This window comes from Acartia tonsa, chromosome 1 (assembly GCF_053477335.1).
Source record: "Acartia tonsa isolate MP-2025a chromosome 1, ASM5347733v1, whole genome shotgun sequence".
Classification (NCBI taxonomy): Eukaryota; Metazoa; Arthropoda; class Copepoda; order Calanoida; family Acartiidae; genus Acartia; species Acartia tonsa.
In genome coordinates, this window is record NC_137260.1 from 39,812,877 (window position 1) to 40,786,574 (window position 973,698).

The window sequence follows — 973,698 nt, forward strand, 5'->3', positions numbered from 1 at the left end:
ACCTTCCTTCTGATGAGCCCATAGCAGGGAGGGAGAGGACTATGACATAAAATCTTACAACCATTTCTTTATTCCCAAACCAATCATTATGTATCAAAGGCATATTCTCACACTTGAAATGATGGACGTCTGGTAACTGAATTCTTTTATATAGAAGGTTAAATTAATTTTCAACCCACCTTCAATATCCAACGACCTTAGACAGAACTTTCAAATAGAATTAAAGAGGTCCTTGTCCTGTCCCTGTATCCCTGGCTTCTAGTAATTGAATTCTTTCATAATGGATTTATAAGTACAATAAAAACATTATAAATGTGGCTGAAAGTTTTTAATTAATTAGGTTTTGTTGAAAAAGTGGTAACTTTGAGTTTTAGAACCAGTCGAATAAAATTGAGAGCAGAGTAAATAGAAGTGCCCAAACTTTTCAACCAATAATCTTAATTAATTTTGTTTATCATTATTAAAAATTTATTGTTTATTGTCTTGTCCCCCTAAAATCCCTTAGTTTTTCAGTATACTTACTCCTATGCAAACTCTCACCGGATCTCAACTCGACCTAAAACTATGCAATGAAAATTCTATATTTGTGGTGAAACATAATTACCCGTAACTTAAAAATAATGAGGGCGCCTTGTGTAGTTTAAATGTAGGGTGGCATGTTTTCTTTTATAAGACGATTTTTGACATTTTTTCTAATCCTAAAGGCATTTTATTGATCAAAGGTTCATAACATTAAAGAAAAGCTCTTTTTGAAAGCTCTTTTGTGTGTTATTAAATATATACTTGTCTAATATTTAGAATTATTTCAAGCTAAATATTCCTTTAAAAGAAAAAGACAATTAATTCATTGCAGCTGTTTAATAGTAGAAATGACCTATAAAACAAAGATGATTGAATGGATGTAAAATAAACGTGGATATTATAACAGGCGATAAATTTAGGTTGCAATTTCCTCTCGATTTTACTGGTTGGACCGTTTATGCAGTATGAGGGGAGGGGATGGGGATAAAGGAGGAAGATAAGGGAGATTGTTATTTCAGCCCGCTACAGAGTTCACTTCATCATTGAACTTAAAAATCTGGTGTAAGATCCAAGTAATAATATATATACATTGGTGATTGTGTCCATAACAGCGTAGCATCGAGAAGGTAACGAATATTCTGATGTATTCTATAGAAGAACCTATTTATTGATCCTTCTTTACGCCCATTGTTTAAACTCCTTCTAGTTGTATTGTATTTAAAATTGGTATTTTCCCCACACAAAAGTATTTAAGCCAATTTCCCCCACCATTATAGGTAGGACAAAGTAATTGTATAAAAGTTTCAAATTTCAGTACGCTAAACTTAAATACAAAAGAGTCATATTTAATTATTTCTGTACTTATCTGTCATCAAAGATCTAAAAATTAATATTATACTAGAATAACCATAAGAATGAAAACAATAAAGGTTGTTCTTTAAAAAGTACATTTATTGGATAAAATTAAATACTTTGGATATATACATTGATAACCAAAGGGAAAACAAGAAACGTAACTTATTTTGAAAAGTACAAATGTAGAATTAACTTTATTACTTTAGAAATATACATTGATAAAATTAGTCTTATAATAGCCAAGGAATAACCAAAAAAATAAGATGTTCTTACAAAGACTGAAGTTAAAATATTCTCTTACACATTTTTAGTAAAAAGTTGGGCGGCTGAAAAAAAGCTTAAAACATCATAAGACTTAACTTTTAAAATAGCCTAAACAAACCTGGGACACATGAAAATCACACCTGCAATATCGATAACCCAACTGATTCAGTAATTAACAAGATCCTAACAGACAATAGAATACATACTTTTTATGATAGGGTGGACAAGTTTTTCTCTTTTAGATTTCTATATAAAGACTTCCTACAAATTTGCTACACCATAAAAGCACTAAAAATCTCGCATTTAAAATCCAAACGAAGATTACAACTTCCTCTTTAAAGCAGAGCAAGGATAATTGTGTAAAAGTGAAAAGTAAAGATACCAGCGAAACATAAAATGGGTTTACGGACAATGTAATTTAAAGGGTAAAATCACGAAAACTATAACATTTATTTTTTAGTATCAATAGTATAGGATATCTTACAACAAAAAATCAGTCATCTTTCTTAAATAGCAGACAAGAAAAATTCAATTATCCTTAACCCTTACAGATCGAGGGGGGGGGGGGCTCCAAGAGCCCCCCCCTCTAGTTTTTTCAATCTCATTTTTTGTAGGTAAGATGGAGTGCTGTGACTTCATGACTTTTTAAGTTTGGTAATTATACGTCGGCAAGAGTTGATTTTATTAGGATATCTGGTCTGTGTCGGTCGTGGTGTCCGGTCAAAGTCGGTTGGGTAGCACCAAAATTAGAAAAAAATTCAAAAAAATCTTAATTTCTACATTATGACTTTTGTGTATAAGGAGAAACCTAAAATTTTTTTGGTGAATACTTAGATATCAATGACCTTCTGAGAAAAAATGTGTTATGACCGTTTGACCGCTCCCTGACCGACTTTATGACCGATTTTTGTCCGGCTTTTACTACAGACATATATCATGAATATCGTGGCTTCTATTACAGCTAGAGTCCTATAAATTTTTATGGTAAATCCTTGAGCAACATCAAACAGATAAAAATATTAATCGGCGCCGCCAACCGCCGTTTTACCGCCGTAACCGCCGAAGATGGCGGTTTCCGTTATTTGCCGTTTTTTGGCGATGATCAGAAAAAGTAATTTTTTTGTTATGAAAAATAAAAGTTCGTCCTAAAATTTGGTCATCCTAGCTGCAAAATTGGCCGCTCTACAGCTGTTTTAAAATTTAGCGGCTGGCCGCTAAAAAGCGGCTAAGGAGCGGCCTGGCTGCTATGACTAGAAAAAGTAATTTTCTCTAAAAATACACATGAACCACCAGAAAAAAATTTTACGTCTTTATCTGTAACAGGAGCCGAGATAGAGGGGGGGGCTCTTGGAGCCCCCCCCCCCCCCCCCCCCCCGATCTATTAAGGTGGGAATTGGGGCCCGAGCTGTAAGGGTTAATAGCGTTACCGACTGACATACTGATGGACAGACAGACAAAGTGAATTAAAGATTAGCTTTGCCACTACAAACTATAAATTTATCTATCTAAGGTTTTTAGTTAAATTACAGGAATGTGTCTAAATTTCTGAACTATTCATTACATCAATGTTTTAATATTCTTTACGAAATAATTTCATTTCCATTATGAATATCAAATTAAGCATAGACGTCCAAGTTTTTTTTTTTGGGGGGGGGGGTAAAATGGCGCGCCGCAAATTGTTTTTACCCCCCAAAATTTTTACCCCGTGCACGTGGGTAAAATTTGTTTGGGGGGGTAATTACCCCCCCTGAAATCGGTTGGCAGGGGTAAATTTAGTTTACCCCCCCCCAAATTTTTACCCCCGGGGTAAAATTTTTTTTTGGGGGGGGTTAATTTAAATTGTATTAAACATTTAGTATTAAAAATGCGCGCGGAGCGCGCAAAAATTTTTTTTATCAGAGATTTTTTTTTTGGGGGGGTATTTACCCCCCCAAAATTGTTTGGGGGGGGGTAAATACCCCCTCCTAAATGGTTGGGGGTCCCTACGGCACCCCCAGGGTAGGGGTAAATTTTAAATGGTGGGGGGGGGGGGCAAAATAAAATTTTTTTTTGGGGTGCCTACGGCAAAATCGTTTGGGGGGGGGTAATCGCCCCATTACCACCCCCCCCCCTTGGACGTCTATGAAATTAAGGTATGTAAGAATAGTCCTTTTAATTTTAAACCTTGCATTAGAATTCTTGTAATCATAATATTATATCTTTAAGCTTTAATACAGATTTACAACCAAATATTGACAAGATTGTATGTCAATCTATGTTTTTGTCTTGAGTTTAAGATATCAACCACTGTGGAATAATATGTTTTAAAATTCTGTAATACAAATCCTTGCTTAAAGTTCACACAAGTTCAAAGTATGTTAAATTAATTATTTGACAGTTAAAGATATAATTTTCTCTGGTAATAATACCCTAACAATGACAAACTAGAAACCTACAAATTTTCCATCAGAGTACTTTAGAATATTTTTGGTGTTATTTTTCTAGAGGCGATTCTCTTGGAGGAATTGGTGGTCCTCCTCCAAAAAAGTTTTAACCTTCCCTGGAACTATAGGAACCTTTCTTATAAAGTAGAACAATATCATTTCAGCAGTTATCGAGATCCTTCGCTACAGTAAGACAAATATGCATCCTGTTATAAACAAGTAATCTAGGAATCTAGGAGCAACAAAAACATGTAAATCATTCTAAATTCTAACCAAAAGAATTTCTAATCAATTTACTAAGTACATTATGACATTATGGCTAGATGTCTTAAGGACAAAGCCCAAAGTAAATCAAAAATTGCAGCCATATGACGTCATAAAAATGAGGGAGATAAGAGGAAAAGTGAGAAAGAAAACCCCTAAAAAAGAGATGGATAATCCCTCATTCTTTTGACGTCATATGGCTGATTTTGAATTACCTATAGCTTCGTCAATTTAAGGCATTTATAAGGCTGTAGTTTAAATTTTAAAATTCTTCAACAAAAAAGATACATATTTTTGATGGTTTCGCCAATCAAACGAATTTATACTAACTATAAAAAAGCACAGCTTTAAAATATTGCAACAGTAACTTTGATATTATCAGATATATTTATTCATATAGATTTTGATTATATACAAAATTGAAACTTTCTTCGTCTAAGACGACATTCGTTATAGTCTTAATTATTGAATTTATACTAGAGTTAAAATGCAAATTATACATAAACAAGATGAAATACATTAGGTATATTAATTATAAATTTTCATATGCGAATAACTTGTATGAAAGGTTGCGTGATTATTAACCAGAATTAGTTGCCTCTGTTGTTGACATCTGTGGGGCTTTCCCTACGGACATTGCCTCAAAAACATTCCTAAATAATTAGAATATTCAAATCCGAGTCCAAAGTTATTTTTATCTATTTTTTATCATCGATAAAAATTCGTGAATGATTTAAAAAAAAGGAAATTTTGTTCATTAAAATACAAGTCAAATATAAAGGAACATGAAATTTAGATTTTGCAGACCTCCATTGCAAGATAATTATATAAAACTAACAGGATCTGAATCTGATCGTCCCTGTCTGTTTTTACCAAAATATCTCGCTAACTGCTGAACTGATATGGAACTCTTTTACAATGTAAGCTACACATAGGTCCTGTTAAGATTCATTACTGTTTTGTGGGAGGTACCCAATATTTTTGAAGTGCCTTGTCGATGATCCCCCTCCCCCCTACCCCTCCCAAGCCTCAAGGGCTCCTGGAGGCATCTAAATGAATTGATACGTAAATAAAAGATCCAGCAAAATAAAATAGAGAGACAATATCAAGTTGTTCTTAAGAAATGTGTGTGATATAGACAAACAAACAGACACAGGTAAGTGAAGCTTCGCTTCATAATTGTCTGGAACTTACTTGAGCATAGCATTGCACATAGCAGCATAAGGATTCATTTCTACCAACATTGATTTTGCAAACCCAGAACCTGAAATACAGGAAATTATTAAAATTCTTTACTATTACATTTAATTGTTAGTGTAACCGTAAAATATATTTGATTATCTACGAAGTAAAAGTGAACTATCAGTTATTTGTGAATTTCTCTATTTTCTTCAAATGTTGTAGTTATTTTTGTACATTGGATATAGTATTTACGTGGATATATTGACAGTAAATATTTGTCGTCGATTTAGCTTGTTAATAATGACCTCATTTATTTGTCAGTTCCATCATCAAGTAGGAGGAAACGGGATGGAGTAGAGGGGTTTAAGGAGTTATCATTATTTTAAACAGATACTTGCATCACTTTATCAGATTACATTCAAATCCAAGTAATAGTATATCAATTGAGTTTACCTAAAGCCGCAGCTTCTTTAAAATCTTCAATGGCCGAATCGTCATGTCCCAACTAAAAAAAGTGTTTATTTATTAATTTTTAAAAATCTAAATGAATTATCTAAACAAACGCTAAATAAACGATATCCTGATTTAAGTCAAAATTCATGGGCATAATGTAAAATGTTTTTTATATATTATGATGACATTAATGACTAAAGGATTGAAAAAATCTTCAAAAATGTATGATCACCTTTCTTTGAATAATTCCTCTTTGACAAAGAGCACTGGAACCAACTTTACCCTTCTTCTTACTCAACTCTAGAGCTTTCTCTAGGTCATCTGCAAAATAATTTTATTATCAAAGCTATTCTGTCTGTCTTTCGGTAATGTTAGATTGTTGGCGTTTTTTAGAAGTGCGGATAATTTTTTTTCTTCATTTTCCCATCATTTCACTTCCCTTAACCTTCCCTTCTCTTCCAATCTTATAATGTACCACTAAATTTTGACTGGATAGCGTTACATTACTGCTTGTTATTTTTCATGGCGATTCCTGGGACAAGATAACACCACAATTAAACGCAGCAAATCTGTATGTGTATATATCAATATTCCATATAAATTATCGTGTAATGTTTTTTGTTTGAATTTTGTAAGCTTTTTTACACTGAATAAATTTGTTTTAATGAATGTTTTTTCATTCTTGTTATGAAAATGGTATAAAACACAAAATTATGAGAAAAGAAAATGAGATAAATTTTATAAAAGACAGGAAAAAATTGAAGAGTCTCATTTGTGAAACTACTTAGGTTAATTGTTCAAATTAATTTTTTCAAATTTTGTCTTCATTTTATTTATTAATAGCAGCTACGCCCCTAGAGCCCAGGGGATCTTTAGAAAAGGAGGAGGGGGGAATATAAATCGACCCACCACCCTTTCTTAGGAGGGATATTATTTCATAGGGCGATTCATGTTGGGAGTGTTGAGATTCCCTTACCAAAAATGGTTATAAACCTTTCTTAGAATTAAAGAAAGCTACACTGTAAAGAAGGACCTTTTCAGTCCACCGTTTAGCGAGATCTTAGACAGACACACACACACACACACACACACACACACTGGCAGAAATCCTGTTACTTTTAAATGATAAATTCTAAAAAGATATCTTCTATTTATTTTCCCCTTTATCCTTTAAAATATGAGACTATACTATATCAATTTTATGTAATACATACCCATGGCTCTCGCTGTATCTCCCTTTAACCTAAAAAATCATCAGATATAATGAGATTTCTGTCATAAAATAATTGAAAAACAAATAAATTATTCAAAACATAATCCTATATTATACTTTTTATTATAACTAGCGGCTACGCCTCCAAAGAGGATTTGAGGGGGCGGAGAGTGATGTTTTGGTCTCTAAAACGGATTGCCTAAGTACATAATTGTAAGAGAACTTGGTATTATACATATATCGTTGGTAGGTTTTCAGTATTTTGAAATGTAAACCTTTTCAAGACATTATATATGATCCCTAAATCATGAAGACAAAGCAATAATAAGTCCTTTATAGACAGACCAACTAACTAACAAGTTATTATAGAAGCTTCGCTACTTAAATATGTTTATATATGATTTCCCCTAGAGTGCCTGTCGAGCACCGACCCCCCAATATTTTAAAATTTTTAAAAAGCGAGAGTTAATTATTTTTCTTATGTCTAACCCTAAGGAGCCAACTAGTATCCATTATAACCTAACCTTATAGTAATAAACAAACATTTTGTTAATTTGGTTAATTTTTATTTAGGGGTTTACGTGCTTAACAATGCACATTGAGGGAAAATGCCTGATTTGTAATGTAACTACTCTATAGATATATCCCACCTGTACGCCTGTGCTCTGTTGTTATAGGCTGACGCGTAATCTGGATATCTACTAATAACCTAAAATTAGTATTTAAGTCAATGAATTAACCTTTTGTAGATTAAATTTTGGTTGAAAAGTTTGGACACTGCTAAATAGTATGAAACATGCTAATCATGATTTAATAAAAGTACCAGAAATTTTAAGGCTAACCTATGAGAGAGCGAGCTTATAAAACTTTGGTCACCAGTATAATTTAAAGTGCTATGTCCCATCCTTTCATGAATGATATGGCTCTGCCGACTATTTCAACATCTATTGTGCTTCATGGTTCATGTGGAAAAGTGGTATATAGTGCATATCACGGCAAAATATACCTGGTAAAGATTATCTCCAAAAATCTATGAATTTTAAAGACTGCTAGCTGCCAAACGGATGAACGCACATGTGATAGCCGTATTGAAGAAAAAACGCATAAAATAAGTCTTTTCGCACATATATGTGTACTGCTAGATTACTATGCATTAATGAGTAAAGACTATTTTAGATTATTTGTAGGCCTTCTTTTGAGGGTTAAAATTATGTGCGATCATAACCTATACGTTCCACAGTTTGGCCGTTAATAGCCTTTAAAGTTCATAGATTTTATGATATAATCGTTACCAGGAACATTTTACTGTAAACTGCACTAGATCCGAAAAGTAATTTGCCTTTTATAAAATTTGCAATGACTAACATGACTATACAGATATCGAGATGATTTGTCCAATGTATACGTTGATATTATAATAAGGATTATTGTCATTGCTAGAAAGAAGAATAATAGCGGATTTACCTTAAAAAACTTCTAGGGACTCATGGGACGTGGGTAGGGGGAGGATAGGGGTTTCGACCCTTTATTTTCAATTTTAGTTTTAAAAAACGGTATTTTTTCTAAGCCGATTTACTTGTTGTAAATCTTTCTTGGGCAAATGAGAAGCGTCGCCGTAAACATAGTAAAAGTGAACCATATAGGTTTAGATGTTAGCTATTATCAGATCCTATGTTAAAGACGGATAGACACACATCTTGATGCTAATTTATAAGGATTATATAACCTAACCTGTGTGAAGATTTCAATTGATTTATCAACATTTCCATTTTCTGCGATTATCATTCCATCTCGTTCCATAGCTTTAGCCTCTAAATTATTTTCACATAAAAAATAAGCAACCCATTGATTGCACAACCTTTGTCTGAAGTCCCTACTGAACAAAGTAATACGTTGCGCCTGTTTTTAATCAAAATCACGTACAATTTTGTTTATAATTATATTCTGCTTATTAAGTTATGACACTCTTCAAGTGTTGATGTTGTTTTGCCATACTAACTGTTTCTATAGCTTCGCTTTTATGGATGTTGTCATCCTTGTTTGATGAAACATTTTTAAGTATTTATAAATTGAGTTTTAAAGTATGATACTTACAAGCCGGGCTTGTCAGCCGAATATTTTTATGTCAATATGCAGCCTGGGCTAACCGCCGAAGTTTGTGGATTCAATGAAAAAAAACAAGACTAAAGAAAGCAAAACACTTTTAGTCTCTTTATTTTCATTTATTGCAACAGTTTAAAGCAGCAGCAGTTTAAAACTTTTGGGTGTCTATTTTTTCTCATTTATTATTTTCCATTAGGGTTATCAAGTACCAAAATTAGACTAACCCAATCTAAAGTAAAAAACAAACAACTGAATATCTATCAAACCCCCTCCCCCTCTATTGTTTATTTATTTCAAAAATGTTAGGGGGGGGGGGGGTTAGTAGTGATTTGCCCGATTAATCATTTTGAGGGAAACCGCCAAAAACAAAATGAACGGCTGACGAACCATCACTTATGTACAAGGACAAAGTTTGAAAGCTTGAGATTAAAAAGAATTAATGAATGATTAAAACTTTGACAAAATTTATATTGCCTATTAATAAAGAAAAACTTAAAATAACGTTTTTTTTCATTACATTGCATAACATGATAATTAAAAAAAACTAACCGTTTAGGTGATTTCAATTGACATACAGACAAACAATAACCTTTTTAATAGCACTGCAACTCAATAAGTAATGTTAAAACGCTGAAATAACCAAATCACACATAAATTATAGGAATAAACACATACAGGAATAGTTATTTATCACATTGTATTATAGACAGCTTTGCGGTCATACGACATACCGTAGTTATAAAGTAGCAGCTCTTCAAAAAAATAAGTTGTTACCTTGTGGAACAGCGGCGGCTGCATCATCTTTAATCTCAGCTGTTTCATCTGCAGGATCATAAACACCTTCTCCCAGGGGTAGGTTGGGATTCAGAATGCTGTTCAAGACTTGCCTAAAAAAACAAAAACAAAAATTTAATATTATATCAAATTAAATACTAACAGTTACGTTCATAGAGGCCTCCAGGGGCACTTTATTTTCTAGGGGCGATATTTTTATACGGGTGTTGTATATAGTATATACCCTCACCCAAAATAGTTTTAAAAAACTATACCATCCCCCATCACTTTATAAAAAAAAGTTAAAGTATTAAACTGTATTCTAGTATATTTCTCTTTAAGCCGATGGCAAAAGCTATCTTCAAGTTTTTCTAATCCTTTAGGAAAAACAATTTAAGAAAGGTTTGAGAGTTTGAAGAAACAAACAAGTACAATTAGTATACAGAGTAACCTAGCAGAGAAAATTCAAAGAAAATTATAAAAAAAACTTCGATAGATTATTTCATACAGGTTTGTTTCTCTGAACAATAAAAAAAAACATTTGTATTAGAAAATTTTTACTTGTATAATAAAGTAACAGGATGTCTGTGTTTGTACTAAAGGATCTTGCTAACCTCTAAATTGACTCTTCTTTTTGGTGAAGCGTCTTATAGGGAAGATTTATTTCAAACAGCATAGTAAAACTTTAATTCAAATATTACAATTACCTCGTAAGGGCGGGATTCTTCGATTTAAGTGATCATCTAGAGAATCCAGAGCATCATCCACGTGTAATTGGATGCGATACTCTAACACCCAAGGATATTAGATTAAGTAACATCCATCAGACAACCAACTTTTTGATTGCACGACCTTTGTCCTAACTGTGTATGGTAGTCGGTTGCACCTGTTTATGGGCCAAGGCATTCCCCCTACTCTTACTATTTATGTCGCGCAACTGATATAGCAGCAGTAGAAACTATTTTTAGCGTCGTTGGTTATGACGCGGTGACGGCGACGAGTGGATGTGCTACGTGTTGAGCCACGATCTCGAGTTAATTCATATAAGTTGTTTCTGACGATAAAAAAACTGCAAAGTCAATTAATGAACAGCTGTCCAGTTAGCTAAAGTTAAAATAGACATTACACATTTAGTTTTATATAATTACTTTTAAAATTACTTGAAACGAAATTAGAAAAACGAGTATTAAATATGAAAGTTTGACACCTAAAAAGTGAAGAACAGAGTTATGGCAACTAAAGTAAAACAACCAGTCAAAATTAAGAGATTCTTTACATTATTATCCTATTTATAAAGTAGTAAGATTTTTTGTCTGTAGCTTAGAATCTCGCTAACCGCTGCACTTTTCGAGGAGTTTATCTCTACCCTAAGAAGAGAAGTAGATCGCTAAAATGCCACCCTTACCTTTTCATTTTAAAGCTAAATGTAAAGTGAAGGGGCGACTACCCCCATTTTCTCAAGTGTCCCTAGAGGCCTTAGCTGCTAGTGTTTATACAAATTATATCATGCCATTGATAAATATACAATAAATAAATATCTTGTTCGAGGCAAATAGATATTTTTCAGGTGCCATATCATATCTATAAAAATACATTTTTTAGCTTCAGTTTTGTGGGCTTGGCTTCAATTAAATTGAGCTATATAAACTACTATTATTAACACACTCTTATGTTTAATGTTAAAAAATGTGATAAAATATTAAAAATCTTTAAAAATTTACCTATCATTAGCTGTAGACATTTTAAACACTTTTAATATATATTAAATCTTGCTTTTAAAGTTATGCGTTAACCACTGGTGGCTTGTTTACTAAGAGTAAAACTTGAATCTCAAGTTTAAAGATTTACATCTATCAAGTTTTACTTCTGTGTATTTATTACAACAAGGATGACAACATACATAAAAGCAAGCTTTAGAAATCAGAAAGCCAAGCAAACGAAAATTTAAACTAAAATGGACTGGCTTTCTGGTAATGTTTCATAGTTGCTACGCTCTCTAGATAGAAAGTAAATGTTCTAAATACAATGCAGTTTGAAATGGATAGGACAATTCTAACGTCCATTAATTAACGATATGAGTTATACGTTATAGACGAATGGCCCAATCCTAAATATAGAAAAGCTTCGAATGTAACAAGGATAATCATATTCATTAGTAGCGAATCAATAAAATAATAAAGAATTATTATCCTATAATATTCTTAGTAATAGTAAGATTTTTTCTGTTGCAAAGGATTTCATTAACCGCTGAACCGATATGGCTCTCTTCACAGTGAAGCTTCTTATAGGTTCTATATTAGTTTTACGCTATTATATTCTAATATAAAAGTCTGGGTATAGTTTTAGGCCATTTTTATGCCCTTTCATAGCCCTAGGAATATTGAGCCCCTAGATGCTAGGGATGCAGCCACTAGTAAAGTTATATAGAACATCTAACTTTAATATAATAAAAAAGGATAAGAATAATTAAGCTCTAGTCAGCATTTTTCTATCCTAAAGTTATAAAGTAACTTCTATGTATATTTTTAGAAAAGTAGAATAGTTTATATTTTAAAAAGTTACGATACAAGATACAAACTATCAAAAAAGTGAGTCAAAGAGTGGTCTTTTTAAAAGTATGTATGAATAAAAGTGTTGCGACTCAAATTTTTCCAGAGTAAATTTTCTCGATTCCTCGTCATAATTGATGCGTAGCTACTATATCAATCAGCTATGTTCGACGATATCTAAGTTCTTTCTGACCTCACTTAAATCTTTAACGTTGCATTTTTGTTAAATGGCAAATCTAAAAATACCTTCTGAGATAGCAAATCCAAGAAAGTTTATTAGACATTGGTATTTGGATAAAAGATGAACTCTTCAGAAAAAAACACATCGGTTTTAAAGAATTTATTCGCCCCTAAACTTTACATGTTATGCTTTTGGTATGCATGAGGTATAAGTGATGGGAAACCTGCCCAAATAAATAGGTTTGGCCTTCCCGTAACTGTTTTAAGGCTTAGTGTTCAAATAGGCCTGAAATGATATTTTGTTACGTTTCCTATCCCTTATCCCTTATAAGGACTAAAGCAATTAAAAACAATCCTAAGAGTCCCATAAAACTTCTCAAAAAAAGATTAGGCGAAATCAGACAAAACCCATTTTCAGGAACAACAAAATGTAACTAAACTTTTTTTAACAGAAAACATTATTTCTGTACACTATAATCTTTCTCAATCATAACATTTTTTGTTTACGTAATATACAAATATGTAATATTAATTTATTTATGATTCATAATATTTATTATAGGAATAAATTATTTTCATTCATCTATAATTAAGAAAAAATCCAAGAAATGTTGTAATTTTTGTTTTGTTATTTTGACAAGCAAAGCTTTTCTATATTTGATTTTGATCTGTTTGTTCTTATATCGTTCTTATAGGCATGTTAGAATTGACCTATCGAATTCAAACTTGGCATAAACAATTCATTGCAATGTTCATTTGAAACATGAGTTTTTGATGAATTTTATCATTTAATTTTCCAATTATCTTGATTTTTCAAACTATTCATTCCTTGGACGATAAGACATAAAGTTTTTTAAGTGTTATGTGTTCAGTGTTATGTCAGGAGTATGTGCGAAGCGCAACAAAAAAATTTGGACACCCTATTGAACCGAAATCGAGGGGTTTGTAGGGGGTCATAATGTGGAGTGTTATTTTATTGGATACTCCTTAAGTTGAAGCCTATCCCTAAGCTGCTTTAAGTAAAACAAAACAGAGACAATTTAAAACAAACAATATGCTAAAGGCAATATTACAACAGATTTTACACCGCTAAACTTTTTAATTCTTCTTCATTTGTTTTAGAAGTGGGGCCACTCTACAATGTATTAGATGTATTGGCTACTATAAAAAAATGTCTGAATTTGAGCGAGGGGATATTAAAATGCAAATGAAAGTACAAAAAAGTTTTATAACCATATTTTCTGATTTATTGGCTCTGAAACTTTGGGACTTTTGTTTAATTGGTTTGCTCCAAAATAGTAGTTTTCAAACTTTTCAACCAATGATTTTTAGTTTACAGAAGTAGTAATCTTGTTAATCATAATTGAGGATGTATATAAATTTATTGTCCATTGTGTCTTATCACTAAAGTTCATGGTATTTTAGCAAATCGTTTTTGCTACTTATCGATGTTGTCATCCTTTTTTATGATTTCTATTGTGGCCTGGTTTTAAATAAATATTAAACGCGGTTCCCATACAGTGTGTCATAAAAAAAGTTTCCATTTATTCAGTTTTTCTTTAAATTAACAAATGCAGCTATTCTAAGACAATTTAGATTTTAGATAATGCGCATCTTAGGAAAGAAAATGACAAAAGCCTGTCCAGAACATATACAAAGCTTCACGGAAGTGTAAATTTCTATTGGTTTAGTTTCAATGGACAGATAAAAAACTTTTGTCTATTAAGAAGTTGATTGATATCTATAAAAAAAACCCAGAAATTATTATGTATTAGAACTAGTAATTTCGCCCCTAGCTTCCAGGTGCTTCATAGAAGGTCAGGATAATTGCCTAAAACAACCTTATAAAACTTTTTATAAAGCTTCCCTGAAAAAATTCAAATACAATAATATTATGGGATATAGGTTGATATTAATATTATCCCATCCAATGATTTAAGCAGACTTTTCATCATATTTAAATCAGTATCAATACTTTTATTAATCACACTGTATATTTCAATTTTCTTTAATGCTAATGGAAGTAAAGGTAATAACTCTTGCAAACAATCTATGTATGTATATTTATTTCTGTTACTAAAATAACTAACAACTACTAAAGGCATTCAAAAAGATTATCTCCTCGTCCGTTGTCTTATCCCTGTAGCCCTGAGCGTGCGGAGAACGGAAATACGCGCAGCAGCGCTCTGTATTAGATTCAACCACAAAAGGGGTTATATTAGAGGGGAAGTGGGTAAGGTAGTTACTGTTGTGGTATTTCAGAGACTTCAGAGGGAGGGTGAGGAGGGGGGGGGGGGGGATGAGGAAACTACCTGTATAGCACAGCGCTGTGGCGTGCTTAATACCCCCTCTAACTCTTCCTACTTCGCTAAGTATAGTCATTTGAACCAACTAAAATTTTGTTTGACATTCATAAAATATCAAATATGATGAACCAAATTACATTTTGTTTAAGGATTAGAACCATTTGTCAACTTGTTATATTACATACACCAAACTTATATTAACATTTTTAATCACTAAAAGTTTTTTGTTTCAGTTTAAATTGTCGTTGCTACATTAAACAAAAAATAGGATATACACAGACAATCTTGTACTATTATTTATTACTAAAATGTATTATAACATATTAACATTTACCAAAAATGAATTTGCCGACTCGTGAAAACATATTTTATTCTCAACAACTTTCACGTCTGTAGATTTTCTCTGTCTGTATATAATCAACAACCGCACTGAAAATAAATCATATGTTATATGTGAAAATTTTCAGTAGTATTTCTATAGTGAATTTTGTTATAAAGTGATTAATATAGCTGATAAACGATTTAACAATGATGGCACAAACATTCATAAATAGCAAAGCTCATGAAATAGGAGAATTAACTTAAATAACAAAAAAATAGTTAAACACTAATCTGATTGTTTGTTACATAACTGCATAAGTCATAATATTATATTATTAAAATTACCATTTGTAAAACTATCTTGTTAACTTAACCCAAAATCTATAACCTTACTATTAATTTTTTCTTGTATATTGTTTCAAAATGAAATAAATATTTTAAATGTAATGTTACAAACTATTACTAATAATGTTTAACTACATAATGGGTAAAATTGTTTATTATGATTAAGAATGTTAACTCTGAAGTAACTGACAAAAATATTTTAGCCTACTTATAGCAATACATAAACCAACGCGACGTTGTAAATAATACCATGTAAATAAATACTTGGTAAATGGATAAAGTAGGAAATTTACTTTATTTTCCTTATGGCTATAATGTAATCATTGATTATCCTTAATTATGAATCCCTTTGGAATTGTTATTTCATACTGTTATTGTTTTACAGCATACTATAACTAGAGGCTTCTAGTTAAAGGGAAGAAGGGGGGGGGGGGATGACCTTCCATTCTAACCTTCTTTTTAAATAAAATTTTTTTTTGGTAAGTTATTTTTCTAAGGATATTATTCTTGGGATGGTGGAGTTACCCTTCCTCTAAATAGTTACAAAACTATTCTGGACATATGAGAAGCAACAAGGTAAGTGAGAACCATATAGTTCAGAGGCTAGCAAGATCTTAAGCTACAGATAAACACACAGGCTGACAAACATCATTAAAAGTTTCTTTAAAAGATGATTGCTTGAAAAGTGGACACTCTATTATTGCAAGCATGATTCTTATATTGTAAAAAATCAGCCAACTTATAGAATAACTAGCGGCTGCGCCCCTAGCATCTAGGGGCTTTGTATTCGAAAACATATGGAAGGGCAGATAAATAGCGTAAACCATATCCTTAGTCTCATTTTTAAAAACAAAAAAGCCAAAACCATCTCAGGACTCAAGAAGCTTCACTTTAAAGAAGAACCATATCGGTTCATCGGTGAACGAGATCCTTTGCTACAGACAAAAAAGCTTTCTACTTTATATAATAGGATTGCACCACTATTTTTTCATATTAAAGTCCTTGAGTTTTGTTAATAATGAATCCCATATAGTTTTATAATCATAGTTTAATTGCAGGGCATGGCAGCCGCGCCTTAGCCGCGCATAAACCCCAATCTTAATCCAGCTTGTGTGCAAAAAAAAATTACGTAAAGACGGATTGTCTGTTTAGGATCAGGTTTAGACATCATGATGAATTTAAAGTTTAAAAAAGATAATTTCACTGTGCAGTGGCTTAAATGCAACTTATACGCGGCTGCCGTGCCCTGTTTTATTGCTTTACAATACAATACAGTAATTACTAACTCAAAGCTATTATATATTTAGGGTCCGTACGTCATTGTAGAATGGATTACAGTAAATTAAAATGTATGAAATAACTTGTCAACTCTTTATGAAAATTTATGCAAATAATTTTTATTATTATCGTCCCTTGTCTTATCCCTGTAGACTCATGATACTAAACCCTTTTACAACTTTTTTTTATTCTTTAACAGTTAGGGAGTTGAATCCATTTTTATAGAAGCAGAAATTTAATCTATGATTATGGTTTGGACCCTCTAAAACTGTAATCTACCCTTCCACTTTCCCCTCTCTTGGTGAAGATATCTTCAACGCCGATACGATTTTTGAAATATAAGATTCCAATTTTGTCTCTCTTGTTAAAGATATCTTCACCAAGAGAGGCAAAAGTGGAATCTTAAATTTCAAAAATCATATCGGCGTTGAAGATATCTTCACAAAGAGAGGGGAAAGTGGAATCTTACATTTCAAAAATCGTATCGGCGTTGAAGATATCTTCACCAAGAGAGGGGAAAGTAGAATCTTACATTTCAAAAATCGTATCGGCGTTGAAGATATCTTCACCAAGAGAGCGGAAAGTGGAAAGGTAGATTACAGTTTTAGAGGGTCCAAACCATAATCGTAGATTATATTTCTGCTTCTATAAAAATGGATTCAACTCCCTAACTGTTTAAAGCCTATGATTTAAGTCCACAATAAAGCAGATCAATGTTTTCTAAATTTGTGGTCTTTGCTTTTATGGATGTTTTTATGCTTGTTAGATTGTAATTAATCCCAAAAGAATGACAATTATAACTATAATTGTGGTTTAAAATGGTATTGAGAAATCATACTATACCTTAAAACAAGGATGATAACATTCATAAGAAACGGACTTGGTTATTTATAGAGAAAATGTTCAGTGGTCATAAAAAGAAATGAATAAAAAAGGAACATATTAAAGGACATAATTATAGAAAATCCCAAAACCTTCATAAAAATATTTAAATGTCCCACATGACAAAGAAAAAGTAAGTTGAGTACTTTTAAAAAAATCAGCAATCTATATTAAATAGCAACCAAGAAAATCACTTTTCCTTCATAGCACCACAAACTGACGGACGGACAGACAAAATGAATCATAGAGTAGCTTCGCTATCTGGAATATAGTTTTTCCTAATCTGTATTCAATTCTATTCGAAAGTCCTAGCTTTTTTCTTCAAATTTTTAAAGAACTGTTTATTTTTACCAGCCAAGGTATACAAAATATTTAACATTATTGTTTTCATTCAGTTTTGTTAGTTAATGTCGCTTTATTTCATATACTGTATAATTAGACGACATTATCATCCTGAATATGTTTTACTTTCAGAAAATTTTTTAAAAATAAATGATAAGCAATGTGTCCTGCTCCTTGGACTGATTCTCCTCCTCCTATGGTACTAGAAGATGATTTTACAGGTGAGGTTTCTTATAGAGTAGCAATGTGTCCTGCTCCTTGGACTGATTCTCCTCCTCCTATGGTACTAGAAGATGATTTTACAGGTGAGGTTTCTTATAGAGTAGCAATGTGTCCTGCTCCTTGGACTGATTCTCCTCCTCCTATGGTACTAGAAGATGATTTGACAGGTGAGGTTTCTTATAGAGTAGCAATGTGTCCTCACACTTGGACTGATTCTCCTCCTCCTATGGTACTAGAAGATGATTTTACAGGTGAGGTTTCTTATAGAGTAGCAATGTGTCCTGCTCCTTGGACTGATTCACCTCCTCCTATGGTACTAGAAGATGATTTTACAGGTGAGGTTTCTTATAGAGTAGCAATGTGTCCTCATACTTGGACTGATTCTCCTCCTCCTATGGTACTAGAAGATGATTTTACAGGTGAGGTTTCTTATAGAGTAGCAATGTGTCCTCCTACTTGGACTGATTCTCCTCCTCCTATGGTACTAGAAGATGATTTTACAGGTGAGGTTTCTTATAGAGTAGCAATGTGTCCTCATACTTGGACTGATTCACCTCCTCCTATGGTACTAGAAGATGATTTTACAGGTGAGGTTTCTTATAGAGTAGCAATGTGTCCTCATACTTGGACTGATTCTCCTCCTCCTATGGTACTAGAAGATGATTTTACAGGTGAGGTTTCTTATAGAGTAGCAATGTGTCCTGCTCCTTGGACTGATTCTCCTCCTCCTATGGTACTAGAAGATGATTTGACAGGTGAGGTTTCTTATAGAGTAGCAATGTGTCCTGCACCTTGGACTGATTCTCCTCCTCCTATGGTACTAGAAGATGATTTTACAGGTGAGGTTTCTTATAGAGTAGCAATGTGTCCTGCTCCTTGGACTGATTCACCTCCTCCTATGGTACTAGAAGATGATTTTACAGGTGAGGTTTCTTATAGAGTAGCAATGTGTCCTCATACTTGGACTGATTCTCCTCCTCCTATGGTACTAGAAGATGATTTTACAGGTGAGGTTTCTTATAGAGTAGCAATGTGTCCTGCACCTTGGACTGATTCTCCTCCTCCTATGGTACTAGAAGATGATTTTACAGGTGAGGTTTCTTATAGAGTAGCAATGTGTCCTGCACCTTGGACTGATTCTCCTCCTCCTATGGTACTTGAAGATGATTTTACAGGTGAGGTTTCTTATAGAGTAGCAATGTGTCCTCATACTTGGACTGATTCACCTCCTCCTATGGTACTAGAAGATGATTTTACAGGTGAGGTTTCTTATAGAGTAGCAATGTGTCCTCATACTTGGACTGATTCTCCTCCTCCTATAGTACTAGAAGATGATTTTACAGGTGAGGTTTCTTATAGAGTAGCAATGTGTCCTCATACTTGGACTGATTCTCCTCCTCCTATGGTACTAGAAGATGATTTTACAGGTGAGGTTTCTTATAGAGTAGCAATGTGTCCTCATACTTGGACTGATTCTCCTCCTCCTATAGTACTAGAAGATGATTTTACAGGTGAGGTTTCTTATAGAGTAGCAATGTGTCCTCATACTTGGACTGATTCTCCTCCTCCTATGGTACTAGAAGATGATTTTACAGGTGAGGTTTCTTATAGAGTAGCAATGTGTCCTCATACTTGGACTGATTCACCTCCTCCTATGGTACTAGAAGATGATTTTACAGGTGAGGTTTCTTATAGAGTAATAATGTGTCTTCATACCTGGACTGATTCTCCTCCTCCTATGGTACTAGAAGATGATTTTACATGTGAGGTTTCTTATAGAGTAGCAATGTGTCCTCATACTATATACTGTCATGATATCCACGTATATTCTACATCTATTTGATCCATAAGCTTTAGTAGAGACTCTAACTTATTTGTTTCAGTGGCCGCCCGACCGCATCCACTGTCGCACGCGCCCGCAGACGCGCCAATATGCGGCACTTGCAGCACCCTAGACCTACCATTCTTTGATCCTACCTGCTATACATGCTCAGATATTCTCAAGTCAAGAGAAACAAGGTAATAGTTATTTATCACAGCTTTCCGCGGATATTAATCGGTGTCGAAGCCATACTGCTGGAAAATGATTTTATTCCCGTGTGAGGGAGGGGACATTGGACTGTAAATTATACTGGTTCCATAAATTTTCTTAACACCCTCTCTAATTCATTGTAATTTTGCGTATTTGTATTAAAACTATACAACCAAAAGTTTTAATCTACAGAAATAACAAATTTGTTAATCATTATTGGGGATATAAAATATACATTAATTTATTCTCCTTTGTCTTGTTCCTAAAGATTTTTGTGCTATACCAGCCATACATATTGCGATTGTCAAGCCAAGATGTCTGTGTTTCGCTACATATGGATGATGTCATCCTTATTATTAATCTAAATAATATTAAATAACTTTTCTATTACCTATACTTTTTTTCATACAGAAACGCATCTGTTATCTGTATATTAATACACAAGACCTATTTTATAAATAATTAGCGCAGCAATAACATCTCCTTAACCCTTACAGATCGGGGGAGGGGGAATAAATCAGCCCCCCCCTCTAGTTTTTTCAATGTCATTTTTTTGTAGGTAAAATAGAGAGCTGTGACTTCATGACTTTTTAAGTTTAGTAATTATACGTCGGCAAGAGTTGATTTTATAAGAATATCTGGTCTGTGTCGGTTGTGGTTTCCGGTCAAAGTTGGTTAGGTGGCATCAAAACTAGATACAATTCTAAATAAATCTTAATTTCTACATTATGACTTTTGTGTATAAGGTAGAGACCTTTTTTTGCGAATACTTATATATCAATGAACATCTGAGAAAAGTGGTGTTATGGCCGTTTGACTGCTCCATGACCGATTATTTGTCCAGCTTTTACTATAGACAAATATCATGAATATCGTGGCTTCTATTACAGCTAGAGACCTAAATATTTTTGTGGTAAATCCTTGAGCAATAATAAACTACCGTAAATTGACCGCTACTAGTTAAGAGTAGCTACGACACTCAGAATCCTCAGAATTTATTTGTGTACGTATTAAGGTGTATAATATTTATATGAATATGTAATAGGAGAAGTATAAATAGGTTTATGTTTGCGCAATATTTTATTTAGTGTCCCTTCAGATCAGCGCAGATATTTATCGTATCGTATTTTAGACAGCTTTCAGATAATATTAAAATAAAAAAATATAAGATTAAAACTAGTTTTGTTAACCCGGAGGGGCCGAAGGCCCGGACTAACAAAGCTCTTATAAATCTTAAGATTATTATTCAAATATTTGTGAAAAATTGTCTGTAATACGATGCTAAACATAATTTTTCAGTATAACTGAGAACAAGTTCTTATCCAGAGGATATTAATCGGTTTCAATGCCATACTTTTTTATACCTCCCCTAATAATGGACATAGTTACCCTTGTTTTAATAGAACATTTGCTGCACTGTTAAGATATTTATATTTTATATGTAATATTCTGTTTCCTCCCAGCAGAGAATTCCATTGGGTATTATATTTCCTGGATGTATTTTTACATTTTACCATAGTGTAGATCTAAGTATCAATAAGTATGAAAATATGATAAGATTTCAAGATCATTAGTCAAATTTTGAAAATTTCAGAAGCAGAACTTTTATTAATAAATACATGAGCTAAAGACTTTAAATTAATTTTTTTCTTCTATTTTCTTAATAATTGTTTTTATTTCAGCATAAGCCAGATTCTTGCCATCATGCGTCAATGGGTTCCTCAAACACAGCTGGCAATTGACAATCTTATCAAGGAGGTACTGAAGAGAGGTGCACATCCTGATGACAGGTCAGAATACCTCTATTAGGAGAGGTTAAACTAGGTTATATAGATATATATACCTATAAATAGATAGATATACAGCTAGCTATTGATAATCTAATCATGGAGGTACTGAAGAGATGTGCACATCCTGATGACAGGTCAGAATACCTCTATTAGGAGAGATTAAACTAGGTTATATAGATGGATATACCAATAAATAGATAGATATACAGCTAGCTAATGATAACATAATCATGAAGGTACTGAAGAGAGATGCACATCCTGATGACAGGTCAGTTTTAGGTATATCTGTATACTCGGTTAGGTTAACATAGGTTATAAAATATACATATAGATAGATAGATATACAGCTGGCTATTGATAATATAGTCATGAGCAATAGGTCAATATTCCCTTAATAATTAATTATGAAATCGTGCATTTGGTAGTATTATCATTATTAGAAAAAGGTGATAAGATTAATTAAACTACCATTTTACTGTAACCCCCCCCGGCCCCCCTCTGTTAAACCAGGATGTAATATGTAAACATAATATTTCATTGAAATATGTCAACAATATGACATTTAATCAGGGAAGTAGGGGATATTGGGTTGTTTATTACACTAGACCCCAAAGTTTTATAATAACGTTTTCTATTCGTTGGCTCAACAACTTTGAGGACTATTATTGTATTTTAATGGTTGGTTTATTAAGTTGAGTGTTCGAATGTTTTAACCTTTAATTGTAAACTACAAAAAAAAGGATAGTTTTGTGTATCATCATTTGGGATGTACATCACTTTATCGGTCATTGTCTTATCCCTTCAGATCACTGCATTTAATAGATGAAATGCTTAGATCAAAATAATCATTAATGGAATGGATTCGATGTAAATAGAAAAAAGCTCAATATTTATGGACATATAAATATACAGACATAGAGATAAAACATATAAAATGACTAATTGGTTTTTAGCTAATAGTAATGATGTCTTTCCATTATCCTATATCATAAAAAACAGCAGGGATATATGGATAAGACAATAGATAATAAATTATTCTTACCCCCAAATATAATATTTAATAAGAAATTTATTTTATTCATAGTGATGGTTTACTTAAAACTGTCTAAATTATTGTACTAGGAATCTTCTTTACTAAATCATCAAGTAAAAATCTATGCTAAAAATTCAACATTTTTATAAAGAACTTACGGACTTTCTGGGTGAGTTGCTGCGCTTTTTTTATTGTACGTAACTATTACAGTAATAATCATGCATTGTTTAGAATCGATAGAACGATTCTGTGATATTTGTAAGTTAACGATAAAAGCTATCCGTATAAATTGACAAAAACAGTAAAAGTGTCGAACTATGACGTCAGAAAAAATTTACAATTAACAAATGAGAGGCCGCTATATATTTTACCACAGTGAATACTGGCTTCTTATTGGTTAATTGTTATTTTTTTCTGACGTCATAGTTCGACACTTTTACTGTTTTCTAAAGAAGGTGTATCAACTTTTTTTTTATAGCTAGCCGGTTCTTTTAGTAAGTAGTAGATGTAAAATTTTTCATAGAATTCAGATATGCAATCGGTTTTTTTTGTAGACCTCTTATTCTTTAAGTAATTTAAGTTTAAAAAAAAAATTAAGTCGATTTTAAGGTACTAAAATGCAACAAAAAAAGAAAGAAAATGGCCATTATGAACAAAAATAGTAAGATCTTTAATTTGACACCTTACTTTTTCAATTCTGTCAGGTAATTATTGAAAAAATCGATTTTTTTAAACCCACGAGAATAAAAACTTTGAACTTAATTTTATCATTTCACAGGTAAAAAAATATGGGTTCATATATACCTTTAGAATCAGAAAAATATTACGAATCCATTGTAAGCAAAATTGAAAAAAAAAGTTTACAATATAGTATATAAACTACAATAAAAGGAATTATATGAAAATATCATATTATATTATACAGGCAACGTCTTAATTCTTGAATTGAGTATAAAAATGGGAAGGGGGTAAAGAGGGGGTAAAAAAGGGAAGATGAAAGTGTTGCCTGAACAAAAAATATAATTGGCCATTTGTTTATTTTTTATTTTTTTACTTTTTTTCAATTTTGCTTACAATATTTTTCTGATTCTAAAGGTATATATGAACCCATATTTTTTACCTGTGAAATGATAAAATTAAGTTCAAAGTTTTTATTCTCGTGGGTTTAAAAAATCAATTTTTTCAATAATTACCTGACAAAATTCAAAAAGTAAGGTGTCAAATTAAAGATCTTACTATTTTTGTACATAATGGACATTTTCTTCCTATTTTTTGTTGCGTTTTAGTACCTTAAAATCGACTTAATCTTTTTTTAAAAAACTTAAATTACTTAAAAAATAAGAGGTCTACAAAAAAACCGATTGCATATCTGAATTCTATGAAAATTTTTACATCTACTACTTACTAAAAGAACCGGCTAGCTATAAAAAAAAGTTGATACACCTTCTTTACCAACGAACATATCTTAAAAATAGAAAATGTCGCTTCTAAACTATATTTATAGTATATTTCCAATGAAAAGTTTATGTGTATGTATTGCAATGCCAAAAGATTATATGCATTACATACATTACTTATTTATTGGCTTTTTGTATCCTCGATATCAAGGCTCGGTAGCCGCGCCTCAGTCAGCCATTAATTTAAAGCCATCTAGATGTTTTGAAATGTTGCTAAAAGGGGGATTGTCATATTATACTTATTTAGGTTTATACTTCCAGATGAAAATTGTAAAAAAAAATATTTCCGAGGCGGTTGACGCGCGGCTGTGAGAGGATGAATGTAACCTTTAAAATAGTCATAAACCTTTACTGGACTTATTGAAGCTTCATTGTAAAGGAGAACCATACTGGTTCAGCAATTAGGGAGATCCTTCGCCTTATACAAATAGATAGATATCCCATTACTTGGATAATATGAATAAATAATTAGGATAATAAAAATCAATCGAGCTATTCAAGATATGTTGAATTATAATGATTTTCTAATAATGTTCTTGCTTTAGCATTTCATGGTATTAATTAAAAATCGAATTAGTTGTAAATTCTGGTTTTCTAACCTTCCTATAATACCAAATTCGCAGATTAGAATCAGGTATTTAGGGATAAGTAAAATTTAAAAGATATCCCTCGTTTGCTTCAATTTATTGTTAAAAAGTTTTGAAACTAGTAAAAGTGTCTGACTCTGATTGTAACGTAAAAGAAATTTGCAAATGAGAGGCCAGTATACACTGTAATTGACCAATGGTAAAATTTATAATGGTTAATTTTTTGACGTCATAATCTGAGACAGCAACTTTTACTAGGTTCAAAATTTTGAACACTGGTAGATTAGAACTTAATCAGCATTTGATAATAAGTCCCCAACGTTTTTAAGTTAACAAATGAGAGAACGTGTTTATTAGACTTCGGGTATTTAGTACAACCACATTTCAATGTCCTCTGATCAAAGTTATTAAGGTCTAAACAATAAGCCAATCCTTCTATCACTGCATACAAATTCAATAGATTTAATACCATAGATGGTTAATTAGACACAAAATCAATTAAACTATTCGGACAATGAAACTTCTTCTAAAGATTGAGTCTTGTCAGCTAACTTTTACATAAACCTAAAATTGCCTTTCCTACCAAAATATGTACACTTTCTAGCCAATAATAGTGTGCGATTGTTCTTTAACTGGGCCACTATTAGTCCAACTACAGAATTGATTATCCAGACTCAGTATAACCATTGTAAATGCAAAATTTCTCATTATCCAGAAACAATTTAAAAAGAATCGAAACCAATTTTCCAACATAAAGTAACCAAAACACTGTGTGTAACACAGGGAGGAAGGAGACATTGGACTGTAAATTCACAAGTACCCAAAGTTTTATAACAACAATATCTTATTTGTTGTCCAGAATTTTTTTGACACTCTTGTTGAATTTTGATGCATTGATTCAAAAACACCGATTGTCAAAACTTTTCAACAAAAAATCAAAATCAAGGGGCAATTTTGTTCATCATGATTAGGTTGTATAGTAATTTATCGTCCAATGTCTTATCCCTTTATATCTCTGGTGTGTAACAGAACTTTGAAAAGTTTTGGAAAGTTTCACTTCTTTTATCTCACTAAAGGTTTTACTAGTGATGCAAATAATTGACTTTTAAACAATTTATTCAAGATAAAATAGCGATGCTACTCCATTTTAAATGTCCGTTGATTATCTCGGCGGCTATATGAAGTTCTGCCTATCTTGGCCATTTAATCATATTTTCGATTTCTTTAATCATCACAATAGTTATTTATTGTATTGTTTTATTGTATAATAGACAGCTTTCTATGGATACTAAAATGGAAAAGTATAAGATTTGTTATACCCTAAGGGCCGAATGCTAACCAAACTGGTATTAATTTTATTATTTTATTTTAATATTTATGTGAAATTGTCTCTAATACATTCTTTACATTATTTTTTTATAATGGATGAGAACTAGTTGTAATCCAGCGGATATTAATCGGTATCGAATCCATAGTAGAAAATAATTTATAGTTATTCTTTGGGGTTTTGTATGATTGTACAAGAAATGGATATTTTTTTAAATTTCAAAAGGCTTTAGGTAGTTTTAATTGATCTACAATATTATTATCAAACTAGCGGCTACGCCTCTAGAGGCCTCTAGTGGCACTTTAAATGTTTTTTTATTCAAGTCTCTACGATACCAAGCTATGTTGCTTTCTAGTCTCTTTTCAAGTCACTACGATGTCCTGCAATGTTGCGTAGGAGTCTCTATGCTTAAAATAAAAATTTCGAATTATTGTAATTTATCTTGGGAGGGTGGTGGTACCCTCCCTCAAAATAGTTATAAACCTTCCCGGGGCCTATGAGAAGCTACCCTGTTAATGAGAACCCGATCGGTTCAGCGGTTAGCGAGATCCTTCGGTAAAAACACACAGACACACAAACACACACAAACAGATAGACATCCTATTACTTTAGTATAAGGATATATTGTAAATGTATTTTGTAATCTACAAGTGCAAGTATTTTAAGTATTGTACTATATAATTGTATAGCACTTATTGTAAGGAAAAAGGAAAACACATGTATTAAAGGAAGAGTGTTAAAACTGGCCAAATATTTAGCATACTTTAGTATAAGGATATAAATTTTAAAAGCATCTTAATTATCACAAACCTATGATTGAATAAATTTTGTCTAGAAGACGAAGTCCTAAATTTGAAATTTTAGGATCATGATTTAAGCCTGTTGTTCAGTGTTCACTGGCAAAGGAATATCCCCTGGTATTCAGGAAGGGAGTGGGGATTTGACAGGAAATTATACTGGTATCCTTTTCTTTATAACAACACCTTCTTATTTGTTTGCTAAAACTTTGGGTACTTTCATAAGATCTTGATTTGTTAGCAGTGTTTAAACTTTTCAACCATTATCTTAAATCAACAAAACGGTTAAATTTGCTTTTCATCATTGGGGATGTATATTAATTCATTGTACATTGTCTTATTTCTTAAAATGCATTCCTAGTATTGCAGATTCAGCCATCTTACATCTAGCAGCAAAAAAACAATTACTTTCATTTTTTATCTTTACATTCCTGAATTTTGTCTAGCACATATTGTTGTTGTGATAATGGATGTAGAATATACGTGGATATTATGACTGGGGGAAATTTTCTTCAATTTATGTTGCTAACATGGAACTCGTTTATTGGTCAGTTCTTTCATCCAGAGGATGGGGTAAAGTTTTGGATGGAGGATTTTCATCAAGTTTCACTTTATCAGAGTATATGAAAATCTGGTGAAACATCCAAGAAATAATATATCCATTAGCACATATTGTTGTGATGAATACAAAACGTTGCAATGAAAAAAAACTAAGATTGGAAATCAATATTACTTTTCTTTGCCTCTATACTCTATTTATTACAGGGTGTCCAAAATAAAATATGTAAATATTTTATTTTGGACATTTTTATTTACATTGGAGCTTCTCATAGGTCCTGGGAAGGTTTATAAGTATTTGGGGAGAGGTTTACAGAGAAATCGCCCCTAGAAAAAAATAGAAGACGATGAAAGTCCATGAAAAAAATCAGCATGTGACGTCATAAAAATGAGGAATTATGCATATATTTTTTAGGTGTTTTCTTTCCCACTCCTCCTCTCCTCATCCCTCATTTTTATGACGTCAGAATTATTTTTTTGAGCGACTTTCTTTGTCTTCAAAAAATAACCCCTTACCCAAAAAAAACATTAAAAATAATTTTTTTTGTTTTAAAAGCAGCTTATAGTGCGTAATAAAAATGATGTCATACAATACAATTGACCAATGATAGGCCAGTATACATATACCATTGGTAAATATAAATGTATACTGGTCGATCATTGGTCATTTTTTTCGTATAACGTCATTTTTTATTAGGCTCTATAAGCTGCCTAAATTTTATAATCTATTTTTAGGGATTCTTTGACCGATATGAGCCTGATAATGTATGCTGTGAAGGCTGGAGCTAGCGGGGTTGGTTCTGTCGACATTGCCTGTAAAATTACTGAGTACCTCATTCAACAGGGGGCTGACTTGTCTGCTAAGTAAGTATATCTTTTTCATCTCAATCAATAGAGCTATTTACATATAACCAGGGAGGGAGAAGACATTAGCTGTAAATTTCACTGGTACCTAAATTCTTATTAGTACGCTATAAAACCCTAGGAAATTTTGATTAATTGGTTCCAAACTAGTATTGTCCAAACTTTTAAACAAATGATTTTAATCAACAGATTTGGTTATTTTGTTTATCATAATATAGGGTATTTATATTAATTTGCCATCCATTGTCTTTTCCCTTAAGATCCCAGCATATAACTGTATCTTAAGGATATAAACAACCAAATTTCTGATTAGATGTCGTTGGACAGATATGACCCCACTCCATTATGCAACCTTCTTTGATGTTTCCCCGGTTGTAACTTCATTACTGCATCATACTAAGGTAGTATGTCCTTAAATATAGGTAGTGCAACTATGCTATAATTTAAATTTTTTGTACATGTTTGTTTATTTATCTTTCTTTAATGCTTCTCCGGTTGTAACTTCATTGCTATATCACAATATAGTAGTTTCTTTTTATATGATAATGCAATTAGAAAACGTCTAAAAGTAAATCGGTGAAAAATAATGTACGTTCAAAACCTTAATTTTATACTTCTGATAATTGCTTTTCTTCGTAAGAGTCAAAATACTTTACACTTTTATTTGTCATGCAGCTAAATACAATTATTTTACTAAGTTGAGCTCATGTTCTTTACACAATATCTTTACTTGTTCTTTACACTATAAGATATATTTTTAGGGTGCTGATGTTGACACCCCCTGTGTAGAGTATGAAAATGGAACCCCTCTTCATATTGCGGCATCAAATCTGGCTTTGGGAGCTGCGAGGTATATTTCCTGCGCCGTGTTTCAATTAGGCTTTAGACACCATATTTTAAATCAAAACTTAAATCTCCATTATACAAAAATTGCAAATTTGTTCCCCGCCCTTTTATTTTTTGTTAGGAGGGGGAGGGGGAGGGGGGGGGAGGTGCAAAGAAAACTTAAACTATTGGTATCCTATAAAGCTATAAAGTATTAATTTTCAAACTTTAGCGTGAGACACTAACAATTTTTACACTCGAAACAATCGTATGATTTTGGCTATGGGAGGGGGAGGGGGTATATTGAGGTGAAATCATAAATTTTAAATACTTCAACCTCAATATTACACCTTGATCACCCCTAAATTATTTATTTTAGAGTTTTATTGAAGTTTGGCGCCGATCCAGAAGCAACAGACGACCTTGGACGCAGACCCGTTGAATGTATACCTGATATTGATAATTTTGATCTTGTGGTAGATGCTCAAGTAAGTGTTACACCTCATATTAGTAAACTTGAAAGAAGGCCATGCAATGTATGTAATGTACTAATATCTGTACAATTTTAATAGATGCGAAAATTACTAAATATGACACCTTTAGTAGTTTCTACAAAAAAAAATGTGAAGTGCTTGTATGCAGGGATGGCAGCCGCGCCTAAGCCTCAAATTCAAACCCGTTTGGATGCTTTAAATTAAAAAAAAATTGCTATATTTTGGTTATGTTTAGACTTCCATATGATTTTTAAAATTATGAAATGTTGATTTCCCCGAGTCTTAATGACATCTGACGCGCGGCTGCCAAGCCCTGCTTTTTATGAAAGAGATTTGTAGAAAGTTAGGATTTTCCCAATCAAGCAACTTTAATCATGCTTTCCTTTGTCCATGCTCCTCATTCATGAGTGCCATTAATTATGGTGGCTTAATATGGAAAACCTACCAAAACTCTAGGCCAGAGTGATGTAATAATTGAGTAGCTTCCATGGGGATTGTGGGTCATCTTGTATTGTATCATAAAATACACTCATCTGAGCGCGAAGCTTACCAATCTACGATAGGCCAAAGGATTCTCTCTTTCAATCTCTGTGTGCATCTAAATCCTAACTTCAGAGAATCATGGCTACATACATCATAGACGTCCAAGCTTTTTATTTGGGGGGGGGGGGTAAAAATGTTTTAAAGTGGGGGTAATTGGTTTTTTGGGGGGTTAAAATGGCGCGCGAAACGCGCCGAAATTTTTTTTAACTCCCCCAAAATTTTTACCCCGGGGGTAAAATTTGCTTGGGGGGGAGGGGGTAATTACCCCCCTGAAATTTGCTGGCAGGGATAAATTTTGTTTTCCCCCCACAAAATTTACCCCCGGGGTAAAATTTTTTGGGTAATATAAATTTATTAAATATTTAGTATTAAAAATGCGCGCGAAGCGCGAAAAATTTTTTTTTGTTAGAGATTTTTTTATTTTGGGGGGGGTATTTACCCCCCAAAATTGTTTAAGGGGGGTAAATACCCCCTCCTAAATGTTTGGGGGTGAATTTTAAATGGAGGGGGGGGGGGGGTAATCACACCATTATCCCCCCTCTTGGACGTCTATGACATACATACATGAACAATATCATATTTGTCTTTTTTTAGCAATAATTTAAATATAGATTTTTATTTAGGAAATAATTGAAAAGATGACAAGATTGTTAAACGAGGGTTTGGACACAAAGCCAAGATTTCAATTTTCCAGTGGACAGTCCATCAGCTCAGTTTCTAAGGCGGGAAACACGTCTATTTCTGGCAGATCTATTTTACAGGTAAATTTATTCTATCTTTTTGTCTAAAATAAGGAAGGGATAGACAATTTTGCTCAAATCAATCTACAATCCAGTTTATCCCCCAAAAGTAACTTTAAAATGTTTTAATAAAAGAACGATTTAATGAAATAATTCTATCCCTGCATCCCTGGTTAAACACTCTTTCTGGTTTTTTGGTCCAAAGAAATTACGTAAATATTTTTTTGGCCACTAATGTTAAGGAGAAGAACGCTTGAAGTTTCAAATAACTTGAAATATTTGAATTTAGGCAATGGGATTGAAGTTAAATGACACAGTCCTTATTGGTAACAAACTTGGTACTTTAAGGTAACTAATATTGAGAATTTTAGGACAAAAGAGTCATAACTAGTAACTAATTGTCATCGTCCACAGTGCCGTTTTTTTAATAAGTTTATAGGATATTTTATTTTTCGTTGTTAATGGGTTCTGTTGTCCTTGTAAAAATATAAAACTAAAATAAGTAGAGCTCAATAGTGTTGGTTGGCAGATATATAAGGTTTATTATTTTGATGCTTTTTAAAGATAGTTTAAGTAAAGGTTAGTAGAGCCCCACAGGGTTAGTGCCAGAAATACGTTTTTCAAAATATTGGAAGGGGGTTTTAGTTGTCAATAAATGACCTTGAGTGGAAGCACCTTATTTTAATTTTTACCTTAGCATATGTATTTGTATTTGATTTTATGATTGTCATATTTTAGATTTTGTGGAACAACAGAATTTGCCACTGGTATGTGGGCAGGTATTGAGCTAGAACATAGGGAGGGCAAGAATGATGGCACTGTTCATGGTATCAGATACTTCAGGTTAGTAACTTTGTATTTTAATTTTAAGTTTTTTCTAAAAATGAATGTAGAATATACGTGGTTATTATGATAGGGGAAAATTGTCTTCAATTTAGCTTTCTAACATGGAACTCATTTCTGGCCAGTTCGTGTATCCAATAGGAGGAGAGGTAATGGGGTAAAGGTAGTGGAAGGGAAGAAACGTTACTTTAGCCCGCTGCGAGTTTCACATTAATAGAGAACATGGAAATCTGGTGTAAGATCCAAGTAATTATATATACCTTGTCTTAAAAGTCACATTGTAGTCACATGATGCCTTCTTTTAATAGACCATAATAATTCAAGCATAAAACAACTATTTTGAAGCTTCTCATTTGTCTATTGTTTAATAAGGATATTAAATATTCCTTAACACCTAAACCCCAATAAAAGTAAATGGTCACTTATAGTTGGGCTAGCCCTGCTCCAAATGATTAGACACAATTATCTTTCAATTTGTGGGTTGCAGTTTGTTGGTGAATTTTTTTTTATGGGGGAAATCACCCATGAATACGTTTTCAGTTTTAACACAATTTCTTCCGAGATTCAAACCCATTACCTCCTGATAAAGAGTTTTTCTATATGCTATATGAATAAACATTATATATATAGATGTGAGAAGGACTATGGAATATTTGTGCCGGCCAACAAAGTTATGAAAGCTGGCAAGGGATACAGACCTAATCCCCCGGAGATTAAAAGACAACCTAAAGTGTCCACTGTGAACTTTGGAAAGGTAAGAGTATCAGTTAGGGAAATAATGCATAGTAGAACAAAATTAGCATGGACTTAAAAAAGCAAAGCACTCCAATTAAAAAAATGTCCTGAAATCTAATTTGTTAAATTAATTAAAGGGACTGTGAACGTAAATTTTTCTCATCTTAATATCAAATTTTAACATTATCTCATTCATAATATCTCACAGATAGAGCAAAACGCGCTTTTGTTTGCTTAAAAAACGGCTTTTTCCGACGATTTTTATAAGGTAAAGGGAAAGGAAGAAATTTTCCGTATTATATAAAATGTGCATTAAATTGCTTTTTTCTCCCATTATAGCTAAAATTAAACTTTTTCACATAGTTCTTGATTTTTCCTAACGGTTAAGCTGACTTTTAACATAATCCTTGCTTTAAACCAATGTATAGTTACTTAGAAATTGATAAAATAAGCAATATTTTTTATTGAAAACCAAATACAATAACAAAGCTGGAAACAGGTTTTTTTATTAGTATCCAATTAACTTTAAATGGCCCATCTCTTGCCCACCTTTAATTACAAATTTGTAAATAATAAAGACGCAATATTTCTTTATAAACAGTCTGATAAAAGTGTAAACTAATTCTCCAAAGTGGGTTATTTATTGTCCAACACAATAAAAAAGGATATTATTTGTAGACAGTGAGGTATTTTTTTGTCAATAATACAAATTTAAAATAGGTCTTTATTACCTAATTTCTACGTTATAAAAAAACTAATTGGCATTTTTTATCATAAAATAAAACCTTAACAGTAAGTAAACTGTTTTAACTATATATGACAAGTTAAATATCCCTACAAACATTATAAGAAACAAAAACGTTAAGATTTTCCCTGTTTTTTCCTTTTTCCCTCCCAAAATACCATAATATCAAGGCATTATTCCTGGATATTTTTGTCAATAGGACGTTTTTGGTTGATCAGTGTAGTGAAATGTGCTTAGAAAATGTCAAGATTTGATAATCAGATGAGAAAGTTTTACGTTCACACTCCCTTTAAGTAGCTAATATCAAAAAACGTTCTGACGTTGTGAAGTACACGATAAAGTTATAAAATAGCTTTCCTCGGATATTATAATAAAAAAATATATGAATAAAACCAATTTTGTTAGCCCCGAGGGGCTAAAGAACCGGGCTAACAAAACTGGTATTAATTTGCTGATTTTTATTTTAATTTTCACTATGGCTTGGTACCTGTTCTAACCCAGCGGATATTAATCGGTTTCGAAGCCTTACTGGAAAACTTTTAAAAAATATTTTATTCTAAAACAAAAGAATCATTACATTAAAGTTAAAATAATAATTTCATTGAAAACAAAGAAACTTTTTTCTCGTATTCATTCGAATTCGGTGGATAGGAACCGGTTCTCATCCATACGAAAAAACTATGTTTAGCATCGTATTATATCCAGTTTTCTACGAATATAGAAAATTAGAAATGTACAATCATAAGATTAAAACCAGTTTTTTTAGCCGGTGCCTTCGGCACCACGGGGCTAAAAAACTAGTTTTAATCTTATAATTGTACATTCTATATCCGCGGAAAGCCGTTTATAATACGATACGAGAAATAACTATTATCATTTTATTTTCATACAAAACAAAACTTTTGTCAAAAGACATTCATTTTATTTATTTTTAGCATAGATACTTCTTAACTTAGACTTTGAATTTTAATTTAAACTTACATGTTTTAAAACTCTTCTTATATCAGTTACAGCAAACATTTATTTTAACACAAAAGCTTAAATCATAGATGAAGGGAACATTAAAACCTACGATATACTGGCCCCTGAAGTTTAAACACGTTCTATCATTTGTTTGCTTGAAAAGTTTGGGGACTTTCTTTCATTAAATCTTGATTATGTTGTGCAAACTTGCAGTACCAATTATTTCCCCATTAAGTTTCCTCTATGAAAGGGGTAATTTTGTCATATTTGGGGTCCGGGGATGTATAAAAATTTTTCGTTTTCTCTTATCCCCTAAGATTATTAGACACTCATAAAGCATTTTCTCTAAAACATGTTTAAATAGGTTGACGTGTCCCATGTACGTGGACGAATCCAGAGTGCAATAGCTGAGATTGTCGAGAGCACAAATATTCGCATTGGAGACAGGGTCATTGTCAGAGAGGTCATACCTGGCAAGTCTGATAGGGGTGTTGTCAGGTAATATTATCATTATTATAGTCATGGTCAGAGAGGTCATACCTGGCAAGTCTGATAGGGGTGTTGTCAGGTAATATTATTATTATTATAGTCATGGTCAGAGAGGTCATACCTGGCAAGTCTGATAGGGTTGTTGTCAGGTAATATTATTATTATTATAGTCATGTTCAGGGAGGTCATACCTGGCAAGTCTGTTGTCAGGTAGTTAAGAATTAATATTATATTTTTAAACACCATAAGGAAAAAGGATAAGAGGATGAATACTCACCCCTTTTTCATTGTAAAATACTACTTCCCCCCTACTAAAATAATTCGTCTGCTATTTATGTAAACCGCCCACGGCTTTTTGCATCGTAATCATAACCTATTCTATATATAGAAAAAAAAATACAAAAATTTTTTTTTTCTTATTATTATCATTATTCTATAACTTATTAGGTTTTTAAAAAAAATTTTAGAAAATATTTAAAATATAATTTGATTTAGGATCTTAAATAACAAACAGCCAGGGACGGCTTTGGTCTGGTAGAAAAGTTTGTTACGCCTAGTTTAAAAATTGGAGGATTTACCTTTTATGATCAAAAATTTATTTTTTTTCAAATTAGCTTAAATGTAATATTTAAATCTAATTAACATGATAAAACTTTTAAATGTTTACTAATAAAAAAATTAATAGTTCAGCTGTAAGCCACCACGATCGCTAGTTGTCTACTTCAAATTCTTACTTGAAAACTAAGGATAAATATTAAATAAAATATTTCAAAACTGTGTAATAAAAATTAGTGAATAATCTGTAATGCTATCTACGTTTTTTCTAGGATAATACTCGTTTTTACAATATTTTTAACATTTTCAAGTGATGTTATTTAGCCCTCAGGGTTTGGCCCTTTAGTGACGAAAATCCAAAACAAGAAAAATACAGACAAAATAAAATTAGATGAACTCTTTGATATTCTAGTTTTACATTCAAAGCTAGATGGCACTGAAAAACTGATTATTATGATTTACAATCAAGTTCTTATATAAATTTGTAAAAACGTTTATTTATTAAGTAATAAAAGTTAGATAGACTGCAATATGAATCTTATAAACTAATAATGTGTGTAATAATTAAAGTCAGTAGCAAAGTTAAGAGAAATTAATAATGATAATTTTATATTCTTTTATCAGGTTTTATCAGAATTGGTAATATTTCTAAATATTTCTATATCATCCTATAAAAATCAGATGTATGCTTCAAACGGCAACTATAATTGTCTGGAAATTACATTTAATTTTAAAATATTCCCATTTTGAAAAGTGGTGGAATAACACTAAAAATTTAGCGCGGCAATTGCTCAATATAGGCCTCTAGGCCCACTGCCTATTTTATTCCTCCAAATACCTTGATTTCTCTCTTTTATTATTTTCTCTATGTTAAACACACAACAAGCCTTACGAAATTATAACTGTATTACAGTCTAATGTTATGTAAGCTTGGCTTCTTACGGACATAATTTATCTTATTGCTTTAGATTTATTGGCTCTGTGGACTTTGTTGATGATGATAGCGACTGGTATGGCGTTGAACTGGATACACCTATTGGCAGGCATGATGGTACTGTTCAGGGTATCAGGTACATATATAGATAGATAGTTTCATAGAAAGATAGATGGATAGGCTGGTATAGAGTTGAACTGGATACACCTATTGGAAGGCATGATGGTACTGTTCAGGGTATCAGGTACATAGATAGATAGATGCATAGACAGATAGATAGTTCAATAGAAAGATAGATGGATAGGCTGGTAATTGGTATAGAGTTGAACTGGATTCACCTATTGGCAGGCATGAGGGTACTGTTCAGGGAATAAGGTAATTAGATAGATAGTGAGATAGACTGGTATAGAGTATAACTGGATACACCTATTGGCAGGCATGAGGGTACTGTTCAGGGAATAAGGTAATTAGATAGATAGTGAGATAGACTGGTATAGAGTATAACTGGATACACCTATTGGCAGGCATGAGGGTACTGTTCAGGGAATAAGGTACACAGATAGATAGTGAGATAGACTGGTATAGAGTATAACTGGATACTCCCATTGCCAGGCATGGTGGTACTGGTCTAGGAAGGCATATTTTATTACAAATTTAGACAGGTTTGTCTGTCTTAAAAAAGAACAAACCATTTTAAGTACTTGAAATATATAAGAAATTAAACTTAATAGTTTCTTGTTTCTAGATATTTTGCAGCGGGCAAAGACAGAGGAGTTTTTGTGACTGCCAAGAAAATTGAGAAAATTTGTCATACTGACGCCCAAGACAGTCTTGAAGAAAGGTTTCAAGATTCTATGACCATAAGCCAGGTAAGGAAAATTATCAGAACAAGGATAAAAACGTCTTCAAATGTAGCTACACAAGATGTGAAATGCTAACGTAGCTTTAATAAAGGTTAAGCTTTGTATAAGAATATTCAAAAAAAATTATTATTGCTGCAGTTTTTGATACATTAGGAAGTATCCAGATAGATATTTATGAAATAATAGAAAAATGTAGTTCTTTTAGAAATTTAATTTGTACTGTACAAAATAAGGTTATGCAAATTGTCACCTAATTGTTTTATTGACAGTACAAAGTTTTTTTTTCATTCAAATAATTCTGCAAATCTTTAAAAAAGGGATTTTTCGTTTGGTGATTTTTTCGTTTTAAAATTAAATAATGAACAACAATAAAGGATTGCAATAAAAGTTTTACAATAAGTAACTTACAGTAGATTTATGACGAAGTGACGTTTGACAGAACATTTACTAGATGTATAGAAACTGCACAATTAATTGCATTTGATGACAGCAACTGGCTATTCGATTAATTGTAATAAGATTTTTTTATATAAGGAATCCTTGGATGCTCCTTATTCGCGAGTACCCAAATCCATGTCAGTGAGTAGAACCCAGATTCTTCCAGAAAGTTCTAGCAACAGTATGTCGTCTTCTGTACACTATATGCCACCCAGCAGGCCTGTACGGAGGTCGCTTTCTCTAAGGTAAGAATTTAAGGATTGTTTTAGAAAGTTCTCTCAACAGTATGTCGTCTTCTGTACACTATAGGCCACCTAGCAGGCCTATGCGGATGTCACTTTCTCTTAGCTAAGTATAAATAGATTATTCCAGAAAGTTCTATTATCTTCTGTACGCTGCCTATATGCCACCCAGCAAGCCTGTACAGAGGCCACTTTCTCTTAGGTAAGTATGGATAGATTATTCCGGAAAGTTCTTGCATCCTCTGTACAGTTACACCCTATGCCACCCAGCAAGCCTTTACGAAGGTCACTTTCTCTTAGGTAAGTATGGATAGATTATTCCAGAAAGTTCTAGCATCTTCTGCATACTATATGCCACCCAGCAGTCCTGTACGGAGGTCACTTTCTCTTAGGTAAGTATGGATAGATTATTCCAGAAAGTTCTAGCATCTTCTGTACACTATATGCCACCCAGCAGGCCTGTATGGAGGTCACTTTCTCTTAGGTAAGTATGGATAGATTATTCCAGAAAGTTCTAGCATCTTCTGTACACTATATGCCACCCAGCAGGCCTGTATGGAGGTCACTTTCTCTTAGGTAAGTATGGATAGATTATTCCAGAAAGTTCTAGCATCTTCTGTACACTATATGCCACCCAGCAGGCCTGTTTGGAGGTCACTTTCTCTTAGGTAAGTATGGATAGATTATTCCAGAAAGTTCTAGCATCTTCTGTACACTATATGCCACCCAGCAGGCCTGTATGGAGGTCACTTTCTCTTAGGTAGGTATGGATAGATTATTCTAAAAAGTTCTAGCAACAGTGTGTAATCTTCTGTACAATATATGCCACCCAGCAGGCCTGTGCGGAGGTCACTTTCTCTCAGGTTAGTATGGATAGAAGGGGTAGAAGGGGGCGCCGTGGCTCAGTGGTAACACACTGAACTACGGTGGTGAGAGTTCGAGTTCAATTCTCCGTGTGTTGACTCGAATTTTTCATTCGTAATAATATTCACGCAACTCCCCTGGTTGTGTTAGAATTGGATTATTGGGTAAGTTTGGATACTCAATAGTCACGTACATAATATCAGTACTACCCTTATCCCAAGCTCCTCTGAGGAGAGCGTCATTCATTACGGTGACTTAAATTGGGACACCTGCCATACTCGGCGAGGGTGAGGTAATAATGAGTAGCTCTCATGATACAGCGGGTCAAGTCATAATGTGCTTGAACGTGGAGCTTGATAGCCCTAGTGGCTAGACAAAAGTGTTTCAGCCTACTCCATGAATACTTAGGCCCAAACCCTAAGAAACTATGGCTAATCAATCAATCAAAAGTATGGATAGATTATTCCAGAAAGTTCTAGCATCTTATGTACAATATATGCCACCCAGCAGGCCTGTACGGAGGTCACTTTCTTTATAAGTATGAATAGATTATTCCAGAAAGTTTTAGCATCTTCTGTTTCTGTATACTACATGCTACCCAGCAGGCCTGTGCGGAGGTCACTTTCTCTTAGGCTAGTATGGATAGATTATTCTAGAAAGTTCCAGCAACAGTATGTCATCTTCTGTACACTACATGCCACCTAGCAGGCCTTTACGGAGGTCACTTTCTCTATAAGTATGGATACGTTATTCCAGAAAGTTCTAGCATCTTCTGTATACTATATGCCACCCAGCAGGCCTGTGCGGAGGTCACTTTCTCTTAGGTAAGAATGTATAGATTATTCTAGAAAGTTTTAGTAACAGTAGTCATTTTCTATTATATGTCACTTATACATAAATTAATTTATCTATTGTCTTATCATGGAAAAATAAATTATTATCTTGGAGGAAATAATCTATATTTATATTATTGTGTTAATATTATTAGTTTACAATGTCCAATAATTGATTGCAATCATTTTAGGTACCATGAGACGAGAAAACCCTCTCGAGGCCAGGATGATGACCGGCCAGCCTCTTCAGCTCAGGGCAGACCTGGCAGTGTCACCAGCCTTTCCAGGTAAATATAGATCCCCGTAGGCTTTTAACAAGGGATCTAAAGGGATAAGACAATGGCCGGTAAATTAATGTACATCCCTAATGATGATACAAAAGTTACCCTTTCAAATGATAGCAATTAGTGGTTGAAACGTTTGGACACTTAACTTAACTAAAGATGTTAAGCCAACGAATGAGTAAACGTTATTATAAAACTTTGGGGACTAGTGCAATAAGCAGCCCAATGTCCCCTCCCTCACTGACTTCTACAATAATTAGTTGTATATGGAATATTATAAATAGGTAGAAATTAAAACTTATGAAATCTCTTTGTAATTAAACTAATCTATCACTCTAAATGTTTGTACGTATGAAGCTACAATTTCTCAACTGTTATTCGAGATAGATCTAAATCTAAAAGTTTTACAATATTAATAATCTGAACCTAACTAGGTATATATTTAGCGATTCCTTATTTTTAAATTTGCTTCTCTTCTTAAATGTAAAGGAAATGTTATTTCTATTTATTACTTTTTTATTTTATTTTTTATTCAATTCCTTTTACAATACAAAAATAAAAAAAATTATGCTAATAATATTGATACTTTTTTTCAATAAGGAAAAATAATATTTTCATATGAAGTTAATATTCTTTTGATGTAGTGTTGCTAGGCAGATAAGTTTTCATAGGATGATACAATTATATGAAGAAAAAAAGTGTAGCAACAAGCTATTACTGACACCAGTAATAAAATTCCAAATGATGACAAACAAAATTAACACTTCTGAAGATTAAAATTATTTGTTGAAAGTTCTAGACTTTACCAATCAAGATATGATAAAATTTCTAAGCCAACGAATGAGAAATCATAATTGTAAAATTCTTAGTACAGTGTTCATTCCCTTACATACCCTAATTACAAAAAAGCGACACCACTCTATAATTACTGCTATTATAGGAGCACGTCTATTCGGCGGATAGTTGACCCAAGCAAGAAAGATTTCAACTGTGGACCTAGCCCGCATATCAGCAAATTCAAGAAAACTATTGACAAGAAATATCTAGAGGTAAAGCATATTTTTATTTTATACAGTGTTTATCAGCAAAGGTATAGAAAGAGTTATAAACCTGCCCAGGACCTTTGAGAGGCTACACTTTAAAGGAGAAACATATTGAATCAGTAATAAGCGAGATCCTTACGCAAAGAAAGACAGAAAGACATAGGATTAAAGTACAATTATTTACTTGGTTATATACTTACTAGCGGCTTCGCCCCTAGCCTCTAGGGGCTTTGCCCCAAGAGGTAATTTAAAAAAAAATTAAGTACTACTGGTGCTGCCGCCAGTAGTTTTATGTGAACTAACTTCTCCATAAGAAAAAAATCTAACTTCTCCATAACAAAAAAATCTAACTTCTCCATAAGAAAAAAAAATCTAACTTCTCCGCAAGAAAAAAAAATAAAAATCAGAGGAGGGATTTTTTTTTTGAGGGGGGGGGGGTGTCCCACCCCCCAAGAAAATAGCTTAAAACCCCCACAGCACCAATATGTACATACCCTGAAGAGTAGAATCCGATCGGTTCAGTGGTTACCGAGATCTTAAGCTTCAGACGGACGGACAGACATCATTTTACTTTGTATTATAGATGGCAGTTTATTGAGACTTTTTACGCGAAAATAAAGACGTTCGGACATGTCATAATTATAGAGTACTTGCGCTACAAAACAATTCCCTCTAGCTTAGTCTACTTTTCATTAATGATGGATTGCCAACCAACAAAACTCAACAGTTTTTCTCAGGGATAAAAGAACTGTAAATTGTAATATCATGCTAATATTGGCATATTCACTAAGTATGAAGAAAATTATAAATACATTTATTGAACATAATCCTTAAAATTTCAACAAGAGAAGTTTATGTAAGTTTATTCTTAAAAGTTTTGGTTGGCATTGTGATTAAATCACGTAATTAAGAATTTTTTCAAAATCCGTTAAAATACAGAAACAGTTAAGTGAAACGTACGTATAAACAGAGCGATGTACTTACTCCAGCCATAGAAAACTGCGCTTTAAAAATTCTGGATTTATAAAAAAAAGGATAAATAGAGTTTTTCAGACTGTGTACAAATCCTTTTCCTTAATTGTTATTTGTTTCTTTTGATTAACTAACACAGAAAACTTTTATTCATAATGCTGGCCGAGATTTATTTGATAACAAGAACATTTATGTCTATAGGTATCACAACTTCTCAAGTTGAAAATCAATAAAAAAAAGAATAAATAGAATAATATACGGCACTAGTGTTAAAAAGACATTTTATCAATTAAAAAAACACGCATCTTAAAACTAGGAATATTTTTCAATTACATCTACTACTTGCCAACCTTCTATAGTTCTTTCTTGTACAAAAGTTTGTTTGAAACTGAAAAAAATAATGTTGGTGTAATTCACAAAATATTGTACTTTTAAATAAACTGTAAATAATAATGACTTATAGAATCATGAAAACTTGCAAGTAAGAGAACTGTATTACTTTAGTACATACCAAGTGACACACAGACGAACGGACAGACAAACGGTCATACCCTTAAACCTTGTCGTGTAATTCTAAGGTCAGAAAGTAGTTACCCACCTGCATAATCAATCTCAAAATTTAAGCGCGAAGCACACACAATTTTTTTCACCCCCCTCCCCCTTAAATTTAAGGATGTTATACAATTTTTTAGCTTGGGGTGTATCATTGGTTGTAGTCCCTTGTCAAGGAGGGGTTGAACACCTCGAGAGTGTATCTACCCCCCTTAGATTTGCCAAAGGGGTGGATACACCCCCCCCCCCTCAACAACCCCCGTTTGCACGATTCTGATTGAGAAAACAGACAAATGTTAATTCTAATTGTTTATGTTGTATACATTTGTTTGACCAACAAAGTGCTTGATAATCAAACATTATGATGAGGCCGAATAAAACACTTTTATTGTATTATTCTCTTAGAAAACAAGAATTATAAAATCCTTATGTAGCGATGTTAGAAATACGGGATTTAAATAGCAGATTATCAATGGTCATAATTTAACAAAATATCAAAAGAGTTAAAAATACTTAACCTTTCACAAATGTTTGTTATGGCTTTATTTAAGCGTGACTGACAGACCGAAGGACCAAGTAAATTACGTAATGTTATAAGGCATCTTCATAAACTAAGCCGTCCATCTTATATTTACAGACTGACGGACGGATAGAAGTATAGAGTAGCTTCGCAACTATAAAAAGACAAAATACATGTTGCTATGCTTTTGTGAATAAATATTTTTATCAATAGTTATTCATAATAATAGATAATAATAAAGGAAATAGAAAAAAACGGAAACTAAAAAAGTAGCGTAATATGCATCTTTTTTTTTAGCTTATATTTTACATTTATTCATGATAAAATTTAATAATATCATAAAAATTTATACAATAATTGAAGGAGTGATGGAATAATTTAAATTAACTAGATTCGTTCTAAATTTTTTAAGATTAATTTTTCTAATTGAATTTTGGACATTTGTTTTTTGATTATTTTTCTTACTTTTCTTTACAATAAAACAGAATATAATAAAAGCTGTTAAAGTTATAAAAATTGTAATAATTGAAAGGATAAAAATAATAATTTCCTCAGTTGAAAATGAATTTATGAAATTTGTTTTGATTAATTTTTGTGTAGTTATATCTGTCTGAAAGTTAGTAGATTTTTCATAAAAATTCGTGGAATTTTCATTATTCGTAGTTTCTAAATGTCCAATATCAATTATTTTATAATCTTCAATGCCATTAGAGGTTATTGCAATAACAGCAATTTGTTGAAACCTGTTTTTGATATCCTCATCCAAATGAAACTGTCGGCTTAGGTTAGGTTCTGATATGATATTCCAGTTCTTGTTGGTCTTTTCTAAGCCAAGAATTATTGAAGCTGCTCTCTCAGTCTTTTCTTCTCCCTGAAATGAATAATATTTCAATAAGGATGAGAAGATGATTAAAGTTCCTCCACAGATTATGACGTCATACGATAGAATAACTAATGAGAGGTCAGCATAAATTTTACCATTGGTCAATTACAGTGTATACTGGCCTCTCATTGTCTATTCTATCGTATGACGTCATAATCTGTGGAGGGACTTTAATTATCTTATAAGGATGACAACGTCCATCAGAAAGAAGAACAAATGAACCTTTTAAATTACAGTAAACTTTAAGTAGTTGTTATTGAAATTTGGTTACATATCAAAAAACTAGTATGACAACATCTTAGAAGGCAAAGCTCAAAATATTTGACTGACAAACTAACATGGATAAAAATAGAATCACTTTACATAAACATGAAAGAAAGATCTAAGCAAAAATTTGATCTACTTACGTTTTAGACTTGATAATAGATATTATTTGCTTATTACACGATGCCTAATTGTCTATAAATCACCATCTCATTCATAATATTACCGATACATCACTTAACAAAAATATAAATTACTATACCTGAATCGTCCAGAATAACTGTCCTTCCTGCATCCATAGTTGATCAATATAGACCTGTAGGTCCTGTTCAGTACTTCTGGAACATCCATGTGTGCAACCTTCGTCTGGACACAACCAACTATACCTGACAAATTTCATATCTTATTAGTTATTTATCGTTCGTATTATAGACATTTTTTACGCATATTAATCTTATGATTTTTAAAAATATTCTTGGAAAATTGTCTACACGTTACGATACATTTATTTTTCTTACGGCTGAGAACCAGTTCTAATCCATATTGGATGATTACAATTTTTAAGCTTGTATGATTAAAATTTGGGTTAATATTAATGGGATAATATTAATATCATAGATCAGTATTGCTACGCTTTCTAAATCGTACTAACTGATTCAGGAATTATCATACTACGTTTGAAATCAATAGTACAAGTCTAACATTCCTAAATTATTAGTCAGAGCATTCTGTTACGCACGGACCTTCGTACAGACCGACCCTAATTATAGTATTTATTGATCACATCGTATTATAGACAGCTTTCCGCGGATATTAAAAGCCATACTAGAAAAGCTTTCATTTTAAAATTACACTTTACCTGCACATTTTAGAATCCATACACATGCTCATACATGATCTTTGCATGTTAAAATTTGCGCTATCATTTATATTCTCATCCTTGTTAAATTTTGAACATTTACTAATGCACTGTGCTACTTGTAGACTGTTGGATATTATAATATTTATTTCATTAAATGAAATAACCGCATTCGTAATATTAATCAAAAATAAGAAAACTATTATTTTTGACATCATTTTACTACTAACGTTTGAATTGAACTGAAATATTTTGATATTATTATTTATGGCATACGCGCGACACGGGTTATGTTTTGTTTCCGGTCATTGGAAGGTGTTAATTCCGGTCAGATGGGTCAAGGATTGTGGGTAATAAGGTTGAAAAACTAGAGCATTAATTACAGAGAGTAATTTAGCAATTAAGGAGGAAATGTATAAATACAGGGTCACATTTAAAAAGAAAATCATAATGTTATATCGAAAGAATGGAGATAAAAACAAAAGAATAGTTTAGCGAACTCAAATAAAATGAGGGATAAAACAGGGACGTCCAAGTTTTTTTTTGAGGATGGTAATCGAATATTTTTTTTAAAATTGTGGTGTTAAAATTAGGGGTTCCAAATGTTTGAGGGGGGTAAACAAACCTTTACCCCCACCCTTGGACTTCTATGAGATTAAAAAGAAGGGGAATACAGTTATTAAATATAAAAATTATAATTTATTTATGCATATCCTAAGTGTAGAATAGCTGTGCTACTAAAGAAGCGTTTAATCCTTATGAGACCACTTCTCAAATAATCAAAATTGAATTGTTAAGTTGTTCTATATGTTAATTCTTGCACCTTAAAGTAATAAATCCTTGAAATCATTAGATCCGTTTTGCATACACGAATGGTCAAAGTGTGAAATCCGGTCAACTTACTTAATCCTTTACATCCTGGCGCGCGCTTCTTGCGCACAAAAAAGGGAAGAGAGAAAGGGGGAAGGGTAAAGGGTAGTAGGGAAATAAGAGAAAAGGGTAGGAAGAGGCGTGTTTATTATAATTGACAAGGATAATAACACTCATACGTAACGAAGAACATATATACTCAAATTTGAATATTTGAAATTATATAGTAGCGATCAAGTAAAAATAATTTCATTGACGAGAAATATGCTTGAAAATGTAATTTAATCCCTACATCTGATTAGTTATCTATCTCTCTGTTTTGTTACCTAATTATTCTATCTATCTATCTAGATTGGACAGACAGTAATGGTTATCCACAGTAAGGAGATGGCCGTGGTCAAGTATATATAATCATCTATATCTATCTATCTAGATTGGACAGACAGTAATGGTTATCCACAGTAAGGAGATGGCCGTGGTCAAGTATATCGGCCACTCAGACTTTGCTCCTGGTATATGGGTCGGACTCGAACTCAGAAACCCAAAAGGTATACTTTTACTAGCTAAGCTACTCTATAATTCACTTTGTATGTCCGCCCGTCAGCCAGACCGTAATTCATGCAATGTTTTTTACGTATGTCTCTTGGCCATGCATCAAAAGACGTGTTACCCCCCCCCCCCCAGTTTTAATTTTATTATTTTAAAGAAGTTCCGCAATTATCGAGATCTTTTGGTACAGACAGACAGACAAACAGAGATTCTCTTACTTTCATATAAGGATAAAGTTTTTTTATCTACAAGGTTTGAAAAATATTTTTCATTAATGAAAAGATAATGGGAATATTTCAGTATCATATTTTGAAAGAGTCAAAAAGTACAGAACATATGAATATGATTATATTTGATTTAAAAGGAAAAAGCTTTGCTTTTTTTAAATCTCAACTAGGTTGAAGGCTATTTTTAAAGTTTAGAGTTTCTAAGTAACACTCTTACAACATGACAATAAAAACTATATTTCTTCTTATTACCCTAATAATAATAATGTAACATGATCTCTGCGTGTCTGATCAAATGATCTTGATAACTGCTGAACCAAAATGGGTCACATTCACAGTGTAGCTTCTTTTAGATCCAGGGAAGGTTTATAACTATTTTGGGGAAGAGTATGTACAGTGTACACCTTCCCAATATAAATCGCCCTTTGAAAAATCTTTTTCTTTTTGAAAATCATCAGCTACTAGAGACCTCTTATTTCTCTTTTTGGTTTGATTCAATTAGGTATATGTTTGGTGAGCCCCGCAGGGAAATGAGTTAGGTTCAGGGATTGTACTTAAAAATAAAAGGTGGACCAATACCAATTTTTTCTTGGGTTTGGATACCCTAGTTTATGTATCCTCCTAGTATGTAAAGTAGAAAGTTTTTTTTTGTCTGTAGCTTAAGATTTCGAAAACTACTGAGTTGAGTTGAGTTCTCCATTTTATGGAAGCTTCTTGTAGGTCCCTGGATGGTTTTTTGGCTCTTTCATTTTTATATTTGAGTTTGGTTTCAAGCAATACAGAGCGGAGCCGCTAGTATGTATTGGAAATAATAAACTATCTAATTAATTGAAATAAATAATTCCAAGTTTTCTATTATTTATACTCTTATATAAAACATTGAAGCATATGTGGGTTTTAATTCATTAAAGTCTTTCTACAAACAAAAAATCCTTTGAACTAGTTTTTTAGGGATTTTGAAACTTTAGGTTTAAAATTTTATAATTTCAAAATTCATGACGTTAGATTTTTCATCACTTAAAAAATTTTTTAACATTTTTCTTATAGAAATTCTATTGGTTGATTCAAAATAAGTAATGTCCAAAGTAGTGTTCAACCAATAATTTTAATCTTCAGAAGTTGAAGTTTTGTTTATCATCATGGGGAATGTATATAAATTTTTCGATATATGTCTTATTCCCTTAGATCCCTGAGTGTAAGTCAAACAAAAGGGTCTGCTGAGTTTTTAAAAGTACAGGATAAGTGGGGAATCTACATTTTCCATTCAAATAGATCTGAAAACCCCCAACCCCCTCTATTTCTAAATGGAATATTGGATTGGTATGTAAATAATTCTGGCACCCAAAGCTTTATAAACACACTCTCTCATTCTTTTACTTAAAAAAATTGGAGATGTTATCAAATCTAAAACGAACAAGCTAATATTGCTTGATTCACTTCTACAAGAGACAAAATAAATGCTAAAATCCAAATATATCTTCATGCCTTAGAATTGTGTATTTTTTTTTAAAAAATAGGTTGAAAAAAATACAAATTTTAAAATATCAAATCTTAGTACAAATAAAAAATGTTAAAACGTATTAACCAATAATTTCAATCTACACAATGGTAATAAGTAATAAGTCTTTCCAATTAATAAGGACCTAAGAGAAGCTACACAGTAAAGGAGAATCATATCTGTACACACAGAAAGACACACAGAGAGACATCCTGTTACCTTTATATAAAGATTAATGTTTTTTTATTCCTTGGTCAAAAAGAAGCTTGATAAATATCTTCAAAGCTTTGAAAATTTTGTTCAAAGAGAATTTTAATAATTAATGTTTTGTCTACAGCAAGATTTAATCTAGAATTGTCAATAGAAAACTTTATAAAGAACACAAGAAAGTAGGGATCTTGAGGGATAAGACAATGCCCAATAAATTGATGTTTATCCTCAAAGAAATTACTCCTTTTGTAGATTACAATTAGAGGTTGAAACGTTTGGACATTCAACTTAATGTTCCAATCAATCATTGAATTCATTGAAATTTCCCAAGATGTTAAAAGAATAAAAAAACGTTGTTATAAAATCTTGGGGACTGAATATTCAATGAGAAGCACAACGTTGTCGAAGAGATCTTAAGCTTCAGACGGACAGACAACATTATACTTTGTATTATAGATAAATAAAAAGTTTTGTCTGAAAAGTAAACATTGCTACTAAATATGTACTCTCTAAGGTAATTATGACCAAAATGTAATTATCTACCCACGTTGACAAAAATGCATATTAATAAATGCTACACTCATCTTAATAAATGTAAAAACCCTAGATACCCAATCCATTGATTGGAACACAGCGTAGAATCAATCCGTTTACATAATTGGTTTGATTGTAATAATAATATGGTTATAATAATATCTTGTGACAACGCTTTGCTTAGTTAAAATTTTGTTGTATTTGTTTTTGAAATGAATCATATGTGACTAAATAAAAACAAAGATCTTCGTCTTTTAGACGGACTCTTGTGTCTAATTGACCATCTGACCATCTTCTATAGTAATAAATCTATTTTCTACATATTGTCATTGTTTAATTATGTACTATTGTATCCTACTAGTAGTGCCTTTTCACCTAGCTTCATGAGGGAATTCTTTCATCATAGTCAATTAGAGGGCTCAAGTTTATGCATATATAATATTGCAGTACAAATATAGATCTACCACTGGAGTTGTACAAATATTTGAATAGTTATTTATCACATCTGATTGAAAACAGCTTTCCGCGGATATAAAAATGTACAATTATAAGATTAAAAACACTTTTTAAAAACTCGAGATGCCATTTTTTTGACCGCGAAAAGCTGTCTTTTTTTGCCCCGAGATGTCGAGGGCACGGGCTTAACAACTGGTTTTCATCTTATGATTGTACATTTTTATATTCATAGAAAATTGGATTGAATTCGATGCTATGCATAAGGTTAGAGTTAAAATTAATCTGTTAAAAATAAAGAATAAGGGGGTTGGGGTGTTCGGTGGTCCATAAATAGGTTTTAGTGAAAGTACTGAATAATGGCATTAATATTTAACCTCTTCCTACTCTCACTTATGTCACTAGCAACCATGTAAATTATGTATAGGGTCAGGTACTAAGCACTGAGGAAAGGGATATCGGTACCACAGGTTTTATAACTATCTAATTTTATTCTTTGGCTCCAAAACTTGTGTGTTTTTATTAAATTCTGATTACTACATATGTATTAAACTTTTAATGTCCAACTTTTCAACAAATGATTTTAATCTAAAGGAGCGGCATTTTGTTTAAAATCTTTGGGGATGTATGTATGTATATCAATTTATCACCCATTGTCTTATCCCTTAGAATCTAGAATAGATAGTTATTTATTATAAAAACATTACCTTTAGTAAAATACGTAAGGTCATACAGCAATAATTAATATGGATGAGAGGAGAAGACAATGGACTGTAAATTAGAACCAGGATCTAAATAATACCAGAAAAAAACCTAGTTTTTACCACTTTTACGGTAAAATTTTACCAGCCTTTACGTTATAAAAAGTGGTAAAAACCTTGGTAAACTTTACCGAAAAGTGGTAAAAACATTTTTTCTGGTACTTTCTCACGGTTTTTACCACAATTTTCGGTCAAATTTTACCAGATTTCCGGTAAAATATTACCAGTTTAGGACGCAAATTTATACCAGATTTCGACCAATTTTACCACTTTTTTGGTAAAATCTTACCGCAAATTTCTGTAAGATTTTACCGAAAAAGTGGTAAAACTGGTCAACACCTGGTAATATTTTCGTCCTAAATTGGTAAAATTTTACCGGAAATCTGGTAAAATTTGACTGAAAATTGCGGTAAAATCGGGTGGTAAAAATCGTGAGAAAGTGGTAAAAAACGACCGACCCTAATTATAGAGAAACTTCGCTTTAAAAATCGAATTTTTTGTTGTATTTTTATATTTATTTAACTTGAACATATAATAATAATTAACAGCAGCCGTTCTCAATGTCGCGCAGCTGAGGACCCTTGGGTGCGCCGCCAAACACACAAGTGTTCTTGATTCTACTGCTCTGGTTGAACTGTTGCGCAACCTCCTGGATTTGCTGGACCAACTCTCTAAAATAGAAGTTATTTTAAAGAAAACTTTAGCAAGGTGATAAACGCATGAACCTCGGGGTTAAAAAACTGGTTTTAATCTTACAATTGTACATTCTATATCCGCGGAAAGCCGTTTATAATACGATGAAAGTAATAACTATTGGACCAATGGTAAAAATACATTATTGGTGCCCAGGTAAACTAACAACTAATTTTAATTTACAAAAGGGGTATTTTGTGTATCATCAATTTATCCACCATTATCTTATCCCTTATATTTCAACTTTCAAAAAGCGAAGTAGTGGGTTTCATTATATTTTCACAGTAGCTTTTCTTTTATTTCTAGCCCCTGCGGTGGTCTCTAAACCTACGTGGCAATCATTAACATTTACCTAACCTATCAAAAGCTACTGTGAAAATACGATGAGCTTGATACCTCCTCATCCAACTCAGATCGTACGAGTTAGATACATACCCAGGGAGGTAGGAGACATTGGACTGTGAATTATACTGATACCCAAGGTTTAATATACACCTTCAAAACTTTGGGAACTTACAATCTAGCAGTGTTCATATTTCTCAGTGTCCAATAATTCTAATCTACTGAAGGGGTATAGTTTTGTTTATCATAATTGTGAATGTACACATACCTGAGTTGGTTGTCTGACCCACTGCCATCCGTTTCTGAATGCTGATATGTCAGGCACCACACACAACATACTCTCTTGGCATCTATAATAAGAATTAAGTTAGGTTAGGTTAAGTAAGATAGCCCCGCAGGGATTAGGTTTTAGGTAAAAAAGGGAAAAATATACATAGTTTTCTTTAAAGTTTATGTCAGAAAATGGTAAAGTTGTCAAGTAAGGTTTTTGTTTGTTCGTTAAGATCTCGCTAACCACTATTTTAGGGAAACTTCATGTAGGTCCTTTTAAAGTGAAGTCTTTAGATAGATTAAGGCTATTTTTATGCCTCCCCCATAAAAAAAAATCAATCACGTACCTATACATTGTACCCAGTCAGCTCGAGCATGGCCACGTCCCCACCCCCATTCAGGTGCAGGGAGTGGACCACGGGCACGGGGGTGACGGGGTCGCGCACCGGCCCCATTCCCTCGTAGAACTGATATTCAACCTGGAATAAAATTGCTCATTAGTTAATTAGATAATTACAGGGATATAAAGGGATAAGACAATGGCTGATAAATTGATGTTCATCTCTAATGATGATACACATCGTTACCCCTTCAATCAATAAAAGTACCCAAGGTTGTTAGGCCAAAGAATAAGAAAATGTTATTTTAAAACTTTGGGGGCTAGTGTAATTTACAGCCCAATGTCCCATCCCTCCCTACTAAATATCTAATCTATAATACAAAGTAGAACGATGTCTGTCTGTCCGTCCGTCTGTCTGTCTGTCCATCCGTCCGTCCCTTAAGATCTCGGTAACCACTGAACCGATCAGATTCTACTCTTCAGGGAATTTACCTACTTTATCACCTCTTGGGGCAAAGCCCCTAGAGGCTAGGGGCGAAGCCGCTAGTTAAAAACAATAGGATCACAGTCGCCTTCAGATATATATTTTGGGTTAACAAAACTGGTTTTAATTTTAGAATTTTTTATTTTAATGGAAAATTGTCTGTAAAAAAACAGATTTTTTAGTATGCCTGATAACCGTTTCTAATCCAGCGGTTATTAACCGGTTTCGAAGCCATACTGGAATAACAAGTATGATTCTATTACCTTGTCGGTGGAGATAATTGTCCAGTTAGCGCCGTCATTCAGCATCTCCTTGTTGGGCTCTTTGGGACATGGGGTAGCCTAAAATAAATAAATCAATTAATTAATTAATCATCAAAATTCAAGTATTTGAATGTGATATAATTCGTTCATCCTGTAGAAGGGGAGGGGATGGGGTAAAGGGGGTATCATTACTTTAGCCAGCTGCAAGTTTCAATTTACATTCAATGGTACCCAAAGTTTTATATTCAAGTTCTCTCATATGTCGACTTAAAACTTTATAAAATCTTCATTGTTAGGTTCAAATAAGCAGTATCAAACTATCAGGGTGATAATGCTTATCATCATTGGATATTAACAACAATTTATCGTCCATTGTCTTATTCCTTAAGATCCTTAGATTTTAATAAAACAAAGAGTAGCTACGCTACTGCAAGGGTATCTTTGCCTTTGATGCTACAGAAAATCAAGTACTCAAAGTTTTATGAATCAAGTTCTTTCATTCATTGGCTAAAAAACCTTTGGGTACTTTTATTTAATCATGATTGTTTGGATCAAATTAGCAATGTACAAACTTTTCAACCAATAATAATACCCTTACCTTTCTAATGTAAAGCCTAGGCAGAGCCATGCCGGTGATGCTACAGACCAGTTAAACAGACGAACCGTAGTGTATGTAGCCGTCCCGGACGGTAAACTCTTCGCTCTCACTCTCGTTGTCATATCCACTAAAATAAAATTTTTTTATCAATGGGCTGTTTATTACAGTAGTACCCAAAATTTTATAATAACGTTTTCTTATACGTTGGCTTGACAACTTTTGGGACTTGGATGAATTTTAATTATTTTTAAAATTACAACTTCTTTAGATTATAATTAGACATATTGCTAGATAAATTTTCAAAAGAAAGAAAAAGAACATAAGAAAAAAAGAATACTTTAATAGTTATTTCTTGCATCGTATTATAAACAACTTTCCGCGGATATAGAATGTACAATTATAAGGTTAAAACAATTTAAACTAGTTTTAATCTTATGTACTTTTTAATCTTTGTACTTTTTTATATTCGTAGAAAGCTGGATATAATTCGATGCTAGACATAGTTTTTTCGTATTGATGAGAACCAGTTCCTATCTACCGGATTACTCTTTATTACATTTAGCAACTTTTACCTTTTGGGCATGCTGTAATAAAATCAATACGTCAATACGATCCGTTGCCCCCAAGGATAATATCCCCACTTAACTAAAACAGAACTGAAGCCACTAACCAACTACAGAAGTACAGGGTTACGAAAGTTTAAATTGATGTTATTTTTTTTTAATGTTAATATTGAATGTAATATAGTTTTGTAATGACATATAAAATATATTCGATAGAATATAAAAAAAATATAGTGCATTCAATATTAAAAAAAATATTTAAATATATATAGTTGTTAACCTTTGCGTATGCATGTATTTCCGGCCGGGTTCTTGAAAGATAATGCCGCGTTTTTTCGACATTTTTTACGCTATGAATAACAAGCGCGACATTCGCGAAATCTAAAAGAGTATACAATGATTTATTTAATTATTTCGCTTTTGAGGTACGGCCTTCATAGAAAAAAAAAGATTATCTTCAATCCATTTTTGCTGCATATTAATTAATGCATCTTTTTAGAGCTGTGTTACACATTAGAAAAATTGCTAAAAAAATAATTTAAAATTCAGTATTTTTAAGTTATATACTCTGTTTGAAATTCTATCGTCAACGTTCAATCAATCAATGTCTAAAAAACGCCGAAAAAATGTGGCATTCATCTTTTAAAAACCCATCTCGGTGGTATTTCCGGTTGGCAGAGACAACATAAATATAGAAATCATGAAACATTGTTTGTTCCACAATTTTGCCACATTTTTAAACATCTTGCTTAAAAAAATCTTCCAAACAAATTGTAAATTCTATAAATTTAAATATTTAGAGAAAATTGAGTAGTAATTTACTTCTTGATTCAAAATATTTGATTAAATTGAATCAAAACTAATAATTATTTTTGGCACTCTATATTCAAATAATCATAAGCTTATCAATAGTGCGCATGCGCGCACAGAGGTGCCATAAATTTCAAAACTTAATAATATAAGTTTTTTAGCGAAATTACTCTATAATTCGAAATCTCTGTCTTTCTTTTAGAAACATTCAGGGGAATATACGAAAGCTTATATTTATATTAAAGATGAAAAATCGATAAATTCAAATGCACACGGCACATCTGCACACACCTGGATTTTTTTTCTTTTAATTTTAATTCGTCATGAAGCTAGCTCTAATAAGTAAATATTAAATTTGATATATTTTTGACGATGCGGGAGGATGTTTTAAAAGAAATGATGAAATAATTTTCAAGGTTTTAAAAAAAAAAGTTAGCTTCTTTTATGCAAAAAAATTCAATAAAAAGTAAAAATTGACCCGATTTTTGGAAAATCTGTACTTAGCCTCAAAAATTACCTTGTCAATTTTAACCAAAAAGTTGGTCAAATTTTACCAAGTTGATTTTTTTTGTCAAAGTCCAAAAATCTGTACTTAGCCTCAAAAATTACCTTGTCAATTTTTACCAAAAAGTTGGTCAAATTTTACCAAGTTGATTTTTTTGTCAAAGTCCGAAAATCTGGACTTAGCCTCAAAAATTACCTTGTAAAATTTGACCAACTTTTTGGTAAAAATTGACCAAATTGCGTTTTTTGTCTAAGTCCGAAAATTCAGACTTAACCTGAAAAATAAAATTGTAAAATTGACCACATTTTTGGTAAAACTTCCAAATGTGGTAAAATTCCAAAAAAAAAAACTTTGAAATTTAGGCTTCATTGTATAGAAATCATTATTTTAAAGTACTACAATTGATTTTGAAATCTTCTCACTCACCTTCTCACCAGTACGCCAGGTAGACTACTGTCCGTCTGGTACCAGCCTCCAAATGAACTTTCTCCATTCAACTCGATCTCTTGCCAGGGTCTTGACCTCTTCAAAATCACTAATCTTCCTGCTGGTAATCTCTCTGATCTGATCAGTCCATCTCTTTCTAGGTCTTCCTGGTAATCTTTTCTCGTCTGGATTCCAATCTAACATTCTTTTAACATCTCGATTTTCCTGCATTCTTATCACATGACCAAACCATCTGAGTTGACTTCTCTCAACAATGGAAAGAACAGAGTTGACCTTCAGAGCTGCTCTGATGGTTTCATTTCTGACTCTGTCTCTCCTTGTGACCCCATAAATCAGGCGCAATATTCTCATTTCAGTGGCTTGTATTTTGCTCTGGAGCCTTTTGGTCAAAGTCCAGGTTTCTGCTCCATAAAGTAATACAGGTCTTAAGATGGTTGTGTATATACAAACTTTTACTTCTTTGGGAATTTGTCTTTCTTTGAAAAGTGGATATAGGCAGTTAAGGTTGCTTGTAAATTTAGCTATTCTATTGTTAATTTCATCTTCAATAAGGTTACTTGCAGAGAGTTTGCTACCTAAGTAAGTGAAACTGTCGGTCTCTTTCAGGACATGACCATTTATAACTACTTCACCATCCTCAGGGCATCTTCCTACTTTCATCACTTCAGTCTTCTTATAATTAAGTTTAAGTCCAGCTGCAGTTAATTCACGGTCCCACATGTTCATGACATTCTGAAGCTTGTCCATGCTATCAGCTGTTTGACCGACATCATCTGCATAACCCAGCCTTTCCAACTTGAAATTTTCTTGCTCTATTTGCAGTATAACCTGGTTCATGTACACAATGAACAACAAGGGAGAGAGAACAGATCCTTGTCGTACACCAGTGTTAACAGCAAAATAAATGGTCCCACCAATAACAGAACTTTTCTGGTTTAGGTATGTGCTTTTGATTGCTTTCAAAAGCTGCCCATCAATTCCTGATGAGAAAAGAACACTCCAGATTTTCTTTCTTGGGACTCTGTCAAAGGCTTTCTCTAGGTCAAGAAAGCATATATATTGGTTGATATTGTGCTCCCAGCTCTTATCCAAAAACAGTCTAAGGGCTGCAATCTGGTCAATGGTCCCTCTACCAGGTCTGAAACCACATTGGCTTTCTGAGAGAAGGTCCTCTACTTGTGTTCTGAGTCTTAGCTCAAGAATTCGCTCATAGAGTTTACCTACATGGCTCATTAGAGAAATACCTCTGTGATTGGCACAATCAAGTGGATCACCCTTGTTCTTGAAAATAGGACAAATAATGGACTGGTTCCATTCGTCAGGTACTGTGCTTGTCCTCCAGGCAAGATTTAAGAGCTCCAGGATTAATTTCTTCAAAGGTTCACCTCCAGCCTTTAAAGTTTCAACAGGGATCAAGTCTGGTCCAGCAGCTTTGTTATTCTTTGTTAACCTAAGTGCTTTCTCTAACTCTTCCATTCTAATTGGATCATCTGCTGAATTAGTTTCAGGGTCAGTGTTATCAAGATCCTCCTCCTGTTCTTCATCTTCATTCTCGACATTAAGGAGGTCTTCAAAGTATTCTACCCATCTTGCTGCAACATTTTCTTGACCAGTGATTGTTTCACCATTTTTGTCCTTGATGGTTGCATTTTTGGGTTTATCATCATTTCGGTTTTTGAAATTTTTTGACATACTGTAGATAAGTTTCCGGGTTCCTTTCAGATCATTGTCAAGATCTTGACCAATTCTTGTCCACATGTCTGTCTTGGCTTTCTTCTTAGTGTAGTAGACTGTCTTTCTTTGATTGACATAAGATTCTCTGCTTTCTGGAGTCCGATCTTTCAACCATTTTCTGAAAAGCAGCTTTTTCTTATCAACTTCAGTTTTGACTTCTTCAGTCCACCAGCCAGTCTTTTTCTTCTTTGTTTTACCAACATTCTTCATGCCTATAATATCTTCTTGGATATTTTGGAGATGGTCACGCAGATTTTTCCAGTACTCTTCAATATCATCTGACTTGATATTATCAGCATTTTCACGAATGGATTGTTGAATTTCTTGCTCTGTATCCTTGATATTTTCAATCTTGACTCTTTTCCTCACACAGGTTTTCTCCTTTTTTGGGAGGTGGATTTTCATCTTTGCCTTGACAAGCCTGTGATCAGAGTCAAAAGATTCAGAGGGTATTACTTTAACGTCTTTAATAGTTGATTTTCTTGTGCTTAAAACAAAGTCAATTTGTGTTCTGAGGTCATAGGTTCCAAGTTGATTATTATATCTGTACCAAGTGTATTGATGAGATTCCTGGTGTTTGAAGAATGTGTTCATGACAGCAAGACTGTTTCTGATGCAGAAATCTATCAATGCTTCGCCTTCATTATTCCTTTCTCCCACTCCAAAATCACCAATAACATTTTCAACTTTTTGTTTGCCAACATGTCCATTTAGGTCACCAATAATATTTATTTCACTATCTGTAGGGAGTGAGTCAAAAGTGTCTTGTAATTGATTGTAGAAAGTTTCTTTCTCTTCTTGAGGTCGTCCTTGTTGTGGTGCATAGGCTTGTATGAAAGAAACTTTGTATGAGTGTAGGTTTAAAGTTAAAGCTATTATTCTGTTATTAACATATTGAACTTTATCTACATATCTACAGAGATCTGGGTGTAGAATAATAGCTACTCCATGTCGATTACTAGCTTGGCCACCAGAATAAAATATTTCATAGTCATCATGTAAAATCTTCTGTCTATGGCCTTCATGTCTTGTTTCAGCTAGCCCAATAAGTTTTAGGTTACGTTCAGTCATAGTTTGTACAATTTCTTCTGCCTTTTCTTTAAAAGTTCCAATGTTGATTGTTCCAAAGTAGATGTAGTCGAAGGTCTTTTTCCGGTCCGAGGTCGTAGTCCAGTGGTTCTGTCCATTGTTTCGAGGCTGATTGCGTAAGTCTTGAGCATGTAGTTATCCACTGCTGGCTTGCTAAACCTATCACAGCTTCACGGCCATCGTCGGTTGGTTATCCAGGGTGCGCCAGGCTTGGAGGTGATGGTCCGATTTTACACCCCTTGATTTTGAAATGCTTACATTAATTTAAAACACAAAAAACGGGTTTTTTTTGTTTCGTCAAATTTTACAAAAAAAATGGTAAGATTTTACTAATTTCTTGGCTAACATTTTTGCTGGTAAAATTTACGACGAAACCGGTAAGATTTTACCATTTGACCAGCATTACCACTTTTCCGGTAAAAAGGGTGAAATTTTCTGGTACTTCGTAGAACCTGGGGACTAATCACAAAAGTTTTATTGATGGGCGCTAATAAAAAAAACTAATCGCTTTCAATTACATTATCAACTGTACAATTTTGGTTCAAAACTTTCTCTCATTCATTGTCTTGAACGTTTGTGAACATACTTAAATCTTAAATTGGTTTGCACAAAATTTCGTTACCCTTTAATCGAAACTGACTAAAGTACAGACAGAAGACCATACCGAATTATTGAACAGCCTCGCTTAGATATGAATATTAAATAAAAAAGATAATTGATATACTTTGTACTGTTATTGTAATCAATAACAATTAATCATGTCAATAATTAGCGAATATTACATAGTATTTTTTATATTTATTTTGTTACAGATCTCATCAATATTATCTACATGTGTGTATATAGTAATGCAGATGATCTTAAAGTAATTGTTTGTCTGTCTGTAATAATCAGTAATCAAATTAACAATGTTTTTGTTTGTTAGAATAAAGGTAGTAAGACAAGAGAGGTAATGTTTGATTGAGCCAATTTGAGAATCCCATCGGAACCTACATTAAATCTCATTGGTTAAAATTGTGTACACATTTCAATACGAAGGCATGTTTTTTTTCATTTCATACATAGATAAAAGTCAGCTGTAAACAATATCATTTCTAAGTACATAGCTTTACTGAATCAAACTTACTTGCTCAAAAATTTCGTCATAAATGAGAAAGCTTCAAACAGAGGTGGATGCTTTAAAAAAATATTAAGGCTCGCTACTGGCTGGTGAGGCAAAATTATTTTTGTAAAAAATCCTCAAAAATTGCATAAAAAATCTACAAAATTAAATAAAATCCTAAAATGGTTATTAACATATGATTTTGTTTAATTTTTGTAGATTTTTAATAAGCTTTTGGATGATTTTTCACAAAATAATTTTGCCTCACCATCAAGTAGCAAGTCTTTTTTTTTTATAAAGAATCCACCTCAGCTTGAGTCGAAAGTAAACAATACTAGCGTCTGCCAATAATGTTCCTTTTAAGATTTGACGAAAAATCGGGTCAGAAGTGAAATCTAGATATAGTATGTCTATTTTTTTTTTAAAATTCACTTATCAATAAAAGTGTAGTTACTCTTGGCTTATTGTCTATCAGTATATAGGTACTTCTATTATGTATGTTTTATCTCTTCAAACTTTGAAACACATTAATTTACCTCTCTTAAGATTTTATAAATTTATTAGATTACTCCTCTAAACCCTATGAAACCCCTCATTTTACCTCCCTCAAAATAAAAAGCTTGGACGGCCTTCAAATTGTCGATAAAAAATTTAATATTCCAAAAATTAAAATCTAATTTACTATACTTAATAATTTTTTAGGGAAGCACAACGGTGAGGTACAAGGGCGACGTTATTTCCAATGTCGCGAAGGTCACGGAGTGATGGTTAAACCAAGAACAGTGTCTGTCCATGGCATCAACGGCCAAGAATTGCTGCGCCCAGAATCGTATTATCCCATCTAGTCCTTTTGATACCAAATATTTGTTTAGGGTTAGGCAGCCGCGAGTCAGCCGCCTGTAAGCCTTAGGGAAATTAACCATAATATGACACTTCCAAACGGGTTTAAAATTGAGGCTGAGTCGAGGCTGTCGAGCTCTTTTTTTTTCGTTGTATACTTTTTAAACAATTGTTTTGTTATTGAAAAAAAATTGTAAATTTACATAAGCAAAGTTAGTTCATATTATTCTTAAATTTTTAACATTATATTTTATTAATTTGTTGTTTCAGCTTTTTGTAACATTTCTCGTCAGTGATTTTTCAAATTTGATAGGAGCTCTAACACTTCAGGGCTCTGCCTGACCTTACTTTCATAAGGTAAATAAATATATTATTAGAGGAAATTGTGATTGTTAGTTTACCTATAACAATGAAACAATACACATCCATCAAATAATGATTAATGATCACTTTCTCTATTATTTACTTTGTCCGTTTGTCCATTTTATACTTTTTGTGCTTTGCTAATTTGTTGATTTTTGTTTTTATAGAATTGTTTTATAGATTTTACTTACAGTTTTTTTTGTACTTATTTAAAAAAATAAATTTGATTATGCTTTGCAGTAAATAATGTGATATTATATACCGATATATTTTTTTACATGGAAAAAATACATTTATAGTAATAATGGATGTAGAATATACGTGGATATTATGAAAGGAGAAAAATTTAGGTTGCAATATCCCCTCACATTTATTGGTCGGGCTGTTTATCCAGTAGGAGGGTAAAGTATGGGGTAAAGGAGGGGAATAGGGGAGATCGTTATTTTAGCCCGCTACAGTATTCACTTTAAAATAGAACATGGAAATCTGGTGTAATATGCAAGTAATATTAAATCCATTATAGTGATACATGTATATAACAAGGATGACAACATCCATAAGTAGCGAAGCACAAAAATTATGTATAAGATTTTAAAGATTAGTTGTCAAAAACATGTATATTAGGGAAAAATCACGAAACCTTTTCAATATTTGTTTTTAATTTTTTAATACTTATATATCAGTACTATGACTAACAGACTGACGGTCAAAGTAAATTGGATGATCAAAACAACGGGAAATTTAATTTTGATATTTTTAACAAAAAAAATTTTGAAATTGGACCATAAAAACCAAAGATATCAGGAAAAATGAGAAAAATATAAAAATAGCCAAAAACCTGCAAAAAGGCAGTCTGACCGCCATTGATGTTTCCTTGAAAAGACAGGAAATTTAATTTTGATATCTATAACTGACAAAATTTTGGAAATCGGACCATAAACACCAAAAGTATGGATAAAAATGTGAAAAATACAAAAATAGCCTACAACCTGCTTAAAGGCAGTCTGACCGTCATTTTTTTTATGAAAAGACAGGAAATTTTATTTTGATATCAAAAACTGAAAAAATTTTGGAAATTGGACCATAAACACCAAAGATATGGAGAAAAATGGGAAAAATACAAAAATAGCCTAAAACCTGCTAAAAAGCGGTCCAAGGTTTTATAGTTAATTGGGCTCCTTAATAATGGGAATGTTGTCAAAAAATTTCAGCCTTTTATCTTTTATAGGAGCCGAGAAAATCACGTTTCCCCCAAACTAAGACAGACGGACAGACGGACATACGGACATACAGACAGACGGACATTTCAAATTATAGAGTAGCTTCGCTACTAAAAATACATTGGCATAGTATAGGAATATGATATGTGCATAATATGTTTACTGTTTCTAAAAATATTTCTCAAGAAAAAAAGATTGATACCCCCACTACCCCTCAAAAGAATTTTTTTTCATTATGTATCATCAGCTTTAAGAACGATTCTATATAGGAGGGTGATTTTCTTCAATAGAATTAAATGTAATCTAATTAGTGGTTATTGAGATCTAACAAACAACAATACCTTACAATTTATAATAGCGTTTTATAATTGTATATTGCATTAAAAAGGCGATGTAATAATCTTATAAAACAAAAACATAAATTTAGACCGATGGTGATGAGAGGGGGGGGGGTTGTGTAGGTTCCAATTAAGAAAAAAAGGAACATAACCCTGTTTATCTGTTCCCTATCCATATCTTCAAGAGTATCCAATCCATGTTTATATTATACCTGTATGTATCAGGGAGTAATAGGATAGGTCAGTGGAGTATAATCTTATCTCCCCCCCCCCCAATATTTTCAATAGTATCCATGTATGTAAACCTATATCTGTATGTATCAGGGAGTAATAAGATATGTCAGTGGAGTATAATCTTATCTTCCCCTCCAATATTTTCAATAGTATCCTTATATGTAAACCTATACCTGTATGTATCAGGGAGTAATAAGATAGGTCAGTGGAGTATAATCTTATCTTCCCCTCCAATATTTTCAATAGTATCCATGTATGTAAACCTATATCTGTATGTATCAGGGAGTAATAGGATAGGTCAGTCGAGTATAATCTTATCTTCCCCCCAAATATTTTCAATAGTATCCATTATGTAAACCTATATCTGTATGTATCAGGGAGTAATAGGATAGGTCAGTCGAGTATAATTTAGTCTTATTTTCTCAGGCATTTAAAAAAAAAAAAAATTCTTATTCCGTGGCGTGCAGAGGGTTTTGCCATATAAACCTTAGATAGGTGAACAAAAGAGAAAGAGAGGCCTTCTCAATATAGCTTTTGAGGCGGGTATTTTTATCTCATTACACAACTTTTCAGCACGTCCATCTAAGTAAACCTTAAATAGGCCAATTTCTATGAAATTTCTTTGGTGAGTTTGATTATGTTTGCTCATAGAAAAGGCATGTCTTTGATATACCACTTTTGGAAGATTGAAGGAGAATGAAATCTATCCTTCTGTGTGCTATACCTGTTTCCATGATATTGTATACATCAAACCTATTTATGTATACCTCCAAAATCAGGATAGCCTGATATCTAGTTGCCGAATGTGTACGCAGTTTCCTGGGTGTTTCCTCATCCTCGCTCAATATTTACTACTAGCTACAAATCTTCAAACTTCCCTTAAAAAAATCAAAATTTGAATGTGTAAACGATTTATACAATATACATTATAAATTTGAATTTTTTAAATTTTGATTTTTTTTTTGAAGTTTGAAGCTTTTTTAGCTAGTAGTAAATATTGAGCTAGGATGAGGAAACACCCAGGAAACTGCGTACACATTCGGCAACTAGATATCAGGCTATCAAAATCAGAACGCATAGACTTGATTTATAATTACTTGGATGTTGCACCCTATTTTCGTCTACTTTAATAAACATGGTCTTACAGCTGGCTAATATAGCAATTCATCCCTTTTACCCCAACCCCTTCCCTCCTACTGAAGAAACGAACTGACCAATAAAAAAGGCCTAAAGTAGCAACCTAAATTGATGATTTCACGTCATTCCCGGTCATTATATCCACGTATATTTTATCCATTATGCATAGACTAGACATACTGGGTGTCCAAAAAAGTATTAGATAATTTAAAACTTTATTTATGGTTTTGGGACTACTCAAATTTTAATTGATTTAGACTTTTAATAGTTTTGTAATTTATAGATTTAAAAAAAGACTCAAATTTTTTTCGGGGAATCCCCTCTATTCATATTTTGTATAACATTACATATTTTGAGAAATTAATAATTTACACAAAAATATTTAGTACATATCACATAGGTTTGTAGATTCTTTATCATTGAATATTGTAATTGTTAAATTTAGAAAAATAAATGATTATAGATTTTGTTTATCATTATTTTTAAATTAAGCTAAGGAAATGTATGATTAATCGCCAGATGAATCCTCACTTTCTGAACTGAGAGAATGGTGGGTGGGCAGGTAAAAGTACACAAATTATGCTGCCCTCCTATAAAGTTTATAAAATAGTTTTGTCATTCGTTAGTATAAACATTTAGGTGGTTCATATTGAATATGGTTTTTAAATTTAAAGTACTTCACCAGTTTGTTAATCCACATAAGGATAATGTTTGTTTATCATAATTGGGGTGTTAATTAATTTTTCTTCTATTGTCTTATCCTTTAGGATCCCTGCTTTCTGGTAAGTCGTTTACGGTTGCTAAATAAGTGTCTCTGCTGCTTTGAGAATGATAGGGCGGTTCTAACATGTCTAAATATACTATCAGAGGTATCCGTTACGGATCTCACTCTAAATACACACAGAAAAGCTTCAATCTAAAAACTCATAGAGTTTTATATAATTTCACCTTGAAATGTTATTATATTTATTTTACTTAACTTTTACAAGAAGTTCAGCTATTCTGAAAACGATTAAAACATAAGGAATCGATAAAAAGATTAGCAGTAAGATTTTGATTACATTTAAAAAATCCAAAAAATATCTCCAATTTTTTTTGTTTTTTTTGCATTTTTAACCTTAACTAACCTATTACATTCTTTTTAAAAAACTATCTTACATAAAATGAACTAACTTTGAACATGCTTATTCTTGTTTAACAAGCATCTGTTTATATTTGTATTTTGTGTATAAATTTTTACAAACATTAACAAAGTTGAGATTACTTGCTGACTGAGTTGTAAAGTTATAAAAAACAGGCTTACAGTGATTTTATAATCAATCTTTAACCAGATTTTTCTGAATTAAGTCCTGCCATAGGAGGCTTGTTATCTTTTTACCCCTTCCTTAAAAAAAATTTGAATCGAAGCGGATTTTTCAGAAAGTAAAGTAAATCTAAAGTAGTTCAAGTTTAGTAGTTGAGAAGCTATGTTGTTGAATTTAACTGATGAACATACATAAGAACAGATGCATGGACGGGCCATGATTATTTATTAGCTGCGCTAACAATCAAGCTATTTATTATCAAAATGTTTTCCTTTGATCTATTTCACCACTTTTTCGCGTTGTTTATCCATTTAAATTTACTTCACACAAAACAACAAAATAAAAATTCTTTTATAGCAAATTCATGATATAAATTCTATTATAAACTATGTAAATTTTATTACAAAAACGATTGTTTATTATTTGTTTACTACATTTTAAAGGGAAAATCTAATGCACTAATTTTTATTCTACTATAATTCTAAAGCTAAAAACCTACCTTCTACTACACTGATTGTATGTTGCGTTGTAGAAATCGTCTACGGCTTAATCTACTGCTTGAAGCTATTTTTAATTTTGATTTCCGTAAAGTGGAAACACCCTATAAAATCACCAAAAAATATCCATCTTACTCCGATAATAAGACTCCGAAAATAGTTCTCTCTTCGGAGACTAAAGGGGGATTCTAAAAATATTTATCAGGGCAAGTAACAACACAAATTGTTACCTATAGTCTCAGACTGTTATGTGATGTGAAAATAAAAGAATATTTAAACTCGGCCAAGGTGCAACAGAGAGGTTTAGAAGTAGACGGGTGTTTAGGAGAGGATGACGGGTGTCTATGGGTGTAAAACAGATGGAAGGGGGGCGGGGGGAGAAGGTGTCTATGGGTGTACTTCTTACTTTTAGTTTCATGTGAAGTCTTGGTAGATCAAACCATCATTGTGCCTCAGTTATAAAAAAATCCGACAAAAATTTTTTTTCGATTATTTTGTTTATGTACTTTTTTTGTTTATTTCATAAAAATAAAGAAAGCTATTTGAGAAGCAAAAATAGTCTATTTAATTGTTTTAAAAAATTCATAATCTGCAAATTTAAAAAAAATATATAAATTTGGTAGTAAAATAAAAATCTATACATTATTGATTTCACAACAGACTTGAATACAAGGATTGGAACAAAAATTAATAAAAAATTGCTAGAAAGTTACAAGTCAAAATGTTTGAAATGTTTACATAAAGATTATAAATTTTTAAACAAGGATGGCAATATAGGGACAGTCGGAAATTTGAAGTTTTTAACTTTCAGATTTGTGATTAAGATCTCGGTCGAAACGTTTGAGGGATCATGTACATATACATTCACTTTCAGTTTTGCAGTATATCTATAATACAAAGTAGAACGATGTCTGTCCGTCTGTCTGTCTGTCTGTCCGTCTGTCCGTCTGTCTGTCCGTCTGAAGCTTAAGATCTCAGTAACCACTGAACCGATTGGGCTCTACTCTTCAGGGAATATACCTACTGGTCCTGTGATGGTTTTAAGCTTTTTTCTTGGGGGGTGGGACACCCCCAACCCCCCAAAAAAATGAAAATACCCCCCCCCAAAAAAAATAAAAAAAATTTTTTTTTTACTTTTTCTTTTAAAATCTAAAATACGAAAAATTAAGTTGATCAAACCTCTTGGGGCAAAGCCCCTAGAGGCTAGGGGCGAAGCCGCTAGTTAGCAGATATACCCGTAGCTTCTAGGGGCTCTGTATTCTAAAGGGCAGAGAGAGGAACTAGAAAAAAAGCTTAAAACTATCCCAAGACTTAATTTTGAAAATAGAAGGACCTTAAACCATTTCAGGATCAATATAAAGTTTACTTAAAGAGAATTCTCAATCAGTTCAGTAGTTTTTGAGATCTTAAGCTTCAGACAAAAAATCTTATTACTTATATAATAGGTTAGGATTTCTTCCTTAGAAACATTTTCCATTTCTGTGGATTTTTATCTTGCAAAAACACAGTCGACAGTTCTAGGTATTTAAAAGAATATGGATTACGCTTAATGTCAAGTCTGTAATGTCACCATCTGTAGCGCAGCAACTCTATAATTTACTTTCTTTTTGTAAATTCCAGCGGATAAACCCCTAGCTTTTAGGGGCTTCATCTTTGAAATGGGTTAGGAGGTGCCAGAAAAGTAACCCAAAACAAAATTTAAAAATTAAAGGACTGAAATCATCCTTGGACATATGTTAAGATTATGCAGTTAGTCGTTTGTGAGATCTTAACAAACAAACAAAAACCAATACTACTTAATGTACTAGTTTATCATTATATGACAATTATAAGTGATACTATTATGACGATATCATTTCCCTTTGGATTTAACACATCGATGGATTTTATAATCCTTGTTAATTTTAACATCAAGAAATTTCAAATTACATAAATGTATTAATTTCAAAAATCAAATTAAAAACATTCCATTAAATATTTTACTTTGTTAATCAAACTTTGCTTTTTCACAGATTTTGTAATTATTTTCTAAAAATATATAAATATTCAGGTAAGGAAGAGACAATAGACTGTTTATTATACTAGTCCCCAAAGTTTCTTATTCGTTTACTCAACAACTTTGGGGACTAATTGAAATTTGATTTGTTGGTTCATTTGTACAAACGTACAAACTTTTTAACCATTAATTGTAATCTTTAAAAGGGGTAATTTTGTGTATCATCATTAGGGATGTACATCAATTTTTCAGCCATTGTCTTATCCCTTTAGATCCCTGCTATATATTAGTAAAATTGTTCTTTTGTTCTAAGAAAATTGTTTATTTATGTTAACTTGATATTAACAAAACATTTGACACAAATTAAGAATTACAAAGAAACGTCTTTGTTATACAACTAATTATACTTTTAAGTAAAGACTTATAGGCAGGTTTTCTGTTGGTTTAAAACTTTGGGTACTTTTATTAACTTTGGATTGGTTAGTTCGAACTTAAGAAAGGCCATTGTTTAAACATTAAATAAAATAATTGGTGCTTTATCAAGAACACTTAAACTTAATAATGCAAATCTGATTTTTCATAAATGCTACAGTATGGATATCTTAATTTTATTTGAAAATTTTTAATTAATTATAAGCTTGCTTTGTTTACAATGTAGCCTTCTAGTTTATTTTATGTAACTTACAAAAACCTTATTGTTTACTTCATACAAAATTTTATGACTTTTTAACACAGGAGTGAAATTTACACTTTCTCTAAAGTAATTAATTTTTATTGTTGATATTTTGGGCTCGGCAAATAAAAATCCGAAAAGATGGATTGTCTGTTTAGACACCCAGTTGAATTTTAAAGTCATAAATTCGCTGAGGTTAACACGCGGCTAATGGGGGGCTAGCCCTGATTTTTTGCTAAATGGAAATTTCTTTAGTTGTATATGTAGCTTTGCAATATCAGTAATACAAAGGAAGCTTTTGAAATTTAAAATCTAAAAACTGTGAAAAAGATAGAGAAAGAAAAAATGAACACAAAAAGTTGAAATAAAGAGAAAAATACCTGTAATCATAAAATTTTTAAAAGTTTTAAAATTGGACATGATTTAATTATTCTCTTAAAAAAACAAATGTTTAAATGTGAAAAGAGGGAGGAGATTTACCAACATACATCATGTAGAGTAGCACCGCTTCTCTCCTAAAAGTCACCACTTAAACATTTCTTTCTCTGCATCTTAAATAAGTCAACACCATTTTTTCCTTTTATCAAACAACATAATATCCTCGTTTTACGGAAACCATCCTGCAATAAATCACTTTAAATATTGCAATTTTGTAAAAAAAAAGTAAATATCATCCTTGAAAGGTTTATGAAACAAAAATTGCATTGCGACCCTTTTCTTTCCAGCTTCTTATAATCATTTATCCAGGGATAAAGGAATTGATAATTTGGTTCAAAGAACCTCCAAATTTGTAGTTAAACATGAAGGCCTAGTGACTGACAAAAAATAAGGAAGGGAGGGGACATTAATAGGGCCCTTAGGGTAAATAAAAATGATCTCTTATTAATTGGCCTTTAAACTTTAAAAACTTTTATTCAATCATGATTGGAATATTCAAACTTTCCGACCGTTAATTTTGGGTTTCTTGGTAGCTTATATATTAATATTTACTGTAGCTATCAAAATGGCATTTTCTTCATAAAATTATGGATATATGTTACATTTAATAATTAAATAGTCCGTCTAGGTTATTTGCAATTAATGTGTTTAATTTTCAAATTTGATACTTAAACACATTTACTTATGGATTAGTCCTTCTCTATTTCATGTTTTTCCCTTTCTATTTGATGTTTTTAGTTTTAACTCAGTATTATACTTCGGGAAAACAGGAAAACAGTTGAATAATATTATTATTTGCAGTATGCCTTCGAAACTGATAAATATCCGCTGGATTAGAACCCTTTCTTAGCCATGCTGAAAAATTTGTATACAATGGAATTATAGATAATTTTCCATTTTTGTAAGCCCGAGCCTTAAACCCCTCGAGGCTAATATATTTGGTTTTAATCAATTTTTTTTATGATGCGGAATGATTAGGGGCTATATCTTTACAAATAAAGTAAAATTTCAATTGCAAATATATTAAAAAAATTATTATTCATATGATTTTACATGGAAAAATAATCAAATGCAAAAGAACCGCACCCCCCCCTCACCTTTCCCATGCCTCTAGATTTTTACAACCAATAGTTTTTAGCTTGAAGAAAATGCCATAAAGAAATCATTATAAAGTTTTAACGGGTACAGGGAAAGATAAAACAGAAAAAATAGTTTAACTTACAAAACAAGGAGTTGTACACATTTAGACATTTAACTTCAAAACAAACTGTTGGTGAAATCTCACGAAGTGTAAATCGAGCAATGCCCCCCGGCCACCCCCTTCTAATATTTTTTTGAAAAAAAAAAATAGAGAGGGTATTTTTTTTCTATTGGCGCAGTTAACTAACCTACCAATTATCAAACGTCTCACCTAACCTGACCTAAAGTGATAAATACCACTAAATAAAATGGTATTAGCTGACATATTAACGAAAAGTAGAAGTATGCCATTCAAATAAAAGTTTATTTTTATATAATAATTTCTTTTTTTTCTGGAAACTTTGTGTAAGTTTTGTTTTTACGAGACAATAATGTTTGCTAAAATAGTTTAATTTTCAGGGTGGAAAGGATAATGGCGATTAATTTAATTTACATCCCTTGTTTCTCTCCTATGTGGAAACCAGAATTTATTTTAAAACAGATAAAGTAAAAGAATAGAGGGGAATGAGCTGTATGTAACTCTACTCACGGGATGGGGACCATGTGCATAATTCGATTGGGTCTTTGAATATTACCCCATAGCTTCGGAAATATACACACAGCTAATTCGGTACCAGAGGCAATGCACGGCAGAAGGCAATTTGCCAGCAGATAAAAAAGGTCCTCACCACTGCACTGGGTTATACATCTATACTTTTACATTGATGTGATAATTCCTAAATATACATTATCAATAACTAGCGGCCTCTAGTGGCACTTGTGGAGGGGGGAGTCGAATTTGATAACCCAATTTCTTATTTTAGATTTTAAAAGAAAAAGTAAAAAAATAAATTTTGGGGGGTGGAAATTTTTTTTTGGGGGGGTATTTTTCATTATTTGGGAAGGTTGGGTGTGTCATACCCCCCCCCCCTCCCCCCAAGAAAATAATTATAAACCTTCCAAGCTACCCTGTTAAGGAGAACCCGATCGGTTCAGCGGTTAGCGAGATCTTTCGGTACAAACAAACACACAAACATCCTGTTACTTTAGTATAAGGATAGTTTGGATGTAGGATGATATTTTTTCTCCAATGTACTATTCCTTTATCCGTGCAGAATTTACAACCCTACCTATAACCTTGTTTTTGATACAAATATTTCTTTATAGTTGTTACTAGCGGCTTCGCCCCTAGCCTCTAGGGGCTTTGCCCCAAGAGGTTTGATTAACCTAATTTTTGGTATTTTAGATTTAAAAAGAAAACGTAAAAAAAAAAATTTTTTTGGGGGGGGGGTTCATTTTTTGGGGGGGTTGGGGGTGTCCCACCCCCCAAGAAAATAGCTTAAATCCATCACAGGACCAGTAGGTATATTCCCTGAAGAGTAGAGCCCAATCGGTTCAGTGGTTACTGAGATCTTAAGCTTCAGACGGACAGACATCGTTCTACTTTGTATTATAGATAAATTTGACTCTGTTTACTTACTGCTGTGCCATTAGAATTTGGGCATATAATAGCTTAAAACCATCCCAAGACAAATGTTACAACGCCTGGTCGACTATTCCCATTAGATCTTTTCATGAAAATACCCTTTTTCGAATTTCAACCTTCTGCTAACCTAAAAAGTTACTTTAGGGGCCTAGAAATATATGTACAAAATTTCAGCTATCTATCTCTACTGGCGACCTAGCGCCAGGCATGTAAAATATCAACAGATAACGGTAGCACGGCGGTTTTAACAATATCTCAGAAATGTGCAGGTTTTCAGCTCTTCTGCATATTTCAATTTAAACACATAAGGCCAAAGATATTATATCCAAAAAATCTTTTGTCAAAGTCTACTCTAGACCTAGCGCCAGTCAGTTTTCTAAAATCATGCATTTTATACCTGTGAAAAATGAAATCGCCAGCGCTAGGTGTAGAGTAGACTTTGACAAAAGATTTTTGGGATATCATATCTTAGGCCTTATGTGTTTAAGTTGAAATATGCAGAACACCTAAATTCACCTTCCAAGCCATTCTCTAAGCATTTTAATTTTTTTTTGAAATAACGGGATTTAAAAAATGCCTTTTGAAAAGGCCTAAAAAATATCTTTTTTTGTCCCTTTTTTCACTGTATATAGTTACAACTTATTAAGATATTATTCTCAGTTAAAAAAAAATTGGCGCTTCCAGCGCCAAAACCGGCAAAAACAGGCAGTTAAACTTCTGAACCCCTACTTAACCCCCTGACAGACCCCCCCTCTATCTCGGCTCCTGATACAGATAGAGACGTAAAACTTTTTTCTGGTTGTTCATGTGTATTTTTAGAGAATTACTTTTTCTAGTCATAGCGGTCAGACCGCTCCTTATCTGCTTTTTAGCGTCAAGCCGCTAAATATTAAAACAGCTGTAGAGCGGCCAATTTTAAAGCTAAGAAAACCAAATTTTATGACAAACTATTATTTTTTATAATAAAAAAATACCTTTTTTGACCATCGCCGAAAAACAACATATAACGGAAACCGCCAATTTTGGCGATAAAACGGCCAATTTTAAAGCTAAGAAAACTAAATTTTATGACAAACTATTATTTTTTAATGGCCAATTTTAAAGCTAAGAAAACCAAATTTTATGACAAACTATTATTTTTTATAATAAAAAAATACCTTTTTTGACCATCGCCGAAAAACGACAAATAACGGAAACCGGCAATTTTGGCAGTAAAGGGCGGTTGGCGGCGCTAAATAATATTTTTATCTGTTTATAGTTACAACTTATTAAGATATTATTCTCAGTTTAAAAAAAATGGGCGCTTCCAGAGACGTAAAACTTTTTTCTGTTGGTTCATGTGTATTTTTAGAGAAAATTACTTTTTCTAGTCATAGCGGTCAGACTGCTCCTTATCCGCTTTTTAGCAGCCAGTCGCTAAATATTAAAAAAGCTGTAGAGCGGCCAATTTTAAAGCTAGGAAAACCAAATTTTATGACGAGCAATTATTTTTCATAACAAAAAAATGCTTTTTTTTGACCATCGCCAAAAAACGACAAATAACGGAAACCGCCAATTTTGGCGGTAAAATGGCGGTTGGCGGCGCCAATTAATATTTAATCTGTTTATGATCACAATAAAAGACTACATACAAAAATTGGCTGATTAAGGTCTGGAAAGGGTCAAGACAGTTAATTGTTTAAACTAATGTAATAGATTTTTATTTTAGTCAGATGCCAGACGCAGACAATTAAAAAAAATAACATTTAGAAATATTATCAATTTGTCTACCAAGGGTTAACAACAAAATCAAAATATACAAATCTAATTATTAAAAACATCAAGATGATCTTCTCTATAAATTTTATTTGTAAAGCATTGATATTTTAATCAAATAATATGACAATGATGACAACATTAATAAGTGATTAAATACAGACAAAAAATAGGATGACAACATCCATAAAGACAAAGCTCTAAGATCAGAAGTAAGGACAACTCTCTTGTAATTACTTTTGTAATATTTATTCAACCTTAGTAAAAAATAAGATGAAAATTAGGTGTTCAGGTATGATCCAGCAGGATATAGTCCTCCTAGTCTTCAAATAACTTTGAATGGCTCCAGTGTATTTATTTTTTTACTCATAGACTTAAAATTGTAAAATTAAGCTTATCTTACATGCCTACATGACATATTAAATTATTTTTAAAATCACCTGTTGTTTCCAGCTGACCGCAGCCAGTGGCGGCAGTCAATGTAAGCTTCAAATCAATTAAATTTTTTGATAAATATATATTAATTCTTGAGTAATAATAAACTTCCGTGAATAGTAAGGCCATGACCGTTTGGCCACTCCTTGACCGATTTTTAACTGATTTTTTATTTCCTACCTGTAGTTTTGCCGTTTTTAAGCTGCCAGTAGCGGAATTCTAAAACAGCTCTAGACCAGCCAATTTTTGTATGTAGTCTTTATTGTGATAATAAACAGATAAAACTAGCGCCGCCAACCGCCGTTTTACCGCCGAAATTGGCGGTTTCAGTTATTTGTCGTTTTTTGGCGATGGTCAGAAAAAGCATTTTTTTTGTTATGAAAAATAATTGCTCGTCATAAAATTTGGTTTTCCTAGCTTTAAAATTGGCCACTCTATAGCTTTTTTAATATTTAGCGGCTGGCTGCTAAAAAGCAGATAAGGAGCAGTCTGACCACTATGACTAGAAAAAGTAATTTTCTCTAAAAATACACATGAACCAACAGAAAAAAAGTTTTACGTCTCTATCTGTAACAGGAGCAGAGATACAGGGGGGTCTGTTATGGGGTTATGTAGGGATACAGAAGTTTAACTGCCTGTTTTTGCCGGTTTGGGTGCTGGAAGCGCCAATTTTTTTTTTAACAGAGAATAATATCTTAATAAGTTGTAACTATAAACAGATAAAAATATTATTTAGCGCCCCCAACCACCGCTTTACCGCCAAAATTGGCGGTTTCCGTTATATGTCGTTTTTCGGCGATGGTCAAAAAAGGTATTTTTTTATTATAAAAAATAATAGTTTGTCATAAAATTTGGTTTTCTTAGCTTTAAAATTGGCCGCTCTACAGCTGTTTTAATATTTAGCGACTGGCCGCTAAAAAGCGGATAAGGAGCGGTCTGACGGCTATGACTAGAAAAAGCAATTCTCTAAAAATACACATGAACAACCAGAAAAAAGTTTTACGTCTCTATCTGTAACAGGAGCCGAGATAGAGGTGGGGTCTGTCAGAGGGTAAAGTAGGGGTTCAGAAGTTTAACTGCCTGTTTTTGCTGGTTTTGGTGCTGGAAGCGCCAATTTTTTTTTAACTGAGAATAATATCTTAATAAGTTGTAACTATATACAGTGAAAAAAGGGACAAAAAAAGATATTTTTTAGGCCTTTTCAAAAGGCAGTTTTGAAATCCCGTTATTTCAAAAAAAAATTAAAATGCTTAGAGAATGGCTTGGAAGGTGAATTTAGGTGTTCTGCATATTTCAACTTAAACACATAAGGCCTAAGATATGATATCCCAAAAATCTTTTGTCAAAGTCTACTCTACACCTAGCGCTGGCGATTTCATTTTTCACAGGTATAAAATGCATGATTTTAGAAAACTGACTGGCGCTAGGTCTAGAGTAAACTTTGACAAAAGATTTTTTGGATATAATATCTTTGGCCTTATGTGTTTAAATTGAAATATGCAGAAGAGCTGAAAACCTGCACATTACTGAGATATTGTTAAAACCGCCGTGCTACCGTTATCTGTTGATATTTTACATGCCTGGCGCTAGGTCGCCAGTAGAGATAGAGAGCTGAAATTTTGTACATATATTTCTAGGACCCTAAAGTAACTTTTTAGGTTAGCAGAAGATTGAAATTCGAAAAAGGGTATTTTCATGAAAAGATCTAATTCCCATTGACGTTAAATTTAATGGACATAGTTCGGCCAAACATTGAAACAATTGTCCACTTTTTGAGGAGACACTAAGCTACTTTTATTAAGCTCCCTAAAAAAATACTCAGTCGCGTCATTAAATAGCCAGATCTTTACAGACAAACAAAATGAACCTTTATATTTAAAAAAAAAAAATATGGGATCAACTGCAGTTCACGGTAAAATATTCCTGGTAACGAATATTTTCAAAAATATATGAAAATTAAAGGCTGCTAGCTGCCAAACGGCTGAACGTACAGATCATGCCCGCACACTGTTTTAAGCGGCATAAGAAGGTCTACAAATAATCCGTAATAGCCATAAGTCAATAATGAATAATTATCTCGCAGTGCAGAGAAATGCGCGAAAAAGACCTATTTTACGCGTTTTTTCTTTAGTGAAGCTTTCCCTGTGCATCATTGGATCTTGGCTATTCCAGATTATTGGAGGCCTTCTTTTGCCGCTTAAAATGGTGTGCAGGTATGATCTCTATGATCAGCTAGCAGCCTTTAAAATTCATAGATTTTTGGAAATATTCGTTGCCAGAAATATTTTACCGTGAACTGCAGTTGATCCAAAATATGTATATTGAAATTCCAAACACGTTTGTGTTATAAATATGTACTGTATATTTTAATTTAATTATACATAGTTGTTTAATTAGACTAAAGTTTTATAAAGTAAATATGAAATTTCACGCGAACCATATTTGTTTAATTCATAGATAATTAGATAAGTAAACCTATACGAAGTCAAAACATCAATTTTATTTAAAATGATTTTTCTTGCATGTAATTATTACTCTATTACTCACTTTGTCCACCTGTCTGTACTTAAGTCAAAGTGGAAAATGCAAAGTTGTTTTTAAAAGCGAAGCTTTTCTATAATAAGGGTCGCAGGGGCGTCCAAGCTTTTTATTTTGGGGGGGGTAAAATTTTTTTAAGGGGGGGGTAATTTGGTTTTGGGGGGGGTAAAATGGCGCGCGAAGCGCGCCGCAAATTTTTTTTACCCCCCCCAAAATTTTTACCCCGGGGGTAAAATTTGCTTGGGGGGGGGTAATTACCCCCCCTGAAATCTGTTGGCAGGGGTAAAATTTGTTTACCCCCCCAAAATTTACCCCCGGGGTAAAATTTTTGGGGGGGGTAATTTAAATTTTATAAAAAATTTAGTATTAAAAATGCGCGCGAAGCGCGCAAAAATTTTTTTTGTTAGAGATTTTCTATTTTGGGGGGAGTATTTACCCCCCCAAAATGGTTTGGGGGGGGGTAAATACCCCCCCCAAAATCGTTGGGGGTGCCTACGGCACCCCCAAGGTAGGGGTAATTTTTTTTTGGGGGGGGTATTGTTCACAAAATTTTGGGGGTGCCTACGGCACCCCCAAAATCGTTTGGGGGTGCCAAATGGCCCATTACCCCCCCCCTTGGACGCCTATGAAGGGTCGGTCTGTCCGTACGTCCGTCCGTCCGTAACGGATAGCTTTTTCGTTAATTTAGGCATGTTAGAATTGTCCTATTGATTTCAAATTTTGCATGGTGATTCCTTTAGTAATTAGATACGATTTAGAAAGCGTAGCAACTCTATAATAATTATCAAAATGTCCGTACGTCCATTTTAAACATGTTGATTTTTTTACTTTTTAACAACAAATTTTTATGTGATCTAATCATCCGATTGATCTGATTTTTGGTATATTAATTCCTGGTACAAAAAAGTATAATGTTATAAGCGAAGCAACTCTTTAATGAAGTCCTAAAAATGTAAGTATGTCCATAAACATTATATAAATGTTAATGTCCTTTTGTTTTACTGTTTCAGTGCTTCGCTTTCATGGATGTTGTCATCCTTGTTTTTGTAAGATCCTGTAAATTCAGTTGGGAATACTCTAATAGGAATAAATTTCCAGAATGGGCTTTCTTAGCTGCCATTGATTGCACGACCCTTGTCTGGTTGTACTAAATGAGCTTGGTAAGGAGTTGCGCCTACCTTAATTATTTAAGTCGCGCACCTGGCATAGCAGCACTAGGAACAGCTAGGTACGCTAACTGTTACGCCACAGTCGCCGGTCCATCAAGAGGATTCCCTTAATTAATGATATTAAAAATTATTTACAAAAAATATATATAGGAATCTGTAATCAATTTATGTATTTTTAACTTTAAACAAAATATAATAAAATTTTACAAAATAGTTAATTAGCCTAATTATAAAATTTTTAAAGTACAACTAACATACAGTTTTTTAAGTACAAGCTTTATAAGATGAGTATCTAAAATTGTTCATAATAAGAAAACAAAAAACAAGAATGACAACATCTATAACAGACGAACTAACAACGTTAGATAATCGCTTCGCTATTAAAAACCTAATATAATTGTTTATTTAAATATGTTTTTTATTTAAATGCATAATATTGTTTTCAAGTTCAGGGATCTTAAGGGAAAAGACAATGTACGATGAATTTATAGAAATCCCAAAATTTTCCTTCCAATGAATTAAAAATAATAGAACTAAAATTGGACACTATCTATAATACAAAATATAACGATGTCTGTCTGTCTGTTTGTTTGTTTGTACTGAAGGATCTTGCTAACCGCTGAACCGATCGGGTTCTCCTTTACAGGGTAGCTTCCCATAGGTCCCGGGAAGGTTTAGAACTATTTTCTTGGTGGGTGGGATGCCCCCAACCCCCCTAAAAAAAAAGTTCCCCCTCCCCAAAAAAAAAATTTAATTTTCTTTTGAATCTTAAAGACAAAAAAAATCCCCTAGAGGCCAGGGACGAAGCCGCTAGTTATAATAAAAAGTAATCAAAGTTTTGAGCCAACGAATACGATAACGTTGTTATAAAACTTTGTGTACCAGGAATAATTTACTGTCTAATGTCCCCTTCCTCCCTGTGTCAAATTACGCTCGGGGAAGGAAATGACAATGTAACTCCTCAAAATATAAGGTACCAAATCCGGAATGATTAATTATTACCCAAAATGTAAGGACCAAATCTGGAATTTTACAAAAAATTTTAGTGCTGTGATAAATTATTACCCAACAACCCATCCCTGAGTTACTATACACTTCTTAAAGTATACTTAACTTTGATGGTTTATAAAATTGAAAAATAATAACTTTTAGAAATGCAATGTTTATTTTAATGCAGTTTTTTTCAAAGCTATTTTTGTTAGCAACAAACTACGAACTTAAAACTTCTCCCTAGCTTCGTTCCTAGGGGTGTTTTCCGCCGGCCAACAATTCAATCTTCAGAATAAGGGAGAAAAGGCACATTAGACTGTAAATTATAACGCTCCCAAAGATTTATAAACACAAACTCTCATTTGTTGGCATATAAACTATTAAAAAACCTTGATTGGGTTGTACGTACAAAACCTTTAGTGTCTAAACTTTTCAACAAACAAAATGGATATTTTTGTTTATCGTAGTTGGGTGTGTACATTGTCCATTGTTAAGTTCTCTGGAATACATAGTTTATATCAGTTTGACTTTAGTTTAGCATTTGATGAGACTGAAAAGTAAAACAAGTAATATGAAAACATATCATAATTTTAAAAAAAGATGATATTATCCAAAAAACGAAGCTAAAAAGATAGACAAACGAACATTAAAAAAGAAATGATATTTTTAGTATGGAAAAAAAGATCAAATAAATGCACGAACAGAGCTATCCGTTACGTACCGACGGAAATTTTAATATAGAAAAGCATTCACATTTTTTTAATGTGGCTTAATCAATCATTTTTAAGTGACGGCTGGATTTTCTAAGAGTTAATCTGAAAGACATACTGACGAACAATAGTTGCAAGGCAGCTGTCCTACTATAAAAAAGTCCATGATATACAAAATTCGCAGGAATTAATCTGTTAATTGACATATGATATGTATACTATATGTATACTAGATATGTGTGGATAATCGATTTATTACTACTTGGATGTTGCACACGTTTTTTATGTACTCTGATAAAGTGATGCTTGCAGCTGGCTAAAATAACGTTATCCCTATCCATTCCCATCACCCCATCCCCACACCTCCTACTGGATGAACGAACTGACCAATAAGTGATGACCATGTTAGCAACCTAAATTGACTACAAATTTTCCCCTGTCAATATATCCATGTATATCTTTTATCCATTACATGACATGTGTAAATGTGACGGGCCAGGAACAAGGGATATGCAACCTAAAGATAAATTATTTTATGCCAGAAAAAAATAGACATGAATCGGTATTTAGCATCATAATAATACCCAATAGTAAGTTGTTAACAAAGAAAATCCCTATACTAAAGTAACAGGATGTCTATGTGTCTGTGTGTCTGTGTATCTTTGTGTCTGTGTGTCTGTACCGAAGGATCTCGCTAACCGCTGAACCGATTGGGTTCTCCTTAACAGGGTAGATTGTCATATGTCCTGGGAAGGTTTTTTAACTATTTTGGGGGAGGGTACCACCACCCTCCTAAGAGAAATCACAATAAAATTGAAAAAAAATGAAATATTTCCGCCGCATAGTGTCGCTAGCGTAGTCTCGCTAGCTTAGTCGCGCTGCGTAGACTCATGAATTTAACAATTGATAACATAGACAAGTTATTTCTCAAATTAGATATTTACAATAAAAAAAAAACATTTAAAGGCCACTAGAGGCCTCTAGGGGCGTAGCCGCTAATAAAATATAATTTTACAAAGAAAAGTTGCTATAATTATTTTTTTTCTGCCAGATGAATATAAAAAATTTCTCTGCTTCCTTTCTTTGTGAAGTAAATCTAAAATACAGCTATTTTTCCAGGTTTTTTAGCCTATATTTGAAAGATTTTTTAGTCGCCAAAGTAGTTGAATGCCGAGCTCTGCTTTTTGTCATAAAAATAGAAGATATTTATGTAGATGAAATTAAATTAGAAAATAGAAAAGTACTCAAAATATAAATGCTATTAATTTGTGAATTAAAATTAATTATTCAACTGTTTTTGGAAATATACATATAAATTTATTATAGGGGCTATTTCTTTTTAAATGTGCCCCCCTCCCCCCGGCTATTTGAAAGAAATGGTTTAAAAACTTCCTGGGACCTATAAACCCTTCACTGTAAAAGAGAGTCATATAGATCCAGCAAGTAGTCATTTTTTTGGTGAAGACAGACAGACATCATTTCATCCTAGTATAATAAGTTTCTTTGTAGCTTTATTGTACAACAATTATCTAGCAAAACCTGTCAATTCTGGTTCTGGCTCTAACTTTTCCTTTTTGGTTAATTTGATTGGATATAACAGTGGCTACAGTCTACACAACTTTGTAACAATGATGATAACATCCATGAAAGTGATGTTCAACAAACAAATGATCAATAACAACCTTTGATAGAGCCCTTGATAACTGATCAAGTCCTCCATTTATGGAAGCTTCTTATTGGTCCCTGGATGTTTTAGGCTATTTATTTTTTATAACTAAGTTTGGTTTTATGTTATTTTGCAACTTTCCGTACTCCTTCATAATAAAGAGCTTCTAGTCCTATTATACATATAAATTAGTTAGCATTTTTTTTGTCTGAAGTTCTCAATAACTACTCAACTGATTGGCTTCACGATTGTAGGCAAGCTTCAGATAAGTCCTGTGATGGTTTTAGGCTGATTTAATTTTAGTCGTGGGATGGTTTTAAGCTTTTTTTTTAACTCACCTTTTAATACATACCATTTGAGTTCCTCATTTTAGGGAACCTGCATTTTAAGAATTAAGTCTTGGTAAGGTTTTACGCTTTTTGTCCAACTCCAATCTTACAGAGCCTTTGCATGCTATCGGCACATCACCAGTTTTCATATCAGACTATAATTATAATGGTTGTTGTTTAAAAAATTATCTGAATATGAAAAAAAGATAAACTTCTTGTAAATGTTTCGCAGGTCAATTAGCAGTAAAATATTCATGGCAAATTTTTGAATCCATGTTATTCTATATAAAATTCTATCGTGCTTTCTTGCAAAAGTGTATTTATAAGAAATTATATAATTTCCAGACATAATGTCATTTTAACTAGAATTGAAATATTTCATGATTACAACACATAAAATAAAAGTAGCTTTTCATTTCTATTGTACATTGTTAGTATTAGTTTGATTTTCAAAAGATTATTAATGGAAATTGAATGAAACATTTTTTAAAGCCGGCAGTTTCCTTAAAGTTACAAGTCAGGCCTTGTACAACCCTCCCCCCTTCCCCAACAATCCCACATATAATAGTTAGAAATAAGGGGGAGGTAGTTTAAATAACTAGTTATTAGTTCAAATTATGTTAGGTTGTATTACTGGGTAGTCCTTCAGGGCAAGAGCCCTGCAGGTATAGGCCCTGCAGGGTTATTCCTTCCATCGCATAAGTAAGGAGTTTGATTTATGAAGCTTTGAATAACAATAAGATTTCCACTCCCTGGTAAATATATTGCTTATCTCTAAAATAACAAATCAAATAATGTTTTGTTTCTTAGCTTTTTATTGGTTATTGTCATCCTTGTAAATATTCCGTATTCATATATTGGAAGCTGAATGTAAGAAGTCAATGTACAGAACATCAGGGAGGGAGGGGATATGGGGCTGTTTATTACACTAGTCCGCAGGGCCAAAAGTTTTATAATAACGTTTTCTTATTCGTTAGCCTAACAACTTTGGAAACTTTTATTAAATTTTGATTGGTTGTTTCATTAAGTTGAATGTCCAAACGGTTCAATCTCTACTTGTAATCTACATAAAGGGTAATCTTGTGTTTGTCATTAGGAATGTAAATCAATTTCTCGGCCATTGTCTTATTCTTTAGATCCCTGACTAAACATTATTATTTCTTCCATTTATTATGATTTGCATAGCAGGAAGCTGACAACAGTTAATTGCATAGTAAAACATTAATATAACCATAAAATATCCAATATTAAATATATGAATATTCATAAAAATATATGGATATTATTTTTTGGATGTTACACCAGAAAATCATAAATAAAGTTAAACTCGCAGCGGGCTAATATAACGATAGCGATACCTTCTATCAACCCTCTTCACCCCATCCTCTTTCCTCATACTGGATAAGTGAACTGACCAATAAATGTTAACAACCTAAATTGACGACAATTTTCGTCTGTCATAATATCCACGTCTATTCTATATCCATTATTAAATACATATTTGTGTAAGGATAATTATATTCATAAAGAGCGCAGCAATCCTAATGCACACTTTTTATGAAAGCTCTGCTTGTATGGATATTTAATCCTTGGTTAAACTATTTTCGTAAATATGAAGCACTGGTCATAAACTTTTTTACCAGGCCAAAGTTGATTACAGCAACTGTAGTAACTCTATAATCATTACAAGAGGGTAAGCAGGTCCATTTTAAACTGATTTTATCTTTTTTCCCCTTTTATTATATAAAATAATATTTCTATTCTATTTTGATTTTTGGAATAAGGTTCTTCAGACGAATAGATTAGAAATGATATTGTACTCGCGAAGCATTACTATGTATAAGTAAGTATATGTTGTCATTCCTGTTTGTACACAGTTTTACTGTCAACCTTTCCACAACATCATTACAAATTGTTTACAAAAATCTGGGAATTTTTCACCTTTATTGAAGTTTAAACTTTATTAAAATTTGTTTTGTCTTCTAGAAGATATAAGGGGGTTGCAAATATGTTTAGGCTATAAAAGTTTTTTAATTTACATTGCTGTAAAAGTACAATATATGCATATTCATATAATTTGCTGCTCTTCATTAAAATGCTAAGAAATATATATTAACTTTTACTTTTATAACCCCCTTTTTTTATTAGTTGAAAATCATAAATGTAATGGGGGTGAGGATCTATTTGTGGTAAGGTTCAAAAGGCTGATAGGGACGTAGCTATTAATAAAACAATGAAAATCCTAATATTGTTTCAATACTTTAACAAAATTCCACGTTTTCCACAATTTTAAAACTCCATTAATAAATAATATTCATATATTTATTGTTTCAACTTGCATTAATGGCAACAGTATTTTTGGAGAAAAACAATGAAATAAATTAAAATTCATAAATTTTATTTTAATTTCTTTTGTTTAATGTTTGCAATTATGACTTCAATGTAATTAATAGAAAGTCCTTAAGCAATGCAGCATTAATAACCATGCAATATTTTTTTTTATAAAAAGAAGGACAGTAAAGTGTTATTCAATGGATATTAAGAGTTTTGAAATTCAAATTAGGTGAGCTTACCTTATCTACCTCTTTGACTTCGTCCAAGGACCTTAGTTTACTAATAAACTAATCGTGTTCATCTTTCATCCAAAGATATTTGGTTAAGTAAAACCAAGTAGACAACAAATATATTGATTGCACTACTTTTGTCTAGAAGTCCTAATAATGTGGTAGTGAGTTGCTTTTGTTTATGAGTTGAGGAATTTCCCTATTCTATTATCTATTATTGTCACATGTGTTGCATAGCAGTAGTAGGTAGATTTTTTAAAGTTTATTGTATGACTCGGTATATATCAGACTTGAACCCGAGGAACGCCTCATAATATTTGGACAGACAGCTGCCAAGCCCTGCTAATTTATGTTCTCGCATGTTTTTCTAAGATTTTTTGCTGCTTCATTAGATTGGCAAAAGAAGAAGATTTATTGTAATTTGAAAAATAAACTCAATAGTAGTCTGCAATATTGGATACTGTTAACATTTACATCTATATATTCTTTTTTAGGAATGGTTTAATCATTCAATTCCCCTTTTGTTAAGTATACCTTAGTATTGTTTTTATAATATATTTGTTAGATCATAAACGCATAAAAAGAATTTGTATTATCAAAGCCAATAGCTGATTTTATATTTTGTTATTTTTTATACCATTTACAGATTTGTTTGTAAGCAGGGACAAGGGACAGAGACAAACAATTAAAGCAAAAATTTCCCCACAACCAACTTCATTCTTTTCTACCCTTCATACCATCTTTCACAAAAAAAACCAAGTTAATGCCAACATTACGGCGATTTCAAATGGAATCAAGGCCCCTAGTTTGTAGGACATTTAACTATTTAAGGTTGAGGTTCTCATCTAAAAAAAAAGTCAAGATACTAAGAGACTAGGGTTGCATCTGCTAGTAATAGTCATAACATCCTTGATTAATAATGTTTTCCTTTTTTTCTTTTCTTGTAACTAATCACTGGAACATATGCCTCTTATTTACATTACTGCTTTTGGCTCAATACCGCTTGAGTATCCACAAATTCCCCAATAGTAGCTGAGTATCCACGCATATTTCCCAAGAGTAGTTGAATATCCACACTTTTCCCCTATGGTAGTTAAATATCCACAATAGTTTCCTATTGGTATTTTCATTATATCCTTTAAAATTGCTGATTCCCATGACAATAAAGCACATTAGCGCAAGCAATTCACACCTATCATTTAACTTTAATACAGATTTAGGAACCAAATATTTAAAATCCATTAAAGCGAAGCTCTGAAATGAAAGAACAAACTAACATTAACAGGATAATAATGCATAAGTCTATATAAAGTTATTGTAATTATAATAAATTTGTTGCAAAACTACTTAAGTATATGCTAATGTATAAGGACATACTGACATTTTTAGGACTTGATTATTGAGATGCTTCGCTTATAACATTGTACCTCATTGTAATAAGAATCAGTATTTCATAAATTAGATATCCTCAAACTTAAAAATAATAAATACGATTTAGATATAAATCAATCCACGTATGTTTTTGTCTTTAATTTAAGTTGTACAAAGAAGCCGAAAAATCTCCACCTGCTTATTGCACCTTGCACTTTAAAACAAGGATGCCAAAATCATTAAAAGCAGAATTGGGCATACAATAATCAATTTGATTTGTTGGTAATTACGTTCTTTATAATGTGCTTTACAGTAATCATAACGCCAAGTTTCAAATCGACGGACTTACAGACACACTGACCCTTATTGTAAAAAAGCTTCGCTTTTTAAAATGATTAATCTACAGAATCAATTTTATGTAGAAAAACGTTGCTTTCATTTATTACATTATATGAAGAAAAAAAAGTTTAAAAGGTTAAAAAGCAACACGTTAAAAATTGACTTACGGACTTCCTATTATAGAGTTGCTACACCTTTTAAATCGTACCTTTTGTATTAAATTGATAGGACAATTCTAACATGTATAAATTAACAAAAAAGCTAACCAAAATAATTGTTTAAAAACATTTTTCCCCCAATGGTATTTGAATATCCACACATTTTCCCAATGGTAGCTGAGTATCCAAAAATGACCCCAATAGTAGCATAATATCCACGTGGATACTCAGCTGGTATTGAGCCCTGCTTTTAAATGTCTAATTTTTTATTATGTTTCGAATTAAATATAGTTGTAGTTAAAAGTGGTAATTCTTTATTTTCAAATTTAAAGATGAGACCAAAACAAATAAGATTATCTTGGAGATCAAACAAATTAAAATATTAATCGCATTTAGGTTTCTGGCAAAATTGAAAAAGAATTTTACACAAACTATATAGAATGCAAGGAAGACAATATCCAACTACTAACAAGGGTGATTAGATCATTAATAAAATAGCTTTTATTTCTAAGAGCACCATTTTCTACTTTCATTCTATTTTGGATTCTTTAAAGGGGGCTAATTTGATTTATACCTTTACATCAAAGAATTTGGGAATAGTCCCTTTTGTGGGTCGATTCGTCGGATTTTTGAAATGACTTTTTATAGGTTATTTTAGGTTATAGTGGGTTAGGTGATTGGCCTACAGGGTTAGGCAATTGACCCCGCAGGGTTAGAGCCCCCCGCAGGGGCTAGAAAAAGGAGAAAAGCTACTGTGAAAAATACGAAGAATCGCCCCTTAAGGTGCGTTGCCACGAAAGGGAATATACCCGAGAAATTTTATTTAGGTGTGTACTTCATTTATATATTTTAATATAATTTAATTAAGTTTTTTTCTTTTCATTAACCTTACTTTTAAAATTTGTACTTCTGTCATGTAATTAGATTTACATTTTAAAAAACAAAAAAATACTTTTTGACTAATTCTTTTTATTGTACTTAAAGCTTAGTTTAGTTGAAAAATATATACAATAGTAAAAATTTTAGAATTTTGCGGTAAAATAATCAACTACATATATAATTTAAGAAAGTCCGTAATTATGTCCCGATATTTATCAATTTTTTGATATGACAAAAATATATGGCTATGGTAGACCATCGTTATTAAAAAGCAGAAATAGATTTTGACCATTTGACTTATTAAAAATCTATTTAATTTCAGATTTTTCCTTCAACAATGAGGTTATATTAAAAACTTATAGAAAGTAGTTTCTATTAAATAGTTTTTGTTGTTGGAGAGAATGAAGGCATCACAGTAACCCAGGAAGGGAGGGGACATTGGGCTGTTTATTACTCTAGTCCCCAGGGTTTTATGATAACATTCTTTTGGCTTATCAATTTTGGGGACTTTTATTGAATTTTGATTTGTTGGTTCGTTTAGTGTCTAAAAGTTTCAACCGCAAATTGTAAAATCATTTGGGATGTACAGCCATTGTCTTATCCCTTTTAGATCCCTGACAATACCTCTGGTAATAATGCCGTTAAGATGGTGAACAATGACACTGAAATTCTGCCTAATAACATAACTGTAGCAGAGACAGTCAATGCGACACAGTCTGCTCTAGAACTTGTTAAGGTATAAAAAAGTTTTAAACAAAAAAATGTGAAGGTTTGAGGCCTGTGTCGTAAGTTGCATAATATCAAAACAAAGAAAAATACATATGCCACAAGTTTTCTAGGAATACAGGCTACAACTTATAAATAAAATATCTAATATCAGGTTTTAATAATATCTTACTAAAAACAATAAACAAAATTTTCTATTAATCAAAAATCCTTAAAGTCCTACAAACAAGAAATTTTCAGCCATCTTACTTTGGAGATAATAATATCAGACGTTGTTATAGAGTAGATTTAATATTAAAAATTACAGTTAGGTCTACTAGAATTTTGTCAGAACTGAATAATCAGAATATAAATGTATAAAAGTCAAAACAAAATTTGTTGAAAAACTGCTTAATTACAGGATATTGTTTAAAGACATTCTTACAATTTTGGGAATTGCTTATAGAGATGTTTCGCTTATAATATTGTACTTTGTTGTCCAAGGAATCAGTTTAAAAAAAATCAGGTCAATCGGATACATGTAACACATAATTTTAAAAAATCAACATGTTTAAAATGGACGTATGGACATTCTAGTAACGATTATAGAGTTGCTACGCTTTCTAAATCGTACCTAACTACTACAGGAATCACCATGCAAAGTTTGGAATCTATAGGACAAGTATAACTTGTTTAAATAAACGAAAAGAGCTAACTGTCCGTGACGTACGGACGGACGGACTGATCCTCTAGTTATAAAAAAGCTTCGCTTTTTAAAAGAACAGTTAGGTCTACTAGGCAAAAGGAATATTATCTATTAACTATTAACTCAATGAAAGCTACATACAGAGATAGTCGGAACTTAATGATTAATAATAAATCTACAGTTTGTTTTAATTTGCAGGATGGAATCAGTACAAATACAACAGAGTTTCCACCTAGCGGTCAAACTGGCGTACCTCAACCAGGTACAAAAAAATCAAAGATACACAAAAACCATTAAAATCAAATGAACTTTAAAGGCTGATAATATATGAAGACATAAAAATATTATAGAATAGCTAAAATCAAATTATAACACAGGGACAGCTTGACTAAAAAAGAGATTATTTTGGCGCATTTATGCACATTACGGGAAGACCTTCCTTTCTGATTTCAGAGCTGACAGTTACAGAATTTATTGTGATATGCTTCATGTTTGGATTCTGTATTATGTATTTCTGATTTCAAGTTTGGACTCTGTAATATATATTTCTGATTTTAGAGCTGACAGTTACAGACTTTATTGTAATATGTTTCATATTTAGACTCTGTAATATATATTTCTGATTTTAGAGCTGACAGTTACAGACTTTATTGTGATATGTTTCATGTTTGGACTCTGGGGATATTCTATACATCTCACATTTAGGTAAATACTTTAATATAAAGTAGTAAGGTTTTTTTGTCTAAAGCTTAAGATCTTAGAAACTGCTGGTTGGAATGGGTCATAATTTTCAGGAAAACTTCATAAATGATATGGGATGGAAATAAGCTTTTCTTTCCTGAACTCTCATGGCCTCCTCTAGAGGCTAGGGGCGAGGCAACAAGTATATTAAAAAGGAAGACAAAAGTCACAAAAGTTAATGGAAAACCGAAAAACATAAGCTTCAAATATAAAAAAAAGATAATATTATTTCAAAATATCCATAAAATAATATGTTGATTATTTAATAGCTCACATAAAAATACATTATATCAACAAACTTTTTTGTACCTAATCGTTATAGGAATGTCTTCAAATCTACCAAATTCTATTTTATAGACAAACAGTACCTTTTTTGAAGAAAACTTTGATTTCAAACATGAAACATTTTTGGGAAAATTTGAAATGGCTCTTTCCCTCACCTTCCTACATATCTATAGTTTTAGGTTTAATTTCTTAGGTCCATATCTTGACCAAATAGCCAAAACTTTCACTGGACCATTACTCAGCTATACAATTATAATTATTCTTTTATATACCTATCCCAATACTGAGTGCAAAATTAAATATAACTCAAAAATATATTTATATAATTGTTTAATTTGCAGAGCCTACAAGAAGATATTAGCAAACTCTGAATACACAACTGACAATAGTGGAAATAATCTCTGGAGGTAATCGATATATTATAACTTAGATGTTGTACCAGATCATGTAAAATATGTTAAAGTGAGTGTCTTAGCTGGCTAAAATAACCATCCCCACCCCCATTCACCCCTTTTACCCCATATCCTCCCCTCCCTTTGGATGAACGAACTGACCAATAAATGAGGTCCATATTATTGACGATTAATTTTTACCTGCCTATATATCCACATATATTCTATATCTATTATGGAGGCAGGCATATTAAATATGTCCAGAAATATAGGGATTTAAAAAAAACAAGAACAATTATGTTCGTTCATCCTTATATAAAAGTAACAGGATTTCTGTGTGCCAAAGGATCTCTCTTGCCACTCAACCGATAAGGCCCTCCTTTACAAAGCAGCTTAACATGTGTCTTGTGAAGGTCCTCAACTATTATGTGTCTTTGAAATATTAAATTTGATCGCAGATTTGTTCTTTTTTTATGTCCTTTGGTGTACAATTACATTTTGTGTTAAATTTGTTCTTAAATATTTGTTTAATGGATATAGCATGTACATGGATATTATGACAGAAGAAAAATTATCGTCAATATAGGTTGCTAATATGGACATAATTTATTTGTCAGTTCCTTCATCAATTAGGAGGTGAGTGGATGGAGAAAAGGGGTCGTTATTTTAGCTAGCTACAAGTTTCACTTTATTAGACTACATGATAATCTGGTGTAAGCTCCAAGTAATAATAAATCCATTATTTGTTTTCTCAAATTTTAATCTGTATTTTGTATTTATAATCTTTAATAATGTCTAAATAATGTCTGTCTTTAATAATGAATCTTACACCAGATTATCATGTACTCTAAATAACGATCACTTCCACTTCCATCTACTCGATAACGGATAAACGAACTGACGAATAAGTGAAGTCCATATTAGCAACCTAAACCGATAATATCCACGTATATCTTATATCAATTTCTATAATTTACTATGACGTTTAAACAGAAATCTTATTTTAAAATTAATTGGTTTTATTTAAGAATTCTTTGCTTTGCTAAATATATAGATCCTGAAGTTTTGTAATATCATTTTTCAATTAAAATTCATTAAAAATAAATTAATTCTAAAAAAGAAAATTAGCTCCACGTCATCCTTTTTAACAATAAACTTTTAAAAATACTGTTTTAAAAAAAAACTTATACAATCCTTAATTTTTAGCTCAGCAGAAATCATGAAATCGTGAACATCCCAACTTCCTAAGCAGTTAAACAAGAAATCTTTAAATCTAACCATTCCCCTATTTTTGACAGAGGGGGGTAGTTACACCTCCTAACTACCCCTTTTGCATGCCTCGGATTCTAATTATCAATTTAACATTATAGATTATATCTTCTATTTATATTTTTTGTGCCTATTTGAAAAAAGGTATAACATTTTCACTTCTTCCAACAATTCATGGAATAATACACAGCAATTGTGTTAAAGAGAGCTTATCCAAGGAAAAACACACAGCTCAATTTGTGGGAATATATTTCGATTAAATCACATCTAATCCTTGTCAACCTTTTTTATGATAGTTCTTTACTGTACAAAGGTTGGTTTGAAACTGATTCAATTCAATTCATCTATATAATAGGCTATTACAATTGTTCTAAAGTTTTATAATCATTTATGTATGTTTTTACACAAAAGGATATAAAGCTTTTTTGCAATTCAAAAGGCATAATTTTTCATGAGAACTAATCTTGTTTAGGTTTATAATGGATGTAGTTCGGGCCAAAAGAAAGCATTCCAGGTCTAGTTTGAATAGTAGCAGGGATGCGGTCAGCCTGGATAATGATAGAAACCAGGTAACATTCTTATTATAGACAGATTTCCACGGATATTAAAATGATTAAGACCAGTTTTATTAGACACTTATGGCCTAAGGCCCGGGCATTTATATTAAGTAATAATTTTATTTTATATTAATATTAGTTCAAAACTGTCTGTAATACGATTCTATACATGATTTTTCAGTATGGCTGAGTACGGGTTTTAATCGAGAGGATATTAATATGATTTGAATCCATACTGGAAATAAAGGGAAATAATAATATAATAATGGACAATAACATTAAGTTCAAATCCAAAATACGACGAACAAAATTATCCTATCTGTAGATTAAAGTAGTGGATGTTGTCATCCTTGTAAAATACACAAAGCGTTTAAAGATTACACAATTCAAACATTTTGATAATATCTAGGGTGTTGGAGAGGAGGGTACTGGCCTATTAAATGGTGATATCAAACATGCTGACTCCGGCGAGGGGGAAGAAACTTTCGAGGATGCAAGATCTTTAGACAGTTGTCAATTACAGGTTACATAGAAAATTTTGTAGTGGTTAATTCCAGGGATCTAAAGCTATAAGACAATTGACGTACATCCTCAATGATGATAAACAAAATTAACCCTTGCAATTAGTGGTTAAAACGTTTGGACACTCAACTTAATGAACCAACTGATCCAAAATTCAATAAAAGTCTACAAAGTTGTTGACCCACCGAATATGAAAGCATTATTGTAAAAATTTGGGGACTAGTGTAATAAACAGCCAATCGTCTTCTTCGTCCTGGAAAAAATTGAAATAGATGAACATATACATAGTTCATAGTTTTACGTATGTATTTTTTTTCAAATCAGAGAGACTAGGTGCGACGCAGCTCGCTAACCTAAAAAATAGCTTATATCAATGGATGTAAATTATAAGTGGATGACAAAGGGAAAAGTTGCTAACATGGAGCTCATTTATTGGTCAGTTCGTCCATCCAGGGCCGAGGAATGGGTGGGATAAAAGGCCTGGATGAGGACTATCGCTAGTTTAGCTCGCTGCGAGTTTCACTTTATCAGAGAATATGAAAACTGGGTTAATAAAATAATTATAAACCTTCCTGGGACCTATGAGAAGCTACCCTGTTAAGGAGAACCCGATCGGTTAGGCGGTTAGCGAGATCCTTCAGTACAAAAAGACAGACATATATCGTTCTACTTTGTATTATAGATATCCATTCTTACTTCCCATTTGATTTTCAAAAAACTGCCAAAAAGGTGTATGATTGTATAATTGTAGTTTTGACTTTAAAGTAACATTTTATATAAAAAAAGTCTTCACAGGGTCCTTGCCCCGAGGGTAGAGTTACATATAGCCTGTGCACCCTCTATTCTTTAACTTTAATATATACATTAATAAAATAAAGTTAAGTTAGATACTAGTATTAAAAAAATATTTCTAATAATTTTAGACTAAAAGTACGATGGATATTTTGAACAGTACATAAAATTCAATAACATAAAGCAACCTGTACGTATATGTATTGTAATAGAAGGGTATGTTATGTATATGTATGGAATGGATATAGAATATACGTGGATATTATGACAGGAGAAAAATTTTCGTCAATTTAGATTGCTAACATATTTATCACTTATTTGTCAGTTCGTTCATTCAGTAGGAGGGGAGAGGATGGAGTAAAGAAGTGGAGAAGGAAGGGGGGCGTTATTTTAGCCCGCTACAAGTTTCACTTTATTAGAGTACATGATAATCTGGTGTAAGATCCAAGTAATAATAAATCCATTATATATGGCATTGAATCTGAAAGGACAGTTTATCAATGAATATATTGCAGCAGTTTCCACAACTTTAATCTTCATAATTTAGTTCTCTTATAAACTTTTATAAATACCGTTTGTAAATACAAAAAAAATATTGTTCAGTTGGGTATGTTTTCATTTAGTTTTAGTGACTGTGCCCCTATCATCTTGGAGCTACTTATCCAAAAAGGGGAGGGAGAGGCAGGAAAATAGCCTAAAACTATACTAAAACTTGAAACTAATAATAGTATAGTCTAAAACCATCCAAGGACCAATTCAGTAGTTATCGATATCTTAAGCTACACACAAAAATTTTTTACTACTCTATTTAATAGTACCGCAATTTATTATGTTTATTATGTTTAAAAAGTTTATTTTTAAAAAATTAAAACTTCAATTGTTTACACATATATGTTACCTTGTTAATTCTGATATGATAATGATAAACTTTTTGTATTAATGTTTCGTACACAGTAATAGTGTCTGACTAATTATGACGTAACAAAAAAAATTAGCCAATGAGAGGCCACTATAAATTTTACCATTGGTCAATAACGGCCTCTCATTGGCTATTTTTTTTTGTTACGTCATAATCAGTCAGACACTATTACTGTGTTCTAATGTTTCATGAAATAAATTATAAATATTGTAATTAAAAAAGGCAAAAATCGTCGAAAATGAAACAAAAAAATGCAAGTACATTAATTTTTATATAACAGAAATTATCCTAATTGAAATGGCTATCATGAATGTAGAACTTCGCGGATAAGTTATAAAATTATTTAAAATATATACATGTACTTACGTATTGAAAATGAATTTTAAAATTTAACTTTTCAAATGTTTTATTCATCAAATTCATTCTTTTTCTATATTCTTTGAAGAGTTTGAATGTTTTCACATTGGGGATCAAGTTCTTATTGGGGTTCTATGTATATATAAAAGTAAATATTATAATTGTCATATCGATTTCAACTTGGCATGCCGATCTCTGTAATAGTTAGGTTCAATTTTGAAAGCGTAGCCTTTGCCTTTATGAATGCTGTCATCCTTATTTGTTTTGCACGCAATTATGTTGCAGAGTCATAATCTTTATCCTTATACTAAAGTAACAGGATGTCTGTGTGTTTGGACCGAAGGATCTCGCTAACCGTTGAACCGATCGGGTTCTCCTTAACAGGGTAGCTTCTCATAGGTCCCGGGAAGGTTTATAACTATTTTGGGGGAGGGTAACACCACCCTCCTAAGAGAAATCGCCCCTAGAAAAAATTACCCCTCCCGAAAAAGAGACTTGAACGAAACATAAACCAATTATTTCTCTAATTAGATATTTTAGATAAAAAAAAATTCGAAGTGCCACTAGAGGCCTCTAGGGGCGTATCCGCTAGTTTTATTATTAAGAGCCATGTCCATCTAGGAATCACTTTCCTGATATAATTAGTTAAATGGAGTTCATGTAAAAATGAACAAAATGTAAAATTTTTTACCTGTAAACTTTTGCTAATTTTATTCTCTCAAAATTTTAAAAAATTCTAATAATGGCTTAGGTTGAAGAATTTAATTTTAGTAGGTAAAGAGATTTTATAAAATATTTTAAATGAATTACAAAATACTTTAATAATCTTTATAAGGATGTATATAAAACAAGGATAATGTTACCCATAAAATAGCCAGACAAACAAAAACTAACAATGAAAGTTCAGCACATAATTTTATCCAAGATTTTGAAAATATTCAATGTAAATCGGTTTCAAAATTACCTACATATTAAGAATTAATCATAGAAATTAGATAGTAAACTGAATTCGTTTATCGTTTATCAAGTTGCAACGCGTTCTATAGATAATTGACTATACCTATGATAGCAATTAAGTTCTGAATGGTTACAGTAGTATATTATAAAATTTGATGAAACTGGTCTCGAGATAACACTTTTGCAGGCAACAATGGATATATAATATAAATGTATATTATGACAGGGGAAAACTTGTCGTCAATTACAGTTGCTAACAAGACAAAAATTTTTGGCTAGTTCGTTCATCAAGTAGGAGGGGAGGAGATGTGGTAAAGGGTATGGTTGGGGGGATGTTTTTTAAGCCAGCTACGAGTCTCACTTTATTATAGTACATTATAATCTGAAGTGGGATCCAGGTAATGATGAATTCATTTAGGCAACAACTATTTACACTACCTATAACTTACTTACACAAACACGGATAAACATTCTTTTTAAAAAGTTGAAAATACAAAAAAGTTAACAAAGCTACTTATAAGTCACTTTTAATATTTAGTTGTTTTGTCTGATAGTCTGTAATGCAATTATGTGTTGTCAAACTTTATGATTTTTTGTTGAACCAAGAACTAATATGTGTGATTGCTTTTGGAGTTTAGCTTGTCTATAGGTTGGTCTTTCGGTAATTCACATATAACGTCATAAAAGTCTGCATAATAATTGTTATACTTCCACTGTAACTTGATTAAGTATTCAAACTAATTACACAACTAATATTCATTACACTAATTATCAGAAATAAATCAATAGGTTTATTGTCTTTTAAATCAAAATTTATCCTAGGTATTCAATACTTTGATTTTAATCTATCCCTTCATATAAAGTAAAAAGTTTTTTAGTCTGTAGCCTAAGATTTTCAAAACAAATGAAACGAATTAGTTCTTCATTTAAGGGAATCTTCAAATAGGTCTTCATAGTTAATTTTTTGATATAAGGATGGTTTTAAGCTATCTTGTCATTCTCTACTCCCTTGAATATATAATCCCTATATGCTAGGGGCGCATAAGCTAGTAAACTAATAAGGATATGATTTAAAATTGGATTTATTCATTAGGGAAAAAATATTTTTCTATAGCATCTAAGAGATAGCTTTCAATCTTGCTTTACTGGCTGATTTATTTATCCTTTACTAATTACTAATTAGAAAGTAAAGTATGGCTGGAATAAATTACCATTTATTATGTCAATATAAACATACTACCAAGGCTGACTTGATAATCATTAAAGCTATATTGTTAGTTTTTAACTTATTTAGTTGTTGATAATCGGATATTTTTTTATGAATTTCTTTACTGAAATCTATTTGTTTGACTTATTATTCTGTACCCAATGAACTTGCAAACTTTTTTTCATTTATGAAATAATGTAAAATACCTGGAAACCGAAGGTAACTTTATTGGCTCCTGCTATGAAATTTATTGCTCCAGATTTAGAACAAGGGCATAATAAGCTTTATACAATATTTTTTTTTGCAAAAAATCTAAGGTTAGATTGAAAAGATTATTTCAAATCAAAGTTTAAGGAAATTTAATATTGAACCTGAAATCTAAGATAATTAAACTCTGAAGATATTTGATTAAGATTCTGATAAAGTATAAAAGTGTTCACATAAACAAGAAGTTTTTTTTAAATCTTGTTTATATTTCCATTTACTAATTTGTTATGAATAAAGCCTTTTAGGGAAGAAAACTATGTGATTAAACAAAATGAATTGAAATATGAAAAAGGACATAATTGTTTGCCTTTAATAACTTTGAAATCTAACATGAACACTTGAGAAAGGATAATTAAACTTGAGTATTTGAAAAAATAGACAAAATATTGCGAGATTTTGTAGGATAAACCAAATATATGCAGACAGGAAAGGAGTGTTTAATGAAAACTTTTATTGATGAATCTTCAAATATTTCTCAAACTAAATTTACAATTTAGATCATCCTTTCAAATTTATCTTGGTGTTTTCTTGAAATAATAAGTATAAATTAGATTGGAGTAATTTTCTGTCTATTTTGGATGGATACAGTAGTAGGAGGTTTATGCTAAATATTATTTATTCTGTCTAGAGTTCAAGAATTAAGGAGATATCCACAATACAATTAATTTATACAGGATATGCTTTAATACATTGAATTTAAAAGTAAAATAATTATAAGATTTTTTTGTAATAGTGTATAATTTTTAAAATTTGAAGTTCCAAAAGTAATTTGATTTATATTTGAAATATAAGATTATAAACTTTTATTTTCAATTACAATAAAAATAAAGATTTTCCTGAAACATAGCTGTTTATCAAATGTTTGTATTTATTTTTTTTCTGTCCAAAGTATAATTTTTAGTAGTTGTACAGTATGTTCAAACTGTGAGTTATGAATATTGGTTTTACTTTGCCTAATTTTGGTATTAGGCATTCAGAATTTAAATGTATGGATTATTTAATGTCACGTCAAGGCTCACTATGTTCAACTAAGGCTCAGTTATCTTAAGTATAAAAACAAGTACGAAACATAACATACATGTATTATGTATAGAAATTGTAATATGCTTTCACAGATACACAGTAGTCCAAAATATTTTATTTTTGGTTTTAAAATCTCGTTGTTTAGCTTATTTTACTAAATAAACTTATCAAAAAATATTTATTAACTCAAGAAACCATTGTTCAAAATATGTACAAATCGGTACCTAAATTTCCCTGTTGTGCAAGTTGGATTCAGAATAAAAAATATATACATATATATATGTATATATATCAGTGGTTACTTTTCTATGTTTAAAATTGCTGTTGACATCCTTTCAGGCTTCAACAAAACACTAAGTTTTATTCTATTTGAACCAAATTAAATCTTTGTAACTCTGTAAATAAACCATGAATAGCGTCTGCATCTTTTGTTGTTAAAATAAGGAAAACTTGATAATATAAAAGATAAAAAGAAAAATCATTATTTTTTTTTAAAAAAGGATAAATGTATACTATTTAATCTCTTGGGAGGGTGGTGGTACGTTTCCCAAAAATAGTTATAAACCTTCCCGGGACCTCTGAGAAGCTACACTGTTAAGGAGAACTTAATCGGTTTAGCGGTTAGCGAGATCCTTTGGTACAAACAAACAGCCATCCTGTTACTTTATTATAAAGATTAATGAAAAGAAAAATAATATATCAATAAAACATGAATACATATGAAAGGGTTTGGCCATCTGCTAAAGTATAGTATAACTGCTGGGAATTGCAGCTCACTTATTTTCAGATTAAAATTATAACTTGTGAGCTTAATAATTATTTATTATTTACACGGACATAAAAATGAAAAAAAAAATGCCATTTTTAATACCAGGTTAATAAAACTGGTATTAATTGTATGATTTTTTTATATATTCGTGGAAACAAGCCTATAATACGATGTTATACATATTTTTTTTGTATTGCTGAGAATCGGTTTTAATCAATGGATATTAATCGGATTAATATTTATCAAAGTCTTTGTTCTATTAATTGGGTATCTGTCATTGGTTGCGGTTGCTGAACCTTTGAATATTACGATGCACCATGTAATATAAATGATGTTTCTGTTAGACAGTTATCGTGCATACACACCGTAGATACTCAGGGAGGGAGGGGACATTGGACTGTTTATTATGATAGTCCTTAAAGTATTATAATAACGTTTTCTTATTCGTTGGCTTAACAGCCATGGAGAATTTTATTGAATTTTAATTGGTTGGTTCATTAAATTAAGTTTCCAAAAATTTCAACCACTAATTATAATCTAATAAAATTTTTATTAATTTTTGTGTTTCATCATGGGGTATGACCATCAATTTAACGGCCATTCATTGTCTTATCCCTTTATATCCCTGGTATATATTACATATTAATTATATTATGTCTCACACTTTCATGGTTCAGGTCCAACAAATTTACATTTATCAACTTTTAATCATATTAACATGATGTTTGTCAGTCTGTAGGGAAGGATCTCACTAATCGCTGGACCGATAAGAATCTTGTTTATAACTTTTTTTTGATAGGGTACTACAAACCTCCAAAGAATCTCCTCTGAAAAAATATCCCTCCCACCATTTTTTTTCTTTTACTACTTACCCCCTCCCCTCATCCTTCAAGTGCCCTGAGAGGCCTTGGGTATAATCCCTTTCGTGACAACGCCTCTTAAGGGGCGCTTCGTCGTAATTTCACAGTAGTTTTTTATAGGTTATTTTAGGTTAGGTTATGTTAAGTTAGGTTATGTGATTGCCTCTTCAGGGGCTAGAAATAGGGGAAAAGCTAATGTGAAAATACGACGAAACGCCCCTTAAGAGGTGTTGCCCCGAGGCCTATAGAGGCGTAGCCGCTAGCTTTTTTATTATAAATAACAAGAACAATTAGCTTCAAGAGTAGTGCAGATATTTCTTTACAAATTAAATAACAGTTTTGTTTGCCCGAGCCTCGATCCCTCGTGGCTAACAAAACTGGTTTAATGTTATAATTTTTCATTTTAATATCCGCGGGATGCTGTCTATAATACTATGCGCTAAAAAATATATATTCTGTTTAGATGGACACTGGGCAGTCGGTTACGTCCGCAGTCGTTCACTCGCAAATAGCCACAACTTCAGACAATCTGCCTATCAATAGTTTCCCAACAAGTACAGTGTCAGCCAACTCAGGGGAAATGTACAGACACCCCACAGACAATCTGCCCGCCAATAATTTCCCAACAAGTACGGTGTCGGCCAACCAAGGGGAAATGTACAGGTTAGTATGAATTAGGCATATTATTTAAGGATAGCAACATCAGTTAGTAGCAACGTTTATAAATCCTTATATAAAAGTAAGAGGATCTCTATCTGCGTGTGTGTCTATATTGAAGGATCTACCTAACCATTAAACTGCTTTTATTCTCCTTTTCAATGAAGATTCTTACAGGTCCTGGGAAGGTTCATAACTATTTTGGGGAGAGGGCACCAACACCATCCCAAGAGAAATAACCAATATTTTGAATTCCCCCAAGAGATCGCCACTGGCGTTCGTACAAGAGTATTGACATTTTTCCATTTAAAAAAGTACAATTGAAAGTGGAGGAGGACGACTTTACCCCCCCCCCACATTAAGAGACCCTAGAGGTAAAAATACCATTATGATGAACAAAATAAGTATCAAATTAGATGCTAATTTGATTGGACAATAAATACAAAATCTTCCGTAATTTATATAGCTTTTCTTTTAGTTACATGTGCTTAAAATTTAAGATATTTAGTAGGGTTTGGCTTGGTATCCGGCCCATTTGTAATGTCCGGCCGGATACTGGATATTAACCTCTTCGGGTACCAGATATCCGGTAATTTGCCGGATATCGGGCCATATCAATATCCGGCCCAACCCTAATATTTAGGTACCCGACAGATACGAGTAACATGAACGGTTATATACTACAAAACATAGATGTTACACCTCAAGATGCACATTATGGTGCACAAAATAGTGTACACAACAATAACGCACAAACAATTATGCATAATAATGTGCAGTCACACGATAATAGTGAACAACTGGATGGTAAATGGACTATCCCGGGAGGTCGTAGTTGTGATAATAATATTATTATGAATTCTGAACCAACTTTCTTTTCTACAGCTATACAACAAGACGTTTATCAAGGTCTTAGGATTATTTATTTAGAATTATATTCTTTTAAAGGGAAGTTTTTCTACATTTAGGGTTTGTCCATTATTTAAAACAGGGAGGGAGGGGACATTGGGCTTTTAATTATACTAGTTCTAAAATTCATATGAAAACGTTTTCTTATTTGTTGGCTTAACAACTTTGGGGCCTTTCATTGAATTTTGATTGGATGGTTCATTAAGTTGAGTGTCAAAACGTTTCAACCACTAATTATACTCTACAGAATGAGTATTTTGTGTATCATAAATAAAAATGCACATTAATTCATCGGCAATTGTCTTATCCTTTTATGTCCCTGGCTTTTATGATTATTGTCAAACATAAACTTATTAATTAAATTAATTGTTACTTAAATAAATAATCCCCTGACCAAGGAGGTGGAGTATTACAGGATGGCGCAGCCAGTTTCAATATGAAATACAACAATATTCATTCTGGAGTCCCACAACAGCAGTGTTCCAGTTCTAAGGTAAAATAATTTTATGATTAAAGGGAAAGAATAGAGGGGACATGAGCTAAATAAAAATCTGTCCACAGGGCGGGGACCAGATTTGTGTTGGATCATTAAAAATCAGCAAATAGTGTCGGAAATATAAATGCATCCAAGTCCCTACAAAAGAACTGAAGTTAATTAGTAACAGACTAAAAGGGTCTCCACCCTTTTGGTCAGGTAGTTGTCTGGATTATACATCTATGCTTTCATATTTATTGTTTTATGTATAGTTACAATTAGTTGCAAGGAATGAAATGAAACTATAGGTTAATAGTCCTATTTAGTTTAATAAAACTAAATTACTATAAAGTTCTTACCATTTAGGGGCTCTAATTTCGAAGGGGGAGTCAGGGGACAGAAAATTAGCCTAAACCCATTTAAGAACTTGTATGAAACTTCCCTGGAATAGAGAATTCTATTCGTTCATTGGTTAGCAATATCTTACTGACAAACAAAAACCTTAATACTTTATAAGATACCGTATATCACAGGTGGTCTTCTTTTAACCATCCAATCTTATTTTGGATAATTTGGATTTATTCCAACTTTTTAATATAACCTCTACTTTTTAAAAATAATGTCTCCTCAACTTTACGTTTTTAATAATTTTTTTTTATAAAGTTAAGTTTAAACTTAATTCTTGTGCTTAATTAAATTTATACAAGCTCAATACAACGCTAAAACTGTCTTTTAAAGGCTCAAACTTTCAACTTAGATTTTTACTGAAAACTTTGTTTCTGTTTTTATTTTTATTATGTTGTTTTCCTCAAAGTGCTCAGTCGAGTATAGAACATCCCCCCTTCCGTTAGTTTTAAATAAATGTATGTAAAATAAAGGGGTACAAAGGTAAGGCTCAAAGAAATAAAATACCTCCAACCCAGCTACTTACTTTAATTTATCTACAAAAAAACGATGCGGGTTTCCGTATTCGATGGGTACTCTGAGGAAAAGAACCGCCTGGAAGTTTCCTACTTTTTTCTTATAAAATATAATCCGGAGACAGATTTCAAACTTTGCAACACGGTATGACGTCCAGCCGCACATTATTTTCCGCTTAATTAAAACCAGCTCTAAGCCAAGAATCGTATCACACTTTAGAGATATTTCCACGAAAAATAAAATAAAAATTATAAAACTGAAATGAATACAGCTGCCACATCATTAATCAATTTTTTTTGCGTTAGATTAATATTTTAGGGCAAGCGGCTATTCGTATTACTTATAAGCCGCAACTATTCGCGGTAAGAGCTGCAGAGTCTGCTTTAAGTAAAGAAAAAAAAACAAGGATGACAACATCCATAAGTAGTAAACCATAAACAAATCTTTTATAGACAAACAGACAAAGTGGGTAAAATAGTAGATGTTAATTGTTAATTTAAAAAAGAATATGTGTCTTTCAAAGGATGGCCGGCGGACAAAGTAAATAGCAGCAGTGAAAATCGAATTTCACCTATATCAGACTTTCTTACGGACAAAAAACTTAATTGTAAGGTAGCTTCGCAGCGTAAAACTTGAGTGAAGACTTACTTTACAATTTTAGTGTCTTTTCAAGTAGAAAACATGCATACTTACAATTTTGGAAAAATATGTTTAAAGTTTTACTTTTGGAAAAAAGGAAAGACTATTAAGATTTCTTACTACCTATGCTTGGAAATGTGATGAACTCAAACTGAATGTTTTAGAATGTTAAATATGTTCTTATATATTGATTATACTGATAAATACACAAAAGTAATATTTTTATGAAAGATTCATAATGTATTTCTGTTTGTTTCAAAAGATCTCTCAAACCGCTAAACTGATAAAACTTTCTGTTCCAATAGAGCTTCTTATAATAAATTTATTTTATTCATTTTGGGGAAGGGTACCTATGATAACCACTGTACGAAAAACTCCCTGGCCCCCTTATCACTCGAAAAAGCCCTTTTTTTTATCTATCATTCAATGCTGAAAGCAAGAATACAGACTAGATATATAAATCCTAACATGAAAAATATTTAACAGGATCTATGTGTTTTTGTTTGTACCAAAGGTTCTCATTCATAATGTGCCTTCTTATAGGTCCTGGGAAGGTTTATATTGATTATTTTGGGGTAGGGTACTCTAACCATCTCAGGAGAAATCGCCTCTAGAAAAGAAGTCACAGAAAAGTATTTTAAATTGCCGTAGAATACATTTAATACCATAAAATATTTTTAAAAACTGATAAAGGCCATTTCTGGCATAGAAAACATTTTAAATAGCCGCTATAGGCCTCTAGGGGAGTAGCCGCTAGTGATAGTATTTAATGGTATAAATGTTGATTTATTTCAGGACGAATCCTGCTTTTGTGGTAACAGTGGAGAGATTAGCTCTTCAAATCCTAACTTCCATACTATACAGGTTAGAACTAAGGATATAGATATAAGATATTACTTGATTCACTTATACAATAGACAAGATGAATTAAAATGATTGCTAAAATCGAAACATATCTTCATGTCTTAGAATAGTGTATTTTTATTAAAAATAGTAATAGGTTGAAAACATTCTAACTTAAAAAAAAACTATGGATTTACCTACCCCCCCCCCCCAAAAAAAAAACAGTATATAATGTATAGTTTCAGGGTTAAAGGTAAAATTCAACAGATACATATGAAAGGTCAAGCATAAATAATAAAAATCATATCTAAAAAGGTAAAAAATGCCTTGAATATAAAATTGATTGAATATTAGGTTAGTTAGAAAGATATTTGTTTTTTCTTTTATTTACCTACCCCTGATTCCCTGTATTAAATTTAATCTTGTTTGTTTATCCTATTTTCTTTTTTCTTTGTATGAGCCAACATTTGTTTGTTTGTCTTTCTGCAATTTAAAGGTTTATTAGGTAGAATCCCACTAATAGTCAGACGATCCAAATATGTCCCCTAAAAAATTTTGCCAGAGAGGTTGACTTTTAGTTTTACTGGTACACGAAGCCCAAAATACATAACTTTTGCACACGTCGTCTTCCTGTGACGTCATAAAATGAGGGAGATGAGAGGAGAAGTGGAAAAGAAAATCCCTAAAAAAGAGATGGAGAATATGACGTCACAGGAAGACGACGTGGTGCAAAAGTTATGTATTTATGTTTTCGTCATATTGGTACCCAAACTTTTATAACGTTGACACAAAATATTTAAGAAATCTTGGTTACAAATTAGTAGTGTCAAAACTTTTAAACCATTATTCTTTATATACAGAAGAAGTAATTTATTTATCATCATTAGGGCTAGATAAAATCTAGTATTCTTACACTTCCAAATAATTCTAGCCCCTTCAGGAACTTTAACCCTGTGGGTCTACAATATACCAAATTGACCCAACTTATTTGAAGCTATTGACTCTATGGGAAAGGGGTTTTTGGGTTCCTCCCACTGTTAAACCAAGGGAAATTGCACTTTATTAGAAAAGTAAAATGAAGTTTGACTTCTGTACAAACTTTAATAATTGTTTTTGAAATGTTAGATATCCTTTCATAAAAGCAAAGCTTTTCTATTATAAAGGCTAGTCTGTATGCCAATTTTAAACCGGTAGCTTTGAGTGATAATTTAGGAATGTTAGAAATGTCCTATCGATATGAAACTTTGCATGATGTTTCCTAAAAAAATAGGTACAATTTGAAATGTTTGGCAACTCTAGCTAAAGTAGATCTATATTAGGACAGACAGACAGACACAGATCTTGTTACTTTTATATAAGGATTAAATACGGTCTTTCTTTTTTTATCAATTTTATATGTCAGTGTCGATTGTTGAGCCTCGCTTTTATGGACGTTGTCATTTTAAGAGATTCTTACATAATCAGCAAATAACAATACTTTTTTAAAACTAATATATAATTTCAAAACAGAACATTCACTTACTTAAGTTCTTAAGTGAAACCAGGCACAAGGGTTAGTTTTATCTGAGGATAAACTAGTTTCCCAGATTTACACAAACTTTTAGTCAGTGAAATTATCTAGAGATCTTATTGGATATGATAATGGACAATAAATTGATTGACGAAAATGACGAATAAAATTACCCATTACATAAGTTTAGACAGTTTTAGTTCGGAATCAACCAATCAAATTTAATCAGAGTATTCAATTTTTTTGAACTTACTAATAAGATAAGAATAACAAATGTATTTTCAATTTTATTTAGACTTACAAATTGATTTTTGTTTTTAAAGTTCTGATACTCTACAAGAGTTATTATCAGCGTTGCAGAGCCGTTTAATTTTGGTGCGGCTCCGGCTTCGGCTCCGCGGAGCCGTCTGTGATGATAGCGGCTCCGGCTCCGACCTAAAATCAAGAAAAACTCGACATATTTTTTTTCCCCCATAAAATTTTTTTTTTATTTTTTACTTTTGAAGGTTTTAAAAGTTCAATTTTTGATAAAAATGGACTTAAAAAGGGCATTTGCACATGACAAAACAGAGTTAACAAATTATAATTTACTAGCGGCTACGCCCCTAGAAGCCTCTAGTGGCACTTTGAATGTTTTTTTTATTTAAAATATCTAATTACAGAAATAATTGGTTTATGTTTCGTTGGAGTCTCTTTTTCGGGAGGGGTAATTTTTTTCCAGGGGCGATTTCTCCTGATAGGGTGGTGGTACCCTCCCCAAAATAGTTATAAACCTTCCCGGGACTTATGAGAAGCTACCCTGTTAAGGAGAACCCGATCGGTTCAGCGGTAAGCGAGATCCTTCGCTACAAACAAACAGACAAACAGACAGACAAACAGACAGACAAACAGACAGACAAACAGACAGACAAACAGACAGACAAACAGACAGACAAACAGACAGACAAACAGACAGACAAACAGACAGACAAACAGACAGACAAACAGACAGACAAACAGACAGACAAACAGACAGACAAACAGACAGACAAACAGACAGACAAACAGACAGACAAACAGACAGACAAACAGACAGACAAACAGACAGACAAACAGACAGACAAACAGACAGACAAACAGACAGACAAACAGACAGACAAACAGACAGACAAACAGACAGACAAACAGACAGACAAACAGACAGACAAACAGACAGACAAACAGACAGACAAACAGACAGACAAACAGACAGACAAACAGACAGACAAACAGACAGACAAACAGACAGACAAACAGACAGACAAACAGACAGACAAACAGACAGACAAACAGACAGACAAACAGACAGACAAACAGACAGACAAACAGACAGACAAACAGACAGACAAACAGACAGACAAACAGACAGACAAACAGACAGACAAACAGACAAACAGACAGACAAACAGACAGACAAACAAACAGACAAACAGACAGACAAACAGACAGACAAACAGACAGACAAACAGACAGACAAACAGACAGACAAACAGACAGACAAACAGACAGACAGACATCGTTCTACTTTGTATTATAGATAAAAAATCTCTTCATTTATCTAGTCCGGAGCCGGAGCGAAAATTTTTTTAATTAGTTTTTTAACGAAAATTACGGTTCCGGCTCCAGCAAAATATGACGGCTCCACGGCTTCCGGCTCCGCAATACTGGTTATTTTAGTTAGTTGGTTATTCCATCGCTTATATGGATGTTGTCATCCTTGTTTATCAAACAATTTGAAGTAATTTCTATCAAGATCTTTTCCTTATAAGAATCAAAATATCAAAGAAAAAATAATTTTACGTGTAGTTACACAATCGTTTAATTTATTATTCACTTTTTAGTAGCGCAGCTTATATAACTATAGATGTCTAACCATCACTATATATAATAGGAAAGTAGGAAGATGTCTGTCTGTCTGATTGTCTGCAGCTTAAGATCTTGGTAACCGCTGAACCAATAGGGCTCTACTCTTCAGCGAATTTAGCTACTAGTCCTTTTATTGGGGGTGGGACACCCTCACCTCCCCAAAAAGAAATAATAACTCTCAAAATATAAAAAAAAATTGTAAATATATAATACAAGGGAACCTCCATCTCTTATTGGGGGAAGGACCCCATAAAAAATTGGAGAATCTTTTGTCCTGGGTTTAATTTTGCCAAAGAGTAAGTTTGATAGAGGCGAAGTCATTCTAAGTATTATATTAAGTAAGTTACATTATGATGACTGATTATACTTCTTAAAAGAATCGTCATTACAATTTTTTTCTACAAAAATGCTATTTAACTGCACTACTTTTGGAAATAGCTATACTCTTCTTTTTTTCTTTTGAGTACTCTTATAACTGACAAAATCAGATCTTTATTACGTTATTGTATGTATTATATCAGAATGGATATTTTATTACTTGGATCTTAAACCAGATTTTCATACTCTAATAAAGTGAAACATGCCGCGGGCTAAAATAACGATACTCTCCATTACCCTAACCTACCCCTCCTACTGGATGAATCAATTGGCCAATGAAAGAGTTCCATGTTAGCCTACTAAATTGACGATAATTTTTCCCCGTTCATAATATCCACGTTTATTCTATATCCATTATATTCATCCTTAAATAGAAATAATAGGATTCCTGACTGTCTAAAGATCTCACGAACCGCTAAATATATATAGGTCTTTAATACATTGGCGCTCTTATAAGCACATGGAAGGCTTATAGGGCTCCAGGGGCGTAACCTGGATATGTTATAGCGAATGGGTACACGTACTTCTTTTAAAGGGAGAGGACATTGTGCTGTTTATTACACTATTTACCTTTATGAGAACGTTTCTTATTCGTTGGCTCAACAACTTTGTAGACTTTTGTTGCATTTTAATCGGTTGGTTAAATGTCTAAACGTTTCAACCAATAATTGTAATCTATAGAAAGGGTATATTAGTTTGTTATCATTGGGGATGTACATCAATTTATCGTTTATTGTCTGGTTCCTTTAGATCCCTGTGTTCTTCTTACATTGGTAACCAAAATAATATATTTATATATTAATGAAAATATGAGAGTATGCATACTACAGACAATCAATAGTAAGCTGATTTTGGGCCAAGGCTTTTCCTGTTATATTTCTAATTAAGTCACTCGTCGCAGGATCTATTGTGTTTTTTTTTCTATTTCAACAAAGTACTGAATAAAAAATATTATGGACCCAAGTGGTTGGGAACGAAGCCGCTGAAAAAAATAGGATAAATGTATATTCCAAAGCGAGACAGAAAAAGCCAAGACAATAAGAAATTGTTTCTTTTGTTTGCCTTTATATCCTAGTTTTTCTATGGCTTTCTTTGTTTTTTCTCCATAGCATTTTTCCGCTGAAAAGTATCTTTTTAGTAACGAAGCTTTTCTATAAGTGTTCGTCTGTGCTTTTTAGGCTAAATTTCTTTTTTTTGAAGATCCCTACACAAAGAAGCATCCAACACTATACATCATTTCATGGTCCGTCCGTCCATCTGTTTTAAAATTCTACACAAAAAAATTAATTTACTTATTTTTTTCTCAAATATATTTATTTTTGATGGTTATTTAAGGTTAGGCTGTGGTAATTGGCGTGATAAACATATCTACAAATATTGGAGGTCGGAGGTTAAATAGGGGGTTTTTGGGGTTTATTTTAAAAGATATTACCCTTCTTATGGACCATTTTGTTTACTTTTAGATGTGCTTTAAAATAAAATAAAAACGTAGGAATGTGAAAACACTTTTAAAAAATGAAATTGATTGAAACTATTTGCTTTTCAGTGCAGCCAAGGTCTGCAATACAAGATACCTCAACCTCAAGACAAACAAATAATGGGACTAGAACATACATCTACACATCACTTATCAAGGAATAAAAAATATGGTTTAATGTGAAACATTTAAGATGAGAAATCTTGTATCTTAAATCCAAGTTAAATACCTTTTGTCAGCTGTGTACTGTATATAGTTGGAAGTAATGCTACTCCATAATTCAATTTGTCTGTCCGTTCATCTGACAGTTAGTCAAAACAGTTGGAAATGCTTCTAAACGTTTCGTGATTTTTATGATTTATCTCCTATTCTATCTCTTTTTTTCTGCTTTTTAAATTTTTTTATCTGCAAAATTGTATGTCTGTTTGTCTATCCATGATTTTTTTGATGCCTCGCTTCTTACCAAACTTATTTTACTGACATCCTTGTTTTATTTTAGAAACACTGCATTGTTTGGAAAGAGATAATAAGAAATTATTTTCCAGTATGGCTTCGAAGCCAATTAAAATCCGCTGGATTAGAACCGGTTCTGAGCCATACTGAAAAATCATGTACAACATCGTATTACAAACATTTTTCAACGAATATTAAATTAAAAATCATGAAAATAACAGTTTTGTTAGCCTGGAGCTTCAGCCGCTCGCGGATAACCAAACTGGCTGTAATCTTCTATTTCTTATTTGATAACCGCGGAAATCTGTCTATAATACAATGTGATAAATAAGTAAGTTACATTTAATAAACTGGAAGCAAAAACAATTTCTTTAAACATATACAAATTGTATACACTTTTCTATCTAGGTGAATTTTCATCTTTTGATTTAGAACAAAACTGAATAATAGAATATAAAACAGAGAGGAGACATTAGACTACAATTAGTGGTAATTTTAAATTTGCTTAAATCGTAGTAGCTTCCTCTAAAATTTTAATTTAAAAGAAATATAGCAGTAAAAAAGTCTAGAGAAAAAGTTTGGGTTCAAATAATAAAAATCTTTATTTTGGCATTATTTCCAAATAAAGATTAACCTGCAATTAAGGTCAAAGACATTATTGAGAGCGCTGCTTATTTACACTTATTTTTTTATTAATCATGTCTATATCAGATCTATCTATAAGTTTCTAAGTCGGTGTCTTTTTAACAAGGATATTTGATTTAGGCATGTTTAAAATTCTTGAATTCCTTACGGAACCTCGTAAAAGTGTCGAACTATGACGTCAGAAAAAATTAACAATTAACCAATGAGAGACCGCTATATATGTTACCATTGATCAATTACAGTGAATACTGGCTTCTCTTTTATTAATTGTTAATTTTTTTCTGACGTCATAGTTCGACACTTTTACGAGGTTCTCCTTACGCCTTTCATAGCTACAAGTATTCCCTTTCCTCACTTTCCTTACAACAAGTTTTATAATAATATTCACTGGATCAGACCTGGTTCTTAGCCATACTGAAAAATCATGTATAGAATAGTATTGCAGATAATTTTCCACTAATATTTAAATACAAAATTTGAAAATTAATACTAGTTTTGTTAGATCGGTCTCACAGCTTAAATTTTATATTTTTTCAATTCGATATCAACGGAAAACTGTCTATAGTACGATGCGATAAATAACTAAAACCATATTTTTATTGTGACCAGATATGAAAATGCACGAGATATAAAGCTGTCAAGAATAATGCAACAAACATCATCTGACTTTAAGAATTCCAGTGATGAATCATTCAAAACTATTTGCAGTGATAATAACATGAAATTAAACCATTTAAATAATATTTCTGTTGATCTGTCTAGTGAAGAAAAACTTACAAATCTACCTAAAAATGATCCAAAAGTTTTGGAGAAAAGTTGTGGAAAGATGAATAGTTTTGAGATTCCGGTAGATTTTCCAAGCAATGGGTTTCTTTATAATGCCATCTATGAGAAAAAATCTACGTATGTCTGATTTTAAACCATTTAAAATACTTTTTTACATCTTTAAATATACTAAACTTGCATTAAGTTTTTATTTAACGAGTACAATTTTTTAAAACCCCAATATCGAATTTTTTAACTGTTCATAAAAAATATTATTGATTTTTTAACTTTAAGAATATTTTTTGATATTTGATTTAAATTTAATTCTATATGTAACCTTTTCATTAATATGAATAGATCAAGTCAAAATGTCACTAAACTAACTTTTAATGCTTCTAATGGCCAAAAAGCACAGCTTTCTTATTTTAATGGCAACACAAATTATTAACATTAGTGAGTGTTACTCGTAAAAATCTTATTTTCTAAACTGATACATAATTTGTAAATACACACTATAGGGTTGGGCCAGATAAAAAAAGTTTATTTTATTGTTTTGCAAAAATGCAATTGTATCAGTAAGTACGTCTAATAACGCCCTTTGCTAATTTTAAAATCCAACTTAATCAAATCTTTGAAAAATTTAAGTTTGAAAATTTTAAGTTCAAATTTCATCCTCTATGAGCTTACACTCATCCATGATAAGAAAATCAAATATTTTAAAATTCTTTACAACTTTGCTTTCATGAAGTCTTTCATAAAACCACTCTATATATGATTTATTTAAGACTGGATTTCCGTGACCTTAGCAAAGCAACTGATAAAAATGGCCATTAATTAACTCATGAAACAACTTACTTCAGGAGTGATTTTATGAAAAACTTTAAAAAAGCAAACTTGTTCAAAATTTTAAATTAATACTCTTTGCTTTTCTTGTTATGACTGTTTGGTAACTCCAAAGGGATGAAAATGTAACTTAAAATTTTCAAATCGAATTTTCTCAAAAATTAGATTTCATTGGATTTATGAAATGAATATGAAATCTACACATCTTGTATGGCTAGATACTTATATCGAAAGTGCCAAACATGTTACCCTAACAAATTCATTTAATAAAATACAAACTGTGTCTAGTTGAGGAATATTTTCGGGTAGCAACTTTAACGTTGGCAGCCTTTAAAGTTATTGATAAAATAGCATATATTAGACTTAATCCAAATAAACTATTAAAATAATTTTCATTTTTCATTGTGATCATAAAGATTCGTATAGATAAGAATAAATATTTCTATTTTATTGTTTCATGATTATTTTGTATAGTTCAGTTGTAATTATCGAAAATGTCACATAAAATATCATATTTTGTATGACATTAGATATATTTTTAAGAAGGGCAGCTTTTTTTAAAAAAAGGGGCTCGGCAGCCGCATATCAGCAGCGTATAAACCTCAAATTTAAACCCATTAGAGTTCTTTAATTTTTTTTAAAAAAGAGGGATTTATATATTTAGTTTAGGTTTAGACATCCAGCTGATTGTTAAAAGAGAAAAAGGTTAATTTCCCTGAAGCTTTCAGTAAATGTTTGTTCTGTATGTTTATTGACTAATTTTTGATATTCAAACCTTTAGATGCAAAGAAGAGAGAATTAAAGAGAGAAAGTGTTCTGTGTATATTAAGTCTCTGTGTTTCTTGGTTGAAGAATCGTCAAAAAAAATTTAAAAGGTTGATTTTTTTCTCTTGACCATTTCTTCAAAGCGGCAAAGCCCATTTTACGATCTTTCAAATAGTCTTGAACCTTTGTTGGGCAAATAGCATATTTTCCTGAAAAGGGTTGAACGATTGATAAAACTGTTAGGGAGATCTTAAACATACATTCACACATTATGATATGCAAACAAACAAAAAATCCTAAAAATATGTATAATATAAAATTCTTTAAAGCAGGACTTTCTCTTTGCTTACACTCCTGTGACAACATGTTTAAATTTCACATTCAAGTTTGAATTAATTTCTAATCTATCAAATGGAAAAAGAAACGGTGGTTTCTCATCATAAAACAGAGCTACATAGATGGCAAACAATAATTGAATATATTTCTCGAACACAGTAATAGTGTCTGACTGATTATGACGTAACAAAAAAAATAGCCAATGAGAGGCCGTTATTGACCACTGGTAAAATTTATAGTGGCCTCTCATTGGCTAATTTTTTTGTTACGTCATAATCAGTCAGACACTATTACTGTGTTCATAATTCTCCAGTCCCCAAAAATGTTGCATAAGAAAAAAAAATTATAAGAAGCGCGTTAGAAATGAATGTAGAAGATACGTGGATATTATGACAGGGGAAAATTGTCCTAATTTTGGTTGCTATTTTACCTGGTATTATTGGTCAGTTCGTTTCTTTAGTAAGAGGGGAGGAAATAGTGTTAAAGGGGTGGAGAGAGGTGATCGTTATTCTAGCCAGCTACAAGTTTCACTTTATTAGAGTTCATGATAATCTGGTGTAAGATCCATGTAATAATAAACCTATTGCGATAGATTAACAAAACATTAGCATACATAGATATTTAAATTTAGGGTTAGTTAACACTCTATTTTTGCCAATCTCAAAATTCAGGACATTTTTATTGGTGTTTATTTTACGGTTAGATCGAAATTAGTCTGTGACAATTCTTACTTGAATAAACATTAATATGGTTGTTTGAATGTGATTAAAATGGAATTTGAAACAGGTTCGTAAGTTTAGTAGCACAGCTAATCTATAATTGATTTAATGATTTGATGACAATGACAGCCAAATAATTAGATAATTATTGTTGCGCTACTTTGACATAATTGTAATAATATTTTTAAAATGCAAATCAAAAGCTACTATCAAAATACGACGAAACTCGCCACTTTGATTTCTTTCCATGGTCAATTTTTTTAGTCGAAAGACCACTACATTCTATCAATAGTTACAATTATTGCCAGTGAACCATTGGGGCTTCTATACTGCGCGGCCCTTTTTCTTTTCCAGTGTACTATCGCTGTGGATATCATAAAAAAAGTTTTCCAATTTAAATGCAAATCTAAATGTATTGGTAAATATTTTCAAAGCAAAATAAAAGCATAAAATGAATTTATATGAATCGATTTCGTCTAAAAAACTCAGGGAGAGAAGGGACAATGAAAGTTTAAATAATTTAAAATTCGTTTTTCCTCCAAAATTTACCAGCAACCAAAGGCCGAATTTTAAGCGTTGTCTTTAGAGGAGACATCTATAATACAAAGTAGAACGATGTCTGTCTGTTTGTTTGTGTGTTTGTTTGCCTGTCTGTTTGTTTGTTTGTAGCGAAGGATCTCGCTAACCGCTGAACTGACCGGGTTCTTCTTTACAGGGTAGCTTCTCATAGTTACCGAGAAGGTTTATAACTATTTTTTTGGGGGGTGGGACATCCCCAATAGAACCCAGTAAAAGTGTCGGACTGATTATGACGTAAAAAAAAGAATTAGCCAATGAGAGGCCACTATAAATTTTACCATTGGTCAATAATGGCCTCTCATTGGCTAATTTTTTTTCTACGTCATAATCAGTCCGACACTATTACTGGGTTCCTTGGGGCAAAGCCCCTTGAGGCTAGGGGCGAATCCGCTAGTTCTTATATATTTGACTGTCACTTAATCACTGAAAAACGTTAGAATGCAAAGTTCAAATAAGGTTCAACTTTTTAAATTATGTAAAAACATTTATATGAAAAGAAAAGATTAATTCTATTTGAAATATCCCTTGAGAGTAAGGGAATCGAAGCAAATTTGAAAAGCCAATAGGTTCATAAAATAGGTAGCACACAAACATACAAATCTTTCAAATAGGCAAGGCTAACAAAATAAGTATCATAGAAATCATTCAAAACCGCCAATAAAAGAATTTTCAAAATAAAAATGATCTTGAATTGTTAGTAACAGTATCAAAATATGATTTTAGCATTCTTTATAAATAACGGTCATCAATATCATTTTATAGTGTCTCAAAAAAAAGCCGACAATCGAGGAATATTTTTCAACTTTTTTATAGACACTATAAGCTGCTTTATTATCTTCTTTTGTTTGCATTTTAAATTTGCCTTTGTTTAATTTTTATACTTTCTAATTAAGAAAACTTAAGCTTTATAGAATACATGAGTTAAAAAGCTGAATAGAAATAAATACACATATATTCAAATTTCACACTTATAAACATCCACACACACACACACACACACACAAACACACACAAACACACCAACACTCTCACACACAAACACACCCACACTCACACACACACACATAATCTTTGCATTTATATGCAAATTTAAATCACCTCAAAGAATACAAGTGAAGCGAAAGGGTAGAGAAAATTCTAAAAGATTAAAATCATCCTATAAACTAGCAAAAAAGAAGGGAAAACAGATACACATAGGAAGATATATATGTATATTACCTGGAACCTAAAGTTATCTTGGACAATCAATCTCAAATATGAAGTGACAACTATTTTATTTTACAGGCAGACAGATAGGCTGCGATGGAGGGCCTTACTTTTCAGGTATAAATAACCTTGGTTCAAATACTTAATATTAATTTAAAAATAGGTGTTTTTTTGTCATCAAAACTGTGAATTTAACAGCCTAATTGAATTTTTGGGTGTGAACTTGACAGTAAAACTGTGTTTATGACAGTAGTAAAAGTGTAATTTTGACAGTGGATAAAAAATATTGCCAAAAATACAGCTAAAAACGAAATTGACAAAACACACCCAATTTTTGCTAGTGGTAAAAGTGGCAGCACCCCATAGTATAAGCCCATAGTTTTTGGTAATTATATTTTGTTGCATTAATTTGATATTAATTTGTGTGTCGATTTTCATACTGGTTTTCGATGGTTGGATATTTTTACCTCCACCCCCAAAATGAAAAAATAACCCTTCCTTAATATTTTTTGGTGAAAAAATATACGTGGAACTTTACCTGCCTTCTCCTTCCATTGGATAAAGCCCGTAGTTTTAAACATAATAAAGCATTTATAATACTAAATAAATAATACTTCAGCTATGGGCTTTATGTCCTTCTTGATGATAACCTTCAACCTGTCGGTCAACCTGATATCCAACAACAACAATAATAACAATGCTAACAACAACAACAATAATAATAACAACAACCAGGAAAGCTGTTGGTACAAGCTTAGCATTGAAAGTTGTGTGAACTTGGATCCTGCGGTTAATCACGTCCCTAAGGAGATGTCGCATACCAGCAGCCCCGATCTTAATCCAATGGATTTTTGGGCCATGGGCTACTTTTAAGCATGTACCAATAGAAGTGCCTATACAACAAAGACCTCCCTCAATGCCACTATCAAGGAGAACTTCACCAGCTTGGACAGGTACATGTTAACCTGGACCTGTGGACGGTTCAGGGGACGGGTAGAGGCGGTGATTGATCCTGGCGGCGATTTCAATGAATGAATTTATAGTCATATACCTAGTTTGCTCCCTAAATTTTAAAATTTGATAAAATCTTTAAAATTGACGATTTTATCATGTTTATTTGTTTACAAATTAGATAAAGTCTGGCGCACCCTGTAGAAATGTTTCGCTTTCAAAAAGTACCAACTGCTTTTTACTTCACCAGAATATGAACATGAATAGTAATATGAACAAAAATGAAAAAAGAAGCTTTCAAAACTTCCCATGGTAAATAGTATTTGATTTATATTTGACTATTATGTTTGTCTATATGTTTGTACCTTAAGATCTCGCTAACCGCTGGAACTATAAGTTTTTTACTAAAAAGCTTAAAAAGCCAAAAAAAATTTTAAGGTTCTAAACTAGTGATTGTTTTTGCTCTGTACCTGTATGACTTAACAAGGGATAAGCTATTTTTCGACTCCACCCCTCGATCTTTCAGGGTAAATTATAATAGATTAAAAATAAAAAAAATCTAATCTTAAATAATGTTTTTGGTACAGCAATAATAATTTAAACAAAGGCGTATATTAACATTTTAGTTCTAATATTTTTATTGTTTTGCATTTTGAATATTGATTTGACTGCCATAATGGTTGCTCTTTTCAACTATTTCAATGATCCATAGTGGTAGGGGATTATTTAATGAACAACAAATTCATGACGAATTATGATTGACAAAACTAACCATCTGTAGATAATAATTACTTATTTGATAATTTTACATTGTCATCTATGATATAAAAACTCACCCCTCTCCAACTCAAATGAAAATTATTGTCTATTGTCCCTCCAACTAGCCTTTCTTCCTATATAATATCTCCAATAAAGCTGACAATGTATGTAGAATATACGTGGATATTATGACCATGGATGATTTAGGTTGCCTATATGAAACTCATTTATTGGTCAGTCAGTAGGAGGGGAGTAGATGAGGTAAAGGGATGGATGAGGAGAATCATTATTTTATAGCCCGCCACGATTTTCACTTTATTATAAAATATTAAAATCTGGTGTAACATCCAACTAATAACATAGCCATTAAGCTGATATTTATTTTATTAAGGGAAGATATTCTGTCTGAGCTAGAAATACCAGATATACAAAATCCATGGAGCTTAGGAAACAAACAAATTCAAAGATTATTTCTATATTTTTAGAAGCATAGCTATTCTACAATTGTTAGTGCTGTTTCTAAATGTTTACACGTGGTGCATCTGCTCGTTTGATCGTGTGGATTGATGCTTTCCCTGATGCCTATTTTTATACCGCCAAACCCCTCCTATCCTATCCCAACGGAATACAATAAATTAGGGCTAATCTAATTTCTACTTAACCTAACCTGAACATAAAAAAATCGTTTGTGGTCCATATACAATATGTGGGAAATACGCGTTGGATTTGAAAATATAGCTAATGCTGCTATAATATTGGTATGGCATTTAGTAAGTAGGTTACCTTGGTCCTAGATTACGCAACTTGTTGCCTACTATGAACAGTAAGGCATTCCATGACCTAAGTCGTGAAAATCAAATTTATTTCAGATAAAAAGTACGACGTACGAGCATTTACTTATTATAGAGTATTTACTCCTGTATAAAAAAATAAGATATGTTATTTTTTTGCAATTAGATTACAAAACTTGATAAAACATAGAAATCTTTTTTCCCATATGACAAAGATTGACATTTGATATCTTAGCTTCTTATTATTAAGATGACAACCTACAAACCAGAAAAAACAAGGATGACAACATCTAATTTTATTTTATTTTCCATCTAAAATTGTAAATGAGTTGGGAACTCTCTGAGAAATCCTTACAAATTGCAAAGTCATCTCATAAATTAAACTAAATATCAAATAGACGAAGAAGATATATATGGCTTGACTTTGTAATTACCAATAAAGGACCATTATTTTCATAAGAGCGCAACAATAACAAGCGTATAAATTCCTGTACAATTAAATTTCACCCGTTCCAGAACGAGTTTGAAGATGAAAAGTAATAGACCATAAACCATATAAAATATATTTATGTTTTCCTCAAAAAAATAAGTTGTAGATACAATTTGTGTAAATGGTTTTATTGCTGGACTTTTGAAAAGAAACACACATGATATATAATTTTTATATTTCCAGTATTTCCCAGTGAAGGAGTGGACAATGACATTGGGCTATCTATTACACCATTCTCAAAGGTTTTATGATAATGTTGTCTTATTCGTTGGGTTAAAATCTTTGGGGATTTTTATTGAATTCTAAATGTTTGGTTTATAAAGTTGATTGTCAAAACGTTTTTGTATAGTGAAAGGGATACTTTGATGTATCATCATTGGGAATGTATATGGATTTATCGGCAAATGTCTTATCCCTTTAGATGCCTATTTATATTTTCAAAGAAAGAATTTGTTTGTCTTTTCTTAGATAATTTAGAGTTTTTGATTGATCATAAAGTATCAGGTAAACTTTTTATTGAAAACAAGGACAATTATGCAAATGAGAAAGGCAGTACTTGAAGTTAACAATAAATTATTATACAGTAATATTGTTAATTATCTCATCGTATTATAGAGAGCTTACCTCGGATATTAAAATAATAATTATGCGATTATTGTTAGCCCCGAGGGGCCGAAACTTTGGGTTTAAAAAAACCGGTTTAGAGAAAAATTGTCTGATATACGATGCAATACATGATTTTTTCAGTAGAGCTCAAAACAGGATATTAATCGGTTTTGAAGCTATGCTGAAAAAATTAGGATTCAAGTTTTCCATTGCCGGTGGATGAAGTAATGTAATACAGTCGATCATGCTTTAGTTATAGAATAGCTTTTTCCTAAAAATGAATTTTTACGCTTTTTTATATAATCATATTCTATACTAGCGGTTACGTCCCTTGAGGAGGAGGTAGTTCTTGTCTCCCAAAATAGTTATACAGGTTTCCAGGACCTATGAGAAGCTACCTTGTAAAGGAGAACCCTATCGGTTCAACAAACAGAAAGACAAGCAGAAAGACAAACAGACAGACATACATTCACTCTGTTACTTTATTAAATGGACTAGTGGCTACGCCCCTAGAGGCCTCTAGTGACACTTTAAATATTTTTTTAAAAGCGAAGCTTTTCTATAATTAGGGTCGGTCCGTCCGTCCGTCCGTCCGAGATAGATAGCTTTTATTTGTTAATTTAGGCATGTTAGAATTGTCCTATCGATTTCAAACTTTGCATGATGATTCCTGTAGTCGTTGGGTACGATTTAGAAAGCGTAGCAACTCTATAATCATTACCAGAATGTCCGTACGTCCATTTTAAACATATTGATTTTTCTACTTTTTTAACAACAAATTTTCAAGTGTTTTAATTATCCGTTTGATCTGATTTTTGGTATATTGATTCCTGGGACAACAAAGAACAATATTATAAGCGAAGCAACTCTATAATCAAGTCCAAACATGTAAGTATGTCCATAAACATTATCCTGTTTTTAAGCAGTTTTTCAACAAATTTACCTACAATTTTTATTCGACATTATACATTTATGTTCCGATTTTTCAGTTCAGATACTATACAAGTGCTAATGTCCGTTTGTCCTACCGTTTCAGTGCTTCGCTTTTATGGATGTTGTCATCCTTGTTTATATATAAATATGTCTATGTTGTGTTTGACGTTTATGTTTCGTTGAACTTTCTTTGTTAAATCGAGAAACGTATTTGTTTTTTGATTTTTTGTGATTTCTCTTGGGAAAATTCGTGGTACCCTCCCCCAAAATAGTTATAAACCTTCCCGGGACCTATGAGAATCTACCTTATTAAGGAGAACCCGATCGGTTCAGCGGTTAGCGTGATCCTTCGGTACAAACACACAGACAAACAAACAGACATCCTGTTACTTTAGTATAAGGATTATAAAGATAAATTGGAGGCCATAAAATTATTATTCAATTCTATTTTTGTTTCTCTTGTTATGATAATTTTATTAGTTTATGAATGTCATCATCATAAATTTTCTGCAATTTTATATTTTCTAGAACTTAATCCTGATTTTCTTTGATTGTCAAGCTTTTCTACAGTTAGAACATGGTGATACATATTTTAGACTACTCAAATTGAACATTTTCAATGCTTTTTATGCTTCATAATTTTACCTTTCAATTTGACATAATTTTTACCATATTAATTTTAAACCTATCTAGTGCAGTTCATGGTAAAATGTTCCTAGTATCGATCATCAAAGGCATGTTTTGATCAGTCAAAGCATATAATTACAGCATAGTCGGGAATAGCATATACGTTCATCCGTTTTGACAGCTTGACAGTAGCCTTGAAAGTTCATAGATTTTTGAAGATACCAGGACTATTTTACCGTGAGCTGCACTTGATCCAAGAATAGTATAGTATAGTTTGCTACCATATATATATTTAACTTCTTTATATGTAACTTTTTTTCAGCAAAACAAGAGAAATTCGGGTACTGTTCAGAAGCGGACAAAACTAGCCATGAATTATTTTCCCTCTGCTCTCTACAAGAAAATACTCTATCTGCTCAGTATAAATTTATTTCTTATGTGATTAATTTAATTAGATCTTTAGGATTTGTTGCTGTTTTAAAGTCATTGTTTTAATAGATAATTACGGTTTCTCTCAAATTGCAGTGGACATCCCCCTTAATTTTAAAGTAATTGACAAAAAAAAATGGTTGGGAATAGTTTTTGTTTATTTGTTTATTGTTTTAGGTCAGTTAGGTTAGGTAAAGTTGTGTAAGGGATAGCTCCGCATGGTTAGAGCATTGTAGTCATAGGCCCAGCACGGGTGAAGTATAGGAAAAAATAAACACTACTTTTTTCAATTTATTAAAATTTAAGAATGGGAAGGTTTTCGTGCTCGATATGTATTTTGAGGGAAATTACAACAAATGTTCACAAATGATATTAATTGGCTAAAATTTTAGTTATATATTGCGATAAATCCCTAAAAATATCTACTATAATATCAATATTGTAATATTTATTAATTTAAGATGTATGTAACAATTATATATATAGAAATAAAGTTACTTAATAAAATTTTAGTAAATGTCCTGATATAAGGAGCAACACATATCAAAGTAGAAAGTCGGTGAAAATAATTGAAACGGTAAACTTATGAAAAGCATCCCTTTCACTTTTTGCACCAACTATTATAACACTAGATATATTAATACTTGGATGTTGCACCAGATTTGCATGTACTCCTAAAAAGTGAAACTTATAGCTAACTAAAATAATGATCTCCCACATTAACCCTCTTTACTCCATCCTCTCCCTCCTAATGGATAAAGTGACCATATTGACAAGCTAAATTGACGACAATTTTCCCCCTGTCATAATATCCACGTATATTCTATATCCAATCTTGTAACATACTAGTGTCTTTTCTTTATTTTCACACACAAGTGCTTTTAGTTTTACAGTTTAGTAATTATATATTTAAAAGTGATATTTGACTGTATGGATATATTAGGTAATTATTATTATAATTTATTAATTTCAAAAGTAATGTTACCCATTAAAATATTATTTTTTTTATATTATAATAAAGTCACAATGTTCTCATTGTTTTCAATAAAAACTGCAATGTTATTTATTTTTTACTTTTTTACGAATTGCGATTGACGGTCAAGCTCCAATTGTAGTGTAGCCGAGATTCATATTGAATGTACTTATATAAAAGTAACAGGAACTGTGTTTGTCTGTTTGTGTGTTCTAAAGGATCTCGCCAACTGCAAGACCGATATGGTTCTTCTTTATAGTGTAGCTAAACATAGGTCCCTGGAAGGTTTAAACCTATTTTAAGGAGGGTACAACCACCCCAAAAGAAATAGGCCCCAAAAATTACCCGTAAAAATAAAATTTTCTTTTCCTATATTAAAATGAAATTTCGTAGCAAAAACTGGTTTTAATCTTATAATTTGTATTTTAATATTAAATTAATGGAAATCTTCGTTTTTTTTAATGAAACATTTTTTGAACACTTTAGCATTCATTTTCGATGAAGAAACTATGTTCTCAGTTGGTAGATCATATGATAAACATAAAGATGACGATTGCCATAGCAATGAACCATATTTTTCAGGTAATTAGTAGTTTTTGATTTTTTTTATGGCGCAGCTACTCCATAACTACATATATGTAGTGCTACGTACTCTAAACCAATGCTTCTTATACATATTCGTAGCCAGTAAACGTAACTTAAATGGTAAATATAAATATGATTGTCAAAATAATAAGCCATACTTGAATGTAATTTCTGTAAGAGTTGTGTACGAATAGCTAGCAACTCTATAATCGTTACAAAAAATTTACAAAAGTAACTAAAAAGGTCCATTTATTTATTATGTTTAGATTTTCTACTTATTAAGTTCTAACACTCTTTAGGTGTCAGTGTACGTTTGTCCTACTGTATTGTTTATTTATAGCTTCGCTTTTGTGGATGATGTCATACATGTGTTATGAAGATTTGCTGGTTGTATAAAATATATATATACAGTAAACCTGAAACTTCATCTTGGAACCTTTTATTTACTAAGTATATTTGCGATAACTTTTATTTAATGAAATCTTCCAATTTTTAACATGTACAAAACGGCCTGCTTAATTGCTTCAAGATCCATGTCAGATCTATATAGGAAATAAATGTCTATAAACGAGCTCAAGTCTTCCAAGGAATATTTGTTTAAAACTCATAGTGCTCCAATAATCCATAATAAACTCTCATTGCCCAGAACGATAAGACCCATTATTTTACTTTATTAAAAAGAAATTCCTTTTTTTTAATTTCATGTTGCTATTTACCTTATATCAATGTATTTAATTTCTAATCATAAAAAAGAAAATTTAAATTTATAAAATAATAAATGTAAGAAAACTCTGTTTTAAAAGAATTCGATTGTGGCGACACTTTGTGTGTTCAAATATTAAACTAAAATTGTAATCATCATCATTAACCCTTTGGTGAGGATAATGTAAAGAAAAAATATAATTTAAAAAATCTTTTTAAAATCATTTAGATTATTAAATATTTACTTTCTTTTAGATAGTAATGCCGGGTGAGGAAAATAGATTTATTGAGAAATAGATATGCATATAGAAAACTAGCCAATAGGGAGATAATTATATCGAGCCAACTCTAGTTCTCTCATAAAAATGAATGGCTAAGCTTGAAAATTATGTTATGATTGAATTTTAAACATTTTCATTTTATGTTACAGTTTATCATTTTTCTATGCTCACTAGCGGCTACGCCCCTAGAGGCCTCTAGTGGCACTTTTGTTTGTTAAAATGTATACGATACCTACCTATGTTGCGTTCAAGCATCTCAAATATTTATTTTTTTCTCTCGATTTTTTGTGATTTCACTTGGGAGGGTGGTGGTACCCTCCCCCAAAATAGTTATAAACCTTCCCGGGTACCTATGAGAAGCTACCCTGTTAGGGAGAGCCTGATCGGTTCAGCGGTTAGCGAGATCCTTCGGTTCACATAGACAAACAGACATCCTGTTACTTTATTATAAGGATATGAAAATATGTAAAAAAAAAAAAGGGAGGAAGGCACATCTTTCTTGAAGTGTAAATGGAAAACATAAAAATAAAACTTTTAATGTTTGGCCGTATATTTTGTTTACTTTTGAAATCCTCTTTGTTTATATTGTAAAGGTATGCCAATAAATTTAGAAGAGTTTTCATATTTCACACTCGCTGATTATTCATATCTTACATTTGAATAAAAAGAACCTCTTTCATTCAAAAAAGGATGCGAAACAAAATAAATTTCAACACATTTGAAAATTATAAAACATAATTTAAAGCTCTTTATAGAATTAAACTCTATTTTTAGAATTGAATAAAAGAAGGGTGGGGGAGGTAGTTTTTCTTGTGCTTTACTATAAGTTAGTTAGGTTAGATTATATTGGGTACAGGGTCACCCAACTAGTTATGACTTATATAGAACATACTTCAAGGGGTTAGGGCCAAATGCAGAAGTTAGGCATAAAAATGGTTAAAACCCTCTTATTTTATTTTTTTTAATAAGGAAATTGTGGGTTCTGTGCTCGCTTGGCCCTTTTAGGATATACCAACTAAAGGCCAGTAACAGTATCTTCCAACGCTACTTCTAAATTAATATCCTTGTCCATCTAGCCATGGGCTTCATGTCCTTCCTGATGATCCTGTTCAACCTGGCGGTCAACTTCATCAGCAACAACAACAACAACAGCAATGCAAACAACAACAACAACAATGATAATGATAACAACAACAACAATAATAATTGGAACAACAACATGAATATGATTGCTAGAAGCTTTCAGAGCCATAGCTGGTAATTGTATAATTTTTAACAAAGACGATTATGCCAGTATGAAGTTAAATTTTAAGTTTTTTATGCATGAAGTATTTGTAATCAAAATGCTATTAAATAAGAAAAACGTAAACACAAAATTCGCATAATCTTTTGAAAAGGTTCACACTTCTTGTGTACACTTCTTTATATGGATTGCCTTACCGACATTTATAGTAATACAGAAGTTGCTCTAAAAGAATGTACTTCAAAAGAGTAATTTATGCTATTTCTAATAGGGATAAAAAGATACCAGAGTGGTCCTTTATTATTTATTTCCTTTTTCTAACATTGCATCTCATAAAATTAAACAAGGATAATTTTAACCATAAATAGATCAGTAAGAACAAGCTAACTAAATTTTTGAATAAACAAGAATGACATCATCTTTAAAGGCGAAGAACAACAAATTGATCAGACAAACGAACATTGACAAAAGAGATAGCATGGACTATATAACATTATTAAAAGCCTTATATACTTTTAAGACTTAATTATAGAGTTGATTCGCTTATAACATTATGTCTAATCATCATAAGAATCTATATTTTAAAAAATCGAGCGAAAAGGGTTTATAAAAAGGAAAAAATATTATGTTCTAATGGACGTATTTACAACCTGTTGATACATATAATGCTCCTACGCTTTTTAAATTGTGCCTTAGTGTTACAGGAATGATTATGCCAAGTTTGCAAGGCTTCTTAACGAATAATGGATACTTTCAGGGGAAAATGATAATAAAATAAAAGATAATAAGTTAAAGAGTTGCTGCTCTGCTTAAAATTGAACTTGCATGCAAAAATTGTTATAGTGCAATAAAACGAGTAAAATGGTTTAAAACTCGGTATGTAGAGCACTCAATTAAATGAATACATTAATCTGAATATGCGTATTAGTCCTGTTACATTTTTTTCAGTTTAGTTGTTGTTTTTAAATAAATCTGGCTTGTTAAGGATAAATTTTGGCTCTAACCCTGCTGGGCCCAATACTTAGAGAGTAAATACCCCTGCGGGCTCTTAAATTTTATCTAAAATAAGCTAAATAGTTTTTAGTAGCAAAGCTGCTCTATATTTCCAAATGTGCATCTGTCAATCCGTAAGACACGAAGTGGAAAAAACGTGAATTTCCCGATCGGCACCTATTCAAGATACACAGCTGAAACTTTTTGTCAACATTCCCATCATTAAGGGGCATATGTGAGATTAAGGAAACTTTTAATGTTTGAAAAAGTGAACAGTGCTAATACACATATAAAATGTATATTTCAATTTCAATTATTTTTACATAATTACAAAAATACATAGCATTGCTGGAATTCTACTTTAAGAAAAGAACATTAATACATATATGAATTAATGTTTTAATTGATAATAAATTCATTAAAGATTTACTTGAGATTTAATCAAATATACTTGGTCGAGCTTAAGACTTGAATGTCACAATTTTATGGAAAGGGAGGTATTAGTATGTTATGACAATTATTTTTACAATTTAACTACATCTAAAACAATATATCTTTTATTTTTTCAAATTATTTTAGGTATAATGTTGAAATGAATATTACAAATAAAGAAAACCTTTGGGCTTTAGGTAATAATTTTAATTTAGTTTTAAATCTTTAATATATAAACAAGGATGACAACATCCATAAAAGCTTCTTTCATTTACATTAATTGAAGAATGAATAAAAAAACTGTTGCAAGTTAGATACACAAGCTAAGTTATTATAGCTATTTATGAAGAAGCATTAATACAAAAAAGCTTAGATAAAAATATTTTTATTAATAGTTTATTGATGATTTTATACTTTAGGACGTATTAGCTCTAATTTTTAATTTTAAAAATGCATGTCACCATCCAAAAATTTAATAAAGGCTTCAAAATGTCAAATGTAAAGTTCCTCCCTGACTTAATTTATCATTTAAATTCTAATATTCTCAAATGTCCCTCTAAAATTGAACATTTTAAACATATTTGAAAGATGGTTTAAGCTTTCTTCTAACATTATATTTATTTAAAAAAAGATGATTACGTTTTCAAGAAGCACAACAATAACAATATTTCAATGGATTGCGTATTAAGCATTATCAGCGAGGATAGGAGGCAATGGAATCTTAATTACACTGGTACCCAATGTTTTATAATCACGATTCCATATTCATTTCATCAAAATCTTTAGTCACTTTTACTAAAATTGGTAGTGTCCAAACTTTCCCACAGCAATTTACAGGAGGAGTAATATTATCTATCAATATTGGGAATGTATACCAATTTATCGTCCTTTGTCATATCCTTTAAAGTTATAGAGTTATAGTTATATATTATAGTAGATGCACTACTTCAATGTTATGTTTAGTTGTTACCAAAAATAATTAGAATGTTCTGTACATCGAAGCCAAGCCAAAAAAGTAGGCTTTTATATGTTATTTTGAGCTCTATTTCAAAATAGTGATTATTTTTCTTTTCAGAAAATTTGGAAGCTATCATTAGCAGCGATTTTGAAAACCAAGGTATTTGTAGAAAGGACATCGATGTATAAGTATATCAATAATAACCAGTTAAACAATCCTTCAGCGTTGCGGAGCCGTTTGATTTTGGTGCGGCTCCGGCTCTGGCTCCGGCTCCGACCTAAAATTAAGAAAAAAAACGACATATTTTTTTCCAACGTCTATTTTTGACTTTTGAAGGTTTTAAAAGTTCAATTTTTGATTAAAATGGACTTGAAAAACTTAATAGGGGCATTTGTACATGACAAAAATCTCTTTATTTATATAGTCCGGAGCCGGAGCCGTTTTTTAACGAAAATTACGGCTCCGGCTCCAGAAAAATAAGGCGGCTCCACGGCTCCCGGCTCCGCAACACTGCAATCCTTGTATAAAAGTAACATGATGTCTATTTGTTTGTGTATGTTTCTGTCTGTCTGTGCGAAGGATCTCACTAGTCGCTTAACATATATGGTTCTCTTAGATCCAGGGTAGGTCTAAAACTATTTTAGGGAGGGTACCAACACCCTACATAGAGAATCGCCCCTAAAAAATACCCCTCCCCCCACCTGTAGCCACTATTATGATTTGGTTATAAATAATTTGTATACAAAACTAAGATTTGTTCAGTAAAGGTTGCGTGATTTTATTTAACTCAAACAAGACTTTATATATTTGTATTTTCTAAAAATATCCAATGTGAATGAATAAATTTTTAGAATTTTGTGAAATATTCAACAGATGTGGAAAGGAAGAAAATAATGTGGAAATTCTGCAAACATCAGCAATTAGAGCTCAATACAAGTATATCAAGTATTTAAGTCATTTATTGTAATAAGTAAATGTTAATAAAGAATGTTTAAAGGAGTTATCAAATAATCGATATATTATTACTTGGGTGTTGTACCAGATTTCCATGTTCTCTAATAAAGTGTTATTCGAAGCTGGCTAAAATAACGTTACCTTTCAGTTCCATCTACCTCCTTTACACAATCCCCTCCCCTCCAGCTGGATGAACGATCTGACCAATGAATTTGTTCCATATTGCAGATCTATACTGACGACAAATTTCCCCCTATCAATGTATTCACATTCCACACGTATACTATATCCATTTGTACATTTTCAATGTAAAAAAAACTGCCATTTCGTATCAAAATGTGATCGGATTATTCCTTTACTGTTTACCTTAAGAAATCTAGATGTTCTAAAATAATTTCATATAATCTATTGCTTCCATGTTTAGATTATAATCAGAGATCTAAAGTGATAAGACAATGGATGATAAATTGATGTACATCTACATTGTTGACACATAAAATTACCCCTTCTTTTGATTACAATTAGTGCTTGAATATGAACGACGTCGACCAACCAACCAAAATTCAATAAAAGTCACCAAATATTTAAAGCCAAAGAATAAGAAAACTTTGGATACTAGTGTAATTATAATCATAATACTGTTTGTAATGCTAATTTGATCTTGGTTAGTCAATTTAAATCAAACAGATTTCATCCTTTCATCTTTGTAACATTTAATTTATGTATAGCAGAGAATATAAATGTTTCTTTAATTTACTTTGTTCGTCCGACAGTCTGTTCTTCAGGGGATTTTCTCGGGTGCTGTTTTTTTTGTTTGAAGATATACCTAACCAAAAAGAATTCGGTATACAGTTTGACACACATATAATACAAATTCTGCGCTAGTTGTCACAATAGTATCCTTTGTTAAAACAAGGATGAAAACATCCATAAAAACGAAGCTCTGAAACGATATGACAGACGAACATTAACTTTTGTTGAGTATCAGAACTGAATATACAAAATATGAAAATATAAGGTTTGACAAAATTAGACGTAAATTTGTTGCAAAACTTCTTAAATACAGGATTCTGTTTAATGACATACTTACATTTTTAATTCTTGATTATAGAGATACTTTGCTTATAATATTGTACCTTATTGTAATAGGAATCAGTAATACAAAAATCAGATCAATCGGATGTTTTTATCACATAAAATATTGTTATTAAAAAAGTAAAAAAAATCAACATGTTTAAAATGTACGTACGGACATTCTGGTAACGATTATAGAGTTGCTACGCTTTCTAAATCGTACCTAACTACTACAGGAATCACCATGCAAAGGTTTAAATCGATAGGACAATTCTAACATGCCTAAATTAACGAATAAAAGCTAACTATCTCGGACGGACGTACGGACGGACCGACCCTAATTATAGAAAAGCTTCGCTTTTAAAAAGAATGACAACATCCATAAAGGCGCAGCTCTGAAATGGAAGGACAAACGAACATTAACAAAAGTAAGTGTCAGAAATGAATAAACAGAATATTATTGCATAAGTCTAAATAACATGTAAGTAAATTTGTTACAAAACTGCTTAATTACATAATACTGTTTAAAGGCATACTAACCATCTTTAGGACTTAATTATAGAGATGCTTCGCTTATATCAATGTACCTTTAAACTGTGTAAAGTAACGAAAAGAGCTAACCGCTACGGACGGATGGACCGACCTTAATTATAGAAAAGATACGCTTTTAAAAATAATAAGAAGTATCATAATGGTAAAAAACTTTTTAAAAATCTTCCTGGAAAATTAAGCACTTCAATGTATGCTTTAACAACTTCTTTGATATGAATTATTTTGCTGAAAGTAATGAAATTAATAAAAACTACTATAATATAAAGCACATAAAGGATTTTAAGAAATTATATTAAATTGTCATATTTGAGAAAGTTTCTGCTTAAATACTCTAAACAATAGGAAAGAAAATATATAAATGGAATTCCTCAACTTAATTTAAGAAATTTATTTCATTAGAAGTAAAGGATTTATAAAAAGCGAAGCTTTTCATAATTGGGGTCGGTCCGTCCGTAAAGTAGATCTGCTTTAATATCTAATTTCATAAACAGCTTTAAAAATCAAAAATATTACAATTCTAATCAATTCCAATTTTCTTCAATCAGCATCAGCAGTTAGTTGCCAACCTTTTGATTAAACAACCTTTATATGAAAGTCTGAACTATTTTTCAGTTGCAGATGTTTATTAGCAATTTTTTTCCCTTACTCTAACTTGAAAAATTCACCTTCCCGACAATTTTCACATTTCCTACAATGAATGAAGGCGTTTAAACTCTAAAATAAATCATATATCAATTTACTTATATGTAGCAGGGAGGAAGGGGACATGGGGCTGTTTTTAATGCACTAGTTTTCAAATTTTTGTCTAAATGTTTTTTTATTTGTTCAAACGTTTAAACATTAATTATAACCTAAAGAAGGGATGTTTTTGAGCATCATCATAAGGTACATCAATTTATCGGCCGCTGTCTTATCCCTCAGGATCCCTGTATTATATGAGTCTTAACTTCAAGAATATTTGTCATTGACTGTGCGTACATATAAAACGGATATTCCTTGAAACTTGGATTGACAAAGTTTTCACAAAAATTTATACTTTCACTGTTATTTGCCTTACAGAGGACACTAGTTTCTTTATAGTTATTTAGCGCATCCTAGTTTTCTGCTGATATTAAAATGAAAAATTAAGATTCTAATCCAGCGGATATTAATCAGTTTCGAATCTATGCTGGAATATAAGCAAACCTTTTCTTTATAAATGTTCGTCGCGTTAGTCAGCAGAAGCCCCTAAAGTTTATTAGGTATGTTTAAATTATCCTATCCATTTGAAATAAGTGAATCTTTTCTTTATATTTGTTCGGCCTGTAAGTCCGTAGCTCCAAAAGTTAATTTTATTCATGTTAAAATTATGCTATCTATTTCAAACTTTGCATGATGAAGGTTTAATTTAGAAAGCGTAGCAACTCTATAACCGTTGCCAGAATTTATTGTCTGTTTAAAACATGCTCCTTTTTGTCTTTTTTACAACATTTTTTGTATGATATTATAATCCAATTCATCTGATTTTTGAAATGATGATTCTTTGGACAACAAGGAAAATTTTTTAACATATTACTAATTTCACTTCTAAAACAAGAAAGATAATTAAGAGACTACCCTTAATACACATATAAGAATATAGTAAAATGTGAAAATGGTGGAAACTTTTCTTAAAATATGCATTGAAAGGTCGTATATATTATACCTATAAATATATAATCTAAGCGGGGAGAAGACACTAGAGCTTAAAAAACATACGCCCAATTCTTCCCTAAGAAAAGCTACTATATATAGTGGCAAAAGATTAATTTAACGTCCATTGTCCTATTACTGTTACCCTACTCAGCATACATTTATGTTATCGACAACAAACAAGGGATATTTATTTTCATACCATTCATAATAAACTATGGATTCAGGTTGAAGATTAGATCGCTTTAGTACAGGAATCCTCTTATGTAGCTTGATATTGATTAGATGTTTTTTACATACCTCAGTTTACTATCAGAGCTATACTGTATATAGATATATATAAATCATAGAAACATGTAGAAGTTCTTAATCGCCTCGTATTATAGACATCATTTCGATAAAAAATTCAAGATTTAAACAAGTTTTGTTGACACCAATGAGCCGAATGCCCTGGCTATCAAAACAAATTTTAAAAATATTTGTGGAGAATTGACTTTCATTCGATGCTATACATGAATTTTCAGTATGACAGTGAATCGTTTCTAATACAGCGGATATTAATCGGTTTCGAAGACATACTAGAAAAGCTATTTTATAACTTATTTTATACTACTGTAATTTTTAAACAATTTATTCGGAAAGACAGCTATAACAAGAATAATACAATTACATAGTGGTAACTCTCTCATAACTAAAATTATGCAAATTAGGTTTTTATTTGTTACATATTTACATAGATGTTTTACAATAAGTAGTATTACTGACTTTTCTGGTGACTAATTTGGAAAATTTAATTTGTTCTTTATATGTTTTTCAACAAGTGGATTCAGTGTTTGACCCCTTTTATTTATGCTTTAAAGAAAATATTCAGTCAAACAAATTTTGTTATTACATTAAACATAAATATTAAAATTATGCTTTAACTAAAGTTTTTACTGTTTAAAACCAAAAATTTAAATTCTTAACAATGATTTTTTTTCTTAAAATTTCTAATTTTAATAATTGTTGATTAAAAAATTTGTAACTTATTATAACGGAGTTTCATGGTCATGGCCACCGATAACCACTCTGTTTCTAGGTAGGGGAAGGGGGAGGCGGGGGGACCTGTATTGGTCACTTGGGTAGTGTTGGGGTTGCTGATGGGGGTGTAGGTGGTTGTTGTGGGGTGAATTAGGGTCACGGTCATTGTCTCCTGGTTATTCAAGAATAAATTGTTAAATGAAAATTTAAGACTTTTTTGTTTCAATTGTAGGGATATAGCAAAAAAAACAGGTAATGTCCAAAAGCCTTAGCATATCCTATTTTTTCTTTTCTTTTAAATGATAGAAAATCATTTAAGAAGAAATCTTGAGCCACAAAAAAAACCTTACTACTTTATTAGGATAAATAAAACCACTAGACATAGTTAACAATTTGTTCACATCATTTACTAATGTATTTATTCTTTCCTGAATCTATGTCCGCCTGATCTCCGCTGGTAGAATCCGGGTACCCGGATCCTGCTCCGGGATGATCCTGGTAAGAGCCAGATTGATCCTGGTAGGATCCAGCTTGCTGGTAACTATAATACGGGTGTTGACCACCCCCTCGCTGAGGGTGGGGGTGGGGCAGGTAGCTGTTCTCCCCCCCGGGGTATGTCTGGGGGTGGTGGTAGGGAGGAAAGTGAGGGGGAGATGAGGAGGTTGTGCAGTCTAGTGAGCGGTCAAACTGAAAAATAACAATGAATTAGCTTGTATAATCTTACAGTTTTAGGTATATTATTACAAAAAGAACATAAACTAACAACATAATTAAAAAAAAAAAAATTTATTTTGATAAACTATCTACCTTATCCAAAAGAGAACTATTTTTGGATGAAAACTATTGAAAATGTGACACAACTGAATTTAAATGAAAAATCAATAACAATTTCCAGTTTTGGAAGAAAGTTATAATAGGATTAAGGGTTAGGTTAATACACAATAAATTTGTTCCTTTAATAAATTTTATAGACAAAATTTATGTAATTAAAAACTTAAACACAGATTATGTTAGCTTATTTTATCAATACAAAAGTTGAAAATACCTATAACAATTTATAAATGATAGATAGATCATTTTTCGGATAGATAACCCTACAATTTGCTAGGTTTAAATTTATTCTTATAGAAGACTTTCAATTAGATATTATTCATTTGGTGTTTAATTTATTTACTTATCCCATTATCCCTAAAGAAAAATGGCAGAAAAGTTGTATAGAGTATTGAAAATCGTTATTTAAGTTTTAGCCGAGAAGTATGTTTAAGTTTGAATAGTTTAATTTTCAAATATTTATTGAAAACAAGGCTTGGTTACTCGGAAAGTATTAACCAGTCACATTTCCTTCATTTTTTATTCAGAAATATTATTTTTTGGGGTAAAGATTCAAATAATGTTTTGCGGATAAACAAAATTCTGTTTAAAGAAACCTTTTCATATTTAGTATATGAATTATATCAATTATGGCTATTTGTAACTACAATTTATTTACCTCTGTACGTAAGAAGATCTGTCTATTCGATAAGGAATTTGATTGGCTTTTATTTCTGAGCTTCGAGTAACCTTTCTATAAATCCTTCTTCCTACATCCTCCCTTTATACAATTACTAGACTTAGAGGAACTTAATTAAGGCCTTCTAATAGCTGTTCGTTAAAATTTGCTATAAGTTCGACTTATGCTCTTCTTTATCAAGAAAATTTCAGTTCATCAAAAACAACCAAAAAGTTCCTTTTATTTTGAAATTATTAAAAGGCCAAAGTTTTAAATTCTATCTTATCATACTACTGAGATTAGACTAGACTTTGGGTACTAGAAAACTACACTAGTACCCAAAGTTTGCTCTCTCATTCGTTGGCTCAAACACTTGTTGTACTTTAAGAAATCCTAATTGGTTCCATTAAAACTCGCAAGTTACAGAAATTTCATTTATAATTTTATTCTATAAAAGAGGTAATTTTAGCAATCATCATTAAGGATTGATCAATTTGTAATAAATGGTTTTATTTCTTATATCCGTGATGAAAAAACACACCTGGAAATGACTGTTATTTAATTCTTGTGAGGTATCCATGATAGAATGGAGAGGAGTAGAGCTAGTCAGTGATAAGTCTGGGTTGTAATTCCTCTGCATATATCTAGAATAATAGAATTATAGAATATAGAGGAGTAGAGCTAGTCAGTGATAAGTCTGGGATGTAATTCCTCTTCATTTATCTAGAATAATAGAATTATAGAATATAGAGGAGTAGAGCTAGTCAGTGATAAGTCTGGGTTGTAATTTCTCTGCATATATCTAGAATAATAGAATTATAGAATATAGAGGAGTAGAGCTAGTCAGTGATAAGTCTGGGTTGTAATTCCTCCGCATGTATCTAAAGTAATAAAATAGGAAAAGTTAGCAAGGGAAAACTCCCCCCACCCCACTTAATTTAAAATAAATTAAAATAAAAGGGGAAGGGGGATTAATATTTTTGTGTTTTAATTTAGGTTAGGTTAGTTTATATTGGGTACAGGGTAACCCTAAAAGGATAGGGCATTGAAGGAATGGACAAAAAACTAACAGCCACCTTATTTTTAATCAACCTCTTTTAAAGTGAGTCAAATATTTTTTACATAGATAAAATGTAATTATGATCCATACCTAGCATCATCAGAGTAATTGGTTGAATGAGGTAAGTTGGCCGCAGCGCTGGAAGCTGGAGGCTGGTTGCTGCCAGCTGATGGCATCACAGGTACAGGTACTGGTGTTGGAGGGTCTGGCTGGGACACTCCTAAATATTTCCGTTGTAAATAAATCTGGATCATACTTTACTGATCTTTCTATAAGCTTTGTAAGGTTATTATTGGTTATAATTGTTCAAGTGTAGATAAACTTTTTTTCCAAAGATGTCAATGCAAGCACAAACACAGGAAAAATCCTTTTATCATAAAATAATCTAATTCAAATATTTATAGACAATTCATACATTCATGCTGTAATTCTTATATAAAAGAAACAGGATGTCTGCCTGTGTTTGTCTGTATCTGTTCGAATATTTTTACAGTGAAGCTGTTCATGGGTCCATCAAATGTTTATATCTATTTATTGGGAGGGTACAACCACCCTCCAAAGAAAAATTACCATTTCCCACAAAAAATTTGTTCTTATTTTTTTAAAAAGATAAAAGCCTACCTATATAGCTGCCACCGACAGCATTACTGGGCCGCCAATCCTGATCTCCCGCAATACTGCTGGCGGCTCCACTGGCCCAGGGTGGCAGGTTCTGGTCCCCTCCACCCCATAAAGGTGGGTGGTGTAGGGGTGGTAGGTGGTGGGCAGGATAGGGTGGAGGATGGTGGGGTACTGAGCCAGCATCCACTAGGTTCAGCATGGGAGCATACTTCTTTACTAAAAAAATAATAATATTAGGGATTTAAATGGATAAGCCGATGAATTGATGTTCACCACCAATTATGATACCAAAATTACCCTTTCTGTAGATAGAAATTAGTGGTTGAAACGTTTGAACACTTAGATCCAACCATTCAAAATTCAACAAAAGTTCTCAAAGTCAACGAATATTGTCAAATGTCCCCTCCCTCCCTAAAAATAACATAAACATAAAAACCAGTTTTTACATTTTTCAACTTTACTTTTATGACTAGAATATCTGACTTTGAACAGTCTCGCTTTTTTGGTAGATGTGTGTTTTTTTTTTGTACAAAACAAAACAATTTATACATTTAAGGATTTAAGATAAATTCTTCTAATTATCCATTAAGCTTTGTTGATTTAAATTGTATGATAATTTCAACGAAAAATACCAAATATCTGAAAATAACAGGATCTATGAAGTAATCGAAAGAGATACATGTCAAATGTTAATATTTTGAGGGAGGGTACCACCATGGTGCACCACCCTCCTAAGAGAAATCGCCCCTAGAAAAGAAATATAAAAAAAATGTAAAATGCCGCCAGAGACCGCAACTTGCATAGAAAACATTCAATAACAAAATATTGAAAGACCTCTAGGGGCGTAGCAAATAATTGTATGTTAATATGATTGAAAAATATTATATCATATTTCTAAAAGTGCAAATATTTAACTTAACAACTTAAAAAATCATCTGTAACTTATTATGAGAAGATTTATCCATGCTCATAATAGCAGCTTTAAACCATCTCTAACTTATTATGAAAATATTTATCCATGCTCATAATAGCAGCTTTAAATCATATCTAACTTATTATGAGAATATTTATCCATGCTCATAATAGCAGCTTTAAAACATCTCTAACTTATTATGAAAATATTTATCCATGCTCATAATAGTAGCTTTAAATCATCTCTAACTTATTATGAAAATATTTATCCATGCTCATAATAGTAGCTTTAAATCATCTCTAACTTATTATGAAAATATTTATCCATGCTCATAATAGTAGCTTTAAATCATCTCTAACTTATTATGAGAATATTTATCCATGCTCATAATAGTAGCTTTAAATCATCTCTAACTTATTATGAGAATATTTATCCATATGGTCATTTTGTACATATAAGATGAGAAAAGGATGCGTGAAAATGATTAATTATGATTTAGTTTGATGAATCTCTTTTCTCTGAAATCAATGGATAAATATCAGCAATAGTTATCTATATAATAGATATATTATAGACAGATTTCCGCGGATACTAGAATTAAAAATATAAGATTATAACCAGCTATGTTAACCGAAGTATTAGTTTTATGATTTTTATTTTATTATTCGTGGAAAATCTGTTATACGATACTAAACATGATCAAAACCGACTGTAATTAAATGGATACCAACCGGTTTCAAAGCCATACTGGAAAACATTTTATTAAAAGACACTTAAAATTAATCTACAATCTATATATTTAACTAGTATTCATCTGTAGCATCTTGGCTATCTCATTCTCCACCTTGCCTACAATTCAATTGTATCAAATATTGTGTCTTTAGAATTAACTATTTAGACCAATCCAAACACACACGCTAATATGAAGTACCCTCCACCAAAATGAACCTTCTCTAGACCTATGAGAAAATAAACTGTAAAGAAGAACCATATCGATCCAGTGGTTAGCGAGATACTTAGTTACAATCACACAGACACTTCCTGTTACTTTTATTTACTAAGTATATTTGCGATTACTTTTATTTAATGAAATCTTCTAATTTTTAACATGTACAAAACGGCCTGCTGTATTGCATCAAGATCCATGTCAGATCTATATAGGAAATAAATGTCTATAAATGAGCTCAAGTCTTCCAAGAAATATATGTTTAAAACTTATAGTGCTCCAATAATCCATAATAAAATCCCATTGGCCAGAACGATAAGACCCATTATTTTACTCTATTAAAAATAAATTCATTTTTTTCATTTCATGTTGTTATTTACATTATATTGAAGTATTTAATTTCTAATCATGAAAAAGAAAATTTAAATTTATAATATAATAAATTTAAGAAAACTCTGTTTTAAAAGAATTCGATTGTGGCGACACTTTGTGTGTTCAAATATTAAACTAAAATTGTAGTAATCATATTAACCCTTTGGTGATGGTATTGTAAAGAAAAAAATATAATTTAAAAAATCTTTTTAAAATCATTTAAATTATTAAATATTTACTTTCTTTAAATAGTAATGCCGGGTGAGGAAAATAGATTTATTGAGAAATAGATATGCATATAGAAAACTAGCCATTAGGGAGATAGTGATATCGAGCAAACTCTAGTATAAGGATATTAACATTTTCCTTTATCTCTGATTTAGAGAAGTATATTTCTAATCTTCTAGTTAATTACCTTTCTTTATACAGCTAGACAGAGTAAATTACTACAAAAATATTTATTTTTAAAGCAAAGCTTTTCTCTAATTAGGGTCTGTACGTCTCACTGTCCTTCCGTCCGTGCGTAATGGTAAGCTCTTTTCGCTAATTAAGGCATTTTAGAATTGTCCTATAGAGATTAAACTTTGAATGAGGATTTCTGTAAAAGCGTAGCAACTTTATAATCGTTACCAAAAAGTACGTATATCCAAATAAAACGTACGGATTACAAAAAACTTTTTGACAACAACTTTTTGTTTGATAAATTTAACCTATTCATTTTTTGAGAATGATGACAAAAAGGTCAAACATAATTAGCGAAGCATTTCTATAATAAAATCCTAAAAAAGCAAGTATTTCCGTATACAGTATCCGTTTGATTATACTTATTAATTAATGTTCTGCTTATAATCTGAGAGCTTCGCTTTTATGGGTGTTGTCATCCTCGAATCTTCTACAGAAATATATTTCTATCGTTTTAACAGCATTAGGTAGTTAATTATGTGTTGCAGTATATTTTTTAAAAGTTTTCTTCTAATTTGATAAAATTGATATTGATATTGATATGCCTGTTTTTTGGTCAAAAAATTCACTCTTTATATTAAAAGTATTTTCAACGCCAGCCGTTGATTATTAAAATATCAGTTTAAGATATTTTCCAGTATGGCTTCGAAACTGATTAATATCCGCTGGATTAAAACCAGTTCTAAGCCATACTTAAAAATCATGTATAGAATCCTATTATAAAAAATTTAAAGAATATTAGAATAAAAAATCATAAAATTAATACTAGTTTTGTTAGCCCAGATCTTTGGCCCCTCATATCTTACAAATTAAAAAAAAAGATTTTTCCATTTTAATATCCACGGAAAGCTGTCTATAATACGATTCGATAAATAAAACTATCCTATCATTGAATAAAGAATATATTATATAGGGGGTATTAAGGAAAATAATATTGTGATATATTCAATTAAAATTAAATGTACTTAAAGAAGTTGTGTATATTGTAAAGAAGTCACCTATCAGCTTGAGAACTTTAGAAGATGCCAAGATCATGTATGTACATTGATTAGTTGTATATAGAGGTGCACAATTTAGCATTATTAATAACGAAGCTACTCTGATATTAATGTTCGTACGTCATTGCATCTCTCTTCTTGCTTCAGTCAAATACAAACACACAACATATATATTATTTATATAGTGAACATATACGCTTCCAGTAACTGTGCTGTAGCGTGGATAACTTTTTGAGCTTTACTAAATACGCCATAAGATTGATCTTAATATTTTTAAGAATCTACAACAAACACACTTGATCGAAATGCTAACTTCAAAGTATTATTGTGGTTGAATTGAAATTAAGTCTAGAAATACGAGGGAAGGATAGGACAATGACTATTAAATTAATCAACAAAACTTCTTTTTCCATAATATCTAATAATATTTACAGAAGGCAGAGAATTAGGGGTGAGGTCGAATTAATTTACTGACAATTGTATCATCCCTGTATACCTAAGAACTACTGGTAATGTGATAAACTCAGGGAGGAAGGGGATAATTGACTGACAATTATTCTGCTCCTCAAAGTTTTTATAAACACGTTATCTCATTTATGTATAATGGCTTGAAAATTTTGATGACTTTTGTATACCCTTGATTAGGTAATACAAACAAGCAGTATCCAAACTTTTCTACTATAATCTACAAAAAGTATGATTATGTTTTTCGTTCTTCAGGATTAACATCAGTTTATTGTCCATTGTCTTATGCCTGATTAACCAAATCACTCTAAAGTTCAAATAATACAAGTCACCCAGATAGTAAGATCAATTAATTCAGATAAGTTTCATCACTGGAATAAGAAGGATAAATAAATCTTTCATATTTTCTTGTGTGTATCTTTTTTCATTTGGTAACTTAATCCAAATCGGGATGGATGGGGGACGGGTGTGTATTTCAATTTAAGCGCTCATATCAAGGAATAGCTCTTATCATATATATTTATGGATTTGGTAGGTGGAACCCCATTCTAACCGTTCGGTCTAACTTTCTTGGGGTAATTGTATAGATTTTATAATAGGTATAGACATTTTGTTAGTCGATATAAACGTAAAATTTATTTATTTTGTGCAGGATGGATATTGGACTGTAAATTATATTGGTACACAAGGTTTTATATCCACGTTCTTTTATTCATAAACCTGAAAGACTTTGGATAATTTAATTTTATAGTTTTAATATTTAGTTTTTTCATATGCCATAGTCTTATCCCTTTAGATCCCTGAAGTTAAACATTGCTACCAATCTGTTTAGATTATTATTTATTGACAATACCTGGCACTGGTCTGTTGGCAGGTACAGGTAAATTTGGCCTCTCACTCCTTCCCTCCGCAATGTCTTGTTCTATCCGTCGCAGCTCCTCCAACTGCTTCTCTTTCTTTTCCTAAAATAGTTTATGAATATAAGAACCGGTTTAAATCCAACAGATATTCATGGTTTCGAAGCCATACTGGAAACAAAGTTACAAATACAGTCTTTAAAAGAACTTTTTAAAATCATACTTTGATTTATATTTAAAAATCACTTTGAGTATAGTAGCTACTATAAAACTTTGGTATGTCCTTACATCATATAACTTTATTCTATGAGTAAGCTTTTCTCATTTTTTTCTGGGGGTAAAACTGTTTTAACGGGGTTTTTGGAGGAATCATAAGCGGGGAGAGAGGAAAAACTACCCACAAAACTTTTGAGGTTGCGTAAGATTGATTATACCCAATCAATCTCTAGTGACCGCACGCGACTGAATTAAAGCTTACCTGTAATTTTTGTCTGATATCATCTACACTAGTTGTCCTGCTGTAGCTCAACCCATCCCCCTCCGTCCTCACCTCCCCAGGCAGGGGCTCCTTCCAGAATGGCACATTCATCATCCCCCCACCACTGCTGCCCCCCTCCACCACACCTCCAGGAGGGGGGACACTGCGCGAGGGCATCTTTTTCTTCTTTCTCAGCGCAGGGTTAAGCGCGCAGTTGAATACAGTCACGGCCGGGTCATGTAGGCTGCCGCTAGACCGCTGGTTATGCGACCGCAATGATTCTTTTGCATTTGATTGTTTAACTTTACTTTGATTAGAATCCGTTGGGCTGTAACTAAGCGTAGCGGATAACTTTCTAACATGAAAAAATCTATAATAAATAATCATAAAGATTATCCCAACAAAAAACGATGCAAAAACTGCAATATAAATTCTATTTCTAATATAGGGCTGCCACATGTCCTCTGTAGTGCCCAACGTCCATAGGGTTATCAGTAGCACATTTTCTACTAGCATTATCAGATAGTAGGTTGTGATTTTTAGTTTTGTGTTCTGTTCCTCCAGGTTCAGGTAACAGAATACGTTGACAAAGGACACACAGATACTCAACAATACTTTGTTCTTCACAGTCAGTCTTTCATTCTAAAAAACAGAAGTAAAATTATATTTCATAAAGTAACAGGATGTGTCCTTGTCTGTCTAATCGCTCATTATCGTAAACGATGCTTTCCAATCTCATGATTTTATCATTTTTCCTACTATCTTATGTCAGAGCATAAATAATTGGAGTATGGGTTGTGTTTTGGCCTATAAACAGGCGCATCTCAATACCTTACACAGTTAGGATCAGGGATAAGGGATAGGAAACCTGGCCATAAATTAGGTCTCGGCCTGGTTTTGAAAGGGATCATGCAACTTTTACCATTTGCCTAATTTAATGACCTTACTGGCGGACGGCTCATATTGGCTACCGCTCTAAACCAATAGTGTTCTGTGATTTGGGCTTGTTTTGTATCAACCAATCACCAATTGGAAAGAAGGTAGCTACGAATTTTCATTTGGTAGTTTATAAATTAGATGTTGTATTTTGAATTTTAAAAATTTAGTACAAAGTTGATACAACACCTTCACCCTAATTTTTGTACAATACAACACAGTACAGATATATCATTACATTATATCCAGTATAGTATCCAAAGAACTTGATAGAATGTTACCCAAGTGCATATTTATTTATTTATTTTGAATTTTAATTAGCAATGAAATTTTCAAATAAAATTTTTACTCATTAATAAAAATGCAAATAATACAAACTAAAATCTGTCTGAGGGAAACCCAACGATAGCTTTCTGACAGTTCAAATTACCAAAGTAAAAGATAAAAATTTTGGGAGAGAAAAAACTTCATTTTAACAAAAGCCATTAATATATAGGTTTATAAAAAGTTATGTTTTTTACTTTAAACTAGCTACCTGAATTTGATTCTATACTTTATCTACACACGCACACACAGCTTTTTCATTAGCATTTTATACGAACCACTGCGCTATCCCAAAACTGGTTTATTAGGCTAGAAATAGGCCTAGGCTTGAAATAGGCCTGAAATAATATTTTCCTACGTTTCCCATCCCTTATCCCTGGTTAGGATGGTCAGAAAAAGATCATGTAATTAAAGAGTTGGTTGTGTGCAGCTAATGGAACATCACGTCTGTATGTATCGCTGTCAGCCAAAATCTTTGTATACCTAATGTTGATCATATTGCGGCTTTTTGCGGCTTTGCCTTAAAAAGTTTAATCCTATACTTGTACTCATATTGACATAAAAACCATAAAAGTATTTGTAGAAAAAATTACATTTTATTGAAAAATGTCATATGGTTAAAACTTTCCATTTCTTTTACAAAGGAGTTATAAATTTAAATAACTAATTCTAGTAACAAAGAAGTAATTCGTATATTGTTCCAATAACTGTGTTCTTCGTGGCTTTCCTTTCATTTACTGAAGAACAATTCAAATTGAGTGAATTTCTGATTTTTTAAACCTCTCTTTGTCCGTCTGCCTGTGTGTTAATAATGTTAATATAATAGGTTCCTACTTTTTTTAAAACTTAATATCTCATAAATGTTGTTAATGTTGTTAGTAATTTAGTTTATCGTTCTCAAAAGACCAATTAGGGACCATGGACAAAGATATAACAACACTAGTGATCTATTGTCAAAGATCTAATATTTATGATCAAACAAATATTGGATATTTCTATTCAATATTTGTTCACAGTTTTACTTTGACAACATCTGAAAAGTTTATAAAGAAAAAGTTTGTGGATTTTAGATTAAATTAAATTAAAATTCTATTTTGACCAAAGACACAAAGAAAAGTACCTAAGACTCTTTTTGGTACTACAAACAGGCAAAACCCCTCATTTTTGTTAGAATGTACATATAAATGTTGTGAAATCAAATTGTTGGTTATTCGGATGGTTATCACTTGACCTTATACATTAAGTGTATCAATAGATTAATTGAATAAAAATCAATAGTCTCCAGAATAGAAGAAAATATGTCAGTAACTCTTTATGTTTCTACACCAATTCAGAAAAAAATTCTATACCTGTATTGTGTGATATCTAGCTATAACCCATTGTTATCCAATTAATGATAACTACATGATAAGAAATACATTGACTCTTTTACTTTTTACTTTTTACACCAATATAAAAGAAAATATTATCTATGAGTCTATACGTTAAACGTTTCTACACCAAAAAAGAAAATAACCTCTACCTGTATTGTATGATATCTGGATAGAACCCATAGTAACATTGTTATCCAATGTAGGATAACCACAAGGAAGACCCAATAGTGGAAGGCCATTGAATATAGAACTAGTACAAGCACCCTGAAAAAAAAGAATAGTAAAGTATTATAAAATAAAAATACAGAGAAAAATTATTTTTATAAACCATTATGGATAACTTGTTAATTGTTCTATTAAATTTAGCTGAATTTTCAAATTTAAAAAGAAACATTAGATGGCTGATAGGCACTTTAAACTTGTCAATTATTTATGATCATAGAATCTTTGAACGCACGGACGTACAGATAGGCCCCTATTATAGGTGGTTAATACCTGGAAGTTACAGTGCCCAGTCTCCACATAAACTGGAAGATGACTCCAATCCATGTTAACACAAGACGATGGACATTATGTGACCTAAAATATAAAAACAAGTTAATATTCAATTCCAATCAATTAAGCAATTGACATCTTCTACCATGTAGTTTTTAAAAGACTAACTAAACATTTTTTTGCGATAGTAACTTTAAGAAATATGTAAAAAGAATCGATATATATATTTACTTGTATTTTGCGACCGATTTTCGTGTATCAGAGTGATACTTTTTCAGCCGTCTCAAATACCTCCTTTATCCCAAACCCTCCCCTCGTACTGGATGAATGAACTGACCAATAAATGAGTTGCAAATGAGTACCTAAACTGACGACAAATTTTCCATTGTCAATATATCCACGTATTCTATATCCATTGTAAAAATGCAATAACAATTTAACATATGTTTTGTTTATTCCAAACTACGTTATTAAAGCTATTATTCATTTTGACAAACAAATATTCTTCTCTTTCATATTATCATTTATAATTAAAGTTTACCTAATATTTTTAGTAAAAGAAGCTAAGGCCCAACAAACGTTAAATAATGATAAGGCCATAGAAATCACATTTACTTCTAGCATCGAGCTCGGAGAGTTGAAGGCTATGTAAGTCTGAAAAAAAGAAGATTTCAATATTAAAAAAGTTAAAGTCTTTAAAATATAAAAAAAGGTATAATAGTAAAGTTAATAATATATAAGATTAGAAAACTGCTTTAAGAACCCTAACCTAATATTTAGTGTCTTGGGCTTGTGACTTTTTAATACGATGATATTCTCAAGCTAGTATTAATATTTGTATCTTACTAATATATACTATAATTCTTAGTTGAAGGAATAATACAAATGTCGTCATTTTAAGAACAGTCGCCAAAAGAAAATCTTTTATTGCAAAATCTTTTGTTAAAGTCAAAGTCACAATAAAATAAAAGTATAAATACCTGGATTAATAATAAAGGCATGGATTCTACAAAACCATGGATCATTCTGAAATAATGAATTCAATATTAGATCAAAGTTTGATTATTATATCCAGTTTTATAGTTCCATTACAATCTAGTCGTGTTTATTATAATCCTATTATGTAAGGTTTTTAAGGAAAGGTTGGATTTTCACTGTTTTTATGTATTTCTTACAGCATTAGGAAGATTTTAGGCTATTTTTCTGCCTTACTTCTTACCTTAGATGCTAGGGACGTAGCTGCTAGTTACTAATAAAGAACACAGTAAAAGTGTCGGACTGATTATGACGTAAAAAAAATTTGCCAATGAGAGGCCACTATGAATTTTACCATTGGTCAATAATGGCCTCTCATTGGCTAATTTTTTGGTTACGTCATAATCAGTCCGACACTTTTACTGTGTTCCTAATAAATCATTGTCCAAATCCAGCCATTTCATTGCACAATTTTTGTATGTAAGTCTAAACTGTTATACTAATATGGTAGGAAAATTACCCCATGTGTAGATTAAAATTTTTGGTTAAAAAGATTAGATATAATTAATCAAAATTCAATTATTATACCTAATAGTTTTTAGCCAACGAATAAGATAACGTGGTTCTAAAACTTTGGGTGCCAGTGTAATTTATAGTCCAATGTCCCCTCCCTCCCTGATATTTATTAATAATACCTGAGTACACATAAATTTCTCATTTCTCGTTTGACCTGATCCAAATGTATTGGTGCAAACAGCTGGGAATACCTCCATATCATTCCACATCCTACAAAGTACATATATTAAGATAAAATGTCAACTTCAAATGAAAAAATCATATGAAGCTTTGAGTGGATATTAAAATGAAAACCAGTTGTGTTAGCCTCGAGGAGCTGAAGGCCCGGTCTAAAAAGGCAGGTATTAATCTTATTCAAATTTTTTATTCGTGGAAAATTGTCTGTAATACCAGTCCTAACCCAGCGGTATCGCTTACTAGAAAAAACAATTTTTGACGTTTAATAATAAAAGCTGCATTGAATTATCATGCCCTGACGTAGTGACATGTATAGTTATACCCTAGTTAAAGAGTAGCTGCGCTTCTGAACAGTCAAAGTGTTGAACAGTCAAAGTGTAATAAAAAAGAGTAGACAAACTAACCTGTAACGTGTAATGTTGCTATGAGTGAGAGTTTCCTCTTTGAAAAAGTATTCGTTGTTTCTTCGGAAAGCAACCATTTTCCCGAGAGTACCTAAGCAGAACGCGTTACAGATTGTTACTCCTTCAGTTCAATAAAATTATTGTTGGATAAGTTTTAAAGATTTTATAAAAGTACCCAAGGTCAGTAAGCCAACTAAAGAGAATGCGTTTGTATACAACTTTGGGTATCAAAATAATTTACAGTTCAATGTAACCTGCCTTCCTTACTTGTAGACCAAACATAGCCGAAACAAATTGATGAAAAAGTGTTTCTAGTTTTTTTTAAATTTACGATTACAATTGGTTTTTAAAATTTTTCACAATTTTACCTGTATTTATTGTTTGGAATTATTAATACCCACAATCCAATTATTTGATTTTAATTTTATTTGTAATTATAGCATATATGTTTAATTGTTATAATCTTAGGATATTACCCAACTAACCTTTGGAACTAATAACAAGATTATAACTCTAATTATCAGATTAATAACTAGCATACACAGATCTTCCTAAGATATCTATAAAATGTACTATCACAGTCCACTGTAGAGCTCAATTATACAAGATTGAATTGTGATTCTACTATATTAAAAACCCTAAAACCTATCTTTAATCAAGGCAGGAAGGGAACGATATATAACTTCCACAATTTAACTTGTCAAGTTTGGGTCATTAAGACTGACTTTCAAAATATATACATTGTGTTTGCATAGTACAATAAGTATATTTGTGGTACATTATTCTTAATATTATTTTATTGGGATATGATCAATTGTCTTTAAAGCTATAGTTTTAGTTGTTTAATTAAAAGATGTAGATAACATAACTAAACGACTATTAACAAGGATGACAACATCCATAAAAACGAAGCTCTGAAACGTTAGGACAAACGAACATTAACACTTGTATTGTGCCAGAACTGAATAATCAGAATATAAATGTATAAAAGTCGAACAAAACGAAATTGTAAGTAAATCTGATGAAAAACTGCGTAAATACAGGATAGTGTTTAAGGACATACTCACATTTTAAGTACTCGATTATAGAAATGATTCCCTTATAACAATGTAATTTGTTGTCCTAGGAATCAGTATTCCAAAAATCAGACCAACCGGATAATTTTATCACATAAAATTTTGATGTTAAAAAAGTTAAAAATCAACATGTTTAAAATGAACGTACGGACTTTCTGGTAACGATTATAGAGTTGTTTTGCTTTCTAACTCGTATAGGAATCATCATTCAAAGTTTGAAATCGATAGGACAATTCTAGCATGCCTAAATTAACAAAAAGGGCTATCCGTTACGAACGGACGTACGGACGGACATACGGACCGACCCTTATTATGGAAAAGCTTCGCTTTTAAAAAGACCTTAATAATACAAATACTAAAATTATAAATGTTAGGCAATACACAATGATGACATTTCAATTTAGGGTCCAATTTCGTACATAACATATTCTGTACATCTTTTTTAAGCGTTTACAATTTTTCTTAAAAGTTGAATTAAATAACTGCATCAAACAATCAGACAGTTGTTAAAAAGAAATTTTATTTCAACTGTTTGAAAGAGTACATTAGTGGGTATTTGACCTTGTACTTTTAAAACTTGCGTACATTCTCAGGCAATTTAGTACTGACGTTTATTAATATAATCGCATCATTGAATATCCTATAGTTTAAATAAAAAATCATAAAAATTATTTATAACAAAAATTATGTTGTACAATTCAAGGCTTTATAGACAAAAAGACACATAAGTTATTTTGAATAAACCATTCATCATAAAAATGAAAAGCTATTAGATAATTCAAATGTCAAATGCACATATGATATTAGACATGGAAAAATTATGGATTGTTTTTTAGATTTTTGTTTCTTTTTAAAGCCTTAGTTATCCTTATTTTATATACTCTTTTATATATACACCCAGTTATTGTAAACAAAAATATCCCTCCTACAAGTTTTTATTATTGGGGAATAAAGTTTCAACACTGATATTTTGTACTATCCAATCAACTGAAGACTCCACAGTTTTTTTAATTAACAAAAGAGAGAACTTTTTTATTAAACAATGTCCCCTCCTTCTATATTAAATCCTCTGAAAATTTATCCCCACTCGTGCAGCATATGATTATGTATTCCTAAACTATATGATATCGATCATTTTGTAATCTATCTTACATATATTCACATATGAAATAGAATATATGTGTGTGTATATTTAAATGTTAAGTTAACATGGAAATAGGTAAAAATAAATTAAATAAAATTAATGTTCTCTTACGATTGAAACTCTTTAAATTATTATATAGATGATGTGATATCTAAGTTAAATTTAAATGTCAAAAATGGTTTCATACTTTGCAATTATATTCGATAAGTACACATTATGTAAAATTATAAATCTATTTTACATACAGTGTATATGCAATCAGGGAGTTCCCAAAGTTTTATTCTTTAGCTTGAAAACTTTGGATAATTTCATTAACTCTTGATTGCTTAGATCAGACTACCAGCGTGAAATATTTCAATCCATAATTTGAATCTACAGAAGGGGTAATTTTGTTTATGATCATTGTTGATGTAAATTAATACATTGTCGATTGTCTTATCCCTAAAGATCCCTGATATGCAATGTAAATTAAATATGCAATCGTTATACGGTAATCAGTAATTTAGTCCTCCTTTTAATTTCACTTACATATGCGCTTCAAAGTTCAAGCGGCTTCGTTTCTAGCCTCTAAGAGCAGCTTTTAACCAAAAATTTAATAAAATCAATCCTGGGATTTTAAAAGGATACTTTGTATTGTATGTAATAGAACTATTCAAAATGATTACAAATTTCAGGGAGGAAGGGGATATTGAACTGAAAATTACGCGAGTTCCCAAAGTTCATTATTTTTAAACTCAAAAATCAAATTTTCAATAGTTGGTTCAAAACCAAACAATTGGTAGTGTCTAAACTTTTTAAAGAATAATAATCTTGATGTACAGAATGGCAAACTTTATTTATCATCATTGGGGATATAAATCAAATTATCGGCCAGTGTCTTATCCCTTAAGTTCCTTGCTAAATTTACACATAAAAGCAGTTATGTGACATAAGGGCGTATTCGTTAGAGTCATATTGTAGATACACTTTTATATTAATTTTACATACCAAATATTATCAAAATTGAATATGCATATGTAGTATTATCAGGGAGGGAAGGGGCATTGAATTGTAAATTATATTGGGTCCCAAAGTTATGTAGCCAGGTTTTCTCATCATGCATTGGTTGAAAAACTTTAGAGACCTTTATTCAAAGTTGATTGGTTGCAGTGTTCAAACTTTCTACCTATTATTTTAATCTTCAAAAGGGGTAGTTTTGTTTATTATAATTAGGGGTGTACTTAGTTTTATCGCACATTGTGTTATACCTATGATTCTTAATTATTATAAGCTTACTACATATTTATTCATTTTGAACATTGGATTTAAATTTTCAAAGTACTTAGATTCATGTTTAAATATGAAAGGTTTTTAGTCCCAAGACATTTCCCATATCCTTTTTACTTACAAGATCAGGCCCCAATGTCTATGGTCTAAAACAATTTATGAAGTTTTCTTTTTTTATACCGGGTTTCTAACTGAAAGACAGCGAAGTACATTTTGATTGTTTTTCACTCATTTATATAGCAACCTTTTTCTGTAAGTACTTTTTCTAATAAAAATACTTTAAACTTGTATATACTTTGGCAAAGCATTGTAATATGTAAGAAAAGAAGATCAAAATGAATTTAAGATGAAAAACGCCCACCAATGTTAATGTATAATATACAAAAGGTTAATGAGAATCAGAACCAGGGAATTAGTTTTTCAAAAAGTTTTGGAATAAAATTGTTTTTATTGTACGAAATTTTGTACACTTCCAGTTCGAACCAACCAATCATGAAGTTTTTAAGCCATAAGATAAGGGATTTCAACAACTTTGACAACCATTACAAATAACAGTCCAATGTCCCCTCCCTAAAGATCAAGTTTTCAGGAAGTAATAATATTGTAAAAGTTGTGAAAGTGCTTTGCTGAAAATTTAATCTACAAGGTGTTTCAAGAGAAACGTCTTTTTTTAAAAAGTGCGCACATTTTTAAAATTCAAATTGCGGTATGCATAACGGTATGCATAACATTTTTCTACCATTAATACAAGCCCCGCAATTTAAATTTTAAAAATGTGCGCACTTTTGGCACAACCTTCAAATCCACAAATCTTCAAAAATAAGGTCAATGGAAAAACCAGTTTTTAAGGCATAATTTGTTGAAATAATCATGTTTTAATATTTGAAACATAAATGTACCAGAACAGGTTATCAAAATATATAAAGCATTTTTTATAATTGTTTGGTTTTCTATGCATAATTAACCCATTAGTGACGAACCGGCTTTTAACGCCCGGTTCCAGAAAATGCCAAAAAAAACTGGTTTTCAGTTTCAGGATTGAATCATGCTCGCATGAGCCTACCCTTTACTGCGCTGTTTTTCAATTCCCCCCAGAGAGAAGCGTTTCTATCTATTAGGTCGGCCACAATCTTTCATCGAAAATGGGTGAACCAAAAAAAACAAGGTGATTTAAAATACCCCTTCTAACTTTTTTGTTTATGAAGTAAAGTTAGTGATTTTTTTCGTGAAATTTAAAGTTTATTGGCAACTACATTCATTTGTGAAATCGTTTTATTCAAATTATTATTTTTTATATGATTTTTTTATCGTTTAATTATGTTCTATATAACTCCGGTTCGGCGTGAGTAAAAATACCCGAAAGTTTTATTGCCCGGCTCGGCGTGAGTAAAAATACCCGGTTTTAACTTTTCAACCATTAGATATATTAGATATTTTTTATCATTTATTATTCTCTTCAAATGTAAAAATTTCTTTATTTCCCAATGATAAATATAATTGATAGATAGATAAATAAAAGGATCAATAGATAGATAGATAGATAGACTGATATATAGGGATAAGACAATGGCCGATAAATTTATGTAGATTCCCAATGATAATCAACAATTGTTAGATAGATAAATAAAAGGATGGATGGACAGATAGATAGATATATCTTGGTTTAGACTTTATTACATAAATATTTTTAAGGGGTGGGGGGGGGGGGATATGTTTTTTTCTCTCAAAAAAAAACAATACTATTTTAAATTTTGATTATCTTGTCATAGCCCTACAGGATGGGGGCATAACACACGAAAATTCAATTATTATTACTTGTAAATATGATGGTTTTAGGCCATTTTCATTATCTTGTCATCGCCTTCAGGATGGGGGCGTAACTAACCAGTATTCTATGCAAATTTGATGGTTTTAGGCCATTTTTGTTATCTTGATATTACTGTATTATTCTATTCTTTTGTTTGTGATATTTTTTAAATACTTTAGGCAAAAGATATGTAATAAGTCTTTTCTAGTCTTTCCTTTATCAATAAAAATTATATTTTATTATATATATGTCAATTACTGATACTACTAGAATAGTTGCTACTCTATAATTCACTTTGGACGTTCAAAAATTACATTATCAATATCCCTCCCATTATTATCAATACAAATATTAGCAAAAGTTTTAAAACTTCCTCGAAATGGGCTTTTTTAACCAAAAACGGCGGCACCTATAGCCAAAATCTTAAATGTGATATAAATTGTTTTGTATGTTAGTTGTAGCTCTATCAATTACATGAGGTTATGTAGCTTTCAATTACGGATCGTATCAAAGTTCTAAAAAGTGTTCATCTCACTTTAGGCGTTCAAAAATTACATTTTTAACTTTTTGGGCCAAAAAACCGGGTATTTAGGTCGCAAACGGGCTTTAATGCCGGGGGAAAGCACCAAAAAACGCCAAAAACGGTTATTAATGCCGAAAGGTTTTTTTACTCGCGCCGAACCGGGTTTTATTGCAACTTTCCTGTGCACGCCACTAGAGCAAAACAAAAAAATTGGAATTCCGTTTTTACCATTATAAAGCTTCCCTGAGATTTTCAGCTCGATCGGTCCATAAAAGTGGCGCTCGGCACTAATGGGTTAAGTTTAAAAAAGACATTTCTCTTGAAACACCCTGTATTTGCTTTAATGTAATCACGACCTGTTTTTCAGAATAAATGTCTTTTCACTCAAATTAGAACAAGATTCGAATCAAAATCTGAATATTGCTTTTTTCTAGTTATGTGTTTTATTTGGCAAGATATACAAAATTGATATTTTTAATTAATTTTAGTATTTCTCTTAATTATTTCCTTTATGGTGTTGTTTAAGATAAAGCAAACTGAATCAACTTCATATATATACCATATATTAATACTAGAAACCTACATCTACCATATTTTAATGCTAAACACGTATATCTACTATATATTAATACTAGGAACTTATTACTGCCTTTTATCTTAATACTAGAAGCGTATATCTAGCATGTAATAATAATGGAAACCTATATCTACCTGACAAGATGTCAAAGAGAAGATGATGGCACACAAGGATATCCAGAACCAGGGAGTATGGCCAGCCTGTATTTCAATATTATACACTTATTTTATACAATTTATTTGCTGAAAAATATTACATTTTGTTACAATAATAATTAGTTCATCTGCATAGCTTATCTTTGTGTTAAGGAATTCAGTATGACTAAGCCATTATCTGTAATTTTTCTGGCATTTGTCCTATACCTGCGGGACTTCCCTGTACCCAATTTAATCTAACCTAACCAGATCAATAGTAATAAATAAATCACACGCCCCTAGAGGCATCTAGAGGCACTTGAGAAAATAAAGTCAACACCCAAATTTTCAATTTAAGTTTTAAAAAAAGAAAATTGTTTGGGGAAGGATAATTTTTGGGTATAGTCCCTGTCGTGGCAACGCTCCTTAAGGGGCGTTTCTTTGTTTTTTTCAAAGTAGCTTTTCTTCTATTTCTAGCCCTTGCGGGGGGCTCTAACCCTGCGGGGCCAATTGCCTAACCCTGTGGGGCAATCACCTAACCTAACCTAAAATAACCTATCAAAAGCCATTTTAAAAATACAACGAATCGCCCCTTGCCACGAAAGGGACTATTTCCTAATTTTTTTAAAGATAATTTCTCTTTGGAAAGTGGTAGTACTCACATGCACCAATAAAAGTTATAAACCTTTCCAGATTCTATGGAAAGCTACAATGTAACAAAGGGAAATATCGTTTCAGTGGTTATCGAGATTATCCTTCGGTGCTTACACACACACACAGATTCTGTTACTTATATATAAGGCTTTATTTTCAAATAAGGGAAGGATGTTTCTGTGCTCGACTAAGCACTTTAAGGGGAAAACCACCTTTAAAACTATTATAATAAGTGTACACTCCTGGTAGAAGCTGTATACAGCAATGACATCAAAAACAATAACACAGAAGTAGGAAGCCAAGGACACAACGTTGAATAACACGTCGCATATTGGCAGGAATTCCAGTCCCATCCTAAATAAAATAATAGTTATTCACCGCATCATATTATAGACAGCTTTCCGCGGATATAAAATGAAAATTATAGATCTAAACCAGTTTTGTTAGCTCCGTGGTTCGTCACTTATACTATTATACCTAATGTTCATAGGAATCTATATTCCAAATATTATTTAAAATATTGCTTTTAAAAAAGCCAAATATTATTTGCGCCACCTTGTCTAGTTTGAAATCGATAGGTCAATTCTAACATGCCTAAATTAAAGACAAGAGCCATCAGTTACGTACTGGAACGTAATAAAGGACCGACTCTAATTGTAGAATAGCTTAAAAGTAAATTGTGTGATATTAACTACCTATTATGTAAGTATAATTACATGTTACCATATTACCATATGCTTTTTGCATATGTGCCATTTCATAAATTCATACAAACAAAACTAGAATGCCAGCATCCAAAGATATCAAAGCAAGAATAGTTATTTATCGCATCGTATTATAGACAGCTTTCCGCGGATATTAGAATAAAAAAATATAAAATCAACACCAGTTTTGTTAGCCCGGGCCTACAAAACTGGTATTGGTTTTATGATTTTTATTTTATTATTAGTGGGAAGTTGTCTAGAATAGATACGATACATGAATTTTCATTATGGCCCGGAACTGGTTCTACTCTATCAAATATTAATCGGTTTCGAAGCCATACTGGAAATAAGACTACATATGCGATACAAATAGGTGCTTTTTCTCAATTAAAATAAATTGAAAATGAGACAGGGTTGTTTTCCCTATATGCCTAACCCCTGCGGGACGTCTTTATATAATAGACATACCAACATTTATGACACTGTTAATTATAGAGAATTGTTGCTGATTAATAATGTGCAATTATATATATTTACAAGGAATAGGATATATGTACTCTACTAAATGCTAAATGAAATTGCATTTTTATTAAAGTTAAAGTAATTGGATCAAGCAAGACTTTTAAATGATTATTTTTATTGGGTGTCATATATTAATGCTTTAAGTTTAAGCTAATTCATAAAATCCGGCAAAATTAAATATACAAATGACAAACTAAAGTGTCATATAAATTTTATTGATATCGTTTAGTTTATTCAATTACTTGTTTTATCAACTTTAACATTTATATACATGGATATAGTTCATAAGATGCCTCATTTTTTTAATGCACTTATGGGAGGGTTGTGGTACACTCCCCTAAAAAAGATATGAACCTTGACGGAATCTATAAGAAGCTACGCTGAAAAGGAAAACCTTATCTGTTTCTGCGGTTAGAAAGATCCATTGGGACAGACAGACAGATTGACACATATCCTGTCACTTTCATATAAGGATATGATATAATAAGAATGTCAAAATGCAATTTTTAATTACCATACATTACTTTTAATATTTTTGTAAACAATTGCATTACCTTGAATTTTTTCATTCTACATGCAACACTTTACATAGTTTTATTATTGTCTTCACTTGAAACATTTACTTTAACACTTTATGAAGCATTTTTTCACATCTTTTTAAAATTAAATTATAACTTTTCTCCAGACAATGTATTTTTTAGATTCTCATGAAATTTTATATTAGAACTGACTTTATTTTGAATTATTGACTTTATTTTTAAGGTATTTCACGTCTTAATAGCAGAAATATGAATTCTTCTTCTACTATCTCACTCTCTCACTACGCGCGTGAACGCACAAACACACACACACCGCGCACGGGTGGTGTGTCTTGTTAGCGCAAAAGGGAGGAAATGGGGTGCTTTGATGATGTTATGAAAATGGGGGTAGCGCCATTTAAGGGCTTATGTCAGGGGAGGAAAGGGGTAACATTTAATAAGACAGGTACATGAAAACACACACACATCCACACGCTGAAGCACACAACCATAATTTTGCCCAATGTAAAAATCAACCAATGACAGAATGTTACCCAAAAAATTAACCAATCAGAGACAAGACTTGACATTGGTATTTGGTACATGGTTAAAAGCGAGATATTTCTAAATTTGTTGTGTATCCGTTCGTCCATACGTCTGTCTGTAACAGATTGTATCTAAAGTATTTTATTAAGTTTTAAACATATAAATGCATACAAAATTAGGAAAAATTAACCCTTAACGGTCGGGGGGGGGGCGTTGAACGCCCCCCCATCCGGTTTTTTCTATCTCATTTTCTGTGTGTGAAAGATAAAGAGCCCAAACTGCTTGACTTTTTAAGTATGGGTATGACACACAACTGAGAGTTGGAACTTTTTGAATATCTCCATCCTGGCGGGCACAGGATGCCAGCAAACCTGGCAGGGTCATCCAGGTAAAGAGCAAAAATATTTTTTTGACTAAAACAAAGCATTTTATCATACCAAAATACTAAAAAATCCTCTAGTAGTACATCCTTATATGAAATACAGGTGTTCAAGTCACTTTCAGGTTCCAGGTATGATCCTGCAGGTCCTGATCCTCCAGGTCTCCAGAAATCTTTAAAAGGCTCCTGTGGCCGCAATTTTTGACTTAGAGACTTCAAATTTTAAACTTAAGCTTTTCTTACATGTCTACATAACGTATTAAAATTTCATGAAGATCCGCGGCCGTTTTCCCGCCGACCGCCGACTGCTGCGGCTGGCAGCTGCCAAGTACAGCTGCGGCCGCTGAAATTTATATTTTGATATTTCTAATGTAAAATTTACATAAAAATAAACATTTTCTGGGAAAAAATTTTTCTTCTAGCTTCAAAAATAAGAAAATTACAGCCGTTTGAAATTTTTAAATAAAAAAAGACCTAAAAACAAAGGTTGTTAAATAAAAGGGTGAAGGAAGCGAAAATTGACTTAGACTTATAAAAGGTCGGAAATTCATTATCAAACATGGGACTTGCACAAAAAAATTTAGCCCTCTAGCTTTAATAGGAACTGAGATAATTAGGGGGGGCGTTGAACGCCCCCCCCCCCGACCGATTAAGGTGCGGCAAGGGGCCCGACTGTAAAGGGTTAAGAAAGCCTGAAAGCACTATAAACCAAACAGTCCTTGTATTCTTTCATCACAAATACTATGACTTTCTTTAACTTATTGCCATTAAACTTATACATAATAACATTATTATATCGATTTTGAATTTAAAATTGTGATTACTTAGACAATATGATACGATTCCACCTGCAAAGCATCTCTACAATTACAAAATAATCTTGCTTGTAGCCGTACTATTCACCCTATATTTTTACAAATTTTAATTCATCCAAAATTAAAATTTTTAGAAAGATTTAGATACTAAAGGAGTCACTTTTCTGTTATGAAAAATGTTCGTTTAATTGATCGCTAATTTGATGAGCTTTGCTTTTAAGGATGTTATCATCCTTGTTTGGTAGGCACTGCACTGCACAGTGAGTGGTGTATAATGGGTTCAAATTCCTGACATTCCTTATTTACCTACCTTACTCTACCTTTTTAAAGTTGCATATCTAACTCAAATGGTTTGAGATACTTGCTAAAACAATTTGGTTTTAAGGGACAAGACAATCAACGATAAATTGATGTACACCCCTAAATGTGAAAAACAATTACCCCTTCTGTATAAAATTATAGGTAGAAACGCTTGGACACAAAACGTACAAACCAAGCTAAGAATAAACAAAAATATCCAAAGTTTTTAAGCCAACAAATTATAGATCTTATTTTAAAACTTTTGCTACAAGTGGAACTTACAGCCCATTAAAAAACGAAATTTAATTTTTTTAATAATTATCATCCAGTGATTTTTTGACAATGCCTGCTAAAAATTTAGTTCATCATTACTTTAGGTCCATGTATACTACAAGGCTAATTTATATGTATGCTTATTGTTTTTAGCACATACTAATCTATGTAATTTAAATAAAAGTAAATAAATCTCATGGATGCCAGTTAGTGTTCACTCCTTAGTTGAGGTCCACAACTTTTAACCATAGTCTCATTCCAATACCATATATTACACATACCTTTACTCACACTATGTGAGCTAGTTTCTATAACTTAGTTCAGGTCCACAACTTTTAACCATAGTCTCATTCCAATACCATATATTACACATACCTTCACACACACTAACAATATTGAAATATAAGGAAAAAGTAAGTTGGCTAATCTTTTTAATGGGGTAACAATTTAAAAGATCTATTTTTTAATAATAATATTAGTTTGAATCAACCAATTACAATTTAATGAAAGTATAAAAATTTTTAAATAAATTTACAGCCAAATATTTTCTTCCTTCCTGAATAGTTTTACAAATGAGAATTTAGGTATAAGGGCCGTGAAATCAAAGAGCTTTTGGTTTTCAAAACTATATGGCAGTGTGACTCTTCTGCTAATTTATGTCTTGTAAGGCAGGGATCTAAAGGGATAATACAATGACCGAAAAATTGATGTAATCCCCAATGATGACACGCAAAATTACCCCCTCTGTAGATTATGATTAGAGGTTGAAACGCTTGGACACTCAACTAAATGAACCAACCAATTTAAATAATAGTCCCCAGGGTTGTTGTAAAACGTTATTGTTAGACTTTGGGGACATCCCAATGTCCCCTTCCTCCCGCCCTGCTTGTAAGATGTGATTCAATCATAATACGACTATTATTTTTTAATTAACATACCTATTCCTTTACCATAAAAAATAGAAGATACAAATAAGATAAAGCCAAAAAAAGCTCGCTCACAAGAATTCTAAAACAACGTGTTTATTGGCTTGTTACAAATAAAAGGATAAAGTACAGATGCAGTTGGAAACAATATCAAACGATTTTATGCAATGAGTTTAAGATCAGATATAAAAAGAATAAATCAACAAGCATCAAAACATCTAAAAGAAAATTTTAAACAAAACATAACAAGGAGATTGGAAATGAGAATCCTTTGGCCAAACATAAATTGGTAAGCTTCGCGCACAGCTGATTTTATTCTATGTTTCATTACAAGCTGACCCGCAATTCTCGGGGGAAGCAACTCAATTATTTCATCACCCTGGCGTAGAGTTTAGACAGATGTTTAATGTTAACCCTTAACGGTCGGGGGGGGGGGGGGGCGTTGAACGCCCCCCCATCCGGTTTTTTTCTATCTCATTTTCTGTGTGTGAAAGATAAAGAGCCCAAACTGCTTGACTTTTTAAGTATGGGTATGACACATAACTGAGAGTTGGAATTTTTTAAATATCTCCATCCTGGCGGGCACAGGATGCCAGCAAACCTGGCAGGGTCATCCAGGTAAAGAGCAAAAATATTTTTTTGACTAAAACAAAGCATTTTATCATATCAAATTACTAAAAAATCCTTTAGTAGTACATCCTTATATGAAATACAGGTGTTCAAGTCACTTTCAGGTTCCAGCTATGATCCTGCAGGTCCTGATCCTCCAGGTCTCCAGAAATCTTTAAAAGGCTCCTGTGGCCGCAATTTTTGATCTAGAGACTTCAAATTTTAAACTTAAGCTTTTCTGACATGTCTACATAACGTATTAAAATTTCATGAAGATCCGCCGCCGTTTTCCCGCCGACCGCCGACTGCGGCGGCTGGCAGCTGCCAAGTACAGCTGCGGCCGCTGAAATTTATATTTTGATATTTCTAATGTAAAATTTACATAAAGATAAACATTTTCTGGAAAAAAAATTTCTTCTAGCTTCAAAAATAAGAAAAATACAGCCGTTTGAAATTTTTAAGTAAAAAAAGACCTAAAAACAAAGGTTGTTAAATAAAAGGGTGAAGGAAGCGAAAATTGACTTAGACCTATAAAAGGTCGGAAATTCATTATCAAACAGGGGACTTGCACAAAAAAATTTAGCCCTCTAGCTCTAATAGGAACTGAGATAATAAGGGGGGGCGTTGAACGCCCCCCCCCCCGACCGATTAAGGTGCGGCTAGGGGCCCGACTGTAAAGGGTTAAGCCACCCTAAATTAGCACTGTCATACGAATGGATGAGGGAAAGCATGATAGGTAGAATCCTAACTTCCTACAAATCTCCCTCCAAACAACTCTCGCTAAGCAAACTAGAGCTGTTGATCGCCTTGATTAAATGATGAAAATTACAAAAGCAATTAGATTTATCTAAACTAATATGGCTATAGCTTTAGCTAACTTGCAAGATTCAAACGTATTGTTCAGACATAAGACTAACTCGCAGTAGCATTAAAAGCTGGGTACATAAAAGTTACGGTTTCGGCTGCCGAGCCTTAAGATCTAAATACTACAATGCACAATAAAGTTGAATTCAAATTTGTAAGCTAGTATGCAGTGCTGTAATACCCTTTCCAAGGTGTAGTCAGACTTTGGTTCTTGGAAGCGAGAAAATATGATTTCAATTGCACAAGCGAATTAAATGTAAAATAATCCATCTATTTATCTATCTATTTATCAAAATAACTAGAGAACTGCAGTATCACTCCGTCGGCTTCTTGTGTGCAAACGAATTAATATAAACAAGTCATTTGTCCAATTGTAACGTCAATCATAAAACTTAGTCTTAAACCGTCGTTAATGTTAACATAGGAGAAAGTTTTTGATATGAAAGGGAGGGAGGAGACGATGCCGGTTAATTAATTTACATCCCATCTATCCTTCAAAATTTAAAAAAAAGGAACAAAATTCACAAGTAAACCTTTGAGCGAGAGAGATTAATTATCTTTCATAGTTCTATCCCTGATTCCTTGAGATTATGTATATTTGAGTACTAATGAAGTAGCTAAATGACAAACACAGATACAACTTTGGAGTTCATAATAGAGGTATATTAAATAGAGTGCAATTTTAAATTTCTTAAGAAAGTTTAAGAGAAGTAAGAATGGAGTTGTTATTACTAGGATTTTACACCAGATTATTATGTACTCTAATAAAGTGGAACATGTAGAGGGCTTAAATAACGATCCCCGTTTAACCCATCCATTAAAATTTGTTACTGTAGGCAATAATATACTTTGTTTTTAAACTTAAAACATGAAGCTCTATTGTATGTGAGCTAATTTACTTTGTAACAACATGCAGCAGCAGAGCATAGCAATCTAGGTAGGTGTTCTTAACTTACGAGGATCACAATGATCATGAGTAGTAGCTAATGACAGATACCTCATCAATAACCTCATACGGGTGAGGCTGCTGTTCTGACACTTTAACATCATGTCCAAAAACCAAGGAAAAGTTAGGAGAGGCTATTTCTCGTTTTCTCGACGCGATCTTTGTATTCAAGTCATAACTTTGCATGGTAATGAGATGCTCTTTTTATGGGCCAAGGCATGATTCGAACGCCTCACCTTCCTTACCATTATCGCTTATTCTAAAGGCTAGTTATTGCTGCGCTGCTTATGAACTAAAAATAAATTTCAATTGTTTTGTATGACCACTTAATGTCATATATGAGTAGTGCAATCAAACTTTATTAGATAAATATATATATGCATATTATGTATCAAATTATGCGATGAAATTTCAAATAAGCATGATGAACTTTAAGTTTATTTGTAGAACTAGATAGATAACTTGAAAAATAATTCTATTGCAATTGAATTCGACGAAGCCCAATCTGTTCCACTTTTGAGCAAGACGATTCCCTTTTCTTTTGAAGAGATTTTCTTCCCCCCCCCCTTCCCTTTTTCTTTTCCCTTTATATGACGTCATATAGGAATCGTCTAGCTCAAAAGTGGGACAGATTGGGCTTCGTCTAGAAATCTAGAAATTTAATAATTTTACAGCTGGCTCTATTACTTTTTAACATTTCTATTATATAATGTTTGATGAAATTATTATTCTGGTACTTATGGACAATAATACTCTTGTTATACATATATTTTGATAAAAAACAATAATAAAGATTATGTTTATTTTCTAAAATATAATATTTAGGAGGAGCAAATATGTTTTTGAACCATTAAAAATCACAAAACCTATAATTAAATAATATATTTATTTCTAAGTTTTTTTTTATATTAAACTATATTTTTCTTTTATATTATTTGTAATTTGTTGTAAAATATCTTGGGGTAGAGAATCTGCCAACATTCTGTAGGATATGTCTAATTCTTCAGGTCGAGATATATCATCTGATAACAATATCTAAAAATAATGTTGATTAGTACATAGATAATGAAATAAAGTTTGGGGGTTCATTCAAAGTGCCTAATAGAGCAGAGAAAACCCCCTTATTTTGAAATACAAGATAAAGGGGATGGGGATGATTTTTAGTTCTTTAAAAATCTCTCCCCCCCAAATGTTATTGATTGATTTAAAATCAGGAGTTGGATGCGGGATTGAGGCAATTCTATGGGACACTATTATACCTCAAAATTTTGAATACACAATATATAAATATATGTTAATTCTGTTTACATGTAGTGTTATACACCTTGTATACTTGAAATAAACAATAGTATAAACACAACACTATACTATTCACTATTTCAAAGAGAATAGAATAAACAAAGAGGCAAGCAATATATAGCTATCCAGTATGCACACAGCAGTATACAATCTCATTATTATCACTGAATCAAAAATAACCTTTCCCCCTACCATTATTTTTTTTATATATTTATATTTTGATAAAGAGAATAAAAGCTTTAAAAGTTAAAACTGACTAGTGGCTGCTCCTTCAGCATATGGAGGGTCTGTTTTAGAAGATATAAAAAGTGGTTAGACTCCTTCACTTAAGCTTCAGACAGAAAATCCTTACTGCTTTATATATACACAATTAAATATAAAGTATATACAATTAACAAGGAAAAGTTTTTTATATCATGAAATTAAGGGATGGGTGACCTGTCTACTAATTGTAAATTGTAAATAGGAGGAAAATATTTCAGATGATGGTGGTGGGGGGTTGGCATAAGCCCATCTGACGTATTAAGGAAAATATCTTTACCTTTGCTTCTATCAAGGTTTCATTCATTTGATTAACCAGTTCCATATTGTTTGACCTCTCTTTCATGCTTAATGAGAATACCTAAAATAATGAAATTTCTTGTATGGCTTCCAAACCGATTAATATCGTGCATAGAATCGTAAGACAGACAATTTTCCACGAAAATTTAAATAAATTCTTATTATTAAAACCTGAAATATCTGTGTAAAGCTGTCTATAATACGATGAGATGAATAACTAGTACTTAAATTAACTTAATTCAATTAGATTAAGATTAGTTAAACACGCATAGCGTGTTCCAGAGAAAAACTTGTTTTCCCTCACTCTTTGTTTTGAAAAATGAGAATATCATTTCTCGTATTCATTCGAATCCGGTGGATAGAAACCGGTTCTCATCCATACGAAAAAACTATGTCTAGCATCGTATTATATCCAGCTTTCTACGAATATAAAAATGTACAATTATAAGATTAAAACCAGTTTTTTCAGCCCGTGCCTTCGGCACCTCGGTGCTATATCCGCGGAAAGCTGTTTATAATACGATGCGAGAAATGACTATTTTTTAATTCACAGAACCTTTTAAAGAATCAATATATAAAAAGTGCTTTGCCTCCAAAGTGCCTAGCAAGCAAAACCTTCCCCCTCCTTTGTTTTCAAAATAAATTAAAGATAAGGTGGAGGGGGTAGTTTTTTTTTATCTTGTGGGGCTACCCTGTACTTAATATAACCTAAACTAAACCTAGCCAAAAGTAACAAAATGACACACGAAAAGTACATTCCTCCTGTTTTCTAACAATTTTATAATAATGGTAGGGGTTTCTTTGCTCACCTAGGTACATTTGGGTAAACTTGAACACCCAAGTTACCTACCTGTTGAAATAATATTTGATGAAGTCTAAAAAGTTCAAATCCTTTAAATCTTGAAATGCTTGGGTCAACAATGCTTAGCAATGATAAGTTTTGCCTAAAAATAAAAAAATTTATAGTACTTGATTAACACTGAAATTTGCTAAATAAAAGTAACGGGAATGTTTGTACATATGTCTGTGTGTAGATTTGGATCTCGCTAACTGCTGGATATATATGGTTGTCCGTTACAATGAAGATAGGCTTTGGAAATGTTTATAAATATTTTAAAAATTTCCCCAATTAAAAAAAAATTAAATGAGAAATGAAGGGTCGACTTACTCTTTCCTATTTCCCTAAAGTGTCCCTAGAGGTCTCTAGGGGTGTAGCCGCTATTTGATGGAATAAAGTTTTACTTTCAATATATCTGATGAACTTTTGTGTTTGATGTGCCAAATTAACTGGTTACAAACACTAGTAAAAACACTCAATAACAAATTCAAACTTTTTTGTTTATGTATTGATTATATGGGACATTTATAACTTTTGCGCTAATCGTAATAACTTTTTTCTTAAAATATTATATTATTTCTTTGTTGACAATAATTATAACAACTTATTGTACGGTTTTGAGCTATTTTCTACATCCCGTCTTAGAAAATTGATTCATTAGAGTCTTAGGCATACAGTATAACAGTAAACATAAAAAACCTTACAATCATAAAAAGTTAATAAACTTTTACTTTATAATCTGTTTTCTAAGCAGCAGGCTTTGTTTTGACGAATTATTCTGCAGAGCCTTAGATAGCAGTCCTCCTAAATATTAATAAAAAAACTAGAATAATATGATAGAAGTCTTGGCTGTTAATTATTCATATATTGAAAGCTGTAAATTTTGCTTTGGATTTATTCGGTTATAGCTATAGGTAGCAATATTACTCAAGATGTTTGAAGTCTGCATTACATTATTTAATTAAAGTATAAAGTTAAGAGTTTATTCCTTGGATAAAGAGATAGGTAAATTGAAAATACATCCAATATTTCAGTTTGTGTCTTTAAGTTAAAAAAGTATAAATTACTTTTTTGAACACTGGGATCTTAAGGGAAAAGACAACGGACGAAAGATTGAAACACAATATAAATTCCCAATCATGATATATGAACATTATTTATATTAGATTCTCTGTTTTCTTATAAAACTCTTGTATTCGTTCATGCCCTACAAAAACTTTGCTTAGATGTGTGATCTTTTGTTTATGTCTTTGTTTATAAACTCACCTGCCCTGTTTATAAGATAATGGTTTCCATGTAGCTGTTTACTTCTATACAGGGATAAACAAATATGTAAGATGAAATAGAAAATAAATATTATAATTTGTGTGTTTAGATGTTCGATGTAATTAATATAATAATAAAATATTTCTTTATCCTTTATCCCTGCCTTTTATCTAAGAATTGTTGTAAAGCAGATACTTTTTCTCTGGAACTACTCTCCGACTCAAGTTTGTCCAATTCTTTACTTAGGTTTGATAACATTGTATGTACCTGAATAAAACAAGGATGACCAGATTTATGAGTAGCAAAGAAAATCAATAAATACCTTCAATTTTGATCATGGTGCTTCATGGTGCTTCACTTATAATATTATACCTAATCGTTCTAGTAATCAATATTCCAAAATCAAAGATTTTTTTCAAAAAAAATCCAAAAAAATTCACAAAAAAGATAGTATATAGGAATTTGTTAACATTCTACCTTTTCAGTATTAGCAACAAATTGGCAGTCTAAACAGGACCAGGTAAAGCTGAAACTTCTTTGTTGATCCTGGACGGTTAGCTGTGGCAGGATCCAACCTACTCTACACTTTGTGCACAGTATTCCACTAAACCAAAAATACATATTGATAGATACATACGTTTTTATGTTAGTTAAAATAAATTCCTTAATAACTTAATTGTTAGATATTATTTAATACTTAAATAGGTCAACCTCAACGGTGAATAGGTGGTATCATTTACTGATTATCAATATCAAGCAATTACAGATTTGACATAATTTTTTTGTAATAAAGTTAAAAGAAAAAAATATTAATAGCTATTGAAATAGATAGATAATAAAGAAAATATTTCTATATTTGTTATATCTTTATTCTTTAAAAAACTTATTCATTAACAAAAATAATGTAAATAATGAATTAACCTGATATAAGATTTGTTTTCTGTAGGATCAAGACACCTGCTACAACTAAAACAATAATTAAATTAGAATACTTAATTTTTACTTTAATCTTAATGAATTTTTTTTTAAAAAGGTATTTTTCTTTTTTTGGAGGGGGGCATTTTTTCTAGAGGCAATTTCTCTTGGGAGGGTGATGGTACCATCCCCCCAAAATACTTATAACCATTTCTTGGACCAATGAGATTATACATTGCGTAAAGAAGAATCGTATCGGTTCAGAGGTTAGCGACATCCTTCAGTACACACATACAGACACCATCCTACTTTTATACATGGATAACAACTTTCTATAAAAATGAAATTAAGTTTTATTTTGAATTTATTTATTTGATTAAAAGACACCTGCTAAATATTCAAGTATAATTAAATCAGAATTTCTATATTTAATGATGACAGTCACAAAAGTTTAATTGTACGATTTTCTGTTATTGTTATATTATACAAAAATATTTTCTCCAGAACTAATACTTAAAGTAGGAACATAATAAGCGGCAATTTCCCGCAATGTACCTTGTAAAACAACGAATTCACCGCAACTTTAAAAAAAAATTGAAAATAGAAGGGAGGGGGGATAGTTTTTGCGTTTGTTTCTTTATTTCTTTAGGTAAGGTTAGGTTGGATTATATTAAATACTGTATAAGCTTTGCTGAGTAAGTCCCCCCCCCCCCACGTATAGCAAAATAAATATCCCGCATTTATCTTCATGTAAAGACACCAAATAATTTCATATGAATACTTCTAAACCAATCTACCTACAAATGAATCCTTTAGAAGACAGAAGCTTGTTGGTTCTTTGCGGAGCTCCCAGCAAAGGTGAACAATAAGTTATAGTAAGTTCTTCTCCAGCTTCTATTTTTCTCTACAAACACACAATCAATACATAATTTGAATTGATTAGAATTACTGATTTTTCAGTATGACTTCGAAACCGATTAATATCCGCTGGGTTGGTACGGTTTTCACCCATAGTGAAAAATCATGTATAGTATCGTCTTATAGACAATTTTCTAAGCATAATAAAATAAAATCATAAAATTAATACCAGTTTTGTTAGACCCTCGGGACTAACAATAGTGTTTTAATCTTATAATTTTTCATTTTAATATCTGCGGAAAACTGTCTATAATGCAATGTTATAAATAACTTTTACTTATTCTGCTAATGAGAGGTATAAATCTTATATCTCCCGACAATTATTAATATAAAAAGTTTGTCATAATGTTTTTCTTGTACTCATATTGTTCTGCTTGAACAAGGATGATAAAAACATCAATAGGGGGGGGGGGGGGGCGTTGTTAAAGTCGACTCGCCATTTTTTTAGCTTTTGAAAGATAAAATCTCATGGTATGGTGGATGTAAACTTCCCCAAAATAGTGAAAAAAACATTTCCTGGGCCTATAAGAAGGTTTTCTGTAAATGAGAAACCCACCAGTTCTTCAGTTAGCGAGATCCTGAGCTACAGTCACACACAAATAGACAGACATCTTGTTACTTTTATATAAGGATAATTCTGAATCCTTTCCAAATAAATATTATTATTATAAATGATACCTTTGCAGTGACCATTAGTTTCTTACAAGAGTTGAACCATACCCTAACACAAAAATAGCAATTTTTTATAGAGGCGTGCAAATGGTTTTCCAAAATCTTGACACCCATTTTAGCCAAAGTCGAGTAGGATGTAAGGGGGAGGGTACACCCTCCCTTGTGATATTCAATAAAAGTGGAACAAGTTATTGAGCCAACGATTAAGATAAATCAGTTATAAAAATTTGGGTAACAATGTAATTTACAGTCCAATGTCCCCTCCCTCCCTGAATATTATTTTATGAATAAAACTATTATTTTGTTCTTTTTTTCCTGGACATCCCTAATCTATTAGTCTTTTGATAATTGTATTATTGAGTTGTACAAAATAATAATAACATTAGTATAGGAATAATATATGGATAAAGAAACATACAATAATTTGTAATAAATACTTTACTTTAGAGAAAATTTTCTCTATAAGCAGGCTTAATACGTCACAATATGAAAGTAAATGATCGATCGTCCATTTAAAAACAAAAAAATCAACTGTTAAAAATTTTATGATACAGTAATTATGATATTTGATGAATTTGATATCATAAATTGTTGTATAGAATGGTGTTGCTGTGCTATTCAAGAATGTAATTTTTCAGGTTTAGTTCTTTTCTGTAGAGAGGAAAAAAAATAGAGTTATAAGCCCTAAATTTAACCCTGAAAACAATTAAGAACCATACATTTATCCCTGCAATGAGTAGCTCCAGCCAAGTAGATATATTGTATTAATTAATATTAATGGTAACATTCATTACATGGTAATAGATATTTTACAGAAAAAAATGATTATAAGGAAGAATATAAACAAAAACAATTATCAATAAAAAGAGAATAATAATTTATACAAGAGAAGTAATAATAAAATCTGGAATTTCTAAAGGATAAAGGGATAGGACAATTAATGATAAATTAATCCACTAGAATTCTTATATGTTAAATTCGACTACCTGGAATTAGGTTGGCAGCTGTGATTAATCATTGCAGCTGCTGGACACAATGATCTGCCTGCCCCACAACGAAAAGTATTTGCTTGTAACTGCCTAAATACCAATTTGATAATTTTATTATTTTGCACAAATAGTGTATTTTTCTATAATAGTTGGAAATCTTTAAAATTATGATCTAGATTTATTAATTTCTTTGGTTTAGTGATAAAAAATGAATATCTCAAAAAAAATTCATTTTTTATTACAAAAAAAACACTGAAAGGAGATTAAAGTCCTGTATTAGATGTAAGGTGTTGTGTGTATGTTGTATTGTTTTGTTACAAAATTTAGATTATATAGCTGATAACTGAATCTTATTTTTTGTATTTTCTTACCTATTTCAGTTTTAAAAATGATGTTGAAAACCAACATCTCATATTTATGTAGCAACTAAACAAATATTAACAAGTATAGAGGTGTCACACATTAATGGATATATGGACAAGGGAAAATTTGTCGTCCTTTATTGGTCAGTTCGTTAATCCAGTAGGAGAAAAAAGGATGGATAAAGGGGACTGGGGGTTATCGTTATCTTAGCCCGCTACAAGGTTCACGTTGTTAGAGAACATGAAAATTTGGTGTATTATCCAAGCAAAAGTAAAACCATTAAGGTGTCACACAAATGTCAAGAGACAAAATACAAATTATAAATATAGAAAGTGTAGATGATCAATTTCTGAATTGGCCCAATAGAAACATTTTAGATATACTCCGAACACATTATTGGTTAAAAAAATGTATATATTTTGGTAAGAAAAGGTAAAACATCAATGAGACACAAATAGTTTTAAATGTAATATTGTATATGGAAGGCTTGCTTTGTATTTATTGTTTTGGGATTATTTTTTTTGTATTCAAGCCTTTCAACAAGTTTAATCTACTAAAGGAAAACAAAATTGTTTATAAAATCTGGGGTTTACTTAGTATAGTCTATCTCTCAGATGCAAAGAGAAGATCTATACTCCCTGATAACCCCCTAATACAGCCAAGGGGGGAGTCAAGGTAAAAGACGCTTGTTTGAGGTCCTATGACACAAAAACACACCCTCTTAGTTGTCTATAAAACTCTAAAGATCACACCGCCCTCAATTTTGCGCTTCATGCTACCCCCAGGAAAATCCTCTGAACGCCAATGTATAATAATCTCATTATAATTTCTAAAAATTGAGGATTATCTTTTTTTGCTAAATGAGGATTTTATGATACAATTAATTTAGTAAAAGTGCATTTATAATGAAAATCTTAAAAATATGCATATTATAATCTCTTACTAAATCCTTAACAGTTATACATTTAAAAGGACCCTTAGAGAGTTTTTAAAAATAGGCAAATAGACTTCAACGAAATTATGACCGCAAATAAACTTTTGGAAGGTTAGGTTATGTAAAGATTATGGGATCAAGGACTAGGCACCCACAAGGGTTAAAAGCATACTAAATTCAAACTATTTCAAATTCGTTGGATAAGTGGATTTATAATATAGGAGGGGATGGGGTAAATGAGGTGGATGGTGGGCATCATTATTTTAGCCAGCTACAAGTTTCACTTTATTAGAGTACATGATAATCTGGTGCAACAATCCAAGTAATAATGAATCCAATGTTGAAAAAACTAAACTCCAAGAGTGTCCCATAATAAAGAAAGTGCTTACTGTTAACTCTATTCATGGGATAAACATTCAGCAACTTTTTATATCAAAGAAAAGTTACATTTAACATACTTTTATAAGTACAGCTATTCTTTAGGTTTGGTTTGTTCTTGCATGTGTTTGTAAAGCTAACCGTCTATTCAGTAAAGCTAATTTTAAAACGAAAAGAGCCTAACGTTTGATTTTAAAAGTTCAGAAATAAAATTATTCAGTTGAATATGAATTGTTCAGAAATAAAATTATTCAGTTGAATATGAATTTGATCGTTTCTTTGTTAATTTTTTTTGTACATAGTTTAAATTATTTAAAAGCGAAGCTTTTCTAAAATTACGGTCTAATTACGGTAATCTAATTATCTGATTGATCTGAGTTTTGGTATATTTATTCCTGGGACAACATAGTACAATATTTTAAGCGAATCAACTCTATAATCAAGTCCTAAAAATGTAAGTATGCCCATAATTATTATCCAGTATCAAGCAATTTTGCCATCCTTGTTTTTTATGTATAATGGATCTTGTGTAAAAGTTACAGCACAAAATACTTAGCACAGCACGAACACAAAAAACGCATATTTTAAAAGTGAAAAACTGAAACTTATTTTCTATTACTAGGGGCACTTGATGTTAAGAGTGGGGTGAAAAAGTCGATCTCCCCCATTTAAATTTTTTTCTTAGGGCGATATATCTCGGGAGGTTGGTGGTACCCTCCCCTCAAATAGTTATAAACCTTCCTAGGATCTTCACTGTTAAAGAGAATCATATCAGTTCAGCAGTTGGAGATATCCTTTGGTACAGACAGAAACACAGAGATCCTGTTACTATCATTGTTACTTACTAAAGTTCAGAGTTTTGTCTAAAAATATTAAAAGTTTTTGTGTACAAATATGTATAAAGACACAAATCAAATCAAAACAACACAATCAAGAAAATCGTCCAAACAGACAACAAACAATACGAATAAGTAATAACCTTTTTACCTGAAAATTGTTTTAATTGATTGTTTAGAAAATCCTTGCTTTGATAAAATGTCTATTGTAAAGTTTTCTTGGCTTGAGTTTTCATCTATCCCTAAAAAGTATGATAGGTTTTTGGTCATGAATCTTGACATAAAAAATTTTCTAGTGTAGCCTATGAATTAGAGCTTCTGTGTTGCTTAGATTTAGACTTATAATATTATACTTAGGGAAAACTAACTCATAGATAGCCCAGGACATTTATACAATTTGGCCTTTTACCCCTAGAATTAAGCCATCGTGTAATTGATTCCATTTTACTTACTATAATGTAATCTAAGTTTAATGATTAATATGTATTAAGATTAAGGACACCTGAATATTCTTGAAGTAGAGGAATACTTTTATCATTGGACAACAGCGTTCTTAATGTCATCAACTAAAGCAGTATATATAATTAAATTTTAAATGTTTAATGTTTATTTAATCTTGCAGAATATTTAGTCGTTGTTGCTTAATATACACACAAAAAACTATTCATAATATGTGATTTCTAATACATTATCTTTAAATTAAGAAACAGTGGAGGGGGGGGGGGGGATATTTTTTATGCATAACCATTGCGGGGCAACCTTGTACCAAATATACCCTAACCTAACATGACTTAAAAGGTAAAACACAACAATCCTTCCTTACTTTTAACTGATTTAAAATTTCTGTGCTCTACAAGGCACTTTAAAGGAGAACCGCTATAATTCTTTGCCCACATACATCAAATTTTTATGAGCTTTTGAAAAGAAATATTATCATTATTCTTTAATGCATAACTTACCCAAATAGCACATGAGGAATTATCTGATATTTTCTTTACAATATCACATTCTTTTCTACTATGCCACCTTAAATGTAAAATAAGTAGTATTTGCAAAATTATCCATAATTATAAGAAAGTAACAGGATGTTTGTTATTCTCTCTGTAGCGTTGGATCTCGCTAACAGCTTATTGAAAATAATTGTCTTCATAGGATAGATACATTACTCTGCTACTTAGGATTAGAGGACAAGGACTTTATAATAGAGGTATTTTAATAGAGCACCATAGTAATTATATTTATTTATATTCATTAAACGTAATTGTCTAATGAAAGATCTTTTAGAATAGAGTACTATACAAATATCCAATTGTATACATTTATAAGACTTAATTGTCCTTGATGGATTCATTACTCCGCTACTTAGGATTAGTGGACAAAGACTTATAAAAGAGGTTTTAGAATAGAGGGTTAATGTAAAGTCTACTTGTAAATATAAATATATATATTGGACATTTTTGTTCTTCTTAGATTCAGTACTCTGCTACTTAGGATTAGTGGACAAAGAATTATAAAAGAGGTTTTAGAATAGAGGGTTAATATAAAGTCTACTTATATATATAAATATATATATTGGACATTATTGACATTGTTCTTCTTAGATATATTACTCTACTACTTAGGATTAGTAGACAAAGAATTATAAAAGAGGTTTTAGAATAGAGGGTTAATGTAAACTCTACTTGTATATATTGGACATTTTTGTTCTTCTTAGATTCATTACTCTGCTACTTAGGATTAGTAGACAAAGACTTACTATAGTAATGAACAATTTATACATTTACAGGAAGTAATTGTGCTTGTGGGATTAAAATAGTTTTAAAGTAATGTCTATTATTGAAATAAACACCCTGGATTCATTATTCTCCTACTTAGAATTAGAGGACAAGGACTTTTTAAAGAGTTACTGTTACTTACCAAAGAATTTTATAATAGAGTATTTAAAAATTTTTCTAATGCCATCTTATCCTTAACATTTTAGGGGCTCATATATTTGTATTAGTTAATATATAAAATCTATCCATCAACTCCTCCCCCCCGCCCCCCCCCCCCACCATATACAAACATTTGTCTATTTTTATCTATCTGTTATCAAAACCACTCAGACAAACAATTGAAAAGCAGGCATACACCATGGTATGGCAGACAGACAGACACCCTGATATGGCAGACAGATACCTTCATAAGACAGACACACAGACAATAGAATGATTAGTAATTGTCTTTTCTTCTCTCTTATCAATTAATACAAGTAAAACCAATTTCCTTACTTTTCCCATAGGCGTCCAAGGGGGGGGGGGGGGTAATGGGCCATTTGGCACCCCCAAAATTTTGTGAACAATACCCCCCCCAAAAAAAAAATTACCCCTACCTTGGGGGTGCCGTAGGCACCCCCAAAATAAATGTTCTTTAAAAAAAAAATTTTTGGGGGGGTATTTACCCCCCCCAAATTGAATGTTCTTAAAAAAAATTTTACTGAAAATTTTTTTTTGGGGGGGGAGGGAGTAATCCCCGCCCCCCCCCCCTAAAAAAAAGTCATAGTGTGACTTGAGCCTTGAGGTGTAATATATTTTATGTTCCTCGTTTGGTCTCCTAATAGTTAATGAAAAGTATATCCTAAATGGCTTTTGATAGTTTATTTTAGGATAGGTTATATTGGTTTAGGTGATTGCCCCACATGGTTAAGCAATTGGCCCCCCGCAGGGGCTAGAAATAGGAGAGAAGCTTGTGTGAAAAAAACGAAGAAACGCCCCTTAAAGAGCGTTGCCACAAAAGGGACTATACCCCAATATAGTCCAACCAGTTAAAACAGTTCTTAACCATGATAACAAAAAATTTAATAGTTTGATCATGTTTTATTTGCTTGGGCCTTTATAAGGGCTAAAACCATCCCGGGGATCTATGATGTAATTGTAAAGCACTGAAGATTCCATAAAATAGATACCTAACTAAATAAATATTTCATTAAATAATGAAAAAGAATTTCTATAGGCGATTTCTTTTGGGAGGATGTCAGGGTGTCTCAAAACTAGTTATAAAACTTACCAGGACCTATAAGACGCTTCACTTTAAAGTATAATCATATTAGTTCATTGGTTAGTGAGTTAATTATTGTATTTTTATGTTCTAAAGAATGAGATACTACTATATATTTGAATAGTAGTGGCGCCCTTAGCATCTGAGAACTCGTGTTTTCTAAAGGGTAAAAAGGGAGGAGAAAAATAGCCTAAAACCACTCAAAGGATTGACCTATAATAGTGTGGAACCATCATGGGATCTATGTGAAGCTTTCCTAAAAAGTAGAACTCAGTATTAAAAGTAATGAAATCTGAAGCTATAGTCAAATAAACCTTACTTACTACTTTATGTTATAGGATAGTACTTATTAACTTAATAGATTAGGTAGGTGCTTTTTTTACATAATTAAATTACCCCCCCCAAAAATTTTACCCCCGGGGTAAATTAGTTTGGGGGGGGTAATTACCCCCCCCAACAGATTTGGGGGGAGTATTTACCCCCCCCAACAGACTTTAGGGGGGGTAATTACCCCCCCCAATCAAATTTTACCCCCGGGGTAAAAATTTTGGGGGGGGTAAAAAAAAATTTCGGCGCGCTTCGCGCGCCATTTTACCCCCCCCAAACACGAATTACCCCCCCCCCTAAAATTTTTTACCCCCCCCCAAAAAAAAAGCTTGGACGCCCCTGACTTTTCCTTTTCTTCTTTTTATACATTCTTTAGTTTTTAGTCTCATTAAGATTATTCTTAATGCTTATTGAAAAAAAAACGAAGATGAAAACATCCATAAAACGAAACTGACAGTCCAAAAGAAACATTGAAAAGTTAATTGAAAATTTATTCATTGAATATCTAAACAATTTAAATCGATGACTTTTTGGCGTAGATATATACTTAGTATACTTTCAAAATTATACCTCATTTATACAGGAAAACTGATAAAAGGCTGGAAATATATATGACAATTCTAACATGCATAAAATGTCCAATTTATTCAATAATATTTCTATCAATATTTAATCATAAATACTCATCTTATAATAGAAAAACAATATCGAATAGTAGAAATTCTTTTATACAGAGAATTTACTGAAATGTACAGTGTTATGAACAATCATTTAAACTTTTAAAATGAAGATTCTTCTTTTAATATAAGGCGTACAGTATATACCTATACTTCTTGTTTTTTAGCTATTTTTGAGATCTAATTTTATATGAATTATTCTTTCGATTTGATTTTGAGCTGTAATTCCTATGTATGATTACCAGGTTTTTGTTCAGACTTTAAAGAATATTATGTGTCTTCAAAATATCATTCACTGCTTTCTTACACAATATAATAGTTATTTCTCGCATCGTACTATAAACAGCTTTCCGCGGATACAGAATTTTTATATTCGTAGAAAGCTGGATATAATACGATGCTAGACATAGTTTTTTTCGTATGGATGAGAACCGGTTCCTATCCACCGGATTCGAATGAATACGAGAAATAATATTCCTTCCATTATATTTTGATAAATAATAGTAAATTGATTTTGGAAGATCTCAAAATTGTATTTGCTTAATCTGCACAACAAACAATACAAACTAATAATAAGCCAGGGAGTGAGATACCAATGGCTGTTAAATTAATCATTAATACTTATTTTCCACATTGTTTACCAACAAAAGATAATTTGAAGAAAATATTTATTTGTAGTTCATTGTCCTATCCCCTTTATCCCTGATAATAATCTCAATATTTCTCATCAATTTTTTGTTTGCGTTTTCTCTTTTCCACAGGGATAGAAGGACAATGATTATCAATGTTACAGGGACCTCTTTATGTTTAATCAGATTTAAAATTGCTGCTTTTTATACCCGTGTACAAATAACAAGAGAACTTCAAGAGTTTACATCAGCCTTGTTTAGAGTCAGATATTAAATCATTAAAAAATGCGACAAAAAAAAACATCTACTCATTTACATGTTTACTTATTATAACACATTTAATAAAAAAATTCAATATTTTTCAATATTCAATATTCTTTTTCTTAATCCTCTTTCCTAATTAAAAAATGATTGGATGAATATTCTATTATCTAAAAAAAATTACTGCATCCAAAACGTTGCAGCATTTTAATAATTATTCTTGTCGACAACGGAATCGATTTCAAACCGAGGTTTAGATTAATTAGAATAATGAAATTAAATCTTTAAATAAGTTTAAACTTCTAACTCTAATTTTTATGTAAATTTCAAAAAATATAAATTACAAACTTAATTACCCATTATTGATTGAAAAGTTTGGACACTTCCATGTAAAAACAAAAAAAAATCTTGAAGACAACAACGGATATATTGGGTTAATAAAACTTTGGGTACTAGAACAATTTAGAGTCAAGTGTTCCCTCTATCCCAAAAAATAAGACATATACCTTGTTTTACAGTCATTGTTACAAAAGTTGAGTCCACAGTCGCTACATTCACCTTTTCTCAATTGAATTTCGTCCTTATTTCCTAAAACATATAAGAGCTCAAGAAAATAATTCTGCATTGGGTAAACCTTGCTAAGGTCCTTAAGGTTTGGTTTACATTTTATCAATCGGCTTAGCGGTTACCGTGACATTAAGCTTTTGAAAGACATATGGACGAACAGACAGACATCATTTTACTTTGTATAATAGACTAGCGGCTTTGCTCCAAGAAGTCTGATCAACTTAATTTTTCGAATTTTAGATTTAAAAAGAAAAAGTAAAAGATTTTTTTAGGGGGGGGGGGGGGTTAGTCGACCCACTTTTTTAATTTTAGTTTTCAAAATAATTTTTTTGGGGGGGGATTTTTTTTTCCATTTTTTGGGGGGTTAGAGGTGTCCCAACCCCCAAGAAAATAGCTTAAAACCATCACAGAACCAGTAGGTATATTCTCTGAAGAGTAGAGCCCAATCGGTTCAGTAGTGACTGAGATCTTAATATTTAGACGGACAGACAGACATCATTTTACTTTGTATAATAGATAAATTTATTTTTACTGTTTACATTCTTATTAAATTTTATAAAATTAGAACAATTAAACAGTATATGAGATGTAATTTTACTCATTAATCATTTCTTACAATAGAGTAAAGTATTAAATTCTCTTAAAATATAAAAATTTCCAAATAAAAATATAATAATGTAAGAATTACAATATTTTAGCATTGTTTTTTACAAGAATAAGTTTGGTGGAAAGGTCTCTAGTCTAAAGTCATATAATATCACCTGTGGGAGGGAGGGAGATGGAAGCAGGGGGGGGGGGGGTTGGTGTAGTTTTTGACCTACTACTTTAAATTCTAATTATTGAAAAGTAACACACAAAATTTTATGGGGGATTTTTTTCTTTGGTCGATTTATCTTAAGAGTGGAAAGAACCAAGTCGGTCGAACATTTAGCGAGATTCCAATCTACAAACAGACAACCATACGGAGATCCTGTTACATTCATTAAAGGCACCTAGAAAAAGTGAAAAAAAAAATTGTAAAGTAGCTACACTGCTTACCTGACAATGAAAGCTTGGAATAGAACCCACAACCACAACATGATGACTGAAGTCCAGGACCTGTAGTCGTAAATTTAAAAAAAGATAACAAGGAAATTAATGACAATAAATTACAATGCAATGGTAGTTTATATAAAGAAATTAAATTTTGTTTCTTTTCAAGAAGATGGATATATTGCAATTTGTTCTTGTGTTATTCCACTTCCTTAGACGTCATATGCCTCCATAGAAAATGCCGAGAAAATGACATTTTTCTCATAGTATTACGTAAGGACTTTTGGACAAACAAGGTGAATTATAGCTTCGCTGCTAAAAATATCTCACCTGAAACTGTAGGATCCTGGTAGAAGATATCTTCTCCAGGAAGAATATCCTGCGTGGCAACTAGGCCCCTACCACTCCCTGGTATGCTGGTCAACTTAAACTGTAAAAAGGAATCTTAGATTTTGGGTTGTTTATCTCTCTATGTCAATAATTATCAAATCAAAGAACATAATTACAAAAAAATCTTTACATATGACATAATATTTAGATTTAAAATGAAATAATTTGATTTTTAGCCACAAAAGTTTTAAAGATATTTAAAAGTTTTGTTAAAATCTATGAACATTCCTTTAGTCCATGATCAGGAAATAATAGTTTTGACTCGTCTTCTATTTCATTTTTATTTGAATCCATTTTAACTTCCTTAAATATAATCGTTTAACAATAATAATTTTTAAACATTTACTATAAACATTGTATCCCTTTCAAGTTGCTTTAATCTATTTTAGTAATACACTTTCTATAAATATAACTATAAAATTAGCCAATGAGAGGCCACTATAAATTTTACCATTGGTCGATAACGGCCTCTCATTGGCTAATTTTTTTTTGTTACGTCATAATCAGTCAGACACTATTACTGTGTTCCAACTCTTTTTTCCCAAAAATATTACTGCACTTCTTAGGATAAAAATTTGTCAAATGTTCTTAAAATATAGTGTATCACTATATAAGCTTTTGGGCAATTTACAGATTAATTTACACATATTTTGTTTGTTTCTTTAGTATCACCAAGATAAACATTTTTAACACCTCGAATGCACAAAAAAATAACTGCTAAATTAGCCGTAATTAATAGTTCACCTCTAAAAGAATGTGAAAAAAGAAAATGTTTAAATTTTAAAGCGAGGTATAGATAAATTAGTGCATCGAGTAGGTCTCGCCCATACTAACTTTAAAAGTCAATTCTTTTTCCTTACTTTTACATAGTGCATATGTTGGGCTTTAAGGATAGTTAAATATACTATTACATATAGAACATTTCAGAAATTATTATTATCTAAAAATAGATTAAATAAATGACAGAATATGAAAACTTTTCTAAGAATTTTAAAACAATAAAATTGTTAAACATTGATCTATTCTATAATTAAAAGTATCGCAGCAATAACATGAGAACAGAAATACAATTTTAGATTGCACAAGCTTGTTATATTGTCATGTGGCAATTGTTATTAAAAGAAACATGATGTCTATCTGATTTTGTAACTGTCTGTACATGCAGCATAGGATCTTAATAACCGATTTGGTTCTCCTTTACAGTTAAGCTCTTAATATGTCCAGGGAGGTTTTATAACTTTTTAGGGAAGGGTACCTTTACCCTCCCAAGAGAATAAGCCCCAAGAAAAAGATGACCCGAATAACTGTTTTTTAAATCTTTAAAAACTAATATTGAAAGTGGAAGTATCGATTTTCAACACTTACAATGTAACTTTGTTTTAGTAATCAATCTATAATACAAAGTAGAACGATGTCTGTCTGTCTGTTTGTTTGTCTGTCTGTCTGTTTGTCTGTCTTTTTGTTTGTAGCGAAGGATCTCGCTGAACCGATCGGGTTCTCCTTTACAGGGTAGCTTCTCATAGGTCCCGGGAAGGTTTATAACTATTTTCTTGGGGGGTGGTACATCCCCAACCCCCCCAAAAAATAAAAAATACCCCTCCCCCCCCAAAATTTTTTTTTTTTAAACTAAAATTAAAATAGTTGGGTCGACTACCCCCCCCCAAAAAAAAAATTCTCCCCCCCAAATTTTTTTTTCATTTTTCTTTTAAATCTAAACTACGAAAAATTGGTTTGATTAAACCTCTTGGGGCAAAGCCCCTAGAGGCTAGGGGCGAAGCCGCTATTAAATAATACAGTACCCAAAATATGCTTTTATTTAATACTACTGCTTTATTCATACGTTTGTCTGTCCCTACATCTCTTACATAGCTCCGCATACCTTAAACTTAAACGATACACAATATCTATAATATATAAGATATATACTCTAAAAAAAACATATAAATATATTTTTTATTAAAAATAAATAAATTGTATCAACACATTAGAGTTTTATTTCTTTTAAGACCTGTAAAAAGTTTAAAAGTAAATATTTTTATAAGTATTTAAAATGGGTTATGTGAAACAAAAAAGAATAAAAAAAGAATGTGCACCCCAATTATGATTAATATGTAATAGACCATTGTAGATTAAAATCTATGTTGTAAAGTTTTAGCAAGTGGTTTGTGCAACCCAATAAAGATTTAATAAAATTACACAATTATATAAAGTTTATCCAGGAATTGTTATATAGTTATGTTTGAATTTTAAAAACTGTTGATAAATAAGAAAGATATGAGTAATTTAATATAATTTCTCGTATTACGAATCTGGTGGATAGGAACCGGTTCTCATCCATACGAAAAAACTATGTCTAACATCGTATTATATACAGCTTTTTACGAAGATAAAAATGTACAATCATAAGAATAAAACCAGTTTTTTTAACTCGTGCCTTCGGCACCTCGGGGCTAAAAAAACTGGTTTTAATCTTATAATTGTACATTCTATATCCGCGGAAAGCTCTTTATAATACGATGCGAGAAATGATTATTATATTAGATATAAAGTTGAAGTTCTTCTATAAACAATTTAATATTGATACACAAAGTTCCTAAATTATAAGAAAAATTGCCTATTTTTTTGCTTACATTTTTAAGAGTGTAAGCGCAAGGATAGAAAGCATATAGTAGAAAGGAGGAAAAGCCAACAAACAATCATGAGCTTATGTGTCCGTGTATAAAAGTACGATTCTAGGAGCATATTATTCAATATTCACAGCTTGATTTCTACCTTATATTGGCTGAGAGTCAGCTGTCACAATCAGAAAATAATTTGTTTGAAAATAGCCATTGTGCGTCTAGTACAAACGTTAAGTACATTTCTATAAGAATAGTTATTTCGCGTATCGTATTATAAACGGCTTTCCGCGGATATAGAATGTACAATTATAAGACTAAAACCATTTTTTTAGCCCCGAGGTGCCGTAGGCACGGGCTAAAAAAAGCTGGTTTTAATCTTATGATTGTACATTTTTATATTCGTAGAAAGCTGGATATAATACGATGCTAGACATATTTTTTTTCTCGTATGGATGAGAACCGGTTCCTATCTACCGGATTCGAATGAATACGAGAAAAGTGTTTAGCTGACCTTTAAGCTTTTAATTACATAAATAACTAAAATAAAAATACTGAGGTTTCAAAACCGATTAATATCCACAGTTAATAACTTAGCCAGACTGAAAAGTCATGCATAACATCGTATTACAGACAATTTTCTACGAAAATAAATTTTAAATTTTAATATCCACGGAAAGATGTCTATAGTACTTTACGATAGATAATTATTATCATAATTAATCTTAATCATAATCATTTGGGAAAACTTATTATTCCGTAATAATTCCATTTCCCCTTTTTTAATGGGGGGAGAATATGTGCCACCCTTCATGAAAATAGCGAAATATAAGGCAGGTCTTTGGTGTATAACTTAAAAAGCCTAAACGCTCATATATTTTGCGAGGTTTTAATTATCAGACAGACAGACATCGTTCTATTTTGTATAATAGATAAATATTGAAAGATGAAAGAAAATAGAAATGTGGCCAAGAGTTAGAACATATTTTTCACAACAAATTCGACGCTTACACAGTTTCACCAAGAAATTTTAAAGAAATATAGCTAAAAAAGTTGACCAATTCTTTAAAAGAGCAGCAACATTATTTGCAACATTTTCTATTACTAGCCTTTGATAGCCTTTGAGGACGGGATACACAAAGAAAACTTTTTTTGGTGTATCTCTGCACCAAACATTGCTTGATGATGTGTAAGTTTATATTGTCAACCACCTTTCAGACAACCAACTCTTTTATTGCACGACCTTGATCTGGGACTAATTATCTTTTTTTTATGGATCTTGCTAACCTCCGCGCCGGACCGATATAATGCTTCTTTTTACCGGGAAGGTTCTCACTAGTCCTTGGAAGATTTATAACTATTCACTAAACAATATAATTCACCAATGAAAAAAAATCTTTATTATTTATTTTTAGCACTAGTTGATTATAAATTGGCAGTTTTGTGGGTTGACCATAAATTTATCTTATCTGGTCAATTCGCTAAAACATGAGTTGGGTGGGAGATAGGTCTTTTATCATTAGCACGGATGCAGGGATATATACTAGGATTAAAAACACATGTATAACTGGTTCCTCGAGTAATTCTTATATCCAAAACCTCGCAACTTCTCACTAAGGGCATTTCCTAGTTGTAATGAATTTATTAAATCTCGGAGCAAATATCTTCCCTCTATTCTTACTATTAATTTCATGCACTAGACATAGTAACATTATTTACAATGTTTAATATTCCTACTGGTTCTCCTTAAGTTTTAAAAATTGTAAAATTCAATTATTAGTGTACGTAAGAGCGAAATCCACCAATTACGATATTTTCTTTTTTTCAGAATAATTTCTTTTCACTTGGTGATTACGACATCTGTAAATGATACATATAGATTTCGACCTATAGTTTCTCTGTCTGTAATTTAATCCTGGAAGGGAGAGGTCATTAGCACTGTAATTAATATACAATTCTTTAATTTGCCCCATACTGATAAGCTACTAAAATTTTCTATTAGGGTTTTAAGCAATATTTTTTTTCATATTTATCAAATTGTCATACAACAAGGATGACAACATCCATAAAAGCGAAGCTCTGAAACGGTAGGACAAACGGACATTAACACTTGTATAATGTCAGAACTGAATAATCAGAATGCGAATGTATAAGAGTCAAAGCAAAATTGTAAGTAAATTTGTTGAAAAACTGCTTGATACAGGATAATGATTATGGACATACTTACTTTTTTAGGACTTGATTATAGAGTTGCTTTGCTTATAATATTGTACTTTGTTGTCCCAGGAATCAGTATACCAAAAATCAGACCAATCGGATAATTAGGTCACATACAAATTTGTTGTTAAAAATGTAAAAAAAAATCAACATGTTTAAAATGGACGTACGGCCATTCTGGTAATGATTATAGAGTTGCTACGCTTTCTAACTCGTACCTAACTATTACAGGAATCACCATGCAAAATTTGAAATCGATAGGACAATTCTAACATGCCTAAATTAACGAAAAAGGCTATTTAAAAAAGTTAAAAAATCAACATGTTTAAAATGGACGTACGGACATTTTGGTAATGCTTATATAGTTGCTACGCTTTTTAAATCGTACCTAACTACTAAAGGAATCACCATGCAAAATTTGAAATCGATAGGACAATTCTTACATGTCTAAATTAACGAAAAAAGCTATCCGTGACGGACGGACGGACGGACCGACCCTAATTATAGAAAAGCTTCGCTTTTAACAAGGAGAGAAAAACAATATCGTAATACAAATAAAAATGAAAGATCAATCAATTATTATTTAAATTTGAAATTCATGAAATGTTAAACCTTAACATTATATTTGAGATATGTGAGTACTAAGCTTGTAGTTTAATCTTTTCACTACAGGTATCTCAATACAAAATTTGAAATCTATAGGTCGATTCTATCCCCCCATGTAATGCTTTGTTTTTCAAACAACTAACTTTTCAATAGAGAAGTGAATGGCTGTAAATCTACGATGCATTATTTGCGACAACTTCTTCAAGTAAATCCAAATGTATTTCTTTGTTGCGGGTGTGAAAAATACCAGGGCTTGGTAGCCGCCAATAAGACACTTTAAAACAGGTTTATAAGCCTTTGGCTGCCTAAATATATTAATAAACGCAGAGATCTAAAGGTATAAGGTAATGGCCGATAAATTGATGGTTCAACTTAATTAACCAACCAATCAAAATTTACTAAAGTCCCTAAAGTTGCTAAGCCAACGAATAAGATGTTATTGTAAAACTTTGGGGGCTTGTGTATTAAACAGCCCTCTCTCTCTCTATAATAAGCGAGTTAGAAAAAAGTATCAAAAAAATTCAATTTCATTGCGGTTTTAGCGGATTTAGGCGGCTGCCGAGCCCCTATAAAATAGCCTGAAAATGTATTTGTGTTGGATAAAAGTGACATAAGTGACATGTTTTTTCCCCTCAACATATCTCTTCTAGTTTCAAAGTATAGATTCTTTTTACATAGATTGCTAATATAATTCTCAGGGGTTGAAATAACAACTTCCTTTCAACAATAGATCTTCTACTCTCAAATCAAAAACTCAAAAACTTTGTGCAATATGACATAACTAAATTAAATTGTGACATTTATAAAAAAAAAATAGAGGTTTCAAGATATTTGGATAACTCTTTTATTGGAAATATCTTTGTCTGAGCAATTGAGTTTGAGAAAAGAGTGAGTTAGTAATACCACAAAAATATTGTCAAGAAAGCTTAACTGTAGCAAATCGGGCAATCACAAATGCATGGGTTGATATTTACGATCAAACTCCATTGGAGCTTTAAAAAGTAAAACTTGATAGAAAACTATCATTTTGATTGCAAGCGTTTGATTTGAAAGAATGTATTGAAAATACGTGGATATTGCGACAGGGAATTTTTGTGGCTAAAATAGTCCTCAGATATTGGTCAATACGTTCCTCCATGGTCAGGGGATGGGATGAGGGGTATCAATATATGAATTAGCTGGGAAAAATATAGAAATGGAAGGCAATATTGAGTTGACTTATCTACGCTATACCTTATAATATAGGACGGATACCATTTACAAATACAGGGTAGAAAAGGAAGGCAATATTGACTCTTAAAATAATTACTCTATGCCTTAAAGTGGGATAAATTTATGTAAATAAATACTATGTGACGGATTCAATTTAAGAATAGATTTTAAATCTAAACTTGGATTTATCTTGTACACAAAGTTTAGTGGTGCGGGAATTTGAAAATTTAAGAGAATATGTACTTTATTTTTTGGTGTACTTTATTAATCCCTTTTTTAGTGTATGATAGAAACTATTCTTTTCAAATTAGAATTTGATTTACGCCGTTAATCGAAAAAAATAAGCCACCTTCACGCAAGCTATGAACCAGAAAACTTTCAATATTACTACCGAATAATTGTTGATGTCCCCATGAAAACACTTCTGATATATTCTCCTTAAGACTACCTGTTCAGGGATACATCAATTACTAAAATCAGTCAATAAATAAGGAAATTATGCTCCAAAAAATGAATATCCCTGTTATAAGGTTTCCCCTCTGGTATACTGAATTTACTTGATTTACCTCACTCAACTTTCTAGCGTGTTGTACAGTGAAAAAACTACCCCCCCCTTATTTTTGATTTTCTTCAAAATTAAGGGGGGGGGGGTTAAGTCTTTGCCTTGCTGTGCTTTTTTCCTCCTTGCCGTTTTCCAGACATTAAAAAACTACCCCCCCCCCTTATTTTTGATTTTTGTCAAAACTAAGCGGGGGGGGGGGGGGTTTCGGTGCTCCGGTCTTCACATGTAAGCAAGCACCTATTTATTTATAGTCTAAAACCAATGAACTATCCGTACCACAAATGACAAAGAGAGTTATGACTAATAATACATCAGCTTCGCTACTTTTAGCCAAGAATTGCAACTATTAACCTTTATGATATATATGTGGTCCAAAACCAATGCACTATGCTCCAACCACATATGACAATGGGAGGGATATAAGATCTATTTTTAAGATTTGTACATACAATATTGCTATGAAAATGATTGCTTCAAAAAAATTGTTAAATTTGCTAGGTAAATACTATAAAAAAGAAAGTTAAAAAAGAAAGTACAAATATTGAAATTAATCTTTGTTATCGGACAGAGAACTAATGAAATATGCATCAAAGCCAAAATGATTTCACCGTACAGAATAGAGAGTGTACAAATATTTAGAATAATCCATATCGGACAGAGAACTAATGAAATATGCATCAAAGCCACTGTGTTCACTCTTCAAGGGTGAAACGGCTAAATTATTTCTGCAATGAAAAATTTAAGAGTAGCGTAGCTGATCCTCGCTATTGCTAATTTATAAACTTAAAAAATTATTTAAAAAGTTTATTACTATAGCATAAAATGTTCATTTTGCTGCCAAATTACCATGGAACAAATAGAAAACTACCATCATGACATGTTGAAAAAAATTATTAATGATATTTAAATTAAATAATTAAAATGTGAATATTTAAAAAATTCTAAAAAATTAACAAACATTACTGCATGTTACGTCCATTACAAACTGGGAAATAGTATAGTATAAAAAAGTCAACAATTTAACAATAGAAATATTAAGCTTCAGACGAAAAAAATTTCAACAGCCTTCAGCACTAGTAAAAATTAAGAGAGTTAAAATAGTGTTATTTATATTGCTAGCATACCTATAAAATGACTTTTTAAAAGTTATAATTATGCTTTAAATCTACAAATACGAAATTTACATAATTTATATTATTATTATTTTAGCTGGCTGGTTTACTTATTTTAGCTTGCTATTGCTGCAGTACTTATGGATATAATTTTAACAATACTTTTGTTAATGATGGTCCTTATCTCTGGCTGTGTGCCCTTTAGTTATTCGTCCGGAAATTAATTTTTTCTGCACACGCAAATTTATTCATTTTTGGGGGTGGCCATTTATGGTATTTTCAATTACCCAGAAATATGATATGGGACTCTTAATCTCATTGTCATTGTATCAGGGGCGTCCAAGCTTTTTATTTTGAGGGGGGGGAAAATTTTTTAGGGGGGGGTAAAATGGCGCGCGAAGCGCGCCGCAAATTTTTTTTACCCCCCCCAAAATTTTTACCCCGGGGGTAAAATTGATGCTGTGAGTATTGGTGCAAAAAATATGACGTAACAAAAAAAATTAACCAATGAGAGGCCACTATTAATTTTACCATTGGTCAATAACGGCCTCTCATTGGCTAATTTTTTTGTTACGTCATATTTTTTGCACCAATACTCACAGCATCGGTAAAATTTGCTTGGGGGGGGGGGGGGGTAATTACCCCCCCTGAAATCTGTTGGCAGGGGTAAATTTAGTTTACCCCCCCCAAAATTTACCCCCGGGGTAAAATTTTTGGGGGGGGTAATTTAGATTTTATTAAATATATAGTATTAAAAATGCGCGCGAAGCGCGCAAAAATTTTTTTTATTAGAGATTTTTTATTTTGGGGGGGTATTTACCCCCCAAAGTTGTTTGGGGGGGGTAAATACCCCCTCCTAAATGGTTGGGGGTGCCTACGGCACCCCCAGGGTAGGGGTAAATTTTGAATGGGGGGGGGTAAAATGAAAAAAATTTTGGGGGTGCCTACGGCACCCCCAAAACCGTTTGTGGGGGGTAATCGCCCCATTACCCCCCCCCTTGGACGCCTATGCATTGTATATAACCAAGATGTTATCGATAACTAATATGAAATTACATTAAAATAAATTATTTATAAATGATATAATTTAACCTTTAGTTGTGACTTATGAACAATTTCTTATATCAAAATATGAAACAGAAAAAATATTGAAATTTCTTTTCTTTGAGACTATTTTGATTAATCCTCAAATAATGAGCTATATTTTCTGAAGAGTAAATCAAATACTGGATGCTCATTTGCATAGGAAATTAAGCAGTTTGTCTTAAATAGCAGCGGCTGTCCTTTTAGAAACAGGCCAACTGACGTTTGGAATAATAGAGGAACTTCGCTACTTAAAAAGGCACATAAAGATGTTTGGGGTGAGGTGAGGTAGGGGTACAACTAAACTAGAAATGAAACTATCGTCCTATACCACACTTTACAATATAATCAGATTATGTAATTTAATATTTTCAGGGCAGCTAGACATAAATATAAATTCGTGTCATAAAGGTAGACCTTGTCCATACAGGAATGTAAAACATAAAATTAACAAGAAAAAGAAAATCTTAAAATTACGCAGCGAAAATTTAGTATTTGTTATAAGTATCAAATGTTAGTTCAGGTATCAACTTTTTATTGTCTAAAGCTAAAAATCTCGGAAATGGTTGGTGTGATAGAGTTATTCTTTTCAGGAAGGCTTTCATTGTGTCTTGGGTTGGTATTAGGCTGTTTGCCATAAACTCTTTTCACCCTACATGCTTGGGGGAAACAGCTAGCACCGCAATAAAAAGTAGATGAACTATTAACAAATCAACATTTAAGATCTATTTTTGGTTACCTTTCAAAGCGTTTGATGTTAATAAATGATAATAGTAAAAAATGCAGCTTATAAATGAGATTTTCATTTTCGTAGCGTAAAAATATTTCGTAATTATATGGCAGTATCGCGTCTAAAACGCTGTCAAATATATTTTTTAATAATGCTGTCAAATGATTTGTAAAAGTTAAACTGTTATTAAATAGTAAAGAATAAGATAATATTGATGTACAAAACTGTAAAACTTTTAAATTCTAAAGGAAAAATTATTTCAAAATAATAAAAAAAATACGTCTGAACCACTGAACTGATAAGGTTTTCCATGAAATGAGAGCTTTGCATTGATTGCATTAAAGTTTTTACATTAAAGTATTGGGAAGATTTTAGCTAATTTTTCTGCTAAAACTCTTTTTCAACTACAAATAACATTAATGTATAGTAAGATATTGAATTAATTCATGTCGTCATTTTATTTGGTACGAGTATCTGCATTTTTCTCACCGAAGTATTATTCATGACGATCGTCATATTATTACTTGGATGTTGCAACAGATTTTCATGTATTCCGATAAAGAAATACTCGCAGTTGGCTAAAATTACGTTACCTCCATTCTACCCCCTTTACCTCATCCCTATCCATCCTACTTGATGAATGAACTGACCAATAAATGAGGACCCTTTTAGCAAGCTAAATTGACGGCAAATTATTCCTGTCAATATATCTACATTTTTCCCACCAAGGTATTATTCATGGCATGATAAAAAGGGGAAAATTCTTATTTATAATAGATATTAGACAAGATACTCATAAACTAATCAGAAATTAATCACACCTTGTGAAATTTAATGGAATATAAAAGTTCTTACATATGGTGGATCATATCTAAACATTTAATTCTGCTTAAAGATTTAAATTAAAAATTTGTCTTTTTATAGGAATAACTATTGGCTATGCTCAAAGCCTTTGAAAGTTTATGAAATGGAGAACTGAATTGGATAAGAAAATACCTATGACTAAGAAAAAAAAAAACCTTGTTCGTGTATATTACACAAAAAATATTATAGACCCTAGGAACATGGCTTAATCGTACTACCACCAAAACCGAGTCAGTCCTGCAGCAATTAGCAGGATCTTGGCTTCATCCAGACAGACATATTTTGTTCTACGTATATAACTCTAATATACTAGTTTCATTTATATGCATTACCTTCAACCATACACCTACACAAAATATCAGGGTAGGGGAGAGATATTCTCAAGAAGAAATACAAAAAATGTTCAATTGGCACACCTTAAAAAAGAAGCGCATCACAAACAAATTAACAAAATTTATAGGTATATCTAATAATCTATTTATAATAAAAGTAACGGTGTCTTACTGTCTTCTGTACATCTGAATCGTAGGATCTCAGTTACCGCAACCGACATGGAATACACCTACTTAACCTGTGGTTGTTAGAGGCTATTCTAAGGGAGGTGGGACACCTCACATTTTCAAAAAATCACCCCCTCCCCCAGCCTTGAACTTTTTTTCTTTTAAAAAAGATTGTTGATTAATGTTCCTTTCTAGGAACAAATACACACATCCATAACCTGACTCATATACTACCCTGACATTTCACTAATTACTCATGAGAATATCATGAAATATTTCACAAATTACAATTTAGTTCATATTTTGTAATATTTATATTATTCATAACTTTTATATTGAAGGGTTTTACATTTAGTGTGGTTTAGTCAGTTCACAGCATAGGTAATACTTTATAACATCAAATTATGATGATTATTAGAACAATTAGGTTGGTATTGTAAGTGTTCCATCTCTATACCTAAAACCTCTTCTTAATTAATAATAAGAAACAGCTTAGTTTGAATAATCTGTTTCCTAAAGAAAAGCATGATTACTTCATAATTGTTAATTTTCTTCTGTCCAAATTGTTGACGAAGCCTAATCTGTACCACTTTTGATTCCCGTGACGTCATAAAATGAGGGAGATGAGAGGAGAAATGAGTGGGAAAGAAAACCCCTAAAAAGAGATGGAGTTGTGCAAAAGTGGTACAAATTGGGCTTCGTCCAAATTGTTAAGCGTTTTTGCTTATTTCAATAGTATGCTTAGTAGCTTACCTAATTTAAAAAAAACACTGATAAAGTTATTCATAAAACTTTAAAACTGTTAAATGAATAAATTCAACAACATATCAAAAATATTTCCTAATATAAATATTTAATTTCTTTAATTGTTTATCCCTATTAATTCTTCGCTCAGCTACGTTTTCATAGACTAGGTAATCTTGGTGTTCGAATTAATGAAAGACAGACTTTATATACCAGAGAGTAGCTTTGTTACTATAAAAAGTTTGTCATTCTACTGACGTAGGCTACTTATAGATATATGGATAGATCATTTGAAAATAATATAATCATTCAAAGTTTCGAAGAATATATAATATTTCGATAATAACATAGTCTACAATTTGTATCGGCAAATCTGCTGTAAAATACTTAGTAAGTCGGGCCTTAATCTAAAAGCTGCAAATAGGAAGCAATTTGAACTATTTATCATTGTAAGAAATTTTCTAATGCTGATGCTTTAAACTTATAATTACTATCCCTGTAAACCTGAAAAATCCCTATTTGCATTTTGATCCTTGCGACAAAAGAATATCTCTATATATATGCGTGCACCATATAACAAAGAAAGGTAGCACATTTTTTGTTCAAGGCATTGATGGCACTTTCTCTCTACGTGCCTATCGATCATAGAACCTCCCCTTACTTTCTTTTGAAATGTATTGAAAATAGGGGAAATAGTTTTTCTCTATATTCCTAACCCTTGTAGGGAACCTTAACCCTGACGGGCCTTTTACCCAACCTATCCTGGCTTAAGATATAAAACACAAACATATAAAAAACTTCCTCCACCTCACCTAATTCAAATAAATTTCAAATAAAGGTTAAAGGGCCTATTGTGATATAGAAGTCTACTTTAGTGAAACTGCAGCTAATCTTTTCTATATATAATAAATGTTCGCACGTGATGAAAAGATGATAAAAGAGTTTTCATGTTTAATGTATTCTATTTTTTTTCAATCTTTCCGCTATAGCCAAGAAAGATAAATGTTTGAAATAAAAATTTGGACATAAATTTCTTTTTCATAAATTGGACCTTTACACTTTTGAAACAATTTAAATGAATAGATTGTATACAAAAAGCTCTCAAAAACAAAATTTTGGCATGCTGGCTTCGGTTCTAGATTATATTGTCGACTATATGGTGGCATGTTGGACGAATGATAGCGTCTGTGTCGATATTAGACTCTTTTAGCTAACTTATTAAAATACCTGAAGATTTTCCATAATTAGTTGTTTTCACCTGTTAATTGCTGCTTTTGTGTGTCATACAAAAAGTAGAACCTTGGCCTTCGAATTACTTAAATGATGGTAGTTATTTGCCGACCTCTGCTTTTATGTCTTAGTATCAGAATTCAATTTGTGTGGGTTTGTTAGTAATAAGAAAATAAGAAAACTCCAAAAGAAATCTTTGACCGCAGTATTTAATCATAAAAATAATAAAAACTCGTAACAATTTTCAATTAAGTGTAAAAAAGCTGAAGGGGGATGAAATAAAATACAGAAGGGTAAGGAGAAACCAGGTGGAATTTCTCTGACATTCTCCGGGATTTTCTCCGATTACATGACTGTTACGAACACACAGAATCTCCGACAAAACTGCTCATTTTACCATGTGTTACTATACGTTATATACAGGGAAAATAAATGAATTCACATAATAGATGTGGAGGGGGAAAAGGGGGGTGTATATCTTCAAGTTTCCATGTGGAAGAGTCAGTAGGTGTTTTTGAATCAATTTGGTAATGACAATTCCAAGAATTATTATGATACTTTAAAAATTGTGATTATGTACAATATAATAGTTATTTATCGCAACGTATTTTAGACAGCTTTTTGCTGTTATTAAAATGATTATTGTGATTTTTATTTTGATATTACTGGAAAATGGTCTACGATGCTATACATGGTTTTCAGTATAGCTGAAAACCGGTTCTAATCTAGCGGGTTCGAAGTCATACTGGAAAGTTTTTTACCTAAATATAGAATGTACTTCAAACCAATTAATATTATATTAATTTTTTTAAAAATGATTATTATGTAAGCTTATTGAATACATTTAAATATTAGATTGATTTTTTCTGCTCGTGTATTTTCATTTTCTTTTAGAGTTTACCAATTACTATTTGGGGCGAAAAGAAGTACAATATATATTTTTTATATTCATATCTACTAATGAAAGTTTTACTTTAGAGAAATCCTTATTTTAACGGATTTAAATATAAATTTAGAAATATAATAGTTATTCATTGCATCATATACAAACAGCTTCACGCAGAAAGTAAAATGAAGAATTTTAAGGTCAATTCCAATTTTTCTGCCCCTCTAGTGGCAAAAGGTATGCGCCAATAATATTATGGTTTTATTTTAATTGTGATAATTGTCTTATTTTGATAGGATATATTGTTATTATTGTTCTAATCCAGCGGATAATAATCAGTTCGTAGGAATACTGAAAAATATATTATCTTGATTATTAATTGATTTTGAGTGTTAATGCTTTCAATTATCGTGCTACGCCATTTCTAAATGATTTATTCTTGTTATTATTGCAAAATTTGGCAAGTCTGTTTGTAGTAATGTGACAATTTGCACACACACAACCTTAAAAATCTGGCACACACATCATAAATAGGCAACTAGCATGGTCCAAAATTTTGATATATCTTTTTTAGTATTTTAGTTGGAAAAAGTCTTGCTCAAACATCATACATGGCGGTGAATGGACCAAATTTCTGATATCTTACTTGTACCAAAAATTATTTTATATTGGCGGCTAAGTTTGTCTAAAATTTAATATTGTTACCTACCATGGTACGTCCCTAGGGGAGCTTCAACTTAAATGTAAAGGAGAAATCTATCTGTTCAGCAAATCATTCGCTACAGACACACATCCTTTTACTTTTTAAAAGGATTAAACAATTATGTTATAAGAACTTTAGTGTCCCAATATTTATAATATAATTCATCATAAAAAGTATTTCTTATTTTACTTAAATATATTCTATTTGGTAAAACGTGACGGTTATAAACTCAAAATGTAAAGTAGCTTAATATTCAAAATCAAAATAAAGCAAATTTATAAAAAAAAATGTTTTGGACCAGTCTAACGGATACTTGAGCTAGATTGCAAATTTCTTAAGATGACTCCTTCTGAGGTTGCATACTTTTTATGGAGCATAGCTCCTCTATCATTGACTCTGTCCACTTGTTAGTCCGTTATTTCTGAAATATATTTACGTGGGTATTACCTTAGATTACGCCATTGACTCCTCCTTCCCTCATTTATTCGGAGCACTTTTACATAGTGGTGATATTGATAATAAACCTGAAATTTTAAGAGAAAAGACGATGAACGATAAATCGATTTACATTCCCAATGATAATAAACAAAATTAAACTTTGTTTTGATTAATATTATTGGTTGAAGTGCTTGGAATTGCCTTTAGATTGGAAGGACTCATCGAGAGAAACATTATTGGTTAAAAAGTTTTCACATTGCTTTTCATTTAGTTTTTAATAAAAGCACCAAATATTTTTGAACCATAGAATAAGATAATGGGGTTATACACTTTTGGGTAACAGTGAAGTCTACAGTCTATTGTCCTCTCCCTCTCTGAAAATAAATAGATTTTGTACAAAAAAAATTTTAATGCTGCGCTAATTATGGACGTCATTATTTTTGTTATCTATTGCATTTATCGGTGCTGTAAGTTTGTAATTTATGTAGAAACTTTTTAACTAACTGAGGGAGCATGCTTAGTTTTTATCACTAAATTGTCAATAAAGGTATTAACTTGATTACTGGTAAAACGAATTTTTCTGAAAGAAACCCTATCGTGATTTGAACTTTATAGGCAAACTTTATTCTACTAGTTTAGAAAAATTCTACATGTAGGTATGAAAGAGATAAATATATATGTCCCGAAATTATAATCTATTTTTAATCTTTATTTTGTTTAATTTGTATTTTCTTCTCATGTCTAAATTCTTTTTAAGCGCATCTTAAAAAGCCATATGCACATTTTCAATGTTCAAAGTAAAATAATACCCCAAAAAAATATATGTATATTTTTTAGATGTTTTTTATTTTATGATTTTATTTCTCCATCTATTCTTCCCTATGATAAAGACTTGCATAAATTGAAAATATAAACTGATGACAGTTAAGCATTTTTTTAAGGGGGGGGGGGGTAATTCGTTTTGCGCCGCAAATTTTTTTACCACCCCAAAAAATTTTTTAACCCGGGGGTAAAATTTGCTTGGGGGGGGGGTAATTACCCCCCCTGAAATCTGTAGGCAGGGTTAATTTTGTTAAATGTATTAAAAATGCGCGTGAAGCGCGCAAAAAATTTTTTGTTCGAGATTTTTGTATTTTTGGGGGGTATTTACCCCCAAAAAATTGTTTGGGGAGGGTAAATACCCCATCCTAGATGGTTGGGGATGACTCCGGCACCCCCAGGGTAGGGGTAAATTTTAAATGGGGGGTAAAATGAAAAAAAAATTAGGGGTGCCTACGGTACCCCCTATTTCGTTTGGGGGGGGGGGGGGTAATCCCCACTTTACCCTTCCCCCCCTTGGACGTCTATGATTGATTGAACTAACTCTTATTTTTTTGTTTAATTCTGGATGAAAACTCAACCCACAGATTTCTTAGAAAAATAATAAAATTCTTAGATGTCCGTCTAAACTTAAGCTAAACCAGGGATGCAGGGATTAGACAATGTAATAAATTCTTTTTAAGCGCATCTTAAAAAGCCATTTTCAATGTTCAAAGTAAAATAATACCCAAAAAAGTACATATATTTTTATAATGTTTGATTTTATTTCTCCATCAATACTTTTTTATGATAAAGACTTACATAAATTGAAATTAGAATTGATGACCGTTAAGCTTTTGCATTAAACTAACTCTTATTTTTTTTTATTTCTGATGAAAACTCAACCCACAGGTTTCTTAGAAAAATAATAAAATTCTTAGATGTCCGTCTAAACTTGAGCTAAACCAGGGACGCAGGGATTAGACAATGTCATAATATTTCCAGTATGGCTTCGACACCGATCAATATCCGCTGGATTTGAACCGGTTCTAAGCCATCATGTATAGCATCGTATAACAGACAACTTTCCACTTATAATAAACTAAAACTCAACTAGTTTAATCTCATAATTCTTCATTTTAATATCCGTGGAAAGCTGTGTACAGTACAATTCCAAAATTTAACACATAGATTTTGTTTTTGGTATCTAAAAATCATTAATATAGGCAAATAAACTGTTGTAGATAAATTTACCCATCAGTGTCCACTCCCTACCTGGGCTAAACCTATTAAAGAATTTGCATTTTATATCCACAGAAATATCTTTTAACAAAATTTTATATTTCATTTTCGCAGGAATATAAGTGATTCAGGAAACATATTTTTCTGCTTGTTGAAAATTGTATGGCCAAGGGCGACGGAAGTATAACCACAGAAAATTTCCCACGAATATTGAATTAAAAATCCCAAAATTGATACCAGTTTTGCTATCTCGGGCATTCGGTCACTATGGGCTAATAATTGTTTAAAAATCTTATAATCTTTTAACTTAATATCCGCGAAAAGTTGTCCATAATTCGATGCGATAAATAACTATTCTCGTCTTTTTATCTTTATGTGTGTATACCTTTGAATGAAACCCATTTCAGATTGAAGAAATGGATTAGAGAAGGTTTTATGATTTGATAAAATGTTGTGATAAAAGGAGAAACAGATTTATTTAAAATGGAGGAGGATGTTTCTACTTTACAAAAGGTTTTATTTAATTTTCCACATACCGAGCTTTCAGGGATCTAAAGGAATAGACAACGGCCGATGAATTTATGTATACCCCAAATGATGATACAGACACCTTATGTAGATTACAATTAGTGGTTGAATCATTTGGACACTCCATTTAAAGAACTAACTAATCAAAATATGATAAAAATCTCTAAAGTTGTTAAGCAAACGAATAAAAAATTAATACCATAAAACTGTGTTGACTAATGTAATAAACAGTCCAATGTCCACTCCCTCCCTGCAAAGCTTTTCTATAATCAGGCATGTACTGTCAATGACGATTAAGTCCATTTTGATCATCTTTAAACTTGGTAAAACTAAATTAGCTTATGGGCGTTATTTTAAAAATTAAAGTTTTTTTATATTTTACCCAAAACAACACTTATAAGTTCAACATTTATAAAGTTAAGTAGCAGTTCAATCCTTAATTTTAGTTTTAAAAATGTATTTAAAGGCGTCAATTTTTCTACGTGCATTTCTCGTTGGAGACAGACAGTTAGACACCCTGTTACTTTTATAAAAAATTGTATCTTTTATAGCAATAAGGAATGCCATCTACTTATGGTTATAATTATACTTGTCTAACCAGGATTTATTGAGGTATATGTATCTTTATAGTAATAAAAAATATGCATTGCATATTCATGGCAAACCTTAAGTACCACTATAAAAAAAGCTATGAAGTAAAGCATACCCAAGCGTGGGGGTAACGTGGTTTTTACCCTCCTCAAACTTTAAATATCTCATTTCACCCCCTAAAATTTTTAAAATTCACATTGCATTACCCGCTTTAAACCTTTGTAACTTCTCAGATTACCCCCTTCAAAACAAAATATAAAAAAAATATTTTGAACACAAAAATAACGTACATTTAAAAAAAGTTTTCTTAGTACAAAAAATTTATAAAAATAAAATTTCTTTCAAAAACAACTATTTTATTTTTTTAGAGTGCACAATTCAAATTTTTGAAAAGTGCATAATTTTATCATTAAGATATAAAACCTTTTCTAGGATTAATATTTGCAAAGTTTTAATGCTGTTCATAACTTTTATTCAAATTATATTTACAGGATGGCCAAATTTTAGTTTTAAAAAAAATGAGTTGAAAGTTCTAAAGTTTAATTCACAGTGTAGTGTGAAAATTTATTTTGTTGTTGTTTAAAGATCTCCACATTGTGGTTGGAAAGCATGTTTTGAAGAATGTTATGTGATTTAAATATTCCTCTTTTTAATTTAAAGACTTTTTATTGTTGAAGAATAGGTATTTAAATCTGTTTTAACTTCAAGATGCATATTAGCACATTACTAGAAATCTATGTCTGCTATAAGAGTTTTTTTCAATACTTTTATTTAAACTCTGTTAAAATATATTTTAAATTGGCACCCTGTATTTTGTTTTATTACACATTTCTTTGCACATTGTGTGAATATGTAAAGAATTTATAATAAAAATCTAAAAATTATTTATTTTTAGGTTAGGTTTCTGACTAGCTTCTCATGTTTAAAGCCCCACCGCAAAAGTTGGGCATAAGAAACCATATATTTTTTTCAATTGATTCAAAAATAAGTTAGGAGGTGGGTAGTGCTTCAAATTCAAGAATTCAAAATTTGAATATCATGGAAAATATTAGGTTTTTTGTTTGTTTGTTTGTTTTCCCTTAAGACCTTTCAAACAAATAAACCAAATGAACCATTTTACGATAGATTTTCACAAGCCCTTGGAAATCTAATTTGCCTTTTTTTTTAAAGAAGTATAAGTTATCCCTTAATAAATCTTCTTTGCATATTTTCATAGCAAAAATTTACTTACGGTAAACTTCTGGCTCACCCTTCTGAGAAGCCTTTAGAGGCTATTGACGTAGCCAAATGTTAAATATAAATAAGTAAGGACTGTAAGATATCTTTTTGTATGCCTTGTTTTATTCAAGATATCTAAAATGATTTAATAAAATAAGGGAAAAATTGTGGCTTCGGTAGATTATTTGAAACTAATTTTCCAGCAACTAAGATTAAATCTACTTTCTTTCTTGCAAAATATTACAAATTTTACAAATATTTAAATTTTTCCAGTATGGCTTCGATATATCAATATCCACTGGAACAGGTCCTCAGCCAACCAAAAAAAAATATGTATAGCATCCTATTACAGAAAATTTTCCACGAATGATAAATTAAAATCATAATATCAGTACCAGTTTTGTTAGATCGGACCTTTTACAAAACTGGTTTTAATATTATGATTTTTCATTTTGATATCTGCGGAAAGTTGTTTATAAAACGATGCAATAAAGAAATATTATAAATCTTTAGCTGAACATTCAATATTTTGGAAAGAAAAATAGAAAAGAAACAAAAAGGCTGGAAATAGTTGAAGATCACAAAAAAAGTAAAGAAAAACATTGAGAAAAAATGAGTAGCATTGTGGGAAAATGCTGGAAGGGAGAAAACATGTGACTTTAAATATTACTGGTGTCTAGCACCCAAAGATTTACAGGAACCTAGTAATAGTGTCTAACTTTTTATCTTCGTAACGTAACAAAAATCCATCTCTTTTTTAGGGGTTTCCTTTCCCACCTCCCCTCAAATCCTTCGATTTTTGTTACGTCACAAAGATAAAAAGTTAGACACTAATACTAGGTTCATTTACAGACAAGTTCTTACATTTGTTTCTTATAAACTTTGGGGTCTTTTCTAACAAATCTTTATAGGGTTGTACGACGAAGTTTAAACTTTTCCAATAATCTACTAAAGGGAGAATTTTGTTCATTGCATTTAAGGTTTACATCATATATATCGTAAATTGTCAAAACCCCTAAGATCTCTATAAAACAAAATATTAAATTTCAAAAAAAAAATTAAACAAGGATGACAACATCCATGTGAAGCGTAGCACAAAAAATCACGGATTGAAATACGGACTAAGGGATACAAATGGCGAATGTTGAGTGGTCGTAAAAAATAAAAATTAAAATAATATAAATCATGAAACATTTTACAATTTTAAAAATTGTGTAGCATTACTGACAGACCGCAAGACATATATACAAAGTTGATTAAAATGTTGCTTCGCTACAATGGTGTGAAAAGGAGAAGATGATAAGAAATATAAACCATGAAGAAATGAAAAATGCTAATTTTAAGATAAATATAAAACATCTCTGAGAAATATAAAACTTGCGCATTGTAAATAAATACAGGAATTATGGGAAAATAAATATCTTTAAAAGATAAATCAACTTTAAATATGAATAATCGATTTGCTTTAGAATTAATTACTTCATCTTATTGTATGTGATATATGTATAAGGCTTGGATTAGTTAAAACTGGTGGATACGGCACTAGAGGCTTCAATAGAACCTTGAGATAGAGGGAGGGGTGCTGGAGGGTGTAAGTCATCCCTCCTCTTTTAATTTTATCATTATAAAGAAATTTATTTTTTGTGGGGGGATTTTTTAAATTCAATTTCTTATTTCTTATTAATTTTATATTGTGGAGTTTTACTTCCCCAAAATAGTTATAAACTTTCCCTTGACCTAAAAGTATAGCTTCACTTTAACGAAAAACCTTATCTATGCAAAGTTTTGCGAGATCCTTCGATAGACAGATAGACACACGTACACACAAAGATAGAAAGACATCTTGTACTTTATATCTAACTAGCGGCCATGCCCCTAGAGGCCTCTAGTGGCACTTTAATTGTTTTTATTTATATTCAAAATATAGCTATTTAACGTTTGACGTTTATTTTTCGTTGAACTCTCTTTCTAAAATCTAAAATTTAAAAAAAATTTAATTTCTCTAGGGAGGGTAGTGTTACCCTCCCCCAAAATAGTTATAAACCTTCCCGGGACATATGGGAATATACCCTGTTAAGGAGAACCCGATCAGTTCAGTGGTTAGCGAGATCCTTCGGTACAAACACATAGACACACAAACACACAGACACACAAACATCCTGTTACTTTATTATAAGGATAATTTATAACATGTTATAAATATAAAATTACCTTCCCAATCCCTTATCCCTGCAATGAGGGAAGGATAGGTATGCAGGAGATGGATTGTTTGCTCTAGGCTGTTTACAACTAAATTTCAGGGACACAGGGATAGAACATTAAAGATAAATTCATCTTTTAATCTATAAAATTGTGTCATTAGTAAAAATTTAAAGAAGAAACCTCTTTGGGGGATTTTTTTCTCGCGTTATTTTCCTTTCATTTCCTGGAAATTTTACACTAGAAAGATAAAAATTAATTTTATAAAATGCATTCTGTTTATAAGAAAATCTTCTCTTTCTGTGTTCTTAAATTTTTTAAAGATTTTATATGTAAGTTTAATCTTATTTGTTCAACTACCTAACTAATACTTTATACTGTATATATAGTTAGCTACCCAACTATTATCAGAATAAGAAGTTAAGAAAGTTTACTAAAATCTATAATTCTAACTAATTCTATATCTGCATTGCTGCAGTATATGTGTAAATAGCATAACTACTCTTTAACTTAAATCCTTATTAAATAAGTATTTCCAAAGATATGACTAATATAATACCTAAAACATGAGGATTCCTGCAACAACAAGAAATAATTTACCATTTTTAGGACAGTAATAAACAATTTTCTGAGGTAGTATTTCTATAATTTTCTAAATTTCATATTCAAATGTAAGAATGGTTTGTTCTTTTATATTATCCTTTATGAATATTGTCATACTTGTTAAATAAATAATAAATGTAATATAATAAAAACTTCTACACCTTTACCTTATGTAAAATTCATGTTAGCGTATACAGCAAACAAAATAAAGCATTTTTACCTAGACATTATTTTACCTTTTTACTTTTTATTACATTAAAATACATTAAATTAAATAGTTTTTTGTTAATATTTCAAATAAGGACACTAAAGTCTAGAAGTAGCGATGTATTCATATTTTAAAAATCATCAAAGGTTCCAAGAAAGTCGAAGTTTAAAAAAATCACACATAAACTAGGATAAGGCTTTTTTATTCTATCGATTTTTTATTTAGTGAAATACCCACTTAAATAATATACAGTTGCTAATATTCCGTTATATAAAGTATTAAGCCTTTTTGTCTACAGCGATGGATCTCAATTACCACTGAACCAATATGGTTCTCCATTACCTTCAAACTCCAAAGAGAAGCCGCCTCTAGAAAAAAATCACCCCCACAATACAAATTTTTTTTTTCCTTTTAAAACTAAAATTGAAAGTTATACCCCCAACGCAGAGGAGCTCCTAGAGGCTTCTAAGGGTGTAGCCGCTAGTTCTGATAAATTGTAGTGAGGTAATTAATTGTAGGTTAAGATATCACTTACCACTGAACTTCTTGAGATTTCTACATAGCATGAAAGTTTAACATAGGTTATAGGATTGTTTTAGTCTAAGAATTGGGATTATTTCCCACCTTCTAAATAGAGCCCCTATAGGCTTTGGGAGAAATTACTTTTATAAATGTTAAAATAACAAGACAATGACAGAATTCTTTATGTTTAGATAAAGCGATGGTTCATCAACTGGTTAATTGGGGAGTGGCGACGATTTGTGCAATGGGTGCGCGAAGTGGAGCTCGGAGTGGCCTGGGGTCTTTCAGGAGTGTCGCTTGTTGCTTTTATATTCACCAGGGATTTGAGGATATGTAAATAGCAAATATACTTATTAAAATTATTTAGCAACAGGTGGAATAGATCTACCAATCGTCTGCATTTTATTATTTACTTTATCTTTATAAGAGTCTTACATCGTTTGTAAGTTTGACTTTTTTCAGTTGCCAAATTGGATACAAATAATTGTGTTTGTTAAAGTACAAAAAAGCATGGATGTTCATAGAGTAAGTATACAGTGTTGGCAGAAAGAGAAAAAGGAAAGAAACAAAGAGAAGGAAAATTAAAAATCACAAAAGCATACTGATATATTTAAATTTCTTTTGTTGGGTGACTGACAGATTGACAGACCAAATAATTTGTATACTAGATGCTTTTTTGTAAAGGATTTCTCCACAAAAAAATTAGCAGTCTATCAATCAACAACCTAGAAAATAGTATTTACCCTATAGCGTCAAGAAAGTACTGACGGACTGACATAGTAAATAATAATATAGCAACTAAAAATATTATTGATTTGTTTAACTTATTCTCCATTTACCTATTTACCTATAATATTTACTAGTATATGGTACATAGATCCTGCTTTGCTCACAATGATAATGCAATTTCAACCAGCCACATGTAATACTCATTTCAGGTTAGATTATTTATATTTATCACTTTATCCATGACTCTAAAGGCATTTGAGGAGGGGAGAGTCGAATTTGATAACCCAATTTCTTATTTTAGATTTTAAAAGAAAAAGTAACAAATTTTTTTTTTTTTGAGGGGGGTGCCTGCCCCACCCCCCTTATTTTTAATTTTAGTTACAAAATTTTTAAAAAAATTGGGGGGTTGGGGGTGTCCCACCCTCAAGAAAATAGTTATAAACCTTCCCGGGACCTATGAGAAGCTATCCTGTTAAGGAGAACCCGATCGGTTCAGCGGTTAGCGAGAACCTTCGGTACAAACAAACACACAGACACACACACAAACATTTTGTTACTTTAGTATAAGGATTATTAATTCCAACCAGCCAGATTCAATCTAGTTCAGGTTAGATTATTTCCATTCACCCATCCCTTTATCCCTGATTATAAATTCCAACTAAGCACAGTAATACTCATTTCAGGATTATTTATATTTATCACTTTATCCATGATAATTAATTCTATCCAGCCAGATTCAATCTAGTTCAGGTTAGATTATTTAAATTCACCCATCCCTCTATCCCTGATTATAAATTCCAACTAAGCACAGTAATATTCATTTCAGGTGAGATTTTTTTAAAGTTACGCTTCCCTTTATCCTAATTATTAATTCCAACTAGCCACATATAAAACTTATTTCAGGTTAAATCATTTATATGTACACGTCCCTTTATTCCTGAATATTAATGAAGCTTGTTATTTTTGTTGACAACCCACTAACAATTTAAGACCTAAGGTGAAAACTTCTGACTAATCCATAGTTTTGAGAAAATAAGGGAAAAATGTTAAGAGGTAAGGTATAAACCAATATCAATATAATTGTCATAAACTTACTTGGTACTTTAATCTATTATTTTTTTTTTATTAATTTAGGGTTCCTTTCACATATAACTTTTTCCTGTTTTTTTTTATCTTTTTAGCAGCGAAGCTACTCTATAATTTGAAATGTCTGTCTGTCCGTCTGTCTTAGTTTGGGGGAAACGTGATTTTCTCGGCTCCTATAATATATAAAAGGCTGAAAATTTTTAACAACATTCCCATTGTTAAGGAGCCCAATTAACTATAAAACATCAATGGCGGTCGGGCCGCTTTTTAGCAGGTTTTAGGCTATTTTTGTATTTTTCACATTTTTCTCCACAGATTTGGTTTTTATGGTCCGATTTCCAAAATTTTTTCAGTTATAGATATCAAAATTAAATTTCCTGTCTTTTCAAGAAAACTTCAATGGCGGTCAGGCTGCCTTTTTGTAGGTTTTTGGCTATTTTTATATTTTTCACATTTTTCCTCATATCTTTGGTGTTTATGGTCCGATATCAAAATTTTTTTAGTTAAAAATATCAAAATTCAATTTCCCGTTGTGTTGAGCATCTAGTATGTAATTTACTTTGACCATCAGTCTGTTAGTCATAGTACTGATATATAAGTATTAACAAATGTTGAAAAGGTTTCGTGATTTTTCCCCAATGTACATGTTTTTGACAACTAATCTTTAATTCTTATACATAATTTTTGTGCTTCGCTACTTATGGATGTTGTCATCCTTGTTTTATTATCATTAATAATCTGCCTCATAACTAAATTTGTTCGTTTGTCCATCCATGTTTTTTCAAGCCTAGCTACATAAACATGTTGTCATCCGTTTTACTTTTCTTTACAAATTTAATAACTTAAATTTTTTTAATTATCTTTCTGAATCTGAAGGGAAAAGCTTTCAGAGGCGAGGGCGCAAGGCACTATTATATGTATATAGTCAATATGTTACCTGAGAACATACATGTCCTTGTTTTATATAGATTGTACTTTGATAAGAGTGAAAGTGATTATATTTTGTTTGCTTATCATTATATAAAATAAACTTGTCATAACTCTTATCAGTCATGCTAAACAGGATAGGCATACACAAAATATTTTTTTTGTAAAGTTAAAATAAAGAGTTTTATATGGTGATTTATCCCAAAAAAACATTGATGAAAGCTAAGCTTTAACATCAGAAGGAAAGGACAAACGAACAATAACTATTGTAGAGTGTAATAAAAACGACTATCGATAATTGCTAACTAGTAGTTTTATAGAAGTTTAAAAAGATTAATGTTAGTTTGAATTCAACAAAGCATTTGATTTCAAGACACAAGGTTTAATTTTGACATTTTTTACTTTTATCGACAATCTTAGAAATTCCGTAACTATATATAATTATCAATTGCATAAACAAATTTACCTAATTTATAAAACTGTGTTTACCGCAGAAATTTAAAGTCCATGTCTCTTCCTCTTTTGGAAGAAAATCATTGAGGCTATTGACGAAGCCATTTGTATTGTATCATGATATAATCCTTATGTTTGAAAGTTAAAAGGCCACATTATAAATAGAAATGGCCCATGACCATCGAAAATTGCATCCAGGGAAGGATAAGTAATCAAATAAGAAATTTTAAAATGATAAAATTTTCTCAATTAATATTTAAATTTTGACCCAATAATTTTGTAGTGTTAAGAAAACAATAATTGATTTTATTAAGCTATACTGAAGTATACAGGATTTTAAAATGTTCCCGTATGCACTCGTAGAGTTCTCACTAATCAGTGTCAGAAATATAATTACTTGCTGCTAGTGCTGCACTACTTATGGTCTTAATTGACCCTGTATAGATTGCATTTGTGAAGTTTAAAGGGTACACACTGCAGCGTGTCAGAAACATGTTGCTGTGCTAATTATGAATATGTTTGTCCCAGCCCCTAAATCCATAGATAAAGTTTGTCGGTTTCACACTGCAGATTGTCAGAAATTCAGTTAGCTTGTTATTGATGCGTTAATTATGGTCATATTGGTCTTTATCCTGAATGCATTTTGTAGGTTCCACACTGCAAAGTATCAAAAATACAGTTTTTGTTGCGCTACTTATTATTATATTTGTCTTTTTTAATGGATTTAGTTTTACTTGGATAATACACCAGATTACTAACTATCTCCCCCTTATTCATCCCCCTCCCTCCTAATGAATTAACGAAATAGTGATGTCCATGCTAGCAACTTAAATTGACGATAATTTTTCCCTTTTCATAATATCTACGAATATTCTACATCTAATCCCACAGTGCATTTATAAAGTTTGTAGGTTTGACACTGCACTATGTCAGAAAGTGACTAAATGATTGACATGGTCCGCTTTCATTCATTTGCCCCTATTACTCCACAGCATTAATGGATATATAATATACTGGGATATTATGACAGGGATAAAATTGTCATTAGATTTGTTTACCAACCATGGATTTCCTTTATCGGTCAGTTGTGGAACCAGTAGGAGGGGATATGTTTGGGTAAATGGGGTGGATGGAGGGTATCGATATTTTAGACCGCTGCTAATTTTACTTTATTAAAGATCATGAAAATTTAGTGTAACATCCAAGTAATGATATATATAATAAAAGTTATTATAACTTGTTATCCAATATCCTAACGTAACGGTATGTCGTCTATATATTTGCTTTTCTACATGTATGTATGTTCGCTAAGATTTTTATAAAACTCCGTTCGATTTACAATTTTCAAGGAAGTATTATATTAGTCAGGTGTAAGTTTTAGTCATATGGAGGAGGAGTACAACATCCTCTCAAGGAAATATGTCCCCAAGAAAATTTACTCCACATTCCACATGATTTTACTTTTATTATTTTTTACATTTAGTTCATACTCCTGCAAAAATCTTCGTATAGTAGCCGTCTATAATTAGACTTAATCTTGTAAGAATATAAAAACTTATTTTTTTGTTTGGATTTTCTGGTTTATTTTTCAAGTAATATCCTGAATTTTTCATCACTATTGATCGAATAGTTTATAATAACAGAGAGGAGTTTTAGAGCCCCAAATGATGTAGTAAAGATATCACTTAAACGATTTGCACTATGCACATTGGTTTTGACAAACTCTACCATACTTTTCTAGACAGCCAATAACTCAAGTCTAATAAGCTTAAACTTTTATTACTTTTCAATTTGAGATAGATTTTAGGTCATATAATCCAAAGCAGTTTTGTCCTTCAAAGTTCTTCATTTTAGGTAAGCTTCAGACAAGTGCAACAATGCAATGGTGAATGACAATGTAATTTTTAGGTTTAAGTCTTGGTTTGGTTTTAGGTTTTTTTTTTAAATGTAAGAATTTGGATGATTTTAGACTATTATACATTTTAGATACAACTACAAATATGTATTTATCTTTTGAATATTCTTTTCGTGAAAAAAAAACATTACCAAGTTTCTTGTCTCCAATATTCTTGTGTTTTTTGGGGGGAAGAAGGATATGTCATTAAAATAATCCAATTTTTTTTTTTACATATGATAACAATATATAAGATTAGTAAATGATCTGGTATAATAAAACATTTTGTCACAATAAGGATTATTTAACAATCTTTTTTCTTATGTTGCATAGTCCTTATTTTCCCTGTGTTTTTTTCTATAATTTACCTTTTGTGTGGGTATTTATAATGTGTATCATCAATAAGAGACACAGGAAATAGTCATTAAACCCTTGTCTCTAGATCTTTCTGTCTTTTTTTTGTGGTGTATCTACTTCACAACTTACTTTGTTTGTTTTAAAAGCTTTCTTTTACTACATTGTACCTAATATCAAATATTTAAGATTTCTTAAGGACAATAGATATATTTTCCCCAATTTGGTTTTTAGATGCACTCATAGACAATCATCCTATTAGTTTATACAAACAGCAATACTGTATAATTTAACGTACATAAAGAATGAGAATTTTAACATTTTCCAAAGATAGATTGTCTCTTAGATTTTATGATGGATAGACACACATCCTATTACTTTGTATGCATATGCAACCACAAGAACAATCATTTTAATTGAATATAAAATAGATAATAGATAACAAAAGCTGTCGCTTTAGTATTAAGGACAGTTTAACAGTTATACACACATCCTATTACTTGGTATGCAAATGCAACCACTAGAACAATTAATGTAATTGAATCTAAAAGATTTTGCAAGTTGCTAATTGACTGCTGAATACATTACAACTTTCACAAAACACACAATACGACTAAAACTAACATTAGCCCAAATAATTATTAGTTTATTAAAAATTAGCGGATTCGACACTAGCCTCTAGAGGCTTTGCCCCAAGAAGTTTAATCAAACCAATTTTTCATATTTTAGATTTAAAAGAAAAAATAAAATAAAATTTTTTGGGGGGGAAGATTTTTTTTTTTTTTTGGGGGGGGGGGCGGGGAATAGTCGACCCCACTATTTTGATTTTAGTTTTTTTTAGGGAAGGTATTTTTTTATTTTTTGGGGGGGGGTCGGGGTGTCCCACCCCCAAGAAAATAGTTATAAACCTTCCCGGGACCTATGAGAAGCAACCCTGTATAGGAGAACCCGATCGGTTCAGCGGTTAGCGAGATCCTTCGCTACAAACAAACAAATAGACACACAGACAAACAGACAGACATCGTTCTACTTTGTATTATAGATATTTTCCCAGTATCACCTAAATATACAATAATTTATTTGAATTTTAGAATAGTCCTTCAGATGGTTGGCCAAAGTGAGTTGAAAAGTCGATGGAGGGAAATCTGGACCATAGTAATCAATTCATTTTCTCAAATAGTATAATTCACATTAAAGACATTTAAAAATCAGATATAAGGTGTATAACCAACAAGTGAAATAAATCTTAAATAATATTTGAGGGGCAAACGGAGAGGTCGTCAATTTTACGATGTATGCCCCCCAACGACAGCTGAAAAACACGTATAGGTTTCGTGATTTTTTTCGAATTAATTTCATTATTGGATATAAGCTATATAAAAAAACTTTCTCTAATAGCGCCGTTGGAAAACTGACAGACAAAAAAAATTAGACTAGGAGTAAAGTGCATTATTTAGCAAATCTTTAGAAATCAGTCTGATTGGTATTTTTTATTTTTGTGTTTTTACACTTTTTTAATACATATAGTTTTTTCATAATTGAAATCATTCTTATCAACCTCCCCATAGGTATTAATCAGGTATTCTTAATTAAATATGCGGCATTTCTGGGTAGATTTTTACAGTTTTCGAAGAACACAGCAAAGTTTTATGCAGAAATTTGGGCAATCTCTGTGTAAACCTAATTCTAACACCAGGGGGATAGTAGAAAATCACACAATATAAGAGGAATATATAATGGATTAAAAAGAGCATTAACAGTTTCTTATTGACATGACTCGCCAGCCGTAAAGTTGGTGCTTTCCCTCAAAGTGCCTGTCGAGCACTGATACCCCCAACTTTTTAAAATAAGTTAATAAGAGAGATTATATTTCTACGCACCTGCGGGTCCTAGAGCTTTGGTGCATAAACATTGCGTGGCTACCTAGAACCCAATATAAAATAAGGTAATATTTGGTACTGGGTAAAATTATCAATCACCTCTTATTTTCGTTTTGTTAAATGTGCTTAACAAGGTACTTTGAGGTAAAAAATCGGCCTAGCCGCTTTACAAATTTTATTGTATGGTACATGGTAATAGCAATCTACTTTTTGTCAAAATTTCTTTTTCTTGTCATTGCTTCATGAATCATAAAGTGCTGTTTTATAGCAGTTGTACTTAAAATACATAATCAACCTACCAAAAACATTTATTTTAATAATTTACATTTTAAACAAAAATAGCAACGTAATAGCAGTGTAGGTAGCAAAGCTTCTTTATAATAAGCATAATAATCTAATAATTTTTCATTTTAATACCAGCGGAAAGTTGTTTATAAAAAGATGAGATAAATAACTATTAAGTCAGCCCTCCTCCCTTAAGAATATGTAATTTTAAGATAAATCATACATAGGGGGAAATTTAAAAATAAGGGGTTTGGGGGTTATTGTGCTCGTTAGGCACTTTTACCCTTAACGGTCGGGGGGGGGGGGGGGCGTTGAACGCCCCCCCCCTCAGGTTTTTTCTATCTCATTTTCTGTGTGTGAAAGATAAAGAGCCCAATCTGCGTGACTTTTTAGGTATGGGTAATACGGGTATGACACATAACTGAGAGTTGAAATTTTTTGAATATCTCCATCCTGGCGGGCACAGGATGCCAGCAAACCTGGCAGGGTCATCCAGGTAAATAGCAAAAATATTTTTTGTCTAAAACAAAGCATTTTATCATACCAAAATACTAAAATATCCTCTAGTAGTACATCCGTATAATAAATATAGGTGTTCAAATCACTTTCAGGTTCCAGGTATGATCCTGCAGGTCCTGATCCTCCAGGTCTCCAGAAATCTTTAAAAGGCTCCTGTGGCCGCAATTTTTGACTTAAAGACTTCAAATTTTAAACTCAAGCTTTTCTTACATGTCTACATAACGTATGAAAATTTCATAAAGATCCGCCGCCGTTTTCCCTCCGACCGCCGACTGCGCGGCTGGCAGCTGCCAAGTACAGCTGCGGCCGCTGAAATTTATATTTTGATATTTCTAATGTAAAATTTACATAAAGATAAACATTTTCTGGAAAAAAATTGTTCTTCTAGCTTCAAAAATAAGAAAATTACAGCCGTTTGAAATTTTTAAGTAAAAAAAGACCTAAAAACAAAGGTTGTTAAATAAAAGGGTGAAGGAAGCGAAAATTTACTCAGACTTATAAAAGGTCGGAAATTCATTATCAAACAGGGGACTTGCACAAAAAAAAATTTAGCCCTCTAGCTCTAATAGGAACTGAGATAATACCCCCCCCCCCCCCCGACTGATTAAGGTGCGGCAAGGGGCCCGACTGTAAAGGGTTAATAAGGGTAACACTAATATCTGTGTAACTGTTATTTTTCCAATTAAACATTGTCAGCCTATAATTGCTGCGCTACTTATGGAAAAATGTCCTTGTTTTTACATGATTTATAATGATAAATTGCACTAATTTGACATTTTATATAAGAAAGTAAAATGTTGTAAGACAAACAGTCAATGCATAATTTATTAGATTCACATGGAAACATTGGTCAGGATATAGGGATATAGCAACAAAAAATAAAAATAGCTCGGTAAACTTTTAAAAACTTAGGATTTACCATTTTATTATAATATTTTATGATGACCATTAACTTTTAATTTTAGTTTTTAAAAGAAAAAGTAAAAATAGGAGGTTATTTTCTCTAGGGTCGATTTATCTTAATTTCCCCCTCAAAATATTAATAAGACTTTCTTGAACCTACAAGAAGTTTTACTTTAAAGGAGAACCCTTTCAGTTCAGGGGTTGTCGAAATCTTTCAACAAACAATTATTATGTTGGAATTCATTGTCAATAAAAGGAGTCATTCATGGTTAACTGTTAAAATAGGGTAACTTAGGGTGATATAATATAAATATGTATCACTTTTCCCTAGAAACATTTCACTAACTTGTTATATGTATATGATTTTCAGGAATAAGGGTATATGTAAAAACTAATTTCAGTAGGGCAGCTATTCTATAACTAGTTTTTAACAATCAAACCAACAATTAATTGCCGTCTTAAATGGAAATTTCAAATAACTAAAGAGAATATAATGTACTTTTTTATATCTCTGGATTTCCTGACATTTTATGTAAAAAAAACAGGATTTGAAATAACATTATGATTCTACATCAAAATGCATTTTTGTCTAGCTTATTGGAATAGGGATAGAATAATTTTTATTTGAAAGAATGAGAAAAAAACATTATTTAAGCTGTATATGTTTGTCACATTCTTCAAAAAAAATAAGTGTATTAAAGAAGTATAACTCAGACAACTATCTGGCTTTCTGCTCTTTTGTATCGACTTAGCTGTGTTAATATTCACGACATCATTGGCTGATATTCAAAAACCCAATTAAAAGTCGGCACAAGGACTACGGGGTAGGAATATACAAATATTTAAACCCTTCCCCATCTATTGTTTTACTCTAATCTTCTAAAAAAAAACAGATAAAATCTTTCATATTTGTTAAAAGTAAACACACCTTTTAGAATTGGGTTCTTTAGGCTGGGTGGGCAGCTATAGCTATGTATTTTAACTGAGTAAAGAAGTTGTATCAACTTTTTTTTTTATAGCTAGCCGGTCCTTTTAGTAAGTAGTAGATGTAAAATTTTTCATAGAATTCAGATATGCAATCGGTTTTTTTGTAGACCTCTTATTTTTTAAGTAATTTAAGTTTAAAAAAAAAAAAATAAGTCGATTTTAAGGTACTAAAATGCAACAAAAAAAAGAAAGAAAATGGCAATTATGAACAAAAATAGTAAGATCTTTAATTTGACACCTTACTTTTTCAATTCTGTCAGGTAATTATTGAAAAAATCGATTTTTTTAAACCCACGAGAATAAAAACTTTGAACTCAATTTTATCATTTCACAAGTAAAAAAATATGGGTTCATATATACCTTTAGAATCAGAAAAATATTACGAATCCATTGTAAGCAAAATTGAAAAAAAAGTTTACAATATAGTATATAAACTACAATAAAAGGAATTATATGAAAATATCATATTATATTGTACAGGCAACGTCTTAACTCTTGAATTGACTATAAAAATGGGAAGGGGGTATAGAGGGGGTAAAAAAGGGAAGACGATAGTGTTGGCAGAACAAAAAATACAATTGGCCATTTTTATATTTTTTTTTTTTTTACTTTTTTTCAATTTTGCTTACAATGGATTCGTAATATTTTTCTGATTCTAAAGGTATATATGAACCCATGTTTTTTATGTCTGTTTGAGAAAATATTTAGGTCTAAAGTTTTTATTAAACAGAGGTTAAAAAAATAGATTTTTTCAATAATTACTCAACAGAATTTTAAAAGTAAGGTGTCAAATTAAAGATCTTACTATTTTTGTTCTTACTGGCCATTTTCTTCTTTTATTTTGTTGCGTTTTAGTACCTTAAAACCGACTTAATTATTTTTTAAAAAAACTTAAATTACTTAAAAAATAAGAGGTCTACAAAAAACCGATTGCATATCTGAATTCTATGAAAAATTTTACATCTACTTCTTACTAAAAGAACCAGCTAGCTATAAAAAAAAAGTTGATACACCTTCTTTGTAATTTTCACCTATGTCTTAAATAAATTAAAGAACATAGATGAATAATTAATCTCTTATTAACTTTCCATGTATCCTTGCATTTATGTATAAGATAAATGTAAAAGCCACGATGACGCATACTTTAACATTTCAAATTGATAAAAAATCTGGAATTATCCAACAATTAGAAATCATTATGAAATGAGATGAGAGGATGGATAAATATTTAACAAGAATTCTTTAAAAGTAGCAAAGAAATAAAATTAACAAAAACAAAAAGAGCCAAAAAGTATAGCTTAATTGGAAGGGGACAAAGCGTCTCAAAAATTAGCCACGTGACGTCATAAAAATGAAAGGTTATCCATTTCTTTTTTAGGGGTTTTCTTTCCCACTTCTCTCACATGGCGTCACATTTTTTTGAGACACTTTGTCCCCTCTTGCTTAGTGGCAGGAATGTTTATAAAGCAATTTTTGAAAAAATAACTTAAATCTTGCACAATTTTTCTTACTATTAAAAAGACAGCCGAATGTTCACATGCCCCATCAATAACTCTTAACATTATGGGGTCTATCTCCAAGATGTCAAGTACTTAAGACCATTTAAATTGTAAGCGATTGTTTTTTTACACCCTTATTATATAAAAGCAAATAAATATTGGTCCAACTGTTTTTGGCGATTTTTTGTAATCTAAAATATTTGTTTCAGTGCTGAGTTGATTGGGTTGAAGAACTGTACTTGGACTAGCTGTAGAATAGGATGCACAGCTGAGCTCTTTCACTGCTGGCATGTCCTTGTTAACTATACTCTGGTTTCAGGTATGCATTTGTTAGGTACTCTATAATTATGATATGTCTATACGTCATGCAATCTGAAAAGGATGTTCAGCTGAGTTAGTAGCGAAGCTACTCTATAATTATGAAATGTCTATACGTCAATATTGAAAAGGATGCACAGCTTAGCTGATCTGTTTCATAGTTGGCATGTCCTTGTTAACTATACGCTAGTTTCAGGTATATATTGATAATAGCGTAGCTACCCTGTAATTATGATATGTCTATACGCTAATCTAAAATAGAATGCACAGCTGAGCTATTTCATTTTTGGCATGTCTTGGTTATTATAAGGTGAGCAAAAAATCTGAAACCAATTTACAGATTTCCTAAATCGGTTCAGTGGTGAGTAAGATTCTTACGAACATACGATTTGATTTTTTAAAAACATTAATGGAAAACAAATATCTTTGTTACTTTTAGGTTCTTCACCAATATCACCCCCATGGGGGAGCCTGTCCACCCTTTCTTCTTCCAGCACCCCCAACACAAATGAGGAGCCAATAGCAAAACTCTTCCCAAATGTCAAAGGAAAGGATTGTATAATAAATTGAGGTCGGGTCAGACTAGGTCGGGTATTCCACATGTTTTAATTTTGGAATATCAAAGACTAAATTCATCATAAGTTTTGTCTAAAGCCCAAATACCATTAGGCTTACGCTCTATAGACAACTAACCCAAAACTTTTTGTAACTTTTGCATGTTCATTTTTAAATGAAAAAACGAGACACCCTTTAACGAAGACGATGAAAGTTCCTTAAAAAAAATTCTGACGTCATAAAAATGAGGGATTAGAAGAGAAGGAGTGGGAAAGAAAACCCCTGCAAAAGAGATGGATAATCCCTCATTTTTATGACGTCACATGCAGATTTTTTGATAGACTTTCTTCGTTTCCTTTTAACGTCTTCAGTTATGGCGAGGTTTGGGCTGATACACAATATCCCGTCTCTAATCTAATTGTAAAGGATTTATGAAAAATAGAAAAAAAGATTGTTGCCCTCAAAATAAAATTATGTATATTCTAATCCTTTGCTGTCATAGGCTGTGGTTATCCCCCAAGATTGAATTGCCATGGTAAGTGTGGCCTCTTTCTTTTTTTCTGAATAAAAAATTATACTTTTCCTTGTTCAATTTAATGACATTTTTACATATCTTTAAAAAACTTTTAAAATGTTTGGTTGTCAAATTATTCTTTTGTTAAATTTTATTTGGCTACGTTTATGAAAAACATTTAAATATTTGATTTAATTTATTATCTTTCCCTACATTTTTTTTTATTTATTAAATAATAGATGATCATTTTATAGAATTTTTCTCAACATATGGATTATCCAACACAAGCTATCCTTGCTGGGTCTCACATTTAGACCCAAAATTTGCGCTCACTGAAATTGATTTCAAAAGGTAAAACTTAGTCTTGTGATGCTTCTCTACAATTTCAAATGTATGTCAGTCTGTCTCTCAGAAAAGTGGAAAGAAAATATTATGCACTTCCATTAAAATGTGAAAATTCTCATGCCTAACGAGCATATCTATAATACAAAGTAGAACGATGTTTGTCTGCCTGTCCGTCCGTTTGTCTGTCCCTTAAGATCTCGGTAACCACTGAACCGATCGGATTCTACTCTTCAGGGTATATACCTATATATATTATACCTATTGGTCCTGTGGTGGTTTTAAGCTATTGTTTGGGGGGTGGGACACCCCCAACTCCGGCCCAAAAAATGAAAATCCCCTGCCCCCCCCAGAAAAAAAAAATTTTGTTGCTGCCCATAAATTATGGGCGTAGCACCAGAAATTTTTTTCAATTTTTCAATTTTATTTTTAAAATTTTTTATATTTTTTATTTAAAATTACCTCATGGGTCAAACCCCCTAGAGGCTAGGGGCGAAGCTGCTAGTATTATATTATTTAATTAATTGTTTGTCTGTTTGACTATTACGTTACACTAATTAAAAGAAAGACGTTTTTTATGGATTGTTAAGATTTAGTCGCTAATAACTTAATTTGAATTTATCTTGTAATATTTTTACTAACATAATTATATAATTTCATAGTTACCTATTTCAGATTAAAAGAAGAGGTGACCTACAGTTTAATCCCTCTGGGCACATTTATTGTTTTTACTCTGTATGCTCTGTGTCGGCTAGGAACGTTCTTGTTAAATAACTTAATCCTTATATAAAAGTAACGCGATGCCTATGTGTACCAAAGTATCTTGCTCAACGCTGGACCGTTATAGTTCTCATTTACAATATAGCATTACATAGATCCTGGAAAGGTTTTTAGCTATTTTGGGGTAGGGTACTATAACTCGCCCTTGAGTAATCACCCCTAGAAAAAATGACCCTGAGTGAAATTAATAATAATTTGTCCAAGGATTTGAAGCTCGGCTGCAGCTTGTTTAATTATTACTTACTAGTTGCCAGCTGATAAATTCCAAAAAAGAAAAAAATTACAAACTTTAAAATTGCATAATGTTAGTAAAACCTTATTACATATATTTCCACACCTGAGCGTTTGGGATCTTAAAGGACTGACATACATACAAAATGAATTATTTAATAAAACGTTGTAGGAGTGTTTTCTTTGTGTAACCCCCTTAGATGTTGCCCCAGCCCACCAACATCTATGGAAAAAATACGCTTAACTCCTTCTCAACTTCATAGGTTAGTATAATCAATAAATGCATAAGTATTAGATGCATAATCCAGATAACTATCTGGATCCATTGTCGGAGACTTTTTTACGTATGCTAGCAAATTCCTTAATGGCTGTGTTAGTATTTTCGACGCTATTGGCTGATAGTCAAGACATAATTGAAAATCGACACCGGGTCCACGGGGTGGTGGGGACACTTTTACTTTAATAAAAAAATATTTTTTAGTTCAATCAGCTCTATTTCTAATGTTAACTTTCATATTCTTACAACATAATTGTGAAATTGCCACGCATATAACATATTGCTTTATTATCCTGGAAGATACCTATTTGTTACAGGAATCTTGAACAAAATTTGAACACGTTTGACGATTCCTACTTGTTCAAATTTGCAAAAGTAACAACGTTTTACTCTAACTAATAATTAGAAAGGTATTATCGATATATCATTGTAATATTTCAGGTATAAGCGAGCCTTACACGCCAAGCGGCGCGAGCTTGAAAAGAAACGTGCTGAACTGTCAGGTGACGACGAACAAGCTGAAATAGAAGAGCACAGTGAAGACAAACCAAATAATAACATTATTGAAGAGATCAATACTTCTGACAGTGATAACATTGAAACTATTGACAAATCTTCCAAAGACAAGAAATTGAGTTGGGATTTTGGGAATATTGAGAATCTGCCTGGATGTAGTACAGCGCTACAACATTTAGAGACGCTACCTGCGAAATCTGTTAAAAAGAAAGATTAATACAACAAAAATGCATTTAAGAAATTTTTTTTAAAAGTAACAAATAAATAATCTCAAATCTGTTTAGAACGAACCTACTCTAAATTCACTATGTCTGTCCGTTTGATTTTGTCTACTGCTATTGAATGATGATTGCTGATTTTTTGTGAAGATATCTCTTTCCAAAAAGCATCTAGATTACATTTACTTTGTTTGTCGATTTTGCAACAAAAGACATATTTTCAATGAGGTTTCCGGATTTTGTATCTTTCTTAATATTATTCTTTGTCCGTTTATCAATCCATTGTTTTTTTTGTGCTTTACTACTTATGGAGGGTGTAATTCAATAATTGGTTATTTATGTAATGATTAAAATGACTTTTCAATATAAGTCACTACAATCATAAGTGGCTGTACGAAAAGCTTTGCAGCATGAAAAGAGATACTTAGTATTTTTTATGTGCATTTTAAATGATTATTTATTTCAATGAATAACTTTTAAAAATCTTCCAAATTTGAACATAAAAATGAATTGTAATACATATTTCAATTTATATAGTTATAATAAATAGATATATTTTATAATAGTTTTATTAATAAACACTTTGCTTATGTCAAGTTGCTTAAAAGAAGATAACCAAAATATTAAATAGTCTTTGGGCTGCGAAGCTTCTTACTAGTTGTGTGCTGTTAGTCTCTATTTAGAATTCCCTCATCTATCTATAACTTTGTATTATAATTTCTGAAAATTTTGCAACCTTATATGTATTTTAAAAAGATATTAATTAAGTAAACAATATTATGATGATTCATAGGACGAAAAAGCAATATTTGATAAGCTAAGTATCTTAATCTAAAAACGTCAGTAGGCCAATAGTTAGGCTACGTTACGTCACATTTTATCCAGATTTATGGATATTATTTAGAGTATTGTCATTATATGATTGACAATGTTTGTTTGACCGTCGTCTGATATGTAGACTTTAGCTTTTAAGAAGTTGTCATCCTTGTCTTATTCTTGTTTACTTTCTCACTTGATTTATTTATCTGAAAATGTAAATAATCTGTTAATAATAGAAGTCTTAATATCGGAATCCTATGAGGAATGTCTATACCCTATATGATATCTGATAAAATAATATATATATTACAATTTTGTCACATTAGGGTTAGTTTTGTCTATAAACAGCGCTGCAATAGTAAACTAGTTTTTGATGCCAGAAAGGACAAATGCTTCTAATTAAGAAACTCATATGTTAAGAATTATCATGTTATATCTTAAAATCAACCAATATCCAAAGAAATACAATGAAATACTTAACAAATATTCAATCAATCAGACTAACTGAAGAAATTGCAAGATAGCTTTACTTCAAATCTTTTGTTGAAAAAATATGTCTATTTACGCTTATATAAATTCTTTATTTATAGATAAGAAAAATAATATATTATTTGATTGAGCATTATTTTTAACATCTTTGTTATTCAATTTTAGCATAATCATAAAACATAAATGCAAAGTTTTTTTTATTACACAAAAAGAAAATTTTGAAATGGAAAAAAAATAAATAAACGCCACGAAGCAGAATATTAAAAAAATATATTTTTTTTCAGTGCTCAAGATTTTTCTTATTGTGAAAACACAAAAATATTTTCTTCTATCATATTTCCTTTTATGTGTGTAGAGTCAAGGTGCAGAGTCCGCAGATTTTCTTGAATTCTTGTTTTCCCGGATTTCTGACACACACACATTTGTTCACACCAGGTCCATCACACTCTTCAGAGGGATGGGATTCAGAGAATTTTACTGGGTTACTTGGACTTGTACATTCTAGGGAATACAAGATTATAAACTTTCCAATTATAAGAATTGTTTTCCTATAATTCATATGGATCACAGCTATATGATTTTGTTAAAAAAAAGTAAAATAAGCCCTGTATTAATAGGACCCTGCAGGGCTTGAGTCCCAAAGGTAGCCCAATACACTTTTAAAAATTAAAATTCAAAGGGGGTGTATTAAAATAGCAATAAAGGTATGTGACATATGGTTGATAGATTAATGATATATTATGCTTGCTTATGTATGTATTTATATCTTTTATTGGAAACTAAGAAGGATTGAAAGTTTTTTTTTAAAATTATTATGTACATTATTCTGAACTTTATTAAGTATATAAAAAGTAAATTGATAAATAACATTACCTTCATTACTATCCAAAGAAGCCCACTCTTTTTCTCCTAGTTTCTCTTTCTCTTGTAGATGCTTCAAAAACTTGATAAACAATCCTTTTTCTGTCAGTTTTTCTGTCTTATTTGACTCTGAATTATTTGATTTCTCTTTGTTGTCTGTTGAATTTGATTTTGAAGGTATTAATGTCGTCTTACATGTTCCACAAGTTTCAGTAAAGTTGGATTGAATGTCGTCGTCCCCAGAGCAATAGCATAACTTTTGGTTTCTAGATTTACACATCATTGATGGCTTTGTCTCATTCATCTTGAATTTGTATACATTTCCTTTAAAGTTAAAGTTTAAAGTTAATAAAAAAAAAAGAATCTAACTGCCTATTCTTCAACTAACTAAAAACTTTATTCAATTCCATGGATTGTTTTTCTTCTGGCATTAAAACTTAACTTATATATAAATGTTTATGGTTGCAAGAAAATTTGTGACTATTTAATTTTGTTATTTTAAGGATAGCTATTTTAAAATAAATAAAATCTTTAATAGTTGTTCTATCCCTTCTTGAGATAAAAATATCATTTTATTACAACTTGAATAATTATCAGTCCTATTCAGTAAAATCGTTTTAATGTGGTATCCGCCGAGGATAAATGGCAGACACCAGAGTTCAATTAGACTACGGCAGTGGGAACAGACGTGGACACCTTACTATAGAGAAGCTACGCTTCTCTAACAATCACTAAATAACAAACAGCATCTATTTCAGTTGTCCCTTTATTGAAGGTCTAAGGATTACTAAAGCTATATACAACAAACAATAGTTACACAGATAGGAATAAATAATCATAAATAAAAGCAATATAATACATATAAAATAGTCAGTTTGGGCAATGATGATCCCCCATCCCTGGAAAGGGTGGGGGGAATTAACAATGCAGCTTAACCATAATAAGGCTGTCAGATTCAATCATTAATTTTAGGCATAGGGAGGGGGTCGGCAGACCCCTTCCCCAGGACTCGGGGGAGGGCCGTTGGCCCTTCCCCGAACCCCGGTCAGGGGTGCCATAGGCATGGCTCACGGTTGCCGAATACCACAACTCTCCCCTTGGAAGGCTGGGAGGGAGCCTCCCTGCCAGACTTCCGACAGTGGTTGAGGCCTTTGGTCCGCTCCTTAGGGCTAAGATATATACAAATGATAATGATTCAATGGAATCCTAGTGGTGATTTTCAGGGCTGATGGGCTCCCAACGTGGGGTAGAAGGTAGAGGCTGGTTTCGGTTGGACACGTAGCTCGGCGCCGGCAGGTGTCAGGTTGGCGTGTGGCACAGCTGCTGCTGGGCCGGTCAGCAGCGGGGCATTCTGGTTGTTGTTGGCAGCGGCTGGGGCACTGGCTGCCAAGTTGACCGTCTGAGCTGCGGCCTGACCTCCCGAGGGGCCGCGGGGTCTTCCAGAGGGCGGTCCAGGCCTGCCTGGGCGGTCATGCCCGCTATCGGCTGATTGCATGGACACCATTTCCTCGGCGGCTTCCCGGCCGATGGGAATGGCATCCCAGTCTACTGAAAAGTCCCGGGACTTAGCATGGGTGAGCCGGGCTCTGGCCAAGGCCTTCCTGTACAAGGTGGGATGGTACAGGAACACTTGTGACATCGCATTCATGGCGGCCCATACACCTCCTTGTGCGGCTGCCAGGGAAATGATGGTCAGGTCCCCCAGCAGTTTGAGGATTAACAACAGCAAACACAGTATGGCTGCGCCATCTCCCCACTCGGGGATAGCTTGTCTGAACCCAGCCCAGACATCCAGGGCGGCCTCTCCTTCCTCCGCCAGTCGGTCGATATTGTAGGACACTATCCCATGGTCCCCGGTGGCCGAACAGCTACCTTGCTGAACGCATGAGCCATAGGACAGGCCGGTCAGCATGGCGCTTTTATACGCTGGGAACGCCAGCAGTTGCTGCCAGTCGTTCAACTCAGCCTGCGAATACAAGCCCCCTGAACTAAAGTCATCCAAGGGTTCTGTCAGCAGCTGCTTGGGCGTATCCAGCGGGGGTGGCCTCTTCTTAGGTGCGGGGGTTAACTCTATCCAGCCTTCCTCCGCGTGCACAGTCAGGGGGTAGGTGGAGGAGCAGGGAATCTTGGTGGCGTGGCCGCTATACACCCGTGTCACGGCGTCTACAAATCCCGTGGGTTCCACTGGTACTTTGTCCCAACATTCCTTGCTTTCACGGACAACGTATTTGTTGCGTTGGCAGGTAAGCTGGAGCAGGACATCTCCCCTCAGCACCGAGAACGTGCTCCCCTGGACACGCACCGGGTGGGCCGGGTCTAGTTGCTGGAGCTTCCAGCAATTGGCCGCTACTTCTTCTGCCGCTGTGCTTTTCATGCGTGTCTCCAGGGTAAATCCAATGTAACCTGCATGTATCTGGGCCTGCAGGGGGACATCAACATCCCTGGCCGATACTCTGGGCAGCGCTGCCGCGGCCGGGTCAGCTGCCACGAACAATGCTGGGTGGTTGGTGGCATGGGCCTCAAAGTCGCAGTTCACTATTGCGGTGGGGGTGGTCATGTTGATGAAGAACTGAGCTTGATGGTCAACCAGGAACGCATCCATCACTAGGCTAGGCTGGAGGCTGCGGATCAGCCTCAAGGGGCAATCTCTCCCCAGGTGGTCCCACACATAGGTTGCTTCCCCAGTGATGCAAGACAGCTCGGAATGGGGACATTCTAGGGTCAGGTGGTCAGATTGAGACTCCACCCGTCCATCCTCTACTACGTAGGTCTCTTCCTTGACCAGCAGCCGTCGTTCCTGGAGCACTAATTCATTGCGGTACAGCTGGCCCTCGAAGTGGACGTCCTCCCCTTCACAACCCACCCCCTCTGGGCTGTTGACCAAGGCGCCCACCATATCGAGGGTGAAGAACAGGGGGTGGTTCAGCTGAAACGTCAGTGGCTGGGTCTTGCCTGGCAGCGTGTAGACTCGGTTCCTGGCCAGGTCTTGGCACGTTTCTGGATCAATCTTGGTTGGCCTCATGAGGGTGGGGACCGAGGTCACCTTGAGGTGACCCCATACCCCACACCTGAATGTCCACTGGGACACGGTGAGCTGGCAACTGTATCCTGTTGTTTCTCTAATCTTGACTTGCTGCAGGACATGTACTTCATGGCCCAGGGGCACCTCCTGGTGTAGCGGTTCCGTGCTACACATCTTTTCCTTATTGTAGGCTGTGATGTGGGTGGGGTTGGCGCAGTCCCACCCTACCAGGACGTAGCTAGTTGTAGGCCACACGGCTGCCAGCAGTAGTCCCCACAGAACCATCCACCAGTGTGAAAAACTACCAGACAGCCATCTACCTCTCGCACGCGGCTGGGGATCTTCGGCTCGGGTCACGGCTGCTTCTTGGGACTGGACACGGCTGGGCTGCTCCTGGCTAGATACAAATTTCCATTGAGCGTTATCTTTGTGTGTCCGGGGCACCCCGATACCCTCCCCAATGACAGACTGGCAGGCAACTGGCGCCTGCCTGGGTGTCGGCTCCCCTAGCCCCAAGTGGTCCCTTCCCTTGTCCATGGCATGCCCAGTGGCATGGGGCTGAAGTGCGGGTGGCACAGGCTCGCCCTGTCTCACATCCCTCCCCTGCCCTAGGAACTCAGGTGCATGTGGCACAGGCAAGTCCTTATATCCCCAAATTTCAATCTCCCCAGCCTCTGGTGCATGAGGCACAGGCAAGGTTGGGGTTTTACAATAATTTGGATACAATACATTTGTTAAATTTAACTTATCCTGGCTCGACTGGAGGTGCTGGGCATCTGGGTTCCCTCGGCTGGCAGGGGGCGCTGGATGGTGTATGGCTGGGCTCTCCCTACAGGCTGGTGGCGCTGGCTGGCTGGGGGTGACGGGTGTCACCCCTTCCTCTGGGACTGCTGGCTTGTTCCAGGATCCAGGTATCTTGGTGGCGGCGACGGTTGTCGCCCCAGGCACCAGGTTGGAGGCCTCTGGGACTGCTGGCTCGTTCCAGGATCCAGGTATCTCGGTGGCGGCGACGGTTGTCGCCCCAGGCACCAGGTTGGAGGCGCTGGATAGCACCCCCCAGTCATCACAGGTGGCGGCGCCGGGTGGCGCCCCAAACATCGACTCTGATGCGCTGGCTAGCGCCTCCTGCCTCTCTCGTTCAACGGCCGCCAGGGCCTCCCCGTACACCGTCTCAGTGACGCTGGGTAGCGCCCCTCCACTCTTGCTGGGTAGGCTTGGTCGGGCAGGCCCCATCATGTTTAAGCTAAAGGGGTGGGGCCTCAGAACTTCTGGCTCGGCAATGTTGTTGGGCTGCACAAACTCCGGCCCCAGGTGGTTGAGACTGAAACCCAGGCCAACCCGGTTGGGTTCAGCCGCGCCTCCCAGTACGTTGATCCTAGCTGGAACGGTCCCAAACTGCGGCATTCCATCGGCTCGGCCCGCTGCGTTGGAGGCGGCTGCTTGCTGCGGTGGTGCTGGGGGCGCGCTCCCTTCCATGTTGGCTACTCTGCTGGGCTTTCCTGGGGGAGCGCCCTTGTCTGCGGTGCGCCTACGGCCGGCTACCTGGTCCCAGTCGGCTCTGCACTCGGCCGCCGTATGGCCAGCATAGTGGCAACGCTCACACTTGGCAGGACGGTCATGACGTGGCTGGGTGCGTCTCTCCTCCTGGCTGACTTCCATAGGCGTCGGACAGTCTCGAGCTCGGTGGCCTTTCCCTTGGCAGCGGAAACAGCGGCCTGGAATCTTGTCATCTGGAGCGACCTTCCCCATCTGGTGGAGACCCGGAGCCAAGGCGCCAATCTCCATTGGCTCCGACTCGTCGTAATTGGGCAACTGGACGCTGGCTTATCCCATAAGCCCGTCGGTGGCGTCCACTAGGCACACACCCTCCTTCAGCTGCTTGGTAATCATTGTGACGGTGAACATGGCTCGCCTCGTGTACTCAGGTACAGAGGCGATCTCATGACTCATCATTTCACGTTTCACATTAGCGTTACGAATGCCACGATTTAATTCATCGATTAATAACTCGAGATCCTCATGGCTGTAGGCCTCCCTATACAAGGCACACTTTGTGGATATGTATGCTTGTATAGGTTCTGTCGAGTGTTGCCTGTAATCCCTGAAGGCTTGCTTCAAAGTCTGGGATTCAAAGGCTGGACGAAATAACATTTCACACTCGGCCTTGACTTGTTCGTAAGTCAAGGCTTGGCCTGCCTCGCCAAACAGATGAGACGCCATTTCCGCCGCTTGCCCTACTAGTGACAGTAAAAGGGCGTTGCGGCGGTTGAGGGTGTCATGGGGTGGCACGCGGTAAGCTGCCCATGACATCTCGAGTCTGCGGATGTGGGAGCTCCAAGATTGCTTGGGCGGCCCTCTATACTCCGGCAGGTTACTCAGCATCAGCTTGCGATACTCGGCTGGGGGTCATCCTGTAGCCATCCTTAGGCTTGGTCGCCTCCTGGCGCTTGCGGCTGCTCCATCGGGTCAACGGTTCAGCGGCGGAACACAAAGTTATAAGGCAATAAGATAAATGTCTATCACTTGTGGCTTTCTAGCCTAGCAGCCAACACTGTTTATCACTAGGTTGGTGGTTTAGTTACAAGGATATAACTTAGATGTACTTGTCACTAGTTTTATTCTGAGTTTTTTTGTAGAGTAGGCTGGTAGGGGTAGATAGCTGTTGAGGGTCTGAACTGCTGTCAGGAACTGATTTGGTTTTCCCTTATCACACTATAGATAGGAGGGAGAAGCTTGTAATTCTTTATTTTCTAAAAATTCCTCTGTTAGATGCTATGGAGTAGCTCCGCTCCTGTGTGTGTGTGTGTGCGTGAAATCTCCTTTCCTTGCAGCGCACTTACGCACCGTCAAATCCGCGCACACAGGTAAAACGCGCACTTATCCCTCAACTCGCTCTCTCATTGGTCCGCTTTGTCCGTTGAATTTTATGATATTTCCCGAACTCTGTTGCGCGACCCGTAAATGGCGCTCTGTGTTCCCGGTCGCTAGCTCCACACTGTGGGCGGACTTAGTCAAGTGTGGGTAGGAGGGGGGAAGCGCATGAGGGGACGGGGTAAATCCGTCCGTTCCCCTTGTGAGGAAGGGGGGGAGTGCTGTGGGTTTGAGGTAACTGTGTGATGAGGTAATGGTGCCCTTTCTCCTTAATCATAGGCTTATTTGTTATGTCACCTTGATGTTTTTCTTCAATGGAGAGTGGGCCCCTCCCTTTCCTCTGGAATAAGGGGTGTATTTTGTTGTGCTGGAGGCTTGGGTGGTTAGATTGTTTATCAAGGCATTGTTATATTACATCTAGATTCTATTTTTGGCCTTATCACAATACATAACAGATTTGTTTACCAAGCCTGTTCTATTTTTAGTTTTATCACAATACACAACAAATTGTTTGCCAATCCTTGCTCATAAATCTATTGTTTAGCCATCACACTAGGGTGGTAATCCCTACAATGTGATATAATATCTGCTTTTCTAGATGGGTGGCTGCGCTGTAGCCTCTCAGGATACTTGGAGTTGACGTAGTTTTCTCTGCTTTGGTACACTACACTCGTATGTTGGCTCGCAGCTCGCAGCTATTTGGCGTGTTTCAGCCTATCGGCGGCAGGGAATGTCCTGTCCTACAGCGCCGTATATCCGAATCCGACTGTTGGCGGCAGGGAATGTCCCGTCCTGCGGCGCCACTGGTTCGAATCCTTGGCTTGTTTCAGTCTATCGGCGGCAGGGAATGTCCCGTCCTGCAGCGCCGTGTATCCGAATCCGGCTGATGGCGGCAGGGAATGTCCCGTCCTGCTAGCGCCGCTGGTTCGGATCCTGCTATCTCTTGCAGTAACTGTTGGCCTATTTTCAGCCGTTTGCACTTATTTGGCCTGTTTCAGCCAGTCCGCAGGCCTGTTTCAGCCCTTTGAGCGCTCAATTCTCCGTTAGATGTCGGCGCTTCTCGCGGTTCTCCGTCAAGTTTCGCTGTTTCACTTCCACAACTGCCGGATGCAGAGTTAGACCTTGCTATCCAGGGTGGGTAATTCAGGTTGCTGGTGTCAGTTTTGCCAGTTTCACTGCTGGGAGTACCTTAGCCTTAGCTGCGCGTCTGCTCTACACTTGTGGTTTGCCGTAATCTCACACAGCTGTCACCAAAAGTTGTGGTATCCGCCGAGGATAAATGGCAGACACCAGAGTTCAATTAGACTACGGCAGTGGGAACAGACGTGGACACCTTACTATAGAGAAGCTACGCTTCTCTAACAATCACTAAATAACAAACAGCATCTATTTCAGTTGTCCCTTTATTGAAGGTCTAAGGATTACTAAAGCTATATACAACAAACAATAGTTACACAGATAGGTATAAATAATCATAAATAAAAGCAATATAATACATATACAATAGTCAGTTTGGGCAATAATGATCCCCCATCCCTGGAAAGGGTGGGGGGAATTAACAATGCAGCTTAACCATAATAAGGCTGTCAGATTCAATCATTAATTTTAGGCATATGGAGGGGGTCGGCAGACCCCTTCCCCAGGACTCGGGGGAGGGCCGTTGGCCCTTCCCCGAACCCCGGTCAGGGGTGCCATAGGCATGGCTCACGGTTGCCGAATACCACATTAAAATTATAAATAAATTTTACCAGTTACACCCTCACAAGAGTCCCTTTTCATGAACCAAACTTTGTTCTTCTTAGTTAAACGTTTCAATTTTTCCACCAGAGCACTTTTCTTCTTTTCTAATTCTTTTGCCTTTTCTGGGCTCACTCTTAGATTATCTTTCTTGTCTCTGGTAAACTTTACTTCTTCATTTTTGCCATTATCTGACTTTATGTTGTCTTTTTCTTTTCTATCTTTTTCTACTTTATCTTTTTCTTTCTCCTCTCTATCTTTGTCATCTTTGGGTTTATCTTGTTCATGTTTATTTTTCTCTTTATCTTCTCTTTCAGTGTTAGTTTTATCTTTATCTTTCTCGTCTTTTTCATTGTTTTCTTTCTCATTTTCTTTTTCTTCTTTGCTCTTGTCTTTAGGAGGTTTTTTAATTTCTTTTTCTGGCTTCATAGAATCTAAGAAAATTAATAAAAATGTGATAACATAAATTCATTATAGATTCCTTTTATGCAATGTATTTGTATATTAAATTAATTTGGAATTCTCATGTATTGCTAAATTATTTATAACAACCCTTTTAATAATTCATATATTTCTGTTTTTACATAGAATTTTAGAAATTCCACACATGTCAATAATTTAAATTATATATAATAATAGAGTTAAGAGAACAATGAGATTAATCATATCTACCTGATTTTTCTGTATTATTGCCATTATCTTGTTTGTTTTCTTTTTCTGGATTATTATCTAAAATGATATTGAATTCATAGTAAATTATGCTAAAGAATTCCCCCAAGAGGCTTTATATGAACTATTTGCTATCACACTAATTATAGATTGGATGTTTTTCCTTAAATAAAAAGAATTAAAAAAAATAAAAATAAATATGAGGGAATTTAATTTAATAGTAAAAATACTAATTGACATGAGTTTTTGTCAACTGAATAAATTTTTCTATAACAAGATGATTATTTAAATAAAAAAATCTTACTATTTGCAATTTGTTTTGCCATTTCTGATAACCAACCAGAACTTGCTTTTGGCTTTTCTTGTTTTTCTATCTCTTCCTGATTTAAACAAAATGTTTAGATTAAATGTCTATATTATAATGATTACTCTTTATTAAATTCAAAAATATTAGGAAAATTGTTTATCTGTATACTTGTCCACTATGATATCATAAATAGGTGGACTGATTACTCACAGTTTAAAAAAAAATGTTAATAGGTTAGTGGATGGTTACAGACTATTAGAGGGGGAGGGGTAAACCATGGAAAATGTCCACCTTTTCTAAAAGTAATCCTTTTTTTGTACATTTAATAAATATTATAGGGTAACCATTCCATCTGTCCCTTAATTTTTATTACTAAAAGTTTCTTGGATGGTACCCTAACAAACCTTTTGGAAGATTATAAAATGTAAAAAATTCAAAGTTACCATGTGATAATATACCTTTGATCTAAAGAATCCATTTTTTAATGCTTCTCCCAGGACACTTCTTAGATCTATGCCAGTATTATTCTTAACTTTTTCATCCTTGTCCATTTCATTTTCTGATTCTGTCTTGTTTTTCTCCTTGTCATTTTCTGTTTCCTCCTTGTCTGTATCATTTCCTGATTCCATCTTTTCTTTATTCATTTCATTGTCTGATTCCTCCTTGTCTGTTTCATTTTCTGATTCCACGTTTTCATTGTCTGTATCTTTATCAGATTCCACATTGTCTTTGTCTGTTTCATTTTCTGATTCCTCCATGTCCTTGTCGGTATAATTATCAGATTTCACTTTGTCTGTTTCATTTTCAGATTCCTCCATGTCCGTGTCCCTATTATTTTCTAATTCTCCCTTGTCTTTGTCTGTATCATTTTCCAAATTCTCCTTGTCCGTGTCTGTATCTTTTTCTGTTTCCATCTTGTCTTTGACGGTATCATTTTCTGTTTCCATCTTGTCTTTGATGGTATCATTCTCTGATTTCTCCTTGTCTTTGTCTGTATCATTTTCTGATTCCTCCTTGTCCTTGTCTGTATCATTTTCTGATTCTTCCTTGCCCTTGTCTGTATCATTTTCTGATTCAATCTTTTCTTTGTCTGTTTCACTTTCTAATACTTCCTTGTCCTTGTCTGTTTTATTTTCTAATTCCTCATTTTCTGATCCCATCTTGTCTTTGTCTGTATCATTTTCTGATTCCTCCTTGTCCTTGACTGAATCATTTTCTGATTCCTCCTTGTCCTTGTCTATATCATTTTCTGAATCTATCATATCCTTGTCTGTTTCATTTTCTGATTCCTTGTTTTCTTGGTGTAATTCATTTTCTAATTCCTCCTTGTCCTTGATTGTTTCATTTTCTGATTCCATCTTGTCTTTGTTTGTTTCATTTTCTGTTTGCATCTTGTTCTTGTCAATTTCATTTTCTGATTCCTCCTTATCCTTGTCTGTTTCATTTTCTGATTCCACCTTGTCTTTGTCTGTATTATTTTCTGATTCCTCCTTGTCCTTGTCTGTTTCATTTTCTGATTCCATCTTTTCTTCATCCATTTCAAGGTCTGATTCCCCCTTGTCCTTGTCTGCACCATTTTCAGATATCTCCTTGTCCATGTCTGTTTCATTTTCTAATTTCTCCTTTTCTGATTTATGTTCCGATTCCAGATTGTCTTTGTCAGTATAATTCTCTGATTCCTCCTTGTCCTTTTCTGTTTCATTTTCAATTTCAACATTGTCCTTGTCTGTTTCACTTTCTAATTCCTCCTTGTCCTTTTCTTTTTCATTTTCTAATTCCTCTTTGTCTGTTTTATTTTCTGATTCCATCTTGTCCTTGTCTGTATCATTTTCTGATTCCATCTTGTCTTTGTCTGTATCATTCTCTGATTCCTCCTTGTCTTTGTCTGTTTCATTTTCTGATTCCTCTCTGTCCTTGTTTGTTTCATTTTTAGATTCCTCCTTGTCCTTGTCTGTATCATTTTCTGATTCAATCTTTTCTTTGTCTGTTTCACTTTCTAATTCTTCCTTGTCCTTGTCCATTTTATTTTCTAATTCCTCATTTTCTGATTCCATCTTGTCTTTGTCAGTATCATTTTCTGATTCCATCTTGTCTTGATCTGCTTTATTGTTTGATTCCATCTTGTCCTTATCCAAGTCATTTTCTGATTCCATCTTGTCTTTCTCCATTTCAGTTTTTAATTCTGTCTTGTTATTATCCATGTCATTTTCTGATTCCATCTTGACTTTGTCTTTATTTTTTACTTCTTCACTTTTTGATTTGTTTCTTTCGTTCTCATTTTTTGCACTAGCTTTTTCATTATCTCCATTTGATTTTATCTTCTCCTTCTCTTTCTCTAAATTTGTCTTGCTTGTGTCATTATTTTCTTTTCCAGTTTTCTTTTCTTTATTTTCTACAAAAGAATGAATATCAATTTATTGCAACATTGATTTTCAAAATCAAATAATTAATATTTCAATTAATTTTCTTTATTTCAAGCCTTACCATTAACAATATTTTTTGCTCCTTTGAACAGCCAACTTAGACCTCCAGAATCTGTTTCTGTCTCTTTCTTCTAAAAGAAAATGCTAACTTTATGCTTAAATACTTCTAAAATGTATAAAAATAAAAACCAAACAAACCTGTGTCTTATTTGATGAAGATTTGAACAGATTTCCTAATAAATTAGTTAAATTTATTCCACCTTTACTTGTGTTATTCTGAGATTTATCATGACTATTATTATTTGAACTATTTTTATGGTCATTTTGTTGACTTTTTGGATTAGTATGATTGCCATTGTGATAATTTCTGTGGCCATTATGATTAGTTCCATTACCATGGTGACCATTCCTTTTGCTATTATAATTAGTTCCATTTCCATGGTGACCCTTTTGTTGGTTATTTTGGTGAGTGCTATTTCTAAGATGACCATTTTGGTGAGTACCATTTCTATGATGACCATTTTGAATTCTATTTCTATAGTGATCATTTTGGTGAGTACCACTTCCATGATGACCATTTTGGTGGGTACCATTTCCATGATAACTGTTTTGGTGGGTACCATTTCCATGATAACTGTTTTGGTGAGTACCATTTCCATAATGACCATTTTGGTAAGTACCATTTCCATGATGATTATTTAAATGTGTTCCATTTCCATGATGACCATTCCTAAGATTATTAGTTGAGTTTCTATGATGTCCATTTAACTGATTTGTACTATTATAATCCTTTCCAAGACCTTTGATTTTTTCAGCATTCCTTGATTTATTCTTAAAGTTCTCTATTTTGCCATCTATTTCATTAAACATTTCTTGAACCTGAGCATTATTTTTGTATTCATTCTTTAATTTTGCAAGAATATCATGTGGTTCAGCATCTTCCTTAACTTTGTTTAAAATTTCATCAACTGTCGCTTCCATTCCAATATCTTCTGTTTTATTTTTCATTATTCTTCTAATAATATCTTTGCCTAAAATATGTTATATTAGTAGATTCTCAATGAAATTATTTTTTTATATGAACGACTTAAACTAAGATTAAATGCCAAAAAAGTATACCTGTCACATTTCTTTTCAACTCTTTCTCAAGTGTTTCTACAACTTTGTCTATGTCATTAGCATCTTCAATTTTCTTTATTTCCTTTTCAATCTCAGCAGTTGAATTATACTTCTGAAAAGTTTTAATTTTCTCCAATGGAGATAGATCATTGTCACCTGTAAGATTCATCAACTTGTGTAAAGCCTTGTCAATTTCTTTGGTATCCATTGTAGGAAGTTTTAAAGTTTCATCTATCTTCTCTATTTGAGTTTTAGGTTTGCCACCAAAAAGCCAGTCAAGTTGTTGTAGCTTTCGTGATTTGAAGTTTACCTAACATTAAAACAATTATATATATATATATATATACATATATCACTAGAAATAACAAATTGACAGACTAGGAAAAAATAGTATTAATTAGTAAAATGCATTCTCACATAAAATTAACCAAAAACTCATATTACTTCAATTCAAAAAACCTATTTATTCAGAAAGGGACAGCAAATTAGGTAAAGTCAAACTGGTAAAATAAGAAAACAGCTTTACTAGCAATTATAAATGAGAATATCATGATTTCTCTGGATTTTTATTATTTTGTTTAACCTGTTCTTCTGCATCTAAGTTGGTTGGAAAGCTGATTAAAATTAAGCATACAACAGTCAGTGTTACAGCCATAGTCATTTTCTGAAACATACAATTATTATAAAGATGTTTTTTTAAGGTACTTTAAAAAAGAACTTACACACATATTTTACCTCCAAAACATGCATTGGCAGGTAATCTGAGGTCTTTTTGCTATATGTTTTTTTTTTCAATTTGATACTTAAGACCTCTAAAATGGCTTAAATGACATGTCAGTATTGTAAACAATCCCTTCCATAGGTTCTGTGCAATCTTTAGGCCATTTGCCAGAATAAAGTATCATTCTCAATGCCATCTGTAATTACATAAAGAAAGAAAATGCATTTTAGATATTTAACATTTTTTTATATAAATATATACACATAATATTCCCTAATATATTGAAAGTGAAAGTGAAAGGATAACAATAGTGAAAGTGAAAGGATAACAATAGAATGACTTTAAAAAACAGAAATTAAAGGATATGTTTAATCAGAAAATACAGGTGTGGTTTCACTCAAAGTGTCATAATGAGCACCTTACTATCCCCCCTTTATTTGAATAAATTGAACATCAGATTATGTATTTTTTGTTCATTTCTTTATTATTTTAGGTACTGGTTAGGCTTGGTTTTATTGTATACTGTTAGGGCGGCCGCTTGCAGGGCTAAGGCATAAGGTAAAAATAATCCTTAGTATTTTAATTTACTTCAAAACTATGTGGTGGTGAAGGGGGGGAGGGGGGGTTAAATTCACTTTTTAAAAAGCACGAAAATCAGTAATTTGTGATTTCATAAATTGTTATAAAAGGGCAGTTTATCTTAGAATTAGTGACCACCTTATGATTTTAGGACACAATATAAGTATGTTGTTGAGGCAAAAAATTCCTGACATTCAAACAAATATATCCCTTTATTCTATAGAATAGACTATACTTACATAAAATAAATTTTGTTTAAAAAAACATATTGTACATAATATTGATGTTACCGTAACAAAGAATGAAGGTTAAATAATTCGGCGGTTTCCCTTAAAGTGTAAAATTGATCACTATTTCCCCATTATTTTGAAATTAATCTAAAAAAAGAAGGAGTGACGTATTTTCGTTGTTTTGATTATTGCTTTCGGTCAGGCTTGGTAAGTTTATCCGCGGGGGTTAGGCATAGGAAAAAAAACAACCATCTTATTTTGAATTTTTGGTTAAAAAATGGTGGGAGGGAGGGATTTCATTGTTCGCTGAGAACTTTGAGGGAAAGCGCTACTCATTCGAAAATGCACTACAATTTTTTTATACTTGAACACAAATTTCAAATTTGATATTGTGCTTGAGTTTAAAAATAGCAGATTAAAATATGTCCAATCTCACCACAATAATACTTAAGTTTTTATTACATACCCCTACTGGGCTATAATGTAACCCCCTGAATCTTACCTAACTAAAGATCAACCACATGATACACAACTTTTTAAAAAAAATTGCAGAGATTTTTCTCTTAGAGATCTAACTGACTTTGTTTTGTATTTTAAAAAATTAGCCAAAGCAGTAATGTAAAGCTATTGTTTTATAAGGGCTGTTTCACAATAGGATTGCTCATATTTAGATTATTTACTTTTGTATATTTTATTTACAAGAAGTATGTGTTCATTTGTACAACTACAAAACGTTTGTAAAAATTATTTTATACAAGCCAAGTTTGTTTTAATTTAGGAAGAATTTAGTCAAGAAATTTACAAATATGCAATTTTTACGGTGAAGTTGGCAAATGAATAACTTGAATAACTTTGCAACTAAACTTCAAATATGAAAATTATTCTACTAGAAACTAGAAGATACAGGATAAAATATCACTAGAAAGGCCCAAGCATAATAATTAATAAATAATAATGAATTAATAATATGAGGAAGTAGGCCCAGGTACTAAACCTTAAACTTTGTTGTGTCATTATAAATATTTAATAAGATTTGTATGCCCGTGCTGACTTTACCTTAGTCAAGGATTATATACCAAGGGATAAAAAAATGGATTGGTGCTTACCTCAAAGTGCTTAGCGGGCAAAGAATCCCCTATCACATAATTTAGGTTCCAGGACAAACGCAGGAGTCCCAAACGTCGGAGTGGACAAACGCAGGAGTGTTAAAATACTAATTTGATTAAGTATTTCTATGCAGGTTAGGTTAGGTTAAGATATGAATATACAAATAAGCCCCCTGCAGGGGTTAGGCATTAAAAAACCTATAAGATAGTTTAAAATAGGCTAGGTTAGGTTAAGTTTTGACTCTGACGTTGTCCACTCCGACGTTTGAGACTCCTGCGCTTGTCCTAGTACCATAATTTAGAAATAATGAAAAGTGTTAGAATTATTTTTTTATACCTAATCCCAGCGGTGGAACGCCTAACCATGTAGGGCCTTTACCTACGGAGCTATAACCCTACAGGGTAAGCTTTTTCCAATAAAGCCTAACCTTACCTAATCTAGATTTAAAAAAAAACACGAAAAACTACCCCAACCCTTTACTTTCATCAGTTTTAAAATGAGTGGACGTGAGGTTTTCTGTGCTTGACTTGGTCATGGTCATAAGTATACCTTTCTAGTTTTATAAAATACAAGCTAATGTTGCTTTTTTCTTGCCATACCAAGACCACTGTCATGGTCATGAAACTTTCTGCAATACAGATTACAAGATTTAAAGATAGGTATAATAAACTAAAGAACCTATTTTTTTATTATAATAAATGTTGTTAATCTCATGGAGCTTTCTGCAACTCATAAAAAAAGATTTGTAGAAAGGTATTACTACATAGTTTATAGGATACAAGCCAATGATGTTTAATCTATCTCTTTTCCAGCTTTATAATAAGCTTGCCAAGACCAGTGTCATGGTCATAAAGCTTTCTGTAACACATACCACAAGATTTGAAGATTTGTATAACTACATAATTTATAAAAAAAAAACAAGCTATTGTTGCTAAATCTAGCTATTTTTTTGTTTTGTAGTAATCTTACCGAGCTTCAAGCTTTCTGCAACAGCAAATTTGAAGATATACCTCTTACCTATCTAGTTTTATATTTAGTTCTAACAAATGTTGCTAAATCTATCTATTTTCTAGACTTACAATAATTTTACCAAGACCAGTGTCATGGTCATAAGGCTTTCATCAACACATACCACAACAATCTAAATTAACACTGTAAAAAAAATAAAACACTGATCTTACAATTTTGGCTTTAGTGGCTTTGTTACAAAGAGAGTGAGTTTAACAGGAATATTTAATATTTTTTTAAAAATACTCCAATGCATATGTAATGGACCATTTAATTTTCATATTTGAAGTTTGTAATTTCTCTGCATGTGTATTTGTCATAAGAACTCGCTAGCCCTATATGGTTCCCCTTTAAAGAAAAGTTTTTTATACGTCCTGGGAAGGTTTATAACTATTTTTTTGGTGTATTCACCCATCAACAACAATTTTTTTTTCATTTCCTTTAAAACTAAAATGGAAAGTGGATAGTTGTTCTACCTCATCCTGATTACCTATTCCCACAAGGGTCTAGAGCTCTCTAGAAAGTATCCGCTAGTAAATATTAAAGTAAGACTAACAGCCAAGTAGATAAATATAAGTTAAATATTAAATATAAGAGTAAATACATTTATTCTTGAAAATCTTAAAATATATTTAATTCATCTTAATCGACTGCAGGTCGGACATGCTACAAAAGGCAAAATACCTATTTCATTTTTTGGCATATTCTCTTTTTGAACATCTGCTCTTTAACCCTTAACAGTTAAGGGGGGGGGGGTGCATTGAACGCTCCCCTCTTCGGTTTTTTCTATCTAATTTTCTGTGTGTGAAAGATAGATGGCCATAACTCAGTGACTTTTTAGGTAAGGGTATGGCTCATAAACATTTCTGAAAAAAAAATTCTAGCTCCAAAAATGAGAAAATGACAGCCTTTTGAAATTTTTAAGTAAAAAAGTACCTAAAAACAAAGGTTGTTATATAAATGGGTGAAGGAGGCGAAAATTGACTTTGACTCACTCATAGTCGGAAATTCATTATCAAACAGGTGACATGCACAAAATTGTTTAGCCCTCTAGCTCTAATAGGAGCTGAGATAAGGTGCGGCAATGGGCCCGACTGTTAAGGGTTAAATCATTTTAACTGTTTTATCATCCATTTTTTATAGTGGCAGACTGATAATTAATAATTTATTTGTTGTGATGGGTGTTAACATACATGAGTTTATTAACATCCAGGGATACAGGAATACAACAATGGAGAATAAATTAATCCTCTCTCTGATCTTTATGTATATAACAATGTCTTTGGTGGATACAAAGAAGAGGGGAGTAGAAAAGGTTGTAGATTTATTTAACTGCCATTGTCCTCTCCTTTCCTGAATAATAATAAACTTATGAATATATTTTAGAATATATATATATTGTATTTATTAGCAAATTAATATTTAATATATGCATGTTATTAATACTTGAAAACATATACCATTATTATAATCATTTCCTATATAGAAATTGAAACAACGAATTTTTAAGTAGTAAAATAAGATGGATTTCTTAAATTGATTTCTCCAAGCAAAGATATATCACTTTCTTACCAGTAATATAGTCAGATTAATCCCACATTGTTACTATTGAGTAAGTTAAAGAATTGATCATCTGTACTTTCTTTTTTTATTGCAATACTTATTCCAGAATGGCTGCGAAACAGATAAATTTCCACTGGATTAGAACCGTTTCTGAAAGAAAATCACGCATCGTATCGTATTATTAACAATTTTCCATGATTGATAAACAAAATCATTAACAATACCTGTTTAGTTGGATTAGACAGGTCTTTAGCCCTTCGGAGCAAAATAGACTAAAATTAATATTTAAATTTTTCATTGTAATATCCGCGGAAAGCTGTTTATTATACGATGGGTTAATTAACTATTCCTTGAAGGTTTTTTTTAAATATTTTAATTATTCACGAAACCTTCCTATACCAACTTAAAGAAAAGTTTATTTATAAACTTTATAACCAACTTTATATAAGATATCAATCTCCAATGGCCTAAACAGTAAACAGCAACCTAAATCTAAATTAAAATCTTACTTTTTCATGGGTAAAAAAGTAGAACAAATGTTAAATTAAATTTTTTTGTGCATTTGATACAATTCTCCATTGATAGCCTACATTTTTTGAGACTCAATACTTTTTTTCAGATTCGAAGCTACTCTAAAATTCTATAGGGTAAGTCAATGTAATTTGTTAACGTTATTGACTGTAGTAGTATTACCGATTTTAAAAAAATGACGTTTCCAAAATAAAATAGGTTATATAATGAAAATAATAATTTTCGGTAATTTACCACTATCAATAACTTACTATTTTATTAAATGTCTTTAATTTATAATTGCTTCACTACTTAAAGACATTTTGTTCTTGTTATCTAACCTGTTATATGTATGAATCAGTTTTATAAAAAAAACTACTATTACTTTATTTAATCAATCTTGCTTTTATTTAATAAAATTCGACCCGTAAAAGCATTGTATTTAGTTTTCTAAGTGTAAAATAAATTTCCCTTTTTGTTCATATTCAGTTAATTAGCCAATTTTGTCTTTGCAGGAATAAAAGATTTTTAAAAAGTGTAAAGTGTTCCTTATATTGGACGCTTTCAAATTTTGCTTCATTCATTCTTTAATATTCCAACTTTGTTTTAGGTCCTTCTTTATTAAAAAATTTGAAAAGCTGAAAATTTCTATTTTGAAGCTAGGAAAGCAATTATTTTTTTATGTAAATTTTTTTTAAAAATGTTCCAAACTTAAATTTGTGTGGCAGCAGGGGTCCATGGCTGCTGCCGACCGCCGTTTTCGGTGAATTTTAATCAAAATGTCATGTAAGATGAGTTTAATTTTAAAATTAGAAGCATCTAAGTAAAAAATTGCGGTCACAAGAGCCATTTAAAGATAGCTGGGACCTGGAGGATCAGAACCTGCAAACAAAATCAAATTTAAACATTTTTGATCAATGTTGCCTGAAAGTTGTATCACTATTTATAACAGATTTCTTGTTTATACTAAATTTACTTTTCTTTTAATTCCATATTTTAACTAATTATAACCTTACCCTGTTTTTAAGTTTGCATGCGAATGATAATAATATTTTTGATCAATACTTTTCTTTTTATTGTTCATATGTAATGGTTGCTTGTTTATGCTAAAAATAGAAAGCCATTTAAAGGATTTAAGGGTGTTTCCCTTCAAAGTGCATGTTGAACACTAACCCCCCCCCCCCTCCTTAAAAGCCTACACCTGCGGTGCCCTAACCCAGCAGGGCAATTAAGTACTCAATATAACCTAACCTATCCTGCCCTAAGGTAATAACTAAACAAATGAAAAACTAAATCCCGAAGATGATTAAAGTCCTTCCACAGATTATGACGTAATACTATAGAATAACCAATGAGAGACCAGCAAAAATTTTACCATTTTGGTCAATTACAGTGTATACTGGCCTCTCATTGGCTATTCTTTCGAATGAGGTCATAATCTGTGGAGGGACTTTAATCATCTTTCTAAATCCCCCTCCCCTCCCAATTTTCAATGTAACTAAAAGCCAAGAAGGGGGGGGGGGGTTATATACTCAATATGGGCTTTGAGTGAATACACCCTTTGAAGATTTTGGTATTGATAACTAGTTTGTCCCTAATTAAAGCGTTTTTTTTAAATTTTCTTAGAAAAATTAAAATTTGTATGACTAATGATTAAAACATAAAAAGTTAAGTACATTTTTATCATATCATAAATTTATTATTAGATTCTATTTATATATACATAAGTATTATACATTTATACGTATATAATGTTCTTTTAGTATATATATGATATGTAGAGAAAATTTTACCGTCGTATATTTTAGTTTTACCGCGCTTTCCCCAAAATTAATCTGTTTCCTAGGCGATATATCAAGGTCTCTCTATCTATCTATCTATCTATATATCTCCCTCTCTTTCTTTTTCCTTATTCTCTTTCTCTCTCTCTCTCTCTCTCTCTCTATCTTTCTCTCTCTCTCTCTCTCTCTCTCTCTCTCTCTCTCTTTCTCTCTCTCTCTCTTTCTCATTCTCTTTCTCTCTCTCCCCCCATTTCTCTATATTTGCCTTTTTTCTCGCTTTACTTAAATATACTTATATGCTTTCATGGGTATGTTACCTTCCCCTTTAAACCTTTTTAGTAAAGCAAATAATTTCCCCACAACCCTTATTCAAACACATTGAATTTTCTTATTTAGTGGTTATTAAAAGTCAATAAAGTAAACACCAAAATATACATGATTTTATGCGAAAATAGAAAATTCCCTAAAAATAAAAAATGTGAAAAATTACATATAATATTACTATGTTAAAGAAACATATAATCGAAAAGTGTTAGTTACAATATATAATAAAATAATATTAAGATGAGAGAAAAAGACTATAGAATTAAAAGTGAACCTTATAATAGCTAAACCTAATGTACCAAATAACTGTATTAATTTATCTATTTCTGTTGATTTCTATTACAAATACTCAATTTTATGCTCCAGGTTTTTATTCATTCAAAACTATTTCGATCTTAAAAAATCAAATGGGTAGTTTTTATGTCTAAAGCTTAAGATCTCGGAAATTGCTTGTCCAAATGGGTTGTACTTTTAAGGAAGGCTGTATTAATGTCTTTGGTTGGGTTTAGGCTGTTGAGGCTAGGAGCTAGCGAAGCAATAAGTCTATAACACAAATTATAACGTCTGTAGCTTAAAATCTCGTTTTCTATGGGTACTTTAAATTAATTTTGATTACTCGGTTCCAAACTTTTCAATCAATAATTTAATTCCACAGAAGTAGTAATTTTGTCTATCATGATTAGAATATAATCAATTTATAATTCACTGTCTTATCCCCTAAATCCCTGGAGTCAACCTGTCCCCTTCTATTTACAAAGTTAATCGGTTAACAAAAATCATGTGAGGGGTGGGTAGTATAACGGATTAAGACTATGGAAGAAATGTTTTGGTAACTGGACAAAGTGTCTAAAAATTCAGACATGTGACGTCATAAAAATGAGGGATTATCCATATCTTTTTTTAGCGGTTTTCTTTCCCACTTCTCATCTCATCTCCCTTATTTTTATGACGTCAGTTGGCTGATTTTTTAGACGTCCAGTTACAATGTTTTGCTATCAAATGATTGATATAACTATTATGGGTCATAAGATATGAATAAAATTTAATCAGGATGTCTTCCACCAGTAGCCAGCTTTGTTCAGTACAGACGTCAAGGAATTATGTCAAAAAAATTACATGAAGATGCATTCCCTTAAAGTGCCTATCGAGCACGAAAACCACCCCCTTCATTTTTAACATATGCGGGATGGAGGATGGGGGGAATTGGAGTGGATGTCACATTGCTAACCCATTACTTGCAGTGCCCATATCCTACAGGACCACCCATTACCAAATATAACCTAACCTGAGGTGAATTCTTTAAAAAAAATTGCCTCACTAAAATCAGCTTGCCTTACTAAAATCAGGGAGGTTCACTAAAAATTTAGAGGGGATAATTTTGCCTCACTAAAATTTTAGTGAGGCAAAAGTTTTTTTAAGAATTCACCTCTGAAGTAAAACAAACAAGCGAAAAATAACCATCCTTTTAATTTAATTCAAAGTTGTCTCTGCTTGACAAAACACTTTGAGGAAAGATAAGTAGACAATATTTAAAAGAATATGAGTTATTAAACCATTTGTTGGCTTTGATTGCTAATGAAAACTCCTCAAAACAACTCCCCCTTACTTTCAATTTATTTTAAAATAAAGGAGGTGGCGGGAGAAGGGAGACTCGGATGTTAGAGCTAGGTTCTTTGAGGGAAACCTTGAAAAAATGAAAAAGAAGCTACCAAAATTCCAAAGTTAGGAGAATTGCAAAGTATTTTAATGTGATAGAATTTCTAAGGCAATTAATAAATAATGATGGCTATGACGTGTTCTATACTTTATCGATTTAGGAAATAGGTTCTTCTAAAAGAGCACAGATATTCTATAACTAGGTTGTGTCCATATGTTTATCTGTCCGTCAAGTTTTGTTGTAACAATTAGTTTAAAATCTTTGAAACGTTTTACGTTTTCTCCTGTGTTAAAAGTGTTTGGCCTGCTTGACTATTTTAGATACTTATGGACTTAATTATCCTTGTTTGATGATAGATAATGTACTGAAAAAGACAAATAAAATCATTAACAAAAAAGAATTTTGGAAACTAGGATTTCATTACCCACACTGGGCTTTCAGACGAAGAAAGTTATTTGTTGTTCTTTAACTAAAAGCAGAGTTCTATTTAAAACAAAGATCTAAATCAGACATCTATCTGAAACAAAAACATTTAGTTGTAGTAAGTTTTTCAATTCAACTTTTCTCAAATTTGTTTTACAAAAAAAGGGAAACCAGAAAGTGTCATGAGTGACGTCATAAAAATCTTTTTTATAGGGGCTTCCTTTCCCACTTTCTCATCTCATCCTTCCTTTATAGACATATTTCTATGACGTCACCCATGAAACTTTCCGCTGTCTCCAAAAAATATTTCAAATATATATTGGTATTTGGGTGATGGTGTGTAAAAATCTGGGCTCGGCAGCATCGCATCATCCGCGACCAAGCCTCAAATTAAAACCCGTTTGGATGCTTTAAATTCTTTTTTAAAAAGGGGATTACCACTTATGGGTCAGGTTTAGACTTCCAGCTGATTTTTAAAACCAAAAAGTTAAATTTCCCTGATGATTAAATAAGGCTTACGCGCGGTTGTCGAGCACTGGCAAATTAATATATTTTCCAGCATGGCCTCGAAACCGGTATCCACTGGATTACAACATGTTCTCAGCCATGCCTAAAAATCATGAATAGCAAGTTGTTATATACAATTTTCCACAAATAAAAAAACTCATATTTTTTAAATTTTTAAATCCGCTGAAAGCTGTCTATAATACAATGAAATAAATAATTTATATCTATTGGTGTATATAGGTTCCATCTACATATTTAATTCATCTTTGACATAATATCCATTAAATAGTTGAAATCTGTAGAAAACCAGGGGAACTCGTGGTAACAATTACTGTGAAAGAAAATGATTATTTTGGACAGACACAGTGTAGTATACCACAAGATGTAGAGGTATGTATAGACTGCGTACTAAGTAGTTACTGTTGAGTATGTCAAGAAAATAATTATTTTGGACAGACACAGTGTAGTATACCACAAGATATAGAGGTACGTATAGACTGCATAGATAATGTAGAGTATGTCAAGAAAATAATTATTTTGGACAGACACAGTGTAGTATACCACAAGATGTAGAGGTACGTATAGACTGCATAGATACTGTAGAGTATGTCAAGAAAATAATTATTTTGGACAGACACAGTGTAGTATACCACAAGATGTAGAGGTATGTATAGACTGCGTACTAAGTAGTTACTGTAGAGTATGTCAAGAAAATAATTATTTTGGACAGACACAGTGTAGTATACCACAAGATGTAGAGGTACGTATAGACTGCATAGATACTGTAGAGTATGTCAAGAAAATAATTATTTTGGACAGACACAGTGCAGTGTAGTATACCACAAGATATAGAGGTACGTATAGACTGCGTAGATACTGTAGAGTATGTCAAGAAAATAATTATTTTGGACAGACACAGTGTAGTATACCACAAGATATAGAGGTACGTATAGACTGCGTAGATACTGTAGAGTATGTCAAGAAAATGATTATTTTGGACAGACACAGTGAAGCATACCACAAGATGTAGAGGTATGTATAGACTGCGTAGATACTGTAGAGTATGTCAAGAAAATAATTATTTTGGACAGACACAGTGTAGTATACCACAAGATATAGAGGTACGTATAGACTGCGTAGGTACTGTAGAGTATCTACTCTGACATAGCTGCATAAAAAGGCCTTTAAATAATCTGGAATAGTCAAGATCCAATGATCACAGGGAAAGCTTCACTGAAGCAAATAAAACGTAAAAGAAGATTTTTTTACGCATTTATGTGCACTGCGAGATAACTGTGCATTTTTAAGTATTGACTATTCCAGATTTTTTATTGGCCTACTTTTGTCATTTAAAATTTTGAGCTTGCATATTCTATAATTTCTTTCCACCGTTTTGCCTTCGTAGTTTTTAAGGTTCATAGATATTTGGAGATAATCGTTACCAGGAAAATTTTACCTTCAACAACTCTAGATCCGATTTAAATGTATAAAGTAGATGTTGAAATCCTGTAAAGTCTAGATTGATCCTGCTGAGATACAATAGATTTAAAATTGAGTTTTAGTTTTAGTTTATGTTGTGTTAAACCTAAATTTCTAAATTGAGACTACTCATGATTGTCTAACTCGGCCCTGGTCTGATGATGTTTAATCTATTTTGGGTAAAGTAGACAGATCTATAGTATTTTATTCATGGTTACCCGGGCGGAACTTTTTAGGATTTAGTTTGTTTATTGTCATAGTAATTTTAAAGGTATCTGTACCTTATTTGATTTTATGACGTTGACTAAATTTTAATGCCCAAATGAATATATGTTATTGTATTTTTTATGTTTTTTATTGTAAAAATGTCCAAAAGTCACATTATCTTTAAACATCGACATTTTAAAAAACCAAAGCCACGCTTTCTCTGAATGTTTTGCTCCATATTAAATCATAAATAAATCAATAAATGATGGGATTTATATGACACCTGTCCCATTTTAAAAAGGGGGTCAACTGCAATATAATTTAATGGTTGTCTAAAATAATTGAAAAATTGCCATCTATTATTTATTTAGGCCAAATTATAAAATTATATGATTTGGTCAAAGGGTTAATGTATACTTCATATTTAATCAAGAGCCATTGGATATTTCCTTGACTAACACATTTTCAGTAGGGTTGCTACTCTATTTATTTTGTCTTTCAGTCTGTTCTAAAGCTCATTGTTTAACACATATGGAACATGTAAATGCAATTTTCTCAGATGCTTTTTAAGATACACAGCTAAATTTTTGCTAAAAATTCCCTGTATATGTGATCATGAAGTATATTATTTACTTTTTCCGTCGGTCTGTCGGTCATTTATTAAAAGACATAAATACTTATTTTCTTAAAGGGTTTGTAATTCCCATTTCTTATTTTCTTTCTTTCTATTTCTTTTTCTATATCATAATTTACTTTTTCCATTTATGAATTCAAGATTCTCCTAGTAGAAATATAACTAAATATTATACTATTATTATTATTTAGGATCCCTATCACACAATCTATAATATATTTCGAGTGAAGATTCTCCTAGTAGAAATATAACTAAATATTATACTATTATTAATATTTAGGATCCCTATCACACAATCTATAATATATTCCGAGTTGAGGATTCTCCTGGTAGAAACAGGACAAAATACTGCACAATCTATTTAACTACAGGAAATTTACTTAAAGACTATACTAGTTTTAGATTATCTTTATTGTATTTTATAAGAATGAAAACATCCATAAGTAGCAAAGGACAAACATCTTTAAATAGCATAAAGTAAATGCTTATAAATCAGAGACAATTTAGCAATAAATTTTGTTCCAATGTTACATGTTTCAATATCTGCAAACAGCCTCTAGGAACCTCTGATTTAAATAAAATAATTAAAAATTTGAGAGGGGGCTATATATCTTAGGAGAGAGGTGGTATTTTCCACAAAAGTAGTTATTAACCTTCTTAGGACCTAAGAGAAGCTTTATTGTAAAGGGGAACCATATCGGTACAGCATTTACCGAGCATTTCACAGGCGGACTCAAAAACATCATGTTACTTTTATATAAGGTTTTATTAAAGAGTTTAATTGGCAGCCAAATATTGAAATCGTAAATAATATAAGCTTTAAGTAAATCAATAAAAATGCAGGAAATGTTGGTAAAGATTCCATAGACCTGACAGTCTTGCTAATAACTTCAGTAACAAATGGCCAGTCAGAAAGTTGTGGGGGCCCCGTGACGTCACAGGCTAAGATTAGAGTTGATTTCAAAGGTAAATTATTGATTCATTTCTTTAATTTGCAAGAGAAATCTATCGTTGCTTTAGACTTGGTGCAATTATGTGACCAATATACTAATGTAGTTTCAAGTTTATCTCTATTTTGAAGTTACTCAAAAACTCTAATACGGTTAAAATCTATGTCTTCATAAAAATTAGACTCGCACCTAGCCTCTAAGGAGGGTATTGGAAGGCTGTACAATAATCTGAAACCACTGCATTTATAAAGCTTTCCTGAAAAGTAAAAGCCGTCGGACCAAACTACATTATATTATAGGATAAACCAGCAGAAAATAAAGCCATTTATTTATTTATTTTTATTGCTACCCTAAAAAACGTTATTATTTATCATATTTACCTATTTATATTTATACTTATTAGGCAGGTTGATTTAGTGTATTAGATTGTGAAACCTGACTTTTATCTGAACCACATTAAATGCATACCGTTAAAATAGATTAATATATTGGTTCTTATTTAGATTGTGGTAATAATCCTTTTGATGACCGGCGTGACCGGATACTAAATGAAGGAGAGGCTACTAAGAGTCCAACCAACCAGGGAGTTGAACTATCCAATACTGGCATAGACGCAGAGGCTCAGCTCAATTATGGTATTCTTATAGGTAATACATATTATGCAATATTTTCAAGTTAACACGAGAAACATTCTGTTGACATTGTCTTTCCGTCATTCCGCTATTGATGTTATTTTCCAATCTGGCATTTAAGACTGTTGATTATTTTATAAATATATCATTTAAAAAATAAATTATACAATTTTTATTGCAATTAACTTAGCATTTGCTATAAAACTCACTTTAAGCGTTTGTCCATCCATAATTTTTGATGCTACTTATGGATGTTGTTTTTGTAATCCTTGTTTTTAATTCATTTTTTCATACTTTTTAGGATTAGTATTTGTAGTAACGCTGATAGCTTTGAGCTTACTTCTTGGATTAATTTACTTCTGGTGTCCTGATATGTGCAGGGATGTAGGGATACGTTATTATGCATGGTTGAGGACGATTATACCCAATAGTAGCCCAGCTGTTTTCATCACTAATCTAAACAAACTTAAGAAATGTAGGATGTATATTCTATCATTTAAAGTGCTATGAGTATTTTTGTCTGTAGTAAAGGATCTCGCTAACTACTTGACTGACTCTTCTATTCATAACTATTTTAGGGGAGGGTACCATCCATCCTTCCTTTAAGAAATCGCCTCTAAAAAAAGGCCAGGGTGAACAACCGCCCCCCGCCGTCACTCTCAAGTGTGCCTGAAAAGCTCTAGGGGCGTATCTGCTAGTTAATATTATAAAAAGAGAAGACACGAAAAGATAGAAAAAGGGACACTAGAACCGACTAGGGACAATGAATACTTTATTTGTATTTTGCTCGTCATAACCTGGTTGACACACGTTCACCGATCAGGACCTTTACATCATGAAATAGATCGATGAAATTTTTTATAATTTATCTATCCCACAATCTCTGATTTGACAGTTTCTGTTTCAAAGCTTCCAAGCCAAAGAATGATGATTTGAATACAACTAAAGTGCTAACTGTCAGAGATAATTTTGGTCAGATTATTCCAGAGGTGATAATTTTGTATAAGGTGTACATCTACTCTATGATTAAAGTCTGTTTGTCTGTCTTAAAAACCAAAAAAATGCTAACCGTTAGTGATAACTTTGGTCAGATTATTCCAGAGGTGATGATTTTATATTAAGGTGCTTAGCAACTCTATAACAAAAGTCTGTATGTTCTTCTTCTAATCGAAAAATAAAGTTTTATCCGGCTGTTTGTCGGTCATGCTTTATAAGCCACAGACCCACAATTTTTTTTTTTCTCTCAAAGATTTCATGTTTTCATTTTGCATATTGTCTTTCTGAACATCTGATCTATAACTCACTTTGACCATTCGATGTTTTTGTTCTTGATACCCTGTTTAAAAATATTAAATAATTTAGGCCAGAACTGTGGAGGTATGGAAAACAAAAGAGAACAAGGTTCGAACCTATGACGTCACAGAAGCTGTTAACACACAAAAACTAAAACGTCCCAGAAGTAGAGGTGGGTTTTGACGAACCCCAAACTGTCCCAGTTTTGAGCAAGACGATTCCTGGGACGTCATATAAAAAGGGAAGGGGGGAAGAAAATCTCTTCCCTTTTCTCCCATCTCTTTTGAAGCGATTTTCTTCCCCCCTTCCCTTTTTCTTTCTCGAAACGTATATAACGTAACTGGAATCGTCTTGCTTAAAACTGGGACAGTTTGGGGTTCGTCTGGGTTTTTATTTGTAGCAAGGCTACAATACAGATCGATCAGATTGAATGATGGTTATCATAGGCGTTCACATTTCTTTGTCCAAGTGGTGGGGTTGTTGCCTTTATTACATTTTACGAAATTTCGCACCATCCCAACGCTGACAGCAAAGTGGTTCTGTGGGGGATACGGGGGGGGGGGGATGACCGACGATCGGCATGTCAACCAACATTTGATTTTTTCCCTCCCCAACCTCCTGAAAATGTCAAGGTATATTAAAGATCTTAGGAAAGAAACATTTGGCATTGTTCTCTACAAAAGGATATTAGGACAGAGGAAGATTTGTCAATTCAAGTTGCTAACAAAGATATCCTTTATTGGTCAGTTCTTAAATCCAGTGGAAATATAATTTCAAATTTACATAATTTCCTTAACTGCACATATAAGAAAAGTAAATTTAGGTTTACTGTTTGAGAAAGGATATATTATTACGTGGATGTTCACCTGATTTTCATATTCTCTAATGAAGTGAAACTTGCAGCGAGCAAAATAAAAAATACTCCCCATCAATCCTCTTAACCCATCCCCTCCTCTTCTTCTGGATGAACAAACTGACCAATAAATGAGTTCCATATTAGCAACCTAAAATGACGACAAATTTCCCCATGTGAATGTATCCACGTGTATTCTTTATCCATTGATGTTTTACTGTGTGAGTTTTATCAAAGTAGAATCTGTAATAGAAAGGTCACACTTGCACGAAATACTTTCAAAATACTTTTTACATTATATTTGCTTTTATGTTTATTTAATGTACTTTTAAACGATTTTATATAACAAATTTGCAGAAGAACAATTAAATTAAAGCTGTTTACTCAGGCCATTTTTAGGTGACAGGTTTAAAAATATTTGAGAATGTACGTTTAAAAGTACAAGGGGCAAATTACAACTAAATTAAATGTCAAATTAATATTTGGTTCTACTTAAATCTCTTTGTTAATTATATTCTATAGTAAAAAAATCATATTTGACAACCCCGAGGAAACCCAATAATAATCTCAGAGTTTCAATGTACAAAATCGGACCTTAAATTTAACTATCATCTAATCATGTCAAAGCAATAGCCAACTTATTAATAATATTAATTCCATAAGCTGCACAGCTTTATAAACGGCAAAGATGTTTAGCTAACAAGAGCATGAAAATAAAATATACCGAAAAGATTTTCAAAACAGAATATTTGTTTCTCTGTTGCATATATGCTACTTTACAAAATATTAGATAAAAACGTTTTCAAAATATCTATGCTTGACATATTTTAATGTTTAGTGGTTATCAAAAAAGGAGAGAGAAAACGAAGGATAAATAAGAATATGATACTTATAGCATGACTGACGGGCTCATAAAGAAAATGAGTTATCAGCTTGATGCTGTTTGAAACGGGGAGTTGAGTTTTTAAATAGCTCCCCCACCTCTCTTTTAAAGGCACACGATAGGGAAATGGAAGAGGGAGGTGTGAGCAAGGAGCAAGGGATATGAAGTGGTAGAAAAGGGGTAAGCATTCAACAGTTGCCAACTAGAAATTACATTTTCTAATAATGTAAAAGGATGTGGTATTAAAAATATTACTCGTAAGATATAATAGTAAAAGAAAGCTAGAAGGATTATAAAAAATATTAGAAATCTTATTATCATTTTTAGTTGGCAACCATTACTAGTATTAATGGCACCTTCCCCTTTTCTCCCTGTGTATATCGCTTGCTCCTTGCGTTCATCTCCCTTCTCTCTTTCCCAATCAACATATGCTGTGTCCCAGCACGCTTGCCTGGCTGTGGCAAGAAACTGGCCCGACACGCCTGCCTGCTTGGCAAGAATATGAGAAGCCCGTTTGACTATCCCTTTTCTCGCTGTTCAAATCCCTTGCTCCTTGTCTCCACCTCCCTTCTCCGTTTCCCTATTCTCTGCCTCTAAAAAGAGATGAGGGGTTCAGGGGAGTAAAAAAGAGTATGGGGGGCCCCCATACTCTTTTTTTGGGGGGGCCGTGTATTCTCATTTTAAGCTATTTAAAAACTCCTCTCGGTATCTATACAGAAAAACAGCAGTCTATTTTAAAAGAAGCCTATAAAAATACAGCCTGACAGATTTACGAATGGACGGACGAATTTGATTAAATTTGATTGAACCAGAAAAATAAAGGTAGTAAGACTAGATTGGGATTCTGGCTCCACCAATAGAAATATTCAGTTAATCTTGAATAAACGATGATTAATCCTTTTAAAATCCCTCTAAAAGTTCCCTTTCCATTCCATAAAAACAAATTTGTTTACTATACATTATGCTTCTTGTCTTATAATTCTATTACCAGAAATATCATCAGACTTTACTTTAGTATAAAGTTCAAGGTTTAAAGTTATCCTGTCGTCAGATAACATTTAAAACTTTTAAAAACTTTTATTATGTAATCGAGTAATAATGGACTATAGTTAGATATATCTATACTAGCGGCTTCTTCCCCTGCCTTTAGGGGCTTTGCCCCAAGAGGTAATTTAAACACAAAAAAAATTAGGGTCCTCTAGTGTTGCGACCACCTATTTCAAATTAACTGCTTAAAAAATGAGGGACTTTTTTTTTGGGGGGGGGGATTGGAATGTCCCAACCCCTAAGAAAATAGCTTAAAACCACCACAGGACCAGTAGATATATTCCCTGAAGAGTAGAATTCAATCGGTTCGGTGGTTACCGAGATCTTAAGAGACGGACGGACAGATGGACAGACGGACGGACAGACATAAAGCTACTTTGTATTATAGATATGTAGTAGATAGACAAACCAAATATTTGTATTTCTACATCCCCATTGATGATACACAAAATTAACCCTTCTGTAAATTGCATTTAGAGGATGATATCTATGGACAATCAACTTAATGAACCAATAAATTAAAATTCAATAAAAGTTCCCAAAGTTGATGAGCCAATGAATGTAAATGATATATAAAACTTAGGGGAATAAAGTAATAAACAGCCCAATGTCCTCACCCTCTATGTTTTTTAAAAGCGAAGCTTTTCTATAATTAGGGTCGGTCCGTCCGTCCGTACGTCAGTCCGAGATAGATAGCTTAGCTTTTATTTAGGCATGTTAGAATTGTCCTATCGATTTCAAACTTTGCATGATGATTCCTGTAGTAGTTAGGTACGATTTAGAAAGCGTAGCAGCTCTATAATCATTACCAGAATGTCCGTATGTCCATTTTAAACATGTTGATTTTTTTACTTTTTTTAACAACAAATTTTTATGTGAACTAATTATCCGTTTGATCTGATTTTTGGTATATTGATTCCTGGGACAACAAAGAACAATAGTATAAGCGAAGCAACTCTATAATCAAGTCCTAAAAATGTAAGTATGTCCAAAACATTATACTGTATCAAGTAGTTTTTCAACAAATTTACTTACAATTTTGATTCGACTTTTTCGATACTTTTATATTCTGATTATTCAGTTCAGACACTAGACAAGTGTTAATGTCCGTTTGTCCTACCGTTTCAGTGCCTTGCTTTTATGGATGTTGTCATCCTTGTTTTTTATTCAAATCGAGCTATAAAATAAGTCTAGTTTTTTACTAATTAAGGTGGTTATAATGAGTTAGTAGAGGAAGGTGGAGAATATTCAAATTTCAACAGCAGAGAAGATACACAGAGGGGAAGCCAGGTATGCATTCTATTTTCCAGTCTAGCTTCGAAACCGATGGATATCCGCTGGATGAGAACCGGTTCTCAGAAATAATATCCGAGTTAAGCTGTCTATAATACGATGCGACAAATAACTAAATACATCATTAATACTATAAGTAGCGAAGTAACTCTGTAATTAACTTTGTATATCCTACCGTCAGTCAGTCTGTAATGCTTTTGGGGAAATCTTATTTGCTCATCCACTCTTATAAAGGCCTGTCATTATTTTTGTGAAGCAACCCGTTCAACAGAGCATCCAGTATACAAATTATTTATTCCGTAGGTTTGTCGGCCATGCTACAAAAATGTTTTGAGACTTTCTAAACCTTGCAATCTATTTCTTCCTCACCCCCCCCCCCCCCCCTCCTATCTTAACATCTGCTCTATAGCTCATTTTGTCAGTTTGTCCATCCATGTGTTTTTGTGCTTCGCTACTTAGGGATGTTGTAATACTTGTTTAGGTGATAAATGGAGAAGAAACGCCCAGGCGAATATTTCTTCTGGAAAAGAACCGGGGCCACCATCGGAGTGGCAGCAGGCTAACTTTGCTCAGAGAAGTCAATGGGAGCCGACTTTCACAATATCCTTCTAGCAGGGAAAACATAATTCTCAAACATTTCACAGAGCAACCGAGTAATAAATATTTTCTACATGGAATTAATTACATTAGAAAACTGACTGACAGGCAGACGGACATTTTAATAAAATTCACCTTTAAAATATGCTATCTGACCTAAAAATCAGACTTAATAATCAGGGATCTAAAGGTATAAGACAATGATAAATTCATTTATATTCCCAATGATGATACACAAAATTACCCCTACAGTAATAATAATCAGTGGTTTAAAAGTTTGGAGACTTAACTTAATTGCCTGACCAATAATTTTTTTTTTAAATCACCAAAGTTGTAAAACCAACGAATAAGACGCGTTAGTATAAAACTTTGGAGACTAGTGTAATAAACAGCCTGCTTAATAATCATGTTTTATCAAACAGGAGATCATCACGGAAGCGTAGCAAACGGTACGCAGTAAAACGAAAGTCAGACTATCCCCTTGATCAAAATGGTCTTAAGATTATTGAACTAGATGGAGGGGAGTATGCCATCCCCGTCGGGGGAGGTGGTGGGGGCGTGCATGTCATCAAAATCCCCCGCGGGGGCCCAGACAAACATAGCGATCAGGAAAATAGTGAAGAATTAAACTTACAAAATGCTATATGAAGATCAATTTCATTTTCGGGAAAGAGAGTAAGATAAAAAAAATGATTTTTTAAAATAAGGATGACAACATCCATAAAGCTAAGCTCTTAAATTAGACGACATGACACACGACTATAAACACTTGTCAGAAATTGATAAGCAAAATATTCATTTGTAAGTCTAAACAAAATTTGATAAAAATGGGATGAAAATTAAAATTAAATTAATTAAAGATTAAGGAAATTACATTTTTAGGATGTACGGACAGACCCTAATGATAGAAAAGCTTTGCTTTTAAAAAGTAGGGTAGAAAACAAATTAAATACAATTACATGAGACATACATATAAAACATATCTTTTAAAAGTAATCAGAGATACATAAATTGTCAATAATTTATCTTTAATTTGATTGAAACTTTAATTGACCTAACTTTAAACATTTAAACCTGAAGTTTACATATTTCTCCATTTTCTTCACTGGACCCCCTCTCCTAGTTGAACTACTCGCGTCACTATGCACTTGATCAGCAGAACAGCCACCGTGGAGACCAACAGTTGGTCATCAACCTCGACCAGCTGCAGCGCGAGGCAGACTATCAGTATGAGAAACAGCTCAGCAATAGGAATTTAGATGCTCATCTTTAGCAGCGAAGCTACTCACTATAATTTACTCTATTGGCTGTATGTCCGTTATGCTATTGAAGAAATCCGATTTATCAGTTGATAGTTAATAGATACTTCTATTTTTTTTCACCTCTTTTAAGACAACTGGACATTTTTGAGCTTAGCTACTATGTTGCAAGCCATCCTTGTTATTTGTCCGAATACCTAATATATTAAACCTAAACATATTAGAATCATGAAATCTCTCCAAATTCTTTACACGAAGATTCTTAGTATGATGAAGTATAATACATTAACCACAGCAACTTCAACAATAATCCATATGGCCATTAATACTGTTCATTTTTAGTTGTTGTTGATTCCATAATTTGTCACGAACAAATATATTTGATAGATGCATATAAATATAAAAATATTAGAGATGGACGGGGAGGTGGCAACCAAATTCAGGGAAGTGTCCAGGTACTCAAGGTACATGATGATGGTGATGACTTCTCCAGGTATGAATTTTGTTTGACTCGCACAAACAGATACACACTCCAGAGATATAGAGATAAGTGGCAACCAATCCAGGGAAGTGTCCAGATACGGAAGGTACAGGATGATGATGATGACTTCTCCAGTTATAACCTTTACAGGGATTTGCAGGGATTAAAAATAACCTAACATAAATTAAAATTTAACACACAAAAAACTATCCCCCCCTCCTTAATATTTATTTCAAAAATAAGGGGTGGGGTTTTCTTTGCTATTTAGGTTCATTGAGGGAAAGTACCGTTTTAATCTTAGATTTAATTTCAGGAAGGGAAGTATCCACAGTGAGCCTCGGCATGTGGGAGGCAACAATCATGGACACAATCAACAGGAGAGGAAAGGTGGCAGTGTTCACAGTGAACCAGTCAGACATGCAGGAATAGATACTTGTTTAGTTGATTTGCTCTTTATAAATGTCTAGTCTATACTCTTTATATAAATGTTATTCCTTATGAATCTACTCGGAAAACTCAAATATAGGCAGCTTACTTAAAAGTGCTAAATCGAGCACAACAACCCCTCCTTCTTTATGTTTTTTTTGTTTGGTTTTCATCTCGGTATGTTCAGTTAGGTTATATTGGGTACAGGGTAGATCTGCAGGATAACGACCCCCATAAATGTAAGAGGGGGTGGGTTTTGATGTTCTGTAAGCACTTTGAGGACGAGCACCCCCCCCCCCCCCAAAAAAAAGTTGTTTCTTGTATTACCAATTAACTTTATCTTACTATACATTTCCTAGTCCGTCTTTGTCAATCTATCTTGTTAGCAATTCTATACATTTCATTATACTGAACAATATTTAAGGATCCAACTTTAAGATATTTTAAGTATCTAACCCTAGGAGGATCAGACTCACTGTTTGTAACTCCGCGAGAAAATGTAAATAATCAAAATGAGCCGCCAAGCATAAGAAGGGCATTGTCTTCGATATCCGCTATTATAGAGGGTAAGTGTCAAGTGCACGCCACTTTTTAACTTTTTAAACTTTAAGTTTTAATAGAAGAAAGAGAGAGAGATAGAGGGAAAAGAATATATCACAGGTAATATGAAGAGTTTTTAGCAATACAGAAGAACAAATAGACATGGATGCTTATAGAGTAGCTTTGCTTCTGAAAAAAACGCATAACATTAAAAAGCAAAATGTCTCATCTTATAATCTACTGATATATGGTTGAGTTTCTAAATTATGTAGAAGATTAATTAATGTTGATTATCCTATCCATGGTTTTCTGCATATAAATATATTTATTAAGGTGATCCAAGCGATTATGAGGAAGAAAATCCAGATGTTGATTCTTATAAATCAAGGTATAGCCATATTTTCACTAAATAATATAAAGATGTAACAGATCTATAGTATAGATGTATATACAGACAGACAACTACATCCTTTTCTTTTTCAAAGACTTCTTTCGTCTGCTTCTATATTATTTTCTGCTACTTGGCTGTGTTAATTTAAGCGACACTATTGGTTGATTTTTAATGACCCAATAGAAGGGTTGCAAGGTGGTTGGTATGGGAAGATACATTTATTTAAACCTTTCTCCCTCTAGTGTTTTACTCGAATAAAGTTTTTTTTTCTATTTAACTCACATCCGTAATTAAACTACTGGTTGTCTAGATACTGTGCAGGCAGGTAGTTGTCTGGTGCAAGGGCCGTGAGTGATTCAGCAAATTAATTCAATTTGATCGATATTCAAAATTGCTGAAAATTTGAATATTTTAGTGGCATAATGTTATCGTAAACCTTGTTATGCTGTAACTAAAGTAAAGTGAGTAAGAAGGAGGGAAAAGTAAGTTGAAAAATTTTCACTAAGAATTGTATGTTAGAATCCTGGTCCCTTGTCCCTGGTCTGCTATAAACATCTACATATACTAATATTTTTTTATGGTGTAGACACAGGGGCGTCCAAGCTTTTTTATTTGCCTACGGCACCCCCAAGCTCATTTGGGGGGGGGGGTAATCTTTATTTCACCCCAATACCCCCCCCCCTTGGACGTCAATGTGTAGACATATAGATTCTGAAGATGATTAAAGTCGCTCCACAGATTATGACGTCATACGATACAATAACCAATAAGAGGCCAGCATAAGTTTTACCTTTGGCCAATTATAGTGTATACTGGCCTCTCATTGGCTATTCCATCGTATGACGTCATAATCTGTGAATGGTAATTTATGAAAGTCATATATTAGTCACCATGTTAAACGCGTAGAATCTAGAAGACGATTTAAGTCCCTCCACAGATTATGACGTCATACGATAGAATAACCAATGAGAGGCAAGCATAATTTTTACCATTGCGTTCAGTTACAGTGTATACTGACCTCTCATTGACTATTCTATCGTATGACGTCATAATCTGTGGATGATAATTTATGAAAGTCATATGTAGTCACCATGTGAAAAGCGTAGAATCTAGAAGTATGTATTAGGAAGTAATATGTCTATGTAAAAAAAAATAACTTTCAAGTTCATTATAACATTCTAATTGATTTATTATTACTTCGATCTTACACCAGATTATCATGTCTCTAATAAAGCGGTAGAAGGCTAATATAACCCCCCCCCCCCCAATCATACTTGAAGAACAAACTGACCAATAAATGACGTTAGCAACCTAAATTGATGACATTTTTTTCTACTGAAATAATATCCATGTATGTCCTAAATCCGTTAAGATATTGTTAATAAATATTTGATGACTTTCTACCATTAAACGGTGATTATAACAAAGTCATATATGTATATATACGTAAATTAGAAAGAATTTATAAATTTTTAAAAACATTCCGCAATTATTAAAAGCAATAGTATATAAAACCAGTTTTTTGAGGTGCTTGTGCGCTATCTACAAAAGATTTTATGTATCTCTTTCTGTGGGGTTTGTATGGCCGTAGACAAAACACAAGTCATCACTATTTTTTTTTCATTTAAACTAGTTGTAAGCTTTCATATAACTTATTCTAGTGTAAACTGTAACATTATTTTGTATAAAAGCTTTGTTTTGTTTCTATTTGTGAATCTTAATGAGAACTCATTATATAGATTGTGTCATCTTATTTGAAACGTTCAAAATGACTTTAAATGAATGTAGATTATACGTAGATATTATGACGGGGAGAAAATTGTCGTCAATTTTGATTGCTAACATAGAACTCGCTTTTTGGTCAATTTTTTCATCGAGTAAGAGGAGAGGGGTTGTCGTTTTTTAGCCCGCTAAAAGTGTTACTTTATTGGAGAACATAAAAATCTGGTGTATTATCCAAGTAATAATAATATATTCATTACTGTTAATAAGTTAGTATATTAACCTAATTTTTAAAGTTTTGTATTAACATATTCAAGTTAGAGAGTTAGACTTGACTACATATCCTTATAATAAAGTAGTAGGATATCTGTCTGTACTAAAGGATCTCGCTAACCGTTAAAACGATGGTTCTCTTTTACAATGTAGCTAATTAAAGATATTAAGAGGTTTATAATTATTTTGGGGGGAGAGTTCAACAACCCTATAACGAGAAAAAAGGCCCCACAGGGCTTGACAATTTATTACAGTCTTATTGTTAAACAAAATAGCTGTAAAAGCTTAAGAAATGTTCTTTACTAATGGAAACATATATTAGGGTGAGTATGCTTAATATGTGCTTTCTTAATGTAATTTTCTAACCAAATTTTTAAAAGCTTTTGACTAAAGTTCTAAAAACAATTGTTTTACCCTATTTTATGTATTTTTACTTTTCTTTTAAAGATTTATTAAGATTAAAAGCAAATACAGCATAAAATGCTTATACTAGGTACTGTATAGGGATTACCGCAAATATAAAGCAATACCTAGTGGAGAAATCTGTAACTATATATAATACATTTTCTCCACAAATTCTCCAAAATATCAAGATATTTCTTTTGTAGAAAAGAAAACAAGATTGTTAACATCTATAAAAGCGAAACTTAAAAAATCAAACAAAGGGATACTCATATATTTAGAAATGTAGTACTTCTAAACCTTATATAAAAGTAATAGGATGTGTATGTGTGCGTGAGTTTGTAGTGAAAACTCTCGCTAACCGCTAAATCTATATGGTTCTTCTCTACATTGAAGAATCGGCTGGGTCCAGGGCAGTCTTTTTTTAAATTGTCTATGGGACCTCAACCTTACCAAGAGTAATACCCTGAAGAAAAAAATGATCCCCCCTTCTTTTCAAAACTAAAATTTAAAGTGGATGGCCGACTTCTGTCTACTTATCTCATGTGCCTCTAGAGGCGTAGCCGTTACTAATATGTAAAGGATTGATTTAATAAAGAAGAAAAGTAATTAGGTCTAGGGATGGTCTTAAACTAATCATGTTTTTAAAGTCCTGGTATGGTTTTTGACTATTTTATTGCCCCTCTTTCCAATACACTAATGTCTCAGATACTATTTTTACAAATTAACGTAATTGGATTTTCTGATATATTAACAGGGGCAAATTTGTCTTCACTTTAGGTTACTAATATTGACCTCATTTATTGGTAAGTTCATTCATCCAGTGGAAGGAAAAGGATGGATGGGTAGTAACGTTATTTTAGCCAGCTACGCGTATCACTTTATTAGAGTACATACAAATTTTCTTGTAACATCCAAGTATCAATATATCCTGTTACAGAGTTAATTATACAAGGTTTGGAATCAACAGGACGATTCTTTTATACCTAACTTACAATAAGAGTTATTTTTAACAGACAAACACAAAATATAGATTAGCTTCCATTGCTATATGTCTTAATCTATTTTAGGACACCAAGCCCCCGGCCCCAACAACTGCCGCCGCCCCAGCCACAGCAAGCCAACGAGGAGCCGCTATCCTCGCAGCTGCGAAAAAGTTTGACGCCTTTCCAGGACAATAACCGGACGCCGTCGCCGGCGGTCAGAGCCGCCGAAAATTTGTTAACCAAAGCACGGAATGCTCGAAAACAACGGAATGATCAATCTTAAGATTTTTCCCTCAAAGTTCCTAGCGAGCAGAGAAACTCCCTTTACCCTTTATTTTGAAATAAAGTAGAGATGGGAATTCTTCAAGTGCTTGCCTTTTCACGTTGGGTAAAGTTAGGTTGTATTGGATACAAGATCCTCGCAGGAATTAGGCAGGAAAAAACCTTCCCCCACCCTTAATTTTTAATTTAGCAAAGCACTTTGAAGGTACTGTTTTAAATTTAAAGAGAAACAGGCTCGAAAAGATCATCTGCAAATAAATTATATCAATAGCTAGCAACTGTCTTGATTTCTATTCAAATAGATTTGTTGTTGTTTTTTTTAATTACATATATTTATTAGCTTCTGTAATGATAATTATCTAAATTTCTTGATTATTTATCTTTTAGATGTATAAAACTTCTTCGAAATAAAACGATTTTTATTTAGTTTAGATGTTTATTTTGATATTTATATTAGCGCATATGTGATAATATTATTTTAATGTACAGTTTGTAGTTTAGAAATAAAATTTTGATAATGATATATTTATTTATTTATCTAATAACAATATATTTACAATGGAAATCATTCATCGTTACCAGTAGTATCGCCAGTGTTATTGTTTTCCTGAAATATCATAAAAAGATTAGCTTTTTCAATGATAAAAACTATCTATTAGTAAGGTTGTGCATAAAATTGTAAAAAATGTTTTCAATCGTCTATTGTTTACAGGTTTTTTTTGTCATTTTTAACTGAAAATCAGTGAATCTTCTTTCGGCCTTAATTAAATCTAATTTTTATGAGTGTTTTTTTAAACTTTCTTATTATATTGGTTTCAATTCAATCATTAAAATTCAATATTAGAACCTGATTTTGATTAGTGTCCTCTGACTGTTGATTAAGTCCTATATAATCATCAATGGTGTATCCGAACATGTTGAAATCAATCTCATATCTGAAATTTAATTATTGAAACAAGGATGACAGCATCCATCAGAGCGAAGCACAACAAACTAGGCGTGCTAGACAAATGAACATTGACATGATTGTAGAAGGTCGAAAGGCATTCTCTCCCTACATACAAATGGTAAAATCGTCTTGTTATTAGAAGCGTACTTACACTATAATACGAAATGTCGTTCGTCTGTCTGTCATTCTGTCTGTAGAAAACAGTATGGAAAAACGAGATGTACCTTGGCTGCTATTTGATTTAAAAATTAAAGCAATGCTCATTTTTCATAGTACTCTAGTCCATCTTTAATTTTTTGTCCTTTTCTGTTTATGGATGTTTTAATGCTTGTTTTTTTTATTCTCAATATTCTCATGGTAAAAAATTACCTTTTGTATAATTTGATTATAGTCTCATTATCTAGCTGGTTGTAGTAGGAACGCACCACTTCAGAATTTGTTGAGGTCTAAATATAATGAATAATAATTCAACTTCTAAAACTTATTCAATATGGCACGGCCGGCCCCCAAAAAACTAAAAGTTTATTTCATTCTTAAATTGAAATTAAATTTGATATATGTACTAATACTATACTAAATTAAAAATCTAGATTCACTGGGGCTAAATAAAATACATTTTCACATTTGGAGCCCTTTTTGACACACAGACAGATATCAGATTACTAACTTAAGGGAATCTACAAGGAAATTTTAAAAACTTAATTTGAAAAAATCAAATTTTTAACACCAAATTTTATCAGTATTAGTAAGATAAATTAGCATACTTGGCGAGTAGATGGTACCTAGTACATTATCAGTCTAGAAATATAGTTGTTAATGTCTACCTGGTGATAATCATGTGGATCCACCCATTTTTGTTTCAACCCAGTTTTATCTGCCAGTAGCACAATATCCCAATACATTGTCTCATAATGGCCTAAACATATATTTTAATATAACTTTAGGATATAGCCATTATCTATCTACCTATAAAATTATGTTTTTGTCTAACAAGTTTTAATCGAAAGTAGCACAATATGCTAATACATTGACTCATGAATCTACCTATAGAATTGAAAAGTATATGACATTGAGAGCATGCCATGAAGTAAGGCATCCAGAGTTCATCATCATATCTATCTATCTGTCTTGCTGCCTGTCTGTATCTATCTATCTATATATCTACCTATAAAATTGAAAGGTATATGACAGGGAGAGCATACCATGAAGTAAGATCTATCTATCTGTCTTGCTGCCTGTCTGTATCTATCTATCTATGTATCTACCTATAAAATTGAAAGGTATATGACAGGGAGAGCATGCCATGAAGTAAGGTATCCAGTGTTCATCATCATATCTGTAGTCCTTGTCCAGGATGAATCGAATAAACTCAGAAAATCTAAAATAATAACATATTTATTTTCAACTTACTTTGTTCATCGGATTACCAGTGCCCTAGCAAAATGGGGATATATGTCACTGCTATGGCCTACCTATTCAGTTGACGTCAGGAAATACTATAAACCCCATACCTTTTCTAGAAAGTTTTTCCCCTTCCCTTTCTCTTTCCCTCTACTATGTTTTCCTAGGGCACTAAAAACCGCTACTAACTAATGTACTTATTATATGCTTCATTACTGAAATAAACCTTTTTTTACATTATTGTCATTCATGTTAACAAATAGAAAGAAAAGTAAATTTTGTGTTGTAAATGTTACACTTTTTCTAGTTATAAAGTTGCATAGATATAAGTAAACAAAAATTGACAGTCGACACAAAAGAAACCATTATTTATCATTATTTATACTGTCTTTATCAGGGATACAAGGATAGGACAATAGGTTCAATAAATGGTCCCTTTTTCTTATGTATGAATTAATGTTCATAACTGTACTTACTAGGGATGGAGAGGCAGTGGACTGTTATTTATATAGTTCCAAAAGTTTTATCATTCGTAGGTTGTTAAACTTTGAAACTTTTTAAAAAAATTTGATTGGTTGGTTTATTAAGTTAAGTGTCCAAACGTTTTAACAACAAATTATCATCTAAAAAAGAGGTAATTTTGTTTGTCAACATTGGTAATGTACATAAATATATCGGCCATTGTCTTATCCCTTGAGATCCCTGGTCCTTACCCAGCCTGTGTGGCACTATTGATTTTTTTAACATTAACTAAATAACATAAAAAGGATGGTTACATTCATAGACGTCCAAGGGTGGGTGTAAATGGCTGTTTAACTTGAAACCCCTAATTTAAAAAAAACATTAGATAACACCCTCATCCCCCCCCCTCAAAATTAAAAGCTTTGACGTCCCTGGTTACATCAATATTAAGCGAAACAAAGATATAAAAATAAGCTACATTAGAGAATTGGACATATGTACAGAAGGAGGGATATTTTGAATTGTAGAGTGGCTTCGCTACTAAAAAGTGTACTATACAAATATTTATAGGTTTATAGCGTAGAATAATTAAAATTAATATTATAATATTTAGCATTTATTTTATATGTTATAGCTCTATAAAATCAAATCTTAATATAGTTTTCCATCAGAAATAATGTGGTTAAAGTTAATTTTCTCTGATTTTATTTAAGATAGTCGTCTATACATTTTTCTATAGAAATGGATGTAAAATATACGTGGAAATTATGACACTTAGATATCATTGATTGGTTAGTCCATTCATGCAGAAGGAGGGGAGGGGATGGATAAAGAAAATGGATGGATAAATCGTTTTTAAAGCCAGATGCAAGCGGTTGTAGTTTAAATGGTAGGTCCGGCTCTCAGGCATATCTCAAATTTGGCGAACTTAAAACTTTGCAACGCCTTAATAGAAATAAATTTTTTCTATTTAGAATATTTACATTCCATATTAAAATGCACTAAAAATTATTAAGATATTTCATTTTGTACAGCAAAAACGTTAATTTGATTTTAAAAATTAGCGATGGTATCGGAGACAACTTCGCAGGAAACTAAATAAAATTCGTGTTACACCACTGATGACTTTAGAGTTTAAGTTTTTAGTAGCGAATTTACTCTATGTTTAACCCTAAACGGTCGGTACCCTTCCGGACGGATGGACAGACGGACGAACGGGCAGTCGGACGGACAGACGGATGGACGGACGCACAGACAGACAGACGGACGGACAGACGGACGGACAGACAGACAGACGGACAGACGGACGGGCAGACAGACGGACATTTTGAATTATAGAGTAGACGGACAGAGGGACGGAAGGACAGACGGACAGACAGACAGACGGACAGACGGACAGACGGACGGGCAGACAGACGGACGGACATTTCGAATTATAGAGTAGACGGACAGAGGGACGGAAGGACAGACGGACAGACAGAAGGACGGACAGACGGACGGACAGGCGGACGGACAGACGGACGGACGGACGGAGAGACGGACGGACAAGCGGACGGAGAGACGGACGGAAATACGGACGGAAGAACAGACGGACGGACAGGTGGGCGGACAGACGGGCGGACAGACGGGCGGAGAGACGGATGGACAGACGGACAGATAGACGGACGGACAGACGAACAGACGATCAGACGGACAAACGGACAGACGGACGGACAAACAGACGGACGGGCAGACGGACGGACGGACATTTCGAATTATAGAGTAGCTTCGCTACTCAAAACCAGAAGGGGGGAGGTGGCATTTAAGTCTCTCCCCCCCCCCCAGATGTTAAGGGGTTATTGAATTATTTTATGAAATAGGGATATGGTTTCATCAAATAAATTTATTAATGATAATAAAACAAGGATGACAACATCCATAAGTAGCGAAGCACAAAAAATCGTAGAGGGGAATGTGTACAAGTAGATTTAAGGTGTTTTTTTAAAATGAAGAATAGATTTTTCGGAGAAAATAAACATGAAACCTTGTTTTATTTTGTACAATGACGACATAAAAGATGCTCATAACATTGGGAAAAATTATTTTGATTCTGATATTTAAAAAAAAGTTTGAAAATTGGACACCAAAGAAATGGGGAAACATATAAAACATATAAAAATAGCCAAAAACCTGCTAAAAGGCAGTCTTACTGCTATGTTTGTTTTCTTAAAACGACAGAATATTTAATTTTGATATCTAGAACTGAAAAAGTTTTGAAAATCGGACAATAAACACCAAAGATATGTGAAAAATATAAAAAGAGCCTAAAACCTACAAAAAGGCAGTTGGACCGTCATGGTTGTTATCTTTAATTGACGGGAAATTTAATTTTGATATCTGTAAATGAAAAAATTTTGAAAATCGGACCATAAACACCAAAGATATGGAGAAAAAATAGAAAAATTTAAAAATAGCCTAAAACCTGCTAAAAAGGAGTCCGACTGGCATCCATGTTTTATACTTGATTATACTTCATATTAAAAAGATTGTTGACAAGAAATTTCATCCTTCTATCTTAAACAGGAGCCGAGAAAATCGTTTCCCCTATTCTTTCTCAGATAGACGGACAGACATTTCAAATTATAGAGTAGCTTCGCTACTTACTAATTAGGGGGGCAGCAGTTCTGACACTTTTGCGTAAACAGGGAGCATAGGCTTTATCTTAGGAGTGAGAGGATGGGTTATTAAAAAAAAAGTTTAGTTTTGGGGTGTATTTTCCTTATATTTAAATTTATTTGATAGGTCTCCAGGTTCAGGTGCTGCAGGCTGGAAGGTCACTTCTGGACAGGTGTAAATGAAAAAAAAAATGTTTGAAGAGTTAGAGATCAACTTATTAAACCAAATATTCATCTTTTGGGATTTTATGAGCATATATGAAGAAAAAATAAAAAAACAGCCTCCAGGTTCAGGTACTGCAGGCCTCCAGGTGGATCCTGGACAGGTAAAAACTAAAAATTTTTAATTTTGAAGTTAGAACAAAACTCATTAAACAATAGTTGCTACTTTATGGATGGTATGAACTAATTTGATGAAAAATTTGAAATCAGGCTCCAGGTTCAGGTAGTGCAGGCCTCCAGATAAATTCTGGACAGGTAAAAACTGAAAAATTTGAGTTTTAAAGTTAGAGCATAAGTTTTTTAACAAAAGTTGCTACTTTATGGATAGTATTAACTCATGTGAAGAAAAATTTGAAATCGAAATTTTTTTTACGTTTCTTAATTTTAGAAAGAGAGTTAAACGCAAATATAAATGTTAAAAGCAACATAGACATATTTTAAATATAAAAAAAAACATTTAAAGTGCCATTAGAGGCCTCTAGGGGCATAGCCGCTAGTACTATCCATATAGTAGCAACTTTTGTTAAATAAGTTATTCTCTAACTTTAAAACTGAAAATTTTTTGTTTTACCTGTCCAGGATCCACCTGGAGGCCTGCAGTACCTAAACCTGGAGCCAGATTTCAAACAAATTTTTTTTTCATTTATACCTGTCCAGAAGTGACCTTCCAGCCTGCAGCACCTGAACCTGGAGATCAAAAAAATAAACCCCGAACCACTTCATTATGCAATCTACATTTTCCTGGATATTTTATCTACGGTAGACCATAAGTGTACAGCTTTACAGTACATTGTTTCTATTTGTTAAAGCAACACATATGATAAAAGAAAAAGATTCTGTTTAAAGTAAAATGCTTATATTTCAATCAAAATCTATATTTTTGTATTTTTTACCGATCCACTTCATTATGCAAATCAAAAGAAAATCAATGAGAAAAGGTTTGTTTTGCCCTTTTCTCCACTTTTAAAAATTAATTCTGATAAAATAACAATTTTTTAAGGGATTTATGCAATAATTATAATGAAAAACAGTTTAAGGTAGATTTTATTGATTTTTCAACTAAGAAATAATTGAAAAAAAGAAATTCTATCCCTATCACTTTAGAGGAAAGCTGCCGACCCCCAGTCTTATGGATGAAGCTAAATACATGTAAAAAATAAAAATTTGCCTGAAAAGTATACAAAAATGTTTTTTGATGTGTTAAAACAATCCATTTTAAAATCTTGATTTTGAGGATGATGGCCTTTAAGATGATCTTACTGGTGGTGATGGTGAGCTAAATGTTATCAAAGTGCATGCCCTTGAAGAAAACTTATATATTGAACTATGGTCCAATTTTTGTAGTCATAGCAGCCTCCAGCCAAGCAATATTAAAACAGAAAAAAATTGCAATTTTAATTACTAAAATTCATAAAGTAAATAATGTAGTTTTTAGATAATGGTTATATTTCATGTCGAAAGGCTCCACTGGAGGCTGCTATGTCTACAAAAAATGGTACATAGGTTAATAGACAAGTTGTTGTAATGGTCATGTACTTAGATAACATTTAGCTCACCTTCACCACCAGTAAGAGCATCTTAAAGGCCATCATCCTCAAAATCGAGATTTTAAAATGGATTTTTTTAACACATCAAAAAACATTTTTGTATACTTTTCAGGGGAATTTTCATCTTTAACATGTATTTAGCTTCATCCATAAGACTGGGGGTCAGCAGCTGTCCTCTAAAGTGATAAGGATAGAATTTCTTTTTTTCAATTATTTCTTATTTGGAAAAATCATTAAAATCTACCTGAAACTGTTTTTTATTATAATTAATGCATAAATCCCTTAAAAAATTGTTATTTTATCAGAATCATTTTTTAAAAGTGGAGAAAAGGGCAAAATCAACGTTTTCTCATTGATTTTCTTTTCATTTGCATAATGACGTGGATCGGTAAAAAATAAAAAAAATATAGATTTTGATTGAAATATAAGCATTTTACTTTAAAAAGAATCTTTTCTTTTATCATACGTGTTGCTTTAACAAATAGAAACAATGTACTGTAAAGCTGTACACTTATGGACTACCGTAGATAAAATATCCAGGAAAATGTAGATTGCATAATGAAGTTGTTCGGGGTTTAGATATAAGGAAAATACACCCCAAAACTAAACTTTTTTTATTGAATAATCTATCCTCTCACTCCAAAGACAAAGCCTATGCTCCCTGTTTACGCAAAAGTGTCAGAACTGCTGCCCCCCTTAACAAAATTCACCTAGAATTGCCCCCTGGCACATATCTTATAACATAACTCCTCATTTTAACAACAACCAAACATGGAAGCCAACATCCATATAAGCAAAGCTCTTAAATGGTAGGACAAACGAACATTAACACTTGTAGAGTGTCAGAACTTAATAAGCAGAATTTTAAACATAAGTCAATATAAAGTTGTTACACTTTCTAAATTATACCTAATTTTTATAGGAATCAACATGTAAAGTTTGAAATTGATAGGACAATTCTAACCTGTTTAAATTAACCGGAATAGCTAACTGTCCCAGAATAAAATAAACTCACATACAGACGGACAGACCATAATTATAGAAAAGCATTGCTTTTAAAAAAAAACTAATATGTATTTACTCACTGACAGTAAAAAACTGATTCGTTTTCCAATATTTTTTACAAAAGCAGAAAAAAAGTTACAATGACAAGCTGACAGACATCTAAATTATAGATAAAATTCGCCAACAATTTCAAGATCCATATTTCAACTCCATTTATCCCTGCAAACATAATTTACATTGATGCGAATACATTCAAACACATACGACGCATGTGAATTAATTGATACTTTATCTAAAGTCGCTTGTAATAAAAGATTTAAATATATCTATGTATATAAAATACATTAATATACAGATTTTTATTTTTGTTTAAATTTTAATTATTGGTGGTGTTTAAACCACTTTTTTGAACAACGCCCCCATAAAACGTTTCCATGTATAAATTGAAGAAAAGTACATTAAGCTATTAAGTACATCGATAAAGTATTTTTTTTCTTCATAGTATTTAAATTAATTTTTGAAACAAACTTAGAAAAAAAGCTTTTGAGATTTTAATAATCATTAATTAATTCTTTTAAAAAAAATTAATTTAAATATCTGAAAATTTGCCGTTAGTTCTTAGTTGGTATAAAACAAAATAATTTAGAGTAGCGGGGCTACTCTATTACTATTAATATTACAGAAATTTTACATGAGAATTAAAGTAAATATCATAAGATTAGCACCAGTTTTGTTAGCTCAGGCATTCGGAACCTTGTTTTTACTAATTATCCACGGAAAGATGTCTATAATACGATGTGGTAAATTACTCAACAAAATTTATTTAGGATCTACAATTTTGATATACAAGATACAAAATATATTTGTTTTATTTAATGAAAAAAAATATATTTCTTTTATTTCATGAAAAAAATATTTTCTACTTTTCATCCCTTTTGTCCTTGTTAACACAGTATAAACTTTGTACAGCAGAGAAAGAGTGGGCAATGACAATAGTCCCCAAAGTTATTAGGTTGAGTGTTCACACTTTTCAACCACAAATTTTAATCTACAGAAGGGGTTATTCTAAGTATCATCATAGGGCCGGGGATGTATATTAATTTATCGGCCATTGTAGTATCCCTTTAGATCCACTACTGTATACCCCTTCTAATATAATTTGCTTTTGTGTATTGATGAAACAATATGCTGATGTGATAATATGCGGAAATGACCGCACACCGTTTAATTGGTACTTTCCCCCCCAACTTACTTGTTTCACTACGCCTCCCACAGTACAAAACTGTATAAAAAGTCGTCAGAAATTAAGAACTAAAAATCATGAGATATTTGATCATGCAGGTAATGCGTGGACCTACCAGATTCCCCACAACCATGCAAGCATCACAGTACAGTAAAATCTGGTGCAACATGCAAGTAATAATATATCGATTGGTATGAAACAACGTAAAGGTTAGATATGAATAATTTATGCCCTGGTATTTCCAACCTTACCATTAGAACTAATCAAGGCCAGCAGCCACTGCAATTAATTACAATCACTCATATGCATATAATGTATGTATATAAGGATCGGCAGCCGAATCATGCCGCGTATTTTTCAGGCATAACCCGCATTTTTAAAATCCATTGCCAAAGCCAAAACCGCATGCAAAATATGACCTTTAACGGCGGTTGAAAATGCAGCTGTAAAAAGTAAAAATTTCATTTTCAATAAATCCAAATTTCCATTTAAAAACAGCGGCTGACATGATCTCTATAAATTAAATGGCAATTCTTTAAAAAAAATTAATTAAAGTGGGAAATATAAATGAGACATGGAAAAGGTTTCAATTGTTTTTTTAGCTGTAAAACAAACATTGAAAGGTTTCCAAAACATCATAATGTGATCATAATAAAAGAGGTAAACTAAATAAGAAGTTTTAAACATACTTGTTAAATTTGTAATATATTGCCAGCAAAAGTATCAGGCAAGGTTCGGCTGCCTCTAAGAAAACCGCATTAACCATTTTTTTCTTCACAGTGTGCGACTAATAGGTGAGCTAAAAGCAAACACAGCCATCGAATTTTTAAAGTGATAAACTTTTTAAATTCTTAATCCCCGCATATGTGGAAGATTTTAAACATAGATTAACAACCTTTGTCTGTAGGTACTAAAAGTAAAAAAAAAACTCTACCTAGGATATTTTTCATCAGGCCCAGTAATTGAATTAGTTTCCTCTCTGTAAATTTTTACAATCCTTCTCCCGTATTTATTGTAGTAATATTCATTATGATCTCGACCAGTTATCTAGAAAATAAAAAGGATAGCAACATTAATAAAAGCGAAGCTCAACAATTCAGACATTCTGACAAACGGACATTTAAAGTCCTTTTTAAAGAATGATATTACTTAAAAGTTGTGTAAATTTTCTACATAAATACAGGACGCTTAATATAAACATATTTCCATTTTAAGATTTGATTATAGAGATATTTAACTTAAACAACGTTGTGGCTAATCATACTAAGAATCGACATTACCTCTGGGTCCTCTAACTTGTCTCTGAAAGCACTCAGTAGCCGTTCAAAGGGATGTCTTACAAACATAAACGTTGTTCCTTCCTGAAAAAAAGGTATTTTAAATACATATATATATAATTACGATTTTCCTCTAGATGAGAAAATTTGAATCTATAGTAAAACTGACAATAAAAGATTAATAACACTTACTCAACCAGAATATTATTTGGAACTCAGAAAATTAGATACATAATGGTCATAGATGCATTTTAAGATCATATAGATACTTTGCATTATTCATTGTGTGAAATTGTCCTAGGAATCTAAATGGAATCCATTTAGTATGTACGGGTTTTGCCTTCGGAATTATATCTTTTTGTTGCAAGAATCATCCTGCAATGTTCGAAATCGACAGGACAATTTTAATTTGCTTTTATTTTTATAATTGTTACGAAAAGGACAAAAATTAAATCTACAAACCTCAGTAAATTGTTGATAGCTTTCCCATTTCTTGAGATATTTGAATTCTTTTCTGGCAAGTTCATTTGCTTGGCCATTCAATTTCACCACGGAATCTTTATCATACCTGTAAGGAAAAATATAAATAACAGAAAAATAAATATCTTTCAAAAGGAAACTTAGTAATAGAATAATTTCATGAACATAACAATTTTAGGTAAATAGGTAATTGTGACATCAACTTTCAATTTCCTTTCAATGTTTGATGGCCAGGAAAATCTTCACAAAAATATTGCACTTAAGAATGTAAACTTTAAACCACATAAATTATAGATTATTTATCGCATCGTATTGTAGACAACTTTCCGCGGATAATAAAACGAGGGGCTTTAATACAATACGATACATGATTTTTCCACAAGGTTTAGAACCAGTTCTAATTTAGCGGATATTAATAATCTGAGGTGGATTCTTAAAAAAAAATTGCCCCACTAATCGCTTAGTGGGGCAAAATTATTTTCGTAAAAAATCCACCAAAATCACATTAAAAATCTACAAAAATTAAACAAAATCATATGTTAATACCTAACCCTTCTATGATTTTGTTTAATTTTTGTAGATTTTTAATGTGATTTTGGTGAATTTTTTACGAAATCAATTTTGCTCCACTAAGCGATTAGTGGGGCAAATTTTTTTAAAGAATCCACCTCTGTTTCGAAGCAATACTGGGCCAAATTTTTTATGTGATGTAAAAATTTTTTTAATAACGTTTAATTACTTACTTGCCACTTGGAGCCAACTGTAAAAGTTTCTTGAAGATAAAGGTTGTAGCTGATTTAAAATTTGGACAATAACTGATTTTCTCTTCCTAAGAGCAAAAGAAAATTTATTAATTTTAATGATTAATTTAAAAAAAAGGTATATTTGATAGGAAGTTATGTACTCAGGGATCTTCAGGGATAAACCACTGGGATATTTATTAATTTACATCCTCGATGATGGTAAACAAAATAACCCTTTATGTAGTTTACAATTATTGGTTTAATGGTTCTGACAATACTAGTTTGCAACCATCTAATTTAAATTTAATTAAAGGACCTACAGTTTTTGGGCCAACTAATAAGATAATTAGCGTTTCTGTTGTGGAGAGGCTATGGTCATAAGGAATATTCAATGAATATAATTTTTTATAGTTTTATAGTCCATAGATAAGTAAATGGAAAAGAACAGGTGAAAATTATATATTATATATAATAAACCTGTGTTTACATTCAAAGGTTATAACTGGTTTTATTCTAATGGTTAAAATTACCTCTACACAATACAACTTTGGCCAGAAAGGTCTTGTTGGAAAGTTATGTTTTATCATATAATTCTTAACATCAGATACATCTTTAGCTCTCTCTGTTTCTAGCCTAAAATAAAATATTATTTTAATGTTTAATGGAAGATAAAATTGCCAGTTTCAAAGATACAAATATTGGTAGTTGTTGAGAAAGATTTATAACTGAATAGTTTTTTTAGTTTAAAATATGCTTGAAGTATTTCAATTTAGCAATATTTTTGTTTTGTAGCATTGTTCTTGTGGCGCAATTATTGTGTTTCTTTTTTAGCTTTTATAGATGTTAATATTTTCTACATATCTAATTTTTTGTTTTTCACATCCTACATTTGTAATGAATAATTATGAAGGTTTAGTGGTTTTATAAAGGAAAAGTTAATTATCACATCATATTTAGCTTTTCGCGAAGAGTAAAATAAGTAAAAAACAAAATAGTTATAAACCTTCCCGGGACCTCTGAGATGATACCCTGTTAAGGAGAACCTGATCGGTTTAGCGGTTAGCGAGATCCATCGGTACAAACATACAAACACACAGACAGACATCTCATTATTATGCCTCAGAACCAGTTATAATCCAGCGGATATTAATCGATTTTAAAGCCATACTATAAAATAAATACCTTTGACACTCTTGTCTCAACAAGTTGACCCTGTATTCCTGAACAGCTTGAAGCTCTGCTATTGGGGGTGGGGGCCGTGGTGTTGTCCCCCGCGTTGTTGAGGTGGACCTGGTTGGTCGGGGAGTCAAGGACTTGGCGGGTTTTATCTGCTTTGAGGATTTAAGGAATGGTAGATTCTGAATTGGTATATTTTTTCTCATTTCTATACAATAATGCATCCCTAGGTTATATGTGTAGTGAAAGGCGTAAAAAAAGCTTAAAAAGTTAAAACTATACCAAAACACAAATTTAAAATTTAAAAAAATAGCCTTAATCCACACTGGAATCTGTGCGAAACTTCCAAAAGTAGTAGGGTAAATTTTAACGGGCAAAAATATAAATGATTTTTACATATTTAAATAATAGGGTAACAACGGCTTCGCCCCTAGAGGCCTTTAAGGGCAATTTCAATTGTTATTTAAAATAGTGGGACTTTTCCCCTTTCTTTCTATGGAGAAGCTATTTCTTATGAGAAAATAGTAACCAAATTATTAAACCTTCCCTATACCTAAGAAGCTTCATTGTTAAGGAGAACCAGATTGATATCGTAAATGATAAAAATTTCCTTGTGTAAAAATGATTTGAAACTGGATGAATGTGACTGTAAACCAGATGGAGAAATGAATATGTTCTTCTCTGGAAAAAGACTGTTTATCACTGCCTGAAAGAAAATACTGCGATAATGGATATAGGATATATGTGGATATATTGACAGGGAAAATTTGCCGTTAATTTAGAATGCTAATATAGGACTTAAATAATATTCGTCAATTCGTTTATCCAATTGGAGGGAAGAGGATGGGACAAAGAAGGTGGATGGTGGGTATTGTTATTTTAGCCAGCTGCAACCATCACTTTATCAGATTACATAAAAGTCTGGTGTAACATCCGAATAATAATATATCTTTTAACATATGATATAATTACCTGATTAATTAAGTGCAGAAACAAAAGAATACACAAAATTCTAAGCAATCTTGGTATTGCTTTTAGAGGCCTTATTAGCAAAGCTCTCCACATTTTCATCAATATAATTTCACTTTTTTATTTCACATTATCTAAAGTACTTTTTTTTCTTAAATTAAAGTCTTTAGATACGACGATCTGACAGATAAGTAGAAACTAAGTCATCTTAGGTCATATATGAAACATATTCTTTTTTATTATTTTGTAGAATTTTCATTTTCAAAGCTATTATCAGTAATAAAAGTATTTTTAAACCCATATTGCAGATAGAATATTTTGTATAATATAATGTAGAAAGTATAGATCTACAAAACTATTTTTGTGTTTTAAAATTCAACACACACAAACTCGCTCGCACAGTTGGACTCACACACACTCACATGCACAACAAGCGCTCAAGCACGCACAGAAGAAAGTTTTCTAAACCAAAAAGGCGCTTTCACTTATCCTTTTGGGCAACTTTAACGCAATAAAAACTGGTTGGGATTTTTTCTTTATATCTTTATACAAGTCAGCTTTTAATAAAGAATGTCATCCAATAATATTAAAGTAAAAAGATTTAAATCTGTCTGCAGATTAGATCCTACTAGTGACTGGACCGATATTGTTCTAATTTACAGTTAAGTTTTTTACATCTATATAACTAATTTGAGGGAGGGTACCTTCTCTCACCCGAGAAAAAAATACCACCCCCCCCCCCAATAAAAAAAATAGACTCAAATTAGTCGACTTAAGCTTTTTTAAAGACATGCTAAAATAAATTTGTACATTTGTTACATGCAAACAATAGTAATAAAGAAAGCTAGCTTTAGAAAATATATAAAAAAAAGAAATCTCATGACCTAGTGTCTAGTGGTTTAAAAATTCTGCCTTAGTAGTAAAAATCTTAACAGCAAGACATAAGAAGCGGAACGCTTTTATACTTAAGTTAAATTTAAGTTATTAAAATGAAAGGAAAGCGAAGAAAGGTCGTCCTCTTTATGATGATTCTTGGAATTTATGTTTCCTTGTTTTTAGTGGATATTTACTATGATTTTCAGGTATTATTGTTTTTACAAATAATAGTTATTTGTCGCATTGTATTTTTGACATCTTTCCGCGGATATTAAATAAAGATTATAAGATCAGAACTAGTTTTGTTAGTTTAGAGCTAAAATCAGTCATTAATTTTATGATTTTATTTTAAAATTGTGGAAAATAGTCTAACATACGATGCTATACATTATTTTTAAGTATTGCTGAGAAACTATTTTAATTAAGCGGAAATTTTTTGGTTTCGAAGCCAAACTGAAAATGTTCTATGTATTTTTCAGCTGTCAAGTCACAGAGAAAGTTTAACTTTAATGGTATGCATGGAATGGACAATAAGCCAGCAAAAAAATTCCTTTGCAATTCTACATTTAACACTGTAGATGGATTTTAATGACTCTATAACTCTAAGATTCTTGTATATGGGTCCTGGGAAGGTTTTATTATTTTTAACTATTTATTTTTTGAATGGGGGAGGGTAATGCATAAATTCCTAAAGAAAGATAACAATGCAATTTACAAAAATAAAGAAAGATGGCAGCATCCATAAGTAGCGACACACACAATAATCAAGGATGAACCAACAGACAAAGTTAGTTGTAGGGAAGACGTTCAGCGATTAACAAAGATATAGCGCGAAAAAATCTCGAAACCTTCATAAAAATTTATTGTGCCTTTTGTAGTATGACTGACAAACGTACCAAACAAAAAATGTATCTCATATGTAGCAGCCATCATATTTTACCCTCAGCCAGACTCGTCCAATTTTTTTTTTTTTTTTTTTTTTGGGGGGGGGGGGAGAATGGCGTGGGCAGCTCGCCGCAAATTTTTTACCCTGGGGGTAAAATTTGCTTGGGGGGATAATTACTCCCCTCTGAAATCTGTTGGCAGGGATAAATTTTGTTTACCTCCCCAAAATTTACCCCAAGGGTAAATTTTTTTGAGGGGGGTAATTTAAATTTTATTAAATATTTAGTACTAAAAAAAATTTTTTGTAATTCTCTTTTTAATACCTACTTTATGAACACAAGAAAGTTTAGTATTAAATTAAATATTAAAAGTATGATAAAAAGTTAAATATTTAAGTATATTAACAAAAACGTAAGATTATCCTTTAAAATCCTTTCGTTTTTCAGATAAAGTATCACACAAAGTATTTAACATATTAAATTTTCAGGAATTCGAAGAAAACATAGAAAATTCAAAACAGATTGAGAACAAATTTCAAGACACAATTTTGGAATTTGAAAATTGGGATAATTCTTCTATGTTGAAGAATATAAAGAAGTTATGCAGAAAGAATCCTGTAATTCTACCCTTACCCGTCCAAATACAAAACGGGGTAAGTTATTTATAGATTTAGTAAGGTATATTTATGGCTGCTTATTACGGGCTGCACCAGAAATGGTTTGACCATTATTAGAACTGGTAAAACTTGTAGAATATAGGTAGCACACACCTTGAGAAAATATGCGCAATATTGAACCTTTTAGTGCACTTATTGTATAATATTAAAGTTTAAACATTTCAGATTACTTTTGGCTGGGTTTGAACTAAAGACCTCTAAAGTTTTTTTGATCATTGTCAGCCGCTAGTAAGCCATAGGGAAATCAACCTTTTACAAGTTTAAAAATCAGCTGGAAGTCTAAATCTGACCCAATATGGCAATCCCTATTCCATCTTTTAATTTTTTTTAAAATCACCCAAGTGGGTTAAAATTTAAGACTTAGTCGCGGCTATTGCGTTCCTGCCGAGCCCTGGTTATAAGTGAAACTGTTCTACATTGCTTTAAAATTTAAAAATTATTATCAACAATTTATAAAACATTAATCTGATGTAAACATCATATTTTGTAATCGATTAACGATAAATACATAAACACTAATGAATTTTACTTATATTTATTTTCGTTTAACTATATATGCTCATGGACTTATTTATTTCATTAAAAAATACTAATTTAAAGATAACTAATTGATTCGTCCCTAGCCTCAAGTGAAGGAGGGGGGGGGGAGGTCAGGAGAAGAACATAAAACCATTCGAAGACATTTACAAAGCTTCACTGAAAAGTACAACCCATTTAGACCAGCAATTTCCGAGATGTTTAGCTTCAGACCAAAAACTTTACTACACTATATTAGAGGATAGATTACCAATTTTGCTGTGTTTTCACCAGAGAAAAAGCAATTTTTGTAACGACGCCCAGGTTCTACGAAATACCATAAAAAAAGAGTCGTTTTACCAGAAAAGTGGTAAAGCTGGTCAACCTGGTAAAATATACCAGTTTCGTGGTAAATTTTACCAGCAAAAATTTTAGCCAAAAAATTAGTCAAATTTTACCATTTTTTTTGTAAAATTTGACGAAACAAAAAAACCCGTTTTTTGTGTTTTAAATAAAAAACAGCTCTTCATAATCAGTTGTAGTACTTTAAAATAATGACTTTTATACAATGAAGCCTAAATTTAAATTTTTTTTTTTTTTTTAATTTTACCACTTTTGGAAGTTTTACCAAAAATGTGGTCAATTTTACAACTCTATTTTTCAGGTTAAGTCCGAATTTTTGGACTTAGACAAAAAAACACAATTTGGTCAATTTTTACCAAAAAGTTGGTAAAATTTGACAAGGTATTTTTTTAGGCTAAGTCCAGATTTTTGGACTTTGCCAAAAAAAATGAACTTGGTAAAATTTGACCAACTTTTTGGTAAAAATTGACAAGGTAAATTTTTAGGCTAAGTCCAAATTTTTGGACTTTGCCAAAAAAAAAAACTTTGTAAAATTTGACCAACTTTTTGGTAAAAATTGACAAGGTAAATTTTTAGGCTAAGTCCAGATTTTTGGACTTAAAAAAAAAAACTTGGTAAAATTTGACCAACTTTTTGGTAAAAATTGACAAGGTAAATTTTTAGGCTAAGTCCAAATTTTTGGACTTTGCCAAAAAAAAAAACTTGGTAAAATTTGACCAACTTTTTGGTAAAAATTGACAAGGTAAATTTTTAGGCTAAGTCCAGATTTTTCCAAACAAACATCCTTCTACTTAATGATAAAAATCGCAAATAAAATATAATGAGGAAATATTCAGACCTAATACTTTCCAAACAAACATCCTTTTACTCAGCACTATTTGCTTTCGTTATATGGAATATGAAATTAATAAAATATGATAATGATTTTATTTAGAATTTATTTCATATTATAACATAACAGGTCATATAGATATTATCCAGGTCAATACTGAAACTACAAAAGATTGACATCCAAGATAACAACAGTCTAGTACTGATGCCTAAATGTCGATTGATAACAGTGCCACCTGGAGAGGGAAATTGTAATGCTGCTTTTATGGAGATTAATGTACTGAAGAACAATCAGGCAAGTCTCCTACCTGGAGGTACTCTGACTATTTGGCTGGAAGTTATAAAACCTGGACCTGAAAGTGCAGTATCCTGTCTCTCTGGTGACCTGGAGAATTGTTTTGAGGATCCAGAGTTTACGGATTGTTTGATAGAAACTAGTACCTCCAAATTAAAAGTGCACAAGTTTATACTTGCCTCAAGATCTCCAGTATTTAAGGTAGGTTTTTCCATTCTTACTTGTTAATTAAATTCTTGTCAATATTTTTAGGTAAATTTTTAGGCTAAGTCCAGATTTTTCCAAACAAACATCCTTCTACTTAATGATAAAAATCGCAAATAAAATATAATGATGATAATGATTTTATTTAGAATTTATTTCATATTATAACATAACAGGTCATATAGATATTATCCAGGTCAATACTGAAACTACAAAACTTACTAGTATCGTTTCTGTAAATAACATACCATACACCTGTCAAATGTGTAATGAAGTCAATATTTTTTAGAATTTTAGCTTGTGGAATGTTTGGAGCTCTCGAGTAGAACTTAATTAATAAACACCGATTGGGCGGATTGTAATCAATACGCTTTATATGTTAAAGTCAATATTTTTTAGAATTTTAGCTTGTGGAATGTTAGGTGTCAACATTGTCGTCATAATAAACACTGATTGTAATCAATACGCTTTATTTAAGTTAATTTTAACTGACTAACAGAATATTCTCTGTTCAACATTGATCGTCATAATAAAACTTATTAGTATCGTTCTGTAAATTATTTGTTAATTTTAACTGACTAACATATTTTCTCGGTTCAACATTGTCGTCATAATAAATAATGAAATTTTTTGTATAATCTGTGACTGTTACATGTTGAGATGGAACTCTAGTTGTTCTCCATGGAACTGCAAAGCTCCACACTTCAAAACTGGTTCAACTCCAAAATCCTGAAAAAGAATATTCATTTTTAAATTAAGCAATTAAAGGATTAACAAATCAAAAAGGCCTTACAAAAAGGAAAGTTAACGGTTTTGGGAAAATTTCATGGAGAAAGTAGATACAGCTTGTGTACGTGCCTGCTTATTAGAGAAAGTTTAATTCAGTTATCAATACATAACCAGACTGAGAGAAACTAAGAATGTCTTATAACGGGAATTTGGAGTTATGGTATGAATTAAATAGTCGTATGTTAGTTTTAAGAGAGAGTCTAGAGATTAGAGCCAGAACTGACAATGTCGAGATCCAGAGGGAGGTTTGTAAGAGGTTATATCAACATGGATGGATTACTACACATCTTAATCGCTGCCGTCCTTCCCCTCTGCTGCCCGCCGCTGCCCAGGCTGCCAAACTGGCAGCTGTTCTTCACGAAGTAAACATGCACGAGGATGAATGTAATGCTGTTTAGATTTTAATAATATCCTGAATGTACTGTTTCAATAATATAAAGTAGTAAAATCTAATTTTAAATAGCTACCTATCTAGTACATTATTTTTATGTATTAACTTTTGTCTAACCAGTTTAATATCTATCTAATAAATTTAATAATAGCTTAATTGTTAATATAATTTAGTATACAGTTTCATAAAGGTAGTTCGATGTGTGTCTGTGTATATTAACTTCATATTTGTTATGCTTGTATACATGGAAACTACCTTTTGGGGCCGAGGTGTTGCCGTAGTTGCGTGTAGGATTATTCCAACTATCTTTTATTACAAATAATTAAACACTTACTTTTAACGGATGAATTTCTGATGGCAACAGCTTCATGTTGGTGCAAGAAATGTTCCACGGTCGAATTGCGGTCAGCTTATAATCAGAGAATAAACCCAGCTGTGTGCGAAGCTAAACCTGAAAAAGAATATTAATTGAAATATAATTTATATATATTTTTAATATTATTTTACATAAAACACATCTTATAATATCTTTCTATTAAGGGTATAAAAATTCGTTACGCTTAAAACAATCATAAACCTTAAAGGGCGAATATAGGTTGGATATAATATGAGCTTATTTCAAAGGTGCTATTATATAGATTATAATAAATAATTTAAAGATAATGACATATCTAATTGTATTAGTCTGTTTACAGCTTATAAAACCTGTCTAACTCAAGATAATATTATGTAATTAGTGTGGTTCCCTAAGAACTCAAACACTCTACCATCACACAAGGCTTCGTAGCAAGGTTGAATTAAAAAGGTTTCGTTAAAGGATAGTCTTAATAACATGGCCTAAAATATCCATGTTCTTATTAAAATTATTTTAACACTTACTTCTATGTAAACCATTCATTAATTGCAGCGCCCATATATTTTCTCACGAATCTGATTCCTGGTTAAGTCTGAAAAACAATATTAATTGAAATATAATTTGTTAATATTTCTATTATTATTTATATATATTAATAGTAGAATACTTTAAATATTAAGAATAGGATAAAAAGTCGTTCTTATATCATATATCAAAAAGGTTTAAAAAATTATAAAACAAATGCAGTTTATCGTAGCAGCTTAAAACCATGCGTAAGGTCCTAAATTATATTGATTTTTTATTACATTATTTAAACACTTACTTCTATCTCGCCAATCTTTAATTGCAGCGCCCAAATAGTTATTTCTGATGAATCAGTGTTGCTGAACCTGAAAAACAATATTCAATTTAAATATAATTTATTAATATTTCTTTTACATTCATATATATTAAACCCGGATTATTTAATATTAAGAATAGGATAAAAAGTGTTTCTTAGATCAAATCAAAAAGGCTTAAAAAAGGCTTAAAACAATTATCCTATTATATAAATATATTAATATTGTTCTCTTTTACAACGAAGCTTTTTATTTATTTTAATCTATAGCTGAAACTCAAATTAAAAATAGGATGAGGCCTCGACTTTTCTCTTCCTACTTTAAGTGCCCCTCGAGGCTTCTAAGGGGCATAGCCGCTAGTAAAACTTAAACCGTTAATCGAAGGCAGCCTAAAACCGTACGCTCAAGGTCCTACATTATTAATGTTTTTATATTAAAATTATTTAAACACTTACTTTTACGCAAACCACTCTTTGATTGCAGGGTCCATATACTAACAGCCAAGACTGAAGGTGGACACGTACTTTTTTAAACTTCTGAATATATAGCTCTCTAGGCGTTCTTAACTGACATTCATATAAATCTTGTGACATGGACCATCTCCTGTCAATCATACTTGGATATAACACGTATTTTCTCTAAGAGACTTGAAATATAACACTCATTGTTTACAATAGTTTTCAATCGGTATAGCGGCATTCATGCACATGCTCTGTACAGGTATACAACTTTATATTGAAAAATATTTCTTTTATATCCATTGCAATATATTTTTTTATATTTTATCGATGATATTTCATTTAAGTCATTGCAAAAATATATTACATTCACATTAAAAAAAATTTACATTAATTTAACTTTCGTAACCCTGTTTTCAGATGATAAAATCAACGTGCTCGACAAAGTTGCCAAACTTTAAAAAACACCTTATGTATATAATATCATTTTAATATTTTACCGGTTAATTAATTAAAACTGCATAACTTATATAATTCATGAAATGTTATTATTCGTTGCAATTTTATGATTAAAAATATAACTGTCTTGCAAAGTGTTTTGCCACCTATTCAATCTGTATGTTGGCAACCGTAACTTTCCATCGGCGCAATAATTCAACTGGACTATATGACTACGGTGCATTTTTGTATTTTAGTAATCATTTTTAGTGAAATTACAGTGAATTTTGAAGTTAATATGTAACATTCTGTTTTATAATTCAAATTTTATCATTAATTATTGAAAATTCTTTGTAAAATATTCTTCGTATTCGTTTTTTCTCCCATTTTTGGGACTCTTTTTAGCTTACGTAATATACAGGACTTTTTTAAATGTAAAATTAATAAATATATGTCTTGCACCGTAGTATAAACGGATTGTCGCAAATATAGGAGTACAATTATAAGAATGAAACTACTTTTTTTGCCCAGAGGTGCCGGAGGCACTGGCTAAAAATAACTGTTTTTAATCTTATGCTTTTAGATTTTTATATTCGTAGAAAACCATGCATATAATACGATATGCTAGTTACCTAGTTTTTTTGCGTATGAATGAGAACACCTGTTCCTATCCACCGGATTCGAATGAATACGAGCTATTTTTATTTTGTAATTTTTTATTTCTTAAATATTCTACCTTTTCAGATAGTTCTGAATAACAGGCTATTCAAGTCAATCACCTGGGTACGCGTACATCATAATAACAGGTATGGGTGTATATTAGCTGTATAAGATTTATTTTTTTTCTCCTGCTACAAAATTTGTTTTAAATAAATAGGGGGGGGGGGGGGAAGTTTTGACACATTTGCGTAAACAGGGAGTATAGGCTTTATCTTTGGACTGAGAGTATAGGTTATTAGGGATAAAATCATTCTTATATGATGAATTTTCCCAAGTTTTAATATTTTTTGGATAGGCCTCCAGGTTCCGGAGCTCCAGGCCTTCCCCCCCCCCCTTGTTTAAGGACAAATAAAATACCGGAAAGTTAAAAAACATTAATCACACCCCTCCCAAAAATAAACAAGACAAACAAAATAATCATTCCTCAAATTAGGATGGATCCATACCAATACCACGAGCTGCATGACAGATGGGACGCCCTCATGGTTAGGATGTTGAGACTCTTCTCCAAGCTAAATATTCGAGTTCAAGAAGAATCATGTGGCATTGATGACGCTGTTGAAATAGTAAAACTGTTATACCATCACGGTTGGGTAGAGACACACTTAAAGAAGAATGAACCTATGCCCGAGAATCTCTACGAGAACGAGAGACCCCGCCTGGATGATACCGAGAGATATGTCATTGACCATGAAGCCGACTGTGCACCTTTCCTCACCAACGTCAGCCCTTTTTTCTAAATAAAACCCAGAGTAACAAGGTAAAAACTACGAAATTATTGCAGGGGTGTATATTCTGCTCCGGGGGGGGGGGAGGGGAGGGGGAAAAAAGAAATAAGTGGATCAATGATGGAAGTTGCTTCAAATCACCTGCTCTTGTTCATGGCTAGTTGTCTTTTGTAGCAGGGGAAAAAATTGTTTTTAACCAAAAAATGTTTCAGAATTCTTTGAGTTTCTTCATTAAAAAACGCTTTAGTTTTCTCATTTTTAATTCAATGTTCTTTCCTTTCAGGGAAGAGAAAGGAGAAGCTAGGAGAAGCCGAGCTCGCCGCCGGCGATTTCATCCAGCCTCCGGATATCCATGCTGAAAGCGAATTTTAATTGTAATTTGTGGCGTTATCCTCTTAGAAAATTTTGTTTGTATTATTTAACTCCCCATCCCCCCCCCCCCCCCAAACTAAATTGCTGGGTTAGGTTAGGCTAGGTTAAGTTATACGGCTAGGTAGAGGCCAGGCGCCGTTTTTCTAGGGGGGGGGGGGGGGGGGGTATTTCCTAAGAGGATAACATCAATTTGTTCTTTCAGAACATTTACGTTAACCTCTCTTTGATTGCAGCGCCCATATATTTTATAATTAAGTACCCATGGTGACAGTGATCGAGCCCCACTGGTCGTGCAGATATATAATTTCCTGCATATAAACATTAATAAACATTATTTACCCCTAAAGCCGACGATTACGTATGCACGTGTACAGTTTTTTAAGCTTCTGGCTATAGCTCTCTAGGAGATCTTAATTGATATGTTTTATTTTTTGTTTTTGTTTTTTGATATTTTTGTTATGTTGTTTTATATTATTTATTATTATTTATTTTATAGCAAATTAACAAATTTTCTGGGTTCAACATTGTTGTTATAATAAAACTCCATGCAACTGCAGAATTCTGCAAAAGTCACGACCAGTGGGGCTCGATTATATATGCGTTCGTCGGCTTTTCAGGGAAGGCAGGAAATTTATATAGGTATTATCCAGGTCAGGACTGGAACAAACAAAATTTTATGTATATATTGTATATAGTTATTTTTTTCAAAGTAAAAAAATGTCAGACCAACGCTGGATGACGTATGTATAATTGGATCACAATTTTGATAGGTAAGTTTAATTAATTTTATAGACAATCAAAGAATAAATAAGGGTATTTTCTTATGTTTGTAACTCTAACTCTTTATTTTGTGAGTTCCTTTGACATTTAATTTTGGTTTCAAAAAGTGTCACTCCCCCCCCCCCCCCTTTTTTACTTTCTCCTTCTTTCGTTATATGTAAACAAGTAATAACCTTATTATTATAACCAGGGGTGTATATTCTGCACAAGATTTATTTTTTTTCCCCTGCTACAAAATTTTTTATTTTTTTTCCCCCCTAGATTTTTCTGAAAAAGTAGGGGGGGAAATAGAAAAATATTTAAAGAACTCTATATTTCATTTATTTTATCCCTCCTACCACACATTTTTTTAGTTTTTTTAACCAAGGAGGGGGGCAAAATGGAAAAAATGTTTTCAGTTTTCTTAATTTTTACATTTTTTTTTCCTCCAACCACTTATTTTTTATTCCCCCCCCCCCCTGAGCAGGGGATCCCATGCAGAATATACATCCCTGATTATAACATATACTTCTTATTTCAGGAGTTACCTATACACCCCTGTTAGACGTTATTGAAATGGGAGACAATTTGATTGGTACACTCTCTAAAGCTCTACTGAAGCGTATAAGAAGTGGAGATAAGAGGAAAAATGTACAGGTGACTTTTTACAACTAATTATTTCTACATATTTAAGATGAGACCTTACTTTTCATTACTGTACTTAAAGTATAATCTATGCTCGACTTTAATTTCTATTTTTCACTTGCAGTCAGCGCACTATAAACATGCTTGCTCTTACACCAGTATAGTCATATGTACTGTAATCAATTGACACGTGTAGCTTGCCCAAATAACGATCCATAACAACTCCCCTATATTATTTTAAATAAGTAATTCACTAATTATGTAATCTTTTTCCAGTTGCAGCATAAACTGAGGTCCATAAGAAAACTCTTCTGTAAGGCAACGAGAACCAGAAAATGGCGCAAGAAACATCAACAAAGTGAAGACAGTCAGCCATTACTAGAAGAAGAACAGCAGGAGGATTTGATGGATGTGGAATATGAGAACGAAACTGCATCGTCAAAAGGTAACCTACAATATCTGTAATATAAAGTAGAACGATGTCGGTCTGTCTGTTTGTTGTTTGTTTGTCCAAATTCCCACAAACATTGTCTCCCAATTTTTGTTTTTTATTTTCCTTTCAATCTAAATTTCAAACAATTGGTTTGATCAAACGTTAGTTAAGTTTGTCTCAAGATATCCTTGTTCCAGGGGTGTATATTCTACATGGGATCCCTTAACCTAACCCACCTTCACCCACTCTCTACATTTATCTACTTTTTCTGGAATTTTTAATTTTTTAACTTTCTAATTTGACTAGTTTTTCTTTACGGCATTATCCTTATACTAAAGTAACAGGATGTCTGTGTGTCTGTTCAAAAGGATCTTGCTAACCGCTGAACCGATTGGGTTCTCCTTTACAGGGTACCTTCACATAGGTCCCGGGAAGGTTTATAACTATAAAACATCATGTTTAACATCGTATTTTTTTAGGTAAAGTTTGTACAGGCTGCAATACCAACTTCACAAAGGAAACCGAAAGTATATGTTATCAATGCTACGCAAACCAAGTTTTGGAGCGATTAAATAACAATCCTGAAGAAACGGACTACATTAATATTGTTGTAGACAATATTAACAACAATAATACCAACGATAATAATGATGCAGACAATGACAGCATTCAAGATGCCGAGGACTGGGACCACGTCGAATTGTTTGATATACCTGAAGATTATTTTGACCCAGATGATGACGATGACCCTGATGACGAACCTGATGGCAAACCTGATGGCGATCATGACGGGGATCGCTTCAAACATCTTACAGAACTTGAGAAAGAAATTGTTAATGATTTCAGAAGCGTTTGTGTTCTAGACAACCCCATCTCTCACAACAAAGTTAGAATCATCCTGGCGATTCTGAAACGCTCGTGTATTTTCAAATTTCCGTCATATAATACATTATTCAAACCCAAATACAAAGTTGAAATCAAAGAAAACAAATATAATCCTACAAATGCTCCTGGTTCACTGATTGAGTGCAGGTATGTTTATATACGATTTAGAAAGCGTAGCATTTCTATAATCATTACCAGAATTTCCGTACGTCCATTTTAAACATGTCGATTTTTCTCCTTTTTTAACAACAAACTTTCAAGTGTTCTAATTATCAGTTTGATCATTCTTTGGTATATTGCTTCCTGCGACAACTTGAGAACAATATTATAAGCGAAGCCACTCTATAATTAATTCCTTAAAATTTAAGTATGTGCATAAACCTTATCCTTCTTGAAGCATTTTTTTTTAACAAATTTACTTACATTCAATTTTGGTTCGACTTTAATATTTTTAAATTCAGTTCAGATACTTCACAATTGTTAATGTCCGTTTGTCGTACCGTTTCAGTGCTTTGGTTTTTATGGATGTTGTCATCCTTGTTCCATTACTTTTCATCGTAATATTATTTGGAGCCCGATGGTGCAAAATTTCTTTGAATTGTGCAAGTTTTAGTTAAAAATATATTTCTTTTTCCAGATTCCCTACCTATGAGATCCTCCAAGACGCCATCACAGACTTTAAACGGTTGAATGGACAACAGGCCGTTGATGATCATATAACTTTTGACATCTCGGGCGACGGAGTGAAAGCAGCTCAGGGATCTCATATCTCCTATTATACTGTCTGGATTAGGTAAGTAATTAATATATTGTTGATTTGAAAGGGTTGGGTTGGGATAAAGTTCTTTTCATATACAGCATGACCCTCGAAAAGGTATTTTTTAGGATTGGCAGCCTATATTTCAAAGGATATCAAAATATTTGTTTTACATCAATTGACAGCCCAGATTTTTAAAGCCAAAGTTTAGGAAACCATTCAATAAACAAATAAGAAAGAAAACTAAGTTTACAATTGATACTTTTTTCTATTGCATACATATATAAAAATCTGTCTTACTGTATACCAGGACTTAATTAATACCATAAGTAAACCTAGTTTTTACCACTTTTACGGTAAAATTTTACCAGCCTTTACGTTTTATAAATCAGTGACTACAATTTTAAGTCTAAGGTATTAAATGCTATTATTATTAATTCTTCTTTATTATTTCAGGTTATTCTTCAACAAGGATTTCAGTGTTATATTGCCAGTCAGCATATTTGAGAAGACGAGGAGGCGTCCCTACAGTTACAACTTTCTGGATAATGTTACCCGATTCATCAACAAACTAATTCAAGAAGGATTACCTGGACATACCTTTCAATGTAGAACCATCATCCACGATGCCGTTGCCAGAGCCGATGTATTCGGCATTCTTGGCCATGGATCAAAAAATGGATGCCCACACTGTGACCTTCCAGGGATGGCTTTTTCACAGACTTATCTCCGTCAAAAGAACTTGGTATTGTTCGAATCAATGAATGTATTTTACCCCAGTGACAGTCAAAATATGGGTACGCCGAGGTCTGACGAGAAATTCCGCAAGTTAGAGGAAAATAATCAGAACATGAAAACCAGTTTTTCTGACCTTGACCCGAGCTTGGATTTAATACAAGATACCCCCAGTGATCCGATGCACGCGTTGCACCTGGGCTATGTAAAGAAAGTGATGACGTACCTGAAGAAAGGACGTAATAGTTATCCAGAATTGGAAGAAGAAGACTTAGTTCAAATGGAGAGAATTACAGGGATGTACTGCATTTGACTAAAGAAATGACGCGTAAAATAGGTGTTTTCTTCGCGCATTTCTCGGCACTGCGATAAAATTCTGCATTTTTTGATTTATGTCTATTACACATTATTTGTACGCCTTGTTATGCCGCTTAAAAGAGTGTTAGTTTGAAAAGTTTAAAGAACTTAAATTTTGAAAATTTTCTCCTTATCACCCATATTTTACCATGAACTGCAGTAACTCCAATTATAGATGAAATCAACAATCAATTGAAGCTTGTTGGCGATTTTGATCGCGTTCCCCGTACGTCCATCATGCGCCTGACAGAGAAGAAGCTAGCCCTCAATTTGAAAAGTTCTGAATTCAAAGTACTGGGCTTCTACCATATGATATTTTATGCAGAGGTAGGTTTTTACCATATTATAATCTTTTTAGAATTTAAAGCTTATTTCAGTTTCATTATATTGTATAGCAATAACATTCTTTTTAAATTTGCGCACGTGTGCTATATTATATATATATTTCTATTGAGGAGGGTGGACTTCCAATAAGTATATAGGGCGAAGCCCCTAGAGGCTAGGGGCGAAAGAGCTAGTTTTACCTTAAATTATTACAATGTTTTTTTTTTCCAGTTGGCAAATCTTAAAGATGAACAACGTCTGATATGCAAGTTTTTATTCCACATATTGCGCAGTCTCGAAGAGCATATAACAACTGAACGTGTGGCTGAGCTCAAGACCATGATAATGGTCCTGAACTCAAAATTGGCGGAGATGTACGGCGAATCGTGCTTGAGTTACAATACTCACATGCTTTACCATATGCCGGAACATGTCCGCCGATTTGGACCATCCATGGCGTTCAGTTGTTATGCTTTCGAAAGTGCCAATCATGTGATATCAACTTACATCCGAGGATATAATTTTGGCCTTAAAGAGGTTTCAAACAGGTAATACTATTTTTTTTTAGTTGAGTTCCTTTGACTTTTAGTTTTGGTTTCAAGAAGTGTCACTTCTCCCCCCCCCCCCCACTCTTTACAAATTTTAATGTAATTTTTAAAAATGTAACATAACTTTCTTTCCGTGTATTGCTGATCAAACACTTAAGCTATAACGATTTCACCAGCAACATACCTTTCCGTTTAACAGCCATTAATGACATAAATGACATATTTAGATTGTTGATATTTCACACAGTGAAACCGTACATAAATGAAAAGCTGGCTGTCAGGGGAACAAGGAATGCCAACAAACGAAAGTTCGAAAGTAATCAATTCTATACAGACTGCCAAGACCTCTACTTTGTCCCAGACTGCCGTCGTGATAAAACAGTATGGTTGGTCCACAAAGTGAGGACAATTTTTCCGGCATACACCTTTCCTGAAGATTCCAGAATAATAGGTAGGGGTGTATATTTTGCACATGATTAATTGTTGTATAGAAATATTTCATGAACTATACATTTCATCTAATTCCTTTTTAACCTACCACAATTTATTTGTAATTCTCTTATCATGCCAGGAGGAGAGTGTGGTAAAGGGGGGGTCTAGGAAATATGAATTAAGTTTTATGGTTTTAAACACTGAAAATATACACCCCTGGTATTAGGAGTAGGCAAGACTGACGATCCCGAAGACTATAGCCATCCTCCAACACAACTAGCCTCCAACCTACTGAAGTACAGAGTAGCACATATCTCCGTACACCTGTTGCATCAAGATGTCTCCATCGTAATTCCTATCGGAATTTAATTTTGTACATTGAAAGCAGAGAAAGGGGGGGGGGGGAAATGACACTTTTTGAAACCAAAACTAAAAGTTCCATATTGTACCCTTATAAAACAACTGCCATGCAAAATGACAGATCTGTAACTGTTTCTTTAGTTCAGTTCCTTTGACTTTTAGTTTTGGTTTCAAAAAGTGTCACTTCCCCCCCCCCCCCCTTTTGTTATAATATGTATGTAAAATGTTGTAAAATTCAACTGAAGGCCCTTCCCTCTTTATTTGGAATTTATGTGAAATGTACTTTAAAATATTTTTTTCATTAAAATTATTTTTTATAGCTAATTTTAAAAAAGGCATGTCAACTTAATTTAGCAAAACCCTACCTTTTTGGCCATCGATGGGTATGAAGTTAAAGTGTTATAAGTCTAGTCTGTAATTTGAAAGAGTACATGTTTGCAATTTAATTTAATTTTACATAAAATTTTAATTTCTGTCTACACATTTCAGATTTAAAACTATGCAAATTGCCCATGCCAACGACCTGGATAGAACAGCGTAATTTCGACTGGCAATTGACCAAGCTAGATCCCAAAATGACGAGGACTGGAAAGAGTGCTAGTTCTGTAAAGGTAAAAATTATATTTAAGGCCTAATTTACTATTGTACAAATTGCTGCTACCCTTCGCTCTTAAAACTTATAAATTCGCATGTTACCGGATCGAAAGGAAAACCTTATCGGTTCATGCTTAACAGACCACAAAAGATTATTGACCAAGTATAATTATTTATTAATTTTCCACAGTGTGTTTAACATTTGATATTAGTAATTAAAATTCTAGGGGCGTAGCCACTGCTATCTAATATCTTATTATGCATTGTAAATACAACAATTATTTCTTGTTTTAGAACAACAAGCCTACTGGAGGTGGCAAACCTAATGGAAGTGCCAGAGGTGGAAGTGCCAAAGCTGCAAGTGCCAAACCTGGAAGCAACAAATCTACTGGAGGTGGCAAAGGTACAACAGCAAAGGTAGGATTTTAAGTTTTATTGTTATCGGTTTTTGGTTTGTTGGTGTTTTGTTGTTAAACTAAACTTACTAACATGATGTCTGTTTGTGGGTTTGTACCAACAAATCTCGTTAACCGTTGAACAAATTGGGTCCCTCTAACCATATAACTTAACCTAGCCTAACCTAACACAGTCATTTTGTCGGGAGAGGGGGGGGGGGGAGGGTAAAGTTTTAAAAAATAGAAGAAAAAAATTAGGATAATGCCGGTGTTGTTTAAAACTATAATCCTCGGTAAGTAATGCTTTACAATAATTATCTATATTATTTTTAGAACACAACTAGAACCACAACATCTCCAATAAGGCCAATAAATATTACCCCACCTCCATCTCCACGGGCACGGCCCCCCTCCGCGAGTCAACGGACCGCGAGAGTTGTAGTTCCTCCTGCAACATCATCACGACCCCAGTCCCAGTCATCACGACCCCAGGGATCATCTGCCCCTTCTGGTGAGATGGAAGAAAGCGAGGTATTATTTTTATTTCATTTTGTCATCCAGAGGATACAAATTACAATTATTTAGGATATATATCGACTTAGCCTGGAAAAAATAACTTGTAAGATTTGACTAAATTTTTGGTAAACATTGACCAATAAAAATTTACCTTGTAAATTTTTACAAACAAGTTGGTCAAATTTTACCAAGTTGATTTTTTGGTCAAAGTCCAAAAATCTGGACTTAGCCTAAAAATTTACCTTGTCAATTTTTACCAAAAAGTTGGTCAAATTTTACCAAGTTTTTTTGTTTGTCAAAGTCCAAAAATGATGGAAGATGCTTAGGATCACTTGCTCTTGTTTGTGGATAGTCTTCTTTTCTACCACGTAGTTTTTAAAATACCAAGACTTGAAAATATGTGGTTTAATATGTTTAATTTTAAGGATTTGTTCACCGGGGCCGTTATGAACCAAATTCAGAACCAATTTCAGCAGCTACGTACTTTCTTCACCTCACACATGAAAAATCAAATAGAGCCCATTAATGCGTCCATCAGAAACTTGGCAAACAAATCGTCCACAAACCATGAATTACTGAAGAATGAAATCAAAGACCTGCAAGACAGTGTATCAAGAGATATGGCTGAAAATACTGTAACCCTGACAACAGAAATGAAGAAAACCGGAAAAATAGTGGAAACCTTGGTGACTGATCTAAGAAGACTGACCAATGTGGATGAGCTTGATGAGGAGTGGGCGAATAAAGGGCCTAGTGAGAATCAGGATGTTGTCGTGGACCGTATTTTCTCACCAGAATTTTACAAAGAAAGAATACAGAACCATGACCCCTTGGAAAAAGATGGTTATATGCGAAGAGAAGAAATTGTCTTTTTCATCCAAAATTTCGATGACTCACTGAAAGTGGATAAAGGCTGGCAAACCTTACTGAAAGTATGCCGAGACACCATAACCTTCCTATATGTCGTGTTCGAGCAGTTCACCTTTGACGCCCGCATCACCGCTGCCTTTTGGACTGCTCCGGAACTTATTGATGACGAAACTGGTAAGTAAATATTATTTTGTAAATTTGACATGATGAGAAAACGTTTAAAACAGGGAGAAGGGAGGTGGGGGCAAGGGAAATAAACCGAATAAAAGGGGCATTCCTATTCTTGCTAGCAGGTGACCATGTACAATAATCTTTTTATATATATATTTTATTTGTGAAAATAAATCTTGTGCAGAATATACACCCCTGGTACAATAATAAACATGTACCTATGCATAGTTAATTGAAAATTTCATTATTATTTCAGTGGAACGTTTCTTGGATCATTGTAAGTTAGTGCTTAACGAGACGTACCTACATGAAGCTATCCCACCAAATTTGTGGAGAACAGGAACCTATGTGTCTTCAAGCGACCTTTTTCTAGTGAGGAACCACGTACAAGCTTGTAGGTAATTCAATTATTTATCGCATCTATTCCGCGTCTATTAAATGTGAAAGTGGTAGTTTCACAAAATGCATTTCAATGTTCTTTAGTTAAAAAAGTAGTTTCACGAAATGTTAACTGCATATTGTATTCTTGTTAAATTGTTAAACTACATTTCTATGGCATATGTTTCAAAGAATTTCAATTTTGTACCATGTATTTTTTTATGTGGCAAGACTTTTAGTTCATCTTTTCTTGATATATGTTATATGTTATATATTGAGACTGTTTTGATATAAACCCTTTTTTTATCTAGGTTCAAGCGCAATTTTGAACACACTTTTAAAAAGGACGCGACTGGTTTTTGTGAAAATATGAAGAGGGCCGAAGATTATATGATTGCTAATGATGATCCTGTCTGCTGGAGGTTATTTCGAGCGCTGGTAACGCGAAAACAAGAACGCGCATTGTCAACCCCCCTCTACAAGTTCGAACAGGTTTTTGAACTCAAGCCAAGCAAGGAGACAAGCAATAAGAAAGGCAAGAAAGACAAGAAAGACAAGAAAGACAAGAAGGAAAAGCCACAGAAACGATCAGCCTTACAGATGTGTGAATTGTATCTGGCCCCTGCAGAGATACAAAGAATTAAGCGGCGTATTAAACCGAAGACAATCACAACTTCAACACCAGGTGTTACAGCCGAAGACAAGAAATTTTACTACATGTTAGGTGCCCACTCAATGGGTTGCTTACCCCACGAAGTTCAAGGAAAGAACCAGATTTACTTGAAAAGAAACAATGACAAGTTGAGTACTGCATTTCAGATCAAAAATTATGCAGACATTGGGAATGCAAAGAAATCCAAGCAATTTTTCAAGACAGTCCATAGTGATAAGAAGGTTATAGCAAGAGCTGTAATGTATTATACGTACGCCACAGTAAATTTGAAACCAGAAATGAGTGAAGAACAGACAAAGATTCACAATGCCAGTGAGAAAGCAACAGTAATTTCCAGAAATAGAAAGATCGGAAGAATGAACACCACTGCTGATGAATCCACTGCTGATGATTCCACTGCTGATGATTCCACTGCTGATGATTCCACTGCTGATGAATCCACTGATGGTGAAGACAATGATGGTGAAGGCAATCATGGTGGAGGCAATGCTGTTGAAGACAATGATGCTGAAGGCAATGCTGTTGAAGAAAATGGTATGGAAAACATTGCTGATGAAGAAAGCAACAATGGTGAGCTTGTAATTGATGACGGAGGCGACGACGTTGAAATGAATTCAAATGATGATCAGATTGGGAATGAGTTACGCATACCACCCGCGGAGAATCCAGCAGTAACTCCAGAACCAGTAAAGCAACCAGTAAAGCCACGTAGGTTATATGAAGATCCAATTGTCAACAGCCAGTCCAATAATAAACCCAAAGTAAATGTATTTGAAAACATCACAAGCTCCAAAAGGAAGAAGCATGGAAAAGGAAAGGGCTCGAAAAAGTCGAAGAAGATAATTATTTGTGAAACAGACGATGAGGGCCAAAATGTGGGAAATCTTGATGATACAGTGCCAATGCAAGATGATGAACCACCACCAAACTTTCCACCACTGCAAAGACAGAAAGAATTTTATGGACGAAATAATTCAATCACAGGTACATATTTGTTGAACATTAATTATTATTTATAAGTTTTATCTTTCCTCGTATTGTGTATATACTGCACAAGATTTTTTTTCCTCTGCTACTAATTTTTTTAAAATTTTTCTTCCCCCCCCCCCCTAGTTTTTTTTCACCAAGTAGGGGGAAAATTGAAAAATATTTAAAGAACTCTATGATTTATTTATTCTATCCCTCCTACAACACATTTCCTTTTAAAATTTTTTTTCCACCAAGTAGGGGGGGTGGGGGGGTGGAAAAAATGTTTTCAGTACTTGCTTTTTGTTTGGAAACGTATAAAATTAATGTATAAATTAATTATTTACAGGCAACAGTAACGAGAGACAGGTGACTGGAAAGGCAACAAGTGTCGTGGAGGAAAGCAGCAGTGATGAGAATGATGAGGATGCCGAAGGTATTGTTATTTATAGTTTGAAAAACGTAGGAACTGTATCGCCTAAATTTAAGTTTATTAATATTTTAGTTGAGAAGTAGTCTTAGATAACAACCCTGTGGATTAATTTTGTTTTAAGGGAAACTTCGTACAGGCCCTGACAGGGTTTTAGGCTAAAATTTGTATGGGCGCAGCCGCTATCTATAATACTAAGTAGCTTAATGTCTGTCCGGCCGTCAGAAGCTTAAGATCTCAGTAACCACTGAATCGATCGAGGTTACGGTAAAATTTTACCACCTTTTAAATCGTATAGGCTGGTAAAATTTTACCATAAAAGTGGTAAAAACTAGGTTTTTTATGGTATTAATTGTGTCCTGGAGATCGGATTCTACTCTTCTGTGTATTGGTCCTGCGGTGATTTTAAGCTATTTCCTTGGAGGGGGGGGGGGGGGTTGGGTAACATTTATACTATTTGAAATAATGACTATAATAATTATTTAGATGATGTGCCGATCATTCCAAAGAAGAACCGGGAGCGAAGGCAAACCGCATTGGAAGCCGAAGCAAAAACCAAGAGAAGTTTACAGCTGGACTCAAATGAACCATCATTCGAGGTGGATAACGAAGATGACAGAAACGAGAGTGACGAAATTTTGGAGGTTGAGGACATTGAGGGCAAGAATGACGGCAATGCAAGTAAGGAAATTCGGATACATCCATGTGGAATAATATTACCCAAACTTGCCATTATAATTGAAAACCACACGGGTCATTATGAGGTTGTTGCAGTAGGCTCAAATGTTTCTATACACAACCAAAGGGAAATTTTAGAACTCATCAACATTGACGGTAAGTTACAGGTCTTAATGTAATAAATGGGGGGGGGGGGGGTGGGCGAAAGTGACACTTTTTGAAACCAAAACTAAAACCAGCCTAATTTTTTTGGGGCTTTTATTGGCGGTTCTCGGCGGTGGCGACGCCGTTTCTTCACAGTTCCATATTGTACCCCTATAAAGCAACTGCCAATGCAAAATTCCCCCTTTTATCTTTGATTGGCATATAAATATAGGGTAAAAAATATTGCTTGTTTTCATTTGAATCTGATTAATAGTAACTAATGTTCATATAGGTATGGAAATAATATTGAAGCTACAATTATGTACATTTGCTTTAACATTTTTTATTTCTTTGTAGGAGAAAAAGCAAAGTGGAAAAAAGATGAAGAAGAAGGTGAATTAATTTCTGACATCAAAGAAGAAGCACCAGAAAGTGATGATACAGATCAAGGTCATCAATCAGACCCAGACACTGGAACTGGCAGTAGTAGTAGTAGTGAAGAAGAAGAAGTTGAACGCAGGCCAAAAGCAAAAGTGGCCCAAAAGCCAAAGCCTACCAAAGAAGTTCCTAAACGTCCCAGAAAACAAACAACATTTCCATCAACGAATCAAATTGAAGCGGTGTTGTACAGAAACCAGAGCAGAGCAAGCACGAGCAGAGCACAAAATTCAAGCCGGGAATATGCTGAAAGTTGCGCAGGCACATCAAATCCTGATGAAGACGTAAACCCAGAACCAGGTTGTAGTTATAGTCAACTCAGTCCAGAGCCAGGTTGTAGTAATAGTCAACTCAGTGAGCAACCTAACCAAATTAGGATGCAGCAAATGTTGAACAGAACAAATACACATTTGCCCGATTTCGGCCAGCGTGGTGAGGCTCGGACAAGAAGAGATGCCAACAAACGAGTAAAGGCCAACATGAAGAAGCAAAGATTGTGGGAACAGGGAATCAGGCCTGAAGATGCTGAGTTAGAGAAGAAGAAAAGATCAAGCTCCAGACCACCACAGAGAGCAAGTTCTCAACAATGTTCTCAGAACATAAGCAATTACAGTATCTTTGGCAGCTACATTACAGCTGATTCGGGAAAGGGGTGTATATTCTGCACAAGAAATATTGTTTGTCCACAGCTAAAAATTTTTAAAATTTACAAATGTTTTTAGTTTTCTTAATTATTACCTTTTTTTCTTACCTCCATCTATTTATATTTAATGAAATATAATATACATCCCTGTGCAGACTTGGAAAAAATATTACACATCCGAACCATGTAGAATATACATCCCTGGCAGAATGGAGACAAGTATTATTCGTCGGAACTTTCGTCTGAAAACGAAGTACAAGACGAAGAACAAGACGAAGAACAAGACGAAGACCTGATAGGTCCCAGTCAATCCCAATAATTCCAGGACTTTACGTATATATATATTTATATGTAATTTTTTTTTATTTCATAAGTTTCATCTTCAACTTTTTTTTATAATATCTAGAAAGGAGTAGTTTCCCAAAATGCATTTGAAGTTAATTTAGTGAACCGTATATTTGAACCTGTTTAAATGTGTTTAAACTCTATTTATATGGCATAAATTTGAAGAAAGTTAAATTTTCTACCACGTACTTTTACCATCTTAACAAAGAAAAATATGCAATTCACAAAATTAAGTTCAAATGCATTTTGTGAAACTACCCCTTTCCACCAATTAAGTTTAATGAGCTTAAAGTTAAGAGCTTAAACTGAAAATTTTTTGTTGTATAATCTGTCGCATTTTTTGTAATTCAGTATATAGCAGTTGTAGTTTACCCCCTAAACTAAGGAAAAAAAGTATTCACAACTAGCTTTTGTTAATTTTATATATTTGTTTAATTTTGTATATAAATATTATATATATGACAGTTATCGTAGGGAATGTTTTAATTAATACGGTGGTAGATTTCCATGGTAAAATCCGTAATGTTTATGTGCTGTAATTAAAAAAGAGAACGTTTCAAATTTGTATTAACTTTTTGTAAATGAAATTTGTCTATATACTTGTTTACAATATAAGATATACCAATATGTGATCTTGCTGGACCCTATTATATTAAAATTCCCTACGTCAGTTTTTTGGACATTTATTCATAAAAATTTAATTACCAGTGATAATTTGTTTCTTTTCAAATTTAATATAGAATGTCCGACATGTCAGCCACAGCAGCAGCCGACTTAGAGAGAGACGAACAGCACGAAGAACAGAAGCCGGAAACCACAAGTGGGTGAGTAATATTTTAATATGTATAAAGCGAAGTAGAATGATGTCTGTCTGTCTGTCTGTCCGTCCGTCCGTCCCTAGCTATATTTTGGTAACCATTCATCGAATCGGATTCGACAATCCATCACAACATAATTACATAAATACATATTACATATTTTTTGGTAATTACTTCTTTGGGCAAAGGTCCGATTACCTGGGATATATAATATATATTTATAAATTTCAGTGATAGCGAAAAAGAGAAGAACGAAATGAGTGTGTCTGAGCCTGAGCTGCCTGCTAAGCTGGCTGACCTGCCTGATACCCCTCCTAAATCGTCTGATACAGAAGATTTGAACCTAACTTTGGATTGCACTACGTAAGTTTATTTATTTTTGTTACCATTCTATTTCTGTTCGGAAGGTAGTAGTAGCCGGATTGAAAAGAGTAGGATAAACATTATTGTTATGGCGAATAATTATAGTTTCATTCAGGGGTGTACATTACGCACAAGATTTATTTTGTTCCCGTGGTACAAAATTTTGTATTTTTTTCCCACCTATTTTTATCTCACCAAGTAGGGACGGAAATGGAGAAATATTGAAAGAACTAAAATTTTTGGTCCTACCACACATATTTTAGTTATTTTCCCCCCACCACCTGAACAGGGGATCCCATATAGGATATACACCCCTGATATTTCAAATTAGCAGCTACGCTAAACCCTCTAATATGAAGTATATCTCTTAAAGTTTCTTTTGCCACTCCCTTCCCTTGCCGGTACCTATGAGAAGAACCCGATCTGTTCAGTGGTTATCGAGATCCTTCGGTACATAAACACGGACATCCTGTTACTTTAGTATTATTTTTTTTTATTTTTCAGGGACGACGATGGATGGGAGACAATGCAGAAAATAAAACAAGACCTTGGGGCAGCAAAGCAAAAAATTGCTTCTTTGGAAGAGGAGATCGCTTGTTTGGAAACACAAACAAAGTAAGAAATTTTTTTCACTTCTTTTTTTGGTATTTAATCCGGGCGACTGTGTTGTAAATGATTTTTCGGTACAGACAAATTCACCTTTATATATTACAAAACTAGCAAGTATGCCTCTAGGGGTAAGGTGGGAGGGGTAAATGTGGACCAAAAAAAAGTTTACTATTTAATTATAATATGATTGCTTAATTCAGGGAGCAATCCAAGAGATGTCCGGCGGCACAAAAGGATGACCAGAAGGTCGGACAAGCCTCTGTTATGGAAGGAGAAGCAAAGTAAGATATCCTATTATATAAAGTAGTAAGCGTTTTTTGTCTGTCCCGAAGGATAACCGCTAAACCGATATTGTTCTCCTTTAAAGTGAAGCTTCTTATAGGTCCTGGAAAGGTTTTAAACTATTTTTGTGCAGGGTGTCTTCACCCCCTCCCCCAAAAAATATTTTTACTCTTCTGAAACTGAAATTTAAAATGGGAAGATGTTGATTTTTCCCCTTCCAACCTTAAGTGCCCCTAGAGGTTTCTAGGGGCGTAGCCACTAGTTTCTTTTAATAATCTTTTTTCATACTTTATCCGGGCGACTGTGTTGTAAATGATTTTTCGGTACAGACAAATTCACCTTTATATATTACAAAACTAGCAAGTATGCCTCTAGGGGTAAGGTGGGAGGGGTAAATGTGGACCAAAAAAAAGTTTACTATTTAATTATAATATGATTGCTTAATTCAGGGAGCAATCCAAGAGATGTCCGGCGGCACAAAAGGATGACCAGAAGGTCGGACAAGCCTCTGTTATGGAAGGAGAAGCAAAGTAAGATATCCTATTATATAAAGTAGTAAGCGTTTTTTGTCTGTCCCGAAGGATAACCGCTAAACCGATATTGTTCTCCTTTAAAGTGAAGCTTCTTATAGGTCCTGGAAAGGTTTTAAACTATTTTTGTGCAGGGTGTCTTCACCCCCTCCCCCAAAAAATATTTTTACTCTTCTGAAACTGAAATTTAAAATGGGAAGATGTTGATTTTTCCCCTTCCAACCTTAAGTGCCCCTAGAGGTTTCTAGGGCCGTAGCCACTAGTTTCTTTTAATAATCTTTTTTCATACTTTATCCGGGCGACTGTGTTGTAAATGATTTTTCGGTACAGACAAATTCACCTTTATATATTACAAAACTAGCAAGTATGCCTCTAGGGGTAAGGTGGGAGTGGTAAATGTGGACCATAAAAAGTTTACTATTTAATAATAATATGATTGCTTAATTCAGGGAGCAATCCGAGAAATGTCCGGCACAAAAGGATGACCAGAAGGTCGGACAAGACTCTGTTATGGAAGGAGAAGCAAAGTAAGATATTTCTTTTAATATTATTTTTTCATACTTTATCCGGGCGACAGTGTTGTAAATGATTTTTCTGTAAAGACAAATTCAACGTGTTCCTTTATTTATTAAAAGCGAGTACTAGCAAGTACGCCTCTAGCTGGGTAAGGTGGAAGGGGTAAATGTGGAACCAAAAAGTTAACTACTTAATTTAAATAGATTATTATATATATATTGTTTAATTCAGGAACAAAACAGCTGCAGCTGGCTCTCCAGAAAATTCGGATGAGAACGAGGTTAAGGAAGTCACTGTTATGGAAACACCAGCAAAGTAAGATTTTTTTAAAATTGTTTTTACTACTTTATCCTGGCGACAGTGTTGTAAATGATTTTTCTGTAAAGACAAATTCAACGTGTTCCTTTATTTATTAAAAGCAAGTACTAGCAAGTACGCCTCTAGCTGGGTAAGGTGGAAGGGGTAAATGTGGAACCAAAAAGTTAACTACTTAATTTAAATAGATTATTATATATATATTGTTTAATTCAGGAACAAAACAGCTGCAGCTGGCTCTCCAGAAAATTCGGATGAGAACGAGGTTAAGGAAGTCACTGTTATGGAAACACCAGCAAAGTAAGATTTTTTTAAAATTGTTTTTACTACTTTATCCTGGCGACAGTGTTGTAAATGATTTTTCTGTAAAGACAAATTCAACGTGTTCCTTTATTTATTAAAAGCAAGTACTAGCAAGTAAGCCTCTAGCTGGGTAAGGTGGAAGGGGTAAATGTGGAACCAAAAAGTTAACTACTTAATTTAAATAGATTATTATATATATATTGTTTAATTCAGGAACAAAACAGCTGCAGCTGGCTCTCCAGAAAATTCGGATGAGAACGAGGTTAAGGAAGTCACTGTTATGGAAACACCAGCAAAGTAAGATTTTTTTAAAATTGTTTTTACTACTTTATCCTGGCGACTGTGTTGTAAATGATTTTTCTGTACGCTAAACCCTCTAATATGAAGTATATCCTTAAAGTTTCTTTTGCCACTCCCTTCCCTTGCCGGTACCTATGAGAAGAACCCGATCGGTTCAGCGGTTAACAAGATCCTTCGCTACATACAAACAAAAATCGTTTTACTTTGTAGTATAGATTGTTTAATTTCAGGATGGAAGACAAACCGGATTTTGATATAATTTATGAGAACATAAAGAATCCAGGACCAAAAAGCCCAGGTATAGTACAATATTTATACTAGCGACTGTGCCCAAAGCATATAGTGAAACATTTCTGTACTAGGCACTAAGAAAATGCCGTAATACATTGTATTATTACACTAGGTTAGGTTAGGTTAGGTTAGGTTAGGTTAGGTTAGGTTAGGTTAGGTTAGGTTAGGTTAGGTTAGGTTAGAATAGGCTAGGCTAGGCTAGGCTAGGCTAAAACTAGAAATATTACTCTTTCTATTAATACACTAGGTTAGGTTAGGCTAGAAAAAAAAACTATTGTAAAATTGAAGTATTTTTTTGTACAAAAAAATAATTTTAAAAAATATTTTAATTTCAGTGTATCGGGTGTCAGATGATGAGCAGGAGATGTTTGAACCACCCCCTCCTACAATCCCGCCAGCATCAAAACTGAGTAGGCGCAAAAGAACTGCAACACCGGAGAAAATCAAGACCTGCGCCCATGGACGCAGTCCCCGAAGCGAGCTGCCAACAAACACAAGACTCATCGAATGCACCTATTTGTGTGCAGACTGCCGCGTCTTCTTTCACAAGAGGCAAAAGGAAAGAAAAGAAGGACAAAAGTAAGCTGATGTATAATAGTCCTTCCAGTCAGATCATATATAAACTATTTGTGATAAAAAAGTGATATATATCAAGATATCTTGAGTCAAAAATATGTTTAACCACCTTTAATTTGTACGTACATTAATCTATATGACAGTTTTGACAGTTTTGTTCTGACGATGAGAATATTCATATAATATTATATTTGAAACCGCTATTCCTATATAGCAAATTTTTGAAAATTTTATAATGGAAAGTAACTTCGTAATATATTTTTCTTGTGTATAAAAATGTTCTAGTATAAAGTACAATTAGAATCCAGATCTCAGCAATTAAAACCTATGTATATTTGTGTTAATTTCTCAGCTTAAACCGATTAAACATGCAGTTATATTATCTGAATAAAACTATGTAATATTTGGTCATTTAAACCACGTCTAGAATTATAGACTAATTAAGAAAATTTCTGTGAATATATACCTATATAGTATCGCGCTATCGTACCTATGTAAATCATTATGTAAAAAAATATGTTTAAGTGTTTCAATCAATAAAGATAATAATGAAAACAATTTTTTTTTTATTTTTGCGATTTGTGTACAAGCGATGTTTTTCTATAATTAAGGTCGTTTTTTACCACTTTCTCGTGATTTTTACCACCCGTTTTTACCACAATTTTTGGTAAATTTTTACCATATTTACCCTATTTCTGGTAAAATTTTACCAATTTAGGGCAAAAATATTACCAGGTGTTGAACAGTTTTACCACTTTTTCGGTAAAATCTTACAGAAATTTGCGGTAAATTTTACCAAAAAAGTGGTAAAAATTGGTCAAAATCTGGTATAAATTTGCGTCCTAAAATGGTAATATTTTACCGGAAATCTGGTAAAATTTTACCGATAATTGTGGTAAAAATCGCTGGTAAAAAGCGTCACAGAGTACCACAAAAAGTGTTTTTACCACGGTTACGGTAAAATTTTACCACCTTTTAAATCGTATAGGCTGGTAAAATTTTACCATAAAAGTGGTAAAAACTAGGTTTTTTTATGGTATTAATTCCGTCCTGGGCGCTAAATTTGACAGTAAATCATAAAAATCACGAAACCTTTATGAAAAAAAAACTATTTCTATTTTTAAACAACATGAACAAGATTGATGAACCAAGTAAATAATTTTGCTATGTTTGTTTTGCATATTATTCTTTTGTTTTATACTATAGTACAAAAGAGATGATACAAAATATCAAATTATTTTTTCGTGTAGAACAAGATATTGACATTATGACAACATTTTATTTATACAAAAAGAAAAAAAACTTTTTCTTGTTCATCTATAATACAAAGTAGAACGATGTCTGTCTGTCTGTTTGTTTGTTTGTCTGTTTGTTTGTTTGTCTCTTTGTTTGTTTGTTTGTCTGTTTGTTTGTTTGTCTGTTTGTTTGTTTGTCTGTTTGTTTGTCTCTTTGTTTGAATGTTTGTTTGCATGTTTGTTTGTTTGTAGCGATGGATCTCGCTTACCGCTGAACCGATCGGGTTTTCCTTTACAGGGTAGCTTCTCATAGGTCCCGGGAAGGTTTATAACTATTTTCTTGGAGGGTAGGACACCCCCACGCCCACCCCCTCTAAAAATGAATAATACCCCCCCTCCTAAAAAAGATTCCCCCCCAAAGAAATTTTTTTAAAAATTTTTCTTTTAAATCTAAAATACGAAAAATTGGTTTGATCACACCTCTTGGGGCACAGCCCCTTAGAGGCAAGAGGCGAAGCCGCTAGCATTGAAGTATAACAATAGAGGAGGAAGGGGTTAAATAACTGTATGTCTCCAACCCGTGGACCATGTACCGACTTTTCAAACATTATCTTGTTTTTAACCACCTTATCAACAAATTTACTTACAATTTTGTTTTGACTTTTATACATTTATATTCAAATTATTCAGTTTTGACACTTTGCAAGTGTTAATATTCGTTTGTTCCGGAGATTCGCTTTTATGGATGTTGTTAATGTTAAATTGTTTTTAGACTCTGTGTATTTCAGGCTCCCCCAAGTATAGAAAAACATTTTATGAAGATTTACCAGAAGAATATTTTAAGAAATTTAGTAAGGTAATATCATTATTTACATAGTAGAGCAGCAACTTTATAACTAGATTAAGTTTGTATATAAGTTAACTAATTTGATATTTAAATCATCCAAAATTTTATATGCTATCTTACGAAAATGTATTTTTTTACAATATCTGTCATCTGGAAGATAGAACATTGTGTTTATCTTAATGTTTTTCATAACGATCATTTCCAAACAAGAGCAATTTTATCCAGAAATATCGCGCAGTAATAAGAAACAAATTAATTTATAACATAATTAAAATATTTGTTGCTCTTATAGATAAAATACGATTCGATGATTTCCCCCCTATTGTTAAAAATAAATTGAAAAACGGAACTGCGGGGACAGATTTTCCCATGAATAACCTGCGAAGCCCTGTATGCAATATAACCTAACCTAACCTGACATATAGTAAACACTAACCCTTTCCCTCTTATTTTAAGTGAATTAAAAAACTATGAGATTTTCTGTGTTCTACTAGGAACATTGAGGGAAATTGCGACAAACCTCAAGCTGTCCAGATTTGAGCAAGACGATTCCAGTTACGTCATATACGTTTCGGGAAAGAAAAAGGGAAGGGGGGAAGAAAATCTCTTCAAAAGAGGTGAGAGAAAAGGAAAGATATTTTCTTCCCCCCTTCCCTTTTTATATGACGTCACAGGAATCGTCTTGCTCAAAACTGGGCAGTTTGGGGTTTGTCGAAATTGCATATAATTCGATGCTGTGAGTATTGGTGCAAAAAATATGACGTAACAAAAAAAAATTAGCCAATGAGAGTCATATTTTTTGCACCAATACTCACAGCATCATATAATTCTTTTTCAGTATGCCAAATCTGAACCTGACATGGTGCCTAGTGCCCAAAGTAGCCTCTACCTCCATCTCAAAACTGATCCTAACAGCGGTTAGGAACAACAAATCATTGGCCAAACGAAAAGTTCACTGGTTCGATGAAAAGGACCCGAAAAACATTCAAAATGAGCTCTGGAGGGTCTTTAGTCGACCTTATTATAATCCTTTTCAAAATGATAAAACAGTAAGGTAAACAATTTTGAATTAAACTCTATTATATCATTACATTTAAATGTAAAAAGGATTAATAAGAATTCAATAGGATCTGATTTTTTAATCAGGCTAACATAAAAATCAATTCATTTTAGCATTATTTTCGTCGTTTTTACATTTGCGTTTTTTATTATTCCTAGTATTCTCTAACAGGACATATTTATTTACTTTAATTCAATTGAAGTAATCATTCATAAATTTTAATGGTCCATAGTTATGGCATTTATTAATCTGATATTATAATTCTGAAGAGTATAACTATTTCGGACCAGCAATTTTCGTGATCTTAAGCTTTGAACAAAACCTTGCTACTTTACTAGATCCACATATCGGAGCCGTAACTTTAATAATAAATCACATTTGATTCGGATTAAAATTTTTAAAGAAATATTAAAGTATTATCTTTTTTTTTAGATTTCTGATAGCACGCCACCCATTTGCAAGAATAGTATCTGCATATAGAAATAAAATAGAAGATAAAGAGAGATCTCATGATGGTTTATATTTCTTTAAAACCTATTCTTCAAAAATTATAAAGTAAGTAATTAAATGTTATACCTTACGACGTCGGGGAGGTGATTAGTTCGATTCTCTGCTTAATTCCGCGTTATCCGCGTTCCTACAACAGCTTTGTCAGATGCGCAACATTAAAAGACAGATTAATGGCAATACCTTTCTAAAAACAGGCGCAGCCCATTACCATACATAGTTAGGACTTCCAGACACACGGCGTGCAATCAAAGAGTTGGTTTTCTGTTGGATGTTACCCCGAGTGTTAATATTCAATGTTTTATCCTATGTGTTGTGGTTAGCAGGAATAAGGCATAGCAAACAAGCAAAACAAATCCAAAATAATATTTGGGGGCAGGTAAAAAGGTCGTAAATTCTAATAATTTTTGCTCCCCCCCCCCACACACAACGTTTCTATTTTTTTGATTAATTTCATTGTTGGTATAAGCTGGGTGGTTATTGCTGACATTTTGTTGGTATGTTACAAAATTGTAGCTTTCCATTTTTTAACAAAAAATTTTAATCTACAGATGGGGTGCTTAACATTTGGGTTGTACAAAAAATTATCATTTATTGCTTTTTATTTTAAATCATCATTTTTTATAGGTTTAATCGAGGAGCTTTTACACCAGATTCTAAAGAGCCAACATTCATAGAATTTATCAAGTACATCCTGGCAACAGATATCAATGATCACGACGAGCATTGGCAACCTGTTGCTCTGCGTTGCCGCATTTGTCAGGTTATCATCAATTTATATTTGTCCCTACAACTAAGGGAAGGTAGTTGCCTTGATTATACAATTTAGGATATAGAAGTTGGAAGGAATTTTAATGTTAGAGGGAGATTTGAAATCTGCATAAAATTTTAAGGATTTTTAAAAAATTTGTTTTTTGTATTTTCTTTATCTAAAAGCAGAAATATAATTTAAGTTCATACATTTTGACCAATAGGATAGGTGGATTGGAAACTACCTGCGCTCTAATTGATTGAATGGTGTGCGACCTTTAAGCTTCTCCAATCAGAGCGCAGATAATTTTCAATCCACAAATCACAGATGTCAAAATTAATTAACTTAAATTGTATTTCCGCTTTTAGATAAAGAATTTTACAAAAAATGAATTTTATAAAAAAAAATCCTTAAAATTTGATGCAGATTTCAAATCTCCTTCTAACATTAAAATTCTTTCTAACTTATATATCTTATTATACATAAATCATCCTTATTTTTTTATTTCATGTGTAAATTTTTTTCAGGTAAATTACACGCATATCCTAAAGTTTGAAAGTCTTGGTTCAGACTGGAGAAATTTTATCAAAAGCAACAATATTCAAATGAGCTCAGACTTGCCCTGGGATAATAAGGCGGGCATGCAGGATTACTATCAACATTATATTAGTCAGTTGACAAAGTAAGACATCTGAATTTAATTATCATGTTTCTTAGGAAGGGAGGGGACATGGAATTTTAATTTATACTGGTACCCAAAGTTGTGTTTAAAAACTTTGTGTACTTGGGTAAAATTGTTATTGGTTCGTTCCAAACTAGTATTTTTCAAATTTCTCAACCAATAATTTTAATTAACATAAGGGGTAATTTGGTTTATTATCATTTATCTTACATTGTCTTATCCATTAGGATCCCTGTGTCATATAGCTTGTTGAAAAGCATAATAAAATCTAATCAGCCATTTCCGAGATATTTTGTTTCATCAATACTACTTTAATATAGAGAATAATGTATTTTTGTTTAGGAGTGATGTTAGACAATTGTACAAGAAATATCAATCTGATTTTGAGGCTTTTGGTTATTCAATCTGAAACATTGCGTAGCAAGCTTATTGTTGTAATTGCTGCGTTGCTTATGTATAGTATAGCCCATTTTAGTAGCGAAGCTACTCTATAACTCACTTTGTCCGTCTGATTTTCTTTCATAGGTCTTGCAACAATTTTTTTTATAAAGGTTTCGTGATTTTTATGGTTACTTTTTCTTCTTATGTCCTTATTTCTTTTTCTTCCTTTTATGACTACTAAACATTTGCTTGATTTACTTTGTCCGTTTTTCAATGTCCATGTTTTTCTGTGCTTTGCTACTTGGATTTTGTCATCCTTGTTGCTTTGTTTTTTTATGTCTTCCATTATAATGTACGAATATAAAAATATAAAATATATATAAAATTTAATTATTACATTATAATCAAATAATTTGTAATAGTATAGGGCAAAATGATTCATACCTTCATACTTGTACTAAACAGATAAAAAAATTACTCATTTTAAAAAGCAAAAATGGGCCTAACTTTTTAAAGTCTGCTGTTATGAAATTTTAATTAAACCTTGAAACAAAATTTTGTAAAGCACAAATATTGGCTGTCTTGAAGTTTTAATCTTTCTATGAAAGTAGATTAGAGCTGAAACTATGCCAACAAAATATACATAAACAATATGTACCATGATTCATTGGATAATATGTCTAGTTTTTTACCTCTCCTCTTGTAATTTTATACATATGAAGAAAAGAAAGTAAGAAATTGTAAAGTTAAGCTATGAATAAAATATGGAAAATATGGGTTTTGACCACAACATATTTGATGAATTATGAAAAAGTTCACAGTCCTATGTGGACTAGTTCTTGCCAGTCATGGGGTCTAAGAAGACGCAAAGTTGCCTCGCCATAAAGAGGTAACACGAGGTACGAGGTAGTTTGACGGTCAGACATACCCATGTTATGAAAAAGTTTCGCTTTAAAACTAAATAATTGTCTGTGTATTGAAAATGCTGATATCTGTATATTTTCAATTAGATGTTATAACAATAAATGCTCTAAAAATTTATTAATTACTTATATATAAATCTCTTGATAGCTTGGTACTGGATTGCAAGATAGCTAGATGTCTATTGAGGACATCAAATATTTGATGTCCAGTTGATGCTGATGTTTGATCTTTGTTAGCTGACTGATGTTGTTGTTTGTCTAGATGTCATATTGGCTGTTGGTTGGGGGTTGAAGATGGGCTGTTCGGGGGTTGATTGGAAGATTTTTACTAAAATAAAATTATTAGGTCAGAATGATACTACCCCAAAACATTTATAAGCTACCTTGAAAAGTAAAACTAATTCAGAACAATATCTTTAGCTTCGGCCAAAAAAATACATCACAACGTTTTCTGATAGGATTTTAAATAATTTAAAAATTTATATTAAATAAAATAAAAATTTTCGAAATTATTAATAAAATAATACATTATCTCATGAAGTTGGTTTCAAGCATGTTACTGGCAGTCAAAAATGATTATACCTGGACTGAACGCTTGCCAGGTCCTCCAGCAAAGCTGGCCTGTTGGAGTCCAAGCATATGTCGGGCAGCCTAAATTAAGGATGATTATCATCTCATTGCGCATTTTTTAAAATGGCACCTGCACCCCTATCATCCAGGGAGCTCGGTATTCTAAGGGGTGGATAGGGACAGAAAAATAGCATATGTGAATCTTCCCTAAAAAAGAGAACTGAATCAGTTTAGGAGTTATTGAAATCATAATCTTTATACATAAAGAAACCTTTGTACTTTATATATAGGATTATAAATTTAAAGCAATCCACTTAATTTTAATTTATAAGTATAATATAAAGAAGCATAAAGCAACAGAAGCAACTGCAGTGTCTCGTTCAGTATTAGATAAACAGAACACACATTTTAAATTTTTCTTTCCATTTTCGAAATATTTAGTAAAAACTTGCTTTTGAGTGTATTTTTCTTTTCTTATTATGATTACAAAAAAAATTCATTTGTTAAGAGGAAAAACAAATAATTATAATATAGTAGTTTTCCCTGATAACAATAGCTGATTGTTAATCAAATAATTATATATTTTCAAAAAGAGAAAAATATAGAAATTTTATCCAATAAGATATATAATTTTCTAATTTATAGAATTTATAAACATGATATTCATAATTTAAAAGATAATTAAAGTGTTAGGTTTTTTCCTCAAACAGAAATCTTTCTTTCCCTTTTTTTAAAAATAAATTGAAAAAAGGGGGTAGCCTTTTTTCTTATGCTTGCGGGGTATCTAACCATTCGGGGCTACCCTATAAATAAACTTCTAATTGACTCACTTTAAAGTTTAGTTTAATTAAGGACGTACAGACATTTTTGACCATAGAATAGCTACACTACTTGAGTGGGATCCAGAGTAACCTCTGCCAATGATGTACAGACATATCTAACTATAGGATAGCTACGCTACTTGCCTGGGATCCAGAGTAACCTCTGACAATGACGTACATACATATCTAACTATAGGATAGCTACGCTACTTGCCTGGGATCCAGAGTAACCTCTGCCAAGGACGTACAGACATATCTAACTATAGGATAGCTACGCTACTTGCCTGGGATCCAGAGTAACCTCTGCCAATGACGTACAGACATATCTAACTATAGGATAGCTACGCTACTTGCCTGGGATCCAGAGTATCCTCTGCCGAGTCCAAAGTCGATTCCCCTCTTCTTGGGTACCTCGCGGCTAGGACTAAAATTTAAAATCTAGTTTGAATAATTATAGGTAAGGTAAATGATTATTGTATGTTTATCCTAATATACAAGGGTTTGTAAGTTAATGTATCTATTATTCTCGCTAACCGTATGACTTAAATAGTTTTTACTTGTCAGGAAATCATCGCTAATGTTGTGTGAGAGTTTTAGCTTTTTTGACTAAAACATATGTAAACTGTATTGTATACTACTATACTTTTAAGGATAAAACAAGTACTTGAAGGAAACAATGGTATAATATTTTAAGACATTATTAGAAAGTCAATAGAGGCAAAACAATCTTTTTAAACTGAATTATAGAGTATCTTAGACAAGATAATTGAAAATAATTGTATCATCGGCAAAAAAAAAACTTAGATAGGATAAATAATACATACGCTATTTACTAAATCTTTCTTAGGTTTGTTATATATTGTACATTATAAGATACTAGCGGCTTTGCCCCTGGCCTCTAGGGGCTTTGCCCCAAGAGGTTTGATCAACCTATTTTTGTGTTATTTGAATTTAAAAACAAGGATGACAACATCCATAAAAGCGAAGCACTAAAACGGTAGGACAAACGGACATTAACAATTGTTTAGTGTCAGAACTGAATAATCATAATGTAAATGTATAAGAGTCAAAGCAAAATTGTGAGTAAATTTGTTGAAAAACTGCTTGATTAAGGATAATTTTTATGGACATACTTACATTTTTAGGACTTGATTATAGAGTTGCTTCGCTTATTACATTATACTTTGTTGTCCCAGGAATCAATATACCAAAAATCAGATCAATCGGATGATTAGATCACATAAAAATTTGTTGTTAAAAAAGTTTAAATTCAACATGTTTAAAATGGACGTACGGACATTTTGGTAATGATTATAGAGTTGCTACGCTTTCTAAATCGTACCTAACTATTAAAGGAATCACCATACAAAATTTGAAATCGATAGGACAATTCTAACATGCCTAAATTAACGAAAAAAGCTATCCGTTACGGACGGACGGACGTACGGACGGACGGACCGACCCTAATTATAGAAAAGCTTCGCTTTTAATAAAAATTTGGAAGGGGGGGTATTTTTCAATTTTTGGGGGGGGTTGGGGGTGTCCCACCCCCCAAGAAAATAGCTTAAAACCATCACAGGACCAATATGTATATTCCCTGAAGAGTAGAGCCCAATCATTTCAGTGGTTCAGAGATCTTAAGCTTCAGACAGACAGACAGACATCGTACCAATTTGTATTATAGATAAGGGTATCATAGACAAGAAATTAACTTAGATAGGATAACCAAATACTTACGCCATAGACAAAATCTTTCTGAGGTCTGGTATATATTGGACAACATAATCTATCTCGTCATTCTCGTCAAACATTGGACTAAAAATAATTATTTTCATGTTATTATATAGGAATCCTCATAGGGCGCCAATAACAAGCTTACATTCCTATAAAATGAATAAAAATTAAAGGGTGTTTCTTTCTTTGCCTAACCCCTGCAAAGGCTACCCTGTACCAAATACAACCCAACCTAACCTAACCTAACCAGACCTAGAGTATTCCGGAATTGTATTATTGACTCTAAAATGTGAAAAAGTCTATTAAAAAGTATTTAGAAATCAGTTTTGGGACATTGGAAAGTTTTTAGAATTTTTTTACCACATTATCCACAGAAAAACAAAAAGAAAACTTACACAAGGATGGGGTATGTGTCCTGTGAGGTTGGTGGAGCCATGGCTGCTGGTAGGCCTGACACTCCAGAATTACCTGGATACATACATACAGGGTGGGGCACATAAATCCGGACTTTTTAAAAATGGCCATAGCGTCCAAACTACTTGACCAATCAGGACGTTTGACCCCACTATAAAAAGCTTAGGTAATGACCTTTCAGCACAAAAAAATATTTGGACGATTGGGGACGTGTACTCCGAGCTGGCCGCGAATATGTTCAACAAGGCAGATTCAAAATGCGCTGGTGGTTTAATCTTGATTCTCGACTAGGTCCCACTAAATCTGACCTCAGCCCATCTGTAGATGAGGTAGAGTTATGCAACTTGCTGGAGATACTGTTAGATACATAAGTGAGACGCTAGAAAAGATTAGAGCTCTCTATCTGAAATGGCTTGGCCGTAGTACTCCATCAAAGTGAAACGTGGCAGATTATGAGATGTCAAAAACGTCAAAAATCGTGAAAAATTGTGAAAATTTCTCGGTTCTCGATTTCAGCGACCCATATGGAACTTTAAAACTCATTTTAGACTATGGAAAGCGCTGACAACCGTAGTTGAATTGTAATGCCATTTCCAAAAAGGTAAAGAACGTCGTTCTAGCTTAACTGTGGTCCAAATAAGAGCCTCCGTGTATAAGGGTAGCTTGAAAGTTGGGTTAATTTGGATCCTGCGGTTACTCACGTTCCTAAGGAAATGTGGCCTCCCAGCAACCTGATCTTAATTCAATGGACTTTTGGGCCTAAAGCTACTTTGAAGCATGCACCAATAGACGTGCCCATATCACAAAGACCTCCCTCATAGCCACTATCAAGGAGAACTTCGACAGCTTGGAAAGGTACATTTTGACCTGGGCCTGCCGGCGGTTGAGGAGGCGAATAGAGGCGGTGAATGAGACTGGCGGCCATTTATTTGAATAATCTAATAGGCATATACCTATTCTGCCTCCCAGTTTTTAAAATTCAATAAAATCTTTCAAATTGACGATTTTATGTTCATTTGTTTAAAAATTTGAAAAAGTCCGGATTTATGTGCCCCACCCTGTATATAGCTAGAAATATAGATAGGTACATAGATAGATAATAATTCGTGTGGTTGGTGGAGCCATGGTTGCAGGTAGGCCTGAGACTCCAGAATTTCCTGGTTAGATAGGTACATACATATATAGATAGAAAAATATTTACATAGATATATAATATATATCTATAAGACATGTAGCAGTAAGAAAAATATTCACAAAAAAATATCTGCAGCTGAGTAACTCATATCCCAAACAGCGTATTGGACTTCGGACAAATTTGGTAATAAGTGTTGTAACTTTGATGATAACGATAATGAAATCAACATAAATATGCACAACAAATATTGAACATACGTAATGTAAAAAAATATTAGGCAATTTGAATTATATTGCCAGATAAAAACTTTAATTACACAATATATCAATTCACTATAGGAAAAGTGCTAAAAGCAATAAGAAAACTTTTATTACTTTTTGAATTTGTAATTTGTTTTGATGTAAGAAATATCAGGAAAAAAGTGATCATTAAATTATAAAAAAGATCCAAAGTTATCTAGTTTCTTGGCTCAAAAATGTTGGGTATCTTTATTGATTTTTTTCAGCTGGTTCTTTAGAACCAATCTTTTAAACCAATAATCTTAATTTACAAATTGTGTAATTTTGGGGATTCACATCAATATTACATCCAATAACTTATCCCTAAAGATCCCTGAAGGAACGTTTATGTAAAATATTCGCAAAGAATGTTGCTGAAAGAGTTTCTACATTTCTAGTTTGGAACCAACCAATCATCATGGAAGATAAAAGTATATCGTTTTTAACCAACAAATTGAGTTACAAGTGTCTCGATCTTCCCCCACAATAGTTATTTAAAATATGTAATTTCCTAATTCTAATAATAAAGAATTATACAATTCATAAACAATGTATATTATTGTTGTGGTATTAAAGTACAATTCCAGGTTTTCATGTATCTTTAAGTGTTGTCTAAAAATAAGATTAATCCATAGTAAGAAAATGTTTATGCTGTGTTATTGATATAACTGTCCATGTTCTTTTCTACTACTTATTATATTTAAGCTGTGCTACTTATTGAATAACTTGTCTTTGTTTTTATTACTAAAGTAAGATAAGATAAACTCCATTCACGGGGTGGGGACCCTGTGCCGACTTTCAATCAAGTCTTTAAATATCAGCCAAGAGCGTCGGAATATTAACACACCCAAGTCGCTACAAAAGATTATAATGCAATTTGCTAGAAGAGAAAATGTTCCCCACCACTTGTGACAAGCAGTTGTCTGGGTTTTAAATCTATAATTATAAAATTGTTTTCTTACCTACTGCAAGGGCTACCACGACAAAGAGGACGGAGCCCCTGAAAACATTCATCAGCCCCTGAAAATAAAATGTTTGTAATAGCTTTGCTAATTATTTATTCCTGGAATGAATATTAAACCTTATATAAAAGTGACAGGATCTGTGTGTCTGTGTGTCTGTACTCAAGAATCTCGCTAATCACCCTCCCAAGAAAGAAATTGGGCCCTGGGGTTAGTCAACAAAATCCCTCCTCCCCCCACCCCCGCAAGAAATATTTCTCCATGAGCTTAGCCGCTGGTAGAAAATAAAGAAGCTTGAGAGCAGTTTAGAATTGCTATCTTTGTTTGTTAACAGACTGCTAAATTCAGATAAAATCACTTGTAGATAATTCTAAAAGCTGTAAATGTATCATGATCGTTAAATTTTATATAATTTTGTTGATTTACTAAACATGAGAAATTTTTGTATTTTAAGTCGAATATAAATTTTGAGAAGCAGCTTATAGTGCCTATGAAAAATGACGCCAAACAAGATAAATGACCAATGAGAAGCCGGTATGCATTTTAATTGTCAAATAGTGAAATACTGTTCTTGCTCATTGGTCATTTGTACTGTAAGATGTAATTTTTTATAAACACTATAAGCTGCTTTCAATTTTGATTTAGTATATACAATATACATATAACACAAAAGACAAAAATACTTACATTGGAAAAATTCAGTCTTAGATGATTTATTGTCATAATAGAAAATATCTTAAATTTGTTTACAGTATAGTATGGTTTGGAAAATGATTAATATTTAATATTCGCTGAATTAAAACCAGTTCCTTTCCATACTAAAAAATCATGTATTGTTCCGTATTGTAAACAATTTTTACTAATAATTAAATAAGAATCCTAAAATTAATACTATTTTTAGTCCAGTCCTTTTGCTCCTCGGATCCAACAAAACTCTAATCTTATATTTTTTTATTCTACTATCAGCGGAAAATTGTCTTTAATACGATTTATTAAATAACTATTAGATTTTAGAAACAATCAAATTTATCTGAGATTACCAATAAAAATATGAATTAGAAGTTTTCTCTAAAAAGTATGCTTTTGAGACAAAACATATTTGTAAATATATATTGAAATAAATATGCTTTAATTTAACATTTCTAGATAAGGTATATTTTTATAAAGTAAACAGTTGTCCTGGAATACGTAAATATTTTTCTATTATGACTAGACCTGCACGAGTAGGAACCCATTAATATAATAGCAATTAATTTACGCATCCATCCCGTTTTATATGCAACAAGATATTGATAGATAGATAGAGGGAGAGAGAAAAATAAGAGAATAGTATATAGAGAGAAAAAGAGAGAGATAAAAATTCATTCAACCTCCAAGAGTCGGACAGAATTTTATACTTGAACGTGGCAAAAAAAGATATTTTTTTAAAACAGCAATTTGTAATTAATTTGTTTGGAACTATTACAGTTTATTGTTTTGCTGTTGATATTATGACTTTTGCACTTTATTTTTTGTTTAAGTAAATTAAGCAGTTTCAATTTAAGTGCCTAGGCGAGCATAAAAATCACCTCCTTCAATTTAGAAACAAAGTTAGAATAAGGTGGGGATAATTTTTCGTCTATTATTACTTTATGTCAGGTTGAATTATATTAGGTACAGCGTATCCCAGCAGTGTTAGGTCACAGTTGGTAAAGACCTCGTAGGGTTTAGGCATAGAGAGAACAATGTAACTTAACCTTAACCCCCCCCCCCTTCTTATCAATTTGTTTTTAAAAGTGAGGAAGAGTGTTTTTGTGCTTGTGTTAATGAACTTTTAGGGAAAGCAACTTAAATTGTTTATATTTCTATTTTGCAGTCTTTTGTGAATACTCCATGAAATTATGAATAGGACACCAATTATGCTGGTTTCGATTGAAATCTGACCCACAACCAATCCCCCCGCGATAACCACACTTCCCTATGGATCTGGAACCTCCCCCGTTTTAACCTGTGAACCTTTTAATCCCTATCCCCCTGTGTCACCTGTTTTCCCAGAAAAAGTTACATATTACCCACGGGTTTCATGAAGGTTGAAAAAGTATTTTTAAAGAAACTTTTGAAGTTATGAAACAAATTGGTTTACCTTAATTAAAAAATTGTCGTTTCTAGCCTGAACTTTGATTAATTAAAGTTAAATTTTAATTAAATTTCTATTTGATATGAAGATGAAGCTTTTATATGTTTAGAGTTTATCCGTTTGTCCTATTAAAGGCTCTACAAATTTATCTAATTATTTATCTAGGAATTTTGGAAAAGTCAATTTGATTTCAAACATTACAATAGGATTTATAAAATGTATTTATGACATATAAAAAAGTTTTGATGTAAAATTGACAAAAAATAGATGTAAAATTGACAATTTTGGATGTATAAATGCCCGTGTTAGATTATTTATGGCGGTTACTTTAAGTATGAATGTATTTTTGGCAAAGTTTTTTTTTACATTTTGACAAAAAAAACTCCAGCTGTATTTTTGCCAGTTGCAGGAACGCAAAGCAATGTACCCACTCCAGTTTACAGCATTATTACAGCCATGATTATATAAATCGTACGTCCAATATTAGCCTTTTGATATTAGTTTTATATATAGAATAGTCCGATCAATTTCAATTTGAAAATCTGATGTTAAAATTTGAATGGCATTTACATAATTTAGGTATTTCAATTAAAAATTTTGAAGTTTTTCAATCTTTGTTTCTCGTGGATGTGGTCACCCTTGTTTAAGTTATCATCTTAAAAACCTTTCGGACTTTCTGTATGAATTATGTCTAAATCGTCCGAATACTTAAAAAAATCTTACAATGAAAAAAACTTACCATAATATGTATGTAAAGAATAATATAAACTGAACATATTATAAATCATTGTCCATCCTTTTATACATTTTTGTTATCATTTCTTACTTTTATGATTTATATGTTTTATAGTCTTTTCTTTCCAACCATTTGACGTTCATTGTAAAAATGTTATATAAAATAATAGTTGTTAATCATTGACATTGCAACTTTACAAGTATTTAATCAAAAACGTTTTTTCAAGGATAAGACAATGGACGATAAAATAAATCGCCTCAATAGAATAAGATTATTGGTTGAGAATCTTTCACTCAATTTTAAACAAAATACCTATATTGTTTTTGCGCCAACGAATAGAATATCATGATTTAAAAACTTTGGGTATAGGTTTAATTAACAGTCCTATGTTCCTTCCTTCCCTGATAAGATGAGTTAGGATACATTGGACTATATACAGGGTGTTTTTTTTAATAAGACAAAAGTATTGCTTAATATAACCCACTTGCCATTGACAGAATTAATAATCTATATCTTAATTTCTTCATTGGGTTGGGGAGTTTTGTATAAGAAAAAAATACTTGGCGATTTTCAACAAATTATGCCTTAAAAACCGGATTTTCCAAAGTATCTATTTTTGGAAGATTTTTGGATCATGACCAATTTAAAGGGTGTGCTAAAATGCGTGCATTTTTAAAAATCAAATTGCGCGGCTTGTGTTAATAGTAGAAAAATGGTATGCATATCGTTAGAATCGTCATAAACTCTAGTTTTTGGGTGTTTAAGAAATATTCCTGTGCTACATATAGTTTTAGAGCTACGTGGTAAAATGTCCCAACTTACTTAACACTTTTTAACCTTTCTCACATTTTCCAACGTAGCTTTTATACTACAAATAGCATGAATATTTCACATATATTTCCAAAAACTAGAGTTTATGACAATTCTAACGGTATGCGTAACCTTTTTCTACTATTAACACAAGCCGCGCAATTTGATTTTTTTCTTATACAAAACTCCCCAACCCAATCAAGAAATTAGGATATAGATTATTAATTTCTGGCAAGTGGGTTATATTAAGCAATACTTTTGTCTTATTAAAAAAACACCCTGTATTATACTGGTACCCAAAGTTTTATAAGCACTTAATCTCAGTCGTTGTTCTAAAAGCTTTGGACGATTTTATTGAATCTTGATTGTTTGGTTTAAAATATCACTGTCTAACTTTTCAACTATGATTTTAATCTTCAGAAGGGATAATTTTATTTGTCCTTTTTGGAGATGTGCATCAAATTATCATTCATTGTCTTATACCTAAGATATTTTGTGTTTTTTTCTTCTAAACAATTGATTAGAAAAGTATGTTGTTTTTATCGTATTATAATATTATATTTCTCAATAAAAAGAATAATAAAAGTAACCCGAATACCTTTTAATTACGTAGTTAGGTAAAGATAGCAATTGTACAATATTTTTATCGAGTAGGAACTCTATAAGCCGTGTTTGTTAATAGATGTTTTACTTTTTAAATTAAACAGAGCTTCGAGGTTTGGCTTTACTTACCTGTTTAATTAACTCTTTATGTTGGAGTTTTTCTTAGATTTAGATAACCCATGAGCATCATTTGCTCATAATGGGATTTAACAACCTTTAACAACATTTAAACAACCTTTTGATTTCTAGACCTTTTTCTGGAAGGTCTAACTGTGGATGATGATGAGTTTCATCTGTTTACGGACCTAGGCTTTCTTACTATGATTACTATTCGTGTCACGTGCCTGACATAGCAGAAGTAGTTAACATAGCACACTGAAGTTTGGTCCAGACTCAAACCCATCACATCCCCGACAGGCTATTTACTAATGATGCAGGTTTAAGCCGTTACAAAGATCTTAATCCAATCCACATATTAATGAATATACATAACTTCAACATAATTCCTGGAATTGAATTACGCCCATTGGAAAGACTAAGCCAATGACATGAATATGTAGGGAGGGAGTGGACATTGGTCTATTAATTACACTAGTTTTCAAAGTTTTACTTGCTTGATTTTTTTAACAGTTTCCAAAAGTACAGAAAGGGTAATTTTGTTATTCATACTTTGTGAAGTACATTGTCTTATCCCTTAAGATACCTGGACATATGTGATAGATTGCCCCAATAAAATGTAAAACAAATACCATATTTTTATTATTATTTGCCTTTTTATCATTCATGTTATTGTTTGTAGCATTGGTACTCTATATCTAGGGACTATTCTTTCCTCATTACATCACTCTGTCCGTATCTATTTTTTTTTTTAAATCATCTTTTCGATTGTCACTAACTTTTTTTTTCGACAATTATTTTAATTAACCAAGAACTGACAAATAATGCTATGGGTGAAACCTAGTTTAGAAAATAAGTTTAAAATTAAAATACAACAAATTAAATGATTTAAAGAATTGATTCTGGATTAGAACTAAAAGCAAACTTTAATTAAGATTTTAATCATCCATTTTATAATTGATGAATTTTAGATATGTTTAAACAAGTATGACAACACTCATAAAAGCGATGGGCTAAAATCAGAAAGAAGGAAAAACGAACAATAACTTTTATTAGAATGTCTAAAATTGAAAAGCAGAACACTAAGTTGTAAGTCTACACTAAATTTTACATTTTTTTCTGTAAAATTGTTTAAATGCAGCTTGCACTAAAAGGACATACTTCAATTTTGGTTTTGATTATAAAAACAGACCAACATTAATTAAAGAAAAGCTTAGTTTTTAACAAAAACTAGTCAATTGTTTGTGTCTGAAGCTTTAAACAATAAATTATTGACTGTAAGTTTATAAAATCAATAAGAAAATATTTTTAAAGATGCTAAAATGTGGGAGGGGGGACTTTAGGGGATTAACCTATCCCTCTCCCACTAAAAAATAAACATAAACCTGACCGTGACTATAACAAAAGTTCTCCGAAAATTTAGACAATCTGTTCAGTTATTTCTGGGATTTTATTAACCACTAGCGGCTGCGCTCCTAGCGTATAGGGGCCATGTATTCGAAAAATGTAAAAGTTTTCTAAAACCATTCCAAGAACTGAAATAACTTTAACCATCCTTGATAAGCTTCCCTGAAATTGAGAACCCTGTCGCTTTTATCTAATTTATCGAAATCTTTACCTGCAGACAATAAAACCTTAATACTTTATATAATAGGATGTACACACGAAGTGAATGAGAATGAGAAAAGCATATTTGCATACTTTGATAATAATAAAAATTTTTTTAAAAAAAACTTCTAGTAACTTTCTTATACATTGTCATATGTATAATTTATTACTTTCTTTTTTGGAATATTTAATCACTAAACCTCTCCACATGTATACCTTAGGATTTAATGCAGTCGCCCATTTGAGAGTAATATTTACCTAACTACAGCTGACTTGCAGCATTTCTGAAAGAATGTGCGGTCAAACTTCAAAGCAGAAAATGATTATAATCTGCATTGATGTTTTGCCGTTAGCCTAAACATCTCATCTTCATACGTGCAGCAAAGGTTAGCTGTTAAAACCATCGAGAACCTTTTAAATATGTTACTCTTTTTTTAGTTTTTACATATTAGCCAAATTCGGATAAAATTTGATAGTTTAGTCTTAGAGTAAATGTTTCCTTGGCCTTACAAAGGTATAAAGGAGCCTGTCTTAGGAAATCCAAACTTCTAGGATACTTTAAGAAATTTTAAAGGGCTTGGCTAATTTTAACTTTCTGTAGATTAAACTTTTAGATAGAAAAGTTTGGACACTGCGAGTTTTTACAATTATCTTATTCCTTCAGATCTAAAACAATTATTTGTTCTCCAATTATTTTTGTATCAACTTCTGCATTTGGTAGCTTTTAATTTGTGTAAATCTAGGTGGAAGACAGGGCTGTAAATTTTTTTTTTTTTGTCCCAGTGTCCTTTCCCCTCTGTGTGTAAGTGTTAATGGAAATATTATCTTCGTTAGCAACTAATTAACACCCTTATTACACCTTTAATAGGTTGAAGGCTAATTTAGAGTCTGGTTTTGTACAGTACTTAATTTGTACAAATATTTTTCCAGAACGGCTTTGAAACCGACAAATGATTTGAGCCGGTTCTTATATACATACATACTGAAAAATCATGAATAGCATCGTATTACAGTAATATTTATATAAAAATCATAAAATCAATACAGGTTTTGCTAAGCCATGCCTTCGTCCCTAGTCAAGGCTAAAAAACTATTTTATTTCTTTGAATTTTTTTTTAATATCCGCGGAAATCTGTCTATAATACGATGCGATAAATATATATATTCTCGTGTTTTTACTAAAATAGACTAAACAAAGATATTTTTAAAAGCTGTTCCTTAGTGGATATATGCCCATGTACTTTCTAAACTTGCGCACATTAGCGGACGGCTTGGTCTCAATAAACCCTTTAATAAGAGCTTTATGACCTAGGAGGCGGGGGAAATCTTTACCCCTTACAACACTTAAAATTCAAATAAAGGATAAAAATTCACTAGGATAAGGGTTTTTATCTATGTAATTAACTTGGGATGGCTATTTATCGTATCGTATTATTATAGACGGCTTTGTTAGACCCGAGGGGCTAAAAAACTGGTTTTAAAAAAATATAGGTATTTCTTTTGAAAATTCGTGAAAAATTCGGACAAAACTAGCATAATTTTTAAGTTTTTATTGTATTTTGATATTCTTTTAAAAAATTCTAGGCTATACAATAGTTTTCAGTATGGATGAGAACCGGTTCTAATCTAGTGGATATTAATCAGCTTCGAAGGCAATCTATGATTTAAAGGCCGTGTTTTTCCAAGAAAACTTTTTAAAGACAATGTTTATATATGTTTTTATAGAATAGGTCATTGACGTCATTGACGATCAGGGGCGTCCAAGTACTTTTTTTTGGGGGGGGGGGGGGTAAAATGAAAAAAAATATCTATTATCCATTGTCTTATCCCTCAAAATCCCTGATAACAAGTAAACTTAATGAGCGCAGCGCAGGTGCAATCTTATCTATTCTATGTATTTTAACAAGAATAATTGACTATTTTAAGATAAAACTTTGCAAAAGTATTAGAAGCCAAAAAAGCATATGCAAAATTTTAATTTGTTTAAAGGTTTAAGGAATAATTAGTAAGAATAAAACTAAAATGAAGCTTAAGATCTTGGTAAACACCGTACCGATGAAGCTCTGCTTTACAGGGAAAAGATAGGCCTATGGAATTTCTTGTGAAGATTTTACTGCCTTAAAATGTTAGATTTTTATGTGTGTGCTTCCTAATCCTATAAAATGAATGTTATTATCCTTGTTTTAATTGTCGAATTTACATAAAACAATTAAAATTAAAATAATCTAGTATCTTCAGGGTAATAGGGGACATTGGGTTGTTTATTCACTAGTCTCCAAAGTTTTATAATAACTTTATTCGTTAGCTTTATAAAAATTGGGACTTAAATTGAATTTAGATTAGTTGGTTAAATTAGTTAAGTGTCCAAAGGTTTTAACCAATAATTGTAATCTACAGAAAACTTAAAATTGAGAATATTAATAGAGGATGTAATTTATTGGCCAATGTCTTATCCCTTTGTAGATCCCTTATTATCTAAAGCCGACATAAAACAGTTAGGGAGTTGAATCCATTTTTATAGAAGCAGAAATATAATCTATGATTATGGTTTGGAACCTCTAAAACTGTAATCTACCTTTCCACTTTCCCCTCTCTTGGTGAAGATATCTTCAACGCCGATACGATTTTTGAAATGTAAGATTCTACTTTCCCTTCTCATGGTGAAGATATCTTCAACGCCGATACGATTTTTGAAATGTAAGATTCCACTTTCCCCTCTCTTGGTGAAGATATCTTCAACGCCGATACGATTTTTGAAATTTAAGATTCAACTTTTGCCTCTCTTGGTAAAGATATCTTCAACAAGAGAGACAAAAGTGGAATCTTATATTTCAAAAATCGTATCGGCGTTGAAGATATCTTCACCAAGAGAGGGGAAAGTCGAAGGGTAGATTACAGTTTTAGAGGGTCCAAACCATAATCATAGATTATATTTCTGCTTCTATAAAAATGGATTCAACTCCCTAACTGTAAAATAAACAGTTTAAACCCGGACGCTTGTTTTTGGCAGTTTAATCTGAAAATATTTTTAAAGATTAATCTGAAGGAGTACGTACTAATTATAAAACCTTCATTAAATTATTGTTTTTAATTAGTTTTCAAGTTTAAAGATAATTTTGAAATATAGTTACTTATATAAATGAATAGTTTTATAAAAAAAAATTTGATTTTAATTGCTATATTTCAAACCAGTTGGTTCGCTCCTAGATTTCAAAGTAAGTCCCACCAAAAGAAATATTTTTTTGTTTCCGAGGGGAGGTGGGGTGGGGGGAGTTTGGTAGTCTCTAAAATCTGCCAAAATAAGTAAAGGAAGATTAAAATTATTTTTAAAAATTGGAAGGCTTTAAGATCTTTCCTGTATCTTCCATATTTACAAATGATAAAGACAATTGGAGAGGTTTCGCATCAAAAGTTAAAATCTTTGTCTATTTCCCCCATTTCTTTAATTGGCTAGTAATGCAATTTGTGTTTTCTTATTAAAGGTGAAAAATAGAAAATTCATGATTTCTTTCTTTAATCTATGACTTTGGGGAAATATGTATGTGGGTATGTGGAACTATCATTGCAAGATTATTAAGTTGAATTAACAATGTTTCTAATGGAATTTCATTTAGCAAACAGGGAGTATATATAAACTGTACCTTAGCCCCGAGCTCCTGGGATGGGAGTTGCCCCAGGATACCCTGACCAAATAACACCCTAACTTAACTAACATTAATGCTAAACTGAATTAATCTTGTTTAGTTTAAGCATCACCTGACTTTTGTATCCCCTCACTAATTTAGATAAAAATCTATTTCATACATTTCTTTAAAGTTCAAACTATCACAGTATAATAAGCTTTCTAAACCTGAAAGTCTATTGTCAATATAGAGAGCTTTACAACGCTGGAAATTTTCTAAAATTTAGCTTGAACGGGTGGCAAGGCTATTTGAAATCTAAATCAGCGTAAAGTCCTACATGAGATACTAAATATTCGCTTATTTACAAGTCCGACCTACCCGACTCTTATCAATAAAGGAATGGGTAAATATGTACATATTTTTAACATAAAAGAAACGGGATGTCTTTCAGTCTAGTTTTAACCGCCTTTACAGTAAAACTTCTAGGAAAAGTTAATACAATTATTATTTTTTTGGGAGGGTTATATTACACTCCTAAAAGAAATCACCCATGGGATAAAATTCACACCCCTCTCCATATAATTTACTTTTACTTTTTCTTTTAAAAAATAAAATTAAAAGTGGAGGATCGACTTCTCTTCGCCTTGTCAAAAAATACAATCTAAAAGGCAGTCTATGACAATAAATTTTGACAATTTTCTTATCCATTTATCCTGTTAAGAAAACTGATATGTTCTAATCTATGAATTTAATTTGCAAAGGTGGTAAAAAATGTTTACTAGTCATTTTGGATTAAAGAATTTAGAGAAGAGGGGTCATATTTAGTATTTGTTGTGTATTCACTTCCGCACATGTCATCAGAACCACATATGATTGCAACAGCAAAAATTGAGCACCTCTGTTGCATAGTAATCATTGACAAATCTTTCATTATTGCTAATATGGAACAATATATGAATGGATACAGAATACACGTGGATATTATGACCAGTAGGAGGGGAAAGTTGTTTTCTCGTATTTATTCGAATCCGTTAGATAGGAACCGGTTCTCATCCATACGAAAAAACTATGTCTAGCATCGAATTATATCCAGCTTTCTACGAATATAAAAATGTACAATCATAAGATTAAAACCAGTTTTTTTAGCCGGTGCCTCCGGCACCTCGGGGCTAAAAAAACTAATTTTAATCTTATATATAATTGTACATTCTATATCCGCGGAAAGCCGTTTATAATACGATGCGAGAAATAATTATTAAAGGTTTTTTTTATTTTAGCCAATTACAAGTTTCACTTTATTAGAATACATGATAAGATCCAAGTAATAGTAAATCCATCAATATGCAGATATGATAATATGCGGCAGTAAATGTACATCTTATATATTTAAGTCAGTCTAGGAATTTATTTTAAATTTGAATGTTGTTTTATTTTATTTAAAACTAGTGGATACACCCGTAGCTTTTTTGCAAAAATAATTCTGGAAAAATCAAGTTTTTCAGTTTTTTTTTTTGGGGGGGGGGGGATGGGAGTTGTTAGTATGTCTTGAGTCTGTCTGTATGTACAGATTGATCTCGCTAACTGCTGGTCCGATATTGTTCTCATTTACAGGGAAGCTTCTCATAGGTCCTGGGAAAAACATGACCCTCCCAAATTTTATTCTACTTTAAAAATAAAATTATAATGTAAAGAGAAGGGTTGACTTCCACCCATTCCCTTAATTGTCATAGTGGCCTCTAGGGGCGTAAATAACATTGTTGAACAAATGAACCAAACCGTTATTGATTTCCCTGTATAAATTGCAAAAAAACAAATAGAATAATTTTAGCCCTTTCATTTTCAGTTAATTTTTTTGACATACCATGAGTAAAAGATAAACATGGGTTTTCAGGAGAAATCCTAATTATAACATAATCCAATCCCCCATATACTTATCAAATTCAACTTATATTCAGGGAAAAAATATAGGAATATTTGGTAATATTTATATAAGAAGACCCCAACCAATTCTGTTGTCATCCAGATCTTAGGCTTTAGAAGGACAGTAAGATGGGTAGACTTTGTTTTACTTTGTAAAAGAGACAATTATAAGATCATTTATAATTTTTAGACATTTAGACATTTTAAGGATGCTGTCATTCTTATTTTGTTTTTAATTTACTTATCTGTTAGTCCATGACTAAAGACACACAAACATACACATATTTATTTTTTGGGCAAGTACTAATTTCAGAGGCAGGATTTGACTTTTATTGCATTGAGTCCATGTTAATCAAGGTTATAAATATAAATAAAAGGCAATTTTATGGAAAATACCCAAATGAGCACTGATATCCTTGTCCTTATTTAAAACTAGAATACGTGGGGTAGGGGGAGTTTTGTGTTTGATGGTTTATTACTTTAATTCAGGTAATGTTATCGTAATGGGTGCAAAAAGTTCGGCTTTGTTAAAAAGTTGTTTACAATTCTATTCAGCTGCTATTTTGGCTGCTTCCGGATGTCAATTGAGGCTCCTGGTGTTATGTAGTAAGCAAGTGATTTCCAGGTAAAATACAGTGGGCCAATGTAAGCAAGTCACGGCAGCCGCGCGTCTGCTACGTGTAAGGTGTTGCTACATAAGGCCTATCTTTACACATAAGATCTATACTCACGAGACCTACACTCATAAGTCCTAATGTGACATAAGACCTACACTCATAAGACCTAATATGACATAAACCTACACTCATAAGACCTTATATGACATAAGACCTAATATGACATAAGACCTAATATGATATAAGACCTAATGAAATAAGATATAATTTTTCGGTATTATCCTCTTACGATTTTTTTTCAGTTTTTGAAAAGTTTGATACTCTCCCTGACAGAACTACGATCTCTGGCAGCAGCGCTCGGCCACCTAGCCTATAGCCTCAACCTATTGTAAAAAAATTGTTGTTCTCTGCCAGAGTCATATTTCGTACTATGTTTTTAGGTCTTTTGAGTGTAGGCCTTATGTCATATTAGGTCTTATGAGTGTAGGTCTTATGTCATATTAGGTCTTATGAGTGTAGGTCTTGTGTCACATTAGGTCTTATAAGTATAGGTCTTGTGTCACATTAGGTCTTATGAGTGTAGGTCTTGTGTCACATTAGGTCTTATGAGTGTAGGTCATACAGTGTGTTTTTTTTTATGAGAACTTTTTTGAAAGCAATTTTACCCCACTTATAGTTATCAGAATTTAATGATTAATGGCTTATTTTCTTCGTTTTTTAATGCAATTATTAGAACACCAAAAAAATATTTCAGTTTTTATTTAAAAAGTACAGTGAAATGTAAAATTCAAAACTTAGGTGTCAAAATCTAAAAATGGTTTTAGTGCATTTTTCTTATGCTCAAATATTCTACCTTTTGCAAGAATGGCTGCTAAACACTTCAAAATTGAGATATAGGACTAAAAATGTCTACAGATACTATTGGGGACATGTAATGAAAAATATCAAAGTTTGAAGGTCATATCTCAACCAGGGAGGGAGTACTGGTCCCCCAAAGTCGACTACAGAAAATCCAATTTTTTTCTTGCAAAGGGTAGAAGATTTAGGCATAAGAAAAATGCGCTAAAACCATTTTTAGATGTTGACACCTAAGTTTTGAATTTTACATTTTACTGTACTTTTAAAAAAAAAATGGAATATTTTTTTGGTGTTCTAATAATTGCATTAAAAAACGAAGAAAATAAGCCATTAATCAATAAATTCTGATAACTATAAGTGGAGTAAAATTGCTTTCAAAAAGTTCTCATGAAAAAACACACACTGTATGAGTGAGTGAAGGTCTTATGAGTGTAGTCCTTGTACGGATACTTTTTTAAATAGGCCTTTCCAACAAGGTTATTACAATTAAATGATTTTGTATCCAATGCAATTTATTTTAAAAATCTTGTACCGAAAGGCATTAAAACTGCGGATTTCTTCTAGCCATTTCTTGGCCCTACCGAAACTAAGCATATAAAATCTTCTTCTGTTCAACGACCAATGCTTATCAAATTTGATACTTAAATTGCTACCTAACTTCATGAGCTTGGTGTATATAAATACATATATAAGCAAATTTCCCCCCATTGTTTGCATTTGCGTGATGAGGGTTGTGGAAAAGGAAAATAGGCACCCTGGATAGACAATCTTTTGTACGCTAAGTGGTGACCCCGTCACCCCACCACTTGATTTTTTTCCGGAGAGGATTGTTTAGCCAGACTCCATCAAACAGAAAGAAACCTTCCCAGGACCCGGGAAGACTCTCTGTAAAGGAGAATAATCATATTTGTTCGAGACATTTTTGGTACAAACAGTCAGAAAAACTCATAACTTTATCAACTACGCCCCTAGAGGCCTCTAGTGTTATTTATTTCAAATATCTAATTTAAAAAAAAATTATCTATGTTGCGTTCAAGTCTCTACGCAAAGGCACGACCATTAAAAAAATCTCTTGGTAGGGTGGTGGTACCCTCCCCCAAAATAGTTATATACCTTCCTGGGACCAATGAGAAGCTATACTGTTAAAGAGAACCCGAGATCCTTCGGTACAAACAAAAAACAACCTGTTACTTTATTATAAGGATATGATTATTTGATACTTTGTCCATATGTCTGACTTTATAAAAGTATAATAATTATTTACGGAAAATTAGATTTGGTCAGTAGATTTATAAAATGAAATAGATCTTTCCTGAGAAGATAGTTCTTTGTTTTTACTTGGTCTGTCTATTACCCATTATGCAATTTTGATTTTGATTTTGAGCTTCTTTTTATTTTACCCTTATTGGTGCAAATGATTGTCCACACATTTTTACCCCTTACTCAAGGCCCAAAACTGAAAGCCCATTTTTTTCTCTTCTTGATAAATTTTGAAAGTTCATGGAAGTCATGTTGGTTGTGCCATCACCAACGCATATTTTTATATCAGCAAAGTGTTTCAAAATTTTGGCAAAAAGATACAATAGCAAAAAATAGAGAGGGAGTTTTATCAGAGAGAGATTGGGAACACTAAATCAAAAGTTTTATAATAACGTTTTCTTATTAGTTGGCTTAAAAACTTTGGGGACTTTTACAGAAATTTGATTGATTTGTTTAATCAGTTAAGTGTTCAAACGTTTCAACCACTAATTCTGATCTACATAAGAGGTGATTTTAAGTATCATCATTGGGAATGTACAGCAATTTATCGGCCATTGTCTTACCCCTTAGATCCCTGTGTTTTATGATAAGAATCATTCAATTGGAGATATGTACATATTACATTTGCTTTAAAGTTTTTGAAGTATGATATTAGGTATTGCGGAACTGATGGAACACCGTCATGTTAGAGGTATAAAAAATGTTGATAAGCGTATAATGAATATGAAATGCAACTACTATACTATGTACTACTGTAACTTTAATACTCAACTTTATTTACTTATGGTTAGCTAAAAATATAAATTATAAGAAAGTACCTAAAATTAAACGACAAAAATTATTTTTAACTAAATCCTGATATTAAATTCGCAATCCACTGAACCGATATTGTTCTCCTTTTCAGTGAAGCTTTTCATAGATCTTTGGAAGATTTTAATATATTTTAAAGAGATACCTTAACCCCTATCTGAATTTGCAGTATTTGAACCTGGAACATCTGAACCTGGAGGATCTGAACCTGGAGGATCTGAACCTGGAGCATCTAAACCTTCTGAATCTGAACCTGCAGGATCTGAACCTGGAGCATCTGAACCTGCAGGATCTGAACCTGGAGCATCTGAACCTGGAGCATCTAAACCTGCGAGATCTGGACCTGAAGTATCTGAACCTGCTGGATCTGAACTTGGAATATCTGAAACTGCAGGATCTGAACCTGGAGCATCTAAACCTTCAAGATCTAAACCTGGAGTATCTGAACCTGCAGATCTAAACCTCCAACATCTTTTCTTAAGAATAAAAATTAAAACATCATCTAATTTTATTATATAATTTCTTTCTACCAGTTTCATGTTCTTTTCAAAATAGATTACATTACAGCTTATTGTTCTTTTTTAAATCAAACTTGTTTATTACTGCTCTTTTTCTTTTAACTGAAATTTTACTAATGTTTTCTTATTAGTACTTTTATTTTTATTGTTTTATTAGCTTCCTATACCAAAATTACCATAACTTCAAATTCATTCTGAAACAATCAATAGTGTAAGTCTATAATGTGGTTAAAGGATTGTAAAAAAAATGTCTATCCTATTAAGTTACAAAGCTACTCTAAAACTTTCTTCTCTCATATTTTGGGGGCCAGCTGGTCTAATTATATTGTGTATGTATATTTACCTTCTAGTAAAATATAGTCTCTAAAAGGGGTCTAAAGGAATAAGACAAAGAAAGACATATTTATGTACAACTTAATCATAAAAAAATTACCTCCTCTGTACACTGCTATCACCCAAACAAGATTTAATAAAGTCTTAAGGTTTTAGGCCAACGACCCTCCCTGGTCTCTGTATAAAAGTTTGTTAATCTTATTAAGTGATTTAAATTTTTACTCCCACAATATGAATATTGTCATCCTTGTTTCTATTCTAACTAATATTAACATAACGGAAAGCAGTAACTAAAGAACAAAGAACCATTTTGGGTAACTCAACTTCACATAGCTTCTCATAGTTCTTAGTCATAGCCAGTTAGCCGCAAGTCTTTATTATTTTCAATTTGTCTTAGAGTATTCCCATTTCCTCCAGTCTAATACTTAAAAATTCAGAAAGAACGAAGAAAAAAAGAGATGGAAAAAAAGATAGATAGAAGATAGGAAGAATAGAAAGATAGATGTAAAAAATAGGTAGAAATAAAAAGAGACTGATAGAAAGAAAGACAGATAGAAGTACAAATAAACTTTAAAAACATAAATAGATAAACATTAAGAAAAACGTTAAACAGGCATAGAAGCAATGGATGTAGAATATACATGATAATCTGGTGTAAGATCCAAGTAATAATAAATCCATTATTGAAGCATACATAGTAAAAGAAGAAAATATTTTAAGGGTTGAACTTTTGGGTAGTTTACCATCTGTCCCCACGCGCAAGACGGAACTCATAACACAAAGCCCAATTAATTTATTATTACAGTTAGGGAGTTGAATCCATTTTTATAGAAGCAGAAACATAATCTATGATTATGGTTTGGACCCTCTAAAACTGTAATCTACCCTTCGACTTTCCCCTCTCTTGGTGAAGATATCTTCAACGCCAATACGATTTTTGAAATGTAAGATTCCACTTTTGCCTCTCTTGGTGAAGATATCTTCAACGCCGATATGATTTTTGAAATGTAAGATTCCACTTTCAATAGAGGCGAAACTGGAATCATGGTTTACATTTTTAATATCTATGTTTCTGTAATCTTCCATTACTTGTTTAACATCGACATAATAGAAATGTACCATACTAGTTTAAAATTATGTCAAATGTGAAAAAAAGCATAGATTTTATATATAATTTAAACATTGTTGTGGTGCATTATTTGCCAAATGTACCACTTTTCTGCACTACCTCTCCGATTTTGTTAATATTCTATATTTTGGTCCGTTGGGTCATTCAAGGATGCTGGATGGCCAAAAAAAAGTTTCAGAGTCCCTGGATGTCTAGATATCTAGCTATCTATGAAGGTAGGTAACAAAAATGTAAAAAACACCCATTTTTTCACAATTTTAAAAATTAATTTTTTCATCAATCTTACATCCAATCTATACATTTTATACACCTAAATGATCGTTTATTCATGTAAAAAGCGCACATAATGCTATTTTGGCCAAAACTCTAATTTTACAGGGTGTCCAACAAAAAGTGTATTTTGGATATCTAGCGTAATACCCAAAATACCTGTCCGAAAAAAATCATTTTTTTTGGCTTAAATCCTGTGTTTTATCTGTGTGCATATGTGGTATATAACGGTTCGGACCACCCGGGACTATAAGGTTGTCAAATTTCACTTTGGGACACCCTGTAAATGTGATTTTTGCGTCTGTAGAGCTAAAACTTGGTCCAAATTGGCTATTTTTTCAAATTACTCTAATATGTGTCTTAGTATGTTTGGCCATAGTGTTTTCTGACCAGATCAATATTTTCATATTTTTTGGACACCCTGTATTTTCAAAAAAAGAGAATTTTTTTTTTTATTTTTTTAAAATTTTTTTTTCTATTTTTAAGTTACTTAAAACTGTCATATAGATACAGATTTTGACTAATAACAATAATATTTGCCTATTTTACAATTTTTTACACTTTTGGGACACCCTGTGCATGTTTTTGAAAAATGGTGGTTTTTGCCCATTTTTGGGGGGAAGGAGTTATTTTAGGGCCGTAGACTATTTCTTCATTTTTGTAGAACTTTTTAAGACACATCATTTGTTATTTATGCAAAAACCGCAAAAACCGAACCGTTTTGCCGTTATTCACCGCCAAAGGCGGAATTTTTTTACGTTTTTGCCGTTCCGGAGGTTGTAATGCGCATTTGTGGTAAGAAAACGTTGATTTATCAAGATCCCTCTTAAATACTTTTATTTAGGTAATTTAATTTACTAAATTTCATATTAAGTAAAATTTTTTGTGCAGCTAACCGTTTTTCGTCGAGATGGATTTCAATTGTTAAAACAAGAAAATTAAGTGAATATAACATAAGTAATGGCTATAACATAAGTGATTAAAGAAACATAAATCATGTGCATTTGAAATTCCTTTTGACAAAAATCGGTTGGATATACAAAAAAATTTACTTCACATGAAATTTAGTAAATTAAAATGCCTAAATAAAAGTATTTCACAGTTATCTTGATAAATCAACGTCTTCTTACCACAAATGCCCATTAGAACCTCGGGAACAGCAAAAAACGTAAAAAATTCTGCCTTTGGCGGTGAATAACGGCAAAACGGTTCGGTTTTTGCGGTTTTTGCATAAATAACAAATGATGTGTCTTAAAAAGTTCTACAAAAATGAAGAAAAAGTCTACGGCCCTAAAACGACTCCTTCCCCCCAAAAATGGGCAAAACCATCATTTTTCAAAAACATGCACAGGGTGTCCCAAAAGTGTAAAAAATTGTAAAATAGGCAAATATTATTGTTATTAGTCAAAATCTGTATCTATATGACAGTTTTAAGTAACTTAAAAATAGAAAAAAAATTTTAAAAAAAACAAAAATTTTTTTTCTCTTTTCTTGAAAATACAGGGTGTCCAAAAAATATGAAAATATTGATCTGGTCAGAAAACACTATGGCCAAACATACTAAGACACAAATTAGAGTAATTTGAAAAAAATAGCCAATTTGGACCAAGTTTTAGCTCTACAGACGCAAAAATCACATTTACAGGGTGTCCCAAAGTGAAATTTGACAACCTTATAGTCCCGGGTGGTCCGAACCGTTATATATCACATATGCACACAGATAAAACACAGGATTTAAGCCAAAAAAAAAGATTTTTTTCGGACAGGTATTTTGGGTATTACGCTAGATATCCAAAATACACTTTTTGTTGGACACCCTGTAAAATGAGAGTTTTGGCCAAAATAGCATTATGTGCGCTTTTTACATGAATAAACGATCATTTAGGTGTATAAAATGTATAGATTGGATGTAAGATTGATGAAAAAATTAATTTTTAAAATTGTGAAAAAATGGGTGTTTTTTACATTTTTGTTACCTACCTTCATAGATAGCTAGATATCTAGACATCCAGGGACTCTGAAACTTTTTTTTTGCCATCCAGCATCCTTGAATGACCCAACGGACCAAAATATAGAGTATTAACAAAATCGGAGAGGTAGTGCAGAAAAGTGGTACATTTGGCAAATAATGCACCATATTCTTAATTGATTAAACAAAACATACAAAGAGCCTTTTATAAAAGTTGTTTTGTTTATTTAAAAAAATACTTTTAAAAGTGTATCAAATGAGTAATCAAAATTATTTTAAGAAAGTCGTTTATTAATTAATTCAATTGTATATATTTGTAATTTTTTTGTTCAATTTATTTCATCTTAATATTTCCCTAGTAATCTCTCACCGTGTAAGTAAGCACTAAAAGGTTAATTACTTATCTAATTGTGCATTTTTGTGGTAAATTACTGATCAATTACTGAACAATTTGGTATGATTTGTGTGTTAAAAGTGGATGGAGTAAATAAATGGACATTTATAGTAAAAGTTGCTTGTATCGGTTGAAGTGAAGAAAAAGAAGGAGGAGTAATAAGGGGGGGGGGGAGTTCTGACACATTTGCGTAAACCTGGTGTATAGGCTTTATCTTTGGACTGAGAGGATAGGTTATTAGGAATAAAATAATTCTTATATGATGAATTTCTCCCAGATTTAAGATTTTTTGGATAGGCCTCCAGGTTCCGGAGCTTAAGGCCTCCAGGTGGTCTCTGTACAGATAAAAATTAAAAATAAGATTTTTTTTGAAGAGTTAAAGGTTAACTTATAAAACAAAAAAAGACCTAAAACAAAGGTTGTAAAATAAAAGGGTGAAGGAAGCAAAAATTGACTTAGACTTATAAAAGGACGGAAATTCACTATCAAACAGGGGGCTTGACTGTAAGGGGTTAAAAGAAATTTAACATAGAAAGGCATGATTTGGTATATAAGCCAAATAAGCAATAATTCTCATTGATTGCTTATAAGTAATTTATCAAAAAATAGTATGATTTTGTATATATAAAAGCCACATAATTTTCATTGATTACTTAGTAGGGGTGTCATGCTTAGTGGTAGCACACTGAGCTACAGTGGTGAGAGTTCAAGTTCAATTCTCTGTAGGTTGACTCTAATTTCTCATTCGCAACATTAATCATGCATCATCCCCTGGTTGTGTAAGAAGGGGATTATTGAGTAAGTTTGGATACCCAATACTCACTTACTTTCAGTACTACCCTTAACCCAAGCTCCTCTTTGGAGAGCTTCATTCATTACCGTGACTTAATTTGGGACATCTGCCATATTCGGCAAGGGTAAGGTAAGAGTAGATTTCATGAGAACAAGTCAAGACAAAATGTGCTTCAACATGGAGCTTGAAAGCCCTACTGCTATGGAAAAGTGTCTCAGCCTACTCCAGGTCAAAACCATACAAAACTATGGCTAATCAATCAATCAATCAAATTGATTACTTATAAGTATTTTATCATAATACAGCATGATTTGGTATATTAATTTTTATTGATTGATTATGAGTATTTTTTCGTAAAATTACCATGATTTGGATAATAGCAAAAATTTTGATTAATTGCTTGAAAGTAATTTATCAACAAAAGGCATGATTTGGTATATAAGCCTAATAAACAAAAACTTTGATCAATTTCTTATAAACAATTAATCAAAAATTTATATTTAATTATTTTTGTACAAAATGAAAGAGTTAAATTTTCTTGCATTAGGGTGAGGGCGGGCTAAACTGGAAATTTTTCAGTTTTTGGAGAAAGAAAATATTTTCTAATGAAACCAAGACCTTTAGAAAGCTTATGGAAAAGACTATCAGGTTATCCTAGGACTTTTAGAAGTTTGATATAATTGGACTCAAAGTCTTTACCGATTAATACCCCACAGGGGGGCTAAACCAATTACGTTTTTTTCAACCTAAAAAAAATCAAAGAAAAACAGCCAATCAGACATAATTAGGTTAGGTTAGAGTTTAACAATGGCCTATGTTTTATGTTATAACACATACTTAAGACTTAAAACTTAATGTAATGAAAAGCTTTCACTTAAAGGGAGTGTGAACATAAAAATTTTCAAATGATTATCAAATCGTAACATTTTCTAAGCACATTTCACTACATTGATCAACCAAAAACGTTCTATTAACAAAAATATCTAGAAATAATGCATTGATTTTATGGTATTTTGGGAGGGAAAAAGGAAAAAACAAGGAAAATCTAAAAATGTTTACAGTTCAACAGATTAAAAGGCCAGATTGACCATCTAGATTTATTATTTCTATTAAAATAAATCTCTAAAACTAGAATTTTTTTGTAAGGTGTGTCCAAATGAAAAAAAAGGAATTACAAAAATATTTAACTATATTCCTAAACTTTTTTTTCTGTTTGATTATAGACAGGTTTAATATGACAGCATGGCGATCAAAGCCCTTTGAAAATTTTAACCTCTAAATATTCTAAAATTGGGTACATATACAGGGTGGGGCAAATAAGACCGGACAAATTCTAACTTCTAAACAAATGAACATAAAATCGTCAATTTTAAAGATTTTATTGAATTTTAAAAACTGGCAAGCAAAATAGGTATATGACTATTATATTATTTAATAAAATCGCTGCCAGCCTTGATTATCGCCTCTACCCGCCTCCTGAACCGCCGGCAGGTCCAGGTCAAAATGTACCAGTCCAAGCTGGCGTAGTTCTCCTTGATAGTGGCAATGGAGGTCTTTGTGGCATGGGCACATCTATTGGTGCATGCTTCAAAGTAGCCCCAGGCCCAAAAGTTCATTGAATTAAGATCGGGCTGCTGGGAGGCCACATTTCCTTAGGAACGTAAGTAACCGCAGGATCCAAATTCGCCCAACTTTTAAGCTTCCCTTATACACGGAGGCTCTTATTTGGACCACAGATGAGCTAGAACGACATTTTTACCTTTTTAGAAATGGCATGAAGTTACAGCTAGGGTTGTCAGCGCAACCCATAGTCTAAAATGAGTTTTTAAGTTCAATATGGGTCCATGAAGTCAAGAACCGAGAAATTTTCACGAATTTTCACGGTTTTTGACGTTTCTTACATCACAAAATCTGCCCCGTTTCACTTTGCTGGAGTACTACGGCCAAGCCATTTCAGATAGAGAGCTCTAGTCTTTTAAAGTGTCTTACTTATGTATCTGACAGTATCCCCAGAAAGTTACATAACTCTACTCCACCTACAGATGGGCTGAGGTCAGATTTAGTTGGCCCTAGTCGAGAATCCAGTTTAAACCACCAGCGCATTTGGAATCTGCCTTGTTGAACATATGCGCGGCCAGCTCGTTGTACACGTCCATCTTCGTCCAAAGATTTTTTGTGCTAAAAGGTCATTACCTAAGCTTTTTATAGTGTGGTCAAACGTCCTCATTGGTCAAGTAGTTTTGGAGCTATGGCCGTTTAAAGTTTGTCCGGTCTTATTTGCCCCACCCTGTATAGCATTTTGAGATGCAAAAAATGGGAAAGAAAACTAAAAGAGTCACCACTAAAGGAGCACAAAAAAAAGTGTAGAATAGCTTAATGGTTAGAGGTCAGAATTTTGATCATGATGATTTCAACATGAAATCTTCTTTAAATTTTTTTTCTGCTTGTGGACAGTCCTTCTTTATTATTCCTACAAACTATTGTCTGCAATCAATATGTTTTTTGTTTACAAATAGAGCTTAATATTAAGAGAATGCCGCAATTACCCTATAATTTCTCGATTGTGAAATACAAATTTTGCCCCCCAACAACAGCTGAAATAGGCAATTTAATAAAGGTTTTGCCCCCCAAATCAATTTTCGAATTAATTTCCTTGTTGGTTATACCTTATTCCTGGTTTATAAAGAAATATTGCACCTTTATTATTTACAAATTTGTAATTAAAGGTGGGCGAGAGATGGGCCATCTAAAGTTACTTGGATACTAATAAAATAACCTGTTTCTAGCTTTGTTATTGTATTTGGTTTTCAATAAAAATATTACTTATTTTATCAATTTTTAAGTAACTATACATTGGTTTACAGCAAAGATATTGTTAAAAGTCAGCTTAACCGTTAGGAAAAATAGAGAACTATGTTAAAAAGTTTAGTTTTAGCTATAGAAGGAAAAAAAGACAATTAACTGCACATTTATATAGTCCGGAAATATTTTCACCAAACTTGGACATAGTAAAAATCGTCGGAAAAAGCCGTTTTAAAAGAACGAGAGACAGTTTTGCCCTATATTTGATATTATATTAATGAGATGATGTTAAGGTTTGATAATCTAATGAGAAATATTCTCGTTCACAGTCCCTTTAAGTAAAGCTAACAAATAAAATTATGAAACATATCAGGGATATAAAGAGATAAGACAATGGCCGATAAATTAATGCACATCCATAATGATGACGCTCTAAATAACCCCTTCTGTAGATTAAAATTAGTGGTTCCAACGTTTAATCAACCAATCAAAATTCAGTAAAAATCCCCAAAGCCAATGAATAAGAAAACATTGTTGTAAAACTTTGTGTACTATTGTAATAAGCAGTCAGTTGTCTCCTCCCTCTCTGGATACGAATACTAACTAAAAAAGAATAAAATGCGATGGTACTCTACAATTCACTTTTCTGCCTGTCCGTCATTCTGTCCATGATTTTTTATGATTTTCCAGTATGGCTACGAAACCAATTAATATCCGCTGGATCAGACCCGTCTAATCCATACTTAAACCATATATTGTATAATGTATTGTATTATAGACATTTTTCTACAAATAGTAAAGTAAAAAGTTGTAATATGATCACCAGTTTTGTTAGACTGGGCCTTCGCCCCTTCAGGACTAACAAAACTGGAAAAACAGATGCAATAAACAACTAATCTTGGCTGTTTAGTTTTGACAATGCCAGTTTTCATCAACCAATGTGTCCCACCCCCCAAGAAAATAGCTTAAAACCACCAGAGGACCAATAGGTATATACCCTGAAGAGTAGAATCCAATTGGTTCAGTGGTTACCGAGATCTTAAGGGACAGACAGACGGACAGACATCAAGCTACTTTGTATTATAGATGATATAAAAAGCTTCGTCAAATGTTTTAAATGGACATTCAGGACTTTCTGATATCGATTACAGGGTGCTACTGTCCTTCTCATTCTGTTTTCTCATGTTATTATAGACAGACTTTATTTAATTTTTCGTCCATTTTTCCCTCCCTGTATACAACTTTTATTGTACCCAGGGAGGTAGGGAACATTGGACTGAAATTACCTTCCTAGCTGGTCCAAAACCTCTAGGTACTTTAATTCAAGTTTATCGCCACCAGGGATCTGATGGGTTTAAGACAATAGCCAATAAAAGATGTACATTCCCAAAAATACCCCTACTGTAATTTGCCATCAGTGGTTGAAACGTTTCGACACTATACTAAATTAACTAACCAATTAAAATTCAGTAAAAGTCCCCAAAGATGTTAAGCAAACAAAAATGAAAACGTTATTGTAAAACTTTGGGAACTAGCATAGAGAGAGGTGAACAATGGACTGTTTATTACACTAGTCCCCAAAGTTTTACAATAACGTTTTCTTATTGGCTGGCTTAACAACTTTGGGGACTTTTATTGGATTTTGAAAGGTTAGGTTATTAAGTACTAGCAGCTTCGCCCCTAGCCTCTAGGAGCTTTGCCCCATGAGGTAATTTAAAAAAAAAATTTTAAAAATAAAAAATAAAAAAATAAAATTCTGGTGCTGCGCCCATAATTTATGAGCATCACCAGAATATTTTTTTTTTGGGGGGGGGAATTTTCATTTTTTGGGGGGTTGGGGTTGTCCCACCCCTCAAGAAAATAGCTTAAAACCACAACAGGACCAATAGGTATATACCCTGAAGAGTAGAATCTGATCGGTTCAGTTGTTACTGAGATCTTAAGGGACAGCCGGATGGACAGACAGATAGACAGAAAGACATCATTCTACTTTGTATTATAGATATTAAATAATTCAGTAAAAGTGCCCAAAGTTGTTAAGCAAACGAATAAGAAAATTTATGTTTTGAGATTTCTAATATAAAATTTACTTTAAGATAAAGATTTTCTGAAAAATTATTCTAGCTTCAAAAATAAGGAAATTACATCCATTTAACATTTTAATTAACCTTAAAAAATAAAGTTGTTAAATGAAAGGGTGAAGTAAGCAAAAAATGACTTTGTCTCACTTAAAGTCGGAAATTTACTATTTAACAGGAAACATGCACAATTTTTTTTGCCATCTAACTGTAATAGGATCTGAGATGATATGTGGGGGGGGGGGGGGGATTAAACTACTAAGGTCCGGAAATGGGCCTGATTGTTAAGTGTTAGCAACCTTTATTTTTAGGTCCTTTTTTTCTTAAAAACTTCAAACTAATAAAAATATAAAAAAAATCTAACTAATATGTACAATTTCTACTATGTCGATTTAAATATATGATATGTTATCTTGAATGTACCATTCCAGTTTTGTCTCTATTGAAAGTAGAATGATACATTACTATCATGTCGATATAAATAAGGAAATCAATGTTTATGAATACGCTGATATGTAAACATGAATATATGATTCCAGTTTCGCCTCTATTGAAAGTGGAATCTTACGTTTCAAAAATCGTATCGGCGTTGAAGATATCTTCACCAAGAGAGGGGAAAGTGGAAGGGTAGATTACAGTTTTATAGGGTCCAAACCATAATCATAGATTATGTTTCTGCTTCTATAAAAATGGATTCAACTCCCTAACTGTATTATTATATAGCTTATTAAAATGTAAAGTACGTGTCTTATATTCTACGTATATAATATATTTAAATTAATCTACAACATGTTTTGTCTCTGGTTTTTATATTGCACAGTTTCTAATTAGGGAGAAGAAAGCCATTGGGCTTGAATTTATAAAGGTTCTCAAGGTTTTATAAACACGTTCTCTCATTAATTCTATGGGGACTTTAATACGTCTTTTAAAAACTTATTATTTTTGTTACTCTATATCTAATCGATAATGCTTGTTTGTCTAAATATCTGGTTTGTTAAGCTTCGTTTTTATGGATATTTTCATCCGTGTTCATAAGTTATTTATTAAGTATTTTAATACAACAATTAAATGAGTAAATTACTTAAAAAGTATTGTCTGAAAAAAAAATATCTTTTGTTTGTCAAACATTTTAGAATTTGTAATAAAAATTTGCAACATTAATTAAATATTTTCTTTATAAATGATAAATTAATTAAAAGTACTTAGCACTCAGGAATCAAAAGAAATTTGATAAAAGATATGTTATCAAAATGTAGTATGTATAAAATGTAGATTTGTTTTTGCTCATAAAGTCTTTTTTCCAAAACGTCAAGAGCAACCATTTACTTGAATTTCTACTATGGCAAAATAGATACATTCCTATTTACTTCAAACACATGACTCACCCCTTAACATTTATATGTTATTGTAGTTTTTACAGTTAGGTCGAAGCATTAATACTGCATATAAAGGGAGTGTTTGTCCGACTAGATCGCCGTTTTGAAAATACAAAATATTCTAAATTGCTTAGAATATCAATTTATTGAGAGAAATGTTTAAAAAGATAGATCATGGAAGAAACGAAGTTTCACGAATTTTCATTGTAGCTTTTCTCCTATTTCTAGCCCTTGTGGGAGGCTCTAAACCAGCGGGGTAACCATTTACTTTTACCTAACATGACCTAAAATAACATATCAAAAGCTAATGTGAAAATACGACGAAACCCACTACTTCGTTATCTTTCCACGTTCCAAAAAGATTAACATGATTGTTTATTTATGTAATGTTTTTTTAGTAGCGAAGCCACTCTATAATTTAAAATGTCCGTATGTCTTAGTTTGGGGGAAACGTGATTTTCTCGGCTCCTATAAAAGATAAAAGGCTGAAATTTTTTGACAATATTCCCATTATTAAGGAGCACAATAAACTATGAAACATCAATGGCAGTAGGGCCGCTTTTTAGCAGGTTTTAGGCTGTTTTTGCATTTTTCACATTTTTCTCTATATCTTTGGTGTTTATGGTCCGATTTCTAAAATTTTTTCAGTTATAGTATTAAAATTAAATTTCCTGTCATTCAAAGAAAACAACTATGACGGTCAGACTGCCTTTAAGCAGGTTTTAGGCTATTTTTGTATTTTTCACATTTTTCTCCATATCTTTGGTGTTTATGGTTCGATTTCCAAATTTTTTTCAGTTATAGTATCAAAATAAATTTTCTGTCGTTTCAAGAAAACAATTATGACTGTCAGACTGCCTTTAAGCAGGTTTTAGGCTATTTTTGAATTTTCACGTTTTTCTCCATACCTTTGGTGTTTATGGTCCGATTTCCACAGTTTTTTAGTTATAGATATCAAATTTAAATTTCCTGTCGTTTCAAGAAAACATCAATGGCGGTCAGACTGCCTTTTTTTCATGTTTTTTTTGGCTATTTTCATATTTTTCACATTTTTCCTCATATCTTTGGTGTTTAGAGTCCGATTTTTAAAATTTTTGTAGTTTTAAATATCAAAATCAAATTTCCCGTTGTTTTGAGCATCCATTTACTTTGACCGTCAGTCTGTTAGTCATAGTACTGAAAAAAATATTAAGAAATTAAAAACAAACGTTGAAAAGGTTTTGTGATTTTTTTCCTAATATATATGCTTTTGACAACTAATCTTTAAATTCTTATTCATATTTTTTTGCTTCGCTACTTATGGATGTTGTCATCCTTGTTTTATGAATGCGCTACTAATACATAATACGATTATGGAAATAATGGGCATAATACCTCTTGTTAAAAAATGTGCAAGCTCTTTTAGTTGCAAAATATCTATATTTCTGAAGACATTGCGATGCGAATAAAACAATTAAAGTATTTAGCAATCCAGGGATGGAGGAGACAACGAGATTTAATTTATTATATCATTTGCTTTCTCTTTACAAAGAACACCTTCAAAATATAGATTTAAATGATGCTCGGAAGATTGATTAATCATCCGTTATTCTATCCCTGTCTCCATGCAAATTCTTGACATTTTAGGTGAGATAATTAAAACAGTTGAAAACAATAGTTTACAATTACAATTATATAAATAGAAAATCATTTTTTACTTATATTAAAGTACCAGGATATTTGTATGTCTATCTATTAGAGTAAAACACTAGAGGGGGAAGGGGTTAAATAACTGTATCTCCCCATCACAATAATCTTATGTCTACTCTCATTTGGGTTATTGACAATCAACCAATGGTGTAGGTAATATTAACACAGCCAAGTAGGGAGAAAACAATTTGCAAGCAGACGAAAAAGGTTATTGAAAAAGGGAGTGAGATAGTTATCTGTTTTTTACATCTATACTATATATTTGTTAAATGTTTCAATCGATGGATATCGCTAACCGCTGAATGATATGATTCACCTTACATTGTAGCTTCTTATAGGTCCTGGAAATGTTTTGTTTACTATTTCCTTGCTCCCAGAGACATTTCGATAAATAAAATGTTAACAAAGACAAATATGTCCATAAGTAGAGTCACAAATAAAAGCCTACTAGTAACATTTTGCTGTTAAACAACATATGTTACTGACATACGATCATATCCTAGTAAAAGAGCAGTTGTGCTATCCTTATATAAAAATAGTAGGATTTTTGTATATGTGTATATATCAAAATATTAACCATTAATGTTATTCTTTACAGTGAAGCTTCTTAGAGCTATACGGAAGGTTTCCAAAAACAGTCATTTCCAATGTCATTGTCTCATGGTAGTTTTTATATTTGTAACGTTTTTTTATATACTTCTGTGAACTTGAGCTTTTTGTTGTTGTTCGTGGAATGTGTGAAATTTTTAGTTTAAAGAATGAAAACCCTGTCAATGAACATAAAAATAAAGTAAACTTGTCTATAATATACATTATGTATAAAAAAAATGCTAACAACCAATAAAGCAAAGCTTATTGTTCACCATAAAAAAATCTGCTATCTATATTGATTAGCAGCCGAGTATTGTTTTTATCGGACGGATACATAGACGAAAAGACAATCTGAATTGTAAAGTAACTACACTATTAAAAGGACAGAGCTATAAATCAAGATACTTATATTTAAATAAAAAAAAAAAATAAGTGAAGAAAAATAAGACAACAACCTAAAAATCAGCTTCAACATTGATAGGATGAAAGGGAGGTGAAATGTATGTAAACCCTGCATGAAAAAAGCTACTAGACATAGTTTTGTTTCTAGTGTAAATGAAAATAGTTGAGTTATAAAACATTTTCTAAATTGGGTATCCAACGATTGTGATGTTATACAGCAAAAACTAACCTTAAAGGAAATCACTAAAATATGAGGTCTCCTAGTTTGTCTCCCATCAAAAAAAGTTTTAAGGTTAATAAACTTTTAGCCTGCTCAATGTAAAGTGTATTTTTGATTTATGATGACAGTCTCAGCAAATATTAAGATACCATTATCTTAGGAGCAATTACTCTCAAAAATCTAAGAGAAGTACACCTGACCTTCTGTCACTTAAAGGAACTAGTATTCGCGCATATCATTATAAATGAAAATGCTCTATCTCTTGCTAACTTTTTTATTACTGTATTATAGTTTTCAGTTCTATTGTATTTCAAAGTATTTTTTTAATTACAATACATTTGTTCAATTATTTTCGGGTATTGAAAATTATTGAGGTGGCCTGAATGTTTATTAATATTGCAAGTGAGGAAATGAAAGGGCCCTTGGGGAAATTTTATGAACATAGATATGGTATTTCTGCAGATATTATTTAGTTACAATAATAAATAATTATAAAGAAAGTATAGGTTGACATTTTAGTGTGATTTAAGTATATTTGATCACTTTAAGATTCGTCTAGGTTGAATTTTATAATTGCTAGGGGGTGGTCTTTATTCAACGTTTATGCGACCAAAAAATATTTGTATGGTTTGTATGACTTGTGTTATGTACTGTAAATCACTTTTGGTTTTGATATTTTATGTTTTATGTTTATTTTATATTGATACCTTGTTTTTGTTACGTATTTTATCTTATATATAAAATAGTAAGATTTTATCTTCTTTGTCAATTAAGAATTCACAAACTGCTACATTGAAGTTCTCGAATTTAGGAAGTTTGACATAGCTTTAACATTAGGCTATTTCATTTCTTTATTAGGAAATTAAAGTCTTGGGATGGTTTTAGGCTATTTTTCTTCTCCCTCCTTACCCTTCATACAAAGCCCCATATCTGCTAGGGACGAACCAACTAGAGCACACAAAATTTACCATCAAATGCTGTACAATTAAAGAAAACAAATTATGGCGGAATTTTGTATTATCTATTTTGTGTTTTTTTTGGTGGTTTTAAGCTACTATATTACTTGCATTGTCTTTAGCTGCATTTTATTATCTATTATTTACGTTTAGAGTGTAGCTATCTATACTTTAGTAAATATTAGTTGCTTCGTTGCTAGCATTTAGGGGAAGGCATTTGAGGTTGGAAAATATCCTAAAACCACCCCAACACACTATAAAAAAGTGTAACTCTTAAATTTTAGAGAAAAGACCTAAAACTTTAGATTATAAGATAGTTTATTATCAGAACAGAAATCTAAAACCCAAGCAAAGTGTAGGATTAGCAGGATTAGACGGGACGTTGGGGCATATTTAACGCTAGTACCCAAAGTTTAATTACGTTTTCTTAATCGTTGGATTAAAAACTTTGGCTACTTTTAATAAATTTGATTGTACTTCTAGTTTCCAAACGTTTATCAGGAGTAATTTTGCTTATTATCATTAGATATGTACATTATACAACAATTTAACTCCATATTAGCTTATCACTTAAGATCCCTCTTTAATACAAACCTATTTTTATAATTGTAAATCTTACAATTAATATACAAATAAACTTTTATAACTTTTTTGTATATTCTTTAAACTGCAATGAATATATTTGTTTTTATTTCAAATAAAACGACCAATAAATTAAGTGTTTAAATCAATCAAAATTTGTCAACAAAACCAATTTGGTTTTACAAATAAGTTACTTTCAATCATGAAATGTATGTAAACGAACAGTTTTAACCTAGTGCATAGTTTTTTTTTAGCATAGTTTGTAATTGCTTGTAGCATCAAAAACTAATCCTACTAAATTATTATCAATAAATGACAGAAAGACTCATAGAGTATCTATTCTATAAAAGTAAACTTTCTTTATCAAGCTTTATCAATTATTATAATTTAATGAAAATGACCAGAGTATAGTATAATGTGTGAATATTTACCAGGAGTGAGGGGACACTGGTAATTAAATAAATATAAATTTAGATATCTAAATTCATAAGACAATGGTCGATATGTTGATGTGCCTCCCCAATGATGATGCACAAAATTAGTCTTTTTTTAGTTAGATTACAATTAGTTGTTGTAAAGTTGAACATTAACCAATAAAATTTAATAAAAGTCCCCAAATTTTCAATTTAACAAACAAGAAAGCGTTATAATAAATATTTGGGGACTTGTGTAACAAACAGCCCAGTGTCCCCTCCCTCCCCGATCTAAACAGATAGTGTTAAGGATCCGCCAAGTACATAAGAAATCAAGATTGTGATTTATTAAACTATCCCTATATCCCTGATAATTACACTTTAATTGTCACCACCGTCCCAGGAAAATATTTGAATAATCACATTAATAAATTTTCAGGGAAAGGGATAAGCCTTTCCAAGAACAACCAAGATGCTAATATTTTCTATTTGGCAGTAAAAAATAACAGATAATTTTAAATTTAGTATTATTTTGATAATGTAAATTATTACAGCTGTCTAATAAGAAAAGATGGTAAAATATATCTTTCTTTAGATTCCATATCCCTTAGCTAAGGAAAATTATTTTATTTGACTATTACTTTTGGTCAATTATTTTGTAATTTCTTTATTCATATCAAATTATCTATACAAATTATATTTTAGTCGTAGACGTCCAAGGGTGGAGGTAAAGGGTAGTTAACCCCCCTTAAACTTAAAAACCCCTCATTTTACTCCCTAAAAATTTTAAGAACACATTAGATTACCCCACTTAGGCTTTTCAAACCCCCTCTAAAAATACAAAGCTTGGACGTTTCTGATTTTAGTCTCGCTTTTTTCAATAATTTACCTGGTAAAAGTTAGGTATATCTATCTAAGTGGATACCTATGGTATACCTATATTGAGAGATTTACATAAATGGATATAGAATATACGTGGATATTATGACAAGTTGAAAATTCTCGTCAATATAGGTTGCTATATCCCTTGTAATTTATCGGTCAGTTTGTTCATCCAGTATGAGATTGGGTAAAGGAGTTGGATTGGGGAATCGTTTTTAGCCAGCTGCGAGTATTAATTTATTATAGTACATGAAAATCTGGTGCAACATCCAAGTCATAATATATCGATTTGTACATACTTTATATTTTTTGCAGTCCCTAGTTGATTTTGTAATCGTATTTTTTGGCAATAATCAGTCAAATCAAAAAACTAATTTTTGCGTGTCTTTTTGTGACCTTACAAAAAATGGTCAGATTTCTGACAGGTTTGACAATCAAATGTGAAACAAAGTTGATTTTTAATTTTGTATTTTTTTACTCTTTGGGCAGAAGAACATAAAATGCACATGAGAAATATTGTTTGAAAGACAAAAGGAGGGTGAAAAACCAATAACGATTACTTTCAGAGTCAGCGTGTATTTATTTCAAACTAGAATTAAATCTATAGAAATTTTATTAAAGATTATACATTAGAATGTTTATTAATATTTTTGTTACGTTATTCAACTAAAATATGAAACTTTTCATGCTATGAAGTTGCAACTGTTTAAAGGCCAAGGCATCCTTCCTTCTCATACTTACAATTATTTCTTTCAAGTTGTAGAGGAAGAAAGTATAGAGTTGATCAAACTTTCAGCGTCTAATCTTGAAACCTTCAGACAGATCAACGTACGAAAATACTGAATGATTAAGTAGCTTCGATGCTAATAATTGAAACAGACAAGGGTAATTATAGAGTAGAGATGCTTCTACCATCAACAAAATATGGAGAGAAACACATCAAAATGTATAATTTGGTCCATGCAGGGAGTAAGTGGCATTGGGCTGTATATTACATCGGTACCCAAAGTTATCTTACTCGTTGACTCAAAAACTTTGGTTACTTTTATTTAATTTTAATAAGTTTGTTCCAAAGTGTTCAGTCTTTACAAATTATGATTTCAATATACAGAGTAATTTTATTTATAATTATTTAGGAGGTAGATCATTTTTTCGTAACATGTCTTATCCCTTTAGATCTCGGGGTGTATGACAACACAATATCATAATGTTGTCACAACCTGTGGCGGTTCCTAAAGTTACATTATCACAACATGTCATCATAATGGTCACAGAAAAACATGGGATTAATATCTACTGTAAAATAATTGATTTAGACAATTTTAGGCATAGATATTAAAGACAACCCTCTACCCCTTTATGAAACTTAGACGGAGATTTTAATAAATTGTACAATTTGTACATTGTATACTAAAAATGTTACTCTCCTTCAAAAAGCATATTGAGCACACAAAATCTCCCACTTCATATTTTGTATAAATTAAACATGAAGGGAGTATTTTCTTCCTTTTATGCCTAACACTTGGTAGGAATCCTAAACTTTAGGGCCTACCCAATGTTAAAAAAATACTATGTAGGTTATAACTGAATTATACTTTTGAAGTACTTTTCAGTAAAGTTTTCTCCTTACATTAACAATACTTGATAAAATTTTTATGTAGGTGCAGTACATGAACGGACATATTTTTACTTGGATGTTGTTGCTAGATTTTCATTTACACTCTAATAAAGATATAATCACAGCCGGCTAAAATAATGAAACCCCGCATCATCCCCTTTACTCAATCACCTCCCCTCCTACTGGATGAACTAGATACCATTAAATGAGTTCCATATTAATAACCTAAATTGACGACAAATTTTCACGTTTCAGTCGTCAGCTATATCCACATATTCTATATCCATGTAGTAAATGAATCACCTAAAAAAGAATGGTAAAACCACAACACATTTTCATGCTTTTTAACCCTTTTGGTAAAAAAGTTTTCTTATAACATGTTTTGTTTAGTCATAATTTATCAAGCAAAAAATGCTTGAATGAAATATATCTGACTAAAACCATTGGCATTTTGCAGGGACTGCTAATTTTCCGCTTATTTTTATATAAAAGTAACAGGATCTATGTCTGTCTATCTATACCAAAGGATGTCACTATTCGCTGCACCAATATGGTTTTCTCATACAGTGTAGCCCCTCATAGGTTTTGGGAAGGTTTATAACTTTTTTTTTTTTTGGGGGGGGGGGGTACAACCACCCTCTCAAGAGAAATCGCCCCTAGTGAGTTAATGAGTTGTTTTAGAGGTAAGTTACCCTTCCCAACAGATATGGCAACGAAAAAAAGTAAACAAACCTAAAAAAATTATATCTTTTTTCAAAAAAAAATCTCCTTTGAGACAACGCCTCTTTAGGTTATGAGATGAGGCCACTAGTATTAATTAAACCTTTAAAAATAAAAAGTTCACATACGCAAAAAAAACATATTTCCTAATAATATGGGCTCTCCATTTATCTGTATGCGTCTCCGGTAAGAGACAGACCAAGTAGCCAGAAGGGGTTATGAACTTTTCAAATGGTGAAATAAACCCATACCCACACACACAGGAGCTAGGAGAGACAAACCAAAAATGGGAAGAAATTTTATGGGTTCTCTCACCGTGTCTTCCCTTTCGCAAGCATTTCCCCTCATTTTACTTTAGAGGATTTTCTTCAAAAAAGGGGGCGTGGGTTGACTTCTTACATATAAGAATGGTTTTCGGAAGACCCCCTAAATTGTGGGGATGTCTACGCTTTCCCGTGGGTAGTGAGGTAAAGGGGGAGGACAGGGTGCGGGGGATAGTGTGGGAAAAGCTGTTTAAAAGTTCCCATCAATATACTCACCTTACACTCAGTTTAATACCAAATCTTCTATAGTTATCTTGTGTGTATTATATAATATTCTTCATATTATATTAAAACCAATAAAAAATATTTTTAAACAGTGATTTTTCATATATATAAAAGAGTGATTTTTTAGAAAATGTGATGTTTAGTAAGATTGGATTTTAGTGAACAATTTAATAATGTGATTTTAATTAATTTTCAAAGGTAGGATTTTAAACAATTGTCTTGGAAAATTTTGTTTTAATATTAATGTTCTTTAAAAAAATGTATTTTCAAGAAAAAAATTTCAATATTTAAAATAACGTATTCTTAATTATGGTATTGTCAATATTAACCTCCAAGGGTTGATTAAAGTCTTCTCATTTTACCTCTCAAAAAGCTCGGACGTCTTTGACAATCAGTACAAAAAGATATACGGATTGATATTGCGTTGACATAATGGTCGAAATTTTTAATAATCTTAACATCGAAACCATAACGTCTAAAGGGAATAGCAGAATGTTAGAATTCACCTTGTTATTAAAATAAAGCTGATCTTATATTGGGGGTCGGTTATTTATAATTTAGGCATGTCAGAATTGTCATATCGATTTTAAACTTAGTATAATGATTAGTTAAACTGTAATATGATTACAATTGATACCAAAAATGTCTGCATGTCCATCGTAAACATATTTATTTACTGATACATAATGCTGTTCTATTACTTTGAATTTATAAATGATGATTACTGGAACGCTTAGGCATCAATTAGCCTAAAGATTTAGTGGATATAAAATATCCCGTATTTAAGATTTTCAACAACAAATTTAATGGTTAAAATTATGATTTCTTATTCTGTTTGTTCAATGTTCGTTTGTCAATTTGCTTGGATGTTGTCATCTTTGTTTAAAATATTAAGGGATTTGTTAGGATGAAATTTTAAAAAAGTTCTCTATTGTTTCAGTTTTAGTTTCAATAAAACGGATCTTTACACACAAAAATAAGCGTTCTCAAAGAATTAAAGTCCTTTCTAAAAATCTCCAATTTTAAACAATTAAATTTTTTTTTATTATTTCAATAAGTTCAATAAAATAGCTTATGTTCGAACATTATTTACTTTTCATTAAAATTGATGATTAATGGCATTATATGTTAGTAAAAGTAATTCTATAAAAACAATCTAATGTTGCTGACGAGAATTAAACTTTTCCTTACTTTTTTGTATTTTATATCTTTTGGTTTGATTACTACATTTAAATACAAAACAGCTGACCAGGTCCTTTTAGATTTTCAAAAATAGTCATTTATATTCATTGGATAGGCCTTTTTTTGCATTGAATACTAACATTAATATTAATAATTTAGAATCTAAAATTACTTTTGAGAAATTTATAATAAAATTTAAAGCAGTATGAGAAAATTACTTTTACAGAAATTAAGGAAATAAAACTCATAAAAGAAAACATCCTATTAGAGTACAATAGATGGATATAATAGAGTGTCATCTTTTGGTTCTTTTAAAAATGACCCTTGAACTATAAAATTTCATCTTACTACTTCAAGTATACGGAGAATTGAAGTATAATCTCATTGGTCATTATATCAATTATAAAAAGATACACAGAGGGCAGGGAACATTGGACTGTAAATTATTCTGGTTCCTAAAATTTTATATAAACGTTGTTTTTTACTGATTAACTCAAGATACGTTGTACAAACTAGCAGGGTCTGAACTTTTCCTTCAATAATTTTTAATCTACATAAGGGTTTATTTTGCTCATCATAATTGGATGCTAAATCAAAGTATCTTTTATTGTCTTATCTCTAAAGATCCCAGCTTAGACTACAGAACTTGGGTTTTCAGTAAGGCTTCGTAACCGATTAATATCCGCAGGATTAGTACCGGTACTCATCCATACTGAAAAATCATGTATAGCATCGTGTTACAATAATAAGATGAAAATGACCGAATTAATACTAGTGTTGTTAGCCTAAAATTTGACCAAACGGGACTAACAAAACTGGATTAATCTTTATTTTTTTCATTTTAATATCCTCGGAAAGCTATATATATAACGATGATGCGATAAATAACTATACTGTAATCATATTACTGAATTGTAATAGCCACAAAAAAGGCACAATAAATCCAAGGCTTTATAAAATGGTTATCTATTTAATATTTTTTTTTATAATTTACACGAACATTTTAAACATGAAAGCCTTACTCTCTTAGTCTTAATAGTATAAAAGGTTAACATTAAAGGACACTGTAATATAAAAATTAGTCATTTTAAATTGAACAAATTTGTAAAATCATATTTTTAAAAGTCATCAAAATGTTACATTTGCTTAATGTTCCTGAAGATCTTAGTTATAAGATTTAAATAGATACTTTACTTTCCTCATAAAGCTGAATTATTGTTTGTCCAAGATACTTATGGATATGATTGTTCTCGATAAAATATAGAAAAATGTTAAGAGGCCTCTTTTTTATATAGTAGCAGTTTAGCTGCCATACCTAATATGCTGATGTAGATCATATGGTTCAAAGTTATGTTGCAAGTATTAATAATATTATTTTTCTTGTGGCTGAGCTACTAATAGAAAGTCCATGGGTCTGTTTAAAGCATGTTGATTTAAAAAGAAAGTCTCAAAAAGTTTTTATATAGTTTGGTTATCCTATACTACTGATTTTTAGAATAATTATTCTTAGGAAAAAATCAAACAATTTTTTAAGCGAAACAACTCTATAATCAAGACCTAAAATGTAAGTATGTCTCTAAATAATATTCTGTATTTTCATTAAAATAAAAAGAATATAGGTATATTCTTCTGAAACTATAAAAGTTTTTAATGTTCGTTTGTCCCACCGTCTGGTTTTAGAGCTTCGCTTATATGAATGTTATCATTCTTGCTTTTAAAACAAACAAGGTTCCTAGCAAGTTTTGGTATATCTCGGGCTAACTACAAATATACTCTGTTGGTATATAGTATGATCTTTTAACATGATGGGAGGTAGAACGGATGGTTGGGATTAATTCCACAGGAAATGGAATGCATGATACTCAACAAAAGAGCTATACCATGCTGATATGTGTTAGATTGTTCATAGGCAGGTTTTTTTTTGATCGATAATTTGACCTTAAAACTATTTAAACACCTTCCAATATGTAAGTAACGTTTGTAATGTCTTAATTCAAATAAGTAATATGAACACTCTTATTAAACTCTATTATCTAACATAAGACACAACCTTACACCCAACCCAAACTCAAAATTAGTTTGACACTCTACAATATGTACATTATTTTCCTATTCCATAGATATGCAAATTATCTATCTATTCTAAATAGCAAAGTTACTATATTACTCAATTTGTCTGTTTATCTGTAAGTCTGCTATTAAGAAAACGGATTTTCTTGAGTTTTTTTTTGAAGATATGATAATTTACTCAGCTGCTAAATAAGATATTAAGTATTTAAAAGTATCGCCGTTTTTGAGCTTTTACTGGACAACCCCACAAGCTGATATCCCACTACAATAATATATTGATAGTTGTTTATCTAATTGGATTTCAACTAAACAAAACATTTATAGCATGACAGTTTATTTTCTAAATGGTATTAAATGATTCTAGTTTTTTTCTAATTCTATGTAATAGTTACTTTAAGAAGAGTATATAAAGTATATAGAATGGAAAATTTTCAAAGAGTTTTATATTTATTTCGGCGATTTTTAATTTTGAGAAAACATGTACTAACATACAGTTTATTTATAGACTTCATTATTGATAAATATTTGGTTGGTAAATTTTTTTCACAAAACTTCTAACTAATCCCTTTGTTTTAATTAAATGAAGAAGATTCATTTAAATTTATTAAAGTTACACATTTTGCTTTATACATCTTTATAAAAACGTTTATGTTGTTCATACTGCTGCTATGTCAAATGCAATAATTCTAGAGCGTAAGTAAAGGGAATGCCCTGGCTCATAAAGTTCATCATGATGTCTTGCAATATAAAGTTCTTGATTGTCTGTAATATCCCCGAGATAACATTTAAGATTAGGGGCGGAGCCCCCAAAAAATTAAGCTTTCTCCCCAGTAAACTGTTATTTAGATAGTACATTTATAATTCATTCAATTTTCTAAAAATATAATTTACCCTCTCTTAATATGTTTCATCATAGAAGAAATTACATATAGGAATGTGTAGCATAATGAAATAAGAAATTCAAAAATAGAGATATATTTTCTAAAGAACAAAGTTTGGAATCGGTAGGACAATTCTAACCTGTTTAAATTCACGAAAAGAGCTAACTCTCTGTGACGGACGGACCGACCCTAATTATAGAAAAGCTTCGCTTTTAAAAAGATAATTTGCTAGTCTGAATATCGAATCTTATTTTTGCATGGTTCTCTATTTAGTGAAGCTTCTCTTAGTTCAAGAGAAGGTTTCTAACTATTTAGAGAGGGCACCTCTACTCTTAGATAATTCGCCTCTAGAAAAGAACACCCCCCACCCTCAACCCATTATCCCTAGAGTCCTCTATGAGTGTACCTATTTGAAAATTATTCAATTCATTTTTTTTATCATATCTTAAAGCTATATACCCGTCCAAGAAGATGTAAAATATACATACATATATATACCGTTGTATTCTTTGAATTTTTTTACAGGAGTCATCTATTTTTTTTAATTCCACGAAAATATCAAAATATTTTGTGGGCTTAAGGAATATACAGTAGTAACAAAATGCTGTAGGCCCGGGCCAAAAAAACTGCTATTAATTTTATGATTTGTTTTCAATCTTCGTGAAAAATTATACATTAAGCGATATAATACATGATTTTTCAGTATGGCCCATAAGAACCAGTTCTTATATCGGATTTAAATCGGTTTCGAAGCCATAATGGAAAATATTTGTATATACTTATGTTCTGCTTAAATACAGGATAATGTTTAAGGACACACTTACATTTTTAGGACTTAATTATAGAGGTGTTTCGCTTATAACATTGTTGCAAAGCTTTGTAAATCGTACCTAACTACTACAGGAAACACCATGCAAAGTTTGAAATAGATAGGACAATTCTAATATGTCTAAATTAACGAAAAAAGCTATTCGTTCCAGACGGACGTACGGACAGACGGACGTACGGGCAGACGGACCGAATAACCCCCTTAAACCTTTAAATACCTCAATTAATCCCCTTCAATATAAAAAGCTTGGACGTCCTTATTAAAAGGTTTAAAAAGGAAGATAAGTGTAAGTTTAATGATAATCTTTATGCCTGTTCCTTTATTTTTATCCCAAAGAAATCTAGATTTTTTATACAAAATACTTTTATGCTGACTTTATAATTTCTAAAGGGAATAGTGTCATATATGAACAGTTGTATCCTTTGCCAGCGCAGCTGAATTGTTAAGAAAACAATTTTTTTTTCATTTTAACTTACTATGATCCCCTATTTTCTATTTATTTTCAATTTAAGTACTATTACATGATTTACTTTTTTACAATTCTAATTTAATATAATTATGATGTTTCTTTTAATAGATATTAATAAGGTTTCAAATGTATTTTTTATTTAAAGATGTATAAAAAGACATATTTTGATATATTATAAATAAGAAGCCGTAATATGATTTCAAAGCATAGAGAAAAAATAATTATATTCATCTTATTACGATGTTTTTTTTATGTGCCCAGCTACTCGAAAATTTAATTTATTTGTCCGATCGTCCGTCATTCTGTCCGTGATGCTTTGGGGGAAAGGTGATTTCTCAGTTACTATTTAAGATATGCTCCTGATTATATTGTGTGAAGATAACCCTTACCAAAGAGCATCCAGGATTTAACTTCTTTTCCTTTTTACTTTCTTTCTCTTTTTCATGAATTTCGATATTACTTCAAAGTACATTTTCCTTGTTCTGAAAAATGTTTTTTTTTTTCTAAAAAATATATTAATAAAAAGATTATTTAAACAGAATAAATTAAACATTAGATAAAAAAAAAGATTTTAACAATAAAAATTTTGAAAATATACATTACAGTTTAAATCTAAAACAATTTACCTATGATATGTTTATATTGTAAAGGGAGAGATAGGACATTGAATTGTAGATTACACTGGTACCCAATGATTTAAAACGACTTCCTTTTATTAGTTAGCTAAAACCTGTGGGTACATTTATAAAAATAGTGATTGTTTGGTTCAAAAATAGTATTAAACCAATAATTGAAACCTTCAAAAGGTTAATTTTGTTGATTCTAATTGAGGATGTACATCAATTAATCGTCCATTATCTTATCCCTTTAGATTTCTGCCTATTGTATAAGTTTTATTTGTAATAAGGTTAAAAATATTTGCCAGTACATTAGATTAATTTTTACAGGTTTCAAGGGATAAGTAAATGATTTTTAGAAATATTTAAAATATATTTTATTTGCATTTTAGTTAGAGGTATAGTTGAGACCTAGACACATAGACACACAGACACACATCTTACATTTTTATATTATGATATTGCCCTTTTCAGTATGGATTCAAAACCAATTATTGTCAGCTGTATTAGAGACGATTCTCAGCAATACTGAAAAATCATGTATACCATCTTATTACACACAATTTCAATGAGTGATAAAATAATTGATCATTTGTTAATATCAGTTTTGTTGTCCTGGTCCTACGGCCCCTCGGGGCTAACAAAACCTGGTTTTAAACTTTTAATTTCTCATTTTAATATCCACAGAAAGCTATATAGAATAAATAATATGAGACAAATAACATTCTTTTATTCGTGATTACATTACATTAGATTTAACACAGTTGTAAAATGATTTTATTTAGCATGCTGGCATTTTTGTTTGCATAGGTTATACACCTTTTTCATTCCCCCGACATACTACAGGGGGGTACTTTTGTCGCTTTTATTCTTTTCATTTATAATATTTTGGGGATAGGGTACATTTTTTTTAGCAAGAAAGAATGAATTTAAGGAAGGTATTTGGAAAGAATGTACGTTTTTATCCTTATATTAAGGCTAGGTAGGGTACTTTTGTCACTTTAAAAGATTTTAGCATATATTTTTTCCCCAGGATTATATACACCTCTCACTACTTACTTATCTAGGTGGGGTACTCTGTAGGTTTAACTTAACAAAACAAACAGGTGGGTACTTTTGACAATTTGAATACACTGTCACATTGCATGGTTTCATGTAAAAACTATAAGATACAGCTTCTTAATAATAAGCTCGACTAAAGTACACCCCCTTGTATTAAAATTCAACGTGTCGAAGTACGTTGGGTGGCTTTCGGCTTATGGCTTTAGAGTGTTTGCATTTTTTATTGGTTTCAGTTTTATTACATTTAGTTCCTATGGTATCCATGGGTTGAAGTGAAATTTTATCTTAATTTATTTTAGTGCTAGCGGCTAGGCCCCTTGGGGCATGAAGGGAAATACTGGAGGGGGTTATGGTACCCTCCCTCAAAATAGTTTTTAATCTTCTTTGGATCTGTAAGAAGCTTCATTTTAAAGGAGATCTATATCGGTTTTTCGGTTAGCATTCCTGTTACTTTTCCAACAAAAACCTGCAAAAAATGAACTGCATTAGCTGTTTTTTGTGAATATCTTTATAGGTGCTATGTATACACAATTTCCGACATTCTACTCTATAGTTTCTGTTTATTTTGTAGCATTGCATAATAGTTTGGTCACTATATAAAAAAAGTTTTTTTATCCGATTACTTTTGTAACTATATCAATATCTATTTATAATTTGTTGTTATTAGTGGCGAAGCTTTTTATAAATAAGTGAATCAATACGTCCGACTCACCATATTAGACTGTTTCTGTTTGCCAAATTGCTGCGCTTCTTTGGAAAATAATTGATCTTTGTGAAAACCTTGTTTTTAACTTTCATTTTTGTTAAAAATTTAATCATTTACTTTGAATGTATGTGAGAAAAAAATATACATATATTAATCTGCCAAATTATTTTTGCTAATTAGTAATTTACCATTTGAAATCAGGGCAAACTGTAAAACAAAATCATAAAAAAAGTTTTAAATTTTGCTTTCATTTGCTTATGTCGACTGATGAAATTTAATAAAAGTAGGCATAGCTGACATAATATTTACAATGACACATTCTGATGTAAAATATAAATTGTAAAGAATATATGTCATACTGAAAATTCTAACCCCAGGGGTTAATTTTCATATTTTTTTTAAGTTGGGGTTGCCATTCTCCTCCTATCCAGATTTTTTAACCCCTACCTAAAACCAACAAGCCTAGACGGCCTTGTATAAACGAATTAAAATTTTGTAGCTTAAGCCTAGGCTGTCGAGCCCTGGTTTTAATAATTGAATAACAAATTACTTGGAAAAAATCTCTATTAAAATATTAATTTTTGTTTCTCAAATATTGACCTCAATTTAACCCACATGTTATGTGTAGATTTTATTGAAAAATAGCGGCTGCGCCCCAAACATCTAGATGCTCTGTATTTAAAGAGGTAGAAAGAAGACAGGAAATAGCTTAATACCATCCATGAGCTTAACAACAAATAAAAATCCAAACTGATTATAACACAATCGTCTACTCTTAGAAAACTTATTTTACAACCAGATTTCAGACACGAATATGAAAAAAGACATTTTAACATTTCTCATAAATTACTATTAACCAACTTAGAACATTAGTTGGTAATATAAGAGAAAGCGAAAGCTTTTATGGGCTATTTCCTGGTTACCTAAAAATTATTAGCAACAGGAATTTGTATTCTAAAGATTAATTAACTTAATGAGTTATTATTAGAATAACGTTATTCATATTATGCACAGTATTTTTTTTAAGGCAATGGCAATATTTGTTTAAGCAATGGAGTTTCCCCAAGAGACCTCTAGGGGCACTTTATAAGAGGTTTTTTTCTATTAATTTTTAAAAGTAAAAAAATCAGGGTTAGGGGATACTTTATTGGAATATTGAGGTATACTCCCTTCCATAGCAACGCCTCTTAAGGGGCGATTCGTTGTATTTTCAAAATGGCCTTTAATAGTTTTTTTTTAGGTTAGGTTATATTTGGATAGGTGATTGCCCTTAAGGGTTAATCAATTGGTCCAGCAGGGTTAGAGCCCCCCGCAGGTACTGTAAAATACGAATAAACGCCTCTTAAGAGGAATTGCCACGAAAAGGACTATACCCGAATATTGTCGTAGGAGTTTGTAGCTATCCTCCCCCAAAATAGATTTCAAAAACCGTCCAAAAACTATAAAAAGCTTCACCATTAATGAAATGTAGATTTGTTCAGAGGTTAGCGAGATCTTAACTGACAGACAAAACAACACTACTTATTTAAATGACAGAATACTTAATAGTAATATTTAATAGTAATAATTCCCTTTTCTTTATGAACAAATATCTTTACTTGAAATTGATGGGTTCATTTTTGCGGCTAAATTGGGATGGGAGAAATTGGTCTTCTTGCAAGGTTACCAAAAATTAGTATTGCCATTTTTTTAAAATGATTCTTTAGACAGTTATTTTTTATATGTAGATTAAATCAATAAATTCTCAAATCTTTCTTTTTTTTAAAAATCTTTTTAGTTTTGATAGAAACATTTAGAAAAAAAAATCTGGAGGTTTTACAATTAAGGATTATTCTTGTGTTTGGTTTGTATTGACATACACACGGAAGAAAAAGAAAGGGAAGAAGTTATGCATCTTCGGAACATTTTTTTATCAGGGACAAAGAAATATAACAGTTTTAGAAGTCTAAAATATGTAATTAAAGACTTTATATAACTTAAAAGGTTATTTTTAATGTCATAACCCTTCCAACTTAACCTAACCTAACTTATACTTATTTGAATACATTTTCTCCCCTTATTTTCATATTTTTAAATAGTTATTGGGGGCTTATGAGTTCTCGGCCGGTTACAATTAATTTGTTGTAATTATGTATTAGAATAGCGTTATATTTGCCTGTATTCCATTATCCGTGAGTTTAATGGTTATATTGAGTGCATCAGAGTTGTTATAATCCAATTATTATGCAATCAGGATTGGTATATGATAATTTTACTAAAATGTAAAACTGTTAGAATTCACTAGTGCCAACAGTTTATGACCGGGTTATCTTATTTGTTGGCTCAAAAACAATAATTTTAATCTACATAATTAGTAATGTTGTTTATCATATTGGGGATGTTTATCAATTTATCCCCATTGTCTCATTCCCCAAGATTCCTGGGTATACACCTCGCAAATACAAATATACTACTAATCCTTCACGCCCTTCTCCTGTGTTTCTGAGCATATATTCTTGAGATTACCTCCTATTCCATATCTACACATTACCCTATCTAAAATAGAAATGAACAAATGTGTAAAGTAAGTTTGTGTTAAACCAATCAGAGTATTCATGATGGAAATTTACAAAACTGCAAAGATTGTTTTTGCGGGTTTTTAAATAAAATGCAAATTTCGTTCTTCCTTGTCATTTAAATGAACATTGTAACCCGGAGTTTTGAAAAATAAAAAAATTATTTTTATTATAAAAACAACATTACTTGTTAGAATCTAAAATAATGTTTATTTTTGCTTTTTGTACGTCTTTGGTTTCTTGGCCTTAATATTTCCGGCTGTTTATACTATAATGGAAATTTAAATGAAAAATAGAACTTGTGCCCATATACTGGTGAATTATTTTGGTTGGTTTGTGTGGTCATCCGATTCATTTGAAACCTCCCAAGAAAGTAAAAGTTTGGATATCATAATTTGGGTTTTGTGCTTCACGAAATATAAATATAACATCTTTGCAATTTTTGCTTTTACTCTTTAAACTATTAATCATTGCAAATCCTCCCTAAAAATCGCAATGGTATTAATTGTACAAATGCCAAAACATTTTGAGATTGTTTATATTTTTTATAATCTATAATATATACAACGTAGATTGGTGTTTTTTAATTGTAAATGTATTACAACAAGTATAACAAAATCCATAAAATCATACTAACTTTAATCGGTTAGTTATAGAGTAGCTACACTTTGAAAAATTGAAAACTATAATTTACGGCTGAAAAAAGGTAATTGAAATATAGGTTTCTTTTGTTTTACTTTGTTCAGGGAGTATTCACATATTCTTTTATGCAAAATCACATCCTTGTGCATAAGTCATTGTTTAAACAAAGTTACACTTTTCCGTTTTAATCTGATTTTCTGGGTAAAAAAGGGCATATAATATTCAGAACAAAAAAGTGAAACTTGCCAAATCTACATTCTTTCAACAGAAACACAATTAAATAAAGTTAACTGCAAGATTTAAAGTTTTTGTTCTGTGAAAAATGATTGAATTTATGTAATGCCTTCTTCCTTTCACATCAGGGCTGTTGATCCTCAACAAAATGAGTATTAGAATAAAAAAAGAAAATTATTTATTATAGTTTAATAACTAACGGCTGCGCCTTTATAATCTAGGGACTCTGTATTAAAAGGAATAAGTAATAAGAATCATAAATATAGCCTAAATCCATCCCAAGGTTTATATTTGAAAATGAAATAGTCCAGTCTGACACCATCCCAGGAACTATGAGAAGCCTACCTAGCATTTATATTATTTCTCCATTCTAATTACATATACGTTTATTCTAGTCTTTGAGTTGCAACATTAAAAAAAATAACTTAACCGTAGGTAAAAATTTATAAAAAAAATAAAGTAAGAGAAATGAAAAAGTTGCAGATCCTAACCTCTGTCTGTCGGGAAGTTAGGCTGTAAAAGGCCATAATTGTGAATACACGAGTAATAAAAAAGGTCATGCCACCATTCTTTCAATTAAATTAAGACCAAACCTTTTTAATTTACATAATGAACAACTTATAAAGAGTAGTAAAAGCTATTCAAAAGTTTTACAATAACTAATAATAATTGCCTATCAGTGATTTACTGTATAGATACAGGAGAATCAAGATTGCATAGTCAGCAGGTTTAATTATATTATGATGAATAAAAGCACTATTTGGGTGATATGAATAATTTATTATCTACTAATTTCCATGAAAAAAAATTCATAAAAATTTTGCTATTAACATCTTTAAAAATACCTTTGTAATAAAATCGTCATTTCTGAGTTAAAATGTATTCCTTTTTAGCATGTAAGTTTTTAGCATTATTCTAAAGTTATTATAATCAAAGAAAAATTTATTTTTCAATGTTCATGGTTCACAAAACAATAGTTTAAAAAAAACTTATAGAAAAGTTAGAAACAGAAAGTTTTAGGATTATTCATTAAAACTGTGAGAATAGAAAAGTTCTAGTAAAAGTTTTATTGATTTTTTACCCTTTAAAAGGGAATGTCAAGACACACTAGATTAGATTCCTAGAACAATAATTTAGGACATATAGAAGCAAAACTTGCTGCGAATTAGGGAAAGTTATTTTTTTGCCAATGCATTATTTTTGACAAAGACCAAATTGTGTCAAAAAAGATCCATGAGACGTCATAAAATTGAAGGATTATCCATCTCTTTTTTAGAGGGTTTTCTTTCCCACTTCTCCTCTCATCTCCCTCTTTTTTATGACGTCAAATGGATCATTTTTGACACAATTTGGTCGTTGTCTTATTTTTTTCGTATTACTGAAGTCGAAATATCAATACTTGGATGATGCACCAAATTTTCATGTTTTCTGATAAAGTAATACTCGCAGCTAGCTAAAATAGTATTAAAAACTTTGAAATTTTAGATAATTAGAAGACATGACTTATCCTTTATATCCCTGGAATGAGATATACTTTTTTTTGACTTCTGGAAACGCTTACACAAAAATTGCAGTTCCGCAAAAAGTGCAGAAAAAAATACAGGGGTAAACACACAAACAACTTTTGAAATTTTAATAATATGATAATATTTTAAAATTTGGACTTTTTTTATTTAAAACTGGAAATAGTCAATAACCTGAAATGCATTGCTCTTTTAGTTTGTGTTGACTGTATGATACTATTAGAATTTGTAACATTTTGTTGTTGTCTAAAGCAAAAAAATCGTCGTATCAGTTAGACTGTTTGTTTTGGTATTTTTAGTACTTTTTCTATGCTATTAAAATCCATTTTCCATTAATGCACAGCAACTTGAGTCTACTAGAGTATCGTTTGAAAAAAGAACACCTTTGCCTAATAGTTATTGTTTTTTTTGTGATTAGAATCATTAAATAAAACTGTTCTAATAATACTATGCTAATAATGACAGTAGGATTAAGTTTGATTTTAATAAAATTGCAAATAACAAAGTTAAATCTTATTGTTTACATATTTCCTTATGCATGAAAGAAATGACTCCTATCTACTACTACACATAACGTATGTAGAATGCATTTCCATATTAAAAATTATGCTCAAAATTGTCAATTTTAATAAGAAAGAAAGTGCTTTTTTGAGTTATGGAACACTTTAACCTAATAAATTTGTATATTTATTTGAACTTTTAAAAAGTACATTAGCAAGGCATAAACAAATCATTAGATAAATTTGCATAAACTTTGAGGAATTTGCAGTCCAAGGAGATTATACTAAAGGGATTTTTGAAATTTAGCGAGAAAAACAAAAATGAAATAAGCCCATGTTCTACTAAAGACGTTAACATTGTATATTCTTGTAAGTATATAGGAATGCATTTGGCCAAAAACAGGTGTAACTCATTACATACAATACACACTTAGGACTTGGAGAAAAAAGGTCATGCGATCAAAGAGTTTGTTATCTTGCTGGTGGTGTAATTTTTAGTATCCAGGGCAGTCTCTGTTTTGTTAAGTAATGCCAGATTAAACCTACATATATTATTATAAATCTAATTAAAATGTAAATTTGAGCCAAAGCCGCTAAAATAATGAACTTCTTAAATATTTATCAAAAAGCCGACTTGGTTTTTAGATTTCAGTTTAGTCAGCCAATCTTTTTTTAACAAAAAAAACAGCCGGTCTCTGCTTTTTGTTGCACTTTTTGTATGTACGTCTTGCCGTACTGCACATTTGCAAGGCTTTTTGCTTCCGACGTTGTAGTTAAAATGTTAAAAGGACAATCTGAAAATATTATTAAACATGGGCAATTGTGTCAAAAAGTAGCGCAGTAGTAACCATTTTTTTTAATATGTTATAAGAGGAATATAGGGGAGTAACCACTAGTAAAAGATATATAAAAGTATTTACAGAGTGAAACTTTGGTTTACATGTCTTAATTTTGGAGTAGCGTCGTAGAGACTGTTAATTTGTTTATATATACATAGTTTTAGTGAATAAATGTAATACCGAATTATAACTTTATAAAATCTCTCACTTTTATTTAATATTATTTTAAGGTTAAAGAGTGTCCTCTTAAGTGGAAAAGAAAGATTGAATAAATATTACTGAGCTGCATATTACTTTTGTAATCAGATATCTAAATATTTCAAAACAGAATTTTAATTTCTTTCATAATAATTGAATTCATGAGTTTTAATGAAAGGAGATTTGTAAATAAAACTACACATATCATGGGGACCTAAAAACTAACTTATAATATTTTACTTTGTTGTCATTGGAATCATTATTCCAAAAATCAGGATAGGATAATAGGATAATAATATAATGATAAATTAAAAATTAGCATGTTTTAAATGAACGTACGGACTTTCTGTTAACTATTATTGAGTTGATACGGATCCTAAAAAGTACCTAACTGTTATAGGAGTCATCATGCAAATTCGAGAGAATAATTTTAACAAGTCTAATAAGCATCTTAAATGAAAACACCAATCGCCAAAAATAGCCTATTTGTTTAAATATCAAGATATTCGTTTTGGTGGTTAAGTCAAGTTTATATGCCATACAAATAAAATTGCAATAACATAGACAAATAGGAAAGTAGTTATCGGTCAAGAAGATAAGTTCAAATACTTTAAATTATTAATATTTATGACATACAAGAATAGAAACTTTCATAGATAGCAAAGTTTCACCTAATTTGAAGATTGATTAATATCATTACTTAAAAGAATAGTCACATTACGATAGTATGCAAGTCTAACATAATTTCTGCCTAACAGTTTTTTAAAAGTTGAAAATAAGGGGGGGGGGGTTTATTTTTTTATGATTAAGCCCTGCGTGGCTAACATGTACCTAATTTTACCTAACCTAACTAAGCCTTAGGTAAAACCAAAACACTCAACAGCTCCTCCCCCCAACCTTAAATCATTTTATTTTAAATAAATTATGGGGATTTTCTTTACTCGACTATGCAATTTGAGGAAAACGCCAAAGTTTTACATACTGACCAAAAATCAGTGTACATTGAGTAGCTTTTAGCTTTGTGTGAATTGTGAGAATATTATATTTACAAAATATCAGGAATAAATGAAAAGCTAATTAGTTTTAATATCTAGCGGCTTTGCTTCTTGAAACTAGGGGGGAGACAGTCAAACAGACCAAATCCACTTAAAGATCTAAATTTAAAATAATATAATAGTTGCATTTGTCAAGTAAGGAACGGAAAAAAATGAATAAAAAAACAAAAAATGGAAAATGTTTATTTTTAAACGATTACCATTCCTTTTCTCTCTGATGGCAAATCCATCAAAAATGTATGTCAAAATTAGACCGATGAGTATTCTTTTCCCCTTTGCTCTGTGAGGGCCAGTTTGTTGGTCAATATGTCAAAGTTGCACTACAACTACTGATAGTCATTCAACGCAAAGAAGTTATTGACAACTTTCCACGGATATTAAAATAAAAAATTAAAGATTAAATCCAGTTTTGTTAGACCCGAGGGCGAAAACGGTTTTAATTCAGCAGATATAAATTGGTTTTTAAGTCATACTGGATAATTGGATATCTGTCATCCATACATACATGTAACATGATGTCCGTCTGTGTGTCATTCATTCATTTCGTGTGCGTGTATAGAAATGGAACTGACAAACCGCTGAACCGATATGGTTCTCCTCTTTAATAAGGCTTCTTAAAGGTCCAGGGAACAAAAAATCCGTTTTAAAAAAATATTTCTTTAAAATAAAAATCAATATTCACTACCAATTCTTGTCACTAGTGAGAGAAATAATCATTCCCACATAAACGACCCCTTAAATAGTGGATGAAAATATTCATTTATTTCCCGGGTATGATCATATATATCCCGGGTATCATTTTTAGAAGATTTTTAATTTTTTTTGGAAGATTTTAGAATTTTTATAAATTACTAAAAGAAAGAAAAATGAAACCAGGGAAATAAATGAAAATTAAAAACCAAAATTAAACCACATTTTAGCTTAAATTTTTGTTTAAATGAGAATATTCATTCCTAAACAAAAAACTGGACAGGAATACCCCATATACACTTATAAAATTAAAGACTAACGAACGCGTTCTTACTTGTTGAAATATATTTTCATGTCCCAATAAGTTACAGATATTTCTGTGGAAAATTCTCAGGGGTATGCAACTCAAATTTTACCATTAAAAATCATTTGTTTGTTTCATTCTTAAAATAATTAATTCTTATTCAGCCAATTGGAGAATACCAAAGGTACAATCAAGACATCTCATTGGTTGAAACATTTTACAGATCTTGTTATATAAGGGCATAATTTTTCACTTCGTTCGCATTATGAGTCAGCTATAAATTGTCGCATTTTTTAGGATAAATATTTCTTGGATAAATTAAATTTCCTCTTTTGTATAAAAAGAAGCATAACTCAAAATATATAAGAAGTTAGTTATGAATAGTTGAGTTTCTTGGAAAAATGGGGTCAGATGGATCATCTAGGTATATTATTATATAGGTTATTAAGATTTATCATTTTAATAGGATATTTATTAAATTTTTTGAAACAGTATTTTAGTAGTTATTAGACCTTGTACTTTATTATATAGCGTACAATATCGTTCTACTAGGTGTATCTCATCATATTTGAGCACGAATTCTTAAGGTGCACATCCTTTTCCCCTGAAATATTCCCTTGCTCTCATCTTTTTTTACCCTTTTTTTTAAAGTCGGAAGGAAAGCAACTTCATATAATTACTTTGTCTGTCTAAAATTCATAGAAAAAAGGCAGGAATTAGACAATGGCCGATAGATTGATGTACATCCCCAATGATGATTGTATCAAACTTCTGTAGATTACAATTAGTGATTGAATCGTTTGATCCCTCAACACTAAACCAACCAATCAATATTAAATCAGAGTCCCCAAAGTTGTTAAGCTAACAAACAAGAAAACGTCATTTAAAAACATTGGGGACTAGTATAATAAACAGCCCAGTATCTCCTCCCTCTCTGAAATAAAGGGTTGTTATTGTAACATCTATTGTATGTCCGCCCATCTGTAAAATCATATCTAAAAGGCAGTATATTGATATAATAGTTATTTATCATATTTTCATAATATTGTGAATGCTAGAAAGGATATTAAAATTATTTCAACAATTTTGGTCATGTGATCAAAATTTGAATTTTCCTTCTACTATTGCCCCCTCTGGGGGCGAAGTAGGTGGAAATTTAAATTTTTGTCACTTGACCTTAATATTGGTGAAATAATTTTGAATGACCTTTCTTGTATAAGCAATATTAATAAAATATGATACTTGGTTTTGTCTCATTCTCTATCTTTTTCTTAAATTCAAAAAAGTCTATCAAAAAATTTACATCATCTAAGGGTGAACAATAAATATCTCTGTCTATTTTTCTCTATATTTCTTCCCCCTCCCCCCTCCCTCACTTTTCTGTCTATTTCCTTCTCTCTCTCCTCCTCTTTTGTACGTTCATTTATACAATAGAGATAACCTAGAGACAGCACAAGGGAATTTTGTTTACATTATGTATCAGCTATAAATTGTTGAATATCTTAGGTTAAAGCTTTCCTTGGGTGAAATATTTGAAGAAAATATTTCTTCCATCATATAATGTGAAGTGTATGACACAACATATAATAAGTTAGTTATAAATAATTTAATTTCTTATAATAAAGTTATCTTTCTAAAAATTATATCATAGCAAAATTTAGTTGCAAATAATGTTGCCTATAGGGCTGTATTTCATATACAACAAAAAGTGAACAAAGGTTTCTTTTTAAGAAAAAAATGGGGTCAGATTGACCATCTATGTCTAATGTTTATACCCACATCAAATATTAAATTATAACAATGTACAGTAGAGTGGATCAATTTTGGACATTGAATTTGTAATCAACATCTACAGTTTAAACGTCATATAAGAAACCTAAATATAAAAAATTGATTTTGTCCTTGAGGGGAAATAGGGGGAAGGTGTTTCCATGCATTAAAAATTTTAGAAGTTTATTCTGGAGGTGCAACTTTTTTTCTTTCAAAGTATTGCTTTATGCATCTTTTTGAATTTGTCTTGTTGATAAATATAAGAATATCAAATTGGTTTTAAAAAATATTCATCCAAGCATGAAAAATCTTAAATTAAATGTAAAATCTCTTGGTTTTTAAATTTATTTATGGATTTTTCTTGCTAGGATCAATAGTTTTAAAAACAGATTTTTTATTCTTATTCTACTCTTCAAGACAAAATTGGGAAGGTGCATAAAGCTATACTTTGAAAGAAAAATAATTGCCCCCCCCCCCCAAAAAAAAAAAAAAAAAAATTCTCCCCACAAGTGTCTTTCTAAAAGTTTACATGCATCAGCAAGCCTCCCCATTATTTAAAATATTTTCTTTTCATTTTTTGGTTTCTTATATGATGTTCAGACAGAAAGTGTATGTAGCACATTTAAAATTAGAAAATCATTGAAAATCAAGCCACTCTAATGTACAGCATTTATTTCTTCAATTCCACAGTACAAAATTATTCCTGTATTTAAATTTAACATATCATATAGGAAAAAATATTCTTGTATTTAAAATTAAAAATCATGTTGGAATTTTTTTTACACTTCTTAAATTTTTTAATAATGTACAGCAAATTATTTCCTTTTTATCTCATGTTTTGAAATTTATAAGATAGTTAGAATAAATTACAGAAATAATGAAAGATTTAAAGAAGAGAGCGTCAGGGGGGGGGTCGAGGGGGGTTTCCCCCCTCAGGAGAGGGGGGGTTGAGGGGGGTCTCCCCCCTCAGAAAAAGCTTGGGCTTAAATCTTCAACAAATAAAGAAAACAAAATTATTTTAAAAATTTCTTTTTTATGTTAAATATTATTATTTTTGTGACACTTGATTTTGAATGACAAAAAATGTTGAAAAAAATATTACCCACTGTATGAAATGTTAAATTAGAAATCAATAATGATGTTGGAAAATTTATTCTCATTTTATACTCTGAAAAAAGGAATTGACAAAAAATAATAATTTTTATTCCAAACTTTTAAAACAGCATGCCTATTTCTTATTGGTTGACACTCGAATCAAAATAAAATAATGAATATTATTTAAAGACCAGAAATAAATTTGAAATAAAAAATTTTCTTTCCCCTATATTTTTTATTCCAAAATGCCAAGAATTAATTTTGAAATAAAATAATTTTCTTTCCAATATTTTTATTCCTTTTTCTTATTGGACGTCATTTTGTGTCCAATGAGAGACTAGTGTTTAAATATTTTAAAGCTTATTACAGCATTTATTTTGAATATGATAAAAACAACATTCTCACATTAAATGTGATAAATGTTTTTTTGAACATTCCTATGGCTAACCCATTAACTTCTTGACTTCTATAAATATGCTTTCATTTCCTTATTTACAATTAGCGTCTACTAAAGGCCTCTAAGGACACTTTGGGTGTTGGTAGTAACCTCCCCCAAAATAGCAATAAACCTTCCCAGGACTTGAGAAGCTACACTGTAAAGAACCGTTCAACGGCCAGTGAGATATTTCGGTACACACACACACATACAAATCCTGTTACTTTCGTTTAATTTACCATTGATAAGTATGTAATCATGTACGTGTGTTTGCTGTTCTACTTGTGGACATTTAAGTCCTTGCTATTTCACTAGCTAGAAAAATACCAAGAACAGCTATTTTAAAGATTAATTTACACAATCATTACATGATTTAAATCTTAATATTAGTTTTTAACAATACATATCAAAATATTTTATAAAAATGCATTTTTTGCTTTCCTGTTTTTTTTAGAATTTAGAATTTAGATTCCTTGTAAATCTATTACATTTCCATTGTAACGTGTTTTTTCCCATCAAAGCCTAATTGTTCAAACTATTATATAAACTTAGGACATGGAAGAACATTCTAAAGAAAAAATTAATATGTTGAAAATATTATCTATAATACAAAGTAGATAAATGTCTGTCCGTCTGTCTGTCTGTCCGTCCGTCTGTCTGTCCGTCCGTCCCTTAAGATCTCGGTAACCACTGAACCGATCGGATTCTACTCTTGAGCGTATATACCTATTGGTCCTGTGGTAGTTTTAAGCTATTTTCTTGGGGGGTGGGACACCCCTAACCCCCCCCAAAACAAAAAAATCCCCCCCTTATTTTTTATTTTGCTCTGATACAGGCTTTCAGAGGCTGCCCTTTATTATTTTTTATTCCAGCATTTATTTTGAATGAAAGAATAGCAACATTATCTCACTAAAAACAATAAATATTAATTTTTTTTTATCACCTCTTGGGGCAAAGCCCCTAGAGGCTAGGGGCGAAGCCGCTAGTGTAGTTAAATAGTGCTTGATATGTAAGTGAAAGCTTTGCTATTTGCATTTAATTACTTGAGACATTTGTTGGCTATAAATTGTAGCGATATACAAATTGTTTTATAATCAATTCTCTAATTATTGTTTGACTTATAAAAATATGGATAACTTTAGTTAAATACTTCTCTGTTAATAATTTCAATTTATAAGAAGTGTAATTTTGTTTATCATGATTGGTATTGTATTTTGATTTATCGTCCATTCCGTAAGATTCCTGGTTAATTGTTTTAATTTTCAGTATACCTATCTCTGTTCTAAATTAAAATGCATAAAGGAACAAATTATCAAATTGAATTTAAAAAAGTAAGAGTCATGAGAAACTGCAGAGCTGCAATGGTTGTTTTTGATACGTCAATATATACAGCTACAGACGGACAGGGACAAGTGTATCGAAGGTATATCGAAGCTTTTCTATATTTAAAGTAAGTCCATCCATACATCCGAATGTCTGTAACGGATAGCTTAGAAAGTTGATTTAGGCATGTAAGAATTTTCCTGTTTCAAATTTAATATGATTTATGTAACAATTTGGTACAATTTACCTGGATATTGCACCTGTCTTTCATGTACTCTAATAGACTGAAAATTCCAGCCGGCTAATAAAGCGATACCCCTCTTTTAATCACTTTACCCCATCTCCTCCCCTCTTACCGGAGAAACGAACTGATCAATAAATGAGTTCTATATAAACAACCTAAATTGACGATAGAGTTTCCCCTGTAAATATATACAAGTAATAATAAATCTATTATTTTGTACAAAAGGAGTATTTCCACCCTCCTACAACCCCCTTCCGAACGTCACTATAGTTCCTTTACATGAAATATAGAATCTTACTATTTATTCCAGTACATTCATGTCAAAAAGTAAAGAATACATCATGAAAATCTCATACAAAAATGACAACAATAAAAATAGCAACGGGGATAACATTTTTGTTGCATGTAACTTTTTGTATGTAGGTATACTAACAGTTTTTAACGTATCATGTAAAAAAAAAACATTTGGGGCTTTTTTCTTCAAATAGTTTATTACAATAATCATGTAAGGGATATTTAATGTTAAGAAAATTATTTTTAAACTGGAGTGACATAATTTTCAGCACATACCATTATCAACAATAATATGGACAAAGCGCTATGAATTTAAGGATCCGTAATTCAGGGATAGGACAATAGATGAATCACTCTCTCCTTCCTTCTAATTCTAATGTATTAAATTTTTTTCAAGTTTTTTTCAAAATAGTTCAAAGAATAATAAAACCGTCAATACCCTCATTTCCTTGTTGTATAAGTAGATTATTAATGAAGAAAGAAAAAAAGCTATCTTTTTCTGTTTTTTTTCTCCTTTGAAAGATATGTGATAATAAAGGATCCAATGTTGTACCTAAGTTATTAAAGTTAAGAAATATTTACTTACTAAGATGAACAAAACAAAGAAATTCTTAATGAGCAAACATCAATCAAACTTTTAATGCAGTATATTAGTTGTTGTATGTCCTCGTACTTTTAAGATTTGAGTACAATCTTGGTCTACTGAGTTGCTGGCATCCAGCGAGTGACAGTGTACTGTTAAACTGCCATAACTCTGTATTTCCCACAGTAAATAAGAATAATGCCCATGGGAAACCAACCAGTAAAAAAAAGCATTTAAAGGTACACTCTTATGATTTGAACTATCATAGTTTTATGATAGAGAACCAAAACGAGATGTAACGCCCACTATAGGATTACATAACATCTAACAGACAATTATTCCTTTGACTGTGGGACCTTTGCTGATGTCATGACATTTTATATTTAGCTTCTTATCCCCCTTTTAAAGTTTTTTTACTTTTTTTCTGTTTAATGCCTTACTTTTCTATATCCATCAAAATATTGTGCACTACTAATGAACCTAAAGTTCGTGTTAGTTTGTAAAATTACAATTTAACCTGAAAATTGTATTAACCGAGTTTCCCTTTAAAAAGCCTTCGTTCGTGATCTACAAATTAATGACCAAAATTACACACAACAACAAACAATTCGGATAAAAAAGCCTTTTTTTCCTTCCCAGATTTTTTTGTTGTAAAAAACAAACAGCGATGAGTGTAATGATTTATATATCATGGTAAAGTGTATGATTAATGTTATCTGATTGATTTATCTTTTTAGAAAATCTAAAATAAATGACAAATGTTGATATAATTAATGAATAAAAATAAAAAAAACAATAGTAAGCCAGAGAGGGAGGGGACTTTGGGCTGTTTATTATACTAGTCCCCAAAGTTCTAAAATAACGATTTATTATTCATTGGTTTAAAACCTTTGGGGAATTTGTATTGAATTGTGATTGGTTGGTTCATTAAGCTGCTTTAACTTCAAAATGTAATTTGCATTGCTTATGTCAGAGATAGAAAACTAAAGCTGCACTCTGAAACTGTCCGTCTGTAAATTTAGGGACTTATAATCTTATTTTTATCATATGGTTCGCTAATTATGGACGTTGTTAATGTCTTCCTTGTTAAAACTAAACTTATTTTTTTATACAATCTCTAAATTATATAAATCTACTTTAAGTTTGAATATATCAAAAAGTTTGAATTGAAAACTCATTTTCCTTTAAATTTGTCATAATGATAATATTTCTTTGATCTCTTATCATTTATGTTTCAATGTTCCCTTATAAATTCAAAGATATTTTCTAAATGTGTATGAATATGATTCATGTCAAATTTTGGATGACAAGATTTATTTTACCTAAAGGTTTGTGCAATAATTGTATAAGTATAGATGTAAGACAACAACATGGCCCAAGTGGTGGAGGGCCTTTATTGTCCGCTTGTAAATTGCTTTCTTTTTTATATATGGACTTGGCGGTTTTTTTTATTTCCAACGCTATTAGCTGATTTCAAATACTCAATGCAGAGTCGACACAAGGTATCCACCCTGTGGGTAGAGTTACATTATTTGGAAACTTATTAACATTATTTTATATTCCTAAACAAACCTGTCTTTGATAAAGTAATTCGAATATGTTTGTATAAATTTTTGAAAAAAAATTTTCCGGTCAAAAATTACCTAAGCACTATTCTAAGTTGTAAAAGTACAAATAAGGTTTGGGCAAAAAAGCTGATTCTTATAGTTAAAATCTAATCAAAACTAATAAACAAACATTTAGACTTTTAAAATTAACATAAATTAGGCTAGAAAAAGCCCTAATTAGATTGATTAAAATACTAGATATACTAACAAGCTAGGGCTTTCAGAGGCTTTTTATTAGCGCAGCTACTTTATAACTAGGGTATGCCCGTTCTTATGCCATTTCGGTTTATTGAGCTACATCTTTTTTACTAAACTAAAATGTCAAATTTAATACATTAATGGTAATAATATTTTAAAAAATTTTATAGTGTATAGATTATGAGGAGTCTTTCAAAGTCCTAACCATGTTAAAATTAATCAGTGTTAATGGGAAATTAGTGGCACCCTTGCCAATATAAATCCACAATGATAATATCTAGTTTAAGTCAATGGATAATGATATATTATTATTTGGATCTTTTCTCTGATTAATTAAGTGAATCTTTCAGTAGGCTAAAATAAGACTCCCTTCTTTTACTGCATCCCCTCCAATTGAATGAATTAGCTGACCAATAAACGAGGTCCATGGTAATTTAGGCTTAATTTAGCTAAATTGATGCTGGCATAATATTCCCGTATATTCTACATCCATTTTTAAGTCTAAGGAATTTACACACATATGTACCTTTCTATATAGCAACTAATTGGGGGAATACAAAATTATAATTATGGCTAATTTATAAATTATTTCCTAATGTTTTGTCAGTTATAATTATGAGCTAACTATTCTTTTATTTACAGATAAGATTTTCCATACCGTCCAAAAAAGGCATATTTTTAATAGTATTATAATATTTTTTATGTTAGTTGTTCGCCTCTAGCCTTCAGGGGGCTTCAACCCAAGAGTTGGCCAAAACCTTTCCTAAAACCCAGCCGTTTTTGAAATCTTAACGCTCATGAATATATAGATAAGTATATCTAATATAGTTATAGTTAAAGAGTAGGTGCACTACTAATTATTGGAAAGTAGTATACTTCTAAAAATATCCTAATCTTACAAAAAATGACCATTGATAGAAAATATAAAATAATTAAGAGGTCCTCTCAAATACAGATTTACATGGATAAAGGTATCAGCAAATAAACAAAAAATATCTAAAATGCTATATTTCCTGATATTTATGTGTATATAATGAACCACACAAGATTTTATATAAATACCATCGTATATTTATTTTTATTAAATACTATGTAGCTATTGTGCTCCAAGAATATAGTGGCTCTACATTCGAGGAGGCAGGAAAACGGCCTAAAACCATCTTCATAAAATAAGGAACTTAATCGGTTGAATATTTAGCGATATCTCAGAGAACAAACAAAAACCTTACTATACTATATATATTTAACTAGAGGCTACACCCCTGTATATTAGGGATTCTGTATTGAAGGGATGGGAAGGGGTTTGAAAAATAGCCTAAAACCTATCCTGAACCTATGCAAAGCTTCCTTAAAATGAAGAACTCAATCGGTTAAGTAGTTATTGAAATCATAAGCTTCAGACAAAAAAACTTACTACTTTATATAATAGGATTTAGGTCACTGTCTTAAAATACTAAAATAGGATTTCAAAAAAATTTAACATTCACACTTTATTCCTGAATTAATGTGTTTGATTTGAGAATCATTAATCTTATAATTTCCTAATGAGCCTTTTCAGGGACAGGACATATTTCAATAACGGTTTTAACATATATTTTATTTCTAACCCCTAAACAAAATATTTTTTTTGTGATTATGTATTTTATGTATTTGCGAAAAATTCATCATTGCTTGGCTAAAATCATAATTTTATGGTACGTTCAACCTGTATAATGTATAAAAACTCAACAGCTTTTTTTAGGTCAATATCATAGTATTCTTTAATTGCCGCAATTCTATTGGCTTGTACACTTTTATGTGTGTTTACATATCAATGAAGAAGTATATAGTATTCAAATGGTCATGATTTACATATATGAATATTATGACAGGAGAATTCTTGTCGTAAATTTTGGTTGTTACTTTAGTCCTTACTTGTTAGTCAGTACTTTCGTCCAGTAAGAGAGGAGAAGATGGAGTAAAAGGGGTGGAATTAGTATAAAGGAAGGAAATTAAGTTATTTTTACAGACAAAAAGAAAGATGCAATTGCGGAGAACCCATCAATTATACGAACACAGTAATAGTGTCTGACTGATTATGACGTAACAAAAAAATTAGCCAATGAAAGGCCGTTATTGAACTATGGTAAACTTTATAAAGGCCTCTCATTGGCTAATTTTTTTTTGTTACGTCATAAATGGTCAGACACTATTACCGTGTTCCAATTATACAGTAGCTTTGTTAATAAAAAACATTAATAATGTTTATCCATATCCAAGCACGCTTCAACCTTATGTCCACTAATTAACACTTTTTCAATTTAGCTTTTTTAAGTAAGTCAGGAACAAAAACCATAGAAAATTTATAGTAGAAAGTTTTAAATTTAAGATATTCTTCTCACTTTAAATATAGTTGCGGCTTAATCCCTAGCATCTAGGAGCTATGCTTACGGCGGATATGGAAAGCATAAAACATTACTGGGAACTTTGTTAAACTTATATGAAATGGAAAACTCATTTGGTTCAGTTCAAGCTACAGACAAAAAAAGCTTACTACTTCCTATAATAAGATAAAACATAAATTTTGAGTTCTAAAATGCAGTAGACCCATTCATTTATGTGTTAATTAACAGCCATTCTTTGTAAATGTTTCTATGTATTTCCTTTTCTTTTATAAATTAAAATTTAAACTAGTTGATAATCACCTCATATGATCTTAGTGAGGAGAGGAATCATTTAAAATGTTTGGTTGGCATTCAACTCCACATATGTGATATACATTATCAAATTATCAGAACTGCAAATTGTTTCTATGCTCTGCTAACGTCATGAAATACCCCCTTTAATTCATTTTATTTTTTTACAGATCTAAAGGGATACAAATTGATAAATGGGTGTACACTGTACATCCTTAATGATGAAATACAAAATTACCCACTATATTGGCTGAAACGTTACAAATCAAAAGCCAACGAATAATACAACGTTATTATAAAGTGTTGGTTAAGTAACAGTCCCTTGCTAATTCATCTCTTTGCAAATATCATTGTGTGTGGATGTAAAATTATGCGGAAGGGAATGCACACAAAAAAATATTTAACTAAGATCAGATACAAGTAGGGATAGATTCAGATTTAGGTCTTTGATTAATGTACTCACTTTTGGTTCAGCTACAAAGGGATAGTTAAATACAGGAATTTTTAGCAGGCTGAAAACTGCAAGGATAATATAACGGTCGATAAATTGATATACATCCTCAATGATGTTAAACAAAATTTACTTTTATTATAGCATTGTTAGTTGAACATTTTTGGTACTCTACTTTTGGAACCAAAATAAATAAAAGTACCCAAAGTTTTATGGGTAACGAATGAAATATTATTGTTATTAAAACATTTGGTACAAGTCTATAAATCAATGTACAATCCCTCCTCTCGCTATCACAGTCCTTACTAAGCTAGAATAACGCCCATTAAAACTTATTTTTTAAACGCTCATTTTCTTAAGTTTGCCTTTCTCTTTGTCCCTACTAGCTTAAACACATTATCACCTAGATCTTAACTTTTTAGAGGATTTTTTGTTTATTAGTACACTGCCTTGATTCATTATAAGTTTCTTTAAATCAAATCCTTCTTTGTTTCAGTTGTTACAAAAAGTATAACATTCTAATTTTTAAATAAGAAGTACTTTAAAATCTAGTGACTATGTTTTATTGGCAGCACTGGCAGTGGCGACGGTTACAGCTACGGCTACAGAATAAAGAAAAGGATTGGCTAAACTGTTTAAGTATACAGTAGTTGATTTATTAGAAAAATCTAAGGAAATAAGTACAGATAAAAGAAATTTTGTAATATTACCAGACCGACTAGATTAATATCCAATTATTGTAAAGTTAGAATAGTGTACTAAGCTATTACTCAGATTATATAACAGCAATTTCAATGGTTTATAACGGTATTTCAATAATGACTATACGTTGATATGTTACAGCGCAAACGATACAGTGCATAATGAATGTACAAATACTGGAAACGAATATTAGCAACCTGAAATCTAAAACTCTGGTAAAATTAACCACAATTAAATTACACAATTAAAGTGTAACCAATACTCAATTAAATTTCAATAAGGACACTTATGGTAGCAAGTAACAAGAATGATAATATTTCACAAGATTCACAGCATAAATAGGTCAAATTAGCTTATATTATATTACTAGCAGCTGTGCTTGTAGCATCTACAGGAGCGAGAGCAGTAGAATAGCCTAAAACTATTCCCAAAACTTCAATTTTCCAAAAATATAGCCTAAAACCATAATGGGACCTATAAAATCCTTTTCTAAAATAGAGATCTCAATAGGTTCTGAGGTTAGCAAGATAATAAGAGGCAAACATGAATAACAGTCTAATGTTAAGCTACATATGAGTTCTTCTTCTTAATTTATCAATTTTTTGTTACTCTATAAACAAACAGACAGACGTAGAGTATTTCTTATAGAGTAGCTGCACTACAATTGATAATATCCTGGGAATTTTTACACCTATGTATATATCCAAGTCGCTGATTTTTATAAAATCTCAGATTATTAAAGTAATAGATGTTTCAAGATTTCAAAAATTTATTTTGGTATTTTTCTTTTTACTTTTTTTATACTAGCGGCTTCGCCCCTAGCCTCTAGGGGCTTTGCCCCAAGAGGTGATAAAAAAAATTAAGGCGAAATTCGTTAAAGGACCAAGGAAATCTTAAGCAAAAAAAAAAAAAAATGGAGGGTTTTTTTTTGTTTTTGGGGGGTTTGGGGTGTCCCACCCCCCAAGAAAATAGCTTAAAACCACCACAGGACCAATAGGTATATACCCTGAAGAGTAGAATCCGATCGGTTCAGTGGTTACCGAGATCTTAAGGGACAGACAGACAGACAGACAGACGGATAGACAGACATCGTTCTACTTTGTATTATAGATAAAACAGTTAAAAATGTCTAAATAATAAAATCAATACTGTTGGCACATTATTTACGAAAAAAACATTTTTCTGCATGAGGTCTCAGATTTTGATAAAAACTTCCAGTCCCCTTCATTTGGTCATAAAACTAAGGGCTGGGTGATTTTTAACCTTTTTAATCCATTTAAAGTCCGATTTTTCGCGCATTTTCTCACTGTGGTGTTTTCACAATGAAAAAAAGGCAATTTTTCATGATTTTAAAGTTTAAAATTTTTACATTAATTTTCAACTTACAGACATGTTTTATATATCAAATTAATCCCCCAGATGGGTACAATATAGAATTTGTCTTTAAAATCACAAAAATCATGAATTACAGGGTGTCCCAAGAAAAATGTCAAAACAGGTTTTTTAAACTTTTGACACTGTCAGGAAACGAAGTTTGCCCATTTCTTGCCTTGAGAGTGAATATCATCCATTTTACAACACATATGAAGTAAATTTGGCGTGGTAACTCCAAATTTGGACACCTGAGAAATTTTTGAAACACCCTGTAAAAGTGATTTTTGCGTCTGTAGAGCTAAAAATTGGTCCAAATTGATTATTTTTTTCAAATTAGCATACAAAGTATCTAAGTGTGTTAGGCCATAGTGTTTTCTGACCAGATTACAATTTTTATATTTTTTGGACACCCTGTATTTTCAAAAAAATGAGAAATTTTTTTTTTGTTTTTTTAAAATTTTTTTTATTTTTTTAAGTTACCTAAAACTGTCATATAGATACAGATTTTGACTAATAACAATAATATTTGCCTATTTTACAAATTTACACACTTTTGGGACACCCTGTGCATGTTTTTAAAAAATGGTGGTTTTTGCCCCTTTTTGGGGGGAATGAGTCGTTTTAGGGCCAGAGACTATTTCTTCATTTTTGTACAACTTTTTAAGGCACATAATTTGTTATTTATACATCAACCGCCTCCGGCGAACCGTTTTGCCGTTATTCACCGCCAAAGGCGGAATTTTGACCTTTTTTACCGTTCTCGAGGTTTTAACGGGCATTTTTGGTAAGAAGGCGTTGATTTATCAAAATCACTCTAAAGTACTTTTATTTAGGCAATTTTATTTACTAAATTTCATGTTAAGTAAAAATTTTTGTGCATCTAACCGTTTTTCGTCAAGATGGATTTTAATTGTTAAAACAAGTGAATGAAGTGAATATAATATTAATAATTGATATAACATTAGTAATAAAAGAAACATAAATCACGTCCATTTAAAATTCCTTTTGACAAAAAATGGGTTGGATATACAAAAAATTTTATTTCACCTGAAATTTAGTAAATAAAATAGCCTAGATAAAAGTACTTCAGAGTGATTTTGATAAATCAACGCCTTCTTACCAAAAATGCCCGTTAAAACCTCGAGAACGGTAAAAAAGGTCAAAATTCCGCCTTTGGCGGTGAATAACGGCAAAACGGTTCGCCGGAGGCGGTTGATGTATAAATAACAAATTATGTGCCTTAAAAAGTTGTACAAAAATGAAGAAATAGTCTCTGGCCCTAAAACGACTCCTTCCCCCCAAAAAGGGGCAAAAACCACCATTTTTTAAAAACATGCACAGGGTGTCCCAAAAGTGTGTAAATTTGTAAAATAGGCAAATATTATTGTTATTAGTCAAAATCTGTATCTATATGACAGTTTTAGGTAACTTAAAAAAACAAAAAAAATTTAAAAAAAACAAAAAAAAATTTTCTCATTTTTTTGAAAATACAGGGTGTCCAAAAATATAAAAATTGTAATCTGGTCAGAAAACACTATGGCCTAACACACTTAGATACTTTGTATGCTAATTTGAAAAAAATAATCAATTTGGACCAATTTTTAGCTCTACAGACGCAAAAATCACTTTTACAGGGTGTTTCAAAAATTTCTCAGGTGTCCAAATTTGGAGTTACCACGCCAAATTTACTTCATATGTGTTGTAAAATGGATGATATTCACTCTCAAGGCAAGAAATGGGCAAACTTCGTTTCCTGACAGTGTCAAAAGTTTAAAAAACCTGTTTTGACATTTTTCTTGGGACACCCTGTAATTCATGATTTTTGTGATTTTAAAGACAAATTCTATATTGTACCCATCTGGGGGATTAATTTGATATATAAAACATGTCTGTAAGTTGAAAATTAATGTAAAAATTTTAAACTTTAAAATCATGAAAAATTGCCTTTTTTTCATTGTGAAAACACCACAGTGAGAAAATGCGCGAAAAATCGGACTTTAAATGGATTAAAAAGGTTAAAAATCACCCAGCCCTTAGTTTTATGACCAAATGAAGGGGACTGGAAGTTTTTATCAAAATCTGAGACCTCATGCAGAAAAATGTTTTTTTCGTAAATAATGTGCCTGTTGTTAAAACATAACCATGCAACTTTTATTATTCTCTTTAGATAATAGGACAATAGAAAGACAAACTTAACAAGATGTCTTATTCTAAAACTCTTTTATAACAGCTGTAAAATGACAGAAGAATATAGTGAGTGTTTTTCATCACACAGTAGGTGACTTATGATTTCACTTTAATTTTAGTAATACAGAATGTCTTTTCCAGTATGGCTTCGAAACCAATTTATATCCTCTTGATTATTACCTGGTTCTGATTGAAAAATCATGTAGCGTATCGCATTTCAGACAATTATCCACTAATATTGAAATTAAAATCTTATAATTAATACCAAACTGTTGGACAATGCCTTGGGCTTCTTGGGGCCAACACAACTGATATTAATCTATAAATTTAGTCCAATTTTACGTCTTAATATCAAAGTTTGAAGTTTTCTTCTACTATTAATTTCGCTACTTGTGGACATGAATGTATTTAGATATATTTCCTGAACTACCACTTTCTTTAATTTTCTTTCATTTATTTTAATTAGTTTTTTAACACAATTACATATAAAGATATGTAATGAGATAATTAATTTCAACATACATACGTATTTTAAGTGCATATTAACATGTAGAATTAATTTTAAAATCCATTCCTAATTTTGCTGGAAAATTTAAGTTTTGCAGGGCTCAATCCTTAAGAAGAAGTTTATACGTTAACTTATTTTAAGTCCAAATAATTTAAATGTTCTAGGAATGTATGGCTAGAAAAATAGCATAAACAATTTCAAGACCTAAATCTGAAAATGAACGGGGCCTATGTGAAGTTTCCGTACCCAATCAGGCGACAATAACTACCAAAACTTAGCTCTTTTAATTTGTGAAATCAAATGTCTAGAAATAAATTACGTTGCCTCTAATTCATTGTATAACACTAAATCATTTAATGTATAAAACTTTTTAAAGAATCCAACCTTAGATGCGAAAATTTGTTATTTTGATGAAGCAAGAGAGAGAGATTCCCTGTAATATATTATTTCATATTCTTAAATTCGCTACAGGGACAGAGATAGAACTTTTGAAAAAGCTACAATTTGGTGAATATTAAGTTTCTAGATGAACACTTTCTAAGTGACATGTTCATGTCATTTATACGTTTATGCAATGCTTCAGATTAATAAATGTTTTTTTTTCAGAATTAACCCATTAGTGCCGAGCGCCACTTTTATGGGCCGATCGAGCTGAAAGTTTCAGGGAAGCTTTATAATGGTCAAAACGGAATTTTTTTGTTTTGCTCTAGTGGCGTGCACAGGAAAGTTGCAAAAAAACCGGTTCGGCTCGGCCATAAATACCAACCAGGCATTATTACCCGTTTTTGGTGCTTTCCCCCGGCGTTAAAACCCGGTTTTCCTGTAAAAACCCGGTTATTTTGACCAAAAATCGAAAAATGTAATTTTTGAACGACAAAAGTGAGATGAACACTTTTTAGAACTTTGATACGATCCGTAATTGAAAACTACACAACCTCATGTAATCTATAGAGCTACAAGTATAATACAAAGCGATTTATTTCAAATTTCGTGTTTAGCCGGCGATTTCGGGTAAAAAAACCCTGTTTTGTTGTTGTTGTCAAAAAAGATCTATTAGTGAAACCGGGTAATAAAAATTTCAGACTCCAAATGGAAATGCCGAACCGGGCCTATATAGGGCGTAAAAAAACGATAAAAAAATCATATAAAAAATAATAATTTAAATAAAACGAATTCACAAATAGATGTACTTGTCAATAAACTTTAGATTTAACGAAAAAAATCAGCGACTTTACTATAAAAACAAAAAAGTTAGATGGGGTATTTTGAATTTTCATGATTTTCAAACTTTGTTGATCTATACCGGCAAACGGAAGTAAGCAAAACTGCCTGCTCCAGGGGGAAATGAAAGCCAGGGTGGTAGAGGGGGGATTCATACTGAGAATGATGCAATTATGAAGCCGGAAACCGTTTTTTTTTACATTTTCTGGAACCGGGTTTTAAAACCCCGTTCGGCACTAATGGGTTAAAACTATTTTAAATTATTTTTTATAACCTCCCTGTAATGTAAAATTTGTCACACAGTGCATTAATATATAGATTTTATTTCCTCAATGATCACTTGTATGATTTATCAAATGCTATCAAGTTATATAGCTTGTATATTTAGAAGGGTTCTTTTTTTCTATAAATCTCTTCCCCAGGACGGAATTAATACCATAAAAAAACCTAGTTTTTACCACTTTTATGGTAAAATTTTACCAGCCTATACGATTTAAAAGGTGGTAAAATTTTACCGTAATCGTGGTAAAAACACTTTTAGTGGTACTTTCTCACGCTTTTTACCATCGATTTTTACCACAATTATCGGTAAAATTTTACCAGATTTCCGGTAAAATATTACCATTTTAGGACGCAAATTTATACCAGATTTTGACCAATTTTTACCACTTTTTTGGTAAAATTTACCGCAAATTTCTGGTAGATTTTACCGAAAAAGTGGTAAAACTGTTCAACACCTGGTAATATTTTTGCCCTAAACTGGTAAAATTTTACCAGAAATAGGGTAAATATGGTAAAAATTTACCAATAATTGTGGTAAAAACGGGTGGTAAAAATCACGAGAAAGTGGTAAAAAACGACCTTAATTATAGAAAAACCTCGCTTGTACACAAAACGCAAAAATAAAAAAAAAATTGTTTTCATTATTATCTTTATTGATTGAAACAACACTTAAACATATTTTTCTTGATTCTACTGCTCTGGCCGCGAAAACTGTTGCGCAACCTCCTGGATTTGCTGGGCACCGGCCCCATTCGACCTCGGTATCACTGATATTCAACCTGGAATAAAATTGCTCATTAGTTAATTAGATAATTACAGGGATATAAAGGGATAAGACAATGGCTGATAAATTGATGTTCATCTCTAATGATGATACACATCGTTACCCCTTCTGTAGATTACAATAAGTGATTGAAATGTTAGGACACTCAACTTAATGAACCAACCAATAAAAAATCAATAAAAGTACCCAAGGTTGTTAGGCCAAAGAATAAGAAAATGTTATTTGAAAACTTTGGGGGCTAGTGTAATTTACAGCCCAATGTCCCATCCCTCCCTACTAAATATCTAATCTATAATACAAAGTAGAACGATGTCTGTCCGTCCGTCTGTCCGTCCGTCCGTCCGTCCCAAAGATAAAGCCTATACTCGCTGTTTACGCAAATGTGTCAGAACTTCCCCCCCCCCCTTACTCTCACACCTAAATTTTTTCTTTTGAAAGCAAAAATAAAAGTGTGTAGGTTCGACTCCCCCTCTCCCCCCTCATTCATTTCCTACAGGCATCTTGACACGTGGCAAAAAAATCAGCAAACTTATCTAACTAAACATCTTTGAAAACGCAGAACGAGAAAAAATAAAGGGAAAGCTTACCTGGAAAACATAAGCAGTAACAACATCCCTGGCTAACAAGAACATGCTGTGTCCATACTACTCGGCATCATAACAGGGAACCCGATCTTGTCTGCCTCCGCCTTCAAGGTGTCCAGGCTCTGGTCCTCTCCGTGGTAACCGTGGATTACAGGTACGTTAGCGGCTTCCATGATCATCTAAAAAACAGGTTAAATATTAGAAAAATTGTAACGACAGACTTCTTTTAAATACACAGTTGCTTTTCCTAGAGCCTACTTGTGTTTCGTCTTAAAAGAGGATGGTTGGAGGGTTTTTACCAATGAAAATATTCGAGGTCATTTTTCCAAGAAGCGGTGTCATACCCCCCCCCCCCCCCCGCCAAAAAAACAGCATAAACATTCCCTGAAAATTATGGAAGACCAGAAGATTGAGATCGTACAGGACAAATGAACAGACATCCTGTTACTCCGGTATAGTATAGAGTGTTATTTTTTTCTACTTGAAATCAACCAAAATAAGTTCCTGAGTAGCTACTCTATCATTTACCTTAGATGTAGACTTGATACCCATATCTCTAATGGCAGTGGACGGTGGACCAACAAATATAACTCCTTTCTCCTGATAAAAAAAAAAATTTAAATTAAAAGGTAGGTATCATTCTTATTAATATAATATTACATTCTTGAAATTAACCAGAAAAAAACGTAAGCAGTACAGTGGCGTGCACAGGGTTTTTACGGGAAGGGATGTAATCTTAGAGGTTTTTAAAAAACGGGGGGGGGGGGGAATCTACATAATTTTAATTTTAAGGGGTGTGTTGTCAACCCCATTCCTCACACTAATGACCGTGGACAAGATAATGAACGAAATATACATATATAAATCCCCAAATATATTGAACAAAACAACACCTTAGATTAGTTCAGACACTGCTAGTTTGAATGAACCAATCAAGATTTAAAGTTGTGAGCTAACGTGTTTATAAAACTTTGGGTACCAGTATAACTTCCAGTCTAATATCCACTCCCTCCCTGCAGTCAAATGGAAAATATTACCTGTCCAGGGATATAAAATACACGTGGATATTATTAATGACATATCATGGAAATTTGTTGTCATGAATTTAGGTTCCTAACATGGACTTCATATATTGGTCAGATCGTTTACCCAGAAGGAGGTAAGGGGGTGTTGTAAGGGAGGAATAAGGGTGTATCTTTATTTTAGCCCGCTGTGAGTACCGCTTTATTAGAGTACATGAAAAACTGGTGTAACATCCAGGTAATAATATATCCATTTACCCAAGAATCTTAAGGGATAAGACAATGGTCGACAAATTGATGTACTGTACATGTACAACCCCATTGATGATACACAAAATTACCCCTTACATAGATTACCTTTTGTGGTTGATACGTTTGGACACTCAACTTAATGTACCAACCAATCAGGGATCACTTAATCCCCAAAGTTGTTAAGCCAACGAATAAGAATACGTTATTATAAAAGTTTGGGGACACGTGTAGTTAACAGCCCATTGTCCCCTCCCTCCCTGCATTTACCTGGCAAAGATTAGCAAACTCGACATTCTCGGAGAGAAATCCATAGCCAGGATGTACAGCATCGGAGCCGGTTTCCGCCGCAACCTAAGATAATACAGTGTATGGTCAATAGTAACTAAGCCCCTAGAGGCCTCTAGGGGCACTTGAGTTAGTGGTGAGTTGAAATAGATCCCAACATTTTTTTATTTTAGTTTCAATAGAAAAAGTAAAAAAAATCCATCTTAAGGCTTAAATATGATCAGAAAATAGAATAAAACCAACTCAGGACCTATGTGATGCCTACCTAAAATAGAGAACCCAATCGGATCAGTAGTTATTTAGAAAAAAAGTCTTACTGCTTTATATAATAGGATGATGCATATAAGAGTTATTTTAAATCTTAATAGGTAGATTCTTCCAAGTTTCAATTTAAATTATCAATCACACCATTAAGCAAAAAACAACACCCATTTTTTTTGCAATGTGAAAGGTGTGGGGAGGGGGGGGGGGGGGGCTGGGAAAGAGCCGACCCACTACCTTGAATTTTAATTTTTCAAAGTTTTTAAAAAATAAAATTTTTGGGGTAATTTTTCTTAGGCCTATAAAAAAATCCATGTATAAATTAAAACCTTTCCGAGACATACAATAAGCTTCAATGTAGAGGAGAGACGTGTACGTACGCTAGATATTTCGCTACAAACGAAGACAAACAAACATCCTGTTACTTTTATTTAAGGATTATTTTAATCAATCAATTCTTGTAATGTAAGTTAGCAAATTTGGAAATTACACTAATATATTTTGTTTATATACTAAATTGTTTAAAGTAAAAAGGTTCTTTGTCTTTAGCTTAAGATTTCGATAACTACTAAACCGATTGAGTTCTCCTTTATAGGTAGGAAAGCTTCTCATATGACACGGAATGGTTTTAGACTATATTTCTGTCCCCTATCTATCCTTTTTAATACAGAGCCCCTAAATGCTAGGGCCGCAGCCGCTAGCAATATCTAAACTAATCTTAAAATTTAAAATTTTACCTTGGTGGAGGGGATCTACCACCCCCTCTGCCACCACGTCCTCTGAAACCACCCCTGTCCCCTCCACGGTCTCTGCCTCTAAAGCCACCCTTATCACCTCCCCTTCCTCTAGAGCCACCTCTGTTATTTTTAAATGTTTTCATTTTGAAAAAAAAAAATTCGATGATTTTTAGTAAGTATTTTGGAAGATTAATTTTAAATTTTTTTATCTTAGGTACTGCTGTTTTATTAGCGCAGCAACTTTATAACAAAACTGTACGTCAGTCCATGGCGAAATTACAAAAAATGCATTGCTTTTAAACGTTACATTTAATAAATAGGCCTACCTAAAGATTTTCTAACTTTTACTTTTTAAAACAAAAACTTTCCTAGAGTAATGTGGGGGGCTGCGTCTTTCATACCTATCCCCGCCCCCACCCCGGCCTCTACCTCTGTAAGAACTGCGCCCCCTATCACCTCCGCCTCCACGTCCCCTGCCTCGTCCCCGGGATATTTCCACTCTCAGCCGTTCACCGGCATATAATGTACCGTTCATTTCCTTAAAAAATAAAGTGAAGTAAAAATAACTTCAAGACCTGAAGTTTGTTTAATAACAATAAGGTAAAAATAAATCAAAACAATTCCCTATAACTTAAAAATACCTCCTACCCTTGTGGAATATTCTAAACCCTTCTTGATCTCCCTAAACCTAACTAAAAGCAGTAGTGAAAGTTTCAAACAAAAAATTCAAGTAATGAAAAGGTGAAGGCAAGCCTTGACTTTTAAGGGGGTGGCAACACCCAGCCATTTTGTTGTAAAGAAACCAAAATATTGTTTGTATTATTATACAGATCTACAAAGATAAATATAAGCTGCGAAACTTTTCTGTAACTTACTTCTTCAACTGCCCCCTATGTTTCAAATGCTGATCTGAGGTCTTGTTTCTTTACAATCTAAATAAAAGAATTTGTTATAATCAAAAACTATAGGTATGAAACTAAAAAAATACGACAAAAGTAGAAACCTTATACTTTTTAGCTAGACCAAAATAATCAGTAGGTAACAAGTTTGAAATAGATAGGACAATTCCTACATGCTTGAATTAATGATAATAGCTATGAGTTTCGTCCATACAGACCGGCCATCCAACACTAATTATAGAAAAGCTTCGCGTTTACAAAAAACATAATTCCCTTCCACAAAATAACAATGATAACGTTTATGAGAGTAAAGCTCTCAAATAAGACAGTGGGACAAACGGAATTTTGTTGGTAAAACTTCAAGGATTTTAAGGGATAAGGCAATCCCCGATAAATTGATCCACATCATTAATGATTATTAACAAAATTACATCTTTATAATTATAATTTTTTTTTCAATTTTTTTCAATTTTTAACCCCTCCCCCCCCCCCCCCCCCGACTACCGACGAACAAGTATTTTAGGTTAGGTTAGGTTTTAGGCTAGGGAGCCGAGCGCTGCGGCTAGGCAGGCAAGGATAATACCACCTACTCTAATGAATGTAGAATATACGTGGATATTACGACAGGGGGAAAAAATTGTCGTTATTTTAGCTTGCTAACATGAAATTCGTTTATTGGTCAGTTTGTTCAACCAGTAGTAGGGTAAGGATTGGGTTTAAAGAAGGGGGGTATCTTTATTTTAGCCAGCTGTGAGCATCTCCTTATCAGAGTAAATGAAAATGTGGTACAACATCCCAGTAATAATATATCGATTATTTTTATAAACTTTAATGGAAAAAACATTAAAAAAATAATATACCTGTCTAGCTAACACTCTGGTAAGGGTTTCCATAGTCTTAAACCACTCCCGGATTAATTCTTCCCATAAAGTTAGTCCACTCAAAACCTAAAACAAACGAACTTATTTTGACAAGTAGAAAAGTTGGTGGAAAAATAATTCATCTAAATTAATGAAGCAAAAATTCGTCCCCAAACTTCATTTTTAATTCTTGATACAGATTTTAAAGGGTGGGGCTTAAAGGGTGTTAACTCCACTCAACCCGTAAAACCCCTTATTTGTTTCCCTTCAAAATTAAAAAAAAATATATTAGATTACCAACCTCAAACCTTTGAAATCCCTCATTTTATCCCTCTTAAAATTAAAAGCTTGACGTACAATCAACCATTGGTTGTCTTTAGGACGATTGGCAAATAGATCTGATTCCTGTACTGTAGAACAAATAAAACATTATGGAATGGATATAGAATATACGTGGATATTGATGACAGTGGAAAAATTGAAGTCAATTTAGGTTGCTAACATGAAACTCATTCAATGGTCAGTTTGTTTATCCAGTAGGACGGGACGGAATGGAGTAAAGGGGGCGAATTAGGGTTATCGTCATTTTAGCCCACTGGGAGTTTTACTTTATTAGAGAAAATAAAAATCTAGTGTAACATCCAAGTAATAAAATATCTATTTCTGCAGGTTATCTTAATTATAGTATAGCTAACATTACCTCTAGAAACTGATCCCAAAGTTCACAGGACACAACAACATAGAGATTAGCCTTGATCCATGTGACAATGAGGGTCTGGAAGATGGCCTGGGTCAACCTTCCTCCAAGGGTGTCCTCCCTGATAAGCATAGATAACTATTAACTAAAGATCTAAGAACAAATTAAATATAAATAGGCTATTTTTATTTAAGTGTGTAGGTAGGTATAAAGTATACTTTTTATCTAAAAATGGTATTTTTGTCTCTGATTTTATTTATCGCGTCGTATTATAGACAGCTTTCCGCGACTGGTAAAATGAGAAATTTTCAGATCAATAGCAATTTTGTTAGCCCCGAGGGGCCAAAGGACTGGCCTAACAAAGCTGGTATTGATAATATAATTTCTAGACTATTGTTCATAGAAAATTGTCTGTAATACGTAATTTTTCAGTATGGCCCAGAACCATTTTTAATCCAGGGGATATTTATCGGTTTCAAAGCCATACTGGAAACTCTTTGTTTTCAAATTTTTCAATATTGAAAAAAAAATTTCTAAGAGGATAATACCAAAAAAACAATTTAATGGACATTTTATATAATACGAAAAATTTCTTCCTTTCCCTGTACCTTATAAAAATCGTCGGAAAAAGCCGTTTTTTAAGCAAACAAAAGCGCGTTTTGCTCTATCTGTGAGATATTATGAATAAGATAATGTTAAGATGAGAAAAATTTACGTTCACAGTCCCTTTAAAGACACAATACCTGTAATAATAATGTACAAACTTTTCAACCACTAATAATACCCTGGCCTTTCTAATTAAAGCCTAGGCAGAGCAATGCTGGTTAGCTCAAACGTGTACCGTGGTTTCTGTAGAACTGTTCTTCTGAAGCCAATACAGGGTTACGAAAGTTTAAATTGATGTTTTTTTTTTTTAATGTTAATATTAAATGTAATATAGTTTTGTAATGACATATAAAATATATATTCGATAGAATATAAAAAAATATAGTGCATTCAATATTAAAAAAAATATTTAAATATATATATAGTTGTTAACCATATATGATCCATATAAGAATCTATTTCCGGCCGGGTTCTTAAAAGATATTGCCGCGTTTTTTCGACATTTTTTAAGCTATGAATAACAAGCGCGACATTCGCGAAATCTAAAAGAGTATACAATGATTTATTTAATTATTTCGCTTTTGATGGTACGGCCTTCATAGAAAAAAAAAGATTATCTTCAATCCATTTTTGCTGCATATTAATTAATGCATCTTTTTAGAGCTGTGTTAGACATTAGAAAAATTGCTAAAAAAATAATTTAAAATTCAGTATTTTTATGTTATATACTCTGTTTGAAATTCTATCGTCAACGTTCAATCAATCAATGTCTAAAAAACGCCGAAAAAATGTGGCATTCATCTTTTAAAAACCCATCTCGGTGGTATTTCCGGTTGGCAAAGACAACATAAATATAGAAATCATGAAACATTGTTGTTCCACAATTTTGCCACATTTTTAAACATCTTGCTTAAAAAAAATCTTCCTTGTAAATTCTACAAATTTAAATATTTAGAGAAAATTGAGTAGTAATTTACTTCTTGATTCAAAATATTTGATTAAATTGAATCAAAACTAATAATTATTTTTGGCACTCTATATTCAAATAATCATAAGCTTATCCATAGTGCGCATGCGCGCACAGAGGTGCCATAAATTTCAAAACTTAAAAAATAAGTTTTGTAGCGAAATTAATTACTCTATAATTCGAAATCTCTGTCTTTCTTTTAGAAACATTCAGGGGAATATACGAAAGCTTATATTTATATTAAAGATGAAAAGTCGATAAATTCAAATGCACACGGCACATCTGCGTAAACACACCCTGGATTTTTTTTCTTTTAATTTTAATTCGTATGAAGCTAGCTCAAATAAGTAAATATTAAATTTGATATATTTTTGATGATGCGGGAGGATGTTTTAAAAGAAATGATGAAATAATTTTCAAGGTTTTAAAAAAAAGTTAGCTTCTTTTATGCGAAAAAATTCAATAAAAAGTAAAAATTTTTACCAAAAAGTTGGTCAAATTTTACCAAGTTTTTTTTTTTGTTAAAGTCCAAAAATTTGGACTTAGCCTAAAAATTTACCTTGTCAATTTTTACCAAAAAGTTGGTCAAATTTTACCAAGTTTTTTTTTTTGGCAAAGTCCAAAAATCTGGACTTAGCCTAAAAATTTACCTTGTCAATTTTTACCAAAAAGTTGGTCAAATTTTACAAAGTTTTTTTTTTTGGCAAAGTCCAAAAATTTGGACTTAGCCTAAAAATTTACCTTGTCAATTTTTACCAAAAAGTTGGTCAAATTTTACCAAGTTCATTTTTTTTGGCAAAGTCCAAAAATCTGGACTTAGCCTAAAAAAATACCTTGTCAAATTTTACCAATTTTTTGGTAAAAATTGACCAAATTGCGTTTTTTTTGTCTAAGTCAAAAAATTCGGACTTAACCTGAAAAATAGAGTTGTAAAATTGACCACATTTTTGGTAAAACTTCCAAAAGTGGTAAAATTAAAAAAAAAAAAAAAAATTTAAATTTAGGCTTCATTGTATAGAAGTCATTATTTTAAAGTACTACAACTGATTATGAAGAGCTGTTTTTTATTTAAAACACCAAAAACGGGTTTTTTTGTTTCGTCAAATTTTACAAAAAAAATGGTAAAATTTGACTAATTTTTTGGCTAAAATTTTTGCTGGTAAAATTTACCACGAAACTGGTATATTTTACCAGGTTGACCAGCTTTACCACTTTTCTGGTAAAACGATTTTTTTTTCTGGTATTTCGTAGAACCTGGGTCTCTCTCCATGATTCTATCTAAACACTTATTTTCCCACATTTATAAATTGCAAAACAGGCAGAGTATTTTTGCATGTCCTATTACATGATACAAAGATAGGACGATGGATGATAAATTATTCTCCTCTCTTCAACATTGTAAACTATAAACCAATGCATTGCCTGTAAGTAAACCAGAGATACGACAATTATAGATAAATAAATATTTCCTTTCACACATTTATAAATTGTAAAACAGACAGAGTATTTTTGCATGTCCTACTAGCATGGATTCTAAGATTTTGTCTGTTCTCGGACTAATAGTAATCATAGAAATAAAACTCAAACTGAAAAATTAATTTACTATCTACATCTAAAACATTTATAGACATTAGTCCGCAGATAGAAAAGAATGCAATTTGCTACGGCTTCCATTAGCTTGATGGCTCCGTGGAGCGAATCAACTAATTTTTCGTTGGCAATTTCTATAAGATAAAATTCATAAGAAATTTAATATGATTTTAAGCAGAAATTAGTTGGGCTGTTAATAATCTTAATTTTGGTTGTATTACATAAATACTTCCTGTATATTCCTGACCTTACTTAAATCTTCACGCTTGGTTTTTTATTAAATGAATAAGTTAGGGTACAATGTTTGGCACTTTCGATATAAGTAAATGATAATAAAAAACCCATAGAATGCGATAATAACTTCAGAAAAATCGAAGAAAATAGTTTTAATACTTAATTAACGTTTTTAAGTTTTTCTTCAAAAAGTTTAGATAAGATGCCTTTAAAAGTCGTCTATGATTTTGTCAGGGATAAAAATATAACTTTAAAATAAGAATTACAACATATTTTTTCAATTAGTACAAAGTAAAATTTTGAACATTTTATTGATCAGTATATTTTTTAAAATGTGAAGTAGAAACCTGAATATTTTATCATGAAAATTGTGTTATGATTTGATTGTCTGCTAGATTACAAGAAAAAAGATACTGACAGTACTTGTTGGTTCTTTAAAAATAATTAGGTAGATTACTTTCAGAACCCCTCTTTTTGCAATGTTATTTCAATAGAACAGAGCCGTAGTCTTAGTGTACTCAATATCTAGACAGCCAACCATTGTTTTAGAATTGTTCAATTTTTTTAACTTCTGATAAAAACAGAATTAATGGTATTTTTGTAAATATTATACCTCCAAGAAATGGCTATACTTCCCAATCATATGTTGTGTGATATTTAAGAGGAATTATTTTGATATAATGTCATTAAAATATTCGTTAAAAAAAGTGCTATTCTAGCTTATACTTTACATTTTAATGTGTATGATAATTCAAATAAAAGATAATGAAGATTTATATTATATTTAATTGTTATAATTATAAAGAAAAACCTGGAAACAGTAAAAAACTGACTTTATTTTATTGACGTAGGGAAAATTTTGTCAAATATTTGAATAAAAAAACAATATGAAACAAAATAAATAATTTTTAATATAGTCACAAAAAGGCTTAATGAGTTTAGGAAATATTTCATTTACTAATCATGTCATTTAAACTCTATTCCACAGAATACAGTGTAAAAAGATGTTCTCGTTTTGATTTTAAGTAATTTGAAATGCATTTTAATACCTTTTAATGATTTATTTCTTGAAACATCTTTTTATAAAATGTTATTGATTTTTGAAGTTATATGTTAAAAGGTTTTTAAATTTTGTTAACATTTTGTTTTAAATGTAGAAAAATGGTAATTCTAAACATTCAAAAATGATTTTATTAAATTTTCATCACTTAAATTGCATGTTTTATGAAATTTTCAACTGATAATTCAAGAAAAATCGTTTAAGTTTTATTATATTTTACTTTGAAATGTTAAAAAAATATAATTATTGTCAAAAATGTGGAAGTTATACTTTCCTCAAAAAAAGACCTAAAACATGCAAATTAACACGTGTAATGAGATTTTTTTTCTTTCAGGTTTAATTTTAAGTAATTATTGATATTTTTTGTAAAAAGGATTTTATATAAAAAGTTTTAAAACTCGAGTTATGTAGTGGTTCTAAAAAAGGTTGCGAATTTATGCAATTTTCTTGCAAAAAAAATTTTCTAGGATTTTAAAAATAGCAAAGGGTGTTATTAGACGTACTTACAGATACAATTGCAAAGTCATTTTGGCCAAACACTAAAATAAAGTTTTGACATCTGAGGGTCCAACCGTGCTTGTGAAAAATATAAATAAACGCTAATAATGTTTTTATATTATATATAATAGTTATTTGTCATATCGCGGATACTAAATAAAATTGAGATTAAAACCAGTTTTGCTAGCACCGAAGGCCGATGCTACACATGATGCTATACTGAAGAAAAAAAATTCTACATGATAGTCACAAAGAACATACAAAGAATGGTTTTGGTAAGTTTATTTGCAAAAAATACCAAACAATTATTTTGGTTAATTAGAATCTTAAAGTTTTACACTATTAAGTTATTTTAATTTGGTCAATAAACAAGAATTATTGGGTATAGTCCTTTCCACGACATCCCTCCATAAGGGGCGATTCTTCGTATTTTTTACAGTAAGTTTTCTCCTATTTCTAGCCCCTGCGGGGGGCTCTAACCCTGCGGGGCCAATTACCTAACCCTGTGGGGCAATCACCTAACCCAATATAACCTAACCTAACCTAAAATAACCTATAAAAAGCCATTTTCAAAATACGACAAATCGCCCCTTATGGAGGGATGTCGTGGAAAGGACTATACCCGAATTATTTATATATTTTAATGATTTTACATGACTGTCGAACCGTCAGATAAATATTAGAGTCTTATTAAAATTTAAAATTGCAAAAAATTTAACATGAACTTATAATAAGATTGATATATTTTAACCCCTTGTTTCATAAAATATAAATTTATAGATATGCTATACAATAGAATGCTGACAAAAATGAATTAGATATGCATCTCCATAGCTTTTTATCTAATTATACTGGGACCTATCCAAAGCTTAAACTCATTGGATACATTTATTAAATTGGTTGGTTTAAATAACGGTGGCCAAACTTTTAATTTAATCACATTAATATATAGAAAGGGTAATTTTGTTTCTCATCATTATTGATAATTTAATTTTAGTCATGCTTTAAGCTATTATAAATTAGTATTTTCCCATTTCATATCCTCAAGTACCGGGGGGAGGGGGGGCTTGAGTGACAGACTATTTATTTATGGGATTGTATAATAGACAGTTTTCCGCAAATAATAAAATGAAAAATAATAAAAAAATCAGTTTTGTTAGCACATAGAGGCTGAAAGCCCGGACCAACAAAATTGGTATAAATTTATGGTTTTTATTTTAATATTCGTAGAAAATTAGTTTGGCTGAAAACTGGTTCTAATCCAGCGGATAATCATTGATTTCGAAGCCGTACTGGTAAAAAGTTACGGGGATGCAAACGATCTAAAATATCTAGTTTGGACAAGTAGCAGATTTCTCATTTCTAAACTTTAAAACTCTCATCATTAATTTTATTTTTACCACTTTTTAGTCAACACTTAAAAATGAAAATCCCATGTGTATGTACTTTATTTTTAAGTAGGCTAAACTTTCAATTTTAGCATTTGCGCTTATTCAAAATCATATCATATTTTTTATAACTTAAAAACAAATAAAGAACCTTGACAAAAGGCCATAGCTAGATAATTGACTCTTAATGACTCTCTTTATGATTCGGTTTCTTCCTTAACATTTCCTTCTGTCAAATTTTACAAATCTACTTAAAAAATTATGTTTATTATAATAACTGAGGAGGTAGAACTTTGTTATCTGTTGTCCTATCCTTGTTTATTAGAACAAGGATGATAACATCCTTAGCACAAAAAATCATGGATGAGACTTATAAACGGTGATTTATAACAGTTAGGGAGTTGAATCCATTTTTATAGAAGCAGAAATATAATCTATGATTATGGTTTGGACCCTCTAAAACTGTAATCTACCCTTCCACTTGCCCCTCTCTTGGTGAAGATATCTTCAACGCCGATACGATTTTTGAAATATAAGATTCCACTTTTGTCTCTCTTGTTGAAGATATCTTCCCCAAGAGAGGTAAAAGTGGAATCTTAAATTTCAAAAATCGTATCGGCGTTGAAGATATCTTCACCAAGAGAGGGGCAAGTGGAATCTTACATTTCAAGAATCGTATCGGCGTTGAAGATATCTTCACCAAGAGAGGGGAAAGTAGAATCTTACATTTCAAAAATCGTATCGGCGTTGAAGATATCTTCACCAAGAGAGGGGAAAGTGGAAAGGTAGATTACAGTTTTAGAGGGTCCAAACCATAATCATAGATTATATTTCTGCTTCTATAAAAATGGATTCAACTCCCTAACTGTATAAAGCAGATGCTAGTGGTCAATTTGAAATATGGAGAAAGTAAAGATAAAGAAGGATATGATAAACAATAAAAACACAAAATTCCTTTGGTGTTAACTGGATGTTTTATAGAAGAGGTATTTATAACAGTCTATCTTAGATAGCAGCCGTTAAAATATCTTATCCCTGATGACACACAAGGTCAATTATAGACTAGCTTCGCTACTTAAAATAACACACATACACACTTTTGAATGTTTGAACTAAAAGTCAATCATCCATTCTTTGTAGTATATAAGAAGGTTAATACAGATTTACACATTTTCCTATAAGTATAGCTTTAAACCTCCACTCTGTGCCAACCCCAACCCCCTCACTAAAAAGATAAAATTGTAATGTAAACATTACTTTTTTATATAGAATAAGGATAAGAAAGGGTAGAATATAGCCTAAAACCATTCCGGGACCAATGTGAAGCTTCCCTTAAATAAAAAACTCGATCGGTTCAGTAGGCATCAAAATCTTACATACAAACAAAACTTACTATTTTAAACAGTAGGCTCGATTACCGTCTTTATAATAAAGTAACAGTTTCTTTGTCTGTTTGTACTGAAGGATCTCACTAACCGCCTAACCGATATGATTCTTCTTTTAAAAGTAGCTTCTTAGAGGTCCTGGGAAGGTTTATAACTATTTTGAAAGAATGAGAAATCACCTCTAGAAATTTCTTTGTTAATTTGTCGAATTCAACCTCCACCTCTCATCAAGTGCCACCAGAGGCCTCTAGTGACGTAGCTACTAATATGATGATATTGAAACTAAGGGGAAAAACTTCGACATAAAATAATCGTAAGAGTTCAAAATATATCTAATGGGAAATCACAAAGATTTATCATAAGACTTAGATATTTGTATTGTATATTGTAAGGGATTTAAAGGCGGGGCTTAAGAACTTTTTCTAAGGTTCATTTTTCCCTGTTAACATTGTACTCGTTAAAATCCAACCTTCAAAAACAAAGACAATTATGTTAATTTACAAAAACTGCACCGCTTTAGTATATTAGATGAAAGAAAGAGATATAGAGATACTTTTAGAGTATCATCATATTAATAAAACCGCATAAATTTAATATAAAAGTAACAGGATTTCTATATGTTGTCTGTAGCGTAAGATATCTCTTACGCTGGTTCTCATTTACAATGAAGATTCTCAGATTCTCATATATCCAGGGATGGTTTATACCAAGTTTTGGAGAGTCTTCCTCCATCTTCCGAAAAGACATTGCTCCCTAGAAATTCAAAAAGATTTGAGTTACATCCCCGCCTCCTACGTCACCCCTCTTCTACTCCTGTTTATTTGAAATTGTGTCTTTATGCAAATATGAAACACTTTACAAATGATATAATTTTGCAAAAGTGGAAGCACACACTTATGGAAGGAAACGACATTGGAATGGAAATTGTACTGGTACCAAAAGTTTGCTCTTCCAGTCACTGCACTGGCTTAAATTATTGGGTACTTTGACTTTATCTTGATTGGTTGGCTTCAACCAGTCTTTTTAATCTACAGATACTGAGTATGGAAAATTGAGTTTATCATTAATTTTTTTGTCTTATCCCTTAAGATCCCTGTATATATCCTGCAAACAAATATATAAATCAAAAGTGAACGCAAAACAAAAGGAATTATATTTTTTGTTGTTAATAAACAAATCTAAATAAAACATAATCAAATGTCTATCTTAAGCAATGTTTTTGCTTTTAGTTTTACTTTCACCGAATTGAGGGATATACAAATACAAAAAATAATTATTTATTGCATCAAAAATTGTCTGTAGTACTATGCCAAATATAAATTTTCCGTATGGCTGTGATCCTGTTTCTAATTTACATATATAAATTGCCTTCAAATCAACACTGGAAAAAAACTGATTTTTTACATCGACTATCCCATGTAATAAAAGTTCTCACTACTGATAAATGATCGACATACTATTTCAATTTCAAACAACAGATCCGTAAAGATATTGTATGTGTTAATATAATAACTTAGGTAGCGCAGGTATTCTACAACTTTTTATTTTCCCTGTACCTATCTATACCTTTATCTGTGGACTTAAGCTGACATAATGAGGAAATTAGGGTGGGTACCCTTTATATATTTTTCTTGGACAAGGAAATGTTTTCTATAAACAATTTATTAATCGAATTTAAGCTAATTCTAAATAAAAAATCTTTAGTTAATAGTAAAATAGTTGAAGATATTTTTAAGTACAATTTAACATATTAAAAAAGTATGGATGTGTAAATGCTAGTCAGATGTATTTATGGCATGAGAAAAAGAAAAAAAACATTTTGCCAAAAATACATAAACTGTAAATTTGCTGAGGTGGATACTTAAAAACATTAAAAACACTTGAAGACACGTTCGACGACTCAGTCTTCCGAGACTCGAGGTTAAATTTTTTTCTCTTCTTAAAAACACTTCAAGACACTTTTGAAGAGACGTCAAGTTTTGTGTAGCTTTGCGTAATTTTGCGTTAAAAAATCCTCTCGCTTTCCCTCCTAATATTATGTCATTAATAAGAGTTAACAACTTTTTTTCTCAAGTTTTATTTACATTTTTTCAAACTGAAAATCACAAGCGATTTCGCACCTAGCATTTAGGAACTACCTATATATTCAAAGGGTAGAAAATAGCATAAAACCATTTATAATAGGATTTTGTACTGTATAATAAACAATTCTCACCGAATAATAAAATAAAGCTTCGGGCCCTCGGAAAATAGAAATTGACAATAAACTTATGATATTTAATTTTACTATCCGTGGAAATATTAAATAAATATTTAAATAAAAAAAATTGTGAAAATACTTGTTTGTCACCCTATAGGAATATATTCCCCCCCACTAAAGGAAAGTGCCTATTTTGCAGACTAACATACACACACTGTTCGATGTAAATTGAGAACACTTCGAAGAAGTCTTCAACTACCTACTTGAAGACTTGTCTTCAAAGAGTAGCTCTTCAAGAAAAAGTTTTTAAGAATTACTTTTTGCCAAAATACTTGAAGACTACAAGACTTCAAGACGTCGACAATGTTTTAAGTATCCACCTCTGGATGTGTAAGTGCTACAGTCCCTAAAAAAAAACATGGCAGTTATCAGGAAAGGAGGGGATATTTGCCTGTATATGTTACTTCTTATGTAAATATATATGTTATTTAATTTAAACTTGTCTATCAATAATTGCTTTTGTTTGTCATAATCGGGGAGGTAAGTACATGATGACGCTGTAAATTTTTGATTTTGATATTTAAAAAAGTTAAAACAGTTATTTATTACAGAATATTATAGAAAGTTTTCTACGGATAGTAAAATGTAAAATTATGAGATTTATTAAAGTTCGTTTGCTCCGAGGGGCGGAAGGCTCGGGCCAACAATTAAATAGTTTGGTTGCCATACTGGAAGTATACTTATTCCTATCCTTTATATATTTAGATCATAATTCTTTGCTATAGATCTGTAATACAATTTGACGTGAAGAAAAAGTTGGTTAGGAATTCGATACGGAATAAGAACAATCGAATATGCATATTTATTACTTTTAGAGGTTAAGCCACTCTATAAATATTGCGTATTGGTTGGTACGTTGGACAGTTAAGCAACATTCCTCACTGTTAGTTTCGTTAGTTACGATTATTGTTTGATGAGGCCATAAGGCAGGCTTGTGCGCGCAGGGATTATTAGGGATAAGCTATGCATTTGATGATACATTTATGTGTTCACCTGAATTCTGTAGATTAAAATTACTATAGGAGAGGTTTGTAATGTACAATCCAATTAAGTTTGAAAAAGTCCCAAACGTTTTTTATCCAACGAATGAGAGTTATTTATAAATTTTGGGGTCCAATATAATTTACTATCTAATATCCCCTCCCTTAAAAAATGGGGTTTTAAACTGACAGACACAAATATGTAATTATGTTTAAAATGTACATGAAAGTACATAAAGAATAGATTTTAGACCAATCAACTCTAGATTAATAAAGACGTTGGAATAATTAAGGAAAGCATTTAAAATATTCATTTTATTGATCTATTATAACAATGGATATGGAATATACGTGGATTTTATGACAGGGAAAAAATTGTCAATTTATTTTGCTAACATGGATAATTTGTTTGATATCGTCATTTCAGTCCACTGAAAGTTTTTATTTAATTCAGAGAATAAAAAATGTAATACAAATATTCTAAAATTAAATTGTTATCTTCACTAAATAATAATAATGATCTGGAATATCTGTATTAAAAAAATAAGTGACTTTTAGTTAATTGTAATACGCTGACAAAAATAGAAAATAAGTATTATACCACTCTAAACTATCTAAGTAAAAAGGTAAATTAAAAACTAAATTGCAAATAAAATATCGCGATAATCTAAAATACCTCTAAACAAACAAACATAAGAAAGGCCTAATTGTAAGGTTCACTAAAATTGCATGTCAAGTCCAGCCTAACAAATTATAAGAAGCAGCACAGCTATTCTATAATTAGGGTGATTCATACATCACTAGGTCACTTCTTCCAATTCAGTAATGATATTAATTCTTTATATACAAATCATCCATAAATATCTGTTTCTACATTTCCTTAATATCTTCCTATTTCAATTGTACCTTATCTCATTGTACTTTATCGTATTTTATTTTTGCTTTTCTAATTATTAACTTAATCATCCTTGTTTTATTTAGAAACATAAGAAAAGTTTGAAGACTTTATTATAATTTTATGACAGTAAAATAACAACTATATAATTAGAAAGCTATAATATTAGTATCTGGTCAGTTAGTCTATATTTTATTAAATACACAATAGATTAAAAATAAAGACATCTAAATTAACTTAGAGTCATTTAGATATATTATTTTACTTATAAAAGAACATGATAACAACTAACAGACAAATTGAATTATTGGGTAGCTATGCTGAAAAACAAGGATGACAACATATAAACATCGACTCTCTAGAGTTGCTATGCTTTCCAAATATTACCTAATTGTTATGGGTATCAACATGCAAAGCTTGAAATCGATGGGACTAACATGTCTAAATTAACGAAAAGAGCTAACCGTTACGGACGTACTGACGGACGGTCGGACCAACCTCAATTAAAGAAAAGCTTTTAATAAGAATTATTACGGTCTAATAACTCTAAATAAATTAATATCCATCCCAAATTATTGATTAAAGATGTTCATTGTTACTTGAACATTGAGATGTTTCTTTATTGCATTTAAAGTTTTTTTTTAATAGGTAGGTTCTTTCAATTATCCCCATCTCTCACTGACTGACTCATTCCCTAAATAACACACAAAATTAGTTATTCCTTTAAAAGTGTTTTAGTTAGATAACATTTTTTGTGGCAATGGATATATGATATACGTGGATATATTGACGGGGCCGGGAAAAATGTTGGTCGTCAAATTAGGTGGCTAACATAAACATAACTTTTTGGTCAGTTTGTTTATTTAGTAGTAGGGGATGGGGTAAAGGGGGAATCGTTATTTTAGGCCATTACGAGTTTCACTCCAAAATAATCTGGTGTAAGATCCTAGTAATAATAAATCTATTTTTGTTGCCATATGAATGTGTTTCTTTTTATACTTCATGCCCTGAATTTTTGTATGAAATAATTCAGGTTAGCCGACAAACAAACCAGATTTTTAACCTTTTTTTTCTTTTTTGTATAAACACCTTTTATGTGGAATTGTTCATTGTTATATGAAGATGATGGGTGTATAATAGAAGAAAGTTTTTAACAAGTAATTAATCTAAAACATTCTACAGAGAGCGGTTACAAAATCTAATTTTTGAGATGTGGGCATCAAATTTTGTGTGTTCATTGTATAAACACTATAGACAACCATACTGTTGGGGACCTTTTTCGTCTGCTAGCAAATTGCTTTCTGCTCCCAACCCCAAAGGACATACAGTTATTATAGCAATGTTCCCTCTATTGTTTTACTTTGATGACAGAATGTGCCTTAAGATACATATTTTACCTATCAAAAAAGTTAAAAAGATTAAAAAATCTATACAAATTTTTCATTTTTTTAAATTAGAGAATATAAAAGACTAAAAATGCACTTTTTTGCCTCTAAATTTCCTAATTATTTTGTATTAAATCAATGGATTTATTATTACCTGGATCTTTTACCAGATTATCATGTACTTTTATAAAATGAAACTTGAAGCTGGCTGAAATATCCCCAACCCCACCTCATCCACCCTCTTTACTCTGCTACTCCCCTTTTACTGGATAAACGAACTGGCCAATAAGTGATTTCCATGTTAGAAACCTAAATCGACGAGAATTTTCACCTGTCATATCATCCATGTATATCTTATATCCGGGACCGTTATTAAATCATTCAAGAACTAAAATTAAAGTTTATTTGAGATAATTTCTTGTGAGGTTAACTTAAAAAATAATTTTAACATTTTCCTAAACATTTTATATATATTATTTTCTATCTAGAGTGATAAGACAATGGCCAATAAATTGATGTACATCGCCAATAACGATACACAAAATTATCCATTCTGTAGATGACAATTACAATTGTAAAAACAACGAATAAAAAAGGTTATTAAACAACTTATGGGACTAGTGTAATAAACAGCCCAATGTCCGTTCCTCCCTCATTATTTTACTGCATAAGACTGTTATAAAATATTTTCTTCAGTTCAAATTGGAAAACAACCACATAATTAATGTATCATAAATAACTGTTAAGAAAAGAGATTAAATAGTTAAAAGAAATCCTTAACTTTTTAACCTTTATTTTTATTTTTAGGTCACAGAAGTGATTACTGTTAGTGAGATAATAATCCAACTATCTACCCATCACACTTCCTATTCATCTATCTATCTATCCATCGCATAACCCAATAAAACCAGGGAGGGATAAGCATTCTGTTAACAATTAGAAAGTTTTAAAATAAATAATTAGAATATATTGAAACTACCTTGCTTAATTGTTATAAGAATCATCATTTCTTGATAAGAATTACTCTTTATTTTCAACATATCTAAAAGATCAAATTGAAGAAAGAAAAGCATATTTAGCTGCGACACTTTCTAGATTATACCTATTTATTACAGGATTCTTTATGCAAAGTTTGTATTAGGCAGTGCCTTTCATTTTTTCGCATTTTTCTTACATATTTCCTTTTTTTAGACAACTGTTAATCAAATTTTAAATGTTCTACTATCAATTGTTAATCAGAAAACCTTTTCCTTTCAGTGAAACACGAAGAAACCAATACCCGGCCCCCCTCTCCCCCCGGATGTGATCTACCTATAATATTACGGAACTCAAATACCATTAAAAAGTTCAAGTAGTTACTTTACAGGGTGCGTCAAATAAATTGTCCTATTTTTTAAGTCTAAATAATGAGCGAAGCAGGGATTATTAAATTCGATTGGGTTTTTATTGATTGACGTGCAAAATATATTAGATGAAACATCTATAGAGAGAGAAAGAGAGAGAGAGAGAGAGAGAGAGAAAGATACCAAATTGCGAGATAAGAAAAAGAAAAAAGAGAACGAGAATTTTTTAAAATACCATCATATGTAGTTAAGATTATGAAGTAAAAAAATATATATTACTGAAAGTCAGAAATTTTTCTAAGACCATCAAAAATATTACAGTTAACCCTTTTTTTAATTTAAAGTTAAATATTTAGTACATTTTTAATTGTTTAAAAATAGAAAATTGGACATTTAAAAGGCGACACTCTGTAGTTCTGAAGTGAAGTAGTATCAAACACATATTAAACAATCAGGGATACACGGATAGCTAATTGTTCAAATAGTTGTAATGAGTTGAAAAATGGATATAATACGATTCTAGACATATTTTTTGTAAGGATGAGAACCAGTTCTAATCCTCCGGATTTAATAAGTTTCGAATGAATACAAGAAAATTTCTTTATTGCACGCTTATGATTGTAAAAGGGATTCAATAATTTTGCCAAATAAATTCCTTTAAAAAATTTAAAAAATAAGTGCACTACATAATTGTCCTTTATTATTTTTTTTCCTAATATATCTGTATTATCCTATGCCTGTATCCCTGTACTAGTGAGTGCGTATGTGAGAGAGAGACTTTATATCTTCCCGGTGAAAGTAAACTTTTCATGATAAAAATAATTATCAATAATACATCACTTTTAGGGGGAGCATTAACCAACCCTACATCCATCTCCATACCCCCTACTGGATCATACATCCCTACTAATGATTTTTGCCCAAAAAGTCATTTAAAGTGATATAAATACAAATAAGGCGAGGGCGGGTAATTAGACCATTTTAAAAGTGTATTAACCCCCCTCTCCTCCCTTATTTACCAAAAATGTCAACAAAAAAGAAGATTAAAAGAAGCCTGAGTCAACGCACGCTGGGATTTACAAAATTTATGTCGCCGTTCAAAAATAACGCCGCGACAGCATTTGGCAGTAGTATTCCAGAAAACGGAACAGCGGCCAACGGCGGCCGCCGTCTGCTGTCCGCAATGTCAGATCCGCAGCTGAATGTTGGGGATTTTTCTAAACAAGTTGTGGACAAAAATGGGCGGATTATTACAAGTTCCCCGGATATTAATGGGAATGATGTTGTATACAGTTTTAAGATGTTGGAACAACGTGTTGTGCCTGATACTTTTCTGCCAGGAAAGGATTATTTACCAAAGATTGAAAAAGAAAAAAAATTTATTCATAGGCCTTACTGTTTCGGTATGTTTTTCTTGTATTCCCTGGCAAGTTCGAACCCATTAATCCCTGTTTCCTTACACCAAATTTCCTAGAGAATGAGTGTGTTACGCGGCATTCCTAACTATCTCCGCGCGGCGCGTGGCTTGTAAACAGACAAAAGAAACGCGCACTTTTTCTTTGATTAGTCCCACGTGAAGAGCTACGTGATTGAAAATAATGTATTGCTTGAATATACATGCGCTCTGATGTGTGGAATATCTCAAATAAGCCTTCTGCTTAGTTTGACATCATAATGTGGTAAGAATTTATCTTAATTCTTAATAATAAGTGTAGTATGGTATATTTTTACGAAGAAATTTAAAACATTAATTTTTCAACAAATAGACCATTTAACTGCTAACTTTTGACATACGAATATTTTCCTTAATTTTATTGATCATTTGAATCTAAAATTATCAATTTCTGATGCTATTTAATATGTTTCGTGCCAATTTAAAGTTTTTTAGAAATTTTATATTTTTAATTAAATTGAAATCACGCAACCTCGATATACAAAAATAATAAACCATTAATACTATGTAATTAATTTTTATATTTTTGTTTTAGATTCACCGTTTTCATGGTAATAAATACACATTTGTAAACATTCACATGTTGGTCATTCGGAGGGCTTGGAGATTAAGAATTCGTGAACGGCAAGGCATGCGTTCCGAAACAATGAAAACGAGACAGAACAGATGCAGCTAAGAACATTCTGTGAAGTTTTGTGAATGTGTTGGTTGTGATACCTTACCACACATTATTATTATAGTCATAATCAGTACAGTTAACTTTAGTGACAATTATGGGTCCTAAAAAGAATAAAGGTGAACAATTGAGTAAGCGGCTGCGTCCAGCCGTTGATGCCCTAACCAGTGAGCTAAATAGAGTGATGAAGTTGGTCAGTGATACTTCAGAACTTAATGTTAGACATCTCACTAAGGAATCAATCCTTGTCCATGACAAGTTCGAGACATTTGACAGCATCATGGTCGGTTTTAGCAAGCTTGGTTTGAGAATCCAAGAGCTTGATGAGTTTAGTGACATTTATTCTGATATAGTTACTGTACAAAAAGACTATAGTGCCTTGAAAGATGCTCTTGATGCTATAGAAGAGCTTAGTGACATTCAAAGTGTTGTTGATGTCGTTGGTGATAATTTGCCTAACCATCAGGCTGAACTTTATGATCGATGTTTGAAGATTGTGAAAGTTATTAAAGGGCCATATTTTCCCTTACCTGATGCAATTATAAACACTTTGTCTGCTTTGATGAAACGTTTGGCTGAGGTTAAGCTTGAACCTGTGAAGCCACCTACAACGTCGGCGGGTGCCTCGACAGCATCGCCATTTGTGTCACCGTTTGGCACACCACAGTTCGCCGCCGGTTCTATATTCACGCCAGGATATATGAATCGTGTCGACGAACGTCTTCTTCCCAGCTTCGACGGCCTGGAAGCATCCTACGTAAGTTTTAAAGACATTTTTAAAAAGCTTACTGTAGGACAAGACCCGTCGTATTTACAGTTATTGTTAAGCAGTGAAAAGGTCTGTAAAAATAAAGAGCTGAGACTCCAGTTAATTCAGATTCAATCGCATGAATCTCAGTGGGCCTACCTTGACGCACGTTTTAAGTCCAAAACACGTCAGATGCTCTGCCTTTTCAACCAATGGGAGAAGAAGTCTAAACCGTCGGACTCCAACCAGATTGTGACTGTGTTAGCAGAGTTTGGCGGAGCAGTTAGCCAGCTGGAGCAGCTGACTAAAGATGATGAAGATGATGAAGTTACCACTAGCCAGTGGTTGACTGTGATACTTCTTGAGATGTTATCCAAGAAGTTGCCACGTGATTTTCAAGATAAGCTCAATTTATCATTGGGCTCGATGGATGTCCCAAACGTCCCAAAGCTGTTAAAGATTATTGAAGAACAGCGTGGCGCCATTTTAATGAGGTGTTCGACTGATATGGACACCCCCTCTAAGAAGAAAGGTAACCCTGCGACAGCCGCTACCGCCGTAGGTAAACCTGGTAAATCTAAGATGAAGCAGTCATGTTTTGTAAATGGCTGTAATGATATGCACTTACTTTACAAGTGCCCAAAATTTCATGACCTGTCAGTGTCAGACAGGAAGAGTATTGTGGAGAGTGCTGGATGCTGTTGGATTTGTTTGCAAAAAGGGCATAAATCTGTGGATTGCCCGAAGGCAGATGTAATAGGCGGCTGCAAAGTGGACAACTGTGGTCAGGCCCATAACAACCTTTTGCATGAAAGTGTTGATATGGCCGCCGCCGTCTATGAAGTACATACTTCCCCTGAGGCGAACCTAATGTTAATGTTACAACAGTTAGACGTCGTTGACATTAATCGCCAGAAGGTCCCAGTGAACGCCATGTGGGACACTGGTTTAACTACCACAATGGTAACCCAGTCACTTGTTAATAAACTTCAGTTACCTTTTACTGGACGTTCAGCAAGAATTTCTCTAGCTGACGGTGAAGTTAAACGTCTCCCGACGGTCAAGTTATGTTTAGTTGATCGACACAAAAATTATCACATATTAGAACCTGTGGTAGTGCCTCTCATTGGTCCAAAAGAGGCGATCTGCTCCATAAATCCTGTGGAGGCAGCTGTTTTGTTTGATATGAAACCTGAAGATTTTACTTTGGTTGATGGGCAGGTTGATTTGCTCGTAGGGCACCTGCACCCATCGATGTTTCCCTACTCTGAACGTTCAGTAGGAGAAACCATGCTTTACTCCAGCCTGTTTGGATCTGGATATTTTGCTGTTAGTGCTAATGGTTTAGCAAAAAGTAGGTATGTTGTCTGCTCAGATGTTCAGCCGCAGCTGACTGTTGGTGCTGCTTGTGATGCTATTATTGAACCTGTTGGTTCTGTTTGTAACGCAGCTGATGAACCTTTTGGTTCTGCTATTGCCGCAGCCGTTGACAACATGGCTACGGCGGGTGTTGCCGTGGCTAATATTGATAATGATGTTAGTTGTGCTGCAGTTATTCCTGATGATATTGGTAACGATACTGTAGTCGTTGATAACTTTGTTACGGCGGGTGTTGAGCCGCTGAATGATTCGGTTCCAGCCGGACAAGAGCCGACGGGAGTTTCGGTTCCGGCTGGACAAGAGCCGATCAGAGTTTTGGTTCCAGCTGGACAAGAGCCGACGGGAGTTTCGGTTCCAGCTGGGCAAGAGCCGATAAGAAATTCGGTCTCGGCCGGACAAGAGCCGATGGGAGTTTCGGTTCCGGCCGGACAAAAGCCAGTAGATGATTCTAAGTTTTATGACAGCCACACTTTTATTACGTGCCCTGGTGGTGTTATGAATCAAGAATCGACTTGGTTGCTGCCAAGCTGGCCGCCCGACTCAGGGTAAGAGGCCTGCAAATGGCGGTTGGAAATATGGCGGGTGTTGCCGCCAGAAAGTCATTGAAATTTTTCAAACCACACATATCTAATCCACAACATAAACTATTTATGTGACAATGATCTTTAAAGAAAAAATATTGCAAGTTTTATGTTGAGCTTGTGAAAGGAACCTAAATCGGTTCTGTAAAGAATAAGTATTCATTATTCAACTAATTTTTATTGTTCATACCTAAGCACAAAAATTCTACAAAACTGTTTAGACTTTTAAAGCAGATTTTAAAAAGATTTTGTTTCTTTAAGTATGATTTTGAAAAGCAAAAGTTCGTGTATATTAACTACCAAATGATTTTTGCAGAATAAAAATACCTCGAAAAATGTATTTTTTATGGTTCACGTCTACTTAAAAAATGTTATTTCTCAGATTCTCATATGAAATAATGCATTAAAGTAAAGAACACAACATGTAATATTATTATGATAATGTTTAAGATATTCCTCGTTATTATTTTAAAAGATTATCGCAAAAAATCAAGATATTTGTTTAAATTTGTAAGCAAATCAAAGATTTTCTTTCATTCCGGAGGCAGAGATTCTTAACAATTCATGTACAAAGTTTTTTTTTGTTCACTCCGGAAGCTGGGATTCCATTAATCCACGCGTAAAGATTTTTTTCATTCCGAGAGCAGAGATTCGTAGAAATATACGTACCTAGCGATTTCGGACAATTTTAAACCTTGAGAAAGTATTTTATAGCAATTATTTTCCTAGGTATATATATTTTTCGTTCATGTTTAGCATTTATAATAATGAACACGATGTGTAATATTATTAAAATATTGATTAATATTTTATTTGAATATCACAGAATTAATTTAAGATAAACTATGCATATTTTAAATTAACTCTACCTTCATTTTTATCGCATATATTAAAATTGAAGCAGTATTTTTAAAAAGAAGTGGATAACATTTCTTAAGATTTATAAGTAACGCAAATTTTGATACAATTTTGTTTAAATTTTCAAATCGATGCAAGATTTTTTTCATTTGAAATGCAAACTTAAGTTTTTTATACGTTTACGTAAGTTTTTTCAATGATTTAAGTCTTTCCGGGACCAGGGATCCTTTTCGCGGAAAATTTCCTAGGTACCTGCCCAGATATAAACATTTTTATCCTTGTTTGATTGAAATTCGATATGATAAAAAAAATTAACACAATGAGATTTTTTACATCATACAAATATTTCTTTATGATTTATTACAATCACATAAATAATTTAATACTATATGTATATTAAAATTATTACTATTTACCTTTTAACCGATGTACCTAAAGAAAAATGCAGATTTTTTCGCCTTGAATTAAGTAGATTCTTTGAGTTCGAAGATTTAAGCTTAATAAGACCGCTCTATAGTGTATCTTAGCTCTGTTACCTCGGCCAGACATACTACAGAACGGCAAAACTAAAGCATAAGATAATTTTATTTTGATTGCTTTGATTGATGATTCTAAAGTTTCTTGAATTATTCATGATTCTTTAATTTTTGATTTGATTTAAACATCACTAATTATGTTTATTTTCAGTTGATGGAGCCCTGCGCCAGAAATCCTGTCGGAAATTATGCAGTATCAAAAAATTGTGATGGAAAGACATAACGTCCGTCAGGATAGCTGGAACATGGCATTATTAATATTTTAAAGATTGGTTAGTTTGTATCTTGAGGGGTTCATTCTAACTGAGGCCCCAAATTGCCTTAATTTTGACTGTATGAATATGTACAAGTTGCTTTCTTCTCAAAACAGAGAGAAATTGCAAACTCAGCATTTAGAGAAGTTCTTTTCTTATATTGAGCTTTTGTTTTATTTTGGTAAATTTAATTTGCATATTTAATTGCAATTTTAATTTTACGCAGTTTTAATTCACGAAGATTTAAAATTATGAAATTTTAATTTTCCGAAGTTTGATGATTTTTTACAGTCATATTTATTTAGATTTAAGTATCTATTTTATTAAAACATGTTAGATTTAAGGATTACCTATCTTATCTAAGAATGTCTAGATGTAAGCCCGAGTATTTTTCCGCTGGAGAAAATGCTTAATTTTGAGAAGTTTTTTATGAAAATTTTACTTTTCTTTTTTAGCAAAAAGATTTAGTAGAAAAAATGTCATTATTTAATCTTTCTTTCTTTTGATTAAAAGTTTGAGTTGATTATTTAATTATTGATGCGATTTTTAATATAAAAAATCATTTGCCTATTATTATGTAGGTACCTAATCAAAGTTTAGGTACTATTGATTATTAATTCATGTATTCGCAATTACATGGTCTGTAATTCTAACCTTAATTGAGATTATGAGGCCATGATTAATGAGATGTGTGAGTGGTAAATGTGCATTTCATGAATGTTGAATGCTTTTCCCATTCCTTATTCCTATCCTTATGTGGTAGTGGACTCGGTTTGAGTTATTGTGGTATTCGCGAGTTACCATAATTAATTTTAGGCCTTATGGCCATAACATTTTAAACTCTTGTGGTTTATGTGTTGTGAGATTGTGATTTAGTGGACACTGTCTGCACGCATATTGCAAAGATGAGGTATTGTGTTCGATTCCCAGTGAATAGACGGGTGTGTTTCGGTATGTTTTTCTTGTATTCCCTGGCAAGTTCGAACCCATTAATCCCTGTTTCCTTACACCAAATTTCCTAGAGAATGAGTGTGTTACGCGGCATTCCTAACTATCTCCGCGCGGCGCGTGGCTTGTAAACAGACAAAAGAAACGCGCACTTTTTCTTTGATTAGTCCCACGTGAAGAGCTACGTGATTGAAAATAATGTATTGCTTGAATATACATGCGCTCTGATGTGTGGAATATCTCAAATAAGCCTTCTGCTTAGTTTGACATCATAATGTGGTAAGAATTTATCTTAATTCTTAATAATAAGTGTAGTATGGTATATTTTTACGAAGAAATTTAAAACATTAATTTTTCAACAAATAGACCATTTAACTGCTAACTTTTGACATACGAATATTTTCCTTAATTTTATTGATCATTTGAATCTAAAATTATCAATTTCTGATGCTATTTAATATGTTTCGTGCCAATTTAAAGTTTTTTAGAAATTTTATATTTTTAATTAAATTGAAATCACGCAACCTCGATATACAAAAATAATAAACCATTAATACTATGTAATTAATTTTTATATTTTTGTTTTAGATTCACCGTTTTCATGGTAATAAATACACATTTGTAAACATTCACATGTTGGTCATTCGGAGGGCTTGGAGATTAAGAATTCGTGAACGGCAAGGCATGCGTTCTGAAACAAGTAAATATTTTATTTTTTATTTAAATCATCTTTATATCCAAAAGTAATTAAGCATGGTTTGAGGCTATTTAAGCTTCTCTGTATGAAACAGTATAAAGTAAAAATTTTACTTAACATGAAGTTCTAAAAAATGTAAATAAAGCAGGAAACTAAGAATGAAATAAATATTTTTGTTTAACCAAATAATGCCTACTATCAAATTTAATTTAAAATTTACAAATGTAATATTTTTTAATATTTAGGCAGTATTTTCAATAAGTATGTTGTTCTCCCAACCTTTACGTAAATAATTATTTATAGCAGGTGACAGTCAGAGAAGCGCAGGCACCAACGCAACAACAAACGACGATACCGCGTTTGTTGACACGGCGCGGTACGGCACGCGGCTGACCGTCACGGCAGCGTCACGCCTCGCTGGCCTCCGTCCGACCGTCAGCTATCAGAATCTGAGCCCGAGCGGGGAAATATTCGCGCGAGAAAGGATTGGGTTAAATACGTCGTATAGCGGTGCAGTCAATACGAATAAGTGTACAACGAACGTTGCATGGCTTGTGGGGGCTAAATCTAGCTCACAAAACAATCCAGCAGCTGTACAGACCAACGAACATCATATTGATATAGTCAACAAGTTTGACCTACAGCCGCCAACCAATTTAGAAGTTGCGCCGCTGAATACTGAAAACTCTACTGGTGTGCAGGTTAAAGAATTGAAAACCGCAACCACTGAATTGTCTAAAGTTATAGAGGAGGATAACAACCTAGCCACGACTCTTAACCAATGGAAAGTTGACCTAAACCATAAAAAGTTGCACTATCCCTACCCCCACCAACAAGCAAGTACAATGGGGTATACACTCGCAAGAAGCAAAACAATAAGTGATATCCCTCAATGGGCCACTGAAAATGATAACAATAAAAGTGAGAAAAGTGATGAAAATAGATATTTTACTAAAGTTAAAAGTGTTGGTACCCATAGCTCAAACAGTACCCAAACTAATGATTCTATCCTAGATCTGAACTCAAGCCTAGATGGTAGTACATATGCCCTACAGATGGGAGGGCATATCAGCACTAATGGATCCCTGAAAAGTAGAATTGTGAAGCAGAGAACGCTGTTGAGAAGCCAGGCGAGGCTGTATAAGTTCAGCCAGTCGCTGAGCTCACTGACCACCGTGGGGACAGAGAGTAGCAGGGCTTCCTCCTGTGATAGGGGAGTCATCACATATAATTTAAGGTAAGGCTTTTAGTTTCACAGTATTTTTTATAATTGTGGCAATTATGCAGGAACGGGGGGCGGGGAGACATTGGGCTGTTTTTTAATTTAGTCCCAAAAGTTTTTTAATAATGTTTTCTTATTCGTTGTCATGACAACTTAGGGGGCTTTTACTGAATTTTTGTTGGTTCGTGACTTTTATTGTCCAGACGTTTCAACCACTGATTGTAATCTACAGAATGGGTACATCAATTTGTCGGCAATTGTCTTATCCTTAGAAAACCTGCAATTATGCGCTTAAGAAGCGCAGCAACAAAGAAATAAGCAAAACCTTTAATGGGAAAAAGTGAAATGAAAAAGGATTAGAATATGTTGTATGTTAATAAAAGCTGTAAACTAGTAAAACAATAAGTTAATTCATATTAAATTTATGTGATTTTTAAATTTGAATATTCATTTTATTCTTATAAATGATTCAATAATATATTTTTACCTAAATCTTTTGAATGAAAACTTTCATTTTATTTTCCCTAACCACACCAAAGAACTTGCCTATACAAATTATTTTATGATTAAGCAGCTATTTCCCCTTTCTTTATAGTTTAACACTAATCCGACCTCCTCACTCTTATTTAATCATGTTAAAATAAGAATGACATCTACCATAAATAAATTATAAAGCAATCTACTAACTAACATACCTTTTATTTATATTTAATACCAATTGAGAAAATCACATATTTTCATTTTCATCTACACCTAAACTGACATAAGAAATTGAACTGTGATTTATATTTGCCGGCAGAGTAATCTTCTCAAAAAATCTTCTGAAGTTATTTATTTAGCCGGTTGCTAAATTGCGAGAAGTATGGACATGGTAATTTTTGTTCCACTTTAAAAATGGTGGAAAATGTTGATTAAAGCTTATTATTAAAGTTATTTTCTCTCATGATCAATCAGTCCAGACATTATTTATCAAAGGGGTTTTATCCAGGGATAAAAGAATAAGATAGTTGGAAAGAAATTATAATTTTCAAACAGCTACAACAATAAAGTGACAAAAGGGAAAAGAAAAAAAAGAATATTAAACAAATAATACAGTTTGATTACAAAAAGAACAATATCTAGTATTATGGCTTGAAAAATACCAACCTATAGTACACCAATAATTTTGGAATATTCAGAAAATAAAAGATTAATTACTAATACTATAGTACACAAATAATTATGGAATATTCAGAAAATATATGATTAATACTAATTAATCTAGCAATAGCAGATGTTCTTAGTAAACAAAGACAGACGACGGATGGACGTAAGGACAGACCTTGCCTATAGAGTAGCTGATATGCATCAAAAGTTAATTTGAGTTAAAACAAAAATAAAGGAAGGGACAATTTAATTAATTGTATTAATTTATAATTAATCTATCCTTGTATCCATGAATTTCATCACAAAGCAGACAAAAAGAAACAAAATTATCCTTAATTTCATTTTTGATTAAAAACATTAATGGTGTGAAATCTTCTACATTCAATGAAAGTGAAAATATATTAATGCTATCTAAGAAATTGGTGCTTTCCTTCAAAGTGTCTGAAGAGTACTGACCCTTACCCCTTAGTTTTTGAAAACAATTGCATATAAGGAGGGTATTTTTTTTCGCTTGGCTGTTAAAAAAAACCACATCGATCCAGCGGTTAGTTATATCTTAAGCTACAGACAGACAGAAAGACACACATACAGATATCCTGTTAATTTTGCATAAAAATAAAAGCTTTTTTGTTATCCGTTTTGTTTATTTTCTTTCTCTTGCTGTGACACTTATCAACAAAAATACTCTAATGCATTATTTGTAAATGAAGTGCGTCAAAAGTGATTGCATATTGCTAAAAAAGCGCAAAGTTATCAAATTTTAAAGGTTAAAAATATGCCTTTCTGTTTCTAGGATACTTTTGTTGGTAGTGCAGCTACTTTGCAATGAGTAAATCCAGTATTAGTTGTTTAAAGCATCGTATTATAGTCTTCCGCGGATATTAAAATGAAAAATTATAAGATTATAATCGTAGCTAACAAAAGTGGTACTAATTTTATGATTTATTTTAATATTCGTGGAAAATTTTCGGTAATACGATGCTAAACATGATTTTTCAGTATGGCCGAAAACCGGTTTTAATTCAGCGGATATTAATCGGTTTCAAAGCCATATGGTAATATGAAATTGTCTGACATCGCCAAAAGAGGCATTTCAAATAGCATGAAAGTCTATAATCCCCCCACAATTAAAATTTTGGTAAAATAAAAATAAAAAGACTATCCTTGTTTTAAACTTGAAAATTAAGTCATAGATTTTAGAGGCCAAGAAACGAGAGACAGATACGAGACATGCTTTTTCAATACTGATAAATGAAATAATAGCATAATGCTTCACTTCCAACAGCTGATTTTGAAAGGTTGTATTAACTGAAATGGTCACTGTCAATATATTTTCGATATTCCGATATTAGAGATAATTTACACTATTTTTTTTCTAGTTTTGATATAAGGATCAGGGATCTAAAGGGATAAGACAATGGCCGATAAATTGATGCAAAACCACAATTATGTAACGGTTAATTAAAGGATAAAACGTTTGAACGCTTAACTAAATGAATCAACCAATCAAAATTAAAGTCCCCAAAGATGATAAGCCAACGAATAAGAAACGTAAATTAAACTTTAGGGTAGTGCAATAAAAAGCCCAATTTCTTTTACCTCCCCGTATTATGATAGCACCCAAAAATAATAGTGTTGTTCAAATAATTTAGATGTTTTTTTCACATTCTCTAATTTTTCTCTAATAAAAGTTAGGTTACTGTGTAGGAGCATTTGTTAAGACAGTAAGCTTCAAAGCTTAAGGCATATATTTACACATATTTTAACACTTCTTAATATTGCTAACGTTTCAGGAAGGCAAGGGAAATGTAAATCAGATAGCTTCGAAACCAAGTAATATCCGCTGGATTAGAACTGGTTTTATGCTTTACTAAAAAATCATGGAGAGCATTGTATTACAGACAATTTTCAACGAATATGAAAAAAAACATAAAATTAGAACCAGTTTTAATAGCACGGTTCTTCTGTCTCTCGGGGCTAACAAAACTTGTTTTAATCTTATCATTTTTCATTGTAATATCTGAGGAAAACTGTCTATGATAAATGAGATAAATAACTATTACAATCCATGATTTTCACAGAAAATTAACTAATTAGAAATTGGGGATATATAAATGAATTTGTTGTCTAGTGTCTTTTCCCCATATTCATGAAACCTTTGTTTAAATATAAAAATTACTTTAAATTAGTAACTAGCGAATGAAACCCTCATCAATGTAAAATTGATAGAATAACTTAAAACCTACACTGAACCAATGTAAAGCTTCTCTAAATTGAAGAACCCCATCAGTTAAATGGTTAGCCAGATTTTAACCTTCAAACAAAAGATCGTACTGTTTTATATAAGGGATTACACAGGCATAATTTTTTTTTTATAAAAGAAAACTATAAAAAATACAAGTATTCTAAAAACTAAACAATAAACTTTTGTTGCAATTTTTGAAAATTCTTTTAGCATTCAAAATATTTGAATAGTCTCTTTAAGAATTTGCGTATATATACTGACAAATTTATAAAAGACTTATTTAGGTGTGCGATCAACTTCGCAAAACGTGTCGTTTTATCAGAACCTTATCTTTTACTACATAATGAAATGCTCCTTACCCTGAAATAAATTTGCTATTTAATTCCAAAGCTACTCAATGATCTACTTTCATTGTCGCTATATGGAAAATGTTATTATCTTAGCTGCTATTTAAGTTAGATTGCTGATTTTTTTCTGTGAAGATACAATTTTCTTGGTACGTCAGTCGTGATTCAAAATATATATTCATAATTTACATATTATGAAGGTTTCGTGAATTTCTGCTTTTCTTTTTCAATTTTTTTCTTTCTTTTATTTTATAACCTCTACTAGCGGCTGCGCCCCTAGCTACTAGGGGTAGGAAAGGACAGTGACATAGCCTAAACCATATCAACATCAAGACTTTAATCTGAAAATATTGCTCAAAACCTTCAAAGGACCCGTGTGAAGCTTCCTTAAAATGGAGAACTAAATTGGTTTAGTAAATAATGAGATCTTGGGCTACAGACAAAAAAAACCTTACTACTTTATATAATAACCTCTATATAAATATTTGCTCTATAATATCCTATGTCCGTTTATCCAAATATGATTCTTTTGTGCTTTGTTACTCATGGATGTTATCATCCCTGTTTTTTTTTAAGTACGAGGTTTGATGTGAAGAAAAACTGCTTAAAACCACCAAATGACTTTTATAAAGCTTCCCTCAATATGTTCAATCATTTCATTCAGTATTCTCTGAGATCTTTATAGATTCAGATAAAAACTTATTACTTTATAGTATAGGTTATGTGTATGTAGAAGTGATGAGACCCCATTTTTAGTAAATGTTTAAAATAATGTTGTCGTCTATACATTTTCTTTGTCTAATTGTCCATAAAAATGCATAAAACAACTTAAACATGAAAAAGAGTTAAATTCCTTCAAAATCATTGACTTTTACTCCTTCTCTTTCTTTCTTCTATCCTTATATAAAAGTAACAGAGTCTGTGTGTGTCTGTTTGTACCGTAGGATCTCTCTATCCGCTGAACCGAATTAGTTCTTCTTTATTGTGTAGCTTAAAAAATGTCCCGTCCAGGGAATGTTTATAACTATTTTGGGGGAGGGTATATTATCACTTTTCCAATAGAATTCGCCCTTCATTTTTTTAAATTCCCCCCCCCTAATCCTCCACTTCAAGTGCCCTTATAGGCCTCTAGTAGTTAGTTTGTTTTTGTCGGAGGCTAAGGATTTCAGTAACTAGTAAACATATCGAGTTCTCCTTTTTAGGGAAGCTTAATATAGTTCCCATAATGATTTAAGGCTGTTTTAATCTTAGATTTAGGTCTTAAAACTATAAGAATATTTGCCTTCTTCTCCTTAGAAAACAAAACCCATAAATGCAAGGGGTACTGCCACTAGTTTGCTATAAATAAAGAGCAAGGCTATTAGTTTGTTTGTTAGGATCTCGCAGACCACTGTACCGATTAAGTCCTCTGTTTTAGGGGAGCTTTGCACATGATCCTGGGATGGCTTTAGGCTATTTCATCCCCCCCCTATCCCCCCCCCTATATCTCTCCTACACATATTCATGATTATTTTCGGTGAAATAAAAGACATGCTTTATCTAATTATGGGTATAAATAGCTGTAATATGATAACCAATTAAGAATAATTTATTCTAATATCTATATCAATTTTCATAGTAGGATGGTTTAAACTTACATTTTGATTACGTACATATATTGTAATAAAATACAATAACTTTAGTTTTGTATTAATATACGTCAGTTTTTTTAGCAGGACTGCTACTATGTAGCAAGGATATGTCTAAGGCGTCCAAGGATGGGAGTAAAGGGGTGTACAACAGTTCAACCCCCTTAAACTTTGAAACCCCTCTATTTAACCCCCTCAAAAAACAAAAAAATACATTAGATCACTCCCCTCAAACCTTTGATATCTATCATTTAACCCCCTCCTCAACATAAAAAGCTTGGACTTGATGCTGCGGTACTTATGGAAATCAAAATCCTTGTATATTTATAATATAGAATTTTTTATTGAACATTTTAAACAAATTTTTTAGAAAAGAAAACATAAAAAGCACGTTATTTGCTCTTTTTTACTTTACAGTAAAATTAGAATATATAGTTTTTATTTGTATTAATTTTGATATTTCCAGTTTTATAAACATCGTTTTTGTAGTAATGTTACTTTACTGTCAATCTGTTTGTCCGTCTGTTCGTTTATTGGGGCACGTCTGTCTATCTGGCCATTTAATACATTTCTTTCTGGGGGTGTTGTTGTTAGATAGATTTATTTAAATACCCTTCAAGTTTTCTTTGGCTAAAGGCTTACTTTTTACTCTATTTGTCCGTCCATATGCATGCACCATGTCTTTTAGGATTTAAATAATACAATTAGTTCTTTGTTTCACTGCTTATGATTTTAATTCTTGTTACAAAACCTGCATTTTCATGTTTTTAACGAATTAAAACCCCTCTAATACATGCTATAAATTGATTACAATGGTTGAATCCCTGTTTTCCTAGGCATCTAATGATTTTAACATGTATTTAGTTTCTTTTGATCAATTTAATTCCTCAGATTCGCTTCAATGGACATTATATCACTTTGGCGATCGCACTCAATTTTTTCCCCGCAATTTATTGCGTAAACTTTTAATTTTTTTTATAGAAAATGTTCAGAACTTTAAAGAGTTTCTTAAAGTAAATCAAATGTAAGAAAAGGCTAAAAGAGGAGAAAGAATTGTTAATTGATTAATCTACCTCTTGTAACATTTTTTGCTAGATATTTTTATAAAAAAAATCATGCTGATAGAAAAAGGACGGGGTGATTTTTTATGTCGATCAAATTATATCACCTTAGCATTGACTTTTCTAGAGTGATCTTTAAAACATTTAAATTCTATTTGCTTTCAAGTTTTGACAGTAATTTAACAATTTCAAATACCATCAATTTGGCTTAACGTGTATTTAACCCTAATAAATATAGAGGTTTTGTGATTAACTTTTGTAAGTTGATATATAAAATATGTGATGGATTATTTCTAGATTGATATATACATTACATGTAATTTTTCGTTTGTTTGAAGCCAAAGATCCCGTATTATGCTTTTCGAGAAATTTTATTATAGGCCTTGGGACCACAAGGTCAATGAACTTCTAAAGCATGGCCTCAAGGCTAGGTTCGCATCACCGCTAGTCCTAAAGTACTAAGATTTTATTTGTCTGAAGCTAAATATCTCGGAAAGTAATGGTCCCAACTGATTGTTCTTATCAGGGAAGCTTTATAATTGTCTAGGGATGGATTTGGGCTATTTTCCTTAACTCCCCCGTCCTCACCTAGAGGCTTGAAGGCAACGAATATCATTATTAAAAACTAAATTTGTTTAATCTTATAATTCTAAACTTAAAAAGTTTTAAACTAACCAATTTGTGAAACTTCTGAAGATTTATAATAAAACAATCATAGTTGTTTATCGCATCGTGTTATAGACAGCTTTCAGCAGATATTGAAACATTTGAAACTGCTTTGAAACTTTTTTTTGATGTTCGTGGAAAATTGTCTGTAATACGATGCTATACATGATTTTCAGTAGGACTTACAACCGGTTCTAATTCAGCGGATAACAATCGGTTTCGAAGCTATACTGGAAATTTAGTGCTTTTATTAAAGATTTTTTGTTTAAAATTGCTAATTTAATCCTGAGAAATATAAAGTTTTCGGTGTCTTTTGTTTGAAATGCTTATTTAAATTCCATTGCTGTAATAACAAATAGATTCCTAACAAGCATTCACCCCAATTTTAGACTTTAGAACTGTTTCTATGACTGCAATTTCTACTCCGATTACAAAAAGGGTTAAAATCATAAATTTATAACAAAAATAAGTCAAGTTTGCTTTAGATATCTAACACTAAAAAATAATATAATTATTTAGCCATTTAACGTAATAAATGATAGGTCTCAATACATAAAAATAGTTATACAAACCAAATATTTTTTTCTGGAAGTTGGGGGGGCAGATCTCAGCCCAATCCATGTAGAGCAATTTTCAGAAGCAGCAATGCAAAAATTACACACACAAAGTATTTTTAGTCGCGAAAGTTTTCTATACTTTCTTCCATCGTTATTTACTTCCGTCTGTTGCTGATTAGTTTATGACTAACTTAAATTAATGAATTACTTAATTTAACCTTTTAATTAAAAGTAGTAAGGATTTTTTTGTCTGTCTATTAATTATCAGATAACCTTTGAATAGATTAAGTTCTTCATTTTAAGGGAAGCTTTATGGATGTTCTTGATGCGTTTTTAAAGATAATTTGAAGTTTAAAGTTGAAGCCGCTATTTCTTCACACAATCTCTTATCCTATCGTATAAAGAAGTACTGTTATCATCCTTGTTTGGTTTGCACTATAAAAATAGAATTTGGATATAATTTTGTAATCTCAAAATTTGCATAGATTTTGGATTTTCAAATTGTTTGTTTCAACTACCTCATCATTTTATCGCAGTGTGCATGCACTTCCGCTTATAATCAAAATGGATGTATAATTTAATGACATGAGGAAATTGTCTTTAATTGCTATTTCACCTGTCATATATTGGTCAATTTGTTCATCCAGTAGAAGGTAAGAGGAAGGAGTAAAGGGAGGAGAATGGGTAAATCGCTATTTTAGCCCTCTGGGTATTTCGCTTTATTAGATAACAAAAAAATCTGGTGTAAGATACAAATAATAATACATCCATTATAATTCTCTCAAAGTGTGACATAATCTAAACACAAGTACGCAACATCTAATAGTAGCGAAGCACTGATAAATCATTGTTGGACAAATGGACTAAGTTAGTTATAAAGTAGATGTGTAGTGTAATAAAAATATGTATACCTAGAAAGTAAAAAATCGTAAAACTTTTTTACATAGAATATGTTTTGGCGGTTTTTTATCATGAATGAGTGACTAACGTACCAGGTACAATTGATGTTATATGCTCAACAATCAACAAAAAATAAGGCTATATATCTTGAACTGAGCATCTGAGAAATTCATGCTTCTCCGATTCCATTTTATACAGACAGATAGCCGATCATTTGGCTAGAAATATAGAGTAGCTTCATTACAAAAAATACAAAGTTATAGGTGATGGAGCTATTTGTGTTGTTGTTATAATATGCGATTTAGATGATTTGATAATGTGATACTTAAGTGAAAGTGAACGCACATTTTTTTCAATATGGTTTATATGTAGACAAAAGGTCACAAGATCGAGATTTAGCCAAAAGAAATTTTTTTGCTAAAACTTAATTTTAAGCCATATTAAGTAAATTTTAATGTCATGATAGGATTTCAAAGTTTAGTCATCTTAATTAAACACTATTTAGTAACAGGACAATGTAAGCCAAAATGTAATTTTTCTGGAGAAGAATTGGCAGTAAATTAACTCAATTAAGAGACACATCCTTTAATAGCATTTTATTTTTGTTGCAGGTATGTTTCTTTTATTTACTACACTCAAGACCACGTAGATACTGTATAAGAATTGAGTCTATACGCCATTCTATCTTCAAGTGAGATAAACTAATGTACGGACTTACCTTGTTGTAAAGTGTCTATGCTACTAGCAAGAAAAATTAAGCATTGGACTTAGGGAGGTTGGTGACATTGAACTGTTTATTTCACTAGTCCTCAAAGTTTTTTAATAACGTATTCTTATTCGTCGGATTAACAACTTTGGGAACTTTATTTAATTATGATTGATTGGTTCATTATGTTGAGGGTCCAAACATTTAAACCACTAATACTAATCTACAGTAGGGGTAATTTTGTGTATCACTTTGGGTATGGACATCAATTTATCGGCAGTTTTTTTTATTTAATTTGATCCCTGCATTGGACTGTAAATTATATTAGTCCCCAAAGTTCTCACATGCTTAAGCTTGAAAACTTCCGGAAATTTTATTAAATCAACATTTGAATGTATAAACCTGCACTGTATAAACTTTCCCATCATACTTTTATCTACAAAAGCAGTAATTTTTTACCATTGTCATATCCCAAAAGGAAGTACAATTTCTTACTAGATGTTTTTAATATTTGTCTATGTTCCCAAATTTGATAAAATTAAGTGTAACAAATTTTCAGACACTAGGGTTAATAAGTTATTGTTGAAACATATAATCATCAGGCTTAGATCAGGAAATTATTTAACAGTTTACTTAGAAATATCAAATTTTAAAATATTGTTTGAGACACCAATTTTAAAGGATTATAATTTTAGATTAATATAATATTTTTTGAGAGGTTATTACTGGAACTAATTATTAGGGTAGGTCAGGCAAATGTCTAAGTGTTAAAAATTATGATCAGGGCTCGGCAGCCGTGCTTCAGCTGCGTGTGATCCATAGTGAAATCGTATGATATCATAACTTTAAAATTCACCTAGATGTCAAAACTGTTTCTTGACAGACAATCCATCTTTTTAGAATATTATTTTGAACACAAGCGGCTTTAAATTTGAGGCTTATGTCGAGCTATGATTAAAATACTATACAAAAAAGTCGTTTGGGTTTAGAGGTTTAGATGGAAGTTTTTTTCAAGATAAACCCCTACTAACAAAAATTGGACAGTGGAAAACACCTAAAAAGCTTCTCGGTTAGCGTAATTGGTGAAGACAGACAAACATTTATCTAACCTTTTTAATAATAAGATCAGTATTTATATTAAATTTTACGTGACAGTAACAATTACTAAGATGTTAGATTTTTATTTTTTAACAAAAAATTGTGTATTTTAGCTTTAAATCAAACAAATTTATTTTCGGCAGTTTCAATAAAAATAATTTATATATGATGACAATAAATTATCAAGCCCCTAGGTGCAAGTATTTAGTGTAATCTAAAAATACAAACGACTCTGAAACGGGAATAAGATAATTTGATTTGATTTGTGTTATTTCCGTATAAATTTTCTTGACATAAATCTAACACTAAACATTCCTTCCCACGATTAAAATGGATAATAAAGCACCACACAAATATTTTTTTCTTCAATTTTTCTAAAAAACCCAAACAGCCAAACGGACATAAATAAAATTAGAGACAATACGTTTGAGAATAAAATATCAGGAGTTTATCTCAAACAGCAGCCAAGAAGATAACGTTCCTGTAGATAAATCCCATATGAACAGACGGACAAAGTCAATTGTAAAGTAAATGCAAATTGTATATATCTTAAATTGTAGCCAAGAAAATCATACATTTCCACATAGAGCACGGGAACATTTTGAAATATATATAGAGTAGTATAGTGGCTAAAAATGATAGAGAATAGTTATTATCGCCAAATATATTAATCAGTTTCTAAAAGTATACATCTAACCGAACATTCAAAATTAAAGCTTGCAGTAAACAATCTTATCTTAATACCTTTAATCCCTGAAGATGAGTTTACAAAAATAAATGCGAGGAAGTGGTTACTTACACCCTGATTTATATCATTTGCTACCAGGGATAAAAGAATAAATTTTTTTAGTATATCAGCTACTCTTTAGCTGTAAGAATTTATTTTTTTCCTAAAAATATTTGTTACCTGGTTATTTTGCATTTGGACATTGTTCTTAATTCAGTCAATCTTTTTGATCATTTTAAATATTGTTAACAAATCTTATAAATCCTTTTATTTAAAATATCATATGGTAGACTAATAACTTAAATTTATGTATTTTTAACTAGACCTTCAATTATTGCATTAATTTTGGAAGATTATTTACTTAAATATTGAAAAAAACTAAGGGAGGAAACAATGAACTATAAATTGAACATGTATCCAAAGTTTTATAAACATTTATGCATTGGTTTAGAAACTTTGTGTATTTTTAATATGTCGTAAATGGTTAATAAAAACTAGCCCTGTGCAAAATTTTCCACATCAAAAATCCACCAATTGTTCTATCCACTGAATGGCTGTGGTACTCTTTTCGTATGGGATTTATAAAAAGCTTCCAAATAAGAAGAGCAATGAGTATATCTATATACATATAGGCTGACTGTGGTTGAAATAAGTTGTTCCTGTCTATGAAAAAAACATTATTATACTCTAACTGTTGTTATTCACGCATCAGACATCGCAACAATATTTTCGTCATTTATATGAAAAGAGTTAAAAAAAAGAATATTTTGAATTCCCCAAACCGATAATTTCTAACCTTTAAATATAATCTTTTTTTCACTAATTGTATCATTAATAGTTGTTATATTTTGGTTTCAACTAATTTAAAGGGTTAACAAATGTTTTCCTCAACTTTTATGCCAATTATAATTCTATTTTGGTTGAAAATCAAGGGTAAAGAATAGTTATTTCTCGTATCGTATTATAAACGGCTTTCCGCGGATATAGAATGTACATTTCTATATTCGTAGAAAACTGGCTAAAATAGTATAGTTTTTTCGTATGGATGAGAACCGGTTCCTATCCACCGGATTCGAATGAATACGAGAAAAATCTTTTATTGATAGGAACCGGTTCTCATCCATACGAAAAAACTATGTCTAGCATCGTATTATATCCAGCTTTCTACGAATATAAAAATGTACAATCATAAGATTAAAAGAAATAACTATTATGTTATTTTTCTCAATAGAATCTTCAAAGCAGTCAACCTAGTCTTAAAGTTGAAATAGCCTAAAACCATCACAGGACCTATCCATCCCAGGACTCCATCGATTTCAGTGGTTATTAAGATTTTAATGAACAACTACAGTCTTGTACTGAAACAATTAAAAAGCATTTCAATATTTCATGATTATTGGTAATTTTGTAAGTAGTTTCGACTGATGTATTATCGATATTATTACAAATAGTTTATTTGCCTGTAATATATCTTAGCATTATGGCCAAGCATTAATCATTAATACTAGAATCTCTGCATATTTTTACCATATACGCGATTCTAATGATAACTATGTTGTATTGTTGATTAATATATAATTTTATCAGAAATTTTAGAGAAAAAGTACCCAAGAACATCAAAAGTTTAGAGTTTGCCTTCCTTGTCTTCCTTGTTTGAATTTGATCTTGATTATATTTTTATCTGAACCAACTATAATCATGAACTTTCTTTATGTCCTAATCAGAGTCACAGATTTTGATAATTAAGACAAAAAAATCTTTAGTGATTTGACAATTCATTGATTAATTTTCCCAATGATAATTAACAAAAGTATCCTTCTTTATAACAAAACAATTAGTTGAAAAGTTTGGAGACTGTCATTTTAAACCAAACTATTAAGTTGATAAAAGGGTTTAAGCCTGCATAAAAACGATATATTCTATGTTTTAGGGTAATAGTACCGTATTTTGTCTGTAGCTTAAGATCTCACTAACTGCAGAACCGATTGGGTTCTAAGTTTCAGTGAACCTTCACATAGGTCCCAGGGTGGTTTTAGGCAATCAAATTTTTCGATTTAGGTCATGGAGAGCCGGGCCCTATTATTAGATTAAAATAGTCAAATATCTGTGAATCCACGTGGGTTTTGAATATATAGTACAACTCTATAAGTAGAACAAAATATGAAATTTTACAGGCTACTCTTTAATTATGGTTTGTCGTTATTTAGATTTGTTTAAATTTTTAAAAATGAATACACAACATCTATTTTCAATAGATTCACAGGTTCATAAAATTTATAAAGAAACTTGTGAACCTTTTTTGATGATTAATATAGAGTATACTATGCTGCTTTAATTGTAGTTTAACACTGTAAATACAATAAATACTTAACTATCTAGAGCAACTTATCCCAATTATAGGGACGCTTTGCTACTAACCAAAAAAATGTCTACGTATCAGTTAGCTAATTCTGCAATTTTGATTTTCATGAATATGTTCAATAATTGAACATAGTATAGTGTCCCTTGAAATGAGAATCAATATTTCAATGTTCTTTGGAGGATCTGATTACATTTTCCAAGTTGGTTTACTCTAGATAGTTAAGATCTCCAGAATAAAAGGAAAGCCTTTTGATAGCATGATGTTTTTTTTTATCTTACACTATAGTGGTTACGCCACCTAGAAGCCTCTAGGGGCACTTAAGGTGAAAAGGAAAAGTCGACCTCCCTTTTTAATTTGAGTTTAAAAAAGAAAAAGAAAACAATTTTTTTTTGTTCGGGGGACGGGTTCATTTTTTATTGGGATTGAGAGAAACCCTGTCCCAGAATTATTAAAACCCTTCCCTGGGCCTGTTTAAACAACTGTAAAGGAAAATCATATCAGTTAATCAGAATATCTTTCTTTTTTTGCTACTCCATCGAATGCAGATACTTAAGATTCCAGACCCAGAGTCGCTAATGTTATAAAGAATATTTTAAAAAAATTTTTAGACATCCTTCAGCTTTTTATAATCTTGTATCCCTTTATCCGAACATTCGAATAGATTAAATCATATGCACCAAGCAAGGCAGTAGTAGTAGTACACAATTTTAATTTATGATATCAAAATAAACAAAACTTGGCTAAGCTAACTGTCCGTTGCACTGCTCTATGCTTATTGTAAAGACATATAGTCTACATTTATATTTTATGATTCTATTTGTCGAAATACCTTGTTGTTAGAATTGTATGATTTGTTTCAAACTATGTAGATTTCTGTTGCAATAAGGCATTACTTATAATGCATAACAATTCGATAGTTAACAGACTTTGTCAGTACATCAAAGATTGATTTGAGACTTCTTATAATTCAATTAGAAAATTTTGATTCTTAGGATTAATAGATACCCTATTTCTTCATAACGAACCTAGTAAAAGTGTCTGACTCTGATTATAACGTAAAAAAAAAATTAGTCAATGAGAGGCCAGTATACACTGTAATTGACCAATGGTAAAACTTATGGTGGCCTCTCATTGGCAAATTTTTTTTTACATCATAATCAGAGTCAGACACTTTTACTAGGTTCTTAATAACGATTTTACAAAAGATTTTTCATCATCGTTATGGATGCTCTTATTCATTTTTTTTATAAAACCAACATGTCGCGCCTAATTTTAATTAAACAACGTAGTAATAATTTATGATATTCTAATTTTAAAACTTAATTCAAATTTCATAAAAATAACATCAAGGATCCTTGAGTTCATAAGAAGCGCAACAGTAACAAACTAACAATAAATCAATGTTTTGCTTCTGAAAGTAAATGGCTGATTATGACACATTCAAAGTATGTGTTATTAAATTTTAAGCAATTTATAGCTGTTAATGTTAAAAATCCGTCGAAACTGAGGCAGGGAGGAAACATTGGGTTATTTATTACACTATTCTCAAAAGTTATAAAAAAAAAATGTTTCTTATTCGTTTGCTTAACAACTTTTGTTGAATTTTGATTGGTTATTTTTAACCAAAGCTTTCAACCACTAATTGTAATCTACAGTTTGGGTAATTTTGTGTATCATCATTGGGGATGTACAAAAGTTTATCTGCCAGTGCCTTATTCCTTAAGATCCCTGGACAAAACTAATTATATAGTAGCAGCACCACTAATATAATATAAAAGGTGCTAAATATAATTACTAAAAGAAACTATTTATTTTCTAAAGATCAGAAACAATTAAGTTTATCCATTGTGTCTTGGAACAATAAATCAATTCTTTATTGAATTTAATAAAGAGATCAGAGCTGATGAACTGTAAAAAAATGGTTTTATTCATTAAATGCATAAAGTATATAGAGTTTATAATAGTATAATTTGAACGAGATGTCCGCCTGTCCGTATTACTATTCATATTTAATACTTTTTTGTTGAAAATTTATTTTTAATTTATAAGCACTGAACATCTTCTCTTTAAATTATGTTATACTTTTATTCATTCAAGAATTGTTTTTAATTATGCTTTATGTTGTAATTTTTAACCTCAAGGCTCTTTTTTATTTCTATCTCAAATCAAATTTTGTTGAAAAACCATGAAAAAAATATGTTTTTAACAGTGTTTCTGTTGTTTATTATTTTCACTTGCAGGATCTATGTAAACAATACGAAAAAAATATTTATTTTAACAGATTTTTAATCAAAACTAATTGTTTCTATTTAGCAGAAAGGGAAAGGGATAGATAAATTGCATTAAAATGCAGTTATGTTAAGGGATAAGACAATGTACGGTAAATTTATTTACGACCTCAATGATGATAAACAAAATTACCCATTCTGTAGATTAAAACTATTGGTTGAACCATTTGAACACTCAACTTAATGAACCAACCAATCACAATTAAATGATTTTAGCCAAATATTTGAAGCAAATGAATAATAAGATATGATATTGAAAAACTTGGATACCTCCTTCACTGCCTACACAAAACTTATTGTAATTCATAGTTATAATGAACATAAAAAGATTTGCAATCAAGGGGAGATTTATCTATTAATCCCTTTATCCCTTTAATGTGCAGAAAACAATGATACAAAAATTTGCATTTTTAATACAAATTTTGATTATGTAATTGCTTTTCAGTTATATCAATTATCAATTTTAAAAATTTGAAAAAAAGATTTTTACATGATATCCTAACTGAAACAAAAGTTTTAATATATTTTTTTCATTTTTAATATAAAATAATTCATTTATTAAAATACTAGCGTCTACGCCCCTATATGCCTCTAAGGGCAATTAAGGTGGAAAGGGGAAAGGCCAATTACAGTATCTAATTTTTTTTTTTTTTAATTGAAAATTTATTTTCTTAGAGGGATAGCATCATTTTATATTGGTAGGATTGATATACCCTCCCTTGAAATAGTCAAAAACCTTCCCTGGACATATAAGAAGCTTTACTATAAAGGAAAACCATATCGGTTCAACAGTCAGCGAGATCCTTCACTACAGACAAAATAATGTATAATATGATATAGGATATACTTTATATAATAGGATTATATTTGTACATGGGCGTGATATTCAGTATTTAATGTTCTAAAGAAGGAAAAAAAATATATTAGGTGGAAAACAGGGCTTGGCAACCGCAGCTAAGCTTTTATGATTTGCAGCTTGAGCTGCAGCCGCTTTGAAATGAATAGTAAAATAATGGAAAGTTACCAATAAATCATGTCCATGTTAGCAACCTTTATTGACGACAACTTTTCCCCTGTCATGATATTCATGTATGTTCTATATCCATTAGTATAATTTTACAGGAAGTTAAGAAAATAAAAATCTAAAATATAGGAGAAAAATATTTGTAAAAAAGAAATCAAAATTGTGATTACAAATGCCGTATGTATTATTATAATTATTAGGTGGGCATTCACGTCCGCAAAGTATTACATCGTGGTGTTTCAGTTTGGTAAAAAAACACAATAGCAAATTATTAAATTGATTGCCTGTTTCCCCCTCAAAGTGTTTATTGATGACTACCTCCCCCCTCCCCTTCATTTTTAAAAATCATATTGAATAAATAGTACCCATAACTGTCATTAATGTATAACCCACCCGACAGAAGAAAAACTTTTTTGAGCTTTTGTAATAATATGTATGTATATTTTTGGCCATTTTGGTCTTGCAGAAATTTTTAATTTATTTATTTTTTTTCAATTAAGAAAATTTAATCAAGTATTGTCAAATTATCCACCTATCTTTAGGTTTTAAAGTTTTTACCGTTATCGATGTTTTTAATTTTTAATGTTAGATACGGCGGTAAAATTTGATTCATTTATCCTAATTTTTAATTTGGATTTCAATTTCGAACTTTGCTTTTAAATCTGTTTAGATATCTCATACGGTTTCCGATATTGGTATAGCTTAGGGGGAGGGGGAGTTGAATAAGACAACCCCTTTCTGGAATTTTTAGAATAAGGGTTAATTTATCAATCTGTCCTCAATTTCAAAAGTATAAATGTCCTGATTAGCTTGAAATTACTAATTATGCAATGTTATCTTGTTATATGCAATGTTATATCTGTATAAGTTTAACTGACCACCTCACAACAATTATATAATGGCTGTGCTTCAAATAAACTAGAATTCATGCATAAGAGGTCAGGGATAGAGGGATATGTCAATGAAGGTTATTTTATTTTTTATCCCAATCAATAAGGATAGCATATATGTGTTTTGTTCATCAGGATTAAAATTTAAGACATATACATTAGTCCCTGTATGCCTGCCTACATGATGTGTATGTAGCGTTTTCTTTGGATTTTTTTGACATGATAATTCAGTTTGCATGATTACCAAAAACAAACTTTCCAGCCGTTACCAAGGTGTTACTTTTTACATTAGATAACAGTACATTAACTTGCTTTTTAGTAGCGAAGCTACTTTGTTATAAGGGCAGATAGATCGTCTAACCGTTAACTAATTCTACTTTTTGGTGTATTCAAAATAGCAAAATAAAAATATGCAGGTAGGGGGGCGACATTGGACTGTAAATTACACTGGTACCCAAAGTTTTATGACCACATCTCATTCGTTGGCTCAAAACTGAATCTGACGGGTTTGTTCCAAACTAGTAGTATCTAACTTTTTAATCAATTTAACCTTTATTAAAAAATTAGGAATGCCATTGTCCATCAATCTATTGTCTATTGTTTAGTTCCCTTTAGCGCCCTTAGATCATTGAAAATATAATAGTACCTGTCAAAATATATATTTTTTTATATTATATTAGGTTCTTTATCAATGTTGTTAACTCGGCATTGCTTTGCTACTTATGTACATATTTGTCCTGTGATTTATGAATTTGCTGTGATTTATGTCATCCAAAAATCAAGGAATCAGCTTTTATGTCTACCCTAAACTGTAAACAATAGAAGTATAATTAGATAAACTTACAATATAATAGACTTAAAATTAGTAGATAGTAAATTCTTTTTAAACAACCATTTGGATTGTTTATAATTTTTACAAGTAATCATAGAAGTATTTTATACAGTGCGGTTTATTCCGAATCAGTGCAAATCTACAAATGCCAGCATTTTTGTCTTAATATTGATAGTTTATTGTTACTGCGCTGTTTTTGGCATAAATATCCTTGTTTCATACCATTTAGTAAAGAATGGTAATTAAACAGTGTATTTTATATGGGTTTAAAAACTAAAAGTCTAAGTTAACAGTATTCTAGCTAATTTTACGTCTAATATGTAAACAGTGGGTGCATAGAAAATGACGGGTAGCAAAACTGTCTTCTCCATAGATTACTTAATTAGATTTAAACGACAGGCAGCTTATTTTGACCTAAGGTAAAATTTTAGATGTACAGATCGATGTACAAACCATTCCATGGACATACAAAGGTCTATTAGAATTAAATGGTAACTTTGCAAAAATATTTTGAATCGCCCATGGAAATTTTTGTTTCTTTCTATGGTTTTTATTCCATTTTTAGGATGCATATAGGGATTTAAATTACGGGATTAGGGTATTCATCAAATAAATACAAATTTAATTATGTAATATCTTTGGCGGCAGCAGAGGATAGAACTGTAGATTTTCTAGAATATTGCAGCAATGGATTTGTTATTATTTAGATCTTACACTCGATTCTCGTGTACTCTAATGAAGTTCTCTAATTAGGGTAAAAGTACCCTCTATCAAAAGAAAAATTTATAAACCGTCCCTGGATCGGATCTATAAGAAGTTTCACTGTAAAGGAGATACATATCAGTCCAGCTGTTAACCATTCTTAAGGTAAATACAGACACAAAGGCAGATATCATATTACTTTTGTATAAGGATAATTCATAATGTTGGCACTATTCTATCTACTTAACTTGTTTTAATAATAAACTTAACCATATGATTATAAATAGATTATTCGGACACAAAAACTAAAATAAATTCCCATAACATGGTATTGTGTAATTTTCAGTGATAAAGGTATAGGACAATGAATGAGAATTTTAATTTCTCTAGATGTTAATGTGTGATATTTAAGCTTTACTGGTGGTACAATATAATATAGCTGCGCAAAAAGCATCTAGGAGATCTGCATTCTTATGGAGTAGGGGGCAGAAAAAAAGCTTAAAACCATCTCAATACTAACATATAGAAATAAATAACTTAAAACCATCATGGGAACTATGTGAAGCTTCTCTTGAATTGAGAACTCAATCGGTTCAGTATTTAAATTAAGTTAAAACAAAAAACCTTATTAATTTTATGATAGAATATTAACAATTGCTCTCCTATGTTAACAGAAACCATTACTTTTTACTTGAGCCGTGGTAATTTGAACAGCTTTTCCCTTTCATTATAAGATTTTAATAAATGGTTATAGGGTTACTTTTAGCATTATATATAAATACAAATAACACAATTTTCACACACGTATTTCACAATTTTAATTCTTGATAAGTATACATTTATTCAAAGGCGCAGCTACTCTATAATAATATTATTTTTGAAAATGTGTATGTCTTACTGAACCATTTTTACATACTAACATCTTTTTGGAGTTCTTTAAACATAATTAGTATTTTAATTGGTATTTTCTGAATTATAAATATCATATAAAATGACATGGACGCCCAAGCTTTTATATTAAGGGTGGTCAAATGAGTTGTTTTAAAGTTTAAGGGGTAAACACACCATTACCACTATCCTAGAAAATATATGTTAAGTGATTTTATCGAGTGGTTGAATTTTTATAAATATTATAATATTATAAATGATTTATTAAAAGATAAAACTATAAAGTAAAATCCAAAGTTTTTTAAAGAAGTTATAGAGTTGCTAAGCTTACGCAAACATAACTGAGATGATAAATGGTTATTTTGACATTCAGAAATCCTTTTTACACAAAAAAATCTGATTCTCCCATGTAATAGTGTTTTTTTTCTTGTGGAGCACAGCTATCCTATAATTAGAACAGTTTCATATTGTTTTCTATCAGATCTACATAGTTAGAGACGTTAGATGTTTGGAAGGTTATGGGTTCGAGCCCTATTTGCGTCATGGTGGTAAAATTAATCTCTGTTGATTGACCTTACACCTGAACAGTTTTAGTGGAGTTCGTCCTTGTTAAAATGCAAAACTTGCAAAATTGCACAATTTGTAAAATAGATGATTGTTCATAATTGGATATTTACTTTTCAAGGATTTTTATTTTTGACTTGATTTGTCATAATTATTAACCTTTGTAATGCAAGTTTTAATGTCTAGACTTTTTATAGTACAGCTATAATGCATATTTGTATAGTTTCTTTTTACAAGGTTTATTTTAACAAGTATCCTATGGTACAAAGTAGTTAGGTGTTCTTGTCTGAAAATAAAGATCTCAGCAATTGCTTCAGTTAAGCTATATAATTATAAATTGGGAGGTTTTATGCTTTTTTACTGGCCTCCCCCGCTTATTAGTTAATTATAAAGTGTTGAAGTATTATTTTTCTTTAGAAAGGTTTCGTGTTTTTTAAAGTTATAAATATAAGGTATAATTTTCTGATAATGAGTTTTATAAATTAAAATGTAATTTTTTGTTTTAAACATTTAAAATATGTAAATTAATGTTTTTTTTATTTCAGGTATGATTATGATTAATTTCTTTAGACATTAAAATCTGTCAAAGTAAGATGTGAATATTTTTCTCCTGAAAACAATGATATGGAATGTCGTCTTTACTTTATGATAAAAGAATACTGTTTGATAATCTGCAATTAAGTGTTACTGTTCAAGCCGGAAGCATCCAGAGTTATTGGTTGATTCTGGAAAGTCAAGAAACTCTATATTATTGTCTTGAGAGATTTTGTCCATATTTCAAAATCAATGTAAGATTATAACTAATTTGATTAAGTAAATCTTTACTATTTCCATATAAAACCAGCATTAATTGTTGGTTTTAAGCTCTGGAGACTTTTTTTCCAATTTTGGAGCTTTGGAAGAAAAAATAATTTTTATTTTTAAAAATCAATTCTCGATTGTATTTGTTAATTTTTAGTGCATCATCAAAGAAGATTATTTCTATGATAAAAACATAAAAAATGTAACCTTCCAAAAATATTGATTCTTCTATTAATGAGTTGCACATCAATTTTGAGACAATATCAACACTTACTGCAACTAAGGTGTCAAATTAGACAAAACTAACAAAAATTGTAACCTTGCAAAAAGATTTATTCTTTTGTAGCTAATTATGATTTATATTCGCATTAAGATTGATGCGCCTTCAATTTAGCAAAAACAAAAATTCTGTTTCATTTAAAGTAGTTTCGTTTTTTTGTATGTATCTTTAGTTTTCGATAACCACTGAACTGATTTTGAGGTTTTCATTTTATTGAGGCTTTACATAGGTCCACGTTGGTTTTAGGCTATTTTCTGCTTTCGCTTCCTTCAAATACAGAACTCATAGAGCAGCTACTTATGTTAAAGAAGTTTTGTATTAGTATTTGTCTAATAATTCCTGATAAAGCTCAAATTATCTTTCATTGAACTATAACTGCCCTGTTCAGCATTGTTTCGCTATAGTTCCTTTGCCTCTAGACTCTAGTGGAAAATATCCTCAAACCAGCCTTGACAAGTAGAAACCATACAACCAGCAATTTCCGAGATCTGAACCTCCAGACAGATAATCCTTACTCTTTTATTTTATTTGATTGGCCCATCTAGTCTACTATATAATAATATGACAGTCGACTTAACATTAAAGGATATTTAGCTATTTAGATTTTTTTACTATTTCATTAGAACAATAGATTAGATTTGATAAAACAACACACAAGTCAAAATTTATTACGTGCATAGTTCTGTCTGATTTGCACTTTGAGAATCCTTGAATTTTCTTTATTATTTATGATTATTTATCTTTATAATTATAAAAAAGAAACTTAATAAATCTTGGATAAGTAAATGAAAGAAGTTATTTATACATAAAATCACCAAACCTTTTCTACACTTTTTTGCGGATTTTTCCTCCGTTCATTTAAACTATTTTTTCATTATTATTTTACTGCTTCGCCAATTGCATATAGGGCATTTAATGTGGAAATAAAATTGCATTCTTTATATACAAAAAAAGATCTTATAAGCAATCCGGAAAAAAGAAACACTTTTTGCTCGCTGTTAATATATTTACATAATTTTGATTGTATAAATCTTGCATACTCTAAAATTTACATGTGTCCACCTATTTCCTGAGAAAAATTTCTGCTTCCTTATTAATATAGTTTTTCCTTTAATATACCTAATCCTCCTTTTCATCAATTATGTAAAATATTTTTTTTATTTTATCCTTAAAATCACGAAACCTTTGGTTATATTTTATTATACAATCTAACTTCTTAATGTGTTTTAAGCCCCAATATTCCTCATCATAATGGGAATCAATCCAAACAAAACTGTTGCCTATTTTTAATTAACTCTCTAGAATAACTGACATATTTTATTTATAAAGTAGCTTTGCTACCAACAAACTACATGATTAAGCGATTAATTTATAAATGAGTGTAAAATGAGTTTAATGGGATCTCTTTTTAGGTCATAATATTATATTAAATTGCATAAACAACAGTGAGGGAGAGGCAATGGGACTTATTTTGAATTATTTTGGTACCCGAAGTTTTATAGTTACACTCTTAAAAGCTGAAGAAAAAAAAACTTTTTGTACCCTCATTAAACCGTGATTGGTTGTTTTAATCTAGCAGTACCCAAACTTTTATAACAATAATCTAAACTTACAGAAGGGTTAATTGCGTTCATTATCATTTTATCATCCATGGTCTAATCACTGAATATCATTTCTTGTCAGCACACAATTCCAGGTTTAACTAGGGTAATATTGTAATCTTCTACATAGGAAAAATTATACTTGTTGGAAAGGGGTGATTTCGTTCAATAAAATCGGGGATGTATTTTGTAAATCTAAATATATTTTAAATTGTCTTATCCCTTAAGATCCCTGATAAACAACATCGTAGTATGCATTTGCTTCCCTGTTAGTGGGTGTTCCTTTTTAAAAACAATTAAAAAAAGTGTTATTTTTAGTAAAAATTTAAAATCATATGCTTAAAATGTTCCTCTTTATTCTATGCTTATTTATATATAAGTAGTGTATCAGCAAAAGGCTGCCTGTTACAAGAATAATGTTAATTAATGTTTGATAGACGCAGAAAATAAACTTACAAATAGGCAAGCATTATAACAGCTTTAGCAAGCTTAAACTCTGTGATGTTAGAAAGTTATAGAGTGGCTGCGATAATAATATTGGCTTTGTAGACTTTTTACATTTTTTTTCTTCAAATTTTCCTTTTTGGTTAGTTTAGGGTAGCACCTATTTAAGTTAATTGCTCTGTTGCTCTACAATTACTTTGCGATTTTTTAAACCTAAACGTTTTAGAATATGTTTTTTTGTACTTATTTTAAGGCTTTTTAAAGTTGACATATACATAGTTTTGAATACATTTAGGTTTTTAAAAGTATCACATTTTTTTATATTTTGAATTCTTTAAACATTGTTAAAATTTTATTTAAAAAAAACTTATAGGCTTGATTATAATGTCTAAATAACTTTTTTCATATTTGCATTATACATTTTTCTTGCTTATTTTGTAAATTTTTCGTAGAGAAGCCACTTTATAATGAATTCTATCTGTCCGAATGTCAGTGAAACCAGGTAGACCAAAAACAAGGGAATTCCTGGATGAACTGAGAGATGAGAATCTATCATCTTTCAGTGATGCCTCTACTGAGGCCCAATTCAAAGATAAATGGAGAACCATTGTGCGTGGCCTATGCTCTAGAAAGAAGAGACAAATCGCGATGATGATGATCTGTCCGAACGTCAGTACATAACGTTAATGGGGAAGAATGGTGATTTTTTGGTGAAGACCAACATGCATACAACATGTCGGTAATGCTACTAAAACCAAAAATTTATTATTATTTTGATTATATACAAGTTATTAATAAAGGGTATCAGATAAAAAAATAAGTGGCTGAAAAAAGGGATTGGGTTTAAATATTACATTCAAACGATTGTACATTACTCTACTCTACTCTACTCTACAAATTATATTTGTCTCATAATGTTGTTCATAAAAATAGCATAGAAGTCTTAGTATAAATTAATTACAAAGTATAAATGTTATTTTAGGATGGTTTATGGGCATAACTCGAATAAATAAATAAATCATGATAATAAATCTTATAATATATATTACATAGGTAATAGAGATTCTTAGAAGGTAGATACACCTCTAATTAAAAGACCCCATTATCCTATTATATTGTTGTACAGGAAATGTTTTTGTAATTTAATTTAAATTATAATCAAATAGACAAGACGGTCAGGCAAATTTTTTAGTCTTTAATTTATTAAAACCTCTTAACTTTTAATCTAATGTTACAATAAATCTAATACATATTTAAAGAAGCATACAGCTTGAAAATGGAAATAATATATTACTGCTTTAACTACCAAATAATTTCTTTAAATGCCTTTGGAATGTTTAAAAATGTAGCTACTTTATAAGTGATTGTGTCCTTCTGTCGCATTTTTCTAATGCTGTTTTACTTACTAGCGGTTGCGCCCCTAGCATCTAGGGGCTCTATATTCGAAGGGATAAAGAAGCGCAGAAAAATAGCTTAAAACCATACCCAGACTTATTTATAAAAATAAAATAGCCTCGCTACGAACACAAAAGCTTAGTACTTTATATTATAGGATATTCTTCCTCATACATTTCTCTCTCTCTTTTTCTCTGACATCTTTCTTTATCCCTGTATCTCTCTCTCTCTCTCTCTCTCTCTCTCTCTCTCTCTCTCTCTCTCTCTCGCTATCTATCTATCTTTTTATCTTTGTATTATCTCTGTATCTCTTTCTCTACCAATATATCTATCTTAGAACTTCCTTTTTAGCTTGCGATTTTAAATGTAATCGTCTTTATTATAATTCCTTAATTTTGTTACATATATTTCAAAATGGGAGATGACATTTCCAAAAAAAAATGCAGAACATCAGTACATATTTCTAACACTTTAATAATGATGTAGCATCGCTTTTAGAATCTAACTCTATTCAAGTGTTCATGAGGAAATCATAAATCTCTTTTTTTTAACTTGCAATGTGATTATGTGAATGCAATAATGGACGAGTTTCATACTATTTATTATTAAGGAATTACATTATAATATGAATTCAAGCAAGCCTGTTATATTGATTTTATAATACAACAGTCAAACTACTTTTATTAAGGACAATTATGTTCTTAGCAGTATGAAATACATAACTAATAACAGTAACCCCTAATACAGTAAAAATAGAGAAATATTTTATATGAAAGTATTAAACGTTAGCGTAGCTTCCTAGAACCTTTGCTTTTTATTTGGCGCATTCTATATCATTTCTTTTCATATCACACACTACTCTACATTGTAAAGACAGACGTACAAACGTCCTATGAATGTAGAGTAGCTACCCTACTAAGAAACATAACATATATATTATATGCAGATATTTAATTAATGCAAATACTAGAAAAAATATGTTCAAACATCTAAGTAAGAATATGCTGTTTAATACTATAATAAAAATATTATAAAAGTGAAGAAAATCTTCAAACTTGTAAATGAACGGGTGGGGGTTGTTTGTAAATTGGCTTGTTTATATTTAATTCAGTTTGCTCAGAGTTTTACCAGGGGCTGTTAACGTTGAAGGTGGTGAAAAGGGGGAAGGAATGAATTTAAAATCTATATTCTACGAAGGGTGTTCAAAATCCTTACACCCCTCTTCCACACTACCTAGCAGTTAAATCTCATCTTTAAGATCAAAGCACATCAATTTGCTCTTTACTGTTGAATTTTTTTAAGTTTTGCATGGATACTTTTGAATACAATGACTGCAACAGCTTCATTAAAAATGACAGAGTTGTATTGTATAAAGTGTTGGTTTCAAAGTTATCCAGCCGTAATTTTTTAAGAGGTTAATGGGTGAATTTTAACAGCTGCAAGCGGCTAATAGATGAATAAACAGCCTAATTAATAAAAAGTACTCCTAAAGTCATATAAAAAATAGTAGTTTTGTCTCTATAACTTAAAGGAATCACTAAAATGGATGTGCTAGCAGTTAGCGAGATTTTAAACTACAGAAAAACAAAAAGGCATATTACCACACTATAATGCAGAATGTTAGAAAAATAATACATATTTATTAATGTGCAAAGTTGTTTAAAGATGTTCAAAGTGCTCTCAATCAAATTTGAAGTGTTCCTCATAAGATAAAAGGATAATGAAAAAAATAGTTATAGGAAGAAAAATATATTCATTATAATCATAATGCTACTTTATGTTATTTTTTGTGTCAAGTCCTTCAGTCATTTGACAACGTCCTATAAACATATCTTTGATTAAACAGCCTTTGTTTGAAATCCTAACTGTAGATAGTAAGGAGTTGTGACTTTTTGGCCATTGCATTTCCCTTACGATCTTTATTAACGTCAATTGTATTAAATTACTAGTTTGATTTTTATGAAAATAATAGTTATGGCTTAAATTATTTTATTTTTGTATTTTAATATTTCTTTATTCCTGCAATCTATCTAAGATTGGTCTTTGTAAATCTAAAAACAATCTACGGGGAGGTCTCTCGCAGATTTTTTGAATAAGGTTGGAAACTAAGATAATAATTATCGCTTTGGATTATAGACAGCTTTTCGTGGATTTAAGGGAAATATTCAAAGATCAATGATTTTATTAGCCCTGCGGAGACGAGAGCTCTAGTTAACAAAACTGGACGATACTATACATGATTTGAGTTGAATTTCAAAATTATTAGAATGCTCTCTTTAGATATGCTATCTAGCTATCCAGATATCCTGATATTTAGGCACCTTATTACCCAATCTGTTGGTATGCTATCTTTAGATATCCTAGCTAGCTGGCTATCTATCTGGATATATAGGTATCTAGGCATCGTTTCTGCCTAATCAATTTCCGCGGGACTGCATCTGAATTATTGCAAGGGTCAAAGATTAACTAGAATCCTTTGGGGGGAGGGGGGGGGGTCAATATTAGAAGAAGGGGAGCGAAGGGGGAGATGCACATCTTTCTTACAAAATTGGCTGATTTTTAAATAGCGAATCTACTCTATAGTTTAATTGCTCTTGTTTTTTGCTGTTCATTATTTTTCTTTCTTACAATATTTTTGCTAATATCATTTCAACATAAAACAGTAGACCATTAAAAACATCGATGAATTCTAACGATTATAACTATCATTGGAATAGTTAGATGAAATACTGTTTAGTTTAGATAAACAAGCCTTATACAAATTACTATAAAATGGAGAACTCAATCGTTTCAGGAGTTATCGAAATCTTAAGCCACAGACAAAAAAAGATCATTTTATATAATGGGATATGTATTTAAATTGTGTTTTTTTCGTCTAAAAAGTTATATTGCTGCGCTACTTACGAAAATTCATGTCCTTGTTCTGATATAATCTTTATAAGGTAAAAAATTATGAGGTGAAAAAATATTATTTTTTGTATTAGGTCTATATGCTTCATATCAAATTAATTTCATTTTATCGCTGCAGTGCATCCTTTTCAGAGACACAGATAAAGATTATTAAATTAAAATGGTCATGTGTATGCAGAGACTATAATAGTCATCTATTGCATCGTATTATTGACAGCTCTTCGCGGATATTAAAATCAGTTTTGTTAGGCCGTATGAGCCGAAGTCCCAAGCTAACAAAACTGCAATTAAATTTATTATTTTTATTTGATATCCGATTAATATTTTCTGTAATACGATGCTATATTTGATTTTTCAGTATAGATGAGATCCGGGTTTAACGGATATAAATCGGTTTTGAAGCCACACTGGGTTCAAAGGGATTAAAAGTAAGGAAATAGTATGTGTTTATGATTTTCTTATTTCTTATTAATTCGAAAATGTAGAAATTAATCCATTTACTAGTTTATTCTTCTAAATAATTGTATTAGTCCAAAGTACCAACCAAAGAAAACATTGATGATATTGAACCCAATAAATTTTGTATTAGTTTAGAATAAGATTATTGGATCTACTGCAGTTCACGGTAAAATATTGCTGGTAACGAATATTGCCAAAAATCTATGAATTTTAAAGGCTGCTAGCTGCCAAACGGCTGAACGTACAGATCATACCCGCACACCATTTTAAGCGGTATAAGAAGGCATACAAATAATCTGGAATAGCCAAGATCCAATGATGCACAGGGAAAGCTTCACTTAAGAAAAAACGCGTAAAATAGGCCTTTTTCGCGCATTTCTCTGCACTGCGAGATAATTATGCAATATTGATTTAATGCTGTTCCAGATTACTTGTTGGCCTTCTTATGCCGCCTAAAACAGTGTGCGGGCATGATCTGTACGTTCAGCCGTTTAGCAGCTAGCATCCTTTAAAATTCATAGATTTTTGGCAATATTCGTTACCAGCAATATTTTACAGTGAACTGCAGTAGATCCAGATTATTAGAATAATCAGAAATAGGTACTTTTTAATAATTTAACTTTAGATAATGATTTACAGAATGAACCATGGGCCTTAAATTAATTCACTCTACCATTAAATTTGTATGTGTAATAGTTTGCCTTTAGAAAATAATAGTTTATAAATGTTAGGGGAAAAAAAGGTTGTAGATTAATTCCATCAAATCGTTTTCTGCAATATATCATAAATCGGAGTAATACATGAAGATGGCCCATCATTAGACATATTATACTAGATACTCAAACAACCACAAAAATCCGCCAAGCTTAAAAACGAATTTTCAGCAGACGAGGATATTTGTTTGCATCTACTCACATCTGATTCTTTCCAATAATATGGGCGACAAAATTCTTGGGTGATCTGATTTTACTAATCTTTTTATGATTGTTCCTATTGTAATAATGAAGTGTTTGAAGATCTAGACTGTCTATATTTATTGGCCCTAGCAATAACTCGTTTATTTTGATAAAGTACAGGAGAATCAATTTAATTTATGGTGAAATATTTTGGTTTATCAGACAATTAATCAAATAATTTCTTTTGGGTTACCTCTTGCAATTCAAGTTTTTAATTAAGGTGGTGTAATTAAAAGAAATGCTTGGCAATTGTTCATTTTTAAGCACCCTAGATTCGCATTGATACTAGCGTTCAGTATGAAATTTTAACGTGGCTTAAATGTGGCTTGAAAGCGGCGTGTTTATGCGCCTTCATTGGATGTCCAAAAAGTTGTGTGCGACTGAATTTTAAGTACGTTTTAAATGGTCAATATAATCATAACAATATTAGCTGATTTTGTGTTTTTTGCACTTGAGTGATTCTAACTATTAGACACAAATATTCAACCTGTAAATATAACCTTGATGGACTATATACAAAAAGAAAAGCAGAGATTATAAACTACCTATAAAGCCAATAAAATTATATACTCAAATTATCAATTATATCGTAAATCACTTTCTAGAGTGGGTATGTAAGTGGGAAGGTTGGTGGGTAACCGCAGAAATTAATAGAAAAATGATTTTAATGATATGATTAACCCTTAGTTTTTCCTCTACACAATTTTTACTTTCCTGAACTTTTTAAAGGCTTTTTAAGAGATTAATCTTTTTAGAATGGGATATGATATATTTTTTTAAAACAAATTTTATACAAAATATTAAGCTTAAGTTCTGTTTTCAAGTTTAAATAAGACTACATTAATGTTGGGAGGAAGGTAATTTTAGATTTTAATGCATATCAGTACCCAAAGTTTTTAAAAACACTCTCCTATTTATTTTTGAAATTTTTATTAAATCCAGATAGTTGCTAATTATTACTTATATATATAAAGATTTATTTATAGTATAATGCATACTAATATTGGACATAATGTCTACGACATCTTCAGACATGTAAAAACCAAATTCAAGGTTCAAAAAGCGTTATAGATTTTTTCTTTACTCCAAAGTGTTACTTGTTGGGAAAAAAGGAAGTTTTCGTAAAATATATAAAGCAAATTACAAATTATGTAGTAATCTATTTTATATATTTTTTATGATAGGAGGTTTTGATTTAATTTTTATGAGAAAAAGAAAGAAAATTTATACTTTTATTAATTTTATGTAATGGCATTGCTTGTTATTGCTTCACTCCTAAATTGCTGACTTAACCCATGTAGTATTGTGCAGGTATATAAGGTATAAGACAATGGCATATAAAATGATGGAAATCCCCAATGATGACACACAAAATTAACCCTTATGTACATTAAATTTATCAGCTGAAATGTTTGATCCCTCAACTTAAAGAAACAACCTATCAGAATCTAATAAAGTCTCCAAAGTTGTTAAGCCAACGAATAATATTATAAATGTTATTATGGTACTATGTGTACTAGTTAATAAACAGCCAAATGTCCTTTCCATCCCTCAGTATTGTGTCAATATACATTCTTAATAGTTTGTGTCGACTTTAAAGCATTCTGACATATTATTGAAATGAGTCAATTGATTTAGAATAAACGTGGATATTTTGACAGGGAAAAAAATTGTCGTCAATTTAGCTCGCTAACATAGAACTCGTTTATTGGTCCGTTCGTTCACCAAGTAGGAGGAGAGGAAATGGGGTATCGTTATTTTAGCCAGCTACAAGTTTTATTTTTTTTTCAGAAAACATGATAATCTGTTGTAAGATCCAAGTAGTAACATTTTGTCTTTTGTTGATATGATAACAGCATTTATAGAGAAGGTTATTTGGCACGATAGAAGAATACAAAACAATATATTTTCATTCTTAATTTTATATAAAAAAAACACATAAATTTTACAAGTTTAAGCTTTAACCAGCAATTCTAGGAAAATGAATATAACCCTTTTTTGGAATAAGGGAAGTGAGTTGAAATTTTTCTTTATGGGATCATTCAATTTTATATTGTAAAAGCTTTGAAAACTAGAGCTACATTTATGGATATAAAGTGCTCAATATTTTAGTGATTGAACCCTTTAACCCTAGCCAAAAGTAGGTAACTTTTCTCGGCTTTTAACGAATTTTCTAAAGTTAGCCCATATAAAAGTCTAAGTATACCCTAAAAGAAATAATAACTTTTACCTTCTTTCTAATCTAATACTCTAATGTGACTAGCCATTTAAGAGTTTTTAAGTATCAAACAGGCCTTAAAACACTTACAATCAGATAAAAATACACAATTTTGAAATAATTTTGTTATTGTAAAAGTACAATTTTTCCAAGAAGAAGTTTCCTTTGCTTAACAAAAAAAAACCTATCGACATATTGCAAAACAAAACAAATCATTTTAGAAAAACAGTGACAACATTAAACAAATGTTTTGCATGCCAGCTATGAAATAGTTTCGTCCTTGATCCTTTGGTTTGACATTGGTGTAATGTTATGTACAGGGATATTAAGGGATAAGACAATAGATTGTAAATAAATGTACATCCCTAATTCAAAGACAGAGAGCTGTTTATTATGCTAGTCCCCAAAGTTTTATATTTACTTTTCTTATTCGTTTGCTTAACAACATTGGGACTTTTAATGAATTTATATTGGTTGGTTCATTAAGTTAAGTGTTAAGTTAAGTGTTGTAATCTATAGAAGGGTAATTTTGTTTATCTCCTCTGGGGATGTACTGTACAATAATTTATCGCATATGTCTTATTCCTTTAATTCCCTGTCCCAATTTTTTTTAAAAATTAATTCTTACCAATAAAGGTTTGTAAAAACCAATTAAATTTTAGAAAAAAATATCCAAAGATTTTAAGCCAAAAAAACAGTTTGGGTAACAGCATAATTTTCAGTCCAATATCCCCTTCCTCTCTGGTTATTTTGTACAATGTAATGTTCTATTTACATGCAAAAAGAGTAATCTATAATATTCATGATCTTTACAAGAATTGGCATATCCTTAAAAGGTAGCTTTGATATTTGGTCTCATTTTCTATTGGTTTGTTATGTTTTCTATATTACATATGTTTAAAACTGGTTATACTATCAGTAATTCGTTGCAAAAGCTAATTTGCCTAGTATTCGTCGACGTTATGACCAATAATTGCTTAAACTTAAAATGTAGTTTAATTAAATAAAATAAATATACTCAGATAAAAAGAGGGATGAATCAGCTAGTATGATAATAAAGTTCTATTTACGACACCAATAGCAGATTATAGAGTAGCTACACTTTAAAAAAGAAAAAGTTAATCAAACTACAATTACCCCCCCCCCCCAAAAAAAAAAGTGACACGGGGGGTATCGATGAAAAATAATGCTTTATATAGGATAATATAGGCCCTTATAAAGCCATATTATATTCAAATTTGACATAAATCACAAACACCCCATAATATCCCCCTTCAGTTTCTTTATATATACATAGTGCAGGGATAGAGGTTCTGGAAACAAATTAAAGGAATTAGGTGTATCAATCAAAGATGTCAAATCAAAGATGTCAATTCAAAGATGTCTTGGTGGAAAAAATGAAAACTGCTGATTAATTTGTACCAACATATCAAGGTTTAAAAAAAAAGTTTTTAAGCCAAACAATGAGAGGACGAGTATATAAAACTGAAATACAATTATGATTAAATTTTGCTAATCCCAATTCAAGGGAATAATTTGTGATCCATTTTTTTTTCTTTAAAAACTTTTCCCCACCCGCTCTGGCCCCTAAGGGCTAAGGATCAGAGAAATATAAACTTTTTCTCCTTATTTGCGAATATCAATTTTACATTTGTGTATTTGAATGTGTGCGTGTGTATGTGTGTCATAGGAATCGCAATTTCCCCGATTTTTGTTTGGACCCCAGACAGACAAACATACATCTAATTATTTCATTAGAATAAGGTTGGGAATCAAGGCTTATAGGGATAATGATAGTGAATTCATATTTTCTCTTATTACTAAAGTGGTAGATATCATGTTTGTTAACCCTTACAGATCGGGGGGGGGGTCATATTGACCCCCCCTCTAGTTTTTTCAATGTCATTTTTTTTGTAGGTAAGATAGAGAGTTGTGACTTCATGACTTTTTAAGTTTAGTAATTATACGTCGGCAAGAGTTGATCTTATAAGGATAGCTGGTCTGTGTCGGTCGTGGTGTCCGGTCAAAGTCGGTTGGGTAGCAACAAAATTAAAAAAAAAATCTAAATAAATCTTAATTTCTACATTATGACTTTTGTGTATAAGGTAGAAACCTAAAATTTTTTTGGTGAATACTTAGAAATCAATGACCTTATGAGAAAAGTGGTGTTATGACCGTTTGACCGCTCCCTGACCGACTTTATGACCGATTTTTGTCCGGCTTTTACTACAGACATATATCATGAATATCGTGGCTTCTATTACAGCTAGAGACCTATAACTTTTTTTGGTAAATCCTTGAGCAACAATAAACAGATAAAAATAATAATTGGCGCCGCCAACCGCCGTTTTACCGCCGTAACCGCCGAAAATGGCGGTTTCCGTTATTTGCCGTTTTTCGGCGATGATCAGAAAAAGTAATTTTTTTGTTATGAAAAATAAAAGTTCGTCCTAAAATTTGGCCATCCTAGCAGCAAAATTGGCTGCTCTACAGCTGTTTTAAAATTTAGCGGCTGGCCGCTAAAAAGCGGCTAAGGAGCGGCCTGACTGCTATGACTAGAAAAAGTAATTTTCTCTAAAAATACACATGAACCACCAGAAAAAAATTTTACGCCTTTATCTGTAACAGAAGCCGAGATAGAGGGGGGGGGGTCAATATGACCCCCCCCCCCAATCCATTAAGGTGGGAATAGGGGCCCGATCTGTAAGGGTTAAATAAGATCTCGCAGACGGCTAAAACGATCAAATCACAATCAAACCGAAGGTATAGAGTTTTATATGCATTTGGATGTATTCAGATCGACCCTTTCACAAAGTTGGACCTTAAAAAAAAACAACCCACTATTTTTTTCTCTGCGTTCATTTTAAACTTTAGGAGGGGGTCTTTTTCATAGGAAAAAAGATATTGGCATTATAATGAAAACCAATGCAATGCTGTGTTGGCTAACTATTCAGGAGTCGTAAGGGATAAGATAATGAACGTTAAATTGATATAAATCCACAATGATGATAAACAAAATTACCCCTAGTGTAGATATAATTATTGGTAGAAACGTTTCGAACAAACTAATCAACATTAAAAAAAAAGAACCCAAAGTTTTTGATCTATCGAATATTAAAATATATTTGGGTACTAGTGTATTTTACAGTGCATTGACCCCTCCCTCCCTGGTAGCTATTGCAAGTGAACTCTAGTTTACATATAGAGAGGAAGGAAACATAAATCTGAATACCCGAGGTCTTCAGAGTGGCAGGGATTGGACAATTGGTGTTCATTTAAATTTCCCATGAATTTATGTATAAATTTCTTCCTTTAGATTCTTTTGAATGTTTGGGGATTTTTTTGGAAACACAATATTTCCCTTCTGACTTCTCTTTTCTTGATTTACTGGAATTTTAAAACAATATTATAGAGAATTATATTATAGCAGAACTTTAAGCTTTCAATCTACTTAAAAGAAACATAATTCAATATTTGTACATATTTCGTTACTAAAAGGTGAATTAATTGAAAAAAAAGCAAAATATTAATCATTTTTTTATATATACTTTTCAGTAAATTATTTGTTAATGTTATTATTTCAAAATTCATATGATTTTGAAAAACATTTTTTGAGTTTTGTTTCACTTCTTTAATGTTACAGGTTAATAATCAGTTTTTTTCTCTCGTTAGGATTCAACCTGTTGGCCCTACAGGAGCTTACCAAATTTCAGAAAAAAATTTGTATTTTTCTGAAAACCATTGAAAGAAGGTTTATTAGTGTGACATATCCGCAGCAGATTTGCGATGATGATTTGACATGTGCAGCAATAAGCATGCTAACATTTCAACAACAAGAATTTGGAAATGAGAAAATGTCACAACACAGAGCTCTAACCTCTCCTTGAAACAAGGATGAAAACATCCATATGTTGCATAGCAAGGACAAATTAACTCACTTGAGTTATAAACCCACAAATGTATTTAAAAAACTAACATAAAGCTTAAAGGATTAGACATTGGATGATAAATTGATATGCATACCCATTGCAAAATGACCTAATCTGTACATTAAAATTATTGATTGAAAAATGTAAACAACAAGCAATCAAAATTCAAAAAAAGATACCCTGCCTCTCTGATTAGTAAAATAAAATTCAAACTAAAAAAATCAAGAAGCATTCAACTGCCATTGTACTTTAATGTATCAATATAAGCATACTTGTTCAGGTGTACAGTCAGAGATACCTACCTAGTTATTTAGCAGCTACGCCACTGAAAATGATGCTGTATGTTGAAAATTGCGAACGGAAAAAGTGCGGAAACCCGCGGGGACAAAAACAACAGGAAAGCAAGGTTTTTAAGTAGCGTAACATCTTTATAGTTTATTATTTATTATTGTGGCCGGTTTTAGGCCACAATAATTTTATTTCTGAGAGCTGTCATCTTTGTTTGTTTTTCAAGAATTAAAAAGAGCTGATTTTCTACAGATGGATAAGTCAATTTTTCTTATTATGAAATCTTAATTTTTAAATTGTATTCTAGGTAAGGTCTTGGGAAAATTATTGCCAATTGAAGTGAAATTAAAGTATAAATAAACCCTTCAATTGCATAGTATTTATTTTGAAGCTTTAAAAGGTAAGTTTTTGATTTGTAATGAGAATAAAACAAGAGGGTATTTTCAGTTATCTATTATGTATAGCAGCTATCAAAACCAGAATTTATTGTATATTAACTCATTCCTGTATACAATGAATATAGAATATACGTGGATATTATGAAAGGGGAAAGATTGTCGTTATTTTAGGTTGCTAACATGGACATCATTTATTGGGTATTTCGTCCATCCTGTAGCCAGCTAAAAGTTTCCCTTGATTAGAATTCGCGATAATCTTGTGTAAGATCCAAGAAATAATAAATCCATAATATATACCTGAATTAATTATTGACGAAATTAAATAAATATCAATAAAATAACAACAGGTTGCAAGTGAAGTAATTTAGCTTTTATGTAAAGGCATACATAGATGGATTAAAAGGGATGGGTCCCCAAAGTTTTCTGCGAATTAAAAAAAAGAAACCAATAAATGAATTTTACATTTTACTGTACAAATATTTTAAAGTTATTATGTTTTTCAATATACAATGTAATTGTTATCAACAAAGAAAAAGATAAAATATCACAAAAAAATGTATTTTTTTCGGTTACATTTACTTAAACCTTTCACTCATTCGAATGTACAAAAATCTACCTTGGTTAACTTGCAAATATTATGGGGACCGGATGTATATTACTTTAAACACGGTTTTCCTTTCCCCCCTTGGTGTGAATTATCGTTGCCTATATAAATAAGATTCTTATGTAATTTTGTCTTGTAAAGTTATATGACAACTACACGATATGCTTCAAGGATGAGGTATCTGTAATAGTTATTTATCGCATCCTATAATAGACAGCTTTCCGCAGATATTGAAATGAAAAATTATAAGATTAAAACCAGTTTAGTCAGACACGAGGGGCCGAAGGTCTAGCTAACAAAACTATTAATTTATGATTTATTTTAATATTCGTGAAAAATTTTCTGTAAAACGATAAAATACGTGATTTTTCAGTATAGCTGAGAACAAGTTTTAATCTAGCGGTTATTAAACGATGTCGAAGCTATACTGGAAAGATTCTTAAAATATTAATGTCGACAAATTGTAATAGGAAACGTAGTCATTGCTAAATTGTTGTATATTAACATCGACATCATGATCATCATAAAAAGGTACAATAACACTATAACTACGCAATATGACGCAAATCTAATAACTGCGTTTTAACTCTAAGGGATAAGATAATAGCTGATAAATTGATGCACATCCCCAATGATGATATACATAATTACCCCTTATGTACATAACAATTAATGGTTGAAACTTTTTGAACCAACAATCAAAATTCAATATCTGTCCCCAATGTCGTCAAGCCAACGCATAAGACAATTTATTATAAAACTTTGGGGACAAGTGTAATTAATATCCTAATGTTCTCACCTTTATGATTATAAATAATAATCTTCTAATCGGGTCCCTAGTAATTTACAGCTATTGTATTAAAAGTTAAAATAAATTGAATTCATCCCTTTTCCCTGAGCTAAGCTAACCCCATAGCTTACCAGTAGGACACCCAAAACATACATAAACATACTTGTTTCCATACTTTAGTTGAGTAGCTGAGTAGTATATTGTATTCTAAGGGCTAGGACAATCATAACATACATAAACATACTTGTTTCCATACTTTAGTTGAGTGGCTGAGTAGTATATTGTATTCTAAGGGCTAGGACAATCATAACATACATAAACATACTTGTTTCCATACTTTAGTTGAGTAGCTGAGCAGTATATTGTATTATAAGGGCTAGGACAATCATCAAATACATAACCCTTATTGTTTCCATACTTTAGTTTGGTAGCTCAGTAGTATATTGTATTCTAAAGGGCTAAGACAACCATAACATACATAAACATACTTATTTCCATACTTTAGTTTGGTAGCTGAGTAGTATATTGTATTCTAAGGGCTAGGACAATCATAACATACATAAACATACTTGTTTCCATACTTTGGATGGGTAGCTGAGTAGTATATTGTATTCTAAGGGCTAGGACAATCATAACATACATAAACATACTTATTTCCATACTTTAGTTGAGTAGCTGAGTAGTATATTGTATTCTAAGGGCTAGGACAATCATAACATACATAAACATACTTGTTTCCATACTTTAGTTGAGTAGCTGAGCAGTATGTTGTATTATAAGGGCTAGGACAATCATCAAATACATAACCCTTATTGTTTCCATACTTTAGTTGGGTAGCTGAGTAGTATATTGTATTCTAAAGGGCTAAGACAACCATAACATACATAAACATACTTATTTCCATACTTTAGTTTGGTAGCTCAGTAGTATATTGTATTCTAAGGGCTAGGACAATCATAACATACATAAACATACTTATTTCCATACTTTGGATGGGTAGCTGAGTAGTATATTGTATTCTAAGGGCTAGGACAATCATAAAATACATAAACATACTTATTTCCATACTTTAGTTGGGTAGCTGAGTAGTATATTGTATTCTAAAGGGCTAGGACAATCATAACATACATAAACATACTTGTTTCCATACTTTGGTTAGGCAGCTGAGTAGTATATTGTATTCTAAGGGCTAGGACAATCATAACATACATAAACATACTTGTTTCCATACTTTAGTTAAGTAGCTGAATAGTATATTGTATTCTAAGGGCTAGGACAATTATAACATACATAAACATACTTATTTTCATACTTAAGTTTGGTAGCTGAGTAGTATATTGTAATCTAAGGGCTAGGACAATCATTACATACATAAACATACCTATTTCCATACTTTAGTTGGGTAGCTGAGAAGTATATTGTATTCTAAGGGCTAGGACACATAAAACATAAATAAACATACTCATTTCCATACTTTGGTTGGGTATGTAAAAAGAAAACTATATTTATGTGAAATAAAATAAGTTTTAATCGTTTAAACCAAATCTTTTGTTATATCTTTTCGGAATTTCTTTTCCTTTTACAATAATTTAGCTATAAAAATAAGAATATATAACGTATATTCCCAAATTTTTTTCATTATATTAATAGTGGTTCGCCTGGTATAACAGGTCCATTCCATGCCATACAATTTTTAGTTTAGGTTACATCTCGATTTAAAAATACAAATATGGGCCCTATGGACAAATAATTTAGAAATATCACAACAAAATATGCTTGAATAAAGACGGAACCAATTGTGATTTTAAATAAACAAATATACCGGGAACCAAAGCACAAAGACATCGATGTCGTGCCGTCGCAATTCATATCTTGAACTACTTGATGACATAAAACAGTTTTCCATGGGACCTTTATGGACAAGGACAAATAATCTGCTTGCAAGTTGTAGAACCAGACAGACATAACTTTATTGTAGGGAGTGTAGTTATTGTATTTAGAGGGGGCATGAGCTATAAGTATCTCTATCCAGAGGCGGAGACCCTGTCCCAATTTTGTATTGGGTTTTGGGTATCAGCTAATAGCATCTGAAATGTAAACAGCCGAGTCCCTATAAAAGAACAGATAGCAATTTGCTAGCAGACGGGCCAGGTAGTTGCCTGATTTATACATCTATACTTATAAATTTATTAATAGAATTTTTAAAAACTATCAAGAAAAGCAATTCATTAGAAATTATAACTTTATGATTTATTAAAATACTTACCATCAACTTTTTTATTGTCATTTTAAAGATAAAATAATGTCATTGCTTCACTATATTTGGACATGGACACTATTGTCATATTTGCCTAAATGTAATGCTATTATATTTTTAAAGACTCTATATCTCCCTCCCTGTTAAGGAAGATTATTTTCTCTTTGATTTATGATTCTGCTTTTATCCTCCTGTGTCGTACTTTGAATACACAAATAATATACTCAAGTTGAAAATAAGCTAAATTTATATGAGTTAATCAGCGCATCGAATGGTATACAGATTTCCGCGGATGTCAAAATGAAAAATCACAAGAAAAAAATCTTGTCTGCTAAGCCTAATTTTGTGCTAATTTGTATAATAGATTGACTATTTTTTAAACCTTCGAAAAATTTGCGATACCGTTTTATGTATCGTTAAAGTAAATTTGTTGTTTTTAAGTAAATTGTATTTGATAATAAATATTAAATAGAAATAAATTAGTATATCTTTATATTTATCTTAAGTTATCTTAAACGGCTTGAACAGTAACCTGAATTTTCTAACTATTTATAGTAATAATTAAGATTTTTTCAAATTCACCTAAGAAATGCAAGGAGTTTAAGGGAAAAGACAATGGCAAATAATTTAGTGTTGATGATAAAAGGCTAAATTTCTCCTTCTGTAGATTGAAACTCTTGTTCGAAACATTTGGAAACTCAACTTGATGAACCAACCATTCAAAATTAAACAAAAGTTCCCAAAGTTCTTTATAAACTTTGGGTACTACTGTAATTAACAGTCCAATTTCCCTTTCCTCTCTGGAAATACGCTTGTTTGTATTATGTCTTAAAATATTTAATGTAAAAAGGTGTTTCCTAGTAAGTGCCTCAATTTTGTAGCAAACATGCGATGCTTTCATTTTTAAATTTTAGTGGTCAAGCCACTCGAGAATTATTAGTGTCTGTATGTAAGTCACTTTTGATAAATAAAGATTTAATTTAAAGCATATTGGCAAGTTTTATGTGATTAAGTTACTCTATAATTTGCTTTAGTTAACCTTCCTAAGAATTTTGAAAATCTATACTGTAAAGGATACAGTGAGTTACAAGATTCTTCGCCACAGACAGACACACAGAGATCATATTACTTTTATATACCAAGCTTCCCTTAACTTGAAGAGTGATTATTTAAGCCGTTGGTCATACATATTTTAATTGTAAACTTAGCTGCGCAAGTTTTGTCTGATTATTATTCTAGTTTTGCTTTTACAGTTAGGGAGTTGAATCCATTTTTATAGAAGCAGAAATATAATCTTTGATTATGGTTTGGACCCTCTAAAACTGTAATCTACCCTTCCGCTTTCCCCTCTCTTGGTGAAGATATCTTCAACGCCGATACGATTTTTGAAATATAAGATTCCACTTTTGTCTCTCTTGTTGAAGATATCTTCACCAAGAGAGGCAAAAGTGGAATCTTAAATTTCAAAAATCGTATAGGCGTTGAAGATATCTTCACCAAGAGAGGGGAAAGTGGAATCTTACATTTTAAAAATCGTATCGGCGTTGAAGATATCTTCACCAAGAGAAGGGAAAGTAGAATCTTACATTTCAAAAATCGTAGCGGCGTTGAAGATATCTTCACCAAGAGAGGGGAAAGTGGAAGGGTAGATTACAGTTTTAGAGGGTCCAAACCATAATTATAGATTATATTTCTGCTTCTATAAAAATGGATTCAACTCCCTAACTGTTTTATTTGGAGCATTTAACACCTTTGTTATCTACCCATCCATAGAGTATGGACCAACCCTTTCATATTATCAGATATATTGTACACAAGGATATAGGGATGAGGCAATGGTCAATGAATTAAGTTTCACACAAATTTAGAGATGGAACAGTTGGCAAATTAATTTCCTACTACCTCCCTCATTTTTTGTCTGAAAATTTACCTAAAACTGGTTAATGGTAAATAATGAGAGTATTGTAGATAATCTAATGTTTTATATCCATTGTCTTATCCCTAAATCCCTGACGCAAATGCGTCAGACGTGCTCTTTCTACCTTTTATCTTTCTATCTATATTATTCGTTTATTATCATAGATATAATGATAAATCAGAATTTCAAAATGTTAGTTTTAGATGTGGAAAAAATGGAACATGTAAATAATGAAGACACTAGGCTAAGTTTATCTAAACTAGCGATTGTGCCCCTAGCATCTAGGGTTCCTTATTTATAAGGGCAATAACAAAAGCATAAACCAATTCCAAGACTTTAATATAAAATGAAACAGTCTTAAACTATCACTGGACCTATGTGAATCTTACTTAAAATTGAGAACCCTATCAGTTCCGTAGTTATTGAGATCTTACGCTTCAGACGAAAAAACCTCACTACTTTATGTTATAGGATGGCAAGAATCAATTAGAGTAACATTAACCTATGCTGAAATTTATAACATTTTAGAAAGGGTTATAATATTTTTAATATCAAGTCATTTAAAAGAACTTTAACAGCAAAATAATTTTCTCTTTACTATCTGCTTTTCCATCCCGTTGTCTCTGCTTATTAGCCTTCTGTCTCCCTTTCTCCCAATCTTTTACATCTTTTTGCAGCCAATTTAGAATCCTACTCATTTTTTCTTCCCGCGAACTGTATGATTCAAAAGTGTACTATAAAACTAGGGGTAATTTTAGTTATTATCTCTCTCTCTTAGTTTCTTTCTTTTTTTCAGACATTATTCTTTTTTCCCTCTCTCTTCTTATTATTATTTCCCCCCGGCGTATTTTTAGGATGTTAAAAGCTGTTCTTACGAGTTGACTACACTGGCCCCCATTCTTATTTTTCACTCCTCTTCTCCCTAAAGGTGTGTGAGTGTGTGTGTGTGTAGGTACCCAAGGCGCTCATTCTTAACCAACAGTCGTGTTCAAATCTTCTTCTAAGGAGGAGACTACAAACAGTGATTGTTTATAAAAATTATACATAAAGTTATAATAAAAGAGTGTTTTTATAAAGTGAAATAACTAATTTTATTGTGACTTCAAGGTTAATAAAAAGTTATAATCAAGAAAGTTTGTTAAAGCGAGGTATTTTGAGAAATGAAATCATCATAATTTTTCAGTTTTAAAGTTTTGAATGGTTATAATTTCCCCCCATCAATCCACGACCACTCATCCGCCCTTCCCCTTTCATCATCAGGGCCAATATGGAACAAATTTTCCCCCCCACCGTGGCGAAATCTCCCGGGGGGGAAATCATGTCTTATTGGATAGATTTTGGTGAAAATATGTCACTACCATCATTGATGGGGGGGATATATGGGGCGCTAACACCTTGGTAATTTATTCATAACTCTCGTATTGATGTCTATCATGGCATATTGGTGTCATATCTCTCAAACTCCAAATCCCCCGCAAAAAGAGAAACTCTTTATATTGAAATTTTAATTTAAAAAATCCGCGAAATTATTTGGTTTTACCCGCCAATTTTAACATTTTAGTAGATTTTTACAATTTTACTACAAAAAAAATAAAATTAATTATCGTTTCACATAGATATAGATCCATTGAATTTAGAGGAGGTTATGTTTATGTTATTGTTCTTATTTCCTTTAGAACATAAACTAAATAAGGTGTAATATCTGCTTGTCTATATTATTGTTACGTAAGATATCATAAATAGCTAAAAACAATTAGATTCTTTTTTTTCTTAAAATCTCTATATTTCTTTTTAACTTTGATAACCATTATTTGAATAGCGTTATTACTTAGATAGATACATAATATAGAGCAGTCTTTATGACTGTCCTCTGAATAATTACTTGTAAATGATATAGATTTGATATAGCAATTGAGAAAGTGATAATTGGGCACAAGAAATATCAAATATTTCATTAGATAAATAGATAAGTAATTTTGCTGATATTGTAACAACTCAAGATATATATTGTCATAATTAGGTTTATGATAAGTCAATATAGATCTCATATTGAAAAGATAAACCATAAAACTTGGATGTCGACATAAATTTGTGATTTAACCAGGAACGCCCAAGCTTTTTATTCTGAATTGGGTAAAATTTAAATGAGGGCTTTTAAAGGTTTGGGGGAGAGGGGGTGACCAACCCTTTACCCTCACTTGGACGTCTATTAATTTAACATAGAATTTAGCTAACCATTAAACGCTGATATTTTGATACCATTTGAAATCCAAATTATTACGTGATATGTATGGAATTTTTAAAATGTAAATTTTCTTGTAGAAAGGGAAAGGACAATGTTGCATAAATTGATCTCCATGAGTATGACTAGTGAAGAAGTCTGGTATTTAATTTGACATTAGGTCGATCAAAAATCATAATCAAACTGCATTTTATAATAATTGATATATTGTCAGGGGAAATTCGTTTTTCAATTTTTGTTGCTTATATTATGGTCATCATTTATTAGTCAGATCGTTCATACAATAGGAGGGGAATAAATGGGGAAAAGGGGCTGGATGAGAAGTATCGATATTTAAGCCAACTGGAAGTTTTTTTTAAATATATGAAAATCAGTTGCAACATCCAAATAATTATGCATCGAATCTTATATTATAGTCGTAATATATCCTTATTTTACGACTATGGTCTTATATTGATATTATACCAGCACAAAACAGCTAATTTCAAAGATTAATTTATACTAATCTTTTTTTTGCAAATACGTCGTCCTTGTTAAAAGATTTAAATTTAGCAAAGCAGCTTTTCAGATTGATGTTTAGATTAATATTTACACTAAGGCAAATCCTCTAATCACCTAGGTAGACAACACGTTCATGTAAAACCATTAAAATACATTCTTCTAGAGTAGTAGCGTTAAGTAACTTTTTGTTGGATGTAGCTATGCTTAGGAATAAAATTTTCAAAGAATCAAATTAATTTAATTTTAGCATTTTTAGTGGATTCGTTTTATTTTTCAGTGATAATTGTAGAGTTGATACTCTTTTAAAAGTAGTTAAATTAATCTTCACTAATGTTTTGTATCCTTAATTTTCTAATTCACAATACATTTAATATCAATTTATAAGTTTAAAAAAGTATCGAATCTACCCTTAATTAATAGACTATGTAGAAAAACAGAAAGCCATACAAACTTTAGCTTCTAATAATATTTGGATGTAATGTATAAATGTTCTAAAATGTATCCTTAATCACCAGGCTATGTAAACTCATCAATGTAAACATAACGAGTGTTTAAACATTGCTGCATATTTCCTGTATCAAATTAGCAAGTATGTAAATTATACTAGTACCCAAAGTTTTATAAACACGTTTCCCTATTTGTAGCCCTAAAACTATTGAATGGTAGAATCAAACGAGCAGTGTCCAAATTTTAACCAATAACTGTAATCTACAGAATGGGTAATTTTTATATCAACAATAATGATGTACATACAATGTATCGTCCATTGTCATATCCCTTAACAAATTCAAATATTTTCTTGGATAATAATTGTTTCTTGGAAGTAGTACCAATAATAGCATTAAAGATTGTGTTGTTTGTATGCAAACTTACACCTTACTCTAAATGAGGCCTGAAAAACATATGTTTCAAATTCTTTTATAGGCATAATCTCATTTACCTTATAACTCAACATTTTCAAAAGTTAATTCAGGAAATTAAGGGTTTATAATTGACTAGTGGCGAATGAGACAGGGTAGAAAAAAAGCTATAAACTACTACCATGCAAGTAGTATCAAAATAACCTTAAACCATCCCTCAGAATCAGTTTGTTAGTTAGTAATGTCTCGTTTCTCAACGAACAAACAATTTTTTTTATAATATACTATATTTAACTATCTATCCCTTACTCGAATAAGAAACATTTATCAATTTGTGTTTTTTACCATATTAAGCTTTGTGTTTGAATTTAATACCATTTTAAAAGTCGTTAAAGATAAGCTTATTTGAGTTTTTAAACAAAATCTTTTATTCTACATCTCTATTAAGTGTTGTTTCTTTAACTTTCTTTCTTATTGATGGATTTTGAAATATTCAAAATAGTAATTACTCAGAATAATTAAGTATTAGAACTTGTGATTTATGGACAATATCTCCCAAATAGCTTCTTTGTTTGCTCAGCTACTTGTTAACATAACTGCCCTTGTTGAGAGCATAAAAGTTGATTTAAAAATTGTAATCATAAATCACCAAAATCATTATTGTTGATTTGTATAGCGATATAATGTAATAGTTGTTGCTATAAATATATATTAGATTGCTCCAACAAATCATTATATATTGCGATAGGATGCTGGGTTTTAGAAAGATTTAAGAATAGTCTTTACTTTTTGTATAAAACAATGATAAAGATTAAAGTATAATGGCACCCAAAGGTTATTTTTACGATACCTCTTTCGTTAGCTTATTAAAATTGGGCACTTTCATCATATCTTGATTTGTTTGTTAAAACTAGCAATGTATCAACCAATACTTTTCATCTACAGAAGTGGTAATTTTGTTTATCATCATTAAAAATGTACATCTACTTTCTATCCTTCATTGTCTTACCCCTTGAGATCCTTGTTTTAGTTCTAACACAATATATTTTAACTTTATAGCAGTTTGCTGTTGTTTTTTCTCTCGTTAAACTTGTTACTTTTGATTTGCTTGGCTATTTATGAGTTAGATTGTTCTTGATTATGTATAACTAACATATTTATTTCTTTTTAAAAGCGAAGCTTTTCTATAATTAGGGTCGGTCCGTCCGTACGTCCGTAACGGATAGCTTTTTTCGTTAATTTAGGCATGTTAGAATTGTCCTATCGATTTCAAATTTTGCATGGTGATTCCTTTAGTAGTTAGGTACGATTTAGAAAGCGTAGCAACTCTATAATCATCACCAAAATGTCCGTACGTCCATTTTAAACATGTTGTTTTTTTACTTTTTTAACAACAAATTTTTATGTGATCTAATCATCCGATTGATCTGATTTTTGGTATATTGATTCCTAAGACAACAAAGTATAATGTAATCAGCGAAGCAACTCTATAATCAAGTCCTAAAAATGTTAGTATGTCCATAAACATTATCCTGAATCAAGCAGTTTTTCAACAAATTTACTTACAATTTTGCTTTGACTCTTATACATTCATATTATGATTATTCAGTTCTGACACTGTACAAGTGTTAATGTCCGTTTGTCCTACCGTTTCAGTGCTTCGCTTTTATGGATGTTGTCATCCTTGTTCTATGACATATTAATACACATTCCTAAAAGCATTCATTTTAGTTTAGAATTAATGATGCGCTCATATTCAGTGTTTAGTATATTTAGCTTGGTAGATAAATAGATTGCTATTAGTAGCGAAGCTACTCTACAAATGATAAAATATGAAACATTTATTTTACTTTAATTAACGATGTACGGACATACTATCTTATGAGTATCTACGATAAAAGAAAATATTTTAAAAAACAAAAATTTCATTCAACTTCAAAGATTTATCTTTTAAATAATCAGAGTCTAAAATTTGCTTTTTACATAGCAAAAGGAATACAAAATGGTTATAAATGGTGACAAAACAAAAACTCGAGGATTTTTCACTTAAAAGTTAATAAATATATTTACCTGTAAATAAAATATTCAACTTCCCTCATTATTAGATAAGCGTTATTTGCTTTATGTTAGTAACACTGTTATTATAAATATCAGCTCTTATGACGGTGTGTCGATAAATGAATAACGATATAATAGTCTAATATATAAATTCTGTTATTTTTTCCAACTTTTGGGTTCTATTGAGATCATTGAGATATATTGTAGTGAGAGAAAAAAAACTTTTTTTTTTTTTTGGGGGGGGGGGGGGTTGGAGAATGTGGGTTGGTGATTTATAGATTGTCCGGGAGTAAAATGCAGGTGGGATGCTGTCTAAACTTCCATCCCATAAGCATTCATTTTCATTACAAATAAATGGACCTTTTTTTTCTTGAGCTTTTTAGGAACATGTATAAAAATACTGAAAAACAAAAATGAGTCTTAAAAGTTCCTTGTTAATTTATTTGATATATTTAAAACTTTGCTTAAAATGTACTTAATCAGCTAACTAAAATGATTTTTTATTGATAAACAAATGATAATCAAAGGTGCTTTATGTTTAATACTCCTTTGATTCATTGATTCATTCAAAACCAGCTTTTTATTTGAATGATCTATGTTTCTAAAGTTTTTAGTTTTATAATTCTGCTATATATCATTCTGTGTTTAGTAGATTTTTACAGGGAATCAGGGATGGAACAATGTGAGATAAACATTCATCCCCACAAAGTCGTTTTTGTAAGTTATCTCGTTGGTAGCTGGATAACTATTTGGGAAAAACGTTGTAGATTTATTGTCATTGTCTCCCTCCCCCCCCCCCCTAGATTTGTGTGTTAGTGTAGATGCTTTGATAACTAAGTGGTCATAATTTAAAATGTAAATAGGTGCTTTATTCCCCTTATTTTTCATTCCTTTATTGTATTTGGAAAAGTGTAGATATTCTTTAGCTAGGGGTTGTTTGTCCGTTCCTAAATTCTTTTTTTATTTTAACATTATATTATGTTATATATCTAAAGGGATATGACAATGGCCGTTAAATTTATGTACATCCCCAATTATGATACACAAAATTACTATTTCTGTAGATCACAATTAGTGGTTTACGTGTTTAGACACTCAACTAAATGCACCAACCAATTAAAATTCACCATTGTTGTTAAGCCAACGAATAAGAAAGTGTTACTATGAAACTTCTGGGACTAGTGTAATAAACAGCCCAATGTCCCCTTCCTCCCTAATATTATTTACTATTTTGAACAAAAACGTTGTTAATTGAAATTGTTGCACTATTAATATCCCAACCTTTCAATCAATAACACTACCAACAGCCAACAGCCAAGATCAACTTCTTATATTCAAGTGCATCATTGTTGAGCTGTTGCTTTTTCAAGTCCCCGATTTGATTGATGATGCTCTTACTTGCTTTTTGGCGGATTTTAATGTTATTAAATGTTGATGAATTACATCATAATTTCTGCCTCTGATAGCTTGTGTTAGTACGGTAATTGTGCAATTTATTGACTTTTAAAATGATTATTTTACTTGGTATAAATGTTGAGATAAATGCAGGATAAAATAGCCTAAAAATTAAAAATAGGAAATATCTACTGTACATTTTTTCTCAAATTTTTAAGAATTTAGATTATGTCCTTTCAGCGAAAATTGTTTGTCTAAAGTTTACTTCTTGTTAACTAACGGCGTTTTAAAATCTAGAACTTTAATGCTTAGATCAAACGAGATAGTTATTTCCTGTTTAACCATTCCTTTTTCCAATGTAAGTGTAAGAATAGTTAATATTGCATACTCACTATTAAAAGAGTTCTAACAAAAAAAGTATATTAAAGGAAATATTTTTAGGTGCACCTTTGTTCAAATAAAACATTTCATAGGTTGACCTATAACAGAAGATATTTTTACAAACCCATGATAAAATTCCAACTTTTATCTAATGGGTATAATAGGAAAAAAATAAAACTTTTTCTTAGTCTAAATGATTAGCTACAAAATACAATTTTTCACACTAAAGAATCTTGAAAATATTCATTATTAGTCCCTTGTTAAATTCATGTATCTATATTAGCGAATCTACTCTATAATTTTTTGCTGTATTAACTGAACAATATGTGTTGCTATCCTCATTCTTTTGAATAGCATGCATTGATTTCAAACATTCTTTTTATTAATTAACACACATTGATTTAGAACATTTTTTGCAAAGGAAAAAAAGTTGATAAAATAATAGGATAAGATAGTAAATATTTAGTGTTAGATGAACAATCCATAAATTGGGCCTATAGTAACACGTCCAAAAATAGAAAAAATTTTGTATTGACTTTCTACCTAACGTCATTTTTTTTATTTTTGCTTGTAATAATAGGCAGGAACAGTCATTAAATTTCATAATCTACCCCCCTGAACATAAGAAATTCAAATGTAAAGCATATGAATAGCTTTAATAATTGTATATGATGATCAATTTTTGGATCCAATAATTTGTAGATTTTTCTTTTCCTTAACTTTGTAATAAATATAATAAAGGCTTTATAAAATGTACATATGATGATGACCAACAACATGGAATCATAATTATCATAAAGATACTAAAGTGTAGTGTTGGTTATTGATCATCAGCAAATGATATTCATATGTACATACCAGAAATGACATTGCCAATTTAAGCCACCAAGAGTCGATTGTCTTACAAAACAACAAAATAATTTTTAGTTTAATACTTGCTGATTTGACCCTAGTCTTCTGGTATGTTTGAGAGAAAAAAGTCTAAAAGTACCTCAATGACAAGAAACATAAGAGTGTAAGCTTAATTATTTTTAGGCATTAAAAATAAGTTTGTAGTTAAAGTAATTCAATGCATATAATTAAATTTTTTTATTATGCTGTTGCTATTCTATACTTTGTGCTGTAGCGTATGTACGTCGCAGCAACAATACTGTACGCACATTGCATAAGGTTAATCTGCGTATATGCGGGTTTTGGCCTTTCCTAGATGAGCAAAGGACAATATTATCAAAAGTTGTAATTTAAGTTTTAAGTTAAAATACCAATCAACCCAGGAATCTAAAGGGATAAGACAAATGGTCGATAAATTGATGTATATATCCCCAATAATGATACACAAAACTACCCTTTCTGAAGATTACAATCAGTGGTTGAAAGTTTGGACTATTGACTTAATGAACTAAACAATCAAAATTCAATAAAAGTCCCCAAAGGTCTTAAGCCAACGAATAAGAAAACATTATTATAAAAATTTAGGGAATAATGTAATAAACAGCCCAATGGCTCCTCTTTCCCTGCAATCAACCTATCTTTATTTACATTTAAGACATTGTCTGTAAAAATATTTATTGACCAACTTTAAAGTAAAGAATATTTTTAATACGCATAGTGTATTATAAAGTTATGCTTATTAAACCTAAATGTTCTATTAGAACCTTAATTTACCATCATAGCATCAAATAAGGAAGCTATTATTGAAATAGCCTATATAAAGAAGGACAGTTTTATTTAGCGGTTTTAATCAATTTAATACATTATTAAGGCTTTGGTGTTTTTATTAATATTGACCAAATCCCCCTTGTAAAATTCCTAATAAATTTGTTTTGCTTTATTAATTTAATTTAAAGCTTAAATTTCATCAAGAAAAAATATTTTTAAAAATCTTTAGCATTTAATTGTAAATACTTTACTGTTCTTCTTATTTTACAAGTAACTTATTATTGCTGTGCTTCTTATGGATAAAATTAATCATGTTTATGGTCTAAAAGATGACTTAAAAGATGTAACAAGGAAATGAAAGATAAATTCCAAACGTTGCATGATAAAATAAGATTAAATAAAATCAATATTTACTTTTCATTTGTTAGATAAACTAAAATATATAATGGATATAGAATACGTGGATATATTGACAGGGGAAACTCTGTCTTCAATTAATTTTGATCTCAATTATTGGTTAATTCGTTCATCCAGAACGAGGGGAAGGGATGGTGTTAAGAAGGTAGATGGAGGTTATCTTTATTTTAGCCAGCCGCGAGAGCAAATGAAAATCTGGTGCAACATTCAAATAATAGTATCTATTATTAAAATTATTTTTAGCCTCATCATCTTAACAAACAGGGCTAGGGATGAGGCGGACAATGAAGATTTAATTAATCTACAACCCTTTCGTTCTCCAGATTATCAACAATAGGCAGAACTTTATACACAATAATCGGAGGGAATTTATCGCTCATTGTTTTATCCCTGGATCCCTGATTAGCTTCAGCTGTCAGATGTTTGAAGATTTAAATTCAAATCATTTTGCTTTTTTTAGTTTCGCAGCTACTCTGCAACTATTCATTTAGGTTTTGTCTGTCTGTTGTAGCTCTTGATTTTTTCATATTATCAAGGTAGTGTGGGCAATTTTGTGGTTCCTTAGGTTAGGTTGGATTAAGGGTAATAGCCTGCAGGTTTAGAAACTCAGCAAGGGGTTTATACCAATAGAAAAAGATGCCCCCTCATCGATTTTAATATGAGAGAGGGAGGGCTCTTTGCTCCTTTACACTTACATTTTACCTTTTAATTTATATTGCTTAAATCTTATTTTTTTTTTAAATGTTATAAACTGAAATCCTAAATCCTTTTATTACTTTTTAGAAAAGAAAATACTAAAATAGACAAATTTTATATCATGTTCCTAAAATTTCAACGAATTGAATAAAAAAAACTTTTTTTATTGAGTCCCTACCATTGTAAATTTTCTAGAAAGAAAATCGTTAAAAGATTTTAACATCCATGCAACCTACTTGAATTAGGAATAGAAATTCTGTAATTTTAATCTAGTTATGTTTGTATTTTTACTAGGGGGGAGGGGACGTTGGGTATTGTAAATTACACTGTTACCATTTTTTGCCATATTTTATCCGTTGGCTCCAAAACCTTTGGTACTTTTCTTGAATTTTGATTGGTTGGTTCATATGAAGTTCCAATCTTTTTAAACAATAATTTTAATCCCTGGTTTTTGCCCAATTTCTTTCACATTATCTGAATTATAGGAGACAAAGTTACATAAAGTTAAATTTAACAACAACATTAAATGATTAAAATATGTTTGTCTCTGTCCCACTCTTACTTGAATCAAAAATAACTTGAGTCTAATTTTTCATAGAATTTTGGACATTGTAGGACAATACAGCAAATTTTGTTACAAAATAAGAGATCTTAAGAGACAAGGCAATGGACTATAAATATGGAATACACCCAAATGATGATAAACAAAATTACTCCTTATATTGTTATGATTTATTGAAAAGTTTTGACACTACTACTTTGGTACAACCAATCAAAAACTCAATAAAAGTACACACAGTTTTTGAGCCAACAAATTATTCTTTGGGTTCTAGTGTAATTTTCATGTTGTTGGTAAAAAGCTCAAATTTACAAGCTAAAAAACAACGGTAACTCAATTGTATAAACATCCCAAACTTAAATTCACTTGAGTGGCCATTCTAAAAAGAATATTTAGCGTCAAAAATGTGGTATTTACTTTGTAGAAAATATTTTCTCTTTTTTACTAAACCATTATTTTCATTTTTATTCACTTCACATTAGTTACAAATAGCAGGTTTTGTCATCATAAAGTTTTGGTAGGTTAGACATATTTCAACTTTAAAGTAAAACCTATTTTTGAACAAGAACAATAATATTAATAAATAGGGCAATACTAACAACTTACTATTTACAAGTTTCAGAATTAAAAGAGAAACAGTTTTAGTCAATTGGACTAAATTCTTAATTTTTAGGAAATATTCGTAAGATATATTATTTCTTTTCAAGCTAGATATATGTATCTCTGAATAAAAAGTGATGCATTGATAGAAACTAATTGTATAGTAGCTGCACTACTATTAATCTTTGTTTTGGATATCATATTGCAATCCTAGCATCGTTTTAAATGCAATTTTAAATGCTAATCAACACTAACGATATTTTTATTTGTTCATCCAGGGTGCAATAAAAATACAGTGCAACCCAAAAGAATGCAATTAAAATCAAAAGCTTTGTTCAGTAAGTGCAGCTTTTCTGCAATTATAAACTTTTACTGTGTTAGTAGTTGCGTCATTGTAATGTAAATTTCTTAATTATTAATTCTTCTTTTTTTCGATGGGGGGGAATAAACCCTCTTCTAAACCATATCTTTATTACCATATTTATATCTAGAACATATGCAGTGCTCCTCTAAAAAGGAGAATCCTTTCTATATAAGGGTTTTAGAGATAAAAACAGCCAAACATACAGGCGTAAAGACACACATCCTATTTATTCTAATTATAATTTCGACACTTTTTTACCAATATTGCTGTGCTACTTTTAACACTTTCTTGTTTGCATAGCGTAATGATATTATTAAATTAAATGTCTTTAAAGCACGTTTCATTTCGTATCTTTTTTTGGTTTTATCTCTTGGTAGTTTTTATTTGTTTAACTGTATTTAAAGCCTACAAAAATAAACATTTTTTAAAAAATGTTTATTAAATTATTTAATAATTATTTTATAAAAGTTTAATTAGGATTTACATGTATTTTTTCATGGTTTAAAAGTTGCTTAACTTTTTATATTCTTTCATTCTTTTCATATAAATTATGTTTTATTGAGGTCTTTGAATATAAGAGTGAAGTTATTAAAAACAATGTGAAATCACAACCGCTTAAGTTTCACATTAGCAAATCATTACAACCGCACATTATTCAACATAAACTGTCCTTTCCTATTTTATTAACTCCCCTAATGAAATATTATGTTATGATTTATATCTTCCTATAATACAACATACTACTGTGTCTTTTTGTAAATATTTAACGGAATTGAATGTACTTTATTAAGGACAACAAAAAGTTATTAACAAAAGGGTCCTAGGTTTGATGGGTTTATAATTAAGATATAAATACTTCTTATACTTATTTTCAAACAATGCATATAGGTTATAAGGCAGAATTGCTTATGGCGATCTTTGTCTCAATATTAGGCTTAATTATTATTTTGTTCTTAACAGAAGAATGAAATTTATAGGCCAGTTTAATTTTCCTCGAATATTAAAATAAAAATCACAAATAGAGTAGGTACCAGTTTTGTTAGACCGGGCTTTAGCACTTTGGGATTAACAAAATTTATTTTACTCTTATGATTTTTAAATTTAATATCCCTGGAAATCTTTCTATAATACGATGGGATAAATAACTATTTATTAGAATCAAAGCAATTTCCTAACTTTATCAAATCTTTACACAAACAGCTTGGTTATAAAAATAAAAATCTTAACAATGCCCAAATTGTATGTATGTAGTTTACTACTTAACATCCTTTCCCGCAACTATTTTTTACAGTTTTATTAAAATATAACCTCATTTAAATTACGTTATTTTTATTAAATAAATGCAATTTTAGCATCTTATACTTTTTTACTCTAAAAAATGAAATAATAAAACACATTTTTCATATTCTTTGTAAATTTTTGTGTAAGTAGATATAAATGCATTTTTCATTTCTAATAAATTAGTTCATACTTTATACATATTCATGGAGAAAGAGAAAAGACGTTGAATGAAAGATTAAATTTTTTTTCTCCATATTATGGTAGTTATTATTGAAGGAAAAAGATATGTAAATTGTTAATACCAACTCCCCCGCCCCCTACCCCTGGTTCATAATACTAGAACTAATATTAAATGTAGCGATCTCTGCCATTTCGCATGAACTTTGCCTTACCTGGCCCCGTGGGTTGTGTTCCTTCATTTCCACAGCAAAACTGGATAATGGAAAGAAAACGAAGAAGTGTGGTTCGCCGTATTTTCACAGTAGCTTTTGACAGGTTATTTTATGTTAGGTTAGGTTAGATAAGTGTTAATAATTGCCACGCAGGGTTTGAGTTTCTTGCAGGGGCTAGAAATAGAAGAAAAGCTACTGTGAAAATACGAAGAAATCCGCTAATTCGTTTTCTTTCCATGATCTGCAAAACTATTATAAGGACAATTTTATGATACTAGTATAACAAAATGGAAGGGCCAATTAGTGTTGTTTTATTAATATGTATATCTGATGTTTTTTAAATGTGTCATATTCGCGGTAGTAAATGTACACCCCCATGAGAAAATACACACAGCTCCTTTTAAACTTTGAAAATAATTACATCCTTTTTAGCGTGCACTTTGTCTTATGGAAACAAGAGCCTGCAAGGATTTGGTACTAAGTGGTTGGAAAATATTGGGGTTTAGTGACAATACCTGTCAAAATTCTTGCATGGTAAACTAAGTTCTTGCATATTTCACAGTCTAGCAACACTACAACTAGATAATGTTTGTATGTCCGTCCATGAAGTATAGATTTGCCAAAGTATGTTGAGCATAATCATAGAAAGTATTTAATTTTATTGACATTACCTGCCAATGATTACAAGGTTTTTTCATATTTGTCAGATTTAATATTAGCTTTTAATTGCTTTGCTACAAATAAACATAACTTTCCTTATTTTTATACTGTTTATAGACTTATAGTATAGAATCCATGAATAATGTTGAGTAACGTATAACTAGCTCTAAACAAATCTATCAAAACGGTGTCATTATATTATCTCATGTGGCTTTGTATGATTTTCCTCCTTTATTGTTATACTAGCTGATATGCCCCTGGAGGCCTTTAGGGGTAATTGAGAGAAGAGAGGTGGGGTAAGTATCACTGTAAATGAGAACCATTTCGGTCAAGCGGTTAGGTTTGGAAAATATACATAAACGGACAAACCGCAGTTATATGTTCACTGTGCTACTAGAAAAAATGTATTATCATTAAATAATCAATTAATCAATTTGAAAACTAGACTTCAAAATAAGAGTAATATACAAAACAAAATACTATGATAAAAACTTAAATTAAAAGGAATGATTTAATTTGAAAGGTAATAGTTTTGGACCTACTAACCTAACAGATAGGTATTCTAAAATATTTATTACATAGGCCTATTTTTTGTGTTCGGAGTGTAAACATATACAATGTATATTATACATCTCTTTCATCTTTTATTCTCATGCTAATGGGGTGAAAAATTGTAATTTGGACTAAGAAATTCTACCTTTCATTGTCTCATCCTGCAATCCCCGCTTTTAATAGAAAATTCATGTTATATTCAGCATTAAGGTCAACCATTATTTTATCAAAATATTTCCCATTTTTGCTGCGATGAAAAATAGACAACAAAGCAGCCTAAAGAATTTCAGATTATGGATAGTTAGTAGTCCAAGAATGTACACAAGTTTAAAAAAGTACAAATGCAAATAACATCTAAAATATTGCTTCTAAAAGTAGAACGATTTTGCAATATGTCTTCGAAACCGATTAATATCCGCTGAATTAGAACCGGTTCTCAGCCTTACTGAAAAATCATGTAAAGCATCGTATTACAGACAATTTTAAACGAATATTGAAATGAAAACCTTAAAATTGGCTTCAGTTTTATAATTTTTCATTTTAATATCTGCGGAAACCTGTTAATGCGTTGAATATCTATTATAAGACTTTTATATTTCAAATTATATGTAGTGTACAAAATTTGGCTCTATCATAGACAATGATCAAATTTGAAACAAACACATATTTCTAAAAACATACAGACATTTTTATACAACAATACTTACTAAACGTTTAACAAATGAATCATTCTTTTAAAACATTTTGACCAAATATTTCATAATTCGTATATTTGTAGCAAAGCAAATCCATATAAAAGACTATGCATGCATATATGTCCGTCTATCTGACAGTAAAAAAGTTATACAAATAAATGATTTTTAAGCATTATCACATTTAAGGTTACATCCTGTCAAAAATGAAAAAAAAATCATAAAGTTGATTTAATAAACTAATCTATATTCCAAAAAGTTAAAACCAGTTTCAAGGCGGCATTAAATAACACAACTTACACAGCATTTCAATTTAGTAATGGAATTAGGAGGATAAAAAGTGTTACATGTCGACTTAGACATACAGGGACAAGGGATATGACAATGCAAGAAAAACTTCTGTCATACTTTTTTAATTATCTTATTGTAAAACTAGCATATAGGGAAGGAAAGCAGTCTAAGATCATCTCAAGACTTTTATTTCAAAATTTTAAAGTCTGTTAATATCTTCACCTATGTGAAGCTTCTTTTAATGGAAAATTGAACGGGTTAAGTCATAGTAAAAACCTTATTGGATAAGCAAAAAAACTTACTACTTTATATAAAAGGATATAATACTTAAATACAAAAGAAACTATGTTTATCTTTACTTGCTCTATCCCTTTTCCTGTCTCAGACAAATCTAAGCACCTTTGATAAGTAAATTAACAAAACATTGCAGCGAGTAATTTTTGCAAGAAAATCAATTTCAGTAGAACCGAACATAAAAAGATTCAATAAATAAGATAGATAGATAATAGGTTTTAAAAAGCATACAAGAATGTTAAAAAGAAAAATAATAAAACTGGTACTAACTTAATTATTTTAAGTTTGTTGTTCGAGGAAAATTGTCTGTAATACGCGCGATGCTTTAAGTGATTTTCAGTATGACTGTGAACAAGTTCTAATCCAGCCGATATTAACCGGTTTCAAATCCTTACTGTAAATGATGTTATTAAAAGTTAAAAGTTTTAAAATACCTAACTATACCATGTCATGTACCTATTTCTAGGTATACTTATCTCCACATGGGCGTACAATTATGCCCAAAATAGGTAAACCTATCTGCTATAAAGTATACTAATACATTTTCTACAGTAAATCCCCTTTGAATTATGAAAGCTGCAAATGATAAGAATGTTTTGAAATATAAATTTTAAATTAGGCCTCAACTCCAACGGCTAATCAGTAGAATAAAAAGTTGGTTTCAATTTTGCATTATCATTAACTTTTCACACCCAAATCAGAACATTTTTATGGCGTACTTTAATATATTTTCTCGTATTCATTTGAATCCGGTGGATAGGAACCGGTTCTCATCAATACGAAAAAACTATGTCTAGCATCGTATTATATCCAGTTTTCTACGAATATAGAAATGTACAATCATAAGATTAAACCCAGCTTTTTTAGCCCGTGCCTTCGGCATCTCGGGGCTAAAAAAACTGGTTTTAATCTTATAATTTTACATTCTATATCCGCGGAAAGCCGTTTGTAATACGATGAAAGAAATAACTATTAAAAGCGTTGTCTGTCTTGTTTAATCAAAGTTTTAGGATTCTTTTTAGGACAAAAATGAGGAAAGACCACCAAAAACATATCTTTTTATGGTAAAAATATTTAGATTTTTTATGGGGGTTGGAATGTTGACTTTATGTTGGTTTTATGATTGATTAAATGTTTTCATTGGATAACAATATAACTAGAGTATTAAAAATAGTCATAAAATGGAATTTATTGACAGAATAATGATGTCAATTAGTTATTGCTGCTCTACCTATATAGATCAATATTTATATTTTTAGATCGGAACCTTTTCCCCCTCTATAACCAATCTAATAAATTCTATTTTATTTGTTTTATTGTGATCAAAATACCAATGTCGCTATAGTTGTAACCGTCCAATTTGACCATCCAAAAATAAGTTTAAAACTAAAATTTGTTTAGATTTAGGATAATGGATATATTATTACTTGGATGTTGCATCAGAATTTATGTTCAATAAAGTGAAACTCGCAACGGGCTAAAATAGAGGTCCCCCCTCCCCCATTACCCCATTTACTCCAGTCTTAATGGAATATGTTCATGTTAGCAACCTAAATTGACGACAATTTTTCCCTGTCATAATATCCACAAAATTTCTACATCCATTTTTAGAACGACCATACTAATATTTCTTATTTCAATCCTACGAGAAACAAGATAAATTGAAAATTATTGTTTAAATAAAGTGTATCTTAATATCCTAGAATAATATGAATAAGAATTAGGCAGTTAAAACTTATGGTACAAATGCAATACAACAACAAAAAAGTTAGGAAATAAAAGAGGGGAGGGGGGGGGGTGTAACACCGCCTGTCATTTAGACCTTTTTAATTTCCGTGGGCATTGAAAACTGCAGTTGACATACAACTACTAATACAGGCGCGTGATTAGAGGGTGGTTAGATAAAAGGGTGATCTGTTATTATGTCAACGTAGTTTTAATGGTTCTAATCCATCGTCTGGAAGTTAGGAATGTATGATAGTTTTGTCGACTTTAGGCCTAACAACATCAATGCTGATTACTTTCACAATATAACGCTATTCCAATAATGATATTGATACTTAAGTTTTTTTGTTGATTCATTAAATGAATAGTCGAGGTGCTCGTCTATAACTAATAGCTTTCATATTGAAGCAATGGGCCTTTAGGATAGCATTACTGTACATATTATAAATCAAGGATTTCTTTGTGAAAAGTTGTTTATTTTATCGACTATATGGTGATTTATAGTGTTGATAGCTGACATATTATTTATATATCATTATGAGTGTTAATTATAGTGTCAAAAAAAGACGATGCAATACTGGAATTAACCAGCGATTTTAAGGGATTTTAAATTGTTTTGCCAACAAATACGAAATATTTATTATAATGCTATGGGGACTTGTGTAATAAACAGCCCAATGTCCCCTCCCTCCCTAGGTATCAATACAACTAGACCAAATTCTTGTAATGGAATAGTCATAATATCATTATTACAATAAAGATATTTGTATATTAACCATTCTCTGACTACTAAGTAAAACAACCTTGATTCGAACACACACAACATTTCAAATAGCTTTCGTGATACGCTTTTTTTTGTTGATTCTCAAGGCATAAAGCATAAGGATGATAATTCTAAGGAATTTAACTTTGCAAAAGTATCCCCTATAAAACGGTTAAATTATAAAAATAGTAAAAGATAGATTTGAAATATATTTCATTTTGCTACCATGTAAAGTCTTTTTTCCTGTTATCATATCATCACAAAACTTTAATTATATAGTCATTATTGAAATATTCATAAACCTGCACAGGGCCTATGAGGAGCTATCCCGTAAAGGAGAACCATATCGGGAGTAGTTCAGTAGCGAAGTCTGTTTTCTTCAATGATTTCGTAAAACCGACCTAATTTTGTAATTTGTTAAAATCAGCAAAAACAGTTTTATTTGTTTTACGCGGACACTATTTTGCGGAGCTGGCGCGCACAAAGAGTGAGTGGCCCTAGTTTTGATATGAATATGAGTATGTGCAACTTTTGGGGATCAAGTGTAGAATACTATCACATATCAAAAAATTAAGGAAACCCTAGCAATAATGATTAAAAAAAACATATTCTTTTGGTTATTGCTTATGTGTTGTTTTTCATACCCTAGCCAATCATTATAACCTAAAACCTGCTAAATAATAATGGCAAATATACCTAAAATAACAAACGCATCCATTTATCATGATTAGTATCACACGATTTTAGTTAAAGATTTAGATAGTTAGGTCGTCAAGAATATTTGCTTTACATATAAGCAAAACTATGAGCAAAGCAACCAAAAATATGGACAATCCTTCTAAAAAAGGGGTAGATTTAAAAAAAAAATAAAATGATTATATTATATTGCCCCCTAAAAATATTATGCCATTTGTCAATTCTGCTTGTTATTGCTGCGCTACTTATAATCTTGAATGTTTCTATCCTTGTGAGCAGTAACTAGCCCAAGCTGAACTTCATGTGAGTATTGTTCAAAACCAAGGCAGCGAAAAAAATGTGCAAAATTCAAGAATTGCAATGTCTTCAAGCAAAAAGGGACACTCTATGCTGGCGACTTAATTGTTTATGCAATAAAAATAATTCTTGATTCCTATACTGAAAAGGCATAAAGCTGGAATTATGTGTTTGCTATAAAAAAAGTAAAATTATCTATAATATGGTTAAGGCCATTCCTATAACAAAAAAGTATATAGCTGGACTTATATGACAAATGTAAGCATAACACAACAGCAGAGGGTACCATCTAAACCTGGCATAGTTTAGCCATTGCGTGTTAGTATGCAAAATAGGTGTGCAAAAATAAATAGAATTGCTCACTGATTAAAAAACACGTAAAAAAACTTTTTAACCTGAATTAATGTGTTATCGAAAGAATCAACTTAATTTTTCTTAATTATCAAAAAAAAAATCTAAATGGGCAAAAATAGTTTCATTAAATTTAACCTATTTGGTTAACTATTGTTGTTGCACTGCCTATGGTCATAGTTGGCCTTTTTAATTCATCACAAAAGCATTTTTTACAATAGTTCTGTCTAATAAATGAATTCAATTAAGAATTTATTGATTGAGCCAAGTTTTAATAGCAGAAGGAAGTTGTAAAAATTAAAAACCTTCTGGGCAAAAATAGTTTTGATTGATTAATCTATTCTTGTGATGTTTAAATTGGCATTTCAAGTTCAAGTTTAGAAACAGTCATTTTTTAGATCTTTTAGCCATTAAATAGAAAGATTTCAAACGGATAGAACGTCTCTTCTATAATTTTAGAGGGTTTCGCACAAGTATTAGGTAGGGATCTAACGGATAAGACTACAATTAGTGGTTGAAACGTATAGACACTCAACTTAATAAACCAACCAATCAAAATTCATCATAAGTCCCAAAGTTGTTTAGTCAAAGAATAAGAAAACTCTATTATAAAACTTTGGGGACTAGTGTAATAAACAGTCCAATGTTTTCTAATTCCCTGAGTATTAGGCAAGCAGCAAACCAACAAAAGCTTCCAAAAAAGTTTTTTCCATTTGGACCTCGATGTCCCTTAATAGTTAAGAATAACTATGAAAAGTAATTCTTAGGCATTATCAATAAATCAATTATTAAACCATGCTGACAAAATGCAACTTTCTAACAAATGATATAATAAATGTAAAAACGATATTTTTGACCATAATATCATTACAAAATTCCCCTACTCCCCTCCCCAAAATCTTATTCTTATCAGACATGTTTAAAGTTATAGGGATAGAAAAATGCTATGAAAAATAACTTGTCAGTTATCTATAAACTGGCGTCAGTAAGAGAACTTAACAAAATTCTTTAACCTTTATGTTTAATCTACAGATAGGGTATTTCTTACCATTATTTGAATGTATATCAATTTATCTTGCATTGTATTATCCCTTATAAACCTGATACAATGGTTTTTATAATTAATGTATATATTTCTTTATCCCTGTATTGATGGTATATTGTATACTAACAATGCCTATACGCTACCATCCATGGATTTAAGGTAGCATAATGAAAAAAAAACATTCTTATTAGATTTATTCCTTTGGTTTCTTAAATAAACAGAGGGAGAAAGGTTTGCTGATTAATTTAACCATCATTGTCTCATCTCCGTATCCCTGGCTACCACTATAGTTTTGTATCTCACCATGTTCAATGTTGATAGTATATCAATATATGTAGCTTATACCAGTGTTGCCATATTACAGCTTATTTTCATCTTAAAGAAAATAGCCATATTTTTCTGGTTTTTGTCCAAAATATGAAGGTTGATAAAAGTGGTAATGTTTAACATGTCATTTTCAATTGATAATGGCTTTATGATATTAAGTAAAAGTGGTCTTTACTGACATATTGTTAAATTATGACAGGCAATTATTAAGAGCTAATTTACAATATAACACTTTTCTAATTATTTGACTACAATCTAAGTAATGTCTGTATTGTACAATATAAAGCAGGAAGGATTTTTTTTTGTCTGATGCTAAATAATAAGTTGTAATTTTCAGGGAAGCTTCATAAATTTCTTACAATGCAATGCAGGTCGCAGGCTATTTTTCTGACCTTTCCTATCTTCCCCTAGAGGCTAAGCAACTAGTTAATACAAACACAAAAGTTTTACATTGTAAAAATAATTGTTGACTTTTTCTCTATGATTTCAATATTTTGTTGTTGTTTTACAATCACACCCAGCCTATAAAGATAGAAATTGACCTTGATAAAAAAATGTATTTGTGTGCGGTGGACCTACGGGTCAGTAACAGGGACGTATCTTACAGGATTTAAATTGATTTAAATCATATCTGATTTTTTACTACTCATATTTGCGGGTTTTAATCATTATAGAACAGTCCAAAAAAATAGTTTTTTTTATGGTAGATTTTAAATTAATACAATGCAATGGTAATTACGATATAAATGTCAGACGTGTCGGTAATAAGACACCTAGGACTAACCTTATTTTGACCATTATAGGTTTTGTTCATACAATCATTGGTTAAACAATCATAAAGAACATACATGACTAAGATTGATTAAAATCTGTAAAAAAAAATGTGTCCCAATTCTTAGTGCCATCAAACAGCAGATACCAATATTGTTCGCTGTAAGGGGCCAGGGACACGTAAAAAGATTTAGAATTTGAGATAGATAACTTATTTATATGTCTGTTTATAGAATCTATGGAAGAAATGTAATTTACACAATTACTATTAAAGATAGGCGTCCAATTTTTTTGTGAATTTTTCCCGACCAAAAAGTATCTGTTAAAACTTTCTATGTCTAAGCATATTTTCTATTAACTGCATTATTCGTTTAGTTTGAATGTTGCCATCCTTGTTTGCCAGATTTTTTTTTTTTAATTTGTAACAAACATATAAACGAACATAAGATATTGTTTTGTAATGTTGGGTATTCAGTACCTTTTTTGTTTTACAAATATTTATAGATTTAACATATATATTTTCCCCTAAAATTATTAGGCTAAAAAATGTTAACCTGTACGAAATTAAGCCACGAAAAATCCTTAATTTAAATCTATTATGTGGTTTTATACTCTCTTCATGTGTAACACATGAGGTTATATTTTAGAGTAACAGGCTTCCTTCACAAAGGCTCTAGCTTCTTATAAAAGCGGGAAGTTTGTAAATATTTTACTCAACACACTAAATCATTACAATTTTCATGAGAAATACGCATTTTATAAGGCATACAAAACGCTCTAATTTTCGTTCTATTTAACGTAATTTTGTTATTTTTTTGCTGGTTATTTCATTTTACATATACTTTTATCATTTTATCAAAAAAAAATTATCTTTTTTCATCATTTTTTGGAGAAATTAATGCTTAAACTAAGGGTATCTTTGAACGCAAAATTGACGCACTTAGAATAAAAAATGCGTATTGAGTACAAAGGGGGGATAATTTCAAGTCATACATGTTCCAAAGATATCTTTTTTTCCATAAAATTTTAATGTTTAGTCCACCGGAGATTACCCTGAAAATCATATATCAATTTAGGAAGGTAATTTTTGTAGAATAGTTACTGAATTTACAACTTTATGTACACTAAAAGTATAGTTAAGATCAAAGGCGTGCAAAAGGTTGGTGTAGGGGTTGTTTTCCAAGGGGGTGTAAAGGAAATAAATTTACACCCCTTAAAATAAAGAGTGGGGGGGGAGGTGTTTAAGGCGGGTGTAAAAATTAAGCCACTGATTAAGATAATTATATGCTATCTATTTTTAGATAAATTAATCATTAATTTCCAGACTTAACTAAAAAAAAATCTTGCAATATTCTGTACAACTGTACTGTACAAATTTTAATCAGTAAATAAAAGTGATTGACACAAGAAGGAGCTCTCATACATATGTAATTAAACCACAGTTAATACCTCTAAAGATCTTGATTGATATATATTTATAACTTTTAATACTGTTTACAATAGTGATTAAAGTTAATGTTGGGGAGGGAGATATTTCCCAATCCTCTTTTTAAAGTTTGTAAAAATGTATTACTTATGTAATGAAGTTTTGGTGACATACTTAAATAAACTATCCTTGATTTTGGTTAAAGGGTGCTGTTAAAAGTTGTAAGTGTCAAAAAATTTAGGTGGTTATAAATTAATGGAATATAACCTGATATTATTATCATTTATGTACAAAAAGATTATAGATACAGTATTACACTTTTCCATAAGTAAATTGGATAATTTTTTATATTTTTTATTGCAACACAAGGTTATTTGTTTATCTCCTGGTACAAGATTCAACATTATTATTAGTTAAATCTAATTTTCTATTGAAACAAGCATTCAACCATTTTTACAGTATTATCGATTTTAATATGAATTATTAAATATGTATTATTAACCCTTAACAGTCAGGCCCCTTGCCGCACCTTAATCGGTTGGTGATGGGGTGGGCGTTCAACGCTCCCCCCCTATTATCTCAGTTCCTATTAGACCTAGAGGGCTAAATCTTTTTTGTGCAAGTCCCCTGTTTGATAATAAATTTCCGACCTTTTATAAGTCAAAGTCAATTTTTGCTTAGTTCACCTTTTTATTTAACAACCTTTTTTACTTAAAAATTTTAAACGGCTGTAATTTTCTTATTTTTGAAGCTAGAAGAACAATTTTTTTACAGAAAATGTTTATCTTTAAGTAAATTTTATATTAGAAATATCAAATATAAATTTCAGCGGCCGCAGCAGGCGGTCAGCAGGGAAAACGGCTGCGGATCTCTATGAAATTTAGATATGTTATGTTGACATATAAGAAAAGCTTATGTTTAAAAGGGGGATGTAACTGAAGCTTTTTTGATGCTGGGGGGGGGGGGGGGGTTCTCCGGAACCACTTGATGAACCATGCAAATTTTTTGGACTTAAACTGTTTTTAACCTATTTTTGAATGGGGGGTCAAAAATATACTAGGACACCTATAGAATCAGACTGCAGAGCCTAAATTTGAATTAAGTCCCTAATAAACTTTTTTTGGGGGATTTAAAAATTAATTTTTAGTGTTGCTGTAATCATTTTGACCGAAGCAAAAGCTCTTTTTATACTTCGGGTAATATTGAGGCTTACAGAACATTTTTATACAATTCACTTTATATTGATACAATAAAAAAAACATTACTCTGTTCATTGGAAATATTTTTTTTTTCCAAAACAATTAATTTCATTGAAAAATCTAACATTTACAATAAAACAAATAATTCTGAAATCTAACCAATAAGAAGTCTTGTTTTATTTCAATTCCTAACAATTCAAAAAAAGAGTGTTTTCACAAAGTGACTAATTTCCAATGTAGTTAAATAATTTTTATTTAATTAAAATGAAAAGAATGAAAACCATACACATAAAAGATACATTCTTTTTAAAACTATTTTAAATAATAAGTTTGAATAATCTTATTTTATAACGCATTTGTATATGTGACAAAAAAAAAATTGTTGTATTGCATAAACATTTGTTGTCATTTAACCCTTTACAGCCATTTTTTATGTTTTTAAAATAAGTGAGAGAACACAAACATGTAATGTTAATTCGTTGATATATTATAAAGAATTAACTTTTTAGTGAATTTTTATAGTAAAATCATAAGGCCTAATTTTACTCAATACCAGAATACAATATTTATGAAGCAAAACACTCTAAAAGCTACGAATTTTACCCAAATAAAAAAAACCTTTTGCTTCAGTCAAAATGATCACGGCAATAGTAAAAATTAATATTTAAATCCCCCAAAAAAAGTTTATTGGGGATTTAATTCAAATTTAGGCTCTGCAGTCTGATTCTACTGGTGTCATAGTATATTTTTTATATATGTTTTAAAAATAGGTTAAAATCAGTTTAAGCTTTAAGGGGTTTGAACATCTTATGGTTTCTAAGTCAACCCCCTACCCCCATCCCCTAGCCCCCTGGGGCTCAAAACCCCCTAAAAATGAACATAACCTTAATTTTCTCAGAAACCATTTGACCAATAGGGATGATTTCTTAAACTTAAGCTTTTATGGTTATAAACTAACTTCTAGTTTAGAAGTCACCCCCCTGCTGCCTACTCCTAGCCCTCCGGGGCTCAAAAAAAACCTAAAAATGAACCTAACCTTAATTTTCTCAGAAACCATTTGACCAATTGACTTTGAAACCATAATATGTTCATACCCCTAAAAGCTTAAGTCCAAAAAATTTGAACAGTTCATCAAGTGGTTCTGGAGAAAACCCCCCCCCCCCCAGCATCAAAAAAGCTTCAGTTATGTCCCCCTTTTACGTCTCTAAGTAAAAAATTGCGGTTACAAAATCTATTTATCTAACAACTGCAAAATATCCTTAACCTTAAATATCTTAAGGGGACTTGCACAAAAATTTTTAGCTTACTAGCTCTAATAGGAACTGAGATAATAGGGGGGGGGGGGTGCCCCCCCCCGACTGATTAAGGTGCGGTAAGGGGCCCGACCGTAAGGGGTTAATTAAGTGAATCAGTCTGTTAGACCAATGGTAGAAACTCAGCAGATAGACGAGACAGACAGACAGGCAAGAAGAATGATCAAATTACAGTTTGACCATAATAGACAATTCATTAAATAAAATCCAATAGAGAACCTGTGAATGATCAGACAGATGGAAGGATAGACAGACAGACGGACAGACAGACAGTTTTTGAGGCATTAACAAATTAGAATTAGGCTATGCTAGATGATTCATTGAAATCCGAAAAAGAGGCAGTTAGACAGATAGACTGACAAGTGGAGTGACAGACAGACAAAAAAACAGACAGACAGAGGGACAGACAGACAAAGGGGTATTGCCTAAAAACAGTTTGGCTGCTATATGAATCATTAAAACCCACCATAAAAAGAAATTTACATTAGTTTCATTATTTCGATACTCAACGCCCCCCCCCCCCTCCCCAACTCAAAGGGGTTTATTATTTCTTAAAACCAATAAGTGACTTCTCAGCATAATAAGATTGAAAATACTTTTTATTTCATCAATTTATCTTAAATAGAACGAAAGTTATAATCATTTTATTGTCTACAAGAAAAATGCTTTGAGTAAAAATCAACCTAATTGTCAGTAAAAACGTCATATTTATGCATATTTACACAGTAAATAAATTTTAAAATTGTATTCTATTGTAATGAATAACTTAAGGGGGTTGTATGAATTATAAAAAACCTAAAAAAACCCTAATTTGGTTAAATTAGTCCACGTAAAGATTGATTTAGTACAGTACGTATGGATAAGTTGTCAATTTCCTGCCAGAGTCCTTGTGCCTTTTTAAATTCTTTAAGTTTTTCTTTTTCATTTAATTGATAAACTTTTCAACCACTAATTTTGATATACAGATTCACAGAAGGAATGTATTACGGATGTATATCATCAATGAGGATGTTTAATGACAATTTTTTCGATAGTTATATATTGATGAATGATGATAGTCATTGAGTCGCCGTATATGTTAAGCAAATAGTTCTTATTGTGGTGCATGTAATTAAATTCTATATAGTAAACAAAGACTACTGAAACTGATTGTTGATGTTGAGTTTTACTTTTAATCCAGTAAACAGCTTGCGTTACATCTCTAGAAAATCTCTATTGTATGTATTAGGGTTGATCTTTTTTCTTGATGAACGCTTTTGAAGATTGGGATAGATTTTACCTTGATTATATTCTTATACTTTTTATGTAGAAACAGTGATTGTAGATTAATTTATTGAGAAATAAAACTGTTTTATCAATATTATATATTATTGATATCTTGTAAAAAAAATGCGGGTAAAGTTTTTTTTTATATTTTTGGGGCATTTTAGCCCACTATCTCATTTCCCTTATAATCTTAGACAGAAAAGCACGACTTCATTCAAATATAATAGAAGTTGCATTTACTTAGATAGGAGAAATTTTAGAATGACGGGTTGACATATCAGTGTGCTATAGAATTTATTTCTCGTATCGTATTATAAACGGCTTTCCGCGGATATAGAATGTACAATTATAAGTTTTTTTAGCCCCGTTGTGCCGAAGGCACCGGCTAAAAAAACTAGTTTTAATCTTATGATTGTACATTTCTATATTCGTAGAAAACTGGATATAATACGATGCTAGACATAGTTTTTTTGTATGGATGAGAACCGGTTCCTATCCACCGGATTCGAATGAATACGAGAAAATTCATTTACATTTTTTTTTAAACTTCACTGTTTCTAAATAATAATAGGCAAATGAGAAAAAATTAAGTTATACCCCCAAAATATCAGTAACAACATTTTTTTAGATTTAAATTAATTGTTGAAAATTATGAAACTTGTTTTAGACGAGGGATAAGTTTACACTTATATTTAAGGTTTTATGTCATTCTAATTATTGTGGATGATAATGAAATATAATAGCTTTAATCCCTTTTCTGCATATTATCTTATTTACCTTTTTAAATATTAAGATATATTCCTTTTATTTAATTTAAATAAGTTCTTTGCTGTTAATATATCAACATAAGTTAGCTTTTAAAGCTAATAATTCTTAATTAATTTCTACAGGAGAATTCTTAAGAAGGTTAATTTTTGTAACTGAAATATATTATTCTCTCTAAAACACTCATTTTAAAGCATATTTTAACACTTACATAACCTGATTTCTCTCACAATATATACAGTGCTATATCCAATATTACCTAACCTAGCCTAACCTAAAGCAATAAACAAAACAAAAACGAAAACTTGCCTCCTCTCTTCAATTTATTTAAAAATAAGGTGGTTGTCTGTGCACTTTGCACTTAGGGGGAAACCGCCCAAGATTAAAAAGTTTCCTATCTGTACTAAAAGGTTATCTTATCAATAAAAGTATCATAAATTCAGTCTAACTACTCAGACGCGATACAGGATAACCATTATTTTATTATTATCTTTTACCCTTATCCAATCCATTGATTTTAAAATGGCATGAAGAAAAAATAGAGTATAGGTAACCAATAACCATTTCAAATGTAATCTATAAATTAGATTTATAAGTAGTATTTAGAGGCTCTGGTTTCGAATGGGTTTGAAGAATGGCTCAAATCATCCCAGGACTAATATCTGGACATCACAGGACCCATGTGACGCTTACCTAAAATAGAGAACCCAATCGGTTCAATAATTATTGAGATATTAAGCTTCAGACAAAAAACTTACTACTTAATATCATAGTATTGTATTACTATTATATTCTTAATGTCATTATTGGAATAGAGTTAAAGTATATTGGACATAATTGTGATATAGACATCAGACAAATCTCTTGAAACAGCATGTCAATAATATGTCCGACTTAGTAAAAATCAAAAAGAAAAAGCTTTTTTCTATATCAACTGTTTATCTGTTTAAAAGCGTCCACCCTTTTGATTTCAATATTGCAAGGCAGTCTGGTGATTCAGGAATACTGGGATAGGACAATGATTGTCATATTTATCCTCAACAAATAACCTAATTTATTTGTATTTATTTGTCTTTTCACAGCTTTTTCATATACTTTAACAAAGCCCTTTTTCCAAGTTTTGAAGATACAGAAAGCAGAATAATAGGAGGAAAGGGGAATTTCTCATTTATTGTCCTATCCCTGCATGAAAAATTTGTTCAAACGGCCAATACCATAAATTTGAACACATTTAGACACACACACCAAAGATTAACAAAAAACTGATTTCTTTGATCCATGACAGCGAAGGCAGGGGTCTTAGGATAAAATTAAGTAACTTCCCCAATAATACAAAACAAAATTACCCCGTCTAAATATACAAATTATTGGTTAAAAAGTTTGAACACTTCTAGTTTCGAACTAATCAATGACAATTCTAGAAAAGTACTCAGGATATTTAATTATCTTTGACTACAGTCTTATGTTAATTTAATAGCAATACAAAACCAAAAAATGGCTTTTTATATGTTTAAAAATTGAAAAAAGGCGTTGTCAATTACCTAAGAGTTGCTTCGGCTGTTAAATGTTACAAGGTAAAGTTTGAATGGAAGTTGATGCCCTAACGCGCCTTATCTAGCGTGCATATCTACAAATCTCTTAATTATCGACAAGTCAAGATAAATTCTCTTTTCTTTGCATCCCTTCTTTTCTTCCAACTTTTCATCTTACTCCTTGACTTCACCCAGATAAACTTCTATGTTGTTATTTTATCAACAACCAGTTGCTTCGCCCATAGCCTCTAAGAGAGGGCGTAGAATGTCACGAAAATAACCTAAACCCAACCCAAGACATTTAAATATCTTTCTTGAACAGTACACCCATTTGGACCAGCAATTTCTGAGATTTTAAGCTAAAAGGTAAACTAAAAGGTAAACTATTATAACAAAAACAGTTATTTTTAGATTATCGAACTGGCATTAATGTTTGTCATTATATTAACGTAAATATCAGTCTATTTATCTCAATTATGTTTAATTATAGGTCAGTAATGGGTCAATCATGGCCATTTTTATTAGATGCTGTAAAGTTGATATAAACCATAGAAATGGTATTTCAATGTAATATTTCTTTGTCTGCTTCCAAATAGATTTAATACCTATAAGAAACTTTTCTAGATTTACATTTTATTCTAGATTTTTATCTTTTATAAAAATAGTAAAAAATGAAACACAAAAAAATACAGTAAGCAATTCAGAAATCAAAAGTATGACAGCTGAAAGCAGTCTTTTGACAATGCCCATTCTTGCCTAATGACAAAAAATTGTTTGGCATTCTTGTCACATTAAGATTTTGGTCATAAAGATGCTCACCACTTACGCACAGGCGCAGCTAGGGGCCGCCACACACTCTAAGAAACTCCATTTGAAAAAGAAATATAAAAAATACAAGCTTTTAACATATTAATATTTACAGTTTGTAATTATTAAGATTTTAATGGGCACACTTTGATACATTCTGTGTATATATTCATTAATGTATATTAAGAAGTAAGGTTTTTTCGTTTGTCCTTTAAGGTCTTGATCAATTTATCCGACAGAGTTTTCCCTTTTACTTTTAGTCTTATAGATAGCTTTAGCCTATTTTTCTACCACATCCCTCTGTTTAGATTAAAATATCTGAAAAATGAAATTATGTTAAGTTTATAATTTTTTAGAGTGACAGTCAGTATTCTAGGTTGAAGTGCCTACAATAGGAAAACCTTTAATGTCTTTATAAAAGAAGGATACCATACGATGCCTCAAACAGGGGTTTTTACCAGGAAGAAAGAGTAAGGTCAATGGAGTATAGATTAAACCTCCTCCCAATATTATTAAAGCTATGTAACTGTTAAATAAGGAAGCATCATGATAATAAAGACAAAAAGTCAACTTTAAAATATTTGATACAGGTGTTAATAACTGACAAATTATCTATAAACAATATTGCTTAATAACTATTTCGAAATATATGATGTTATGTTTATATTCTAACAGCACAAACGTTATCTATTTCTGTATTCCTGATTTTTTTCCAGCAGGGTTTATGTGTATTTAAAGTTTTTACTTGAAGCATTATATTATAGTGAAATTTTCATAAATAAAGTGGTAGGGCATTGGACGATAAATCAATTCTTCCTCAAATTTCGTTCAATATTCCTTTAGGGATTTATGATTATTGGGGGGGAAAAAGTGGAAGATTTTAAAAACATCAATGCCCCCTTCCTCCCTGAAAATTATAGGGGTAAATGCCTAATGGATCGCACAAATATTTAAAGCATTTTTAAATACTTTTAATATGTTTTTTTAGTAGCGAAGCTACTCTATTTCAATTTTAGTACATCAAGTACGACGCCATCGTAAGTTGTTAAATGGTTGTAATTTACTTGTTTATTAACTTAATTAGAAATCTGAATTAAACTTTATGTTATTGAAACAGCTTCCCGAAAATTCTTAATTAAATTAATCTATCTTTTTACTAACTAACAACTTACCTTTTTTAACCAAAATTCGTAACGCCTGTTATTGTAGCGTAACTTTTGGACATACATCTTCTTGTTAGATAGATAATGTGATAAATAAAAATTCCATTAAATCATTGTGTGTTTAAATATGAATTTACTAGACATTAAATGGAATTGAATATGGTGTCTATTCCCCTATGCATAAATTCGGGTAGGGAGAGGACATTGGACTGTATATTACTCTGGTACCCAAAGCTTTATAACAACGTTTTCGTATTTGTTGGTTCACAAACTTTGGGTGATTTTAATTTAATTATGATTGATTTGTTCCGAACTAGAAGTGTCTTAACTTTCTAACCATTATCTTTGAGGCGGAAGTGAATTCACACCCAAAAAAGATAGATAGTGTTATCTTTTATCTGTAATTTAATCTTATGTATAAATGTATTTAAAATCTCATAGTAACCACCCCCCAGACATTTTTGATACAAGTGTTCATACCTACATTATTCACCTACCTAATTTTTAAAAAAATTCGTCATCATAAAATACTCATTAAACAAATTGGATACAAAATGATAATATAATAATGTTATGTCGATAATATGTCAGCTATAATGATTTTTATTTTATGTGATATGGTAGACATTATGTTAATTATGTCCACTTTTATTTCTTATTATATTTAGACTTAAAAGGGTTGTTATAACTGACATTCTTGTAAAATTGCTTATTTGATTTATTATTATATCAACGGGTAATAAATAAATAAGTAATACTACTAGAAATGTATATCTACCATGTAGTTTTGAAACAACACCGCCAGGGGGATAAAAGCACTGTTGGGTGGGAGGGGTCCAAAAGTCAAATCTTGAATTAAATTTAAAATGTTTAGAGGGTTGAGTCTTCACTACCGCATTATAATAGCGCAAACTAAACCCCTTCCCCTATTATGATTGACTTTCAGTAATAAATAGCTTTTGCTTATATGATACTAGCAGCCGCGTCCCAAGCATCTGGAGGCTCTGACAGAAAAATATCCTAAAACCATCTCAAACTTAATATTGAAATCCATTCTTGGACATATATGAGTCTTCCTGAAAATGGAGAAACCTAATAGGTTTAGTTGTTAGTGAGGTATTAGTGAAAAAACAGAAAAAACCTTACTACTTTATACATTGGTATGCAGAAAAGATCGCTCACTGTTTAGAAGTAGGAATAAGAACAATTTAGTTTTTGTTTGTGGATACTAAAATTCCAAAGGATCAAATACTTGGAAAATTTCAGGGAGGGAGGGGACATTGGACTGTAAATTATGTTGGTACCCAACTGAAACTTAAAAACTTTGGGTGCTTTTGATAAATCTTAATTGGTTGGTTCAAGCCTTCAGTGTCAACAATTTTACATCAAGAATTTTAGAAGGTGAAATTATGTTGTTATCATTTTTGGGGATGTACAAAAATACATTATACATTGTCTTATCCCTTCAGATCCGTGAAAAAGTGGGGGCAAAAACTTTGACTTTTGTATGTTGTCTGTTTGTCAAGGGTTGGTTTGGTATTTTCAATTGGGGGAAAACATTATCTAAAATGCAATTTTATTTGTTTATGTCGACAATATGATGTTTAATAAAAGAGATCATAGTTGACATTTTATAATTATACTATTTCTATGATTTTAATAATGTACACTAAATATATTTTTAAATGTTTACCTAAAGCTTAACATAAAAACAAACATTAAACATAGTTAAATCAATCAAAATTAACGTTTATTTAGTGTTATTTGATATATATATATATTTATCTTACATAAAGCTTCGCTCTTAAACTGTTTATTTATTTATTTAAAAGATTTGTTTTGATTTGAATAGAATAGAAAGATATGGTCCAGGCTTTTTAAGGTCAAAATTCAACAAAAATTTATGGTCTTTAATTTCGTGGATTTTAATATCATAGATTGTTTAACACTTTTTCTACCATTTACTACTATTTATTTTCAAAATACAAGTTCCTTTTCTGACAAAACCTTTTTAGGGATGTCAGTCTTCTTTTTTTGCAGAAAAATTTGCAAGTTCATCATTTACAGTATTCATGCATAGTCAAGGATTATTTGCAATGTATGTAAGTTTGTACTTTTTTCTAAGGTGGGGTGGTATCTTTAGATTTCATAGGTTCCCAAATTACTTTAAACACATTCTTTAAAGCATTGGCATTTAAACTTTGGGTACTTTTACAAACTAATCTACAGGAGGGATATTTTCTTTTTGTCTTTTGGGGAGAGACTAAGAGTATATACATTGTAGAGTCAAGACTGTACATTATCTATATACTGTACAAATATATTACTTAAAACTTGGCGACATCTATTCATATTGTTTTACGACTCCCATTATTAAAATATGTATATGCCTTTTATGCACATAATGTACAACCGTGTTTCCTGTAGATTATAGCAATAGGACGTCTGTCTGTATACTTTTATTATAAAAATTCAATGTAACAAGCATAAATAAGCAGGGAGTGAGGGGTTGTTGTGCTGTTTATTACACTAGTCAACAAAGATTTATAATAACGTTTTCTTATTCGTTGGCATAATAACTTTTGTGACTTTTTGTGTATCATCATTGGGGATTTATATCAATTGATCGACAATTGTCTTATCCCTTTAGATTCTTGTAAGTCCCTAAGTAGCACATTACTTTTTAAAATGTTTTAAAATAGCCAATAAATAAGCAATACAAAGTCATTTTTAAGGATATGTTAAAACAATAACAGTTATTAAAACAAAATTTAATAAGTTTTCTAGGGAAAATTTCAACTAACGGAAATGACTTAACATGGCTTCCTGACAAAATTGATTTTTAAAGGAAATTTGAGTTTTTAGACATTTGTTGTAACATGTTAATATTTTCTTATTAAGATAGTTAGATAATTGCTTCGCCTCTAGCCTCTATAGACTTTGTTCAAATAATGAAAATGATTCATCTCCCCTAGGGAGGGAGGAGACATGGGATTATTTATTACATCATTCCCCAAAGTTTTATAATAACGTCATCTTATTCGTTGGCTTAAAAACCTTGGAAACTTTTAATGAATTTTGATAGGCTGGTTCATTTAGTTGAGTGTCCAAACGTTGCAACCATTGATTGCAATTTACAAAAGGGTCAATTTTGTATATCATCATAATTTATCAGCTTTTGTCTTATCTCTTTAGATCAATGCCTTTCCCCTCTGCCCCTGGTTTATTTTTTCACTTTCTCGAGGCCGTTTGCTATTGGTCCAGCCGTTTGCGAGATCATACTTATCATTAGTGGGTAGAAAGTATTATTTAAACTGTTTCTGTGATTTAAAAAAAAACAATAATCATGTAATAAATGTTTTTGTTATAGAACTTTCAATAACCTTCATTAAAAACTGATCATGTCATCTAAAAAGGTTTTTTGTTGGATCTATTTAAATTTGCCATCATAATTTATAGATAATTGTTGTAAGATAGAATCTACATAAATCATTTATGTCAGATTGATAATAATTTTCTTTTTAAGAAGCGCGACAATTCTAAAATTAGTCCGTTGTCATATTCGATGATTTTTTATACGGTTGCGCAGAAGCCCTATTTAATAATTATTTTTTGAAAATATATATGAGGGGGGGGGGGAAGTTTTTTTTATTACTGTTTATTATAGTTTAAAGTCCTGTTAGGTTAGGTTTATGTTAGGTAACAGGAGCTACGCATGGTTAGGGGTTACTCATAGGAAAACAATCACAGCACCCCTTACTTTCAATTCTTAAATAATGGAGGGAGTTTGTGGGGTCTTTGCTCTATAGGCACTTTAGTGTAAGCACCATCAATACTTGAATTGCCGTCTAAGCCTACAGTATAAGTTATCTCATATTTTAATGAGATAAAGAATAAAACTTTTAAGTACATTTTAATTAGGCTGTTAGGCGCCTACCAACTGTTTAACTAGAGTTGTGCATTCAATTCCGCATGTGTATTACGATATCAGATTAGTAAATTATTTCAACAGCACAAACTACTACTCACCCTTTGCTTAACTCTTCACTCTTTAACTACTCCTTCCTCTATTTAATTTGCTATTGTGTCTTTGCAATTATTAACAATTTGTGGATTTCACTATATGAGTTAGCGATAACACACCGTAACTATGGTCTTTGCATGGAGATAGGGGACATTCGACTATAAATTATACTAGTACCCAAAGTTTTATAAACATATTCTTTCATTTGTTAAATCAAAAATTTTGGAGACTCCTATCAAATTTCTATAATATAGCCCATTTTTTCAACCAATAATTTAAATCTACAGAAGTGTTAATTTGGTTTATTGGTTAATTGTCTTATCCCTTAAGATCCCTCGGTCTTTGTGTGTGTTTATGCGTTTGTAAATATATTATATTTCCTTGTGATAAAAAGATATGTAAATCTTTCAACAACAAAAATACTTAAACTACTTGGCTAGATTACAACCGGTTCTCAGATATACTGAAATAATAATAGTTTCGTATTACAGTCAATTTTCCATTAATATTAAAATAGAAATCATAATAGTAATACCAGCCACCCGGGGCTAACAAAACTGTTTTGAATTTTTAGATGTTTCATTTCAATATCCGCAAAAAGCTGTCTATAAAACGATGCGATAAATAATAACTATTTTGCTTGTCCCATATCCCATGGTTATTTCCACGTGGCTTGCTACTTATAGGCCTTAATTAACCATGATTAAAATCACAAACTTAAACAATACTTTTGTTTAGGCTGTACTTGCTTCAGGGATCTCAAAAGATAAGACAATGTACAGCCCCTATGATGATAAACAAAATTACATCTTCTGTATATTGATTTTTTAAAATCCTGTGTTTTACTGCATATGTATGTTACCATCCTTGTTTACCCCTTTATATCTAAAAACCATTACATTATGTTCTAATTTTCTTAATAACTTTGACTTTTGCGCTTTTTTATTACGAGAAGTAATTTTAATAGCAACCTACACTTAACAGTATATACATATATATATATATATATATATATTTCATGAATAGCAGGGATAGGATAATGGAAAATAGAATAAGAAATATAACTTTGACTTTTGCGCTTTTTTATTACGAGAAGTAATTTTAATAGCAACATACACTTAACAGTATATACATATATATATATATATATATATATTTCATGAATAGCAGGGATAGGATAATGGAAAATAGAATAAGCAATATATTAGCGTAATAATGAATAAAAGGGAACAATAGATTGAAGGTTATTTAATTAACACTTGTCATTAAAATTTTAAGACGAATTTCGAAGGAGGGATTGATTACATGTAGCCCTATGTTTTTATTCGGGAGAGAGGGGACATTTGGCTGTTTTTTCACCAGTCCACAAAGTTTTATAATAACGTTTCTCGTATTCATTCGAATCCGGTGGATAGGAACCGGTTCTCATCCATACGAAAAAACTATGTCTAGCATCGTATTATATCCAGCTTTCTACAAATATAGAAATGTACAATCATAAGATTAAAACTAGTTTTTTTAGCCTTGAGGTGACGAAGTCCGCGGAAAGCCGTTTATAATACGATGCGAGAAATAACTATTCTTATTCATTGGCTTTACAACTTTGGGGACTTAAAATAAATTTTGAGTGGTTGGTTCATTTAGATGAGTGTCCTAACGTTTTAACCACTAATTGTAATCTACAGGGGTAATTTTGTGTAACAACATTTGTGATATATCATAAATTTACGGGCCATTGTCTTGTCCCTTTAGATCCCTGTGTTTATATACATACAATTACTGATGTTGGTATATGTTTAAAACCCAATGTTCCGCTTTGGTTTCTAAACCACTTCACATAGGTTTAGTAGGCAAACAAGATAACAAAACAAGAATGAAAAACTTATTTTGTAGCAGCGGAAATTATTATAAAACTCTAGATATCTTAAAGGTTATGATAATACACGTTAAATTGATGTAAAACCCCAAGAGTAATAAACAAAATCAATCTTACTGGAGTGAAAATTTCCCCACAACCCCCTTTCAATTTTCCTCCCCTTCTTACCCACCCCTCTTCAGTTTTATGAAAAAACGAACAAGATATACCCCCAGCTAACTTCCAAAGGTTTCGTGATTTTTCGTAGAATTGATTGTTACAATAGCTAGGCCTCGTGCAGACCATGTTTGTTAAACTTTGTGTACTATTGAAATTTACTGTACATTTCCCCCTCCCTCTAAGTTTTTCTAAGTTTGCAGAAAATATATTGATATTTCAAACCTTCCATAAGTACATAAACATTCTATGTAATTAAATCCTTTTTTTGGTTGTTTAACAAAGTCATGGGTCCTTAGTCACCACTAACTAACAATGCAAAAAAAATCTTCCAAGAATTAATTGGTTAATCCTTGCCTGTATGTATTCAATTTGATCGGTTAGGTAAAATTTTAGAGATCCTGGAAGGTTTTTCAACTAATTTGGAAAGAGCCCTAATGTTATTTAAAAGGAAAGTTATTTTTTTTACAGTATTTCAAAAGGAACTGAAACATATACTGATATTCCGAGATTTTGATTGATTTTTATTTCATGATAGTCATTTTGATAGTTTATACTTATTATTACTCAACAATGCTTTGTTTACCTTAGATCCGGGATCTTATAGGATAAGGCAATTACCGATGAATTAATATACATCTTTAATGATGAAAAGCAAAATTACCTCTTTTGTAGAATACAATTATCGGTTGAACAGTTTGGACACTACAAGTTTGGAACCAAACAATCAAAATTCAATTAAAGTACCCAAAGTTATAAAGCCAACTATTATTATAACGTTGTTATGCAACTTTGGGTACCGGTGTAATTTAAAGTCCAAAGTCTCCTCCCTCCCTTACCTAATATGATTAAAATTGGTGAATAAAACTCCCTTTCCTTGATAAGTAAGAGAGAGAGAGAGCGGAAATGTGGTATAACAGGGGTGGGCAAATGTCAACCATAAATGAGCACAAATTACGCAAAAACAACCATACCCACCCCCTCCCTTATCCAAGGTTTTATCAAACCTTCCCCATAAAAAAAAGGAAAAAAACATAACATTGCATTTTATTATTGTTTTGATATGCCTAACAAGAAAGGTCAAGAGTTATAAACATACATGCAAACACATATTCTTTTAATATCACAAATATAATGAATATCAGTTACAATTTTTTAACAAATTTGACCCTTTTTGAAGAAAAAAAATAATCATTAGACATGTATTATTTGCTAGGTACAGGGTTCTAGAAGTAAAGATCACGTCGATGTTATTGCCAGTCAAAAGATTTCCAATAACTACATGTTCTTGCTTTTTTCAGCCGTGATCTTCTTTGTTTGAATTCAGCAAATGTAGTCTAGCTACATAAATGATTTTAGTTTTTAAATAAAATCATCTTTAATCATCAAAATAGCATCCTTATATGCATGATTCGCGTTCAGAACAATTGGTATGATTGTTTGACTAAAAGTTATGACGCTTTGGTAAGCCATTATTTCCCCATACATACCAAATCAGGAAAATCGCATATGTAATTACTAACAAGCTTTCCCATTTCTTAAAACTCCGTCTTATTGACTTGCTTTTTTGTATTTTCGCGAATATAACACATCTTGCAGTTATAATGATATGTGGAATTGATTGCACAACTGATTTTGCCTTTTAATGAGTCTGCATTTCCCCTAAAAAATAACAAATATTTAGAATTTTATATTAGTATTCTAACAAAAGATGCCCTTTCTCTCTTGCTGCAGTAATTTTGTTTAAAAAACGTCTTTTTCATTGGCTATTTTAAGCAAGTTGAAATTATGAAGATATTCGGAATTGATTGCACATCTGATTTTTGAAGATATTCATTACCTAAGCATGTGTGTGCATTTATGGTACATTGTATGCAAACTTACGTCAACAAAGAACAGTCTGCAGGATATCTTTTTTTTTAATGTTATTTTTTTTACTTCAACACCAAAAAATGGGTAACCAATGCTAATTTTTTAAGCATAAAATAAGCCTGAAGAAAACACTTTGACATTAATCAAATTTGCATGGAAAAGTGTAGTAAATTGTGGTAAAGAATAAATTGAAAAAAAAAGAATAATTAACTGTAACACAGAAATAATATATATAACCTTGTGGTATATGAATATGGGAATTTGTTTGTTTATGCTTTTTTTATATTTTGAACTTTAAAAACGAAAAGAACAATCAAGTAAAAACACTGAGGGTCTTAAGATATGCATATTGTTCAAACTCTGAACAAATTTTAATGATTCTCAATTATAAAGGGAAAGTAATACTAAATAAAATTATTTACATTTTCAAACATAAAAATAATATGATAATTTAAAAAAAAAGTGTTTGTTTTTAAACATCGAAATATCTTAAAGGCAGGTTTTAATCCATTTTTAACATCAATTATAAGTTTCTTTTATTTCTGATTATTGAACCCCCACCATAAGTTTTGGTTTCCCACTGCTAAATGCCATTATTTTTGTCAACACACGCTTTTTTACTTTCTGCAGCCTCGCCCAATTTTATACAACTCTAGCCATGTTGAAGCCTTTTTTTTGCATCAAAACTGTTCTATAATTATTGCCTGTCTGTCCATACGTCTGTCCATTACTTGTATCCTAGAGATATACGTTATTGATTGTTCATTGTAAGATTTTTAAAATCTGAAATCTTCTGCTCACTGAAAAACTGGCAGAATTATTTGCAATAACTGCAAAATTCTCAGTTTTATATTTTGTATATAAAATTGTTGCTATCTTGTTATTGCTTCGCTACGTCAGGACATATTTCAAGAGAAATACGAGAAAGCAAAAACGTTTATGTCCAATATCAAAAACTAAAAGGGTTGGGTCATTTCAAGGATATTTTAAAACTAATACTTAAAGACAAAGGTAATGCAATAAAGGGATTTGTTTTCTGTAATAATTTTAAGATTTCTAGTATTAAATATTGTATTAAATATTGTATATGAAGTGCTATAATCTGATTTTGATTACAGAAAGATATTATATTTAGTGTTTTTTCAATGTTGCTATAAATCTTCAAACTTGAAAAATATAAATGCGCGAAATACAAAATTATCTTATTTTCTTTCAAAATTTCTTATAGGTATTTAATATTTTAAAAAAATTAAATCTTTTTTTATTTTGATTTTTGATTATTCTTCGCCCTGGGGAAAATAAAAATATAATCTTAGACTAGCCCAACGATTTTTTCGGATAAGGAATATTTATTCTTGTATTCATTCGAAACCGATTAATATCCGGTCGATTAGAACCACACTTAAAAACTATGTAAAGCATCGTATTACAGAAAACTTACCACAAGTATTAGAATAAAAATAATAAAACGCATACTACTTTTTTTAGCCTTTGCCTTCGACAAGGAAACTGGTTTTAATCTTATAATTAATATCCACGGAAAGCTCTTATCTACCAAAGCATTTTAAGTAACAATTTTTCTTCTTATCCGTACTCTGTGGCATATTTCAAGCTCATGGCCAATCGCAGAAGATTTTGGATTTCTCATGCAAATGACTTTTAGATTGCTGAAAGAAACTCGAAAGAAATTTCAATGGTCATTTCTTATTTGGGGTCTATCAAATATGATGTTACATGTTGAAAATGTGTCAGTAAAGACCACTTCATGTCCCGGTATACATATTCATAACTAGCGGCTGAGATCCTAGCATTTAGGGAAGGAACATGCTAGTAAATTTAGCCTAAGACCATCATGAGCTCTAAGTAAAACTTTCCTAAAATGAAGCACTTAATCGGTATAATTTTTGGCAAGATCTTAAAGGACAAACAAAAAAATCATACTACTTTATATTAAAGAATTATTAATATTATTAGAATATACATAGTTGGTTGTTTGTCAGACATGACTTCTATTAAAAAATTCCCTTTAAAAAGACATGCTATTCTTTTACATTAACCTATATGCGCAAAATTGTCTATATAACAATATCATAAAATTAGTTTATGAGCTAAAAAAAAGATCCAAAAAGTAATGATTCTGGTTGTTAAATGATTAGCAGCATATTGCTGTATATAGTTATGGGTATGACCCCTTCCTTCCGTTTTTTTTTCTCCCGCCACACCTATTCTTTCCTTCCCTTTTTACCTGCAAATTTACCTTTCTTCTCCTCTTTTGGTTGGTAAAAGCAAAGCTTCTCTATATTTTCGGTAGGTCGGTTCATAACAGATAGCTTTGTTTGTTAATTAATACAAGTAAAAGTCGATCTTCAGATTTAGAACTTTGTATGATGATTCCTGTAATAAATTACATAAATTATGAAGTTAAATGATAACCCATAAGGTCGAATGTTCTTTTTAGCTTTTACATGACATTACTTTTAATTAAGTTCTCTTACCATTACTTTATTTGAGAATAGGCAAATTGTTTCTTAATACTATTTAGCCTACTTGTTAGCTATTCTTTGTTGAGGTATGGAAGTTGTCATCCTTGTGTTTACTATGTTGTATACTAGCTACTTATGAGGTTTTCCAAAAGGGCCTTTCCCATGATCTTTTAGGGCAACTATAAAATGGCAAAACTCGAAAAATATACACAACAATAAATACATAAAATGCGCTAAAGCTTCTATTATGTAGGAATACAAAACTGCCTAATAATTATGTTTTTGTTATTATCGAATTCGTACTGAACGCACACACATAAATATCCAGATTAGTACATATAGTATTAATTTTCGTTAAAATGAAACAGAATACTTTTCGTAGTTGCACCTCTTTATGCCTTTCTTTTTTCCATGTACCCTCTTCGAGATTTTTTAAATAGCGAAACTTCTATAATAAGGATCTTCTTGCACGTAATTCCGTCACTTTGTATGCTGAATTCATAAATTTTCCTTGTCACAAGTCTGAACTATTTTGTTTCCTCAAATATCATCCTATAGTATAAAGAAGCAAGGTTTTTTTGTCTTAAACTTATGATCTCAATACTCATTGAATCGATTGGGTTCTATATTTTATGTAAGCTTCAAAATAGTCCTGGGGTTGTTTTAAGTTTTCAAATTTAAATCATGGGATGAATTTAAGCTATTTTCTAGCCTTCATCTGTTTCTTTAAGTATAATTGTCCTTGTTAAGTTTATGAATTTAACGCTAATGATTTCCTTACTTCCTCTCATATATATTTTGTTCAAAGCATTAATTTTTAAAACAATATAATTTTAAAGAAATTTTTTTTTCTATTTATGTATGTTGGTAAAAAGATCAATATTAATGTTAAAACAAAAAGTAAATCTTCTAAAATGTTGTTTAACGCCTTTTTGGACAAGGTGTCCTATTGGGATAGGAATGTGAACTTTTTAGACCATTTTCAGGCTAAAATATGTATTTCAATTTTAGGTTCTTTTTTATGTTTTAGTAATTATAATGTTTAGTTTACAAATTAAAAGGTTCAGAAAAAGTGTTAGACATTTTAAAGACTTATTTGAAACTAAAGTAATAAATGTGAAATTCAAGAACAGTGAAGTCTAATACAGCTTGCAAGCATGTGAAACATATGATAGGACTTTATAATTTTCCAATACAAAAATGTTTAAACGAATCTCAATTCGAAACATGCTTTTATCCTTTTTATTAATGACAGATTGACGGACTGACAGCCTTGTAATGTAGACATATTACTCTTCATTAAAACATGTGATAACAAGTAAACAGGGATAAATTAGTCTGATGGTAGAAAGCTGGGGATCTGAATGGATAAGACATTGAGCAATAAATTAATATACATCACCAATGATGATACACAAAATTACCCCTTTTGTAGATTACAATTAGTGGTTGAAACATTTTGACACTCAATTTATTGAAGCAACAAACCAAATTCAATAAAAGTCCACAAAGTTGTTAAGCTAACATATAACAAATCATAATTATAAAGCTTTGGGGCCTAGTGTAACAGCCCAATTTCCCCAAGTAATATGACTAATAAATAGGTTTTGCATATATTAGGTGAAAAAAAGTTAGGGAAAGGGTATTTAAAACTTTTACGGACAGATAGATTTGTGGTTTGTAGAGTAGCTTCGCTACCAAAAAATATCACCTCCAAAATAAACTGTCCAGCGTCTGCCTTTTGTTCTTGATATGGAGTTGTTGAGATTGAATAAGTGGTCAATCTAACATCTATTTACAGCTTAACATCACACGAACAGGGTGTCAACAAATAAAAAAGTTGAATTTTATAGTTACTTAGAACATTTAATATATATTTTTTAGCTTTACTATCCATTTTCTAAATTTCTTCTTTTTGAACTTGTTCTAAAATTTACATTTAATTGATATTTAATGATAATCAAATTTCTCATATGTTGAAATTGGCAAATTTTTTTTGGACTTGACAACCTGTAGTCCACTAACACTTACATCCCAGCTCAAGTTGATAAAAATCTGTTGTAACATTGATGATACATCTCAATTTACATTCCTTAAAGTAGATACAGTTGTTTTAAAAGGGTGTATAACATTAGGTTTCAGTATTAAACCATTTTGGCCAATTTTTAAAGATCTTAAGGTATAAGACAATGGACAATTTACTATTGTACATCCTCAATGATGATAATCAAATTTACCCCTGTAGAATTAACTAATGGATGAAAAGTTTGGACACTAGTATATTTAATAAAATCCCCAAAATTTGAAATCCAACTAATAAGAAAAAGTATTAATAAAATTTTAATTAACTAGGTATAATAATCTGACCTTTATTATAAATACAAAAACTATATTTTTAGTTCCTTCTCACTGATTAGAAGATGACCAATAAAGGATGACACTATACATTACAAATTAGAGTTTCAGAAAATAGAGGGTCAAAATTTAAAACATCAGAATGCGGTTTTTTATGTAGTTGTTTTTTTCTCCTCTATGTTTTTTTTTAAATTTTTGCCTTTGAAAAATAGTAATCAGGGTATGTAGATTTATTTTAATCATTTGACACTCTACAGTTCTATTACCTTTCTTATTGTTTCAAACAGCTTTCAATTTAGTTAGATAAAGCATGTCTCTAAAAAACAACAGAAGTAGTAATCAAATTAGCAACTTTAGGTATGTAGTTAAAAGAATGTCATAAAGTTACTTGTTATCTAATTTTAAAAGAAATAATAAAAAAGGCTAAGACAGAAGTTCAAACTTTTCAAACCAAGCCAATTATTGACCTATGTTGGTTGTTTTGGAGGTTAATTCCTTTTCTGAGATAAGGAGTTGAAAATGAATGTGATGAGTTTAGATTTGACACTGCTCAATTAGTTTTTCCAGGCACGCACACACACACACACACACAAACTCATAAACACACAAGCAAACACAAAAAGGCTAATGAAACCCTGTTAATAATTCATATAAAAGGATTCATCTGTAACAGGACTTGAAACTCATACCAACAATAAACTTTTATGAAATTTACAAATGTTTTCTACTAAAAAATATTCTTTGTAAACTCTAAAGCATTGGAAAGATATGAAACCCTAATACTCAAAATCATAATTTGTCCGTTTCTTGTTTCAACAGTTTTGCTGTTTTTAGTTGATAGCCAAGATTTATTTACAAGGATTGTTTAATTTGTTCATTTTAAAGGAAAACCGTCTGTTCGATTATATGTCTTAGAAAGTTTTGTAAGTTGACTATATTTTATATTTCTTACTTTTGAAGTGCTTAAAAATTTTAAAAAGTTTACAATACCAGCCAAAAATTTAGAATTTTATAAAGCTCATTTTTCAATCTGTACAAAAAATTAAAAAAGGCCTTGACAACCATTATTTTAAGGCCTTTGAAGAGGACTTTTTGTTGTTTTAATTAAAAAGGTGTAAATTGAACATAGATTAGGAAAATTATTTACACATCTGTGAAGGCTCAAAGATTTTAGCAAAAAAAACTGTATTCAATTTGCATTTTCTGTATACAGTTCTTTAATATTTTAAGAAACGTTTTAAAAGTTTATGCCAATAGATATATCTTGTAATTATTTTGTTTATTATTTAGGGGGGAGAATGAAGTGAAGATTAATATTTTCCCTCTTGCTCTGAGTTTTAAAGATTATTGTTATTACCATAGTGATATTAAGAACAAAAACTAAATTTATCTGTCTATATCTAGCATAAATTATCTCAAGTATAAAATTACAGGGAGGGAAAAGACAATTGTGTTATGATTTTTTGACAATACTTTCTTACCCACAAGGATTTATAAAATTATATGAAATTTAAAATATAATCCTTGGGATGGAGGTAGGGTTGGTTTATCTTCAACTGTCATATCCCTTTTTCCTGATAATTTAGGGGCAAGAAATTTTGTGGTATAGCCCCTATTATAATTCATTTCCTGGAAGGAAAAGGACAATGGCGATCAAATTAATTTACACTGAAGTTCTACCAAGATATTTTTTACTAAAGACAATACTCTACACTTAAATAGGAGATGGGGAAATTGTTTTATCATTCATTGTCCCATCCCTGGAACCCTGATTTATTTCATATAGTCCGAAACTCTTTATAAAACATAAGTAATCAACTTTTTAGGCCAATAAAAGGCAGCCTTTCCCTGTTTTTATTTTCAACCTTTTTTCATGTAATTTTTTTTTTGGCGTATTATGTTTATAAAACTTATATGAATTATAATATGATTTTAGCGATAGAATATTTGATAGCATTTGAATCTTCTATTTTAGAACTTGGCCATCCTTGTTCTTTTTATCTGACTAATTTTACATACCATAGCAAAAAGTTTAAATTCTAATTTTAATAGTTTTTCTCATAAGCAGATAGTTGTATAAGTAGAAAGCCTGATAGATATCTTACTGTACATATCTTTATACTACTAGAATGGCGCGATTTTTTCGTTATTATAGTCCGTCTGTTCGTCCGTCACAATTATTTTTTGTGGCTGCGCAATGTATGGACTTTAATTTTCTTGATGTTCTAGTAGCCTGAAATGTCTAAATTAATGATTTTCAATATTAAAAGCTTTTAAAGTAGATATATCTATAGATTGTCTGGATTTTAAACTATCTAAATATCTCTATTTTCTTAAAGAACAAAAACAGTTTGCATGACCCAAAAGATAAAAGTAACAAAGTTGTTTATTACTAAATTTCCCCCTTTAGAATTAGCCTCCTAAATCTCCCCCCCCCCCCTGATCTGAAGAACGAACCCCCCACAATCTTATGAATTTATTATTGTATCTCATTCCTCTCTTGGAAGTGGAAGGGACAATCGTGTCCATAAGTAGCGCAACTAGGTACCTTTTGCTTGTCTGTGTATGTACTTGTCTGTACAGGTGTAAGTTTGTAAGTTATAGACTAAAAGACGTTTATAAAGAGTGTAGTACTTTGTAAAGTTTTAAATTGCTATTATTTTGTAAGTGATTTGTAAGTGAAGTACGTACGACAGATTAACTGTAGTGTAGCTGCGCTACTTACATTTTAGTTGGACATACGGTCAAACAGATCGAACAATAGAGAAGCAGCGCAAACGAATGAAAAAAACGTTGAAAAAATGCGGGCTTTCAAATATTGCCTTATGTAGCGCAGCGGGGATTTCAAATTGCGAGTTTTACAGTTTAATCTAAACAAGATATTTACACATTAACAAGCAACATTTTATCTTTTTCAACAACCTATTTTAGATATATTATTCCAGTATGGCTTCGAAACCGTTTTATATCCGCTGGATTAGAACCAATCCTAAGTCATACTTAAAAATCATATATAGCATTGTATCATAGACAATTTTCCAAGAATATTAAAATAAAAACCGTAAAAATAATACCAGTTTTGTTAGCCATGGCCTTCGGCCCCTCAGGCCTAACAAACTGGTTTTAATCTTATAATTTTCATTTAAATATCCTTGAAGCTCTCCAGAACACGATGTTATAAATTGTTACTCAATTTATCGTCCATTGTCCAACTCCAATCCCTGTGCCTGTGCTTGTACTTGATGTCATTAAGATATACTTTCTTGTAATTGCTTAATTAGTGATCACAAATCTGTAATTATATTTCTTATACTTTAATTTCGTGGAACATATATTGAGTACAATTAACAGTTGTTTTACCTTATACAGTATGAACTTTATACTCTTGGTTTGGTTTTAGGCTATTAAAGTACAGCTTATTAACAATTATAATGCTATTTGTATCTTAATGTGTCTTAGAGAGAAGGATAAAAAAAGAAAGAGAGTTAGAGAGAGATATAAGAAGAAAGAAAGAAGCAAAAACTCAGAGAATTAGAGATTTTACCGCCTCAGAGAAAAATATCGTTTAATTCAATTAATTGAGCACTGAGGCACAGTGGAGTTGAAATAGAGATTTTATAAAATCTTTTATATTTTGACATAATAGCTACTCTTTGAGTTAATAATTGAAGAACAAACTTTGCACTTATTGTTATTGATGAGTTTCATTTAAACTTGCGGCTGTAACACCAGACTCAAGGGGAATAAGGGCATAAGGGCAATAGAATAGGCATTGAACCATCCAAAAATCTATGTATTTGAATATTCCCTAAAATGAAGAACTCAATCGGTTCATTAGTTAGCGAGATCTTAACTGTAAAACCAAAAACCTACTATATTATATAACAGAATGACATTTTGAAACATTAATCCAAGAACATAAATTAAACATAACATTTTTCTATGATTGTAAATAACATAAGAAATATAAGGTATTTATAACATTAATAATAATATTATAGACTAAAAACTTTTATGAACAAATTATGTGGCCTAATTTCTAAATTTTCATCTATTGTACCTTTTCAGTTATTCTTTGCAGAGAGGGAAGGGACAATTGACTGTAAATTATACGAGTGCACATAGTTTTATAGGCATGCTTCCTCATCTGTAGAGTACTTATTTGACATCTTGATTGGTAGTTTCAAATTCGCAGTTTCTAAACCAATAATTTGAATCTACAGAAGGGGTAATAGTTGTTTATTATTATTGGAGATGTATAGTACATCAATTTATTATCCATTGTCTTATCCTTTACGATCCATGATTCTGTAAAGCCCTAAAAACTTTAGATTGATGGCAGCATGTGAAATTTTATGATATGCTTTCAATTAATACAGTTAGGATTCGGAAAGTTTAATCGAAAATTTGATGATTTAAAAAATATATTTAGGAGAAAACATTACTTTACCTAACAAAAGAATTGTCAATTTTAATCTTCTTTTGTTTAGAACTTATTTCAAAAATCTTATGCTTCATATCACTAAAAAATATCTTTAATACTTTAGTTTTTTCTTCTAAAATATGCCTTTAAAAGCCCTAGCTGTACTAATCCAGTGTAGAACTATTAAAGTCTCCATATGGTGTATATATATGCTTAACATTTTAAACCCATCAATAAGGCTCAAATCACCCCCCCCCCTCCCTCCCCCCAAAAGAAAGGGTTGCCTATAGCTATAGAATCGTCTTTACAATATCTTTAAAGAAGTTGTATCAACTTTTTTTTTATAGCTAGCCGGTTCTTTTAGTAAGTAGTAGATGTAAAATTTTTCATAGAATTCAGATATGCAATCGTTTTTTTTGTAGACCTCTTATTTTTTAAGTAATTTAAGTTTTAAAAAAAAATTAAGTCGATTTTAAGGTACTAAAATGCAACAAAAAAAAGAAAGAAAATGGCCATTATGAACAAAAATAGTAAGATCTTTAATTTGACACCTTACTTTTTCAATTCTGTCAGGTAATTATTGAAAAAATCGATTTTTTTAAACCCACGAGAATAAAAACTTTGAATATAATTTTATTATTTCACACATAAAAAAATATGGGTTCATATATACCTTTAGAATCAGAAAAATATTACGAATTCATTGTAAGCAAAATTGAAAAAAAAAGTTTACAATATAGTATATAAACTACAATAAAAGGAATTATATGAAAATATCATATTATATTGTACAGGCAACGTCTTAATTCTTGAATTTAGTATAAAAATGGGAAGGGGGTAAAGAGGGGGTAAAGAGGGGGTAAAAAAAAGGAAGACGATAGTGTTGCCTGAACAAAAAATATAATTGGCCATTTGTATATTTTTTTTATTTTTTTACTTTTTTTCAATTTTGCTTACAATGGATTCGTAATATTTTTCTGATTCTAAAGGTATATATGAACCCATGTTTTTTATGTCTGTTTGAGAAAATATTTAGGTCTAAAGTTTTTATTAAACCGAGGTTAAAAAAATAGATTTTTTCAATAATTACTCAACAGAATTTTAAAAGTAAGGTGTCAAATTAAAGATCTTACTATTTTTGTTCTTACTGGCCATTTTCTTCTTTTTATTTGTTGCGTTTTAGTACCTTAAAACCGACTTGATTATTTTTTTTAAAAACTTAAATTACTTAAAAAATAAGAGGTCTACAAAAAAAACCGATTGCATATCTGAATTCTATGAAAAATTTTACATCTACTACTTACTAAAAGAACCGGCTAGCTATAAAAAAAAGTTGATACACCTTCTTTAGAAAATATTTTTAACAAGGACAGTGTTTTTCATTAGTAGCGGAACAACAATACTCTGCATTTTTTATTTATATGTAAAGCATATAGGGATTTAAAGATATTTGTTTGACAAAATAAGTTTATAATTGTAAGATTTGGAGTTTTTGTTCAAAGAGCACTGGTTAGTGTAAGAAACTTGGTCAGACAGACAAATGAACTGACTGACAAGCCAGTAATAGAGTAGCTTTTCTACTTTTAAAATTTCTCTTTAATTCATTTTTGGGGTGTAAAATATATTTGATAAATGATGGCCTACAATTAATCATTAATTGCCCCGTTTTATGGTCATTTTTTGTCATGTCTTGAAAAAAAATTTCCCCTATTAAATGTCCATATGTCACCAAATCGTCTTTTTTCTTCTTCTCTGCTTTTACAGTTCAAAGTAGAATATTAAATTTAGATTTTTCATCAACAGTGGTTTTAATTTATTTGAATTTTTAAGGAAAGAGTTTTTAAACCAAATTGGATCGAACTTCTATTAAGTTTTGATTGGTTGGTTCCAATAATTTTAACCAATAATTTTAATCTATAAAAGGTGTAATTTGTTCATCATCATTGGTAATATATTTCAATTTATCATCTATTGTCTTATCCCTTGAGATCTCTGAAATTATTTCATGTTTCTGTTCAAATAAATACCTCCAATATTTCTGTATAAGTCTAGACCAATTAAAAAATAGTGTAAAAAGCACTTTAAAATTATAAATAGTAATTTGATACCCAATAACAAGCATATAATGTTGCATATAACTGCCCCACAAGCTATAAAATTACATGTATAATGCCTTTCTTGCATGTACATACGAATTAGTATTTTCAAAATTTCTTATCACAGAATAATAGGCACTAGAAAATTACATAAAATGCCTACTTGTTAAAACTAATTTATATTTCAATTTTCAAATTCATAGGACTGATTTTAGAGACTCAGATATGTATTAATTTTTATCATCGATTTGTTTTTCTATGTCATTATTCTATGATTTCTAATGCATCTTTGAAAGGTAAAGTTGTCAGCCAGAGGTTATTGACTTAAATTTTTAAAACTAAGGAGATTTTATGATAATACCTGCCTTTTGTCATTTAAATATCAGGGATATAGAAAATAAGGGTATATAGTGTTTTTAAATATCAACATTATTTGTCAACGTTTAAGAAAAAATCCTCCAAAAGTTGGATATCAAACTACAGGAGTTTTTCTTTATGGAAATTTGTGTGTGAGAACTTAGAATTTTAATGAGCGAAATTGACCATCTACTAGCAGCATCCAATAATGGCGGTTAGATCTCATTTTCATGATTTGTACTAAATAGACTTAGGGTAGCAGGGTTAAATTGTTTTAAAGACAAGAATTTATTCACATAAACAAACATACATTTTGTTTTATAGTCACTTGCTTTATTTACTTAAGAAGAATAGAATATCTTTTTTGTTATTGTACAAATTTTTGAAGTGACTTTAGGCAACCAGTCGATCATAACTCTCCAAGATATCAGCAATTGATGGAGGACCGCTGCAGCTTTTTATTTCCAGACAAATATTGTATAGGGAAGGAGGTGGGGGTCGGTCAAGAAGGGATACGACATTTGGCTGTTTATTCCACTAGTCCCCAAAGTTGTGCCAACTTTGGGGACTTTTACTGAATTATGATTGGTTGGTTCATTAAGTAGAGCGATTTTATCCAGTAATTGTAATTTACAGAATGGGTAATTTTGTATATCATTGTTGGGGATGTCCATCAATTTATAGGTCATTGTCTTATTCCTTTAGATCCCTGACTTTCTTGGGTGATTGGACTTTAAAGTTATGAAGGATTGTTCTTTTAAATCTATTAGTTTATTGGACGACATTGAAAATTTAAAAGCATGAATTACTAGAAATAAAAGTTGTCTAATGAAAATGTATAATAACATTTGGCTTTTTTGATGAATTACTAGACGTAATTGTCCTTGTTGAAGTAAAGTTAGCTTGTATTATAGTTCAATGACTTTTAATTTTAGCCTAAAAACAAAAGTGAAAAAACAGAAATGAGTAAGATATTAAATTATACAGTAGCATTTTGTTTTAATATCAACAGTATACAGACCTTTTAAAAAGTACAATGAGTAAGCTCACAAAAATATCTACCGTGAATACCTGTTTTAGGGTAGGGGGAAAGGTTTATGGATGGAAAATAGATGAAGGGATTTTATATTGCCAAAAAAAGTGTTTTTCATCAAGTCGAGTGTCCAAACGTTTCAATTGTAATCTACTGATGGGGTAATTGTATAAGGATGTACCTCACTTTATCGGCAATTGTTTGTAAAAATTGAGATTATAGATGTATTAAAACTAAATGTATTACTTATTATTTTTGTCATTTTCAGTGATTTATTGGCAACTTTTATTTTTTTTGACAGAATCAACCCTTTGTCCCTGAAAAAAGGGCTTTTGATGATGTATTATAGTTAAGTGTGAAAAAATTGATGGATATGGTCATTACAATGCAGGACCATACCTTGCCCAGGTTCTCTTCAATTCATTCCTGGTTTTGTACAGTAAACTATACTACAGTTAAATATAGAAATTCTTATGGCATATTTTCTAAATGTAAATTTAAATGACCAACTATTTAATAATAAACCTTACTTTTTACTTTAAAAAGTGTCTGTGATAATAAAAAAGATACATTTTCATCAAACAAAGCAAAGTAAACTTTGAGTCACTGTACAAGTATCAAAAGTAATTTTCAACGTTTCAATATAATGCTGAAAGATTTCACCTTTTTCAACTGATCAGTTATCAGAAAATGATAATTTTTAGGCTTTTTCTTCTCATACATGTTCAAGGAGGGAAGGTGCGTAATACCCCCCCTCCCTCCTTTTACAAATTTATCCACAAGATGGTTAGGGTATAACAATTGAAACTCACTAAAATAATTTCAACACACTTAATTTTGTATGTTGTATTTTTTTGTTTGATTAAAACGTTTGCAAAATGCCGCTATTGATCATAATTTAAGGCATTTTTTCAACCATACATGCTTCTTGCATACTGAAAATTTATCAGGGAAAAAAGAAACAATAAAGGTAGCTGGTAAATTATCCTGTTATGTTTGATTTGATTTGAAAAGTGTTAAAACCATCTTATAGATATGAGTAATAAAATTAGATTTACTTCCTGAAGAGTGAAAGACCCTTCTTAATACTTTTAGATTAATTTAAAATATCAACAAAAAAACGAATGTAAATTTCTTTGAAAAAATACTTAGTTTAACATAACCCACTGTTTCATTTATTTCAGAACTTAATTTTTCGGTATTCAAAAGACTACATGTTTGTAGCTTGTAATCAACAAGGTTTGATTCTCAAAGGTTTAGTAATAATCCCATTGTATATTCTATATGATACCTTTGAGTTAGAAATTTATTAATTTAGTCTTTTATTGATGCATTAACTATGAAAATTATTCTTATTTCGTAAACATGTCTTGTTGTACTGGGAGAGAGGGGGCATTGAGCTGTTTATTGAAATAAGTCACCAAAGTTGTATATAATGTTTTCTTATTCGTTGGTTTGATAATTTTGAGGACTTTTAAAATTTTAATTAGTTCATTTAGTCGAGTGTCCAAACGTTTCAACTACTAATTGTAATCTATAGAAGGGGTAATTCTGTGTGTGACCATTGGGGATAGACTTTTTTTCCTTTAAGTTTACATATCCCTGTGGATGGTGTAATCAGATGGCTGCCATAAGGTTCTGATTAGTTTTATGTGTGATAAAATTTGTCATAAATAACGTGGAACAATTACACTCATTAGATATGCATACCAACTTATGTATGTGTGTTTGTAGTTATGTACAGGGATAAGACAATGGCCGATAAGTTGTAATGATGATACACAAAATTACCCCTACTGTAGATTACAATTAGTAATTGATACGTTTGGACACTCAACGTAATGAACCAGCCAATCAAAATTCCTCGTAGATATAAATGTCTTTATTGTTCATATTGGGCAGCTACAAAATATAAAGAAGCAAGGATTTTTTGTTTGAAGCAAAATATCCAAAAATAGATTTTAGGTTTTAGGCTATACTGCTTATCTTAACTAACTGTCATTTTCAGGAAAGAATTATTTTTGTCCTGGGAATGTTTCTAGCTATTTAATTTGTATCTCCTTAATCAGTGTTCTATAAACGAGAACACGTTTTTGAAAAAAAATCAAAATTACTTTGCTATAAGCAGAAAGAAGAAAGAAAAATTATTACATTTTTGGACATAATAATTACTTAATTAAATAATTTCTTGAGAAAAGATGCACGAAATATGAAATTAATATTCCAAATACAGAAACTAATTATCTATCAAAATTAGATTATTAAAAAGGAAAACAAGGATTTATAAACAGAGATGAAATTATGCAAAGAAACAAAGCTATGTTTCACTAGAAAAGATTTCATAGAATCTTCCTACAAGAAGTCAAAGCAGTGATCTTAGGGGATAAGATAAGAGATGATAAAGCGATGTACATCCCAATGATGATGACAAAATTACCCCTTCTATAGATTAAAATTGTTAGTTGAGTTTGGACACTGCTAGTTTGAACTAACCAATCAAGCTTTAATAAAAGTACCAATAATGTTATGCCAGTGAATGAGAGCGTGATAATATAACTTGAGTACCATAATAATTTGCAGTCCAATGTCCCCTCCCTCCTTTGTTTTATGTAAATGTAAAAATAGATACAGTATAGAGTGGCTACGCTCCCAACCGCCCATATACCTCCTACTCTACATCTCTCATAACTTAGTTATTCATAACTTTTAGGATATACGACTTGGATAAAGTGATAGGTCAATAGGATGAAAATTTACATAGCTAACATAAAATATTCCTTTCTTCACATCTGTACCCCCTTACCCATATATCTCCAAAATAAGTAAACCTATCATAATATTGGTGTAGTTATATCTTTCTGATTCAAAAAGGAAAACTTTGTTAGTAGTTATTGAAATCTTAAGCTTTATTGAAACATATACTTCTTTATATAAAAGGATATGCAACAATTTACATTTTACTTTTTCTCTCCAAATAATCTCCTAAAAAGGGTCTAACTAGGCCTGCCGCATAAAAATGCAAAATTCCTATTTCAGAATTGGCTAGAAAATGAGTTCATCCTTTTTTTTTACATTGATGCTATCGCTGAAAGAAATATATCGCAAAAAAGCACTTTTGGCCTTTTTGGGATTGCAAGTGCTATTGTTAATTTGTTGAATAGTTATTGAACGTTGTACCGATTTTAATATTTGTTTTCTCTACTTAATTATTGTTAAAAATATAATTATAATATACAAATTAAAATTTATTGCTTAGAATATTCTAAATCTAAATTTATAACTCTAAGTTATGTCTATCTGTAGCCCATGTGCGTTTTAGGGGGGAGGGGGGGGGGGTAAGAAGAGTTTAAATTTCTATAAAACAATTATTTGGGTATATTCAAATGTAATTTAAGATAAATAAGATAAATACTTCAGTAATTTTTTTGCGGCCACTTAACACTCTTCCTTAAACAAAGTCATGTATATGCCCTTGTTCTAGACTTATAAGCAATACAACTGATAACAATCTTTCAAATCTTTAATTCATTATTCTACTTTGGGTGTTGGTTTCTTACATCAAAAAATATTACCATGATTTGAATGCTTTTTGTTTATTTATTTTTATGTTTTATTTTTAAAGATAAAAGGCTAGAACAATGGCAGGTAATTAATAAAAAAAAAGTTTTCAAAAGTGGACAAAAAATACTTCCAAGCTACATAATGCCCAGTAAGAAATAGATTAATATACCTTTCCATAGAACCAGAGCAAGCTCTCTATCCCATCTGTTCGTTCTTACACAGGAATGCTCGGGGAAAGAACAATGGACGATATAATAATCATTTTTAAAGGATAGATTAGTCGTTTTTTAAGTGTCTCTTAGTTATATCCAGTCAGTCCTAGTCTTAAATTGACACTTAACAAACATTTGCATAATATCATTAAAGTGATTATAGCTGATATTGATACTTTTTACTAACTCTTACCATAACCAAAAAATCGCTATTACAATAATTACATTATGGCCTACATTTTTGTTAAAATATCATATTATATAGATATGATAAGTTACATGGAAGGTTCTTTGCTTGATTAGCACTTTGAGGTAGAGCACCCAATATCCTTTAAACTCCGTGAAACTAGAGCAAGTGCCTACCTAGAGTTTATGACTCTTTACAAACATAAACATGTAAAGTGATTTCCATACCTCCAAAATGGGTAACAATCTCCCCACACACACACATACACACACAAGGGTACAGTGTCTGCCCAAATAAGGAGACCAACCTACCCGGCCTTTTTATTACAAGCTTTGCTGCTCTATAATTTGCTTATTTTTGTCTGTTCTTACAATTTTAGCATTTTTTTTATACAATTAATCTTTTAGTGTTAAGGGTTGAAATCAATCTATATATCCCACAATAATTATTAGGCACAAAAGGCAATGTTTAGAATATTTGTTGTTGATGCTTGCTAATAGTGTTGTCATACTTGTGTTAACTCGTGGGTTAATTAAGGATTGACGATTTATGCAAAGTCTTGATTACAATCTCAAGCTAGATTTTAGCCAAACATTGATTTTCAACTGTTTTAATCTGTAGACACGGCTGCGCTCCTAGTAAGCAGATTGTAAGAATTTGTGTATTATTTTGTATCTTAAGGGATAAGACAATGGAAGTTTATTTCATGTACAACACACCTCTATTTATGATAATAAAAAAATACTTCTTCTGCTGAATAAAATTATTGGTGGAAAGTTTGGATATTGAAGGTTTTTATAACCAAAATCAATTAAAAGCCTACATTTTTTAGCCAAAAAATAAGAAAAGGTTTTTATTTATAAAACATTGGGAACTAGTATCATTTACAGTCCCCACCCTTCCTTTGGATTATCAATTATCCTCTGAAAATAAAGATTACATAATACTAAATAAAATCTGACCTTAAATCCTAGCAGGGACCTTCAAAATTTTCTAAAACCATTGCCTTATTAGTAACATTTACATGAGTCAATTTTATGGTTTTTGGCAACAGACTAATTGTCTGAAATAAGAGTAGGCAAACAACATACTTCTTCTTAACAACAAGGACAATAATTTCCTCAAATAGGGCAGCAATACAGTGAGCTATAGGAATTAGACAATGGTCGATAAATTGATATAAATACCAAATATAGATTACAATTAGTAAAATAAACGGCATGACACTTAACTTAATGAACCAACTTATCAAACTTCCTTAAAAGTCTACAAAGTTGTTAAGCCAACAAATAAGAAAACGTTATTATAAAACATTGGGGACTTGTGTAACCAACATCCCAACGCCACATCCCTCCATTGCAGCAATAATAAGAGCACAAATATTTTTTGCATGTAATGACAATAAATTGCTAAATTTAACTTTTGTGTTATTTATTGCCCTTTAATATTGAGTAGCCGAGCTGCTAAAAATTGCTTGTTTTTACTTTAAACAATTTATTAAAAATTTAAATGAAATTTATTCAAACATAGAGTGCAATATAGTCGACGCTAATGCAATTTACGACAACCTTAAAGTTAGAAATTTAAGTTAAAAGTGCATTTTAAGAACAATAGAGGGCAGTAACATAATATTAAGACAAGTGTAATTTCGGCTTTTTGTAATTGGGATAATTGTTGCTGCGCCCCAAGAGCGATATTTCAGAGATTCAGAGATAGGGCAATGATTGATATATTTAACTTACTTTCCAATTTTTGTCCTTTTTGGTAGCTTATAAATATTTTTATTAATTAGGTTTAAGCAAGGAGTATTTAAAATTAGAACTTATATTGTTAATTCTTATAAAAAAATAAACATTTTACTAATAGAAACCTCTATCCCTTTATTCATGAAGAATAAACCCCGCCTTATTCCAAGTATATTGTTGAGTTTTACAACCATGGCCGTAGGGCCTTTAGGTAGAACATTCATAGCTGTTTCTAAGATCTTAATCATTGTATATGTAACTTCAAGATAATAGGTTAGCCGGGTTGTTTTGGTACTATTATTAAATGATTTTCTTAACCTTAGAAACTATTTTGGTCTACCATATTCAAGAAAGCCCTCTATTAGAATTATATTAGATTAAATTAAACTTACCAAGTTAAACTTTTGTGTTGTTGTTTTATCCACATAAGATATTTTCATAATCAGTGAGGAATGGGTCATTGCGCTTTAAATCACGCTGGCTCAAAAACTATGGGAGCTTTTATTTAATTTTGATTTGTTGGTTCAAAACTTGTAATGTCTACACTTTTTAACCAGTTATTTTAATCTATAGAGGGCGCATATTTATTATTATTGGGGATTTAAGTAACATTTTTGCCCAATGTCTTATACCTTAAGATCCCTGAATAATTTTTTGTAAAATATTTTTAGACGGTTAAAATATTAAGTAATGTCCAATCTCATCACATTTATAAGGACATATTAAAACATTGGATGAAAATCTACAAAATTTATATTGGTCAATGCTAGCATGGTCTATCATGTAACTAGCATAATGAGTCAGAATGGTTAGTTTTGGGGCTATATTTTTACTCGCATTAGACCAATATGCATGGGAAATATTCAAAAGGTTTAATAATACAGGCATTTTACAATAAGCCTTACATCCAAACGATTCTTCTTTTACTTGCATATTTTTTTGATAAATTGACAATTATAAGTAATATGTTAAGTCCATCTACTTTTTTATTATATAAAAGGACTTATTTTGTAAACTTTTTGTAAAAACATTCAAATACTTCAACGGCTGTATACAGCTCTAGCTTGCCGCATATATTGACTTTTTACTGCTCTTTATTAGTTGTTCAGCTTCTCTATAAATTATTTCCTAATTATTATAATCAAAAATTCAATTTATTAGAGATTTGTAAGAACCTTACTTACTAAAAATAATTTTGCCTTTTTGAATCTAAGCTATAAATTCATTTATATAAAGTAGTATAGTTTTAGCTTGTTATTAAAAATCTTGTCAACTTTTACGTCAACCCTTCGAATGTAGACCCCATAGATGCTAGAGGCTCATCCGTAAGTTGTTTAGTAAGCTTTTCAAAAACTTGCTTCTTTGCATATTTTGTTGCTTGTTATTTAGTGTAATCTTCTTGGCGAAACTATTATGGTCATTTTACCCCAAGGTTTTATTGATAACCCAACTTTTTTAGTGCTTTTACTACTTTACTAAAATCTAAAAGTTTTAAGCAGTTTTAAACTTAATTTAAGTTTTAGATTTTTGTTGTTACTTTAATTGACTTTATTTTTTGTTAATTTGCTGATTTCAAAATAAATTTTTTTTGAGTTTCATAACGATATATTCTATTAAATTGTTGATTTAGATACAATACCTACTGATACTAGATTGTATATTCAAGTAAAAACCTAGTAAATATAACAATTGCTTAATAAACCCAAAGTTTTTTTCTGATTTATTATCTCTTAATTTCTTTTTTTTGTAGCATTAATCACTAATCATTGATATAATTTCATTCGCTTAAAATTTATGTCTAATATTTTTAAATCCGCCAAAAATACAAACCATGACTGTCCTTTGAAATAAAAGTATCTAATAAAAGGCCACAATCTAAATCAATAATTGAAACTTGACATGAAATGAAACTTTTATACTGCAGACTATTTTACTGAATGGCATGGGAAGGTGTTAAAAAGGAAATTCACACTCCCATTCCAATTTTTAAATACCAATTAATTGGAGAAACATTTACTATATAAAAAAAGGCGGACAACATCCAAATGTAAAAAAATCATGAATTGACAAACGGACAAAGTGAGTTATGAGTAAGATCGTCTATTGTAGCAAAAAACATCAACGGACTATGTACTGGATGATCATCTGGAAACAAAAAATGTACACGTCAAAAAAACATTTCGAATTATAGAGTAAGTTAGCTGCAAACAAAATCTAAAAGAACATATTCAGTGATTGAATAAATATAAAAGTATACAGCTACAACAAGTATGCGGTTGATCGCTTTTGATCAAGAGTATATATTGATTTTCATTATAAAGAGTAGGTTGTCTCGGGGCAATTATATTATATGGTAATTTTTTATTAACAGATTTTATTTGTGATACATTTTACATCACTAAAGATAGCATCTCATAAATGTAGGTACTAAGGTAGGTCGAAAAAAGTTGAATTGGATTTTTTATGATTAATTTAAAACTTAATCCTTTTGCCCCAAATTCCCCTGAATAGAAAAAAAAATAGATGATACTACATGTATACTGAATCATATCTTAAGATCTAGAACTACAATTTACCTTTATCTGAAAGTTTTTGACTACAAAGGGAGAAAAATCAACAATAGAAAATGTATAAAAACCTTTATATTTTTCTTTTTTTTTCTTGTTTCTCACTCTTGTAGAGTAGCGAAGCTACTCTTCTAGTGTTCATGTCTGTCTTTATTGAATAAGGGTCCTGATCTTTCATTTACTTCCCCATCACTTTATCCCCCCTTCCCTATCGCTTCCATTTTCTTTCATTCCTCTGTTTCTTATTATCTTTTATGATTAGGGTCTTACCTTATGTTTCTTTATGACTACACTGTCATATTCAGTGATTTACTATCCATTTAATGTATGATTTTTTACATTTGAAATTATTCATCTTTAGGATACATTTCCATGCCATAACATACTAGCTCGAGCGTAAGCAAAATAACACCTCTAAAATTTTATAGCCATCAATTTTAGTTCATTATTTGTTTTTGCAATACTCAATATGTTGGCAACTATTGACCTTAGATAAAATAAGATTAAAGGATAAATAATTGTGATAAAAAAAACTGATATATTGGGGCAAGTATACTGCTTTAAGAATTATGGAGGGAGGGGACACTCGGCTGTTTGTTACACTAGTCCCCAAAGTTTCATAGTAATGTATGCTTATTTGTTAGCTCATAACTTTGAGGACTTTTATCAAATTTTAATTGTTTGGTTCAATAAGATTAGTGTTCTATATAGAATTATCACTTCTGTATAATCATTGGGGAATTGAGAGAATATTGTAACTTAATATTACTAAAATCACTAAATTTCTTTATTAATTATTATATTCAAATTTTTAATTCGTATAATATCTTTGAATTTACCGTCATTTTTTATTAGAAAATTTACTGACTTAAAATCATAATTTTATTTTACTTACTACTTTATCCCTACTGCAAAAACATTAAATTTGTAATGATGTGTTAAAACTATAAGTTATCTCATAGAAAAACAGTCAATATAAGCCTTTTATATCAATTTAAGTTTTTAGAAGATTTTTGTCTATCGAAAAACTTTCATTAATAGGTTCTATTACATTTTATTATGCAGTTTTTTATTTATGATATAAATGATTTTTTTTGTACAGTTTAAACATTAAAATACATTCTTGAAAATATTAGTTTGAAATTTTACACCTTAAATTTAAATTCAACAAATTAAAAATGTTTTAAATATTGAATAATTCAAGAATACATCCGTTAAAACATCGAACAAATAATTCCAAATTTAGCACAATAGGGAGGGAGGGTACTCTGGGCTGCTCTTACAATAGTCCCCAAAGTTTTATAATATCATCTTCCTATTCGTTTCCTTTACAACTTTGGAGTCTGCTATGAAAATTTGCTTGATTTTTTCTTTAAGTTGAGTATTCAAATATTTAAATTACAAATTATATTCTACAGAAGGAGTTATTTTGTGTATCATCATTAGGAATGTACACATAAAATAGTTAAAAACCTATATACTAAATCCCTAAAAATGGGAAGACCAAACGGACCAGTGCAGTGGTTTCCATGTTCATACTAAAAACAAACATTCATACATCAAGCACCTTTTACATAAAAATAGTGGTTGTTTTAAAGGACAACATAATTTTTGTGTTCTCTGTCAATTCATGTTTAAATGATTGATCTCGGCTGCTAGAAAGTATCAGGAGTTTTTTTTGCCAAGAATCTGAAAGTTTTTCTCATACATTATGCTTTATTTTCCTTGCTTTCTTACTGTACAAAATCGATATGTTATTATGGATATTGCACCAGAATTGTATGTACTCTGATAAAGTGATGCTCACAGCTGGCTAGAATAACGATATCCCCCATTCAACCCCGTTAACCCATCGCCTTCCCCTCCTTCTGAATGAACGAACTGAACAATAAATGAGATCCAAATTAGCAAGCTGAGTTGACGACAAATTTTCCCTGTCAATATATCCGCGTATATTCTATATCCATCCATGCAAAACCAAATAAAAGGTTGGCATGGTGTTAAAATATATTTTTTTAATGTTCAGAAATAAAAAAATATACTGACAGAAGAACGACAAAGTGAGTTATAAGCTAGATTTCCATTAGTCGAGGGAATTTTCACAAACGGACGGACAATTTTACTAAACAGAAACATGTGTCCTAAAAAGTGCTGAAAGAAAATTGTCGGCTCAAAATTAGTCAAGAACTATATCCTTAGCTTTAAAGTTAAGCATATATGGAGAGTGTTAATCAAAAGGATACTCCTCAACTTCAATAGTTGATAACTTTAAAATTTAGAAAAAAATAAAATCAATTTGTCATATCATTCATGGATCTAAATATATATGACAATGGCTGATAAATTGATGTACATTTATCAATTCAATTAAAGCCCCTAAATTCGGTAAGCCAAGGAATGAGAAAACGTAACTATAAACGTTATTTGGGAGAAGGGTACGACCACCCTCCCAAGAGAAATCACAAAAAAATCGAAAATTTCGTTGAGACTTGAACGCAACATAGACATGAAATACAAAAAAAAAACTTTTACAGTGTCACCAGAGGCCTCTAGGGACGTATCCGCTAGTATAGTAACAACGGAACATAGAGAGGGACCATTTAATTTTCATTAAACATTATACTGTACGATAAAGCCATATATCTTGGTCGTTCATATGATGACTAAAAACTATTTTTGGTCATGTGTAGAGTAAAGTTTACCATATGAAACAGCAAATTTTTAGTAGTGATTAGCGTTTGTCATATTGTCCGTAATGTGTTAATAATCAGTGGAACTTAGGCTTGGGAATAGTATAAAAATCGGGATGTTTATTGAAAGCTTTTATATTTTTTTATTGCTGGATATATTTCTAGCATAAACGTAGGAACGTATTAGGATATATATTCAAGAAATCAAGGCTTCCCAAATTAGGGGTTTATCATTTGCTCAAGCCTTATCGTCAACCTAATTGCCCCGCCAGACAATAAAGAAATTTAATAGGGAAGGGGAGGGGAGGGTGGTGTGTGGATTGTCCCATCCTTTATATGGATTGAATGACTGACAGCTGATGGTAATGTCCCTTTTTATTAAAACTTTTATTATCCAACTCTTTCCAACTTTATTGACAATACTACTAAAATGAAAAGCTGAAATTTGCAAATGACAATTGATCCTTATTAATTTGAATCAAGACTGTTAAAAGCCGTGAAGAAAAAAAATGTCCTTTGTAACTTGTACACAGAAACATAGATAGTCCACAAGATATATACACTAATCTTGATTTGACCGACATAACCTGTCCTATATTCATCTACGCTTGTATGCTTTGGGTGTATTTAACATGAAATGTGATAGATATCGCCAAAAAAGGGATGTCTGCAAAAGGCCGCTAGCAAAAAAAAATAACAAAGTGTGAATCCACTTCTACCTATGTATCACTTTATAAAATCATCAAAACTTCTATGGAGGGAAGGAACAATAGGATGTTTATTACACTAGTCCTTAAAATTTATAATAACGTTTTTATTCGTTGGCTCAACAACTTTGGTAACTTTTATTGAATTTTATTGGTCTGTTCATTAGTAGAGTCATTTTATGTATCATCAATGGGGATGTGGATGTGAAAATATGCGGAAGTGAATGCGACCCCCCCCCCGCAAAAAAACTACATCCAGATAGAATTTTAAAAAAAGAAATGCAATATCATTCATCTGATTCTCTTTGAGGATATATATATATTATATACTAGGCTTTCATTGATTCTTTTATGTTCTTATTCCAATACTAGAACAAGTATATTCATTTATTGCGCAGCAATAATAAGTTAGGATTATGCTTTATTTGATTTCTCTCCATGCACAATTCAGTACAAGAACTATTATTCACACTTAAGTATCGGAACAATAGCTGAGCAATTACAATTTTACAATATTTATTCTTTAAAAAGTAAAGCCAACTGTAATACAGAAAACAATAAGGAAATAGAGTCTCTGGTCTGGGCAAATAGAAACTGCAAAAAGACTGTAAAGTCTCTACAAAAAGTTACTTTAGAGTCTTTACTGTACAAATCAATATGCATTTAATGTGGTAAAGTCTGAACTTATTGTGTTCTAAAAGTAATGGTATGTCTGACTGACGTACAATCCCAAATTATAGAGTAGCTTCGCTCCCATATAAAGTGCATTCGATTCTTCGTGATAAGTTTATTATTAGAGCTCTTTATTGTACAATACTGTAGCAGACACCTGAATAAAGTATCCTTATTGAAAGATATAAAATAAGGCAGGGAAGAGACAATGGATTGTTATTTAAAATATCCAAAGCTTTGTAAAAATAAACACCCATTCGTTAGCTTAAAAACTTGATTGGGTGATACTGACTAGCAGTGTTCATTCTTTACAGCCAATTATAATATTCAAAAGGGGCCATTTTGTTTAGCAGAATTGGTGGTGAACATCAATTTATCATTAATGTCTTATCCTTTAAGATCCCTTGTTTAATGAAATTTGATACAATGATTAAAATTAAATGAGTTAAAAATGGATGATTTTGCAGATAATATATGTAGATAAGAAAAATTATTAAATCCTTTTTTTCAATTTTGCTATGACTTGCGTAATTTTATTTTTTTTAATTTGTGATCATTTTATTTTAAAGTCTATATTTCAAAGATTTTTGTGTATATTTTGATGATATTTTAACAAAAGTATTAATTTGAGACGGTTCTTGAATAAAAATTGGCTAATTAAATAAATTAGATGCCAGAAAATGTGATAAACTTCATACAAAAACAAATTTATACCATGTAAAGAAGATAAGAAGATTGGTAAATTGTTCAAATCTAAGACTTTGTGTCAGAGTATAACTTCCCTACAACTGGCAAATGTCTGTTTGTCTGTCTGATAAAGCGCGTAAAAAAAATGAATGTAACTTGTTCATGTAAAAAAAAATAAAGATGAAAATAGCAAAAATTATCCAGCTTGCGAAAATGCCATTAATATTAATTTATTGACATTACCTTCTCTCCTAACCGCGGTAATAACAAACATAACTACCCTTATTTTCCATGGTGCAAAAAGAACACACATTTGCTTGTCAGAAAAAGAGGATTGCTGAGCAAATAATTTGTTTAATGCATATTTGCAAGTTTCTGTTACATTTAATTATACAATTTACACAACATTCAAATAACTGACTAATTTTTTTGGTCGCAAAGTTAGAAATGGAATGCTTGCTAATGGAGAGCTAATTATAAAAATATTTCTTCTTGTTTTAGAATTGTTTTAAAAATCAAAAGTCAGATTTAACTAATTTTTAAAAAACCATATAGATTACGATATAAGATCTACTTTATTATCAGATAATAAAAGATAGAAAAAGGAACAATTTAGATGGTTTTGTTTAAACAAAATTAAACGTATTTTTGGCCTACTGTGAGAAAAATGGGTTGAAATTTTCATTTTATCAGATTCCATTGATAGATATTAAAATGACCGCCAAAATTAATGATCAACGAGTGTACAGTATTTACATTATTTTTTTATTAATGAGACATCGTTAATTTTTATTTGTTATTGATGCGTTACTTATGGATAAAACTTTCTTTGCAAATTAAAAAACTTAGTACTTTCAAATTATACTTATTACAGTTTATAACTTACAATTAGATCTGTGCAACCAATATGTTTTTTTTTACACTGATTGATTTTAAAGAAGCCGAGATAATGTAAAGAGATAAGTGGATAAAACCTAGATAATGTACCCAGATAAAATGGGATAAAAATGATAATTCTAATGTTGGGCTACTTAAATTATACAACAGCTTTAAATTAAACAAGGATGATATCATTCCAAAGTGGAAAGGAATGAGGGAGCGAGGGAACATTAGACAGTAAATTTAAACGGTTCCCAAAGTTTTATAACACCCTCTATCAATAGTTACCTCAAAAAACTTGTGTACTTTTGATTGGTTGGTTCAACCAATATTTTTAGTCTTCATTGGGCTTATCTTTTTATCATCAATGGGGATATACATCAATTTGTCGTCCATGGGTGAATACTGAATATTTAATTCAAATGAACATTTGATTTTTACCCAAAAAAGATTTAAAACTAAACAGGCATTTTTAAATTATAGAGTTGTTTTGCTAAAGGAGGTTTGGGTCAAACTAGGGTGGGACCAACCTATTTCAAGCCATATTTTCTTTTAATTAGTTTTTGATTAATTTATGGAAGGGTTTAGGTAATTTAAGGGTTTTTTAAACATTACAAAATTATGTTATTTTAAAAATATACACAAAAAATAATAGCATGAAAAAAAAAATGCTCAAACCATGAAAAATTTAGCTAAAATGTTATCTTAAAAGCAAATAATTTAGGCGCACTGCCTTTTTCCTTTTCAAAGTATATTTTATCTTTTGTTAAATCTCTGCCTCGAAATTAATCAAGCATATTTAAGTTTAGTTTTTAAAACATTTTTTTAAATTTTGATAAAAATAATAGTTGATATTGCGTTATTTAATAGACATAGGTTTTAACAATATGACAGTAATGACCATCGTAAAGTTGACTATAGAATTGGACTGAATCAGTGATTTTTTATTGTTTTTACGCTATACAAATTTTAAAAAAATCTAGGAATGATAATTTTAAAACCCCGCCAAATGCCATATGTAAAGTAACACCTTCTCTGATTAGGGGTATCAGTCATTCTAGATGGTCACAAATTAAAATTCAACAAACAAGGATGATTTATAAAATATTTCCTAATATAATTATTATTAAGTTAAGCATAGTTTTCAGCGATTGTAAGGGATACGACAATGGACAATAACTTACCCTTCCTCTCTCCTAATTATGACAAACAACCCCTTATGTAAGTTAAACTATTGATGTAAAAATTAGAACATTTTTTTTTACTTTTTACAACTCAATTAAGATTTAAGATTGTTTATCCAGTAAAAAGCAGACGATTATACTAATGTTCTAAACTATAATAAGTTCAACTAATGTACCGAAAAATATAATAAAAGAAAAGCTTTGCTGTTCTTTTAACAACATAACAATAATGGAGTTCCTTAACTATTTTATCTTTTGTACAACAGTCTTTTAAAATAGCTCATTTGTATTTTTATTAATTTATTCATAAAAATATACATTAATTCCGGAAATTGATAATAATGCTTCATTAAAGTTTTATTGTAATCAGTGTAGGTGTATCCAAAGTTTTATAACCTCATTTTCTTATTCGTTGGTTAAAAATTAGAGTACTTTTTTATTATTTTGGTTATAATATACTTGTGTCTGAACTTTTTAAACTACAAAAGAAGCAATTTTGTTGATCATCATTGGAGATGTATATCAATATATAGTCCATTGTATTATCCCTTAGGATTTCTGATTTTGATTAACTGCTTAAAATGGTTTTAAATTTCAAAATTGAAAATTTTCTATTTTATGTAAGAATTTAAAAATGTAAATTATGCCTTCGTCATGATAAAATAATCATGCTATATAAGGATTTAAGTGTTATAAGATTTTTTCAAGAGGTTTCGAAAAATTGGACTTTTACTTTTGAATAGTATATAAACATGCTTTCACTTTTGAAACTACATTTCACCTTTAAATCAGCTATCAAAGCCAGAAAATCAGCTATCAAAGCCAGAATTTCATGTGTAGACGTGTTTTATAGTAACGTTTTCTTATTCATTAGCCTAATAACTTTGGGGACTTTTATTGAATTTTGACTGGCTGGTTCATTAAGTTGAATGTCAAACGTTTCATCCACAAATTGTAATCTACAGATGGGGTAATTTTGTATATCATCATTGGGGATGTACAATAATTCAGAGGCCATTGTCTCATCCCTGAGTCACTGGCATATCTAGAGAAATCTAGGAGACGATTTGATATTGTGAGATATAGTTAAGATACTCAAATATAAGGGATGTAGGGATAAGACAATGACATTAGATTAATCTTCCTTATATATCTAAAGTAGTCTCTAAATATTGAAGGGGAGTAAGTGTTGTAAGTTTATTTTGCAATTGTCCCTTCACTTCCTGTTGGGCTGTTTATTATACTAGTCCCCAAAGTTTTATAATAACGTTTCAAATTCGTTAACTAAACAACTTTGATTTGTTGGTTTATTAAGTTGAGTGTTCAAATGTTTAAACCACTAACGGTAAACTACAGAAGGGGTAAATTTGTGTTTCATCATTGAGGATGTCCATCAATTTATCGGCAATTGTCTTATCCCTTTAAATTCCTGATAATTTTGTATTTGCATATAGTTTTGGTCACAATACAATTTCTCTGCACGTTAGGGAAATAGGGATATAACAATGGAAAAACAAAACATTCATTCCTAGAATTTTGCATATTTTAGGATTTTAGGGATAAAACTATTAAAGATAAATTCATCCTCGCTCTTTTTTTTTGAGTCAAAATTAATTTATCCTATTGAACTATCCTCACAACCCTGTTTGAATAAAATATAGATAAACATACACAACAAGTGATAGAAAAAAACATATAAAGAAAAATCATCAAAAATTGAACTCTAAATTGTAATAGTCCTGAAACTTTTATTTAAAACAATATCTAATTTCAACTTTGGAGACTTTTTAAAATTTTGACTGGTTTTGTTGAAACCTGTATTGTCCAAACTTCAATGATTTTGATATATCTTTCATCATCTTATGTATTTATGACATATTTAGGATATGTTTGATGCACATTTAAAAAGCCAAAACTTCCTTATGGGTTAATACTTTTGGAGCAGTTATGTTAAATACAGAATTTGATTTATAATGGAAGTTTAACTCCCTGTATAAAAGTCTAAATAGCATACAACATTGTCTTTTTATGTCATTTGTTTACTTTGCTGTTCAAGGTTTGATGGATAGATAAAAAGGTTTAAAATCTACAAGAACAATACTACTCATAAGAAGTGCAGCATATAGTTTTTCCATTATTACAAGGATATCTACCTAACTTGTGCCTCTTTAATATGTTTTTTTTTAAGAAGGCATTTTCCATTATGGCTTCGAATTCGATCAATATCCTTTAGATTAGAACCGGTTCTCAGCCATGATGAAAAATTATGTAAAGCATTGTATTGCAGACAATTTTCCACGAATATTAAAATGAAAATCATGAAATTAAGACCAGCTTTCTTTGCCCAGGCCTGTAACCCCTCGGGGCTATGAAAACTGGTTTTAATATCATAATTTTTAATTTTAATATCCGCGGAGAGCTATTTATAATACTATAATAATACTACTTGTCCTTTCATTCATAGTTTTAATAAATGAGTATAAGCTTAGTGTATGACAATTCAACACCAAATAAATGGGGTGTAATTTCCCTTAGGTAATCAGATATCTCCTACTTTTACTGGGTTTCTTAGTCAACATGTTCAATGTTATAACAGCACTTTTTAAAACTTAAAAAGACAATAAAACCTTTATTCTTGTCGCCTCAAAACCTTTTTAAACATAGCCTAATGTTCCTTATTTGTCTTTTAAAACATTTATTTAAAATGTTTAATATTTTTATTTAATTTTTAAAAAGTGACAACATCCTTAAAAGAGTAGCCAAACAATCAGAATGTCTGACAAATGAACAATTTTAAATCTATAGAACGATTCTAACAGCTTGTAAGAATAATCAGAGTTATCTTAACTTTAGAAGAGTGTATCTATATTACTATTGCAAAATTTAAAATTTTCTTTGATATTCTTTAAAAGGTTACAAGATTGACATAAAAATGACCTCTTATGAATACATACACACTCACATACGTATTTTACACCCATTTCTATACCAAGGGTTCTTTTTAAAAGGTTGAGAATCTAGACGTTTCTTATTCATTTGATAATAGTTTTTTATCGAATTGTATTATAAACAGTTCGATTAATCCATGGATATTAAAATGAAAATTTTCGAGGTTAACAAAACTACTGTTCATGATTTTGATTCTAATATTCGGGGAAATTGTCTATAATTCGATGCTATACATGATTCTTTAGTATGGATGACAACAGGTTCTTATCCTCAGGCTATTAAACTATACTGGAAACAGTTTCCAACTTTTTTGTAAAAACAATCTTCGAATTTAAAGAGTCAACGCCCCGTATTTTCACACATAAGGTAGAAATTTAAGCTCAAATAATATGCTTAGATGTATTCTTTTTGGCATAGGGGACATATTTTCTGAAATACCTAAAGTAGTACAGGGCAGACGAAGATTGGATTATTATGATTTATTATTATTTAAATATTCGAACCAGGAAGGAAGGCAACGATGAGCTGTTTATTATACCAGTCCCCAAAGTTTTATACTGTCGTTTTTTATTCGTTTATTTAATAACTTTTGAGATTTTTATTGAGTTTTCATTGTTTGGTTATTTAAATTGGGTGTTTAAAAGTTTCTACGACTAATTTTATTATACAGAAGGAGATTTTTTTAATCTACTTGGGATGTACTATATCAGTCTATTGGCCATTGTATTAACCTTTCAGATACCTGGAGTTAGGAGGAAGATTTATTTTTATTCCATTGTCCTATCCCTGTATCGTTGTGGATTTTTGCAGCACATCCCAAGTTCAAGGCATAATATTCACCTCGTTTTCATGGGGAGTATTCTCAAAATTGATTTCTTTGGGGTCATATTCTCAATATGGTCTTTTTATACAGCTTTTACTATTCTTACAAAATTGTTTTGTTTTTATTTTAGGATTAATAACAAAATATGCTACGTTTGTCATAAAATCATTAAAGTTGACCTTTAAAAATATAGAATAAAACTTTTGAAAATCGATTTTGAAAAAATGATACCTAACAAATTGTTTTGTACTATTAAATGTTTTTAATACCTGTTAGCTAAGTCAATTTGGCATCATATCAATATGGGGAAAATATCGTTCTCATATTTTGTATCATATAAATTTCCTTTTACATACACATATTGTTTGTAACATAATGGAAACATCCTATTATACTGATGCCCACATTATATTGCATTGCAGACATCACATATCCTAAATATGTTGGCTCATTTCTCAAAATTTACAAAGATTATCCGTGTCTGGAAGATACCATGCTAGCTAGATAGCTGGATAGACAGATACCAAGACATCCAGATAGCCCGCATATTCTCGCAAGCCATCAAGCAGATATGGGTTTCAAAACCTTGAAAGGATAAAAACAAAATGTAAGAAAAAGAGAAGAAAAGAATGGAGACTATTTTAGGACCCTAATTATTTGAATAATGTAAAAAAGTGAATTAAAATAGTAACAAGTGAAAAAAACAAGCACAAAAATGTCCAAAGAACTATTGCCAGGTACGCCTGGTTGGTGGAAGGTTTGTTTCGTGTACGGCGACCAGACCAAGTACTATAGAAAGCTGTATGGCCGGAAGTCGCAGGTTCGAAGCCTTAAAGGACCTGGTAGTGGATATGCGGCGTCAGCAACTGGTAGCGCGACCAGCGAAGATCTTTCAATGTAAGTTTCTACATTTTTAAAGATAGTTATTAATACAAATAAGTTAATTGGTTAGATTCCAATTTTTTGATATATCTAAAATATATTTGAATTGCTTTCCGCAGATATAAAAATATAATTTTTAGATTTTCGTGGAAAATTTTCTGCAATACGATGCCATACAAGATTTTCAGTATGAATGAGAACCGATTCTAATCCAGCGGATATTAATCGGCTTCGAAGCCATGCTGAAAAATATTTCAAACTATGATAGTCCTTTAATCTCATAAATAACATTAAATAATAACTTCCTGGATGCTATTTCTTTATAAATATCATATTAAATAGGGATATAGTGAAAGGCAAAAATAATGTTTAAATCCTCTATAAAAGGTAGTACAGTTTTATTGTCTCTTTTTCGGTTAAGATCTTGCCAACTACTGAAACGTTCGATTCCTTTAATCGTTCGAGTCCCTAGATGCTTGATCGATAAGCCATAATCACTTTTATTGAATGTAAAATATTCTAGAAAATATCTTTAATTAATTTTCAAATAAAGCTTCACGATTAATCCTAATACCCCCTGCCTTCACCCCTGTAAAGATAAAAATAATGGCTATATCATATAGAATTTTGATAAAGACCTGAGTATAATGTGTGAAATTAAGACCGGTGAGAATTCTTCTCAAGATTTATACAACACATGCATGTAATTATAGAGTGTATAATAGACTATAAAAGTTTTAAAGATTTTTAATCAATATAATAGATTTGAAATCTGCATAAAATTTTAAGGATTTTTTATAAAATTAGTTTTTTATATAATTCTTTATTTAAAGGCGCAAATACGATTTAAGTTCATAAATTTTGACCAATAGGATAGCTGGATTGGAAACTACCTACGCTCTAATTGGTTGAATGATGTACGTTACTTAAGCTTCTCCAATCAGAGCGCAGATAGTTTTCAATCCACCAATCACAGATGTCAAAATTATTTAACTTAATCTGTATTTGCGCCTTTAAATAAAGAATTATATAAAAAACTAATTTTATAAAAAATCCTTAAAATTTTATGCAGATTTCAAATCTATTATATTGATTAAAAATCTTTAAAACTTTTATAGTCTAGTGTATAATACTATTTGGATCTTACACCAGATTTTCATTTTTTCTCTCAAATAAATTAAAACACGCAGAGGGCTAAAGTAACGATTCCCATCTTCAACTCTCTTTACCCCAACCCCTCCCTTCCTACTGGATGAACGAACTGACCAATAAATTGACGACAATTTTTCCCCTGTCATAATATCCATGTATATTCTACACCCATTGTTACTATAGCTAATTAATAATTTAAATGTCTTCCAAAATATTAAATGTAATTTTCATTGATATAATCAGCCCAAGCTTTAATCTCATAACATTTACGGTAACGTCTGACTCAAAAGTACACTTTATTTGCTGTACATATTATAGAATTGAATATGTTGATCATTATTAATACAAATAGATCTAATTTCTTGCATCATTATGTATCTAACATAATTATACGGTTGGCCCTTCCTTCTATAAGGATAATAAGCAATAGGCCTTTAAAGCTGCAAAAATGTGGTAGCTATTTTCAGTATCGAAGTTACTCTTAATTTTAAAACTCCATTCGTTAGTATCTTATATTATTATTAGTAGTAATTCCTTTCATAAAAGAGCATCTACTATACAACATTTTTTTGTCCGTTTGACCTCATGTTTGTTGAAAAGAATTATGGTACTTTCACAGCTTCTATTTAAGATAGACTTTCGAAATTCTCTAAAATTATAAGTGTCCTCTCTAAATTATAGTCTGCCATTCCATTATACTAATTGAAATTGGTTGGTGTGAAGAAATACTAGAAAGTCCGCGGATTTTTTTATAACCAATTTATCAGTATTACCTAAACACCTTATTAAGACACTAAAAGTGTTAATTTCAAGGCCATGAGGCTGAAATATCAAATATGAAATAGATATTTTACGTGTTTGCCAATTATTAGAAAAATATTCTGCATTTTCTAACTGAAAAATGTTCTTTAAAAGCAAACACATTTTAACAAGGAGGGGAGAGTAGCATAGTAGCCTAAAACCATCTAAAGGCTTATATTTAAAAAAATAGACTAAAAGCTTCCTGGGATCTCTATTAAGCTTTCTAAAATAGAGAACTAAATCGGTTTATTTGTTAGCTAGATCTAAAAAAATATTTTTAAAAGTAATGTATAATATATATGCAAAATCTTCCCGGGAAAGCCCAACTAAATAGGTAAGTCAATTTCTTTTCGTTTCAGACAGAAAAACTAAGTTTATAAAACTTAAAAGTATTTTTTATAGAAAAATCACGAAACCTTTAAAATGATATATATGTAAGGTTTCGTGATTTTGTGCTCGAAATAATATGATTTTATTTTATGTTTTAGGTTTTTTTATTTGATTTACTTTACATAAAATGTTGAAATGCGTATTTTTTTCAACGACAAAAAAATGCATAAAATTGAGTTGAATTGAAGTGTTTCCTTTCCTTAAAAACATCCTTTTTTATTTGAAATTATTGCTACAACCATTGAGTTACATTTCCTCCTTCAATACTTTTCACGGATTTTATTCAAATTTTAAACAAAGATTTTTGTTAAATTCAGGAATACAGTGATAGGCCAATGTCAACATTTAATTTTAATATATTTACTCAGCTTTTTTATAACTAAAGTATGTCTGTTTGTCTATCTGCCTATTAAAAATGAGCTGTCTCGTTAAAAATTCCACAGACTAGACTAAACAATTTGTATGGTGCTGTATACTGTATTGCATTTTACTGTTCATTGTTAATCTAACATATCATTTGCTTGTTGTTAATGTTCTGTTAAAGAGTGGCTTCGCTCTTAGTATTTTACAGCAACATCCGTCCGTTTGTTTATATTTCCTATAGCCTTGCACCTGTTAACAGAATCAAACAAAATAAATATCGAAAATTGGAATAAAAATCCCCGGTTATAAAAGGCATACATTTGCAATACGAAAAAATATTCCCTCAAATATCAAAAAACAACTTTAATATTTGGGTGGTTACTTGATCTTTTTTTTGTCTTTTTTCTTAATATAGTGCAGTTAATATATAAACATCAAAATTAGTCAATATTGGAAATTATTATTTACTACCTCGAGTTACACTGTCGATTACTACACACATTGATGATATACAACATATGTCGACAAAGTGAAAGGGGTTGTTATTACTTATTAGGGCACTCCACTCTTATCAAATATTGCTTTTCCAAGACATGGATTTAAATTTTCTTAGTGTTTTGTGAAAAAAATACAATATAAGTGTTTTAATTATTTAGCTTGTAAAGTAAATTATCAAGAAATTTAATTTAGAATATCACTTAAATTCACGAAACCTTTCATTACAAATATATTTTATTTATTAAATATTTTTTGTGTTATATTAATTGTTGTTTTTCTTTTTAGGTAAGTCTAATAAAATCTTTAAGAAAAAAAATGTATTTTTTTTAGCTGGTAAGCTTCCTTTCATTTTTTGTATTAGGGGTTTAAAGGAAAAAGACAATATCCGATAATATTATATACATACCTAATAATTACTAGTTTTACTCTACTAATTTGAACCAACCAATTTTGAGCTAGCAAATCAAAATCGTGTTTAAACACTTTGGTTACAAGTTCGATGTCCCAATCCTCGTAACCCCCCAAAAAAACTTTTTAAATGTAAAAGAAAGTTGGTTTGTTGAGAAAAAAGAAAAGGGATTTTATTATATGCGTCGTCATCTTAATTTTGGTCGTAAAGATTTCTTTTCAAAATTTCTACTGTCTTTTATAATGTTTATTGTTATAAACTCTAATTACATTTGCGGTTCATGGTACATAAACTATTTTAAAAATTACATAGAAATGAAAGTATAGACCAAAAGTAAAGGCATTTAAATTCATAAGTTCTAGGTCTATGGTTTAGTAAAGTTTTATGGTGTACAAATCACAGAAATGAGAATTAACAATCTGAATTTGGACGTTTTGAAAAGTAAATATTTTGACTTGCTCTCAGGTTGTTTAGCCTGTGCACTATATATTTAGTTTGGGCCTAGAGTAAGTAAATAAAGAGAAGTCAACAGTAAACAATCATTTTAAGATGTGTAGCATTTCTATAAATATAAGCTTCCCTCTCTGATGACTTAATCCAACATTATTATTCTGCTACTAGAGTATCCTTATAGTCAAAGCTATTAGATCATGTTAGTGTATAGCTTTCTACTCTTGTAATAGATCACCTCTATGCTCTAATATATCCTTAAGAGTAAAATAAGGAGGGCAGACAGAGTAATTTATGTAAAACAACAACAAAATTTAGCTTTAAAAGACAATAAATTTTAAAACTTCTGTAAAATGTAGGATAATTAATACAACCCTTGAAAGAAATACATTTAATTTTACAGATTAAGCAATTAAGAATGAGTTAATGCTAAAATGCGAGAAACAAAAGTTAGCTAAGACGCGAAAACACTGCCTCTCTGTATGATATAGTTGTAAAGATTCTAAGTGCCTTTGAAAACAACCATTTTACAACCATTTTTAGTTGCTACAAAGAGGTCAAAAATAGGGATAAAGAGGTAGAAAACTCCCTTTCAAAAGAATGTTTTAGAAGATATATTGTTTATCTTTTAAAGTAAGTTGCTATACTTACATCCCTAGTTATTTTTAAGAGGATTTATAATACAGATTTTCTGGACTGCAAGGTAACAATGGTATTCTTGCAACTAAACTTGGGACTTACAAGTAATTGGAATATCAAGTGTTTTTAAATTTTATTAAATAAAAATATTAGCCAAACATTTCTGTCACAAAAGTTTTCCAAAAAAACTACCATCAATTAAAAAACAACTTTAATGTTTCCTAAGATGTGTTTTAAGGTAACAAGTTAAAAGATAAAGTCAGGACAATGAATTTAATTGTTCGAATGTGTTTTTAGCATGCTTCCGTTAAAAAAAACCTTCATGCATACATATTGTAACCGATATAGGTTAATTTCAATACATGACAAAACTATGAACCTAGTAAAAGTGTCGGACTGATTATGACGTAAAAAAATAGCCAATGAGAGGACATTATTGACCAAAGGTAAAATTTATAGTGGCCTCTCATTGGCTAATTTTTTTTGTTACGTCATAATCAGTCCGACACTATTACTGGGTTCCAAAACTAGAATTTTTCTTAATTTTTTTTTTCAATATCCGAGGAAACCTGTATATATTACGATACGATAAATGACTATTATGCAATGTCAATATCCTTTTTATGAAGACTTTTTTTGTTTTGTTTTGCTTGTTAAGATACCCAGGACTCCCAAGATATACTCGAGTTTAAGTGCAAACACAAATAATCCTTAAAAATACTGCCTCTAAATATTAATTTAATATTGTGTTTAAAGCTCTCTGTTTTGCACATTTTAGTAAATAAACTTTAAAATTTGAGAGAGAAAAATTGTATGAACAGAATATGAACTGTACAAAATCAGGCACTGAATTTGACTGGCATCTCTTGCCTATGTATGTATCATGTATGCATCCAAAATGCTTTAAAATGATTTGTTTAAAATTGTGTACAGTTTAGATAGACGAGACACTATAGGGGCAATATATAGTTTAAAATAACCTATAAATCACACGACACGCTCATTTTGTTCACTAAAATCTCAAGGATGGTGATGGTTATTCTAAACTTGGGTGTGCAAAATAAATTATTAGAGTTTCTTAGCTGTAATAAATTTTTTGAAATATATATTATTTAAAACCATTTTTCGACCTTTAGAAACTTTTTTAAAAAGCAGAATTTAGTTCAGTTAAGTCATTAATGAAATTTTACTGGACAAACAACAAAACCTTACTACTTTAAAGAATGGAATACCAATCCAAATGACTGTTAAAACTGAACAATTGATTATATGGGTGAAAAGTAAAAAAAAACCTGAAGGGATATAAAAGTATATAACACCTGCGTTACAGATAACAGTATCTTTTTTTAGGGTCTATATGTATGTAAAAACAGTTTTCTTTTTTTCGATGTTTTCACACAAAGTGCCAGTTGAGCACTGAATTCCCCCCCCCCCCTCATTTGTTTCAAATTAGTTGAAAATATTGAGGGATGGGGACTGTACCCAGTTTTAAATACAATTTTACTTTTTCTCAAATAGCAGCCAAGAAATAATATTTCTAATATAAAAATCAAATTTGATCTGTAGCATTTTAAATCACAGACAATCGGAGAAAATACTCACAGAATCTTCACAAAAAAGAGTTTTTGTCTTGTATACTAGACAGACGGTCAAAGTTAATTAAAGAGTGTCTTTTCAATTTAAATTTCCTAGTGAAGGTAAAAGTTAATAAAACTAAAACATTATTCACTCGGTTTTAAAATTCACTTTTATATCAAACGACGTTTTATCAATGTGAAAAGACATAGCAGTTATATATCGCATTTAAGACAGCATACCGCGGATATTAAAATGAAAAATTAAAACATTAAAACTAGTGTTTGCTTCGAGGGACTGAAGACCCGGGATAACTAAAATGATGTTATTTTTATGTGTTTTATTTTAATATTCGTGAAAAATTGTCTGTAATACTATGCTATACTTCATTTTTCAGTATGGCCGAGAAACAGTTCTAATTCAGCGGATTTTAGTTAGTTTCTAAGCCAAATCGGAAAGATATATACGAAATAATTTTCGTGGGAATTTGTGAATAGTCCCAAATTCTATCAAGTCACACAGTAGGGAATGTTTTACTTTTTAAAAGCGAAGCTTTTCTATAATTAGGGTCGGTCCGTCCGTACGTCCATCCATCCGTAACGGATAGCTTTTTTCACTAATTTAGGCATGTTAGAATTGTCCTATTGATTTCAAACTTTGCATGGTGATTCGGATTCCTGTAGTAGTTAGGTAAGATTTAGAAAGCGTAGCAACTCTATAATCATTACCAGAATGTCCGTACGTCCATTTTAAACATGTTGATTTTTTTTACTCTTTTAACAACAAATTTTTATGTGATCTAATAATCAGAGTGATCTGAATTTTGGTATACTGATTCCTGAGACAACAAAGTACAATATTATAAGCGAAGCAACTCTATAATCAAGTCCTAAAAATGTAAGTATGTCCATAAACATTATTCTGTATCAATCAGTTTTTCAACAGTTTTACTTACAATTTTGCTTCGACTCTTATACATTTATATTCTGATTATTCAGTTCTGACACTATACAAGTTTTAATGTCCGTTTGTCCTACCTTTTAGTGCTTCGCTTTTATGGATGTTGTCATCCTTGTTTTGTATGAAAAAAGCCAAGAAAAAATGTCAATTCATTTGATATAAAAGGATAAAATATGTTCATTGTATTTTTTAGGTTTTGAGGTCAAATTTAATATTATCATTGTCAAAGTATAAAATAAAAAATATAAAAAGTCATATATTTTATATGTTTTTTTTATATAGAACTTAAATCTTACTATGTAGTTAAATGATCTTTTTCATCAACTGGTTTAGAGAGGTGGTCAAATACGATGCCTTTTCAGCTAGCGTTGAAGTCATTTTATGTTCAAATCAGAAACTTGTAATTTCAGCCTATAATGTAAATAATACATATTTTTTGGTGTGAACTGCCAATTTTTATATCATCAAAAATGAATAGAGGATCTTATATAATAAATTATATCTACCGATAATTCATCAATATACATTTTCTTACACATTAGACGTAATAGTCTTAGATGCTGTAGAGTCTAGACTTCTTAGATACTGTAGACTGTAGACTTTGGATTTACTGTAGAGTCTAGACTTCTTATATACATTAGATTCTAGACTTCTAAGTTTTGTAGAGTCTAGACTTCTAAGATACTGTAGAGTCTAGACTTCTAATATACCGTAGAGTCTAGACTTCTAAGGTACTGTAGAGTCTAGACTTCTAAGATACTTTAGAGTCTAGACTTCTAAGATACTGTAAGGTCTAGACTTCTAAGATACTGTAGAGTCTAGAGTTCTAAGATACTGTAGAGTCTAGACTTCTAAGATACTGTAGAGTCTAGACTTCTAAGATACTGTAGAGTCTAGACTTTGTCTTAGCTCTATTACATCGTTATTGCAAATTTTTGTGTGTGTTTGTTTGTGTATGTGTATATTTTAAAATTATAGGTATAATATTTGAGCAAAACATGAAATTACAGATATATCAAGACAGCAACCTGCCCATAACACTTCCTATTCTCTTTACAACCAACAAAAACAACCCCTCTCCTTCCCCTTCGAGGTGGGTGGGCTGCATACCTAACCTTTCCCCCATCACCCTGCCCCCATAATTTTTGCGTATGCCTATGCGCAGATCAAATATATCGATCCCATTACATAAACAAGGATGATAAAATCCAAAACATGGTGTTTTTTTTGTAAATCCTTATTTAAATAAGAAAGTATTTGAGTTATACATTTTAAGAAGTTCTCACATAGGTTAAGGCATGGTTTCTTTCAATTTCTTTTAGATTTGAATGATTTTAGGATGTTTTCTGCCCTTTTCCATCTAACCAAAAAATGTAGCCTCTAGATTTTAGGGGCACAACCGCTAGTATGTAATTGCTGAGGTTTTTTTTTGGTGCGAACAGACTACAATATTAGAGTAGCTACGCTTATAAAGGCATTACAGGCTGAGGTATGATATTATTACACCTTTATTAATATGATTAGGCTCACTTTATGGCTGCAACATTATAACAAATATTACACTACATTAGCGTCATATTTCAAGCTTAGCAACTCTAGTATTTTATATGTTAGTCTGTATGTCTGTCTGTATGACCATGCCTTACAACATTAGCGTCATATATCAAGCATAGCAACTCTATAGTTTTATATATTAGTCTGTATGTCTGTCTGTATGACCATGCCTTACAACATTAGCGTCATATCTCAAGCATAGCAACTCTAGTATTTTATATGTTAGTCTGTATGTCTGTCTGTATGACCATGCCTTACAACATTAGCGTCATATCTCAAGCATAGCAACTCTATAGTTTTATATGTATGTGTGTATGTATGTCTGTATGGCAATACCTTACTTCTTAGCATCATATTTCAACTTTATAGTTTGATATGTCTGTATGCATATCATTCAAATTCAATACTAAATCCCATTTGAATAAATTAATAGTTAATTATTAAATAAAAAAAAGCGTTATTGCCTAAACAAACCCTTAAATTTCATTAATATTAAACTCATTACAAGTTTCTCAACTGCAGGTCAAATACCCAAATAAACTACTTAGTTTAAAACTAACAGTTTTAACTTAAATTATTTAATTGTATGCAATCCTATTTTCTTGACTTTAATGGATATAATAAAAAGGGAGTGAGAGTACATTGGACTGAAAAGTACATTGGTAACCAAAGTTCTAAAAGTATATTTTCTTCAGTTCAAAACTTTTGGTACCTTTATTGAATTAAATGGTTTGTTTAAAACACGCAGTGTCCAAACTTTTCAACCTATAACTTTAACCTAAGGACGCTTATTTATTGTTATAATCGGCTGGGACTGCAACCATGAGATTATTAGATCCTTTATCTTTTAATTTTACGCAGAGAGAGAAGGTTAAAAATGGTCGGAAAATTTCCATTTCTAATTTGGTTGAAAGTCCAATAGTCGGGTTGTCCTGTGGAACTGCAATTTTATGCGTTGATTTTGGAATCTTCTTAGTAACCAGGGATATGAAAATGGAAGATAAATCGATATGAGTTACCATTGGTGATAAGAAAATTAACCATATTGTAGTTTATAATTATTTATTGAAAAGATTAGACACTACTAGTTTTGAACCAACCAATTGAAATTCAAAGATTTTAGGTCAATAAATAAGGAACGAGATTATTAACATATCAAAAGTAGTTTATGTCTGACATATTAGAGCCATGCCAATTTAAAGCTGAATTTAATCTTTTATGTAATAACGTCATAGTTGAACAAGGAAGTTTTGCTACATTGCGGGTTAACCCAATATCTTTCAGCTGAGGAGTTTAACTGTTTGACCCTAGCTCGATGAGGACTATAGCGCGATAGTTAAAATAAGGATGGTTAACTTTTTTCTAATTTGTAGATTTTGTATGGTATAATAAGTAAGGAATATTTTTCTTTTTATTCTAATAGAAAGCACTTATCATAAGTTGATGATTTAATGATTATTATTCGAAATTTAGACCAATTTAATCTTAATCACAAATTATGTCTACTGTGTACAATTGAAAAACCTAGATTTTTGGCGGTAGAATCCGTACCACCCTATTTGATTTTTGAAGGAACATTGAAAAATTATCCAATTTGGTGAAAAGCGATGTATTGAACCGAGCAATCATTAAAACAAATTTCAGCAAAATTGAAAAACTTCAACAGAAAGTTTTCAGGAATTAAAGTGATTAAATCAAAATTAATGTAATATTTTTTTGTGATTTTTACACATTAAGTTATAAAAGTTGTAAGGTTTTTTGTCCTTTAAGATATAGCTTATTGCTCAACTTATTGAGTTCTAAATTGAAGGGAAGATTCTCATATGTCCCATGATTGTTTATGCTATTTAATGTGAAATTTAGGTCTTTTATATGGTTTTAATGTATTTTTCTGTCCCCTCCCACCCCTTCCAAAAACAAAGCTCCAGGCAACCACTAGTTTTTTTTTATATTTAAACAAAATTAAACTACTGTAGTTAAAGTAAAATCTTAAAACATTAAAAGTTTTCAAAAGTAAGTAAAACCTATTTTCTCTTCCTAATTTGATGTTTACTTTTAACATGTTTATTTTTATTTGTTTGGCCGTAAAAATGGGGGAATTAGTTATAAGTAAAGATCTTAAAAAGTATCTATGCATTTATAAATGTAAAAGTATTTATAAAAATTTATACAAATTTCGATAAAAATTTCAATGTAACGAATAAAGAATACGTGGATATAGAGACAGGAGAAAATTTGCTATTAATTTGCTAATATGGACCTCATTTTTGAGTAGGAGGAGAGAATTTGGTTGTGGTGTATGGGGTATAGTTATTTTAGCCAGCTGCGAGTAACCCCTTATTAGAGTACATGAAAAGCTGGTGCATTATTGGACCACTTTTACATCCACTTATATCGCTGATGAGCCGACAAACAAGGAACACCAAATATTGTGAAGTTCATAGTTTATGTTTGTTTTTAGTTTGGATTCAGTACATAATGAGTTTTAATTTTTCCAAAGCGCAACTTTTCTTTATTAAGTTTGTCTATGAAACGTGTAGCTCTGGTTGTTAAATTAGTTAATTTTTAAAATTGTCCTATCAGTATTAAACTCTACAAGAGGATTCTTGTGACAATAGGCATTAGACATTGGCTTATACTTCTCAATGTTAATATGCTCTTTGATTGAATTCACTTGAATTTTTTGTTCATTATTTATGTTCCTATGATTTTGTAAATTTTGAGCTTCGCGTCTATGTATGTTTAAATTCTTGTTAAAACAAACGTTTATTTAGTTTTTTTTCATATTATTTATAAATATTAGGTTTTACTTGTTTGGAAATCACAAAACCTCTCTGAGTCTCTATGCAGAAAAATAAATAAATATTAGAAGGAAAACAATTCTTATACTTTTCCACCAATAAAATATAATCTATCTCCTAAACAATTTTTACCTTTCTTTGTTCAGGACAATTAGGGCATGCTATTAGACAATCAGATGGAGAAAAAAAAACAATTTAGCTAAATTATTAGGTAGTTTTAAAATTTTTCTTGATTTCCAATTTACCTTTTTTACTTCTAAAAAAAGAAAAATAATTACAATTATCTTTTAAATCTATAAAAGGAACAAAATATTAATCCTAATTTTGTTTTAGGGGAGGATACTTGGTTTCGTGCTACCAACTATTAAAATACAAAATACATGCTAAATTTCTTTTTAAAACATACACACAAACATTCAAAAACACGTATACACTTAAGAGAATCCATACATTTTGCAATGTTGGAAAAAAAGAAACCTGACCAAATATAATGAAATACCTCATCTAAGCACTTTTTTGTAGGTAGTTTGTAATATTTTACAAACTCGGATGGTCTGGTTTCTGTACCAAACAATGGCAAAATCCATGGTCCTCTTTTTTAATGTATAATTTTTTGCAAATCTCTTAATATGCTTATCTAACCACAGCATCAGATTAGGATATAGAAATATTAGACCGTCTCAAAATAATGTAAACTAAGATTTTGCATATATGTATATCATTATGTATTTGTAGTAGAATTAAAGGAAGGAAAGGACAATAGCAATTAATAATCCAGTCAAATTGTAGCTATGATGACAATTATGTCTATAATATGTCAGCAAAAGTCATTTTATCTGATACCATATAGTTGACGTCAATAATGTTGTTATCAAAACTGCATATCGATAGTATTTCAGCCATAACCTTTTTTATTTAATGCCATAAAAACCCATAAAATTTACAGATGACTTGCTCAATAAATCCACTTTTGTCAATAATATTCTACACCACTTTCTTCACCTAACTGAATATCAACACTAACCATTATAATGATTTAGAAAAGTATAATCTATTTTTCATTGAATTATCCATGTAACACTGAATGACAAAATTATTTTCTAGTAAATTGTGCCAGTCTAATAAATTATGTATATAAACAGAGTAAATTCACTGGAAAAATATTCAAAACAGATTTTTTGAGCGGACAGGGGGCAGGGAACTAAGTATACTGCATTAAATAAGTTCGTACGTCAAACGGTCATTTGAAGATATATAGGAAAATTTTCTTTTTTGCAATGTATATTGCATAACTTAATGAACTGCTTAAAACTACTATATCATACTTTGAAAACTGAACATGAAAGTCATCCTATTATGTAGGAGTAAATTTATTTGTCTGAAGCTAAAGAGCTCAAAAATGGCTTTTCAGGAAGGCTTTCTAAATGTTTTGAGTTGGTTTTAGGCTATTTTCTTACATCCTCGTGCTACTCTAGAGGTTAGTGTCATAGGAGATGTGTCCCTTCATCCCTGAAGAGTATAGCATGCTTATTAGTTTATATTTAGTAGGCCAAATGATAATGGGATTATAATTTTAAGCCTCGTTTACTCCACACAAATATATTTGGATTAATAATAAGATATCGGGATTTATTATTCAAAGAAATTATTCATATTTTGTACCAACCAATCATGATTTAAGCCTACGAATGAGAGAACGTGATTATAAAACTTTGGGGACAGGTATTATTTATAGTTCAATGTCCCCTCCCTGTTGAAAAGGTTTTAATTGGTCAGGGGAATATATATAATGGAACCCAAGAAAAGAAGAGACAGGCGAACATTTATTGTTATATAATATCCTTGTTTTATTTTTCTAATGTATGATTTTACCAACTTTTTCAAAGGATAACTATCCGTCCATCTCTGCTTATTTTGCATATATTTATTTCGCCTATTAAACTCTAAACATTTTAATATCTTAATTCAATGTTATTTCAATTATATTTCTTTCAATTTAGCAATGGATTAGTTATGTATTGACAAACAATTTCAATAGTTTATGTCGGCTATATGGCAATAATAAGTTAATAATAACCGAATAGATGCTATGTTAATATAATAACAGTATGAAATTAAACAATGAAATATATCTAAGTTTCTTTTTTATTTCTACCTAGGAAGTTTGTCATTTATATATTTATACTCCATACATTTACACCAGGGAGGGAGAGGGCAATGGTGGTTAAATTACAGGGATCTAAAGTGATAAGAAAATTACTCCTTTTGTAGATTACAATTTGTGGTTGAAACGTTTGAACACTTAACGTAATGAACAAACCAAGCAATCAAATTTGAATAAAAATCCCAAAAGTTATTACTTATTATGCTGACAAATAAGGAAACGTTATTATACAACTTGGGGACTATTTTGATAAACAGCCCAATGTCCACTCCCTCCCTGGTTTAATTACTATACATAAAAGATTAATCAATATTTCATTGTCCAATCCCTCCCTCCCGGTATTTTGATAATATTGTGAAAGCTTAAATCTCTGGTAATAATGTTATGATGTAATGTTTATCTTATTAAGACCTTTGACATATAAAAGGAAACGAACCTATGATCTTATTTTAAAAGGAAAATCTGAAACTTTAGCTTAGACAATACAACTACAATTTAAATAAAGACGTTAATAGTTATTTCTCGCATCGTATTATAAACGGCTTTCCGCGGATATAGAATGTACAATTATAAGATTAAAACTAGTTTTTTTTAGCCCCGAGGTGACGGACGCACCGGCTAAAAAAACTGGTTTAAATCTTTTTACATTTTTATATTCGTAGAAAGCTGGATATAATACGGTGCTAGACATAGTTTTTTCGTATGGATGAGAACCGGTTCCTATCCACCGGATTCGAATGAATACGAGAAAATAGCTTCTACTGTTGTTATATCAGACGAGTGGTTATGATATTCTGACTTGATAATCTTATTAGAAAGACACAAAAAGAGAGGACTTCAAGACAAAAGTCGTGCAATGATAGGGTTAGTTGTTTGTAATGCCAATCTAAAGATTATGTTTCTGACAGTTTATTTTTATTTATAGATATGCCTTGACACATGAAAAGTTGCAACTTATATCTAAGACTTCCATTCAAAGTTCATGCAATTACATAGATCTCAAGGAATAAGACAATAGGTGGTAAAAATTTTTAGCTGATGTATGAGAGAAGAAAGTGTATATAAAACTTTAAGTACCAGAATAATTTACAGTTGTATAAACAAAAAATAATAAATGAGGTGTCTTTTAGTTCCATTTATGAATGTTCTGAACAGTAATATATATTTTTATGTATATGAATGTAAGGAAATGAATATAAAAATGGTTCTTTAAGGTCTGATTCTTAAAAGCCAAATATAAAGAAATACGACTTAATGTTTCTCATCCTTACATAAAAAAAGTTTAAGTTACTTAAGTTGCTGTCGGACACGGAGGGATTTTTTATTTTCATCTCATTATAATATAAATTAATAATATTTAAGTATCCGACTGTTAGTTGTTTGGTTATCTAGAAATAAGTTGAGTTTTATGTATTGAACTGTGAGCTGTTTTCTAATGATGTCTAATCATCTCAAGGTCTCAAAACATTTCTCACTCTGTTTATACCTTTATATGCTTCAGTGGGTTTAAGGATCGCACCCATGTTAAAAGTGATTTAATGATGATACCTGTTTAAATCATGTACAACAACACATATATCTTGGTTAGCTCATATAATTAGAGGGGAGAAAGGATTGTATATTTAATTAAACGTCATAAAGTATGCTTAAAAATGTCACTTATTTTCTTGAGCAAATTCATCACAGATTTAAATTTACTTTTATCATTTTCTTTCACTGTGATGTTATGGTCCTTCCTATACACGTGACACTTTTCATCTTAGTTATTCTTTACAATACAATAAAAACAACATTGAAATAAGGATAGCCAAAGTCATCAAAGTTTAAAAAAGGTTAGGTACTCGAATCAAGGTTAAAATTCAAAATATTAAAATAAGCAAATAAGTAAATTTACAACGTTCATCAATTTCAAGTAATTCACTAAGCTACTACAAGCAGAATTTCAGAGAAAATTATCGTCAATATTCTCTTCCCATGTTCATGCAAGGGATAAAACAGTTGACGAAACATATGTTTTAGAATTCTGAAACTTTAGTACATAGACGTACAGCCATCAAACTTAATATAGAGTAGCTTCCCTTCTTAAAACACTAGACCTAGAGTCCTATATAATATTTAAGGTGGTAGGGATACAAGGATAGCACATTGAAAGTAAGTCATTCTCCAATCATTTTTAACACGTTTTCTCATTCGTTAGCTGAAAAACTTTGGGTTCTTAATATTGATTGTTTGCAAAAATCTAGTAGTATTTAAACTTTTCCACAAAAGATTTTAATTCACATTTGGGGTAATCTTGTTTATCGTAATTATGGGTGTACTATACATTTTCTGATCCTTTAATAATCCTGGATTTAATAGACAATGAAATAAAACCTTCTATGTGATCATGGTTTAATATGGAGACAAAATAGATATAATAGGCAGACTATTGTGAGGACAGAGATTATTTCAGGGTCTGATTTTGTACATATTTTGTTTTTCTCCAGTTGTACAAATATTCTTTTATTTACTAAAAAATGTACAAAACAAAGAAAAACTGAATAATTATCCATTTTTAAGAAGAAGTATTTTTAGTAGTAGTTTGCTAGTGTACTTTTCAAAGTGTGTACATTCTCTGTCTACTGGCTATTTCACATCATTGCGAAAGTATGAAAGAGATGAGAGATATATATTTAAGTGTCTAATTTATTTCGTACCAATTGTTTTAGACAAACAGACATACTTTATTAAGTGCAAAGTAGCTATGCCAGAGACAAATTCTCTATTTATAAAAGTAAACTATTTTTACAATTTTAATTAGTATGTTTTTTTTCAATTTATATAAAAGAATTTAGCTTTATTGCCCTAATAATTTGCTTTTAATAAAATTTAAAAAACAAGTATGACAACATTTAAAATTTTCGCAGCTTAAGACAATTTAATTAATTTTAGAAGTGGGAGAAGGGACAATAGGCTGTAATTTATACTAGCGTCCAAAGTTTTAAACACATTCACTGTCATTGGTTGGCACAAAATCTCTGGGTACTTTAATTGAATCTTAATTGGTTGGTACAAAACCAGTGGCCAAACTGTTGAACATTCATTATCTTTACTCTTATTAAACCTACCATTTTTAAAACATTACTTAAATTTAAAGACGTACAGATTAACTCAATTACAATGTAGCTGCGCTACAAAAAAGAAGTGAAACAAAAAACGGGTAGAAAACAGTGTATTGTATTAATCTTATCAAGCTAAAAAATGTCAAACATTTTTGATAAATCCAAAGACAGTCACATGTCGCTTAGATGCATTTTCAACGATTTGTACTTCTATCAAAGTGAACAAATTGAATGTATTTCTTTTCATATTGCATTATCATACAAAGCGTAGATGTTTTATAATCTTGTTATGTCTGTAGGTTAAGAATCAATAATTAACTTTACATATATTTCTTTTCAAAAACATAATTTACCTAAACAAATTTCATATCCAGTGTTTTATTGGTAATTTTGTATTAATAATATTTTATAAACGATTTAATTATTAATTAATGTACTACAATTTTTTTTCTTAGTTATTGTTATTGATTAATTATTTATGAAATTCTTAGAATCTATTTCAATTTTACACACTTTTAATCTACTATTATTTTTTCTTTCTTTAAAATATCCTTGGAAATATTGAAAATGAATGTACACGACCATCTCCAAGACAGATCCTAAGAACCATTTATAAAAACAAATACCCTAAAAATTGAGACAGGAATTGGTGTGAACATAAAAAGTTGAAAAAATATATTTGGTACTCATTGTCCTATGTCATATACTCAATTTACAGAAAAACGTAATTAAACAAATTAAATTGTTGAATAATACTTTCTTCTTCTAATTTGACACCCAAGATAATTGGGTTAAAGATTAAATTCCACTGTACTATCTCTAATTCCTTTTTTCTTATTTCTAGAAAGTTTGATATCAGGTTTAATCAGTAAATTATTCTGGTACTTAAGTTATAACACGAACTCTCATTCGTTCTCTTAAAGACTTTTAGTACTTTTACTTTATTAATTGATTTAATCCAAACTTTTCAAACAACAATTTTAATCTACGAAAGAAAATAATTTGTTTATTGGGGATTCACACAAATTTTTCGTCCATTGTCTTATCACCATGTTTAAGTTTAGCTAACATGAATGAACGTCTAGGAATTCAGTTTGTCGACATAAGGTTTGTTTTGATAACCGAAAAAGGGATCATAAACTTAGCGGGAGATGTCACGGAGTTTTCACTTACAAGTTCAAACCTAAACTAATGTTTTTAAGCACCAAAATCACATTTATATTAAACTTAGGTATAAAGTAAGTACTTTCAAGCATATGGGCTGATATTATATCAACTAAAGTTATTATTAGAATAGCGATATATTTATGTATGCTGTTACTGTATGTATTTTGTCTAATGTCTATAATGTCGAAGTTATAATATACCATTTTGACAGTTTGTCAGCCTTTGTCTTAATAAAAGTCGAATAGTCAGGGATCCTATAGGATAGAACAATGGAATTAGATAATCCTTCCATTCAATTCCAAAAACTATTTATAGTCGGTAAGCTAGTATGTTATTACCCAAACTTTTAGAATTTGATATTTGACAAGATGAAAACCTAAAAAAGGGACCAAGTAGGTATATGTCCTTTTTATTTGTTTTGGAAAGACCAGTATGTCATACCGGGTCTTTTAAAAAAGTATTAGTTACATATCGCATCGTGTAATAGACAGCTTTCCGCGAATATTAAAATGAAAAATTATAAGATTTAACCAGAGATCCGGTTCTAATCGGTTTCGAAGCCATACTGGAAAATATATTAGACTTTAGCTTTAAACATTGACATTCCAAAGAAAAAGGAACAACTCGTTCTATGCATAATATCCAGACAAAAGACGTGCAATCATAGGGCTTGCTGTCTTTAGAGGAAATATAAAACTATAGGAAGAAAATGAAATGCTTTTTTTCTCTGAAAGACCCTGTCTTTAGTTATATACCTTAAAACCAATATATAAAACTAAAAGTAAATTTGGCCATTTCTACAGCTACTGTAAATAAATATAATTTTATACGTCAATTAAATTATAATATTTTTTGTTTATTCTATTATAGGTATGTTTAAAAGTGTTTTTAAGTATTTTTACTAGTACCGAAGCTGCTCTATAATAATGGATGTTGATAGTTTTACTGTGACTCAAATTACTTTCTTGCTAGTTGACGGATTTTAAAACATTTTAACTCTAACAGGCCATCTTATAAAGATTTATTTTTAAGTGACATACCGACAAAAAAAAATCAACTTCATTGTTTAATACCTAAATATTCATCCATGTTTTTATCGCTTCTTTGCTTAAGAACAATATTGTCCTTATTCAATGTATGGCCGTTAAAATTGTCACAATTTCGTTGATTTATTTTACTAAAAAAAAATTTTTTCATGAATCAAAAAATTCGTGATTCCATAATTATCAAAAAAATGAAATCATGGTGGACAAAAACTGAATTTTTACTAGTACTGCGATATAGAAAATTTTAAGAATGAAAATAAAGTAATTTTTGGTGCAATTCATTTTATCCTTTATATAGGACTTTTTGGAGCTCTTTCTTAATTTCTGCACTACCTTTTTAACCTTTTTAAAATCTATATTCTGTAACTACCAAAGCAAACCTAGCTAAAATTTCTTATATTTTTTAGCATCTCAAAAATTAGATGTAATACTGTTCGATGTATTTTATATAAATCTTTGTGTGTGTCGAACACCTTTCTCAGAAAGTCTTAACTGTTGCTTTTAGGTGTTCAAGCAAAAACGTGAATATAAATATAAAAGACTGACTGTTATTTTGTTGCACAAATCCAATTATCTATTTTATTTCGTATACCCCTTTTAATGCTAGTTAATTACTATCTTAATTACAAAATAAAATTACTGTCATGAAAAATGTTGTTGGCTTGTTGAGTTGTATTGTAGGAACAGTGTTGTTTCCTAATGATTATTTTTGACAAATGGAAGTGTAATTGATGTTTAGATCATCTTAAAACTACTATACCAACTATTTATTTTCTTTATTTTGCAGCGATAGGAAAATTAATAAAATAAATCTAACAACATTTTGTGATTAAAAGATAGGGGTATAGTCCCTTTTTTGACAACGTCCCCTAAGGGCGTTTCTTCGTATTTTCACAGTAGATTTTCTCCTATTTTTAGCCCTTGCTAACATAACCTATCAAAAGCTACTGTGAAAATACGATGAAACGCCCCTTAAGAGGCGTTGTCACTATAGGGACTATACCCAAAGATAGTATATACTAAGTTCTTGGTAAATACAAAAGTAACAGGCTGTCTCTCTGATTGTGTGTACCAAAGAATCTTTTCTTCGGTACAAATATCCCAAATCCCTATCTTACAAACAAAATTGCCTTTTTGATTCATTAAAATCATAATTGATCAAGCTAGCTAGTATGTGACACTTTTAAAAACGAAGAAATCTTCGAAAGATTTTTTTTTGTCTTTTCTATATCATTAGAATGACCATTGCAGTATGGCTTTGAAACCGATCTATATCCGCTGGATTAGAACCAGTTCTCAGATATACTAAAAAATCGTATTACAGACAATTTGCCATGAATATTCTAATATAAATCATGATTTTATAAGCGGACAGTTGTCTATAATACGATGCGATAAATAGCTTTTATAAATAACTTTGATTTGATATTGCTGCACTATTCAGATGGAAATAACACATAGGGAATCCACTCGGTAGGTTTTAATTTCGACTTCACACCTTGAAATAACTTGACAAAGGTCGTGCAATCAAAAAGGGCCTTTAGAGGTTATCCAGGTTAAAAAGACGAATATAATTGGCAGGGGAAAATCATTACTTGATAAATATTAAATGTTATCAACAGTATATTTTTGACAGAAAATTTTCATAAAATAAGATATTATTTTAACACAAGATAAAATCAATGAAAATTGAATATTCATAAATTTTATGCAAAGAATATTTTTTTTAGATTTTTAAAATAATTTTAACAATGAAAGTAGTGTAATAATTTTCTACTTTCCATTTTATTAAATGTTAAAATTAAAAACTGCTAATTTTCAGAAAAGCAAAAATTTTGATTTAAATATCTCAATGTAGTATAAGAAGATAAGAAATCTACCAATAAACAAGAAATTAATATACAATTTAACTTTGGGGGACTAACATATTGAACCTATACCTATTGTATATTCAATATTCAATCCCGGTCTACTGTGTGTCTTTCATTAAAATATGGTCTTATTATTTCAAAGTTTTGTTACTTTCTGTGTTATCAAAATACCATTTCTTGGTGCCATTTCAAAGAGATGCAACCAGGGTTTAAAGAATATTATAAATAAATAGATAAAAAAAACATTCTATTATTTTAGCCCTTTCTTGGTTACATGGTATCTTCATTTTAAGCTACGGTCTTACAAAGTTCAGAATCTACCTAACAAAGCCTTCAAATTTATTTTTATGTGTTGAAACTTTCCACAAAATTAATTAGCTACCAAATTGTAGAATTAAACACATGATTAAAAATTGAAAAATTAATTTAATATGCATTATCCTATCCCTGCAGCCCTGCTAGAAAAGGCATTTTTAAAATTGTAAAATTACAGTTGCGCTCTGGCAGGGGATGAAATCAAAATGTCCATCAGATTTTTGGAGAAAGAATAGGCATTCTTATAAATAATTAAAACAAGAAATATCATAAGAAAAACCTAGTGTGTCTCTGGGAGGGTGGAGGTATCTTCTATCAAAATAATAGACATATAAAATCCTTCACAATAAATCAGATCAGTGGTTAGCAAGGTCCTTTGCTATATTTTATTTGTATCCCTTCTTTAAATACACTATTTACTTCCTAATTAGCCTCCAGGGGATTGCGAAGGAGGTCAGAAAAATACCCCAAAATCACAACAAGTTACAGGTTAAGCTTTCCTGAAAAGTAAAACATTTAAGTGGAAGAGCAATATTGGATCAATCTACAACCGTTTCTTGCCAAATATTTATCAGCTACCAAAAGTAGAATTGTAACATAATCTTTTTTAATTTTACCCCCCTCAAAAATTTTAAAAATTCACCCCTGAAAATAAAAAGATTGGAAGTCCCTGGAATTGGAAGGAAGATTGTTTTTTGTTCCCAGTTCTTTTCTTGTTTTTTAAATAATCATCTCTTTCCCTGATGTAGTGTCAGATTTAGTTAAATGTTGATGAGTGACAGAGAGAACACCTACCAAACCAAACCAATGCAGTGCACCAAAATTCGCCTGACAATGCAGCAGAATTTCTTTAAAGCATTAAAGTAAACAAGGATAATTCTTCAAGAAGCAAAGCAAGCTTACTTTAGTTTAATTGAAAAAAATAATATTAAATGATAATTTATGTACTGAACAAGCTACTGCACCATTACCATCCAGTTTAGATAGGTCACTAAAATAGCCTTAAACTATCCGTATTAACGGACATATGTTAAAAAATGGGGCATACATTATTTTAGAAGATATCCTTTTTAATGCACATTCGTTTACAAAAACTTAATAAAAACATGTTTTTTTTCTTTTTGAAAGGGTGAAAATGATATGATGTTGGGTTTCTAATATTAGTTTGAATATTAGCCATTTCTTGAAAAGAAAAGTTTTGTAATCTTTTCTTTTTGTAACCTTATTCAAAGAATCTTAATTATAAATGTATGGAGTAAACTAGAGTAAAACAAATATGTTGATTTGGTCAGTTTTACTTCAGTATTATTATATGCCCTAATTGCTTAAATCTTAATAACTTCAAATACTGGCGTAAGTCGAGGAGGAATAGGTCATTGACTGTAAATTATACTGGTACCCAAAGTTTCATTACCCCGATCTCTTATTTTTTTTAATGTTGGGAAGTTCATCATCAATCGGCATCAATCCATCGCCAAATGTCTTATCTCTTAAGATACCTGAGTTTAAATCGGGGACAATGTAATGTAAATTATACTTACCCAAAAAGCTTAAAAACATGATTTTTATTCGTTATATTGATTTGGTTTTTTTGGGGGGGAGGAGGGGGAAGATTAGATCAGGATTGTCTTTTAAAAAAAAAAAAAAACAGTTAGTGCGGGGAGTAGGTGATTCAGAACACAAAAAGGAACAATAAAAAAGTTATAACTATGCCCTTACATGAGATTTAGGAAATAAGGCAAAAACTAATATTTAAGCATTGTAATGTTTTTAGTGCAATTTGGAAAATGCTAATTAGAAATAACTTTTATTTGCTTTGGTCAATTGTTATACATAAAAGTTAAAATATACATATGATAGAAGTATTTCATTTATATTTTTCTCTTATTTTTGTTCAATTGTTTATTGGATATTGAATTTTTAAAAAGAATATTTTTCTACTCTATATAAATTAATTCGATGAAAATTTTATTTATAAACCTATATTTCTACTCTATTTAAGTTTTTTCTAAGAAAATTTTATTTATAAACCTCTATTTCTACTCTATGTATGTTTATTCTATGAAAATACCTCTATTTCTACTCTATATAAGTTTATTCTATGAAAATTTGTTTTATAAACCTATATTTCTACACGCCTGTGTTAATTGACTGAAATAGCTATAGAAATTTAAAAATCGAATACACTCTTAAAATATTAACATCTTTTTTTATTTTTTTTTTTCATAGAAATAAATACCACATTCATATTCTTTATGAACATATACCCATTCGTTTCAGGAATCTAAACAAAATTATTCAAGAAATGTCATATGTTATCTCAAATAGCAGACGATCACTAAATGTTTAATCCCAATCTGTACGGACAAGCAGACGGTTAGCAAATGGTCAGACAGACAAATTTGGCTTCTTTGGTTAAAGAACAATTTTGCTAATGAAAAAGCATTAGATCAAAACCAGTTTTGTTAGCCCTGAAGGCCGTGAATAATTAAACTAGTATGAATTTTAAAATTTTTCATTTTGTATTCGTGAAAATTTTTCTGTAATGCAATGCTATGCATGATTTTTCAGTATGGTTTAGAAACAGTTCTAACTCAGCGAATGTTAATCGGTTTCGAAGCCATAATATTTTTTTTAGAGTGTATAGTAAAGATTGAAAGGATTTATAATGCTCAGAAAGTTTTGCCCGGAGCTCCAAACTATCCTAAAACATTCAAGTTTTTATAAAAACGAAATTAGGGCTTTTTTAAAGATAAGCCTAGCTTTTTTCATAGCTTAGAGATATTATTATTATTTTTAAGAAAAAGATAAAATGCTTTTATCACAGCCGATAATATGTTTTTTGTTTATACTATATTTCTAATTTTTTTAGATAGATTTTTCGAAAATGTTATACATTATTCCTTATCCTTGAGATTAGGAAAATTAAGTTGAAAAAGGATAATTAGAAAATCTTTAGATAAAAGGGTAAAGATTTAGATTTTACTTTGATTTAGAGATTTTTCCTATCTATTTAATGGCTGGATATTTGTTTTAAATTCTACCTTTTAAAATCAAAGTTTATTGGCTGCTACAAAGGGGTAGGGAGACTTCAAAGAAATAGCTTAAAACCTTCTCAACTCAATATGTTCATAAGGTTATACAAAAATACTACTTTATATAATAGAATATACATTTTGAAAAGCTTTTCTGAAATAATAAAGTAAAAATTTAGAAAATTGAGCTACATATCAATTTAAGAGCCATAACATTGAAGTTTTTAAGCCTCTAAGCATTTTATACTATAAAGTGGCAGAATAGTATAATTAGGGAGCGAGGGAGCATTCAATGTAAATTTCTTTTGCACCACGTTATCTTATTCGTTGGCCAATTAACTTCTGGTACTTGTATTGAACTTTAATTCGTTGGTTCCTTATTATCAAAACTTTTTAACCAATAAATCAAATTAAAGAAGGTACGATTTTGTTTATCATCATTGGTGATGTAAATAAGTTTATAGTATTATGTTTAGTTTTCACTTTTGTGTATAAAGACATTCCATTTTCGACCTTAATAACATCAGCCCGTGCTTCGGTTTATCTTAAATATTATCTAAAGAACAGAAAATGAAGCTTGAAAATTTTGAAAATTTCCTAAATGCCCCCATTAAGAGAGTTAAATGCAACATTCGGAGCTTAAACACACTCTAATTTTATGCAGGGTTAAGGTGTTAGGTAAAACTAAAAAAAACATTATGCATATAGAATTTATAAACCTGCATTTAACTTAGATTAAGCTTCCCTGTAAGCAAGATATAAAAGATCAGTCAAACACATATCCTAATTTTAAAGTAGTAGGGTTCTTTTGTCTGTAGCTTAACATTTCGATAATTTGAACATATTGAGTTCTCCATTTAAGGAAAGCTTCACATATGTCCCATGATAGTTTTAGGCTATTTTAATTTTGAATTTAAGTCTTGAGATGGTTTTAGGTTATTTTTTGCCCTTTCCTAGCTCTTTAAATACTGATACCCTAGATCAGCTCTGCTGCTATTACATAAATAACGAGCAGTTGTAGATATTTTGATTTTATAAATATGATACCCCCTATTCCCTGATATTGATGATTGGCCAGTAAGGAAGATATAAGTGTTCAAGCAAGATATATTACCAAGAAAAAGAGTTTTAAAAACAACAAGGAAAAAGGTTTCCATGATAAGAGTATGTTATTCATTAGTTTTAAAGATGACAAGAAAAAAAAACACAAATAAATAGTACAAACAAAAAAATGTTGAAAAATTTAGCAATTGCAGTTTTACCCCTCAAAAAAAGCAATTTAGACTCTAAATTGCCAATACAATTTACAATTTGAAGTAAGGCGTTAATTGATATCTTCATTAACAGTTTTTTGTGGTGGGTTTTCTTGGACTTTTTAGGTTTGAAATAGACTGTATATACAATTAACTTAAAATAACCTAAACTGACAATTAATCACTATTGAACACATTTTAAACTAAAAAAAGAAAAGCTTTGTATAATTGCAGAAGAAAGTCCCTCAAAAAAAAATTTATATTCATAAAAATTAGGGATGAGGAGAGGAGGAATGGGAAAGAAAACCCCTAAAAAGGGATGGATAAACCCTCCCTCATTTTTATGACGTCACCTTCAGCGACTTTTTTCGTCTTCTAGGCTGTACATTAGACTTGTACCCAATGCTTTACAAAGGCGATCTCTCATTCATTCGTTGGCCTAACAATTTTGGGTACTTTTTAAAAATCTTTATTAATGTGTCCAAGCTTTTCAACCAATACTGGACGGGTAATTTTGCAAGCATCATTAGAAATTTATATCATTTTATCGGCCATTGCCTTATTTATCTATTAATATCATAGAATTATTGTTTCTAAAACTTGTAAAGAGGCACACATTGCAAAGATAAAGAGAGTTTTAATAAATATAACTAGATTTACTTTTATAACTTATTAGATATAGATAGAAAAATGTTATATTTTATTACTAATTATATTCATTTTGTTATAGGTAAGTTATTGAGTAAATTTAAATAGCAGGAAAGAAATAATATTTAAAGATTCAGCAAGATAGAAATCGTTTAATTTCTTATTTATAGATTTTATTTTCATAAATTTAAACTGACCATCTATTCTAAAGTCTGTATTGTCATATAAAGAGAACTTGCTTAATACCTCCAAAACTAGAACTCTACATTTTCCAGGGGCTAAGGAATATGAAAATAAATAGAAAATATTATTTGTTTTAATATAAAATTCTATTAAACTTCATATAATTTGATTAGAGAAATTTAGGGATAATACGATGGACAATAAGATTGAAGTAAACCTCAATTCTGATAAACAAAATTAACACTTCTGCAATTGAGAATTATTGGTAAAAAATATTTGCAACAACACAATACACCAACTTTTTGGCTAACCTACCCTTTTCCTTATTCTTAGTTGAATGTCCATATTAGGGCAAATGTAATTTAAGATTAATTATCTTTACATCAATTAGATATTTAATAACCAAGTCTTGTTTTTAGCTTAGCTTTGTTTTAAGGCGAAACTGTTCTTAATTTTGGGCGTGTCCGTCCGTCCGTATGTTCGTCTATCCTTGTTAAATCTCTAAATTATTCTATCCTTTTATAAATCTCAATATTTTTGTCATGATTCAACGAGGCAAAGCGACTTTGGTAATATTTAATCAAGGTATTTTTAAAGAAGGCGTCTTAACTTGTTTGCTTTTTATTTAAGATAGCTAGCCGGTTCTTTTAGTAAGTAATAGATGTAAAATGGTCCATAGAATTCAAATATGCAATCATTTTTTTTTTTGTAGACCTCTTATTTTTGAAGTAATTTAAGTTTTAAAAAAAAATAACGAAGTCAGTTTTAAGGTACTAAAACGCAACAAAATAAAAGAAGAAAATTGCCAGTATGAACAAAAATAGTAAGATCTTTAATTTGACACCTTACTTTTAAAATTCTGTTGAGTAATTATTGAAAAAATCTATTTTTTTAACTTTGGTTTAATAAAAACTTTAAACCTAAATATTTTCTCAAACAGACATAAAAAATATGGGTTCAAATATACCTTTAGAATCAGAAAAATATTACAATCCATTCTAAGCAAAGTTGAAAAAGTTTTATAAAACTATAATAAAAAATATAAGTTTATTTTAAGAATCATATTTTTCGGCTTTAAAGGGTTGACTTGAACAAAACCTAAACAAATTTACATACACTGCACTGTAACAGATATTTTTTAAACACAAGAAGCAATAATGCATTTTTAAATGCATTGTTTTGAAGTTTATAAACAGACTGAAGCATATTTGTTCATACTTTTTCATTCTTTACATGTTAAGTAAGTTTCACTATTTTTATTGTAGTATCTATTGTATATATTGTATGAACATTATCCTTTTTTTTTTTGTCAATTCTATTGGTTAAGTTTTGAGGTGAAGCTTCCTGATTCGTCAATTTTTGAGATTTTTGATTGGCTAGTTTAATAGTTAAAATTAAGTGTTGCCTGTAAAAATATAATATTTTAGGCCATTTTTATTTTTTAAGTTTTTACTTTTTTCAATTTTGCTTAGAATGGATTCGTAATATTTTTCTGATTCTAAAGGTATATATGAACCCATATTGTTTTTGTCTGTTTGAGAAAATATTTAGGTTTAAAGTTTTTATTAAACCGAGGTTAAAAAAATAGATTTTTTCAATAATTACTCAACAGAATTTTAAAAGTAAGGTGTCAAATTAAAGATCTTACTATTTTTGTTCATACTGGCAATTTTCTTCTTTTATTTTGTTGCGTTTTAGTACCTTAAAACCGACTTAATTATTTTTTTAAAAAACTTAAATTACTTCAAAAATAAGAGGTCTACATAAAAACCAATTGCATATCTAAATTCTATGGACAATTTTACATCTACTACTTACTAAAAGAACCGGCTAGCTATCTTAAATAAAAAGCAAAAAAGTTAAGACGCCTTCTTTCATGAAATATTTACCAGTATGGCTTCAAAACCGATTAATATCAGCTGGATAAGAACCTATTCTCAGCCATACTGAAAAATAAGATATAACATCGTATTACAGACAATTTTCATAATAATAAATAAAAAGCATAAAATTTTATCCAGTTTTGTTTGCTCCGATAGATTTTATTATCTGTGGAAACCTGTAACACGATGCTATAAATAAATGTTATCTAATACGAAACATACTAAACATTTTCATAGAAACTATTTAGAAATATTTTAACATATAAAAAGACCTTTTTTGTTTTTACTAATGTAACTGTACATTTAAAGTATTATACGTTTAATAAGTTTTAATTATGTATTGTCTAGTCTTATTTACAGACTTATAAAGTCCATAAAGCTTTGAATAAACTAAGAAATAAAAGTGAACATAAAAGCTAAAGAAATTGCATGCTAGCAAAACATTTATTTTTCTCAGTGACAGGCTTGCTTCAGGGAGGGAGAGGACCATGACGTTTAATTTAATCCACGCCCCTTATTTCTACCGATAATAATATGACATAATTAAAGACTGATGAATGGGGTTAAACTTTTATTTATCATTCCTTGTCCTATCCCTTTAACCATGAACCAAAATCTCTCCTCAACCAAAACTTTTCTTAATGTCCAACTTTTAGTTTTCTCTCCACCAAAAATTAAAACGAGAAGCCCAATTATTCTATTAAACAATTTAACCATAAAACAATATTGCATGAACAGTTTATTTGGTACTTAACTTAGGTTTAAAACCTGACCCTAAAAAAAGATATTCCCTGCCCTATTTATTAATAGTTTTTTAAAGTCATAATCTACTTACATTATACTTCAAGATAACTGCAACATGGGAACTTTAGAATAATAATAATACTATTACACAACGTTTTCTCCTTTGTTGGCTTTAAAAGCTTTTTGGGGCTTAATACAATCTTGATACGTTTGTTCAAACTAGAAGTGTCCAAACTTTTATACCAATATTTTAAATCGACTGGATTCGAATTGACCATTGACTTATCTATTAAGAACAGAATCGATTGTTTAAATCTGTCTATAAATTGGTAAAATAGCTCAAAATAGGAAATATGCAGAATTATGATTTTTTGTTTCTTTGAAGAACGTGCTTAATTATCGAGAAGCAGTGCTTTAGAAAAACATAAATTTGTTGTCCAATTGCGTTCCCTAATTAACAAATGTAGATCTAAATGAAACTTTGAAACCATTAGGACAGTTAGTTTCAAATATTCAGGAAGGGAGAGGACATGGGTAGTAAATTAATCTTATGTCCTTTTTTGATCTAAAAGTAACTAAAGGCATATTATCAAAAATTATGTATGCAGACTATTATTTTATCCATTGTCTTATCCCCGAATCCCTGCAAATAACAATACATTTATTTTTACCCATGTCAAATTTTTGAAAAACCTTTGTTATTTGTTATCAAGCTGCTCCATCAACAACCTCGTCATATAGGCTATGTGAATGTCATTATAGGAATTGCGTTAAATAGAATTATATGTAGATTTTATCTTGGTTCGGTCATAGTCATTAGACTGTAAGTAATACTGGTACTCAGAGTTTTATAAACACGCTCTCTTAAAAACTTTGGGTACCTTTAAATCCTCAAGTTTAGCAGTGTACTACAACCACTAATTTCAATTTACAGAAGAATTATTTTAGATTAACATCATTGCAAATCCACATTGATTTTTAGTCCATTGTCTTGTCACCTAAGATTCATAATTGTTCCTTTTTTGAATAGTTTTGTTGAACAATTTTGGGTGTTTTCATTCTTGTTATTTTTTGTAACTTGGAGCATCTTGCTAATGAAAAAAGAACAGTAAGATATTCATGAACTCGTACTAATGATTTAAAACAGAAAATATTAAAACATCATTTTGTGGTAGAGAATGTGGAATGAATATAATAAAATGCGGTTTTTCTGATAAATTAACCTTAAAAATTATCATTCTGTTTTGATAATAATGTTATTTATTCATTTTTTTTGTTTTGAATAATTATATTAAACAATTTGGTAAAATTAAATTACAATATTTCAGTCACAATAATAAGATTTTGCTTAAATTATTGGTTTATATCATTTAAATGGTTGTAGCAGACATAATATCGACAAAAAAATATTAACATGTATTTAAAAGGTAAGGGTTGTTGTTCTGTAACAAATCCCCCCGCCCTTGTAAATCCCTGTGCACGCTTATGTGGTTAGGTTTTAGGTGGGTATTGCCAATTACAAGAACTACTTGAACACGATATGCACACAAACACACACACACATATATACCAGTGATCTAAAGGGATAAGATAATTTCCCTTAAATTAATGTGTATTGTGTAAACCCCAATGATTAAACACAAAATAATTCCTTTTGTAGATTACAATTAGTGGTTTAAACGTTACGACACTCATCTTAATGAACCAGCCAATCAAAATTAAATAAAAGTCCCCAAAGTTGTAACCAATATTTAAACGTTGTTATAAGACTTTAGGAACTAGTGTAATAAACAGCCCAGTGTCCCCTCCCTCCCCTCATACATGCATTTATATTTTACAATTTTAGAATTTAACTAACGTCCATTTTTAATCCTTTAAAAGCTTCCTTGCCAAAAGGTATCTAATTATTTTCCCTAAAGATATATATTGAAAGCTTTTATCTCATATAATTTGTAAAAAAATAGATGGATTATGCTAATTTTTATTTGAATCTCCATTTTGCCAACATAAATCCCCCTTTTCAAAGCCAAGCTTTTACTATGTCTTTGTCATAGCTTGGATGGAATTGTCATCAAATCACTAAATATACAACTTTAGCTGGATTATTCATAGATTGAAATTTTAAAACTGTTTATGATCCAAAAATAATGTTTTTAACTCAGACAGACAGAGGACAGACAGGCCATAGTTATAGAGTAGCTCTGTTACCGTGGATACATTTCTAGTGGCTGCACTCTTAGCATCTAGGGGCTTTTTATTCGACGATTCGAAACCATCCCATCTTTAAAAGAAGAAAATGTTTTATGGCAAAATTTAAATAATTTTTCCATTACCTATAATTAGCACTCTAGACTAAAGAGGAGGTTTAGGGGGCACCAGGATTGCGGGGGGGGGGGACTCTATAAAGGGCAGGAGAGTCTTTACAAATTTTCTATTGTATTCCCAGACAATAATAAAACACAGGGGTTGGTATCATCCCAAGATATTTTAAAGGATCTAACATCAACCCACCCCCTTTAAACTTTTTTTAGCATTGTAGATATTCTATAATTTCGATTTGTCCATCTGTTTGTCCCCCAGTAATCCGTCAATTTTAACTTCTTGAAATATTTTGTCTTTCCTTTTTATTAAAGGTGTTTAAAAATTGAAAACTAAATATTCTTAAAGAGGGTCCAATGAAGGTTTTAAAGGAAATTGTAAAGAGGGGTAAATCTATTAAACGCCCAAAAATACGCAAAAATTATGGCTGATTTCAATTTATGCTATTGAGGAATATTAAATATTATAGTTATACCCATATTTGTGCTTTATTGTTCATGTGCGTGCTATACTATATTAACAATATTTTACTTCCCTCAAAAAAGCTAGATGGAAATATTAATTCCTTCTTGAAGTAGGTATACTCCCTTCCCTTTTTATATGTATATACAAAAAAAAGACTGTAATAGCATAAAACCTGAAAAAAAAAGATTTCCTCTAAAATTACGACTCATAATTCTTGTTATTTTAGTAAATAGGGATAGTACAATTAACTCTCCTAACGTCCAAATTCTTTTTAAAATATCTATGTTAGTAGAGCTATAAGAATGATATGCTATTCAATTAAACTAATTCAACTATGTCTAAAAGTAGTGCAAAGTCAAAAATAAGCAAACAAATGGACGTACAGACATTTAGACCCTAATATTATAGTAGCTTTACCACTAGAATTATGCTTGTTAGTTATGTATGTACATAATTTTATATACATTTAAAACAGACATACAGTGCAGACAGACTGACGGACAAATCCTACTGATAGAATAGCTGTGCTACTGAAAACTCTGCTTGTTAGTTATGTACATAATGTAATATACATTTAAAACGTATGCATATGTATTTTATCTTTTGCTAATAGAAATAATAAATAAACAGATTTTTCAGTAGAGCTTCGAAACTGATCAATATCTGCTGGATTAGAACCGGTTCTAATCTGCTGAAAAAACATGTATATCATCGTATTAAAGACAATTTTCCAAAAATGTCTTTAAAAAATTCTTTTGTTTAACACCAGTCTTATTCTTAATTTTTCATATTAATATACGCGGAAAAGTGTCTATAACAAGATGAAATAAATAACTTTTTTTGTCATTATACATCTACTTTTAAATTCATTAGAAATATATTTGTAAAAGTTTTTTTTTTGAAACTCTAAAGAACTAACTATATCAATTATTTAGCAAACCAACACATACCTAGATTGAAATCCTTACTAGCCAGGGAGGGAGGGGACATTGGACTGTAAATAATACTTGTATCCAAAGTTTTGTAAACATGTTTGTTGGCTCAATAAGTTTGGATACTTTTGATAAATCTTGAATGTTTGGTTAGTTAACTAGCAGTATCAACACATTTAAAACAATAATTTTAACTTACATAGGAGATGTACATCAATTTATCGGTCATTGTCTTATCCCTTATGATCCCTGTAACCAGCATACCTTTATGCACGCATGATCTACTCTCAATTTCGCCGGTTGGGACCCGTGAGTTTACATTAGTCACACTACGGCAAGGGATAAAGGGAGAGGTGAATGGATTTTTTATTACTTAGATCTTACACCAGATTATCATGTACGCTAGGCGGCTAATAAAGTGAAACTTGTAGCTGGCTAGAATAATGACCCCCCCCCCTATCAACCTTCTTTACCCCATCCCCTAGCCAAATACTGATAAAAAACTGACCAATAAATTATGTCCATGTTAGCAACCTAAATGACGACAATTTTCACCTTGTCATAATATCCACGTATAATCTACATCCATAAAACTAAAAGTGAGATTTGTAGCGCAGCAATACCTACACTGTCAAAAATGGTAAGAGGATCTTGAGAGATACGACAAAGTAAGATGATGAAAAATTTGATATTTTTTAAATTGATAACAAATTGGTCACTTCTTTACCCCTGAACAAACACACAGACAAATGATAATATAGATCTTTTATTCACACCTACTTCCAAAGAATTAGACTTTTAAGATGTAATTTATATAGAATTATCTATACTTTCTTCTATGGTTTTGGTTTTTTCCATCCTTGTTTTTATTTTTCTGTTTAAAACTTTCTATCTATCAATTTATACCTTCCCCAAAGCTAAATATTGAAAAGCAAGGTGTACTTGTACTTGAAAGGACACTATATATTTTAAAATAATTTTATAATCAAGCAAAAACTCTAAGGGATAACTATTGTTTTTTCTAATTTTACATCAAATGTAAAGAAAATGTCAATTATGATTTATTAATTGCTAAAAATAGATTCTATGTGAAATTCATTTTGCTCCGAAAGTTGTGAAAAGCTTTGTAAGTTTAATTATTAAAGATAATTTTACAAACAAACACATTTTTTTTAGAGTAGCTTTTTTGATATTAAAAGACATCAGCATTTCGAAGTGTACCTTTACAGGAAATATGATACATGTCAGAAGTATATAGTAGCTTTACTTAGATACAAGTTTAAATAAGCCAGCAAGCATTTAGGAGATTACCTTTAAAGCAAATATCAATGATATATGCCTTGCTATGTAAGTATAATTGCTGGTGATACATGACAGAAGTATAGAGTAGCTTTACTTCTATAAGTTGAAATAAACAACTAGCAATTTGGAGGCCGTATCTTTCCAGCAAATGTCAATTATATATATGCCTTGCTATGTAAGTATAATTATTTGAGTTACAATGGCTTACATACTGAGGAACTACTATAGAGAAAACTTCCTACAAAAATCAAAAAAAAAACTGCATTTTGGAAGGTATCTTTATAGCAAATGTCAATGATATATGCCTTGCTATGTAAGTTTAATTGCTAGAGATACATGAAACCATTACGTAAATGTGAAAACAATAATTCTACCCGTCAACAATTCTTTAATTAGTACTACAAACCTTTCATACAAATATGCCTGGCTGCTCAGGGATCTTGGGATGGGTAATTGAAGATTTTGAAGGGGTTGATAGGGGCTAGAAAATAGCTCAAGACCATCCAAAGACTTGCATCTGATAAAAATATCCTTAAAACTATTACGGGACCTGAGTGAAGTTTACCTGAAATAGAGACCCAAATTAGTTCAGTAGTTATAGAGAAAAAGAGGTTTAAATGTTAGATTCTATTTAAAATTTATGTTAATGAATATGTTAGATACAAATTAAATTATTGATTAATCTTTATTTTTAGGTAAGCTTTCTGTAAAATTTTAAACCCATACCCAACTTCAAGAAGATTGTGTTTATATTGAATTTGGTTTTAAAAAAGTATAGTTTTATACACTGAAAGTAGTATTTTTAGTAGGTTATAATGAAGGGCCCATTTTATATTTATTTTTTAATAATAATTAACACAGCACGGACGTACGAAAAAACCTTACTATAGAGTAGCTGCACTTCTGGAAAACAACAAGCATATGTACAATATTATATGAAGAAATTTTACAACTCAAAATTTTAGGTTTGCAATCTCTTCCCCAAAATATACCACATTGTAATCGATATATAGTTACTTGGATGTTGCACCAGATTTTCTTGTCCTCTAATAAAGAAATACTCGCAGCTGGCTAAAATAACGATTTGCCCCATCGGCCTCCTTACCCCATCGGCCTCCTTACCCCATTCCCTCCCCTACAAATGGATGAACAGACTGACCAATAAATGAGTTCCATATTAGCAAACTGAATTAATGATAATTTTTCCCTGTCATAATTTCCACATATATTCTACATTTTACATTATCAAATTTTCAGATTATTACAACAGTACAAACTATCTCTTTTCTTTGCTTCTTTTTGCGATTATGAATCACTAAGCGAATGTGATAGCACACCCGCAACTTTTATTTGTTTCTCACATATTTGCTAAGGTTTATTATTGTGAAATTTTTGCAAGCTGGCTTTGGACAAACAAATTCGCACTTATTTGCAATACTTTAAACAAGCACTGCTACTCTATAATTAAAACTCATTTTAATTTTGCAAAGAATTTTGCAAATTCATGATTCTTCAGAGAGAGGGTACTGCAAAATATACCGGTACCCAAATATTTATAACCACATTGATTTGTTCGTTGCTCCAAAAACTTTGGGTATTTTCATTCTGTAATTTCTCGAAACAAGTAGTGTCCAAAATTTAACCAATATAATTAGTTAAAACATAAAGGGTTATTATGCTTATCCATTATTGAGAGTGTTTATCAATTTATCAATCACTAGCTACTGCGCCCCTAGAATCTAGGGGCTTCATATTCAAAGGGATATGGAATGGAAGATAAATACCTTAAAACCATACCCAGGCTTTTTTTTGTAAAAAAAAGATAGACTAAAACCACCCAGGACCTATAAGAAGTTTCACAGTAAAGGAGGACAATATTGGTTCAACTGTCAGCGAGATTTTTCGCTACAGACAAAAAAGCTTATTCAAGCTCTTATCTCTAAAGATCCTTGTAGCAAACAAATTTTGGGGAGAATAAATCAAAAAATTTTAATGTAAATATATTACAGTTCAAGTCTATTTAAATCGTCTAATGTTGGGCCCTGATTTCTGATAATAAGGATAATGTTTACTTATACAAATAAAGGTACTAAGAAAGAGAGGGAATGTCTGATTGAGCCAATAGGAGAATCGCATCGGTACATACATTTAATTTCATTGGTTGAAATTTTGTACACATCTTGTTAAGAATGCATGTTTTTTTTCATTTCATACATAGATAAAAGTCAGCTGTAAACAGTATATTTTCTTAGTAGAAAGCTTTGCGGAATCAGAATTAATTGTCCAAAAATTTCGTTTAAATTTGAAAGCTTCGAAACGAGGTGGATTCTTAAAAAAAAAGGTTAGGCTGGCTACTCGCTGGTGAGGCAAAATTATTTTTGTGAAAAATCCTCCAAAATCGAATAAAAAAATTTACAAAATTAAATAAAATCCTAAAAGGGTTATTAACATATGATTTTGTTTAATTTTTGTAGATTTTTTATGTGCTTTTGGATGATTTTTCACAAAAATAATTTTGCCTCACTATCGAGTAGTGAGCCTATAATTTTTTAAGAATCCACATCAGCTTGAGTCGAAAGTAAACAATACTTTTGTCTGCTAGAAATGTTCCTTCTTAGATTTGACGAAAAAAGGGTTCAGAATATGCTTCTATTCTTCTATTTCTATTCTTATACACAAGGGTTGTAGTTTAGGGGATAACTACAGGGAGGGAGGGGACATTGGGCTGTTCATTACATTACATTAGTCCCCAAAGTTTATAATATTGTTTCTTATTCGTTGAATTAAAAACATTGGGGACTCAGTTAAGTGTCCAAACGTTTCAACCACTAATTATAATTGAAAGAATGAGTAATTTGGTGTATAATCATTGGTGATGTAAATTATTTTATCGGCAACTATCTTATCCCTTTAGATCCCTGGGATAAATAAAGGGTGTTTTTTGGGGGGGAAGGTTGTACTCTGAAGGGGGTATTTTAAACACACACACATGTAACTTGTAACATAGCTAAAGAGAGCTTTAAAATGTTTCTTTATTGTAACAAAAATTTATTCTTGAATAATGGTTTCGCTTTTTAATTCTATCTAAATACAATTCTCAATATTGTTTTACTTCTTAGACAATGGCCGATAAATTGATGTACATTCCACTTGATTATACACAAAATTACCCATTCTGTGGAAAATTTTAACATCATTGTATGGCCACCTTTTTGTGAGTCCAGATCCACAATTATGAAAATTATATACCACTCAAATGATCCACATTTTTTTTCATGTTATGCCAAAGCTTACACACACAAACACGGTTGCCATGTCGTTAATGCGTTAGCCATGACCACTTTTAAAATATATCCTTTAGTCGAATGATTTCTTCAATCGTCGTTGAAGTTGCAAGTAATATAATTCAGGTTTATGTAATTTTTAAAAATTTGGCAACCCCATTTTTGGAAAACCATGTTTATTGCACTTGGCCCAAAAATCACGTCCACCAAAAAGTATCGGCCAGCCGCAACCAGCATTTATTCGCTACAGCTGTTACAATTGGCTAATTTTCTGCCGACACTGGCTATTATAAGTAGCTGTTATGTAGCCATTGTTTTAGTAGCCTTAACTAGCATTTAAATTGAACCTATGATGAAACATGTTTTTAATAATATTTTATGATAATTATTAATAAACCATAGGTAATGGCTTTGAAAACGAGATACTAAGAAACATTACAAAAACAAAGTTTCTTGAAATTGAAAAAATATCTGCGGTTGGCAATTCCTTTTAAAAATCTCCAAACTAGACAAAAAAAATTTGGGTTGTGTCTAAAAACTCCTTTGTTCGGGTTAATTTTGAAATCTGACCAAACCTACCCTGTCAAAAATTATGCATTTTGCTGACTTTTTGGCATGGAATAAAATGATCATAGCTGATTTATTGTCGAGCTACCAAATTTTGTTATTGACTATTAACAAGGTATTGAATAAAAAAGGGACTGGCATATTACCGACTTTGATCCTGTAATATGTTGATAAAATAACAGCAACAAAAGTTTGACAGGGTATAGGAGAGGTTGGATGTCATAAAAGTGGTCAAATTTGATATTTTCATGATATTATAATCATGCGAAAGAAAGGTCCAATTATCAAATACAAATTATTAACAAAGATGGCAAAATCCATAACAAAGCAAAGCTCAACAAATCAGTCAGTTTGATAATCGGACAAGAATAACTATGAATAAGCAGCACTCTAAATTAAATGACACATGTATCTAATCAAGCTAGGAACTATTATCTCAAATTAATCAAAGGTTAAAATATGTATTTAATCAACGCGTTTTAAAAATCTAATAGCTTTTGGATAATTACAAAAGATTTTTCAATGTTTCAAAAAGAGACAACAATTACGATCAGTACTATCTGTGATGGACGTACGGACGAACACAGCCAAAATGTAGAGAAGCTTCGCTTTTAAAAATCTTCAATACCTAGAAGCGTCAAAATTTTAGAAGATTTTTTAGGCCTTGAGCAACATCAAATATTAGACAACAATAAAACTAATTTAAATTAATAATAGATCTAATTATCAAACAGGCGTTAAATCAATATATACTATGAATAAAACAAAGATATTTATGTCCATAAATAGCCCAGCAAAAAAAGCCAACAATTTCTCTATGTAAAAATAGTATAGTTTAAAGTAAAAAATCACAGTGAAATTAAGTTATACTGATGTTTTGACGGTTTTACACAAGGTCGAAGTTATAGAGTAGCTTCGCTACTAAAATTATCGATCTTTAGGCAAATATGTATGTAAGCATTTTTTCTTTTCACTTATAGGCATCTTTAAAAAGAAAAAAAACAAAGCATTCCATATTATACGACCTATTTAGTATTTTTATGCCTTTGGTAAAGTTAAAGGAATAAGTTAATTTTAAAAAAAACTTCTTAGAATAAGTTCTTTAAGTAATTCAAATACTATTTAGAATTTTTAAACAAATATTAGATTTAGAATTATTTTTTCTTACCAGGCATCTTAATGAATATGGCAATGGCCGATAACTTGATGTATATCCCCAACGATGACAAATAATCACCCCTACGATAGATCAAATTTATTGCTTGAAAAGTTTGGACACTGCTAGTTTAAATCAACCAATCAAGATAAATTAAAAAACAAAAATTATTTAAGCCAACGAATGAGACACTGTGTACTAAAAGAGTACATTTTAAATACAGTTCCCTTAACCACTGTTGACATGACCTCTGTGTGTGTGAATGCAATGTATGGGGGTCAGAATAAGTAACCCAATATTTACTTAAATTATCCACTTGGAAACCGCTGCAGATATTTTCATTTAGCAGTGGTGAAAATTTTGAAGATGATTAAAGTCCCTCAACAGATTATGACGTAATAGGATAGAATAGCTAATGAGAGGCCAGTATACACTGTAATTGACCGATGGTAAAATTTATGCAGGCCTCTCATTGGTTATTTTATCGTATGACGTCATAATCTGTTAAGGGACTTTAATCATCTTCGAAAATTTTTCTTTCATAATTTTTCTAGCATTGCTTCTCTTCAAATGACTTCAATGTCTCTTTCCTCTCTCTCACGCTCATAATTTGAGTGCTGATTTAGATTATCGTTTTAAAATAATTCACTTTTCAATTATCAGACTTATTCTGCTAATAAATCACAAAATATCTCATTATACATTGTTTCTTTATTGATTGGGGTTAAATATTTCAAACAATGTTTATAAAAGTAGGAACTTACGTACGGACTTACCTTGGTTATAGGGTTGATGTGCTACAAAAAACAATGGTTTACCTTAATAAATTTCCCAATTTTCATACGTACCTATTATTATTCGAAAAATTTTGAGGTTCTTTTAAACACAAGCCACAAAAACCCCAAAGAAAGTTAATAGACTGTTTAAAATAATTTTGGGCATTTATACAGTGGTATATATATTTTTAATATCGTAGCAAGCTGCCAACGTTGAATATGAAAAGCAAGATAGATTTTACAGTTTTAATTTTAACGTAATTGTCAATTGTTAATTTTAATCCCGTTGAGATAAATACTTCAATTTTTAGCAGGTATTGTTAATAAATCTTTAACTATGATATATAAGACAATAGAAGATAAATTTATGTACCCCCCCCCCCCCCCCCACCCCCATCAATTATCAAACTTTGTTAATAAACCCCCAGAGTTCAAAGACCTATCCGAAGCTGCACTGAGAACCGTATTGGTCCAATGGTTAGCGATATTTTAAGCTACACACAGATAACATGCATCTGGTTTCTTTAAATAAGGATATGTTATCATTAAATTACGGGAAGTACACATATCAACACTGAATTTGCCGATCATTTAATAGAGAAAGTGTGAAAAAAGCGACGTCCCAAAATTATTTATTTATTCTTCCCATCCCCCAAAACAATCGATATAATATTACTTGGATGTTGCTCCAGATATTTACGTACTTTGATAAAGTGATGCTCGTAGCTGGCTAAAATAACGAAAATCCTATCCACTCCCTTTACCCCATCCCCTCCCCTACTACTGGATTAAGGAACTGACCAATTAATGAGTTCCAAATCAGCAAGCTAAATTGGCGACAAATTTTCCTCTGTCAATATATCCACATATATCCTATATCCATTCCCAAAATAAGTTAAATGTTATTCAATTTATATTTTTATAAAATTATTGTCTCGTGTATTTTCTAGGTTTAATCAGGTATCTGGAAATTGTTCTTCATTTTTCATTGTTACGTTAAAATGGGAAAATTATACAGTTTTCTTTCCCAATATTTGTTTTCAAAATTCCTTTTTTTCTAAAATTGATTTATTTTAGGATATGAAAAGTACCTACAGGCTATTCTCTACTATATTGTCTATCTAAATACTCCTTTTTTTCATTCAGGTGCTCTGTATTTAAAAAGATAAGAAAAGGGGTGAAAATGGCCTAAAACCATTCCGCGATCCTATAAAGCTTCCCGAAAATGAAGAAATTAAACGTTACTTAAGCTTAAAGATTTAGCTGTACCTTCTAAAAACACATTTAAAACACCGCAAACAAAACCAAAATTAATAAAATTTTCCAGAAAGTGTGAATTTTAATTTTCACCTTTCTCCCCCCATTTCGCCGGCGTTGGAAAATTTGTTGTGCAATAATTTCCGCATATAATCACATTAACTATTTTTTTTACTCGAAAATATACAGAATAACAAATAAGATACAATGATGACAACATCCACAAGTTGAAGAGCACAATAAATTCATGGATGGATGAACGGACAAAGTGAGTTAAATAGCAGATGTTTCGTGATCATAAGAAAGAAGATAAAAGATATAGAAAATAGAAAATCTCGAAACCTTTAAATGCCAATAAAGACACGTCTTTTTTAACATTACCGAAAGACTTACTTCACAAGTAAGTATGATTGGTAAGGGGTATACTCGCTAAAAAAGAAACTCAGCAGTCGTTCTTAAATAGCAGCCGAGAAAGTCATATTTGCCCCCATATCATTACGGTTAGACGTAAAGACAAACAATGTAGCTTTACTTATAAGTATTTAAGTGTGTGCTGTTGTATTAATTTGAAATTATTCAGAAATTTATTGACAAAAATATGCGGCAGTGATAGTACACTGTTAGAAAAGTTTGATTGTCATGTTTTTAACATTTTAGACAATAAAACCTGTGGCTTTTAGACCCTTGCTAGATAAATTCTAGTGTTTATAAAAAAAAGTATCAAGTGCTAAAAAATTAATCAAAAGTAGAATTAAATGAAAATAACTAATATTCTACCATAGCTTTGAAACCGATTAGCATCCACTGGATTATAACCATTTCTTGGCCATACTGAAAAATCATGTATAGCATCGAATTACAGACAATTTTCCACGCATATTTAAATACAAATCATTAGATTAATACCAGTTTTGTTAGCTTGCGGAAAGCTGTCTATAATACGATGCGATAAATAACTATTATGATATCCAAAAATAAATCCTAACTCGAACAATCATATTTATTTGTAGCAAAAAATATTTCAGGCAATTTTTGTCAATAAATCACTGAATATAACAAAATAATATTATTTTAACATCATAAGTAGCATTTATTTTCGACTGTGCTAAAAGATTTTGGCAAAAAATAATGTTATAATTTAATTTTTGGCTGTGTTGCAAGAACACTTATAAATCTACCCTACAACGCATTTCTTCCCCTTTTAATACAACTTTTTTTATAGACCTTCCCTAAAAAAAACTTTAATATGTTACATTGTTTTATATGTTTTCTTCAGTGTTTACATAACATATTATTTTTATAGACTTTTTTATTTGTTTTACTCATTTTTAAGCAAGTTAGGATAGTAGCGTTATTGTTTGTTTTTCCCTTCCTTTTGTAAATAAACAAGGACAATTATATCCTTAAGTAGGGCAGCAAATAACTGATAACCAAATTCCTTTTTCAAAAAGAAGATTGTAAAAACTTTCATTTATATTTATCAATAAATGATTTTACATTTTACTGGTCCATAAGGTTTTTTAAGGACAATCTCAAAACTTTGAGTAAATTTTGTCTTGAGTAGGTTTCTACAAATAAAATACAGCAGGGGTAATTTTGTTAATAGTAATTGGATGTGTAGCCACTTGTATAATATAAAGTAGTAAGGTTTCTTTCTAGGGGCGAAGCAACCTATTTGAAAAAAAATCAATATATCAAAATATGTTGATCAAAAAAGAAATTAAAATAAAAATAAGCCCCGCCTTTCGATATAACAATTTTATATCTATAATAATCAAGGCTAAAAAGCAACATTTCTTTTGGAGGAAAATATTGAATCAAAATGTGTTCAGTTTATACTTTTGTACTGAAGCTACTTTTCGACTAAGTTATGTTTTTGCGTCCAGGTTCAGCAATGTCCGAATATCAATTATGAATATGTAGTGCATCAATTATACTATTTCAATTCCAAATATTTGTTTCTTAGAAATTGTCACTATTTTCTCTGTATAAAATACACTGTATACTGTTTGGTATGAAAACGTATTGTTAGCATTTTTGACTACATATGGACCTTGTTATCCTAGTTAATTTAAGTATACTGTATAAAATGTATAAATATTGAAAATTAATCTTATCCACCAAAAAAAGGCTATAGCACAGTGTTCTATGAGCAATAATTTTTCCAAATCCAATCAATATTGACCAGGGACTTAGGGATAACACAATCGCAAAATTATTAGGTGTGAAATTCTCTTATTTGGAGCTTTTCAACTTTGGGGTAAGAAGGATTTTGGATTAATTAAACCGTGATTATCCCTTTATCCCTGGTAGTGGTGAAGAGATTTATAAGGCTTTACAACTTTCCATTTAACATAACTCAAATTTTCATAAGGTAAAAAATACCGAAAATTAAAGACATTAAAAAAAGTTAACCTTTTGCTACTGTGTCAGAAGTATGAAGTATGAGGAAATGCATTAGCCCTAAACAGGTAAAATTGATATATGCATATAAAAGCACTAATAGACAAACTATATGATAGTAAGTGTTTTAGGAATCTTATCTTTACCATCCCCCAAGTTATATTTTGGGTACATTTATAAGTTGTGCTTTGTTGATTTCAAACATGTAGTTTCAAAACTCTAATTTAGTTTATAATCATTGGGAATGAACATCAAATAATTGTCTGCTGTCCTATTCCTTAAGATCCCTGATTTGATGTACTTTTGCTGATCTGCACGTCTGTTTAAACGTTACACCAGTCGGTCAGTGGTTGGTGCCTGTATAAAAATGTAGGAAATTTCATGCTTGCTTTATATCCAATTTAAGGAAGTGGTGGGGGTAATACTCAATATATCTTGGATACAAGGATGACAACAGCTTAAAAGTAGCGCAGCAATAACATAAAAATACAAAAAAAGGTTAGCATAAAGCCTTGAAATTGTGTTTTTAACATATATAGACAGGAATAGTTAATTAGGAAGATAGACACAAACAGATAAAATTGATTTATTGAGCAGCTAGGCTCCTCAAAAAAAACTGTTCTGGCCCAATACGTCTTGTAGATTGCGTGTTCTTGTCTACTTTCATATTATAAAGCATATGTAAGCTAGACTGGATAAAAAATTGGTTTAAATTAACATTAATTTTCCTTCTAAATCCATGGAAGGGGGGAAGAGACATTTGACTATACATTATGCTGGTACCATAGTTTGTTTATGTTATCGTATTCGTTTGTTCTAAAACTTTTTATTGAATATTTTTTAATTGGTGCCCTATATACTAATAGCGGTGTTTCAAAATCTAAAACAAAGTTTTTATAATTTTGGTAAAGGCTATTGCTTAGGTATATCTCAGACAAGGAGATTTCCATCCCATTTAAAAGGAACTTCTATACTCCAGCTTATATGTAAAAGATTTATTTTTTAGTAAGAATATCCATACTTTATCTTTTGTGTAACAAAACAAAATAAGTTTTCTATCAAAAACATTAAATTAAGGGGGAAAAAACTATATTTTAGAATAACAGTTAAACATTAATTGTTATACTTATTATTGGTTTTAATGTTAACATGAATATCAGGTAAACTAGCTCGTCCAATGTCAGTCATTACCCCTTTTAGTAAATACCCTCTCAGTCAAACTTTTATGATGTATTATATCAAAAATAGTATGTAGTCTATAATATGTCAGTCGTTATTACTTTTATTCTATAACCCATAGTCGACATTAACACTATTATTAGTATACAGAGAGTTGATATTATGTTAGTTTTGACCTTTTTTAATGAATTCTATGTTGTAGATATAAATCAAAAGATGTAGGGTACATATCTTGAAATTATAAAGTAAATATTTTCTTTTTGTATTATTCTGGGATTTGAGAAAAAAAGATGAGTTAACGTAGTAGAATTTTTGGGTATAGTCCTTTTCACGACATCCCTCCATAAGGAGCGATTCTTCGTATTTTTCACAGTAGCTTTTCTCCTATTTCTAGCCCCTGCGGGGGGCTCTAACCCTGCGGGGCCAATTACCTAACCCTGTGGGGCAATCACCTAACACAATATAACCTAACCTAACCTAAAATAACCTATAAAAAGCCATTTTAAAAATAAGACTAATCGCTCCTTATGGAGGGATGTCGTGAAAAGGACTATACCCGAATTTTTATATTGAATACTGACTATTTATAATTTAGTCTCGCCTTCTTTTATCAAAAGCGATATATGGCGGTATCCGCACTGTACTACAACTTTACGGATTTGTAGATTCAAAAAGTAAATGTTTTCCAAAAAGAAATTAAACATGTTATCAAAAATTTAAATGATTTAGTTAATGGCATTTAATAAATGCCTAATATATTACAAGGTATTTTATGGGATAAAACAATGTCTTCTCCCAATCTGTGTGTTATATAATTTGGTATATAAATCTAAAGATGATTTTATTACTACTATCTTTAGCATCAAGGGGAAGGAGGAGGGCAATAAAAAGATTAAAATCATCCTGGGACCTATATGAAGCGTCCCCAAAATTAGCAATAGTCAATATGTTAAGTGATTGGCGAGATATTAATGGACAAATAAGAAATTTTACACCTTTATATATAAAACAGTAAATTATAAATGTATTATAGGATACTTATCTCTAATCCCTATAAACAGTACAGATATATATAGTTGGAACAAATTTTTGATGGAATGAAATACATTTACAAAAAATTCCTTTAAATTTTAGAATTTTTGAAATGATAAGGAATTGTATCTGTTATTTTTTATCTTATAATTTTGTAATGTTTCAAGTCTATAGTAATTAATAGATAAAAAAAAAGGATTAATTAGTTTGGACATGATAAATTTCACAAGGCGTTGTCAAAAAAACACATTGTTTGACATAATTGGAGGATAATTAAGTAAATTTTTAAATAGGACTATACCCAATCAATCAAATAGATTCAAAATTGGAGACGGTTGTTAACTCTCTCCAATGACGTACAGACAAACTATATTGTATAACATAGCTACGCTTCTAAAAAGCAATTTAATGTAGCTAGAAAGTATACATTATTATTTTGTGTGCATTAACTTCCGTAAAAAATATTATATATCCACAAATTATTGCAACACACAGCATCGTATTATAGACAGATTTCATCGGATATTAAAATCAAAAGTAATAAGATTAAAACCTTCGAAGGCCCGGGCTAACAAAACTGGTATCAATTGTATGATTGTTATTGTACTATTTGATAACTATTGTTCGTAATATGATTCTTTACATGTTTTTTAGTATGCCTGAATGCAGGTTTTAAACCAGCGGAAAAAAATCGGTTTCGAAGCAATACTGAAAAATTAATTCTTGATTATATGTTTTCGTTTTGCTATTGTAAATGTGATACTATGCGGAAGTGAAGGCCGACCACATTATTATTACTATACGTGTAGGGCCAGTAATTTTAAAATTGTGTGATATACGTCATAAATAAAAACATCTCAAAATATACCTAAAAGTAATATATGTATGGTATTAGAGCTATTACTAGAGTAGTTGAATGTATAATTGAGTGAATGTATAATTAAAGTAAACTTTATAAGATCTTGGGAAGGTTTCAGGTTTTTTGTTTAGAGGGTATTATAGTATAGATGAATTAGGCATTTGGCATAAATTCTTGTATTCCCACAATTCCATAATTAACTATATGTAGAATAGTTTGGACACTGCTAGTTTCTACCACCCAATCAAGATTTGATAAGGTACCCAAGTTTTTAGCCAGCGAATGAGAAAACAATACAGAGGTGAATTCTTTAAAAAACTTTTGCCTCACTAAAATCAGTTTGCCTCACTAATATTTGAGTGATGCAAAATTATCCCCTCTAAATTTTTAGCGAGCTACACTGATTTTAGTAAGGCAAACTTATTTTAGTGAGGCAAAAGTTCTTCTGAAAGAAATATTAGAGTTTTTACTAGTATAAATCCTGTTATGATTACTCTAATTGAGTCAATTATGTGAGGGTGTAGTCTACCTCACTTTACAATGATTATATATTCTTCTTTGGGGAAAAAAATTTTACATAAACCCAAAACTTTCCAAGTTAAAGGAAATGCTAAATTGAATAAAATGTTATACTATATTAAAATAGTACTTAAGTTTTTAAAAAACTGAAAAACTTTGGTTAATTTTATTAAAATCTAAAAGGATTGGATGAAACTAGTAGTGTCTATGTTTTTTTTATTTACAGAATGTATAATTGTGATTTCATCATTCAGGAAGTACATCAATTTATTGTCCATTGTCTTATCTCTTAAGATCCCTGAATACATTAAAATGCATAAGAAACCTGTATAAACTTTGAAAAATTATTATAATACAAGTAGCAATAACTGACATATCATCGACATAGCAGTAATTTGTCCCATATTAAAATTGAAATAAGGACCAATTTCCTCATTCAATACCACATAACGTTACTCTAATTATGAACGATATGACTACAGTCTTAATTATGTTTATAAAATAAAAGCTTATTAGTTAACAAAGACTTACTTATTTATTTATCCCTGTAGAAAAAAAGAAAAAGAATATTATATATACAAGGTGGATCCTTTAAATATTTGAGTTTCTTTTTAAACTAAACTTTTTTTTGTCAGGGATAAGGAATAGGTAATAACCATCTCAAATTTACTACTTTAATTTATCGTAAATTGTATCATCCCTTTAGATCCATAGTACTTAAAATCAAAAGTATAAATAATGAATTTTGGGAAGGTTTTAACCTATAGAACAATTATATCACCAATCCCTTATCCCTGGACCCAATATGATGACCTGTCAAACTTTTTTACATAATTCTTAAAGACCAACACATAGCTATAACAGTTAGATCCACAAACGAATTAGATCAAAGTGGTAAAGATATTTTTATAAAATGTCTTTTTTTGTGTCAATGTGTCCGACATTATGCAGGAAAGGGACATTTGCCCGTAAATTTAAATAGTCACGTTCTCTAATTAGAATGCTTAAAAACTTTGAGGACTTTGCTGTGATGAAAAACCGGCATTATCCAAACTTTTCCAAAAATTAATTTTCTTCGTAAAATTTTAAAGTCCATTGTCCTATCACCTATCACTACGATATCTGATTTGACATAATAATTTCTTTTCAAGACATTTCGATAATTAGTTAACCTAAACCACTTTATTCAGTAGTAATGAACAATTCATTTGTGTATCTTACTAATGTATCTAATGAGGAAGAAGAAATACAGGGAAAAGCTCAAAAAGATGCTCATTTCAAATTCAAAAACTGAGGAATTTTTGAGGTCACAAAAAGGTGGGTTAGGCCGGTGTAGAGCAACGTTTTTGCGCTGATTTTGTGGGGTATATTGGTTGAGAAAGCTCTACATTTACAACATTTTTGATGGAGGAAAAAAAGACAGGAGAAAATTATCTTTCTATCTTATCTAGAAAAGTAACATGATATGTTGATGTTTGTCTGTCTGTCAGTCTGACTGTCAAAAAAGGTATAAAATGTAAGAATGATAACTTTAATCAAATATAACATAAATATTAAATAGGACAATGGGCAACAAATTAAAAATCCCCAATTTTTTAAAGTGAAAATCTGCTTTTGGTGTATTTAGAATTGGTTGTAGATTAATGAAGCATATCTTCAAAAATTTGCAACAAAATAAAAGCAAATATTTTGAAACTTTGGGTACCAGTATAATGCATTGTCCAATGTCCCCTCCCTACCTGACTTATATATACTTTAATTATTAATATTAAATTTCTTTTTTAGGTAAGTTGGTTTATTTAAAATTTTCTCTAAAACAAAACAACAAAGAAAAAAATTAATAAAGGATAGAATAAGAGTACATATGGTAATATAGAAACTGTTTTTAAGATTTAGCAGATTTGTTTTTAAAAGGAAAAAATAGCAACAGTTTTGCATTTGGACTTAAGAAACTCACAGTGACGATTTGATTAATCTTTTTTTCCCCAAAATATGTATATCTATGATATTAGGAGTTGCTTCACCCCTAATATATGTGGCAAGGCGGGGTAGGTAAAGAAATTAACCTTAAAACATCCCAAGAAAATTATGAAACTTCCCTGAAAAGTACATGATCTTTGAAGAAGAATTTTCCAATATATTTAGCTTTAAATAAAGGAAATAATACATGATTGCTTTTTCATAAGATTTTTTTTTGTTTTTAAGTAAACGTCTTGCTTAGGTACTTTCTTATAGCCAGGTAATAAAACAATAAACTGTCCTAAATAGTCTGCACTCTGCATACAAAATTTTGCCAGGGTTGCAATTATTAGAATAGCTGAAACCCAATTACGATCTCTCTTGGTCCCCCCTTAACCCAAAATGCATTATTAGACAATTTTTTATAAATATTATATGCTATTAAGAAAGCGTTCAATGATTCTTGATTGGTTGTTTTTTGTTTCCAATCATTGGTGATGTACATCACTTTATCGTAAAATGTCGTATCCCTTAAGATTCATCGTAATTATAGATTTATATATATTTAAGTTAATAATGAGGTATGTTGGTATTTCAACCTATATTTTACAAGTATTCTAGATAAATTTTTATAATAATACTTCAATATGTTATGCATACGACACTCTTAAGCAGATTAAACGAATTTTAATTAAGAGACTAATAAGAAACTTCTTTGATTATGTACAGAGCTGTTTTAGTGGTCTTTTTAGACACAAGCTACAAGTATAAAAGTAACTTATATTAATTTTTAAAATAAGAAAGTATAGTTTCAAATGTTTTTAAAGAATTAATAAACACTATAAAAGTTTTAAAACATATTTTTTTTAATGTAGTAGATTTTTTTAGAGTGCAAAGTACACTTTAAAGATATTCCAAAACAAATGCATTTGATTGCCCAGCTAAAAAAAACTACACCGAGCACTCAAAATGTTAACAATTTAAAAAGGGTTATTTAAACAGAGATTTTAGAGTGATTGTCTGCCTTTGGTATTTTTTTGGGACTTCGTATTTTTAAAAATAAGTTGATGGAGTGTGATCTTTACTGAATTACCTTTCCCTACCCCCTTACAAAGCCCCTAGGTGCCAGGAGCTAATAATATAATAGACATAGACATAATTACCTATTCATGGATTCTATTTAAATGGATAATGTCTTATTTTTTTTATTATACCCAAAAATATTATATTTTTAATTGTAAAAATAAAACTTAAAACCGAGAAAAGAAACATGTTTTAAACTTAATATCAAATAAAAGTCTTTAATTGCTTTGATCATTTTAATGAAAAAAATCTAATTGGCTTATAAACAAGGATGACTAAATAAGAGCAATATTTTTTACATTTTAATTTATCTTTTAAATTAGTAAGTTATACCTTTTTTAAGACAGATTAACTTAATAGGCATAATTAACTACATTAAGATATGTACAACAACTTTTTCTTATTTTAAGAGAAGTTACTTAGTCAAGTTACTAATTAAGTTATAATCTTGAGAATGTGAAATTGTAGAGAATCTTTGCTTTCTATAATTTACTTGTGAACTTAAAGGGTAAACTCTTAAAAGAGTAAATTGTGTAGGAGGAGGGGAACAATTGGGAGGGCGGAGTAACAAAAAGAGAGGCGGTAGGGTGCACAAATGGAGGGGCGGAGAGGTGGGAAGAGAAAAGGGCGGGGCTGCCTCAAAGAAGACATTAAAGTTTTATTATCTGGACTATTTGCGCGCCACGCCAGATTTATTGCGCCTTGTAAAAACATTAAGATTTGTAGAACATGTAAAAATGGTTACGCGCCGCGCGTCTGTTGTTTTGAGCAGGCGCGTGCACAGGGGGTAACAGTGGACCTTTAATTAATTCCCTTTTAAATATTTTCTGACTCACTGCATTCGATTTTTATCATTTAAGGCAGGAAGGGAGGGGAAAATGGACTGTAAAATATACTGGCCTTCAAAAAGTTTTATAAATTATAAATACAAGCTCTTATTCGTTGGCACAAAAAGTGACCATGACTGACGACTTATCAAGATGTACTTTTTTTATTATTAATTTCGACATTAATGCTTATGCAGTCGTTTGTTGATATAATAACAGCAAAAAAAAGCTTTGCAAGGTTGCCCCCTAATAAAAAAATCGAAGTATGCCCTAAGAAATTTTACGCAAATCTTAATGCAAAATTTTACCTAAAAATGGAGTCATTAAGTCTAGGGCTTTGTGTACTCGCAAATGTTCAAGGTATGTACAATTAAAGGTTCCTCATCATTTCATTATTAGAAGAGCATTATATGGTTGGTCAAAGTTCCTACAACATTTTTGTTCTAGTATAAACTATGTTATAAATGGCAGCAAAATTACTTATTTTAAAATTTTCTTAAAAATTATCCCATATTTGTTTAATGATAATATATATGTATGTATTATCATATATAATGTAAATGGTCTAGCCTTTAAAGATTTCAAAACAGGCAAACAGATGGACAAATTTAGTTCATTATTTAGATGTTCATTTGTTATGAGAATCTTACCTTTAAACTTAGACATTCAACATTTATGTTAGACGAAATAATCTCCAATAATAATTAACAAATAATATACCATTTTTGTCGATTCAAACTATTGGTTGAAGAGTTTAAACACTTCTAGTGTGTTTCCAATCAATATTTAATAGAAGTACCCAAAAACTAAGAGAATATATTTTTTGTTCAAAAACAAGTTGTAGAGTCTGCCTTTAAAAGAGGTCAAATGAATTTATCTTCATTATGTCTTTAAATGCTTAATATATGTTTTAAAAAACTTGTTTGATTTATGTAACCTCTCTCAAAAGCTTACAGGAATTAAAATGATATTAAAAAGTCTTTAGGTTTAAGAATGGTATTATTATTTACTTAAAACACTTTTTAGGATCAATTTCAAATTTGAATTTAATTTTCAAACTTTTTTGCCTTTTTTATAGATGGTTTTATTGATTTATATTTCCATTGAAAAAAAGCTTATCTTAATGCCTAATCTAATAGCTTAATAAATATAAACATTTCATTAAATTTTGGTTTAATTTCTCATTGCCATTGCTTTTGCAAGCTATTAAACTATTGCAAGACGGTTTGTTTTTCAGGGAGTAAAGGATAATCCACAAAAAAAACATCCTCTCTTGGTGGTAATTGTAGGTGAACATCAGTTTATCGCGCATGTCTTATCCCTGAAGATCTCAGATTAATTTCTATATTTCCTAGTCATATCACTGTAAATCCCTGGCTCCCTATGCTGACCAAACTAACACGTGATGTTACAGCTTCTAATTATTTCTATATTTCCTTGTCATATCCCTGTTATCCCTGGCTCTCTATGCTGACCAAAATAACTCGTGATGTTACAGCCTCTAATTATTTCTATATTTCCTTGTCATATCCTTGTTATCCCTGGCTCCCTGTGCTGACCAAAATAACTCGTGATGTTACAGCCTCTAATTATTTCTATATTTCCTTGTCATATCCCTGTTATCCCTGGCTAACTGTGCTGACCAAAATAACTCGTGATGTTACAGCCTCTAATTATTTCTATATTTCCTTGTCATATCCCTGTTATCCCTGGCTCCCTGTGCTGACCAAACTAACTCGTGATGTTACAGCCTCTAATTATTTCTATATTTCCTTGTCATATCCCTGTTATCCCTGGCTCCCTGTGCTGACCAAACTAACTCGTGATGTTACAGCCTCTAATTATTTTCTATATTTCGCCCCATTTTAAACATACATTAGTTTTACTACAGATTATTCTATTAAAGGTTGAAAAATTAGTGTACTACCGAGCAATCAGTTATCTAAGGGATAAGACAATGGCAGATAAATTGATGTAAGTCCCAATTGCTGATACACAGAATTACCTTTTATGTAGATTACAATTAGTGGTTGAAACAACTGAGTGAATCAACCAATCAAAATTTAGTAAGAGTCCCCAAAGTTGTTGAGCCAATGAATAAGAAAACGTTATTATAAAACTTTGGGGACTAGTTTAATAATCATCCCAATGTCCCCACCCTCCATGCTAAACAATAGTGATTTTATAAACTACATTGAATTAACATGTTTATTTTCTTAACATTGAGTAAATACTTCTTGATTTTTGGGGTAATAATTGCAAACGCTAAAAGTATAGTTTTACAATGTGCTGTATACTTTCAAGGGTTGTGGCGGATTTTCTTTCACTTTTATTAGGAAAGTAAAAAATTATAAAATTATAGTATTTAATATAAAAATCTTTTTCAAGAATTGTTAGTATAGTAGGACTAAATATCGTAGGATCTAAATTAAAGCTTCTTATTAGTTCTCAAAGGGTTTTTGTCAATGGAAAAACAATTATTTCTTAATAAAATAAAATGTTTTCGAATGATCAGGAAGGAATCGAACATTGGGCTGTTTATTACACTAGTCTAGTCCCCAAAGTTTTATATTAACGCTTCTTATTCGTTCAAGAGCTATGGGGACTTTGATGGAATTTTGATTGATTAGTTCATTAACTTGATTGTTCAACCATTTAAACCATAAATTTGATTGTTCAACCATTTAAACCATAAATTTGACTTTACAGAAAGGCTAATTTTGTGTATCATCATTGGAGATGTACATCAACTTATTGCCACTGTTTTATCCCTTTAGATCCCTGCGAATGATGCTCTTAACCCTAATCTATTTAGTGTATCATTCACATTGTAAAGCTCCATTTTTAAGTTCTTTTTAGACCAGAAATTAAGCAATTTCTAGCTTAAATACCAGTTTTATGTGCAACATTTATAACATTTTCTAAAGTAAGTACAATTTGTAAAACGACGTTTTTAAGATAAAAAAGAAATCAAGTTCGTGGGGATTAAAATCATGCTTATATATTTGGAGGTAGATGGTTCGAATCCGCACACAACATTTTGAAGGCTTAAATGATTTAATTCTCTCTTGCATTATTGGCTAGGATGTTAAATTCAGGATATCTGCCATATTGTAAGGCTGGGGTTAATAATAATTATGCTTTAATTTGGAAAATATAGTTTGAATTATTTATGTCGTTAGATTAGCTAAACTCTACAAGTGTTATTGTTCGTTTGTCCTACCGTTTCAGAGCTTCGCTTAAGCTTTAATGGTTGAGGTCATCCTTGTTTTATTAAAACTTCTTTTAGTTTTTAGTATGTCAAAGTTTTACTGTTTTATAGTTCCATCAACTAAAATGTAAAATCACTTTAACTCCCAAGAATTTTCACTAGCCGTGGTAAAAAAAAAAGTTAAAACAAGGATAACACAATCAGAAGTAGCAAAGCTTTGTTGTGATGATTTCCTTAAAGTGCCTGTTGAGCACTGCCCCCCTTGCCTCTCATTTTTTTAGTGAATTGAAAATAGGAGGATTTGTTTTCCTTTGTGTAACCCTTCGTGACCTATACCTGCGGTTCTCTCACTCTATGGGGGAAATCATTATCATTATAACCTAACCTGACCGAATGGAAAACGGAAAACTACCTATTCAAGACAGATAACAAACATACAAGAATGACTTTTCTTAGAGTAGCTGCGCTATTTTAAAAGCCCCAGAAGCTTTCGACATTTTCTCTTACACGACCCATTAACGTTTTTGCTCGCTTGCATGGGCAATACGCTCCCCTTAGGGATATAGGGATATGACAATAGACGAAAAACACATCATTACTTGAACTATCATTGAATCTTGAGTATTTTACATTTCAACAAATAATGAAGAAAATTAGGGAATATAAAAGCATATTTCACTTAATTGTGTAGTCATTAAAATTTATTCAATATACAACTATAACAAAACGAAGAGATGTACATATAATTTATCTTAAGTATTCAGACGAATCTACACAATAAATTATGGAAGACTATCTTTTTCTCCCTGATATTAAGTTCGTGTAGTTATCTGTGAAAAACCTGGTTTTATGTGGATTTTACGCGAGGAAATTCTTTTCAAGACTTTTCATGCTATGTGTGGGTATGTGTTCACAAAATCATAGAAAAAATGATTTGTAGATAAAATACCATGTATTTTAAAAGGTCTTTATAAACTATAGATTTATAGGTTTAAGAAGGATAAGATGTATTTGCAGACATGTTATTCTTTGATGTTATATGAGTAAAATTTACATGAAAAAAAACACACTTTTGCTCGTTTTTTTAAAAACTTCAACCATTTCTTTTTCTATGCAGTTATATTAGTTAAAAATTGATTTTCTAGTACCTATTTATTTCTCTATACATTTTATTCTATGATTTTATAAAAGTTTAAAGTACATGATAACATGAACTTTTTGTGGAGTCCTTTTTCTTAAACTACAGGACACATAGCGTAACAGTTCTCACAACTTTAACTCACAACCTTAGTTACAATTCAGATAAAAACAAGAACAATTGCGTCCATAAGTGGCGAAGTTTTTCGTTTGCTTTAAAGTAACTTGATCTGTGTCTCTATTGTAGTGTGTGCCGAAAGACGTAACTGCTGAACCTTAACAATGAGTGTGTCCTGGAAAGGTTTATAACAATTTTGGGGCATGTTAGAACACCTTATAAAAATCTAAGATTAAAAGTGGGAGGTTAGACTCCCCCTCCCCTTTAAATGCCCCTTTTTTGAGGGATGATCGGTCATTTGGACACATGGACATACGGACAAATAATATTGTAGAGACGCTGCGCTACTAATTATGTGTATATTATAAAAAGAGAAAATGGGGGAAAGATATGAGCAAGATACCCCCCACATACAGACCAACACACACTCACATGTTGTGCAATCACTATCGCAAATTATTTTTAATTTTATTCTTATTTGCAAAAAGACATGATATCAAAAACATAATTGGTGCTGTATTAATAATAAGAGTTAAGCTAAGTTAAAGGCGCAGTTTGAGATACAGAGAGAGAGAGTGGCAATGGGTTGTTTATTACACTAGTCCACGAATTTTTATACTAACGTTTTCTACTCCGTTGGTCTTCCGGGACTTTAGTGAATTTTGATTGGTTGATTCATTAAGTTGAGTGTTCAAATGTTTCAAAACTAATTTTATTCTACAGAAGGGGTAATTTCGTGTATTATCATTGGGGATGTACATCAATTTATCGTCCATTGGCTTATCCTTTTAGATCCCTGGCAGTTATATGCAGTTCTATTGATTTAAAAATATGACACTTTTGCGAAAGTGTGTGCACATAACACACACGTAATGAGATTTTAACAAGGGGATTTGGATATCATAAAACACAGGTATGTATGCTGAACTTTTTGTGGCCATTGACCACCCGACGACACCCTATTATTATATACTATAGGTCAATTTTATATATTGTTTAACCCTACAAACAGGGAGTGGACTATGAAATTGTTCTTTGACAGCTCATAAATAGTGTAGATAAATAATATATTTTGTTTTAATGAACCTTATATAATGATTGTCTGCTTGTCTAATGACCTTGCTAACCACTGAACCGATATGGTTCTCCTTTTTAGTGAAGCTTCTTATAGGGCAAGGGAAGAATTATAACTAGAATGTAAAATGTAAGATCGACTCCCCCAACCCCTTCCCTCAGTTCTATATATGTATAAAATTTTACTTGAAATGATTAAATCAAACCGAAAATCAAGAAAATTTGATTCATTAAAGATTTGGTTAATCTAAAATTAAATATTACCAAACCCTATATAGGAAGTTACTCGTAATATTAGATATTGATCTAATGTAATATAAAAGCATTAGCGATGTGGCCTTTATATTGATTTAAAGGGACACTATTGTTTATTGGTTTATTTAGATATTAGTGGCTGCACCCTTAGCACTGTATTCAAATAAATTGGCAGAAAATACTAAAACTTAAATCTAAAAATAAAAAGCCTAAAAACATCCCCGGACCTATAAGAAGATTCCCTAAAATCAAGATCTCAATCTGTTCAGTAGGAATCTTAATCTACAGCTAAAAAACTTAAATAATAGGATTTGCTTGGCATTTAAATACTTTTATTTCGGCTATATGTCATTAAACAAAAGTGGTAATTGCTGACCCTTTATCAACTTCTTGTAATAACTGTATGAAATATTGACAGCGTAGTTTCCTTTTGAAATTGTATCAAAGGTCATTATTATATGTAAACCCTAAATTTATATATTTGACCAATCTTTATGATCATCTTAGTGTTTGTGTTTGTTAGGGGGGGGGGGAGGGTTTGTGTGTGTATATAAAATAGCTAGGAGGATGCAATTACTAGCCTCTCTTTATATGTATCTATTAATCTATTTCCAAATACTTCATGTAGAAAGTTATTTTTTCCGTTTAGAACCACTGAACCGATTGAATTCTTCATTTTATAAAAGCTTTGTATGAGTACCAAGAAGTTTTTGACTATTTTATTTTTAATGTTGGATTGTTTTAGGCTATTATTTTGTTCTCTCCCAAACCCTTAGTATAAAAGAAAATCATATTAGAGAAAAGAATGTACATTTCAACTTCCCAACTGAATAAAAGTCCAAATTAAAGTATGATTAAAGTGTGATTAGACATCATTGGTGATCCCATTATAAGGATTTCATTAACACTGACCAGTTACCATTCAAAACTACCAAGAAAATTCGCAAAATATTTTTTACTTAAACTTGTAAAGCTTAGGACTTTGTTCGAACATTCATGCCCAACATTTCTATCTTTGTTACATTTAATTGTTACTTTTACTCTAACAGTGTTTTTCAGCTTGTTATTACTATGCTACTTTTCGACTTTTTAATTTGGTTTCATTGTATGATACAATTAAAAGTTTAAGAGAAATGTGGAAGGGGACTCAGAATAAGAAAATTCATTATTTTTATTACATTTTAATAATGCTTATTTAATATTAATGTATGAAATAATAATATTTATTATTATTTTATGATAATAAAGGTTTATTATTAGTATATTGTTCATTTAAAAGTTATTAAAATATTTGATGTCTCAACCATGACACTTTGGTTGAGTGTGACTTCCGAATTAGCGGGAAGTTCTAGAGATCTTGTTTGACGGACACACAAACCCCCAATACCAGGAACCATCAAGTTTCAACAGCAGGTTTGATTATAGATTTATTGAGGCAAACTATTTCAAAGTCCTGAAATTACAAAATCAATTAATACAAAATTCCAGTTTTTATAACCACGTAATCCTATTTGCTTTTTAAAATCTTTTTTTCTACGGTTAAGAATCTTTGGGTACTTTGGCTTTAAAGGAAAATTATTTGGTTTAATAGATCATTGTTAAATGCAAAAATAAAGGCACATAAAAATTACTGAAACATAATAATTGAATCATAATAAAGTCTCATGTTTAGCTGGCTAAAGCCTTTTACACTTAATATATTCGTCCTATACGCCATTCAATTTAAATAAAATGAACAAATTCTACCTGAAGTTCTTATGGTTTAAAGCCCCTGGTATACTAGGGTCGTTCACGCACTATGAGACCAATGATAGGCCAAACTTTGTTCTCCGAATTCTTCACCCACTCACATATCATTCAAAAGTAAAGAACGTGGACGCATCAAAACATAAACAATTCCATGCCGCGTCTCTTTAGAAAAGGAAAGTCAAACAAAGACGACATTTGCGCCTAATTTGAAATTTGAATAAGGAATTAATTTCGATCTTGATAAACACAAAGCTTCCTCGAAAAGAGGTTAAGACATTTGAGCTTACTTAAATTTACTTTTACCAATTTGAAATGTTATAAATAGAAAACATTTTAGGTTTATTTACATTACTATTTATAGTGCTTTAAATCTTTATTTAGCTAACTAAATATAAATAAAAGTAACCAAGTTGACAAAACCAAGGATAGTCGTGTTCAAAAGATATCATTTTAGAAATTATTAAAGCAAAGTGTAATATAAAGATTACATTTGTAAAGACAATTTAGTGTAAACTGGTGATCTTAAGGATTAAAACAATAATGATAAACAAAATTGCCCCCTTTTGTTTATTAAAATTATTGGTTAATGAACAGTAACACTACTATTTTGGAGCCAACCAATAACAATTAAATTAAAGTACCCAAAGTTTTTGAACTAACAAATATGATGAAGTAGTTAATTTTGGGTACCAGGGCAATTTACAGTCCAAAGTTCCCGCCCTCTCTGAATTTGAAAAAACGCTATGAAACATTGACTGTCTAATAATTATGATTATAGAGTAGCTCCCTTATTTAAAAAATCTAATAAAAATGTACTAAAACAAGTATTTACCTCGCTACTTGTTATTTAGAAAAGATAAGATACATAAAGATTAGGAATTAAATGCAGTATAAGAGTCATTTTAATTTGCTGGTTTTCCTCAAAGTACCCTTTCTTGCACAGAAACCCCCTCCCTCTAATTTTGCAAAAATAGGAAATAAGAGGGGGTTGGGGGGGGGGGGGGGAGAATTTTTTGTTTTTTATTTGGTCAGTTTAGGATAGGTTATAGTGGGTACAGTGTTCGAGTCCCCCGCATGTAATATTTTAAATTAATTTTTAAAGGTGATCTGATTCATTCCTTAATGTGCTTTTAAAACAAAAATATTGGAATTGCATTTGTCATCGATTGAACACTATATTTTTAAAAGCTAATAAGCTAATAATATGGTTAAAATTTCCAAACCTATGTAAATAATCTATGCATGTTTTGTCCGAACAAATTTTATTGTTTACAATGATGACTTTTCATAAATAAAATTGACCAATAAAGTCAATTATATTCCCCTCAAATTTAGGACTTTTTAGTTTTCCAAGGGAGGTTTCAAAACATTTTTTTAAAACTTTTAAACAAAGGATTTTTTAAAGATTATTTGTCCAACAACCTTCTAACTAACAGAAAATGTGTTTTCTATACAAGTTTTATAATAACGTTTTCTCATTCGTTAGCTTAAATATTAGAGTACCTTTTGAAATATTGATTGATTGTCCAAACTATATTCCATATTTTTTTTATCTACTGAAGGGATAATTTTGTTTATGATCACAAGGTATGTACATCAATGTATCTTCTTTTGTCATATCCTTTAAAATTTTTGCTTCCTCACCACAAAATCTTTAGCCAGCTACTAATTTTTTTTCAAATAGGTTTTAAAGAAAAATGTGTTTTTCAAAAATGTTCAAGCTCCACAGGAGAAAATTGTATACTTTTTAAAGCTTTATTTAAGGACATCCTATCTTGTGTATTAAAAAAGCTTCGACTCACGGCATGACTAATTTTATTTCACCGGGTAAAGGACATTGAGGCATTACTTAAAAGTGATAAAATTCAAACACCTGCACATAAAAAAGTAGAATAAATATCCTAAACAAGTATGATAATATTTAGATCTAAAAGCTAATCATCTAAATGAGTAATTATTACTTCTAGAAAAAGGTTTTAATATTGAAAGATTGAAAACAATGATTTATTAGGAAGATTCTTTATTTATTTTTTAGAATTAATTAAAGTAACACATGCGATGATATATTTTTCAAAAAATTGAAATTAATAGTATGATTCTATCATAGAAAATTTCTTATTTTCTGCCCTTGAGTGATATATCCCTTGGATAAGGGCGATTTCGTGTTACTTTCTTCAATAGTTTGTAATCATGGATATATATGAACATGGATAGGTTATCTCAAGATAAATATTTCTTCAATAGTTTGTAATCATGGATATATATGAACATGGATAGGTTATCTCAAGATAAATATTTCTTCAATAGTTTGTAATCATGGATATATATGAACATGGATAGGTTATCTCAAGATAAAGATTTCTTCAATAGTTTGTAATCATGGATATATATGAACATGGATAGGTTATCTCAAGATAAATATTTATTCAATAGTTTGTAATCATGGATATATATGAACATGGATAGGTTATCTCAAGATAAATATTTCTTCAATAGTTTGTAATCATGGATATATATGAACATGGATAGGTTATCTCAAGATAAATATTTCTTCAATAGTTTGTAATCATGGATATATATGAACATGGATAGGTTATCTCAAGATAAATATTTCTTCAATAGTTTGTAATCATGGATATATATGAACATGGATAGGTTATCTCAAGATAAATATTTCTTCAATAGTTTGTAATCATGGATATATATGAACATGGATAGGTTATCTCAAGATAAATATTTCTTCAATAGTTTGTAATCATGGATATATATGAACATGGATAGGTTATCTCAAGATAAAGATTTCTTCAATAGTTTGTAATCATGGATATATATGAACATGGATAGGTTATCTCAAGATAAATATTTCTTCAATAGTTTGTAATCATGGATATATATGAACATGGATAGGTGTTCTCAAGATAAATATTTCTTCAATAGTTTGTAATCATGGATATATATTAACATGGATAGGTGTTCTCAAGATAAATATTTCTTCAATAGTTTGTAATCATGGATATATATGAACATGGATAGGTTATCTCAAGATAAAGATTTCTTCAATAGTTTGTAATCATGGATATATATGAACATGGATAGGTTATCTCAAGATAAATATTTCTTCAATAGTTTGTAATCATGGATATATATGAACATGGATAGGTTATCTCAAGATAAATATTTCTTCAATAGTTTGTAATCATGGATATATATGAACATGGATAGGTTATCTCAAGATAAATAATCAAGAGTGTCCAATTAATTTAGCCACTAATTTTGATTTACAGAAGGGTAATTTTGTGTATCATAGATTGGGATGTTCATCAATTTATCGGCCACTGTCTATTCCCATTAGACCCCAGGGTAATAATATTTTATTTTACAATATAATTATGCAATATGCGTGCCTGTGTTTTATGTAGGTATGAAAAAAAAGAAAATATGAAATGAATGTTTTTCTGTCTTTATTGCTTCCAAAATTAGCTTGAAATTGAATATAAAAACTTATCTGTAAAAGACCTCAACGCCATAAAGAACGCTATCGTTTTTAATAATACATTTATGCAAAATATAATCCTATGATATAAAGTATGTAGTAATGTTTTTTTTATGTCTGAAGCTTAATATCTCGGAAATTATTGGTCCGAATCGTTGGGAAACTCTAAACATGTCCTAAAATTGTTTTATATTATTTTCCTGACGTCCTAACACTCCCATATAGGTTAGGGGCGAAGCAACTAGTCTTTATAATAATATTGAAAAATAGATACTAAAAGAAGATTTTAAATTGTTAAATATGTCAGACTATTTATAAGCATCAAGAATATACAACAAGGTTTATATTCTAAACGGTTAGGAATTAAAATGTTAGAATAACAATACCACTAAAAGAAGAGGAGATTTTAAACAAAATATTAGTAATAAAGATAAAGACTTCATGATATTTAAATATTTTATGTACTAAATATGTTATTTTCCAACCTTATACTAATATGTGAGATGTAAGCTTTCAAATTTGTTGCCTTATGGCGCGGTCGACGTCTAAACTTTTGGAAATTTTACATTATCTTGCCTATGACTTTTAGGCCTAAAAACTTCACCATCAGTTACAACCTTAAATAACACAAATGCAAGCATTGGAAAGATTAGCTTGGATGGGTAATAAGGAAAGAAATCTAGCACGCTTAAAGGCTCTACATATCCTTATATCATATTGAGCTTACTTGATTTTAAAGCCTTATATTCGTTCTAAAATCTTAAAGTGCTTAACATTTTTATAAGATGAACACTTTAAAGATCTATAGAAAATATTTTTAAAAGCTTTGGCAAAAAGTCGACGCCTCATCTTTAGAAAATGGTCCAAAATTTAGATTTAAAAAGCATGCATGTCTGTGACACTATGATAATGTTATCTCAAATCTGATAAAATCTTTCTTCAAACTTTGTATTGAAAATGTTTAGGGATTATCATGTTCTATAGGCAACTTTCAGGGAAACAAAATGTTTTCTGAAAAAAATAATCGGACATAATAACTAATTTCAAGATATGATTTTTACAATTTTTGTAAAAGAACACATATGTTAAAAAACGCTTCAATTCTAGTTTTAATTTTTATTTGTCTTTTGTTCAATTTAAGTTTAGAAATATATGTCCTTTTTCTATATATGATTTAACTTAACAAATAAGGCATTATAGCGTCTATGTAAAATCTGAGCAAAATAACAACAACTTTATATTGATTAAAACTTAAAGTAAAAAAGTTTAAGTAGAAAAAAAGACACAATCTTTAATTTAATACAATAAAATCTTTTGAAGTGTAGAACACTTAGCGGTTAATAAATTAGGTTTCTTAAATCATCTCTTTCTAAAACTAAAGATTTAAGACACTAAAGAGGGAACATTGTATTTACTATATTATATCTAATGGTTATTATAATATCTTAAAAGATGTGTTATTAAATTAATTATATATGAAAGCTTCTCAGTTCACAAAAATTAATTTTCTATTGTTTACCTTTCATATAAATTATTTAGTGTACAAAATAAAACAATATCCTTTCAGTTTGGAGGATTTTTTTATCCCACCTAATTTAATAGGTATTGAATATCTTCATAGCCCTATAATTGGTGCAACTTTTTATGCTGTAAGGACAAGAGATGTCCAATCAAATGGTTGACTTTTTACACAACTAGGGTGCTTGAATAGATAAAAACCGCCTATTAAATGGGTTAAGAAATATGTCTTATAAGAGTTGCTACGCCCTTAAACATCGAGTTAAAAAGCTGCTTCTCTTTTCCATTAAATATGCTTGATAAGTGGGTTATAGAGTAACTACGTTTATAATATGAAGGTATCTAGTTGCTTTGTCCACTAATAAGGCTTGAAAAGTTACCTTCACACCAATTTTTGACACATTTTTACAACACTGCGCCAAAAAATCGGACATCTAAGTCATTTTTTTTCTGATTCTTGGACCAAATAATAAACAAGCCTTTTTTACTGTTCTCAAGTTAACTGATTTTTTAGGAATTAATAAGTAAGATCTAGAGTTCTAGATAAACTTTTTGTGTATCAATCTAAGATTGTTATCTTTGTCTATATTTTTTTTTCTGGGATATTCTTATTAAAACTATTTAAGAAGCCAAGCTTTTCTAAAATTAACATGGAGGTAAATTATTCTGCCCCCAAAAGTTCGCTGGCCAAAAGACTTTTATAAAAATCTTGTATATTATCATTGGGGACGTACTAAACATCATTTTATCGTCCAGAGTCTTGTACATTAAGATCACTTACTGGATGTTGTCATTCTTGTTTTGTTAAAATTAGTTAAAAATCAATCCCCAAATTCTTACTGTCTGTTTTTTGTGAAGCTTAAAATATGCACCCAAGAAATTTAAAATTCTCTTTAATGATTCAATTAAGATTCTAATAATAAAGGGGCCAACTTTCAGGGTGAGAGAGGACAATTCCTGTCTAATTTATCTGCATGCATTTCTTTTAACCAATAATTTAACCTATTTATATCATAATTGCACACAAAAATATCGGGTTGAAGAATGATTTAACATTCATTGTCTTATCCCTGTATCCATGGGGAAGACCACCTGGCTTTACCCCCAGACTTTTTAGGTTTTTTTACTGTTTTCTACACTGTAAAAAATAACGTTTTATTTTTAAGCTTCTCTTTAGCCAATATGTCTGTAATAAATTTGATTCCCCTTTTTACCAATCGGTTATTATGCCCCTGGAGGCCTCCAGGGGCATGTTAATTTTGAAAAGAACATTTTTCGGGGTGGGGAATTTGTTTCTAGGGGTGATTTCTCATGGGACAGTTGAGGTACTCTCCCCTAAAATTGAATAAATTATTACTTTACCTATAAGAAGCTTTACTGTAAAGGAAAATCATATCGGGTCAGTGGTTAGCGATATCCTCTGCTACACACAGATATACATTTAGATATCCTGTTATTTTTATGTAAGGATAATATATAGTAAATTTAGCACATATTTCTTATTTATCTAATTTACCTTGTTTTTTTGCGTAAAAAAATACATCATATAAACACAATTTTTTTTATAGTTTCAAGTCAGACATTTAAATGTTTGTTATGCTAGCTATTCCTTCACCCCCTCCCCCCCCCCCCCCTTGTCTAAATATTTTGCTCACGTTTTCACCAATGTCAAGCCATCAACAATCAAAGTTCCTAACTTTTTCACATTTTCACTAACATAATTTAGAATGAAAAAGGGTTGTGAAGGGGACACTGGGCTGTTTATTACTCTAGTCCCCAAAGACTTCTGATAACGTTTTCATATTCGTTGGCTTAACAACCTTTGGGACTTTTTAATAATTTTTGATTGTTTGGTTTATTAAGTTAAGATTTCAAACATTTCAACCACTAATTGAAATCTATAAAAGAGGTAATTTGGGGATCTACTCTACGTTGGTGATGTACATCAATAGACCGGCCATTAACTTCAAATACCTTGTGTGAAGGAGACATGAAGATCAAACTCGTTTTTTGATTGATAGTCCATCCTTTTATTGCGCTATGTTTATCTAGAAGTCCTAACTTTTGTAAAATCATCATATAGATGTGCCTGCTTCTTGGTCAATACATTGTTAATGTTAGTTAGGATATTTTTGGAATTAAAAAGATGTATGATTTTTTTCTTATTTCTTTAACGTAATAACAGGAATAATATATGATGATTTTAATCTCTAGTATATGAACGCACTTTTTTAAGACACAATTTTGCATTTTTAGTACAAATTTTTATTAGTTGGTACAACTAGCTTTTCCATCAATGATTTTAGTCTCATCTAAATTGACTAATAATTATCCCTTTACTTGAAGACTAGGAAATACGTAGAAGGCATTTAAAAACAATTGTTTAAGGACTCTAAAAAAGGTTTAGAATGTAGGGTGTGCACTTTTATTTACAACATTTAAGTTAAACATATTAAAAAGCTTCTCTAGAAATCATTTTGTATGGCTTTTTTTTCATTTCCATGTAATTTAACCCATTAGTGCCGAACCGGGTTTTAAAACCCGGTGCCAGAAAATGTAAAAAAAACGGTTTTCGGCTTCATAATTGCATCATTCTCAGTATGAATCCCCCCTCTACTACCCTGGCTTTCATTTCCCCCTGGAGCAGGTAGTTTTGCTTACTTCCGTTTGCCGGTATAGATCAACAAAGTTTGAAAATCATGAAAATTCAAAATACCCCATCTAACTTTTTTGTTTTTATAGTAAAGTCGCTGATTTTTTTCGTTAAATCTAAAGTTTATTGACAAGAACATCTATTTGTGAATTCGTTTTATTTAAATTATTATTTTTTATATGATTTTTTTATCGTTTTTTTACGCCCTATATAGGCCCGGTTCGGCATTTCCATTTTGAGTCTGAAATTTTTATTACCCGGTTTCACTAATAGATCTTTTTTGACAACAACAACAAAACAGGGTTTTTTTACCCGAAATCGCCGGCTAAACATGAAATTTGAAATAAATCGCTTCATATTATACTTGTAGCTCTTTAGATTACATGAGGTTGTGTAGTTTTCAATTACGGATCGTATCAAAGTTCTAAAAAGTGTTCATCTCACTTTTGGCGTTCAAAAATTACATTTTTCGATTTTTGGTCAAAATAACCGGGTTTATACAGGTCAACCGGGTTTTAAAACTGGGGGAAAGCACCAAAAACGGGTGTTAATGCCTGGTTGGTATTTATGGCCAAGCCGAATCGGGTTTTTTTGCAACTTTCCTGTGCACGCCACTAGAGCAAAACAAAAAAATACGAATTCCGTTTTGACCATTATAAAGCTTCCCTGAAACTTACAGCTCGATCAGCCCATAAAAGTGGCGCTCGGCACTAATGGGTTAATTTGGAATTAATTTTTACATTTTTTTCTTTACCATTTTTATTTTAACTTTTAGGCAATTAAGAGAACTTTTGGGACATTAAACTTCGTAAAAAGAACATACTATGTCTTAAAATTGCTATTTCTACTACTGTTATTACAATTTTAACAAAAAAAGCATAAAACATTTAAAAAGTTAAAACCTAAGCGCTCCGCTTTTAGTCCTAATTATTTTAAACATTAGAAAACATTAACATAATTTGGTATTGTCACAAAAAGAGTAATTTTAAGATTGCAAATATAATTTTTGCTATTTGTACAACTTTTAAGATATAAAATGCCTTAACAATATTTATACCTGCACAAAATAACCCATTAGTGCCGAGCGCCACTTTTATGGGCCGATCGAGCTGTAAGTTTCAGGGAAGCTTTATAATGGTCAAAACGGAATTCGTATTTTTTTGTTTTGCTCTAGTGGCGTGCACAGGAAAGTTGCAAAAAAACCCGGTTCGGCTTGGCCATAAATACCAACCAGGTATTAACACCCGTTTTTGGTGCTGTCCCCCAGTTTTAAAACCCGGTTGACCTGTATAAACCCGGTTATTTTGACCAAAAATCGAAAAATGTAATTTTTGAACGCCAAAAGTGAGATGAACACTTTTTAGAACTTTGATACGATCCGTTATTGAAAACTACACAACCTCATGTAATCTAAAGAGCTACAAGTATAATACGAAGCGATTTATTTCAAATTTAGTGTTTCGGCTATAGGTGCCGCCGTTTTCGGGTAAAAAAACCCGTTGCTCGAAGTTTTAAAAGACACACACTACAAAAAAAGAAATTTGGGTGTTACATATCAGAAAACGAGCATAAAACTATTGGGTGACACCTAGGGTTACTAGGGTTAGTAGGGTGGCTCAAACCCTTACTAATGACGTAAACTGTTATTTTTATTGGTTGAAAAGTTAAAACCGGGTAATAAAAACCGAAACCGAGCCGGGTTTTAAAATTTTCGGGTATTTATGGCCAAGCCGAACCGGGTCATAATAGGGCGTAAAAAAACGATAAAAAAATCATATAAAAAATTATAATTTGAATAAAACGAATTCATAAATAGATGTACTTGTCAATAAAAATTAGATTTCACAAAAAAAATCAGCGACTTTACTATAAAAACAAAAAAGTTAGAAGGGGTATTTTGAATTTTCATGATTTTCAAATTTTGTTGAGCTATACCAGCAAACGGAAGTAAGCTAAACTGCCTGCTCCAGGGGGAAATGAAAGTCAGGGTAGTAGAGGGGGGATTCATTCTGAGAATGATGCAATTATTAAGCCGGAAACTGTTTTCTTTTCCATTTTTCGGAACCGGGTTTTGATGCCCGGTTCGGCACTAATGGGTTAAAATAAATATGATGTTTTTAGCATAATAGTTTCAAGTTGCTTTGCTTTTATGAATTTTTTTCTTTGTATATTTCATTTATATTGCTATTATTCTTCATAAATATGTTGCGCTTTCGAAGGACATAACTGTCATTGTACATAATTCCCAATCTGTACAAATCTAGAACTGAATATTGAAGACTAATTCTTGGTGTCATAAACAATTAAACTATTTTTGTGTTTAAAATTATCCTAAATTCGACAATTCTGCCTTAGGCAAAGTTTTCTCCAGAGAAAATATAGGATAAAAAGAAAGGAAATAAACTATAAAAAGTAGCTAAGAACAGAATTAGGACAAAGTAGGTAATCTCTAAAAAAAATCTGAATCGTATCTAATACAAATATCGGGTATAGTCACTTTCGTGGCAACGCACCTTAAGGGGCGATTCTTCGTATTTTTTACAGTAGCTTTTCTCCTATTTCTAGCCCCTGCGGGGCCAATTGTCTAACCCTGTAGGGCAATCACCTAACCGAATATAACCTAACCTAATATAAAATAACCTATAAAACGCCATTTTAAAAATACGACAATTCGCGCCTTAAGGGGCGTTGCCACGAAAGGGACTATTCCCCAAATATCCTATAGCGTTGTACATTACAATGACTATTGGTCAGACAAAGTGAGATTTCATTACTCAGTCTTATAGTTTTATATGTCATATGTCTTTACGTCTGTTAAGCCCATCAAAGTCATTTCCAACTCCTTAAACTTCCTTATTTATTGACAGATTCTAAAAACATAATGTTCCCAACTAACTTTAGAAATGAAATTATAAAACCTAACAATTTCTTTTTGTATATTAGGTAAGTGCCAATAAACGAAGGAAACCTAAAGAACTACATAAAACGGCAAAAAAAGGGTAATTCTAGCACTTACACATACATATAGGGACAGTTGCTAAATATACACATTATATTTCTTTGTAAGTGTGCATACGTTTCAGCATAGTATTAGATTCGCATACAGTTTTATATTAGCACAAAATAAACAAGTTTATGGGTAAAGGATGTCTAAGCTTTGTATTTTTGGATTTCAAAGTTTTGGGAGGGGATTATATAAGATTTTTGGTGTGACTATGGTACCCCTGAATTTGTTATATTTTGGGGGGGATTAACACTCCATTACCCCCCCCCCCCCCAACTCTTCTAATGATATGATGATAAATGTGCGAAAATTGATGCACACCTTTCTTTCTTTTGTCATAGCGATGTATATATGAGTTAATAAAGAGGTATAATTTACTTACGACGCATAGTTCTTGGATAGGCATAAAAAATGCCCCGTTTTGGTGGTTAAAAAAAGTTGGTTTTTGATTATAATTATCATGTATTGATAACCATTATAGCATGCTATTTTGTTCAAATATACTCAAATACAAAATTGGTCTTATTGTTAATCAGACTATTGCAAATTTGAATATATATTTGAATTCAATTATCCTAAGTAATGTTGGGGCTCAAAAAAGGCACCATCTAAAAAAGGCATATATTCTGCTTTAACCAAAAAAAGTAACACTCACATATGTATATGATGTCATTACGAGAAGTAAACGGTCATTTTCTTAAAGGTGTACTTTTGTTTTTGTTTAATGTTTTTACACCAGTTTTCTGCCTTTTATGGGCCGGGCGCTGTTTTTTTCTTTTTCTTATCACGCATTAAGTGTTCTACAATACGAAGATTCATTTTATTTTTCTTTCAAATATGTGTGTAAAATCATTTCCAGTATGGCCGATTAATATCCGGTTGATTATAATCAATTCTCAGCCATAATGAATAATCATGTATAGTATCGTATTACAAAAAGTTTTCCACGAATATTAGAATAAAAACAATAGTATCGATGCCAGTTTTGTTAGAAAGGGCCTTCGATCCCTCGTGGTTAACAAACTGGTTTAAATCTTATAACTTTTTGTTTGATATCCGCGAAAAGCTGTCTATAAGAAGATGCGATTAATAACTATTACATTTTTCATTTTGTTTGTTTTATCCATTCTTGTTAGCCAGTGAGGAGCATTTATAGTGGTCATATATTGTGATTAACACGCCGTAAATTACCCTACTTTTTTTTGGGGGGGGGGGGGCAGAAAAAAATGGTATCTTAAAGATTTATTTATGTCTTTTTAGGTGTACATTTGGACAGTAAAAACGCACATTTATACTATTTTTGTAGTGATTATAGGAAAAAAGTACTGTGTGATTTTAGGGCATCTATCTTATTCTTAACTATACTTTTGAGATTTTTTTTTCATTTTTTGCACTGCTTTTTACATTTTAACAAATATCATGTTTAAAATTGACTTACATTTAATTTTACCTAAAAAACTTAAATATATTTTTCTTAATGGCCCAAAATATATACCATGTTTTTAACAAAAAAGGGTAAAATTGATATTAAAATTAGTATGTATGATTTTTTATATACCTTCCTGCCCATGAAAAAAAGGTTTCGTATAGATAAAACAGAGATTCTTGAAGTGGAAAAAAAACATTTGATCCCAATATACATCCAGGAAGGAAAGTGACATTGGGCTGTTTATTGCACTAGTCCTCAAAGTTTTATAATTACGTTATCTTATTCGCAGGCTTAACAACTTTGGGGACTTTTATTGGTTTGTTCATTAACCTCTAAATGAAATCTACAGAATTGGTAATTTTCATTATGGATATACATCAATTGATCGGCCATTGTCTTATCCCTTTAGATCCCTGAAATACATCCGTTACAGAGCTCTGAATTAACAAATAAAATATTTGGCTAAAATTACTTTCGTTTTGATAATAGATAATATATATTTTTACGTGGACATTTGAACAATGGTATATAATTCTTTCTCATTCTAATTATATTGCATCTATTATTATAATAATGATTGTATTTATTGCATTTTCTAAATGGTTTCATATTTTTGATGGTTATTTTCTTCAAGGTGGAAAACATTAATAAAATGGCCCCCAAAAAAGGTTTACTAAAAAGTTAAGAATTAAGGTTCCAATTAAAGATGATATCAGCTGGAAGTCTTCTCTTGTTGTACCCAAAGTTTTATAAACATGTTCCCCCATTCAATGGCTTTTTATTAGTTGGTATAAACTTTTTGACGAATATATTTATGCTACATAATGGGTTTATTTTTCATAATTTGATATGTACATCAATATTATCTTTATTGTCTTATCCCTAAAGATCCTTATATATGTTGTACGTCAAATTAATCTCCATTTCTTTATACTTATCTATAAGGACGCTTTCATTCACTAAGTGGCAGGTAATATCAACAAATCACTTTATTTTCCATCCTGATATAAAATATCCCTGAAATGGTCCAGATTTATTGGCCGCTAGCCGTCACGATATCCAGATAATTATTCTCCGATACTACACTCACGGAGGAGGGATAAGGCACTCTTTTTTAAATCAGGGACGTACAAGCTTTTAATGTTTAGGGGTAAAATGCGTGGTTTTAATAGTTTGAAGAGGGGGGGGGGGGCCGGGGGGTTACGGATTTTAAATATTGAGCGGGATAAACACCCCTCTACCCCTAACCTTGGATGTCTATGGTTAATACTTTTAGTATTGTTTTATGTCAACAATATTAAGTAAAAGTGCTTATTAATGACATATTTTGGACATTCCATTAAAGTAATCTAATTATTCTACTCTGTGTTTAATAAAATTGTTATTGTATTTATAATGTGTTCAATAATGCTATACCCCTTTTCCCTGAATACACTTTTTACTTCATTAAAAGTTTTACTTGATTATTTAGTAATATCTGTACGTTGAAATTATCCTTACTGGAGGCGTAGCTACTCTTTAAGCGTTCTTCCATCTGGCAGAAGATAAATCCTTTGTCAGAATGTCTTATGAATTGTAAAATTTGAGGGCTATGAGAGGTCATATGTATAGTAATATACCTTTTTGTGATTCTTGAATTACTAAAACGTTCTACCTTTCGTTTTCTAAAACAATTTTGGGATATAGTTAATTTATGATTGGTCAGTACAACATATAATCTTATCTGGAAAGGGGGGTAATTTTGCTTATTATAATTAGGGGTATATTAATTTATCGTTTATTGTCTTATCCATTAAGATACATAATGTATAACTATCTCCAAATAAATACATAGCAGGGATCTAAAGGGATAAGACAATGGCCATAAATTTATGTACATCTCCCATGATGATACACAAAATTACCCCTTCTGTAATTACAATTAGTTGGTGGACACTCATTAACCAATAAATCAAAATTCAATAAAAGTCTCACAAGTTGTTGAGCCTACGAATAAGAAAACATGATTATAAAACTTTGGGGATTAGTGTAATAAACAGCCCAATATCCTCTCCCCCTCTGTGTATATAGTCTACATATGGATTAAATTCCTCTAAATGATTTAATCGAAGGACATTTTTTCTCTGGATTCTTGAAATGTTACAGACGGATAAACATTTTTGATTTGTCGTTCAAATAATCAAATTGATTCGTTGTTTTTTTGTTTTACCCAAAGTTTTTAATATGTAATACATATAAATTGAATATAAGTATTTTTTGTATTTTTTTTTATTTTATTGTACAACATCATCTAATAATGTTTCTCCTTGACTAATTAACCAAACAATTAAATTTTTATAAGAAAAATGATTAAAAAGATTAAGTATGCATTTATGTTATTAAGTTAATTTATGATATTTCAAGTTAAATTCAAGGTTTTAACAAGGTTGATATGGAACCTTTACTAAATAAAAGGTATTTTCATTTTTTTTGGGTAAAATGCGGCAGGTTAAATAAATGTTAGAGCCACTTCCGTGTTTGAAACCCTCACAGAGGCTTGAAATAAGAGGATGGATCTTTTGGTCATGTAATATTTGAGTGAAAGCACCTCTATATGATATCTGAGATTATATGATACGTTTTCAGTCTTTTGTTGATGTAATAACAGCACAAAATTTCAACAGGGATTAAATACAGAGTTTAGAAATCTTGATCTTATTGAACACGCGTTGCGAATGAAGAATTTAAATTCTGAAGAAAAAAAATATGAGATAAATTAACACATTATTTATGAAATTAAAACCAAGGATAAAAGAGACATATGTTGGTATACATGTAACAATGTAGGTCGACAAAACGTATTCAAGAGATTTGTATTCAAATTTTTTTTATGTACATTATGATATCATTTTTCAGTTTGTCTTCAAACTCTGGATTATAATCGGTTCTCAGCCATAATTCATAATCATTTATATGACTGTACTACAGACAATTTTCCGTGAATAATGATATAAAGATAAGTTTTGCTAGCCAAGACCTTTGGCCCCTCGGTGCTAACAAAACTGATGATATTGCTGTGTTACCTTTAGACATACTTGGACATACTAAAGCAAAGCATTAGTTAACAAGACTTTAAAATAACTTAGTTTCTAAAAATACAGTGTACATGTTTTACAAATGTTAAAACAAATATTTTCGTCCTAGAATTAAAGTTAAATAATCAGCTTTTCAGCTTCTAATTATTACAAATCAAAATTTAAATACTTCACGACTGTAGTACTTAAAGGGATCCTCTTGTATTCAAAATTTTAGTGGATTTTTTATAACTCCCAATGCCAAATATCTCCAGGAATGGATGGGGCATTTGATTAAAGGTTACACTGGTACCCAAAGTCTTCTCATTCGTTGATTCAATACATATGGGTTCTTCAATTTAATTTTAATTCATTGTTTTAATCAATCTTTTTAATCTACAGAAAGGTAATTTAGTTTATCCTTTTTGTGGATGTAGATCAATTTATCGTCTATTGTCTTATCCCTCAAGTTTCTTGGAGATCGTTAGTTCAAATAGTTGACACTTTTTCTTCTAAGGAAAACAAATAATAATTTTAAGTGACTATGATAATACCTATCCAATTTTAATTCCTCTAGTTTAAAAAAGTATCCAAAGTTTTGACCCAACTAATAAAATAACCTTGGGTACAAGTGACATATAGAAGCAAGTGGCGTAGTATCCTCTAAGGTCAAACGCTATACGTTTGACACAAAGGTTTTCTGGTGTGAAAGTAATTAGAGAAACAATAACATAATTATAATCATATACAAACTTAAGATTTCCGGAATCTTAGCATTTAAATTGGTTATCATAGAAAATTATGAATAGAATTTAACATAAATATCATTTTATTTGAAGCTTTCTAAGGGACTACTTGAGAATCCATTAGTATGATATCAGGAAGAAAGGGGGCAATGGGTTTATTACACTAGTCCCCAAAGTATTTTAAAAACATTTTACTATTCGTTGGCTTAACAACTTTGGGGACTTTTATGAATTTTGATTAGTTTTTTCATTGAGTTGAGTTTTGAACGTTTCAACCACAAATTGTAATCTGCAGAATTGGTAATTTTGTGTGTCATTATTAGGGATGTACATAAATTTATAGGCCATTGTCTTCTAAGTAATATTATTCTATGTACTACATAACAACCCCTTGGTATAATATAGTGTAAATTTATTCAATTAATGTGAATATAATCTAAATACTATTATTCTATGTACTATATAACAATCCCTTGGTATAATATAATATAAATTTATTTAATTAATGTGTAGTATGGGAGAATAAAGTGACAATTAAGGTAATAAAAACAAGGATAAAATAATTTTAAGCTATATATTATAGAAAATTGAATAAAGCATTATCTAATTATTTTTACTGTTTTCGTTTAAAGGTAAAAAACGGTTTTAAGACTATAAACTTTAAGTACCCATTGTTTTTAATTTTCTTTGGGTTTCCGAGACTGCAGGAGGGGGTCATTCAAGCCGCTAGACCCCCCCCCCCTTCCTACGAATTATGTATTTTTACAAGCCTCCCTGAAATAGGGTTAAAGAGCGGCATGTCTATACTATGTCAGCTATGGACGTTTATCATTAATGGCCGACACAAACAGTTTAAAAATGCAAGCAACAGATTAAGAATTCCTTAAAAAATGACAACAAAAACATTATAGAGCATCTACACTCAAAACGACAATTTTAGTGTATTATTTTCAAAGTATAAATTCATTATTTAATTTTCACACACTTAGGATTGTTCAGATTATTATCTACAATTAATATAATCATTTGTATTCAAATCAATACATATATCTAGGCTCGGCAGCCGTATGAAAAGTCGGATTTAGAAAAGATCTGAATGTCTAAAACTGGTTCTAATATGGCGACCCTTCATTTCAGTTAAGTATTTAGGTATTCAAACGGATTTGTATTGTGTAATCATACTATGTCAAACCAATTAAAGAACAACACTTTTCTTTATAAAACACATTTTACTAATGTTTCTAATGTTTATTTGCGCGAATTTTCGTTTTGACATTTTTTTCTTCCTGCTTTTCTTATGAACAAAATCTAAAATGTTTCCTAACGTTTTCTTGCATTAACCAATCCCCAATATTGTTAAATTTTGACTCATGCAAAGATTTTATATTTTGACTGAATATGCAATATTATTATTGGAGTGTTTGCATTTCCGCACTATCAATTTATTGAACCGAATATTATTACATTAAATGTATAAGTACAGATGTATAACTCAGACAACTAACTGGTTCCAGTGGTGGGGACCTTTTTCGTCTGATAACAAATTGCTTTATGCTCTTGTAGCGGCTGTGTTAATATTTTCTACGTTATTAGCTGATATTCAAAGACCCTATTGAAAGTCGGCACAGGGTCCCCGTCTACATACAGTTATTTAACCCCAGCCCCCTCTATTCTTTTACTTTAATATTATTACCAGAGCACAAACTAACATTGCTTTACTTGCTGTTTCTTACACTATTCCACAAAGTTTTATAATATCGTTTCCTTATTCGTTGGCTTAAAAACCTTGGGTACTTTTTTTTAAAATTTGATTGATTTGTTTATTAAGTTGAGTGTCCAAAAGTTTCAACCACAAATTGTAATCTACAAAAGGGGTTATTTTTGTGTATCATCATTTGGGATGTCTATCAATTTATAGGCCATTGTTTTATCTCTTTATATCCCTGAATATTACGCGGAAATGGATGCCCACTAATATTATTATTGCAATATCAAATGCAGCCACCAAAAATTTCTAAAAGTAACTCCAAGGACTTCTGCTTTATTTTTGCAGGAGCGTAGCTGATCTACATTTTATTTCGTCGCTTTTTGACGTTTTACAATTTGATTAGGTAATGATAAGATTTCAAAATATATTGGGTATTTAAGTTTTCAGTTAAAATATAAAGCACTAGTGTTGAAAAGAAACTATCCACATAAAAAGTTTTTACTTTTGCAGAAATTTTTTATGAGATTTAGTCTTAAACAGAAGCTTCTTGTATAAAGATTTGCCATTTAAGAGATCATTTCTACGAAAGGAAGATATTATGTTTATTTTATTTGAAAATGTTTATTTTGATAATTATCAGAACAGATTTTTTGGCTGGTTTAAAAAAAAACTGCATTTTTTTTGTTTAGTGTCATCCCTGATTATTTTGCTAATATCTTTGAGGGAGATTAGAAATAATTCTTGTGAAGGACATTTAGCAAATATATTAAATATCTAATATGATAAATTTCATGTTGAAGATTTTAAATAGATTTTAATTTTAATGAAATTAAAGTTCATAACAAATATTTTATAGAAATAGTCGTCAATTTAGGTTGATAACATCAACATCATTTATTGGTCAGTTCGTACATCCAGTAAGAGGGGAGGGTATTGGGTAAAAGGGGTAGATGATGAGGATCGTTATTTTAGCCAATTACAAGTTTCATTTTATTTGAGCACATGTTAATCTGGTGTAAGATCCAAGGAATGATAAATTCATCCTGTCGGAACCAGGAGCCAAAATCCTGGCATTTTTGAAAATGCCTAAGATGCAAAAATAATTTTTATTTTGTTATCAACATTTTTATAATAGCTTATTCATATCTTACTAAAAGATAGGCTGACATACTGACAAACACACAGACAAACGAATAAATAAAACATCAACGAGACAAATATCCAACGTGTGTCTCAAGACTAGACACAATTTGTTTGATAAGAGAAATAAATCTATTTGTGGGGGCGGCTGATGGCCCCCTTTAAGTGTTTTTAGATTTCACAAAAACTTTATAGATATCACGGATACAGGAATAAGTCATAAATAAATAAAATAAAACTACATATGCTGATGCTTTCTCGTTTATATAAAATCTCTTTAACCACTGAACCGAAATAGCTTTACATTTTAGGGAAACCTCAGATATATAACTAATTTTTCTTTTATTAGAATAGGTTTTAGGCTATTTTTTCTCCCCTTCTTTTGTCATTTACAGAGTCATTAGATGAATGGAATATCATCAATTTAATAATAAAATGCTATAATTGCTCAGGTTATTGTTCTTTACTCTTCAACTAAATATGTTGTATGCTTGTTATTGCCACGCTACAATATTGCTTTTACTAAACTTGTATGAAAATAATCTATAATTGAAAATTAATTTTGCCTAATTTGGAAAAAGAGATTTAATAAATCGATGATTACACGTTTGATATGATATTTTAAAGCTGTGCATTCACCTCAGCAATTTGTTTAATTTTCGAAAAAGGACACAATAGCAAATTAATAGAGTGGAAGACTTTAGATTACTCATACTTTTATATTAATAAAATGAGAAAATCGGTGCTTTCACACAAAAGGGCTTTTGATCAATAATAACACCCCCTCCTCCCCCTCCTTATTTGAAATCCATTGAAAATAAGAGAGTTTAGTTTTTTTCCATGCCTATTCCTCTACGAGGACCCTAAGTAAATCAAACCAAGAAGGAAAGGTACAGTTTATGCTGTTGAAATTATTTCACTTCTAATGATTTAATGATGTGATACATGTGTAGAAATGAATACCCACTAATATTTTACATATAGATAAATATTTTTCAATATTTAGAATTTCAATATGCCTTTGGGCCTTATACTCTCACAGCTAGGCTTTCTATTTATCATACAGAGGAAACTACACAACTTAATTTTTAGGAAATTTTTTTTAGCAGAGCAGATAATAGCGCATGGTTATGTGTGTCTGTCTGTCCTTATGTTGTTCGCTGTTGCCTGATAGCTTTGTCTTCCTCCTATGATTAGATTAAAATATTGGACGTAAGAGTATGAAATCAAGTTTGTTAAAATGTCTGTTTGTCTCTAGCTTAAGATCCTTATCTGCTTGACTGATATGGTTCTTCTTTACAGTATGCTTCTTATAGGTTTAGAGAAGGTTTATAAATATTTTGAGGGGAGCACGTCCACCATCTAAAGAGAATTCTCCCAAAAACTATTTTCTTTTAAAAACCAAATTCTATAGAAAATAAAGTTTGTCCTTTTAAATTTGATTTTCTTGTGGCTAGCTGCTCAGTTAGGAATTTAAATATATTTAGAAAATTGATTTTTATACAACAGCTGTTTGTAATTTAATAGGCGATAATGATTATTCATTATTATAATCTAATAAAAGTTGTATTTTAAATGACGATTTTTGAAAAAATAATTAATTGGAGGTCTTTAGCAGTGAGGGAGAGGCCATTGGATTGAAAATTTTACTGGTTTCCAAAGTTGTCAAGACTTTTACAATCTAGCACTGATAATTTTGATCTGCAGAGTCATCCATTTACCTATCCTATTGGTGACGAGAAATTTACATATCTATAGTTATTAGATCCAATATTGGGTAAGAGTGACTATTCATCCATTTACCTATCCATAGTTATTAGATCCAATATTGGTCAAGAATGGCATTTCATCAATTTATCTATCTAGGGTTATTAGATCCAATACTGGTCAAGGGTGACAACTCATCAATTTATCTATCTACGGTTATTAGATCCAATACTGGTCAAGAGTGGCCACTCATCAATTAACCAATCCGTCATAATTCGACAATTTTCCATTTTGCATCCAAACATTATGCATTATACATGAGAGAGAAAAAAGAAAATAAGAGATATCGAAAGAAAGAAAGACAGATAGATAAATAGATAGCAAGATTAATATGATAGAAAATAGATAGAAAATTAAAGAAACAAGTTAGATAAGAAAAAAAAAATATAAATAGAACAGTTAGAGAGATATTATTACAGTTGAATTAATATACTACAGTAATCACCAAAATAAGATTTTATCACTTAATAATTGATGGAAGATTAGAATATCTTCCACTGTCAAATCCTAGAATTAGTTAGCACACTATTAGAAATTTTAACATTTAGAATTAACATACAATTTGAAAGCTATGAATTTTTCTAATAATTACCACAGGGAAGCAAGGAAGGGTCAATGAAATGTAATTTAACCCCCCCCCCCTCCTAATGCCTAAGCGTGGTAATATGTCTTAGTAGCTAATATATATTGGGGGAAGATGTAATGTTAGTAAATTTAACCACTAATATCCTTTCCCTGAATAATTAGTTAGAATACCTATTATTATAAATTACATATGAGTGGAAAATATTTCAAATTTTCAAAGATTTCTTAATGAGTGGGGGAAGGGATAAGAACTTGCAAAATCCTTACTTAAAAAGAAAAAGGATCTGTGTCCGTCTGTCTGTTTGTACCAAAGAATCTCGATAACCACTTAACCGATGTAATTCTCTTTTGCAGTGTAGCTTCTTAGAAGTCCTGGAATGTTTTATAACTATTTTAGGGGAGGAAACCATGAATTGATTTTTAGTATATATTTCACGGTGAACGATTATTACATTTTTTTGTTTTATGGTCAAAAGACTGAAATAAATCTTTAACTTTAGTTTAGTTAAAAATAATTTTTATATTTTTAATATAAAACATCAAAATATTAAATCAAAAGATTTAAATTATAAAAGAATACACTAATGTAATACCTAATAATAATACTTAAAAATATTTTCAAACTTTATTATTGTCCTATCATAGTATCCATGGACAATGTAAAGTATTGAAGTACTTACAGTATTAGATGTAATTTCATCCACCCACTTCATAAAAACGTATCAAATGCCTCTCAAAAAATCCAGCAAAAAATAAAATTAGCAAATGATTGATCTAAAAGTTTGAAATTTATTTTTGTGTCTTAGTTCAAGTTCAATATAAAAATTTAAAATTCTAGCAATTATAGCTTTTAATTCATAGGTTTCCTAAAAATATATAATACATATAAGATTTTGCCTTTAATAACTCAAATATTCCGCCAAGGTGTCAAATAAAAATCCGCAGTTTTGCAAAAACCTGTAGAAAATATTTAGCATCCTTTAGAAGGGCGTCTGCACGACCTTTTTCAATAAAGAGTAACTTACACTCCAAGGATATTACAATGGTAGATAAATCAATCTTCTTCTAAATTTTTATGTGTAAAATTCTGCCTTTGTAAGCTACTAAATATAAGGGGACAGGTAGGGTTGTAAATTTTAAAATTGTATTGATTATTTTCTTTTCACTTTAGGTAAGTTGGTAGAAATTTTCTTTGCTTAAATTCAAACGAAGCTTAAATTGCACTGACGAGAAGAAATTCAAAATTAATTCAACTGAGGTTTTAAAATCAAGGAAGATTTAAATTATAGATATGTTACTCCTCATGAAGATTTATGCATATTCTTAAGAGTGAATTTATTTAATAATTTTGCCTGATTCTTAGAGTGGATTTAATTTGTAAATATTGCCTATTTCTAAGAGTGAATTGCCTTAATGATTAAGTGGCATTGAAAGGCATAGATTGTCTCTAATTTTAGGGGCCTTTTGTTTGTTTGTGTATGTTTGTGTGTGTGTGTGTGTGTCTGTGTGTGGACAAGGGATAAACGGATAGATCAATGAACTATAAAAGTTTTGATAGTGTCTAATTTTAAAGACCTTTTAGTCAGGGATCTAAAGGGAAAAAACATGGACAATAATTTGATGTTCATTGACAATGATGATAATCAAAATTATTCGATCTGTAGATTAAAATGATTATTTGATATATTACGACATCGCAAGATTGAATTAACCAATTAAGCTGTGACTAAGGTGCCCAATTTTTTTATTTAATGTATGCGAAACCCTGGTAAAAACTTTGGGTACCAGTATAATTTATTTACTTTTATTTACATATTCTTTTGGTCCCTAGTGTTTATACTGTTCTGATATGATTACTCCATCCTATCATAATACTATTGTGTGCATTCATTTCCGCATATTGTAATTTCAACATAGTTTTTCATTATCGCAAAAATATATAAAAACAAAAGATAGAAAGGAGGGAGGGGAAATTACACTAGCCTCCAAAGTTTTATAATATCGTTTTCTTATTCGTTAGCTTAACAACTTTGGGGACTTTTATTGAATTCTTAATGGCTGATTCATTAAATTGATTGTCCAAACGTTTCAACCACTAAATGCAAGAAGGGATAATTTTGAGTATCATCATTGGGGATGTACACTGATTTATCGTTCATTGCCTTATCCCTTTAGATCCCTAGAAAGGAGGTGTTTTGTGATAAGAGTGAAGCAAAGAGGACAGTTTGTGCTGTAGTAGTAATATGCAGTTATGTTGATTTGATAATGTGATACATGGGCGGAAATTGATGCACATGTTCTATCATGCTACTAATAGACTTCAGATATTTGAAACTGAACATTAACTTCATTAAATTTAATTCCATGCTCGTTATCTATTCTCTCTCTCTTTCTCTCTCTCTCTCTCTCTCTCTCTCTCTCTCTCTCTCTCTCTCTCTCTCTCTCTCTCTCTCTCCTTCCTCTTTCACTCTTTCGTTTTCTTTTACTGCCCGACTACCTTTATGAAAAGTGAGTTAGAAAAAAGCTATTGTTTAATGGTCGACGTAAATACTAAATATCAGACAAATAGCTCTTATTTTTGATTTTCAATTTTATATCAGCCACGACTACTTTCTTTCAACGCTTTATAGTCGACATGAAAAAAATTGGAAATGTTTTTTCTTTTAACTTCTTCTGACCTCCAATTAATAAGGGGTATATGTGTGTGTGTGTATGTATATATTTAGAAATGATTATATCAGAAGACTATCATAATGATTACATAGTAGCCTCTACCAGACTATAGCATGCACTAATATCAACATCAAAGGACGCTCTCTTAACGCAATTCCTATAATAAGAACTTTTTTAATAACAATTTATTTTCTAGTTAAACTACTCTATTATTAAGGTATGAACGTATGTCTGTCTATCAGTCTAAAAACTATATACTATTGCTTGAAAGTTCTATCTAATAAAATGTCAATGATTTTTTAAAAATACCTACCACAAATAGAAGTTTAAGAGTCTCCTATTGATATTGTAAAGGTAGGGGTAAGGCATTTTTTCAATCATGAAGAGTTATTATTTGAAAATATCCACGATATATAATCATTTATTTAGTGGACTTTTTACATGATATATTTTTGGTAGATTTTATCTGCTTCTGTTTATAGATAATATGAATCAGGAATCATTTTTTAGAATACATTATGCAGTAAAAGGCAGTTAAAAGAGTAATTATTCAGACAAATTGCATTTGATTTTACTATAGAATGTTAAATCGTTACCAAGCAAGAAAATCGTACTAATAAATCAAATTTTAATAGTTTTAGCTCTTTTTAACCCAATATTTATAAATATTTCTTTAATATTTTTCCTAATATATATTTATATGATTCGAAATGATAAAAACTCCTGTTATTTTTCACTGGATAATAAAGATTAAGAAATTCTAATTATCCTGTAAAATTGATTTTTAAAAGTGTACTAATTGGAAGCAAAAGATTGACATAAATTTCAACATAAAAATGTTATATTTCACAACTTTGAAATTTTAGTAGCGAATCTACTCTTCATTGGTTCTTTATGCCTTACTATTCAAATAAGATATAGAGATCATTTTGAAGGATTCATAAAAGGGTTCTGTAGCAGCAACTGAGCTTCAAATTTAAACCCCTTTGGATGCTTTCATATTTTTTTGAAATTATTATAATAATTAAAGGAAAGGTAGAGACAAAATATATTCAATTAAAGTGATTTTTTCAAAATGTAAGTTGTTTTTGGATATAAATGTCCTTGTTCTTTGAAGGTTTTGACATAAATCCTTCTCTAATTAGTGCCAATTTTACTCTGAAATTGTTAAAGGATATTTACCAAGAAAATTGATGTTTAGAAATATGAATAGGTATATAAAAGAAATGTTATTTTTTAATCAATAGATTTTTAAAATATGGATTATTTAAGTATAATTTTGTTCACAAGTAACCCAGTAGGGATAATATAGAAAATGTTTAATTAAAAAAAATAGCAGGTATTGTCAATGTGAAACTGAATGTAACTATAGGTAAAATCATTTCAAAATGGTTATGGGGTTTTAAATATAAGTCCTTTTATAAGCTTTTATTTTTAAATATAACATTTTAAAAAGTTTTTTTGTGGTTAATTTCTTTTTTTTAAAATCTTGTTCTATTAAAATTATTCTATGATATTGGTCTTGAAAATCTGCCAAAAAATGTTTTGTAACGTCATCTAAGCTTCAATTCTAGGCAGTTACAGCTTATCCCCCAAGTTAATCCTTTTTTAGGGCATAGTCATAAAAGAATAAGGGAAAATGTCCTTTCTTACATTGCATTGGCTTGACAAGGACAATTCTGTCTACAAGTAGTTAAAAAGTTTAAGAATGTGTTTCCAGTTGACTTTGAACCCGCTGGATTGTAACCGGTTCTCAGCCATACTGAAAATTTATAAATTTTCCACGACTATTAAAATAAGATAGTAAAGTTAATACCAGTTTTTTAGCCAGCGCAAACGGCCCCTTGGGGCCAATAGTAGCTAGCCATTTAATATTAATTAATTCTTTAGAATTTTTCAAAACATTGACTAATTCGAGTAACCAAATAGATATATAGAGACCCTTATTATAGAGTAGCTGCACAACTAAAGATAATTTATAATGATTTGTCTTTTGTATTACAAACAATTTTATATTATTATTGTTAAATAAAATACTGCATTAATCATATTTAAATAAATCAATTTTATATGAGAAAAAACAAACAATAATGCACATTAAGCAAAGTAATAACTCATTTTAAAAGCATTTTATTATAACTACTTACTTTCTAAGAAAAATTTGAATTGACGAATATCTCAATTTTTGCAACGCTTTTTCAACTTGTAAAAAAGGCTTTTTTTATAGAAAACTAGTTAGATATTTATATGTATTGGCAAACAGTGGTTTGGAAATAGCATAGCTATGACATAGCTGAGCTACTAAAGAAAACGAATCTTAATTGTCTTGATATATTCATTATTTTATGATGAACAATTCGGTGAAGTGTTGTAATTATTAAAACAATAACTCCAACTAAATTAAAAAGTCTGCACTGGCCAAGAAATTTAGGAATTTCAGTGATTAAAGGAATCGTGCATTCTAATAAAAATAATTGTTATATATCGTTACATATTATAGACGGATTTCCACGCCTAATAAAATGATGAATTAAAAGATTAAAACAAGTTTTGATACCCCCGAACGGCCGAAGACATGGGATAACAAAACTGCTATTAATTTTATGATTTTTATTTTAATATTGGTGGAAAATTGTCTATAATAGGATGCTATGCATGATTTTTCTGCTTGGCTAAGGACCGGTTCTAATCCAGCGGATACCAACCGGTTTCGAAGCCATACTGACAATAATAAGATATTTTCTAAGATTCTTAATCAATTTTATTCTTATATTAAATGACCTTTGGCTGGGAAAATTTTGCAACTAAGATGTCAAAAGTGACACTATTCTCTTTATATATGTGTGAGCTTTTCATATTATTATACAGGGAAACTCTTTCAGTTTCAGATGTAAAACTTTGTCATTTTTATTAAATGTGGTAGATTACCCACCAATTTGGAGTACAGATGGAAGATCTTTTCAAAATTATACAAAAAATAAAAGAACAGAACCAAGTATCGTACCTAAAACAAAAGTACATGCACCTTAGAAAATAGACTAAAACTTTCAAGGGTATTGCATAAGAACGTAAAAGAGTTATGATCATTATCTTAAACACGTTTCAATAGATCTCACATTAAGTAATATCTTATTAGATTCTTGTTTTACTAATTGAATTGTTTTGAAATTAGAATAAATTCCTAAAGAAGTCAAACATTCATCTAGGTTAAAATGAAATGATATATGTAATAATTTAGATTGTTAAATTGTAATGGGTTTTTGAATTGTAATTAAAAATATAAATCTGTCTGGTATAGAAAAACATTCTTATTCAAAAATAGAATCTTTTCTACTAAAATACAATATTTACAAACATTTATAAATATGTTTATAAAAATATGATTTATTCGTTTATTTAAAAGTTCAAAAGTCAATGTGCCCTTTGGTGAAATAGAATGAAATATAATAATTAAGATTGGTAAAGCATAATTGGTTTCCCTTGTCTAGTGACATCACATATATCTCTGGGTGTTCCATCATTTTCGTGCATTTTTATATCTTAAATAGCATAATTTTTATGGTATCAATCCAATTAATAGATAATCTATTATAACAAAACCAGAGGCGTGCAGGATCCGCAAAAAGATGCACCCATCTATCCCCTTCACAATACTACACCCCTTTTCCCGCTTTACATAAATAATATAACTAATTCATAAAATATACTTTTGCATAGAAATATCCCTTAGTGAATAGTTCTTATTGGCAAGAAGATTCTTCACAATTCAGTCGCCTATCAGTAATAATCTGTAACGTTATTAAGTAGCTTTGCAACAAAAAGATTATTTTTGCAATTGTGATAGCCTACCCTATGACATATATCTGTGCCGCATGCCAAAATTGAGATTGCAACGTGCGCTGCGCAAAAACAGTCTTGAGTTTCGCTCTCTAGCGCCCTCTAATGGCCAGGGATAAAGGACATTTTCAGTATGGCTTCGAAACCGATTAATATTAGCTGGATTAGAATTAGCCATACTGAAAAAATCATGAATTATACATATCGTATTACTGACATTTTTCCTTTCACGAGAATAAAAACAATAAAGTTAATACCAGATTTTTTATCTTAATAACAGCGGAAAGTTGTCTATAATACGATGCAATAAATAACCGTTAATGGATTTTAATAAATGAAAAAAGTCCCCATTTAGACTGTTAATAGTTTAAACTATTAATACAATTAAAAGATACTTTTTATTACAGTTACTTTATAATTATCTGTATATTTGTTCGACCGTTTTTCTTATTATTTTTTAGGATACTTTTTTATCCGTTCATCCCTGAGAAGCTAACAATAGGAATTTCATATATGATCTGTGTGAAATTTAACAGGGATTTAGGGATGGTTAATTAGCCATTGTCCCCTCCCCTCCCAGTAACTTATAATTTTTAAATTTTGTCCGAACCTAGTAATAGTGTCTAACTTTTTATCTTTGCGACGTAACAAAAATCGAATGATGAGAGGGGAGGTGGGAAAGAAAACCCCTAAAATTACTAGGTTCATTTTGTCCTGGCAATTTGTATTAGAATAACGTATTGGAGGAAGAGTAATTTTTCCATCAATGTCCCCTTCTCCCTGCAAATTTAGATATATGATATTCGTCTCTTACACAAATAAGACACACTCACACACAGACAGAGTCTTTTTCAGGAGAAAAATGGATGTGTAATGACATAAAAATACTAACAATATTCGTAGCTTACTTCTTATCAAACTGCTTTTAATTTAGATCAAGTCGGTACTGACGTAATATAAAATAGTAGGGTAGTACTTTTTTTGGGAAGCTAAAGATGTGTGTCAGTCTGGTTTTATGCTTTCTTCTTCTAGGGGCTACGGACGAGCAACTAGTGGCAAATATTAAATATAATAACTACTTTTTCTTTTGTAATTCAAGGTCATAACGATAAAAAGAACACAATTTTAAATAAAGTATACTTTGACTTTTCCATCCCTGTAGATTTTAAAAATTTGATTTATTAACTATAAACCTCTAAAGCAGGAAGAAAATTCATTTAGGAAAGACAAAACACACACAAACATCATATGATTAATTATCATAATATGTACATTAGCTATTTCAAGAAATCTACATAATATTTGTATTTCAATAAGATAAAATTTTATGCCTCTACAAACTAAAACATTTAATATGTAAGAATCGGCTCTTACAATATATGGCTGTGCTTTCCAAGAAAGCTTTTGAGTTAAGTTTAGATAAATTTCAAATATTTGTAGCAGCCATTATTTCTTGAAATTGCTTTTCTAGTATGGCTTCGAAACCGATTTATATCCGCTGGATTAGAACTGGTTCTGAGTGACAGTCATACTGAAAAAATCATGTATCACATCGTACTACAGACAATCTTCCACAATTGATAAAATTCATAGAATTGTATTGGCATTCTGTCTCTCGGGGCAAACAAAACTGGATTTAATCTTAAATATTTAGTTTACTATCCGCGGAATGAAGCCCAAGAAAACGAGGCCATAAATAACTATTATCACATGACGCAATTCTAATTAAGTATTAGGATTATGTTGATTTGATAACAGTAAGACTATTTGACAGTTGCTCTAATTTCACAATACTAAATAACATTTGTATTAAAAACTTTAAGAAAGATTAATTTGCTGTAATAAAATAATTTGCCAATTTTCTCAATTTCTCTGTTAGAAATCAATTTAAAGGGATTTCAAGGATAGTTCCATAAAATTTTACAAAAAAAAATCTTTTTTAGCCTAAGTTAGGTTAAGATACCGTTATTGGTAGTAAAGTTAAAAGTTCGAGCTCAGATTGAATTACACTGAAGACATTAAACTAATATGTTTACTACTACTTATAAAAGCTTAATTTAACCTAAATTAAAATACAGAACTTTTAGAATTTTTGAGGGTTTTCTGAACTAACGGCTAAGTCATAGTTTCTAAGGGTTCTGCATTAAAAGGGGAAGATAAGAATGAATCAGAAAAAAATAGCCTAAAACAAACCTTGAATCTATGTGAAGCTTCCTTAAAATGGAGAACTCAATCAAATCTTAACGGACAACCAAAAAACCTTACCACTTATTTGATAATGTAATAAAGTCATATCTTTTAGCATCCGTGGATATTATAAGCCTTAGGGGCGGCTTGGAAATAAAAAACTGTGGTACCCCTCGCTGTGTGGTAAATAGGAAATTATTCTCACCCAATTAAATTTTACTGTTCTACATTAGGCACCACTATGATCTCTGTATTATACTTTTCAGGGATTAAGGATGAGGACAATGAATGATAATTTAATCTTTGCCCAATCTTGTACTTGTATATTCTGCCGATTAGTAACTGGCAATTATTTGAGAGAAGAAAGACATTTAGAATAATTTTTAACTACCATTGTATAACTCTCCCTCCCTGGTATTTTAGATATAAATTTGGCGGATTTCAAGGATGTATCATACAAAATAGAAGGTCTTGATTTTGGTATTTGGCAATTTTTGTGTAATTTATTGCAAACATACAAGCTAGGCAAGTTTTTTTTGTCTGAAGTTAAAGTTCTCGGAAAATGCTTGTCTTAATAATATTCATTTTCAAGGAAGCTATATAAATGCCCTGGGGTAGTTTTAGGCTATTTTCCAGGGCCACCGGCCCTTCTTTAGAGGATAAAGTGAAGAGAACCCAAATTGAAAGAAATATAGACAACATGCAAGATTCTCTATTTTGTAGTTAATTTAGAAAACTTAATAAAAAATACATTTACTTAATTACCTTTGTTATCCTTTTCATTACTGCGCTTTTTCTGGACAGAATATACTTTAATACCCCTGAAAAAGAAATAGATTACAGGACATAAGATATAAAATTTCTTCACATAGAATAAATTATAGCTAATATTTCTATCTATCATGAAAATATAACATTAATAAAAAGTAATGTTATGTAACAAATGTCTTATTAATACAAGTTTTATGATAATTTTATGAGTTCTTGAAGTTTTAGGATAGGTGCTTTCAACGCATTTTATTAAACTAAATTAATATTCTATACCCAAATATTTTAAAATGTTTAACCGAAATTAAGATTTTAACTATCATTATCATTTGGATTTCTGCAAGTTGTAATCTATTTATATTCTACCTAATACATATATAATTTTCTTTTTTCAACACAGCATAGACATTTGAAACTCATTGATTTGCGTTGCGACTTGACCACGAGAAAATTTATTAGTGTTGCCACAAAATACTAGAAAAAAAATGAAAAAGGCCAATTAAATGCAGGGTACTTCTTGTAAGTGACAGCTAATAGGCTTTTCCATATTTATAACTAGTGACTTCTCCCCTAACAATTTAGTATTAGAAATATACGGGAAGAGGCAGTCTAAAACCATCCCGAAACCTACAAAGAGTATCACAAAAATGGTTGTCGAAGTCGAACAGAAAAATACAAAATTTGAAATTGTTTGCTGTAAAGCACAAAGCCTAAAATTTTAATTCAGAGCTAGGAGACATTTTCCTCCCAACCCCTCCCAAAAATAGCAAAAGGTGGCTCACCCCTATACCCCCTTAAAATATGCTGTCACCCCCTGGTGAGTTGGGAACTCTTAACAGAATATAAAATTCAGTAATCTTGTGTTTAATCAGAGAGAAGAGAAGTGTATAAAAGTCATGAAAAGGACAGGGGTGTCATTCCCAAAAATAACTAGGGAGGGAGGGGACATTGGGCTGTTTATTACACTGGTCCCTCAAGTTTTAATATAGTGTTTTTTTTCGTTGGCTGAACAACTTTGGGGACTTTTATTTAATTTGATTGGTTGGTTCAAAAAGTTGAGTATCCTAAAGTTTGAACTACTAATTGTAATCTACAGAAGGGATAATTTTATGTTTTGCCATTTGGAATGTACTTCAATTAATAGGCCATTGTCTTATTCTTTTAGATCCTTGAAAGTAACAGGTGTCTATCTTTCTTTATTTTTGGCTGATTTTTGAGAATCTAGTTCCTTGAGAAAACGATGAGAATGTGCCCATTTAAATTTTCATATCATTTCACGCTTTTCCATCGCTTTTCTTTCTGAAGAGCGCAGCTGCTCTTCTATAATTAGGGATTATGTACGAGTCTGTACGTCGGTTTGTCTGACTTCTTTGTATTATGATAGATTTCATATAAAAAATTTAAACCATATACTACATTGTATTGAATGACCTCTGATAAAGAATGTCTTGTTTAGTAATCTGCTAAAACTTGCTTTCTTTTATTTATCGACTTTCAAAATTGCTTATTAAAAAAATGATGTTATATTGTTAGTGCTGCGTTTCTTGTCTACAAAATTTAATGACTTAAACTTTAACCAAGCATAAACAAACATCGCATAAAGTTTTCATTTTTAATGTTAAATTCAATCGTTTTTGCTTTTTTAAATTGTTGCTACATTTCTATCAACAACAAATAAAAGGGGTACTTTGTTTATTATAGTTTGGGATGTACATTTGCATATCATCCATTGTCTTATCCCTTTAGATTCCTGATAATTTTAAACATGACATCTACATTATTGTCACCAGTTTTGGCATCTCACAAACCTCTTTTTGTCATATTTTCTCTATCCCCATTTTTTAGCGTAGCAACCTTAAAATTTAAACATGATTTTCCAGTATGGCTTCGAAACCGATTAATATCCGCTGGATTAGAAACGGTTTTCAGCCATACTGAAAAATCATGTATAGTTTTGTATTTTCCAAATAATTTTCCATAAGTATTAAAATAAAAAGCCTAAGATTAATGACTAATATTATTTGCCCGGGCATTCAGCCCCCCGGGTTTAATTAAACTGGTTTTAATCCTATAATTTTTCGTTTTGATATACGCTGAACGCTGTTTATTGCGATAAATAACAACTCTTATCTACTATCTAAAACGTAGATATTCCTTATGAGAAACCTTTCTTTCTAAGATTGACTTCTGAAATTTCTTTAACGGATTCCATTGTTTAATGGTCAACTACTCTATAATTTACTTTGTACGTCTATTAGAATTTTCTTTGTGTTTGATATAAAAAGATTATGTCTGTGCTTCGCTACCTATGATTAGATGTTGTTCTGTCTCCCTATTTTTCCCTAACTTATATGTGTCCTTTATTTTTAGCAAGCAACCACTTTCTTCTCGCGTTTACTAATAAACAGCAAAAAACAACAATTTTCAATCATAAAGCATTTGAGAAAAAACATATCTTAGCTTTTATATGGAGAAGGTTAGTCCATTATTCAATTGTAAATCTCTCTTCTAGTTGTATTAATAATTACTAATTAGCTATTTAATAATGATAATTTTTACGTAAACGTATACACACCACACGCAAAAAACTTTGACGCAAAAAATGCGGCAAGCCTTAGTTTCCTTATGTTATATACGTTACTCAAAGATGATTATATGTTTAAAAAGTTTAATTTTCTTTTTTATGTTATAGGTAAGTTTTTTTCAGTTGAGTTGTTAACTGGTAAATGTTGGGAGAAGAAAGGGTTGTAAATTAAGCTAAGTCACTGTTTTAAACCTCCGCAGTTGGTATTGTAGCGGTTAGCTGCTACTTATTAAGTAGCTGCTAAACATAACCTGATCAAAAAAGTGGTTTATCTGATCTTGTCGGCGGCTTCTGAATTTGTTTGTCTGTACTACTGTCTGTTAGTATGTCTGTGTGTAAGTCAATCAATAAAAATGCTCTGCAATACATTTAAACGTTTATTTAAAGTAGCAAAAAAAAGAAAACAGGCATAACCAGTTAATATTATGTATATTATTCTCTAGTCATTACTAAACTTCAATGAAAAAAGTCGTTTATGAGATTTTTTAGGTCACACAAACAAATACACAACTTTCTACTTTTTATGATATGATTACATGGTTAGTGCTTATATGTCAAGGCATTACTCCCATTCTTTTAATACGTTTCTAACAACCTTTTAAATATATTTTGTTATAACGCAGTTTGAGACGACATTAAAACCTTTTCTTCCATAACTATTAGCGGATCCATAAATATTTTATGTATTTTTTGTTGGATCGTAGAAGCATAATTTTGGTAAGTTTTTTTGCTCGTATTGAGTCCATATAATTGATAGTAACTAGATCGGTGCTGGTGATATCGATGCCGCTTTTAAATGTCCCATTAATTTGCATTTGGTCCTAGTTTCCCTACTTATTTGATACCAGGGAGGAAGGAGACATTGAGCTGTTTATTGCACTAGTCCCCAAAGTTTTCTTATTCGATATTAGTTGTGTATCAGTAATGTACAAGACAATGTATGATAGATTGATGTACATCCCAGATAATGATAAACAAAATTACTCCTTCTATTTATTAAAATTATTGGTTGAAAAGCTTGGACACAACTTGTATTGAACTTATGAATCAATATTTAATTGTATGCCAACAAATAGGGTAATGTGGTTTTCAAAGATTGAATATCAATATCAATAATAATGTCCCATCCCACCTTGATTTTAGTTAATAAAACTTTCGTGGAGAAAATTAAATCTATAAATACTATACTCTGAATTTGCTTGTCGTTCATCTTATTTATAGGGAAGAGTTGTTTTGACGAACGGTTCATTTGAAGTAAATAGTAAAGTGGAAAAAATGTTGGTATTCTATTATCTAATTTCACTATGCAAGGTCCGACGACGACAAGAGACCACTTGTGATTCAGGGATACAAGGATGGAACAATGGAGAATAATTCAATTTTCCCAACATAATTTTGCCATTGGAAGTGTATGATTATTGGCAAAATAGGATTGTAGATTAATGTTATATCTTCTTACTCAATAATAAAGTGTTAAAATCAGCCTGTAGCAGTCAACTTTCATGAATTTTTTTTCATTGGTTACTTGTAATTCCTTAGGTGTAAAATTAGTGTAGATTATTTTAACCACTATTGTACCCTCCCTCTTCCTGCATTCAATGCAAACTTTTAATTTTATCTGCAATTTTGTCGCGCTGTCGTTAGGACATTAGAATTACTTTTCATATACATAGAGTGCTTTAAAATTATATTTTAGTATCTATTATTGATGTAAGCAATTTTTAAAAAGATTATTCGCTGAAAAACAAAATAAAACCCTGTGTAAAATTGGATTCCAATGTTAGTTCATCCTTAACCACTTTTTATTAAAGCATAAACCAAACCAATATTAATTGTATTAATTTAATGTATGTATGTCAATTTTAAAAGTATAATTTGTGTGTCAAATCAGACTTAGTTTTTTTCTCGCTGCATAAGACATAAGATAGTAAAAAGGACGAAATTTTTCATAGTAAATGGTTACTTAAAAAGAAAATGTCTACTTACGATTTTAATGTTCGTTATGTATAATAACATTATTTCCAAAACGACCAAGATAATATTGCTTAATTCACTTCTACAAGAGACAAAATGAATTGAAAATTATTGCTAAAATCAAAATTTATATTCATGTCTTAGAATAGTGTATTTTTTTTTAAAATAGGTTGAAAACATACTAACTTTAAAAAATTGAGCATTAATACCAAAATCATTATCTACAATTAATTAAAATTATGACTATACCTACATTCTTATGTTGTTATAATAATAGCATAGAGGTTTGACATGTCTAAATACTATTTATGTGACAATATTCTAAAGATGATAGACTTACAGACACACAAAAAAAGTCCAGAACAGCTACGCTCCCGTAAATGCATTAAAATTATTATTGGGTGCAATTTTTATCACCAATAAGAAAGATTAAAATTAACAAGCGCGGTCTCTTTAAATAACAAGGATGATATATTACAAGACAAAAATTGGTATATGAACGATTTTAGTCATATATTTTTTTTGATTTTTTTTGTTTAGAACGATAAATATGTCCAATACTAATAAAGAAAAATACCAATTCCTGCAGATCAAACTTTTAAACCAATAATTTTAATCTACAGAAGGGTAGAAAATAACTGTTTCATGACTTATTTTTTGCTTGTTAAAATCTATTTTAATAAAGCCTTTAGACAACTGCCTGTCCTACTTATTAAACATTTAGTGATAACCCTTGATGACCCAATGTACTGACATTAAAAAACTAAATGTCCATTATTTTTCACACCTCCAAATAGACATCTTATTAAACTATCAAAAGTTGGTAGATAGCAATTTTCTTTTAAATTGACCTCAAAGAAATTAATACCATTTTCACCCTATTATAATATCTATATTTTAGTAATGGACGAATGGGACTGTAAATTATACCTGCCCTCAAAGTTATATGAACACATTATCTAATTCTTTGGCTTAAAAACTTTAGGACTTTCATTAAATCCTGATTGGTTGGTATAAACTAAATATGTAAAATCTTTTAACACTATGATTTTCATCTACAGAAGGGATATTTTGTTTATTATAATTGTATTTTACATCAATTTGAAAGGATTTAAAAAGATAGTATGTACAAAATCTTATTGCTATACTAATAATGTATTTAATTGTCCTTGTATATTTCTATAACACAATAATAATTAATAATTACTAGTTGTTATAATATAGTTATTGTTTTTCTATAAATGAATTAATAAATTGTAAATTGATTATTTTTAAAGCATCTGTCCTTTTAACAAAAAATAAAAAGTCTAAAACAAAAGTCTACATATAAAAAAATGTTTTACTTTTAAAAAGTATTTTTTTATATTTCATAGTTTTATTAAAACATATTAATTTAGTGAGATATTAAAAAAAGTTTTTCATTAATTAAGTCCAGTGTTGTTTGAAATATAATTAAAGCAACATTTGATATTGAAACAATAATACCATTACAACAATACTTTAATTAGAGAGTTTTCACAAACTGACACAAAAAAATCTACCAAAAAATTATTACAGAGGACAGGGTCTTAAAGGATAAGACAATTGATCATAAATTGATGTACGTACCCAATGATAATAAAGAAAATTACTTTACTATAGATTGCAATCATTGGTAAAAAAGTTTGAAGACCTATAGCTTCAATCAAAATTAATACAAAATTTGTATAGCCAACAAATGAGAGAGCTTGCTTCCAAAACTTTAAGTACTGGTATAATTTACAAGCCAATGTCACCTCCCTCCTTGGACAAAAGATAATTAAATTAAGAAGGAAGAATAACAACATTAATAAATCTAATTAGCGCGGAAACAGGGATAAGGGATAGGAAACCTGGCCATTAATTAGGTCCCGGCCTAGATTCTAAAGGGATATTGCAACTATTACAAATTACTATCAAACTGGCGGACGCTCCCAAGTAGCTATCGCTCTAAACCAATAAGAATCGGCCTGTTTTTAACAACCAATCACCAATTGGCGAAAATTTTAGAAGCAGACAATTCTAGAAAAAATAATGATTTCGTCTGCTACTAAAATATAAATATAAATGGTGTTAGATCACATTAGCTTAATTATTAAATCTGCTTGGAGTTAAACATTAAAAAAGGGCCATATAGAAAAAACAAAAATAACAGGATTATTTTTTGGAAAGGAGGTAGCTACGAATTTTCATTTGGTAGTTTATAAGTTAGATGTTGTATTTTGAATTTTAAAAATTTAATACGGAATTGATACAACACTTTAACCCTAATATATGTACAATACACAATACAACACAGTACAAATATATCACTACATAATAGTATCTAAAGAATACTTGATAGAATGTTACCCAAGTGCATATTAATTTATTTATTTTGAATTTTAATTAGCAATGAAATTTTCAAATAAAATTTTTACTCATTAATAAAAATGCAAATAATACAAACTAAAATCTGTCTGAGGGAAACCCAACGATAGCTTTCTAACAGTTCAAATTACCAAAGTAAAAGATAAAAAAATTTTGGGAGAGAAAAAACTTCATTTTAACAAAAGCCATTAATATATAGGTTTATAAAAAGTTATGTTTTTTACTTTAAACTAGCTACCTGAATTTGATTCTATACTTTATCTACACACACACACACAGCTTTTTTATTAGCGTTTTATACGAAGCACTGCGCCATCCCAAAACTGGTTTATTAGGCTAGAAATAGGCCTAGGCTTGAAATAGGCCTGAAATAATATTTTCCTACGTTTCCCATCCCTTATCCCTGGCGCGGAAAGGTTTAAGATTTATCCTAATGATACTTAACTGATTTTATGATAATAACTACCTATATAGCAAATAATGCACTAATATTGTGTGTGGATATAGTAGTAATGTTTTTTTTTTTGTCTGTCCGTTAGTACTTCCAAACTAGGTATTCGATTTTTAGGAGGTTTCACATTGGTTCTAGATGGTTTAAGCATTTTTATCTCCTCCCTCTTCTTTGTTAGGGGAGCAGCCGCTTGTAATTTAAGTAAACTCCCAAAAATTCCAAGTCATATATAAAGTATCATGTAATTTATGCTTTTAAAAGATTATGTATGTGAAAAAAGTTGGGTTTTTAAATCACGTAAAAATGATCTTCCTCATAGAGTAACTATCAAAGAATGGAACTAGATTGGACAAAAAAACTTTAGGTATTAAACAAGTATTAAATTATCAAAACCATTTGGAGAGGGGATGGGGTAAAGGGAGGTTGGGATTGGTGTAACGTTATTAAAGCCAGCTTTAATTTTCATTTTATTAGAGTACATGATAATCTGATGAATTAATAATAAATCCATTTTTTTACCATACACTAGGATAAAAAATTTACTAGCATTAAGCCCATTCTAGAAAATAATTGCTCTGTGTTGCTGGCTAACCACGCCTTTAGTTGGTAAAATGGTTCATTTAGGTTATTCTATTTCCCATATGTGGCTTCTGAGACAGGGAGATACAAATAGGACAATGAAAGATTGTGCTTCTAAACCTCCAAAAAATGTGTTTGTTTATGGTTTTATGAAGAAGAAAAACAATATAAATTATTTTATGCACTAATCCACTACTCCTTGGAGTAGCTTATTATTATTACATTATCAATTATATTTTTTTTTTTCTGTATAATAATTTACTACTTTTTTAGTTATTACAATTTGTCATCACCGCTTTGTTATTCACATATGGACATAATTGTCTTTGTTATCATATTAATAAATACATGACATGAATTCCACAGCTAATTGTTCTCTGGAGGCCCATGAAATAAAACAAGTAATCAACACAACTTTTCTTTGTTTTTCTATAAATAAAGAAAACCACAAGATTTTTAAATTAACAATAATATCTTTGTTTAGTTTTAGATATAAAGCCGTTTTGGCTATTTAAAAAATGTCAATACTTTTAATTTAAAAGTTTTTAAAATGAGATTTAATTTGTTATGAAAAATTTAAACATTCCAATTTTTTATTGTATACTAACTGTGATTTATATATACAAAACAAAATAATGAATCAGCTAAGGAAAAAAATAAAGATATTTTAATATTAGGATTAAATTTGATGTAAATATTTAAATAGGTTTTGTAAGTTAAGTTTAAGAATATGTTTTATTCAATAAAAAAAATAAAAAGATAATAAAAAATATAAAATTAGTAAATTGAATGAATCAAAATTTTAAATACAAATGTCTGTTGATGGTAAAAAAGGTTTAGGAAATATCAGGAGTAAAGATATAATGAACAAAATATCATACTCTGCCCATTAATAGCTATCAGCGACAGAATACATTTACTTATAGATAATTGGGGGATGGGGAGGTTTATTTATCTTTATCATCCATTGTTCTATCCCTGTATCCTTACAATGAAATGAGGAATTAAAGTTGCAAAGATTATAACTCGTAAATCTTTTCAACAATTTCTCCCCTATCCCCCCCCCCCCCCTCCACATCACATATCCGTCTGTCTGTCCGTATGTCTGTCTCAGACAGATTTTATTTGACATTTGGGGACAGTTAAACCCATTATAAATGTTGCTAAAACGTAACTAATGTGCCCCAAGAAACCAGCAAAATGAAAAAAGAAAAATTACTTCTTTTAATTGAAAAAAATCTATCTAAGTCATACTAGAAAAAAGATTCGCCAAATATTTTTTTTTTATATGCAGACAAACAAACAGTATAATCTACAAAAGCTGTTAAAATTTAACAAACAAAATTATGTTATTTTAAAGGAACACGTTAAAAAGCTGTAAAGTTTCTGTATTGTTTAATATTTATGCATCAAGGACCTTATGGAAAAAAACGAGGATAAAAATGCCTAAGTAGCGCCACAACAACAAGCTAAGGATATTTTTATGTATATAGGAGCTCTATGAGATTTCGGGTTAAGTCATCATGTAATTTTAGGTGAAGTTTGAGCTGGCTCTAGTGGCTATACAAAAATGTCTCAGCCTACACCATGACGAGTTAGGTCCAAGTCCTAAGAAGTTATGGCTAATCGATCTATGTATTGCTTAATGTTTATAAACAAAAAAAACAGTTCAACCATATTTTTACCCAATTAACTTTTATTCTTTCTATTTAGGTACATATAATTATATTGTAGCTTTGCTCCTTAGCATAATCTCATTCCGTTCTTTCTCTTACTAATTGGATTTTATCGACCAAAGCTCTAGATTAAAGTGCTAGGAATTAGATGATTTCACGGGTTAATTTTCGGTATTTGTAATTCTTTGTCTTATTTTTAAATTATCCAAGCGTTGTAGTTTAAAGATATATTACCGTTTTTCCTTTTACTTTTTGACAAATTAATATTTTTTGAGTCTCATTGTAAAAAATCGTTCAATAAGTAATAACTATAAAAAGACCCTTGACTGAAAGTCCTTACTGTACATTGTAATTAGTTGCACCTATTTACGGGCAATGATATTAACCATACTTTCAGTATCACGCGCCAGACATTACAGTAGTAGGTACAATTTTTAACGCCTTTAGAATGAGAAGTATAAATTTAAAAAATAAATGTTTGGGTTGAGATTAACTTGACAACTAGCACTCTCGAGAAATCCAATAAAAACATTTAATTATCTCCACCAGAAAATATGCATTTTTATACAATGATGTTCGTTCACTTCCGCATATCAACCAGGGATCTAAAGGGATAAGGGAAATGGACGATTAAATGATATACTTCCCCAATTATGATAATATAAATTACCTTATCTGTAGATTAAAATTGTTGGTTGAAAAGTTTGGATAATAACAGTTGCGAACAAACAAATCAAAGTTCATTAAATCCAAAATTTTGAGCCAACAAACAAGATAACACTTTGGGCACTAGTGTAATTTACTGTCCAATATCACCTAATTTCTCCTCGCAATTTAATTTATTTGCTATTTTGGCTATTTACAATTAGGAAACATTAAACGAAAGTGAAGAAACGTTTTTAAACACATTTATTATCATATGCACAAAGAAATTAGGGAAGGAGAGTGTTGAGACGACGTTTATTAGCATTTTTATTAAAAAAGCTACACTATAATTGTCTTGTTGTTTTTTTTAGGGTAGAATTCTGTGGAACTTATTTATAGACTTTAAAAAATAGTTTAGTACACAATTAAAGATTTGTAAGTAAGAAAATTTATTTTCTTTTTTGACTATGTTTCCTGCAATTTTTTCTGTGCTCATTTTAGACTTTTTGAATCCTTGTCTTTTTTTAGAAAAAAATGAGTTGTAAAGATTTGTTCCCCCATTTGACGTCTATGGTTTCGTTTTTCTAAATTTTTTTGGGAAAAAATACAGTCTAACAGCAAATCTTTATCCCTTACGGGTCCCTGACATCTAAAAGCACAGAGATTAACCCAACATTTGTTACTCCAATGTTTTTTCCTCTATCTATATTTTCATAGAAAATGTGCATAATGTCTGTCTATCAACAAATCTTTGTATAGCAAAGCAGGGAGGAAGAGAACAAAAATATAAAGATTTAGCTCTGCTCCTTTCTTCCCAATATTTAGTATTTACCAACAACTTTACACTTAAGTATTGGGTAAAAATTTATTTATCGTCCTTATATTCCTGTATAGCATACTGTCCACCTAAATAGTGGCATATATCAACTATTGTCATAACCATATATCCCTGTATAGCATACTGTCCACATAAATAATGGCATATATCAACTATTGTCATATCCATATATCCCTGTATAGCATACTGTCAACATAAATAATGGCATATATCAACTAGTGTCATTCCATATATCCCTGTATAACATACTGTCCACATAAATAATGGCATATATCAACTAGTGACATTCCATATATCCCTGTATAGCATACTGTCCACATAAATAATGGCATATATCAACTAGTGTCATTCCATATATCCCTGTATAGCATACTGTCCACATAAATAATGGTATATATCAACTATTGTCATATCCATATATCCCTGTATAGCATACTGTCCACATAAATAATGGCATATATCAACTATTGGCATTCCATATATCCCTGTATAGCATACTCTCAACATAAATAATGGCATATATCAACAAATGCATAAATGTAAATACATACTTATATTATTACAGAGAGAAAACATTTACATAAAAATCATGAACTTTTTAAGGTTTAAAAAGAATTGATTCATTTTTTATTGTCAAAATAAGCATATTGTAATCTAACATAAAAAAATATACTGGAAGACATTCTTAATATCTTTTATAAAAAGTTTTCTTAAATTCTGGCACCCTGTACGTTTCTCTCGTCTTTTCTTCATGTGTCCTAATTCTACAAAAGTATCATAACTGAAAAGTTTTTTTATAACAGCATAATTACAATAGCAAAAATCATAGAAGATGTGTTTCATGCATAGACGTCAAAGGGTGGCGTTGAAGGTGTGTTTAACCCTTTAAAATTTTCAAAACTCTCATTTTGCCCCCCTTAAAATTTTTAAATACATTAGACTACTCTATCAAACCTTTAAAACTTCTTATTTCAAAATAAAAAGCTTAGACGTCCCTAGATTTTTCATAATTATATAAAAAGTAATTGGGAATGTAGAAATGTTTGCGGTACTGATAACTTTTGTGAAAGCGGAGGCACAACCTTTTGTTGTGTCCCTAGGTAAGGACACTTACTCGTAATAGCCTCATTAAATCAAGTCATATACTTCACTCTATACTAAACACAAGGTGCATTTTCATGAGGTCGAAAAATATGAAATAAAACACAATTTTCTCTTTTTTTAACTATTCTGCATATAAAAAGTTTCTCTTAAATGTATTATTTTTAAAAAATTGACATATTTATCAGATTGTCTTATCATTAATCTTGTAATTTAAGTGTACACTTTTTAAGTAAATAATTAAGATACATTTTTTTTTATTTTTACAAAACATCAATTATAACATCTCTTGCCTTATTAAAATACCTTTCTATGTATTGCCAATATTTTAGCACTAAAAATGCACACAGTATTAAATTGTATATAATGTGTATGTGCAAAAAGTAAACTTTTAGCAGACAAAAGCAGTTTTAGGTTGTAAATTTTAATTAGGTTATTTACTAGTTTACTAGTTGTCTACTTTAAAACATTATTAACTTACTAAATTTACTTTAAAAGGATGACAACACCCACAAGTTCGAAGCACAGCAAATCAGACCTTAAGATAGAATGACTGATCTTTTATATTGAAGAAAACTTTTCGTATAGTCTGATATGATTGCTACGATTTCAAAGTTCTTACTTATAGAAAATGTTATCATCATATAAAGTTTCAAATCGATTTGACGACTCTATCATTTCTAAACATACAGTTAAAAGGTACTAATTATTCATAAATAAAATTTACAAATTTATTTATTACACAAAACTAATTTAACTTTGATTGTCCTATAATAGAGTCCCTAAATATCTAACTAACTAAGGAAGGTATAAAGTAACACCGGTGCAGTGTAAGAAAATAGTTAAGCCTGGAATAAAGGAATATGTTTATATGTTAGAAATCTTAAATTTTAAGGAAACAAGGATGACAAAGCTAATCAAATCAAACAAAGATACTCAACGGTTTTTTCGGGGCGCCTAATCGTTTTAGTAATCATCTTTTTAAAAGTAGGTTGGTTTAGCTTGTCAGAATAAATTGAAATCTCAAAATAATCTAACATAGCTAGGTTTAATTTAAACATAACTATTTTTTTTTTGTCTACCTTTCCAAATATTACTGTGTTTTTTTTTAGCAATGTATCCATGTTTTAAAGCCTAAAATCGTGCATACATAAATGTCCTCATTAAGGCCTTTACAAAAATACATTGTACATACATATATAAATAGATAGATGTAGTTAGTCTTGAAGTGTCAATACGTATTCGTTAGTAAAGCTACTCATAAAATCATAATTATAAAAGAGTTTTCCTGCATGACTCCAAAACCTATTAATATCCACTGAATTATACCTGGCTCTGAACCATATTGAAAGATCATGTATTGCATGTATTATAGAAAATTTTCAACGAATTATAAAATTCGGGACATTAAAAATGGAATTAATCTTATCAATTTTCATTTTACGGAAAGTTGTCTATAATAAGTGCTATAAAACTATTCATGCTTCCAAAATTATAATGTATTTTTAAAACATTTGAGTAATTCTTTAGAATAAAAAGATAGAAATGTATGTTTATAAGAAGAAAGATATGTCACATATGTAGAACGAACTAAAAAACTACATTCTCATTTTATGTTGTACTCAGGATATTTTACTTAATCGTTGAAAAACAGTTTTTTTTATAACAAATTATAAAAGAATTTAGTAATTTTTAATTATCTTATTCAACTATTAGGGTGAAAGTCCCAAGAACAAAATTAATGTCAGGACCTTTAATTGAAAAATCCTTGCTTGTTTGTCCTAAATTCTAAAAGAAATGAATTTTCTTCATGTTTTGATTAATCTTTTTATAAAAGTTTTTAAAATGTGTTCATATAAAGTAAGAAATTTTGATAATATTAGGTTAAAAGGTGTTCTGGCTATTAAATATTAATGTAATAAGCCAATCATGATATTTTAGAGGACAGATGAATAGACTGTCACACTTTTATTATAAACATCTAACCTGATTAATTTAGACAGAGCTGTACCAATTGAACTATGTTTTATGAGATATCTTTTGATTGTACGAAATGTGAAAACACTGACTTTAAAGAAAGGAGTTAGTAGAAAAATGTGCTTCTACTTAAGAGAAACACTTTGCTATTTTAGGAATTCTATAAATTTAGACGGTCCATCGTTTCAGCTAATTAAAACCTCAGTTAAAGTAGCATATCATAATATAGAAGAGGTACACCAATGCTAACCACTGGACCGGTTAGGTTTAACCTTACCAGAGAAGCTTTAAATATTTCCAAGACAGATTTAAGCTTGGCTATTTTTAATTTAGCAAAAAAAATGAACACCCAAATAAAATTCTTACGAGTACAAACGAAAATACAAGTATACATACTTTCTCAAACATAGTAGTAGTTTGTATTTAAAGAGCTCAGCTACTATGGAACTAATGTTATCCTTGTTATTACTGCTTTATAACTATCGTCTGCCCGCTCATTGGTCTGTTGAACTGTCCTTCTGTATGAGGCACTTTTGCAAAGTAAAATAAGGGCTATAGTTTTTTATCCATACTAAAAGTTCTTTTTTTCTCCGGTATGCACACACAACTGTACAGACCATTACAAACACACTTAAAACAAACCTACGCTTACTACGCTTGCTATTTCTTGATCGTTTTTTTAAATCAAATTTCTGTCATGATATTATCTGCTACACTTTACTGTTCTATCCTTTCTTTTGTAATCTTATATATGCTGCGCTGCTTATTGACGTATTATTTCTTGTTATAACATGTTTTCTTTTTTAATTTAGGTAAGTAAAGAAACAACACAATCTTACCAATATTTGATGATTAAACAACTTTGGATAAAACTAGCCTTGTTAAATTTCTTTGAAAATTGACTTTACATGTTTTTGTTAAAGGGCTTAAAGTAGAACAGTGTAAATATCTTAGAACAATGTATATAGAATATACGTGGATATTATGACAGGGGAAGAATTGTTTAGCTTGTTTTCATGGATATCACTTTTTAGCTAGTTCGTTCATCAACATTTTGTTTAAAAAGATTTATAAAGTCTGGGTAAACTTTTCTAGTAATGTACATAGATATCTAAAGGAGAGGATTTTTTTTATCTAGTTAAAAATCTATTTTCTTGTATTATACAACTTTTTTTCTTAACTATCCCAACACATTTTTTAATTAAAAAGGGTAAAGGGTAAATGATAGTAAAAAAATCATGATTTTTCGTTAAAAATCTCTAATAGGCTATAACATTTTAATGCTTTTTTATAAGCCAGTAAAAGCGTCTGAAAATTGGCAGGGGTGTAGGGGATATGTTCATTAAAGAAAATATTATGATTGTTTTAATTTGTGCTTTGATATACCAACTTAATATTTTTTTGTTATTGGATATGGTGTTATGTGAAAGATGTAAATTTGAAAATCCTTCAAAAAAAATCACATTCTTCTATCCCTAATTCCCTGCAAAGAATAGGTCATATATGTTGGTATAGAGTGATGAAAAACAAGAATTAAAACATCCATAAGTAGTACAACATTAATAATTTTTATAAATCAACAATTTTTTTACATTTCAGAATAGTTATTTATCACATCAAATCTTAGACAGCGGATATTAAAATTTAAAAAATTATAGGATGAAAACCAGTTTTGTTAGCCCCGAGGATCAGAAGGCTAAGGCTGGTATTAATATTATCATTTTTATTTTAAGTTTCGTGGAAAATTGTCTGTAATACGATGATATACATGATTTTTCAGTATGGCTGAGAACCGGCTCTAATCCAGCTGATATTAATCTGTTTCGAAGCCATGCTAAAAAAACTTAATATTAACGTATGTCTGTACAGAGTAATAAAAGGATGTACATACATACATGATAATAATAATATTATAGAGAAGCGACGCTTCCTGTAAAAGCTGGGTTGTAATATGGATTAAGTAGACAGGATTAGGACTACAAGGTCTAAATAAATCAAAGAATTTTTTAATAAGGTAGAAAAATAAAAGATTTTTAGAGTAATAATTCTATCACATTTGTTCAATTTTGTTACTGACAACGAAAAACAATACATTGAAAATTACTAGTTGCTTTTTGGGTTGAGGGTAAGATCTGGAAAAAAGCCTAAAACCAACCCAAGACATTTATTAAGCGTCACTGAAGAGTATAACCCATACGGATCGAACATTCCCGAGATCTTTAGCTTCAGACAACTAAATCCTTACTACTTCTTGTAACAGGATTTTTTTTATATTTTTTATCCAGACTTTTGTGTAAAGCGTTCTTGAATAAAAGTAGTTTATTTTGATGATATCTTGTTTGAGAAATAGCATTTTTAACACCTGAATATCCAGGGATTAAATATTTTTGGTCATTTTAGGGCTCTTAGTAGCGAAGCTACTCTATAACTATAGCTATCTGTCTTAACAGAGTCTGTTTTTTTATCAGGTATTATGATCCACTAAATCTACTAATTAAAGTTATTTTGATGCTTAATTAATGCCTTCGCATGAGAAGAAAATAGCTTAAAACCATCCAAAGATATTAATTTTTATATGAAATAGTCCAAAATTCATGAGCTATGGGAAGTTTCCTTAAAAAAGAGAACTCTATTGATTCAGTGGACAATCAAATCACACTACTACCCTTTGAAATAGGTTGACTAATCAGGGGATATAATTCCTCAAGATAAATTTGATACTCTTAAAATAAAATATCACCAAATAACTTGAACTACAAAACTTTGTTCAGGCTTACTAGGGCAGAATATGCTATTGTGTTGTAATTGCAATTTTATCTTTAATATGGACATATGTTTTTAAAGTCCCAAAATAAATCTAACTTTTTTCAAATGCAGATTACTTTATTATTGGTGTTAAAATCTAACAAATTTTTATTGTTAGATAATGTTTTATTTTTGATGACTTTTAATGCCTTTCCAAGTATTAAGGACACTCCTCTATAAAAAGCTTAACAGTGGTTACTTAGATCCTAAGTTACAGACATAATGACATACACACATCCTATTACTTAAAGATAGTGCCATTTTGCTATTATAAAAACACTTTTGGAATGTAATAATATGCGAAAATGCAAGCACACCTACCATATGCATTGTTATATGCTCGGATAAGATTAAGATTAAGTGCATTTTAAACTAGATTACTTTATCCCACGAATACCTCGGATACGTGAATTAAAGATAAAATATTAAAAAATCTAAAATCTTCGCAAAACTAAACATTTATGTCGACTATATGGTATTAAATAAAAGTGGTCTTGGAATACTTTATATAAAATGTTAAATACTTTATAGCATTGCATGTGTTCATTACTTACACATTATCGACTTTGTGATAAATTAGGGATCTAAAGGGATAAGACAAAAGCCGATTAATTGATTTACGTCTCCATTGATAATACACAAAATGGTGGTTAAAATGGTGGGACACTCAACTCAATGAAACAAGCAATCATAATTCAATTAAAGTTGCTTATTTATGATATTCTTTTTATTCAAAGGCATATCCCTCTCTCCCTGGTTTTATCTTGGATCTAAAGATATATATATTATACTTTTCTGTATGCGACATAATTAACTTTCTAAATCTGTCTTAATTTTTTTGGTAATGCAGCTGTTTTGTTAGTAGCGTAGCTACTCTATGATTCATATTATTGTAAACGCGATTTTCTAGGCTGCTATAAAAAGTAGATAAATGAAATTTGATTTGGAGATTTCTATGAGTAATAATTTTCATCCCAATAATGTTATTTTTCATAAAAAGATATTATGAGTAATAATTTTCATCCCAATAATGTTATTTTTCATAAAAAGACATTATGATTATAATACAAGTACAATAGTAAAACTGTTACACCAAATAATTGCATAACTAAAAGCTAAACAAAAGATTAAGCTATTAACATCCAATGACTTTATATTATGTGGATTTTTTTCACAGTTTGGAATATTTATTTGAAGAAACTATGTATATGTGCAAAATTCATTTGAAATTTATATGTGATAAAAGTCAGCAATGATCACCTTACTTGAAGGTCTAACACCCCCTAGCTGAATCACTGTGCATGCACGCCAATGCTTTTTAGTGTTTCCATAATCTAATTTTTGTTTTAAGAATGTTAATTCCTATATTTAACAGGGGGTTTTAAAGTAGGCTCCCCCCGTGTTTTTATGATCCAGAGGTTAGGTTAGGTTAACCCTGTAAGAGGGAGGGGGGAGGGGTAACCCTGAAAGAGTGGGGTTAAACATGATCTTTTAATAACCATGAGTGCATTATTAAAAACCTATAACCTATACACATCACAAATAAAGGGATAGTAAAGTAAATAAAAAGAAATGCTTTATTTTTTTGCAATTGATATATTATTACCTGGATGCTGCACCAGATTTTCATGTACTCTGATAAATGATTCTTACAGCTGGCTAAAATACCGATACCTCATTATCTTCTCCTCCTACTGGATGAACGAACCGACCAATAAATTAGGTCTATATTAGCAAGATAAAATTACGACAATTTTTCGCCTGATAATATATCAACTTATATCCTATATCCTTTAAAAAAAAACTTTGTATTAAAGGTTAATTTATATTTTCTTTTCCCCTTTTCCCTGCTTAAATAAATGGCTTCTTTCTATGTTTTATAGATGGTGTTTATCATTTCCGCATATTGTCATATTAGCATTAACTGTCAACAACAAATTAATTAACGATGGGTGTTGAATGCTGATATCGAGCAAAAAAAAGAGATATTTTGTGCTGTAGCAATAATACGTGTTTGATTGAAGTAAAATGATTGAGGGAGTCTTAGCTTATGTAACCCTCTATATAAATAGCGTCGGAAATATAAACACAGCCGAATCTTTACAAAAAAAACAAAAAGCAATTTGCTAGCAGACGAAAAAGTTCTACACCACTTGGGCCAAGTAGTTGCATAAATTACACATATATATAATTTTACTTTTGTTCGCTTTTGTACTGTTTTGATAATTTGTTACATTCAGCGGAAGGAAAGGCACACCTTCAGAGATTTACTTTTCGTGATTTATCAATTTTCCTTATTGATTGATTTTTATTTTTAATCGTACACAAAAAAAAAGTTTTTTTTGGGGCGGTAGGAAATTAATGTCTCAGAGTTTTTGAAGGTTCTAAGCTATTTTTTAAATTTTTGAATGACTAAATAATTTCTTTTGTCCTAAACTCATGCTAACCAATTGGTTACTACTCTATTTTTAAGAATTAAAAAAAGTAGCCCAAGATTTATGAATTACAAACAAAATAAAACTGAATATTGAGGTTAACCCTTTACTTAAGACACTAGAGGCTAGGAGTAAATCCAATAATACATCATAAAAAAATTATCTATTTGTTTCTTAGATAACATTGCATTACATTTCACTATTTTTTTTTACAAGAAAATGGGTTTTGAACTTTAAAGGCTTTAACGGACACATTCGCAAACAAATCTAGAAATAGCGTTTCATTCTTCAAATATAAAAAGGTTTTAGATTAAAGGTTTACATCTAAAAAAGAAGGATCATTTTTTAATGTTATATGGCATTAGATTAAAGTGGTTTTTGCTAGGGAGGTAGAGGACTGGTCCCCACAGTTTAATAAACAAGATCTTACTTTGGATGTACAAACCACAATTAATAATTTAAATCTAAAGTAGGGATTATTTTGTTTATGGGAATTGGGTTTGTACATACATTCATTATCAACTTACATATTCCTAATTGTCCTGGAGTAATTAAAGTATTAATTTATCATATACAAAATAATATATTTAATCTATTTATAATACATCCATTTGTTATGAAATACCATTGCTTATATAAATAAAAAAAAACTCTAAAAATCCATTTTATATAAAATGGTATCAATTTCAATGTTTACCCGCAAACCTATCAATTTTAAATGTCAGTAAGGCCTGATTTGCACAAATTGTGTTTTATTTATTTATTTTTTTACAAAACTTTAACAGTCGATCTCGTTGATATAATCCTTTAAAATTGTGTATCCAATGTTAAAATTGGCAATTAATTGATGATATATAACCCCTATAATAATTAACAATTAACAAAAAAACTCCTTTTTTATTAAAGTTATTTGTCAAAAAGATTGGACAATACTAGATTGAAACCAACCAATTAATAGTCAAAAAATGTGCATTGAAAAGATTGACTTCACTTTCTAAGATTTAAGTCATCCCACTAATGACAGTCAAAATCAGAAAATTAGTCTTTTAAAAAGCATAAATTATCTTTCAATAAATATCTACGATGAAAAGAAATCAAATTTAAAATTATAGACAAATAAAACCAATTAGGCAGCTACTATATTTTGCCAGGGAGGGAGGGGACATTGGACTGCAAATTATACTGGTTCACAAAGTCTTATCAACATTTTTTCTCATATCTTCGCTTGGTTGGGTTGTATAAAATGGGTTGGGTTGTTTGAAGCTTCAAACTTTTTTACCAACAGAATGGTAATTTAGTTTCTCCTAACATGAGATAAACATCAATATATCCTTTAGTGTACTATCCCTTTAAATTCCTGACTAACTTTCTATCTTTCTACCTAATTTTCTATCCAGCTTGATATCTAATTAGTATATCAATTTGTTTTTCTTGATATCTAAAATATTCATACAATAGATAATTGACAAAGGTACTATTAGTAAAATATTAGATGAGTTTGGACTGTCAATTACAGTTTTATACAAAGTTTTATAACCACGTTATATTATTCGTTTGGTCCCAACAAGTAATTTCCATAATAGGGGTAGTTTTTATTATAATTACTGGAAATGAAAAATAATTTATCGTCCATTGTCTTATCCATTAAACTTTAATTTTCTGGCAAAAAGCAATGTTTATGTTGATTTATTCGATTAATTTTAAGTAAACTACTTTATTGAGACTGAAAACTATTTATTGAAAATTAAAAATTAAATAATCCTGCCAAGATTCTACGGCCTAAGTTTTCTATGACTAACATCATTAAAGCCATTTTTTTTATTCACCACTCATCCAAATTTAATTGAGTATATCAATGCTAGGGTTAGGTCAAAACTTTGTTGATAACAATTACAGCAATTAAAATCCGACAATGACTGCAACTCCAATGATCATGCACAAAATTACCCCTTCTGTAGATTACAATAAGTGGTTGAAACGTAAGGACACTCAACTTATTGAACCAACCAACCAAAATTCAATTACCAAAGATGTTAAGCCACAAAAAAAATTAATTTGTCTCTATAACAATATTATGATCATTTGTTGAAAAGTATGAAAATCCTCAGAAAGCCTAAAACTAAAATTGATGAGAAAAAAGGTCTACTGTGATGAAAATTTAACTAGCTAATTTTATTCAAAATATTAAAAAGTCTGATGATGTTGCTTGTAGCGACAACACACACACACACACTGATAGACAGGCAGACAAACAGACCCCACAGTACTACAAAGACCCACACTAAAATTATTAAAATAAATAATTTAGATTTATCTGAGGATCAGCGGTTGATTTACCTCAATAGCCTTAAACCTACTTAAAGATTACTAAATGGCCATTAAAATTTGGATCTTCTATATATTCTATAGAAATTCTACTTTTTGATGAAAGCAATTATAGCTAAGATGCCAAGGATATGACAATGGACAATAAATTATTTCCCAATAGCATTTATGAAAATATGCCTTTTTAACTTACAATTTTTAAAAAAGGAAAAAAGAGGAGTCTTATCAACATTATCCTCTCCCTTCTTCCCTGTAGGATTCCTGGGGGGCGAAACATGAGTTCTTAAGGATGAGCTGCAATGGTGTTTTGATAGGTTTTAATTATCTAAAAACACGTTCTTAATTCCCTTCATATTCTAATTTATTTTCAATTTATATCCTTAATAACCAGTGGCTTCGCCCCCAGTCTTACGGGGTTGTGTAATTGTATTCAAAGAATTTAAAACTAGCCAAAAACTATCCCAAGACTTATAAAGAAATAATAAATCAAAGCAAGTCTGAGACCTACGTGGAGCTTCCCTAAAACTCAATCGGTTAAGCAATTATTGAAATTTCAAGATTCAGGCAACAATTATATTACTACCTTATATAGTCAAACTAAATATATAAACACAACTTTTTATCATTTTATTCATGGAATACAATTGTTTAATAAATAGATCATCAGTTCCAATTAATTAAGATGTTAAAAATAAGAGTTAAAAAATATTTGTCTTTTCATTATGAATCTTTTAAAGAGACATAACCATTGGCTTGTTTTCCCTCTAGCCTCAAGAAGATTTGTCCAAAACCACATTTTTCATATTTAGGCCAAATATCTCAAACTGACAAACTAAGTAGCATAAAACCTGCTCTGGGTTATTACAAGACTTTTCATACGTTTGACAACACACGTCTGACGTAGCAGCAGTAGTCACCAATTTCTACACTAATTACAGTGACTTTTATCTAAAGGAAAAACAAGCAACTAATATGGTTCTAAACTGCCCTTGAGGTTCTATAATATTTTGATTTTTGGACATAATAATAGGATAAATATTTAGGTTGGGGGTAGCAAAAAGTGTTAGATTACGGGGATGTAGGATATTTTTTCTTTCAAAACCAATGGATGATAATCAAGAACATTCGACCGCATGATACACTTGTAGCAAAGTTTTATGTAGAACCATCTCTTATTTTTTGGCTCAACAAAATTTAGGTAATCTAATTAAGTTTTGATTGGATGGTTCAGAATATCTATGTCAAAATCTTTTAGAAGGGGTAATTTTGTTTGTAATCATCAAATATGTACATAAACTCATTGTCTTATCCCTTAAGATCCCTGATGTTAAAATAATGTGTACTTATATTTTGACATGCAAAAAAAATCGGATTACAACTCCTTTATCCTTGGTGGATTTTTTGAGTAGTGTTTACCTCAAAATTGATTTTCCGTTATTTTGCTTTGATTTGTGGTAAACTATAAAATCAACAATGAGGATATGTATTCGTAATAAATAAACAAACAAAGAGATTAAACGTTTAACATTTGAATTATTATAAATAAATTTTAAAATTTTTGTTTCTCAATAATAAACTCGACTTTAATAAGCCATTTTTATCGTAAACTTATTCTTTCTTTAGTTTGCCTTGTCACTGGGGATAAGGGGTATATCTTTTATTTTGTAAAGCAAAGGACTTTACAACTATAGTTTGCTTAAATCAGTTTACATTCACTTTATCACATGCATTTCATTATGATTCATCAGAACCGTATTTTATTACAACAGCGCAAACAACCCATTGCTCTTGGCTTTTAACTTATCATGAACACTAATAACAGGGACTTTTTAGTTCGAGAGGGGTAAAATGAAGGTTTCAAAGTTTGAGGGGGGATAAACACTCCTTTACCCCCGCCCTTAAAATTATTATTCGTAAGTGAATGCACAGCACAATCTAATCAAACAAATTATTAGAGGATTATTGAAAAGAAACCTAAGAATTTTTGGCAATATCTAATTTTGCAAAAAGAAGGTTTTTTCAGCAAATAATGACACGATAATAAGGCTGTAAAACAGTTAGGGAACACAAAGAGATTGTTTTGTGGCCGCTATTAAAAATAAAATTATTTTGGATAGTGATATAGAGAGATGCTTGTAGATCTTCATTTGAAATTTTGAATGTTTATCTTTATTAACAGTCTGGAAAATAACCTTTCAGATATCATATTATAGAATTGTATGTTGTAACTTAAAATAACGATGTAAATCTATACAATGAAATTAATATATTCTTAGACAGTTGTCATTAAATATTAGCGTTACTAAAGGAAAAACTAACCATCAAGAGTGACTTTTAGACTTCTTTGTCTTTATTTCTTGTAATTAAATTATTTTTCAAGAAAAATTTAATTTTAAAAGCAAAAAAATAAATAAAACACGAAATGTATATAATTGAATTGCAAAAACCAGCAAAAAACAAGTAAAATTTTAAATAAAATTAGTATATAAACCATTATTTGCTGACATCAACAACATTTTTACAGCTTTGTTAAGTAGTGCAGCTACTCTATAATAAGGACATATACATGCACATGGTATATGTCAAATTAAATGATTTATTTACAACACCTGCTAAAAAAATTATAATTTGGTCCTTACAAATTTAGATCTAATTAACAGTCTAAAACATATATGACTGATCAAACCTTTTTTCCGTAGGAACTTCCCTATACTACTAGTATTATATCCCCTTTTATTCTTATATCAACTGTTATTAGCTTGTTATTACTGCATTACTTATGAACATAACTGTCCTTGTTTATTTAAATCTTGCCAAGCAAATTTTCAAGTGCAAAAAATCTGCCAAAGTTTTGTAAACAGAAAACTTGAATTTTCTGACAATGTTTTGTTTTTAAATCAAGCCGACAAATGCAGGGATACACAGGGATAGGACAACTAACCATAAATTAAATTTCTCCACATTTTCTTTTGGTAAATTCTCTCTTTAGTAGCTGATATGTTTTGAAGGTTGATTTTATTGTGTGTTAATTGAACAGTCTTAATTATCTCTCTTCCTATGACAGATAGTATTGCAAAATTTTCGTTCTTAATTGATTTTGTTATTACTCATCCCCATATTCCTGAAATATTATTGGCAAAATAACAGAATTGCAAAAAAAGATTTAGATCAAATAAAAATCAAATTAAAACTACAAAGATCTAAAGATTAGATTTAGTACAGGGAGGAAGGGGACACTGCTATAAAAAATCTAAATAAGTTTATCAGCTTCTTAAACCAAATTTTACACAATTTTTAAAAAGTTAATTAATTTATTCTCAATGGTCCCATCCCTGCTACAATGAAAAGAGAAAAATTATAAAGAAATTATTTTTAATGGTAATAACTTTAGATTTAGAATTGCCATCTATTATGCTTAATAGTTTTTTTTTCCATTTCCCAGTTAATCTTTTATTTTTATATTATATCAACGCTTTCAATATTTAATAGTCGACAAAAATTAATAATTATATATATACAAGTTCAACAATGGCTAGTTTATGCAGGGGGTTAAAGGGCTGTTAATTGTAGCTAGTCCCCAAAGTTTTAAGATAACTTTTTCTTATTTGTTAGCCTAACAACTTTAGGACTTTTATTGAATTTTGATTGCTTGGTTTATCAAGTTGAGTGTCTAAACGTGTCAACAACCAATTGTAATCTACAGAAGTTGTAATTTTGTGTATCATGCTAGGGGATGTTCAATATACCTCCATTTATCTATTGTCCATTGTCTTATCCCTTTGGATTCCTGATTTTATGTGGGTATTTATTTCAGTGATAAGATATTGGTAAGGTTTTAGGCCATTTTTTAAAGATTTCCACACTGTCAGAAAAAAAACGGTGGACCAATCACAAACAAAATAACACCTTTTCAAATCTCAATATGCGCGCAAGACATTTTTTCTTCTCGCGAATTTGATGTGTGCCGAGTTTTTGGTCGATTAGGTTTAGTTTTTGGACTTGTACAGCATGTAAAATGTTCTTAGGATGAGACTTAAGAGACTTTTTATACATTTTAGAGATAGAACAATGGAAAATGATCATCCTTTCCATATATTTTTTTTTTTAATTTGCCTTTATTACAATAAAATAGACGTGGGGTTAAAAAAAATACATTAACCCACTCAAATTTTTGAAACCCCTCACTTTACCCCAATCAAATTATAAAGCTTGGTAGCTGGTAAATGTAAAGAAGAGTTGTCATTGATTTGTACACAAAGATATGAAGTACAAATATGAGGAATGAGTAATGGCAACCAAAATTTTAGCATAATTCTTTTTTTTAAAGGATTGAAAACTGGGAAAGAATTGTATACATGGATAAAGGCTAAGGGAAGGTGTGAATCTAAAGGTACGCTTTTCTTAACTTTTTCCATTATAATATGAATAAGAGGTTAAATAGGACCAACAGTAGCGCAGTAAGAACAATGTTGATAACAAAAGAAAAAATGAAATCAAAGCAATAAAGATGCATTTAATGTTGGAAGCTTGCATCAATAAATTACTCAAGGATATTTAGTTGGGAAACTAATTTAAGTATTAATTGTTTAAAAAATTAAAAATCAGTGAATATATAAGAATTTGAAGATGGTCCCTTTAAGGGGATTTAAAGGAAAAAGAATGCGTAAAAAAGTGAAAAGGAGGTATAATCAGAAAAATGGAGAAATAAAAGTTTGTGGCTTGAAGGGGGAGAGGGAACATTGGACTGTAAATTTCATTGGTACCCAAAGTTTTACGTTATTTCAAAAACTTGGGTACTTTTCTGTGTTCAAACTTTACAACCATACAGAGTGGATAATCCTGTTTATCGTCATTGGGGATGAATATCTTTTCCTATCCCTTTAGATCCCTGGAGGCGTGTAAAGGTCATGGATCAAATATATTATCCATTATTTTGACCCATGCTCTTCAAGCTATATCAGCCAAGATATGGCTTTTCTAAGGTTGGGAAATATTGTTTTAAATTTATCTAATCTACACCTCTTTTCCACTATTTTTATGGGATCTTTAGCTGGACAAATGATCTATGACAATGAACTATAAATTAATGTCTATTCACCATTAACCAAAAAAAAAAAAAAAATACCCATTTTGAAGTTTAAAATTGTTGGTGGACAAAGTTTGGACACTGCTAGTTTGTGCTACCCAATCTAGGTTGGTTTAACAAAGTCATCGCAGATTTTGATCCAACCAATGGCAGTACGCTTTTATAAAACATTTTAAAATTTCAAAATTATAGGAATAAATAGATATGGAATAAATATTTTCTTGTAAATATATCACTTAACGGTCGATATAATTTGACCTTAATCATCTTTATAGAATATAATGTTATGTCGACACCACACTCGCATAGAAAAGTATTTATTTAAACCTTAATTCCCTAACTATTGATTGTATTATCCTTGTTTCACAGCTAGCAGGCAGAGCCTAGCAGCTAAAATTTCTGCAAATTTTAACAACAACATTGGATAAGGATAAAAACTAGGATGACCAATAGTCATAAATATATTTTGTTAATTTTATGCATCCCTATATACAAGTAATAGGAGATCTATCTGTCAATCTGTGTTTACTGTAGAATCTCGCTAACTAATCCGAGATGGTTATCCTTTAAAGTGTAGATTCTTTTAGGTCTTTGGAAGGTTTATAACTATTCGGGGAAAAGGTAATTCAACCCTCCTAACAGAAATCCTTTATTTACCCCATTACTCTTTAAAAACTAAAATTTAATATCGGGGGTTCGACTTACCCAAAGACAGGCTTTGCCTCCAAAAACTAGGTGAAAATGCGAAATTTGAATTTAATCTAATATATGACATTGATCTTTAGAGAAAATCCATAAAAAAAAATATAGATATATACCTATAGTACCTACATACATTTACATATATATCAAATTTCAAATCAAATTTAGGCGAATTTTCCCCCAGACAAATTGGACATTTTTCTGTAAAAGGAATTGGAAGATATTAGAACTTCAGGGATTGGTCATTTTAAAAAGTACTTTTTTTGTCTTAAAAATATTAGAATTATTAGAACTCACCACTCGATTAAAAAGTACTAAAAATTGTCTTTTACTAGTAAAATGATTAATGATCATAGCAAAAGGGTAGAGATTTTTATATATGTTCTATTGTTTATTCCCTTCATTCCCTGGGATGGGTACTATGCATGAAAATTTTAGAGACATGTCATAACTTGACCCTTAGGGGGCTGATTCTAATAATTCTAAAATAAAAATTGTTTTTAACCTATTTAGGAACTATTTTTTTATTAATTTTCCTGATATTTACGTTGACAATGTAACCAATAACAAGTATCACTACTTGTAACCCAAATCTCCCAAAGTATGTTACTCTAAAACCAATAAAAATTATTCATACTTACATAACTTTTAGCATCAATGCCCAAATTTTTACTTTTAAGGCAATACCCAATCTGCCTGTCTGAAGGTGAAAATATATATCTGACGAAAAATACACGAGTTGTGCATTCACATTCGCATTATTTTCATATTCGCTAAAAAAAATAAACAATTTTAGTGGTATTTTTAATCCTTATAATAAAGTAACAGGTGGTCTGTTTGGCTGTCTGTCTGTTTGTGTGTACCGAAGGATCTCGCTAACCGCTGAACGGATCGGGTTCTCCTTAACAAAGTAGCTTCTCATAGGTCACGGGAAGGTTTATAAATATTTTGGAAGAGGGGTTTACCACCATCCCAAGAGAAATCACAAAAAAAAATCTTTAAAAAAATTATGCCTAGAGACTTCAACGCAACATGAAGATATCGTAGAGACTTGATCGCAAAATAGATAGGTATCGTAGAGACTTGAACCAAAAAAAAAAAAAAACATTTAAAGTGCCACTAGAGGCCTCTAGGGGCGTAGCCGCTAGTGATAGATATATTAGTAAAGATGTATGATCCAGACAATTACCTGTACTACAAGTAGCGCAGACCCCTGCCCTGCCCTGTGGAAAGAGTTACATATAGTTCATACCCCTCTATTCTTTTATTTTAATATCTTAATAATGAGAGTTAATTTTAGTAATGAAATGAAGAATAAAATCAGACTTTTACAGAAGTGATATTTTACTTCGAAAATACAAACTATGCTATATAAAATCGATAGTGAAAATTCTCTTTTAAAGTTTGTCTGTTATTTATTATCTCTAAAACTGTTAAGACATTCACTAATTTTGAAGATTTTTCGTACTCAATTTTGTTCACTTTTTTTTCACAGTTTTAACACATTAGACATTTGTTAATTATGTTTTCTTCAAGATTTACATTTAGTAAACTTTATTACATGAAGTTTTTTTGGTAAGTTTTATATTAAAATTCAAGCATTCTAAGCATACTAATGTTATATGTATGTACAAGCTTTTATATTTATATTTTCTCCTACATATGCTACCATATTTATAATTTTTTACTAAGGTTAGAAATTATAAATGTAAGCTTTTTATCTTGTGAAGGATAAATGAAGTGGTTTCTAAGGTTCGAAGGGTTTAATCTAATGTTTGTTTGTTTTTTTAGGGGGATAAAATGAGGAGTTTCAAAATTTGAGGGTGGTAAACAACCCGTTACCTCCACCCTTGCGTAATAGTTATGTTGAAGATTTTTATAATCACAAAATAAATTATACAGATATTGGCAATGAAACAATTAATTTTCCAAACTTATTGTAAGATTTGTTTAAGGATCCGTTCGCCATAAGTTGTTTGAGAAAGACATTTGTAAATAAAACACAGCGATAGGGAGATTTTATCTTAAAGATAATTCTTCAAGATAAAAATATGTAAGACTTCCATAAAATGTCAATCCATTGGTCTAGCAGCTTTCAAGATCTTATCGGACACACACAACTTCTCAGATACTTATGCACATAGGAGTGCTAACTTTTTCCTTTTCTATCTTTTTATTTATCTTTTCTATCTAAAAATTTGTCTATGTCTTTGGAGTTGCTAAAAAAGGCTTTGAAGTATGTGAAAATATACTGTGTTATGACATAAGACAGTGGGGGCACTACCATTATATCTGCTTACTATAACAGGGATACAGGGATAGGAAAATATACTGACATAAGACAGTTGGGGCACTACCATTATATCTGCTTACTATAACAGGGATACAGGGATAGGAAAATATACTGACATAAGACAGTGGGGGCACTACCATTATATCTGCTTACTATATTAGGGATACAGGGATAGGAAAATATACTGACATAAGACAATTGGGGCACTACTATTATATCTGCTTACTATAACAGGGATACAGGGGTAGGAAAATATACTGACATAAGACAGTTGGGGCACTACCATTATATCTGCTTACTATAACAGGGATACAGGGATAGGAAAATATACTGACATAAGACAGTTGGGGCACTACCATTATATCTGCTTACTATAACAGGGATACAGGGATAGGAAAATATACTGACATAAGACAGTTGGGGCACTACCATTATATCTGCTTACTATAACAGGGATACAGGGATAGGAAAATATACTGACATAAGACAGTGGGGGCACTACCATTATATCTGCTTACTATATTAGGGATACAGGGATAGGAAAATATACTGACATAAGACAATTGGGGCACTACTATTATATCTGCTTACTATAACAGGGATACAGGGGTAGGAAAATATACTGACATAAGACAGTTGGGGCACTACCATTATATCTGCTTACTATAACAGGGATACAGGGATAGGAAAATATACTGACATAAGACAGTTGGGGCACTACCATTATATCTGCTTACTATAACAGGGATACAGGGATAGGAAAATATACTGACATAAGACAGTTGGGGCACTACCATTATATCTGCTTACTATATTAGGGATACAGGGATAGGAAAATATACTGACATAAGACAGTTGGGGCACTACCATTATATCTGCTTACTATAACAGGGATACAGGCATAGGAAAATATACTGTGTTATGACATAAGACAGTGGGGGTACTACCATTATATCTGCTTACTATATCAGGGATACAGGCATAGGAAAATATACTGTGTTATGACATAAGACAGTGGGGGCACTACCATTATATCTGCTTACTATATCAGGGATACAGGCATAGGAAAATATACTATGTTATGACATAAGACAGTGGGGGCACTACCATTATATCTGCTTACTATATCAGGGATACAGGCATAGGAAAATATACTGTGTTATGACATAAGACAGTGGGGGTACTACCATTATATCTGCTTACTATATCAGGGATACAGGCATAGGAAAATATACTATGTTATGACATAAGACAGTGGGGGCACTACCATTATATCTGCTTACTATATCAGGGATACAGGCATAGGAAAATATACTGTATAAAGACACAAGACAGTTTAGAACAGTATTTCAATATTACAATAAGAATAATGCATTGCTAAATAATCATTAGGATTAGATGGCAGATACAAAAGGAAGAAAAGTTATTATTATCAGGCAATATATCCATCCCTCAATCCTTGCAAATTTTCTGCACAGTTTTATAAGAATTGGGTGGAAGGATAGTTTCAATGAAACGGGTGGGGTGTGTGTATCTGACTCTTTATTTCTTTGAAATGGAAAGTAAGAAAGGATAGAAAATAGTTCTAGAAAGAGAAAGGAAAAAGTGGGGGGGGGGGGGGTAGATAACCAAAATTTTTACTATTATCCCAGCGGGGCGTCTAATATATTCATAGCACAGTTTCCCAACTAAAATGAAATGCCTTTAAGGAAGTAGCAATGTCTTAATACAGCGTAGCAACTCTTTTAATTTTGTTTTTTCGTAGTCTATCTAGGAAACAATCTTACTGAATTAGTTTTAAATGATCATAAGACGTTTAAAAATCATGAACTAGCCTCAAACTACTTTTTCTTAACTATATCAATAGATTCATAGCTCCAGTGAAGAAAATTATTATAAAAATTAGATTAAGTGTTAAAAAATGCCTACACTACAAAGATATTCACGCTTAACTGTTTATCTATTGTTTTGCTTCTAAATTTATACCCTTTATTTTTACCTTTTAATGGAAATTCATTTGCTATTTAGCAGCTATATGGTTGTAAGAACTACAATCTACTTTATTTTTCATTAAAACATTACTCAATTCCAACTATGTGTACTGCTATCATTGGTCATGATCAATGATAAAAAGCGAAGCAAAATATCTCAGCCGCATTTTTCATCTTGATTTATGATGCAAATTTTTGCAAGTTAGCATTTAATATTAACTTGTTGTCATTTCATACAGAGTGTCCCAAGTTAGTATTTAATATTAACTTGTTGACATTTCATACAGGGTGTCCCAAATTAAGATTTAACATTAACTTGTCATTTCACACAGGGTGTCCCAAGTTAGCATTTAATAAACTTGTTGTCATTTCACACAGGGTGTCCCAAGTTTGTATTTAATATTAACTTGTTGTCATTTCATACAGAGTGTTCCAAGTTAGTATTTGATATATTAACTTGTTGTCAATTCATACAGGGTGTCCCAAATTAGTATTTAATATAAACTTGTTGTCATTTCATACAGAGTGTCCCAAGTTAGCATTTAATAAATATTATCATTTTCAGTAATGTGGGCTTTTACACTTTGTTGTCTACGAGATCTTATGCATGCACACACACACACACACACACATAGATATATTCACCTACTTTAGTATAAAGAATATGCTAAATACAATTAGTTTTAGATTTTAACAATAACAAATATACTATTCATTTGGAATAATATGAAAGCTTATCTAAAATACAAGGCATTGAGACTGTAGAAATAAATTATTTTATATTCAATAATTTATAAACCTAAAATATTTCATATGCAACTTATTTTTGCTAGGTAGAAAGTCAGCTGGATATGCTACCTATTAAATTTTTCGTATTCATTACATTTATTAAACTTTCTATAAATTATCCTTTTTTATTCCGCCAATAGACAAAAATCATTGATATACAATCCCTTTAATTCATGACACGAACTTTAAACAATTGGCTTAACCCATGATGAGGCAAAAATCGTTTTCGGTTCCTTATTTGTTTTACATTTATATTATTCCGTCTTGCCACGAGTAGGGGCAGGTTTTCGGCCATTTTTGGTTTGTTGTTTGTTGTTTGTTGTTTTATATTTTTATTGTATAATGTTATTCTAATTAAAGGCTATCGTCTTATGTTGTAATCATTAAAGCATAATTTGATAGAAAACAAGATTACAGAAGTATACAGAAACACAACATAATTAAAATCGAATGAAATCTTTAAATAGTTACTATCGCTTCGTATTATAGGCAGTTCTCCGCAGATATTAAAATGAAAAGTTATAAGATAAAAACCAGTTTTGTTATTTTTTAAATATCTTCTTATTTTTATTATAATATTCGTGTAAAATTGTATGTAATACAATACTATACATAATTTTTCAGTATGGTTGATAACCGGTTTTAATCCAGTTGATATTAATAGGTTTTGAAGCAAAACTGGAATAAATGTTCCTATTTTTTTAATCCAGTTGATATTAATAGGTTTTGAAGCAAAACTGGAATAAATGTTCCTATTTTTTTAATCCAGTTGATATTAATAGGTTTTGAAGCAAAACTGGAATAAATGTTCCTATTTCAGTATATAAAAACAATCAACATTATCCCATACTTGATTCTATTGTTATGTATTGTTGTGTCTCTTTTCTACTGTTTTGCAATTATCGAGATTTTTAGTAACAAGCCAGGGAAGGAGGGAATATTGTACTGCTTATTACACTAGTCCCTAAAGTTTTATAATAACGTTTTCTTATCGATTGGCTCAACGACTTTCGGGACTTTTATTGAATTTTCATTGGTTGGTTTATTAGGTCGATGGTTTTAACCATTATTTGTAATCTACGGAAGGATCAATTTTGTGAATCATCATAGGGAATGTACATATATTCATCGGTCAATGTCTTATCTCTTTAGATCCCTGTTTAATCTACCCCAAAATCTTTTACAAAAGAAAGTCAAAATTATATCTTTCTAGTGTAAAATCGCTTACGCACATGAATCAAAGAATTAGAACCGCATTTTATTACATCAACACAAACAGTCCCCTACCCTTTGCTTCACACTTTTCATTCAACACCTTCCTTGGTGCATTTGCCATTGTGTTTGTTTTGCGAATATGGTAATATGCGGAAATGAAGGTCCATATTTATTTTTTCTTCCCCTAAATGCCTAAAATAATAAAACAACAACTAAGTATTTAGCACTTATTTCCCCTAAAAACAATAACATTAAAAATAAATATATACATAGATTACCTAACCCCTCCCCCCACTGTAAATGATTCATTTCTTGAAAAATTAATTAGGTATGAAACAGACATTTTATATGAAATAATTAAAAGAATACTTTTTAGAAATGCAGCTATTAAATATCTTGTTAAAATTTTGTTTGCTTTTTATGTATTGCTTAATATAAGTTAAATTTTATTTAAGTTTTCTTGATTTTCATGATCTGAATGGATTACACAATAATGGAAGATAAATTCATGAAAATCCCCAATGATTATAAACAAAGTTACTCTTTTTACAGCTTGAATTTTGGTTGAAAAGTTTGAACACTAGTTTGGAACAAAACGATCTAAAACATTAACAGTACCCAAAATTTTGTCGAGTCAATGAATAAGATAGCATGTTTATAAAACTTTGGGTACCAGTATAATGTACAGTCCAATGTCTCCCCCCCCCCATCCCTTTGAATTGGCCCCTTTTTCCGTATGTGAAGAGTCTAGGAAATTCTATGTATTAAAACACTCAAATTATTGTTATTGTTTCCACTCATAACTTTACTTAAATAGTGATGATGAAAATACTTTTTCAGAAAAATAAACATTTATAGAATGGCGGGGTTTCTTAGGATTTATAAGATTTTACCTTTTTAAACAGTTCAGCAACTCAAAGGATGAAACTAAGATGATAAATTCAATGGCAACAAAGAACCAATCAAACCTTTCTATATTTTTTTGATTTTAGACACTTTGAATGATAACACTTTATTTAGAGTAGTCTGATATATACGAATATTACTTTTTTAATTTTTTTTATTTTCTGTTTAAAAAATATGATTTTAATATGCCTATTAAATTAGGCATATTTTTCTGTCCATAATTTTCGCTGAATGAGAATTTTTTATGTGTTTAAGGAATAAGTTAATAATAAAATCATATACAGTGTGTTTTTTTTCATTAGTGCGCTTAGCTACTATTAGGGTAATTTTTTGGTCTAATCGTAAATTTCATAGCTGACCTTAGCTTCATGATTTATTAGTGGACTTTAAAAATTTGCTTAGAATTAAAAATGCTTGTTTTAATATATTTCAAATGCTTTCTATGAAAAAATGTATTGATCTTTTTCATTTAAAACTATTAAAAGCTTGATACTACTTTTGATTAAAATTGCCCTTATTTTTATAAAGAAAATTCTACATTACTAATGCCTTTATCCCTGGTGTTTTGTTTCAAGTCTTAAATCAACATTCTGTATTGTTTCGACGTGGGGCTATCAACAAAAATATCTTTAACGATTTGTTTTTAGCATGAGTTTAGACTGTGTGCAAATATATACTCTAGGAATAAAGGGATAAGACAATGGCCGATAAATTGATGTACATCCCCAATAATGATACTTAATATTACCTCTTGTGAAGATTACAATTAGTGGTTTAAACGTTTGGACACTCCACCTTAAATCCAAAGTTGTTAAGCCAACGAATAAGAAAACGTTATTTTAAAACTTTGGGGACTGGTGTAATAAACAGTCCAATGTCCCCTTCTTCCCTGGAAATATATACTCTAGTACCCAGGGATATAGGTATAGGACAATGCTTTTAGTATGAGTTTAGACTGTGTGCAATTACTCCATGGATAGAACAATGGAAGAAAACTAATCCTAGCAGCCAAAAACAATCATTATTGAGACAAACAATATTTTTCTATAAGCAAATCTGATTTTGAAAATATTTCAAAATAAATTTCTAACCCTTCTTGTGTCTCTATATCTCTGATAGATATTATGCCTTGATATATGCCCATTGTTTTCAACAAATTTTACGCTAGACTTTATTTTTCTCTCTTTTTTATCTTCCTTTCTCTTTTAGTTTAAATCATTTTTTTATTTTTTAGTAACTATTCTATAAATATGGCATGGTCTGTCTGTCTGTTTATGAATCAACTATCTAAAATAATTTTTTTGCTTTTTGTTTTTGTTTGCCGTCAGGTATAGAGTGTATGTAATTAAGTGTCCAAACGTTTCAAAGACTAATAGTAATCTACGGAAGGGGTAAATTGGTGTATCATCAATGGGGAAATAACATCAATTGTCTTATCCCTTTAGATCCCTGAATTGCCGTTATTACATCAAATTAATAATTAATGTTTATTTTTTTTCTAGGTAAGTAAAAATGAATGAAAATCCTCCGACAAAATTTTTACGTCCAAGGGTGAGAAAAATTTTCAATGCTTGTTAAACTTAATATATTATTACATTGAAGTTGCACTAAATTTTCCTGTACTCTGATAAAGTGATGTTTGCAGCTGGCTAGAATAACAATACACCCATTCCTTTTCCTCCTACTAGATGAACGAACTAAATAGTAAATGAGGTCCCCATTAGCAAGCTAAATTGAAGACAAATTTTCCCCTGTCAATATATCCACGTATATCCTAAATCCAATGCTCTGGTGGTATACTCTATATATTTCTTCTAGAAAATCTACAAAGTTCTATTCAGTGCTTTGTCAGTATTGACAAATTCTAATTCAGTAACTTGGCTTGGGCTTACTGCTGCGACATGTATTGTTGATGGAGGGAGATGACATTGGACTGTAAATTACACTACTACCCAAAATTGCATAATTGAGTTATCGTTTTCGTTGGTTCTAAAACTCTAGGTGCTTTTATTTAATTTTGAATGGTTTGGTTGCAATATAGTAGTGTCCAAACTTTTCAATCCATAACTTTAATTAACAGAATGGGTAATTTGTTTCTCATAATTATATATGAACATCAATTTATAATCAATTGTACTATCCCCAAAGCTCCTTGCAAATTATTACAACGGCACAAATTGCTCATTGATGCTATTGTGTCTTTTTGTAATTATGAAACACTATAGTATAGAATAATACGCGGCAATGATTGAACATCAAGTAACTTACCTCCCAAAATTTGTAAGAATAATAAACTGGAAAAATCTAAAGAAATAAAACTTGTTCATAGTTTCTAGTGTCTATAGAATTTATTACATTACACCTGTGTGTTAAATTAACAGATGTCGTCAATAAATCACAATATATGGTATTTTTATTGACAAGCTCATTTCATTTCAAGCAAATTTTGTTTAAAGCACATTTCGACATACAGATGCTTTACTAAATCTTACTATTTTATATTCTGACGGACAAACTTTAGATTGTAGAGATGCTTCGATCCTTTTTCAAAGTTTTCACATACCTTTAGAAACGAAGGGGTATTGTATTTTTTTTAGTAGAAAAGTGCAGTATTTATAAAAAAAACATGTCTGCATTTGTGTGTCTATCTGTCTGTCCTGATGTCTGGCTGTTTGTCTGTCTGTGAATTTTTGTGTGCAATGATTTTGTGACCATTTTCTATAGGAACATATTTTATGGGTAAGAGGGAAGCTATGTACATTCACGGATTTTTGGGTATAATGCTTTGTAAAAGTAACAGTTTATTATTATAAAATAAAAATAAAACATTTTTAAGTTAAAGAAATAACAACTTTGGTCATAAATTTTAAGTTTACTTTTTTTATTTTTATGCATTTTTTGTTTTGATTTTTAAATCTGACATTTTGTCATTTCGAGAAATTTACTGATTTTTGCAATTTGGAAGATTTTTCATAAATTTCATTGCACTATCCCTAAAAATTCGTGGCTTATTTGACAATACCCTCTATTGTACCTGATAGGGACAAATTCTTGGATTATGAACCGTTGCACTTTAACCATGGAGTAATAAAAACAAGAGGTTACATTTTAAAGTTGTGGGCAAGTCCCTACAAAAGAACAGACAGCAATTTACTAGCAGACGAAAAGGGTTTCAAAAACTTGGGCAAGATAGTTGTCTGGATTATACATTTATAATTATACATTAACTAGCAAGTCATTGAGGATGCTTTTCGGGAGAAATAAAAAGATTATTTAAAGACACTTGACGATAAAATACTTTTCCGAAGTCATAATAATAACTTACATTAAGAACTGTAACATTTTCTTACTTTATAGCAGCAGACTTATCAAAAGCAAAAAGTTTACAAAAATAATACTTTCCTATTTTAACTGGTGAAAAATGTGTTGGCATATAGATAACCCAATTTAGTTTAAAATAAATGGACTCAATAATTTATTACATTTTTTTAAAGGGCATTTTTACTTTTATTATGTATTAATCTAAGGAAGGGCAAAAAGTGCCTGTAGGTAAAGAGTTGGTTTTCAATCCATTCTATATTTTAAGTTCTAAGAGACAAATTTCATGAGAACTTATAGACAATTTTTGTATGCTTTTATTATATGAACATATACAGGTAAATAAAGATAGGATTTCAGTAACAATACCTTATGTTGGTCATAATGGCAATGTAAAAATCCGGTAAATTAAATTCTTAAAATAATAGTTCAGCCAAGAGCACTTTTATGTTACAGAGGAACTTTAAATTTATTAAAGGTTTAAAATGAATTTTAATGCTAAATGTATCAACTACGTCCTTTTTTTGTTTTTCATCATCTCTGTCATTACCCTTTAGTTTAGCAACAATAAAAGATTTTACTTATGATAAAGATAAAACAAAAAACAAATCGTAATCTTATTGAAAATTTGTTACAATAAATATGTTTAGTTATACGATTTTTTGGATTATATAATTGTATGACCAGCGACTGCGCTTCTTGAATCTAAAGGAAGGAGGGTAGTACAATAGCCTAAAACCACCCCAAAACCTATGTGAAGCTTCGCTAAAATGAATGATTTAAGTTTAAAAGAAATACACCAAAAATAGTTTTTACCCTTTTTCAGTATATGGCATATATTTTGTACTGTAGCTGAGAAAATAAAGCACCCGTGTAATTTTCTCCTTATTTTTTATTATTTTAATTTCAAGTTTGACAGCTAAGCAGTAGGACAAACTGACGGACGGACAGATGGTTGATACGACTTTTACTTATCATGCTTAAAAATGAATTAGAGACTTAATTTGGAATATAACTAGGTGCGTTTTCACAATCAAACAAAAACGCATTTTTCATGGAGGGAGAAGTTAAAAATTGTGGTTAAAAATAATCTATCTTTGTTCTTCTTAATGTATGGCCAAAGTAAATCTTAATGATTGATGTAAGTTTATTTTACTTGTCATTATCTTATTCCTGCGTTTGTAAAATCAGATTTAGGGAATTTACACAAGAAATTCTGCATATTTGTCTTTCCCGCTTTTGTATTTGGTTGAATTTATAAAAAAGAGTTTTAAATTAATCAAACGGACATTGTTCATTTCCTAATATTGATTTTTTTCGTTGTATTCTATTATTTTATCAAAAAGAAATGAAGAAAATGAAAGAGTATGAGTATACATTATACCTCTCAAAAAAGGAATATTAGGTTAAGCTATAATGAAGAATTTCACTAATTATTAATTAAGGATTTTACTTAAAGCTGCAAAAACATATTTAAAGACACTTACTTTTACACAAATGTGATCTATTGAAGGCTGAAAAACTCATTCCTTCGATATTTACTATTTAAATTTTTGTTAGAAAAATGTTTGAAAGTAAAGCTGCAGCCCACTTAGAAGAAGACAATTTATCAAACCAAATTGGAGAGAAAGGAAAATAAAATGAAAGTTTTTTTTGTTGAGTAGTTTCTTAGTTGGGGAGCTGATAAGAAAATCGTGTTCCGAATACAACTAAATACAAATTTTAGGAGAAGACTCATTTTTAATTGGACTGTAAACTATATTGGTACCCGAAGTTTTATAAACACCTTCTCTCAAACACTTGCAGACTTTCAATAATTCTTAATTTTATTGTACAAACTAGAAGTGTTTAAACTCTCCAATTAATAGTTTTAACCATCAAAAGAGGTTATTTTGTTATTTATAATTAGGTGTAAACCAACTTTTCCATTGTCCAATGTCTTATCCCTTCAGATCAGTGATAAATTAAAATTACATGGCAATTTCCAACCCAACTCCTCAACTACTTATGGTATTGAAAAACCTCTATATAATAATAATACCACCCATATTTTCCCCAATTTGGAGAGGCTATTAGTGAGTTTTTTTCATCCAGTGGTGTCATGATATATTGCGGGTTCCGCCAGCCGCCGCGGCTGCAATCAAGCATTTTTAGTTGCCGCATATGCCAGTAAATTCAATGCCAACTTTCTAAGACTAATCCGCAAAGTTTTCAATAAGCCGCAAATTAAAAATTCAGGAAACGGCCATGTTATGGCATTATATTGCCGCATATGATAACAAAACTCGATATCATATTCAAAAAGCCGCAAATGAATAGTTACCGCGGAATTAAATGTGGTGAGCAATCCTGATATGGCATTAGATGTATATCTTTAAATATTTCAATTAATTACTTAGTGGATATTCCATACAAGATTAGAAATCAAACATTACACAAATATCTAGAAACTTTTTACTGGCAACGCTTCTTGATGATAAACGTCAGCCCGTCTTTTCGGTTGAAATAACGAAGATTATTTTTCTTTCTCTTTTAAAGTTTATATCTTCAGAAATATATGTGTTTAGCTTGCTATTTACAAACATCGTTCTTGTTCAAATATGAGAAATCTATCTTTTGGGTAATAAAGATAAGAAATGGAAAGTGTCTTACTTTTTTTCATTTCTCTTCTCTTTTTTATCTAAATATCAATAAAGAAATATCTATTTATCTATACCTTAAAAGTAAAACCACATTTTATAATACATATCTATATATATATGCATCCATCTATCTATTTACCTGTTAATCTGCAAAAGGGGTGATTTTGTGTGCCATAATTAGGGATGTACATCAATTTATCGGCCAGTGTCTTATCCCTTTAGATCCCTGCTTTTTAATACTTTGTCGCTTTCTCCTTTCTCTCTTGTCGTCTCTTTATTGAAAGGACCTAATGTTTTATAATGTTGTAAAATGGTCTATTATATGGTTTAAAAGATTTATGCTCGATGTTTTTAGTCTTTATAGTTTAGTCATAATAATACATATAACAAACAAGGATGACAACATACATAAAACAGCTGTACACAACTAGAATTTTAGTTAAGAAGATTATTTTTTCTCTTTCTTATTTCATCGCTACTTATCTATATAATTGTCCTTGTTTTATACATTAGAATATTTCACTTTAAAAGTTTTTGGGTTGTTTTTTCTCCATTTAATGTATTGTATTGATAAATTTAATTTTTATTGAGAAGGATAAAAAACTTATGTAGCACTACTTGTTATTTTTGGCCTTTGTTGAGCCGCAAGTTTTTGTCAAAGGCATAAAAATCTGTGGACATTTCACAGAAGAAAAAATAAATAGAATGTCATTATGGAAATTTTTTCCGCATGGCTTCAAAACCGATTAATATTCGCTTTCAGAAATTCCAAAAAATCATATAAAGCATCGTATTACAGACAATTTCCCACGAATATTAAAATAGAAATTCTAAGATTAATACCAGTATTGTTAGCCCGGACATTCAGCCCACCGGGGCTAACAAAACTGGTTTTATTCTACTGAAATATCATCGATATGATACTAAATTATTCTGCTAAAAACTAACATCTTTATTGCAATCGCTATTCTAATAATGTAACTAGTCTATGTAATATTTGCAAATGCTTACAATGAATTTCTCAACGTGAAAACTACTAGTATTAGGAATAGAAAATCAGCTGATTCTTAAATTTACACTTTTACAATGTGAAGTAATTAGTTGACCTACATTTTAAAAGTTTTTATTCGACTATTTGTATTTTGCCTTTTATTTTCTTCCAACATAAAGTACAATATTTAAAGGAGAGAGAGGATATTGGACTGTAAATTACACTTTTCCCCAAAGTTTTAACTTTCATTGACGTATCCCTTGACATCAGTAGGCATTACTGAAGATGATTAAAGCCCCTCCACAGACTATGACGTCTTACGATAGAATAGCCAATGAGAGGCCAGTATACACTGTAATTGACAAATGCTAAAATTTATGCTGGCCTATCATTGGTTATTTTATCGGTTGACATCATAATCTGTGGAGGAACTTTAATCATCTTCGCATTACTGACAGCAAACATATTCGGTTAATAGTAAAACATGTAATTTTATATATATATTTTGATTTTATGTCAGCATCAACGTACAGCAGTGCTTTTGTCGACATACTGCATGATGTATGTATAAACTATAAAGTATGCACCATTATGCATATATCACATATTTTTACATGTTCTACTAACATTTTCATAACAGGGAATAATATTCTATAAATTTAATCAATTTAAATCATGTATTGTTATTGTGAAACAGCATGTGTATTCTTATAAAAAAAATCTTTAGGGACAAATTTTGGACATTATTAATGACGCTAACCCAAATTATCCTTAATTTAGATTAAAATCATTGATTTAAAAGTTTTGAAACTGTTAGTTAGTACCAAACAATGAAAGAATTACCAAAATGTACCCAACGTTTCCAGCGTATAATTTTCCTTTTGTACATTACTGTTAAAGATGGTTTAAGGTCTTAAAATTTTGCAACGGTGACAATAACCGGATAAAAGTTCCTATTCCTACCTGCACGTAATTTTAAATAATGCAACTTTATTTTTATTAAAAAATAGACACGGCTTTTAATTAAAATATCTTTCTTTGATAATATCATAATACAATGCATTATGGGCAGCTTTATTCAATCCTCGAGATATGTTAAGAGCAGAAAAAAAATCATTTTATTGCTTCGCTACTTATGGACAAAAAAAGTACAGTAAATAAGGGATCATAAAAGATAAGACAATGGACGATAAATTGACCTACTGATGATTAGCAAAATTACCCCTTAAATACAATCATTTTTTGAAAGTACAAACATTGCTTTTTATCCAACCCATAATGACTTTTTAAAAGTACCCAAAGTTTTGCAACAGAATAAGGGTACATTTTTATTTTATCGTCTAGGAACAATTTTCCGACAGCTATTGGTCTACTAACCCGACCATGTTTAGTTTGACGAGAGTAAAAGATGGCTTTTCAGATTATTACTAAATTGTGGCCGTCTAGACTTTTGTGCTGCATTTGTACAGCTTAATAATAAACTCTGAACACTCAATAAGACATTCTTTTGGTGTAAAAAATTAGTAGAATAGCTACTATATAATAAGTGTAATTCCGTCATCAGTACAAACGTCGTATTTTCAAAGATTTTTGATAATTTAGGGTTATCTTAACTTTTGAAATTATATGTTGCCAAAAAACAAGTTTTGTTGTTTATTAGAATACTATTGTATTAATTTTGTGACATATTTTTAGTCAAAATTGCTGTTTATTTTTTAATGATGAGCTACGTGTTACTTAATTGTCATGTCACATTCTGAACAAATACCAAAATAAAGATACCCGGCCGACTAAACTGTGCTACCAATTAAGGGAAGGCCACTTTGGATTTACAAGCGATTAACTGTATATTCCTAAAAATCTGTCTATAAGCCAAATTCAGGGATCCAGGTATATGTTGCTAGAATATTAAATTATCTTGTAAATGTAAAACATCTTTCTTTGAAAGTTGAAAACAATAAAGGGGATTCTTAAGGGTTAAGACAATGGACAATATACAGACTTCCTTCTTTAGATTAAAATTATTGTTCAACAAGTTTTAAAACTTCTACTTTGGAACCAACTAATCAAACCTGAAAAACGTACCTAAAGTTTTAGAGCCAGTGTGATTATTAATTGGATACCTGTGTAATTTGCAGTCTAATTTCTCTTCCCAGCCAGGGGAAATGATTTTCTTCCATTGTCCAATCCTGTATCCCTGATTCAAACTAGAGAGTTCCTTAAGATGGACTGGTATTTAAAGCAGGGTTTGTCTACCGCGCTTTAAAAAAATCAGGATATGATAATTTGATTAAAATTTAATTCTAAATTATCATGTTTTGGCGCCAATTTTCTGACCTTTTAACTTAACTTGGATGAACTATGCAAAAAAAACTTTCATAGTAATAGCCATTTGATTTCAACTTGAGACGTTGCTATAGCCACATTTCAGCCACCAAAAATCAAAAATAAGTCGATTAATCAGCGGCTGACCGCCCCTGGTTTTAAAATGTTTGTTCAGACAGTTAAAGAATTTTGTTAACAGGACGTAAAAATTTGTGCAGTTGCATTTAAGTGGGGCTAACAATTTTTATCACTGCACTCACAGGAAGGATATTTTCTCCGAAGAAAATAACTGTTTTCCTCTAACTGTTCAATATTTCTTAGTTATAACCAGAATATATAGTAACAATGGAAAATATACCTTGTCTCTAAAAGATTATTTCGTATTGATTGAAAAGTTAGAAACAAATGATTTTTTCCCCCTGAATTTTGTCAAATTAAGATAGATTTTCGTCTCTTTTCTAAATTTAAAATGTTAATGTAATCATTAGAATTTTACAAGATAAGATGCACATTCCCAATGATGATACACAAAATTACCCCTTGTGTAGATTACAATTACAGGTTGAAACTTTTGGACACTCAACTTAATGAGCCAACCAATCAAAGTTCAATAAGCCCCTAAAGTTGTTAATCAAAGAATAAAGATATATTAAACTTTGGGGACTAGTTTAATATACAGCTCAATGTCCCCTTCCTTCCTATAAATATTAGGTCTTCTAAATAATCCATGACTTTTAGTATAAAATTACATTTATAGTACCTTCTTGGTTTCTTCACAACTTAGAAAGGCTTTTCTCGTATTTGAATCCGGTGGATAAGAACCAGTTATCATCCATACGAAAAAACTATGTCTAACATCGTATTACATCTAGTTTTCTACGAATATAAAAATGTACAATCATAAGATTAAAACCAGCTTTTTTAGCACGTGCCTTCGGCACTTCGGGGCTAAAAAACTGGTTTTAATCTTATAGTTGTACATTCTATATCCGCAAAAAGCTGTATATAATACGATGCGAGAAATAACTATTCCAGCCTGGCTTCAAAACCGATTAATATCTGCTCGATGAGACTCGTTTCTCAGACATACTGAAAAATCAAGTTTTGCATGGTGTTACATATAATTTCCACAAATATTAAAACATATTCCTAAAATTAGTACCAGTTTTGTTAGCCCGAGTCTTTTAACTTTCTTATCCGTTGAAAACTGTCTATAATACGATGCGATAATTAACTAATATTTATTATCCATTATGTATCAATATTTCAACTGACGATGGGTGTAACACTCTTTTTTGTTGTTGTGCTATTACTAAAACATGAGAAAGAAAATATACTATTAACATTTACATTAAAATTAACATAATTTTACAATTTTTCAACATTATAATTTTAACACTTTACAGTAAGATTTACAAATGCTATAATGTTTACTAAAGGATCTATTATTTAAAAAAAATAAACTCCCTAATTATGTAAAACAAAGTGACCCCTTCTGTAGATTAAAATAATTGGTAAAAAGTTTGGCCATTGCTAGTGTGTACCAACCAATGAAAATTTGATAAAAAGTCACTACATGTATACATTACATAATTTATAGCTTAATGTCCACTACTTCTTAGTATAAACAAGGATGAAAATATCCACAAAAGATGTTGTAAAAAAAGATAAAAATGTTTAAATGAACGTAGTGACTTTCTGGTAACAATTATATAGTTGATACGCTTCCTAGATCGTACCTAACTGTTATGGGAATCATTATTCTAAAATTTAAATTGATCATGGACCATTCTAAATATGTCCGAATTAACGAAAAGAGCTAACCGTTACGGACTGACCGACCCTAATTGCAGAAAATGTTTACTTTTGAAAAGAATAATAAATAACAAACATGTTACTACTTTCGTGTAGCTAACTGGCTTTGTGTCGAGAGAAAAGATAGGTGTTAGTTATTTGGTAAATTATAATTGTGCGTACTTAACTAAGTATATATTTAACTTCAGGGAAGAAGGGATGGGACAATAAAGAATTTTGTCTCTCAAAAACGCTTTGATTACAAAAACTTTGTCTATAAGTTAAAATGTGCATTGAAAATAAACAATGGCCAAGACATTCCCTAGATTTGATATAACTTGCCTGAAATAGCAGCAGTGTAAATATTTTTAACGTCATTAGTATAACGCAGTATGATCCATTTTTTCCCTGTGGATTTTTAGTTAAACGAAACTAAGGTAAAAGTTATATTTTGGATATGAAAAGGGTAATAACAATTTGAAAATTATATACATAGTTACATAAGATGTAGGAGGGAGAGGACATAAGACTGTAAATTACACAGGTACCCAAAGTTTTAAAACATGCTTCTCATTCTTTACCTTAAAAACTTTGGGTACTGTATAATCTTTAATGGTTGGTTCTTAAATAGTTGTGACCAAACTTTAAAAACAATGATTGTAATCCACACAAGGGGTAATTTTGTTAATCATGAATAGGGAGATAAAACAATATATTATCCATTGTCAAGTCAATAAAAACAATGTAGCTTTGTTTTAAAACTTTGGACGTTATCATGTTTGTTAAAGGGTAAAAGCTAGACAGCAAAATAAGAGACAAAGACAAACTTACAAACAGACAGATACTCTGATGGACATACGGACAGACAGACCTTCTTCGTCAGTCAAGTGTGACGGAATTCAGATACTTTTAAAAATTACAAGTTTAAAAGGTCCGACTTTTTTTAGGCATTGTTCAGTATAGAGACAATGCTCTTGCGAGGACAGGGGTATAGTCAGGGATCTAAAGGTATAAGACAATGACAGATAATTTTAGAAACATCCCCGATGATGATACACAATATTACCTCTTCTGTAGAATACAGTTAGTGGTTAAAATGTTTTGGCACTTAATCAATTTTAAAAACCAATCAATCAAAATCAAGCCAACGAATAATAAAATGTTATTATTAAAACTTGAGAATGTAATAAACAGCCCAATATTCCCTCCCTCCCTGGGTATAGTAGTCCACAAAGGGTCATATTCACTAAACAATTTTAGACCCTATTATAAAAGTACACAAAAGTCATTTCTATTAGAAGGAGAAGACAATAGACACTAAATAATTACGTTCTCCCATTTGTTTTCTTTTAAGGGACCTTGTTCATGTTGTACAAACCAGCAGTATCCTAATTTTTCCACAAAAAAATTTAATCTACAGAATAATTTCTTTATTGGAGGTATACTTAAATCCATGAGTGTCTATCATTATTTGAATCATTTTTGTCGACAATGATAGTATTACATTTTGACAAAATTGCTAATTTGCAAAACCTATTTATTTGTAACAAACATTTTTCTACATTACCCTCGAAAAATAGCCTAAAACCTTCATGAGTCTTACCTAATTAGATATTAGGAGCTTTAAGAAACGTACACTCAAACATTCTGATACTAAAATTAAGCCTTGAAAGTTTTATTTTCAAAAAGCAGTTTCTAGAATATGATCATTGTTTTCTCTTTAAACTCTTTTTTTTGCTTGATAAAGTATTTTGTAGAGTCAAAAGAAAACAAAGCTTTTCAAAGAAAGAAAATACCTTTTAGATTACCTAAATAGTTTAATAAATAAAATGTATCTTATTGTAATTTATATTGTTTTTAACAAAACAAGGAATGCTATATCCAAAAGTTCAGGTGGGGTGTGTCCGAGACGTAGATTTCCTAGCTATAGAGTATCTTTTCTTCTAAAAGGCATGTATCATAGTATAAAGAATAGTATAAGGGTGTATGTCTGTGTGTAGCGTAGGATCTCGCTTGACTGATATGGTTCTCCTTTACAGTGAAGCTTCTTATTGGTCCAAGAAAGGTTTATAACTCTTTTTGGGGAGGATAACTACATCCTTCAAGGGGAATCGACCCTGGAAAGAAGTCCCCCCTAAAAAATTACTAGAAAGATTGAAAGAGGAGGGTTGACTCAATCCTCCCCCCCCCCCCCTTCGTCAAGGAATCTAGATGCAGGACTGCTATTTTTCAATAAAATTTAAACAAAATAGTGCCCCTTGATAATAGCATGATATGTATTAAATTTGAATGGTAAAATTTGATAAGGATTTCTAGTTTCATGGCCTCAACTATCATTTGATATTCCTTCAGACTTGTACATTAATATCTCAGGAATAGTAGTTAAGCTTAAAATCTAAGTCATTATTTTGAAAGTTAGGATTTTGAAATAAATAGTATCCTATTTTAAACAAAAACATGACTGAAAACTAAAATGAAAATAGAATCCTTCTTTTTCTTTACTTTTGATTATAAAAAATTACTTAGATTGCTGGTAGTAGGAGAAAAAACGTCACCGTAATGTAAAAGCAAAGTATTAATGGTTAGAAAGGGTATATATTACTCCTGCAGGGTTAACACGCTATCTACATTAGTTGATATCTATTAGTTGTTTCGCCCCTAGCATCTAGGGGCTGTTTATTCAAAGGGAACTGGAAAAAAAGCTTAAAACCAGCTTTAATTCATAAATGAATTAGACTAAAACCATGGAAAATTAGATTAGTGGTTGCGAGATCTTATTGAACAAACAAACTAAGACTAAGTAAGTGCAAAGGAGCTCTTTGGGATTTACATCAAATTTAACCCTTTATGGAAAAATTTGGGTTTTCTAACCCTCTAAGAAGCTCTATTATTCTCCCAATTGTATTGCATTTTCAACTTGAAATTTGCATCGCTCCAATTCTTTTAATAACAATACGTGTGTGAAAATAGAGGCCCCCCCACCCCTTGACACCCCCCTAATAATTTTCACGGGGTTGAATGATGGGGGGGGGGGGCCCGGGGGGGGGTGTATATCCTCCTACATATTGTATATTTACAGCAGCCTATATTGTAGTATAGCATGTATCATTCATAATTTTTGAAGGTTTAAACATTAGATATTCTTTTGTAGATTTCTTTTCTAAGATAATAGATTTTTTTCCAGTATGACTTCCAAACTGATTAATATCCACTCTATTAAAACCGGTTCTCATTCACTGAAAAATCATGTATAGCATTCTATTAAAGACAATTTTCCACTAATATTAAATCTTAGATTGTCTTAATATGCGATAAATAGCTATAACATTATTTTTTTAAATATTAGTTCAAACTAGTTTCAAAATGATTTAAAAATTCGAAATTAAGATTAGTTTATCGTCTAAATAATATTCATCAAAAATAATTTAGTTACTTTCCTGAATTGCCAAGTATTTGGCAGGTATTACCTCTAAAACTGTATTTCAATTGTAAATCTATGCAAAATCTGCTGCAAGTGTGCTTGTTATCAGAGATACAGGGATGGATAAATTGGAGAAAAAACAAACTTTTCCCAAATTTACCTGCTTTAACTTATTTTTTTGTAAAAAATATTCTGTATAAATGGATGTAGAATATACATGCATTTTATTCAGGGAAATTGTTGTCAATTTAGGTTTGTCATTTATTGGTCAGTTCGATCATCTAGCTGGAGGAAAGGGGATAGCAACAAGTTTCACTTTATTATAGTACATGATAATCTGGTGTAAGATCCAAGTAATGATAGATCCATTTTTGTTTCATTTTTGCAGATATCTTATTGTCCTATCCTTGCAATCCCTGGCTTGTGGTGCATGTAAGAACGAAAAAAATGCAAATATACATTGTTTCAATTCATGTTTCTCTTACATAACAATTTTAACATTTTTAGGTCATTATTACTGTAAAAATTTGAAATTTCATTTAATCCAACATTAATGTATAGCGGTTGGCCCCCTAGCATTGTTGGAGCTTTGTATTCAGGAAGAGGTTAAAAAAAAGCCTAAAACCATCAAAGTATCTATGTTAAGCTTAATGTTAAGTTAATGGAGAACTTAATCGGTTTAATAAATGAGACCTTAAGGGCACACAAAAAAACCTTAATATTTTTTAGAAAACTGTCATTTTTAATTATATTTCTAAGAATATAAATAGTCTGATTTTAGTAATTCATGATTAAAAAAATAGCCTAAAACCTATCATACCGCTATAAAGCTTTCCTAAGACAAAATAAATTGAAATGAATTTGTACAGTACATTTCTTGTACTTTAACTATTGTAAATAAATTGGCTTTCCTAAAATATTTGTTGTAATATCTATCAAATTATTACATTTACTTTGTTTCAAATAAGGCCAGATAATAAATATTAAAATTATAGTACAAATAAAAGTACAATTATACCAGGATAATTGTATTTATAAGTAGCTCAGATACAATTAGCTAAAGATCTTCTTTTATGTGTTTGTAGGAAGATAGATTAAAATAATTGGATAAAAACTTCAGACAATGCTAGTTTGAATCAACCAATCAAGCTTAAAGTCCAATATCCCCTCCCTCTCTTATATTTTTAGACTTACTTATAGTAGTAGAAAACGAAATAAATAGCAGCCGCACTACTAATAATCCAAGCCATTACCCGGAGGCCTATTACAATTTTTTTAGGCTAGGACTATAAACCATAACGATGACATTTTCTGAATTAACTGCCTAAAGTAAAAGTAAACATTACATAGATTGGTTAAAAAATGGTTAATATATTTGAGTGTTTATGTATTAATTACTAAAAGTTACAGAGATATAGAAATGGAAGATAAATTTATATTTTCAAAGGCATAATTTTGTATTTTTTATAATTTAGGTAAGTTTGATTTGGATTTCAAATTGGCATATTATTATACAAAGAAATGAAGAAAAAAACCTTCAAATATTTTTTTCTAAATGTTGTATTTAATATTGTTTTTATGTGTGTGACATTTCCCTCCCTATTTCTCAGAGGGGTAGGGCACTTTCGACTTTAATTACACTGGTACTCAGCGTTATCTTATTCGTTGGTTCATTAACTTTGAATACTTTAATTGAATTTTGAATGGTTGGTTTTAAACTAGTAGTATCCAAACTTTTAAACCGATGATGTAAATACATATACAATGGGGATGTTCATCAATTGTTCATCCATTGTCCTATCTCATAAGACCCCTGTCATATTTATTGACAATTAGGACATGTGGATAACTAACTCAGTTGGTTTTATGTCATTCTAATAATTGTACAGTGTAATCTGCAGTAGCATTTTGGCAAATGATATCATTAAGAATTAGATTCCATGATAACGGTTAGGCAAAACTCACAATCAAATTTTTTCAAGTATCGTGTACATTTTACAATTAAGATGTGGCTGTACGTCTATGCTTATAACCTTTATGACGTCATATGGCCGATTTGGTCTTAAAATTTTGCTAGGTTAAAATTAAATGAGGAAAAATGTCGTATTTATAATTTTGACAATACCTCAAAAATACTAAATTCATTTCTCTCTATTCATTGCTGAGCTACTATTATAATAATAGTTCTTGTTCCTAGATGTTTAATTCAAAGGTGTTAGTTACCTTTAAGATTAAACAACAAAATAAGAAAAAGAGTGTCCATTGAAAAATATTTTTTGGGTAGCTGCATCTATATAGTAGTATTCAGGGATGGGACAATTGAAAATATCCCCCCCCCCCCATAATTATTTGTAAAATTATGCCTTTGATAGCAGATGAATATTAGGGGAAAGAAAGGGTTGTAGAAGAATTTTTTTGTCGTTGTCCTATCACTGATAGCAGTAGTACTTGGAAGCTTTAGTTGTTCTACATTTTTTTTAAGTTCCCTTCAAAAAACAACAAATTTTTGGAATTTGGTTTTAGTAAATCTGAAATATTAATAAAATGCTTTTTTATACCTAATATTATAAAAAAAAACAGACTTATATTAAATAATCATATATTAATATATAATCAAAGGCATTATTCAAATAGCGTTACATGTTAGATCCAAGTTTTTGGTAGTAATACTTAATACTTGTAAAAATTCTAAATTATGTTCTTCGTTATATTAAGCTGTAATGTATGAGCACCATCTTGCAGAGGCAATTATAAACTTTATTACTCAGAATATTACATGTGTATATTATCAGAGTTGCAGGAATAAATTTCTTTCCTAAAAGATGGACTGACAGACAGACAGACAAAAGGGAAAGGAGAGAAGGGGACATTGGGCTGTTTATTACACTAGTCCCTAAAGTCTTATAATAACATTTTCTTAACAACATTTGGGACTCTAAATGGATTTTTATTGGTTGTTTCATTTAGTTGAATGTCCAAACTTTTCAACCACTAATTGTAATATACAGAAGGGGTAATATTGTGTATCATAATTGGGTATTTATATCAATTAAGGAAAATCTACACAAAAATATCAACCTTATATCTCTTATAGTATCTGAATAAATAACATTTTCCGTTTATGAATATTGCATTGTTAATTACCAGCTGCTAATTGAGATAGAAGTCTGAAGATTTATCTTAATTATGCGCAACTATTCTCTAAGAATCTCTTTGTCCGCCTGTACTTCTTACATACACCTTTATTCCTGTTATTTAATATATATACATTTATATATTTGTAATCTTACTTTTCATTTTATTTTAGGCACGCAATATGTAATACACTAACAGAAAAAATACTTTTTGGGCCAAGGGGGTGAAAAAATGCCATTTTAAAGCAAAGAAAGGGCATAAAAGAAACTTATTATAATTTTGAAATCAATGTTTGCTCCTTGATTTGTCAAGAAACTATAAAGTATGTCCGTCTGTATGTCTTTCTGAACCAATAGTTATCGTATCTTCCTTTTTAAAAACGAAAATTTTATAATTAGGGTCGGTCCGTCCGTTCGTCTGAAACGGGTAGCTTTTTATGTTAATTTAGGCATGTTAGAACTATCCTAACAATTTCAACTTTGCATGGTGATCTCTGTAGTAGTTAGGTACGATTTGGAAAACATAGCAACTCTATAATCGTAACAAGAATGTCCGTACGTCCATTTTAACATAATGATTGTTTAACTTTTTTAACAACAAATTTTTATGTGATAAAATAATCCGACTGATCTGATTTTTTAAATACTAATTCCTATGACAACAAAGTACAATATTACAAGCGAAGCATCTCTATAATCAAGTGTTAAACATGTAAGTATGTCCTTAAACGATATCCTGTATTTTAGCAGTTTTTTAACAAATTTACTTATAATTTTGCTTCGACTGTTATACATTTATATTTTGATTCTTCAGTTCTCTACTTGTAGAGTTGACACTCTACAAGTGTTAATGTTCTTTTGTCCTACTGTTTCAGAGCTTCGCTTTTATGGATGTTGTCATCCTTGTTTATTAACGAATTATTGATAAATTACTCAAAATTAAATGAATCTGTCATATTTAGTGATGTATTGACTTATTTATTGTTTTATTTGCTTTTTATTGCTAGTCTACTTATTGACAGAAGTGTCCTTGTTTCTGTCAAACTGTCTCAAATGTGAAACGAGTAATAAACTTTAGATTTGTCAGGGAGGTAGTGGACATTGCAATGTATATCATACATGTACCCAAAGTTTTATAAACACTTTCTCTCAATCTCATTGGTAGAAACTAACAGTGTCAAAACTTTGTTATCAATAACTTTTAAAAGCGAAGCTTTTCTATAATTAGGGTCGGTCCGTCCGTCCGTCCGTAACGGACAGCTTTTTTCGTTAATTTAGGCATGTTAGAATTGTCCTATCGATTTCAAACTTTGCATTTTGATTCCTGTAATAGTTAGGTAAGATTTAGAAAGCGTAGCAACTCTATAATCATTACCAGAATGTCCGTACGTCTATTTTAAACAAGTTGATTTAAAAAAAAATTACAACAAATTTTTATGTGATCTATTTATCCGATTTATCTGATCTTTGGTATACTGATTCCTGGGATAACAAAGTACAATATTATAAGCGAAGCAACTCTATAATCAAGTCCTAAAAAATGTAAGTATGTCCATAAACATTTTCCAGTATCAAGCAGTTTTTCATCAAATTTCAACAAATACATTTATATTCTGATTATTCAGTCCTTATGCTATACAAGTGTTAATGTCCGTTTGTCCTACCGTTTCAGTGCTTCGCTTTTATAGATGTTGTCATCCTTGTTATCTAAAGATTTGGTATTTTTTTTATTTTTTGGTGATTTTTCAGCGTTTCTTCTATTGTCTTATCCCTGATGAAAGTATGTAGTTCTGTAACTGTGCTTTTATAATGAAATGGTTAAAATAATTGGGCATTATTTTAGCACGGACTTTAACCCACGGAGACAGGGAGAGAACATAGGAATTTACATTGATCTTAATTTAACATTCACCAGTTATAATATGCATAATATACCAGAAAAGAATATTATGAGGGGGGATATTAAAACGTCCATTGTCCAATCCCTGAGAACTCTCTATTGCAATAGAAATATGTAATGAGTATATGCTTAAATGTATTTTACTGTTTTTTCTCTAGTTACGTTGCCTCTCTACAATTTTAAATTTCCCGTATTTTTTTTTAAGAAAAAAGCTGTCAAAAACTTTATTAAATAAATAACTAATTGTTTACCCTATCAATTATTCCCACATTTTGTCAAAATGATTTATTTTGACTCTTTATACTAGATGTGATTATGACGGATATATGTAGTCATATTGGGACCAGTTGTCTTTTATTTACACCGACATTGCGACCATCTCTATTATGAATCAATGTCTGCAATTCAAGGATATTCTTATCTTTTATATTATATTTTTTAAAGGAATTACAAGTTTCTTTTTAACGTTAAATCTATGAATATATCCATCTTTATATTTTTCTGTAACAACGTTCAGGTGAATTGATTTTGAAATAAAATTCATACTAAGATTTTATCAAACTATAATAGTTATGTTTGGTGATTTGTTTTATTCTGGAGTATAACATTCTTTTTAAGGGGTTCAGCTCTATAAATCGGGACACAAAAACAGTTTAAAGCCCGCCTGAAAACAATACAAATCTTTTTGTGTAAAGCTATTTTAGAGATTTTATTAACAAATACATACCGACGTATATCTAATTAATTTAATGTTGAAGTATGGTTCTTAAAACTATAATAGAATTCTTTGAAACGATGTCTTTTTACTATTCGTTAAAGTCACTTTCAAAAGTTTCAAAAAAAAATTTATCTGTTAAAATCTCGCTAACCACCAAACCGATTGAGTTCTTCATTTTGGGAAAGCTTAACATAGGTCCCAGGATGGATTAATGCTATTTTTCTGTGTCCTTCCTCCCACTGCGGCAACTGCGGATCCCCTTACAGCAAGTTATAATATATAGTAGCTTCACGACTCGAAAGAAATTTCGCTAACAGAACTTGAACCAAAAAGAAATTTTAAATGTTCAATTAAAATGTAACTGTACTTCTTCTTACTACAAATTTTCTTAGATACTTTCAAGGGGCTTAAAATAAACTTAAATAAAATATTAGTAAGAACATTGGGCTAGACGAAAGTTTTAAAAATATATATTAAAAAGGTAAAACCTATATTTAATGTAAAATACCTTACTGTGTTTTTTAACAAATTAGTTTTAGCTGCTATTTTATACACATATTTGTCCTTTTTTTATATAAAACCATTTGTATATACTTTGACTTCTGTGACATAGGTATATCGTAAACTTGATAAGCTCAGACAACATAGTCCAATACTTAAATACTGTAAGGTTTAATCATTAAAAATATTAAAATTTCAAATAATTAATGAGGGTTGTATTTATATTCATACTTTCATGGCTTGTACCTGATTCTTAAACACAAATCCGTAAGACAAAAGTTTGTTTACATATTATTTCAAAATTTTAAAGATTCAACCCTTTTTGGGAAATATTTTAAGATCTATCAAGAATTTTATTACCAATGAAATGGCACTATTTAATAGGGCTCGGCATTAGCCAACTGCTGTGGCGGGTTTAAAGTAGCTACTGGTTGATGAATTGAATAGATATCAGGGAGGGAGGGGACATTGGACTGTAAGTTACAATGTTTCCAAATGTTTTATAAACATGATTTGTTGTCTCATCAAGTTTGGGTACTTTTGATAAATCTTGTTGTACAAACTTAGTGTAGATACTATTCAACTAACAATTTCAATCTATAGCGGGATTATTTTGTTTATCATTATTGGCTGCAGTTGCCGAGCCCTGCTATTGGAAACTATTATATAACAACCTAGGTTTTCTCTTTTCAATTAGTGGCTGGGGGTAAAATTTAAAAGGATTATAAAGATCTGATGTGATATACTATTTATTACTCTGATATTAATGGTAATAAAATATACATTTCAAAGTGACTGCATTAGTAAATATAAACATTTTAACTAAACATTTTCTATTTCTAAAAAAAAAAAAGAATTGAAAGCTAAAATTATTTATAAATGAGGATATAAAAAGGATTATTATTAATATGAACATTTATATGAACCTTTACTAAGATCCAGATATCTTAAAAGATAAAACCAAAAACGATAAATTGATTTAAATTCCCAATGATGACTAACAAAATTACCCATTATTTAGATTAAAATTATGGTTCAAAAGTTTGGATACTAATTAGTTTGAAACTAACAAATCAAAATTCAATAAAAGTACCCAAAGTTTTAAGTCAAGATACCGTGGTTATTAAAACTTTGGGTACCAGATTAATTTACAGTCCCTGTGCATTATATATCCATATGTAATAATGTATTCTACAGTTATTCAAAATTTCTCATCGTTGGGAAGAAAAGGAAAAAACTAATAGAAACATAAAATTTATGTACAATCAGGGAAAGAAATTTTTTTTAAAAATTAAATTTCTATAAGTATGGCTTAAATTTAAACATGATAATTATCAACTTTTAATAGGGAGGGAGGAGACATTGGGCTTTAATTTACACTTGTGTTCAAAGTTTTTTAACCACGTTATCTTGTGCGTTAGCTAAAACATTTTTGGTAATTCTCATTAAATGTTGATTGCTTGATTCCCTACAAGTAGTTTCTAAACTTTTCAACCAATAATTTTATTCTACATATGGGGTAATTTTATTTATGTGCATCAAATTATCCTCTACTGTCTTATCCATTAAGATCACTGGTATGACTTTGTAAGATATTTAAACAAAAAATTAATGAGATTTAATCGACACAAACCATTTGAATTGTATGTCATCAAGGTAGGTTTAGCAGCGAACCTACTCTTTATTCTACGAATGTCCGACCGTGTCCATGCTCACAATCAAGTAAGGACACTAGTTAGAAATAAGCTAGGAATACTAAGCAGATAACATATCAATATGCCTTTTGGTTTATTTGGGACTTTTTTACCCTCCCCCAACCACTTATTACGTATTTTAAGGTGTATATTTGCGCCTTTTTGTGTGTTAAAGCATTTCACATACATTTTACTAACTTATCAAGATTTAATAAAAGCACCTTAGATTTTTAAACTTTAGGTACCAGTATATTTCCCTACCTCCATGCGGTCCCTTAACAACCGAATGAGAAACTGCACATAAGCAAAGCCTTTACCATATTATGGTCCGGAGTATTTTTATGGGTTTTCCATGCTTTATTGCCCATTGCTGCTTCCAATAAAATTGATTGATGTTTGTGAGAGCTTATAAACAAAACAAGAATGGTATTATCTAAAGAAAATAACATTTCAATCAGTGATCTACGGGGATAAGACAATGGCTGGATAATTTTGTACATCCCATATGATGAAACACTAAACAACCCCTTCTGTAGATTACAATTAGTGGTTGAAAACTCAAGTTAATAAACCAACCAATGAAAATTAAATAAAATGTCCCTAAAGTTGTTAAGAGAACGAATCAGAACACACAGACCAATGTCTCCTTCCTCCCTGCATTTTGAAAGATTTTCGACTAGTTGGCATTTATTAAATTGTCTGATGTTTTCGTCGACGTTATACCCATCATTTCTAGAATCCTAGGCTTACCATAATCAAAATTCAAATCATTATTTCATAAATATTTTGATAAAAAATAGCAAAAAATATTTATAATTGCAATTTAAATCCAACATGATCTTTACAACTGACCATAAGAAATAGAATAAATGGACAAACAGACGAATGTTGCAAAGTATAAAGAAGCTTCGCTACTATCGAATATAAATATTCGACCTTTTCCTTACGCCGTACATACAAATATTAACTAAATGAGCGAAAATATTATCAGGAATCTTAAGGGATAAGACAATGGACATTTGATAAATGCTGATTATAGTTATTTAGAAAATTGTCTATAATGCGATACGTTGCATGATTATTCAGTAGGGCTTAGAACGGGTTCTAATCCAGCGGTTAGCAATCGTTTTCGAAGTATTAATAGAAACAAAATTACCATTTCTGTACATTAAATTATTGGTTAATAAGATGTACAAGATTAAAACCAACCAATTAAAACTTAATCAAAGAACCCAAAGTTTTATGCTAACAAATTAGAGAGCTTGTTTTTAAAACTTTGGGCACCAGTATAATTAACAGTCTAATGTCCCCTACCTCTGTGAATAATATGGACGCGGCGAAAAAAAAGAAAATTACTTTTTTTGGCACCTTGCCGGTGCATTTATAAAGGTGCATAGAGTTAAGAAATAAGTATCTCATTAACAGCAAAGCTTCTCTTAAACAAAGTAAGTATGTCTTATAGATGGTATAACCATCAATTCAGCCGTATTAGAGATTATGGAAGTACAAATAAGTTTGAAAGTTTCATTAAATTTAGTAAACTGTTATATGCAATTTTTCATTAACAATGTTTTTTCTTTAGGTAAGTTTGTCAAAAGTGCTTCTCAGGGGTTAAGAATATATATAAAATCTTAATTGGTAGGTTCAAATTATGAATGTCTAAACTTATATATTATACAGAAGTGGTAATTTTGTTTATCATCATGTTCAATGTCTTAACCCATAAGATCCCTGTATTTAACTCATCAACGTTTGTCTGTCCGACAGTCTACAAGCCTTAGTTATATAGTAGCTGCACAGAAATATTAGATTTTAAAAGAAAACTTGAAATGAGATAGAGATATGAAGAAATTTTTGATTTGCATGTAAATTATAATTTTTACAAATATGGCAATATATACATTTTTACAAATCTCTTGATAACATCCTTTTTAGGGGCTTTGAACCGTTTTTTTTTTATTCAGGAATCTTAAGGGATAAGACAATGGACAATATTTTTTTAAAATCTCTCCAATGACGTTTTACAAAACTACCCTATTCATACCGTTTTTTTTATTTAGGGATCTTAAGAGATGAGACATTGGACAATAAATTGATATACATCTCCAATAAAGTTAAACAAAAGTACTCCCTTTGGTAGATTTATATAATATGTTGAAAAGTTTAAACTCTATCAGTTTGAAACAAACCAATTACAGTTCAACAAAAAAGAAAACGAGGTTATAAAACTTTGGGTACCAGTTTGATTTATTCACCCTGGTTTTTTAAGCAAATTTAAGAACTAGCTACGTGATCATCCATGTATAGCTGTAATAATCTATAATTAGTTTGGCCGGGAAGAGGGGTTACTTTGAGACCCATTTCAACTTTAATAGAAAATATTGAGCAACTTTCTAGACCAAAGGTCGGGAATTACCTATATGAAAAAAATCTTCCAAAAATCAATTAAAAGTTAGATATCAACAATTTTATATTTAATTATTTCCAAACAAGATTGGATCAGATGAGGGATAGGAAAATGGAGGTTAAATATACATATTATAGTCTGCTTTTTAAGACATACCATAAAGGAGGAAGGGGACATTGGACTGTAAATTACACTGGTACCCAAAGTTTTACAAACACGTTATCTTTTTGGATGGTATAAAAAATTTGGGTAATTCTATTGAAATTTGATTTGGAGTGTTAAAACTTTTTAACTAATAATTTAAATCTACATTAAGGGTTATTTTGTCTAACATTATTGGGGATGTACTACAATTTTTCTTCCATTCTTTTATCCCTTAAGATATTTAAGTATAATAATAAATGATAAATATGACTTCTAGTCCTTATTTGTAGATGATTTAATATAATGATTATGTCATCGTTAGCATAACTAGGCTTAATATGAATTTATATTTACATTATCAGGGAGAGATCATTGAAGGAAAATATCTTTTTCCTCCAATTTTAAGGCATTATATTATATGTAACTTGAAGATATTGACTTATATCCTCCCTTTATATGTCTATAATAAAGTAATTGCCTTATGGACATGCTTTTTAGGGAAGCTTTATATCTTAAAGTGGTTTTAGGCTATTTTTCTAACTCCCCTTTGGTGAATTAGAAGGCCCCTGAAGGCTAGGAGTGAAGATTCTAGTTAAGATTGTTTCATATAAAAGATGTTCTTCGAGGAGGATTTTAGGGGAATTTAGCTTTGAAATTTAGATGTATACCTTAAATCTTCTAATGAATATAAATGATTTGATTATTACTTTAATTGATAGCATTTGTCCTTAATGAACTATTATCTAAAAATATAATCAAATATGCTTTTAAGATACTATATTAATAAGGAATTAAATCTATTCTATTCATCTTAAGTTATAAAGATTCTAAACACTGATTTCAAGGAATTAAATAAAAGTCATATTTATTTTTAAAGAGTCATTTTATCAAAAGCTGAATCTATTTATAATTCTAAAAATATCATACTATCTCACTCTCTATGCAAAAAAGTGGACGTCGATACCAAGTTTCAATATTTATGTAGTTTTTAGGTTTTTTATAAAGTATTAAAATTACTATACAAATATTGAAACTAATGCAAGTTGTCTGTATAAATAAATATGACTATATCTGTGTATATATTAAAATTACTATACAAATATTGAAACTAATGCTAGTTGTCTGTATAAATAAATATGACTATATCTGTGTATATATTAAAATTACTATACAAATATTGAAACTAATGCTAGTTGTCTGTATAAATAAATATGACTATATCTGTGTATATATTAAAATTACTATACAAATATTGAAACTAATGCTAGTTGTCTGTATAAATAAATATGACTATATCTGTGTATATATTAAAATTACTATACAAATATTGAAACTAATGCTAGTTGTCTGTATAAATAAATATGACTATATCTGTGTATATATTAAAATTACTATACAAATATTGAAACTAATGCTAGTTGTCTGTATAAATAAATATGACTATATCTGTGTATATATTAAAATTACTATACAAATATTGAAACTAATGCTAGTTGTCTGTATAAATAAATATGACTATATCTGTGTATATATTAAAATTACTATACAAATATTGAAACTAATGCTAGTTGTCTGTATAAATAAATGTGGCTATCTGTGTATGTATTAAAATTGTCAGCAGACCAAATACAGACTCACACAAAACTTTTTCTGCTTTTAAACATTGATATGGATTTTATACTGAAGAAAAAAGCACTCCACATATAATATTTATGCAGGGACGAACCTCGTAAAAGTGTCGAACTATGACGTCAGAAAAAATAACAATTAACCAATAAGAAGCCAGTATTCACTGTAATTGACCAATGGTAAAATATATAGCGGTCTCTCATTGGTTAATTGTTAATTTTTTCTGACGTCATAGTTCGACACTTTTACTGGGTTCTGCAGGACAATGGAGAGAAGGTCGTAGGTTAAAATTGCTGTGACATTGAATGTTTGTACAACCCAATTAAGATCTATTAAATTTTCCCAATGTTTCTAAGCCGAGGAGATCTCGTGTTTATAAAACTTTGGGAACCAGTATAATTTACAGTCCACTCAATTTTCCCCTCTTTTCTGGTAATTATAACATTATTAGAACTAATATTGCAGACGTAGCTTGATACACTGGTTTTTTTTAAGAATCTTCTCCCCATGCCGCTGAATATGCCCCAATCAAAAAAGGATGTCCTTAAACGTATTTATCATATACGTGCGAAATGACTAACATTTTTAATCCGAAACCATTCTCTAGATTTTGTTTCCTATACTTAAGACAAGCTTACTTTAAGAGCGGGAGGCATAAAAACAGCCTAAAACCATCCCAAGACTTAGATTTAGATTTAAGCCAACCCGGATCCTATATGAAGATACCCTAGTAAGGAAAACTCAATCGGTTCAGTGGTTAAAGAGATCTTTATAGACAAACAATAAAACCTTACTACTTTATATAATACTAGTGGCTACGCCCTAAGAGGCCTCAAGGGGAACTTAACTGGCATTTTTAAAATAAAAATAAAAAAATAAAAATGGGGGGTTAGGGACATTTTTGGAAGGGTGAAGATACCCTTCCCCAAAATAGTTATAAGCTATTCCTGGACCTATAAGAAGCTTCACTGTAAAGGCGAACCATATCGGTTCAGTGGTTACCGAGATTCTTCGCTACAGACAAAAAAAGCTTACTACTTTATATAATAGGAAAGGAGAAAAAAATTTTAGAAGCCATTATGTGTTCTTTATGTACAGAAAAATATTTAAAATGAAAGTGAATGTATTTAAAATCATCATCCTAGTTCCCAGGAACAATTTAATGGTAGGTATTGTCTGTAAAACGCTTTCTTTTCCGTACAATTAAGTTTGCATTGCTTGACATCGAGCGTTTAATACATAGGGCTCAGGATTTAACCATTTGACCAACATAAAACACACACACACACACATAGATATTCGCAAAATTGCAGGAATAAAGGGATAGATAAAGAAAAGTATAATCGTTCTTGTAGAATTATTTTAAAATTTATGTTCTTTTATTGAAATAGGTCTACATTTGTCACTATTTTTATCTATAGGCAGGTTTTAAGCTATTTTTCTAAGAAATGTTAACCATCACTTTTACTATCCCCCTATCCCCCTATCCATCGATTTACAATTGTTTTAATACCTTCTCGTCATTTGAATGGCCTTTGAGACCTCCAAAACAGTGATTTTCAAGAACTTTGTCAGTGTCCTCAATTGCAGTAATTGGCAGTCTGGCAAAGTAGAAGGATGTATTTATGTTTGTCTTTGTTAAATTTTGTTTTGGAGCAAAGCAATCAACATACATACCCATACCTCTAGTCCTGTGTGAGTGTAATCCTGAATTATTCTGCGTGAAACGCGGGAACATGCAAATTTTTCTCCGTGACCCATTGTTTTCACGGACTCGTAAAAGAGTCAACCATGAAAAGGGATATGTTGTCTGAAGATTATTTACATAGATTTTGGTTTAACCAGGCATCTGTAGGGATAAAGCAATGGACTATTACTTGATGTACATGACGGTGCTAATAAACATCAAACTTCTTATTATTTGATAATTATTGTTTTATTGAATTGTGTAGGCTATAAGTCATACAAAACACAATTAAAGACATTTTTGTATATGGTCTTAATTATTTGAACTTTTCCCGTTGCACGTGCGTTGCTGAACAACCAACTTATCAAGTGACTTAAAAAGCAGCTTATCTTTCAAAAAACTTTTGTGTTAAAAAATTCGGCTATAAGAGACGACTTAAGAAAACATAAAATAATTCCAGGGATCTTAAGGTATAAGACAATTCATATACCCCCCCCCCTCAACTACGACGCCCAATTTATAGATAAATAAAAATTATTGATGGAAAAGTTTGGACACAGCAAGTTTGTATCAAGATTTAATGGGAGTACTCAATGTTTTCCATCCAACGAAAGAGAGAATATGTTTATAAAACTTTGGGTACCAGTATCATTTAAAGTCCAGTATGCCCTCCTTCCCTGATAAAAATTGAATGGAGATGGAAAGGGGTTAGATGGGAGGCGGCAAAAGGCTCTAAACAATTAATAACTTATTGTTCAATTTGCTACGCTTTTACGCAGTATCTATTTTCCCAAGAAAGGGTGGACTGTCAAGGATGGGGCATGCTCTCCTGAAAAGATAAATTTAAAGAAATCTTAAATAAAACGCAAGTCTAAGCAAATGTCTACCTTGAAAACACTTAAACTTAAATTTTAAAAAGGGTGGGTGGGTGGGTCGACATTTCTACTACATACCTTAGTGCCCCTAGAGGATCTATTGATTATTTATTTGATTTCAATTTTGTTTTAGTATACTAACTCCTCTTTCTTTTAATTATATAAGCTTTAAGAAAGAATGGGATATTATTATTCAAAAGAATTTTTATCTATTTTTAAATAATACATTATAAGCATATTCATAAATCTTCTCTTAACTTAAAATTGTTTAATGTATATTTTTAATGGACATAATTAATTTTAAATTAGCCTTTTATTTTAAAAATATTAAAAGAGTGGGTTGCTGATTATTTTCAGCGCCATTGTTTATTCCCTTCTTGGTATTTAATAATTTAAAATCATAAAATTATAACAAACAATTTATTAAAATAAAATTTAAATATAACAAATATATAATTTTTAAATATTAAGAAAGGTCAATCAAAATCTTAGTGTGTGTTAGGTACAAAACAGTTTCTAAAAACTTTATATCCTAATAGAATAACGCCCCAAAGATCAGTGAAATCTTTTTGTAATAAGGATGTAAATATCACTCTAAAATCCGCTATGTGAACCAACACACATAAAGGGTGTTAGAAAAATAATCGATCGCTCACAATTTGAACCACCATAAGTACTTCAAATTTTGGAGATAGACCCCATAATGTTTAGAGTTTTTGATGGGGCATGTAAAGAACTTTTTTTAGACACCTTAACAAGGTTTCTAACTCAATCTATGCCAATTTGAAATAAAAAGACATTCCCATCCAACTTTGAGGCATGACGGCTCTGTCTATTCCTAGTTCTTGATGATTGCCAGGTCTTTCTTTTTGATGCCAAATTGGCTAAGATTGTGTTAGAAACCTTGTTAAGGTGTCTAAAGAAAGGTCTTTACATGCCCCCATCAAAAACTCCAAACATTATGGGGTCTATCTACAAGATTTAAGTACTTATGGTGGTTCAAATTGTGAGCGATTGGTTTTTAAAAAGACAAATTTGTAATAAAATATTGCACTTTCGGCGTAGGGCAAATTTCTCTGCAAGGGCTAGGTCTTAAGCTCTAGGGCTCTGGAAGGGTGAGTAGATTCAAAATGCAATATTGTTTTCTCATTGTCATTGCTTGGGCATGAATTTTATAATATTTTATTAGTTTTGGACCAAAACTGTAAGGTTTATAATGAAAAAAGTTAAGCGATTGGTTTTTATTTTAACACCCTTTATAAATCTTGGGTTCGAACCTTAAAATAATCAGTATGTAACAACGTTAAGATCAGGGAGGGAGGGGACATCTGGCTGTAAATTACACATATTTGAGGGCTGTTATTGAATTTTGAATTGTTGGTTCATTAATTGAAGTGTCTAAACATTAGAAACACTAATTATAATCAGAATGTGTAATTTTGTGTATCATCATTGGGCATTGGTACATCAATTTATCGACCATTGTGTTATCTCTTAAGATCCCTGTTAAAAAAGTAAATATTGTTGACATATTTTCAAATTTCATAAAATAGTGGATATTTATTTCAATCTTAATGCCAAATCTTACTTTTAAAAACCGATATCTACCATGTAACTCTAACATAATAATGTACTCTTGACTATTATCTTGTGTTTTTAAGGAACGGACTAGCGTGTTTTGAAAACCATCAATTTTGTGTATTAGTTCTTAGAAAAATTCAAGAAATATTTTCTTAAGGTTGAGAAAATTACCAGATTTATTGATGATATTTGTAAATGTACTAGATTTGGTGACAGGGCAATCCAGGATCCGATTTTGTACTGTAATTATTCTATACGAGTGTGTTTTACAATTATTTATGGAAAGATTCATTAAATGCTTAGAATCAGTATTTAAGTTGGTATTTGCTCCGTACTTTTAAAACGTCGTGTTTACTGTTTACTTTTAACCAAAATTTTAGCAATGTTAAACTTGGTAACATTTAATTTCAAAACCCTAAGTATGTTAACATTGGACCTACTAATACTTTTAACAAATTTGTAGTCTGATTTTTCATTAATTTAGCAATTCTATTATTGATTTGCCTTTTAAATTCGTAATTTTAATTTCTCATAAGAATATTATTCAATGCAGTTTCTGCTAAAAAAGACTTTTTATTAGTAATTAAATTTAGTATTTTAATTAAGCCTATAATCAGTATATTTTTGTATATTAGCTATTTTTATATATTATGAAAATTTAACTGTTTCACATTTATCCCAATTACAAGTTTTTCAAAGAGGTAATTGCATGAAAAAAAGTAATAAGTATTAAAAAGAAACCTGTAGCTGACTAAAATAACCCGTCCATACACCCCGCTTTACCCCATCCCCTCCCCTTATATTGGATGAACTAATTAAATAATGCCTATGTTAGCAACCGAAATTGTCGATAATTTTCCTCCTTTTATAGTATCCACGTATATTGCATATCCTTATAAATTGTTATAACGCCATTCTAATGACCTTTTTATGCCTGAAGATAATTGCATTGGACTTGATTACCCATTATTATCATTTTAATTGCTGTTCAAATAATTTTATATCCACATCAGAAAAAAAGTTCCTAGTTTGTTTATTTGAAACATGCTGCGCCCCAAGCTTCTAGGTGTACCAAAATAGATTAAACCTGCTTATTGATTATTGTTTGTTTTTATTCCTCAATGTCATGTGAATGAGAATCTTAATATCTTTATATCTGATTTCTAATAATCAAAGCACCATTTCTATAAAAATTTCCAAAAATTTTAGAATTTGTACATTTAACAAGATTTCTCCAAAAATTGTTGAATAAATTTTGAATAAATTGAGGATTTGAAAATGAGACTCAGTAGGTATGTTTCTGTGTTGTAATAGATGTATTATACTAGATGGTCAATCGAACACAATAATACTTTAACTTTGAAATACATTTTAATCATACAAAGATATTTCCATTAACTATAAATAATTTCCCCAAGCAGAGCTTTTTTTCTAAGAAATTTATATATCTAAAGCTGAATTATTAAATGCCCTTCCTACCAAATAATTTTGTCTGTTCCTATTGGTCCACTTAAGGAATTGAACATCTAGACTTGCTATATCTATTTGGAGGTTAGTTCCTGAAGGTTGGGGATATAGCTTTCTAGGAGATACAATGGAGTCACTAGAAAGCATCGAACCCATTTAAATGTTTTGTAAACTTCTTTAAGAAAAAAATGAAATATCTCTAAAATAGCCTGAAACCTGTATATGATGTGCTTTTTTTTATAAGAAATGCTTTGTATTCCATTCGTTTAGGAGGTTGTAATAAGCATACGCTGTATAGAACATTGTACCTTAAAAGATAAACAAACATTTAATAATGTAGATGGATATTTAAACCCTGCAAAGTTTTTTTCACTAACTACAACAGATTTATATATTGGGGAAAGATAGATAGGTATGGGGCATTAGGGGTCAATTGGAGTTTCCTAAATATAGTCAAATATATTTTGCCCACAAGTTTTCTGCCAATAAAAAAAAATATTCATTAACATGCCAAAAATAATACACATTTTTGTTTGCGAAAAAGTTTTTCCAGAATGGCTTTGAACCCGATTATTATCCGCTGTATTAGAACAGGTTCTCGGCGACACTGAAAAATTATAAATAGCATCGTATTACAGACAATTTTCCAAGAATATTAAGATACAACTCATAAGAAAAAAAAACAGTTCTGTTAACCTGGGCCTTCGGCCTCTAAAGGCTAACAATACTGATTATTATTTTCATATCCGCGGAATACGATGCGCTAAATAATTATTATCAGATTAAATAAAATCCTACTTTAAAAATTCGTTGGTTGCATTAAAAGGATACGCTAAAAGATATTTAATAGGGGTGTGATTGATTTTATACATTTATTATTACGTCTTCAAACTTATTTTTGACCTACTTACAAAAAGCATTACGTTTTAAGTTAAACTACTGAACGCAATTCTTATAATGAAATTTTGACCACAGTCTTATGGTTTTAGATCATTATTTTCTTTAAAAAATTATACAATGATGTTGCATTAATTTATTTAAAAATGAATTTGATTAAAAAGGCTTGACCATCCAAATTTTCTTTATAAAGATGATGTTTTAATTTATGAAAGCTGTATCATGAATTCAAAGCATATTACTTCAAAAATTAAAATATTTAAAATTTTTATGATACACAAAGTTTTACTAAAACAATCTCTCATTCGTTGGCTTCATACCTATTTCCCAATTGTTTGGTGCAAACTAAAACTGTCTAAACTTTTCAACCAATAATTTAACTACAGAAGTAGTGTACATAAATTTACCCTCAATTGTCACAACCCAAAAGATTTCAAAATTACAAGATAAAAATTTTGGTAGGTATAGTCGATAAATCCTTGAGTATCCGTGTAATTAATTAATCTAGATGACTATTATCCAACCCCCGCAAAATTACAATAATTTATTATCATTTATTTATGACCAGGGATAAAGGGATAAAAAAATATTTCTTTTATTATAACACAGGGATCTTAAGGGATAAGACAATGGAAGAAATATTAATGTACATCCTAATAAAAAACCATTAGATTCAAATCATTGTTTTAACACTGCTAGATTTCATAAATATACCCAAGGTTTTTGATGAGATAAAACGTTGGGTACCAGAATAATTTACAGTCCCATTTCCTCCCTCTTTCTAGGAATTCAAGTTTATAAAGCTAGCAGGGAAAACTAACTTGAGATTATATTTTACTTTTTCCCTGAGTTTTTCTAATGCAAACATGGTTTTTCATAAAATTAATAGTGTAGAGATGGCATTAATACTAGGGACAATTATTTTTATAAGTAGTACGGCAATAATAATAACTCAGGGAGGGAGGGGACATTGGGCTGTAAATTATGCAGCATTGAAGTTTTTGTTGGATAAAAACTAAAGGGACTTTCATTAATCTTAATTTTTCACCATTTCGACCTTTACAGTGGAGCTTCTCTTAGTTCCATGGAAGGTTTTAACTATTTTGGAAGGGTACCCACGCCCCAAAGCATGTTTTGTGTCTATCTTTAAAATTTAAATTTACTGTATGTTTTATTCAAAGATAATAATTAACTTTTAATTATCTTCCATGTGTATTCTTATACAAAATAACAAGAACAAATATGTTTATATCCATGAGAAACGCAGCAATAATTAGATAACAATTCATAATTATGAACTGTATTATAGTTAAACAAAGCTTGTTCTTTCTTTTAAATTGTATAATTTGCAATAACTTATTAAGCCATCCTATTATATAAAGTAATAAGTTTTTTTGTCTGAAGCTCAAAATTTCGATAACTGAGGAACTGATTAAGTTCTCTCTTTTAGGGAAGCTTAACATAGGTCCCGGGATGGTCTGCCCTATACTACCCTAGTTTCCCTAGATGCTATGGGTGCAGCCGATAATTATCTATAGAGTAAACCTTTTAATTTTCAAGAGTTTTTATTTGTTTGTAAGTGTGTCTGTCTGAAACGTTTGTATGCTCTTACTGTACAAAACAGTTTTTAACTAGTTATAGAGTAGCTACGCTACTAAAAATTAGCCAAGGAAAACCGTTGCTCACTACTTTTTACTTGGGTTTTAGGATAGAATAGTCAGGGACTCTTTATAAAGGTTTGGAAATAAAAGTTATAATAAGTATTTAATTAATATAAGAATGGCTATAGAATACGTATATATATTGACAGGGGAAAAAAAGGTTGCTTATATTGGACCTCAATTATTGGTCAGTTCGTTACTACAGTGGCATGGGAGGGTATGGGGTGAAGGGGTGGATGTACAAGTATTTTAGCCAGCTGGAAGTATCACTTTATTATAATACATGAAAATTTGGTGCATCAACCAAGTAATTACATATCTAATTAAGGGTTATTTTTTATTTAGTCTTTAAAGCAAAAAGGTGGAAGGGTAAACCCCAGAAAGGAGGATTGCTTAACCCCTTAGAAATTATTTTATCCATTATAAGATTCCCTGAATAATAAATCCCAATCAGTCTAGGACTCATTTTCTCTGTCTAAAATCAAACAGATAATTATCAGTTTACTTTATACATAAAATTTGTTTTATCAAATATGGCTTTTGATAATAAGTATGTTATTGCTTAGATGTTACACCAGAATTTCATGTTCTCTAAAAATTAAAAACTCGCAGCAGGCTAAAATAACAATTCCCCTATTTGAATCGTCCCCTCCTCTCCTACTGGATGAACGAACTGACCAATAAATAAGTTTCATATTAGCAACCTCAATTGACAACGATTTTTCCCCTGTTATAATTTCCAAGTATATTCTATATCCATTCTATAAATCCAACCTTAAAGTTTGGAATCCTCTTATAATATGTAGAATAGCTTCCTATAATTACCTTACTGGCAACTTTTTGTTAAACTAATGATTCAATTTGTTAATTGGAATTCAGCTACAACCGGCCGGCCCAACACTGCAAAAAAATTCTTCAATTAATGAGAAAAAAAATAATTGTTTGGATAGCATAAAAAATAAACAAGTTATTTCGTTCATTGACTTAAAATCTTTGGGTACCTTATTAAATATTAATTGATTGGTATGAAAACTATCAGTGTCACATAATTTTTCGCAAATTATTGAATTCTACAGTAAGGGTAATTTTGTGTATCATACTTAGGGGTGTACATCAATTCATCCTCTATTTTCTTAACCCTTAAAATTCATGGTTATACCTTACCTTAACCCTATTTCGGATGGGGAGGGGGGGAGGACCTTAAAGACCCCCGCCTATTAAGAATCAACCTATCAAGATTTTATAAAATTACACAAGTTTTGAAAATGAGAGAACGGGTTTCATAAAATTTCAGGGAACAGAATAAGTTACAGTCCATTGTCTCCTCCCTCCCTTTAAAAAATCAATTTGTAACAATTTTTAGAGTGCTCCGCCCTGCCCCCAAAAGCTGATTCCTATCTCTAATATTCTATAGCCAACAAAAAGTATCTCAAGTTAGTTCTAACACACAAAAACTGTGTGCTGCCCTTACACTACCCTATGAAGAAAATGCGGTAAAAACTGTGTCCAGAAAAAGAGCTCAAACATCTGGATACCATCTAAAACTAATGGGGGAGGGGTATTTAAAAAAATTAAGGACATTTAGATAAAAAAGTCTATAGTACTAATATTTGTATTTCAATCTATTTGTTTTTTAAGATAAATTTAAATGTTAATAATTTAATTTAAAACTCCCTGTAAAGCTTTGGATAAATGGACAGGCACTTATTTTTTTGGTGTACAATGACGAAGACCAAAATGCATAACTTTTGCACCACTTTTGACGTCATATTCTCCATCTCTTTTTTAGAGGTTTTCTTTCCCACTTCTCCTCTTATCTTACTCATTATATAACGTCACAGGAATCAAAAGGGACACAAAAGTTATGTATATGAACTTACTTTCTTTATTTACAACTAGTTTCCTCAATTAAAAAAAAAAGAAAAAGCATAGAGCCATTACAGGAACTATATATGCAAAGCTTCACAAAAGTTACAAGATCTTAACGGACAAACAAAAACTTTACTACTTTACATAACAGAACTTGAAAAAACTAAATAATTGTTGATATTATGTTCTATTTGGTTTACTGTTCTTTTCACCCTGGATTGAATAAAAAACTAACTAGTTGTTGATGAGCTAGAAATTTGAATATTAATGGTCTACAACCAAAAGTAGTATTTGTATCAGCAGTGTGTTTTCACTTCTACTAAAAATCATATGAAATCGCCAATAGAACAAATATAATTATTGCATTATTGTAGAACATTAATATAATATTACCTTTTATAACAAAAAAATTGAGTAAAACTTTATATTAATCGGAGGTTCTAAATTGATATTAATCCCCAATTATAAAATTTCCTCTTCTGCGGATCAAAATTATTGGTTGAAAAGTATTGAAATCCAATAACAGTACCCAAAGTTGTTTAAATTTTATTAAGTTGAAAACTTTGTGTACCAGTATTTTATGGTTCAAATGTCAACTCCCTCCCTGATATTTATCTATTTTGATAAGGTTGTATTTTCAATTTTTGTAAGCAATGCTGATGTTATTTTTGCGTAAATGAAAGCACACTGCACTGCTTGTATCAGGCTATCCCTATCATAAATAAAAATTAATCCAATAAATTTCAACAATATCTTTTAATCCTTCAAACTTCTTTCTTTTCTTTTTAATAAAGTTCTTTATACAGAGCTTTCTTATTTGGAGAAATAATTAAAATTAATTAATAATTAAATTGGTTACTATAAATAATTCGTTTTTTCCATAAAAAAAATATCATCAATTTTAATTTTTAAAACCTATTAAAGATGAGAGAGCTTATTTTGAACTATCTACCCATACAAGTCCAAGGGTCGAGGTAAAGGGGTGTTTAGTTTTCCCCCCCTCAAAATTTAAAACCCCTCATTTTAACCCTCTTAAATTAAAAAAAAACATTAGATTACCCTCTTAAAAACTTTGAAATCTCTATGTTTACTTTACCCCCTTCATAATAAAAAGCTTGGACGTCCCTGTTTCTACCTAATACAAATTCAATGCTTCTCTGTAAATAGTAGACCTATTAAACCCATGGATCTAAATGGATAAGAAAAATGATGCACATATTGATTATGATTAACAAATTTATACCTAATTCATATGTATTTCAAATATTCATGGAATAGTTTTAAAAATATTAGAATGAATTAAACAATTATCTCTTTATATATATTTTGAGCCAACAAATAAGAGAATGTGTAATAAAACTTTGGGGACCAGTACAATTTATAGTCTGGTGTCCCCTTACTTCAGAGATAAAAGAAATTCTCCAACTTATATTATTTCTATTTAAAAAGAAAGTACATATAGTATGCAAATGCTAAAGTTTTCAAGCCCACAAATAAGAGAACAAATAACAAAAATTTGGAGACCATTATATATTAGAGTACAATGTCTCCTTCCTCTCTGGATAAAATCAAATCTCTAACTTGTATTATTTCTATTGAAAAGGAAACTATAGTATATCAGACATTAACGTTTCTAAGCCAACAAATAAGAAAACGTATAAAAAGAACTTTGGAGGTCAGTATACTTTACGGTCCAACCTCCCCTCATTCCCTGGATAAAAGAAGTTTACCAACTTGTATTATTTGTATTGAAATAGAAACTGTATAAGTTTACCAGACATTAATGACAATCATATATCTTGTATTTTTATAGGCTGTAGTGTACAGTCATTTGAAAACAAGGCAATGTTTTTAATTACCATTATTCTATTATTACTCTCTACCAGTGTTAGGTTGGCAGGGATCTAAATTGATAAGACATTGGCTGATAAATTGATAAACACCCCAATGATGATACACAAAATTACCCTTTAAATTACAATTAGTAGGTAAAATGTTTGGACTCTCAAATTCATGAACCAACCAATCAAAATTCAATAAAAGTCCGAAAAGTTGTTAAGCAAACGAAAATGAAAACTTGATTATAAAACTTTGGGGACAAGTGTAATAAACAGCCTAATGTCCCCTCCCTCCCTGGTTATTTGGAGAGATAAAAACTAAGTGCAAATAGAAAATAAAGAAAACTCCAAGCTCATGCTATATATCTTCTATGCTCTTTTTTTAATGACAAAACAAAGATTAATGTAATATAAGAATATCTACAAGCACTGTACACATATTCTATTTTTAATTTTTAGTATCAAAGCTACTCTATAATAAGGGCATCTTGGTCCGTCGCTTAACATCATTACAAAGTAAATTTATCTAGCAGAATTTTCTTTAAACTTTGGAAGTTCATTATACATTGTTCGTTGGCTTAAAAAACTTTGGGTTCTTTTTGTTAAAACTTAAAACTTCAAATTGTTCAAACTTTTTAATATTCATATCATGCTTCAAAAAAAGGTTAATTTGTTTATGATTTGGGATGTACATCAATTTATCAGCTTTTGTCTTATCCCTTAAATTGACCCCTGTAAAACACAAAAACACAGAGAAAAACGATTACCTTACAATTCAATTTAAACTTTCTTACAATTTACAATACCTAACTAGGTATTCTATTTAATCAATATTCTTTGCAATTTTCTTTCATTGATGGTGAGAGCTATCTAGACAAAATATGTTTCTTCAAAAGCCTAAAATAAGTTGACTTAGCAATTATAAAAAAGCAAGGTTGCTTCTTATATTTGATTCTAATTTTAATTGCCTGATATTGCTGTGCTACTTTTGGATGCAATTGTCTTTGTAATGTGAGTTTTTTATTGGATTTATTATTACTTGGATCTTCAGATTATCATGTACTCTAATAAAGTGAATCTTAAAGCTGGCTAAGATATCGATCCAAGTTACCCCAACTTCTCCCCTCCTACTTGATGAACGAACTGACCAATAAATGATTTCCATGTTAGCGTCCTAAATTGACAATTTTTCAAAAATTGTTCTAAACAACTCTGTATACTTTGTCATAATCAATAGGATAGCAAAAATCCTGCCCATTATATGAACACCCTATGTATGTATATGTAGAGTCTTATAGACCAACGGATTGCAATAAAGTAGATTCATTACGAGTCTAATTACGAACAATGGTTCTTCAGGGAGAAGAAAGGGATAATTACTCACATTTTGTTGACAAACTATTATAATAGTTTAATGGTATGTCGATCTATTATTTTTATGTCCGTCAAACGATTTAAATTGGCTGAAATATACGTCAACATTATGACCAACATTTACCATTACTACTAGAACCTAAGATCTACTAAAAAACTCTATTATCATCATGTGTAGAATGCGTTGGCCTAAAAACAGCTTCTAATTTAAATGAGCGAATTTGGGGTTATTATTAAGACATAAGTCGTGCAATCAAAGTGTTGTATGAATTATTAGGCTAATCAGGCATTTCTTAATGGAAATATTTTTGTTTGGTTTTATTCCTTAAAATCCCTGAGGAAAAAGTAGTGGCCCAAGTTGCTCAAACATTGCACTGGAAAAAATTTTAAAGTTAATATTAAAAATAGATTTTTTGATCGTTTAAAAAATTTACAATAAATAACATATTTGGAACATTATTATTTAGTTAATTTTTTTTTTATTATCATTTCTTGATTTTTTTAAAGTGTGCTCAAAGCATTTCTCCGTATGAGCATTTTAGACTATCTACATTCTAGGACAAGTCAACCTTAGGATAAAATACATTTTTACATCTCCTAGGATTTTTAACAGCTGAAATATTTAATTATTAGAATTGTTTACTTACTGTAATCATATGTGTTTACATAACTTTTTTTTCATAGGAAAAAGTCCTGCAAAATTATTTAGCAGTTCCTATAGATTTTTTTAGTAAGAAATTATCATACAGCTTTGCGTTGTTTTGGTGAATCCCCATTAAGTGGGTTTTCAGAAGGGAAATTTTCCTACAAAGGGGGGAGGCGGATGTGCCACTTTTTGAAACCAAAACTAAAAGTCAAAGGAACTCAACTAAAAAAAGAGTTACAGGTCTGAGATTTTGCATAGCAGTTGCTTAATAGGGGTACAATATGGAACTGTAAAGAAACGGCGGCGCAACCGCCGAGAAAAGGCAAAAAAAATTCGGCGGGGAACGACGGTTTTCGGCGGTTGTTCCGCCGTTTCTTCACAGTTCCATATTGTACCCCTTTAAAGCAACTGCCATGCAAAATCTCAGACCTGTAACTCTTTTTTTAGATGAGTTCCTTTGTTGACTTTTGGTTTTGGTTTCAAAAAGTGGCACATCCGCCTCCCCCCTTTAAGTTGTTATATGTACTACTCGAGTCTACACTGATGATATGTTCTTTATTTGATTGCACTTTTTAACGAAGGGGATTTATACCTTTCATAAATAAGTCCCACAGCATTTTTTGTTCACATGATGCACCCTAAGAATTAATACAATATTAGGCCCCAGATATATTTATGTAGATTGTTTGAGTGATTTTTAAGACACTACCTACTTTAGCTGGTTGAGTTTAGGGGGTTCGGGTTCAGTATTATTCTTAAAACCTTAACCAAAAAATCTTTAGATTATATAAAGCTATATTAACATGGAGTTATAAGGACAGGAATTTTTGTGTGTGCTATTTTATGGCTATTTTACAAACCTAAAGTATATTAATCTTGAAGTTAATAATGCATTGTTTCAAATAGAGAAATGTTAAAATCCTTTATTATTTCCTATATGGACCACTCAATAGTTCCCCCTATCAAAAAAATTATTTTATTTTTATTCTGGACAAATTAAGGACAAGAGATTTATTACACTAACTTTATATATTCCTAAGCCTTTCTTAACCTAATCTAACCTTGAGGAAGCTATAAAAAAATTAAAATAAAGGAAGGTTTGACTTTATAGGAATTGTTTCACTGAAAATTAAAAGGAATATTGCCGAGAAATCATGTAACTTTTTTCTGCCTTAGAAATTTGAAATATAGAAAAATGTGTCTTCTTAAGTACATGTCCAATTAACCAACTTTTTATGACAATATACTTCACTTTCGAAACGAGAGTTATAAACCATATTTCACAAGAATTAGTGGTTTACATAAAAAAAAACATGTTTAGTTAAACTTAAATATTCAAAACTAGATAAATTTAGTTTATTGTTTTTTATGTAGAATGCATGTGTGTCCATTCAAAATAAACCAATTCCTCTAACTTGTTCAGGTTTTAGGCTATGCTTGGAGGATTTATTTGTATTTGTGCTAGACAGGTACAAGGTAGTTATCAAGTGGCACTACAAAAATCCTCATTGCAAATAATAGTATGTAGTTTCAGTGAGACAAACAAACTTTTGGTTATGTAAGATACAAATGTTTATTATTACTTGGATCTTTCACAAGATTTTCATGTCCTCTAATAAAGTGAAAATCACAGTGGGCTAAAATAACAATAGACCCCTTCCGTCCTATTTTCCCCAACCCCTCCCCTCCTACTGGATGAACGAACTGACAACAATTTTCCCCTGTCATAATATTCACTTACATTTTACATTCATTTGGAAAAATACACTTTTGGTTATGTAAGATACATTACCTACTTACACTTTTATTTATATATTTTTACACTTTTATTAATATTATATTTTTGTTTTAGGTATGTTCTGTTTTTATCAGTCAAACAAATTTGTAAAAATTATCTTTGTGTTGCAGTTTATTTTTTGTGGATAATTTCTCTACTTATGCCAATCCCCTAAAAATATCAAATTGCTTTTATTTTGGCTTTAAGCTCATGATAAGTGCAGGAATGGAGGCATGGGTAAATTGGATTTAAAAACAGAAAACATATTATTTATTAATACATTTTTTGACAATAGAACCATTTAGGCTATCTAGAGATATAAAAGTTTAGTTCAAATGCCTGTTATGTTAATTCTTTAAAATGTCAAAGTAATTCTCTTTTTACTTCATTTTTATAAATCCAATACCAAGATTAATACATAGATAAAATACATTTATCGCCATTCCTGATATCTTAATGCGTGGGGTAGAGCCAAAGTAAACCGAAGAAAATTTTGCATGCAAGTTAAAATTTCATTGCAAGTTCATGGGAGAAAAAATCTTGCTTAGAAGGTTCCAATTCAGCAGGGATAAGACAATTGTTAAAAAAATTATAATTTGATTTTTCCTTTAGATGGGAAGATAAGTTGCAATGCATATCATTCTAGCCTATTTTTTAAGTCTTTGGGGAAAGTAAGATAATTTCTTGCAAATCAAACCAGAATACCAAGTCGATTAATTGGAGTTAAGTCATAATAGTATAAATGAACAATTTCATTGATGACGCATACCTGATGTCCCTGGTTGTAATCACATGTTTCATTGATGAAACTGAGAAATTTTACCAGGCAGGCCAAGTTAAACACTTGGGTTGCCATTTTTTAGACTTTTCCCTTAGTTTTAATTTTAAGTACTTAAAAATTGTGTGAGAGAAAGTAAACTTACATTTTGCCTTAATTTTAGTAATTATTTTCTTACCTTTACTGAATTTTAGAATATCCTATTATTTTATGAAATAAACTGAATCTTATTGGTCAAATTTTTGGCCACCCTGCTAACCACATGTGCTGCTCTGCCCACAGTTTGGCGCGTAAAAATTACAGTCTTGGAATAATTCATATGCAATGGAGAAAATTTGAATAAAATCTGCCAAAAAAATGTTTGACGCGCAAATTTTGGTTATTCATGTATGTATTGTATAGTGTGGCAGGGATACTGGGATAACTAACTGTCAAGAAATTCCAAATTTGATGTTCAGACTTTAAGGGGAAATAGATTCTGTCTATTATTATTTTTGCATATATTTATTTGATTTGGGGAAATAATCTTTAAAAAAAAGCTAATGATGTTTGCCCTTTTATCCAAAAAAGGAGTTATGGTAGTTTTTAGAAAGTTATTCTGAATATCCGATACTTTATTTCCTGATATTATTAGCTGAAGGTTTTTGTTGTATTTTAATATAAAATTACCTATTATGTTTGTATAAAAGGATATTTAAATTTCTCCTTTCATACCACTTATTATGTTATATTTTCATATAAAAATCCTCTTTTGATTTCAAATTTTTATATTAAAATTTTTCAAGGCTGATTTTGATTCTTTCAGAGACTGTTAAGTAGCAACGCTGCTTTATTTTTATAGTATGTCCGTTTGTCTGCTAGCATGTACCGAACTCCAGCCGATGACTTGTTTTTCAAAGATTTTCTGTTTTTATTGTTATTGCTGCGCTTCTCATGGATATAATTGTCTTGTTTCAATTAAATTACCCTTGCTAATTGGCTAAACTTTACTGTTAATTTTGGCAGGTGTTATCTGCAAATCACTCTTTTTTATCCCCCAATGCCAATGTAAATATACAACTTTTTAAGTAGATAATTAGGAATTCGTTAGGACAAAACTTGTATTGTATTAGGAGATTCATAAAACTGATAAACACATATTTTTATGCTGCAGTAAAATTTTAACTTTTTAAAGCATTTTCACACTTACACATAAAAATTTGGTGGATTAAAGGAATTGGTAAATGTGTTTGTGTGTATGTTCATTATAATTAAGATCTCTTAAAGGGCTAAGCAAATTGTGTTACAATAAACTAGAGGTTAGGGGCAAAGCCACTACTTAGAAAAGAAAATATCTACATAAAACTATGACATATAATAAAGATATTTAGTAAATATAATGTTTAGATTATTATCTTGAAAACACAAATAATAATATCTTAAAATTTGTACATAATCCACTTTTTTTGTAATTTTTCAAATAGGAATGGATTTATTATTGCTTGGATCTTACACCAGAATATCATGTACTCTAACAAAGTGAAACTTGTAGCTGGCTAAAATAACGATTCCCCCCCCCCCCCATTCACACTCTTTACTCCATCCCCTTCCCTCATACTGGATGAACGAAATGACCAATAAGTGACGTCCATGTTGGGAACCTAGGCCTGACGGCATTTTTCCGTGTCATAATATTCCAGTATATTCAAAATCCATTTAATTAGTAGATTTTCACACCATCTAAAAAGTTCATATCAGTTCATAGAATGGGGGTAAGGGAATGGATCATTTTAAAGGAGGGGGAAGAGGAGGGTTGCATGAGCACATTAAGCAATTAAAAAATGGAATATTCATCAAGGAAGGTTGCCCTGATTACAGTGTGCATTTACTTCCACAAATGTATCAAAACAGTGCCTTGTGGTACTCCATGAATTTACCAGTACAGATCTCTGTAGTATTCATGAAATCTTCAGTAACAGAGCCTTGTGGTTCTCAATGAATCACCAGTAAAGATCTCTGTGGTACTCCATGAAATCATCAGTAACAAAGCCCTGTGGTACTCCATGAATTTACCAGTACAGATCTCTGTGGTACTCCATGAAATCATCAGTAAACAGCGCCTTGTGGTTCTCCATGAATTTACCAGTACAGATCTTTGTGGTACTCCATGAAATCATCAGTAACAAAGCCCTGTGGTACTCCATGAATTTACCAGTACAGATCTCTGTGGTACTCCATGAAATCATCAGTAAACAGCGCCTTGTGGTTCTCCATGAATTTACCAGTACAGATCTCTGTGGTACTCCATGAAATCATCAGTAAACAGCGCCTTGTGGTACTCCATGAAATCACAAGAACAGAGCTTTGTGGTACTCCATGTGCTTACCTCCACATATGTATCACATTATTAAAGCAATAGAACATCATATTATTACAACAGCCCTTTGCTTCACTCTCTTCATATATTTGTTATTATGTATTTCTGCAAATATAAAGCATTATGCGAATATGTGATGCAATACGGAAGTGAAAGCACACAGGCTCTGATCACCATTTATGGCACTTTTTGGAACTCTTACATCCGTATGAGTGATCATGAGAGATAAGACAATGGACGATAGTTCGTTTGTTTGATAATCAATCAAATTAATCAAAGTACCCAAAGTTTCTGAACCAAAGAATAAGATAATATGGTTTCAAAACTTTGGGTTTATATTTAGAATTAAAATCTGGTAAAATTAAAGCCTGAAAAGTTAAGATGAAACGTAAAATGAAATGAAATTAATTTTTTTTTGTTTTATCAAAATGCATCTTTTGCTAAAATCTGTCTTAAAACAAAAGGTCTCAAAAAATACACAGATTGGGCTGTAAATTACCCCGATAAGAGATAAATATTTTTTTGTTGATCTATTTAAAGATCATAAATTCTAGGAAATCAAATGAAAGATTTCTATATAGGTAATTATTGGTCAATCAAGATTGTTTAAAGCTGCGCTGCTTATTGCCATAATTGTTCTTGTTACATTTCAGAACAGTTTATTATTATTTTCAAATTATATTACAATTCTGCGTTAAAAAATACTTCTTTATCAGGGATTTTAAACCCTATCCTAAAGGGTCTTTTTTCATGTTCTTAAACCCTCCCTCCAAGTTAGGATTGGGTAGACTTTTCAAAAGGTTAAAAAATAAGACATGGACTTAAGGGGTAGGACAATGGACGCTATGAAATTTTGCTTCCAAAAAAAATGTTATAGTTAGCTATTAAATCTTCAAAAGGACTGTAGATTGTTATGAAACCTTTATGTATCTAAACCTTGAAGAAAAAGGTGTAATTTTGGTATAAATAATTTTCTTGTTATGTCGGCGAGTAGAAAAAGCTGAAAAAAATGCAATTTTGCAGCTAGGCGGCGACTTTACACTAATTTTCTTACAGACACAAAATAATTTTCATCAAAATTATTTTAGAACGATTTTATCTGGCTTTTTTTCGTTACTCAACATTTGAAATGTCTGAAATAAAACAAAATTTACTATTGTAAAAAAAGAATCATTTAATGATAAATTAACTAAATGTGGTACAATTTAATTACCGAAAAACATAGCTGTGAAAAAAAGGTTTTTTATCTTCGATACTAAAGCTGGATGTTTATATGTGTGTGTCTAGTAAGATCGTTTAAACGGCCGAACCGATCATTCTTTAATTGCCAGAAAAGCTTGATATTGGTTCAGGGTAGATTTTAGGCTATTTTGCTTGGGGTTTGGATCACCCCTAGAAAAAAATATATAATATGGACTTCCCACTATTTAGACGAAGCCCTAGAGTCTTGAGGTGAAGCCACTAGTTAACTAATGAAATATTAGCTGATATACTTAAAAATAAAAAATCTGGCGTATCTAATCATTTCATCTTTATCTCTCGAGGTGATCTAGTCTTACTTCGTCTCACAAAATACAGGGATAGGTAATTAAAAGATTAATTAATCGTTCCCCCCAAAAAAACTGTAAAACACAAAATTTGTGAGAGGATTATTCTATCGTTCAAGTTTTGAACATTGTGATGAATTCTTAACATTTATAAGGATGTTCAAACCGACAAATATTATCAACTAATTGTATGTCTTTCCATAATATATTACACATTTTTTTCTGTACAACCCATTACTATACTCCTGAGAGTGCCTACGAATATAATTATTATAAATGTATGTTAAGAAAATAAAAGGTAATTTCCGTTCAAACAAAAGTTGACCACAAATATTATGTATTTTCGGGAAAAAAGCTTGTTTTTGATGATTAACTAGGGTTAGGTCAAGGGTTAGAAGAGCCCCACATGATTGTTGACCAGGGTGGGAACCTAAAGTTTTATAAACACTTTCTTACATAGTTGACTTATAAAAGTCAAAAATAAGAGGTTGGGGGGGGGGGGGCGGGTGTCTGTTTACCACTCGTATATTCAAGTATTGTACCAAAATAAAAATATCTTGTTTGGTCTCCTGCTCAAAGATTTCGGCTTGATAACAAAAGTTGATACAATAACATGAACTATTATTTCTATAAGTAACGCAGCAACAACAGCATATCAATATTAAGAATAGTATAATGGAAAAAGAAAAACTTTATAAAATTTTTAAATTTGCTTGACATTGACAATCTTAATTATGCAACTTTTTTGCAGGCATTTTTAATAAACACCTATATACTAAGATTTGTTAAAGCTAAAACTTGTATTTACCAAAATAGAACCAAATTTATTTATCTATAGATTTTATGGATTAATATTTTGGTTTGAACTGTCAAGATAAAGAATAGATATTTATCGCGTCGTATTATAGACAGCTCTCCGTTAACATTAAAATGAAAAATTATAACATTAAAATCAGATTTCTTTGCCCTGAGGGTCCAAAGGCCTGAGCTAACAAAACTGGTATTAATTTTAATGGTTTTAATTTTTAATCTTGAAAATGGTCTGTAATTCGATGCTATACATGATATTTCAGTATGGCTGAGAATCGGTTATAGTCCAATGGATATTAATCGGATTCAAAGCCATACGGAAAAGAGATTATCTTATCGCCTTGATGATCAAAGTCAACAGAAGCCCCCAAAGTGCCAAATCTAAGTTTGAAATAATTATGTTAAACATTTCTGGCAAGCAGCTACAGCAGTTAGGAGGTTGGAAATGATTTTCCTCGCTTAAAATAATCTTAAATTACACTTCCCTCCAGAAATCTTAAGAAATAGGACAATGAACGAAAAATTAATTGATGCTAAATAAAATCACTTCTTCTGTAGATCAAAATAATTGGTTTGGAAGTTTGGAAACTTCAAGATGAAACCAACCAACCATTATAAATAAAATTATCCGAAGTTTTAGGCCAGCAATTAAGATAATAATGATTACTTATTTGCCTTTCTTAAAAGTTTAAGAGCAATGAATATGTAAGCAAGGGGGAATGTTTCTACCACCCTGACTATAGATAGTATTTTTGGGTGTGCGCTATTTTATCGCCATCAAAGGGCTCGCCGCAATAGTCTTCTCCAATTTTAGATGAAATCGCAAATTGCAGATTCTCTTTCCTTCCCCCTTCTTCAAAAATACAGATTTTGATTTTGGTGGATTTAAAAAAAAAGTAAATTGGGCGGCAGTCGCGCGCGGCTTTTTTCTGTTTGGACGAGCAAAACATCTATTTTCAGTGATTACCCTTGCTAAATCTAACACACAAGGATAAAAATAATCCAAGGAAAAGACAATAAACAATAAATTAATGTAAATACTTACCCAATGATTGTATGATGATAAACAATATTACCCCTTCTGTATACAAAATTATTAGTTGAAAAGTTTGAACACTGCTAGTTTAAACCAAAACAAGATAATTCGAATATAAAAGCTTGGTGTACCAGTATAATTTACAGTCCAATGTCCCTTCCCCAACTGCCTAAAATCACTTTAAAGCTGCTCTTGAAAACAAAGTCACGCCTATTTAACAGATCTTAAGCAATAAAACAAGGTACAATTAGACAATCAATGACATCTATATTAGGTTTTATTTGATTACAGAGTAGCTTTTCACTTAAATAAGGCCCCAAATTATTTAGACTGTGTGTGTTTAAACCATTTAATCTCTATTTTTACCCATTTTTGGGAAAAAAGATTTGATGAACAAAATATTGCACTAGCAAAGAAAAAATAAAAATTTCAAATCTTTATAAAGTCTAGACCTTATTCTATACTGGTTTCTACAAAAATTGTTAAAAATATATTTCAATGTTTCTTTTTGGAGAACAAAACAATGATACATAGAACATTTTTTGGGTTTTCATATTTAAAATGTATTTTCTTATTTTGAATATCAATATTTTTATGAAGTTTATTTTAATTCAAACAAAGAAGATATTTTCTTTCGATCCAATTTTTGACAGCTTTTAAATAAAAAAAAATATTGAAAAATTGAAATGCACATAAAGATGTTTTATTTGTGTGTTTGTTTGATTTATAAAGGGGTGGTTTTATATTACAGCTATAGTGTAGTTTACACTCTCCAGGGAGGGAGGGGACATTGGACTGTGAATTATATAGGTACGCAACCTCATTACTTTGGGTACTTTTAATGCATCCTGTTTTGTTGGTTCAACCTAGCAATATTCAACTTTAAAGTCAATAATTTTAATCAACAGAAGTGGTTTTTCTTTATCATCATTGGGGTTGCACATCAATTTATCATCTATTATCTTATCCCTTAAGATCCTTGAGTATTATAAACCTATCATCTAACTTTCAATCTTAAGTGGTTAATTTAGATCATTACAGTTGTAAACTCAGGGATCTCAGGGGATAAGACAATGTACGACAAATTGATGTACATGCGCAATAGGGTGGGTCGATTTTGGACATTTTTTTTCTGAGGCCAAAGCGGGGATCTGCACTCAATTTATATAGATATAATACACCTCTGGGTGATTTAAAATTTATCCTAAGTCTTAAAACCGCTGACGACCAGACATTCAATTGTATAGCTATTTGTAAATAAGAGTAAAAAATTTATTGAATCAGAACTATGGCTTCATGGTGCTCCCTGGAAATGCCTTGAGGAGCTGAGTCAGGAACTTTTGTCCGTTTCAAAAAATCTCGTTCCTAGCCTGAGAAAATCTAAAAAACCTCTACAAATTGGACAATTCTCAATAAACCTTAAAATTTTTTGGTTTTTTAGTGATTTCTAAGGCTAGGAACGAGATATTTTGAAACGGACAAAAGTTCCTGATTCAGCTCCTCAAGGCCTTTCCAGGAAGCACCATGAAGCCATAGTTTTGATTCAAAATTTTTTTGAATGTCGTCTTTGCGTACTACTAAGTAATGAATTATATTTTTAAGTGGTCGTGTTCTAAAACTCAATTTTTTAAAATTCTTTTTCGGTCAGAAATATTTTTAAGGTTAATTTTATCTGTTGCATATCCCCGCTTTGTCTAATTCCGATATGAACCCACCCTAATGCGCAATGATGATAAACAAAATTACACCTTTTGTGGATTAATATTATTAGTTGTAATGTTTAAACACTGCAAATTTTAACCAACCAATCACTACCTAACAAAAGTAACCAAAGTTTTAAAGCGAGAGAGTGTGTTTAAAACCTCTGGATACCAGTGTAATTTACAATGTAATGATCCTTTCCTCCCTGTGCAAACTTGAGTACCTATAGGCCTACATTTCTCTTTGTATTTGCAATGTTTATATGTTTCTAATAGCTGGCATTCAACTATTTATTTAGCCTTAATGAGAGCTATGGTATTTTAACTACTTAAATAACTGTTCTTTTTCTTAGATTTTATTTCAAATAACATTATCAATTCAATATACTATATTCATCAAAGACAGTTAAGTTTAGTATCAAAAATGAGTTAAAATTAAATTTTAATTTCATTGCTTTTCAAAAATATTTTAAAACTGCTGAAGATTCTTTGAAAAGAAATGGTTAGCGACATTTACTTTGTAAGCAAAATTAGCCTCTAAAAAGAAATCTTATTCTTAAACTAAAACTTTCTGAGATAGAAGGCGCAATAGTTTTTTATTCAGGTAAAATATTTTCCCCCTGAACTGTGATTTCCACGGATCTAAGGGATAAGGCTATGCACAATGAATTGAATAATGATATACAAAATTACCCCTCATGTACATTGAAACTTTAGATAAAAAGGTTGGACATTTTTAGTTTGAACCCAACCAATCAAGATTTCATAAAAGTTTCCAAAGTTGAATAAAAGAACATTTTTATAAAACTTTGGGTACCAGTGTAATTTACAGTCTAATGTCTCCCTTCTCCCTGGTAAATACGAAATTTAATCTAGATTGGGGTGTGGTGGGGCTAGGGCATTGAAAACTATTCCACACTGCGAAGTCATCATTTAGAAATTAATTATTGCATTTTTATTCATTACAATTCTTTGTAATATCATCTTATATGTGTGCTAATCAAAAGAAATAAAAGAAATGGATACTTCCATGTATAGAATGTCAGTCTGTCCGTATGTATATCTTTACTATATTTTGTACCGTAAGATCTCTCTAAAATACTGAACCAAATGGAATTATCTTTCCAGTGTAGCTTATATGAATTTTCATAATTTTTTTTGAAAATTTACCTCCACCAATCTAAGAAAATCAGACCTTTACAAAATTTCCAACCTCCAACACTGAACAACAAAAAAAAATATTTTTTTTAACCAAAAAAAACCCTGAATAGAAAAATAAGACATTATTAATAGAAAAAAAATTACAGTTTTTCAGTAACCTGAATACTTGTGCTTATTAAAGTTATGATTTTAATAATATAGCTAAAAGAAAAGAGAACCAACGAATAGGAAAGTAGGTTTTTTAATTGAGATTCATTATTGGAACTATCCTTTAATGAAATATAAATGAAAATCACGATTTATAGTTTAAAAAGTAGGGTACATTTTAAAGACAAACCTTAATGCTACAGTAGCAGGATTTAGACCATTAAGATTTAAAAAATCACTAAACCTATTGTTTGTTTTAATCCTAGTCAGTTTTTAAGCTATTTTACTAAGGGACATGTCAAATCTGCATTAGAAAACCTAAGCCTTTTTTAACTTAATATTTTTTTCCTTTCTCATTTGACAACAAATATTATAATCATCATCTTAAAGAATAAGACAATGGATGATACATTGATGTACATCCCCAATGATGATATCCAAAATTACCCCTTCTGTTGGTTAAAATTGTTGAGTGAAAAGTTTGGACACTTAGGACAAGTGTATTGTCTTCTCCCTCCCTGTTGGGGGTGAAACCACTATTCACACGAAAAAGCAACAATTTCCTCTAACTAATAATAAGCTATCAAAAATATGAATTAGTTTAACTAACAAATGTGTCCATATGAGAAAGTAAAATAAATTGATAATGATACCTATATATTCTTAATAATAATTATAGTTTACATTTAGAATTAAAGGATATATATATGAATTATTAAAATAGATTAATATTATATTATACTTAAATGAATTTTTTATTACTCGGATCTTAGACCAAATAATCATATACTATACTCTAATAAAGTAAAAATTTTAGCTGGCAAAAAAACGACCCTCTTCCATCCATCTTCCTTTCTTCCCTCCGCTCCTACTGGAAAAACAAATTGACCAACAAATGAGTTCCATGTTACCAACTTAAATTAACTACAATTTTTCCCCTGTGATTATATTAATTAAATTAATCTAAATTCACTAAAATTGTTCATTATTATATCCGTTGAACCCTGTCCCCTAATTATAGTTGAGAACCCCCCCTTGACAAATTCAATATTTAGTTTTGAAGACAATATGTTTGAGAAAGTGGTGTCTGTCACAGGGATCTATAGGCCGATAAGACAATGGCCGATAAATTGATGTACATTCACAATTAAAGTACGCAAAATTACCCCTTCTGTAGATTATAATTGGTGGTCGAAATGATTTGACACTCAACTTATTGAACTAACCAATAAAATTATTTAAAAGTCCCCAAAGTTGTTAAGCTAGTGAAAAAGAAAAGTTATTATAAAACTTTGGGCACTAGTGTAATAAACAGCCCAATGTCCCCTACCTCCCTGGGTCTGTCAGGTCCAATGTATATATAATATTCTAAGCTCCCCGCAGGGATAAAGGTAACAGCGAACTGTAAGGTTAGGTTAGACAATGATAGACATGAAACTTTATAGCCTAAAACCTAACTAAAATCACTAAAAAGGTGGGGAAATCAATCCAGCTGTTTACAAGATCTTACTAAATATAACAGAAATCCCATTACGTTATAACATAGGACTAGCGGCATGCCACTAGAGTCTTCTAGGGGGACTAGTGAAGGGGTGTGGGTGGTTAAGTCGACCCTTCGCGGTTATTTCTCTTAAGGGTGGGTAGTATTCTTCTCCAAAATAGTTAAATACCTTCTATAAATCTATAAGAAGCTTCACTGTAAAGGAGAACCATGTTGGACCAGCGATTAGCGAGATCTTTTGGTTCAGACTTTTTTTTATAATAAAGAAGATATGATAGTATTACCTATCCCTTCCTCCATGAAACTTAGGTTTCTCAAGTTCCTATCATTCTATCATTGGTCATTATTTTTTCCTCAGAGCATAATACAGGGTGTTACATAAACTAATTCTCAAACTTTCACAAGCTAGCTTCGTCATTTTTTATGAAAAGTTATGGCCACCTGTAGACCACAAAAGGGAGTGAAAGTAAGAGAGAAATTAAAGAGAAAGTAGATAGATAGATAAATAAATAGGAGAGAGAAAGGAAAATCAGGGAAAGTTGGAAATTTCGGGTTTTAAAGAGAACAAAGGGTCGGGTAAATTAGCTTAAAATTTATTGGGAAGTTAACATTAAAGAGAAAGAATAGAGGGGAAGGGTGCATATTACTCAGTCCATAGGGTAAGAACCATGTCCCGATTTTGTATTAATTAGATCTGTAATTAACAGCCAATAGCGTTGAATAAATAAAAAACACAGCCCATTCTCAACAAAAGAACAGAAGGAATGGATATAGAATTACGTGGATATATTTACAGGTTAAAATTTGTAGAAAGTTTTTGTTTTTTCATATTTACTTGTGACTTTTCCCCTGACTTTTTAAAGATGAACAATAAAGTGTATACATAATCATTTAAATTCTACATAAATATATAATTTATTATTCAAGCTATATTGTTCCACTTAACTATAGGTAGCTAATAATCATAAGGGGAAATGTTGTTATTTAATTTGTAACATATTTTCCAGTATGGCTCCAAATCAGGTTTTGAGCCATATTGAAAATAAAAAATTTTGGATTTAACAACATAAATCTGAAATGAATATTATAATTTTTCATTTTACTATCCACAGAAAGCTGTCTAATTCTATATTACTATGTGTTAGATAAATATTAAACTATTTAAGTTTTAAATTAATTTTACTATTCAATAGTTCCTACTGGATCTACAAAGTTTACTTTATGGTTTACAGATAAATGTCAAAAGTTGTATCCTTCGAGGTTGGGAATCTCATTATAAGCTCTCCAACAGCCGCTGTGTATAATAGATCCTGGTCATACATGCTGCTTGATTAATGCCAGTGGTTTATCTCCAGTACGGTCGGGAACTGGTATTGCTATAACTGTTGCAGGTGTTGTTAAAGTACAGCATATCCCAAACACCCACAGCTGTTCCCTTGGTTGACGTCCACAGTTGTATTTGGGCTTGTGGTTGAAGAGACTCATCTATCTGGACAACCACATCCTCCCCCCCTAAAGTAGGCCCATTTTCTATGAGATTATTGATTTTCCACTTACAAATGTCACCTCTTATATAGTGGTAGATTTCAATCACCAAGTTCTTGTTCATTCCAGTGATCTGAACACTCCTTTATTTTGAGCCTAGATTATGGACTATTTTTCCATTGTTCATCCTGTACTCATTTAGAAATGAGTTATATCTGATGGTGATCAAGCTTTTATTGTGAACATTACAGCAGAAGCTTCTCTTGTTTAAACCTATGCTTTTAAAGATTCTCATGTATTGCTGGCATCCTGGTTTGGGGCAATTCTGGGGTTGAATAATTCCTTCTTCGATTAGTAAATCCACAGCTTTTCTGTTATCATCAAATATTTTTATCAGATGATAATCACGGTCCAGCTTGCTTTTAGCCATTCTTTAGGCTTTTCAAGAATGGCGACAGGCTCTTCGAAAATGGCATCAACCACTTCTATGGGGTTGAAAGCCTCACTCTCTTTCTGCAAGTTGAATAATACTACAGCAACCATGTCTGCTTTTAAATTATTTGCCTGACATTTCAGGGGCTTCCCCAGTCTTCTCTTCTAAAAGGTTCAGGTGTTTGGACAGCTCCAGACAGACCTCGCTTATCGGCTTGGCTATTATATTGCTTATCGTCCACCTGTGCTGCCCAACATTCACTTTATCATCCTCTGCAATCTCCTTCTCCTCTTTTCGTTTTCTGCCCCCTCCTACCACCACAGTAGATTTTTGGATATGTAAGCAGGCAAGGCCTTGTGTATGTCATGGCTAGCTTACTTTACACTCATAGGTAGTGAATTTACCATCTGTTACATCATTTCAGAATTGTTCATTGTTTTTGTAAGCGTCAAAAATATTTTTCTTGTGGCGTTAACTCCTCTTTAATATTTATGCTGTCATTATTTTGTTCCTTGGAACATCATCATCCGGGCACTGGCCTAAGTCCATCCCCTCATAGTAGTTGTTCCTCACACTGGAAACTTGTGTCATCATTATCTGTATGTTCTTACTCTGAGGCTGCAAATCTAACTCTTTGTTATTCAGCATTTACCATATTTCCAACAAAAGAATCTTTTTTAGTAATATATATTTTCTTTATTTTCTGATAAGCTTTAAATTACATTTTTTAACAAAAATGAAAAATGTAAAACATTGCGATTTTAACAGATGTGACCTCAAATTTTTCTACAGAAAATTTAAGTACATGTAATACTCACTAAGGTCATAAGATTGACTCTTTATTGAGATGTCTTTATTTGTAGCACAGCTACTCTGTAACTAGGTTTTGTCTGTATGTGTGTATGTCTGTATCTTTGTATGTTATGATAAATATTAAATTACTACTTTAAAGTTTTGTTTCTTTTATAAAAATCCATTCATATCCTTCTGTAATAAATGTAAGTTTTAAAATCAAATATTCGTTGTCTAAAAATTCATTGTCAAAATACTGCAATTTAGACATTACTGTTAGAAATGATGTTCATCCACTTGCGCATATTATTAATTTTGCACATACATTCATATTCACAAAAAGACAACGTATCAAGTAAATAATAGGTGTTGTTTATTGATGCCAGTTAGATGCAAAGGGTTAGAGCTGATAAAAATGTTTTTGTGATTTTAGTGATTTTTTAATTTGATACAAGTGCGAAAGTGAATTTACATTACACACCCCAATCATAGAGTACCATAGGGCTCTGTTCTGGTGATTTGATAATTTGATACATGTACGGAAGTGAATGCACACCATGTTTGCAATTTAAACTGTCTACTACCCTTGCTCTTAATTGTGTAAATAAGCCTATAAAGCAAAGAATGATCAAATAGGGGAATGGATATAGAAAACGTAGATGTATTGTTCGTTCCCTCATCCAATAGGAGGGTAGGAGATGGGTTAAAAGGATTGGATGAAGGATATCGTTAATTTAGCCAGCTGTAAGTATTACTTTATTAGAGACATAAAAATCTGATGCACCATTAAAGTATTGATTTTTCGATTGATAAGGGTAAATTTCATTTATAGAAAGAAAAATGAAAAAAAGTTAAATTTAAGATGTAGTTCAATATTTAATTTTGATGTAGTGGATACTTAAACCTTAGTGTTATAGCAACTCTTAAAAACTGTATTCTGTAAATATTTGCTTTAGATTTTCTTGTTTTTCTAAGCAAATTCGACCCATGTCATTTCAGGGATTAAATGATTGATTTTAGAAAATAAATGTTTATAAGAAGCGCAGCCTTTGATAGATAAAGATGTAATAATATTTTTGAGAAAAGTTTGGACAATTTTTGCAGTTAATTTTATAAGATTTATTTTCTGGTAAAATAAAATGTTTTGTTTTGCACTATTATTTTTACTACAGGGATATGACAATGAACGATAAACTTATCTTTCTATAATTCACAAATTTTGTCACTGTAGCAAGTATAGTGTACACTTTAGGGACTTTTATTGAATTTTTATTGGTTGGTTCATTTAATTGAGTGTCCAAACAATTCAACCACTAATTGTAATGTACAGAAGGGTTAATTTTGTGTATCATCATTGGACATGTACATCAATTTTTCGGACATTGTCTTATTCCTTTAGATCACTGTAAGTTTGACCTTTTTGTACTTCTAAATTGTACCCTGTAGAAAATTGGGGTAGGGTTGGAAAAAAATCTGTTTCGGATGCAATAAGGATATCTTAATTAATGTTTGGAAACTAAAGAACACTAGGCATTTCGACGTACAATATTAAGTAGTTTTTGTCGATTAGATTTCAATTAGATTTCCTACACTATATAAATACAGGGATCTAAAGGTATAAGACAATGGCTGATAAATTGATGTACATCCCCAACCATGATACAAAAAATTACAATTAGTGGTTGAAACGCTAGGACAATCAACTAAAACTGAACTTCAAACAAATCCTGTTTAATTTCCAAACTTAAACTATGTAAAACTCGTAATGCACTTTTTAAAGAAATTTGATGTTTTAAACTGAAAATATTATTATTTTTACCCAACAAGTTTTAAGAGAAAAACTTTATAATTTCATATTTTGCTTCATATTAGAAATTTTACTTGAAACTTTTTAAAAGGTAATTTTAGTTGGATATGTAAACTTATTTTAAATGAAAATTTATTTTTTTAGGTAAGTTGCTGTTTTTGGACAAGACATTCACTCTACTTCTTTTATTGAGGAAATATGCCTGACATAACAGCAATTGTTAATAAATAATTCCCTCTCCCTAAGAATTAAAGTAAATGTTGATTGTAAGAACTTTGTCTAGAAGTGTTAAAAATAATTTTGATTTCATTAAGCAATGCATTCATTAGATATTAGAATTTTTGTATAATTTTAGCATCTTTAGTTATTTATTTGTAACAGCTTTGTCCTTGAGTAGAAATGGTTCGGAGGGATGGGACATATGCTGTTCATTAGACTAGTCTCCAAAGTTTTATAATAACGGTTTCTTATTCGTTGGTTTGGCAGCTTTGAGGACTCCTATCGAATTTTGATTGGACAGTGTTTAAAGGTGAGTGTCAAAACTTTAGATCCCTGAGAAATTGTTACCTTTTTCTAAAACTGTTTGGATTAAGCCCCTGAATTAAAGGGCCATAGGTTGACAGAAGGATGACCTCTTAATTTTGACTTTAATCTCTTAAGCAAGACATTCAAAAATATCCTATGTACATATTTTTGTAAGTGAGGGGGGATAAAAATACTTGGCATTTGTTTTTAGAGCATTTTTTAATGTCATGTGTATTTAAAATGTAGTAGTTTTTGTGCTACTCTGTAATTGTATTAGTCCGTAAGTTAGCTATTTAAAACAATTACTAAAAAGTTTTTGGTTTATGAGGACATGGGGCAGTAAATTTAAATAAAGTATAATCAATATATAATAAATTAATGAATGTAAACTTTAAATAGATTTAGACAATCTTTTTATCTTATTTCGGCGTAGTTACATAAACGGATAAACTCTATTTATAGAGTAGATGGGCTCCTAAAAAATATAATAGAAAAAGAAGACAAAGGCCTAATTTCTGATTTTGCACAAAATTTTTTGCCAACCATTTATCAATATTGATTTTAAGCATCAATTTTAATTAGTTTTAACGTCAATTAATCAATCTTTTCTCTTAAATTAAATAACCATAAAGTTTGAAGTTTCTTTTATGTTAAGGTATAAGAATTGGCAAGAAACATTTTAAATTATTTAATATTTAAAATTATCCCTTCTATAGACTAAAATTATGGGTTAAGTGTGTACATTTTTGGTTTGGAACCAACCAATCAAAATTTAATCAAAGTACCCAAAGTTTTGAGCCAAAAAAATGAGATAATGCAGTTTGGATACGAGTTCAATTTACAGTCCAATGTTCTCTACCTCTCTGTTTTTTACAGATTGTTTTTTTAGTATCTGTGTCATAATCTTTGATATCTTTGTAGGCGGACTACTTTTTTTTCAGGGAGGGAGGGGACATTGGGCTGTTTTTTACTCCAGTCCCCAAAATTTATAATAGCGTTTTTTATTCGTTTGCTTAACAACTTTGGAGACTTTTATTAAATTTGATTGATTGGTTCATTTAGTTGAGTGTCCAAACTAGGGTTGGGCCGGATACTTTTTTGGCCGGATACCGGATATCCGGCTGATTTCAAATGCCGGATATCCGGCAAATATCCGGTTATCCGGCCAAATTACCGGATATCCGGCCGGATAACCGGCCAAATTACCAGATATTAAAGTAGTAAAAAAAAAATTTCTTCAGAAATCTTATATAAATTTACATAAAGTTAAACTTATTCAGAAAAAATGTTCTTCTAGCTTCAATAATAAGAAAATTATAGCTATTTAAGATTTTAAAAAGCAGAGATTTTTGGTGTAAAGTATAAAAAATTATAGAGCCGGATATCCGGCCGGATAGTTTCAATATCCGGTATCCGGCCGGATATTGAAAATGGCCGGATATCCGGCCGGATATCCGGCCACACCGGATATCCGGCCCAACCCTAGTCCAAACGTTTCAATCACTTTTGTAATCTACAAAAAGGGGTAAAATTTTTGTAACATCATTTGGGAATTATATCAATTTACCGGCCATTGTCTCATCCCTTTAGATCCCTGACTTTTCTATAAAAGTATTGAATAGAAAGCAATTTTTTCCCAACCCAAAAATAATCCCAGAAGTTTTCTAGGGTTTTTGAAAATACAAAAGGTTTGAAATTTAAGATGAAATAAGGCATCTTAAGAGATATTAGGATTATTAGGATCATGGACAATAAATTGATATAAATTCCCAATGATGAAAAAAAATTAAACCTTCCGTAGATTAAAATTATTGGCGGTAAAGTTTTGACACTGCTAGTTTGAACCATCCAATCAAGATTGAATAAAAGTACCTTTACTACTAAAATCCTATAGCTACAACAGAACGCAATCCTGATAATTACTAATATGGCTAAATAATATTTTAACTTTTCAACCAGTCAACAATAATGATTATTTACACAAACTTTAATAATAGAACCTTAGCACAAATCAAATTAGTTTTAAAAAAGAGATTTTCTTTGAGAGGCTTTTTTTCTCCAAAATTGGGAATAATCATATCTTTGTTAAACTAGACAGTTATTGATTATATACAAACTAAGGCACAGTGGATTGGTATACTGCTAAATAAATAATTTTGTCTAAAAACTGTTTCTAATCAGGAAGGAAGAGGCCATTGGGCTGTTTATTACACTTGTTCCTAAAGTTTTATAAAAATGTGTTTTTATTTGTTGGGGACTTGATGTTGATGTGATTGGTTGGCTCATTAAGTTGAGTGTACAAACGTTTTAACCACTAATTGTTATCTGCAGAAGGGTTTTTGTTGTGTATTATCATATGGGATGACATAAATTCATCGACCATTGTCTTATCCCTTTAAATCCCTGACAACTAATATTATTTTAGTTTTAAGAAGAATTATCTCTTTCTCCCCTCCTTCTTGAAAATTGAAGCTAATTTTCCATTAAAATTACCAAGATAAACAATGCCCTAAAGGTGGCTGTATGAAAGAGGGTCGTACCTTACCCCATTTCTTGAGAAAAAATAGTTTCCTACCCCCCTCCCCCCCAAAAAATAAACACACATATAAGCAGAAACACATACCTTCCACCTTCTACCACCCCCCCCCTCCCTCCCCAAATAAATGTATGAATACGCCCTTATATTGCCCACAAAAGGTGGCTATTATTATATTGGGGCAACATCGAAAACTCTGTTTCATTTCATCCGTAGACAGAAGTCAAGAATAGTAAGTGGGTGGGAGTGGTCATTGGCCGTTAAATTATTATATTCTTTCTACTTTTCAGTATATAAGAAGCCATAATTATGAAAATAATAATTTGGAAGAAGATCAATTTATCATTCATTGTCATATCCCTGTATCTATGCAACCAGGCTTGTTGTTGCTGCGCTACTTATAAACATAATTGTCCTTGGTTCTAAAAATTCGTGTCTTTTTTTGGCTGAACATTTACAAAGTTGCAAAATTATTAATCCAAAATTTAACAGTTCTAATATAAGATTCATTTGTAAAGAATAAACAAGAGCGATTATATTCATAGGGAGGGCAGCAATAACATAATAAAAAAAGAGTGTCTCAAAACATATAAAATTAAGATCTTAAATGGCATGGACGTGGCTAAAAAAGCAGTTAAGAAGCAGTCTAATAAGTTATAAGAAGATAATTGATAAATTTATGTACATCTCTTATTATGATAACTAAATTACCACTAAATCAAAGTTTTTGTGCTAACGAATGAAAGATCGTGTAAATAAAACATTTGTGAGCATATATATATTTTACAGTACAATGTCCCCTCCCTTCCTGCAATAGCTATAGCATGTCTTATGGTAAGATAAACCTTACTAGTTAAATTAATAACCTTACCATGACTGACGTTGCCTAGTTATAGAGTAGCTGCGCTTCTTTAAAAATTGAAGAAGAAAAAATGTATTTGAAAGATGTATTGCATTGAAAATGATAGAAAAACAATTTTCTTTGTTAGTATTGCATCAAATTCTTTTTTCAGATGCAATCATTTTTTTATCCTTGTATTTATACAGGGATGGAGGTATGAGTATACATTTGGTAGATTGGGGTTTCTAGTAATAATGTTTAGTTTTGATCATTGTAATTCCTTAAGTTCTCTGAAAATACCACGATCCTCATCCCCCCCCCCTATAGAAGCCAGGTACCAGTGATAGAATAACTGTCATATTGAATGGGAGAAGAATTAACAGTTCTTCAATTGTCTTATCCCCAAATCCCTGAATATTAAACTTCTCAGTGAGTACAGGGAAAGAGAGGACAATAAAAATTTAATAAATATTTAATACAACCCCTTTCTTATTGAAAAATGTACGAACAGTACAAGAATTGGAGAAATAGCAATTTATTGTTCATTATCCTATCCTCGTATCCCTGAAGACTAAGCTTGACTGGGCGGTGTCAAAAATGAATTTCTTAATCAAAATTATTTGCGTGTGCAGTCAAGGAGTTAAAGGGAAAGCAAAACTAAAAAAATACGTTGTTTTTAAATATTGTTGTTTATCTTATAAAAAGGTTATACCTAGTTTTATGTAATTTTATCATATCTGTATGAATTTATTTATAGTTATTTATCGCATCGTATTATTGACAGCTATCTGCTGATATTTAAACGAAAAATTATAAGATTTTTATTTGTGGAAAATTATCTGTAATACAATGATATACAAGGTTTTTCAGTATGGCATAGAACCGGTTGTAATCCAACGGTATTAATCGTTTTCATGGCCAAACTGGAATTACATTTTCTTGTATTGTGAAAAGCAATGGTTTTAGGCTATTATAACTATCCTACTGTCTCTGAAGCGCACTGCACAGTTAAACGCCCAAAAATGTTACGTGCATGCGCGTATATTTGCATTTCTCTATGTGGACAGAAAGGGAACCATGGATTTTGTTATGTTTAAATTTACAAACTAGACCACATAACATCAAATTATTGGGTATTAAGTTTATTTTAGCACCTATATTGATTGTAAAATGCGCTAAGTGTAAGGAATAATACATATAAAGGCTTATTCCTTTATGTTGTCCTGTTTCTATAATGCAACATGGCAAACTGCGTGGGTTCATATAGTGGACAGTATTTTTTTCAAGCGAGCACACACACAGTACTTATCTGATAAGGAACTTTTATTTTATTAAGACATTCTCCTATTAACTCTTCAAAAGATTTTTATAAAAGTTTCTCTTCTTATGCTTAATAAAGTCAGAGAGAGGGGAGCCATTGCGATGTTAGTCCCCAAAGTCTAATAATCTTTTTCGTTGGCTTAACAACCTATAGGGGACTTTTATTGAATTTTGATTGGTTGGTTGATTTAGTTTACTAACCACTAACTGTAATCTACAGAAGGAGTAATTTTGCGTAACATCATTGGGATTATTATAATACAGTTATATAACTTTCTACATATTGCACATTTCTATTTTTTGCTAGTTAAACTAAACTTTGCTTGGTGGTCCTAGCATTTATAGAAATAGATTTATTCAATCTTTAGTTAATTTAATTTAAAGATATTGCTAAATAAAAAATGCGCTAAAGGATTTATTATAACTTGGATGTTACACCTGATTTTCATTTTCCATAATAACGTGAAACTTGCAGAGGGCTTAAATAACGATACCCCATACTCTACTCTTACTGGATGAACGCACTAACCTATAAATGAGTTCCATGTTGGCAACCTAAATTAACAACAATTTATCCCCTGTCATAATATCCAAGTATATTCTATATCCACTCCTGGTTTCAAGTTGAAATAAAAAAGAACCATGTTTGTTTTTTACATAAAAACACACAAAAAAAAGACATATTTTTATAATATTACGTTACATCAAACAAGGTCCCACATATGTATTATCAAAATTCTATTTAATTTTTCAACAAGGTATTATTATTAAAGAATTTTTCCTTGACAAAAAAAGTGTCTCATCATGCAATTTTAAAACATGTAGGGTCACTAAAATATGAGGTAATAAGAATGGATTTATTATTACTTGGATCTTATACCAGACTATCATGCACTCTAATAGAGTGATACATGTAGCTGGCTGAAAAAATGATGCGGCACATCCTTCCCTTTTACCACAACCCCTCCCCTCCTACTGGATGAACGAACTGACCAATAAGTTATTTCCATGTTAGCAACCTAAATTGACGACAGTTTTCCCCCTGTCATAATATCCATGTATATTCTATATCCATTGTAATAAGTTTTTTTAATCCCCCTTCCCCTCCTATAAAGGTCATATTCACATTTTTCATCATAAAAACACAATTTAACTGTATTAAAGAAAAAATAATAATATCTAAGACTTAATAGTTAAGTGGCCAAAAGTTAAGTAAGAAAAATGGGAAGAGAAATGTAATTGAGAATATGCTTATTCTCAGAGTTAGGGTATAACCTATTTAAAAATATTTTAGTTTCTTCCAGAGAGCAAAAGGGTAATATATTAATCTACATCTATTGCTTCCTTGAATAGTTTTTGCAACTTGTAAACACTGCTAATTGTATAACCCAACAAGATTCAATAAAAGTCCTTAAAGTTCTCAAGCCAACGAATAAGAGTACGTGTTTGGGGAACAGAGTAACTTACAGCCTTGTGAATATCAATTTTCCATAGACGTTCAAAAGTGGGGGTATAGGGGCCGGGTGTTTACCCACCTAAAAATTTTGTAACCTACCGATTCTACAGCTGACATAATATCAAGAAGAAAAAAAAATATTTTGTAGGGGAGGATTCAGTGATTGATAAGCATATTGAGGGAAAGCACCACTACAGTTCTATAGAGTGATGCACTATCCCTTTATTCCTGATTAGAGTCACGAACTCTCATTGCTCTAATTGCTAAATATGCACTATAGTCAAAAGTGTTCACAAAATTCGGCCATTTTTTTTCATTTTGTAGCTATTCCTCTTAGCTTTTAAAAGAATAATATATATTTTACTCTCTTTAAGCTGGTACGTCTATCTCTAACCGTCCTTATTTCTGATAATCCTAACAGAAATAATTTAATAACGTTTATGAACATTAATTGTTCAATTGATATTGTGTTTTTTGTTTCATCGTAAAAACACTGAAATCAAAGTCTACAGGGTGGGGCAGTTTTAATTTTAAGTAAATGTTGGGGGGAAATAACTCTATACCCGAAAATAGGTTGAAAAGGGAAGAGGAGGAAGATAATTTTATAATTTTAGTTTACTCTTCAAAATTTTGGAATTTTGAGGCAAAAATATTTTCAAGTGTTAAATTTAACATGTGGAATTTTTGGTTCAACATTTTTGAAAAAAAATTATAATATAAAGCTCATTCGAACACATTTTATTTAATAAGAAGGATGTTAGAAGTCTGAAATTACTTGTGAAGATTCCCCTGCCAATAATCAATCTAAAACTCACTTTGTACGATAATGGGTCAGAGGCGCCTTGCCATTGTATTGTTTAAAATAAATTTTTATCATGTAAGCTAGCTTTCTGTTGTTTTTTTTTTGTGAAAAATTCTCTGTATCTATACTTCGCTCTGTCTGTCAGTCTGTAAGGCTGTTCTTGATATTTTGATACTTTGTTTCGCAACTTATGGATATTGTCTTTTTTTCAAGGGTGGTAGGGGGTGCTGTGCAGGGATCTAAAGGGATAAGACAATAGACAAATTAATGTACATCCCAATTGATACACAAAATCACCCCTTCTCTAGTTTACAATTAGTTAAAGGGTTAAAAAAATTGGTCACTCAACTTTGAATAAACAATTCAAAATTCAATAAAAGTACCTAAAGTTTTTGAGCCAACGAATAAGAAAACGTTAGAGACTATAATAAACATCCCAATGTCCTCTCCCTCCCTGGGGACTGTGACTAAGTAAATGTAAGTATATAATGATGTGGGTGCTATAAGCCTAAGCGCCACTGAAATTGATATTAGTAAGAGACAGAAGGCACGATTTTTGGCACCTTAGTTAAACAGGCACTCTAAAAAATACAATATATTCATGGATTTATCATTACTTTGATTGTACACCAAATTATCATGTACTCTAATAAAGTGAATTTTTTGGTGGCTAAAAAATAGATCACCTTAACCCCATCCCCTTCCTTCCTACTTGATGAACGAACTGATCAATATTAATGACCGTCTATGTTAGCAAACTAAATTGACGACAATTTTTCCATATTATCCACATATATTCTACATCCATTTATATATTAAATCCGATAACTTATTCAGGTTAGGTAAAATTTTTAAAATATTACATTTTCATTACAAAGTACATCTCTCTTTGCACATTCCTGCAAGATCCCTCTTTATACTTTACTGAAGCTTACCTTTACAGACTAGTAGACACAGACACACTAAAAATAGTTGTATGTATTCTTATTATTCAACTGTTTTAAGTACTTTAGTTGTACTTTTAGACTTTTCATTAAAATAAAAAGTCACTAAAAATGTTTTGTAAATTTACTTAACAAAAGATTAAAAACAATACTCGGGTATAGTCCTTTCCATGACATCGCTCCATATGGGGCGATGATTTTAATTGATCGCCTCTTATGACAAGGGACGATGTATTGGCTCCTTGAAAGGAGCGATTTAATAGCCCCTTATAACAAGAGGCGATGTTATGACTCCTTGAAAGGAGCGATTTGATAGCCCCTTGCCCTAAGAGGCGATTAAATGATCCTTTATCGCTCCATAATCGCTCCTTCTAAAGAGGTAATGATATGTCCTCTTATCCCAAGGGGCTATTTAATAAAATATCGCCTCTTCATGGCCCCTTCACGATTTTATATATATATCTGAGTTCCTTGATGGCCCCTACATCGCTCCTTCATCTCTCCTTCTTGAAATTTATATTACATTGTACTTACTTTGATGGCCCCTACATCGCTCCTCCATCGCCCCTTCATCGCTCCTACATCGCTCCTTCATCTCTCCATCTTGAAATTTATACTACATTGTACTTTGATGGCCCCTACATCGCTCCTCCATCGCCCCTTCATCGCTCCTACATCGCTCCTTCATCTCTCCTTCTTGAAATTTTTATTACATGGTACTTTGATGGCCCCTACATCGCTCCTCCATCGCTCCTCCATCGCCCCTTCATCGCTCCTACATCGCTCCTTCATCTCTCCTTCTTGAAATTTACATTACATTGTACTTTGATGGCCCCTACATTGCTCCTCCATTGCCCCTTCATCGCTCCTCCATCGCCCCTACATCGCTCCTTCATCTCTCCTTCTTGAAATTTACATTACATTGTACTTTGATGGCCCCTACATCGCTCCTCCATCGCCCCTTCATCGCTCCTCCATCGCCCCTACATCGCTCCTCCATCGCCCCGTACATCGCTCCTTCATCGCCCCTTCATCGCTCCTACATCGCTCCTTCATCTCTCCTTCTTGAAATTTATATTACATTGTACTTTGATGGCCCCTACATCGCTCCTCCATCGCCCCTTCATCGCTCCTACATCGCCCCTACATCGCTCCTTCATCTCTCCTTCTTGAAATTTATATTACATTGTACTTTGATGACCCCTACATCGCTCCTCCATCGCCCCTACATCGCTCCTACATCGCCCCTACATCGCTCCTTCATCTCTCCTTCTTGAAATTTATATTACATTGTACTTACTTTGATGGCCCCTACATCGCTCCTCCATCGCCCCTTCATCGCTCCTACATCGCCCCTACATCGCTCCTCCATCGCCCCTTCATCGCTCCTACATCGCCCCTACATCGCTCCTCCATCGCCCCTTCATCGCTCCTACATCGCCCCTACATCGCTCCTTCATCTCTCCTTCTTGAAATTTATATTACATTGTACTTTGATGACCCCTACATCGCTCCTCCATCGCCCCTACATCGCTCCTACATCGCCCCTACATCGCTCCTTCATCTCTCCTTCTTGAAATTTATATTACATTGTACTTTGATGGCCCCTACATCGCTCCTCCATCGCCCCTTCATCGCTCCTACATCGCCCCTACATCGCTCCTTCATCTCTCCTTCTTGAAATTTATATTACATTGTACTTTGATGGCCCCTACATCGCTCCTCCATCACCCCTTCATCGCTCCTCCATCGCCCCTACATCGCTCCTTCATCTCTCCTTCTTGAAATTTATATTACATTGTACTTTGATGACCCCTACATCGCTCCTCCATCGCCCCTACATCGCTCCTACATCGCTCCTCCATCGCCCCTTCATCGCTCCTTCTCCAAATTTATATTACATTGTACTTTTATGGCCCCTACATCCCCTACATCGCTCCTCCATCACCCCTTCATTGCTCCTCCATCGCCCCTTCATCGCTCCTACATCGCCCCTTCATCGCTCCTACATCGCCCCTACATCGCTCCTTCATCTCTCCTTCTTATAATTTATATTACATTGTACTTACTTTGATGGCCCCTACATCACTCCTCCATCGCCCCTACATCGCTCCTACATCGCCCCTACATCGCCCCTACATCGCTCCTTCTTGAAATTTATATTACATTGTACTTACTTTGATGGCCCCTACATTGCTCCTCCATCGCCCCTTCATCGCTCCTACATCGCCCCTACATCGCTCCTCCATCGCCCCTTCATCGCTCCTCCATCGCCCCTACATCGCTCCTCCATCGCCCCTACATTGCTCCTCCATCGCCCCTACATCGCTCCTCCATCGCCCCTACATCGCTCCTACATCGCCCCTATATCGCTCCTACATCGCCCCTACATCGCTCCTTCATCTCTCCTTCTTGAAATTTATATTACATTGTACTTTGATGGCCCCTACATCGCTCCTCCATCGCCCCTACATCGCTCCTACATCGCTCCTCCATCGCCCCTTCATAGCTCCTTCTCCAAATTTATATTACATTGTACTTTTATGGCCCCTACATCCCCTACATCGCTCCTCCATCGCCCCTTCATTGCTCCTCCAAATTTATATTACAGTTTTTTATTTTGTTTTTTTTATGTTTTTTTTCAGAAAAGGTAAAATGATGTTTTATTTGTAGAAGGGGCGTTGTAGGGGCCATATAAATATATTAAAAATATATTAAGTTTTTATTTTGTTTTCTTCTTAGTTACCATCTATGTATTGCAATGTATTGCAAATTTAAGGAAGGAGGGATGTAGGGGCGATGGAGGAGTGATGTAGGGGATATCAAGTTGCAATGTAATATAAATTTGGAGAAGGAGCAATGGAGTGGCGATGAAGGGGCGAAGTAGGGGCCATCAAAGTGCAATGTAATACTAATTTGGAGAAGGAGCGATGTAGGGGCCATCAAAGTACAAAGTAATATAAATTTGGAAAAGGATCGATGTAGGAGCCATCAAAGTAGAATGTAATATAAATTTGGAAAAGGAGCGATGTATGGGCCAGCAAAGTAAGTACAATGTAATATAAATTTCAAGAAGGAGAGATTTAGGGGCGATGAAGGAGCGATGTAGGGGCCATCAAAGTACAATGTAATATAAATTTCAAGAAGGAGAGATGAAGGAAAAATGTAGGGGCGATGAAGGAGCGATGAAGGGGCGATGGAGGAGCGATGTAGGGGCCATCAAAGTACAATGTAATATAAATTTCAAGAAGGAGAGATGAAGGAGCGATGTAGGAGCGATGTAGGGGCAATGGAGGAGCGATGTAGGGGCCATCAAAGTAAGTACAATGTAATATAAATTTCAAGAAGGAGAGATGAAGGAGCGATGGAGGAGCGATGTAGGGGCCATCAAAGTAAGTACAATGTAATATAAATTTCAAGAAGGAGAGATGAAGGAGCGATGTAGGGGCGATGTAGGAGCGATATAGGGGCGATGGAGGAGCGATGTAGGGGCGATGGAGGAGCGATGTAGGGGCGATGGAGGAGCGATGTAGGGGCGATGGAGGAGCGATGTAGGGGCCATCAAAGTAAGTACAATGTAATATAAATTTCAAGAAGGAGAGATGAAGGAGCGATGTAGGGGCGATGTAGGAGCGATATAGGGGCGATGGAGGAGCGATGTAGGGGCAATGGAGGAGCGATGTAGGGGCGATGGAGGAGCGATGTAGGGGCGATGGAGGAGCGATGTAGGGGCCATCAAAGTAAGTACAATGTAATATAAATTTCAAGAAGGAGAGATGAAGGAGCGATGTAGGGGCGATGTAGGAGCGATATAGGGGCGATGGAGGAGCGATGTAGGGGCCATCAAAGTAAGTACAATGTAATATAAATTTCAAGAAGGAGAGATGAAGGAGCGATGTAGGGGCGATGTAGGAGCGATATAGGAGCGATGTAGGGGCGATGTAGGAGCGATATAGGAGCGATGTAGGGGCGATGGAGGAGCGATGTAAGGGGATGGAGGAGCGATGTAGGGGCCATGGAGGAGCGATGTAGGGGCGATGGAGGAGCGATGTAGGGGCGATGGAGGAGCGATGAAGGGGCGATGGAGGAGCGATGTAAGGGCCATCAAAGTAAGTACAATGTAATATAAATTTCAAGAAGGAGAGATGAAGGAGCAATGTAGGGGCCATGGAGGAGCGATGTAGGGGCGATGGAGGAGCGATGTAGGGGCCATCAAAGTACAATGTAATATAAATTTCAAGAAGGAGAGATGAAGGAGCGATGTAAGGGGATGGAGGAGCAATGTAGGGGCCATGGAGGAGCGATGTAGGGGCGATGGAGGAGCGATGTAGGGGCGATGGAGGAGCGATGCAGGGGCGATGGAGGAGCGATGTAAGGGCCATCAAAGTAAGTACAATGTAATATAAATTTCAAGAAGGAGAGATGAAGGAGCGATGTAGGGGCCATGGAGGAGCGATGTAGGGGCGATGGAGGAGCGATGTAGGGGCCATCAAAGTACAATGTAATATAAATATCAAGAAGGAGAGATGAAGGAGCGATGTAGGGGCGATGTAGGAGCGATGAAGGGGCGATGGAGGAGCGATGTAGGGGCCATCAAAGTACAATGTAATATAAATTTCAAGAAGGAGAGATGAAGGAGCGATGTAGGGGCGATGTAGGAGCGATGAAGGGGCCATGGAGGAGCGATGTAGGGGCCATCAAAGTACAATGTAATATAAATTTCAAGAAGGAGAGATGAAGGAGCGATGTAGGGGCGATGGAGGAGCGATGAAGGGGCGATGGAGGAGCGATGTAGGGGCCATCAAAGTACAATGTAATATAAATTTCAAGAAGGAGAGATGAAGGAGCGATGTAGGGGCGATGTATGAGCGATGTAGGGGCGATGGAGGAGCGATGTAGGGGCCATCAAAGTACAATGTAATATAAAATTCAAGAATTAGAGATGAAGGAGCGATGTAGGGGCGATGTAGGGGCCATCAAAGTACAATTTAATATAAATTTCAAGAAGGAGAGATGAAGGAGCGATGTAGGGGCGATGAAGGAGCGATGAAGGGGCACTGGAGGTAAAGGACTATGGAGGGGCGATGGAGAGGCTATGAAGGAGCCATCATGGGGCTATAGTATAGCCTCTTATCATAAGAGGCGATATTAACGCCCCTTCAAAGGAGCTATTAAGAGGCCATGAAGGAGCTATAGCATAGCCTCTTATCATAAGAGGCGATATGAACGCTCCTTAAAAGGGGCTATCACATCGCTCCATATGATAAGAGGCTATGCTATAGCTCCTTGAAGGAGCTATAGAAAATCATCGCCCCATATGGAGCGATGTCATGGAAAGGACTATACCCCAATACTCTAATGTTGACAAAATTAACAGATTGTTCCCCCAAAAGTTGTTCAATTATTACCACAACTTTAAGCAGGTATTTGAAGGTATAAGACAATGTATGATAAATTGATGCACATTGCAAATGCTATTTGGTACCAATCAATTAAGATTTAATAAAAGAAACCAAAGTTCTTAAGCCAACGAATATGATAATGTTCTTATAAAACTTTATTTACTATAAAAATTTACGTCCAATGTCCCCTTTCTCTCTTATAATTAAAACTATATAACAATTTTCTGTTATATTCTATAGTATTGTTTTTATCTAATACTTTTCTTTAACTTCACATTTTACCTTCTAAATTCATAACCTTAGGAACAACAACACAAATATTTTTTTAAAAATCGTAACTGGCAAATTTTAAAAAGAGCATTTTTTGAATCTATCAACATAAGCTAAGTTTGCTTTTAGCGAGAATAGCTTTTTAGATAAGGTGGACACTTTATTATGCTGTGTCCCCTTCCCTATCAATTTTATGTCCTTGTTTACCCCCACAATTTGTAGTATCGGACCGTAGCACCTCTATAATTCTGCACATTTGTATAATTTGTTTAACTTGCGAATCTACTATGAGGATTGACTATTTTCCTCCCACCAAATAGCCTAAAACCTGTGCCAAGTAACAATACTATGTTTTATTTCATAAAAATTTAGGCCACCTCCTCAAGCCATTTGTGAGATCTTACAGAACTCACATACATACATCTTCTTAAGAAATATAATTTGATTTAGAGTCATATGTTGGTGATCTAATTTTGAATCTACTAATCCTTGTTTTTACATTAACTGAATTCTCTAGTTTAAAACTCATTTTCGTCGCGTCTCTCCCTAAAATTCATCCCTTGTATACAGGATAGTGTTCTTAAAGGATGGAAAATAAGCAGTTTTATTAAAAACCTGCCATGAGCTAACAGAAAAGTAGTGTTTGTAAATTAGGTGTATAAGATACGGTTATTTCACTGTTTTAATCAATTTCAATTATGTTTGCGTGTAATTTATTTTTTGATACATTTTCTGAGAGGTTAAAATTGCTGCAGTTTCCTTTAAAGTGCCTTGTTGAGCACGGGAACCTTTTCATCGTCCCATTATTTTCTAAAAAATGTTAAATTAAGAGAGGAGAGTTTTTCGTTTGGATACCAAGTAGCTTCTCATAGTTATGGCATCCGTAGACAGACAGACACTTTGAGGAGAAGAACCAATTTTCCATACCGTAAGTAAATAATCCTCGATGCAATGCTTCTATCTGGCTCACCGGTTGTTAAAAAGTCCAAGTTTCCGGGAAACGATAAAACTCATTTAATTGCCCGCAAAACAACATCATCAAAAATACACAAAAGTTTTGAGTCCATTTTGTTGGTTGAGCGCATCTACACTATACAGCTTACATAGTCTGTAAGTACGTCTCTATAAATCCATTAAAATTATTCTAACGTGTAGAGTCCATTTTTAGAAACGTTTTGATTCCATTAATTTTAGAAAATTGAACTGATTTTTTGCACAAATAGTTTGAAGATTTACAGAAATAAAATAAATTTTAAAGAATTGTGAGGAAGATTTAATTATCTTCTATTGTTCTATTCCTTTATTTTACACAATCGGCTACGCTCATAGCATCTAATAGCTATGTATTCGATGGAGTAAGGAAAGTAGGATAATAGCCTAAAACCAAACTTAGATTTAAGAATAATATAGCCTAAAACCAACTAGGGTCCTATAAGAATTTTTAAGACAATAGAGAACACAATTTGTTCAGTAGTTATTGAAATCTTAAGGTACAGGCACAAAAACCTTACTACTTTAAAGATAATTTAAAGAATAGAATAGAAGTACCCATTTTTAACAGGTATCTTTTACAATCTCTCATAATGTATGTTTTAGGCTATTCATTAATGAAATAAAATACATTAGTTTCTAAATCTAAACTTTTATTAAAGACTTTTTCGGCTCCATTTTAATCTATCGTTCTAATTGTCCCAAAAAAGTTTTAAAACATGGTCTTTAAAAACCTTTTAAAGATGTGTTATCAAGATAATGAAAATAGGAAGACCATTTTTTTGTTTCCAGCCACTTGCGCCCTTAATTTTCAGTATTCTAATGAGTTTTTTTAAACATTTTACTATTAGGGGCGGTTTAACTATTCTTTACGCGTCTCATCTACATAAACTCCTATTTTGAGTCGGTCTTTTTTTTGGTTAAGTCTACAAAAATAAGACAGAGTATATGTATATGAAGTTTTCAGTTCGTAGAGATGTATATATTTGCTTTTGCCTGTGTTTTGAATTCTATCTAACCGGGGGCTTGCTAAGTCTTACTTCCTTGCCTTTCCGTTTTCGTCCTGTCGCGCCTGCTTGGCCTGGCACGCCGCGCTCAAGCGCATTCTGCCCACCTGTGCAGGTGTGCGTGTGTAATACATACACACACACTACGGCTCTAGAGATTTGACCCAACGCGCCTTGATATCGTGGGTTTAGTTAGTTTTTAAGAGTCTTTGCTAATGCGCGGAGCCTTTATCAAAAATTTTCTCTAATAAAATTCTCTATAAACAACCAGTGACTCAAAAAACTTAAATTTCTTATAAAAAAATATACTGTTTATACATTAATCATGTAAGTAAATGGCTGGGACTGAAAAATGATATAAAATAAGTGATTTTATATAACAGAAAATTTGACAAAAAGTGAAAATTCAAAGATTTATAAAAAATTATATAATAAAAAAGTGATTAAATAAGTGACAATTTGAATAAATAATACATAGAAAATATAAAATTTAGCACATGTGAGAATTTTTTTTTAAAAAATATGTGAAAACCACATGGAATGATATTAGCAGACGAGATTTGATATATTTATTCTTATTTAGTGGTTTAGAATTATGAAAAATATTTCACCATAAGTGAATTAAGGTAGGCACTGCTTTAAATTAATATTTTAATATATTTCTTGGAAACGTAGGGGATAAGACAATGGCCGATAAATTGTTGTACATCTTTAATGATGATGCTCAAAAATACCCCTTATGTTGATTATAATCAGTGGTTGAATCGTTAGGACAGTCAACCGAAGCAACCAATAGATAATTAATTAAAGTCCCCAAAGTTGTAAAGCCAACGAATAAGAAAAGAAAACGTTATTTTAAAACTTTAAAGACTTGAGTCAACAAATAACATAGAAATAAGCAGGGCTCGGCAGAAGCGCGTCAGCCGTAGTGAAATAGTAATAATATAACTTTAAAATTCAGCTGAATGTATAAATCTGCAAATTGTTTTTATCAGTGGAACGCTGCATATGCCTTTTTCCTAATTTATATTTATATTGTTTTTTTTTAATATTTAAATACATATATAACTAATTAAGTTAAATTACATTTATTCCATTATTACCCGCTCTACTTAAAATCATTAAGATGATAAATTTATTTATTTTGCTAAAAAAATCTCAATAAATCTATTATATGCTCATTGAAAAAAGCTTTTTTTAATTCTTTAAAAACTAATTTTTTTTAAAGTCTAACTCAAGCTGATTAAGTATTTAATGCAAGAGAATCCTCTAAGGCCTTAATTAATATTTAGAATAGTAAGAAATCCTTGTCTTAATTAACTCTAACAGATGCCGCTAGTCATAAATTATATTTTGGTCTAGCTACACATCTTTTTTTTAAAGTAGCGCAGCTTCTCTATATTCAAGTATGGCTGTTCGTCCCAATGACCAACAACCCGAACTTAAACCTCAGATAGCAAAATGAATCAGATAAAGTCATCTTCGTTTAATTTAATAGTTTTTAAAACTGACAACTAATTTAACTAAATTTAATTTATTAAAATCAACAAAATTAGGTTAACTTTAGTACCTATAGTTAAATTGTTTTAGCTTGGTATTGCTGCGCTACTTATAAACAAATTTGTCCCTGTATTTTTTTCTAGGCTTTTCTAGTTAATAGATTTGTTTAAATACAAGGTTAATGAGTTTTTTTGTAAAATGTAAACTGCAGTTAAAGCAATAACAGGAGAAGAAAAAAAATAATTAGTGAAGTAACGGGGAGAAAAATAGATAAATTTGAGAAGAAAAGGGGAGAAAAATGAGAAAACGGACGTGATGGAATGAGAACGTAAAATGTAGATAAAGATTGAAAGCCTAGACATCTCTATTTATTTTTTAACAATACAGATTTTTATCTTTTTTCTCTCAATAATACCTACAGTCTTTATGGAAAGAAAAAAAAGAAACAAACTTTAGTTTCACCCCTTTTTTACCTTCCCGAGTTATTTTGGAGGTGAAATTATCATTTCTCCCCTCTTGCCCATAATAAACAAGCAACGTTTTCCCTTCCGTTAACTCATTAAAATAACGAGGTTTCAAAATTCCATATTGTTAGAAAGTTATGCCACATTTATAATTTACATTTTTTAGGGGGAGTGTTTGAATTTTTATTTTATGATATAATCTCTTTCAAAATTCTATTATTTTAAGTAGGAAGGATTTATTCACTAAACTGAATGTGTTCACAATTTTAGGGAATCTTCGCGTAGGCCCGAATGGGGGATGGTTTTAGGCTATTTTTCTGCCCTCTGCCTATAAATTTAATCCATTTGGAGTATGTCCACTTTTTTTCTTATCCTAACTATTTACAAAGATTTGAACATAAAGAAATGCGATATAAAGCTATAAATTAGAATTTTATTATATTGTCTCCTTATTTTATATTTGAAGAAAGACGAAACAATTGTCTATAAAGAGAATTTGAAATTTACGCCTAATTTTAGAATTTTTAAACTAATTTTTTTTTACATTTCTTTGGTAAGATTTGCTTTAAATTTAGTTTTTGAAAATCACTTATTAATAATTTAAAAATTTTACTTTAAAAAGATAATTAATAATATTTACTCGTGTGGTGTGGTGGTGTAATGAAAATTTGTTGACAACAGCCTAGCTCTAGCAGCGTGAGAGTCAGACAAACTTAATTTAGAACATTTTTGCACACTATTGATTCGTGGATTTTTATGCAATTTTTGAAGAATAAATTAGTAATTTAAAGGAGATTAAGTCAATTTTCTAATTGAAGAGTTAAACATTGTATGTCCCTCCTCTCTTTGATTCTAGGTTCAAAATTGAAGTAAAATCCAGGACGATGATTTGTAAAGTTTCTGCTTATTTCCGTTATTTCTACCCTTTGGCAACTTTAACTTTCCTCTAGATGTCACATTTGCTTCAGTTTTCACCAGGCAATAAGGAATCGTCAATTTGGGGGGGTTTTAAATCATTGGATCTTTTCACAATGAAAAGTTAAAATCACATAGTGTTAAAATATTCTAAACTTTCAAAAACTTTTATCATTTTGGTTTTTAAAGTAAATCTACTTACCCAATTACGCGTGGAGTTTTAAGTTAATTTCTTTTCCATGGCGGAAATCAAAGTGACAAGTACGGTCATATGTGCAGTGTAGACACTCACAGGAATAGGACATCAGACGACAAAAATATGTTTCCCTTAAATTTTTATGTTTTTCAGTGTTAGGGAGGATTGTAAATTACACTGGTACCCAAAGTTTTATAAACATATACTCAGTGGCTCAATTGATTGAAATTGAGAGACCAAACTTTTCAACCACTAATTTTAATCCACAGAAGGGGTGATTATGTTTATTTATCATTGGGGAGGTACATCAATTTATCGATCATTGTCTTATCCAATTAAATAGCTGTAAAAAATGCTTTTTAATATGAAAGACTTTGTAATAGGATTAATCCTAGTCAAAATAAAATCTTACTTTTTTCATAGAAAACAAAAAAAAGTAAGAACAATAGCCCTAAAAAGAACATTGTCAAAATTTGCCTGAATTTTGATCTTTGTATTACAATGAACAATAAAGTTTAATTCTGATTTAAATACAGCGCAGGGAGGTCACTTCTAGGGAAATCAAATAAAAAAAGAGTTCTTTCAGTGGATGAAATTCATGATATGATTAAATTTATCATAGTTACTGTCGCCCAATTTTCTTTTAATATTCGAAAGTTTTCTCGGTTGAAAAATGAAATGTTGATAAAGACCAAAGACCAACGAAAAAAGCAAAACTATCCTATTATTCACTTTATTTGTCCTCTGGTGGAAATGTGATTTTCTCAGCTGCTACTTAAGATAAACTGCTGATTATTTTTATGAAGATGTCCCATTTCTTATTGTACTTTTTTCTATATTTCTTTCTTCCTTTATTTATTACTTAACATCTCCCCTATAACTTGTATTGTCCGTTTGTCCATAAATGATTTTACCTTACTTATGGATGTTGTCAGCCTTGTGCCTGTGTAAATCCACCAGAACTAAAATGTGTATAAAACATGATTTGCTAAAATGTCGCATTTTGACCAACCAAAAACCCACAAATTTTTATTGTTTTTCCCTCTATTTTCTTTATTTTTACAAGAAACTTTTCAACAACTTAGTTTAGTGGTGCTTTTAGATATGCGAAAAAGTGAGATTTTAAAAATATAAATGGTCTAACCCCGATAAATATCCATGTTAGCAAAAGTGGTCATAATTGACACGCCATTTTTCGTCTTCATTAAATCCTTGTTTTTATAGGTATAGTCAATAAATCTAAAATTTTCCTAGAGTTATCCTGCCTGAGGTGAAAGAAAGTGTTGTAGATCTTTTAATCCTTCATTGTTCTCTCCTTCCCTACCTCTGTTTAAAACCAATAAAAATTTGCATTTATTGGTAAAAAAAGTGGCGGTGGTTCAAATGTATTTTGGTAAAAAACATGATACGATAATGGTTCCAAACTATACGCTAAACCTTTTAGGGAAATTTACAATTGGGGGAGGAATTCTTGGGGTTAAAATTTTCAATTTGGGAAAGGGTTGCATAGGGTAGAGGTTGCAAAATATTCTGGTCAAAATTTTTGCAAAAGTAGTTTGATAAATAATATAACAGTACAGATAAAAATTTATGAAAAAATATTCTTCTTTTTATCAAGTCCTAATTATATACCTTTAAACTTTTTTCTATTAATATGTTTATTTTCAATTTAAAGTAAGTAAGAAGCACTTGTCAAGTTTTTAAAATTAGCAAAACTGTAAAAATCCGCAGGCTACAACTTTTTTTTAGCTCTTTTCAAACTCTGAAAAGTATGTTATATTGTTTTGGATTGACGCAGGGAGGAAAGGGGCAATGAAAGATTAATTAGTTTACATCCATTTCCTTCCCCAAATACACCATTTGTTAAAGGTAAAATTTTAAACATAAGAATTTGGGGCAGGATTAATTCATCATCCATTGTCTTGTCCCTGATTTTTATTATTTAGGATTGACCACCTTTGAAAACTAAATCTATTTCTTGTTGGATCTGTTGTGTCTCAGGAATGCAGGGTAGATTACTATAGAAAAATTTCGTGGATTTTTCATAACGTCAATTTGACTAAACAATTTCTTCACACTTACCTATATTTTACACTTTTAATGCTTTCTAAGTTCTTTTGTACGTCCGTTTGTCGTACCAAGTCACCTACCTTTCCCCCATATTCCCTGTTGTTGTGTGTGGAGTGTATTATGCCCCGGGATAACTTGTGTGGAACCTATTTTGGTCAAAAACATAGCTTGCTTTATCATTTCATGTCTACAATAAGTTGCCATGGAATAGTTACAAATTTTGTACATTTTTAAAAACAATTAGAAATAAATCCCCTAAATTAGTCTGTAAACAATAGGTAACTCTTGTTTAAGAAATAATTCAAAAGTATGTTTTATATCTTAAAATTAACGTTTCTTTGGTTTAATATTAAATAGTACACTTTCAAAACTTTTTTAAAACTAGGAAAAATTCCGTGGCGATTGAACAGTAAAGCTAGACATTATAGGAAGGTTTTAAAATTCAAATTTTGGGTGTTTCAGAAATGTAAATCTTAAAAAGTTCAAAGAATAACTTTTTAAATTAAGAGAAAATAAATGTTAAATTTTGTATGTCATAATTTAATATCAAAATTACCCTTTTATTTACCCCCATTTTTTGCTACCAAAAAAAGGTAGCAAGCAAATTTTGATAATATTTTCTAATATCAACCTTTGCCCATCAAAAGCAATTAGTGCGAGGGAAAAGAGATTGGCTGTAATTTCGCCATTTTCTTCAGCAGACAACATGCAAAAAGGAACTATGCTTATTTTTAAGGCTTGTACAGTATGTTTCATTTTTGTTGTTGTATTATTTAGGTATTATTTTAATGTATTTGATAGCATTTAAATTCTTACAAAAGTACACATGACAATCAAATACTTTTGAGTAATTATTGCATTCTAAAAATCTTTGCTTGTGCGATTTTTTACGTTCTTTCTAATGTCCTTTGCATTGAAAAATTAAGAAGTTTTTAAAGGTGTTTTTTATCTATAAATTTTTCTATGAAAAAAAATGTACCAGCAAACCATTTTCCCTACGAGCAACCAGGGGTTGTAAAATTCTAAAAGTGTATACTGATAAAAGCCAGTAAAAAAGTAACAGACCATATTTAGGGGTAAAAACGGGGCATTTTTTATGACACCAAAGGAACGGGCTGGTTCTTTTGTATTTTAGGTGATCTCTAAACAAAAATGTAGGGGTAGTTTAATTTTAATAACGCAAAAAAACGTTGGTTATAAAAACCTATTTTATTTTTGTTAAAAAAAAGTTACCAAAGAAATGTTTTTTAACCCAAACGATATGCATTTCCATAGATTTATATCGACTAAGTGATCGTTGTTGACTTTTTATCGACGCACAATGATTTGTGTCAGCCATAGAATAGTGAATTGTAGTGTTAATGGCCAGGGATTTAAAAAGATAATACAATGGCCGAAAAATTGATATACATAAACAAAATTATCCATTTTGTAGATTACAATTAGTAATTGAAACGTTAAGACACTCAACCTAATAAAGCAACTAATCGAAATTCAGTAAAAGTCACTAAAGTTGGTTAGCCAACGAATAAGAAAACATTATGATAAATCTTTAGGAACTTGTGCAATGATAGCCCAATGTCCACTTCCGACCTGGTCAAAGGCGGTCTTATTTTCATTATAAGTAATTTTGCCTTGTTGATAAATGATACCACATAAGTTTCACGTGGAAAATTGATATTTTGGATATTATTCATTTTCAATCAAATATCATTTTCACAGAGGCATGAGAATGTAATTTAGCCGCTAAATTTTGCGCAGAGTTAGCCGCGCCTGCGGCTATGATTATGTATATGCTGCGACTCTTTTTGCTGCGGACTGATTGGACTCATTATAAACTGGATAATTATGCAGTAGCCAATATCTTGCCAACAATTGACGATAGAGGTTTCGAGTATTAATCTCTGGGAAATTATTCAGATGAACTTTTAAAACTGATACCACAGAAACTACTTTCTAAAATCAAACAATAGCCAACTGTTATAGTAATCAATAAAGAAAAAGAAAAGTACCTATAAAACCATCAAATGAGAAACTTTTCTTATAAAACCTTTGGTCCAGTCGTTTACGAGTTTTAGCTGACATACATACAGACAGTCAAACATCCTGTTACTTTAGTAACTAGGGTTCAACCTTATAAGTTTCTTGTGATTAGATTATATTTAAAACAATTATGATACTAAGGGTTTGTTAATCTATTTTAAAACATCTAATTTGCCAACGATCAAGTATAGAGAGAGGGCCAAAAGAACACACGAATTAGAAAGATTGGGCCTACATTAACAAAAGGGGTTAGATACAGGGATCTCAAGGGATAAGACTTTATATGATGAATTTATGTACATCCCGAATGATGATAAATAAAATTACTTCTTGAACAACAAATCAATATTCAATGAAAGTTTCCAAACTTTTTGAGCCAACAAATAGGATGACATAGATTTAAAACTTTGAGTACCAGTAAAGTTTACAATCAAATATCCCACTTCCCTCCCTGGGAAAGGCAATAATCACCCCCCCCCCCCCCCCGTTACGTGGTAGGAAAATAGGGGGGGGGGGGGGTTAAAAAATAACAGGCCCATGAAAAAGGGTTATATGGACAGTAAATGGGCCTAAAAAGGTTGGGTAGTGGGCATAATGGACCACAGATCAAGGCCTCTTATAAATTGTGAGCTGAATATTTTATGCCGTTTTTATTTCTGTCTGATTGAAAAGTAATCAAATATTATTGCATCGATTTAGATTTTGCGGATTTCTGTTTAGATTATTAAAAGCAAAGATTTTCAACAATTTTAACTTGAGTTCTTACAGGTTTATTTCCTTTGATTCATAAGCTTTGCTTTTAGAATGTTGCCATACTTGTTATTTTGAAATTTATTAAAATATTGTATTTGACCATTTTCTGAGCTTTCTTCAAAAACCACATTTAAATTTCTATCACAAAAAATGCTCAAGGGCATAAATTTTCGTTTTTTTGAGAAAGTTAAATTTGTACTTTAAAGATTAAAAGTGTAGCTTCTATTCAATTAATACTTAGTATATGTTTTGCTTATTACGAGATAAACCTTCGGGGTAAAGGTAAACAAATTTTCGTTCGGTTTTTGTTTCGCCATTTAGAAACATCATTATACTTGTTTGAAAACAATCAAAAGTTTGTGGAAAAAATATATTACTTTAAAAATGATTCTTTTGTTTGGATAATTAGATAAATGAAAGCAATCTTGATGAATTAACTGATTTTTAATCATCTACAAGGATAACAACATCCACAGGTAGCAAAGCTCATAAATATAACAGGAAGAGCGCATATAAAAGAAAGGACAAAGTGTTTCATAAAATAGATGCTCATGAAAAATATTATCTTAAAAACAAATGTTTAGACATTATTTATCAAAAGCTTTAACATAGCTCACAGAAAGATAGAAAGGTAGACAGACGGACGGACATTTACAATTATAGAGTAGCTTCGCTACTAATAATCTACAACAAAATATTGGTTTGGAATTGATTTAAGAATTGTAATCAGTGGGCTAGGGCAATTTTCATGAGAAAAGGCAAATTAAAAAAGCTTAGTAACAGTTTTTTTTAGTTTTGATTAAAAAGCATTTTTAATGCATTTTATAAGCTTCTCTAAAACTAAGATACTTACAAAAATTGTTCATAAACTTATTTTAATATTTCAAATTACATCACCTGCCAAACAAAATATCTTATTAAGTGATTTAATGACAATACCAGCCAAAAAGACCCTCTGACTATTTTTATTTCCTTCCATTATATTTATAATCTGTTTTAGAAAAGTTATTAAAAATCCGACTGGACATACATATTATACAAATTACTAAAAGTAATTCATTCCATACCACAAGTAAAGCTGGGTGTTTTAAAGTTACATATTTTTTTCGGTAAAGAAATAATTTTTTCTGTTAAATAAAAAATTGTGTTTTTTAATCTGATAAAAATTTATATTTTTTCCCCCAAAACAAATTTCTTTGACACCCAAAATTATCTAAGTTAAGGTTGACTGAAAGTATCTTTATTTCAAGGTTTTATATTTAGGTTTTATTCTTAGACATTTTAAGTTTTACAAATTGCTAAACCCCATAGAAGTCTTTTATATAATACAAGGAAAGATTAATCCTTAGTTGCGCAGCAATAACAAGGTAACAATATTCATCTATAAACAATTTAGGTTTTATATTGTAAAAGGGTAGACTACATAGATAATAGAGGCATATGTGTATTTAATTGTTTCTCGTAATAATGATTCTATCTATTTTTCTATTTTAAATAATTTTGTCAATAAATCAATATATATAACACCCAAGTCTTATCTTTCAGTATCCCTGCGACCGTCAAACTGACGTACTTCGAACATAACCTAATTATATGTTAGCTGCCCTATTAAACAGAGCATCTTATGCTATACTGTATTTAAAAACCTTGATACCCCGATGGTATCTATGTTGTTGTAATGAGTTAGAAAAAAGAGGCTCTATACTCTAAATCTTTTCTATCAGGGATCCAGGAACTAGACAATGGATGATATATCAATCTCCCCCCCCCCCCCCATCCCTAATCACAATACCCTGAGTCTTTAATAATCATTGGTAGGAAGGAAAGGGTGCATATTAATATAAGCGCCATTGACCGTACCCTCCCTGAACTATTTTAAATCTTTACATTTATCTCGACACTCAATTTTAAACCATATAGTTACTAACCAGAACTAGGGACAAGTTTTCGGCTATTTTCATTGATTTTTTTGATATAAATTCGCTACTTGTGGATACAATTTCCCCATTTAAAGTAAGTTTTACTTTTAGAAACCAAACCTATATTTTAAAGCTAATAAATTTTTTGAATAACTGTCCATGTTTCGAAGACGAAAATTTTCAAGGCTCTCAGTGGACAGACACCTAAAAAAAGACAAACTAGAAAATTAATCACAAACTGAATAAATTTTATTATTTTGCCATGTCTAATCTTAGTTTAAAAAGTATTATATTATACTTAAAAATATTCCTCTAAATAGTAACGAAAAAAAATATAAAATCACCAAATTTTTGACCAAACAATCCGTTGAAAAATTAAAAAACTTTTTACAGTGTGTTCTAAATTAAAGTGGAAGGTCAGTTTGTGATGCATTTTAGGATAAGTTACAGAGTAACAATTGTTATTTAATACTTTTTTGTCTTCATTCTGTCAATCTATTCATTTTTATCCCTGTCAAGATTTTAGCTGTTGTTATATCAACATAAGACTAACTAAATAATAGTGACATTCTATATATTATGTACAGTAGTATTTTTATGTTAGTTAACATTTCGCTGATCACTGAACAGAAGGGCTTATTAATAATATGGTAACTTCACTTAGGACCCAGGATGATTTTTGGGCTATTTTACTCGACTCCTTCTCCAAGATGCTAGTGGCACATCCGCTAGTTAATAATGTAGCTCGGCTGCACTATTAAAATTGCTTTTATTTTCTGCTGTTCATTTCATATTCATAACTCTCCTTATAGAATTGAAATCAATTCTAAGACATGAATATTTTTAAGGAGTAATGTCTGAGCAAAATGGACGGGTAAATAGATAATTATATTATTTAAGTATCTTTTGTTAATGTTAATAAAAAAAAACATTCCCGTTGTAAAGATACTGAAATTGTTAGTAGTGATGTTATAATATTTTCTAAATTAGTTTATAACTAGGAAGCTACAGTCAATTATAGAGTAGCTTCACAAATCTTTTATAAATAGTACATTCTTGCAAAGGCATCCCAGTGCTAATTTACCCCTCCTTCAACCCCTGATGCATAGCAAAAAGTAAGGTGTAATACATTTCATTTGAATTTTTGATCGCAGTTGTTCTAGATTTCATTGTAAGCATGACGATAGACATTTTAGGCCATAAGAACTTGTACATGAAGGTTGATCAATTAAAGTAGCATTAAGGAAGAACATTTGACTGTAGGGTATACTGGTACCCAAACTTTTATAAGCAAGTTCTTATATTAGTTGGCATAATAACTTTGGGTACTTTTATTAAATATTGATTAATTAGTTCAAATTAGCATTATCAAATATTTTTTCATTAAAAGTTTAAATCAACAGAAAGCCAAATTTTGTTTATCATAAGTCACCATTCTATTAAGTAAATTTTTTTTGTTTCTAGATTTTAATTAAGGCATCCTTGTTCATATTTTTACTTTCTTATTTAGCACATATATACCTACATAACTGATGTGGTCATGCATTCATGAATATTAAAAGTAACCCAAAACTAGCCTATAAGTCATACATACATGTTTTATCTAAATGTCATTTTCTATATTTTCGCTTGTAATGTATATTAATATCCTTATTTTTTGGAAAATTCATTTCAAGAATAACCATTTGAATATAATAAAACCAATTACACGAGTATTACTAATTAAAATTTTATCTTTAGGTAAGTTTAAAGAAAATTTAATGAGCGAGAAAAAGAAAAAAAATAGTTAACAGTGGCTAATAAAAGATTACAGTTGAAAATTCTTATTTGTAAGTTTTGTACTATATACAAACCTATTTTGGATAGCATTCTTTTTTAATAACGGAAGGAAGGTATTTTGGGGTCTATACTCTTTTTACACACCACTGGCGAAACCCTGTGCACGCTGCATACAATTACATACAGACTTTTGAAGTACAATCATTTCAATTACAAAAGTACATGGTTTTTGATGTACAAGTCTTGTTATTAGTTTATAAGGACCAAGATAAAATCATTAGTTGGGGCATTTCTTTTTTTTACATTCTTTAAATGGTTTTAACTAATGATTATTTTATACAACATTCGATACAAAGGAATTAACATAAACTATAATAGGTCTGGCCAAGGGAGTAGCTAGTAGGGTTTTAGGGGAGGTTGATACTCCCCCCCCCCCTTACTATAAAGTTTGGTTGTAATAGTCTTCATAACAAAATTGGTTATTACTATCCAAGGACCTATGTGATAACATCCTTAAAATGGAAAACTTAATCGGTTCAGTGGTTAGCAAGAAATTAATGAACAACAAAAAAGCCTTACTACTTTATATATTAGGGGATAAGATATGGGGCTAGGGGGAGGGGGGAGAAATTAATCCCCACCCCCATTAAAAAAAGTAAATGCGCCCTTGGCCACTCTAGTCCTTATCTAACAAATTGATTTGGTTTGAAGGAAGAAAATGTGGTAAAATTTTACAGGCACCTTTTTACTACTTTGCCTACTACATATCTACACCAGGGATCTAAAGGGATAAGGCAATGGCCAATAAAAACATGTACATCCCCAATGATAATACATTAAATTCCCCCTCCTGTAGATTACTATTAGGGGCTGAAACGTTTAAACACTCAACTTAATGAACCAACCAATCAAATACAATAAAAGTCCAAAGGTTTTTTAGCCAACGAATAAGAAACGTTATTATAAGACTTTGGGGACTAGTGTAATAAATACCCCTTTCCTCCCTCCCTCCCTGACATATCTACACAATAATTGCCAGCGATATTGGGATAGGGAAATAAGGGAATTTATCTGTTATTAAGCTATAAGAATCTTGTAGTTATTTGGAGAAAGCTTATAGGGTGAGAATGTAAAATAGCCTAAATCCATCATGAGACGCTAATTAAAAAATAAATCAACCTTAAAAAAAACATCTTGGGATTTATATTAGGCTACCCTAAAATAGAAATATAAATTGTTCAGTAGTTTGAGAGATCTTTGCTGAAAAAAAACGTACAGCTTTATATAATAAGATTGAACTTTGATTGAAGGATATTTCAATTTTAAGAATTGTAGTGCAACATCTTTATATCTTTACCTGTGCAAGTATGTAAAAGAATGAGAATTGCCTGGAATAATAAAATTAAATACCAGGAATTGGGGGGAGGCTGTGCATCAATTCTAGACTTATTACAATTCCTCATGGATAATGGGATAGGTAATGTTTGAAATGACAAGGGTCTGAAGGAATAATTCAATGATATACTTCCCCTAATGATGATACACAAAATTACCCCTTCAGTAGATAACAATAAGTGGTTAAAACGTTTAAACATTAGACCTAGTGAATTAACTAATCAAATTTAATAAAAATCCCCAAAGTTAATTAAGCCAACGATTAAGAAAACGTTATTATAAAACTTTTGAGACTATTTCCCTCTCCGAAAAAAAGGGGCGATAACTGTCTTAAAATCTAATTAAAGTTGTCGTGGCTGACAAAATGACGTTAATCTAATGACATTATGTTGATTTGAAAACTGCAATAAAAAAAAGATAAGATATAATACAAAATGTTTTAATGTTTGGTTAATTTACCTATCTTCATATGCCTTCTGCTGCTATCCTCATTTGTTCCCTATATTACAGATTTTAGTGTATAATCATCAGAGCCAATACAGAGCCTTGCAGTACTCCATGAAATCATATATTTGGGATGGGACTTCACTTTAGCAGATGTATCACGCTATCAAAAAAACCGAATTGCTATTGTGCCTATTTGCAAATATGAAATACTATGTGGATGTTAGGGCACACAATATTACAGATTTTATCATGTTTTATTTCACAATTTCAGATAAAATACTAAACAACTTAAGAGAATTTAATTTTACTTTCCCCTAATAAGATCCCTGTCAGACTAAGAAGAATTAAATTGACATATTATTTCAATTGTATATGTCGACTAAATGCTAGTTAATCGAAAGTTGCTGTGGGTGATATGATATTAAGTCATTATACGACCTATTTTGTTGGATATGTGTGCAAACATTTTGACCACTTAGTTCTGTTCTTAGATTATGACTACAGTCGTATGTTGACATAATAAGAGCTAAAAGTATGACAGGGAAGACTCAATATGAGTTATATATAAGATATTTATTGGGGGGGACAATTAATTAATAAATATTTTAACAAGATGATAAATTAATCTCCCCTTATGTTGTAATTTCTTTAGAAAATAATGTAGGATGAGGTGGACAATGGAAGAAAAATTCACCAACCCTCTAATTCTCCCTGTAGTAACTGGTAAATTGCCCCAAAAAATTACTGTGTAGAGGACAATGTATATAGTGATGCTACGCTTTAAAACAGTATTTTTTCTGGGGTTTTTTTGTGCTTCTGTCTGTCTGCATTTCTATAGCAATAAACTGCAAAATTTTCAGAGAAGCTATGGATAATGGCTTGGTCATAATAAATTGTAACTATGGTAGATTTTGTCAATAAATAACGGGGACAATATAAATAAAGTAGTAAGTTTTATTTCTGTAGCTAAAGATCTCTGAAATTGCTAATCTGAATAGGTTGTACTTTTGGGGTGATTCTTTATATTTGTCTTTGGGTGATTTTAGGCTATTTTCCTGAACTTCCACCACCTTTGGGGGTTAAGCAATTTATAATGATGCATCTACTAGTAATTTATATGCCTAAAATCCCTGGACGAAGCTAGAGTAGTTTAATTCTGTGTGTATAATGGCAGAGATTTTTATCACAAATAGCACTTACTATACCACAGTGATATACAGAGATAGGACAATGGACGTAAGTCTATTGAAGTGATGAAACAAATTACTCTTAAAAGATATTATCAAAAAATCGTCACATCTTAATGTTAATGTTGTCTAAAATAACATTTTTAAAGTAAAAACATTTTATAAATTTATTTTTTGTCTAAAAGTACTTTTCGAGTATCGCAGCTAATGTATAACTAGGGTATGGCCGTACGTCACAATGTTTAATTAGCTAAAAAAAATGGAATCTATCTCCCTTGTTTATAAACAGATTTTAAAACTTTAAAAGCGGTTTCTAATGTACTTTACTTGACTGTTCTTTTTTTGTTAGCTTGCTATTCCTGCGCTGATAATTGTCCTTTTCTGTTGTCTATAATTAAGTATTCATTGTTTCCATGTAGCTACCCAATTAAAACAAGTATGGCAACATCAATAAATAGCGTAGCTATAATTGATTTAATCACAAAATAAGAATCTACTATGGACAAATTGGAAGTCGAAAATCTTGGACGTGCAGACAGACGGACACAGATAATTATATATAGTAAGCTGTTCTGCTAAATAAACAAAAATACAATCTCACTTAATCAACTGACGTACAGACAGACGGACACAGATAATTATATATAGTAAGCTGTTCTGCTAAATAAACAAAAATACAATCTCACTTAATCAACTGACGTACAGACAGACGGACACAGATAATTATATATAGTAAGCTGTGCTGCCAAATAAACAAATATACAATCTCACATAACCTACTAACGTGCAGACAGACGGACACAGCTAATTATATAAAGTAGCTACGCTGCCAAATAAACAAATATACAATCTCACATAACCTACTGACGTGCAGACAGACGGACACAGCTAATTATATAAAGTAGCTACGCTGCTAAATAAACAAATATACAATCTCACATAACTTACTGACGTACAGACAGACGGACACAGCTAACTATTCAAAGTAGCTACGCTGCCAAATAAACAAATATACAATCTCACATAACCTACTAACGTGCAGACAGACGGACACAGATAATTATATATAGTAAGCTGTTCTGCTAAATAAACAAATATACAATCTCACATAACCAACTGACGTACAGACAGACGGACATAGATTATTATATATAGTAAGCTGTGCTGCCAAATAAACAAATATACAATCTCACATAACGACACAAGGAAGTTTCTAGGGGTCAACATACAAAAAAAATATCGCAGGGATTCAGGGATTGGCCAATGACATGCATTTTTTTGTCCCTCAAATATTTTTTGAACAATTAAGCCCTGTCAAAAAGGTGCAGTTTTAATGGTTTATGTCGACGATATTGCATAAAAAAAGATAGTGGTTGTAGCTGCATGATATCGACATGCCATTTTTCACTTAGTTGATTTTATTGTAATTTAAAAATTGTCTTAGATGACTTATTTTCGACATATTAATCGATAATACCTAATATTTATTTTAATATTATAACAGCAGCTAAATTTAAGATAGAAATTTTATTAAAATTCCTATTTAGCTATCCCTCTAGGCCTTGGTAAGAATATATAAATTTGGCCTTCTTCCAAACGAATTTATCTATCTTTCTCCCTATCTGAATATTTCCCTTTAACTCTCTTTCTCTTTTTTTAATCTTACATAAACTATTTAAAACACAAAAGACGAAACGTTTTAATTAAAAACTTCTTTTCTTGAAAAATCAAGAAATTTAAATTCTAAGTGTATTTTTTTTTGGATGACTTTAAGACGAAAATTTTCTAGAATTTGACGTCTATCTTTCATCAAGATGTATTAATTTTACGTCAGATTTTAAAATGCATTTCACGTAGTACTTTGACTTTCTTTACTTTAAAAATTAAAGTATTTTTAAAAATGTTTGTCATTTGCTGGAAAATTGAAGAAAATCTCATATTTAGTGATTTATTGTCAATTCCAGTCAATTATGGAAAGTATATGAACAAAACAATATTATACTTATACTATACTGTACACTGCTTTCCTATTATCTTATTATCAAACTAGTGGCTGCGCTCCTATCATCTATGTTTGAAGGAGTAAGGAAAGTAGCCTATAACCAAACTTTGATATAAAAATTAAATAGCCTAAAACTACCCAGGGACCTTTTAAAACCTTCCAAAAAATGGAGAACTCAATCGAAATCTTAAGCTACAAACTAAAAAACCTTACTACTTTCTATAATAGGATATGTTGTTGGGTTATTATACCTGTGCTACTTATGGGCACAATTGTCCTTGTTTTTCATAAATTAAGAATTTAATAGGCAAACGTTATTCAATACCCTTTTTAACAGCAGTGCAGAGCTACTCATTCCTGCTCTAAAAAGCCTTCCCTACTGGTTTCAAGGGAGAAAATGACGAAATGAAAAAGTGGGGGGGGGGGAGGAAAGGGGGGTTGTTAGAGGTATTCAAAGTGGATAAAACATATTACAAAGATCACGAATAAGATTTATCATAGCTTGAGTCTGGGTCTCTGGGGTAAAAGGATGGATAAATGGATTTTAACCAGTTAAACTCAATCAAATGGCCCCATCAAATACTTTGTTGGTTTGTGTCGACTATTTTGCATTTAATTTAAGTATTTATTACTTTTATATTATCGACAAGAAGTTACAGAACTAATAAGCCTTAGACTAGTATTAGAAATTAACACTATAAACTTATATCTACTTATTAACGTAATTCTTGTAATAAAGACTGTTCAATAATTATATAAAAACAGCAATAAAATTTACAGACTGGACATACAAAAAACATCCTAGTACTTTTTTACCCTTTTTCTTGTGTCTTTTCCCCTGAGTAAAGTCTTTATAGACTACATTTTAATCAGTGCAAACTGTTATTCAATACATGAGAGACACTGCTAAAAATGCCTCATTGATTTTTATACTTTTGTACTGCAAAATAAAAATTTTAATGGGGATTCCTATGAAGAAATGGTATGTTGAACAAGTACAATTATGTTCATTAGCAGCTAAGCATAAATAAGATGAAAATATTTTTAAAAGAAAATAAAACAACAGATTGTAATACAGTGTAGAAAAACTTACATATTTAGTAAATGTGATTTCTTCAGAAGATCTTTCCCTGCTCGCTGTGTGTTTAGGGTAGCCTGATCAGAAATGAATTTAAATGAGTAAGTTCAACCTCAGCGGGACATGCCAAGGAGGGGGGGGGGGATATGGGCCCCAAAATGAGGACTAGGTGAGGGAGGGGGGGATAAAGAAATCAAATAGTTTTCATATGTACTAACACATATATCCATTAGGAAAAATGAAAGCTAACAAAATATTATTGATTATAAACATTAAACATCTTTAAAATCCACAAATAAAGAAAAAGTTACAGTAATTTCTTTTGATAGTTTTGTACAGACTGACGAAAGGACGTTATTAAGTATTTTACTTTTACCGTATTTATGTTACTGTCTCTGTGTATATGAAACACTGGGAGGGATTTATGGGGGGGGGGGGACGTAGAAGTGCCCTGATGTCATACCCCCCGCTGGGCAAGATATTAAAGAGAAATCAGAGGAGCGACCCCCATTTTTTGTTTTATTACGAGGTGGGGGGGGGGGGGGGATAGGAGTGATGATTACCCCCTGTTTTATGTCCTTTAACTTTTGTTGTTTAATCATCCCCCCCCCCTCAACTCCTCCAAGTATTTAAATTTCTTATGGGCAATATAAACCCTAAATTGTTGGGGAAATTAAAGCAAAATATTATGTAATAATTAATGAGGGGGGGGGGTTATGGTAAGGTTGGGACATGCTGGGAGTTATTAGGTCAACATAGGGTTTAGGAATCTGTTTAAGTGCCCCCCCCCCCCCCTCCCTAACTAAAAAATGAAATATTTTATTACCCCCTCTTTTTATATTTTTTTTCATGTTGTGATTGTAATGTTCAAAAAGACGTTTCAATAAATTTTTATCGTTTACTATTGTGATGTCTATCTATCTATTTACATTTGCTATCTAACTATCTGGTTGAAAAGTCATTTACATAATATGTAAAAAACTTAACTTTTATTCAAATCTGAACTTGCTTATCAAGGTTTTATAAACAAGATGAAATTGTACATTCTTGCGCAAGGCTTGCAAATAACTGAGTGGGTGTTAATAACTCCAACTCGTTATTTTTAAGTAGTCTCGTTTAGTTTTTTTTTTCAAAAAGATTTAAACACAGAAAATACAAAAAAAAATAATTTAGCTACATCTATCGATAACTTTGAAATTTTGCTTTTTTGCCTTCCCCATACCAATCTATCTCTCTGTTGTGACCATCAAACTATCGAGCCTTGAATTTGGACACTAAAAAACATTTCCAATGTTTGTATAGTTTAGTTACAAATAAGGGGTTTAAACTCTTTGAACAAAGTGCATGTTGTGTAAATGACTGACTAATATAAAAAAAATCACCAAAAAGTTACATAAATTGTACAATATGTACAATATTGACAAATATTTCATGACAATCTTTGAATTTATTATTTTAGTTTATGCAAGTTTTGAATTTTTGAGAAAATTAAAAAATCGTTGAGAATACCTTTTTTGATTTTTGACTCTATTAGATAAGTCTTTTTAGCAATTTCTTACCCTATTAAATAAAGGGGCAAGTTTAGACCATTTTTCGTAACTGTCCTCCTCTTTCGAATCACTAGCATTTAGATGCTACGGGCGCAGTAGCTAGTACATAGATAATCTGAAGCTAATTGTTATCTAAATGCTAATAAACACTCAATTAAAATTAACATGATACATAAAAAAGGGAGAGAAAAAAAAACTTGATCTAATGTGAAAATTAACACAAGGATGACAACATCCATAAAATGGGTAGAATAAAAGAATTATGAATTCTATTATATATTGAGAAAACTATTAAAACAGTAATAACTGATTGGGGAATCATTTTCTGTTTAAGTACATCCTAAATGTAAAGTAACTTTGCTGCTTCTAAAAAACTCCAAGAGGAACCACCCAATAACGCCTTATCCGTCCCATAAATCTGTTATTGACATTTGCCTTAATTATAGGCCTTTAAAATTTAAATATTCTCCGCTATAAATCCTATCTTACATTTTGGATAGAGAGATAGATTAATGGACCAAAAATATGCTTTGAATTTTCACTCTGAGAGCTGTTATTATTATTATATTAACTTATTACTTTAATCTTGAAATCATTATACTAGAATATCACTACTTGGTAGTTATAGGTTCAAAATACTCAAAATTAGCAAGTCAATAAAATGTCTCTCACTTTTATCTATTGTCATATAATCTGAAGTGTTCATTATAACATTTAGATCAATACTGTACATACATTCATGTGTAATGCCATTTTTCCTGAACCCTTTACGGCTGCAATTGCTAGGCAGTGTTTAAATTGGTTTAATTGGGCAACAATGCTCACTTTTCCACATATAATTTGCTAAAAACCAAGGCTCGGCAGCCGTATACCATCCGCAATAAAATGGCCCATTTATTGCCGTTTGAAACCTTTTAGAATCATAGTTATAAAAAAAGCATCTAGCAGCCTTTAAATCAATGATACTGCGACATGTAGGCGGCTTTCCTGCGGCTGCCAAGCCCTGTCTGAAACTAATAAATTTATGCATCTTTTCAGACATGGTTCAACAATAACACCTCCCTCTCCCATTTTAATAGCGCTGCTACTATTTTACTATGTCTGTTCGTTTGAGCATAGAAAATTAGGAGGTTAAAACCAGTGTTGTTAGCCCCGAGGGGTTGAAGACCAGGGCTAACAAAACTGGTATTATTCAGTATGATTGAGAAATGGTTTTAATCCAAAGGATATTGATCGGTTTCGAAGCAATACTGAAAATTACCTTCCAACTTTTCTTAACCATACTCTACTGTACTTTTCACATAACAATGTTATTATTATTTTATTGCTGCGCTACTATGGATATAATGATACCTGTTGTCTTAAAATGCTGTTTTGGAAGTAGTAAAATTATTATTTTTTGTAATTTCAGCAATATTACTTATTCGATTTTGTAGTAGTTATTCATCGCATTCGGCCCCTTGGGCTAACAAAACTGGTTGAAATCTTATAATCTTTATTCTAATATTCGTGGAAAATATTGTCTGTAAACTGTTGCTATATATGATTTTTCAGTATGTCTGAGAACAGGTTTTAATCCAGCGGATATTATTCGGTTTCGAAGCCATACGAGAAAAAATCTTCTATTATTCAAAATGAACTATTCAAAATTAATAATAACTGTAATATTATTAAAATTTTAGATAATATAAATTACTTTTAAATGACTGTAGACTGAAATTAAATTTAAGATTTTGGAATTATTTATGGATAGGTTTTATAAAGAACATTGAGTGGTTTTAATATTCTAAAAAATATATAATATATATAGCCAGTCATCTTAAGGAATAAGACGAATAACGCTAATTGATGTACATTCCAAATAATTTTGTTTCAACGAATGAGAGAATCTTTAGTTTACCAGATCCACAATTTAATGCTATTCTTATAATCACTTTTATGTTTGTCAGTCCTTGTTGCAGTGCTTGAATATAATTATAATTATATGCTGTGTCTGTATTAGTTGCGCTACCAGATTTCAATTTGTTTAAAATCATTTGGCACTAACTTACCATTAACACAGAGCATTTTCTATGCTCTTAATGCACAAACGGATGTGGATTAGTGTCTATAAGTAGAGCAGCTAAAACAAGATTCTTGAACAAAAGGAAGGAGAGGAAAAGGGGTGTTAACTTTTCCCACAACCACTTTTCAAAAACTTTGGGGACTTTTGTTGTATTATGATTGGTTGGTTCATGAAGTTGAGTATCCAAACATTTTAACCATTAATTGTAATGTAAGATGGAATAATTTTGTTTATTATCATTGGGTATGTACATAAATTTATTAGCCATTGTTTCATCCCTTAAGATCCCTCATCCCCCCCCCTCCACAAGAAAAAAAGCTTGGACGTCCTTGGTAGGGGTGCTACAAAAAAAAACTTGTTAATACTTTTAAAGAAAATTTCACAAAAAGATATAATATAAATTATATCTTATGAAAAACCTAAAAGGTCAAACAAAAATTGTTAAAATTTGAGTGAAATAGATAAAATTATTGATGTTTTATAGATCGCATGACTCTACTGGAGAAATAACTATAATTTACACATATATGAAATGACCATTTTCAACTAACTGAGAATGTACATTTTTTTGTCGAATAAAAAGTTATTATACATGTAAAATGACTCCTTTTTATATGCTGGAGAAACTGCAAATATTGTCCTTGTTTATTGACTAATTTTAAACGTTTTTAACTTCATTTATTTCAAAACAAGTATTGATTTTCTAAATAACTTTATATTGCATCTTTATGGTCTATTTTCATTTGGTTACCTTGCGCTAGCTTTAACATAATTTTTCTAATAATCATATTCTTTTTCTAGGTATGTTTAAAAGAATTTCTTCAATTTTAAAAATACCAAAAATTGTTTTCTCGCTTCTTTAGAATCAACATTTTCAATCTGCTTATTTGAGAATTATATAGGCCCCTGATGTAAAGGCTTATGGGCACTTGACTAAGTAGGATTTACTGGACTTGTATGTGCTTTTAAAACCGCTAAATAAAATTATAATTTAACATCATAAAGTACATAAAAACCCTATGTTAAAAATAAATGATCTTGAGAAAGGCAGAAAGCATATTGACCAATAATTCCCTAAAAGTTTTTTTTATGATATTAAACTGCAATTTAGTAGCCAAGTTTGAGGAGCTAAATTGAGAGCAGGGTTAATGGTGGGTTTGCTGGGACACTAGTGTGATAATTAGGTTTTACTATATGTTGAAAGTGACCACAATTGTAATAACACATTAAATCTTTCCCCCAGTTCAAAATACAGTTGGGTAGCTTCCCTAAAAATTGTATAGTATGGGCAGTTCATACAATTTGAGATTTCTCATCTAAACAAAAATAACCAGATAATTTAAGGGATAAGTTAATGGACGATAAATAATAAAGTGATAATAAAGAAAATGATCTCTTTTGTAAATTAAATTATTGGTTTAAAATTTGAACACTTCAGTTTTGAACAAATCAATCAAAATTCCACAAATGTACCTAAAGTATTTGAGCCACCTAATAAGAAAACCTGTTTATAAAGTTTAGGAACTAGTAAACTTTACAGTTGAATGACCCCTCCCTACCTGAAGATAACCCTTCCAATGGTTGGTCATGACAAACATATTATCGAAGTGCCAATAGGTTAATTCAATAATTTCGTCGGCTATGTAGGAGTGATTAAAAGAGTAACCATGGCTGACATAGCATAAACAAAATCCAAAATTCCAATTTCAGTTGTCCTACCCATACTCTAAAATTGTTGTATGAGAGTCCCAACTTAGCTTCCTACACTAAAGGGTGCTAATTTACATTTTATAACAGGTACAATCTCTAAATCTTAAAAGTACATGAAACTAGGATTTTAGTCAGTACAAAAGAGGTTAATGACGCTAGAATTAATCTACAACTCTTTTCCCCCCCAGTATTATCAATAATTATATATCATTACTATTATTTTCATTTGATAAAAGTGGCTAACATTTTAACTCACACTTACAACGATAGTATCATAACTTAGTGATCTAAAGGTTTAACACAATGGCCTATAAATTGATGTACAATACATCCCCAATTTTGATACATAAAATTTTGACGGTTACAATCAGTGGTTGAAATGTTTGGACTTTAAAATGGACCAACCAATCAAAATTCAATAAAATCCCCAAGTTTGTTGATACAACGAATAAGAAAACGTTATTATAAAACTTTGAAGACTAGTGTATTAAACCTCCCAAATTCCCCTCCCTCCCTGATCATAACTACAGACTTTTTTTGATAAAATAACTGCATAAAACTATGATATGGTAGTGTACTTAACATTGTAGGCAAATTTAGCAGTCCAAACAAGTTCAAACAAATCTTTTAATGGAATCATTTGGCATTGTAGATTGAGAAGATGACACTTTTCTGACTTTTTGGCGGATTTTAAAAATCTAAATTCCATTAAATAACACTTAAATTACAACTGTTTGTAGCCTAATTTAGTACTGTGACATAAATGGGACAAAATGACTTTAGAAATTGTTTGTGTAACATAAAGCCAAAATTTGACACGAGTCCTAACCCACCCCGTTTTTAAACAGGTGTTTTTTCACTTCCGCATATTATTACAACTGCATTGTGTTTCAAAACAGTAAAAGCCTACAAAAGCAATAAATTGTAAGGGGTATTTAGTGATATGTAGTTAAGAGAAAGGGTAGGGTTATACCAATTTAAAACTATTGAAGAACATATAATTTTTTGGCTATCTAGCGCAAAATTTTTACTGTTTTGAAGGCAAGACCTGCCAAGCATTCATATCTGTGTTAAAACCACCCACCCACTACACTTTTAGAAATGGCGGGGTGTTTTAGCATTTCAACAACAAAAATGGCCTAGAAAAAAGCATTGATCATTACTATTAAAAGCATATTCTAATATATAAAGAAGTAAAAAATTTTGTCTTTAGCTAAAGATTTCTATAAACACTGAACTAATATAGTTCTCCATTTTATCAAAGCTTCAAATATGTCCGGGGATGGTTTTAAGCTATTTCTTTCAACTTCAGATTACAGATATTCCAAAGCTATTCTAAGATTAGCTTAAGGATTTTAATCTTGTGTTTTGTATGATTCATTTTCTAAAAGCTAAAGGCTTTATATTCTTTTTACTGGAATACAGAAACGTCCACTTTAAGAAATGACTGGGCAGCAGATTTATCAGTAAGAATAACTACACAGGGACAGAACAACGGAAGACAAATTAAACATCCCTCATATTTCAAATATTAAAATTCGCCTTTGGTAGCTTGTATTTTTTAATAGGAATAGGTTAAAGATTAATTAATCATTATAGCTATTGTCCTCTCCCCTTCTTGTATGAACATTTTATTATATGCAGAATCAAGTATTTTTAGAAATAGTTTGTAATATTTCTATTAATTCTACTTTCCTTTTTTATTTCCGTCTAAAATACATATCTACTTATCTTCTTTATCAGTACGTGTATCCATCTATCTTACTGTTTATTATCCTATTTATACAGCTCTATCTCTATATTTGTATCCCGGTCCAATGCAATTAGACAATATACAGACATACAATCACACATTCAATTAATTATTTAGCTGGAAAGAGTTGCCCCCGGCTATAAACTGGCCCAAAACACAGCATTCAAAAGAAAAAGATTTTGTTTTTATGTTTTTCATATTGTACATACACACACATTAAAACACACTTTATTAAGCTTCTTGAATTGAATTCAAGCTAAATTTAAAAACATTTTTCTCTGCTTAAAATAAGAAACAAAATTTCAATTATCTCTTTAGCATATTTGGAAAAAGTAAATAGCTACATCTTTTTGTGGCTTTTTAGTTTAGCTAAGGGTGAGATGTTGTGCATAAAAAGCGTCTGTTTGTGTTGAATTCTTCTGGTATCCTATTTCAACCAAAAGTATTTAAGCTGGATGCCATAGTTGTTGGGCTGTGCAAAGCTCTAAACTAGCCAAATAAGATATTGGATATACATCTCTGTGCATATTTAAATATATTGTAAGACATAAGTTTTTCATTGGAATTAAATATGGCTGTATTAACTTTCTTTAAAAAGATAGATATAATTCTAAAAGTAACTACATTGAGTAATTGACAGATGGACAAACCGAAAGACAGACATTTAGTAAGACATACAGACAGACAAATAAACATATAATTACACAGACAGACAAATGGACATACAATTACACAGACAGAAAAACCTATCCAACAACCTATCAAACAAAAAGATGCCAAAAAAAACGATTTATTTAACCTAAAAAAGTATCGAATTTAAATAAAGTACATAGAAAAATGTCCTAAAATCTACGATATTGAATATCCATTAAGCTTTATATTTATTCGGCAGGGAGGGATAGAGCAATGGACTGTAAATGACTTCCCACCCCCCCCCCTAAACTTTGTATTTGAAACTCTAATAGATATGTCAGATATTTGGGGGGCGGAATGGGTGTGGATTAATCTATTTTCCATTGTCCACTCCCTCCGTGGTATATTTTGAAAAGATTTACGGTGAATTGTATCAAATTTTAAAAAATTCCTTAAAACTAATCTATCTCCCTCGCTTATGAATACACACAAACTCAGGGAAGCATGGAAAGATAAACAGTGTCAAATAAAGGGGAAAGACTTTTTTGATAATATTATAAGAATAATAGGCAGGGGTTTAAAGGGATAAGACAAAGGCCGAAGAATTGAAGATTCCCATAAGTGATTCACAAAATTATCCCTTCTGTAGATTACAATTAATAGTTGAAATGGGACACTCAACTTAAGGAACCAACCATTCAAAATTCAATAAAAGTCTCCAAAGGTGTTAAGCCAACGAAGAAAAAAAACGTTATCATAAAACTAAGGCCCAATTAATTTTATATATTTATCGATTACTTTTTCCTTTTCCTCACACACACACACACACACACACACACACAAAACTCATAGTTTGAAAAAAGTGTCATACACGATAAAGAAAATTTCCTTTTATGGTCGGCCGATCTTCATTTTCCACAGGTTATGCCAAATTCCATAATTTTGAACTTTTTAGTGTGTTCCATCCCTTCAGTATGTTGTAAAAGGGCATTACAGTTCTTATAAAAAGTAACAATAGAAGGTTTATGAAATTTTACGGGTGGGTACCTCATATCTTCCAAGAGAAAACAGCCATAAAAAAAATAATGTGTCAATTAGCGTTTATAATGTTATACAAGTCGCGGAAGTGATGACACTCCAAATTTTCTATGGGCAACCAGAGATTTCTTTCTTTCATATATTTTTTGAGTGGTCACCAAACATTATTTTCTTTCTTTTTTATCCTAATAAATCTTTACATTTTAAAGCCTAATAATTTTTACATTTGTGATTATTTAAAAATTACATACTGAATGTTGTTAAATATGACTTTTTTATGATTAGTGACATTTTTGATAAAACTTTTTTTGCTTTTTGGGGTGAAATAAATTATAGTTTAGATATTTACATACATTTTAAATTATTCTTCCCTTAGGTGTAAAGTTCTGCTAATTTGGGGAAATAAAGGGTTGTAGATTATTTTAAGCACAATTATCCTTTCACTCCCTGACCAAAAAATGTATAAAAAAATTATGGTCAAAAATGACCTTTTTTTATGTTGACATAATCATTTGTCCAAGCGACATCTTTTTTCTTTATTTGAAAACAAATGTTTTGATTGTAAATTTAAACAAAAACTTCACGGTTAATTCTTCTGCTGCTCACAGACACGTAAATAATTACTAAAATAAAGATAAGCTTGGAAAAGTACCCAACTTTATGAACCAGCTAATCAAAATTCAATAAATGTTCCCAAAGTTGTTGAGCCATTAAATAAGAAAAAGTTATTATAAAACTTTGGGGACTAGCCCCATGTCCCCTCCCTCCATGATAGAAAAGGATGTTCATAATTAGCACAGGTATAATAATCTAACAACATAATAGATTTTCAGTATTATGTTTAGTTATTGACAATTTAAAAATAAATGTATTAATTAATTTATTTTGTTTTTAAATCCATAAATAAATGATAATTATCCATTTCCTTGACTTTGCCGGCTTAAAATTCCATCTTATTTTGTGCTTAGAAGGCAAAAAGGAATGTTTCCCCTATTAAATTTGTCTTTTTTTGACCCAATGGATTTTTTAGAAAGCTCACTTCTGTAAAAGTCAAATATCCACTTTATTTTTAGAGAAGCTTCTCTATAATATATGTTGTCCGTAGGTCATTCAGTTAATACCTCATACTTGGTTTTTACACTACTTACGGTCATAACTGTCCTCTTTTAGACAATCTTTCTAAATTATTTATTTATCTAACAATTGTAATCTATTATATCTTGGCCATATGTTTGAAAGTGGGTGGGTTACATGCAGGGATATTAAGGGATAAGACAGTACACCCACAAAATTACCCCATATGTAGATTAAAATTAATTGAACACTACCAGTTTGTAAACAAAAAATCTAAATTTGATAAAAGGATCCAAAATTTTACAAATAAGTTTGTTATAAAACCTTTGGTACCAGTGTAATTTATAAATCAATATCCCCTCCTTCCCTGGTTAAGAACAGACAACAGAGAAACTTTGTTTAGAATTTTTCAAATTACAGGAATAATATGTCATAGGGATACATTTATTTTATTTCATTTTAATAAAAAGTTTTATCTTACTTCTACCTTGAACGCTATTTTTATAATGACATTAAATCTATATTATGTTGATATAACAGAGTCTTTTTATATTATGAAAAAAAAATCTTCTGAAGCGTTCCCAATATTCTGGAAAAAGTAAAAAAATAGTTGTAATGTCTGATTTAACCCAAGTATTCTACTAACTTCCAGGAATTGAGACAATTGTCCTGGAGAAGATATTGGAATATAAATTTTGCGGGTTTTATAAATAGGGTATGTTGGCTTTTAACCTTAGGGACTTTTATAAAATCTTTTACAAGCTAAAAATTTTGTTCATCATAAAAGGACGTGTACATCAATTTATACAAGGTTTTTTTTATTTCAGATTTTAATTCCCTGTCTTTGATTAAATGGACCCTTGATCTAATTTGTTTCTGGACTTTGTTTCTCTGATGTTATTTTTATAATGAGCGAAGCATCTCTTTGATTTAGTTTCCAGTATGACGTCCAAACCGATTAGAGCTGGTTGTTCTTAAAAATCATGTAATCGTATTACAGACAATTTTCCACAAATATTAAAATAAAAGTCATAAAATCAAAACCAGTTTTGTTAGCACGGGCCCTCGGTCCCTCCAGCCTAACAAACCTGTTTAAAATGTATGACTTTTCATTTTAATATCCGCGGAAAGATGTCTATAAAACGATGCGATAGGTAACTATACTTGTTTTTTATTTGTAGTAAGTTATTTCTAATTACTGTTTTGTTTTCATTTAACATTTTCGTGTTTGTTTGATATTCTTTTTTAAGAAGAATTAAAGCTTAACAAATTTCTATATAAAAAAGTGAAATGTACATTTTTATATAAAGCATGTTTTGATATTAAAATTTGGTTATTTTAAAATAATTCCATCTCTTCCTCTCAAAATTTAGAAGTTACTTAGGGCATAAAATTACATAAAAAAATGGGGAAAATTGATTTACCATCCATTGCCCTGTCCCTGTATCCCTTGTGCCCCCAAAACCTTGAAACAGAGCTCTATCAAATCATGAGAGCGATCTAAAAAAGATAAAAATATCTGTACCACCCCCAAAAACCTCCATTGCCCCCTCATAGAAATGTCCATCTTTTTGAACCTCCCTTTTGCTAAAATTTGCACCCCCCCCCCCCCCTCTCATTACCGACCCCCTACATAAAATAAGTAACCATTGACCTAAAAAGCTTCCCCTTCCTTTTTTATCAAAACGTTGTTGCAATAATATAAAACTAGTAAAAAAGTATTTTTAGCACAAATCGATTCTGCATTTTATATATTTCTTATTTTAGTAGTTTCTTAAGTAGTTTAGTAGTATTAATGGCCATATAATCTAATTAAATATCAGATGAAATAGTATTTTTTGTTGTGGCATGCATTAAAGAGTCAGCCATATAATGTCATTCATTATGTCATTTTGTCGACTATAGAAAAAGTGATCTTGACTGACATTTTGACTACAAACTTATGTTAACATTGTTATAATAAAACAGTTTGTCAGGGAAAATGTGTAAGTTGGTGTGGACGCCTCTTATCTTTAAAATTGTTGAGATGAGGGACTAAATTATTTGGTGTGAATACATTTCCGCGCATGTAGCACATTTTTAAATCACCAGAAACGTAACAATTATTACAGCAGCACAATTTAGCCCCTTTACCTTTATTCTGTTCTTATCTATCAGCAAATAATAAACAAATACTTCCTCTTATTTATTTGTTATTGTATTTTTTGCGAATATGTAACCAGGGATTTAAAGGGATGAGACAAGGGCCGATAAATAATGTACATCCTAAATGATGATACACAAAATTAGCCGTTCTGTAGATTACGATTAGTGGTTGAAAAGTTTGGACACTCAACGTGAAGAATTAACCAATCAAAATTTTTAAAAATTTCCTAATGTTGTTAAGCCAACGAATTAGAAACGTTATTATAAAACTTTGGGGACTAGTGCAATAAACAGCCCAATGTCTCCTCCATCTCTGATATGTAACATATGCGGATTTGATAGGACACCAAATTATTTGTTTGAGTAAGGTCTATGATCAACTATGAAGGATTCAAATTAAGATTTTTATCATCAAAATTTGCCCCAACATATTTTTTAGGTTATTTAAGATGGCTACTTCTACTATTTCTTTAAATTGCTATAAAATATTTTTAACTTGAACGATTATATCCATTGATAGCAAAGCTAACTAATATGAGAAATATTGAATATTATATAATTGTCTAAAATTATTATAGTATATTCTAAAAATTATATTTTTAAAAAGAAAGTATTTGAAGTTATAATAATGATTTTAATTTAAATTTTCTATCTTCTTTCTGATTTATTTTAGATGTGATTCAGTACAGTATACTTTCAGAAAAAGCTATTATATTTAATTAACTAATTATTTACAAAATCTGATGTTAATACATAATAGTTTTCCATACATTAGCTTGTTATTGCTGCGCATCTTCTAGACATAATTGTTCTTGTTTTTGAGGGACAACTTTATTTTTATCCCAAAAGTGAAGGAAAACAATTATAATTAAATGAATCTACAACCCTTTCTTCCACACAAACATAATAACTTAACAACAACAAGCTTGTAAACTTAACGAGGAAAAGGGGGGGTGGAGATAGGATTAATTTATCGTCCATTGTCTTATCCCTGTACCCCTGCTTATCCCTCGCCATGGTCATATGAAATTGAGAAAAGAGAAAAAAATCATAATACAAGTGCATTAAAGGGAAAGTCGGAGGTTTATTAATGTATCCGCGGTCAATTGTCATTAAAAATATGCATTCTTATTAAGTTTCTGCTGATTTTACATCAACATAAACCTTAAGTCATAAAGTCATTATTAGAATAGTGTTATATGGTGTAATCAGGGGCTGCTATTCAGCCAATTAATTCCAATTGAAGTTGCCGCAAAATTCAATATTTTGCGGGGGCGTATTCCTTGTTTATGTAACTGAAGAGGGGTGGGTAAGAAATGAAGAAAAAAGGGAAGGGGGCTGTGGGGAAATTTTCCTTTAGAATTGTTTGTCCCCTTTTCCCTGGGCGTAATCAAAAATCAAAATTAATTGACGATGTATATATATCTAATTAGCTCTTTAAACAGCACTTTGTTTAAATTACTTATATAGAATTTCGACAAAAAATCTCAAATAAAAAAGCGAGTGTCTTTTTAAAGTACTTGCATCGGAAGAAAGAGCTAAAACTGTGAGGTTCAATTTAGATTAAGACGATAGCCCCTATAGAAATCATATTGCTCTTGTTCTAATAGATTTTTAAATTAGATTAATAATTTAAGAAAAGTATTTAATGTCCCTTAAGCCTTTTTGTTCATAATCATTATACAATGGTTAAAAATGGCATACTGACTTTTCCCAAAAAAATTGAAATTAGTTATCTATTTTAATATATCTATTTTAAAGTTACTGAATGTACTATAAGGTTACTTATAGGCTATTCTATACTATCATTCTATCTTTATTTAGCTTTCTGATATCTTTATTTTAGTATGTCTTATTTTCTTTCTCATTTTATTAACAGATATGTCTCCTTTTCTCCTTTTCTTCACTTTTTTTTCGGCCCAAATCTAATTTTTTTGTATGATATGTGTGTATGAGTGACTTTAGTCTGTGAAAAATGATGTGAATGATGATTTGTTTCCATATTTTTATGTATATTTAGTCCTTGTGGAGAGACTAGGTTGCCGACTCAAGCGAAAAAAAATTAAATTAAAAATTCCCAAAAATACTTGAAAAATCCACCAAATTACCTATTTTACATAAAAAAATAATGATATTTAAATATTTTTGGTTTTAATATTTTTGGTAACCTTGAATGGTTTAGTTTTAACACATATACACACAAAAATTTAAGCGTGTTCCTCCCTGTATATATATCTAGAACTGTATATCTATCTACTTTGCTATCTAGGCCTATGTTTCGTTCCAAGAAATATTCGTCATATGTAAGACATCCATTTGAAATGTGAGTTTAAAAGATGCAATGTTTTGAGGATGTTTAAAGATTTTTTAAAATGAGTTTTAAATGTCGATATTTTGTCAATATGTCGATAAAATAACAACACAAAAGTTTTCAGGCAGATTCTTTAAATTGAAAAACCTTCATACCTCCAAAAGGTCAAAGACCCTATTTTGCACCTTTTTCCCTATTAAAAGATGTAGTAAAAAAAATGTTGTATTATTTTTCGCAATAAAAATAGTTACCCGATAAATCTTTTAATGCGGATTGTAAGCTTTTTTACGGGGCTGGGGGGAAAAGTTAACTGCAAAAAAATTTCCTTTCGTAATAAAATATTAAAGTCAGCTAATGATGCATATAAATTTTAGCGAAGCTACTTCAAAACATTTTTAGTTAACTTTTAAAGTTTTTCTAGATTCTATACAAAAAATATAATTTTTTTACAGTAAATTGTTAAAAATAAGGTGTCTTAAATTCCCTCATTATTTGGGGATTATCATTGTAATGTTTCTGTTTACTTCCAAGCTTTTTTTATTAGGAGCGCAGCTACTCAATAATTTGGCCATTTATGTTAGTCAATAAGCCCAAAAGTGTTAAATAAGCTTGTAAATTCATAGATACATAGTAAAGTTTAGAGATAAAGAGTGTCTGATAAATTTTACTAGTTTACTGTATTATACTTAAGCGTTCTTTTTCATCTTTATCTTGTTATGGATTCGCCACTAAGAAAATGGACATCCTTGTTAAAATACTTTTCTTTCTCTTTATTGTTATTCCTAAAAGTATTTTGATACTTTAAGTGTTAAAAGAGACATGTTATTTTGTAGTAACAATATATAAAGAATATTTGAAATAATTTTAATATCGTCTAGGATATGCAGACTTACTGGGTTTTTAGACTTTTAAATATCTTCATATGACATTGAATTTTTAGTCTATTTTAGCCGGGTAAAGTTAAGTAATTAAAGGTATAATTTAATGCCCTAAAACTAGCATTTTAGACGTGTCTACTTTCAACTACTTGAAATTGTTTCTACATGAAATTATTACATCATCCAATTAAATCCATTCAAGTACGTTTATTTTTAGCTTCAAAAAATTATAATTTGAAGGAAAATTAAGAAAAAAGTGCAGGGGATATGACAATGATTATTTATTTACTCTCCAGCTCTATCATCTACAAAGTCATAATTTAACACATAAATATATGAATTAAAGGAAAAATTGATTTATCATCTATTGTTTTATTCCTGCCTTTCTCTATAAAATTATCTATATTATTTCACATCATTATTTTTATAAAGATTATTAAAAATCTTAAAATTAGATCCTCAAATTTTGCTTAGAAAAAAATTATTTTTTTGTGTGCAGTTGTTGCTTTTGTGTGTTTGTGAAATTCTGTGTAATTTTTCTGTGTGTGTGTTTCGCCATGAGAGAAAAGAAAGGTCAGGCCCTTCTTTAATCTAGAATTTTTGACACAAAGCTGTTTTTATGTTGCAACTGAAATGAACTTTTTAGCAACATAAAAGTTTGAAATTAAACCTTAAAATGCTCAAAATTGAAGTCTGCTGAAGTGATATATTAAGATACTAGCTATAAATTTACTTTACTATTAATTGAATTTATAAAATGACTTATTTGATTTAAATATTTGCCTTTGCTGTCTTGAAGCCATCTTTCGTTGGTTTTAAGGGACATTCAAATCACCCCCCCCCCTGTTTCACTATTTGCGCAAAGAAAAAAAAATTCGCCATTCATTATTCATAGCTTAGGAGTAGAAATCTTATATAAGAATTTTCACACCTTAGCAGAATAATAATTGGGAGCGTAGCTTACTTACAAATAGGGTCTTTACGTCGCTGGGTAAGTTAAATGTCTCAGGGCATTTATCCTAGTAACTCTATAAGTTTAAATTAATAGATTATAGGTCCATTACATGAAAATAACAACAATAAAATAGTTAAAAAGATATTAAAACACATTTAAAAATCAGATATTTCCAAGAAGTTCTTCCTTAAAACCCCTTAACTTCTTTTTATTGCAGATTTCTTAAATAATTCTGTATTCAACTAACCTTTGATCATTCATTATTTTAAAAGCGAAGCAACTCTTAATGGATGCTGTCATCCTTGTTTGATGTAAAGCTTACAGTATACTGTGTAAACTTGACTTTGTCAGCATGTAAAGCCTTTTAATGTCTGCTTAACCGGCGGGTTAAAGTAAACCTTTTCAATAGTAGAAAATAAACAGGAATATTTAAATTCAAAAATTACTTCAATCTTACACCTAGTTATCATTTACTCTATTAAAGTGAAACTTGTAGCTGGCTAAAATAAAGATATCCCCCTATCCACCCCTTATGCCATATCCCCTTTTCTCCTACTGAATGAACAAAATAACCAATTATTGAGTTACAGTTTTCTTCTTTATAATATCCACGTATATTCTATATCCATTCCTTTAAACTCAACAAAGTGTTCTATGTTTAAGAATAATTGAACATTTTCAAAATCATATTGTCATTTCTTCCTTTTCTATAGAAATATTTGGAAAAAGAATGGACAAAACTCTAGTTATAGAATAGCTTTGCTTTATGATCAGCAAAGAATAATTCAAGTCATGGTTCTTTCGGTCATTCAGAATGTTTGGCAATACAAGCTCATAACATTGTCATTCTACAAGTTGCTCAAGAAAGTGAAATTTAAAATTTTTAATAAAAGGAGAAAAGATCGGAAATATGTATGCTTTAAATTTTTTATTATTATTAAAAGGAAACCTTTTCTATATCTTAGCTGAATTCCTAATATATTCAAAAAGAATCGTAAACAAAAATATCAACATGTCCTGTTTTACCCTTTTGTAAGTTCCTAAAGCTACAGATAAACTAATTGATTAATTTAAATTTGAAATTATACTCGGCATTAAAAGTAAAAATGCGCACAAGCAACCATACTTATTGTCATACTTGGTGTAATACTTTGTAAAGAGGCTTACTGATTGCGAAAATGTTTATATTTTAGTTTTAACCACTTGTGAATATGTTTTTATGTGTGTGTGTGTGTGTGTGTGTGTGTGTGTGTGTGTGTGTGTGTGTGTGGTTTGTAAAAATGTTCATATTTTGCTACGTGCAAAACTTGCAAAATAAGAATCTTAAATAGGAAAAGAGATAAGGATCCTAAAAAAACAAATTGAAGAATAGGGCCATAGACGTCCAAGAGAGGGGTTAAAGGGGTGTTTACCCTTCTAAATATTTTAAAAATACATTAGATAACCCGCGTCAAACCTTTCTAAACCCTCATTTTACCCCCCCCCCCCTTCAACAAAAAGCTTAGACGTCCTTGATATTGGAAAAAAAAGGTTCAAATATATTGGTATAAATAATTCTGTTATGCTTAAGCCTTTTAAGATTATTTGTCTGTTTTCCTCTTCTTAAAAAATCAAGGGTAAAACTAAAACGAATCATAACATGTTTTGATGTTAATTTTGCCGGCGTTTTTTTTTTTTTTTGAGTTGTTAACTTAGTCTTTTTCTAGTATAGCTTCGAAACCAATTGATATCCGCCTGATTAGAACCGGTTCTAATCCATACTGAAAAATCATGCATAACATCGGGGCTAATAAAATTGGTTTTAATCTTTTATTTTTTTATTTCAATATCCGCGGAAAGCTGTAATAATAAGATGCGATAAATAACTATTATTGATGATTTTTCTCTTTTTCAGGCAAGGCGTGTGTGACATGTCCGGCGAGGTCAAACTGGATTCCGCCAGTGTAGTGGGCGTGCCTGGAGCCGCCAGTATGGCAGCTGTTCCGCCGGGGGGCGGAGCCGCTCATCCGCCAGGCGCCGGTCAGCCCGGTGTTTCTGACGTACTGAGGCATTCCCATTCTGATGATGATTCTGGGTGCGCGCTTGAGGAGTATACCTGGGTACCTCCGGGACTTAAACCAGATCAGGTAGGGATTAATCTTCAGTTCTTAAATGATAAGACAATGGACGATTAATTAATGTATATCCAACCTCAAAGATGACAACAAAATTACCCCTTCTTAAGATTAACATTTAAATTTTTTAAAATAAAAGTACCCAAAGTTTTTGAGCCAACGATTTACAGAGCGTATTTGGAAGACTTTGGTTGACACAGTAATTTACAGTCGCTTTTTGATCCATATATGTATTGTTATACGTGTGAAAGAAAATGAAAGAAAGGACTGCTTGCAGGCATGCCATTCCAGATCACAAGTTTTCTACAGTTTCTCTTAGAATTGAAAGTTTGATACTTATAAATTGCCAAATTATATTATTGTTAACAAAAATGCTATGCTTTTTGTCTTTTAAACTGCAATAAGGATCTTTAAAACAATTTAAACATAATGAATTTTTTAATGATTGAACTTTTGAAAAGAATAGAAAAAGTATAATTTCACTGCAAATGTGCGTGAGTGTGTGTTTGTGTGTGTGTGTGAGTGTGCGTGTGTGTGAGAGACAACTCAAATTTTTCTATGCCCGCCGTTGCAAATTGATTAACTAATTAAAAATTAGGCTGCTAGCTCTCATTTTCATTTTGTTGTACAGCATTTCAAACATACTCTTCTTCTACTTACTTCAAATAATTACAGGGAACTAAAGATATAAATTAACAAATAAATTAAATATAAAAAGTATTTTACTAACGTTAATTGTACCAATTTAAAACGGCTGTACAAACGAGAAAATGAGTTTTGTCGACAAAAAAAATTAAAACTTTGATTGCAATTACTATGAATTATGATCTTAATGAGTGAAATTTTGAAAAAGTAATGCAAAAGAAAGATAGGGCAAAGGAAATAATTATTAAGTTATAAAAAATTTGCTTTAATTAAGAATGAAAAAGCTGGGCTAAGAACCTTTCACCTTCATGATTTATTACAAAAAATCTGCAATTATTGATGAAAATGTAAGAAGCTAACAACATTTTTATAAAGTTCTAAAGTAGAACAATGTTAAAACTAACTTTCTATTTATTTTCTTAAAGCATAAATCATTGGTTTAAAAAACTATTAAAAACAATAATTTAGAAATGTTGATTATAGCTTAAAGAATCAATAAAAATGAAAAGTTCTCTCTGGTCAAATTTTGGTCTCAATAAAAAGTAGAACAAATGGTTGTTTTTGGCAGCACGTATCACAAATATCTCAACCAGTTGTAGATCATTTGTTTGGTCTGCTGCCGCAAGAAATAGGAAAGGAATCTGGGCTCGGCAGTTGCGCGTCACTCATCAGTCAATTAAAGCAAAATTATCTTTCTTTAACTTGAAGAAAAAACAGCCGGTGTCTCACCCAGTTTATTATATAGAAAAAAACTTCTTTTTAGTAAAAGCTTGAAAGCACAAAAGTGGGGTTTAAATTGGCTTGTTTGTACGGTTGACGCACGGCTGCCAAGCCCTGTGTCTGTAACTGTCATTTTTCCTTAGAAAATCCCTCAAACAAAACAAACATTATTATTAATGGTTTTTTGGTTAATGTTTTTGGTCGTCACAAATTCCCAGAAACAAATTATATTATTGTTCATTTGGAAAAAGAAAGCACATCAAGTTTTATGATTTCTAAATTGAGATTTGTTTTATTTTATACTTTTGCTTCACCCCTAGCCTCTCGGAGTTTTTTTTTAAAATCACAATTAGAAATATTAATGTTCCTTTATAGCATAAACCATATAAATAAAGTTTTAACCTCCAAATTCAAATCCAATAAAAAAAATCAAAAATAAAGTTTTATATTAATGATTTTTTCGTGTCCTAAAAAACTTTACCAAATTGCAGTCTTAACCAACATTTTCCTTCGATTGTTGATTATTAAATGTCCTTGGGCAGATTTGAAACAAACAAAAAAAAAACAATTTGTACGGCCTTATAAAATCATTCTAATTTTAATGATATTTTTAAGAAGAAAATATAATATATTTTTTATACCTTTTTATAGAATCTTTGGATGTTTTTTAGCTTGTTTTTAAGGACATTTTATAATGCTTTGTCCAAACGATATTTTTTCCTCACATACAAGTCTAAACAATTGTACATCTGAGTTGAAAAGAAAAATATATCTTTCAGGGAATTAGGAATATGTAACTGGAGGAAAAATAAGGACAATTATTTTAATAAGTAGCTATAATAAGCAAGAATAAAAAAAAGCAAACTGAAAAACAGAAAATATGTTAATCTGTGTTGTGTATATGTACTGAGCTGGATCTTTAAATCATTTTAATGGTGATTTAGATCGGGGTGCGCTGTGATTGGCTGAAATTCGGCGCGCCCCGATCTGGTTCACCTCTAAAATGATTTAAAGATCTAGCTCTGATATGTGAAATTACAAATATATCTGCTTGGTATGATGATCCCTACAGAAAACCAACCCAAGACCTATCCCTTTCCTCCCTGCAGCCATCCAGGCCACGGTATCAGGAAGGGAGGGGATATAGGGCTGTGTATTTCACTAGTCCCCAAAGTCTTACAATAACGTTTTCTTTTTCGTTGGTTTAACAACTATGGGAACTTTTATTGAATTTGATTGGTTGTTTCATTTAGTTTAGTGTCAACCAATAATTGTAATCTACAGAAGGGGTATTTTTGTGTATTGTCATTGGTAATATTGTACATCAATTTATCGGCCTTTTCCATCTATCCCTGTCATGGTATCCTATAGGACACGATGATAAATGTAATTGTTACGTGCGAGACTAATCTCAGTCACAAAGCTTTTTCAACAAATTTGTTCCGTAAGTTCCTCCATTCTATTTGTTAAGTGTACAAAGTAAAAATCCTTGCTGAGCTAGTTTTTTTATATTTCAGTATGGCTTCGAAACCGATTAATATCCGCTGGATTAGAACCGGTTCTCAGCTATACTTAAAAATCATGTATAAGCAATTTTCCACGAATATTAAAATAAAAATAATAAAATTAATGCTACTTTAAGTAGCCTGTGCCAAGGTCTCTTTGGGTGACAAAATTGGTTTTAATCTTTTAATAATTTTTTATTATAATATCCACTGTCTATAATACGATGCGATAGATAATCATTATAGCATTAATTGGAGGTTGCATTAAAAGAACAGTAAGACAAACCTGATATTATTCAGACAATACTTGAAAAATTATTTTTATCATGTACTTTTCAACGCACAAATATTGAAGTTTGTAAAATTCTACCTTGAGTAGCTGGCTATTCTTTACAAAAATATGTTATATGAAATTCCTATAAATGTCTTTCATGGGAACTCCTTTTTTGTATTTTTTACATTTAAAAACTGTACATTATTCTTAGAATATGCCTAAAAGTGTGAGACACATTAAACGATGATTTTTCATATAAACCCATCTCTAATGTTTGTATATATATATGAGCGTGCATGCCTAAGTACATGTGTTTGTGTGTGTATGTGTGTGTGTGTGTGTGTGACGTCACGACGCACGTAGGGCTTATGTTATGTCCAAGACCATGTCCAGGAGCGTTCACATGGGGGTGTAAGGGCTTTTAAAACCCCAAAAATTATTATCAAGTCTTTTAAGGTTTATATATTTATGGTATTTCTAAAAAGTTGAAACATAAAGTTTTAAAAATCCCTAATGTCCCCCCCCCCTTCCTCAAAACTCACCGCGCACGCCCCCAACGATTGTGTGTGGATAGCTCAAAATATGACTATGTAAATTATATGTCTATTTTCATGGTTTTATGGTTTAAGATAATTTAAGGATATAAAACATGTAAATTATGAAAAGAAATTCGCCTCAATTTTCAATGCACTTTCTATAAAGATAGTGCATCAGTAATTTTAAGTTATTTCTAACAATTTTATATTGAATGTTCATCGTTATTAATGGCAATTTATATCTTGCACATATAGGGAAGGTTTTAGTGATCTTTAAGAACATAAAATCACAGTAAAATAAATTCTATATTAGCCCAATATCTTCATGTTCTATTATTCAAAACTATTAATACAAAAACAGCCTTAATAAGGCGTTTTAGATATTGTTTTATATACCCTCAAAAGCATACAATTTTGCTACGATATAGGTATTGACAAAAAATTTTTTTGTACAATTTCACATTTTATATGAATTAAAAAAGAGTCCAAATATTAAATATTGACGCAATTTTTATAAGCCATCACCCATCCCTGCATTCATGGGGGCCACAATTACTATAAAATATGGCAAATCATTTGTGTATGTGTAGTTGGGGCAGAAATGCATAAAATATCCATCTTAAATTGTGCACTTAATTCTATCCCTTGGGGGTTATGGATTTTATACACGGATTAATTTACACCCCCTTAATATCACTGCTCCCCCCCCCCCTATTTTTTTGATTATGGAGTATCATTGCAAATATGATCTGCTTGTCCCCTTGCAGAAATATTTCTCACATGTGAAATTTTTATTTGCAGCTTCTCATTGATGAAATTTCTCTTGTTTTACAGTTTTAATTGCATACAAAAAGTTAACAAGATTAAATCTGAAATATATCATTTACAAGTTAGTTATAGTAGTTCTCCTAGATAGGTTAGCCTTTTCTTTGGTAGGTGGGTATACCTATAGTCTTATGTGATTTCATTTAATCGAGTTAAATCTTCATAGAAATCTGCTTTTTATTTAAATTGGAAAATTTTTTCTAAACAATATTAAACAGGAATGTTTAATCTATAATACAAAGTAGAACGATGTCTGTCTGTCCGTCTGTCTGTCCGTCTGAAGCTTAAGATCTCGGTAACCACTGAACCGAATGGGCTCTACTCTTCAGGGAATATACCTACTGGTCCTGTGGTGGTTTTAAGATATTTTCTTGAGGGGTGGGACACCCCTAACCCCCCCCAAAAACAAAAAAATCCCCCCCTTAGGGGAGACTTCAACGTCAAATAAGGTGGTATCGTACATAAAAAATTAAATTTAACAAACAAAAACATTTAAAGTGCCACTAGAGGCCTCTAGGGGCGTAGCCGCTAGTCCTAATATATAAAGTAATAAGCTTTTTTGTCTGTAGCACAGGATCTCGCTAACCGCTGAACCGATATGGTCCTCCTTTACAGTGAAGCTACTTAAAGGTTTCGGAATGGTTTTAGGCTATTTTATTTTTATAAAAAGTCCGGGTAGGTATGGTTTTAGTCTATTTTTTTGCCCTTCCATATTCCTTTGATATAGAGCCCCTAGATGCTAGGGGCGTAGCCGCTAGTATAGTATATAGAACGATTAAATAATTTTCCCCTGTTAAAATTGGTAGAATTCTGACTATGGTAGCTTATAGAGAAGAATGGGATGAAGGGGAGGGGGGAGAGTTTTTTTATCTTCATGAATCTTGTTCCCGTCCCCCAGGATAGAGAGCTTTGAGCTCCATTTCCTTACAAAATGTCCCACTCTAATTAATTGTTTCCAAGACACTTCAAATCACACACACACATACACACACACACACGTATACAAACTCTCAGAAGTCAGAACATACGTCTTACTTTCACTCTAAGTCCAATTCTTAAAAATTATTATGCTACAAAATTAAATCCTTATAGGTAACAAATGTATTTTGTACATGTTAACTATCAAAATATAAACTTATTCAACATTTTAACCTCTACGTATCAGTAACTTAAAACTAATTTTGTTAACAATATTGGTATTGGTATACTTTTTTTAAGTATCGATCCGTGCACTCTGTGTTATAGCAAATAATTAAGATGATGATGATTTCTTTAATGAAGGTTGACCATATTAATTACAACTATACAGTCTAGCAGGGTGTAGGGCACGGTTAAATTAATTTACCAATTTTACCCATATCAATTACCAGCTATCAAAGACATTATTTATACATAATCTTTTGGGGAATGTATAATTTATTTTCCATTGCCCTATCCCTTTATCCCACAAACTAGAAAGTAATGGCGATACAGAATGCCTAATGATAGGTACAAGGATGCTTACATTTTTTAAAGCGAAGCTCAACAAATGATTTTAAAAAAAACGTATAAACAAGAATTTCAAACTCCTCATCAAATTAAGAATAGCTATTCTAAACATCAAATACTATGTTTCCTATTTTTTTTAAATTATTACAGGAATCACCAAAAATAATTGTGTTCAAACATACCTTTTTGCGAGTAGAATAATTTGTCTCAAAGCCAAATATAATAAGTATAGAAATGTTTCGCTTTTAGAAATTCTATGAGGTCTAAAAATGCAAATTTTTAGATGTAAAATAAATGCTAAAAGTGTGTCAAAAGACAATAACAATGAAATAAAAATGTAAACATTTTTGATGGATCAAACAATTGTCAAATCAAGGTCTTGTAAAAAGAAATTGGTCGACAAATTCAGGGAGCAAGGGAGATAAATTATTTACTTATTTTAAAAGTAAAAAAATAGGGGAAAATCTTCGAAACTTTTTTTTAAAAATCCGCGAAAAAAAATATTTGAATTTGTATCTGTAATGAGTGCAGAAAATAGTAATTGTCCTCTTATCTTAATTAGCATTCTCCTAACAGTGTATTTCATGCATTAATACAAAGTGACGTTTGTCCTAAGCAGCGCAGCTACTCATTAATCACTTACAAGGGAATTTGATTAATGAGTTTGGACGTTTTTATTTAGATTTTAGATATGCTACCTTTTTTTAGTATGTTATTGAACAATACCATGGAGTAATTGTCGTCAATAAAGAATATTAATCATTATTTTTATCATAGCAGATTTTCTATATTTGTTTTGGGCCAAAGCATTACCCCTGTTTTATAAATGTATCAACTTAAACAGGCTTAAACAATTGAAATCGTTTACTGGAAGCACCTTTTTAAAATGCTTTGCCCATTTAATTGTTGCAAAATAAAACTCTACATTTAATTTGCATAGCAAAGCAATTTTTGCCTTGTAAATGGGTCAAAATAATGCACAGCACCAATTTTTATGCCTCTAAAATAAACCTAAGATTAAACTGGACATAAAAAATGTGTAACATGTCCTTGCTAGTATATGCATCTATTTTTCTTGGGACAAATTATTGTATTTTTAGTTTTATCTCGACAGCTATTTAAACAAGATTAAACATTTGCACATAAGTCAGAGCAATAACTTATAATCAAGGAGGGAAGGGACATTGGACTGTTAATTATACTGGTTCCCAAAGTTTTTATAATCACGTTCTCTCATTAATTATCGTTAAAAATTTGGGTACTTTTATTAAATATCAATTGATAAGTTGAAAAATTTAAACCAATAATCTTAATCTTTATAAGGAGTAATTTTGTTAACATTCATTCATGAACATCAATTATTGCCATTGTTATTTAAATATTTGTCCATGATATAGCTTCTCTTCTTATAAACAGCTTTATCCTTGTTAAATAACCATAAAAAAGATAATAATATGCTTTATTGTGACACCAGCCACCTTTGGAATAAATATAGAATCATTTATTGTTCCCATATCATTAGAATTTTACTCTTTACAGAACATTAAAGGAGTTTCCCAGATTTCTATTCTAACCAGACACTCTCAAAATAGGGGTAATGGGCATTCGTTTCCGCATATTATCACATTAACTTCTAGGATCTAAAGGGATAAGACAATGACCGATAAATTGATGTTCATCCCCAATGATGATACACATTCATTTAGTGGTTCAAACGTTTGGATACTCAATTTAACGAACCAACCAATCAAAATTCAACAAAAATCCCGAAAGTTGTTGAGCCAATGTACAAGCAAACGTGGACTAGTGTAATAAACAGCCCAATGTCCGCCTCTACATAGTGTTACATACTTGCAAATAATGTACAATATCATATAAGCAAGAAGGATGTAAAATGATAATCAAAGGGTAAAAGGCAGTATGTACTGTTGTAATAATATCCATTTCAAATGAACTGATATTGTGATTCATGTGCTGTAGTGAAGGCACACTTGAATATATCATAAACCTACATACGAATAATAAACACATATGGAAATTAAGGGATTGGTGTATGGCCTTTTTCTTAATGGTTTGGGTTCGAATCCTATTATACGTTGACAGTTTCTTAGTTGATGTAAGAGTAGGAGGAATGTCTTGTCCAACCAAAAGCTAAATGATCTTTAATTCAAGATTGATATCTTTTAAAGTTTGGTTAAAATTCAGTAACCTTCCACCTTCAAAGCAGAATTGTACACATTAGAAATATAGAGAAGGCTATTTAATCATCCATTGTCCCATCCCTTTATCTCTGAATATTTTGAGCATAAGTGTGATGTGTTGGTATGATGAAATTATAGGCTCTGGCTCTGTATTTACCATACTAGACTTTTATTTGAGAAATCTTATATCATATGGCAGGGATATAGGATAGTACAACAGAAGAAATAGTGATCTTCATCCCATTTATTAAAGGCAAAGTTCTCAATTTGGTACTGGTAATTCTGATATTTTAAAGGTTTTACAGATTTATATCACCGTCATTATCTTTTCCTTCTCTGAAAATATCTTATATCATATGTATTCAAAATTATGCTTATAAACACTCTGAAAAATATTTAGAAAATAAAAATACATTAAACATTTTATTAACTAGCTTTGATATTTTAAAGTATTACTGTGTAATAAATTACTTAATGTTTTATAATCGTTTTAGGTATGTCAACTTTTTGGGCCTTTAAGACTTTTGGGTAGTTTTTAAGAGTGTGTACTAGGCCTATAGGCACAGGTGTATCATATGTTTGTTGCATATATGGGCGTAAAGGAAAGTTGAAAAGGGCAGATCATGGTGTTCTCGCAATACTATCAAAATAATTTTTTGGGTTTTAGCTGAATCCCTATAAAAACTTGTTCTTTACAGTTAATATGCAATATTATTGTCTTGATTATCGATATTAGATAAAAGAGATTATAACTGACATTATTAAAATGCTACCATTGACTAATATGACAAAATGGCATTTGTATAAAGTTGCCATAGCTTACTTATACCATTAAATTAACGTTATTCTAATAATATTATGACTACAGTCAAATGGTGTTTTAATAATGAAAGAATGACAAAGAACAAATAGGATTAACTAAATATTTTTTTCGCGCGTTTTTTGATAGGACACCCACCGTATTCCAATTTCCCAATCGATACCCCTAGCAAGGAAAATGATCTTTGTGATGGGCGGAGCCCCACATTTTTCTACACAGGGGCACAAACACACAGACAGGGAGTTCTTTTATAGATAATACGCTTTCAATCTATTTGCTTTTTTTGTATCAATCTATTCTGTTATATAAAGAATTAAGGTTTTTTGTCTTTAGCTTAAGATTTCGATAACCACTGAGCCGATTGATATCTCAATTTTAGCGAAGCCTCACATAAGTCCCTTGATAGTTTTAGATTTAAGTCTTGGGATGGTTTTTCTACCCTTTTTTTCTGCTTTCCATACCCATTGAATATAGAGCTCCTAGCTCTCGTATAAGTTTATAGTAAAAATGTTTTGCTTATTAGAAAACTCAGCCGTGTTAAGGCACTTCATATTTCCATTTATCACTCGCATAATAAAGTGTATCAATTTCAAACACCCTATTTATACATAACGCAGTAGGGTGTCTTTAATAATTATTAATATTCCCCCACTTTCTTACACCCTTTTTGCCGCAGTTTAGGAAGGTATTTACGATAAATCTATATATTTTTGAATATAATAAAATTATTGTTTTTTTCTTCTGTTTATCAAGGACATTGACAATTAATTTTTAACTTATGGACAAATTTTACAAACATAAATTGTATAATATTAAATGAACTATTTAACCACAATGTCATAAACAGTGATTTATTAGCATTTCCTTCCAAAAATGACTATCTTTCTTATAATTATTATTTTGTTTTATAAATATGGCTTCGTTTTTAAGATAAATACTTTAAAAGTAATTTATTTCAAATTTTGTGTTAATCCCACTTTTAAAAATTAAAATATTCTAAAAGTGCAAAAAAGGAAAAGATATTAAAAGATAAACATATGGGTAGATAGACAAACAGATAAACATAGAGATGGACAGTTAGATAAACTGATAGATAAATAGATAGATAGATAGACACTGATTTATGTAAAGATTCGACACTTTTACGAGTTCCGCATGTCACAATTTTGGCATTCTTTAAATTACTTATTAGGGGGAATTTCTTCAATTTAAAAAGTACTGAAATACTCTTTTTTTCCATAGCAAAGCCACTTTAAAATTGTAATTTGTTGTACTGTCCTCATGTCATGGACTTCTAAGCGTTTTATGATGATTGTATCGTTAATGAGAAACATCTTATCTTAATGTTATGTAAACTTTGATTTTCTCAAACTTAAATTGTGTGTATTGGCGATTTTGTGTGTGTGTTTGTGTGTATGTAATTTTGTGTAAGTGTATAATTTGGTCGCCTAAGGTGATAGAAGGAATATATTAACGTTGTAATAAGCACCATGGCTTTATCTCAAGACTTATTTACAAAGGGTTAGGATATTAGGGTTATAAGCCCCCGCAGGGGTTTGGTATTTGATGTATAATAATAAGATTATAGAGGGTTTACTTTTGGGTACTTAAGTCAGAGAATCTCAAAAAAATTCAATCTTATTTCCCAACTTTCATGTATAACTTCCCCATTTTTCCCTCTCTCTCCCTCATAGTGGAAGAGAGAGAAAGAAGGAAAGGAGAGAAAGCAAAAGAGAGAGTGAGATAAAATTAAAGAGAGATATAAGAAATAACACGGTATGAAGTGATCTGAAGGCATGAAAAAGGGGAGGAGTTTGGAAAGGGTGTAAGAATAGGGAAAAACCAAATATGACATAATGTCTTCACACCCCTTAGAAAACCCACTTTCCCTTATTAAAAAGGAAAAAATCACAAGAAATTACCAAAAATCCATAATTAAAATTGCTAGTTATTTGCCATATAATACATTTTTTGTGGGGGGTTGAGGGAGACTATACAACTCCTCGTAACTAAAGAGGATTTTGGTAGTAAAAATTGCATAGATTAATTGGGTATTCTCTGGACTCTAGATCATATCCCAAGATTACGAGGTGTGTATTAAAATTGTAATTTCCCATTGGGTTGATAGTAACCAAAATACCCCCCCCCCCTCATAATTTTTGTTCATAAGAAATATATTTGGTTAATAAATCATAGAGGATCAAGGAAGTGGGGAAGAGGGGTGTTTAACCCTCATCAAGCCCTTGAAACCCTTCATCTTACCTCTTTCAAAAAAAGCTTAGACGTCCTTGTTATGAATATTGCCTTTTCAACGTATTTGCTGAAATAAAAATCTAAATTGTACTCCTTTTGATTCTTCCAATGGACATAAACCTTAGGAGTGGAGGTTTTTTTTTTTTTTGGGGGGGGGGGTGGATTAACACACTAAAAGTCTAAGAGGATAATGTCAAATTAACCTATGGGATGGTTCTAGTAAATCAAAGGAATAGGCATGAAGGTCATATGTTTGTTCCAATCCCAGGGGTTCCATCCTTAAATTTTGTTGTCCTAATTCTTAAATTTGTTAACAAAAAAATACAACTTTATGTCTGCCTTTAATAATAAATTAATTACTATAGTCTTATTATTAACAGCAAAGATGTTTTAGTTAACAATATCTCTTAAATATAATTAAATCTTAAGAATTGAAATGAAAGAATTTAAGTATCGGACAATGTCTAGCTAAAGGATAATACATAATAATAACACTCACTCATCAAGACTAACATTACATCATAATTTTGGGGGCCGGACCAGAGCAAAATTTACGATAGGGTGGGAAAATCATCTGATTTATTGGCAATGCCTGCTGTAGTATAAAGGAAAAAAGTGCTTTTATTGTATCAGAATAACACTACATTATCCAAATGACGAAACCATACAATCCTAAAATTCTTGCAAATTATGTTAGTAATGACTTCATTTTGTCGAATGATTGGCATGTTTGCGCAAACTTAATGAAATTAGATTTCTAACTTGTAGTATAAAATCCCTGAAAAGGCCTTTGGTTGAATTATAAAATTTTCATGATTTGATTAAGATAATGTTATAACTAGATATCGATAACTTAATACATATTTATAACCTTATTTATTATACAAAAGGAATAATGTTTTAATTCAAAATGAGCGATATATAAACTTTTCAAAAATCTGTTATGCTATAAGGGCGGAATTACGGACAAAGTGACTTTTTGAATGCTTATTCGATAGTGGAATCATCACAAAAATAGTCAGTTGTCTATCTGTATTAGTACCCGAATATCAAATTAGGAAGTGGGTTAAAGAATATCTTTGCGCCTAAAATACTTGTATAGCTAAATATGTTATGAATCCCTTGATATTTAGGGAAATTTAAAGGTAAAATTTGCCATGAATGAGTTTAGAGGATTTAAAATGTCGATTTACATCCTATTTAACCTGGAGGCCTTTAGTTGACTCATAATTTCAATGGTTTATGTCGTGTCTATGGCAGAGGAAAGTGGATATTGGGCTGTTACACTAGTACCCAATGTTTTATCTAATTCGTTGGCTCAATAACTTTGGGTACTTTTACTGATTTTTTATCGGCTTGTACAAAAAACTCAAAAACTATAACAAATAATTTTAGGAGTAATTTTGTCTATCATCGTTGTGGATATAATATCAGCACAAAAGTTTACCTGGGAAGTGATTAGAGGTATTAAGCAAGGGTTAGAAATATCTGATAACAAGATTCTTTAAGCAGATAGCAGGGACTTAGGGGATAAGCAAAAACAACTAAAAATTGAAATTGATTTAAATAACTTTTACCAATTACCAAAATATTGCAATATCTGGACTGTTTTTAAATCCATAGACGTCTAAGGGCGGGGGTAAAGGTTTGTTTACCCCCCTAAAACTTTTAAACTCCTCATTTTAACTCCTCCATAATTTTTTTTTAAAAATTCATTAGATTACCCCTCTCAAACCTATAAAATCTCCAATTTTACCTCCCTCAAAATAATAAGCTTGGATTTTCCTGTTTAAATCAACATTGTCTTTTTAATGAATTAGCAATAGAGACTTTATGAATCATTAACCTTTCCCTGCATCCCTGGATGTTAAGCCACTGATAGACATTCATAAGATTCATCAAATTACATCGACTTAATGATCTATAAGAAGTCATTCATGTTAACACAGATGGGCCACATATTTTCATTAATAATTCGGTGATAGGTCATTAGCAATTACACATTTTACTTTAGATTGGCAATTATTGGGCAGAAGAAAGGGTTGTATTTAAACGCTATTTTCCTCTCCCTCCCTAATCTTAGTTTTACACAGTGGCGTGCACAGGGTTTTACCGGTGTGAAAAAAGGAAAATTTAATTATAGAGGTGGGGTTGTTGTGTTTTGCACCCCCCCCCCCCCCCCTACACACTTCTCCCCCACTTATAAATGCTTTTACATATTAAAATGAAACTTTTCTATGTTACATCGCTCTGAGCCAAAACGCTACTCTATTTAAACTTTTTTTGTGTCGAGGAATTAAAAATCTTCGTAACAATTAAAAATTGCATATTATCCCTCTAAATTTCTAACTTTTGCCTTTATTAGGCTATAAAAGTTTTCCGGAATTTTAATAAATATAATAGATTTGAAATCTGCATAAAATTTTAAGGATTTTTTATAAAATTCGTTTTTTATATAATTCATTATTTAAAAGCGCAAATCCAATTTTAGTTAATAAATTTTGACCAATAGGATAGGTAGATTGGAAACTACCTGCGCTCTAATTGGTTGAATGATGTACGTCACTTAAGCTTCTCCAATCAGAGCGCAGATAGTTTTCAATCCACCAATCACAGATGTCAAAATTATTTAACTTAATTTGTATTTGCGCTTATAGATAAAGAATTATACAAAAAACGAATTTTATAAAAATTCCTTAAAATTTTATGCAGATTTCAAATCTATTATATTTATTAAAATTCCGGAAAACTTTTATAGCCTAGCCTTTATGATGTACGCAGGGATCTAAAGGGATAAGACAATGGCCAATAAATTTATATACATCCACAATGATTATAAACAAAATTGCTGCTTCTGTATATTGTAATTAGTGGTTGAAACTTTTGGACGCTTAACTTATTGAACACCAATCAAAATTCAATAAAAAGTCTCCAAAATAATTAAACCAACTAATAAAAAAAAAGTTATTATAAAACTTTGGGGACTTATTATCCCTGTAAATTTCTCACTTTTGCCTTTATGATGAATAGCTCAGGGCATGTTAAGCGCAGCTAATCTTTCTTAATTATTTTCACCGTTCTCTCAACTTTTTTTTATACTCACAGACTTTTTTGCGGCAAAAGGTTCGATCCTTAAATTTGATATTTAAAAAAGTTAATTCCAATTCACAAAAAAATGTTTTGATTGACGATTTTTGAACATTTTAAGCCTATAGAACAATGTTATTTAAGAAAAACTGTTAACATGTTTAAGAAATGAAATAATTAGATATTTTTTAAAGAATTGGGCTTAAGGCTATTGCAAGTAAATGCATATGTGAAAACAAATTTGCAATTTTCATTTTCAAGATATGTACGTACATCGATGTTACATTCAAGCTTCCTTAAAAATGATAGTAGCATGTTGAAAATAGATAAACCATGTACACTTGTACTAATGAAAAAGTCTAAAAGTACAAGTTTTTAGCAGTACAAATGCGCGAAAAATTTTGGCGGGTACGAAAATATGCATCAATTAATTAGAAGAAAAGGGGGCTTAATAAAGGGGTGCATGCACTTTCGCATATTTATATCATTATCAAATCATTAGAACAGCATTTTATCACAACTGCCTATTGATACGCAAAATTACCCCATAGCTAGAATTCAAATAGTGGTTGAAACGTTTTGACACTCAATTTAATGAACCAACGAACCAAAATTCATAAAAGGTCCCAAATATGTTGAGCTAACGAACGAGATACGTTATAATAAAACTTCAGGAGTGTAATAAACAGCTCAACATCCCCTCCCCCCTCCCTGGCTATTGTGTCTTTTTGCGAATATAGAACACTATGCGATTGTGGCAATATGCGAAATTAATTGGACACTTTTAATAAACTATTAATGCACTCACCAACAATCATCAGTCTCATTCACAGGGAAATCGGGGAGAGAACAATCGATGACAAATTTAGCTCTCTCCCAATCCCTGCATTTTAATTTATATGACACAAGAGGCATTCAGAGGCAAGTGAAGTAGTGGGGGTTGAAAAATTTTTACTTAGCAAAAGAAAAAAAGGAAAAAAAACTTTCTAAGGACCTATGAGATTAAGAAAAAGGTAATGGCTGAAATTACAATATATTAATCCACCACCCAATGCCATCCCTGGTAGAATATGAGGAAAAAACTACTATGCCTATTATATTTCACTGACTTTTGTAACAAATTTTGAGAAATAATAGATAGGTAGGAGTGGCGTGGACTATCCATCTTACTCCAGGGAAATAGAGGATAATAGTTGTTAATTTATTTATCAATTTTTCCTCCCCCTAATATTCACCATACTCCAAAAGCATAATTTTACATCTTAGACTCGGGGGAAAGATAAATTTAACGTCCATTGTCTCATCCCTGTTTACCTGAACTTGCGTTCAAAATTCCTGGTTAATTACATTGTTTTGTATACATTTGAATAAATTTCATACAAACGCAGGGGTTTATGGATAAGACAATGCAATGGGGGATATTCAAATTTGCCACAATTTCTTTTTAGCAAGATTTACTTGAAAGCTAAGAATACATAAGACACTTGACAGTGAATTTATTTGCTTTTCAGTATGACTTCGAAACAGATTAATATCCGGTGGATTAGAACCGGTTCTAAGCCATACTGAAAAATCAATAAAATTTTCATTTTATTATCCGCGGAAAGCTGTCTTTAATACGATGTAGTGATAATGATTGCATTTCGTTATAAGGTAGATATAGAAATCTAGTAGAAATGCCTAATTTGGGTTTAATATCGACAAAAAAAATTTTAGTTATGATCCCTTTTCCCTGAAAGATTTCATACTAAAATTGATTAACTTTTTATCCACTTATGCGTGTAATATGTGGGCAGGACAAACACATCGTATTATAAACAACTTTCTGCGGATATTAAAATAAACATTATAAAATTAAAACCAATTTTGTTAGCCCATAGGTGCCATTAATTTTATGATTTTATTAAAATTTTCGTTGGAAATTGTCTGTAATACAACAATTATTTCAATCTACAGAAGGGGAAGTTTTTTTTATCATTATTATGGATGTACATCAATTTATTGTCCAGAGTCTTATCCCTTATCAAAATACATAGGTATATGATTCTACTTAATGAAAATAAATGACTTTGAACGATAAAGATAGATAGACCATGTCTTTTTTATAAGAGTAAGAATCATTTGATACATTTGAAATTTCAAAGATTAAAGGATTCAGACATTTTTTCTGAAACTAATATATAAAAGTAACAGGCAGTCTGTCTGTCTGTCTGTAAATTATCAAAACTCCAGGGAAGGTTTATAACTCAAGAGCCTCTAGAGGCCTCTATGGGGGTGTTTTCTAGTAAAAACTAAAGGAAAAAGAGTTTTGATAATATGTTTCTTTGGTCCTGGAAAACTAAGAATTATTTGATACATGTTATGTATCAAAGATCAAACCAAAGGAGTAGGGATATGAGTACTGAAAAAGAATTTTTAAAAGTAGCGCAGCTACTAATATTACGAGGGTATGTCAGTGCATTTGTTCCGTTGCCCAACTAAGCAACCATCAAATATTTCTTGTCTACAGACGGATTTAAAAATTTTGAAGCGTAAATTGCTGAATGACAACTCATGAGTTAATAGAGGTAATTATCATAATTAGTGATTTATTTACAATAAGCAAACGTTGTATTATCATCAAAAATAATATTAGCCGGTTATTGCTGCTCTTCTTATGGATATTATTATCCTAAAGTTTTGCTTAATAATTAGCCCTATCCTAAATAGAAGTGAAATGAAAAGGTCTTGACCTACCTAATTAAACGGGGCAAAATCTACTTTTCTCTTTTCTATACAACCACACTTACACTGACAGACAGTCAGACAGACAGACAAACGAACAATGTATTGATTGATCGATGGCAATGTGTGTCAAATTTTTGCGCTGTAATTATATCAACATAAAACTGTTATCATAATGTCATTATAAATTTTGCCTTATAGGTGTAAATTTTTGTATTAACTTATTTTTTTACTTTTTAGGTAAGCTTGAAAAACAATACTTAGGCTTATTAAGAGGTATCAAAATATTCGTTCATTGTCCATGGAGTATGGTAAATATTTGATATTGGAGTATGGTAAATATTTGATATTTGAATAATGACATCCTTGTTTGATTTCTTGAAAATGGTAGGAAGGAAATGTTAAACTATAACTTTCAGGAATTAAGCAGGGATTTGTAAGACAATGGCCGATAAATTGATTTACATCCCCAAAAATACACAAAATTACTCTTTCTGTAGATTACAATTTGTGAACCAACCAATTAAAATTCAATAAAAGTTGATAAGCCAACGAACAACAAAACGTAATTATAAAACTTTGGGGACTAGTGATGTAATAAACAGCTCAATGTTCCCTCTCTCCCTGTAAAATTTTACTATTATACAATTCGTTTTCATCTTATAATTTGAGGAGAAATCGATTTCATATCCACCAAACGATTAATAGTTATCATAGTCAGAATTTTACATAAGATAATCATGGAAACATTAATATATCACCCATTGTCTTATCCCTGTATCCCTGAACAAAGTTGAAATGGTTAAAAGGAGGATAAAATGTTCCACAGAATTTTGTTTCGCCTTAAACATTTCCAAGAAGCATTGCTGAACACAAAAATTTGGGGAAATAAAAAAGTATTTTTTAGGTTGAAATTGCATTTTTAAGCTTTAAAATAAGTCATTAGGGTGCCATAAGAGTGTCAAACCTTCCTTTGATTAAAGAACAGCACCCCCCTACAGGCTGAAATATCTGAGCACGCACCTTTAAGTTCTTATAAATAACATACTGTGAAAGTTGCCACGATAAAAAATGTTTGGGCGATTTATTAAAAATTAAATGGGGTTGGGGGGCTTGGAGGAGATATTTTAGTACATTGGGAGCATTTGGGGGGCCAAAGGGGGGTCTTATTTCATGTTGAGGGGGCGGATTTTGGTTTTGTGCATTCTAATATTGATATATTCATATCATTAATCCTTATAACTTGGCTTTATACATAAACAAGGAAGAAAATAATTGGTTTTAGCGAAACTAAATTTTTATAATCAAAATATATTTATAAGGTAATTAAAATCAGGAAGGGAAGGGACATTGAGCTGTTTATTACACTGGTCCCCAATGTTTTATAATAACGTTTTTTTATTTGTTGATTCAACAAATTTGAGGGCTTTTATTAATTTTTGATTGGTTGGTACATTAAGTTGAGTGTCCAAACGTTTCAAACATTTTTTTTATCTACAGAAGGTGTAATTTTGTGTAATATCATTGGGGATGTTATCAGTTTATCGCTTATCCCTTTGTATCCCTGAATTAAAATACTGTTTTGTCGAAAATATGTCAGCTATAACCACTTTTATTTGATGCCATACTGTCGACATACATATTATTAGTACTGCCATTTTACTAACTAATAACAACACAACTGTTTAGACTGACAAATCATGTCATAGAGTGGCTTTGCTACTAAAAAATTGCACTCAACGTGTGTTATATTCATCAATACAACTCGAAAGGCCAATTTCTCCACGTCAAAAGCTTACACAAGAATAACTATATCCTAAAATAGCGCAGCCATGTTAGGAAAGAAAGGCAATTAATTTGCTTATATGTACACAGTCCCTCTGCAAAAAGTTTGGGTACTTGTTTTAATGATGGAAATTTTGTATTGAGAAGTTTTTGATTAATCGTTTTTAGATTGCACTTTTAGACAATGATAATTAATAGGGCAATGTATGATAAATTAGACTTTCCTCAATTTTTGAAAGTGTTAAAATTTGTCTTTGAATTCTGAAAGTTTTTAGATGTTAGGAGGGTAAAGAAGAAGTTTCATGTTTATTTTCGCGTTACATAAATTGATTTTAATTTAAAGACTTATCTAACAAAATCAGATGCTTTATTAGTTTAGCGTTTTCAGAGAACTTAAGCTGCAAATAGAAACCTTACTACTTTATAGTATAGAGACTTTGAATAATTGTATATTGTACTATTAAGGATCTAAAGAAATCATTGCCAAATTTTCTCATTGCTATTTTATTTAGCGTTCCTGTGATTACGCGCATTTTTTACAATTTATAAACTACATATAAAAATTGACCATGAAAGAAAAAGTTACTGACTTGGTTTTAAGGACGGTCAGATGAACGTTTAGACTTTAAGTGTGGAATACTTCTTAAAGTTCGCTAATTTTTGTTGGAAAAATCTTTTAGTTTTAAAAAACAAACTTTTTTATTCTGTTTGGAGTGTAAATCATTTTATCAAAACACTTTGAACGTATAAAACATATGAGATTTGCCAATTTCTCAGTACACATGTATTTAATTTTAGTTTTACAGAACACTTTTTCATTCTTACCCCCAATATTGTTTGTGTGTATTTCTGCCTTTTTTAGCAGGGATCTAAAGGGATAAGACACTGGACGATAAATAATGTATATCATCATTGGTGATACACAATATAACAACTTCTGTAGATTTCAATTAAAGGTTGAAACGTTTGGACACTCAACTTAGTAAGCCAAAATTCATTAAAAGTTCCCATTAGTTTTTGATTCAAACGACTAAGAAAACGATATTGTGAAACTTTGGGAACTATTCTTCCTCCTGCTTTATTTCTTTTATTGAAAAATGTATATCTATTAAAGTAAAAGTATATATTTCCTATAAGCAAACATTATCCAATCATAAATAATTGGATGTCAAGAATTATTTGGTAGATTTGTACACATTTCTTTTGGGGAATTTTTGAACCTTACAGGGAAAAGTTAATGGACAATAAATGATTTCCCCCTTCATTCTTCCAAATATGGCACACAGAGTTAGCCAGAGCTGGATCTTTAAATCATTTTAGTGGTGAACCGGATCGGGGTGCACTAGAGGTGGGCTGATGGCGCGCCACAGCCACTGCTAATAAACATTGATTTTTAAAAGATTTTTAGCACGGTCCAATCCGCGCCGGTACAACTTTATAATAAAACAATAAATAATTTATTTTAAAAAAACTAAAAAAATGTTTTCACAATAGTTTTGCAATAAAATATTAAACTAATTGAAAAAAATATTTATTTATTAAATACGGTTCACCCTGATCTGGCGCGGTGGTTACACTCATCCAGTGTAACTGCCACGCCACTGGGTGAGCCGGTTTGCCTATGCCATTTTGATTTAAAGATTGGTATCAGGTGCGCCGATCTGGATCGCCCCGATCTGGCGCACCACTAAATGATTTAAAGATCCAGCTCAGTAGATAATTTCTAAACATTGTAACCATTTTTATACTTGTACAGGTCCTGTAAATGAATATTGCCATCCAAAAACATATTTGACCCCACTTTAAAATAATTTTCTTTTTCCGTTTATTTTAAATTTCTCCGCTTTGCTAAATTGCTTGTAATGTATCATGCATTCGAAGGAACCGAAAAATGGCTTAAAACCATCCGATGACTTTAATTTAGGAATGAAATGGTATTAAATCATCCTTTGGCCTATGTGAAGCTTCCTTTAAATGAAACACGCACACGATTCTAATGGACAAAAAAACTTACTACAATATATAAATAAAATCCAAAGTTTTATAAATTTAAAGGTAATTTTAAATGATTTAAATCGATGAATGTATGTTCCCATCCTATCAAAAATGCATCCATCCATTTAATACTAAAAGTATAGGTTCCAATATCTTAGCTAGGCAATCAAAATAATGAAAAATAATAATGGCTGAGCCGATATCAAACAATATAACAAATATCCTCTCTTTAAATGGTAGTCCTTAAAACAGCTAATAATCAAAAAAAGTTAATAAATTCTGTCTTTTGTAGCTTGCTAATATTGGAGGTATGACCATAGTTATAGATAGATATTTCACTTTTATACATCCACGTTTTGTTCGCATTTGTCTTATTTTGGCGGTTTTGCGCGAATGCCGCGCAACGCAAAATAATAATAGGCGCTTCTCTTTCATATTACGCGATTAGGATAATTGTAGACTTACAGGACTTGATACGATAAACACTCGCTATGGATATAGATAGATGGATAATTGGACGGATGTAATAAACAAAATATTAGTTTTTACTTAAAAATTATTTCCATCTTAATAAAAAAAAATAGAAGGTAAAAATATCTTTTTAGAAGGCCGATTTTTTTTAGCAATTTGTATTTTAACCATAACAGGAAGTAATAATAAAATACATATAACAGAAAAAAATATTATTTCTTATTTATATTAATATTGCAATTATATGCAGCATGATTTTTTACAAAATTTTATTTTAATGATCATTATTATAATTAAAGTTAGAGCATGTCCGATTTTATTCAAAATAACATCAGTTGAGCGTACAAAAAAACTGCAACCCGCCCTTTTGTATGAAACAAACATGAAAAAAAATCTTCAAAAAACTTCATATTCAATGCTTGATTCGCTTGTAAATGCTATGTTTACTATTTTCAATGATAAAAAAAAAACAAGTATTTAGATAGATATTTAGATAGATATTTATTAATTCCACTAATTATAACAATTATTATATAAGTTCATTACATTGAATAAACAAAATCAATAATAAGATAATTAATATAACTAGGAAGATCATGGCACTACATTTGTATAATAGATACTATTGTAGATTTACCCATGACTTAATTATAATTTTCATGTTACTGATTGTGAGAAGACGGCGGAGGACAAGGCAGGCTGAAGGCTGAGAGTATGTTTATAATTAATTATTTTATGGACATGTACAAGGGTTACTGTGTAGGTTTTAGTAGCAGATATTGCAGTTATGATCGCTACAGTTTATGAATAGTTTGTATTTATCTATAAAGTGTTTTAGTATTGCTTTTTAAAATTTTTTTCTGTTTTTTATTTGTTTTAATTCTATATTTAGTTCATTCCAGTCTTTGGGAATGGTAAATTTTGTTATAGATGATTTGTTTGCTCCGTTTATTTTCAAGTTCCAAATATTCCTGCGTAGTCTCTCATGTGGAACTTCTTTTTTTATTAAGTTTAGAATTGCAGTTGGTGCGTATTCATAGAAAACGGAGTGTCCTATTAATAGGTTATTGTATGTGATTAGATCTTTGAATTTAAGAATTTTGTATTTCTTAAAGAGTGGTTCAGTGTGGATTCTTCGTGATGAACCATGTATGTTTAAAATGATACGTTTTTGTATAGTAGTGATTGTATTTAAAGCTTTTGTGTTGTTTGGTGCCCAAATGCTAATTCCATATTCAATGAAAGGCTTTCCTAGTGCATTGTAGCATAGTATTTTTTGCTTTGTTGGAATCTCTTTTTTTATGTTTCTTAAGATATGATTGCATGTATTTAATTTACTTATTGTTTTATTGATGTGGCTATCAAAATTTGCTTTTTCATCTAATAGAAATCCTAGGAATTTGAAAGAGGATTCTTGAGTATTAATGTGATTGCTTTTAACAGTTTGTATGATGGTATCGTTTATTTTTATGTTAATTTCTTGTTTTGTGTTGAAATTTATAATTCTGGTTTTAGTGGGGTTTAGGGTTAGTTTATTGTGGTTGAACCATTCAGTGATTTCTGCCATTATAGTGTTTCCTAGGGTTTCTATTTCTGTTTTGTTTTTGCCACTTACTGCAATCATGGTGTCATCTGCAAAGAGGTTTATGAAGCATTTGATCATGTCTGGTAAATCATTTATATAAATGATGAAAAGTAATGGTCCTAGTATTGATCCTTGTGGCACCCCAATTTTTGAAGCTAGAAAGTTGGAGAATTTTTCTCCGATTTTGCATGTATGTGTTCTGCCATTTAAATAATTTTTGAACCAGTTGAGTTCTGTATTTTGTATTCCTATTTTTTTTAGTTTGGTTAGTAGTATGTTTATGTCAACGGTGTCAAATGCTTTGGTAAGATCTATGAATATGGAAGATGTTGACATCTTATTATCTTTGTCCTTTTCGATTTTTTCCATAGTTGCAATCATTGCATGTATGCATGAGTGTAATGATCTGAATCCAAATTGCTTGCATGAAAGTATATAGTTTTTTTCTAAGTACATTCTTAGTTGGTGAGCAACAACTTTTTCAAGCACTTTGGAAATGGCATTTATAAGAGCGATTGGTCTGTAGTTGTTAGGATCGGTTTTGCTGCCTTTTTTGTAGATTGCAACGATGATTGCTGCTTTTAATCTGTTGTGAACAATACCTGAATGTAGTGAGCTGTTTATTATATTAGCTATTACTCTGGGTATTTTTTGTAAGATGGTTTTGATTATGACACTTGGGATTCCATCTGGTCCTGCAGATAGTTTAGGTTTTAGTGTCTTATTTATTTTTGTTATATCATCAGCTGTTATGTTTTTGAATTTGAACCTAGTGTTTTGTTCATGTATGTTATTTATGTATTCTTGTTGTTTTGTATTGTCTGTATGAATTTTATTTGATAGCTCTGTACCAATTCCGTTAAAGAATTTGTTTAGCTCTGTAGCAATGTCGATATCTTCAGTTAGTTCTTTATTGTTAATTATTATTTTGTCAGGTTTAGTATTTTTTTTGTTATTAGTGTGTCTGTTTGTGGCTTTGTTGATTGATCTCCACATAGCTTTGGAGTCGTGTTTAGTTTTTTTGAATTCATTTTCATAGTATTTAATTTTAGCTTTCCTAATTTTGGATTGTAGCTCTTTTTTAAACTCTACGTGTTGTGTGTTATGTAAAGGTAGTTTACTTTTAAGTTTTTTAAGGTATAATTTCCTTTCAATTTTGAATAGTTTCTTAATCTCGTCATCTATCCATGGCGAAGCATTGGTGTCTTTTTTTTTATCTTTTTTTAAGGTGTATTTTTTGTTTGGGAATGATTCATTAAATATATTGTCTATTTTATTGAAAAATTTATTCCATTTGTCAATTGTGTTGTTTGTATTGAGAATGTGCGACCAGTCTTCATTGATTAGTTTATTTGAGAAGTGGTTTATGTTGTCAGTGTTAAATTTTCTGCGGTGATAAGTGTTGGTAGTATTTTTGTAGGTGATATCTGTTTTTTGAATGGATTTAATGATTAAGAAGTGGTCAGTAATTGAGTTGCATATGATATAGTTTTTACTGTTATTATAATTATTTGATAGTATATTATCAATGATAGAAGCAGTGTTATTAGTGACTCTAGTGGGTCTGTTGATTAGGGGTATTATGTTTTGATTTTCAAAGGTCTGGTAGAATTTTCTAATACTTTCCATAGTGTTATATTTAAGGATGTCCATGTTTAGATCTCCAAGTATATCATAGTTAGTGTTTGGGAAATGTGTGTCCTTGTATTCCAAGAGCAGTTTAATATCTTTAATGCAGTTTTCGATGTCATGTGTACATTGTGAAGGGGGTCTGTAGAGAGTTGAAAGGATATTGGTTTTGTTTTTTGTTTTATATTCGATGGTTAGGAATTCAATATGACCCTTTATAACTGTCATTTCTTTTATAACTTTAAAGTTTATGTAATCTTTGCAGTATATGCTAACCCCCCCCCCTCTTTTGTTTTTTCTAAGTAATGTTGCTGGTTCGTGGTATCCAGGAATGATAAGGTTATTAATGTTACCCCATACTTCTGTGAAGCATATTATATCTATGTTAGAGTTTAATTCATTTAGTAGATATAGAAAATTATTTGAATTTTTGTCAATGCTCCTAATGTTTTGATGAGCTATGCTGAAGTGTTTTAGGTTTTTGATGTGAGAGCAATCAACATAACTGGATTCAGTATTATTGATATTTATAGTTATTTGTTGGAAATTAGTTGGTAATCCTTGTACATTATTACTAATGTCATTCATGTTTAAATTTTATATTTTTTTTAGTTTTTGTAGCCTTCCTTTCTGCCTTTATCCCCCCCGTCTTGAGGATAATTATGAAAATGGTCTCCATAGGAGAATATATTTATGAATAAACTAGGAAACGGTAAGCAATTTAATAATTTATCACATTTTATTAAACATATATATTACAGTAGGTAAGTATTTGAAAGTGTTGAAATTTATTATCTGTTGCTGATAAGATTTTGAGTATATAATTACTCATGTATACTTTCAAGAAGTAGTTTTTTTTTTACTAATATACTGGTTATGTGTTGATAATTAATGCCATTAATAAAATTTTCAGTTGTAATTACTATTAAAGTAGTAGTTAAGATAAAAATACATTAAAACTGCCTGAGGGCTGACCATATTATCTGTGTCTTATGCCCTGAAGTGCGCGAGATAATTGCTATAAACTGTCAATCAATAATTAGACTAAAGTCTTATATTGTGTTAATTTATAGAGGGTATAAATAAAGTGAACTAGATGCGAAGCATTTCTATAAGAATCTTGTCTGTACGTTCAAAGAATTTTGAAATTTAGATGTCGCATCTCCATGATATTGTGTATCACACTATGCTTCTGGATACATCCATGTATCTTATTGTGCATCATATTATGCTTCTGGATACATCCATGTATGTTATTGTGTATCACACTATGCTCCTTGATACATCAAGGAAATTCGAGAGTGATATTTTATGTTTAAATTTTGTGCTTGTTATTCTTGCCACTCTTAGAATTTTATTCATATTGCTGCTTAATAAATATTGGCTTATTATATTCTTTTTTATCATTTGCATGCATCTTAATTTACTCGTGAGACTAATAGCTTATTGCTTGTTTTTTTTTTTGACACTCTTAAGTCTACATGAAAAGAAAAGATTGAATCGGGTTGCTGCTTAATAATTTAGGATTGAACTATTTTCTTTTTTTTACATTTTGCGAGTGTTATGCTATTTACTCATAGTAAGGATAGCAAGAGCAATATTAGTTTTTTGGCAAGTTAGCTTATGATTTTTTTTTTTATCAATGGATACTGTTGTATTGTCACAGTCTGTTTGAACATTAAGTAAGAACTATAATCGAGATTAATGTAATTTAGTACTAGATATATTTGGTTATGTTACTTAAAGATTTGTGCTTGTTATTTTTGTCACTCTTAAAGATCTACTTAAGAATAGAAATTTTATTGAGATACTGTTGTGTTTATGCTTGTATTAAGCTTGTTATTTTTGTTACTCTTATAGTTCATAGTTCGTTTATTTTAAGTAAAATATGATCAAGATTAATGTAATAATTTATTAATAACATATTTAGTTTGGTTGACAATCAATGCATTAATTAACATTTCCATACTGTGTATGTGAATTTTTTTCTTGACTGAGATACAATCATAACAATCATAAAAAAAAGTAACGCTAGATAAATACAGATTAGAAAAAATATTACTATATTTAGCAATTACAAAATTGTAGTATATTTATTTATGTACAGTGCATAAAAAAAAACAATTTATAAATCATAGCTAGTATTTTTACTTGCATTTTAATATTGTTATATATCATGAATCATGATTGTTACTAATCAATGGTTATTTTCAGTTTGTCTTAAAAAGGCGGTGTTCTACTGGTGGGTGTCGGCTGAAATATAAAATAAATGATTATATTTATTATAATGTGGTTATCTAGTGTGAAGTTGTTAATTTTAGCTTGAATTACTCAGTCAGCAAATCTTTATTCATTTTTAATAGTAGGAATTTTATAAGTTTTAAGTCAGCGAGTTCCTATTTTTTTAAGGTAATATTTTAACTTAGTGGACTGTTAAATTATCATTTAATTTTTCAAAGTTACCTTTCAGTAGAGTGTTGAAAAAGACCAAAACAGTTTGTCTTAAAAGGTGGTGTGGTTCTACCGGCTGAAATATAAGTATAAGTAATGAATATATTTTTTTATAGTGTGGTTAACTAATATGCATGTTGTTAATTTTGGCTAGAGTTAATCATTCAGCATAATTTTATTCATTTTTAAAGATAGGAGTTTCATAAGTTTTAAGTCAGCGAGTTTTATAATTTTTAAGGTAATATTTTAACTTAGTTAAATTAATCATTTAATTATTCTTATGAAAGTTACCTTTCAGTAGAGTGGTGAAGAAGACCAAAATAGTTGTTGTCTTATATGGTGGTGTAGTTCTACAGCTGGTGTCGGCTAAAATATAAGTAAACAATATTAGCTGTGTTCAGTAGTATCTTTTTTCTAGTTGGATAATAAAACTGTTAGTTAATTTCATAGGGTTTGTAAGTCATATAGAATGTTAGATTATTATAAGTGTAATAGAAGATTTATTTATTGTATAGTATTAGAGTTCAAATTTGCTAGTTACCTCTTTGATGTTAGCATTTAATCCTTGTTCTTGCTGTTTTTAACAATACTGTTGTTTTTGGTGGTATCAATGTTACTGGCCTGAAATAAATATTTTTTTTAGTGAATATAGGATTACGTCATCATAGAGAAACAATTTTTTGCTTTCTATTTGCGAGGAAGACGGTATAGAGAGAGAATTTGCTCTTGTTTAACAAGGAAGATAATATTCATGAAGGGTAAGAAAATAATAATTAGTAACAATCATGTTTTACTTTTTAGTTTCTATATTTAATTGTCTTTTTTTCTTTCATATGGTATATAGGGTATTTTGATTGCCTCTTCCCAATCTTTTTTGATGGTTTTGAAAGCATTTGCAACTTCAGTTAGTGGTTGCCAATTTTCGCCCGCTTTTTTAATTTCTAATGTGTATCTATAAGTTTTGAAGTCTATGTTTTGTCTCGTTTTATAGTTCTTTTTTCGTAATTTGTACGCTATTTCATTAAGCTTTGTTACGTGCTGTTTAGCACAGTGGGGTATCTCTCTAGTTACCTGGACAAAATCTTGTTTCTCCTTGTTCTTGTTAAAGCTTGCAAGACCCATCAGAAAGATTTCAGCTGGATAATAGCCTGTATCATCTGAAAGATTGAACTTATTGTTAGTAAAAGAGATTTTGTAGAGACAACCTGCTTTTTTCTTCTCTTTCTTGTCCGTCTTTCCGCCCATGGGAATCTTAACGGGTGGGTTGTTGATCATTTTTGGGAAAGATTTTTCAATCTCTTTTTTTGTGTCTGTTTTTCCGTCCGTTTTTTTTTCAAGTCCATCATTAAGGATGTCCCTAACTATGTTGTCAATTTCCTCTGTATTTTGGTCATTTTGGGTGGCTAAGAAGAAGCAGTTTTTCGATTTAGCGAATTCTCGTTGTATTTTAGGTAGTACCCCCAATTCTATCTTGAGTTTTTCAAGCTCAATATTGAGTAATTTTGTCATTTTTTCAGTGAATTTTTGTCTGTCGTTTACATGTACAAAATCGGATGAATCTTTTATCAATTTAGTCTTTAAATTTTCGAGTTTTTGATCCATGCTTATTGAGTAGTGGGAATTGTTATGTGTATTATCTTTCTTTTTTAGTCAGTATGTATGAAATATATATGTATTATATATATTTGATTGTTTAATGTAAAAATTGCTTACCTATCTATTTAATCACAAATACATGAGCCGAGTCGAGAATATAGAAAAATGAATGTTCACTGTTCAGCTTTCTCTGTTCAACTCTGTTCTGTATGCTAGCAAATTTTCAAAAATTCAGATACATTTACAATATTATGTTGATATACCAATAGCACTCAAGCTTGCTAATTTGAAGAAACACTAATGAAAAGATGCAATTTTTAAATCCTGTAACTGCATACATAACAAATACTGAATAATATATGTATACTCATTTTTTTCCCATGTTACATCTTAATTTCCTAAATACTATACGTAAACATATTCACTCTAAAAATTAAATTCAAAATTACTTTGGAAGTTAAAGTCTTGATTGGTTGGTTTACAACTGCATTATTTACACTTTACCATCAAATATCTTAATCTACCTAAGGGGTAATTTGGGTAATACATCAATATATCGACCATTGTCTTATCCCTTAAGATCCCTAAGAGTGGAAATGTTATGGCTCTAAAACAGAACAACAAGCTTATAGCCTAAAATAATATCTTTTTTTTGTAGAATTTCTTATAGTGTTTATAAGCATATTAGGGTGTGTTTGCTACTTAGGTGCATTAAACTGCATTTCAATGGGAATATATACAGCAAGGATGAATTATATTCATGGATGGGTGGATGTCCACCAGTCTGTTTGTCACTGCTTCTTCAAAGTACGTTACATAAAATAATTTTAAATTTCTTGTTATTTGATACAATTTAAATTACTGAAAATATGTCATTTTTTTGGGATTTATTGACAACGTCTACTTTATCGAACAATGATTAGTACTACTTTACTAAACTGTTATAAATTTTTGGATTTTTATTTTAATATTTGTGGAAAATTGACTGTAATGCAATGCTATGCATGATTTTTCAGTATGGCTGAGAACCGGATATAATCCAGCGGATGTTAATCGGTTTCGAAGCAATACTGGAAAATATTGTACATATATATATTCTTATTTTGTGTATATTTATCTAATCTAAATAAATAAAGTTATAATCCCATTTAATCCCCACGTATTTATGCTTACAATAATAATATAAATATATGCTTCCATTCATATTTATATAATCCTTATTTATGGGCTTTATAATATTTAGCGCATTTTTTGGTTCTATACAAAATTTCTCTTATAAATAGCTTATTATAAAGAAATAAGGTTTTTGTCTGAACCTTAAGAATTTGAAAACTGAATGAGTTTTATATTTTAGGGAAGCTTCACATAGGCCCCGGGTGGGTTTTATGACATTATTTTTAGATATAATTCTTTGGTTTTAGGCTACTTCCCACCTCTTTTCCTCCGAATATTGAGCCTCAGATGCTAGGGTCACAGCCGCTTGTTTATTTTGAAAGATGAGGAAGCTTGAATCGTTTAAAAGTTGATCATGATTTTATTTAACCCATATCATCTTAAAAAGCCGGAAGTGGTAGGCGAGAGATTTTAATAAAAGAGAGAGAAGAGACTATCCTGAACATAAATTAATGTATAGTTCATAGATAGCCTATCCCTATTAATTATTAACTATAATTAGTTTTCATAGCCCCCTCCCCTCTCACTATCCCCTCCACTATGTCAGACTTGTGTATCATACATTATAGCCAAAACAGACTTAAGTTGGAAAGTTGACACCTTAAGTTTATCAAATAAAAATACATTTTCTCATTCATTGACTTAAAACTTTGGATACTTTCTTCAAACTAAAAGGCCAATCTTTTCCACCAATAAGTTTAATCTAAATATGGGGTACTTTGTTAATCGATATTTGGTGGGTGCATCAATTTATTATCCATTGTCTTATCCTTCAACAATTTGAACTTTTAAATGGAAGATTTTTCAATGATTTTAGAAGATTTTTTACTTTTTTACGTCCACACTAAGAATTTTTGTTCATGATTTTAATAGTTTCATAGTTTACATGAACTAACCCATTAAGAATTGTCGACAAATCTCATTTTCAACATTTGTAACGGATATAGACTATACGTAGATTTTATGACAGTAGAAAAACTGCTGTCAATTTAGGTTGCTAACATAGACATAATTAGTTGGTCAAATCGTTCATCCAGTAGGAGGGAGGGGATGTGGTAAAAGTTGTTAATAGGGTTATCGTTATTTCATCGTTTAATATGTAGTAGAAATGCTTAATTTTGGTAAAATGACGATTTAAATTCTAGACGAAATAGCAGATATAACAACCCTGTTGATATTATGTCACTTACAACCACTTTAAATATGTCAGAAGACGAAATAACCAATTAAGATGTATATCAACACATTACTTTCATAACTGATAGGATTACTTTTACTGTATATATTTTGTAAATAATTATGGTCGGTCCATTATAAATAGATAATGTATTTTTTCCTTATCTTAACATTTTTTAATAAATTACAATTTTTTAGGCTTTGTTAATGTTGCTGTATAATTGAATTTTTTTGATACTATACATTAGAATATAAAAAGCATTCAAATGAGATCCTTTTTAGAAGGACGGTTACTCTATAACTTAGGTTTGTCTATTTTTTGTCTATTTACTCACAGCAAAGTTGAGTAAAAAAACTTTGTCTTCATTGCAAGTTGACGGATTTTTATAGCTTTTAAAGCAAAAATTAATATCAGGGTAGTTTACCCAGGGAGGAAGGGGAGATTACTACTGTTTTATATAACATTTTCATATTAGTTGGCTTGCCAACTTTGGTGGCCTGAATTTTGATTGTCTGGTTCATTAATTTGAGTGTCAAAACGTTTTGACTATAAATTGTAATCTAAAGAATGGGTAATTTGGTGTATAATTATTGGGGATATATATCATTTTATCAGCCATTGCCTTATCCCTTTAAATCCCAGTAGTTTACCCCAGTCAATAGCGTAGCAACGTCAACAGGGTATACGCTCAGGGCTACAGGTATAGTACCATGAACACTAAATTACTCTTTTCTTCCAAACCTTGTGTAACATTTTGCTTTATGAAGCTGGTAAATATTGGAGTATATAAAGGGATGGAAATTTATTTTTCCAACATTGTCCACTCCCTCACTTTCTGGTTTATAGTCTATACCTGCCGTATTCTAAAGATTGATTGATCTTTATGTTTTTAGATTCATCTCCCTTCAGCTACCACGTAGCAGAGGGGTTGATTCTAGAAAAGACCTTAAATTACTTTTCTAGTATGGCGTCGAAACTGACTAATATCTGCTGGATTAGCTCCTGTTCTCAGCTTTACTAAATAGCATAGTATTAACAGACAATTTTCCTCGAATATTGAAATAATATCACAAATTAAAACCAGTTTTGTTAGCCAGGGCCTTTGCCCTTTGGATATTATTCTTGTATCATTTTTCATTACCGCCATTATGATTAACGCTATCTTAATAATGACATAATGGCTATAGTATTATGATAATACACTAATCTAACAGAAATTCATATTTAGTGAATCTGCACAAAAATGTCTATACGCAGTGCTTTTCAAGAATTCGTACAAATCAACAAATAAACTTTCATTTCAAATCTGTAATAATATCCAAAGAAAATGCTTATTCGTCATAGGAATCTTCACAAGAAATTTCAGACACCTATCCTTAATAGTAGCCTAGAGCATCATACTGATTAACGAATATATAGTAAATGATAGTTTTACTTCGCTACTAAAATATTCAATTATAATAAAATTCGCTAATTTTTTAAATTTAATTTTGTAGGTATGTATATGCGCTATTATGAAGAAAAGATATATATCATATGCTACTTAATCCACATTCAAAATTCATGCAGCCAACTGAGCAGCCCAGGCACTTAGGGGATTGGTATTCATTACAAGAATAGCGTCATGTGAAATTTAGAGAGTTCTTAAATATTACTAATTCTGAGTTAGTCGCCATAACCACCTTTCTAAAATGTCATATATTCGAATTAAAACATTCAATTAGTTAGATGACATATTTTTTTTAATTATACTTTCACATTCTATTCTACACCCATTGACGTCGAAGGGTGGGGGTAAAGGGGTATTTAGCCTCTCAAACTTTGAAACCCCTCATTCTAACACCCTAAGAATTATTAAAAATACATAAGAATACCCTCCTCAAACCTTTTACCCCCCTCAAAATAAAAAGCTTGGACGTCCCTGCCTATATCCCAATACAGTAACTTGGTTATTTTATATTGTAGCAAAATAAACACTTTTAATTAAATTAATAGCTAAATTTTAAATGGCAAAAATAAAAAAATACATATACTTTAAAGGTGAAAAGTCTCATTTATTTAGGTTTTTTCTTTATTTATTTTTTTTAGAAAAGTTTGTAGCCTTTTACTCCTTTTAAAGGTGATATCTTTAACTGTTTGATAAAAACAGCAGCTAGAATCATTGATCATTATAATACCAGCTCACATTTTAACAGGAGGGATATACAATCTAAAGAAACAAAATTGGAAGACTTTTTATCCCTCCAACACAATAGTTATAAGCTACATTTTACACTAAATTTATCATCCATTGCCATAGTCTTTATTCTAGAGTATAAAATTCAGGAATCTAAAAGGATCAGACAACGGCCGATAAATTGATATATATCCTCAATGATTATACACAAAATTACCCATTCTGCAATTAGTATTTGAAACATTTAAACAACTTAATGAACCAACCAATCAAAATTCAATAAGGTCCCCAAGTTTGTTGAGCCAACGAATAATAAAACGTTATTATAAGACTTTGTTTACAAGAAAGTTTTTCTCTATCCTAACACAGACTTTTTACTTGTTTGAAATAAAGCCTGGCCAACCTATCATCAATAGTTAAGTGAATTAATTCCTCGTTAATCATTGAAATGCATCGGCGGGAAAAGTGTCGGGTTTAAATCTATTTTTAGGTGCCAAAAGAAATAAAAAGTAACATAATTTAATTTAAGGATCTTTAGAAATTCCGATGTCCTTACACGTAGAGTTGAAATCTCTTTTTAAAAAGTCCCTTTTTAATACCACGTATATTTTCATTAAAGGATCTCATGATGTAATAAGTAAACATGACTGCAACCCACTGAAAAATTTTGGCCGATTTTTAAAAATTGATTAATTACAGTTAAGTTAGCAACCTAATTTAATGATTTAAGTAGTCCTCGAAGTCTTATTCGTTGGATTAACAGCCTTGGGGACTTGAGTTGAATTTTGATTGGTTCATTTAGTTCAGTGTCAACCACTAACTGTAATCTGAAGAAGGGGTAATTTTGTGTATCATCATTTGGATGTACATAAATTTATCAGCCATTGTTTTGCCCCTGGTTTTATTGACAACACCTGTGAAAAATCAACTACAATGCTTTTGCATCATATAGTTATTGCTACGCTACCTTTGGCAGCCTGGCTAGATTTCCCTTGTTAAAATTATGATCTAATCAATAATAATCATAGTTTTCTTTTTATCATCCTCTATGACCTAGCGATGTAATTGTTATGCCTTTTACACTATTATCACAGGGACAATTCTTCACAAAAACTTAAAATGTCTTTGTTTTTTTGTTGGATATTAAAAATAGATCTTAAAAGATAACAATATTTTTTACCCCCAATTATGATTGACAAATTACCACTGGAGAATAAATGATTGGTGGAATAGTTTGAACACTGTAGGTTTGTACAGCCCAATTACCGATGAAATTTTGGGGACTTGCACAATTCTAAGTCAAATATCCCCTTCCTCAGCGTATTTTTTTTTCTTCTTAATATCTGTCTCCCCCCCCCCAAAAAAAAAAAATACATAATAACTATACAGCTATAGGGCCTTGAGCCTTTAGCAATCAACCAATTTGCAAAAGAAGAAGTTTTCCCAAGATAAAATTCATGCCAACAGTCCTTTTACAGCATTACTATAACATTTAAATCATAGGCTTAGACAAGCCAAAATTGTACTGTGATTTTTCTATTTAATAGATGTAAAACAAACCTGCTAAAAATTGATGACAATTACTATGACTGTTGAATTTGCTTGTATTATATTTTGAATGCAATTTCTAAACAATTATCTTCTTTAGAAGATAGCGGTCAGATAGATCCCCGCTTTTTTCTCATCTAGAAGGTTTTTTTGTAATTAATTTAAAATTCAAACTAGAAAAAGTTATACAATGCAGCTTAAAACTTTTTTGAACGGGGCGATTTTAAACCTTTTTCATTGTTATTTTAAAAAGATCAGGTGGCTTTTTCTCTCCTGTTATTGGTATTGTCTACTGTTAACACTTTTTTAGGTCCGAACTCTGTATAAACTTTTAAGGTCTAAACCCTGTCTTTATATAGTGTTTATTGTGGGCCTCGAAATATGTTATTAATCGTGTTACTTCACTACCACACATGTTTCACTTTAACAAATTATAACAACCGCATATATAGCCATTGCTTTCAATTTTAATTCACTTTGATTACTTTCCTTATTTCTATTGTGTATTATAGCGATTACAAAGTTTCCTTTTGGAACCTAATTGTGTCCTCCTTCTAACTAATAATATAGTCGGATTGTTACTACGTTGTGTTCCTATTGCTTTACTTAACTAATTAGAGATCTCGACTTTATATCTATTATTATGCAGTTTCAATTATACGGAAACAAATGGACATTTTTGTCAATACGTGCTTAAAACTTAGTAATTTACTAATCAGAGGGGGATGCAAATTATTAATTGGTGTTTGTTGTATGAATTTACAAACAGCCATGGGGTATAAAGTGTCTTCGCTTCAGGGAAATAGGAATAGAACACAGCTACTTCAAGGGTACATATCTGAATAATACTTATTATTAGTGACAGCTTTCCGTAGATAGTAAAATAAAAGTTTTTTTCCTGAACTCCCGGGCTAACAAAACTGGTAGGTATTAATATTATGGCTTTTATTTTATGTTTCTTGCATAATGTCTTAATGCGTTGCATGATTTTTCAGTATGGCTCCGAACCGGTTGTTAATTAGTGGATATTTATCGGTTTCGAAGCCATACGGAAAATATAAATAATATGTAAGGCAGAAAACAATTAAAATGTTTGGCTGTTCTTTAAGTGCCCTATACCTATAACCCTGTAAGGTTATCACTTAAGGCGCAGCTACAATAATAGTTTTAAGGGACAGAATCAAGAATATAGGCACAAGAAAATGCATAAACCATGACTGATTTTTTGTATTTATTAATAATGTTTCTATATTTAAGATATTAAAGATTTTTATTAAATTTTTTTTTTAAATTTATCCCTTTGTCCCTGAGCGAGGCTACAACAATAGTTTAAGGGGACTGGGTACATCTGTGTAATAATATCAGGGATGTAGGGATGAGACATGGACAGTAAAATAGTTATACTCCATAGAACTCATAATACCTACCAACAAAAGCAGGCTTTTACACATAAGAATTGGGGTAAAAATTTATTTATCAACCGTTGTTCTAACCCCGTATCCCTGCAAAAATATATTTAATAAAGGACTATGCCATTCACCGTTAGCCACTTCAATGTAAAAATCAATGTAAAGCTATTTTTATAACTTTATTATGAGCGGTGTAAAAAAAAGCAAAACCAAAAATGAAACATAATACGATGTTGATTCATAGTTCTAGCAACATTTGTAAAAATGCAGCTACTCTATAGATGTGTAAATAAATGTCCTCCAAATTATTTCATCAAACGAAAAATACCTGATTTATTGCCATTACCTGCCAAAAGTCCACTATACTAAAAAGGATATTTACTTGCTATTGCTGCGTTATTTATAAACATGACTGTGTACTTTAAATGAATTAAGGAAAAGGGCTGAGATGCATATGCTAACATACGGATATAACATAAAAGCAACATTTTCCTAAAATGTTAAACATATACATACAAGAATGGGTTATATGAAGGGGGATACATAGATAAGATAGTGGATGATAAATTCTATTTCTAAATAATATCTGGTAAATATTTTGAAAGGGAAGGGTTAAGATTAATTTTACTTGCATTGTCCTCTCCCTCCCTGGGTCATATGCCTTATTTCATATTAGGCTACACGCACCCAGGATAGGGTTTGGTTTTAGGCTGTTTTAATTGATTGATGTTTTTGTGAAATTAAATCTTACCTAATGAAAGTAATAGATATTATCTTGCTTTTAACTTTTCTGCTAGAAACAAATATTCTTTGATGCTTTTATATAACATATATATACTTACTTTACACTAAAATTCTATCAAAAGAACAAATTAAGTCGAAATAAATAATATTTTATTACATAACATGATCTAAATAGATGAATGTCTATCTCCATTACTGACTTACACAAACTACACACACACACACAAAGTCTACACAGAATATGCAACAAGATGACACTATTGTTACCAACATGACACCTGACAACCCACACGTCTCATGTGTGTGTATGTGTGTGTGAGTGTGTGTGTTTGTGTGTGTGTGTGTGTGTGTGTGCGTGTGTGAGTGTGTGTGTAGGTTGGTGATGCTTAATGTCATTGTACTTATGTATATTGCTTAGATATCAAAGATAATTTTTAATTATATATCAAAATTTGAATTAAAAAAAAGAATAATATACCTAACTACAAACTTTCTAGTTCAAGATTCTAATTTTTTAAATGTTTAAAAATGTAACATTTTTTTAGACAAATATTTCTTGTGTTAATATATACATAAAACCCACACACATAAAAACACACACACACACAGCCCTCAACCTTGGTATTTGAAATGGCATCATCTCCAAAAAAAAATGGGATATTTAAAGGCACATGTTCTTTCCTTATTTGGAGTCCAGCTTCTCTACAGTTTCCGTCTGTATGTCCGTCTTTTCGGGGGACTGCCATTTACACATCCAGCAAATTTACAGTGGATGTGTTTTCGCCAGTGCAATGGATGTATTTATGACAAACTGAATTTTTACTGTATAAATGACAGTAAAATCGATTCTCATGCCATAAATACATCCAACACTGGCAAAAATACATCCAATATTTTTATACATGTGTCAAAAATACATCTGACACTGGCATTTACACATCCATACTTTTTCAATTATATGTCATAAATACATCCAACACTGGCATTTATACATCCATAAAATAATTTAAGAATGATAAGAAGAAAACAACACACTTGTATATTATTTTTGAGTTATGATATATTTGTCAGGTTAAAATACAATATAAAGATTTAAAATAAAATATATTTGTGAGGTTAAAATAAAAAGCATTTTGCAATGGATTGTTGTGATGACCTTGACAAAATTATATATATTGGTCGACCAATATCATCAACCAATAAGTCGACATATCCCCACTTCCATATTGATTGTGAGGTCCTGTCCCTTGAATCCCTGTACTGGGTCTTGGTACCATATCCATAATACTTCTTTCCAGAAAAAAAACATCATCTTCCATTTGGGAATAAGTTATTTCTACATCCGGATTTTCATTTAAATTAAAACATGAAATTTGAGTATCAATTAATGGAGCTTCTATGTTTGACTGCTCTATTACTGGTGCATTTTATTCACTTACATTTTATTTTAATAGTTTTAAAACATTTCTGTAATACGATACTATACATGATTTTTCATCATGTCTAAGAACTGGTTATAATTCAGCGGATATCAATCGGTTTCGAAGCCATACTGGAAAATTTTCTATTAAAGCAATGCTTCTTTAACCCATTATTAAAATAAAAATATTAACTTCATTTAAATTTTCTATATTTTCAGACGTTTTAAATGAACTTATATGTCATATGTAACATATAATATTTTTTATAGGTATGTTTCTATGGATTGTGTCACCCTTGTTTTCTTTCAAAGTTTCATCCCTTCATAGGTTTTGTTAGAGGAAGGAATTCTTTTCTTTGAGTGATAATGATTATTAAAAACATTCAAAAGAAACTCATAAAAGAAATGTGCTATGTGTGTGTGTGTGTGTGTGTGTGTGTGTTTGGATTTATTTGGACATGCGACATTTTTATCTTCTTGATGGTTATATCGTCAGCTTTTTATCCCATGTTTTATCATACATATAAAAAGATCTTTCAAACAACGAAATTCGTGATTTGTAAGAAGCGAGGCTACACTTTAATTAGTGTAAGTCCGTCTGTGGACTTTGAGCCATCCTTACTAACAATTGATTATTGAAATTTAAGGGTTATATCACAAATATTTCAATTAGTTATTATGTAACTTGATAAAGTTAAAATCAGCCATGTGACGTCATAAAAATGAGGGATTATCCATACCTTTCTTTCCCACTTTTCCTCTCATCTCCCTCATTCTTGAGACGCTTTGTCCAGTTTCGTTATTGTTTTTTTACTTTTACTGCTACGCTACTTATGAAAAAATTTGTCTTTTTAAAAAATATTTTATCCATTGTATTTTATTTTAAAAATTCATGTATTTAAAATCAATAACAATTAGGATAAATACATATAATTTAAACAAAAAATTGAGGAAGAATGGAATCATTTTAAAAGTTAAAATGTTTGTCCAAGAAATTGTTGGATTTTTTCTATTGATACCTTGACATGAGATGGGATGAACAGCATATGGTTTTCTTTTTTTGTACTGTTTGTTTCATTGAACAATCTTCTATGATTGGGACTATTAAATGGTTGAAAAGTAAATATTTTATTGCAGGGAGGGAGGGGACATTGGGCTGTTTATTACTCTAGCACCCTTAGTAGCCTTTTTTTATTCGTTGGCTTAACAACTTTGAGTTTTGATTGATTGGTTCATTAAGTTTGTGCTCAAACTTGTCAGCCACCTATTGCAATCTTCAGAAGATGTAATTTTGTTTATGATCAATGGGGATGTACATCAATTTATGGGCCATTGTCTTATCCCTTTCAATCCTTTATTTGGCTACTAATTTATAAAGTTAAATTTATAAAATATCGTACTTTTTCAGTACAGTACAAAAAATGAAACCAATTGATGTTAACCCATGAAAAACACCTTTGCATGATCACAATTGATAATCATTGATTTAAACAATGAAAATGTATAGACAATTGTTTTTAAATCATAGTCAATTCTATCTAGCTACATACATAGATAGACATGGACATAAGCTATATTATGCATTCATATCAGAATTGGCAAAAACTTTTGATAACGTTAACATGTTTATTGACGAATTTTATAAACACGAATTGCTGAAGTTAAAGAAAAGAATAATTTTTTCGTCAAATACACTAAATTATGTTGATTACAATAAATAAACCAACGAATAATAAAAAGTTATAATAAAATTTTGGAGACTAGTTAGTAAACACTTCATCGTCCCTTTCTTTTCTGTTGTCCTATTTTGCTATTGTTCCGCTACTTAAAGACACAATTGTCTGTGTTAAGAATTGGAACTTAAGACGTTTTACATAAATTTTCAAAAGTTTTTGGCTAGAATTGAATACAATAAGGGGCTTACTTTTATTATTTTACTGCACCCATCTATGTATCTTTCTATCATCACGTTCATCAACTTTAAATTAAATTAATTTTAATTAATGCTTATGCTATAAATTTAAGACAGTCAACTTTTATATTTAAAGAATAGAAGAACTAGATTATAAATTGAGTGTAAGACATTAAAACTATAGTAAAAAAGTATCTTCCCTACTAAAAATACGAAAAAATATGTATTTTCCGCCAAGGAATCTAATGTGATAAGACAATGGCCGATACATTGATGTGGTTAAAACTTTTGGACACTCAACTTAATGTGCATACCAATCGAAATTCAATAAAAGTCCCCAAAGAAGCAAACAAATAAGGAAACGTCTTTTACTAAACTTTGGGGACCAATCCAATGTCCCCTTCCCTTCCTGGTATTTCCACATTAGAATTTAAAATTAAATTGTGTAAAACCTCATCAACGTGTATAACCGTGTGTGGTGGATATCTTTATTTTGTGTGTGTAAAACTTTTTAAGATTTGAGTTGACATTTTATGCCATGAATGTCCCTTATGCACTAACAAACAGTTGGGGCATTTTCTTCTACTTTTTTTTATTTCGTGGATTTTTTTGTTTTCCTAAATTTTAATTTACACGTTTTTTTCTTTCAAATTTTTATATCTTGCGGGCTACCCATTACCTAATATAACCTTACCTAACCTAAATAAACAAACAAACGAAAAGCTACAATTTCCACCCCTTACAAGTTTTTAATTTATTTTTAAAAAGGGATGGGTTCTTTGAATAGGAACTTTGAGGGTAAATACCAATAAAATTTTTTTTAAAACTTTACATGATATCATAGTGCAGTCCATTTATATTCCCTAACTGTTTGAATATAAATAGAAAGACCTATGAAAAGAATAAGGGTATGAAATGCATAAAAGCTGCAGTCGTCACACACACACATACACAAACACATTATTATAATTTGCCTGCAAGGTTATATTCTAATTTTAATTCAAGCTTTATATTTATTCAAGGGACACTTTTAGGCTTTGACTTAATTTTAAACAAACAAAAAAAACCTCTTTGAATTTTACCCAATGTAGTCCTTTGATTTAGAAAGTTTTCAAAATCTTTAGGGGCTAAAGCGTTATGGAAGAACATTCAATGATTCAAATTGAATAGAATCATTAAATAAATCATTGACTCCTAAATATTGAGATCATTTTAAAATAAACTGCAGAGTTTACTTTTAAGCTTCAGTATGCAGTGTATATATTATAAAGGTCATCTCATTAGTTTTAATTCAGATTTGCAATTACATATGTTTTCCAAGTGTAAAAGAATCAAATTTAAACAAGGATGACAACACCCATAAGCACTTTCAAAGTTCAAACCATGAAAATGATGTCAATTTTAAATCTGTCATTAGCACTTTTTATGGTCCTCTAGCCCCTAGCATCTAGGGGCTGTCAATTCAAATTGAGTAAAATAACATGAAACTCAAATTAAAAAATATAAATGTTTAAATTCATCCTTGAACATATGTTAAGCTTCCCAAAAATAGATGAATGATTTGTTAAGTGGTGAGATCTTAAAGGACAAACCAACAAAAAACCTAACTACTTTGCATAACAGGATAAGATTGACAGACTGACCTATTATGTCATAGCTGTGCTGTGTTGACAAACACAAACAAATGCGGTGACTTTTTATTTTGCATTTGCATTTTGGGTGCTCCGATTAGGATGCGATAAGAAAATTCCAGAGCCCGTTAGTCGCATGTTAGCCGCGGCTAATCCGCAAATTTAAACCTGTAAAGTTGCTTCTCAATTTTTTAAACGGACGGATTGCCATATAGGAAACAGGTTTATACATTCAGTTGATTTTTAAAGTTATTAAATAATACCTAATACCCTTCTGTTTTACCCTGTGGTTCGGAGAAAGTTACCACGCGGCTGCCGAGCCCTGGCAAAATTCTTTTGCTTCATTCATATGCTAAATATTTTACTCACAAGGTAGATATAAAACGAGTAGATAACTAAAAGATTATCAATCCCTCAAAAAGCTAAAGCCGAAAACAAAGAAATAAAGGGCTAGTTCAAAGGAAGATAAATAAACGTTCTGTAAACACTTTTGTTCTAGTTAAATGAAAATATTAAAAGGATTTATAGTAAGACTATTCATTTTTGACAAAAATCTACCAAAACAAGTCATCTATTTTATTTATATCTATATGCAAAATTTTGTGTTGACTTTTCAAATCAAAGCATGAGCTAAAGCAAAAATATGTATTTTAATTTTTACTTTCGAAATTTATTATGTACAAAAAAGTTATAATTCTGCGATTTATATAAGGGTCGGGGGCATTGGGCTGTTTATTACACTAGTTCCCAAAGTTTTATAATGAATGTTTTTTTTGCTTAACACCTTTTGGGACTTTGTTAATTTTTTAACGGTTGGTTCAGTACATTATTTATCTGCAGTAGGTAATTTTGTGTATCACCATTTGGGATGAACATCAATTTATCGGCTACTGACTTATCCCTTTAGATCCCTGGATTTATATTCACCTAAAATTTATTGTTTGAAAATGTATTTAGCTTGTTATTGCTTCACTACGGATATTATGAATATAATTATCCTTGTAAAAATTAAAGTGGGGCAATATTATAATATTACTTTTTTTAATGATATTAAAAGCGTCGTTATCAAATCATAAAATTTTGCAATGTGCTTAATTTTGAAAAAACTAAACTCCGCCCCAAAATTATTTTAGTATATTGTCATGATTTTATTTGTTAACATTATTAACATGCATATCTGCATGAGTACATTAATATGTTATTTTCATTTTTATAACCACGATCCTTTATTAAAGTTTTTAAGCTTTAGTATCCTTGTTTACGCTTGTTTTAAGCAGTTCAATGTTAATATTTAAACTGCCATTGCCATTCCCCCATCTAAGTATTACTTTTTTTAAAAAAAGTCTTTTTTGAACGGGACAAAAAATGCGCTAACGTGCAAAGAGCTCCAAATCCAATTCTGACGATTTACAATTATAGGCTCGTGCATAATTTACTTTATTTTTGTTTTTAAAGTTTATGTGTTTAAATTTTAACTACAAACTAAGATTAGTTTACCTAAAGGCTAAAAAATGGTAACTACTGTAGACTACTGCTATGTCAGATGCATGACTTAAATATTAAGGAAAGGAGAATTTGTTTAAAACAAAGATTGTGCAATCAAAAGGTTGGTTTTCCTGGTAGAAGTTGGTAAGTAATAAGAGCTAAAATCTAAGACATTCCTTTACAATGAAGATGTATTACTTGAAGAAATAGTGGTTTATTTTTCAACCGTCTAGAATGAACGCCATGCAAAGTAGGGGAGTTGCCATGTAGTTGATTTACAAGTACATAAGGCCCATCTTTTAAGGCATCCTATTCCAAGGCAAATTCTTGGTGATTGATTTTTCAAGATTTTATAAATTTTGTTTATTTTTTACATAAAATTGAGCAGTTTTATTTTATCAAGGCAAGGCCGTTTATACAGGTTTCTACCAGTAGGTTCTACTATGCTAGATTCAATGTTGACTTACATATCAATAAGTCAATTTAGCTTTCATACCAACAGTTTGATAATATGTCATAAATTAACACTTTTAATAAAGCCCTATTGTCAACAAAAAAAAAGAAATTGTATATAGATACAATCTTCAAATTTTGTCAGGGTGGGAGTCTCTCTTTAAGGCCTCCCACTTGTTAAAATTAAGAATTAGGCCTAAATTCCGCCTCCCTTGATTTTTATGGGGCCTACTTCCCCCCCCCCCCCTAATCTCCTCCCTATCTCCTGATGAGGCCTTAAAATTTGTAAATTTGTGTAACTATTTTTTATGAGGATCGATAGTTGTTTTTTTTGGGAATTATTCACGAATTTTAAGGAAGCGTAATTTAGTTAAATAGGCCCCACCCTAACCCCCCCTGTTCCCCGGTTGAAACGAGGGGGTTCACGCCCCCCACAAACATATATTTAAACCTTTTAAACACATGAGCCGTAAATTGCCTTTTCCATTAATAATTGTAAAGTTTTGGGTTTAGCCATTCTGTTTCCTTTTTGGTGATAATTTTTCATCAATACAATTAGCTGTTCAACATCAAGGTGTGTATGTGTGTGTGTTTGTGTATGTGTATATATAATAGCATTTTCCTTAAAATCTACTAAACTCCTGTCTAATAAGGAAGCATCCGGTTTTTATCGTCAGTACATTGTTGATATATGGGAGTGCAAATCCTATAATTTTTTTAGGCTAGCCTCAAAGTTATGATTTCCTATGTCTTGCATATTTGTATCATACATATCTATGTAAGACTAAGGAACCTTAACTCTTAGGCTAGCCTTTGATATTTTATAGGATTTTGTCCAATATCTATGTATTGTTACGAAACCCATTCTGCCTGATAATTAGCACCGACGTTATGAACATCATTAGATTTTATACCAGATTTATACATATATGTATTTTCCATATAACACTTGTCTAATCATAATATTTGGACAAATACTATAGAATTCCCAAGGATGTACCCTAACAAAAGGGGTTCAGATTTACTTGACTAGGACGTTGTTCCCTTAGTTATGCTGCTTCATTTGATTTGGTTTTGCCTTCAATTGAGATAAGATTTGTCATGGATATTCCTAAATTTGGTGGGCCATCATTTCCCCATAGTATCACAAATTTTAAAAGACGAATCTTTTCAATAGAACGTCCGTAATGGAAACTTTTTATCTTCATTTGGACAATTATTAAGCTTGATTCCTCAAACAGTTTTACAATTAGGCACGAGTAAAAAATAGTAGCAACTATACAATCGTTACCAGAAAGTCTGCAGGTCCATTTAAACATGTTTTTTGTAACTTTTTTACTACAATTTTTTATGCAATATAACTATCTAATATTTTGAATAAAAATTCCTAAGATAAGAAGATACAATATTAAAAGCAAAGTATTTCTATAGTCATGTCTTTAAAATATAAGTATGTCCTAAAACAGCATTTGTGGTTGAAGTTTAAATACCTAGATAATATTATATACATGGGGGTAGTGAAGACTCACCACCCCTGAATTCATAATCAGGGTGGGGACCCTAAATTGCCTTTCTTGGAAGCTTCTATGTATTATAATACAACATTTTATACAATACATATGTTACATAGATGTGTTAGAATGGAGGAGTATTGTATTTGAAAGATTTTAATGTCCTGTTTATTAGGGGTAACGTTTATAGAACCTTACCTTAGTAAAACTTTTATTTAATTAAACCCTTTTATGGTATTTTTATATTTGATCAAAAATGGGTTTCGAAAGGTACATTAGCCTAATTTTTCAAAGAGTGTAAGTCTAATCTGTTTGATTTTGGATTTGTATAATACAATATTATACATATGTTTCATATGTATGGGAGTATTAAAAGTATGAAAACAAGTAGCACATAGTTTCTTAGTTGGGTATTTATATATGTTTGTATACTAGAAAATATTATGACCAAAGGACTAACAGTCAAACTAAAATAAATTTGTTATTAGCTTCGCTCCAAATATCATAAACATATGCAATAAAACTTGTAGGGTAGCTTCGCTACTTATAAGCTAAACATAAGCCGTAGAAACATGGACGTACAACCACCTCTGGATCCAAAATGTAGGGTAGCTACGCTATTAATAAGATAAACATATGCATTAGAAATATGCATTAAAAGGAGGAATCTAATATGCATATTACAAATTTTAAAATATACAGAGATATAGCAATAGATTATAAATTAATCATAAATCTTTATAATATTTCTGTGATAGTTGGTATTGTTTGTAGGGGTAACAGGGATAAAATTTTCATTTTACTGAAAAAAACATAAATTTATTTTGAAGTTTAAGGACTTGTACCTAAAACCTTTAAAATTAAAATTTTCTTCCTTTTCCTTATTTTAAAAGGGTATCAATACGCATGTTGTACGGCTTTTAAACATTTTTAATGTCAAAAGGCTAATTGTCGCCTAGATTTATCTCCAACTTTGTACATTTTAACATTAATTTTACCTTACTGTTTAATAAGGTACTTTTTTTTGTATATTTGGTAACCATTTATTTGCTTAAATACGAATCTTCAAAAAATACTTTTTTTTAAATGTACAAATGAAAGAGCCAAGTTTTGCGACCAGGTAAAGACCCTATGCTGTTGACATTTTAAATATTCAGATGTACATTGATGTATAACACCATATAATATGCAGTTTTTTAGTGGTGCATCTACTCTATAATTAGAATCTTATCCTTCTTATGATTGCGATGCCGTATCTAGTATTGAATATTTTATTTATACTTTTTCTTATATAAATTATAGTTCATTTTTAACAAAATTAGATGGAAAGATGGATATATAGATAGAAAGCTTAAAAGATAGACAAAGGGGTAGGTAGATAGATAACTTACCAACTAGTAAGTTATAAAGATAGATAGACAGATAGAGAAATAGTTTGATAGATAGAGAGATAGATGAGAAATAGATAGATGGATATATGAATTGTAGAATTATAACCTTTTGCCTAATTAGGATTAAGGAAGGCTTTATACAGTAACGATTGTTAGTCCTATTCATAGTATTATTCTACATACATGTACATAATAAGGTCGACAAGATCCAGTTTTAAATGTGTACAGCGTTTCTATTGTTACTAGTACAGCTACTCTATAACTAAGGCATGGCTTACCGATCGTCCGTTCATTACATTAAGCTAAATTGATAATATTCTTTACTTTATAAATGTATACGGAAATTAAACCATAGCATATTATTTGTTCTAAAATCTTCTTTTATATGAATTATCATTATTTTGAAATTAAAGAAAGCAGCTTTATTAAACTTTTACTGTATTATAATTGCCTCTTCCTTTTTTCTTTAAAATAATACGTTATTCCTACGCTAATCATAAGCATTTTATAAAAAGTACAATTTCCGACAAAAAACCTTGGCGACCATTTACATAATATCCATATAAAATCAAACTATGATATGTATTAGTAAGGTTTGGTTTTAGACAAGGATGACAGCATCCGTAAGTAGTGCTGCAATTACAAGATTTTAAACTGTTATAGACGTACCACGGATCTTAAGGGATAACACAATGGACGACAAATTGATGTACATCCCCAATGATGGTAAACAAAATTACTCCGTTTGAAGATTACAATCTTTGTTGAAAAGTTGGAATCTAGCAATAACAATAACAATAACTAATTTTTTGATACAACGAATAAGATAACAACTTTGGGTACAAGTGTAATTTACGGTCCAATATCCCCTCTCTCCCTGTAGACATACATACTTACAGCCAGATGCTGTGAGTATTGGTGCAAAAAATATGACGTAACAAAAAAAATTAGCCAATGAGAGGCCATTATTGACCAATGGTAAAATTTATAGTGGCCTCTCATTGGCTAATTTTTTTTGTTACGTCATATTTTTTGCACCAATAATCACAGCATCTTACAGCCAGACAGATTAAAACTGTATAGTAGCTTCGCTACTAATATTAAGGAGATTCGTTGATGGAGTTTATGAAAGAAAAATTTGTGGGGGGGGGGGTGGATTATGAAAAGAGTCATTATTCAAAGGCTAGACCACAGGATAGATTACTTAAGGTTAGAAACGTTGTTCATACAAACAATTTCGTCTATGTGTCGACTATAAAAGTGTTTCTTTAAAGTAATCATAGTTGATATATAATAACAAGAAATTAATAGTAGGTAATGTCAATAAAACTCCTTATTTTCCAAAATTTAGTAGATAATCCTTGCCAGTACTCCTATGCTGTATTCTTCAATTTCTGAATAATGTCATTTGTATGAATACGTAATTTTGGTGGGGTTTTAGGCCATACTTTAACAGATGATTTACAGCCCTTTACTCAATAAAGTCTGGTGTGATTTTATCTACCATTCGCATTAGGAACCACCATTGTATCTATTTAAGTGTAAGATATATTCTAAATTCAAATATAAATGGATATCTTTAATATTTCCAAAAATTAAAACTTCCCTTTAGGTGGATATATAAATAAAATAATTTTAGTTATTACATCGTTTTATAGCTATCTAAATCAAAATAATTTTAGTTTAGAAACAACCAATCAAAGGTTAATAACAGTACCCAAGTTTTTCAGCCAACTAATAAGATAATGCAATTATAAAACTTTGGGTACCAGTGTCCTATCACTCCCTGAGTTTACGGGACTAATCAGAGGGAAAGGAAAATGAGAATAAAATCAATCTTTCTTCCAACATTTTAACCTACCCAACTCTACATTTCTCAAATATGAATGATGTGGAGACTATAAATTTATAAATTGTCCTATCCCTGTATCCCTGCACGCTAATCATTCAAATTTTATAATATATATGCTCACGAATACGCTGTAAATTACGTTAAAACTCAAAATCTTATAAAATATATAAATATTATTTGATTTTTATATTCGAGTATCATTTTCCCGTCATTTTTTTAATTGAGGGACGGGACATTGGTATGTAAGTTACACTGATACCCGGAGTTTTATAACCTTGTTATCTTTTTGGTTGGTTTGAAACCTTTGGTTACTTTGACTGAATTTTAATCAGTTTGTTCTAATCTTACATTAAATACATAACATAACATAATTTTGAATTTAAGTATTGATATTAAAAGTTAAGAGAGCGTAGTTCGATTTTGACTTGAATATTGAATTCAATTTTTTAACTATAACTGTAAAAATAATGTTCTAATAACTTTTACCCTATTATAGGTATGTTTCATTTTCTGGAAGTCTTCAATTTTAATTTTGGTGACTTTACTTGACTTTTAAAATTACATTGGTATATGAGGTAGTGGAAAAATGGTTACATATTCTATGAACTGTACGTTTATACTTTAATAATTTACTAGAAAATCTCCAAAGTTGAATATTGAATTAGATCAACCATTTTGTATATAAACTAGCTGCTTCATGGCGCTAAATGAGGGGTTAGAAAAAAAACTTTACTACTTTATGATAAGGATATTGAAGTAGTTAACCTAAATATAATGTAGTCCTAAAAAAGTGAAACCGACCACCAATCACAAAAAAAATACAATTTTTGAGACAAAAGGGCTTGTTTTACAATTTAAATTTACAAATATTACTTTTTTTCTTCAAAATTTGCCAACTTAGACAAAAGAAAATTAGGGAAAGGTCAAAAATGAAATGAAATATGTTTTTAGAAAATTTTTATTTGTCTTCAAAATAGCAAAATATCTTTGTAAGTTAAAAAAAATTAGATATTCAGCTTTCAATATCACGAAATGATTCTTGAATGTTTTCTAAAAAGCCCAAAATATTGTGATAAATTTCGCGAAAACGAAAAAACACCCAAAATTTTGAAATGATGGGAGGGGTGGTTTGGTGTCCAAAATTTTGATGGACATGGCGCTCTTTTGTTATTTGTTTAGCACAGCCGTGTGCCAGCTATAGAGCTACATAATTAAAGCGCTAAAGTAGAGGTGATTTGATTAAAATATCCATGTACATAATCCAAAACTAGTATCTAGCTCTGTATTCAAATGGATCAAAGAAAAAATACCTTAAACCATCTCAAGACTAAAATTTAGTATTAAAATAGCCTAATTCTATTCTTAAACTTTTTTAAAGCAAGAAATTAAAAGACAAGCAAACCTACCCAATTTAGTAACCTTCCGGATTATGTAGCTCTATTTTTTGCCATCTAGAAGTGAGCTCTAAGGGATGAATTATATAAGGGGTGAGAGTTGTTTAATAATACAAAGTATCATTTGTAAAAAAGGAAAGTCTTTTATCAAATCTTTTTATATAAAAGAAAGATGGAAAGTTAGGTCCCCAATAACAAATTAACAACAATAAAATATTATACAGTTAAACTAGAGATTGATTTTGTACATTGAGTGCCCATAAAACATGTTTTATGCAGGTTTTCAGCAGGTATTATCAAAAAATCACATTAATAAGTGTAAATAGACGTCTCTCCTATGAAATATTTGTACATGTATACATATATAAAAGTATTTCTTGCTGTCATTTATCTTTGACCAAATGGCGTTCTTTTGCTGCACAGGAATGATATTTTAATAATAAAGGGTGTGAATTCACAACCGTACAACAGATCATATTATCAAATTAGTACCACTGCAACAGAACAAATAAACCTTCCTTTTTGCTTATTTTCATCATTAAGCACTTCATTTTGTTTGCTATTGTGTCTTATTGCTAGAGGAATTAATTTGAAGATATGACAATATGCGGAAGTAAATGCACGTCATAATAAAGACATCATTCAAATAAACAGCTATGGCATAATGAGTATTGTACACTGTTAGAAGGATTGGTCAATGGATGATAATTTAATCTTCCTGTTTTTGTTGGCCTGTAAATATTAGGAGAATGGAGGGCTGTAGTTTAATTTAACCGACATTTTACTATTCCACTCCTCCTTCCCCTGTATAATGAATGTTTTATTAAACAATGGTCTAAACTACATTGAGATAGGGGCCATATAATTTAACTCAAAGTATACGCTCTCTTAAAACTTTGGGTACTTATATTGCATCTTAATTTTTCGATTTATACTTTATCGATAAAACCATTAAAGTTTTTGTCAACACCAAGCTTCCAGGTCTAGCATTGGTGTTTAAAAGAATGTATTTAAAATTTATAGTCCCATAATGTTATCTATTAGAAACTCCTAACAAATCAGTTAAAGCAAATACCAGATTATTTGAGAATTCTTTCAGCTGATAAAACCTTAAAGATTGTCAGTGGTGAGAAGAGAAACTTTTAAAGCGATAATAATTTCTTCTTTGTGCACTTTAAAAAATGATATTTTTTATTTTTAATTTAAAGTAAGTAGTACATATAAAAACACGTTAAGGATCAACTTAATATACCTTGTCATTAATGATTAAGGGAATCTACTCGGAAAAAAATCAAACCCCTAATAAAGCATCTAAGTAAATTTTAGTTAACAGACGTACGTACTGCCATGCAGTAAATATAAAGTAGGTGTGCTATTTTTTTTACAGTGTTAATAGTAAGTACTATTGTATTTTGTATTTGTAGTCGTTTAATAGTCCAGGGGGGTAGGGGACATTGGACTGTAAATTAATCAGGACCTCTTATATATTCGTGCTTAAAACTTTGGGTCCTTTAATTGAATTATGATCGACAGGTTCCAAACTAGAGGTAATTAACTTATCAACCAATAATTTAATCTAAAAAAGGAGTAATATTGTTCAGCATCATTAGGAATGTACACCAATCTATCGTCCATTGCCTTATCCCTTAAAATCTCTGGGTATCTGTTTAATAGCCTGCAAGCTATTCAACCTGGAATTACCTTAGGATTCAGCACTGTGAGTTAAAACGGGATAAAAACCAGAAATTTAAATACCAAAGCAATTGGACTATGGTTAGTGGAAAAGTTTGGGTACTGTTCGGTTGTACAACCCAAAAAAAAAATTTTATAAGTCCCCATGCTCTTAAAGTGGAATACCCTAAAAACAAAAATGGACACTCAACTTAATGAACCACCAAATCAAAATTCAATAATAGTCCTTAAAGTTGTTGAGCCAACGAATAAGAAAGCGTTATTAAAAAACTTTTGTGACTAGTATAAAAACATCACAATGTCCCATCAATCTAATTTTGTCCCCTATGGTCCATAGTACTTATACAGACGGTATGGTTATATAGTAAACCATAAATACCATAGATACGATTGGGACAGTCACAATTTACGATATGAGAGACATCACAGCTTTTGACAAGCAGGGACTTGGTGATACCTTTCCTTAAAAAGCACATATTTTTATTTTTTGGCAAGTATTATCAATAAATCACTAAATTAAATTTTTAACTATACATGGTAATCTAAGAATTTTTAAGCCAATTGTTTTAAACATATTTTATGTATGTTGATAGAAAAATTTACTATTTAGAGAGAAATTAAGTTTTTTACAAGTAAAATAAGCATTTTTAGAACCGTGTAAGATTATTTTAAGATTTGCTATTCATGATTTCTTGTAAAAAACATGACAATATTTTTATATTTTCTTTCTAAAAATTTGTGATTATCTTTTAAAACTTTCTAAAGTAGTTAAGGAATATTTGGCTAAAATTAGCAGGGCTCGGCAGCCGCTTTTTTGCGATTAGGCTGCGGATTTTTGAAAATTGTAAAAGTGTTGGCTCAGCTGTGGATTATAGACCATTGACATTCTAGCGGTTACGGATTGTTTAAAATTTAAGAAGCCGCGGCTGCCGAGCCCTAAAAATTAGTATCTTTCCTGCAAATCATAGGGAAAAGACAAAAACAAAAGGAAGAAGTTTGAAAAGATATCTTAACAAGATTTGCAAAGACACACACACAAACCACGCACACACACACACACACACACAAACACAGACAAAACCACAAACGTATTTATTTATATTCATAATTCAGAGAACGCACTGAAAAAGATATGATAGACATATCATTATTTTGAAAGTTTCTAAATTCAAACAAAAAATATAATGCCATGTAAATCTCTTTTATTATTGGCCAATTGTACACCTTTCTGAATTCTATTTAATTTTTTTTTATATCTAAATTGAGATAAACACCTAACCCTAGCATTAATCAAAATCTACCTCATTTGTACCTGTCATAAACACTAATATAATTATTCTATGATTGTCATAGTGAGACAAACACCTAACCCTGGCATTAAGCACAGCACCTGAGCAATTCAATATCAGACAAAATTTGATAGACCAACCAACAGAAATAGTTGTCATGATATTTCAAATTTTTGTTTTTCTATAGTAAGGGCTTGGAGGACACTTATAATAACATGGAATTATGAATATATTACACTATATTGTAAGGCTAGGAGAAACAATTAAAACCTAATGGAATTATGAGAATATAACACTCTAGTGTAACTCTATTGTATGGCTAGGAGAGACAATTAAAACATTACGGAATGATGAGAATGTAATACTCTAGTGTAACTCTATTGTATAGCTAGGAAAGACAATTAAAACATTATGAAATTATGAGAATATAACACTCTAGTGTAACTCTGATGTATGGCTAGGAGAGACAATTAAAACAATACAAAATGATGAGAATGTAACACTCTAGTGTAACTCTATTGTATGGCTAGGAGAGACAATTAAAACATTATGGAATGACAAGATACAGTGTCACAAGAATGCTTACCATACCCCCACTCCTCCTAAATGGCAAAGGGTAAGGGCCACAGTTAGGATTGGTTTCAAGAGACAATCTTTCAGATAAGTTTATTTGCTTCCTTAAAATTTTTGCAAATGGAAAAATTCCTCCCCCCTCCCCCACTAAATAAGAGGCTTTCCATGAATACGAAAAATATTTATTATTGTTAGACAATAATATTAGATAAGACACTAACTTTTTATCTTTGAATTTAATTATTATGGAGACAAAACAAAATAAAAATCATTCATAAATTTCAATATGATTCAACTAAGATTGAAAGTAGTTGACTGTCCCTTAAAGGGGCAATTGCATTTAGGCTATAATAATAATAATAGGGAGAATGTTGCTTGTAGGGAAGTGTTGGTTCCTTTGAGAATATGGTGGGAAGGGGGGGGGGGTGTTGGTTCCTGCTGGGATCCTACATAGAATATGAACCAATGTGTCATTCCTCCAGGGGGACATAGAATTATATACAGACAAGTACAGAGACAGATAATAGTTATTTCTCGTATCGTATTATAGATGGCTTTCCGCGGATATAGAATGTACAATTATAAGATTAAAACAAGTTTTTCTTAGCCCCGTGGTGCCGAAGGCACCGGCTAAAAAAACTAGTTTTAATCTTGTGATTGTACATTTCTATATTCGTAGAAAACTGGATATAATACGATGCTAGACATAGTTTTTTCGTATTGATGAGAACCGGTTCCTATCCACCGGATTCGAATGAATACGAGAAACATTTTTCCAGTATGGCTTTGAAACCGATTAATATCCGTTGGATTAGAACTGGTTCTTAGCAATACTGAAAAATCTTAATTTTCTAGGAATAATAAAACAAAAATTTTGCCAGGGAGCCCGGGCTTTCGGCTTACAAAACTGGCTTTATTCTTAAAATTTGTATTATAATATCCACGGAAAGCTGTCTATAATACTATAACCAAATAAAATATAAAATGGCTATGGACTGTAAATGTATTTCCCAAAAAATCAATGTAATAAAAAGTCCTAAGTTGTATTTACAAAAGTGTATCTCCTTAAATTGTATAATCAGAATTGATATTAAAGAACAATAATTAATATTAATTTACTGATTAAGAACAAAGGCAGCTATACTATAGAGAAAGTAAAAATCAGCACTAATTTATATACAGAACATGAAAACTAGAATCATATATACATAAAATGACTGTATGGTGGTAAAGGAGTTAGAAGTATCTATGTCCTGTCATACTTTTATTACTTTGGTGTTTATATTAGATCAACACAATACTAAAGATATTAAATCATTTTTGAAATAGCGTTATATAGATTGTAATGACTAAAAACAAATCATAATGTTCATAATATGGCAGCTAAGAACTCTTGTCCTAATTGCCATATAAAATCAATAGAAAATGTACATAGACAGATTATATAGATATTTCTGCTATTCTAATAATGAAACCTTACAAGAACAAGGTATATTCATTGGGTATAAATTATTGTGTTGTACTAGACGCTCAGAATGGCTAATTCATGTACAACTAAGTAGTTCTCTAACCAAGTATTCCATACTTAAAGTAATGAAATTATTAGAACAAAAATTACCCTACTTCGATTTCTTTTAATGACTGAGGTGGAGGGGGGGGGGATTTAATCAAAGTATATGATTAAAATCACTTCAAAATATCCTTTTGAATTTCTTAATTTCTTAACTTTATAAACAAAAACTATAAGTTGTTTAGAAGATTTTCTATATTTATACCTATGCATTTTAATTTATAAAAACAGTGCAATATGAATTGCAACTATTTAATTATCAGAGTCTGTACGTCAGTCCTTTTAATTTGTCAATTGGTAGATTTACTTTTTGTTTATCTGCTAATATAAAAAAAAAAAATTTACTAATATCTACCTAACTAATTATTATTATGTATGTATGTATATTTTACTTTTTTTCATCTAAATTTATAGCTATTTTTTATTCCTGTGCTGCAATTGGTCATAAATGTCCTTGCCTTTATTGCAATGATGATTCATAGATAAAATTACTGCAAGGTGTACGAACATATTTAAATTGTAAATTTTCCAAGGCTCGGAAGCCGCGCGTCAGCTGCGACTAGGCTTAAATTAAAACCCGTTTGGATGCTTTGAAAATAAAGGATGGCCATATTTGGTTCAGATTTACACTTATCGCTGATTTTAAAATTTTAAAAATTCGATTTCCCTGAGGCTTACATACAGGCGGCTGATTCGCCGCTGCCGAGCCCTGACGAGTCGTATTTACATTGTGTATTTTCTTATATACGTCTCGAAGGCGTTTATTTTTTATGGGACGAAAGTCCTTGGCTGACTTTTATGTTTTGTTTGTGTGTCTGTCTGTCGGTATGTTTGTTTGTTTGTTTATTTGTATACCAATAAACTACAAGTAATTGAATTTAAACCTGTTGCTTTTAATGGTTTACATTTAATTGCGACTTGTTTTGCGGATCTTTAAAAAAATATAAAATAATTTTTTGATAAACTAAATTTTTTTTCAGGTATGCATTGTTAACATTAAAAGAAACTTTAATATTTTGGACCGTTTGTATTTAATGATTTTTTAATTGAAACTTTTTTTTAATCACCCTGTTTGTATTAAGTTGATTTTTTATGACATTTTTAAGAAATGTATTTTTTCCGTAATTTGCACATTTCTAAAAGTAACAAAATATCATTTTAAATCTTTATAAATTAAAGAATTGGAGAATTTTTTTTCGCTCACCCTGTATGTATGAAGTTTAATGTTTGTATGTTACATATATTTTTCAAACTTCTTCCCACGTTGTCTATCATAATTCTTACAGTTCAGGGATACGGAGATGGGACTGCAGATCTTAAGGGATACGACAATGGGCGATAAATTGATGTACTTCCCCAATAATGATCAACTAAAAGACCCCTTCTGGAGATTACTATTTCTATTCAACTTAATTAACCAACCGATAAAAATTCAATGAAAGTCCTTAAAGTTGTTAAGCTAAAGAATAATAAAACGTTATTAAAAACTTTGAGGACTAGTGTAATAAACAGCCCAATTTCCTCTTCCTCTCTGGATTGGACAATTTAATATATTTTCTTCTCCTAAATTTTATCACTTAAAGTCTAAACTAGATTGTATTGTTGGAATAATTGGTGCAGATAATTTTACCCGACATTGCTCTTCCCCACCCTGATACACTAGCGCAGGCATTTTAGAGCAAATATGTGTAGCATGTAGGCAGACGCGTTTGTATGATGGGGTGGTTTGGGGTAGTTTTACACCCCCACTAAGAAATTTAGATCCCCCTGTAAAATAATATAAAATTATATTTTCAAAAAAAGCTTTAAAAATTTTGTTTTTGATTTCTTCAAATTCTTCACATCTCCCCCCCGGAAATGTCTTTGCACGCCCCTAGTATGTAGGCATATATGTGTGTAATACAGTTAAGAAATTTTTATGCACATGGCCAAAGTTTGAACCATTTTATTTGGCAATTTTTTTGCTGAAATTTTATGTAATTGAAAAAACAAAGCTTTATAAAATTATAATTGTAATATTCCATCGATATAGAGAAGGACGATAAGTTAATGTTTTCTCGTTTCTTTGTTTTGGAATTATGTTTTATTAACTGAATATATTGGGGGGAAGTAAGGATTGTAGATTTAATAACCTTTTTCTATCTGCTTTTCAGCATTTTTTCATAGGGGTGAAATTGGTCATTACATAATTTACAAAAAAAAAACATGATAAGAAAAAAAGCTTAAAAACCCTTGATAATAAAACAAGGATGGCAACATACATAAGTAGGAAATAAATAAATTGTACTTAAATACTAAGAAAATTGGAAAGATTGCAAGTGGGTCAGAGAAATCATCACAAATAATGTCAGACGCATATCTTGTATAAAATTACATTTTCACCATTGCATAATACATCTTGAGACAGATAGACGGACGGACGTTGTTAATAATCGCCAAGAAAATCACAAGAAATTCCAAAGGGACGGAAATTGTGAATTAAAGAGTAGCTTCGCCTTTTAAGAGAGATAATATGTTTACTTTTGTCAAGACTACAAAATTTCATCATATTAAACTTTCACCAAAATTAAGATGAAATGTTTTAACGACGGTTTTTTAGTATCTTTGAAAAATTACAAAAAACTATTAAGGGGTATTTTAAAAGATAAGATTATTTTTTTTTAAATTTGTATTTGTAAACGTTTAAAAAAACTTTTAAAGTGCTTACTGATATTAAAAAATGAATAACACTCTTTAACAAAAATACTTTATGTATTGAAAATTTTAAGGAAATGAAGTTCTTAAATAATGTATTTTATACTTACGACATTAGTTGGAAATAGAAAGATACTTCTTGATGTTAAAGAGATCTTAATGAACGCGCCATGTCTTTATGAAATGTGTTTGTTTTTGCCCTGGTTCAAGTTACTCAGATAATTTCTTTAGCTAACTCATGCCGAGACAGAGCTCCACATTAATGCGGGAAAAAGGGATTAGTAGCGGGTTCGAATCTTTTCCACAATTAATCATAACAGAGACGTTAAAGTTATATATTGGTATTAATAGCAAAATGTTCTGGCCTATAAAAAGGCGTAGTTTATTTTATGTTTAGTAGTCTTTTATAGAAAGGTCTTGAAATGAAATGGTTGGTTTGTGTCCCAAAAGTGTCTAGCTTCAGTATTTGAACAAGATGACTTAAAGATGCCTAGCAACCTATTCCAATATCCATGTTATAAAAAAGGTAGATAGAAAGACAGTCATGCAGTGAGTTGAGGATAGAAAATAGACTAGATGTCTTACTTTTTCATTTAAACCACTGTAGGATATTATTTACAAAATGGGACAAAAAAAATATTTTTTCTAGCTTAATGTATTCGGATAAAAAATTTGATTTGCAGTATGGCTTTGAAACCGATTAATAACCACTGGTTCTCAGCCATACTGAAATTATATTATAAATTAAAATCTGTTTTGTTATCCCAGGCCTTAGGTCCCTTATGCTGTTTATAATACGATGTGATAAATAACTGTTCCTTAATATTTCTTTGCTTGTTGACCACTTTATAACACAAATGAATTTCTTTATTAAATCTTGACATAAATCTTGGAACCATTATATGGGAGGATGCTCGGACAGACAGGCGGGTGGTGTGTTCTTTTTTAGCTGATTTGTTAAAATTGTTAAGCTTGCATAACAAATGGTTTTCAGCCCAACACAGGTTATTGATAATTATTATAAAAATTTTGAGTTTTAAAGAAATAGATCTATTCCTTTGAAAAGATTTCTTTCTATAGCCCTTGATTTTTTATAAGTTTTTTCAAAGTTTTGTTTTATAAAGTTTCTTTTTATGACTATTGACTATAGTTACATTTTCAGCTTCACATTTAATTAATTTCCATATATTTTTTCTCTTTCATTGAGTCCATTCGCGTGGGTGTTTTAATATACACGGACAAACACACCAGACAGACAAACAGATAGACATACGACCAACAGACAGACAGACAGACAAACAAACACAAATGGGAGTAAACTAGAGCGTTTCTTATGAGTTAAGTGACTAATTGAACAAACGTTGCATTATACAAATTAATTATGACAAATAAGAAGCTTTATTAAAAATCTAACCTAAACAAAACAAGAATCATTTTGTTGTTTAAATCGACCTAAAGGCATTAGAATAAAGTGGCCATTGTTGACCTAACATCACTAACATAGCAGAAGTAGTTTTAAAGCCGTTTCTAGGATCTTATCGAGCAAAAGGAAAAGCAAACGAATATTTTGTGTCAAAAAGTGTTTTTATGTGCATTGTACAGTCCATCAAATTTCTCATAGCCCATGTGATGGGTGGAAAATTGGTTTTAAGTTTCATTTTTGTTAACATCTCAGCGTATTCAAACGACGACAAGAACTAAAATCTACAACTCTTCTGTCTTCTAGAATATACAAATTAACATTGAAATTTGTTGAAAGATTGTTTCATATTCAGTTGTGCTATCTCTGTTGAAGATGATCAAAAATTTTCGGAGGAAATCTTCCCTACAATAGTTTAAACGAGTGTTTTCTTAAAACCACTCATAAATTTAAGTTTAAAATTTTTAAAACTTGTCAATAAGCATACAATTTGAAGCCTTTTAATTTTACTTTATTTGACCTTTGACGTAAGAAAGGACAGACTGACGGTATGGTATACCCTAGTTAAATAATAGCTGCGCTACTTACAAAATTATACATCAAAAGTGTTGCTAGTGCTACCCTGTAATTTAAGTGCGAATGTGTGAACGTCAATCGTTTAAGTGTCATAAAGTTCAGGACCGATTTCAATATCGAAATCACTTTTATGCATCAACTTATGGATTTCAAGGATGTTTAAATGAGGTGTACATCCACTTCCGCATACTATAACTTCACAACTAGGGTTTTATTTTCGCAAAAAGACATAATGGCAATGAATAAAACGGGGTACTAAAGGGAGTAACCGCCTCTGTAAGGAGGGGAAATTACCCCCAAACTACCTCACATTATGGGGAGTGTAATATCACCCCTATACTACCCCTCACAATAAGGAGAGATAGATACCTAAAGCTACCCAACAAAATGGTGATTTAGATAATACCCCAATCTACCCTGAACTAACTCCTAAAATAAGGAGTAAGAAAATACACAAAATATGGAGGATATAATACCCTGTAAACCAATATTAAGGGTTAAATAACTCTCCCAAATTACCCCACAATATCGTGTAATATTACCCCATGTAAAGAATCATAGATAACCCCCAAACTACCCCACAATATAGTGTATTATACCCCCTAGCTACCCTATAATGCAGAGTGAGAATAACCCCGCATAAAATCACACACAGGATACCTTTTCACTCCCTTTATAACAGAGAAACATATAATTTTATATCTATTTCAAATAACCCATTGTCTATATACATTAAAGTTGAGAAATTTACAAATGCATTTACTAATTTACTTTAAGTAAAGTATATAATATGGAGGGAGTTGACATTGGACTATAAATTACATACTACATAGGTATCAAAAGTTTTATAACAACATTCCCTTCCTCATTGGCTTAAAAACTTTGAGAACCTTAATTTTAATTGGTTGGTTTCAAACTAATAATGTCTTTTTATCTTAATTGGGGATATAAATAAATTTTTCATCCATTGTCTTTTCCCTTAAGATTGCTAAGTACGGTCGTTTTTGAATATCTACATATAAGGCAGGTGTAATCTATAAATCCTCTATTTTTTCTATCTTAAGTAAGCAACTCCTTGAAAAAGACATTGAATTCATAACTGGGTAATCATAAGACCTTGGTATGCTTATTATTCATAAGTAGCGAAGCTACTCTTCCATTCTCAGTCTGTACGTCTATATATTCATCTTTCTTTGAAAAAAAGGAAATCTTATGTAGCGCAGTAATCTACTTTTTGTATGTACATCCATTTATCTGTTTGTAATAACTTAGATTATGTTTCTATAAAATTAAACATTATTATCTATTAAAATTATCTAATGTGCGCTTTATTGTTATAATTGAACTTTTTATTGGAAAAAAATCATCTTTTTATTGAAATTGTATTAAAATTCTTTCTTTATAAAAAGAATACAATAAAAAGGAAATACATCAAAAATTACCCACATATTTTAAATATTTTAACCTAACCTAAGTTTACTTACCTATTTAGACTATGCTACGAAGGAGGGAACATTTGACTGCAAATTACATTTGTATCAAAAGATTTATAAGTACGTTATTCGTGAGTTGGCTTAAATATTCTGGGTACTTTTGCTAAATTTTGATTGGTTGGTTCAAATTATGATAGCCCAAAGTTTTAACAGAAAGGGTAGTTTTGTTTACCTTCATTGGGGATGTACATCAATTTATCAATCATTGTCTTATCCCTTAAGAATCCTGCAATTTGTATTTGTCCTATTTGTAGAGCTTTATTTGATTATCATGTTAAACCCCAAGATCCTTCATTGCATTTGATTAACCATTCCGATTCTGCACTTTCAGACATTTGGGGGATAGGCAATTATCATATATTTTTCTTCTGCCAGTCAAAATTAAAATTGAGCTCAAAAACAATAAGCGGTTTTTCTGATAATGATTAAAAAGATACTGTAGAATAGCATGCAGAAAATAATCATCTTTGTCTGAATAATGATTAATTGTGTCTTGCAGAAAAATAAAGTTTTCATCCTTATATATATCCCTTTAATTTGAAATGTTTGACTTGGTTTGTGTTTTCACCCATGACGATTTAAAATCACTTTATCTTTAATGCGACGCAATGGCTTAGAAAATTAGTGCTTCTCATTCTACTCAGGGATCTAAAGGGAAAAGACAATAGCCGATAAATTCTATACATCCCAAATGATTATACACAAAATTACTCCTTCTGTAGAAAACAATCAAGCGATTTAATGAACCAATCAATCAAAATTAAATATAGGTCCCAAAAGTTGTTAACCCAACGAATCAGGAAACGTTATTTAAAAAATTTTGGGACTTGTGTAATAAACAGCCCAATGTCCCCTCCCTCCCTGCATTCTTCTTCGAGCTCCTTCCACTTCCCCCTTATATTTTATTAGTAAAGCTACACTAAAAGTAATTTTGTCTGACTGTCCGTTAGAAACCGTTATAGGGCTTTTTTCTAGGCTTTCTATCATTTTTTTTTATTTCTTTGAATCTAAAACCTGTTGTCCGTCTGTTCGTCTGTCTAGAACGACGTAATTAAGTTTATTTTTATATTATCGAATTTTTATCTTTGTTACTTATGGATGTTGACATCCTTGTTTGTTTTTTTCTCTTGGTTGATATTTAACTCTAAAATCTTGATTTAAACAGTCTGGATGTCTCAAAGTCAAGTTGGTTGAAATATTTTCAAAAGAAAAGCAACTGTACATGACATTTTTATTTAAATTTTATTAATTAAACATACAATTTTTTCAGACATAAAATTTGCGTTAATTATCCAGCTCTTAACCTTATTTCTCTAATATAACATTTAAGCATTTTGAAGTCAAGATATTAGCTTCATTTCTTGCAATTTTAGCCGTCGTAAAATGTTAGTATGCCATGCTGGCCGCTAAAACCGCTAATTTTGGACTGTGAATTAATTTTAAAGAAATACTTTTTATTAGTATATTATACAGCTGTTTGAAAGTTGCAGCTGATTAACAGCAGTTTTGCAGCGACGGCTGCCGTAACCTGGCATAGGGTTGCATAATATATCATAGAGTCATGAATATCTAATTGTTTTTGCAACCATTCTCATGTCTCATTATCCCACGGTTGGAGGAACCGGTTTTAGGACCAAAAAATATTTCCTTATTTCTGAAGATGAAAATATAATGTATAATGTTGGTAATAGTTACTTTATAGAAGATTTATTATCCTATTAAAAATCCCCTTATCCCTGAATAATATATAAATGACGGGAACCATAGTTACCCTTTAGGCAACCAATTTTACAGACGCCTGACAAAGCAGCAAAATATCAGAATTTTTTTGTAGGGTATTTATTGTCCAATCCCTTGAGAAACATTCTTAAAATTTTATAATCTCAGGCTCTTGGATGTAGTAACCTACTTTGCGGATTTTGCCATCTTATTTTGAAGATTTTTTGTTTACAATGAATCAACACCTCCCCCCTTTTTTGTGACAATCTTCCGCGGTTTTATCATAGGAACTTTTAAAAATAATTACTTAGCAAAAACTAAAAATAACTTTTCTACTTTATACATATTTTTTTTTACAATGCAGTATTTTTTTAAATCAATAAATCATCTCAGTTTTTTTTATAAATTATTTTATTTTGATTTAAACTTACATTTAATTGACATTTTTTTATTAGGTATGTTTTATTTTTGAAATGTTTTTGAACACCTGGATGGTTGGCGTAATACATTTAGTCTTAAAATGGACGGACATGTTGTCTAGAAATACTTTGCTTCTAACAGTGAGGGAGGGGAAGCTACCTTATTCGCTGGCTTAAAAAGGGTTCAAAGTAGTAGTTTTAAAACTTTTAACCAATAATTTTAATCTACATAAAGGCTAATTTTGTTTACCATATTTAAGGATTTATTGTCCATTGTCTTATCCCTTAAGATCCCCGGCTTCCAATATAATTTATCATCTATCCTATTGAGTATATGTAAATTATACCATTTGTTTATTGAATGAATTTTCATTATTAAAATATTCTAATTGCAAAATTAAAGGGTTTAGGGGAGTCTACTTTCTCTTAAAAACAATTCATTTGAATTTTAAATTACCTAGTCATAAGTAGCACAGTAATAACAAGTTACTTTGATGTATTGTATTGAGTTATTGAGAAGCTTTGCTACTAACAACAAAACGACACATTTGACTGCATAACGAATTAAAAACTCCTAAAAACGAATCTTTTTAAGCAACTCAGTCAAAAAAAATAACTGCTGATCATAATATTTTTTATGATTTTCTGAATAGAAGTCATTTGAGTTATAGATAGTAATCAAAAAGGGGAATGATATAAAAAAAAATATTGAATATCCCATTTCAAATGGTTTCAGATTTAAAGCCTTTTTTACACAAATAGCAGGGCTACTCTATAACTAGGTTATTTCCGTCTGTCCACCTGTCTTTCACTACAAGATCTGAATTGGGAATGACTGTAATTTCATTCTTTGTGAACGGATTTTAAAACTAAGATGTGATATTTTGTGATTTATTTATAGTGCTTGTATAAAAAGTCTTAAGAGTATCTTAATGTACTTTTGTCATCTAGAATGGTATTAGCTTGTTATTGCTGCGCTACTTATCTACATAATTTACTGCGCTACCCAAGAAACCTATCTTCCCAGTTTTTTATCAGTCAAATCTGAAATGTATATTAGTGTGTGTGTCTGTTTGTTATGAATACAGGGATCATAAGGGATAAGACAATGGACGGTAAATTTATATACATCCCCAATGATGATAAACAAAATTACCATTTTTTTTGTAGATAATTCTAAAAAGTTTGGAACCAACCAATCCCTATTCAACAAATTATATAACGTTATTATAAACAATGGGTACCAGTATAATTTACAGTCCAATGTCCCCTCCCTTCCTCCCTGAATGTATATGGCTGATTTTATCAAAAAATACAATAATTAGAAACAGCGACTAATTTAACTTTCTTTATACAATTCTTAATTTAAAGCTTATTTTGTATAGAAAGTTACAACCAATACCAGGTGGTTTCCCTCAAAGTATATATTCGAGCACATAACTACCCCCTCCCCCCTCTTTATTTTGACAACAGAGGTGGATTCTTTAAAAAAAATTGCCCCACTAATCGCTTAGTGGGGCAAAATTGTTTTCGTAAAAAATCCTCCAAAATCACATAAAAATCTACAAAAATTAAATAAAATCTTATGTTAATAACCCTTCTATGATTTTGTAGATTTTTAGTGTGATTTTGGTGTATTTTTCACGAAAACAATTTTTCCCCACTAAGCGAATAGTAGGGCAAAGTTTTTTTAAGAATCCACCTCAGATCTTTATTCTAATATTTTCACATAAACTGAATATACGGGGTGGGAGTTTGTGGTTGGTTTGTATTTTTACTTTAGGTTAGGTTAGGTTATATTGGGTACAGATTAGACCCGCTTGGTTTGAGACCCTCCCCGCAGGGGTTAGTAATTAGAAGAAACTACCCCCCTCCCCACCGCTAATTTTTAAATAGGGGGGACGGGAGGTTCTCTGCTTACTTTAAAAGGTATTTTTAGAGAAAGTACTGAAAACCAAACTTTTGCAAAAATATCTTATCAGCTAAAAAAAGAATAAAATAGAAAACATCAATAAAAGCAAAGCACTGAAAGTAACAATTTTTCTGAGAAATAATAACAAGATTTTAAGAATCATTTATTATTCTTTTTTTGAAAGGACTTTTAAGATAATTTGTGGGTATTTTAAAGAATGGCTAAATGGTTATTAGGTCTTTATCATACTTTTGTTTCTACTAGTCTACTTTGTAAAATATGAATTCTTATCCCTAAAAAAAAGTTTAGAGTCTTCGTGACAATTAAATTTTTTTTACCCAATCATCACTTAAAGATATTTTCGAGTATTGAAATAGAAAGCTTTATTTCTCACAATAAAAAGTGGTTTCAGCAATCGATAGCCAACTTTTTAAAAGAATTTTTTTTCGAAGTTAAATTTTATTTTTTTTAAAGTAAGAATAATGGATTAAAACGTCAATTAAAAAATAAAATAGCCGAAACCCATCTCCAGAGCTGTTTAAAGTTCTTTGAAATGGAGAACTCAATCGGTTAAGTTGTTAATGTCTAAAACCTCACTACTTTATAAAATAGGATGAAGTTTCTGTTAAAAAAAAATCTAAATTTATATTTCCAACGTTTAACAAAACTGTTTTGTATTTGTAAAATGTTGTTTTGAAATGTTTAGAAGTAATTTATCATAACAAAGTTTCATTATCCTCTGACATTTGAATAATTGTTCATTTGTGTTACATTTTAAATAAAAGAATAACATTGAAGTGTTGAGTACTAGTTGCTTCGTCCAAAGTCTCTAGGGAAGAGTGAGGGGGGGTAAGAAAACAACCTTAAACCATTTCTATGAAAAGTAAAACCAATTCACGCAATTCCCGAGATCTTAAGCTTTAAAAGTACTGTATGATTAAAGCTTTATAGTTAATTCTCATTGATTTTTAAACCCTTAAAATTGTTTAATCATTCTAACTTATTTTTTTCTATTTTTTAAATCAGCACCCTTTATCAATTAATCTATTGTTAAAGTTATCAATTAAAAAGAATAATACAATTAAACAATTTGTTGCAAACCCTTTTGAATTTCATTTCAAAATCATATATTTTTACATGGATCTAAAGGGATATGACAAATGGCCGATAAATTGATGTACATCCCCAATAATGCTACACAAAATTTCTCCTTTTATAATTTACATGTAATGGTAGAAACGTTTGTACACTCAACTTAATGAACCAACCATTCAAAATTTAATAAAAGTCACCATAGTCATTACGCCAACCAATAAGAAAACATTATTGTAAAACTTTGGGGACTAGTGTAACAACCAAATGTCCCCTCCCTCCCAGACTTTTTAGCCTATTTTTGATTTCCTAAAAGTAATTATTTGAAATTAAATCTAAGTAAAAAGTCAATGATATTTTGAACTCAACTAAAATTTAGAATAATTTGTATCTTTTTGTTTGTTTGTAATTTTCTCGTAATTCAGATGTCTGATCAGTTTTCTCAGAACCCTTTCCTAATAACTTCTGACTCTCTGGACCTTTCAATGATTTTCAAGGGGTTAAAAGGGGTGCCTAAACCCCCCCCCCCACACACACACACACACACACACACATTGAAGAGTATTACTTCTATTTCATTTTAGATATTAAAGGTTCAGAGTTTTCGAGACAAAAGATTTTAAATTAATTTTTTTTCAATACAGGTTCAAGATAATTTAGATGTTTGACTATCAAACCAAATTTTTATACCTCCTTCTTTTAATTTCGCAGTGCGCCCTCGCCAAAATGGTTTTAGGCCACCCAACCAAAAAATCAGTTTCAGCATTGGGGTCGAACAAAAATTGAGCATGCGATGGTGTGTGTGTGTGTGTGTGTGTTGTCTGATCAACTAAATTGCTCAAAGTTTAACAGGGGTGCCAGGATAGGTAAATGGAGAAAAATATTTTGTTAGTTTCAAAAGTATATTTAGTAGCATAAATACCCAATTACTATCGTAACTCTGTTATTTATTATAGGTTTTCAAATTTATAGTCTTAATTCAAAAGATACTATCATATTATTGCTTTTCTACTTATCAGTGTAATTGGCTGTTTGTTTTCCTTTAAGCCCTGATAATATTTTGTAATTTTCTCTCCTTATCCACTTACACACACACACACACACACACAGAAATATACACAGAAAATAACACAGACTCACATAATGTATGATTGCCCAAATTAAATTCCAATTTTCACATAATATCAGTTTTTTCTTCATATTTTACATAGTTAAATATCAGTTGTTTTTCTTTATAGAGTAGTTACTCTTTAACTAACTTTATACTTCTATGTATTTATAATTGTTATTGATGATTTTGAAAGCTTGAGTTTGGAAGAAATTTTCAGAAAAGATGATATTTGAAAATGATATTTAAAAGATTTTTTCAATAAAAATCTTAATTTGATCTATATTATTTCAACATTAAACTGTAGTATTAGCATAATGTAATGACCATTAAAAATGTTTTACATGGTTTTCAGATATTATACCTATTAAATTGCATTATTATGATTCTTTGCATGCCAATCATCCTTGTTTTTAAGCCACGAAAAATGTAATTAAATGTAATTATCGACTTTGATGAAATGAACATACTTGAAGAAAGAAAATGTGAGAAAGTGGGGGAGGGGTATTCACTTCCGCATATGTTCCAAATTATCAAATCACCAGAACAGCACCATGTGGTACTCCACAGAAAGGGAGGGGACAATCAGCTGTTTATTACACTAGTCCCCAAAATTTTATAATAAAGTTTTCTTAATCGTTGGCTTAACACCTTTGGGAACTTTTTGATTGGTTGATTCTTTAAGTTTAGTGTTCAAATGTTTCATCCACTAATTATAATCTACAAAAGGTATAATTTTGTGTATCATCATTGGGGTTGTACATCAATTTATCGGCCATTGTTTCATATTTGCAAAAAAAAATAGCAAATGAAGGGATGCAAAATTATAAGAATGAAATAAAGGAAAATGACAGTTTGTGCTGTTTTAATAATTCTGCCACTTTTAAAATTATGAATCATGTACGGAAGTTAAGACACACTGAGAAAGTGAAAACGGTGATTATGATTTTTTGTTGATGGATTTTAAATTAGATCCTACGAAAAAATAACTAATTGGCCTATTTGTTTATTAGTATATGTATTAAAATGTAATTCAAAGATAAAAAAAAATTGCTAGTATAATAAGTGCCGTTTTGCTTGATTTTTAATATTAATTGTTTTAATATTAGAAACTTATATCTACTTAATATTAATGCCTTTTTTATGGAAAAAAACACTGAAGATGTATAAATCCAATTTCAGTAAAATCAAATTCAATATGTATTACGTCCAGAGGGAAAGAAATTTATGTATATTGATTTTTCAATATTTTGATTAAAAATATTTTAATATTTTTCAAATGAATTTTAAGGTTATAACGCTACAGGTGGGGGGTGGGTAGGAAGGAAGGGAACAAAATGGTGGTTTATTGGGGTTTGGGGGAGGGGGGGGTACATAGAATATGTATGCTTAACTTATTGGCTTGAGTTAGCCCAAAAACCCGCTAAAAGGTTTTAAAATAAAAATAAACTTACCCTCAACAGCAACCATCTAAAGGTCTCTTTTGTTTGCTATTTCGAGAATGATTTAAGGATTTATAAAGTAACTTAAGAATCAAATACTGTATTAATAACATTAATACATACACGAAAATGGTCTTCTAAAAAAATTAGCCATTTGAAATGATTTTATTCTGTTGAAATGTGATAACATAAAGTTATAGGTTAGAACTTAGAAGGTGTTTATAGAGTTTTAGGGTATATGGGGGAAGGGGGAGGAGGGGAATGGCTGCCGTGTGTCCGTAGTTTATGGTTTTCCTGTGATGGATTGACATTAAGCGAGATTGAAACCATGCAGGGGCGCTACCCCCCATCCCCCTCCCTTAACCTCCACTCCTCTCATCATCCCTTTTAATTTCTGTTTAAACCCTTTACATAATCCACCCCCTTTTAATACCCTAAAATAATCACGGAGAAATGAAATTTTGTAAAATTAATCTACAACGCTTTATTTCCCTAACATATATCATCTACCAATAGTGAAGAATTAGGATGTAGCATAATTTATCATCTATTATCCTATGCCTACATCCCTGGAAAATCCTAAAGTTTAACCCATTAGTTTTCATCCTAATTTCCCAAGCAGAATCATATATATCTCAAACAACAAGAATATTCTTATCCAGAAAAAAATCAGCTTAGCTTAAAATCAGTGTGATTCAAACTTATAAGGAAAGGACAACCACTTTTTCTAGACTATCTAAAAGCTATAAAACGATCATACATCAGCCAACAGAAGGGTTTAATTATAGAGGGGTTTTACTTGTAAAAACCAATCTACAATAATTCTAAACCCTTTACCTACCCTCCTGTACTATAAAACTAAATTTATATCATTTACCTCCCCTTTGTAGCTTCTTTAACCATTTCACCCCCTTAATTTACCCCTCGAATATGTAATTTTCACCCAAAAAATGTTTCTAAAATTGAAATTTTTAAACTTACATACACACATGAATAAATTACAACCACGACCGTTTTTTTAAGATGAAAATTAATGGTTTGTTTATTTTCTGTTTGTATGTTGTACGTTACAAACATTATCAACGTTTATCAAATTAAGATAGAAATCAGATTGAAAAGTACCTGTTTTAAGTAGCGCAGCTACTCTATAACTAGAGGATGTGTCTGTACGTCATTCTGTGTCTGTCTACCATTTTATATAACAAACTAATAGACAGAGGACTAATTGCAAGAAAATAACCGCCAAATATATAATTTTTATGTAAACCTACTTAAGCATACGTTAGCCATTTTTTTTTTCATTTATTACTGATTATTACTGCGCTACTTATAAATATGATTATCCTTGTTAAAAGATTGTTATCTAAACTCTACTACTTTGTTGTTATTTTTCCTGTTTTTATATAAAATTTTAAAGTGTTTTTAACTGGGTCATAATAAAGATAACGCTATTAAATGAGTTACAATAAAGATAAGAATTTAACCGTTTCATTAAGAAAAAAATATTTAATATGATTCAACTCAAACTATCTTTTCCCTAGTGTTGTTCACATTTATCTATCCATCTTTTCGTCCATTTATCTATCTATCTCTCCATCCATCCATCGTTGCTCTCATCACCTTTATGGTTGATCAAACCTGTGAGCTCCACAGGAAGGGAGGGAGGGCATCCCTCACCCGCCCCCCCCCCTCCCCCACCAATTTAGAGGATTACACACAATTATATTCATGGGGTTAAGGGGCAGGGATACAGGGATAGGACAATAAAAAAAAATCCTTCCTCAATATTTTTGCCTGCTATTCTATATAATATATCGGGAGGGGATATAATATAGATTAATTTATCTTCCATTGTCTTATCCCTGAATCCTTGGACTAGAAGCTTCATGAAAGGGTTGGGGGGGGGGGGGTGGAGGGGTGAAATTACAGAATAATTTGTTGGTCCTGATTTTGGGTTTAATTTGATGGTTTTGGATAGAAATAAGGGTTGCTTGCTATACTAGGTTTCTTTACTTAAAGTTTGCAAAAAAGAAATAAAATGCATTGTCAAAATTTCAGAGGATAATATAAATAAATCACGGAACATGAGAAAGTTTAAGCATTCAAAAATCTTTACTTTTCATTATATCGCCAAATAAACCCCGTTTTCTACTTTAAAGTATATTACACTTAAATTTGGTTTTAAGAGTAATCTACACAAACACATACACACTCACACCAAAGCACACACACACAAACAAACATAAATATATAAGATCAACTTATATCATATTTACAATCTATCCAAATATTATATGTTATAGCAAAATCTATAATCTTTTGGTAAACATTAAAACATATACCTAATAAGCTTTATACTTAAAAACAATTTTTAATTTCATGGATCTAAAGGGATCTAAGACAATGGCCGATAAATTGATTTACATCCCCAATCATGATGCACAAAATTACCCCTTCCTTAGATTACAATAAGTGGATAAACACCCAACCTAATTTACCAACCAACTTTGGGGACTAGTGTAATAAACAGCCCAATGTCCCCTCCCTCTTTGATAGGCAGCGTAGCAATAAGTTTTAAAAAGATATCCCACCAAAAAAAAACAATAATTCTCATAATTTCTTAAAAATCGCAGCATCTCTGCAATTCTGCTGTTCCTCCTGTATAATTGAGATGACATGACGTTTACAAATGTGATGGGAAGCAATGATCATAATTAGGTGTTGAAGTAAATGTGTGGGGTCCCCTTTTTTGTTTTCTTTATGAGTACACTGTAAAAAATCAGTTTAAATTTTGTCTAAGAAAGATATTTATGTCTTTTAAGCCTTTAACGATAAAATGTCAGTCATGGCCTCTTTTATCCATACCGTGTAATTCATTAGTTTAATAACATATCGATAATATGTCAGCCCAGTACACTTTTATTTAATACCTTATTGTCGATATAAATCATTAGATTGTATGTCTACCAATTGATTTCTGATTCTAAAACCAATACTCTACTAATACCTAATCATGATTTTTTAAAAATTCTAGAGTGCCTTGATTGTTATGTCCACCTGTGTTAATCATATTGCCACTAATTTCCTGTTCACATTAGCCTCCAGACTCGAGTACTAACCCCACCTTTACAATAGATTCACAATAATTAGAGTTTTAAATAGATTCAACAAGGGGTTGAAATATCCATGTACATTTTTGCCAAAAACTGTCTATTTTCTTTCAATATAAGATTATGTTTGATGCTTTTATAAGAATAACGATAATAATAATGTTATTTTAAATTTTTAATTAATGTTTTAGGCATTCTAAAAAAACTCTATTATCAAACCAAACAAAACTCAAAAGCTTGAGAAAGTTCAAAAGTCTTTGGTAATTTTCTTTTTTGGTATGTTTTCCTTTTTCCTTTTCAATTATTATTTTTTCCCTAATTAAAATGTAATAGACATTTTTGGAGGGAAAATTTTTTAGTAACATCCCTAATTACCTCAGAAATAGTTAGTTTTTAAATCTAGTTTTAGTTTAAATACCATAAGCACTTAGACATTAGATAACAATTGTAAAATTATCTTGGATCTAACCGTTATATTATAATATTTTTGGACCACTTAAGGATAAGTAGAATCCGCCTCTGAGCATCTTTTGTTCACATTTTTTCAAGTGAGACGAAAAAGGGGGCACACATGGACAAAGAAACATTCCCTGAAAATAAAATGGACAATATGAAGCTTCAAAGAAATTAAATAAGACCATAAACTATCATACATATTACTCTAATAAGTACTAAGTAAGTAATGATTTATTGTGACATGTACAGTTAATATGATTTGAATAAAAACCTAAGAAATTACAGAGGTATGTGTTTGTATTGGTCTGTACAGTAAAATGTGTTTGTGCGACAAAAAGCAATTTTTTTTGGGAATGAACTGAGACCAATGTAAGCAATGAAATAGCGAAATTAAGTGTTTCATGAAATTGAACAAAAAAAGACTACGGACAGACGGTGAAATGCATATATCTACTTATGTACTGTCATATTATTTCCTCAGAAAACCTCTCCCTGACCTTATAGAGGCACTGTACATGAAATAGAAGAGAGGATAGGGGAGGGAGGGATAGATCATTTTTAGATTAAGTTGTACCTCAAGGGTATATGGTAGAGCAGAACTTGATATGGTGTCTCATCAATTACGCGCATTTATTACATTTAAAATCATCACAACCGCATATTCTGCTTATGTTTATTGCTATTCATATGTTATTGTGAAACACTTGCTTTTATGACAATTATATCCTTCTGGCTTTTCAAAAATAAACGCGACTACTCTATCAGGTCCTGTTGGTTTGTTTGTTATTTCGTCATTCTATGTTCTTTCGCTCTCTCTCTCTCTCTATCTCCCTCTTTCTCTTTTTTTCTTTCTCTCTTTCTCTTTCTCTTCTACTTCTAAATCCAAATCTACATGTAAACCTTTATTTAAAATGTAGACAAAAATAATAACAAAATAGCATGGAATAGAACATGTTATGCTTATTTAAATTCTACACCTCGCTGCTTTTACATCAGGGATCTTAAGGGATAAGATAATTGATGTACATCCTACAATTAAGATAAACAAATTACTTCTTCTGCGAATCAAGATAATTGGTGGAAATGTTTGGACACTGCTGATTTGTACAAACCAATCAAGAGAAAATGTTTACGATTTTATTATTATTTTTAAATTTTTATTATTATTTTATAGGTATGTGCGAATCAACTTCAAATTTTGTAAAAACAGACATACCAAAAATGTTTGGTTTTTATGATATTTAGAAACTTTAAACATTTTTATTACATCTAAAAGCTTATGATTTTTCACTTTTTTTCACTTTCAACCCACTAACAGTTGGCAGCGGGCAGTGGTAAAATTTTGTGTATAAATAATTCAGTGTAGCAAATGGGTAAGTGATTTCAATTACAATCAAGAACTTACAGCCACAAAAATTTATGCATATTTTGGCCTCAACTAAACTCTGGCAGCGTACCTACTACATAGTATGCTTTCTGTTTGTCCTTTTCTATAAAAAAAATTCCAACCATAAATAAGGCAGTTAATACAATACAAGTTAATCTACAGCCCTTAAATACCCCTGATACTAACCATCTACTGAAGTCAGAATTTTACAAGTAATTATAGAAGAAAAATTTGGATGTTGTTATCCTTGTTTATTTTAAAGTTTAAGATTCAAGTTTTTACTGTCTATAAATTGTCTATATTTTATTTCAAAATTAAAGTAATTTTAAATTTAAAAAAAAACATATCTTATTAGAACAATATATAATTAATCAAAGGGCTTTTTATATTGTTTTTTTTGTTCATGCTTTTATTTGCTAAAAAGGCCAATTTTTGACAAACAAGCAACAATATACCAGCGTGATATTTAAAATGTTTCCAAAAAAATTGATTAAAATATGTCAAATTTTTTAGCTCCGTTATTTAGCATTTATTTTTGCGTTGGACACGAACGGACGAGGAAAATTGATTTTTGCAGGGATTAAGGGAAAGACATTAAATGATTATTTATCACATCGTATTATAGACAACTTTCCGCGGATAGTAAAACGATAGATTATAAGATTAATTCCGATTTTGTTAGCCCTGAGGGTTCTAAGGCCCGGGCTAAAAAAAACTGGTATTAATATTATGATTTTGGAAAAACATGATTTTTCAGTTTGGCTGAGAACCGGTTCTAACCTAGCGGATATTCATTTGTTTAGAAATCATACTATTCTTTTTTCATGAGGCTATCAATTTAACCATGATTTTTTTAACAATTATGAACCTAAAGTTTTTTTTTGGCAAATTTTTTGACATAAGGAAGCATTTAGAACATCAAAAATATTTTGAGTCATAATATAAATACAATTTTAAAGGATTTTTTCATCAAAAAAATCTGTTTAAAAACCCAATAAATTAAAAAAAAAGGATATATGGATAATAAGATTCAATTTAACTATCAATGGTTTAAACAATCATTATCTAAAACATTTTAAAGACATAAAGAATGGTTAATTAACTTCTTTTTAGTCCATTCTAGTGTGCACTCATTTTCGCATATTATTAAGAACTGAATAGTGTTTCGTATTCGCTAAAAACACAATAGCAAACATAAGATAAAGTGCATATAAATAAAGCATATTGAAAGGGGCAGTTTGTGCTGTAGTAATAAATTTCAATTCTTATCATTTGATAACGTGAGGATGTGATAGCACACCTAGTCCATTTAGCTCATTAGATTCTTTTATTTGAAAAAATAGAACATTATAAGATTAGAATAGCCACATACATTTTTAACAAAAAAAATATGGAAATCCGCTAAGGCTAGTTGCGCAGCATTTACAACTACAAAGTTTTGTAATGTCTGATAAGGACTTATGGACTTATAAAAGTAGCTTCGCTACTAAAAGGTGTAAGGATAAAAATTCAGAGTTTTAGGCATTCTAAAAAATAGATTATTAATTAGGTAGATGCGTCTTAAATGAAAATAAAGAAAAAGAGTAATGATTTCTTGGTAGCGAAGCTAATTAATTTAAAAACATCTATACGTCTTAAGGTAATGTAGGAAAATAGATCAAAAATGCTAGGAAACAAATATTTACTTGTTAAGCTAACTTTGTAAGTTGTCATCCTTGTTCCCAGACAATGGACGACTTTATCCGTAACGTTTTCGTTACTTTTATATCGTCTATAAAGCATTCACAGCTAAAAACCGTAACTCTAATTTTCTAGGCCGAAAATACGGTTAGAAAATTGGGAGATTTAAGGACTATACCTTCAAAATAAGATTTCATATCACAAGGAAATCAATGATAATCTAATAACACATTGGCAGTTTTTTGTTGTCAATAAATCCTTAGATATTACATATCTTTCTGTAATTAAAGAAAATAACAGGAAATTTGCAACCGTAGTTAAAGACACCATGCAAAGTTTTGAAATGAAATTAAATGAAGTGCAAACTGAGAAAGCTATTGTAACAATAAGTTTGCGAAATTTAGGGATGTGCATCAATTTCCGCACGTGCAGTAAATTAGGATATCATCATAACTGTATTTTATTAAAACAGCACAAACTGCCACCTCTAATTTACTCGGAGAGGTAGGAGACAATTGACTGTCTCTTATGCTAGAACCCAAAGTTTTATTAAACCTCCTTTCATTTGTTGGCATAAAAGCTTGAATACTTTTATTTAATCTTACTTGGTGTTTAATTACAAACTTGCTGTGATTCAATTTTTCAATTGTGTAATTGTAATCTACAGCAGGGTTAATTTTGTATATCATAATTGTCTTTTCGCTATTTTAAAACAATATGCGGAAGTGAATTCACACAAATCTGTAATGATTCTGGATAATTTTTTTAGTAAGGGGTTCATTTATTTTCAAAAGTTAGGCCTATTTTTAAGACATGCCTCTAGTAGCGTAGCCAATCTATAATGATTTCTTTGCTTTCTTTATGGTAGATATAGGATTCTAGTAGCATAACTTGTTATTCTAAATATTAAATAACAAGAAATTTGTGGGAGTTTTCCTGTAAGATGTCGCTAACTGCACTAAACTGGTCGAGTTCTTCATCTGAGGGAAGGAAACTTCTAATAGGTCCTTGGATGGTTTTAAGCTATTTAATTTCTATTTAAAGTAGGTGTTTATTGTTTAATCAGCAGTGTTGTTTATTGAAAAAAATAACTTACAAAAACTAAAATTCAATGGCTGAATACATTTTTCCACTATTTATTAAGCATGAATGAATTACCATAAATCTGTCACAGAAAAAAAATCTATGGGAAAAATCAGTCAGTGGAAAAATTATTAAAATTTTCTCAATCGCTTTTTACACTTTTTTTATACTTTTTTAATACAAAATAAAACAAGTGAAAAAAGTGCTTATTTCCGGTAAAAAAAATTTCACATGTTGCTTCTAACTTTTTCGCCATTCAAAAAATTGTACCTTTATAATTTTCAATTAATAGGCAACAATTTTTTTTCATGGATTTTATGCATTTTATACCAATTTATATTTCAATAAATCAAACTTTATTAATGACAAAACTTTTTAATGTTTTTCTTGCTTAAAATTTTTGAGTACAAATTCCCATGTAAAGAATGGTAAATAAAAACAAGGATGACAACCAGGAAGGGAGGGGACATTAGGCTGTGCATTACATGTTACACTAGTCTACAAAGTTTTATAATAACGTTTTCTAATTCGCTTGTTAAACAACTTTTGGGACTTTTATTGAATTTTGATTAGTTGGTTTATTCAGTTCAGTGTCCAAACGTTTCAACCACTAATTGTAATATACAGAAGGGGTAATTTTGTGTATCAACATTGGGGATGTGCATCATTTATAGGCCATTGTCTTTAGTCTTATCCCTTAAGATCGCTGGATGACAATAGCAAAATTTAGGATAGCTTATTCTAAAATAAATCTCTTTTATTAAATATATTTTCTTGAAAACGCTATCAAATAGTCAAAATCTAACATAATTTAAAACAAACAAACAAAATTGACTAGTTGCTACGCTTGAACAATAATGTGGTGGAAGTAATAATTAAAAAGATAGTTATGAAAAGCCTGAGAAAATGCTTGCTACCAGGGATGTAAAGGGATTAGACAATGGACGATAAATTTTGTTTGTGCCCAACTATTTTGGACAAAATTACCCCTTCTGGATAGTAGATTGGTTGAAATGTGTGGACATTAATAATTTGGAACCTACCATTATAAAATAAGCATAGTTTTTTATGCTTTTAAGACAAAAATGAGATAATGTGTTTAAGAACTTTTGGTAATAGTGTAATTTACATTCTAATGTCCCCTTCCCCTCCCTGTATTGGTACTAAATCAAGCGTTGCCAACATTGAAGCACATAAATTGCCATTAATAACATTAGAATAGCGTTGCTATGTCCAATTTTTATATTAATAAAAGACAATTAAACCTTTTTAATGGTTTATTTTTTAATTCATTCTATACATGTTTTTTTGTCTGAAAAAATCTCGAAAATTACTAGTCCGTAATGTTGTACCTTTCATGACAGCTTTACAGATACCTTTGGGTATTTTCAGTTTTTTCCCTACTCCCCAAACTTCCTCAATATGGTAGGGGCGAAGCAACTCGTGATTTGTAATAAAAAAAAACTTTCTTTATATTCAAGAAATTATTCATTTTCTCGTCTAAAATATGTGAAATAATAAGTAATATTGTGATTAAGTATCTCATATGCAAAGTGCGTAAATATTACTGAATTGTCTAATATCATGTCAGCCCTTCAAGGATTCTTTATCAAAAGTTGCGCATCTGTAGTAAAACAAAGAACATTAAAGTATTATACAGTAAAGAGAAGAATGCTGTGCATGACAATGAAATTTTGTTCATATTACAAATTTATGTTAAAAATTTCTATTCAGTCAATAAACACAAAAGCAATTTCTAAAACTTTTGAAAATTAGTTGTCAACTTTCAATAATAAAATCCTTGAACGACAAAAGTCATTATTTTCTCATTTTTCCCACATTTGCTCATTACAATCTCTATAATTAAACCACCTAACCGAAGTTATGTGTGATTCTACAGTGTACAATAAATAGATAGAAAGAGAGAAATTTTGTAAATTTGACAATAAGAATATATGTATATGTTTTTAAACTTTTCTGCTTTTCATTAAATCAACATAGAAAAACTGAACCAATAAGAAGATTTCATAACCTAAAATTTTATGACCAAAGTTTCATTTTAAAAAGTTAATTTTAAGTGCCTTTATTACTTTTTTGCACCCCCCTTTTGGTTTGGCCCCTTATTGCCCTTATTTATAACTATAGTACAAGGGTTTTTTCTTAAAGTAAGATTTTTTGTAGATAAAAATTACGGATTCAATAAATTGTAATTACCAATTAAGATTTAAAGTTTTATATCAACAAATGAGAGAATATGTTTATAAACCATGGGGCCAGTATAATTTACAATCCAAAGACCCCTCCCTCCCTGTAAGTTAGAAGATTCTAATTTACAACTCTTTCCTCTAACAACCCTTGTTGCTTGTAAGTACTCTTCTTGTGGCCAAGAAAACCCTTACCCAACCCAACCCTTACTTTACTACCATCCAGGGAATACAGGGATAAGTAAATGGGAGAAAATGATCTTTAAATACTTTCAAATTTGTAAAAGATACAATTCCTCAGAGTTGAAGGTGGAAATTGAATTTCCCCTCAAATTTAATCTAAAATATGATAAATTTTGCTTATCATAATTGAGTTGAAATATCTAGTTTTTAATTCTAATTCCTATCCTTAATTCCCTGAAAGCTATAGAATTTCATCTTTAGGATGTTATAAATCTACATTGCCAATACTACTACAGTCAAACTATTATTAGGCTTACAACGAAATTTGGTCAATAAAACTTCCCCTTGCCCCCAAAGTTTTATGTAATGTTTATTATTTGTTTTTCAACAACTTTGGGGACTTTTACTGAAGTTTGTTTGGCTGGTTCATTAAGTACTGTCCAAACGTTTCAATCGCTAATTGTAATCTACATTTTGTGTATCATCATTAATCAGGATGTACATAAATTTATCGGCCATTGTCTTATCCCTATAGATCCCTGCCATTATGTATTACATTTTAGAGATCTTAACGCGACATATGACACTTACTTATTACTACTTCATACATTATCAAAATTGTAATCTTATCACCAAACAATGAAAATTGCTCATATTAAAATCAAATTATTATGAAATAGATAACAATTATAGTGCCTTCATATGAGAAAAAATAACAAGGATGACAACAGCTCTATAAAGCGAAGTTTTAAACAAATAGTAAAGCAGACGAACAGACGAAGTAAGTTATAAAGCAGATACTTGTAGATCTTAAAAATCTTAAGAAATTTCATACTTCTATCTTCTGCAAAGAAAATTACAACACAAATAACGTACAGATGCTATATTGAGTATAGACTCATGTTGTTGTTGTTGTAGCCACGACCCAGCGCTCATCCATTTTCATCTTCATCTTGATTTTCATCAAGGAGTCCAAGAAATCTGGCTACTTCTACCGGTTTCAGCCATAAGTCTCTGGTGGTCAGGTTAGTTGGGTTTTGAGTGCAGTTGAAGAGATGGTCAGTATTGTGATTAGGTTGGTTACATTTTGGACAAAAGTCAAGAGTAGGATCCTCCCGAATTCTGGCCATGTAGCTATTCAGGTCATTACTGAAGCCAGACCTGTAGCGGGCTAATAGTGTTCTGGCTCTTCTGGGAAGTTGTTTTTCAGATTTGTCCACAGGTGGGGCCGGCTCGTCAAGAACTCTGTTGTTTTCCAGGTTAGCAATAGAGGTGGAGACAGAGTTGGTGTGGATCTGTTTTATGAGACTTTTGTACACAGTATTGTCGAGGCCATCAGGAGGAATCATATTATTGATTTCTTCTCCAAATTCTGTGTCCAAGGTTTTTCTCATAAGGCGTGGGGGGTTGGTTACCACAGGTTTGTTATTTGGATGGTGATCTTGTCTGGTGGCTAGATGGAATTGCTTGGAAAGCATGTTGCAATGATCTTTAATTGGCATCATTTTGCATTCAGCATGTAGATGGTCGTCGCCTGTGATCCTAAGGCAGCCTGTGACAGTTTTCAGGGCAGCATTCTGGGCAGATTGGAGTCCGTCCCACATGTCGTCCGCCAGGTTGGGGCTCCAGACTGGGCAGCAGTAGTTGAAAATTGAGTGGCCAATAGCTTTGTAGGTGGTTAGTAGGACTTCTTTTTCCTTGCCCCAATCTGTGCCTGATAGGGATTTTAGAATGTTGTTTCTGGTACTAACCTTTGTCTTGATATCTGAGGCATGTTGTCTGAATTTGAACATATTGTCAAATGTTACACCTAAGATCTTAGGTTTCCTGACTGTAGGAACCTTTTCGTTTTTGATGTAAACAGGAAGGTCAATGCCAGCATCATTAGAGAAGGTGGAGAAGATGGTTGCTGTAGATTTTGATGGTGAGATCATCAGATTACGGGATTTGAACCAATCATCCAGGATGTTAAGATATTGGTTTATTTCGACACAAAGTGGTTGGTAGAGTGGTCCAGAATTCAGGATGGTATTGTCATCAGCATATCCTGTTAGCTTGATGTTGCCAGGTGGTTGTGGCATTTTGGCCATGTAGAGGTTGAATAGCAGGGGGGAGAGAACACCTCCCTGCAGGACCCCTTGTCGCATCTTTCTGAATTTGGACTTTGAGCCGCGAAATTCCACGTATGTTTGTCTTCCTCTAATATATGCACATAGAAAACGCTTGATATGACCATTCAGCTCCAGATTATTGATGTCTTCCATTAAGAGGTCGTGGTCAACAGTATCGAAGGCCTTTGACAGGTCAATAGCAACAGCTACTGTTCTGTTGACTGGTCTTTTCATGTTGAGTCCGGTGGTGATGTGTTGGCTGATGTCATTGAGGGCGGTAGTTGTTGACCGGCCCTTGCGAAATCCGTGTTGGTGGTCAGGTAAATTTATGGCAGCTGTTATTTCGGGTAATAAGACACTCTCTAGTATCTTGGCTGGTGGGGATAGTAGAGATATTGGCCTTCGGCTGGAACCTTGATCCACTGGTTTCCCTGGTTTTAGCAGGGCTATAATTCTGCTCTGTTTCCAAATGGCGGGTATTGTGGCAGTGTTGACAACCTTATTGTAGATTTTAGTTAGGTATCTAATTCCATTTGGACCTAAGTGTTTAAGCATCAGTGGAGATATGCCATCAGGTCCCTGAGCTTTTGAGTTTTTGGCAGCTTTAATGGCTTTAGCTGTTTGAGCTTCAGTGATGTTTATATCAGGGTCTGTGGGCTTCTTTTTAAGGTTCCTGAGAATATTTCTAGATCGTTGAGTAGGCTTTTTATTGGTTGTTGGTGTGAACATGCAGTTGAACTTGTTTGCCAGCTTCTTGGGGTTGTTGTACACCTTGTTGTCGAAACTAATGCCTTGGTTGTTGGGTTGGCTGGGTTTTTTGGTTAGATTTTTCACTGTTGTCCATAGTTTCTTAGTGTTGGCTTCACATTTATTAAGGTGTTCTTTCCACTTTTCTTTTTTGTGATCATTTATCTTGTTTTTGATAGTGTTGTTTAGTTCAGGGATTCTTGGGTCAGATGGGTCATTTCTCCTGATTTGATCACGTTCCTCCATCATGTTTAGAGCATCGGTAGGAATTGCATTTATAACTCTCATAATTCTGCCTGCTGGGATGTATTGTTTGGCTGCGTTTTGTATTGTTTTTCGAAAGAATTTTTCATCTTTGTGTACATTTCCAGTATGGTAGGCATTGGCAAAGATATTTTCAGTAGATGTTGTAAACTTTTCCCAATCAGCTTTATCAAAATTTATATATTGTTTGTCCTGTGATTTGATCTTTTTGATAGAAGCTTTTATTCCAATCAGGATAGGTAGATGGTCAGATGATAGTTTTATCTCAGCATTCCATTCGCTGGATGCCATTAGGCTGTTAGACACAAGACTGATGTCTGGAGATGATCTTGAGTTAGATGTAATTCTTGTTGGAGAGTCTTCATTGATAATTCCATATGGTTTATCATTTATGATGTCAGCAAGATCTCTACCTCTGGCGTCTTCATTTCCCTCTGAGTGCCATAGTGGGTGGTGGGCATTAACATCACCTACAATAACTGAGGTGTTGTTTAAGTTGTCAAAGATGTTGTCGAGTGGCGGGGAATATGATGGTTGGTCCGGTGGTTGTTGGCAGCTGCTTACAGGTGGTATGTAGATGTTGCGTATTTGTAAGTTGTTGTTTTTGCCTTCAATAGAGATTGTTAATGATTCCAGGTAAGGGTCGTTGGCTAGGGCAGGGGGGGTGGGGTCCAGGTGAAAAGGGATGTCATTGTGGACCAAGAAGGCGAGTCCTCCTCCTTTGTTTGTCCCCCTGTCTTTTCTTACCAAAGTATAGTTAGTGGTGTTGAAATCTTTGGATCTGGTGGTAAGTTTTGTTTCCTGGATTGCTGCTACTGGGATGTTGAAAGTATCCAGGTGATTTAGTAGTTCATCGATTTTGCCATAGATTCCATTAACATTGTATTGTAGGATGAAGAAGTCCTCTGTTGTATCAGGTATTGAAATTGGTGGGGGTGTGGGGGGTGGGGGTGATGACTGAGGGGGTGGCGGGGGGGTAAAACGAGGGGGCGGGGGGGTTGAATGAAGGGGTGGGGGTGTTGATGTTGGGGGAAGTTGTGGAGGGGGGCTTCTAGTACAGCAGGGTCCTGTCCAGTGTTTTAGTTTTTGCCTTTCTTTAGATGTTTTAAATCCAGAGCATTTTACATGTAACCAGTTTTTGCAGAATGAGCATTCCACACAAACAGATATAATTCTCTTGGTGCAAATTGGACAAGTCCAGATTGGTCCTGGATTTTGTTCTATACCAGCACGGATTAATAATAGCCAGATAAGGCATGCTGGTGTTGCCTTCTCTTTTGTCTGCTTAGTTAAAAACTCGGAATAGCTGTTGTGCACTGTGCAACATTGTCGACTTTAGTGAAAAAGGGTAGAAGTTGACGAAGATGGATGGCTGGGGTGGAAATTGTTTGCTCTGGTTCTTGGCACAACTTCTGCTGATGGTGTTGCTGTTGTTGTGGTGGAGAGGCGACGTAGACACGACCAGAATACTCAGAATACTCAGTATAGACTCATAGAGTAGACTCGCGCCTTACAAAGTACATACACAGATAAAAAGATAATGTTTTTAAGGTTTAAACAGGATTATTTGTAGGAAAACACAAGCATTAAAGATTCGCTACATCTCAAATTTTCTTCCCTTCCCTTTATATTTCTTTATTGCATGCACTTTACACCCCTTTCTTCCTTCTCTTACCCCTTTATTTTCAAACTTTGTTTTTAATCTAAAATGTGTATTGGACGCCTATACTTATTGGCAGAGATTGTACAGTTTCTTTCAAGTAGATTATATTTCAAGTCTTATAAGATATATTAAGTACTCAAATCTAACTAATAAATAAGTTAACAACCCTTTCTTTACCCTTTCCTTTCAGAAACAAAAGTATATTTAACAAATATTGTAAATTAATGTGGACTGCCCTAATATTGGGTATATTAAGGGGTCAAGGAATGGGAAGTATTCAGGGATAGAAGGGGTAGGGCAAAGGTGCATAAATAAATCTTTCTTTCCCTCAACTAAAATTTAAGGATGGGTTTATTCTTTAAATCCGCCAAAAAGTTCTATCCTATCCATGAAAAAAATATTGCTAAAAATAAAACAGGGGGTGGGTTTTTAAAAGGGGTGAAAGGTGCCCTAGGGTGAGTCTTCATAAGGTAATTTTTAGGTAAAAGGGGTAAGCTTTGAAAAGGTTAAAACACAATTATGCTACAATTATACAATAGAATTGACCAAAAAGGTCATTAACTGTTAAATATCTCCATCCCCAAAAACCTTCAACATATAGATAGGAATACATATTACAGGGAGAGGGCTATTTTAATGTACGTGGAAAATTGTCTGTAATACGAGGTTATTTTCAGTATGGTTAAGAGCCGGTTCTATTCCAGCGGATAGTAATCGGTTTCGAAGCCACACTGGACAAAATTATTACTACAGCATTGAAAAAACGGCGGTAAAAGATACTGGAATTATTACAGAGTTGTTGCATGTAATTCCTTTATGCTCTGTGTAACCAGTAGATTTAAAATTAATTAGAATGGTCAATCTACACTCCTTTCCTTCCTCCTGTTATTCAATTTTAAAAGTAAGATATGGTCCGTTGCAGGGATCTAAAGGGATAAGAAAATGGCCTATAATTTGTTGTACATTTCCAATGATTATACACAAAATATTCACTTCTGTATATGACAATTAGTGGCTGAAACGTTTGGACACTCAACTCAACCAACCGACCAATCAAAATATAATGAAAGGCCCCAAAGTTGTTAAGCCAACGAATAAGAAGCGTTATTATAAAACTTTGGTGACTAGTGTTGGGAATCGAAAACCAAAACCGCCAAGGCATCTAAAAATCTCTATCCCCCCCCCCCCAAAAAAAAAAAGATTTTATCATTGCACAAGCACAATTTAAACTCACCTAGAGAAAAAAAAATTTTAAAAATTTTAGACGATTTCTTTTCCGGCGGGGACAAGAAAGAGGGACAGGTTAGGTAGTTACCATGGTGCACTTTTAAACATCCCCCAGGGCTATTTAGTGTATAATATAATGCACAAAACATTTTTTTGCATTTTTTCCTTGTTTTTAGTGCGTTTAAAAGCCCAATAAAAATGAGAAAGAGGGAAAAAGAAAAATAGAGAAAAAGGAATAGATAATAAGAGATAAGGGAAAGAAAAGAAGAATGTAAGAGAGAGAGAGGAAATATAAGTGAAGGAAAAGTGACTTAAACTAAGAAATTTTAATTCGATTTGTATAAATTAGTATAAAAATGTAGAATAAAAGTTTATAAAGGTATAAGATAATGGACATAAATTGATGTTAACCCTAATGATGATAAACAAAATAAACTCCTACATATGTAGATTAAAATTATTGATTGCAAACTTTGAACACTTTGAACTTTTAAATAAAGATTAAGTAACAGTACCCAAATTTTATAATCCTACTTTGGGTTATATGACTTTGGGTACCAATACAATTTAATGTAAAATTGCGGATTTTTTTTTTACCTTTCCGTGTGTGTGTGTAGTGAAGGTGTATGTAAGATTAGAATTCAAAATTTGTTCCAACAATTTTATACGCCAAAGTTTTATAGGATGAGAGAGACAAGCTGGTGGGTTATATTGTCTATGGACTATCCAGGGAGGGAGAGGATATTGGCTTGTTTATTACACTAGTCCCCAAAGTTTTATAGTAACTATTTCTTAATCGTTGGCTCAACAATTTTATTGAATTTTGATTTGTTGGTTTATTAAGTTAAGTCTCATACACATATTGTAATCTACAGAAGGGGTATTTTGTAAAGCATCATTGGGGATGTACATTAATTTATCGTTCATTTTCGTATTCTAGAATACCAGAGATATGGAAATAAGAAAATATTTTGGGGGGAAGAAAGGGATGTAGCTTAGGTTTTATAAGATGAGAGACACAAGCTGGGTTATTTTAGGTTTATAGAGATAAGACAATAGGTGATAAATTTCTCTTCGCTCAAAGTTTTTGTTTTGATTTCTTCCTTTGATACAAAATTAAACTTATATTAATGTTTTAGTATTTGTACAAATATGATTAATATTCTCTTTATGAAACTACATTGTTAAAATAGATCACAAACAAAATATAAAAATCATGATTTGCTTGTTAAAATAAAAACAAGAAAACCTTTTTGCAAAGAATCATAACAAAAATATTAAATTATTTTTTTGTCATTCATGAAAATTGCTTTAATAGAGCTTCAAAGCTTGATGATTACTTTTACTATTCTTTTTGATAATGCTCTAGGGACGTACAGACAAATCAAAAAGTGTATAGAGTAGCTGCGCTCCTAAAAAATATGGCTCAGCAATGATTATATCAAGTTAACCTATCTGACATTACATTAGTATCAAGCACAGATATATTTATTAGACTAGGCATAGATTAATATCATAGAATATATCAGACTCTTATCTTGAATAGCAGCGAAGTAAATACCATTTAGATATAAGAACAATTATGGTTTTTTTTTAGTTTTCTAGTAGTTATCCAAAAGAGCGTAGAAAATATCTTTTTGAATACCAAATAACAAGTTGCAAATATTAAGAAAAGTACCTATCTAGTTTTCTATCTATTTCTTATTCTATGTCCTATCTTTACTGGATCAAATGGCTTTCATAATCCATAGAATAATATAAAAAGAAATGTAATATGAAATTTAAGTTGATTAAAGTTTAAAAGGGTTATTTTATTTTAATCAATGAAAAAAAAACATCTAAAAAAAACATTTTAGAAGTTGTTAGAAAAGGCAAATTTATCTTATTTAATCTAAAAACTAATTTAAGCCTTTATTTTGATACTCATAAATTTAGATACTTTTGACTGGTCGTTTTCCAACCAATTATTTAAATCTACAGAAGGGGTAATATAGTTTATGATCATTGGGGATTTACTGTACATCATCCATTGTCTTATCCCTAAGATCTTTGAATTGCCAAAATGGTTTTAATACCAATACAGATAATTGTTTAACATAAGGTTTTATGATTATGACAGAAACGATGCTTATAAAATATATGCCAGTAAATTATGTCATGTAAGTGCAGGGATTGGAAAATTGAAGATAAAGTAAAATTTTCCTCATTTTCTATTGAAATGAGGAATTTACAAATATCTTTTAACACTGTCCCCTCACTGCCTGATTCAAAGTTGTGTAGCGCTTTTTTTATACAACTAGGGTTTTAGTTAACAAAAAATAAATTTTCTCTGCTGCTATTTAAAAAAGATGTTTGAATTTTTTTGTGAAGAATCCCACAACCATAAGGCATAATTAGGTACAAAACATTGTTAGCAGTCAAACTGCTCATTAACTGCTTTTTAGCCACTTTTAATAAAATTCTTATTTTTCAGGTGCACCTGTATTTCTCCACAATCCCTGAGGACAAGATCCCCTATGTGAACAGTGTCGGCGAGAAGTATAGGATCAAACAACTGCTCCACCAGCTGCCACCACATGACAATGAAGTCAGGTATGTTGGAATTGTCTGATTTGACTTAAACTCCGAAAACATCTAACATCATAGACGTACAAAACTTCATTTTACCCCCCTCAAAACTTTTATACCCCTCATATTAGCCCCCCCCCCCAAAAAAAAAGGCTTGGACGTCTTTGCATAACTTTTTAAATTCTTAAAAAATTTTAAATGTTTTCTGTTTCAGATATTGTAACAGTCTTACAGAAGAGGAGAAGAAGGAGCTGCGGCTGTTTTCCGCCCAGCGTAAACGAGATTCCCTTGGCCGCGGCACCGTCAAACAGCTGCCCGTCACCACACAAAATCCGGTCGCTTGTCAGAGTGTAAGTATTCATTCAAACTTTTACTAGTGCAGCTACTCTTTAACTACAATCTACATCTACTTTTCTGTACGCCAATCAAAACAAGTTGATGATATATTTTAACAATGGAATTATCTAAAAATAAGAATGACAACCAACATAAAAGCGAAAATATAAAACTAGACGGTAGGACAAACAAACATTAATACTTGTATAGTGATAGAGATTATTAGGCAGAATATCAATTTATTCCTTATTACAGCATACTGTTTAATGATATACTTATACATTTAAGACTTAATCATAGAGATGCTTCGCTTAAAACATTGCAACTTGTTATCCTAGGAATCATTATTTGAAGAAGAAAAAACAAATGAATTGAAAAAATAGACATTTTAAAAATTAGTTTTCAAAAAGTTTTAAAAATAAACATGATGTTATCATTTTATTTTTTTCAGTGTGGCGAAAATATGCATGGCGGTGACATCTGCGTAACGGCCAGCCGCGCGGGCCCCAACAAATCCTGGCACCCGACCTGTTTCACTTGCCAGGTGTGCCAGGAGCTGCTGGTGGACCTCATCTACTTCTACAAGGACAAGAAGTTGTTCTGCGGCCGTCATCATGCCGAGACTATGAAGCCGAGATGCTCTGCTTGCGATGAGGTATGTATATATAATGGTTATTTATCGCATCGTATTATAGTCTGTTCTCTGCGGATATTAAAATGAAAAATTATAAGATTATAAATTGTTTTGTTAGCCTTAAGGGTCTTCAGGCCCGGGATTTTAAAAAAATTGTGGAAATTTTACGGTAATACGATGCTATACACGCATTTTTCAGTATAAGAACCGGTTCTAATCCACTGGATATTAATCAGCCACACTCTGAATATCTATATTTATGTGTTTCTAAACAGTAAGGTCAAAAAGTATCAAAAACAAAAAAACTGGTATCTTTAAACATAATTGATGATAATGAATTGTCATTTTTTTGTGCCATGATTTGCTTATTAATATTCATCGTAATAGAATCATACCCCTGCCCCAAACCCAAAAATAAAACTCCCTCCAACCAATTATGAAACTAAAAGATAATTAGGCCTAATATGATATTCGTGCAAAAATTTCAGCTGAATTTAATAAAAACAAATTGTTTTCCCACTGCAAATTTCAATTAGAGAGTCCTAACTTAACACTGTGATCCTGGATTAATAAAGTTGAGAACTAAACACAAAAGTCCTATTATGGACTTGGTTGGAGTGTACATTAGGCTGTTTATTACACTAGTCCCCAAAGTTTTTAATAACGTTTCCTTATTCGTTGGTTTAACGACCTTGGGGATTTTTTTCTAATTTTGATTGGTTTGTTTATCTAGTTTAGTTTCCAACCGTTTCAACCACTACAGAAAGGGTATTTTTGTGTAACATATTTGGGGATGTACATCAATGTATTGGCCATTTTTTTCTAAATCAACCACACTATGAACTTTATTGATCCATGGGGCACAGAGTGACCATCCCTTTGAAACGGATACATACCATTTTTCATCGGTGCTAAATTAGGAACCTCTCTTTTTACACGCCGGCGCTGATTTGCAAGGATTTAGGGATGGGTGATGATAATCAAAATTAACCCTTGTGTCGATTAAATTGTTGGTTGAAAGGTTTGGACACACAATCAAAGTTTCATAAAAAAAAACCTAAGCTCCTGAGCCAACGAATATGATAACGGGGCTTCATTCCAGTTTTCTTTACAATGTCCCCTCAATCCATTCTTGTTATAAGGTAAAGGACTGTTAATGAAAACTGATTATTTTTTTCATCCAATTGATCCATCCCTGCATCCTGACATCGCTCAGTTTAAAAAAAAAACATAATAATTCATCTTTCATTGTTGAAAGCTTTTCAAAATACATATGTATATACTCAACATTTTAATGATACATGCCTAAAAAAATGGGTTTATTGATTATACCTGCTAAATTCACATACAATACAATGTAAGGTTTAAATTTTTGTCCAAATGTCGTCAGCTTGTTATAGTCACCAAAGTTTTCCAAGTGTCCAAATGTTTCAACCTCTAATTGCAATCTACAGAAGGGATAACTATGTGTATCATCCTTCGGGATGTACATCAATTTATCGACCAATGTCTTATCCCTTTAGATCCCTGTATTGGTTCACTAATTTTCAACCTTAAAGCCATTTTTAACAAAGTAAAAAATTATTTAGCTTATCAAAAAAAATATCTTACATAATACATAAAAAGCTTTTTTTATTCACAAGAGAACAAACAATTTAGGTAGAAAAAAACTATTATTAGAATGTTAAAAGTGTCAAAAATTGAAGAAGATTGTTATTTTTTAACTTATGACATCTAACAAGCACTATCATTTCATAGAGTAACTCAACAAAGAATAAACATAATTTTTAAGTAACACAGCTACTCTTTAACTAAAGTATATCGGTATGCACTTTCATTCGATGGTTTGTTAGTAAAAGAATTTTACTCCGCTCCTATTCAAAACTATTGGCCATGAAATATTTTCTAAATCTACCTAATATTTTTCAAAATAATGCTGTATAATACGTTACTGTTCCTTTTAATAGATTTTGATTGTTGGAATGAATTAACTTGTTCTATAACGTTAAGACTTTAAATTCATGTCTTAATTCTGTTAGGGTGTAGGTCCAATTAAATTTAAGTGCAGTTATGTTATTAACAATTTCATATAACAATAATAATAAGCACCTAAACAAGATTGAGCTTTTCCATGTGTAGCGAAACAAAAATAAATTAAACTGTCTTTTATTGAAAATAACAGTATATTGGTATGTAGTAAAAAGGAAGAAAATATATAACCAGCAAATATTTTACCAAAAGTCACGTGCTTTCGCTGGTTGATGGTCGGAGAAGCAGTCGGTCAGATGGTCTAACATTTTCTAAATTAAAGAGTAGCTACGCTTACTAATAATGCAATTATTATCAAAGTACTTAGATGATTTATAAAATGCACTAACAAAAAAAACTTTAATACTATACATTCAAGGATTAGATGCTTAAAGTTTTAAAAAATATAGGACTACTTGTTCATTCCAACTATTGATAGTGTTATTTAGAAGACAACCAACACTTTTATTACATATCATTTCTCCTAATGTCTGAACTATGCTAGATTTTTAATTGAGCCTGTTTATGTGACAAGACATTCCTCTTTTTTTCCAATAATAAAGTCAAGAGCCTTACATAGCATTATTAAGTACTGATAGCAATGAAATGGCAGGCATTATCAATAAATCTAATTGCTTTCTAACCAAGAGTAAAAAATCCGCGACTAAAAATTCTATAGTCATGTATCTTCTAGATCTAATTGGTTAAAGTAAGGTTTATACAACACTATGGTACCTTTCAAAACAGCTAATTTGTTATTATTAGAATAGCATTAAATGTTAAATTTAGCGTTTTAGTAGTAATGAACGTTGTTAGTTATAATGTCAACACAAATATAAGCATCAATCAATGGCTTTGAGCGATTTGTTGTTAGTTACTTAATCTATAGAAGTTTAAAATATTTTTAAAGCCAATTTTGTAGTTTATAAGTCACATCTACCCCTCCTTATAATATTCGTATAAGCGGGCACCTAATACAATACATATTAAGATATATAAGTTTTCCGGAATTTTAAAGTTAGGGGGAGATTTGAAATCTGCATCAAATTTTGAGGACTTTTTATAAAATTCGTTTTTTCTATAATTCTTTATCTAAAAGCGGAAATGCAATTTAAGTTAATTAATTTTGGCAGCTGTGATTGGTGGATTTAAAAAATCTGCGCTCTGATTGGATGGCGTACATCATTCAACCAATTAGAGCGCAAGTAGTTTAAAATTCACCTATCCTATTGGTCAAAATTAATTAACTTAAAATGCATTTCCGCTTTTAGATAAAGAATTATACAAAAAACGAATTTTATAAAAAATCCTTAAAATTTTATGCAGATTTCAAATCTCCCCCTAACATTAAAATTCCGGAAAACTTATATATCTTAATACATATAGTAAAGTTTTAAATTATTACACCAAATAAAAATAATAAAAAATAGCAAAATAATACATTTTGAATTATTTATATCGACTAGAAGACACGAATTTGAAGTAATTATGACTGATATATTATTGACATGACTTCATAATGGTCAAAAATATGTAATTAGATATATCTGCCATTTATGAAAACATTATGACTATTATGTTGATATAAAAAAAAGCCAGAATAGTTTGCTTTCTAATAAGAAATACTACAAATTGATACATATTGCATTCATCGTTTTGTGTGAGCGTAACCAACACACATACACACACTCACACACACACACACACACACACACACAATATAGATAAGGGGGATTGTACGTCACGACGTCTTAACATACAAAACTTCTCTATTTTTCACCCCCCCAAACCACTGTGATAGATGCCCAGTAGTCTGAGATTGTACAGAAGTTCAAAAGTACAAAGTAAGTTAAACACTAAAATGCAACATTTAAAGGTTCAATTATTATTTCGATTAAAAAATCTCTTTTTGTTAAAAAGTTTAGAAAATAAACATATTTAAAATTATTTGTAACACTCGAAAAAAACCCTTAATTATTGACTGTACAAAATCAGGCCCTGGTTTTGGCTATTATCCACCATCACATCAGTTTACATTTATATACACATACATACACCTTTTTATTTTTCCACTCCCTATCTCGCGTGTATGACTGACGGACGGACGGACAGTTTGTTTGTGCATTTTTTGAAAACTGCAATAAATTAATATAAGTAAGAAGTTTTCCTGATATCTTTGTTGACATTAGTTTAGACATTAAATGAAGGTAGAGGACATTATACTAAAAAGTATAAAAGTATACAAAGTTTTATAATTATTGGCCTAATAACTTTGGGTTTCTTTATTAGGTAAATCTTGATTGGTTTGTTCAAACTATCATTATAAAAACTTTTCAACCAATTATTTTAATATCCAGAAGGGTTCTTATTGTTTATCACCAGTGGGAATGTACATCAATCTATCTTCTTATCCCATAAGAACCCTGGTATTCACCAACTAACACCATTCTAATAATTTCTCTAGTCTTTTGTTGATATGATAACAGCACAAAAGTTTGTGCCATTTATTTGCTTTGAGAAATATTGTAATAGGTAGTTAGTTGCTTTTTTCCGAAAAATAGATTATAGATATTGAAGAAACGTTATTTCCAAAGATTTTGTTATAGTATAAGGTAACAGCCAGGGATCTAAAGGGATAAGACGATGGCCGATAAATTGATGTACATCCCCAATGATGATACACAAATTACCCCTTCTGTAGATTAAAATTAGAGGATGAAACGTTCGGACACTCAACTTAATGAACCAACCAATTAAAATTCAATAAAAGCTTCCAAAGTTTTTGAGAATAAGAAAGGTTTTTTATAAAACTTTGGGGACTAGTTGAATATACACTATACAGCCAATGTCCCCTCCCTTCCTGGGTAACAGCACCTTTCAAAACTAAGAATAGAACTAATAATCTCCACTCTCATCTATCTATATATTGGGCGTGTATTCACTTCCACATATGTATCATATTATCAAATCATCAGTAACAGATCCTTGTGGCACTCCATGAAGTCACTAGTACAGAGTCTTGTGGTACTCCACATATGTATCATATTATCAAATCATCAGTAACAGATCCTTGTGGCACTCCATGAAGTCACTAGTACAGAGTCTTGTGGTACTCCACATATGTATCACATTATCAAATCATCAGAACTGCATATTATTATAACAACACAAACTACCCATTTTTTGCTTCAAACTTTTTTCATCACACCCATTTCAAATTACTTGCTTTTGTGTCTTCTTGTATGTTGCACCATTTTCATAAACTCCGATAAAGTGATGCTCGGCGCTGGCTAAAATAATAAAACCCCCCATTCACCACTTTTCCTTCTCCCCGCGCATCCTATAGATAATGGAACTGCCCAATAAATGAGGTTAATATTAGCAAAATAAATTTAAGACAATTTTTCCCTGTCATAATATCGACGTATTCCTAAATCCATTCTTCTTGCGAATATAAAACATTATGCGGAGGTGATAGCACATTATCTATATATTGGGACCCGCCCTCAAATCAAACTTTACAAAACATTTTTGGCCATCTTTTCCAGCCATCTTTACGTATTTTACCATATTTTTCCTACAGCTATTTTAGGTTATTAAGCATATACAAAGATATTGAAAATTAATAGAAAAATACATACATTTCCAGTATGTGTGATCGAAGCTGATTCATATCCGCTGGATTAGAACAGTTTCTCAGCCATTCTGAATAATCATGTTTAGCATCGTATCACAGACAATTTTCCACAAATATTAAAATCAAAATCATAAAATTAAACCAGTTTAGTTAGACCAGACATTCGGCCCCTCGGGATTAACATAGATGGTTTAATCTTTTTTGTTTTAATATCCGCGGAAAGCTGTCTATAATACGATGCGATAAATAACTTTTTATGTAGACATTTTGTCCCTTTAAGCATATTTTTAGACATTTTTTCTGAACACAGATGGCATTCGAAATTTATAATTAAACTAATTAAAAAATGGCTGAAATTCACGTTTTTCTTGATTGGTGAAATTTATTATGAAATCAGCATTGGGGCGCAGGAATCTCAAGAGATAAGACAATGGCCGATAAAAACATGACACATAGAATTACCCTTTTCTAGATTACAATTAGTGGTTGAAACGTTTAGACATTAAACTTAATGAATCTCCAAAGTTGTTAAGCCAACGAATAAGAAATTTTCTCATAAAAACTTTTAGTCATTGATAAATAAATGAAAATTTCAAAAAATCTTTTTTTTCGTCAGCTGAATGACCCTTTTTAATAAATGTACAACCCAATCTAAATTAACCTCTCAAAATAAGACAGATTTAGAATTTCAGACACACAAAAAAAACAATTTGTAAAATGTTATAAAAAAAAAAGCAAGAAAAAAACACATCCAAAGTATTATAGCTATTTCATTTTAACATACTGTCAAAGATGATATTTTTTATGGTTAAGGCCCATTTTTTTGAGGCATAGAAAATTTTAATTAAATTAAACATTAACGTAAATTATAAGTTCTAGAGCAGTTACGATTTCTTTAAAAAATGGCCAAGCTAAAGTAAATTGCATTTGAGTATATATCAACCCAATAGATTTGTTATAATAGAGTATAAGTTTGTTACAATTAAGAGTTTTTCAATGTCCCTTTTTTGTTCTTTATTGATGCAGTAAAATTTTTGCGATTTTAACAGGAAGTGAGAGAACAGTGAGCTATTTATAGACTAATGCAGAAGGGGTAATTTTGTGTATCTTTTAAAGTTATTATGTTTTTCAACCTATTTTGTAAAAAAAATACACTATTCTAAGACATAAAAATATATTTCGATTTTAGCAATCATTTTCAATTAGTGAATTAAGCAATATTAGCTTGGTCGTTTTGTGTATCATCATTCGGGATTGACTTCAATTTATAGGCCATTGTCTTATCCCTTTAGATCCTAGCATTTAAAGAATTATTCTTATTTGAAAGCAATATTGCTCTTTTTAACTTAAGTGATATAGGACAATGGACGATAAATAAATTTCGTCTAATGTAAAACGTCCATTGTGGGCCTGAATAAATCCTCCCACGACTAATTTTCCAAGATTAGATAATCTCAACCAATGAACATTTTAACATTTACAACTTTTACAAACTCCAGAGATAAAGGTTTGTGCAATTAAAGTGCCAATTTAGCACTTTCAGAATCTTTATCATACATAGAATATGCGTTAATAAGCACTTAATTAATATGTAAATATTTGTTTTTCTTTTTTTCTTTTCTTTTTACTCCTTTTATTTCTACAATTAAATATACAAGTTTATTAAACATCAAAATTTTAATTGTATTGAAGTAATTCAGGAATCTAAAGGGATGAGAAAAAGGTCTATTAATTGATATACATTCCCAATGATAATACACAAAATATCCTCTTCTGTAGATTACAAATAATGGTGGAACTTTGTGGACTAGTGAAATGAACAGCTCAAACAGCTCTTCTCCCTCCCTGCATTTACTACTCAATATCAATCTTTTAATATTTGATTTTAACAACAACGGTTTTTTTTCAGATAATCTTCTCTGACGAGTGCACAGAGGCCGAGGGACGGGCCTGGCACATGAAGCACTTTGCCTGTTTCGAGTGTGACCGCTACCTGGGTGGCCAGCGGTACATCATGCGAGAGGGCCGGCCCTACTGCCTGTCCTGTTTCGACTGCATGTTTGCTGAGTATTGTGATGCCTGTGGAGAGACTATTGGCGTTGATCAAGGTGAGACACTTGGCCCTTTTTTATCAGCGAAGCTACTCTATTACTTTGTCTGTCCAATAGTCCGTAACGCCATGGGGAAATGTGATTTTCTAATTTTTGGTGAAGATTCTCTAATTTACCAATGATCATCCAGTATATAACTTACTCAGTCCGTCATTATGTCATATATTATGTCCGTTTGTCTAACAAATATTTTTAACGCAAAAGTTAAGAATTCTATCCTAAGAAAATGTCAATTATTCTTTAATTAATTATTAAAATTTTTGTGTACATGTGCTAATTTTTTGCCTTTTTAAGTTTGTGATTAAATCGCTTTAATAGATAAAGCAAAAAGCACAAGAAAAATAATCTAAAAGCAAAGTCGAGTGTAACTTTCATTGGTTGTATATCCTAAAATGACTCAAGAAAACGCCCAGTAATCCAAAAAGTGTTATTTAAATTTAGCCAAAAAATCATATAACATTAAACATGAATATAATCACATAGGTATACTTATCGTTTATTAGATGTAGTCTTCTTTTAATTAAATTATCTAAAAAAATCAGCTTTTGAATTTTTGCTTCTAAATGGGGTTTGCTAAATTTTACCACTAACGGCTTCGCCCCTAGAGTCTTATAGTTTCCATTGAGGTAGAGGGTGGTTGAATTCGACCTCCTTATTTTTATTTTAGTTTCAAAAAGAAAAAGTTGAATACCCCCCCCCCCCCAAAGATTTTTTCTTTGAGTTGAATACCCGCAAAATAGATATAAACGTTTCCAGAACCTATATGAAGCTACAGTGTAAAGGAGAACCAAATCGGTTTTAGCGGTTAGCGAGATCCTGTTACTTTATTAAAAGGAATAAATTTTTACCTGTCCTGCGGGGACACCAATCCAAAACGACGAAAGCAGGATGACAATTGACAATTGAATGAAAACCCATTGTACACAAATTAGCGGCGGATTTCTTCACCCCCCCCCCCCCCATGATTCTTTTCGTTAGGGGACACTTTTTGTGGTATGACATGGATCAAAGACAAAATTTCCCAATATTCATTTGATTTTCTTTAATTATAATAGTAAAATTTTGTCTTTCGTAGTTTGGAAATTGTAGGGGAAAAGAAAGGGTTGTAGATCAATTCATCATATCCCCTCCCTCAGTGTTAAAATCCATTAAGAAATTGTACCAATAGTAGGGGGAGTACCATGGCCTATAAAAAAGGTGTTACTCTGAACATTACATACATAATTAAAACTGCCAAACAAAGATCGTGCAATCAAAAGGTTTTTTTTCATATATTAGGAAATTGGCCCTATGTTAATATCATTTCTATTACTTACTTGTAGTGCAGCCACTCTATAACTACTCTTTACATTAATCGTCCCAAATCATACGTGTTTGGGCCTATTGATGAATGCTCTCGCGTGAAAGTTATATTAGCTTAAACATAGAATCACAAAATTAGAAGAAGAAAAACTATTTCACATTTCAAAAAATCTTACAATTTCAAATTTGACTAAAAATTTTTAATGATATTAAAATTAAATTAGAAATTTGATGATAGTGAGAAAATAATTAAATTTAATTGGTCTTCAAATTGATAACATGCTATGTCGCTATTCTAATTGAAAAATTGCATGAGTTTAAATTTCCGAGTAAAAGGGTGATATCCTTTTATTTAATAGCATATTTAGAATTTTATTATAATGTGAATAAATATATTAACAATCCGTAAGTAAAAGTAATAGGATGACTATCTGTGTGTAGCGAAGAATCTCGCAAACCGCTTAACCGATATGACTCTCCTTTACAGTGAAACTTCATATGGGTCTTCCTAAAGTTTAGAACTATTTTCAGGGAAAGTACCCCCCCTCCCCTCCCCAAAAAATGACCCAAAAGGCCTCTAGGGGGTGCGACTGCTAATGACGTATAATTTGTTATAGAGAAGGTTCGCTTATACAAATAGAAACCAAATTGGTAAAAAATCAAGTCATTCTTGAATCATTTTAATTCAATAGGACAACCACTATAGATAAACACACAGACACTCAGATAGATAGATAAACAGACACAAGAGATAAATGCAGACAGACACTAGAAATACACATACATACATACAGATAGACAGACTGACAGACTTACAAATAGATGAACAGACACACAGACACGTAGAAAGGCAGACAGTCAAATAGATAAACATACAGACATTTAAGATAGATATACAGACATACAGGTAGATACCAAGATAGTAATACAGACAATCAGATAAACAGACTTACTCGACTGATTAACATACGAAGGACAACAAACAATCAAGCACTTTATGTAAGCACAAGACATTTTTCTAGATAAACACACAAAAACCATGATAAGATAAAAACAAAATAATATTAAAAATTGTCAATATTTATTTAAAGGATAAGAATATACTCTGCTGTTCTTTTTATGAGCGGCTCAATGTTATAGATAAATTTGTCCTTGTTTTTATAACATTGGGTTAGATAAATTCTGTTTGATTATGTCGGCAATGTATATTTATTTTATCCCATTAATTGATAGACAAAGATAAAAGCTAATCATTAAAGAACTGATAAAGTTTTGGACATTGCATTGGTTGGATTTGTCCCCCCAACTTCCCCTATATCCTGCTTATCCCTTTTTAATGTCCCTTATAAAACAAGGACGACAACTTTCTAAAGTAGAGCAGCAAAGATAAAAAAGATTATTTAAGTGTTAAATTTTATATTTTTGCAACCCTTGAGTTTAATATATCCAGGGAGAGAGTGGACATTTGATAGTGTATTAAATATTTATTGTTTCAACTATTAGTGTTTAAAATTTTTACCCAATGATTCTGATATTACTTAATAGTTTATTTTCATTGGGATAAACAACAATTTATAGGCCGTTGTCTTACCCCTTGGTTTATTGTAATCTGGTTTTTGTTTGGTCAATTTCTCTAATCTAATGATGATTGGAAACATGCACGCCATCTTTTTTATTCTTAGGGATAGGATCATGGGTGGTAAATTTATCTTCCATCAATTTGAAATTTTTCGTTTTGTAGCTCTTACTATCCCCCTCTCCCTTCCCTCCTTTCCCCAACTCTGTAAGAAATATATCGTGAATAAACAAAAATTAAATTAATCTACAATAGTTCTTCGCTCTAATGTACTAGAAGCTGTCAAAGACACTTGAAAGAAAAATTTTACATAAAATATCTACTATTGACCTATTCCTGCATTGCCTGTTATCCTAAGCTCAGAGATCTTAAGGGATAAGACGATTAATAATAAATTGATTTACACCCCCAATCAGGATAAATTAAATTACCCCTTCTGTATATAAAGATTATTGGTTGCTGTAAAGTTTAAATACTGATAATTTGGAACCAAACAACCAAAATTAAATAAAAGTATCCCCTTTAGAGCCAACGAATAAGATAGCGGGGTTATAAAACTTTGGACACCAGTGTAATTTACAGTCCAATGTCCCCCTCCCCTCCCTCCCTGGCTATCCAAGAAGTTTTTATCCAACTGATTAAATGTGAATGTTAATGAAGCCGTAATTGCAAAGTAATCTTGACAACCAAAATCAAAATATCACAATGGGCCGTGTCTTGACATTAAAAAAGGCTTTTTAAATTAAAATAAGGGGTTCATTCATAACTTTGCTTAGGTTAGGTTTATCATTAGGAGCGCAGCTACTCTATAACTTTAGTATTTCAATACTCTATAGTATGAAACATCACTGTATAACTGTTAGTTGTTCTTATTTGATCTCAAATATTACAAAATTTACCTTGTATTTAAAAAACAATTATTTATTTAACCCGTTCTGAGGTCATAGTATGGCTAGATGATATTTTCTATTTCACTTGCCAATATTCAATCATTTGATTTGAATTTAAATGACATTTAAAAAGTAAGTAGGAGGTTTTTAATACAATAAATTATTCAACATTGTTTCAATAATTAAACTTATTTTTTTATGCAAAGATATTTTTGGTGCTTGCTTACATGTGAAGACCGGAGCACCGAAACCCCCCCCCCCCCCCCGCTTAGTTTTGACAAAAATCAAAAATAAGGGGGGGGTAGTTTTTTAACCCCCCGCTTAGTTTTGACAAAAATCAAAAATAAGGGGGGGGGGGGTAGTTTTTAACCCCCCGCTTAATATTGAAGAAAATCAAAAATAAGGGGGGGGGGGTAGTTTTTCACTGTTCAACACGCCAGAAAGTTGAGTGAGGTAAATCAAGTAAATCCAGTATACCAGAGGGGAAACCTTATTACAGGGATATTCATGTTTTGGGGCATAATTTCCTTATTTATTGACTGATTTTAGTAATTGATGTATCCCTGAACAGAAAATGAAAATAAGGAGGAGGGGGGCCAGTAAAAGGTTTTAATTTTGCGCAAAATTAAAACCTTTTACTGGCCCCCCTCCTCCTTATTTTCATTTTCTGTTCAGGGATACATCAATTACTAAAATCAGTCAATAAATAAGGAAATTATGCCCCAAAACATGAATGTCCCTGTAATAAGGTTTCCCCTCTGGTATACTGGATTTTCTTGATTTACCTCACTCAACTTTCTGTCGTGTTGTACAGTGAAAAAACTACCCCCCCCTTATTTTTGATTTTCTTCAAAATTAAGGGGGGGGTTAAGTCTTTGCCTTGCTGAGCTTTTTTCCTCCTTGCCGTTTTCCAGACATTAAAAAACTACCCCCCCCTTATTTTTGATTTTTGTCAAAACTAAGCGGGGGGGGGGGGGGGGTTTCGGTGCTCCAGTCTACCACATGTAAGCAAGTACCATATTTTTTCAAGGTAATGTTAAAATTTTTCAACCAATAATCTATTATTTAAGGGCAAACAAAACATTGTCTTATACCTTAAGATCCCCGTATTATTTCAGTCTTAGCTTCCCTAACTTTTTACTAATTATATTTTTTCTGTTTCAGGTCAAATGAGCCACGAGGGTCAGCACTGGCACGCCACAGACCAATGCTTCTCCTGCCACCAGTGTCGCACAACCCTGCTGGGCCGACCCTTCCTGCCCCGGCGGGGCCTCATCTACTGCTCCATCGCCTGCAGCAAGGGCGAGGCCACAACAAATGGACTCGACAATCCGGCCATTTATGACAATGTAAAGAAGCCGCGCCCGGTGAACGAGACAAGTGACCTATCCCTGTCCGAGCAGAGCAGTTTCTCTACGTCGCCACCGTTTCAGCGCAAGCTGCAAATCAAGAACGGCGGTGGTTCCACCACAACAAGTGAGGTTGATGACAGCGGCAGTGGGCCGCGCTGTGTCAGCCAAATGGCCATTAGAAAGCCGTGGGTCCATCAGTCCCTTGGCGGCAGTAATGGCAGCAATAGTGACTCTATTAGTGACAGGTCTGACACCCCCACGGGGCCTCCTGGTGAACACAAGCCCCAGTACAGATCATCTGTACCGCCACCACCTGCCAGTGAAGCTCCACAGCGTGGCCAAAACAGCCACTTAAAATCCCCTATTTCCCCAAGAAAGAAAGGCCCGCCAGTTCCTGACAAACCTAAGCTTCAGCCCTTTGTAAACGGCGTATCAACAAACTACAAGCCCAATAACGGCAAAGAGCCGAGCCCAACACCAAGTGATATCGCCATGAGAGACTGTTTGAGCAGCCCGATGCCGCCCAGAACACCGCCACCGCCGCTATCAAGGCGGGAAAGCTTTGGCCGTTTTGAGTCAAGATTTGAGATGAAGTTTGACAATCAGTTTGGCAGTTTGGGCCGCCGGGAAAGCCTTGGTCGCGTTCGCAGGTATCAGGCCGCTAATGCGTCTATGTCACCAAATGATATGTTTACCCAACCCGGGGGAATGAAAGAATACACTCCATCCCCCGGCTACAATCCTGCACAGTTCACTCCGGAGCCCTCAAGACGTGAGCCGTTGCATCTTACCAAATCAAATCCAATCATGCCAGAACAACAACATCAACCACAAACAAAAGCTGTTTACCAAAATAATACTAATGTCCCTCAACCACAACACCATCAAAACACGTACAGTAACCTGCCCACAGCAGGCGGCTCCAGTCAGCCACGGTCGCCGGTCATGGGTCGGCGAGTGCTGGAGGCCGCCAACAGCCGACCCATATCTAGGCATGAAGACCAACAAGCCTTTATCCACCAACACCAACCTCATCTTAATCATTCGTATGAAAATTCTTCTCTACAACCCATAACATCTCTGCATCAAATTTTGGGCGGTGGAAACACAGCCGCCAACGGCCTGCCCCTACAATCGCCTGCCCAGCCGCGCAGATCTGCTGCCGCCGATTATCCACGGAGAAACGAGATCGGTCTCCAGACTGAGAAACCAAATATGCATCAAAATCACCACCACCAGCCACATCAGCTGTTGCTACCAAATCAACATCAACATCACCACCAACAGTCACCTCGTATGATGCCTCAGCAACAGCCACCACAACCAAACATCCAGAACGACCGACTGTTCCTTGAAAACAACCTAAAACGGCTGATAGAAGAGCGTGGCGTGGGTATTATCGGCGAGCTGACAAATCAAATGACCCCCCAGCAGATAGAAATGCTGGTCAGCCACATGAAAGACAAACTGGCCTCGCCACATTCTCGTGGCAGCAGACAACCAATTGACCTGGGTGATGTGGGACTGGACAAATTTTTATCCCAGCTTTCTCTGCACCACCTTGGCAATGACTCCCTGCAGAACAGCAAGGACAATAGCCCTAGGACTTCATCTTCAAACGGCAGCCACACCCCAAAGCTGCCAATGAAGCTGCCCAAAAGCCGGTCAGCTTCTGTTGGCAATGGCGTTCAACATGGCTCCAGTATGCCAGATTTATCCGACTGTCACAAGTCTGACACAAGTTCAGATGATGCTCTGGGCAACGGGGCACTGCGCCACAAGCCTAGAAAGAGTAATCTAAGTGGTCGACACAACAAATCCAAGTCTGACTTGTCTAGCGCCCACAACACCTCCAGCAAGAACCTGAACGTAAGATTTGACCCGGCACAGGTGCCCGAGCGGTCACCCTACAGTGATAGAGACCAGGACCACAGTGTTGAGCGTGCCAATGGGCGGCGCAGTCGCTCTGGAAAGCACAAAAACGGGCATCATAAGAATCATCGCTCCTCGTCGCGCAACCGCGGCGGCAGCATCATGAAAGAGGTATCGAGAACAGGGTCGCTGCCGCGCAGCCATTCATACTCTGGCCGCTCAACCGGCCTGGTGGATGGATACAATGATGACGGTGCTGAGAGTGACTGTTCTACCTGTTCATCCTCCAGCTCTGATGACGATGACCCTTATGCCTACCAGCTGCCGCCGAGGCGAGCTTACGGCGGTGTCAGAATATCCTATGTACCTAACGACCGGTTCCAACAGCGCCACCACGCCGTGGGCCGCAGTAGCTTAAGAGTTCCTTCCGCTGCCGCCGGTAGCAGCAGCAGCAATGGTCATCTAAACGGATATCCCCAACATTCGCAGCATAGTATGGCCTCGCCGCATCTGTCTGCGGCACGTGACAGCCCGCACCTGCATCATGCTGCAGCCGCAGCCCGCGCCAGAGGCATGTCCATGGAGAAAGACAAAAACTGCATCATTTCATGATTAAACTCATACACCTCTGATTCTATTTAGATTTGAAAGAATGTATGTTAAGAGTGAAGAAAAAAGATATAAATTCAACTCATGATTTGTAATGTAAACAAACAAAAAAATGGCTGTGAATTGTATGTTTATTGCAGGAAGAGGGCGGACTTAAATGGTGGCCCGCGGCATTGCGATACTCGAGAAAAAAAATGAAGTAAAATCCCTCTATCACTCTCCAAAAAAGAAACACCTCCTTTCTTAAACTAAACCCATTTGCTTATTTGCATAAAAGAAGGAGTAACAGAATAAAATCAGGGCCTGATCAGAATTCCGCTTACCAATATCAAACACAACAGACATACAAACATTGGATGGACAAACAAACAAACAGTGTGCAGATGTTTGTATGTTGTAGTGTAGCCGGAAACGCGCCAATATATCGGCTCATTACAAATTCCGCTCATGCTCCCCACCACCATCATGATATCAACCAAAATTTTGGGGTTGGTACGGGCTACACACACAGTTGTTAGAGTGTTGAAATAAGGAGAGATGTGAGTGAGAAAGGCTAGGCCTGTAATATAGGCCCTGTAGGCCTATTAATTGTACATTTGACCAGGCCATAAATTGGGCCCATTAATAAAAAGATAAGGGGTTGGTCGCTTTGTAAATATTAATAGACATTAAAATATGATAAATTGAAAATGAAGAACAAAACAGTGACCATACGATAACAGTGAATTCATTAAGCAAAAAGACAATTAAAAACGCTCAATTAACAAAATAAGAGACAATCTAAAAATTTAAATATTTATATGAAATATAGTTTTTTACAAAAATTATGTGAAATTTTGATGCTTTCATTATTTGTAATAAAAATAATACTTTTCTATGATATAATTTATGTTACCAGTTTTTAAAAAAATGTTATTTTCTACCATGTGTATTAATTGTGAAATCTAGTCATGTACCATAATAATTGATTGAATAATATTATTTACAATTTTTGCTCATTTAAAATAAAGAATTTTATCATTATCTATTTGTTTTATTTTTATTGGTAGTGAGACTACTCTATAATTGTCTGTTGTATCCCAAATCAGTTCAACTCCGACTTAAACCTGACTAAATAAATATCCATTTTTTACAATTTCAAGGTGAAATAAAAAGCTTAATCAAGGCCTGCAGTTGAGCTTGTAGGAATCGGCCTATCAATTTCAAATCTTATGCATAGAGACTATTGATTCTTCTTACTAATAACGTATTAACTTAGGTATAATTTGATGTTGACTTTCCAAAATCCCATTATATAAAGTAGTGAGGATAATTTGTCTGTAGCTTAAGATTTCGATAACTGAACATATTGAGTTCTCCATTTTAGGGAAGCTTCACACGTAGGTCTCGTGATGGTTTTCGGATATTTTTATGTCCTTCTCTTACCCTTTCAATACAATTCCCTAGTAAAATTTTATATTGGATTTAAATTGTGATTCCTTGGAAGATTGGTCACAATAATGTTAGAAACGTTACAGCTGATCAATGAGAGTGTATATTAGGTATCTTACACTTTGGGCAAATTATGTTTTTTTTCTAAACTTGCAAATATTCTGTTTCTTTTCATCTTCAATGTAATTCCTATGTCAAATATGTTGAGCTTTTTGTTCCTATTGATAATATTGTTGTCGTCTTTTCTAGATGTAAAGCTACTTTAAGAGTTAGGCATGTCTGTCCGTCAACTGTAAAGCTGTCTGCATGAGAATATTAAAAAAACTTGATTTGCTTAACATATATGCAGGATAGGCGTCTGAATATTTTCTGTGGATTCCTGTAACCAAAAGTAATGTTTATGCAAGAAACATGTTGATTGATTTATTCGCCTATAGTTTTTTTTTAGAGTTTTTGGACCTAAGACTCGACAGGAGTAAAAGGAATTAAACAATAAACATATTTAAAGATCGTGGCATGCACAGGGTTTTGTGTCTTTAACAAGGGGGTGTGCGAATTTCAACCAAGAATTTTACCTCAAACCAGATCCAAGGGGGTGTGAGATGTAAGGGCGTGTAAAATAAACAAAAAGAGGGGTGTTATTTTTAGTCAGGAGAGATGTCAGCCAGGGGCGTCCAAGCTTTTTTTATTGGGGGGGGGGGGGGGGGGTAATCACCCCTTTACCCTCCCTTGGACGTCTATGGTGTCAGCCTTATGGTGGTGTAAGATTAAAATTCGGTCTAGTGTAAACCAGAATAGCCAATATGCTAGCGATATAAATATTTTTAAGGGAAGCCTTGTATCAGGGAAGGGAGGTATGCAACAATATAACATACTCAAAACTAAACAAACGTCTTGTTCTTAGAATTCGAATGGTAAATTGACAAAAAAAAATCACTATCACTCCCCCTCCCTTCTTCCTTTAGAATAAAACTATTTTTGTGATGCTTTTTAAGCGCTTTAATTTGTCAGGTGACCCAAAGTTTTGGTCAGGGCTGTTCATACCCATTATACATAAACAGTTTCTGTCGCCAACCAAACCCAGTTCAGCAACTAATTGCCTAATTTACTTTACATTTTAGTTTTTTAACATTTCAAGTTGTGTGAAAGGCTAAGTTTTAGGCCTTTTTTTTACTCAACCGTTTAAATAAAGAGGATCTTTATTTTTAGATAGTTTTAAGATTGAAGACGACAAACAATAAGGCCGTACAAAGAATAAATTATTGATTATTGATTTATTTTACTTGGATGTTACGCCAGATTTTCATGTTTTTAATTAAGTGAAACACGCATTGGACTAAAATAACTATTCCTGTTACCCCTCCCCTCTTACTGGACGAACCAATAAATGAGTTCCATGTTGGCAAACAAAATTGATGACAATATTTCAAGATTGAAGACGACAAACAATAAAACCTTACAAAGCAATAAATACATAAAACTATACATATATTTACATTTTTAAATGGATAGAATGGCTGCACATTGTAAAAATAACTTAGAACCTCTTATGACAAACATTATTTTTTTATGAAATAGATATCAATTCCAATTTTGCCGTTTTGGAGATATTACGGGGAAAAATAGAAAAAATCTCTAAACCTTATGAAAGCAATCATTTAAATATAGCACCAAAGAATTTGTTTTGTTTAAATATTTACAAAGATTTGTATTCATCAAATTATTCTTAAAGTATAAAAGAAACTTTTATTTTCTTCTGAAAAGAAATGGGTTTAAAATTAAGTTTCAATCAGATTAAATGTAAAAAAGCTAGGTTTATCATTTTTTAGGCCTGCAATGTGCAATTTTTTATGTTAATTGTGTTTCGACCATTTAAGCCATTTGAGAACTTGACTTACATTCAACTGCATATTATCATACACAGTCATAGGAGCTAAATTGTCTGATATTACCATCGTCATTATGAACAACAGCTAAAAGTAGCTAAAGCTATATTCTGATATAAGCATTAGAACTATAGTCTAGACATTACACAAAATTTCTACCATGGGCAATTTTTATTTGTTTTTCAAAAAAAACATATATTTATTAAACTTATGCTTTATATTATTTTTCTGATCTATAACGGAGTTTTATGTAAAATTAAAAGAAGAAAAATTTAATTTTCAACTAAAAATCTGTTACAAAAATCTTAAAAACATTTTACGACAAAGACGACATTTATGCGCTAAATTCAAAATAAATCAATAAAAACAAAGAACAGCTGATCAGTAAATCCTCGAAATTGGCCAAGCTAAGCTCAAACAGACAAAGTAATTGTGTCTTAACTCTTAGACCGCAACAAATAATATAAAATGGATAAAACTTAAAATACAAGAAAAATATTACAAAAAAAAAGGCTAAAAATGAATCATTTTTATATAAACATGGTCTTTTTGACCATTATTTTAAGCCAAACCTGCTGTGATAGTGATATTTATAGAAACTTAAAATATTATGAAACTATTCATGCCTCAGAAATTGGGCATAGAATTGTGAAACGAGGGGCTAACCCCTCAAATCATAAATATAATACAATTAAAGAAATTGATTTTAAAGCCTTGGGCAAGAATTTTAGGCTTATTCTTTCGCCAGCTAAAGGTAACACATAATTTTATTATTATAATTAAAAAATTACTATAATCGTCCGTACGTCTTACTTTACAGCCTTCCGATAGTGTTTGGCTGCGATATATTTATTTACTAAATTTCGCCCTTGTTAACAGGTGCGTCGCTTTAATATTTCAACATTGGTATGTAGTTATAAAGACATTTGACTGTCGATTTTTGTCAGTCATGACCATCTTCACTTAAATCCATACCTATTGCATGTCGACATAAAATCTTGAAACTGAATATTAATAGAATGCCAACAGTTTTGACATTATAGATTGTGTTAGCATAGTGAATGAGTCATTGATTTCCCAAACTTTATATGCTTTTTTTCTGTAATAGCTATTTATCGCATCGTTTTATAGACAGCTTTCCGCGGAAAGCTGTCTATAAAACGCTGATATTAAAATTAGGCGCTTCGGGGCTAATAAACTGGTAAAAATCTTATGGTTTTAATTTTGTGAAACAAAGCTATTCATGATTTTTCAGTATGGCTGAGAACTGCTTCCAATATATCCAGCGGATATTGCTCTGTTTCGAAGCCATATTATAAATAATTACTCTGATTTTTCTCATTTAAATTCATATTTAGGTCTTTTAACATCAAATTTCAAAGCAGTGGAGGTGGATGAGATAGATGGCATGGAGAAAGAAAACAGGATTCATATTGACCATGAGTCTTTCTATGATGGTAGAGTCTTTGGAGAGAGGGACTCTAAAGCTCAAGTAAGATAATTAGGATACGTATGTAGATTGATTACCTATAGAGGAGATTTGCTTTATGAAGTTTATATATAACTAAAAATAGCATAAAGATAGCCAAAGTAATTAATATATGAAAAAAATAAAACCAAGTTTAATGAAAAGGTTAGAATTTTCCACTTAATTTATTAAAAGCACCAATATTGTGATACAAGGTTTGAATCTTTTTTTCAGAATTGCTTTAAAACTCAATTTATTTTTAAGGTTCACATTGATGAAGGAGTGATAACCGCGAATATTCGGACAGACGAGGATGTTTACCACATAGAACCTTCTTGGAGGCACTTACCAGAGTCGGACCAACAAACTATGATTGCGTATAGGTAGGTTTTAGCCTATTTTTAGCTAACAGGGTAGGTTTATAACATGGTACATTCTTGGAGGCACTTACCAGAGTCGGACCAACAAACTATGATTGCGTATAGGTAGGTTTTAGCCTATTTTTTAGCTAATAGGGTAGGTTTATCACATAGAACCTTCTTGGAGGCACTTACCAGAGTCGGACCAACAAACTATGATTGCGTATAGGTAGGTTTTAGCCTATTTTTTAGCTAATAGGGTAGGTTTATCACATAGAACCTTCTTGGAGGCACTTACCAGAGTCGGACCAACAAACTATTATTGCGTATAGGTAGGTTTTAGCCTATTTTTAGCTAACAGGGTAGGTTTATAACATGGTACATTCTTGGAGGCAATAACCAGAGTAGGACCAACAGACTATTATTGCTTATGGGTAGGTTTTAAACTATTTTTTAGGTATAAGAGTAGAGTTATTATATAGAAACTTCGAAAACACTTACTAGAATCAGACTATAGGCTAGTAAGTCAAAATTAAGTAAAAATTGATTTAAAAATCCGTTTTTATGGGTTGTTTTTTTTATAACAAATTGCTCATAAATGCACTTACAAATATCAGAACAAAAACCATGCACAGTGCCTTCGAAGGTGCTTTGACTTTAGTGTCAGAACCTAAATTGGGACATAGTGCATTTCATTACCATTAGTTGGGTAACTTCATTTCACTTTTCAATAAAATCTAAAATGCAGCGGTTTTTGAGAAAATTGGATTTAAAAATTTCAAGTTCAATTTTCACCCACTAGGAGTTACCGCATAATCATGACAAGAAAAGCAAAGATTATTTATTTAAAATTTTGAACAACTTTGCTTTTATAAAGTTAGTCATAAAACCTCTCTATATATGATTTATTTAAGGCTGAATTTCCGTGAACTTAGCAAAGCAGTTGATAAAAATGGCCATTATTAACTCACTTCAGGAGTGGTTTTATGAAGAACTTTATAAAAGCAAAGTTGTTCAAAATTTTAAATAAATAATCTTTGCTTTTCTTGTCATGATTATGCGGTAACTCCTAGTGGGTGAAAATTGAACTTGAAATTTTCAAATTTACTTTTCTGAAAAACCGCTGCATTTTAGATTTTATTGAATAATGAAATAAAGTTACCTAACCTAGGGTAATGAAATGCACTATGTCCCAATTTAGGTTCTGACACTAAAGTCAAAGCACCTTCATTTGCACTGTGCATGATAGCTTTAAACCTATATTAGTAGGTAGTTTTTTTATTCAAATCGATAGGTTTATTATTTAGGTTGACAAAAAAATATACGGGTAAGTTACTTACTTACATGGATTGCTAATATCCTACTTAGGTAGGTTTATAATATAGAAACAATCTATACATAAAAAAAAACACAAAACCTTGTTGCAATTCTATGATCCACATCACCTCCTGAATATTTGCCACTCTGACATAACTTTCATTATATTTTAAAGAATCAGATATCAAATTCTCGTGAACACAACCTAACCAACAAAACTGTATAGGTACCCCCTCAAGGTTTCCTTACCTAACTCATAAAATATTTTTAGGGAATCTGACATTAAATTCTCGTGGACACAACCCAACCAACAGAACTTCATACCCCCAAAGGTATGCGACTTTGTGAAAGAGAACGGCACAGTGGAGTATGATGAAGGAATGATCAACGTTAATTTAAATAAATTTTAGTAGCCTAGCTACTCTATTCTTTAACTTTTTGAACATAAACCGTCCTGAAAACTTAAACAATAAGTACCTACCATCCAAAAATAAACTATATTTAATTTACAAATATTCGTCGATATTATGGCGAGAATTAACCATTTACAATACTTAATCTCTTTTTAAATGTGTTGTCATTTTATTACCATAGGTAATAATCAAAATATCTTTATCAGAATAGAGTTGTATGTAAGATATACGATTTTAATAGTAATGCTTAATTACATATCTACCTAATGAGCACCCAAAGTTTTATAATAACGCTTTCTTATTTGTTCGTTTAACAACTTTCAGAGCTTTTAGTTAATTATGAATTGTTGGGTTATTTAGATGAGTGCCCAAACGTTTCAACCAGTAATTGTAATCTACAAAACTTAGAAGTGGTAATTTAGTGTATCATTATAAATTGGGGATGTACATCAATTTATCGGACATTGTCTTATCTATTAACTTTTGATCTCTAGTAAAACTTTTAAAATTGAATGTCATCACAGAGCATCCAGTTTTCTATTTAAAATAAACGTTGAATATGACACTAGGAGGTGACAAGGAAGGGACAGACCATGGAGGTCTCAACAGGACCAAGAGATCTGAACCATTCTATGCTAACACAGGAAAATAACAATCTTTTTTTTGCTATGAATATTCTAGAAATACAATACAATTTTGCCCACAAAGATATGAAAACATTATTTATATAGCATTTGAGAAAACGTCAGAAACTACATAGGTAATTTCTATCTTTTAGGAATTAATGAAAAGTTTACTTGTGTCAACTTTTTGTTCATTGCATCGTTGTAGTTTTTTCGTGGTAATTATATTGGAAGGCTAAAAATAATTCTTTCATTTGATTATTTTATGCAGTGTATTATGAAAAATAGTACAATTTGACAAAAGATTGAAAATTTTTTATAGAAAAAAAGGGAAAATAATTTGAACTTTAGTACTTTTTTATTCAATTTTTGTCTAAATATTTATATGTACAACAAATAAATAGAAAATAGATTGTTACATAACCTAACTCTACAGGCGAGGGAGCCTTGAGACAAACCCGCTGCCCTCTTCTTCTAGTCGCTGATTACAGGAAAAGATAATTATACAAATTAATAAGATAATAGAATAAATAATAATTGATAATTATAATCAAATTAGAAAATCCTATCTGAGCCTAGCGAGCACAGAACCCGCCTTGGCGAGGGTATTTTTTTTATGCCTAACCACTGCGGAGGGCCTAATTAATGCGGGCTACCCTATACCCAAAATGATCTAACCTAAGGAAAAACACAAGTACGAAAAACTGCCACCACCTTATTTTAATATATTTTCAAAGAAAGTCTTTGCTCGCTAGGCACTCTGAGGTAAACCTTTCAGATTTGTTATAAAAGGATTAAGCTTATAAATTTTTATAAATAACTTTGTATAATCTGTAATTCCTCAGATTTTACAAAGAGATGGGTGGATCAAATTCTAAGACAACAGTCAACTATCTAATCAGTCTTATTGACAGGTATGTAGAATTCTAAGGGGAAGTGTATAATAATGTCTGATATTTCAAACATGTAGATTTTTAATTGCATTTAAATACGAGAATAAGTTAGTATTAATATTTTCCAGTGCCACGAGTTTTTAAAATAAACTAAATGATAATAATTGACCAAATTATTACTTTGTCTTAGTATATAATTAAATAAAGGAATATTAAGACTTCGGAAGCAAAAAAACCAGGCTAGCCTAAGAAATTTAATATGATTTGGCCTATTTTGAATTATCAAATCACAAAAAAAGTTAGGTATACCTTTCTTTTCGGGAGTTAGGTTTGTCTTTAAGAAGAAAAAGAAGAGAAACTCCCTAAAAAAGAAATATGTATACCTAAAAGTTAACAATTTTTATGGTTTCGGCTAATGTATTTACAACTTGCTTGTTTTTTCTTTGGAAGTAATTGTTTTAATTACCTACCTACCGATTTTAAGTTGTTGTAAATAGTTGTTATAAAAAAAATTTATATAAAGGGGGGGGTTTTTAATGCAACCATCTCGTAATCAGTGATTAAATTGTACTTAGAATTCGAATTTCGATCTGAAATTTTGCATGAGTAATCCTTGGTAGGTCCATTTTCCCTAAATCGAACAAAAAGTTGGAAAAGTAGCGGCTGGCGGCTGGCAGCACAGCCGTTTAGCCGTTTTTTGACTATTTTCAGGGCAAATTCATCATTAATTACGTAGGAATCATCTTTTAAAAACTTATTTTTGGTTTTATTCATGGTAAATGATAGCAATAACCATTTTTTAAATTTCTAGTACCAGCTGCTAAACGGCTAGAACCGGCTGAAAACGGCTGGGAGCTGCAAAGAGTATGAAGGGTAGATATGGCTTGTGACGTGTCTAGGGGTAGGTTTTTATGGCTGCTGAGCTCAAAAATACTTCCAAAAATAATGGCAGCCCATCCATATGGCAGCTGGGTAACAGCTGCAGCTCAGCTGGGAGCGGACAAGAGTAGAATGAGTACATAGGGCTTGTGACGTGTCTAGGGGTAGGTTTTTATGGGTGCTGAGCTCAAAAATACTACCAAAAATAGTGGCGGCTCATCCATATGGCAGCTGGGTAACAGCTGCAGCTCAGCTGGGAGTGGCCAAGAGTAGAATGAGTACATAGGGCTTGTGACATGTCTAGGGTTAGGTTATTATGGGTGCTGAGCTCAAAAATGCTACCTAAAATAGTGGCAGCCCATCCATATGGCAGCTGGGTAACAGCTGTAGCTCAGCTGGGAGTAGCCAAGAGTAGAATGAGAAGATAGGGCTTGTGATGTGTCTAGGGGTAGGTTTTTATGAATGCTTAGCTCAAAATTACTACCAAAAATAGTGGTGGTTCATCCATATGGTTGCTGGGTAACAGGGGTAGGTCTGAGCTCAAAAATACTACCAAAAATAGTGGCAGCCCATCCATATTGCAGCTTGGTAACAGCTGCAGCTCAGCTGGGAGCAGCCAAGAGTAAAATGAGTACATAGGGCTTGTGACGTGTGAAGAATATCACAAAATTTATTATTTCAGTAGAATTAAACTTCTCCCAATTAACATTATAACTTCATTTCATGGACATATTACTAGTAACAGTTTCTTAATTTCTAGATTTCACTGAAAACTACCAATAACGTCTGAAAACAGTTAACAACAGCCAAAAGTATATGTTGTAGATATAGCATGTAACATTTCTAGGGGTAGGGGTTTTTAACTTTTAATGGGGGTGTTGAGCTCAAAAACACTACCAATAATAGTTGGGGCCAATCCATATGGCCGCTGGGTAACAGCTACAGCTGAGCAGCAGCCTTTACCTTGATGCCATATGGATGGGCCTTTCTATTTTTGGGGAGTATTAATAAGCTTGGCACCTATAAAAATTTACCCCACACATTTTTTTGAGCTTAGCACCTATTCAAACCTACCCCTTGACACGTCACAAGCCCTATGTACCCATTTTACCCTTGGCTGCTTCCAGAAGAGCTGCAGCTGTAAAGCTGCAATATGGATGGGCCGCCACTATTTTTGGTAGTATTTTTGAGCTCAGATCTACCCCTGTTACCCAGCAACCATATGGATGGACCACCACTATTTTTAGTAGTAAATTTGAGCTCAGCATTCATAAAAACCTACCCCTAGACACATCACAAGCCCTATCTTCTCATTCTACCCTTGGCCACTCCCAGCTGAGCAGCAGCTGTTACCCGGCTGCCATATGGATGGGCCGCCTCTATTTTTGGTAGTTTTTTTTGAGCTTAGCACCCATTAAAACCTACCCCTAGACACATCACAATCCCTATCTACTCATTCTACTCTTGGCCGCTCCCAGCTGAGCTGCAGCTGTTACCCAGCTGCCTTTTGAAAGGCCATTACTAATTTTGGTAGCATTTTTGAGCTCAGCACCCATAAAAACCTACCCCTAGACACGTCACAAGCCCAATCTACTCATTCTACTCTTGGCCGCTCCCAGCTGAGCTGCAGCTGTTACCCAGCTGCCATATGGATGGGCCGCCACTATTTTTGGTAGTATTTTTGAGCTTAGAACCCATAAAAACCTACCCCTAGACACGTCACAAGCCCAATCTACTCATTCTACTCTTGGCCGCTCCCAGCTGAGCTGCAGCTGTTACCCAGCTGCCATATGGATGGGCCGCCACTATTTTTGGTAGTATTTTTGAGCTCAGCACCCATAAAAACCTAACCCTAGACACGTCACAAGCCCTATCTACTCATTCTACTCTTGGCCGCTCCCAGCTGAGCTGCAGCTGTTACCCAGCTGCCATATGGATGGGCGGCCACTATTTTTGGTAGTATTTTTGAGCTTAGAACCCATAAAAACCTACCCCTAGACACGTCACAAGCCTAATCTACTCATTCTACTCTTGGCCGCTCCCAGCTGAGCTGCAGCTGTTACCCAGCTGCCATATGGATGGGCCGCCACTATTTTTGGTAGTATTTTTGAGCTCAGCACCCATAAAAACCTAACCCCTAGACACGTCACATGCCCTATCTACTCATTCTACTAGGTCGCTCCCAGCTGAGCTGCAGCTGTTACCCAGCTGCCATATGGATGGGCGGCCACTATTTTTGGTAGTATTTTTGAGCTCAGCAGCCATAAAAACCTACCCCTAGATACGTCACAAGCCATATCTACCCTTCATACTCTTGGCAGCTCCCAGCCGTTTTCAGCCGATTCTAGCCGTTTAGCAGCTGGTACTAAAAATTTAAAAAATGGTTATAGCTATCATTTACCATGAATTAAACCCAAAATATGTTTTTAAAAGTTGATTCCTACGTAATTCATGATGAATTTGCCCTGAAAATAGGCAAAAAACGGCTTAACGGCTGAGCTGCCAGCCGCCAGCCGTTACTTTTCCAACTTTTTGTTCGATTTAGGGAAAATAGACCTACCAAGGATTACTCATGAAAAATTTCAGATCGAAATTCGAATTCTAAGTGCCATTTAATCACTGATTACGAGATGGTTGCATTAAAAACCCCCCCCTTATTTCCTAGATATTCTTTGGAAACCGATTAATATTCGATGGATTAGAACCGGTTCTCAGCCATACGGAAAAATCATGCAAAGCATCGTATTAAAGACAATTTTTTACTAATATTAAAAAGAAACGTCATAAAATTAATAACAACCAGTTTTGTTAACCCGGATCTTATAAATTTTCATTTAGCTGTCCATAATAGGATGAAATAAAAAACTTTTACATTTCAGGGTTCACAAAATCTACGAGGAGACCACCTGGCGTGACACAATAGAATCTGGCGGATTTTCTAACATGGGATTCATCATCAAGAAAATAGTTGTCCATAGGAAGGCAACTCAAACCCGGGAAAATGAGGTGCACTACAATATGCTACGCTCCTCATGGGATGTCAGAAATTTGCTGGAAGTTTTCAGCCGTGAATACACGCATAAAGACTTTTGTTTAGCACATTTGTTTACTGATATCAAATTTGAAGGCGGTATTTTGGGACTGGCCTATGTCGGATCGCCACGACGCAATAGTGTTGGCGGTATTTGCACGCCAGAATACTTTAAAAACGGCTACACGTTATATCTTAACAGTGGATTAAGTTCTAGTCGAAATCATTACGGCCAACGGGTCATTACCCGTGAAGCCGATTTAGTGACGGCCCATGAATTCGGCCACAACTGGGGGTCCGAACACGATCCCGACATCCCCGAATGTAGCCCCTCTGCTAGCCAAGGAGGATCGTATCTCATGTACACTTACAGTGTGTCCGGCTATGATGTTAACAATAAGAAATTTTCTCCCTGTTCACTACGGTTTATCCGCAAAGTACTGCTAGCCAAGTCGTCGCGATGCTTCACCGAACCAGAGGAATCATTCTGCGGCAATCTGCGGGTTGAGGGTGAAGAAGAATGTGACGCCGGCCTCCTAGGCTCAGAGGATCGCGACCCTTGTTGCGACGAGAACTGCAAACTGCGGGAAGGCAGCATTTGCAGCGACAAGAACAGCCCCTGCTGCAACAACTGCCAGTACATGGCGGCGAACTCAAAATGCCGTGCCGCAAATTATGCCACCTGCGAAAAGGAATCCTCATGTACCGGCAGCTCGGCCGACTGTCCGAAATCCGACCACATGCCGGATGACACTAACTGCATTGAGAAGGGCAAATGTCGGGAGGGCAAGTGTATTCCGTTTTGTGAGACCCAGGGCGAGCAGTCCTGTATGTGTGATAATATTGACGACGCCTGCAAACGTTGCTGCCGCCGCACGCTGAATAGTTCGTGTAATGCGGTTAAACCGGAGGATATACTGCCCGACGGCACCCCTTGCTTCCAAGGCAAGGACAACTATAGATTATTAACAATGGCTAATGATTTAGTAGCGAAGTTACTTTATAATTATGGTTATATGTTTGTATGTATTTAAAAGTATAAAGACACTCTATAAAAAAAATTTGCTCTTTAACATTTTCCTATTCTTTTTTCCTGATTTAAAATATTTTTAACTTATTTTTTTGCTTTACTTTTTACAAAATAATCGTCCTAATCCATATAGTAATCAAAGTAAACAGTTAAAAATAAATTGCTTTGGCTTTAAGTGTTTTGACCGAATCATCTAATAACGTAAAAGATTTTGGAAAATACAGAAGCCTTGACAACAAATCAAGTACCTAACCTAAAGACATTCAACATTTAAACAACAGTCATGTCAACATGAAATTGCTTAGATAGATTTTAAAAGAAATAATAATCATTTTTTTGATAGCCTTCTATATTATTTTCTTTATTTATTACAATTTCAACATGGTATAAATATTGAAAAAGAAGTTTTAAAACACATTTCAAATATATTAGGTGTAACCTTTTGTTATCATCTTTGTTACATAAATATTAAAGGAGTGTTCATTCTAGTGTTTACTCCTCGTAATCTTTGAAACCCCTCAAAAAAGCTTGGACGTTCTTGTTAGCTACCTACACTACAATCTATAGTTTTCATTGCACCCAGGATTCTGTCACCAAGGAGTTTGTGAGAAATCCAGCAGTGACCATATTGTCAGAATTATTGATATTTTTAAAGATATCAGTATGACTTCTATACTCAAATTCTTAAAGGCAGGAATAAAAGTTTTAAGTAAATAAGCTAAATAATTCTAATATTTATGCAACAAAGATAGCCTTTTTGCTGCTTTATTTCTATAATGATATTTCTTTTCAGCTAAGATCTTGTTTTATCGGCTGTAATGAAATATTCAAAACTTATTTTCTAAACTGTCATAATCTCAATAGTATGGCCTAAGAGACCTCCAAAAAAGTGGTCTCCAAAAAGATTGCCTGTTTTTTTCGCCTTTTTCTTTGAATTTTAAATTTTTTAGGTTGTTTTTGATGTAATTGCATTCTTTTAGTGATTATATACGTTTACATAACAATAAAACATAAACTGCCCATTTTTTATATAAAACTTTATCCCCAAAACCTACAGGACAATGTAGTTGGAACAGTGTTGATAATCTCCATAATAATCTGGATACCTATCAGCTGTGTAATCAGCTGGACGGATAAGAAGAAATCAGAGGAAGACGAACAGGTAGAATTGTTTTATTGTAGATTTGCAGGCTGGTGCAAATGGATCCCTTCCCCGCAGGACCAGCGGGAACGGCGGAAACGGAAACGAGACCGACGGCAAAGAATCCAGGAGGCCGGAGGAGCAAGCCAGGGAGGAGACCTGCAAAGGAGGACAACCCGCGGCGCTTTTTTAGGCAGCAGAGGGGGGTGTTACCAGCCACAACACCTCTCTCTATAAAAACATACTGGCGAAGGCTCAAGCTGGGCCGCAACTATTTTGGTGTTGAAAACGAGAGAACAGTAGGACAAAGGGTGAAAATAATGCTGCGGACAATTCACCCAAACCCAGGACCGGGGAGGGATAAGACAGAGGAGGGGAAGGCCAACAGGAGAGAAAGAAGGAAAACAAAGAGACAGGAGAAGAGGAAACAACAGAAAAGTGAAAAGGACAAATACAACATCATAACATGGAATGTCCAAAGAATGTCTCTGGGAACCTTTAATAAACAGAAAGCAAGACAGGTGGCAGAAAAAGCAAGAAAAGAAAATTGGGACTCAGTGTTGTTAAGTGAAGTAAGAGCAGAGAAAGAAGGAGTAGCATGGATTGGGGAAGGCAAAGAGCTGACGGCGATAATATTTTCGGAAAAGGCAGGTGTCCTACTTAGAGGAGAACTGCTAGACGGATGGTGTCAAGGAGGTCAAGCAAAGAAAATAAGTAAGAGACATGTATCTGTGAAAACAAGAGGTCTATCTTTAACAGCTACATACCTACCAGTATTTATTGGAAACAATGAGGACGAGATTGAGGTTGAAATGGATGTACTTACAGAACACAAAGAATGGGCAGGACGAGATATATTTATTGGAGGAGGAGACTTTAACGCACATGTCGGAGGAGGGGAGGAGATGGACGGAGTCAAAGGAAAGTTTGGACTAAGAGAATCTAACAACAGAGGTCGAGATCTAATCAGATGGTGTGAGGAGAACAGCCTTGCATATGTAAATAGTTTTTACAACCACAAGAAAAGAGGAACCTGGTTCAACAGAATGTTAGGACGCTGGTACGAACTTGATGGATTTATTATGAGGATTGAAGAGAGACACAGATATGCAAGAAAAGTAAATACAATAGGAGAAATGACTTTGTCAGACCACAAGCCCAAGAAACTTGTCATTCACATAAAGAAATGGCACTGGCCAACTGACAAGAGGAAAAGAATACCTAAAATAAGATGGGAGAAACTTAAGGAGCCGGAGACAGCCATGCTATACAGACAAAAGATAAATGACTTAATAGAAGAAAATGAAAGAGAGGAAGCAGAAGAACAGACACCTGACACAACTAACTACCAAGAAATAATCGATCTTGTCACCAAGGCAGCCAAGGAAGTCTGTGGTGAAGAAGAAAAGAGAATAGAAAACCCATGGATGATAGGAAAGGAGGAGGAGCTACAGAGACTGAAGAGCAGAATATCAGGAGCAGTATCTCTGAGAAACAATCTCAGTGAAAGGGCAAGAACACTGCAACAAGATCTGGACAGAGATATAGACGAAGCCAGAGAAAACCTTAAAGATGCCAGACAAGAAATGAAACGTGAAATGAGAAGATGGGAAAAGGATTGGTGGGAGGAGAAAATTAGTGAATGTACAATAGCAGAAGGAAGAGGAGACCATGGTAAAATGTACAAGATAATGAAAGAACTTGGACGGAGAGGATGGAAAGGAAATACAGACACTACAACCATAACCAAGGAGGAGTTTCGAGAACATTTTAAAAGTGTGTCCGAACACAGATTTGAAAACCTTCCTGAAGAAATTGAAGAGGCTGTTAACGAGATAGACGAGACTATGTACAACACTGAGGAGGCAGAGATGTGGAATGAAATGCTTGAAGAAACGCCACAGAGAGAAGAGATAATAAAGGAGATGAAGAAAATGAGAGACTCAGCTCCAGGAAGAGATGGTGTAAGATTAGGAATGTTGCTAAAAGGAGGTGAAGAAATAATAAGTAGAGTAGTGAAACTGGTACAGTTTATGTTCAATAATGGTCCGGAGAAATGGTAAGGAGAACTAAAAGTTGGACTGGTCATTCCTTTACACAAGAAGGGTGATCGAAACAGACGTGACAATTACAGAGGTGTCTGCTTACTGGCTATGGGAAGCAGAATCCTGGCCAGAATCATGGCCAACAGACTGAGGATTTGGGCCGAGAAATTGGAAATACTGGACGACGACCAAGCTGGATTCAGGAAGGAACGATCAACTGCTGACGCTACACAGGTGATGATCCGAATCCAGGAGGATGTAAACGACTTGAAGAAAAGACTAGAGGCCAAAGGAGAAATGCTGGAGGACAGAAGGATGCCAGTAGCTAGACTGTTGGACCTGAGAAAGGCGTACCCCAGGGTGAACAAACCTGCCTTGTGGGGAATCCTGCAAAAATACGGAATGAAAGAGAGAGCACTAAGAGTTCTAAAGGGCCTGCATGAAGCAACAGAGTACAGAATAAAGAGTAGAGAAGGAGAAAGCGAGCCATGGGTTCCAGCCAGAGGACTAAGAGAAGGAGACCCTTCATCCCCTGTACTGTTTAATGTCTTCCACCAGGTGGTGATGAGGGTTGGGACGAAACAGAGAAAGAGAAAGGCTGAAGAGGCAGGGCTTGAGATGGGTATCAGCTTTAAAGTTGTACCTGGATCATCTTTTCCTTCAACTAGCACCTGGGAAAAGAGAAACTCTGAAGCCAAGAGAGTCAAAGTGGACAAAGAACTTTTTGCCGATGACACTTCTGTGATTGGTAGGAAGGAGGAGATTGAACAAGGACTGAGAGCTATTAAGGAGGTGATGAATAAGTTTGAGGAAAAGAACAATGACGACAAGGAAGAGGAGGTAATTTTTGGAACAGCTGAAAGTAATAAGATACGGATGCTAGGCAGTTGGATCGGACCAGAAGAGGACATAAAACAGCGGAAAAAGAGAGCTGGAGTAGCTTGGGTTAAAGTGAAAGCTCAGCTGAAAGGATCAAGAATGTCTAAGAGAACACAAGCAAAAATTGTCCAAGCTTGTGCAGAGAGTGCCATGTTGTTTGATTGCCAGGTCAGAACGTGGCAGGTCGGAGAGATTAGGAAGCTCCAGAGCTGCGTGGACAAAATGTACAGGTATATCTGGAGCAGCAAGACTAAACCCCCTTTAATCCAAATGCAAGAAAATGGGGTAAACATGCAAGACATAAGGACGGAGTTTGGCATAGGATCCATTAGACTAAAGATTGAGAAAAGGTGTCTAGAAAGGCTTGGACACTTAATGAGGATGGAAGACGACAGAATAGTGAAATCAGTCACTTTTGGATGGCTGGAAGATCTAGAGACAGTAGAGAAAGTACCTGGAAAGAAGAGGAAGACGGTTTTATATTACAAGAAATTAGTAAAGGAGGCAGGCCTAGATTACACCAAAATCGGAGCAATGACAGGAGACAGGAAAAGATGGAGAAAAATAGTCAAGAAAAGAGTTAGCTACCTTTACAAATATGACAAGAAGAAAGGAAACAAGAATGTGTCAGAACCTATCAACAGAAACAATATTGTCAGACAAGACCTAGTCAACAGATGTGAAACCTGCGGGAAAATATGCAAGAGTAAAGGAGGCCTAGTTGTGCATATAAAACGCATCCATGAAGCATCTAGTCATAAAGTAAACTTCACCTGTGATAAATGTAACGAGTCTTTCACACAAGAGGCGAACCTAGCCAACCATACCAAAATCTGCCAAGGAACAAGTACCGGATCATCAGACACAAGAAAATGTTCTTTGTGTCATAAAATCATAACAAAAAGTAACTTTAAACGACACCAAAGAACATGTAGGATAAGGCAGGGACTCGAACCAGAGCCGGTACAAGAAGATACAGCGGCCAGAATATATGTGCCTAAATTTGGACCCTGTAGATTCTGTAGGAAGATTCTCTCACTAACAAATATGTCAAGACACCAAAATAGTTGCCAACTAGCAAGAGAGGCGGAGCTCTGACGGAGCTGAAAGCCTTTGATGATGATGATGATGATGTAGATTTGCAGTTATAATTTTCTTTTTACGAGAATTTTAAAGAGAAAGGGGCTCTTACTCCCCTCCCCACTCAAAAAAACTCCGAAACCTCTTAGTTATCCCCTCACTAAAAAAAAGCTTGGTTGTCCTTTATTAATTAATAGAATTTTATTTTAAGAGCTAGGAATGATGAATTCAGACACATATAAAACAACCTATACATTACCTAATAATATAAACTTTATCTTAAGGATGGGAATGGAGACGCCAGGATGAATTAATACACCCACGAGACAACCTTCACATTACCTAATAATTTTATTTTATTTAAGGATTGGGAATGGAGACGCCAGGATGAGCTGATACACCCACAAGACAAGCGGAGAGTTATTCATATCAGGCAGAGCATTATTACAAGTTGTGCCATAATAATAATATGATTTGACTTGAAATTCGATTGTTCTTTGAAAGTTTACTGTCGAATGTACTTTCAGCACAGAAAAATGCTAATATTAAAATTTAAGGCCCATCAGTCCAGCCTTTTGATAAAATTTTTCTAGTCTCAAATCTTACACATCCAGCTGCTTAAGAATACAGGATAAAACGTTCACTTCAATGAAATTTGTTTGTAGAGAATTGAAAAAATATCTGTCACAAAATAAACAACTTGAATTAATCCTCTGTAAAATAATAGGGTACCCAAACGGCAAAACTACACAGGCGGTGCAACGGGCGGAGGCGGAGTTGGGGCGGATCAACAGCCGGGCACTAGTGCAGACGCTAGAGCCAGCCATTATAAATAGAATACCTAGTTATTGGATGTCTTGATATGTCTTAATATCTGAATCAAGTAGTGAAATAAGGGAGGGAGTGGACATTAGACTTTAAATTACAATAATACTCAAAGTTTTTTAACCACGTTATCCCATTGTTGGCTCAAAAACTGTTGAAGGGTTGGTTCCAAACTGATAGTGTCCAAACATTTCAACCAAGGGTGCTATAGCCTTCCAAGCGAAATCGCTATTAAAATAAATACGCCCTCTTAAATCATTATCTTTTAAAAACTAAAATTTAAGTTAATAGGTAGGTAGTCAACTTCCCCACCCATTCCCCAGTACCCCAGCCTCTAGTAGTTAATAAAGGCCCAAGAAGATGAAAAAACACTAAACAAGAAAAAGTGATTTTATATCCAATTTAAAAATAATCAATAATTACTAAAGTGATATTTTGTGTTAATGTGTATTGTAATATTTGTAATTATTGTATATTAAAATATTAGTTTTTTTAACAGCTAGAAAATACCACCAAAGATTTGAAACTAAAAGTATAAAAATAAAGGTATTATGTTTATCTTTTAAATTGATAGGCCATTTAATGATAATTTAATTCAAGTCAAAATTTTATTAGGTTCTAACAGAATAGATCGAGTTTTGATTTTTTCAGACTATTAGATTCTATATAAACTTATTTTTCGCCAAACCCTCAAATACAGTTCAATATAATAAAAAAAATATTTATGGGTCATATTTTGATATCTAAGTTATATTCAATGCTGGAAGATGAAAAACCTAGCAAAATAGAAAAGTTAGGTGACTTGGATTAAAAATACAAACATTTTGTAAATATATTAATTTAAATTTATAGTAGTTATTTATCGCATCGTATTATATACAGCTTTCCGTGTATATTAAAATGAAAAAATTAAAACTAGCCCAGGCTAACAATACTGGACACTGGTATTAGTTTTAAGATTTTATATTGTTATTCATGGAAAATTGTCTGTAATACAATGCTATACATGACTTTTCAGTATGGCTGAACCAATTCTAATCCAGCGGATATTAATCGGTTTTGAAGCCATACTGGAAAGAAATTTAAAAGATTTCTATAACTTTGCCATACTATTATTGAAATATGATGATCTCTAAATAAACAGTCAAATAATCATGAAATTTATATCAAAATTATTCAGGAACAAGGGATAATGTACTAAAAAAAACCAATACGCTAACATCCCGTAAATCAAAATATTAGATTAATGACACAGAATTGTGTGTTTTCCACTGTATAAATATGCAATAGAATAAGTAAAAAAGCATTATTTTCATTTTATAAGCTTATATAAGTTGGTGTATTTAGTTTTTTTTGTAATTATCCCTTTTTCCTACACATAATAATTAATATTATGTAAAAACAGTGACAGATATTTAGCGATTTTAATTCGATTTGAATTTTGTGAAACTAAATTTAAAGCCTGTTCTCGATACTTAACCCCTAAATAATAAGGATTTGTAATTGAAGGGGATTGAAAATAATATTAGAATCATTACACAAACAATGCATGATTTAAATGAATTAAAATTGCTGAGTAAATGTTGCAGTTATAATGTTGTTTAATCATTACATTATTGTAATAAATATTTGAAAGAACTGATGTTGAAATATTGATATAGTTCAAAGTTTTCCTAGCCTATTCTTATTATAAAGTAGTGAGGTTTTTTTTGTTTGAAGCTAAAGATCTCAGAAAATACTGACTCGAAATTATTGTTCTTTTCAGGAAGCTTTGAATATATCTTAGGTGGGTTAAGGATATGTTCCTGACCTTCCCCGTCACCCCTATAGGCTAGGAGCGAAGCAACCGTCGCCAGGCAGCCATATCTGTCGTTAGCATAGCGGCTACAGCCGGACGGCTGCCTTTTTATTTAGCTGTAGCCTTACTCATCCATAAGATTCCAAAAATGAAAAGTGGTCTCTAAAAGAAGTTTTATTTTAAACGGAAAACAAACTTTAGCTTTAGGGACACAGCCGCTAAATATGATAATTTATTAATAAACACGGATGCTAAAATTCAAAGAAGTGAAGCTCTCAAATCACACTGTGTAAAGTGTCATAACTTAATAAACAGAAAATTAATCTTTAAATCCTAGTGAACTTCTCGAAAATTCCTTTAAAAAATGATGCTTGTTACGGTCATGCTTACCTTCTTAAGATAATTTTATAGAGATGCTTTGCTAATTATATCCTACAATAAATGTCAATTAAAAAAATTTGTTTCAAATGCTGACGTTCTGGTAACGATTATAGAGATGCTACCCTTTCTTAATCGTACCTAAATGTTTCTGTTATGAAATATATAGGACATTTCTAGCATGCTTAGATTGAATATAAAATATCTATCCGTTACGGACGGACCGACCCTAATTATAGAATTGGTATGTACTCAGTCTCACCATAATTATTTAGAAGTGACGTGCTAACTATACCGATGGATATATTATTACTTGGATCTTAAACCTGATTTTTAAGTTTATATTAAAGTGAAGCACACAGCGGGCTAAAATAACGATTCCTCCATCCCCTCCCACTGAATATATACGAACTGAACAATAAATGAGTTCCATGTTAGCAAGCTAAATTTACGACTATTTTTTTGTCTTATACATTCTATAAATATATATTTTCTAACTATACCGGGTGTTTAGTTATTCTAATCTTATTGAGATATGTCAAATGGTTATTATAATATTATCATAAGCTTCATCAAACTTATAATGGGGGATATTAGATCAGAAAAAAAATAATTGCTTCCAAAAATATATTTTTTCTTTGTTTATAATAATTACAGTGTAATATTGCACACAAACAGAAATAACTTTATTGCCTCAAAATTTATCATTTCGACCAAAAAGGTGTTTATTTTTAAAAGCGAAGCTTTTCTGCATTTGAGTAGGTCTAAACGTTCATAAGTATGTTAGAATCGCCCTATTAATATAATTCTGAGAATACAGATGCATATTCAATTTAGAAAGCCTAGCAACTCTATAATCATAACCAGAAACTAAGTACGTCTAGTCTATTGTTTACATGTTGATATTTAAAATATTTTGACATAGTTAAAAGATAATTGTTGATAGAATGGATTTAGAATATACGTGGATATTATGACCTGGGAAAAATTGTCGTCATTATTATTTGTTAGTTTGTTAATCCTTTAGAGAGGAGTGGATGGAGGAGATCGTTATTTTAGCCCTCAACAAGTTTCACTTTATTAGAGTAAATGATTATCTGATGTAAGATCCAAGTAATAATGAATCCATTGTGGATGGAAACATAGGAAGTGAGCATTTCTAGATTGATTGTATTGACTATACTATAAAAATGTCAATGTTTCACGCAGGGCTCAAAGGTTAGGTAATCATTCAAATTAATTCGTTTTCTAATAATTGTAAATAATCTTATTTTTTTACCCTTTTGATGACAAAATAGAATGTTTCTTTGTCTATCAAATCTCTATAACAGATGGATAATTGGTTTCTACTTTTCAGGAAACTGCATAAAAAAAACCTTGCAAATGTTCTACAACTTTTAAGGATTTCATAAAAAATATACATAAATATTATATTTAGAGTATGAAATTGATTACAAAAAAATGTAAGTTTTGATATTTCAAGGGTTTTATTTTCATGTAATTTTCTTGTTCCTTCATTTGTATGTTTCATGACTCTGTGTGTAGTATGAATGAGATAGTTGAAGATAAGATCAAAATTATGGCCTATGTCCTTTTTGCCTAGCTAATTCAGTACTATCCTATTTTAGTTCTATGATAATAAAGTTGTTTTTTTATTTATAAAGAGGCACTTACAAAGCTTCTCTAAAAATCCCAGCCAAATCCTAATTTTCTGATATCATCGAATAAAAGAAGCTTCACTAATTAGGAGAGACACATCGGGCCAGAGATTACCAAGATCTTTCACTGTAATTAGAAAGACACACACAAACAGATTGACACCCTGTTATTTTTATGTAAGAATATAAAAAAGAGGATTATTAAAGTTTTATAAAAAAAACAAGGATGACAACATCCATAAGTAGCGAAGCACAAAAAATCGTAGATAGGAATACGTACAGGTAGATTTAAAGGTTTTTACTAAAATCAAGAATAGATTTATTGGATAAAATAAATATGAAACCTTGTTTTATTTTGTATGATGACGATGGTCAAAGTAAATTATATTAAAGATGCTCATAACAATGGGAAAAATTATTTTGATACTGATATCCCATAAAAGTTTGAAAATTGGATCAAAATAAACAAAGATCTTGGAAAATATGTAAAACATATAAAAATAGCCAAAAACCTGATAAAAGGCAGTCTGGCCGCCATGGTTGTTTTCTTAAAACGACAAAAAATTTAATTTTTAAATCCTTAAAAACTTTAAAAATTTGGAAAATCGGACCATATACACTGAAGATATGGAAAAAAGTGTTAAATGTATTTATGAATAGCCTAAAACCTGCCGTCATGGTTATTTCCTTTAAAGATGGGAAATTAAATTTTGATATCTACAACTGAAAAATCGGACTATAAACACTGAAGATATGGAGAAAAATGTTAAAAATATAAAAAAAACAGCCTAAAAACTGCTGAAAAGGCAGTCTGGCCGTCATGGTTGTCTTCTTTAAAAGACGGGAAATTTAATTTTGATATCTAAAACTGAAAAAATTTTGAAAATCGGACCCAAAGAAGAATAAGTATAGAATAGAATCCAGGTAGAAGATTCTGCCTGGCTAGCCTGAAATAAAATTGGAACTTTTGAAAGCCCTAAATGGCTACAAGGCTTGTAGTAAAATCATATGATTTAAGATATTATCGAGAAATGATATGAAAAATAAATGCCTTTTTTAATAGTATACTAAAAGCCATACAGCCAATTGTCCAGCCATATTTGTCCTATTCACAATGGATTAAAACCTTATAGTATTAGCAAAACTTTAAACAAAAATTCATTTCAACATGAATTTAGTAAAAAAATGACTTTAAAAATATTTGGTTAAGAAATAATGATCACGGCATTTGTATTAGGGTTGCGCATGAATTTATTTACAAAAAATCCTTAGCAGCTGATTTTTAATTCTTTCAAGGTCTGAGAGTAAAAGATGTTTATATCCAATTATATATTTTTAAGTATTTTAATTTCAATTATTATCATAAATTATTTTATTAATTGTTGAGTTATACGCAAGTTACGTTTGCATTTCGTAATCGAGTGATTACGCAAGTTGCGTCATAAAGTACATTGACAGTGGTGAAATGTAAACAATATTAGATAAACATAAATTTAATTTCTATGCAGTAAAGACATAAAGTTAGAGGAAAAATCTAATACTTTTTGATATATTTTCATTAAAAAGATATTATTTCAGTTTTGTCCCAACTTGACATGTGTACCATTCAAGTTTCATATTATGTTTTTATTGCGCAAGCGCAACTTTTCTTCAATATTCCCTAAAATATTTGAGGTTTATATTTCTATTCCTCCTTATTCTATGATCAGACCATACACTGAAGATATGGAGAAAAATGTGAAAAATATAAAAATAGACTAAAACCTGCTAAAAAGGCAGTCTGGCCTTCATGATTGTTTCTTTAAACGACAAAAAATTTAATTTTGATATCTGTAACTGAAAAAATTTTGAAAATCGGACCATAAACACTGAAGATATGGAGAAAAATGTGAAAAATATAAAAATAGCCTAAAACCTGCTAAAAATCGGTCCGACCGCAAATGATGTTTTATAGTCAATTGTGCTCCTTAATAATGGGAATGTTGTCAAAAAATTTCAGCATTCTATCTTTTATAGGAGCTGAGTAAATTCCATTTCCCCCATAGCATTACGGACTGACGGACGGACAAAGTGAATTATAGAGTAGCTTTGCTACTAACAAAGTAAATTATAGAGTAGCTTCGCTACTAAAAAATTAATGTAGACTTTACATGGATATTATGAACGGGGGAAAAAATTTCGTCAATTTTGGTTGCTAACTTGGACATGATTTATTGGTCAGTTCGTTTATCTAGTAGGAGGTATGATCGATATTTTAGCCATCTACACGGTTCACATTATTAGAGTTCGTGATAATTTGGTGTAAAATCCAAGTAATAATAAATCCATTATTATGGAGGAGGAGCGCCGCGCCGGTACTGTACTGTTTAGATTATCCTTAATTATGGATGCAGTACAAACTGTGCCAGAGACTAATTTAATTACATTTTTATCTATTCTAGTTTTTGGCAGGATAAGGGGATAGATATTCTGCATTTTAATCATGGAATGCTTTTGTGTATTTTTAGGTATGTTTATGCATCACACAGTACTTTAGAATATAGTTTCTACGTGTTTTCTTTGGGTACCTGTACAATTTATTGTCCGATGCCCTCTTTCCTCCAAGGTGTATTTTTTTGTTGTTTTTAGTAGCGCAGCTTCTCTATAATTCAAAATGTCCGTCCGACTGTCCGTCGTCAGAGACATAAAGGGGTAAACGTGATTTTCTCGGCTCCTATAAAAGATAGCTGAAATTTTTAGTAGCGAAGCTACTCTAAAATTCGAAATGTCCGTCCGTCTGTTCGTCAGAGACAGAAAGGGGGAAACGTGATTTTCTCGGCTCCTATAAAAGATAGCTGAAATTTTTAGGGATAAATTATGTTAACATTCTTCATAGTTTCATTAAGATTCGTCAATTGGTTGGGGTGCTAGATCGATTCCTACATTTTTAATTTTTCATGATTTTTTCAACTCCTATTCAAGATAGACGGCTGAAATTTTCAGGGATTGAATAATTTCATATTCTGCATACCTTATCAAGTTTTTTCGAGATTTGCTTATTGGTTAGGGTGCTAGTTCGATTCCAAGATTTTAAAGTTTTCTTTACTCCTATTTGAGATAGACGGCTGATATTTTTAAGAATTAAATAAGTATACAGTATACATATATTCCCACATATTTTTATTGAGATCTGCTTATTAGTTGAGGTACTAGACCGATTCCTAGATTTTCACGTTATAAATCTTACAAGGTTTCGTGTTTTTTAATTTAAATGTTATTTTTATGAAACTGCTCTATAGTTCATTTTTTTCTGGATTTCCATCCATAATTTTTGAGCTTCGCTACTTATGGATGTTGTCATCCTTGTTCTTATATATATTAACCGGAAATATTGTTAACTACTGCTATTGTGGTAAGACGGCAGCATACGGACGGGCATTACACAGAGTTGCTACGCAGCGGCTTATCAAATCAAGCCTTCAGCGCTAATCCTATTATCACCATTTCACCCCTGCCCGCTGAGACCCCACAGGCAGCGGTCAGATTGGACCGTCTAATAGGGGGAGGGACGCGGCCACTTTACAACCCCGCGCCCCAGGCAACTATCCTACCGGGAGGTGGTTACCTTCCCCTTGACTGCAGCTTACCCCACAAATGCCTACCGCCGCAGGGCTCCGCCCTTCTCTCCCCACACCCCCTTCAACCTAACCTATTGTTATCATCTATTTTTGTATATATATAGTAATAACCCTATTGTAAATGTATTCAGTTTTAAATATATCTTTGTAGTAGTAAATACTGCTAGTTCTTTATTGGTAGAATCTTCAAGGCTAGGGGCTCGTTTGGATTCGAACTCGCGACGGTAAGCTGAAACGCTTCAACTTACCACATCTTGATGTCAGCATGTTTCAATCGAGCCCTGCTAAAACTAGCCAATTCTACCTCTGATTGGACCCTTTTGCAAGTAAGGGGACAGTCAGCCGCCAAATTTTTTTTACCCCCCCCAAAATTTTTACCCCGGGGGTAAAATTTGCTTGGGGGGGGGTAATTACCCCCCCTGAAATCTGTTGGCAGGGGTAAATTTAGTTTACCCCCCCCAAAAAAATTTACCCCTGGGGTAAAATTTTTGGGGGGGGTAAAATGAAAAAAAATTTGGGGGTGCAATCGTTTGGGGGGGGGGGGGTAATCGCCCCATTACCCCCCCCCCCTTGGACGCCTATGGCGAAACCGCTAGTTTTTTTCTATAAAAGATTCTAATAATGCTTCTTATTGATAAGTTCAATTTATATGTACTTTCCAACCCTATTTTATTTGCAAGGCTAAAAAGGATAATCAGGAAGGTTCACAGGGATCTTTTAGGATAAGACAATGGCCGAAAAATTGTTGATACAATGATATGATACAAAGAGTTATCCTTCCTGTCGATAAAATAAGTGGTTGAAACGTTTAGACACTCCACTTAATCAACCAACCAATCAACATTCACTAAAAGTCCCTAAAGTTGTTAAGCTAACGAATAAGAAAACTTTGGGGACTAGTCTTACAAATTGCCCACTGTCCCCTCCTTCCCTGAAAGTTACCTGCAGTTTCATTCTAAAGCTGAAATATAAAATTTATTGAACCTAAATTGAACCTTGTTTCTCCTTTTGCCCGTCTGTCTGTTTGTATGGGTTCTGGGTAATTAGGAATTGCTTGGGTGCTTTTGAAATTTCTTAAGAAGATTTCCAAGGCCAATAACTGTGTACCTAGAAATTACGTCCAATACATATCCCTCGTATTCCTGTCCCTTTAAGATGACGCTATCGACGCTAAAAAGCCTTAAAGACTCTTCTATATGAAAGATAGGCTTTTTAGAGAAGTGGTTGCCCTATTACAACATAGACTTACACTTATACAATAGAGTTATATTAGAGTAGTGGTTGCCCAACATAGACTCACAATTATATATTAGAGTTATATTAAAGTAGTGGATGCCCTATTACAAAATAGCCTCACACTTATACAATAGAGTCAACCCGCGACCGTGGCTCAACACGTAGCGCATCCGCTCGTCGTCGGGAAGGTGTTAGGTTCGAATCTCGGTCCGACACTGCGTCATAACTAAAGACATTAAAAATTAAAAAACACACTGTATTAGAGTATTGGTTGCCCTATTACAACATAGACTTAATCTTATACAATAGAGTTATATTGGAGTAGTAGATGCCCTATTACAACATAGACTAACACTTGCACATTAGAGTTATATTATAGTAGTGGTTTTCCTATTACAACATTGACTCACAATTATATATATAATAGTTATATTAGAGTAGAAGAGCCCTATTACAACATAGACTCACACTTATACATTAGAGTTATTTTAGATTAGTAGTTACCCTATTACTCAACTTATGACATTAGATTCACTATTTGCTGGCCAAAAATCCTCTATGATAATGTATTATGTTCTTCAGTAATAAGTAGTAAGGTTTTGTATATCCGGTAAGATCTCGATAACTGCTGAACCAATTGAGTTATTTATATTAGGGAAGCTTCTTATATAGATTCCCAAGAAGGTTTCATGGTATTTTACTGCCCTCAATCACCTAAACGTTGGGGGCGTAACCGCTTTTATGTAGTTAGAACACCATGCTATTGACAAGTTTTTGTTAAGAATAACTCATGGTAGTTTTGATTTGATAGAAAACATTATGATAGGTCAACTAGTCTACAGTCTAATATGCAGTGACACCCTTTTACTTCAAGGGTCAGTTTAAGGATAGGCTGTTCTACTGTTGTTCAACAGCGGTGGTGGCAGTGGTTGATAAGGCGGTGCTGCTAAGATGTTGTTGTTGTAGGAGTGAGATGCACCCACCAACAACACAGACACAGGGATAAATGGATAGTTAAATGGAAACTAAAACCGACTATTTGAAAAAAGGCCCAAAATATTGTCAAATTGTTTTATAAACAAAATAACAAAATAGAACATTTCTCCATTTTAGGGAAGCTTTACATAGGATCTAAGGATGGTTATCAGCTATTTTACTTATAGATTTCATTCTTGAGATGGTTTACAGCTATTTGTTTGCCCCTCCCTAAACCTTAAGATACAGAGCCACTAGATGCTAGGGTTGGTCCGCTGATTAAAAAAAAGTGAAATCTGTCTCAAATCTAGAAATCAACATAAAAGGAAAGGAAACTAACATGTATGAATTTAAAAGTAGCTTTGCTGTTAAAATTTAAACTGGTGTAAAAATAATAATTGTTGTAAAGTTAACATTGTTTTCTAGCTACTCGCTGCATAATACTTTATTTTATTCTTCTTTCTTTATCAAAAAAGTCATATTATTATTCATTTATCTCTGCAATATTTCTACAACAAAGCGGTTGTATAGAATAGGGTGTGGGGGGTAGGGGAGATAGGGTTGTTGTTGAGGGGCTGTTGGGGGCGTTGTTGTGCTGTGGTGCAGCCATACGTCAGTCCCATTTCGTCCCTAGCAGCGACAACATCTTTATAATGTGGTTGGGCAATTCCCTTATTTTAGTGGTAAGGATTTAATAAATATATAGTAATGTATTAATAATTCTATGTATATTTTTCAATATACAATGTATTATATTAAAAGGTTATGGAAATATTTTTAGTTGTCATCTCTCTATTGTTGTTTGAATTCAGCCTTTTTATTAGAATGTGGTAACCGGCTTATTAAGATGTTAAGAAGAAAATTTTATTAATTATCACATGTTATAATATACAGCTTTCCACGGATATTAAAATGAAAAATTATACAATAAAAACTGGTATATAATTTTATGATAATTGATAATTGTTTGTATTACATTGCTATACATGATTTTTTAGTAGGGCGGAAAACCGGTTCTAATCCATCGGATATTAATCGGTTTTAATCGAATCCAGTCGGAAATACTTTGGTTAGTGTTTGATATCTCGCAATTCGCCAGACCGATCTAGTTCTCCTTATCAGGAAACTTTCTTATATGTCTTGGAAACATTTTTATCCATATATGGGAAAGGTTGGTCGGCATTAAAAATTAAAATGACCCTAACCCCCCACCCCTAACCCTACTTTGCATAATGTTGATATTTAAAACTATTTTAATACTAAAATCAAACGTAGGTTTTAAATGCACCATTATTCAAGTATAATGGCTTTTAGTTCTTAAAATGTTATTTCAGCTATACTTCTGTAAATAATCAACAAATATATTTCAAAATATGCATTAATAAAAAAAAACATAATTATAAAAAGTAGTAAATTTCTTTAGTCTTAAGCTAAAATTCTCGGAAAATACTGGTCCGAATTTCTTGGACTTTTCAAAGAAGCTTAGGCTGGCTTTAGGCTTTTTAACTGGCCTCGATGCTAGGGGTGCAGTTGCTAGCCTCTTTAAAATAAGAGCGATGTTTTAACTTTAAAAATATTATTTGAATATATTTTATTCCTGAAATTTGTTGCATTTGAATAAAAATATTTCCTTATAATTTGTATAATTTATATTGACCTATTTTGGAGTCAAATCTTAATATTTATACATTTTACATATATTTTACAGGAAGGTTATTTCTAAGTTTGTAATATATAAATCCTAAACAAGACTGCATTTAAACAAAGAAGCGACGTGTAAAAAGATAGTTGTATTAAGTGAAATTATAGTTTTAAATGGTGTAATAGATATTCTAATGTAAAAAGTTTTCTTCCTTTCATTGATAAGAAAAATTTAAAAATTGTATTAATTTCTTGTTGATAGCAAAAGAAGTATCAAAAAGTATATTTTTACTAAGTAAACAATCTATCTTGAATCAATAATGAATATTTCTGACAAAATATATTTTCTGCAGATGAAATGTTGCTTCTTGTTTTTTTATGGTATTTACCATGTTGAGCTAAAGAATTAGACATTATAGAGAAGCTTTGCATCTACAAATGTAAAACAAATATAGGCACAAATCAGCAGTATGCCCCATATTTACATTTAGTTCAGTGATAAGGGATAGTACAACTGAAGAATAATTATTTCCAAGCATGACTTCCATACCGATTGATATCCGCTGAATTAGAACTGGTTCTAAGCCATACTGAAAATATCACGTATAGCATCGTATCTCAGGCAATTTTCCTCGAATATTAAAAAAAAATTGTTGGACTTGAAAAATTTGTTTAAATCTTGTTTTTTTTTCTATTTCAATATCCGTGGAAAGTTGTCTATTACGATTGTATAAATAACCATCACTTTTTACATTGTTTAATTTATTGCTTCTACAAAAGAGATGTTAAAGCAAGAGTTTGATTTTTAATTAGCAATATTTGGTAAAATTGTTTTTTTTTTGCATTATAACATCCCTTGTCCCTGTATATATAGTTTCAAATCTATATGCAGATCCACCAAACAAAGATGCATTACTTTTTGGAGATTTGGAAAAAAAAAGGATAATTTTGATTTCAAGGTTAAGAAGTAAGTATCTGGGATCTTTAGGGATAAGACGATATGATAAAGATTAGTGTATATCTACGATGGTAATAAACAAAATTACCCCATCTGTTTATCGAAATTATTGGTTGGAAAGTTGAACATAATAATTTAAGAAATGTACCCATTTTTTTGAGTATTGAGTAAGAAGGTATATTCTAGATTTTGAAATTTTTACATACAAGCATGGTTAATTTCTTCGCTCGGGTAGCTTTTATAAGTTTTTAACATAAAGCAAGGGTTAGTAATAAAGATTACAAAAGCAAAATATATATAGATCTTGAAATGGATGAAAAATGTAAAAAAAAATCTCGGTATATATTAAGTGGTCTGTTTGTGATTAAGATGGTTATCATTTGATAAAAATATTGACAAATCCTTTTGAAACTTTTTAAAGTTACAAGAACACATTTTAAAAACTACCTAGTTTTTTCATAATGAAACAGGATTTATAAGGTTGAAAAGTAATTAGTGTTTAGCTTTTAGTGAGTATAATTAACCCCCCCCCCCCCCCTCTTGCACGCCCATATATATATCTAAGTATTGGAAAATATAAAATCTTAAAAGTTGTAATCTGTCTTAGAATATGATATTTGGATATAAACCATGTGTTACAATATATATTAGATAAACGGTGTTGCTACAACATGTTTAACGTATTTTTTTAGCAAATTTTGTTGAAGGAAGTAATTAACTGGAAAATAATTTAGGCTTGGATTATAAATTTATAATATGGACATTTGATTTTAATCCTTTTTTGGAAATTTATATATTTTATATGAACATTCTAAAGAAGGGAGGGGATACTAAATTAATCTTCAACCTTTTCCTCTCCCAATAATTAATATCTAACAAAAGAAGGGTTTTACAAATTATCAATGTAACTTTGAAGAAAAATTAATCTTTTTCGTCCATTATCTTATCTCTATATTCTTGAATGTTCCCTTGTTTTATGAAAAACTAGAGGCTGCATTCTCAGCATCTATGGGCTCTGTATTATAAGGGTAGGAAAGGGCAGAAAAATAGCCTAAAACTACCCCAAGACTTAAATCTGAAAATAAAATAGGATAAAACCATCTCGGGATCAATAAGAAGCCCTCCATTAATGGAGAACAGAATAGGTTATCAAAATCTTTTAGACTTTAGTACAAAAATAACCTTACTACTTTGTACTACTTACTACTTAGGATAAAGCCAAGAATAGGTATAACCAACATCAAAATAAATATAAAATAATATTTGGGGGGCAAATGGAGAGGTCGTCAATTTTACGATGTGTTGCCCCCCAAAAACATGTATAGGTTTTGTGATTTTTTCCCGAATTAATTTCGTTATTGGTAGAAGCTGGGATAAAGCTACTATTTTATAAGCAAGGAGTTGTAAAATATATTTTAATTTAATCATAAATTAAGTTATTAATTTGTTTAAAAACTTCACCGAACTTTTGGAATCTTTCAAATGTAACCCGACTTTAAAGGAACTACATTACTTGGGGTAAAAAGTATATTTTTTATTTTTCTTTAAACTATCCCTTTATCCGTGATAATTTCCCCTATTGGATGCGTAACAAATCTTAATAATATTTTTCTGAATATTTTATGCCATAATTGTTTCTGAAGAAAAGTTATGATATAAATAGAATTTCTGTCTGTCTGTTATGAAAGATCTCGATAACCGCTTTTCGGGAATTGTAAATAAACCCTCCGAAGAGAAATAGCTCAAATAAAACCTTTTTCTTTCTAAACTGAAATTGTGGATGGACGATGTCCCCCCCCCCCCCCCATCCTCTAATATTCTCTCAAGTGTCCCTTGTATATTCTAGGGGCGTAACCGCTTGTTAAATATAAATTAGTTTTTGGAATAAAGTAGAATTTTTATTATCTGTTAGAATTATGAAATATTTGTGTGGTGATTGTTTCTCATAATGAGTTTGTGATTATTAGTTATTAAGAAAAGTGAAAGAATAACAAAAAATAGTAACTTATATAGTAATAACGGAACACAGTAATAGTGTCTGACTGATTATGAGGTAACAAAAAAATAGCCAATGAGAGGCCGTTATTGACCAATGGTAAAATTTATAGGGGCCTCTCATTGGCTAAATTTTTTGTTACGTCATAATCAGTCAGACACTATTACTGTGTTCGTAATAACGTCAAATTGAAACAAAAAGATATAATTTTATCCTTGATATAGATGTGTTGATATAATTAAAAATAATTTCCAATGACTTCACACCAAGGTTGAAATGATAGGTAAATGAGAAAAATTATCCCCTTCCCATCCAAGTATATTTGTTAATTTTATTAGACCCTTTTTTCATTTTTTATTTGATTTATCTTCTATTTCCCTATCCCTATATCCCTGTTGTACACAGTGTTTCCAGGGATCTGAAGGGATAAGACAATGGCCGATAAATTGATATACATCCCCAATGATGATACACAAAATTACCCTATTGTAAACTGCAATTAGTGGTTGAAACGTTTGGACACTTAAAAATTCAAGAAAAGTCACCAAAGTTGTCAAGCCAACGAATGAGTAAATATTATTATAAAACTTTGGGTTGAAATAATAACTAGCCCAACGTTCCCTTCCTCCCTGCAGTGTTTGACATTTATTTTTATTAAAGTGATGTTTTTTAATTATACTTCTTTATTATACGGAAGTATAATGGCAGTGTAACGGGTAGTTAGGTAGATAAAGGCCAAAGAAAAAAACATATAGAATATAGATACATATTTTCATCTTATAATAAATTAAGATACGGTGTTTGATGTCTCTTTGGTGGGATTTTTAATTAATGGGATGCTATTTTTCTTCCATTTTACTCTTAAAACTTAAATCAACTAAAATAAGTAACTTTTTAACGGCATTTTTTCCTAAAAAGTCAAAATTTTCTAAATTGCCCTTTATGACGCCTCATAATGATAACAATTTAAAGACAGGATTGGCTCGGATTTATTTTTAATCAAGTTATATTGCGGATTTCTTTTATTAACTTGTCTTTTAAGTCATATCAGACAATTTTATCAGAAATATATACTGCTTTAATTTAACTAAAATTTTGCAAGCTTGTTTTTTTTGCACAACCTATAAATAGTTGCCATTGTTGAAACATTAAACAACCCTTTAGTTTCTCTTTCTCAATCATCTTTCTTTCTTAAATAGTTGAAATTCTTGTATTTAAAGATCATTGCTCCTGAAACGCCCCAAGGGTAAAGCAGCACAAACAAATGATGCAAATTTATTTGCACAAAAAATGAAATGCACAAAACCAGTATAACACCATATCAAGGTGATAAATGAAGGTTGCCTTATTAGACTTCTAAATAAAAATAAAACAATATTTTTTGATGTAAAATGTACAAACAGTGTTATTTTTACATGACAAGAATATTTCTTCATCACATTAAATTATATATTTTGATATGCATATATACAATACTAAACATGATTTTTCAGTGTTTCTGATAAACGGTTCTAATACATCAGATATTGAACGGTTTCAAACCCATACTGGGAATAAAATTTTGTTTTGTAAATCTGTTATTTTTAAAAAATTGGCCTATACTTTTATTTTCTTGATGTCCAAATAGATATCATTTTCCTTTGGAATAACAATAACAGCATAATATTGTAAACTTACATGCTCAAAAGACTTATTGGCAACATAGGTTTCCTTGAGATTAAACATCTATTGTCAAAAAAAATTGAAATTGTCTACCTTAATAAAAAAAGACTCATCAGGCAATTTCAACCTGATTTAGAATAAAGAATAATTCTAGGAAAAATGTGGTAAATAGAACAAATATTTATAGAAACCATTTTTGCAATTACTAATGGCATTTTTTTAAGCGACGCTTTCTATAATTAGGTCTGTCCGTCCGTCACGGACAACTGTCTCTTTTTGTTAATTTAAACAGGATAGAATTGTCCTATTGATTCCAAACTTTTCATGGTGATTACTGTTGTAGTTAGGTACAATTTAGAAAGCGTCACAATTCTATAATCGTTGCTAGAATGTCCGTATGCTAATTTTAAACATGTTGATTTTTAACTTTTTTAACAAAAAAAATTATTCGAGAAAATCATCCGATTAAATTTGATTTTTGGAATACTGAATCCTACGACAACAAAGTACAATGTTAAAAATGAAGCTTCTCTATATTCAAGTCCTAAAAATGTAAGTATGTCCTTAAACAATATCTTGTATTTAAACAGTTTTTACTTACATTTTTTTCGACTGTTATACATTTATATTCTGCTTATTCAGTTCTGACACTCTACAAGTGTTAATGTTCGTTTATCCTACAGTTTAGAAGTATTAATGTTCGTTTATCTTACAGTTTTAGAGCTTCGCTTTTATGGATGTTGTCAGTCTTATTTTTAAGCAAACAAGATTTGGAAGGATATTGTTGGTTTATTTTTTGCAATATATAAATGGCATAGAAGATTAAAATCAAGTAGATTAAAAATATCAATCTGGCTTTACAAATAGGTTTGTACTTGAAGGTGGTTTAAATTTAAACTGCGTGATTTTTTACATTAATTTGTGTAAAGATGAAGAAAGAAAACAATTCTTACTGTACAGATATTCTAAGGTTGTTGGATTTGGAAATATTTTGATGATGATCAACTATATGTAGACATATTTTGAATTCTTTAGTTTGTTTTGATATAATAACAACATTAATGTTCTGTAAAAAAAAGATACATTCATGTCTTTAAAAGATTAAATAATTTTCAGAGAAGCTTTTTTAAGCGCAATGACACAAAACGGTACTTTCCCTCAAAGTGCCTATAGAGAAGTGACCCCCCCTTATCCTTCCATTTATTCTATAAAAAAATTAAAATTATGTGGGGTTAGTTTTTTGATGCCCAATCCCTGCGTGGGTTCTTGACTTGCGGATAATGTAATAGCGCTGACCAAACCCAGCTGGTCTTCCTTTTAGTTAACCAGCCTAACCTAATCTGACCTAAAGGAACAAGCAAATAAACGAACCCCCCCCCCCTCTCCGTATTTTCTATTTATTTCAAATAAGGGGGGGCCCGGGGGAGTAGGGGCTCAGTGCTCGACAGGCACTTTGAAGGAAGCCACCCACAAACCTAACCACAACAATATTAAATTTGCAAAAAAAATATGGCTTTCTTTGCTACATTTAGTGCCAATGACATAATTTCTAGAATATTTTATAATTTATTGATATCAATATCTAATATTTTAAATGTTAATATGGGCTTTAGGCTATCTTTAAAGTTAGGGATGAGAATCATTTTTTTAGATTGTAATTACAGTTGTAACAAGGAAAATCATATCCATGGCTTGTGCAGCTATAACAATATCATATTCGAGATGAAAAAAAAATTATTAGTTCATACTAATTTTAAACAATCTCAATACAGGGAAAATTATACCCATAAGAAGCGCAGCAATATCCAGCTCAAACTTCTTAAAGAAAAATATTTTTATGGGCTGTTTTTGAAAATAACTAAATTTCAGTTACATAAATTTGGATTCAGTTAATTTACATCTTAAAAAAAATTATTTGGAATTTGTATGACAAAAAAGAAAATTTTAAAGTTTGCTGAATTATCTTTTGTTTTGGAAGATAGAAATGTATATTCTTAATTTGTAAATAAAGAAAACAAAGAAATTCTATTTTGAATTAAATTTCCATAAACTTATTGCATGCCAAGTTTTGTGAAAATATAGTTCATGTTTTCTTTTTCCGGAATAAATGAATTATGGGGTTAATATTAATTTTTTGAGCTTTGTTTTATTTTACATATTACTAAAAATACATTAAAGTGAATTTTAGTAGTGTAGATCCTCTATGACTAGGTTATATATGTACGACTTTCTATCAACAATATAATAACAAACACGCTTACGCTGCTTCATAATTGATGCACAGATAAAGTTATTTTTAAGCTTTGCTATTTCTTGACCTATTTTCATTATAACATTGAATTTCGAGCATGATTTTAAAAACATATCAAAAATAATCTTTGCTTTTTTTTCTTCTTTTCGCTACTTATGGATAAAGTTGGCCTTATATTTATTTATATATTTTATTAAATACTAAATGAAAAATAAGTACAACATTGATTTTATTTATCACTGATTACCTATTCTTTAAAAAAACATAATTTATTATTACTGCACATCTGACCCCTTTTAGCCAAAAATATGTAGTATAAATTTAAGGGGTGGGGGGTGGTGATTTACTCCCTGAGAATTAATTTAAGAATTTAAAAGAAGGGTGGGGGGGGGGATGATCCTTAAGAATTAAATGTCACGCGTTCAAGCTTTGCCAAAAGAGGGGATCTTTTGTCCCCCCCCCCCTTCCAACCAAAGTTTGACCCTCCCCAAAATAGTGCAGAGGGGGGAGGGGGAGGAGTGTTTCTATTTCATTCTACTTTAAAGGTTAAACTAAAATATATATTTCAAGTTGCTTTTAGTGTGTGTGTGTGAGTTATGTATGTGTATGTGTGTGTGTGAGTTATGTATGTGTATGTGTGTGTGTGTGTGGGTGTGTGTGCCTGTCTGTGTGTGTGTCTTTTTATAAGTCTGGGCTATTTATTGGTAAGCACAAGTCTTAATAAAAGCCAAAGGGTTTTTTGGGTATTAAACATAGCATTAAAAGGATACTCTTAATTTTTGATTCATTAAAAAATAATTGCAATTTGAAATACTAGCATCAAGGGCCTATGAATTCAAAGGAAGAGAAAAGAACACAGTAAAATGGCATAAATCATCCCTCGACTTAAATAGCCAAAAATCATTATGGGGCACTTTCCTCAAATGAAAACCAAATAAGTTCTGTGATTAGCGAGTTTTTAACACACAAACAAAAATTAATCTTTTTTATGTTAGAAAAATGGCTAATTGTTAAAAAAAAAACCTTCCTAAAATATAATCTATAAACATCTGGTATAAAGTAGTAAAGGTTTTTGTTTTGAGAAATGGTTGAACTAATGGAGTTGTGCTTTTCAAGAAAGCTTCACATATGAAATGGTTTATCAGCCCCTTAAATACTGGCTCTTAATGATACTTAATTATAAATAGAGAAATAAAGGTCAAATTAGGAAAATAAGAATAACATAAGTAGTGTCCCTTAAAAAAGGGACAAAAAGGAGGGGGGAGGGAGGCTAAGACATTGAGTAAGAAATACAGTTTGAACCATTCATTGCAAATCATGATATAATCACATTTCTGCATTGTTGGGAGCGAAGCTACTTTATAATATTAGTCCCGTGTGTCTGTACATCATTATGGAATGAGGTAGTTTTTTGTTTGTTACTTTCGGTCTGGATATAAAAAAAAACACCCCTCCACCCTTATTTTCAATTTATTTCAAAATAGGAGGGGAGCAGCCGGTATTTTTTATGCGCATTTTAATTGAAAGCACCAATTTAAATAAATTTTATTTTGATAATCTCGTTTTTGATATAATTTTCCTTGTTGGCATAAATACCTTAGCTAGTGCAAAGAATTTTTATTGGAAAGATAAAAAAATGCTTTCAATGAAATTTTAAGTACATCCAGATGAATGTGGAAAAAAATCAAGAAGCATTTTCGTTGAAGAAAAAAAACTAGTTTAAAGGGTTAGGAATTTTGCAAGATTTCTTGGGAGAATTGTGATCAAACAACCAAAAATATCAATCAATTATAACAATATAACAATAGAGTATAGTCCCTTTCGTGGCATCGCCCCTTAAGGGGCAATTCGTCGTATTTTCAAAATGGCTTTTGATAGGTTATTTTAGGTTAGGTGAGGTTATATTAGATTAGGTGATTGGCCCGCATGGTTAAACAATTGGCCACGCAGAGTTAGAGCCCTCCGCAGGGGCTAGAAATAGGAGAAAAGCTACTGTGAAAATATGAAGAAACGCCCCTTAAGGGGCGTTGTCACGAAAGGGACTATACCCTAACAATGTACTCTAAATTGCAATTAACTCTTTCTTTTTAGTAGCGATGCTACTCTATAATTCACTTTGTCCGTCCGTCCGTCAGTCAGTCCGTCAGTCCGTAACGCTATGGGGGAAATGGGATTTACTCAGCTCCTATAAAAGATAGAATGCTGAAATTTTTTGACAACATTCCCATCATTAAGGAGCACAATTGACTATAAAACATCATTTGCGGTCGGACCGATTTTTAGCAGGTTTTAGGATATTTTTTTATTTTTCACATTTTTCTCCATATCTTCAGTGTTTATGGTCCGATTTTTAAAATTTTTTTCAGTTACAGATATAAAAATTAAATTTCCCGTCGTTTAAAGGAACAACCATGAAGGCCAGACTGCCTTTCAGCAGGTTTTAGGCTATTTTTATATTTTTCACATTTTTCTCCATATCTTCAGTGTTTATGGTCCGATTTTCAAAATGTTTTCAGTTATAGATATGAAAATTAAATTTTCCGTCTTTTAAAGAAAACAACCATGACGGCCAGACTGCCTTTTTAGCAGGTTTTATGCTGTTTTTTATATATTTAACATTTCTCCATATCTTCAGTGTTTATAGTCCGATTTTTTAAAATTTTTCAGTTGTATATATCAAAATTAAATTTCCCGTCTTTTAAACAAAATAACCATGACGGCCAGACTGCCTTTTAAGCAGGTTTTAGGCTATTTTTATATATTTAACACTTTTTTCCATATATTCAGTGTATATGGTCCGATTTTCCAAATTTTTTAAGTTAAGGATTTAAAAATTAAATTTTTTGTCGTTTTAATAAAACAACCATGACGGCCAGACTGCCTTTTATCAGGTTTTTGGCTATTTTTATATGTTTTACATATTTCCCCATATCTTTGTATATTTTGATGCAATTTTCAAACTTTTATGGGATATCTGTATCGAAATAATTTTTCCCATTGTTATGAGCATCTTCAATATAATTTACTTTGACCATCGTCATCATGCAAAATAAAACAAGGTTTCATGTTTATTTTATCCAATAAATCTATTCTTGATTTTAGTAAAAAATCTTTTAAATCTACGTATTCCAATCGACGATTTTTTGTGCTTCGCTACTTATGGATGTTGTCATCCTTGTTTTAATACTTTTAAAAAATTTTAGACTTAAAAAATTGACTTTTAGAAAAATGACAAATCTTAATGACAAAAAAACTTTCTCTGTTTTAGGTGCCCTGAGCTTGATCTTTAAATCGTTTTTATGCCGCGCTGAATCGGGGCGATTCAGAGGTGAACCGTAGGCGCGCTGGTGGTAAGCTACAGCGCACCTGATTTTTAAAAGATTTTCGGTGCGGTGTTGTTAAATCGCTTGCGCACTCACTAAAATATCGATCCGCGCCAGTACAACTTTATTACTTAAGCAGTGTCAGTAAGGTATTTTATATAAAATACCGTGTCATTATAGTATTTTATATAAAACATTAATATATAATTTATTTTAAAAATAACTATAAAAATGTTTTCACGATAGTTTTGCAATAAAATATTAAAGTAATTAAAAAAAAATATTTATTTATTAAATAAATCACCCCGATTTAAACCGCCAATGCCACTCGGTGAGTGGCATTGGCGCGCCGGGCCCGCGCCACTGCCCGATTCAAATCACCCATGCAAATTCGATTTAAAGATTGATATTAATAATTTGATGGTGCGCCAAATGAATCGCCCCGGTTTAAATCACCTATAAACGATTTAAAGATCGAGCTCTGGTTTAAAATGTGTTTTTATTTAGATAATTTGTTTTACATTTTAGTTGTACAAATTAACCTTTGTACCTTCCCTTAATTTGGTGAATTTTATTTTAGATAAAATACTTATTTGGAAATCCACTTTTTAAAGCATTTATTTCGGCTTTAGTCATTCTTGTCAAAGTATTTTCAGTTATTCATTTTTCCCGCAATTTTCTAGTTTTATTTTTGTTAACGCTTTTCATGAATGTTTTATTCTTGTTCTCTCATAATAATTATTTTGGTTATTTGAATAGGTTTAAAATAAGATGATTATACATTTGGTTTAGAAATAGTTTCCCTGCAAACCTTTTGCTAAGCGCTGTGTCGAAATGCTGTGGTTGTCGACAGCATGGTATTCAATAACACAGTTAAATCATATATTAATGCGGTTTCGCTCAAAGTGCCTAGCCAACCCCAACCCCCTCAACTTCCCATATTTTGAAGTAAATTTAAAATAAGAGGGAGGTTAGTTTTTAGTGTGATATTTTTTAGCCTTAGGTTAGGTTAGGTTGATGTAATAGGAGCCCAATAGTTTAGCAGGGATTATTATATTTGTATGTGACCTTTGAATAGTTGTAAACTTACTCTAAGCCTTTGCATTACTGTTACTTAGGGTTTTAGTAGTAAAGCTACTCAATAAATCATTTTCTTGTCCGTTAGTACGTTTTAAACGCAATGGAGAAAAATTGGTTTTCTTGGCTTCTTTTAAAGTAAGACTTCTTAAACCTTTGGTGATGTCTCTTGTACCGTTGAGTAACCAGTATATAACTTACATGTTCCGTAGGTCTTTTGGTCGACTCAACATCTGCTCTATAACTCACTTTGTTCGTTTGTCAATCCTTGATTTTTTCAAGATCCTTCTCTATAATTAACTTTTTCTACCTTTAAAGTATTTCCATCTGTTTGAATATGCTTAGGATCTTGAGTTTTGCGGAACTTAAATGAAATTTGAGGGAGTGAGAAGACATTGGACTGTAAATTATTCTGATAGAGTACAAATTTTCTTTGATTTTAATTTGCATAATTAGTCTACATAAATTAGTCTCCATTGCCTTTTACGTTATAATCCCTTCCAAAAAGTTTATAGATTATTTTGTAAGGTGTCATCCTTGTTTTTATTCTTAGATTCTTAAAGTAATCTTTTGTAGGGTTTAAGTGTATAGCTGTGTTTAACCGATATATTATTAATTGGATGTTGCACTAGATTTTCATACACTCTGATAAAGTAATTCTCCCAGCTGGCTAAATACCCCCATACAACAGCTTTACCAAATCCCATCCCCTCCTTCTACAGGAAAGTACTGACCAATAAATGAGTAATGTATTAGCAACCTAAATTGACGACAAATATACCCTGTCATAACATCCACGTATATTATATCCATTGGTTTAAGTGTATAGTTGTGTGTAAAGGTGTATGATTGCATTATGAACTTATTGTTGAATACACATGTGGATTTTTTATCTATTGCATAAAACATGTTTTATTTATATAATAAAGCCTTTTTATGAAGCATTTTTTCCGTGTTTAAAAATCCATCTTAAACCTTTTTTTAAGCTGTTTGCATTGTTTCTATTCTAGTCACTGCTTTTCAAAATACTTATTTTTTGTTGATAGGATTTGTTGACCCCTTAAATAAATTAGCCTATTGCCATCTTTAGATTTTAATTTAAATACAAAATAGTCTGAAACCAACCAGTTACCTAAATAAAGATTCCCTTCAATATATATTTCTAAAACAGTTCAATGGTTACCGAGATTCTAGACATACTTGACAACATAAAAAGAGAAAAGTGTAAATATTTCTATCCTTTCAATTAAAAAGGTCATATGTTGATACAATTGATATATCATTACTTGGATATTACATCAGATGTTAATGTTCTCTACTAAAGTTCAACTCGCAGCAGTATAGAATAACGATACCCCCAACCCCAATCTCCTTTACTTGATCCTCTCCCCTTCTACTAGATGAACAAACAATAAATGGGGTCCATATTAGCAAGCTAAATGTCAATATAACCTATATCCATTGTTGATACAATACCAGCACAAATTGTTAACAGGGAAATTTTAGCCTTACAGCTGAACTATGCAATGTCATTTGTCATTCTTTGTTATGCCTAATAATAGTTTCCAAAAACAATCATAAAATAAACCTTTCAGAACAAGGACAATTATGTCTCAGTCCAAAAGTAGCGCAGCGCAACAAGCACATTTGTTTATTTTTCATATGTTTTATAAAAGTAAAGCAATAACATGCATTGTCAATTAATCACTGCATATGATATAATTTTAGGAAATCTCTATTTTGGAATTACAAAAGAAGTCAATAAAAACTCAACAGTACGTATTGATGGCCACTGACATATAGTCAAAGAGTAGCTTCGCTACTAAAAAACTATGTACACACATCATAGGGTTCGCACAGATCATGCACGTTTTATCTTTATTTTACCATCCTTTATTTCTTCATAATTTTGTACGGTTAAAATTGTATAATTTGTCCCTTTTTTGTCCTTTTTCAGGGATCTTAAGGGAAAAGACAATTAACTGATATACATCCCTAATTACTCTTTCTGTAGAATAAAAACATTTGTCCAAAATATTTGGACAATTCACAAACAAACCAAATGCAATAAAAATACCCAAAGTTTTTGAGCCAACGAATAATATAACGTGGTTATAAAATAAAATTGGGTACCAGTGTAATTTACAGTCCAAGCTCCCCTTATTCCATGCAATTTTAAAAAGCCTCTTTCAACTTAATAATTCTTAAGGATAGACTTATAATTACACATGTCTAAATTTGTAATTTATGTTTCATTTATTAATAAATCATCTTTTAAAGAAACAGCGTATAGTTTCCAATAAAAAATCTCGTCATACAATACAAATGACCTATGATAGGCCAGAATACATTGTAATTGACCAATGGTAAATAGTATACTGGCCCATCATTGGCCATTTGACGTCATTTTTTATTGGACACTATACGCTGTTTCTATTTTTTAAAATCAAACTAAGTTTAAGACAAAGATGGAAACTTTACTGCACAGAAATTTAATATATTCAATTAATTTATTGCCAATTAATCAAAATAAAACTCATATAATGATTTTTCATGGTATAAATTTTCTTTGTGAAAAAAGATTTGTGGTAAATGTATCAATTAATAAAATTCTTTGGTGCTTTCACTCAACGAGTCACGCCCCCCCCCCCCCCCTTCAAATTATTTTTAAAAAACAATTTTAGGGATCTGTGGGGAGCTTTAACCTAGCAGGGCCCTATCTAGACGGGGTAGTATTCTTCAGGGCTCTTTTCACCTTTACTTAACCAACATTAATTCTTTTCACGTGCATAAAAAAGTCAAATAACTGGTTTCAAACGGATAAATCTTATTGCAAAGAAGCTTTGCTATCAATCAACAGAAAGTAAAAAAAATATGTAAAAATTTAATTTGATTGAATTTGCAATGTGCATAAAAGTTTAGTTGCACACGCAGTTTTCAGAAAAAAAGGGATGAGCGGTTGAACAAAAACTTAAATGTAAATATGTATAAACCATTATATAATGTACTACGGTTTTTTAGTCTGAAGATTAAGATCTCAATAACTATTGGTTCGATTGGGTTTTTAATATTAGTTAAGCTTCCCATTAGTCCTATTTGGTTTTAGGCTATTTTTCTTTATGTTTTAAGTCTGGGGGTCTTTTGCAGATATTTTTTTTCAATCTTCGGATATAGATTCCCTAGTTTCTAGTGGTGCAACTACTAGATAAGTAATAAACTTTAAAATAAACAATATTTTTAATAGCTTTAGAAAGTGTTAGCAGAAACTTAAGTGGAAAATTATAAAATTAAGGCATTTATTAGTAACCCTTGCAAGTTGTGTGGATTGAATATTATTTTGATTCACGTTTCAGGGGCCAATTTCTATGAAACCATGAAAAATCTGTAAATAGAATAGCTATGCGTCTAAAATTTACCAAATAATGAGTAGAAGTAAATTATTTTCGCATTTGATCTATCCTTTATATCCCTGATAGTTATGGTCTGCTAAATTTGCACACAAGAAAGCACATACAACAAATTCACACCAAATTTCTTGCTAAATTTTTTCTAGCTGTCTTGTTTATTTCTTTATGTTTAGTCTTTTTTATTCTTTAAAAATGTAAATTTTGTAAACGCTTGGGTAAAATGTTTAGAAGTATACAATATTCATATTCTCTAAGCAAACGTTTTAAGAAAAATTTAAAAAATCAACAATAAAGATTGAATCAAAAGAAGAAGAAACCTAAAGGGACAATTAAGTTCGCAAGTAGCGTAGCAACAGATTGGCGACAAATGTATTTACAGACATCCTATTATATAAAGTAGTAAGGTTTTCTGTCTGAAGCTTAAAACTTCAATAACTACCAAAACAAAGGGTTTCTCCATTTCAGGAGTTCTCCACTGGGTGCCAAGATAGTTATAAGCTCATTTTATTTTAAGATTTTGTTTAATGCTATTTTCCAATCTTCGAATACAGAGCCTCTAAATGACAGGGGCACGGCCACAAGTAGACTTTCTATAAATATATACGGTACAAAATATTAAATGGCATTAATCTTGAGCCCATCTTCTTAAAAAATAAGGTTAATTAAAAACTTAGCTGGAAATAATCTGGATTAATTCTTGTATAAATAATTTTCCAGTATGGCATCAAAGCTGAATTAATATCAGCTGGATTAGAACAGTTTCTCAGCCATACTGAAAAATCATGTAAATCATCGTATTGTAGACGGCTTCTTGGTGCTAAAAAAAAATGCTTTTAATCTTATTAGTTTTCATTTTAATATCTGCGGAAAGCTGCTATAATATGATGCGATAATAAATATTCCTCATCAATTATTTTGAAATTAAAATCTTCCTCTCTATTTGAAAAAGTTGATTTTTATAAAAAAAAATTAAATTTCGAAGTGTAATAACCGAAAACAAAAAAAATGGTTGTAGATTAATCTAACATTTTTAGGAAACCATATAATTTTAAAGTGTAAATCACAAGTCTGAACTTTATACCAGGTATTTAAAGGGATAAGACAATGGCCGATCAATTGATGTAAATCCCCAATGATGATACACAAAATTATCCATTCTGTAGTTTAAAATTAGTTTTCGGAATGCTAGAAAACTCAACTTGATGATCCAAAATTCACTAAAGTCCCCAAAGTTGATAAGCAAACGAATAAGAAAACATTATTATAAAACTTTGGGGACTAGTGTAATAAACAGTCAATTATCTCCTCTCTCTCTCTCTTTCTTTACACTCATTTATGATTGTTGATAGTTAGGTTAAATTAGTAGATGTTGAAATGTCAAAACAAAAGAATAGACAATAAGTCGCGGAAGATTATTTACAATATTTTATAGCGTATTTTACGTACTTTTATGTAACAGTTTGGTTTATAACTTAGTTTTTTGCTCACTACTTTTAAATAGGAGAAAAAATATGTTTCTTCGAATCTTATGTTAAGTAGGAGTAAATGTAATATTTAATTTTATAGTATATGTTGAGCAAACTGCACAAATCTAGGAAAAGAGGTCTTTACATTCAGACAAAATAATCTTCTCTCATTCATTTAAAAACTAAAGAATTGAATTTTGGTTTATTTAACCTTGCCCTTTACACATCTCTGTTTGCTATATTAAAGGTGTAGGTAAGGAAAAAGTAAATAAGATGAAAATAGTTTGGAACCTATATTTACACTTATATAAAAGTATCAGGATGTCTATTTGCCTTTTGTGTGTATCTTATGATCTCACTATGAAGGTCTCTATGAATATACCCGCTTGTTATTAAAAATTTTATTATTGAAGTCAAATTTAAATACTTACAATTATTAACATTTATAAAAAAAAAAATCAGCAATTATAAATGAATTAAATCTATAATGGTTCTGTTAAATTAAATATAATTTTTTTTCATTCACTTAATTAAGTAATCTCTCTTTTTACAAAAAGAATAATTTCTAGAATCATAATATGGTTTAAATACTAATGTTTAGACCATTTACCCATACCTCTTTCTCTTTTATGATGGTATACTATGAGCGATTTAATTTTTACAGACAGACTCAACTGAAAAGACCTATATTTCCTATATTGATCGCGTGTATTTTTTAGAGGTTATTGGAGGTCATTCATATTATAAGTAGGGAAATACTTAATACAGTATAAGTCTATAAATCATAGTATAAATGCAAAATGTATCCTCATCATTAAAGACTAATATTTTTATTTAAAGGATATTAAAGGATAAGATAATGATCGAAATATTGATGTACATCTTTAATAATCATAAACAAAATTATTAATTATAATCATTGGTTAAAATGTTTGACATACTTAACAAATCAAGATTTGGTAAAATGAGAGTACATTGTGTACAGTGTAATGTCTCTTCATAAGAACCCAAATCTGAAGTGACAGTTAGGAATAGAAATAGAAGAGTAGAAGAATATTCTGAACCCTTTTTTCGTCAAATCTAAGAGAGAACATTTCTAGCAGACAAAAGTATTGTTTACTTTCGACTCAAGCTGATGTGGATTCTTAAAAAATGATAGACTCGCTATTCGATAGTGAGGAAAAATTATTTTTGTAAAAAAAATCATCCAAAAGCACATTAAAAATCTACAAAAATTAAACAAAATCATATGTTAATAACCCTCTTAAGATTTTATTTCATTTTTGTAAATTTTTTTATTCGATTTTGGAGGATTTTTCACAAAAATAATTTTGCCTCACCAGCGAGTTGCCAGCCTAACTTTTTTTTAAGAATCCAACTTTGTTTCAAGCTTTCAAATTGTAAACGAAATTTTTGGGCAATTAATTCTGATTCCGCAAAGCTTTCTACTAAGAAAATATACTGTTAACAGCTGACTTTTATGTATGTATGAAATGAAAAAAAACATGCCTCTGTAGCAAAATGTGTACATAATTTCAACCAATGAGATCCAATGTAAATTCCGATGCGATTCTCCTATTGGCTCAATCAGACATTCCCTCTCTTTCTTAGTACCTTTATTCAGTTAGGTAACAATTAAGAGGATGAAAATATCCTAATAAAGTTCTTACATAATGTAATCATAAGAACCCAAATCTGAAGTGACAGTTAGGTAACAATTAAGAGGATGAAAATATCCTAATAAAGTTCTTACATTTTTTTGTATAAAGTATTTCGTAAAACAAACAAATATATTTTTTAAACTGACAGCCAGATTATTGAGTAGCTTCGCTTCTCTCAAAAGGCGAAAGAATAATTCATCAATTATTCTTTGTATATTTTATCATTATATGAGTGGGTTTAAATGCTGGGATCGAGATATAGGGTAGTGACAGTAGAATTAATAAACAGCTTTTTATCTTTACGACAATTACCACATGCAAAAGTTGAAATACAAGAACTTGTTTTGGAGGGATTAATTTATCTGCAATTGACCTATCCCTATATCCCTGATTTAAATGTATCTGATTAATTAAACTTGAAAAATATTATGACTCTCCCATTTTCAATATTCCTCAGAGACAAAGAGAATTTTTGTTTTAGAAGGTGAATTAATCACTCCTACATCCCCCCCCCCCCCCCTAAGAAAAAAAATACCAAGAAGTTTAAACACTTAAAGGCGTAGATAGATATCCGCATTTGCAAATAATACATCACACATTAAAATAAAAGTAATATTTGTATTTTATTTCTATTAAAAAAATGTCCAAAGAGCAAGGAAGATATAATACAATCCATCAACGATATTTTTATATCAACATCTACTCTTATATTCATGATAAGACACTTTGCCAATGGATTTATTATTACTTAGATGTTACACCAGATTTTTATATTTTCTAAAAAAGTGAAACTCGCAGCAGTCTAAAATTGCGATACCCCCCATCTACTTCCTTTATCTCATCTCCTCACCTTCTAGTAGATAAGCTAACTGACCAATAAATGATGTCCATGTTAGCAATATTAATTGACAAAAATTTTTCTTCTGTCATAACATCCACGTATTATTACTGATAAAACAGAATAATGCCATATATATTATATCTCTTTTTATATTAAACTCCACCTATCAATTTCTTAGTTCTTTGTTTTTAACCTTTTTGGCATTTAACAATAATGTGATGATTAGGGGGTATTTTTAAAAACCAGTCATTTTTTTACTCAAAAATTTTCTATTTTTGTCATAGCAGTGTATTCATTTTAATAAACGTATATTGAGCTATCTAACAAATATGTTATATTTATTTTATAATACCTGCCAAAATCGTAAATCCAATAAAATTTCTTGTTGTTTTGCTTAAACTCTAATGCCTATAAAAGGGTACACACATACAGGAGTTTAATTTTAGTAATGCAGGGAGTGAGGGGACATTGGACTGTCAATTATACTGGTACTCAAAATTTTACTCATTCGTTATCTGTAAAACTTTGGGTACTTTTAATAATTCTTGATTGTTTGGTTAGTAATGTCTTAACTTTTCAACTTATGATTCTAATCTTCTGAAAGGGTAATTGTGTTTGTCATCATTGGCGACATACTTTTACTTGTAGTCCATTGTCTTATTCCTTAAGATCACTGAGAGATGAGTGATTTTTGAGGGGAGGGGGATTATATTTTCCCCACGCCAATCCCCAAATATTAAATTTTGAGTGATTCCAAAATATTTTTGTTCACTTTATTTTTCTTTGTTTTGCAAACAACGTGTGTCTACATTGTTGCACTAATAGGATAATGGGCGTTAAATTAATATTCCAGCATGGCTTAGAAACCGATTTATATCCGCTGAATTAGAACCAGTTGTCAGCCATACTTAAAAACCTCGTATATCATCGTATCAAAGACAATTTTTCATGGATATTAAAAGAAAAATCCTAAAATGGCCCGGGCAAAAAAAACTGGTTTAAATATTTTTTCATTAAACATCATCGCAGTTGATTGAGAATAAAGGTTTGTAAGTTAATATTTAAAACATAATAAAAAAGTCAATTCTTAGAATATTATTAATTTAGGATTTTAAAGTCTTCAGTATGACACCTAATTTGAAAGTGAAGCCCGAAACCTAATAAAATATAGAATAAACATAGGGAACAATATGAAACTTCCCTAAAAATGTATAATATTTTGATATCCCCATAGTGCTAATATTAAGTTCTTTTACGCCTGCATGTGTATAACGGACTAAGGTTGCAATTGTAAATTGTGGCTCAGAAAATCGTGCAGATTATTTAAACACGGTCGGGACACTCCAGTTTCATTTATTTAGAGTTAGACAAACTATGTAATTTAATGTCAACATCCCAATAACATTTTAACAGGTTTGTTTTGTTAGAAATGGCAGAGCATACAACACAACTATCTTCAAGAAAAAAAATTCTCGAATTTAAACTTGTTTAAACTCTACTTAATCTAATATAATATAAAATAAAATCAAGCATTTTAAATGCTTTTATTCACAATTGTCAGTTTTTGGTTCGTAAGCAATTTTAAGAAAACCATATATAAATCCAGTTTAGAAGCCTTAGAACCAATTACCTACCTGTCTTACACAATTTTCTTTTTTTTAAGTGTACACTGAACAATTATCCTCTTAAGCTTAATTTAATCATTTTAATTGTAGGTGTAGTTCTATTGTCGGGTCGAGCCTAGCCATTTTTTGGCTAAATTTTTAAATTAAAATTTCTTTCATAACACAATGCAAAGAATGCTAAAAGTAGTCAATGCTTGTAGATAACACTTTTTTGTGTGCAGTTTTTCTGTAACTAAATTAAACATAGGACGTTATTTTCATTCTATAAAAATGTTTATCTTTTTGTAGTTTAAGATCTTACTAATAGCAAACCGATATGGTTATTCATTACAGTGAAGATTCCTATTTGTTCAGGAAAGGCTTCAAAATATTTAAATAAGGACAAGCTTCACCCTTCCAAGAGAAATCACCCCTGGAAACAACCCCCCAACCCCTATATTTTCATCAGAACATTAAACACTAAAGCTTGTATTAATTTATTGGCCGAAATGTTAGTACATCTTATAATTTATAAAAATGTATTGCTATGTAGACACATTTTTGCACTCACAACATAAAACATTAACACCAACATTAATTTATTGGCTCATGCAAAAAGATTGGGCGTTGTGTGCTTTACATGGATAAAAGGGCATGCGCAGTGCAAGGACGTCCAAGCTTGTTGCCTGATACATTAATCGACATCATATGTGTAACAATGGCTTTATAATTTTTTCGATCTTACACAAGATGATCATGTTCTTTAATAAAGTGAAACTTGTAGCGGGCTAAAATAACGATCCCCTCCCTCCACCCATTTTACCCCCATCCCCTCCTCTCCTAATGGATAATCGAACTGACCAATAAATTATAGGGGAAATAGCACCCTAAATAAACAAAATAATTTCCATTATCATAATACATATCCAAGTATATTCTACATTAATATATACAACATTAATTATTGCTACATATTAAAACGTTGGTTTATTATGTAAGACTAATGGTAATTTATTGATAATTCTTGCAAAAAGTATTACTATTGTTCTGTATAATACTGTACTGTTCTTTAAAAGGGTTTTCCCTCCTGTTCCTAATAATGTGAATTGTGTTTACATTACTGAAAAGCCTACGCAATTAGTATTGCACTAATTTTTGCACAGTATGAATTGTCTCCTATCCTTCCAGGAATCATATTAGGCCAAATCCTATACAATGTCTTGGGCTGGATTATGAGTTAGGGTTTCCTTAGTCTAATCCTAACATAAAGAAGTAAAGTTTCTTTGTCTGAAGCTTAGAATCTCGGAAATTGCTGGTCCTTTTCAATGAAGATTCGTAATTGTATTTTTTGTGGGTATTTTCCTGACTTCCGCTAGAGGCTAAGGGCAAAGCAACTATAAAATGATAAAATCTCAGTTTGGATTTGCCATTTCATAAACAAAATTACAGAATTAATTATCTTTTGTTTAAGTAATATTTTTACTTGAAAAATTGCTATATTCTATCAGATGTCTTAGTTTAGATTAAATACAAGAAAATTCACAGCATGGTTGGGCTTTTAAATCAATTTTGGTAAATTATTGATTTAATCCATTCTGCAACAATGTTTATGTTTGGATAATTTTTTATGTATTTTTTTGCATATAAAAATTGTTTGCAATTGAATAGGCACACTTATAAGTGCATAGATTTCATGCCAAGATAGCCATTTTGTACTAGGGATAAAAAGAATTATTAAAAGTGCAGCTACTCTTTCGTTCTACAGTTTGTCCATATGACCCAGTAAGAATGGCTTTTCCAGTATGACTTTGAAACCGACAATTAAAGCCGGTTCTTAGCCGTACTGATTACTCATGTATAGCATTGAATTACTGACAATTTTCTACGAATATTTTTTAAAAATTAAACCAATGCCAGTTTTGTTTCCCGGGTCCTTCGGCCCTCGGATATAACAAAACTGGTTTTAATTTAATTTTTCATTTTAATATCCACGGAAAGCTGTTTATAGATACCTTATATAACTATTTTTTCTTAATTGAACCATTTTACAAAATTCTTAACCTATAAATTACTAGAAATTATATTATATTGTAGCTGTGTTTTAATATTTTTTGATAAATCTGATTTAGATCCAATTCCTGTCATAAACGTTTATATTTTATCAATAGCATATTATTTTTGAGCACCGAAGGTGAATGGTAAAACAAAACAAATATTTTTTTTTGAAATTTCAATTCCCATTTTTTATTTTTACAATCCCTTTATCCATGAAAACAAGAGATATAATAATCTATGTAAAGAGATAAAAGTTCTCATTCAAGTTTTGGTTTTGGCTTGCCCCACTCTCAAAGAATGTATGGATATGACAAGGAACAAAAAAATAATTTTTATCTTAGATTTTCCGCTTATTAAAGCTATTTTATATTCTCCATATTGGTCATATTGGAGACTATTTTTCTTAGGAAGCTACTTTTCTTAAGTAAATGTCCTGAAGCTACTTTGTCCGAAGCTACTTTGTCTGAAGCTACTTTTTCCAAGATCCTTTTTAACAAATCTTATTAAAATAGTTATATTATTACTTGGATGTACAATATTTTAATGTACACTAATAAAGTTATACTTCCAGATGGCTAGAATATCGATACACCCATCCACCTCCTTTACCACATCCCATTCTGGATAAACGAACTAACCAATGAATTAGGATCAGTGTAGCAACCTAAATTGACGACAATTTTTCTGTATTGATATCCACGTATATCCTATATCCATTAATATAAATATTTTAATTTTTCAGGCTTGTAGCCTTGGTTTGACCAGGGGCCTGCCACAATTTCAGAACTTCCAGGCAGCTGGAGCCGGAGACCAGGGCAGAGGCAGAGCACCTGTACAGCAACAACAACAGATCAGGTGTTATATTTTTACCTCAAATATATGTATACTCAAAAAATTTTTGCATTATTGATACAATTGAAAGTTATTAAATGTTACTTTAAGTACATCTAGTGGCTGCATCCATAGCATCTAGGGGCTCTGCATTCAAAGTAGGACGAAAGAGAACAGAAAAATAGCCTAAAACCATCCTAGAACCTATGAGAATCTTTCTTAAAAAGAAGAATTAATTCAGATCAGTACTGGTCGAAATCTTCAGCTTTAGACATAATATGATAAGATAACTTAGTTCAATAATTTTGTAAACAAGATTAACTCACAGTTAATTATTTGTAGATCTTCACCCAGTCAGCGAGGAGGCCTTCCCCCATCCCAAGACGAGCCCCGTGGTAGAGAAGAACAGAGAGAGACCACAACCCCCGTTCCCATCCTTAAACAGATCAATGAGTAAGTTATATGGTCCTCGTTCATTGGTCAGTTCAATCTTCCATTAGAGGGGAGGGGACAATATTGACAATAATATAGGTAGGTCTATACATATAACGAATGCATTGTTTTGATAGTTCCAATACTTCAAGGCAAGTAAAATTCTTACACCTTACAATTTCAATGTTGTAACCAACTTTTATTTTCCAGGCACAATGAGGATGGTAGCTATACCTATGGGTATGAAGCAGCTGACGGAACATTTAAACTTGAAACCAGGTTCCAAGATGGTTCTGTTCAGGTAAATAAGTTTAAACTTATACCAGGTTCCAAGATGGTTCTGTTCAGGTAAATAAGTTTAAACTTGAAACCAGGTTCTGAGATGGTTCAGTTCAGGTAAATAAATTTAAACTTGAAACCAGGTTCCAAGATGGTTCTGTTCAGGTAAATAAGTTTAAACATGAAACAAGGTTCCAAGAAATATTTTAAAACAGTTCATCTGACTAAAAAGTATCTAAGTCGATAACTTGCTTTGTCTGTCTGTCTGGCTAGCCATTGATAGTAATGGTATAGAAGTGATATTAGTGGTGGTAATGGGGAGGCAGGATTTAAGCTACATGATACTTGTGGAATTTATTGTCTAGATTGCCTAGACCAATAATTTTATTTAACAACTCTATAGTTCTTATTGTCCGTATATTTCTACAAATCCTAATTTGTTTTCCTTGTTTTTGGGTCGTTTCTTTTGACATTGTCTTCATTATTTTAATTTCATTATAGGGCAAATATGGTTATGTTGACGTAAACGGCGAGGTGAAGATTATCGAGTATGGAGCCAATGCTATGGGATTCCAGCCCCAAGGAGATCTTCCTGATGGTATCATTATCCCCCCACCTGTAGCTGGCAACTGTACTGAGTGCGATTATGATTATGACTATGTTGAGGTTGGTTTGGAAACTTTTTTTTATAAAAAAAAACAGGATGTCTATATGTCTGTTTGTAAAAACTCTTAGTGAATTAGATTTTTAAATTTAAGAAGATTTTAAAATATTTTTTACAAGGATTTCTTGACATGTAAATATGTTGGGCTGTTTGTAATACACACTATAGCACACGCCCAAAAGTAATAAAGCAATTGAAAGAGAAGTTCATGATCAGTAGGTATTGGTTGCAACAAGAAAGTAATAAAAGACACGATGTTCTAGGAAAATAAAATAGAATTCACATAACCATGAATTTTTTTTTTGCAGGAGGTTCGTTCCGGCAACATTGTCAGTGAGGACCAGAGCAACCTTGTGGTCCAGAACCGTGCCAGAGGTAACAGTCCCCAGCCCCAGCCTCCCGTCCAGCTTGCCAACCAGTTCCGCGGCCAACAGCTAGACCAGCCCATTACTCCTGCTCCTCTGCCCAGACAACCAGCTTTCCAGCAGCAGCAACAACAACAACAGCAACAGCAATCTTTCCCAACCTTCACTGCCCGCCAGCCTGCTCCCGCCCCTGCTGCACAAGCGCCTGCCCCAATCAGACAAGCTCCTTCCGTACCGGCCCGTCGTCCTGCCCTAGCTGCTGTCCAATCCCGCCAGCCAATTGGGGCTCCCAGACAAGCCGTTCCTTCCCGCCAAGCTGCCCCTGCACCCCAACGCGCTGCTCCACCCACCCCAGCTTCTCCTGAGTTTCTGCCCACCCGCCCAGCGCCAGCTCTCCCCCCAACCATTGCCCCAGTGAGAAGGCTGCCTGATCCTGTGCCTGCCAGCCCCTCTAGCTCTGGCTCATCCTCTGCTTTCTCCAACTTCCCCGCCAGAGACAGTCCCTCCTCCAGGTCTCGTCCCATCAGACCCTCTGGAGATCAGTCCGCCAGATTTCAGGCAAGACCTGCTGCCCCTGAAGATTCTGAAACTGATTTTGACGCCCCAGCTCCCGAAAGACAGAATCCTGCAAGGGTATGTAATTTGTTCCGTTTTAAAATTGCATCAGATAAATTTGTCATTAATATAATCATAATAATTTTTCATTCAATTATTTCTAATAATATCACTATCATTTTAACACTTCCAATGTTCTGTTTTACATTGAATTCTGTTAGGATGTTGATGCTGCTGATTAAAATGTCGCTTTACTCTTTTAAAAAGTATTAAACATTTTATTGTTTTTCAACAGAGTAGACAGAGAGGATCCGTATCCAGAGCTCCAGTGGCCACTCCCTCCAGAAATGCCATTCCTACGGGAAGCCAACCACAAGCTGCTTTCCCTCCCCAACAGCCACAAGCTGCCTTCCCACCCCAACAGGCTCAACCTGCTTTCCAGCAACAATCACAACAAGCTGCTTTCCAACCCCAACAGCAACAAGCTGCCTTCCCTCCCCAGCAGCAGGTTTTTCAGCCACAGCAACAAGCTTTCCAACAGCAGCCACAGCAATCTGCTTTCCAGTCCGGACCCATCAGACCAGCATTTGAGGATGTTTCCACAGGTATAGTTGTAAAAAAATATCCTAAAATACTTCTTTCTTTTTATATACCTTTTGGTTTCAGCCCTTGTATCTAAGGGCTACGAATTTGACAGTAAACTATATGTCAAAAAAAACTAGCCTAAACCATTCCAAGACTTTAATTGATAAAATAACTACAAACAACTGCGTACTTGCGTAAACCTTCCCCGAAATGGAAAATAATATGGTTCAGTTAATCAAGAAATAACCTTAATACTTCATATATTTTTAGGGGGTGCTTCTCAATCCTTCAGTTCCTTTCCCGCAGTCGCTGCCAGCAGACCTGCTCTGACATTCCAGGTAGAGTGTTTTTTTTTAAATTGCTCCGCCGCTGTATAAACATATCTTAAATATCGGTTTTTTTTCAAAGTGCCTAGTAACGCACAGAAACTCTTCCCCTTATTTTGAAATAATTATAAAATAATAGAGGATATTTTTAAATTGATTTTTATTTACCTTAGAACAGTTTAGTTTAGGTTTTACTGGGTACAGGGTAGCCCCGCAGGGTAAGGACCAATCACAAGTTTTAGGCACAAAGAAAAATACTAAGTTCCCTTATTGAATTTATTTTGATAATAAGGGAGGGTGAATTTTTGCTCACTGGGCAATTTTAGGAAAAAGCCAACGATAGTGGGTGAAGAAAAGAAGTTGAAAACAAAGGCTTTTTATTAATTATTTAAATTTTTAGTAAGATATGTTATTAGATAGTAGATAATAAGTAAAGTAGACCAATAATAACAAACTGTATAAAAACAATCTGGTTATATTATTGGTTACAACGTTTATACATTAGGTTAAAGGGCACTTTTTTTATTTCATCTATATATAACAAGTTATATCTATAAATGGTTGAATTTCTTAGGATAAATCTAGCTCCAAAAATTTAATCTCTCGTATTATTGGAATCTTCGTCTGCCAGAATTTTTTTATGAATCGGACGAATAATTTTATCCGACTGTCCATCTAGGATAATAAATCTATTGATATATAATTACGAAAGAATTTAACATATTTGCTCTTAGGAGCCTCTACAGCCCGTATCAGCAGTGCCCAACAACCTACCCAAATCTGCTCTGGAGATTGTCGACTTCAACCAGTTGGTGCAGGAATTCCAGGGAAGTTTGAGACCTCAGCCTGCTGGAGCCAGATTTCAGAATAATGTTTTCTCAAGTCCCCCCAACACACAAACGAGGTATATAATTAATATTAATAAAATAGCCTTAAACATGCCTAGATCTTTTAAAAGCTATTTTTTGTAAATACACTTTCTGTCCATTTCGGTAGTAATCGATGATATATTATTACTTGGATGTTGCATCAGATTTTCATGTACTCTGATAAACTGATACCTCCCATCCATCCCCTTTATCTCATCCTTTTCCCGCCTACTTGATGAACGAACTTACCAAAAAATGAGGTCCATAATAGCAAACTAAATTGAAATAAATTTTTCCTGTCAATATATCCACGTGTATCCTATATCCATTATCCCAGTTTCTTGATATTTTATTTCAGGTTTAGCACAGATAACTTCCCTGTGAGGTTCTAACTTTGCCACCACTACTACCCATCATTCCTCTACAATGCAGAGCATGTATATAAATTAAACCAGGGATTCAGGGGATAAGCCAATGAACAACAATCACATTTTTCCTCTCTTGTTAAGATTTCAATTTCATTTCCATTTAACCATGTTATTATGATAACATTTAATACATTCCCCCAACCACGATAAAAAATGTTTTAAATCAAAAGTTGCGCATTCCCTTCTCCAAAATCAAAAAATGATCCTTTAATTTCCTAATATCCATTTGCCTATCCCTGTATCCCTGGCAACACAGACGCTGTGATCAGTTAAATTATAAATATTATTAAAGTAAATTATGATCAAAAAATATAAATATATATATTAAAGATAATATATTATTTCAAAATTATATGTTTTCATTCATTTTTTAATATCCAACCAAAAGTTGCGCAATTAAGTTAAAGTTTTTTAAAAGGCGCCTTTTGTTAATGGGAATAAATGTATAAGTATAGATATATAATCTAGATAACTAACTGGATCCAGTGTGTGGGGACCTTTTTCTTGTGCCAGCAAATTGGCTGTGTTAATATTTCCGACGCTATTGGCTTATATTCAGAGGCCCAATACAAAGTCGGCACCGGGTCCACAGGGCGGGGACATACAGTTAATTAACCCTTCCCCCTCTATTGTTTTACATTAATATTATGGGGCAATTTCATAATATTACATCTTGTCTAGATACAAACTATTTAAAAAAAGATTAGGTTAGATTGAGTAAACGTGAGAAGTGTCCCGGAGGGATAGAACCTCCCGCAGGTGCTAAAAATAATTTTGAAAAAAACGGTCTCGATGGTCAAGAAAAAAAAATGAGTGGAATATCCTATTATGTTGATATAATAACAGCAAAAATAATCAACAAAGAAAAAAACATGTCTATAATGCAAACAAATTATTTTTTTAATAATTACATTTTATTGAAATAATATTAATATATTTACATATGGAAGCACTAAATAATACATTCTATAGTATATTATTAGCATTATCAAATACTTAGAATACTTAGATTTAGAATATGTTTTGATTTTCTTGGTTAATGATAAGAAATATTATATTTTTCTCAATTAACAGGGGAAGAGGTAAAAAATATTATTATCCTTTGATATAAGATTTTTTACCTGAAGCTTAAAATCTTGGGAATTGCGGGTCCGAAAAGGTTGTACTTTAGGGAAGCTTTACAAATGTCTTGGATGGTTTTATAATATTTTCTGACCTCCCCTAACCACCCCCTAGAGACTACGGGTGAAGCAACTAGTAAAGAATACGGGAATAATAACAGGAGTTTGTTAAATAAAACAAAAAACAATTCTTATATCTTCTTCATTTAAAATATCACATATTAAGTTAAAATTATTTTTGTCTACAGTTCTGAAGATTGTGTAGACCAAAGGGTACAGCATGCGACAGGAGATGCTGTGTAGGGTGCGTAGGGGCTGTATTCCTCCTGCCTACACCACCTCCCATCTCTCCTGGACCAGGGGATGTGGTCAGGAGTTCGTCCATGAAGGATATATAGGTGATGGCAAGACGTAGGGTTTCTATACGGGATAGTCGTTTCTCATATGCAAAGGTTGGAACCTAAAAATTATAATAGCCAGCTATACTAATTTATAAGTTACACTGTCTGTCTGTCACTATGAAGGTTGAATACATATATTCCCAAAATCATTGATCCTTTTTAATCGAAAATCATTGTTTTATTATAGTCATAGATTTGATCTACATTGGTTCAGTGGTTATTAAATGATTATTAATAAGATTTTGCCGTTCCAATTCAAATTCAGGGCATATATTTCAAACCGTTTAAAAATGATAATGTACATGCATGAAGTGCCATAATTATTAAGTTTGGTTATTTTTTATCTTTTTATGTAACTTCTATTTTATTTCTTTTTACAAAGCTGTGTAAAAGTGTTACCTTAGTTCTAAGTCTATCAAATGCTTCATTAAGGTTAAACATTCTCCTTCTCTCCCTGATATTAGCAGCACGTCTTTGTTGGGGAGTAGCTATGCGCCTTCGCTTCTTACCAGACTTGTGAGAGCTACTCCTAGAATAAAAATTATAAGTAAAATAAAAATATAAAATTATTTGGAAATAGTTATTTATCACATTGTATTACATATATACAGCTTTACCTAGGTAATAAAATAAAAATTATTAGATTAAAGCTATTTTTGTTAACAAAACTGGTATTAAGCTTTTTATTTTGACATATGTGGCAAACTGTTTATGATACGATGCTATACAAGATTTTACGGGAATAGTCCCTTTCGTGACATCGAACCTTAAGGGGTGATTTGTCGTATTTTTAAAATGGCTTTTTATAGGTTATTTTAGGTTAAGTTAGGTTATAGTGGGTTAGGTGATTGCCCCGCAGGTTAGAGGGTTAGAAATAGGAGAAAACCTACTGTGAAAAATACGAAGAATCGCCCCTTAAGGTGCGGTGTCACGAAAGGGACTATACCCGATTTTTCAGTATTGCTGAGAACCGGTTCTAATCCAGCGGATATTAATCGTGTTCGAAGCTATACTGAAAGTATGTTCATTGACAAGGACGTCCAAGGGGGGGGGGGGGGGGTAAAGAGGTGATTTTTTGACATAACAATATTTGGTTCTGTAATCACGTCTATTAAAAGGCTTCTAAGACTATGTATATAGTGGGAAACGTAAAATTGGTAGTTGTCTCAAATTGTAGAAAAGGTTTGCTTGTTTAATGTAAAGTGAATGAAACCCTTTATTATATTAGGTTTGTAATTGTATTTGAAACAAGAAAGGTAAATATCAAAGTTAAATCATTTTTTATTTATTACATAATCATGCTTTTGGGCAAAACAGATTGATAAACAGAAATTTACAAACTAACATAACATATAAAGTAGCTTCACTTTCTTATTTAAGTTTAAATTACTTACTTGGAGCCAGTAGAAGCCACCGAAGACCTCTGATTAGCCCAGAACTCAGAGCTGAAAGAGAACAAATCCTGGTGGTAAGGGTTGGCTGTCTCCCACAGGGCTGCGGCTGGGCCGTATCCAGGTACTCCAACCGCGGCAGCAGCTCCTGCCGCACTCCAGAGTGCAGCTTCTGGCGGTGTGGCTGACCCACTGCTGTTACTTCCTAAAGAACACAATTTTTTTATATAGAAAAACTCTTTTATAAGGATAAATTTCTTTTTAAAGCGTCAAATATTTTGAAATAGTTGAAAATACTACAAATACTTTCATAAACTTAACTTTTTAACAGTTTCAATTTTATTTTTTAATCGCAGTCGCATAGTGTTGCATATTTGATAAAAGACGTAATAAAGCGTTTCTAGAAAGTGTGAATCCTCATTCATTATTTTATCCCGCTAAAAAAGGTTTGCTGTTTTAGATAATATGAAAATCTACATGGTGTAAGATCCAAGTAATAATAAATCCATTTAAACCATTGATTTACCGCAGTTGCATATATAGGGTTTAGTTGTTGACGCAAATAAATTTGTGTTATGCTACTGTAGATAATTCCCTTTGAGAAGTAGTGCTGTTGTTATTAATATACACATACCTGTGTTGTTGTTTTGTGTATTTGCAGTTGTTGTAGATAATTCCCATTGAGATGTAGTGTTGTTGTTATAAATTTTAATATACCTGTGTTGTTGTTTTGTGTATTTGGTGTTGTTGTAGATAATTCCCATTGAGTTGTAGTGTTGTTGTTATTAATATAAATATACCTGTGTTGTTGTTTTGTGTATTTGGTGTTGTTGTAGATAATTCCCATTGAGATGGAGTACTGCTGTGGATTACAGCACTTTGAATGCTGTCACACATCCTGATTTAAAAATTAATTTATAATCAGATTATAACAAATTATTCATACTGTTTATTTTTTATGAAACAAAAGGTTTCCTTGAATTAACCCACTTACCATTGACAGAAATTAATAATCAATCTCTTATTTTCTTCATTGGCTTGAGGCATTATGTATAAGAAATAATATTTTTCAACAAATTATAGTGTATTTTTTAGAAAATAGAAAAGTTGTCATTTAGAAAGCAAAAGGGTAGTTTCACGAAATGCATTTGAACTTAATTTATTGAACCGCATATTTTATCCTGGTTAAATGGTTAAACTACATTTATATGGCATATATTTGAAAGAATTTCAATTTTCTACCACGTAGTCTTTAAAATATCGGGACTTGAAAATCGTCTTTTTAAATTGCATATATCACAAAAAGACAATTTTCAAGTCTTGATATTTTCAAAACTACGTGGTAGATATTAAATTTATTTCAAATATATGCTATATAAATGTAGTTTAACCCATTAACTAGGAAAAAATATGCGGTTCACTAAATTAAGTTCAAATGCATTTCGTGAAACTACCCCTTTCAGCATATTTTTGACATTGCACCAATACCATATACAAAAATTTTAATTTTAAACACCCATGAAGGTCAGATGGGGTTACACAAAATTATTGATTATTGATGTAAAAATAAAAGTCAACTTCCTGGCCAAAAGGGACCCACGAAACAATATAGACCCAGTTTTAAATCTCTGCCAAATTATGTCATAGCTAGAGACGTTAAAGATTGTACCTATTTACTGAAGCTAAATATAAATTTTACAAAATTAATAGGAGTACGGTAAATGCCTTTACCCAAATTAGGCAAAGCACAATATATATTTAGAACTTCAAGACAAAGGCCGCACAATTCATGAGTTTAATAATAAACTATCTGCTACGACTTTGGCCTCTGGATGCTCTGTATTCAAAGAGGCAGGGAGGGGCTAGAAAAAATCGCTTTAAACCATCCCAAGAATTAAATAGTAAAATAAAAAATAAAATAGCCTAAAACCATCACAAGACCTATGTAAAGATTTCCTCAAATTGAGAACTTAATTCATTGAGATCATAAGCTTAAGACAAAAAACTGTATTACTTTATTAAATAGGAATAATGATAATATTACCTGTAAATTTATTAATTAATTTATAACAATATTTTATTATTATTAATAACCCAATTTTTCAGTGTATAATATTCTGAGGTCAAATAAGATCTGATTCTAATACCTCCCTTGAGACCTAACATTGAGTCCTCTTCTCTACCATTGGCTCAATATCCCGGCCTGTGATTGGTTAAAAAGTGCCGCCAAAACCTAAATGGTTATTCCCCTGGCGGCAAATGTTGGGCTGAGGCCAAAGTTATGAGTTTTGAAATGGAGATTAATTGAAAAATCGATATCTTTACATCTTTGCGAATAGTTAAGAAACTTAAAGTTTTTTGTATCAATTAGTAATTTTAACTAACAAAATAAACGAAAACGTAAATAGAATTTATTAATACTAATACACCTTCAAGACTTTGTATAAAGGTATTGTCAATAAATCACTGAAAATGATATGTTACTGTGATAACATAAATGGATATATTATTACATGGAAAATTCACCAGATTTTAATGTTTTTGTAGCGGGCTAAAATAATAATACTTGCCATCCTCCTACTATATGAACGAACTGATCAATAAAAAAGTTAGCAACCTTAATTCACAAAAAAAATTCCTCTGTAATAACATCCACGTATGTATATTTTATATCAATCCAATAACATAATATCTGTAATACAAAGTAGAACGATGTCTCTCTGTCTGTATTTACCGAAGGATCTCGCTAACAGCAGAACCGATTGGGTTCTCCTTAACATGGTAGCTTCTCATAGGTCCCGGGAAGGTTTATAACTATTTTGGTGGAGGGTACCAACACCCCCCCTCACAAAAATTTTTTAAAAATATTTTTTCTACAGACTTCAACGCAACATAGAAAAAAATCTGATAAAATTTGTTAACATGTATAATATCGTTTTAAATAAACAAGGATGACAACATCCATAAAAGCGAAGCGCTGAAACGGTAGGACAAACGGACATTAACACTGGTATAGTGTCAGAACTGAATAATCAGAATATGAATGTATGAGAGTCGATGCAAAATTGTAAGTAAATATGTTGAAAAACTGCTTGATATAGAATAATGTTTAAGGACATACTTTTATTTTTAGGACTTAATTATAGAGTTGCTTTGCTTATAATAATGTACTTTGTTGTCCAAGAAATCAGCATACAAAAAAATCAGATCAATCGGATAATTAGATCATATAAAAATTTGTTGTTAAAAAAGTGAAAAAATCAACATGTTTAAAACGGACGTACGGACATTTTGGTAATGATTATAGAGTTGCTACGCTTTCTAAATCGTACCTAACTATTAAAGGAATCACCATGCAAAATTTGAAATCGATAGGACAATCCTAACATGCCTAAATTGATGAAAAAAGCTATCCGTTACGGACGTACGGACGGACGGACCGACCCTAATTATAGAAAAGCTTCGCTTTTAAAAAAAAACATTTAAAGTGCCACTAGAGGTCTCTAGGGGCGTAACCGCTTGTATTTTATATATTAGGTATGTTTTTTTTAACCAAAAGAACAAAACCAAAAATAATTTCCCTTGTTTAAACAAACAGATGTCAAAAATTAAATATTTATCAGGGAATAAAGGAATTATAAGAAGTCACAAATTTAGCATAAAACAGTCGAACTATGACAAATTTAAATAGATATTTACCGCATAGTATCATAGACAGCTTTTCGTGGATATTAAAATAAAAAATGAAAAAGAGTAAAACCATTTTGTTAACCACGAGGGGACAGAGGCCCGGGTGTTAAGTTTATGATTTTTATTTCAATTTTTGTGGCAAATTGTCTGTAATACGATGCAATACATGATTTTTCAGGATGGCTAAGAACCGGTTTTATCCAGCAGAAATTAATCGATTTTGAAGCCATAATGGAAAATATTTTAATTATCAATTACCTATCCCTTCTCCCTGGTGTGTGTAACAAGATAGAGATTATTATATTTTTGTTATCAGTTACCTATCCCTTCTCCCTGGTGGGTGTATCTATAGAGATTATTATATTTTTATTATCAGTTACCTATCCCTTCTCCCTGGTGGGTGTAACAAGATAGAGATTATTATATTTTTGTTATCAGTTACCTATCCCTTCTCCCTGGTGTATGTAACAAGATAGAGATTATTATATTTTTATTATCAATTACCTATCCCTTCTCTCTGGTGTGTGTAACAAGATAGAGATTATTATATTTTTATTATCAATTACCTATCCCTTCTCCCTGGTGTGTGTAACAAGATAGAGATTATTATATTTTTATTATCAATTACCTATCCCTTCTCTCTGGTGTGTGTAACAAGATAGAGATTATTATATTTTTGTTATCAGTTACCTATCCCTTCTCCCTGGTGTGTGTAACAAGATAGAGATTATTATATTTTTGTTAGTGTTAGGAATATAATATAATCTGTCATATGGCCGTGAAATTTTGGACTAATTTGGGGCGTTTGGAGGGGGGGGGGTGGTTGTTGGAATAATTTCTGGGGAAAATTATTCTATTATACAGTGATTTAATAGTTCAATAAGCTATAGAGTATTTTTTAGAAATGAGAGAATTTTCATTATTGTCAGTTTTTACTGACTTCCAGTCTTTTGCTTGATTTCAGGGCTTTTAAGTATATTGCAAAGCACTATCCAGCATATTTTACCTAACCTGACCTAAACTAAGAATGTATGTTTCAGTGTTTTCCTTCAAAGTGCCTATAGAGCACTGATACAATGCGCCACCATCTCCTTATTTTTTAAATAAGGAGATGGTGGGGATAGGCCTATATCTAATATAACTTTACTTGACCTAATTAATGGAACAAAAAACTTCTCCCACCGCCCTTATTTCAAATTTTTTTAATAGGCTGAGTTTCATTGCTCAAGAAGGGAAATTGCTTATGTGTCATCCAAATGTTCGGTTGAGGTAAAATTTCCAGTTTTGTGTCTAATGAACCAGCTCTTTAGTGTTGACTATATGACAGCTTTGATGTATAATGTAACAAACTGTATGTGTAACAATTTTAATCACTTTTGGTCAACCCAACCTGCTGTAACTTGATCATAAGAGCAGCTAATCTACAACTGCCGTGTCCGTCAGTTCAGTAGCATACCTAAAATTTTATTAAACTTCTTCAAACTTTGATTTAGCATATTTCAACTTTCTTTGAAACCTATCTGATTGATTTTTTTTTAAACTTGTTGATATTATATTATTGTCTCAATAATCCGGCTAAGCTTGGAAGAACTATGTTGACATTTTGAATTTATATGGTTTGTCGACAATATAAATCGCATTGATTATGAATGATTGAGGGCGAAATGGATAAAATAGTTAAATTTTGATACTTTTTCTGTGTTACATAATAGTGATGTGCACCTAGAAAACTCCCCCAATTTTGAATTGATTTAAATGTGTATCACTTCATCTAAAGTTTGTGGAACAAGTGTTTAAATCTGATTTAAATCATTCCCCCTCCCTCGTTTTGTTGTGCATCTAAGCCAATAGAGATAAAATAGATGATGAATAGGTTTTCTTTACTCCATTTAAAACATGCAATGCCATAGTTAGATTTCTAATAAATAATGATTATCAACATGTCCTGGATTTTGGCTGTTTTCTCCTTCTTACATCCAATGGTTGTCTTGTAAAGGAACGCAGTATTCTAAGACTCTAGGCAATAGGTAATCTAACACTTTACAGAAAACTAACTCTTGCCTAACTATTGTCTTGATGTCCTCAAAACACATTTTTTAATGAGATTCACATATTTAACTATTGATGTAATGTGGCTGGCATAATAATATATAGTAAGTATAATTTTAATCAATGTATTTTTGAGGTTAAAATAGGTTGGAAACCAACCAATTTTTTAGTAAACAATTTTTAGTAGCGAAGCTACTCTATAATTCACTATGTCCGTCCGTCAGTCCGTCAGTCCGTCAGTCAGTCCGTAACGCTATGGGGGAAATGGGATTTACTCAGCTCCTATAAAAGATAGGATTCTGAAATTTTTTGACAACATTCCAATCATTAAGGAGCACAATTAACTATAAAACATCAATGGCGGTCGGACGGCTTTTTAGCAGGTTTTAGGCTATTTTTTTTAATTTTGCACATTTTCCCCCATATCTTTGGTGTTTATGGTCCGATTTTCAAAATTTTTTCAGTTAAAGATATCAAAATTAAATTTTCCGTCGTTTGGAGAAAACAATAATGACGGTCAGACTGCCTTTTTGCAGGTTTTTGGCTATTTTTATATTTTTTACATTTTCTCCCATATCTTTGGTGTTTATGATCCGATTTTCAAAATTTTTTCAGTTATACATATCAAAATCAAATTTCACATTGTTTGAAGAAAACAACTATGACAGTCAGACTGCCTTTTTGCAGGTTTTTGGCTATTTTATATTTTTTACATTTTCCCCCATATCTTTGGTGTTTTTAGTCCGATTTTCAAAATTTTTTCAGTTAAAAATATCAAAATTAAATTTTCCGTCGTTTGGAGAAAACAATAATGACGGTCAGACTGCCTTTTTGCAGGTTTCTGGCTATTTTTATATTTTTTACATTTTCCCACATATCTTTGGTGTTTTTAGTCCGATTTTCAAAATTTTTTCAGTTAAAGATATCAAAATTAAATTTCACGTTGTTTGAAGAAACAACCATGACGGTCAGTCCCATCCACAAAATTTTGTGCTTCGCTACGTATGGATGTTGTCATCCTTGTTTGTTACTCTAAATTAATATCTTAAATATAAACCTGACTTATGACTAGACTAGTAGACAGTAGACACGTACAAAATAGAGCGTTGAAACCCTCAGATTTAGGAATACTCAAAATAAAATTAAAATAGGCAAGATGTATCAATGGATGAAAAAAAAATTCTAATAACTTTTTAACAAGATCAAAAGGATAGTTTCTTTTTTGTCCTATCGTCTTGCTTAGGAGTTATAAGAGCTGTTTTGTCTGTTATTTTCTTCCAAAAGCATTTATAACACAAATATATTTCTTCCTTAAAACTATTCTAATAATATATAGTAATACTAGCGGCTTCGACCCTAGCATCTAGGGGCTTTGCTCCAAGAGGTAATTAAAAAAAAAATTAAAAATTTAAAAAATAAGTACCACTGGTGCTGCCCATAGTTTTGGTGACTAACTTCCCCATAACCAAAAAAAAATATTTTTAATTTTGTTTTTTGGGGAGATGGAGGTGTCCAACCTCCCAAGAAAATAGCTTTAAACCACCAGATATTACAGATATTGATCATTTTGATTTATTACTTAATTTACTAATCCTTTTTTCCTGTGCCTCAGAGATTATCTCTAAAAGAGATTAATTCCTCCAATATTTAAATTTAACTTTATAATCTCTTTGTGAACTTTAATTTAAAAGGACAGTTGTTGGTAGATTTTGTAATACTGGTTCTTTTTTATAAATTTTTTCATCAAATAGTTCAAATGAAAGAAGAGTTATTTATCGCATTGTATTTTAGACAGCTTTCTGTGGTTGTTAAAATGAAAATCATAAGATAAAAAAAACAGTTTTGTTACCCCCGAGGGGCCGAAAGCAAGGGCTAAAAAACTGGTATTAATTTTATGCTTTTTAATTTATTATTCCTGGAGAATTGTCTGTATTACTATGCTATAAATGATTTTTTAGTATGACTGAGAACTGGTACTAATCCAGCAGATATTAATCCAATTCGAAGCCATAATGGAACAGGAAAACTGATTGGTGGCATAAATTATTTAATAAATAACTGTAAAATAATAAAAAATATTGCTGCATCTTGATTAAGAAGATTATTTCTTACTCCTATTCCCCCTAAATTTGATATCTAGTTTTTAGTTTATACTAAAATCTTTTAGTGCTATCCTTTCAAATATGATCTGTGTCACAAAAACAAAACAAAGACTAAATGGTTCAATATTTTAATCTACTTTAATCTTTTAAAAACATTTTAACATTATGTACGTACAGTGTCGTGCACAGATATTTGCCAATCCTAATAAATGACCCTGATCGTGTGATATTTGGTCTAAATACAATTTAGGTTTTTTTGATCTTCAAAAGGCATTTGACTGATGGTCTCATATAATTTTTAAATTACAAGTTAGAATTGTCCAATCGATTTAAGTCTTTTCATAATGAGCCCTTTAACAACAAGGTACGAATTAGGAAGCGTAGCATCTCTATATTCTATACTAGAAAGTCCGTACGTCAATTTCAAACATGCTAATTTATAACTTTTTGACAACCACATTTTTATATGATATAATTATTATACTCGTCTGATTTTTGGAATAATGATTCCTAGAACAACAAGGAACAATATTATAAGCAATGCATCTCTATAATCAAATCCTAAAAATGAAAGTATGTCCTTTTACTTTATTTACGCAGTTATGCAACCAATTTTGTTTAGACTTACAAATTAATATTCTGCTTATTAAGTTTTGACACTCTCCAAGAGTTATTGTTCGTTTGTCCCTCCTTTTGATTTTATTTAGAGCTTCGCTTTTTTATTTTCATCCTCGTATATTGCTAATATTGATATCTTATAATCTAACTGACCTATAGACAATTGAATTACAAAAATATATTTTTTGACTTTCTTAATTCTAAACTGCACAAATGTTGAAAAGGTAAAGATATCCAAATCGAATTAGTATATAATGTCATATGTGCCAGTGTCAAAACATATCAACTTTATTCTGATAATCCGGTAGTTTCCCTTTTAATGCTATTGGGACACTTGTACCCCTTCCTACAATTATGACCGGTCCTATCGTCCTTGCGACGACCGTGTGTAACAGAATTGTTTCATTGATATCAAACTATACATAATAAGTTTAAGATGATTTAACTAAGAGGAAATATTCTGAAAGCGTATCAATTTTTCTAATCATAACAGAACGTTCATATGTCCATTTTATCACCAACATTTTACAAATTATCATCATAATATTGAATAATGATTCATATAAAGATTTAGCACAATTTCATGAGTGAAGGATATTTATAATCAAGTATTAAATGGTCGATACCGTTATGGATGTTGTCATACTATTTTGGGGGTTTGCTAAAAGGGTGGGTGATTTTTTTCCCAACGGCGATTTGAGGGATCTTGCTGTTAATCCTAACACAATATGAACAATTGTTGCAGAAAATCAGAGATCATTCCAAACAATATTCCCCAAATTACCCAATTTTGGAAATGGGGGAATGGTAGGTAATTTCCCCCGCCCCATATTTTTCCCTCTAAATAACCATCATATCCCCCCCCCCCTCCTTTCTCTTTGTAACAAGTGTTTGAATATAATTATACAAAAACTTTTTTGTAAGGTATAAAGAGAAATTTGTATAAAATTATGCTTAAGAAAAGAAAAAAAAATATTGTAATATCAATATAAGCGAATATCATAGTTAGTAATGTCAATTCTTTTTAAAATTGAAGGGATATTTTTAGTTAGCGGCTGCGTCCTAGAAGCTCTGTATTCGAGGGTGGAGGGTGAAGAAAATTGCCTATAACCATCATAGGACTTGCAAAGCTATCTTGATAAGAATAAAATCCTTACTACTTTACATAATAGATAATGCTAAAGTTGTCGAGTAGCTTCGTTCCTAATAATCTGGTAGAGGATGCTAGAGATATTATATTAATATATATTTTCATTTTGCCGCCAAATCATGGGTACAGAAATCGATTCTATAAAAAGTTTACTTAGTAAAAAGGTTGATTTCTAGTAATTCTAGTAGAAGTAGAAGAATTCAATTCAAATACTAATGTTATTTTTTTTGGTTAAAGATAAATGAGTTATGCGGTGCTTTCTCTTAAGAACCCCCCCCCCCCTCCCATATTTTGAAAGAAATTGAAACTAACGAGGGTGGATGGTTAGGGATCTTTTTCGTTTGTTAAGTTTTTACTTTAGACGTCATTTTTGTTTAGGGCTGTTTATTACACTAGTCGCCAAAGTATTATAATATTGATTTCTTATTCGTTTGCATTAATTTAGTTGATTCAACCATTGTAATTGTAATCTACAGAATTTTTGGAATTCCTTTGCAATTAAGCTTTTTTTAGGTACAGGGAAGGTTTTTAGCTATTTTGAGAGAGCGTATCTCCACCCTCCCAATTTAAAATCCCCCCCCCCCCCCAAATTTTTTTTCTCAATATTTCTTATTAAAACTCAAATTAAAAAGTAGAAGGGTGGTTGACTTATCCCCCTCCCACCTTAAGAACACCTAGAGGCTTCTTGGGGGCGTTCGTTGCCCCTAGTCTTTCTTAAAATAAAAGCTATGTCCTGCATTTTTTTTCAATTAGGTGTTTGATCACGAATTTCATATGGTAAAAATATTTTTCTTATTTAATTGTTATCCTATTAAGATAAAAGTTATGCTTGAAAATTGTTTTAATAGCTATTATTAGATAAACGTGAGAATTATGATCAGAATTTGCGTATCATTTGTACTCTTTTGCGTCATTGCGTATTTTCAGATATTTATTACCCGTCATCGACGGGGATGGGGTTAGTTTTAGACAGACCTACAAAATTATTTCCAGAATACCTGTCCTTCCCACTGGCCGCTGGCACAAGTTGTGTGTTATGATATGATGTGTGAGGCTGCCGCCAGGGTTTCCCTGTTAAAACTGTTGACACTCTACCGATATGCAATTTCAAGGGTTTTTGTCGGCTATATAGTTTGATAAAAAGTGGTCGTGACTGACGTAGTATCTACATTTAATTTTTAAGAATATTTTGTCATTTATATTTACTATATAGCCTTAATAAAAAAGAGTTTATGGTTGACATAATGATATCATTATCTATTGTCTAATAGTATTATACTTACATTCTCCCATGTTGACATCAGCTTATACAAACAACGAAATTAAGTCGGAAAAAAATCACGAAACCTATACGTGATTTTCAGCTGTAGTTGGGGTTCAATAGGTTTGACGACATTTTTATTTGCCCCCAAATATCATTTTAGATTTATTTCGCTTGTCTGCTATATCTTAGTTCTGTGTTGACATAATAACAACACCATTTACTGGTAGGGTTAGGCCGCCAAAATTATTAAAACACTGTGTGTCCAAACCATAACAAAATTGTAAAATAAACTAGATATGCTAGATTTTTTGGGGATTTATGTGGGTAATACACCTCCCCCCCCCCCTTACATTCCTTGTACCTACTTTCTTCTTCACTTCATGTAGAACCCAAAATCAATGACATCCAAACTAAATTAATAAAAAAAAAGTTCTTGAAAGAACACGATATACTAAAAATTTTATTTTAAAAATATCCACATTTAACAATAAATGCACAGTGATCAAAATAAAGAAAACAAGGATGACATCCATAAGTAGAAAAGCTAAAAAATTATGAAGGGATATCTGGGAAAAATTTAATATAGAGCAGTGTCATACAATAAACATTAAACTTGATAAAATAGGGAAATCAAGAAACCTTTAAAATCATGAAATCTAGGAATCGATCTAGCACCGCAATTGATAAACAAATCTTAATGAAACTTGATGGAAAAATATAAAATATGGGCAAATTCAATCCCTGCTAATTTCAGCCGTCAATACTGAAAAGGAATAGAGAAAATCACAAAAACCTGAAAATCTAGGAATCGATCTAGCACCCTAATTTTTAGACAAATCTTAATAAAACTTGGTGAAAATATGTAAAATCTAAATATGATTAATCCCTGAGAATTTGAGTCCTCTATCTTGAAAACGAGTTGAGAAAATCACGTTTTCCCCGAAACATTTCAGACATACGGAAATACGGACATTTCAAATTATAGAGTAGCTTCGCAACTAAAAATGTTCAGGGGGAAAGAATGGAATTAGTCACAGAGAAGTCAAGTACCATGAATAAAGGAACAGTTATAATATTAAGGTAAATGGTATGCATTGTGCAGTTTTTTGATAGCATAGTTAAGCGATAGGGAATTCAAGTATTTGAAAAAGTGATCTAAAACCACCGTAAAGAAATTTACCTTACTTTTTTAATATTTTAGATTAGTTGCTTCATTTACAGCAAGATCTTTAGCTTAAAAAAAAAACTTACTTATTTAAATTACAGATTTTTCCATACTCTAAGCAATTTACCTCTCCCTTTATCTCGTTAGCGGCGACGTAATGAGGCGCAAAATTTGAGTTTGTTTCTAAATTGAATTGTTAGGAACTTAAGCATGCAGAATTGAGGTTTTTAAACTCCACTGGTAAAACTCTGTCCACACCACTGGTAGGAAGCTAACCCAAATAATAATAATGATTGTGTTAAGTAGGCAAATTATTCTTTGAGTCGTCAAGTTTATATAGTTATTAAAAGATGTACATCATTATACAGATTATGTAAATAGAGTGTATTTTATAGGTATTATTAGGTTTAGATATACATATCTTATGTAGAATGTTTAACCCTAAGTTCCCTAATACTTCCTACTTGTATGATATATTAATTATTAGTCTTTGGTGTAATCATAAAAAAAACCTTATGTATTTTCTACATAAATTTGTTCTATGTTGAAGTGTAAATAAACACTTTCTTTAGCTTCTAAATGAATTTTCTACATAAATAGATTCTATGGTGAAGAGTAAATGAACACTTTCTTTATGTTCTACATGAATTTATTCTATGTGCAAGTTTAAATGGATACCTTATGTATTTTCTACATGAAAATATTCTATGTGTAAGTATAAATGGACAGATGATGTGTGAAAATTAAGTTATTGATGATAAAAACCACCTTCTCTGTAAACAATTACTAAACAAAAATTATACAGGGATCTAAAGGGATAAGTCTACGAACCATAAATGACAAAGCCCAAATTGTGTGACGTCATAAAAATGAGGGATTATCCATCTCTTTTTTAAGGGTTTTTTTCCCACTTCTCCTCTCATCTCCCTCATTTTTATGACGTCACATGAATCATTTTTGACACAATTTTGGCTTATCACCATAAATCAATTTACACCCCTATGTTTGTTGAACAAAATTATACCCTTTTAAGATTGAATAATTGGTTGAAAAGTTTTAACGCTGCTAGTATAAACCAATCAAGACCCAAAAGATTTAATCTAGCGAATGAAAGAGTGATGATAAAACTTTGATTACCATAAAGATTTACAGTCCAATGTCCCCTCCCTCCCTGCCAATGATATCTTTAGCCAGATGTCCAAATTAATATTTTTGGGTAAATTAAGCAAATTTACTTTTGACTACATACAAATAACGCGTTACAAATTTAACTGTTTCGTCCTTTTTTTTATCTCTAAAAGGGAATTATTCTGTCGGTTTCAACCTTTGTATGATGATTCCCATAACAGTTAGGTACGTATTAGAAAACTCATTAACTCGATAATCGTTACCAGAAATTTGTACGTCCATTAACGTACAAATGTCAACGTTTGTTTAAGAGCTAGCTTTTATGGATGTTGTTATCCTTTTTAGTAGCGAAGCTACTCTATAATTCCGAATGTCCGTTCGTTCGTCAGTCAGTCAGTCACGAAGTGGGGGAAACATGATTTTCTCGGCTGAAATTTTTTGTCAAGATTCTTATTATTAAGGAGCATAATTAACTATAAAACATTACAGTGTCGGATTGCTTTTAAGCAACCTTTTAGCCGCTTTTACTTTTTACAACAGATTTTGCCGGCTCTTACGAAAGATATACGGCTGAAACTTCTTGCCATTACGAAAGATATAAGGCTGAAACTTCTTACCAATATTACCTTCATTATGCACTATAATAAGGTATAAAAATCCATTGTAGTCTGACTGCTTTTAAGTTGCTTTTCTTTTTACGACATATTCAGAGACATAAACCTTTGTTTTACAAGGTTTTGTGATTTGAAATTTTTGCATATTCTTTACCTTTCTTTACTTTATTATGATAACAGATAATCTGCTCTATAACTGTTTGTCTATTTCATAGTAGATTTTGTTCTTCGCTTCTTTTAGATGTTGTCATCCTTGTTTGATTTATAGTAACTATATTTCCTTTTTTACCATTTTAAAAAGAGATTTTGTATAAATTTTTATATTTTTCAAATAATGCTATATATGTATATAATTGCCTCTTCTATAGATTGAAATCATGTAAAGGAGATCCTTTGATACAAACATACAAATATTCTGTTACTCTTATATATATAAGAATGTACAAGATCTAAGTAAGAAAAGCTTTGCTTTCCAATAAGTCCAAATATCTTATAATTTAACAGGTGTATTACTAGTTAGTAGCGAAGCTACTCTATAATTCACAATGTCCGTCCGTCCGTCCGTCCGTCCGTCCGTCCGTCCGTCTGTCCGTCCGTAATTAATGAATTGGGGGAAACGTGATTTTCTCGGCTCCTATAAAAGATAGAGAGCTGAAATTTTTTGACAACATTCCCATCATTAAGGAGCACAATTAACTATAAAACATCAATGGCGGTCGGACTGCTTTATAGCAGGTTTTAGGCTATTTTTTATATTTTCCAAATTTTCCCCATATCTTTGGTGTTTATGGTCCGATTTTCAAAATTTTTTCAGTTAAAGATATCAAAATTAAATTTCCCGTCATTTGAAGAAAACAACAATGACGGTCAGACTGCCTTTTTGCAGGTTTTTGGCTATTTTTATATTTTTCACATTTTTCTCCATATCTTTGGTGTTTATGGTCCGATTTTCGAATTTTTTTCAGTTAAAGATATCAAAATTAAATTTCCTGTCGTTTGAAGAAAACAACAATGACAGTCAGACTGCCTTTTTGCAGGTTTTTGGCTATTTTTATATTTTTCACATTTTTACCCATATCTTTGGTGTTCATGGTTCAATTTTCATAAATTTTTCAGTTAAAGATATTAAAATTAAATTTCTGGCGTTTTATGAAAAGAAACAATGGCGGCCAAACTGCCTTTTAGCAGGTTTTTGGCTATTTTTATATGTTGATATATTTCCTCATATCTTTGGTATTTTTGGTCCAATTTTAAAACTTTTTTGCATTAACAGTTTCAAAATATTTTTCCCATTGTTATGTGCATCTAGTATGTAATTTACTTTAACCATCTTCATCATACAAAATAAAACAAGGTTTCATGTTTATTTTCTCCAATAAATCTATTATTGATTTTAAATCTACTTCTACGTATTCCCATCCACAATTTTTGTGCTTCGCTACTTATGGATGTTGTCATCCTTGTTGTTTTATAAGTTGCAAAAAGAAATAATTTCCCTGTATAATTTGTGAATAATGTTTTTTTATTGTATTCGATACAGCTTATTATAGATGATGTATCAAAAGAAACAGTGATGACAACATCCATAAAAGCTGAAATAAAAGCTGACGATCAATCATTAACAAACACAAAATGACTGCACTAAAAATATTAAAAACATATACGGACGTACGTATGTGATTATTAGACTTGATTATACAGATTCTTAACCAGGGATCTAAAGAGATATGACAGTGGCCAATAAATTAATGTACATCCCCAATGATGATTCACAAAATTACCCCTTCTGTAGATTACAACTAGTGGTAGAAACGTTGTAGAAACTTTCATATAAATGTATCAAAAGCGAAGCTTTTCTATAATTAGGGTCGGTCCGTCCGTACGTCCGTCACAAACGGATAGCTTTTTTCGTTAATTTAATGTTGATTTTTTACTTTTTTAATAACAAATTTTTATGTGATCTAATCATCCGATTGATCTGATTTTTGGTATACTGATTCCTGGGACAACAAAGTATAATGTTATAAGCGAAGCAACTCTATTATAAAGTTCTAAAAATGTAAATATGTCCATACACATTATCCAGTATCAAGCAGTTTTTTAACAAAGTTACTTACAATTTTGTTTCGACTCTTATACATTTATATTCTGATTATTCAGTTCTGACACTAAATAAGTGTTAATGTCCGTTTGTCCTACCGTTTCAGTGCTTTGATAGATGTTGTCATCCTTGTTTTTTTCTACATTTTATGAAGCATTTTTATACTTAGGGTGTGTCCTTTCGTACTTCTGAGAAAAATTAAATATGTCGTAATAGTTATTTTTTTCATAAGCCATTTAAATCATGCTGATTCTTTCAGCCATCTAGACTTACATAACTCTTACGCGCATAAAAAACCGCGACCGTAGCACATCCGCTTGTTGTAGGGGAAGTGATCTTCTTGGCTGCTATTTAAGATTGGCTAAAATTTTGGGTAATTATTCCTTGTACCAATGCATCCTGTAATTTACTTTATCAGATCTGTTTGTCGGTCCTTTTTTATCTAAAGTTTTCGAGATTTTTTTAAAGATTGTATTCTGTCTTTTTTGAACATTTGCACTATATAGCTGACTTTGTCTGTTTGTCTATCAAGGATTTTTGTGCTCTACTACTTATTGATGGTGTCATACTACTGAGTACTTATCAAATAACAGACAGGTAAACTAACCGAACAATCTTTATTGTAGACAGGCTTGGCATTCAATGAAACACCATTTGTGCCAATCTTGAATCTTAACATTAAGAAGTTAATCGGTATAATCTTCTAATTGAATTAAGGGCTACACACTTCCCAACTCCCTTTCTTCATTTTTTCTTTAAAAATTTTCCTTGTCTCTAAAGCCTAACCTATAAAAAATACATGCTGTGTTAAAGTTTCATTATGGTCTACTAATGGTTAAAAGTAAATTGCCAGTTAATCTCCCGATTTGTTATCCATTTCATATTTAATTCTATGGTAATCATGGTATATAACCTTAGAATGAATAGAACCAGAGAGGGGGGGGGGGCATTATTACCAAAAATTTTATAATAACGTTTTTTTTATACGTTGGGTGTCCAAACATTTATATTACTAATTGTAATCTATAGAAGGGGTAATTTTGTGTTACATCATTGGGAATGTACATCAATTTATCGGCCATTGTCATATCCCTTTAGATCCCTGAATAAAACCTCCCTTTTTATTGAAAGCGAACAGTGACGTCCAAAACCCCCTCAAACTTAACCTCATTTTACACCCTCATGAAAGCTTGAACGTTATCGGCAGGTAAACCAATATTTGGTTTAATACATCTGTGCATTTGACCAAAAAGCCTTGGTAAAGATTAAATATCTGTATATCCACGGGTTGGGGACCCTGAGCCGACTTTCAATTAGGTCTTTTAATTGGGAATATCAGACAATAGCATCGGAAATATTTAACAGATACAAGTCGCTACAAAAGAGCAAAAAGCAATTTGCTAACAAAAGAAAAAGGTCCGATCCGGGTAGTTATCTGGATTATATATCTATACTTATACATTTATTTTGTTGGGTAAAGAATTAGAGCTGATTGTTTGAGGATTAGAGTTTTATAGTTACCTAACAAAATTACAAAAAATGTCGTCGTAGAGACTAGGATTATTGAATTTTCTTATAAAATGAAGAGGAGTCAGAATACTCAATTTCCAGTATGGCTTCGAAACTGATTAATATCCACTGGATTCGAACCGGTTACTAACCATTGTGTCTACCTAGTAATAATGAATAAGTAGAAAATTTGTTTTTTTTGTTCTATTTCAAATCTGCTTTTAGAAAAGGTGTTTATTAGTCCTAGCAAACAGATTTTTTTAACTTAGGATTTTAATTTGAATAAGGGCAAATTATCACTAAAATAGTTATTCAAAAAGTTTTGTATATTTTAGTAAATAGCCCTTTTTAAATGTTTATAAAACACGCATGTACAGGATAATACATAATCGGACACATAACTGCACTGCCATCGCAATATATAATACAAAGTAGAATGATGTCTGTCCGTCAGTCTGTCTATCCGTCTGTCTGTCTTTCTGTCCGTCCCTTAAGATCTCGGTAACCACTGAACCGATCGGACTCTACTCCCAACCCCCCTAAAAACAAAAAAAATCCCCCCCATTTTTTTTGGCTGAAGATTTCCTTGGTCCTTTCTTTTTTTTCTTTTTTTTGCTGAAGATCACCTCTAGTTATAATTATAAAATATTAAAATTTTGTAATCAAACATAGTTTGCAGAATTTGATTGCATGATTGTTTACAGAGGTGTACACAGTATTTCTGCAGAGGGGTTTAAGTAAATTACTTTTCTATCCACCCCTCCCAAAAATATGAATCTGAGTTAGGCACAGGAAAAAAAAACTACCCACCCCTCGACTTCTTATTGATATTCTCAATTTATTTTAAAAATAAGGGGGCAAGGTTTTTAGTGCTCAACAGGCGCTTGGTGTGAAAGCAACCTTCTGCAACCTAGGTTGGCTTTGGATGGTTGTGGCTGAGGGTGATTGAATTGAATTTTTTGGGGGGTTGCAGCTTATGACTGGGGTTTATTAGGTTTCTTAGTAAGCCGCACATGCGAATGCTAAGGCTGCAGAGACTTTTTAAGAACGGATCATGAAAAGTTGTGTCTTAAACCCTACTTCGCACGCCTCTGACTTACTTCACATTGTGCATTTTATATAAGGTCAAATTTTGTATTTTTATGTAAAAATAAACTTTTATTTTAAATTGACCTTGTTATGTAATATTCAACAAAAAGCCGATTGTTCAGCGTTAATAAAAATTCCTAATTTTGATATTTTTTCAATGAACGCTTGTTCTTTTTTTCTACAATGAATTCCCTGTTTCAAATGAGACATTATCTACTAAAAAATTATAAAAAAAAACTTGATTATATAACCTTATATTAAACCGAACAGAATTTTGTTATAAATATTTGTTACTTTCCCTAGAAAAATCTATCGAGACATCCCCTTCCCCCCCCCCCCCCCACTTATTTTTTAAATACATTATAAATAAAAGGCTTAAGTTTACTCACTTGAACTCTGCAGGGCTACCCAGAACCCAATATAACTTAACATAACATGAATTAAAGTAATAAAAAAAATTAAACTACTTTCCTTCATTTTTATGCAAATAGGGGTCACCAAATTTTACCTGTCTCTCTTTTTTATTTTAAAAATATATTTTAAAACATAATACACTCAAGCTGATGTGTCTTCGGATCTAGTGCAGTTCACGGCAAATTGTTTGAATCGATTTCCCAAAAACACATGATTTTAAGGTTTCTATATAGCGGCCAAACAACGTACCTATTAATATTGTTTACCATTGGGAAGAGGGGATTTCTGTGCCCGACTATCCAATTTTAGATATTTTTTTTCTCCTAAAATTAGAGAAAATAACATATTTTAAATCTCATATTGTCGGCATAAAGTTTGTTAATATTGTAAGTTAAATATTTCCATGTCAATAATATATCAACTAAGGCCACTTTCTTGTTATATAATCGACAAAATGTTTGACAGACGAATTAAAAAATGTAACAACTACATACCTAGGTCAAGCAAACATAATCATGACGTCATCTCGCAAAGATATTCGGAAAGCACTTAATTAGTGAAGCGCTTTAATTTACGAAAATGTACAGGTTCTAAAATTAGCTAAAAGTGTGTAAAATCAGGGACAATGTCATCAATTTTACTGTATGTTGCACCCCAACTACAGCTGAAAACCAAGTAAAAGTTTCGTGATTTTTTAAAAATTAATTTCATTGTCCCTTCCATCCTTCAAGGTGCAAAAATATCTATCTTGTCATGTTTCGATATACGACAATTTAACAATGGAAAAGAATCTGACCCACTTGTTCAAAGTTTCATCTAGTTTTAACTAGGTCATGGAATTTTATCTACCATGTATTGTATAACTTTCCCCCGTCCGCAATTAGATTTTAAAAAACGCCTTTGAGGACACACCTCATTTCTTTCTTGTGTCATGCCCCTAGAGGCTAGGGCCAATGTAACTTATCTAACAAAGCATTAATAATAAAAATTCTAACTTTAAACAATTTATAATGTGCATTGCTTATAACTCCTGAGTTTTTTATTAATTTGTGTAAGCTTGAACTAAACAAAACGTTTAATAAAAATATAATATTAATTCAGTTAGTTGACCCGGTTTCTACACAAAATTGTTGTTTTAAAAACTTCTAATACCAATCCTTATAATGTTTGTTTTTAGCTAAAATAATTATCACTATTTGTTACTTTGTAGTTTGACTTTCCATTATACATTTGTTACTTTGTTGTTTGACTTTCCATTATACATTAGGCTTAAAATGTTTTGACTGTAAAGTTGAGAAGAAAAAAAATATGTGTGCTCTTGTAAAGAACAAACACGTATGTGTTCATAAGTTCGTACACCAATATAACAGATCAAATCACGATCTCAAACCAGAGGTAAATTCTTAAAAAACTTTTGCCTCACTAAAATCAGTTTGACTCACTAAAATTTTAGTGAGGCAAACTTATCCCCTCCAAATTTTTAGTGAGCCTCACTGCTTTTAGTGAGGCAATTTTTTTTAAGAATTTACCTCAGAAGTAGGTGTTACAAGCAAGATAGATAAAAAAAAGTATGCATATTGCACGATTTCATCTCTAATTAATTCAGTTGTTGGTAACAATAAGTTAAAAATAAGTTAAAAGAAGAAAAGTTTTAAAAGGCCAATCAAGAAAAGTTCTCAGAAGTGAAAACACAAACCTACAAAACACATTTTTAATGATAACTTACAGGGATGCTATGCACCTTAAAACAGAATTCAGAGAATTTTTCTAAACACTAAAAATGAAACTATTCAAAACAATGTGAATAATATTACGTTTTTTGTTTGATGTGGTCAAAATAAAAATTATATATTTTAGACGAAGCTATTTAGTGCCTATAAAAAATGACGTCATACTATCTTACCTTTGGCCAATGAAAAGGTAAATTGGCCTGCCATTGGTAATTAGGTCTGTGTATTATTGGTCATATGTATTGTATGATGTCATTTTTTATAGGCACTATAAACAGATTCAGACAGATAACTTTCACAGATAGAAGGGACAATAAAGAAGCAATGGATATTTAATATATATGGATATATTGACAGGGGAAAATGTTTCGTTAATTCATGTTGCTAACATGGCCTCATTTATTGGTCAGTTCCTTCATATAGTAGGAGGGTTTAAAGTTAGATAAAGGGGGTTATTTTAGCAAGCAAGTAAGTGAAAATCTGGCGCAACATCCAAGTAATATTAATTAAAGTAGCCTAAACTAATATGAATGACAACATCCATAAAGGCGAAGATAACATAACAGACGGACAAACGAACATTAACATACACAGAGTGAATATTAAAAGAAGTTTATTTTGAAATTAGAACAATAATTCACAAATTGTCTTAAAAACTGGATGTTTAATATTTCATTAGCTTTTATAATAAAGATGCATCGCTTATTTTATGGTGCCATTTCTTCAAAGGAATCTCCATTTAAGTAGTAAAATAGTTTAGAAATTAAAGTATTCTTTTATTCAATTTAACTTTGACATTAAAAAAAAAATATTTCAATATAATTTATTAAACATTTAAATATAAAACATATGACATTAAAACAAAACAAAAAAAAATAAAGTTTGACATTTTGAATGCATGCAAAATAATACATTAATAATCATTTGTTGTTTTTGAAACTGTTAGGAAAAATATTAGATTATATAATAAATAGTATTCAATTTATATTATACATAAGTATCAAAGCATAAAAATTTATGGAAGGTAAAATGGACAAGTGATTTAAAGAACAGAGATGGATCTTTAAATCATTTAGTGTTGGGCCGGATCGGGGTGCACCAGAGGTGATCCAGATTGGCGCACCTTATATCGATCTTTAAATCAAAATGACATTGGCAATCCGGCCTACCAAGTGGCGCACCTCTGGCGTGCCGGCTACACTCGTGTAGCCACCGCAACGGATTGGGGTGAGCCGTATTTAGTAAATTAATATTTTTTCAATTAGATTTAATATTTTATTGCAATACTATTATAAAAACATTTTTATAATATTTTTAAAAATAAATTGTACATTGTTTTATATAAAATACTGTACTGACCCGGCTTAAGTTATAAAGTTGTACCAGCACGTATGAATATGTTGCCTGAAAAACATATAGGTGACAATTTAAGGAAATTTAAACATTAAAGCTATTAATATCATTAAGATGTGTTATTTTGGTGATTTATGACAGCAATATTGTGATTAGGTTTTTGGGGGTGAGCCAAAAAAAAGTATTTAAAGATTGATATTTTATTGAGTGTCGCCAGCGATCTGGCAACAAATATCTTTAAAATCTTTTAAATATCAATGTTTTTTAGCAGTGGCTGTGGCTCACCTTCGGCCCATCTCCGGACCACTTCTGGCGCACCTTGATCCGGCTCACCACTAAAATGATTTAAAGATCCAGCTCTGATGTTCATTGTTCATGTTCATAAATCAAGATTAGTTTAATCTTTAAAATTGCAAAACCCTTTGATGTTTTGATTATTATTTTTGTAGTATGACTGACAGACTGACGGACCAAGTAAAATATGTATTAGCTCCTAATTGTTAGAGTTAATTTCAGCCCTGTACATTAAATAGCAGCCGAGAAAATCATACTTTTAGAGATACCCAATAGATACAAGTTCAAATAATCACTAAATACTGCATCTATAAGTCAAATCAATATTTGGCTCTAAAATTTCCCTATTTTGTACATTTTAGTAACTAGATATTTCTAGACAAAGTTGTAAGTACAAAAAGATGTACCTAAACTGTACAAAATTGGACTTTAAAATAAGCCTATTATTGGTTTACCTTATTTTTAAAAGCGAAGCTTTTCTATAATAGGGTCGGTCCGTCCGTACGTCCGTAACGGATATTTTTTTCCGTTAATTTAGGCATGTTAGAATTGTCCTATCGATTTCAAACTTTGCATGATGATTCCTGTAGTAGTTGGGCACGATTTTGAAAGCGTAGTAACTCTTTAATCATTACCAGAATGTCCGTACGTCCATTTTAAAAATGTTGATTTTTTACTTTTTTAACAACAAATTTTCAAGTGTTCTAATTATCCGTTTGATCTGATTTTTGGTATATTGATTCCTGGGACAACAACGAACAATATTACAAGCGAAGCAACTCTATAATCAAGTCCAAAAATGTAAGTATGTCCATAAACATTATCCTGCTTCAAGCAGTTTTTTCAACAAATTTACTTACAATTTTGCTTCGACTCTAATACTTTTAAATTCTGATTATTCAGTTCAGATACCATACAAGTGTTAATGTCCGTTTGTCCTACCGTTTCAGTGCTTCGCTTTTATGGATGTTGTCATCCTTGTTTACCTATATATCCTTGAATGTAATCGTTTTCGTTTCATAAAAATTCGAATGGCTTATCCAGATCTAAAATTATCATAAAATACAGATTATATAATTTGGATGTTCAACCAGTTTTTCATGTACTCTTATAAAGTGATACTCGAAGCTGGCTAAAATAACGATTCCCGCATCCACCCCCTTCACCAATCCCCTCCCTTCCTACTAGATTAACGAACTGAACACTAAATAAGGTCCACATTAGCAACCTAAATTGCTAAATTGCAACAACAAATTTTCCCCTTTCAATATATCCACTTATTAAAAGCGAAGCTTTTCTATAATTAGGGTCGGTCCGTCCGTCCGTCCGTACGTCCGTCCGTACGTCCGTCCGAGATAGATAGCTTTTATTCGTTAATTTAGGCATGTTAGAATTGTCCTATCGATTTCAAACTTTGCATGATGATTCCTGTAGTAGTTAAGTACGATTTAGAAAGCGTAGCAACTCTATAATCATTACCATAATGTCCGTACATCCATTTTAAACATGTTGATTTTTCTACTTTTTTAACAACAAATTTTCAAGTGTTTTAATTATCCGTTTGATCTGATTTTTGGTATATTGATTCCTGGGACAACAAAGAACAATATTATAAGCGAAGCAACTCTATAATCAAGTCCAAAAAAGTAAGTATGTCCATAAACATTATCCTGTTTTTAAGCAGTTTTTCAACAAATTTACCTACAATTTTGATTCGACATTTATACATTTATGTTCCGATTTTTCAGTTCAGATACTATACAAGTGTTAATGTCCGTTTGTCCTACCGTTTCAGTGCTTCGCTTTTATGGATGTTGTCATCCTTGTTATGTATCAATTATTGCATTATGAAAGTTGAACCCGTTTCCTATACATCCTTATGTAAACGCAAATTTTGCGTAATTTCTTACCTATATTCAACAAAAATGGAGGTTTAGTTGCCTAAAAGGGTAGAAAGTGGTTGACTGAGAATTATCTATTGTTATATATAGAATGCTTCAAAATAGGTAAGTTGGTTGAAATATCAGTGTAACTCCCATGTGTAAATTTTAATTTGGTCATAACCCATTAGTGACGAACCGGCTTTTAACGCCCGGTTCCAGAAAATGCCGAAAAAAACCGGTTCTCAGTTTTAGGATTGCATCATTCTCAGTATGAATCCCCCCTCTACTACCCTAGTTTTCATTTCCCCCTGGAGCAGGCAGTTTTGCTTACTTCCGTTTGCCGGTATAGCTCAACAAAATTTGAAAACCAAGAAAAACGAGGTGATTTTAAAATACCCCTCCTAACTTTTTTGTTTATGAAGTAAAGTTAGTGATTTTTTTCGTGAAATTTAAAGTTTATTGGCAACTACATTCATTTGTGAATTTGTTTTATTCAAATTATTATTTCTTATATGATTTTTTTATCGTTTTTTTACGTTCTATATAGCTCCGGCTCGGCGCGAGTAAAGATACCCGCTAGTTTTATTGCCCTGCTCGGCGCGAGTAAAGATACCCGTCCACATATATTATCAAAAGTTTTAAAACTTCTAGGAAACGGGCTTTTTTAACTGAAAAGGGTGGCAACTATAGCCAAAACACTAAATGTGATATAAATCGTTTTGTATCTTACTTGTAGCTCTATCAATTACATGAGGTTATGTAGTTTTCAATTACGGATTGTATCGTAGTTTTAAAAAGTGTTCATCTCACTTTGGGCGTTCAAAAATTACATTTTTAACTTTTTGGGCCAAAAAACCGGGTATTTAGGTCGAAAACGGGCTTTATTGCCGGGGGGAAAGCACCAAAAAACGCCAAAAACGGTTATCAATGCCGAACGGTTTCTTTACTCGCGCCGAACCGGGTTTTCCTGCAACTTTCCTGTGCACGCCACTAGAGCAAAACAAAAAAATTGGAATTCCGTTTTTACCATTATAAAGCTTCCCTGAGATTTTCAGCTCGATCAGTCCATAAAAGTGGCGCTCGGCACTAATGGGTTAAGTATATTTAGTATAAAAATTTGAGGAGCAGTCTGATTTACAGTCCTATGTCCCCTCCCTCCCTATACTGGAGGAGACCATGTATTTAGGTCATGTGTGTGTAGTAAGCAGACCGCCAAATGGTTTCAGGTAAGCTTGATATTTGTCCGTGGCAGGTTTTAAACCATTCTTTAATGGTGTTTAATTGTGTTTATTAAATATATCTTGAAGTGTTTTTAACTTAAATAGATTCCATCACCCTTAGACAATCTATTTAATTGAATATAAGTTTTACTCTCAGAGGTGTAGAGCTTTCTATGTATATCTATTATATTTGTAGCTCTGTGAATCTCCGTTGACTCTCTCATAGGCCCGCCATGCTATTCAAAAGCCGGGTGGATGAAGGGGCTGTAGAGTAGTTTTTACCTCTAAAATCTCCGAAAGAGAAAGCTTAAAAAAATATAAATTTTAGATTGTAGTACACTTTTAGTAAGACATGAAAGCAGTTTATCATTTGTTTTCAATGCAGCGTTGCAATTTTAGGTTAAGGGTCACTGAAAAAATGTACAGTTTACTATTTTGCGGATTTTAAAGCATAAAGATTAAATATTATATAAAATTTAAAGATTTACTATAGTCTAGTAAAAGTTTTCATAGTATGTCTTCGAAACCGATTAATAACCGATACTGAAAAATCATGTTTAGCATCGTATTACAGACTATTTTTTATGAATTTAAAAAGAAATCAGTAAATTTTTAATATCCGCAGAAAGCAGTCTATAATACAATGCGAAAAATAATTGTTAAATATTAATGTTATAAAAGTAAATAAGTTATTTCATTATTCCGCATAATTTTACTTTATTAAATACTAGCGGTTTTGCCCCTAGCCTCTAGGGGCTTTGCCCCAAGAGGTTTGATCAAACCAATTTTTCGTATTTTAGATTTTAAAGAAAAATTTTTTTTAAAAATTTCTTTGGGGGGGGGGCGGAAGTCGACCTCACTATTTAAATTTTAGTTTTAAAAAGAAAAAAAAAAGTTTTGGGGGGGGGATTTTTTCATTTTTTGGGGGGTTGGGGGTGTCCCAACCCCCAAGAAAAATAGTTACAAACCTTCCCGGGACTTATGAGAAGCTACCCTGTAAAGGAGAACCCGATCGGTTTAGCGGTTAGCGAGATCCTTCGCTATAAACAGACAAACAAACAGACAGACAGACAGACAAACAGACAGACATCGTTCTACTTTGTATTATAGATATTTCTTACTTTTCAATTAATTATTTATAGGTTTTTTACTTTTTTTTGTATAGATTAGGGACTATTAGGACAAATATATAAATTAACATTCTTAGTAGTTTACGTTTTTTTGTGGGGGGGGGGCATTTTTGTGGAATTCCCCTTTCAAATTTATTATATTTACAGTTTTTTAAGGATGTGTTTTTGCTCCCCCCCCCCCTCCTCTCCTAAAAAAACATTCCTGGAGGGGTGTCAACATCCCTCTAAAATAAAACCTCTAATTCTACCCGCCCCCCGCCAAAACCAGTTATTGTTGGCCCAAAAGGCCGGAGGCCCGGTCTAACAAAACTGGTAAATATTCTATGTTTTTCCTTTTAAAATTCGTGAAAAATTGTCTTATACGATGCTATCCATGATTTTTCCGTATGGCAGAGAACCGGTGCTAATCCAGTTGATTAATCGGTTTCGAAGCCATCATGAAAAAAAATATTTAAGTTTCAGAAAATTATAATAAAATAGAATGCTTTGTTTGCGCAAAGAGGGGGAATCCTCCTATTCTAAAGGAATCCTGTGTATATTGGGTACGAAAATTTTTTAGTAGCGGAGCTACTCTAGAATTGTATGAGTCTGACTTTTTTTATATCCAATCATTTAATATTGGGCATAATCATCTATTTTAATTTTATTATATAAAACTTAATCATTGTATAATCATTTGTTTTATATTTGATAAAATTGTTATATGATCTTATCATTAAATTTGGATTAGTCTGGAATCAAAATTGTTCTCTATAATTATTATTTAATTAAAAATCTTAACTTTTTACTAATAAAAATTTTAATCAGTAAAATTATTTCGGAATGCTCTACAAATTTCCTGTCTGTCAGACGCTTAGCAATGTACTACCCATTCACATTAATTGTTCAAATTTTCATATATAACAAATGTAAAAAAAAACAATTTGCTTTTAACTTTAATATGATCTAACTTTGTCTTTAAATTAATAAAAAATTATAAGCATGGGCTTCTCTTAAAATGGGATTAATTTGTGTTTTTTTATGTTTCAATTAAAATTATTATTTTTAGGTGGGTTTCTGTTGTGTTTAAGCTTTGCCTCCGACTTCAGTTATCCAAATCTGAACACTTATATCATATCATACATGAGACAAAATGGGTAAGGCGTAATTTATTGTTTTTCTTAAGAGTGCTAGAAGGGGGGCGTAGTCACCCCTTGACGAAAATCAGGAATACGTATGTTGTAAAGAATTCCAATCCTTCTCGATTTAGATTTAAAGGGGGTGTCAAACAGGGATCTAAAGGGATAAGACAATGTTCGATAAATTGATATACATCGCCAATGATGATTAAAATTATTAGTTAAAACGTTTGGACACTAGACTTGATAAATCTACCAATCAAAATTCGTTAAAAGTCCCCAAAGTTGTTAGTCCAACGAATAAGAAAATATTATTAAAAATCTTTGGGGACTAGTGTAATAAACTGCTCATTGTCCCCAAAAATTACAAGGGTGTGTTCAAATCTTCGTTTGTGCTTTGCAGACTAAACATTTAAAAACCTGTGCACACCACTGTTTTAGCCTGCAAGACAGATTCTATAAAGCTTAGATGTCCTCATTTTTATCATGAAAATATAGTGAGTGTATTGACTTTTATATTGTAGGGAAAACATGTTTCTAATTGGCATTACTTATTTATTGTTTTTTTAAATATAAATCAATTTTTGCCTTGTAAAAATTATGTTCCTTGTTTTTTATCGTCAGCAAAAATTAGAGTATTAATTGCTGACACTTAATATTTCCAGAATTAATGCAAGCTCTGATATTAATTCGATTCTTTTTTAAAGCGAAGCTTTTCTATAATTAGAGTCAACTCGTAAGTCCGCCGGTTTCTTATGGATAGTTTTTATCGTAAATTTGGGCATGACTCCTGTAACAGTAAAGTAAGATTTATAAACCATAGCAACTCTATAATCTATCTTTCGGATTTCTGAAATAATGATTCCTAGGGAAACAAGGTATAATATTATAAGCGAAGAATCTTTAAAGGTTCTAAAAATGTCCTTTAAGGGATACTATTCAAGGACATTTTTAGAACCTTTAAAAGATTCTTCGGATTCAAACAATTTTAAAACAAATTCATATATAATTTTGTTCAAACTTATAACTTATTATTTAGTTTATTAAGTTTTGACACTACTAGTTCTGATGTTTGTTTGTCCTACCCCTTCTGATTTTGAACTTTGAATTAATAATTTCAGAGAGAATCCTGGTTTAACCTATGGAGATTTTGTCCTACTAACATCAACTAAGGTAAATAATTTACAACCTTATTTTTTGTCTACAAGGAACTCCTATTTAAAAAAAATAGCATAAAACCATGATTAGATTTCTATTAGGCTTGCTGGTAACGATTACAAAGAATTGTTACGCTTTTAAAATTGTAGCTTACTGTTGAAGAAATCATACCAAGTTTAATATCGATAGGAAAATTTTAACATGTCTAAATTAACGACTTGAGCTATCCGTTACGGACGTACATACGGATAAACTGACTCTAATTAAAGAAAAGGTTCGCTTTAAGTAAGATAAATACAAAGCTAATTAAAAATAAATTATTAGGATTAGTTAAAATTAATTGTACTTAAATAACAGGATCGAATTACACAAGTTTGAAATCGATAGGTGAATTCTAACATGCCTAATTTATGGACGGGGACGTACCGACAGACCTATCCTAATTAAAGAAAAGCTTTGCTTTAAGTAAGATAAATACAAAGCTAATTAAAAATCAATTATTAGGATTAGTTAAAATCAATTGTACTTAAATAACAGGATCTAATTATACAAGTTTAAAATCGATAGGTGAATTCTAATATGCCTAATTTATGGACGGACGTACGGACAGACCTATCCTAATTATAGAAAAGCTTTGCTTTAAGTAAGATAAATACAAAGCTAATTAAAAAGAAATTATTAGGATTAGTGAACAAATGTTTGGAATGTCGAAATATTTAACACTTTCAAAAATGGATATATTATTACTTGGATGTTACACCAGATTTTCTTGTTCACTAATAAAGTGAGACTCCCAGTGGGCTAGAATAACGACACCGTCCAGTCTCCCCCTTTACCCACCCTCTTCCCTCCGACTTGGTGAATGAACTTGCCAATGAATGAGGTCCTTAAGCAAGCTAAATTGACGACTCTTTTTCCTGCCATAATATCCACGTATATTCTATATCCATTATTTCTAAACAAAAAGATAAACTATCTCTAATCTTTTTACTTGTCACCAAAATATTTTTTTTTGTTTTCAAATTTCTGAATTTTTTTTACAAGTATGCATATTTTAATAATACAATTACGAAAATTTTAATATTTCATGAAATGAAATGTGTTTTAGTTTAAGAAAATAATTTGATTTTTGGAGGAGGGGGGAGGAGGCTTGAATTTCTTGTTTTAGACGCAACCTTTCTCTGTTTACAGCTTAAAACCATCAAATATTAAGCTTCTCTTGACCATAAAAACCAATTGGTTGCATAAATCTATTTATCAGATAAAAAAATTGCTGAGATCTTTTGCTTCAGATAAAAAACCTGACTACTTTATTATGTTGGATGTAAATTAAATCAACAAAGACACTAATGTTTATTGCTTATTTACAATGCTAAACAAGAAAAAATTATTTGAACAGACAGAAAAGACAGAATATTTTTTCCTTTAACCCGCTTTAACACTTTTAGTTATTCTAATATGAGATTTAGGTGAACATTCTATTACTTTCTCCCTTGATTTGTAGGTAATCCTGCAAGGAAGTTCTATGCCATTTATTGGCTATATGGCCAGAAGAGTTGGAATCAGACCCAGCATTGCTATTGGATCAATTATTTACAGGTTAAATATTTTTTTTTCTAGAAGTTTCTCTCAAGGTGCCTTGTTGAACACATAAACACCCCTCCCCCTTTATGATTGAAATGAATTGATAAAAAGAGGAGGGAAAACTTTTGTTTGTTTGTTTATTACTTTAGGTCAGGTTAGCTTATTTTTGAATATACAAACACAACAAATTTATATATACATTTACTGTATGCATTATAAGATTATCTTTATTTTTTAATATGTCACCGTTTTCTGTTATGATTTGCTCTTAATGAAACGAATATTATGCCTAACCCTATGGAATTTTGCCTAAAATTCGTTGTAGAGCCTTACAAAGTTTTAATAGCAGCTGTGTCCCTTGTATCTAATGGCTCTCTTTTCAAAGAGGTGGGGAATGACAAAAAATTACTAAAACCATTTCGGTGCTTTTAATGAAGCTTTCATTATATGAAGAACTCAATCGGATCAGTAGTTATCGAAAACTTCAGCTACAGACAATAAAACCTTACAACTTTATATAATAGGATTTGTAATATTTGACCAAGTTATCCTTGTTTTGTTTCAGCACTGGCTTCTTACTGACTTACTGGACCATCAAAATGAAGTTTATAATGGCCATTATGACGATGTCCATGCACGGAATCGGGTTTTCGTGGGTGTATGCCACGGCCATCAGGGCAGCACAAGCCTGTTTTCCTCCAAGGTGGGCCAAGTATCATTTTTTATAAAAAATGCTCAAACATTTAAATAATAAAAGCGAAGCTTTTCTACATTTAGGATAGGTTCGTCTGTAATATATTACTTTTTAAAAATGTAATTTTGATGGTATTTTGGCAGGCAATAAATTTTACAAAATATAAAATAAGCATCTCTATAATCAATTCTTAATACATATGGCGTCTTTAAGGACGTCCAAAACATTTATGTTTTTAGTAGCGAAGCTACTCTATAATTCACTTTGTCCGTCCGTCAGTCCGTCCGTAACGCTGTGGGGGAAATTGGATTTACTCAGCTCCTGTAAAAGATAGGATGCTGAAATTTGTTGACAACATTCCCATCATTAAGGAGCACAATTGACTATAAAACGTCATTGGCGGTTGGACCGCTTTTTAGCAGGTTTTAGGCTATTTTTATATTTTTCACATTTTTCTCCATATCTTCAGTATTTATGGTCCGAATTTCAAAATTTTTTCAGCTATAGATATCAAAATTAAATTTCCTGTCGTTTCAAGAAAACAGCCATGAAGGCCAGGCTGCCTTTTAGCAGGTTTTAGGCTATTTTTATATTTTTCTATTTTTTCTCCATATCTTCAGTGTTTATGGTCCGATTATCAAAATTTTTTCAATTATAGATATCAAAATTGAATTTCCCGTCTTTTTAAGAAACCAATCATTACGGCCAGACTGCCTTTTTAGCAGGTTTTAGGCTATTTTTATATTTTTCACATTTTTCTCCATGTCTTCAGTGTTTATAGTCCGATTTTCAAAATGTTTTCAGTTATTGATATCAAAATGAAATTTCCCGTCTTTTAAAGAAAACAACCATGACGACCAGACTGCCTTTTAGCAGGTTTTAGGCTATTTTTACATCTTTCTCCATATTTTCAGTGTATATGGTCCGATTTTCCAAATTTTTTAAGTTAAGGATATAAAAATTAAATTTTCTTTCGTTTTAAGAAAACAACCATGGCGGCCAGACTGCCTTTTATCAGGTTTTTGGCTATTTTTATATGTTTTACATATTTCCCAAGATCTTTGTTTATTTTGATCCAATTTTTAAACTTTTATGGGATATCAGTATCAAAATAATTTTTCCCATTGTTATGAGCATCTTTAATATAATTTACTTTGACCATCGTCATCATACAAAATAAAACAAGGTTTCATATTTATTTTATCCAATAAATCTATTCTTGATTTTAGTAAAAACCTTTTAAATCTACCTGTACGTATTCCCATCTACGACTTTTTGTGCTTCGCTACTTATGGATGTTGTCATCCTTGCTATAATATAAATTATTTTTAGAAACAAGAACAAGAACAATGCATAGCAGTGTAAAATATAAATTGATATTTTTTTTCCAAAATTCAATTCCCTCTGGTGATGTTATAAATAAAATACCAAAAGTCAAATTTAGGTGGATGTTATATGAATATATAAAGCTTCTTTACAGCCAAAGAAATTGAGAAAAAAAATATCATTTATGGAGCAACAACAAAAGTAGGTTTATCACAAAACCTTGATTTTTTAGTCAGCTGTTCTATAAACAACCAAGTCATTACCTGTATATTATAAAGCAATGCCAGGCGATTAAAATGAGGTATTAAGCACTTTCTAACTCCAAAAAGTGATTCTTCTAGAGCAAAAATTAGTTTAGCATTTTTGGTGACTCAAATTTGAAATTTGATTTGAAGCAAGAGAAAAATATTAAAAACACATACTTTTTTCTATCTAAGAGGCAAATTAATGGTATCAATATATTCGCAAATGTCTTATATACAGTTTAATACACTTTTAAGTCCATTATTTTTGGGCTTTGAGTGAACGTCTAATAAGATTGATTTTATCTCTACACAAATATGAACTAAATACATGGTCTCCTCCAGTATAAGGAGGGAGGGGACATAGGTCTGCTTACTACACAAACATGACCTAAATACATGGTCTCCTCCAGTATAGGGAGGGAGGGGACATACAGGGTGCGGCATATAAATTCGGACAAATTCTAATTTTTAAATTAAATTAATTGTCTCTTACAGTATAAGGAGGGAGGGGACATAGGTCTGCTTACTACACAAACATGACCTAAATACATGGTCTCCTCCAGTATAGGGAGGGAGGGGACATAGGTCTGCTTACTACACAAACATGACCTAAATACATGGTCTCCTACAGTATAGGGAGGGAGGGGACATAGGTCTGCTTACTACACAAACATGACCTAAATACATGGTCTCCTACAGTATAGGGAGGGAGGGGACATAGGTCTGCTTACTACACAAACATGACCTAAATACATGGTCTCCTACAGTATAGGGAGGGAGGGGACATAGGTCTGCTTACTACACAAACATGACCTAAATACATGGTCTCCTCCAGCATAGGGAGGGAGAGGACATAGGGTTTTGGCTATTTTTATATGTTTTACATATTTCCCCATATCTTTGTTTTTTTATCCAATTTTCAAACTTTTTTGGAATATCAGTATCAAAATAATTTTTCTCATTATTATGAGCATCTTTTATGTAATTTACTTTGACCATCGTCATCAAACAAAATAAAACAAGGTTTTGTGTTTATTTTAACCAATAAATCTATTCTTGATTTAATAAATACCCTTTTCCCATCTACAATTTTTTGTGCTTCGCTACTTATGGATGTTGTCATCCTTGTTTTTTTTATTTTTTTAGGGCAAAGAAGATAAATTCTATGTTTTAGGGGGGGGTGGAAATGTTTAGTTTAATTGTAAAAAAATGTCAGCTTTTTACAAGCTTAGAGCCGTGAACTAAGGTGTGAAACAACGCAACATCTTGTTGAGGTTTTTTAAGTTTTGTGGGAGTAAAAACTACAACAAAAACTCTTGGGGTATCTTATTTGGGTGGTGGGGTAAACAATCGTCCAACCCTTCCCCCCCTTTTGACGTCTCTAAGTCATGGCTACTTAAACCAAACAAAATTACGAAAAATGTCGACTTTCACCGTTAAAATTTCATTGAAACACAACGTTTCCTGAAATATTACTTTATATGGTATCATGTCGTTGTGTAAGGTAAAACTTGAAATTACATAACAAACATATATACTTTTATTTAATTGAAAAACTTTTCAGACATGATCCGTATGAAAGTCTTAAATTTACATTAAAAAACCAAAGTTTACAAAAAGGAAAAGTCAACAAAAGTTTTAATAAATTATTCATTATGTAATATTTTTGATGGTCAAGCACTTTTTATTGCCTTTATTAGAACTTTTATGTACTTTCAAAATATACCTATTTTCATAAAGTTTAAAAAGTTAAGTTTCTCTACAGACAACACATATATTAAAGACATGGGATAATGGATATAGAATATATGTGGATATATTGACAGGGGGTAAGAACTTATCTAGCAACTTTCGAAACATCATAGAAAGCAAGAAATTCGTGTAAATTTCTCTAAACCCTTGCCAATATACAGTTAAAAAGTAACTTAATTTTGTTTAATGCTTTAATTGATGAAACGTTAGAAAATGACCATTGAAGATATTCTGTACAAAAAAAACGTGTCATTTGTTTTAATATTAATTTCGATTGAGCTTCCTAATATCAGACAGCTATAGACAGCTATATTAATGTTAATTTTAAGCTGTCTACAATGTTTCTAAATAAACTTTAAGTTGCGGGATATCAACAATTCATATTGATGTTGTCTCTCTTAGTAAAAAACAAATTAATTTTGTTTTGTTTTTTTGAAATAGAAAAAAAAATTTCAAATTTTCAAGTATGTTGAGCTGCCCCAGGAAATTACTCCAGTATCTCATCAATTTGTCTGTCTGTTTGTAATCTCTCTAACCGCTAAACTGTAATGGTTTTTCTTTACATTATAGCTTCTCATAGGTTCTGAAAAGTTTTATAACTATTTTTAAGCAGTTTACCAACACCCTCCCAAGATAAATCGCTCCTAGAAAAAAATATCCCACCAAAATTTTTTCTTTTCTTTTTAACTAAAATTGAATATTAGGTGGTCCTTCCCCCTCCATCACAAGTGCCCCTAGAGCCCTTCATAAGACAGATATTCCTCAGGATGAAGGGACGGGTTGGCAGCCTGGTAGTTTCTGGATATGGATTTGGATCTTTGGTCTGGATACCTTTGCAGACAGCATTTGTTAATCCACATAATATCAAGGTAAAAACTTATTATAATCTTAAGGTAAAAGATCTTTGACAATAAATTGACTTTCCCAATCACAATAAACAAAATAATCACATCTGTAGATTAAAATTTGGACAGTGCTAGTTTAAACATTAGAGTAAAACACTAGAGGAAGAAATGGTTAATAAACTGTATCTCCCCATCACAACCACCTTGTGCAACCTTTCTATTGGGTCATTGAAAATCAATCAATTGTGTCGCTTATATTAACACAGCCAAGTAGCATAAAATAATTTAGAAGCAGACGAAATAGGTCTTTGAAAAAGGAAGGGAGGTAGTTGTCTGTATATACATCTATACTACAGATCTGTTGTTTGAACTGACCAATTAAGATTCAATTTAAGTTCTTAAAGTTTTTTTATGTCAGCGAATCAAAAAATTTGCTTAAACTTTATATCTAAGCAGTCAAATATGTGCCCTCCATATCTGACAAGTTTCTTAGCCTGACGGACATACTAATACAGGGTTTAAAGGACACAATTACTTATAGCCTCGCTACTAATGAACTGGAGTAAAGCAGAAAAATGTTCAGTATCTACTTTTAAAAAGTACATGAAAATGAAAATATTTGTAGGCAGTTCCCCTTAAAGTGCATAGTTGAGCTCAGGTAAAGTTACGATATATTAAACACAGGGGAAAAATAACCCTTGTTTTTAATAATTAAGAAATACAAGGGGGGGGGATTGTGTTCAATGCTCGACAGTTACTTTGTTGGAAATCCCCTATTTTTGTTTAGGCTGAGCTAGACAGAAACTGTGAATATTTTGGCACAGAACAACAGGTACACATCTTACAGTATTATTATCCAGTTTGATTTCAAAACCGATTTATATCTGCAGGCTTACAACCGGTTATCAGCCATAATATATAGCATCTTATTACAGACAATTTTTCACAAATATTAAAATGAAAATATTCAATATCAGTTTTAATCATTTCATTATTTTCATTAAAGCTTCATTATTTTTCATTTTAATATCCGCAGAAAGCTGTCTATTAAACGATGCGAAAAATAACTATTCTGGTGCTTTTCGTGTTTTATTAAAATATTCTCATACATTCGGGGTCGGCCCTTAGGTGATGTTTGTAAGTTGATTTAAGCATGTTAGACTCGACCTATCGATTTCAATCAATGTCCATTAATTTTTTAAAAATAAATTATATATCTTAATCGTTTTATTTTTTAAATATGATTTTTAGATAATGTTTTAAGCTAAGCATCTCATTTTCTATAAAAATATATAAGTTTGTCCATATTAAGCATCCTGTAGTAAAGTTATTTTGACATTGATCTATAAAAAAAAGTTGTTTACTTCTGTTTCTAATGTTTACTTCTAAATATTTTAATATGCAATGTTCCATTTCAAAAGAAAACAAATAGCTATAATTGAAACGTTCTTTAACTATTTAAAAATAGTACAAAGTTGTGTAAGATAATGATATCTAAAGGATTGCCGTCGCATTTAATTTAGGCCGCTCGTAGCGACAGCTGAAAATTTTAATAAAGTTGGCGGTGTGGCGAAAAAAAATTCAGATTTGCTTGACCACAGCTGAAAATTATACATTGAGTAAGTGAACTAAAAAACTTAGCGGCTTGTTTGCTTGACTAAGCAGATTAAAAAAAATAGGCAGCTGTTGATTTTGCTACAGTATCTGCTGCGGCTACCTAGCCCTGAATAAATAGCATCCTCATGTTTTTCCATGTGTAGTTTATGTATGTTGCTTTACCTCAAAGGTTCTATCGAGCCTTATACCCCCCTCTCTTTTCTCGCATATTTTAAAAATAAATTGAAAATAAGAGAGGGGAAAGAAATATTTTTTTTTGTCTAACCCCCTCGTAAGTCACTAAAGTGATAAAAGAAACAAATAAAAATACCCACCTCCCCTATTTTTAATTCATTTTAAAATAAGGGGGTTTCTTTGTTCCAAAAGCACTTTGATGGAAATGGCCTTTTTGTATTTCGTGTAATTTTAAAATCACACACGCGCAACATTTTTACACCCAGAAAAACAAAGTTTCAGCAGGGATCTAAAGGGATAGAACAATGGCCGATAAATTGATGTACATACCAAATGATTATTCACAAAGTTACCCCTTCTGTAGATTATAATTAGTGGTTGAAACGTTTGGACACTCAACTTAATGAACCAACCAATTAAATTCAATAACTAAAAGTCTCCAAAGTTGTTAAGTCAACGAATAAGAAAACGTTATAACAAAACTTTGGGGACTAGTGAAATAAACAGCCTACTGTTCCCTTCCTTCCTGCAGAAAATTTTTAGATACCTGTAAAAAAAAATTTCTTTGTATTTTCCTTTTTAAAAACAAGGATGATAACATCCATAAAAGCGCAACTCTGAAACGGTAGGAAAAACGAATGATAACACTTGTAGAGTGTCAGAACTACCGAATGAGCAGAATATAAGTTTGAATAAAATTAACTTAGGTTTGATGCAAACTGCTTAAATACAGAAAACAGTTAATTAATTAATTAAATCACATAAAAATTGTTTTTACGCTTTTAAGCATATTATTTAAGTTTTAGTTTTTCTTATCTCTTCCTTTTTTTGTTTACTAGTGGCTTTGCTTCTAGTCTCTGGGGTAATTTCAAAGTTCAGGAAAAAATAGATAAAAACCTGCCTGAAATGTAGAACTATATTGCATTGGTTTAGATTTTACCGAAAACTTAACTGACAAACAAAAAAACCTTACTACTTTATATTATAGGACTCAAAATTTTATCTTATTGATATGCAACTCCTTATGTGTTTTGTCCATAATATTTTAGATTTAAAAAGAATCTTTTGTAATCAATATTATATCAACTAAGAAAGTTCTAAAGCTCAAAAATCACTATTATTAAAATGTATGTTACGATACTAGTTGCAATAAATATCCTTGTTTTAAAATTTAGGTGTTTGAATGAATATAATATATAAGTGGATATTACGACAGGGGAAAAATTGCCGTCAATTTAGGTTACTAACATGAACATCACTTATTGGTCAGTTCGTTCATCCATTAAGAAGTCGAGGGTACGGGGTAAAGGGGGTTGATGGGGAGGGGCGAGTCGTTATTTTAGCCAGCTACAAGTTTCACTTTATTAGAGATCATGATAATTTGGCATAAGTTCCATGTAATAATATATCTAAACTATTAATAAAATTTGCTACAAGCCAGTCTTTTATGTTTGTCTATAGACGTGTAAATAACAAGGATGACAACATCCTTCAATTGTAAAGCTCAAATTTTACAGTTTGCCTCAAAATAAGAAATACCAAAACAAAACGACGGACGGACAATGTGAGTTATAAAGTAGATGAACAGTGGTCACGAGAATCAGATATCAATCTTCAATAGCACTAAAGAAAATTCCTTAATAATTCCTTGTGTTGTAAAGTGCATGAGCGTTATTGGCATTTTTCTTACACAAATTGCTTATTTTCAGTATAGCTTTGAAGCCGATTATTATCCGCCGAATAAGAACCGGTTCTCAGCCATACTGAAAAATCATGTACAGCATCGTATAACAGACAATTTTCCACGAATATCTGAATAAGAAATAATAGTAATTTGGTTTTAATCTTATAATTATTCATTTTAATATACGCGGAAAGCTGTTTATAATACGAACGATAAATAACTATTTCTAGGACCGCAAGTGTGACAGATATTTTGAAGATGCTGATCTGCTGGAAAGAATTCCATACATGTTTCTTCTTTTGGGAACCATCTTTCTAGGTAATTCAAGTTTATTGTAAAGGTTTGAGATATGCTCCTTTTACAAAAAAAATTATACGTATTATAATTCAGGTAGTGAGGAGACAATAAACTGTTTATTACAGTAGTCCCCAACGTTTTTTAATTACATTTTCTTATTTCTTTGCTCATCAACTTTGGGGACTATATTGAATTTTGATTGGTTGGGTCATTAAGTTTAATGTCCTAAAGTTGCAACCACTAATTGTAATCTACAAAGTGGATAATTTTGTATGACATCATTGGGGATTTACCGGCCATTTACTTGTCCTTTTAGATCCCAGATTATAAATATAATTAATTATTTATAAGTAGCTCAATTATAAAAAAAATTATGAAGTCAATACCTAATTATTGATTTTTAAAACTTTTAAAGCTAATTTTTCTTTGGGCATTCTATGTTTTTTTTTCTCTAACTAATTTTCAATTTAGCTTAAAAATGTAGGCGCTTATGGTATAATAAAATGACCCCCCCCCCCCCTTATGATAAACAAAATTACATTTACTTTAGAAAATTTAGGACACTGTTAATTTTATAACCCAATCAAGGTTTAACTTTTTAAGATTTTAAGCAAACGAAAAATAACTAGTGTAATTTACAGTCTGACGGTCATATTAGTTTTAAATAATCTAAAAAGAAAAATATAAATATTAAGTATAGGTGTATAATCCAGACAACTACCTGGATCCAGTGTTTGGGACCTTTTCCGTATGCTAGCAAATTCCTTTTTGCTCTTTTGTAACGACTTTGCTTTGTTAATGTTTACGACGCCATTGGCTGATATTCACGGCCCAATTGAAAGTAGGCTCAAGGTCCATGGGGTGGGGATTTACAGTTATCTAACTCCTTCCCCTTCTATTGTTTTACTTGATTATAGGAATGGGACTGATATCTGTAATTCTGATATCTGACGAGGACCAGAGAGAGGACAAACTTGTGTCAGATTCAGATTCTGAAGATTCTGCTGAAATTCCGCTCAATTCTGAAAAACGGGTACGACCGATAAATTGATGAATAACCTCTGAGATGGGTTTTTGAAAGATGAATGCCGCGTTATTTGAATAATTGATTGACTAGACAAAGTATACAACTATTTATTTAATTATTTCGCTGTTGTTGGTACGGCCTTCATAGAAGAAAAGCAAATTATCTTCAATCCATTTTTGCTGCATATTAATTTATGCATCTTTTTAGAGCTGTGTTAGACATAAAACAAATGGCTATAATAATAATTTAAAATTTTGAATTCTTAAGTTATATACTCTGTTAAAATCGTACGGGGCATTGATCTTGATTGCTGCATATTAATTTATGCATCTTTTTAGAGCTGTGTTAAACATTATACAAATGGCTAAAATTATAATTTTAAAATTTTGAATTCTTAAGTTATATACTCTGTGTTGAAATCCCATCGTCTTCGTTCAATCAATCAATGTCTAAAAAATGTCGAAAAAACGCGACATTTTTTAAAACTCCATCTCTGGCTATGGTCATACACAAACCTATTATAATTCTAGAAAAGTTCCCAAAGTTGTTAAGCTAACAAATAAGATACCGTTAATATAAAAATTTTGGTACTAGTATAATAAACAGCCCAATGTCTCCTTCCCCCCCCCCCCCTATATGTATGGCCTGGTGGCTGAGATATAGAAATAGATGTAGAATATACATGGATATTATGTCAGGGGAAAAATTGTCGTCAATTCAGGTTGCTATTTCCCTTGTCGTTTTTCGGTCAATTCTTCATTCAATTGGAGGGGTAAAAGGAGGTACGTTATTTTAGCCAGCTACAAGTTTCACTTTATTATAGTACAAGATAATCTGGTGTAATATCCAAGTAATAATAAATCCATTGATATAGGAACACAGTAATAGTGTCTGACTGATTATGACGTAACAAAAAAAATTAGCCAATGAGAGGCCGTTATTGACCAATGGTAAAATTTATAGTGGCCTCTCATTGGCTAATTTTTTTTGTTACGTCATAATCAGTCAGACACTATTACTGTATTCTTGATATAGAATCAAAAGAAAGATTTTTTTATTTATTTTTATTCTATAGAAACAGGATGACTCAAAATAATAGGTTGAAAATTTATTCTTTCAATTGCATAATACATTTGAATAAAAAATTTAAGGATTTGATTTTTTAAACGATTTGATTACGAACTATCAATAATATTCACTTAAAAAAAGTTTTTTTTTAAATAGGAAGATCCTGTATATTTAAAGCCATCAGAAGTACTAAGGACTCCCACCTTCTATCAGGTAGTTTTTAACAGGGCTCGACAGCCGCGCGTCAGACTTTTTTAGCCTAAGGGAAATAAACCTTTTACAATTTTAAATATCAGCAGCAAGTCGAAAAATGACCTGAATATGGCAATATTACTCTTTTTTAAATTAAAGCTTCAAAACAAGTTTTAATTTGAAGCTTATTCTCGGCTAACACGCGGCTGCTGAGCCCTGATTTTTAAAACATACAATTAAGCAATTCTGTTTATCTGTCATTATCTGTTAAATGTATAAAATTTTAGAGTCTATGCAATAAAGAAGTAAGGTTTTCTGTCTAAAGCTAAAAACCTCAGAAATTGCTATAACAATATCTTTAGGGAGGTTTTAGGCTGTTTTCCTATTTCCCTCCGACCTTTTCTTGATATTTAGAGTAACGCAATTAGAATGAAATAAAAGTAAAAAAATTTAGAGGGAACAAGCTATACGTAACTCTACCCACGGGGTGGGGACCCTGTGCCGTCTTTCAATTGGGTCTTTGAATATCAACCAAAATCACCACTAGGGCCAGGTAGTTATCTGGATTATACATCTATACTTAATACTTTTACAGTTATTAGAATGGCTATAAGCTATCTAAAACTTCAAGTATATAAATTTTCTGATCATGGAAAGAAAACGAAGTAGCGGGTTTCGTAGTATTTTCGCGGTAGCTTTTCTCTTATTTCTAGCACCTTGGGGTGCTTTAACTTTGTAGGCCCAAATTCCTAACATTGCGGGGCAATCATTAACATTTACCTAAACTAAAATAACATATCAAAGCTACTGTGAAAATAAGACAAAACCAGCAACTTCGTTTTCTTTTCATGATCCAAGTTTTCTTTAAGATATGGATTGCCTTTTTCTCTTTGTGCCTGACCAACGGCCTGATGGGCAACTACTCCAAGACCTACGGGCTGACCTTCATCAATGATGACCACTTCTTCGCCTGGGTCGGCATCCTGGCAAATATATTCAACGGGGCTGGACGTATCGTGTGGGGAATAGTGTATGACAAGCTCAACTTTAAGAGGACGTACTTGATCATGGCGGTCATTGTTGGATCGGTCACCGCCTGTCTGCCTGTTCTACCGTACCTTGGTAAGATTTTGAATTAGTTATGATATGAAAGCTTGATTTTCAACAATAATTTACGATATTCATCACAAGATTGTAGCTTAAAATATTCATGGATCATAACCTGATCAAAAGAATTTAAAAATACGAATGGAGTAACAATAGCTTATGAAGGGGACGGGTGTGATAATTTAGCGTCTGATTTTGTACAGTAGACATTTTTTATAGATAGGTTTTTTTCTCGAGTCTTACTAATATTCAAAAAAGATATTTTTACAAAATACCCAGGGGTAGCTATTCTAACAATCATCAATTCTACAAAAAATCACCTTTAAAACCTTTAAAAGTATCGTATAAATATATTTTTATGGAACTAAAGAGGGGTGGGTAAACAGGAAAGGAAAAGGGAAAGGGGGTTATGGGGAAATTTTCCTTTAAAATTGTTTGTCATAGTATCATTCCCTTTTTCCTGCAAAATACCTAGTAAAAATGGTTGGATTCTTAAATGCAAATATTAATTTTTTTTTAGAAACAATATATATTATAATGGTTATTTGCACTGTAACTTTAAACTTGCGTCGATCTCTGTCTACATAGCCCCTGTTAAGGTTTTTAAACATTAATCAAGTGTGTACTTTGAAAGTTTTTACTGCAAAACAGACAAAGTACTGTAAAGAAGTTGTACTACTTACTAAAGCAATAATTCAGATGCACCAATGATTGTGCTGAAAGTATTGTACGGTATCCTGATGGTCAGCCTGTACGGCAGCTTTCCTGGCATCTATGCCATTGTGGCAGCGGCAGTTTCAGATGCTTTCGGCCACAAATATTATCAGGTAAGAGTATGTATGTATATGGACCAAGCTGCGTCATTCTAGAGATGACAATAGCATTACTAACTGATGTATGGGCGGGCAGACAAAGGTAGTTACAGAGTGGCTTTGCTATTATAATAAGTACCATTTACATAACAAAAAAATTGCCGATTGCTTACGCATCAAATTAAAAATTCAAATGTTAAATAAGCTAAAAGTTGCATAAGTATAAAAAAAAATTCCAATTGCATCATTTTCCATTAAGAGAAAAAAATCTGACACATTTAGCTGCTAATTGTTGCAAAAATCAAGATATGCGTTTTCCAGTATGGGTTAGAAACTGATTAATATCCGCAGGATAAGAACCAGTTCTAGGCCATACTGAAAAATCAAGTATAGCATCGTATTACAGACAATTTTCCACGAATATTAAATTAAAAATCAATTCATAATATTCATACCATTTTTGTTAAAACGGGCCTTCGGCTCCTTGGGGCTAACTAAACGGGTTTTAATCTTATAATTTTTATTTCAATTTCCGCGGAAAGGTGTTTATAATACGATGCAATAAATAACTATTGATTGTACTTTAGCGCACTTTCGCGTTAACCAAAGGCTGCGACTCAAACATCAAGGGCTTTATATTGAAAAATAGGGGGGAGGGGTCGTCTCAAGATTTTAAATTTAAAAATAGCAAAAAAATTAACCAATTTAAACTTACATAAAATTAAGAACTCCATTAGTTTAGTGGCAGCGAGATCTCAATGGACAAAAAACCTAACTACTGTTTGTGTCTCTAGGGGCACTCGAAGGTTGAAAGGGGGCGGGGGGAAGTCGACCATCAACTTATGATTTTAAAAAGAAAAAAATTGCAGCGATATCTCTTGGAAAGGTGGATGTACCCTTCCCAAAAATATTATAAACCAAATATGCCTTTACTGTATAAGAAGACAGAAAGACAGACACCATGTTACTTCTATTACTATCTAATACCGACAACTTACTCTTATAAAGAAGCGTCTTTAATAAAGGAAATGATATTATCGAATGAAGGAATGTAAAAAAATTCTTGACATATTTTGTCTTATCTTTTAAGGCAGAATATATTTATTATTACATGGATGTTACATCAGTTTTGTTCTCTAATAAATTGAAACTCGCAATGATACCCTCCATCCTTCCCATTTACCCCATCCACTCCCCTACTAATGGATAAACTAACTGGCTAATAAATAAGTTCCATGTTTTCAACCTAAATTAACGACAATTTTTCCACTGTTATAATATCCACTTATATTCTATGTATATCCATTTAAAACAGATGCATATCGATTTGTGTAATTTGACCTAATAAAGAAACATAGTACATTTTTAGGAATGCATCATTAAAAGTAAAACTACCCTTTAATGTCTTTAAAATGTCATGTCTCTGTGTCCCTAACTCACTTCTCATGTCTGCAAAATTAAAAGAGAAACGCATGGCTTTCAAATTTTAGTTTTATTGACAACCTTCGGATCATGGAAAGAAAACGAAGTATTGGGTTTCGTCGTATTTTCACATTAGCTTTCGATAGGTTAAGTTAGGTAAATGTTAATGATTGTCCAGCTTGGTTAGGAAATAGGTTCGCAGGGTTAGTGCCCCCCCCCCCCCGCAGGGGCTTGAAATAGGAGAAAAGCTACTGTGAAAAAACGACGAAACCCGCTACTTCATTTTAGTTACCAGATCCCATCCTCCTTCTGCAATTCTAAACAGCTTACAAATTCTATTAATGTTTTAATTATCCAAATCCTATAAAATTTCTTAGGCTAGCCTTTGGACTATAGGGTTTCCAAACTCTTACGTGAACCTTTATATTTATGTAAAGCTTAATGAAACTTTATAGGATAGATTTATAGATTTTGGGCCAATGTTTTTTTTTTAAGGCTAACTTTGGATTGCTGTTCTCGAATGCTGTTTGCTACTGTATTCTTATCATTGTATTTACAAAGGTAAATTTTATTTAAAATGGATAGGAAATCCTAGCAAAAAAAAGGGATAAGACAATGGCCGATAAATTGATACACAGCCAAAAGGTGATACACAAAATTAATACTTTTGTTGATTACAAACAAATTGTGGGTGAAACATATGGACATTTAATTTAACAATCAAAATTCAATTAAAGTCCCCTTAGCTGTTAAGTCAACGTTGTTATTAAACATTGGGGACTAGTGTATTTAACCACTCCATGTCCCCTCCCTCCCTGACATCATCCAACTAAGGAAAGCTCTAAAAACCAATATACTTTAAACATTATAGAAGTTACAGCCCTTCAATTTAACGTACCGAAAATGTTTATCTTTTGTAAGATTTAAAAAAATACTTGATCATAGGGACGTTTGTAGAGAAGCTAGGCTTATAAATCACTTAGGGAGGGAGAGGACATTTCTTGATTTCAACTTTAGGCACTAGCTTTGTCCAAAATCTTCTCCAAAATATTTTTATCTACAGAAGGGGTAAAGTTGTGTATCATCATTTGTAATATACATCAATTTATCGGCAATTGTCTTATCCCCCAAGATATTATAACGTTTTCTTATGTGTTATTTTAACTACTTTGGGGACTTCTTGAATTTTGATTGGCTAGTTCATTAAGTTGAGTATCCAAAAGTTTCAACAATGAATACAAAAGGGGTATTTTTTGTGTATAATCGTTGAGGATCAATTTATCGGCCATTGTCTAATCGCTTTAGATTCATGATTTTTATCCCTTCCAGGTTCCTGCCATATATGCCTTCCTTGGTTACACAGGTATGTTCCTGGTGGCCGCTGGAATAGCCGCACTTGGAATCATCATATCACTTCTGCTACCCAAAAGACTGACTTGTCAAGATTCATTAAACAAAGTTATGTGTTCCTAAATATGTATAGTTATGAAAGGAATGAAGAATATATTTTTTTAAATATAAAACTAATAGGCTCTTATTTATATTTTTAAGATGCTCATGATTTCATATTACAAAATACAACCATAAAATATGTATCACTGGGTGAAATCGAAGTGCCTAATAAAAAAACGTCATACAAATCAAATGACCACTGTTAGGCCAGTAAACATTTAATTGACCAATGGTAAAATTTTATCTTGGCCTATCATTTGTAATTTTTATTGTATGGCGTTATTTTTTATTAGCCACTATATGAGCTGTTTCGGTGAAATCCCTTGTGAGTGGAATTTAATAAAAATCATAATCATAAAAGTTTCATTGTCACCAAAAAAATAAACTTTTTATTTAGTTTTACATTAAATTACAATTTTTTTTTTTAACTGTAGGGGCTTACTAAGGGAATTTGCCCCCCTATTTCCTTTTCTTATGTGAGTGCTGACACTCACCTATATTCCCACTCATTTCTGCTTATAAGTAAACAGTATAAGTAATTTGCATTTTATAAATGCATTATTATAATAATGATGAAAAATGTACCAAAAATGTATTCAGTACAAAGTTTTTTTTTATGTTTATCTATAGTACAAAGTAGAACGATGTCTGTCTGTCCGTTTGAAGCTTAAGATCTCGGTAACCACTGAACCGTTTGGATTCTACTCTTTAGGGTATATACCTATTGGTCCTGTGGTGGTTATAAGATATTTTCTTGTGGGGGGGGGGGGGGGGGGGCACCCCCAACCCCACCAAAAATGAAAATCCCCCCCCCCATAAAAAATTGTTTTTTTTAAGCAGTTACTTCAAATAAATTGGAAGCACCAGAATTTTTTTTTTATAATACCTCTTGGGGAATAGCCCCGAATAGCTAGTTTGAATATAAAGTATGTTTCTTTTGTTAATTATCCCTCTAAAAAACGAAGTTGCGGGATTCGTCGTATATTCACAGTAGCCTTTCTCCTATTTCTAGCAATCATTAACATTTGCCTAACTTTAAATAACCTAGCAAAAGTTACTGTGAAAATACGACGAAACGCGCTAATTCGTTTTCTTTCCAAGATCCAAAATATGTTTCTCATGTTGTTTATAAAAATTTAAAAATTATGTTTTAAATACATAAATGTTCACTTTAAATAATGTATATTACAGCAACGTATTAAAGACAGTTTTCCACATATAAGGAAATAAAAATAAAAGATTAACACCTGGACCTTTATCTCATCGGGTCAAACAAAACATGGATTAATTTTATGATTTATACTTTCTTAATTGTAAATTTCTTGTATCTATATCAGTATTGAAATAAATTATTAAATATCTTACTTTAATTATTGTTTCTTTATTTCACACTAATGGCTAAGCCTCTAGAAGCCCTTTTAGAGGGAGGGGGGGGGGGGGGGTAGTGGTAGTCTATCTACTTCACCATAAGATTTAGTTTTAAATGAACAAAGAACGATTACGCACAATAATAGCAAAGCTTTTTGAATGTACATTTTGAATGTAGTATAATTAAAGGGTGTTTAAATAAAAACCAATCGCTTCACTTTTTTCAATATAAACCTTACAGTTTTGGTCCAAAACTAATAAAAAAATAGTACAATTCATGCCCAAGCAATGAAAATAATAAAACAATATTGAATCTTAAATCTACTCACCCTTCCCGAGCACTAGAGCTCGAAACCTAGCCCTTGCAGAGAAATTTGCCCTACGCCGAAAGTGCATATTTTATAATAAAATTAAGACAAATTTGTCTCTTTAAAAAAAGAACAAACCGTCTTAAGTACTTGAAATCTTGTAGATAGACCCCATAATGTTTGGGGTTTTTGATGGGGCATGTAAAGATCTTTCTCTAGACACCTTAACAAGGTTTCTAACATAATCCTAGCCAATTTGGCATCAAAAAGAAAGACCTGACAAACATCAAGAACTAGATTTAAACAGAGCCGCCATGCCTCAATGTTGGATGGGTCTGCCTTTTTTATCCCAAATCGGCTAGGATTGAGGTAAAAACCTATTTAAGGTGTCTAAAGAAAGGTTTTTACATGCCCCTTCAAAAACTCTAAACATTATGGGGTCTATCTCCAAGATTTGAAGTACTTATGGTGGTTCAAATTGTGAGCGATTGGTTTTTTTTTAAACACCCTTTAAGAACAGGGTGTCGGAGCCGTTTAATTTTGATGCGGCTCCGGCTCCGGCTCCTACCTTAAAATTAATATATCAATTTTTGTTCATTATTGAATTTGATATAATAAATAAATAATATAAAATATTTTGCTTTTATTTGATTAAAGCTTTATAAAAGTAGAAGGATGTGTGTCTATTTGTTAAGTAACAATAGTTTTTCAGTTTATTATATGGAAATAGACCGTTGCCAAATTATAATATTACTTTAAAAAATCATTTTTAGCTTATCTGGAGCCGGAGCCGTTTTTAACGAAAAATACGGCTCCGGCTCCACCAAAAATGTTGCTGCTCCCGGCTCCGGCTCCGAAACACTGATTAAGAATATCACAAGATCTCACATTAAAAGACAGAGAAATAAGGAATGGCAGCTAGAGAAATAAATAAATAATGATTCTTAATAATTTATTTCATTTAAACACAAATAACATGAAACAAACGATAATATTTTTGGATTTTTATGTTAAAGTACAAAAAAAATTATTCAACATTACACAAATAGTTATGTTTTTGAAGTTCAATTGATGTTTGATGTTTTTAAAATGATTTTTATTTCACGTAAAAAATCATTCATAAAATAAGTAAATAAACAAACACTTAACTAATGAGTACAAGTTATTATTATAGTTATAACACAACGGGACAAAATCATGATAAGTTAAAGGGGTTTAAAATTATCAATGTTTATTAGATTATCAGCAACACAATGTTAAACTGTAATTGTGAGTTTGATCTTGTGTAATATAATATGATAATTAATAGAAGATAAAAGTTGATATTTTTTGCACTTAAATATATATCCTTATTGAGTTTTGTCCAGAAAGATAAATTTAACTATTGTTACTTTATTCATGATCCACATTGACAAATATCAATGCTTCTCTCTTTGCTGATTTCTTCCGCAGTATACCATGAAAGAAGAAATTTCCACATATTAAAACCTTTCAGTGAAAGCTAGCTTTAATTTATATACAATTTTTTTGTGTATATTGTATATGTTTTCCAAATCCTTTAAAGATGATGAGAGAAATAAATAAATTATCTCTAATTTTAAACAATTTGCTTATCTAATTTTGAGATGATTTGCGTTGATTCGGCAATATGTCGGCTGTTAAATGTTTTGAGTTTCAAAGCAGCGTAGCCGCTTTTTAACTTGCTTCTGTATGTTAGTATGGATGATAAACTAAATTTTCTCGGCTGCTTTGAAAGTTACGCAAGTTATAGATTAAACGATATGTCAAAGACTAACCCCATTATCATTGCTCAACCCCACCCCTTTCCTTTTATTGGATGAACGAACTAACCAATAAACTAGTTCCTTGTTAGCAAGCTAAATTGACGACAATTTCTCCCAAGTCATAATATCCTTGCTGTGGATAGTCTAAAGGGAAAGTGCACATAGGAAAGCAAAAAATACATATAGGAAGTGTTTAGTATAAATGTTTGAGAAAGCCCATATAAATTACATTAGCCGGGCATGTAAATGTTTGTAATGCATAGTCTCATACTGTATACATACAGGCTGCCCCAAAAATTGGGATGATTACTTGCAATAGGAGCAACTTATCTCTAGGGGAGCTTGTGAGGAGTCGACCTTCCATATTCCATTCTAGGTTTTAAATGGAAATAATATTTATAACCATTCCTTGCCTGCGTGAAGCTACAATGTATAGAAAATCCAAAGAAAAATAGCGTGGAGATCCTTCACTTTTACAAAGGAAATTTTTAGGGAGGGGGGGGTGGATTCTTTCCAGTTGGCGATACCTCAAAAGACAACGTCAAAATTTGACGATATAATTTCTCCAAGAAAAGTTTCTTAAATATCAAACATTTATTGCTGACTTATAATATAGCTAGAAATGAAGATTAACTGGCCTTACGTACCAAAATGTTTACACTGTCCAACCAATAATTTGGTCGAATAATTCCTACATTGTGTTCCTATAGGTCCACTAAAGGGCTACAGAGTCGCGATAGTTATTAAAGTAATAGATAAGCCAATAGCGTCGGAAATATTAACACAGCCAAGTCCCTATCAAAAAGCAGTTTGCTAGCAGCCAAAAAGGGTCTCCACCACCTGGGCCAGGTATTTTTCTTAATTTTACATCTATACTTACACATTTATTCGTTCATATTAACTTAGAGTATGACATTTGATAAAATCATCTGATTTTTTGGACACCCTGTATATTCCCCTTCCTCTGATCATATGTTTGTGTGTAGGTTAACCGGCTTTATTATTAATAATTGTGAATGGGTCAACTTGTAAACATTGTGCTGATCTGACTTGAAAATAAAATAATAATTTGAAAATAACAAAATAGTGTAGATTGTATCTAA

The 973,698-nt window shown here is 31.4% G+C and overlaps 27 protein-coding genes and 3 long non-coding RNA genes across 44 annotated transcripts; 18 read left to right on the forward strand and 12 right to left on the reverse strand.

The window, feature by feature from the left end:
• Positions 1-4,674: 4,674 nt before the first annotated feature.
• LOC145319274 (tetratricopeptide repeat protein 36) lies at positions 4,675-13,195 on the reverse strand. The gene is made up of 9 exons (XM_080161306.1): positions 11,775-13,195; positions 10,054-10,166; positions 8,908-8,987; positions 7,827-7,885; positions 7,178-7,206; positions 6,196-6,284; positions 5,964-6,015; positions 5,523-5,592; positions 4,675-4,981 (listed from the first exon to the last, which is right to left on the reverse strand). The coding sequence occupies exons 1-9, from the start codon at positions 11,792-11,794 to the stop codon at positions 4,909-4,911; spliced, it is 585 nt and encodes a 194-aa protein (XP_080017432.1). The 5' UTR covers positions 11,795-13,195; the 3' UTR covers positions 4,675-4,908.
• A 5,191-nt stretch (positions 13,196-18,386) lies between these two features.
• Positions 18,387-61,256, forward strand: LOC145319279 (CAP-Gly domain-containing linker protein 3-like). 8 transcript variants are annotated; one of them, XM_080161320.1, is made up of 20 exons: positions 18,387-18,477; positions 20,362-20,497; positions 22,193-22,300; positions 28,795-28,923; positions 29,237-29,324; positions 29,685-29,773; positions 30,128-30,236; positions 31,409-31,546; positions 31,815-31,873; positions 32,264-32,368; positions 32,999-33,122; positions 35,176-35,309; positions 36,824-36,925; positions 37,535-37,658; positions 38,187-38,320; positions 38,710-38,724; positions 40,221-40,316; positions 41,254-41,362; positions 46,710-46,824; positions 60,451-61,256. In XM_080161320.1, the coding sequence occupies exons 1-20, from the start codon at positions 18,417-18,419 to the stop codon at positions 60,591-60,593; spliced, it is 2,118 nt and encodes a 705-aa protein (XP_080017446.1). In that variant the 5' UTR covers positions 18,387-18,416; the 3' UTR covers positions 60,594-61,256. The 8 variants fall into 8 exon arrangements, with proteins under 8 accessions (XP_080017446.1, XP_080017463.1, XP_080017454.1 ...); XM_080161337.1 differs by lacking the exon at positions 38,710-38,724 and adding an exon at positions 40,006-40,020; XM_080161356.1 differs by lacking the exon at positions 18,387-18,477 and adding an exon at positions 19,595-19,653.
• Positions 43,903-45,610, reverse strand: LOC145319341 (uncharacterized). The gene is made up of 3 exons (XR_013879815.1): positions 45,407-45,610; positions 44,810-44,933; positions 43,903-44,271 (listed from the first exon to the last, which is right to left on the reverse strand). It is a non-coding gene; the product is annotated as an uncharacterized LOC145319341 (long non-coding RNA).
• On the forward strand, positions 48,268-214,553 carry LOC145327502 (protein tipE-like). The gene is made up of 9 exons (XM_080171051.1): positions 48,268-48,498; positions 195,055-195,162; positions 200,710-200,835; positions 201,380-201,456; positions 212,244-212,353; positions 212,792-212,897; positions 213,408-213,442; positions 213,676-213,772; positions 214,439-214,553. Exons 2-9 carry the CDS (start codon positions 195,133-195,135, stop codon positions 214,551-214,553), a joined length of 696 nt encoding a protein of 231 aa, XP_080027177.1. The 5' UTR covers positions 48,268-48,498; positions 195,055-195,132.
• Positions 86,941-111,533, forward strand: LOC145313255 (uncharacterized). Of its 2 annotated transcripts, none has more exons than XM_080153697.1 (12): positions 86,941-87,092; positions 87,966-88,029; positions 88,397-88,472; positions 89,135-89,200; positions 90,927-91,023; positions 91,421-91,534; positions 99,148-99,347; positions 99,985-100,250; positions 100,652-100,743; positions 103,081-103,149; positions 108,447-108,533; positions 110,083-111,533. In XM_080153697.1, the coding sequence occupies exons 1-12, from the start codon at positions 87,003-87,005 to the stop codon at positions 110,386-110,388; spliced, it is 1,527 nt and encodes a 508-aa protein (XP_080009823.1). In that variant the 5' UTR covers positions 86,941-87,002; the 3' UTR covers positions 110,389-111,533. The 2 variants fall into 2 exon arrangements, with proteins under 2 accessions (XP_080009823.1, XP_080009083.1); XM_080152957.1 differs by having other exon boundaries at positions 86,942-87,092; positions 100,649-100,743.
• On the forward strand, positions 112,873-115,561 carry LOC145327491 (uncharacterized). The gene is made up of 3 exons (XM_080171041.1): positions 112,873-112,970; positions 114,767-114,805; positions 115,308-115,561. Exons 1-3 carry the CDS (start codon positions 112,955-112,957, stop codon positions 115,559-115,561), a joined length of 309 nt encoding a protein of 102 aa, XP_080027167.1. The 5' UTR covers positions 112,873-112,954.
• LOC145319332 (uncharacterized) lies at positions 115,887-120,747 on the forward strand. Its single transcript, XM_080161413.1, has 4 exons — positions 115,887-115,951; positions 116,790-116,840; positions 118,143-118,183; positions 120,168-120,747. The coding sequence occupies exons 1-4, from the start codon at positions 115,893-115,895 to the stop codon at positions 120,338-120,340; spliced, it is 324 nt and encodes a 107-aa protein (XP_080017539.1). The 5' UTR covers positions 115,887-115,892; the 3' UTR covers positions 120,341-120,747.
• LOC145319322 (uncharacterized) lies at positions 121,736-127,449 on the forward strand. The gene is made up of 5 exons (XM_080161404.1): positions 121,736-121,829; positions 123,892-124,072; positions 125,631-125,680; positions 126,559-126,600; positions 127,293-127,449. Exons 1-5 carry the CDS (start codon positions 121,757-121,759, stop codon positions 127,406-127,408), a joined length of 462 nt encoding a protein of 153 aa, XP_080017530.1. The 5' UTR covers positions 121,736-121,756; the 3' UTR covers positions 127,409-127,449.
• On the reverse strand, positions 132,100-152,223 carry LOC145319316 (uncharacterized). Its single transcript, XM_080161393.1, has 13 exons — positions 152,161-152,223; positions 145,634-145,724; positions 145,172-145,262; positions 144,482-144,527; positions 144,043-144,155; positions 143,502-143,585; positions 143,156-143,270; positions 140,374-141,015; positions 139,892-140,000; positions 134,883-135,098; positions 134,352-134,481; positions 133,743-133,845; positions 132,100-132,399 (listed from the first exon to the last, which is right to left on the reverse strand). The coding sequence occupies exons 3-13, from the start codon at positions 145,252-145,254 to the stop codon at positions 132,115-132,117; spliced, it is 1,926 nt and encodes a 641-aa protein (XP_080017519.1). The 5' UTR covers positions 145,255-145,262; positions 145,634-145,724; positions 152,161-152,223; the 3' UTR covers positions 132,100-132,114.
• On the reverse strand, positions 161,007-177,413 carry LOC145314510 (SET domain-containing protein SmydA-8-like). The gene is made up of 18 exons (XM_080154820.1): positions 177,333-177,413; positions 177,045-177,144; positions 176,721-176,780; positions 175,622-175,703; positions 171,145-171,211; positions 170,688-170,751; positions 170,337-170,427; positions 167,672-167,764; positions 166,692-166,734; positions 165,893-165,999; positions 165,102-165,146; positions 164,658-164,784; positions 164,344-164,447; positions 164,181-164,224; positions 163,646-163,718; positions 162,927-163,020; positions 162,057-162,137; positions 161,007-161,251 (listed from the first exon to the last, which is right to left on the reverse strand). Exons 1-18 carry the CDS (start codon positions 177,396-177,398, stop codon positions 161,120-161,122), a joined length of 1,473 nt encoding a protein of 490 aa, XP_080010946.1. The 5' UTR covers positions 177,399-177,413; the 3' UTR covers positions 161,007-161,119.
• A 396-nt stretch (positions 214,554-214,949) lies between the features above and the next one.
• LOC145319354 (uncharacterized) lies at positions 214,950-215,839 on the forward strand. Its single transcript, XM_080161440.1, has 2 exons — positions 214,950-215,037; positions 215,493-215,839. Exons 1-2 carry the CDS (start codon positions 215,000-215,002, stop codon positions 215,782-215,784), a joined length of 330 nt encoding a protein of 109 aa, XP_080017566.1. The 5' UTR covers positions 214,950-214,999; the 3' UTR covers positions 215,785-215,839.
• Positions 215,840-216,215: 376 nt separating this feature from the next.
• Positions 216,216-230,767, reverse strand: LOC145319348 (uncharacterized). Its single transcript, XM_080161429.1, has 10 exons — positions 230,686-230,767; positions 230,103-230,412; positions 229,182-230,014; positions 229,045-229,114; positions 227,019-228,952; positions 226,558-226,633; positions 226,257-226,313; positions 225,596-226,018; positions 217,967-218,278; positions 216,216-217,594 (listed from the first exon to the last, which is right to left on the reverse strand). The coding sequence occupies exons 1-10, from the start codon at positions 230,761-230,763 to the stop codon at positions 217,437-217,439; spliced, it is 4,251 nt and encodes a 1,416-aa protein (XP_080017555.1). The 5' UTR covers positions 230,764-230,767; the 3' UTR covers positions 216,216-217,436.
• On the reverse strand, positions 218,327-222,818 carry LOC145317452 (uncharacterized). The gene is made up of 2 exons (XM_080158582.1): positions 222,315-222,818; positions 218,327-218,341 (listed from the first exon to the last, which is right to left on the reverse strand). Exons 1-2 carry the CDS (start codon positions 222,759-222,761, stop codon positions 218,327-218,329), a joined length of 462 nt encoding a protein of 153 aa, XP_080014708.1. The 5' UTR covers positions 222,762-222,818.
• A 7,339-nt stretch (positions 230,768-238,106) lies between the features above and the next one.
• On the forward strand, positions 238,107-257,663 carry LOC145319359 (uncharacterized). Its single transcript, XM_080161455.1, has 18 exons — positions 238,107-238,291; positions 238,976-239,018; positions 240,800-240,902; positions 243,113-243,200; positions 243,673-243,798; positions 244,286-244,429; positions 244,716-244,791; positions 245,307-245,403; positions 245,777-245,879; positions 249,701-249,780; positions 250,265-250,395; positions 250,800-250,987; positions 251,502-251,632; positions 252,053-252,132; positions 252,434-252,541; positions 253,006-253,112; positions 253,420-253,474; positions 256,945-257,663. Exons 1-18 carry the CDS (start codon positions 238,219-238,221, stop codon positions 257,141-257,143), a joined length of 1,932 nt encoding a protein of 643 aa, XP_080017581.1. The 5' UTR covers positions 238,107-238,218; the 3' UTR covers positions 257,144-257,663.
• On the reverse strand, positions 257,658-270,507 carry LOC145327513 (carbohydrate sulfotransferase 10-like). Its single transcript, XM_080171062.1, has 11 exons — positions 270,308-270,507; positions 269,656-269,758; positions 269,126-269,211; positions 268,365-268,470; positions 267,906-267,986; positions 267,560-267,672; positions 259,357-259,469; positions 258,916-259,007; positions 258,461-258,537; positions 257,990-258,077; positions 257,658-257,749 (listed from the first exon to the last, which is right to left on the reverse strand). The coding sequence occupies exons 1-11, from the start codon at positions 270,505-270,507 to the stop codon at positions 257,708-257,710; spliced, it is 1,101 nt and encodes a 366-aa protein (XP_080027188.1). The 3' UTR covers positions 257,658-257,707.
• Positions 270,508-272,185: 1,678 nt separating this feature from the next.
• LOC145319392 (carbohydrate sulfotransferase 12-like) lies at positions 272,186-306,101 on the forward strand. Its single transcript, XM_080161512.1, has 8 exons — positions 272,186-272,352; positions 273,519-273,683; positions 301,409-301,476; positions 302,306-302,521; positions 302,960-303,082; positions 303,662-303,797; positions 304,313-304,467; positions 304,810-306,101. Exons 1-8 carry the CDS (start codon positions 272,260-272,262, stop codon positions 304,874-304,876), a joined length of 1,023 nt encoding a protein of 340 aa, XP_080017638.1. The 5' UTR covers positions 272,186-272,259; the 3' UTR covers positions 304,877-306,101.
• Positions 276,053-278,959, reverse strand: LOC145319371 (uncharacterized). The gene is made up of 5 exons (XR_013879828.1): positions 278,746-278,959; positions 278,275-278,341; positions 277,976-278,043; positions 277,431-277,547; positions 276,053-276,645 (listed from the first exon to the last, which is right to left on the reverse strand). It is a non-coding gene; the product is annotated as an uncharacterized LOC145319371 (long non-coding RNA).
• Positions 280,231-281,140, forward strand: LOC145319363 (uncharacterized). The gene is made up of 2 exons (XM_080161468.1): positions 280,231-280,666; positions 280,918-281,140. The coding sequence occupies exon 1, from the start codon at positions 280,341-280,343 to the stop codon at positions 280,644-280,646; it is 306 nt and encodes a 101-aa protein (XP_080017594.1). The 5' UTR covers positions 280,231-280,340; the 3' UTR covers positions 280,647-280,666; positions 280,918-281,140.
• LOC145319375 (uncharacterized) lies at positions 285,775-286,839 on the forward strand. Its single transcript, XM_080161487.1, has 2 exons — positions 285,775-285,904; positions 286,133-286,839. Exons 1-2 carry the CDS (start codon positions 285,815-285,817, stop codon positions 286,451-286,453), a joined length of 411 nt encoding a protein of 136 aa, XP_080017613.1. The 5' UTR covers positions 285,775-285,814; the 3' UTR covers positions 286,454-286,839.
• On the forward strand, positions 290,106-293,115 carry LOC145319383 (uncharacterized). Its single transcript, XM_080161501.1, has 3 exons — positions 290,106-291,822; positions 292,154-292,240; positions 292,721-293,115. Exons 1-3 carry the CDS (start codon positions 290,535-290,537, stop codon positions 293,089-293,091), a joined length of 1,746 nt encoding a protein of 581 aa, XP_080017627.1. The 5' UTR covers positions 290,106-290,534; the 3' UTR covers positions 293,092-293,115.
• LOC145319401 (uncharacterized) lies at positions 294,262-298,081 on the forward strand. Its single transcript, XM_080161524.1, has 7 exons — positions 294,262-295,306; positions 295,532-295,663; positions 296,168-296,278; positions 296,473-296,553; positions 297,004-297,084; positions 297,534-297,611; positions 297,832-298,081. Exons 1-7 carry the CDS (start codon positions 295,224-295,226, stop codon positions 297,917-297,919), a joined length of 654 nt encoding a protein of 217 aa, XP_080017650.1. The 5' UTR covers positions 294,262-295,223; the 3' UTR covers positions 297,920-298,081.
• LOC145317535 (uncharacterized) lies at positions 298,438-299,392 on the forward strand. Its single transcript, XM_080158700.1, has 3 exons — positions 298,438-298,515; positions 298,749-298,816; positions 299,145-299,392. Exons 1-3 carry the CDS (start codon positions 298,499-298,501, stop codon positions 299,390-299,392), a joined length of 333 nt encoding a protein of 110 aa, XP_080014826.1. The 5' UTR covers positions 298,438-298,498.
• Positions 305,825-314,604, reverse strand: Dh31 (diuretic hormone class 2). 4 transcript variants are annotated; one of them, XM_080161549.1, is made up of 9 exons: positions 312,901-312,970; positions 312,373-312,388; positions 311,686-311,743; positions 309,292-309,364; positions 308,900-308,977; positions 307,533-307,586; positions 307,307-307,322; positions 306,354-306,422; positions 305,825-306,099 (listed from the first exon to the last, which is right to left on the reverse strand). In XM_080161549.1, exons 1-9 carry the CDS (start codon positions 312,945-312,947, stop codon positions 306,097-306,099), a joined length of 414 nt encoding a protein of 137 aa, XP_080017675.1. In that variant the 5' UTR covers positions 312,948-312,970; the 3' UTR covers positions 305,825-306,096. The 4 variants fall into 4 exon arrangements, with proteins under 4 accessions (XP_080017675.1, XP_080017666.1, XP_080017660.1 ...); XM_080161540.1 differs by lacking the exon at positions 307,307-307,322 and adding an exon at positions 307,377-307,392; XM_080161534.1 differs by lacking the exon at positions 307,307-307,322 and having other exon boundaries at positions 307,517-307,586; positions 312,901-312,968.
• Positions 314,605-380,984: 66,380 nt separating this feature from the next.
• LOC145319429 (uncharacterized) lies at positions 380,985-386,120 on the reverse strand. The gene is made up of 8 exons (XM_080161570.1): positions 386,037-386,120; positions 385,153-385,209; positions 384,646-384,815; positions 384,278-384,397; positions 383,262-383,345; positions 382,249-382,320; positions 381,724-381,899; positions 380,985-381,131 (listed from the first exon to the last, which is right to left on the reverse strand). The coding sequence occupies exons 3-7, from the start codon at positions 384,810-384,812 to the stop codon at positions 381,896-381,898; spliced, it is 447 nt and encodes a 148-aa protein (XP_080017696.1). The 5' UTR covers positions 384,813-384,815; positions 385,153-385,209; positions 386,037-386,120; the 3' UTR covers positions 380,985-381,131; positions 381,724-381,895.
• Positions 386,121-409,757: 23,637 nt separating this feature from the next.
• On the forward strand, positions 409,758-862,930 carry LOC145319454 (uncharacterized). Of its 3 annotated transcripts, XM_080161601.1 has the most exons (8): positions 453,326-453,704; positions 523,905-524,331; positions 757,793-758,024; positions 845,466-845,584; positions 845,775-845,910; positions 846,348-846,551; positions 854,105-854,303; positions 859,239-862,930. In XM_080161601.1, exons 2-8 carry the CDS (start codon positions 524,150-524,152, stop codon positions 861,908-861,910), a joined length of 3,744 nt encoding a protein of 1,247 aa, XP_080017727.1. In that variant the 5' UTR covers positions 453,326-453,704; positions 523,905-524,149; the 3' UTR covers positions 861,911-862,930. The 3 variants fall into 3 exon arrangements, with proteins under 3 accessions (XP_080017718.1, XP_080017727.1, XP_080017734.1); XM_080161592.1 differs by lacking the exons at positions 453,326-453,704; positions 523,905-524,331 and adding an exon at positions 409,758-410,692; XM_080161608.1 differs by lacking the exons at positions 453,326-453,704; positions 523,905-524,331 and adding an exon at positions 722,229-722,664.
• Positions 784,765-786,803, reverse strand: LOC145319468 (uncharacterized). Its single transcript, XR_013879858.1, has 6 exons — positions 786,720-786,803; positions 786,078-786,163; positions 785,548-785,627; positions 785,298-785,372; positions 785,019-785,082; positions 784,765-784,808 (listed from the first exon to the last, which is right to left on the reverse strand). It is a non-coding gene; the product is annotated as an uncharacterized LOC145319468 (long non-coding RNA).
• A 2,723-nt stretch (positions 862,931-865,653) lies between the features above and the next one.
• Positions 865,654-882,845, forward strand: Tace (ADAM 17-like protease Tace). Its single transcript, XM_080171073.1, has 13 exons — positions 865,654-865,978; positions 866,583-866,716; positions 866,957-867,075; positions 868,640-868,777; positions 869,053-869,060; positions 869,330-869,421; positions 869,837-869,892; positions 870,247-870,318; positions 874,056-875,152; positions 875,821-875,927; positions 876,295-876,399; positions 880,748-880,815; positions 881,110-882,845. The coding sequence occupies exons 1-13, from the start codon at positions 865,744-865,746 to the stop codon at positions 881,216-881,218; spliced, it is 2,340 nt and encodes a 779-aa protein (XP_080027199.1). The 5' UTR covers positions 865,654-865,743; the 3' UTR covers positions 881,219-882,845.
• Positions 882,846-891,446: 8,601 nt separating this feature from the next.
• LOC145319439 (uncharacterized) lies at positions 891,447-920,497 on the forward strand. Of its 2 annotated transcripts, none has more exons than XM_080161574.1 (10): positions 891,447-891,552; positions 915,554-915,666; positions 915,985-916,095; positions 916,285-916,375; positions 916,855-917,019; positions 917,326-918,015; positions 918,233-918,542; positions 918,793-918,860; positions 919,583-919,752; positions 920,076-920,497. In XM_080161574.1, the coding sequence occupies exons 1-10, from the start codon at positions 891,523-891,525 to the stop codon at positions 920,107-920,109; spliced, it is 1,782 nt and encodes a 593-aa protein (XP_080017700.1). In that variant the 5' UTR covers positions 891,447-891,522; the 3' UTR covers positions 920,110-920,497. The 2 variants fall into 2 exon arrangements, with proteins under 2 accessions (XP_080017700.1, XP_080017708.1); XM_080161582.1 differs by having other exon boundaries at positions 919,595-919,752.
• Positions 920,498-921,022: 525 nt separating this feature from the next.
• LOC145315434 (uncharacterized) lies at positions 921,023-925,193 on the reverse strand. The gene is made up of 5 exons (XM_080155777.1): positions 925,103-925,193; positions 923,859-923,956; positions 923,062-923,263; positions 922,067-922,196; positions 921,023-921,726 (listed from the first exon to the last, which is right to left on the reverse strand). Exons 2-5 carry the CDS (start codon positions 923,953-923,955, stop codon positions 921,499-921,501), a joined length of 657 nt encoding a protein of 218 aa, XP_080011903.1. The 5' UTR covers position 923,956; positions 925,103-925,193; the 3' UTR covers positions 921,023-921,498.
• A 24,822-nt stretch (positions 925,194-950,015) lies between these two features.
• On the forward strand, positions 950,016-970,505 carry LOC145319475 (oxalate:formate antiporter-like). The gene is made up of 14 exons (XM_080161623.1): positions 950,016-950,103; positions 950,610-950,697; positions 951,801-951,852; positions 953,342-953,436; positions 953,987-954,124; positions 958,205-958,307; positions 959,071-959,115; positions 961,989-962,076; positions 962,973-963,088; positions 964,307-964,363; positions 965,212-965,464; positions 966,149-966,276; positions 968,179-968,244; positions 969,013-970,505. Exons 1-14 carry the CDS (start codon positions 950,043-950,045, stop codon positions 969,154-969,156), a joined length of 1,434 nt encoding a protein of 477 aa, XP_080017749.1. The 5' UTR covers positions 950,016-950,042; the 3' UTR covers positions 969,157-970,505.
• Positions 970,506-973,698: the final 3,193 nt, after the last annotated feature.

What these genes read in the sequence shown, in the direction of transcription:
- LOC145319475 (XM_080161623.1), top strand. Translation starts at nt 950,043, where the DNA reads ATGCTTTGTTTGCGCAAAGAGGGGGAATCCTCCTATTCTAAAGGAATC. An exon ending in ATTGGATCAATTATTTACAG is followed by an intron (nt 953,437 to 953,986) that starts GTTAAATATTTT and finishes GTTTTGTTTCAG; the next exon opens with CACTGGCTTCTTACTGACTT. An exon ending in GGACTCCCACCTTCTATCAG is followed by an intron (nt 964,364 to 965,211) that starts GTAGTTTTTAAC and finishes GTTTTCTTTAAG; the next exon opens with ATATGGATTGCCTTTTTCTC.
- LOC145314510 (XM_080154820.1), bottom strand. Translation starts at nt 177,398, where the DNA reads ATGGATTCAAATAAAAATGAAATAGAAGACGAGTCAAAACTATTATTT. An exon ending in TTCCTGATCATGGACTAAAG is followed by an intron (nt 177,145 to 177,332) that starts GAATGTTCATAG and finishes TCCTTTTTACAG; the next exon opens with TTTAAGTTGACCAGCATACC. An exon ending in AACAATGACTGTAAAACAAG is followed by an intron (nt 171,212 to 175,621) that starts GTATATGTCTTA and finishes TTTACATTTAAG; the next exon opens with GTGGCATAGTAGAAAAGAAT.
- Tace (XM_080171073.1), top strand. Translation starts at nt 865,744, where the DNA reads ATGAATCATTTTTATATAAACATGGTCTTTTTGACCATTATTTTAAGC. An exon ending in AGAGGGACTCTAAAGCTCAA is followed by an intron (nt 866,717 to 866,956) that starts GTAAGATAATTA and finishes TTTATTTTTAAG; the next exon opens with GTTCACATTGATGAAGGAGT. An exon ending in CAAACTATGATTGCGTATAG is followed by an intron (nt 867,076 to 868,639) that starts GTAGGTTTTAGC and finishes AAATATTTTTAG; the next exon opens with GGAATCTGACATTAAATTCT.
- LOC145319439 (XM_080161574.1), top strand. Translation starts at nt 891,523, where the DNA reads ATGTGGTTGGGCAATTCCCTTATTTTAGTG. An exon ending in AAAGACAGAATCCTGCAAGG is followed by an intron (nt 918,016 to 918,232) that starts GTATGTAATTTG and finishes GTTTTTCAACAG; the next exon opens with AGTAGACAGAGAGGATCCGT. An exon ending in ATTTGAGGATGTTTCCACAG is followed by an intron (nt 918,543 to 918,792) that starts GTATAGTTGTAA and finishes ATATATTTTTAG; the next exon opens with GGGGTGCTTCTCAATCCTTC.
- LOC145327502 (XM_080171051.1), top strand. Translation starts at nt 195,133, where the DNA reads ATGGAGGAGGATGTTTCTACTTTACAAAAG. An exon ending in AAACTCTTCCCAAATGTCAA is followed by an intron (nt 212,898 to 213,407) that starts AGGAAAGGATTG and finishes CTTTGCTGTCAT; the next exon opens with AGGCTGTGGTTATCCCCCAA. An exon ending in CCCAAGATTGAATTGCCATG is followed by an intron (nt 213,443 to 213,675) that starts GTAAGTGTGGCC and finishes ATCATTTTATAG; the next exon opens with AATTTTTCTCAACATATGGA.
- LOC145313255 (XM_080152957.1), top strand. Translation starts at nt 87,003, where the DNA reads ATGGTGAACAATGACACTGAAATTCTGCCTAATAACATAACTGTAGCA. An exon ending in CTGCTCTAGAACTTGTTAAG is followed by an intron (nt 87,093 to 87,965) that starts GTATAAAAAAGT and finishes TTTAATTTGCAG; the next exon opens with GATGGAATCAGTACAAATAC. An exon ending in AACTGGCGTACCTCAACCAG is followed by an intron (nt 88,030 to 88,396) that starts GTACAAAAAAAT and finishes TTCTGATTTTAG; the next exon opens with AGCTGACAGTTACAGACTTT.
- LOC145319332 (XM_080161413.1), top strand. Translation starts at nt 115,893, where the DNA reads ATGAACATGAATAGTAATATGAACAAAAATGAAAAAAGAAGCTTTCAA. An exon ending in AGCTTTCAAAACTTCCCATG is followed by an intron (nt 115,952 to 116,789) that starts GTAAATAGTATT and finishes TATTTTATTAAG; the next exon opens with GGAAGATATTCTGTCTGAGC. An exon ending in GATATACAAAATCCATGGAG is followed by an intron (nt 116,841 to 118,142) that starts CTTAGGAAACAA and finishes TGTTTGTCTTTT; the next exon opens with CTTAGATAATTTAGAGTTTT.
- LOC145319274 (XM_080161306.1), bottom strand. Translation starts at nt 11,794, where the DNA reads ATGTCTACAGCTAATGATAG. An exon ending in CAATTGAAATCTTCACACAG is followed by an intron (nt 7,886 to 8,907) that starts GTTAGGTTATAT and finishes TACTAATTTTAG; the next exon opens with GTTATTAGTAGATATCCAGA. An exon ending in TAAAGAAGCTGCGGCTTTAG is followed by an intron (nt 5,593 to 5,963) that starts GTAAACTCAATT and finishes CCTGTATTTCAG; the next exon opens with GTTCTGGGTTTGCAAAATCA.
- LOC145319454 (XM_080161592.1), top strand. Translation starts at nt 410,301, where the DNA reads ATGGGGTATACACTCGCAAGAAGCAAAACAATAAGTGATATCCCTCAA. An exon ending in GATGCTCTGCTTGCGATGAG is followed by an intron (nt 846,552 to 854,104) that starts GTATGTATATAT and finishes GTTTTTTTTCAG; the next exon opens with ATAATCTTCTCTGACGAGTG. An exon ending in GACTATTGGCGTTGATCAAG is followed by an intron (nt 854,304 to 859,238) that starts GTGAGACACTTG and finishes TTTCTGTTTCAG; the next exon opens with GTCAAATGAGCCACGAGGGT.
- LOC145327513 (XM_080171062.1), bottom strand. Translation starts at nt 270,507, where the DNA reads ATGAGAAAAAATATACCAATTCAGAATCTACCATTCCTTAAATCCTCA. An exon ending in CAAAGTTGTATTGTGTAGAG is followed by an intron (nt 269,212 to 269,655) that starts GTAATTTTAACC and finishes TTTTGCTCTTAG; the next exon opens with GAAGAGAAAATCAGTTATTG. An exon ending in TATACCTTTCAATTTTATAG is followed by an intron (nt 259,008 to 259,356) that starts GTAGATACATAG and finishes ATATATGTTTAG; the next exon opens with GCCATTATGAGACAATGTAT.
- LOC145317452 (XM_080158582.1), bottom strand. Translation starts at nt 222,761, where the DNA reads ATGGAGATTGGCGCCTTGGCTCCGGGTCTCCACCAGATGGGGAAGGTC.
- LOC145319363 (XM_080161468.1), top strand. Translation starts at nt 280,341, where the DNA reads ATGGATCCATACCAATACCACGAGCTGCATGACAGATGGGACGCCCTC.
- LOC145319401 (XM_080161524.1), top strand. Translation starts at nt 295,224, where the DNA reads ATGTCCGACATGTCAGCCACAGCAGCAGCCGACTTAGAGAGAGACGAA. An exon ending in CTAACTTTGGATTGCACTAC is followed by an intron (nt 295,664 to 296,167) that starts GTAAGTTTATTT and finishes TTTATTTTTCAG; the next exon opens with GGACGACGATGGATGGGAGA. An exon ending in GTTATGGAAGGAGAAGCAAA is followed by an intron (nt 297,612 to 297,831) that starts GTAAGATATTTC and finishes TGTTTAATTCAG; the next exon opens with GAACAAAACAGCTGCAGCTG.
- LOC145319322 (XM_080161404.1), top strand. Translation starts at nt 121,757, where the DNA reads ATGTTCTCAGTTGGTAGATCATATGATAAACATAAAGATGACGATTGC. An exon ending in CAATGAACCATATTTTTCAG is followed by an intron (nt 121,830 to 123,891) that starts GTAATTAGTAGT and finishes TTGTCCATCTAG; the next exon opens with CCATGGGCTTCATGTCCTTC. An exon ending in AGCTTTCAGAGCCATAGCTG is followed by an intron (nt 124,073 to 125,630) that starts GTAATTGTATAA and finishes AAATTATTTTAG; the next exon opens with GTATAATGTTGAAATGAATA.
- LOC145319348 (XM_080161429.1), bottom strand. Translation starts at nt 230,763, where the DNA reads ATGACTATGGCTGTAACACTGACTGTTGTATGCTTAATTTTAATCAGC. An exon ending in AGCAAAAAATATTGTTAATG is followed by an intron (nt 228,953 to 229,044) that starts GTAAGGCTTGAA and finishes ATTCTTTTGTAG; the next exon opens with AAAATAAAGAAAAGAAAACT. An exon ending in CAATAATACAGAAAAATCAG is followed by an intron (nt 226,019 to 226,256) that starts GTAGATATGATT and finishes TAATTTTCTTAG; the next exon opens with ATTCTATGAAGCCAGAAAAA.
- LOC145319316 (XM_080161393.1), bottom strand. Translation starts at nt 145,254, where the DNA reads ATGATATGGAGGTATTCCCAGCTGTTTGCACCAATACATTTGGATCAG. An exon ending in CTGGGCACTGTAACTTCCAG is followed by an intron (nt 143,271 to 143,501) that starts GTATTAACCACC and finishes CTTTTTTTTCAG; the next exon opens with GGTGCTTGTACTAGTTCTAT. An exon ending in AATTACTCTGATGATGCTAG is followed by an intron (nt 133,846 to 134,351) that starts GTATGGATCATA and finishes CTATTATTCTAG; the next exon opens with ATATATGCAGAGGAATTACA.
- LOC145319429 (XM_080161570.1), bottom strand. Translation starts at nt 384,812, where the DNA reads ATGAACGGTACATTATATGCCGGTGAACGGCTGAGAGTGGAAATATCC. An exon ending in GGTAGATCCCCTCCACCAAG is followed by an intron (nt 383,346 to 384,277) that starts GTAAAATTTTAA and finishes GTATTATCTTAG; the next exon opens with GTTGCGGCGGAAACCGGCTC. An exon ending in AGTTTGCTAATCTTTGCCAG is followed by an intron (nt 382,321 to 383,261) that starts GTAAATGCAGGG and finishes TTTTTTTATCAG; the next exon opens with GAGAAAGGAGTTATATTTGT.
- LOC145319383 (XM_080161501.1), top strand. Translation starts at nt 290,535, where the DNA reads ATGAAGAGGGCCGAAGATTATATGATTGCTAATGATGATCCTGTCTGC. An exon ending in ACGAAATAATTCAATCACAG is followed by an intron (nt 291,823 to 292,153) that starts GTACATATTTGT and finishes AATTATTTACAG; the next exon opens with GCAACAGTAACGAGAGACAG. An exon ending in GAATGATGAGGATGCCGAAG is followed by an intron (nt 292,241 to 292,720) that starts GTATTGTTATTT and finishes ATAATTATTTAG; the next exon opens with ATGATGTGCCGATCATTCCA.
- LOC145319375 (XM_080161487.1), top strand. Translation starts at nt 285,815, where the DNA reads ATGCGCCTGACAGAGAAGAAGCTAGCCCTCAATTTGAAAAGTTCTGAA. An exon ending in ATATGATATTTTATGCAGAG is followed by an intron (nt 285,905 to 286,132) that starts GTAGGTTTTTAC and finishes TTTTTTTTCCAG; the next exon opens with TTGGCAAATCTTAAAGATGA.
- LOC145317535 (XM_080158700.1), top strand. An exon ending in TCCAGGACCAAAAAGCCCAG is followed by an intron (nt 298,817 to 299,144) that starts GTATAGTACAAT and finishes TTTTAATTTCAG; the next exon opens with TGTATCGGGTGTCAGATGAT.
- LOC145319354 (XM_080161440.1), top strand. Translation starts at nt 215,000, where the DNA reads ATGGAAAAAATACGCTTAACTCCTTCTCAACTTCATAG. An exon ending in ACTCCTTCTCAACTTCATAG is followed by an intron (nt 215,038 to 215,492) that starts GTTAGTATAATC and finishes GTAATATTTCAG; the next exon opens with GTATAAGCGAGCCTTACACG.
- LOC145315434 (XM_080155777.1), bottom strand. Translation starts at nt 923,955, where the DNA reads ATGTGTGACAGCATTCAAAGTGCTGTAATCCACAGCAGTACTCCATCT. An exon ending in TACACAAAACAACAACACAG is followed by an intron (nt 923,264 to 923,858) that starts GTATATTTATAT and finishes TGTGTTCTTTAG; the next exon opens with GAAGTAACAGCAGTGGGTCA. An exon ending in TTGATAGACTTAGAACTAAG is followed by an intron (nt 921,727 to 922,066) that starts GTAACACTTTTA and finishes TATAATTTTTAG; the next exon opens with GTTCCAACCTTTGCATATGA.
- Dh31 (XM_080161549.1), bottom strand. Translation starts at nt 312,947, where the DNA reads ATGCGTAAATTAATTGCTATTATATTAATGGGTTCCTACTCGTGCAG. An exon ending in GACACATACCCCATCCTTGT is followed by an intron (nt 308,978 to 309,291) that starts GTAAGTTTTCTT and finishes AATTATTTTTAG; the next exon opens with TCCAATGTTTGACGAGAATG. An exon ending in AGAAAGATTTTGTCTATGGC is followed by an intron (nt 307,587 to 308,899) that starts GTAAGTATTTGG and finishes TTTAAATTTTAG; the next exon opens with TCCTAGCCGCGAGGTACCCA.
- LOC145327491 (XM_080171041.1), top strand. An exon ending in TGGAGGGCCTTACTTTTCAG is followed by an intron (nt 114,806 to 115,307) that starts GTATAAATAACC and finishes ATAATACTTCAG; the next exon opens with CTATGGGCTTTATGTCCTTC.
- LOC145319392 (XM_080161512.1), top strand. Translation starts at nt 272,260, where the DNA reads ATGAAAGGAAAGCGAAGAAAGGTCGTCCTCTTTATGATGATTCTTGGA. An exon ending in TATTCTTCAAAAATTATAAA is followed by an intron (nt 303,083 to 303,661) that starts GTAAGTAATTAA and finishes CATTTTTTATAG; the next exon opens with GTTTAATCGAGGAGCTTTTA. An exon ending in TATATTAGTCAGTTGACAAA is followed by an intron (nt 304,468 to 304,809) that starts GTAAGACATCTG and finishes ATTTTTGTTTAG; the next exon opens with GAGTGATGTTAGACAATTGT.
- LOC145319279 (XM_080161328.1), top strand. Translation starts at nt 18,417, where the DNA reads ATGTGTCCTGCTCCTTGGACTGATTCTCCTCCTCCTATGGTACTAGAA. An exon ending in CTCAAGTCAAGAGAAACAAG is followed by an intron (nt 20,498 to 22,192) that starts GTAATAGTTATT and finishes TTTTTATTTCAG; the next exon opens with CATAAGCCAGATTCTTGCCA. An exon ending in CGGAGGTCGCTTTCTCTAAG is followed by an intron (nt 38,336 to 40,220) that starts GTAAGAATTTAA and finishes CAATCATTTTAG; the next exon opens with GTACCATGAGACGAGAAAAC.
- LOC145319359 (XM_080161455.1), top strand. Translation starts at nt 238,219, where the DNA reads ATGTACCAAATAACTGTATTAATTTATCTATTTCTGTTGATTTCTATT. An exon ending in ATACACAGAGGGGAAGCCAG is followed by an intron (nt 249,781 to 250,264) that starts GTATGCATTCTA and finishes ATACTTGTTTAG; the next exon opens with GTGATAAATGGAGAAGAAAC. An exon ending in AGTGAACCAGTCAGACATGC is followed by an intron (nt 252,542 to 253,005) that starts AGGAATAGATAC and finishes GTATCTAACCCT; the next exon opens with AGGAGGATCAGACTCACTGT.